The sequence below is a fragment of the Vicugna pacos genome, chromosome 18 (assembly GCF_048564905.1).
Source record: "Vicugna pacos chromosome 18, VicPac4, whole genome shotgun sequence".
NCBI classification, from domain to species: Eukaryota; Metazoa; Chordata; class Mammalia; order Artiodactyla; family Camelidae; genus Vicugna; species Vicugna pacos.
The window spans coordinates 12,534,482-13,687,914 of record NC_133004.1 but is presented as its reverse complement, the minus strand read 5'-3'; the positions used below and the strand labels follow the sequence as shown (position 1 = coordinate 13,687,914).

General features: G+C 46.0%; 10 protein-coding genes, 8 long non-coding RNA genes, 3 other non-coding genes and 2 pseudogenes across 51 annotated transcripts in view; 8 read left to right on the top strand and 15 right to left on the bottom strand.

Moving 5' to 3' along the window:
- LOC102543375 (uncharacterized) overlaps positions 1 to 73,382 on the bottom strand; it is a 124,567-nt gene extending 51,185 nt beyond the window's left edge. The window contains 39 exon segments of the mRNA XM_072942128.1: positions 572 to 765; positions 2,570 to 2,787; positions 5,901 to 5,993; positions 7,179 to 7,295; positions 7,391 to 7,528; positions 10,378 to 10,464; positions 10,573 to 10,735; positions 11,754 to 11,893; positions 12,334 to 12,522; positions 14,175 to 14,386; positions 15,327 to 15,507; positions 19,830 to 19,988; positions 21,182 to 21,315; positions 21,691 to 21,846; positions 22,744 to 22,930; positions 27,073 to 27,152; positions 27,368 to 27,527; positions 29,223 to 29,386; positions 30,814 to 30,905; positions 31,995 to 32,177; positions 33,097 to 33,281; positions 33,798 to 33,953; positions 38,018 to 38,212; positions 40,182 to 40,306; positions 41,031 to 41,189; positions 43,615 to 43,759; positions 45,327 to 45,479; positions 45,560 to 45,745; positions 49,669 to 49,834; positions 51,938 to 52,041; positions 58,512 to 58,642; positions 61,635 to 61,815; positions 62,468 to 62,602; positions 62,679 to 62,844; positions 64,598 to 64,668; positions 65,395 to 65,555; positions 66,980 to 67,033; positions 70,416 to 70,592; positions 73,343 to 73,382. Coding sequence (XP_072798229.1) covers positions 572 to 765; positions 2,570 to 2,787; positions 5,901 to 5,993; positions 7,179 to 7,295; positions 7,391 to 7,528; positions 10,378 to 10,464; positions 10,573 to 10,735; positions 11,754 to 11,893; positions 12,334 to 12,522; positions 14,175 to 14,386; positions 15,327 to 15,507; positions 19,830 to 19,988; positions 21,182 to 21,315; positions 21,691 to 21,846; positions 22,744 to 22,930; positions 27,073 to 27,152; positions 27,368 to 27,527; positions 29,223 to 29,386; positions 30,814 to 30,905; positions 31,995 to 32,177; positions 33,097 to 33,281; positions 33,798 to 33,953; positions 38,018 to 38,212; positions 40,182 to 40,306; positions 41,031 to 41,189; positions 43,615 to 43,759; positions 45,327 to 45,479; positions 45,560 to 45,745; positions 49,669 to 49,834; positions 51,938 to 52,041; positions 58,512 to 58,642; positions 61,635 to 61,815; positions 62,468 to 62,602; positions 62,679 to 62,844; positions 64,598 to 64,668; positions 65,395 to 65,555; positions 66,980 to 67,033; positions 70,416 to 70,592; positions 73,343 to 73,382 — 5,737 coding nt within the window.
- Positions 52,428 to 52,500, bottom strand: TRNAS-ACU (transfer RNA serine (anticodon ACU)). The gene has a single exon. It is a non-coding gene; the product is annotated as a tRNA-Ser (tRNA).
- Positions 73,383 to 78,546: 5,164 nt separating the features above from the next.
- On the bottom strand, positions 78,547 to 78,675 carry LOC116284152 (U4 spliceosomal RNA; annotated as a pseudogene).
- A 12,099-nt stretch (positions 78,676 to 90,774) lies between these two features.
- LITAF (lipopolysaccharide induced TNF factor) lies at positions 90,775 to 120,497 on the bottom strand. Of its 4 annotated transcripts, none has more exons than XM_072942200.1 (4): positions 120,427 to 120,497; positions 98,341 to 98,566; positions 95,618 to 95,774; positions 90,775 to 92,344 (listed from the first exon to the last, which is right to left on the bottom strand). In XM_072942200.1, the coding sequence occupies exons 2-4, from the start codon at positions 98,558 to 98,560 to the stop codon at positions 92,236 to 92,238; spliced, it is 486 nt and encodes a 161-aa protein (XP_072798301.1). In that variant the 5' UTR covers positions 98,561 to 98,566; positions 120,427 to 120,497; the 3' UTR covers positions 90,775 to 92,235. The 4 variants fall into 4 exon arrangements, with proteins under 4 accessions (XP_072798301.1, XP_006204257.2, XP_072798303.1 ...); XM_006204195.4 differs by lacking the exon at positions 120,427 to 120,497 and adding an exon at positions 114,815 to 114,881; XM_072942202.1 differs by lacking the exon at positions 120,427 to 120,497 and adding an exon at positions 111,056 to 111,075.
- Positions 101,194 to 101,300, bottom strand: LOC116277889 (U6 spliceosomal RNA). The gene has a single exon (XR_004187328.1). It is a non-coding gene; the product is annotated as a U6 spliceosomal RNA (small nuclear RNA).
- Positions 104,441 to 114,203, top strand: LOC140687024 (uncharacterized). 4 transcript variants are annotated; one of them, XR_012061034.1, is made up of 3 exons: positions 104,441 to 104,672; positions 113,471 to 113,542; positions 113,916 to 114,203. It is a non-coding gene; the product is annotated as an uncharacterized lncRNA (long non-coding RNA). The 4 variants fall into 4 exon arrangements; XR_012061033.1 differs by having other exon boundaries at positions 113,762 to 114,203; XR_012061031.1 differs by having other exon boundaries at positions 113,722 to 114,203.
- Positions 120,498 to 197,162: 76,665 nt separating the features above from the next.
- On the top strand, positions 197,163 to 207,415 carry SNN (stannin). Its single transcript, XM_072942198.1, has 2 exons — positions 197,163 to 197,288; positions 204,187 to 207,415. The coding sequence occupies exon 2, from the start codon at positions 204,275 to 204,277 to the stop codon at positions 204,536 to 204,538; it is 264 nt and encodes an 87-aa protein (XP_072798299.1). The 5' UTR covers positions 197,163 to 197,288; positions 204,187 to 204,274; the 3' UTR covers positions 204,539 to 207,415.
- Positions 207,342 to 264,808, bottom strand: TXNDC11 (thioredoxin domain containing 11). 6 transcript variants are annotated; one of them, XM_031687231.2, is made up of 12 exons: positions 264,431 to 264,808; positions 258,579 to 258,795; positions 255,338 to 255,435; positions 250,663 to 250,792; positions 240,635 to 240,728; positions 226,426 to 226,538; positions 224,202 to 224,402; positions 218,182 to 218,974; positions 215,724 to 215,866; positions 215,285 to 215,394; positions 211,980 to 212,060; positions 207,342 to 208,098 (listed from the first exon to the last, which is right to left on the bottom strand). In XM_031687231.2, the coding sequence occupies exons 1-12, from the start codon at positions 264,673 to 264,675 to the stop codon at positions 207,456 to 207,458; spliced, it is 2,868 nt and encodes a 955-aa protein (XP_031543091.2). In that variant the 5' UTR covers positions 264,676 to 264,808; the 3' UTR covers positions 207,342 to 207,455. The 6 variants fall into 6 exon arrangements, with proteins under 6 accessions (XP_031543091.2, XP_072798294.1, XP_072798295.1 ...); XM_072942193.1 differs by lacking the exons at positions 250,663 to 250,792; positions 264,431 to 264,808 and having other exon boundaries at positions 258,579 to 258,716; XM_072942194.1 differs by lacking the exons at positions 240,635 to 240,728; positions 250,663 to 250,792; positions 255,338 to 255,435; positions 258,579 to 258,795; positions 264,431 to 264,808 and adding exons at positions 230,827 to 230,918; positions 232,239 to 232,250.
- A 5,513-nt stretch (positions 264,809 to 270,321) lies between these two features.
- On the bottom strand, positions 270,322 to 302,588 carry ZC3H7A (zinc finger CCCH-type containing 7A). Of its 3 annotated transcripts, none has more exons than XM_072942191.1 (23): positions 302,431 to 302,588; positions 292,494 to 292,595; positions 291,349 to 291,388; positions 289,468 to 289,665; positions 288,359 to 288,517; positions 288,039 to 288,119; positions 287,907 to 287,945; positions 287,238 to 287,271; positions 286,475 to 286,758; positions 284,871 to 285,075; positions 283,726 to 283,790; positions 282,977 to 283,163; positions 282,062 to 282,223; positions 281,264 to 281,460; positions 280,885 to 280,985; positions 280,276 to 280,457; positions 279,800 to 279,876; positions 278,890 to 279,023; positions 278,374 to 278,479; positions 275,720 to 275,828; positions 273,857 to 273,990; positions 272,066 to 272,229; positions 270,322 to 271,238 (listed from the first exon to the last, which is right to left on the bottom strand). In XM_072942191.1, exons 2-23 carry the CDS (start codon positions 292,559 to 292,561, stop codon positions 271,049 to 271,051), a joined length of 2,916 nt encoding a protein of 971 aa, XP_072798292.1. In that variant the 5' UTR covers positions 292,562 to 292,595; positions 302,431 to 302,588; the 3' UTR covers positions 270,322 to 271,048. The 3 variants fall into 3 exon arrangements, with proteins under 3 accessions (XP_072798292.1, XP_072798293.1, XP_015094608.1); XM_072942192.1 differs by lacking the exon at positions 302,431 to 302,588 and adding an exon at positions 299,810 to 299,899; XM_015239122.3 differs by lacking the exon at positions 302,431 to 302,588 and adding an exon at positions 297,346 to 297,451.
- A 1,642-nt stretch (positions 302,589 to 304,230) lies between these two features.
- On the top strand, positions 304,231 to 308,252 carry LOC116284140 (uncharacterized). The gene is made up of 3 exons (XR_012061029.1): positions 304,231 to 304,508; positions 304,905 to 305,192; positions 307,591 to 308,252. It is a non-coding gene; the product is annotated as an uncharacterized lncRNA (long non-coding RNA).
- Positions 308,253 to 309,825: 1,573 nt separating this feature from the next.
- Positions 309,826 to 320,071, bottom strand: LOC140687023 (uncharacterized). Its single transcript, XR_012061028.1, has 3 exons — positions 319,940 to 320,071; positions 318,632 to 318,780; positions 309,826 to 310,052 (listed from the first exon to the last, which is right to left on the bottom strand). It is a non-coding gene; the product is annotated as an uncharacterized lncRNA (long non-coding RNA).
- Positions 320,072 to 324,760: 4,689 nt separating this feature from the next.
- RSL1D1 (ribosomal L1 domain containing 1) lies at positions 324,761 to 336,715 on the bottom strand. Its single transcript, XM_006204349.4, has 9 exons — positions 336,553 to 336,715; positions 335,711 to 335,850; positions 334,066 to 334,204; positions 333,055 to 333,203; positions 332,866 to 332,967; positions 330,669 to 330,762; positions 330,457 to 330,582; positions 328,217 to 328,489; positions 324,761 to 327,024 (listed from the first exon to the last, which is right to left on the bottom strand). The coding sequence occupies exons 1-9, from the start codon at positions 336,655 to 336,657 to the stop codon at positions 326,698 to 326,700; spliced, it is 1,455 nt and encodes a 484-aa protein (XP_006204411.2). The 5' UTR covers positions 336,658 to 336,715; the 3' UTR covers positions 324,761 to 326,697.
- Positions 336,716 to 336,783: 68 nt separating this feature from the next.
- Positions 336,784 to 439,556, top strand: TNFRSF17 (TNF receptor superfamily member 17). 11 transcript variants are annotated; one of them, XM_072942183.1, is made up of 9 exons: positions 336,784 to 337,259; positions 340,491 to 340,558; positions 368,409 to 368,514; positions 380,654 to 380,798; positions 381,550 to 381,636; positions 385,972 to 386,094; positions 435,772 to 435,851; positions 436,406 to 436,537; positions 438,243 to 439,556. In XM_072942183.1, the coding sequence occupies exons 4-9, from the start codon at positions 380,737 to 380,739 to the stop codon at positions 438,527 to 438,529; spliced, it is 771 nt and encodes a 256-aa protein (XP_072798284.1). In that variant the 5' UTR covers positions 336,784 to 337,259; positions 340,491 to 340,558; positions 368,409 to 368,514; positions 380,654 to 380,736; the 3' UTR covers positions 438,530 to 439,556. The 11 variants fall into 11 exon arrangements, with proteins under 11 accessions (XP_072798284.1, XP_072798280.1, XP_072798287.1 ...); XM_072942179.1 differs by having other exon boundaries at positions 435,727 to 435,851; XM_072942186.1 differs by lacking the exon at positions 381,550 to 381,636 and having other exon boundaries at positions 435,727 to 435,851.
- Positions 346,064 to 372,333, bottom strand: GSPT1 (G1 to S phase transition 1). Of its 3 annotated transcripts, none has more exons than XM_006204191.4 (15): positions 372,239 to 372,333; positions 361,255 to 361,296; positions 361,097 to 361,138; positions 360,152 to 360,379; positions 359,086 to 359,119; positions 357,367 to 357,444; positions 356,042 to 356,222; positions 355,278 to 355,432; positions 354,963 to 355,103; positions 353,845 to 353,938; positions 352,906 to 352,986; positions 349,315 to 349,488; positions 348,370 to 348,459; positions 348,042 to 348,210; positions 346,064 to 346,562 (listed from the first exon to the last, which is right to left on the bottom strand). In XM_006204191.4, exons 3-15 carry the CDS (start codon positions 361,116 to 361,118, stop codon positions 346,510 to 346,512), a joined length of 1,500 nt encoding a protein of 499 aa, XP_006204253.1. In that variant the 5' UTR covers positions 361,119 to 361,138; positions 361,255 to 361,296; positions 372,239 to 372,333; the 3' UTR covers positions 346,064 to 346,509. The 3 variants fall into 3 exon arrangements, with proteins under 3 accessions (XP_006204253.1, XP_072798278.1, XP_072798279.1); XM_072942177.1 differs by lacking the exon at positions 372,239 to 372,333 and adding an exon at positions 371,578 to 372,221; XM_072942178.1 differs by lacking the exon at positions 372,239 to 372,333 and adding an exon at positions 371,578 to 372,221 and having other exon boundaries at positions 360,152 to 360,376.
- Positions 439,557 to 440,436: 880 nt separating the features above from the next.
- LOC116284141 (uncharacterized) lies at positions 440,437 to 442,179 on the bottom strand. Its single transcript, XR_004193903.2, has 2 exons — positions 441,694 to 442,179; positions 440,437 to 441,055 (listed from the first exon to the last, which is right to left on the bottom strand). It is a non-coding gene; the product is annotated as an uncharacterized lncRNA (long non-coding RNA).
- Positions 442,180 to 442,235: 56 nt separating this feature from the next.
- Positions 442,236 to 920,927, top strand: SNX29 (sorting nexin 29). 3 transcript variants are annotated; one of them, XM_072942171.1, is made up of 21 exons: positions 442,236 to 442,350; positions 458,221 to 458,285; positions 460,530 to 460,582; positions 479,023 to 479,147; positions 498,782 to 498,962; positions 501,995 to 502,065; positions 503,332 to 503,580; positions 505,406 to 505,781; positions 511,117 to 511,235; positions 517,599 to 517,674; positions 519,354 to 519,436; positions 553,883 to 553,946; positions 556,093 to 556,221; positions 624,184 to 624,266; positions 685,133 to 685,239; positions 740,251 to 740,367; positions 768,969 to 769,024; positions 772,198 to 772,279; positions 841,394 to 841,534; positions 878,923 to 879,062; positions 920,652 to 920,927. In XM_072942171.1, the coding sequence occupies exons 1-21, from the start codon at positions 442,344 to 442,346 to the stop codon at positions 920,779 to 920,781; spliced, it is 2,454 nt and encodes an 817-aa protein (XP_072798272.1). In that variant the 5' UTR covers positions 442,236 to 442,343; the 3' UTR covers positions 920,782 to 920,927. The 3 variants fall into 3 exon arrangements, with proteins under 3 accessions (XP_072798272.1, XP_072798273.1, XP_072798274.1); XM_072942172.1 differs by lacking the exons at positions 841,394 to 841,534; positions 878,923 to 879,062; positions 920,652 to 920,927 and adding an exon at positions 795,089 to 796,108; XM_072942173.1 differs by lacking the exons at positions 841,394 to 841,534; positions 878,923 to 879,062; positions 920,652 to 920,927 and adding an exon at positions 780,718 to 780,821.
- LOC140686909 (uncharacterized) lies at positions 692,758 to 695,690 on the bottom strand. Its single transcript, XR_012060913.1, has 2 exons — positions 695,137 to 695,690; positions 692,758 to 694,494 (listed from the first exon to the last, which is right to left on the bottom strand). It is a non-coding gene; the product is annotated as an uncharacterized lncRNA (long non-coding RNA).
- LOC140686908 (uncharacterized) lies at positions 695,859 to 697,400 on the top strand. Its single transcript, XR_012060912.1, has 2 exons — positions 695,859 to 695,987; positions 696,957 to 697,400. It is a non-coding gene; the product is annotated as an uncharacterized lncRNA (long non-coding RNA).
- A 4,948-nt stretch (positions 920,928 to 925,875) lies between the features above and the next one.
- CPPED1 (calcineurin like phosphoesterase domain containing 1) lies at positions 925,876 to 1,152,184 on the bottom strand. 4 transcript variants are annotated; one of them, XM_072942175.1, is made up of 5 exons: positions 1,099,533 to 1,099,724; positions 1,078,233 to 1,078,451; positions 1,020,425 to 1,020,847; positions 949,324 to 949,382; positions 925,876 to 926,185 (listed from the first exon to the last, which is right to left on the bottom strand). In XM_072942175.1, exons 1-5 carry the CDS (start codon positions 1,099,600 to 1,099,602, stop codon positions 926,132 to 926,134), a joined length of 825 nt encoding a protein of 274 aa, XP_072798276.1. In that variant the 5' UTR covers positions 1,099,603 to 1,099,724; the 3' UTR covers positions 925,876 to 926,131. The 4 variants fall into 4 exon arrangements, with proteins under 4 accessions (XP_072798276.1, XP_072798277.1, XP_072798275.1 ...); XM_072942176.1 differs by lacking the exons at positions 925,876 to 926,185; positions 949,324 to 949,382; positions 1,099,533 to 1,099,724 and adding exons at positions 988,302 to 989,955; positions 1,151,162 to 1,151,230; positions 1,152,127 to 1,152,184; XM_072942174.1 differs by lacking the exons at positions 925,876 to 926,185; positions 949,324 to 949,382 and adding an exon at positions 988,302 to 989,955.
- On the top strand, positions 973,981 to 974,057 carry TRNAA-UGC (transfer RNA alanine (anticodon UGC)). The gene has a single exon. It is a non-coding gene; the product is annotated as a tRNA-Ala (tRNA).
- LOC140687021 (uncharacterized) lies at positions 1,043,603 to 1,044,785 on the bottom strand. The gene is made up of 2 exons (XR_012061027.1): positions 1,044,724 to 1,044,785; positions 1,043,603 to 1,043,837 (listed from the first exon to the last, which is right to left on the bottom strand). It is a non-coding gene; the product is annotated as an uncharacterized lncRNA (long non-coding RNA).
- Positions 1,047,519 to 1,049,019, top strand: LOC140687020 (uncharacterized). The gene is made up of 3 exons (XR_012061026.1): positions 1,047,519 to 1,047,633; positions 1,048,765 to 1,048,807; positions 1,048,902 to 1,049,019. It is a non-coding gene; the product is annotated as an uncharacterized lncRNA (long non-coding RNA).
- LOC116284155 (U6 spliceosomal RNA) lies at positions 1,103,378 to 1,103,475 on the bottom strand (annotated as a pseudogene).
- Positions 1,152,185 to 1,153,433: the final 1,249 nt, after the last annotated feature.

Sequence of the window (1,153,433 nt, the reverse complement as noted above, 5' to 3'; positions counted from 1 at the left end):
AACATACAACATGATACATATAATTAACACTCTGTATGTACACAGAAGTTGTTAGGAGAGTAAATCTTAAGAGCTCTCATCATAAGAAAAACATTTTTTCTGTTTCTTTAATTTTGGGTCTGTATGAGCTGATGAATGTTCACTGAACTTCTTGTGATAACCATTTCACAATGTATGTAAGTCCAACACTATGCTGTACACAAACTTATACAGAGCTGCATGTCAACTATATCTCAATAAAACTAGAAGGAAAAAAAGCATTAGAAAAAATTTGTCTGGGGAACACTGCACCCAATTCTACCTCTTGGATATTTCCAAAGTCCATTAGCAAGTTAAGGCTCTGACAAGTCCTGCATAAGGAAGCTTGTTTCATATTTAGATAGCGAAAGATTCACTTTGTCAGAATGGGTATTAATTTCTGACAAAAGGGTATCACCAGTGTGTGAGGAGCTGAAATTGAGCATCAGTGGACCAGAAAACATGCAGGATTTAATCTACCCTGTGGATGCATAGAAAGTGCTTGCCCCAAATCCCCACTGCCCCTGGCCCATGGAGTTCCCCATTCCCTCACCCTCTTTGAGCGTCTCCTTCTGTTTCAGCATGCCTGTGAGGGTCAGAACGTGGGGCATGGCTGCCCAGGCAGCCACTGTGTGCTGGACTTGGCCCTGCAGGGTCAGGACCTGGCCTCCCCTCTGCTCCTCGGATGCCCTGAGGAGCAGTTGTGCTGTGTTCTGGTCCAGCAGTGCCTTGGAAAACAGCCACATCCTAGGAAGGCAAGTGATGGAGAAGCAGGCCAGATGAGCAGGCCAGGCCATAAGAGGTGCATTCCAGAACCCTACTGTCCAGACCCATCATAGGACTGCCCCTCTGGGCCCTCAGCCCACAAGGATGCAGTGTAACAGGGGGTTAAGATCATCGGCTTTGAGAGCAGTCAAACCTGGGTTGGAATCTCAGTGCTGCTGTGGCCTTGCATAAGGACATAACCTCTCTGAGCCTCAGTTTCTTCTTCTATAAAGTGGAGGATAAAATGGAACTACTGATGTTGAACTGGTATTGCTAATGAGTTATCAATGTATGTTATTATGGTGAGGGATGAGAATAGTAAAAACAGCCCCAAGAAGCCTGCTATTAAACTTCCTGAAGAACTGGGGCAGGGGACATGGTCCCTATCATCCACATGATATGCTCTTTATAGGATACCACGGGAAATACTCCTCTTGAGTACGAAGACCAGGAACAAGATAAGCCATGCTTTCCTTGGTGCACACTCACACAAGTATGTGAGTGTGTGTGTTTCTCCATAAGGAAGGCATTATTTGCAAATAAAGCTGCTGGTTGGTTTCTCTTTTTGCACTGGCTACGAGGAAGCTCAGAGTCAAATCTTCAACTCAGCTCTAGAAAATAGCATGCATTTCATTTACTGATGCCACTTAGAGCACTTTCCCATTTTTCTTTTCCCTTCACCTTAATTTCCTCATGTATTTTTTAAAATCCAGAACAAGAGTTGGCAAATTATGTGCGTAAACTAGCCCACCACTTGTCAGGAAATAAAGTCTTACTGGAACTCGGCCACACCCATTCATTAACATGTTGTCTATGATGCTTTTGTGCTATCACAGCAGAGTACTGGCAACAGGGACCATATGGCCCAGAGATCTGAAAATATTTACCATCTGGCCCTTTAATGAAAATTTGCCAATTCCTGACCCAGAACAATATACATTTTTATAATCTGCCTCAAACCATTTTTGGATTGGGAATAGGATGGGCAGCTGGACAGATGGATGTATAGGTGGATGGACAGACAGCTGTAGATGGTAATTCAGGGGGCAGGGTTATCTAGGACCACGTCCAAAGCCTTAGACATCCTTGAATTCAAAAAAGCTGCCAAAGCTGGGGGTGTAAATGAAAAAGGGAACTAACATTTAATGGAGACCTAATTTGTCCCAGAACCTGCCATCCTTGGAGTAGCATCAATAATGGCAGCTGGTAGTGACCATTCTCACCGGCCAGATGCTGATTTGGAATTCACATGTACAGTTCAGTTAATCCTAGGACAAAGCTAAGAAGCAGGTTGAGAAACTGAGGCACAGAAGGGCACAGTGTCTTTCCCAAGGTCTGAGAGGCAGTGATGGCAGAGCTGGGATTTGAACCCAGGCTGGCTCAATACCGCCAGGTTCTTGTTGGCCATATCATAGTGGATGTATCAAATATGTGAAAATATAGTCAGAGATGAAAGACTGGAGGGAAATACATCAACATTATTCCCCATGACTACCTCCAGTGATTTTTGTTTTATTCTTTATATGCTATTATAATCTTTCAAGTCATCTACAGTGAATGCTCTTACAACTGAAAAAGCAAAGATAAAAGTGGAAAATTGAATGCCTCCTCCTTCCATTCCCTCAATGCCTTAAAATCAAGAGAGGCACAAATGGGGGTAATTTTAGGCAGGGTCCCAGAACGACAGAAGAGGGCACCTGAGTGATGTCTTCCCATCTCCCAGGACACCAGCCCTTTGGCCTTTGGAGCCCCATTCCCCCCTCGCAGGCCACGTGGGGACCGGCACCTGGCTGGGGAAACCTTGCTGGACAGCTGCAGCCGAACAGTCCTGGGGGCTCTGAGGACCTCCTGGCGGAGGAGGACACTCATACCCCAGCCCCGGCTGCTTCTCCAGGTATCCTGGCTGGCGTTGGCCTCCAGCAGAACCAGCTCCTTGTCAGACGTGTGCACAGACAGGGAGCCATTGAGGCTGCGCCCTTTGTAGTGCCCGGCAGCCGCCTGCACCTGCAGGGAGGCAGGAGAGGGCTCAGAAGCAGAGAGGGGACAGAAAGGGTCTGTGGGAGCTGGATACACAGGATTCCCCTTCTTCCAGGAAGCCTTCCTGAGCCACTCCAGCTCTGAGCATCACCAAACGTAGCACACAGCAAACACTCAGGAAGAGAAATGAGACAGAGGGAAGAATGAAGGACAGCCTTCCCTGACCCCAGCTCCTGGGCCAGGAACAGAGTCTCATCTTGTCCTTTACAACACATATGAAGAGGAGTTTCTGTCTTACAAATGGGGAAACTGAGGCTCAAAGGAGTTTCACATATTCAGCCTGGGCCTACTTGGCTCTAAAACTCATGCTTATGCCTGAAGGGAGATGCTGGGGGAAGCAGAGGACCCCCACACAACTGAGTTACAGAAAAGGATGCCCCTAACACTGTCCTCGGGGGCCCAGAGGACACCCAGAAACTCTGGAGGTCAAAGGGGAGCGTGTCGGAGCATAAAGGGGGGCCACGCCTGGGGTCAGGCTGGAGCAAAGGCTTGGCCAGGCCCACCAAGGTGATGGGGGGAGGAGCGGGTCAGGGGCAGGGAGGCCCACTCCTCCCTTCTTTCCTGACCTGTGCCTCAGTTTCCTCATCTACAGGGTAGGAACTGGCCTAGCCTAGTCTGCACATTGCAATCACGTGGGAAGCTTTAAAAAGTATGCCTGGCCCCGCCATATCTGAACTAATAAACTGTAGTATATCCGTGCAATGGAATATTACTCACTGACAAAAAGAAATGAGCCGTCAAGCCATGAAAAGACAGGAAAGACTGTAAGTGCATACTGCTCGATAAAAGCAGCCAATCTTTCATGTCAAGGCTACATCCTGAATGACTCCAGCTAGATGACATTTGGGGAGAAGGTAAAATGGAAAAGACAGAAAGTGGCTCGGAGGTAGCCAGAGGTTAAGAGGGAGGAACAGGTGGAGTCTGGAGGATTTGGGGGGCAGTGAAAACACTCTGCGTGGTACAGTAAAGGCCGATCTATGACATCATGCATTTGGCCACACCCACAGCATGCACAATACAGGGAGGGAAGCCTTAAACTACGGACTTGAGTTAATAATAAATATCGATCTGTCAGTTTTAACGAATGTTCCACACTGATGCAAGATGTTATTACGAAGGGAACCTGTCCTGGCGGGGAAGGAAGTCTGTGGGCAACTCTCCGTACTTTCGGCCCAATTTTTCTGTAAACCTAAGACTGCTCTAAAAGTGAAGTTTATTAATTTTGTAATGGTTGCCGGGGACCCCTTGACCAATCAACTCAGCATCTCCAGGCTGGGGTCCGGGTATGTTCTAACACCTCTCCAGGTGGTTGCAACATGCAGCTTGGGCTGGGAACTTCTAGGCGACACTGCGGTTTCTCCGACTGGCCTCTGAGGGCTGAAGGGTCCTGCAGACCAGGCCTTCTCAGTGAGGGCAATATTGCCCCCAAATGCACAATGGGTTCTCAGCAGGGGGCAGGTTAAAATTTCTTTAATATATATAGGGCATAGATATGCATCAGCTCATAATAGAAATACAGGACGTCTGTGGAATTACAGAAATTCTTAGCGAGGGCAATTAGGAAAAAAATGTCTAAAAAGCCTCTTTGGTTTGGGGAAGTGATAAAGAAAATCAGGTTAAAAGCACCAGCGTGGGGACACTCTGGGAGAGTTTCAAGACGGTAAACAGGGGCTGGCAAGGCTGGGCTCCTGCTCCCTTCCCCCACCCCCACTCAATCAGAGAGATAAGTAAAGGATTCTGCTGCTTTTAAAAGTAATAGTAAAGTCAGAAGCCATCAGGTGACCCAGCATCCAAGCTTCCAACGGGACCTGTCCCTGCCCTCCATGAGTGGCCTGGGCTCTGCAGCCAGACCACCTGGGTTCCTGTCCAAGATCCCCTACTTATGCCCGCGGTGACCTTATACAGGTCGTCATCTGGCTATGCCTTAGAGTCATCTACAAAATGCCACAACAGCACCATCACGAGGCATGTGTGAGATGATCCACATGACGGGTTTAGAACAGGGTGTAGGGTGTAGCTCAGTGGTAGAGCGCATGCTTAGCACACACGAGGTCCAAGGTTCAATCCCCAGTACCACCATTAAAAAAGAAAGAAATGAACAAACCTAATTACCTCCCCCTCCCAAAAAAGCTTTGTTTAAATAAAAGGTAAAGGGTTTAGAACTGAGCCTACCACACAATAAAGACTCAACAGATGCCAGATCCCGCTGTAAGTGATTACAATGACGGCAAATCTTAGAATCTAAGATGCCATGATTTTATACGTCTCTTCGAAAGCAGAAAGGCTGCTAATGAAACAACGAACCTATGGAGACCTGAAGACATATCCTGATTTCAGAGATACCGACACGAGAGAGAACGTGCCTCTGAGAAAGATCACTTTCCATAATTCAGGCTCCACTCGAGTTTCTGAAACCCACAGGCACAGGGCTGAAGGCACAGCAGGCATTTAAAAACTGCTATTAAATTCCGGTCCTCATCAGTGTTCGGATTACCCATCTATACCTCCGTGTCCCAGCCCACCGTCTAATTCCCATGTCCACAGCACACATGGCTTCCTCAGTGAAGCAACCGAAGTAGGCAGCTTTCTAAGGAGCCGGCCCTGGGGGAGCAGGGCACAGCCTTTCCGCCTGATCTCCCTTCTCTGACCCTGTATCTCCTTGTAGAAACCCTTTAGTAATTCTACCCAACACTGGGCAAATTATTCTAGGGTCAAAAACCCATTTTGAAGGTTCATACAACTTCTCCGAAGCCCAATTACAAGACAGGGTTTGGAGGACAATTCTGTTTCTTTCCATTTTCAAGGGTGAAATGTGATCCTTTCCTCCCCCAGGAAGCTAAAAACCCTTCTTGCCTTGACAATCACTTCCAAATGATGGATTTGGAAACCTCCCTTCCATCTGTTCTTGATTCTGGAGGGGCCGTCTGGCTGAGCTTAACATCATGGGGCGGCCTCCCCTCTGCTCCCTCCATGGGGCCTCCATCCTCCCGTCCTTCCGCCCCATCTCCCAGCAAGCTGGCTACTCGGAGACAATACTTGGCAGGCAATTGAGGTCATCCCAAAGGGACCACCATCTGTACCTGTAAGTTTGGAGGAAATGCTGGTCTCTGGGGATGTCTGAGCAGGAAGAAAAACACCACGTGGGAGTCAGACCCATTCAGCTGGACCGAGGCCTGTTGGGAGGGGGAGATGGAAAAGGGGGAAGTCAGAGGGAGCAGAGGAGGAAGAGGAGAACCCCAGAAGGTGGCTGGCTGGGCACCAACGAGGGACAGGGCATCCCAGAGTTTGCCCAAAACCCAGGCCCCACAGCAGATGCCAGAAACCAACATCTTCCCTCGCCGGTTCTCAGCCCTAAATTCTACCCAGGCTCAATTACTTGGGAGGCGAGAATTCTGCCATTGAACCACCATTGCCCTCAGGCTGCATTACTTGGAAGCTTGAGAAATGTGGCCCCAGGTATGGAGCTGGGAGGACAGTTCTGGGACCCCAGACCCCCTCCTTCCCCTGCCATGGTCCCTGCTCATGCCTCCCATGTCCATGGCCACCTTTTATTTAACCCTGACCATGAACCAGGCACTAGGAAGCTGGCTTTACAATTATCTTATTTAATCATCACCCCTGCTCTCGTAGGCTGGTATTATAACTATCCCCATTTCACAGCTAGAAAAACTGATGATTGGGGGGTTGAGTAATTTACCCAAAGTCACACAGCAAGTCAGCAGTGGAGCTGGGATTTGAGCTTGAAAGCTCCTTGGAAATGGGAATAGAAACACAGTCATTTGTGCAGCCCCAGTATACTGCACAGAGCCTGGCACGCAGCAGAGGCACAATCTGTATATGGTGAATTAATGACTACGCCTACAGTGACTGCTATATAGTCACCAAAATGCATTTTCTTTTCCTCCAGGACACACGGCTAAACTATATTTCCCAGCCTCCCTTGCAGCTGAGTAAGGTCATGTGATGAGTTATGGCCAATGGAAAGTGGGCAGGAGTGGCATGCAGTACTTAGGGGCCTGGCCAATGAAAACCTCCTGTATAATTCCCCACCCCCTCTCTCCCCATCTGCCAGCTGGGGCAGAGCCACAAGGTGGAGGGAGGACGGGTCCCTGAGTGACTACGTGAAGCTGAGCCACACTGAACTGCGACAGGACTGGAGGATAAACTTTCACAGTAAAGCAAACTTTTATTACAATAGTGCATCTTGATTAATCACATGCACACTGACAAAATAAGGACTGTGTTGTTCTTTTGCCAGGGCCACTCTTCCACCTCCTCAGCTGTCCCATATAGGATGCCTGCACACTAACGTCAAAACCCTCCTCCCTCAGCACAGAGGCAGAACTCAGCCTTCTGACCTGGGATGTGATGTTGTTGACAGCAGCCCGTGCATCCACCCTGCTGTCGAATGCTCCCTGGGGACTCCGTCTGAAGATAAGGTCCCCATTCAAACTCAGGGCCTGGGGGAACCTCAGCTGCGAAAGAATAGACAGTACCCTTTACTCTCGCCAACAGTCGAGCTCTGCCTGGGGGCCACAAACCAGCCCTTGCCTGACCTGGGGACAGGTACCTGGGAGGAATGAGCCAAGTCCAGGGCCAGGCTGTGCCAGATTTCCTCGCGCCGAGATCTGTCATGATGCAGGCCCTTCAAGTGCAGCAAGACTTTCTGGTTGACTTTCAAAGTGGCCTCGAGTTCCCTGTTCTGAGCCTGGGTGTACAAGAGCCAAAGGCCCTGAGAGAGGTGACTTCCCATCACTCAGAGCCTGCAGAGCCACCCTTGGAACCCAGCAGTCCAAGGGGGTCACAAGATGGATGGGTAAAAGCACAATCTACATTGTCCCACCCCCAGAAAAGGAAATAGGCACGGGGATGGTAAACCCCAGTGCCCACAGGTAGGGTTAGCAGAGTGGGCTGGAGGGATCATAGCTGAGGGCCTCACAGGGCACCTGTTCTATTCACTAACACTCAGCATGGGTCCTGGCGCATAGTAGGTGCTCAATAAATATCTCTAGAAGAACGCAGAATCACTACTTGCAGTTATACCTGGAAACCCCAAGGCCAAAGCCATGCTGAAGTGGAAGAACATTTAATTCACAGTGTGGCAGGCAGAATAGTACCTTCTCTGCCCTCAAATACCCACATCCTCAACCCCGCAACCTGTGAATATGTTACAGGGCAAAAGGGACTTTGCAGTTAAGGATCTTACATGGGGAGATTATTCTGGATTATCCAGTGGGCCCAAGGTAATCCCAAGAGTTCTTATAAGAAGGAGGCAGGGGGCTGAGTCAGAGAGAGTGGAAGATGCTACTCTGCTGGCTTTGAAGCTGGAGGAAGGGACCATGAACCAAGAAATGCAGGTGGCTTTTAGAAACTAGAAAAGGCAAGGAAACACATTCTCCCCTGGAGCCTCTAGAAGGAATGCAACCCTGGCAACACCTTGATTTTGGCCAAGCAAAACCCATTTTGGCTTTCTGATCTCCAGAAACGCAAGATAAAGTTGTGTTGTTTTAAGCCACTAAACTTGCGGTAATTCGTTATAGAAGCAACAGGAAATGCATGCACATATTTAATCATTTATTCACTCAACAACCATTTGGCTTCTGCCACGTGCAAAGTACAAGTAGCAGGTTACCATCGTTTCCTACCTGTGTTGACTGAGAAATTTAAAATGTCTTGCCACAGAATTTTATCGTGAGTGTATGTCTTTAAAGGCATACGCAGCTTTATTTTAGAGCCAAGATGGAGAAGGAATAAACAGAGGTCCAAGAAAAGAGAAAGATGTGTGTCATTAAGCAAAGACAAGGTTTTAAAAAGAACAGACAGCTAAATTAAACTAAACTAAAAGATCCCCAACTAGTTGGTTCCAGCCTGTTGTTGTCAGGTGGGATTTTACGCCCAGTGGGTCAGACCTTCGGATTTTTTTTTTTTAATTAGAAGCAGAAATCTGGGTTTTACCCTAAATCTTCTAAGTGTCGACATTTTTTTTTTTAATTTAAATGTGCAGCAGGCCAAACAAAACACATCTGCAGGTTGGATTTGGCCCACATGGCCATTTTGCAATCTCCGGTTTAGAAAAAAAGCATTCATCCTGGGAAACATTTCTGCAGGTGTCCTGGGGTGTCATCCTGCCCGTTCTTTCCCCCCAGGAGCCCTAAGGACTTCAGCTACCAAACGTGGGGGCCACTCATAGTCCCGTTTAACTGGTAGGGAAGTGATGTCCCAGGTCTCTGTGCTCAACAGCTGGTCAGGCTTCACCCTCCTTCCCACAGACCTCTGGAGACCCCACAAGGGAGAAACCACCATCATCTTTCTTGTCCCGGGCCCGGCACACAGTAGGTGCTCAATAAGTGCTGGCTGGAGAATGGGGTCAGCTCCCAAAGCTTCTACTCCTAGAGAGATCGAGAAGGAGACTTGGATGAGGGCCTGCAGGCACATCTTAAGTACTTGACAGAGATGGCCGTCCTACACTCTGATTCTTACAACCACTGCACAAGTGACAGGTGTTGCTGTCTCCACCGTACAGATGAGGAAACTGCAGTCCAGAGACCTGACATCCTTTGCTAAGGACACACAGGCACAAAGGAGTTTCACCACTAGAAAGACAGATGCTAAGACCCTCTAAGTCAGAAGTTAGCAAACTATGGCCCTGGGGCCAAACTCGGCCTGTTTTTGTAAAGAAAGTTTTCCTAGTTCAGATGCTATATCGAAAATACCACAGATTGGGGGGCTCGAAGGACAGACATTTATTTCTTACAGTTCTGAATGCTGGAAGTCTGAGATCAGGGTGTCTGCGTGAAGTCTGAGATCAGGGTGTCTGCGTGAAGAAACCTCTTCCTGGTTTGCAGACAGCTATGTCCTCACACGTGGCGAGAGCGAGTTAGCACCGTTTCTCTTAAAAGGACACTAATCTTATCATAAGGGCTCCACGCTCATGACCTAATCACCTCCCACAGACCCCACTTCCAAATACCATCACATTAGAGCTTCGACATATGAATCTGGGGAGGACACAAACATTCAGTCCATAGTGAAAGCTTTAGGGACACACAGTCACGTCCTTTCATTGGTGCCTCCCGTTATGTTTCTGTGCTACAAAGGCAGAGGTGAGCAGCTGCGGCAGAGGCTGGATGGCCCTCAAAGGCTACAACAGTTAATATCTGGTCCTTCATAGAAAGAGTTGGTCAGCCCTGCTCTAAATCAGGTATATAATGGATTTTCAAGAGCATTGAAGCAACAATGATTCATTAAGTACTGACCATGCGCCAGGCCCTGCGGCTGCCATGATGACAAAGCAGATATGGTCCCAATCCCGCACCTCACAGATTAGCAGAGGGTCAGGCTGGGTCAAGAGAAGCCACGGGGGGTTTTAAGTGAGATAGGATTATGCTGGCAGGTTGAAAAATTCCCTCAGGCCTGTCAAGTAGATGGATCAGGCAGGGGGGACAGAGTGGAACAGAAAACTCAGGCAGGAGAATGCTTTGTTTGTCCATCTGAGGGATGATGGCAACACGAACTGGGGACCTCTGGCGTGAAAAGGTCTCTGGGATCCTCACTTACGATGTGCCGATTCCAAGCAACCACGCAGCCCTCCAAGCTCCTGGGGATGGCCTTGCTGTTGTATGGGTGGGAGAGGCCTGCACAGACCTGGGAGGGACAACCACGCATGTGCATACAGGCAGAGACAGGTCAGAGGAGATGGGGGCTCCCTCCCGCCCTCAGGCCCCTCCCCGCCGCACCCTGGAGCCCACTCACGTAGGGGTGCCCAGCCTGGTAGCCCAGGACTGTGGTCTGCAGGGTCTCATCCTGGCCATCCAGGACAAGCCTCGTCTCCAGGGAGTAACGCTGGTGCTGCTTGTCGGCCGTGAAGGTCTCCTGCAGGAGGATGCTCTGCGGGATGGGCAGAGTCAAGGGATGCCTGGCGTGGAGTGGGGGATACAGGTCGAAGCCATTAAAGCAGCTGGGAGGGGCAGGGGACATCTGTGCCCATGGGCTCAGATTGGGCCTGTCACCAACTTGCAGAGTTAAGACTCGGCCACAGAGAGAAGAGCATCAGGACGCACGTCAGCCCTGTGAGTAACACTTGCCAGTCAACACCCAGTCCCCATCCCACTGTGTCCCCTCGACAACCCAGCTCGCTGGGCACAGCTGGGGTCAGCATCACCCCTTGGCAGCAGAGAGCCCATGGGGTCTGGAGCCACAGACTGGGGTTAGGATCCAGTCTTAGCCTTCCACTAGCTGTGTGACCCGGGGCCACAAAGGACTGGACTGACTTCTCTGTACCTCAGTTTTCCCATCTGTAAGGTGGGGGCTAACATAACAATACCCAGCTCACACAGTGATGGGGTTATGAGAGAGAACATATGTGCCAAGAATGCAAACTTCCCAAGAATTTCTGTCCTTTTTATTCTCTGCTGTTTTCCACAGGCCCAGAAAAGCGCTTGGTACATAGTAGGTGCTCAATAAATAGAAACAAAATAATGAATCAGATCTTTGCAAATGACAGCTGCTGTTACTTTTGGGTTGATGTTGTTGTTTGACAGAAGATGACCAAGGTCCCAGAGCTGGACTTCAGGCTGTGTCTGCTGATTCCAACCCTGTGCCTATTCACCCCCGACAAAGAACAAGCTTTTTAACCAGCTGTTCCTGTCGGAACTGACATGGATGCCCAGAGCAGCGCTCAGGCGGGAGCGAGGAGACTGATTTCTGTGGCCCCCTTAGCACACTAACAGAAGGGAACGAGGGATGTGACGGCTCTCAGGGAGGCATCTTGTGTCCGAGTTCTGGGTTCTGTCTGGGCCCAGCAAGCCGGCGAGGGTCCCTCCAGGCAGCAACGTACACCCTGCTCCCCAGTGACCCTCTACGCCGGAGAAGGGGAGACCTGGGCAGACACCACATCTCAGGGGAATTGGCTTGGAGGAAGGGGCCACACGTACCTAAAGAGGAATGTCCCCCGCTTCTGGTACGACCTCCCGTCTTGCATCAACTCCTCCAGCTTGCCCTCCAACTGCAGGCCCTGAGGCTGGCCCCTGGCACCAGCCCCCAGAGCCGTCAGCGACACGTGGATCTTCCACGGCTGCAACAAGGAAACAGACTGATGAAGAGGGATGGCCCACAGGGACCAAGCTGCTAAACATCCTGCCCTGGGAGTCCCCAGGGGCAGCTCCCACCACCCACTCATCACCTGGAGAACGACCACCCAAGAAGCACTGCTGAATAGGGCTGCAGCCGCCATCCCATCGGACCACGAGATTGCACAGGCACGCCACTGTGACCAGACCTCCCGAAGCGCCCAGCGGGAACAAAGGACCTGGGCTTCCAGCTCCAGGTGGCCAAACTTTGCGCTGGGGTCTGTGCTCATATGGCTGGAGTCCATTTTACAGATAAAGAAACTGGGGCTCAGGGAGGCCTGAGATCATAGCCGAGCTAGTAGCATTAAGCCCCTTTTCACCCCAAGAGAGGGAATCAGGGTCTCTCGACGGCAGAGCTTCCAGCACAGCTCGCTTGGATCCTTACCTGCTCCGCGTGCCTGTAGGCCGCTGTTAGGTTCAGCTCCCGCTGGGGGCCCTTCAACCAGCAGTGAAGGATCTTAAGGTCCCGGCTGTTCTCAGCGTGGATCTCACTTTGTATTGCTGCACTCCAGGCTGATTCTACTTCACTCTGGCTGCGAAAGAGGTTCTGTGCCAAGGCTGTGACCGTGGAAACCTGCAATGAGGATGGCAAGGGTAACTGAGGCCTCTGGATACCTTATTTCCTCCTCTCAGGACATCTTTTCTTCCCACTCCCACTTGGTGAACTCCTACTCATCCTTCAAAACCCTTTGCATGCCATCTAGGCTAAAACTTTCCTGATTGGTCCAAGCAAAATTGGTTGTTTCCTACAGCATCTTGAGGAAGGAGGAAAAACAGCTCTCCCTCTCTCACCCCCGAGCAAAGGGAGCATCAGAGTTATCAGAGAAGATCACTCTCTTCCCCTCTCTCCTTCCACTCAAGGAGGGAACATGATCTCACTGGGCCATTATTATCAGCCAGCAGGGTCTTGGTGTCCTGAAGGGCACACATTTGTAGGCGGCCTTCTCTCCCTGTCATGGTCTTAGAGCCCTGGGAAGAGCTGGGTGTTATTTTGGCTTGTACTGGGGCTGGGGGAGGGAGAACACTTTGGCCTTATGTTAGGCCCTGTACCCCAGCTCATTGCCCTTGGCACGAGCTCCATGAGGAATATCATGGTGCCTTGTGCCCTGCTGGCCTCTGTCCCTGGTTCACACAGCTCCCTCAGGACACTCACAAGGAGAGGTGATGGGGCCAAATACAAGAAATCCCTAACACCTTGCCCCATCTGTCACTGATGCTCAGGTCTCCGCCTAAGAACCTGCGGGTCCCTCCCTGCTGGATTCCCCATTTCAGCAAATGGCAGCTGGCTGAGCCAAAACTTTGGGGTCATTTGTCTCTTCTTCACACCCTTACCCCTAATGCCAACCCATCAGCAAATCTATCAGCCAGTCAGTCAGCTACACCTCCAAGCAAGTTTTGGAATCTGATCACTTGCCACACCTCGACTCTCATCTCCTAGGACAGGCCACCATCCTGCTTCTGGGCTGGGTCACCCACAGGGGCGGGCTGGCCGATCCCCACTTGCACGCCTATGCCAGCTTTTTCTGTCACAAAAAGACCTCCTCCAGGTCGCTAAGCTTGCCAGGAGTGACCTGTTTCTTCTGACCCTACCCTGGAGCCACCCAGCCCCTGCCTCGAGGGGACCCTGCGGTCCCCAGGCAGGCCCACTGACTGCCTCTTTCTGGGCCCAAGTCAGGCCTGGATCACCCTCTGTGTCTGCTGGTCATCCCAACACAGGGAGAGGACTTATGTGCCAGGTCCCCACAGGGGATACTAGGGAAGCCCTGCTGTGGCTGGTCTTCTTCCAAACTCTGCTCTGCTTCCACGATCAAACATGTGAAAGGAGCAGACTTAATCATACTCAGCAGTTGGCAGAAAACTAACCTACATCCTTGAACTCTCCAAACTGGTTTATTGGCAAAAACCTGATATCTACTTGTTTCCAAGGTACCAGTTCAACCTGCTTTCCATGTTTTACTTTATCGGCCGCTAAGCAAGAATATGGCAAATTGAGATTTATTCTGGGGTCCACTCTCCCAAGTTCGCTTGGCGACTAATTCTGAAAAGCGACACCACTGGGTGAGCCCGACTCCACACATCTGTGACCTGGTACTGACGCCCAAATCTCGGCTTTAACCCTCTGCACAGCAGGGGAGATCTAGAGGGCAGGAAATCGGGCTCCCTGGGGCGGTGGAGGGGGTGCGATGCCAAGTAGGAGAGGGTGGAGGCATGGCCGAGCATGCGCACCCGGAGGTAGGTGGTAGCTGGGGTGTAGACGTGAATCTTGCCCTCTCTGTAGAGGCCCTGGCTCCTGCAGGCCACATTCATCACCAGATTCTTGAGGATCCAAGCCTTGCCCAGGGTCAGCTCCAACACAGCCTGGAATGTGGCTCGGTGGGGCCAGTACAGCCTGTGAGCCATGGAGACCATCAGCCACGGACTATCCAGGTTCAAGGCTCCTGCAAGAGGCAGAGAGGGAGGAGCTGGTATCCTGGGCAGGAAGGGAGCTTCTGGCAGGCACTAAGAGACCCCCATAATCTCATCATGGTCACTGTGGGCATATCTCAAAACTGGGAAGGACTGGGAGGGGGCATGAGGGAACTTTCTAGAACAATGGTAATGCTCTGAATTTTGACAGAGGCTTGGGTTTCCCGGGTGTGCGCACCTGCCGAAACTCACCAGATGGTACCCTGGCAATATGTGCATTTCACTCTAGTGAATGATGCAATACTGAAATGTACTGAGGTCCACAATTTACTCTGAACAAAAGGTATTTACACTGGTTGCCATTTTAAGCAAAATTTGGCATGGAAAGACATGAAGCTGAAAATTAGTGTATTTGTCATAACTTCAACTTTTTAAAAACTTAAAATTTCAAGTACATACATGAATACAGAGAATATGACGAGCTCCCACGTAACACTCACCCAACCTTCAACAATTATCAAGTCATAGTCTGATTCACTTCTCACACTATGTATTACTTTTCAAACTACGTATTACTTCAATTAAAATAATAATCAATTCAAAAAATTAATTCAAGAGTAAACTATGGTAAATCTGTTTTTTTTTAGTGGGAGAAAAACTGTTTCAGGGAGAAGGAACAGCAAGTGCAAAGGCCCTGAGGTATGTTTGGGGAACAGAAAAGAGTCTAGTGGGACTGCAGGATAATGGTTAATGGGGAAAGTAGGGTGAGATAAGGAAGGAAAAACAGACAGGAGCGTGTACTGTAGAGCTCTGTCAGCGAGGGTAGGAAGTCAGGGGGTGATTTAAATTTTCCTGGGACATATTAAAAGTGAGACTTGAGTGAATCAGGCAAACCATAGGGAAGGGTGTTCCAGGTAGTGGGTATGGTTTGAGCAAAGACTTAGTGAAGGGCACTCCCTAGACGACACTCACCTTCCCACTTCCACAGGGTGGCCCTGGATGTGTCTTTCCACTGCAAGCCTGCCACAAAGGGCAGCCGCCCATTGTACTGCACCTTCAGGTGCGTGCTGCTCTCCACATGGGGCTGGCGGAAGCTGAAGTGGTACAGCTGCATACGGTAATCCATCTGCCTCCCTGGCACCTGCAGTACAAACTGGAGACCCACACCCAAGATGCTAACTAGATCATGCTGCTCCAACTTAGGACATCCTACTGGCTTTCCACCACAGTCTGAGCTCCCTGGCTACAAGGAACTGCCCCATCCACCCCAAAGAGAAATCCTCTACCCATGAGCAGTAATTCCCCATTGCCTCCTTCCCCCAGCCTCTGGAAACCTTTAATCTACTTTCTGTTCCAGGGATTTGCCTACTCTGGAAATTTCATACAAATAGAATCATACAGTATGTGGCCTTTTGTGTCTGGCTTCTTTCACTTAGCATGATGTTTTCAAGGTTCATCCATGTTGTAGCACATGTCAGAACTTCATTTTTTGTGGGGAGGGAATAGCTCAGTAGTAGAGTGTGTGTTTAGCATGCACAAGATCCTGGGTTCAGTCCCCAGTACCTCCATTAAAATAGATAGATAGACAGACAGACAGACTGACCGACCTAATTAACTCCCCCCCAAATTTTTTTTACAAAGAACTTCATTCATTTTTTATTACTGAATAATCATCTATTGTGTAGATAAATCATACTTTATCTATTCATCCATTGATGAACATTTGGACTGTTTCTACTTTTTTCGCTATTATGAATAATGGTGCTAAAATCTTCTTGTACAAGTTTTATGTGGACATAAGGTTTCAATTCTCTCGAGTACCTAGGAGTAGAATTGTCGGGTTACATGGTAGCTCTGAACTTAACATTTTAAGGCAACACCAAACTGTTTTTCTAGTCACATCATTTTACAATCCCACCCATATGAGAGTTCTAACTTGCCCACATTCTCACCAACACTTGTTATTGTCTGTCTCTTTTCATTTCAGTCATGCTAGTGGGTTTGAAGTAGCATCTCACTGCGGTTTTGATTTGAATTTCCCTAATGACTAACTAGGTTGAACATCTTTTTATGCGCTTTTTGGCCATTTGTGTGCCTTTTTCAGAGAAATCCAAATCTTTTGTCTTTTTCTTGTTGAGTTATAAAAGTGCTTTGTATTTAGATACAAATCCTTTATCAAACATGATTCACAAATGTTTTCTTCCATCCTGTGGGCTGTTATTTCACTTTCTTGATGGTGTCCTTTCAAGCACAAATGTTTTTAATTCGGGTGAAGTCTGATGTATTTTTGTCATTACTTATACTGTCAGTGCCATAGCTCAGAAACCCTTGCCTAATCTGAGATCCTGAGAATTTACTCTTACGTTTTCTTCCAAGAGATTTATAATTCTTAAATTTATAGTAACTTCTTCTTAATTTCATAGTTCTTAAAATTATAAATTCATCATCTATTTTGAGTTCATTTTTATATATGGTATGAGGTAAGGGTCCAACTTCATTCTCTTGCACATGAATATCCAGTTGTCTCAGCATCATTTGTTGAAAAGACGATTCTTTCTCTTCCTTAATTATCTTGTCAACAAGCAGCGATCTTGAGGTTACCAGGGGTGGGAAGGGGTGGGAGGGGATAAATTGGGAGTTAGAGATTTGCAGATACTAACTGATCTATATAGAATAGATAAACAGCAAGTTCATGTTCTGTAACCAGGGAAACGCAAATTCAAACAACGAGATACCATTTTCATCCATATCAGCAATATGTTTCAAATGGTAAAACTCAAGTATTGGTGGAAATGTGGAGATTGCTCCTCTTGGACATGGCTGGGAGGTGGGTGATTGGTACAGACATTTTGGAAGGCAAAGTGGCAAAAGCCAGCAAACTTAAAATGCACACATTTCTGGAAATTCTACATTGTTACATCTGCCCCAGAGCCCCCCGTCACACGCGTGCCCAGGGATGGAGGCATGCCCCAGGATGTTCAGGCATGCACACTTAGAAACCACCAAGAGTGAAATGGCCAAATAAAACGCAGGATAGACGTACACGGAACATGATGCAGGTATTAAAAAGGATACAGTAGATTTCTCTAAAACAACAAGGGGAGTTCTCCAAGATCCATTGCCGAAGGACACACAGCAAGACTCACCAAACAAAACTAAGTAACTTGTGACAGATCCACAGAGCAAACGAATACAAAAAGGCCCCCTCTCCTGTGCTTCAGACCATAACCCTGGTTCTCTCCAGCTGAGGAGGGGGCCAGGAATGTGGATGGTAACTGTGAAAGGGAATCTTAACCTTATTTTAAATTTTACACTTCTTCAAAAGGAGAATATATTCATGGAGTATTGGTATAATTTAAAATCAACATGATACTTAGGAATGAAGTTAAGCAAGAGGCAAAAGATTTGTACACTGAAAACTACAAAATACCACTGAAAGAAATTAGAGAAGCCAGAAACAAATGGAAAGACACCCTGTGTCTATGGATTGGAAGACTTAATATTGTTAAGATTCAATACTAACCAAAGCAATCTACAGATTTAATGCAATCCCTATCAAAATCTCACTGGTATTTTTTTTATAGAAATAGAAAAATCCATCCTAAAATTTACATGGATTCTCAAGGGACCCCAAACAGACAAAATCTTGAAAAAGAACAAAGCTGAAGGTCTCACAAAGCTACAGTAATCAAAATTGTATGGTATCAAGTCAAAACTATATGGTAGTGACCTAGAAGACAGACATACTGACCAATGGAATACAAATGACTGCCCAGAAATAAACTCCCACATCTGTGGTCAGGGAAAAAGAGTCTTTTCAACAAATGGTACTGGAAAAACTGGATATTCACATGCAAAAGAATGAAGCTGAACTCTTATACCGTATACAGAATTTAACTCAAAATGGATCAAAGACCTAGACGCGAGAACTAAAACTATGAAACTCTTAGAAGAAAACATGGGATTGAAAGGCTCCGTGACACTGAATTTGGCAACTGATTTGTTGAACATGACACCTAAACTACAGGCAACAAAAGTAATAAACTGAACTACATCAAAATTAAAAACTTTTGTGCATCAAAGGATACTACTCAGAGAGTGAAAACACAACCCACAGAAAGGGAGAAAATATTTGTAAACCACATATCCGATAACAGGTTAATATCCAGAATATGTAAAGAATTCCTACAATTCAACAACAACAACAATAAACTCAAACAACTTCATTCAAAATGGGCTAAGAACTTGAATAGGTATTTCTCAAAGATGATACCCAAACGGCCAGTAAGCACATGAAAAGATGCTCAGCATCATCAATCATTAGGGAAATACAAATCAAAACTACAGTGAGAGCCTCATATCCATTAGGATGGCTACTATCAAAAACAAACAAACAAAACCAGAAAGCAACAAGTGTTGGTGAGGATGTGGAGAAACCAGAACCCTTGTGCACTGATGGTAAGATGTAAAATGGTGCAGTTGGTATGGAAAACAGTGTGACAGTTTCTCAGAAAATTAAAAGTAGGACTATTGTATGATCCAGCTATTCCACTCCTGGGTACATACCCCAAAAAATGGAAAGTGGGAAATCAAACAGATACTTGCACACCTGTGTTTACAGCAGCACTATTCACAAAAGCACAAGTGGAAGCCAAGTGTCCACTGATGAATGAATGGATAAATAAAATGTGGTCCAGCCGTGTACAATGGAATATTAGTCAGACTTAAAAAGGAAGGAGGTTCTGACTCATGCTACAGTGTGGATGAACCTTGAGGACATTATGTTAAGTGAAATAAGCCAGTCACGAAAAGGCAGATACTGTATGATTCCACCTAGAGTAGTGAAACTCAGAGAGAGACAGAAAGTAGAATGGGGGCTGCCAGGGGCTGGGGGGAGCAGGGAATGGAGAATTACTGCTTAGTGGGTAGAGTTTCAATTCTACAAGATGAAAAAGTTCTGGAGATGGACCGTGGTGATGGCTGCACAACAACATAAATGTGCTTAATGCCACTGAACTGTACACTTAAAAATGGTGAAAAACGGTCAGTTTTATGTTATATATCTTATCACAATTAAACATTTTAAAAAATGACTTAAAAGGAAACTCAGAAAGGTAACGTGTGCCTTGTAACAGCACAGACCTGTTCAAGGGCTAAATACTCAGTTCTGATTTATCAAAAAGAGCTCATCTCCTGGAAAATGGGAGGATGAATTGTTTCCAAAATGCATTTTTACAGCTAGAAATCTGCATTTTCCAAGCCCCCTTGCAAACTTCCCCGTGGCTGTCCTTGCCACACCAGCAAACGTTTAACTCCCCCAGGGGCCTAGAGGCTGGAGATGCAAAAGGTAAGGTCACAGAGCCTGAGTCTTAGCTGCCTGCATCCTTGCAACCAAGACCTGGAGGGACAAGCAGGGGGTGTCGTCCAGCTGCCACGTGCAAATAAGCTGAAGAGACACAGCTCTGCTGGGCTCACCTCCACGAAGTGACTGCTCAGGGCTGGGCCCGAGTCGTTCTGGAAGGTCTGGCTGGCGCGGAGACGCCTCTTGTTGCCGCTCTCACCCCAGTGCCTCCCGTAGCTCACTTCCAGCTGCGAGTGCAGGTGGCCTGAGTCCTCCTCGTGCCGGAGGTGGACCTGGGGACACAGCCCACCAAGGGAGACCCCCAAGGAAGCCTTGTGTACCCATTCCTGAGCCTCCTCACTGCCACCCACCCCGAGATGCAGGCTTGCTTCTCTGGGGAGAGTTCTACAAGAGGTATGAATTTTTCTTGCACTGACTTGGATTTTGTAAAATACTATGTTAGAATCCAGTTCACCTTCATGACTATGTTTTTAACGCCCCCTTAAATCCTGGGCTTGAGGTGAAAAACTAATGTGCCCCACCGTGGTCCATGCCCCGATAAGGAGTGGAAAGAGCCAGCAGCCATGGGAAGGTGACTCCTGCTCTGCTTCACACAAACCCGAGTCCTCCTTCTCCCCATCCTGACTCCCCCACAGCAGCCTCTGGCCCCCTGGACAGAACCTAAGTGGATCAGAGCTTCCCACCTGTGGGTTTCTAGTATCCCGCTGCCTCCCCCTACCACAAGTCCAGGTAATAGAGTCTCATCCATTTATTCATTCACGAAATACATTTTACCCCAAATATCAAGAAGGTGCCACACTGGGCACCAAATAGCCAGCAATGAAGGAGCCAGAAGCCCCTAACTTTCTGGGGGCAACAGTTCCGAGGGAGAGGCAAACTTAAAACAATGTTTCAAGTAAGTAAATTTAAAAAAGAACGGCCACTTCTCCCTTTCGCTCACCCTGCCAGCCACTTGGGTGAACTGCCAGTTTCTTAACCACTCCAATCACCCTCCAGCCCCTGGACCTTTGCACTTGCTGTGCCCTCTGCCTGTAGCACACTTCCAAGGGAACAGAGCTGTCTCATATTTTAACTTCCAGCTTAAAATTTGCTTCCCCCAAAGAAGCTTCTTCTGTTGCCCTGTCCAAATTAGACTCCCCTGTGATACGTGCTCTCAGCCTCTGTCCTGTTTATGGCATTTATGTTCCCCTTGATTTGGTCCACGTCTGTTGCTCTCTGCCCCAGCCCAGCAATGGGATGGCAGAGACCAAGTGCTGCCTTGAACACAGCTCTCCCCGACTACTGGGCACAGAGTGGGTGTTTATTAAACACCAACTGAATGAGTAGAGAAATATGAGACTTAAGTTCCAATCCATGATCTGTTCCCATATGTGACCTTGAACTAAGGACGAGTTCAGGATGCTCACCCACCACTTTTCTGACCCGGGGAGCTCTCTCCAGACCCCTGCCCAGCCCAGGCACCTACCTTGTGGCTGAACGCTGGGATCTGTGTGCAATGGAGCTCATGGCCCAGCTCCAGCTTATAGGTGGCCTCTGAGCCGCTTTCTGCCCAGAGCTTCTGGCTGGTGCTGCACTCTTGAGCCAGCTGCTTCGCCTGACCTGTGCAGGGCAACCCAAAGACCCCTGCCCTTCCTCTGCCAGGCAGCCCTCCATTCTCATTCCAAGCAGAGGAAGGTCCAGTGCAGCCCAGCTTCAGCCAGCCCCCCATCTAACATGACTCATTGGAATCTGCCAATGGGGAGGTTTTAAGAGACACACTTATGTTGCTCCCAAACACATACACGTATCCATATACATTTCTTTTCTTTTTAACAGGCAGGTGCTCAGCTCCATTCAAAGCCAATGGAATGACTAACTGGCTAAGGAGCAGTGCAGGGAGGCCAAAACACCCAGGATGACAGTGGCACAGACCCAGGAGACGGTGCAGGTCCAGCCATTCCCCACCTCGCCCCCAGTCAGCACGTGGCTTCATACCCAGCAGGCCGTACTTGATCCTCAGGGAGCTGGTCCAGAGGCGGCCCCGCTGCTGCAGCAGACCCAGGACACGCAGTCCCACGAGCTCCGGTACGAAGAGCTCCCCATCCAGGGCCACCCCCTGCAGCCCATTCTCCACCTCCTTCTCCAGCAGCACTGCAGGGAGAGCGGGTAGGGAGCGGGCAGGCACGGTGTGGTCATCCCACACCCCAGGGTCAGACACCCCATCCCCAGTACCAGGCAAGGAATGGAAGTGGGAACCACCCGTGGCGGGGGCAGTGGGGTCCCTGCTAAAACAATGCCTGAGTCTCTGTGGAGGGACGCTGGCATCAGGGCCACTGACAGTGCTTTGCACTGTCCAGGCGGCAACCCCCCAAGTCACTTTTGTGGGTCCCAACCAAAAGTTTTTAAGGAAAGTAGAACAAAACAAAATAGAATGGAACAGAAGAGAAATGACAGCACATCATGGGTCCTCACGTGAATTTCACCCTCTGAAACTTGTTTCTGCTACACTGACATTTCAGCCAGATCACACAGGCGCACGCACACCACTTAAAATATCAAAAATGCCCAGGCCAGCGGGTGGACACCCCCAGCCACTCACATCATTCCCCTGGAATCTCCCAGAGCACCCCACAAAGAACATAGCCAGGGGGGCTCCACCCCAGCTCCGGCACCAGGATGGGCAACAGGTCAGACTGGGCAGCACCCAGGCCAGGCCGTGTGTTCAAGATGTAAGCAGTGTCCCGTGTAATTCAGATTAAAATACAAAATGTGTTTGTCACACACTGTGTAACATGTAATGTGGGTCAGAATCAAAACAGTCCAAAAGGTGCCGTTTCATGGTTTGTTGGGGGCAGTCAGCACGTGGGGGGGGGTTGTCTGGGGGACGCAAGCAGAAGCTGCGAGCAGATGCAGAGCTTGGATTTTCCTTAGATGGAATGTTAATATTGGGGGGTCGCGGTTATGAGGACTACAAGTAAGGCACTCAGCCCTCCCCTCCCGAAGCCTGGCCACCAAGGGAAGGTGGCAGGAGGGGATCCCTCCTCCTACCTGACATGTGGGCCCGGTCACTCAGCAGGTTGCTCAGTGACACAGAGAAGGCCAGCCTGCCGCCCGCCTGCCGGCTGAGGTTCCCAGTGAAGACCACGGGGCTGCCCGCTGTCACCAGCTTCGCCTCCAGCTGGGCCTCGAACCGCTGGACCTCACCATCTGCTGCTGGCCACAGGTTGCTTTGGCCCTGGAAAGACCCCAGCATCACTTGGGGGGATGGGCTCAGCCAGTTGACCTGGCCTTGACCACGAGAACTGGGACCAGACAGAGGGCAGGGGATGGAGCCTCACTAGTGGCCTTCTAGGCTGATCCTTCTCCAATCTCTTAAGCTTGATTATTTTTCAAAGTAGGTAATCCCTGTTAGAAATTCAGACCTAAGTATGCAGGACTCTTCCTGCCTGTCCCCTGTCCAATCTATCAGGGACTCTGGCCAGCTCTCCCTGCAGAATATTCAACCACTTCAGCCATCTCCACAACTGCCCTGGCTTGAGCCCTGCTGGTGGCACCTGTGTTGCTATGACATCCTTCTCTCAGCTCTCCTGGGTCCCACCAGAGCATGCCTTTCACACATGTAGGATCACAGCATGCCCACCTCCCTCAGGGTAAAAGCCGAAGTCCTTGCAAAAGTCAACAAGGCCAAGACTTTCTCCAGGAGTCATAAGTGCGGCCCTGGCCAGATAAAGGCAAAACTGCCCACGGGAGGACACTGGCAGGCAGGACACATGGACGGCCCGAAATATGCTCTAGGTCTCCATGATTGAGGTTTGCTGGAAAACCCACAGCAACTTCAACTGTCAACTGTGGACCAATCTAATGCATCTCTCTGCTGGCTGCCAGCTGATCTGTTTACCCAAAAGATATAAAAACAAACTCACTGTTCCCTGAGTGTGCACTCTTTTATACTCTCTTGTAAATCCTGTTTTTTGCCTTCGTTCCTGGACAATAGTCACAAGTCACTGCTTTCTGACTGCTCTTCGGCAAAGCCTTACGTGATCTGTCCTCCCACCTCTCTGTCCCTTCTCCTATTCTGCTCCAATCACAGGGAGCCTCAGGCTGTGCTTCTAACACTCTGTGCACATTCCCACCCCAGGACCTTTGCACATGCTATGCCTATTACCTGCAATACTCTTCCCCCTGAGAACCACCTGGCTCTCTTCTCCACATCCTTTATGTCTTCACTAAAAGTACAGTCAGGTTTACCCCATCAGTCTATTTAAAACTGAAGCTAGATAAACAACATGGTCCTACTGTCTAGCACAGGGAACTATATTCAGTATCTTCTAATAGCCTATAATGAAAAAGAACATGAAAAGGAATATATATATGTATAACTGAATCACTATGCTGTATACTGGAAACTAACACAACATTCTAAACCGACTACACTTCAATAAAAACAAAAATGGAAGCCAACCCCCAGACCCTTCTTCTCACGTAACTATAGACCCCTGCACCAGCTCGACGATTCCCTTTTCCTGGAGCACTTACAGCCACCTATCACTGTACAGTTTCCTTATTTATTTTACTGTCTCTCCCATGAGAATGCAAGCTCCAAGAGGAGAGAACTATGTGTGTGTCTCTTTCATTGAGCCGTCTTCCCAGTACCTGGCACATTAGAGGGACTTAATAAATAGTTGTTGAATAAATGAAGAAAAGACACTGAAAAATACAGGTTTCATTTCCCTCCTCGGGCTCCTGGTCTCCCTCAAAGGCAACCTCTGTGTCCAGCTTCTTGTGAACCTGCCAGGGACAGCCTGGGCCTATGTGAGTCTGTATGTGTATGTATACGTGTGTGCACACATGTGTGTATACGTGTGCATGTGAGCACACATGTGCACATTCCCTCCTGCTTTGCACAAAAAACAGATGCAGTCTCTCCACTCTGCTCTGCTTCTCTCACTTAATGGTGTGTCTTAGAGGGGAGCGTAGAGCTCAGTGGTAGGGCCCGTGCTTAGCATGCATGAGGTCCTGGGTTCAATCCCCAGTACTTCCATTAAAAAATAATAAAATAAATAAAATTTTAGAAAATAATAATAATAATGGTGTGTCTTGGCGATGGTTTTCTCTGAGCAGTAGCTGTGGTTTCCTCAAAGTGCAGCCCGTGAATAGGATGACTGTAGAATTTCCCATCCAAACCAGGTCACTTAACAGTTAAAGAGACCACTAGTCATAACTGAGCTGGGCTAATGGTAAACGGGGGCTCTCCAGGTAACCCAGGACTTGGGGTTCCCTATCCCTGCACCCCCAAGGGAGGGGGGCACTAAAATATAATGCTCTCCTCCACCTCATCTTTAAACCCCATCAACTCTGAGCTAGGTTGAACCCAGCTTTGCTGCTTTGTGCCCCTGAGCTCATGTGCCTCAGTTTCCTCATCTCACCTGGGCTCACCGAGAAGACCGAAAGAGGCATCTTGGGCCAAAGCCACCCCAGGGCCACCCCCAGAACAGCCTTTGGAAAGTTTCAGAGCCCCAGCTGTTAGTGTTATTGGGATGGGTCTGAGGCAGCTGGAACTGGAGTTCCTCTAAAGGCAAATGTTTGCAGGCTGCAGACAGCCCTCCGGAGAGCCGCAGGAAGGTCTGCGGGGAGGCGGAGGCAATTAGCACTTGTGCACTTAGCAAACACGGAGGGGTCCGAGGGCTCTGGGGAGTTCTGGAAACAGTTCGCAGTCTCAGCTGCCAGGCAGCTGGGGCTTTCGGAGGAAGATGCTCTCCCCTGACACTTGGTCCTCTCCCCACCCTGGGCAGGAAGCGGATTTGGGAGCTGAGAGTGTATTTACGCAGCAAAAATTCCAGCCCAGGTTCTCCGCACCGGACCTCCCTGAGGATCCACAGGGGATGCAGACTCGGCAGACTCATTGCCAGAGGGACCCAAAAGTCCTGCTTGGCAGGAGGGAGTCGACAGCAGCTGTTTTTACCCTTTTAGGAGTCACAGACCTGCTTGAGCATCGGATCTAAGGTCTAAATCCTCTCCCCAGAAGGGTGGACAGACACAAAACCATACAACTGCAGGTACTTCAACAGACCCAATGAATCCCATCCAGGTCCGCCTAGTTGAGAACCTTAAAAAGTACTTACTAGGAGCAAAATGCAGGGGGGGAGGGTATAGCTCAAGTGGTAGAGTGCGTGCTTAGTGTGCACGAGGTCCTGGGTTTGATCCCCAGTGCCTCCACTGAAATAAGTAAATATTCCCCCTCCAAAAAAAAAAAAAAGTAAATAAACCTAACTACCCCCCCATGAGGCAAAAAAATAATAATAAAATAAAATATTTACATAAATAAATATCACATGTGATAGGAGCCACCATACTGGCCATTCAGTTCTAGACTTTTCTGCATTCTTTGAACTTGGAATCATTTAAATGCACTACCTTTTTTTTTTTTTAACTAAATTAAGTTGTACCAGCACAGGCTGGTATAAAAAGATTGCCAAGATATGTTTCTGAGTTAAAAAAAAAAAAAGCAAAAAAGCAAGATGTAAACAAAGAGCAGGGTGTGATCCTTTCATATTAAACAAACAAAAATTAAGCTCAAAACTAAAAGGTTTTGCAAATCTATAGTATTATGGGTTGAACTGTGCTTCCCCCTCAAAGACGCGGAGGTCCCCAGCACCTGTGAATGTGACCTTATTTGGAAACAGGGTCTTTGCAGATGATCCAGGGAGGATGAGGTCATTAGGGTGGGCTCGAGCCCAGCAGGACTGGTAGACTTATTAAAGAGACAAATGTGGACACAGATACCTGCAGAGGGCAGACAAGGCAGAGACACAGGGAGAAGACAGCCATCTACAAGGCAAGGAACGCCTGAGGGTCCTAGAAACCAGGACAGAAGCGTGGACTAGACCCTCCATCATGGCCCTCAGAAGGAAGCAATCCTGCCAACACCTTGATTTTGCACTTCCAGCCTCCAGAACTGCGAGAGGGAAATTTCTGTTGTTGAAGCCATCCACCCTATCCCTGCAAATTTGAGGTGCCTTGTTATGGCAGCCCTGGGAAACTCAGACACATTTCTTGGTGTGCACCTGACACTTCTTCTGGAAATCTGGGGGGTGGCACACTTTAACCTGGCATTTTACACCTTTCTCTATTCTGAATTTTTGAAAGCATACTCCTGAGTTATTAATATTATCAATTTTTGACATTGGTGATGGTGAGATCTGAGCCCATTTTTCCTTCTTCTGGGTAACAAGAAGCCACAAATGGTATTGGGAGGGGGAAGGGGAAACACAGCTAAGACACCAAAGGAGGTGGCGATTATTAAGCAGAGACTGGGGCTGGAAGTACCCGGGGAGGTGGGCAGGTGCCGACAGGGCGAGCTGAGGACAGGGAGCAAACCTTGATGTAGTAGACATCCCTGTCATCCAGTATCAGTTCCAGGTAACCCAAGCGAGCACTCTGGAGAGTCTCCATCTTTCCTGAGAGACAAAACAAGAGCTTAGAGTCTGAGGTTCAACATCCTGGATCTGGGGCATCCTGCTAGCTTCCTCATCTGTCAGCCTGTGGCTCCTTGACCATAAACAGGGCTACAGAGAACGCCGACCTCAGAAGGTGGGGTGCTGCGGGCACCCAGCCCTGCCTGGCTCTGGCACATGGCCCCAGGCATGGTGACGGGAAAGGGCACTGTCATTACCATCCAGTTCGATTTTCTTCTTGGGATGGAGAAGCTTGAGCCGAAACTTCCTCTGGGGCCAGCTGTAGCTGACGTCCACCCCGACATCCCGGGGCACTTCTGACTTAGGCGTGCCCATGAAGAGGTGGGCTGAGGCTTCTTGAGGGAGCCAGCTGTCCTTCTGGAAACACAGACAAGTCCCCAAGATAAAGAACCTATCCAGGTCCTGAGGCTTCTCCACCTTCAAAATCTTAAGTTCTTATGCTCATCCTTAAGCTCCCAAAAATCCCCAAACAGGAAATTTGGGGAGCTAAAGTATTATCCTAGAGGAGAGCAGAGTCCTTCAGGACAACTCAGGACCACTGGGGCAGAGTTTCAGTTCGTTCACTGAACAGCCGTGGTGAAGGCGCAGCGCATACCATCAGCCCGCTGCCCAAATCCCCTCAGACCCCTCAACCAGCTCTGCGGGCTCATCTCCCAGTTTCTGTGCACTTTGCTCTTAATGCCTGGCATCTGGGACCTCCAGAGCATTGCCTCTGGCACAGGAGTGAAAAACATCCCAGCTCTTTAGCCTCAAGGGAACCACACCCTGAGATGGAAGTCCTGCTCCAGGGCTGCACAGGGACCAGGCTAAGGCTGCCACCTCACCTGCCACCACTCCCACTCAGCATCTTCCCCTTCCCTATCCTATTTCCTGCACCCTCCTACTGGGTCCTTCCGGAGTCTTTTCTCCATCCATCACTTTTACCCAAATCCTTGGCTCTGGTCTGCCTCCCGGAAAATGCAGCCTATGACATGAGCCCCCTTTAAAATCCTGTATCACTGTGCGCTCATTCAGTACCAACAAATGTTCACGACTGTGCACAAGGCACGGCTGTAAGCACAGGGACTGGGACTGAAACACAAAGTCCTGCACTCCTGGTGTCGACATTCTAGAGGGGGAGGCACAGGAGCTTCAGACACAGAAGGAGGTGAGATGGCAGACAGGGGTGCTGAGTGCTCTGCTGATAAGGTCAGAGGGTCAGGGATCCTGATGGGGTCATTGTTCTGGACTGGGTGGTCAGGGAGGGAAGCTGTTCCTGAGGAGGGGGCATTTGATAAGACCTGAAGGAAGCAAGGGAAGGAATCAAGTGGATGTCTGGGAAAGAGTGTTCCAGGCAGAAGAAACAGTGAGTGCAAAGGCCCTGGGGCAGCAATGTGCTTGGTATTTTTTTAAAAAGGAGGTCAGTGTGATGAGTTGGGGTGATGGGGAGGAGAGGCCAGCATGGCTGGACCACTGAGGGCCTGTCAGTCAGGGTGCTTGGCTTCTACAGTGACAGGAGCCACTGAGAGTTCTGAGCAGAGGAGGGATACCATGCTTTTGGGATTTTGGAGTCTGGCTGCTGGTGGAAAACACATAAGGAGACAAGAGCAGAAATTGAGAGATCAGACAGGAGGCTACTGAGTGCCTGTTCTGTGCCAGGAGCTGGGGACACAGGGTTGAGACAAACAGCACTGGATCTGTTCCCAGGAACCGAGTGACTTAATCAACTAGCTTCATTAATTAACATAAAAGTGATCTATGGGAAGGAACGTGGTCCTCTTGGAGCATATAAAAAAAGAACATGACCACTTTGGGGCAATCAGGGCAGGATTCACTGAGGAGGTGACCCCTTGACTGAGCTATGAAGATTGATTCAGAGTTATCAAGTCCTAGAGCCAGAGACAGGATCAGCATATGCAAGGGTCCTGAGGCAGAAGGGAGTCTACAGCAGACGTCCAGCCCAAGGGCTCCAGGGAGGAGGCCCATGTCTTTAAGAGTGATCCCCAAGGATGATCCCTGAGTAATAAGACCTCGGGAGACCTGCAACCCAGCTGGAAATTCCATAGGGCTTACCTGAGTGCGGAGCATATAGGCAGCTTCCAGCAGGTACTGTCGGAGCCCCCGGTCCTGTTTCTTCAGCATCACAGCCACAAACACAGGCACTGAGAGCAGGTAGGGCTGACCAGCTGCTGGCCAGCTGACTTCAGTGCACAGCTGCCAGCCCCAGATGCGGGACACTGAGGACACACAGGGGAGCAGGCAGCACTGGTCAGTAGAGAGTCAGAGGGCTGCTCACATCAGGGAAGAAAGAGCTTCTCTATTTTCTTTGTTTAGGTTAATTTCGGGAGTGGGGAGGTAATTAGGTTTATTTATTTATTTTTAATGGCAGTGCTGGGGATTGAACCCAGGACCTTGTGCATGTTAGGCATGCACTCTACCCCTGAGCTATACCTGCCCCCCTATTTTCTTTTGAGAAACAGTATTGCGTAGACATCAATAGTCTGAGGCAGTCCTGTGACATACTGGCCCTGCTGACATACTGGCCTGGATGATTCTTTGTGGTGGGAAGCTGTCCTGGACTCTACCCACTGGACGCCAGTAGCACCTCCCACACCTGTTATAACAACCAAAAATGTCTCCAGGTATGGCCAAATGTCCCCTGGGTGACAAAATCGCCCCCAGTTGAGGACAATGTAGACGATCAGTGTCAGGTAGTACCATGCAGAATACAGGCTCTGGAGCGAGACTGCCTGGATCCAAAAATCCCAGCTCTGCCATTCCCTGGCTGTGTGACCTTGGGCAAATTACTTAACATCTCTGTGCCTTGGTGTCTCTCATCTATAAACTGGGACCCGTCCCATGGTGTAGCTGTGAGGATTAACAGCGCAGTAAGTGTCTAGGACAGTGTTTAGCCTAAAGTAACAATTTAAGTAGGCCCCTCCCCCCACCTAAGCCCTCAAATGACTCCAAGATCTGTGACTGTTTGGTGTGTTTCCTTCCCTTTTTCAATTTCATTGCCTTTCACCTGATGTTATTATCAAAGAATGTGTGCTATTAAAATAGGTCTTTTGCTATAGGGTTTAAAAGTTACAGGGCATCTCAACAGTTTACTAAACCAGGAGCTGGCAAATGTTTTCTGTAAGTGGCCAGATAGTGAACATTTGAGGTTTTGCTCTTTATACGGTCTGTTACAACTACTCAACACTGCTATTGTCAAACAAAAGCCACAGACAATGGGTGTTGCTCTGTACCAATAAAAAACTTCATTTCTGGACATTAAAATTTGAATGTCACACTTTTCTCATATGTTACAATATACTCATCTTTGGATTATTTTTCAGCACTCGAAAAAATGTAAAGAAAAGCTGATTCTTAGCTCACAGGCCCTTGTAATAAGCCATTCACCTACTGTTGAGTATTTGAGCTGCTTCCTATTTTTTTGCTCTGTAAATAATGATGCAATGAACATCTTTGTGCACAGGGCATTTTTAAAGTGATTTTGGTTTATTGTCATAAGGTAGCATTCTAGAAGCAGAACCACTGAGTTAAGGGGCATAAATACTTTATAGGGCAGAAGAGGAACTCTGGAATCTGGAACCCGATCTTCCCCTCAGTCCCCAGGATACCCATCTTTGGACAATGACACAGAGGCCCTGCTGCCTACCTTCCTTGTTGGTACAGGACTGGGCCTCATAAGAGCTGTGAACATGACTGAGGCTCCTCACACCATCCCCAGTGACGAGATACAGCTTAGAGCTAGGTGGGAAGGAGGAAAGTGCCAGGCAAGTCATTTTCATTCATTCCTAAAGCCACCAGAGCTTGGCACTGGGGCCAATCCCACTAGGAACAGGACAGGCCTTTGAGGAGTCTTCATGCTGGTGGAGGAGACACTCCATGAATACAGAGGGTGACAAGCGCTATGAAAAACCTAAAATGGGGGGCTGCATGGGCACAGTGTCTAGCATGGGGACAGGGCAGGGCATTCTTTAGTTGGGGGTCTGTTGGGGGGGCAGGCAGAGGCTCTCTGCAGAGGTAACCTTTGATCAGAGAATCAAAGGATGCGAAAGAGCCAGCATTCCAAACAGAGGGACCCAGCAGGTGCAAAGGCCCTGGGGTGGGAGTGAAGGGGCTCTTTAGGAGCACAGAAAGAAGGGTGATGTGAGAGGGTAAGAATGGAGTGGGGGAGTGAGTGAGGGGCAGGAAGTAGTGGCAGGAGACAGGTGAGAGAGGTGGGCAGGGCCTCCATCAGACAGGACAAGCATGTAGACCTGGGTTATCTTAGAAGCAAGCAAGGGACTTGAAACAGGGGTGTGGCACTGGGGGTGGTTTATAGGACTTAACTGACATTTTAACAGACCCCACTGGCTGCTGTTGGGAGAGGGTCAGGTGGCAGCAGGGAGGACAGAGCCTCCAGCTAGGGTGGGACAGAGGGAAGGAAGCACCCGGAGGTGGGGGCAGCCTGGCTTCTCCCATTTCCTCTGAAATCATTGTTCTCCAAGTGTCACCTCTCCAGGAGACGGGGGACAAGCAGGCCCCATAAGGGAACCCCATAAAGAGCTAAGGAGTGTGGGAACGCCCCACCTCTCGGCCTCCCTCAGTTCCTGTCACTGACATGCCCACCCCACCCTGACCACGCGCACACACGTGCATACACACAGACACACCGTGCTCACGGACATGTGCACACACGAATACGCCCACAGGCACACACTCACATACACAGACTGACAGACACAGGCGGCCAGACATGGGTGCCCGTGCACACACAGGTGATCATGTGCACACTCACACATGCACACAAGCCCTCAGGCAGCACCCAGCCCGCCCCACCCTGCAGGAGCCCACCTGAAGCGGAGCAGCTCCACAGCCTCCTCAGGCGTGTTCAGATGCACCTTGAGGTCCTGGCCCTTCCTCGCCCGGATCCCGCCGTCCAGGCTGGCAGTGCTGCGGATGCCGGTCACCCACCTCAGCCCGGCCTTCCCCAGGGTGCCCACCGTGCCCATCTGCGCAGAGATCTGGAGCAGGGCGCTGAGGGAGAGGCAGACACCGGCTTGTACCCTGCAGGCCCAGGCAGTGGCCAACCCACCCGTCACCCTGGCTGGGCTCCGCGGTCTTGAGCCAGAGCAGCCCCTCCAAGCGACCACCACTGACATGTGCTCCATGTGCGCCAAGCCCTCCGCACGCCACCCAACCAGTCTCGTCGTGACCAGCATCATTTTACAGAAGGGGAAACTGAGGCTCAGAGAGGTGATGCCACCCGCTTGGGTCCCATCATTGGGAAGTGGAACAGCCAGTTCTAGAATTCCCGGCCAAGGACCACGTCAAACAGCAGCCAGCACAGGACACCCACGTTCCCCACGTCAGACCCAGAAACCGAGGCGAGGGCAGCTTAGTGGCCAGGACAGTCGCCCGGCAGGCCTGGGACAGACCCTGGAGTCCAGTGAGTACCGTCAAATTCTATTCAAAACCCTTTGCACTCTGTGGCTCTGGGTTGGCTGTGTACCCGCCTTGAGTCTGTTTCCTCCACCCTTACTGGGAATAAGAAAAGTGCCTGCCTTGCGCGTGGCCATATGGGTTCAGTGGGCTCGGAGCCCGTGTGCCTTAAATGCTCCTCCCTCCCCCTCCTCCCCTCCCTGCGGAGGCAGAAGGGGCAGAGGGAAGAGCAGGGCTGTGGCATAAGACTGGAATCCCAGCTGCCTCACCCTGCTGTGCGACCTGGGGCACGTGACCTCTACCTGGCTGAGCCTCAGTCTTCTCACCTGCAAAGTGGGCATAACCACCCAGGATCTCCTCACAGTCTCTTGGCACAAAAACACCCAATCAACAGTAGGTGGTATATTGGGTGGTCTGCAGAGCCGGGATCCCATCCAGCCCACGCTGATGCCCCAGCCCTCTGCAGAGGGAGCCCCCCACCACACTCTTCCCCCAGCTCTGCGGAGCCAGCTACCTGGGCTCGACATAACCGTTCACAGAGAAATCTGAGCGCTGCTGGAAGTCGGCTGTCCCTCGGACCCGGATGCTGATGGCAGCCGAGGCATTTAGGGTCAGCCGGGCCGGGAGGCCAGACACAGTGGGAAAGGTGAGCTCCTCCATGGCCAGGGTCAGCCTCCGGTTCACCTGCACCTCCTGTCCCTGCATCAGAGAACCGGAACAGTGCATATGACCAGATAAGAAAACAGCTCACGGATACAATCACCCAGCCAAGCTCACATAGCTAGAAACAGGCAGAGTTGGGTTTGAACCAAGACATGTTACTATGGGAAAAGGTCAGAGGTCAGGGATGCAGGCTCGGTCAGGGAAGGGGCGGTGTGGGCCCCGCTCATGGTCCAGAGCATTTAGAATGTGCCAGGCATGCTCTAAGCACTTCGTTGCATTTTTACTGCATTAAGTCATTTGATTCACCAGCTCTATGAAGCCGATATTATTACTATTACACCATCCCCATTTCACAGATGCAGAAACTGAGACCACGGCAAGTTAAACAATACTCCCAATGTGGTCAGTGGTGGAGCCAGTTTTTTAACTTGGGCCATCGGGCTCCAAATTCCATGCTCTTCAGTTTGGAAGTACTTTACTTCTCCTCCAAAGCATCAAAGGAAACATCACGGGACCAGAGGGCAAGGAGCAGCCCAGCCCAGCCTGAGGTACCTTCAGGAGCTTGACGGCAAGCTCGGCCAGGTCCAGGGACTGGCGTTTTACGTGGCTCCCCATCTTCCCGCAGCTGACAAAGCTCAGCTCGTGCCCAGAGACCTTCACGCTCAGCTCACATCGCAGCGCCTGCCGCTCCCTGTGCCTCTGGGTCACCTGTGACCAGAAACAGTCTGGGTTAGCCGGGCAAGGCACCTGGACTTTGGGACAGGGGGTGGAGGGGAGCTTGAGAGAAAGGTCGAGGGTTTGTGGGGTCCTGAACAGGGCTTGCAAAACTCATGGCCCACAGGCATAACCCACAAATGTGTTTTCTTGGACTTGCAAGGTCTACTCAATGCCCAATGCAGAGAGAAGAGAGAGAGAGTGTGTGTGTGTGTGCGTGTGCGCCCATGTAACCCTCACCCTGTTTCCTCCATTGTTAACACCTTACCAAACTAAGACACCAGCACTAGCACGTTATTCACTAAACTCCTGACTTTATCTGGATTTCGCCAGTTTTTCCATTCCATCCTCCTTCTATTCCAAAATCCCATCCAGGTACCACATGGCATTTAGTGTTGTGTCTCTTCAGTTTCCCCCGGTTTATGATAGTTTCTTGGACTTTCTTTGTTTCTCATGCAGTGTGTATTTTTCAAAATTTGTTTCTAATATTTAAAAATTGAAAGATTTTATATAAAATCTGGATACCCAGCTTCTCAACAAAGAGAAATATTGGCGTGTCTCCCCCACCCGGCTCCAGCTCCTGCCTCAACAAGGGGCAACAAGTGCTCAGAGCTGAGCAGTGGCTGCCACTTGGAGCTGAGGCCTGTGCTACACATCCGTCTGCCACAGTCCCCACCACTCCCTACTGTCTCTCCAACACCGAAGCCAAGTACTGTTGCCAGTCATCACTGTGCTTGTGCAAAATATACCTTGGGATGTGAGTCTCGATCAAAAGTGAGAAAATAAAAGACCAAAGGGATTGTGGATTCTAAGAAAAATGTTTACACCCAGCCCACCACTCGCATTCAAGTTACCCGCTGGCCCCAGATCTAGTCCAAGAGCGACCATGAGAGCAGGGACCATGTTCTGACCATCTCTGTGTTCGGGCTCTGGGGTCACAGCTGGTGGTTAGTAAACGTGTGGACATGTGAACAAATGCCCCAATCACCACCTTGATTATTACCCCCAGATGTACGCGGAAATGACATTTATAAGAACAAAAGATGCTAACAACCTAAATGTCCACCGATGGGGGAGTGGTTATGTACAGTCTCCACCCACAGAACGGGTATTAAAATGTATGCATACACCGAGTTTTCAGTAAGAAAATACTCAAGTAACAATATGAAGTGGGAAAACAGGCTAAGCGCAAGTGCACACACATACACACATGCACACATACACACATCATGCCCAGCAATTCCACTGCTAGGTACATGCTGGACAGAAATGTGCACACACATTCACCAAAGAGATGAACAGAAGAATGTTCACCACACTACCTGTAATCAGCCAGAAACTGGAAACTACCCAAAAGCCATCAAAAGTAAATGGATAAAGGGGAGGGTATAGCTCAAGTGGTAGAGTGCACACTTAGCATGCATGAGGTCCTGGGTTCAATCCCCAGTACCTCCTCTAAAAAATAAATAAATAAATCTAATAACCTCCCCCAGCAATCAATCAATCAATCAATATAAATAAATAAATAAAATTTAAAACTAAAATTAAAAAGTAAATGGATAAAGAAATTGTGATATGCTCACCCCATGGAACACAACACAGCAAGAAAAAGGAACAAACCACAGGTATACACAGCAACATGGATGGATCTCACAAACACATTTTGAGCCCAAGAAGTCAGACCCAAAAAAAGGAGGATGTGAGCAGCATTAGTCACAATCGCCAAAAGGTAGAAACCACCTGAAAGTCCATCAGCGGATGAAGCGACACACAAAATGTGGTCCATCCACACAATGGAATATCACCCAGCCTTAGAGAGGAACGCAGTACTGATACCTGCTGCAACAGAGGAATCTCAAACATATGCTTCGTGACAGAAGCCAGACACAAAAGGCTGCATATTGTCTAATTCTGTTTATATGAAATGTCCAGAAAAGGTAAATCCAGAGACAGAAAGCAGATTAGCGGTTGCCAGGGACCAGGGAAGGTGGGATTGGGGGAGGGGCTGCTAATGGGTGTGGGGTCTCCCAGGGGTGATGAAAATGTTCTGGAACGAGATAGAGGTGATGGTTGCACAACATTGTGAAATGTGCTAAACGTCACTGAATTGTATACTTTAAAACGGTGACGTTTATGTTATGTGATGCTATGTTATATTTCATCTCTTTTTTTTAGAAAAAGAGTACATGGTGATTGATTCCATCTATATAAAGTTCATGAAAGGAACTGGATGTGACTTCTGCTGCCAGTCAGATTGGAGTAACAAGGACTTGGATTTATCTTCCCATGTGAAGCAACCAGAAACCCAGATGGTACAGATTAAATAAAAGTTCCCAAGACATCAGACACCAGGTAACAGGAGACAATGAACCCATGAGACAGGGAACAAGCAAGGTGCGCCCTAGCTTCCTACCTGGAGAGAGTTCAGGCTGAGGTGCTGGGAGGGGAGCAGAGAGGGTAGGGCAGGGAGCCGAGGATGTGGGAGTCCGGGGAGACCAAGGTGGCTGGGCTGTGCCGGGCAGAGTACAGAAGAGGAAAGAGCCACACTGAGAGAGAATTCTGGAGATCTCCACGGGGTCCTACGAATCTCTGTAACATTGCATTAGGCAAAGATTTCTAAGAGCGAACACCCAAAACACTATGCATAAAAGAAATGGACAAACTTGACTTCATCAAAATCCACGGACTCTGTTCTTCAAAGACACTGTGAAGAGAATGGAAAGACCACGCCGTGCACTGGGAGGAAATATTTGCAAGTCACATATCTGATAAAGGCCTGGTGTTCAGAACAGAGCAAAAAGGCCCAAACTCAGTAATAAGAAACCAATCCAATGTTTTAAAAAGGACAAAATATTTGAACATTCACTTCACCAAAGACACATGGATGACAAATAAGCACATGAAAAGGTGCTTAGCATCCGTAGCCTTAGGGAAACGCACGTTAAAGCCACGAGATATGACTATACACATTAGAAGGGCAGAAACTAAAAAGGCTGATCCTGGTGAGGATGGAGAGGAACTAGGGCTCTTCTGCACTGCTGGTGGGGGTGCAAAATGGCAGCCACTTGGCAAAACAGTTCGGCTAACTCTTAAAAAATTAAACATACAACTACCACGTGATCCAAGTATCACATTCTTAGCTATTTACCCAAGAAACATGAAGACACATGTTCATATGAAGATCTGAATACACATGCTCACAGCAGCCCTATTTGTAACCGCCCCAAACTGGAAATAACACAAACGTCCATCAGCAGGTGAATACATACACAAACTGTGGTCCAGCCATACCACGGACTACTCCTTGGCCATGAGAAGAAACTGTACCTACAACATGGATGAAATCCAAAATACTTACGCTGAATGAAAGAAGTCAGACCAAAAAGGAGTACGTGCTTAAAAAGAGTATTGCCTTGTGATTCCATTTACGTAATGGTCCAGAAAATGCAAACCAATCTACTGTGATAGAAAAAGCCGATCTCAGTAGGGGCAGGGGTGGGGCAGGAGGAAGGGATTAAGGAGCAGGGAGAAATCTTTGGGGTGGCAGATATGTTGGTTTGGCTGGTGATGGTTTCTTGGTGTATACGTGTCAAAACGTATCAACTTGCACGCTTTAAACACATCTCATTTATTGTAGGTCAGTTATACCTCAACAAAGCTGATTTTTAAAAAGTAGAGCTAATTGATGCTGTTAGGAGCCAGAACAGTGGCTACCCTTGGTTGATGGGTGAATAAACTAGAAGGAAGAGGCAGAAAGGGGCTTCTAGGGTGCTGATGATGGTCTGGGCACTGGTTAGAAGGATGTGTTGTGTTGGTGGAAATGCAGAGTATTAAATGCACTTACGAGGTGGGCACCTTTCTATGTATGTGATACTTCAATAAATGGTTTTTCAAAATAAGGCGGGACAACAGCTCACTGCTCGGATCTGGACCAGCAACTGGTTTCAGTAGGGGGTGGGAGGGCAGGGTCAGAGTTCACTGACGCCTGAGTCCCCAGTCCCCAGAGCCCAAGCTGGCACCTGACAGCACCCTGGGGTGGGCGCGGGCGCTTCCCTTACCTTCTGCTGCAGGTCTCTCATCTTTCCGGACTTTTCTCCTGGACAGTCGGAGTCAGCCGGCTCTGGGGTGGGCCCTGGTTCTGACACGGGGGGCTTCTCTGACTGGGCCTGTCTCTCCTCTTCCTGCCCCCAGGATGCCTTCCGGCCAAACAGCCTGCGAGCCACTTCCTCAGCATTTTCCAGCCGGAGCCCCAGCTGGGAAGGAAAGCCAGAGGCCCAGCAAGAGGTGACCCAGTCACAAGGGTAATCAAGAACTGTGGGGCTGGAGGCTTCAACAGGGGGTCCAGCAGGCTTGACCAGGGTGCCCTGGGCCCACAGGGTCCATCCAGGTCCAAATAGAGAGGCACGATCTTGGGAAATCATCCAGCTCCACATCTGCTTGGCAAATGCCACATAGCAAGAATTTCTACAGACTCTTTAAGGCCTGCTTCAAATGTCACCACCTCTGGGAAGCCTTCTCTGAATTCCCACATCATTCCCTTCACATATCCCCAGCCAAATTCATCACTCCTTCTGTCAAGTACACCACTCCAAGGTCACACTCAGACTAATCTGTGAGTGTCTCTTGCAAAATCCTGAGCTCCATGAGGACCCTTGTCTCTTTCACTAAGCACACTCAAGGCTTGGTGGAAAGGTTAATTCTGTGTCCACCTGGCTGGGCCATTGGGTGCCCAGATATTTGGTCACACATTATTACAGGTGTTTCTGTGAGAGCATTTCTGGATGAGTTTAACATTTAGATCAGTAGACTGAGTCCAGCAGATTGCCCTCCATAATGTGGGCCTCATCCAATCAGTTGAAGTCCTGAATGAAACAAAGGCTGACCTTCTTCCAAATAAGAGGGAATTCCTCCTCCCCGACTGCCTCCAGACTGAGACATTGTTTTATTTTATTTTTCCCCCTGCCTCCAGACAAGAACTACACCATCAGCTCTTCCTAGGTCTCGAGCTTGCTGAGTGCAGAGCTGGGATTTGTCAGCCTCCATAATCCCACTGGTTCTATTTCTCTGGAGAGTCCTGACTAACCGATGATCTGGTTGATTCTCAAAATCTGATGGATGAATGAATGAGTCCCTCCTTCCTTCTATCTGCCCCTCCATCCGCCCATCTGTCCACTCATTTTCCATCCTTTCCACCCATCCACACAACCTTTTATCCCTCCACACACCTTTCCTTCCATCCTCCTATCCTCTTGTCTCTGAGAGCATCTGTGGAGAAATCACCAGAGGGTCAGCCCTTGGCAGTTCTAAGCCCAGGCACCCAGTTGGCCAAGTCTCGATGATAGGTTCCCTATTCTCCATAAATTAGAAGGGGCTGGGATAGGGCACAGAGCACCCTCCCTCAGATAAGCTCCAGGGACTTGGGCGGAAGAGATGGAAGAGGGCAGGGATTATGTCTCTCTTGTTCGCCATTTTAATCAGAGCCCAGTACACAGCACATGTCAAGTAGAAGGATATGTGTGCAATAGATGACGGGTGGATGGATGGATGGATGGGTGGGTGGGTGGAAGGGTAGATGAATAGATAGGTGGACAAGAGGGTAGATGGAGAGATGGGTAGAAGGGTACATAAATGAATAGATGGATGAGGACAAAAGAACGGATGGATGGATGGGTGGATGGATGGACACATGTATAGATGTATGGAAAAGTGTGGATGGATGGGTTAAGGTGAGTGGGTGGGTGAATACGTGGATGGATGCATGATGACTGAGAGAACAGATGAACAGATGAGTGGGTAAGAGGGTAGACGGAGAGATGGGTGGGAAGGTACATAAATGGATGAGAGGGATGGATGAGATGAACAGATGAATGTATGGATAGATGATTGATGGGGTGATGGACAGATAGATGAATAGGTATGTGAAATGGGTGGGTGGGTGGATGAGTGTATGACTAGGGGAATAAACAGGTTGGTAAGAGGGTAGGTGGAGAGAGATGGGGTGAGAGGGACAGAAAGAGGGAGGGAAGTAGGGCTGGGTGTTGATGTATGGATGCGTGAGTGGGTGAACAGATGGGTGGAAGGGCAGATAGACGGATGGGTGGATGGCAGGATACAAGATACAGGAGTAGATCAATAGATTCAAGAGATGATGGATGGAAAGATGGATGGATGGGATCATATCTGGAGAGGCCCTGAGGAGAGTGAAGCTAGGCCCCTTCTTACCTCCAGGAGGTTGAAGGCACGACCAAGGGCGTGGATGGTCAGGTTGGCTGTGGCAGAACGGGGGAGGAAGGAGGCAGGCGAGAAGAGAAGGGTCCCCTCCAGGTTGGCTCCCAGGCTGCCCGATGCTGGAAGAGAGGATCAGTATACACTACACGGCTCACAGGGCCGGCCCTGTGACTGAGGGGTCGTCGCCTGAGACAGGGCCAGACATGTGGAGCACCCTCTCGGCCAGGATAAGAAGCTCAGACTTAAGCCTTACCAAGGGCAGAGGGAAGGTCAGGGCAGAAGGGTCACGACCATGCTGATAGACAGAGAAGGGGCAGCCAGAGCCCCACCCCACGTTCAGACTTGCCAAGTAGCTGAAGGGGTTCGAGTAACTAAGCTAGAACGGGGTCCCTTTTTGATCCTGTTTAATTACAAGGAGGCAGCCGTCTCCATTTGATGCTAATCTCTCTTTTAACCCAAGGGAAAAGCAGTTCTCAAATTCACAGCCCTCGGCAGGCAAGAATCTACGGGAATCCAACAACAGTGTGTCAGGGTCATTGTATTTCTCTTCAGGATTACCTTAGTTTTATAGTTAAACTAATCTCCCACTAATGGTAGAGATAGAGAGTTTCCTTTTAGAATAAGTTAAAAAGAGCCTGTTCAGAGAAAAGATGAAAGTATCCTGAAGAAAGCTATGAAATGGCTCACATTTAACTGATTTTTACCTTTTCTGACAAAAATGACAGGTGCTATGGAATATAGCAAAAAATCGAGCACGTGGCATGTCCGCAGGAGTTAGAACTCGGAGCCTCTCAAGCCTCTGTGGTCCCAGGGCAGGACAGCGCCCACCCCGGACGGCCGTACCTGAGCGGAAGGTGACGTCGGAATAGGATGAATGCTTCCAGGTTTCTGGATGGAACTCCCGGCTGAGGACGTCTTCAGGGAGGGCTTCCCGAAGGGCCTGTTTCAGGGGGTCATCCGTCTCCAGCAACTGCAGGAGGTGACTCCAGACAAAGGAGCCCACTGGAGTCCAGTTGTGGCCAGCAGGGAAGGGAGGGGAGAATGGTGAGGGAGGACCCAGGGCTGGCACAGCCCAGAGAAAAAATCCCTGAGCCCCTATCCTGAGTCCTGCTATTTCCACACACCAGGGGCTTCTCAGGAGCCTAGCTACTGAGAACACCACATCCTTTTTAAAGAAACAGTGACCAATAGCAGTACGTTAATGGAACTTGGAAATCTAGACCCTGCAGAGCATTCTGATGAGCCTTCCAGAAGAGAAAGGGAGGTATTGTGGGGAAAGCCCTGGCTTGAAAGTCAGACCCGAGTCTGATTCCCAGTTCTACCACTTATAAGCTGTGTGACCTCGGGCTGGTCACTCCACCTCTCTGAGCCTTAGTTTTCTCATCTGTAAAATGAACTGTAATGACCCATCTCCCAGGGCTGTTTATGCAGATCAGTCAAGAGCAGAGCCTGGGGGAGGGTATAGCTCAGCGGTAGAGCACATGCTTAGCATGCATGAGGCCCTGGGTTCAATCCCTAGTCCTTCCAGTAAAAAAAAAAAAAAAAAAGAATAAATATCCTAATTATCTCCCCCTCTAAAAAGAGAATTAAAAGAAAAATAAAAAGACCAGAGCCTGGACCTAAAGAACTGGGTATCTTTTAAGGTTGGGAAAGGGGTGACATGAAATCTGTGATGGGGACTTTCTCCAGCTCTCTGGAAGGGTGAAAATAAGATGAGAGCATCATTGGGAAAGAGTCTCACAGAGGATATTAGTCTAACTGGGAACCCCAATCCTCTTGCTTGTCCCAGGTTCTCAGAATGCCCAGCAGGGAGCTTCTGGAACCACGCATCATGGAACAGAGCTGAGGCTGGCTTTTGCTCCTATCAGGCAACACAAAAGCCTGGTACCTCAGGGCCTCCACCAAGGCTGCCCCTTGGCTGATCCCCTCCGAGGGGCTGGGCTTAGTGGCCTGTTGATGCAGAACAGCCCCTCCCCAACCCCGTCCTACCCTCAAAATTGTCAATAAGGAACTGCAGCTTCTAGGAGCACCATTTCCTTTCCTTTGGGTGGGTCGGGAGAGGGGAGCCATTTCTTTAGAAGGCAGTTTAGCAGCATCCATTAGACTTTTATTTATTAATTTTGGGGGGAGAGGAGGTAATTAGGTTTACTTATATATTTTTTGGAGGAGATACTGGGGATTGAACCCAGGACCTTGTGTATGCTAAGCATGTGCTCTACCACTTGAGCTATACCCTCCCCCTAGTCAGACTTTTTAAACGTGTACACCATCATGTTGGCTAGTTTTCTTCTGGGAAACGATCGTATGGCTAGATTAGCACAAGGGCCCAGAGGCGGATGCACAGGGAGGTTCCTGGTTGTCGTTGTTTCTCACAGCAAAAGACCAGAAACAATCTAAATGCCCATCAGTGGGACTGGTAACATGGATCATGCGTTAAGCTTCTAATGGGGCACCACAGAGCTGTAGATAAAGAGCCCGAGTGCCCTGATGTGGAAGGAGCTCGCGGACACACCGGAGGCAGCAGCATCAGAGCACACACGACGTGACCCTGAGTTGCTGCTGTTAAAAGGATGCACGTCCACACTCATATGCGCATACACGTTCCGACAGGATGGATACACAAGGGAACTGGTGACACTCAGTGCCTTCGGGACCTCGGGATCAGGAGAAGAGGAAGACTTTAACTTTCCTTCTATAGCTTGCTGTCTGCTTTGAAATTTGGGCTACATACTAGTAACAGCAGTAGTGATAATCACGTTAAAAGCAACAGCTCTGCACGGAACACTTACGATGTTCTCGGTATCTTCCTGTGTTAACTCATTTTATGCTCCCTGTGAGGGAGGTACTGTCATTATCCTCATTTCACTGATGTAGAGATGGAGACTCAGGAAGTTTGAGCCACTCGTCCAAAGGCACACACGTAGGAAGTGGCTGAGCTGGGACTGGAATCCAGGATGTCAGGTCCCAGGCTCTCAACACCTTGTGCATTATTTAAAAACTTCTTGAAAATTGGTTGAACCTATTTTTTTGAAGTTACACCTTTGGGTTTAGGAACTAGGACCAGAGGCTCCCTGTTTAAGGCAACTCTCTGACCCCAGAGAGATCTGAGATTTATAGACATTCTCCCTCCTCCTTACAGGTCTCTATTCCAGGTCCTGAGCTGTGAGCTGGCCAGAGCTAGAAGGGAACTCAGTGACTTCCACCCCATTTTACAGATGAGGAAACTGAGGACCAGAGAAGTGACTTCTCCAAGGCTATTCAACCACCACACGGTTGAGGGGAACATGCAAGTTCACTTGTCTTGATGGTGTGGAAAGAGATGAAAGGGAAGGGAACAGAACACCCGAAGGGTGGAGGGAGAGGGTGTTCCTCAACCCCTGCACCCACCAAGTGGCCCCCAGGCCAGACCCCACCTGCTGCTGCTCACCCTGGGTGGACTGCTCTCCTGCCTGGGTGTGCCGCACCTGGGCAAACAGCTCCTCGCCAGGGCACCTCATCAGGGCCAGGTAGGCATTGATGCGGATCTCAGCATCCTCCTCGGGGCTTTGGTACACGCGGGAGAGCACGGATCGCTGGCTCGGGCAGAGGGAAAGTCATCACCCAGGAGCTCGATGTCCCCACATCTTCCCTGGCTCCAGCAGGTGACCCTGCTGCCTGGCCCCAGGTCTCCCGATGTCTCCACTGCTCCCTGACACTCTCACCTGTGGCCCAGTTGCAGGAGGTGGTAGGTTCCCCAGTCACTGCTAATTCCCATCCTCTCACAGCCCAGCCCAGAGCCTGTCAACTTCCATACAGAACAGGTAGCAAACGGGCATGGTTGCATTCCAATAAAACTTTATTTACAAAACAGCCTGCCTGCCACACAGGACGTATTTCCTCTAAAGGTATTCCTTGGTACCTCCTTCCCTTAGCAAGCCACCTCCCCTACCATGTGACTCTGTCCCTCAGCACCTGTTGGTTTCCTCCACAGCGCAGCCAGCCACCCAGCCAGTCCTGCAGTGGTGATTACTGAGCACCTGCCACGTGTCCGGCACGATGCTACGTGCTGGGCGACAGCCGTGGGCAAGACAAACCCAGCTCTCGTCCACCCGAAGCTGACATCTCAGTGCAGGGAGACAGTAAACAAGGCTAGTATGTGAAATATAGAACACGTGAGCTGGTGATAAACGCTCAAGACGGAAAAATAAAATAAGGAAGCAGGAGACATGCGGGACCTGAAAGGCTTAATTTCAGGTAAATTCAGCCAACAAGGACACTCCCACTAAAGTGATTTCTAAGCAAAGGCCTTCAGGAGGGAAAGGAATGAAGCCTGGGGATATCCAGGGGAAAGAAATTCCAGGAAGGGAGAACTACATATGCAAATGGCCTGAGGCCAAAGTCAGTCACGAGGTGTGTGTGTGTGTGTGTGTGTGTGTGTGTGTGTGGGGTGTGTGTGTGTGTGCGTGCGTGCGTCTCTGTCTGAGAAACAACAGGGAGACCAGCATGGCTGGTGAGGAGTGGGCTGGGGGGGTGAGGAAAGTAGGAGATGAAGCCACGAGGCGCTAGCGGGTCAGTGGCCAGCTCACATGGAGCCTGGCACGTGCGCCCTGTAACAGCTCACTGTAACGGCTCTGGCTTTGACTCAAAATGAGAGGGGAGCTGCTAGTCCAGAGTTAGCAAGCTTTTCCTGTAAAGGAAAAGGTAATAAATTTTGTTGGCTTTGCAGGCCATGTAGTCTCTCTTGCAAATACTCTGCAGTTGTAGCAAGAAAGCAGCCCCAGACCACACATAAATGAACAGGCACAGCTGTGTTCCAACAAAACTTGACATACAAGAACAGGGAGTCAGCTGGGCGTAGACTGTGGACCATAGCTTGCCAACCCCTGAACCAGAGGATCTGCAGCACAGGATGGCTTACGTGGCGTCTGTTTGTAATTATATGCTTAGTTGTGTGTTTGTTTGATGACTACCTGCCACCCACAGCAGACACCGGCTCTGTGAGTACAGAGACCTGGACACCCATTCACGTGAGTGCCTAGCCCAGCGCCCAGCACACAGAAGGCACTCAGTAACAGGTGATGAGCAAACGAAGACGTGTATCAACGTCAAACCCACTCCCACCTGACACCAACCCCAGTGAACTAACATGTAGGAACTCACATCCACAGAGCAGGGAACCCTCCGGAAGGCCTGGATGGCCCCCAGCCGGATCTCAGCGGGGCAGCTCCTCAGGGATGCACAAGCGCTCAGCTTGGGGGTGAGAGCTGTGGCTGCCAGGCCGGCGTTGCCAATGGCCTTGAGCACGATCTGGAGCTGAAACAACATGGCCATGGGGCTTTGAGGCTCCCAGCCCACTCCACAGGGGCCATGCCCAGGATGCAGACTGTCCTCACCTGCTCAGTGTCCGAGGGCTCCTGGAAGGTGCAGTCGGCTCCTAAGGCGTCTCCCAGGATCTTCACAAGGGAGTTGACACCAGGCAGCTGCCCGCAGGGCCCGTCCAGAGACACACAGAGGTTGTGCACAAGAGCTGAGATGCCCAGGAAGGCGCCTGGGCTGGCCCCCGGGGTCTGCAGCAGTGGCTGGTGACAGAAATTTGCTCTGAGTAATTAGAGAGTTTGTCTTTTACGGATGTGGCCTTGGGTCCAATCTGAAAGAACCTAAATGGAAGGACGTGGCCAGTATTGGGGTGAACAGTTAGCCACTGCCCAGCCCAGTTACCCACCCAGGAAATATAAGAGCCCATCTGTATAGCGCTTGCCAATTTCCACGGTGTAAATGCTCCCACCCTGGTTGATTTCAGCTGAGTCACTGCAAGGGAGCTGGGACGAGACAGGGAGTCAGCAGCAAGCACATATCCCGTGACAGGTCCACACACGACACAAGCAAGGTAAGGAAGCCCAAAGGCGTGGACGTGGTATGGTGTAGTGAGAGCATAAGGAATTAAACATCTCTTACTTTTGTTTTAATACGATCTCTCGAATTGCAAACTTGGATCACGTAATTTTTAATAATAGCTGTGTTTATCAAGCAGCTTGAGACCTGCCTGAAAGTCAAGACTGTCTCTTTCCTCACCCTACCCTGACGCAATGCTGGGGCCCCTGGGGTCTGATTCCCCGAGGAGCAGGAGGAGACCCAGGCCTCCTCTGGGGATCAGACTGCCCTACTTGACCAGTTCAACCAGGCTCCTCTCTCCCAGGGGCCTCACAGTGGCACAACTCGGGCCAGGACAAGTCAGATAAGGGTCATTTCAGCTGCTCAGCAGACCTCCACCCAGACACTCAGCCACTCTCATTCCAGGCTACAGAAGCCTTCAGCCGAGAGGACGGCAAAAGTGGGGGGCCCAGGGGACTCAGGACAGAGGAGCACTGGTTCCAGGCCTCAGAGTCAGGGGAAGAAGAAAAATGTATTTTATTTAGTAAACACTTCCGCAGCACTCCCTATGCACCAGGCTCTGCTGTTAACAGGGCACGCATGTTACTTGCTTAGATCCTGAGACACAGAGAGGTTAAGTAACTGGCCTAAGATCACCCAGCCAGAAAGAGGTGAAGCCAAAACTTGCCCCTGCAGAGTCTGGCTCTCAGTCTGGGCATTACCCTTATACTTGCTGCTTCTCAAAATACATGTTCCGGGCTCACTCGTGAAAACCAGGCCTGGGCACTGGGCAACAGGGAGTGAGTGGCCTCTATTATCCCTACACACTAGAGCAGGGACCGCCTGGCAGCCCAGGGAAATACAACCCCTGAACCGGCTCTGTTCTTCCCTGCGACTCGTGGTCTTAACCAGGTCAGTGTGCCCACGCGAGGGTGCCTGGCTCGAGCATCTGCATGTGTGCATCTCGGGGGATGTGTGTTTTAGCACCTGGGTGTTTGTGTGTTCCTGTGTGGGTGTGCACGTGTCTCAGTGTACACACGTGTCCTGGTGCGCATGTCCCCATGCATGTGCGCGTGTGTGCGCACACCTGAGCATAGCCTGATGTGTGTGCGCACACGTGCACTGATATGGGTGCATCTCCGAGTGTACACGTGCAGGTCCCAGTATGTGAATACACATGTCCCAGTGTACCCTAGAGGTGTGTGTCCAGATGTCGGTCGCTATCCCCACTTGTCCCTGTGTGTGTGTATGTGTGTGTGTGTGTGTGCGCGTGCACATGTGTAGCATGTCTGTGTGAGTGCATCTGCATGTCCAGGTACACGTATGAGTCTTGGTGTGTATGTCTTAACATGTGGGTGCATGTCCCCACCTGTTCCCACGTGGGCGTCCTCAGGGTCTCTCTATGTGAGTCGGTGTGTGTGTGTTTTCTTTGTGGAAGGAGGGGGGGACGTGTGGCTTGGAAAAGCACATTCGCTGTTATTCCAGATTTGGCAAATGAAAACAAACTCTGTTTTCTTAGTACAGTGGAGGAAAATCAGGGCCCAGCAGGGAGGGCAGGGGTTATGAAAAGATGGAGAGAAGCCACTCGGACCCACAGGAGGAGGGTTCCTGCCTGCTGGAGGTCTTTGCCTCTGCCCACTCTGCCCCAGGCAAGGAGGCAGGCCAGGATCAGGTCCTCCCAGGGCCTGAAGATGGAGCCAGATGCCTAGGAGGGCCCTGTGGGGATGGCGGGGTGGCTGGAGCCACTGGGGTCCCTGGAAGCCAGGCCCCTGCTGGGAGCCGCAGGGCCAGGACAGCTGGGTCAACCTGAGGCCTGGGCTCTGGGAGGATCCAAACAGTAACAACCCTGTTCATTCGCTGGCTCCCCTGGGGTGCTGCCCAGAACTGCCAGCCGCCTTGGATTCCACAAGAATCAGAACACCAGATGTGAATGCCAAAACCTCTTGCTTAAAAAGGTTTGGTTACACTTTAATTAAAAATGTTCAAAATGTTCCCTTTCTCTTTTTTTTTATTTTTAAAGGTGGAGAGATAAAATTATCCTCAAGCCTGTGACCCTCATTCGACAGATTTCACTTTTCCAAAGTGACCTTAATGCTCATTCATCCTGCCCCAAACCCAGTTCTTCATCTCCAGACCAACACTCCCTGAAAGGTCAAACAATCAAGATGGTAGAAAAAACACAGGAAGCACCATGACCTTGGGGAGGTGAAGCGCTTCCCGGAAAAGACTGCCAAGCTGGACTTCACCAAAACGAAGAACTTCTGCGCATCAAAAGACACCATTAAGAGAATATAGTCCAGCAATGGACCAGACCAAGGTCCTAACACACACACGCACACGCGGCATAGACAAGTCTCGCAGAGAACGTGGGAGAAAGAAGCCAGACTCTAGACGCACACGAGCCCAGGGTATGAATGTCAAACACAAGCAAAACCTAGCGATGGCCTTCTAGTTGGGGTCGCCAACTAGAAGGGGCACAGGGGTGCCTTCTGAGAGCCAGAAATGTCTACATCATGTTCTGCGGGTGGTTACACAGGTGAACACGAGTATAAAAACATCAAACTGGATACTTCGGAGTAGTACAATCTCCTGAATGTATCATTTTAAACGTAATTAAAAATACACACCCTCTAACTGCAATGTGGGACTCTGGGTGGGACGCTGGAAAAGACAAAGACATTAGTGGGAAAAACAGTGGGATCTGAACAGCTTATTTTGGTTAATTGTAAGGTACCAATGTCAGTTTCTCAGTTGTGACAAATACTTTCTGGTGACATAAGAAGTTATTAATGGGGGAGCGGTGAGGGGTATGCAGGAACTCTTTGCACTATCTTTGCAACTTTTCTGTCAGTTTAAAATTACTCTAAAGTTAAAAGTGCATGAAAATAATCTCTTGCCTTCCTCCCTCCTTCCCCTCTTGTCTCCCCCTCCCTCTTTTCCTCCCTCCTGCCCTCACCCTTTAGGCTGCACACAGCAAGCCCACATCCCGGCACATGCCCAGCACAGCACACAAGCACCCTTGTGACTGGACGAGAGAACAAGCAAATACAGGCCAGAGCAGTGCAAGCCCTGGTCTAGCGGGACCAGATCCTGAGGGAGGCAGGTGAGGGCAGGTCCTGCTCTGCTTACAGCGTGTCCTTGACAAGTGGTCAGAGCAGCGACACCAGCCGCGTGCATCACACTTGGCCCATGTCATAACGGCTGTCAGTCCGCACGCTCACCCTACAAATGACCCCCACTGCACAGATGGGAACCGAGGTACAGGACAGGGAAACACCTTGCCAGAGGTCATGCTGGTATGGGACAGGGCTGGGAACTGAAGCGGGGAGATGGAGAACCAGAGTCTGCCCTTTCAGCTACCGCCTGCATGCTGAACAAAGGAGCAAGAGAAAGGAAAGAAGGAAAAGGGAGCCTGGCCCTGCCCAGCACCAGCTGAGACCTGGCAGGCCCTGCCTGGCACTAGCATCCCTGTGGTCAGAATGTCACTACTAGACCATGAGCTCTGGTCCCTTGAGGCACTGGAACAAAGCTGGGAGGAGACCAGGTCCCTCCCCCAACTCCCCATTGCATCCAATCAGTAGTCGAGCAGGGGAGAGACAACACGGGGCCAGGGCGGGGCACAGGAGCTCACCAGCAGCACTTGGACCATGGCATCTGTGGGCTGCGGGAGGAAAGCCAGCGACCAGAGCCACGCCTCTGTCTCCTCAGCCTCCACCTCCCCAGATACGATGAGCTCTGCCATGAGTCCCACGCAGGCTTCGGTGCCACAGGAGGGCAGGGCATCCACCAGCGGTTGCCTGAGATGGAGAGAGACCCAAGGAACCTCACGATGGTGAGCCACACACCCCAGGCGCCTTCCAAGACTCCTCTCGAGTAGCCACAGGTCATCTGAGAGCAACGGAGGCTCAGAGAGGCACAGCAGGGACGTGTCCAGGATCACACACTCCGGAAGGGGCCGAGCTGGGCCTGGGCCCCAGGCAGCCTGGCCCGGGGCCGGTGCTCTTAGGGCCTATGCGGACACCAGCAGCGCAGTCTAAACCCTGGCAGTTCTGCTCCCCCAGGAGGCACAGCACTTTGGGGCAACATAGTGCCTGCCCAGTGCTCTCCCGAGACCAACCATAGTCACTGCGTAGGGTGAGACCCCTTGTGTAACACAGGAACCAGCAACTGGCAGGCTGCCCCCAATTAAACCTCTAACGCTTTCAGTCCAACGTCAGGATTATTTTATTTATTTATTTATTTATTTATTTATTTATTTATTTATTTATTTATTTGATTGATTGATAACAGAAGGGTTGAGAAGCTCAGGAAAGGTTTTCAACATTTGTCCAATGGTGGATCTAAGCAGGGAAATGAGGACTGAACCAGGATGGGTCCCTGGGTCACAGTAGAAATGAGAGGTTCCCAGAGCTGGGGGCCACACGAGGCAACAGGGCACATGGGGTGGGGGGTGGATTAGTCACCCCCACCCCATCAACCCCGATGAGTGACACCCATGGCCACAGAGGACCAGGCATCCCCTGCTCCACACATACCATCTGCCCATAAACAGTCTCTGGCCTCAATATGCTCATCTGTAAAATGGGAATGCTGATGACTGGACCTGTCCCAAGATGACTGTGATCCCTCAGGCTACTTTGCCTGAGGAATGCCCTACCTGCCTTTCCCATCTCTCACCCTGTATTTCCTCTTTTTTCCTTATAGACTTGGACCCTGGGGAAGCAGGCTCTGGGCAGAAATGGAGGAGGTGGTGAGGAAAAGAGAATTCTCTCAAGAGTATCAGTCCTCTTGGAAACTTCTAGGTTTAGGGATGGTCTCCTGTCTCCTTGACTCCTGATATCTAGGTAGACAACTGAGACATAAAAGCTTGTGGGAAAATCCTGAGTGACAAGCAGGGTATGTCACCAGGGGAACAGGCAGCTCCATATGAAGAAAAGGAGGGCCCCTCCCTATACCAAAGACAATTAAAATGGGCCCAAGTCAAATATCACCTATCTTCAAGCCCATAAGGATTGGATGGAGAAGCACAGACCACCTGGGTTCAAATCTCAACTCTGCTGTGTGACTTTGGGCAAGTCTCCTAACTGCTCTGGGCCTTGGTTTCCTTCCACAGCTGTTAACATAGGAATAATAAATTTACTTACCTCATGGGATCATTGTGAGGATTAAATGAGTGAATACAGATAAAAGGTTTGAAAGGAATCTGTGCATTAATAGCTACTAAGTTTTGTAGTCATTCCGTTAGACATTTGGTAATGTGAATTTGGGGGAGGGGAGTGGTTCTCTCATATTTCAGAATCGATAAAATTCTTTCAGGCCTCAAAATCTTTTTGAGAGCCTTTGAAAAACTCACAGGCTTGAAATCTGTAACCCAGGGGCCTGATGAACAGCTAGACATGGGGACAGAGCCCAGAGCCTTCCCCTGCACAGTCCTCAGCCCGTGGAGTTAGTCCTCAGAGTTTCCCCTCCACACTTGGGGGTCTCTCTACAGCCTTTGCTGGCCCCACATCAGCAGGGTCCAAGGTGGGATCCCAGCCCTGCCCAGCTCCGCCCCCCACACCCGCAGCAGAAGGGTACCCAAGGCGTATTGGAATGCTAATTCCAGCGCTCAGCAAGAGGGTCCCTGTGTGGGGAGGGAACAATGCCTGTCTTTATCCCACCAGCCACTTCAGCTTCCAGGCTCCTCACGCCGCCCCGTGGGAACCTCCAAGCTCCCCACTTAATCGCCCTCTTGGCCGACATCCCTCAGGCTGGAGGACAAGTCAGTACCACAGGGATGAGATGAAACGTCGCCATCCATCCCTCAATGGGGACCTGGGAGAGCATCAGGATGACCCGGCCCCACCAGGACCCCCAGCCAGCTCCTGACACAGCCCCCAGGCCCAAGGAGAGGCCCTTACCAGTTGTCTCGGCATCTAAAAAAAGAATGTCCCCAGAGTTCCATCAGTTCGACCGCGGAGAGGCCCCGGAGCTCAGACACCAGTGACAGGAACAGCTCTGCAGCCTGGAAAGCCGAGGGGACAGTGGGAGAGGCCCGACCCCCAGGGGTCACCTCATCCACCCCCATCCCCACCTCCAGACACCCCTGCAGAGAAGGTGGGAATAGCGCTAGTATCTTTTTTTTTAATGGATAATGGTGGCTATTAAACACTATAGTTTCCAGCCCATCAGCCACCCTTTTATTTCAAAATATCTATACTTACAGTATGTCAGATTTTCACTCTTGCCAGCTATTTAAACTTCGGCTGAAGTTTTTCAGATATAACAGAAACATGTTTGAGGAAGTCCATCATTGCACAGAATTTTTTTCTTAAACAGGATGTGGGGTTTGGGGGTTTTTTTGTTTTTGTTTTTCTGGTGGGGTGGTAATTAGGTTTATTTTCTTTTTAACGGAGGTACTGGGGATTGAACCCAGGAGCTCATGGGTAGTAAGCACGCGCTCTACCACTGAGCTATACCCTCCTCCCAGTGCTGGTATCTCCTACCTACTGTGTCTTAGACCCAAAGAGAAGAGGCTGCTCGTTCGGGGCTTCTTTCCACTGAATCCCAAGCCCCTGGCACACAGGCTGGCCCATTTTTATTCTTTAACAAGCTTTTATCAGGTACCTACTGTGTGCTAGGCATGCACTGGGGCTAGGGACATGGGGGTGAAAAGAGACATGGTATCTGCATTTGTGGGCTTCACACTCTAATAAAAGCTCAGTACATACTCACTGTGGTTGTAATTTGGCTATTATGATGAGTAAGCACATTTCACAAAGCCAGTGAGGTGGCAGTCTTTTCTGGTATTTTTTAATGAAAAAAATATGTAAATGCTTTTTAGAATTAGTAACAGTGACAGCTACTGAACAGAGGTTGGCCCCTGGTCTGCAAATCTGACCAGCACAGTCACCCAGTGTCCAAAAACTCACAAGGAAATAAAGGACTCTATTCAGAGCCTGTACCTCTCGGGTTTCAGGAGATAGCTGTTTTGAGATGCAGGCCACATGCCCTGCCTTCCCTTCCTAGGGCCTCTTCAGTCTCAGACTCACTGCCTTGGCCTGAACCCAGAATCACAGAAAGAGTGACAAGGTCCTGGCTCCCTACTGGCAGCCCCCAAGCTCCCCTCCACCACTCACCCCCCATCCAGGGGTCCAGTGAGGCTGGGAGGGGCTTGCCTCATCTCCGGCCTCCTTGGCTCAAAGGAGCTGGGACCGAGTCTCTGGGCACACAGCTTGACCTCAGCAAGACGTAAGTGTGAAACAGGCCCCTCAACCAGCCAGCATGGCTCACCCATCCTACCCTCCAGCAAGTCTGTTCCCAGGGTTTGGGCAGTATCCCTATCGTGTGCCTTCTGCCAGTGGAGCAGATAGGGATCCTTAATTCTGCCTTTACTTCCTCGTGCAGGACACACAAGCCAGCCCCCTGTATGGACTCACTGCCACCATCACAGTGGCCCTGACCACCGCCGGCCTCAAAGACTTTCAGCCATCCCAGTTTGAGGCAACTACCCACCTTCCGGAAGGACTCAGCCACATTTCCCTCCAGCTAGTGGCTGCCTTTACCTGGCATCATCCGTGATTCCCTAGACTTGGAACACACGTGCTTTTAAGATCTCCAGCAAGTGTGCAGCAGCTGGGCCTGGCCGGGCATCCTCCCGCCTGGGGAGAGCCAGGCATCTGCCCAGGAGCACACCTCCTGCTCTGGGAGGCCTCAGGCCACAAGTGTTGGCTTCAGGACTAGCTTTCCCCAGCCAGGCACAGCGGGAGGGATCAGGGCAGCTCATCCCGAGAGGCTCTCGGGATGGAGGAAGGTCAGGGCTCCTGCCTCCTGGGTGAGGAGCCTGTCACTATCATCGCCATTAACAGCAGCCACGCACAATGGTAACAGTAACTATAACAACAGTGGTGACTTTGTGTGGAGCCTCGACTGGGTGCCAGGCACTGCTTTAGGCGCTTTACAGGCACCATCTCATGTGACATTCACCACACCCTATGAAGAGGGGCTGGCATTATCCCCACTTGACAGAGGGCATGAAGTCAGGTGTCAGCGGCCACACAGCTAAGTGGCAGAGTCGAGACCAGAACCCACACCCTTAACCAGGGTCCTACACTTCAGGCCATGAAGAAAAAAAAGAATTCCTGATTTGCAGCGTTTGCCAGTCTCCGTGGCATGATTACTCGCACTGCGGCCGGTCTCCAGCCGCCCAAGAGCTCTCACTGAACGCAGATGTGGGAATTGCTGCGCAGAAGCACAACATCTGTCATATTTCCACCCTAGGGGACATGCAGACGACCTCCAGGGCGAAGACAACAGTGTAGTAAAATGACCAGGTAGTGACGATTTTGAGTGCTCATCCCCTTTGTTTCTAGTATGATTCATTTTCATTGTGAGTCAGTCTAATTTAATCTTTAGTAATGTCTGTTTAACAACCAGCCTGCAGGACTCCTGGAAATTTAACCATCAGCTCTGGCAAGTCGGTGCAAGCCAGCTCTGGCACGCCACTGTCCACACCGTCCCTAATGTGCTTGGCTGTGACTTGGGTGTTCTATTCTGAGCAGCCCAGATGGTGGTCATGAGCCGTGCCCTCCCCCAGGCACCCTCCCTGGTAGCCGGGGGAGCCGACCCGCCTGCCTCTCTCTGTCTCCTCCATCATTCCGTCAGGCTCTTGGCCATCCCACCCCACTGCCCCCCTCGTTGAAACACCAGGGCCTGTCTGTGGAGGGTCAGGCTGGGGAATTTGCTGTCTATTGAATGCTGAATCTTGGTTTTTGTTTCCTGGCTGAAAAAACCAATCTTGTCTCCTGCCCACCAACAATGGGGAGGGGCGAAGGCATTCCCAGCTGAAGCCCACGGGTCGGTGTCCCCGGTAACTGGCAGGCCCTCAGCCCTCCCGGGGGGCCGAGCTGCTGCTGGATGTGCACTCAGGCATTCCTGAAAAGCCATTTTCAGGAAAAAGGTCCTCAGCAATTCACCCCCCGCCCAGGGGACCTCCCCGGTGGAACAATCCACTTCCCTGTTAGTGCTCTAAGTACAGGACAGCCGCCCGGCGCCCTCTGGGGCTGGCACTGCCAGTCTCCGGGAGGGCATGCCTGGCCCTGAGCCACCTCTGCCAGGGGAAATGCCCGGTCAGGGGACCAGACGGTGGGGGCTATGGGGACCAGGTGGGAGGAAGAGGGCCTGGCCTGCAGCTTCCTGGCATTTCGTGAGGTCCGGCAGCGCCACAGTTAGAACACAGGCTGGAGAGCAGTGGTTCTCAACGGGGGTGACCGTGCCCTCCAGAGGACTCTGGCAATATCTGGAGACACTTTGAGTTGTCACGGCTGGGGTGGGGATGATGCCGGCATCTGGTGGGGAGAGGCCAGGGGTGCTGCTGAGCATCCGACAGTGTCTGGGGTGGCCCCAGGAGCGCCAGGGTGGCAATCTCTGCTGTGGGCCAGCCGGCCAGCCTGGGTTAACAGCCGGCTCTGTCACCCACTGGCCAGTGGCTTGGAGCGCCACCTCACCAGGCCGTCAGCCCTTTCCTTTGGGCTGCTCTCTGACTCCCATGGGGCTCCCTGAGCAAAGCCCACAAGATCAAAAATTTGAGAGAGCAGTGAGCTAGGGCCTTGGCTCCTAGTCACAGAAACAGTGAAGCCAGCTGCAGGCATGCCTCTGCTATATGTGCACAAAATGAACAATGTATGTGTGTACGTGTGTGTGTTCAATATGCATTTGATATACACATACATTCTATGTTCAATATATATTATATGTATACTCAGAGAATCAATAGATACACCCAATATACATATTCAATATATTACAAAATCAATATATTATATACATATTCAATGTGTTTTATATATTTTTTTCAATGTATATCTGAATCTGACCTTCTCCCCACCCCTCTGTGACCTCCCGAGACCAAGCCTCCATCTCCTATCTGCATTACCGTAACAGCCTCTTAACTGGGTTCCTAGCATCCCACCCGGTCCTCAGTCTATGCTCCACCCTCAGCCAGAAGGTGAGCGCTGTAATGTACCTCGGAGGGCAAGCTCCCTCCTCTGCACAACACCCACCAAGGCTCCCCATTTATCCTGAGCAAAAGTGACCTGTGTGCTCCACTAAGGGAGTGACCCTGTCCCCTCACCCTCCCCAGTCTCCTCCAGTCACATGGGCCTCCTTGTCACTCAAAGTCGTGCTCAAACTCACGGTGCAGCTCCTGCCCTGCAGCATGTGCTGGGCCTCCCCTCTGCCTGGGCCTCCCCACCCAAACCCACACGCCTCACTCCTCACCTCCTTCAGAGCTTTACTCAGCATCACCTCCCCGGTGAGTTCTTTCCAGGCATCCATCATTTTAAATGTATCCCATGCTACCCCCACTCTGCCCTCTTTACCCCTATTCTCTGCTCTACTCGTCTCCCCAGCCCCCTGGGGGGCTCAGGACCCCGGGTGCACTGTGCACCCATCTCTGTTTCCTGCAGTCGAGTAGGACACAAGGGTCTGTGCCATTCCAGCCCAGCCCCCCAAGGGACCGAGGCTGACTGACTACCCCAGTCAGGATGCCTCCCGCCCATTCTCTCCAAGTTTCTGAACAAAATGCTTTGCCTCACACAGGCAGCGCCACCCGCAAGGGCCTCCGGTGCTGAGAATTCCAAAGGGAGGCACTTCCAGCACTAAAGGCACTCCCGGATCTGAGGCTGCGGCTGGATGGGCACTGGCCTCTCAACATCCTTCTCCACTGACTCTGCGTGAGAAACACAAAGCTTTGCACCCAGATGCCTGTTCTCGGCACAGACCTGCCAGGCCAGAATATGGAGGGTTGCGGTCTGGGTATCTGTGTATCTGAGAAGCCCCCTTTCCCAAGTGCTGCCGGGAAAACAGAGCTTCCAGATGGTAGGGGGGCACCTGGCACACCTGGCAACACCTGTTACCATGCCGAGAACCGGGGCTGCTGCCCAGCATTGTCCACACCTGGAACAATCTATTTCTGTCCAGCTGGGCACATAACAGCCCCTAAGTCCTTGGTCCTATGAAAGCAGCCAGTGAAACAGGTATTTATAAATCTGCAGCATCCCAAATAAACAAACAAGTATATTTGGAGCCCTCCCAGGCTGTTGTGGGATTAAAGCAAAGACACCCCATTCTTCTCTCCTCGGCCCCCAGTTCCTGGGGCTTCAGTCCCAAAAGCCCCAGCATCTTTAATGCCTTCTGGGAAATGCCACAGTTCTCACACTGAAGTCAGGAGCAACGCTGAGATGGGCAGAAATAGTGGATGCGGTGAAAGTCCCCAAAATGCCACTGGTGCCATCCAGCCCTGAGCTGTGGACGGCAGGGATGGTACATAAAAGATTGCTATGTGGCAAGGATGTTCTGGAAGGGATTATGAGGCCCTGTAGGGGCTGGCCCCACTGGTCCTCGGTGTCTAGCTCCAGCCTGGCTGGGCTGCCTGCTCCCCAAACATACCCATGAGGTTCAGACTCGGGACTTTGGCTCACTCCTCCCCTAGATGCTCAAGGGACCACCCCAGGTCTCAGTTGAAGCGTCTCCTGCTAGGCCCCTGGTCTAAGGCGTCCACTCAGCCACATCCCTGCTCTGTTCTCCTCACCTCGCTCATCCAGCTAAAACCCTCCTCCATGTGCCGTGATTATCACCCGTCTCCCCTAGGCTGGATTTTATGCTCCAGGAAAGCAGGGACTGTCTGTGTCTCATTATCATAAGGGCCAACTGTTCACACATTGGGCAAACCAACCACCCTGGGTGCTGCCGATGGGAACATCGTTCCTATGAACGTGGAAGGTCCTACCAGGAGGGCAATGTGGGGAGGCAGGCTCCACGCGGGGCCCCAGTGCATCATTTTCTTTCCCTAGGGAGGGTGCTAAGACTTCCTCCTGGGCGCTCCTCTTACACACAAGTGGAGGGCTTGGTCTCAGGACAAAACAGGCAGGGAGAAGCACATAACAGCCCAGCCTTGGCACTCTCAGAACCACAGTCCTCAGTCACAGAGCAGGAAACCAGCCAGATGTCTCAGAGCCTTCTGAACCTCTCCGAGCCATGAGACCTCCCCATGGTGTCTTCCCCTTGACTCTAAACAGTTGAGCATCCCAGGGAAGGCCTGGCCCGTGTGTTTTTTGACTTGGTGGAAAGTTGTCAACGCTGAGGCTTGGGTACAGCTAGAGATTTCCTGAGAGATCTCCAGGACAGGGCAGGTTCAGAGCGTTAGACTGGGGGCCCAACAGGACTGTTTGCCCATAGACAGACAGATGAGAAAAAGGTCTCCCCCAGGCTCACCTCCAACCTGCAGTGGGTCACACACCAGCCAGATTTCTTCCCCTTCTTTGCTTTCACAACTAGGCACAGTTGTGCAGTGTACAACCTGCCCAACTGTACACAGCAGCCCTGATACTGAACACCTGAGAGAGTAGACCATAAAGAATCTGACAGGAAGAGGACGGTGTCCCAGGGACCCAGGTCCTGGGCAGATCCTGGCCCAGGGCTGGAGAAGCCACTTACCTCAAAGCTTGTGGTCTGAGCCAGGCACAGCTTCCTCACTGATGCAGCCACTGTGGCCACCGTAGCCTGGGACAATGTCTCCTCCCATTCGTACAACAGGCTGCTCAGGGTTAAGTCTCCATCATCTGGGTCTGAGATGGGAAGTGCTAGACAGGGACAACCACATGTCACAGTGAGTAGAAGGATCCCCGAGGGCCACCCCAACACCCTGCCAATGCTTCCATCAGTATGTTTTGGGTAACAGGGGAGGGGGACCTGCCCAAGGAAAATCATAGCAGTGTTACTGCTAACAGCAAAAGACAGGAAACAACCTATGTATGCTAACTAAAAACTGGCACTTGCCATCTGCCTCTACAAGGATTGGATCATGTTTGCCCTTGCCATCCAACTCTGCTTGGATTAATTCATGAGCCACTGCAGCCGCTGATCTCCAACACTCCCTGAAAGGAGTTCAGGATGGAGATCAGGAATGAGGGGGCTCTGTGCTCTGGGAAAACTGGCTGAACGGGCCTTCAGATAGTTAAATATTTTCATGAAAAGATTTTTATGATCCCAATTCTTGCGTCTCCTCATATCTAGAAAAGCACTAAAATCATTAACGGTGACATCTGCTCCTCGTGACTAGCAGCAGGCCTCTGCCTAAACGTGTTCTTGACTGCACGTCCTCCCTTCACTGAAGTCATTTATAATACTGAGTCCTCCCCCTGCCTCTTTGGAGCAGTTTCTCAGAGCTTTCTGCGATGCTGTCTCCCGGGCTATAGTCCTCATTTTGCCCCAAATAAAGCTTAACCCACAACTCTCACACTGTGTGATTTTATTTCAGTTGACAGTACTCATCAGTAAGGGATGGCCAAATAACCATGGCCAAAGTCCTCTTGGGATTGACAGAGAAATCATGAAAACCTCACCTACACAATGGAAGATTAATCAGCAATAAAAAGAAATGAAGTCCTTTACTTACAAACCGGAAATAGATCCAAAGACACAGAAAACAAACTATGGTTCCCAAAGGGGAAAGGGCTGGGAGGAGGGATAAATTAGGAGTTTGGGGTTAACACATACACACTACTATATATAAAAGGGATAAACAACAAGGACCTACTGTAACTCAGGGAATTATATTCAATATCTTATAATAACCAACAATGGAAAAGGATCTGAAAAGAATATATACGTATACGTATAACTGAATCACTTTGCCACACACCTGAAACTAACACAACATTGGAAGTCAACTATACTTCTATAGAAATTTAAAAAAAAAAGAAGTTCTGACACATGCTACAACAGAGATGAACTTTGACAAAATTATGGGAAGTGAAAGAAGCCAGACATAAAAGGTCACACACTGTGTGATTCTATTTACATGAACTGTCCAGAACCGGCAAATCTATAGAGGCAGAAAGTAGATCAGTAGTTTCCAGAGGCTGGGGGAACAGGAGGTGATGGCAAATGGGTGTAAGGTTTCTTTTTGGAGTGATGAAAATGTCGTAAAGTTGATTGTGACAACAGATGCACAACTCTGACTATCCTAGAAGTCACTGAATTGTTCACCTGAAACGGATGCACTGCACTGTATGTGAATTACATCTCAATTACAGCTATTTAAAAAGAAAATGAAAAGCTCACTCAACTCAGTGGGGAACCACCAGGTCCTGACACTAGATGCCCCAGTCTCTCCTAGTATCTGTGCCTGAAGGGAGGCTCAGTGGGCAGGTCAGCCCGGGAGCTCAGCCTGTGTTCCAAGGAGCTGGAAGGAATGCTGGGAAGCCCCAGCGCTTCCACACCCCCAGGCTGGGTTCTCCCTCGGGTGGAGCAGTGAGTCTGTCCTCCAAGACAAACATGACTACCAGCCAGGGCTGCAGAAAAGACTGCACAGGTGTAAGTCCCAGCTCTCCCTCTCATTAACTGTCTTCAGACAAGTCATTATATTTCTTGGAGCCACAGTTTCCTTTGGTGAAAAAGATAACTAATTGTAACAGAAAAGAACAAATCTGACTCCACATTAGATCTGTTCCTTTGGCGCTTTACCCCTGTGCCCTGTTTTCTAGGCTTTGTCTTGCTAGCTCTGCACCTTTTGTAAAAGAATATTGTTGCCTTTAGCGTGAAATAGACAGGAGAGCCTATTCTCAAGGTTCCGACCTTTAAGCACTTATATAAAGATGGTAAGTTGCAAAATAGAAAATAACATTTGTTTTATTAGAGGTTTTACAGAGGCACCATGACCTGACCCACATGGACAGCTACAAGATCAAAGAATTCCTACACCAAGAAGTTTGCACCAACCAACCACACCTCCTCCCCTTTTTAAGTATAAAAGGAGCCTGAATTCTGATTTGAGTAGGATGGTTCTCCAAGACATTAGTCTGCCATCCTCTCGGTCTGCTGGCTCTCTGAATAAAGTCATTATTCCTTGCCCCAACACCTGTCACCTGATTTATTGGCCTGTCAGTGTGGCGAGCAGAACGAGTTTGGATTCGGTAACATAATAATAACAGTAACTTCCTAATAGGGTCATGATGAGAATTAAACTAAATAATAAAGCATTCAGCACAGCTACTGGCCCACAGTAAATCCTTCCAAATAGTCAGCAGTAAGAATTAACCATCCTTATTTCATTATTCAGGGAAATAGCCATTTTTCCATCACACACCCACACACACACAAACAAAGATCTCTACCTCAGACGCATGCCTTGCTTGTTTCCTACTATGCAAAAACTCATAGGAGGGAACTAAGCTCCAGGGGATGCTATGTGTTGGCAGGAACTTTCCAGAAAATTGGGTAACCTCAGTCAGCCCCCCTCCCCCAAAATGGTCAGGCTGAGAGGTCATCAGATGTAAGGGGGATTATCCCACAAAAACTGAAAACCAGAAGGTTCCATCTCCACTCAAGACAACCCAGGGAGGAGGCTAAGACCAAGCCTGAGCCATGTGAGGCAGCAGAAACGTTCAGAGAAACTTCTAGAAAAAGAGGCTGACTCTCCTGACAATGGCCATTCTCAGAAATAGTTCAAGGATATCCAGACGGGGACAGACCAAAGGAACCTAGGCCTGCTTGAGCTCCTCTGGCCAGACGAGGCTATGAGGCTCCCCTAAGGGTCCTGTGCCCACCCTCGGTCACCTGTGACAGCTGAATCCAGGGGCATCTCATGCAGCAGGGTGAGCGAGGAAAGGGTCCGCATCTGCACGGCACTGGCCTCCTGGGAGAGGGGCCCCACGGTGTCCAGCTCCACGCAGGACGCCTCCCTCAGCACGTCGGCCTGGAAACTCTGGAGGCAGGTCAGGTGGGAGGCCAGGCCCGGCTGCAGGACGATGTGGGGAAGAGGTGACGGCTCAGGCTAGGCCTCGGCTGTGACAGAAACCCCTTGGGGCCCCTGATACTGGCAGCAAGGGCCAAGGCTGGGGGCAACTCACTGGGGGCTAGAGCGGAGCTTCAGGACCTCCCTCTGCATAGAAGGAGGAGGAAGGAGAAAGGCCGAAGGAAGCAGGAAAGTGTAGGAAACAGTAACCCAAGGAGACCAACCACAGAATCTCCGTTGGAAAATATGACCAGAGACCCCTTGGTCCCCCATCAGCCTCTAGATGCTGGGACTTTGTTTAACACTGTTAATGTTGACAATGATCATCTCTTATCCTTGCTCAGATGCTTACTATTTACACAACACTTCCATCTGCAGGGAGCTAAGGACAGGAGGGGAGGAGGGAGGAGAGAAGAGAGAAGAGAGGGGAGAGAGAGGAGGGGAAGGGAGAGGAGTTGGGGAGAGAGAGGAGGAAGTGGGGGGAAGGGAAAGGGGAGAAGCAGCGGGAGGGAAGCTGGGCGCAGGCCCAGGAGCAGAGAAGCGGAGGAGGGGAGGGGTGCAGAGAGGAAAGAGACAAGGGAGGGACTAAGGAGAGAGGAGGGGAAGGAAGGCCGTTGAGGACACAGGATGGGGAGGGCGCCCGCCTAGCACTCACCTCCGCGGAGGGCAGAGTCTGGGAGCGCAGGGAGGAGCGCGCCCTGCGCAGGGAGCATCGCGCCAGGTCCTTGGTCTTGCGCAGCCTGGTTCCGCGTTGCTGGTATGTGGTGGGACACCTGCCCAGGATATCCTCCTGGGCAAGCGGGGCCCAATCAGCGTCCTGCTCCCCTCTCACTCCACCACCAACCCCACCCAGGCTCAGACCTCACCTCCTCGACGGTCTGGGGGTCTCGGGCACCCGGGTGACCCTGCAGGAGGCTCAGCACCGCGCGCTTCACGTTCAGCGCCCAGCGGGGCTCAGCAGGGCCGGGACACAGGCGGGCCACACGCCGCGCTTGCAGGACGAAGCGCAGCGGCACGCGGCCCAGGGCGGCGCTACGTGGTGGGGAGGGGGACGGGAGTCAGGGGCGGCCCTTCCAAGATCCCAGGCCGCCTCTTCATTAACAGCATCCCTGCCCCTCGCGCCTGGCCCCTTCCCACAGGACAGTCCCATAAAAAGCACCCAGGTACCCCCACATCCCTCCAAATGGTCTTGCTTCCCCCCTCAGCTCAGCTCTCCAGCAATTTCTCAAACACAAGAGGCCGACGACTCCTGGGCTCAAAGCTGCTCCCAGCCTTGTCACCACTTAAAATGTACATGCACGCGCGTGAACCCAGAATGAAAAATAAACTGAGCTTCCATGGGCTTCCTGCACTACAAAGCTGCTCATTGGCCAGCCCACCAGGGAGGTACTTAGCAACCCTCCACTCACATTCTGGATGAGGAAACCTGAGGCTCAGAACTATAAAGTGACTTGTTCAGAACCACAGCTGGGATTCAAACCCAGGCAGGCTGGCCCTGGCATCACAGGTCTCAAACCCGAGATGGAAGTGACTTAGACTCCAGTACTGTGCACAGGAGGAAATGAAGCCAAGGGAGGAGGAGCTGCTGGAGGGGGTCACACAGCAAGTGTGGGAGGAGCTAGGACCAAATTCAGCCCAGTGCTTTTCCCACCATCCCTCACCTGACAGAAAGGGGCTTGCATCTGGTATCTGCCAGGTGAGGGGATGGGGACTTCGGGGCCTTTGTGCATGGGGGTAGAAGAGACAGGTGCCCCACGATGTAGGGGACACTGCCAGCCAGCAAGCAGAACCTTGAGAGACGCAAGTGTCCCTACTTGACCCTCCCCAGGAGGTCACTGCCCCCTCTCCAGCTCCAACTGCGGTCTGAGGGCCTGTTGGAGGCAGCTCCCTGGATCTCAGGCCTCTAGCTACAGGGAAAAGCTAAAGGCGCCCGCCCCTTCCAGAACAGCAAACGTCAGTCTGGTCTCTCAAGGAGCTGACAGCCCTGCCCACTGACTTAGCATTTGATGAGAAGCCCAGGACAATAGCTCTGGCTGCCCCCTCTGAGACGATCACCCTAAGCTTTTCAGCAGGGATCCATCTGCCCCTCGAAGGCATTCCCCCATTCCTATATTCCTGCACAAAGGCTTTATTTTTTAACAAATGAATTTGCAATAAAAAAGGAAGAGGAATCTGGTGATGGGCTTGTCTTCAGGCTGGGGGCTGGACTGAGCTTTGAGGCCACTGAGGCCACTGGCAGGGAGTCCTGGGAAACAGGCCAGATGGAGAATTCCAGGCTTGGCTGGGTCACAAAGGCGAGCTTAGCTTGGGAAGGGAGAAGCCATGGGTCTCAAGGAAAACCCCCATCTGGGCAGAGAGGGGGAGGAGAGAGAGGTTGGCTTCAGTGGGCGCCCAGTGTCTTCCAAAATGTTTTCAAGGGTGATGCCCAGAGGGTGCTGGGTAAACATAAAATCTGGACATGCTGGGGGTGACAGGCAGGAAAATATGGGGTAACTTCCTTCCAGCAGGTAAGGGAAGGACACCAGAGGCTATCTGGGGTCACTCAAGTCCCCCGTATCAGGACAGCTCCCAGGGGTCCTCATCCATGGTCTGGTCTGGGTGCTTACCCGGTCAAAACAAAGATGGAACTATCTTTGAACCTCAAGGTGACATCTTTCTGCTGTAGGGGGTCACCCTAATTGGGTTCTTCCAATACAGTTTGGTGTCCCCAGTTCCTGGCAGCCAGTGGAGGAAGGAACAGGGATCACATACCCGGTCCCACTGGGAGCATAGCCCAGCGTCTTACCTCAACCTCTCTGACTCCTTCAAAACTTCTGCCTTGGACCCCAGAATGGATGTCATCTGGAAGTTTTGGAGCTGAAGCAGAATGCACTGAGAATTGGTGACCTCTCCTGGGATATTCCAGGACCACACCAGCACCCCCACCACCCACAGAGCAGTTCTGCGGCCCAGCATGATACGTGGTTGGGGGCCCGGCAGAGAGGTCCATCCCTTGAGCCGAAGGGTCTAGTGTCGGGGTGGTAGATGCTGAGTATCTCCAGGCACCTCGGCTCCCCACTAAATGTATAGAAAGTTCTCTATGCCCCAGAAGGCCCTGCAAGTTTGAGTGAGATTCATATGGCTATGCAGTACAAACAAAGATAAGTTAGGATAAACAAGGTTTTACTGTACAGCATAGGAACTATATTCAATATCTTGTAGTAACTATAATGAAAAAGAATATGAAAAATGCTAACTAAAAATTGGCACTTGCCATCTGCCTCTACAAGGATTGGATCACGTTGGCACTTGCCTTCTAACTCTGCTTGGATTAAACCACAAGCTGCTGCATCCGCTGACCTCCAACACTCTCTGAGAGGAATTCAGGATGGAGATCAGGAACAAGGTGCTCTGTGTTCTGGGAAAACTGGCTCAACAGGGAGGTTCACACGTTACTCTCTCCCCAGAGGCCTCAGTTGCTGAATCTGAGATCCCTCAGAAATCTCGTCTCCATTTATCAAACTGGAAATTTAAGGGGCTGTGGCTTCCCCGTGGCTCTCCCCAGTGTCAACATGACCTCCTGGTTACCCCAGAGATACTCACCTGTAAGGCCATTTGGCAAGGGCCAAGCACATCGAGGGTGACCAAGCCTTGGAGGCCAACACCACTCCCCTCCACCTGGACCCCCTGCAGGCCGGTGCTGGTGTTGGTGGAGAAGTGATAGGTGTATCTGGTGCCCACGGGGAGGTGGGGATCAGCTGACCCTGCAGGGCAGACAGAGGGCGCAGTGTCACCTGGACAATCTGACACCCTCTAAGAACCAACCCCACCTGGACTATTTAGGCATCCTTGCTCCCACGTCTCTTGCTCATCTGGCTCATGAGCTGCCTGCTCCCAGCTCAAGGGACGGCTGGGTGGCTGCAGACCCCAAGAGAGCGAGGAAGAAAATAAAGATAATAACAAGTGATTAATAAATGTTACCCAGTGTTACTTGTGCTTGGCCCTCCCCTAAGAGATGTATACACGAGTTTCTCAGCCTCAGCAGTATTAATATTTTGGGGTGTATAACTCTATTGTGGGGGCTGTCCTGGACAGTGTAATGATGTTTAGCAGCATCTCCAGCCTCTACCCATTGATGCCAGTAGCACGCCCCAGTTTTGATAAGCAAACATGCCTCCAGACACTGCAGAATGTCCCTTGGGGGATGTTTGGGGGTGTGTGTAAAATCATCCTGCTTGAGAACCGTGGATCTATATTTACATAAACTCATTTAAGCCTCATTACAACTTTGAGGTGGGAGCTCTTATTTTCTCCATTGTACAACTGAGGCTCAGAGAGGCTAACTAACTTACTCAAGGATGCACAGCTGGGATCCAAACATTGGCAGTCTGAGGCTCAGAGAGGCTAACTAACTTACTCAAGGATGCACAGCTGGGATCCAGCTGAGAACTGAGGCTCAGAGAGGCTAACTAACTTACTCAAGGATGCACAGCTGGGATCCAAACATTGGCAGTCTGATTCCTCACCTACTGCCTTGTTGGGTTGGGGAGACTGTCCTGATCTTTGCAGAGGACAGAGCTGTAGAGCTGGGCAGCCTTGGGGTACTGGCGGTAGTAGGGAGGAAGATCTGATCTAGAGGGCACAGTCTGTTGATTCTCTAGCCTTCCATTTAGACCAGGGGACCAATTGCAAAACACCCCATCCATCTCCTGGGCTTGTGATTGATTTAGAGTATTCATGTTGATTTCTTTGTGCTCAAATACAACTATATCTCACATCCCCAAAATGCTTCTTTCTGAAGAATTTGCCCCCAGTTTCTCTCATCTACTCCACCCCAAGATGCAAACAGGATCACTTGGCTAAAGACTTTTACGTCACCTGGGGACCACAAGGTGTGAGGGGAAAGCCCCAGGGCCTTGGGGCTGGGATGGCTTAAGGCCATTTTAACCTGGATGTGCTATTTGCTTCTCTAAGTGCTGATAACTAGGTGACCCTTGCAGAACGGGCCTTGCTCCTCCCAACTGGCCTCTCTGGGAATGTGAACGAGGCCCTCCCAGGTTGTTCCTAGGGTCACACCTTGCCTGTAGTCAGTTTCACCTCCCCTATCCCCATCCCTCTCCCCACCTTGCCTTATCTCAGGTTCATGGTCACCAGAGATGTGATAAGGTCTATGGAGAGACTCACTCACCTGCGCACGAAGTCATGCAGGAGGCCGCCTGCCCCACCAGCAAGTCTGGACTTTCTGAAATCACAAATCATATGGAACCAGGACAAGGCCAGGAAGAGCCATAGGACAGCCCCACCCCACGGGCCACTGACCTGCTTATAAAAGAGGACATTTAAGGGTCCAGGGGGTGAGGGGACAAAGAGAGATAATCCAGTTCTCCTCTCTCTCATGAGGCTGGCATTGGCCTTCCTTCCTCCCCTACATCCACTCCTCTCTGTCTTGGGTACCAGCACCACCATCCCCCCACTGCTCGAGCTAGTAACCTGGGAGTCATGTGTGTTTCCCCTCTTTTCCCTTATCATCACCCCAAGTCCCGTGTGTCAGCAAGTGCTGCGAATTCCATCAGGTCTCTATCCCTCCCTGCGTCCTTTCTCTCCATCCATGTGTCTCCATCTCCATGGCCATCACTCCAGACAAAGCCACATCTTCTCTTGCCTGGACAACTACAGTAGCCTCCTAACTCCCCGTGTCCAAAACCCATCCCCCACAATTATAGTTATCTTTAAAAAACCTAAGTCTGATCACACCACTCCCTGCTAACAGCTCCTAAGTCTCCCCCCCTCCACCCCAACCCCCACACACTCATAATAAAATCCTTTGCATGAGAGCCAGCCTCTGTCTGCCCCTCTGGCTACATCTCACCCCACTCCTGCCCGTCAGCCATGCTGGTCCTTCTCCAGTTCAAGGCCTTTGCACATGCTGTTCCCTCCAGCCTGCACACTCTTCCTCCTGCTTTTCACATCCTAGGCTCCTAGGATGTCTCTCCCCAGTGGGGCCCTCCCTGACCACCCTATCCAGAGTAAGTCCTCACCTGTTTGTTACTATCTTGGCACCCTATTCTCTTCAAAATGCTTGTGAATTTTTAATGATTTAATTATTTGGTCATCTTATTCAAAACTGTATCCCCCAGCTCCTGAAAAAGTACCTGGTCCTCAGTAGAGACAGGAATGAATGAATGAATGAACGAAACTAACATTTATGCAGCATTTACCGTGTGCCAAGCACTGTTCCAAGCAATTTATACATTCAACTCCTTCAATCTCCTGACAATCCCCTGAGAAAATGTGATTATTACTCCCATTTTACAGATCAAGACACCAAGGCACAGGGACCAAAGGCACACAGTTGGGAGTAGAGCCAGGGTTTGAACCCAGGCACCCTGAGTCCACAGCCTTAACCACTGCATTATTATGAATGAGTGAGTGAGAGTGAAGAAAAGAATGGACAAACCAACAAAGGCAAGACCAAGAGGCTGCAGCAGTAAAGGATGGTGTGTAGCTCAGCTCCCTGGGATGTCTTGTAATACCTCACTTACCCACCCTCTAAGCTGCAGAACAACCAGAGTATGAACAGAACAGGCCAGGGACCTCCTCCACCCGCTACCTCAGGCAGCTGAGGACACTCTGCCAGGGATCCCCAGACCTCCTCCCTGGGAAGCGCCAGCATCTCTTCCTCTGCCCATCCCAACCCTCTCCTGAAGCCTCCGCACTCCCACCTACCATCACTCCTCATCCGTCCTTCCTTCCAGCCCCTTACTTGGGACTTTCCTGGGTACCATCCACGCCCTCCCAGAACAGCCTTAGCCAAGGGTCCATCTGCCATCATTTTCATATGATGGCTTTTCACTAATACCATCTTTATCCTCAAAACCACCCTACTGTGCCTCAACTGGTAGTCATTACACATGCCAGCTGGTTTAATCCCTTAAAAAACAATAAGCTTTCCCCAAACGGGGAGGGGGTTGGGGGGTGGGAAGAGTGCATTTAATACCATTCCATATAAACCCTTTGGAACAATGGGCTGTGGTAGGGTATTTGGCAGGCCTTTTTTTCCCCTGAATATTTTGGCTCATCCAACAAAATGCTCTTTGCAATAAAGTAGAAAAAACACCAATGGATAAAACCACATCTCAAAGACATTTAACCCAATCGATGTCCCTTCCAACTTTCTTTCAATTATTTGATCACTTGGACCCTGGGCACCAAATTAAACACGTCTATGCCTAATCGTTAAGCTCCCAGTTGTGCACAGATCCAGCATCCTGCTTGTCTACTTGACCCACAGCCTGCCGTGCCAACAGCCATGATGCCCGCAAGCCCTAGTCCACCAGGGGCTCCCAAAAGTAAAAGGTGGGTTCTGAGAACAGTCTTCTTGAACCAAGTCCCTTTCATTTCTCAAGCACTTAAACGTATATATCTAAAGTGTAAAAAAAAACTTTCAGAAAATCAAAGATCATTCAGTGATCTTCCTAAATAGATCAACCAAGGAGAGGAAAGCTAAGTGCTGGGCAGTAATAAACCTTTCCATCAGATCCTACTCACTTCTAGGGAAAAATCTGAAATAAACAAAAATTAATGTAATCTCTACAGCCCAGAAATGAGATTGAGCCTCATTTCAGCTTTCTAAGATGTCAGTGCTAATCTCCGTTCATTTATTTATCCAGCCAGCACAGATGCACTGAGCACCTTTTGTGTGAAGGGCAAACAGGTGCTGAAAATACAAGACAGCTGTGATCCGACCTGCACTGTCTGGGTGCGTTGCCTACCAGCCACATGTGGCTATTGGGTATCTGAAATGTGGCTGCTGTTAAGAAAATTTCCATTTTATGCAATTTTAATTAAATTTAAATTAAAAACTATACTCAAGTCAGTTATTGGAAAAATTTTAAGTATGTTTGAAACAACTTGGTCGATGAAAATATTTTCAACTCTAAATTTTAGGAAGTCTAAATACAGATCAAGTATGTGCAATGAAAATTTAACATCCAAATTGAAATATGCCCCAAGGATAAAGTACACACTGGATTTCAAAAAAACAGAAAATGTATCTTGTTAATACTTTTTATATCGATTGCATTTTCTAATAATATTTTGGATATACTGAGTTAAGTACAATATATTGTTTAATTTCACCTGCTTTTTAATTTTTTTATAATTTTTTAATGTGGCTACTTGAAAATTTTAAATTACATGTTGGCTTGCATGATATTTTTATTGGATGGCGCTGTCCTGTACCCTCCTGCAGTAAGTAGACAACAAGTAAAAGTTCATTTGACATCATCATCCTGCAAAGAGGGTTGCTCAGTATCGTCAAGCAAAGCCTCCCACACCCCAGCAAACAGCTAAGCACCCCTGCACGCAGGCTCGGGGAGCCTGGAAGTCAGCGTGTCCTCACTCAGGATTTCAGATCCAGTCTCAGTTTCCAGAGGATGCTGGTGAAAGATGGGAGTGAGGGGTAAAGCATCCACCTGTGACCTCTCCCTCCTTCTCCCCCTGAAAGGCAAAACCAAGGAGGGCAGCGGAATGACAGGTAAACTGGCTATAACACACTGTCCCGAGTGGATCTGGCTGCCGCCCCTTCACCCCAGATAGGATAGGGTTACAGCTGCTTTACTTACTCCCTGAAGTCGCTGCCGCCAGCACCCAGAGCAGGACCAGACCAAGGAGCCCCATGGGCACAAGCACTGCCGCTGGCCCGAGGGAGCCCCACGCCACCAGCCTCTCTCCAGAGCGGCTTAGAGCGGCCCAGAAAGGGACCTTCTTTCCCAAAGGAGAAGGCTCCGCTTCAATCCACTCTCCCAGAGGAGGAGTGGGGGACGGGAAGGGGAGGAAGGGGCTTCCAGGGCAGAGACCGAGCCAATCAGAAGCCTCCAGTAAAGTTCTCAGCACCCCACCTCGGAGGGAGGGGGCTTCTGACCAATGAGGGGGAAAAAAATCCCTTTTCAGTCTAGGAAAATAAAAAGCTTTGCATCTTTAAGCCTTGTCAATGGAACTGGGGGCGGGGGCAGAAGGCAACAAGAATGGTTTGCCTTTTTTTGTGTGTGGTCTGATATACATAGCACAAAATCTTCCATCTTAACCCATTTAAAGAGGCAATTAGGCAGCACTGAATATACGCAAGACTTTGTGCAACCAACACCACCACCTAGTTCTGAGCTCTGATTTTTGGCCTGTCTTTCCCACATCTCTGGGTGGGCGAAGCAATGCTTCAGGCCCGGGACCTCCCTCCTGCACACACGTTAGGAGCCCAGCAGCGAAGGCCATCCTCTGGGAGGCTGGGAGTCTGCTCACACATGCTCAGTGTCCTCTCCCAGGCCCCCCCTCCACCTGTACCCTTTAATTTTTAGGCTCCAGGCAGCCAAGCTCCTCAACCACCACTTCTTTCAGCCCCCGCAGGCCTCGTGGACCAACCCTCCTCTTACACACCTGCTTCCCGCAACAAGTATGCTTTGCTATAAATCGCTTTATTGAGGTGTAATATATATCATACCATTCTCCCTTTTAAAGCACACGATTCAAAGGGTTTTAGTACCTTCACAGACTTGTGCAACCCACACAAGAACCAATTTTAGAACATTTTCATCACCACTAAAGACAACCCGTCCCCAATAAGCTGTCATTCCTCATTCCTGTTACCCCAGTCCCTGGTCTGCTTTCTGTCTCCATGGATTTGCCTCTTTGGGACATTTCATAGAAATAGAACCAGGCAACGTGTGGCCTGCTGGGTCTGGCTTCTTTCATGGAGCATCCTGTTTCCAAGGTTCAGCCATGCTGGGTGGCCTGTGGCCTTACTTCATCCCATTTTATAGCTGAATACTGTTCCACGGAATGGAGAAACTACATTTGTTTGTTCACTCATCCTGCGATCAACAGTTAAATGTAACGTTCTTAAAGTTAAAAGCAGACACACTTGACTGGTTGACACCTCAGTTTGTATGGAAATCGTCACTTATGCTCTTAGACTTGGGCCCTTTTCTTTTATATTTTGCAACCAGAAATTCCACCTTGACCTCCTCTAATGCAAATACTTTCACTGGTGGAGCGTAGAAGCCCCCAACCCATTGGGCTGAAGATCTAAAAGGCCCTTCAGCTTACAGCTGCCTGGGGGCCCATGATGTGTAGCAGTGGGGGCGGGGGCTGGTGTTAAATGCTGAGAGGTAGAGCAGAAAATGACATCCCACAGGGCTGGCCTGGGGAGCTGGTGGCTAAAATTCTTCACGAGAAATGAAATGCACATGCAGGAGATGAGAAACCCACTTAGGAGTGCTCTGTTTCCGAGAAAGGAACTGCTATTGTGCTGGGGAATCACTGGGAGCAGTTTCTAAACAAGAGATTTCCCGGGGACTTCAAAGAACAGACAATAATGTTACTAGAAAACTCTATACTCGCAACTAGGAAATAAATAGATCCTGGAGACCTAATACACAGAACAGTGATTACAGACAACAAACATTGAACTTGCTAGGAGACTAGATTTTAATTGCTCCCAACACTAGAAGAAATGATAATTATGTGATGCCAGAGAGGTGTTCACTAATGTCACGTTGGCAACTGTATTGCAATATAAATGTATCAAACTAATATGCTGTATGCCTTAAACTGACAGTGTCATATGTCAAATATATTTCAATTTTTAAAAAACTGTCCAGCAATCCCACTCCTGGGCATACGTCCAGAGAAAACTCTAATTCGAAAAGATACATGCACCCCAGTGCTCACTGGAGCACTATATACAACAGCCAAAAGATGGAAACAACCTAAATGTCCACTGAGAGATGAATGGATAAAGATGTGGTGTATATATTACACAGTGAAATACTAGTCAGCCATAGAAAAGAATGAAATAATGCCATTTGCAGCAACATGGAAGGACCTAGAGAATATCATGTTAAGTGAAGTCAAACAGAGAAAGACAAATAGCATATGATCTCACTTATATGTGGAATCTAAAATATATATTCATAAAATTTTTATTTACAAACCAAAAATAAACTCACAGACATAGTAAACAAATTATGGTTACCAAAGGGGAAGGGGCTTGCGGGGGGGAGGGATAAATTAGGGGTTTGGAATTACCAGATACACATTACTATATATAAAGTAGATAAACAGCAAGGACCTAGTGTATAGCAGAGGGAACTATATTCAATTTCTTATAATAACATAATGGAAAAGAATCTGAAAATATGTATGTATGTATATGTATAAATGAATCGCTTTGCTGTACACCTGAAACTAACATTGTAAATCAACTACACTTCAATAAAAAATTAAACTAAAAAAAAAATCAAAAAAATTTCTAAAAACTGTATCTTGTCCAGGGCAAAGCAATCTTTTTTTTTTAAACATTTTTTTTAATTGAGTTATAGTCAGTTTACAATGTTGTGTCAAATTCTAGTGTAGAGCACAATTTTTCAGTTATACATGAACATACGTACATTCATTGTAGCAATCATTGAATATTAACTTATTCAATCAAACCTTCCTGCTGCCCCCTCCCACCAACAACAGCCTGCAAGGTTGAACTAGCAGTATCCCACTGTACCGATGAGGAAGGAGAGACACCGCGGCAGGGCTCCCGGCATCTCTGGCCTTGCTTCCCTGTGTCTGTATCAGTGCTGGACATAAACCTGATGCACTGATTGGATGGAGCATCAGGGACCAAGGACGACATGATTTTGCAGAGCTACAGCGAAAGATACTCCATGGTAGAGAAGAACTGACCAGTAGGGGGCGCAGTGGGCGCTTCTTACATGGGTGGAGGATTTCACGTGAGTTTATCCTTTATGAACCACTACTGCCAATTTTTCAAGACATTATGTTTCAGAGCAAGTTTAGGTTCACAGCAAAATTGACAGCAAGGCATAGACATTTCCCAAATATCCCCTGCCCTCCTGCATGCATAGCCTCCCCTATCGTCAACATCCCCCACCAATGTGGTACATTTGTTACCATTAATGAACCTACACTGACACATCATTATCACTCAAAGTCCATAGTTTACCATAGCATTCACTCTTGGTGTTGTACATTCTATGGCTTTGGACAAATGTATAATGACATATAGCCACCATTATAGCATCATACAGAGTATTTTCACTGCCCTAAAAATTCTCTGCCATCTTTCATCTCTCTCTCCCCCAGTGCCTGGCAACTATAGATCTTTTTTGTCTCCATAGCTTTGCCTTTTCCGGAATGCCATATAATTGGAATCACACAGTACGTAGCCTTCTCATATTGGCTTCTTTCATGTAGCAATGTGCATTTAAGATTCCTCTATGCCTTTTCATGGTTTGATAGCTCATTTCTCTTTAGAGCCAAATAATAGTCCATGGTCTGGATGTAGCACAGTTTATTTATCTATTCACCTACAGAGGGACATCTTGGTCGCTTCTAAATTTTGGCAATTAGGAATAAAGCTGCTATAAACATCCATGTACAGGTTTTTGTGTGGACATAAGTTTTAATTCATTTGGGTAAACACTAAGGAGCACCCTGCTGGATCACATGGTAAGTATATAATTAGTTTTGTAAGAAACTGCCAAACTTTCTCCCAAAATAGCATCACACATCATTGGAAAGACAGATTAATAAGTGGACAAAGTATATGAGCACCCTGTTCATAATGCATAAATAGATTTTCATCAAATTAAAGGAGGCTCAACCTCAAGCATAAAAGAAATACAAAAAAAGCAGCCACTCCATTCTGAGATATTTAACCAAACGTAAAGGAAGCACACATCCACGCAAAGACTTGGACATGGATGTTCATAACAGCTTTGTTTGTAAAGCTCAAAACCGGAAACAACCCAAATGTCCATCAGTAGGTGAATGGGCAAACACATCATAGTACATCCATACAATGAAATACCGCTCAGCCATAGACAGAAACTATCTGTACATACGATGACATAGCTGAACCTCCAAATAATTATTCTGAAAGAAGCTGGAGGGATAAAAGTATGTACTATGTGTCTCCATTTATAGAAGATTCTATAAACTAAAAATTCTAGAATGCAGATCACTGGTTGCATGGGGAGGTATGGGACGGGGAATTTACAGAGAATGAGGAAATTTGTGGGTAATAAATGTTTTCCTTATGTTGATTGTGATCATGGTTTTACAGGTATAAACATGTCAAAATGTATCACAGTGTATTCTTTAAATCTGTGTGGTTTGCTATATGTCAATTATACCTCAATAAACTTTTTAAAAAATCTGTCATGGGATATCCTGTTCATCTGCCAGATAGACAAAGAAAGCACTGTGCCAAATGGTCTTCTGGCTAAACTGTGGGGAAAGACGCATTCCATGCACTATGGTGGAGCAGAAATGGGCACAACCTTTGAGGAGGAAGTTTAGCAGCTGCTAAAATTTACATGCACTTATCTTTGACCCACTTCTGGAAAAGATACTTTTTTTTGTTAAAGGAATTTACCTAGTTTTCTACTGCTGTTACAACACATCCTCATGAGTTGAATGGCTTAAAACAACACCCATTTATGATCGCAAAGTCCTGGAGGTCAGAAGTCCAAGAGTAACATGGATCAGCTGCTTAGAACCTCACAGGCTGCAATCAAGCTGTGACTAGTTCCTGGTGGATCCTTGCAGGGAATTTTACAAGTTGACTGACAAACACATGTATTATCTCTCTTCCTCCTTTCTTTTCCATTTGCAATGGTGACCTAAAATATGCAACATGCTGCACCTTGCTTTTTTCCTTTAACAAAATGTCATAGGTCTGACTCAGCCTTTTCTACAGCTGCATACTACTCCACTGTGTGCCTCCATGTACTATTTATGTAATCCACTGAGGGCTGTGTTCCTTTCTGGAGGCTCTAGGGTTGGATCTGCTTCCAAGCCCATTTGGGTGGTTGGCTGGAATCAATTCCTTGTGGTTGGAGGACTGTGGTCTCTGTTTCCAGCCTGGAGCCTGGCTTTGCTCCCAGAGGCTGCCCACATTCCTTCTCAGCTTTCCTCCTGGCCCCTTACATGCTTCAAATATTCCCTTCCATTACATCTTTATCTGCAGTGGAGGGAGGAATTGGGTTTATTTATTTTTAATGGAGGTACTGAGGATTGAACCCAGGACCTCATGCATGCTAAGCATGTGCTCTATGACTGAGCTATACCCTCCCCACTTCCATTACATCTCTCTGCCTCCAGCCAAAGTTCTCTGCTTTTACCAGCACATGTGATAGATCAGGAGCATTAGTTGCCTGTACTTGCTGTGATAATAAGTTATCACAAACTGAGTGACTTAAAACAACACGCATTTATTTTCTCCCAGTTCTGGATGTCAAAGGTCTGACAAGGATCTCACTGGGCTGAAATCAAAGGTGTTGGCAGGGCTGATTCCTTCTGGAGGCTCTGAGTGAAGAGCATCCATTTCCTTGCCTTTTCCAGCTTCTGGAGGCTCCCAAAACCGTTTGGCTTATGGGCCCTTCTTCCGTCTTAAAGTACATCCCTCCAGTCTCTGCTTAGCCCTGGTACATCTCCTCCTCTGACTCTTGTAATAGGGAAAAACAGACCTGACTCCATATTAGATCTGTTCCTCCACATCTCAAGGTTTTTACCTTAATCACTTGTGCAAAGTCCCTTTTGCCGTATAAGGTAACATTCACAGGTTTGGAGGATCAGAGTGTGAATGTATTTGGGGGCCCATTATTCAGTTTACCACACTGAAACCACTCAGATAATCCAAGACAGTCTCCCTGTGTTAGGGTCCATACACTTAATCACATATGCAAAGTCCTTCCAACCGACCTTGTGCCCTAACATAGTCACAGATTCCAGGGACTAGTGTGTGGCCATCACTGGGGGCCACCTGCCCACCACATTATCCTCCAACTGTCCTTGCTGGTGGGAAAAGCAGTAGATCTGTTACCTGAAAACTGGGTTTGCCTCTTGGTGGGTGGAACCAGAAGATACAACCAAGCAGAAGAGCAGGAGACGGAAGGATTTACTTACTTGCAAGTAAGGAAAACACTGTAAGCCCTTCACACAGCAGTGTCTCCCCAACAGCAAAACTGGGGACATTTTAAGCTAATGGTACATGCATATTTGTGAAGGGGGTGGAACAGAGGAATATTCAGCAAAGAATTGGGGCCAAGGTCCACAGAGTCTAAATTGTACTTGATTGAAATCAACATCATCATTCCGTCCCCCACCTGGGTGGGAGCCTTCTTTCCTGTGGAACTCAAAGACTGTATCAGATTGCCACATACATGCCTTGAGGAGGAAGGAATTGGGGTTCTGTTATATCGCTGAGATATTGTTTCTTGACTGCTTTTCCCTTGTTTCCTTAAAATCATTAATTACTGAGACCTGTTCAAAGGCAAGATTGTGGCCAGGCTTAAGATCACAAAATGGCTTAGACTAAAAATGGCATCTCTTATGTTAAGAAAGCCATGCCAGGTTCTCTTTCTTCAGGGACCTCCCTACTCAATCTGCTTACGAATCCACAAGACCATTCACAGCATCATTGCCTGTGATAGCCAAAGACTGGAGACCACTGCCATGTCCTTCATACAAGGACTGGTGAGTTCCATAAATGACACGTGTATCCACACAGTGGAAGAGGATGTAGCTGACAAGAGCGGGTCAGATCTATACTATTTCGTTGAAGAAAACAAAAGCAAGAAGCAGACTGTTGCGTGTTTTATGCCACCATTGCCTGTTAGAAGAGAAGCAAGAGAGAAACTACACTTGTTAACGTACAGAACTCTCTGGAAGGGCCCACCGGGAACTGGCAAGAATGGTTTTGTCTGGGGGAAAAACTGGACCAGGGGCCAGAGGTGTGAGGCAGAGCCCATCTTCACTGTACCATCTGAATTCTGTTCTGGGGCACATGATGCTTATTCAAAAATAAACTGTTTATCAGTGAACAGACCAGGAATTCTGGCTGTAGTACTGGCAGCTGGCAAAGAATGTGGACACAGTGCTACCAGGGAAAAGAAACGTGAAAAGGTGTCTGGGCGTTATGCAAGTCAAAGAGGGAAGACTGATAAAGGCCATGGATGTGAAACTCTTGAAAACATACAGTGCATCTCGTCAAGGGCGAAGGCCGCCCCTCGTCCCCTAGCGCCCCGCTTCACGCGGTCAGCTGGTGACGAGGAAACGGCTATTTTGAGTTGTTGCCTACTGTCAACTGGAAACAAAAAACCTCACACAACCTGTAAGTTGCCCTTTATGTTTTATTCAGGGACCTTACTGAGGACCATAGCTCTCAGAGGAACTGTTCCAGAGAGGTAAGGGAGGAACCAGAATATATCTTTTTTTGCTGGAAAAACAAAACATGGAACTGAGTATCAAGAGATTACTGCTAATCACAAAAGACAGACATCTCAAGTTAATGATTTTAGTGCTTGTCTATGTATGGGAAGACGCAAAAGTCTGGGCTCACTGAATTATTCCTTTGATAAGCATCTTATCTAGGGTGAGTATTGTAATAGGGAAGAACCAATCTGACTCCATATTGGGTCTGTTTCTTTTACTTTAACCTGTTTTTTGTTTCGTTTTGTTTTGTTTTTGTAGTCAGTTTACAATGCTGTGTCAATATCTGGCATACAGCATAATGTTTCAGTCATGCATATACATACATAATGCCTGTACATTTTCTTTTTCATTACAGGTTACTGCAAGGTATTGAGTATAGTTCCCCATGCTATACAGTAGAAACTTGGGGCTTGTCTCTTTTACAGAGAGTAGTTAGTATCTGCAAATCCCGAACTCCCAATGTATCGCTCCCCAACTCTTTCCCCTCCCTGGTAACCACAAGTTTGTTTTCTATGTCTGCAACTCTGCAAAAGTTTTCAATTAGCAATAATCACGCCTCAGTAAGCCTCATTGGCTATAATACTGCCACAGCGCAAAGCTAATCTTTGTTTCTATTGCTTTTGCTACAAGTTAATCACTAAAGTAAGCTTAAATTACACATACTGGCCCATCTCTAGGAACCCTGCCTCCCATGTGAAGAGAATTAAGCTGAAATACCTTTGTTTAGCTCCCAAGAAACCTCCTGACCAGGCCCACCTGTGAATGGCTTCAGAAAGACGTGAACACATCCCTTCCTGGAGTCTGACGAAAAAGCAGGAAACTCACAAAACGGCTTCCCTGATGCTAAAGCTACTTGCTGATGCATTCTGACTTAAAATTCTCGCAACTTGTTTTTCTCTTTTCTCTGACAAACCCCCATCTCGGCCTCACTTGCTCAACTGCTTTTGTGCTGAACACAACCTTTCCATTACGTTCTCCACTCCCTATACATTCCTTACCCAGAATAGCTCATCCTTTAACCCAGAAGCTGTATTCCAGAAAGGCAGTCATGGGCTGATAGCCTCAGAAGAATGAACAGATCCTCTGGAGTTCCTCCGTGACGCCAGATGGATTCATCAAGATTAAGAACACAGCATCCCAGAAAATGCTGATCGTTGCCACCTTTCGGTTGCATGCAGTTTTTCTATAAAACCTCAGGATGCCAACCCCAAGATGGAGTCACAGTGTCTAAGGCAACAGCCTGCTGTGACTCCCCTTTGCCTGGCAAAGCAATAAAGCCACTCTTCCCTAATTCTCCCAGAACTCTGCTTCCAAGTCTCAATTCATCTATCAGGGTACAGAGGCCGGTGTTTTGGGCAACAATATGCATGTTATCTAGGGTCACTATTGTAATAGGGAAGAACAGATCTTATTCCGTATAGGGTCTGTTTCTTTTACTTTAACCTTTGTTTCTATTGCTTTTGCTACAAGTTAATCACCAAAGGGATGTTGCCTGTAACCTTAACTTATACATAATGACTCATGTCTAGGAATCTTGCCTCCCAGGTAAGGAGCATTAAGCTCAAGTACCTTTGTTTAGCTCAGAAGAAACCTCCTGATCAGGCCCACCTGTGAATGGCTGTGGGGAGGAAGAAATGATCACGTTCCCTCTGGAGTCTCACGCCCTCTCATCTTAGTATAAAAGAAGCCTCAATTCTAACTCAGGGAGGATGATTCCTTGGGACACTAGCCCACCACCATCTTCTCCGTCTGCTGGCATTCTGAGTAAAGTCACTACTCCTTGTCCAAACAATTCATCTGTAGATTTATCGGCCTGCCCTGAGGCCAACAGTCCAGAGGTTGGGCTCAGTAACAGTGCCCAGTTTTTCTCCATCCGGAGTTCCCCTCAGGGCGCAACTCAGAGGCCGGCCACATTGTTTACCGAAACAGCAGGCAACACTTTTTCATCCACACTAAGCATTTGACAGCCCTGCTTACACCCAGTCTGGATTTTTAGCGTACAATCTGTGTTTAGGATTCCCCATGCCCCGACCCCACCCCCTCAAATTCCTGCTTTGCTTTTCCTGGGGCACTTTTTAAAAATAACCACTTAGAGTTAAGCTGAGAAAAGTGCGTGACCTCCGCCCCATCCATAGGTCATAAATCATAGGTGCTTGCTGTCGACCTGGGATGGCAGAGGACTGCCCTTCCACCCCTCACTGCAGCACCCCCCCCACTGCTTCTGTGATGATACATTTGTGACTTTACTTCCTTTGTGTGAATGTATTGAAAATATACCTTGAATCAAAACGACCCTGGGGTTTTCGCTTCCACAAAGTGGGAGCTGCCTGCCTACCCATGGGTGGCTTGTGCCTATTTCAGCCAGTCACAATCTACATAGTCTTAATTTAACCCACCAGCTCCATGCCCCCCAACGCAGACACTATTTCACCATCAAAGATCTAGGATTCCTTCCAGCTGCAGTCAGGAGGGCAGCCTCAGCTGGGCGGGAGCGGGCTGAGCCATCTGAGTGGTCGACTAAAGCAACCAGCCAAAAATGAAAGAAGACGTCCATCACTGATGGGCTCCCTTGGTCCCACTTTCCTCCAGGAAACCAGCGCCCATTGAAAGTCGGGTGGATCAGCCCAGACACGGGGGTGGGGGTCGGGGGTGTTGCTGGTCTTCTCCCTATTGAGGAAGCCCTTTAAAAAAAAAAAAAGGGCTGTGGCAGTTTTATGGACTCTGAGCTGGAGGGGGTGGGAGGGAGGAGTGGAAAAGTTCTGAGCCCCAGTGGGCGGACTTGTGTTCAAACACTCCCCCTCCTCACCCACCACAAGGAAGCCTCAGCAGAGGCACCTGAAGGAGACCCCTGCCTGAGGCCTCAGAGATACAGGAATGCAGGTGCGGGGTTGAGGGGGGACATGGGGGGCTGAGCCCCGTCTGCGGCGCCCCTCAGAGACAGCAACTCGCTGGCCAAACCCACCAGGGAGGGCAGCGTCCCCGCCCCCCTGGCCGGTGAAGTGGGGAGGGGCTGCCAACTAGAGCCTTTGTAATCACTCTGGTCAGGCCTGAAAAATTACTTCGGTTTCTCCAGGGGCCGGACTCCAGCTCTCCTATCTAGGGCCTCCGGACCAAGAGCTTCCACCATCCCTCTCACTTGGCCCACGAAGGAGGGCGTCTCGAGCTCAGGTTTGCCCAGCACAGCCCCAGTGCATACCTGTTGCCTGGTATAATTCTAAACAGCCGCCCCTTTTGTCCTCACAAGTTCCTACCTCACTTTGCCCCAATAATAAAAGATTTTAAAAGAACACGGAAGGAAACTAACAATCACTCTACTGACAAGTGGCCCTCAGCTCATTCTTTTTTCCAAGCCACTACAATGAGGAGCCATTCTAGAACCACAAACTCCTTAGGGAAAGCCAGGCGTCAGCAGACGAATGGATGAACAAGATGTGGTTCATCCATCCGAAGAAGACAACCTGATCATAGAAGGGAACGAAGTACTCACACCTGCTACAACATGAATAAACCCTGGAAACATGCTAAGTGAAAAAAGCCAGACACGCCGGAAAACATACTTTATGATTCCATTTATATGAAATGCCCAGAATAGGCAAATCCAGAGACAAAATTGGTGAGTGGTTGGTTGCTTGCGGCTGGTGGAGGAGATGTTGGGTGACAACTAAAAGGTTTGGGATGTCCTTTGGGGGATGATGAAAATGTTTTAAGATCGGTTGTGGTGATAGGTGCAAAATTCTGTGGATATACTAAAAAAAAAAAAACCCCACCGAATTGCACACTTTAAATGAGATGATTACGTGGTATGTGAATTAAATCTCAATAAAGCGCTTACCAAAAAAATTAAAAAGTTCTTACCTACAAGCCCTTTGTCAGTGGTTGTTTACAGAGGAGAGTCTACAGTGGGGTCTAAACACGGCTTCTGTATCGGGAGGCCCGCCGCTCCCGGGACCTTCTGCCTCGCTGCCTGCTACTCAGAGACCCATCAGCCACCTCGCCTGGGCTCAGCTCCGCGATAACGTGCTGCACTTCCAAACTCCACCTCCTCCAAACAGAAACACACCAGCTGGGTGTTCCACGCACACCAGCTGCAGTGTAGTAAGTGCAGTCACCTGAGGCCTGTAACCCATGCCCAGGCATTTAATTGTTCCTGCTTCCAGCAAATGGGCTCCATTAACCACAACCCAAGGAAGATACACTTCACCTTAGGTCAGTGAATGCAAAAGAGTCCCTCTAATGTGGCGTCCTCCAGCAGGACAGGGAGGGAGGCAGCCCCTGTGGACCCCTGCGAAAGGAAGGCTGCGTCCTCCTGGTGAGCCAGGTGTGCTGCTGACACCTGGCAGCAGACGCAGGAAGAAGACACAAGTGCCACACCCTGTGGTTGAGTCTCACTTGTTCGGCTATTCGGATTCTGCTTATCAAAGCAGGACACTCACTACCTGGTCCTAATCAAGACTCTTAGGTGCCAGGCCTGTGTCTTGAGGGGTTTCCCAGCCCACCCAGGAGCTTGCCCCTGATATTCCAAGAGCACCAGCTCCTGGAATGTTCCAGAATGTCCTGGCATGTTCCAGAGCCTTCCTTTGGACCTGCCCATTTCCCAGCTCAGAATTTTAGAGCTGGAAGGATCCGCCTGCCTCTTTTTAAAGAGAGGAACTCAGCTGGGGAAGTTGAAACGATTTGCCTGAACCATACAGGCAAATCATACAGTCCTGGATGGAATGGCTTTCAGTGCTTTTTGCTCCTCAAATTCAACAAGCACAGACGGCACACTTACTCTCACCCTGCACTGTACCCGTTCCACAGATGGTAGTACTGAGGCCCAGCCCTCAAATTCTATCCTTGCTTTTAATATATCATTGAAATATGTTATATTCTTATTACACTTGTTAATGGTTATGACCTCATTTAAAAACCCACTCTGATTTACACTACATCCACAGTTCCCTACAGCCCCATCTTGCCAGCTGTCACAGTAAATCATACAAACTGGGGCTTTTTTATCGAGGTGAAACTCATGTAACATAAAATGAACCATTTTACAGATTCGCAGACATAGTAAACAACCTCATGGTGACCAGGGGAAAGCGGGTGGGAAGGGGTTACTTTGGGAGTTTGAGATTTACAAATGTTAGCCACTATATATAAAAATAGATTTAAAAAACATTTCTTCTGTATAGCACAGGGAACTATATTCAGTATCTTGTAATAGCCTTTGATGAAAAAAATATGAAAACAAATATATGTACATATATGCATGACTGGGAACACTGTGCTGTACACCAGAAATGACACATTGTAACTGACTACATTTCAATTAAAAAAAAAACAAGCATTTTAAAGTGAAAAATTGAGTGGCATTTAGTACGTTCACGATATTGTGTGATCTCCGCCTCTATCTAGTTCCAAAACATTTTCGTCACTCCCAAAGGAGACCCCATGCCCATTAAGCAGTCATTCCCCGCCCCCACCCCGAGCCCCCTGGCAACCACCAATCTGCTGTCTGTCTCTCCGGAACTACCTTATAGGACGTTTCATATCAACGGAATCATAAAGGACGTGGCCTTTGTGTCTGGCTTCTTTCATTGAGCACCACGTTGCCCAGGTTAATCCAGGTGGAAGCAAGGATCCGTGTGCCATTCCTTTTATGGAACCATTTCCATATTTGAAAATGTAACCACATGCTTGAGAGGAGAGAGGCACCCCAGCTACCAAACACAGAAAGTATTTGTTTCAACCCACGTACTCAACAGCAAAGATTCAGGCATGGTGGCATGGAATGGTGTTAAGGGGATGACTGGGGAGATATGAAGACCTGCTAACATTGCAAAGGAAGGGAAAGAATTCTGCAAAAAGTAAGAAAAGAAAAAAGGACGTAAAAGGAAACTGTGAACAGAAATACGAATCATTCTATAAATGTATGACTTGAGGTAATGAACCCTGATGGGTTAAGAAAGGCAAAGTCTCTGGGAATCAGATGCCTATCACACTAAAATGCTTCAGTCATGGCTACATGTAAAAATAAAGATTCTTTTACTGAAATGTTTATGGGGGGGAGGAGGGGATTCTCAGTGGGGTGATTTTGTCCCTTGGGGACATTTAGGAACATCTGAAGACACTTTTGGTTGTCACAACTGGGGTATGTGCTTGTGGTGTCTGGTGAGCAGAGGCCAAGGGTGCTGCCTACACCCTACAGTGCACAAGACGGCCCCCACCACAAGAAAAGTTCTGGACCATGGTGCCAACAGTGCCAGGATCAGGGACCCTGCCTTGGCCTGACCTCAGCGCCTTCTCTCTGGCTGATCTGGTCCCAGACTGCACGGAGCATCATTTTTCCAACTCATTTGCCCTTAGGAACCACCTGGGTGCTTTTATTTAAAAATGCATATTCCTGGGTCCCTTCCCAGACCTTCTGAGTCCAAGGCTCCAGGAGAAAGGCTCAGGAGTCTGTAGTTAACAAACCCAAGGTATATGTGAGGACCCGAGGGCCTCACTCTGCAGTGGGGAGCTTGGTAGCCCTGTGTCAATTATGCTTACACTGTGCCTGCATGATCTGACCTGTAAAATGGTGAAGATGTTTTTCTTTTCCACCTGGAAGAATTCTTGGCAGGATTGGTGAGACCAGTATGAGAGGAGGCATGCTACACAAGATAACTTTATCATAACATGCAAACAATCCCAAGACGAGGATGTTCTTATTCAAATTCCTGAGAGCCAGGAGGCTGCCTCCTTACCTGTTACACACGCAGTAAGCATTTACTGAAGAAGAGGAGCCACAATCAATTGTCATATCAACGACAGAGCTTCAAACACTAAAACCAAAGTCCAGATCCGGGCCTGCAACCTGGAGCCACATGCTGACTTCCCTGGGCCCCTCCCTCCTTAAAATATCTTCAAAAGTGGATTTGAAGGCTGCCTTGAGAGAAAAGAGGTATATAATCCTGGTTGGATTCATTATTATATATTTATGACTATTCAGGCTATTCCCTACTGATTAAAAACATTAAAAAATCAAGCATTTCCCTGGGTCCCTAAAAATGTCATGGGTCCCAGGTGCCCAGTCGGGAAGGTAGCCCAAGGCTTTGTTGCAAGCACCCTGGGAGATGCTGATCCAGTTGGTCTAGGATGTGGCTGGAGGCTGGAGGTTTATACGTGCTCCTCCAGGGGTTCTGGTGGGCAGCCCAGGCTGAGTGCAATGGCCAGAACTGGCTCAGCTGTGGAGTCACCTGCCTACCATGGGGAGTGATTGACAAGGTAGGGGAGGCCAGGCCTGTCCATGCCCACACCGTATTCCAAGCAGCTTAAACGTAGGGAGTGAAAGGAATGACCATTTTGGTCCCTTAGTCCCCAAGATCAGAGAGATAACACCATTTCCCTGCTGGGTTGGTTGGCCTGAACTCCTTGGAGGCCTCCCAAGCTGGGGGACTGAAGCCGTCTTCAGGGAGTCCTGGGGGGAACTTCCAGGTGCTTCCAGGAGGGCACAGCTCTGTTGCTTCACTTTCTCTTGCTCACACCTAGGGATGGGGACACACACACACACACAAACACACACACACACATACACAGAGACAGATGCTCCTGGTGACTACAGAGACACTCAGAGCCTCCCCACATACATCAGAGACACCTAGAACCACCCCCAATAGCCCACAGACCCCCATGAACCATCACAGAGGCACACCAGCACCCAGGTGTATGCACACACATGGGATCTGATCACCAATAAAGGCCTGAGCTAATTAACACTTTAGTACAGAGTGCAGAGAGAAGATAAGAAGAGGAGGAAGATACTTAGGAAAACAACAAAGCTGGAATACTACTCAGCCATAAAAAAGAATGAAATTTTACCATTTGCAACAACATGGATGGACCTGGAGGGTATTAAGCTTAATGAAATAAATCAGAGAAAGACAAATGCTTTGTTATCACTTATATGTGGAATCTAAAAAATAAAACAAACTGGTGAATATAACAAGAAAGAAACAGACTCAGATACAGAGAACAAACCAGTGGTTACCAGTGGGGGCGAAGGGGCAAGATAGGGGCAGGGGATTAAGGGGTACAAACCGCTATGTATAAAATAAATAAGCTACAAAGGATATATTGTTCAGCACAGGGGAATATAGCCAGTATTTTATAATAAGTATAAATGAAGTATAATATTTAGAAATTGCGAATCACTATATTGCACACATGAAACTTACCTGGTATTATAAATCAACTATATCTCAATTTTTCAAAAAAGGAAAAAGAAAAATAACAAAGCAGGGAAAGTTAAACCAATACAACTACACCAAAAGGCTCTCAGGGAAACTTGGGAAAGAATCATGTGAACACATCATTGCAGGCAGCGGAGATCAGGTTCAGCTGATGGAGAGCTGACAAGCTCTTGGAGATCAGAGGCCCTCTGAGCCACTGGGAGTGCAGTGCTGCGCATGGAGTTTCAGGTTCAAGCACATGCAGAAAGGGGAGACCCCAACCCACCACCTCTCCACCAGGCTTATAAGCCTTTTTTTCCCTACCACTTTCATTTCAGACATGAACAAGAAATGCAAATTATGGCTCAGAAAACAACCCTAAAGAGCTGTTTGTGCTCTTAGCATACACACTTGTTCTGGCTCTCGGCCGTGGACAGCCCCCACCCCCAGAACAAAGCAACAGAAACATCTCCACCGAAAAAGAAAGTGACAGTCAAATGTTTCCCACTGTTCCTTTCTCCACAATGTCCTTACTGAGGATGGCCAGGTCTAGCTCAGAGGAGCCCAGGTTTGAGATGGGGTCACGGGCTGATGCCTGGAAAACCCTTTGGCCCAGTGGGCAAACGGGACATTTTCTACTGACCACACTTGGCCGGAATCCACCCACTTACTTGAAACCAGCCTCGCCCTTCCTGCTTATCAACAGGAAATCAGGAGACAAGATCTAGGGAAAAGGATTACGTTTCAAGGACCGTCACTCTTCAGAGAATATGGAGGGAATCCAGCGATCCCACCCAGAGAGGGAGAAACAGCTCAGGAAATTGCACAAAGACACGGAACAGAAAGGAACTTTCGTAGGGCAGCTTTCAGATTCATTTGGCAGCGAAACCTAAAGATTGCCCCTAAAGTAGAAGAAAACATCAGAATGACTTGATAATTTGCGAGGATGAGGAGGCCCTCCCCACAAAATACAATCACTCCAATACGTTGTTTTCCTGCACTTTCCCCTCCTGGTTTGTAACCAGTTGGTAATGTTAGGTTTTCTCATCTGATGTCTCTCTCTCCCCTTCTGCCATCAGTTCCACTAGGGAGAGGGCAGCGGCCCCTTTACTGCTGTATCCTGAGCTGGGTGTACAGGTAATAAAGGACCAACAGTTGAACACCTTGGAGAGTCCACGCAGAGGGGCTGAGATCCGCCATCCACCCCTCCTCATATTTCAGGCTCAGTGGGGCCCCCAGAGGATTGAATGGGGATCAAAGCAGCTGAGGGGTCAGGGCAGCCAGCCCGGGGCACGGGTCTTCTTGCTCCAAATCCAGCTCTGTTGCCGCCAGGCTGTTCCAAACAGCCCTCGCTGCAAAAGAGGGCACAGTTATCCAGCGCAGGGCAGTTTCAAATGGTAGCCTGTACCCATCGGAAATATTCAAGAAGCCAGTAGGCAGTTCCTCAAAAAGTTAAAGTGGATTACCGTCTGACCCAACAATTCTACTCCTAGGTATATACCCAAGAGAACTGAAAACATGCTCCCACAGAAGAGCCTGTAAACAAATATTCACAGCAGCATTATTCACAAGTGCTAAAAGCTGGAGATGACTCAAATGGGCCATCAGTGGATAAAAGGACAAACAAAATGCAGCATATCCACGCAATGGGATGTTATTCAGCTACTAAAAGGAATGAAGCACTGATAACAGGCTACAAAGTGGACGGACTGAAAACATGATGCTCAGTGAAAGAAGCCAGGCACAAAAGGTCACATATGATGACTACATTTATATGAAACACCCAGAATAGGTCAATCCAAAGAAGTAAATTGGTGGCTGTCAGGTGTCAGAGGAGGAGGCAGGAGTGACTGCTTAATGGGTGCAGTTTTTTGTTGGGCTAATGGAAATGTTTTGAAACTCGACAGAGGTGATGTTGGCACAACTGTGTGAGTGTACTAGATGTCCCTGGATTATGCACTTTAACGTTACGTGAATTTTAGCTTAGAAAAAAAGCCACCAGAAATGTTGGCAGGGGAGTGCTGGACCCAGTGCTCATTATTCCCAGGCAGGGCTGTGTCCCAAGTGGTACAACACCTGGAACATAGCAGGAGTCAGTCCATGATACATGAAACCACAGATGTGCCAGACCACAGGTTCCCAGATGTGGCCCTTGGTGCTCACTTTGTACTGTGATCCCGCCACAGGTGTCACAAACAACCCTGTGCTCTCTGATGACACTGTGACATTGGACACACAAGCCACGTTGATTTTGCCCATCTGAGAAACAGGGTGCAAGATCACTGGGACACTGCAGTACGAAGGACAGTCTAAGTCCTTAAATGTGTGGCCCATTCAGACAACGGGATAGTATGTGAACAATAAAGAAAGGGGCTACCAAGCCATGAGAAGACATGGAGGAACCTTAAATGCATACTAGTAAGTGAAAGAAGCCAATCTGAAAAGGCGACACACTGTATGATTTCAACTCTGTGACATTCTGGGAAAGGCAAACTTACGAAGCCAATAAAGAGATCAGTGGTTGCAGGGGCCAGTGGGGAGGGAGGGATAAAAAGGCAACACATAGATTTTCAGGGCAGTGAAAATACTCTGTACGGTATTGAGATGATGGGTCTCATTTGTCCAAATACACAGAATGCACAACACTAAGAATGAACCTGAGTGCAAACTATGGACTTTGGATGACAATGTATGTTCATCAATTATAGCAAATGTAAGGGAAGTTGAGAATGGGGGAGGTTGTGCGTGTGCGGGGGTGGGGGGCACATGAGAAATCTCTGTACCTTCTGCTCAGTTTTGCTATGAACCTAAAATTGCTCTAAAAAATAACTTAAAAGGGGGAAAAAAGGTACTTAAATGTGTGAACATTTTCCTAACACTATAGAGAACAGTCTCAAAAGAACTAAATGCATTAGACTACATACTTGGCCATGAATTTTTTTTCTTTCTTTCTTTTTTAAAAATCTTTCCGAGCCTCCGATTGTTTCTTTAAAATTCTTAAGACTGGAAAAAACAAAATACAAAAAAAAAAAAAAAAAAGCCCTCCTGGTTTCTCTCTTTCATCACCCTTGCTGGATTGGCTTTCAACTCACTCACTCACACACTCATGTGCCCATGAGTCGCCTCATGGTAAAAATCTGAGTCATAAACGCAGGCGGTAACTTTACTAGGATCCAAAATGCAAATCAGAATTTTGTTTAAGTAAAATCCCAACGTCTACATCTCCTCCTCAAGTGAGATCTCTGAGCCCAGAAAGTCAGAGAGGATTTTAATATCCCGAACCCGAGAGGCTGCCACTGGGGAGAAAACCGAGGCCAAACTGTGTGTGAGTGTATGAAGCCACGTTTATAAATAGTTCAGGGCCCAAAAGAAGTGTTCTCGGTAGCAACTGGGAAGCCAGTTGTCCCAGAGAAAACATTTTCCTGGGTAATGCTGTGGTCGGCCAGGAATCAGTCATGTGCTGAAACTTGGCTAAAACAGATGCAGTAACTGAATACTTCTTGTTAATGAGACACAAACCAACACTTATGTCCAAGGCCTAGACGGACTAACAGTATATAAGATATACAGCCGTTCTGGGTTTGAGATTGGTAAAAATTCTTCTTTGCGGTCCAAGTAGATATAAAATAAAGCTTTCATTTACTGAATGTGATTCAGTGTTTGTTAAAAAAAAAAAAAAAAACTAACCCCGAAGCCCCCAACAAACAGGGGCAGAACAAAAGAGCCTTTTAATTTCTAAAAATACATGAGTAAGCCCGAGCTTTGAACAATAAAATGGAATGTCTGATGAATACTTCATACTCCAGGCATCTGATGTTATTTTTAAAGTTCCGTAGAATATATATTCTACGGTCCTCAAAATAGGGCTGTTTTGAAGACTGTGCATATGTAATTAATAAAGCTTGAGACCACTTATACGCCACCATCTGAGCAAAACTGCTCAACATGCACGGCCTTCAATTTCATCAAACGAGAGAAAAACACACGATCACAAATGGGTGAGCAGCAATCTTCCAAGACCAGAAGTTAGGCTTTAAATGACAACGTTGCACAAGATGACGTGATTTTCCAGCACCTTCCAAAACGAAGCTTTATCATCAGGTAGCAAAAGAGAGGATGACATTCATATTCCTGGCGAGTTACAATGCCCTCCTTCTAGCATCTCACATCTACCCCCGATCAATTAACAAAGCGCGTTTTGTTCGGCGAATGAATGAGGACGGCTTTCTTCTGTGCATTTTATTAAAACTTGAAAGGCATGGCTCGCTGCCATCACTGACGCCTATTGGGTTCCAACAGCCTAGTGTTCAAATCGGACTCGCTAGCAATCCACCCAGCTCAACATCGGTCATCTTGCCACCGCAGGATATTCAGCAAGTCTGAAGTTTTTTTTTTTTTAAATCATGAAGGATTTTCCTACTGTTATGGAGCAAATAAAGGTTCTTTGTAGCAACAGCTGGAAACAGGACATGAGACGTTTCTTCACACCATAAGAATTGATAAACAGTTCACAGAGTGAACCAAAGACTTTATTTTTGAAAAGCAGGTAACACCAAAGTACTACGTAGTATCCATAGTCATTGCAAAAATAATTACTGGAACTTTCGAAACATCAAATGAATAAGCTGAATCAATGGTTATGACTCTATCACTTTCAACCAATATACAGATTTTCGATCAAGGTCTAGGCTTGATTTCTACATCGTATTATTCACATGTGCCTATTTATTATCAAAACGGGGACTCCTGAAAGTTGAGCCAGGCTTTGTTCTTGATTTGGAAGATGCCACAGCAGCTAACCGAGAACTCTGGCTCGCTGCTTGAGTCCTAGAAATGTCTCCCAATGTTATACGACAAATTGTATTTCTGAAAAATAAAATCCAGACTTCAGATTCCCTTGAAACAGTCAGGTCCCCAAGCTTTGCAGCACCATGGTACCCAGACGGGCTCAAACACGCTTTTCTTTGTCTTTCCAAACACACCGTTGGGAACTCAAAAGGGGCCCTCCTTTAAGAGTTCAATGATGGAGGTTTTTTAAGAATCACACTAAACCCAAGTAAAGGCAGTGGATAAAATTATCCATTACTTTTTCTGTTACGGGATTAAAAAAAAAAAGCGAGAGTGCATTGGCAAATGGGAAAATGAATACCAGTCACATGGTTACGGACAATGGTATTAAATCCCACCTCTCAAAATTATACTCAGAGGTGTTTATGACCAAAAGGAGGTCACAAAAATTTGTTAATACAAATAATTCCTCTACAAGAAAGAAGCCCTTCGTGGAAAGTGGCTGAGGAGCTGATTCAAAGAAGGCAGATCAGTGGTCAAATCCAGCCTTCTAATTCTAGCCTGCATCGATGACCTCATGGCTATGTGTCTGGTAGGTATGACTAGCCCCTTCTTGTACTTAAAAACAAATCAAGAAATTTGTGTGCTAATTAAAAGCCTGCAGTTACAGAATCTGAGAGCCAAGTCCTTAGTCTATAAGGCAAGATTTTTGTCATCAGAAGTGGGGACAGACGGTAGGCACTAAAGGTTGGTTCAGCCATACTGGAGTCAGAGCAGTCTCAAAAATAAGGCAATCTGGGGCTTCTCAGCTTGAGACCACCAAGAGAAAGGCCCACAGAGGCAAGAAAAGGAGCCGGCCAGAGGCAAATCACCAGAAGATATTCAGACAGGACAAGAATCACAGTTGGATGGGATGACTTGGGGTCACAGGTAGGCAGAAAACCCTTGAACCAGCACTCAAGGAGAATGTCTTTGCATGTCCTGTGCACGACTCCAAGCAGCAATTTCTGGGGTTTGGAGGTGTGTTACTTCTGTGATATTTACCCCCAAAAGAAGACACAAAGGTGGAGCCCCTGGAGAGATGAGACCACCGAGGTGGAGCCGCCACCAGGGGCAGGGCTGGATCAGAGGCAGAAAGGCCTTCCTGCAGCACATGGCTCCCTCCAGGTCCAGCCGAGTCCTACAAACGCTTGTAGGTGCCCAGGAGAGCTTTGCAGTTGGGACAGTAGTGGTCCACATCCTGCAGGGCGTCCACGCAGAAAGGGATGAAGCAGCAGCCCGCTACGCACCTAGGAGAACAAAAAAGATCACACACAGAGTGTGTTACCGACTGTCTGTCATGGTTTGGATGGTAGCCGTCAAAAAGATACGTCGGAGACTTAAGCTCCGGAACCTACGAATGTGACTTTATTGGGAAAAAGGGTCTTGGCAGATGTAATAATGGATCTCGAGAAGGGATCATCCTGGATTATCCGGGGGGGTTCCCTAAACTCAAAGACTGGTGTCCTTATAAGAAGAGTAAAGGACACGCAGAAATACAGGGAGGGACAAAGCCCCTGTAAAGACAGAGGCAGAGATCGGAGTGATGCAGGCACAGCCAAGGAACACCAGGACTACCAGGAACTGGAAGAGGCAAGGAAGGATTCTGCCCTTAGAGCCTTCGGAGGGAGCAGGGCCCCTTGATTTTCGATTTCTGGCCTCCAGAATGGTGAGAAAATAAATTCCTATTGTTTTAAGTCACCAGGTATACGGTAGTTTGTTATGACAGCCCTGGGGAACTAATACACCAACCAAAGCCAGGGCGCTTGCACAGACCGTTCTGGGTGTACTGTCAAGTCTTGGGTCATTTGGGCATCTTTCAAAGTCAGCCTGGAGTCAGTGAACTTCTTTTGTAAAGGGCCAGAGTCCGTATTTTTAGGCTACATGGGTCTTGTTCTGTCATTGGAGCCTGAAAGCAGCCGCAGATAATCCATAAATAAATGGCGCGACGTGTTCCAATAAAACTTAAAAGGGGCTAGATCTGGCCCCTGGGCTGTAGCTGGCTGACTCCTGTCTTGGACCGACCACTTTTCCATATGGAGAGGTTGCTTCTCACAGCAACAACCAAATAAAAGTTCTCCAGATAATGCCTCTTAACCAACGGAGTCCATCATCAGCACACGCAGGCAGGACATCCATACACCCCGAGGTGTAAGAAGAAACATATTTGGTCTTTGTCTCTGGTTCCTGGCACAGAGCTCCAAAACTCCTGGAACTTCCTGAGTGACAGGAGTGTCTTCTGCTATTCACAAGGAGCCCCTTTCAATCACACCTGGCATTTATGCTAATGATGCAACTTGGGTGGGGCTCCTAGACAGACCCAGGATGGGCTGGTCACCCCAGAAAAACCAAGTGACTGGAGGGTTGGAACTTCCAGCCTCAATCACAGACCTCTGGGGTAGACTGAGGGGCCAAGGACTGGGTTATAAAAACTTTTTTTTTTTAAACAATCTTTTATTTGGGGGAAGCGGTGTAATTAGGTTTATTTATTTTATTTATTTTTAGTGGAGGTACAGGGGATTGAACCCAGGACCTCGTGCATGCCAAGCATGCACTCTACTGAGCTACACACACTCCCTTGGGTCGTAAGAACTCTTGAACGACTCTTTGGAGAGCTTCTGGGTTGGTGAACACATTCATGTGCTGGGAGGGTGGTGCAGCCCAGGTCCACGGGGACAGAAGCTCCTGCACTCAGGGTCCATTTGGACCTCACCCTGTGTACCTCTTTATCTAGCTGTCCATTTGTCTCCTTTATAATACCAGTAAACGTTAAGTGAGGTGCCTTCTTGAGTTCTGTGAGCCATTCTAGCATATTATCAAACCTGAGAAGGGGGTAGCAGGACTCCTAATTGGTAGCTGATTGAGCAGAAGTACAGGTAGCCTGAGCCTTGTGCCTGGCACCTGAAGTAGGGGGCAGTCTGTGGGACCGAGCCCTTAAGCGATGGGGTCTGTACCAACTTCAGGTAATTAAGTGTCAGGACTGAACTGAGTCGCTGGACTCCCAGCTGGTGTTGGAGTGTTGGCTGGTGTCAGAAAACATCAACCAATGTTTGCCAGAAACGTAGTTGAAAGTCAACATTTTACAGGAAGACACTGATTTATATAAAGCAGAATCAGGAAGTATCCTGATGAGGAAATAGTCTTGTGAGAGGAATTTCCTATTGCCCAAGCTTACCTGAGTTCAAATAAGGGCAGACAGTGCATTTGGGGATAATCTCAACCTCTGGCTTACCCATGGGTGGGCGTGGCTGCAAGTGCACTGCACACATCACCTACTTTATCCTCAACACACTCCGACTTTATCCTCCCCCACTTCACAGAGAGATGAAGTCACTTGCCCACAGTCACACAGCAGGGAGAGGCAAGATCTGAACACAGTACTACATTTAAAAAAGAAGAGGAGGAAGGAACAGAAAAAGCTGCCAAAAATTTGACAGGCAGAGGCTGACTCTCAATAAAAGTTTCCATTTTCTTTCCCTAATTTCAGAGATAAAACTTAGTTTCAATAGGAATGTCCAAAGGTAGTAAACTTTTAAAAAATTTTATTATGTTTTAACTTTTTTAATTTAAAATTTTAATATTTAATTATTTTTTAATTTTTGCATTTATTTTTAATTTTTTTAATACGATGAAATTTTATGTAGCGCTGTCTCCTTTTGTCCCCACTGAATGCATGTCCTCAAGGAAGTTAATTAAGCTCTCAGGGGCCGTGAGCATCTCTTCAAAATTAGGAAAAGAAATATCGTTCCTCCTCCACCTATGTCACCAGCCAACGCTGTGCAAAGAGCCAGCTGTGCAAGAAACAAGGGCCCCTGAAAAGAAACGCGCACAGTTTCCTTCAAGGAAAACAGAAGGCCTGTGGTTTTCTAAGTGACTACAAGGCCAGGAGTAAGGAGGCTGCCTCTATCTGTTTGGAAAAAAAAAAATTCAATTGTGCTTCCTCCAATTTCTCCAAAACAGGAAGCTTTATCTCCTTCAACATAATACTGTTGGTGCAGACATAAATATTTACACACTCCTCTTGTGTAGCCAATAGGAAACTAGAGGGGGTCATAAAACGATAAGATGTTATAAGGAGATGACTACAAAATATTTTAATGAACAGATTGTTTAAAGCTCCTCTCAGAGTCAAGCAAACATTATTACTTAGGTCATGAAATTCTAGAAGAAAAAGACATCGCTGAGGGTACCAGCCGCGACACAGATGCAGGCGGATGCTATGCCTGTCCCGACTCGTAGGGAACAGTTTGAGAAGAAACGAAGGGACAGCAGCTCCCAGGGGCAGATGTGCTCGAGGGCAGTGGTTCTCAACTGGGCGTGACTTCTGGTTATAGCAACGGGGCTTGGGGAGCTGCCGGCAGCTATCGGTTAGAGGCCAGGGATTCTGCTCAACATCCCACAGTGCACAGGATAGCCCCCCACCCCAACACACACACACAACACAGAAGTAGGTGCTGCAGTTGAGAAATCCTGCAAGAGAGGAATTCAGAAGAGCCCAGGGTCTGAGTGGGCCCGAGACTTACCCCAGCAGGCAGAGACTCCCGCAGGAGAGCCAGGTAAGGGCGCCAGCATTATAGGACAGCTGAGTCACAATCATCTTGTTGCAGGAAGGACAACACATCTGGACTGGGCGGTCGAAAAAGGAGATGGGCTGCTGCACGTAGACTGTCTGCACAGCAACTGGTGGAAAGGAACGGAACAAACTGGCTGATCACCAAACAAAGCCGGCACTCATGGACTGACAAAAAAGTAGAGGGAGGGTCTTGACAGATGTTTGCACACCCACGTTCACAGCAGAACCATTCACAGGCACCAAAAGGTGTCCGTCAATGAAGGAACGGATAAACAAAATGTGGTCCATCCATACAATGGATTATTACTTAGCCCTAAAAAGGAAGGAAATTCTGACACATTCTTACAACACGGATGGACCTTGAGGGCATTATACTAAGTGAAATAAGCCAGTCACAAAAAGGCAAGCACTATGATTTCACGTGTATGAGGCACCTAGAGCATCCAGATTCATAGAGGTAAGCAGAATGGTGGTTGCCAGGGGCTGGGGGAGGAGGGAATAGGGTGTTACCATTTAGTGGGCAAAGAGTTTGTTTTGTGAAATGTAAAGAGTTCTGGAGATGGAAGATGGTGGTGACTGCACAAAAATGTGAATGGACTTCATGCCACTGAACTGTACACTTAGAAACGCTTAGGGTGATCAATTTTATGTTGTATGTATTTTGCCACAATAAACAAAACTGAGGAGGAAAAATGACAAAAATGGAAGAAGAAAAAACAATGGCAGATTTCCATAATCATCATTTGAGGGTCTCCCTAAACTTATACACACACACACACACACACACACACACGAGATAGGAAAAAGGACTGTGTGTTCCTGGAAGAGAGACTTGGCCCAGCTCCACCAGGTTTTCAAACTCGACTCTCCATGGGCTCGAGTGGGGAGCTTACTGAAAAGAATGCAGATTCCTGGACCCTGCCCCCAAGACAGTCTGATTCAGCAGGTCTGGGGCAGGGTCCCCAGACCACTTTTTAAGCTCTTAAATGGTTCTGCGAAGGTGGTCTACAGATGGTAATTTCAGGAACAGTGATGTGATGGGTTTTTAGCCCCAATGTTCTTCATCTATAGATTAGTGGTTTCCAGGAACCAGGAGGAGGCGGGATCGGGGAGTGACTGCTAATAGGTATGGGGTTCCTTTCAGGGGTAATGACAATATTCTGGACTCAGTGATGATGGCTGCACAACTCTGTGACTAATGCCAAAACCACGGAATTGTATACTCTAAAAAAGTGAACTTTACGGTATGGGGATCCTATCTCAACAAAGCTGCTATTAAATTAAAACAAAAACAAAAACAAAAACGGAATAATGGAGTTGTCGCTAGGATTGGATGAGACCAACATGACAAAGAACTTCACCCATGCCTGGTACGGAGTGAATCCTGCATAAACAATGCCTTCATTTCACACAATTTCCTTAATAAACTCCAATGCCTGGCGATAAGGCTGGCATTTACCAAGCCAGGGGATACTGGCCTGGTTCTTTATGACAAGTCAGGGGATGTGCTGATACATGCAACGTGTATATAAAATCAGGCTAAAAAGAGAAAACTATGTGAAAAACACACGCAGACATTCAAAAGCATCAGGAGAGCACGCAGGGTGATGGGAACCTGGAGCTTAGCATGCTCTGTTTTTTGGCAAAGCTGTTTAAGCTCGTAGCTCTGTCAGAATGACTTCCTTCTGTTCCTTTTTTATGTTGTTGAAATGCCATTTCTATGACCTATGTATTAGGGGACACTAACTACCACCCAGAGCTAACCAGACAATGTTCCTAGAAAGACCTGGACAGATCCCCCCACCCCAACCCCTGCAGAAGAGCAGTATCAGAGCATAATTTAGCACTTACATGTACATTTTAATAAGTTCTTTTTTTTTTTTGGTGCAAGAATGAGTTATTTATTGATCAGAGTGTGATCTAAAATACTCTGAAGTCATTATCTTATCCTCTTTCATCTCAAGGGGTCCGAGTTACTTGAGCTCAATGACAACAGTTCATGTTTAGCCAATGATTACTCACAGAACTTTATTTAATCTTAACAGACCCCGGATGTAGGTATTTGACGAGCCCATTTGACAGATGGGGAAACTGAAGCACAGGGCAGTTAGGTGAAGCCAGGCAGCCTGACTCACGGGTCCACTCTCTGAGCTGGCTATCTCCTCCTGAGCTGCTTGTGATTCTGAATCAGATTTGTACCTGGACAGCGGGAGGTACCAAGGTGCGAGGCCCTGAAGAAGTAGCTGGAAGGCGAGGGAGTCACTTGTGCTAAAGGTGGGCAGGGGTGGGTTTCAGCTCACCCATTCCTCATTCACAGCTGCTTCATCCCCCTTCCTACTCCAGCTCTGGCCTCGGGGCAGGGGTTCTCCCGCCGGGAGCCGTCAAAAGTAAATTCCCATTCCCAAATTCCTCTGGGACAGTTGGTTGTGCCTCTGCGTTAAGTGCCAAAGGATTGGTCTCTGGTGGACTTGGGAAAGCTCATCCAACTGTACTTGACTATGGAAGAGCCATAAGCCTCACTGACATGGAACCTAAAAGACCAGATGTGAAATTTCAAGACAAGGGGGAAAGTTGGACCGACTGGCACTTCACTTAGCCCCTCTGCAAGAGTCACTCTGGCTGCTCTCCTGACTCTGACGGAGAACCACGGAGAAGCTGGGAGGCTGTACGTACTTGCATTGGGGTTGGGGACAGGCACTGGCTGGGTATAGTACGCAGGAGGATTCATGCCCTTCCCATCCGGGCCCGTCATGAGCCCCGTGGCTGGCCCGGGCACGGGAGCTGGAGGCGTGGGGTAGTAACTGTTAACGGCCACTGTCTCTTCATAGGATGGGGGTGCAGTTGGCCCCGAGGAAGGCCCAGCGGCCGCCTGGTAGGTTCCTGGAGCAGACATTTTTACCTAAAGCAAAACCAGAAGATACCAGGTCAGAAATTCAACTGACATCTCTCCCTCTCTCTTTCTCACGCTAAATCTTTCATTTACCCCCTAACAAAATGAAAATCTGAGGAAATCACCTGTCCAAAAGCCAGAAAAGGAGTTTACATCCCTTCCAGCTCCAAGAATCATAATTTTAACAAGAGACTCCCTACATAAAGATAAAAGAGATGATGATGACGAAAGAAAACCACCCAAACCTAGAAAATCCCAAGGGCAACATTAGCCAAATTTGAGCAGAAGTTTTTTCACACTTGAAACCATCACCCGACTGAGACCTCTCTTTCACATCTAGTCTTTCTTTTCTTTTCTTTCTTTTTCTTTTTATTAACTGCTGCAATTTTTACTAACAGTGTTTCAGGTGACAGAAAAGACAGACATTCAAAACCCAACCACAAATTATGGCAAATGTAAGAGTGAGCAAAACAAGCCAGATGCCGAAAAATGCACACTGTGTGGTGCCATCTACCTGAAGTCCAGAAACAGGCAAAAGGAATCTTGGGGCTAGAAGACAAGAAAGTGGTTACTCTTGGGAGGGGAAGCTGAGTCTGGAAGTGGGCAGGAGAAGGGCAGTCATGATCTCTTTCTTCATCTGGGGGTGGTTATATAGGAATGTCCAGTTTGTAAAAATATGAGTTGTACAATTAAGTTATGTGCACTTTTCTGTAAATATGCTGTAGTTTAAAAAAAAAAAAGTAAACATAGTGTCCACTGACAAATGAATAGATAAAGAAGATGTGGTATATTCATACAATGGAATACTACTCAGCCATAAAAAAGAACAAATACCATTTGCAGCAACATGGATGGATTTAGAGATTATCATATTAAGTGGAGTCAGTCAGACAGAGAAAGATAAATATCATATGATATCATGTACATGTGGAATCTAAAAAAATGATACAGGGGAAGTGTATAGCTCAAGTGTTAGAGCACATGCTTAGCATGCACAAGGTCCTGGATTCAATCCCCCTGGTACTCCTCAAAAATAAATGGATAAATAAACCTAATTACCTCCTCACCCCAAAAAAATTTTTTAAATGATACAAATGAAATTATTTACAAAATGGAAACAGATTCACAGACATAGAAAACACACTTACAGTTACCAAAGGGGAAGGAGGATGGGGATAAATTAGGAGTTTGGATTAACAGATACAGACTACTATATATAAAGCAGATAAAAAACAAAGTCCTACTGTATAGCATGGGCACTAAATTCAATATCATGTAATAAACTATAATGGAAAAGAATCTGAAAAGGTGTATATTTTAAAATTTTTACTGTATTTTAAAAATTATATACATATATAACTTAATCGCTTTGCTGTACACCTGGAACTAACACAACATTGTAAATCAACTGTACTTCAATTAAAAAGAAAAAAATTTAACTGGCATTTATAACCAATAAAATCAACATGAAAACACACACACACACACATACACAGAGATACACATACACCAGCAAGTTCCCATTTTGAAAAATGAGAATCAGAGCAGCCAGGCACATATTTTCTTTTGTGAAGGCAAAGAAAGGGTTTTTTTTTTCCCTCCAGCAAAGCTGATGCCCGCCTGGAATTACATGGCCTGGACCCAGGGTGTGTTCCTGTCTGCGGTCCCATGCTCAGCAGCCCCCGGGGCAGCCGGAGAAGGACACAGTGCCGTCCTTTGTCTGGTTCTGTTTTTCCAACGGGGCAGGGCTAACGCTGCGCTGGAAGATCCATTCAAACCTGTCTCAGGAGAAACAGGGCAGTGAGCTCCGAGGGCAGCGAGCCATGGTCCGGGGGCTTGGACGGGCCTGCCGCCACTTCCCACGCACTCTGCTGCCTCTTCTAGAACCCGTGGGAAGCAGAGGCAGCAATTCATTCTGCTGCGGGGAGAAAGGGAGAATCCTTCAAGGATGCTCTGCCTTTCAGCTGAGCCCGAAAGAGGAGATTTCTCTGAGGAAAGAGATGAAAGGGCTTTCAAAGTGGAAAAAGAGGCATGGGAAAGTGACTACGCATAAAACGCAATCAATCAATAAAGCGAGATAGGTTGGGGCTGGGTTCTAGAAAATTTTGAAAGTCCTATGGAGATGTTTGGACCTTATTCTGTAAGCCTGTGCTGTCCAAAGGAACTTTCTAGAAGGATGGAAATGTTCTCTATCTGGGGTGTCCAATACGGTTGCCAGCAACCACACAAGGCTCCTGAAGAACACTTGAAATGTGAGGAACTGAACTGTTAAACTATATTTAAGTAATTTAAATTTAAAACCTAATACACAATTCACTTATCAGAAAATCTTTATGTAAGTCTGGGATGCCGTGGGTTAATCAATCTACTTTTTCAACAGCCAATTTAAGGAACCCTGGATTGAGATCAAATGTTTTTGGTAAAATTTTAGCATCCAATTTGGGAGAGGATGTCAACATGAAACACACCCTGGATTTCAAAACGTTTTTAGAGCGTTAATGTGAAATACATCGTGTATAATTTTTTTATGCTGGCTGTATGTTGAAGCTATAATATTTTAGCTAGCTAGAGTTAAGTCAAATGTGTTGTTAAAGGTCATTTTATCTGTTTCTTTTAAATTTCTATTTATTTTATTTTTTTTAACGGAATGCTTCACGCATTTGCATGTCATCCTTGCGCAGGGGCCATGCTAATGTTCTCTGTGTCCTTTCAGTGATAGTGTATGTGCTGCCGAGGCGAGCGCTCTTTTTACTTTTTAAAATGTGGCTACTAGACAATTTTAAGTTGCCTATGTGGCTCCCTTTCTGGTTCAGTGGGGCAGTGGGAGCCACGGAAGGTTATAGAGAAGAGGAAAGGTCCAACCCTAGACAGGACAGATGAAGCAAGTCTGTAGGAGAAACAAGAAGCAAAGCCCAGAAGGCCCCTGTGCGTGGGTGGAGCAGGGGGGCTGCCGGTCTACAGGGCAGTCTACAGAGGGGGTTAGCCAGGAGTGCAGAAGTGGGGTTAACAGGACCACACGACATCTTTGTGAAAACAGGTTCAGGTTTAAAAATGACAGTAACTGTGAAAAGTGGTTAAGGTGTACCGTCAAGTTCCTCTGACACACAGGAACAGAAACGCAGAAGGAGGAGGGAAGACAGGCCACAGACACCAGCCCCAGGACAACTCTACCAGGCTCAGCTCCCAGGTCGGCCGATGTCCCCCCCTCGCTGGCCCCAGGAACCCCCCTCAGTCTGTGGACTGGGCTCGAGGAGACTTCAGCTGGGGGAACACAGCCGCCTCGTGCCCCTGAGTAATTTACATCCGTGCTGAACGGCAAGAACTCACTGTCCCTTCCTGTCTCAGGAAAGGCAGACCCAGAGCTGCCTGCACGATTTATTATGAAAACTGAGTCATACAAAAAACCGCAAGGGCAGAAACCGCTGTGTGTCCAGAAAGCCTAAAATAGCACAGTTTGCCGTGGTTGCAAAGGGGGTGCTTTGGGTGGGGAAATAGAAGGTCTTGGGGTGCCCAAAATTCTGCAAATAGTTTGGGTCAAACCACTGGGAGGCCATGGCTCAGAAGCAGAATTCCTCTCCTTCAAGACCACCGCCTCTCTCCTCCAAAAGAAAAGAAATGCAGCTAGAAACCGTGTTGCTGAGAGTGCATACCCAGGTGCTAGGAAGCTGGGGAGAGGAGGGGGGTGTTCCGTCCATGACATCTAAAGGAAGGAAGGGCCTGAGCTTCTGGTTCTGGAAGTTAAACACCTGTCCCCCACCATTTTATTGACCATCATCATCATTCTTGGGGTCACATCCTATTTTCTGGAACTTCAGGACACTGTCTCTTGGGAATATTGCTTTTGGATCAAACAGCCACATAAATACGCTTGTAATTCCAAAAAGAATGAGAGCAACGGGTTAGAATGGTGAAAGAAAAGAAAAGAAAAGAGAAAAGAGAAAGAGAGAAAGAAAAGAAAGGAAGGAAGGAAGAAGGAAGGAAGGAAAAAGGGGGGGAAAAACCATAACCAGCTGCTTTGAAAGCTTTCTAAATAAATTCCACAGCCTGCCTCCCTCCAGGCCCCAGGCCAGGAAATGCCACTTCAGTCTGTCCTGTTTCTTTATTTTCTCTCCTCGACTCCATCCCATTTCTTCTTAATTTGGATTCCCTCAGGGGCAGGAGGCTCACATAGCTACCCACTTAGCCACCCTTCCAGAAAGGATTTGTTCAACTGGCCTCTACCCACTCCTCCTCCACCCCCTCCTCACCCCCACAACATGAAACTCTTCAGAGCAGCACACCTGCAGACACAGACACACACAACATACGCATATGCAAAGACACACGCATGCTCCACTGTCATCAGAGAACCAGTTATCATGCCAGAGGAGGCCAGGCCGCCTGTGCGCTGAGGCACTACCACAATTCCATCTAATACTTGCAACCCTTTTCCTGGGACAAACTGGAAACCACAAGAAAAACATCTCTGAATTTAACAAAACAGCAAAGCCACAGTTATGCCGCATAAAAAGCACAGCCTTGAGAATCCTTTGGTGGCCCTGGGTGGTTGGGGTGGAGATGCTGCCGCAGGGCCCAGGTTGCCATGGTAACAGGGAAGCTTTGTGGGGGGAAGAAAGGAACAAACAAGGGAGTCTCCTCCCGCCTTCCCCAGTTGTTTAACTTTGTTATTAAGCTCCTGAGAGTGGCTTTTCTCAACTGTCCATTTAAAAGGACACACTGGAGGGGATTCTCTGCCCATCTTCTACCCGCGCCTGCGGAAATCAAGAAAATGCTAAGGGCTCATTGTTTTCATCATCTCAGAATGACGCTTTTATGAGTTCCTTCCAAATTCACAGAGAGGCATTCCAAACCCATTTTTTTAAATATGGAAAATGTGACCTGTGTAGTCCCACAAGGCCCTATATTCAGAAGGGCCCGTGATGGGGAGGGTGTAGCTCAGAGGCAGAGCGCATGCTTAGCATGCACAAGGTCCTGGGTTCAATTCCCAGCACCTCAAGAAAACAAACAAACAAACATACAAAACAGAAGGGCCTGTGCTCAGTTGAATGCTGCCGCCATGTGAATTCTGAATTCTTCTTGAACCAGAGGCCCTGCCTTTCCATGATGCCCTGGGGCCAAATGTTAGGTAGCCAAACACAGACCACTAGTTACAGAAAAGGAAAAGGCGGCATTTCTGATGCATGAAGAGATGCAATTTCTGATGTAAGAAGCACTCGGCTTGGGCCTGGAAACTGGCCCTGGGCAGCTGCATAATCCTGGCCCCCACTTTCTCATCCATAAATATGCCAACTGGAATTTTCGGGGTCCCTAGCTGAAAACGTCCCTTGTTCCAAGTTTCAACAATTCGTTCGGTAAAAGATATTCTCTTAAATGGGCAGTGTGGGGTATTCAGATATTTATTCCTGAGCCTGAGAGTAGCTCATTCGTTGAACCCAGTATAGAACAGGATTTCCCAATCTTGTTTTCATTACGGCTGTCTCCCCGACTCCCCTGCCCCCACAAAAAAAAAATGAAGTTATATTTAAATTCAATTAATTAATTTAAATATAATTTAATTTTGACCTGATGAGAGAAATTAAAATACTAAGAACTAAGATTTTGCCGGGCACAGTTGAGTTTCGGAGGGCCACACACCACTGTAACATCTAAGACGTCTGTCTACCTCTCCCCTTCCCTAGGAACCGAGTTTCATTCCCTTGGGTCCTCAGAACCCACAGTCTGGAAAGAGGTATTTGGGTCCAGTGAATTCCCCAAATCACCAACATTAATTCATTTAGTATTTCTAAAATGTGTCTCCTCTTTTCTCGATGTCAAAAACACAATCATCTGAACACGTTTTACCCTTCTACTGACCGAGTCCTGGGATCCCCTGTATCTCCATATTCTTTTCCAGGCATGCCCAGCCCTCTAATGACTTAATCTCATGAGTCACAATGGAAGGAGGTGGACGGGGTGAGGGTGATCGGCTCCGGGGACACTCCTTTCTGCCGTACGGAGGCCAAACAGGGCTGGGCTGGTTGGTGTCCACTTCCTCCTGCACAGGTCACTCCTCTGGGTCTTGAATCTGCTGAGTCCTCACCACAGGAAGAAAGTGAAGGGTGCTCAGGGGTACCAGGTAACCAGGCTGCTTAAATTTTATTTTGGCATCTTTGAGACAATGGTTCTGGCCTGAGCAAAATCTACTACTCATTTTACAATCACTACTCCACACCCCATCCCAGATTGACAACTGCATTAAGATGTACCATAACGGGCTCTTACTTTACCGCAACAGGCCCTGTAATTCATGCCCTTACATGCATCACCCCATGTAATTCCCACATCAGAGTCAGGAATTATTGTTATCATCCCCCCTGACTTACAAATGAAAAAACTGGGGCCCAGAGGGGTTGAGTCACTTGTCCAAAGTCACACAGGTGGAGTGGCAGGGCTGGGGTTTGAACCGACGCCCATCAGACTCCAGAGCTCTTTAGAAAATGCACCAAGCCACTTCCCATGCAGGGAGATCCCGACACAATCCACAACCTCAGTGAAACGTGACAGGAAAATCAATTCTCAGTGGAAGCCACACATCTGAACCCCAGCGATGGGTCACCTCTTTCTCTCTGCCTCCCTAAACACTAGTGAAGACACATTTACACAGACTTTCACACCACACACCCAAGACAAGCTTTTTAAAATACGTGCCTATCATAGATTCCAACAGATTTTATCACTAAGGACTTCGCGGTTCAAAACAGTCAGCTTCTTCAGAGAAGACCAGGGGGCCAGGATCTCAAAGATCAACCAAAGGTAGATAACCACAGAGCTCTTCCTGCTCAATCTGGGGACACAAACAACGAAGGGGAGGCCTCAGAATCTCTGAGATGCCACCTTTATCCAACGAGGCATGTTTGAAGCCACAGCATGGGGCCGGGATATCTCAGCCAGCTAAGTCTCAGCGCAGCCCTGTCCTGACTTTCATGTAATATCGCTGTTGAAAGACAGGAGGAAAAAGCCCTCAGAATCCTGGAGAGAAGCCACACCAACAAGCACAGCGGTCTCCATGCCTCGAGCTCCTGAAACCGTGAGACACAGGAATAAACTCTGAGTCACGTTCAGCCACAGATTTATTTCTAAAAAGTTCCTGAAACATCCCGGTGGAGCTGCTACTCCAGACACTCACATAAGCTCTGGGAGTCACCTTACTTGGTCTGTACCCGCACAGGAGTTCACGGGATGTCTTGTGGGGCCAAGCCTGGTGGCGTTTGCCTGAAATTCCAAATTCAGAGGCCAGGGTCTGACTTCCGGGAAGCCTAGAGATAGCGGGCTGACCAGCTGAGAAGGCGGTTCCAAGACATTGCCAGGATGACAGTCGAAAACGTGATGCTAAGTGAGAGAAGCTCGATGCAAAAGGCCACATGTTCTGTATCCATCCGTTTATACACAATGTCCAGGATAGGTAAATCCACAGAGACAGAATGCCAGGTAGTGGTGGCCAGGTGGGGGGGGCAGCGGAGGCTGGTGCTGGGAGGAAATGGGTACCGGGTTTCTTTTTGGTGATAAAATCGTTCCAGAATTAGACGGCGGTGACAGCTGCACAACACCATGAATGTATTACGTGCCACTAAACTGTGCACTTTTAAATGGTGAATTTTATGTTTTGTGAACATTACCTTAATAGAAAGAAAAACAAAAGGAAAGAAAAAGGCTGTGCTAGAAATCTCTAGTCTCCACACCACAAACCAAGGTCTGCAATTCGAGTTTCAAAATCCACAACTGTTCTTAGTTCAACCCATCCAGGGGCCCCACTTATCTAAAATTGAGACCACTGGGGTCTTTCTGATACCTCCCATGTGCACCCCGACTAAGGTGACCGAAAGTCCTGGGCTGCCCGATTTGGGGGGGGGGGTCCCAGGACCCCACTCTGCCTCTCACTTCACCTCCCACCATGGCTGCAGATCTTTAATGCGTCTGCAGCTTTGTTGGATATCCCCAAAGCCCCATGTATGTTCTTTCCTCTTTACCCATTTCCTTCCTTCCCTACCGGTCTACAAACTCCTCTCACCTATCTTATCTCAGCTTACGTGTCACCTCCTCCAAGAAGCGATCTCTGGCCTTCCCAGGGGAGAACTAATTCCTCCTGAAAACTTCCCTACACAGTGAAGAAATCAGGGGTGCAAGGTCTGGAGCCAGACTGCCTGTTTGGTTGCATCTAAGCACCTGGGGGAAGGACTCTGGTGCCTCGGTTTTCCCATCTGTGAAATGGGCACACTGGCCGTTTCTTCCTCATAAGGCTCTTGGTAGGATTACATGAATCCACTTGTGAAAAAGACAGAGCAATGAGGGACACGTAGGCCTTCAGCACGTGCTGGCTGTCATCAATACATGTCTCTCTGCTGTCCTTGTCACAGGGCACTTTTCTCGTCCTTCTTCCTAATCAGTCTGTGCATCCTATAAAGGCAAGGATTGGTATTTCTTAAAATCTGCAACCCTTAGCACCTAGAACTCAGCTGAAAACATCACGGGTGTTTCTAAGGAACACCCACTGTCCCAGTTTGCCTAGGACAGAGGGGTTTCTCTGGATGTGGCATTTTTGGTACTTCAACTGGGAAAGTCCAAGGCAAACCAGAACAAGTCGGTCACCCTGAGATTTCAGCAAATGTTTGGAGAAAATGATACCTATGCATGAAAAGGACACCAAGACCCATCTTGTGTGGCACCAAGATTGAGAAGCAGACGTCAACAGGCGGGTCTCACCCTAAGAGCCTCAGCTTAGAGTGTGACAAAAATGAAGTTTTCTTCAAGGAAGATGTTCCCAGTGACAGGCCTCAATAACAGATGGTCTCGTGCAGTTCAGCTCAAGGTGATGTGAGGATTTGGCCAAAGCATCACCAAATATGCCCCAGAGTTAGAATCACTTAATTGGGTCTGGAGTCCTTTGCTTCCTCCAGGATTCCTTGGGGGAGTGGTATTTCTCAATGGGGCACCCTGGAATCTCTCTGCAGGAGATCAAGAGGTGGGTGGAAAGAACTTGAAAAGGAAACTGTGGAGGCGTGCAAACATGAACAAGATAAAATCAGAAAGAAAGGAAAAAAAAAAAAGCCACAACCTCCAAACCTCAAGATCGGTTCATTTTTATTCCTCGACGCAAACGTCTGAGGCTGCCGACGGTCTGCAGAAGGGACCCTGGGTTTTTGCCAATATCCACTCCCAGTTCTGGCTGGAGTTTCAGAAGAGAGTGAGGAGAGGGGCGCTTCCTGCATCGCACCATCCATTCTAGATCTGGACTCGTGAGCAGGCACCTCAATGCCACCCCCTCAAACTCAGTACCACCTGTCAGTCCATGTTCGCCACCGGGTCCCTGGCGTGGCTCCAAAGCCACCTGTAACACATGGATGGTGTCATCCATTCTCCAGAAACAACACTGACTTGTTTCATGGATGTCAAAAAAATTCAGAGGCTCTAACGAGCTAGTACCATAAGATGCCACAAATGTCAGCGACTGCTGCTGTCACGTGTGGACCGGAAAGGGGGACCGAGTTCACGCCTTTGCGGCCACCTCCACCTTCAGTGCTTGTTCATAACAAGCAGGGACGGAAAGGGTCCTCTTGGCAGATGAGGGGCAAAGGAGTCTCGAGGGACTTTTCCTTCCCTCCCCCATCCCCTTCTGGTGACATGACCAACAGGCAGGCAGGGTCCTAAAGCAGAGGACAGAGAGGTAAATCCACACACTGAGAATCCTGACACTTGGACGATGGTACAAGACACACCGGCTTCACAGCCGACTCCATCAGGCACTGACGCGGTCGGGGAAGTGAGGCCACGGCCACTGAGCTCAGAGACATTACAGGTGGGACGTCCCTGCCTGGTGCCCAAGACACCATCACACCTGCGGTTTTCAGAAACACCTGCGTGTCCCCGGTCATTTACAGGCGTGGGCGGGCACCACCCATCTCTCAGGGTCAGTAGGAATGGCATGGACCCTGGCCTGCTGAATACCCAACCGTGATTCGGAGAAAAGTGAAGACAGGGAAGAATGTGAGGGCATGGGGCATGGAGAGGGGAACAAAAAGGGCCAAAAGAAAACTGACGATAGAATTTTAAGGCAGATTGGATGTTTAAATGCAGAAACTCTCAGACCAAACGTCCTTTGTTCAAATTCCAACTCTGCCACCTCTAGGCTGTGTGAACTCGGGAGAGTTGCTCCATTTCTCTGTGCCTCGGTTTCCTCATCTGGAAAATGGGCTAAACATCCCTACACCTCACAGGGCTGCAAGTGGACACGCCCAGAACACTGGGCATGTGGGTCACTAGGAAAACATTAGTCCTCATTACCTACAGGGAAGCAAAGTGCAGCGAGGGGGTCAGTTGCCCACATTGACACAGAGGAGGCAGGAGGACCCAAGCACAGATCCCAGCAACCACCTGCTCCCATTCTGGGGCCACTAACCTCATGCTTTTACATGTTGGCCTAAATCCTGTACAGTCTGACCCTCCCACGCTTACTCACAGTGCGGTAGACAGAATAATGCCCCCCGGAGTTGTCCACACCCTAATCCCCAGAACACGTTGCCTTAAATGGCAAAAGGGACTTTGCAGCTTTGATGAGGTTAAGGCCCTTGAAATGAGATGATCGAGGTGGGTCTAATGTAACCACCAGGGTCCTTCTAGGAGGCAGGCAGTGAGGGCCTGAAAGAGAAGATGACCTATTAGCTTTGAAACTGGAAGAAAGAGTCATGAGCCAAAAAAGCAGGTGGAGGGTGAGGGGTACAGCTCAGCTGGTGGAGCGCGTGCTGAGCATGCATGAGGTACTTGGTTCAATTCCCAGCACCTCCATTTGAAAAAGAAAAAGAAAAAAAGAAAGAAACTCAGGCGGCCACTAGAAGCTGGAAAAGGCCAGGAGATGGATATCCCCTGAGAGCCTCCAGGAGCACCTTGAGTTTCACCCACTGACACCCATCTTGGCCCTCAGACCTCCAGACTGACCAATAATATCTTACTCCAACCACAAGGCTTGTCATTTGTTACAGCAGCCCCAGCAAACGAACCTGCCTGCCTTGTAGCTGGGCCGCCCAACCCCGACCAGTCCTGCGGACTCTCCAGGAGGCTCTCCCCTTCCCACAGTGGGTGCCCCAGTGCTGGGACCTGGGCCCCTCAACCTCCCACCCTAGCCCCCTGGCATCTGTCCACCCACCCTCAGCTCAGAAGCAGCCCCTCTCCAGTTCAAACTTCACTTTAAGCCGCCCAGAGTGTGGCCATACCACCATGCCCTGTCCCCTCTGTCCCAGGGGATTCTGCTCCAACAACGCCCCCTCCTGCCAGCCCCGCCCTCTCCGCTGGCTCCTTTCCTGATCTCTAAGCTGGATCAAATCTTTTCTTATGAAAAGGTAAAAACAACCCTCCCTTCTCCCTCAGCCTGGGTCCTCAGTCCCTCTGGCTCACTGCTTCTCTTCCACGTCCATGGATTCACCCCCGCCAACCACTGGTCTCCTTCCTCCCTCAGCACTGACCCCTCCAAGCCCACTTTCTGTTTCCTGTCCTCCTCTGGAAGGACTCCCTCACTGGCCCGGTCCTGCACCTCCATCCCCTTCACATGTACCTTCCACAGCAGGTCCCTGGGGGCTCGGGGGTCTGCACACATCTATGTCCCCTCACTCCGGAACCCCACACCTATCAGGCTGACCGCGGACCACTCACGGACAACTCCCCTCAGTCTGCACATACAACAAGATGCTCACCTCTCTCCAAAGCAGGGAGATACAGTTAAAACAACTCAGAGACAGTCAATCTTAACATCATCAGTGAAAAATCACGCGGGCATCACATACCTGCTGATGTGAGGGAGTGGTCTTCCTCCCCACAGACCCTGGCCCCAGGCGCACCCCAAGAAAACCGCAGGCAAACCCAAACTTGGAGAGTTTCTACAAGGCCAGAACCCCTCGAAACAGCCAAGATCATGGAAAGAAGGAAAGTCAAAGAAACTGTCACAGACGAAAGAAGAATGACACGTGACAACTGAACACAGGGTAGGATCCTGGATTGGACCCTGGAACAGAATCCAGTGGATAAACTGGTGACATTCAAATAAAGTCTGGAGTTTGGAGTTTCTTAGTTGTAGCATATACACCCGGATGATGTAAGACGCTAACAAAAGGGGAGGCTGGATGGAGTATACGGGACTTCTGCACTAACTCTGCAACCTTTCTGTAAATCTGAAACTATTCCAAACTGAAAGGTTTGTGTTTTTTAAAAAAAACCCATCACTGATATCAAGATCTTTTCCACCCGTCATTAGATTTTCCATTTTCACCCCGGTAAAGAGCAAAATGTTTGGTTGTACGCAGAGCTGGCCTGGGTGTGGAGGAACAGGCCTCTCCTGCAGGACTGGTGGGAAGGTACACAGAGGCTCACACAATACAAGAGTCTTCCAAAATTCAACACGCATGAGTCCTCTGACCCAGCAATTCGTCCTCTAGGGGTCTGTATCAGAGACGGCCCCCACACAGGGGTACTCACCTCAGCGTTGCTAGAAGCTACCTAACTGTCCATCAGCAGAGGACCGGGCAGACCAGTTTTGGCCCACCCGCATAAGGGAACGGCATGCCGCCATCAAGACAGAACAGGGAACTTCCCGTGCAGAAATGCAGTTATCTCCGAGATACATCATTGCATGAAAAAAGCCCAAATGGTGTTCACTGTAGGCCATCATTTGTGTGTAAGGAAGGAGATACATACTTCCTTATAAAATATGCATAAAATGTCTCCAAACGGATACACAGGAAACTGATAACAGTGGCTGACTGTAAGCAGAGAAGGGAGGTGCACTGGGGGATGCAGCCAGAGGAAAGCTTTCCACCCTTAAACCCTAGTTGATCTTTTGCATGTTGAGCCATAGCAATATTACATAATCAAAAACGTAAGGAAAAAATTAACAAATCAAAGAAAATGTTTATAGTTATAACTTAATAAATGTATGGTTTATAATTATGAAATTTATAATTTATAAAATTAAAAATTTTAGGTCAATCATTTGATTTTTAGAATTTTATTCTATTTATTTTTTTATTCAAGTATAGTTAAGTTTACAATGTGTCAATTTCTGGTGCACAGCATGATGTTTCTGTCATGCACGTACATACATATATTCATTTTCATATTCTTTTTCACTATAGGTTACTACAAGATGTTGAATATAGTTCCCCATGCTATACAGTAGAAACTTGTTTATCTATTTAATACATAGTAGTTAGTGTCTGCAAATTTTTTAATTAAGTGAAATTTAAAATAAAATATATTAGGGGGTAAGGGGCATAGCTCAGTGGTAGAGCACGCACTTAATGTGCATGAAGTCCTGGGTTCCATCCCCAGTGCCTCTGTTAAGGGAAAAAAATTAAAACAAAAATAAAATAAAGGGGGGAGGGTATAGCTTAGTGGTAGGGTGCATGCCTAGCGTGCATGAGGTCCTGGGTTTAATCCCCAGTACCTCCATTAAAACAAACAAACAAACAAACAAATAAACCTAGCTACCTACCCCCCAAAATAAACTAGTTAATAATAAAAATAAAATATATAAAATAAAATTAAAAAGATACATTAAATCTTTTTTAATGGGGGAAAAAAAAAGAGCCTGTTCTGCAAACCCATATTTGCCCTCCCCAGGCTGGCCTCTGGTCTCCTCCCACTGCTGGGTGAGGTGACGTCATCACAGCCCTCTGTCCCATCAACTGCGTCATGTCCCTGCCCAGCACCTGGCCCTCCGTCCCGCCCTGAGGGTTTGCAGATGGATTCAACTACTGATTAGTTCCCTTTGGTGAGATGTGCCCTTCACTGGTCCCGCTGTAACATCCCCAAGCCTGTACTAACAACATCCTATTTGCCAAAGTAAAATTATTCTCTTTTGCATGATGGTCCATTTTTCATGTGGGAGGTTCTGAAGGCTGATGGCAGATGTAGGATGGAGGTGGCATTGAACCTCCCTCTCCGGCTGTAAGGAACCCATTTGGGAAGACAAAGTTCATCAACATGGGGATATATGGGAGCAAATACAAAGGGGGACCTGAGCCCAGATTCTGAGGCAAGTGGAAGTCTTAAGGCAAGTGAGGGACACAGGCAAGGGCAGAACAGGAGGTAGGTGAACAACGTGGCAGAGATGCAGAGGCAGGCACACCTGTGTGGGGTGGGGAGGTGAGTGGCAGTTGGCCAGGAGGGTGGGGTCAGGTTACGGAAGCCTTCGCACCATCAAGTCTGGACCTTTCAGGAAGGACCCACGCCCCCACCCCCCGCCACAGGTTCTGTTTCATTAACCAGCAGCCCAAGAGTGACGTGAAAAACCCCCGAAGTTTTCAACTCCTGCCAAGGACAATTCCGATTCTAAAAATAAGCCTCAAAACCTTACCAGGAGAAACCAACCACAGCAGAAGCCACCCAACAACTCCCCGTCAGTATAAACACACATCAAAGGCCCGACGGCCCAGAGCCAAGCGTTCCTCTTCCCAAATCACGTCGAAACACAGCGAAAACACAAGTCTCGTAACTTCTGGTGTTGCTTCATTCTGACCCATGCCCCTTTTCAATATCCCTCCCCCAAAAGTCTCTTATTAATCATTTTCTAAAATGATCCCATATTTCTCTCTGCCTTCTTAAAGTGTGCAAAAAAAAAATAAACAAGAAAATGCTTGCGTCGGCATCTTTTGGTTCTGTGATGCTCCCGGCAGCCCCCATCCCACCCCTCTCTTTGCTGCTTCAAAGCTTCCAAGGACCAGGAAGCCAGAACCCAGCGTGTAAGAGCTCTGTAAAGTCAGAGTTACTGGTTTCCTTGGGTGCCTCCCATAAGGAAAGTAAACAAGCCCTGGCATTTGTCTTGGTTATAAATGTGTGTGTTACTTGAGAGTCTCATATTTGCTTATTTCCTCAATTCTGGCTATATTCCAGGTAACCAAGGGTACTGTAACTGTCATGCTTTTGAAAAACCAGAGAACCCTCTCGTCTTTAGCAAGACTTAAGGTGAGAACAGAGTGGTAAACGTTTACCCACTGCAGTTTTGTCAGGCTGGCCCCGTCTCCCTGGCCTATCCCACACACTCCCAGCCCTCGATGACATACGCCTTCCTCCTGCATCCTAATTGCTTCCTGTCTGCAAATTAGATACTGTTTCCCTAACTGGACCGGATTATACCCCTCCAGGGGAAGGGCTGTGTTCCACGTTTCTCTGGATTCCCCACAGAGCTTTGGGAAAGCAGCGCAGACTACCTCCTTGCAGAGCTAGGATTTCACGGGGATACAGAGCATAGGCAGCCGATGTACGACGGGGTCTACAATGCAGGATCTTTAGAGAAGAGCTGCCTCGAAGCAAGCCAGCTCTCTGTTTCTGACCCCAGCCCTACCAGGACAGCCAAGGCTGAGCCCCAGGAGCTGCGCAGCGCCCGAGAGCGCCACGATCATTCTGCACCCCTCTCTGAGCCGCCAGGCCCTGCCTTCTCAGATCTCTCCTCCCTTCCTGACACCTCACAACAGGCCGGTACTCGGGGCCTGAGCCTGGGCACCTGGGACTGCTTCTTCCCGTGGGGCTGTCTGGGTCTCACTCCTGACCCTGGTTGTGGGGCCCTGCTAGACACTGTGCCCAGTGGCTGTCAGGTGCGTCCGGGGTTGGGGGCTGTCCTGGCTGCCTGTTCTCTGCAGGACTCCAAGCCCCACCAGCCCACCCCCCGCACATCAGCCACTCTGTTTCTCATAAATGGCAAGCCTTCTCGTCTCTGATGATGGACTCAATAAAAAGCACTGGACGAAAAAAAAAAAGTATTTTGGGACAGTGGTTTTCTTTCTTCCAGTTTGAGATATAACCGCCTTACAGCACTGTGTAAGTTTTTAAGGTGTACACAGTGGAAGGATTTGACTCACATCCATCATGGAGTGATTACCACAACAGGTTTAGTGAACAGCCACCCTCTCACGGATACAGCATTAAAGAAACAGAAATAAAATTCTTCCCCTGCAGTGAGAACTCTTAGGATGACTCTCTTAATAACTTTCATTTATAACGTACAGCAGTGTTATCTTTGTCATGTTGTGGTTTACATCCCCACTACTTATTAATTTATTTTATATTTATATTAATTTATAACTGGAGGTGGAGACGTGTGTATTTTGTAAATAAAGAAGAAAAGATAGACAACATTGTAAAATGACTATAACTCAATAAAAAATGTTAAAAAAAAAAAAAGAAGAAAAGACAGGTCTTCCTTACAGAAGAATTCCAAATATGTGTAGAAGCCCCTACCTCTAGGAGGCAAAGCTTGATCCCTCCCCTCCCTCTCTTGGGCGTGGGCTGGATTTAGTATCCTGCTTCTAAATAGTCTAGGAAAAGAGAAAAAGAGTCACTACAACAGAGAAACCTGGCAAACACCACCTTAACCTAGAGATGACGGTTAACATTACTAGCGATGATGTCACGCGAGTATCACGCACGCTCCCCCCGAAGTGATGTGAAAGGCACTTCATCTCTGTGGCATTCCTCCCCAAAATGCATAACCCCACTGGAATCATGAGAAAAACATCATACAGATCCAATGTGAGGGAAATTCTACCAAGTCTCTGCCCCGGACTCCCCAGAAACAGTCATGAAAAGCAAGGAGAGAATGAGAAACTGGAGGAGACCAGAGGAGACTGGGAGATGGAGCGATTAAATTCCTGTGTGAGACCCTGGAACAGAAAAAGGGACATCAGCGAAAACACTGAACTCCAGATAAAGTCCTAGAGTGTGGTCAATCGCGAGGCACCCATGTCAGTTCCCTAGTTGGACAAATGCACTGCGGGGATGATGTAAAGTATTGATGTGGGGCGGGGGTGCTGGGTGGAAGGTAAATGGGAACTGTCTGTACTAACTGCTACTTCCTGCAAGTCTAAAATTAAACTATAAGATGAACTGGAGCAGGCAAGCCTCACCCAAAAGCATTCGAGTTCATAAGTTTCTTAAAGGTTTATTACTTTTTCTAAGAATTTTTTTTTCTAACGTGTATTCTGGTTAAGCGGGAAAGATTAAGTGGAGGCAGAGGTGACGATCAGGGTTTCTGTTATTTATCATTAAGGATGAATGAATGGATGGATGGATGGACGGACAGATACATAGACTGGCTGGCTGATTGACTGACTGATAGATATCCCCAAATTTAAGCAAAAAGGCCTCAAAGTTTAATGAAATCTTCAAACCTCCTCTCAACTAAATGCACATTAATGCCCTGCCACAAATCGGTATCCCCTCCCTTAAGATATAGATTTCAAAACTCTCACAAAGTGGTTTTAACCCTAAGTAGGTGATAAATTCTTCTAAAAATACATCCTCCTGCTGCGTACAGAACAGTTTTCTAGATCAACACACAAAAGGGCAAGGCCTTCAGAGAAGATAAAGCAGCTTTTTCACCACCAACTTAATCCTCTAAAATCAGTTCTTTCAGGAAGGGAAAAAAAAAAAAAAAGAATAGTCAATTCCACTCCCCGCCCCCACCATCCGGCCCCAGCAAAGAATCCTGCTCTTAGAATATGTGCATCACAGAAATGACCCCAGGAAAAAAGGCATTCCTTCTGCAAAAGGACACACATGCAAATATCGGGTCTCCTAAGAAAATAGCCAAGTCTGTACACAAGGTGGAGAACCAGCTGGGGAGGCCAAATTGATCTTGTCTTTTATGGTCTCTGGAGAAAAATCTTCTTTACGATAATGTGAACATGAGTGAAAACTGTTACAAAAACCCTAAGGAACTCTCTGACTTCCACATTTATTAAATCGAGTATTGCTCAAAATTCTTAAACAAAGGGCCACTGGCATGTAATCTTTAAAATACAAAGATTCACGATGGGGAGGGTATAGCTCAGTGGTGGAGTGTGTGCTTAGTATGCACAAGGTCCTGGGTTCAATTCCTGGTACCGCTGTTAAAAAAATAAATAAATAAGAACCTAATTACCTCCCCCTCAATAAATAATAAAAGTAAATTAAAATGTGGTATTACTTTTAAAAATACAGATTCTGCAATGCTATTTGTTGTAATGGAATCTAGCCTGTAAATGGCACCAGAAAATGTCCCAGAAGAATGGTATTTCCTACACATTAATAAGAAGGAAGAATTTAAAGAAAAGGGGAAATTGGGATCCCCAATCCTCTTTGGAAAAGGAGATGAGAAACTACACTCTGGTTCTTAGGCTAATGGACCCCAGATAAGTTCAGATTCGGTGTACCTCATTTAAAAATACAGAAGCCCACAGTGAAAGGTTTCAGAGAAACGTTTTCAAATTCCATCTTCTGAATTCAGCCTGTTTCTGCAGTGTGATATGTTCCACAAGTCAAAGATACAGTTACCACAGTCTGAGAACCAGGTTCAAATATGGCCTATCTACAAATTACAGTGATTTGTGGAATGGAAAATGCTTTCACTGGGGAGCTGGGCTGCTCCCCCAGAATCAGAGAGGGCAATTTTCCCCTGGATGCTTGGTGAAACCACATCCCCAGTTTCCAAACGAATGAGTTTTTGATGAAACAGCACAATGAGAACATTAATAGCATTGCATCAAGAGACTGAGTTATATGTACCCTGATTACAACTTCATTTAAAAAAAAAAAAAACAACCCAAAAAAACCCAGGCATCAGGACGCAAGGTGAAGCTGCCAAATAAGGAAAACTTATGGCAGCTGTTTCGTTCGCAGGGTGAGATTATCCCTGATATTCTTTATCTTCCATGCTCTCAGTTAATACTGCTATTTTTTACGTAACTTTTAAAAATTCAATGCATCCTCTATGAATAATCTTCCTGGACTCAAGGCGAAGGCAAGTCAATGCTAAGCTCTTAAATTTATCCCAGGAACGCTATCACTTTTAAAACTCCATGAACGAAGTAGCTTAAACTCTCCATCTGTATTTTCTCTTAAGTTAACACCCCAAAAGAAGAAAGTGCCTCTGGCTTTAAGGATCCTGGTGAATTAACTTCCTACCTACTAGAGGTGAACAGGGAACTATCACACAGACACCCTTAATATTTCCTTTCTTCTGTCCATGCCTTACACTCTATGAAATTACGCACAGTTCTTCTTACTGATATACCTGCAGCCAAGGGGCAACTCTATTAGCTACAAAAGTGTTACCTGACTGCCCAGAGTGCCAGTGCAGGTTCAGACAATAAGACGAAATTGTGAGGACCCAGGAAAGTACCACTTAGAGCTCAAACGTTAAGATAACACCAGTGAAGTTCGGAACAGGCCACAGGCAGCCAGATGGGCGCCAAAGACATCATAAAAATGTCCGTACAGAAGAAAGGTAGGGTTAAGGAGGCCTATTTGCATGATGAGATGGACCACCTCGCCTTCTGAGCTATTTTTATTACAGTAAAAGCACAAACAAATAGAAGACCGCTGCAGTGCCAAGACTCTAGGACTTCCTGGATCTCATTTTCCCACCGTCACTGTAGCTTGGGTGGATTCATCTTCAGTGGGAGAAGTTTAAGTCCCTGATGGGCATCAGCCCATTCTGAGCGTGGAACCTTTGCTCGTGGGGATGGTTAATGGCAACAAAGCAGGCACTTTCTTCTTGAAAATGAACTTGGGCTGGAAATTCCTTCCAGCTCCTTGGATCTCAGTGGTTCCCCTTTTACTGTCCTCGACCCTGGGCTAGTCTGTGCCTCCTCCGAAGCTTTGCTGAGCTCTTCTGCTCATTGGAAATGTTGTCCACCCAGTCCTCATGTCCTGGCTCCTACATGTTCTAAGGCCTCTGCTTTTCTATTGAACTTTCCCTAACTAAAGTTCCTGGCCCTCAGCTCACACCTCCCTCCTCTCCACTTCTTTCAATCCTTCCAGAGTCACAAGGGCATTGGTGAGCACTGGCTTTTCACCTGTGTGTGTTTCCATTTCCACTCACAGCATAAACCTCTCAGGACCAGGAACCATTTCTTCTGTGTCCTTTTTAAAGGGTAGGGTAGGGGGGAGGGTACAGGTCAGTAACAGAACACATGCTTAGCATGCAGGAGGTCCTGGGTTCAAGCCCCATTACATCCATTTTAAAAAGTAAATAAATAAACCTAATTACCTCCTCCCCTCCCCCAAAAAATTTAAAAAAATAAAAATTAAAGCCAAAGGTAGCACTTTCTTTTCCTGCAGCCATCCAGTAAGAGCAACTGAAGGCACAGAGGGAAGTTTACTGGCCAAAGATAGTGAATGACTTCAATTTATTATTTTAGAGGCTTAAGAAATCGATCCTCCATCTCAGCTCAATCACCAAAACACTTAATCCATGAAAACATTACAACAAGGACATTTTTACAAATGTGAATAAGAGCATCTATTATTCATGCCTTAAAGTAACAGGAAAGGGGGAAGATGGGCCTCTCCCATCGTAGATCTACAATAAATGTTTCTTACAGAGGCTGGTGCACACTGAAATCCCAGAGCAAGGACAGGCTGAGAGGTACGCCAAGTGCAGCATGGGTGTTATTCTATGCCAGGTGGAGCAAGTCACCTGCTCTCTGGAGTCTGAACCAACTATGATAAAACCAAACATGCTGGTAGAGTCCCAGATACCAGCTCATGCCTTTACCCAGCATCCAGGTTACTCCTATTTTCAGAGCCACCCAGAGAAGGCTAGGGAGGCAGCCAAGCACACACTAATGCAAACCACGTCTTTCCTAAAAGGGCCCCAGGGGAACCTCAGGGCCAACCTGCGTACCAGACAGCCCCTGAACCAGCACCAGCTCACCAGGCCAAAGGAAGGGATTTATCCCTCTTGGGAAGACGGGCAGGAGAGTCTACTCTGATAGGTTAAGATGGAAGGCCCTGTGGCTTCCAGAAACTGTGGACTTCCCAGCCACTGAAGCTCAATCCAACAGGCAATGACATCAGCCCAGCTGATGTCCCTGGAATGCATGGCCCTTGCAGAATACACCCATTTCCCCATCATCTCCTCTCCCTGACCCTGACCAAGGGTTTCTGGCCCAACACCGACACTGACACTTAGATCCACAGTGACCGGGAAAGCTGAGGGGAAGAGGCCAACCTGCCCAGCTTGGCAGGGAGGGGAGATGTCCACCTCTGCCCCAGATTTCCTGGCCTGTGCCCCACTGGCATCCATCCTGCCCAGGCAGTGCAAGGGGTCCGAGCCCACCTTTGCGCTCACAGGGCGTGAGTCTTACCCCTACCCCTCGGGGGGTGAGGAGTTGCCAGGGCCCCGGCTTCCTTCGCTGTGTCCTGCATTTCACCTCTCGGGGGCTCCCTAAGCCCTCGGGTGTCCACACAGACACCCGCTGAGAGTGGTCCGGGATCCTGCGTAGAACCCACAGAGGCAGGAGGAAAACACAGAGGCCGTGGCCCCTAGTCGAATTTCTGGGACCAGCGTCCGGAAATACGTTGGGCTTTTTTGTTTGGTTGGTTTGGTTTCGGAATCCCCGGGTGATGATCCTGGAAATCTCAACTTTGAGATCGTAGTCACTAGAACGAGTCGCGACTTTCCTGAAGAGCCTCGAGGAGTCCTCTCCGGGGAAGGGGCCCCGCGGGCAGAAAGGGGCGCGCTTTCAGGTTGGGGCGGGACGATCGGCCCACCTGGGGGAGCAGGAACGGAGCCCAGCCTGTCCCACGGCGAGAACAAGCGCCGTAAGGCTGGAAACACCGTCTCGCTGGCCCCGCACAGACGATCGCGGCGGGACCCCGACGCCCTCTGGCACCCCCGCTTCGACCCCCGGGACCCGCCGGGGTTCCCGGCCGCCACGACCCTCGCGGAGCCCGGAGCAGGTGTTTCAGCCTTACGGACCCCGCTCCCCACCGCCGGGCCCGGGCGCCCCTCACCCTCGCCCCGGCCGCTGCGCCCCCTGTCCGCGCCCCCAACCCGCGCGCCAGCCGGCAGCCCGCGCCGCACTCACCGCCGCCCTCGCCGCCAGTCGAGCCGGGAGGTCTGAGCTGGCCGCGCAGGCGGGCGGGCTGGCCGGCGGGCAGGGGGAGGAGCGCCCGGCCGCGGGGGCGGGGGCTCGGCCCGCCGGGGCGGGGCTCTGCGGCTCGGGCTTCCGGCTTCTCCCCGCCTCCGCGGCGGCGGCGACCCGCGCCCTGCCACCCGCTGGGTCGTCGCCCTCGCCCTGAGACCCAGCCAGAGACCTGCGACTCTCCGTCTTCTGCCCTGCTCCTCCGTCCCTCCGATCTCCCAGTGTCTTCAGAACACCCCAAGATTACACCCCAGATCTCTCTCAGTCCCTCGGACCCCCAGTTTCAGCTGAGGCTTCTCGCGCTGACCTCGGGGCCCCCCAGCTTGCCACATCCTTCTGTCTCCCTCTTCGGATTCTGCCCCTGCACTTCGATCCCCGCCCTATGCCCGGCCGTCCCTGAAGCTCCGCTCCTAATTTCCAGCCCCTGCTCTCTCCAACTCCCCTGAGTCCCCCATCTCTGGCATTCCTTCTTCTTCCCCACCCTGGGACAACTGGGACCACCCCCCCCCCAAATCGCAGATCCTGCGCAGAGGGATCTGGCGCTCCTTACCCTGTGGAGGGCCGCCCTTCTCTCCCTGTAACTCAATTCTGTACATTCAGACGCATCCAGGCAGCCAAAAGATACAATGTATGCAAGAGTTTGGGCAAGTTACCCACTCTCTGTGGGCCTCAGTTTCCCGTCTGGAAAATGGGCATAGCAGTGCCTATCTCATAAGATCTACTGAGAATTAGCAGAGCTAATGCAGGCAAAGGGTTTAGCACAGATTGTGTTAAATACAACCTATCTGCTGTTTTACTAATTTGTATGCCCCCAGGGTGGCCTGCGGTTCCTAGGTATTCTTACTCCATCACCGAAAGCTCTGGAAATCAGTAACTACTGTTTCAACATCCATCAACCCTCTGCCCCTAAATAAGTGCTGCCTGCCTGTCTGATAAGAGCCCCCCTCTGTCTGCTACAGTAATAACAGCAGCCCTGATCCAGCAGGACCCTCTGGGAAGTCATTACAGGGCACTGATGAGCTGATGTGGCTTTGGGAGTACAGAGTCCCGGAAAATGGGCTGAGCGCTGGTGTAGCTATCCAGAAAAATGCCACCTGGGTGGAGAACCTAAGACCCCGCCCCCCCTTGTGGAGTCATAGACCTGGATCCCAGAACTCCTCTGGCGGTGTAATCTGCCTCCCCCCACCCACCCCTCCTTTACACTGAGACCCAGACTGAGAGGTCCCACAGCAAACTGTCCCCTTCTTCCCTGCCCAAAGCTCTCACCACCTCTCACCACGCGGACCCAGCTGCCAACAGCAGTGGAGGTATTACTCAGTTAAAGGAGATTTCCAAGTCCTTCCCAGCATGAGATCTTGCCAGGCAGATATTCTTAACGAGGCCACTCTTTTATTGTTTTAAAACAATGGCGAAAGCTGGATTATGCTCAGCCTCTGCTGTTCTGCAGTCTCAAAGTGGGCAATATCCTGATGTCCTGACATTAATCGAGTCTCACAGACCATCGATAGCAAGACATGAGCCCTACAGAAAAACTGTCAGAGCAAATATTCAAGAGCCAGCCCTGTGTAAATGCTTGCCTGCCTGCCTGCCTGCCTCCCTCCCTCTCCCTCACCCCCTTCTGTCCTTCTTCCTTTATTGAGGGAAAAGCAATCATACACCTGAATTTCCTTCTGTTTTTGTTATCCCATCTTCATTCATTTTTCTCCCCCAACTGCTGAGCCACAGCACGGGCTGGCTTTGTTTTTCCATCTGTCCTAAACACTTACTGCAGCTGTGATTTTGTGATTATTTATGGGGAGAACTGTAAAACCATAACCCTTTTTTTAATCCCTGAAAAAAACACAGAGTTGTCATTTCCAACCAGTGCTTCCAAGAAGGGAAGAAAATTAAATATCAGTCAGAAGACCATTTCAATATATACAGGAAAATCCAACACTTTTTCACAATATAAAAACACTCAACAAACTAGAAATAAAAGGATACTTCCACAACCTGGTAAAGGATAAATGAAAAGCGCACAGCAAACATCATCCTCCATGGAGAAACGTGGGATGCTTTCTCCCCTGAGATCCAGTACCGCAAGGATGTCTGCTTTTGCCATTTCTATTCAACATTGTACTAGAGGATCTAGCCAAGGCAATTAGGCAAGAAAAAGAAATAAAAACATCCAGATTGGAAAGGAAGAAGTAAAACTGTATTTGCCAATGACATCATCTTATATATAGAAAATCCTAAGGAATGCACAAAAAACTATTCGCACAAATAAATAAGTCTGTAAGGTGGCAGGATACTAGATCAATATACAAAAATCAGTTGCATTTCTGTACACTAGCAAGAAACAATACAAAAACTGAAATGCAGAAAACAGTTTAACTAAGGAAGTTTAAGGCTTCCACACTGAAAACTACAAAACATTGCTAAAGGAAATTAAAGGAGACCCAAATAAATGGAAGGACATTCACATGGTATATTGGAGTTCTATCAGAGAAATAAAACCAGAAGGAGATAGATACCTAGATACAGACAGAGACGAAACTCTTGGACAGGGGCTGAGGCTCTAATCCATAGATGGAAATCTTCTGGGAAACCTCAGTTTTGCTCTTAAGGCCTTTCAACTAATTGCATGAGGCCCAAACTTCCGAAATAATCTCCTTTACTTAAAGTCAATTTGTAGAAGTTTATCAGGTCTACAAAATACCTTCACAGAAACACCTAGATTCACATTTACTTGAATTACTGGGTACTAGATAGCCTAGCCAAGTTGACATATAAAACTAATCATGACTCATGGCAGTACTCCCTAAACTGATGTACAGATCCAGTGTAATCCCAACTGCCTTTTTGGCAGAAATAGACAAGCTGACACTAAAGTTCATATGGAATTGCGAGGGACTCTGAATAAGCAAAACAATTTTGAAAAAGAACAAAGTTGGAGGACTTGACACTTCTCAATTTCAAAAGTTACTGCAGTCATCAAAGCATGTGATATGGGCATAAGATTAGACATATAAGCCAATGAAATAAAACTGGGAGTCTAAATATAAACCCATACATCTGTGGGCAGTGAATTTTTGAGAAAGGTAGTAAGAATATTCCATGGGAAAAGAGTCATTCTTTACAACAAGTGTTGCTGGAACAACTGGATATCCACATGCAAAAGAATGAGGCTGGACCCCTACTTCACACCATATACAAAAATTAACTCAAAATGGGAAAACTATACCACTCTTAGAAGGAAACAAAATTGTAAATACTCATGATCTTGGATTAGGCAATGGTTTCTTAAATATAACACCAAAAGCACAAGCAAGAAAAGGGAAAAACAGATAAATTGAATGTCATAAAATTAAAAACCTTTGTGCATCAAAGGACACTGCAGGCAGACCTCAGGTGTGTTAAGGGTTCAGTTGCAGACCACCATAATAAAGTGAATATTGCAATAAAGTGAGTCACATCAGTTTTTTAGTTTCCCAGTGAATACAAAAGTTACGTTTACACTGTACATAGTCTGTTGTGTGTGACAGCATTATGTCTAAAAAAAGTACATACCTTAATTTTAAAATACTTTATTGCTAAAAATTGCTAACCATCATCTGGGTCTTCAGCGAGTCATAGTAGTAACAGCAAAGATGACTGATCACAGATCGCCATAACAAATATTACAGTAATGAAAAAGTTTGCAATATTGCAGGAATTACCAACATGTGACAGAGGGACATGAAGTAAGCAAATGCTGTTACAAAAATGGCTTCTGTAGACTTGCGTGATGCACAGTGGACACAAACCTTCAATTTGTCAAAAAAAAAAAAAGCATTATCTGCAAAGTGCAATAAAGCAAAGCACAACAAAACAAGGTCTGCCTGTATCAAGAGAGTGAAAAGACAATCCACAGAATGGGAGGAAAGGTTTGCAAATCATACATTTGATCAGGGTCTAGGATCCAGAGTTTATAAAAAACCCTTACAAGTCAACAACAGAAGGACAAACAACTCAGTTTTTTAAATGGGCACCGAGATGGTGAAAAAATTCTGGAGAAAGGCAAACCTATGGAGCCAGTAAAAAGATCAGTGGTTCCCAGGGACTGGGATCGGGGGTGGTGACTGGGGGTCAGGGTGAGATGAATAGGCAGAGTACAGAGGAATTTTAGGGCAGTGAAAATGCTCTGTATGGTATTTTGATGGGTACGTGTCATTATACATCAGTCCAAATCCATAGAACATACAACATCAAGAGTGAACCCTAATAGAAACTATGGACGTTGGTGATGATGATGTGTCAATGTAGGTTCATCAGCTGTAACAAATGTACCTCTCTGGGGGGAATGTTGACAATGCGGGAGGCTGTGCATTTGTGGGGACAGGGAGTACATGGGAACTTTCTATACCTTCCTCTTCAGTTTACTGTAAACCTAAAACTGCTTTAAAAAAATAGTCTTATAAAAAAAAGTTCTGAAGGGATAAATCTGGGAGGTTGAGATTTGCAAATGATAACCAATATACGTATAAAAATAGATTAAAAAAACAAACTTCTTCTGTATATCATAAGGAGTTATATTCAATATCTTGTAATAACCTTTAATGAAAAAGTATGAAAATGAATATATGTGTGTGTATATATATATGTATGACTGGGGCATTATGCTGTACACCAGAAATCGACACATTGTAACTGACTATACTTCAATTTAAAAAGAAGTTCTGGATTGGATAGTGGCAGTAATTGCACAATATTGTGACTGTAATTAATGCCGCTGAACTGTGCATTTAAAAATGGTTGAAATGATAAATTTTATGTTATGTATATTTTGCCACACACAAAAATTTAAGTTAAACCAAAAACTGGCAAAGGGCTTGAGTAGGCATTCTGCAAAGAAGATATACAAACTCCAATATACACATGAAAAGATGATCAACATCATTAGTCATCAAGGAGATGCAGATCAAAATTACAATGAGAAAACACTTTATATCCACTATGGTAGTCATAAAAAAATTTTTAATAGAAAATAACAAGCGTTGGGGAGGATGTGAAGAAATCGAAACTCTGATACGTTGCTGGTGGGAAAGTAAAATGATTCATTCACTGTTCCACCCCTAGGTATGTCCACAAAAGAAATGAAAAGAGATATTCAAACAAAAATTGGTACAAGAATGTTTATAGCAGCATTATTCACAATAGTCAAAGGGTGGAAATAACTCAAATGTCCATCAACTGATGAGTGGGCAAACCAAATGTGGTACCTCCTCATGATGGAATATTTGGTCATAAAAAGGAGGGAGCTGCTGATACAGGCTATCATGTGGATGAACCTTGAAAATACTACGCTAAGTGGAAGAAGCCAGTCCCCAAAGGTCTCACATAATATGATTTCATTTATATGAAATTTCAAGATTAGGAAAACTTATAGATACAGAAAGCTGATTAGGGGTTGTCAGGGGCTGGAAGAGGTAGGGAGTGAGAAGTGACTGCTAATGGGTTTCTTTTGGGGGTGCTAAAGACATTCTGGAAGTTGATGGTGATGGACAATATTTTGAATGTCCCAAATGCCACTGAATTGTAGTGTTTAAAATGGTTAGAAATGTTAAATTTTATATTGTATGAATTTTAACTCCGTTAAAAAAAAACTAAACCCAGCATCTCACGTAGGCTGTGTGAAGACATAGCGAGGGTGGGGAGCCACACGGTTTTACGTGACATCTGTGACGATTTCACTTCCCGCTGAAGGCTTTGCAGCTGTGTTCTAACCCGAAAGGGCCCAGGACCAGATCTGGGAAGTGGACACACATACCCCAACATCCCTGGCATCACACGGACCAGACAGAAAGGGAAGACTTCCTTCGGGTGTATTCTGAAACTTCAGCGGCCAGCGGGGAAAAAAGCAGGTTGCCTCAAAGAATGTAGATTACGATCTCATTTTTTGTTAAAAAGAAAAAAAAAATGCACACACATACACCTGGAAAAAAGTCTTTACATGTTTTTCAGGGATAAAGCATGTGATGAGTAGATGTCTGTGAGTGAAACAAATTCAGGATTTTTTTCTTCTCCTTTTGCTACTTTCCATTTTCCGAACATTTTAAGAACATACACAAATTGCTGGTTTCAAAAAAAAAAGAATTGTCAAAAAATAAAGGAACCCAGTCGCCAGAAACAGCTTCCACTGACTGGTCTGTGTTAGTCATAACAATGAATTCTGGTAACTCATGTTTCCATAACACCTTTTCCATTTCCAAAACATGTTTCCCACACAGCACACGATTCATCCTTGCAAAAGCCCTGTGCGGCTGCGATTCTGACTGCTGAGTTCTGCAGATGGGGAAACTGAGGCTGGAGGCAGGAGAAGCCCTCCAAGTGCCCAGATCCTGGCTCACTGCCCTTGCCCCGGCTCTGGTCCTGGCTCAGACCTTTGCTTCTGCTGCGGCCAAGATGGAGCTGAAATGGGGTGAATTCAAGGGCAGAGGGAGAGGCCTCCGTGGCGTTGCCAGATGTAGCAAATAAAAACACAAGACACCCAGTTCAATTTGAATTTCAGATAAACAGCAAGTAATTGTTTCCTATAAGTATGTCCTGAATGTTGCAGATTTGTAATGTATTCTCAAGATTGCACAAAACATACCCAAACTAAAAAAATAAAATGAAATGAAATAAATCACTCATTGTTTTTCTAAAATTCACGTTGAACTGGGCGTTTTTCTATTCTATCTGGCAATGATACTTGCCTGGTCGGCTTCTGGCCAAAGCGATGGCCACAGACAGACAGTGGCCCAGGTAGAGGCCTCAGTGAGCTCCCTGGACTCTGTAATGACATGGGTCAGCCTTTCCACTGGAGATGTGGGAGAACGTCCCAGAACTGGCTGGGCCTCTGTCTTCAGCAGGCCCAGGAGAAGTAGCAGGTGGGGCCTTTCCTGGCCTGCCCAGAGTAAGAACTTGGTTACCCGCTTTGGGGGCTCCATACACTACAGGGGAAAATGTGTCCTCAGGAGGAGAGGCCTGACCACCCCCCCCCACCTCAGTGACACCGCCTAAATGACATGCTGTGTGCCTGCAATTCTATTTCACAAGATATACCCTGACCACAGCAATTGGCAAAGGATGCAGAATGAACTCCAGCGCAGAAGGGATGGTGATGGTAATGGTGATGGGAAGCGCTAACCCCTGTGGGTGCTAGATACTGGACAAAGCACTTTTACATCCACTACGTCATCTTCGCTTTATCAAAACCCTCCTGTTTTACAGATGAGGGAACTGAGGCCCAGAGAAGTTAAGTAACAAGCCCCAAGTCACACAGCAAGACAATGCCTGGAGATGGGATTTGAACCAGGTCCAGTTGACTCCTGAGTCTGTCACATAGTTTTTTCACTTCCTCAGCTGATTGTCCTGGGTAGCAGGGTTGTCCCAGGGGCTACGGCTGGGGTAACAAAGCAAAGGGCAGAGTCCCAACTCCCCTGGAGTTTATGATCTGGTTGGGAGCAAGAGCTAGATGATGAATCAATCCTGAGTATCCTGTGACTTTGCAGTTGTCACTAGCTCTTTCTTGTTGTTGTAACTTCCAGGAAACAAATGAGCTTCATTCTCTAGTATCCATTCCACAGCCCTGGGTAGGGAGGAGGGTCCGTGTGGGTAGAGCAAGAATCCTGGAATCATATTTTTTTAACACACAGTCACATGGTGCACTCAACAACCCTATAAAGGAAGTATTACCATCGTGACTTTACAGACATCACAACTGAGGCCCAGATTGGTTTAACCAGGTTGCCAAAGGTCACACAGCTAGGAGTGGTAGCTGTGGCATTTCAATCCAGGCTACCTGGCTCCAAGTCTGTGGTTAGTCACCATGCTGTGGAGAGCTTCTTGCACCTTCGAGCCTTCTAGATCACCCAGACCTGTGTCTTCTAGGCTGTTGAACCTCATAGCCTTTCCCTCCAAGGTAGTCTCCTACAGAGCTGCAACCCACAAAATAGAACAAGAAGTTCTACGTGAGTTGAAGCTAGCCCCTGCCCTCCCCAGTCTGAAAGGGAACAGCCTGTGAACTTCCCCTAGTCCAGCCAAGTTTCTCCATGCAGTTTCCTCCCCTCGACTGGGGCACCCACAGAGGCCCTCTGCCACTTTCCGGTTTTTTTTGTTTTTGTTTTTTTGGTATTGCGATATCATCGACATATAACATGACATTAGTTTCAAGATGTACAACATAATGATTCCACTTCTGTATATATTGCAAAGTGATCGCCGCAGTCTGTCTAGTTACCTGCCATCACCACACATGGTTATAAATCTTTTCTTCCTTGTGATGACAGCTTTTAAGGTCTACTCTTCTAGCAACTTTGAAATATATGGTGCCGTGTTATTAACTATAGGCGCCATGCTGTACATCACACCCCCACGGCTTATATATTTTACAACGGGAAGTTTGTACCTTTGGACCCCCTGCATCCATTTCACCCCCCAGCCCCCAACTCTCCACTTCTGGGAACCACCAGCCTGTTCTCTTTGTCTATGAGTTTGGTGTTTTTCGGTTTGGGGTTTTTTTTGTTTTTTGTTTTCTTCAAATTCCACCGATGAGTGAGATCATATGGTAGTTGTCTTTCCTGGTCTGACTGTTCACAGAAGCCCTCCATCTCTTGCTCCACTGTGCCCCAAACACCGGTACCACTTTCCCACACAATGTTCGAAGGGACTTCCTCCTTCGGGGATTTTCTCCCTGCATGTCAGGGCTGGACTCTTTCTGCGTTTCCTGGAATTTGAACCTGAACACCAGTGTTGGTCCATCAGTTCAAGGATGGTCTCTTTTCCAGCCAGAAGGAGAAGTGCAGGCCAGTGGCTATGCCCATGGGTCCTGGAAGCCTGAAACTGCCCAACTTCCAGAGGGTCGGACCAGGGCTGGGGGATCAGGAGGTGGGCAGCCAGGCCTCCTCTGTTTGAGGAAATGGACAGATGTCCATCAGTGGTGATGACTTCAAGTTTGCCACGAGGCCTAGGCCCAAGTCCCCTTCTTGGCTCCTTCCCAGTGTCAGGGCCTCAGCCAGCCTGTCCTTCCAGACTCTCTGCTTTCTCAGCTGTCTTGACATCTCCCAGGGAGGCTGTGGCAATGAGATGAACTCACGAAGAGCAGCAGCATGGCACCCCCTGGCACGTGGGAAGGCCTCAGATGTTCATAGCTGTTGTAAGTGGTGAGTCGCCGCTGTTTCTAAGCTCCCTTTCCACCAAAACCAAACACCCACAAGACCTTGTCTCTGGAATCACTGTTATGATCAGTTAGCTGCCTCAGCCACACAGGCCTCCCTGCTGTTCCAGCACTGTCCTGCCTCAAGGCCTTTGCACTGGCTGTGTCCCCCATCTGGACCACAGACTCCATCCCCCCATAGGTATCCACATGGCTTGCTCCCTCTTTTAAGCCTCTGCTTAAACGTCACCTTCTCAACCAGGCCCAACCCAACCACCTGTAATCTGAAATTAGAGCCCCCTCTCTCACCCTATTGACAGCACCCCGACTCTTCTGTAACACTTACTACCTTCTAATTAGTGACATCATGCTTACTATTCCAAATAGATTATGTGCCATTCACTGATGGGTCCCAGGTGTCCAGCACAAGCCTGGTGCTGGAATAAAGAGAAGGCAGTCTGGAGGGGAAGGGGGAGCACCCTGACGTCCCTGCACATCCTCTGCTTCCCCTTTCTGCACCCTGCCCCCAAGCACCAGCAGCCCTGAGGCCCCCCACCTGGGAGCATCCTCAGGAGGCCTTGTTTTGGGAGAGTTTCCATGAAAAAGGCAAATGACACCGCTTCCCCTTCACCCACACTTCCAAGATGGAGATTGTCTCCCCCCACCCCCATCCTGCACCTGCCTGGCCCCCCTCCTTTCCTCACCCTTCTTGAGCCACTGAAATGTGGAAGAAACACTTGCAAAATCCCCAGGAAGGGGCTACTAAGGTTTCTCCTCCCTCCTTAGCTAGTCAGAGCCAAGGCTAAGTGTTCGTTACCAGACCTACATCATTCCAAACCAAAAATACTCTCTTAACAAAACCATATTTTCTTAAGAAATCGTGACCATTTACGACGTGCCAAATGCAATAGGAGCCACTTTTACGTGCATCATCTTGTTTAATCTTTGTGACAACCCATCACTCTTAATAATAATAATAATCATAACAAACGCATAGCCAAGCATCAACCTAGCATGTGTATTAATTCATTTAATCCTTGCAAGAGCCCTAGGGGATAGGCACTATTATTTCCCCTATTTTACGGATGAGGAAATTGAGACACAGAGGAGTTAAGTAACTTACCCAAGGTCACACACTAGTTAGTGTGAGGCCAAGATCAGAATCCAGAGAGGTTCTTTCTAAAGTCCATGTGCTTACCCATTATTCTACCCTGTTTCCCCAAGTAGAAGTTCTAAACCCCATTTTGTAAATGACGAAGCAACCAAGACCCAAGGTTTTTTTCCCATTTGTAAGTGTCAGAACCAGGATTTGAGGCTAAGATAGGACTGCAAATAAAGCACTCATTCTAATTCACTGCAGCTGTGAGGTCCCAGTCCAACTCGCGAACCTGGGAACTCACTGGCCAAGTCACACAACATAAAAAGCCAAGGACCCCAGGCATGGAAGAGCTTTGGAATCCAGGCTGAATAGGGTCCCCTCCTCCAAAGCCCTCAAGTGACAAAAGAGGAAGCGAAGGAGGATAAAGGAGAAGTGAATTGGGACCCACTTCATTTCAAAAACCCACATGTGTATTTCTCAGCATCAGCAGTGTGTGAAACAAAATAAAAGCAAAATCTTGGGTGGTCATCAGGCATAGGGGGCCCTGAGTGAGCAAAGGGTCCTCTGCACCTCCAGAAACACACCTCAACGAACCTCCCACCCCTGGGCCATTGCCAGTAGCAAACACAATGTTTGAGAGGCGCTGGCTCCCTGACCTGAACTGACCTCACTGATGTCCTGGCAGCTGTGCGCGGAGAGGGTATCCCCCCAAATCTCGCCGGTGACAGCCCAACGTGGAGACAGTGCAAATGGCTCTTAAGAAGGAGCTGGACAAACACCTTGTGAAGAACCACTCAGTAAGTTCCTCTGCTGCCATTAAGGAGGAGGAAATAGCCTTGTGTGTCTGTTTACAGAAAGCAGGCTACAGAATCGTCAAGTGCAAGAAGCAAGTCTTAGGACAAGAAGTAGAGAACACTGACGGGGACCCTGTGTATTATTAATGTCTACAGCAGTGGGTTCACTGACGGTCACACCACGCAGTGGGATGTGAAACCATTTGACTGGCTTAAGACCAGCCACCTTTTTTTTTTTATTTAAGGAAATGAGATGGAATGGAATGGAATGGAACGGAACAGAACAGAATAGAATAGAACAGAACAGACAACCCCCGATGGCATTCCTTATGATATATATCATTGCATGAAACTTCTGTTCTAGTTATATTCCAGTGTCCGTGTGTACTGGGTTACAAGGCAAAATCTGTTTTTTCAACTGTGGCTCAGAGCTAGGAAAAAAAAGTTTGAAAACCCCTGATACAGAACATATCTCAAAGAAAGGACCCAAACAGCCAAGAGAGGCTCCCTCTGAAGAGAAGGGGAGGCAGGCAGGAGCTTTATTTTATACAATTCTATACTACTTGGTTTTTTTTCTTTTCTTTTTTTTTTAACAATGAGCATGTATTGCTTTTGCAATAAAATAAAGACCTTTTTAAACCTTTTAGTGAAAATAAACATCCCTGCCTCGGTCTCCAGGAAAGAGGCAGTGCTGTTTGAGCTGTCAACAAGTTTTTGATGTGAAAAAGACCAAATCCCAACCCCGAGGGGCTCTGCCTCCCAGGAGGCTACAAGGGCCTCCCTGGTTTTTTTCCACACTTCCTCGTCTTCCCCTCCAGAAAGCCGCAGGATCATCCAAAAAGGAAACACGCCTTCAGATGTCAGGCTCCGCTTTTGAAAATGGAACAGGCGCCCCAGATTTAAGGCTGAATTGGCGGACAGGACCGTGGGCATGCGGCTGCCAGCTGGGGAGCGAGGCTGGAACCCTCCTGGCCACACACAGGCCGGTTTTCCTGCCATTTAAAGTAATTGGACAGTATCATAGACTGTTAGGAAAATCAACAGCCCTCCCCCCTCAAACTGACCGCCATCCTCGCGTTGTGTATTCAGCTTAGTGTTATTTCATCAGTATTTTCCATGTTGAGAGAGAGCTCTCAAAACTCCTTTTTCTAAATGCCTACTAAAGAATCCAAGGGGTTGCAACATACATGGCATGTCCAATGATTCCTGTGAGAGTCTCGGCCGAAGACATCACCGGGCACTCAGTCTTTTCTTTTTTTAGGATTAGTTCCTTTGGGCAAATTTCCAGAAGTGTGATCCCTGGAAAGGAAAGCAGAGACCTTTCCAGGCCCCTGAAACACTCTGCCAAACTGCTTTCCAAAAGGGCTGGGACCCACGCTTTTTTAAGGAGCTGCCAGCTGGGGTGATTAAGTCACCACCACCTCCGACTTCTGACAACTTCTGACATGAAACATCTGTGACCCAGGCGCCCTGTGTCAGGAAGAGAGAGAGCAATGCAGGGAAGAGAGAGACCTCATCTCCTGGTGTAGGAACCGGCCAGGGCCTGAGCCACAGCAGAACGTACCCTCGCCCTGGGCAGGCCTTGAGGACTCCAGGTGGCAGGGAGGGCATCCCTAATTCTCCTTCTAAAGCAGATCGGGGTGGTGGGGGGGTCCCGGAGAAAGAGAGCCAGGCGTGGCTTTTTTGACATAAGAGAAGCCATTTTTAGTCTAAGCCATTTTGTGACCTAAGCCTGGTCACAAGACTTGCCCTTGAACAGGTATCAGTAATTTAATGACCTAAAGGGAAAAAATGAGGAATGCAGGAACAAAGGAAAAGCAATCAAGAAACCATAGATAAAACACAGTCCTAGCTCCCCTTCAAGGGATATACATAACAATCTGATACAGTCTTTGAGCTCCGCAGGAATGGAGGACTCCACCCAGGTGGAGAACAGAATGATGATGTTGACCCTCATCACTTCAGTCAACTAAAGCTTGGACTCTGTTGAACTTGGCCCCAATTCTATTTTGAATTCTCTGCTCCAGCCCCTTCATGAATATGCACATACCCTTAGCTTCAAACCTCCCCAGTTTTGCTGCTGGGGAGACACTGCTTTGAGAAAGATCCCTGGTGTTCTCCTCACCTGCAAGTAATAAATCCTTCCTTCTCCCGGTCTATTGGGTATCTACTGGCTCAACATCCACCAAGGGGTAAAACCCAGTTTTCAGGTAACACTTCCACAGTGGAAGCCTAGAATCCAAGCCCTCAGCATCCCGAGGCCAGGGCTGGGGAATGGACTCCACCTGTAGTCTGTGAACATGAAGAATGTGGTCCAGAACGCGTTACGTTGGTGGCTTAGTCAGGTCGGGCTGCTGTAACAGAGCACCACAGTGGTGACTTATGAACAATGCACGTTGATTTCTCACAGTTCTGGAGGCTGGGAAGTTCAAGATCCAGGCACCAGTAGATTCTGTGGTGAGAATCCACCTCTCAGGACATAGATGACTACCTTCAGCCTGTGTCCTCACATGGTGGAAGGGGCAAGGTTGCTCTCTGGGGGGGTCTCTTCCATAAGGGCACTAATCTCATGTATGAGGGCTCCACCCTCATGACTACTCACCTCCCAAAGGCCTTACCTCCTAATGAGACAGGAGGGAAGGGGGCAGGGCACAGCCATTAAAGGAATGACACAGCAATTAGCACCAAGATGGCAGGAGATTCAACTCCCAACAGATCTTGAGACCCAAGATGGCGAGAGAGTTGACATCCAGTAGACCTTGAGCATCTCTATATGCTCACTGTAATACACTAGCAAGGGAAATGGCCCCCCCACAGGCACCATGACAGTTCTGAGGCTAGCCATCAAAGGTCAAAAAGTAGCCAGTGACCCAGTTCCTGGGAATCCCCACCCCTCCCCCAAAGTAGTTAAATAATCCTCCTTCTCATTAGCATATGAAATTTCCAAGCCCATAAAAACTAACAACCCCACACCACGTGGTTGCACTCTCTCTTGCCTCCTGAGATGGCCCACACTCTGTCTATGGAGTATGCATCTGCTTTTACATTAACACACCCCCTCCTGGCATACCCCCCAACCTCATGGCCTCTCTGGCCTTCAGAGATGGTGCACACTTGGTGTATGGAGTATCATCTCTCCAAATAAATCTACCTTTACTTAAGTACTTTTAGCTATGGCTCTCTCTTGAATTCCTTCCTGTGTGAGGCCAAGAACCCTTACTTTGCAGGGGTGCAACCCAGGGACTCCACTGAGACCCAGCCATCCTCTTGCACCCCACTTTTTCCTGTATCACTAGTATCACCACATTGGAGGTTAGACTTCTCCATATGAAAACAGAGGGGGACACAAACCTTCAGTCCTGGGCAAATGCTGAGCAGAGAAGACAAGGCCTATGGTTTGTCCAGCTGGGGCAGATGGCTGGGGAACAGCTCACTGTCGGCTCTGCCTTTGTTGCTAAGTCCAAACTCATTCTGCTTGCCACATGACAGGCCAATAAACCAGGAGATGAGGTGATGGGGCAAGGAATAATCATTTTACTCAGAAAGCCAGCAGATCTAGAAGATGGGGGACTAATGTCCTGGAGAACCATCTTCTCCATGTCAGAAATCAGGCTCCTTTTGATACTAATAATGGGGGGTGGGTGTGGTTGGTTGTTGCAACCGGCTTAGTATGGGAATCCTTTATTTTGGAGCTGTCCCTGTAGGTCAGGTCATGATAGTCCTATAAACCTCCAACAAGACAAATGTTATTCTCTGTTCTGCAACTTTTTTATCTCTGTATGAATGGAAAAAATGTTACACCCTTAAAGATCAGAGCCTTGAGAATGGGCTATCCTGTATATTTCAGGCTCTAGGCAGCGTTCTTTAAAAAAGTTGTGGCACCAGCAGGACTAAGTGCAGGCAGCAGCACAGGGTTAGAGCTGAAGGAAGGGTCTAGTACGGAGGCAGAGTTGTTCTTCCCTGTCACGCCTTCGGGGATCTCTGCAGAATCCCACGAGGCCTGGGGCTCCTCGTAGCTAAAAACCTGCTGCTTCCTGCTTCCAGGCAAGGCCCCTGCACACTTCTTTGCGGGTTGGCAAGAAGGAAAGGGGGTGGGCAGGCACTCTCCCTGTGCCCCCCACTCCCAGGGTGTGGGGCCCTCCCCAGCCCTGTGTTGGAGGCAAGGGATGGAGGGGAAGAAAGAACAAAGAGAAGGGCCCCAACAGAGCTCTCGGCCGGTGTGCTTGCTCTGAGCACTAAAGCGTAGTATTTAGTCTTCTCTCAGCCGCACCGAGCCAGGTGCCACCATTCCGGCTGAAACCATCACTAGCTGCCCACTTAGGATCAAGATCAAACTCTCACCTTGGCCTTCAACACCGAAGCCTCCAGCAGCCGTTTTCTCCTTAGGGCATTGCTCCTGGAAGGTGTGTAATTGTCCCTGCAGTAAAGGGAGGCCTCTTTGTTCAACTTACGGAGCACTATTACAGACACCTTCCCCATCAGCTACTTGTGGTCCATCCATTATCATCTGTGCTCCCCATGCCCTTCTTGGCCACTAGATAGTTCTTTAAATAAACTTTACACAAAATTGTAGTTTTATAGACTGGATTGTTTCAAAGCAATCCAGTCCTGACATTATACTGTATTATCTGTAAACACTTCAGTTTGAGTATCTAAAAGACGAGAACTCTTGTGAAAAACATAACCACAACACTGCGACATGCTCCCTTCCCCATCCCCCGGCAAATGAACAACTTCTGAATTTCATCCAGTGTGGGCTTCTATTTCTCCAACAGTCTCATAAATGTGGGGTTTTTTTTAAGATGATGTCTTTTATTATTTTTTAAACTTTATTTTTATTTTGGGAGGAGGTAATTAGGTTTGTTTATTTATTTATCTACTTACTTTGATGGAGGTACTGGGGATTGAACCTCATGCAGGCTAAGCGCACACTCTCACAGTGAGCTGTAGCCTCCCCCTACCTCCTAAATATTTTTAAAAGAATATGGTTTGTTCAAAACAGGATCTCATTCTGTCGCCAGCACCTGGCACGCAGCTCATTGGCACATAGTAGGTGCTTCGTAAACCCTTGCTGGGTGACCAAATGAAGGGGAAAAAAAAATCATCAAAACAACAGCTCACACTTTCAGAGTACTCCTCAAGTTGGCCACCACACATGTTCTCATTTAACACCAACAGCCATGCCAGGAGGTAACACCTTTTGTTGTCCCATTTTACAAAGGACAAAACTGAGGCACAGAGAGGTGAAGTGGCTTGTCCAAGGCCACACAGCGAGGAAGTGATGCCTGAATAAACCAGTGAAGAGGGCACAGAGATCTAGATCACTGTGCCAGGTGCTACACTTTACCCGATGACAGCCTTCAATCTGTAGGTGAGGAAACTGCTGGGCTAGGCTGGCTTCATCCACACTCAACTGCTCCCCAGCAGCATAAAGACAGATGGGCACTTGGCACACTTTCCGGGGCCAAGAGTTAATCCCCTCTCCATAGATGCCCACGTGGGCACCGTCAGCCCCCTCGGTGTCCTGCAGACAGATTCCTGACCTGCTTTCCCTCTTCCAGGAGGACTTACAGGAATGTCCCCTTTTGGGCCCCAGAGGGAGAACAAAGTCATCTCAGGTTGCCCTGATCCTGTTTGGTCATGCAACAAATACTTATTAATCATCACTAGATGCTAGCCACCGCGGCAGGCCCAGGAGAACAAGTGATGCTCAAAACCAAGTTTAAGTCCATGGGGAGACAGGTCTTAACCGAGACCGCCAAATGCATTTATAATGGTCGATGGGAAAGGGGTACAAGGGAAGGATGTAGAAGCTCTAGGTGCAATCTGGGTGGGGCGGTCAGGGAGGGCTTTCTGGAGGAGGTGAGGCCAAGGCTGATGAATGTAAATTCCTGAAGCTAGTGGCTGAGTCCTCTTAGTATTTATTTTGAGCAATTTTAATTAGTAAAGTACTGTTAACAACGATAATTACGAACAACAATAATAATGGCTAACAATTATTGGGGGGTTTTTTTGGTGTTTTACATATGGCCCCTCTTTTAATCTTTACAATAACCCAGTGGGTAGAGACTTATTATAAACCCCATTTTATAGATGAAGGAACTGAGGCTCAGAAAGGTGAAGTAATTTAGCCAAGTCCCAGAACGGAGGATCTGAACCTGGGCCAGCTGCACTGCAGGATGCTGGCTCTGACTACTGCCTCCCTTTCTGCCACCCTAACAGGGTGCTTGCTGGACCCCAGCCAGGGACCTCAAGGCATCACTCACAGTCATGTCCTTTCTCCAATCTCAGACCCTACGTCCATCACAAGGGGTCAGGGATATTACCAGCCTCCAGAGCCGCAGACCCTGCCTAGACAGTGCTTGGGGCCCAGTTGCTGGCCTGACAGATTCCGCAGTTGAAGGACTTGAGTTTGACTCTGACTCTGGGGCATACCAGCTGTGTGACCCAACGGGAGCTCGGCAACCTCTCTGAGCTGCTGCTTCTGCCCCTGAAAAGTGCCAGTGACCATGGGCCCAACCTTCTAGGGCATTCCAGGAGGGAGGAACAGTAAGAACAAGGAGAAGGGAGCCTACGGGACATGTTTGGGGGATGAGATAGCAGTGTTCCTAGCACGCAGGGCATGGGGTAGGGGAGGCAGAAGATACCGTCGGAGAATGTTATGTTGGGGCAGTTTATTAAGCGCTTACTATGTGCGAGGGCTGGAGACACAGAGGCCCAAGGGGGGGGATTTTTGTTCATTTTGCTTGTTTGTTTTGGGGGGGAGGTCATTAGGTTTATTAATTTTTTAATGGCGGGACTAGGGGTTGAACAAAGGACCTCATGCATGCTAAGCATGTTCTCTGCCACCGAGCTGTGCTTTCCTCTCTGAGTTTTGTCCATTTTGTTCACTCCTGTATTCCCAGTGCCCCGAACAGTGGCTGGTAAACAGTAAGCCTTCAATAGTTGATTTATGAATGAATGAATGAAGTGAATCAATGTGTGAATGAGTGAGGAATTATGAATAAGTGAGTGATTGGATCAATGAATGAGCGAATGATTAATGAATAACTGAATCAATGAGTGAGTGAGTGAGTGAATGAATGTGTTCTGACTGCAGTCCTAGTGCAGTAGCTGAGGAAGGGAGTGGATACCAAAAAGAAACTTTGTTCCCTAGAGGGCAGGAAGCCCAACAAAGGCTTTTTAAAGGGGCTGTTGCTCCAGTCAAATCTTAATATATGAGCAAGGCAGAGAGGGAGGGAGAGCATTCCATGCAGAGGGCACCGCAGGGGCAAAGGCTGGGGTTTGACTGTCGGCTGGGGGTTAGAATTCCTGGGCCATAGGACAGAGGTGGGTGTAGAAAAGAAAGGTTGGTGGTAAGTCAGGGGCCGGCCCTCCAGTCTGGGGTACAGCATCTGAATGTTGCCCTTCTGTGATGAGGAGTCAGAGAAAGTTTTAAGCAGGAAAACAGTGGGATCAGGCCTGACAGTGTCTGGTTGCAGGATTTCCCCAGCCAAACACCTTCACCCTTTCACTGCCATTCAGAGCAGGACTGGATCCTGAACACATATTCCCCACTCCCACTCCAAAAGCTGAATCTTTCATTACTTGTAAAAAAAAAAAAATGCAGGTGTTCCAAAAGTATTTACCCAGCCCCCTCCATGGCACAGAAATGACAGTTGGATTAAGCACTTACTTCCCTCAGTCCTGGGATCCGCCTCGGGTACAGCTTATCTCATTTAATTCTCCCAACAGCCCTGTGAGCTGAGTACTATTTGGGCACCATTTTATGGACAGAAGGAGAGAGGAAGGGAAGGAAAGAGGGAGAGAGGGAGAGAGGGCGGGAGGGAGGGAGGAAGGAAGGAAGGGGAAGGAAAGAAAGAAAAAGAAAGGGAGAGAAAGAAAGGAGGGAGGGAGGAAGAGAGGGAACGGGAGGGAGGGAGGAGAAAGAAAAGAAAAGAAAGACTCTGCTCTAGCTCCAGCTCATTAAAGGCAGGATGAGAGCAGTTTCTGTCAGCAACCAGGGCCTACCTAGCTCTGGGCTGGAACTTGGCAGAGTGAGAACCGCTGGCTTAAGAGACGAACAAAGAGCCACCTCAATACCCCATCGCCCCTCTCCATGCTTCCCGCCCCTAGAGCTCTCGCCATCAATCCTCACAGCAGTCCCGTGGAGTCAGAATTCGATTCCCACTTCACAGATAAAGGCACTGAGGTCCAGAGAGTTTGAGCGAGTGGCCCAAGGTCACACAGCAAGTGGGCAACAGGGCTGAGAGGAACAGAGGAACAGTCCCTGTAAGGAAAAAGGAAGTAAGCTGGATCCTGAGGAGTAAGTCAGATTTGACTGGGCAGCAGGGATCCCAGGTAGGGGAATCTGAGCAGGCGAAAGGTCCGTAGGTAGACATTTGAAGGGCTTGCTCAAGACTGGGGGACTCCCGAGAGAACTGAAAATGTGTACGTGGATGTTCGTAACAGCATTATTCACAATAACCAAAAGGTGGAAACAACCCAAATGTCCATCAGCAGACAAATGGATAAACCAAATGTGGTCGATCCATACAACGGAATATTATTCAGTCATAAAAGGAATGACGTTTGATTCATGCTACGATGTGGATGAGCCTTGAAAACATGATGCTCAGTGAAAGAAGCCAGACACGAAAGGTCACATTTTATCTGATTCCATTTACATGAAATGTCCACCATAGGCAAATCCACAGAGACAGAAAGTAGATTAGTGGGTGCTTGCGGCTGGTGGGAGGAGGGAGTGGGAGGTAACATCTAAAAGGTACAAGTTTTCTTCTCAAGATGATGATGTTCTGAAACTGATGGTTGCACAACTCTCTACATACTAAAAGCCACTGAACTGTACCCTTTAAATGGCTTAATTGTATTGTATGTGAATGATGTCTCAACAAAGCTGTTAAAAAATAAAAGTGTGAGGGTGGGGGAGGGTATATATAGCTCAGGGGTAGAGCACATGCTTAGCATGCACAAGGTCCTGGGTTCAGTTCCCAGTACTTCCATTTAAATAAATAAATAAATAAACTTAATTACCTACCCCACCTCCAAAAACAAAGACAGGGGTTGGGGATACCCCCAAGGCAGAGGATTCAGGCTTCAGTGCTGGCTGTGCCAGTGCCTGGCTGCATGACCATGGACAAGTCACATCACCTCCTGGAGCCTCAGTTTCCTTATCTGTAAAATGGGTACACTGATAGTCCCCCCCCACCCCCCATCTGCTAGACTGGAAGGGAATTCGAAAAAGATGAATCACGCAGACCAGAGCCTCCCATACAGGGGCTTCATAGATGTTAGTCACTGGACTTTAAACTCTGTATGTATCTCCTACCAACCCACTTCTTGCTCATACTCCAGAAGCCTCTAGAGCACTCATTCCAGGAACGGGGCAATTCCTTGAGATCTAAAAAAAACCCATGCAGGCTTTCCCTCCCTGGGAAGAAAACAAAAGCCCTCACTGTTGTCCCAACCCCAGATCCTAAAATCAGGCTGGCCTGCTTTCCCCAGACCCAGAGGGCCCAGACTGTCATCTTCAGTTTCAAGACACCAAATGACCTCGGTGATCTGCAAAGAGGTCCCCCGTGGCCACCACCACCTGAGGCCCTCAAATCAGTACTCCACCATCTTCAGTCCCCACTGCTCCTACTGGCTTTGAGGACCTCAAGAAAGCAGAAAGAAGCTGGCACAGACCCTGCAAAATAATCCAGCCCGGGCGGGATGGGGTTGGGAGACCCCACAAAGAAGCAAGTGTACCGGGGGGCTCATCCGTGTACAATGGCTCCTCAGAAACCTGTCCCCGGGGACACAGAAGATCTCTATCAACATGGCCTGAGAAAGAAATGTCTGTATTCTTTTAGGACCTGCCCCTGTAGGCTCCAGGCCAAAAATGTGCAGCACAGCATCTATTAAGTTTCTAAAATTACGCCTAGGTTGGGGGGTTGGCCAGGGCGAGGACCAGGAAAGGATGTGGCAGGCAGGCAGGCAGGCAGGAAATCTTTAATCTGGCTCTTTGCACCCCAGCCTGCATGCTGGGCAGCAGGAAGGGAGTGCCCCTCCAGCAGATGTCAGGTCGCTCCCAAGAATCAAAAGCCCTTCTGTGCACAGTCTGGGCACTCAACCGTTTTTAAACATTGCTGCAGTGCCTTCCCGGATTGTTTGAGTTTTCCTTGGATCAAGGGAGTTGAGGGGAACTTTGGGCCACCCAGTTTGAAGAGTCGGTTTGAGAAAGAAGACTCCTGGTGGTCAAAATCTAGAAGTGGGAACAGGGTTGCTGGAGACGGTTGTGGAGGCTGTGCACTGCACAACTGCAGAGGGTCCGCCTCTCAAATATGGAGTTGCACTGCGTACACCCATTCGAGGTGGCTCACAATGTACCAGAAAAAGGACCAGCTGGCTCACATGGCAGGGCCTCATTCTTGGATGGAGCTGGGGGGATGTGAATCAGGGGCCAGTTTGTATGTGGTGGACAGAGCAAATGTCAATCCTGATTGAAATATTTAGATCTCTCCCCACAAATAACTAAATCTAAGGGGGAAGGGGAGGGAGGAAAAGTCAAGGGAGTAGAAGCCCCCAGGTTTGTGGGCTGTCCTACCTCCCAGATATGGTCGCCAGAAAAAATAGAGGACACCCAGTTAAATTTGAATGCCAAGGATACAAGGAATGATTGTTTAAGTATAAGTCTACCCCCAAATATTGCATGGGATATACTGACACTAAAAAGTCATCTATTGTTTCTCTGATATTCAAATTTAACTAGGCATCTCTATTTTTCTTTGCTAAATCTAGCAACGTTACCCTCAGAGGGCATGCCTATAAAAACTCTTCACCACCCACCATTGCCTGGAAATAGCTATTAAACCAGCAGCTAATTAGGAGCAAGATTCCCCCCGAAGCCTTTTGGCTGCCAAGCGCCAGGCAGGATAGGAGGTGTGAGAGCACTGCCCCCCCCCGCCCCACTCCCGAACAAGTGTCATCACAGTAGCCTCCTTCCTCTCCTGGGGGCTCTGAAATCACCACCTGCCCTGGTTAAGAGGTTTCTCTGCATGTGGGTGCCCAGCAGGGCCACGTGTCCACGGGGAGGATGGAAACACAGCCTCAGAGCCTGAGGATCTCAGGGCACTGCCCACGCAGCCGAAACTGGAGGAGTGCATCTTGCACAAGGCCAGGGCGGTAAGGCAGACCAGGTGGTTTCCCCGGGAGTGACGCTGTGACTCCTGGGAGTGCGGGTGGCCTTGGGCTCCAGTGTCCTCTCTTTCATCTGAGATGGAGTCAAACGGGGAGGTGGGGGGTCAGCCTGGAGGGGCGGTGCTCAGGTCAGTGGGGAGGCCCGTTCCGGGCTGACCCCCTGGGCTTTCTGGAAGGCAGGTGAGAATGAGTAAGGTAGGGCCTCGTACAACGCCCTGGGCTGTTTCTGTGGGAACGGCTGGCTGAGCGCCTGTTGGGCCATCTGTGGCTGGAGTCAGCCACATGTGACCAGTGGGCAGTGGAGCCAGCTCAGCTGGCAGGACAGTCCCCAGCACAGGGAACCTGGACAGAAAGTTATCCAAGGCCCAGGCAGGAGTGGCCTGGAGCTGAAACCCTGAAGAGCCCTGGCAGGTAACAATAGGGTCTCCCTTGCTCTCAATGCCCCGACTCCGGCTCAGAACTGGCCACCAACTTCCCCACCCCTGCTCCCCATCTCTCTGTGCGTCTGAGCCCCCGGGAAGGGCGGGGAGGCAAGGAGGGGCTGAAATGCCATGCCTAGGGGATGAGTCAGCCCTCTTCCGGAGCAGTTGCACTCTGTTAGACCAGAAGTGATTGGGCATCATTTAGGAGCCTCCCTGTGGCTTCTGAGGACTTGTGGGCCCCCTCCCCATCACCCCAGAGTCCCGCTCCCTGGAGAGGCACAGGGGCACTTAGTTCCCGCAAAAGCTGTCCCACGTGGGAAATGACTAGGGGGCCTGAGGTTTCCTCTTCCCATGAGGGGACCAGCCAATTGGGTTCGTGACTCTAATTTTTGTTTCCACTTCTGATCCTTGTAGGGTGGAGAGAGAAGGGATGCTGACATGAGCAAAGAAGCTAGAGCTCCCATGTCACCTGGGGGAACATGTACTGCAGCCAGACACAGGTCTGCGGGGTTGCTCTCTCCTGGGTAATCCAGTCATAGCTGGGTTCAAGGTGTCAGACCCTTTTGTTCTGCCTATTTAGACCCACCTCCCTGCAAAGGCATCAGTGATTCCCATTCTCCCCTCCGGCTGCCAATTCCCAGAGGGCAGGGATCTTGCTGATTCAACCTAGGCTCCTGGGAGAGCCCCCAGAGGGAGAGGGCAGTCAGAGAAGGCTTCCAGGAGGAAGTGGCACTGGTTGAAGCCGGGGTTCATTGTGAGGAGAAGCAGGAAGGGCATTCTCACATGAGAACAGCGAGATGGAAAGTGTGGCACATGGGCAGCCTCAGCAGGTAGGTCGCCCCTGGGCAGCTCAGGCTGGTGGGAGGAGGGCATGGGGGGGTGGGGGGCTGGAGAAACAGAGAAAGGGATGAGAGGAACTGCCCCTGTACCTCTCCAGGAAGCCCAGACCTTTGCTCCCTCCCATACATTGAAAAGGGCTAAATTCTTTCACTTGAGATTAATTAAAAGTAATCTTTTAATGTTCCAACCACCTGGCCTTTGTTGTAAAAACTCCTGTAAATCCTGGGTTCCCCCCACCTCTTCCGAGCAGTCCCTCAGAGAGACCTGAGAGGCTGTCATCCCGGGATAGGCTCATGCAGGTTCAGAAGGACGCCCCAGGTCCCACGGTTCAGGGTTTGAACCCAGATCCAGTGATGCGTGGTCCAGGTTCTAACTGTCCCCTGGATGGAGGGAGAGGGGATGCACTTTGGGACGGGAATGCAGTTCTCTCTCACTCCCATTTTTCCTTCCTGGGGCTGCCATGGCAAATTAACCCCAACTGGGTGGTTTAAAAAAAAAACAAACCAGATACTTATTCTTTCACAGTCCTGGAGACCAGAAATCAAGGTGAAATAGGAAAGAACAAATCGGATTCCGTGTTAGATCTGTCCCTTCAGCCCTAACCCTGTGCTCTGTTGCCTGTGCTCACTCATGCTGGTGCTGCAACTTTTGTAAAAGAGTGTTGCCTAGAACCTGAAATATACGGGGTAGCCCGTTCTCAAGGCCCTGACCTTTAAGGGTATGACACTTTCCCATTCACACGGAGATAAAAGAGTTGCAGAACAGAGAGTAGCATTTGTCTTACTGGAGGTTCATAGGAACATCCTGACCTGACCTACATGGGCAGCTGCAAGAACAAAGGACTCCGACACCAAGAAGTTTGCAACAACCAACCACACCCCCTCCCCTTTTTAGTACAAAAGGAGCCTGAATGCTGATTTGAGTAAGATCGTTCCCCGGGACATTAGTTTCCCATCTTCTAGGTCTGCTGGCTTTCCGAATAAAGTCATTATTCCTTGCCCCAACACCTCGTCTCCCAATTTATTGGCCTGTCATTCGGGAAGCAGAACAAGTCTGGGCTTGGTAACAAGAGGTATTGGCAGGGTCAGTCCCTCCCAGAGGCTCTGAAGGAGAATCGTTCCCTGCCCCTCTCCTGGTTTCTGGGGGTTTCTGGCTGATGGGGGTCAAGACACTCTACCTCCAAATATTACACCTTGGCAGACTGAATACCTCAAGCAGAAGCAGGAAGCTCACCTTGACTTTGTGCTCTTGCTCTTTTCCCCTGAAACAGGTGGATAAAACTCCCACTTGAGAGGTGCCCTCCCTGTACCAGGAGGAAGGGAGACTTTCTTATCACAGGGATGGGGAACTGGGGGCCGAGAAATCTGAACAAAGGTTATTGAACTCATCTTCATCTTCCAGGTTACTTCTCCACACCCCATAGCCCAAACCTCTTCGTCTTGTCCATTCGTCACAAATGTACTTGTTTCTTTGTCTCAAAGGTATAAAAGATTTCTGCTCTGGTCACTTCTTCTGGTTCTCATGCCCTTGTGAAGGCTCCTGAGTACACGTGAAGATTCACACATGTATCCTTTTCTCCTGCTAATCTTTCTCAGTTCAACTTCCAGACCCAGCCAGGGACCCTAAAGGGGTTGGGAAAACTTTTTCCTTCCCACAACGGCAGTCCTGGCGTTTCCTTGTCTTGTGGCGGCATCTCTCTGGTCTCCGCCTGTGTCATCACGCAGCGTCATCCTCAGTGTCTGTGTCCTCTCTTCTTGTAAGGATGCTTGTGGTTGGATTTAGGTCCACCTGGCTAATCCAGGATGATCTCACCTTGAGATTCTTAATTACATCTGCAAAGACCCCTTTTCCAAATAGAGTCGCATTCACAGGTTCTGGGCAGACATGCTTTGGGGGTCTCCATTCAACCCCTTACAATCCCCTTTCTCTGGGAGGGAGGACTGGTCAAAGGGGACAAGACCCCAGAGACTTCACGAGCAAATGAACACCTGGAAGTTATGTTAAGGGAGGGGCTTTGAAAGAAAAGGTTTACTTTCCCATGGCTCCTCTGAAGAAACCAGAAGCCTTGCCTCTTTCTAGAGCCTCGCTAGCTCTGGAAAGTCTAATGTACCAACCCCACATGGCTGCTGAAACTTGAAATGTGGCCGATTCGAATTGAGCCGTGGTGCCAGTGTCCAGTACACAACAGAATTCAAAGACTTCGAGTGGATAAAAGACTGTAAAATATCTCATTCATAACTTCCTCTATCGATTACATATTGAAATAATAGCATTTTGGATAGAGTGGGTTTAAAAAGATACATTATTCAAAATAAGTTCACTCATTTTTTTAAATTGCAGTAAAATTCACATAACATAAAATCAACTACTACTTTAAGTAAACAATTCACTGGCACTCAGTACATTCACAGTGTTGTGCAACCACCACCACTTTTTAGTTCTAGACCATTTCCATCACCCCAAGTATCCTATGAAAATGAATAAAGGAAACCTCATTTAAATAGGAGTCAGGAAGGTCGGAAGGGGGAGCTGTCACACCCTATCTCATGTTACTGTCTGCAGACCCTAAACAGAAAGAGACGTACCCTGCATCTATAACAGGAAGAAAGTTATTACTTTATTACCCCAGCAGGAGGAGGGAAGACTTTCTCCTTGCCTGGCAACAGCCCAGCCATTGAGAGACTGCCATAGCTCAGCCATTGAAAAGCCACTACACTTCAAATGCCCAGTTTCCTCCAGTGGGCTCTTGTTTATACCAGCCCTGCCCAACTCTCCCTTCTCCTCTACAAAAGATGTTCCTCTCCTTTGTTTCTCTGGACTTGCCTATAATTTCTGCTATAGCACACTTGTCCTGAATTGCAATTCTCTGCTATTCCCCAATAAACCCATTTGCTGGTAAAAAAAAAAAAATTGGCCGTTTCATTTTTTAAAGTCAACAACCAATTGGCAGTCACTCCCCACTCCCCCAGCCTCTGTCCACCACTAATCTGCCTTCAGTCTCTATGGATTTCCCTATTCTGGGTATTTCATACAAACAGAATCGTACAAGATTTTTTCTTTAGTGCCTGGCTTCTATTATTTAGCATAAAGTTCATAGTGTGTATTAGGAATTCCTTTTTATGGCTGAATAATATTCTATTGCACGGATAGACCACATTTTGTTTCTTCATTCATCTGTTGGTGGGCATTTGGGTTGTTTTCACCTTTTAGCTATTGTAAATATCTTCTTACTGCTAACTAAAAATTGGCACTTGCCTTCTAACTCTGCTTGGATTACATCACGAGCTGTTGCAGCCGCTGACCTCCAACACACCCTGAAAGGAGTTCACGAAGGAGGTCAGGAATGAGACGCTCTGTGCTCTGGGAAAACTGGCTGAACAGGCCTTCAGATAGTTAGATATTTTCAAGAGACTTTATGACCCCAATTCTTGCATCTCCTCATATCTAGGAAAACACTAAAATCCTTAAAGGTGACATCTGCTCCTCATGACTAGCAGCAGGCCTCTGCCTAAACGTGTTCTTGACTAAACGTCCCCCCTTCACTGAAGTCATTTATAATACTGAGTCCTCCCCCTGCCTCTTTGGAGCAGTTTCTCAGAGATTTCTGGGATGCTGTATCCCCAGCTATAGTCCTCATTTTGCCTCAAATAAAACTTAACCCACAACTCTCACACTGTGTGATTTTATTTCAGTTGACATTATTTTTTTTTAATTTTTTAACATTTTTTATTGATTTATAATCATTTTACAATTTTGTGTCAAATTCAAGGGTAGAGCACAATTTTTCAGTTATATATGAACATATATATATTCATTGTCACATTTTTTTCTCTATGAGCTACCATAAGATCTTGTATACATTTCCCTGTGCTATACAGTATAATCTTGTTTATCTATTCTACAGTTTTGAAATCCCGTCTATCCCTTCCCACCCTCCATCCCTTTGGCAACCACAAGTTTGTATTCTATGTCTATAAGTCTGTTTCTGTTTTGTATTTATGCTTTGTTTGCTTGTTTGTTTTTAGATTCCACATACGAGCAATCTCATATGGTATTTTTCCTTCTCTTTCTGGCTTACTTCACTTAGAATGACATTCTCCAGCAACATCCATGTTGCTGCAAATGGCGTTATGTTGTTGGTTTTCAACACTACTTTTTTAAATGTGCCTACCAAAAACTTTTAAATTGCACGCATTACATTTCAGTTGAATTAGCTCTATTCTAGAAACACAGCAGGGACTTCAGTGGCTTCATCATACCGGTAGATGCCTGGCTTCCTGCACCTTGTGGAGTGCTACTGACTGGGGCCAGGGACAAACCCCCACCTCACCCCACCCCACTCCTGCCGGGTCTGTGCGTGTCACTGCCAGTTGTTCCTGCAGCACCCAGCTCAGCCCTGGCACAAAGTGGATGCTCAGTAGGAGATAGGAGGAAAGGGAGCAGGGCACAGCCATTCAAGAAATAACATGGCAATTAATACCAAAATGGCGGAAGATTCAACTCCAAGTTGGCCTTGAGGCTCAAGATTGTGGGAGATTTGACTTCTAGCAGAACTTGAGTTTCATTATATGCTGATTGTAATATTAATATGGTAAATGGCATTCCCACAGGCGCCATGACAGCTCCAAGGCTAACCATGAAAGGTCAAAGAGTGGGCAGTGGCCAAATTCCTGGGAATCCCAGCCTTCCCCAGGGTAGTTAGAATGGTCCTCCCACTTGATAGCATATGAAGCTACCGAGCCCATAAAAACTGGCAACACGGGGCCTCATGGCCGCCTCTCTCTCCCTCCTCTTCGGAGACGGCCCGCACTCTGTCTATGGAGTGTGTACCTACTTTTACTTTAACTTGAGCACCCAGTCCCCACACCTTGTGGCCTTTCTCTCGCCTTTTGAAACAGCCTACGCTTTTATCTAGTATGTATCTGTCTAAACAAATCTTCCTTAACTCAACAGTGGCTAGCTCTTGAATTCTTTCCTGACCCACACTTGTGGGGCACATCCCAGGAGCTCAGTGGAGACCTGGGCCATGGCCCTCCTCATGCCCCGCATCCACTTTTCCTTCATCAAGTAAACATACACTGGTGGAAGGCAGGCAGGCAGGCACTGGGGTCCGGGGGGAAGCAAGACAGGAGAGTCCATAGGGACTGGGACAGTGGGGAAAGTGAGAATGGGGATCCCAGAAAGAGAAGTGACTCTGAGAGCTGCCTCTGCCCCTCGGTCTGAACAGCCTGGGCAGCAACTCAGTGGAAAAGTAGAGCCATAAATGTGTGTGCCTCTGTGTGAGTGTGTGTGTGTGAGTCTATGTGTGACATAATAAAATATATCTATTTGGTCTTTGCTCTGGGTTCCTGGCACAGAGCCCCTAAAATCCTTGGAATTTCCTTACTGATAAGAGCATCTTTTGTATGCTAATAAAAACTCCAGGGGTTGGGGCTAGAAGGCTTCAGGATGGGAGCTGGGAGCCAGAAAAACCAACTGAGTAATTAGAGGGTGGGAACTTTAGCCCCGCCTCCTGAGAGAAGAGGCTGGAGAGTGAGTTCAATCACCAAAGGCTAATGATTTAACCCCTTGTGCCTGGGTAATTGGGCCTCAATAAAAAGCCCTTAAATAATGGGCTTCTGGGACTTCCCGGCTGGTAAACATATCCACGTGCTGGGAGGATGGCACAGCCCCAACTCCAAGGGGACAGAGGCCCCTGCGCTCGGGGACCCTTCAGATCCTATGTCCCTCTTCATCTGGCCATTCATCTGTCTCCTTATAATAAACTGTAATATGTAATGCTAGGTATAGCCCTTTCCCGTGTTCTGTGAGTCCTTCTAGCAAGTAACTGAATCTGAATGCGGGGGGTTGTGGGAACCCTCAAACCTATGGTCTACTGAACAGAAGTGTAGGTAGACAGGGGACCTCATTTGGGGCTGGCATCTGAAGTGGGGGCCGTTTTGTGGGACTGAGCCCTTAACCTGTGGGGTCTGCACTAACTCTAGTCAGAACTGACTTGACTTGCTGGACACCCAGTTGGTGTGGGAGAATCAGAGAGTGTGTCTGAGGGGTTCCTCTAGGCTCCGTTGCATGGATGGGCTAACAGCAGGATAGTGTGCTGGTTATGGACCCAGGCGACGCCCTTGCTTCCCGATGGCTGGAATATTTCTGGGGGGCTGCCCAGGGCTGTTGTGAGGATGGGTGAGAGGATGCAGGCTAAGAGCCAGACACCACCCTGGCTGTCAGGTGAAAGGCAGCACCCCAAGAGCCCTGCATGTCACATTGTTAGAGCAGGTAGGTCGTAAGATATGAGCAGAGAATGGGGGACGGGGGCAAATGGCAGAAAACCATTCATCTTGTGGACAACGGGGGTCCTAGGACAGACCAAACAGGATCCTCCGGACTGATAAGAAACCATACATTCTGGGTTGACAAGTGTCCCAGAGGCAAAGAAAGGTGAGACAAGACAGGAATCGCCACCATCTGAATGTAACCTTTTGCTCATTATGACCTCATCCGATTTCTCGATCAAGACTAAACAAGGATGAGGGGAGGGTTGTGGCTCAAGCGGTAGAGCGCAAGCTTAGCATACATGAGGTCCTGGGTTCAATCCTCAGTACCTCCTCAAAAAGATAGAATGAAGCCTAATTACCCCCCCCCTTGCCAATTAAGAAAGTCTTTTAAATGATACAATAATAAATAAATAAACTTTTTAAAAAAGACTAAACAAGGACAAAAACAATCCATCCCTCTCCCCGGCCACTGCCCTGTCCTGACCAGGAAGGTGGAACTGAGACGAAGATCAGGAAAGGCGACCTCAAACATTTCATGGGCAGGGGGGCCATTCATTTCTACACCCATATAACCAGTTGGCCAAAGAAATTCGGGGCAGCTACCAGCTGGGTCTGCCCACTCTTTCCTTGAGAGCATACCATCTATTCCTTAATAAATCCTTGCTTTGCTCTCTTGACCTCTGCGTCTCATTTCTGAACTCTTTCTGTGACAAGAACCTTCTCGCTGACAACGCCACAAATGGCGGGCACTTTGCTCTGTAGGTGACAGGCTGCCAACGCAGCCCCCCTTCAGGGGCCAAGCCAGCAACAGAACTAGGAGAAGTGAGCAGAGTGTAATCGTAACCACAGGGCATTCTTAGCTAATGTTTCCCTTCCCCCCCCTTTTTAAAAAAGAATTTATCGAGGTGTAGTCAATTTCCAATGTTAGTTTCAGGTGTACAGCATTGTGATTCAGTTATACATGTACATACATACATACATACATATATATTTATATATTTATATTTATATTTTAGTTTCTTTTCCATCACAGCTCATTATAAGAAATTGAATGTAGTTCCCTGAGCCCCACAGTAGGTCCTTGTTGTTTATCTGTTCTGTATGTGGTAGTGTGTATCTGGTCAAGTTCCCACTTTGAAAGGTGATATGGGCCTAGGGACATTTCTCTTCTGTCAGAAAATCGGCAGCACAAGAATGAGAACATAAGGAACCAACCCTCAGTCTCCTGTCAGGGGACAGACGACAGTGAGTGCAGGGACCGTTGCAAACGGGAGGGCGGGACCGTCTAAAGGGTGCGGCGGGTGCTGGGATCAGTAAGCACAGGGCTTCTCCTCCCATGACTTACTACCTGAGATTTTACTCTTGAGCCAACTGGCAGTGCCAGGGAGCTCACGCCCGGGTGCAGCCCTCTACCAGCAACAGACAGGAGCTGGCGGTAAACATCCTGGTTCCTGTGCCCCTCAGGTGGCACAACTCCCAGCAATGACCACCCAGCATCCAGTGGTGGCTCCTTCCCTTGCCCTCCTCTTTCCGCATCTCCCATCACTGCTGCCTGGGATCCTCTCCCTAATAAACCACTTGCACACTGATCCTGGCCTCAGAGCCTGCTTCTGGGGCAACTGAAGTTAAGATAAGGGGCCGAATGTTCCTTAGCTGCAGCCAGTTTTTGGATGGGAAAGCAGGCCCTGGACTGCAAGCCCTTCCAATTTTTTTTTTTCAAAGAGAAACCACAATCCAGACTTTCCTGTGAAACCTTCCGCGTGTCCGTTGCCAGCTCAAATTAAACAATACAAAACAAAATAAAACAGAACAAAACAAGACGTTTCTGTGGGCCAGCCCTGGCCCTCCACCTGCCAGGCCAACGCCGTTGGTGGTGTCTGGGAGGGGCACAGAAAGCTGAAAGCAGCAGGGACTTGGTCAGAGGGGCTTCTTGGCAACTGGCTCTGGCAGCCCGGGTGGGGACAGGCAGAGGAGGCCCGAGGTGGGCGGGCAGCATGGCCTGTGTATAGGACCCCAGATGGAAGCATCTGGAGGACCCTGTGTGACCACCCGTGGGCCGGCAGTAGACCCAGAGTAAACAATCAGCCTGAATGCTTTTCCAAACACGCAGACCCCGAGCCGCCTGTGGCCTCCCCAGGCTCACCAGGGTGGGGAGAAATCACAGGACCCCTCCGCCTGCCTGACATCTAAGCTCAAGCCCAGGAAAAACAAACTCCAGGCGGCCAGAATGCCTTGAGGAGGAGGCAGTCGTGAGAGAGCCACTTCTAGACCCCACACTTGTGAACTTCTTTTTAATTCTGTGCAGATGGAGGAGGCTGTCTTTGCAGATCTCCACCTCCCTACGCTGCCCGCCCCTTCTCTCCTCTTGCAGAGAAAACAAAACGGGTGTCTCTCGAGATTGTTTTTGCCCCATTTCACATGGTTATTTAAAGCCGTTGCTTTTCTGCTGCCTTCTCAGAATTTAAATTAAGAATGCAGGGTGTCAAGAGTATAGGCGGGTGATGTAAAATTTTTGTTCTGTGTGTTTATTGTTCTACAACCAGCCAAAACCATCCGTGCCTGTTCTAAATTGTTTAATACATTTAGTAGATTTTAAGTCGAAACTACATTCCATCGTGGGGATAAGAGAAAATCCTGAAAGTTGACCTTTAATGGACCCCCAATGAGCCACAAATTTCACATAATATTAGCTTGTTTAATCCTCATCATGAGCCAAATAGCTGTATAGCATTGTATGACTAAGATAGCTTTTGGTTGCTAGGAACAGAAACCGATTTCAAATGGAATTTACCTAATTGGAAAGTCTACGGTAAGGACTTCAGGCATGGCTGGATCCAAGAGCTCAAATGGTGTCATGGGAATTTCTCTCTTCATCTCTTGGCTCTGCTCTCCTCTGTGACTGTTTCATTCTCAATCAAACCCTTCTCTTATGGTTGCAAAGATGGTCCCCAATAGTTCCAAGCTTCCAATCAGCCAAGCATCCCTTCATCACAAGTCCCATGACTGAATCTCATTGGTCCAGCTTGGCTCACATGCCCATACTTTGACCAGTCACTATGGTTAGGGTGATAGAATTCCTGACCAGAGGCCCACTCTGGGATTTTGAGAGGTCAGCCCCACTAAAATACGATGGGGATACGTACTGTCCCTAGAAGGGGTGCTGAACACTGAGCATTCAAACACAACAGAAACCAACCACAGCGAGGTATGTGAGAAGAATAGATCAACCCTGTGGCGTCAGAGGGGCTGTTGTGATGGATGCACAGGTTGTGTACTGCACATCTCCACGGGGCTCCATTTACATTCACTGCCATTGTGTATTTATCTATTTGTCCTAACAAATTTTCAACAATGGCAATTGTGTCTTATATTGAAAGGAAAAACAGGAAAAGGTGTGTTTCAACAGATTGAAAACAAAAACAAACAGTTGCACAGTATGTTGCAACTCTTACCATCAGGAGGTGGAATCTATTTCCTCACCCCTCAAATCTGGGCTGGCCTTGTGACTTGCTTTGGCCAACAGAATGCAGCAGAAGGGACACTCTGACTTTTGAGGCTAGGCCTTAGGAGACCTGGTTTCTACTTACACCCTCTCGGAAGAGGAGATCCTATGGGAGGGTGAGAAGTCATGTGAGGGAGAACCGAGGTGCCCTGGTTGCCCAGCTCAGGACTGGAGGACCCAGGGAGGTGGCACAGACTGGAGCAGAGAGTAGTGAACTGTGCCAAGTCATCTCGTTTAAGCTGGGAACTGTTTCCCAGAGTCCCCTCTCCACGTGGTTCCAGGTTCAAGTTAGCCAAAAGAGGAGCATGCGTGAGATTTGGAGGATGGAAGAGAGAGAGCAATGGATGAGACTCTCTCTGAAGGTCAGCATGGTCAGATGCAATGACAGTGTCTCCTGGGATGGCTTGATTAAATCACAGGCATAACTCCTTTTGTCATACTTTGCTTTATTGTGCTTCACAGATATGGGTAGGGTTTTGTTTTTTTTAAATGAATTGAAGGTTTGCATTGAACAAGTCAATGGGCACCATTTTACCAACAGCATTTGCTCACTTTGTGTCAGTGTTACATTTTGGTAATTCTCACAATATATTTCACACTTTTCCATTATTATTATATTTGTTATGGTGACTTGGGATTGGTGATCTTTGATGTTACTACTACAACTCACTGAAGGCTCAGATGATGGTTAGCAATATTTTTAAATTAAGGTATGCATGCAATTTTAAATTAAGGGTCTTTTTTAAGACATAATGCTATTGCACACTTAAGAGGGGACAGTATAATGTAAACATTACTTTTATATGCACTGGGAAACCAAAAAATTCATTTTATTACCATATTTGTTTTACTGCAGTTTGGTCTGGAATTAAACCAGCAATATCTCCGAAGAATGCCTATTTGCATCCAAATCCTTGTTTCAGAGTCTGCTTCTAGGGAAACAAAGTCTAAGGCATCTTGGGAGAAAAAAGTGCTCCTGTGTTGTGTGCTGAAAGAACCCATTGACAGTGCTCTGAGCAGAAAGAGATAAACCTTTCTTTTTAATCTTTTATTCATTCATTCATTCAACCAACAGTCAACAGGCTTCTATTATGTGCCAGCACTGGGGACAGTAAGAGCCCAGAATTTGGGGTCAGCCAAACTGGTGTGAACCATAGCCCCAAGACATGGGCAGGTCACCTAACTTCTTAGAGCGTCATTTAATCCTCACAATGTCCTGTAAGGTAGGAAAGGTCAGGGCCCCCATTTTTCAGGTGAGGAAATGGAGGCACAGAGAGGTGAATAACTTGCCCAAGGTCACACAGCTAGTCAGTGGCAGAGCCAGGGTTCAGATCCAGGAGTCGACTCCAGAGCCACTTCCTCAGGAGTTCTGGAGACTGGGCTAGTTGAGGAAAGTCCCAGAATTTAGGATTTACTCCCCAAAATGGTGTGAGTTAATTTCATAGTACTTGTGAGAAAGATCTTAGCATTTTACTTTTCTAAGTCTGATGAAACTGGGTTCTGACCCCCTCTGCCAGGGGGCAGGTCTTCGCCACTCAGAAGCCTGCCTCCCCAGAGAGTTCGCATAAACCTCTCGCACAAGGCCTAGTCCCATCCCTCTAAGGCCCCAGGTGTAGACAGATTCTTTTACCTTTGCTGCCCAAGTCTTCCCTTTCTCTTAGCCGCACCCCAGCCTCACCCTCAGGAGCTGAGTTGTGCACATGACCAAGGCTGGCCATAGTGATTGCTTCAGTAATGGACATGTGACTTACACTGAGCCAATGAAACGCAACACTTGCTGGGGCTCTTTAACAAGAGGAAATCTCCACTAGGCTGGTGAGATGGAAGCCTGGCAAACAATGCACCATCTTTGTCAGTAGATGGGGAGCGCTCTCCTAAGAATTAATCCAACACAAAGGAAAGCAGGTCCAAGAGAGGGAAACAGATCCCCAACAACCTGCCTAAGCCCCTGGATGCAGTTGTGCCTGAAGCTCACTTTCCAGCGACACACAACAACACATTCTCTTTGGTGTCAGCTCATTTCAGTGGGACTCTGTGATTTGCAGCTAGATGCATCCTGACTAATGTACCAGACTTCAAAAAACTGAGGCCTGTTGATTCCCCACTGATCCAAGGCAAACACAGCCCTTCAGAATACAAAGACACAGTTGGACTTTGAGGGGGATGGCGGGAGGGAAAATATTTCTCATTCCTTTATGATGAATCAATAGCTAAAATAAGCCTTAGTTCATTTCTCAGGCAGGTTATCCTGCCTAACAACCATCACTCATCCCAACCTCAAGCAGCCCTGGGGTTGGTGTGGCCCCAGAGAGCTTGCTGCACTCGGAGCCTTCCCAGATTTTCCACGTTCATGTACAAAGAATGTCTGTGTCATCACTCCTTTCTCTTCCAGCTCAGAGTCCTGGAAGCTGGGTTTTCTAGAGTTCCAAGAAGATACCTTACAGAATGTCCAGCCAAGTCAATACCCAGTAAATGCTTGCAATGCGCAAGAGGCCATTGGAAATCGTGCTTCTGTGGAAAGTGCCCAAAGAAGTTGGTCTTGCCCCTCCTTACTGCGTGGTGGGCTCGCACAGGACTGCAGAAGTAAGCAGGGAGGTCAGCAGGGGCCAGATGGCGATGGCTGGGCCAAGGAAGCAAGACTATTTCTGGAAGGACTGAGGACATATGGGAAGATTCTAAGTTGGGGAAATCAGACATGACCTCATCTTAGGTTAATTTCCCTAGAAACGGAGCCTGGGATGGGGATGTGGTGCACGTGGCTCTTTTAGGGGGAGATTCTCAGGAGGAGGGAGGGTGTCATTCTCTCTGGGCTGCGAAGCGTGGGCAAGGGGGTGGGGAAGACGGCTGTGAGACACTGGCCGCCAACACTCCCAGCAGCTGGTACACAGCAGCCTGGCAAAGAGGATCTGGGTAGCCCCTTCCTTCCTCCTCGGGACCACACACTTGCTTTCAGGGAAGGGACTGGATGCAGCCCGGGAAACGGGGACTCATGAGTGACGTACAGCTCAGCGGTTGAATGCCCAGAGCTCGGGGGCAGGCAGAGCTAGGTTTGAACCCTTGCTCCGGGATGACTCAGGCACCCATCTGGAGCTGCAGAGGTGCACAGCCCACAGGATGAGGAGCAGATGAAAAATGACTGTGTGTGAGGGGCCCCTCCCTCCAGAGCCTAGCACGTGGTAGATGCCCCACAGGTTTTGGTTTTATACACATTTCTGAGTGTCCCAGGCCGGAGGGCCAGGGTGGAAGTTTTAGGGCGTGTGAGGGGGTGGGGGTCTTCTTGTGCCTTCCTAACACCTATAGACACTGACTGACCTGCCAGGTGTTACCAGATCCCTGGCCTTTGGAGTATCCAAACCATCTGTGTTGGGGAGTCCTGGCTCCCCTTTTCCCATCCCACTCTCAGTCCCTCTGGGTGGAAAAGAATCCCGATTGGCATGAAAATCAGGTCTGGAGAACAAAACTGGTGGGGGGGATGTGATCCTAACAGAAGAGTGATTCAGTGTGAGATGAAGGAAGTCTGGTCTTAGCCTTGAACCAGAATTGCTTCAAACTTTCCAATGACCCCTAAGGCCTGGAAGACAAGCCCCTCATAGACCATGCTCCTGGGGAAGACCTCTTGTGCCTCACTCTTCACCGTGACCCACCTCCTGGGCCCTAGCTGCTCAAACTACCTCTGCATTCCTTTTGTTCCACATGCTGCTGCCCCTGGGCCTTTGCACGTGCTGTTCTCTCTGCCTAGAATGCTTTCCCCTATGTTTTCCCAGCCTACTTGTCCTTCTGCCCTGGCCTCAGGCCTCCTCCGACTCCAGGAAAACTTCCCTGATCCCAGTCCTATGGGTGGGCTCCTTCCTGTCCTCCCTCCACTTCCCACCCTGGGCCATCTCTCTTCTTGTTCACTTGTTTGCCTAGTAAGACTGAGCATCTCAGAGGGCAGCCCTCGGGCTTCACTGACGTAGGGTCGGCTGTGCTAGATGCAGTGTAGATGCTCAAGAAAGGGGTGTGGCATGAAGGAATGAAAGGGAGTTGAGTAGAGTGGGCTGTCCCTGCCCCTTGGCCAATGACTAATCAGGTGTCACCACTAATTATATCCACTTACATTGCCCCAAGCACCATGCTAAGCCAGTTGCACTGTCCTCTACGCTGATTTTGACCACGGTTTGTGACAGTCAAACATTCCAAGATATATTTCTCTGTAATGGATACCCTCCTCACCAAATTAACATTGGCCATTGCCTTGGATGCATGGATGACAGGCACCTCCCACGAGCAGCAAAAGCCATGATGGTTACAATTATTCCTGCTCTTGATGTAACCAGCTCAGCTAAGCATGGTCAGAGTATTTTTATTATTATTTTCCCTGTTTTACATTTGTGGAAACTGAGGCTCAGCATGGTTAAAGTTACCCACCCGTAGCAGATGGCGGAATAGGGATTTGGACCCAGGACTGCAGAAAATAAATGACCAGGCCGCAGTGGCCTGTGCCCTGCAGGGAAGGCGGTGTATCAGTTCCCTGTGGCTGCTGTAACAAATTACCACCAATCTAGTGGCTTAAAACAACAGAAAGGGATTTTCTCACAGTGCTGGAGGCCAGAAGTTCAAAATCAAGGTGTTGTTGGAGTCATGTTTCATCTGGAGGCCTTAGGGGTGAATTCTTTTTTTTTTAATTTTAATATTTTATTTTATTTTTTGTTGTTTTGTTTTGTTTTTGTCTGGGGGAGGTAATTAAGTATATTTATTTACTTATTTTAATGAAGGTACTGCGGATTGAACTAGGACCTTGTGTGTGCTAAGCATACGCTCCACCACTGAGCTCTACCCTCCAGCCCCAGGTGTGAATTCTTGCCTCTTCCAGCTTTCAGTGGCTTCAGGCGTTCCCGGGCTTTCGGCCACATCACTGTAGTTTCTGCCTCAGGTGGCTTCCCCTTTGTATCTCTGTGTCCCAAATCTCCCCTCCTTTCTCTTATCAGGACAGTAGCCACTGGGTTAGGGCACATCCCAAATCCAGGATGACCTCATCTTAAGATCAATCTAGAATTTGATGTCATCTGCCAAGATCTTATTTCCAAATAAGGCCACAGTCACAGGTACCGGGGTTAGGGGTTATCAACCCACTACAGGTACAGGGAAAGAGCAGGAATATGCAATCAGCTACCCTGCTCCACAGGGCTGAGAAAGATGAGGAGGATGGCTTGCCCAGGGAGAGGAGAAGATGGTGAGGCACAGAGATTAGCAGGGCCAGAGAGGCCACCCGGCTTCACACCCCACTGGAAACCCTATTTACAGAGGAGGAAGCAGCCAGGGAGGCTGTGAGACCACGCTGGTACCACTCAAGACACATGGCTGTGTCTGACTCCACGGCCCCCTCCAGCCTCTTGCATCCCCACCTGCCTCCCTGGACCTCTGGTGCATGGGGTTCCTTGGGCTGGCTGGATTCTAGGCCCAAGGCAGACGCTGTCCAGGCCCTGCTTTTGGCTCTACACATGCCACCAGCCCTGCTCCCTCAGGACAGAGAGTCCAGCCCCCTCCTGCGTGACCAAGCAGCGCGCTCAGCCCCCATCAGCGGTCAGACTTTTCCATGCGCCTCCCCCGCCCCTGAAAGGCTGAATGCCTAGAATTCTGCAGGAATTTCCATAGCAGCTCGCCCCCTCTGGGTCCCCAGTGAGGGAAACAAAGGCCCTCTGGGGCCTAGAGGAGGGAGGCTGTGGGAGGGCCCAAGACAGTCCCTTGGGGCTGCCATTCCTGGAGATTTGCTCTCAGATAGGAAATAATGGCCCCATTCTGGAGCCACCGGTCCAGGGGCAGCCGGCACCACAGGCTGTCAGGCCCATCACACGTGCGTACACATTTGTGTGTCCCACCGGAACCACGGACAAGCCCACACACGTGCCTGACCACACCGGCAGGGTGCAGATGCCCCTGCCCCACAGGCACATCACCTGAGACAGAACACAGGTGGACACGTTCCCAGAGGGCACTCATCCCTACGGACACGGGCAACCCAGGGCTGTGTGAGCAGGAGCTGGAGTAGCCTGGGGGCCAACTTTGAGCAAACCAGCCAGGGTTCAAATCCCACCACTGCAACCTTGGGCAAGTCACTCAACCTCTCTGTGCCTCAGTTTCCTCACCTGAAAATTGGTTGTTGAGAGGATTAACTCATGGAACATGTAAGCACTTGGAAGCCCGGTTCACAGAAAGTGTCATGTAGATGTTTGCTATGAGTATGGTATAGACACACAGGGATGTATGAGGCTACGTTCCTGCACACAGAGACACACGTAGATATTGTAGGGAAGAACAAAGCAGACTCCATATTAGATCAGTTTCTTTTACTTTAACCTTGGTTTTCTATTCCTTTTGCTACAAGTTAATCACTAAAGGGATGTTGCCTTAGGTTAAAGTACACATAATGGCCCGTCTCCCAGAACCCTGAAGCCCATGCCTTTGCTTAGCTCGCAGGGAACAGCCAGTCCCAGTCCCCTTGTGAATGCTGTGCGAAATAAGAAATTCACACATCCCCTCCTGAGTCTGGCCGAAACCAGGAAATATTTGCAACACCTTATGGCCTTTTTACTTTACCTCCACACCTCCCAGCTCTTTGCTCTATAAAGAAGCTAGCATCCAGACCCCGTAAGATGGTCCTCTAGGACACTAGTCTGCTCTGGCTCCTGGCCTTCCCCAATAAAGTTGTTATTCCTAGCCCCAGCACCTCATCTCTTGATTTATTAGCCCGTCGTGTGGCAAGCAAAATGAGCTTGGACTTGGTAACAGAGAGACATACATAACCACAAATAAAGACTCACATGCAAATAGACACATGGACACATCACACAACTGTGTGCACACACACACAGAGGCACTCATATACATGCATGCACACAGACACATATTCACAAGATAAAGACGGACGCATGTATGCCACACAGAGGTGTGCACACACAGTGATGCTAACACATGGACCCACGTGTGTGCACACAGATACCAACCAACACAGGGGAAGCGTCTCAGCCAGCCCTCCAGCTGGTTCACTTCCTTTTTAGTGCTTTCCCTCCCCCACCTTCACCACTACATTGTCCAGTTGTGTACAGGACACAATTGGGTCTGGCCACGGGCACCACAGTCCTTCCCTGTCCCTGTGAGACAGGAGGGAAGGGGGGCAGGGCACAATCATTAAAAGAATGACACAGCCATTGAGGATAGGACATAAACTGGTTAGAACCAACTAGGACCGAGATGGTGGAAGATTCGTCTTCCTGTGGACCTTGGGCCTTATTACAGGCTCATTGTAATCCATTATCGTGGGAAATGACACACCTACAAGCGCCATGACAGTTCCCAGGCTGACCATATAAGGCCAAAAAGTGGGTGATGGCCCAATTCTTGGAAATCCCCAACCCTTCCCCACAAACAGTTGGAATAACCCTCCCACTTGTTAGAATATGAAATTACCCAGTGCATACAAACCCATCACTCCGCCCCCACATACCGGGGCACACTGCGGCCTCTCTCCTTTCTGAGATGGACCACACTCTGCTTATGGAATGTGAATCTCCCAGGGCCTCTCGCCTTCTGAGACGGCCCTCTCTCTGTCTATGGAGTGCGTATCTCCCTGAATAAATCTACTTTCTCTCTACTTCGACTTGCTCTTCGACTCTTTCCTAAAGCCAAGGACCCTCCCTTGGTATGGCGTGTCCCAGGGACTCACCCGAGACCTGGGACATGACCATGCTCCTGTTCCCCATTTTCCTGCAGCTCTTTGAGAGCTGCCTGTGTCAGCTCTCAGGCTACAACATGCCGTCACACACAGGCTGGTTTCTGTCTGTCTGACCACTGACACCCCACTGCTCCCTGCCCTGCTCAGGGTCTGGGATCAAGACTCACAGCTGCTCAGCCTGGGACCCTCTCCCCGAATCCCCCCCAAGCCCCAGGTCCCAGCAGCCTCTGACGCCATTCCTCCCCGCCCCTGCCCCACCCGACACCAGGGGAAACAGAACACAAACCCAAACTGTAATGCTCCCTCCCACCTCCCTCCTCCAGAGCAAGGATCAGCATCACCAGGGTGCCTGACCCCTGACCCTGTGGATTGAAATCTTTTGTCTGTGGGACAACAAAGGGCATTTCTGATCCAGAACTCCAGCCTTTTTATTCCTCCAAGGTCTGTGTTGTGGGCCAGCCCCTGGCATCGCCACACTGGGGAAGAGCAGATTCTGGGCAGAAATGCCAAGAGCCTGGATGTCTCCGGAAAGGGAGGATGGATGGCGGGGAAGAGCAAGGCAGGGGGACCGCCCAGGCTGGGTCCCCTTTCCCCCCTGAGCCTCAGTCTGCTCATCCGTACAGGGGGTAGGAAGAGCACCATCTGCACTGGGCGTTGTCTGGGGCTGTGCCCCTCCCCGTCCTTGGAGAAATGTCCACCCTCGGGGTCCTGGCGGGAAAAAGCCCCGCTTCTCACTGGGAGCACTCAGGATGGCAGCCTGGCACCTCAGCAGCCTCCTGGCAGTTCGGATGCAGGCGCATGCCCCCAGCTGGGGGCATCAGGTGCGCAAGCCCCGCAGTGGGCACTGGCCCAGCAGGGGCCCCGCCGCAGGTGGCAGGACACCACCTTCCTGGACCACCCCGCGGCCCTGGGCCAGAGCCCCGCCTCGAGTTTCCAGGCATCAGTGTGCTGCCCACTTTCTAGGCCATCTCCAGCTTTTCTTCCTTTTCCAAGCGATTCCTCTCCTGCTTATGCAATAGGGAAGAACAAATCTGACTTCATGTTAGATCCGTTCCTTCAGCTCTAAACCCTGTGCTCTGTTGTCTATGCTTAGTTATGCTGGCTCTACGACTTTTATAAAAGAGTGTTGCCGAGAGCCTAAAACATACAGGGTAGCCCATTCTCAAGGCTCTGACCTTTAAGGGTATGACGTTTTTCCATTCTTACAGAGATAAAGAGTTGTAGAACAGAGAGTCACATTTGTCTTGTTGGAGGTTTACAGGAACATCCTGACCTGACCTACGTGGGCAGCTGCAAGAACAAAGGATTCCTACACCAAGAAATTTTCAACAACCAACCACACCCCTTCCCCTTTTTAGTATAAAAGGAGCCTGAATTTTTTTTTTTAATGGAGGTACTGGGTATCGAACCCAGGACCTCATGCATGAAAGCTTGTGCTCTACCACTGAGCTACACCCACCCCCCAGGAACCTGAATTCTGACTCGGGTAAGACGGTTCTCTAGGACATTAGTCCCCCATCTTGCTGGTCTGCTGGCTTTCTGAATAAAGCCATTATTCCTTGCCCCGGCACCTCTTCTTCCAATTTGTTGGCCTGTCGTGCGGGGAGCAGAATGAGTCTGGACTGGGTAACACTTACATCAGCTGGGTCTCTTTCTGTTGCTGGCTGCTGGGTCCAGGGCTCAATCATGGAGTGAGAGAAATAATCCACTAGAGGGCTCGGCTCTGTCACCTGCTAGCCAGAAGCCCGAGCACGTCACACTACCTCTGTGGGCCTCCGTCTCCTCAGCTGTAGGCTGGGCTGAGAATAGTTCTCCACCCCTCAAGTCGTAAGAAATAGGTACTTGGCCTCTGCTCCCAGTTCCTGACACAGAGCTGCTAAAATGCTTGACCCTCCTGAGTGACAGGGGTTATAGCAGTGCCTAGCAGAGCTCCTGCATCCCTTGGGATTTCTTAGATGATAGGAGAGGATTTTGTCCTAATGAGGTGGCTCTGGGTGGGCTCCTGGGGGAGGGCTGGTCACCTGAAAGACCAAACCATGATTAGAGTCTTGGAATTTTCAGTCCCATCCCCCATCCTCAGGGAGGGAGATGGGGTGGAGATTGGGTTAATGACCCACCACGGCTATGCGATGAAGCCTCCATAAAAATCCCCAAAGTATGGGTTTCAGAGAGCTTCCAATCCGAACACATCCACGTGCTGGGAGGGCGATGCACCCCAATTCCATGGGGACAGAAGCTCCTGTGCTCAGGACCCTTCCAGACCTCACCCTGTGTACCCCTTCATCTGGCTGCTCAACTGTATCCTTTATCAGATCGATTATAATAAACTGGTAAACGTGTTTCTGAGTCTTGCCAGCCATCCTACCGAAGTATTGAACCTGGGGGGCAGGGGGGTTGTAAGAACCTCTGACTTCATATGGAAGACAAAAGTGTGGGTGCCCTGGGGACCTGATCTTTGCGGCTGGCACCTGATATGGTTGCAGTTTGTGGGACTGAGCCCTAAAGTCGTGGAGTCTGATATTGCAAGTAAACAGTTTTATCCTCCAGGGGATGTTGTAAGGATTAAATGAGATAATGTATGTAACGAGCACTCAGGAAGTATTTCTCATTGGCAGCATTTGCCTTAACATGGTAACAGCATGATTTATTTGGCTTTTATGAAATAAGAACTGAGTGGGGGTCCTCAAATTGAGAGGATGTATGGATTTGGATAGGAAAAAAACTGCATCTTTATTTTCACTAACCCGTAACTGAAATTCTGTATATTATAACTTCAGTTTCTGATTAGCAACATCCATGGAACTGTGACTTTGTCACCAACAAGAATCACAAGTATTTTTATATCCCATGACTGTCATTGCAGATATACACAGCTGGCTTCTTTTATAAAATGCGTTTGTGTGTGTGTGCGTGCGTGTGCGTGTGAGCACGTGTGTGTGTGTGGAGGAGGGTATTGCATTAAAAAGAGTATTCTGAATATTCAACTCTAGTTATTGAAATACATGCCAGAAATACATGCCGAAGTGTTTAAAATATGGGTACTGATGTTAACAACTTTGAAAATAAGATGGCTCCATAGAGTTATAGATGGATGGAGAGATAGAGTGATGATGGATGATGGATGGATGGATGGACAGATGATGGATGGATGGATGAATGGAGATATGGCTGGCTGGATGGATGGTTGGAGAGACGGGTGAAGGGCTGAAGAAATGAATGGATGAATAGATGAATAAGATGGATGGATGGACAGATGTAACAAAATGTTATCTGGGTGATTGGTACAGGGGTGTTTACTGCACAAGTCTTTCAACTTTTCTATCTGTTTGAACAGTTCCACCATGAAACGTTGGGGAAAAGATTTCTAAAAGAGAGAAAAGGATGAAACTGAGAAAAAAAAAGAACTTCAAAATCGGAACAAAGGAAGAACATTCATCTTAAAGATCGCCTTTATCACCAAGTCCTTACCAGAGTCAGATTACACAGAGAAGAAAGTGGAGAAAAGAAGCCCAGAAAACAGACACATAACAGGTTTTAAGTAATTGTAACATTTAAGGGAAAAAGCAAGTTTTCCCTATAAGGGAAGTCCAACATCTAGGGCTGTATCGCCAATGCGATGCCCACTGGTCACTTGAAACCACTGGGCAGTTGAAATACAGCCAGTCAGAACTGAGATGTGCTGTAAAATGCGCGCCAGGTTTTGAAGACTTGGTACAAAAAAAAAATATGGAAAGTAGCTCCAGAATATTTAAAAATATTGATTACATGTTGAAATGTTAGTATTTTGGACATATTGGATTAAATCAAATATGTGTTTAAAATTAATCTCCCCTGCTTCTTTTTACTTTTTGTTTAATGCAGCTACAATAAAATTACAATGACATACGTGGCTCACATTAATTATATTTCTTTTGGGTAAGACGGGCCTAGAGGAAGTGCCCGCTGTGAAAATTCTGAATTTACCAAGATACATGCATTTGCCTTATGCAAATTATTAGAATTATTCTTATTCTTTCAGTGACCAACCAGATGTGGATGGACAGGAAGGGCATAATTGTCGCCCTCTGATTACCTTTGGGGGAATACCTGCTTTTTCCATTTTTCTTGTGGTCGGTACCTCTGGGAGGTACAATGTCAAACTACTCTTCAAGATATTTGGAAGTAAAATCTTTATACAATAAAAGTATTTTTTCAAAAGAAATATCCTGTCCTAAATCAACAGGAATAAATCTAGTCACATCTTAAAAAACAGAACAAAACACTCTTGGAAGGGGTGCCGGGACTTCCCCAGGATGCCAGAGGGGCCCCCAGGAATTGGGATGTCCCAGCTAGGTCCCCTGCCCTCCAGCCCTTTGACAATCACATGGTTTCTGACCAGGGTTTTCCTGTTTTCAGATGGCTCTGCTGCAAAAAGATGGTCATCATAAAAACTTGAGGCACCATGTGATAGTCGCCTGACCCTTCTGTGTGGGCAGTGGCCCCGGCCCTGACGGGTGCAGGCACGAGGTTTCGTCCTTCCGGGCCCTGCTGCAGAGCACAGAGACCCGAGGAGGAATCTGGCTGAAGTGACAATCACGCCATCCTCCTGCCAGGGTGTGGGGTGGAGCTAAGTCAGGGTCCTGTGCACCCTGGATATTTACCCCAAAGGCTGCCTGGGCAGTGGGGATACCTGAGCTCTGGGAGGCAGGGCCAGGCTGGCCAGCAAATTACTGGGAGGCATTTCCTGGACTGGGGTTCTGGTGCTGCTCACCTCTCCCAGCCTGAGCCTTTCTCCTTATTAACATATTTTGAGCAGATTCCAGGTGCTGGCACAGACAAGTATCATCTCATCTCATCCTACACACCCTTGAGGGAGGAGCTATCATCACATGTCCTATTTCACTGATAAGGAAACTGAAGCACAGAGAGGTTAAGTGACTGGTCCAAAGACACACAGCTCAGGATCCATATTCTTGACAACCCTTCCACGCTGCCTCTTTGAGAAAAGTCCAGAAGCCCAGGTGCTCCATTCCAAGAAAAAAAATTGCCACCAGAGAGGGCACATGCTGCCCACCAGCTCCTCTACCCAGGAGAGCTGCTCCTACCACAGTTGCCCCACATCCTCAGGGCATCACCACCCACCAGTCACTATCATAATTATCATCGGCATCCAAAGCCCAGCACAGTGGATGGTCTGGGAGACCAGAGATGGTTTCCTGAGTGGATCCAATCATGCCCCTCCCCAGCCAGAGGTCCTGCGGTGTTGTCCTCGTGAGCCCAAGGATGAAGCACGAACTCCCCAGGCTGTCTCAGGAGCCCCAGCAGGTGTCCTCCACCCCTCCTGCCCGCAGAGCTCCCTCACCGTCCACTGAGCTCCAACAGCCCCACAAGCCCGTCCTGCCTCAGGGTCCTTGCACACGCCGCTCCCCTTCCCAGAACCTTCTACACTTAATACCCTGCACAGCAGCTCCTTCTCATGCTTCAGGGCTCGGCCCACATCAACACGTCACGGCAGCCTCCCCGGATCCCTCCTCAGGTCCCAGTACGTGGCTTGTCTCCCTCTTGCCCCCATAATTTGTCAATTTGGATCTGCTTGTTTGTTGGCTGCCCTCTCCGCGCTCCCCCCCTCTCCCCAGTGAAGGAACAAATGAGCAAACAGGGTCTCGTCCTGATGCTCGTTCTGCAACCTGGGAAACTGAAGCAGAGATGAGGTGACGTCACAGGTCACATACATCGTGGGTGGCAGAGCCAGACTGAGGTTATCACCATGAAATATTTCGTAAGGACAAAGGGACACATGCAATGCAGGCATAGGTCTACATGACTTCCTCTTTGATTTGCTATCAGCCCCGGAGGCACAGGCAGCTGAAGGCTCCACAAATCACAGTCCTTCATCAGGACCACACTCACACCCAGTGAGCTCAGAGGAGGGACTAGCAGTGAGGTCTTTTCATCTGATGCTGGGATGGGGGGTCAGGACGGCCCCTCTGGCAGGTCACAAGGACTGGCCACAGGATGGGAGATCGCATCCTAACTGCTGAGTCACCGCCAGTGAAGGGTGGAGTGGAACAGCATCACTGATAAGCGTGACATCCATTCCAAACTCAGTCCTAGCCTGTCTCCTCCCACCACACAGCTCGGCTGTATTCAAGTCTGCTCACTGGCAAGATACCACCGAGGAGGAAGGAAGCAGGCCCAGAAAGGAGGGAGCTGGTATGTGGTGGGCAGCCTGGACCCACGTTGCATGTGGAGGGAGAGAAATAAGACATGGTACCCAGAATAGCCAGACCCACTAGGTCCCTAGGGTGCAGAGTCCCACTTAATCCTCACCTACACCCTGGTGAAACTGTGATAGAGGAGAACAAATCTGACTCCATACTGGGTCTGTTCCTTTAGTTTTGACCACTGTGCCATGTGCAGAATTGTTATCTCCATTTCACAGATGTAGGAACAGAGAGGTTGAGGGCTTTGCCCAGAGTCACACAGCGGGCCAGAACTACCTCACGGCTAGAATTCCAGAGCCTCACCCACAGCGAGTTCAGGCTGATCCCAATCCACATACCGCCACCTGCCAAGTGTGCAGAACACATCACTGCCTTTAGTTTTCTGCAGCAGACTTACACACTGCGTGCTGCTGTTAGTCCCGTCTTATCGATGAGGAAACTGAAGCTTGGATAAAGGAGACCCCCTAGCCCAGAGTCGGAGGCTGGCAGAGATGGGATTCGAACCTAGTGCATCTCCAGCACCCACGTGAGCTTCCCTCTGCATCAGCTGCCTCCTTTGCCATCTCATATCGGCACGAGACCCTTGGCTTCTGCACAGCTGGTGACCCACACAGTGACCTCCAGGCCAAGGACACAGGGCTGCAGCCACCCTCCTGCCTCAGGGCTACCTTCCCAGGTCTCCGACTCTCTCAGCTTCTGTGTAACTGGTCCCCCCAGTTAAAGCCCCTCTATTCACATGCACAGCCTCCTGGCTTGGTCCTGCCTGATCTCCCATCCCATGGGGGCCCCCTTGAAAAAATAAATGGAGCTGGAATGAGGGACTGAACCTGAGGGATGGACAGACGGACAGACAGCCTGGAGGCAGATCGGGACAGAGCCGAGGGACCCAGACGACAAGGTAACAGGCAATGCACGTTCGAAATGTTGGTGCCAGCTATGAGCCAGGCAGACAGAGGGATCTGTACAACTGCAGAGCCGAACAGAAATAAAAATGCTGATTTCTCACCAGACGAACACGGCCCCCTGGAGGCCAAGTGTGTGACTTTTAAAGAAACACCCTGAACACTGGGCCTGGCTCAGCCGAGAGCCTTGGAATCTTTTTATTTTTATTTTTCTAACAGCTTTTTTGAGACATAATTCACTTACCATACCACCCATCCATTTAAAGTGTACACTTCGATGATTTTTAGTTTATTCAGAGTTGTGCAACCATCACCATAGTCCATTTTAGAACATTTTCATCACCTCAAAAAGGAACCCCATAACTTTTACTATCACCTCCCTGTCCCTCATTCCGGCTCCCCACAGCCTGCAGCAGCCACTAATGAACTTTCTGTCTCTATAGATTTGCCTGTTCTGGGCATTTCCTATAATTGGAATCACACACCTTGGGGTCTATGGTGTCCTTCACTCAGCATAATGTTTTCAAGTGTCCCCTATGACGTAGCATGTGTCATATCTTCATTTATTTTTATTGACCAGTAACATTTCGTGGTACAGAAATGTCACATTTTGCTTATCCACCCATCCAGCTGACTGACATCTGGGTTGTTCCCTCCTTTTGATATTATGAATAAGGCCACTCTGAACATCCCTGTACAAATACATGTGTGCGTTTCCATTTCTCTTCGGTACAGACGTGGGAAAGAACCTTGGCGTCTTCATGCACATTCGGAGATCCTCAATAAACACACAGGCAACAAACTGTAGGAAAAATCCCAGCACACCTTATACAGGCTTCCTGCATGCCAAGCCCCATTCCACAGTCTCTCGTTTAATCTTCACAACAATCTACTGAAGAGGCATTAATATTATCCCAATTGTACAAAGAAAACAGAGGCATAGCTCCCTGCTCTTAACACTAGACTGGAACGAGGCTCATGATTGGTGAGAATCCACTGTGGACAGAACAAGCCCAGGGACACCCGGGAGTCAGACCCCGAGGACCTGGAGCAGGGGCTTCCCCTCCTGTCCTGGGGTAACCCCAAGGGACAAGCATCCCATGGGGCGAGGACCCCACCGGGTACCCCCAGGGCTGGCCACACCCCTCCATCCTGAGCAGAGACTTTTGGAAGGTGGGGAGCGGGTGAGATGGGGAGAGCTTTCTTCGGCCATCAGGGAGTCTGTCCTCCCTCTCGGCCCGCATCAGGACAACTGGGTCACGTGCTCATTCCGCAAGTATTGTGTGAGCACCTACCACACGCCAGGCACTGGGCTGTGCACGGAAGATCCCAGCAGGAGCAACACAGACACAACACCTGGGGCTAACATTGTAGTCAGGAGAAGCTGACAATACACCACATAATAATAAATATACACAGTCCCCCACGGCTAGTGGGTCCCTCTTGGCAGCCGATGCACACATCCCTCCTGTGTCTCAGGACCCATCCCTTCTGGGGACAGGTACCGCAGTGGGGCAGGCCACATGCCACATGATGTGTGCACACACTTCAGCAAGACGAAGGAGTGCACATTGTGTCTGAAACAGGAGCCGTATCTCCACACAAGGCAACAAGGCCGAGGTGGCTCTGGATCTCCTGCTAAGGAAGTGTTCCAGGCCCAAGGCCCACGCTGTGTGGCCAAGTCTGGGCTGGAACACTGCACGCTCCAGACCTGCTCCCAACACAGGGCAGCAACAGGCAGATCAAACCCAAACATCTACAGCCAGAGGGAAACAGAGGCTAGCCTAGTCCAAGGTTTCCCAATATCAGCCATAATGACACGGGGGGCTGGACAGTCCTCTGCTGGGGGGCTGCCCCACGCACCACAGGATATTAGCAGCAACTCTGCCCTCTACCCACTGGATGCCAGCAGTGCTCCTTGCCCCACGGTTGTGAAAAACATTCATGTCTTCCGGTGGGTACCTCAGAACCACTGATCTAGATGAACCCTGTCTGAATACAGATGGGGGAATGGAGGCCGAGAGAGGTTAAGGAATCAGAACAGCTGCCACTGATTGGGCCCCTACCCGGTGCTGACCCGACACCGAGGGCTCTGGTGTTACCATCTTGAATCCTCACCAGCATCCTGGGAGGCTGCCACCTCTCAGACTCGCAGAATCCGGAGCTTACAGAGGTCAAGTGACTTTCCCCGGGCCATTCCATAGTATGTGGACACCAGAGCCGGGCATTCCTGACTCTGGGCCCAAGCGGCTGCCTCTGTGAACTGAAGATGAACTTCACAGAGGGAGTTTTGGTAAACAGGCAGGTGCTCGCAGATTCCTTAACGACATGTTGACATGTCTGCTGTTAACTGCAAACACCTGTGGGTTTCCGCTGGGGTCTGCTTGGCTCTTCCCAGTCCCCAGGTCTCAGTGGACAGGTGCCCCCTGGTGACTATGTAACCGTCTATCATAAAAAAATCATAAGCTGTCAGAGCCGGACGCAGCCTTAGCATATACTGGATTCAGCACTTGTGTTCTCCAGGTGGGGGATAGAGGCCCAGGGTTGGGGGAACACCATGCTCAAGGCCGCACAGAGATCTGGGGCAGGGCCGGAAGGAGGACCAGCTGAGATATAATTCACATACCGTGTAATTCATTCACTCACAATGTACAATTCCATGGCCTTCAGTATATTCATAGAGTCATGCAACCATCACCACAATCCATTTCAGAACATTTTCATCACTCTCCCCCAAAACCCATACCCAGTAGCAATCGTTCCCCCAACCCCTGGCAAACACTATTTTCTGTCTTTATGGATCTGCCTTTTCTGAATGTTTCATACAAATGGAATCACACAAGCTGTGGTTGTCGGCAGCCTTAAGTAAATAGGCCGTGGGGTCCAGGCCACAGTTCACAATAGCTTGCACATGGCAAGAGGTGAATGTACGCATGCGCCAGTAGCGTAAACACTACACATGCGCCAGCTATGTAAGCCTTAGGAACAAAGAAGTAAAGGTACGCATGCGCCAGGAGCATTATGTAAGTGGTATGAACAAAGAAATGAACAGTGTGTATGTGCCGGCAAAGTAGATAAAAGCAAGACAAGTGCGCCACACTGGGGTGCGCGCCATCTTGTTGGACTGGAAGAAAGTGCTGATCGCCGCCACCGTGGGCGCCACCCTCTTGTACTTCAATAAAGTGCTGTTTTGCTCCATGTCAGCTCCTTGTGCATTTTTCCAGTTGGGGTAGCTCACCTGTTCGAATCCCTCTTAAGCCCCCCTCCGCTGACAGTGGTCTTTGGTGATTACTTTCTTTCACTTAGCATAATGTTTTCAAGATTCATCCCTGTTCTAACCCGTATAGGGGCTGCATTCCTCTTTCAGGCTGATTGATAGTCCATTGTATAGATCGACCATGTTCTGTCTGTTCACCCCCTGGTGGCCGTTTGCATTCTTGCCACTTGAGTGCTTTCTTGTTAACTTCCATTGATTGAGAGCTTCCTATATGTCAGCTTGAGCACTTGACTTGCAGACAGATCACACAGCCCTGGAGGAGGCAAAATTGTTCCCTTTTCACAGTTAGGGAAACTGAGGCTCTGAGGAGCCAAGGGACCAGCTCAAGACTCCAAATCAGAGCTATTCTCAGAGGGTCTCAAACTGGTGGCCCTGGGGCCAGTTTGGAAGCCTCATCACCTGCTAGCCCCGCCACCCATCCCTTCCCCCTAAGCACCTTACACTACAAATCACACTGCGGCTTTTGTCTAGTGTCTGCTGTTCTCGACTACGGTTTCCTTTTACCATTTCTCGCTCTGCCCACATTCTGTAGGGTTAATGTCCGCCCCCAGCTTCTCATGGGTCCTGGGCAAAACAAGAAATATAAAGAGTCTGAGGGTGGGGGAGGGTATAGCTCAGTGGCAGAGCACGTGCTCAGCATGCACAAGGTCCTAGGTTCAATTCTCAGTACCTCCATTAAAGAAAAAAAAGTGAATTCTTCATTGACCTGGACTTACTCCATTCCAACTACTGTCCATTTGGAGATGGAGACCTTCCTACTGTTACAAATCTCCTTACTTTTATGAAACAATGGGGAGGGGAAGTGGTTGGTGAGGTTTTAAACATCTGCATTAGTTAAAATAAAAAGCCTATAATGAAAAAGAATATGAAAATGAATATATGTATGTGTATGTATGACTGAAACATTATGCTGTACGCCAGAAATTGACACATTGTAAACTGACTGTATTTCAATAGAGTGCAAATTAAAAACAAAAGAGAATATACTGGGAAAAAAAAGCAATCTCATGTCCACCCTCAAAATTTTAAAATAAACTTTGATTTTTTAGAATAGTTTTAGATTTGGAGAAAAATTATAGAAGTAGGAGAGAGACTTCTATATACTTACACCTGGTTTCCCCTATTATTAACACTGATACATTATTACTTACTAAAGTTTGTTCTTTATTAGGATTTCCTTCGTTTTTTTCCTAAAGTCTTTTTTCTCTTCCAGGATCCCATCCAGGACACCACATTACACTTAATTGTCATTTAGGTTCCTCTGGGCTGTGACAGTTTCACAGATTTTCCGGGCTTTTGAGCACCTTGACACTTCTCAGGAATATTTGTCAAATCCCTCAACTGGGATTTGTCTGATGTTTTTCTCCTGATTAGAATGCAGTTGTGTGTTTTGGGAGGAAGACCATAGCGGGAAAGACTATCTTTATCACAATCATCTCCAGGGTACCTGCCCTCGAGCTGACCTCTCACTGTTGGTGTGGACCTTAATCACCTGCTGATCAAGCTGAATTATTGGGAATTCTTTTGTGTGGGAAATTCACCCCTCCCCCAAATTAAAAAAAACTTATATATATTGTTTTTAAAATTTCTATCAGCAAAGCCCTAAATCCTGGCTGTCACCAAGGCAGACTCCAGCTGGCCATAGGGGATCTGTCAGAGAGAGAGAGCATGACAGCCTCCTCTGTGGGCCAGGCCCAACGCGGACATTTTTATTTCACACAAGAGGCTGCTTTCTGGCAAAATGGGGTTCAGCTTCCCCAATTTACAGACGAGGCTCAGAGAGGCGTGCGGAGCCCCAGGTCACACGGTTTGGGTGACAGCTGCATGGTTTCAACCCATTGGCTTCTCACCTCGCTCCCACATGACCCCTAAGCGGGGCTTGCTAAAGCTAACTGCTGGCGAACAGGAAGAAACCCAGGCCATGGAGAGGGGGAAATTATACCAGCCTTTGTCCTCCGCCCTCTACCCACGGGGCACCGAGCACCCGCAGGGAGACATCCCACGGCGCGCATCTTCAGCCTCTGCCCCTCGGGAAACCTCGAGCCAGCAAATGGAAAAGGTCGGGAGACGAACCGCAGGACCCCAGGCCTGATGGGCGCCACCAGGCGTCGCCCCTCCCCCGCCGCCCTTCATACAGGGCCTGGTGGGCGCCCGCCCACTGGGAGAAACCTGGGCGTTTCATTCAGGGAGTCTCGGCTCACTCCCTGGACCACGTCCTGAGGCTCATCTCCATCCCCCGCCTCCTAGTGGTCCTGGGCTGGGCGTCGGTGAAACCCAGGGGCTCTACTTCGAAGGGAAAATCTGGGGGTCCTGGACTCTCGACCTCTTGGCCTCTTAAGATCTTTCCTCAGACCGGGGAACTGCAGCTCCGGCTCCCCGGCCAGGAGCACTGGACTGGGGGGAATCCTGAGATGCTGAGTCAGCACCTGGGAGAGCCCCTCCTGCTTTCTGGGCCTCGGGGTCCTCCTCTGTAAAATGGGGGTAAAAGCTGACTCTTTGGGGGCTACCCAGTCCCCTGCCCCTAACTCTCAGCGGGCCCAGCCACCCCCGCCCGCCGCCTGTGACAGCAGGGCCCCCTTCTGGGCGGGTGCCTCTTGGCCTCCGCAGCGTGTCCCCTGCTCTCTGACCACCCCCTCACCCGCCCCCCTCCGCCGCAGGTGATTCTAGGGGAGGGCAGCTTGGTTGAAAGCCACCGAGAGGGAAACCAGAACTAGGTTTCCAGACCGCCAACCTGAGTTCCCATCTCGGCGCTACCACCTACTAATGGAACCTCAAGTACACCTCTGAACCCCTCAAAACTTAACCCAGTGCTTTGTCATTTATAAATGCATACAATGTGTTATATATATATGATTGTAATGCGGATTGGACGGGGGCAAAGTGCGCGGCCACCACTCAGCACCCAGAAAAGCGCTTGATCCTGGGCTCTGGTACCTTTCCTCTTCCGCTCTCCCCACTCTGGTCAACGGTGGCGGAGTCTCCCTCCCTTGGAGCCGGGTTTGTAGCCCACGCCAAGTAGGGTAGAACAACGGGCTAAATAAACAAATGAGGAGGACCCTGTGTCTCTGCGGTAACATTCGTTCAGGAAATTTTCACCCTCCAGCCTTGTCCACGCGGCACCCCCGGTGTTGTCACGTCCAGCCAGCCCTGCTCGGGCCACGCGCTCAGCCTCTCTCTAGAATTGCGCTGCCTAGGCCTTCAAGTAGCCTTCAGTCTCCAGTGTAATCCACCCTCCCAGCTGCGGCTAGGGTTCACTTTCTAAAACACCGGTCTCCTGAGTCACTCACTGTCCTGCTGGGACACACAATAGTCCCTGTGACTCTCAGGATAAAGTCACAACCTTAACAGCAGTCAGACGTTTTACCTCACACCCGTCAGAATGTTATCAAAAAGATGAGACGTAAGTGGTGGCCAGGATGTGGAGAAAAGGGAACCCTCCTACACTGTTGGTGGGAATGTAACTTGGTGCAGCCACTATGCAAAACAGCACGGAGATTCCTCAAAAAAATCCTTAAAAATCGAGTTGCCAAAGGATCCAGCAATCCCACTCCTGGGTGTGTATCCTAAGGAAATAAAACCACTTTCTCGAAAAGATAACTGCACCCCCCTGTTCATTACAGTATTACTTACAATAGCCAAGACATAGAAACAATCTAAGTGTCCATTAATGGATGAACGGATAAAAAAATGTGATACACACACACACACACACACACAGGAATATTATTCAGCCGTAAAAAACGATGAAACCTTGCCATTTGTCACAAGGAAGATGGACCTTGAGGGTATTATGCTAAGTGAAATGTTAGAGGAAGAAAGAGAAATACTGTATGATCTCACTTTATATGTATAATCTGAAAAAAGCCAAGTAATGCAGAGAACAGATTAGTGGTAGTCAGAGGCCAGCGGTAGGAATGAAGAGAGGGGCTCAAAATAGGTGAATGGGGTCAAAAGTACAAACTTCTAGTTATAAATAAGTTCTGGGAATATGATGTAGAGCACAGTGATTATAGTTAACGATAATGTTATTATATATTTGAAAGTTGCTAAGAAAGTTGATCTTAAAAGTTCTCATCACAAGAGAAAAAACTGTAACTGTGCAAGGTGCTGGATGTTAACTAAACTTACTGTGGTGTCATTTTATAATATACACGTAAGTCATTATGTAGTATACCACAGAACTAACACGATGTATATGTCAGTTATATCTCAGAATACCTGGCAAGTGGGAGAAAATACCTTTTAGACTGGGCCCTGCCTTATCTCTGATCCAATCATCTACAATTTCCTTTTCCATCACTGGGACCCTCTGCACCCTGTCACCCTATAGTGATTCCTGCACCTGGGCCTTTGCATATGCTGTTCTTGCTGCTGAAGACCTTGCCCGGACCTCTGTCCGCTATTGGTCATTTAGGATGCAGCTCATATGTTCCCCGCTGCTGAAAAGCCTTCCTTCCTTCCCACTCCCTGTCCTGCCCAGAGAAGAGTCGTTGCCTCCTTCAACTTGTTCTTCAGGTGCCGGCGTGGGCTCCACCTTCTCTAGGAAGCCATCCCTGACCCCCCAAATCCCCAAGGTCCTGGGTGGGGATAGCGTGCCTTTGGTCTGTCTGCCCCTGGGGACTGAGCCTGTGAGGTTGGAGCTGTGTCTGAGTGGGATCACGTTGCTTTAGTGTTACTAGCCTGGACCCTGAGAACCTGATGTCGAAGTTCGTGGGCCCATTTAGGTGTTGCCCTCATGATGGGCTGTGAGGAAGGAGAGTCCAGGACACACAGTGCCCAAAATCTCCAACACCTGCCTCCAACCCTGGGCCCTCTGTGCCAACACGGGCCACTCTTCTCGCTAAGCTCCAGGCAGGCTTTTCCAGGATCTGGGCTTTAGCTCCCTCAGCCCCTCAGACTCTCTGATCCTCCCTGCACCCCTTCATCCTTGCATCCCGGCTTCCCCATGACATCCATCAGTGTCCGACCAGCTGTTGTCCAGAAGAACTACTTCCTCCACCGATCAGCCCCCCATCTGTCACCGCAGCCTCGAGGACTTCAGCCCAGCTGCAGCCATCAGCCTTCCCGGAGCTGGGTTTCCCAGCAGCCTTTCTGCTTAATCCCAGCTCTGGGAATCTCCAGCATCTGGGTGGGGGCAGATCTGGGGGTGGGTCCAGGGAGCTAGGAGATCCCTCCCCTATTGACCTGCTGAGAGAGCACTTTTGCAGGCTACTCAGTCAATCTAGAGCGCTATTTTCACAGCAGCAATGACAGCTGACCTGTACTGAGCATTTACTTTGTGTCAGACCCTCTGCCAAGCGCATCCCCTGCCTCTGCTCATTTAATCCTGAAAACAAAACGGAACACAGATAAACAACAAGGTCCTACTGTATAGCACAGGGAACTATATTCAATAGCTTGTAATAGCCTATAATGAAAAAAGGATATGAAGAGGAATATATATATATATATATAACTGAATCACCATGCTGTACACCAGAAACTAACACAACCTTGTAAACCAACTATACTTCAATTTAAAAAATTAACAACGCATACATACACACAAAGAAGAGAAACAAAACAAAACAAAACAATCCATGAAGTTGGTTCTATTATTACCCCACTTTGTAGGTAGGGAGACTGAGGTAGGGGACCAAGGTCCACCACAACTGACAGTCTGTCAACATCTGGCGAATGGGCACTCGGAGTCATCCTGGGCAGTAGTGAGGGGCTCACTGTGGTGCCAGACTGTGACTACCTCCTTGCCAGCCAGGCTTCCCCTCAGACAGACTCCACCTCGTGCCATGAGCCAGGGCATCCTAGCTGCTCCAGCTCAGAGAAGGTAGGACTAGGCTCCCAACAGCTGAGCCCCAGCCCTGCCACGGAGCAGTGGGGGAGGCTGTTCCTCAGCGGGGAGCACCTACTATGGGCCAGGTCCTGGCCAGGCACTTCACACACAGTCCTACAGTGTCCTCCCCAGAGTGGAGTGGGTCCTGCCTCATCCCCAATGGACGAAGAGGAGACTGAGGCTCAGGGAGGTTAAGAGACTTGCCCAAGGTCACAGGGCAGAGCCGGGATTTGAACTCAGTTCATGTGTCTGGGCCAGGTTCAGGCTGCCTTTCCCTGGCCTGGAATGGAGAGTCACTTACCCCAGCCAGGGCTGAGAGGGGACCTCAGTCCATCAGCAGCAGTGGACATTGGTCCCCTTTCCACACCTGCTCCCTGCCTGGGAGATGCAGGCAGTCCCATCGGAAGGAACCGGGGTTGGGAGTGCCAGGTGTGGACAACCTACCCCGCCCCCTTCTCCGGGAACAATCTGGGGGCCATCCTGTGTGGCCAATCAGCTGAAACTGGAGCATGGCTGCTGTAGGCACATTCCTCACCTCAGCCTCAGTTCCCAGTCCCTCGAATCCTGCTCCCTCCGCTACACACAAAGGCCAGCTCACTTGCTAAACCACATAGTACAAGGTTAGAAAGAGGCCCTCCATGCTTTCTGTGTCAGCAAGTAGCGCCTCCACCCACACATGTGCACAGCTGTTATGCACACCCAGGGCACATGAACCGTGTAATAAGTGTCATAGTTGTGACTAAAAATCCCATGAGTTCCTCGCAATGTTGCTGTGAACCTAAAACTGCTCTAAAAAATTAAAGTCTTAAGAGCAGATTGTTTTGAATCCCATGAAGGTATATCTAGGAATCTATCCCCCAAAATACACTACCCAAAATACAAATCATGTATGCACAAAGTGGTCTTTTTTTGTTACTGTTGCAGTATTAATGTCGTCATTAGTACCATCAAAGTCTGGAAACAACACAGACATCCTCCAAGAGAAAACTGGTTGAATAAACTCTGGACATCCACATAGGAGAGTTCCTTTTTTTTCCCCCATTATTTAAACAAATTTATTTTATTATTTTTCATTTGTTCTTAATTTTTTTTTGAGGGGGAGGTAATTTGATTTCTTTGTCTATTTATTTATTTATTTTTAGAGGAGGTACTGGGGACTGAGCCCAGGACATCCTGCATGCTAAGCATGCCCTCTACCCCTTGAGTGGTGCCCTCCCTGGGGAGAGTGCTCTACAGCTGTGAAAAAGGAGGAAGAGGCTGTCTCCCAGGACTCCGCGGGAGTCCTCTCCAGGCTCTATGATTAAGTGAAAAAACAAAAACAAAATCCAAGGAGCAGAACTGTATATGCAAAGTATTCTGTCTTCTGAATACGTGTGGGGTGTGAATACATTTGCTTATATTTTCAAGAAGAAACAATGGAAGGATAAAGCAGAAACTCACAAAAGTGGTTACCTGTGGGGAGAGGGGTAACTAGTGAAAGGGACGATAGAAGTGGACGATAGACTTGAGTGTCTATGGTTTTAGAGCTTTAATTTGTGAATGCAAACAGTTTACAAAATGGTAAAGCAAAGACAAAAAAAAAACCCAATCCATTAAAATAAAAATACCCAACAGAAATGAATAAACTTGACTGAATGTCAACTTGGCACCCATACTATGAAAGATTATTGGAAGTGACTTCAAACAGCATTTTGATTGTACATCCCTAATGGGCTTTATCCTACGGGCCACAGAATCACTACAAAACAGAAGCACAGTGAAATCTTCAACTGTACTCAGTTATCTCACAGGTAGCGATTATACTGCTATTATTAGGTTAAAATGGTTAGCTTTACAATATAGGATAAAGAAAATAAGAAATTGAGTTAATGTTGTTAGGAACCAAGATTTTCTATGTAAAAATTAAAAAGAGACCCATAAAATTGAAGTAGCTAAATGAAAGTCTTGTAAACTTAAATGTGAATGATAATTTTCAGTTTCTCCAGCTTTCCGCCTAGATGCAATGATAACCTGGTAGCAATGAGCACCTCTAATATCTAGATTGTGACCCCTCACTTCCATTTATCGCCAAAAGGAACAGGGCTCCTCTGATGAAACGGCTTAATTCCAGGTAAAAAATGTACAAGATGAATCTGGGACATGTCATCCATAAATTAAGAAAACTGTCAAAAATTACAGAGGTCATGTGAGAAGTATGCAGGAGGCAGTGGGAAGAGGCTCCCATTAACTTGTGTGGGACTTGGTTCTAAACACTATACAAATATTAACTCACCCTTAGGAAAATTATTTAACCTCATTTAATCTTCACCACGAGCCTATTATGAGCTTTGTGTAATTATGCTCATTTTATAGATGAGGAAATTGAGTCCCAGGAGATGAAGTAAACTGCTTAAGATCACACAGCAGGTAGGTGGCTGAGAGAGGATTTGAATCCGTGCCCTTAGCCAGTTTCTAAGCTGCCTCTTTATTAATGCAGGATGTTCAACATCAAAGTAGAAAAGGAAAAATAAACAAAGTGGTCCGGAGCTTGGCAGAGGCCAGTCTGGAAGGGTTAGAACCACAGACAGCACTCACAGTCACTCCCCACAGTTCAGCTTGCCTATAACCAGGATGCTCAGAGGCTGACCCCAGTGGGGATCAAGGACCGGTTGGGATGTGCTTGGCCCCATATGCTGGCCAGCTGCAGAATGAGCTCCCATGATGCCCAGCCCCCCTACCAGCGAATCCTCACATCCTCCGGACTCTTTGGGAGCCCCCGGGCTCTCTTCCTCAACACCATCACTTAAAAGCAGCTCACCATTTAATTCCTCACGATGCCCAGCCAGGTAGGAGGGGACATTCCCATTGCCCAGGTGGGGAAACTGAGGCTCGAAGAGGACTTGAGCTGCCCAAGCCCATGGCACTGGGAAGGGGCTGATCTTGGCTTCTGTGCCTTTGTCCCACCCCCTCTCCTTCCTCTTGTTGGCTCTCTCTCTTTGCAAGGCTGAGCGTGGGGTGCTGGTGGTCCATGTTGAGGAGTGAGTCACCCTCATTCTGGCGTGTGTCATCTCCCCAGCTGCAGCCGGGAGCCGGGAGGAGGGGTCTGCGTAGACGAGCTCAAGGCAAGAAGGCTGCTTTCCCCAGAGAGAAAGGGGCCTGCCGTCCAAAGCACCCTGGATATCTCTTGCCCTCCATGTCCACACAGCCACTGTGCCTGACCAGCTCTTCCTCCGGAATATTCCTGGAACCTGTTCTCTCTTCACCTAAAGCCACCATCCTAGCTGAGGGCCACCATCAGCTCTTACCTGGACTGTGGGAGCCTCCCGACCACCTACCCCGCCCCCCTCCTCCCTCGCCTCCTCCAATCCACTGCGAGACAGAAAGGGCAGATTCCAGGTACACTTTGAAGGGGGATTGACAGCATTTGTGATGAGGTGGACAGGCGGATATATTTAGCTGCTGCCAACATCAGTGTGCCTCCCTTTTCTTTCTACCTAGGCCTAATTTTATCTCTTTTCAGACAACCAGTCACGTGGGAACACCGGGCTCCCCACAAGGCCTGGAAGCTGAGCCAGATTCCCTCCATCCCCTGCCCTCTCCCCACCCCCTAACCCTGACCCCTCTGGTTTCTGCCGGAGGCCCTTTAAGAGGCAGCAAATCAATGCTTAAGAGTGAGGATCCCATACTTTCTGCAACGACTCAAAGGCCAGGAAGCGAAAAAGGGAGAATCATCACAGCTTAAAAGGGATTTACGAGATAGAGCATCCAGATGCCACGTACAGACTCTTTCTCCCGAACTGAACCAATCACCCATTAAACACACTTGGGAAACAACAGGGTTGGGTGGGGGGAGACAGGATTTGAGAGGATATTACAGAACTACTGACTTCCTGGAGGTGTGAAAATGGTAATTAAATGAAAATGTGGTTATTGAAGAAAGAGTTCTTATCACAGAGATACATCCTGAAGGATTTATGAGTGAAACGGCATGATGATATGACTTTTGACAGAAGAATCCAGCAGGGGCAGGCGGTGGGGCGGGGGGCTGAAACAGTTTAGAGGCAGTGGCACCTTTCTCAACAGATAGACTTCGCGTGATTGCAGTAAAAGCGGTGAGTCTGGAAACTAACTGGCCCGTAGTTTACTGATGCTGGTAAGAACATGGCAGGACCACTGTTGGGGCTGGTGACACTTGTTGATTTTTAGATTATTATCCTCTCTAGTCTTGTCTCTATCAGGGGCAAATGTGAGGGGACTGGAGCTATATTGTGGGGTTCAAACCTTGCTCTGACACTTCTTTGTGTGTGGTCTCGGTAAGTCATGTTCCCCCCTGTGCCTCAGTTTCCCCATCTGTCAAAGGGGAGGATAACAGTGTCTCCCTGACAGAACTGTTGTGAGAGTCACAGGGTTAACCAGCATGTCACCAACGCTAATGAAATGTTAGCTCTGCTTATGGCTATCGGGGAATATTTGAACATTCTCATGATCTCTGTTTCACATTTCATGTGTTTGAGCAGATCTGGACCCTCTACCTGTGTAGTGGAGGACACAGGCCCCTTGGGTTTGCTGTTGTTTTTTTTTTTTAACAGATATATTGAGCTATAATTCACATACCATGCATTCCCCCCATTTAAAGAGTACAATTCAGGGGGGAGGGTATAGCTCCGTGGTACAGTGTGAGTTTAGCACGCACGAGGTCCTGGGTTCAATACTCAGGATAGAATAAATAAACAAACAAACAAACAAACCTAATGACTTCCCCTCAAAAAAAAAAAAAGTACAATTCAGTGTTTTTTTGTGTATTCATAGACTTAAGCATCCATCACCATGGTCAATTTTAGAACATTGCCCCTAAAGATGACACTGCTTCAAGGAAGGCGGGGGAGTGACTCTGAGTCTTTTGATGATGTCTCTTTTGGCAGAAGGGCCAGGCTGTGGGGCACGGCCTCCTACAGCTCCTCTGGGGTGGGAGCAGCTGTCTGACCCTGCGGTGTTCTTTAGGGACACCAGGCAGTGTCTGCTGGCCCCGCCTCCAGACCCACTGCACTTACTGCAATCATGTGCAGTTTATCTTTAGAGAAAGGCCCCCACAGACCTCAGTGCGGCTTTCTCTAGATCAGTGATAACCCGCCACAATTTAATTTCCTCCTTTTTTCCCTGAGAGGAAGGGAGAAATCGTCACTACCCAGATATGCTGGGCATTAAAGCTGCGGCAAGGCCCGTCGAGGGGGATTCAATGACCGGCCCCTGGAAGAGGAGGCAGTGAAGGGGAGGGATCAGAACGGCTCTTGGGTGTCCTGCTCAGCACCTGGGGGGCTGGTGGTGACATTTAGCAAAGTGGAGGGGATGAAAGGAGGAGGCAGGCAGGAAAAGGGCAGAAGAATCTGGGACTCCCACTTTCACAAAGCCGTCAGGAATCGGATTTGATAACCCTTCGGAATGAGACTGAGCCGGGTTCACATCTTGGCTCCTGCCTTTGGTCCACATGGCCTTGAGCAAGTCACTTGGGTCTCCTGGTCTGTACAATGGGTCCCTGTGAGGGTCTGAGGGGCGCAGGCTGCAGCTCACCCAGCAAGAGGCACAGCACATGTAGGAGGTCCACGCACGTGGCCTTGACAACGGTGGGCGTTAGTTCCCCTCCCTGGCTGCAGATCTGGGGGAAATTCCAGCCCAGGGAATACCTGCAATGGGGGTGAGGGAGGCAGAGGTGCTGGAAAGACCCCAGGAAAGGGCTGAAATAGGGAACTGCGGGTGAGGGGGTTTCCAGGCTGAGCAAGAAAGGAGATTCTGCCAGGGAGGGGGGAGTCCAGCCCATCGCCCCTGCCTGAAACCCACCAGGCCTCCCCAGTGTCATGCTCACCAGGGCTGTCCAGGCCTGGTCCACCCCTTGGGCCTCTTCTCCCACCAAGTCTCGCCCTCCCAGCCCCGCTCTTTGTTCCCTCCTCTAACCTTTGCCTTCACTGTTCCCTCTGCCTGCAATGCTTTTCCATATTGGGCTTCTCTGCATCCACAGAAGATGCACCACCCTGACCTCCTCTCTCAGGCAGCCCCCACCCCCTCAGTCTCCATCACATCATGCGTAGGGCATTTATCGCTCTCTGAAATTATGTTTCATGATGTATTATTAACGCGTTTTCATATTCCCCACCTCCCCCTCTAGAATGTCAGCCTCCTGAGGGCAGGGATCTCATCTCCTAGTTCGTGCTCTGTTCCCCAGCACTTGGCAAGGGCATCCTGAGTGGTTGAATGGACCTTCCCAAGAGAGATCTGGGCTGAGCCTGGGTGGGGGCTTTCTGAAGGAGACTTCCTGGAGCCCCTGGTCCCCAGGGAGGGAGATGACTCTCTGGCTCTCAGCCAGGAAGGCAGGCAAGGCTCTGGCCCAGAGATGGTCACCTAGCATCTCCAGGGCAGGGTGGGGCTCAAAGGAGGTAGAAGTGTCTTGGATCCTGGAATGTGCTCACTGTGGGGGAGGGTCAGCACCCCTCAGGTCCCCAGGCCCATGGCTCTGGCCAGGGGAGTCTTGGCTGGTTGGTGGCCAGTGGGTGGCCAGGGCAACAGAGGCTTGTCAGACCCTCCTCCTGAGAACAGGCTGCCCCAAGCCGGACTGGCCCTGCTCAGGTGGGACTCCAGGCCTCATCCTGGATTCTGCCTTTCCTCTGTCTGCAGACCCCATGGCTAGGCCTCTCAGTTGGCTCTTTGCTAAAAATCCTCCACACCTGTCCACATCTCTCCATCCCTGCCTCAGTTCAAGTGTCTCCAGGGGCCTCCTCCCTGTTCTCTCAGCCCCTCTGATCTGTTTTCCACGAGGCAAACACAGCCACCTCTTTAAAATTCAATTTGGGTCCCATTGTCCCAGAGATGATGAAACCCTTTAATGTCCTTGCATTGTTCTGAGGATGAAGCTCAGCCAGCCTCCCTCTGACCCAACCTTCCCACCCTAACCCCTGCAGCCTACAGTGTCTCCCGCATACGCCCCTCTGGATGTGTCCTGACCACTGAGCCATCGCACATGCGGTTCCCTCTTCCTCTCTCTGTCCAGTTATTTGTTCTCACTCAGCTTTCAAATCAGGCCTCAAACATCACTGCTTCCAGGAAATCTCAGGTCTCCATCAAGGTGGCATCTGCCTCTGCACACTCTCAAGGCACCGAATTTGCCTTCAGGGATCATTCGGGGTGATTATATGATTATTCGTTTAATGTCTGCCTCCCCTTAGACTGAAATGCGCTGAGGGCGGGGCCCTTCCCTTGCCTACCTCTCCTAGCACTGCACGGGTCCATCAAAGTCTGGGTGCAGGGGAGACATGCTCTTCATGCACACATTTGCTCTCAACAAGCATTTGCTGAGAATCCACTGTTGCTGGGCTACAAAGTTGGCACAGACCAGATCCTGGTCTTCAGGGGGCTCAGTTTGTTGAGGACCAGACACTCCAGTGAGACCTGGGCTGGGTAGGGGCCCACAGAGCAGGATCTGAGAGATTTCCCAGGGCAGAGTCTTGAATAGCGAGGATAAGTCTGAAGAGAGGAGGAAGGGAACCTTAGTGGTGGGAACAGCCTGTGCAAAGGCCCTGAGACGGGAGAAGACATGAAGCATTGGGGAACTGTGGTGACTGAGCACGGCTGCAGCACAGGGAGGGAGGAAGCAGGCAGGACCTAGTGCTGCCTTCCTGCCTCATGTCCCTCTCTTTTCCCCGCCAGGACAGGTGAGGACTTGTTGGAGACAAGCTTACTGGCTCCAACCTGTTCCCTTGGGGCCAGAGCGGCAGGGACAGGGGTTGGCAGGGGCCCAGGGCAGTGTGGGTGGTTTTTCCCCAGTGCATCAGGAACCATGGAGCCCTGGAGGGCAACAGCTCTGCTCAGAAATGATTCTTGTTTTCTTGCATATCCCTCCTTCTCAGCCAGAGTTCTCACCAAGTGCTCAGCTGCCCATGTCCCAAGCCCACGCTACAGATGGAGGAACTGAGGCTTGGACCTGGGATGAGCAGAGGCAGGCTTGAGCCCCCAGTCTGTGTGACGCAGAGCCCGTCTGAGGTGAGGCAGTCTGGTTCCAAGCAGAGGTCCCTCCCCAGGCAGCACAGGGCCCAGTGGGGCTCAGGGCAATCACAGGAGCACCAGCTCCCTGAGGGGCTCACTGGCTCTGTTCCCAGGTGGGTCCTGTGGCCGCCCCATCAGCCCGGATCCAGAGCTACAGGGGTTCTCCGTCAGGGCAGGCACGCTGCCTGGCGCCCCAGCCTTTGCAGAGGCCCGGAGGTTGCCCCGACAGAGCTTGCTGGTTCAGGGCCCCCATGAACAGGACGGAGCACCTGCGGGGCCTGGGGGCGGGCAGAGGGTTCTGGGGCTCGGAGGCTGGGCTGTGGTGCGGGGACGGGACCTTCACCCATCTCTCACCGCGCACGTGTAGGCTGACAGGAAGTTTCCATCTTAATTCCTAGCACCACTTTCCCTTCTGGGAGCTTCTTTCTGCCTGAAGTGAGAGCCAAGGGGGCAGAGTCCTGCCTGGACCCCTGGACCCCAGTGTCCTATCCACAACCTCAGCCCCAAGCACAGCCCCAGGGCCAGCTCTGAGTCTGCTGGCTCCAGTCTCAACTCCAGTATGAGTCACTGCTCAGATCGTCTTGGTTTTGTTGTTTTCCCAGTATTTTCTCTCAGTTTTTTCTTCTCCTATAAATATTATTGTATAGATTTTGTTATATTTATAGATGTAATATATTAAATATTTATACTAAATTATATATCTAGCTAATATGATGAATATAGATATAGTCTAAATATTTAATATATTAACATAACAATCAATTTATTATTTATATTATTAATATATAACAATTCTGTATTAATATTTACATAAGTTATTATATAATTATATAATAAATATAATGATGATGTTAACGTATTATCATTATAACAGTATACCAATAATATTATATATTATATATTAACCATATATTATATACTATTGATATACTTAATATTACCATAATTAATATTAATTACTTGACATATTACTATAGATTATAATGATAATTCATATTAATGTAACATGATAACACTACACCGTAGTATTTTATTATTCTATTACCCTCAACAGGGAGATCTCTCAGACGCTACTATTTGTCAGTACCACAATCCAGGACATGAAATTTCTCTGAAGTTAGGAGCTGTTATTATCCACCTGTTTATAAAAACTGTCCATGAACTTAAAATGTTTTCTGGAGACAGCTCCCACCTTGCAGGGTTGTGGGGAGGGTCAGAGGAGGTGACTTGCGCTCAGGACAGTCAGTGCTCAACACACACCAGCTTCTGTTCTAGCTCTGCAGGACTGTGTCTTCACGTGTTTCACATTATTATTTAAAATCAGTAAATCAAAAAGAATACGGCATATTAGGGGTGAGTTTCAAGATTTGTTTTTAAGTGAGAAAAGCAAAGGACAGAACAGCATGTACAGAATATCACCGTCTGTTTTTTCTTTTTTAATGGGGCTATATCTTCATCCACCCATCCATCCATCCATCTCCTGTAGATGCACAGAGAAGATAGAGAACGCACATGTGGGACCCCACCTCCTCCTACTTTCCTCTGTGTTTCTCCCTAGAACATGTAGGGTATACGATGCATATTACTTCTTTATCTATTGTCCAGTCCCTCCAGTAGGACAGAAGCCCCATGAGGGCATGGATGTCTGTCTCTTGAGTTTTTTGCTGTGACTCCCACACCTGGAGGCCTCCTCACTTTGAGTGTGGGCTGGACATAGGGACCCATTTCTGATAAATAGAATGTGGTAGGAGCGGTGGAGGGTGACATCTGCCATTTGGTCTTAAAGGTACTCTGCGTGCTCTCCATCTGGAATCACTGAGGCTGGGGGACACTCAAGCAGCCCGAGGGAAAGGCCTCCACAGTGGGGAACTGAGGCCTCCTGCCCACAGCCATGGGAGTGAGCCTTGGGGACGTGGGTCCTCCAGCCTGCCAAGCCTTCGTGGGACTACAGCTCTGGCTGTATTTGCCTGCAGCCCCAGGAGGCGCCCTGAGCCAGAACCATCCTGCCGAGCTGCTCCTGAATTCCTGACCCACTGAATCTACGAGAAAATAAATGTCTGCTGGGTGCTGGGGTGATCTGTTAAGCAGCGATGGGTGACTGATACACCCCATAAGTCAAATTCAGCTCTGAGTGATTCCAGGGCCTCCACTGCCCTGGTCCCCTGCCCTTCAGTTGGGGCCTTCTGACAGGTGAAGGCAGAGACGTGAGCTTTGTATGGTTTTGAGGATGGGAGTGCGTGAGTCCCTACCCTATTCATGGGCGGACCTGGGGTGAGCCCTCTGCTCTCCACCTCTGCCCTGCCCCCTGGCTGCAGACTGATCCTGGGAGGGCCCAGCATCCCCCACTTTTCCTGGGACACTAGACTGCAAGTGTTACACATGCAGGACTGACTGTCTTGACTATCAGTGCAGCTTGCCAGGCATATAGTAGGTTTTCAAATAACCGCTGTTCCATGAATAGTCACCCTTAACCAGCTTTTATGGGGGGCCACACTGTTGTATTAGAAGCTCCCTTTTGTAGGTAATACACTGGGGGTCTGTCTCTCCCAGGAGGCTGCAGACTCCCCGAAGGGTCACACCACCTCCACTTCCCCAGTAGGGCCTGGGAGACAATCACTGAAAGAGCAGATGTCATAAGAGCAACTCTGGCGATCAAGCCCAGCTATGGGCTCCTCACGCCTCTAGAGTAGATTATTTCTAAATCTTTTAGCAAAGTGGGGCCAGCTCTTCCCATTTTACAGATAAGGAAATTGAGGCTCAGAGAAGGTAACTGGAAAGTGGCAGAGCAGGGCTCAAACACAGCCCAAGTGCTTTGTCTGCCTGTGGGTCGCAGGCCTGGAGCTCATGCTGGAGCCTCCATTCCCTTCTCAGTGGAAAGCCCCCAGGCCTCAGATCTAGAGAAGATGGTTGTCTGCGCTCAGGCTCAGCTGTGGATAAAAGCCCCTAAGAGCTGGGCTTTAGGAATAATTCCTGCCTGACCCCAAAGCAACCCCAGGCCCCAGACGGTGGCTGTGAATAATGGATGACACCAGGGGGAACACTGTGGCCTGTTATTCATCTCCACTCTGGTGACCACCTGCCTGCGGAGGGGATAGATGGATGGACTTCCCCACCCGGAGGCCTGGCCTCCCCCCTCCCTCCCCAGCCTCAGAGTCAATGGCAGGAGCCACAGAGGAACTGGAGGACAGTCCCACTGCCTGCTTCTCCCTCATTTCACCCAGTCATTTCTCTCCCTCGGCCCCGGGACTGGATTCTGGAGGGCGGAGGAAGGGGCAGGAAGGCCTTGCTGTGTGATGGAGATGGATGAGGGCTCCGCTGCAGCCAGACTGCCAGGGTTCAGGTCCTCTGATCCATGCTAGCATTGTTCCCTTGCAGGACTCATTCATCCTATTTGAGACTCAGTTTCCTTACCTTTAAAGGGTGGAAAATGCCATCGACTTCACAGAGTTGTCAGGGGTTAAATGAGTAATAACACGTGTAATGTGCTTGGTGTCACCTGGCACATGGTAAGTACTTAATAAACACTAGTAAGTGTTCTTATGCTGTGTACTGGGCAATGGGGGAAGCTTTCTGCATCCTTGGCTTTCTGTACTTGTCATGGCGACCAAGGGCAGTATCTCCTGTAATTGTCATTTTACAGATGAGGACACTGAGAGTCACGGAGATGAAGTGACAGATTGCAAAGGCAGTCCCTGGGAGCAGCAGAATTTGAACTCAAAATCCAGTGAACAGTTTCCAGTATACTCAAGAGTCCCAGTTGGAACATCCCATCCCACTGTCCTCAAAACACTCGGCCTCCTAGAAAAGCTCCTAAGATATGACCAAACCCTCCTCACCCCAAAAGTCCACTCCAGATTAAGAACATAAATGCCAAAAACAAACAAACAAACAAAAAACACTCTAACATTTTTAGTAAGAATTATAGGTAAAGTCCTTTGATGGAAAGATGATAGATTATGAATTTAAATGTCAAAAACAAAGCTTCAGAACTCTTAGTAGAAAATATAGGTGAATGTATTTCAGATCTCAGTGTTGAAAACGATGTTCAGCATCATTAGTGACCAAGAAATGCAAATCAAGATCTCAGTGGGCAACAGTTCTACCCTCAATTGGCAGACATTTAAAAATCTAATAATATCAAGTGTCGGAGAGGATGTGGATCGTTCATGTTGCTGGCGGGAGTGTGGTGAGCATAACTGCTTCGGAAAGTACCTTGCTATCATCTCTTAAAGCAGAACCATCACATATTCTGAGTCCCAGTGATTCTATTTCTAGGAAAACACCCCAGAGAAACTCTTGCATGCACACCAAGAGCCACTTATGAGGATGCCCAAACAGCACTTCAAATTAGCAGACACCTGGACACCACCCAAAGGGCCATCCAGATGGCCCACTGAGCTGGTGGCACACTGAGCTGGTGGAATGGGACATGGTTAAAACAAGGGAACTACAATATGGGCCGATCTTAGCTATACATATATTCTATTAAACAAAGAAATTAAGCCCCAAAAGATTCATACACCTTGATACCCACCCTTTTTTTTTCGGTTATCTGGACTCCCTTTGTTATGGGTTGAACTGTGTCCCTGACGAGATATACTGAAGTCCTAATCTCTGTCACCTGCAAACGTACCTTTATTTGGGAATAGGGTCTTTGCAGATGTGATCAGTTAAGTTTAGATGAGGTCATAATGGAGTAGAGTGAGCCCTACATCCAATGACTGGTGTCCTTATTAGAAAAGGACGCAGTCCTAGTTGCAACAGTTAGGCAAGCAAAGGAAATAAGAGGTATCCAGATTGGAGAGGAAGAAGTAAAATTATGTTTGCAGATGACAAGATCTTATATATAGAAAACCCTAAAGACTTCCCCACAAAACTGTTAGAACTAGGAAATGAATTCAGTAAAGTTGCAGGATACAAAATCAACATATACGCATCATCTGTGTTTTTATGCACTAACAATGAACTATCTGAAAGAGAAATTAAGAAAGCAATCCTATTTACAATAGCATCAAAAACATAAGATACTCAGGAATAAATTTAACCAAGGAGGTGAAAGACCTGTACACTGAAAACTGTAAGACAAAAAACCTAAAAAATAAGAAGAAAGAAGAAGAAGAAGGAGAAGGAGAAAAGAAACCCAACAAAAAACCCTAGAAGACACTGATGAAAGAAATTGAAGAAGACACAAATAAATGGAAAGCTATCTCCTGTTCTTGGATTGGAAGAATTAATATTGTGAAAATGTCCATACTTTCCAGAGTGATCTACAGATTCAGTAAGATCCCTCTCAAAATTCCAACAGCATTTTTTCACAGAAAGGGAAACATCTACCCTAAAAGTTGTGTGGAACCACAAAAGACCCAGAACAGTCAAAGCAATCTTGAGGAAGAAGAACAAAGCTGAAGCTATCACACTTCCTGACTTCAAGCTATATTACAAAGCTATAATAAAACATACTGCCATAAAATCGCATAGACCAGTGAGACAGAATAGAGAGCCCAGACATAAACCCACACACATACAGCCAATTGATTTTTGACGAGGCGACAAGAACACACAATGGGGAAAGGACAGTCCCTTCAATAAACGGTGTTGGGAAAGCTGGATATCCACATGCCCAACGATGAAACTGGACCCCTGCCTTAAACTCACAAAAATTAACTCAAGACGGATCACAGGCTTAAATGTGAGACCTGAAACCTTAGAACTCCTAGAAGAAAACACTGGGGAAAAGCTCTCTGAAAACGGTTTCTTGGATAAGACATCAAAAACACAGGCAACAAAAGCTGAACTAAACAAATGGGATGACATCAAACGAAAGAGCTTCCGTACAGCAAAGGAAACGACAGAATGAACAGGCAACCTACAGAATGAGAGAAAACGTTTGCAAGCCATGTATATGATAAGGGGTTAATATTCAAAATATATAAAGAACTCACACAACTCAGCAGCAGCAAAAATAGTAATAATAATAATAATTAATGCAATTTGAAAGATGGGCAAAGGACCTGAATAGACATTTTTCCAAGGAAGATGTTCAAATGGCCGATAGGTACCTGAAAAGGTTCTCAGCATCACTAATCTTCAGGGAAAAGCAAATCAAAATACAGTGAGATATCACCTCATACCTGTTAGGATGGATATCATCAAAAAGACAAGAGATAACAAATGTTGGTGAGGATGTAGAGAAAAGGGATCCATTGTGTTTGTTGGTGGGAATGTAAACTGGTGGAGCCACTATGGAAAACAGCACAGGCGGTTCCTCAAAGAATTAAAACTAGAACTACCATATGATCCAGCAATCTCACTTTTGGGTATATATTCAAAGGAAATGAAATCAGTATCTTGACAAGATATATGCCCTCCCATGTTTATTGCAGTATTATTTATGAAAGCCAAGATATGGAAACAACCTAAATGTCTTTCCATGCGTGAATGGATAAAGAAAATGTGGCATATATATACAATGTAATATTATCTCACCATATGTTAAGTGAAGTAAGCCAGATAGAGAAAGACAAATACTGTATAGTTATTATTTGTATGTGGAAAAGAAAGGAAGGAAGGAAGGAAGGAAGGAAGGAAGGAGGAAGGAAGAAGGGAGGGGAAGGAGGAAGGAGGAAGGAAAGAAACACGATTTCATAGAATCAGAAAACAGAATGGTGTTTGCCAGGGGCTAGGGGAGGGGGAAATGAAGAGATGCAGGTTAAAAAGCACAAACTTTCAATAACAAGAGTAAATTCTGAGGATCTAACATACAGCATGATGGCTATAGTTAATCATTCAGATAAAATAGATAAAATACATAAACAACAAGGTCCTACTGTATAGCACAGGGAACTATATTCAATATCTTATAATAGTTTATAAAAAAGAATATGAAAAGGAATATATATGCATATAACTGAATCATTACACTGTACACCAGTAATTAATACAACATTGTAAACCGTCTATCCTTCAGTTAAAAAAAAAACCATTACTGTATACTCGAAAGTTGCTGAGTAGGTCTTAAACATTCTCACCTCATGTACAAGCGCACACGCGCACACGCGCACACACACACACACACACAGAGTTAACTGTGAAGTACTGGAGATGTTAATTATCTTGATCTGGGTAATCATTCCACAATGTGTATGTATATCAAAGTATCACATTGTATACTTAAAATATATACAATTAAATTTGCCAGTAATTCCTCAAAAATGCTGGGGGTGGGGGGAAAGAAGGGGCAATGACACACAGAGAGAATGCATCTACAAGCCAAGGATTGCCAAGGATTGCTGGCAACCACCAGAAGCCAGGAGAGAAGCATGGAACAAATCCTTTCCCAGAGCCTTCAGAGGGGAAGGTGGCTGTGCCAGCACCTTGATTTTGAACTTCTAGCCTCCAGAACTGTGAAAGAATAGTTTTCTATCGTTTTAAGCATCCAGTGGTGGTAATTTCTTCCAGCAGCCCTGGGAAGCTAATATATCTTTTTAATAAAGTTAGTAAGAAGAAACTAACATAAAATATACACTTTGAGGATAAAATCACACAAGAAGGAAAACAGGGAGTAATGAAGGCAGGATCCAAGGCAACGGGGACCGCAATAGGGATCACAGCGGGGATGGGAGGAGGTGACCTCAAGACTGGATGCTGCCGGTTGTTAGGGTCCTTGCTTTTGATCCATGAGTTACCTGGGGTGTATTACTTTTTCACTTGATTAAAATAGCTATGGAAATTCTTAAGAAAAGTAGGTCATGCAAGGACCAAAGAAGAGAATATGCCAGGATCCGGATTATGATCAGTCCATGATTCTCTGCAGCTGACATTTGCTAAAAAAAAATCACTTAAAAATCAAAATAAAAGGGATCCTACACACTCAACGTCTGCCTGCTTCCATGTCTGTAAGTTTCTCTGGTGCCAAGACAAGGCTGCATCCGTCTCAGCTCAGTACACACCTCCTCAGACAGCCCTCACCCCGACACCTGCTCCCAACTTTCTGGTGGACACAGGAGCTCATGGGGTGTCTCTGTCCTGGCCAGAGGCTGTTTGGCCCTGGAGTAAGAGGACTGTGTGCCCAGGCTGCAAGCTGCCTTCGGGCTCACCTCTGGCAGGTTCCCCACTTCAGCGCTCCATCTGCCACTGTCCCCACAGCTTCCATCTCCCCATCTCCCTGTACCGTCTCTAGTTACTTCCATTATATATTGCTTGAAGTGAACTCACTTATTTTTAACCCCTAAGTAGACTGATTTACAAAGGAATGGGTCTGTCACTATCCTAAATGGAAAAGCAAATATCTGTGCCGAAAATAGAAAGTAATATACACTGCAGAAAAGCAAGACGATGTGACAGGCTAGCTTGAGTGTGGATTGCTTAAGATGGTGAGCCTGAGGTCTGCTCTCTCCTGGTCATGAGGGGGCCGAGCCAATGCTAGAGAGAGATTAAAGCCGCTAGCCAGCAAGTGAGGCTCTCTCCCCTTGACAAGGATTGCTGTGTGGTTCAGAGCTGGGTGACACGCACCCTCCGCCCCTCCTAACCGCACCCTGCAGAACTCATCCGAGGCTCACCTCTCACCCTTTGGGGAATTTCCCTCTGGCCAAGACATTTCAATTCATTTTTAGGCCTGGAACCCTAAGGGCTGTGGGCTGGGCAGGGAGGCCCCACTGGAGTCTCCTGGGAGGCTGGCTGAGGCCTCGTCGCACCCCAGCCAGCCCCTCCTTGTCCTGGCCCCTCCAGCGCCCCAAGGCAAGCAGGCAGAGGGCCAGGCTGGCACAGGGCAGGCTCAGCTGGGCCTGAGCAAGCCCCAGGGACCCAGGGTGAGCTCATCCCTCTCCCTTAATTATCTTCCTGGCTAATGAGCATCTGAAACCCCCCATAGCATCAACAGGGAGGACCCCAGGGACATTGGGGGCAGGGAGGTTCTACGGGCCAGATGCCACCAATAGAAGGAGGTGGTAGGGGCCCCAAGAGAGGAAATGGGCTTGGGGAGGGGAGCTGCACTTCCTGCCTCTTTGTAGGGGAGAAAGCTGGGGCCGGGGCAGGCAGTTAGGGTCAAGGTTAAGTGCAGGACTAGACAGCCTTCTATGTGGCCTTGAATCCAGGCTCGGTGCTCACCAACTGTGTGACCTTAAGGAAGTGTGATAGCCCCTTGCTGCTCAAAGTGCTGTGCCCGAACCATCAGCACCACCTGGGAGCTTGTGGGAAACGCATAACCTCTTGCCCAGACCTACCGAGTTAGAATCCACATTTCTACATTTTCATTTCTGTGTGCCTTTACTGCTCTGTGCCTCAGTTTCCCTGTCTGTAAAATGGGGGTTAAAATGAGTTCATGCAAAAAGAATAAAAATAAAAAAACAAGTTTATGCATATGTAGTGCTTAGAACATGGTCTACTGCTACTATTATTTATTGTTGTTGTTATTATTGGAGCAACTCACTCTGGGCAAGATGGATGGCTGGGCCCAGATGGGCTATTCCCAGGCCCTCTGCCCCTCAGCACCCCAGAGGTGGGTTTCATAAAGTCACTACAAAGCCGAGGAGCCTGAGGCTCACAGAAGCGCTGTGACTTGCCCAAGATCTGAATAGGGAAGCCCAGGTTCACCCCCATACCAACAAGCATTTGAGGTGTTTACAACTGCCCTGTGAGGTCAACTTACTGTCACCCCCCCCCCATTTTTCAAGTGATGAAACCGAGGGACAGAGAGGTTAGGCTGCTTTTCCTAAAGCTACCCAGCTGGAAAGGCTGCACTGAACCCGGGCAGTATGACTCTCAGCTTCCATGCTATGTTGTATTCCCCCTCACCACCTTTTCCTCCCAGAATCTTTTCTCCCAAAGTGTCCCTGCTTCCCTTGTCCTCTCTTTGCCAACCCTGGCTCTGGGGCTCCGAGCCGGCTCCTCCCATGTCCTCACCACTACTGAGGTCTTTGGCCACTTGAGGCAGTGACCACAGAGGCCACTGAAACTGGCTTTGTGGGTAGAACCTGCTTCCTTTCACCCTGGGCTCCCAGGTGTGGCTGACGGGGCAGGAGCCTTTGAGGGCAGCGCTGTGCAGACTCAGGAGCAGGAGCTGCTCTGAGCCATCTGGTTCTGGCCTCCGAGGAGCTGGCCTGGAGGTGGCTGCCCCTCTGCCTCTCTGTCCATTCTTTCTTAACCCCCAGCTCACCTACCTCCTAGGCCAGTCCTCTTTGATAGGGTGCAGCTGGGCCAGACCTGGAGTTCTGCAGTCCACTCATTCATTCATTCATTCATTCAATACGAATGCACATACACTCTCCCAAATGTACGATTTTTCAATGCACAAAAAATAAAGTGGACAGCGCTTGGGTGGGGATCAGAGAGAGTCCTCCTGAAAGATGGAGTGGAAGAATGTGTCATCTAAAGGAAACAGTAGAAGCAAAGACCCAGAGGTGGGAAATAGCCTGGTGCATGTGAAGCAGGAAGACGAGACCTGGAGTAGAGGGAATAAGGAGAGCCTGGCCACCAGGGCCTCAAGAGCTGGGCCCTCTGTCTTCTCCCAGGGAACTTCGCTTGAGGGTGGGAAAGACATTTCCAGACAAGACTCTCAGCTCCCAGGAAGAGGAGTTCCACTTGCCCCTTACTGCCTTCCAAGCCAGAGGCAGTGGTCTAGGGAACTCGGACCACAGAGGCCTTGAAAGGACCCACCCTCGCCCCAACTGACCACCAGTCCTGCTGGACTGCCTTCTTGGGTGGACAGGTGGATGAACTGGCAATAATTCCCAGGCAGACAGGCCTGGCCTCCGATCTGCCCTTCATTACAAGTGGGCTGCGGTACTTTAGCCCTTTGGAGCCTCAAGTGCAAAATGAGTAGCTCTTCCTTTCCCAGCTGTCCAGATAAAACGCGTTGAGTGGTTAGTACAGGGGATGGCACTTGGTGAGGGCCTAATCACCAAGTTATTACATTAAATAACCATGCTTCGAAGAGGCCAAGGGGCTGCACATTGCCCAGAGCTTCAGCCCGTAGCAGAATGAGAGTTCCGTGAGGGCACGGTCCTTGTTTGTCTTGTTCGTAGCTGTTCCTAAGATTACTGTCCTACCAGGCATCTGGTCGGGGCTGAATGATGAATTAATGAAGTAACGAACGGGTGAATGACCAGGTCCCTCTCCGGGGAAGGACATTTAACTCAGGGGTCCTGCCTCTCTTTTGCCCCTGCCCAGGATTCTGCCCCTCCCCGCTTCCAGGCAGCGTGCCACACTCTCACCTGCCGTGCGCCTCAGTTTTCCCCTCTGTATGCGGGCGAGAGTAAGGCCCCGCACCCATCCGCGCCCAATCCGCGTGCGCCGAGGAGGAACCCGCCCCCCACCTCCAGCTCTGCCAACAGCGCTCAGCCTCCGCCCAGCCTGGGCGGCTCGGCCCGGCGCGCACGTGACCCCGCCCCAGCCCGCCCCGCCCAGCCGTGCCAGCGCGATCTACCATTGGTTTCTCCAGGAGGACCCCGCCCCCGAAGGGGGCGGCGCCGGAGATGCCCCGCCCGCCGCAGAGCGGGGCTCCTGCGTCCCGACGGTACGCGGCTGCCGGACCGGGCTGGCTGGCGGGCGGAGCCGGGTCCGCGCGGCTGCTGCGGGGCGATCGGGCCGGGTTGCGGGCGGCGCCATGGTGAGCGGGGCTGGGTGGGCCGGGCTCTCCGGCGCGGCGAGGGCCTGCAGAAGGGGAAGGGGCGGCCCCGGATGAGGTGGGGGCGCGCGCGGGACGGCTTGTCCGCGGGCGGGGGGGTGGTCTCTGCGGCGGGGGAGGAGCGGCCCGGGTCGGGGCGCGGCTTCGGGGGGAGGGTCTGTTCCGGGGGGCCGCGCCCGCGGGCGGGGGTTCTTTGTCCACTGCGCTGCTGTGAGATCGGGACAAAGGAGGCGGTGGGGGGCGGCGGCGGCTTTGCGGGGAGCGGGTGTCCCCTCAACCCAGTGTATGCCCCGCACCGCGGCCCGCAGTTCTGCGTCCCAGACTGGCCACCGGGCTCCTCGGGACACTTAGGGATTTTTTGTAAATAATCGAAGGCGGGGATCCTGGCAGCCTCCAGGGTAGTCAGAAGGATTCCAGGGGTGGGGGTCGGGGTCCTGGAGACGTCTGGTGCCCGTTTCGCAGGTGGGGAAACTGAGGACGGGCTGCGGCGTTTGGTGCCCGGTTCCGTCGGCGGTGACTGCGCGGCGTGGGCATGACTGGGTCTCGTCCCCCAAATCCCCCCTCCCCCCACCCCCCGTCAAGCCGACTGGAGTTGCCTCTCCAGCTGTCGTTCATCCTCCAGCTGTCGCCCCATGAGTCGAGCCCCTTCCTCCCTCCAGCTTCACTTAGCTCTTTGGTAGAGTCGGGGAGACGACGGAGTCGCCTGGCAGGGTTAAAAGAGAAGGGTACATGGAGCGCGCCTGGCACCTCGCCTGCACGTCGCCCGCGCTTGGCAGGCGGGAGCTGCCCGGGCGCTTGTCATCCCTGTGTCCCCAGCGTAGAGCCCTCGGCCCGTCACCCAGACTGCTCCATTTGGGGGTGGGCTGGTGTTCGTCTGTCCCCCTTGGCCCCTCAGGCATGGGGCTGGGGCGGTGGGGGTCAACAATATGAAATTTTAGTGTCAGGCTTGAAATCCCGGATTCTGGGTCCTGGCTGCCTGGGATTGAATCCCTGCGCAGTTACTTTTGAGCTGTGTGACCTTGGACAATTGACTTAACTTCTCTGAACCACAGATTCTTTATCTGCAAAGTGAGCAGAGTAGTGACTCGGGTTGTCTTGAGGCTGAAAGGGGATGATCTGTGTGAAGTGTTTCACTAAGTGTCTGGCACATAGTAATCACAGCCAAATTACTAAAGTTGTTTGGCAAGTAGGCTGACCCTTGGGCAGCCTGTGAGAATGACCAGTGGCTGATTCACAGGGTGAGGGCACAGGAGACTGACTGACCTTGGGGCAGTCCCCAGGGTTCTGCCTATACCAGCTTCCTCTTCTGCTCAGGGAAACTTAGGGGGTTCTGGTGCGAGTTTCCTCTTCAGGAGGGAATGGGTGGGCAGTGGAGGGTGAGATGACACTGCTGCGGAGCTGGGCACAGCCCAATAATTGTTAGTCTCCATCGACACCTCCACTGTTCTGGTCTTGGCTTTAGGGGGACAGGGGCCTGTGTGGTGCTTCCTTGGGTCCCAGTGCCTGCTCAGGCCTGGCACAGAGCAGATACTCATCTGTGCCCTGGTTGTGCCCAGCAGTGCCCCATCCTCCCTCCAGTCCTATGTTTCTAATCGAAAACCGGGCAGGAAATGTTTCTGGTTTGTAAACTGGGGTCCCCCAAATAGGCAAGAGGGTGGTTTGTTGGCATATGTGACAGGTGGCTTTGTTGGGGGAGGGGACATGACTTAACCCCTAGGGGCAGGGCTGGAAGCCACTGCAGGGGTAGTTGGCCCCCTGTAAGCAGGGCAGGCCCAGAAGGTGGAGGCTGCGGGGCAGGGGTGGTAAGCTGGTGTCCAGCTGGGCCAGGAGACACTCACAGTGTGCCCAGTTAAGCGAAAAGGTGGCAGTGTGTTCCTGAGGAAGGGTCTGTTAGTGGCACTGGGCCTGGACCAGGTTCTGTACCCTCCTGGGAGGCAGGTTCTTCTGGGGGGTGAGGGGCAAACCTAAGGACTTGCTGTCCTCCCTGTGGCACCCAGGAAAGCGTGGAGCCTGGTGACTTGCAAACACGGTGGCCCTGTAGTCCTTCTGTTTTTACATTTCTTATCACTCCCCAGCCTCCCCACAACCTGGCTGGGGAGGTCAAGGCCTTGTTCCCATTTTACAGGCTGAGAAACTGAGGCCATTAGGAGCAGCTTGCTTGGCTGGGTCAGAACAGCTTGTGATAGTGAGGGGAGGCATGGGATGGGGCAAAGAAGGGGACTTGAACCTGCTCTGCTGCCAGTTGGGCTCCACTAGACCTTGAGTGTGTGAAGGAACCTGCAGAGTGTGGTTAAGGCTTCGTTTGGGGGTCCCCTGAGGAGGCAGAGGTGACTGGACCCCGCCTTAGTTTGGGGAAAACCTAAGCTGTGGGCCTCTGAGGGTCAGGGGGACAGTGGGAGATGCCTGCCCTCAGCTCACTGGTGGCTGAGGCAGGGATTGTCCTTTTACACCCACTGGTGGGCCGGGGCACAGGGTGTGGGGATGTCAGAGGAGTGGCATCTGCAGACTGATGAGGCTGGATTTTAGAGCTTGTTTTTCCAGGAGCAGTGAGTGCGATGAGGGAGGAAGAAGGAGCAGGGGGGTGGAGGGAGGGTGGAGGATTGGCACCGTATGTTTGGGGGGATCCAAATGGCCTTGGGCTTCCAGTGCCAGCCTTTGTCCTGACTGAGGGAGCTGGCAAGGAGATGCCGCCGAGGTTGGGAGGAGCGTGGCCTGGAGCCCACCCCCAGACTGCCCAGAGACCTCAGGCCCTGGCTGTGCCCTGGCCCCAAGGCTGGCCCAACCCACTGCATTTGGAAGACCATTCCCTTTGTTCTTTCTGCCCACCCTCTTCCAGGGGCACATCCTTTCTCACTGATCACTCTTGGGCAGTCCGCTCAAGCTCCCTGCGCCGCGGTTTCCCCATCTGTGAGACTCGGATGGTAACAGTGAGCAGCGCGGGCCGCTGGTTTGTTGGGAGGCGTAGATGATAGTGCTGAGTAAGCTTTAACTACTTTGATGATTGTTCTGAGGGGTCCAGGCTTCCCACGTGCCATGAGGGGCATCCATCCACCCAGCCCACACTGTGGCCCTACCTGTCCTGCCCTGGATCAGGGGGAGGGGTCCGCTGACTTGCAGGAGACACCTTGGCTTGGAGGAGCAGGAGGGAGGCCGGGGAGATGTGAAGCAAGGGGTGGGGTCCAGCCCAGGCCAGAAAGGTTCAGAGGGAACCACCGGCCACCCTCATGGTTCAGGTTCCTCTGGGATCTGCATCTCAGTGGCCTCCTCACCCTCTCCCTGCAGCACGTGTGGGGACAGCTGCCCCTCCATGAGCTCGGGCCGGGCCTGCCCAGGACCCACTTGCACACGTGGCTCCTGCCCCCACGCGCAGGCTGCAGCCTGTCCTCCCACACAGGCTGCCAGCTCCCTTGAGTGTTGGAACTGGCGTGGGGACCCATAGTAGCTTCGGGATCAGGGGCCTGCCTCAGGGGTGGGGGCTGAGGACTGTTAATCCCCCGGGAGCAAGGTCTCCTCTGACTCATTGCTACCTTTCTAGGCTGGGAGCACTCAGCAGACATTTACTGAGCACCTGCTATATGCTGGTAACAGGACTGGGGATCCAGCAGTGGGCAAGAGGGACAGTGCTCTCCTCCTGCAGGCTTAGAGTCCACTGCGGGTAGGAGACAGCAGCCAGGGAAACACATTCCCTGACCCAAGAGAATTTAGGTAGCAGAGAGCACTGGGGAGTAAGAGGAAGTAGTACAAGGTGGTGACCAGTGCGGGGCGGGGGTGGGGGTGGTCTGGAGCCTGGGTGATCTGGGAAGGCAGCCCCGGAGAGGCACCTTCTGAGAAAGTCCTGTATGAAAGGAAGGAGCCAGTCATGGGACACTCGGGGAACACTCCATGCAGAAGGAACAGAAAGTGCAGAGGCCTTGAGGTGGGAGGCGGGAGGGTGTGAAGAGCTGGGGAGGCAGGGAATTTGGATTCTCTGCCTATGCCAGCGAGGGTTCTGAGCAGGGGATGACGTGATCAGATTTTTTAAAAGATCAGTTCTCAAGAAACACATGCCGAGTGAATGAAGGAACAAACACACACTTTCAAGGGAGGGCCAGGGACCGCAGGCTGGGTGTGACTATGCCCTGGTTACCTGGAGCAGTGCTCACACCAGATGAGAGGCCCATACCTGGCTCTGCCCACTCCTCCTGGCCTGGGGCAGGGGGACCAGACAGGGTTTCGAGATCACCACTCCTCTCAGAGGGTCCCAGGACGGCTCGTTCCACCCCAGGACTCGTGGGCACCTCCTGGGCTCCCCAGCTGATTTGGTCCCTGGGGTCCCCCCTTCTCAGGTCTTGCTGCCATTATTTGATTTCCCACTTCCTGTCCTGAACCCCCACCCCCACCCCACGCCCCAGACACACACACTTCCCCTTCCGAATTGATACCGACTTGCCTTCCTGTCCAGGAGCCCGGTGGGAGGGTAGGCGCCCAGCAGGCGCTGGACACAGAGGTCCAGGGGAGAGGGGGAGGTGGGGAGGGACAAGGCAGCTAGGTGTGCTCCCTGGTGGGAAGAGAACATGGGGGTTGGGACAGGTTCATCCAGCTGCAGCCAGCAGGCTCTCCTGGGGTTGGTGGGAGGTTACGTGTACCATCTGGAGGCCCAAGAGGACGGGCTGAGCGGGGTTATGGGAGCTGACAGCAGCCCTGATCATGGCAGGGGAGACGTGAGGATGACCTGCGCACTTGAGGGCACAGAAGTGTGCAGAGCCACTCATGGAGCACACAGCCTAACGGGAGAGGCAGGTGCTAACCCAGAGGCCCTGACACAGAAGCCAGGGTTGCAGACTGAAGTTGGTGCCCTGGAGGGAGGGAGCAAGTGCAGCTGAAGGACAAAGAGGACCTCCTGGACTGTAGGGGTTAGGAAGGCTTCCTGCCTGAGCTGGAGTCAACTAGGTCAGGCTTCTCAGCCTCCACGCTGTTGGTGTTTCGGGCTGGATCTTTGTTGGGGAGCTTCGCAGCATTCCTGGTCTCCATCTACTCCGTACCAGTAGCACCCCCCCACACACACACACACAGTTGTTATAACCAAAGATGTCTCCAGATGTTAACAAATGATCCTTTTCTGGGGCGCAGTCGCCCTACCTAAGAACTATCGAACAAGAGTAAGGGGAGCAGAGCATCTGGCTGGGCAAAGGCCTGGAGGTAGGAGGGAGCCTGGAGTCAGCGGGAGAGGGGCAGTGGGTGGGGATGCTTCACATCAGGCCCTGTAGGTCACCATAAGAACTTAGGGCCTTTCCTCTGAGTGACCAGAACTGGCTGCAGTGGGTCCCCACAGGTGGACCAGCGAGCCTGTGGAGAGTGATGGCAGCAGCTTGACCCTGAGGTGGTGAGGAGGGGGAAGACTCCAGGGATATCACCTCCTCCTGCCCAGGACCCCTCTGCAAACATGGGCATGGGTAGCAGAGCAGTACTGGGGGTCTGCAGGGTTTTCCCAGGGCCTGGTCCCTGGACAGACTCAAGAGCGTTGACTTCGCTGGGTTTGACCTTCAGGCAAACCTGGTCCTAGGGTGGGGGTGGAGGAGACTACCTAGGGTAGGTAAGAATCATTTCTGATTAAGGCTGTCATTGCTCAAGGACAGCAGGTTCTATCCTGTTTGGATAGAAAACCTTCCCCTCCCAATGCTGTCTACTTGCATTGATGTCAGTCTTCTCCCCCAAAAAACGAGTCCAGACAGCTGAGCACTGACTCTGTGCCTGCCCTGTGCCCAGGGCATCGTGGGCTCTTTTGAATCCTCATAACCACCTGGATGTTAGTTACTATTATTTGCTCCGTTTATGGTGAGGCAGGAGAAATTTTTTAAAAAGTCCCCTGGGTCCTAAGAGCCTGCTAGCATCAGCACCTCTGGCCTCTATGGGCGATCGCTGGCTGGGCCTTGGGACATTTACACCCCCTCCCCGTCCCCACACAAACCAGCTGATTCTCCAGCTCCAGCCACTGGCTGCCTGACCTCTCCTCGAACTTGCCAGCAGGCCCTCCTGCCTTCAGAGCCTAAGCAGGCAGTGTTCCCCTGCCAGGAACGCTCTTCCCCAAGGGCTGACCTTCCCGCATGTCTCAGCATCAGCATCGCCTCCCTGAGTATTGCCTGGCCCACCCAGTTTAGCAGGGTGGCACTTGGTCTCCTATATTCCTGGCATTCCATTCCTCCATCGGTAGTGACAGGTGTTTGGTGTACTGACGCATTTGCAGTCTGGCTCCCGCACCACATGCTGAGCTCCGTGAGGGCAGGGGCCGGTCTGTCCCACCCTCCTCTGCCCTCAGAGCTCTTCCTGAGCCAGGTCGCCTATAGCTCCTTTGTGGGCAGAGGCTGTCGCCAGCTGCACCCTCTCACAGGTGTTCCGGAAGACTCATTGAGCTATATGTGTCGCCTGTTCGTGAGAGGAGCTGATGTCATTTCCCTGCTTTCGAATCCCTCGTCTCTGGCCATCATGAAGCACTGGCTCCTTTCAGTCTGTGAGCAGTTGCAGAATACCTAGTGGGTGCTGGGCTTCTAGAATATTTACTTTAAACAGACCCTCTTTCAGCCTCCGCTGCGGTAGGGCCACAGGTCTGGGGTGTCCCCTCTCCAGCCTCTCAGGTCCGTGGCTGAGTGAGGCTGACTGCCTGTCTGGTAGCAGAGGCACTGAAGGCATCAAAGGTATTAAATGGAAGTGGCCAGGGTGAGCCAAGAGAACGCTGGTGGCATCGCGAACAAAGAAACGGCAAACACCAACCAGCTGGTTTTTCACTAGGATGAGGGCGGGACGGACAGGCTTAAGAGCTGATTAAAAACAGACCCCATGGAAGAGCCAGCCCAAGTGAGCTGTCAGGGTCCCCAGTGATGCCTCACCTTGCTTTGTCTTTCAGGGCTCTCGTGTCCAGCCTGGGTTCCAGCCTCACTGAGCCGTCCCCACCCAAGGCGTTCCTGCGGAGAAAGCCTCCCCAAGCGCTGACCATGTCTATTATGGACCACAGCCCCACCACGGGCGTGGTCACGGTCATCGTCATCCTCATCGCCATCGCCGCCCTGGGGGCCTTGATCCTGGGCTGCTGGTGCTACCTGCGGCTGCAGCGCATCAGCCAGTCGGAGGACGAGGAGAGCATCGTAGGGGATGGCGAGACCAAGGAGCCCTTCCTGCTGGTGCAGTACTCGGCCAAGGGACCGTGCGTGGAGAGGAAGGCCAAGCTGACCCCCGGCGGCCCGGAAGTCCATGGCTGAGCCGAGATGCGCAGGCTCCTGGGCCTGTTTGCATCCAGCCAAGAGGCGCGGGAGGGGCGAGACCACAGACATGCTGCTGTCTGAGAGGAAGGGTTGACACTCGCTGGCATGGCCTCGCTGGGCTTCGTCATCGCATGCACTGACTCCCGGGGTCCTGGCTGTCCCGAGCTGGGGCTCGGTGGCCCTGGGCATCCCCTCGGCCTCCTGGTGGGGCTGCCCATTGCAGGCAGTGGGCAGGCCTGACCTTGCTGGGGCTCATGGCCCTGTAGCGCTTTTGTTACTTGAATGTTTAGCTGAGCCTGTTTTTGATGGAACTACTACTGTAACGCGTGAACTCACAAGCCTGTGAACTGTAAATAGGCCCCAGAAGCACGTGCTTAAGCCTCTTTTGCTGATTTTTAAAAATATTGTATAGAGCACATGGGACTGTCTGTACGAGCGCTGAGCTGAGTCAAGGCTGTGGGGGAGGGTCTTAGACTTTTAAGGCCCACGTTGCACTTGGCAGGGGTCTCTGATAACACGTTATACGTATATGTAGAGGACGTGACAGGTCAGTTGTCAGCCTGGCAGCTGACCTGTTGGGGCGCTTTGGCAATCTCTGCTTTGTGAGCAATGGATGGGAGAAGCAGCACGGCCCCCCAGCCCCCACACCCCTTTCTCTGGGTAGATTAGGTCGTTAGAGGCCAGTTCCTGTTGCTAGTGGAGTTATTGCAAGGAAGCCACTGCAGCTGCTTGGGAGCCGGTGAAGGACGAGTCAGCGCGAGTCCTGAGGGCTGCCAGGCATCCTAGTGGCAGAGCAGTTTCTGGCCCCTGTGGTCTTGAGCATGCTGAGCACCCCACCCCCACCCGGCTTTACTTAGGGCAGGCTTTGCTGGAAACACCAGAGCCTCGGCGGCTACCTGTATCTGTATCCGAAACCCAACTGGCCCGGGAAAGAAAGTTGTTTTTTGTTTGTTGTATTTAATACTTTCTGCACTGGAGGGGTGGGGGAGGGGACTTGGTTTCTTCCCCCTTCCCTTTTCACAAATTAGCTTCCTTTCCTCTCAGATTACCACCCACTTTCCTCAGCGGGCCAGCCAGAAGGAGGGGCCCCTGACTCTGCTCTAGGAGCGCCAAGTGCAGGGGAAGATCATTTCCCAAGTGCATGTGGACGCGGGAACCCCCAGCAGCCTAGTGGGTGCCCAGGGGAGGGTAAGGGGAGAGTGTGTTTCAGGTTCAGGACTTGGTGTTTTGCAAAGATGAGTTGGTGGCTCTCGGTCAGGCCATTGACCCCCCACTCCCACCCCTGCCCTGCATCTCCAAGGTGTCCTCTGTGTATACTTCAGTGAACTCGCTTAGGTTTTTAATTCCACCACTGTAAGCGCATCCTTAACTGTCATAATTAAAACGTGATTTGTGTCGGCATCCTCTGTAATATGCTGAGCTGCAGAGTGCTGGCCCAGAGCACCTGAACCACCTGCCAGCAGTATGGGCAGGGAGTTCCTAGGTGGCCTGGGGCTGCCCACTATGCCCCTCTCTGACCCCAAAACTCTGGCTTCCTGCTCAGGCTGAAGGCAGCTCCTCTGGCCTCATCCAAATCTCCTCTAAAAAGCATGCTGAACTAATCTGCTTTCTAGAACCCCTAGGAGGGAGCTTAGGGAACACATTTTAGCAGCTTACCCCTGAATTAAGAGTCAAACATTCAGGAACAGCTTGGGGGGAGGGGAGGGGGAGGGGAGGGGTAGCTAGTCAGGCAATTTGAGCTGAAGGCAGGTTTGAGAGAGCACAGGTGGGCTACTGAGGAATCCTTAAAAGGCAGCTGGGCTTAGCACAGAGAAGCAAATGCCTTTGGCCCCCACCTGGAGGTGTCCAAGCACGAGAGTGAGGCTGGAGACCAGCAGAGGCCCTGCAGGGTGGAGTGGGCAGGACACGGTGTGGGTGGGAGAGGCGCAGAAGTTCTAAAGGTGCGAACTAGAATGTCAGGGAGAAGGTACGCTTTCTAATGAAGGACACAAGAAAAATGAGGAAGATACAAGGGTGTTGGACCAACTCCCCCTGAGTTTCAGGACTTCAGGCTTTCTACCTCTACTTTCTGCAGCCGGCAGCTGGCAGCCGACACCTAAGGCCGTCTGTCCTTCACCCGCGTAACCGAGGAGCTCCTGGGACTTGCATTTCCAGTCCCTGAGCCTGACCCTGAAAATGACCATCGCTTGCCTGTCACATCCGCCCTGAGCTGCTTACCGTGCCAGTGAAGTTTTGGTTTTGAGAAGATAAAAGCATCACTTTCTCCTGAGTTCCACTCCTGGAGGTTTCCTACCCACAACATCTGTGCTGCTTGCGTCAGGCTCGTCAGCGTGGTGTCAGTGCCACGGGAGGGCCCGCTGGCACGGCGGGACACTAGCAGGGGGTCTCTGGAGGAGAGTGGAAGTGCCTGCAGAACTGGTGAACAACCACATAATAGCTCTCACTGTTCTTATTTATCAATAGCTACTTTTTAAAGCGTAGACACCAGAGCCACACACTCAAATGGCTCAGTTAAGTTATGACCTCTCATTGAATTCTTTCTGAATAGCCCAACTGTTGCGTCCACATTTTCTGATAAGTCAGTCAAGAAACTGACCTTTCATCCTGCATGTCACTGCAGAAGCAACAGGAGGGGAATGGGGAGGGAACTCCGACACTGAGCCACTAAAATATGGACTAATTTTTCAGACAAATCCTCAAATGGACTGTGCTACTGTTTCTGTCTCAAAGCTACCAAGTTTGTGCAATAAGTAGAGGGGATGTCCCTGTTCAATAAAAGCTGAATGACATGACATTCAAATTGATTTTCTAGACCACTGAGAAAATCTTTATTTACAATAAATTTCAATAAAATTTGCATAAATATATTCCCAATACAGTTTTCGCCTCTGATTTCTTCATGTCATTTTCAAAGTTAGTCTGTCCTGTTCTCGTTGCTCCTTTCAGACGCCAGCGTGGAGCTGACGTTGGAAGGTGGAGGGGTGCTGGTTGGCAGCCGGGGAGCGCCCGAGGGCTCGGGGGATCCTGAGCGCACCACTTTCGGGGGACCGCGGGCTTCAACCCCATCCCTGTCCTCCAGTTTCCGCTCCATGGTGGCCACCAGGAGCTTGAGCCACGTGTTTTCAGTGAGGAGGTTCTCCGAGGCGTCAGCCAGCTCCTGGAGCTTGCGGGCCACCTCCTCGAGCTCCCGGGTCTTCTGCTCGTACAGGGCCTGCAGCTGCTCGCTGTGCAGCCGGAGCAGGCTGTGCTGCCTCTCCAGGGTGTGCTGCTGCCGCAGCAGCCGGTGCTCATCCCTGCGCGCGCCCGCCAGCCGGGCCTCCACCTGCACCTGCGCCCGCTGCAGGGTGCTGATCTCCGCCCTCAGCTTCTGGATCTCTCTCTCCAAGTGGGAGATGTGCCCCTGCTGTAGGACAGCCTCACTCTGAAGACACTCTTTGGTAGAAGGGTTAGCCAGATGTGGGGGGGTGGAAGCAGGGTATGAGTGATGCAGAATGAACCTCAGCAGGTTTGGAAGGGTGATGGGAAGGTCTTCGGGGTATTTCACACTTAGGTCCTTTCTGGAGAGACAGGGAGAGAAGTCAAAGATAAGAGAGTCACACCACCATTTTTAGTCCAAAACCAGACTGCCACTGAAGATCAGGTTGCTTATTTCGTACCAAAAGGAAGTCAGCACAGAACGTGTCACCTGGCACAAAGTTTTCTACAAAGCTGAGGACGTCCCATATGCTGTTTCTGTAGTTATAGTAGTTTATCTCAAAGGTGCGTCTGTTCACAATCTTCCAAGAAAGATAAGAGCTTCCAGGCCCAGGCCTAAAGTCAGTAATGCCAGACGCTGGGAGTGTGGGGAGGGGGGCCTCTGTGCTCTGAGAGGCCCAGTGGCGTGTCAGGAAGGGTGTCCTGGGGCAGGACTGCCACCCATGTCACTCTTGTGGCCAACAGTGCTTGCTGAAATGGGAAAACATTTCATCCTGGTTCCTCAGCAAGCATTTATTACACATTACCCAAGGCAGGAGATCTCAACTGGGGCGACTGTCCCCACCAGCGGACACTGGCCAACATCTGGAGACATATTTTATTGTCCCAAAGGGGGAGGTGTTCCTGGAGCCCCAACCTATAACAGACCATCCAAGAAACCAAGAAACTCTTAGGAATTAAGGCTGCCTGGCGCTGAGAGCAGAGAATAAGGAAGGAGGGTGACACATGAAGGAGGTTTTCCCCAAAGCCTTGTTGCAAGTCCTGATGTAGAAAATACCTTTTTAGAGCTTGTCATTTTGTTTGCTTTTTTAAAAAAAATTATCTCAGCGCCTCACAGGGTTCCTGCTCAGTTCCTGTTCGAGTGCCTGGACAAGTGGCTCCTCTGTGGCCCTGCACTGCCTTGTCTGTTAAAGGGGGAAAGAGAGTGTCATCTGCCTCACAGGACTGCTGAAAGGACTGCACAAGTTACCTGAAGGCCATTTCAGTGAATGTTAGCTTAAAAAAAAATCACACTGTTCTCAAAGGAACTAGCCAGAAACCCCTCATTAAAAGTCTACACACCCTCTCCACACACAGAGCCAGTGGCCGAATACCTAAGAAAAGACAAAAGGAGTTCTATCAAAGAGTAGCCCTTTCCCTATGAGGTAAAAATCATAGGGAAATTTAAATCAGATATGCCCCATTTTATAAGTTTATGAAAATGTTTATGGTTCAGGGAAATGGAATAATTTTTAAAATTTGGGGTTAAGTACCTTAACCACGTCTTCCTTTAAAGCATAGTTTTCTTAGCATGTAAGTGTTCTCCAAGTGGGGCCTCCCAGCCCCACTTCACCTGACAACTAAAAACATCCAGCCCCTGTGAGGTGTGAGGTGTGGGTGAGGACGGACAGGCAGAGGCTGGATCCGCCACCAAGTTCTGCAGCACAACCTGGTCTCCAAGGACAGAGTAAATGTGAATCATCCCCAGCAAAGGGCTGCTGAGATGCCTTAGTATGGGTATGTGGAGACATTTACAGGACAGAAAACAACATTAGTGAGCATGCTGTTATAGAGTTTCTGGAGTGACCTCCATGAATCTTACCTGGTGAGTGTGCTAAGATGCTTTCAAACTTCTTAGAAGTAGCAAGGATACAGAGTGCCAACAAACTGCTTCCAAAATGATAATCATTTTGAAAGTGTGGTGGTAAAAGGCCCCACTGCTTATGCGATTCTCCTCTAAATTCACCAGGAGCGTGCTTATGCACCTCTAGCATGTAAAAGGCCACACACAAAGATGATGAAAGGGGTAGAAGGTATCTGCTCCAAAGGAAGGGCTGTAAAACTGAGGGAGGGTGGGATGCTCCTCTACAGAAGTGGGGTCCTTCTACAGGGGACATGTTAGAGTGAGTCCCCACTCCGGCCCTGATCTGGCCCAAGGCTGGGCCAGTGCACCTGCGTTCTGAAATGTCGCGGCACAGGAAGGCTGGCCCTGCCAGGAGCAGGAGGAGGCCCAGACTGCCCACGGTGGCAAAAGACAAGCTCTTTCATATGGTTTCTCTTTTTTGATTATACAATACAATGTGCTCACTGTGGGCAATTTGCAAAGGAGGTAAAAAGCATACAAGAGGCACCCCCAGATCACTCACTGGTCATCCTTGCTCCTCCAAAATCATCGTTGTCAATAGCTTGACATTTTCCCTTCTGCACATATTTTAACCAAGTGCACGGGTAAATTTATATTTTACTAAAACACATACACACTTTCACATTCTTTTCACTAAAAGTAACATAAGCATCTGTGCTGTGAAGAAGGTCTCATTGCGTGCTATCAGAAAGTCTTTTCATTTTGTCTTTTGCAAGCTGTCAGCTCATAGCCTTTGTCCATTTACCTTCTGAGTAAACTGAACTCACTTTGGACCAGCTAATGGGAAGCTTACTTCACTTCTGATTACCATTTATTTTTAGGAAATAAGAAAAATTCCATTCCAAAGCAGTAAGGCTTTGTTCTACCAAACTCTCTCCATTAAAATAGAATTGGACAGTCTTCTCCTGTTCAGTATTTACATTCTTGAATTTTCAATTCAAAGGAAACAGGAAAGGGCTACAGCAACCTTCCTGCAGGGCGCAGAGGAGCTCATCTCTATGCTGACTGCATCAGGCAGCTCTGGCATGAAAGGCACTAGAACACACAAGTCTAGTTGCCGAGAACTTCATGCAAAGGCATGTGCTCGGTGTTAGGACTTTGAGGCTTTTTCAAACTGTGTTTGGAATTTGAAAATTATGCTGCACTAAAGTTCATGCCCCACCTCTGTCCCACCCAGATGAAATGACTTGTGATACTGTCCACGGTTTCTTGACCGCATGGTACTTTAGACACTTCTTAGAAAGAAAAAGGCTCATCACAACACAGTGAGGAGAAGAACTAGGTGAGTCATACTCTGTTTTTAGTGCGTGATTTGACAAGACCCTACCACCACAGGAAGTATTCCAGCAAAAAGTGCTTTGAGATAAAGAGGAAAACCGAGGAAATGATTCAATACATATGAAGGAAGTACTCTCCTAGAGAAACACGAAAAGCATGGCAGCGGCTACAATAAGTGGTCAAAGTGAGCACAGGAGATTAAAACATTTGTGATTTAGGGACGCCACTAAAATAATCCTGCAAATGCTTTTCCCTCTAAAGATACTGTCAAAGCCATGTGACTGGGTCCCTGAGGACCCATCCTTTTAAAAACAAAAGGGAATCTGTACAAAGCAAACATCTGGTTTATCAGGCTTTAAAGGGCCAAGAGTTAATTTCCCTTCTACCAAAACATCCGGATCCACATTCACTAGCTGCCAGGTCGGTGTCCCCTTGCTAACAGTCCATCCCTGCTTGCTGGGCTCTCAGGGAAGCTCTGTGATCACTGACCTTGGAGTGCCACTGAGACAAATGTGAACAGATCAAGGTGACGACCCCGTGGGGACAATCACAGAAGGCTGCACACTTGGGGAGAAGATGCAGTGGGTAGCAGAGACCCGTTTCCTCCTTGCACCAGAGGGCCGAGGTGGTGGTCAGCAAGGTTCAGTGAGAAACGACCCAGAGGAAAGCTCAGGCAGGCCGAGCCTGACTCCCTGTGAGGCTCAGCAGATGAGCTGTCATTTTGCCCCACACGAACCCGGGGCTCTTTGCCGTCAATCTCAGCACCCACTGCATGCTTCTAAGGCCAAGAAAGTGCAGGAGTTCCGGTGGCCAGATTCAGGCTCATGTAAAACACACACTCTGGAGGGGCAAACTTACAAAAAACACCACACTTGACATTGTGACACCAAAGTCCTTTACCCTTGGTGCCTAATGGCACATTTTTGGGACAATATATTTTATTCTAAATAGTTCAGTAGTAACTAGTGATTTACATTTCACTTCTGCGAAGCACCTTAAACCCATTTCATTCTCAGCAAAAGAATCCCATGTGCCCAAACATTGAAAAAAATTCAGCATTACCTGTTACAGGGGAAAAATAAGACAGTAGGAAGACGGTCAACCATAAACTCCCAAGGAAGATCATTCTGAGATACATCAATCCTGGCAAAGGGAAAGAAAAGAAAAAGTGTAAGAGCAGCTCAAGAAACTCCAACCTAAAAGAATCTCCTCTAGCAGCTGAAGAACCCGGAGCAGCGTCTGCGCCCACACTGACCGGCCCCTCCTCAGTAAGTGCACCCCGGGGTAAGTCAGGCCCAGCTCACGCAAGAAGCTCTGATACGTCCAGGACATTCAACTGTCCACCTAACTTAGGGGAGACACACTGTCCTGAAGGTAAAACTTAACTTCCAAAAAAGTCCTTCACTCACCCCTCAGGAGTAGTCCCCCTCCACCCCAGAGGATCTGGGCAAATACTTTAACCCTTCAATCAGCTCTGGAAAAAGGAAATCATAGCACAAAGTATATCAAGTCTCTCTGAAAATGGAAGAAAACTGGAAAAGAAAGATTACACTTTATACTTTATAAGTCTGGGCAGAGGCCAAAAAAGCTGTATTTTCTTAGTAGATTTTACATTAACTTTCTAATACAGAAAATAATATCTGGGCTTAATCAGTGCTGAACTAGGCGGGGGCCCCTCCTGCAGCTAGCACTGAGCTGGGCAGACAGGAAGGCCTCCCCACCCGCCCCCAGGGGCTGCTCAGCTGAAGCAAAAAGAACATCCGAGAAGGAGGAAGCGGCCTGTGGAGACTCAGCCAGGCGTCAATATTCACCAGTGGTGCACACAAAAGACAGAAATGAATAATGAACAAGACAGAAGTTCTCAGAAAGTAAAATTAGGGGCGGGGAGGGTGAAAATCACAGCCCTGAATTTTTCCAAAAGGATGAAATTCACAAATGATATAACCAAATTAATAATGTTTTTCAAAAGCTTTACTAACAAAACAGCACTCCTGCCTCTATCTGTAAGTCTACCTAAAACATCATTAGAGTTCTATTTTTCAAACAAGTGGTGTTGAACAGTTTATTCTATAATCAAATGTTTTTCTCCCCCCCCCGACTTTTACTTCAAAGAAACCCCAAACTGTAAAACTGAAAGAAAAATATTTGTAAACATCCACTGAGAATCCCATTGGGCTAACTGGGACATTTCTTCTGGGATTCTCATTCAGGCTCTGGTGTATATGTCTACATATTGTTAAGAGCAGTAATCATACTTCATTCTCTGTTTTTTCAGTTAGTTGCTATGAAAAGCATTGTCCTAACGAAGGGCTGAAAATGCCCAACCATAATTGACTCAACCATTTCTCTACTGCTGGATATAAATACTACTACGAAGAGTAGCACATGCTGCTCTGGAAGTCCTATTTCCTTAATTCCCCCAAGTGAAATCAACTGGGTCCAAAATGTATAACCATTTTTTGTGATTTCTTACCAATGCTGCTAAAATGCTTTCCAAAAAGTCTGCGCCAAAAAACTCACTTATTCCATTAGCTACATCTGACTGTGCCAGTCTCATTTTATCAACACAAGATTCTGCCACTTAAGAGCATTCATTAATTTAATAGGCGAAAATAATACTGTTTTAATTTACATTTATTAGCCTATAATTTCCCCACTTGTTTATTTACTCTCTCCTCTTACATATCATATCCTTTCTTCACATCGCAGTCCTTCTCAGCCATTTCTCCCTCCACCTCTCATTTTTTTTTAATGTGGTAAAATACACATAACAAAAAATTTACCACATAACCACTTAGCCATTATTAAGTGTTCAGTTTAGTGGTATTAAGTACATTCATAATGCTGTGAAACCATCACCACCAGCCGTTTCCAGAACTCTTTCATCTTGCAAAACTGAAACTCTGACCCCTTCAAACAACAGCTCCCCACTCTCCCCTCCCCCCCACCCCTTGGCAACCAGCTTTCTACTCTGTCTCTGTGAATCTGACTACTCTAGATGTCTCATATAAGTGGAACCATACAGTATTGGTCCTTTTGTGGCTCCTTTCACTTAGCATTAACATCCTCAAGGTTCACCCATGTTGTACTATGTGTCAGAATTTCTTTTCTAAATTAAAAAAAAAAAAAATTGGGGTTGTGGTGGTGATTAGGTTTATTTATTTAAATAGAGGTACCAGGGATTGAACCCAGGACCTCATGCATGCTAAGCACACACTCTACCACTGAGCTATATGCCCGCCTTCTTCCTTCCTAAAATTTTAAGGCCGAATAACACTCCATTATATGTACAAGCCACATTTCCTCTCAGCAGTTTCTTAAACCATTTTAATATCTCAAGGTCAGGAGTGAATGAACACGTGATTCTGAATCCTGGTCCCTCACTTACAGGCTGTACAACTCTGGGCAAGTTACCTAACATTTTTGTGCCTCAGTTTCCTCCTCAGTAAAAAGAAAGTGGCAATCATACTTGTTCTATGGAATATTCTAAGAAGGAAGTCAGGTAGTGTGTACATATATAAATCTCTCAGCATAGTAACTCCTCAAATTTGACTCCAATCTTTACTTACAGACTACATAACAATACGTAATACATATATACTATAAAATATAGCTGCTGTCCTTTTTAAAGTCTATTGTCTTTATTTTCATTGTACTTTTTTCCAGTGGAATCTGTTCATTTTTCATTCTTTTTTCAATTGTTTCATTTTGGAAAGTATCCATCTCTCAAAAGGAACTAGCAAACCCAACCGTCTATCTTCTGTTATTTTTTATGTTAAATTCTATCTATCTAAAGGTTTTTTTGGGGGGGGGAGAAGATACAGCTTGAATCTAAATAATTTCCCCCTAAAGTGCCTACTACCTTATCCATAAACTCTTTGAGCCTTGTTTTTAGAAAACAATAAAGATTTTTTATTTACTAAAGAGGCCAGATACATTACCACAGAATCACAAAATTAGAACACGTGGATATCAGGCAACCTTTCCCCTTACTTGTAGGAATGAGGAGGGAAACGAGGCCTGGTGGAGAGATCTGCTCCAGGTCCCAGGGCTGGTTGGCAATGTACCAGAGACTGGCCACTTTTTGCTGGGCCAAGGCCCCAGTGCCATGTGTTCTGGAAAGCTGGCCACTTAGGGGGCTGTTGGAGACACCAGGTCAGCACTGCTCCCACAGGGCTGCACTCACCCTCCTCTGAACTCAATCAAGACTAAACACACCCAACATCAGGGAAGGAATTCATTAGGAAAACTATGGCATCAATGAGATTTTGTTCATGGCTTTAAGCTGACAATTCAAGGCAGACCCTTGCAAACCACAAGGCTAAGCTGCAAGGAAGAGAGAGGTGCCGCAGCACCGGCCTCCTTACCTCGCCACAGTGAAGGTATCCGTCGGCAGGAGCCGAGCCAGCTGGATAAAGATGTGATTGAGCGACGGACAGAAGCCGCACCATTGTGCATAATAAAGCAGCAGTACATCCTGCGGGAAGAGGACGACGGCTGTTACTGGGCTTCTCACGTCCTCGCTGTGCTCAGAGCCCAGCAGGTGTTCAATAAATGTTGCTCATGTACAAATTACAGTGAAAACTTAATCTTTAGATATTTCCAATTATGTGCTTTCTTATGGATGTTTTGCAGTTACAAAACCACTGTGTAATTCATGCATGTTCTGCAATAAGACTGTCATACCGTCACATGGTTGATCTTCTGTACATCAAAACCAACCCGCTCACCCCGACAACTGCAGCTTTCAAAATTATTTTAATAGGGGCAGATGGCTTGATGTTTGCCTCACTCAAGATTCCATACCTGTTTTTGAAGGACTACTTCCCAAAAGGTATCAGTTGTCACTTCAGTGATTAAATGCTGAGAAGGGAACTGGGCAGAGTCGCTTCCAATAAGATGCCTTTTCAAGGGACTGTACAGAACGCTGAAGTTTTGAATGAAAGACTCTAAAAATAAAGACAAAATGAGATCAATTCTCTCAGTACAAGGAAAGAGGATGGCCTACTTTACAAAACGCTACCTTTAAAAAACTGGGCTGGCTTCACAGGCCCACATTTTTAACACTTCACCTACAGGCAAAACCGTGAACAGAGCCACCCAGGAGGCAGGGGGGTTAACTTTGGCAGCAGTAACTCAGCAGACGGCACTTTAGACAGCAGAGCACCTTGCAGTGTGCAGTGTTCTATCATGCACGGACTGCGAATTCAATGCTATTTCCTTCTAACAGGACAGGTCCACAGGCAGACACCTGGGAGCCTAAGTCATCCACACGCCACAATCGAGACTTCCACCTACAACACTAAGACCTTCACGCACAACTACCGCTGCAGAAACTGCACAAGCACCGCAATGTGGGAGGTGTTTACGCACTGATTTGAGGACAAGGAGCTACGGCTTTTGTTTCCTTTATTAAAGTTTGTCAAGCTTCTTTCTTAAAAGGCTAAGGGAAAAAAAAACTCAATTATATTTAGTGGAAAAACACATAAATAAACCCATAAATTATCCTAAGCCCTAACCTGAACCAACAGTTTTACTCTCCTCACAAAGTCCACTGTCTTCAGATTCCTTTGTCTCATCTGAAGCAGCACTCATCTGAGTTTCACTTCATTTTCTTTTTTCTAACTCTGTCCATTTTGAGGGCCTAAGGAACAATGCCATGTTCTGCAGAGGAAGGAGGAAGTGAAGACCGTCACATGAACGCTAAAGAGACTTCATCGTCAGCACCTGACTTAGCTGGCTGTGTTTTTGAAACATAAAACCAAAAATCATTTACTAAGCTGAATGAAACCTAAATTCTGAAACTGCCCCAGAGATAGCTGAGTCAACTCTCCAAAACGACGACACACAGTGTGTTTTTTTTTTTTTAACAAGGACCCTTACAAATTCTGTCACAAACTACAGGACAAAGAACAACGGAGCTAAATGTTTCAGAGTAGATACAGAAGATGAAAAGAAATCTGAAGATGGCTTCTCTCAGATTACCCTTAAATTAGAGTGCACACATCACGAGTTCACTAAATGCCTGAGTATTACTGAACAGAATTCAGGAAAATCCAATAAACATTTACTTTAAAAAATACAGGCTTGTTTCATTTTAAGGAAACTTAGTACACCAAAATGTAACTGCAGGAAACATGAATTAGGAGCAATTTGTATTATCAATAGAGGATGCACTTTCTAAAGTGACTGGTCACAGGGTTCCTTTAAGCACTCAGGAGGCTTCGTGTTTACAATATATAATTTGATGTAGAGGGAAAAAAACATCATTTACATAAGCCTTTTCAAACGTGTCTAGTGTAAGAAGCAAGCTTCACCTGGATTTAAAAGACGGCAGCTAAAGTGACTATTATTTAGGGGCTTTGAGTTTACTCTTGCTTTCGTAGTTTCCAAAACTTGAAAATAAAAGGTTTTCCTCCCCCTTAAGGTCTTCCTGTCTCCATCTGGCAAACGCTGACTTTCCTCCATGATTCCAGCGAGGCTGAACTAACAAGGCTTTTGAATTCTCACTTCCTTGTGTGTATGTCACGGATGTCAGCGAAGGCCTGGGAACAGGACAGTGTGGGTTAGCTCACCGCCGCTGCCAAGCCCTAAGGGCAAGCTCCCGGAGGCTTTCCCATAATGGGGCCTTACCCGACTCAAAATGAGGTTCTTGCGGGTGTGCACCCTGACACCTGTTTATTGCACTTGACACTTGTGTGTTACAATCTAGGCACCCAAGGTCATAGCAGCATTTCTTGGTGTGTTGTAAAACAGCAGCAGAACAAATTAGGTCTGGTTGCCTTGATACACATACATTTAAACCTGTGAGACAAAAAGTGAGGGCAGGTGGTTCTAATGTTTCACTGCTTTCTATTTAAGTTCCTTTAGGATGAAGCTGCTGTGAGGGCTCACGTGGCGTCAGCCCCTGGGAAGTTACCACCAGAATGGCTCTCCACCACCCTGTCCGTCACTGTGACCAGGTTCCCACCAACTGCAGCTCTCGCTACCTTAGGAAATGTGGCAGGTGCTGCCGACCTGGAACGCTGGACTCAGCCCCTAAGGGCTAAATGACAAACTTATCCAAAATCTGGAGTTAGGGCGTTTCTGTTCCATTTAATAGACAATTAGCTTCTTTAAAAATTATGACCAGTTGCAGTGTAAAGATTTCAAAGGAGCTTAGAGATGACCCTCACGGCTGAACATAATGAGATGCCTAAATAAAAGTTACCCAGGTTAAGTTAAGCAAAACATTATGCTTTGGGAAGGAAACTGCCCACAGTACCTAGGGTGAACTTCATAAGAGCTTGTTTTGGATCCAAGATATAGTGAGACTCTTCTTTCACATCAACAATCGCAGCAAATTCTTTCACCCGAGCGGTGCTCGGAGCACCCAGCCTCTCTGCATATAACCAAAATAAATTGGAATCCAAAAGGTAGATGTTCAGAGTCTTGTTGGTTCTGCAGCTCAGGCCTGTGAAGTTTGTGCTATTCATGTCCAAATCAGGAAAGAGATACCTGTTCTCCTCAATGTGAGGAACGGAGCTTGGAGTATCAACCTCACATTTCTTCTCGAGGGAAGCAAATGCGGTGGTCGGGCTTTCAAAGATACCTTGTTCAGAACCAAGGAAGCCCGTCTCGCCCCTGTTTACGGTTCTGCAACATGCAGTATAGTAGCTGAAAGGGCTGTAGGAACTTAGAAAATTGCTGCATTCTATGCTGTCTGATGCCACATGATAAAAGGTCTGCTCCTTGAGGTAGAAAGAATCCAGAGCTGCTGCCATCTCGAAAAAGCTGCACTGGGGCATGCTGACCGAGCTCGGCCTGATGCTGCCGGCGGTCTGGTTGACACACAGTTCACAGACGTTGTGGGTCTTGGAGATGGAGTGCCACTGGGGCAGCACCACGGTGTTGCAGCAGGGGGATGCCGTTATCTGCGGCGGGTCCGGCAGCTGGGCTGGGGGCTCAGGTGCCAGGGACTTGAACACCGGGGCATCCACTCGCCGCAGGTGCTGAAGGAGCCGCTCCACCACCTGGTCCCCGTGACAGTTGTTGTACTCCAAGGCCACTTCGGTGATCTGAAACACAGGGCGGAGGTCATGAGAGGCATGGGGGTGACTGCGGGAGAGGATCCACGGCTGTCAGACCTGGAAAGCATCCTGATGTGACTCACAAGAAGGAACCCTGGCCTGAAGCACTGTGTCAAATAAGAAGCTGTCACACAAAAAGCTATGAACAGAGAGGTTTGGGTTATTTTTCAGAACATGTCACTCTGCTAACAAACACTGAACCACCTGTTTGGAGATGGAAGAGGTCTTAGAGGTCGATGTCTCAGTCTACCACGTGACAAGAGTGAAGGCCAGACGGTGAAGCGGCTCACCCCATGGCACACATCCAGGTTGTGAAAGAACTGGTACAGAGTTTGAATCTCAACTCCCAGGTGAGTGCATGTTCCTTTATATCTGTAAAACTCCTCCAGACGATGTCTTCTTTCTTCATCTTAACAGTCTAAAAACTTCCCAAGCACCTAATGAGTGGATCAAAATATTTCACAGCATATGTTTCCAAATAAGCTCATGACTCGCAGGAGGCTACAAACTCAACCTGTCCCAAGCCATACTTATCCATTTTGCCTTCCTCCTCCTGCACCACCCTCTCTGGGAAGTGGCATCATCAAACTGGAAAAAAACGCTGATTCTCAACTTCTCCTCTGCATCACCGCAAGCCTCTAATGCAGCAGCCCCTCCTTTATATCCTCCCAGCCACTGCCTCAACTCAGGCCTTCAATTGTCACAGACTGCCACCATTTTCTCCCTCCATCCTCCTTAACTGAGCCTCCACACTGCCATCACTTGGTTTTAAAAATACAACCCTAAGTGTGAGACTCTTCTGCCAAATGACATTCAATGGCTCCCTATCACCTAGAGAATAAAACCTAACACAGTCTGACCTGAGTTTGCCTTTCTGGTGCTGCCCCACCGTCTTTAGACCAGGCCAGGCCCTCTCACCATGTCATGCCTTTAGAGGACTAGCCAGGATCTCCTCCATCGGACAAATGCCAACACTCTCCCCAAGACCCAGCACCAGGGTGGCTGCTCCAATAGAGCTAACCCCACCCCGACTCACCTGGGAAGAGTTCGGTCTGCATCTCCAGGGTTCCAGAAGCCCTTCCCAGGGAGTCTCACAACTGTCTGTTGAGAAGCCCCTCTGCCCCACAGGCTTATGGAAGCTCATGGGCAGGGACCAAGTTTGATTTATCCTGCTATCCCCGGAGCCTGGCACAAATCCAGGCTCACAACAGATATTCAGTAAACACCTGGCAAGCGAAGGGCATCTCAGGGTCATGTACACGCTCCCGCTTCTCGGTGAGAACCGCTTACCCTCAGATCAGTGTTAGCCATTTAGATTCACATTTCATTCCAAGACTCTTCCATTTCCAAACTGAGTATCTTTCACCACCCCAGTTTAATGAGAAAGACAATCAAGTCATTAAAGTCTAAAGGCATTCATACTCCCTAAAATAGAATTGTGTGCTAACTAAAATCAAATCCCGCCAGTTAGCTTAAAGGTGTTAAGTCACTCAGGATTTTGTTTCATTAAAGAGAGTGTGTGTGTGTGTAAAAACCACTTAAAAATGCTTTTCCAATTTAAAAGAAAACCCAAATTTAATAACATATGATACTTATAGAGTTAATTTAAGACATATACATTTGTACAGAAAAATAGGTTATTTGAATGGTTCTTGGGCATAAAAAAGGTTACTCTAGATGACAAACCAGTGTTTTCTCCCCCCCGCCACCAAAAACATCTCAGCCTTTTTGAAGGATAAGGCTCTGACAGCACATTATACAAAAAGGTCAAGATTATATAATTTGTAAAGAGCCCAGCTGCCCTCCTGCCCTAGCGTGGTATTACTTTATATTCAAAGACATTAACAGATCACCATCCCTACCCCTGAAAAAAACCCACAAAAATTCAAGTACAGTTGGCCCTCCAGATCCTTGGGTTCTGTAACCACAGTTCAACCAACCACAGATCAGACAATATTCAAGGGGAAAATTTCCAGAAAGTTCCAGAAAGCAAAACTTAAATTTGCTATGCACAGGCAATATTTACATAGCACTTACACTGTACTGGGTAATATAAGTCATCTTAGAGACAATTTAAAGTATCCGGAAGGATGTGCATTGGTTATATGCAAATATCACCTCATTTTATATACAGGACTTGAGCACGGTTGGATTTTGTTATCTGCGGAGGTCCTTGAACCAATTCCCCCGTGGATACCAGGTGATGACTGTATTTACTGCAGTCTTTTATGAAAAGTCCAGGTAGGGGTACAGCAAAATAACTTACAAGGTCTTCTTCCTTCACCTCTTTCATTCTTAATATCTCCCACAAACAAAGCAGCCATGTAAAGGATTTTCTCAATTGAAGAAAATGTTTTGTACAGTAAGGCTCTTGAAGAGTGAGGAATTCTTAGTTTTCTGCTATAAACTGAACCAGTTTTTACTTTTACATTCCTTTTCCATAGCAGGCAGTTTTGAAAATGCATTCCAGTTACATTCCGTACGTGAATCACTTGATATAATATTTAATTTCATGTGAACTAATAAATGCTTCCTTCCGCTTTCTTGAATTGGGGAAATCTGTAAGTCTGAACACGATAACCATGCCTCTGTCCACCAGGCTCATGTGCCGTGAACGCCTCAGAGCCATGCTGTGAAAGCTCAGAGCTCATGGACTCTGCGGGCTGCGGCAAGACTTCTTTGATAAGCACACTGAGATAGATGTCTTATGACCTCTCTAGAACTCTCTAGAGATGCCAGGGGTCAGCGGCCTGATGCCGTGCACAGTGCAGGCCGTGCTCTCCTGTGGTGGAGGGTGCGTGTGTCTAAGAGCAGCTGCCGGGCCTGGACTGACTGAGCCCACCACACGCCCACCACAGCTGCTCCAAATTCTACTACCCCAACTCCGCTACCCTCACCCTACAGCGACCTCTGCTCAATAACGCAGGCCCAAAGTCAGGCCTAAAAGCTTAACGGAAAAATAAGGCTCAGGATTTAAATTCTTCTGTGGTCAAGAAGCCTTTGAATTTAGAACTCACTGCACATGAGGTGCTCAGTCCTCCCAGCCCGCCCGACCCTGATGATGACTCCCTGACCGCTGATCCCTGTGTCACTGCTTCCCTGGTCACACGCCCCACTCCCTATCCCCCGCCACCACCACCAAGTTCAGGATCTTACTACTTCTCAGTTTTCTGGAACATGGCTGCCAGGAAAACTTTAATATTGGTAATGCCCAGCTCTGCTGACATCTCTCCACGGTCAATGAGATTTTGATGGCTACGATTAATCCTGAAGTCCTCAAAGAAGCACCCAAGGGTCTCTCCTCCCAAGGCTTGTCTGGGTCTGCTCCAATCAGTCCTTTACGGGGACCGAACAACCCACACTACTTCCTAGTATCTAAACCTGCTACATCTTCCCCACCCCAGTGCCTTTGCTCAGGTTACACCTTCCCTTAACTTTCTCTCAACCCATCAAGATCCGGGCTACTCCTGAGGGTCAGTCAAAACACTCGCACCTCCCACAGCCTCTCCTGCCTAGCCCCCTACTTTCCAGGGCAGTGCTTGCTCTCCTCCAGCTCCTCCTGGGGCTGGCCCTCCCTTGCCTTGAACTATAAGCAGGCTCTTGCTCGTCTGCTGGACAAGTCTCCAAGACCAGGAGACCAAGGCTATGCCTTCTCCATCTTCCTCCCCCATGACTCCCTGACATAGTGCTCAATAAACGTTTACTAGACAGACCTGAAACGAACAGGAGAATGTACCACACTTGGCTAAGTGATCCATAAACTGCTAAGATGCCGCCTGGTTTTCAACAACCTCAACTAGAGGCTGAGATTAAGGGGGTCTCTTCACCTCGCAGGGACACTATGGGCCCTGAGGAAAGGAGCCACCAGCAAAACCTTGGCTGAAAAAAAAAAGGCCTGGATGGAGGAGTTAGGGGAGATGGGGGAAGACGTTCACCTGGAAACAAAGGGTCGGAAAACAAGTGTCCTCCCGCCAGGTGCCTAAATCCAAGCACGACACCCTGAACAGAGGAACTAAGCTCTGGTCACAAATACCAGCTAACCCAGGGCCCTGACATGCTCAAGCCAGGAAAGACAGAATTCCCCAGGAGGAAAATCCACAACCACAGCTGACACCTCGGTTCAAAACCCTACCTTCCCTACAAAGAGCTTTAAGGGCTCTTAATACTAGATTCAGTAAAGGAAGAGTGCCTCAGTTCATAAAACAGCTGTGTAGTGAAGATTTTCCAACAAAATCAAGTCTTATTACTTCAAGTCCTCCCTACTCAGAGAGGGAACAAAGCTATTTCATTTCTCTCTTCTTTCCTCTAAACCAGGGTAGCAGCACTCACTCAGAAGGCCCCCAACAGGGATAACAACGTCAACAAAGAGGCTCCAGAGGAGCAAAGCAAGGAGTCTGGCCTGGCAAGAATCCTGCCTCCCGTTCCCTCTAGGCAGGCAGACCATCAGGCTTAGGAGGAGGGGCTTGGGACAGGCAGTGTCTGGTTAGCCTGGCCAGTGGTACGCTGGCTGTCTGAAATTGGTTTTGACCAATTAGAGGATCCTTGAGGGAAGGAAAAAATAAAACCCCTAGTAAATCCAGTTTAGCAATCCCAGGCGCTCTCTGCTGATTGTTATTGCTCTCTCTAAGTGCCTCCAAACGGTCCATGTATAAAATAAACTCTCACCCAGAGAGACTGAACGCACCAGATGAAGCAGAAAAGGCAATGGGGAGGGGCAGTTGTCTCCAAAAACCATTCTGTGAGACATGAAAGGTTTAGAAAAGCACGGGATCCCAAGGTCACCATGGCCACTGCTGGCCACTGGGGCTGAGGATGGCCAAATCCCTGTGACAATGGTACCCCCTAGGCCACACCAAACCCTGCCTGTGTTGTCCCTTCCCTCTGCCCCTCCCCATGACATCAGTCACCACAGGAAGAGGGCCATCTAGTCCTTCTCTGGAGAGACATGGTTTGACTTCCCTGTCCTCCTCAACTCACCCAGACCTGAGAAGCTGTCAGTAAAGGTGGCTGGAGAGGCTGTGGTGGGTCCTACCCGAGGCTCGGGCTCTCCTGCCCACCTGCAGGAGAAGGGCATGATGGCACAGAAACGCAGCTGCCGTTGCTGGTAGCTGCTCAGCTACTAGGGGAAACTAACCTGAACGTGGAATGAGAAAAGTCCAAGTTACAGAGGTTTTCCTATTCCTCATGAGATGCCTTTCACCACGATGATTCTTACCTCATCTATCAAAGGATGACTTTCGGCTAGGGGATTAAAAGGTATAAATAAAAAAAGTGCTGGTCCTTTCTTCAGCTCATTATTCAGCAGGAGACTCTTGCCGCCGTGGGGCCACAGCCACCGAAGGAGAGTCTCTCGGTTTTCCAAGGCCCACTTATAGATGTTCTCAGCTGTGTAGTTGATGACCTCCCTGGGGAAGACCTGTGAAGGACAAACGCACAGAGGATAAAAGGCAGGGCAGGATCACAGCACACCAGCACTGCCCTCAACCCCACACTTCACAGGTGAGGAAAATGAGTCAGAGCAGCGACGTGGCCTGCCCTGGCTTGTGCCGCTAAACCCTGCCTCTATCTTTCCAGACAGAGCGCTTGCTCACAAGTGGCTGGGAAAAACAAAGGTGGTTTCAAAAGGTGACTTTCACATCATGTGATTCTCCTCTTTCCCTTTAGACAGACCCATCTATCAACAAATAATTCTCGCTGCCTGCTGCTGGCAACGATGACCTCTACCACCCTGCCCAGGGGGAGCTATCAAACGTTACTGAGTCTCTATAAAAGGCTCAGTGAAGCTCGAAGGGAAGAGAAATAATGGAGTCAAGGATCATTTTGCGGTTTACCTCGGTCCCTTGGGACCCTCCGTTAGGACAGAAGTTTGTATCTACTTTGTTCACCTGCACCCGCAGTGACTAGAACACCTGGCACAGAGCAGGAGCTCAACAAGCATTTGAATGAATTCATGAGTGACTGAGAACTTGTACTAGGCCACAGATCGCACTTTGTACGTATAGAATGAAGAAGAAAGTCTCCTAGATTTTTTGCTTAAGTTTTTCTATTCCACAAAATGAGGTATTTTATACTCCTGAAAATAGACATTTAAACTGGCTTATAACAAAGATGCCCGCTATTTTTATTTTTTTAATAGTGATATCCCAATAAGATTTCCTTTGATAAAAGGAATTCCGCTGCTACTTCAACCAACCAGTTAAAAACTATGGAATTGATGCAGTAAACCCAGTATCTTTTGCAGTATCATTCTCATGGTCCTAGCTTCTTTTCTCCATCTATGTTAAATTTCTTCCTCAGTACCCTTTACTACACATAAACATGATGTATGTGGGTTGTACAGCATGCTACAAAAGAAGGATGAAGGAAAATGATAGACAGCAAAAGCAGATGAAGTCAAAAGAGGCTCAGACAGGCACAAGGAGAGTGCAGGGGAGGAGAAACCATCACAGCAGTGATTCCCAAAGTGGGATGGTGGGAGCTTTAAAAAACATACTCAATCATCATAATAAACATTTCTATTTGTAAAACACAAAAATTCATTTGATTTTTGGACTATAAACTGCGAGAAGTAAAGCCATCTATCTGGGCTACTAGAGATATGCAGAAATCAGGGTGACTGGCAACCGAGGGGCGCTCCCCGCAGAGGGCCTAACAGTTCCTCTGAAGGCATGAGACTTGCACGCTGAGCCAAGGGGAGAGTGAGTTTAAAGGGCTGGGTACACTGGGTGCAGGAATACCGGTCTTCACTCGACCTGTAAGTCACTGACACCATCAATGAAGTCAGAGATAGAAAATACTTAAGGAAAATAAACTCTCAGTGATGGGACTGAGGAAGAAGCAATAAATAGAGCAGAAGCACAGGACTAAGCAGGATACAGATCAAAAGCTCAGAAAGCTGAGTTGGGGTTGGTCCACCAAAAAGCAAATAAAATCAGGGAACAAAGACAACAATGGAAAACCAAGGCTCTCTGGGGTGGGAAGCCATCAACTTCTCACTGAGACTTGACAAGAACTTCAAAACCCATTACATCAGCTAAAGCTGAAAAGCATGTCACATCACCACTCTTGATAAATGGAACAAATGAACAAAGAACATCACCCAATGAAAGCTTAACCTCTGAGAACACGGGCCCAGAGTAGCACTTCTCCAACAGAGTAATTCTGCAATTTCATCCAAGAAGGAAAACTACCAAGGCTGTACCCAAATCTAAGAATATAAACACAGAATTTCTAGATGTTAAAGGGTCCTCTGCGGCTCGGGTTTTTAAGCAGGGGCATGGCTCTAGAGTGGAGTTGCGGGAACTCTCAGTTTGCGTATAAAATCATGTGCACTCTCCTAGAGAGTGTCCATAGATTTTATCCAATTCTCAAGGAAGTCTGTGATCTAAACAAGGTTAAGAACCACTGCGCTAATATAAATGTGATTTCAAAATACTTACAAGTGATGTGTTGAAATGTCTATGTAAATACACACTTCCAGAGTGTACTAAGGATACCAGTTTCGCAAGATGTTTATTTGTGATAACCCCAAATCGTACTGTTCCTAGGTAATCTGAAACAGAAAATTTTCCTTTATTAAAAAGAAAAAGCCTATGCCTTAAAACCACCACAAAACCCAATGATCAAATCCTGATGCACAGATTCCCCAGAGCAAAACTGTTTCTGGTCAGAAGACAGAAAGCCTAGACAGCAAAGGAGGAGCTGAATAAGCCAACTCCTGAAACAGACCTGACGTCCACCTGAGTGTCTCTGACAATCACCTGCGCCATGTCCGTCCAGGATGACCTGGCGTCCTCTCCTGCTGCCCTGTCCCCCCCATCACTAGCCCTACTTCAGAGCCTTGGCACACATTCTTCTGTCCGGACACTTCCATGGCCAGTATCTTCTCATCATCCAGATCTCAGCTCTGACCCGTCCTCTCTGAGAAGCCTTCCCTGACAACCTGCTTCAGGGCAAACACTCAGAGGATGGTCTGTAAGGGGAAACTGGGGTGCCCTCTCCATGAGACACTCTCTCTACCATTACTCTAGTTTTTAAACAGTATTTATTAACATTTAAAGAATCTTACTGATTATTTAGATTTTCTTTGATCCAGCTTCCTCTTATGTTCTGTGAAATTAGAAACCTTGTTTATTGCTATTATCCCAGCACCTAAGGCAGTGCCTGGGCACTTGCTAAGTGATCAATAAGTAATAGTTAAATGAATCAATCCAGCATATACAAGGAACACATACAAATTAGTAAGAAAAAGAAAGCAGTTAAAAATGGGCAAATTGGAAGGCAGGGTATAGCTCCAGTGGTAGAGCGCATGCCTACCATGCACAAGGTCATGGGTTCAATCTCCAGTACCTCCTCTAAAAATAAATAAACCTAATTATCTCCCTCCCCCTGCCAACTTCCCCCCTCAAAGAAGAAAAAAAAAAGACAAAAAATGGGCAAATCACAGAAAAGGAAATGTAAAAGGCTAATAATACACTCAACTTCACTATTTCAGAGGAAAACAAAACAAAATGCTACCTATCAACCTAAAAATGCCCATAATTTAAGACAAAGGAGATATCAAATATTGATGACCAGTAGAGAAATGAGCACTCTGATGCAATGCTGGTGGAAAAGGTAAAATGGCAGCCACTTGGGGGAGCAACTTGCTGTACTGATCACAATGAAACACGGACAGCCTGCAGCCCCCAATTTCACCTCCCAGTGTTCATATATGTCCTCACACGCGAGGACAGTCACCAGGAAATTCTCTGCAGACGTTACAAACAGTGGGGCAGGGCTACCTATGCAACATGAAGAGATCTCCTAAGACACGTGTGAGTAAGAAAGCAAGATGAAGAAAGATAAAGTATATCTGTCACGTGGAAAAAGCCTCACACTTTAATTTTTTCCCCTATAGACACATATGTTTAGAAATGTACACAGAATTAAAAAGGATAATAAAAACAGTTTTGTGTTGGGGGACATAGATCGAAGGAGACTTTATCTTTATGTGTGAAGCTTTCTTTTTCCCCCACAAGGAGTATATTTAATGTAATATTTGTGTGATTAAAAATTTGACTAAAATATCTAGTATTAAAGGAGGGTAGATAAGATGGTGTAGGAAAAGCTACATTTTTTTCCTATCCCCTTTCTGCTTTATTAGCAGACATTAAATAAAAAATCAGTTAAACTTTAAATGTTATCAAGTGATAGCTAAGTAGCTAAAATATTAAGGTACTGAACACACAAAGTTCCTAGCTTCATCACAGAGGAGTGGGGCTGAGGATGAGGTAGGAGTGACTGTGTCCCTAACACCACACTGGACAATTTAACACAAACCTGATGAGTTTAAAATGGCACAAAACCGAAGACACACAGGAAGAATAAACCAGAAATGACAGAAGTGAGTTACTTACAGAGTGGGTGGCAAAGGGGGGGAAGAGGAGGAATGGGAACTGGAGAATAGGGGTGAGGCAGTCTGACCTTCCTCCAAGGATCAGACTTAGAACCATAACAAAGCTTCACACCCTGCACATACTCAAAAACTAAAGTCATTACACCAAGCAACACGTGGAGGGATCCAACGTGAAATACAAGCGCTAGCAAATAATCCTAACTGTATTGCAAATGCATCACAGCACAGAGAAGCGGGTGCTGGGTAGGCAGAAAGAACTGAACTGGAGAAGAACTGGAACAGTATCTTGACCGGACACTAAAACTGAAGACAGTGAGAGCCAGGCTTCTCAAGGCAGAAGGAAGGAGTCATATTAAAAGGGGGAGGCTAAAATGAACTCTGTGCTGTCAGACTGGAATCAGAGGGAATTAGTATAACTGCTTTTGATACACACACACACACAATGTATACAGAACTATCGAGGTAAGCATGTGGATGGGTATGAATACATACATGTCCTAGCTCCATCTGCTGGAAGGGCCTAGAACTAATGAAATGTGATACCAAAGGGCATCTCTTACACCCAGATGTGGGTTTCTAAATGACACTCTCCAATAAAAGAGACCAGGGCTCCTTGGAGTAGAGCCTGATCCTACAGCTGGGTCAAAGAAAGAACAAGGTGAGCCTGAAACACCCTGCTGTGTCAGAAGTAAAGAAGTGCTTGTAAAAGGATGGGGATTTGCTCAAAGGACACAAGATGCTCCTGATGGCCAAAGCTGGAGCAATTCGAGCAACAAATAACAATGATCAGTATTTTTCAAAACTGTCAATGTCATGAAAGACAAGGAAAGAGTGAGGAACTGTCAGACGCTGGAGGAGACTAAGGAGAAAAAATAATTGAATGTGATGTGGGACCCCAGATTGGATCCTGGAACAGAAAGCAGACATTAGTGACAACACTGGCAAAATTCAAATAAGGTCTGCAGTTTAGTTAACAATACTGTAGCAATGTTAACTTCTTAGTTTTGACAAAAGCACCATAATAAATGGTTAAATAATATATTGACACTGAGGGAAACCAGATGAAGGTAGGCCATCAGGGAACTCTCTGTTTTATTGCTGCAACATTTCTGCAAGTATAAAATTAGTTCAAATGTAAATTTAAAAAAAAATGGCGTAACATACAAATTCAGATCCCAAAGCTGTCAGAAGGAAAAAGCAAGACCCAAGAGAGGATATGAATTGGTAGAAGCAAAGACATCACTCTCCAAGAGAGTGCTGAATCTTGGTAGACACCCACGATAAAAAGAGAAGTGAAAGAAAAGCAGTCAGTAGGAAACTCATTTGACAGCCCGCCAAAGTCACCAAGATGATTTATTGGAGCAGAGGAATAAGTAGTGACAGCCTGACTCAAAAGCTGAAAGGGGCCATTCAAAAACCTATTTAACTGCATTAATAAGAATGGACAGCCTGCCTGCACAGAACAGATTCTAACATATCCAAACATATCACAATTTCAAAACTTTATTTTTCACACAGGGAAATTTACAAAAATGACACATTTTCAAAGTTCCTGCACATAGTGGCAATCTTGCTGGAAGAAGCAGCTTCAATTTGCAGTCTCCTGTGTACGAGGACTTGACTTGGCAGAGGAAGTTTACAGTGTAAGAACGGTGAAAGAAAGTAACACTTCTCATCTCCATATCCAGAACCATCGCCCTTAAGCAGGGTTCCAGGGCTTCCTACAATAGGTCTTTGTCATTTATAAAATAAATAATTTTGTCCTAAAATTAATGAAGCTTTAATATTTTAATTAAGGGCTTTGAATATGTTGAATAATTAAAAATTCAGAAGAATGCTCTCCCCTCCCCCACCAGTGGTCCAGCAGTGGCATGACTCTCTTCAATTAATAATAATAATTTTAAAATCTCAGTTAAATTCTGCTAGCCAGGTAACCGGCCAGTTTACAGTCTCTATTAGCCACCCAGTGCAAGGTGTCAGAAAGACCACTGCAAGATATAACGAGATTTTGAAAGAACATCCGGGTGCAAGCAGTAGTTACCGAGCAGTTCCTGCAGCTGGTCACAAACACTTAAGTAGGTCAAGGTGTCTGCAGCATGAAGACTGGCTTCTCTGTCACCTGCTACAAAAGGTGCTGAGTCCTCAGCCCTGTGTTCCTCAGCTACAAGGCAACCCAATGTGCACACAGCCACCACTTACGCCCACGCATCATGCCCTTCAAGAGACGTGGGGTGAGCAGAACCAACACTACCACGCCGACTGACTGTGAGCTTTGAGTAACAAACAGCCTTGCGAATCTCATTTACTTATTGCAGGCTTACCCCTTGCTATCTTTTATGAGGCTGGGTTTTTTCCCTGACACTAACAGAATGCCCCAACCCTGCTTCCCACAGCACCCCCGTTGACCTTCTTGTGCCTTCCATACACCACTGTCACCATTTACCTCCTGGCAAGCACCAAGGATGCACCGAGACTGGGAAGATCTGAAATTCCATCTGGTTTCCATTCAGATTCATCTGGCTCAGTTGGATCTTTCTGGTTTGCATCAAGATTTTTTGGTTTTGGTTTTCTGCATAATGTTTTAATATCAGACTTCTTTATTTTGATTAAAACCATTTGCTTAGTTAAACTCAATTTTTAATATTAAAACTTCAGTTCAGTACTAAGGTAAAGCACATGCATTCTATGACAAGACCTCAGTGAGGCAAGATACTAAAATTCTCAAACATCCCAGAAAGAATAAGAATTTCTTTTGTTGGCAAAAGAAAATATTTTTTTTCCTTTTTATTGAAGTATAGCTGATTTACAATATTGTGTTAGTTTTAGGGGTACAGCAAAGTGATTCAGATACACACACACACATTTTTTTCAGATTATTTTCCATTAATAGGTTTTTAATTGTGCTTTAGGATTAATAATAAAGGGTCCTGCCAGAACCAAAGCTACACAATTCACAATCACCAGCTAACAGACTCAGACTACCAGGAGCACACTCTGAAGTAGTAACTCAAGGATGTGCCTGCAGGAGACTCATCTTAGGAGATAACTGCTTCTCCCTGGGACACATGGATGATAAGGCCTGTATCCCGAGCTGTACGGTCCTATGCAGTAGCCACCAACCACATGTGGCTAATGAGCACTTGAAGTATGAGCAACTGAGGGACTAAATTTCTACCTTTGACTTTAATTAATTTAATTTAAAAGTGACACTCAGCTCAGTTATTGGAAAACGTTTAAGGATGCTTAAGACAACATTGGTATATAACCTGAAACTAAAATAATACTGTAAATCAACTATATTTCAATAAAAATAAAAACAATATTTGGAATGTAAATCACACTTTCAACTGTAAATTTTATGAAATCTAAATACAGATCGAATATTTCCAAAGAAAAGTTAGCATCTGAATTAAGATGTGCTGCTAAGTAAAAACATAAAAGACTTGGTTCAAAAAAAGTAAAACATCTCGATAAACAAGATTGTACTGTGTAACACAGTGAAATATATGCAGGATCTTGTGGTGGCTCACAACAAAAGAGAATGTGACAATGAATGTATGTATGTTCATGCATAACTGAAAAATTGTGCTCTACACTGGACTTTGACACAATATTATAAAATGACTATAACACAATAAAAAAATGCTAAAAAAGTAAAACATCTTAATAATTTTATGCTGATTACATTAAAATGCTATTAATTTGGGCACACTGGGTTAGATGAACATACTATTAAATTAATTTCACCCCTTTCTTCTTAAATTCTAGTGCAGCCACCAGAAAATTTTAAAATACCTCTGTGGTTGGTGTTAGAGTTCCACTAGACTGTGCCAAGGATGAAAAAGCAAGACTCACGTAACTCAGGAAGAAGATTAGGCTAAGACAGGAAGTCCAGTCTCCAGTAAGTCTTAGCAATGGACAGGTATCTGGGAAGGATACATAAAACAGCATTTCTCCAGTTTTTCTCACGACAACCCCTCCAACAGCAGAGAACGATTATTTTTAAGAATGCGTCACACTCTCTCCTCCAGAAAGGAAAGGGCGAGGCTCTAGGTATAAACTGCTGAGCTCTGAAATCAATCCTCTCTCAGAGGCCTAGAGCACACAGCACTCAGTGTCCCACAAGGCAAGGACCCAAGGATGCACTGAAAGAATGAACAGAAACGCCAGAGCCGAACAACGTGGACGTTTTCGCATCAGGACTGGCCGCCTGCTCTCCGGGAGGCTTCCGCGTGAGTTGATCTCTCAGGGATCACAGAACAAAATGGAATCTCAGGTCAAGAAAAACACTGACAGAGATAACTGCTAACCAGTAAGTCATGCTATACTTCAGAACGAGACATCACGGGATTAAATCACACGGCTTTTAATCAGCACGGCTAAGAAGTCTTTTACTCCCTGGGAAAACTCTCCCTTCTCTACTCCAGGAAGTAGCGACATTCAAAAGGCACACCCATATGGTGGTACCTTCCCTGATGGAAACAATCCTCATTTTACGCTATACTCTGCCATTTTTACTAACTTCTGCTTTCCCACTCTTCTTTCCAAGGTTTTGGACAAGGAAGAGAAAGGAGAAATGACAGGATTATGTAAAAAGGGACAACCACCACCCTTCGATTTGCATAGGGAGTCATGATTATTCACTAGATGATGACGACTTCACACATTTCCAATGCCTACTTCTCGTCAGGAAGACACCACTGAAGTCTGAGGGAAAATAAGAAGCCAGTGCTAGTTGCTAAGTGGGAGACACAGCCAACCAGTGCAACAGGAGTTCCAGGAAGGGAGCTGATGGATGGAAATCCCCATTTGATGTCCACAATGTACCAGACATCATGCTAGCTGGGCAATATTTATAAATCCCACAGGATCTCAGCTAGGCCTTGAAAAATTAGGACAGCAGATATTAACTAAGAGTGCAATGCTAAATGCATTCATCAAAATGAAAAGATCATCAAAGAAATGTGATAGGGCACAGAAAAGTCTGTTTTCAATGTATGAACTATAGCTATTGCTTGCAATCTTCCCCTAGAAATGTAAATTTGAGATTTGTATATTTTCAAAAATTCTTAATATAAAGCACAAAGCAATTATCTAGAAAAAAATATCTGGCAGAGAAACAACATGCACATTCTGGTACTTGCCGAAATATTGCTAAACTCTAAGTAGACACGTAACTCGTTAGCTGTGACTTTTTTTCTTTCTCGTGAGTTAAGGGAGAAGGGAAAGACAGAGCTAAATACGCACTGTCATACACACTAGTACGCTCTAGTGAACGCGAGCAGTGGTGTGAGGGTGTTCGGCTTGCTATCTCGTTAGTACATATGACAGGACACATTCAGCTCAACAGTTTACGCTCCTCTAAAATTGTGTACTTAGAACTATATTTTTCTTTCCCGCCTCCCTAAATGAGCCCGGGGGTTAGAATGTGAACATCTTTGAGAAGCCATTATTCTGCTACCACAGTGTCCTTGAGTCTGTTAACAACCTCCTCTGAGCCTCAGTTTCCTCACCTGAGATAGTAGCATTGAGATAACAATAGTTCCTACTTCCAAGCGGGGCAGTGAAGCCCAGATCCTCCAGCTAAAATGCTGGACTCTCAGAAGGGCTCAGTCCAGTATCAGCTTTTCGTGCTCAGCTTTACATAAAAAGCTGTCAAGTGGAGACCAGAACTGGTTTTACCTGCACTGAGTTGCTTCACTATAAGCTTGTGACTTTATCATAGAAGCTGATCCCTGAGAGGTTTTCAAGATTTTAACGTTTTTGGTTCTTTGCCTAGGAGTCTTATTTCAGCTTCAAAAAACCAAAACAAAAAAACCCCCAACAACCTTGAAGGAATAAGATAAAAACTCGAAGCATGCAGATACATATTCCTAAAACAGGACAACTTTAAACAAGTAGAAAAAAAAACACAGAAAACAATTAGAAAGTAAAGATAGTGTAACTTTTCAAATACATGGCTTTAAGGAATCAAAGTATCTACAAATGACCACCAAATTTGGTTCTGAGCTTCCCACACACCTTTTGCTTTTCTCAGTTCCATCTATCTTCCACTCTCTCATTCCTACACACTTACCTGAAGGCTGACTCCTCATTCTCCTGGGAAACCCTTCCCACCTTCAGCACCATCTCCTCCGAGTAGTCTTCCCTGATCTGACCCGAACACCCTGCCTCCGCGCTCCCATGAAGCCTGTCACTGAAGTGTCACTGCACTCATATTGTAGGCAACCCCACCTATTGACTACACTAGCTGGTGGCACTACTGACGGTGAAGAACTAGTTTTGCTCATCTTTATAGCTGCAGCACATAGTGGATCCTCAAGTGTTGGTTGAAGTAGTAAGTCGTGCTTCTCGATCTAACTCAAAGTGCAGGGATGCCCGTTTTTAGCCTTAGTTTTTATCTAGCAGCATTTACAAGCCTTAAGAGATGTCATAATGGGAATAAAAGCATTTCCTATGAAATATGATCACACATTTCCTAAAATAATGGCAACATAATTTAAAAGTCAGTTTTAGGTATGGGAACAGAAAGAATGGAATTTCTGATGCATTTATTCTAATGTGTATTAATCAGTGCCCAGAGGGTCTCAGAACACAGGCAGTTAGTTAAAAAAAATTTCCTTCTGTAAATGAGTATAGTGACAACAAATGAAATTATCTGAGAAAAACCAAGTGATCTAGAACCTGTTTCATTCACAGAGAACTGTTAAACCCCATGCCTGGTCCAAACTCCCAAGAGTTAGGCTGAGGAACCTGAGAAAATAAAGCAATCTCAGAGTCAACCTTGCCTAAGAAGTCAGTCCCTTATTTTTTCAATGCCTTTAAGAATGTCACTTACAGGAGAAGACAATCCTACCCTTCGGACCTCTTGATGTTGCATGAAATTTCACAATCTGATAGAATGCTCTAAAAAAGCTTTTCTCGTGAATTAGAATATGGAGGAGGGAGCTTTTTACGTGTCCTGACTCGATTCTACAAGCAAATCACAGCACCATCAGATGCCACCTGGTGGAGTAGAGGGACCCTACACTGGAATGCCACCTTCCTCCAATAAATTCCTATTAAAAAAATTCATTACAACAGTATTTTCCAAAGGTGTTCTTTAGAGAACTGATGCTGCAAGGTCCCCTGTCAACTACATTTGGGAATTCCTAAAGGCGCTAGAAAGCAGTGGGAACAACAGCTTTAGTTTAACAGTTCACTGGATTTTCCAGATGACAGTTAAGTACCAGGCGAATTTCAATTCATTTCATTAGGATTCATTAGGGGGCAGGGAGAAGCCAAGAAGAAGGAATAAGGAGACTGGATCAGGCAGAGGCTCCATCTGGTCCTACTGTGAGTGATTCCTGCACACTGGTCTACGGAACCTGAGAGGCCAGGTCGGAGGAGAAGTGGTGGGGCGGGGATCGGAGGTAACTTAACCCATGGCCAAGATCATTCTCACTAGAGCAATTTCAAGGTAAAGTGTCCTTTACTAGTCATTCAAACCTTTAGCTACATTGGTCAAGCAGGGTGTTTGAGTTGCAGGAGCAAGAAGACAAAACCTTGGCCTCAAGGCACTCAGTAAGTATCTGAACAACCAGCTCAAACTCTGGTGAGACAGAGCTGCAGTCAGTTCTATAGTGAGAACACCCCAAAGTACAGTCAACTCTTGATATCCGCAGGGAACTAGTTCCAGCCCTCCACTCCCCCTTGAATCCCCAAATCCACGGATGCTCAAGTCCCTTATATAAAATGGCATAGTTGTTTGCATATAACCTACACACATCTTATGGTATACATCAAATCATCTCTAGATTACTTATACCCAGTACAGTGAAGTGCTAAGTAAACAGTTGTCAATACGATATAATGCTAAGTAAGCAGTTGCCAGGTGTGTGATAAATTCAATCTGTGCTTTCTGGAACTTCCTGGAATTTTTTTTTCTTATATTTTCAATCCAAGTTTAGCTGAATCCACAGGTGCAGAACCCATAGATACAGAGGGCTGATTATACAAAAAGAAGCAGGCACGGAGTGCTCCAGGAAAGGGAAGAGGAATGCCTGGTATAGATGCTTTTCAGAAAAGAGACGGTACTGACTTTGGGTGCTTTCAGTCAGTGGCTTTCTCATTAAACTACCACAGATTTTTCGACTCCTACTTAATTCACCTGCAATGTACTTCACACATGATGCAGCCCTGTAAAACAAGCACTTAACCCTTACCACCATCCTCCCCAATGTTACAGACAGAGTCAAACACAGAAAAGTTAAGTGTTTTGTTTGGGTTTACAGATCAAGTCAGGGGCAGAAAAGGCTAAGAACCAGACCCTGCCAGCGCCCAGACCACTGCTTCCCCCCAGGAGGCACTGCATCCCTTTTGAAGGTCAAATGAAAAACAGGATCAAAAATTGTTGTAAATTTTCTCTTTTAAAGAAGTCACTGAATCACAGCAGACTGTAACATTTTACCAGAACACATTTTTACAGCAAAATAATGAAATAAGCATAAGATGGGAGAAAATCAAGTACACAACTTGAAAATACAACCCCTCTACCAAATTTTCTTTAGGCAAAAGGAGAAAGGGCCTGTCTGCCAAGATCAAAGGTGGAAAGGCTCCAAGGGGAACTGGCTCTGCAGTCTGGGAAGTATCCTCAAACACATACAGATTGCCAGCCCACTGTCAATCCTTCAGCACTCTGAGAGGATTAACCATTAATGAGGGATGCGTAAGACCTATTATAAAAAATTGAAAGGAAGGGAATAAATGAATAATAATGCTGTGTTCCAAGAAAGCAAAGCTAAATTTTATGAACATGTCAATTACCTCCAGGTCAATTTAAACATTTAATAAAATTCCAACCAAGATTCAGCCAAGTGCATAGATGGATATGAGAGAATATTTGGAAAAAAAAAAAAAAAGCAAATATTCCATAAAACACAAGAACTAGAGGAGGCAGAATTCAGACTTCACTAGGTAATTACATACAAAGCAAGAAATGAAATTATATTTACTCATTAAAAAAGAGGTATCTAGACCAAGAGAAAACACAGAAATGGACCCGATTACATGTAAGAAACTACTTTATGATAGAGCAGGCATCATTAAGATGAGGGATAAAGAAGCATTATTTTGTAAACAGTGCTAATTGTTTAGCCAATGAGGAGGGAGGAAAACCAACTGTGCTCTGTATTTTAAGCTAAAGTAAATTCAAATAGTATAAAGTGCCAAATACCTTTAAAATTCAAGAAGAAACTGAACTAATTAGTGATCAGATAGATATTTATAAAAAAAAATTAAGAAAAACCCCCACAGATTTAACTATATGAAAATACAGAACTGCTATATGCAAAAAGTGATAAAAGTAAAATGGCTAGGACAGAAACATAACAAAGGGTAACTGCCCACAGCATCGAACAGGAGTGTCGACATAAACTGATGAATCAGCAAGTAAAGGACCCAGGTCTGAGATCAACAGGTAAAGGACCCAGGTAATTAAGACGAAAGGAAATCGTTAAAACAGCAAAAGAGAAGTCAGTTAAATGCGAAGGTGGTAAGTAAATTTTCCCTAATTTCCTTTATCATAATGTGTAAAAATATCAGACTTCAGACAGTCTTAAGGGAGTGTCAAAGTGTCACGGAACCTGATCCTACAACTAAACTCATGCCATTCTTGAGCGTAGGGAACACTCTCCTCTTAGTTCACCCCCAGCACCTAGGCATGATGCTTCATATATGCGTCATTCCCAAAATATCTGTAGACCGATGGTCAGCCAACTCCAAGAAATGAATGTCAGAGAGTGTCCTGGCTATTTCTAAGGCAATCAGAAAAACAAACAAACCATTAAGGCAATAGAAAGACATGTGCACTTTATATACACCCATGGCTTACTGAACCAGGACATCTGCTCTCTACCACACAGTCTAAACACTCCCTCAGCTGAGCTCACAATAACCAATGTTACGTGTGTCAAACGTTCCTCAGGCCTCAGTTTGTGTACACAATTGAAACACAACAATGGCCTAGAATTTACATTTCAAACTGTCCCATTTTTAAAGAAAAAGTGTGCACGTGCTTCTCTTACTGAACACCGGCTATTAATAAGTGAAATACCGCTTGCCTTCAGGGCAGGAGGAAGAAAGGGGGGAAAAAACCCCAGATGCCCAAGGTAAGACTTACTTTAGGTAATCCTTTAGAGTACACGTACTATAGAAAAATCATTCTTCCAAGCAGATTTGTCTTTTTCTTCTAAAAATGGGTCACAAAAATGGGGTAAAAAATTATTAATGAGAATGAACTCAGTTCTTGCAAAGTTCATATGCAAAAGGAATTTATAAAACCCAACTAGAATAACAAAACAGGGAAGAAAGGGGTAAAGGTAAATTGAGCTAGAGTTACTCTGAGAAGAAATTTCATGTAATCATTTGTCAAAATTAGTGATTTGACCAAAGAAGTTCATTATGTACCTTCAAGTAGTTTTTTTAAAATCACTTTCCTTTGCTTGAAAAAAAACGAAAAACAGGGGTAAGTCAACTATACTTCAAAAAAAAAAAAGGAGGAAAAAGGCTACTATCTGGTACTTGGAAAAATTTCCCAAAAAGCAGCAATATTTTGGAAATCTCTGAACAAAAAAGCAATTTAAAACGAATCATTAACACACAATACAAGCTAACTGGATAAAAAAAATATCCTTTCAAATCTTGAAATAGCTTCTCCAATTCAAGAACTTGAATGTTACCATTTTAGTGATTGGCTCTAGGTTACCCTTTTATACATAATCTTCAGTTGAGATCTTCTTCAAAGGACTTTATTTAGTTTTCTAAGACCATTTTTGAACATCTGCCTAAGCTTCTTTAAGTTGCTAGTATTTTGTTTTCAAAATTCAAACTCTTGACTCACTAAGTCCTCTTAGTCACCTGAAGCCATGCAGCTCAAAGTCTTGGAAGTGGACAGAAGATATGCTTAATGTGACAGCTTGATGTCCTCTCCCACTGTTCCCCACATGAAAAACATGAACATGGTAGATCCTCTATGCATAAAACCTTAAGATAATGTATATATTAAAATGGCCAGTAACATAATTGCTTGATGTATTAATGATATCCTATTATAACACTCCTCTAAATATTAAAGCAATCTAATAGCCAGTAATGGAAAGATGGTTACTTATTTTTGGTTGACCTACTGGGGGAAAGATGATATGGCCATCAATCTGATCACTCATTGGGCAAATAGTGATTGAGCCCCTGCTATGTGCCAGACGCTGGAGAAAGAATACTAAACTGAAGACAAGGTCCCCACCCTCAGAAATCTCACAGTCCAGGGAAGATGACAGACAGTAAACAAATCATCTCGTAACTACACACATAAATACAAGCTGTGTTAAGTGCTATGAAAGAAAACAAGGCATCCAAGGGGGGAGATTGTGGAAGCGATATCTGAGCTGGAACCTGATGGATGATGAAGAGGGCTTGTTTGATGGGCGAGATCTGGGCCCTAGGAGCTGGGGAGGTAAAGGCACACTTCAAACAGAAGGATCAGCACATGAAAAGGCCCAAGTGTGAGGAAGAAGGGGTGAGACTGGACACCAGTTAAGAGTCCACTAGTCTAGTCTAGGGGTGGGGAAGGGGTTTGGACCAGAGTGGTAACAAGGAGATGAAGACAAGTGAGCAGACGAAAGTATCTGACAGAACTGACGCAAGGTCATGGCTGATAGAAAGAACGTGGAGCAATGTGAAAAAATGGCCAGGATACCATGTTTAATTTAAAAAGTAGAACTTCAAATAATATATGATTTAGCTAAGTAAAAAAAAATACACATATGGATTTGAGAGTAGTGAACCTGGCAGAAGACTTACGCTGTAATGTGACATGACCTTCATACTTACAAAAATACTTCTTGAAGGAAATGTATTCCTAGATTATGATGCATCCAACTGACAATACAACCACTAAAAATTCTGACCAAAACTTACAATGTCAAACGAAAAGAGATTACAATAAAATTTAAAGTGCAAAATACATCATTGCTGACACTGTGTGATCAAGCTGTATTTTTAAAAAACTAAACATTTAAGAGACTACATTTGAAATAGCACAAAATTTTGTTTGCCAACAGAACATAAAACAATGTAACTATTTAATACAAATACAGAGACAAAGAATCAAGAAAATTAAATATATATTCATAAAGATAACCTATGTAAAAGAAGATACCAATATACATACATTTCTGTCAAGATACTAATGTCTTAATATGAATCGTGTTTACCTTTCTTTAATGAATGCAATGCTGAAGTGAAGAAGGTCACATAACCAGGAGGCTGGGGTGAGCCACTGAACTCAAAGTACCCAAGTACTCCAGGCTGCAGAACAAGAGCAGAATTAGATGACTGGGGCATCGTCAGTCACTGTGCAATGGGAAATATTTTAAAACAAGAAAGACATGCCACTGTAATTTAACAATTGCAATTTGCTGCATTTCATTTTTTAAAAGTCACATGAAAAATGTTGCCAGTTAGGGCTGACCTTTCCCTCCAATTAGACAGCAGGGTAAGGGATGGAGTTGCACCAGCTTTACAGGGGCAATTCGGAGCTGAAACTTCCTTCCCTCTCCCTATGCAAGTCTTTCCACACTCTGTGGACAGTTTTCCTAGGTCCCTGGTTTGAAACCTCACCATCAAGTTCAAGCACTCATTTGGTTTTGTTTAGTAACTCCAGGCAAACTAGGTCAATGATTTCTTTGTAAACTTTCTTGCATTTCTTCCTCAACCTCTTCCTTTCCTCACTCTAAACACACCTTTATACTCACTGGAAATCAGGTTACCTCTGACTCAATCCACTGGTGTTTAAGGCCGTCCTTTGAGGGGCTCTTTCCTCCCCCAACCCTCAGAGCCCAGCATTCCACACTGGCGGCCCTTCTCTCTTGTCAGATCACTCTACTGAGAGCCCTCCTGTTCCTTCATGCCAATTTCCAACTGCCCATTCCATTTCCCCAAGTTTGTCACAGAATGCCCCTCTATTCTGCAAACCAATTAACTGTCCCGTACCAGATATATTCTGCCTTCCTGTTCAGAATAATTTCTTCCTTCTTAGAAGGCCCTGTGGCACTCATTTTGTCCAGTTTTGTTCTATAATTGTATGTCTTAAAAGCCAAACTGTTAGATGCTTGAGGAAACAGTGCTGGGCTTAGAATTTCAAGACCTAAGCTCAAATCTGACAGCCGAATGATCTTGAGTGAACCCTTCAATGTGAAGTCTTAGTTTCCTTATCTGGCAAATGGGGACAATTCATCATGCAGTTTTTGAGAATAATGAGCTTGATGAACTATAAAACACTAGGCAAATGTAAAGAGTCCTTTCCAGCCCTAAAGCACATAACAGCATTTTCTTAGTAAGTAACTGTGGAGCTGATTTGATCACTTGGACAAAGATCGAAAAGGTAAAGTGGAAATTTAACCTGTCGAAGTTTAAAATTGGTATGTCATATAAAAGAGGAAATTTCTGATCTGTAGTGGAACAAACTATCTTTCAAATCTAAATCACTTATTTATTCTCATACGATTCTGTTACAATGGAACGATTTATCCATAAATAAACTAATTGGTTTTGGTTCTGGTATAAACTGAGATAGTCAGAATGTTTAATGTTAACATGTTAAAAAATCCAGAAAAAACCTAATTTCTCAAACAACTGAGGAAATCAGAAAGCAAAGTTGGGGGAGGGTACAGCTCAAGTGGTAGAGCACATGCTTAGCATGCACGAGTTCCTGATTTCAATCCCCAGTACCTCCTCTAAACATGAATAAATAAACAAACCTAAGTATCTCCCCTCCAAAAACAAAAACAAAACAAAAAAAGAAAACGAAGTTATCAAAATAGGATTTTCTTTTGCTAAACTCCTTAACATGTTTTTAACAAGCCAATTCCGAATTGGCTCAAAGCAGAACTATGCAGTGTTTGGGTTCTCAAGATATCAAACCAGGTTCTGATGAGCCTTTCTACCACAAACAAAGGAAGACAAGCTCTTCAGAAATTTTAATCAGTAAATACTGGATACAAGATAAAAATGAAAAATAATGGAAAGAAAATAGACTCATTTAAACTTCTTTCAACTTTAACCAATCTTCTAAATCAAAACCAAATGGAAGAAATTCATTCAAAATATTAAGAAATGTTTCATGGCTAGAAATTAAATGAGGTGAATTTCAGCTCTCTTCCCCCATCATGTTATCTCAGGTGGCTTCACAGGAGGAGACACATGGCCCATAAACATGTACATGTCGACATGCATGTATGCAACTATGTATGTGTTTTTGCATACACACTAACGGAAGGAGAAACAACCCGAATTCTGAGTCTTCATGGGAAACCCAAACAAAACCTTTAAAAATGAATAAAGACCATTTGCAGGGGTCCTTTGCAGACCTCTCCACAGTGTAAGGGTTTATTCTTGTTGATGACACCACTGCTGCACTTTCCCAAGGGGCTACACAGCTTGGATGAAGACACCTCTATCCTCAGAAGATCTGATACTGAAGTTTCCAAGTAGTGTGATCAAAGAAATTTCACAAACAATACAAAGTGAACAACCCCATAAGCAAAATTATTTTTACTTTTCATTGCCAAAGAAATGAAGATCATAAGATTCAACAACTATGTGAGAGGATTAAAGGTTGTATGAATTATAGAATACTAGCTATTTAAAATGCAAGAAATAGGCCAAGTTTTTGAAACAGGTACTGTTTTTTCAAATATTCACAATACTGTGACAATCTGTATTAAATTTTGAAAGGTGGCATGTTTAAGAATGTAACTTAAATGAACATTTCAAAATAATAAAAAGAGGAAGTAAAATGAAGTGATAGTTATCTGTTTATGTCTATTGAAAATTATCATTTAAAAGTATTAAACTGGCTCTGGTTATGCTTCAGGTAAAACAAATTTTGCAACCATTTCCCCAAAGTTTCAATGTCTCCCCAACCAAAGCTGTATTTGAGAAATCATTATATATTTCAGAGTTTCCTCCACAGTTCTTTCTTAAATCTGGAAAAAGGGAAGTTTGGGAACAAAGCACATGCACATTCACATACGTGGACCTTTCCAGGTCTATGTCCCTTGTTGGCTTGGCTGTAAATAAACCCAGGGGCTGGTTCAAAGCAGACAACTCAGACCTGCCTAATATACTTTTGAGGCTCTTTTTCAGATGAGCTGGCTGAGCGTGTGGGCCAGCCTGACACTGGACTGAGGTTGGGGTGGAAGCCCTGCTGGTACACAGGCTGTCCCTCCTCACACTGATGCTCACCAACACGTAAAGATCATCTACCCCAGGTTCCAGCTGCAGTGTTTCCATCGATCCCTCCCAGATGCTTGGACAGCTGCCTGGTGAACAAAACTGACTGTTACTGTTCCTCTTCCCTTCATCTGCCCAATAATCAGAGGTCTAATCAGGACACACAATGGTCACAAGGCACCGCTGGGCCCTCATCTCCTACCACTCTCCCCTCTGCTCTGGCCCCACCAGTCCTGTTCCTCCCTCAGGACCTTTGCACTTACTGTTCCCACCTCCTGGAGCACTTTCTCCAAATCTCCTCAGGGATGGATCATATCACAAAAGTTTCACTCTAAGTTTCTGTTCAAATGTCATTTCCTCAGAGAGGTATTCTCTGCCTTCTAAAGTAGTTACGCCCTTCCTCCCTACACTTAGACCTATCTTATCACCTTTCTTTCTTTTTGTAGCACTGATTGTCTGAAATTACCCTGTGTGTTAAGTTTCTTAGAGCTGCCATAACAATTACCACAAACCTGGTGGCATAAAACAACAGAAATTTATCTCACAGTTCTGGAGGCCAGAGTCCAAAATCAAGGTGGCAGCAGGGCCATTCTCACTCTGGAGGCTCTAGGCAAGGATGGTTCCTTGCCTTTTTCCTAGCTTTTGGTGGCTGCATCACTCCAGTCTCTGCCTTCATGCTCACATGGCCTCCCTTCCCTGTGTCTCTGTGTCCTCTCCTCTCATAAAGACACCAGTCACTGGATTTAGGACCCACTCTAAATCCAGGAAGATTTCATCTTGAGATCCTTCACTAATGACATCTGTAAAGACCCTATTTCCAAATAAAGCCACATTCTGAGCTTCTGGTGGATGTGAATTTTGGGGGAATACTACTCAACCCTTTACAATCTGTTTATTTGTTTTCCTTTGTTTTCAACTCTGTGAAACAAGTCCGTGAAACAGAAGCTCTCTCATTCATCACTGTATTTCCAGCTCAGAGAGTGCCTGGTATAAAAAAGGCACAAAATAAAACATTTATTAAAGAGCCAATGAGGATAAAAGGATAAATAAGACAAAGCTCCTCCGTCAAGTTTTCAATTTAGTGAAGAACAAAATAGGAGTAGCAGCTTATAACTTGACCCAGTTTCTGTGTTTTCAATTCCATTGCAAGATGTACAGTATCTTCAGTACCTGCTATAATAAGGAGGCTGAAAATGGACTGTTTACAGGAGGCCAGCAAATCTTCATCAGCATTAAAGATTTCTTTCTTAAGTGAGCACCCTTGGCAGTGTGGCATAAATTTCAGCAGATGGTGCACACGCCCTCTAGTGGCCATGAGAATGGTTACTCCAGTGGGTTTTTTTTACTCAATGGCAATTGAAATATTTCTGCACTAACATTAACTCACACCTAGAAAATTTAAAACTACCTAATTCACAGGGTTATAGAACTATGAATTGACAGAAACAGTATCTATTTAGTTGCTCAACATTCAGAGTAGACTTTTACTAACCAACAAAAGGATAACAGCAGGTACCAGGCATCCTACTAGGTTTTCCTCCAAAGTGCTCAGGTTTCTGTCACCAGGCAATTTACCCAAGGCCCTGCTTCTCCCTCTAAACGATTCCCAAGCCTTTTCCTATCCCATTTAAATTTAAAACAATCTGGCTTATCAAAATTGCTAAGAATAAAATGGATGTATGCTAAATCACTGTCCTCAAGAGGGATAAACTATACAAATTCATGAAAAGACTTCAAAAATATTTTGACTACAGATGCAACATAAAAGAGTTCTAAATAATACTGTGGGCAATCGGTGGGTAAATCACAAGGTACAAATCAGATGATTCTATCACATGGTTTAAAATATAAAAAAAGAGAGCATTACTGATGTAGAACCTACCAATACTTAAGACAAATGATGTCTGAAAAATAGACAGAAGAGCCATAAAACTAGTGACTGTGAAAGTGACATCACCATACTCAGTCCTATTCCCTTAGCAATGAACTTAATGTCTACCAAAGTAAAAATGACACTGAGGTATGTTTGACTATGCTGTCCACAAGTAATAAATTAAGTTGTCCTGTCTGTATCTTAAATAAGTGGGAAGGACTTTCAAGGAAGAGGAATTCTACAATTGGAGTAAATGAAGAAAGCAGAGCTTAACATGGTTTGCAATGAGCTGATTTAAAGCTTTTGATCTCCCTCTGCAGTGTCCATCAGCAAGTTCACTTCATTTTAGCTACATTCATTATTTATAATGCAAGTATGATTTTAGTGCATATCTGGGAAGAAAATTTAGACTCTACTCTGCCTCCATATTGTAACGATCATACATAAAACACTCCCAGTTCTGCAGAATGAATGCAAAAAGCCAATTAATAGCAGGAAATGGTACAACTCTGCTGCTTTAAATGTGAGTCAATAGCCACATCCCATCCTTATCACTAATTATTCTCAGAACCATTCCTAAAAATGAAGGGAAAAAAGTTACAAATGAAGAAGCTAACTTTCAAAATTCTTCTTTCATGAAGGAGGAAGGTTCAAAATTGACAAAATAATTAAATATTTAAAGTTTTAACCTCTAGATACATAGTGAAGTTTCAACTCAGAGACCTTAAACATTCCTTTGGGTACAAAGAAGAATTCTGGGGGCCAGAAGTCCTGGGATACATTCCAGCCTCCATTTAGGGTAAATCATACCCTCTCTGTACCTTATCTTCTTAATCTGTTGAAAGGATCTGCAATTTCCATCTATCTCACACGGCTGGTGGGAAGATTAGAAGTAAAAGCACCTGAAAACTGGAGGGCACTTACCAGTGCATAGTTCATTCATATTTTGTTTGCTAATAATGTCTAAAGTATTCTGGAATTTATAGAGTTAAGTATTTATAATATTCACCTTTAATGTTTCTGCAATGTTCAGTAAATTAAAGGCCAAAACTGTTTTCCTAAAAATTGTATCTGGGTTCAGTGTCATATTTTACAAACATAAAAACTATAGTGAATGATGAGCAATCTGATTTGGGTAGGTTTGAGATATCTAAATTGAATATAATATTTTCCATTGGATAAAAACTACTACTCTTCCAGGTAATTCACGATCAAGTCATCTGAAATAGGCTTTTAAAAGGATTCATCTGTGGGACTTATAAAACTCAAATCAAGATAGAATTACAGCATTCTTCTTTATAACAGCAATATAAGCACATGTGAATAGAGTTCAGCATACATATAATAAAAGCTTATGTCAATATACAAAGTTGTTAATTTCAGGGTATCATCACTTCCCAATAGACACTAACTACAGAACCTTATGATGATTCAGACTGTTCACAAATACCTGGATTAGAGACAAATTTATAAGTAATCAATATTGTTTTTTTTTAACAAGGGGAAAATTATCAAATGCACTCCTACAAGACTCACAAACACATCCAGAGACCTACACAAAACACAATGCTATCCTAACAAATCTTACAAATGCCACAAAAACATTCATTATTTCAGCCCAATTATGGTATACCTAAATTTAAACACACTTGATATTGAAATCCATATTTATAGAAAATATAAATTAGGAGATAAGGCTCTTGATCAAAACAAGTATTTTTCATAACAATACTTCTTTAAATTAGCAGTACCCTTAACATAGTTAGGATGCACGCTTTTTTCTTGGGGGAGAGTGGTGCAGGTATGGACAAACAACTTGAGTAAAAAGCTGAGTATCAAGGACAGCTCTACTGATGACAGCATAACTCACTCCTGGCTCTAGTTCCCATACATAAGACTCTAGAATTTACTAATTAAGGTATTGCTTAATTTTCATCTTCTCTCTACTGCCACTGTCATAAGCAAATAAACTTGCAACAATTTGATTGTAGCATTCTGTGTGCTACATGAAAAAAAAAGTGTACTAACATCTGTGAGGCATCCTTAAGGTTTATAGGGGAAACAGTAATTTAGCAGTGGTTCTCAGCCAGGGTGATTTTTCCCCACCAAGGGACATTCGATAATGCCTGGATATTTTGCAACTAAGGAGGCAAGGGGGTGCTAATAGTCTAGTTGGTGGAGGCCAAAAATGCTGTCAAACATCCTGCAAAAGCATAGGACAGCCTTCCACAACGCAGAATTATCTGATTCCAAACATCAATAATGCTGAGGTTCAGAAACCTTAATTTAGAGGAATGTCTAATAGTGTATTAGGCTCCAGAGTGGGGCCTCCAAAGATTCTTTTAACTTTCCTATTTATTCAACTGTCAAAACCATGATGGCGGTTTCACTTCTGGATCTGAAATTTTATCTTTACGTTATCTTAAAGAGAGTGAATGAAATTCTTTCACTTCTTCCCAGGCAGTATTTGGTATGTTTCACAAGACAAGTGGTTTCACAGGTGTCATGCTGAGCTTGACTCCCAAGTTCTTTCACAATCAGTCAAATATTGTCTCTTGCCAACCCAACAATTTCACCTTGGTGAAAAGAAGCTCAGCAAAAGATGATTCTCACAGGCTGAAAGCCATCTACAGCTTTTGGGAGGCAGCCACAGGGAAGGCCAGTGGAAGCTATACAGAGTCCCATCTTGGCAGCACTCTTTTGGGTCCCACCTTAAAGGCAGTCTCAGCACTGTCGCACATCTTCTAATTAAGTAGGATGCCACAAAAACAACGTTGAGTAATGTCACTGGCACAACAGCGAGTCTCATGTGAACTCAATGTTAGACCTGGAGCATGATCTCTGAAAGCACTGCTGAAAAGCAGGTTCAAAGAATGCAGAGACTCAAGGGCAGGAATCACCCCTGCTGCTCAGTCACAACTGTGCACTTGTCTCTCTCCCGCAGATCCAACTACAAGGACACTACAAACATCTTAGAGGCACTAAATGAAAAAGGATTAAAAAGATTTCTGATATAGATGTTCAAAGCCATTGTCTCAAAAATACTTTCCCAATCAAAAACTCATGAACCTTCTTCTATCAGCCTCTTTCCAACCTCAAAACTTCACCAAAGCCAAAACAGTCAAAAGAGATTATCTGAGCCTACTCCCTTATTTCAGAGATGAGAAATCTGCATAAAACTCAGAAATCAGAGACTTGCGAAAGTCAGGGCTAACACTCAGGTCTCCAGAGACCTAGCTGAGTCCTTCTTATCACATGACCTCTGCTGAGATCTGGCTCAGAATTCTCTGGACACAAATCTCTGACAGAGCTGGAAATAATAACGAAGCTCCCTCTCTGTGCTCTTTTTATAAGGCTAAACAATCTCACTTTTTTGGGTAAGGGTAAGCACATGCTACATGTTATTTGTTGACGCTCCATAGTGTCAACTTCTCCCATTTCTCTCTCAACTTTTTAGAGGACATTGAGTGAAAATTTGAAGGAAAAAACAGAGGGTACAAATCTGGGCACAGTGTTCAATAAAAGTCCCAACAGAGCTTAACTGAAGGAAGACCTCTTGGATCCTACCGGTCACTTTTTATCACCTAACTACCAAAAAAAGTTTTTCTTTTTATATAAGTAGCTAATTCTGGCAGGTGTTATGCACTTTTTAAGTCTCTCAGTAGTGCAAACTATCCAGGATTTCCCCACAACTTCGTTTTTACTGATAAATTTCCATTTATTAGGACTGTATCCTAGCAGGCATTTTCTGTTTTACCTCATTTAATCCCTATTTCACAGATGAGGAAATGGAGGCTTAAAAAGGTTAAACACTAGCCAGAGGCCACAGGGCCAATAAGTGATAGAGATGAGTTTGGATTCAGGTCTATCCGAGCCCTGATTCTTCACCATCTTGCTGTACCACCTTCAGTGACCCTGCCTGTCATCTGCTGCAAATCTATGTGAAACACACATCACACAATTACTGCACCTAAAGTCAAAAGGAATCTCAAGAAAACCCTGTCCCCTGCCTGCCCTAAGTCACAGACCCAGTTAGTGCTGCCAAAGGAACTAGGCGCAGACGCCCCGCCTCCCAGCGTAGCTCCTGCCCACCAGCCTCCCACGCAAAACAGGAACAAGCCCACGAAGGGCATGGAAACCCTCCATCCACATATGAGTAAGGAAGCATTCACTCAAATGCACATCTAAGAACCACAAGCAGAACAACTAGACAGTAACACTGCTGCTGCTTGGGTAATCTGCTAATAGTTAACGCATCAATAGTGTTTCTAACATAACTGAAAAAAAGCTGTAAATGATGCTCTGGGGAAAGAAATTCATGTCCCACCTACGTAAAATATACATAGTACAAAGGCAAACTTCAACTGAGTCACAATTACTAAATTCTCAATTAGCAAGGTCTGGATTCATAGCTTTTCATCTCTATCAGGTACTTCTGGTCTTGATTTTTTTGCAGCTAAGTATCATCTTCACCTGTGCTCAAGTATGATTTTACACTTGATTCAGTGAATTTTTTTTGTGGAACTATTTTTATAATTTATTGAGATCATTTTAAGCTTTACACTGGCCTCTCAATAATAAGCGGTCCTGAACGTGCATTTGAAGATCCCATCAAAATAACTCCTCAGGGGTTGAAGCTGGCAATAGCAAAGCAGCAGAGAAGCCACGTTAGGAAATCCTCTGTTGATGAGCCTTGAAATAGTTATGCACTTAATAAAACAGAAAGGAACATATTCTTAGTTTTGTTTTGTTTTTTTAAAGCTAAACTACAACCAACAAGAAGAACTAGGTATCTCATAGTAAAAGCATCAAATAAAATTTTTAGAACTCTGTAGCTGCAAATAAATTGTAAATTAATTCTTACACCTCTAGTTTAATTGTGAAACAAACTGAAAGTCTGTCAAAAATTCCCAAATAAAAAAGACAAGGTTTTCCAAGTATTCTATTCTCTCAAAACTTATGCAGCCAAACCATCCCTATAATTAAGTATCTCAAAAAGCATTTAATTGGGGTTTATCTATAATGTGGTATTTTAATTGCTACAAACCAGGAGGTATAAAAACCCTTTTAACACAAACAATCCAGTGCAACCCAGTGAAGCCTGTGGGAACAGGAGAAGACAGGAAAGATCGGTACCTCGTAGTTTGAGAGGAAATCTAGTAACTCTGATTGAGATGGGATGTAGAGAAGTGGTTTCATCACCCGGCGGACAAACTTCTCAATGTAAACAGCACTCATGGGGCCTTTGTATTCGATTGGTCCAAAACTAGTACCAAAAAAATAAAAATAAAAAAAATAATACACCATGCATTACAACCTGTAATGTAAAACTGAAATCACCCATACCACAAAATGAAAACGTCTTGTTTTAGGATCCCAACTGGTTCACGGTTAAGAGGCCTTCTTTGTCTCAGGAGGGCCGATTAAGAATAAGCATTTTATGTGAGGGGACGTACAAGTAAGTGGTCATTACTCTTTTACATGAGCTTCAATCTGCAAACTGAATTTCAAAGCAAAAAAAAATGCACTCTACTCCCTGAAAAAAAATTCTCACAATAGTATTTCTTTAAAAGACAAAAACAAAACAAAAAGGTAATGCTGGAAACTGACCAAATGCTAAAGGATTCCAGAATCTTAACTATACAATTCCATGTAGGGGGGCAGACTTTCCTTTTCAAGTCAGTCTGAAATAAGGAACAAGTTAAGCAGTTGGTTCACAGCCTACTAACTACTAAAACGTAGTTACTAAATATTCTCAAAGGCACTTACAGAAAGGATCATTAAATGAACCTTAAACCTATTTAAAGCTTTACTACAACAACAAAAAATTATATGAAGGTATGAAATCAGGGACCTGTATAAATGATCTTCCTTATTTTCCCCTCCAGCTGTGCTTGGGGATGCAAAGGAATTTGATTTAGTATTGCTATGCAGTACTTCCAACATTCAGTCATCTTCCTAAGCTAATCAGAATCCTCACATGGCTTTCTTCAATCTTGCACAATAGAGACATTGCTCAAACACAACTGGATGGTATGTGGTGGGGGTGGGGGCGTATGGTGAAATTCAGCAACTCCATAACCATTCTTCTCTCTAAATAGAAATTGACATTAAGCCTACTGTTAATAGCAACAACAGAGCACAGTGAAGAATTACACAAATGCTGTGATCACAATACTGTAATATATGGTTACAGAAATCCACACACACATATAATGGGATGAGATAAACACAATTCTTCAGCACGCACTGCAGAATATGATGCCAGACAGAAGAATATTAACACGAAAAAAGTAAAAATAGCATTCTACATGCACAGCTGGTAGACTGGGTAAACAATTCTACCAACTCAAGACTAACAGCTAATTTGTTAACTAATTGAACGTTAAAAATTACCACCACCACCAACCCCACCAACCACCACCAATTTTTAATTTAAAGGAAGAAATCAAAAAATCATCTGATAACTTATTTTGTTCAGCAAAAAGGAACCAACCAATCTGGAAGCCTCATCTACTCAAGCAAACAGGCTCCGGGAGGTTCCCTGGTGCGAGGTGACAAAGGTCCCAGTGACTTGCTGTAATGAGAAGATCCCAGGATGCGGGATGTGAAACTTGTTTTACCAACACACTACAGCCTTGCCTTAGGACAAGCTGACCTAGGGCAGCTGAGATTTGCAGTGTTTTGAGAAAACTACTTCTGCTTCAGAGCCTTTTATAAATTGCCTTTGTAACTGGTATCAACACAAGTCAAAAAAATGGAAGCCACTTTCACAAAACAGAAAAGTCAGTTAACTTCTGTAAGCAGTTACTACTAGTTACGCCATTACACAAACAGAAGCAACAACACACACACACAAACAAACAGCAGCGGTCTGCCCAAGGGCCACAACTGCAAGCAGCGGTAACCAGAAGACCCTCAAGACGACAGAACGTTTACGAGAGAGTTTAATTGAAGGAACACATTTCACTCGTATATGTATGTAGAAAAAAGACAGGGCCTGAAGACTCTTAAAGAGAATACAAAAAGGCTATCTTCTGGGTCTCACTGTGCCTTAGCACTTTCTTGTTTTTGGTACACTGGGAATGGTAGATGTTGAAATGAGTGTTAATGGGTCTGAACTGACTTCAACAAGTAAAACTCCAACAGGCAAAGATGAAGGGCAAGCACTTCAAGGTGACCACCGACCTCAAATTCCTCATCTGTAAAACGAGAGGGTTGGACTAGGTATTTCTAAAGTTCCCTTCGTGTTCTTTCAACATTTCTGTAAGAACTAAGAAAACAGTCTAAGACGACATTGCACACTCACGTACCCCAAAATGACATTTGTACTCAATTCAAGGGAACTCTTACGATTTTAATGCCACATCAAGTTAAGTCTACCTCTGGGCAGCTGGCTTGGTTACATACAGTTGCAATGTCTGTACTCCCTGCTAGGCATCTGTGCCCTATTTCCTATGTCCAAAAAAAGAAATGCAAGGATCTCTCTAGGGCAAGCTCTACTTACAGAGTACTGAGTTTTAGAACCTTCAAGTATTAACACCTTACACTTACACTTACCTTAAAAAAAAAAAAAAAAGAAAAGAAAAGAAAGAAAAAAGTAATCATCAGAAAGTTACTCTGAGAAAATGTTCTTGTATCCACAGGAAAATGTGAGGGTGGAGATGGGGTAGGAAAGCATGTTTTTTGCCCAAGTTCTATTTAATAGCTCCTGAGAAACAACACTATGTGCCACACAATGTCATGTCACGTTAGAGACGTAGGAATGCAGTGGAATGTGACAGATAATTGACAAACGAGAGTTTGCTGCTGTTTGTTATAAAACCCCACTGATTAAGATCCATGAATCTTAGAAATAAAAGCAAGAATAAACAAATGGGACCTAATGAAACTTACAAGCTTCTGCAGAGCAAAGGAAACCAGAAATAAAACAAGAAGAAAACCTACGGAATGGGAGAAAATTTTTGCAAGTGAAACCGACAAAGGCTTGATCTCCAAGATATATAAGCAGCTCATACGACTCAATAAGAGAAAAATAAACAACCCAATCAAAAATGGGCAGAAGACCTAAACAAGCAATTCTCCAAGGAAGACATTCAAATGATCAAAAAGCACATGAAAAAATGTTCAATATCACTAATCATCAGAGAAATGCAAATCAAAACTACAATGAGGTATCACCTCACACCAGTCAGAATGGCCGTCATTCAAAAATCCACAAATGACAAATGCTGGAGAGGCTGTGGAGAAAGGGGAACCCTCCTACACTGCTGGTGGGAATGCAGCTTGGTGCAGCCACTATGGAAAACAGTGTGGAGATTCCTCAAAAGACTAGGAATAGACTTATCATATGACCCAGGAATCCCACTCCTGGGCTTGTATCCAGAAGGAAATCTACTTCAGGATGACACCTGCACTCCAATGTTCATAGCAGCACTATTTACAATAGCCAAAACATGGAAACAGCCTAAATGTCCATCAACAGGTGACTGGATAAAGAAGATGTGGTATATTTATACAATGGAATACTACTCAGCCATAAAAACTAACAACATAACACCATTTGCAGCAACATGGATGAGAATGTCATTCTAAGTGAAGTAAGCCAGAAAGAGTAAGAAAAATACCATATGAGATCGCTCATATGTGGAATCTAAAGACTCATGGACAGAGAATACAGACTTGTGGTTACCAGGGGGGTAGAGGGTGGGAAGGGATAGACTGGGATTTCAAAATTGTAGAATAGATAAACAAGATTACACTGTATAGCACAGGGAAATATACACAAAATGTTATGATAAATCAGAGAAAAAAATGTGACAATGAGTGTGTATATGTCCATGAATGACTGAAAAATTGTGCTGAACACTGGAATTTGACACAACATTGTAAAATGATTATAAATCAATAAAAAATGTTAAAAAAATAAAAAATAAATCTAAAAAAAAAAATCCATGAATCTTAGAGGAAGGAAATAAATAAAGCCTAAAAAGTAAAAGCTCTGACTGGTCAAATCTTCTCATCCCATTTCACCTTCAGTAACAAACCTCAAGCCAAGTACACTGAACAAAGTCCAAAGTCCCATCTCTTGCCTCAAAAAATCCTTCAAGTCAGAGTTCAGACATTTCTTCTCCCCCACAGCAAAGTCTGGGCAGTACTCCAAAATCAAACAGCAGTATTTCTGCAGCAAAATGAGTACAGTGGAACCTGAAGTGGCATAAAGACTTGTTACTTCAGGCCAGATGGATGCCATTCGGGGACAAAATTTATGAAAGCCTTTAGGGTTTCAGAGCTCTTTGGAGTTCAGAATGATGGATGATAGGACTGTGGACTTGTTGCAATTTTCCTCCCAAATGAAAAAATGTTAAGACACCCTCCTGACTGTGCTATGATGCCAGGTAACGGGATAAGGACTTTCATCTATTTTTAAACCATAAAATACTTCTAGAATGTCTGAAATGTACAACCTCTCAGTGGAGTAACCAGTATTATTAAAAACAATGCTGTAGAGGATGTGTAATGACATGAAAACAAATGTTCATAAAAGAAAAAGCAGTTTAGAAAATAGTATTACTACATGATCCCATTTTTTTAATTTAAAAACGGGGGTGGATACGTATATCACAGGAGGGTAAAAATCAAAACACATGGTGATCATGAATGGCTGACAAAATCACAGACCCTTTATTTTTGCCTATTTGTATTTTCTCAATTTTCTACAGTGAATACTTTTAAACAGAAAAAAAAACAAAACTCACCTTGAAACTGACAGACTTAACTGGAATTAGACACACTACTTAAAAGTTCTTACCTCCGATGATAGAGATATATTACAGGAAAATAGAAGAAATGTTTCTGTTTTCTGCATTTCCCCTGGTTCCACCAACAGTTTATTGCCACAAACAACACCTGCAAGTCAAAGAAGGTCTCAAATAACTATAAATAACAACTGAAAATTTACCAAGGTTTAAAATATTAAATTATAGAAATGCAACTATTCCTCTCTGAAACAGAAAGTATAAAAAAAGTTGTTTTGAGTGTTCAAAGAAGGTCATCATTTACCACTACAGCGAAAAAGAAAGACTCTTATCTACTGTGTCCAGCTAGGACTCTGAATATTTTGGAGTCTGTCCCAAGAGGAAAATGATTTGCTTTAGATTCTAAAGTGAATGAACACCAACAAACTTTTTCTAAGCATGAATACACTAAAACTTAGTAGAAGGAGACATCTTTCGATAGTCAAACTGAGCATCTGAGAACGAAAAAAATCTTCACAAATGAAATATCACAAATTTCAAAGGAACATTTTTAAAGATTATATTAAAAACTAATAAAGATAATAGATGATTAAAGCTATACTCTAAAATGTACTATCAGATATTAAAAATATGGACTAAATATACATTCATTGGTAGATGCTGAAGTATTTAAACAGCAGTGTCCCAATGCCTGCAATTTACTTTGAAACGTACTCAAAATAAGACTGATTAATAGACTGGAGCAGAGTTTCCCAACTTTGGCAACACTGACATTTTGGGCTTGAACATTACAGGTTTTTGTTGCTGTTGTTCTGTTTGTTTGTGTCATGGGGGACTGTCCCACACACTAGATGCAGGATGGTATAGGATCCCTGGCCTCTACCCATGAGATGCCAGTAGCATCCCCCTCTCAAGTGGTGACAACCAAAAACCTCTCCAGACAGAGACAAAACTGTTCTCTAGTTGAAAGCCATGATAAATACATGATAAAACAAGCATAATAAAATGTTAATAGTAGAATTTAAGTGGCAGGTATTTGTAAAATTCTTTTACTTTTGCTATGTGTTTAAAATTTTTATAACAAAATACTGAAAAATATGAAGACTACAAATGAAAAGTCACTTTCAGATTCCTTATACTCACTAGACAGCAATATTGCACAAAACAGAAGAAAATCTCAAGAATTCCTTTTATAGTCTATACAAAAGAAGAGCAACAGCACCTTTACTAAAAGCTGACGTCTCAAAAACAGGGCACCATCTATCATGTTTGCTAATTTTATTAAGGAATGTTGCTCAGTTTTTGCCTTTTTCCAAAAATAAACCTGCTCCTTTTCCCTACTGAGAACACAGAACCGTAAGCTCTCAATTTAGAAGGAGCTGTAAAAATCTTTGAGAAAAGCAGTGCCCATCAGTTGTGGATAGCACTGAAACCTCCACCACTTGTCCTGGGATCTTTAACAAACTGCTCGGCTCTCTAAGCCCAAGGTCCTGCTTCAGGAGAAGGGGGCTACCAGCATCAGTGTGCAGGGCCGTCATGAGGAATGGCTCGGGGCCGCACAATAGGATGTCATTCCTACAGTCACTCCCAAGGACAGTGAGACAGCAAGTAATTGACACAAGTAAAATATGATACATTCTCCCACTGTTTCCCACATGTTCTCTGAACTCAGAAGATGTGAGGAATGACCGACAAAGGGGTGCCTTCTCTTATGCTTGCTTCCCTGTGTTCCCTTAGAGTTGTTTCCTCCCTGCAAGTGTCTGCCAGTTTGCTTACTATTAGCCATTTTTTAAGGCAGGTGAGAGAGGTAGGTAAAGTGAAGACAGGGAATAGACCAATTCCATGGGTCCCAAGTTGGAACACAGAACCACAAGTCCCTCAGAATCAATGGTTTAGGGAATGAAGCATTGTATTTAACAGTACTTGGTACCACACTGAGGAATATATAATACTTAAAAAGGCTTTGCTCAGATGGGTAGGAAGCCTAGTCACCATTTATAACATTGTTTCTAAGAAAAACCAACTGAGAGTTCCAAATGAAGGTGTGGAACACAGCTGCAGCACAAGTCACCTCAGATCAGCAGTTCTCAGCAGCAGCCCCTTGGAAACCTGTGGGATGCCTTCTGGCTGGTGGTGATGGCCGGTGAAGCTGAAGGGCATGCAGTGGGCAGAGGCCACCATACTTATCCCACAATGCTCAGAACTGCTCTGCACAGGGAAGTCACCCCCATCATCCAGAGCAGTTTTAAATGTCCTGCCAAACACTGATGTTGGGGGAAATCTGTTTGCTATTATTCAAGCCCAGAACTCAACTCCATTTTATACGTGAATCCAAAGCATGGCTTTTGTGTTCACTGCACTTCTTAAGAAGGCAACTTCTGTTTAACTGAGGGCAGAAAGTACTGTTTGGTTTAGAACTTTACCAAGAGCTGTTCACCACTTAGAAAAAAATCAAATCACTGAGAGCAGTGTCCCTGTGGCACCTGAGTCGCCAACACATCATACCTTTACGGGCCTCCATTTGTAACTGTCCTATTCACAATGGTTCCACATGGAGGTACAGAGAACTAACTTGCCCAAGCACTTACATACTGAAGCACATATGATTTAATTATACACCACGTTTTTTTCCCCATCTTTATGTTACCCATCTTTATGGTGGTGAATAAGATTGGTTATTTTGAAATTGTATGTATAAGGAAGTTTGATCATCTATGAATTCGTTCTGAGGACAGAAAAAGGGACATCACAAAATACTTGTTGTATAAAAGACAACTGGGAGCCGCTGGATTGAAACCACCGCCACACATAAGGCCTATGTATCAACTGCCTGTCTATCCCTCTTGTCTAGCACAAAGGTGGCATTCATTAAATATTTACTGAATATAGTTCTGGTCCAGGTATTTAAAAGGTCAGCCTGTTACACTGTAGTCATGATACATGTATTTCTCTTATGTAAAATAACTAACCAACAAAAATCAAATATATATTTAACAGGATCTTCAGTCTCCTCACCCCTTTTAGCACTGAAACCAAACAGCATGGCACCCTGAGATGAGCACTGGCTTGCATCACGAGGAACTGCAGAATCCGCTCCCTTTCCTGCCTCTAACCAACTATGACCATCACAATCAGAAATCCCACTTCTTTATAGAAGGCTCTGCAACTTACAAAGTAAGGCTCCTGGCCTTCACCCTGGCAAAATCAGCCATCTGGGTAAGTGTCCCTATGAGGACAACCAGCCCTGCACATGGACTGACAGTCATTTGATTCTTGGGCGAACGTCAGCATTACCTGGTCTGAAAGCTGACTCGCTGCTTGTTCAATTTCTGCCCTGGCGGCGATGGACTGTCCACACCACGGAGCATAGAAGAACAGCAGCGCCACCTCCGAGTCCCGGCGAACGTGCTCTGCGTAGTCCAGCTGCCCCTGGAAGAGGTCAAGAACTGGAGACCTCGAGGAGAAAAAGCTGACAGGTGGCTTTGCTGGTATGATCACATCTTTTGCTCGGCTAAAAAAAAAAAGAGCAAACACAAACAAGATTGCTTAGTTTCTCTTCTTCTAACAACAAATTTATATGGAAGAAGAATGAAGCTTAAAAGAAAAAAACCTTTTGAATAAGAAAATGGAGTTCCCAAAACACTGTCCTGGAGCACAGAAGTAAAATTTTGTGCTAAGTTAAGGCAACATTTGGCTGAGAGAATGCAAGACATGAATAACGTGTTAAAAATGATTCTCTAACATTATCTCCCCAAGTGTGGGGTGGGAGGGCAGGGGAGAGCAGAAGAGAAGGGTGTCTGAATAATTCAGATTCTTGCCTTCTCCACCCAAGAAACTCCATCCTCATCTCTCTAAAGCCTTGCTCTCTACACGAACCACTGATCTCCATGGCTTCAGGGCCACCAGTGAGCTCACTCAGAAAAATAAGGGGAGAGAGCACACATGGGACCACTAATCAGCACAGGAAATGCTTACAATCAATTCACATTTAGTTTATTAGCTGGAGTTGGCCTGTACTCATCCAGGGCACTCGGGTAAAAGTAGTAGTTAAATAAAAATGTAGATTTCTCCAAATATATATCATGATCCAAAGGTTAACAAAGATGAATAACAAAGCAACAGCCATTTAACTGAAAAAGTTTCCTGAGTATGTACTTGAAGTTCCCAAAAGGGAGAGGTCAGGAGGAGAAAGAAAACACTGAGTAAGTGGTCAGAAATCACAGAGCTGCCAGTACTTTCCCCATCAAGACAAAAACGTGTTGGCTGAGGTTGCACCCTACCAAGTTAAAAAATCCTAGTAAACACACTAAGCTGTCCATACATCTGCACTAACGTGGTACAAAACCATTATAGCAGCTTGGCTGAGAAACTAATAGAGGAAATAAAAATGGAACCCTCAAAATACTCAGTTAACCCAGAAGAGGGCAGAAAAGAACCAAGAGAGGAATAAAGACCAGAAGGTACAAATGGAAAACAAACAGCCAGAAGGCAGACTTAAACCCAACCATATCAATAATTACATTAAACATAAAAGGACTAAACCCCCCAATTAAGAAGAGATTATCAGGCTGGATAATGAAGCAAAACCCATATGATATCTAAAAAAACAAAAAACAAAAGCCCACATTTTAAGCATAAAGACATAGACAGCATGAAAGCACAAGGATGGAAAAAGACAAACCACATAAACAGTAAGCATAAAAAAGCTAGAGTAACTCATTAGGTGAAAGGATAAATAAACTGGGGTGTATTCTTACAATTAAATGTTACTCAGCAATTAAAAAAAGAACTGACACATACTGTAACTGGAGAAGTTTCAAAATAATTATACTGAATGAAAGAAGCCAGATGCTAAAGAATTTGTATAACATGAACACATTTATATGAAATTCCCAAACTGGCAAAACTATAATGAGATAAATCACATCAGTGGTTGTCTGGAGTTAGGAGTCAGGCGGGAAGACTGACTGCAGGAGGGGCACTGAGGAACAGTGCTGATGAGAAAAAAGCTTGGCTGATCCGTCACCTCCCCGGTGAGGACTACCCTGATGACTACCGAAGCAGGTAGCTCTCAAGTTTTTTCCTCTCAACTTCCCCTTAGCTGCCTTCATAGCCCTCACCATAATCTGTGACTTACTTATATTACCTGTTTATTAACTATCTGTTCTACCAGAGCATTAACTCCATGAGGGCAAGGACCCTGGCTCTCTATCACTGTTAGATCCTCATTGTGCAGCAGTTCCTGGAACTAAGAAGTTCAGTAATTTGTGAAATGAACAAACCTACCCTACTCATCTCAGCTGAACACAGGTGAAAGCAAATTAAACACCAATCCATATAGACATACATTATTAAGAACAATCTGAAAGAATCAAAATGTTGGAAGGCCCATTTGCCTTACTAGGGATGAATCTAAGGACGACCTAATTGTGTTCTAAGTTTACATGTGTTCAAATGAACCTGGTTTCTCAGAATATAGCAAAGTAGCAGGAAGGAGGAATAGGACAGAAGGCAATGCCAGCTCTGAGATAGGTATGCAGCAGCCAGCCAGATATTTAGAACCAAAAAAGAAAACACACAAATTCCCGAGGCCTAAGCTACTCTGAGAGCTCTGGGTCATTTAGTTTGAGGGAAAGAGTCCACACCCTTCTCTACATCTAGAAGGTGTCAGCTTCCTGAAATGAGACAGTTTTAAATATATTACTTCCCTATTTTAACCAAAAATTATTAACATCATAAAGTAATGCTATTAAAAGAGCAAATTTCCTGTTTATTCAAACTAACATTTTAACCCCGCAATCAGGGAGCTTTGTCTATGTAAAAGATCTTTACGACATGAAAAACTCAGTCACTGACACAATAATTCAAAAAAATGCTCACTGAGCAAATGTCACTGTGCTTCAGGCACTGCACTATAGGTACCAAAGCCATAGGAGCAAACATGTGCTCTCAAGCGGCTGACTTTCTCAGGGAGGAAGACAGGCAAACAACCAAACCTGTAAACAAACACAAAACCACACAAAATGATCACGCTCTGCGGGAGAACTTAACAGGGTGATGTGACGGGGGACCCGGAAGCTCCTCAATGGGGTGGTGGTCAGAGTGGTATCATTTCAGCTGAGACCTGAATGACACGAAGACAGTCATGCAGACGGGAGGAAGGCCTAGCAGCAATTAAGTGACACATTTTCAACAGGTACAAAATTCTACTCCAGGGAGGGATTATTTTTCCACTATTCAAATCTCATGTTAAGTGTTCAATAACACAACCTGAGGGAAAACACAGGTCTGTGACATCCAAACAAAGGATAACCATCAACTTAGTATTGTTGCTCTGCATATTCAGAACAGCTCAAGTAAGCGAGCCAGATAAACCTGTGGCCCATCAAACGGCAAACATTAACCAGGCAAGAGAAACATATACCTCTGCCTCATCAGAAACATTCACAAGTTTCCACTTAACTCCTCAGTTTGCTAGTTTTTGAGAAACTATACCTAGATCAAAGATTTCCTGCAGCTTTGAAGTCTAAGTCTCAGGCACCCAAAACTCAAGGGTTGGTCACAAACAAGGAAGGCCTGCTGCAACTCCCAAGTTTTGTATGAGATTCATACTCCTTCCAAAGAGGATCTGTAGCAGCTTTGCGATTACAAAAGGAAATAAAACAAAATGAATATATACCCATATAGATAAAGAGACAGATACACAAATACACACACGATTTTCTCCCTCCAAATCAGGGTAAAAACAAAGTGAGGCTCAAGTCAGGGAGAGTAAATGGATAGAAAGGCAAGTAGGACAGAGATTAAGTGCCCAGAAATGCACAATTATTAACAGCATTTCAACCCCAAACCAATCTTTTCTTAATGCTATCTGATTTGAACTCAGCTAAGCAACAAGACACTAAAGAGGGCTGTCACTTATTTCAGGCCTGGAACTATTAATAAAAATCAAGTTTTAAAAACTCTACTCTCCTTTAAGCCTCTATCCTCATTAACACAAAGATCTTAAAAGTAAAACAGGAAAAGAGGGGCAGAAATGTTACAGTCAGTTGTAGGGCGATAAAATAGTATCATAACACCATTCAATCAAAGACGACTCTAAGAAAGCCAGCCTAAGTCTATTAAAAGAATGTCAAATTCGCCAGGGGCACAGAAAGGAGCTAGCCAGGCAAGTAGCCTGTTCACTGGCTCACTCCCCTTGTCCGAAGCAGGTGGGGATCTTGCTTGGTCTGCTCCAGTAACTGGATTTACACTCTTTCCTCTTCCTGAAATCTCAAAGGACTTTCATATCAAGTCATGTTGTCTCAGAACACTAGGTATTATTACTACAGACAGATAAACTGATGCAAGTAAGCTCCCCACCCTTAGAAGAGAGAAAACCTCTCTCCCTAATTTGAACTCAAATAATTTCCACGTTGCAGTAGTCTGCCTTGTAAAACACTTTGTGTAATTTTCCTGTGCTGGACATGATAAAGAACAACATTAAGAATCTAGTTCCTCACAACATTGATTATAAATCAATAAAAAATGATTATTATAAATCAATAAAATGATTATAAATCAATAAAAATGTTAAAAAAAAAAAAAAGAACCTAGTTCCTGATAATAAAGGATTCAAATTCCAGGTCAGCCACTTAATAGGTGGATGTGATTTGGGGCAAGTTTTGCAACATGACCAAAGTGCCACTCCGTGTGTAAACTGGAAGGGTATACCCAGACTTTACTGGGGACTGAGACTTAAGTGATCCATACTAGGCTCTCAAATTATGGGTTAAACGAATAAATACATTCATGTAATCTGTAGTTCCCAAATAGGCGATTCTGTTCCCCAGGGGACATCTGGTACTGTCTAAAGACATTTTTGGTTGTGACATCTGGGGTGGGGGGCCAGGACTAGGGGGCGCTTCTGGCATGTAGTAGGTAGAGGCCAGGGATGCTGCTAAACATCCCACAATGTATAGGAAGTCCCCCACAACAAATAATTATCTGGCCCAAAATATCAACAGTACGGAGGCTGAGAAACCCTGCTGGTAGTACAGCACCTGGCACATGGCAAACACTCAATGGTAGTTATAACTTACTACTTTCCACTACAATCCCCAATCCTTTGACATCTCTTTGACAACAGGAGCCACATATTGTGTTTAACAGGCTCAATAAAAATGTTTCCAGTTGAAATCCTCCTCTTGGCCAATATGCCAGTCAATGGCAACATAGATTTAAAAACTGGAGTCCCAGGAGATACTCTGTGGATTTGGCAGGCCAAAAGTACTCCTGAAATTTAAAGTAAATTTCCTAATTGTGTACTTTCCCAGAGAGAGACACGTTAACTTTTTTTCCTGCTCACTATGCTTCAGCCTACTCAGGCCTTCCTTCTAGTTTCAGGAAAACACCAGCCCTGTCCAGCCTCAGACCTCTGCACTCGCTGTTCCCTCTACCCTGCACACTTCCTCCAGATAGCCCCAACGCTGGCCCCTTCCTCTTCCTGGGTGAGTTTCCTATGTAGCTCCCTTAGGAAGGCCTTACTGCTTCACCCTCATCGCTTCTATTTCCTGCACAGCACTTTCTGAAGCCCGTCAAAACTATATTAAATTTCCTTGTTTACCGCCTGTATCACCCCATGAAACGGAGAGCAGGGGACTTTTACCTTCATCGCTCACCTGGATGAGTGCTCCACACACAGTAGGTGTGAATAAATAATCGTTAGATTGCTGAGTGCATGAATTCTCAACGCCTGGGACGCTAATGGTCTGCACCTACCCAAGGCACAGGGGAAATAAAATGGGAGATAAATGAGGGTCCTACAGCCTGGGCGCACACAAGTGACAGGTGCACCCCCAAGAAACTCCAACAGGTGACAAGCAACTCCCAACCTTGCCCACCTTCGCTGGTACTAAAATACGAGGAAAGGGCGCCGGGAAGCAACCCCAAACCTCGCCAAATGGCTGGCTGGCCGGGGAGGAAGGAAAGCGGTGAGCAGGGCCGCTTGGCGGAGGAGGGTTAAGTCCAACGCTCCAGGCAAAGTCAGGCCTGACTTCCCCAGAGGCCACTACGACCCTCGACCCTGAGGGCCTCAAGCCCGTCACGCGCCCCAGGCCGGGACGGCGGGCTCCAGGCCGGGGACTAAGGGTTACGGACCGCCTCACCTGCAGGTGAACTTGAGGGCGAGGAGCAGCGCGCAGCCGAGCGCCACGGCCCCGCAGAGCAGCTCGGGCCGCCGGCGCGCCATGAGGGAGGCGCCGCGCAGTCCGCGGCGGAGCCGGCCCTCGGAGGACGCAGCCGGGGCCGGGCTGAAGGAGCCGGAGCCCGCGGGGCCGCCGCCGCCGCCACCCTCGTCCTCGGCGTCGTCGCTGCTGCTGCTGCCGCCGCCGCGGCCTCCGCATTCCGACATTACATGCTCCCCGTCGCCGGCTTTATACCGCCGCCGCCGCCGTCGCCGCCTTGGGCCGGAGGGCCCGGCCCGGCCCGTCGCTCCCCAATCCCGCAGCTCGCGGAACCGGCTAACCCGGACCCTCCACGTCAGCAGGACAGCCGCCACGGCGCCCGCCCCCGCGCAGGCGGCTCCGCCCCCACCCGCAGAGTCTGCGCGGACACCGCCTGGCAGCCCCGCCCCGCGGAGAGCCACGCCCTCTTGCTCAAGGAGTCTGCGCAGACCCCTCCCCGCCGGCATTGCCGCTGCAGCATGGTTATCCTACAGGCCCCACCCGGGTTCCTGCAGTCTGCGCAGGCGCCACCGTCGCCACGTGCCCGCCACCCCGTCCGGGTCCACCGAATCTGCGCAGGCGCGGGCGCGTAGCTTCCCGCTACTCCTACCCCGGGTCTGCCCCGCGCTGACAAAAGCAGCCTCGGTTTCCCGGGAGTCCTCGTTTTGACCCTGTGAGTTTTAAGAGCCGTAACGGTGACAGCAGTCGTGTCTGATAGTGTTACTACAGGTCTGGGAGGACGTCCTTGCCGATTATTATCCCTGATTAACGGAAGGAAAACACGTACAGAGGCGGAAAATGCCCCCGGAACGAGGAATGAGGCTGGAAATATCGTGGCCTCGGTTTACACATCTATAAAATGGGGGTGGCATCAGTACCGTCCTCACAAAGCTGCTTTGAGGATTTAATGAGGATTTAATGATGGATTTAATGAGGATTTAATGATGGAAACTGCTGGGCTGATAGGGCATGCTCAGTAAATCGTAGTTACCGTTGTCTCCCAGTATTCATGACCTGCATTAAGTGCTATGAGCCCGAGCACCGTCTCCCAACACCAAGGCCCTGGGAGGAGGGTCTTTGCCGCCTGTACTCACTTTACAGATTGGAAAACTGAGGCTTGGAAAAGCCACCTAACCGAGGCCATAAACCTAGTAGGCGAGGAATTAAGACTCAAAGGCAGTCCTCCCTGGTTAATTTAAGAAGCCGCTCCAGTGACCCACTGCTGACTAAATCCTCTAACTCTAAACGTTAGGTCCTTTCTAAGTAAGTTTTGTGATTAAAAACTACAAGTCGAGGAAGGATAAATTGTGATTTTGAGAGTGACAGGAAGGGATTTCCCTGAGAGAGACGAACAAATGTACCTGGGGCTAAGAGAATGTTCATAATTACACACCTGCTGGGGCCGCAGATCAAGACTAGACCTCTGCTGTCAATAACTGCATACCAGACAAATAAAACTCGGAGGGAACTAAGGCAGTATGATGCCACACAAAAAACAAAAAAACAGAAGTTGAGATGAGTCCCCACCTGTGCTGCAAGCCAGCCGAGTGACCCAGGTGCAAGGCTTCCAGGGATGTAAAACGCGCTATTAATGGCCACCTTGCTGAGTGGCCCAGAGCATTCAGTGTGTTAACCACAGAGGGCCAACGTGTTGGTAGCTAATATTCACCTGCCATTTTTGCTATTTGTTTTCTGTATCTCATGTCTTTTTTTGTTCCTTCTTTACTCCCTCCTTTTGTATTAAGTGGATATTTTCCAAAACACCCTTTAATTCCTTTACTGATTTAAAACTTTTTTTTAAAGTTATATTCTTAGTGGTGGCTCTAGGGATTCAAAATACATTTTTTCAGAATCTATTTCAGATTTATACTAACTTAATTCTGGTAAGATATAGAAAATACTCCAATGTAGCTCCATTTCCTCCTCTTTTATGCTATTATCACTCTTTTTAAAAATCTGTTACAAACCCAATAATATAGTGTTATATTATTATTTTATATTTTATTATATTATTATCTTGTTTTAAGCTAAGAAGAAAAAATGTGTTTCAGAAAAATTTTAAAAATACAGTAACTTTATTTACCATTTCTAGTTCTTTTGATTTCTTTGTGTAGATTTGAGTTACATGATGTATTACTAACAAGAACAAATATGGTCTAAAGTCACCAATACTCATTCACTGTACGTTACTAGGACAGAGTCCACCCTAAGCTTCTATAAGACACCTGTTGTTTGCACGGGCCTTTATAAGGTTCAAAGTACTTTTGCTCCTTGTGGGTTATCTCCTAATACCCATATCTTATGTCAGTGCAGGGCAGGGTCCCACAGGTCAGGAGACCACCCTGGATCAGTAAAAGAATGTTTCCTTTACTCTTCTCTTTCAAGACCTCTGGCTGCTGCTCTGGCACCAGATTTTCTTCTGAAACAATGATAAGTTCATTTCAGAATACTCCAGGCCATCTGGGTCAGGTGGCACTACTCTACAAGGTTAGGTCTGCCCTAATGTGTCCACATCAACCAGTAGCTAAGCTTTCATGGCCACTTTTTTATACCATTATTTAGGTGGCGGCATTTGAGTAGGGGGCAGGGGGGGAGATATATCTCCCAAGTATTAATCCTTTATTAAGACCAAAGAGAAATAATGCTTGTTGACTTATTTTTTTAATCAGCGCTCTTTTCCTTTTTTTTCATGTGCAAATAATCATCATTTCCCCCCTGCCCAAAATTTTATAATTCTGTTTCTGTCTCATTACTACTGTTTCTAAGCCAGATCTGGTTATTTTTAAGAGTGAGTTATGATGGTAAATCAGAAAGCAATGATACCCACTTGCTTCAAATATTTTATTCTACTTTGTCCTTTCACCAGTTTCCTTAAATCTCAGTCTCTGGTTTGGTATTCTGTCAGTGTTTCTTACACAAGAAAACTCATATTTTACACTCTGTAGTTTCAACTAACTTTTTAAAATTGAAGTATAGTTTATTTATAATATTGTGTTGGTTTCAGGTATACAGCATAGTGATTCGATTATATTCCATTATAGATTAGTACAAGATATTGAATATAATTCTCTATGCTATACAGTAAATCCTTGTTGCTTATCTATTTTATGTATAGTTTGTATTTCTTGATCCCTTACTACTAATTTGTCCCTCCCCACCTCCCTCTCCTCTTTGGTAACCGTAAGTTTGTTTTCTATGTCTGTAAATCTGTTTCTGTTTTGTATATAGATTCGTTTGTATTATATTTTAGATTCCACATGTAAGTGATATCATATAGTATTTGTCTTTCTGACTTATTTCACTAAGCATAATATTCTCTAGGTCCATCCATGTTGCTTTAAATGGCAATATTTAATGCTTTTTTATGACTGAGTTAATATTCCTATATATATATATGGTATATATACACACATATAGTGCTTGTTAATTGTTAGAGCTTCCAGGCACTTACTTACCAAACAGGATGTGCCTAACAAGGTACAGGTTGGCAGGTAACCAGGAGGGAGCCCACACCTTAAGCCTGGGTAAATCTGGACAATGGTGCTATTTCTTGGAGACTTTGTATCAAGATTCTAGAGCTCGCTTTCCAGAAATTGACATTTGTCCCTTGCAACAAATACTCACAAGAAACCCATATTATATTATCTCTAGGTCAACAAAGGAGTGTTTGAACCTGCACCAAGTCCCCAGGGAACATGCTCTCCTTCAGTTTTCCAATTGATGTAGGTCCCTGGAACTAGGTGGAAATACAAACAGTCCTCAAAGAGCAGATGGCTGGCCCTGGGAAGGGTGAGGGTGAGAAGGGTGAGCACTTCTGGCACCAACCTGCCCACCTAGGGTGCTTCCGTCATGGGTGGGAGGACGGGGCAGAGGAAGGAGTCCTAAGCATGGTCAGGATCCACCTGCCACCTCCCACAGGCCACTCCAGGGCTGATGGGGGCGGCTCATTGCAGCCAACAACTTGCATGTGAACTTTTCCTATTCACAAGAGCCAGAAAGGGTAAACAACCCAAATGCCCATCCACAAAGGAATGAATAAACAAAATGTGGTAGATCTGTAAAATGGAGTATTATTCGGGAATGAAGGAATGAAGTACTGATATATGCCAAGCGCGGATGAACCTTGAAAAGGTTATGCTCAGTGAAAGAAGTCAGATACAAAAGCGGGCCACACAGTCTATGATTCTACTGATACAAAATGTCCAGCATAGGCAAATCCATAGACAGCAAGCAGCTTAGAGGTTGCCTACAGCTTGAAAAGCAGAGGGAGTGGATAGACTGGGATGTGGGTTTGGTTTGGTTTTGTTTCTAGGTAATGAAATATTCTAAAATTCATTGCAGTGATTGTAGCACATTTGGAATCTACTGAAAACCATGGATTTGTGTTCTAAAATGGTAGTTATTCGAATTGAATCTCAATTTGTTAAATGTTGAGGAAAAAACCCACCCTCTGGAGATAAACATACAAGTTGACACACTAATTGTCAGTTTCCCCTGCTATTAATATTGGGGTTTTGTTCCTTTGTCCCCGCCACCACCACCCCGCCACACCACTCTCTCCTCCTTGCCTCTTGGATAGGGGTGTGGCTTCACCCTGGAATTAGCATTGACCCCCTGATGCTGTGGCCAGCAGGGTTCTTAGCTGAAACCAGAGCAAGAAACTGGGTGATGGAGGTAGAAATGAAATTTACTGAAAAGATGGGTCAGAGCATAGAGAACTGTGAGAAAGCCGAAGCACAGAAAATTCGGAGTGGGGGTGGGGGCAGGGTGAAAAACAAAAAAATTCTCATCTTAACCAGTCACAGGATTTCAAACTTTAAGTTTCTAGCCCAGATCCCAAAGGTTAAGACAACCAGCTTTTAAATCTGCAAGCTAAAACAGGGACAACTTTTTAACATCTATTCTCTCTGGAAAAAGAGGACAAAAAGAGTTTGAAAGTACGGAGGAGAAAAATGTAATGAAGACCATCAGACTAGGACGACCTAGCAGAATTATAACGTTGCCAGTCTGTTCTGCAGAAAACGTCACTCTGAACAGACGACTTATTTGGCAAATAAGATACACTCCTAATGCACCTGCCAAATAAAACTGGTCCCAGCTGCCTTCCACGCAGGGAGGGAAGCCCGTCTCCCGCTGTCTTCGAGGAGCCGCCTCTGGTTCTGCTGAGTGCGCCACTTCCCTCTCATCTCACTACTTGCAGCCACACCCTTCCCTCCACCCAGGCTGGACTCAACTCAGAACAAAGGCCCTTTTCTGTTTGCCCCAAACCCCACTGACTCAAGGTTGTCATGAGAAAGTGGGTTTTGGGTTCGTCAGCCCTTCCCTCCGACTCCCACCCTCAAGAAGGCCACTGCACTGGAACCTCCTTCTCGTGGGGTGGCGGGCCCACGCCGGGCGATGACTCTCCTCCCTAGCTCGCCCGGTCGGGAGCAGGTCTGGCTCTCAGAGGACAGCTCAGCCCTTTCTTTGTCTCTGCCAGCCCGTCCTGACCATGCCTTCACTGGTCTTTCAACAACCAAAATGGCCCTCTAGAGGGCGTTGTGCTAGGTAATTGTCTCCGTGGAATCCCACAGCCCGTGTCTTAGCTGGCCGTGGGTCTCCCTGTGGTCATTCATCTGAGTGAAACACAGAAGGGCCCCCAGGGGAGTTGGCATGTCGATCAATAAGAGAACCTTTGAGCAACCGGAACCAGGAGGAGAATGGGACAGAGTGAAAGTTGCCACCATGTGCCTCTAACTTACCTTTTGTCACGAATTGCTTAAATAAAAGGTTAAAGTTTAGTACCTCATTTCAAAAATTCTTTGTGGGGAAAGGATTACACCAAAAAAATGAAAGACGTCTATATATAAAATCTTTATTACAGGCAATATTGGTCCATACACTACACGATACCAACAGTACAAGTTTAATCTTTCAAAATCATCATTTAAACAGCAAAAGACCAAGAAATAAAATTTGAGTCAACTGATTATTTTTCAAAATAGTCTCAATGCACATTATCCTCAGTTCCCTTATTATAGTGAAACATACAAATACAGAAAAATACCCCATTTAACATATACTAGTGTTAAATGGTTATTTGGCTTAAAATCTTGAGTTAAGAAAATCCTTTTTAGCAACCTACATACAGAGAAGTAGCAAACTTTATTATATTAGACAAATTCATTCCGCTTAAAACGTGTGGAGAATTTCATCCATCAGGTGTTCTGATCCTAGTACAGTGTTTCTCTCTCACCATCATGGTTCTTATCTGAGGGACCAACTCAGGAAGTCGTCCCAGACATAACTTTATCCTCTTCCCCAACACAATTCATCCAAAAGTCTGTTCAACAGATGACAACCGGCAGCGGTCACTTAGCCATTTGATGCCAGCGGTGCCGTGAGAGCCTGGCCAGACCTGTCAAACAGCCCGTTTTCCTACCTACTGTGGTTGCTGCTCAGGAGGGACGATAGACGCCAATACAAGCAGAAAATCTGCAGCTCCTCTGCTACGTGCCTTAGAACACTTTCAATTTTTCTGGTCAATGCTCTGATTAGGTAACATACATACAAGCCAGCGTATTAGTTTAAATCTTTAAACAAAAAACTATATTTTCCAAAGTCATTATCATTGGGGGCAATTAAGTGATCCTTCCGGGCTTTGTTGAGCTTCATCTTTAGGGCATCTCTTCTCTCTTCCCACTCGTGGAGCTCAGCATTGCCATGTGCAAATTTACAGCTGCTTCCTTCCGTGCAGGTGCCATGCATATACCTGTCGGGACAAGTCAGCGTGGTGAGCGAGCATCCACGACTTGTTTCTACAGACCTTTAAGTGTGCTCTTGGCCACCTTTATGATCTGCACAAAACTTTTGGCTCAAGATCTCAAGCCTAGAAAAAATGGCTAGTTTATAGCCTTGACATCTGCAATAGAGAAATTAGTACCTGAAACCATCTAAATGCAGTATTTAGTGAAAAACACTGACTGCAAAAGGAGGGAGAGGGAAGACTAGACCCCTTCCTAATGCAGTGGAAAGAAGTCAGGAGTGGCAGGCAGTAAAAAATGTCTTCCACAGTTCTACGTATCACGTGGATCTAAATTTGGAAATCAAATAACAAACAGCAACGACAAAATGAGGGGCAATTCAAAATTACCTCACTTTTCGATGAAGAAGTCCCTAAGTAAACTGAAAGAAGTGATACTCATATTTTCCTTTGACCTGAAAAAGTTCCAGGTTTACACTTGAAATATAATTCAAAGGCTGTTTAAAAACTGATGAACATGTACTACAGAAAAGGCTGTGGTGAAGGGTCAGAGAATCACTGCTCAGCTCGGAGACTGGGAAAACCTGAATGAACTTATTTCTCTACTAGGTTATCTTAAGATGTCTCGTGCCAGGACGGGCAGACTAGTGAATCTTTTCACGTAACACAGAAGAGTAAAGAAACATTCAAGGAGCACCTAGAACCTCGAGCCCAAACCCAAGCATCCAGGACTAGAAGACTTTTACCACCCAGGTATGCTGTCTTCTGACATGATGACTGTGAAATTCATGCAAGATCACCAGTTTTCATGTGCGGAGTGGAAGAGACCTACGTACCTATCACAAATACTAAAATACCCTGTTGGAAAGCGGTGCTGCCAGCAGTACTGGTCGTCTTCGGTGTGGAAAACCTTTTCTTTGTGCTTCTCTGAGGAGATGTGGCCTTGCCACTGCTTCTCACTGTTACAGTTCTTCCCACACATCCAGCAGTGAAAGTCCACCTAAGGTGCACAGAAGACACACGTCCCATCAGTGGGTGCCATCTGGGTGAACCGTGGCAGGTCACACGTGTGTAGGACACCAGGATGACTAGACATGACTCCAACTAAGACCATGACTCTCTTCTTGGGGAGCCCATCCAGTGTGGGGGTAGGAGGGCGTGGGAAGCTAGGCAACATGAAACTCAGTCAGAAGCAGGACCAAGAGGGTCCCAACAGTGGGAGGTGAGCACACAGGAGGCGGAGAGCAGAGGGATTGTCAGGGCTGGGTGTCCAGGCAGTCTCTGGCAAGGAGCTGGTGTGCACACAAGGGTGTCTGTAGGCAGGATAAGGGGCCAGGTTCAAAGGGGGACTCTGGGCAGGCTTAATACCACGAGGAAAAGCAAAGAGGTGTGAAAGCCCTGGGTTTGCCCACTGTGGAAGGAAGCAACTCCGTTCGTGCACGTGAACTGAGCACCTACTATGGGTCAAGGCTTGTGCCAGGTGTCAAGGGAGTCCACATGCTGGAAGGATGCCACCCCCGGGGCACAGAGCCACACAGAAGGAACTTGGTGTTGTCACAGATGCAAGCTTGCAGTGTTTGGTATTTCCCAAACGCCCTGGGTAAGAATGATCTGCAACACTGGATAAGAACAGGTTCACAGAGACAGGTACATCTCATGACCCAGCAAGTTGGGGTGACCCTGCTCTGGAAACCCAGGTGGCACTTAAGAAATGGTGGTGAGGGAACCAGCACTGAGCCTTGGCAGAGAGGGCAGAGTTCACAGGGCGTATGGTGGGAAGAGACACGGGGCAAGGCCAGGTCATGGATGTGACCTGGATCTGTCAGACTCAATATGGAAAGTGGCCAAAAAACAAAACAAGAAACACCAGCAGAATAACACAGATGCCTATCAGTTTAAAAAAAAATACCAGGCAGAACTACAGATTAGGAATAAATAGTCAAAGATCTGTAAACAAGGCCTGGAAAAACACACACTGGCTCTGGTCCCTCTGGGAAGGGGGACAACTGGGGTTCCAACTTTATCTGTGACATTTTATTTATTTTACAGAAGCAAATACAACAAACTGTTAACATCAGTTCATTTGTGATGGAGGGCTTAAGACAGTCATTGTTATCCCCTTTATGTTTTTGAAAAATTTAAAACAAAGACAAAACATGGGTAATTTAATGTCTCCATAGGACCCAGAGGCCGAGGCCAGACTGCACGAGGGTGAGGAAGGTGAGGACGCGACTGGGTGGGGAGTGGCAGCCCACACGTCCCCAGCACCTTCCCTGGCCCCGCCCTGGGATAAGCACACAGGCGCACCACACATCACACTTTGAGGCCCCAGTACAACCACCCCCTTGGAGACCATCAGTAACCTGCTCAAGGTCACAGGCTAGCTAGTACAGGCAGCAAGCAGGACTCAGACTCACAACTTTCTGGCTCCAGAGTCAGAAAAAGCATCCGGGAAGGAGTTTTTAGGATGGCGAACCTTATACTAACAGCAGGGAGCCCATGCAGAGAGAAGACGAAGATACCGGAGGAGGGCAGGCCGGGAGCGAGGGAGCCCAGTTTAGGAGAGGCTGGGAAAGAAAAGAAGGGCTTGGAAGCACAGGGGAGGCGAGCCAACTGAAGGTACTTACCGTGACTTCCGCGTAATCTGTCGGCATGTGAATCTGTTTTCCGTTTTCTTTGTTTGACTGACTGGCTACGTCATCACTTTTTTCACTTTTTTGGCTCTTTAGCCAGAGTTCATAAAACTGCTCCATATCTTGTACTAAAGACAAATGAATTCCTTTCAGCAGCAAATACTTGAATACACCATTAAATACACACAAGAACATGCACTCTTTTTGTATCAGTCGGTGTAATTTTCAGAAGAAAATCAAGAGGGCTGAACGGAGATTGATCGCACTGGACACAGAAAGTTGGTCCCCATCCAAGCAGTGGGGAAATTCTCAGGGATAAGAACCAAATTCAGGACTGTGAGACTACAAATACTAGTTTTCAAGATTGATTAACTCTTCCCTGCATTTGCAAGACACTTTGGGTGGGTGTTTAAAGTTTAGAAACCATTTTAAGGGCATTGCTACAAGTGAGAGCCTCGGCGTGGCTTCGTGATGCCCCGTGTGTAACACTCGTTATCACTGCCATGACCACACAGGCTACCTACGTGGCTTGGGGGACCTGGAGCTGATACGTACACCACCGTTTACCGAGAAAGATGAGAAACATACTACTACTGGACCAAGACTCTGACCCTGATGGGAGTCTATCAGTCAAGTCACAGCCCCAGAGGACTGATGCTACAATTTATAACAGAGCCATGACCAGGTTCTGGGCAGTGGCTGCAAGCTGCTTTCTATTGTAAGAAGTGTACCCGGCATTACAGTCAAGTGATAAAACCAAGGTTTCTCAACCTCAGCACTGCCAACGTTCTGGGCCAGGTAATTCTTTGCTGTTGGAGGCCACCTTGTGCGCTGTAGGATGTTTAAGAACATCCCCGATTCTACCCACTAGATGCTGGCAGCAAAGCCCCACGAGACATGACAGTAAAAATGTCCAGACTCTGCCAAACGTCCTCAAAGGGAGAGGGGTATGTGTGGCAAAATCTATCCCTACTTGGGAGCCACTGTGTTAAAAAAAAAAAACAAAAACCTGGTAATGAGGATCTGGTCAAAACTTGGCTTTACTGCCTGCCCAAGTATTTCTTAACAATATGCTATCAGGCTAAGATTAGAGGTAAACTAGAAAATTCTTCTTCCTTCAGACCAGTGATAGCGGGAGTCATTGCAGGAGCCCTGAATGCAAGGACATCTTCAGTGAGGCCTAGCTGTGTGTACCACGGAAGACCGTGTGAAGGAGTCCTGCACACACAAGTTACTGAATTTTTACATGGTTGAACTATGACAGGTGACATGCTTAAATCAAACTGGTTCTTGTAACCCAGGGATCACAGCTCTTAAGCAGCTGGTAAACTTCCATCTGTTTACTTAGAACTGAAGAACAATGATCCTTATAGTAAAACCTTCTCTGGTCAAAAGTGAAAGGTCATCTGAGACTCCTCTCAAAGGCTCTCACAATCAACCTGAAGCTTGACCAAGATAAACATTCTCCCCTTGGGCCTTTGAATATGGGCCTGTTCTACCAGTAAGGGTTCCCTGAAGAAGCCTCCAATCCCAACCTGATTAATTCAGGGGTGACTATTCACAACAGGAACAGATGATCTGATTTAAGTGGCCGTGGGAGGACTGAACTTCCCCAGACTGTTACTCAGAAACACATCGATTACATCAGAGGATGATGCCCTATGTATTCATATCTAAATACGACCTAAGCCAACATAGTCGGAGGTCAGATTCTGCTCCACTGATAAAACGGTGTAACTGTTTGGAATGCAGACGGCTTTCTGTGTTCAAGGTAAGTTGGCATATTTACAGAGGAAAGAAACTTTCAGGTGAGCTAGATTTCCCAGATGTCAAGGCCACGGTTAATTATCAACTTACTCCCATTCTCCTTCATGTAAGTCCACACTTCTCGTTCCTCGGGACTATGAGCAAAGGAACAGTTTCCAACATACTGACATTTTTTCCCAGAGGCAATATGATTGCACAGCTGTATAAAAAAATATGAATATGCTCTAAGACAGAGTCCACTTAGTAAAACTGCCTAATTTTTACATATAAGCAAAATAAGCATTATTATCCATCTAATGCTGAGCAACATAATTTTTAATTAGATTAATTTGATTCTATTCAAATTGACTATAAGCCCAAGATACATGACATGATAGTACTCTTAATCCTTCTGTCTCAAAAATTTTCAAAAGAAAGTTAAGTATGAAACTGGAATATGGAACATTTTCTTACAAGAAAATGTCGACAAACTCACTCAGCATATCTGGTTTTAACACAGCAGAACATTTTATCTCCACATTGCAAGCCTCTGGCCCCTTCAGTCGGACAGCCCTTCTCTCCCATTCCTGACACCCAGGATGCCTCCTTAGCAGCACTTGGGAAGCAGTAAAGACACTGCAGACTACTCCAAAGGTACCAAACAGTGTCAGAAAAAGCCTCGGACATTTAGTTCATTTATAACCAATACTGGCAGCTAAACTTGGCCATCATTCACTAGCCATGCACTGTCTATAAAGACAATTATTCCACTAACCAGGACATCCAGTTATACAGCGTTCAAGTAATACCTCTTCTGGTTATTTGCATTTTTATTTTACAAAGTAAATACAGTGATACTGGTAGAAAATAAAGTGATAGCCATCAGCAGATCATAGACTTCCCTAAGACCCGTAACTATCGAGAACTAAGAAAACCGACATCACTGAGAGCACCTTCTTAAATATCATCAAAGTACTTGTCATCATAGAGCATAAATCTGAGTACAATCACTGTAAGCTTATCAGTTTATTCGTGTTTCAACAGGAGCTGGCCCTATATATTAGTTTACATGATAGTAGATGCTTAGCATTGTTTTTTTGCTAAAAATCAAAAAGCAGTCAACCTGTTAGCACTGCTGCTTTCTTCCCTTGGACCAATGTCAGTGACCTCACCCGTACAATTTTCTCCATGAAGTCAGTAGTCAATAAAACATTCCTGTGATGGACTTTATTATAATATTCTTTCCCCAGTCAAAGCCCAATAAGTAATTAGGTATTACTTGGGAAACAATTATCATCATCTTTCAAAGCCCAATGATAAGGAGCAGGAAGAGGAGAAGATAAGGGAGAAGGCCGCGCTGTGCTGGATTTTTACACAACGCCATCTCATGTATCTTCCCGAGGGCACAATCATTCCCACTAACAGGTGAGCAAACTGAGGTTGAGTAACTTGACTAGGGCCACTTGGGCAGACACTGAAGCCCAACCTCTTTTCACTTCACCAGACTGTCTAAACACACACACGCGCGCGCGCGCGCGCGCAGAATATTATTTCTTCTTTTAGAAAAAGAATCCCTTAGCAATACCTACTACAGTAGGAAGAGGACCAAAAAAAAAAAGGAAACAAGCTCCTGTAACAGCACGTCCGAGATTAGAGAACCATCGGTAGTCCTAGGCAGCTGCCTCATGAGCTGGAATTGTTCTTGGTCGTCTTTGTTTTAGCAAAGTTTGGAGGAACACACACCCGTAGTCTCCACTATCTTTTAAAGCACAAGATATCAGTGGTTCCAATAAACCTTCCTCCCCTTCTACATAAGCCACTGATTAAATCATTCAAATCTGTGAGTCTGGAACAACTGGATAAACACAAACATACCATCTCCTTCAAAGCCTGGCCTTGTAACCTACACCTGCATAAGTTTTAAAAAATGCAAGGTACCCCGGGTGATGGGAAATGAACCCGCCTCTTCCTCAACTCCTTCCGGCAATCCAGAGCGGAGCCTCATTTACAGGGGGACACTGCAATCCAACTGCACTGCTTCTCTTGGCAAAAGGTTCTCCCCACATTTCCTCTGCTGGGGCAGAAGGCTTCCCACCTGCCAGTGCTCCAGGTGTCCCGTCTGTGAACTCACACAGTGAAATCCCTCCAGACCCCCTCTCTTGTGAAGAGGAAAGCTTCTCCACAATCGTCTTATGACCTCGTAAGGCACCAGAGGGACCGAGATGAAACGTGCTCCTTGTGAGTGAATACTGCCGTTTTACTCTAAAGGCTTCTGAGGAACGTGCCCCTCTAACATGGAACATTTCTCCTTAGGGCTCTACCTTAAGAAAACCCTATCAAGTTGCTTTAGGGAGCATCCATTGCTTCAGTGAGAGAAACAGGCACAATGAAAACAACTTATCAACAGCATCTATAATAATACAGAAGGCCCTGGAATTGATATCAAAGCTGAATCAAATTTAAATGAAATTCTCTCCCATTTGCTCCCAGAGTAATTCATCTGAAAAATAAGCTGAGTTAGGACCATAACTTTTCTCAAGTCCATTGTCTGCCTACTTTTTCTAAGTAACTCATACAATTCCAATCAGTCTAAAAACTGACACAGAACCACACATACAAAAGGGGAAGGAAAACAAAAGGACCACTTAAATGTCATTATTACGATGAGCATTATTTAAAAGGCTCGAGTTTCCAACTGAATTACTACTTTCTAATGATTTGAAATGCCTAATAAAAAAAAAGTGGCTTAAAAATTACGTATGTACATCAAACTGTAAAGGCATTTGTTTCTTTGTGGGGAGAGGACGGATGTTCATCCACTTCTTACGTTCAATAGACATCACTCTCATCGCGCGACGATCTTTGGTCCACCTAAGAAAAATGGAGTTCAGAAAAAACAAAAACACACTGGCAAAGGCATAATATAAAGGGGCAGGTACGAAGTTTGTACCCAAAGGACCAGAGATGCTTTTCCTCAACCCTTCTAAAAGAAATGCCTTCTGATTCTGTCATTTCATTTCCTGTTGATATTTATAAACAAACATTCCCTAGGAATCCTAAACAAAGAAATGATAAAATACAGGGGAAAAAACTATTTAATTTTCTTGAATTCTTAGCTACTAAATCCTAAAAATCTCTTCCCTTCTGCTTTGCAATTAATCCGAAACTGTCTACTTTCCTCTGCTCTCTTCAAAATCTTAATCTTTTTTTCTTATATGATTTTATATCCATGAAACAGATCATTATGAAATAGGCACGATTTCCACACACACTCTACTTACGAATGCCTTGCTTTTGCACTACAATATTTTCTGTTTTTGTCTGGTTCAATGACTTGACCATTTCTCAGACACTGAGCACATACAAATTTTATCTTCATATTAAGAGATCCAGGCATTATTTGATTGCCAAGTACCTTAAACAACAAAAAGATTAGTTTTAACTGAACAGAAAACCAGGTTTCTGAGAACACAATTACTCAATTGCCATGTATTTTTTTTCCATAATAGCATATAATTTCTGTTCTTATTTGGTTTGATGATGTGATCATTATATATATGATTTGATGACGAGCTCTCCAATTTTCCACCCAAATGCAAGAGAATATGATAAAAGCAGATTACAGATGTCAAATCTTAATCTATGGAAGTCAGATTTGGAGTTAATGACTATGATTTGTGTGTGTGTGTGTGTGTGTGTGTGTGAAGTTGGTGGGGGACAGATGGCTAAAGCAGTCTGGCCAGCTGGTAAGCAAAACTGCAAACACAATCCACCTCCCTTACTCCAAGAATCCCCATAGGGCACAACCACAACTGCTTTGCCAATCAAGCTGAGTAAGAAAACTGCATCTAGAGGGAAGGAAATGGCTCAGTGGTAGAGTGTGTACTTGGCATGCATGAGACCCTGGGTTCAATCCCCAATAATTCCATTAAAAAAAAAAAGAAAGAAAAAAAAAGAAAGAAAACTATACCCTGCACTCTTGGCAGGTATTATAGGATACCTAAACTTTTTTTTTTTGATGATGATCAAAATTCACAGTTTTTTTTTCACATTAAGAATTCTTCAACTCAACAAACATTATGAAAGTAATTGGATTGTTTGTAAGTGTAATCTGCTTCTGCCAACAACTAATGTCAACTAGGCCATTCCAGAAAGGGTACCAAATGCAGAAAGTACACGAGGAAAAAATACCTGAGCTCCAGGTACCTTTGCTTCCAAATTTTGCCAGTATCGTTTAGATTCTTGGGCAATAGCATCATGCGAGATACCTGGGAAATGCAGGAGCCTCTCTTAGATTCTCTGCACAGTAACAGTCACCAACCCAGACACAGTCAGACTCAATGCTTTAATTATCCCCACTTGGCATAATCTGTCATCAAGGGTGAATATACCATTACTCTTCCTCAAAATGGACTATTTACAAATGGAGCTCTCGGAGCCTTCTGAGGACTCTTTCTTCCTCACAAATCCATATTGCACATATGAACTGGCATCAGCGATTACTTACATGAGACCACACTCTAAAAATGAGGTAACTATACAGTTGAAAGCTCAGGCTACAATCAACAATGTTACCACACCAGGTTGATGGTGAAGGGTCTCCAATACCATTTCAACAAACCCTGACTGCTCCTGAGAAGACATTTCTCAACCATGCACAAACCTACCTGTTTCATTTTGCAATATCCAGACTTTCAGTTCTACAAGACTATGTGCATAGAAGCACTCATCTTCCCTTAAACAGCCATATCGAACCTCATGTCGGCATAAATCAAGCTGACACTGACCATGAAAAGAACGTATTTTGGAATATTTTACTGTTGTCTCTCGCAAGATGTGAACAAGGCACCTAAGAGGAAAATGGAGTGACATTTTACAATTGTTCTGCTGTAGCTTTAAAAAATGTATATACGCATATAAAATGTAAAGTTCTAGACTGAAAATACATTTTAAATTTTTATCAGAAAAAACAAACTATATGCAACTGTTGGATTAACTGGGGAAGGGAGAGGATAATTATACAGTAAGCTATAAAATACCTAAATCCATGTCATGAGAGGCTATAAATCAATGTTCCTTTTCTGTATTGAATATCAATTAAATAATTCATTTTTTAATTCCCAGCAAAACCTATTAGCCATTTAAAAATAGTCATCATCTTTCAAAACAAAAACAAAAGGAGAGGGGGGATTGCCTGAGGAGATAAAACTCCGGTTTTATTTGGAGCTAAACAGAATCTATGTTGTCACTATAAAAGTCAGAAACAACCAACATACTTATTGTCTTCAAACTCATGCTTTGTAACCGGATGAGAACAAGAAGTAGAATTATCTTTGTTTCTTTTACTTATCATTCTAGGCTTATGATCAAAACATTTCTGAAACAGAGAAGAAGAATTATCATAAAAACGTAATACAAAATGCATCTTTGGTACCATACTTAGTATGTGCATACTTATACATTACATGCTTATACCAATTAACACTCCGTATGAAGTCTCAACATCATTCTTAGGGATAACGGCAGTAGCTAGAGTTGCTGAGCGAATGCTTTATCATATGGCTGGACCAGTGCTAAGGTACTTTATACTTCTGGGCCTGCAGGTCAGGAACCACCACCCATTTTACAGCCGAAAATAAAGTTTGGAGAAAGTACCTCACAAAGGAATATAAATTCTCCAAGATGCTCTTGGAGAAGTTTGAATACGGTAAGGTTGATCTTCCCATTGCCACCGAAGAAAGCCTCCCTACTGAACGCCCCTTTTCGCTCCAGTGTCCAGACGTCAATCTCTTCTTGGCAATAAGCAAATGTGCAGTGGCCTGAATACCTGCATTCCTCCTCAGCAGCAACATCTAGAAAGACAGAATTAAAAGACATTTAAAACGTGTGCCATTGTTTATTTTTCAAAGCCAATGAATATTAAACATGATTAGGGCACCATCTGAATTTTTATAACAATTCATGGATAGCTTCAAACAATGATATGTGTATCACTATGCAGGGGAGGTATTACTGTTTTAAAAAAAAAGAACCCGGCACCACGAGTCTAAATTATTTTTACTTCAGACATTCAAAACTCCTTCAGATGAAGTGGTCTGACAAAAATGAAATTACTAAGTTTTCTCAAAAACAACTTAAAAGAGCAACATTTCCAAAGCCTCAGTGTTCTGATTCTGTTTCGACTAAGTCAGAGAACCTAAAGTTTGAGACAGTTTTCTGTTTAAAACCTAGCCAAGTCCCCAGTTCCATAAAGAACTATAAAACATTCACTAGACAGGAAGTTAAAAACAAAGGTAGAAATAATATAAAAAATACTAATGTCTCGATCCAAGGAACTTACTGTCAACTATCTAAATATTTCTAGTAACAATAATACTGGAACCATTATAACAAGTGTAGCAAATCATTTCTTACTTCTGTAATGTACACCAATTAAGCAATTATAGCACATACCTTTACATATATAATAAGGTCCTTCATAATTTGTTTTTGTTGGTCTTGGACGTATTTTTTTCCATGATTTATCTTCAACATTCTTTATCCTACCAATTAAAATATCTTTCTTACATTTATGATCTATATTAGCATGGTAAGTGAAATCCATTAACTTAGGGCCTGAAAAAGATGTAAAAAAGGATTGCTCATATGCACAAAAAGAACCATTTCATTTTACAGGCACGTTTATAAGCAGATGTGAGCAGATGGATAATGATTATTAAATTCACATTTAAAATCCCATTTTCATATCCCCCAAATGTAAACAAGTTACTGAAGGCATTTTCGCCTTTCATGCTGTTTGCCAGACAACACAAAGTTCATTCAACACCACTCCTCCCAAAACATAACCCTTATTTAACTATTAGAATTTTGATGGTTTCTAAAGGTAAAGAACATAGTTACATAAACAACTAAGGAAGAAAATAAATTTGGGTCCAGTTTAGAATAAATTGTGTTTGTATCACTTGATTTAGGGGTAAAGATATGAAAACAATGTAATGAAAAGTACTTTAATTTTCATAAAATTATCTCGCATACCAGTTTTACAGTGCTTTTTTCTAGTTCTTGAAAATGATCCATATACTTAAAACATATACTTAAAATATAAAGCATCTCATGAAAGTTTCAATAAGCTTTCAAAATCAGGTAAGTATTCTATTCCATCTGATTCTATACATAAAATTATACCAAATAAGAGCAGAGACTGATCCTATTAGACTTCAAAGGCCCCTAACCAATGATTGCTGCTTCTTTAGAAAGAATTCAAATGGAGACTGAAGAGTCACAACAGCTAGCGTTTCCCACACATTCCTAGGAACTCTCAGATTATTGACTAGTTTAATACTGACTGCTCCCGTGGTTGGTCCTGACCTGATTTTACAAAACAGATCTGGCAAGCTTGTCTCAGTTCATGGGTTCCTTCAAGGGGGTGTCTTGGGGTCACTGAAGAAGGTGGTTTAGTTACTGCACTTCCAAAAAAGTTTCCAAAGTCATTCCTAGGGTGACTTGAAATTCCCAGGAAACTCTCAGAAGCAAACAAACTGCCTGGTCCATTCATCTGCAAGAAGAATAAGGAAACAAAAAACAAAAAAACCAAAAAAAACAAAAGACCGCCAACAATATTGCACTATCACTAAAGCAGGAAACAAATTCATCTGAAAAATAAGACATTCTGCACAGAATGAAGTTGGCACTATTCTGTCCTCACTACATTTCTATTTAAAAACCATTTCCTTCTATATTTTCCTCTTTGGGTCTCTAGGTCCCTCCCCCAATTTTTTGGATGCTCCATGAGTTGTTACAAGTGATGGATAATTGTTCTGCCTCATCAGCCAACACGTTTTCCATGCCCTGATCTTGTTATTTCCTAGTTGTTCGTGCTGTGCTAAAGCCTCTTACACTGCCTGCGATCGTGATTAATTTGCTATGACAGATCCAGCCTTAAACACAGAGCATTTATTACTGGATGTTCTGCAAGAGTCTTATTTTAACACTCTTTCCCACAGCACACACAGAATTTCAGGGAGATGGTCACGTTCATTCAAATAACTCAGTTACTTAAGTAAAAGACCTATTTTCAATTTAAGCGATGTATTTACAAAAGAGGAAGTGGCACTTACAAGTAAAAGGGAAGAATTACTGTTGTTAAGCGTTGTTCCCTCTCTAGAAGTTGAGGTGGACAGATCTAAAATAATAAAAAAACTTCAACAGACCTTTTCATTCTAATCACGTAACAAGAACAGCAGGGCTTAGCAGCTGACTATGGCTTCCCACGTTATGTTCCCATCCCAGCTCCTAGAAGCTTTCTTGTTCATTATCGACACTCAAAGAGGGCTCCAGAGTCTTTCCTTTCCTCCAGAAACCAAGGGCACAAATCACCCTTAGACAAACAAATTAAAATAAAAAGCAATTTTCAGAAATATAAGCTAAGAAGGGGCCTACCAAGTGGGACTGTTAGAAAGACTAAGAAAATAATTCATGTTCAAAATGGGGAAAAGAGCTTCTCCTTTTGAAAATATGAAGCAGGAACTCACCATAACATTAACAAAATCAGTAAGGTTCAATTACTTTCTTTCTCTTAGTCTACCACTCAATCATTTTCTTTCTCCCCTCTGTCTCCCACAAATTTTAGTCTCTTCAAGCTGTCAATCTTTAAACCAATTATTTTTATTTTTGTCCCTTTAACTGTACCAATGCCTCAAAAAAAGATGAAGATTTTTATTGTTAAAGTATTATTAAGCCTAGGATTACAGAAACAGGAGTCAAGCCAAAAACTCAGCAATCCTTTGTAAAATGAAGGCACTAGGCAGTTTTCTGAACTCAGTGGATTAAGCCTAAAATAGACGGATCTAATTATTATCATTCTAAACACTGGTCTTAAATTAGTCTTTAAGTATTTGCCTCGTTCAGAACTTAAAAGGATAACCTGTCTTTAAGACCCTTTAAGATAGGGTAACCTTGCTAAGAAAAAAATGTTAAAAGTCACTTCCCCCTACCCTGCGCAAAACAACAGACACCCAGCTTAACAAACCCAGTGCCACTAACATTCCTGTTCTCACATCGTTGCTTCTTGATCTCCACAATGGCACAATTAAGTCCAGGTGAATTTAAAATGGAAGGTTTAGTTTTTACAGCTACGATATATTTTCAGCTACAATGAAAATAATTCAAGTACCAACAACCTATAGTTAAACAACTGTCACATCAAATTGTCTATTTTAGAAAATTAACTGTTCATTGTTTACATAAGTGGCTCCATTCTTACCTCGTTTGGATTCACTCATTGAAAATGAATTTAGAGAAGAACAGAAATCTTCTAAGGACGAAGTCAACGGTGGATACAGCTCCGAGAAGGAGGGTGCAGGAGCGTACCTCGCACCAATGGGCAAGGTGCCCAAAAGAGACGCTGAGAAGGGGGTGCTCGGGGTGACACTGGCCGTTGGGAGGGGACCTCTGACTAAAGCTGATGGCTGGGGAGGAAACAAGACCTAATTAAAATCCATGAAACTCGGTTCCAAGCTGCTGAACTGCTTTTAACATCAGCATATAAAAACAAATTATTCCATTGGGTGATTTTGCTGCGTAACAAAGTTGAAACCAAAATCAAGACTCAGTGGCGGAATCCAAGCTATCGAACTTGTTTCTCTTCAAGTCTACTTTTTGAAAAAGGATCGAGGTGTGATGTCTAATATTGTTGTAATCCAAATGTGACATTCATGTTTCATTTTCAAAACGTCCTTACGATTCCCTACCCTTACCCGACCATAAAGCTCATGAGAACTGGCTTCATCAAAGAGAAATTGTGAGGACTGGGGGCGGGGGGGAGTGTGGAACAGAAGGAGGGGTGCTCCAGAGAAGGGGACTGGGGCAGCCTGGAAAAGCTGGGACCATCTTTCTGGAGACGTGAATGGACAACCTCACAAGAACAAACAGAACACTACTTTCCCCTTCCCCTGCAAAGCAATGATTTATTGAGAGCTTCCATGTGCCTTATACTATGATAAATCATATACCACCTAGTTAATTCTCATTACTCTCTGAGATACTCCCTACTGTGACCGCCATTGTACAGATGAGGAAACCGAGGGGCTGAGCGGTGAAGTTACTTGCCTAAGATCACAGTGGTAGGAACCAGCCCCCAGCCTGTCTGCTTTTCACATCTCCTTCTCTCTGCCATCTCCTCGGGGACGTCACTGATATCATCCGCCCTGGAAACCAGCTCTGAAGTTCTCCCTCATCATCCTCCTCCCACTGCTGCTGCCTCTATTTTAATATACTTTAATATATTTTATGGCAGAAGTCAGTGGACTTTCCTATAAAGGGCTGGATGTGAAATATTGCAGGCTTTGTGGGTTACATGGTCTCTGTCGCAACCACTCCACTCTCGCTGCAGCGTCATGAGACGCTTTCATGTGCCATAAAAGATTATCCTTTATTTTCTTCTTTCAACCACGTAAAAATCTAAAACCAGTCTTGGTCTGCGGGTCATACGAAACAGGCAGCAGGCCACATCAAGCCTGTGGACCAAAGTTTGCTGACACTTGCTTCAGGGTATATGATTACAGGAGAATTATCCTTAAGGAATGAAAAGTCCTTAATCTATAAACTTATTTTTCCTTAAATATCAAATGCCTGTTCTTTGTCAGAAAGTTAAATTTTCCTTTTCCATAATATGTGATTCCTAGCATGTTTCTTTTTTATTTAAAAAAATGACCAAATTAGCCAGTTAACACTGGAAAAGGACAAAAATGATTTCCAAGAAACCGAAAGTTTACTCTGTAGGCAATACTGAAAATAGCAAGTTATACTATAATTAAAAAAAAAAAATTCAGCCCGCCTGTAGAAGAAAAGAGTCACACTGAAATTTACCATAACTGTTTCATTAGTTTCAGGTGCAGAATCAAGGAGGTCATCTATTTCATCTCCAAGGACCATATCTCCATCATCCAAAAAAGCTTCCGGCATAGTGAAGGGGATCTTTCCTCCATTTGCCAACACTGTCGATGGCAGAGAACTCTCTTCCACTTGCAGTGGCAAAATAGAAGTTAAGGGCATAATAGGAACTGAGGCCAGCTCACTTCCGACTTGCTGAGAAAAACTGGATGCAGGTATAGAAACAACAGGAACTGCTTCTTGCCTTGGAGTTAATAAATCTGTAACATGGACGGACAGGCACTCACTTATTTTCAGGGTAGTTACATAATACTAGGGTTATATAGCCAATAACAGAGAAAATGAAGAGCTAGGTAAAAACATGAAAGCAATTATAAACACAGACACAACAGTAAAAGTAATTCAAGTAGAAGAGCAAAACTCTAAAAAGAAATTGTTTTACCCAGAAATAGATATATTCACTCGTGAAAACCTTTCCTTCTTTCTCAAAATGCCTGGGCCCTGTTTGGGTGGAGCTCCTAGACAGTGCTGAGGCCATGGGGGCATCGAATGATTGCTCACTGACATTTGGTATTATCATCACTCTCCAGCACATCCAGAGGCACACAGGTGGTTTTTGAAACTATTCTTGCTTTAATACTGATAACTACATAGCAACCTTATTTGACAACACTGTAACATATATAATGTCTGAAGCTGGCACTTCTCAGATTAAGATGATGTGTGTGAGAACACATACCTGGCTCGATATCTTCCACAGAACAATTCAAAGCCTAGAAATTAAACCAAATAATAGATCATAATATTTTCAGGATTCTGAACTATAAAGCAAGCTATAAAGCTCACACTAAGAGAGCAATGTAGGTTCTCATATTTGACCTCCTTCCAATGAAGATCCACAAAATTTGTAAGCTTTTGTAGTATGTGGGGTTAAACACTGCTGGCCTATTGGTATTTATTTCTTGTGGCCCAGTACTTCTCAAAGGATATTCAGGAGCCTTCCAGTTCCAGAGGGACTAGTCCAGCCACCACTCCCTCCCCAACTCACAGCAGCATCTTAACAGCTCAAAGAAGACTTACCTTTAAAAAACAACAACTTGTTAATTGTGTCCTAAAATTAGTATTTGGCCCTGACCCACTTTTTCTAATAAAACCTAACATCTATTAATATCCTGTAAAATGCTCCTTTGGACTTCAGGAAATGCTGATTAAGAGTAAAAAGATACTACTTGAGTTCTTTGTTGTTTTTTTTTATAGGACAGGAAGCTCTGGCCACTTATGTGTTGAAGGAATAAAGAGGTCTCAAAAATAGACACAAACCAAATATATTGAAAGCAGAACTGCTAATGCTTCTATCTTTTCTTCTTTTTTTTTTAAATTACAATTCTTACAGAAGTAATAGCCTTACCTTGGTAGCCCCATCCCCAGGAACTGATTTCAGTGAGAGCTGAAAGAAAATTAAGATGCTAATTTAAAACCAGAACTGACTCCAAGTTACAAAACAAAATGAAAAAACCTTATGGAGAGAACTCCAGCTTACCTCGGCTCTAACATATGCTTTTCTTATTTTAAATCCCAATTTTTGAGCTAGTTCTTGAGTTAGTCTTATTACATGTTCATCCTGAAAAAAGCGAGAATATATGATTCACGGGGGGCTGTACTTACTAACCGTAAAGACTAACACGCACAACTGTTATAACTTATGTTCTGCCAAGACACTTGCTTTCTGGGCAGCTATTCCCACCTGAAGCAGGTGGATGGCTGGCTGGAAAATGTGACTGCTTAAATCCCATTTCTCCACACAGAAGCAATGTAAACGGTTATGATCTTAGCAAATAAACTAAAACGTAAATTCCATACCTGAGGCACTGCTAAGGAGCACTTTGCTACAGCGTCATAAGCCTCCTTGTATCTTCCTAAATCACTTAGGGCCTTAGATTTCCGATACAGAGCTTTGCAGTTACTGGCATTTAAACTGAGGACTGTATCACAGTCTCCCAAAACTTTATCATGGAAACCCTGGTATGGAAGACCAAAAAGAGTTAGCAATCAAACAAAATCATGTCTTGCAATGATGTCTTCCTGTAAATGCAAACAAATTCAGACCCTCTTTTTAAATTGAAAGTCGGTGGTATTAATTTTCTCTTTAAAATTATTTCCATTATGAAATTTCAAATCCACAAAAGTAAAAGAATAGATCTCTGTGAACTCACCACCCAAATCAGACAAATGTTAACCTTTGGCCATAAAGGCCCCAAATCTTCAAGAAATAAAACATTCTAGGTATGGCTGATGTCCCCAGATGTCCCTCTCCTGTCCTATCTTCCTCTCCATTGTACTTACCCCTTTTTGGAGCTCATTAAAACGCTAAATGGAAATGTAACACTTAAATAGCTAGTTGATGAGGAATATATTATAGAAAACAAAACAAATCATTAATGAACGCTCATGACCAAAGAAGCAGGTGACAACATGGATACTTTATTCTTAAATTCATGGTTAAAGTTTACTGAATCTCTATAGTGAAAATTATAACCATATCAAAATACTGCTTTTTTAAGTTCAGACTTGTGAAAAACTTGCATTAATTCTTTGGAAGGTAACTACTGCTTTGTGCTAAAAAAGCTCTGAAGAGGACTAACTGAATCTTGTCTAAGAAGCAGAGATCCTTGATGGGTACCCTGATCTCTGAACTCCCGTATCTTCCTAGACTGATTTTTTAATAAGCAGACATACCCCTAAAAGCCACACTCAAATGGGAATCTCCAAGGACCAGTAACTAAGAAATTATTTTTAAAATCCCTAAGCATGTTTTCTAAGCTGATTTTTCAAAGCTTCAGGCCACTCTAAAAGCAGTTGATACATCTTTCTTAAAAACTGAAATTAGAAAATTGACTTTCATGAACGTATTATGTTTTTTGAAAATCTTTTTTCTCTCTAGGAACATTGTTCTAAAAATCACAACTCACCATATTAGAATAGCAAGCAATACGATTTATATATAGTTTTTCAATGATTTCTTTAGGGATTAAAATTTCTTCAGACTTCGCATAATCAGCTATACTCAAAGCTTCTGAGTATTGGCTTATAGAGTTGTTCCAATCATGTTCTCGATAAACATCATTTCCTTCATTAAAAAGATTTCTCACAAGAGCACGTAAATATACCTTAAAAAAAAAAAAAGAGAGAAAGAAAAAAGAAAAGAAAAAAAGTTACCATTCCTGAAACCTGTTAAGGAACAAGTCAGAGTGTAAGCAAATTTTAAGTTTTGTACCTAAAACTACAGAGGAAATAATTTGACAGAGCAACAAGCACTGTTGTGAGAAATTCTTAAATCCAGGCAGAGTCATTGCTATTCAGCTAGGGTTTCATTTTGCTTCTTTTTTCCAAGAGAAAATTCAACGTCACATTAAGAAAAATGCTGCAAAAGCACTTTGTCAATATTTGTCACATCTCCAACTCTATGCCCAGGATAAATTCCTACAAGTGGAAACTCTTGGTCAAAGAGAATGAGCATTTTAAGGATTTTGACTAATATTTCTAAACTGCCATCCAAAAAGGCAGTAACAATGAATGCTTCTTAGCAGCTTGCTTCAGAGCACCCCACCAACATGTGCACACACGTGTGTGAACATGCACACATAAAATCTACCACAAGTTATTGAATATAGTTCCCTGTGCCATACAGTAGGACCTTGTTGTTTGTGGTATTCTTTTTTGTGTATCTGATTACCAGTGAGGCTGAACTTCCCCACATTTTCACAGACCATTTCTTCTTTGGTAAATGTTTGCTCAGGTCATTTACTGATTTAGGGGGAAGAGATGTTAAACCTTTTTCTTATCGCGTAAGTATACACATTCTTTTGGTCGGGACAAAGGTTCTCAAGTTCCCTTGATTTCTATCATTGCTTTAATATTTTAAAAGTCCTTTCCTATCAAAGGATCAGATAAATATTCAGCTCTTGTCTCATTTTACGAATTGACATCTTAGCTGATGAAAGTAATGAAGAAAACTGTCAAGATCAACTGATAACAAATGAGGTGACTTCAGACATGCCACTTAACCTCTTTGGACCCCGACTGCACATCTGTAAAATGAAAGCATTGTTCCAGGTGACTTCTAGCTCTAATACTTTATGGTTCTACATCTGTTTGGAAAAGAAGAAGGAAGAAAGGAAGAGAGAGACTGAATGAATGGAGATGGAGGGAGGGAGGGAGGCAGAAAGAAAGAAGTGACATTCAGAAGCATCAAAACCCTCAGAGACACAAGGCTACGGGTGAGCTAAGTCTGCAGAGATGAGGGCCTTTAGTCCAAGATCCAGTCAACTGGGCTTTCTCTGTTTCTAACTAACCAGATTTACCTCTAGCTCGCCCCTCTTATTGTCCAGTCACCCCTCTACTACTGTTACAACTTCAAAATAAAAACAGAAGATACTCTGCCGTCTCCTTCTCAACATATTCTGTCCCACTATTTTCAATGAAATGAAAGGCTAAAAGTCATTGTCAAGGGGCTCAAAATAAATTAATTCAAAACTATACGAATAGAGGAAAGAAAATACAAGACAACTGTCCAAGTTGCTGGAAAAAACAATTTTATGGGTCAGCAAATTTTTTCTGTAAGCCCTCAGGTAGTAAGTATTTTAGGCTTCGTGGGTCATCTGGTCTGTCTCAACTACCACACCGTGAAAACAGCCATAGATAATACATCAACAAATGGGCGTGGCTGTGTTCCAATAAAACTTTATTTACAAAAACAGACAGTGGGCTGCATTTGGGTTTGCCAACCTGGCTACATACTACAGTTCACAGGCTATTTGCAGAGCTTTCCAGCAGACCTTCTGAGTCCTTACCGCATATTGTTCCTGTGTTCCTGGATACGACAGCGGTGACCTGAGAAGAAACAAATTAATTTTAATGATTAGGCTCTTATCAGGCTTTGTTCATTCAAAAGTCACCTGAGCTCTCTATTCTGTTTCACTGATCTATTTGTTCACCAGGTCCACGCTGTCGTGACCACTGCAGTTTAACAGGAAGTCTTGAACTCAGGTAGTGTTAGTTTCCCATCTTTGTTCTTCCCCAGTACAGACGGCATCTTCAGACTGGGGCGCTATTAGCTCACCACTGGTTCGAAGCACATTTCAAAGACCTACTTCTCCTTTAGGACCTCTATTCACATATAACTGTAGTCATGAAAAAAAAAATCTGAAACTATTCCTTCGTATTTTCTTGGGTAAGAATAACATTTTCCTTTTAAATGGACTTCTACTAACAAAAGCTCTAATTCTTCAAATGCCAAAAAATTTTAAAAATAGCACAGAAGCACTGGCACTGTTCGATCCAATTTACTGCAGAACAGCAGAGAAGGATGCCTCCTTCCGGGAGGGGCAAAGAGGCCCTTCTGCCTGGCCACAGACACCCGAGCCGTGGTCCCGTCACTGACGTGCTTTAAGGCCAGTTAGGGGGGGAGGGCATAGCTCAGTGGTTAGGGTGCGTACTCAGCATGCAGGAGGTCCTGGGTTCAATCCCCAGTACCTTCAGTTAAGTAAAAATAATAATAATAAATAAATCTAATGACACCCCCCCGAAAAAAAAACAAAACCAAAACCAAACAAAAAAAAGGCCAGTTAGAGACTGAGCTTCTTAACAGAACAGTGTGATCACAAAAGCCTTGAGTGCTGACAGATCTTCATTTTCACTCGTCAGAACTGCTCCTAACAGATTAGGTTCAAATTCCTCACCTCCCTTAGTCTAACATTTCTTGGGGACACTAATGGGCTTTAGCCCTCAAAATCAGTGACAGCAAGATCCACTTCAGAACACAAAGAAATCCATGTCCAAGAGCAAAAAATACGGCTGGAACGAAATCATCTAATTTCAAACCCAAATTAACAGGATTTATGAAACACAAATAAAGGTTACTTTCTCTGCAAAATGCAGAGGCACACATAAGAAATGACTGTGTGACAAGAACACAAGGCATGAACTGAGCCCTTACTGTATAAACTGTAGTCCTTCCTTAATGTTCTGCTGCCTTTTTCTTCTCTCCTCGGACACACTGGACATGTTACCCCACACATCCACTCTCTAAATGAGGAATCTGGAAAGAAACAAGCAAAAATTATATAAGGTGCAGGGTTCCCAGGCCCCAGTTAAAACACCCATAACCTAGGTCTTGTCACACCTTTAGTGGACACACCCATCTCTGCCTAGGGGACTGAGGTCCTCAACGCCCAGGACACCATCTGAGTCAGGTCTGTGATCCCCAACGCAGAGGGTTTCCACACTCCTTAAGGCAGAACAGCCTGGCAGATTTTGTAGGCCCCTCCCAAACAACACGCAGGAAAAAATCATCTCTCTCCTCCTCTTGTCTTCCCTTCTTCAACTCCAGGTTTTGTTTCCCGCCTGTCTGTACACACGTGTATACAACCACGAGAACAGCGCCGGCCTTGTTTTGCTTCTGGAGGCTCTCCAGAAGTGAAAAGGTCTCACATCCGCTTGCCTCCGAGGGACTCTGACTTCCTTGCGAGCGGAGTCTAAACCTTATACATATTTTGTTACACAAGCTTTTGAAATAGTCCTTGTTGACGCAACCGGTGGAACAAGGATCTAAATGAAGTTACTTTAGTTGGAATCCTCCGGAAGGTAAGGGTTACCTTCAGGGGTAACACTGGCAAATGTCAGCACCGTTGGTATGTATCCCGACTAATCAACGTTCGTTAAGCAGTTCCCAGAAAGCTGAAGCACAGGGATAAAACGGCTCCCAATGTCCTAGGCCAGGGTTTCTCAACCATCACAGTTTGGGTTGAATAACTCTGTTGCACAGGGCTGTCCTGCGCCCTGTGGGATGTCAGCAGCATCCTGGCCTCTGCCCACTAGGTGCCAGGAGCACGACCTCCTCTAGGCTGCAGCAAACTCAAGCGTCTCCAAATACTGTGTTAAATGTCCCCTGGTGGGGGTGGGGCAGGGTTGGGGGTCCACACAATCACCCCTGGATGAGAACTACTGAGAGCTAATCCTAAAAGGACCCATGTGACAGACACGGAAATGGCAGCCATGTTTCAAGTACACAGCTGCAGTGTTTCAGTTTCATTATTGTTTACTGTTTGTAGGCAAGTTTTACTTTTAAGACTACCGTTTCCAGAGTGTACAATAGGGATGGAGATTGGCATGCCCAGAATTCTGAGAACTGGTGCTAATTCTTGTTGTCTTTTGAATACTTTCAAGCTCTAAATATTTTGATCTTGTATCTAGAAGTTGGTTACTTTACCAGAGTATTTATATGTGAAAGGATATGGTATCTGGGATTTGCTTTAAAATTCTATGCCTGAAATTTTCCAAAATAAAAAGTTAAAAAAGGCCATGACACTGATATAAAATGGCATTATTCCTAAAGTTTGTTTTTAAGATAGTTTAGCTTAAAAGGCGATAAATGGGTGAACATGAAACAAGAACAGCAAAATTACGGAAAACTGCCCCAGCTGGATGAGGGGGAGGGACACGGGCTTATCCTGCTCTTCACTTGGACACATCTGACCATTTCCATCATATTAAAAAAGAAAAAGTAAAGTCATACATATACGTACAAAGTTCTTTAAGGAGGCACTATTTCTAAGAGAAAGAGATACTGAATTAACTCAATGCCTGTCAAAAATGAAATGGCTGAATAAATGGGGCTGGAAAAAAAAAGAGGTAAAGTACAGTGTCTACAACAGGACCCTGTTCTGGTATTTAAGAAGGAGGCTATATGTTCCTATCTGCTTGTGTACACATGAAATAGCTCGAAATGGAATCATAGCAAGTTACAGCACTGGGAGAAACCCAGGGCCGGGAGAGGCGCAGGACTGTGTCTTTTCACTGCAAACCTTTCCAATTTTTTTTTAACCTTATAAATAAATTACCTCTGGGAAAAGAAAGTATTAAAAGAAGTCTATGTAGCTTCTAGACCCTTCCTTAGAAAGTTGACTTAAGGGACCACCAAGCCTTTTCTCTGCTTTACTTAGAGCAGAGTCAGAACCTTAGAGCTCAAAGGCACTTGGGCGTCCAGGGAGGTCAGGCCGGAGGGTCTGGGACAAAAGAAAAGCTGAAAGCAAGAAGCATTCCGCCGTCCTTCAGAGAATGACAGACCTCTCCCAACCTCTGTCTGGCTGGGTGGGGAATTAGTTTGAGGTTCACTCAAAGTAAATCTGTTGGCTCAGGAGGACTTCTGGGTAATAATAATCCACCAAGTTAAGAGCCTTAGAGCTATTTCTCCAGAAAGTGCTACAAAACCTTGAACCTTGGCCTCTTAAGGACAAAGGGCAGGTGGCAAAGAGCTGACAACTCAAGTAAGTGATTAAGAATGCAGATACTTAACAGCATGCAAGAAATACCATACCTCCTTTACTCATTTAAAGATTTGGGAACATAACTTCAGGTAATATTTAAATACAATACAACAGAGCATTTCATATTCTGTAGTTTTTCCCCCTAAATTTTATTACGAAAAAAATTTTTTTACAATGAACAGCATCTACATTCTACAATTAAAATTTTGCTCTATTTATCACATCTGCCCGTCTTTACCCATCTGTCCATCTTTTTGTCCATCCATCAACCTAATTTTGGTAAATTGCAAAGCGAGTTGCAGACATTAATTGTAATTCACTAAACACTTCAGCATACATATAATTATCTGGAATTCAACATTTGTTTACAGCTTTTTAAAGTAAAATGCACGCATTTGATAGTGACTTTTGACAAATGATACACTCAGGTAACCCAGACCCCTGACTTGAAATACACCATTACAGTCACTCCACAAAGCTCCCCCATGTCTTTTCTCCAGTCAATCCTTGCCCCACCCCGACCCCAGGCAATCACTGTTCCGTTTTTTTTTTCACTACAGATTAGTATTACCCATGAAATAAGCCTTTCCTTACATCTCTTTTTGAAAGAAAGAAAAGATCAATGCTTTATACACCATCTTATTTTTGGACCCAGTCAAAACCTGGCCTCAATTTTAAAGTGAGGAAGAATTTGATGAAGTTAGTCTGACAGACGCTTTTCTTACTCAAACTCAGCAGCATGTGACAGGAGTCCACTCCCTCCTTGATTTGGGGGCTTCGCGTCCAGCTGACTTCCAAACTTGAAAGCCCTGGGGCTTCATCAGACCCTGTTTTCTCCCCGGGCCACCCTCTCCCCCAAGGGACCTCCTGCACCGCCCAGATGTTAAATACCCACATCCAGGGCCCTGACAACTCCCCATATCCCTCCCTGGTGGAGCTCCCTCCATACGTCCTACTGGGAAGTTTCACTTGGATGTCTCACAGACATCGCACACTCTTCAAAAAGTAGGCTTTTAATATTACGACCGTGAAAAGGAATGTCTCCTTCCCATCCCTGTCACTCAGCCACCCATTTGCCCTTCTGAGGGCAATCTAATCAACCATTGTTACCAATCTGTCCTGATTCCTGACAAAGATATTCTATGAGCAATGCTGCATCTTGATTGTAGTGATGGTTACATGAATCTATGCATGGGATAAAACTGCAAAGACACAAACACACACACGCACAAGTGAATGTAAAACTGAGTAAGGACTGTAGTCTAGTATAATATAAATGTCAATTTCCTGGTGCTGATATTGCACTACGGTTATGTAAACAGCACCTTTGCTGGGAGCAGATGAAGGGTTCATGGGATTCTATGTATTACTTTTGCAATATCCTGTGGGTTGATAATTATTTAAATAAAAAGTAAAAAGTATCTTGTGCCTATGTTAGTTTTATAAAAAACCGGGCATCCTAACATGTTCTGCTCCTTGCTTTTCTCAAATGGTACCTAGTCTCGAAGGTCAGTCTGGATCCAGCACCTATCAAGCTGCTCTGCCTCTGACAGCTGTGCATGGTGTTCCATGACATGTCTGCACCGTCACATCACCAGGCCCCTAGTGATGGGCATTTCGGTTGCTTCTAATCTTTGAAGTTCACCAGGTGCACAGGACATTTCATAAAGGCCTAGCTTCAAAGAATTTCCATAGGATGAAAGGTATATGTATTTCTTTTCTTTTCTTCAAATAGACAATTTTTTTAGAGCAGTTTCAGGTCTACAGCAGAATGCATTTCTCAATTTTGCCAGATGCTGCCAAGTTTTACCAAACGATGCTACCCACCACCAGGAAACCCATCAAATGTTTCCATCGCTGTCAACTAGGGAAGTGACAAACAGTGTGACAACTGTGTTTGGGGTTTTGTTTATTTTAATTTTTCTATCACTGGTGAGGCTGGGCATCACTTCAGATTTGAGAGCTGTCTGTACTTCCCTTTCTGTGAACTGTTTCCTCATCTTCTTTGCCCTCTTCCTTCCAGGCTGAGCTTCTATGGAAGCTCTTTACATGTTGAAGAAAGCAGTCCTTTGGGATGTTATTATTATTTTCCCCAATTTGATATCAATCTTGTGACATTGGTTATGGTACATTTTGGTGGAAAAAGTTTTATTTTTAAGTAGCTGAATTTATCAATACTTTCTTTTATGGCTTCTGGATTTTGACATACTCAAAAATGCCTGCACCACTCTGCGATCACAAAATAATTCTCCACGTTTTCTTCTAGTATTCTCATTATTTCATTAAAGAATTTTTTAAAAACTGGATCCACCAGTTTACTGTAAGGAGTGATGTAGGGATATATATATATTTCCCTCCCAAATAGCTACCAGTTGCCCAAACACCATTTACAAAAAGACCATCTATCCCTACTGATACATATAAGGCCCACACAAAATTCTGGGTCTGTCTGTGACCTTCACTCAGCATTTTTAACTGTAATGCTCCCCCTCCTCCTACGCCTAACCCTTGGCCCAAACTTACCTTTTCAGTAACAAAACCACCTTCTGGCCAGTTGCTCAAAACAGAAACCTTCTTTCTCTCACCACTTCCAATCAATCCACTGACAAGGCTTCTGTCGGTGAAACTGTCAGAACATGTGCCGGCTCTCAGCCCCTCCTCGGCCACCTCGGCCCAGGGCACAGGTGGATGTTGCAATACCCTCCTTTCCTGTCTCTGCTCTCAGCTCTCTGTCCTCCCCGCTGTCCCCTCCCCCATTCATTTCCCACACTAAACTGAAAGGAATGCTCTTTAAAAACACAAATCAGTTATTACAGCCCTGCTTAAAATCCTCCCATGGTGTCCTTAGGCACTTAGCGTAAAATCTAGACTCCTCATCATGATGCCGCCCTCATCTGACCCCCAAGTCGGCTCCTGCCACACTGGCCTTCTTCCTGTGGGTTCCTGGAATGAGTGAGTCAAGGGATCTGAGGTTCCGGGACCTCATACTTCCTGTTCCCTCTGTCCACGACACTCTTCCTAGATCTGAACGGAGCTGGCTCCTTTCACCCCAGAGCCTTGGCTTCAACATCAGCTTCAGAGGCTGTCCCTCTTCGCCTACCCTGGCACCACACCCCACTCCCACCCTGTCACTCCCTTCAAGGGGATCCCTATCTTTCTCAGTCTTGACTGTTTCCACTATCTGGGTCCAGGTCAATAAATGGTTGAATGAAGTGACCAAGTGGGAAAAGAATGCTCCACCCAAAGCTCAGGGGCCTGAGAGTTCGGACCGGGTCCAGCTGCTCACTCAAGGCAAGCGTAACAAAGGATGGGGCCTGGGGGACATAACTACACAGGAGCAGTGGTCGCCAAGGGGGACCCACCTCCTTAGGGAACAAGGCTGGGGATGAATCAACAGAGTGGGAATCAACCAGTGACAGTGACAGACAAAAACCTGAAGGAGTACAGTGAAGGGTTTCATTCATTGCCAACAGTCAGACACACCCTCTTCTCCTTGAACCAGAAGGAAATGGTGGAGTGGTGGGGAGGTGGGGAAGTTTGGGAAAAGTATATCTTAAAGCAAGAAACTCAAACTGAATTTCACTATATTAACTAAATTCTTGCAAGCTGGAACATCACCTTTCTGGAATTGGCTGATTTTAAAACTCTGAAGTTTTATAGGCAGAAACATCCCCTGGTCTCCATTACAATTCCTTTAAATGTTTATTCCAGGCCTGTTAGAGTGATGTCGAGTACAACTCCAGTCGCTAGACATGTTCAGATCCATGAGATTGTGGACTTACACAGTAACTTTAGAAACTATCTCCCATTATCAGAAGACACCAAGGAAAATGACTACAATGAATGGTACAGGTAGAAATAATAGCTGACACTGATGCTCTTATTGGATGCCAAGCATTGTTCTTAAGGCTTTACATGTATTAAATCACTTAATCCTCCTAATAACCCTAAGAGGTAGGTACTGGAAGCCACCAAAGCACAGAGAACTGACATAAAGAGTCCAGGATCACACAGCTCGGAAGTGGCAGAGCCGGACAGGCTGGCTTGGAGCCTGAATTCTTATCCACGGAGCTGTTCCACACCACCAGGGCCAGCACCAGTGCCAGGGCCGCCTGGAAGACAGCGAGCACGCCTAAGTTCACCCTGGGCTGGGTCTGAAAGACAGATACAGCTCTTACAGGCAGGCAGGAGCTTAAAAGCCACCACAGAGGAACAGAATAAATACAGGCCACTGCACACGCAGGCACACACAATGACGTGTGCAAGGGGCATGATTTAAAGCTACTCAGACAAGCAGAGGGTGTCCACGGAAATGCCTCGGGCACGGGGAGGGAGGGCAGCGCTCTGGGATGATCTTCACATGGAAATATGCTCCACCCACAACATCATGTGTTTAGATTCAAGGAGTAAACATTAAACAGCCTTATTTACAAGACCTCTTCACACAGGACCAGAGAAAGTGCCCCAGGGGAGGCGGCGCAGTGCTTGTGTTTTTGCCTGAAAATGTATTCCTAAATTTTAAGTGAAAAATTACAATTACCAATCTATTAAATGCTATCCTCAGACTCAAGCCTCTCCAGGAAATCGCATAAACAAACAAGCAAACAAAGTAGTTAAAGTAACATTCCTGTCAAACCCCAACTTGTAACAGTTAGATCACGCTGGTAACACTTGCCAAACTGTGTGGCTACACTGCACCCCACAGGGACTACAGACCCAGGGAGTCCAACATTATTACAGATGTTCTACCACCTTCTTGAAACAGTCAATCTCCTACTGGATACTTTATGAGAAAGTTTTTCCCTTTTACTGACAATGAAAACCATATGATGAGGGCCTTGCTAAACAACATGGGGAAGGTATTTTCATATTTTTGCCCCCCACCCCACCTGGAGCTATTCATTTTGAAATTGCTGTCAGATACAACATGTGCCAGGGGCCCCTTTACTGTGGCCAGCCCTCCCAGAAGGCCCAGGGAACATCTCACCTCATCCATGAACTCTGTATGGGAGGAATGAACAAGTAAGATGGGTAATCTTCCAGACAAATAGTTTGCCCAAAGTCACCCAGACCCTGAGTCAGTGACATGCCCAGGACTCTAGAAGGGGCATTCCGAAGGGCCAGATTCTGAATATCCCATTCCAGATTCAGGTCGTCTAATATAATACAAAGGTTCCATTCCCTTGTTTGTGAAACAGAAAAATTTCTGCCTCTCTTACTCCATCCATTATATGGTTCCCACGGCTTTGCAAGGTATATGAAATTAATTAGTATTAATTAACTAAACAACATGTCACAAAAATCAAAATTAAAAAGCAAATTTCTTATTGGGGCAAAACCTCGTAAAGTTAAGTGGCCTTGTTTCTTTACATCAAGGAAATTTTTCACCTCAATATAATATGCTTCTTTTGTGTATGTGTGAATTAAAACAGATGTATTGTCATAAGCATGAATTTTAAAACTTCTGGATTAGTGTTTTGCCTATTTCTCCCCCTAAAAATGCTATCTAAAGTTTCTTACTTGAATTGTAAACACTTCACACTTTGGAGAAAACAGATTTAACTTCCAATCCTAACACTGTGGAGAAAAAGTATTCTCATTAAAACACACACACATATTTCAAGATATTATCTAGAAGTCCACACATCATACTTTCTCTAGAATGCCCTTCTAAGGTATCCGAGGCAAAAGGATACAGACATCTGTTTCTATCTCATCCTTTATTGGAATGCTCACAACTTTTCAAGTCACTCTCAACATTCCTAGAGTTAAGATTCTATAGTAATTGATTCTCCCACTCACAATTATTGATTTAACCCTTCCAAATTGGCAGGTTTTACAGTCAATCAAAATTAAGAACTAGGGGACAGTATGATCGACAACCACCATTTTTATTGGCAAAAACTGACAGTATCTGAGGACAGGGAACGGAAAGGGTGTAGGTCAGGGTATGACAAACCCCCAGGCAAACGTCACAGTTACTCGGAGGAAGGCATTTAGGTGGCAGATGCCCTGAAAATAAACACGCTCTTTGCATCACACACACTCACATATTGAAAATATTCAGCTTCAATAACTCAAGTGATTGGATTCTAAGTCAAATCTTATTTCCAGACTCCAGCAAACAGCAGACAGAAAATTTTTTTTCAACCAAGAATATGCTGTCCATTAACTTGAACTATTCTGTATATTAGGACAAGAGTCTCATTGAGCAATCAGTTCAACAGCTCAGTTGAGGGTGAGAAGGGAGGGGCAGGGGGTTCTTTGAGAGCCTAGGAGAGAGGAGGCCACATGCCATCAGAGAAGCAGGAAAAGATAAGCAGATGGCATGGGCTCCCAGCTATCCCTGCCCCGACTCGGATGCTCTAGTTAGTTGAACGCTGTCCAACAGAAATATAATGAGAGTTGCATCTAACTTAAACTTTTCAAGTAGCCATGTTAAAAAAAAAAAAAGAGTAAAATGAAACCAGTGAGATTTTAGTATTGTATTTCAGTTAACCTAACATGTTCAAAACAGTATCATCTCAATCTGCATTATTTAAGCAGAAAAAATTATGAATGAGACATTTTATTTTTTTTCTTTTCTAAGTGTTTAAAATCAGGAGTCGTAAAATTCAGGAGTGCATTTCAATTCGGTCTAGCCACATTCCATGTGCTCAATAGCCCTTGCAGTCAGTGGCCACCTCCCTGGGAAGTGCACATGGAGTTTAGGCAGACTCTCGGTCCTTAAATACCTAACACGGTACCTCCTTTTATCTCTACATGTCCGGACGTGGGGGGAAATGCCCGACTCCCGATAAAGCCACCCAATCAGGGCGCAGGCGCGACCTCTCGGGACCAGCCAGAGCGTTCCAGCTTGACCACACCCCTACAATGACCGTCCCCAACAGGAAATTCACGCTAATGGGAACTGACAGATCTTCATTCTTTAAGGGTGGGAAAAAGAAATCTAAAGCCTGGCAATCTCCGTATCCACAATAAAGGCAGGAAACCATTCGCCGGGCGTCCTAGACGGGCGCCCCGCACCGAAAAAAAAAGGGGGGGGTGGTTGAGGGGAAGGACTAACCCGAAATAAACGAGCCACACGCTCCCCGCGCATCCTTCCCGCTCCTCAAACCCAAGGTACTGAATTAGGGGGTCTCCGATCATCAGAACATACACAGATAATGAAAAAAATACATATTTTTGAGTTAAGTAACAAGAGGTGTTTTGCCAACGGAAATGCACGCAGGCACGGGATGGAGGGTGCTGCAGCCCTCTGCGCCCCACTTGGCGGAGACGCACCCCCAGGGAGAGCCCCCCGCCGCCCCCAGGCGCGGGAGGGGACCGGGACCCGCCCGCCCGCCAGGGCCCAGGCGGCCGCGCGCCCTCGGACCGCCCCCACACCCGCCCCGCAGGGGCCGCGCGCCCTTTGTGGCCGAGCCCTAGCCCCCGGGCCGCCGCTTCGCCGCGGGGGGCCGAGCGCGCCGCCCCTCCCCCGCCCGGCATCCGTTACCGGCCGCGCGCGAGCACGAGGAGGCGGCGGGCGCGCGCCGGGCGGGGGCGCCGCGCGGGGGAGGGGCGCCGCGAGGGCCGGGCGGGCGGCGGGGCCCGGCGGCGCCCACCTACCTGCGGGGACGGCCGCGCCGGCGGGGAAGTAGCGGCGCGCGGTGAGCGGGCGGCGGCGGCGGCGGCGGTGGCAGCGGCGGCCTGGGCGCTCGCTCGCAGCTTCCCTCCGCGACCGGCGGTGGCAGCGGCAGCGGCTCGGATGTGCCCGCGCGGCGCCCTCTAGCGGCCGGAGGCCGCGCCCGCCGCCCGGGAGACGCCACCATTGGCTGCGCCCGCGAGCGTCGGCGCCGGGGGCGGTGGCGGCGCCACGTCGGGCCGGGCGGCGGTGGCGGGACCCGGCGGCGGCGGCGGCGGCGGCGGCGGCGGCGGGACCCGGCGGCGGCGACCCTCGGCCCTGGGCTCGGAGCCGCCCCCGAAGTGGGCGCGCGTTCTCCGCCGGGCTGGGGCCGCGAATGGAGCCAGTAAAATGACGAGCGGTGCCCGAACGCACTCACTCTGAGAACCGATTAGTGTGATTCAAATTTATGGGCGCCGTGGGTGTTTTTTTCTGGGCAGCGGCCCCGGAGCAGAAGAGTCGGGAGTTAGAACAGCGTCTTAACAGGGAACTGACCTAGTTTCATGTATCGAGAGGGCTCCCCTGAGACACTGTTTATTTAGCGAGTCCTTGTCCGGTGCGTCCTGCTCTGCTAGTTGTAACTCTTTGAAGCGTCAGAACAACCGTTGTTGCCCCCATTCCTCCAGCTGGGGAAGAGGGAGCACGGAGCTCAGTGGCAGCTCTGGGACGGAGGGACAGCTTCGGACGCTTGGAGGGCCTGGCTCCCTGACCCCAGGTCCCCGCCCAAATGCCACCTCATCCACCTGTGTTTTCAACAGCCAGCTGTGCTCTGGGGCTCAGCAGAGGGCAGGGCAGAGTCCCTACCCCGTAATGGGATGGGCAGTGGCGGCGGGGAGCCGCAGAGCTACAGAGAAGACCATTTCAGGCAGTAAGAACCAAAGAGACTACAGCAGGGTAGTGAGACCGTGACGAAAGTGATGGTTCCACTTCAGTTGGGGGGATGAGTCAGGGAAGGCCTCTGAGAAGGTGACAGCCGTGCAGAAATGTGCAAACGTCTTGAGGCCAGAGTTTGGTGTCTGGGGAGCAGGAAAGGCCTCGTTGGCTGGGGTGTGTGAGCAGAAAGAGGTCTGAGTGTCAGAGAGGGGCCACAATTGGAATATGGAGTTTGTTCTGTGCGGCACTAATGAGTCTGAATTGGGAGTGACCTGACCTGAGTTACATTTTAGAACGTTCTCTCCCGCTACTGTGTAGGGACTGGGCCATAGGAAGGACTAGACAGGGAGCCAGGAGACTAGCTAGGTGGCTCTGACAGTGGTTTGGGTGATGTAGATTACAAACCAGTTGCGTGAGTTGGCTCAGACAGTCATAATGAAATACCACAGACCTGGAGGCTGAAACAAGAAATTCGTTTTCTCACGATTCTGGAGGCTGGAAGTCCAAGGTCAAGGTGTTGGTAGGGTTGGTATCTGGTGAGAATACTCTCTTTGGCCAGTAGATGGTCACCTTCTTGCTCTCCTCACATGTCTTCTTCTCTGGGCACAAGCATTTCTCTTTTTATAAGGACACCCGTCATATTGGATTAGCCCCCCCCCACGACTTCATTTAACCTTAATTACCTCCACAAAAGCTCTATCTCCAGATAAAATCATGTTAGGGCTTCAACATGTAAATTTGGAGGGGATACCATTCAGTCCATAACACCAGGTAAGCCCTGTGACAAAAACATTCCAGGAGAGCTGGCAGGGTGGCTTTAGGGAAGGCCCCCCTGAGGAAGGGTTTTGCACATCACTCAGGTCTCAGCTCAGACGTCTCCTGGAGAGGCTGTCCCTGATGGCCACGTAAGATTGCTCGTTAACCCAGCCCCCTGCTCCCTCTTTACAGCACTCTTCACTGTCTAAAATGACCATGTTTAATTATTGGGGTACTTATTTGTGGTCTGCCTCCACCCCACTAGGACAGCAGAGAACCTTCCTGTTTTGTTCTCCATTCACAGCCCCTGGAATAGTGCCTCGCACTCCATAAACACTTCTCGAATGGATGTCCCTGGGAAATTTGGAGCTAAGAGCTGTAGGATGAACAAGAGGTAACAAACTGCAGGGGTTCATGGAGAGAGGAAACATTTCAAGTTGGAAGATGCTGAAAGGCCAGGGTGGCTGGACCACAGAGAGCTGGGTGGGGTCTCGGGGAGATGAGATCACAGATAAGCAAGGGTTAGGCCCTTAGCTTCTTGTAAACCTACACAAAGATGGGTGTTATTCTGCCAGCACAAGAAAAAACCCTGTGGGATTGTGTGAGTTTTCCATGGCTGCTGTAACAAATCACCACAGACTTAGTGGCTTAAGACCACACATATTTATTATCTTACAGTTTTGGAGATCTGAAGTCTGAAATGGGTCTCATTAGGCTAGAGCCAAGATGTGGGCAGGGCTGGTTCCTTCTGGAGGCTCTAAGAAAGAATCTGTTCCCTTGCCTTTCCCAGCTTCTAGGGGTCGCCTGCCTTCCTTGGCTGGTGGACGCTTCCATCATCTTCAAAGCCAGCAATGGTCGGTTAATCAAGCCTTTCTACCATGCATCACTCCAATTCTGCCTCTGACATCACGTCTCCTCTGACTGTCCTGCCTTCTTGTAATTACATTGAGCCCATCCAGATAATCCAGGATGATCTCCACATGTATATATGGAAGAGTTCTTATGGCCAGAACATTTGTATTTTAAAGAAGAGAAGAACAAGGCCTGTTCTTTTTAGATAGGTTTTGTTTTTCCTAAGGTATGTTGTATTTGTGACTTCAGTCTTCTTACTCACCTTGGATTCTCCACTCCCCTCCATGCTGTCCTGTCATTTCTCAAGTGAATAAGGAGGCAGTATATGAGTCTATTTTTAGTTACCTTGGTTTTCCCTTCAGCTGGGCACCAAACTGGGTATCTTAGTGAAAGAACCCATCTCCTAGCACTCATCTGGAAATCTGGGAGGGAGTTTTGGGCCATGGGGATCTCTGGACAGTGGCTCCTGCACCCAGGCAGTGACAGCAGTGGTAGTTCTGTTTCATGTGTAAAGTCCTCCAAGATTCTCAGCTGAAGCTGGCACATGCCCATGACAAAAGTGGTTTTTGTTTTATATATTCACATCCTAAGTCCCCTCAAAAAAAAAAAAAGATGTTCTATATCATTATAAATACCATACACTCTCACTCAAGCTCCTTCAAATAAATATAAAATCAATGTTATAGAATAAGTGTTTGTGTCCCCTCTCCCAAATTCATGTATTAGAAATTGTAACCCTCAATGTGATGTTATTAGGAGGTGGGGCCTTTGGGAGGTGCCTAGGTCATGAGGGTGGAGCCCTTATGAATGATATTAGTGCCCTTATAAAGGGAGGGAGATGATTTCTTTGCCCCTTATGTGAGGACACAAGAAGATGCCTATTTGCAGACCAGGAAGAGGGTCTCACCAGACACTAGATCATCTGGCACCTTGATCTCAGACTTCCCAGCCTTCAGGTCTGTGAGAAATAAATGTCTGCTGTTTAAGCACCCCGTCTGTGTTGTTCTGTAAGAGCAGCAGGAATGGGCTGAGACAGTGAACATCTAAGATACAAGCAGCTGGGCAGTAGGAGGCAGCACAATGGTGGAAGGAGAGAGACTTTGAGAAACATAGATTAAGTCCCAACTCACTCCTTACCCATCTGGATGGTGCTGGACCAGTTTCTTACATCTCAGTCTTGAGCTCATCTTTAAATGTGGCTAATAGTCCCTCTGCCATGGTGAGGATTAAATACCGTGTATGTAAGGTCCCCTGCACAGAGAATGTTCAGTAACCAGCAGTTACATTTCTCTAAAGGTGTTGACTAATGAATGAAATAAGCATAACCTTGGGGGTGGGAAGAGGTACTTGCAACCCACCCCACCCGTAGATACTGTGACGCATGCTCCCAAGCTCCCCTGGCAGTTACTGCTTTTGGAGAAACTGTTCCTGGAGGGCATGATGAAAGGGTGACAGATTTCTTAGGTGCTCTGAGGTGGAAAAATAACTTGAGAGTCACTGGCTTGAAAATGGAGCCTGAGAGAGAAACCCACAATCTCGAGGCCATTATCATGGCGTTACCTACAGAAATGGATTGCCCACAGGGCCAACCTCACATAAGAATGAATAATAAAAACGATCTGTTGCAGCTATTACATACCTGTGCCAGAAAAGGAAAACCCTCAATTTTATAGCAACTCAGAACATGAAAGGCATATGTTAAACGTTTTCAAATGACCCCATGATATTTTGACAAGCCACACGCATTGAACTTTGTCAGTGCTCTCTGCTGGAACCTAAATGTGCAGGTTAATGTTATTACATTCCTTCTTGAATAATCAAGTGAATTGAGTAATCGCTGTGGATCACCTGGACTATACTTCTTCCAAATTATGCTTTGATGAAATGCTAATGTATAAGAAAGATACAAAAGATATTGACTGGACTCCTTTACTTGGCTTTGTAGGTACTATATGGATTATGCATTTGCTTCTTCTCCACTTTCTCTTGGTATTTATCTAATGCTATTCAGCTTTGAAAATGGCTTGCTAAAACTCTGCCCATGGGCTGGTTGCCTGAGCATCCATTTAAATGTGTAATGAACTGCAAGCTAGCTCCTAAACATTGATTGAGGCAAGAGAGCCCTAATTATGCCCTAATTATCCAAGGGGGAAGAAAGGGAGCAGATACATAAATAATTGGAGAAGTAATAAGACTTTATGTCTTCCTTGTCAGCATTTTTTCCAGGAATTCTTAGGCGCTCCCCTGAAGGAAGTAGTAGGAAAGCAGACCTTTGCTTTCTGAAGTGCTTTCCCTTGGTTCTCAGCCTGGATTTGATACTAAGTTTAGTGCCACAATGTATCTATCACACAGTTCCTTGCTTGTATTTGGGGGGACACATTTAATATTCAGAAAAAGAATTAATCCAATTCCTAGTAGCTTCTGGGGATAGAACATGAGAAATCAGGAGTACTCCCTCCCTAGACCCAAGTGCAATTCTTTCCGCTACTTCTTTCTGCCCCCAAAGTTGGAATACAAGTGTCCCTTTTCCATGTGTTCCGTCTTCCACTCCATGCCTATTCCCAGCTGGTCTTCCCTCCCCCTGTCCTGTGATTAATCCTGCCCATAATTTCTACTGCCTCCAGCCTCTGGAACTCAAGCCACCTGGAACTGGTCCTTCTGGAATCGTGGATGAGATCCAGGGAGCTCCATTCATCTGTTCAACAAATAGAAGTGCCAACTACATTCAGGGCAGTTTGCTGAATTCCAAAATCTACAGTCACGGTTCCTACGCTCAAGATGCTTAAAATGAAACTTGCTATTTGAAGATGTGGGTTTTGGAAACAGACAATAGAACAGGAAGGAGCATGGAGACCCCTGTAATGAACCAAAAACACAGATTAAGGGAATATATGATCTGTTGGACGTGGAGTCCAAGATCTTTGCCTTCGACATGTGAGATTGTCAGGATATGGGTAAATGAGAATTAACATGAAATCAGAAGAAAATTCACCACTGACTGCAGTTTAAGAGACGCTTACTGCCTCAATTAAAGGGAACTGCTGTCAGGCTCCTTTAATCCATGTAATCTACAATAGAGTGCCTTTTTTTTTTTTTTATCGTGCTCAAGGATCATAAATTTTACTTGGTCTTTTATAGCCTTTGGCAGGGTGCCAAGGCTTATTAGGAAATTGCAGAAACCATAAATATAAAAAATGTACAAATTCTCCCTTGAGTAACTGCATGAATGTTTCCAAAAACATGCCCAAAGCCATTTTTCCCTTCTGTGAAGTTGTTATAAAATGTACTTAGCACAAACCTACATCTGCTCTAGGCTGATTTATAGCAGAAATTTAAATGAATATATTTTAAAGACATTTACGAAAAGAAATACATGTGAATAAATTCTAAATCAGAATCATGGTCATCTGCTTGTGCTATAAACTTTAAATATCAATTAAAAAAAAAAAAAAAACCCTGAGCCAGCTCTACTCCATCACATTCAGCACCCAACCTTCAAGCATGATATTTAAGACATGTGTGTTCACTAGAAGAGCTATTTCTAGGAACACACACTGCTACAGGTGCATATGTGCAGAGAGCCAAATATCCCTGTATGTGTGTGCGTGCACGTGTGTGCATGGTGCGTGATGTTGCAACCAAAAAAATTCATATGTTTCACATAAACTTATTATGGGATGGATTTAAATCTCTTGTTTCTTTTCTAGACTAAACATACCTATCTAGGCTTTAAACATTCCTGGGTTCAACATGACCTTGTAAGAGCTTTCTTTGCTACTCAATTCAAATGTTGATTTTCCTCACCTCATCTACAGTATCATCAAAGACTGCTTTTCTTTAGCTTTGATCAGGGAATTGGTTGAAACCAATTCTACTAGTTTATCCATAGTAGGTGTTACAGTGTTTTGACACCTCTCTTTGTAGGAGGACATCCAAATCTAGCAAAGAAGTCCCTGTAACTGGGGGAGGAAGGGGAAACAAAGTCTTAGTGACTCATTTACCCTTTGAGGGGTAGTTCCTTCTCAAACACTTAACTGGGATTTTCTTTAAAGGAGTTCATGAATGGGTATGTCAAGAATTTTTTAGTGGCAATGATATTTAAGTAGTGAACCCTATTTACATTAGATTAAGGCAGAGAGCAAATCTATAAGCTCATGTAATTTAATCATCTAGGTAAAGTCGGCTTTGCTGTCATCAAAACCCAATCCTTCTCCATCTGTCAACTTTGCTTTTCATTCTTGGGCAAGTCCTCCCCTTGTGGGGACAAGAGGGCTGCCAGCTTTTCCAGGTTTATGTGGCATCTTCTCAGCAACACCCACAAAAATTCCCCCAAATGCCCAAGGCCTGACTCTCATTGGCCGGAACTGGGTCATATGACCATCCTCAGTCAATCACTGTGGCCGGAGGGATGCTGTCATATACTTACATTGTATACAGTCATCTTAGACAGTGATGACTGGGATCATACAGACTTGGCAACTTACAGTCCAACTGCCTACTTAGTATCTCTTCCTGGCTGTCTCAGAAGCATTTTGAACACAACATCTCAAAAATTGAACTCATGGGCTCCCCCTCCCCATGTGCCACTTTCTTAGGGGAAACTTCCCTAACTTTCCTGAGTAGATGAAGTCTGCCCAGCAGAAGCCTTCAGAGTATCACGTACCTCCCTCTCAGCACTGGACACAAGTGCAAGCTTATGTTTGTATATTATTTTATTCATGTTTGTCTCCCTCACTGGACTATAAGCCCCAAGATGGCAGGGATTGTCTTTTTTCCTCAATGTGACTTGAACACAGATATTCAATAAATATTTCATTGACTGTATTAGTATTTATCAATGTATAGCTATTTATCGAGAAATGTTTCCCACTGCTATAAAAATATTCCCTAAAAAAGGCAGTTTGCTGGTAAGAAATTAATCCAAAGTACAGCAGAACAGATGGGTTGTGGTGGATAGAAAGAGCTTGGTTACGAATATGTGCTCCTTGATGCCAACTGGTCTGCAACACACAGAGATCCTAATGGGAACTGAAAAGGCTCCCCTGAAAGATTTCATGAACATGAAGGCTCTTGGAAGACACACAAGCTGAAAAAAACACATGTAACACTTTATGGGGGGAAGGTATAGCTCAAAGTGCTAGAGCACATGCTTAGCATGCACAAGGTCCTGGGTTCAATCCCCAGTACCTCCTCTAAAAAATTAATTAATTAATTAACCTTATTACCTTCCTCCCCACCCCCCCAAAGATGCATTTTATATATTTTTAATTGCATGTGCATGCATTTATGTAATATTTTATATTTCTGTTCAACATGAAAGCATATCTTTCTATTCAATTCTACATTTGGATTCCTCTAAAGTATGTGACATTACTATTTTTCTCTTAGGTTTTATATAGATTAAAAGGCTGTAATCTTTTCATTAAGTTTTCAAAGCTATTACATTTTTTATTAGCTGAACGATTCTTAAATTCTATGGTGTCTTACAATTTTCAAAATTTTCACACACATGATTTCATATAATCACATAATAACCCTTCTCTCCTAGCCCTGTATTGCCCCTCCCCCTTCCCTCTCCCCACTGGTAACCACTAGTTTGTCCACTATATCTGTGAGTCTGCTTTTTTTTTTTTTTAATGGAGATACTGGGGATTGAAACCAGGACTTCATGCATGCTAAGCACACACTTTACCATCAAGCTATATCCTCTTCCCTGTGAGTCTGGTCTTTTTACTTTCATTTACCAGTTTGTTATATTTTTTACATTCCACATATAAGTGCTATCATACAGTATTTGCCTCTCTCTGTCTGACTTTTTTCACTTAGCATAATGCCCTCCAAGTCCATCCATGTTGCTGCAAACAGCAAAATTTCATTCTTTTTATGACTGAGTAGTATTCCGTTGTATACATACACCGCATCTTCTTTATCCAGTCCTCTGTTGATGGGCACTTAAGTTGCTTCCATGCCTTGGCAATTGTAAATAATGCTACTCTGAACATTGGGGGTGCATATATCTTTTCAAATCAGTATTTTGTATTTAGTTATGAAAACATATTTTATTTAGTTATGAAAATCAAGCAATTTTTAAATAACATTCTGTCAGGACTGAGATGTCCCTGTGATAGAAGTAATCAGCTCAGGAGGAAATAAAGCAAAGACTGATAAGATCAGAGAAAATGTCAGAGAATGAAATGAAAAGACAAGGAAGGAAAAGTCAACAGTAAGATGTGACCAACCAGGGAGCAAACTGTCCTCCAAGGACGCTGACTCTGTGACAAAGTTCAGTGTTAACAAACAAAAGTAGCAGTTCTGGTGGAAAATTTTATGTTATGTGCTTTTTACCACAGTTTTTAAAAAGAGTAGCAACTCTGGAAATCATATGTCTTATAAAAGGAATGAGATAAATTCCTAAAAGGCTGTGAAGTAAAATAGCTCCAAAACACTGAGGAACTGTGAATAGTTTAGATAAAAGCCATTCATGCTAAGAATTCATTTTTAAAGGAAAAGAGCCCAGGAAATACTAGAATATTGCAGATCAAATGCAAAATTTAGGAGAAAGGATGTGGGAAAAGTGAACGGCATTCATGAACTGTGGAAAGAAAATAAGTGAACCTAAACAATCACAATATCAAAAGATTAAAAACTAAAAGTGCGAGGGGGGAAAAAAGTAAAATGTTTCCCCATTAAACCCTGAAAGCTTAACTTCAGAATGTTCTGAGAGCATCCTGGTAGCAGTTTGAAGCCGTCTGCTTTTATGTATCTTAGCAACTTCAATTTAAAGAAAGAAGATGATATCTGACATCTTCTTGGAATTCTGCAATTATTAGATTACTCATAGCACATATGATTTCAGCAAAAAAAATCAGCAGGTCATGATACAAATTCTATTTATAAGCCAAAAACAGACTTACGGATATAGAAAACAAACTAGAGTCACCAAAGGGGAAAGGGCAGGAAGGGATAAATGGGGGTTTGGGGATTAACAGACAAAATTACAATATATATAATAGATAAACAACAAGGAGCTACTGTATGGCACAGGGAACTATATTCAATTTCTTATAATGACGTATAATGGAAAAGAATCTGAAAAGAAAAAAAAATTATGTATATGAATCACTTTGCTGTACACCTGAAACTAACATTGAAAATCAACTACACTTCAATAAAATTTTTTTTAAAAAGGCCTAAATAAAAAAAAATCAACAGGTCAGTGTAAGCCAATACTGTTTCAATCCAAGTTTCTAAAACAAGCTATCACTAAACTTTTGTTTTGCAAGATCAGGACCAAAGTTTGATAAACATTTAATACAATTTACATATTTTATGTGTGTACACATATATGGGCAAACATTATTTTGTGGGTATAATTATGGATGTTGCATGAACTTTCAACTTGTAGTTAAACCAATCCAGGTTAAAATGACAATTCTGACTTAGTGAGCTCCAAATTGGGAAGGTTTTATTGTATCGGCAGCGGCTGATATTTTCCATGCCTCCATGCATTTTCTTTGGTCTCTTCTAGCTTTTTGCTACTCAAAGTGCGGTCGGTGGAAAGGTGACATTGGCACTTTGAACTTGTTAGGAATCTAATTATGTACACCTAGGGGGGGCCTGAAGTGGCTTTTTGTTCTTCTTACAAATTCTTAGGCCATGCCAGCACTACTGATTCATGGAACACACTTTTGAGAAGTGAGATTCCTCTAGATACTGTTCTATTTGCCTTTAAATTCTGTTCCTTTTCTTAGGGATTTTCTGTTTTCACCTTTAAAAAGTGTTGGTTATTGGGATTTTGCAATGCTCGAAGTCAGAAAAAACTATGTTTGACGATGGCAGTTTTATATTCTTTATTTTTTAAGATGGTCATTCTTCCTGAATGACAAGTTTAGAGAAAAGAGGAAAAAAAAGGGGGGGTTTCAGAGGGTTATGGCAGACCACTAGTGACACTCTGTGGCCGATTCTTGAAATTACAATAGCATTTTTTGGGTTCCTTTCAAATGTAAAATTAGAAAAACTGACATTGGTTTTAAAAAGTCAATAGTCTGTCTCCTCTGACAACCCCCCCTCCTCCCCACAGACACTGACCAGATAACTGACTAATCCAGGATGTCAGTTGCTGGTTGGGTTCCAGGTGGAATGTTGGGGTGTCCCCTCGGGCTTGTTATGGATGGTGGCTCCACGGTAACTGGGCAGAGCCCTGCAGTGGGTCAGTGCCATGGAGGGGCTGCTGTCCTCTGTGGAGCTTAGCTTTGGGCTGATCCTTAGGAAGCTGAGTGCAGTCCTGGTTTCGCTGCTGCCCAACGGCCTGTGTTCTCAGCTTATGTTCCAGAGCCTCCACTGGGAGGCAGCGTTGAGTCTGCCTGTCCTCACCTTATTGGTGGGTATCTTATTTACTTTCAGGCTTATGCAGTCTGTTAGAAGTCAACTTACTGGAAGACATGAAAAGCAACTGGCAAAAACACTGGCTGCACAGATCAAGGAGAAATGCCGCCTGATCGACAAGCTTTGTGTGGCTAAACAGGAGTGTGCCAAGATGGAGACAACTGTAAAGAAAGCCAGACAAGAGAAGGAGCCAGTAAACACACCCAGCCTCGCTGACACTTACAGAAAGTTGATGACGGGCAACCTGAGTTCGAGGAAAGAAATTGATTTTCTCATCCGAGAACTGAGGAAAGAGAGATCCCTGCAGTCTACACGAGAAGAGATGGAGGAGATGCTAACAGTGCTCAGGTTCCTGGAAGAGGTCATGCGAATCAGCACATCATAAGGGGCTTTTATAAACCGGCGAGGGGACCAAGCACCAAGTCCCGATGGCCCCTTTCCCAGGAGTGGGCCCTTGTATTAAAGCCGTGCTGTTCCCTCCCCTCCACTCAGGCCTCCCAAACTGCCAGGCTGCATGCATTCACTCAGTCAGATCTCCACCTGAGCTGCACTGAGGCCAGTGGATGGAGGGCAGGCCCCTCCTTTGGACCAGAGTTCCTCCAGCTTTACCAGTGAGCACAGCAGTGAACTCCTTCATGGTCAACATCTCTCATCGAAAATACTTTGGAATTCCCAGATCACACCACGAAGCATGGACTTTCTTTATATTCAGTAGATGTTTGGATTCTCTCTTATTAGTTGTGAAAGAACTGTTGTAATTGAGACTGATCTTCTACTTAGTTTGAATCTGTATTAAGCCTCACTTCTCAAGACAGTTTGGGTAACTATTACATATCAGCAATGTAAGTGAAGTGTATGCATAGTTATTGTGTGTACAAATATTGCATTATAATTTGAAAATGTATGCAACTTGTCAATTTAAACTTTTAGATGGCCATAGCATTTATTTTTAGAGTTTAATTCTGAAGTCATAAATTTAAGTCAAAGAGCCTTTTTTTAACCTTAGTATATATAGTTAAAAAAAAAAAGACAAACTTTTTAAAGACGAAGTTAAATTGTACTCTTAGAAGAAACTTTTATCATTTAATTTTTATGTTCTGCTATAACAATATCCATAATAAAAAATAAATTTGATAAATTAAAAAAAAGAATTTTATTTTCCTCTAACTGGTCTTGTTGGACTGAGTTTTCAGGTCTTCTCTAGGACTTCAATTTTACTTCTCAAGTTTCTTTTCTCACCTACCTGAAACCCATCTATTTGGGTTATACCAAATATATTTTTGGTAATATATATATTTTTCTTTATTAGAAATAGGTGTCTTCATAGAATTTCTAGTAGTTTGGAAGAAGCTGAACGTACTAGAATCACAGCATGTGTGTCAGCTGCACTATTAGCATTCTAGCTAAGGGGAATTTATTGCTCCAGTTTTAGTCATTATAACACAGTCCTGTTTAATACTGCATGATCTGTGGGTTGCCATAAACGTGGTACAGATTGGAGTGCTAATATGACATGAAATGAAGTGTCTCGTCTGAATGTTGCTTTTGTTTTGCATTTAACAAATTAGTATGTTGACATTCATCACTGATGGATTTCATTATTTGCTGAAAGGGTTTTAAGGGGTTTGACAGCATGAATGGTTTGTCCTACAGACTTTTTAGAATTGATAAAAGCATCTTTGTTCTTTGTACAAAAGCACCACAGATATCTTATTGATGGACACACAAAAAGGGATGGCTTGTGTAGCTGCAACATAAAATAAACCAAGAAAATAATTTTTGAGTTGCTAAAAAAAAAAGTCAATAGTCTGTGTCTTAATACTATTTTTTAACTGATTACTCTAAAATAATTATAGATTCACAGGAGGATGCTAAGAAATGTATAGGGAAGTTCCTGTGTGCCCTTCCCCCAGCCTCTTCCAGTGTTAGCATATTATGCTACCAAAACCAAGAAACTGACATTGACCAGAATTCACCAGTTACACATGGATTCATTTGTGACACGATTTTGACATGTGAAGGAAACTGCAATAGATCTATACAATTATTTTATTTCGGTGGTTAAATAGTGTTAAATTCTATGACCAACTGGAAGTTCTATCTCAGCATTGTAACAAAGTAAAATGAATCTCATATTCTAAAACTTGCAATTTTATTGAGTCAAATATTGCCCAAAAAAAGTAGGACATAATGAAATAAGCACTGGACTGAGAACCAGAAAGCTCAGGTTGTAGTGATTGGTTTGACTCCAAAATAGCTGGAAAACTTCGGGCAAATTGTGTAATCTCCCTGGGCCTTATTTGCTTCATCTGTAAAATGGGGGGAACTAAACCAGTTGATTTCTAAGATTTCTTCAAAGTTAATGATTAACAGTATACTCTTCAGTCTTTCATTCAACAACTATTTGAATACCTATTATAAGCTTAATGCTAAGAATGCACTGACGAATAGTAGTTTTCTTCAAGGAGCTTGCAGCCTAGTACGAGGAGACAAATATGTAACTAAATGTCCAGTGTGCTCTGATGAGAGTCATTCTCTGTGCTGTCCAGTGCAGAAGCCATAGCCACAGGTGACTATTTAAATTTAAACTAAATTATATCAAGACTTCTGCTTTTGGTTAGGATGATAAAATGGGGGTCAGATATACCCTTCTACATAAAACACCTAAAAGAACAGATGAAACCTAGAAAACACAGGTTTTCAACTTATTGGACATCAGACAATGTGGGACTGATCCCTGGGGGGATAGGAAGTTAACACACAAGGAGAACCTACTATGGACTGAATGTCTCCCCCTCAGGTGCATATGCTGAACACCTAACCCACCAATGTGATGACACTAACAGGTGGAGCCTTTGGGAGATGAGTAGATCATGAGGATGGAGCCCTCATGAATGGGATTAGTGCCCTTATAAAAGGCACCTCAGCTCTCACCCCTTTCTGCCATGTGAGGACACAGCAAGAAGTCAGCAGTCTGCAAAGACCCTTGCCAGAACCGGACCATGCTGGCGCCCCGATCTCAGACTCGCAGCCTCCAGGACTGTGAGAAGTAAATTTCTGTTTTTTCTAAGACACCCAGTCTGTAGTGTCCTGTTACAGCAACCTGAACAGACCAAGACAGAGCCCTACAGTTATCTCCATCTTCCTGCCTAGAGAATGTGTCCAGACTGTGTGCAGGGAGAGGATCCAAGTAGACCCTGGCGAGTGCCCTGATTTGAAGAGATGGAACTGAGATTGAGGGGAAGTCATAGCAAGCACACTTCTCACGGCAGAGGACAAGTGGGAGAGAGAACCAGAGATCTGCAGAGGGACCCCCTCAAGTACTCAGGAGGTCACTAATAGTACCTGTGTGTGAGGAAACCACCTGAAGCCAGGGGAAGAACCACCCCTGAGGATGCAAAGTTGTAATAACACTCAGGACTCACACAGGCCTGGCAATAGTGCCTGCCCTTCCAGCCAGAGAAAAACCTGTTGATTCAGAAAGCACTGAATGGGGGTTTCAGTATCTGCAAAGCAGCTCAAAGGATTTGGCTCAGAATGTTACCTGCAGCCCTTGAGAAGGAACTAAAGGTCCTTGCCTTTGTTAATGGCTAACCTGTTATTTTGTCTGTCTGGACTGTTTTCTTTGTTTCTGCATTTTCTCACTTCTCTGATTAAATTTATTCTCTGGAACTCAGGAAAGTTAATGTTTTTCTACAAACAAGAGGCAAGTGGAGGATATGGGCAAGGGTGGGGTCTGTTCCAGGAAAGCCCCACAGGGTCCTGCTCAGTGACACTCCCAGTTCATCAGACAGAACAGCTCACCAAAACCGCCCCAAAATCAATGAATCAGAAATGCCCTGCTCAGCCTAAATTGATAATTTTTCAGTTGCATGTCCATCTCAGAATTAGATTCCCTGGCAAATAGAATTTTAAAAGTTTCCTCAGATAATTCTGTTCTGCATCTTTGGCTGAAAACAATAGGTTCAAATAATTTGATTTATTAATAAAGTCTACACTTTCTCTTCATGAGGTGGGTGTGCGCATTAATGGAAATAGTCAAGGAAACAGAGTTAAAATCCTAATGTCATTAGGCATCTGAGGGTTTATAGACCTACGTGGCTCTTGGGGTATTATAAATATCACTGGCACCAGCAATTTTGTGAAGAGCAGTGATAAAGCTGCTGTCTGGAGATCCTCACAGCTTCATAACTTTTGAAAAGAGGGGAGGAAGAACATCGGTATAAGAAACAAGAAGCACACTTCGTGGTGAAGTCTGCTGTTGTGAACTCGTAAATCACGGATCTGGTTAGCCTTCCATTTCCAGTGCATACGTGTAATTTCTAACAGATACTAAAAATAATACCAATGAATGGTCTAGAAGGTTGTTAGGGGATAACTCATGGTCCTGTAAGTTAAGAAATGTCCCTGATGACTCCGGTCCTGATGATCAACTGAAATCTTCTTTGTCACTTGCAATTGGAAGTGTATTATTTTCCAAAGCCCTTCCTTTATGTTATCAGTTACTGCACCATCCCCCAAATAATCTATTAAAGGGAACTTCCATTTGTGCTTCTTTTTTTTCCGTATCAGTTTGAGTGACTGTAAAATAATCCTGGTTTTTTTTTTTTTTTTGGCCATACCATGTTTCTAAAAAATTATTTTTAATTGTGGTAAAATATGCATAACATAAAATATACCATTGGAACCATTTCTTTAGTTGACATATGGCTGAGTTACAATATTGTATTCATTTCAGGTGTACAGCAAAGTGATTCAGCTATATATACACATTTTCAGATTATTTTTCATTATAGGTTATTACAAGATATTGAATATTGTTCTCTGTATTACACAGCAAATCTTTGCTGCTTGCCATTGTAACCATTTTTTCCTAGTTTTTTTTTCATTGTAATCATTTTCAAGTGTACAGTTCAGTGGCATTAAGCACATTCACATTGTTGTACAATCTATCCACAGAACTTTCTGCATTTGCAAAATTGAAAATGTGGGGTTTTAACCTCCTACGTGTAAACATTGTTTCCATTGTCCCCATTATAAATGATTTACCTGTAGACCTTTCCTCTCTGTCTTCCAGAGTTTTTCGCTTTTCAATTTCTGCCTTCTTTTTAATTTCCAGGAGTCCTTGCCTTCCTTATTGATCCTTCACACAATACAATTCTTATTTCATTTTGTGATATCTGCTACTCCATGCTTGAGGATATTAATTACAGGTTGAAAGATAATTTTTTTTCCTGTTTCCGATCGCCTGCATCAACTCCTTCTGTAAATTATTTTTACCTCGTCTGTCATGGGAGAAGAATTCCTCCAAGGTCCTCGGTTCTGGGTTCTGTCTTTCTGTGTCAAGGGCCATCGAGTAGGACTTGTTGACTGGTGAGATTTCTAGGATGAGTAGGTGGCATGGTGAGTCTATTTCTCCATGGGAGACCCTGAAATGTCAAGCAAAGAGAAGGAAGATAGTCTTTTTTTTGCGGGGGGGGGTTTAATTAGGTGTTTATTTATTTATTTAAGGCACAACTACAGAAACAATAAGAAGATTACGGTTTCTAGGGGTTTGGGGAGAGGGAGGGAGGGAGGAATGAATAGATAGAGCATAACGGATTTTTAGGACAATGAAATTATTCTGTATGATACTATAGTGGTGGCTACATGTCATTATGCATTTGTCAAAATCCGTAGAATGTTCAACATCAAGAGTGAAGCCTAATGTAAATGATGGACTTTGATTGATAATAATGTGACGATGTTGGTTAATCGATTGGACCAAATATGCCACTGATGAGGGACGGTGAGGGGAGGGGAGTATGTACGTGTGGGTGGGGAGGGCTATGTGTGAACTCTCTATTTTCTGCTCAATTCTGCTGTGAACCTGAAACTGCTCTAAAAAAATAAATAAATAAAAGGAAAAAAAAAAAAAAGAATGTTCAAGGCAGTTTTAAAAGGTCCAAAAGTGCAAAACTATCTAGGATTTAACATAAAATTATAGTCAGGTGCTTGTTGTTGTGGCCCCTAGTTCATAACAGTTATTTCTAAGCCTCTGGGTGTTTGTAAATTTTGATAATTCTTCTAGGCTGAAAGGTGAATTTTCTGAGTTTTGATGTGCTTCATACAAGGCACAGATTGCAATAATAACAATAAAAATAATTCCAGAAACAGCCATTATCATTGCAAGAGGAAAAGGTATATGATCAGATAAGAAAGCCACAGCAGAAAGTTCCAGGAACAAAACAAATACTCTAATGAAAAACAACAACAAAATAAAACACAGATACATTTGTAAAAAGTCTGTAGGAAAGCTTCCTGCCGTATTCTCAGCAGCCAGCTGAGTTCCAGCCCTTGCATTAGGTACAACTATGTCTCCTGAGCTGACTGGTTATAGAAAGCATCACTTGTGGATTGTGGAATTAAATAGAGAGCCACCAAAATAACTCAAGTCTTGATTGGTATTTTAACAGAGAAATGGGTTGCTTGGCATTTTCTGAACACACCAGAACCCACGCGAAAAGGCTTGACTTCCAATTAATGGGGTTATTAACCAACTCAAAAATCAATAGTTTTTCTTAACCTACACAGACAAAAGCCTCTTACTGAGAGAAAATCTGAGCACGTTTTGCTGCACAATCACCACTCTTCCTCATTTCAGGAAAGTTAAAAAGACCTTGGCCCAACACAAAATGATCAAATCCTAGGAATGCATACAATGCCTGAAATATGGTTCTACATGTTTCCCCAAATGAATAATCAAGAATTCCTATATCAGAGTGCAAGTTTCATTTGTTCCTTTTAACTTGAAAGAACACTATTATGACATTGAGTTCCACATCATATGTCATCAGAGAAATGCAAATTAAAATAAGATACCACTACCCACGGATTAGAATGGCCCAAATCCAGAACACTGACAACACCAAATGCTGACAAGTCTCTCTCATTCATTGCTGGTGGAGATGCAAAATGGTACAGCTACTTCGGAAGACAGTTTAGCAGTTTCGTACAAAACTAAACATAGTCTAATCATATGAGACAGCAATCACACTCTTGGTATTTAGCTCAAGGAGTCGAAAACTGACGTCCAAACGAAAAGCTGCACATGGATGTTTATAGCAGCTTTATTCACAATTGCTAGAAACTTGGCACACGATAATAGTAATATTCCAGGCAATGGACTATTATTTAGCACTAAAAAGAAATGTGCCATCAAATCATGAGAAGACATGGAGAAATCTTAAATTCTTACTACTAAGTGAAAGAAACCAGCCTGAAAAGGCTGCCTACTGTATAATTCCAACTATATAACATTCCAGAAAAGGCAAAACTATACAGAACAAAAATATCAATGGTTGCTGGGGGTTCTGGAGGTGGGAGGAGGGGGAGAGGAATAAAAAATGGTGCACAGGTGATTTGTAGAGCAGTGGAAATACTCTGTGTGAAACCATCATAGTAGATACGTATCATTATACGTTTGTCCAGACCCATAAAATGTACACAGAAAGTGAACCCTAATATAAACTATGGACTTTAAGTGATAACGCTACATCAGTGTAGGTCCATCAGTAGTAAAAAATGTACCTCTCTGGTGGGGACTTGAGAATAGGTAAGGCTGTGCATGTGGGGGCTGGGCTGGGTAGGAAGTGTATGGGAAATCTGTACCTTCTGCTCAATTTTGCTGTGAACCTAAAACTGCTCTAAAAAATTTGTCTTAAAAACAACAACAGAATACCTATATGTGTCCATGTAAGAATTATCTAAGTGTAAGGTTAGTGAGGAATGTCTGGGGAGGACCCAGAGATGGAAAAACCAGATGTCTTTGCTCTACTGATATTCTCTCTCTCTTTTTTTTTTTTTTTTGGAGGAGGGGAAGTAATTAGGTTTATTTATTTATTTGTGTTTGGAGGAGGTACTGGGGATTGAATCCAGGACCTCAAGAATGCTAAGCATGCACTCTTGAGCTATACCCTCCTCCTCTCTGACTAGTTATTTGCCATGCAGGGTTTAGGAATTTCCTTTGACAAGTTTCATTTCTTGTAACTTTTCAGTAAGTCATGAGGATAAGGAGAGAAACTCAGTAATCTTCCTTTTATTTTTGAACACTTTTTTTTCTGATTACAAAGATAATTCCTACTCTTTTTGAAAAATTTGAAAATTATAGAGACACATAAAGAATAAAAACAAACTATAAGTCACCACTCAAAGATTAACTGCTACTAGCATTTTGTGGAAATTAGCATTTCCAGTCTTTTGGTGCACATATAAACTTTATTCAGAATTGGAAAGAGACTGTATATAACTTTCTCTGTTCTGTTAATAATAGTAAACATCCATGTTTATTAAATTAAACAATGAATTTAAATATTTCTTTACATGTTTTTCTATATCATCTGTAATGATTGCACAGGATCTGTGTCCAAACCCTAAGGATTTAACCAAATCCTTACTGTAATAATATTATATTAAATTTGTTTCTTGTTCTTTTTCCCATATTAGAAATCAGTACCTTTCTTATATATAAATCATTGCATTCAACTTTGATTGTTTCTTTAAAGTAAGTATCTACTCCTAACAGTCTAATTGCTGTGTCAATAGGCATGACCACTTAGAAGCTAAAGCCCTTCTCTAGGATGCAGGCTTAATGCTTCATTGCAGGCAACAGGTGAACCTGAGTTATAAGCTTGTCATCAAATCAGATGTGACTTATTAAGCAGCTACTACATGCCACTTTTATAAGTACAATCTTGTAAGTATATTAATTCCCATTTTATAAATTAGCAGTCTGAGGCTCAGAGAGGTTGAGGCTCAGGGTGCTGGTACAGAAACCGTACAATTAGGATTGAAACTCAACTCCATCTGGCTCTAGAATAATTCCCTTTCTGCTATACCGGGGATACACAGTTTGCTCACATTAGGGCACACTTAGAATGTGTCAATATCTGTGCGGTACACAGGGATAGACTGTAAGGGATTTAGAAGCATCTATATGAGATTTGTGGGGAAAATTCAAAGTGTTTTTTGTATTTTGGGATTTTATTAAAATAAAACGTGAATGTACAGTTCAGCGGGTTGGTTTTTTTTTTTTTTTTCTTAGTATTTTCACAGAACTCTACAAACATCACTACTAATTCTGGAACATTTTCATCATCCCAGAAGAAACCTCATACCCTTTAGTCATCACTTCCTGCTCCCTTACTCCCCATGACCTTGGTAACCACTAATTTACTTTCTGTAGATGGCTTTGCCTATTCTGGACATTTTATATAAATGAAATCTTACAATACATGATTTTTGTGTCTGGCTTCTTTATTTATCACAGTATTTTCAAGTTTCATCCATGTTGCGGCACCTATCAGTAATTCATTCCTTTTATGGCTGAATAATATTCCATTGAATGGACATATCACATTTTCTTTATCTATTTATCAGGTGATAGACATTGGGTTGTTTTCACTTCCTGTCTACTATGAATAATGCTGCTATAAACATTCATGTACAAGTCATTTTTGTGGATATATGCTCTCAATGCTCTTGGGTGTTATGTCTTAAACTCTTTCAGGAAATACCACACTGTTTTCCAAAGCAGTTGCACTATTTGGATCCCCCCTGCAATGGAATGAGGGTTCCAATTTCTCCACATTCGTCTTGTTACTGCCTTTTGGATTATAGCCATCTTAGTGTGAAGAAGTATCTCATTGTCATTTTGTATTTTCCTGATGACTAATGATGTCAACCATCTTTTCATGTGCTTGGTGGCCAGTTGTGTATCTTCTTTGGGCAAATGTCCATTAAAAAAATTGGATCATGTTTTTATTATTGAGTTGTAAGAATTTATATACTCTAAATAGACATCCCTTATCTAGTACATGATTTGCAGATACCTCCCATCATTCTGTAAGTTGTCTTCTCACTTTTATGATGGTGTCCTTTATAGCACCAAGTTTTAAATTTGGGTGGTCCAATGTTTCAGTTTTTCTTTTATCACTTGTGTCTTACTTGTCATAGCTAAGAAACATCCAAGGTCATGAGTATTCCTGTTTTCTTCCAAGCACTTAAGTACTTACATTTAGGTCTAGGATCCATTTTATTTTCCACTGGTTGAAAAGACTCTCTTTTCCCATTCAATTGTCTTGCCACTCTGGTCAAAAAAAAAAAAAAAAAATCTGGATTCTTCTATTCTATTCCCTTGGTCTGTCTAGTTCTTCTTTTTCTAGTTCCTTCCCATGATCTCCACTAGCCCTTCCTTCCAAAAACATACATTCTAAGTTCAAAAGAGTTATTGACAGACATCAAAAGAAGTTCCCTAGCCCCTGGGCTTACCTCCTTGCAGCCAAACTGCTGCCTCTGTAACAAAATTCTGAGGATGCTAGACTGGGCTAGACTAGGATTCTCTTGAAGTGCAAAGTTGTGTTTTGCGCATTAGTTTTCCAAGTCTAGTACCTTGGCAGTTTGTAGGAACTTAATGGTTAAAGGATATGTGTAAACAAGTCACATTGTATAACACAGGGAACTATATTCAGTATCTTGTAGTAATTTATGGTGAAAAAGAATATGAAAACAAATATACTTATGTTCCTGTATGACTGAAGTATTATACTGTACACCAGATATTGACACATTGTAAACTGACTATACTTCAATAAAAATAAAGAGCTAAAAAAGTAAAAATAAAAAAATAGAGGATATATGGATATGTGCATGGCTGAAAGAGTGACATAAAAATTTGGTGGCCTAATAACCGAGGTCCAATGAAGTTTTTGAGACCATCATTGTAAGGTTATGTACACTGGAGGAATAGACCGTCAGGGAAATCTATAATGAAAAGTTGATTGTCTAACTTACATCATCAGCTAATGTCTTTTGGACAGCTAGGAGACATCTTTTTTTAGGTGAGTCAAAATTGTACATATGACCTACTTCCTGTAGCTTCAAATATAGAAAATGCCCTTAGTTACACAAACAAGATGTTAATCTTTTAAGACAGTGTTGAGCTAAGATGTAGAATCTGGAGGTAAATATAACCACATAAATAATTTGCTGTTTTCTCTTTCCAGGACCATTATACTGAAATTACTATAACCAAAACTTTATTTGTGGTCCTTGATCACATGCATTAATTCCCTTAGGATCCAAGGATGGATGAGGGCTTCTTATGGTTCATGAAGTCCTAGCTGGAAATCTTGGTGTTTTGACTGCTAACACACTAATTGCAGGCAAGGGAAATATAGCAAATTTAAGGAGAAAAAGATGTAGGTAGTATAGAACCTTCCAATATTTAATTAATTGGCAAAAGACTTCTTCGCTAATTAAACCCTTAAACACCCATGAAAGTAGGTAGTGTTTTTGGTCTGGTGATAAGGCAACATGACTTAACCATTTCTTCACACTCACATTTAAAGATTTCTCAAGGAGACTATGAAATACAATGTGAACTTTATTACACTTGGACAGTCTTAAACACATTCGAGGCATTTAAAATATTTTCCATGCTTTTTAACAGTTTCTTTAAAAATTTTAACTAAGATTCAAACATTTCTACATACAAAAATGTTGCACATTTCTCTCACCAGATCTGGTTTTGTCCATTAAATCTCTATGGTATGGAAGCTGAATCCGGAAAGTTCAGCACTGACTTCCAGTGAAACATAACCCACATACTCGACCTCTTCACCCACAAAAGAATGTAATTTACTGCATAGATTTCCAGTACCCTTCCTGGCCGCTAAGTAGGTCATTACTGGCTCACGGCCCTCTCAGCCAACAGGTAAGGTGCCCCCCATACTTCCTAAGCCTTGGAAAGCTAGCACTCTGATTTGAACTTTTTCACTACAATACAGAATTGTTCCTAATTCCTCAACTTTGGCCTTCTACTGTCAAAAAACCAGCATTCTGCTCAAGAAACAAATAAATCTGCTCTTTTCAATATGGAGAACTACGAGAACTCAGGGGAAAACCAGAAGCACAATGGAACAAGGTAAACTTCTACATCATATTCAAGAGACTAAGCTATAAAGAACCACTTGGTTACAAAATCTCTCGTTGCCTGGAGGATGGGATTAAAAACCACACAGCTATCCCCAGAAAACCGTCACACAGAGCATAGACTGCATGACTCCGCAGGTGAGTTTGCCGGATGCAAAGCAGGAGACTTAAACCTTCACCTTTGAGTAAGTGAAGCCAGTCTCTCCCACACCTTCCCATAGAACCTAGTGTCTATGGAAGACCAACCAGCTAAGCTACATGCCTACAACACATTAAATGTAGCACACTCACTTTCAAAAGCCTAAAAGGACAGTGGGATTATTTCATATTTTAGGGGCTTTCACAATTTAGAAAGTTAATATTGAAATTTAATTTGTGCTGCTAAAAATCAAAACCTGCCTTACCAGAGAACTCCGTAAAGCTCTTATTCCTTTAGTCATTATGTTCGTGAACCACATGATCTTTCAAAATATGCCTTCCCCTGGCCTTTCCTGTGCTATAGTGAATACATCACTCACCACTAGAGATGTGCACCCCAGTTCAAATCCAGGAAAGGGTCGAGTGCCCAAAAAGTCATGTACTGCCTCTTTGATAATGACCCAAAGTTTCAGTCTACTCTCCCGAGCTTGCTACCCTACAGTGGTCACATAGACGTAAGTCCATATAGGGTGAGGAGTAATCTGGAGGAAGATGGAAAGGCTTATGGAAAATAAATTATTTTCTTGCCTCTAGCACGCAGGATTCAGTTCAGTGCCTCTATGAATGACTCCATGTTAATTTCCCTCAACAAATATATGCTAACCAGGTGACGTGCAACCTTGGCTGCTAACTACCATCAATTATTTTAACTTTGATTGCACAGCTTTCCCCAGGACCTACCAAGGTATACCATCTCGGTACGAGGGCCAAGAAACTGGAGTCGCTAAGTTCCATGGCTGATTTGCACGCAGCAAGCCCATCAGAGGCCTACAGACAAGCTTTGGAAATGTTTGCGCAGATTACTGTAATGCAGCCTACGTGAATGAATGGTTTAAAGCAGATAAGAAAAGGGTCGCATCGTAGGCATTCAAGTAAAACCCACAAGATACGGAATGCCAACAGTATACTGAGAAGCAGGTATTATACTTTAATAATAAAAAACACCACCAGAGAAACATTTTCTATTATATTAGCAAATACACAGAAGAGCAGTGAAATAAATGGATTTACTTCAAACTACTGGTTCTCACACCCATGAACATACATGAGAATTACTTGTGGACGTTTTAAAGAGTCTAGGCCTCACTCGGAGGCTGCAGTGGGGGTCAGGACCCAGGTATTTTTAAAAAGCTCTTTGGATAGCTCTGATGAGTTTCCTGCCGGTTGAGTCTCTGATTTTAGGTTAACTGGGGTACTTTGGATTTTTTTGGCCATTGTTTGGGGGTTTGGGGAGCTTTTTTTGCAGATTTGCTAGCAGTAGTGAAGAACTTGGCCTCTGGCTTTTTGGGAGTTTGTCTTGGGTCTTTCTTCCCCAGCGAAGAGTTTCTTTCTTTCTCCACCTCTTCTTTGATTTTTGCCTTCTTCCCTGTCCCTTTACCTGGGGTCTTGGGCTCCACAGCTGTCGGGGTCTCCAAAGCTGGGGAGGCCTTTCTCTTCTTCCCACGAGGTGTATTGGGACCAGGACTCTTCTTTGGAGACTTCTTTCCTGTGGCATGTTTTTGTATCTAAAGAAAAAGAAAAAAGTTAAGTCAGGGGACAAAGGGGAGAGGGGACAGGGCGACTGACAATGTAACTTCAAGATTCATTGTCCTCAGCATGATGAACGAGGAACAGCTTTTTTCCTTCTATCTTGCAAACATTTTGTAAGATAGTTATATCCTATCATTCATGGCTATAAAAAGGACCACAACACCTTCTGTTCCAATCAGAGGAAAACCATCTTTCCCCATGGCTGGGGTTAAGGGCTCCTGGAAGAACACACTGGGAGCACAGCAGGGAGACCTGTGATCTAACCCTGACTATTCTTCACCTTCAGCTGTAAATTCCTTGCACATGGGTTAGGGCAGGGGGTTGGTTCCCAAAGTGTGTAAAAACCAATGGTAACTGTTAGAAAAATCCATTTCCCAGGATGTGAGTCACAGGTCCTTTGATGCGACTGTGCTCAAGGCTGGGAATTCTGGATTTTCCAAGCACTCTAGATGATATGGCTGATGATTTAGGTACGGGCTGTGCCCAGATGTGTCATGAGCCCCTTACACGGGTCTTGTTCATGGATGGTAGGGGAAGCCCTCTAGTCTTCTAGGGACCATTTCTTCCCTTATTTTCCAGAGGTCCCCTCCAATAGCTGGAAGGATACTATAAGTATGAATAAAAGCAGTATTAGAGAACCCCACAATAAAAACTCAGTTCCTTTACATCATCTCCCCTGAAACCCATGAAGTCAGATTTCTGTTAGGAACCATGCAAGGCAGGGTATTTGAAAGGTTTCAGATGAAGGATCCATTATCCAAGTTTCCTCTGGCAAGTTTTCTGAGATGAAGTATGTGGTGACTCACCTTCAGAGACTGAACCTGCTTTTCAAAACCATAGGCAGGCAATGTTTCTTAAAATTATTTATCCAGCCGAGTCTCCCTTGATTCTAAGGTACACAAGAGGCCGTGCTGACTATACCCAACTCCCATACCTCAGAGGAGGGTAAAGTCAGTCGGGGTAACTAGCTCAGGGGTTCTTGGGGTTTACCCTAGTATTTTTCATCTATCTCTTCACAATCGTTGGTGGAACAGGTCTCACTTGAAAGAGACTTCTACAAATGACGACCCCCAGCTGCGAAGCACTTCCTGTCACTCAGCGGTGCCTGCCTGACACACAGGGGCCCGGAACCCGTCCATGATGAATAAAAACCATTAATGAAAATACCTCCACGTTTCCTGCAGCTGGAGTTTCCCTCACTGGTACCAGGAGTGGGATTTCCTCTTCAGATTCATCTTGTGCTTTGGGCTGGGCTCTTACTCCACTGGTCACCTTCTGGGGTCCAGGGTCCTGTGCTGGAGCACCACCAGTTTTGGGGGCCACTTCATCTGTAGTTGGGGCTGATGCAGCCTTCTCAGCCTGTTTCATACGTTTTTGTTTTCCTTTCTTCTCCCGTTGTTTTTTAAAATATTCTATCCTCTTTCGGCCTTTCTTCGCATCCTACCCAAAAAATTAAGCATAATTTTAGTAGGGGAAACTTTTTGTCGGTAAATAAATGGCAGAGACTTAGCACTTGCAGTCAGGTTATTCATAAGCTCCCTGAAAGGGCCTTGACCTGTACAAGACCCCAGCAAACGAACCCCGCCACCAGCACCTGAACCCCAACTCCAGTGTCTTGGAGTCACAGCCAAGGATGCATTTTATGGGGTAAATTATACTGAGAATCTGGGTATCTGCAGTATGCAGTCACAGGTTTTGTGGAGTCAAACTCATTTATAGGCCAGTCACAAGTAATCCGAAATTACATAATACGTGATGTGAATCAGCTGGTCTTCCACGTGTGCAGGTCCCACATCTGCAGATTCAACCAACCTCAAATCAAAAAATACTCAGGAAAAAAAGAACCCAAAAAGTTCCAAAAAGTAGAACTTGAATTTGCTGTACTCTGGCAACTCTTTACATAGCATTTACACTGTATTAGGTCTTACAAGTAATCTAAAGGTGGTTTAAAAGATGCGGAGGATATGCACAGCTAATGTGCAAATACTACACCCCTTTATATAAGGGCCTCGCAAATTTTGGCATCTGTGGGGGGAACCACACCGATAGAGATGGGTGACTGGACACCCCCATGAAACTGTCGCAAAAAACAAAAACAAAAAATCTGCTTTTTTTTATTCCTACCTCAGTTTGTGATTAAGAGTTAAAACAGTAACACGTTTACATAGCTAGAGGCCCATCACCCTCACCACACAGTACTGTTAAATAACATCTACAATGGCGTCCAAATTCCATCCTAACCAGCAATTCCAACATCTTCACAAAGCCCTCAACCGAATCTGCTGACAAATGGCAAAAAATTCAGACGTCCTGCTTCCAATTATAGCAGTCTTGTTATTCCGGATTCTCCTCCCAATGAAAACGAGTAAAAAAGTGGGGCAAAATATTAAATTTTTTTTTCATAAAAGCACTGACAAGCTGATTACACTATAAGCAATTTTTGCCCTGAGAGTATTTGCCTATGCCTAACTTTTAAGAGTTGTGTAAGAGTAGGAGCAGGAGGGCAGGGGTGCGGAGAGAAATCAAACCCCAGCGTCCACACCGGGCAGGGATTCTAAGAGAAAACCCCCTTCACAATAAGCTGGGACCCCAATGAGTCAGACCCTCAGGGTAGAGAGAAACAGGAGGCTGAGCCGTGAGGACTTATCACGATGGGTGGGTTTTTGTCATTCTGGGAACCTCAAGCCTTGAATGTGCTTTCAGTGAGTGCCCCGAGGTGTGTGGCCCTCATAAGTGTAAACCCTCTGGGGAAAAAAAGATCTTCATCCTGCCCATCAGATTAGCCTACAGATACCTTCCCAAATGGAACGACCACCACAAAGCCCAAGATAACCAAGCACATAAGGCACCATCAGGGAGAGACAAGCGGCTGCATCACCTATTATGTCAATTATCAGACAACAGAACAATGACACTTAACACGTTACAAGAATGAAGACAAACCGGAAGAATATTCATAGATAACAGGAAACCAACAAAGGTACAGTACAGCCAACTTGGAAAAGAACTAAATATGGAACTTACAAAAGTAAAAAAACAAAAAGAGCGTGTCTAAGAACTCACTGGACACAAGTACGTAGCTGGAGAAAGACTGAATAAACTAGGAGACTGGTCCAACTGAGAGCAAACAACTTCATTTTCTCTCCTGTGGCTCCTTCTGCAGTAGAACCAGGAGGACAGAAAACCTACCCAGCAAAACCAAGGGGTATCTGTCAGCCTCATACAATCTTAAAATCTGCCTATAAGTAAGCAAGGACTTAATAGATTAGATTCTGGTTTTCCTCTTCCTCTCAGCGACTCTCACCACCACACAGGCCCCTTCTGAGCCCCATCGGTCCTTCCGTTCTCTCTTCTCCGGCCGTGCTTACACCCGATTAAGCCTGTCCAGGGTCTGGATTTCTACTTACTTTCTTCTTCTGACTCAGTGTGCGCAGTCCTTTGGCTTCACACTGGCTGCTGACAAACGAAGAGAAGACAGGCAGGGACACCGATCTCTCGGTCTTCACGTACAAGAGCTTCACGCTCTCCCACTTCTGAAACAAGGAGAAGAGTGACATCAGCTGCACATGCTTTGTTCCTTTTAAACGAACGACTGGTTAAAGCATCTGCTAGACTGTACCTCCGGCAGTTTCTGTGAAAGCCTTTTTGTGACAGCAACGACATTTTCGACGATGTGCTGAACCTGCATTCCAGTGTGACCGATGCGTATGGTACTGAAATTTAATAAAGCATTAGACATAAAGATTTAAAAAAATTTTTTTGCTTTTCAAAATAAAGCAAAGGCAAGTATGTGAGAAAAACACACACAATCCTGAAAACATTTCAAGGTAGAAAAATTAAAATCTTTAGGTTCTCGATTTGAAAGGAAGATGATCATCTTTTATGTTCTAGAAATTCTGTCCTCCTGACATATGTCCTACTGAGGAGCTGGCGCCTAACCATGTGAGGGTGGGAGGGTCAGCGGCAGGGCCAAAGGGAGCTCTACCTTCATCCTAGAAAACACAGGTCACTGAGTCAGCCTGAGCGCAATTACCCCCAGGAGTGGCTGTTCTGAAACAGAACTACCCCCATGAGGACTGTAAAGGTCCACTGCCCTGAAGCAGCTGCCATCTCTAAGACAAATATGATAGTATGCAGTGTCTTCTGGCCAAAAGCAAGGCCATCCCTTCAGCTGAGGCACAGTGCAGACACAAGCCAACAGGGAAGCCCAGAAGTGCCACTGCTCAGCTACTGGGTCTGCTGGTCCCTGCCAGTCCCCATCCTCCCTGCCATGGGAGCTGACAGGCAGGCCGGCTGTTGGTGAGGTGTCTGCAGAACGAGGAGGACATGGGCTGGTGCTTTCACCTGCCTCTAGCCAAAGGGGCTCTGCTCACTCTGTGTGCCCCCTGCCACCAACCTGCAAGTACACCCCGGGCTTCCCAGATAGAAGGATGGCAAGAATTGGGTGTTGTGGGGAGGAAGACAGAAAACTACCGTTGGGGAAAGATGGGAAAAGAGATGAAGGAATGGTTTAGACTCTGTATTGTTTCTTATTAGTTGTCCAGAATTTTTCTTAAGCTGTGGGTTTTGGCTTGGAAGAACCCCTGGGGCAAAAGACAGCTACTCCTTCACCCGCCTTCATGGTGCTGCCCCCTTTCCCAGCTGTTCACTGATTCCCATGAACCAGACCTCTGACCTTCCAGAGCCACCACATTAATGTCAGCCTATAATCAAAGGAGAGGGGTTTGGGTCCAGGCCTGACCATCAACTCTTCTCAGCTGCTTAATTACAACCAATCAGGGGGGTCCCTACCTGTTGGCAGAAGGCAACACCAGAGTCCACCAGTCTTGCCTCGCCATACCCTGCTCTGGCCTACCTGGAGACACTGCTGAGGAATGGCCTCTCTGGTGAGCAGAGTCAAGACATTTTGGTGGCCCTGTTTTATGATAGATGGGACCACTGGGTAGACATGGGCTCCTGGGGTCTCTCTGGGAGGAAGGGTTGCACCCTACAGCCCTGCCCTACGGACAGGTGCCCATCCCTACACCACAGACCACCCCCCTCCAGTCATCAGATTAAGTGTTTAATGAAATGCTTTTGAATATGCTTAAAACTCCCTTCCTCCCCACAAACTCAAACTTAACCTGCTTCTCAGCCTAAAAAAAAAAAAAAAAAAAAAGGCTGAGCCACACTGTCCACCTGGAAGCTGGAACGCACTCACTGCCCTAAAACGTCTTGGCTGGTATCTGGGGCTGGGTGTGGGGAGTCCACCCAGCTCAGCGTCCAGAGAAGAGAGAAGATCAATGCGATAACACAGACACTAGACAGGCTGATGGAACAGGAGGGACACGGAATTCATTAAACAAGAAGTTAAAGCAAGATTGAAGTGGACCTTTACTTTAAAGGATAATGTGGTGCCGGTCAACACAAATGCCCAGTACCACAAATGTTCTCTAAGCATCAGTCTTATTCTCCTGCTTTCCTGAGTCTAGAGGTGCCCTGTCCAACAGAGTCAACATTAGCTCTACCCACATGTGCATTTTTAAACTGAAAATAAGTTAAGAGCAAGTAAAGTTCGAAATTCAGTTCCTTGGCTGCAGCAGCCACATGTGGCCAATTTTCCTGTGAGTCTGCACAGCTATAGACCATCTCCATTACTGTGGAAAGTTCTAGGATGCAGTACTGTTCTCGAGAACTGAATACTCCTAAAGAATGAATTTTAGTTTTAACAGAATGATCTGGTTTCATTAACACTATCTTACATAAAAAAAAAAGTTTGTAAACTCATTATTAAATGTAAGATTAAACAAAGGCACACGTGAATGCCTTCTACTTACCTGCAAGAACCACTTTTAGAGATGTTTAAAACAGTTCCCCCGACACAGTCATTGATCTCTTTGGATAAATTCTTGGCCAGAAGGTTTACAGGCACTGGAACTCTAGAACGACACACAGGCATTTAGGGCAGCACACACACACCTACAAATTTCATGCTATTCAAGTCCTGTCGTTGCTGGGAAACTCACTTCTTTCTATTGTAGAAATGCTTCCCGAGGTGTGAGGGTAAGAGCCGTCTGATTCTAGCATCGGCAAGGAAGAAGTTGAAACTACTCAAGAGGCGCTGCTTGGCTTCATAAGCTTTATACTCCTTTTTTAAAGTTCGGAGGGGTATAATCTGGAAACCGTAAGAAAATGTAGAAACATGAATCTGTACACAAAACAGCAACAGACTCACAGATGTAGAAAACTTCTGGTTACCAGGGGGTGGGGGGAGGGACAAATTAGGAGTGTGGGATCAACAAACTCCTACATATAAAATAGATAAGCGATAAGGATGACAGCACAGGGAACTATAGCCAGTATCTTGTAATAACCTATAATGGAATAGAATCTCCAAAATAAACAAAAAACCCTGAATCACTATGCTGTACACTTGAAACCAACAATATTGTAAACCAACTATACTTCAATTTAAAAAAAAAAGAAAGAAAAAAAAAGTGTGAAAAGGTAACTTAAGAACCCAAACAATAACAAGAAACACTGGGACAATTTGTATCCAGATTTCAAAATGCGCTGGAGCCACAGTTGTCTGAACATGTGGCTGCCTGAAGCAGCATGGGCTCAAGGTTGAATGCTGGGGACTCAGGGGCAAGGGAGTCGGGACCCCTCCTGAGAGAAACTGGACCAACAGCTACAAAAAGCGCGAGAAGTGCCAAGCCAGAGGCAGACCTGGGACGCCCTGGAAGTAGAGAGGAGCACATAACAGAGCAACCTTCTGGAAAATCTTTTAAGGTACAGAAGTTACTGATGTAGATACTGAGCTTTTACGAAAATAAACCTCAACAGCTCATCCGTCACAGGGAAGGGGGAACTGCCCTACCTAAAGCCAATGAGAATTAAATGCAAAAGAGAAAAGTAAGTCTGAAATCAAACTCTTAAAAGAGAAATATGTACCAGGTGATATAAGAACGTATTACTTGTCACTTCAGTTGAAACTAATCTTTGAATTGCCTTGAAAATATTAACCTGCTCCCTACCTGAGAAATGGTTTTAATCTTATGCTTGTTCAAAAGCTTCTTATAAAAACGTTCTGTCTGTTCAGTAGTTAAATTCGGTTCGTCTTTGGTAAATAAACAGATATCTGCTAAATCTGATCGAATACAATGAGGCAAGGACCTGCAAAATACACGAGAAAAAAATGAGGAATAAAGCATTATAACTGATAACATATGTTTATATTCCGTAGAACACAATAAATTCAGTGTTGTTTCAATAAGCTTCATTCATGCTTTTTAAGTAAATATGCTACTGAGAACATTTATAAATATATCCAGTTTTTAGTAGTACACAGGAGAGAATTAAGATTCAAACACTAAATCATCACAAATATCTACAGGCCAAAAATATTTGGGATACAATCAGAGTTGAGATACAATCAAAGACACTCAAAACAGTGCACATTCTTATTTTATATGTTGCTATATATGCACATGTACCATAATGTTTCTTCAGAACTTTACTCTGCAAAACACCCCGGGGCTCCATAAACAACTTAACTCTTACTAGCTGAAACAGAGAACGGAGAAAACCAACAGGGACCAGCAAACATGCATCAAGTTGAGTCTCAAAGAGGAAAAAAGGATTCGCCCACTTTCTAGGCCTGTATGTTCCGAGGAAACATCTCCTCGGTTTAGGAAGACAGCAAGCCACAGAAGTATGACTTGGCAAAGGAGATGGAGGTGCTGCGGAGCTGGCTCACCAAGCAGTGAGCAGCTGGGAAAATATCCTGGAGAAGGTCAGAGGGCTTTCCAGAAGGGAAAAGTGCCTGGGCAGAGGTGTGCAATCAAGAAGACACACCAGATACATAAAGCAAAAACTAAGGCAATCGGGCTGCGCCAGTTTGTGAAGGTGAGTTAACAGAGAATCTGAAGGTCAAGAGGGTCTTTCCAATTTGTTAACATTCTTAACCCACACTCCCACTCCTTTTTCCTACGGGGAAAAGAAAAGAAAGAAGCTATCCCACACACTGCTTTCTATAGCAGAGCTGCTCTTCTGACACCCAAGAAATGAGAATTCCACAGAGAGGCAGGGTTGCCAGACAGAATACAAGACACCCAGTTAAATGTCAATCTTTTTTTTTTTAGTATAATTATGTCCCAAATATTACATGGGACCTATTTACCCTAAAAAATTGCTTGTATTTTTATTGCTAAGTTGGGCATCTCTGACATAAAGAATCCTAGCAGTAAGAATGTGTAACCACCATGGGTTTCTTTTCTACAAGGAGTTTGCTGCCAAGTTTTTTTTAACAGTCTCTGTATAAAAGAGTGAGTTCAGAACCTCAGGAATTTTAGCTTGGAACTGGCTTGACATGCAAACATAACATAATCTATGAAAATACAAAAGCTGCTTCATTTATTCTAAACTGTGTCCTCTCAAAAACCAGGTTTTCCAATTCAACAGAACTGCTCAGGTTAAACCACCCACCATATATCCAGAACACTGGTGAAAAGTTCTGGAAAATTTAAGCACGTCTTAATTCCTATGGGACTTTTTTAGATACAATTATTTCAACTCAGATACTTTGAATCTGCAAAGTTTCCACTAGAAACTAAGTTGCCAACTGTTAAAAGTACCACAGAATGCAGATAAAACCAGCAAAGACAGAAAACCCGAACTTACAATTTGACCCGCAGTTCTTTACTTGGAATCTTCCATAATATCACCATTAAAAAGAAATTTTCATTCTCATTCAAAAGCAATCCATTCGGGTTTTTCCTTGATCTGGAATGTGCCAAGAGAGCCTCTACTGCCTTTCTAACCTGCAAAGTGGAGATACTCAAGTAGTTAAATCACAACCGAATTCCCATAATTTACCCCTGCTCAAATTCTATTTTAGAAGGTAAGCTCCACAACCATATCCATCAGGATCCTGCAATTTGTAATCAGAGGAATGTAGACACCTCAGTATCGGCTAATAGCATCGTCTACAGAAAAGAGCCTCTTCTACGTAAGACATTGAGCAGATGGTAACACGATTCCCCTGCGCTCGACGTTGAAGGCAGTAATCCTCGTAAAAGCGCAGTACATCTGTATCTAGCATTTCCTGCGCGCTTATTAGGTGTCAGGCCCCTGGTCACCGCGCTTTACGTGCATCACCTCCTCTGACCCTGGAGAGCAGAGTAGAAGGCAGTAGAGCGCATCTAAACACGAAATAACTGAGCCTTGTAAAATCAAGCGACTGGTCAAAAGTCAAACGGCAGGGAAGCAAAGCCAGGTGGATCTCACCTTAGAGCCCCAAATTATACCTGCAATCCAACTCAACAGAGCCAGGGTGCAGGGCTGGGGGAAGCGGGCACCTACCCACGCGTATAAAGGAGCGGACGAGCGGAGGGCACCGCGAACCAACGACCCTCCCAAAGCTCCGGAGGCGTCTACTCAGGCGCGGAGCCCGCACTCGGCACCCCGCAACTCACAAGGCCACGGCCACCCAGCTTCCGAACTCTTCCCTAGGAGCCACACACCTGCTCTTCGTCCAGCTGTTCCAGTGCGGCCGGAGTCGCACGAGTCGAGGCTGAAGTTGCGGTGGAGGCGGACGGTGGAGCCTGGGCCGAGGCCGAGTCCGCCATGTCTTCACCTCGTGCAGATGCGCGTGCAGATCCCGAGAGCTGGCTCCCCTTGCGCACGCGCGAACCTGGGCCCGTAGCCGGAAGCCGGGGGGGCGCGGACCAGGCCCTTACGTCACATCCGGGAGCGCGGGGTCAAGCCCCGGGGCGTCGCGGCGTAAGGATTTGGCGGGCGCGAGCAAACTGAGTAGTCCTTCTGCCAGAGGTCTGAGCCTTTTCCCGGACAGGACGCTTCTCCTTCCCTTCTGCTCCCAGTTTCCGTAAGGCTCTGGGAGCAGTCTGGCGCCACCTTGCCCCCACGGAAGAAATCCAGCGAGCGCCCGGGGGCGTGAGAGGAGGCCTGTCCGCCCACCTAGTGGAACCACCCGCTCTCCCTGGACCCAGACTCGGGGCAAGCGGCGTGGGGAGCGCGGGGAGTCCTGGCCCCACCACCCACCTGCCGGGTGACCTTGAGCTGCCCAGCCACAGACTCCTCCCCAACGAGGCTGGTGATAATTCCGTGGACTCGTGCACGGGAAACACCAGACGCGTAGTTAAGCGATGTGGAGGCCCGAACGATGAGCTGGAGCCAGTCTCCTGAGCTTCAGAGCTCACTGAGGCGGGAGGTAAGAGCATATACTTATAAGCATGTAGGCTGGAAAACAAGAAATTCTCCCTCCTTCCCTATTGCCTGAGAGGTGACCACTGTTACCTGTTTCTCCTGGAACCTTCCAGGGATGTTCTAGACATGTTAAGGAAATACTTAGACTTTTTTCTCTTTATGAAGAGTTGGGTTTCAATTTAATTTTTTTTTCTTTTCTTTTTCTTTAACACAGGTAGTCCCCTAGTATACCCGTTGTTCTCAGTGTTGTCCTTTCCTCATAATGTATCTTGGAGGTTGTCCAAGTCAGTGCTTTATTTATGCTCTGCCTCTTTTTTAATGGCCGTTTTGCTTTTCATCATGTAGATAAACAGTTTATTTAGGAGCTTTTTGATGAATATTCAGAATGGTCGTTTTTGCAGCTAGCTAGGGCAGATTTTGAGAGATGGAGTGGAAATTGGAGGCTTGAGCGTCAGTTGTTCTCAAAGAAATGCTCCTTCCATATTGCCAAAGCTGGAGGAACGGGTGTTTTGCTGCTGGTCTCTAATACTGACTTTGCCTTTAACCAAGAACTTGTAGACGTGTTAAGTCTTTAGGACCTACTCCACTTGTCTGCTATGTGATGGAATTCGTTCTAGCACAGTGTTATGAACTGCTACATGAGACTTCATGTATCAGTGTTTCCTAGTATTCTGAAAAGAGTCTTAGGCCTGTCAGATGTTGTGTCGCCTGAATTCAGGTTTGAGAATCAGACTTTCAGGCCAGGGGAACAGCATGAATTCAGGTGACAGAGGATGGTAATGAAGTTTAGAAGTACTAAGTGGCTGGAGAAGGAATGTGCAGAGGGGAGAAATGGGAGATGAGGCTAGAGTGGTAGGTTAAGGAATTATTATCAAGCTGAGGATTTATACTTCGGAGAAATCGTACAGTTACAAGGTTTTTGAACTGGTAGTAGGGAAGAAGAGGTAGTGATGGGTTATGTTTTAGGGAGGTTAATCTGGCTGTGGTATTGTAGTGGTTAAAGTAAGGTCATATACTCACAAATTCTTTGAAACTTAAGTGATAAAGTTTCATTCCCCTTGAGTGTGGGCTGGACTTAAGTGACTTCTAGCAAACAGAATAGAGCACAAGTGATGGGGTGTCACTTTAAAGATTAGGTTATAAAAAGACTATAGTTTCGACCTTGAGTGTTCTTTTCCCCTCTATCTCTCCCTCTCTCTTTTCTTTGTTAAAATTACTTGCTCTGAGTGAAGCCAGTTACCATGTCCTGAGATGACTCAGGCAACCTGCTAGCAGGTGAGCTTGAAAGTGGATCCTCCCCCCAGTCGATCATTGAAATGACTGCAGACTTTTGAGAGATCCTGAGTCAGAACCATTAGCTGTTCTGCTTCCAGATTCCTGACCCACCCACAAAAACTGTGAGATAATAAATTTTATTTTAATCCACTAAATTTGGGGTCATTTGTTATCCAAAAGTAGGTCATAGAAATTTGTAGACCTCTCATCTTCAGACCCATCGACTGTGTTGATGTAGAAATCCTGTTTGGACCTCACACCCAAAATAAATTCCACCGTGAACTCATTATCAGCCCCTCAAACCTGCTCATCATATGATTTCGGTCTCATTGTTCATACCACCAACTAACTGCCTAGTTACCCAAGCTAGAATATGGGAGTCATCCTTAATTATTTCCTCCTTGTCCCCCAAATGTAGTCAATAACAAAGTCTTATTTATTCCTTTTAAATATCTCTTGCATTTATCCAGTCTTTTTTATCCCTTCTAACTTGTGATGCAAGCTATCATTATTTTTTTTCCCTGGACTATTGCAGCAGCCTCCTAAGTTGTCTTCCTACCTCTAGTTTTGCATCTTATAGTCCATTCTCTGCCTTTCAATGGGAGTCATTTTTGTAAAGTACAAATGTTATCCTATCAAACGATCAAGCTTAACCACCTTCATTGCATTATCATTGTCATTAGGATGAGGTACAGATTCCTTAATTTATCTTATATATATCCAAGTGTGCATCTGTTGTCTGGTATCCTATATCTGGTTCTGCGTTTGTCCTGGAAAAAAGTGTCCCAGTTTGAAAAATAAATTATATGCTCATCCTCAACACGTTAGGCATTCTTCATCTGCTCTCTCTCTTATTACCTCCTTAACTTCATACACTGCCACTCACCCCATTCAGTCTGTAGATCCTGGTTTCAACTCTGCAGTTTCCACTGTCTTCATATCTTACAGCATGCTGTATCAGACTTGAACAAAGATTGGATAAACAAGGAGGGAAATTCAGATTACTCCAAAATTCTGAATAACTGGACAAATGAGTGGTTTTGTTAATAGAACTTGGGAGAGCACGAGGAGCAATAGATTTGGAAAGAGAAAATATGAGATTCTTTTTCAGTATTTTGAGTGTGAAATTCCAGGGGTACATTTGTGTGGATCTGGAACTTGGAGGAGAAAGTTCCTGAACCAAAGAAGGAAATGTGGGAAGTCATGGAAGTGATGGTTAAAACTGTAGAAATAAATGAGATTGTAAAAAGAAGTACAGAGGAAGAATAGGGCTATGGAGAAACCCTCAATTGGGGACAGGAGGAAAGAGCGCCTGCAAAAGAGAGAAATAGTTGAGGATGTAAAAGAAAACCAAGAGGGTGCTTAGGAATGGACATATGAGGATGTGTTAATACCATCAAGTACTGACGAACTTCTAAAAGGCCATTTATTGAGAAGTTAGGTCATGGTGACATTACAGAAAGCAACTACAGTGAAAAGATTATGAGGAATGTGTGTGATGGAAGAAAACGGAACATTTTAAACTTTTACCATTAAGGCTAATGAAATAAGTGAAAATACTTTTGTGTCCCAGAGAATTTTTTATATTGCCAATTCTCTTTAATCTCAAGGGTAATATATATAATAGCACTTGCTCATCTCTCCATGTAGCATCTATTGAATTACTTGTTAGCATTTTTGGTTTCCTCAAAGATTGAACCTCCATGGCCTTATCCTATTCACTTTCAATCCAGAGGGCCCAATTCATGTATAATGCTTACCACCAATCGGTTCACAACTTAACAGGGCAAAATAAGGTGTGCAAGGCAGGATGTGATAAATGGTATAAGATGCCACATGAACTCAGATTGCTTCAAAACTGAAAGAATAGCAATAGTAAGAGGAGTTCTCTAAAATTAGTGTTTCACCCTGCTGTGATAATTTAATAATTGTCCACTACTTTGTTTCCCCTATGTCCTAGATTGAGTTCTTTGCGGACCTGAACTGGGGTTGTTATCTTGGGTACACACAGGATCTGCCTGGCATGAGGTGAGCAGACGCTGAATCTGTGAATCCCTTCCTGCCTTCCTAAGGCTTTACTAACTTTCCTTCTCCTATTCTGTTATCTTCCTTTTCTCCTTCTCCAGTAGCTTCATGTGTGTTCTTAAGATATAGCGCCATGCTGCTTTTCCTTCCCCTACTCCAGCCTTTTTTTGGTCCTTTTGTAGTTAAGTGATTTAAAGTGCTTTCAAATTTCTCCTAACTCCTTAGTTTCACTTATACTAGTCCTGTTCCCTCTAACGTCAAGAGTGACCTTTTAATTCAGTCAAATTAAAAAAAAAAAAATTCTCATTCTTGATCTACTGCATTTGAAACCACTCATGTTCAGTGAAATTTCAAGCAATTTTATCCTTTCTTAAATATCTATGCCTGCTATTTATTAAGACATGAGTTAGCCATTAGTGAGCACTAGTTTTAAATCTGAAATATACTGTTTTTTATCTATAGTTGCCATAATATGTTATACTGAGTGCATACTGAGGAGAATTTTGGCCTGATTTTTAACAAAAGGATCATATCACAAATAATAGTAATTAGAATACAGAAAGGATGCTTGTCAGCTACAGGATTTGTTTCCTTGTTTTACGTAATCCCTTATTTCTAGTAGAAAACAGGAAAATATTTCACGCAAGTAATTGGGTGCACGATGCCTTCAGCGAGAATTTAAGGGAAAGAGATACTCACGATTACAAGAAAAATTGCACTTGTAAGATTAATATGTTGAATTTAGAGGACAGATTAAATATAAAGAATAAAAAAAGATGCCATGACAGTATATGATTTTTCAAATTCTTCATCTAGCTTCAAAATTGAAAATAGACAACCTTGTCACTAGAGGTAAAATAAAAATACTTCCTATAACCTGTTTTTTTCACATGGCCAGAGACTAGTTGATTTTTTATTTGTCCTTTTAAATTCAGAAAGAAAACTTTAAAATTTATTTCATTGTAATTTGGCTATCATTTATTCTAGATTGGGAGATACGTAGTTCTTCATTACAAAACTACAGCATCCAAGGTATTGATGCAATTTTTCTGCTTTAAGATGCACTGACAGAAAGAACTTGTGTATCTGAAACTGGCTCCATGTGCCATTCTCTACTGTCAGTGTTCTACACACTGCAGTACAGTGTCTGTGTGGTTTGATACCCAAACATGACATTGAGGACTACAGAGAAAACAGATAGACTACAGAGAAAACAGACACACTCAGGGTATGATACAATACAGGTAATAATAAACAGACAAATCCTTCAAAAGGGAAGATGACAATTTTTATTGTTATTACAAAAGCAAATTTTTTAAACTTCAGTCATTTGAATAATTCCAAGAGCAGACTAGGGGCTTAATTAATCCTCACACAGGCACCAAGTCAGGCACAGTAGGTAGCTACAAATCATAAGAGAGGTTTCTTTACCTTGGGTTCCCATAATTCCTACCTAGAGCATTCTGCCATGCTTTGGAATTAGGTTTAAAATCCAGCAAACCTAATCAGTTCCCTTTAATTCTGCTTTTAAAAAAATGAGAGCTAGGTATTAACCTGCTGTCTAGTGAAAACTAGTCACTAAATCCTGGCCTGAGAGAGATCCATGTTTCCTTTAGAACAAAGAGAAGAAAGTAGTTTAACAAAGAGATGGGTCAGTTTCTGAGAGCCCCATCTGAGTGCTTAAAATGCAGACCTACTGGGCTCAGACCTCAGTTTCAGCTAATGCATGTGGATGATCACCTGAGGAGTGCAGGAGCTCCAGCTCCAGCACAAACTCTCTTCCCGGGCAGCAGAAAGAGGTAGTAGGGACTTGGGCTGACATCTGAAGCACTGAGCTAATGTTGGCAGAGGGGAGCCTCAGGAAGCACAAAATGTCACTCTACCTTTGCTGTCCACAGACCTGAGGTTTCCACGTTAAGTTCTAAAGGGCAGTGGCATGTGTGACATGGCAGAAAAGACAACTACCATTCCAAAAGTCGCTTAAGAAATCCTGTCTAATTTTCTGCCTAATCAGACATGGTGCCTATCTGTTTCTCCTTTATTGTAGAGAACACTCCAACACTCCCACACCTTCAGGCCCTTATAACATTTCCTTAGTGAGCAACTCAGCTAGCACATTATTGTTTCAAGGAAGCATAGGATTAGAGGTATGTGAAAAGTATTTACTAAAGGGAAGACTCAATATGTCCTAGGATATGGAAACTCAAGAATATCCTAGAGCCAAAACCATCACAAGTTGAACCAGACCTACCCTATCTAAAATTCAGCAGTAAACTGGTTCAAATGGAATCCAAGACTACAGGAAAATAGAAACACTTCCTATTCCATTTACTATGAAATCTAATTTAACCAACTGACTGTTAAATTTAAATCTACTGTCTTTAAATTGTGCATGTGTAATTACATTTATTTATTTAACAAGTTGCTGCCATGGCAAGATCTCTAGATAAACAAACAAGATCATAAATGTATTAGATGGCATCTGCTAGAATCACTGAAAAATTAGCTGGAGGAAATATAAGCCATATTGTTTGGAGACAGAAAATGGTCCCCTAAATTCTGTTGATTGCTATCTACCTTACATAGGTCTGTGAGAGGATTAATGGCACAGTTTATTCTGTAAGATAGGTCAACACTGAACATTTAAAATTGTCCTATAAACAGAGCTATAGTGCTGCTACCAAATTTTCACAAAGGGTTTTTTAGAAGTTGAAAGTTGCCTGATGTTAAGAGCTGTAATAAAAACTGTCCCTCGTCTACCTTAAATCCCTACCCAAAGCAATGAAGCTGTCATCCATGAAGCAGCGGCCCAGGAGGGAGTCCATAGCAGTGAGGAAAGGTGCTAGAGTGCTGTCATGTGGAATAGCCATCCAAGACCATGGGGTAATTTCAGTCATAACTAATGTTTCTGAAGATTGCCAGGCAGTTTGGCTGATGTTTTTCAAAAGTTCTTCATGGAAGCAGGTTTTGACTTTAAGTTCACTTTTTGCTTAGGTTGCAAAACTGCTGCTGGTTGAAAGTATGACCCAGAATATCTGCAGCACTTGAGCTGAGGATGCCAGTAATGTTCACTTGCATCACATTTCGAAGTCCATCCCATATTGTAAAAGCAGTTCTTGCAGTTTATGTAACTAGCAGACAAGTATGAATTAGCTCTTGTTACAGTGAACAACTTGTATTCGTTTACAAAGTTTTTACATTCAGTTATCACATATTTCAAGATTTTCAATTCAAAACAAATATACATGGGTTTAATTATTCAAGAACACTTTACTATTTGTCACTTAATTTCATGGCATTCTATACTCAAGTCCAACTCTTCTGATTTGATTTTACAGATTCTCATTGGGTAAGTCTTATTTATTTGCAAATTAAAAACAAGAAATAGATGCTATATTTTCTCCTCTCCCACACAGTTAGAAATAAGGGTTTAAATGGCAATTACTTAGATGTTTATTTCGATCTTTCTTAAATTCACTTCATTAATTTAAAAAACTATAATTAAATAATCTAACATGAAAGCTGTATAAAGAACATCATTAATGTAAAAAGAAACAAAGAAAACTGTGATTCCAACATATCTATGCTAAAGATAAGAGAAAAAAACTTTAGGTCTATAATATCCTAATCTGCAGCCAATTACCCTATTTTTGCATTACAATCAACAATATAAACACACTTGCACTCTCAGAAGACAAAATGACAGCATAGGAATCTGTATTGCTTTTTAAAGGTCCCACGTCTCCATACACTACCAGTTAACTTCAGACATTTCATTTCCCCATCCAAGTAACTAGGCAGTGAACGAGGAGTTTAAAATGCGTCAGCTTTAAGTGAGCATTCTTCCCAGAGAACTTCAGAGCTCACAAAATGTATGGTATTGGTTAACTTACAGTGAGGTTTCTTCTAAATAATCTAATTATTTGCATAAATGTGCAAGAATCCATTGAAATTTTTATTTCATAATTACACTTATGTTTATTCTCTTTTATTTTTTAGAGGTAGGCCCTTCACAGTGGATATCCATGTTGTTTTACTTGAGTCTTGGCAACATGCACATAATATTCTAAAAGTGTAAATGTTTTAATGGCAGACATAACTGATTTTTAAAAATGGAAATCTATATCTGGAAATAATTTAAATGACTCTTGAGCTTTTAAAGATTAATTAAAATCCTAGCAATTGCTAGTCTTCTTATTAACTTGGAAGTACAAAGTGTTATTATGTAATGTTTAAAGCTCCTACATATCCCAGAAAAATAAAAGCCCAGAGACTTGCAGACTTAATAAAATTTATTTAGCTTTCATGCACTCTAATAGCCATGAGTATAGTTACGGGAAACTGCAGGACAGTAGCTATGCTCTGTCCATAAGATGTAGCCTCATTCATGAAATGAACAGGAAGTCTATAGTAACAAAACAGGATTAGATTAATTTTTATGTTTTGTGACTAGAAATAGTCTGCCTAGGCTTTTCTTTTTTGAGGTGGAAGATTACAGGGAAGGGACATGTCATTAAGTACACAATTAACAAAGTATCTTACTTAGAGAGATAAACCAGTCTAAAAGAGGCCAAGTCTTTGACAAATGGCAACACTCAAAATCAAGGGAGGTTCCAATAACCCAGAAGTTGTCCCTTCCAGTTCCCATTTATTCTTATTAAAAATTTCAAAGTCATGACAGTCACAGCTGAAAGTCAGCCTTCAATCTAAAAACCCCCAATGTTACATTGTGGTTCATCCAAATCATACTTTAGCCAATTTCAGCTTTGTATTTAAGAAAACAGTCAATTTTAAGTAATTGAGAAAAACTTATACTGTGCTTGATTCTACTTAATCAGTTAACTTTAGTCTGTGCAGATTCTGATGGTTCTAAGTATGTGTCCATTTAATTGCTGGATGAGATTTAGCTTTAACCAGCAAGGATTATCCAACCTTTAAAATTAATGATAAAAATAGTAAACCAAGTAATTTGTAGAACTGGCACTTGCAGTTGATACGGTTTTCATACTAGATGCATGCAGCTCTTATAAATACTAAAGGAGGCATTTTTGCCAGATCTCAACATGCTTTCTTTATTGTAAATTCCACTAATTTAACAAGTTTATGTAATTTTTTGTAGGGGTACAATTTCATTATGCTTTATACTTATAAAAACTACAGTATGCTGTTCTTGTATTTTGAAACCACTTACTGTGTTTAATAAATCATGTTAAAATATAAATTGACAGAAAATAACTGATAGACCTAATAAAGCAGTGTCACAGCTGCATAAAGATCCTGTATAGTATGCATTACACCCAGCAAAAGAAGTGGTCAAACTAATTCTTTCTTTTAATACAAACTTGAGCATTGCTTGTAAATGCCTCATTTAAAGTAGTGGATAGGGAAAGAGTTTAGAAAAGTCCAAGTAATAAAACATACTCAATTACTTGGTAAAGTTAAAAAGCTAATGTGACAATGTTACATCCAGATAAAAAACATTATTTCAAAGCAATTCAAATACCGAAAAGAGTTTCAAATTGAATATTTTATTAACATGGTAGTTGTCTTTGTAACATGTGCACACACACTCGCACACTCAGAATCATCTGCCTGGGGAGAAAAAGGCTTAAGTATGCCTAAAGGAAAATGAAAAATAAAAAAAATTTCTGGTAGGTTTTCATTATTGTAGGCAATTATGTCCACATCACTTAGAAAGCTATTGCCAAATCTGTCCAAGGAAGCAGAGTTTGAGAGGGGAAGAAAAAAATCTTGGGAAAAAAATTCAACAGTGTGGCATAGCAGAGCTCTCAATATGAGAAAGCTGACATAATGTGGACTTTCACTGTGAATTTTGTCTTTGCAAAATATGGGGAGAGGTTTGTCAGTGGGCAGAAAATAAAAGAAGGTGGTGTGAAGTAGGCTTTTGCAGTCAAATTTCCTCACAGTATTGTGCAGGGTCATCAAGAAAATGTTTAGTCTTTCTCTGGAACCAGTTTCAGAACTTTTCCAATTGCAATGGTCTTACCTAGAAATGAAATTTTAAAAATACCTTTTCAGTAGTTAACAGCAAGGCTATGTAAGATATTAAAACATTATTTTAAATCATTATTTAAAAATGTAAGCTACTAATTTACTGGCTTTACCATTAAAGGCATCATTTCCAATTAGGCAGTCTTAAGTGGGAGGGAGCTGAAAAGATACGATTTTCTTTAACAAAAACCCATACTTAGACAAGTAGAATGTGGCTATCCATACAACAGAATACTATTTGGCAATAAAAAGAAATGAATTATAAACAATACATGCAACTACATGTTTGAACCTCAAAAATATGCTGAGTGTAATAAACTAGACACTAAATGCCACAAAGTATATAATTCTGTTTTATATGGCATATCCAAAAAAGGCAAACAGAAAAAGTAGATTTGTAGTTGCCTAGGGCTAGGGGCAGGAATAGAAGGTGACTTTGTGGTTTTAGGGTTCCCTTTTAGATATCCTAAATGTTATAAAATTAAAATGTAGCGATGACTGTACACCTCTGTGAACATACTAAAATTCCTTCAACTGTACACAGGTCAATTTCATGGTATATAAATTATCTCAATAAAAGCTGTTAAAAAAATGCTTTCAAGTCCTAAGAGATACAAAACCCATTAGTAATGACTTTAGATACCATCTTTATACAGATTTCTCTGAAATTAGGCTCAGGGACCATATTCATCATATTCCCAGTGCTTAGCACAGCTCCTGACATTCAGTAGATACACAGTGACATTTCTGCTGAATGGAACTGGAATATGTGAATTGACCATTTATATTTCAACTGAACCATAAAGTTTTACGTAAAGTCTTCCGTAGTCTTAAAATAGTTATCTAAGCTAACAATCCTAGAGAAATGTTTAATAAAAGTCATTTGGTTTCCATGATATCAAAATATTTGATGGCTGTGAGACAGAAAAATTATAGCTATTCTAGTTCACTCAGGTAGGCAAAAACGGACACAAACACACACACACACAAAACATGAATATTAAGCCTTTGAAAATACCTATGTACCCCTTTTATCTCCCCATTTCACTGTGGTTAATGTTAGTCATATTTCATTTTAAAATGATTTCTTCTGAGCACAAAAGTGATGTTTACCTCAGAGGCTTGCTTGGCAAAACTTGATGTACAGGTAAGCCCTTCAAGATGAGCTTTAATTACACATATTACAAAGGATTTCGTTACAGAAATGTCTTATTTAGTAAATAAAATGATTCTCAAAACCCACTGCTTGCAAAATATCAAAATTAAGATTCTTTATCTAGAGCATTACTACTAAAATGTATGATCAGTTCTGTCTCTGTTGTTCAATCCATTCAACTCATAAAATTTATTATATGAATATAGAACTTATATCCAAGTTTTCTATGAACTTGTAATGTACACTATACTCAGATGAAGATTACCAAAGCTAGTAAGCATCTTAGATATACTGCTAGACATCAATTTAAAAGCTTACCCTCATCTCTTAAGGTAAAACGACCCATCTGAGGGAAGTCTTTAAAGGTCTCAAGGCAGATGGTTCCTGCTGTCCTTAAGCGAGCAATGCATACTTGATCTTGTTTCACAAAACGGGGTCGAGTCTTACTTTTTTCTCCTGATTTTTTGTCTACCAAGCAGATTAAGGCCTATCCAAGAAAAAGGATGAGATCAGAATAATGCCAAATAAAAGAATCTTTAAGAATAGAAGTGTAAATAAGAATACATCACTGTTGCTGGTCAGAAATTATCAAGGTGTAATGACCTTAAAACACGCAAACAAAAATTCCAATTATCTTAAAACTCACTGTTATTTCGACTTCTTCAATACAGGTATGGATATGCAGCACCGCATTATAACCTGGGCAGATGATGGATTTGTGCTCTATAATCACTATCTGTCAAACAAAAAAATTCACATCTTTATCCCTAGGTAAAAAATAATCAAATGTGTAACTCATGATCTTAGTAGGGTACCAACTTAAAGTTATTTTTGTGTTAGAGGTGACAGGTCAGGTCGCCTCACCTCTAAGCATGAACTCTGATATCCTTACCCTAAAGATCTTCTTGGTGAGCACCCAAACTTTAAAAACACAGGCAGACTGTCTTCTCCGGGAAGCCTTTCCTCTATACTCCCCACCAAGGAATTAAGTTAATCATTGCTGTTCACATGCTAGTTTTTTTTCTCCTAAATATGACTTACAGTTTTATCCATTTCCCAATATCCAAGGGCCAAAATTAACAACCTTGTATCTGGAATCAAAATCTAACCTGATCAGTCATATCTTGTAACAGAACTCAAAAACTCTGTGAGCTATACCAATCATTTACTCTGTCATTCTCCTGGGCAGATCAGGTTGCTAATAACATGGAGAAATTAATTGTGTTTTTCTGTCTGGAAAGTTATTTGCTCTGAGTAAGCAGACAAACCATGACTTCCAAGGCAACTAGGTTCTGTTCTACTTAAGGTGAAAGACACTTTGGGCAAAATGTAAGTATTAATATATATTTATCAACAGGAAATAATAAAAGGGAACTTAAAAAAATACTACCTACCAAGTACCTGTACCATCTTAAAGACCATATGTGTATAAGATATATACATCACAGCTCTTGTGATCTAGATATATGGTTTATTTCAATTCCCCTCTGCACACAATGGCCTGTCACTAATCAGCAGGACACAAGGCATTTAAATTCTAGTTTCATTTAGACAGTAAAGATCACCATGACAACTACAATAACTTGTTTACCTGGGCATCAAATGTGCGACCAGAATGACAAAGATTATTAGGATCACAAAGTATGAATCCTGGAAGAATCTCCTCCTCTTCAATTCCTTTCAGTCTGATTTTGAGGTTTTCACCTGGGGCTACAGAATCAGTTTCTACATCATCGGAAAGGATTCCAAGAACTTCCACATTGTGCTTAAAAAGAAACCAAGATTGGAGGCTTTCTGACACATTCACTACACTACAGAACAGAAAATGATCTGTTTGCTGTAGACTTGCAGGTCACATTTTTCTGTGGATGTTGATTAATGAAAATATTTCTTCGAATATAAAACCTTATTACATTTGTATGACACGAACTTAATAAAATCACATCCTTTAAGTCCAAACTGTCAGTTAAAAGATTAATTTGTCATCTTCTTAATATCACATCCTAACAATTTCCAAATAGAACAAGTATAAACTAGCATTTGCTTTTTTTTTAAGCCTTTTCAAAATTAAAACATTAAATCTAACATTTGGATTTTTATTTTATGGATGTAATTATTATTAAATTCCAGGAGTTAACAGACATAGCTTTCATTACCTGTCAATCCCCAAACATCCAAAGAGTGTACTTCTCTAAGTTATTTAAACAATTAAGCTTTAAAAGCATACTGACCTTAACAGGTACAGGGTTTCCTTTTGGGATGATAAAAATGTTCTGGAACTAGATAGTGGTGATGGCTGCACATATGAATGTACTAAATGTCACTAATGGTAAAATTTACCTGTCTTTTGCCACAATTTTTTTTTTTAAAGAGCATATAGATGGGAAAGAAAGTGTTAAAAACAATACCCACAAGTATTCCCTTATTTTTCTCCATTTCTGCCCTTGGAGATAATTCATATTTTTAAAACACATGGCAGAAAACAAAACAAAACATAACAGCCTTCAAGACAAAATGAACTTTCTCATGATGGCAAATAAACGGTGGAGAATCCAGAATCATTATATTTCATACCAGAATTCTGTAAACTGTCACTTGCTAAACTTTTAATAGTACCCCACCTCCACCCACATACACATACACAAGTAATGGCTTTCTTTCCCAAAAGGCAGCTAGCTCCACCTATTGATACCTGTCCATTGAAATTCATTCCAAGAACTGACAGAAACTACAGCTGTACTTGTTAGCTAAATTCTTTACAGTAAGGGGATAAACTAGCAGTTCCACCGTATATAATATTGTTTACTACTTTTTGCCCAAATAATATAGCATAACAATTTCTCTCCCCAAATACGGACTTTTATAGCTAAACACAATATAGCAAGTCTAATCTCTAGTCCATCCATATGCAAAATTAAGATTAAGACCAACAAATTCTTAAGTTTGTGAAGGATTCAAGGATTTTGCCTACTATAAGTATACTACTACTCACATAAGTGAAATCATACATTATTTATGTTTTTGTGACTGGCTTACTTCACTTAGTATAATGCCCTCAAGGTTCATAAAACATATGTTGTAGCATATGTTAGAATTTCCTTCTTTTTTAAGCTGAATAATACTGTGTTGTATGTATACACATTTTGTTTTCCCATATTCATCCATCAATGGACACTATAGGTTGCTTCCATGTTTTGGCTTTTGTGAATAATGCTGCTATAAATATTGGTTCTTCAAGGTCTACTGTCAATTCTTTGAGGTGCATACCCAGATGTGGAACTGTTGGATAATTCTGGTTTTAATTTTTTTGAGGAAATGCCAGTATATTTTGTATAGAAACTATACAATTTTACATTCCTGCCAACAGTCCACAAAGGTTCCAATTTCTCCACATCCTTGCCAGCATTTGTTATTTTCTGTTTTGTTTTTTGATAGTAGCCACCCGGGAGTGTATGTGTGAGGTTATTTCACTGCAATTTTGACTTTTATTTCCCTAATGACTAGTGATGTTGAGCATCTTTTCATGTATTTTTTGGCCATTTGTACATCTTCTTTGGAGAAATGTCTATTTAAGTCCTTTGCTCATTTTTAAGTCAGATGGTTTCTTTCTGTTGTTGTTGAGTTGTAGGAATTCTTGATATAATATGGGTATTAGCCCCTTATCAGATTTATGATATACAATTAATTACCCCCATCATGTAGGTTGCCTACTTCTTAATTTTTTAATGTAAAATAGCCTGGCGTCTATGTCTTTTAAAATATTTAATTCTACTCCACTGAGACTCGGGGAGACTAAAGTGAACTGAGTTTTTCCAGCTTGATTAAAAACTGTAGGATTACCGCTTAGTAATGAGTATGAAGTGACAGCTTCCCCGGAGCACTAGTATAGCAAGGCCCCTTGCCTACAGCTGTAGCCCAGCACTAAGTTCGCTTGCCCACAGTAAGCTGTACTTTTCTTTCTACTACAATAAAATACTCATAGAATTTACCTCCTTTAACCATTTTACATTGTACAATGCAGTGGAACCTAGTACATTCACAGTATCGTACAACCATCACCAGTATCTGTTTCCAAAACATCTTCATCACCCCAAAAGGAAACAATACCCATTAAGCAGTCACTCTTCATTTTTCTTCCCCCAGCCCCCTGCAACAACCAATCTGCCTTCCATCTCCACAAGCAAACTTGACTTCTGAGACTGCTCTGTAGACAGAATATAGCAAGGATTCAAACTGACCATTATTTTCATTCATCATTGACCTTCAGGTTGCAGAGATAATTACCTTAGAAAAAAGATACTATGTATAACTGAAAAATTGTGCTCTACACTGGAATTTGACATAACATTGTAAAATGACTATAACTCAATAAAAAAATGTTAAAAAAATACTATGATAGGATATTCTGGTCTCCAATGCATAGGGCATCAAGAAACCCCAAAGTGTAATTTGCAAGGTTACAATTACACCTGAACAGTACATTGACAATGGATACCTTTTCTAATTCACTGTGCCTGGAATAAGCATGGTAAAGAAATTCTCAGTTAAATTTAACAAAAATCTCTGTTTGGAGGTTCTGATGATTCAGGCCTATTTTCCTACATAAACAACATCTATGGAGTTGTTAGAGAGGTCCTCTCTGGAAAACAGGTAAGTTTCTTAGTAACGTGTCATCTGCAATTATCAGCAATTGAGCAGTCAGAAATAACACAAAGGAATAATAGTTCATGGAGATTTTGCATATTATTTAATGAAACCCTCTCCAATAATGAAGAAATTACAATAAGGTAGAAAGTTAAGAAAAGACCCATTTATGATAAATGTAACTCCTCAAATTAGGAGCATTAGTTGATCACATTATTTTATAGTATCCAATGTAACTACGTAAAAAAATAAAAGAAAGCTAATTATATCATGATTAAACTCAAGTTTTCATCGACCTGGGCAGTGATGCATCTTTTAACTCTAATATGGTGCTAATACTGTCCCTCCTCCATTTGTCAATGAATAACACTACATATTTTTTTATTAAATTTTGTACTTGACATCAATAGAACATAATCCTGGATTTTAAAAATTAAGTTTCTTTTAATGGATATTCCTAAGATTTTGAAAAGTTCTGGCTGCTTGATAATATTTTCAAGAGAAAATCTAAATGAGAAAGAGCATTACTAATTCTTACCTTGTTTGGCATCATCACAAGCTGCTGGCCTTTACAAATAGATCCTGATTCCAGCTTTCCCAGGACCACAGTGCCCATATCCTATTTAAATTAAAAAAAAAAAAAATCAAGTTTCAGATTTTCATTACTACTCTATAGCAGTTCAGCAACCCAAAGTGAAATCTTGCAGGGCTTATTCATAAAAGAAATCTTTAGCTCAAATGGTAGAATGCTTAGGATTAATCTTAAACACAGGTAACAATCACTATAATATCTGTGTCATAAGCATTATGTGTAATTATGATACTAATAAATAAGTATGACTCAGATTAAAAAAGAAAGCATGGTGCAGGAGACTCTAAAATTTTGTTTGAAGATCTCAATTTGTTCACATTCAGGTTCTTTGAAAAATCTCTAAGTCTTTTCCCTCTTGTGTAAAATTGAAAAAATGCTTGTTCAAGAAATTTATCATGGAGCTAGTGAAAGAATGAGGTATTTGAGAAGGGCAAAATATTACATATTGATATTGCAGTAACTTTAAAAATGAAGTTGAAAATCTATTTAAAAATACTGAAGCTTTTTTTTTTTTAAAGACTAACATTCAGTGTTGGTGAGGCTATGGTAAAACCAGCACTCATATACTGCTGGCAGTAATATAAGTTAGCACAGTATTTTGGAAGGCCATTTGTCAGTGTCCATCATTTTAACGTACAAATCCTTTGAGTCCAACAGTTCTACTTGTATGAGTTTCTAAAATATGATCATTGGCTCACTGGAAAACAGTTGAAATAAACTACTGATTAAATTATGGCCTGTCTAATACCACTGAACAATATATAACCATTAAAAAAAGAGATACCTATGTTATGTGAATTATTAAAGTTGTTTCATAATTTAAAACAAAACACAAAATAATTTATCACCTCCCATTAAACCCAATTTTTTAAACATTTTGGGTACCTTGTACTTATCCACAATTGGCAGCCTGATTGGTCCATCAACTGATCTGTTGAAGTTTGGCAAATTATCCAGATATGGAATAAATGGTAATCCACTGAGAACATAACAATATCCATTAAAGGGAGTCAATATAAATGTCAAAATTTTAATCAGTTATATGACTATAACTTTATACAAAAATGTGGTTATAATAATATTTTCATTCCCATATACTCTTCTCATTCAACCAATTTATTATCCAGTTCATCTTATTCCTCAGAAAATAAAAAAAAAGCTCAGTATAATAAAAAGCTTCCCTATAAACTTAAGATTCAGAAAAATATTTTGTAGCAAATAGCCCACATGTTGTAATAAAATTACTCCACTCTATTACTTAATTTTTATGGAGTTTCCCAGCTCTGCAATCAGACTATTATAAAATTACAGTATATGAATTTAAAACTTTAAAACTACAGTATATGGATTGGGAGGCTTAATATTGCCAAGAGAGCAATGCTCCCCCCAAATTGATCTACAGATTCAATGCAATCCCTATTAAAATCTCAGATGCCTATTTGCAGAAATTGCAAGCTGATCCTAATGTTCATATGGAATTTCAATGGACCCAGAATAGCCAAAAACAATCTTGAGAAAAAAAACAAACAAAATTTAAAGACTCACACTTCCCAGTTTAAACACTCACAAAGCAATAGTAAAAAAGATTTCACTTATAAAAAAATTAATCCAAAATGAAACACATACCTAAATCTTAGAGCCAAAACTATAACAAGCTTAGAAGCAAGTAACCAGATTAGGTAATGTGTTCCTAGGTATGACACCAAAAGCACAATTAAGAGAAAAAGTAAATAAACTAGACCTCATCAGAATTAAAAACTTTTCTGCTTCAAAGGATACCATCAAGAAAGTATTAAGATAGCCCACAGAATGGGAGAAAATATTTGCACATCATATATCTGATAAGGGACTTGTATCCATATCCAGTGCATAAAGAATTATAACTGAATAACAAAATGACAATCCAATTAAAAAATGAGTAAAGGACATGGTATTTTTAATGCCAAGGTTACAGTCAATATTTTCTCACAAACTTTTTTCAAAAGAAAGAAAAGGTTACTTACATGTACCAAGGACAGAAATCTGATTGCTCTTTAAGATTTGCTCCAGTCAGTCCTGAGCAGGGCATGAAGTGAATGTCCTTTTTGGGATTGAAGCCAACTTTTTTCAAAAATGGCACTAGTTTCTCTTTACATTCTTCATATCTATTAATATTTATAAATAACTCAATTATAATGTAAAGCAACTGAACTCAAGTTTCATCATTAAACAAATGAAGGTTTAGAAAAACCCCGGGGGGGGGAAAGCATACAGTAACAAAACCATCCTTTATTGCACTAATATGTCTATAAAAAAACAGTAAGACATCCAAAGTTTACCTCTCGTTGCTCCAATTTACTGTTGGATCATCCATCTTATTAATAAGCACAATTAAGTGTTTTACGCCTGCTGTCTTTGCCAACATTGCATGTTCTCTTGTCTGTCCTCCTTTTTCAAATCCAGTTTCAAACTCTCCTTTCCTGGCAGAGATTACCTATTCCAAGAAATCAAAGTTTATTCTTATACATTCAGGTACACTCTTCTAGCAATAAAACATCTTTCTTTTCAGTTTTATCAGAAGCTTCTTGCAAAAAAGTAGAAGTAACTGAGTTACAACATACATACTTTTTGAACATCACAATGTCTAAATGGCTTAAGGTTCTGGTAAATGTTTCTTCAGAATCCCAATTTTCCAAAATCTAGTATGCCTTTATATTTTACAATTTAAACATGTATTTGATTTAGTTCTAATACACTGACCACACACACACACACAAATTGCAAAACGACTAAAGGCCTTAAAACACATCATTTCTTATTACTCATTTTTGTACCTACAGTACATTTATTGGGTACAAAATGGGTAGGCCTGGCATTCAGTGAACACTAACTTCTGACACAGTTACTAGATAATAGCAATGGTAGAGAAAAGCTAAAATATTTTCATGACTAAATCAAATTACAAAGATTTCGAAAATTGTGACTGTGTATATTACAGTTCCCTGTAACCTAAATTCTAGCTTTTAAAGGTAAATTCAAATATTTAAATTTCATATTGGGCTGCTAACAAATAACACAGATGAACTGGAAATATCTTTCTTACCAGTACAGCCAAATCAGCTTGAGAAGCACCACCAATCATATTTGGGACAAAACTCTTGTGGCCAGGGGCATCTAGAATTGTAAAATGCTTCTTTTCTGTTTCAAAATAGGCACGACCCACTTCTACTGTTTTACCCTTGTCTCGCTCTTCCTGATTTGTGTCTAAGGCCCAAGACAAGTACCTAAAATAATTTTAAAATAAGAATAATACTGGTAAGAACATGAAAGTTTTAAAAATATTCTTCAACCATTAAAGGTATAATTGATGCCATCCAGCTTTATGTCCCACATACAACATTTAAATCATGAACAGGACTGGGTACAAATGAAAATTAAATGACTAAAACTTGTATTATTGTGATTCAAATGCTTGGCTCTTTTACATATATCCAGAGTCATAATTATATATTCTATAAGCAAACATTATTTATAACAAGCTGACAATATAAAGGAACTTATTACTTATCTCATGGTGATATTGGCATTGGTACTAAGTTCCTTAATATTTCATTTTTATAATCATCTAGCACAAAGTATAATACAAATCACGGCTATCTAAAGGTATTTCTCAAAAGTGAAGACCACTAACCTGCTACGTGGGAGCAATGGTTACTTGCTAAAAATTATTTCAGTATTTCTTTGCCATAGAAAAATTACTTACATAAGTTCAAACCATCCATAATAGCAGGTGTTAATTTAGATTACCTCATCATCTGTATTACAAAGTAACCTATTTTTTAGTATTATATTGTGTAGGCTTTCTTCCCCCTTATAACAGAATACAATTAAAAAAAAAGACCATCAATGTCCTATTTAGATAAAGCTTGTTAAACTCAAAAACAAAAACAAAAAAAATAAGGTTAGAAAGAATGAAAAAGTTGACCCTTTCACCAAGCAAAGGCAACCACTGTTGATAATTTCATCTATTTTCTTTCAAGTTTTATTCACATAGTTAATGATCATATCCTATGTATTATTATGTTACCTGCTTTCTCCTCAAATTCCACTATGACATCAGTTCTATTCCTGGTTACTGTAAGTTCTACAAATGAAATTTTAGTGGTCAGGTAATAACTCAAATAAATGGATGTTTTATAATTTATTCAACAAGTCCCTTGTTATTATCCTGGATGTTCAGATGTTTCCAGATTTTTTTCTGTTAAGTTATGATGCCACCAGGAACTGATCTACTGGGTCATATTAGAAGGGAAACTTTTCCTTTGTTATGACACCATTTTTAGACCTCATGAACTTATATCTTAGTAGACCTCAAAAGCATTAAGCAGAGTTTTCTTGAAAGTAATTTATAGTGTCATAAAAGTTTACCAAGTTTCTCTGTTTTTTTCTTTAGCTTCTCTTTCATATTTCTCAAGCGTCCTTTTGTCAACCATTCCAGTCAAATACCTGAAAACATTTCAAGAAAAGAGAAACAAACATTTAATTACTCACAAATTATTCAGCTGTGAAGCTAAAACCTTTAAAGCTCTTGAGAAGAATTTCAATTCTATAAAACACCTACTTTAAAGTAAAGGCACCACTGTGGTAGATGCTGAAATCATGGAAAGTTTCAGTGAAAAAGATATTTACAGTCTCAAATTAACTCTCCCAAGATAAAGGGGAACAAAAAAGTACCTTTTCAGTGGAGAATTCTAGCAAACACCAAGTAACCATGGCTAATACCACCAGTAATAAATAAAACACTGAATATCGCTATCATGTGTGCCCTGATAGAATGCTATGATAAAACAACATATCTCCCGTGATATTCTTGTCCAAAATGCATAACCTCAATCTAATTGTTAACAACATCAGTCAACCCCAAATTGAAGAACATACCATAAAATAACTGAATAGCACTCTTCAAATTATAAAAGTCATGAAAGACAAGACTGAAGAAGTGTCACAAGTTGGAAGAGATTAAGGAGATGTAACAACTAAATGCAATGTGGAATTCTAGAACAGAAAAACAACACTAATGGAAAAACTGGTTAAATTCAAATAAGATCTCTAATAGTATTGCACCAGTGTTAACTCCCTAGTTGTGATGACTGTACTATGGTTATTTAATGTTAACATTAGGGTAGGCTGAATATAAGTTATATGACAACGGTGTACAGTTTTTGCAACCTTTCTGTAAATCTGTTATTTCAGAATACAAGTTTTTTTTTAAAAAGCAAATGTAAGTACTATATAAAAGAAAATAATTCCAACAGTGTTGTCTAAGCAATTAAGTCTTACTAATATATTTCAATATTTAATATTTAAAAACTATTAGTCAAAGTGAGATTATAATTTTTAAAATAATTCCTTAGTAATACCTAACTGCTTCCTTTGACTCAATCCAAATCCTGTTCCCCTTTCCTCTCTGTACATTCTCTGTAGAGTCATCTACAGCGCATACTTCTAACCACTCTGACTGTAGAATCTTAGTGAAATGCCAATGAAAATTGCAGCCCATAAGCAAAAAATATACACTCTCCTAAAATAACAACATATGGGCCTGTCACTTCCTTCCAGAGCCTTAGTTAATGATTCATGTGTAATAGGGTCTGTTGTGGAAATTTTCAGAATTGGCAAAATACTGATTAAAATTACTCAACAAGGCAAGACAATGAAGATATGCCCTCTAGATCTGCTGATGATGTAACTTAAAGAAATGGGTCTAATTTAGGAAGGATTAAAAAGACATTTTAATTAAAATTTTTTTCAATTCTAGAACATATCACTAAAAGCCAACCATGGTATTTTCATACATAGTTACCTTCTATATATGACAAAAAATTATTCAGCACATTAGCCAGACTACCTGTCTTTGATTAAATCCACAAAAATTTAAGGAGTCAATGAATGAGGAAAAACCAGTTCTCTCAGATTCATTATTCCCCAGAAAATTATATTTAAAGCAGACTAAGATTCTTATAATCTAGGGTTCTATATTAGTTTTTATTAACAAATCTAAAAGATAGCTTTTAGAAATACATTTAATTAATGTTCCATGAGTCTTACAGTGATAACAAAAGATATTTAACAAAAAAACAGACTTACATTATTTGTCCTCCAATGGTTGACTTGCCAGCATCTAAAAGTAACAATATCAACAATGTGCAAACCATAGGTATTAAAGACAAACAAACAAAAAACCCCCCAAAAACCAACCCAAAACATAGTCACTTTATACACAAACACAACTAAAGGTCCATTTAACATATATAATTACAGCTCACAAAAGCAACTGCAATGACAGGAATCTGGGTCATAAGCTCTGGGTAGTTATCATCCCCTTGGGAAGTGAGGCTAAGACTCTCTGCAGCGCAGCAGTGACTTAGAGCTACTTTAACTGGTGAAAAAGGAAAGAATTTTTTTAAACAGATTGCTCCCTGAGCTTCTGCAGCAGCAATAGAATATAAACTACCCAAGGAGAGCCTCAACAGAGAGCAAAAGTAGCCAAAGACCTGTGAACTACATTTAGGTAGTCTTTTTCGCTTTTAGCCAATACAGGTGTTCCTTTACAAATTTTGAAGGAGTTCATGCTACTAAAAACGTAGAACGGTTGTATCAAATTCAGGGGAAAGCAGACAGCAGATAAAGAGAAGAAAGGGGGACATATAACTCTTTATTTTCTTCTACCAATTTTTGGCATAAGTCAGATTGTCAAGAGAATATATGAGTAAATTAAATAGGGTTTTGTGTGCTAAGCCAGCAACACGGTAACATCCAGAAGCTACTCCAAATTAATTTCTTACACACAAAATTTCACTACCTAGTAAAGTTAATACCATAAAATCAACTGAAGTTCACACAAAAATATAGGTGCATTTTCTAGGATATTAATTAACAGATACCAAAATCTACTGAATCATCATCAGCAGTCTACAGACCAGTTGTGCATTTCATATAAATATAAGGAAACTTATTTTCTTCCAGCTTCCACGCTGGAAGTGTTGGCAATTTTGGGCCAGCTAAGAAATCTACTGAGTTAAAAATGAAAACATTTTAGATTAATCCAGTACAGTTTAACTAAACATCTCCAAGTAGCTAAATAAAATGTTCTGTGTTTGATATACCTAATAACTCCGGTCATTTCTTACCATTGCTTATGAGTGCAACTTACCTACATGTCCGATAAACACTACATTTACATGTTCTTTCTTAGGAGCACCTGGCGGTGCAACCACAGATTTAGGTTTTGGTATTTCCTCTTCCTCCTCCATCATCTCCTGGGCACTTTCCTCTGTGGGCCTTCCATCTCCCAAGGAACCAACCCCTGGCTCTGCTTCACTTATTTCTTCTTTGTGCTCCCATGATTCTTCTGGGGACATTTCTGTCTCCCCGTTTTCTACTGAAATAAGACATTTTAGCTTAGTGATCTGAAAAAGGTTTATCATCTGTACACACATGCTTTCAAACAAGAAACAGACCTTTGCATAATCAGTTCCATTTCCTAACGTCTAGTGGCACAAAAACAAGAGAACAGAAATGGACAAGCTGACCTCATTGCTGACATCAGAGCTCTGACTCAGACACTATGAGAGATTGCTATTTTAATGAAGCTTCAGCTTGAAAGGACAAACAAAACACATGAACAGGAGATCTAATATTCTTAACAGTTCCAGTTATTCCAGCATCAAGATGTCCTGATAGTGGAAAAAAGGGAAAGTTCAACATCAGAATACTAAAAGTGTGAAAAGATTTAAAAGATCTTTTCTTTCTCCTCTGCAAGTAATGTAACTTTGTCATCAACTTTATTAATCACCTTGGAAATATGAAACCCTTAAGGGTAAGAAAGTTACAAAGGAAGTTTTTCTCAAGGTAAACGGATCAAGTACAACTATTCAAACTGACTTTAGCATTTCTCTACTCACTGCTTTTGCCATCACATTTATCATGGCAGTGTTAATGTCCAATTAGATTTGCTTTCTAAATCCTAATAGCAAAGACTCCATGTCAGTTTTAAATGTAGGTATTATAATAATCGTAACACTTACATTTGCACTTTTTATCTCGAGAGTGAAAGAGTTTCATATTACTGTATTAATATGGTCAGAAAATTTCTTACCAACAGGTTCTGAAAGTTCCATGCTAACAGCTGAATTTGAACCTAGACAAGAAATTGAGATATAATATATATTTACAAAATAGTACCTAGTACTAGTACCATAGAGAACTTAATGTTTTCTCATTAGATATTCAAAGAGTCCCATCAGGGAAAATTACCTTCACACAATGACTGTTCCTCTTGAGATGGTTCCACAGATGCTGTTTAATAGAAATAAGTTCTATTAAAAATTGAGACCTATACATCCATTTTACTCATCTTCTAAAATACCATAAAAATAGAAGTTCAATAACAAAACAAAAACCTCTATAATTCAGACCAATGGCAACTAATTCAGGCTTTCAAACTACAAGTCTATTTAACCCACTAAAAATATCTACCAATTACAGCCAATTTAAAAACATTTTCAGTAACTGAAATGTAGTCACAAAAGCACACTTATTCTCTAAATTTGCTTCATAAGCTTTTCCTTTACAGATATTATAAGAGTAATCTGCAGCCCAGCACAGATCAAATTAGTAAGATTTTGCTTGACAAATACACATTCCTTCTCCTGATTCTCTCAGTAGCTCTAGCCCAAGAATGCAGTAAGTCCAAGATTCTATAATCATACATGTTATCATCAAGATCCTTGAAAAAATTCTATTTGATACCAATAAAGTAGAAAGGACATTCATATAAAGTATCTGAAATGCATACAGGCCCTTACATCATCTCAGAAAAAGTAATTACAATAATGCCAATTTTGTCCTATATTAGAATTCTAAGGTCAAGCAACAATCCAGTTTCCACAACTGTCACACTATAAATCTTATGACATCACTGAAGAGATATATGAGAAATATATACTGATACTCCAGTATGTAAGTTTATTTTTTACATCTGATAAACCTAAATGATACTCCAACATGTAAGTACTTTTGCTTTAAAAATCTACAAGATGCAAAAAGACATCAAAGAATCGTGCACACCAAGTAATAAAGAATAGTGAATTCATAACCTGCAAAAAAACTCGTATTTAAAATCAGTGCCCAGAAAGTATTAACGTCCACAAGTCAACAAAAAGTTCTGGGCCCAATCTTCAATAACATGAAATGTTGAAGAAAGTAATTCCTGACCCTGAAAGGTAAGGGGCAACTTTTTTTTTTTTTTTGAGGAAAGAAGTGACAGTGCCAAGTGTCACTTAGGAAGATCATTCTATGGCAGTATATGGATGAGCCAGAGAGGTAAAGACACTAAAAAGCAGAAAGACCAACATCACTACTTACAAGAAAGTATGCTATCAGGACAAAGGAGCAGTACGACCAGAGAGGAGTGGTTAAATGCAAAGATAAAGGAGGCGATGTCTGATAGGAGTAGGGAGAAAGGAAGAGTGAAATGTCTAAGATGATTCCATGTGGTTAGGGTATTGAAAAGAAACTGGGGGGGGGGGGATCCTTTGAATTAGCTTTGGAAGGTAACAGGAATTGTGTACTTATGGGTGCATAATGCAAAATCTGTTCATGGTTTTATTTTTCAAAACATCTTACTTTTATAGTATGTTTGTCTTAAGTTTATAAAGTTGACAGAGATAGAATCAAGTACCAAAAGCAATTAAGTGCTTAATATACATCTAATGATGATATTATTAAAGGGCCTCAAAATACGAAGTTGACCAGTTTCCCCATGGCAGAAAAAACTTTCCATGCATTCAGACCGTGGGTGACATTATGAATTTAATGGCAGTGCTAGCAGCATATGCAAACTGATGTGTTTGGAATAATGAACCAGAAAAATCACAGATATAGCAAGATGTTCCTTTAATTTAAGCTTCTCAGTATAGTTGTACCCAGGCTTCAAACACACACACACACAAACACGCGTGCGTGCGTGCGCGCAAACCCTTCTTGTTCATTCTACCCTGGTCTTATTTGTATACACATCACATCCAGGTTTTACTGGCTACTATTGATCCTGGGCTTAGGATTCTACTAGGCCTAGTCATTTGTTCATGGTTAGCAAACAGATGACCATTAGTGCTTGATTTCTCAAGTCCTGCAGGGTTCACATCTGCTAGTGAAAGAGAAGTAAACCTCCCAAGGAATGAAATTACGGTTTCATATTTTCTACTGATATCTCTATGTTCAGAAACACACCCCTATCAGTACTCAGAGGAATAATTTTAATTAAGTAGGAAAGTTATCAGAGTATACAAGTGAATAAAACTACCATACCCTAAATTAAAAGGAGAAACTAATACTGTAGTTTTGGATAAAGAAAGATTAATGAACTGGTTGTAATACCAGGTATATTACCACAGTTTTTAAAACAAGAAGTGAAAAGATTTTACCAGAAGACAGTCAGGCAATAGTACAGCCTGTGTTTTAACACAGATGATAATCTGGGTCCTAAAACTGCTAGTTAAATTTGATCACGGTGAAATAAGCCAGACACAAAAGGCCACATGTTATACCATTCCACTTACATGAAATATTCAGAGGCAGAAGGCAGAACTGGCGGTTGACAGAAGCTAGAAGGAAAATGGGAATGGGAAGTAACTGCTTAATGGATACAGGTTTCCTTTTGGGGTGATGAAAATGTTTTGGAACTAGACAGAGGTGACAGTTTTACAACACCATGAATGCACTAAATGCCAATGAAATGTTCACTTTAAAATAGTTTATTTTATGTTATACAGATTTCAGCTCAATTAAAAAAACTTTTTAAAAATTTTTTAAAGATTTGATCATGGGTCAAAGGACTTCAACATGGAGATTCCTATTTTGCCAGTTCAGTACAGCACAAGTTAGTCAATACCATATATGTGGCAGGTAACGAAAGCCAGGTTCTAATTCAAGCAACATGTTTTAAACACAAATGTACAACCAGTTCTGAAAAGCCCTTAATCCATGTATTTCATAAATCACCAATTTAAATTTGCACTGCTTTAGACATCAGACTAATCTCTAATCCTCTTTAGATTAGAGAAATTTAAAATAGCTATCCCAACTGAAGTATCTTACTCCCGTCAGCTAAATGGTATGTTCATTAAAGAAAAAATATAAAAACAGCTTCAGTGCTGTCACAGAAGTCACAAGTGTCCTACACTGCATGGAAGTGAGAAAAAGGGTGATAATTCTGTCCAATCCAAGTTTCTGCAATGATGGAAATGTTCTATATCTCTGCTGTGATGAGAGTCACTAACCACATGTGGCTAATAAGCACTTGAAACATAGATACTGTGACCAAGGAACTGAGTTTTAGATTTTATTTAATTTCAAAATTAAAGAGCCACATTTGTACAGTTGTAGCTCCTCTTAAGGATTCTCCTCAATTGCCTTACCTAATGTTCCACTTCTGTCCCACTCCCCATCCACCCTGCCATCCCAAGGGGCTAATGAGCTCTCTTCTGAAATCCCCTAGGATATGACCCTTCTTTCAGTTCTAGATATACCCACACACATAGTTTAGTTTGTGTTCCCTAGGAGATTATGGACTTCCAGAATGACTCTGGTTTTCTGAAACATGGAGACTTTTTTCTCTACTCTTGTAGTCTCCACAGGTTGGTACAGCGTACTGTATAGAATAAATACACAGTTAATTTTTACTGAATTAACTCCAGCAGTTTTCATTTCCACTAGGGTTTAATAGAGTAAAAACCATTTTATATGTGTCAATTTTCTAAGAAGGGGGTTAGAGAAACAATATTCAAGAGATGTTGAAGTACAGCTTGAGGAAAGAACTAAAAATTCTCTAGCCACACAGGTGACCATATAATCTCACCAAAATTGCAGACTGGGGTATTTTTCTCCTACAGAAAACACTGGAAAATATTAGTGCAGTATAGTAAAGGCAGACATCAGAAAGAAGAGCCCATAAAATACGTACAGGTGTCCATGGTTTTGCCTTAATTACCTAACACTCTAAAAATAAAAAGGCACAATGTTACAGTGGTGAACAGAGCTGTTTAACATATTTTACATTATCATTTCCTAAAATGCATAAAGTGGTTTCAAAATATTAGAGCATTGCCTACTTAAGACACTGTCACCCAGCTACTACTGAGAAAGAACACGAAGACAGTGCCACAGTGGGCCCACTTTCTGAAAAAATGTCTCAGCCAAAAAGATCTTTCAATATCCAATCACAAGGAAAGGACTAGTGGAGTTACTGTTACTAGAGTAAGCTTTGAAACCAGCCCTAGAATCCTAACTCCTTCATTTATTCATGGGTGCCATCTCACCTATTTATTTAGCTTCTCTGAACCTTAATCTTCTTATCTGTATAATAGGTCAACAGTACCTATACCTCAAGAGGTTGTTGTGAAGATAAGGGCATCCATGATGGTTGTAGTAATTAGCTCTACGCATGGCCTCCCCCCACCCCATTATTAATTAAGCAGCATGGTGTGTGGCAGAACACTAAATTTAGCAGTGGGCAAATTTGGATTCTAGACTCAACTGTGTCCTTAAATCTGCAAGTGACCTTAGGCATTCACTCAGCATCTCTAGGCTTCAGTTTCTTCATCTGAAAATGATGAGACTGTATTACATTCTAAGAATCTATTTTCTCAGTCACTAAAGCAATGCACATATGAACCTGATTAGACTTTTTTGTAGAGTAACTAAAATTCCACTCTATTTTTCAAACAACCATAAAAGATAGCCTTATTTATGATTTATAACCTAGCTACTGCAAAACCAGTGAAGTGTATACATACATAAACCAAAATACATAACCAAATACATAAACCAAAACGGTTTCAGACACCCCAGTAAGGTACAAAGATAACAGAAAAACACCTATGTGCAACCAAAACTACCCAAAGGCAATAGACACAGACTGCTTAGTAGTATAGTAACCCACTGGAGTTCTATAGAAATAGTCAACCAGGAAATTGCCCCAATGACATTCTAAGCTACACTCTTTTAAAAAAAAACTGAGGCATAGTTGATGTACAATATTATGTAAGTTTCAGGTGTGCAACTTAGTGATTCACAGTTTTTAAAAGTTATACTCCATTTATAATTATTATAAAATATTGGCTGTGTTCCCTGTGTTGTACAATATATCTTTATAGTTTTTTTACTTTATACAAAGTAGTTTGCTAAGGTATGCACTTTTTGTTTCAAGTGAAGTAACATACAATTACCTAGTCAGAATGTGGTTTGGAATTTGCTGTGACCACTCTTAGGCTAGGCTAAAGATGCTCAAAAAATCCTTGCCAAGTGTTTCTCTCACCAACAAAGTAGAATATGATGGAGAACTAGTTTAATTTGGAGTACTGTTAACGACTAGTCATTTATGAACAAAATCAACTACATCTATAGACCAGCCATGCTTTGTTAAAATCTAATGAAAACAAGAACACAACTTTTAAGCAGCTTTGGTGTGACTCAACAATTGACAGCTAAAAAGAAGTCTTGAGAACCTCAAAACAACTAAAAACCTTCAACTAGTAGACAAATTCTTGCTTTTCAAAAATTTTTAAGAATTGTGAATAGAATGATGAAATTCTAAATTAATATGCCCAAGAGACAGCCAGAATTGCAGTTAACTCATTGCTGTTTGACATGAAAGAAAACAAGTCTCTACCTACAAGTACTGTAAAAAGATAACTGATGCTCTATTCTAACAAATTTCTAGCAAACTTAAGTACAGAAACACAATGGTGAATTTCACATATTAATGATAAGAAAACACCCCAAACTTACGGTATTCACAAAGAACACTTAGTAGAAAATAGACCTTTAGTTTTCTGATTAGGGCGACAAGATTGAAATTACTTATATAAGGGTACCTATGACCAGTTCTCAGCTTTGAAGCCCTGGACACCCTCTATATGGCCCTCTTACCACCAAGAATCTTCCATTGGGTACCTGGTCCCTTTCTAGACCCCTTGAGAATCAGTTATTTACCTTGGTGATGTCACTTCAAGTGCCTAGCACAGTATCCTGCGCTGCTGCAGGCAGCAAATGTCCGTTCACTAACAGCTACACACATACCTGAGCAAAACCAGAAACTCACATCCCGAAAAGTTCCATTCTAATACTAACTCACCCCAAAAGATGATCAAAACTTTTTTCATTAATTTCTCTCCAACCAAAAAGAAACACTACTTTAATACTTTAAGACATTTCCTCCCCAGCAAATAAAGGCAAGCAAAACAAGGCTTATAATCTGTCCTCTACAATATTTCCCTAATTTGCCCTGATATGGTTTTTAACTGTTGTCTTTTCATGCAGTATAATTCCAGGAAAGGTGAAAAATAAACAAAGGACAAAAGAATGCAAAAAGCATTAAATAAAAGTTGCTCTAAAGAGGGTTTATTCTCAATCAAAATTTCCAACAGTTTAAACAGCTGCTCAACATGACGTAGCACTAGCGATGCCCTCGCTTGTTCCCTATTTTCTCACACTTGAGCCACTGCTACATGTAAAACCATGAAACAAGAACAAGAGCCAAAGTCCAGTGATCTCTAAAATCAATAAGTCAAGGTAGGAAAAGAAATAACACCCCAGGAACAATACTTTCCCTGATCTCCTTAGCCCATTTGTCCCATCTGAAAAATCCATTCTGTTAGAATTGTTACTGTAGGCATTTCAGGAAAAGAAACCATATCTATCATATATCTAAACTTATCTATTAGCTAACTGGTATTCTTTAACATAAAAATAAAGTATAAGAGCCCCTCAGGACAAAACAACTATTTCTTTGATTCTGGATCTTCTCTACTCTGGTGGCCCTGAAAATGTCACCTTTGGGAAAATTTTATGATTAACAAGCATCCATCAAGTAGTGATGGTTGCATAACTTTGTGAACATACTAAAAAAACCACTGAACTTTTAAAAGGTGAATTTTATGGTATGTGAATCATACCAATCATTAAAAAAAAAGTCCCTTTCCCACAAGGCATTCAGCAAAACCCAAACACTACAAAACAGAACACTTCTCTTTAAAATTCAAGTTCCACAACATAATTTGCTATATTTTGGAGATAATTCCCCAAGGACTTACTGAGGACTGCCAGTTTTATTCTATACTCATTTTATAATGACAAGAGTTTTGAGAGGCATTGAGGGTGGGGTGATAGAAAGAACACTATGAACACTACATTATTACTTTAGAAGCTTTGGCTGTGTCTGAAAGTCCAAGTTCTACGTCCTGAATGTTTTGTGTCCCTCGCAAAATTCCTGTGTTGAAATCCTAATGCCCAAAGTGATGGTATGAGGTGGGGCCTTTGGGAGGCCTTAGGTCATGAGGGTGGAGCCCACATGAATGGGATTAGTGCCTTTATAAAAGAGGCCCCAGACAGCTCTCTTGTCCCCTCAGCCATGTGAAGACACAGAAAGCAGTCAGTCAGCAGCCAGCTATCCAGAAGAGGAAAGAGAGCCCTCATGCCACCAGGCTGGCACCGTGATCTCCTGAACCGTGAGCAGTAAGTACAGTTCTGTTAGTGAGCTGCCACATCTATAGTGTTTTGTTATGGCTGCCCAAACAGACAACGACATGAAGTAACCCAGATTAACACTGCTGAAACATTAACAATTAAAAGAGACTGAACTAGGTGCAAATTGGAATTTAAAATAAGTACATGCTAGGGGAAGGATAAAACTCAGTGGTAGAGCACATGCCTAGCATGCACGAGGTCCTGGGTTCAATCTCCATTAAAATAAATAAATAAATAAATCTAATTACCCTCAAAATTTTTTAAAAAATAAAGTACATTCTAACATAGAAATGTTTGTTCTAGTACACACAACCTTTGTCTATATTTTCATGCATTTCAGGGACTCTATTTTAAAAGACCATCATTTAGCCAATTTACTTGGATCTGTAGAGAATTGTACTTAGATAAATTATACTTAATTACATTTAAATGGGTTCTACTTAATCATTTCTTTGGAAACCTAAATTAAAAATTTTCAAAGAGATGCAAGGTCAACACTGAATCCCAAGTTCTAACTTGGGGTAGCTAGAAATACGCATTAATCAGCAGCCTGCCAGTGAAGGTGAATAACTCTCTTCTGCACAAAAGCGTTTTCCTCTACTGGTTTCTCAAAGCACCACTGAAATTATTCCCCAACCTAGCCACCTCAACAAAAAGGAAGGAAAAGAGAAGACTCGCCTTCTTTCAGGAGAAAGATATTCATCCTAGACAGACACACATTTTAAGTCATTCTAGTGCTCTACCTCTAAACCCCTTCAAGAGTTCTCCTGGTAACTAGTTTAAAAACACACCCACAGGAGGGGGGGGCAGGAATAGCTCAGGAGTAGAGTATATGCTTAGCATGCACAGTCTTGGGTTCAGTCTCCAGTACGTCCATTAACCAAGAAAAAAAAACAACAACACAAAAACACCCATCAATTTAAGCTATGGCTTAATAGCAAAAGAAAACATGCTAGCCCTACAATCTATTTCCTCACTATAAAAAACCTTGCAAACATTATGGTTTCTTCTTTGTAAATTTCAATCTAAATGCTATTTCCAGTTTTTTCCCTGTTTCTTCCAAGCATAATTCTCTGCTCTGATGGTGGTAACTTATGGACCTGAATGGGTTGGAACATGCAACCCAACAGTGCCACGTAGTTCTGAACCTCAATTAGAAAGTCTATTCTTTTCCAAATAGGCATCCTACAGACGACAGGTTGGTTGGTTGGTTTTTAAACATTAACTGGCATTTTGTAGAGGCATTTGATAGAGTCAGTAACCAAAATGAGTCTCTGGTAAAAAAAAAAAAGAAAGAAAGAAAGAAAGAAAGAAAAAATTGACCACAACGTAGGGACCACAATGTAGGGACAACTGCTTCCCTACACATTTTTACATCTCCAACTTCTAACACTGTCACAGAGGAAAGGATTAAGAGTAAAACTGCAAATTGGCAAATATCAGGAAGAGAAAAGACAGTTCTCCTGTGAAAGAGGCAATGACTAGTCACTCAACAATGACCACCATTCCAGACCACTGCTCAAAGGATGGCTGTCCCTTGATGACTGGCTGATGATGGAGTCCTTGGTCTAATCAGAGTGGTATTGGTGACTCCAGAGTTAGGAGGGAGGGCCAAAAAAGAAAATGGCTGGATAAAAACAGTCTGTATAAGGTTTGGGGGCAAAAGGCACTTTTAGGAGCTAGTAAGAGAACTAGTTTACACCAGCCCAAATGACTTGATCTAAGAGAAGAATTAAAAGGCTAAAATTTCTTGTTCAAAGGGCATATATATCAACCACTCATATAAATAAAAGAAATACCAGTCAATAAAACAACCAAATCCAAACTGCTCACATACATACTTCCCAAGAAAATTTCCCCAAACTCTCTCTTTGCCTCTACAGAGAAAACTGTAGCCAAAGTTCCTGAAGAAACTAAACTCCTAGAGCACTTTTATGATGTCTACCTAAGAAATACAACATAGCACTTTAAAGAAATCAAGCTCACTCATTTGAGATTTCTACAAAAATCAGTACCTGAAAGCATGCTATCACTTAAGCAGCTCCTAAATACATTTAAGATTTTAGAAGACTAACCTTAACTTGAAACCACAGAAAGTCTTCTAAGCTAGCTATGATCAAAATGGCACGTGACAACTATTAAGTTATAACAAATGCTCGTGTCTGAAAAGACTAATTTCTGACACATGAACGTAGAGTGAGTTATACCAAGCAACCTGAGTAAGATAAACGACTTTACCGCAATAAAAATTCTAAACGTGTCACCAACTAAGGAGAAAAGTCCAAGTCTCACTTAAGAAAAAGGGCACACATATCAATGTAGTTTCATACACACTTTAATGTTAAGTGAGGAATTCCAACTTTATGAACTTCATAAGCTTTCAAATTACTACCGGTAAAAAAGATCTTTGTATTGATAGCCAACAGTTTCTGCCCGATCACACGACTGCAATGCATCCTGGGATTCTTTCAGGACACTTCGGTGCCGTAGATATTTAAAACGCACAGTTTCAATATTAGAAACTGCAGCAAGAGACGCTCTCTCGCCAAAGCCTAAGGTAAAGGGAAAAGTCGAATATTCACGTCCCCAACTCCTCAGTTCCCTCAACACCCACCCGACTGACTGCTGGCTCCGTCTGTCCTCACTTCTAGGCCTCGTGGCACTGACCCGCGGCGGCCCGCCTCTCCGTCCCATATGGTTCCCACTTCCAACGGGGAACTGCGGTCCCCGGGGGAGAGGCGGGCCTCAGGCCCCGGGCCCCACCGGTGTGCCCTGCACGCTGCTGCTGCTCCGCCTGGCCCTCCGCGGAGGCAACCCCATGCAGGCCGCCTCCCCGGCCCGGGGACGCCCCACCCAGGGCAGCTGGCGCCGGGCGCCGCTGTCAGCGCCCCACGTGCCGCCCGGCCCCACCGTCACGCGTCCGCTGCCCGGCAAGGGGCGCCCCGACCCCACCCAACCAGACCCCCGTCCCCACCCCAGGTGGGCTCCAACACCTAGGCCGGCTGCCCCTGCCCTCGCAGTCCGGCTTCCTCCCGTGTCCCGGCCCTTTACCCGAAGGGCCTCCTGCGCCGCTGCCGGCTCCGTGGTTGTTGGCGGCGGCGCCAGCTGGGGGTGCCGGCGGCTGGGCCGGACCCCGCAGGAAGGACGGCACGAACTCGGCGGCGTGGACGTTGGGCACGAAGGGTTTGGCATTGACGTTGAGTTGCCGGCTGAAGGCCGCGCTGAGGTGCTCACGCTGGGCCTCGGCCGCCGCCAAAGGGCCACCGGCGAGGCCGCACGGGCCCGACCCGGGAGCTTCCATGTCCGCCTGGTCCCAGCAGTCCGGCGCCGAGTCGCTGCTGCTGCTGCCGCTGCTGCTCCCGCCGCCGCCACCGCCGCCGCCACCACTGCCCGGATCCATGATCGGGGGGGCCGTGTGTGTGGTAAAGAGAGGGCGGGAAATGGAGGCGGGGGCGACCGGCTGGGGAGGAGCAGGCCGAGCTGACCCCGGGAAGCGGCAAGGCAGAAGGGCCGGAGGCTAGCGACACAATCCCCGGCGTCGTCGCGGCGGCAGCTCCAGTCCCTATCCGCACTCGCGACGACGACAGCGGCAGCGACCCAACCCTCCTCGTGTGTGCGAGCGGATCTCCTCCCACTCAACCCCAGCCACCTCCGACCGCCTCAGCGCCAACCCGACGCCTGGCGCAGATTGACCCCTTGCCACCACCCGTACCTTCGCCTTGGTAGTTCGCAGCCCCGGTGGGCCCTGTTTCCGGCTATGAAGCGCGGCAGAAGACGGAACTACGAGTTCCGGCAGCGCCCGCGCGACCCCGCTGCGGTTTTCCCGGGGGCCGACGGGAGTCGGAGTTCCGGGCCGGGAGCAACCGGAAGCGGCGCCAGCTCCCGTCAGGCAGCGCGAAGAGGCGGAGGTCTGGTCGTCGCACGGGGGCCCCACCTGTCACCGGGTGGGGGCAGGGGTAGGAGCAAGCCTTTGCGTGACTGGGCCTGGGGTCGCGGAGACCGCGAATCTCTTAGTTCGCAGGGGTCGTCGGCTCACTCCTATTCTGCCCAGGACGCGGGAAAACGGACAGCAGTTCTAACGTGGAAAGAAAAGCTTTCACCTCTTGAGAATTCTTTCCTTCTCTTTTCACCCTTCCCCTTGCGTTCCCAGCCTCGCAGTCTCCCCTCCCTGTTCGTTCTTTCCACCTTCCTCCTCCCCGGCCCCGGCCAGAATTTGCCCTACATTTCAAAGGCGACGCAGAGCGTCTTTCATATTATGTATTCATTTAGTGGAGGAGATCATAAAACCGTGAGATGTTATAACATAAACTGCAAATGTAGCTCATAAAGCGCTCGGGCCCAGGGTCTGCCGCGGCAGAGAGGATTATAAATTGGAAACTTACAATGACTCACTGTCTGTATGACTAGTCATTTGAAACCTTCACCCAAATTTTTCCATCCCTTTTTCCTCCGGGCCAAGGGCTTTGCAAATTAAACAGAGGATTGCCATATTCCATGATGTATCCAGCTGTACCCAACTAACAGGCTTATTTTTGTGCGTCCAGTTTCACTATGCAGCTTAAGGTGAAGTGGTTTTCTTCTGAATGGTCGGATTTGTTCAGGTTTTCCCATAGTAGTTTATTGACTGCATCTCGCGTTGACAAGTTGCGGTTCCGTAAACATGCAAAAGATAAATACTTAGCTCTAACTGCTTAAAGTAGGAAAATAACATTGCTCTGAGTACCTGTTAGGTGTTCTTGTAATTCACCCTTGTGGAGCCCAAGACGGAAGAAAACCTATTTTTGATATTTTTTCTGCAAAAGTCTAGACAGAGTACCACTAACCTGCTAGAAATTACAGAGTGCAGGTAGGAATACAGAGGATAGGTATTTAACAACCTTGTGTTAAGTTCTGAAATCTAGATCTAGATATGAATTTTACTTTTGAGTATCTATTTTAAAGATAAAAGAGAACTCACCCTGAGGAGATAAATCAAAAACAAAGCTGTCAGTTACCCGCTCCTCCCCTCTTTTTGGTCAGTTACCTTTTTAAAAACAAGTCCAACTCTAAAGTGGTTTGAAATTCTGTTTAATATTAAATTAGCAAATGTGATGGATGCCTTGTTTCTTTAACACATAGCACTTGGAAATTGAGCTCTGTGAGTGTAAAGAAACCAGACACCTCCAATATAACAAGGCTGGCTTTAAGTTTCTCCACAGGACTGTGGTTCATGCTCCCTGAAATTTTCTGGAGATTGATTTTTTTTTTTTTCACATCAGATGATGTATTCCTCTGATTAATACGAAGTTCTGGTTACAGCCTATTGATACAGTTCTCTGAAGACCCCACTGGATCTTTCTTAAGAGTGTCCCACTTTAAAGCTGGTATTAAGTGATTGCCTTCAGAGTTAGAGAATTTACCAATGATTGATGTAAAAATCAGACCTTCTTTTATATATAGGAGACTTGCATTGTTATTGAATGAGATTCACACCAAGAAGAAAACTGTCGAAAATAAAGTGCCTTCTCACTCCACTCAAGATTTGCTCTTCCCAACTTACTCCTAAGAAAGGGTCAACACAAGTTGCTGACTCAAATAGTGAACCACGCTGTCCTCCAATACTTTGTCATTGCATATGGTACTTCAAGATGTATCACCAGGCCGGCACTGAGCAATCACTCTGATAGGTTACTTCTTCACGTCTAATTAAATTAGCAGAGTGTCTTTGTGCCTGGTGCTTTTTCTAGGGACAAAGAAACTGCTAAAACTGCAGCTTTGAAAAGTTGATGTCATTTTAGCTTCCCTGTCTCTGAATAGGATAATTATGGATGTACAGGAAGAAATCCCCTCTATTGGTTTTCAAAAGCCGTGAGGGTTGAGACACAGCTCCAAGCAGGAAAGTAAAAAGCTCTTCTTGATAATTACTGTTGTGCTAAGAATGAGCAACTTGTCGTCAAAATCTTTTATTCAGCTCCTTTATATTGGCAATGCCCAGTATAATGCCTAACACGGGAAGCATGCTTAAATGTTTAAGGAATGAATAGGTGAATCAGTATGGAGTTTGCGTCAATACTGCCCTTTGATACTCATTTAGGGCTGTTGAGGCACAGGACTGTCAACTTTAAGGTAGTTTTCCAAGGACGTCCTGCTATTCCTTGTGATGTGCACACAAGGTTAGCTTGACAACAGCTTTACTTCGCAAAGCTATGCTTGTTCAAGGTCTGAGCTATTTCTGCACAGATAATTCCCATCTTCCAATGCAAATCCCCCCTGCTAATGTTCCTAGTCATCTCTCTCTTCCTCTTTCTCTCTATTTGTTCTCTGTGGTCTTCCCAACCTTCCTTAGTTATTCTGCCTTTCAGCTAAATGAGGGTCTCAGCATTTGCACCTTTTAAGCAACTACACAGTACTTTGGGGTTTTTTTTTAACCTGAGAGTTTATCTTTTATGCTTCCAAGCATGAGACTGATATGAAAACTCATAGCTGTCCCAGGCTTTTAGTGGGTGAAAATGTGTTCACACAAATGGATGCTAATGGAGCAGTCCCATTTCTTAAGATGGTTTCTTCAGAAATACGAGCACGATAGTTGTTCTTTCCAGCATTTTTGCAATACCTCCAAACTGGAAACAATCTAAATGTCCATCAACAGGAAAATGGTTAAATAAGTGGCGGTACATCAATATTACGGAATAACAGGCAGCTATTAAAAGGAGTGAAACATATAACAAATTAGTGAATATAGCAAAAAAGAAGCAAACTCAGATACAGACAACATGTTAGTGGTTACAGGGCAGAGGGCAATGTAGGGGTGGGGAGTGGGAGGTACAAACTATTGAGTGTAAGACAGGCTCAAGGATGTATTGTACAACATGGGGGAATATAGCTAATATTTTATAATAACTATAAATGGACAGTAACCTTTAATAATTGTATTAAATTTTTTTAAAGAAGAGTGAAACAAACTAGATGCCAACATGATGATACATGTATAATATATGGTAAAATAGAGGAAAAAGCTATCTAGAATATGTAGAATATATAGTGGAGCAGTGTACCTAGTACAGGCTTATTTCTGTAAACACAGCTAGCTTTATCCTCTCCCCGGAATGATCTTTTCCTGGATCTTCACCTTTCTAGCTTGCTGTCACTCAGCTCAGATGTTGGGTCCTCAGCTCAGAGACCTCTCCTAGCCTCCTGAACCCTCCACCAACCCACATCACTCTCTACCATCTTACCCCCTTTTATTTTTTTTCGCAGTATTTACCACAACCTGAAATTTTTATTCATTCCCAGGCTTACTGCCCATCTCCTACTAGAAAATTAATTCCATCAGTCTGTCTTCTTCACCATTGCCGTTTCCCATCCCCTACAACATTGCCTGGCTAAGTGCTCAAGAAACATTCAGGAGAGAGGGAAACATGTGTATCTCTCTGCATGTTATAAAGCTTTAAAAAGTGCAGACAGTTACATATTAAACAATTAATGGAAGATATATCTGTAGGGTAGGATTGCATGTGGGGAGGACAGCAGCTGGGAGAAGAAGAAAATTATAATTTTTTACTTGCATTTTTATGTTTGGATTTTCCTACAACCAGAAGATTGGTTTAAACATTTTTTTATTGAGATGAAATTCACATAACATAAAATTGACCATTTTATTTTTTAATTTGCTTTAATGTTTAAATTTTTTATATTGCAGTATAGTTGCTTTACAATGTTTTGTTAGTTTCTGGTGTACAGCATAGTGATTCAGTTGTACATATATATATATTCTTTTTCGTATTCTTTTTCATTATAGCCTATTACGAGCTATAGAATATAGTTCCCTGTGCTACTCAGTAGGACCTTGTTGTTTATTCTGCATGTAGTAGTTTGTATCTGCTAATCCCAAACTCCCAATTTATCCCTCCCCCTCCCTTTCCATTTTGGTAATCAGAAGTTTGTTTTCTATGTCTGTGAGTCAATTTCTATTTTGTAAATAAATTGTTTGTGTAATTTTTTTAGAATCCGCATACAAGTGATATCATATGATATTTGTCTTTCTCTGTCAGACTTACTTCACTTAGTATGATTATCTCTAAGTCCATCCATGTTGCTGCAGATGGGATTATTTCATTTTTTATGGCTGAGTAGTATTCTACTATATAATATATAATATACAATTATTATATATTATGTAATATGTATTATAATAATATATATTACACACACACACACACCCCACATCTTCTTTATCCAATTATCTGTCAATAGACATTTTGGTTGTTTCCATGTCTTGGCTACTGCAAATAGTGCTGCTATGAACATTGGAATACATGTATCTTTTCAATTTGGAGTTTTCTCTGGATGTATGCCCAGGAGTGGGATTGCTGAATCATATGGAAAATTGACCATTTTAAAGTGAACAAATAAGTGGTATTAATGCATTTACAATGTTGTGCAGCCACCACCTCTATCTTGTTGCAAAACATTTTCATCATGGCATAAGGAAACCCATAACTGTTGTGGGAATGATTCCCATGGGAATATGCCCCCCCCCCTTTTTTTTTAGAGAAAGTACTGGGGATTGAACCCAGGACCTCATGAATGTTAAGCATCCGCTCTACCACTTGAGCTATACCCTCCTCTGGGAATATACCCCTTTTGAAAACCTACAATCTCCTTTTAATCTCTAGGCTTTAGCTAGTCTGGTCATTTCACATAAATGGAATCATACAATATATAACCTTTTGTGTCTGGCTTCTCTCACTCAGGATAAAGTTTTCAAAGTTCATCCGTGTTGTAGTATATGTTGGTACTTCGTTCCTGTTTATGGCAGAGTGATATTCCATTGTATGGATGTACCACTTCTTGTTTATCCATTAATTCATTGATGAACAAATTGCTCTTATAACTTAAAGACATTTAAAATAAAAGAAAGTTTAAACAAGTGAAGTCCCAGTAAGGTGCGGAGTCTACTTAATTGTATAGTGGCAATGCCAATTTCCTGGTTTTGATAGTGTACTATGTAGTTATGTAAGAAGTTACCATTGGGGAAAGCTGGGTAATGGGTACATGGGACCTCTTGTAGTATTTTTGCAAATTCTTATGAGCCTATAATTGCTTCAAAATAAAAAGTTAAAAGGTTAAAAACTCTCACACTAGTAAAAAGCCATGTTTTCTGAAACTCTTAGAGTCCACAGATTTTAGCCTCAAATCCCAAGTCTTTACCAAAACATTGTTTTTTCTACCTTCCTTAATTGAACTTCTTTGGGGGTGCAGAGTATAGCTTAAGTGGTAGAGCACATGCTTAGCATACATGAGGTCCTGAATTCAATCCTCAGTACGTCCTCTAAGAATAAACAAACAAACAAACAAACCTAATTACCTCCCCCCACCAAATAAATAAGTAAAAGGACATGCATTAAAAAACTCATTTAAAAAAAACTTGTTTGGGCCAAGGGTAGCATCGGGGCGGGGGATTTTTTTTCACCTTTGAGGATTTTATAACATAAAATATACAAGGAATCACAAACCCTCATATATTGCAAAGATTGTCAATTGTTAACATCTCATGTTGTTTCATGTTTTAAGATCAGAAATAGAACAATTTCAGTGTATTTGCCACCTCTTTTATCCCCATTCCTATTCCACTTTATCCCCTCAAAAAAGGCAGCCACTATTATGTATTTAATATGATCCATCTAATCTATTTAAAGACATATTTATGTACATATACCAGACTAATCAATGAAAGATACATTGTATTATTTCAAAATGTACATATAATATACAAAACCTGTCTTTCACTTCACATATTTATCTTTGAACTTCTATAGAGTAACTCCATCTATGTTAATACATCTTTTTAAAAAATTTTACCCATTTCCCTACTGAGAGACTTTTAGGTTATTTCCAACTTTTTGTTATACTGATAGTACTTGCACAAGTGTCAGGATCCTTTCAGAAGCAAGTTACAGAAATTTCAATTCAAACTAGATTTGACCATAAGGAATGTATTATCTTACATAATTATAAACCCTAAGATAGGACTGACTTGTTAGCCCATTGGTTCAATAGCTGAATGACATCATCAGTGACCTACATCTTTCCATCTGTCTGCTGCCCTGGATGTTGGCTTGATCCTTGGGCTGGTCCTGAGATGGCTGCAGGGTTCCAGATGAGAGAAAGAGTCCCAGATACCACATCCAGAGAAGCAAGAGAGAGCATCTCATCCTGCAGCTGTCTCCTAGGAGTGAGGAAACTTTTCCCTAAAGCCCTCTAGGAGATATCTCCTCCTGTGTCATTGGCCTGGATTGGGTCACCTACCCCTTCTTGAAAAGGAGATATCTCTCTCTTTCTATTGTGGTAAAATGGACATAACATAAAATTTGCCACTTCACCCATTTTTTAGTGTACAGTTCAGTGGCATTAAGTGTGTTCACGTTCTGTGTAACCATCACCACCATCCATCTTCAGAACTTTTTCATCTTCCTGACCCGAGATTCTGGATCCACTAAACAGTAACTCTTTGTTCTCCACTCCTCCAGCCATTGGCAACCACTGTTCTACTTTCTGTCCCTATGACTTTGACTACCCTAGGTGCCTCATACAAGCAGAATCCTATAGTGACGAATGATGTATTTAACTTACCGTAATGTCCTCCAGTTTCATCCCTGTTGTAGCATACACCAGAATTTCCTTCCTTCTTAAGGCTGAATAATATTTCATTGTCTAAATATACTCTAAATATATTACATTTTGTTTATCAGTCAGTAGACACTGGGTTGCCACCAACTTTTGACGATTGTGAATAATGTTGTCATGAACATGAGTGTACAAATACAAGTACCTGCTTAAGTGTCAGCTTTCAGTTCTTTTAGGTATATACTAAAAAGCTGAATTGCAGAATCATATAATTCTATGTTTAATATTTTGAGGAACCAGCATACTTTTTTCCACAGTGGCTGTACCATTTTACATTTTTACCAGCAATACACAAGGGTTTCAGTTTCTTCACATCCTCACCAGAACTTAATGTTCTGTTTTGTTTTGTTTTTTTAATCATCATCATCCTAATGAGCATGAAGTGGTATCTTGCTGTGGGAAGTGGATCTCTTAAACTAGTGATTTGCACTGTTGGTTGTACATTAAAATTGCCTGGGGGAACTTTAAACCCAACCCATCTCTAGATTCTTCTTTTTTTTTTAAACAGGAAATTTATTTTTTATTTTTTATTAAAAATTTTTAAAATTGAGTTGTAGTTCATTTTTTGGAGGGGAAGGAGGGAGGTAATTAAGTTTATTTTTTTATCTTTTTTTAATGGAGGTCCTGGTTTCAGTTCCCAGGACCTTGCAAGTGCTAAGCACACACTCTACCACTGAGCTATATGCCCTCCTGTGTGAAGTGTAGTTGATTTACAATGTTAGTTTCAGGTGTACAGAAAAGTGGTTCAGTTATACATACATATAATTATATATATATATATATATATATATATGTATTTTCTTTTCAGATTCTTTTCAATTATGTTATAATTATATATATATATATATATATATATGTATTTTCTTTTCAGATTCTTTTCAATTATGTTATAAAAAGACATTTCTAGATTCTGATTTAATTTGTCCTGGGTAGGACATGGGCATTGATGCATTTTAAATATATCCCTTATGAGGTCTCTGTGTGAGGCCAAGCTTGAGAACCACTGGTCGAGATATAAATCATCTATCCAAAGCAAAAAATGGATGTTGGGGAATCAATTACAGTGTTCAGTACTACTCAGTACTGAAGTACTGAGTTTTCAGTAGAGTTTTTGTTCTTGTTTACTATAGCTAACTCTGAATTATTCATAGAAATTTAGAACCAGAATAGTATGTCAGACCAGGTAGCAATAATGAACAGAAAATACACTGCTTGCTGCTTAATTTCTTCACCCAGCAAATATTTTGTCAGAATTGGCAACAAACACTGTGGTAAATTGACCAGTTCTGCCCTTTGGCTAGACATTCTCATTTTATGCGGTTTGTTTGTTTTTAACAGCGTTTTGAGATTTAATTCGCATGCCATACAATTCAGCCATTTAAAGTGTACAACTCAGTGGATTTTAGTATATTCACAGTCATGACACCATACCATATGTCATGGTATTTGTTTGTTTTTTAAGTCTAGATTAATGGAAATGCAGTTTGGAATGAAGTGACCTAAGAGCTGACACTGAGCAGAAAAAAAAGCAGGAAAAGAGTCTCAATGAGTCACACATACGTAAACAATTCTTCACAAAGAAGATTGCACTGTGCAAGATTTAAAAGGTAAGAGAAGACTAAATTGACAGCAGATGATGATAATGATGATGATGATGGCGATGATGATGATAAACTCACTAGCCAAAAAACTGGGTTCACCTCTTGGGTGTCAAACCAAAGAGTGGGAGAAGGAAGGATTACTTGTAGCAAGTAAGAACACTGGGGATCTTTCCCAAAGCAGAGTCTCCCCAAACTTCCCCCAACCCAGAAATTGGGGAAGCTTTAAGCCAAGGGTTCATGCACACTCATGAAGGGGCTGGAGCAGAGGAGAATTCAGCATAGAACTGGGGCCAAGGTCCAGAGTCCAAGCTTTAGCTGATTCAAGTCACATCATTAACATCACCTTTCCCTCCTCCAATGGGTGCGGTCCTTCATTCCTGCAGAGCTCAAAGACTGTATCAGATTGTTATGTAAATCTCTTGAGGAGGAGCTAGGACTCTGTATTTTATCACTAAAATATTGTTTCTTGGCTGCTTTTCCTTTATTCCTGCACTCCCTCAGTTCCCTTAAGATTATTAATTACTGAGACCCGTTCAAGGGCAAGCATTGTGGTCACAAAATGGCTTAGACCAAAAATGGCTTCTCTTACGTCAAGAAAGCCATGCCTGGTTCTCTTTCTCCTGGGACCCCCTATGCTATCTGCTTACAATATTGTTAAAACTTGGTGGTGCCAACGTGACCACAATGACTTTGAGCCTGAGAACTCCATCTAAGTCAGCCGATCAGTTCTTGTGCTGAAATCTGGCTTCTTTACCAGCTGCTGTGTGTTAACCGCCTTCCCAATGAATTGCTACAAAAACCAGTTGTTCTGGTTTCTCCAGGAGCTGGAGACAGAGACACTTCTGTAAGTAAGTCTTTTTTGCCCATTCATCTGAAGGAAATGTTTGTATTCAGAGCCCTTAGCTGATTGTAATCCTGGGTGTCCTTCATGACCAACATCCAGGAGGTTTAAAGATTGCTGACCCCCTACCCCGGGGTTCGCTGTAAGTGCGTTTGTCCCCCTGAAGCAGAATGAAACTATGAGGACCACCCTAAGAGCTGCCTGTTTCCTCACCCAGCATGGCCCAACTCTCTCCCTGTGTTAGCAGAGCTTGGCCACTGAAAGGTGTCTGAACAGCAGCAGTCCTCAAGTTCAACTGGCTTATTGATTTACATTTGAAATAGCTGTCTCAGTGCTAATGATTATCTCATTACATCCCCTTTGTGAATGTAAAAGACCCACAATGAAGGGCACAGAGAAAAAGTCTGAATGTAATCAGATGACTCAGAGCTGATTTCTTCTGTGGAAACCAGGCTTCATTATTCCTGAGTTATTAACATATTGCTTATTATGTTTTATACCTAAGAACCCGGCACCGGCAGGTTTCTGCAGACCCCTTGTTGTAGTTACAGGTGGGAAGAGGAAAACTCCAACTAGGTTCAGTAGTTTTAAGCTGCACAGCTAGCCTATTAAATAATGTGTATGTTACACAAATATGTAAAACAGCAATTCTACTTTATTAACAAAAATAATTATTATCTTTAATTTTTTCTTTTCAAAAAATTGGGGTAAAAGATACCTAACAAAATTTACCATTTTAACCACTTTTAATTGTGCAATTCAGTGACATTAAGTACACCCACACTGTTCTGCAACCATTAATCCATCTCCAGACCTTTTTCATCATCCTTAGCAGAAACTTTGTAAACAATAACTCCCTTTCCCCCAGCCCCTGGTAACCTCTATTTTATTTTTTGTCTCTATTAATTTGCTTGTGCTATGTACCTCATATGTGGACTGACACAGTATTTGTCCTTCTGTGTCTGGCTAATTTCACTTAGTATATTTTCAAGGTTCATCCATATTGTATCAGAATCTCATTCCTTTGTAAGGCTGAATAATATTCCACTGTGGGTTTATACCACATTTTGTTTATCCATTCATCTGTTGGTGGACACTTGGTGGTTTCCACCTTTTGACTACTGTGAAGCATACTGCTATGAACATTGGTATGCAAGTATCTTTGAATCCTGACGTTTGATTCTTTGGGGTATATACCCAGAAGTAGAATTGCTGAATGATGTGGTTATTATCTTTCATATAACTTCACAATGTATTTATCTTTAATGTCACAACAGCCCTGAAAGTCTGCTTGTTTTATCTTCATATCAAAGGGAGAAAATGGAAGCTTGGAAAAATTGAATGACTGAGTCTCTGTCCTCTCTGTATTTGCCTAAAAACAGGATATAAATTTGTAAATGTGTTCCCACCCAATCCACCACCAGAAGGACAGCGGTTAATCACTGGAGAACCTTGTCTGCACATAACAAACCTGCCAAAAACTAGCCCTTCTTTACCCTTAGTTCCACATATATTTCCCTTCCCACCACAATTTACTCCCCCTGGAAGCTCCAAGTCCTTTTACTTTATCTTGTCACTTCTCTAAAGATGTACTGTTCTTTTGTTAAGATGCTACTCAAGCCTGAGTTCTTACCACCTCTTTAAGTTACTCATTGCTGATTGCTCCTGTGTGCATGCCTGATGCATGTGCTAATGTACATATTTGTTTTTCTTTTGTCAGTTTTTCTTTGGTCAGCTTCATTGACAGGGCCCTAGCCAGAGAACCTAAGATGGGTAAGAAGAGAAAAGATTTTTTTCCTCCCTTATATTATCAAATAGCAGTCAATTTAGACCCATCACAGAGTCTAGGATGACACTGATGGGTGAAGGTGGAGGTTGGAAGAAAATGAGAGATTCATCCTGTGAATTACATAGCACCAGTTTCATCCTTTTAAATATGTAATTCCTCACTCTTGCAACTCTTGGAACAGAGTTCCCCTCCCTGGCACTGAAAGACTCTGCTCTCAACATACACGGGTCAGTGGTTCTCAGGTTTTTATCACTTTGGATTTACCTACAGGCTTCTCAAGAATGCAGGCTCATGCCCCCAAAGACAGTGGCATAAGATAGTTCATTCTTGGAATAGAAAGAATGTCAGGAAGGGAGTGGGGCAGGAGAAGGATGGGGTGTAAAATTAAAAGGCCATCTAGCAGAGCTCCCCACTTTTGCCCCACCATCTACTCTCTGCACAAAAGCTGATGTTATCCTCAGTATTTCTCTTCTCTGTTTAAAATGCTGTGTGAGATGATCCCATCTCCTGAGACGAATGTCAACATCTTTCTCATGGCCTGTAAGGCCCTGCATCGCCTGGCTTTCTGCCACCTTTCTGATCTTGCCTGACCTTGCTCGTCCTTAAACCTGCCAAAAGTACAGCCACCTCAGGGCCTTTGCACTTGCTATTTCCTCCACTGGGAGGGCTTACACCTTACCTCCTACAGATCTCAACCTAAGAGATGACTTAGAAAGGCCTTCTCCTGAGTATTTATAACCGCCTAACATATGACTTATTTTACATGTTTATTTGTTCATTGCCTGCTCTGTGAAAGTGGAGACTTTTTGCATCGTGTCCCAGTTGCAATGATATAATAGAGCACTTCTTTGAAAAAACAGGGTAAATAATGTTTTTTAAATGACACACATACTTAAACTTTATAAATGTGCAGTCATTTGCCAAGCTCTTGAGGTAGGACCAGACCTTTTCTTCTATGACAGTGTCAGTTGTTGGACCCCCTCTGCCTGATTTGTGCAGAAGGACCTTTACTGGAAGGCTCTGTGGTGGTTGCTGAACTGGGGGAGCCTGGATCCCCAGCTGGGCCTGGGAATAGCAGAGGACCAAGACCCAGAAAACGGCAAGGACAGCCACTTGCCTCTAGCACAGTCTGGTCAGCACACCAGCATCCCCCTCACCTCTTCTCAAGACTCGGAATCCAGAGACAGAGCCGCTCCTTGGCCAAGTGCTCGTTACATCCCCAGCTGAAGTGGGCTGTGGACGGTGCTCTCTTGGGCCTGCTTCCCAGCAAGAAAAGGATTACTCACCCACCAAGGTGTTTCCCCAGGCAGAAATCGATGTGTTATTGCAAAGAAAGGATGGATGTGGGGTAGCCAAAAATAACAAATGCCAGCATGTGGACTCTGAACAACAGACACTTGTGACATGGACACAGCATGACAGATGCCAGGACACTTGTCCCCTGAGGCAAACTAGTAGATCACATTCTGATCTTTTTTGGTTTGCCATTCATTTAACAAATGTTGTTTTGCATATACCATTTTTAAGATTTAAATAGCATTAGCATGCCATCGGTCATCCACTGAAATCACTCTTGCTGATTACAAACCTTGCAAATAATAATAAGCCATAGAGACTGACTTTTGATTCACCCTGTACAGGGCAAGGTATGAGGAACAAGGTAAATCACCCAGTCATTTGTATATAAATAAATCAGGTTATTATAACCATCCATAAAGAGAAGTGTTGAGAATCTAAGTTTAAGAAGAGCCAGGGGAGGAAAGTAGATAGAACTTAATAGGAGTCCAACTTGGAGTTAGATAGACTTGGGTCTGAATCTTTCCACAGCATTTAGCTGTATGACCTTTGTCAAGTTCCTTAACTTCTCTGAGCCTTTTCCCTTAAAGCTCTTAGCCTATTGCTTGTGCTCAGAAAGTGGTAATATGTTAAGGAATATGACTGTGATGGTAACTCCTCTCTATTATTACTTAAGTTAACACAACAGAAAATAGATTTGAATTGTTGCAAGACTGATTTAGGCTACATGTAAGAAAAGATTTCCTGCTTGTTAGCATGCCCAAGTTAGAGACAGAGCAGGACCTGGGTTTCCAGGGGAACCAGGCAGGGCTACCTGGGGGGGTCCTTCAAAGATAGGGGCTGAAGGTAAGACCATGGGGGTGGCCTGGAAGGAAACCTCTGTCTGGCGGAAAATCTGAGTTTTATATAGGTGTTGGGCTGGGATCTATGTGGGCTTCAAGACCAACCCCCCCTCCAACCTCATTTCTCCAACTTCATCTCCTGCCTCTCGTCCCATCACAGGCTGCTCTCTACACTTCAGCTGCTCTGACCTCCTTTCTGATTCCCCTACCTGCCAAGCTTTTTTCTTCCTCAAGTCTTGTATTCTTACTGCTCCTTCTCCCTGAACCTCACATGACTGGCTGCTTCTCATCATTCACGTTTCAGAGATGTTACTTCCTTCTCAGAGAGATTCCCAATTGAAAATTGATACCCTCTCCTCCTCACTCTCTACCACATCACACTGACTTACAGTCAATCCTCATTATTTGCAGATTCTCCGTTTGCGAATTCGACTACTCGCTGGAATTTATTTGTAACCCTCAAATCAATACACGGAGCACTTCTGTGGTCATTCGCCGACATATACAGTGGCAAAAATGTCAGTCACCAGACATGTAAATTCCACGCTGAGCTGGAGAAAAGCCATCTTATTTCTTCTTTCTATTCTCGTATATTTTCAGCTAGGGTCCTCTTCGAGAGGAGACTGAGCACAAACTATCTGAATTGTCCCTTATCTGTGTCTTCTGCTTTTCTTTCTTACTATTTTTATTTTTTATTTTTACTGGAGGTCCTGGGGATTGAACCCAGGACCTCCTGCGTGCTCAGCATGCACTCTACCTCTGAGCTATAGCCTCCCCCTGTGTCTTCTGTTGATTATTGCTCATCTGCATGCGTCGGAAGTGGAGGTGCTCTGAGAGTTGTGGCCTTGGCTTCCACATTCAGTGTGTAGCAGGCACTTAATAAGTATGTGTCCTATTAATGAAGGGATGAATGAAAAGATCGGGCTGTCAGCACTCGGGAGGGAGGGTCAAGAGCTGGGAGAGTCCATTGATGGATGACTACAGAAGAGATGAAGTTATGTGTGTCAGTGTAGGACTCATGCAGACATAGCCTTTTCTGTGTTGCTGACGTGGCCAGGGACGGATGCTTGTGAGGCAGACTTCTGAGTGTTTACCGGACGCCCAGAATGCAGTGTGGAGTAGGTGGGGCAATAGCTGTATCATAGAGCAGCCATGGAATAGGCTGTTTTTGTGAGTCAGATGCCTTACTTGGTGTTGTGCTTCCATATTCAATCCACGCAACTACGCCAGTGAGGGTGGACTATCACCTAAAACAAGTGAAATAACTGGGCTAGGATCCTGGAGCTACCCAACGGCGGAGCTGAAATTCCAACCCAGGCCAGTCTGACCCCAAACCAGGACCCCGGCTTCAGTCCTCTCTTTTTTGTCACCTGCACTTACCATGTCTACTATCACTTACTTCACATTTTTTTCTTTAAACTGACAACCCTTTTAATCAAATTTATTTTCATAGGAGACTTTATTGGCTACAGTAAATAGAAAACGTGTCCCTTATCATGAGAAGAAAATAATTTTTTAATACATGCAAGTGAAATAAAATGTTCTTACATTTCGGCCAGCTACTGTTACCTGCTTGAAGTCCCACTTTCTCTTTGTTTGAAATGGAGGTTAGCAAGCCTTGGCGATCTGTTCGAGACAGAGTAGAATTCCCCCTGTGAATGTCTTCTTTACCTAATCCAAGGGTAATTGAATGGAGAATAATTGTCTCACTGTGTGACTCAATGATATTTAATTCCCATGCCTCTTGATCACACATAATCTTCTCATGTTCCTCCTAAAATTAATTCCTGTCCCACCCCAGGCTTTGGGAAACCGCTGCTGACCTTTACGGTCTTAGCCCTTGATGAGTTTCACTTCTGAAGAGCATGAGGAGGCAAAGTTGATGTTATGGAAAGTTGTAGAGGGAATTTAAAGAGCTAGAATTGCCAACGCCTTGAACTGACATCTGATCCAGTCCCTGAAAATAGTCCAAGGGAGCAGTAGCCCCAGACAATGAGTACTCTGCCGTGTTTGCTCTCTAGGGATGCATCCAAGTCATGATGCATGGCTTGAGAATGTTGATAAGGGTCATCAGAGGACATCAAAATTCATACGGAGGGCGCAGCAGGGCACTGGTGATTTTGAATGGCACCCAGTCCATAATAGGTGGACAGCCAATTTAGAATGTCTATGTAAAATTTCTATCTCCCGCTCTGAGACTTCCTGTGCAGACCTTTTGGGAAATCAGTCAATAATTTGATGTACAGAGAGGAAGTAAAGATACACCCAAATGAGCGAGAGCAGAAGGGGTGGGGGTGGTGTTGAGAGAAGCTGGAGAGTCTGTAGGATTCCCCGTGGAGTCTTAAGTGACAGGGTCTGATGTGAGAAGTGATACTGGAGGATAAGATGCATTTTTCTAAGACATATGAGACAGCCTGGGGTTTAAGTCAAGTGTGATCTTGTGACATCTCAGAATTGGTTGATAGCTTGGGTGGCTGAGGGGAGAGGTTGCTAGAGAGGCTTCGGGGAGAGAAGAAGGAGTGTGAGCGGTGAAAGCAGCCACACTGTCTCCTGCTTCTCTCTCTCCCCTGCTCTTCACCTTTAGTCATGTTTACAATCAACGTGCCTGCAGTTAAAAGGTGAGACAAGGAGACCCAAGGGATCTCTATGTTCCACTGTAATTTAATTATTCAGCACATAATACTCATCACTTATTATATGCCAGTCACTGTGCTGGGCAATGGGCAGTCTTAGACGACTAAGCCAAGTCCACGCTCCTAAGGGCTTCTTGGTTGTGGTAGAAACATGCTAATAATGATGAATAAGTGCACCTAGAATACAGTATAATTGTGAAGAGCAGTCGGCTTTGGATTAAACACACATGCCTGAGTTTGGTTCTGTTTAGCTGTGCAAGGTACTTTATTCTGTGCACCTCAACTTCCTTCCCTGTAAAATGGGCTTATTTGCGAGGCTTAAATGAATGAATCCAGGTAGAATTCTTGGCACAGAGCCTGGGACAGCAGAAGAGGTCCATAACTCAAAGCTAGTATTACTGATATTTTAATCAACAAAGTAAAAGGTGAAGTAGCCTAAAGGAGGGAACATATGGGTAGCTGGGGAGGCTTCCTGGAAGAGGTGGTGGTTTCTTAGTTGAGCTTTAAAGGCTGACTAGAAGTACTGCAGGGTGACGGCGCAGCAAGCATGCGAATGCACACTCCCTTATTAGGAGGCAGCAAGAGCACAGAAAGCAGTGACCCAGCGACATGAAGTAGGTTGCTTAAACTGGTTCACATAACCTGCTATTTTCATAATTACAGCTGTGTGGAAGCATATCATTTCTTCTACTTCCCAGCTCCCAGTTTCTAAGCCGTGTTTGCAGATGTCAATCTATAAGAGAATCACTCAGGGAATTAATGAAGAATGCAGTTGCCTGGGTTCTTGTCCCAGAGATTCTGGCTCTGCAGTTCTGGTGTGGGGCCCAGGATTCTGCTTTTCAAATAAGCATCCTAAGTCACTCGGTTGCCAGTGGTCCACTTTGAGAAACCCTATCTAGAGTTCTAGCTCTCAATTTGATAAATACTCAGCTAGATCTAAACTGTACACAGAGATGACACCCAAGTCCACGAGTGAAGATAAAGTGGAGTATAATTCAAAGTGGCTTTGACTATCTATTGAGAACTATCCTTTGAAGACCCACATACCAGGTCTAACTCTTAGCCCATTTTTCCATCAGCATTGGAAGTACTTGCTGTTTCTTAGTTCTATACTTGGCTTACTAGGGGCCCATGATGTACCAAAACATGCGTATCTCTAAACCGGCACAGTCCACTAGAACTTTCTGCAGTGATGGTAATGTTCTGTATCTATACTGTGGCTATTGAGTATTTGAAAGGTGGCTAAAGAGACTGAGGAACTGAAAATTTAAGTTAATTTAAATAGTGGGGGAGGGTATAGCTCAAGTGGTAGAGCACATGCTTAGCATGCATGAGGCCCTGGGTTCAATCCCCAGTATCTCCTCCAAAAATAAATAAATAAATAGACCTAATTGCCACCCACTACAAAAAAAAGTTTAAAAAAATTTTTAATAGTCACATGTGGCTACGGCTCTGGACAGCTGGGTTCTAAACCCTGGGACCATGCTGAGCATAAAGGGTGCTCCTTCTGTGGTGGGTCTGGGGACTGAGACGTCCTCGGGGGCCAGCAGGTATATGTCCCTCCTCCTGGGCTCACTCTCTGGGTTCTGTGCTCTTTGAAGAGAGTGGAAGGCAGAAACACCTGCATTATTTAAATGGTGATTCTCTTTCTCTCTCTCTTTCTCTTTTTCTCTCATATATGGTTGGATTTACCAAGTTCAATACATGTATAATATGACTCCACTGTGTAGCTTTTCAAAACATCCCCTCATGCCTCACAATCTGTTTTTTCTGTGACGTATACAAAATTTTAAAGGCCTACAGAATAGGAGAGAAACATTAGCAAATCATGTATCTGATGAGATTATATCCAGAATAGATGAAGAACTCCTATAATTCAGCAGCAGCAACAACAAAAACAACCCGATTAAAAAATAGGCAAAGAAAAAAAAATGAGCAAAGGACTTGAATAGAAATTTTTCGAAGAAGATAAACAAATGGTGAATAAGTATATGGAAAGATGCTCAGTATCACTAATCAATAGGGAAATGCCAATCAAAACCACAGTGAGAAACTACCTCACACCATGGCTACTATCAGACAAACAAACCAGCAAAACCAGAAAGTAACAAATGTTGGTGAGCACGTGGAGGAATTAGAACCCTTGTGCATTGCTGGTGGGAATGTGAAATGGCGTTGTTGCTATGGAAAATGGTGTGGTGATTCCTTAAAAATTAAACATAGAATTACCAAATGATCCAGTGATTCCCCTCCTAGGTATATATCCCAAAGAAGGGAAAGCAGGGTCACTAATAGATACTGTATACGCATATTCACAGCAGCATTATTCACAGTAGCCAAATGGTAGAAGCAACCAAGTGTCAACTGATGGATCAACTAAACATTATATATATATATATAAAATATATACACAATGACGTACTATTCAGCCTTAAAAAGGAAGGAAATTTTGACACATACTTCGACATGGATGAATCTTAAAGACATTATGCTAAGGGGAACCAGTGACAAAAGGACAAATGTTTATGATTCCATATATATGAAGTCCTTAGATTAGCTGGGGGAGGGAGGGATGGGGAGTTAATGTTTCAGGAGGATACAGTTTCAGTTTGAGTAGATGGAAAAGTTCTGAAGACAGATGGTGATGATTGTTGCACAACAAGGTGAAAGAAATGAATGCCACCAAAACTATATACTTAAAAACAGTTTAAGTCGTAATACTTGTTATGTATATTTTACTATAATTAAAAAAAAAACAGGCAGAAAGATCTTACACTACCTCCCCACTTTCTCCTAACGGGTAGCTTACATACTACTCCAAAAGGAAAAATCCTGAGAGTGAGTCCTAGAGGGAAATATCTCTGAAGACAGCTTCTCCAAGGTGGGGGAGGGAAGCCCTGGGGGAAGGGTAGAGAAATCCTAGTCTAAGAGTTCCTGGGACTTGATGTCCAGGCAGCTCACCTCTCCTAGCCTCTGTCCTTGGTGATCATGACTGATGTCCTTCCCAGGCAGGCAGAGTGCGTCACTGAAGCTGAAACTCCTTGAAAATAACACTGCTTAGAATGGTTGCTTCTAATACTGTTGATGGACAGCTTCCTACATAAATAATACATGCAAATCTTGAAGTGCAGCTCCCAGTCACAATGTAATAAATGCTTTGATGAATCAAATCATCCTTGTGGCAATAACCTCAATTGACACGATTATTATTCAGCTCTGTAAGTGAGGCTGAACATTTGATCCATTTGATGCATACGCCTACCTTCATTGGCTCCTAGGCTGTGCTCTGGCTTTCCTAGATTTTTTTTTTTAAGTCTTATCAGTTTCTTAGTGCTTATAGTAACTGTAAGGAGTATAATATGAACCACCCTACTTTTTACAAAAAGTATATCAGTATCTGTAAGAAAGAAAAATTTAGCTTAAACCGAGGAAGTAAAAATCTGTGTGGCTTTTCATCAGGCTGGAATAACAGAGGTAGACAAAGCCATTGTGAAGTGTCATAGCACCCCCTTTCTTTGAGTCAATATTGCCCTTTTATGCATTGAGAAAATTTGTTCTATAAAATCAATGACAACTGAAACTTTGGTGTTTAAAACTATGTCAGTAAGAACATCCCACTCTAAAGGTGAGGATCTAAGTAGCTTAGACTACTAAAACTGAGAGGCTGCCTCAATTTTCAACCCAGGCAGTGTCAGATAAGAGGTCTCTGAGCACAACAGGCTACGTCAGTCATAACCGTGGTTTCCAGGACCCGGGTCCACTTTGCTGTCCAAACCTGACTTTGACCCCTTTACTCACAGCCCTGCTTTGCTCTGAGCCTGCCAAAACCCCGCTTCATTTAGATGTCACCCAAGCTCTACTCTTTTCCTAAATTCTATAATAATGCTGGGTATTTTTGCCCCTTTGGTGAAACACCCATGGTTTCTCTGGTGTGCGGTCTCCCTTGCCTTGGGACTACGGATGTGTCCTACGTGACCCTGGGCTGATTGGGCTGAGACAATAAAAGCCTCAACTGAAAAAAAAAATTTGCCAATCAGGATTTAATTTGTGTGTGTGTGACCACAGGTAAAGCAGTTCTTGCAGGGTCTCTAAGTTGTAGAATATTCCCTACTCTTCGCGCATTTTAAAAATTTCATTCATTCATTTATTACTGAGGTTGAGTTGACATACAATATTATGTTAGTTTCGGGTCTACTACAGAGTGATTTTACATTTGTATACATGCTGGAATGACCACTGCAATAAGTCTAGTAATCATCTGCTCCCAGGCAAAAGCCGTTACAATAAGATTGACCCTATTCCCCGTGCTGTGTAGTGTGTTATACCCTCGTGGCTTATTTAGTTTATAACTGGAAGTTTGGACCTCTTAATCCTCCTCACCTATTTCACCCAACCCCTCCTCCCCAGCCCCTCAGGCAACCATCCATTTGTTCTCTGTATCTCTGAGTCTATTTCTGTTTGGGTCAGTTTGACCCAGAGCTTCAGATTCCAGGAATTTATTTTGTAGAATTAAGGAAGCTGAATTCTATTTCGTAGAATTAAGGAAATGGCTGAGACCCATTTGCCTTTTTCACAACACACCTTCTATTGAATTCCAGGAGGCCACCAGCAAGACTGAGCCACAAGGGGTAGTGATGTCTTCACGAGGTCCTAGTGGTCCAGGGTCTGGTGAGTTGGCTTTGTGTGTTATTGTCAAATCATTCAAAAACTGATTCACAGTTATGGAAATCTTAAGAACATGAGCTAGAAAGAAATGTAAGTTCATTTATGTACCTAGAGAAAATGTCACTGCTAAGATGACTGGAATCCTGGGCTGGCGTAATCAGCAAATTTCTGCTATACAGGAAGGTATACATGGGCATCATAAAGAATTTATGTTTTTTAGTTTGGCTTATTTCCCTTAGCAGAATATCCTCAAGGTTCATGCATGTTGTGGCATGCATCAGAATGTTCTTTCTTTTTAATGCTGAATAATATTCCATTGTGTAGAAAGACCATATTTTGCTTATCCATTTATCCATCAGTGGACATCTGGGTTGTTTCTACCTTTGGCTGTTGTGAATAAACATTTGGCTTTTGCTGTTAACATTGGTGTACAAACATCTGTTCGAGACTTTGCTTTCAATTCTTTTGTGTATATACTCAGAAATGGAGTTGCTGAGTCATGTAGTACTTCTGAGTTTAATTTTTGAGGAATCACCATACTTTTTTCCACAGTGTCTACACCATTTTACATTCCCACCAATAGTGCATAAGGGTTGCAATTTCTCAACATCTTCATTAACACTTGTTGTTTTCAGTCTTTTTTTTTTTAATCATAGCCATCCTAATGGGTGTGAAGTGGTATCTCATTGCAGTTTTGATTGCATTTCTTTAATGATTAGTGATGTTGAACATTTTTAAGTGTTTTTGGCCATTTGTGTGTGTTCTTTGGGAAAAATGTCTCTTCTTTATGCATCATGGTATCCAGTTCTGTAGCATCTTTTTTCACAGCTACATAGGACTCCATTGAATGGATGCTCTACTTTTGATTAGGCCAATTTCTCATGGTAGGTTGTTTTTTGCTATTTTAAACAACATGATGATGAACATTCCTGTAACTACATTTTTGAAGGCTTCTTTAATTCTACAAAATAAATTCCTAGATGTGAACTTCTGGGTAAAAGAATATATATATATATATTTTTTTTTTCCAGAGCCTTTCCATTCACATTGCCTAGTGCCTCAGAGCAGAATACTGCCTACACCACTGCCCACATTGTAAGAGAGAAATATATTGCAGTAGTTTAGTGTTCAGAAACACATTTTAAGCCTTTATCCGTTATAAATTATAATTATGTCCTACTTATTAGGGGTTTCAAATGCCTTTGTCAGATTAATCTGGCTGGTGGGTGCTAATCCTCGTGGCTATTCCTAAACATTACAATGTCACTAAGCTAATAACAGCAGCAGCATTCAACTCAGCAAGCTTGTGTCTCATTTCTAGCCAGGCGATTAGAGTCTCGTTTATAATTGTCTGGTGGAAAGCCTGGCTGATTTCCAATTAGCAACCCAGACAAATAGTGTTCATTTGAAAATTTTGTTTGTGTGTAATAAACTGAGTGTACACTGAGTGGTTCCATAATTCAGTTTCTAATTAACCATAAAATCACAGAATGATAATTTGCCTGATATTTTCTGATACTTCCTGGATAAATATTTGCACCCTTGTTAGTGAATATTTGTTTCTGAAGATACATTTGGTTTTTGTCTCTACTCGCCCATAGTTTTTCAGCCTTGAAGTCTTAGATGTGGCAGAGACACAGAAGACTTGTACGGATCTGGGCAGATATTCAAATGGGCAATGACTTTGTCTTTGTCCCAGTGCACTGGCTCTCACTTTTCTTGTGTCTCCATGACATTGATGTTATTCTGTTGCATCACCTGTCACGAATAGATGGTCCAGTCCTAGGAATGGAAGAGCATGAAAAATAATGATCTACAGTCAATTTAGATTCTGGTTGAATTCCGAGGTTGAACCCAAATTCCAGTGTATGCCCAATATTTATGTGTTTATTATATAACATGCCTCATGGCACTAATACATTATATATGTTATAAAACATACACAAAAATTAAAAAAGCATAAGACAGGAAAAAATAGCAGGAAAAATAATAGACTCAGAGAGATTTCGTTCCACCACATATCAACTTGGATAAGCAATCAAATCTGTGTATCAGGTTCATCTACAAAGATGGATGATGATGATGATGATGATATGATGATAATAATAATAATCATCATCATCATCATCATCATCTCCCTTTAAATGAGAAAATGAAAAATGCCTAGCATGCCCCAGGCATATAAGACTAGTTCCGCTGTAATATTAGCTATTATTATTGTTGGCATTATTATCATCATTGTTGTCAGGGTCCTCAGGATCTTCCTGCAGAAGCTTGCAGTAGAACACTTGAGAAGGAAGCGGTATAACAAGAACTACATTCGTGGAGATAAAGTTTGTTTCAGGTCTGTTAGTGCTATTTTGGGTGCTAGCTTCCCTGGGCCAAGGACGTTTGAACTCGTTTTGAATGTAATCAGGGCTCTCAATTCCTGTAAGGGATATGCCTTATCAACTCATAGTCTCCATGTGGGTTAAGTAGACTAGCTGAACCTATTGAGAGTTTAAACTCTGGTGCATTCACAGAGTAGGTGCTCAGTAAAGACCTGAATGCGTCCTGGGATTTAGTCATTGGTGCTTTGGGGCACACCATCACCATTTCATGTATTTCTCTCCCTTCCTTCCTGTTTTGGGTGACTTGCCCCTACTTTGGAATTACCCCCTTAATGTGCTTTCTGAAGTGGTGGCCCCACATGGTCATGTTTGTACCAGTTTACTCCACCTACTTGCTACTGATGGTTAGACTCAGGTGGACACCTGGCTCAGAAACTGCCGTTCCTCTAAGGAAGAATCCTTCCTGGCCTCTGCTAGCTTCTAGTGATAGACGGCAACTGTTGGCCTTCCCTGGCTTGTGGAAGCATCATCACCTGCTTCTACATGGCCTGCTCCCTGTGTGGCTATGTCTGAATTCCCTCTCTTTGTAAGGACACCAGTACTGGATTAGGGGCACCCCAATTACTTTATGTTAACCTGATTACATCAGCAAAGACCCATTTCCAAATAAGGTAACATCACAGGTACTGGGGGTTAGGGCTTCAATATATCTTATTCTAGGGGGACACAATTCAACCCCTGATGGGGGGTTGGTGCACGCTGCTCTTTTGGGTTGGGTGCTCCATAGGGGGACAGTTGACAGAGACCAGGGAAGGAGGGCTCCAAGAAGAACAGTCTGAGTATAGGACAGGGCCTGTGTCCTTCAGTAAGAAGAAGCTGGGTATGTCTGAGCAACAGCCAAGAGGACAGTATGGGTGGAATAGAGTTTGAGAAGGGGCTGAGTTCAAATAGGTCTAGGAGTAAGGGGCTCCAGCCTCCTTTATAGACCCTTCCCCTTGCACTCCATCCTTGCCATGGGGCAGTGCTGGCCCAGGACTACCAAAGCGCCCACGTTTTTAAGAGAGGTTAGAAACCTAGATTTTTAAAGTGTGAAACTGCTCAACTTTTTAGTGTTAATCACAAAATTGGTTTTAGGCTGTCAGTTTGCAGGATGGAGTTGGAGGAGTGGAGGGAGTCAGGGAAGGCGTCTCAGAGAAGTCTTTGGATGGTGAATATGAATGAAACACAAACGACAAGACAAAATGTGGAACGGGATGGCCCCGCTCCTCCATCCTCCCCCACCAGTGGCCTTTTCTCTTTTCCTTTTGTCTTATGAAGTCTGACATCATTTTTTCAAGTCTTCTCACTTGCCAGCTCTGTGATCATGGTTAAGTCATCTAGTCTCTCTGTACCTCAGTTTCCTCATCTGTGAAATGAGACAAGTCCCTTAACTTATCTGGGCCTCAGCTTCTGTTCTGAGAAATAAACTAGAGTGAGGGGAAGGGTGGAGGGCGGGGCAGAAGTTGTGAGATTAAGTGTCTGGCTCACAGTAAGTGGTTAATAAAACTAGTCCTTATGGTCCTCCACACCCTCCTCATTACACCACCCTCTACCAGCCTACCTGTGGGGGGTTCATCAGCCTCCCAGGCCCCAAATGGAGGGCAGCTGTCTGCAGCTCCGCAGCCCCACTCCTAGAGGCATTTAGGTGTAACCATGGGGACCTGGCACCCTTGGGCAGAGACATGTGGACGGATTTCTTAGCAGTTCCCACCGCTTGCCCTGTTTTCCTAGTGGCCTGGCAGTGGTCCCACCATCTCAGCCTAGTGGGCAAATGAATAACCAACCAACCAACCATTCCTGGTTGGGGAGGAAGGTGGGAATGCGGAATGGATGCCCAGTTACTCCTGTTGTTCTGTCTGGATGACACCCAGGCAGTGATTACAACTGTGTGCGCGCACACGCGTGCGTGTCGTCACTGAGGTGTGAGAGGAGGAACACCGAGGCCCAAGCACAGAGATGAGTGGAACCTGGGTGAAAAGCTTTCCAGTCATCAGGCACTCTTGGCTCTAATGCTTTGGAAAGCTTTATCTCCCTGATGGTTAATTTCATGGGTTACCTCAAGAGGGCACAGGGTGTCCAGATACTTGGTTCAGCATTATTCTGAATGTGTCTGTGAGAGCATTTCTGGATGAGGTTCACCTTTGAATCCATAGACTGAGTCCACTGGATTGCCCTCTGAAGTGTGTGTGTGTGTGTGTGTGTGGTGGTGGCGGGGGCGGGGAGGGGGGTGTCATCCAATCTGTTGGAGAACTGAGTAGAACAAAAAGGATAAGGAAGGGAGAATTTGCTCTCTCTGCCCAACTGCAAGCCGGGACATCTTTCTCTTCCTGCCATGGGACTTGGGACTCGGGACTCATGCTGGAATTTACACCATCAGCCCAACTGCGGACAACTGCAGACATCAACCTCCGTAATCACATGAGCCAATTCCTTACAATTAGCCGTTTTAAATTTTTAAATTTTATTTTTATGTTTTTTGATAATGTCCATTTATTTTTGTTTGTTTGGGCTTTTTTTTTTATGGAGGGAAGTAATTAGGTTTATTTGCTTATGAATATAGTTTTAAATGGAGGAACTGGAGATTGAACCCAGGAGACCCCTGTCTAATGCAACCACTTTCCCATCCTTGAGGCTTTTTTCCTTTCTCCCTGTCATGATCCAGAGAGAAATCTTCCAAATGAAATGAATCTGTAGCTGGTTTGGTTTGGGAATGGGAGCTCATTCATTCATCCATTTGCTCAACAGATCTGTATTGATTAAGTACCTGTTGATAGAGTTCCCTGCATCGTGCACTTCTTGGGGGAGGAGGTGCAAGTCACAGAGGATGCAGAGTACGTGGTACCCCTGGAATTGTACAGCTTGGCAGCCTCATGCCGCGTGCTGGGTTCTGGGGACACAGCACAACGGACCGCTTCCTGCCCTCCCAAGCTCACCCCGACCTGTCGGAAGGTGCTGGAAACCAGACCAGTTCACCAGTCCCAGACGCTTCTGGCCTAAACACAAGGAAAATGACCAGTTTTGAAGACAGGCAAAAGGCTTGCAATTTTAGGAGCCCGTAGGGAAATGTTTTCTGACCCTCTTTATGCCTCCCATTTGGGGTTGGAGGCCCCCTCTCTGCTACCATCTCGGTCTCTGCTTCCCTGATCACAGCACTTATCTTCCTGTTTGAATTTGCAAACGGAGAGTCCTGTTACCAGAACCCAGAGAAAGGAGCTATAGATGTTGGAGATGGCTGCTGGGCAAGAGCTGTGGCCTTTGGCAGAGGACTGCAGCCAACACGCGTGTCTTGGCAGGGCGGGAGCTGAGGATATTAATACCCTAGCCTCTTTCTTCTTGTGTACTATTCTGCTTGCCAGTGTCTTCCATTGGCTGAACCCAACTATAAGCAACAAGGCAGGGATCAACTACTGTTGATGTAGTCCACACGCATCGGCCTCCTGGGGCAGAAAGCACGGTAGAGGAAAAAGAGGATGATCTGGATGGATAAAGGGAAACCATTCAGCACAGGAAGCACCTCCAAATGTCCTCCACAACAGGGTGGAACTTTCCAACAGCCCAAAAGCTGGAGTGGGCCACCTGATGGAAGAGAATGGTGTTGTAGACAAGCTGGTGGGATCAGACATCAGCTGGGAGATTGGACATGACCATTAAAGTCCTTATTGAAGACTTTAAGAGATTAAATGATTCTGTGAAAGCATTGCCACCAGCTGCCCTTCTGCTTTATCCTTAGATGGGACAATCGTGATAGTAATAGTAACAGCGGCAACCGTAACTGCTAACGTGCAGTGGGCGCATGGTGTGAGAGTCGCTATGCTAAGCCATTTTCATGAATTACCATGTTTACTCCTCGTGGCAACCCTACGAGGTTGCTTTTTACTGATTCTGTTTTGTAGATGAGTCCACTGAAGCTTAGAAAAAAAGATCAGCAAGTCCCTGGAGGTCACACAAGTAGTAACTGTCAAAGCTGGGGTTTGAACCCAGGTTTCTGCAATGAGTAGGTGTAGCCAGAAAGCCAAGAAACAGTAGTAGTCTCGCAGTGAGAACGAGGAGGATTGTAGGCACCTCCTCTGAAAAGAATGACACCCTGCCCCCACCAGGAGTAGGCGTCTCTAAGAGTGGGACCTGGGGTCTGTCTCCAGTGTCTGGGTGCATGGGCTTCACTGGCTTCTGCAGCAGCTGAGGTCACCACTTTCAGTTCTTCCTGACACCTCACTAGAGCTCCGTCAGCTTTTCAGTCTCTGGCTGAGTCATCCATCAGCCAAATACACAAAATCCCCCTCCAGCTGGAGAAAGGAGAGCTATAAATAATGAAGTTGGGGTTCCGCCTGGAACCAGATTCTCATGGGAGAGGACACTGGTGACAGCCAAGTTCTGTCAGTCTTCCTCTTTGTTGACCTCCAGGCCTGGTTGCTGCTGATCCGTGTATCTTGGCAAACTGAATGGGAATGATGCTCTCCAGAGGCCTCCAACGTAGATCAGCAGACTCATTGTGCCTGTGGCCCATGGCAGAGCCAGGGCTCTTGTTTTTCAGAGAGGAAGGTAATGGCTTTAGGGCCACATGGCTCACAGTGAGGGGACATACTTTATGGTATGCATCTATAAAATGGAGATCATAATAGAACCCACGGCATAAGGCTGTAATGAGGGCTATAAAGGGTACCACGGAAGAAGCACGTCTAGCATAGTTCTTGGTACATAGTAGTCACTTGATAAGTGTTTGTTGAATGAAAATGCCTCATGATTGAATTCTAGAAGGAGCACTACTTTATTATTTTGTCCACTCTGTGTAACATACTTGATCAACTGATATTAAACACTTTCTCTACATGAATTGTGATAACCATCTGATTTACTCACTTTAGCCTACCGAAGTGGTAAATTACAATGATAGACTTTCTTGTGTTGAGCTATCTTTGCATTCTTGAGATATACCCTATTTCGTTGTGATAGACTATTTTCTTAATACATCATTGCATTTTGTTGGCTAATTTTCTATGTAGGATATTTTTCTTTCTTTCTTCCAGCTTTATTGAGGTATAATTGACAATTAAAAATTTATATACTTAAGATGTGCAACTTGATAATTTGATATATAGATACATCATGAAATAATCATTGCAATCAAACTAATTAATGTATTGACTTCACATATTTACCATCTGATTTTCATTTTAATGTTGTGAGGACACTTACAAGATACACCCTGTTAGCAAATTTCAAGTATACAATATTGTTAATCATACTCAATGTTGTACATTAGATCTCTAGAACTTACTCATGTTGCATAACTGAAACTTTGTACCCCTCGACCAACATCTCCTTATTTCTCCCTCCCCCAGCCCTTGCCTATCACTATTCTATTCTTTGCTTCCATGAGTTTGACTATTCTAGATTCCACATGTAAGTGAGATCATACAGTATTTGCCTTTTTGCATCTGTCTTATTTCACTTAGCATAATGTCCTCCAGGTTTATACACATCATTGCAAATGGCAGAATTTCCTTATTTTTAAAGCCTGATTTATATCCCATTGTGTAGATAGACACCACAGTTTTTGAATCAAGAAATAGAAAGCCTGTTCAGCCCAATAACAAATAGGGAGATTGACTCAGTAATTCAATTAAAAACTTCCCCACAGCTCTGTGGGAAACAGCCCTTCCTGTTCTTTACCCGCATCCACTCTGTGCTCAGTGTGTCTCATTCCCAGGTGACAATTAGTTGGCTAGAAATTTAAACTTTTCTGTAACTTTAACCTTAGATTGGATTATATTTTATTGTAATGTTTTGCACCCTTCTGTTTAAAATGCATAGTTGGGCTCTTTTTTATATTTTTTTAACCAAATAAGCTCTACCCTTTCCTCTTGTCTTTGGGGAATGTGGACCGATTTTCTTATTTAAGGTTTTGGGTTTTGTTTATTATATCCACTGTTCTTTAGCCAGAAATTCTCTGGTGATCTGAAGCAATGGGACTGAAGACCAATTTTTAAATTATGTGTTGGCAAGATGCCTTATATTTAAAAACAGAAAAAAAAAAAAAGAAAAGGAAAAATTGTGATTGTGATTTGCACCTGGCAAATTCAAGTTTAATTCAAGTTTTGCTTTTTGAAACTTTCTAGATTTTTTTCCCCCAAATATCTTTGATCCATGGTTGGTTGAATCCACCAATGAGGAAACTGTGGATCTGAAGGGCCAACTGTACTCCACTCACCAACCATAATGCACCTAGGGAAAATGCTCAGAGACTCACAGTCCTCCAGCTCAGGGTAAAGCAGAGATTGCCAATCCACCTGCCTCCCCAGGAAAGACAAGTAGTGGAAATGACTAAAGCCAGCTGAGCATTAGAAAAACAACCCAGGCTTGAGGATAAGTGGGAGGCTGTAGGAAGCAGTGGGGACTATGGAGAACTGGAGAGAAGATCTCCTCTCACCTCCCATCACCACCATGTGGGAATATGGGCCCAAAGCTGCCAGAGCTTTCTGTTTGTTAAAAGATGTTGGAAATCTGGGGGTTTATGTGAATTTGCCCAGTTTTAAATGCTGGCAATTAATTTTAGAGTATTAAACACAATGCAGCCAAACACAACATGTCTTGTGGCTGCAGATGATCCAAGGATGGCCAGGTCCAAGAGCCCCTTACTATGAAAAGAGACAAGACCAACGCATCTCCCTCATCAGGACCAAGAGCTCATAACAGAGATTCAACAGGTGGGATCCAGCTCCACCTCTGCCTAATTTGGGGTATGGTCTTGAGTCCCTCAGTTCCGCATGATGGACCTCAGGACCCTTCATCTATTGAAATGAGGGGTGGACCAGATGTCCTCAAAGAGCTCTTCATCTCTAATGTTCTAATTCCTTTAAGACTCTGCCCCAGAGAGAACCTAGGGGACAGTCTGTTTATTTTTGTAATTGTGGTAAAATACACATAACATATAATTTACCATTCGTGGCATTTCCATACATTTGTAACACTGTGCAACTATGATCACTGTCTAGCTTCAGAACATTTCATCACCCCAAATGATCTGTCTTTCATGTGCCTGACTTTCAAGGAAAAGTGGGCTTGTATCTGATCCTGAAATGTACTGCTTTAAGAAAAAAATCAAAAACCACTTGGTAGGTGAAATGTGAGAGAGAGGAGGAAGGGAAGGAGAGAGGAGCAAGTCACCGAGTACGAGGTGGTAGCTTAAGTCTCAAGGGCATACCCACGCCTCCAATGGATGCCAAAGGCCAGATGGGCTCCACTCTCCTGAGGTCTCAAAGGGGCCCTCACCACCAGCTGAGCACAGACAGAAGGCCCTTGCTGCCTTGGGCCCAGCTGTTATTTTCCACTCAAGTAAAAAGCACTGTATCCTATAGCCCACATCTAGAGCTTCCATCAGGGAAACCCCTTCCTATGTTCACAACTCTTCCTGTCCACAGACACCCCACTAAGATTAGATAGAAAGAGAAGTGGGTCCATGAGTTCCAGGGACTGGGTGGTTTCAGGGGACCCTCAGCTGCATCCGTTGAGAGGCTGATGGTTTTAAGGTCCTGCACATTGTAATGACAACAACGTCCAAGCCCTCCCCTTGGATGGGAAGTGAGAGCAGCCTGCCCTCAAGTCTTCCTTCCTCTCCCCAGGGTGCCTGTGTGGCCAGTCTCAGACTGAACTGACGAAACAAGGACTCTGAACAAGTTTGTTCCTGAAGTTAACTGTGCCCACTTGAAAGGCTAGACTTTTCTGAAATGATGTTTTTGATGTTGGTATGCTCTTTCTTTTATGAAATGGTGCTGAGAGTAGATGGACGCTTTTTAAAAATTTTTCTTTGGTTTTCCTTTGTTGTAATTTGGCAAGAGGAAAAGCTGACTTTGTCCTTCACCCAGATTTTTGGAAAATTCACAGATCTGAGAAACTGCAAATTCTGGTGAGACCCTGACTTACTTGTGATCAAGAGCAGCCCCCGAGCAGGAGGAACACATCTCGCTGCTGCTTTTAATTATTCTGATGATGGAACAATCAACCGTTCAAAAAGTAAAGAGAACAGTATAACAAACCCTCATATGCCATCACCTGGCTTCAAAAATGATCAATTATGGGCCAAGCTGTCTTTATTTTCACCCCTACCTCTTTCTTCCAGATGATTTTGAAACAAAACCAAGACATTGTATTATTCTGACTGTAAATATTTCAGTATGTATCTCTAAAAGGTAAGGACTCTTTTTGAGAAGATCTAACTGCAAAATAGTATCATACCAATTTTTTTTTAAATTGAGGTATAGTTGGTTCACAATATTGTCATTAGTTTCAAGTGTATAGCAAAGTGATTCAGTTATACATATTTTTTTTCCTGATTGTTTTCCATTATAGGTTATTACAAGATGTTGAATATAGTTCAGCAATATATATAGTTTTATGTAGACCAATAACTTTTTAATATCATCGAATGTCCTGTTAGAGATTCCCTGACACTCTCTTTCTCTCTCTCTCTTCCTATTTTAGTTTCTTCAAATCAGGATCTAAGAAGGTCTGTACATTGCAATTGGTTGATGTTTCTTAAGTGTCTTTTAATCTGCAGGTCCCCCCTCCATTTCTGTTTTTCCCCTTTCCAGTTTTTTTGATGAAGAATTAGGCCATTTGTCATTCGTCCTACAGAGTGCCTATGTAGAGGTGTTTCACATCCCCCATGGTCCTCTGTATTTCCTATTAATTGATAGTTCAATCTACAGGCTTCTTTACATTTAGGTTCAAGATTTTTGCCAAAAAATATTTCAGAAGTGGTGTCGAGTGTGTTTTCTTCAGAGGTACCCAGGACCAACTGTCCTTTCGTGGCGTTAATGATTCACCGGTTTGTGAGGAGGGAGTCTGTATTTCTATCTGGTGAGGTCGCTGGTGACCCATCTGCCCTGGTTTGCCTGGGCTTTCCCCAGTGTTAGAACCTTGAGTCCTGCATCCCAGGAAACCACTCCATCCCAGGGAAACGAGGTCAGTTGCTCTCCCTAGTTGAGGTTCCATGTTTTCAAGACATGATTCTTCCCATGGCCCCTCCTTTCCTTTGCCATACTGGGCAGAGAACTCAGAGACAAAATGTGGGTGACAGATGAGAGAGTGCAGGGGTGGGGCTGCCGTATTGAGCAGCCAGTCTTGGGTGTGGCTGACACCTTAGTGACTGCCTACCCAGCTTTTGTGTCTGCCTTCCTTGTGATCCCCTGACTTTTGTTTAGGTGGTGATCTCCACCCACGTCCCCTGTGCTTCAGAGGAGCTGACCACAGCCTCAGCTCCAGGGATAGGCTTTGTTTTTCCAGAACCAAGGCCCAGGCCAATCAGTGCATGCCATATCCCCAAGCCACAAGGGGTGGTTTACTGCTGGGGCATTTGGGAAAACATTCTCTCTCTTTTTCTAACATACTGTGAACCATTTCAAGTACACAATTGAATGCTTTTTAGTAAACTTACCTAGTTGGGCAACCATCACCACCTTACAGTTTTAGAACATTCTCATCACCCCAATAAGACCCCTCATGCCTACTGATAGTCAGTTCTAGTCCCACTCCAAGGCACAGGCAACCACTAACCTACTTTCTGTGTCTATGGATCTGCCTCTTCTGAACATTTTGTACAGGTGAAATCATACAATACATGGTCTTTTGTGAGTGACTTCTTTTACTTAGTATGTTTTCAAGGTTCACCCATGCAGCAGCATTATCAGTGCTCTGTTCATTTTTACTGCTCGGTAGTATCACGTTGTACGGGTGGATCATATGCTGTTTATCCATTCATCAGTTGATGGACATTTGGGTTTTTTTGTCTTCCTGGCTATTACGAATAATGCTGCTGTGAACATTCTCGTACTAGTCTTTTTATGTGGAGATAAATTTTCATTCTCTCAATTACAAACACCTAGGAAATTGATGAATCCTATGGTAAATGTATGTTTACATTTTTAATAAACTGCCAAACTGTTGTCCAAAGTGGCTGTACCATTTTATATTCCTACCAGAAGTGTACAAGGGTTCCTGTTTCTCCATATTCTCACCATTTGTTATTCTGTTTTTTTGATTATCGTCATCCTGGCAGATATGGAGTTGTATCTCATTGTGGATTTAATTTGCATTTCTGGGATGCTGAGTGTTGTTTAGCATCTTTTCATGAAACATTTCCTCACTCTTAGGAGCAAGGCATGGCGAAACAGCAGTCTCGTTTCTTCTAAACAGATGTGAGGCCCATGGCCTTTCCATTATTCTAGGACAAAGTGACTCAGAGGAGGGCAGAGCTCAAATCGCCACAAAGGAACAGCTTCAGAGCACGGGTGAAACAGTGCTCAAAGTCCATCGAACCTTCAAACTTCTTCAGTCACAGGAGCCAAAAAACCCTTTGTATTGTTTATGCCAACTTGACTTGGATTTTCTGTAACCTGCTTTTGATTGAGTGTTACGGAGAAAGGCACATTTCCTTGTCAATTCTGAGGCAAAGACCGAGCATTTGGAGTGAACTTTGCATGCTTGCTGAGGTGAGGACTAAGAACTCAATCCAAATAGTACAAAGGACTTAATATAGGAGAGCAAGTGACTCTAGCAGAGACATCAAGGAACAAGAATAAAGAAAGGTACAGAGAAGGGAATGAGCTAAATGTGGGAAGTTGGAGAAAAGAACACGAAACTGAGCCACATCACAGAATGTTATTCTAGGCCAAGCTAAGAAACGTATAATAGTTCCTTCGTGAGAACATACAAGAGATTAGTCAGGATGAATTCCATTGTATAGACTACATAATCCATCACGCGCCTTTCTATTTAAGTTATTAAATTTATAGAGTTTTCATTCCAGGGTATGGGTTCAGTCATTCTCCACTTATCCTTTCCTCATCTTAATAAAATCCCAATAGCCCAAATATTGGATAGAGATTGGATAAATAATACACAGGTGTTGGACAGGTAAAATGAGATGGAGAAAATTATACGACTTTAACAGCAAAATAAGAATCCCTTCTAAGGAGGGAGCTGTCTTGGTTGGTGAAGGTGACTAGATAAGTGCTTGGGTGAGAAAGTGCATCTCCACATCCATCTCAGACCGTAGGGTCATGCGGTACCAAGCCTTCAAAGGAAGTGAAAGCTACCTAAAAAAGAGCAAGAGAAGAAGCTGGCCTCCCATAGAGGGAGAGGATTGTGGGCAGATTTAGGAAAAGGAGAGGAGATAGAAAGCCAGTAAAATGGTAGAAGGCTATGCACTGTGGAATGGGACCACTCTCTACAATTTCCCCTAACACCTCCCCTTGATTGGCAATTGTGGAAACTGAAGAAGTTGAGTTCACATTGGGTTTGACATGGCGTGGGAAGAAACAGCACATAAACAAACCAGAACACTAGAGGCAGGGGACACTGTGAAAATGTAAACCTCCTGGGAAGAAGCAGAAGCCAAGGGGAGGACTTTGGGTTTCCACAGGCCCTGGGGTGCAGGACGGAAGGTGTTTCTAAGGCACTGTCATACTTCACTTAGATCTACTATGGCGGGAAGGTTCCTGGTGTCTGAATTACACACATGTCTGATCCAGGTGAACTCTTCTATAACCATTACAGTCAGTGGCTTGGGAGGTAGATGAATTCCTAGGAATAGGCAAGAAAAAGCAATAGAGTGCTCAAATAAACTGATGACTATTAGAGAAAATGAAGAGTCACCAAGATCTTCATCCCCCCAAATCCCATGTGCAGACAATTTTATCAGTGGATTCCACCAAGCTTTCAAGAAACTATTTGAGACAGGGAGAGAGAGAAAGTTCCCCAGATAGCATGAGACTGGCATAATCAAGAGATGATTTAAAGTGTATGGGAGGATGCGCATAGGTTATATGCAAACACGACACCGTTTTACATAAGGACTTGAGCATCCATGGATTTTGGTATCTCAGGGGGTCCTAGAACTAATCCCCCATGGATACTGAGGGATGACGGTACAGATGGTGCAGGACACACACCTGGAGCTCTGTGCGTATCACATCCTTTTCTGTTCCACCTACACTGTGGCCCCAGGATACTGTGGACTAGCTTTGGCTGAAGAATTTGTCTGTAGTGCCTTGCCTTTAAGAAATTTTTCCATTTTACAGATGGGGAAACTATAAGAGAAACAAATATAGGAATGTGTCCAAAGAAGAAACTCACTTGAAGGCACTGTCTAAGTGGATATGGGCTTAAAGTACTAGCTCTGTACAAAGGAATACTATTCAGCCACAAAAGGAACAAAGTTCTGATACATGCCACACATGGATGCACCTTCAAAACACCATGCCAACAAAAGGACACATTTTATATGATTTGACTGATATGAGGCATCTAGAAGGGGCAAATTCATCAAGACAGAAAGCAGAATAGAGGTTACCGGGGGCTGGGGGAAGGGGGGAATGGTGAGTTATTGTTTAATGCGTATAGAGTTTCTGTTGGAGGTGATGAAAAATTCTGGAAATAGTGATGATGGTTGTACAACATGGTGAATGTAATTAATGCCACTGAACTGTCCACTTAAAAATGGCTAAAATGGCACATTTCACATTGTATATGTTTTACCACAATAACTGCAATAAAGAAGTAATAGAAAAAGTGTTATCATCAACAGAAAGTCCCATTGTGGTATTGCTGCACCTCTGTCCTCCAGCAGTGGTACTAAATATGGAAGAAGGGGACCAACATTTTAAAAAAGTTCTGTTATCATCTAGGACACCACAGAAGGGTGGGTGGCCATTCTGTTCCTACTCTTAATACTGAGTAACTCCCACTCACTCCTCACCCGTCAGCTCACCTGTTGCTCCCCTATCCTTTGCACGCTCCACATTTTGCACTCACAGCACTTAGCCCAGTTGCAGTGTATCATCTTTCAGGGTGACAATCTGATTAATGTGTTTCCTCACTTGGCTGTAAGCATCACATCACAAGAGCAGGAATCGTGCCCGGGTTTTGGCTCAACATTATATCCCCAGAGCTTAGCCCAGGGCCTGGCACATAGTAGGCTCTCAACAAAGGTTTCATGAATAGAAGACTGGAAGTTTGTAAGGAAAGTATATGGGAGGTCAAAGTGTCACCAGGGAGGACACAAGTTCAGTATCTGCCGTGTTACCTGGATGGTACTTCCTCCGTGATTCATCCTGCTTACAGTCATTCTTCCTTTCTGGCTTGCCTTCACCAGAGTCTCTGCCGTTTGCAAACAAACAAACAAAAAAAAAAAAAAAAAAGGAAAAAAACCCTTCCATTATGTAACCTTCCTGAGCCTCGGTTTCCTCATCTGTAAAATAGAAGTAGTAACAGTACCTTACATCTCTTCATTTTAAAAAGGATTACATCAATGTACTCAGTCAGCGTTCACTGAGATATTGATGATGAAGAGGAGAGGGAAACGGAGGAGGAAGTTGGTCCCGTGTGTATTTCCAATGGCTTCTGTAACAAATTACCACAAAGTTAATGGCTTTAAACAACCAAATTTACTCTCTTATAGCTGTGGCGATCGGAAGTCCAAGTTAGGTCAGCAGGGCTGCATTCCTTCTAGGGTCTCTGGAGGAGGATCTGTTTCCTTGCCTTTTCTAGCTTCCAAAGGCTGCCCACATTCCTTGACTCGTGGTTCCCCCGTCCCTCCAACCTCTGATCCGGTTTTCACCTCTCCTTCTCTGACTCTGACCCTCCTGCCGCTCTTATGAGGACCCTTGTGACTGCATAGAGCCCATCTGGATAATCCACAATAATCTCCTCATCTCAAAATCCTTAGATGAATCTGCAAATAATCTGCCTGTGCCTTTTGCCATGTAAGGTGACATTTAACAGGCTCTGGGGACTAGGATGTGGATTTCTTTGGAGGGCTGTTACTCAGCCTACTGCTCCACGTGTCCAGAGTTTTGGTTAATAACTATTTATGTGGAAGATTCCAAGAATAATAACTGATCTTCCCTGCCTTCAATGTTTATTGTACTGTTGGGGAAACAAAATATTTACCCAGTCCACAAAGCCCCAGGCAGCATGGCCAATGCTGCTACAGGAGGTAAAGAGGATGTTTTAAGAAGATGAAGATGAATAGAGTTCCTTTGTTTCCCCGGGGTACCTCCTCTCCTCAGAGCTGTAGCTCACAGCCTTGTAGACTGTGCCGTTCCAAACCCAGGAGGACTACCTTGCCAGGAACGACAGTTTGAATGTTGTTTCCTGGAGGTGTGTGATGCACCTTCCTGCCTTCTCACAAGAAGTGGGACGCTTTGGGAAAGGCAAGGCGGAATCGCTTCCCTAGATCAGCAGACTTCTTTGCTTTCTACTTTCATAGATTCCCATGGTCTAAATGTGTTTCTCCTGAATTCATATATTGAAATAGGATTAGGACCCCTAAATGAGATGATATTAGGGGGTGAGGTGCTTAAGTCATGAGGGTGAGCCTTTGTGAAGGGGATTAGTGCCCTTATGAAAGAGGCACCAGAAAGCTCCCTTGTCCCCTTCTGCCTTGTGAGGACGCAGCAAGAAGCCTGCAACCTGGAATCACCTTCACCTGCACATTCTGGCGCCCGATCTTGGAATTCCAGCCTCTAGTCTTGTGAGCAATACATTTCCATTGTTTATAAAGCACCTAGTGTTTGGTCTGTTGTTCAACAGTCTGAATGGACTGAGACACTGTCGATTTCGTAAATTTCATTGGGACTCTAGGGAGAAAGTTCTCAGCGTTAGTTCTGGCTTAGGGTCTGGCAGATAAATTGATGATAAAGGGGTGAGGGGTAGGGGAAAAGGCCTGTCCCCCTCCTCCAACTTCCCAGAGCCCGGGAGAAACTGTATCGGTTAAAAACGGGACAGGATGGTCCAAAGAACAGGAAATCAACTACTACTGCGTTGTGATACAGTGTGAGTTGCTCCTGGGAAGCACGAACCATGCCCATCTTTCATCAAGATAGTAAAGCACCATTGCCAACAGCAGTTAGAACAGTCTGAGCAATTTACTTGAGGTATCTACAAGGGAGACCTACCACTACTACCACTACGGCCAAGTAGATTTTGCCCAGCCTGCCAGCCTTCAGGTAATTGACTCTGGGTCTGGCCTGAGGCTGGAATGAGTTGAGTCGTTCATTGGTGAGTTCTTAGCTTTTCAGCTGCATCTGTCCTGGGACCTGGTCCATGAACTCTGCTTTCCCAGTATGAAAACTGTCTCAGTAAGGATTACTCCGTGTATCGCGTGAGCAATGTGACAAATACAAAGGTCTTAACATTCACTTATACACTGAATCATTTTAAAAATAGCTTTACTGAGATATAATTCACATACAAACCAATTCACACATTTGAACAATTCACTCTCTTGATATAGTCAGAGTTGGGCAATCCTCATTGCACTTTTAGAACATTTCCTTCATCTCCGAACGAAACCCTGTGCTCCTTAGCCGTCAAAATCATGAATGTGTGGTCCTTTGTGACTGGCTTCTTTCACTGAACATGTTTTCATAGTCCATCCATGTTGTACTTCATTCCTTTTTATAAGCTGACTAATATTCTAGTGTATGGAAGTACATACTGTTTTCATGTATATATTTATATACATGCACACATATGCTATTTTGCTTATCCATTCTTCAGTGGATGGACATTTGGGTTATTTCATTCGGCTAAGAACAGAGAGTAAGGGTAGTTTATAAAACAATGCTGCTATGAACATTTGTGTACAAGTTTTTGTGTGGACATATATTTTCAATTCTTTTTTTAAATTATTTTTCATTGACTTAGTCAATTTACAATGTTAGTTTCAGGTGTACAGCAAAATGACTCAGTTATACATACACATACATATGTATTTTTTTCCAGATTCTTTTCCACTGTAGCTCATTACAAGAAATTGAATATAGTTCCCTGTACTCTACAGTAGGTCCTTGTTGTTTATCTGTTTTACATATAGTCATGTGTAACTGTTAATCCCAAACTCCTAATCTATCCCTAGCCCCGCTCCCCAGTTTGTTTTCTATGTCCGTGAGTCTACTTGTGGTTTGTAAATAACTTTTTTTTTTAGATTCCACATGTAAGTGACATCATATGATATCAGTCTCAGTTCCCTTGAGTATACCCCTAGGAGTAGAATTGCTGAGTCATGTAGTAACTCTACGTTTAACCTTTTGAGGAACTGTCAGCTTGTCTTCCAAGGTGGCTGTACCACTTAACAATCCCACCAGCAATGGAGGAGGATTCAAGTATCTCCACATCCTCACTGACACTTGTCATTTTCCATTTTTGTTGTTGGTGGTGTTATTTGCCTGTTTGTGTTTCTGGTCATCCTAGTGGATCTGAAGTGGCGTCTCGCTGTGATTTTGATTGGCAGTTCCCTGATGGCTAATGTTGTGGGGCATTTTTTCATATGCTTATTGGCTATTGGTATATCTTCCTTGGAGAAATGTCTGTTCAGATCCTTTGCCTGTTTTGTGTTTGGGTACATTTAATCTTGAATAATCTCCTAGACAATGACATACACTATAGAATAGTGATTTACCATGGGAGCTCAGAGGTTAATGGTCTGAATTCAGATCCTGGCTTGGCCATGTATTAGTACATTACCTTAACCAGTCTCTCCTGCTCTTAGTTTTTCCCACCTACCTAATGAGGACGGAAATATTAGCCACTTCATACAGTTGTTGTAAGGATTTAAAAAGGCAGCACTAGTCAAAGGCTTAGTAAGACTTAATAATAAGGACTCAGTAAATGTTACTTGTAACAGTAACAATATCAACATTTACCAAGCTTTTTCTATTTTATCATGTGCACATAGGACATCTCATTTAATCTACATGGCAATCTTGCAAAATAGGTATCATCTGTATTTTACAAGTGAGAAAACTGAATGAAGGTCAGGGAGTGAATGGAGAAGGAATGTGTCCAGGGCTACACAGTTGGTGAGAGACAAAGCAGGGATTCCTACCTGGATCTGGACAACACCAGGGCCCTCTGCAAATGTTAGTCTGGAGAAAGTTCTTAGGCTTCTGCTATTCCAATGCAATTGGAACTCAGCAAAGGCGATCAGAAAGGAATCAGGGAAGAATCCAGTAATGAAATCGTTACCAGCTTGTTTAGGCAGAGAAATGACATAGAACATCCAGGAAGATTGCATTTATTTTGCTTTGGGCAGGTTTTTGAATCAGACGATCTTTTCACTCAGCCGTGACAAGCTCTCCGTGTTTAGCACAGCCTCTCTGAGAACCTCACGGAGTAAGGCTCCCTCTTCTGGAACCATTATTTTGCATTTCTGTGTAGTTCCCCATAACAACATTGGGTGTCACCTTCGAGTTGTCTGAAGCCAGTCTCCCAGAAATTGACAAAATGCATCATTTTTCCAAGAGTTTCTGGCTCTCTAAGATCCCATTTGGAGGTATTCATTCCCAGCATTCCTAGCCCCAACTCAACCTGGATAATCTGGTTCTCATTTCTGGAGCCAAGCGTTGTCCTGAAAGAAGAGGGCAACCGGTACCTGGATAAGCTTTGAGTTTGGAAATGGGCTCCATGGCCATGACTTTGTAACTGTTCTCTTCTGTTGAAAGGGGCATGATGATATTAGGATGACAGAGAGTTTATGCAAAGGCCCTACCAGCTCAGAGCCCTTTTCTCCCAGAGTTCTCTGTACTGTCCCTTCTCATCACACCTGTGTCTACACTAGGCTATGAGCAACTGTGAGCATCGCGGGGGCCGGGACTCGATCTCCTCCTTCCTCCCTTCCTTTCTCTTTTCCCCTTCTTCCTTCCATTCCTTCCATATCTATTGAGTACATATTCTGTGCCAGACACTGGAGCTGTAAGTGAGAACAAAACGGCAATGTTCTCTTCCTTCATGGAACTGACATTCTAATTCCTTATTTATCTGTATGTTCTCAGCACATAGCACAGAGTAGGCACTGAAAAGCTGCTTTAATGGCTTAGTGTATCCTCTTCTAGTTTTTCCTATGCATATACTAACATGTATACATGTATTCAAACTTTAGATGAAAATGGGATTAATACTACTAATATTATTGCATTAATACTAATGCATTAATACTATTCTGCAACCTTTTCCTCAACTTAAGAGAGTATTGTGACCACCTTTCCATGTTAGAACGCAAGAATCGACTTCAGGGTTTACATATCCTCAAATGCTCGTTAGAATCTAGAAAAGACTGGCTTGAACCCCAAGTTCATTCCCTGTGGATTCTCAGGGTCGGGTTAGGCGTGTGGATAGGCTGGGGTGATCATGATCTCATGGGGACTGCTGGCCCCTCTTCGTGCTTCTGCTGAATTAATTTCATCCTAATTTATGTAACCAATCTCCTATCGCTGGACACTTTAGATTGTTTCCAGTCTTTGCCTATCACAAACAGTGCTATAGCGAAAAAGCTTGTTCATCTTTTGTTTTCTGCATATTGAATAAATTGCTAGAAGTGATTTTGCTGGGTCACTTCAGCAATTGATATTGCTATACATACAGATACATAGAGATAACAGATATCTGTTGATAACTGATAAATTTTCTCCACAGACGCTGTACTAATTTTCATTCCCAATAAAATGTGTTATCAAATTGTGATCTTTGCTTATCTATGCAAATACACACACACACACATTTCTTTTTCATACTCTGCCTTTTTTTTTTTTTTTTTAGTATTGTTCATCTGCAGAAGCTTTTTGATATGTTAGGGAAATTATCCCTTTGTAACTCAAAATACCAGTTTTTTCTTATTTTCTAATTTTTTCCATATCTTTTTATAAACAGCTGCCTAGTAGTCCATAAATAACTTTTAAGCAATCTCTTATTGGTAGACATTGTGATTGTTTTCAATTTTTTGCTATTACAAACTACACAGCTCCTTCCACTAATCTGCATTGCATCTCTTTATGCCAAATTCCTAAAAGTGGAATTGCTCATTTAAAGATTATTAACTTTAAAAAGCCCTTCGATACATATTGGGTATTGTATCGATACAATATACTAATAGCTTTTAAAAACCTTTTATTATTTAAAAACAACAAATGTTTATTAGTTAAAAAAAAATCCCCCATGTACCCATCGCCCATCCACTCAGGCTAAGCTAATCTACACTCCCACCCCCTTCCAGTTGTTCTGTATTGTTTTGAAGCAAATCATTTCACCTATAAAGATTTGAGGATTTAGAGAGATGCTATCTTTGTATGAGAAATTCACTGTCTTTCTTCCCAGTTCTAGTGGCAACGGAAAGTTACTCAGCGATGCTGTTTAGATGTCTTTCTCCTAGAGGCTGCTGCGGGGACAAATGTTTAATCACATTTGTGTGTCCCTTCTCCAGAGCTCAGCTCTTGTTTTGAAGACAGGACAAAATTTTCACCCACGTGGATGACTCAGCCAGCCCCAGGCCTCTTTGGTCCACTGCAGAATCCCCAAAAGCTTTGCTTCAACCATAAGTTTTCACTTATTTTTTTATTCATCCCAAAGGCAGGCAGGAAATTGCCATTGGCCTATGAATCATGCAAGAATTTTGCCTCTGCCCTTTCTGATTTGGATGTTGCTTCCTTGAATGTACCCAGCTCGATGGGTACTTCCCCCATTTGATCTTATCTTGATGGGCACTAACATCTGGCTGGTGGCGAGGGCCTGAGGGTGGGAGGCTCTGTCTATTTCATGGCTGAGCCCTGAGACTCAGGGTGTTCCCTGGGTCCTCCCCAGGACTCTCCCAGGGCCCTCTAGGCCATTTTCTGAAAACTCCTCTTGCTCCTGACAGGCTCCCAGGCTCCATCCTTAGTTTGCTTCACCCCAGGGGTACTGGGCATTGAAGGGGGTTGGGTGGGCACCCAGCCAGCCAGGTCCTGCCCCCTCATTTACGCAGCACCAATTTTTGCCACGATGGCTGCTACCCCTCAGGATTTGGAAAGCAGAGAACCCACAAGGATGCAATATCCAGGGTGGCTCCTGGTAGCCTGGCTCTCTCTGCACAAATGACCTGAGTTTGAGTCTGGAGCCTGACCCTGTGCTGGTCACCATGGCATCAGGGCCTCACCCACCTAGCTTACTGAAGCCTCTAGTATCCTGCAGATGGGCATTTAATTATTCTTACTTTACCCAAGTGGAATAGGAGGCTCTCAGAGAGACTAAGGAACTCACTGAATGTAGCTTGGGCAAGTCCTGTATCTGGGACTTTGAATCCAGGTCCTCAAGCTGGAATTTTGACCCCAAGGTCCTCATTCTTACCTTTTGTTTTGTTTTTTAGAATCAGTAAATCGGGTAGAGGTTGTAGCAGAAAGGCTGCCCAGTCGAATCCTGCCCTGAGTCCCAACCTGGGAAATCCAAGGGAAGTAAGGTCAGGTTGGGGATGCCATGAATATTGGCTAAAAACACTTCCAGGTGTAAGTGGGTCCCAGGTGACGGAGGCTTCTAGTGGGAAAGTCTGCTTGTGAGTAACGACTTCTGGCCTCTTTGGGCTGCTATCTAGAGATGAGAAGGAGACTTTCTGGCTCAGTGATGGTCAGTGTTAGGGGCTTTGGAATGTTCTCCCATTATATGGAACGGACAGCTCAGTATGTCCATGCAGAGACGAGAACTTTGCCCACATGGGGATGCTGTGGCTGGGGTCTTCTCTGCCCACCTCTGAACCATGAGGGAACGATGGAATTTCAACGTGGTAGGAAAGGAATTTGTGCTCCTGAGTGTTAAATGCCAGATAAAGACCAAAGACAGGATTTCATTGTTCCCGCTTAGCCCCATTAAATAAAGACACCTGATGGGCAGATTTCCAAATGGAAGCTTCCATGGGTGTAAGGGCTCAGTCATCATTTTGCACTGAAGTCCACCCCTCCCCACCCTTTGGTGAGTTTGTGACATCTCCCTTCATCTGGGCTCTCAGATGACTAGGTCCAGCTCGCCCTCACTCACTCCCTGTAGCCAAGTGCTCTCCACTGACCTCTCCATTCTTTCTCTACAGTGTTTCAAACCTGTAGGAAATCCTATTGGTGTTTCCTCCCAAACACACCTCACATCTTTCGACTCCTCTGAATGTCTGTTCTACACCACCCTGGTTGCTCTCACATTCAGGGGCGGGGGACAGCAGTCCCCTTGTAACTGTCTGCAGCTTCCCCCACCTTCCCCCACTGTGGTCTTTTCTCACAATGCAGGCAAAATGAGCTTCTAAAAACACAAATCAGATCTTGTCACCATTCTACTTAAAATCCTTCAATGGCTGTCTTCCAGTCACACGTGGGGTAAATCCAAACTCTTTCCGTTGGCCTCCAAGACCCTGCCTAGAACTGGTCCCTGTCTGCCCACCTCTCTCTGTTGGATTTTGTTGCAGATGCACTGGCTTTCTTTCAATTCCCACCCGTTAGCACAGTCTATCCAGCCCCAGCGCCTTTGCACTTGTGGCTTCCTCTGCCTGGACTGCTGTGAGTCTGGCCCTTCTTATTTATTTAGTTATTTATTTAAATTTTTTATTGAAGGATAGCTGATTTACAATGTTATATTAGTTTCAGGTATACAACATACTGATTCAATATTTTTATAGATTATACTGCATAAAGTTATTACAAAACAATGACTATATTCCCCTGTCCTGCACAATAATTCTTGTTGCTTGTCAATTTTATACATAGTAGTTTGTATCTCTTAATCCTATCTCTTAATCCCTATCTCACCCCTCACTTCTTCCCTCTCCCCACTGGTAACCACTAGTTTGTTTTCTATATCTGTGAGTCTGTTTCTGTTTTGTTATAAACATTTGTTTGTTTTATTTTTTAGATTCTACATGTAAGTGATGACATAAAGTATTTGCCTTTCCCTGTCTGACTTATTTCACTAAGCATAATACCTGCTAGGTCTGGGCAAGTTGTGGCAAAGTGTGTTATTTCATTTTTAATGGCTGAGTAATATTCCCTTGTGTATATATACTACATGCACACAAACACACACCACATCTTCTTTATATCTTCTTTATACATTTATCTCTTGATGAACATTTAGGTTACTTCCATATCTTAGAAAATTTATTTATTTATTTATTTAAAAGTTCATGTTACTGAGTTATAGTCAGTTTACAATGTTGTGTCAATAGAAAATTTATATGGACTTACAAAAGACCCCGAATTGCCAAAGCAAACTTGAGATAAAGGAGCAAAGCTGGAGGTATCATGCTCCTTGACTTCAGACTATACTAGAAAGCTACAGTGGTCAAAGCAGCGTTGTACTGTCACAAAAACAGACGATCACACAGATCAATGGAACAGAATAAAGAGCCCAGAAAGAAACCCACACACCTATGGTCGATTAATCTGTGACAAAGGAGGCAGGAATGTACAAAAAGAAAAGACAGCCTCTTCAGTAAGTGGCCTTTCTTATCCTTCAGGAGTCTGCGTAAGTGTCATTCCCTCAGGGAAGCCTTCCCTGATTGTCGAGGCAGGTCTCTCCTCTTTAAAGTAATAGCACCCCTTCACTTCCTTCCTAGAATTTATCACTGGGTTAAAGTACATCCTCTAAAAAGGTATGTCCAAGTCCTAAGCCCCAGCACCTGTGAATGTGGCCTTATTTGGAAACAAGCTTTTTGTAGATGCAATTAGGTGAAGATGAGGTCACACTGCATCAGGGTGGACACTAATCCAATGACTGGTATCCTTATAAGAAGAGGAAGATTTGCACCTAGACAGATCCTAGGGAGAATGCCTCCAAGGGCAGAGGCAGAGATTAGAGCCAGGGGATGCCAAGGATTGCGGGCAGCCTCCAAAAGCCGGAAGGAGTCAGGAAGGATTCTCCCCTAGCGCCTCCAGAAGAGCCGACCCTCCCAACACCTTGATCTCAGACTTCTGGCCTCCAGAACTGTGAGAAAAGAAACTTCTGTTGCTGTAAGCCACCCCGTTGTGGTCATTTGTCACCTAGGAAACAAACACAGTTGGTTACTTATTTTGTTTGCTTATTTGTCTATAATTTTTCTTCCACTCGACAAGACCTTTATTTCTTTATTCTCTCTTGTATCCCTTGTGCCTGGTGGTGCGTCTAACACACAGCAAGAGCTCACCAAATGTTTTTGGAGGGATCAGCTCCCCCACATAATCAGCCATGACATCTTATCAGCTGTAGCTTGTCTAGTGTTCCTTGCTCTGGACCACAAACATTGTCCCCACTTTTGCCATCATTTCCCTCTGCATCGTTGCAGGAGCCTTCCATCTGGTTTCCTCGCTGCTTACCTTTTTCTCCTCTCTTTAACGCAAATCTGATCCTCTCACTTTCCCACTTGAAACCCTTTCTTCTTTCCCCATTGCTCTATTCTAGCTGTTTGACCTTGGGCAAGCTCCATGAACTGTCAGCCTCAGCCTTGGTCTCCTCATCTGTGGAATGGGAGGAATAATTGCACCTACCTTACCAGATGGATGTGAAAATTAACTGAGAATTAGTGCAAATCGCGGGGCACAACTGCCTAGCGCATTCACAGGAGGCCTGTGAATGCTAGCTTTCAGCACTAAGGTCAGCATTTTTGTTGAAAGGAGGCTAGAGATCTGAGGCTATCTAAAATGAGTCCTTTGTTAAGGTGGGGAGAAGCCTTTGAAAAATCACATACTCAGACTGCCTTGTCCAACAACTGATAAAGTGATTGAGAACAGAATTTGTCTAGTATTTTGGCCTGTTGAAGTCTGGGAATCTATTTTGAAAGCATGAGTTTGCATACCACTAAACACCCAATGAAAATACATGAAGTCAAAAACTTAAAGTAGGCTCATATTTATATTAAAATCCTATCATTTGTACCATAGATATAATCGTACAGGTAGAAATAAAGGAATTCATTTTAATCATGGCTCAGAATTGGTACTGTCCATCTCTGAAAACCTCTTAATCAGGAAATCTCCTTACCTCCCAAAATTGTTTAAAATGCATGGTAACACATTTCAGAGCAATTGCAAAATTTAATGTGTGCAAATTATTCATATATTCATAATTTTTTTAATAGCACATCAGATTTGGGGACTCAGACGCAGGGCAAAGGGAATATCCTTTAGCTTCTAATAAAGGCCCATCAGTGAAATGAATTTAAATATTACAACTACCTTCCTATCAACCCAGAGTTCTCACTAAGGCAGCAGCTGTTTCATAAGATTGGAGGCTTTCCTTGATTTGAAAGGCTCAGTTGGAGAGACCCTCTCTTTTCAAAAAAGCCTCCTTTGAAGAAGTCGGGCTTCCTGTGGAATTGAACCGTCTGCGGTGTGGTCCGGCTGCTTTTCTGAAGCTGCTTTTGTCTGATTTGGCAAGTTGTAAAAATAGCACCAGCAGGGAAGGGAGTAAATGATCGGAAATGGAAATATGAACTTGCCTTGCTAGTATTTTGTTTACTATTTATTAAAATTAGAAATTTCCTTAAGTTCCTAGGAGAGACAGAGAGGCTTTGGGCCAACGTGCTGTAGCCTGGAAGAGTGGAATTGATGTCTCAGGCAGCCACCTCTCCACGTGGCACGCTCTGCCTGTTCCTCCTCCTCCCCTGTGTGCGTGTGTGTGTTTAATGACCTTTCCACCATGTGATATCTCTATTTCTGGACCCACCCCAGCAGTCACGGTGGGTCTTTGGGTTCTAGAATCACTGAGAGGAGATGGAGACTGTTTGATAGGAAGACTGGAGATTTTACTGACTCTTGGGAATGTGCCAGGCAGTGAGAATTGAACAATGACCTAGGCCATGCCCATTCGGAGAGAACTCTCTCCACTGTCTTATCTTATTAAAAAGTAAAATCTTAAATGTTCTTTAGTTACACAATCATACCTTCATGTTGTATACGATGAAAGTAATACAGATAAAATGATAGTGTTCCCTAACCCTCTGACTCCCCCCTCCCTCTCCCCACCTGGTCAACAGTCATCCTTGTCACCTGTTGCACTGTGTTTCCTTCCAGGTATTTCCTATGCATTTGCAAGCAAACGTGTGTAGAGAAATGGATAGGGTTTGTGTGTGGTTTCTAATTTACATTTAAAAAGATTCTGAGCTATGCATGCTCCTAGTTTAAGGATCCAATCACTAAACAAGTTATGCAGGGAAGACACCCTGTTCACATTGCTCTAAGGTGAATACTGTCATCTTGTTCCTGAACCCTCTCTAATTCTCAGTAATGTACTTAGACTTCTACTTCAGAGTTTTTCAGTTTCAGGTGTTCTTTTGACTTCCCAGGATGAAAGATGAGGCTTTTAACTTCAGTTTTAGGCCACCGCCAGCACGCCTCACCACATCCTTTCGTTGTGGTACCAAAATCTTGGTTAGCTCAGCATTTGCATTATTATAAATATGGATATACCTTCACAGCTGGATCATGTAGTGAACCACAGAGTTTGGGGGCACATTTTAAAATTTATTTGCTTGATATTAATAATTAAGTTTTCCCATGCCTGTCACGTTCTGTATTGTTAACACTAATTAAGCTGTAAACTCTCTCCCAGCTGTCCCTACCACCTCTCCCCTTTGCCGTATATTAGATTTTTTCCATCAGTCTCATCTTGGAGTATTTCTCCAGGGGCCTTGTGACCTGCTACATTTGGGACTGTCTTCTCTCTAAGCCCAGTGCACAGATACCATCCTGGGAACTTTCTTATCACCCTGGGATTCCATCTCCTTTCTTCCGAATTGAGTTTCCTGTTGCCTGAGTTCCATATCTTCCTCTTTCTTGGTTTGTTTATTTGACTATTCTATATTCTTCCCCTTTTTTTTTCACTTAACATCATGTTTTGACAATCTTCCCCCAGTGGTGTGAATAAGTTCTCTCTAGTTTTAATGATTAAGTCAGCCACAGAAGCCCTCTTAACTGGCACAATTGGCACTCTCAGCTGGATACTTAATTGAGAATTAGAAGCATAAGAAAGATGTACTATGGCAAAGACTAGCTCAAAGCTCACCAATTCTATTTCCTCACAAGAAGACTAGAGGTCCCAGCCTCCCTTGCAGTAGGACAGGGGGCCAGGTACCAGGGATTGACCAAAGATACATGAAATACCTACATGTGGGTATTAGGGTTCTCCAGAGGAACAGAGCCGATAGGACATATAGATACAGAGAGATTTATTATAAGGATATTGTAAACAATTGAAGTGCAGTCAATTTATAATGTGTCAGTTTCTGGTGTACAGCACAGTGAGTAAGTAATATATATGTATATATATATATATATATACATATATATATATTCCTTTTCATATTCTTTTTCATTATAGGCTATTACAAGATATTGAATATAGTTCCTATTATAAGGGATTGAATTGTTTATGCGATTATGGAGGCCAGGCTGAAGGTTCCAAGATCCGTAGTCAGCAAGCTGGAGACCCGGGAAAGCCAGTAGTTTAGTTCCAGTCCAAGCCTGAAGGCTGATATCCCAGCTCCGAGGCAGTCAGGCAGAGAGGGCAAATTCTCCCTTGCTCAGCCCTGATGTCCTATTCAGGCCTTCAGTGCGCTGGGTGCAGCCAGCCCACGCTGGGGAGGACCGTCTGCTTTACCCAGTCTACCAACCCAAATGATCTCATCCAGAAACACCCCTACAGACACATTCAGAGAGTAACGTTTGACCAAATATCTGGGCACCCTGTGGCCCAGTCAAGTTGACGCAAAATTTACCATCACAGCGTGCTATGTCGCTTGCAGACCTAGCCGTAAAGCCCCTGTGTGCTCTTCTGTACGGCCTTTCTTCCTTCTCCACAGTGCCTGTGGAGGCCACGTGAAAGAGGTGGTGGAGTCAGATGAAAGGCACCTGGATCCCTCGTTCACCATTTGTCCATAGTGATAGCAGCAAAGAAATGAATAAATAACTGGGGAAGAAGAGAAAGCTCTTCTTTACAGAACAATGCCAACTTATACTCACACAAGGAATGATGGTATTAGAAAGTCCCCATCTGGCAGCCCCCACAGTGATGAGTGTTTTAGGCAGAAATCGTCAATGGATGCTAAAATTAGTAGGTGAAAAATTGATGAGAAACTGGGTATTTGCATAGTTTCAAAGTAAATCCTAGTAAGATACTTACAAATCAGGAAGGGAAAAGGTGATAACTTTATTTAGAGTGGAGAAACGTGGCTGAGACCATTTTAACCAAGAATTCAAATTAACATCACCAGTAATGCATCAAATATACATCCCGTGCCTTTTGATATAATGCAGTGAGCAAGACCACCATCTCATCTGTGATATTCTGACTACATGTGCATAATCTGAATCTAATCATGGGGGAAAAAAAAACATCAGATGAGCTCCAACCAAGGGGCATTCTAAAAAATAACGGGCCTGTACTCTTTGAGAAATGCCCAGGTCATGAAAGACGAAGACGGAGGAATCGTTCCAGATTCAGGGAGACCAGCTTTGTTCTTGGATTGGATTCTGGACCAGGAGTTTTTTCTTTTGCTGTAGACATTCACAGGAAATTGGTGAAATCTGAATAAGGTCTTAGGTGATAGCATCAGTATTATTATCGATATTAATTTCCTGACCTTGATCATCATACTGTGTGCCTAGGTGATAGAATGCCCTTGTTTTTACACACTGAAGTATTCAAGGGTGAAGGAATATCGTATCTGCAACTTGGTTGTTAAATCATTCATAAAAATGACAATGATTATATAAAGAGAGAGCGTGCTCTAGCGAGAGGTAGAATTACAGAGCAAGTGTAAAATGTTAATTTTTCTGTAAGTAAGGAATTTTGTCAGAACATAAAGTTAGAAACAAAACAATGCAGTTAGGGAAACCTCTGCTGTCATAAATCTCAATGTTGATTTTGCTACAATGAGTTTTCTGAAAAGCAATTTTCAGGTAGGATATACTTTTTGTCACATAATGACAATTACTATTGTATTTTCTTTATTATACGATGGGCTACATTAATTAAACATTTCTGCTAACATTAAGTGTATCAAAGAAAATATACAGCAAGTTCCTTTTTTTTAAACTTTTTTTATTGAGTTATAGTCAGTTTACAATGTTGTGTCAAATTCCAGTGTAGAGCACAATTTTTCAGTTATACATGGACATACATATATTCATTGTCACATTTTTTTTTGCTGTGAGCTACCACAAGATCTTGGATATATTTCCCTGTGCTATACAGTATAATCTTGTTTATCTATTCTACATATGCTTGTCAGTATCGACAATACTGAATATTGAACTCCCAGTCTATCCCTTCCCACCCCCCTCCCTCTTGGCAACCACAAGCTTTTATTCTATGTCTATGAGTCTGTTTCTGTTTTGTATTTATGTTTGTTTTTTCATTTAGATTCCACATATGAGTGATCTCATATGGTATTTTTCTTTCTCTTTCTGGCTTACTTCACTTAGAATGACATTCTCCAGGGACATCCATGTTGCTGCAAATGGCATTATGTTGTCGTTTTTATGGCTGAGTAGTATTCCATTGTGTAAATATACCACATCTTCTTTATCCAGTCATCTGTTGATGGACAGCAAGTTGCTTTTTTTTAATGTCTAATGCTTTTAAGCATTTTTTTCTTGTATATATATTTTTTTGTTGAGGTAGAGTCAGTTTACAATGTGTCAGTTTCTGGAGTATAGCACAATGCTTCAGTCATACATGAACATGCATATATTTCTTTTCATATCCTTTTCACCATAAGTTAGTACAAGATATCAAATATAGTTCCCTGCACTATACTGTATGAACTTGTTGTTTACCTATTCTGTATTTATCAGTTAGCATCTGCAAATCTCTAATGGCCAATTTATCCCCTACCACCCTTTTAGGCACTTTTGTGCATATTTAAGATGGTATACATACTTCTACTTAGCCTGAGAGGTTTGGGTTTATGGAGATTATAAAATATATTACAATACTGATAGAAACAAAAAAATTATAAAAATAGAGAAACTCAATAAATGGTTTCTGTAAATAGCTGATATTTACCTAAATTAAAATTGATGTGCTTTTATCAAGTCTTTCCAAAGCATCCAACTTAGTTTTCATATGCATACTAACTCTTCTGATTTTTCACATTTTCACTGGCTTATGTGCTATTTACACAAACAATTATGAGAACAAGTACACATGTTGTAAACTGGTTTGGAGACATACACAGCTGACATTTGGGATAAGCATACAACTCAGCTAATGGGAACAATTGTTCACCTGTGTGTGATAGCTCACTGTCTACTACCATTGGTGCTGTGGGCATCAGACATAGACATTGCAGACTAACTGGGGTCAGTTAATCCAGCTGGTTGGATGGTTGAAGATCATTAAAGGAAATTCACATTTTATTAAATAGTATGCATTTACCGTACTTTGCTTAATCAGTCCCTTACTGACAGGCATTTCACCAATATATTCTGGGCCCTATTAGTACATTGTGTTCTAGTTATGACCCATCACTAAGGCAAAGCAGATAACGAAAGGGAAAAGGGAAGTGGTCCCTGATGCTATCTTATTCCGGGGTTTTCAGCATTCCTAGGTTGGCAACATCTTCACACTGATGGGATTGAGTGCCTATCAGAGAAACCCAGCAGTAGCTCAGTTCTATTGGCCAGGACTCTTTGAGATGCAAGATTCAGAAAAGAAACTCTCGTGTGTTTAATGGAAAAGGAATTTATTGGCACATATATCTGAAAAAAATCCCACAGTTAGTGACTTTAGGGGTAAACACTATGATTTAAAATGCCCGTTTAGAACTTTATAATTAAAATAACCTTTTATTATTATAAAGGTAATATATATCTAATGGGAAAAATGAATCAATACAGACAAAAATTAGAATCACCCATAAAAGCATACTCAGAGATATGCTTTCTTAATATCTTGGAATACATTCTTTCATATATTTTTAAACTGAATTTTAAATTTTATAGTATGAAACTTTCATAACGTGTGCCAAATAGAAAAAGTATTATAGTGAACCCCTGTATACCCATTATCTAGCTTAAAGAGCTGTCATGGTTTTGCTGCACTGCTTTATCATTCTCCTCTGACTCTCCCTCGCCCCCTCCCACCTTTACTTCTACTCAGACATTAAAGCAAACCCCACACATATCTTTTCATCCCTACACACTTCATTATACAGCTGTACAAATTTTGAACTTTTTTTCACATGACCATGTTTAACAAAGTGAATAGTAATTCCTTGGTATTTTCAAATGTCCTATATTAACACAGATTTCTGTGTTCTGATGCTTTGACGTCAAGAACCTTGCTGACCCTGGAGGGACTGCTTCTCCCAGGATCAGCCAAGTCCTAGAGATGGTAAACAGCTCACCTGAGAGCTGGAGCCCATGTCTCAAATACAAGCCAACCAGTCCAGAGCCCTCACCCCAACCACCTCCCTTGTGGGGCTTTCACACTTTAGGCCACTATGCCCCTGCCCTAGTCACCCCAGGGCCAAGTACTAGACATCTAGGGACAGTCCCTGTGCCCTAGAACCTGCTGGAATTATTCAAACTGCTCACTCTGCCTTGTATGTTCCTTCTGGAAGAAACCACAATAAATGTCCTCACCTACAGATCAGGGTGGTGGGGGGAGAGTATCGCTCAGTGGTAGACCCCATGCTTAGCATGCACGAGGCCCTGGGTTCAATCTCCAGTACCTTCGTTAAAGGATAAATAAATAAAAATAAATAAACCTAATTACTTCCTCCCAAAATAAAACATAAATAAATAAAAATTAAAAATAAATAAGTAACACTTTAAAAAAAGTTATGTTTACATACTGTACTTTAGTCTATTAAGTGCACAATTGCATTAATGTCCAAAAAAAGTGCATACCTTAATTTAAAGAATACTTTCTTGCTAAAACATTCTAACCATCATTGAGCCTTCACTGAGTTGTAGTGGTAACATCAAAAATCACAGATCACAGGTCGCCATAACAAATACAATAATAATGAAAAAGTTTGAAGTATTGTAAAAATTACCAAAATGTGACACAGAGACACAAAGTGAGCAAATGCTATTGGAAAAATGGCATGATAAACTTGTTTGACACAGGGTTGCCACAGACCTGCAATTTGGAAAAAAAAGTGTGGTATCTGTGAGGCGCAATAAAACAAAGTGTGCCAGTATTTTTAAACAAACCCCTGTCCACATTCAGATTTCTCTGATCATCTCATAAGCATCTTTCTACAGTAGTTTGTGTGAATCAGGATCTCAGAAGTTCTATTCATCCTTATATTTAAAGAAGAAACAACAAAAATTGTCACACTCTTCACCAAAACACTTTTTTCTAAATTTTGAAAATGTTTTTATTTTAAAAATCATCATACATTTGACTGTGTGTGTGTGTGTGTACACAGTTCCATGAATTTTAGCCCTTGCAGAGATTCATGTAATTACCACCACAATCAAGATGAAGTCTCATCACCTCAAAATATTCACCTCTCCTTTCCCACTGAGACAGCTTCCTGGGGCTGCCTCCAGCCAAGGTACCATTCCTGCCTGAGCCAGGACTCTTTGATGGGTAAATTTGGATCAAGAACCCCCTGTAAGGCTGGTATTGCCCTGCAGCCCAAGACTTGCTCCCCAGTGTCCCTCCCTGGCCCTTTTCTTCAGTGGTATTGGACCTGCATTATGATTTGAAGAGTCTTCCTCCTTCCCTGCCTTCCTCCTTGTATTCTTCACAAGTTTCCCCCCCCAAATCTGTCACAGTCTAATTCCATCTTGGCGACTGCTTCTCAGAGGGCCCCCACTACCAATGGAGTTTCTTTCCCCTGCACCCTCCACCCTCACTCACCTCTTTTCACATCATCTCCTAGCACCATGCTTTTCCTTCATAGCACTCTCACAACCGCAAGTACTTTATTAGTTAAATTTTTTCTGTTTCTTCCACTAGCCTGTAAACCCCATCAGGGGCAAGAACCACGTCAAAAATGAACTCACTGTTATACCTCAGTGCCTGGCATTGTGCCTGGTACGTAGTGGGCACATGATCAATACTTATAGACTGGGAGGATTTTTCTCTGCCTCTCAAATCATCTCATGATACTGTCACCACTGTCAGCATGCTCTCTGTCTTGTGGTTGTTGGTGTTTACAGTGGAGACAAAAAGTGTCACAGGGAGAAGTCAGTGGTTTGAAAAATAAGAAATCAAACTTCCCCAACACAATGAACCTTATAATTGCAAACAGTCAGGATGCCCTGGAAATCACTTTGAAAAATTCTAAAGAGCTGACAGAAGGTGGCACTTCTGATAATCCCGAGACAAGGCAAGAGTTCAGAGGAGCGGGTCTTCAAAGGAAATCTTGGAAAACTAGCAGACGGCCTCGAGACTTGGCCCCAAACCAGATTAGTCTTTTCATGTCCACCAGTAAACAGGCTTCAGAGGAATGTGCTGAGATCTGAGTTTGAGGGAGAAAAGGGAGGAAGAACGTCTTTGCATTGGAGTCTGCCATCGCAGGATTCATCCAGCAGGGCTGCTGAGCCTCGAGCTTCATTAGATCTTGGCTCTGAGCTCTTTCATCTCCTCCAGCTCCCCTTAGCATGAGCCCAGCTTCCACCCAGGCTCTGTTTCAAGTTGAAGAAGAAACCAAATCATCTGCAGTTTATGGGTATGACAGAGGGCCAGTGTTTCTGGCTTAGTGTCTGCTATGCCTTTGTGTTCTTGTTAGTTTGTGTTCTTTTGAGGTTTCTTTCATTTTGGACTGTAGTACCCTAATGAAGGCTTTTTGGGAAAATATTTAATTCTCATAAAAGAAGGTTTTAGTGGCAGCAAAGAGGCAGTGCTGCACCATGGTTAGTACCATGGCTTTCGACTCTGTATCAGCCAGGATAGATGAGGTTGTGTTGCAGTAACAAACATCACCCAGATCTCATTCATGCAATGTGTCTGTCTCAGGCTGCTCGGGTTGCTATCACAAAATATCGTAAGTTGAGTGTGTTAAACAACAGAAATGCATTTCTCACAGTTCCAAAGGCTAGGGAGTACAAGATCAAGGTGCTGGCAGATTTGGTGTCTGGTGAGAGCTCCCTTCCTGGCTTGTAGCCAGCTGACTTCTCATTGTGTCCACCTATGGCACAAGCCTGCAACAAAGAAACCCTAGAATTTCCAGACTGCCTGGATTTTGGACTCAGTACCGTAACATCAACTCTCTCCTGCATTTTCAGCCTGCTGGGCTGCCCTGTGAATTTGGACTTGCTACCCTCCAACAACTGCATAAGCCAATTCCTTAGAATGTCTATTATCTATCTACTTTCCCACCTATCCATCTACCCATCTACCCATCTATCTCCTACTGGTTCTGTTTCTCCGGAAAACTTTGACCAATACATAGTTATACCCCAGTTATAGAATTACCCTCACAACCTGTCAACATCTAGTCCAGAGTTAAGCCTTGTTTCCTTGAACTTGCTCCCAGATAACCTAACACAAGTCCAAATCCTATAATAAGAATGTTCTAACCTTCTCTAATTGAGTCACCCATCCAGGACTGGCCACATAGTTTGTGGGGCCCAGTAATTGAAAACACAGGGCTCCTGTTAAAAAATTACTAAGAATTTCAAGATGCCAACAGCATTAAAGCAAGTTCCAGGCACTTGTGTGTGCCGGGCCATGTGCACCTGCACAGGTCACTTGGCCCTGTACTTGGCTCTGGAGTCACCACATGGTTCTCCACAGTGGTGGCCTTTGGCTGGAGGGCATTTACTGGAATTTCCTCCCAATCTCTTATGTATACAGATATTTTACTTAAGTGAGAATGTATTCTCACTTATGTGGCCCTATATCCATATATGGTTATGCCACATACCTTGCTAAAATTTGCCACGAATACCTGATTGCTTGTATCCATCTTTTGGAGGCAAAGCACAGTTACTCAAAAAATACGTGAGAAACAAGCTTAAACAGGCCGACCTTGTTTAACTGCACTTCACTTTATTGTGCTTTAAAGATAGTGCGTCTTTTCCAAATTGAAGTCTTGTAGCAACCCTGCGTTGGCAGAGGATGGTTAGCAATTTTAGCAAAGAAGTGTTTTTGAATTAAGGGATGCACATTGTTTTTTCAGACATAATGCTATTGCACACTTAATAGAGTATAGTATAATGTAAACATACCTTTTATTTGGGAAACCACAAAATTTGTGTGCCTTACTTTATTGAGATGCTCACTTTATCGCGGTGGTTTGGAACTGAAGCTGTAGTACCTGCGAGGTGTGCTTGTAACACACGTGAGAGTATGTGGTGAGAAAGAGCATGCTTATGAACATTTGTCTAAAGAAGCTGGGAGTATTAAAGAAAGCACTAAAAAATAATTGCTGAAATAATGTGTCATAATAAATACCATGTACCTCCACCAAAGTAAGTAATATTAAAAGCATCTAGGTATTGATACAGTATTGCGATGACGTTTGAATTTCTAGAAGCTTATTTTTCTACTATGGGAAAAGGTAAGGGTTTTGGACTGAATGTGCAGATTTCCTGTGGGCCACTATGCCTGCTCCGTGCTATACGTTGGTCATCCTACAACAGGAGAATTCTCGCTTTTGTCTGCTACTCATTGCTTTAGTACTACCTCCTTGCCTTAACCCATTTCTCAAACTCAAATGCAGTCTGCCTTCCATCTTTGCAGTGCCTCTTTGCTTCATCATCCCTTGAAATTCTAGCATTTCTTGTTTATTTGTTTGAAATTCTAGCATTTAATACACAATATTGTGTTCTTATCTCTGGTTTTAGGATGATCCCGTTTATGTGGGGTCTCCCCTCCTGGTTTTACTGCTGTAGCCAGCCTTGGGCAAACCACCTTCCCAGAGGTTGACTGGCTCTGATCTTTTTGTTAATAAAAAAAAAAAAAATCAGTAAAGTTTGCTGAGCACTTACTCTGGGTCAGCAACTGTGCTTGTAAATTAATTGCACATAAATTTGTATGCTCTATAAATTATCTTACTTAATCTTTGCAACAATCCCGGGAAGTTGATACATTTACCAAGGACATTGCTATAGATAGGGAAGCTAAGGCTCAGAGAGGTTAAGCCAATTGCCCACACAGGATCCATTGTGGTGGTGTTGGGCTTCAGATTTTTCTGGCTCCAAAACTTGTGCCTTAATTATAATGCTGTGCCTCTCTGAAGGCAGAATCTAGACAGTTCTAAGTGAGTATTTAAGCTGTGGGTTCAAAACAACAAGACTAAAGAGGTGTACCAATCAGGGATCGTCAGGGGAGCTGAGCCACTGTGGGTGTTACAGCGTAAGGGATACATTATAGGAATCAGACCTTCTATAGTAGTGAGAGGAGCTGGGGAGGTGTGGACCAGAGGAGTCACCGACTAGATGATCTGAGAAGTCAGGAACATCCAGTTGCTAACATGGAGCTGTCAGGGGGGGCTCTTGGAGTCATCTAGGTTGCCCCTACCTCTGTGCAATCCCCTCTCTGTGAATCAGCAGACAAGCCTTCACCGATGGGGCTGGGGCAGCCGTTGGTCGGCAGGGCCAGCGTGGAAAGAAGAGCTGGATGCAGAGCAAAGGAGAACGAGGACATGCCTGAACCCATCAGGCATCTTTGTGTCCATCTATCACTGCAGGCGACTATGATGTCTTTCGGAGAACAGTGGCTGCTGCTTCACATCCACTTTCTAAGTCTCATGCATGTTCCTCTGTTGGCCAACTCTATCCTGGAACCATATAGGGATGGGGATGTTGGGAGACACAGCTCCCAGAGGAGCCAGTGGACACAGCACATGTCGCACAGAGGTGATTCAAGGAGGTCAACAGAAGGCAGGGACTGGATGTATAGTCAAGGGCTTTGTGATGGTTAATTTTATGTGTCAATTTCATGGGGCAAGGGATACCCAGCTGTTTGGTACATTATCTTGGGTGTGTATGTTATTCTGAGTGGGTATTTTCAGATGGGATTAACCTTTGAATGAGTACACTGAGTAAAGCAGATTGCCCTCATTCAATGTGTTGAAGCCCTGCCTGACCGTTGAGCTGGGATGTCAGTCTTTTCCCACCTTTGGACTTAAACTGAAACATCGGCTCTTCTTGGGTCTCTAGCCTGGTGACTCTAAGACTGGAACTTACACCCTTGGCTCTAGAACTGGAACTTCAGACTCAGTCTGAAACGTCACCATCACTGTTGACTTTCCTGGGCCTCCAGCTTGCCAACTGCAGATTTTAGGACTTCTCAGTCTCCATAATTGTATGAACCAATTTCTTATACTGAGTCTCTTTCTCTCTATATATACATCCTGTTGGTTCTCTTTCTCTGGAGAACCCTGACTAATCCAGGCCTAGATTTCCCTCTTCAAGTGAAAAATCTAAAGTCCTTGGAGGACTTTGTGTCCTGTTGGTTTACAGTTAAGAGCTGAAGGTCAAAGTGTTCTGCTGTGAAAACTTGTTGGTAGTTTAGTAATCTGGAAAAATAATATTGTAATTGCATGGCATTTTCCTTGCAGAACGCGCTAAGGCTTCAGGAATTTGAGATAGCGTCTCCTGGCTTCTTTAGAGCATTCAGGGAGTGCTGAAGCTTGATGCTGACTCAGGGGTTGGTTTTTCTCCGTGTTCTTTTTGTGCAGAGCGAGCTCAGACCTAGCATTCTTTTGGTGCTGATGTTATTACACCAACAAACTTTATCACGAAACTTAAAAAAGAATCTTTATTTTAAAACCATACAACTTCTATTTTATTGCAACCCCACTAAGTCCCCAGATCATAGTCTTTGAGAACTAAAGGGAATTGTGGAGATACTGTGGCTTGATTTTTCCCAAATTATGTTCCACAAAATGTGTATTCCTAAATGTTCACAAGTTGTCCTTGAAAAAAAAGATTCAATGACCAGGTAGGTTTGAAAAGGCAGCACACACTCTCTCCTTTCTGGAAAATCCAAATGTACTCTAATAAAGTTAGCAATTACTCTTAGACTTTGAAGTAGATATATCAAGTAAGCAGTTGGTAGATGGGTCTGAATTTCAGGGTCAAGGTTGTAGTTGGATACATAGGTTTGGAAGGTAACAAGAAAACCATGGGAGCAAATGAGATGACTAGGGAGACTTCAGAAGGAATGAGTGTGTGAGGTCTGGAGGCACTGCAGCTCTCTTTTGACCACGAGGGAAAGGCCTGGGAATGGAGCCAAGCCCCAGAAGATGGCATTGCTGAGGCAAGTGATAGAGAGAAAGTTGGACATAACTCAAACCACTAAAGTTGATTCTACCATTGGACTTCTCAGCTATAATACCAGTAAATTCTTTCTGAATGTAAGTTTTTATGTCATTTCTTATAGAAAGAGTTCTGACTAGTATGACATCTCCCAAACTCTTTTGCATATTTTTCTCTGTCACCTCTGAGTCCGTGTTTCCCCATCTCCTTCCCTTGTCATGGAGGAGAATCAGCTGACCCTAAGATGCCAGGATTCACCAGTCACCCCTATCCTGAGGAGCAAATCGGAAGGCACAGCTTACCTCAATCAGAGTCTGTTGTCGACATTTCTGGCATGAGTGGAGGAATTAGGTAAGAAAGGGTTAATGTGCCCCAGGCAGGAGAGCCAGTCCAGCAAGCCCTGGACAAGCGGGGGATTTGTGAGGGAGGTGGTAACAGTTTGAAGTTAAGCAGGTGGGAGCTCAGAACTACCAGGATTTGAATATTAATGCTAATAGAACTGCACATATGCCCAGCTGTCATTAAGTAATATTTGATTAAATAATTTTTAATAGTTGCCATAGTATTCTATTGTTTGGATGTATTGTGGTAAATATATCTGGTCTCTTAATTAAGTTGTTTCTCTCTACAAGCAACTCCGCAATAAATATCTGTGAACATTTGTGACTATTTCCTAAGGAGATATTCCTGGAAATAGATCTACTGGGGCAATGGGCTTGCAAAATTTTAAGGCTTTTGATACAAATTGCTAAACTGTCCTCCACGATTGTGTGAATTTACACTAGCACCAAGCAGTAAATAAAGGTACCTGTTTTCTCACCAAAAAAAAAAAAAAAAAAAGAGAAAGAAAAAATAAGGAAAAAGAAAAAGGACGAGTTAATATAGTTAAGGATTTTATTTTTATTTTTGAACTGCTAGCAACCAACCCAAACTGACTCTGGCTAACATCAGCCAAAAAGGGACTTTACTGGAAGGATCACAGGTTTTCCCCACAGAATCAAAGAGACTGCTCAACAAGCAGAGCAGCAAATCTGGGGACGGGGAGGGACCAGAGCTGCCCCGGGGAACCTCAGCAGGCTGTCCTCACTGTCCTCTCCCCTCTGACCCAGCGATCCAACAGCCCACTGACCTGCACTCTCTGCTTGGAGCTTGAAACCATGGAGAGAGAGCATGAGGCAGGACAAAGCCCACCAGTGTGGCCCCTGGGAGCCCACTCAGCACCTCTGTGAAGCTTGGCAACAGGCCAGGAGGCAACTGCCATGACCTCTCTGAGGATGGAGCCCTCCCTGGGCTTCTCCAAGTCCCCGGAGGCCTACAAGGGGTTAGAACAACCTCTCAGGATTTAAGGCCCAGCAAGGGCTCCGGGAGAAAGGCTTCCTTCCCCTGGTGCTTTGGCTTTTAGGCCTCGCACTGTCCTGGACTCTGCCCATCCGTGGTCTCTCTGACTTCTTTAATGTTTACTCTTGTTCCCTTAGCCTGTGCTCTGCATCTTTGGGAGATTTTCCTTTAACGCTGTTCTCTTCCCTCCTCCAAGCTTCCCAGCTGCTGTGGACTGAATGTTTGCGCCCCCTCCCCCCCATTCTTGTTGAAACCTAACGCCCAGCGTGATGGATGGCATTTGGAGGTGGCAGTCTTTGGGAGGTGATTAGGTCATGTGTGTGGAGCTCCCATGTAGGGGATGAGGGTCTTAAAAGAGACTCCAGAGAGATCTCCTGCCCCTTCCACCATGAGAGATTATAGCGAAAAGATAGCTGTCTTGCATTTCATGTTACCGTTATTTTAATATTTATTATGTACTCTTTTAAAAATATGAAAAAGGATAAAGGGTAACAAAAAATACAACAACAAAAAAATAACCCAGCAAATGCCAAGGTATCCACTGTTCAGCTTAATAAAATGAGCCCAATACAGGTGAAGCCTCTTTTGTACCTTCCCTGCCCCCAGAGATAATCACTACCTGCAGCTTGAAGTTTGCCATTTTCTTGCATTTCACTCGAGTCTTGCATTTCTGACTGGTATCTCTGGATATTTCTGTATGGGTATGTCGACTGAAATAAATGCGCAGCCTAAAAGTTGAGAGTTACATTTTGTTAAGGGGAAGGACTTGAGCAGGATGACAGCCTCTCAGAGGCTCTGAGGGACTGCTCCTAAGAGGTGGGGGAGGAGTTAGGATATATAGGAGCTTTACAACAAAGACCAGGTAGTTGAAACAATAAAAGATTACTTGTTATCTAAAGAAAACCGGGCATTTCAAGTTAAAGAATTTAGTGCTTTTCTATGTATGGGAGGAAGCAAACATTTGGGCTCATTGAATTCATTCCTTTGACAAGCATCTAGCCATCTAGGGCCAGTATCCTGTCCTTTCTTATTCTGAGTCCCCTCAGAGTGCACCATTGTGAGTGGCTGCAGAGGCCGGGCTCCAGGCTTGTCTTCACTGGGAGGTGGTGGCAGCTGCTGATGACTTGATAACTTCAGCATTCTTTGTTTACTAAAATGGTTTGCAGTATTTTTCCTTCACAGGTATCTCTCAATATGGTTAAAAGCAAACGCATGTGATTTCATTTATGTAAAAAGGAAAATGCACTACAATCTATCTATGTATCTATCTGTCCATCCACCTACAGAAATCCTTCCAGAAGGATCTATATCAGGCATTGGTCAAACAGAACACATTGGCAGGCCTGTTTGCAAATTCTATGATTCACCAAAATGTTAACAGTGATTATTTCTAGATGCTACGACTATGGATAATTTTGCTATATGCACATCTGTTTTTTGTAAATTTTCAGCAATGGAATATAGATATTAATAATATATTATATTAATGTGTAATATAATATTAATATAATGTTATTATAATTATTGTAATGCCTCACACCTATCTTCCCTCCAATCCTCTTGCCAGTTTAACTACCCTAGACTTCCCTATTTCTATCAGAATTCTGGAATTCTTCGGTTTAAAACCTGGGAGGCATGCTTGACACTCCTTTCCCTCTACATTCTGTCACATCCTACTACACTTTGTGGTTGTTTGAGTGAATTTCCAGCTCCGCTGTTAGACTTTTAAGTTCTCAAGGGGCACAGACCTGGTCTGATCTCCCTCCCTGGGGCCTATCACACAGCACAGCTCACAAACAGGTGTTCTAGAAATGGTTACTGAACCTTCTGCTTGATGCCTCAGGCTTGTCTACTTCTTGCAACTATCACCTGGCTGAGAAATTTCCTCTATAAATAAGCAGTTTCTCTTTCAGGTATGGTTCACCCTCAGTACGTACACTCCATCTCTTACCCCACCCAAGTCCCAAACTTAGAAACTGGAATCAAAGTCAGTATTCAAATCCTCAGCCGCAGTACAAAGAGTCGGCCCCAATGAGAACTCAGTCCTCGAAGTGAAGTTGTTTTTTTTTTCCCCTCGAGACATTCTAGCTGCTGTCACTACATTTGCTGGGGAATTCCTGTTTACTTGTCCTTCCATGCTGTTCTTTCTGTGGTTTCCTTGTTTCTTTTTGTGATGAGGTTCCAGATGGCTCAGCAGTGCTTCCAAAATGAATATTTTGACAGATTGCTTGATGCTTGCCAACCGTGTCGCCTTCGATGCTCTAATACCCCTCCTCTAACATGTCAGCGTTACTGTAATACAAGTAAGTAATTCTGCTTCAGCCATTATTCACTGGTGTGAAGTAGTCTCTCTATATCGCATTTTTTTAATTAAAACTTTTTTTAAATTTATTTTTTATTTTTTGTTGGGGGAGGTAATTAGAATTTACTCACTTACTTGTTTTTTTTTAGAGGAGGTGCTAGGGATTGGACCCAGGACCTTGTGGATGCTAAGCAAGCTCTCTACCACTTGAGCTCTGCCCTCCCCACTAGTCTGTCTATATCCACTACTTCTTTATTCAAAGAAGAAACATTATGGGGAAGGTGGTGAGAGTTTCTTCTGAATTAAAAAGGGAAAGAATAAAAGGCAATCATTTAAATACCAATAGGAACAAAGTAATTATTCAGAACTGATCTTGATTTTTTCCCAGCACTCTTAACAACATAGGCCTTTTAAAATCAACTCTCCTAAGTGAGTATTATTTAGAATTTAAAAGTCAATGCTGATGAACTAGGGGAATTGGATGGTAGGTAATCTTTACTGGATGTGGATATTATGCTATCAGTTCATTATCTCTCTGACATTGTTTTAATTCAGTGAGAGGAACAAATGTGATACTCTGGACCTGTCTGGGCCTGAGCTTGATAGTTTCTCTGACAGTTTTCGTGTTGATGTTCTTGCTAAGGAAGATGAACTCCGAACCATTAAAGGACCAATTTAAAAACACAGGTTGGTTTGATGGTTGATCTTTGAAATCTATTTCCAAGAGGTGGCTATTGTGAATTTCATTTCCTTTACTTTTTTCATGTTGAGTATCTCCTCTGGTAAGAGCTCTTTTGAGTGTGTTAGGCAACAGTTATGTTAAATGGACTTCTTGTAAGAAGCAAGCTTTCTTTGCAGTGTTTACACCACCTTTGCCCGTGTCCTATAATGTCAGCCTTCCCCGACATTCTTCCATTGGTAATTACTCTTCTGAAGTACTGAGGCTTCCTTGGGAAGCATCCATCTCTTTGACCGAAGTTAGCACATTGATTAAATGTCATGCTATCAGAAACAGCTAGCCAGGTCTGCTTCTGTGGGGAAAAGTATATTTGGCAAGATCTGTGGCCATATTTTAATATAAATATAACTGTTGTTTGCTTGGGTGAACATTTCACTGCTGAAAAATGCTAGAAAAGAATAACCAGTTGCTCCTGGATTATTTGAGCAATCATGTCAAAGATTATTATCTTTCTTAAGCAGTTGAGAGCTAGTCCCAGAGATGTGAATGTTCTACTTAAGGGTTTTTTAAAATAAAAATATTTCTGCCCATTATCTTTGCCCATGATCTGATTCCCAAATACTTCACAGCCATTGCCCTATTTCTTTATGCATTTATTTTCCATGCATAATCTGTCAAGCATCCACCTCATTTGCTTTCTAGTGCAGCTAGGAGAGGTAGATGAGTTTACTCATTTTTCTTTTTTTTTGCCTGGGGTTTGAGAGACAGGTGGGGAGTGACTTTACGTGTGATGTTTTGGAAGATGGAGTTACACTGTGGAAGGTTGGGGCACGTCACAGGCACGTCACGGGGACATAATGGAGACCCCTTCCTTATGGGATCATGAGAGATTCATTAAAAAAAAAAAAGCAATCTGCCACAGAATGCTGTAAGAGCAGCATCTTTACTTTGAATTCTAAAGTGTCACCCAAGGCTGATTTTGGTAAAAAGGGCCAGTACCTGAATGCATCCAAGGGCCAACTGGATAAGAAACGAATGTAATGGGACATTGGAGGCTTTGGCAACAGAGAAGCCCATGGCCTGCTTGAAGGAGGCAGGTGCTATCAACTCCAGCTGATTGTTTCCATGTAGGGATGTGGGTTCCCAGTGGCCACATTTTGTTATCTTTAAAAAGAAGAGTCCAGTTGTTTAGATTTGAATGTAAAATCTCTTGATTTAAAAAAAATTTTTTTAACATTTTTTAATTTGCTTTTTCTCTTTAAATTTTATTTTTTGTTGAAATGTAGTTGATTTACAATGTTAGTTTCATGTGTACAGCAAAGCTGTTTAGTTATACATATATGTACAAATATGTATAAATATATTTTCAGATTCTTTTCCATTATAGCTTACTACAAGAGATTGAATATAGTTTCCTGTGCTATACGATGGGTCCTTGTTGTTTATCTATTTTATATATAGTAGTGTGTACCTGGTGAAATCTCTTGATTTTTAAATGTGGGCCAACGTGAAACAGACAAGCAATAACTTAAAAACAACTGTGTGCCCTAAACCAAGTGCATCTTTGAACCCAGCTAGTGTAAGACCCACTCGTTTATTTTGTAGGAAGAGATCTGTCTTGCGCTGCTTTGATTTCTGATATGTGCAGCTAAGTCTGGCATGACCACGTGCCCTGGAAAATTTAGGTTAATGTTTCTGTTTCTGGGCAATCAGGATTGGCTCTCCTGAACGAGGATAATGCTGACGTGGACGATAGCAGTGATGGCAGAACCGATGCGGAAACCCTTCTTTCGAGGGGCCTGGAGTACACAGTAGAAGAATGCACGTGTGAAGACTGTGCCAAGAGCAAACCAAAGGTCGATTCTGACCATTTCTTTCCACTCCCAGCCATGGAGGAAGGTGCCACCATTCTTGTCACCACGAAAACAACTGACTACTGCAGCAGCCTACTAGCTGCCGCAGGTGTCTTGGGGATGGAGAAACCAATTTCTACCATATAATTAACCGTTTCGACTAGTGTAGAGCTACTTTGAAAATCTTTTGTCCAAAGGAAAGGATGATGTTATCAGATCGCTTTAGGGTGATTATCCTTATCAATTGATGATATAGCTTTTTGTCCTCTAGTTCTGGAAAATCTTTATGTTAGGCATATTTTTCTGCCTTATTGCTGAGAGCTTGCTTAACTGTGGAAACTTCCTAGTTTCATGATTAAACTGAGTCACTGGAAAAAAAAGCGCTGCAATGTGTGGATGCCGTAATCACACATTTGTGTGGGTAGACTTACTTCTCTCCTACCCAGGCACATATCCATTTCAAGAGAGACTGGATTTTTCTCTTTATTGTTAAAAGAAAGTAAGGTTGTCCTTTATACTTTCTGTGTATAGGAGAAGCCTAGGGTCAGCCGCACTAATTTAGTGTGCAGTGCATGGCTGGTTCCTGACCTTGCGAGCATTCAGCTTAGTGGAGGCATCAGGCATTATTATAATTATATAAATAAATGTGTAGTTTTCACAGTGCAGGTAATAATAATGATAAGTGGCACTTATTTAGCCTTACTAAGGTGCCAGGGATTGTGCTTCATCTGTGCTAACTCATTTAACGCATACAACCACCACAAGGCAGATGGACCATCATTATCTCCGTGTTACAGAAGACGACAGAAACTGAGTCAGAGCACGGTCACATAGCCAGTACATGATGGAGCCAGATTTAAACCCAGACATTCTGATCTATTCCTATTTTTTCTCTTCGCATCAATTCAATTTTATTGCTAAGATCCCCATCTCTTTGGGCTACAGTCTTAGTTGCTATTGGGAAAGGGTTCCCTTCCTGGGGTTGTGCAAAGGTCCTGGAGTGTTATGGAAGGTTGGTAATGTTTACTTTGATCATTTTTAAGATGCCCACTGGCACCACAGCACAGACCCTTGAGGTCTTGGGGCTTTGTGGCTTTCGTGTCAGGTTTGGGAGATGGGGAAACTTGGTGGGACCTTTTTACCCATCTGGGGCTCATCATGGCTCCATTCCAGGCACTTGAGAGCCACAGGAGACAATACAGTATAGTTTAAGGCACTGGCTCTTGGAGTTTGAATCCTGGCTGTTACTACGAAGTTATAGATGTTGGTGACTGTGAGAAAGTTATTTAACCACTCTATTCCTCAGTTTCCTCATCTGTAAAGTGGGGATAACAGTATCTATTTATAATGTTGTTTTAATGATTAAATGAAAATACACACATATTTGCAAATATATATTAATTTTTATCCCATAGAAGTATCTGTTTCATAATAAGTATTTTGCGTTAGTTAGATTGCCATCATGATGTTTTTCTAAAGGTTTGTAGGTTGTTTTTTCCTTAATTTTTTAATTTTTATTTTTTTGGGTGGAGGTAATTAGGTTTATTTATTTAATTATTTTAATGGAGGTACTAGGGATTGAACCCAGGACCTCCTGCATGCTAAGCATGTAATCTAAGCACATGTCCTCCCCACATCATAATGATTTTTATTAGTCCTTTAAGGTCAAGTCTCTCTGAGGGTAGGTACGTATTCCTTTCTGTTATATGGCCTGGGACTATTGCTCCTAGCTTCTCACAGACTTTCTTCCTTCTTCCCTCATCCCCCTCAATGAGTTTAGGTTTTTCAAAAGCCAAGAAGGGCTGCTGACATTCGGCTTTTGATTCTTGGTTCTCCACTACCAGGTTAAATCTCAGGAAGGAATTAAAACACTTAAAGGCGGTAGTTGGTGGTAGAAAATGTAAAGCACACATGCTATGATTTCAATAACTTAATCCATTTCAAGTGCCACGAAGAAAAACTACAGGGTGCTATGAGAAGGTATGACACGTATTGTCATGACAACTCTATGAAGCAGGCATGTGATGCCTCACCAAAGGTTACAGAGGCAGACAAACCTAAGATGGGCTTTTATTTGGGGGGGGGCAGGGAGAGGGATTCAGACACACTGACTCTTTAACTAGAATAACAAATTAACAACTGTAAAATACAATTTTGAACATGGGAAAAACAACCAACCACCAACCAAACAAGTAAGTATTTTCATTTTTACATACTCTCATTGTCCCTACACATGGCCATATTTTGACAGTTTTAATCATGGTGTAAAGATCATTTCGCATGGGGCTTTTTAAACAATGTATTATCATTGGCCTTTCCTGTGTTTCCATCTTTATAATTAGCATTTTCAACTGCTGCAAGAGGTTCTTTGTGAGGTGGGCCATGAATTGCTTAGCTGTTCTTCTCTAACTAGGCTTCGGGGCTTTCCACTTTTTCTGTAGTAAAAAATAATGCTGCAGCACATCCTTCTCCAAAGATCTCTCTACCTCTGCTGAGTCCAAAAGATAAATTCCCAGGGGCCAGAGAGACAATGTAGTAGGAAGACCAAGTAAGGGTTGTGGGTCACACAGACCTAGGCTGGAATTCTGACTCCATTTCCCAGTGAGGCCTCAATTCAGTGTTTTCAAATGTGGATCTAGACATGAGTGGATCAATCAGTTGTCTCAGTCAGCACTGAAAAAAAGAAAGAAAAGTTGAAGAGGCTACATTACCTACAGAACTGTTTTGTTATATATCTTAAATGCATGCATTCGTGTACTGGGTTGTGGTATAAAATGCATTAAAAATTTTTTTTGGTGGGGGGAGGTAATTAATTAGGTTTATTTATTTATTCTTTGAAGAGGTACTGGGGATTGAACCTAGGACCTCATGCATGCTAAGCATGCACTCTGCCACTTGAACTATACCCTCTCCCCTAAAATGTACTTTTTTACTCTGTGTTATGGGGAAACCAACTTGTGAAAATGCTCCTTTAACCTTTCTGTGTCCCCTTTCTCTTGTCTGTAAAATGGGGCAGTAACCTGGACTCCTTAAGATTATTGTGAACACGTGTTCAAACAAGATCCTTCTAGCTTAATTCCACTGCCACCATCCTAGTCCCAGGTACTAGTATCTCTTGCTGTACAATTCCAATAGCCCCCTAACCAGCTGCCCCTTCTCCATCCTGCCCCACTACCATTCATTGTCAACCCAGGAAGAGGAATCGTCTTAAAACCTAATTCAGATCGTGTCACTCCTTTGCTTAAATTCCTGTAGTGATTTCCCATTCCTTTAACCGCTTTCCATTAAGTAGAGAAGTCCAACCCCCTTACCATGGCCTGTAAGACCCTCCATTCACCTCTTCAGTCTTCTCTCTAACGTAAGATTCTCACACACCTTCTTGCTCCAGTCAACCCCTCCAGCGAGGAGGTTCCTTTTGGAGCACTCTTCCTGCGGATCTTCCCGGGCCGTTTCCCTCTTTCTATCCAGGTCTCTAAGGTCATCTCCGTAGAGAAGCCCTCCGGGATCGCCCACCTCCCCTGTCCCCACGCTTTGGCTCGTTCCTCTTTCTAAATTTCCCTTTTCCGCTACTAGCGCTCTTTGGAAGCGTCCTGTCTCATTTCTTGAGGCCGTGTTCACAGTCTGACTCCTTCACAAAGGTGTGAGCACAGGATGACAGGGAGGCATCCCGTTCGGTCGCCGCTGCATCCTGGGACTCGCGGACCGCGACGCATCCCTGCAGGGGTCTCAGGCCTGCCCCCGGCTCCCAGCCACCTCTAAGGCGCGCAGCACTCCAACCCTGGCGCGCCGCGCGGGCGCCGGTGTTTACGTTCCGGGTCGGGGGGCCGGGCCGTGGAGCTTCATTTCCGGGGCGGGGCCGCGGGCGGGCGGGGCGCGCCGTCTCCCGGCCTGTCTGGAGCGCGGCGGCGGCAGTGGCGGCAGTGGCGGCGGCACGACAAGCACCGGCCCGGGGAGCGGCACCATGAGCGGTGAGTGGCGGCCTGGCCGCTGTCACCCGCCCCGGCCGCCCCGGTTCCCGCCGCTCCAGCTGCACACTCCGGCCCCTAAGTCCCTGCGTCCCGCTTGCTGGCGGACCGCGTCCCATCGCTCCCAGTTTTCTGACCCCATATACGCCCAATTCATGGCCCCCGGACACCTGCACGTCTCTGGCATCCCGGGTCCAGGCACTCCTAGTCCCCTGACTCCTGTCCGTCAGTTACAACCAGCTCCTGGACACCTGTCCCCCGGACTCCCAGTCCCTCCCGCTCCTCCGACACCCTTGCCCAGTTACCAGACCCCTAGTTCTCAGACGTCCGGTGTTAGGATCCCTCCTAACTCCTGGACCCCCTGAGTCCCAGTTTCCAGTTACGGGTCCCCCTGTTCCCCAGTCATTCCCAATACCCAGGCCCTTGTCCCCAGTCACTCCAGTCCCCACACAGGCAAAGAGTGTCGTCTCAAACACCCTTAGTTTGCAGACCCCTGAACCCCGTGGCCCCCGAAAGCCTTGGTTCCTAGAGGACTCTGAGTTCTCCACCCTCTTTGTCTTCCGCGTACCTCCTATTCCCGCGTCCGCTCTTCCCCCAGTGCTTTGCTGTTCCAGTTACCAGTTTCCACTTTCTCATTTTCTCTCTCTGGTCGGTCCTTCTTGTATTTTGGTTATTTATTATGTTTTTTAATACTCCAGCTCCTTCCACTTTTTTTCTAGCTCATTTGAGGTCTCCCCTGCCCTGTCCTGCAGCCCTTCCCCTCTTGTCCCATGCTGAGCCCATCTGGGGACCCCTGCTCTTCCCAGTCCAACTCTCTCCATCCCACCAGCGAGGGGGGTGATTTTGGTGGGAGGCTGGGAGGTGTGTGTGGACAGCTTGTCTTCAGTGTTTCTCAAGTTTAGTCCCTAGACTAGGATGTGTATTCTCAGTCCTTTGCACTGAAGAGATCTGTTGGTGTTTTGGTGCTAAGTCATTCCTGCGTGTTGGATGTGGATATGGGAGTGACTCAGGGAAGCCTCACAGCTGCCCTGACTGGGATCTGGATTTACTTAGGAGGACCCGCCTACCCTCATTCTGCCAGTTTTCCCCTCACTGTGGAATCGCCTCTAAAGAATCCCTGCAACCAGTCCTACTGGCCCTGGCCTTGCACTCAGGCATTTCTGTAGGTCAAGGCTGGGCAAGGTGGAGGCCATATGTCTCTCTTCATCTTCAACTTTTTTGTTTTAATTGAAGTGTAGTTGATTTATAGTATTGTGTTAGTTTCTGGTGTACAGCAAAGTGATTCAGTCATATATATGTATACATACTCTTTTTCATATTTTTTTTAAATTACAGGTTACTACAAGATATTGAATATAGTTCTCTGTGTTATACTGTAGGACCTTGTTGTTTATCATCTTTAACTTTTCTCTATGGATTTTTCCCCATAAGTTATGCGTCTTTAGTTTTGCTCTTCGTGAGCAAGATTTGTGAAATTGATGGCCGTAATGAGGGAGCTAGGGAGGGGAGTTTTCCCGGGAGATAGTCCAGCTTCTGTTTGTCAAATGAATGATTTTTGGCTTACTTAGAGCTTCTGGTCCTTGAACATTAGTGATACTACAGCAAAGTTGTGATGAGCTCGTTTCCCCTCAGGAGGTAACGCAGCCTGGACTCAGTGCAGACCCTGGAGGCAGACAGCTTGGGTTCAAATCCTGGCTCTGCCACATAAAGCTGTGTGATTTAGAGCAAGTTACTCGACCATTCTGGAAGTCTCAGCAAAAATGGGCTAAATAATAGTACCTGTCTCCCAGGCTTGTTGCAATGATTAAATGTAATTACTCGGATAAAGTACTGTGCCTCTCACACGGTATGTGGTCAGGAGCTTGGAGCTGCTGCTGTTGTTTCTGTAAGGACCCCTGTGGGGTTCAGGTGGGGTTGTTTTCTGGCCCAGCTCCAGAATAAGGGCTGGGGGCTAAGCGCGCCCTGAAAATCTTTTCCTTTTGATGTGACTGAGGAGTCTCTGCCTCAGGCTCACAGTTCTGGACCCTTCTTTCTTCTACCCTCAATGGCAGAAGCAGGTGAAATTGACAAGCCAGGGGAAACTGACCAATGTGTCCTTCAAGGAGCAACTTAATGTCAAAACTAAGGAAGTTTTAAAATTTAATTTAAAAAAAACATTAGGTCTAAGGTGAAATTACAAAAGGAACCCAGCAAATGGCTTTTTTAGGGAAAAGCAGTAAGGATGAAAATCTTCTTTTGGAAAGAGTGATTGAGGTAGAAAACGTTGTTGCTGAGGATGGAAAGGGAAGTCCAAGATATTTTCAATCGTTCCGTGAGGGTACAGTTGAAATGGGGTTTTCCACCTGTGGGATTAATAATTGGCACAGAAAAAAATGTGGCATGGAAATATTTCCTTCCTTCCTTCCTTCCTTTCTTTCTTTCTTCCTTCCTTCCTTCCTTTCTTTCTTTCTTTCTTGAAAATTTCAAGCAAAAAAAAAATAGAACAATCTAAGGAATAATTACCAACTCATGACCAGTTCACCCGTGTACCTGGCTCCTTCCTACATCTCTCCCCAGTTTATTTTGAGGCAAATCCCTCACTTGTTTCATCTGTAAATTTTTTAACGTTTCCCTAAAATATAAGGACTCCTTTTTTGAAGACATAGCTCAGTCTATTATCATATCTTATAAGAAATCACCAGTAATTCATTAACATCAGATAGTCAATGTTCATATTTCCATGATTGCCTTGTAATTTTATTTTATAGTGTATTTTTTAAACCCAAAGTCTAAATAAGGTATAAACAATGCAGATTGGTTTGTCTTTTAATTTTTTTAGGTCTCTCTTTTTTAAAGTTTAATTGTTATTTTTTTAATGTTTAATGTATTCACAGAATTGTGCAAACATCACCATAATAAATTTTAAAACATTTTCATTACTCCAAAAAGAAACCTCATACCCATTAGCAGCTGTTCTTCATTTTCTGTCCTCTCAGCTGGGCAACCATCAATCTGCTTTCTCTCTCTTATGAATTTGCCTATTCTGGATATTTCATATAAATCAAATCATACAGTTTGTGGCCTTTTGTGTCTGACTTTTTTCACTAAGTATCATGTTTTAGGGTTCATCATATTGTAGCGTGTACCTACTTCATTCCTTTTTGTGACTGAATAATATTCCATTGTATGGATGTTCCACAGTTTGTTTATCCATTCATCAGTTGCTAGACATTTGACTTGTTTCCACCTTTTTGGCTATTATGAGTTATGCTGCTGTGAACACTCACGTGCAAGTTTTTGCATGGACATATGTTTTTATTTCTCTTGGGTAGATATCTCAGAGTAGAATTGCTGGGTGCATTTGAGGAACTGTCAAGATTGTTTTCCAGAGCAGCTGCACCATTTTTCATCCCCACCAGCACTGTATGAGGTTCTGGTTTCGCCATGTCCTCACCAATTGCCTCTTTGATAATAGCCCTTCTAGTGACTGTGAAGTGGTGTCTCTTTGTGGTTTTGATTTGCATCTCCCTAATGAGTAATGATATTGAGCATCTTTTCATGTGCTTATTGGCCACTTTAGAGAAATGTCTGTTCAGGTTCTTTGTCTTTTTTTTTTTTTTTTCCCCTAACTGGGTTGTTTTTATTGTTGAGCTGTAAGAATTTTATGTAATTTCTGAGTACAAGTCCCTTATTAGATATATTTGCAAAAAATATTCTCCCATTCTGTGGGTTGTTTTTTGCTTTCTTGATGATATCTTTTGAAGCACAGTCTTTTTTTAAACTGTAGGTTCCCCTTTCATCTCTCTCTCCTTTTTTTTTTTTTGCCCCCTTGCAGCTTTTGTTGAAGGAAACAGTTTATCCTGTAAGGTTTCTTTGTGGGATTTTGCTGATTGCATCCTTTTGGTGTAGTTTGACATGTTTCTCAGTCTCTTGCATAGCCTATAAATTGGCAATTAGAGCCTGCTATGTTTTGTAGCTGAAAATGTTTGAGTCATGTCAGATGGGTACAAGGCCGAATACATTAAGTGAAAATAACCAGGAAGTGGAATGGTTAGGTAATGCATACACAAGATAAATGAGCATCATGAGGCCAAAAACAACTTAGATGACCATTAATAGGGAGTAGACAAAATGTGTGTGGTATGGTCACGTGATGGAAATCCTCAAAGATGTTGAAAGGAATGAATTAGAATTATGTACATCACTGTGGCTATACCTCAACATTAATGTTCTCTAAAAAAAAAAAGCAGGGTGCAGAATTGTACCTTGATGCACATTCAAACGTGCACATGAAACAATGTTTATGGATTCATATATGTATGTAGAAGTAAATTGTTGCCAGGAAGATGGATACTTGCCAAACGTGGGTGGTTGTCTTAGGGTGACAGTGGTCATGATTTACTTGTTTCTCTTTAAAGAATCCGATAGTTAGGAATGTTTAATTACCAACCTCTGCTAGCTAAGGAGCTCTGATTTTCAGATAATGCTTTTGCTCTTACTGGGAAAGTAGAACTTGTAGGGTCAGAAAGCCGTTATGATTCTCAAGCATTATCTTTTGGAAGACTTTATATTTGAAGGTCCTTGATGCTCCTTTCCATCAGTAATTATTCTGTCACAAATCCTTCTTAAGTTAGAAAGACACTGAAATCCTCATTTCAAGGGCTGGCTAAAGTCAGACCCAGAGAGGTGAAATAATTAGTGAAACAGAAGCTCTAAGGGCTGAAAACACCAGAGTTTGGGGCTTAGTGGATAATTTACTGCTGCTGTTTCTTGTCTGATTAGGTACATTTTAGCAGCTATTTCTTACTTTATGGAATGTTGAAGGTCATGGTTTTCTCTTTGACATTGCTGGGTCATCGCCCGCAGTGGTTTGTATTTGGAATGAAGAATCAGCTGAAATGAGTGAATGGAAAAAAAGAATGTCTGGTTTTCATTTAAAGCAGAAAAAGTGATGCTATGACCCCCCCCCCACCCCTCAACTATGAAGGCACTGGGTTGATCTTTTATGGCAGATGGTAAGAAGTAAGTGTTCCACTGACAGCAGACATTTAATCACCTTCTTTGCGAGCGAGTGGCCATGGACTCAACCCCACCGATCTCCACTCTCACACTCCCTTGTTGCATAGCTGTGCCTGGGTAACCAACAGGAAGTCAAATGCTCGGAGGCCTTAAATTTTGAAACTAAAATCCAAGATTTTATGGACTTCTCTAAATTCTGGCAATGTGACCATAATCCCAGATAAAGCACTTTGCATCCTGCCACCGTCTTGACTGTGCATAGGCCCTGCTTTCTCAACAGGGTCATGTCACTCCCATGGGGGCGAAACATCCACTCTTATGTATAAAGCACAATGTGCATGATGTTCAGTATATCTGTGGTATTAAAATTTCATGGACGGGGTGATTAAGAAAAAAGTGTCTAAGAAGGATCCTAAGAGGGAATGAAAAAAGATTGAGAAACACTGACATAGGCTGAAGTAATCCTATCACTATCATATAAATTTGACTTTTATCCTTAACATTTCTGGGTACAACTTTATGATACGGCTGCATGGTCTTCATACTGATCATTTTTATGGACTTAATAACCTATCAGTAATCCATCATTTTACATGGTGCATGATTTTTAAATTATTGACTTTGCCTGTGGAAATTTATCCCCCTCCCTTTTTTCTTTTTGTTCCTATTATAAGTAGTAGTGCAGCGAACATTTTTGTTCAGGGTAGTTTTCCTTCCTTTCGGTTGTGTCTTTAGGGTGATTTCCCTGAAGCAGCATTAACATGAAAGTGTCGACTGTTCTTGATGACTCTTTGTGCCAAAGCTGATGCACTAGTTTAAAATGCTTCCTGGTAAGAGTGAGGCACCAGTGGCCACGGAGCCTAGCCAGAGAGTCAGGGTTCAACGTCCACAGTCGTTTGTTGGGTGACAATTCGGGGCATCTTCTGTCACTTAGCAAAGGGCTGTACCGCTGGTGTTGGTTGGAGTGAATTGAATGAACGTACCAGAAAATGTTTTGTCAGAGTGATGGGTATGTTAACCAGGACCCTTTTCAACTGCATGTGGCAGAAGCTGATTTCACCACAGTGGGAGTTGAAAGCATCTTGTAATGGTGAAGTCTAGGGATAGGGCTGGCTTCAGGCTCAGCTGGTGCTCGGAAAGTCATCGGGACGAGCTTTCTGTCCAGCTCACAAGTCTGCTTTCCCCTCTGTTAGCTTCACCTCAGGCAGCCTCTCCTCCATGGAGGCAGGAGGGCTCCCAGCAGCTCCTGGGTCACGTCCTACAGTGTAGCAGTACTCAGGCAGAGCAGGCTTCTTTCCCAGTTGCTCCAGCAGAAGTCCTGGGGCTGACTCCCAGCAGACTGGCTGGCCATGTGGCTGTTCTGGAACCCCTTACCAGCCCAGATCGAATGCCCAGCCCAGAGCCCAAGGGTAGTGTCTGTCCTATGTGTCTGGAGGGAGTATGAACTGAAGGGGGAGGATTGTTGTAATTTGGAGTGGGGTGGTCAGGGAAGGCCTTGCAGGGAAGGTGATGTCTAAGCAGAGACCTGAGGGAGGGAAGAGGGACTCCTGAGCAGCTGGATGGATGCCTTTTGCTGAGGTGGGAAAGAATGCGGGAGGGTTAGCTTTGGAGGCGAGGCATAGCAGTTTGAAGCCTCTGGTGGTGGGGTGAGTACCCTTCCCCAGCCCTGACTTCTACCTGCCTATCCAGGAGCCCTCAGAGGCCTGGCCATAGTGCATCCTCTGTCCATCCGACAGCCCCCTGCTGGGCATGGGCTCCCTGGCTTCCTGGGCTGGGACACCTGGCCCACTGACGTCTTGTTTCTCCTTGCTTGCAGCTGCATATTTTGGAATCTGCTCTTTCCTCCTCCACCTTTTAAAAAAAAGAAAGAAAAAAGCAAAACCCCAAAATGACATTGAAGACTATTGTGGAAACAGAATAATACCTATAAATATACCTTTCTATCACATTAAATATTTAGGTTTTTAGGTATGCCACTTCAGTGTTTGTTCACAACGTACACATTTTTCATAATTGTACTGAGTCTACATTTGAATTAGTGTTTCTGCTTATTATAGCATTTATGCATGTTCCGTCTCTTCACAATTATTTAAAAATGCTGCATAACATTCCACTAAATTGATGTGCTGTAGTTATTTAACCTTTTTCCCTTTGTTGGAAGAGAAAGTCAATTTCATTTATGATGTTCTAGGATGGAACTGGCAAGCATTTTCTGTAAAGGGCCAGATAGTAAATATTTTCCGCTTTGTAGGCCATCTGATCTCCGTCCCAACTACTCATCCCTGTTGTTGTAGAAAAGCAGCGCAGGCAGTGAGTAAATGGAGGACTGTGGCTGTGTTCCAATAAAACTTTATTTAGAAGAACTTCAGCAGCTGGATTTGGTTTGGGGGCTGTGGTTTGCCCACCCGTCTTCTAGAACACTGCAGGGAAGAGTCTGCACCCCCGATACTGTTTAGGTTGGGCTTAGGTTGCAGTGGAAAACACTTTGGACTCAGGCAGTGCTGGATTTAACTCTTTTTTTTTTTTTTTTGAAGAACTTGGGCAAGTTGTTGAGTTTCTCTGACTCTAAGAAGATGGAATGAAAGTGAGTGATGATCGTATAGTACCTTACTCAGTACCTGGAAGGCAGAGGGACCGGGTATAGTTACTTCTTAGTGTTCTCATTTCTCCTGTTTCTTCTTGGCTTAGTTTCCTAAGGGTCAAGAAAATGCTTTGATGTCCCTGCTACTTTTTGTGTTCCCTGCTACACTGCTTTTCAGGACTCTGCCCTGTCTCCCTGGAGCCTTACCAGCAACAGGGAATTTCATTTTAAATGTTTCTTGGTGAATTTAGTACTTATACAGTGGTAACATGCGGTGGTTAATTTGGTAGGTTTATAATTTGCATTTCTTCAGCCATGAGGGAAGATACAGTTTCTCCCCAGAGTGTTTGCACGCTGCACTTTTTCTGGTTTTCTTTTACAGCAAGGGTTGGTAGACTAGGCTGGCCCCCTGTTTTGTCAATAAAGCTTTATTGGAACTGAGCCACACGCATTCTTGCTCTTGTCCATGGCTGCTTTTACACTCTGATGGCAGACTTGAGTGGCTGTGACAGGGACCGCTTGGCTTGAAAAGCCTAAAACATTTTCCGTTTTGCTCGTTACAGAAAATGTGTGCTGACCCCTGCTCTAGGGTGGATTCTTTGCCCCATTATGAGCCTGCTGTTGACCCAGTCTTTGTTTTTAGTCTTCACAAGGTCACTTGAGTGGCCCAAGGCCATCTGCCTCCAAGCAGAGCCTGCCTCTTTCCATTGTGTGGTGGCAGACACTCTGTCCTTTTGTCCTCATCCAGCTGTGCCACTTTACCCTGCAATGCTGGGAACCAGCGCCCTGACTTTGGGGACGAACGATTGTCTGTTTTAAGTGTTCCTGTGCGAATGCAGACAAAACCAGCGCTTCCCTCAGCGCACTGCGCGCATGGGGCCCTGCTTCTGTGTCCTAGTCTGTTCTGGTCCTCTCTGGGGGGGCCACAGAACTGACCTGTAAAGTCTTGATTCAGCAATTGTTCCTTCTGAGAGGAGGGCCACGTTAAAGCTGGTTTCTATCCCTGGAAACGCTCACCACTCAGGTTGGGTGTGGGGAGTAGGCTCAGGGCCCCCCATATCCCTTCTGCAGTAGAGATTATACCAGAGGTTAAAGACTGGAAGGCAGGGGAGCACAGTTCAGAGAACAGTTTATTGGGCCCACGGCAGGAAGCTTTCTCAGAGAAAGTGACCATGAGCCAGCCATTCAGAGATTGGTTTTCCTTCGGTGGCCCTTTGCACAGGGAGCCCTTTTTCTGCATTGAAGGTTACCTGTCCAAGAGGCTACCTAGTTTTGTGGAAGTCTGAAGGCCTGGGCTCGGGGGTAAAATGTTAAGTCTCTCCCCTCTGAGCTGTTTTTTAACAAGTGATCAATGTCTCCAAGCCTCAGTTCCTTTATCTGTTACAGTGGGGCTGCCAGCACCTGCCTTACCTGTGGATGTAAAGGTTTAATGTATTTCTCAGGATGGAAAATTGGTAACAGATTTGGCCTCCAGGCATGTTATGTTTGGTTCATGCAGAGTTGGCTGAAACACTACTCTGAAAAGAGTATAATTAAGTGCCAACTAATTGATATAAAGTTCTGAATTCCCAGCTTCTCTCGACAAACCAGGAGGTGGGGCAACCCCGTGCTGGTGTTGCTGTGTGATTCCATCAGCTGGGGCTGAGTTGCAGCTCCCACCTCTAAAGGAGCATCTGCCTCAGTTCACGCAGCCTGCACCCCACCCTCTCTTCTGCCTTCCCTGCCCACTTCACTCATTTACATTCTCCACCTGACCCTGTAGGCATTGGAGGGGTCTGATTTGGCCTTGAATATGCCTTGAGTCTGTAGTGGGCTGCCCTTTCTGCCCCCTCCTCCTCCATGTCTGCTTTCTTCCCATCTCTTTGTTGGAATGGTGGTGGATTTCACACGGGGAGGGGGGAGGGTGGTGGCAATTAAACAACGAAAACAGCAGTACAGCAGTACCAAATTCACCACTGGACCGAGAGCACCAGGCATCCCAGATGTCTGCAGATGTGGCTGAGTATGAATTCTACCAGTGACCACAAGTTGATGTCCTGTCCCTTGTGAAGCTCTGACGTGGAGTGCTGGCTATAGCGTGAGGGCAGATGGGAACGTGATTTTGATGTGGACCGGGTCTGCAGCCTGCTGGGGACCCCTAACATGTAACCATCTTACCGCTTACTGGGTGGCAATAAAGTCCGGAAACATAGACACTATAGTTTTAATTTTTAAAAACCTCCTCTGATTAATTCCCCTAGTGCTTTGGTTGGCAAACCATGGCCAGTAGGGTAAGTCCAGCCCAGGCCTGTTTTTGTAAACATCTACCCTCATTCAGTAGTTTATTTATGCATTGTCTATGGCTGCTTTTGAGACATAAGAATGGAGTTGCGTAGTTGTGACAAAAGCCTAAAATATTTACCACCTAATACTTTACAGGAAAAGTTTACTGACCCCTGTTCTAGGGGATATTAAAGGCACAGGTTTATTCAGTGAAAATCAGAAACACGCATCATCTGAGACAGCGCCCCACATGCTTACGGGGCTCCATAGAAATGCCATGTTAATTGCAGTTTTGCAGGGTGCACTGAACAAATCACATAATATCACTGAATGTATCACGTGTTTGTTATATCAGAAAGTCATTTGTTGTGAATTCATCTGTGCTTCCAGATGTTATGGCCTCTGTGTAGATAATTTGGTTCAAGAGGAGATGGGAGCAAACGGGCTTTTGGCCAGAGCTGGGAACAGCCGTCGTGGAAGGGGTGGCCTGGCCACTCTCATGGAGGAAAGCTGTGCTGGACAGGGCAGCAGAGAAACGGGGTTGTGGCTGGAACAGTGTGGAGGGGCAAGGCATGGTTTTTATTAAATTGGAGGGAGGTGTTATGACATCCCCGCGTGCTGTAGGAATTGCGTAGATGAGAAGAAAAAATTGACGATGTGGGGAAAAGAGGGACTTGCTGGAATGTGTCCTTGAGCAGGTGAGAGGAGATGGGGTTCAGAGCACAAGTGGGAGTTGAGCTTAACTCTCTGTGAAATGGGATAATCAAACTTATTTATGTTAGGGCAGAATTTCCCTATATGGCACCACTGACATTTGGGCTGGATTCTTCTGCATTGTGGGGAGGCTGTCCTGTGTGCTGTGGGGTGCTTAGCAGCATCCCTGGTCTCTACCCACTAGATGCCAGTAGCAGCCCCCGAGTTGTGCCAAAAATGTCTCCAGACGTTGCCAAATGTGCTGCAGGGGGAGGGGAGGTGAAATCCTGGTTGAGAATCACTTATCTGCACCATTTCTTTGTAGGGTCTTCTGTAAGTAAACCTCTTTGAGCTCTCCGTATTTGAGTTTGTCTGTTGTTTCCTGTTAGGACCCTGACTGATGCAGGAGTTAAGGAGCTACCAGCATCACACAGACACTCCCCTCAGTATAATCAGAAATGTGAAAGAGAAGTGAGCTTGGCTTTCCTACCGTGTGACTCAGCGTGGGGCTGGGTGCTCACTGGAGCCTGTCCTGCCCTTCGGGGGCTCCTGCTGTAGTCGCGCCTTTGGCTAGGGATGTACTCTGGGTCTCTGTCCACCTGTTGCAGACTTTCTCGTAAAACATATTTTTTTATTGAGGTGAAAGTCATGTAACATAAAACCATGTATGCATTTAATACAATTAAAACAATTAACAGTGGTTAAATTGGAAATTTAACAATCACGGAAATGACGATTTTAAAGTGAGCGATTCAGTGGTGATTTAGGACATTTGTAATGTTGTGCGTCCATCGCCTCAATCTAGTCCCGAAACATTTTCATCACCCTCAAAGGACACCCGTGCCCACTAAGCAGTCGCATTCTGTCTGTATGGATTTACCTGTTCTAGTCCTTTCCATTTTTCTAGCACAGCTCGAGGTCCCGCTTTTTGAGTAAGAATGGCAGAGTGATGTGGTGGAAGGAGTCAGGCAGATGAGGGTCTCAGCCCTGCTTTGTGCCTGACCTTGGGCAGAATTCCTGGGCTGCAGTGGGCACCAACTTTTCCTCTTCTCCCTTACACCTGCTTAGTGCATTACAAGGGTCGGCCATAGACCAGAGAAATGCCTTTTCCTCTGCCGCTGTGTAGAGAGGCAGGGAAGTACTGTTGCTTAAGTCATGATTATCTTGATCTCTTGGGTTGTGGCAAGGATTGTAGCAGGAACATATGAAGAGTGCCGTGGGGCATCTTGCTAATTTCCACCACCCCTAGATGCCCGAGATGCTTTTTCAGCCTTATGCCCACCCAGAGCAGCTAACTCGAAGGCCTGGATTGGGTTGCTTTGCCTGCACTCTGGAGAGTAGCCAGTTGAAAGCACTTCTTAAGAGCCAGAGATTTTAGGCCTCTGAGGTATAGGATTGACCACAACAACAATAATAATAGTGCACATATATAAAATGCTTGGTATATACCAGGCATTGTTATAGGTGCACAATATACATTCACTTATTTAATATGTAGCAGGTGCAGAGAGGTGAAGTAACTTGCCCGTGGTCACACAGCTGGTGTGTCCTACTCTTAATCCCTGCTCAGCCTCCCCAGGAAGTCACTGAAGGCTGGGGGTTTGTGGTAAAAATTAAAGTAGGATCTTACGGATTCTACACATTAAAGACAGACGACAGGGATGCACCTGAACCAGGTGACTAATTTTCAGACACACGTGTGATTTCTGAGTTAGAGCCTCAGGGGGTCACTGCATTTCTCTGACGGGTTTGTGGACCTGGGGGGGGCATTCCCTGGGGTGCTTTTGCATTTTCTATTTTGATTTTGATGGTGATCTAACAAGAAATTTAAAAGCAGCCTCTTCTGTGAATCACTTTGCTGTCTACCTGAAACTAACACAATGTTGTAAGTTAACTATACTTCCATTAAAAAAAGAAAGAAAAAGAAGCCCATTCTGGCTTCTCTGGTTGGTAGTGCTAACTGAGGGTGACCTTTGGAGAGGGAAGGAAGCTCAAAGACTGGGGTTTCACAGAGAAATCATTCCCGAACCAGCAGTGGGGCAGGTTTGTTCCAGGGGTTGAGAGTGAGCAAGATTTGGCAGGTGAACGAGCCAGGAGCCACGGGACGTGAAATTGAACCTCTCCTTGAGCACTTCCTGTAGTCCCATAGCATCGAGTGGAAGGTCTTTTCCTCTTGGCTTCAGTGCCCTGTTGAATGGAGCCACCTTTCCTTCTTTGTCGAGGATTAGGTACCAGGCACTTCATGGCTCAGCCCACAGTTGAGGCTCATGTAGCTGGGCGCCGGCTCCTCACTCCTCTCAGTTGTAGCGGTTGAGACTAGAGGAGTCTTCTTGGCCCTGGGAGCGGTGGTCTTCCTTGTCCCCAGGAGAAGGTAAGAAAGAGGCCTGGAGCGCCGATTGCTCTGCTGCCTGTCTCCACAGAGGCCCCTTGTGTGCGGGCTGCAGAGCTAGGAGGATCTGATCTCATGCAGAAGCCAGTTCCCAGAGATGGGAAGTGACTGTCCCTGTCACACGGCCAGCCGGCAGCCCGGCTGGGATGAGACCTTATGATGCCTTGTGACTTCCCACTAACGCTCCTTCCGCTGTTCCTCATGGCCATGGGCCTCCTGGGCACCTCTTGCTGTCAACATATGCTCCCTCCACCCTACGAGACCCCTTTCTCTGAATCCCTGTCCAGGGCTAGAATGGCCACAGGTGTCCCTTCTGGGGTCAGGATTGCCTCACTCAAGTGCACTTCCTGTCAGCAGAAAGATGACAGTCAGGGTGGGCGTGCGGTGGGCCGAGACCTGCACAACCTCAGGCTGTCTCTACAGAGAGCAGACTTTTCCTCCCACCATAAGGAGAGGCTTTGCAAGATGAGGCAGAGGAGGCTGCTGACATCTCTTCTAGAAAAAGCAGTGGCGAGAGTTCCACAGGAGAGATCTAGGACTGTCGTGCGTATCCTTAAGGGTCGGTGCTAAATCCTTGCTGTTCAAGTCAGGACCCAGCAGCATCAGCATCACCTTGGAGAGATACAGACTCCCAGGCCCCACCCAGCCCTTCTGAGTTAGAACCTGCCTTTTACCCAGACCCCAGGAGATCTGTGCGCACGGGAAAGCTTGAGAATCACTGTGCTAACAGTTATCAGCGGTGAGACAATAGAGGTTCTTATTTTCTTTGTACACTTCCCCCTGATTTGTTATTATTGATTTTTTTTCACATGAATTACTCTTTTTATTGTGGTAAAATACACATAATATAAAATTTGCCATCTTAACCATTTTTAAATGCACAGTTTGGTGGTATTAAATACCTTCACATTGCAGTGCAGCCATCACCGCCATCCATCCCCATAACTCTTTGCGTCTTGTAAAACTGCAGAGGTATAGCTATTAAACCGTAACCCCCCATTCCCTTCCCTCCCTTGCCCCTGACAACCACCATTATACTTTCTTTCTCTGTGATTTTGACGACTCTAAGTACTTCATATAAATGGAATCATATGGTATTTCTCTCTATGTGTGTGGCTTATTTCACTTAGTATAATGCCCTCAAGGCTCATCTTTGTTGTAGTGTATTGCAGCATTTCCTTCCTTTTTAAGGGTGAATCATATCCATTGTATTTATATGCCACATTTTGCTTATCCATTCATCTGTCAATGTATACTTGGGTTGCTTCCACGTTTTAGCTACTATGAGTAATGCTGCTAGGAACATAAGCATACAAATATCTCTCCAAGGTCCTGCTTTCAGTTCTTTAGTGTATAAACCAAGAAGTACCATGTAATATGGTAATTCTATGACACGAATTACTTTTATGATCAGAAAAAAATAGCAGAAGCGCTTAAGGGGAAAACCTTGTTACATTTCCAGTTGGCACTGTCTCAGGGCAAGTAGAGTTGTTAGGTGCAGAACTTGGAAAAAGGAAGAAGGAAAGCCTGCCTTCTTTATTCTGGAGAGCAGAAACTGGACCTTCTGCTAAACAAAGAGCGGGATTTATTGAGAGATACAGGTGTTGAGAGCGGTGTTTGAGGGCCTTGGGCAGGTGCGTCTCCAGCCATCTGGAGTGACGCTTCAGGATGGCTTCTTATCTGATGGGAATGATACGCAGGCTGTTCTTTCTCAAAGTCTCTTCAGAAAACATAACAGTGGCAGCGTTTGGGAAGTCCATTGTGACTCTACACACAGTAGAGTGGAGTGTCTACCGACTGGCTTTATCTCCGGGCCTGGAGTGAGGCAGGAGCCCAAGAGATAGTCCTAACACAGCTTTCGAGGGGCACGGTGTCCAGTCACGGTCACAGTTCCAACAGTTAATGTTCCAATTAGAACAAAACCTAAATGATCCGTGAGGTTTTTGTGACTGGCCCCGGGCCTGCCACATCTGGTCTTTGTCTGTTTTGGCTTTTTGCTCAGGTCATAGCAGACTTCCTTCTGGTCCTGGAAAACCAGAAGCCAGCTGTTCTTGCCCCTCTACTTTAGCTGTCTGCTCTGCCTGGAACGCATATCTCCTGTATCTTTCCATGGCGGCTCTTTCTCTTTCTAAACAGCTCAGATGTCCCCTGGGCAGAGAGACCTTCCATGACTCTTCTGGCTGATGTGGCCCTCCTGCTTCCTCCCTGTCTCATCACCCCGTTTGGATTTTCTTCCTCATATGACTCTAACATCATCTTCTTTGTTAGTTTATTTTAATACTACTTGTTTCTTCCTAATAGAATTCCGTTCCATGAGAAGATGGCTCTTTTATAGCATTTAACTCCTGTGTCCCCAGCACTTAGAACATTGCCTGGCATACAGTAGAAGTTAAATAAATAGCAAGCTGGTCAATGCCCTCAGCGGATTGTCCTCTCTGAGCTTCAGTTTCCTCATCTGTGGTGTGAGGATCCTGATACCTGGCTTAGAGGGTGGTCATGAAAATCACAGGACACAGTGCGTGCAGAGGACTCAGTTTCGTGCCTGGCATGCTGGAAGTGTTCACCACGTGGACACAGTTGTTATCAACCGGGTGGCCGGGGCATGACTTGGACGAATCATATCCATTGTATTTATATACCACATTTTGCTCATCCATTCATCTGTCAATGAACACTTGGGTTGCTTCTATGTTTTATCTACTGTGAGTAATACTGCTATGAACATAAGTATACGAATATCTTTTCAAGACCTTGCTTTCAATTCTTTTGCTTATAAACCCAGATGTGCTGGGTTGTATGGTAATCCTATCACATGAATTTACTTTTATGATCAGAAAAAATATTTTGTCAAAGAGAAGTCTGATGCTAGCTAGGGACAGCCGTATATGTCAGAAAGTCTTAATAGAAGGCAAATGTCAAACAGAACTAATCAAGCCTCATTGCATTTTAGGATCCCAGAACAATGACATGAAAAGACAATTTCTACTGGAGCGACTGCTGGATGCAGTGAAACAGGTAAGAAGAAAGCTCACACTTAACTTTGAGGTCAAGTAATAGTGTTGGATAATTAATGTAGAAGTCATTTCTGGGGAGGGTATAGCTCAGTGGTAGAGCGCGTGCTTAGCGTGCACAAGATCCTGAGTTCAATCCCCAGTACCCCCATTAAATAAATACATAAACCTAATTACCTACAAACAAACAAAAAACCCCCCAAAACAAACAAAAAGTTCATTTCTGCCCTCTTACCTACACAGACGGACTCCCACTTTGTATCTGGAACAGTGAGGCTCATTGCTTCCCCCAGAAAATGATAGCGACCAGAGGTAGGGACGAAGGAGCTCCTGGGTCTGGACTTTCTACAGCCCCTGGAGGACCTGACCCCATTCTTCAGTGATGTCCCTTTGAGAAGAGCACTGATGTGGGTTTCAGAGTTTCATTTCCAAGCAGTTGTGTTTTAGGGCAACTCTTAAGGGTGCTGCAGTGGTGGTTGGAGTTAGGGCCCTGCGAGCGCAAGAGCAGAAATGAGGCCGTGCTCAGGGATTCTGTGGATCCTCCAGATGGGCTCTGCTCTGACTGGTTGATGCTATTTTTGATGCCTGGCTTTTGGCCGGGTGTGGAAACGAGCTGTGACACGAAGTTGGCTTCAGTTTGCTTGCTTGTAGCTACCAGACATCCATCGTTTCTTGCACATAAGTCATGTGCATGGCTCTCTACTGAGTGCTTTACATCTAATCCTTCCAGCCACCCTGTGAGATAGTTCTTGGACATTATTTCCATTTTACAGGTGAAGAAACTAACTGCAGAAAGGTCCAATAACTTGCTGTGGGTGTTACAGTTAATAAGCAGCAGAGCTAGGATCCAGCTCTGGGAACTCACATTTTGGAAGGGGCGACTGGCAATTAGCTGAATGTAATCATGATACGTGAAGATAAATATGTACTTTAACATTGTTCAGTGTTGATGTGAGCCAAGAGAACTTAGCATCTGCCCAGGCCTCGAGGTGTCCCGGTGTGGTGGAAAGGACACAGACCCAGATGTTGCTGGGGTCAAACGCTGCTTCATCTCTTGACAGCTGTGTGTGCTGGGGCAGCTCATCCAACATCTCTGAGCATCTCTCTTCTCTGTAATTGGGTCACCGATCTCCACAGGGCTGTTGAGGGAATTGCATTTGTTAAAGTGGTTAAAGGGCCATTGCCTGGTCCACAATAAATATGGAGCCCATATTGTCAATTTCTTCTTTCTTTGCTCCAGAAATGGAAAATAAAATAAGATGATGAAGAAGCAAGTTGAACCCCTTCAATGTAGCAATTAGACAGAAATAAATTGGAGCTTCTGCTCAGAGCTGCTATTATTATTGTTGTTGTTACTGGTTTTTTTTTGTGGGGGTGAAAGTGTGTATGTCTTTCAAAAACCAACTTTATTGAGGCATAATTTGCATGCAATAAAAATACACCAATTTTAAGTGTGTGGTTCTGAGTTTTGTCAAAAATATTATTTAAGTTTATATGAATATAAATCATATATGTATAAATTATATATATATGTATTGTTTTTTCTGGATAACAAGTTCAAGAATCTTGCAAACCTGCTGCCCATAGTAGAGATTCTATATCTTTAAAAGAGAGTAGTGGATAGTGGTGATGGTTACACAATAGTGTGAATTGAATTGCATAACTAAAAATGGTTAAAACGGTAAATGCTGTGTTATCTATATTTCAACAAAGTTAAAAAAAAAAACAATTTGCCTTTGTTTCCACCCTCTCTGGGTAAATTGTTGTTCAGCACAATCAGATGACTTGTTTGAAGGATGATTTATGCTGTCATAACGTTACAGCCGCCAAAACAACTTTAGGCCGTCAGAAGGGACCCATCATCACAGATGTGTGGAAGTTTTAATTATTGCCTGTTAAGAGCTCTGTGTTGTAGACAGTCAGCTGCTGATGGATAAAGAAGCTTCCTAGATAATCTGCGGAAGGCCGTGTGCTTGTTTTCCTCTTGGCGTTGTTTTCACACAAGGCTCGCTTCTGTACAAGTGCAAGATAAGGGCTTCCTTTAAGTGGCGGCTGCAAGGCTAGGGTGTCCACCGTCTTACGTCTTGGGCTGACCCCCTCTCCCCCAGAGCATGGGGACGCCCTGACTCGGCACCCAGAGTTTCTGGACCTGTGTCCCTGGTGACCGTGCAGGCCTATGTGGGCTGTTTTGTGACTCTCAAGTGTCCCATCCCAACAGCTGTACTCAGTGGCTGCTTTTTCCTTGCAGTGCCAGATCCGCTTTGGAGGGAGGAAGGAGATCGCCTCGGATTCTGACAGCAGGTAAATATGAAGCTCCTAAAACCCTTAACTGACAAGGCCTAAAAGGTGGTCAGAGACTGACCAGCTTCTGTAGTCGGCCGCTGCTGCCTGGTGGTGGAGCGATCGAGTTTGTGTGATCTGTTGATCGTCTGTGCAGTAACTACTTGTTTAAAGTATTTCCAGCTTCCCATAATTCTCCATCTAGGAATCTGTTCCGAGGGAGTTGCTTGAAATGTTTTTCTGCATGAAGTTGTTTTCACCATAGTTTATAATGATGAAAACTAAGAAATCTAAATGCTCAACAATTGGGAAATAGTTAATAAAGGGTAGTGCGTCAGTAGAATGGAATGTGATATAGCCATTAAATTGATGTCCATACAGAATTTGTTTTAAGCAGAAAAATGCATGTATAGTATTTTAAAAATAATATAGTAAAAATAAAAAGCAGGATACAAAATTAATATGGATGCAGTGATACAAATAAACTTATTTACAAAACAAGAAGCGATTCACAGACATATAAAACAAACCTATGGTTACCAAAGGGGAAAGGGAGAGAGGAGGGATAAATTAGGAGTTTCGGATTAGCAGATACAAACTACTATATATAAAATAGATAAACAACAAGGTCCTAATGTATAGCACAGGGAAAAAGAATATATATATATGTATAACTGAATTACTGTTCTGTACACCAGAAACTAACCCAACATTGTAAATCAGCTAAACTTCAATAAAAACAAACAAACAAACAAAACAAACAGATGCAGAGTGGTCCTACTATGTTAATCGGCAGCTCTGGCAAAAACCTTACCAAAATGTGAATAGAGATAATGTTGAGGTTAAGACTATGGGGAATCTTTACACTCTCTAGTATTTTTCATATTTGATACTGTGATCGTGTGTCCCTTCTATAATTAAAAAAAAAAAGTCCTAAAAATTGCCATCAACCTTCATGAGCCAGGAAAGGCTGACCTAAGTGCATGCGCTTATAACAGTGCCTGGGAGGAGAAGCAACGTTGGGGCAAAGGTAAGAGAGACACAAGCATTTGCTGGAAGTGCCCAGTGAAGTCTTTCGAGGCTGATTCATGCTCTGCAGCCATGGTGGGGCAGGAGGAGCATTCCCTCAAAGGAAGGCAAGGAAGGGACTCACTTGCTCAGCGTTCATCTCATCCTGGCGCCAGTGCTTGTTCCCTACCCTCTGACCCCAACCCGCCAGCGCAGCCAGTTCCCTTCTCTGTGCCCCTGAACCCTTGTTCTTTTGTGACACTTCACCGGCCATGAGCAAAGCATGTAGCGCTACATTTTAATGGAGTTACAGAGACTGTTTGAAAGCTGGTGCAGAGTTAAAATTATACCCTTTCTACCTCTTCTTTGCTTAGTTTTTCTCCGTGACACTTAACACCAACTAACAACTGTACATTATGCTTTTTTTCTTTTTTTTTTTTCTGCCTCCCGTACCATATTGTCAGCTCTGTCTGGGCGGGGATGTTTGGCTGTCTTCTTCACTGATGCATCCCCAGTGCCAGGAGCATCTAGAAGGTGCTCAGTGAGGTTCAGTGTCTGGTTGAGTGTGTGCGCAGCCTCGGACCATATGTGTTCAGGTGTTTAAACGCTATTGCCACCATGAGGCCGTGAGCTTTGAGGGCAGAGGGGCAGCTTCTCTGTTTTTCCCTTCTCAGTGGTTTACATTGACATTCTGTGCCCGACATACACTAGGTTCACAGTATATGTTTGTGACATTCGATCATTAAACCGATTTACTGCTTCATTTCTTCCTGAGGGCCTATAATGGGGCCTGGCCTGGGTCAGGGCTGGGTTCCTCATTTTGGGACCCAAGGCCCACTTGCATCAGAATCACCTGGGAGGCTTATTAATTAATAATGCAATTCTGCATCTCATCCTGGATCTGCTGAACCAGGCTGTGTGCGCGTGTGTGCATGAAAGCGTGTGTGTGTCTGTTCGTGCGTGTGTGTGCTATAGTCAGGACTTCCTTTCTTTATCACTTTTCGTAATTGTGCTGTTCATTTCCTGACAGAGAGAATCCATTTCTGAACGTTAGGTTAACATGCTCTTAGATGATAACTTTTATTATATAAACTGTTGTGTTTAACTTAATTTTTTTGGAGGGGAGGGGAGTAGTTAGGCTTATTTATTTAATGGAGGCACTGGGGAGTGAACCCACGACCTCATGCATGCTAAGCACGTGCTCTGCCACTGAGCTCTACCCCTAAACTGTTGTGTTTTATAGTAAAATTTAGGAAGTTAATTCCTTCCAGGTAAGTGCTTTATGGCCAGAGGGAATATCCTGCTTCCTACTGGCAATGGCAGTTAGAGCTGCAGCCTCTCTTGGCGGAGCTGACTCTCCGTCCTCAGGGCAGCCTCAGGAGGAGGGCAGCCTAAGTGAGAAAACAGAGGCTCAGGGGGAAACGGACACAGCCTGGGTGAGTCGTCTCGAAAATGATAGAATCTCGAAAATGATAGAATCAGAGGTTGGAGCCCAGTTTCCTGGGCTCCAGAGTCTACTCTTTCTCTGTTACATCACATTTAGTGAGTATCTTGGTTTTGAAGCTGAGTGTTTTTTTTTGTTTTTTTTTTTTAAATTGTATTCCCCCCCAGAGGGTTCCTTCTCAAGATCAGAGTCTTGGTCTTATCTTGAAATGTGTTTGGCTGAAGGTGGCACCACCTTTGTATAGGAAAGGCCACATTGTTGTCCTCATTCTGTGAGAAAGTTTAACCTGAAGACGGAAAATTTGTGAACACTTTAATACAACTGTCATGAAGCCTGAAAAGAAAGGGTTTGTCGCCGCTCTCCTCAGCCCTGACAAAAGGCCTGGCGCCAGGACTGATCTCAGATCTATTCGCCTCGCCCCAGTCCCCACATGCTCACAGGATGGCTGGCATAGAACTACTCCTTGTCTTCCTTCTTGTCCTGCCTCCTCTGCATTGAGAGAATTCTGCAGAAAGCAGATTCCCACACATCACTCCCCCATGGAAAACCTTCCACTGGCTTCTCTCTGCTCTTGGGAAAAGGACCCACGTCCTTAACAGCCTGGAGGGTCCCATACCTCACCCTGGGCTCTTTGCTCCTGCCACCCTGGCCTGGCCTTTTCTGGTTTTTGTTTTTTGTTCTTAAAGCCTTTTAATAATTTTTTAGGGAAATCGTCTAGACCACTAATACTAATCCTCCCCCTTCTGCCCTAGTCCTGGCCATCTGGGCCTGTTTTCCTTGCTCTGTACCACTGACTGGCAGACTCTTTCTGTTAAGGCCCGGATTTGGCCCTCAGGACGTGCTCTGTACTGTTGGAGCCTGTACAGCTGTTTTCCATTACTGCACATTTGTATGATGAATTGATTATGTCTGTTCAGCTAGATGACAAGCTGGAGATAAGCTTGTTTTGCCCACACTGTGTCCACAGTGCCTGACACATAGTAAGTGCTCAATAAATATTTGTTAGCTCCCTCATTTGTTCATCAGTTAGTTACTGAACCTACTTGGTGTCATATTCTGTGCTAGACACTGGGGCTTCCCAAATATTTCGGACAGGTTTCTACCCCTCCGGTGGCTTTGTGTCCGCTGGGGAAGGCAGTCCAGTGAGGCAGCGATTATAGAATATGATGCTGAGGGCCACATCCAGGGGGCGGTCATATGCCCTGGGCAGGCAGCGCCAAGGTTCTCAGGCTCTCAAGGCCTGGCTTTGACTCTGGCTCTTCCCCTCCAGCTGCGTTACCTCCCTAACTTCTCTAAGCCTGAGGATTAGGTCTCTTGTGATACCGTGATTTATAATAAGAAATATATGTATTTGTTCTTGCCTTATTCCTAGTGCTGAGCTCCTAAAACCCCTGGAATTTCCAAAGTCATGATAACCAGAAATGTGTCTTTTGTTATGTTAATGTTGTGACTTTAGGAAAGTGCCAGAGGTTGGGGGCTGGTTGCCACGAGAACCCGCCAGGTGATTAGGGGGTTAGAACTTTCAGTCCCATCTCCCCACCACCAGGGAAGGAGAGGGGCTGGGGATAGAGTTCAATTGCCAGTGGCCAGTGACCTAATCAACCATGCCTGTGTAATGAAGCCTCCATAAAAACCCAAGAGGACAGGATTTGGAGAGCCTCTGGCTTGGTGAACACTTGGGGGTGCAGGGAGAGTGGTGTGCTTGGAGAGGGCACGGGAGCTTCCGGCTCTTTTCCCGTACCTGTCTTCTGTCTGGCTGTTCCTGAGTTATAGCCTTTATAATAAACCAGTAATCTAGTAAGTAAAATGCTTCTGTCAGTTCTGTGAGCCGCTCTGGCAAATTAATCGAACCCAAGGAAGAGGTCGTGGGAGCCCCCGAGATACACAGCTGGTTCGTCACAAGCACAGCTGACAAGCTGGACGTGTGACTGAAGAGGTGGTGGTGGGGAGGAGGTGCTTTCTTACAGAACGGAGACCTTAACCTGTGGGATCTGATGCCGTCTCCAGGTAGACAGTGTCAGAACCTAGTTGAATGGTAGGACACAACCAGCTGGTGTCAGAGAATGGTTTGATGTCATGCAGAAAACACGTCAGAAAAGGCGACCAGAATCCTTTCTACCATGTCACTTTTGAGGATTAAGTCAGATACTGTGTGTAAAGATGCCAGACATGTAGGAGTGTTAGTTTCTTTCCTTAGAAGGAGGTCCTTGCCCCTCAGGGAGTGAAGCCTGGCTGGGACACTCATCACTCGGCTTGTGACACCTGCCGATACTGCCTTTTGCTATGGGTAGTAGACCACAAGCAGAACAGGAGGGCTACTGTGAATTCTTGAGCCTCGTCAATGTTCTCTCCTACTCTCAGAGGAACAGTGGAAGATAAGGGTTTCTTCCCATGTAATTCTGGACATAGTTTTCAGTCCCCTTTGGAAAATGAAACTTCTTATATGTGTGTCTTCCCACATCAGTATCCTCCACTGGAGGAAATTGTGAACTCATGGAATTGATGGCGGGTTAGGTTTGGAATCAGGAAGGAGTCAAAGCCGCTTTGAAAGTCTTCTAAGCTGGAAATAGGGTCCTCGAAATGGTCCAATTGAGGCCCTGCTGCTGGAGAGAGCACCAGCTGTTTTTGACTTGCTCTCATTCTGCCCAAGGTTGACATTCCAAGGGGGAAACCCTTGATTGGCCAGTTTCGGGTCATGTGGCTTCCTCCTGGCCACCAGCAGAAGGGTTGGCTGAAGGACCTTCGTGGGATCCTGTTGGCTCATATAGTGCAAAGATGTCTGCCTGGGTTCATCGTCATCCCCCCAAGATGGTTTCCAGTGAGGAGGGAATAAACCTTCAAAACAAAATCCGGGTGCTGTTACGGAGATGGAATGAATACGGGGTGGTCAGAGTGCATAACAGTTATCTCTGCTGCTGCCACCTTATAATGATAATCATTCTTGTAACAGCTCTGTGTGGTTTGCAAATACTTAAGTCTACATCATAGGTCTCATTTGATTCTTGCAGTAACCATGGGGTGCAGGCAACTAAGAGGGGGATCATTTCCCTACTTTACAGGTGTAGAAGCTTGGAGGCTGGTCAGTTGTGCAGCTTTTGTTTATTATCAACTCCTAAGTGTCGATGCCAGGGACACTGACTTCGGTTAGGTGGGCTGTGTGGTTTGTAGGCAGTGGAAGAGGAATGGGGCACAGACTGCATGTTCCCAGCGTGGCCCTCATTCTCTACCACGTCCTTTCTTGTTTTGCTAGCACCTGCTTCCCCCACATGAGAGATTTGTATCATCGTAGGTACTTCACATTAAGTGTTAAACATCACGGCATTAAATTCCTTTCCATTTCCTAGTTATTTCCATTACCCAGTTTTTCTTTTAATTCTCTGTAAGTCTCAGTGAAATTATTGGGGGAAAGGCTTGGTTTGGTATTAAGTTTAGTTAAATGAAACTGCCAATATTTGATCATGTTTGACCTCAAAAATTAGCAGTATCATACAGCTCAAGATAATGTGTGTCAGTTGGGAGGGTAGAGCTCAAGTGGTAGAGCGCATGCTTAGCTTCCACAAGGTCCTGGGTTCAATCCCTAGTACCTCCATTAAAAAAAAAAAACAACTCTAATAAAAAGGAAATAAATAGACGTAATGACCTAATGACCTCCCCCTCAAAAAAAACCAAAACAAAACCACACAAAACACAAAAACCGAAACGAACAAACAAAAAAATGTGTCTCCAGCAGTCCTCTTCTCTTTAAATAGAGTGTGCAGGTTTCATGCACAGCCCTCCTCTGGCAGCCTCAGAGACAGAATTTAATACTGTATTTGAAGGGCATTTACTTTTAGGGCTACTCTGTTTAGGGTCCACGATGCTGGCTTCCCATTTGCAATAGCGATAGAGGTTTTCCTTTTAAAACAGGTTAATACAATTAGAAAAAGTGAGTCAAACTCAAGACAAGTGAATAATAGAAATGTCCTCCCAGGCGACAAAAGTGGCTGAGGTGTTTGTGAATGACTGAAGATGAGGGAGGAGGGAGCCGGCCGGGCTGAGGCTGTTGGGTTGGGGGCCTACACAGGGTACAGTATTACTCTGCTGAAGCCCCAGACGCAAAGCCTGTGTGCGCGTGCTTGTGTGTGGATGATTGCGTGTAAAGGGTTTGTTTGAGATTACAGGATTACACGGCAAGAGGCAACAGTCCTCACGTGAAGAATGAAACAACGTCCACATGGAGGGCAGGGCGTGCTTTTTCCCATCAGATTTTGCCCTCAGAAACCTCCCCAAGCCTCCCCAGGTGGAAATGGTGGCGGTGATGACATCCGGGCTCCCCTGCATGTGTTTATCCCCCTCCCGTCTGTTCTGTTGGCCTGGTTCTCCAGCTGTTTTCCCCTAAGGACAGAGGCCCATTCTTGTGCTTCATTAAAATGACCCCACATTCCATCAGTCAGACTGGCCTGGGGGAGCCTGTAATGTATCTTCTGACTATTTTGCCTTCTAGAAATAATAGCACCCAAGACTCAGCAGACACTAGAAGCGCCCCCAAAGCCCGGGTACGTTAGTGTTCCTCAGAGGCGCCTTCCTCCCAGGTGGAGTTACACAGCACGCTCTGGACGTTCTCCCTTGGAAGTATAAAGAGCAGCCCGGCCCGCGGGGCTGCAGAGTGAGCGTGGGGTTGGGAGCTCAGAGTGAGCGTGGGGTTGGGAGCTCAGAGTGAGTCCTGGTGTTGCCACTTCCCAGTCGTGTTGGACGGTGGGCAAGTTTCTGACTTTCTTGTGCCTCAGTGTCCTCATGTGTGGATGGGGGTAGTGGTGATCATACTTTACAGAGTTGTTGTGAGTTAGTTCATGTGCAGCCCTTAGAACAGTGCCCGGCAGCTAGTAAGTTTCTAGAACTCGTTAGCTATTGTCATTATAATTTTGTGTACAGTGTCTTGACACTTGGTAGATACTCTCTGCGTACTGGGTCTCTGCCATTACAGGTGGCGGGGAGTCAGCCTTAGGTATCTGCCTTATGTAGAAAGTGTAAATTTTTGTGACTCGTTCAGGTGACTGTCAGAAGACATCAGAGGGGAGCATTTCTTCTCCTTCCAAAACGTGCCAGGAAAGAGTGCTTTGTTTTGGTGATTTTTATCTTTACCTGTTAAGGAATTAGAAACTTTTTTGAACTTTTTAGGAAGCTGAAAAACAAAACCAGCTGCCCTTTGCTCTTCCGTAATGGTGTTTCCTAGCACAGCTGAAACCTGTCCCGTGTATTCCCCTAGACACTTAGGGAACTGAATGGCTTTTTCAGGCATTTCTTTTCCTCTTTTAAATGTTCATCATGTGATTTTTTTTATCTTCAGTTTGTCACAAGTTTCTTACCAGCCTCTTAGTGGTTGGAGGTGTTGACTGAATGTTCTAATTCTTCTCATCCTGGCAAAAGAATCCTGGAGTTCATTAATTGAATTTTCTTATCACCCCTACCCTGAGCACTTGATTTCCACTGTGAGCCTGTGTAGTAGATAGTTCTACATTGCATATTCTTTCATTTTACTGTATTGATCAAATGAATTGATTTCTTTTTGGAAAAATTATTTTTAGCATTTGGGGAACTCTTGGGCATTTAGCAAATCTGAGGACATTTCCATCTGAATTTTAATAAGTATTTGTATTATTTATATTGATAGTTGTTGAGAGCAGTGCTTGGCCCCTAGGAAATCATATGTAAGCACTGTCATCGTGACTGTCACCACCATCCTCATGTGGATAGAGGCCTTGAGCATGAGGTGTGAGCTTTGGTATCAGGCATACCTGTCTTCCTGCCCACCCCGTCCACAGATCACCAATTACCAGCTGTGTAGTTTAGGATTTGGCTTAGCTTCTCTGGGCCTCTCTTGCACCATCTGTAAAACAAGATGATGATCATGGTACCCCCTTCCTAGGGTTGAAGTGAGGATTAGACGTGTAGTGATGTTTGCTTGGCACACTCAGGAAGAACTTAGTAAACTCAGTGTATTTTCTTCCTATGACTGGACATACCAGTGTTTTGTCTGCTTTGGAAACTAAAGGCTGGAATGAGTGCTGATTAATTCCTTCATTTGGCTGATACTTATTTATAGATCACTGTGTTGACATCGGGTGTGCAACCTGGATGAGATGGTTGCTGTTCTCAAGGAACTCGAAACTGAGTCTGGGCGATGGACATGTAAATTGCAGATAGTCATGGTGGCCTGTAGTGATAACTACACAGCACAGACATCAGAGGCGAGTACAGGCTCTTTAGTGGTCTGTTGGACAGGATGGGAATTCCAGGCAGCAGTAATAACAAATGCGAAGATGCAGGGATGCGTGAGAAAGTAGTGGGATCGTGGATGATATGTTGGGACATGTACTGGAAAGTCAGTAGACTCTTGTCTTGTTGTCATGGGAAGGTGTTTGAAGCTTTATCCATTAAGATATTATTTCTTAAACTGTGGTTATTTGTATACTATTTTCATGATTTTTGCCATTTTTGTGTACCATCTGAGCCAAGATGGGCTTGAGGTGGAATTTCGAGGTCCTGTCTATTCTGGTCTTGTCGTTAAGTAATACTGTCAGCGAATCAAAGATTGATGGCTGGTTATATATTTTTTCATGACATACTAAAATGACTAACCTAAAAATGTTATGTCATGTCATGTACCATATACCCACAAAGTGTGGTGAGTGAGAAACAAAGGAAGATAATGACATTGTCAGCTTTGCATTTCAGGAAGATAGCTTCTTTTCAGGATTTGAGGTGGCTGGGCAGGTGAGATGGGGTCTGGGACTGCAGTGAGAGGTGGCTCTGCTCAGTGGACAGGAACGCTGAGTGGAGGTGGTAGTACTGGGACAAGAGACAGAAGGCTTGAGAAGCCTTAGGACTGAGCCTTGATAAGATAGATCAGACGTTGGGGATGAGACGTAAATGCTTTAGCCACAAGGAATGGCTAGAAATTGGGACAGATGTGTATTGTTTGTATTTTGTGTTTTTTTAAAGCAAGCTTTTGGTGTGGAGTTTTCCTTCTCCCGGGCTGTGGACTCCAACCATACTTAGAGATCCCACTGGCCACAGACTTCATGTCACTTCCCTGTTTCCTTGTTTCTCATTTACCCCCTCCTTCTGCATCTGGGGGCTCTTGTTTCTTCTCCATTCTCTTTTTCACTTTGGACTTGCCAGCTCCTTCAGCTGGTTCTTTCTCAGCGGCCGTCTCCTCTTCCTGATTTTGAAGCTCCTCATCTGCCAAGAATCTCAGGTGGTGATTGTGTCTAGACCCAAGCTGGAGGTCTGTGAACCTCAGGGCAGATGGTTACTGTGTTCATATCAGTAGCTTCTGAAAATAGCCAGAAGTGATGATTTAACCCATTTAAATATTGGTTATTTTTCCAATTTCTGGTTCCTCTGATAAAAGATTCATTTGATTTCATTTTACATGACTGTCTGCCATCCTCAAACCTTCACACTTGAAAACTACTGCCTTGTGAGTTTTCACTGTTACCAGGCTTGCATTTTTTCTGGTTCTTAATCAACTGGTTTTTTTATTTTTTTGCCTCTATTTTCTCTACCATGTCTTCTTTTTCCTCCCTCTGGGTAACTTATGTTAATGATCAAGAATCATTTGTTCTGTGTTTTTCTCCACATTTATTTATTTTTTTACAAATAAAATACACATGTGTTTACACACACACGCAGACTGGTTTTATTGCCATTGTCTTTACGAAAATTGAATTATATATAGTGTTCTGCGTCCGTATTTTCTCTCTTGGCACTACCCTGTCAAAACCTTTCCAAGTTATAGTTCCAAAAATCCTTTTTAAAAGGCTGCATTATATTGCTTGATGCAGATGTACCAACAGTTGCCTATGAAGTAATAGACTTTGTATCCAATTTTTACTACTGTGGACACTGAAACAGTAGAATCCCTGAGCAGTTTTTCTTATATAATGAGGATTTTCTTTCTTTAGCAGACCAGGGGTTGGGTTGCTGGGACAAAGAGAATATGTGTTTATTTTTAACAGTTGTGGTCAGGTATCTTTCTAAAAATTTCTACTGGCAGCATGTGAAACTACCCTTTCTTTCTTGCTAATAATAGTTGTGAGTGTTGTTTTGAAGTTTTGTCAGTCTGTTGGGTGAAAAGAGGTGGCTCAGTGTCATTTTAATTTGCATTTCTGGATTGCTAGTGAATTTCAGTTTTTTAAAAAATGTTTGTTGGCCATTTGGTTTTACTCTTTTGTGCAAAGCTGCTTCATGTTATTTACCCAATTTCTTATTAGATTATTTGTCCCCTTGTCAATTTGGGAGAAGAGCTCTTTGTATGTTGTAATTAATTAACCTTTTGTCTGTTTTTTGCTTTGCAAATATTTTTTTTTCAAATCTACCCGCTATCTTTGTAAGCACAGGTAATAGTATCTATTATCATGCCACATAAAGATTTTTTTTATATGGTTAAATGTCTTTTTACTGATCCGTATACCTAACAATTTCTGGGTTTTCAGTGTTTTTTTAGATCTTCTACATTAGAGTGTGCATGTGGTCTTTTAAATAATATGGGAAGATCCCATTTATCCTTTACCCAGTTTTCCCCAGTGGTCACATCTTGTGAATTTCTAGGATGCTGTTTTCAGTTTCTCTAGTTTTACTTGTACTTGTGTGTGTGTGTGTATTTAGTTCTATGCAGTTTTATCACTCTGTGCATTCGTGTGTCCACCACCACAGTCAAGGTGCAGAATAGTTTCATCACCGCAGGATTCCTCCTGTTGTTTTTTTATAACCATGTCCACCTCCTTCCTGTCCCCTCCCTCCCCATCTTAAACTCCTGGCAACTACCAATCTGTTCTCCACTTCTGTAATTTTGTTATTGGAAGAATGTTATATAAATGGAATCATAGTGTGTAACCTTTTGGGATTGGCTTTTTTTTTCCCCCTCTCAGCATAATTCCTTTGAGATTCATCCAGGTTGTTGCACGTATCAATGGTGTGTATTCCTTTCTATTGCTGACTGGTATTTCATGATATGAATGTACCACAGTCTGTTTATTCATTGAAGGACATGCGAGTTGTTTTCAGTTTTTGGCTACTGCAAATAATGCTGCTGTAAACATTCACGTACAGGTTATTTGTGTGAACATAAGTTTTCATTTCTCTGAGGTAAGTACTCAAAGAGTGCAGTTGCTGGATTGTATGTTATTTGCATATTCAGTTTTATAAGAACCTGCCAAACTTTTCTAGACTTGCTCTACCATTCACACTCTCACAAGCAACGTGTGAGTGATCCAGTTTCTCTGCATTCTTGCCAGTGTTTAGTATTTTCATGATTTTCTATTTTAGCCATTCTTAACAGGTGTGTAGGCATATCTCATTGTAGTTTTAATTTACATTTCCCTAATGGCTAATGATGTTGAACATATTTTCATGTTCTTATATGTGGGTATCCTCTTTGGTGAAATGTGTTTATGGTTTTTCTCATTTTCTTATTAGTAGTGCTTTTATTTTTATAGGATAATTTCCTAGAAGTAGGATTGCTGGGTCAAAGGGTATGGGCATTTAAAAAAGAAATTGTACTGCCCAGTCTTTTTGCAGAAAGCTGTAGTCGTTCATATTCATATTCCCATCCATAGTACCTGTTCACACGTGCTTCTGCTATCCCGGTGATTGGCTCTAAGCAGATAGTCCTAAATTGGTATCTTAGTATTGTGACACTTTCCTGGTCACTAGTGAAACCGAGTATCTTCTCAGATGTTTATTGGCCAACTGTATTTCCTCCTTTCATGGTTTGTTGGTTCACCTTCTTTAATAGTTTTTTTTATTTTTTGAATTGCTTGTCTTTTTCTTATCCATTTGTAGAAGCTCTTCATGTGCTATGACTCTTAATTTTGTTTTCAGTTATGTGTGCTATATTATCTCCAGGCCATCATTTATTATTTTACCATATTTCTTATATCTTTTGGCCATGTTGATATTTAAAAATCGTGTGTGGTTAATTCTCTGAACCTTTAAAATTTTGCTTTGAGAGTATTCTGTCCTGAGGTTCTTCTGTATTTTTCTCTGTTATTTTTTACAATTTTATTTGCTTACACTTACATATATTTTTTTGAACTTGATCCATCAGAATTTAGCTCTGTGGTGGTTTGAGAGAGGAGTGTATTCTTATTTTCTTTCAGCTCCATGGCCGTGTGTGTCAGTGGCACTGGTTAGACAGCCCATTCTCGCCCATCTGAATGAAAGTGCTGCCATTATTATACGTAAAATGTTTCCATATTTACTTTGGTTTGGGGGGCAGAGTTCTCTGTACTGCTCCGGCAATTTGTTTATCCCCGTACCCAGAGCCACACTGGGCCCAGTCTTTCCTGTGATTATTATTGGGACTGTATTAAATGTACACTTTAATTTGGGAGGAATTGACATTTTAATTTTAATAAATTTTCCTATTTAGGAAAACAAGATTTCTTATTTGTTTTGATCTTTATATCTTTTAAGAAAATACGGTTTTCTTTGTATATGACATGTATCTTTCCTAAAAATATGATTTACTTTACTTTTGTTCCTGTTGTGAATGTAATTCTCCTCCCCCATTTTGTTGACTTAAAAAAATCAACTTGTAATGTTAGTTTCTTTTATTGCAAAATATTTCTCATTTGTGAGTTAGAAACATTCTTATATCTTTTTGTAGATCTGCTTTTTTTCACTTAACATTATAATCTAAGCTTTTAAAGAAAGCCATTTCAAGTTCTCTGTAAGCATTTTAATAGTTACATGATTTTCCTCACTGTTACTTTGATGCCAAATTTCTTCATTCTTTATAGCTCAGGGTAGCAATAGTCTGGTTCTTGAGACATGAATACTTTTAAAATGCTTTTTTAAGAAAAAAGTTAAGTCAGAAAAGCATAGAGGTAAGAAAGACATCATCAATAATTATTTTACCAAGTGTCTCTTAATTTTTCACATAACTCCCTTCAGATTTTTTAATGTGTTTTTTAAAAATTTATTTTTATTGGAGCATAGTTGATTTACAATGTTGTGGTAGTTGCTGGTGTACAGCAAAGTGATTGAGTTATATATATACATACATATAATTCTTTTTCAGATTCTTTTCCATGATAGGTTATTACAAGATACTGAATATGGTTCCCTGTGTTATGCAGTGGGTCCTTGTTGTTTATCTGTTTTGTGTACAGTAGTGTGTATCTGTTAACCCCAAACTCCTAATTTATCCCTTCCCCTGCACTGTGTGTGTGTGTGTTTAGCATAGCTGAGAATATACTTAAAACAGTTTCGTACCCTGCTTATTTTTCATTGTATGTTATAAGCCTGTTAGCTTATCATTATTAGCTCTTGGTAAATATTTTAAAGGGCTAGTTAGCATTTGATTATGTGTTGTATTATCATTTAACCAATTACCCAAGTGTCAATTCTTTAGGTGTTTTTACCTTTCCACAATTGTAGATTGTTTGGATATTTTCATTCTTACATCTTTATCTGACTTGTAGATTACTGCCATGAATTGATTTCTGCCCATAAAATTCACTGGTTAAAGGATGTGAATCTTTTCGAAAACCTAATTTATAACACTTAAATATAGGGCATGGCCCATTTCAAATGATTGTCATGTAAGGCCGCAACTGGCTACCACAAGGCCAGTTGATGATTATACTGTCTGAAATCTGAGACATGGCTAATGCTGTTAATTACTGATTTTTATGAGTACAGATAACTCCATTCTAGATGACATTGGAGCTTTCCACATGAGGATAATCCAGTCTATTTTTGTGATTATACTTGATTTTCCCAAAAAGGTTCCGGTAAAGCTATAACGTAGTAAAAAGATCAGTTTGAAATTATGCCCTCCGTCACCAGATTAATTTGATGCAGTTCTTAAAAATGCAACTTTTATTGCTGATCCTGTCTAATATTTACCATAAATGTCTAACTTTTACCATAAAAAAGTACGGGATTCTTAAGATTCTTATTATAGATTAATGTGGCAGGTTAAGCAGTCTTGAAATACAGGACAAAGCTCAGGAAAACCAATGCTTGCAGAATTTTAGCAGTAAACCAGTTAAGCTCATACGGTGTCCAGCTGTGTTGGTGTGGGTAGACAGTTTAGCAGGAGGAGGTCATTTCATTTTCCATTCATTAACTCCTTCACTACTTCGGCAAGCTTTTACCGAGTGCCTTGAGGGCAGGTTTTTTTTTTTTTGAGCAGCTTTATTGAAGTCTAATTTGCATACCATAAAAATCTACTCCTTGTAAGTGTACAGTGCAGTGATTTTTTAAAAAAGTAAATTTATAGAGTTATGGAACCATCACCACAATCCAGTTTCAGAACATTTTCATTGCCCCAGAGTTGCCTTGTGCCAGTTTGTAGTTAGTCCCTGATCTCAGCCTTAGGCAAGCACTGATCGACTTTTAGTTTCTGTGCATTTACCTTTTCTCGACATTTCATAGAATCACACAATGTATGGTTTTTGGGTCTGACTTCTTTTCCTCAGCATAATATTTTCAATCCTCATCCTTGTAGTGTGTGTTCCTTTTAATTGCTGAATAGTATTCCAGTGTATCAATATACTGCATTTTATTTATCCATTCATCTGGTAAACAGCTGTAAACATAAAAACTTGAAGTGGTTTTCTTGGCTGGTGCCTTTTATTTAAGAAATTTTTTTTTAGTTTTTAAAAGGTTGTATTTTGGGGTTTTTTTTTTCTGGGGGGGAGGTAATTAGGTTTATTTATTTGTTTAATTTACCTTTTACTGGAGGCACTGGGATTAAACCCAGGACCAGGTACATGCTAAGCACTCACTCTAACACTGAGCTACACCCTCCCCCAGCTCCCCCCATGCCTTTTAAAAATATGAAAACATTCACTGTTAAGTGCCCCACTTAATTAAAAACATGGGCAATTCATTAACTTATAGTAGAAGTTAGATGTGAGAAAATCTAACTCTAATGGGGGCAGCCAGCCCCCCAGAGTGGATGCCAGAGAGTGCTCAGCAGAGAGCATTCTGGGAAGTGGAAGGGGCTGAGCTGAGAAAATAAGGAGTCCATGAGAGCGGGTTCCCCTTTCATTTTGCAGGGATTATCATGTACCTAAGTCAAGATGAGAAGAGATGGAAAACCTTTGGGTGACATGATTATAAATCAGTGCCCATGGTATGCCCACCACAAGCTAAAGGCTGTAGGTTCATGTGGTAGTATAAGTGTGTTCTCCTTGGTTCCCTAGTCTTAATGGACTTGGGTTTGGATTGCAAATTATACAAGATCTCCTGAGATGCATTGCTCACCTAAGTATACATCACGTTCATATTCTTAGTTCTCTGATGGGAGGGACCATTTTGGTTACATTTACCACAGAAGCCAGGCATCATACTAGGTGCTGGCACAACTAAGATGAATGAGACGGGATCCTTGCTGTCAGAGAGCTCAAGTTGGCAAGGGGAGATAGCTGTGGAAAGCAGATTGTTAACAGAGTGATTGGCCAAGCGTGCAGCACGAGGAAGCACTCAGGAAGGCTTCCTGGAGGAGGGGACCCTTAAGCTAAGTCTTGAATGACCAGTAGGAATAGGCTCAGGTCAAATGGGAAGGTGAAAAGGGACGTTTGGAGGGTGTTAAGTAGACTCGCCCTCAGCAGGGCAAGGCATCGTGATGAGCTAATTATAGGATAACGCTCACCTGGGTTTTCTGCTGTGTTGGGTTGATTGTGACCTGTGTGCCACTAGAAGGTAACACTGCTGACGTGACTCAAACCTTGGGGACCAGATTTGTGCTGTTCATCTGCATTCCATTCCTCTTAGGGGCCAGGTGTTATTATAGAGTTGGCGGGGTAGTTACTGACTTGTGTGTTGGAGCCAAGCAAACTGTTTATTGAGTTAATCATTGCTTTTGCAGATGATTCCTTTTAAGGTGCAGGCTGTGGTTTATCATGGAGAACTTTAAACACAGCCGAAGGTTTTTAGTCCCCCTGTTCCCCCACCTTGAGACAGGGCTCTGGTCAGGCTTCATTTTGCTTTGCCTCTGTTTTGGTTCCTGTGGGATTTAGATACTTTTGGCAGGTGTCCCAGCTTCTGGGAAGCCCTCAGATGTGTGCCTTGCTTAGATATGCAGAGAGATTAGCATATGTACGTGTAATATTTAAGAGTGACATCTGCCCATCAAAAAGGGTTGTTTCAATGTGGAGGAGTATTCTGGGACCCCGGGTTCAAGGTTAATAACCCTTTTACCTACTCACTGAAAAGCACTTATGGAGCACATGCTACGTACCAGGTGCCGAGTGAGCTAGGTGCAGGGGGGCCAGGAAGTCAAGGTAGGAGCTGGAAACCAAATAGTTTAGTTGAGGGCGAGTGTTAGGTTTGGGATGCCAGGTAGGGTTCCTTCCTGTGTAGGGCTAACTTGGGTCAATGGGAGTAGTAGCCTGGAATGCTGCGATAGATGAGTGATGTCTGTCATGGGCACAGGCTAGAGAGTAAATGTAGGGGTGCTGTGTATTTGCTGATGCTGTGTTAGGGTTTTCTGGTGTAGGCAGAAGACTTGAGTAAAGGTGGTGTATGGGAGGGGGTGGGCTTTTGTCTTAGAATAAAGCATGTTTGTCTTGATATTATGGGGTATAGTGGAAACTGACCATCTTGGATCAGCATGTGTCTGGGTAGGGCCGGAGGACAGACGTGCTGCTACTTATGTACTTACTATGAGCTCTCTCTCAAATGTCTTTAAGCCTCAGTTTCTTGGCATGTAAAATGGAGATAATACCTGCCTCCACATATCATAATGTTGATGGGAGGAGCTAATGAAATCATGGATATGAAAATGTTTTACCACCTACAGAGTGATAAACACTAGGAGTATTATTACTATAGGTGTGGGGGTGGGTGGAGCAGGAAATGCCTGTAGTTAGGCAAGGATGAGCCAGATGGTGGTGGCCTCAGGGTCTTTGCACTGGGCCCCGCTGCCCAGCCTGCTGCTTCTTGTCATATCCAAGTCATAACTCTAAGGTTACCTCCAGTCAAGCCACAGACTCTAAGCCTGTTGCTGTCCTGGCTCCACCTACCACCTCATCCTGTTTTATTTTCTTCAAAGTTCTCATCAACAGAAATGGTCTGGTTACCTTATTTGTGTATCTCCCCCTGATAAAACTGCGGAAACGTGGTGAGGCAGAGACCTCCTCTGCCTCACTCCCATCTTCATAGTCTCAGAGCCTAGAACAATGCCTGGCACTTAGGAAAAGTTCAGGGTTCTTAACATTTGCTGCATGAGTGAATGGAAGAGTCTTTGAAGTCCACAGATCCAATTGGGCTGGGGGCCAAGGAACCTTGGAAGGATTGCTAAGAACAGAGTGTATTTGCTGTGACCTCATCTCTTTGTGAACATGATCCTAAATCTCCCGTTTCTTTGGTTAGTGAGAAATAAATTCAATTAAATGCACAGTAATTGTAACTTAATTGAAAATTCCATCAGCTTTGGATCTGACTTCACAATGTAATCTCTTATAACAAAATGAAGAACAAGAATCAGAATTCATATTTTTTTTTAGGGTATGTAACAGGCCATGAAATTACACAGTGTTTCCAATTTGGCAGGCTGGTGAATTCAATCTCTTAAAAGATAATCTTATATCATAAACAACATGATGAGAATTAGAGTTGAAACTTGTGAATTGGATACAATTAACACCCAGCCCCTCCCCACGTGGAACTGATTTGTTTTTAAATTGGCTTTTTTTTTTTGCTCCCCTGCTGGCTGGCACCAATTCCATTTCCCCTTGTTTCTTGTGAATTGTTACTGCGCTTTCACCAGGCTGCTGAATGTGGCTAGACTATGTGGGGCTCCCCTCAGTTAGGTGAAATGAACATAAATGGGGGGAGCTGTGTGGAGTCAATTACATGTCAATTACCTGCCTGTAACTCCAGGTGTCTAGTGTGTACCTTCACACTGAGGTTCACACCTGGCAAGTCACTTGCTCCCTGGAGATGCTGGGGCCGCACTGGTTGTTTCTCTCCCTTCGTAGGGTGGATTGATGAATCATTGGTTCTCTCGCAGGGTAACCTGTTTGTGTGCCCAGTTTGAGGCTGTCCTGCAGCATGGCTTGAAGAGGAGTCGAGGATTAGCACTAACAGCGGCCGCCATCAAACAGGCAGCGGGCTTCGCCAGCAAAACTGAAACAGGTACTGCTCGGCCTGGTGCACAAAAGGATGTTCTTTGCTCTTGCTCTTTTTTAAAATTTTCATTTTATTTTTTTAATAGTGGGCAAGGTAGTCATTGTGTGGGACTGGTGGGGGTGGGTGGCAGGTGATGGTGCCGAAATCCACGTGTAAGGATGTGTTAACTCGCAGTCAGTAACGATGTTGTCTGGCATCTTAATTTAAATGAGGTCACCCTTTGTGCGTAATCCTCAGAGCCACGTGTTGCAGGCTCTGAGGGATTCAGGGGCCTGCAGCCAAGGTACCTATTTAACCAACGTGGTGGCAATTGCTGAGAAATTAACTGTCTGTTCTAATTTTACGCAGAGGGATAGCACAGCATTTCATAGTTAATTCTGTCTTAACAGCAGTAACAGCAACAGAGACAACGCAGGTCTCTGAGCTTATAATTCTACCATCCATTTTAAAGTTATCCTATGTCCTGTGCTCCTGTGTCTCTGAATGACAGGAAAAATGCTAATAATAATAACTCTTAGCACTCATGGGTACTTAGTGCAAGCCTGGCACTTTGTTAGTCTTTTGTATAAATGAACTTGCTCAGTTCTCACAACAGTCATATGGGTGGTTGGGACCGTCATCTTCTCCACTGTGATTTGTTCAAAGCGATTTGCTTTGGATTTGAACTTCGCAACGTATCATGTCATATAAAAGACGTCCTATGTCCTTCTTCTCCCCCCACGTTTGTTTTATTTATTTATTTATTTTATTGTGTTACACTGCTTTTTTAAAATATATGTATTTTCTTGAAGTATAATCTGTTTACAATGTTGTGTCAACCCGCACATTTGAAAGAGTGGATTCTTTCAGTCCCTGTTTGTGGCTGCTGCCCTGAGTTCCCAAATCTTTCTCATTTCCTGTGATAATCAGTGTCACTGCTGAGTAAAATGTGTCACCTCCTTTCACAATGAAAAATCAGCACTCGCCAGGTTTGGTGGAGGCGCCCGTGGAGATTCTCTGGTGACTGAAGCAAATCCTTTGCCTTTCCGTTTCACTCTGGTTGGCATGTCTCCCCTTTTCTCTCAGCCCTTCAGCAGATCTTTGTTTCCTGTTCATCTCACCGGTTGCTCATTTTCAGAAATGAATGTGGTTCCTGTTGGGGCCAGGGGAGAGTTGCGAGAGGGATTCCTGTCACCACTGATCTTTCTTCTGTGTTCCCTTCTTTAAAAGTCAGGGATATAGGGGCCGGTTCAGAAGAAGAGCCAGTGCGAGGGGCTTCAGTCCTCATAGAAACCGCAGCTAGCTGCCTTGGCCACCTCAGATGTTAGCCTCAGCTGTCTTGGTGGCATCTTCTGTCCAGGATGCCTCCCTGAGTCTCTGTATGTGGGGATGGCGTCGGGCTGGTTGATGAGCTGTTTGAGGACGTGGCCTTTCCCAGAGTCTTCCTTGCTTGCTGGGCCCTCATGTTTCTCCTTGTTTCCTTCTTACCTGTCTGTGGGGGAGCCCCACCAGGCTCTGGGCCTGCCTCCCTCTGGGTGAGGGCAGCTCCTGCGCATGGCAGAAGCAACCCTAGCTCTGGAGTCAGGCTCTGGGGTAAGTCTGCTGTGACCCTGGGAAAGGTCCCCTCTTCATTGTTTTCACCTGTACAGGTAGAACGTCCTACGTACCTGGGGAGGGGAGGGGTTGTCAGGATTCAGTGAGAACCTCATGTGAAGCACCTGCTTCAGTTCATAGACCTTAATCAATGTTTAACCAGTTACTCTTTGCTCCTAAACACCCTCTACACTTTTAACCCCTTTCTCCTTCTCACCCCCTTGCAAGGCTCTGCCCTTCTGACCACGAAGAATGGCTCTTTCTATTCCCATTTAGACAAGAATTCTTGTGTTTTTGTTACTTGACCCTGATAGTCGTAGAAGCGCCCACACGTTTGCAAGGCATCACCAACATTCACGATTTTGCTGTTTCTCTGCATCTTAGCACTTGCAATCCCGAAGAGACAGACGAACAAGCAGTCTCTGGCTTTGTTTCTGCTAAGGAGGGTGTGCTGAGCAGCCTCCCAGCCAATTAGAAGCAAAGGAAAGACCAAACTAGCTTAGCCCTTGAGTGGCTGCCAAGGGCTTCTGTCATCATTGTCGGCAGTGTTAATTAACCATCCACAGGGTGCAGGATAGTCCTTGGCTGGTTAAAGCCTCTTTCCTGCTATTGAATGTTTGATTAAAAACCTCATGAGAGAGGGAGACAGGTGTTTTTCTTGACTGTTAGTAGTTGGGAAAGATCAGATCAATGACTTCTTATGGTTGTTCTTAAAGCCATTGGAATGACCTTGCCAGGCAGAATGAAGCAAAAGAAATCTGAAGAGGAGGATTGTATGGGAATGAGTGTTGCTCTGCTCCCTTGTCCCTGCTGGCTGCTGGGCTGGGCCCTTTGTGTAGCTTAGTGATTGGATGGCAGGGTTGAAATCCCCTCACAGTGACTCGTCACGTGTGAGCTCTTGGGGACATCTCCTCTCTGAGCTTGTTTCCTCATGTGTACCATGAGAGTGATAACAGGACTTGTCACTCAGGGTTGTGATGAGGGCTTGAGGCCTTGGTGCTGGGCTTTCAGAGCTGGTGCTTGATTATAACATGCCAGTAACTTTCCAGGATAAGTGATGGTGTTCTTACCTTTCAGATGAGGACACTGAGGCTCAAATGAGTTAATAAGTTGCAATAAACAAACAAACAAACAACCCAATACAAAAATGGTCAGAAGACCTGAACAAGCAGTTCTCCAATGAAGAAATACAAATGGCCAATAGGCACGTGAAAAAAGCTTGATATCTCTAATTATCAGAGAAATGCAAACCAAAACTACAATTCAGTATCACCTCACACCAGTCAGAATGGCCATCATTCAAAAGTCCACAAACCATAATGCTGGAGAGGCTGTGGAGAAAAGGGAGCCCTCCTGCACTGCTGGTGGGAACGCAGTTTGGTGCAGCTGTTATAGAAAACAGTGTGGAGATTCCTCAAAAAACTAAAAATAGACTTACCATATGATCCAGCCATCCCACTCCTGGGTATATATACAGAGGGAATGCTAACTTGAAAAGATACATACACCCCAGTGTTCATAGCAGCACTATATACAATAACCAAGATATGGAAAAAGCTAAATGTCCATCGACAGATGACTGCATAAAGAAGTTGTGGTATATTTACACAATGGAATACTACTCAGCCAGAAAAAAAGAATAAAATAATTTTATTTGCAGCAATATGGGTGGACCTAGAGATCATCATTCTAAGTGAAGTAAGCCAGAAAGAGAAAGAAAAATACCATATGATATCACTCATATGTGGAATCTAAAAGAAAGAAAAAAAGAGGACACTAGTGAACTCATCTACAGAACAGAAACAAACTCGCAGACATAGTAAACAGTCTTATGGTTACCAGGGGAAAGGGGGTAGGAAGGGATAAATTTGGGAGTTTGAGATTTGCAAATGTTAGCCACTATATATAAAAATAAATACCCCCCTAATTTCTTCTGTATAGCACAGGGAACTATATTCAATATCTTGTAATAGCTTTTAATGAAAATGAATATGAAAATGAATGTATGTATGTATATGCATGACTGTGACATGTGCTGTACAACAGAAATTGACACATTGTAACTGACTGCACGTCAATTAAAATTAATTAAAAAATAAAATAAAAAATAAAAACTACTTTCCTCATTAAAAAAATGATAAGCATTTAGTTTGGAGGAAAAAAATAAAAATACTCAGCATTCAGCAGAGTGCTTACCACATAGTAGGCACTCAATAAATGTCTGTTGAATGAACAAAAAATAAGTTAGTAAGTTGCCCAAGTTCTCACAGCTGGTAAGTGGCAGAGCTGAGGATTCCAACCCAGGTCAGACGAATGTCAAATTCCTGGCTCTTCCCCGCTCCCGCTGTCCTCTGGCAGCAGGCCCGATGCCCATTACTGCTCCTCTGTAGACCACTCTAGCTCAGTGACCTGAACTGAAAGTGACAGGAGAGAATGAATAACAGTGAATTAATCCACAGGGCTGTTGCATTAGCTCTGTTTCTAGATGAAGAGAGAAAAGCTAAGCTTCAGAGTAAAGACTGAACAAAATGACATTTTTTTTAAACTTTTTTTTAAAAAACAACTTTATTGTGGTATAACATCTGTACAGGAAACTACACATATTTCAGATGTACAATTTGAAGAGTTTTGATAGATGTATACACCTATGAAACCACCGCCGCAATCAAGATACCTAACATTTCCATCACTCCCCAAGAGGTGTAGATTTCGAACTCCCAATTTATCCTTCCCACCCCCTTTACCCAGTGGTACCCGTAAGTCTGTTCTCTATGTCTGTGAGTCTGTTTCTGTTTTGTAAATAAGTTCATTTATGTCTTTTTTTTTTTAGATTCCACATATAGGCTGTAGCATACGGCATCTTTCTTTCTCTTTCTGGCTTACTTCACATAGAATGATGATTTCCGGGTCCATCCATGTTGCTGCAAATGGCATTATTTTATTCTTTTTTTCCTGACTGAGAAGCATTCCATTGTATATAGAGACCACAATTTCTTTATCCAGTCATCTGTTGATGGACATTTACGTTGTTTCCATGTCTTGGCTATTGTATATAGTGCTGCTGTGAACATTGGGGTGCATGTATCTTTCTGAATTGTAACAAAATGACATTGTTGAAAATTACAGTACAGTAGAAAATCCTGAGAGTCTGCCTGGGCATGACTGAGTTTGGTTGTCTGGGGTTAGGGTGCACGTAGGACTGAGTTTGGAAACTGGTGCCCTTGTTACAGTGTATTTAAATAAAATGTTTTTTAAGTTACCAACATTTAAAAATTATGAGATTTTATGTTGAAATATAGATTTCTAGGTTTTCTTAAACTTAAAGATCTGTGAGTCTGGGCCCACATTTACTGTTGACTTTGGAGCCCGATACCCCTGCCCTCTGTAGATGGGGCACAGGTGCTCTAGTTCACCCCCGTCTCCACCGCTCCCTGTGGCCCCCGACACCGGAGGTGGTATGTTGGCTGCCATTTATTGTTGCACTGTTGTCATTGTTCCCACTGTTCTTATCTGAAATTCAGCAGTTTTTGAGCATAAGCACCTCTAAAATTGTAAACCTTTGAGGCCAGTTTCTAGAGTTCTGAAACAGTTGTTTTTGTCCATTTTGTCCAGTTTTGTAGTTGCTTTTTGGGGGAGAGGATTTGTTAACCTTCTCACTTGGCTGTAGCCAGAAGTCTCTTATTTTTTGATTTTGTCTTACTTTTGACTACGTTCTTACCTTTGCCCTGATTTGGTGTTTTCGACTGAATGCCAGATGTTGTATATGAAGAACTGCAGCGATGATTTGAAGTTTGGGATGATGTCACCTTTCTTCAGAGGGGGCTTGGTGCTGCTTCCCAGGCAGTTAGGGTAGAGGGAGATCAGTTTAATCCAGTCGAGGACTGAGCCCTTCACACTTGGGCTTTAATGTTTGTCAGGACTGGCGTATTTCATTTCTTTTTTATAAGTTTATTTTTTTTCTTTTTTCGCTCCTTGTTTTGGAATGGTGGGGAGGGTGATTAGGTTTATTTATTTATCTATTTGTTTATTTAATGGAGGCACTGGGGATTGAACCCAGGACCTGGTGCATGCTAAGCACGTGCTCTACCGCTGAGCTATACCCTCCCCCCAGGACGGGTGTGTTTCTGCTTTGGCCTTATTCCTAGGATGCAGAGCTGCTGTAATAAATTTCCACACCCTAGGTGGCTTTAAACAACAGTGAGAAATTTACTCTTTCACAGTTCTGGAGGCCAGGGGTCCAAAATCTAGGTGTCAGCAGGGTTGGTTCCTCCTGGAGGGCCCTGTGGGGTTTGTGTTCCCAGCTTCTGGTGGCTGTCAGCAGTCCTTGCTGTTTTCGGCTTGTGGCTTTATCAGTCCAGCCTCAGCCTCTGTCTTCACATGGCCTTCTTTCCTCTAAGTCCATGTCTGTCCTCTCCTTAGAAGAACATCAGTCCTGTTAAGAGTCCTATTAGAATCAGGGCCCACCCTGCTCTAATTACATCTGGAAAGAGCCTTTCCCCAAATAAAGTCACATTCTGGGTTCCACGTGGACATGAATTTTGGGGGCACACTATTCAGTCCAGTATACAGCTGAACCCCTGAGGTGTTTACCAGTGCCCTTCCTCTTTGATAGGCCCTGAACTCTACTTTTTTTTTTTTTAAAGACCCTGTCCAAATTCTGAAAGCTCCACTTAACTTCTCATCAGAGAAGCTCTATATTTGCAAAAAGCTTCAAGGGCAAAATTGGGCTCTACATGCAGACTCACATCTGTGGACGTCCCTTCTCTTCGGGATCTGAGCTCCTCTGGCCTTCCCTGCTGTTACAGAGCTCCTAGGCCTTCAGTTTTGTTTTAATTTAAAAAAAAAGAAAAGAAAAATCTGGCTTTCTCACTTGCTACTGTTTTTCTGGGGCTTCTGATTCAAGCTAACTTTCTGTAGCTGACAGTGTGGACCCTTGAAGTGATGCTTTAGCATGTGCCTTTCCCAGTGGCCAGACATGCCCCCTTTGTGCATGACCATCTTCAGTTACTTGCCTACAGATCAGATACTAGGTTTTCTTTCTGAGATAAACTGTAGCCTGGGAAAGGGAGCTTGCATGTAGTTTTCCTTCAGTTTTGTGATGATTTTAATCAGTGCCCACATACGTCTCTCCCATTCCCTAATTTGCTGTTAGGTGTTTGTTTGTTTTTGGTTTTAGCTGAGTATTCAGGTTTCTTTTGTTGACTTGGGGAGTTTTTACCCAGTCTTACCTGACCTGTGAGGCGTTGGTAAGGTAGGCATCGTTCTGAGCAGTTACGCCGCCAGCTCAGCTGCGTCTCGGAAATAGCAGGAAGCTGGGGCAGCCACTGTTAAGAAGTTCCTCTCAGGGGTCAGAGCTCCTTTGCCAGCGTGGATTCCTCAAGTTGGGACTGCATAACTAAAGCAGTTGCAGTTTTGCTTATTTCTTTTTACAGTTTTTCCCCCAAAATGATTTGTAGTTGTGTGTGCAACACTTTGCTGTGATACGTGTGCTCTACAATAAAAACCAAATCTAATATATATATTTAAAAAAAGGAAGCAGTGCCCATCCCAAACTGTGATCCCTTTGAAGAGATCACCCAGATAGTTGGGTTACTCAGAACCCAGAGAAGCTTAGAAAAAGGTCACCCAGTGTGTCTCCTTTAGGATTCAGCCTTCTATGCCCGGGAGAGCCGTTTTCTCTGGCTTTGACAAGTGACTGGATTTATCTACACAGACAGTTGATTTGGTGGTGGTGAGATGGGGGCCTGCGTTTTCAGAGTCTGGTCCTGCAGTTTGTTTAAACTTTCCATTCCAGTTATGCAAGTTAGCGTGAATAATTACAGCAGACACTGGTTATTCCCTGCCCAGCAGTTCTGTCCCATCTTTCTTGCAAATAAAACTCTGATTTTGTTCTGATACTGTGTGGCCACGAGCTTCTGGCCTGAGGCTAGCTGTAGGAGGAGTGAATCTGGATCACATCAGGCCAGCCATAGTAATTTCCAACTTGCTAATGGTTGTTTTAGGAATAGACATGAGATGCAATCCTGACCAAGGGGAAGGAAGGAGAGGCCTATTGAGGGGCTTCTGAGAAATCGTCTTGCTGTTTAAACAGACACGGGAAGGATTATTTTATGGTCTTGGGTTGTTGTGTGAGACAGTGATGTTTAGAGTTGTGGCAGTGATTTTGTGACCATGAGGAGGGGGTGAGATGAAAGCCTGTTCACTCAAGATGGCAGCTCAGAAAGATGGAAAGTACCTGGATCCGTGATGATGTAGCCGAGCTACTGAATTAACCAACACTAAAGCTCTCCTACCTCAGGACTTAATGTTACGTGAGAGAATTAATTCCCCACTGTTTCAAGCCATTTTGAGTTGGATCTCTTTTTACTTGCATCCAAAATCGTCCTAACCTAAACAATAGAGAAAAGCAAGTCAACTTCAAAAAAAAAAAAAAAAAAAAGTCAGAGGCTTGTGCTCCAGAAACGGGAGGAAAGATGTGTGATTAGCACATTAATCTTGAAATGACCCCTGGATGTTTTCTGCTCTTTCTGATGAACCACAGGCCTGGCTTTCTTAGTGTTTCCTAGTGACTCATATCGAGCCGCTTCTGTGACCCGGGAGACTTGTTAGACCCTTCTTGCTCGTTATTCTGTTTTATTGCTGAAAGGATTATGCATAGTGAATGACAGTGTCCCCATTTTACAGATGAAGAAAATTAGGCTCAAATATGTGAAATAATTTTCTTACTGTTCCAGAGCTAAAAAGTTGGCAGAGCTGCAATTTCTGCTCAGGCTTACATGGTTGTGATTCTGAAGCTCCTACTTTTATTTGTAAATGGCATATTGTTTCCAGAAAGAGGGCTCTCTGAAAGATCATGATCCTCCCAGTTTGAATTCATGAGTAAATTAAGCAGAAAGTATTGAGTAAGTTATGATCGCTCATTGCAGAGGTCAGCAAACTGTTGTCCCACCACCTGTTTTTGTAAATAAAGTTTTATTGGAACATAGCCACAAACATCCATCTACTTACTGTCTAAGGCTGCTTTGAGGCAGAGTTGTGACTGAGACCAACTGGCTTATAAAGTCTTAAGTGTTTACTATCTGGCCCTTTACAGAAAGTTTGCTGACCCCTGTCTTAGAGAACAAAGATCAGAGGATATCACCGTATCCTATCATCACGCTGTATTCAGTTGTCCGTTGTCTGTATGCCCTACTAGTGGGTGAGCTCTGGGAATGCTTTACTTCCTCCTGATGTTCCAGCATCATGTCTGGAAGTATAAGGGTTTTTCAGTAAAATATGTTTGATAAGTACATTTTGGTTGGAAGGAAGGGCATTATTCAATGTGCATAGTACTATATTTCATGATTCTGGAGGTACCGTAAGCCAAGATCACTCCAGAGTGCTACCTTTTTCTGGATCATAGCCTGCGCCCTCTCACTGTGTCCTCACATGCTGGAAGAAGCAGGGATCTCTCTGGAGCCTCCTTTATAAGGGCACTAATCCCATTCATGAGGGCTTCACCCTCATGACCTGAGGGTCCACCCAAAGGCTGATCTCCTAACACCATCATCTTTAGAGGGTTAGGATTTCAACAGATGCATTTTGAGGGGACACGTTCAGATGATAGGAGCGGCATTTCAATGGCATAAGCTTGGAATTTGTTCTTGTTAATCACTAATACATCGTCATCAGGTTATGTGCTGGCAGTCTGTTACGAGGCGACAGGCAGGATTCAGAACGTACCAGGGACACGTTTGTTATTGTTCAGGTGCTTGTCTTGTAAGAGTTCACTTTACTTTTCCTTATCTGTTCAGCAGCCTTAGGCACCTCTGACTTGGAAACATTGTCTTGCCTTCTCTTCTGTAATGCCACAACCTCCTGGCATACTTTCTATTTCTTTGCAGATCCTTCCTGGCATATCATTCACTTCTACACCCTCAAATATTAAATATTACTTATCCACAGATTCTGTTGACTCTTGTTTCTACACATACTGTCTGGATTCGTAGGTGAAAGTTGCTATCTGAGTGTTGATTCCTTTAAGTTATACTTCCTGCAGATCACTCTCTGTCTTTCTCTTGAGTGTTTCTGTTCGGATGTACCATGGACTCATCAAAGTGTCGAAGACTGATTCCTCATCCCCAGCCCCCCACCCCGTGTCTGCTCCTGTGTCTCATGCTTAGGGCCCTTTGCCCAGGTCCCCTGGACAGCCCGTGGGCTTCCTCCCAGCCTCCTCCTCCCCTGACAACTGCTCAAACTTGTTTTTTTCTCCTTCTCTTTTAAAAATTGTCATAAAGTATACATAACACAAAATGACATTTTAACCATTTTTAAGTGTACAGTTCAAAGGCATTAAGTACATTCACACTGTACAACCATTACCATCATCCATCACCAGAACCTTTTCATCTTCCCAAATTGAAGCCTTGCCCCCATTAAACAGAAACTCTCCATTTTCCCCTCCCACTAGCCCCTGGCAACCACCATTCTACTATATGCCCCTATGAATATGACTACTTTATGTACTTAATGTAAGAATCATACAATATTTGTCGTTTTATGTTTGGCTTATTTCATTTAGCATGGTGTCTTCAAGGTTCATGCATGTGTAGCATGTGTCAGAATTTCCTTCCTTTTTAAGGTTGGATAATATTCCATTGTATGGATGGACCACACTTTACCCACTCCTCTATCAATGAACACCTGGGTTGCTTCCACTTACTAGCTATTGTTAAAAGTGTGGCCATGAACATGAGTGTACAAATAACTGTTCAAGTCCCTGCTTTCAGTTCTTTGGGGTATATACTCAGAAGTGGAGTTGCTGGACCATATGGTAATTCTGTGTTTATTTTTTTGAAGAACCACCATACTGTTTTCTGTACTGGCCACTCCATTTTAAATTCCCATCAGCAGAGCACAAGAATTCCAAATTCTAATTTCTCCACATCCTCACCAACACTTGTTGTTTTTTGTGTTTTTGATTATAGCCATTCAGATGGGTCTGAAGTGGTATCTCATTGTGGTTTTGATCTCATTTCTCTTAAAGTTTCAGATTTTTCTCAAGAAGTCGTTCATGAGCTCCCCACTCACTGGTTCAGCCAGATTATGCCCCTTCTGCAGTGCTGGGTCCTCCTCTCATCAGATGTCCATATGGCACCGCCTGTTTTCTTGACTCTCTCTCTCAATAGTCAGGGATTGGGTCCATCCTTGCACATATTTGTAGCTCCAGTGCATCGTGAGGAGCCTGGCCACCAGAGGACTACATTCAGAATAACGACGCGAGGACCCAGACTTCAGGACATGCAGCTCATTCTCCTGGGAAGCCAGACCCCACCCCCTTCCATCTGTGCACTATCACAGTTGAAAGCAGGTGGTATTAATATACCCCCAACTGTAAAATTAGAGAAACCGACTTCCTTGATCCTCAGTGGGGATTTTTTTAAATGGTTGAGTACGTTTAACTCAAATCAGAGTTTGTATTTTCTCTTCATCGGGTCACCTTGGGTAACAATTTCATTTCTGTAGAAAACTCATCATGGAGGAAGCTGCATGTGCCAGGAGAACCCCAGGCCCATCCTTTTGATGGTGAGGGGAAGTCCACTCCCCCACCCTCCGGTCCCTGTCATGTTTTCAGTTCCCTCTTTGTGTTTCTCTGTTGAATTTCTCTATTGTTCACAAACTTGCAAATCAGCTAGTTCTGGTGGAGGAGATATTATAATGGTGTCTGCCGAAGAGGCAGAAAAAATGTCCAGGGGTGGTGATAAAAATGTTTAACAGCTGGCAGGGAAGTGCTTGCTTCAGGGAGGGAGCCAGGAGCCAGAGTGCCACCCCCACGGGCTGGGTGTTAACCTGTGCGTTGCTAGATTTGAGCCATGTCCACAGGGCCATGTCCACAGGCCTGGTGGTAGAGGGGGTGTCTTTGACAGTTGGGGTGGCTAAGAGTTTGGGCAAGTTTGGCCATTTACTAAGGAGCATGAAACTGTCCCAGCATATTGGGATCTGGTAGAGCTGGACTGATGCCTGTTGGCCAAAGGTGACCTCTGGCTGTTTCAGAGGTGTTTAATCTTGGTGTCCTGTAAATTAAGACTCAGATCTGGCCTCTGAGTTGTCAGTTTTGAGTTATTATCTAGCCTGTTGCTTCCATGGGTCCTTTGCTTTGCTTCTGTCGGCATGAAAAATGGCTGTTCAGCAGAGGATGGAGTATACCCACCCCTAAATGGAAACAAGACACGATTTTAGGGGTAATAAAGGAGGTATTGTAGACGCTTGTATCATGTGGGTGAAGGCCAGGTGTGCTCAGAACTCAGACTTCAGATGCTCAGGGGCCAGACAGCTGACAGAAATGAGTGAATCAGGCCAGTGAAGGGTGCCAGGGAGTAGTGTCAACGAGGAGTCCCCTGGCCACTGCAGAGTAGTCTGGGATATGTAGTCCGTCTTGGGGTTCAGGTAGAAAAGAGGATGGGTGTGGAAGAGCAGCTCACGGTCTGCCGTGGCGGAGGTTTTATTCTTCTCTATAGAGTGTTCAGAGACCCCTCTTTATGGGCACATTTGAATAGAGACCTAAGGAAGTGAGGGAAATGGCCGTACTTTTACTGGGGGAAGGAATCCCAGGCAGTTCAAGAGTGTGGGCTGGTCAGTTGCTGGTTTGCTCTCAGATTGACCCCCTGCCCTTCCCCTGCAGACTCTATTTCCCAGGTTCCTTTGCCCATTGTTTCAGTGGGAGGTGGTGGTAAGTTTAGAAGGTGAGAGGAAGAGGGAAGCTGGATTGTTTCTTCCTCGCAGCCCCGCTCTAGGGAGCATCTCTAGCAGTGGCTGTGCTTCCTCCGTGGTCCATGGAGGTCTCCCATGACCAGTGACTGCCGGTCAGCCCTCTCTTGTCCTCCCTTTTCCTCTGAGTGCCCCTGCCACAGTCCAGCTGTTGCCTGCAGCCCTGATAGCACCACCTCTGCCTTCTGTTCCTCTGGCTCTAGGGATGGGCTGGCTTTCTGACATCAGTTACTTCTGGGAGGCCTCATTACCTCCTGTTTGGCTTTTGATCTCTTCCAAACTCTTTGTAACAGATGTTCTGTATGAAATTCCTTCAGTGGACCACCCGGTGTGGTTTCTGCTTTCATGGCTGGGTAGGCGCTGAGGTGGAGCAGGCATGGCTTGTTGGGGGAATGGCCGGGTGACCGGTGAGGCTGTCGCAGGGTGAGTGACAAGGAGGTGGAACAGGGTGAAGCAGAGAGGTAGCGGGGAGCTCGGTCACGTACAGGCAGTAAGTGGCAGTTTATCCTCCTTTCTTCGCTTTATTTTTGTGATCTCCATTCACCCCGACCAGGATAATTGGCGCTTGTTCTATAGAGTCAGTAGTTTAAATTTCAATCTACAGAAGTCTTCAAAAGCAGTCCAGTATCTCATGTTATTGTGCATTTATTCATTCTTTAAAAATATGTCAAGTTCTGAATTATATACTTTAAAATGGCGAATTTTATATTAAGTGAATTTTACTACAATTAAACCTGAAAGTGGCTAAGTTACTTTTAATTGGTAAGTTTAAGTTTTTTTCTAATGGAAAGGGAGTTTAAAAAATAACTAAAACAGGATTTAACAGCAGAGTTAATGTCAGTTGTAGAAAAATAGTGACAATTTCATCTCTACTCCAAAAAAAAAGTTATCAATCAATGTAAAATGGTGCAGCCACTGTGGAAAATAGTTTGATGGTTCCCCAAAAAGTTGAACACAGAATTACCAAATGATCCAGCAATTCCACTTTCAGATGCATACCTAAAAAAATTGAAAGCAGGAACTCACTTGTACGTAAATGTTCATAGCAGCACTGTTCATAAGAGCCAAAAGGTGGAAACAACCCAAATGTCAATTGACAGTTGGAATAGATAACAAAGTATAATCTATACTATACATAATGGAATTTTTTCAGCCATAAAAAGAAATGAAGCACTGATACATACTATAACATGGATGAACCTTAAAAATATGCTTAAGTGAAAGTAGCTAGATACAAAATGCCACATATTGTATGATTCCACTTAAATGCAGTCTCTAGAATAGTCAAATTCATAGAGACAGAAAGTAGGTAGAATAGAAGTTACCAGGGATAGGGGCGTAGGAGGGGAGTATGGGGGAGTTAGTGTTTAATGGCTATGAAGTTTCTGTTTGGGATGATGAAAAAGTTCTGGAAATGGACAGCGGTGATGGTTTCACAGCATTGTGAAGGTACTTCATGTCACTGAATTATACATGTAAAAATGGTTAAAGTGGTATATTTTATTATGTATATTCTACCACAGTTTAAAAAAGCAAAAAGACAGTCCCAAGTTTACATCGTATAAGTCTTTATTATGTATTCTTGTTTAAAGCACAGTCCTTGTGTTCTAGTTCCAGGAGGCAGTCTTGTGGCTGGTTGGGAAATGGCCAGATGAGAAAGCCACAGCCCCTTATTGGAAACTCTGCTTTGCCAACCCACTTGTGTCTCATAGTCGGGCTCGTCCGGATTGGGATGTGACTGGGATTCGGGAGTCTCTGTGCTCACCCAGGTCTCAGCCTGGAATATGGAAGCACTTGGTTTGCCTTTTGTTCCTAGAGTGGTCGAGATCATGAGTGGCTGATTCTGTTAGTTTCCTACCTGAGATCCCTTCCCCTTTTCCTCCTTGGCCTAATAGAACCCTGATTTTGCTTGGGGCTGCGGGATGTCCTCTAGGTCATGGATCATGAGATCTCACCAGTTGTGACATACTCTCCGCTCCCTGGTGGTTTTCTTGGATTACTTATCCTTGCCTGAAGAAAGGGATGATAGAGCTGGCTTTATCTTACCCTCTTTCTTCTGCTCCAGTTGCGGGTGTGATGTGCAGAGTGGTGACAGTCCTCTGAGACAGTGAGGTGCAGATCAAGAGGTTGGAGATTCTGCCCATGACAGAGTTTTTGAATCAGCTGTCTAATTCCAGACTGAATATGTGAGAAAAATAAGCCTTTGTTTACAAGGAGCCTAGCTCCTGATCATTGGTTTTTCTGTTTCTTGTTGAGCAATGCTTTGGTTTATTTTATTTTAGTTTTTTTTTTTAGGGGGAGATAATTCGGTTTATTTTTATTTAATTATTATTATTTTAAAAAATGGAGATACTGGGGATTGAACCCTGGACCTCATGCATGCTAAGTATGTACTCTGCCACTTGAGCTGTACCCTCCCCCACGTTTGTTTATTTTTGAGAGATGCCTTCGGCCCTTCAATGTGTGCAGGCATCGCTCAGTGCCTGCCGTGGTGTCAGTCTCCCACAGTGACTGTCAGATGGTTGAAGAATGTGCCCTAGCTCACTGCATTAGGCTTCTTCTGGCTGTAAGTGACAGCCAACCACTTAGACAGACTGAAGCAGAAAAGGGCACTTACTGACTCAAGAAACTAAGAAAACTGGGGGTTGAGCTGGGTCAAGAGGCTCAGCATCTCCCGTGTCTGTCCCTTTGTCCCTCTCAGCCCTGCTTCTCTTTGGGTTGGCATCTTTCCCAGGTGGGCCACTCTACCTGACGGGGGGAAAATGGCCCTGTGTAGCTCCAGATTTACGCGAGTGTTAGAGCTCCTACTTCTGGAATGGTGGTTGGCAGACTTCTTCCTTAAGGGGTCAGGTAATAAGCACTTCAGGCTTTGTGGGCCACAGGTCTCTGTCGCAACTTCCCAGCTCTGCCTTTGTGGCAGGAAAGCAGCCAGGTCTTTACCAGATGACTTGTAAAAAAAACCAAAGGACATGATTGTGTTATAAAACTTTACTTACAAAAACAGGGGTGGGGGTGCTGATTTTGGCCCTTGGCCATTGTTTGCTGACTTCGATTCTGGAAGGAGACAAGACCTCTCTTCTAGTGGTTCAGGTAGAAGTTGTGGGGAGGGCCCAGTGGTCCAGGCCTGGGGCTAGGGTGAGGCCAATGAGGCACTCACTTCAGCCACAGAATTTAAGAGAGCACCAAAAAACTCAGCAGTCAAGAGAAATAATATTTTCATGCAATATTTTTAAAAGTAAAAATTAATACAGAAAAAAATCCGTCATGTACAAAACATCAAACCGGGCCAGGATGAGAGAGGGCTGAGTGAGGCAAGTTGAGGCGCATGCCCTGCTGTGGCCAGGGGGTTGCCCAGCCTGGGTCACCCGCCCGCCCTGTGGGAGGGAGAGGTTGGTAGCGCTAAAGGCAGCAAATGGAACATGGTTCTTTTAGAAAAAGAGGGTGTTGCTCCCAGAAGAAAGGGCAGGAATGCCGTTTGCCTGCCTTGGTGCCTTGGCACCAAGCACTTCATATGTATGCTTTATTTTCTCATTTTTTTCCCTCTTAGGAAACCTTAAAGACAAGTACTGTTATCCTTATTTTACTGAGGAGGAAAATGAAGGGCAAAAGAAGTTGCCCAGGGTCACACAACGCCTGAACTAGAATTTGAGCCAGGGTTTGTGCCCTCCAAAGTATGCATTCTTGAATTCTTGGCATCGATTAAAGTTGAGGCCTGTTAGAAACCTTGCCAAAGTCCCTGTGCTATCATTTATCCTCTGCCAACAAGTGCCCCCAGGTAGCTCACCTCTAGGCGCCCTTCCTGGCTCTGGGTCTGGTTGGCAGATGGCTTTCAAGAGTTTGGAGAACCAGAAGCCATCTCCCACTTTTGGAATCAGCCCCGAGTTTAAAGCTGTAAGAGATCAGTATATATTCCCAAATTAAATTACAGCCACTCCAAGTGTTAAGTGGCAGGTGAGCTGCTCTTTAAATAGACCACGTTAATTCTGGCAGTGGAAGTGGAGCCCTACAGGGATAATGATGATTATCGTCAGCATCACTCTGGCAAGCTTTGGAAGGATTCTGTAGCAGTAAGCGATTCGCGGAATTGAGAGGTGAAAACATGCCTTAAAGTGTTTCATGTGTGTATTCAAGGTCAGGGGGAGGTGACTGCAATTTTCAGGAAAGACAGGATGCAGGTGGGAGTCACTTAATTGGAATCGTGATGGATTTATAGATGGTTGTCTGGTGTGTTACAAAACAAGTTATTGGCTGGCTGGCTGGCCGGCCCAGAGTAATACTCTCACCAGATTCCCTGTCCTGATTTCTGAGAGAGGCTTCAAGTAGAAGCAAGGCTGTTATGTACTCGTGAGGCTTGGGCTGATCCTAATGGGTTTCAGAAGGGTGTGAATTTGGTTTTTAGGGCTTGAGACAGAAGGTATTCTGAGTGAACTACCCTTCTGGTAGTTTTTTTTTTATAAACATTTTTTTGTTGAGTTATAGTCATTTTACAATGTTGTGTCAAATTCCAGTGTAGAGCACAATTTTTCAGTTATACATGAACATACCTATATTCATTGTCACATTTTTTTTCGCTGTGAGCTACCATAAGATCTTGTATATATTTCCCTGTGCTATACAGTATAATCTTGTTTATCTGTTCTACATTTTGAATCCCAGTCTATCCCTTCCCACCCCCTGCCCCCTTGGCAACCACAAGTTTGTATTCTATGTCTATGAGTCTGTTTCTGTTTTGTATTTATGTTTTTTTTTTCGGATTCCATATATGAGCGATGTCATATGGTATTTTTCTTTCTCTTTCTGGCTTACTTCACTTAGAATGACATTCTTCAGGAACATCCATGTTGCTGCAAATGGCATTATGTTGTCAGTTTTTATGGCTGAATAGTATTCCATTGTATAAATATACCACATCTTCTTTATCCAGTCATCTGTTGATGGACATTTAGGCTGTTTCCATGTCTTGGCTATTGTGAATAGTGCTGCTATGAACATTGGGGTGCAGGTGTCATTTTGAAGTAGAGTTCCTTCTGGATATATGCTCAGGAGCGGGGTTCCTGGGTCATATGGTAAGTTTATTCCTAGTCTTTTGAGGAATCTCCATACTGTTTTCCACGGTGGCTGCAACAAACTACATTCCCAACCTGCTGGTGATTTTACCAGTCGATGTGAGACATTTATTCGAAATGGTCTCAGAGGCTGGCTTGATCTACAAATGCATACATGCCCTTGTACGTCCAGACACATTTAGATGCTGTTAACAGAAAAAGGAAAAGTGGGAACAGCACACATGTTCCCGTGTAAGAAGGTAATGATTAAACAAACAGTGGTTGGTCATTATGGGCTGGGCATCACACTCAGTGTTTTACCTCCCTTTTCTCCAGTTATCCCAATGACTCTGGGCGATTCTGCACTTTGGGACTTTAAGGGAGAAGAGTGTGAAGCTTTGCCTAGTTAGGGGCTTGCCCAGGGTCATTCCACTGAAGATCTCTTCACCTGTTGCCCTGCCTGCTAGGCCAGAAACTTGTTAGGGACGAGTTCTTCTGGTCTTCCTGGTGGCCCATGGCCTCGCCCAGCTCATGGCTCCCGATAGGAATGTAGTCCCTGCTCGTTGAGCTGAACTGAAATATCACAGTGAGCTTATTAACCTGGTGCCCAGTTTATGGTGATGTGTGTATTTGCATCCTTCTGCAAGGAAGGTGCAAAGATCTTAACACATTCTTAGAGGAGTCCTGAGTCTTTTTAGCTCCTGGACTGGAATCTCCATCTGGCAGCAGACACAGCATTTTCTCCCTCGGGATGTTAAGCTGTGGTGAACACGATCATTTTGAAGAAGGCAGAGCCCCCCTCACTTCACAGGGCAGTGTGAGCATGTGGTTTGCAGGGAGACAGCTCTGAGGTCTGTCTCTACTGCTTACTGGGGATCACTGGGCGAGTTACTTCACTTGTCCAGGCCTCAGGCCTTGTCTTTGACACGGAGGTAGTCTTGGTGGTTCTGAGGACTGAGGTCGGATGTAAAGTGTTCAGTGCAATGGCTGGTACGTGGCTAATGCTCAGTAAGTAGTAGTGGTTGTCACGATTGTTGCTGTTATTATTATTGGCAGCATGAAAAGTGTTGATGAGTCATTGTTAAGTAAGGAGGATTGATCACCAAATTAGGTATACACTAGAATTACAACTATGAGAAACGTCTGTATGCATGTGGACCAAAAAGGCAGGATGTGAGGTGGTATTATGACTTTCTGTGGATAAAACCAAACTTCTTAGCTTTCCTTTGTAGCCTAAATCTGTTCCTATTCTCATACCTATGGAACTCTCTCCTAAGGGACTAGAAATGAGGACAGTTAGTCATGTACAGGGATGTTCAAAGCAGTATGTAGGGAAAGTTGGCAGTGCATCATGTTTCCAGCAGTAGTGAAATAGTTAGATTATGTTTAACTGGGAAGCCATCAAAAATCATGTTTTCAGAGATCTTTAAATGTGACAGGAAAATGTTCATGACCTAGATAAAAGAAACAAGCCAGGGTGCAGAGTTTGTATGTGTGTGTATGTATTTATATGTATGCGCATGTACACATGTACAACACACAGTATGATGGTGCAGTAGTTTCTTATAGCCGCTCAAACAAACTGCCATCAACTTTGTGGTGTAAAACAACACAAATTAATTTTTCTTACGGTTATGGAGGGCAGAAGTTCAAAGTCAGTTTCACTAGGCTGAAGTCAAGGTGGATGGCAGGGCTCGTTCCTTCTGGAGGCTCCAGGGCAGAATCTGTCCCTTGCCTCTTCCAGCTTCTGATGGCTTCTGGCAGTTTCTGGCATTCCTTGGCTATGGCTGCATCACTCCAGTGTCTGCTTCCCTGGTCACGCTGCCTTCTTGTCTGCATCAGATCTCCCTCGGCCTCCCTCTTTGAAAGACGTTTGTGATTATATCAGGCCCATGGGGACTATCCAGGATAGCCTCTCCATTTTGGGTCCTTAAATTAGTCACATCTGCAGAGTCCCTTTTGCCGTATAAGGTGACATTCACAGGTTCCAGGGATTAGGGTATAGTTATCTTTGGGGTCATAATTCAGTGATCACAGATGCCAATTTTCTATAAAAAAAAATACAGGTGCAGGCATAAAGACTGGCTTGCGAATGTCGGTTGTCTCCGGATGGTGGATTGGGGGTCGTTTTTATTTTTGGTCTGCTCTTCGGTATCTTCCTTTAAAAGTGCGTAAGGAGTAACTGTGTTACAACCCTGACAAACGCCGGTGGGCGGTTACTGTGGAAGTGATGAGCGCCCCGGGCCGGTGCCGCGGCGCCGCCCGCTGTCTCCGCAGAGCCCGTGTTCTGGTTCTACGTGAAGGAGGTCCTCAGCAAGCACGAGCTGCAGCGCTTCTACTCCCTGCGCCACATCGCGTCGGACGTGGGCCGCGGCCGCGCCTGGCTGCGCTGCGCCCTCAACGAGCACTCCCTGGAGCGCTACCTGCACACGCTCCTGGCCGACCGCGGCAGGCTCAGGTACCCGGAGGGGGCTCTGCGGGGGCGGGGGGCACATCCGCAGACCTGACCGCCAGCTTCGGGGCACCACCCGGGCTTCCCTCTTACAGCCTCGCCTTGTTCAGCTGCGCTGGGGGGCCGGTGGACCTGGGAATAAACCAGGATGCCTGTGAGGGGCTCCACGTGGCAGCTGATAGCAGGCACCCCTGTAATGCTAGTTATTATCAAGGCCTCGGGTGTGGAGAGAGCTTTGGTCTTAGGACACAGCCTGAACCTCACTTAGAGGAATTTTAATCTGGATTTCTTTCGGCTTCAGAATTTCTTTCTCTTTAGATGCTGAGTGTTTAGTACCCTGTCTCGTGTTGTGTCTTTCATTGTGGGCTGGGTACTGTGTAGCTCCTTCTGGTTTTTTTGAGGTTAATCAACCCCAAACCGACTGAAAGAAATAGGGAAGTTTTAGGCTGGGGAGAGGAAGTTATTTGTTACTAAAAACAATCCCCCATTTTATTATGTTTTCTTTTTTTCTTGATCGTAAAGTTTACTCTGTCAGGTAGTATAAGCCAGGTTATGCTGCCCTAACAAGCGTCGTGTAAACCTCAGTGACTTGAGACAGCCAAATTTATTTCTTCCCCTGCTACATGTCTGTCATGGGTGAGCGGGGCTAGGGGTGCTGTCTCACTGCAGGGACCCAGGCTGACAGAGACTGTCTCTCTACATACACTTTCTTGATTACCAAGGCAGGACAAGGGGCTATGGCTAATGAAGCCCTGATTCTTCAAGCTTCTGCACCGTGATGCTTCACTTCCACTCATATCTCATTGGCTGTCAAGTCACACGGCCACAGGCAAGCTCAGCAGGTTGAGCAAGGTATGGTTATCCCACGGCGATGGGGAGAAGGAACTGAATATGCATCAGTGATAGTACAGTGAGCCACCTTCCCGTCAAAAACATTTGACAGTGCTGTAGAACCTGCTGGGGAAACCTTAAATCACTCATACTTTACACAGACATAACTGCTATCATGTGGGTGTTTTTTCCTGTATGCTGATGTTTATGATCTCTCTCTCTCTTTGTCTTTCTCTCTCTCTCTCTCTCTCCCTCCTTCCCTACCCCTCTTCCCCTTCTGGCTATTATTTCCCCTCTGAGAAGGGTGGACTGGATGTGTTGTTTTGTGTCACCTGATGATACAAAGGGACAGTGATCAGTTCTGCCCTGGTCCCTTGAATAACTTCTGCATCAGTAGTGCCCAGATCCTTAGCAGTGAAATTTCGTTTAATTCAATAAGCTGGCATTTCATTAGTGCCGTGATGCAGTCCCTTGATTTCACATCTTGCCATGTGTTCCCGGGCTCAAGTCTCCTCTGTTTTTTCTGCTGTTTGTGGTCACCTCTCTACCAGTAGTTTGTTAGGTGTTATAGGATTGTGCATGAAGGCTCTAAAAAATTACCCTTGAAGTTCCCCTATTGATTTTGCCTGTGATTCCTTGTCCACTTGTATGTTCAGACCCTGTGGGTCTGAAATGGGAGGGATGGGGGCCAGGACAACGGGTACTGGCTGTACCTGTTTGCTGCTTAGGACCTGAGTCGGGAGGCTGTGAATGTCTGTCTGAACATTAACCAGCTTTCATTAAGGAGAACATACTCATGTCATTTACATTAGGTTTTTTTTGTTTTTTTTTTTGGTGAAGCTCTTTACAGCAGGTGATTTTTTCACAAGTGCAGTCTACCCTCCATATCCCCAGGTCCTGTATCTGTGGATTAAGGCAGCCTTGGATTGAATACTACGTTTAAGATCCGTGGTTGGTTGAAGCCATGGATGCAGAATTTGCAGATAGGGAGGGCCAGCTACACTATGCTGTTTAATATACACACCCATAGATTTTGGTGTCCGTGACCGGTCCTGGAACCAAACCTCCATGGATACCAAGGGACAACTGTAGTTCAGAGTTGTACTCTCAGTATCAAGGTTGAATGTAACAGTGAGCAGTTGAAATGAATCAGCTGTTAAGAATCACAGTTGAACTTACCTAAATCACTGGCCACTCTAACTCAATGTGGGGAAACCAAATTCATTTACATGCATAAAAACTGGCCTCAATTTGTAAAGAATCACAGTTATGGGAATCGGAGGGGCAGCCACACTGCCAGCTGGAGCGTATAGTCTGTGCGTCCACTGACATTTGGCCAGGTAAGCATGCTGAAGGTGAGGGGTCTCTCTTTTCTTCCTGTTAGTTGTATTCAGTTGCTTCAGCAGCTGTGTCCCCAGTCTCTTGCTGAACCACAGGTCACCCATCACTGACAGTGCTTTAGTGAAATTGAGTTTTGAGTCCATTAGTTTAGAGTTCTCGGGCCTGGTGGAGAAGTCGGGGAGATAACGATACTTGCTTGTGCTTGCTTAGCAGGGGGTCAGATAAAGAGCTGGGGAATGGGGCTGGGGGCCCTGCTTGTGAGCGCTGGCTGCACCATTCATTGCCGACTGACTGTGGACAGTGGGATGACCTGCAGGCCTCTCTGGTCCCCTTCTCCCCCTGCCGCTTAGATCTGTGAGCCTTTTTAGCTTCCTAGCCTTTTCCAGGGATAACCTGGGCTTTTGGGTGTACAGCCCACGCAGGTGTTACACACAAGTGCCCTGATTGATAGAGCCATGGAACTCTATAATTTCTTTCTGAAATTGTCTTTTCTTGTATTAGCCCAATCAAGGGGGCCCTGTGGGCCAGCTCAGATTTCCTGTCTGTCTCTCGGAGACATTGCTTGAGTGGAAGTCCCCTCTCGTTTTGTCCCCTTTCTCTTTTTCTGCTTTATAAATACCATGTTTACATCTCATGCCTGTTCTGGTGTTCTCAAGCTCAGGGAACTCTAGAGATCTCTGGGGACCAATGAGGAAGTTGTAGGATATATGTGTTCAATCCTTTGTTTATAACCAGAAGCCTCAGCCCAGCAGAGACCTCATCCATCCACTCTGGGATGACCAGGCACGGGTTTTCCAGGTAGGTCTGGCTAATGGATGCAGAGGACCACTGTTCAGAGCTTTCCTTCTCTCTCTTTCAATTTGCAGCACTTTTTATGAAGACTGGGCTTTTGTGATGGACGAAGAAAGGTCTAGCATGCTTCCTACCATGGCAGCTGGTAAGCCTGGCCAGGGCGAGGGGCGCTGGGTCCTGTGAAGCTTGGTGAGCAGACGAGGCTGCCTGGGCATGAACTGATAGCTCCAAGGGATGCTGGGATTTTCCCCATCCCTCGCCGACTTAATGAGTCACTCACCACTGTCCTTCCTTTAGTGGCGATGAGCATTGAGTCCATTTCTCTAGAATTTGATACCCTGGGTAGGAAAGCATGGGATTGAGGGTTTGGGCTGTGGCTTTGCAAGTGTAATATAAAGATCCAGGGAACTGGGGACAGGAGACCTGCCTTTGAGGCCTGGCTGTACCCTTCTCTGGCAGGCGGCCTGGGTAGATCCTGTGAGCTTTCTTACCTTTACTTTCCTCTTCTTCGAAGTGGGAACCCAGATAGCACAGCAGTCAACTTTATAGGGCTGTGACAGACTCAAATGCAATAGAGTTGAAGTACATGATTTGTCAACGCCAAAGCCCTGGATTGATTTTAGTTGGTGACTTGTTACATTGTTTAATGTTTGACTCTCACTCAAAGGGTGAGCCCAACAGAAGTGGGTAATTTGCTTCCTTCCAAATCCTTTGTTGCCTCCTTCTTTCTCTTTCCTGAAAGTTGACACTAAGTCCCATATTTTGAGAGTTGTGTTAGGCTTGTCCATTGATAAGGAGAAGTCAGGTGACCATGAGGTCCTCTGTAGGCCGTAGGATACCAGTGCAAGTTTTTGCCCAGAGTGTTAATGGTAATGATATTGGTGCACATTTTTTGATTGCTCACGGAGCTGTTTTTGGTGAGTGATGGTCTTAATACTTACTCTGTGAGATTATCATTTCCGTTTTATAGATAAGGAAACTGGAGCTCAGTGAGGGTATGAACGGCTTGACTAAGGAAGTTCTCATAGTCGTCAGCGGCAGTCCTGGGATTCGTCCCGGGCAGTCTGACTTCACAACTTATGCCTTAGTTGACTTTATTATTTTTTTTCTTTTCATTATTATTTGCTGAGCTAGAGAGGACTAGCCTTTTATTCATCTCATTAATTTTTTTAAATGGAAGTATAATTGATTTTGGCTCCTTATTTGCATCTGTCTTTCTGACAGACAGGGAGTGAATTTGGAAAGACCCAGCTCCAGTGATAGCGTCTACTGACCCCAGTTTTGTGGGAGGTTTTTATCCACGTTTAAGATGAGTGTGTCCCCTCTTGTGTGCTATAAAGTCTGCAGCTTGTTTATCGTGTTGGAGGTGTGACTGTTCAACAGCAGACACTCCATTCCATTTCTGGGGCAGGTCTGAACTCCATCCTCTTCGCGATTAACATTGACAACAAGGATTTAAACGGGCAGAGTAAGTTTGCTCCTACCGTCTCGGACCTCTTGAAGGAATCCACGCAGAATGTGACCTCCTTGCTGAAGGAATCCACACAAGGAGTGAGCAGCCTTTTCAGGGAGATCACGGCGTCCTCTGCTGTCTCCATCCTCATCAAGCCTGAGCAGGAGACCGACCCCCTGCCTGTCGTGTCCAAGCACGTCGGTGCCGGTGAGCGGGGTGGGCAGATGGAGGAAAGCAGAGGGGTGGGTGAGGGTGGATGTGCCTCATCACCTGAAAGTGCCAAGGGAGGGAAATCTGCTGCACTCACATTTTCAGTTCATGTTTGTGTTCATCTTTCTTACCCTTGTTGATTCGGAAAGGGATCTGAGAGATGTGAAGATGACAGGGTATCAGCACAGTCAGAGCAGACTGGGGAGGCAGGGGCGTGATGGTCACATGAAGCCAGATGAGGTTGATCTTCATTCGTTTATTCCCCCATCCATCATTTGTTCATCCTTCCGATAAATGGGTTGGAAGCCCAGCATAGGATGCTTGGAGAATGTATACTGTTGGGGGTATGACATTTTAGTGGTGGCCAGGGGAAGGGGGGGGGTGATCAGCTTTGACTGTAGGCTGCAGGAAGGCAGAAGAACGTTGATTCAGTTCACGTTAATTTTGCAAGAAGTTTACAATATCCTGTAAGCTTTCTGGGACATCCACAATGTTGCTATAGCAAAATTGGAAATTTGAGGTTTAAAGACTTCGTCCTGGTATTCTCAGATCCCTTACGCAAGGCGGTGATCATGGGCACCTCTTTGGAATTATTAATGCTGGTGAAAACTGAAGAGTCCCGTGGAGTCTTTGCTGCGCACTGGCTTTATCTGTCTTGCCTTCTCAAGCAAAGAGCCCCACATGCGAATGACGTAGAACAGGACTGTTGATAACTTTGTGTAACAGAGGTGCTGGAACTTGTATACCCAAAGAAGTATCTTCTCCATCCATTTTGGGAACCCTGCTTTTGACATTATCTCAGAGTTGTGACACATTGGTGAAGCATGACCTACGTTTAGATAGATCGGAGTTTTTGGAATTGTCTCAAAGTGTCTCATAGCCAAGTTTGATGATTGAGATGGGTGAACAAACTGGCTCATCTAAGTGCTGGTCACCAAGGCAGTCTTGACTTCGGTTTCATTTAGCCTTAGCTGTCTAATACACAGCTTCAGAAGGTAGTGGCTTAAAACAATGAACCACAGTTTATTATTATTTTTTTTTAATGACTCCATGGATTGGCAGGATGGTTCTTCTGCTGGCTTCCCCTGGGCTCCCTCATGGGACTGCTGGTGACTGAGCTGGAAGATCCAGGATGGCCCCACTCATGCATCTGGAATTGGTGCTGACTGCTGGCTGGGGCATCTCAGCTTTCCTCCACATGGCCTCTCATCCTCCCATAAGCTAGAACGGCTTCTTCTGTGTAGTTTCAGGGCAGCATTCCAGAGGGTCTAAGACCTCTTGATGCCCAGGCTCTAGAACTCACACTTCGTTATTCCTGCCACATTCTGTTCTTAAAAGCAGAGCACTAAGCCAGCCTGGATTCAGGGGGGTGGAGAAATAGACACCGCTGTTGATGGGAGGAGCAGCAGTGTCCCATTGTGATGGGGCTTTGTGCAGGGCTGGGAGGAACTGGGGCCATTAAAGAATTGACTGCAGTGTCCAAACGGGTTTTCTTGGTCTCATCTCCCAGCCGTGAGAGTGTTTTCCAAAGTGAAACAGTAAAAATCATCTCAGTAATGATTCATCCTTTGACTCAAAGGACTGCTTAGAAGGCATGATTGTGATGTATGCTCTGTGGCATATTTGTTTAAATCAGAAGTAGAGCCCCACATCCATTTTGCTCAGTCTCCTGTAGACAGATATTTTCCCCCAAGGATTTAAAAATCTGAATTTACCTTAAATTTACTTTTTAGTAAAAGAGGGTTTCCCACAGTCTAGAGGCAGGATGGTTCAATCCTCACTTTATCTTGACTGCTTTTTCTTATCCTATATCTTTTGCCAGATGCCAAATGTAAAAAGGAGAGGAAGAAGAAAAAGAAGGTGACCAACATCATCTCATTTGATGACGAGGAAGATGAGCAGAGCTCTGGTGATGTTTTTAAGAAGATGCCTGGGACAGGGGAGAGCTCAGAGGAGAACTCCGACCGCTCCTCGATCAATATCATGTCAGCCTTTGAGAGCCCTTTTGGACCCAATTCCAACGGAAGCCAGAGCAGCAACTCGTGGAAAATTGATTCTCTGTCTTTGAACGGGGAGTGTGGGTATCAGAAGCTTGATGTGAAAAGCATCGACGATGAAGACGTGGATGAAAACGAGGATGATGTGTACGGGGACAGACTGGGGAGGAAGCGCTCGGGCCACTCGGAGTCGCCTGAGAAGTAAGTTCTGCTTGAGCTTTTAAGGAAGGGTGGTACAGTTCTCTTCCTGCAGGATGGGGTGGCATTAGACCGCAAGTTTTCATTTTTCAAATCTTGATTTAGGAGGAAGGAGCATTAGCTGGCTTTTCTCCTGAGAACTAAGCAGAAGGAGTATCTTATTTGAAGGCACTTATTACAAAGTTGGTGTCAAGCTGTGTGCCTTGAAATTCTTGCTTTATGTATATGTCTTCCATTTTTATCACTTGCATTTTGTTCACATCTCTAACTTGCCACTAACACAGGAAGCTCAGGAGAGAGGCAGGGTATTCTAGAGAATTGTCACGGGCTGGTAATTTCTGTGTTTATCTGCAGGGGTGCGCACAGAGTAATTTGCCTGCACTTGACACCTTAACACTGGAGTTGCAGAGTTTTACTTGCAGAAGGGGCTTGGTGCACGTGAAGTTAAGAGGAAATCGTTAAAGAGCTTGGATCTTGGTATCAGGGACAAAGGTTCTCACTTCCTAGCTACGTGGCTTAGGTTGGACTAGGTTGGACCAGTTACTTTACCTCCCAGAGCCTCAGGCCTCATCTGAGACCTGGGAGAAAAACGGCACCTGCTTTGCCGAGTGCCCAGTTCATGGGGTACTGTGTGTGGGGTCTTTGGCCCTGGGCTGGCTCGTCGACAAGGACAGCGCAGGCGGCTGTGGCTGCTGTGGCTGCTGTGGCTGCTGTGGCTGCTGTGACACTGCTCTTGTAATAATTCCTGTGCTCGGTCTTACTCTTAATGCCATGTAAACTCGCTGCCTCTTCACCTGAGTTTTACAGTGTGTAGTGTTATCCTGATCACGGCTGACGTCAGAACCTGCCCGTGAAAGTGTGAAATGGAGATCCCGAGCCCCCGTGGTGTGAGGAAGGGGCACAGCGCGCCTCTCGCCCTAACCGTCTCGTTTTCATGGGTCGAGTAGGAGTTTTTTTCTCCTTTCTCCTGAGACTATGCCTGTTTTTGTTTTGGGTTTTTACCCTCGTCTTCACTTACACAGACACCGTGTTACTAGCATGTGTAAGTTGCCTTATCGATCGCCTGGGAGGTACCGGACGCGGCAAGCTGCAGCTTTACCTTCTCCTCATACTTAGAGCTGCGTAGGGGGGTTGGTGGGGTCACCCTCGCTTGATGGATGAAAGAACCGGGTTCTGTAGAGAGTTAAGATTTGTCAAAGCAACGGGCAAAACTGGGATTAAGGTTAGGTTATGCTGTGCTGCAAAGTTTGTATGTGCTGTCGGATATTTCCCATGTTTCTGCATAACTTTGAATCTCCATTGGTTGATACTCAGTCAGATCAATATGTCATGATTTGCTAAAGGTTCCCCTATTGTTGAGCATTTTGGTTGTTGGTAGGTGGTTGTTTTTTTTTTTGTTTTTTATCATCAGCCATCCTGCAATGAGTATTTTCACGCACAAGGCTTTTTTCTCCCCCTGCGGCGTTTGTTAGGGTGGCTTCCCTGCAGCGTTGCTCCTGCTCACTGGGGATGAGTGTTTTTGGACCTGGGACCCAGGCTTGTGACCCGCTGTTTTAGTCAGGGTTCTCCAGAGAAACAGAACCAATAGCGTGTGTGTGTGTGTTTCTGTCTTGAGAGATTTACTTTAAGGAATTGGCTCACGTGATTGTAGAATGTGACAAAATCCAGAATCGGCAGGGTAGGTTAGGCCAGCAGTTTGGAAACCCAGGGAAGACTTGCCATTCGAGTCCGAAGGCGGTCTGCTGGCAGAATTTCTTCCTCTTTGGGGGGGCCTCAGTCTTCTTCTCTTAAGGCCCTCCACTGAGTGGGGGAGGCCTGCCCAAATTATGGCGGGTGATCTGCTTTACTCAAAGTCTCCTGACTTAAATTTTAATCTCACTTAAGAAATACCTGCCCAGAAACATCAAGAATAATATTTGATCCACTGTCTGGGTCCCGTGGCCTAGTCAGGTTGACACATGAAGTTGACCATCACTCCTGCCTTCAGTTTTTCATCTGGTCCTTTTAGGCAATGCCGATTGCCTTCCCTGTCTCTGTAGGTGAATGTATCTCTGAGTTGATTGGCCTCAGAGACAGTCATTTCTCTGCCTGCTAGATTTGGAGCCATCGAGCAGGGAGACCAGCTTGCGAGCCAGGGTAGCCGCCAGCATTGTGATGTGTGAAACGCAGAACAGTGCAGGGTGGCCTTTGCAGGGCCCGGGCCCTGGGAGGCTATTGGGCCCCCTGCGGATTATGGACAGCCCCTCCCTGGCATAAAGGGGGGCTCTTGAGCGAACATTCCGTAGAGCATCTTGGGGACAGAGCAGAGGAATGATGAGATGGCCTACTGAGTATTACTTTTTCCTTTTGGTTCTAAGCTAATATTCACATGAAGTGTTGAGGAGCCTGGAGGGGCCAGAACTTTAGAAGTTAAACAGCACAGCCAGGTTTGTGAGGGGAAAGTGGCCAGGCCAGGAGGAAGCACACAGTGGATGGCAAAGTCGAATGCTCAGATGGTCTTTAAGATGCCCTGTTGGCCAAAAATTCGGCCAACACCTCTATTTCCTGACAGTTAAACCACTTCTTTGATGACTGAGGAAAAACTCTTTTCCCCTCCTGCCTTTATATTTGCCAGTGTTGGCTTCGCTTCTTGTCTTTTTCTTAAAAGAGGATAATAACTTTATTATAGAAAGGGGTTTTCCCGTCACTTTAGATGTGAAGGGAAGTGGGGGTGAAAACATAACTCAAAATGAAGTACAAACATGAAAAATGTCACACTTGACCAGCAGTTAAGCAACCGCAGAGCGAAACCAGACACTGTATTTTGACCGTGATATTAGTCAAGATTTAAAAAGAGAACCGGATGAAAGGTGGGCCTGGGTTAGCACCCTGCGGAGGGGACTTGCTCTCAGCGTGTCCTCAGTGCCTGGAATCGCCCAGGCACCTAGTGGGCGTTGACTGAGGAGTAGTGCCGGGCTGGCGCCTACGGGGTCGTGATGGAGAGCCGGTGGTGTCCACAGCCCTCCGGGAAACGTTTGATACACTGTCAGGAGCCTTCAACATGTTTCTCCCACTTGATTTAGCAATTCCACTGCTGGGAATCTGCCCTGAGGACGAGACTCAGGGTATAGGTTGCCACATCTAAGTACCAACGTCCTAACTTAAAAGAATTGCAACAGTGGAGCTGAGCAAAATGTGCGGCCACGGCGGGGCAGTTCACAGCGGAGTGGTGTGTGGTTTACATCTTAAAATCTTAACATTCAGGATCTTCAGCATCTTAAATGACATTTAAGCATGGCCAAGTAGCATGAAGATGAACTTATGAATTAACACTGAATGGAAAAAGCAAACTATAAAAAGCTACACAGAGTTTCATTACGACCTTGTAAAGAGAAGTAAATGAGGAAAGAAAGAAAAAAGGCACTAAGGAAAATAGTGTCTCACTATTAGTTGTGTCCCACAACTAATGGTTGTGTTTGGGACAGTGTGGCTTTGGGTATGTTTTTCCCCCCTTCACTTTAGGGCATTTTGTAGGTTTTAAAACAAGTGTCTTTTCTAATGAAAAGCAAGAGCTGTTATGTTTTTAAGCCTTCTGGGACACTGTTCTGAACTGGTCTCTTGCCTCAGGAATCACTTCAGTATAACTCGTTTTTGAAGTGGTGGCCGTTGGCCTCTTTCATTCGGGTCTGAACCTCAGCTGATAGGGCCTGACATCACCTCGTGCTCTGCATGTGTCCTGGCAAGTGATAAGACGTCCCCTTTGAAACAGCAGAAAACCCCACTGCCCAGAGCCAGTGCAGTGGCCAGGAAAAGGTTTTGCCATCTGGTCATGAGGGGGAGTCCGTGGTCGCCTCTGGGTGTCCGGGGGTCCCCATGGTCACCAGCTGCTGGAGCGGAGCCCCAGGAGGGCGGTTCTGGTAGAGACAGAGCGAAGCTCACTCCAGAACCTGGCTCTGCTGCTGGGCACACAGGTGTGGGTGCTTCCTCTTTTGTGCCTTATCGTGTGTTACCTGCAGGACCAAGGGAGACGTTTGGCACAGTTCTGTGAGGATTACATCCCCAGGTGTGTGACCAGAGCTTGACAGGGCTGAAAGGAGAGTGTGTACAGGACAGGCCTTGAAAGAGGAGTTGGTATAGTAGCCTGCCGGCAAACCCACACCCAAGCTGAAAATGGCTGTTTCGTTTTTTTAAATGGTTGTAAAACCCAACAGCTGAACAAGGAAAAAAACCAATGAAGTATACTTTTGGCCACAAAGCCGAAAATATTGACTATCTGGTCCTTTACAGAAAAATTTTGTTAATCTCTGCTCTGAGTGAAAGAGGAAACTATATGCATCGTGTAACTGGTGGGCAGCAGCCAGGAGACCCATTACTGTAATTGGGTTTGGAAGACCTGGGCTGAATCCTACAAGCCTTGGTTCTGTCGAAGACATAACCTTGGACAAGTCACAGCATCTCTTTTTTCCTCCTCCCTCTCCTTCCCTCCTCCCCCCCCCCACCTCCTCATTCCTCCTCCATCCCTCCCTTCCTCCTTCCCTTGCTCTATTAAGTGGGTATGATTATGATCTGCTTTGGTCTTATTTACACGTGAGTTACAGAGTCATTTTATAAACTTGAGAGTATTGTACAAATGCTTCCTGGTCTTTATTAGTGTTGCCTAATTGCCCAGAGGCAAATGCTCAATGGGCAAATAATTTCTCAGACAAATTGAACTGAGCCAGCCCTGCATTGCGAAGATCGTACTGGTTGGTTTTGTACTTGGTGGATGAGGTGACAGTTCAACAGATCATATGAGCCTGGTTAACCTTCGAGCTGACCCCCTTTCTCGGAAAGGACCCAGACACGACCTGATCTGATGCTCCCCTTTTACTCACGAGGGTTTGAGAACCAGTGAGGCGAAGTCCACCCGCCCAGGGTCACGTGGCTGACGTCATTTCAGAACCCGGAGTGCACGGCGCTTCCTTCCTGGAGCATGTGGACCTTCTCCGCCAGCTCCACGGGTCTGAGCTGCCGTTTCACACCCTTTGTATGATTCCTGCCCACATCCCCCAGCAGACTTTAAGCTCCACAAGGGCAGGATGTACCCTGTTTGCTGGTTCTTTTTCAGCACAAAATGTATGTGAGCACACCGCCTGGCATGGAGCAGGTGCTTGGTAGACACTGGCTGAAAGAGTGAGTGCAGGTCTGGCTCCCAGACCACACGCTCCTTACTCCCGGCTCAGGCCAGCTTCTGTTCTCAGCCTCGTCACAGCCTGGCTGGTTCCCAAGAGGGGACTTCTGGAGGCCCAGCAGAGGCTCATGGTGATGGGGGCCCTCAGGGGCTCTTGGCCCCTCACGCAACTGTGTTGTCTCATTCTAGGCCGCTGGATGGCAACACCTGCCTCTCCCAGATGCACAGCTGGGCCCCGCTGCAGGTGCTGCACGGCGACGCCGACGTCCTCTTCCCGGTCAGCGCAGCGGGCTCCTATGGCCCTGCAGGTAGGTGTCTCCTGATTACTTCCTGCCTCCCGTCCTAGCTTGGCTCCGAGAACCAGCAGGGGTGTCTGGGCTACCTCTGGAGGTCAGGGGTGAGTGAGTAAGGAGGCCGGGGCTCAGGGCAGGAGGGTCTGGTTGAGATCAGAAGTGACAGAGGGTTCGTCTTCTCCCCTTGCTGAGCCAGGCTATTTTGAGGTGCTCTCGCCTGAGCGGGTGTTGGGCTGAACCGGCTGACACATCGCCAGGGAGCCCCCAGGCCTGTTTTTTCCCTTGCCAGTGGTTTGTTAAACTTGGTCATGTACGAGCTGTACAAATGGTCACCATTATTTTTGCCTCTTAGGAGAAAGGAGAAGGTCACAGACCCCATAGCTCTAAAGGGCCTTGCACCCTTTCCAGCCGGGTGCTGGGGCGTCAGGGAGTAGCTTGTTTTAAAACCTGCCTTCAGAGTGGATAAGCATTTCTGATCCATTCCCTGTGGTTGAGCAGACTCGCATGTGGTTTGCTATTTCTTTTCTTTAGCTAAAGCCGGTTATTGGGTGGGGTGGGGCGGGGGTTGGAGGTGTGAATGAGCCCCTCTCATCCAGCGGGGTGGGTGTGCACCGGGCCTGGCACAGTGAAATGCTAGGTCACCGTCACTGCCCCAAATACCACCGTGTTAGCGAGGTCTCGGCCCCCCCATGTGGGGGCCCTTCTCACCCTCCCAGACCCATGCTTAGGAAACCGTGGACGGGGGCCCACAGGACTGCCCAGGAAGCTGTTGATGTTCTGAACCGGATGATGGACTGTTGTTCTTGTCACTGTGTGAGGAACAGAAAGCCACTGAAACTAGCCGGAGCCAGAGGCAGGGTGGGCACGTGGCCCGGCAGCAGCCTGGGGGGTGGGCAACTCTAGATATGATGTGAGGGGGCAGGTTACTGCTCTGCAAGGCGGTATTCCAGGCTCAAACTGAGGCTGATGAGAGCTCGGGGCTAAGTGACTATGTCCACTGGGCTGGTCTCCTCTTCTGGACAGTATAGATGGTGGTGATAATGACCACCAGCACTTATCAAGCCCTTAAAGTGAATCCAGGACCGTAAGGGGATTGATCTGATTAGCTCACCCACTCTTGACCACAGACCACGGGGAAGGGGTGCTTATTATCATACCGTCTCCCTCTTAGGCTTGGGGTGAAGGTCCTTGGATTAACTGGGGAAACGGTGCAGGCACAGGCCAAGGCCCCGTGGGAGCGCGTGGCTCGCGTTGCAGAAGTCAGTTGACATCTTGTGGGGGTGCCTGCGGGCTGGAAGCTGGGATGTCAGGATGGAAGGACTCTTGGGCTGGTGAGGTGCTGCCATCTTTCTCGTTCTGCACCCGCACACCTCCCTGGGGGGCCCTTCCCCCATCTCCTCTCTCTTCAGTCTGTCTTTGCTGCCCCGTCTTTCTCCCCCTCCCATTTTGGCCCGTTCTCGGCTGCGGTGCCAATACCAGGCCTCAGCCCTGTGACCTTCCATCCAGCCAGACCTTCTGTCTGGTCCCAGCTGAAATCCCAGAGAGGGATGGTCTGGTGGGCCCAGCTTGTGTCTGCTGGCCGGGCCAGCCCCTGCAGCTCCTCCCATTTGGTGACCAGCCCTGGTCCAGGCACCACGGGCTGAGGGGGATGGTCACCTCACCCTGGCACATTCAGCAGCAGTGCAGACCCAGGCGGGGTGTCTGAGGGGATGGGGCTTGGCAGAGAGGAGGTGGACCTCACGTGTGTCTGGGACGCCTGGAGGGTTTCCAGGGCTTGTTCCTGGGATCCAGGTCGGGATCCAGTCCCCCACGCAGCTCATCCTGCTCCCCACTGACGAGCCTTTCAGTCAGGTGATGAGTTGTTGCTGGGCTGTCACGTCGGGTGCGTGCACCATTCGCTCTGTGGCTCCTTCACTTCTCAGCCGGGGTCCTCTGACCACCAGACCCCTGGGGTTGGTGGCTGGCTGCTCCTGGGGCATTGCTGTTTGCCATTCATGTTGGGATTTGGTCACAGAACCCAGCATTCTTCCTCCCTCTCTGGGCTTCCCCTAGACCAGTGTCTCCAGGGGAAGCAGCTTCTGGCCGACCTCCAGGATCCTTGAGAGGAGGCACACGCCCCTTCCCGGCCCCCGGCGGATTTCCCACGGTCCTGCCCCTGCCTGTCAGCCTCGCAGACCCAGAGGCTCCCCTTTGTCACTGTTGCTGGGACCCCCGGCTCCAGCTGATCTTGATTGTCCTCACCAGAGGTGCTGTGTGTGAGCCGGTCTGCCAGCTTTTTAATTTACTATAGTCACAGAGTCACCAGGTGTCTTGGCAGCTTGTGACGGCCTGAGGGGTAGACTCTCCGTGGGTGGGAATATTCCTGGGAAGGTGCGTTGTTCGGGCTGCAGGCAGATACTGGAATCAGAGCTGGGGGAAGCCGTGGCCTGGTTGGAATGCCCAATCACAGCGAGTCTCTCCTGGGCTGGTGCCGCATCTCCCTGGAGGCTAGCGGGCCAGGGGGTGCTGAGGGGGCCAGGCTGCCGGGCCAGTCCCTCCCGGGGCAGCCCTGGGCGTGCACTGCCAGCATTTCTCTCTAAGACTCCTTTCCTTTCACTCCACTGCTGACTAGTGTCCCTTCTGATTGATGTTCGCCTGCTTTAGTGACATTCACATCGTCTTTCTTATTCTGGCCTGGGAGCCATTTCCTGTCTTTAACTTGGGGGTGTTTATAGAAAGTGGGAGGAGATTAAAAATAAAAAGGGAGGGAGTCTGTGGTGGGGAAGGATGGATGCTTTGGTAGCCAAGTCTGGGGAAGGGGAAGGCAGCAGAGAAGGGGACCCTGAACACAGGATATTATCCTTCTGAACCCTGGAAGAGGCACCCCTAAGGTTTAAGGGGGTCATACTTTGGGCTGCCTTTCTGGAGTTAAGGAGGGGCTCAGAGAAGGGAGATACCAGCCTGGGGTATCCCCAGGCCCTGGCAAGTAGGTGGAGGATTAGATACAATCATTCCTCCGGGCACGTCATTGCCTGCAACAGAGCAGAACACCTTCACCAACACCTGTTCGACGCTGCAGGGAGAAAAAGCCCCCAAAGTTTCTTTCAACTGCGAATCCTAAATGGAGGGGAACAGAACACCCATCCTTGCTCGCCGTGTGCGGGCAGGTGCTATGCTCCTCGCCAGGGGTCCTGTGGTCAGTGCTGGGTCTGAGCAAATGCAGAACCCGTTTCTGAGGGTCTGCTTCAGTTCACTGGACACCCCAGGTCCTTGGCCCCTTCCTCTCCCGGTCAAGCCCAACATGCTCCAGCTTCTCCTCGTCCTGCCGTTGGGTCTGCCGTTGGGTCTGTAGCCAAGCTTTGGGGGATCGAAAGGCGAGTCCGCTGGGAGTGTGGCAGGCAGGGAGGGGACAGGGACATTTTAATCACCTGATGTAAAGGGGGAGGATGGGTGGCCGAAGTTTCATCTGAATGCTTCGACCACCCTCTTCTGACTGCTCCTTATCTGTCACTGGGCTGTTGCAAAATAGCTTCTCAGTAGCTCTTTGTCCCTGTCACCTAGCCCTCCATCATTCTTTCAGCGGCCAGAGTGATTTTTCAGAATGTAAATCCGATTGCATCATGCTCCTGCTGCAGACCGTTCCACCCTACCTAGGGTAAAATCCGGAATCCTCCCTGCCCCACTCACCCCACAGCCTCACCCCCTCCCATTTCCCCTCTGCCCGCTGCCCCTGCTGCGCCAGCTGCTTCCACTTCCTTCCTCAGGCCCCTCCTGCCTTTAGGGTGCAGCCCCAAGGTCGCTGTCTTAGAGAAGCCCGCCAGGCCTGGAGTTTCACACTGTTGTAATCCTGGTAAACCTGTTTCCGTTGCTCTAACCCCTGTTTGTTATCTATAGTCGTGAATTTGTGTAACTGCTTGGTAATACCTGCCCCTCCACTAGTCTGTGAGGTCCATGAGGGCAGGACCACGCCTTCCTTGATTCCAGTGTGACCCTGACCCTGGCCAGAGCCAGGTCCGGAGCTGGGGTTCAGGTGAGCACGTCAATCCAGGGGTGGGGGTGTGGGCAGGCTGAAGGGAGCAGACAGACGTCTGGCAGTTGGAAAAATGACATCTGGTTGGGGACAAAGGAAGAGAGGACTTGAAGGGTGAGTGATGTGGGCTGTCTCTGTGATTGCTCTGTGGCCCCAGTGCATCGGGCCCACCACAGCTGTCATGGGGTCACGGTCATGTATTCCAGTGGGAGATCCACCTGGGCCAAGTAGGTGTGGTATCTGAAATGCTGGTCGGTGATATCAGCCTTTACTCCAGCCATGGACTTCTGTTGTGTATATTGGAGTCCTCGTCTCTGCCTTAGGGAGCTGTGTGTGAGTCAGATTAGGGGCTGAGACAGAACTGAGGGGACCTGCTGCAGAAGACCCCTGCAGGATAGCGAGCCCTTGAACTACGGTGGCAGTGCAGGCGGCTGGGGAGCATGGCGTGGGAGATGACTGAGTGGAACTGATGGGTCTTGGACCCCAGCCAGCTCTGGGATGTGAGGGAGGGTGGGTACCATGGTTTTCTGAGGTTACAGCCCAGTAGGAGCAGTTTGGAAGGTCATGATCAGCTGGTAGGCCCAGTAGGGTATCCCAGGAGAGCTTTCTGGTGGGCAGTTAGAAATGTGGGGATGGAGTTCAAGGTTGAGGGCCTAGCCAGAGGTGAGGGCTTGAGAGTTGTCCTCTTCATGGAGGTAAGAGCTGGAGCCGGGACCTTGCCAGCTTTGCAAAGGAGGTCAGAGGCCGTGGAGCCGTGTGGAGACACCTTCACACAGGAATCAGAGAAAAAGTCAGTGGGCAGAGGAGGACCATAGTATTATGAAAGCTGAGAGCAGAGAGCTCCTAGGAGAAGGCGGGAGGGGCACCGAGGGAAGAGTTCCTTGGGGTCCTTTGAGAGCAAGCCCACTGCCTGGGAGGAGGAGGAGGAGTGCTGTGGTACCAGGCGTGGCTGCAGAGTGAGCTGATGCCGGCCCCCACTCGTTGCGTGCTCTCTCTGAAGTGTACGTGTGTCTGAGTGTGAAATTTAGTTGTGTGGTGGGTGTTACTAACATTATAGTAGGCACCAGTGTCAGCCCATTCCACAGATGAGGAAACTGAGTCACAAAGAGGCTGGGTAACTTTACTGAATTAAAGTTGGGAAGCAGAGACTTGAACCCAAGCAAGCGGGCAGAGCCTGCACCCTAAACTCGCCCTGATTCTAGGGAGCGAGGAGGTAGAGAGGATGCTTTCTCGTTCCCCTTCGGACTTCTTAAAAGTGGTAGGAGTGAGTGAAATAGCTTGGCGGGGACAGCAGGGTAGAAGAAAAGGTGGTAAAACATTTTTCCCCTTAGGATTCTCTTTGTTCAGCTCCTTAAGAGCTGGGGCATCTTGAGCAGGATGAGACCAGATGTAAATGGAAAGAGTGATGTGGAGGAGGTCACAGGACAGATGGCATGGGAGGGGGAACTTGTGCCCTTCTCTCCCTGTGTCCCCTGCCCTGATGCAAGCCTGATGGTGGGTGTTGACAGCCAGAAGCTTCTCCGACATGCAGGTGTCCTCCTGGGCGATATTGGCCTTAATGTCACCATCCAGCCCCAGGGCATGGATTTGCACTTTTTCCTGGAAAGAGACTTGAACAGCAGCTGATACATTTGTGAAAGTCTTTAGTGCCTCTTGCCTGTTGTTTCTAGAGATGATTTATGGCCTCACTTCTTCCAAATGCCTTTCTCACAGGCCACTCCATGCAGAGCAAGTGGCTCTTTAGAAAGCAGCCGTCACTTGGTTTTGACAGAGCAGACGCTGTCAGCGATTGGACAGTGCTGCCCTCTCGTGTCCATCTCCAGCCACTGCAGGCAGGAGCTGTTGTGTCCAACAGAGCAAATTTATTACTCCCTGATTCTGAAGTTGGCTCTGGATACGGACTTCACGCATAATTCCATGTGGCTCAAGATCAAAAAGGTTAATAAATAAGTCATGGGTATATAACGTACAGCATAGGGAACATAGTCAGTAACATTGTAATGACTTTGTACAGTGACAGATGGTTACTAGACTTAGTGTGGTGATCAATTTGTAATACGTGTAAATATTGAATCACTATGCTGTACACCTGAAACTAACAGAGTATTGTGTGTCAGTGACATGTCAGTGAAAAAAAGGTTGAGTGGGAGTATAGGGCCTCCAGGTAGTGTCTGATGCCAAATCTGAGATTATGACCGAAAGAAATGAAATAGGTAGCAGGTTAAAATCCAGCATACAGAAGGGGAAACATTTGTAATTCAGCTGGTTTAGCAGGTGAGCCAGTGTCTGCACGGTGTCCTTGTCTCATGGAGAAAACGAAATGGGAACAGAAACCTGACTTTGTCTCTGCAATTGCCATCTGTGCACAGATGCCCCCCTCGGGAGCCTGGAGAATGGGGCGGGACCTGAGGACCACGTTCTCCCTGAGCCTGGACCTCGGTACAGGTTAGTGTTCAGAAACCCAGCTGCCTCTGGGGTTGAACTGTCCTCTTCCCAACTCTGCACTTCATTCTTTTTTAAAGATAGGCGGGCCTCTGCTGGGACTGAAGGACGAGGCCTCGCTTCACCTTAATTCAGTTCAGGCTTGGTTTTATATCCCAGAATGTGAAGTGGGATGAGGCGTGCTGTTCGTCACACCTCATCTGCGTACCACCTTTACTTTTCCCACTTGTGGGGCCGTATCTGGGGACCTCCTCGATCATAAGTTGCTTAATTTTCATATTTGATAGTAATAAACAGTTGAACAATTTAAACATTATAATTTGCAGTTTTAATATTATATAATATTTAAGCCGCTTAGATATCATGAGGTGCTTTGTCGGACGTTCAGTAGTAAGCACCACGTTGGTCTTCTTTTATTCAGATGTAAGTATCTCAAGGGAAAGCTGTGTGGTCCAGAGTCACTGGACGTTTGGTAGCACAGCTGAGATGGACGCTGAAGAGTCCCTGGTGCCACTGCCATCCCTGTCGCCCTTAACAGTTGTTCCTTCTTTCTCTGTGTGGTTTTAATTTGCTGTCCAGGGACGCAGCAAGCCTGCATTTTCAACCTTGGCTCCAGGGTGGGGTCACTGATCACCTCCAGCCACGCTGGTGTTACGCTCTCACCCTGAGTAGACTGGACTCTGCTCTCTGAAAATGGCGCTGTGTACCAGTCAGTGCAGTGCTGGGAGCGATCAGTGTCGCCAGCTCCAGCCAGGACGCTGAGTCCTTACTGCTGTTTATTTTAGAAAATTTTGCAAATGCAGCAGTACACGAACAAACACCACTTTCAACCCCAGCTCCACTTCACCGAGGATGTTTTTGGTCCTTTTCCTCCGAGTGTGGGTGTGGTAACCAGATTATGGTCCTATCGTTTACATGACAGATGCTAAGTGCTATTTTCCTGTGTTACAGATCCTTTGTAAATACACAGTCACCTCCTGTTACTTGCAGCAGTATGTTCTATAAAGTCTCCTCGAAGACAGAACCATTGCTTCTAGGTTCCTGGGCGTATCTGGTCACACCATTTTTGTCAAGGGATCAGTCCATACCTTTGTTTTATGTCTGTTCCTGTTTAAAGACACCTTGTTTCACATACATTGTTGAATCATTGGACTTGGGGCCAATAGCACCTGAACAAAGGTGACCTCACACAAATTTTCTCCACAAGGTGCATCACAGTCTCCATTTAGGAGTGCCAGACAGCCCCTCAGCACTGCGCTTGGGGCCGTTGTAGATGCAAAAATCACCAATAGAAAGACAGGAATGTGACAAACGTGGCACTGAATAGCCCACCAGAAGGACACGCTTACAGAATGAGAGTGAAAGGAGGAGGCAGAACTCCTCTTGTTTGATGTGGGCTGGGAGCACATACGTCCAGTGACTCAGATTTTTGGCCACTCTGCACATGGTCCTGGTGACCGCGTTAGCACCGAGAGCACTGAGTTTTGGGATAACAAGTAAACTTTAGGGAGGAGGTGAATTTGTAAATACGGAATCCACAAATAATGAAGAATTGACTAATTTCAAGGGCTGCCTTTTCTTCCTGCTCGTCGGGAAACCTGAATGAGCTTAGCATCTGTTTGAATGGTGAGGTTGTGTGTTTTAACTGGCTGAGTGTAACTTCCCTCTGCTGCCTTTTGCAGTGTGGAAACAAGTCCTCCAGGCCAAGGAAGTCCTCTGAGCAGCTTGCTACCTTCTGCCTCGGCTCCAGAGTCGATGACAGTTAGTAAGTACTTTCTGAGTGGCTTCTGCCAACACTGGGATGACTCTTGGGCCCTCACATCACAGCAGTGGCTTTGTGCCTGCTCCTCGGTGACCGTGGACTTCACGGAGTGTGAGATAAAGTCGGGTGTGTGTGTACCTGATTGTGGACTTGAAGTGTGGTGTGTGGTCGTAAGATTTCTGAGCTGTTAAGCTTAATACTTGGGCGTGTGCATGTTCTGAAGGCCATGCTTCAGAGGTGGAGCAGCACCGAGGCAGAGGGAAACTTCTGTTATCCAAGGTTTCACGGTTTGCCTCCTCCAAGGCTGTCAGCTACAGAGGAGCTTTGTAGTTGGGTTTCCTATGTAGCTCTGGAGGAATCACTTTTGTAAGTAAGGAAGAATGCTTCTCTGAAAGATAAATGAAGGTTGCTAATGATTAGGTTCAAACTGTTTGCAACCTCACCACTCAGCAAAAGTATTAGAAATAACAAATAAGATTAGGTTTGAGTGGCTTTATGTTATAAAGAATAAACCAACCAACAGTAGCATAGTGTGATAGAAATTCATCTCTCTGTCCAGATGTGGATAGATTGGGGCTGGTATGTGGCTCCATGGTCATCAGAGATCAGGGCTCCTTGTATTTTGCCTCATACTCCAAAACAGTTGCTTATTTCCAGCCATCCCATTCTCATCCCAGGTATCAGGAGGAAGGAGGGGTTAAAGGAGAGGCTTCCTCCATTTCCATTGGTAGGATTCAGGGGTCTGAAACCTGTATAGGGAAAGAAATTAGAGCTTTTTTCTCTAGCCTCTGACTGAAATTTAGTATCTCCTTTATTTTTGTTGTTTTAATTTATTTTTAAAATTAAATTGTAGTTGTTTACCAGTCTATTAATGTCAGGTATGTAACATAGTGATTCAAAGTTTTTATAGATTATACTTCATATAAAGTTACTGTAATGTAGTGGCTGTATTCCCTGTACTACACTATATCTCTTTATAGTTTATTTTACACAGAAGTGTGTACCTCTTAACCTCCCCCCATCTTGTCCCTCCCCCTTCTCTCTCCCCGCTGATAACCACAAGTTTATTGTCTATATCTGTTTTGTCTACTTTGGGGGGTTTAGTTAGGTTTCATATTTTTAATGGAGGTGCTGGGGATTGAACCCAGGACCTTGTGCATGCTGAGCACACACTCTACCACTGAGCTACATACTCTCCTCCTGTTCTTTATGTCTGAGTCTGTTTCTGTTTTGTTATATTCATTTGTTTGTTTTATTGTTAAGCTTCCACATATAAGTGATAACATACAGTATTTGCTTTTCTCCATCTGATTTATTTCACTAAGCAAATACCCTGTATGTCCCTCCATGTTGTCGCAAGTGGCAAAATTTCATTATTTTTTATGGTTGAGTTGTATTCCGTCATATATACACACCGCATCTTTGTTCATTCATCTGCTGATGGACACTTAGGTTGCGTTTTCTTTAATTATGAAAGTAGCAGCAAACCACGGAAACCTTGGTGGTCTTAGCAAAATGGGTGACTTTGTCACCGATAGAGGTCACAGGCACCTTTAACAACGGTGATACAAAAAAAACTCACAATGTCATTTATGCTGGAAAATACAGTAGTTTTTTAATGTGGTGATAAATAATCCTATGTATTACTCTTACTTTTATTTTGTACATTTTGATCATTATGTGTCAATCTAATCAGTTTCCTTTGTAATCTTGGGTGTTTTATGTATTTTAGTTTTGTTTTTTTTTAATGGCGGTAGTGGGGATTGAACCCAGGACCTCGTACATGCTAAGCACACATTCTACCACTGAACCATATGCACTCCATTATTTTATGTATTTTGAAACTGTTTCTGAAAGGAGGCCCATGGCTTCACAGACTGCAGAATGGGTTCACGGTACAAAAAAGCTGACCCCGCTCCACCCCGACCCCGGCCCCGGCATCTGTAAGGATCCTTCCTAGAAGGTGCACAGAGTTTCCTACTCATGTGGCCAACATCAGTTCCAAGGCCTCCCCTGGCTGCTAAGGAGGCAATGTATCCTGGCCCCTCCTCAAAAAAAGTTAGGGTTTTCATGGCTGCAGAAGGAAGAGTGGAGGTGGGGGGCAGCCAGTGTTCTAATTCAAGGGTGAGGAAGGAGCTGGGTGGGCGCTGCGAGGCTGGGGTGTTGGCACTGACTGGTCTCACTGTGTGTAATGAAAGCGTGTGGTTTATGGTGGTGCTTCTCAGCCTCGGGCTCAGCTGAGCAGAAGTTTAAGGATCCCCAGCACGTGGGGCACACGGGCCGGAAGAGCACTCAGCTTGCTGGGTTTCAGTTACTTACTCCCCACAGTACCGTTACCGTTACCGACCCTGACTTTTTTTTCCTAAATGGGTGCACTTAAAAAACCTGAATGCCTTTATTTAGAAAGGGAACTTTATATGATTACTGTAACTGGAGAGCCACTGTTAGTTGGCTTAAATAACAGGTAACTGTGAAAATAAAGACAGTGTGAAGGAAGAAGTGTTCCTGTCAGCCTGGATGTCGCTGCCTGTCCCAGCATTAGAGAGGTGTTGAGCGCTCAGTGCTACACCCAGGTGTGTTTCCTGAGCAACCAGCAGGACTGGAGAAGGGCAGGGCTCCTCTCTCCTCTGGCTCACTGCTACTTAATGCCTCATCTTCCCAGCACTGCAGCGCTGCCTCCTTGTGTGTCGGTCACACCCTGACGCAGCGGGATGAGGCTTTACTCTGGCTCCCAGGTGCGTCTACTGTAAAGAACACCAGCTTTTACCTTATTTAAGTTTGTTTTGAAAAGGACATTGACCTCAAGACTGAGGACGTGAAGGCCAGCTTTCACAGATGCCTTGTCCTGAGCATCATTTGTAGGGATGCAGGCCTCTCCCTGTCCCCCGACCCCGCCCCTAGCCCCGCCCCCCCGCCCCGGTGCCCAGCCACCCAGTGTTGTGCGTCCAGGTAGGTTTCCTGCACCCCGGCATGAGTTCCCCCCATCTCATGTAGACACAATTTGCTTTGTCAGCTGCTCTTTGGGGTGGACAGAGATCATGGCCTGTGGGTCTCCCTCAGCCACTTTGACTTTTGGGAAGGTGCTGGCCCTGCCCGTGTGTCTTCACTAAGGACATTCCTTCAGACACACCGAGTTTTGTTGGTACCAGGGCTTTAGGCTGTTTTTCTGGTCTTTACTCATATACTGTTCTAAAAATGTACATCTGATTTTATCATTTTTAGTATCTTGGGCAAGTGGAGACATATCCAGAGCTGACAGCTTGCATCTCTGAAGAAAAATGTCACTGCAAAGTCCACATTTTGACCCTTGTTACTCTGTAGTAATGTGGTTTGTGGAGGATGAGTGTGTGTGTGTGTGTGTGTGTGTGTGTGTGTGTGTATGTAATGGGGGGTGCCATTTTATGAGGTGGCTGTAAACTTCAGGGAACAGCACTGTTGCCTGCCCTATGGATGTTCCAGACAAGACATCGGAATACTTAGAAGTTTTCAGTGATGGGTGGTTTTGACTTGTACCCTCCCCATCTTGCCCCTATCTCTTGTGTCACAGCAAAAAAATTAAAAGAGGGGGAGTGTGTGTGGGTATCCAGGGTGTATTGCTTTACTAGCGTGGTTGTAACAAAATACCACAGACCGGTGGCTTAAACAACAGAAATTTACTAAATTCGTAGTTCCAGAGGCTGGAAGTCCCCCAGGAGCAAGGTCTTGGTTTCTGGTGAGGCCTCTTTCCTTGGCTTGACGGCCTTCTCTCTGTGAGCACGTGTCCCTGGTGACTCTTCCTCTTATAAGGACACTTTGATTACCTCTTTAAAGGCCCTACCTCCAAATATAGTCAAAATATTACGAGTTTTGGAGGCATGCAGTTCACTCCGTGACACGGGGTGTCCCAGGAGCTGTCCGACTTCAGGTGGAGGGTTGCATCCCAGCACGTGAGGCACCCAGGAGTCCACTCCGGAGGGGGTGCTCGGCCTCACAAACCCTGGAGGAGCCTGGCAGAGGAACCCCAGCTCTGTTCCCTGAAGTGGAGAACGTTTCCCTCATGTCCCACCAAGCGGCTTTCCAGCCTTTTCATAATGGGTGTGGGTGGCTGCCTTGGCCCTGTCATCAGGCCGGAGCTCGGGTATTCACTCCTGGGCGCTGGGTGGGTGGGTGGGGGGCTGACAAGCCCTCTGCCTGGCAGCCCATCCCGCTCGGATGTCTCCGAAATAGCGAAGACTTTGTCCCGGGCTTTTGCAGTGTATATTCTTGTTATTTAGTGCCCAGGAGAAGACGTGTGACCAGACCCACATTACTTCTTTCCCTTTCCTGCAGGTGCTTTGGCACTTAAGAAAACACAGAAGCCTATTATGAAAAATTCATTACTTAGGGGAGTCGTGAAAACAGCTGTGAGCAAACCAAAACAGCCACAAATCTGCCTCAGAGGCGCTTTCCGCGTGCAGGGTCGCACCTGGTTGGAACTGCATTAGGAGGGCCTGCTTGGAAATCAGGCTGCCAGGGTTCAAGTTCTTAAACCTCCCAGTGCCTTGCTTCCTTGTCTAAACATAAGGGTGAACACTCACCTCGCGTGGTCGTTGTGAAGGTGAGCAGTGATGAGCTTAGAGAAGTATTTGGATCAGAGTTAAGAGTCATATAAATGCCAGCTGTTACAAAGTGCTTATTTTGTATTCAGCTTTCTTCACATTAGATCCCAGTCGTCCTTGTCTTCCTCATCCCCCTGATCATCCTCTTCAACGTGCTGACTGAAGAAAAACACATGACCTCACAGGTGCGGGTGAAGTTTTATGCAAGGATGGGCTGTTGAGGACGACAGCCCAGGAGACAGCCTCTCAGATGGCTCTGAGGAGCTGCTCCGAAGGGGTGAGGAAGGAGCCAGGACATAGAGGGTTTTTTTTTTTTGCTGGAAAAACACATGTCCTTGAACATCAAAAGATTACTGCTAATCACAAAAAACAGACATCTCAAGTTAATGATTCTAGTGCTTTTTTGTGTATGGGAAGATGCAGGAATCCGAGTTCATTGAAATTTCTCCTTAGATATGCATCTTATCTCGGGCCAGTATCCAAAGGCCCTCGAGCCCATCCTGGGTCCTCAGGGCACCCAGAGCTGGCGGCTGCAGTGGCTGAGGGCCTGATCCTTGCAGACTGGAGTGGCAGCAGCGTTCTCTGTTTACTGGGATGGCTGCATGGTGTCCCACGCTTGATTTACTTACAGTTTACTAGGTTATTGGGGGCGGGGTGGGTCACCAGCCACGCTTCCCCCCACTACAGTGACTTTCTTCCTTTATTGTAAGGAAGAGTTGAGAAGTGCTGTTAGTAAGTGCATTCTAAGACTCTTGGCTATTATTATTTTGTTCTGCTTAAGCACTCCTTTGTGGTAGACGTCTGGTCGTGGGATGGGGGCCAAGGTTAGGCTGTGTTTATGGGCTAGAGCTAAATCACCATTTTGTGTTCTGAGTTAGTGTGTTGCCAGGGGTGTGATAGCTGCCAGTGTCTGTGCCCTCCACCGACTAGAGGTGCTAACACGTTAATGCATTTTGCTACGTTAAGGCCCTGAAAATGGCTCCTCAGGGTTGGGTGGCCTTGCGTCCCCTCTGGGGCAGCCCTTCTTCACGCTTTTAACATTTGTGTCCCCAGTGTGGGTTGTTGGCTTACATCCTCTAGTTTCAGGGCCCCCATGGGGTGTTCTGCCTGACTTGGGGAGGCAAAGGAGAATGGGAGGGATACGACTCCAGCAGTTGCTCTTGGAGCTGTGTGGCTCAGGAAAGAGGTCAAAAGGGGGGGCCAACATGGTCTCAGTGTGTAAAAAGATGACTTAGTTGGGACAGGAGGGAAGAGGGCAGGGCGCAGCCATTAAAAGAATGACACATCAGTTAGCACCAAGATGGCAAAAGATTCAACTTCCAGTAGAGCTTGAAGCCCAAGATGGTGGGAGATTTGACTTCCAGTGGACCTTGGGCTTCGTCGTGTGCTCGCTGTAAGATATTAACGTGGTGCTCCCTCAAAAGCAGGGTTGACTCAGATGTCCACAGTCTCTCAAGCTGCTGGCAGTCCCTAGTTGGTGCCCTGAGTACGGTGCTGACACCCCTAATTCAGAGACATGCTGAGGGCTACGGAGAGAGCAGAGACGGGGAGGTTTTGGGGGGGGTGGTCCATAACATGGAGCCAGCATCCTGGGGTCAAGCCCCAGCTCCAGGACTTCCCAGCGAGGTTTCTCTTTCTCTTTTTTCCAGACTCTCTAAGGCCCTGTGTCCTCATTTGTAAAATGAAGACACTCACACTGGCTTCTTAGGGCCGTCCTGGGGGTTTAGTGCCTGACACGCAAAGGCACAAAACCCAAGCGCTGCCCCAGGCGGCGTGCTGGGGTGGCGCCTTCCCACCTGCCGAGGAGCTTCCGCAGGTGGTGAGCGTCACTGTGGCAGTTCTTCAGGGTCCGGTCATCGCCTGGGGGGCTGACGGCCAGGCCCGGGACCGGGGACAGTGAGAGGGTCAGTGCGATGTCCAGTGTCCACCTCGCCATACGTGGGTGTCAGGCAGTGGCGTCACTCCAGGGAGGCCATTTCTTCCTGAAATCATTCCTGGAGACCCTCTGTGGGGATAGTTTCAAGCCCGTGCAGTAGCCGCAAGGGCCCACGCTCTCAACCGTAATCAGAGCCAAAACCCCTAGAACTGTGGAGCCTGGTCTCACGTTCCTCTCCCGGTTCTTTCCAGACAACCTCTGGCAGCTGGCCAACGTCAGATCCATCCGTCAGTTCAGACCCACCTCTGGGGCAATTCCAGAGTATCCTTCAAGGGGTGCCTGGCAAAGATGAGTAATTTGGACGTCTCCTCACTTACTTCCCTGCTGTGAACTGGGCTTTCTCTGTATTATCACTTGATTTTCACAGCATCTCTGCAAAGTGGGAGTGTTGGCCTCGCCTTGTAGTTGGAGAAACGGAGGCTGAGAGAGGTGGGGTGAAGGTCCTACTGCGAAGTCGTGGGGGAGCCAGCATTCACATCCCTCCCCCCGCTCCTTGCTGTTCCTGGAAACCCACTGCTTCTGGAATGCTTGGCCCTCAGAGGAAAGCATTCAGGTCTGTTGAAATGACCCTGGTCCAGAGGCTTTCCTTCCCTGAAAGAGCTTGCTTCCATCACCCTCTTCTTATCTGGCGCCAGGTTTCCGAAGCCCCCGTGGCCCGAGTACACTATTTCTCCTTCCCCCGCTGGAACGTGAGCGCCCCGAGGGCAGGCGCCTTGCCTGCTTGCTCACTGTGTATCCCGGTGCCTGAAATCTGCCTGCTGTGGACTTGCTGCTCAAGACACTTTAGCTGAAGGAATGAATGAACAAACATACGAACAAGTGTTTACTCTTGTTCTAACACACACGACAAATATAAAAAGGCTCTCCGAGGATTTGAAAGTAAGTTCCCCGAAGGCTGGTGCAGGTCTGTTTTCATCGCCGATGCATCTCTAGCTTGGTCTGCAGTAAAATCCCCGAACTGTGAGCTGCACTTGGAGCGAATGAGTGACTGAATTTTCACCCTTTCCCCTATTGCTGGAGGGAGGGGGCAGCTGGTAGAAGGAACACGAGCTGGGGAAGATCGGGAACACTTGGTTCTCATTCATGCCCTGGGAGTGGAGGGTCCCTTGACCTCTCTGGGCCTCAGTTGCCCCGATTGTAGGGTGGAGGAGGCCACGCTCAAGGATTCCTTGCGCTTCTAGCCATCTGTCCTGGAAAGAGAGTCCCGGTGCTCACGTTCCCCTCTGCAGCCGTTACAGAGCCAAGTAAGCTGTCGACGTCTGGGTGCTTCTAGCGTGGCGCCTGGCTTGTTAGCTGTTCTGGGGTCGGAGGCAGGCATCTTCACCCGCCGCTTGCTGACTGTCTCCTTTGCAAATGCATTAACTGTTGAGTTGACTTTGAGTGACCTTTGGCTGTGGGAGTTAGCATCCGTACACATCCGGGCTCTGACATTTGGCTCATAGCTTCTGCTCCTCTGGGCCAGGTGTTGGTCTATGTAGGAAGCAGGCCGGGTTGGAGAGAGGCAGGATGGTACTTGCGCGAGTGCCCGGACTCCTGGGGACTGCTTTGAAAAGACGTCTTACAGAATGTGTAAAGGTGAATCAGCCTTCTTTGTGAAAGGCAGTTGTCACCTTCAGCTTTTAGTTCGGCGTGGCCCGATACCTTACATCTCTCTGCCAGGCTTCCATCATCAGCGCTGCTAGATTAGACGTGTAAATCCTTTCTGTCCTTTCTGCATCCTTTATTTTTGTATGGCCCTGGTGTGGGCGGTCGTGGATGAATTGGGTGGTGAAGGCAGCCTTTTTGGGGTGGAAGGAACATCGGAGTCAGGCAGACCACCGTGCCGCTGTTCAAGAGCTGTTCGATTAGACAAATGCCTTAATTTCTCTGAACTCAGTTTCCTATTTCCTTTTTGTGGAACTCCATACCACGAAGTGGAGGTAATGTTACCTGCTTGCAGGACTCCTCGTTGGTCCGTGAAGCGTCTAGCACAGAGCCTAGAGTATGTTGTCTGGATGCTTCACTGGAGGCCCAGAGATGGTTTCAGAGATTTCAGAAGCCTCTTGCAATTGTGTGCAAAATTACATGTATTTGTGCTCATGTGGGGACTCTCCTGGGGAGAAAGTCCTTTGCTTTCGGAGGATTGCAGACCTTAGGAGTAAGGAGCACTCAGGTGCTCAGCTAGTGGGAACTGCACCTGGCACCTGCCGCAGCCCTGGTCTTTGTTCTCACTGCTGCTGTTCTGCTGTCTGACGATCCTCCCAGGTGGGCTGGCTGTGTTCTCATCCACCTCCCTCCACAGACTAGCAGTGGGAAGTTACTTAACCTGTCCAAGCCTCCGTATTCTCATCTCTGTAAAAATGGGGCTACAAATAGTACCCATCTGATAGGATCATGAGGATTAAATGAATTAATACACACAGAAATACTCAAGATACTTTATGTAAATTTCTTACATCAACAAATAGTTTATGTAAGAAAAATGGAAAAAACATACCCAGAAGAGTGCAAGGTGTATTAAATGCTCGCTGACTGGTAAGTGCTGTTTTAGGGCATGTTGCTGGCTGGTCATCCTGGAAACAGTACCTGGGCCTGCCTGTGAACTGCAAATGGACAGACCCGATTTCCCGTTTTTCTGAAACAAGCCCTCCTGCAGAGGCCCCTCAAGGCGCCTTCACGTGGCACCTCCTTAATCTTCCCTCTGCTTTAAAGGAGATGAATCTCTATGCTCTGGTTGTGAGGTTGGTGGTCTCAAGAATGGAAGATGGTGATCACGTGGGACAGTGGTTCTCGGCTAGGGGCGATGCCAGCCCCCAGAGGACATTTGGCAATGTCTGGGGACATTTTTGGCTGTCACAGCTGGCGTGGGGATGCTCCCAAACCTCATACAGTGTGCAGGCCAGGCTCCATAGCAGAAATTTATCCAGCCTCAGACGTCACTGCCAACAAGGAGAATCCCTGAATAGGAGAAGGAGGCACTGGAGCTATTTTCCAGGAACCATATTTTATTTTAGACAATTTTTTTAAACACCTGCCTCCTGCATCATTCAGGGAATGAAACTTAGGATAAAAAAGAATCTGAACAAAATGGCAGATCCCAGAAGGCACTTGTTCTTGTGTGTGTATTTGGGAGCTGTGTGGTTCCATCAGCCTTGCAGTGAAGATCATCTGGGGTGGGGGGAGCTATGGGGTGCATAAGGGCAAACACCTGTCCAGTGTAACAGAATAAATGATCCCATCCTGATAACTGCAGAGACGGTCACATTCAGCATGTGTAGCTCACTGGTGCTCTTTTACTGGAACTTACTGAAAATCCCTTCAGTTGATATTTATTTGTATTCATGTCAGCTTATATCCTTTTGCTTCCTCTTTAGAAAATGAGTTTATGCTCTTGAATTAATCTCTCTGTTTGAATATATGATTATTTGGGAGCTGGAAGTTGCAGGAAAGTGGCTCAGCCTTTCTCCCTGCTGGTTGGGGGAAGAGCAGCCGTGGAGCCAGCAGGGGGCGCTCTGGCCCTGTCTCTACCCCTCTCTCCCCTGCTTTCCTCCTGCAGCTGCGGGCTGTTGCTGCCTCAGTCTTTGAATGTCCAGTGCTGGTGCCCCATTTTAACTGCAAGGTGGTGGTGGGAGCAGTGGTCTTTCCTAGCTGAAAACATCACGCACGCACAGAACATTCTATTCGCCATTAGCACAACTTTTGTTGTACGTTGCCGATGACTTTCTGAAGGGGAGGTGCAGGTGCCTGGTCCTGTTTTGAAACAGAATATACGGCTAATTAGGAAATATTTATCCTTTGTCGTTGCTTTTAATGAGATATAACTGATTATCCACGGATATTTATTCAGCACTGGAATCCTAATCATTGCCTTCTTTTTCCTCTTTTTGAGGGGTGGAAAGTGGTAGGTGGTGGAGAGAGTAAAGCCCAGATAATCAGCTGGATTGTTTCCTTTTGATTTCTCCCCACTTTCGATCTCGAGCGAGGGCAGAGAGGGCAAGAGGAACATCCTTGGTTGTCAATAGGCCTCGTGAAGCAGGTTCTTTTTCCTCCTGGCTGTTACTGTTGGAAGGGATTCTCAGTGCTAGTGAGGAGGGCTGGCTCGTCGCCTGGCAACGCAGTTCCAAACATTGGGCGGCTCGAAGAGCGATGGAGGGATGATTCACAGGGAGATGCAGGGCCCGCCAGCCGCCCGCTGCGGGGCTGAAGGTTTAGTGGTGCAGTTTGAGGAGGAGATGGTGGGGCAGCAGGCATTCCATCGGTGGTGTCCTGGGCCCACTGCCCCCGAACCACAAGGAGTGGACCCAGTTGATGCAGACAACACAAAGCCTCAAGGGGGGCATATTTATTTACAGGGGGACCTTCCCACTGAATGTTATCTACTAGGCCTTCGGTGACCGACTTGGTCCCTGGAACGTTCCAGGTGGAACTGAGACACGCCTCATTTCTTCACTGGTCTGGTTATTCAGCCCACAAACATTTACTGAGCACCTGTCAAGTGCTGGGCACTGTTCTGCGTGCTGGGAGTCAAGGGGAAGGAGACCCGACTCTGCCTCTCAGGAGCTCTGTGCCTGAGTTTCAGCATCATTAAGATGCAGGTTGTAAGAGAAGCAGCATCAGAGCCATTGTGGGGACTAAATGAGTTAATGCAGATAAAGTGCTTAGGCCAGTGCTTTCCGTACCTGGTAGATGTGAGCTCTTCCTGCGGAAACCCTGCTCACGGGAGTGTAAAATCTAGGGGAAATCATGAAAGTACAGAAACAAAGAGCGGTTGGATCGGGGAGAAGGAAGGCAGTTGGGTCCCATGGGAGTGGTTTTTTTTTTGTATATACATTTTTAATTGAAGTCTCGTCAGTTTATAATGTGTCAATTTCTGGTGTACAGCACATGTCCCAGTCATACACGAACATACATGTATTCCTTTTCATATTCTTTTTCATTATAGGTTACTACAAGATGTTGAATGTAGTTCCCTGTGCTATACAACATGAACCTGTTTGTCTATTTTATGATGGGTTGTTTGTCACTGTGGGCACTGAGTCACTTCCACAGTGACCTTCCCCCTCCTTCACCCTGAGTGAGTTCCCCCTGAAGCAGAAAATCCTAATCTGGGTCTCAGATGGGTGGTCCAGCTCAGCCCCTCACCTGGAACCGCAGAGGCCTCGAACCCACAGCTGGGGCCGACTGTCAGTAACGTAGACGTTGGTTTCCTCACTGCCCAAGCCTGGAGGGGGAAACTGGTGAGAGTCAAGGGGGTGAGTGTAACAAGGATGGGGCTTCCCTGAGGAGAGAGCAACTGAAGAGGCACAAGGGTGGGTGCCGGGGAGTTAAGGGAGCCTTGAAGAGGAGGGGAGGGCACTCCACAGGGAGGGGCGGCCGTGTGCAGAGGCCCCAAGACAGGGTGACTCTGCAGAACACCCAGCCGGTCTGAGGGGCACTGCCCCCAACCAAGAAGCACTCGAGGATGCCATTGGCAGCATCGTGGGTGGACCTGGCGATGATCATACTAAGTGAATTAAGTCAGACAGAGAACGACAAATACCATGTGATATCACTTATTTGTGGCATCTAAAAAGTGACACAAATGAACTTATTTATAAAACAGAAACAGACTCACAGACAGAAAACAAACTTAGGGATACCAAAGGGGGAAGGGGTAGGGAGGAATAAATTGGGAGTTCGGGATCAACATACACACACTACGTGTATAAAATAAACAAGGTCCTACTGTGTAGCACAGGAAACTATGTTCAGTATCTTGTAGTAACCTACAAGGAAAAAGAATCTGAAAAAGTATGTATATGTGTAACTGAAACACTATGCTGCACACCATAAACTAACAACACTGTAAATCAACTACACTTCAATTAAAAAAAAAGCTCGAGGAGGAGATGGGGGGGTCCCCTTGGTGCTCCCCTGCCCTTCACAGCACTCCTGGGAGAGGGGCTGCTGGACCGCCACCTACAGAGGTGAAGGGACTGGCCCAGGGCGGCTGTGTTCAGCCTCACCAGGAGCCCCTGCCCAGCCCGCCCACCACGGTGCTTCCACGAGCCTCTCTTTGAGGGCAGCTGCCTGCTTTAGGGGGTGTCGCTGCCCTTGTGAGGCTCTCCCCCCACTGCTCCCCAGCTCTTGGTTCTTTTCTGGATACACGTGCTTTTTATTTTCCTCCTTTTTTGAGTTTGGTTCTTCCCATCGAGGGCTGTTGCATTCCTACTGACCCCCTTAACAGCTCTGACTCCTAATTTGTTTACAGGTGTTGGAGTGAGGATGACTTCTGGCTTTCACGTTCTCTCTCCTCTCTCTCTGCTGGGCCTGGGAGCAGCTTATGTAACGCTTGATGCAATTCAGAGCCGATGCAAAACAGGCTTCTTGCTCAGAGGATGAGGCACCAGTCACACTTGTCTGAAGTGTCAGCTTTGTTTGAAATGTGCTACCCGAAGAGCCTGCGCTGCTGGGCTTGTGGAGTTGCAAGAAGGGGTGCATTTACTAGGCGTGAGTTGGGGGTGGGGGTGGCCTGGCCCCGCATCCGTGGGCCTGGGTGGGTCACCCCATGCCAAGTCCTGAAAGGGGAGGGGGCAGTGAGCGCACCCCAGCTCCCGCATCCTGACAGACGGCTCGCATCCTGGCCCTGCCCTCTGCTTTGCTCGTTAATTCCCCTCCCTGGACCCTTTTCCTATTTCTGAGAAGAGGTAATCACACCCACCTGGGAAGCTCCTCAGGAAACGGGAGGGGGCGCTGGTGTGTCCCTTGTGGCTGAATTCTAACTTTTCCTCCTCCCTCTTCTTCAACTCCTCTTCCTTCTCCTCCCCTCCTGCACTGGGATCCTAAATATTAATTTTAAAAATTACTATTAACGTTTTTGCTTTGTATACGAATACATTTACTTGGGGAGGAAAACCTCAGCTGATAAAGTAAAGCGTCTTCCTTCCTTTCTTGTCCAGCCCCCCAGCTCCCCCAGCACAACTCTGACCTTTGTAGTCCAGCATCCGGAAGAGCAAGGCTGCCAGATTGAGCGGGGTTCAGACAGACAGAGCTGGCACTTGCCTTTGACATCCCCACACCCTTTGCTAGGAGGTCACGATGTTTCGGCGGCTCTAAGCTACTCCAGGTCTCTGCACATGCTGCCAGGTTCACGTCCCCCTGACCCTAGTCTGAGCAAGTCCTTCTGCCTGGGGCACCCTTCCTGCTCCCCGCTTTTGGCCTGGGTAGTGCTTATTCATCCCTTAAGACACAGCTTAGATGTCACCTTTTCTAGACAGAGTGACAGATGCAGATGGAAATGGTAGCTTTGTTATCTATAAAGCTGGCTGGAAAACAGCTTTAAGGCCATAGGCAAGCGGGCATGCAAAAGTGCTACCCCTGAGTTCGCTAGTGAGGTGGGACCCCACACTGGCAGCTCCCAAGCCTACGTGGTGGGTGGGCGGGGGCTGGGCCCTGAGAGAGAACCCACAGGGGCTGAGCTGAGCTTGCCCACTTCTTCCTCCCAGGCTCCTCCCCTTCTGGGAGCGATGAGCGAGGTGCAGGGAGATGGGGGGGATACGGGGAACGGGGGGCACTTGTTCCACCTGGAAATGGAGCCAGGGACTCGGCGGTTCCCCTCCAGCCCAGAGCTCCTCACTTGGGAAGAGACACTGAGACTTCAACCTGTTTTAGGTGACTTTCCCGAGGCTGTTTTCTCTTTTGCAAAATGGAATCACTAACCGGACCCTCCCAGATTGCCGGGAACGTTTGATAAGATCAAGTGTAAAGACTGGTGCCTGAGTCAGCTAGGTGAGCACTGCGCGTTCAGTCCTTGTCATTGAGAGCTTGGTTTCACCTGTCATCCGCCCTCTCCCTGACCTTTCTCCAAACCTACGTCTCTTCCTCCCCACTCTGGACCATGCGCAGCTGTTGCATGAAGTGCGTATCTGGTAGGGAGGTGGGCTCAGTTAAGGACTAGCGAGTTGAAACTGCTTGGCTCGTGGGGTACTAGGTGACAGCCCGTGGCTCTGTATGTAGTGGCCCCTGATGGGCTCCTCCTGTGTGCAGGTGTTTGGGGAGGAGTCAGTTGAGGAGGGGGAGGGAAGCCTCGGCCTGAGAGGGTTTTGACCTCTTCCCCTCCCATCACGTCCACGCTCTCCAGCTGAGTTTTCTGACTTGCTTAGCCAAGAATTCAGGACTCAGTGCCAACAAGGAGGCCCCAGGGAATGGAGCAGTTGCAGCCCATCCTAGAGCGGCTTTCCCTGGCTTCTGGGTTCCCTCCACAGCGTTCTGCTGGCCTTGGCTCCCAGTATGGGGGTTGTCCTGCCAGGCTCAGAAGGAAGCCAGTTCTTCCGGGCTGCCCCCCATCTTGTCTCGACTTCCAGCAGTTTTCGGGAGAAGCTGGACCACTTTTGATTCAGGGGCTGCTCTCCAGTGGGTTTTCCTGGGGGAGAGAGCAGAGTGTGCAAGTGTGCCTGTGCGCCCCCTGCAGGCCACCTCTCTGTGACTTAATACCCTGGCACCTGGCTGGTTCCAACGCAGAGCTTGACCTGTGGCCCCTCCAAACACAGCTGTTCCATCATGAACACCTGCTGTGTGCCAGGCACCCGCTGGGGCTCTCGGGCAGGAGTCTCAGCCTTGGCACCCTTGCCTTTGGGTTGGGTTATGCTCCATTGTGGGCCCATCCTGTGCACTATACGATGTTTACCAGCATCCCTGGGCTCCCACCTGGTACCAGTAGCGCCTGCCCCAGGTGTGACGACCAGAAGTGTCTCTGACTTTGCCAAATGTTCCTAGAGGGCAAATCCCCCACTCAGGTGGAAACCACTGTTCCAGCAGGAAACGTGGAGCTTGTGTTCGAGTCGGGAGCGTGGAGGCCACAAACATAGATATAAATATCAAGTGCAGGTCTGTCTGAAGCAAAACGAAGCTGAACATGAATGTGGACGGAGAGTGGCTGCCAGGTCCTGCTGTCTCTGATAAGGCGACTTTTGAGTATTGGCCTGAGTGAAGTGAGGATGGGAGTTCCTAGCAGAGGGGCAGCTGGTGCAAAGGCCCTGGGGTAGGAGGGGCCTGGGTGTAGCTTAAGCAGAACGAGCCTCAGACAGTAGGAGATGAAGGTAGGGCAGGTGGGGTGGCTTTAGCTTTTACCCTGAGTGAGATGGGAAACCAGGGGGGACTTGAGAGCAGAGGAGGGGCTCACTCTGACCTGTGTTCAGTGGTGGAGAGTTGTCCATGGGGGGACTGGAGGGCCAGAGAGACAACGAGGAGCAGCTGGTCCAGGCAGCAGATGCCAGCCTCTTGGAGGACAGCCCGGGACTCTCAGTAAGAGGATGACCTGTGGGACTTGTTCCAAAGTCAGATGATCAGTGCAGTACACGTCCGTGGTTCAGGGACCTAGCCCTGTTCCTCCCAGGATTAAGAGTGAACCTCAATCTTTTAGCTATTACTTCTGCACCTCGATACTTTGCTTTAACCACCATCTCTTGAATGAGCACATTTTAGGAAGTATCAGTTAGCTTCCTGCTAGAATCCGGGGGGATTCTGCTTCCTGATTTGAGCCCTTTCTGGGATGAAGGAGGCAACCTGTTTTGTTCTCTTTGGTCAAGGCTCTGCCATTTTTTTCTCACCCAAATTGAGATGTCCTAAGGTGTCTTTTTGCCTGATGTTGCCTTTCAGAACCTTTGGTTTCTCTCCCATTGTGTTCTTCCCTCTAATGAACAGTTGACCCCTAATTAATTCTAATCTTTCTATATTGGCAACTTTAGTTAGTCACAGCTGTCCCTTGATGTCTTTTTAATGCATCCTTGTTTCCGTCTCTCATCTCTCCATGGTGTTCTTGTAATCATTAATTTATTCATTCATTCCTAGAGGCTTAATTGTGTGATTAGAGCCTTTCTAACGTTCACTGGTAAAAAAAGATGAAATATACATGAAAAAAAATGATCTCTACTCACGCGAGTTTCCTGGAATTGGAAACAAACCCATGTCTGACTAAGCTCTTGTTCCAGAGGAAGCAGCCCCAAATTAGAATTCATTTCCCTGAAGCTGTGGCTACTCCTTGGTCCCAGCCTGTCTGTCAGGCACCTTGTTTGAAAATCAAGGTGGTGTTTGATGCTTGTGGACACATAAATGCCGGGAGAATCTTCTCAGGGGAAACCAGACACAAACATCACCCTCACTAGAGTTCTGTGAGACCAGTGCTTTTGGAAAAGTTCTTGCCCCCTGAGTTGCCTGGCCGTGTGGCTTCACCTGGATTGCTCCAGGATTAGCTTTGGGTTCGGACATCATTTTCTCGCACTATATTCGGCATATTCTTTGTAACACATGGAATAGTTGATATACCGATCACTGTGGAAATCTGTTACCTTTTTCTGTGCAAATCTTTATTAAAAATAGTTGGTGCCCCTTGGCTTTATTGCTGTATGTTGTAACCAGAGCCTCCTTTGCCTTCCAGAGAAGGTCCCAAAGACAGATTATGCCAAGACTTGCCCTCTGCTGCTATGTCCATGGCTGCCAGGAACATGGGGTTGGCCCGACTCCCGCAGGCATGTCTGGTTGGCTCTGAACTTGAACCTGTTTGTGTTTTTTTTTGGGGGGGTGGTGGTCAGGTAATTCAGTTTATTTTATTTACTTGCTGAACAGGCACTCTGCCCCTGAGCTATACCTGCCTCCTGCTTGCGTTTTATCAACATTGCTTTTTGCCTGTTCCCTGGCCAATCAATGCAGGAAGGGGATGGAGGCTCACACTGGGGGTTTCCAGGAAGTCAGCCTCAATCCTTAGAGTGTGAGAAACAGCGAACAATTTTCTTCACGGTTAGAGCCGCGGTTAACCCAAATATGAAGTCAGACTGTACTAAGAATTCAATTTAAAAGAGTATTGAGGGAAAAAAAAATCCACCAACACATTTTTAATGCAGTTGACCCTTTAGTTCTAAATTAGTTTTTCCCTCTTCTGAGTAGCTCCTACGCCTTAAAGCAGCAGATGTCCATTTTCAGGTAATACATTAGCAATAGAAAACTCGGAAAGTGGCGACAGGTGCTGTCTGTGTTTCTGTGAATTCCGGTTCCCCTCCCCTCCCAGATTCATCACTGTGGTCCTGTCGCGTTCCGTAAAGTGGAGAGGTCACTCTGGAGAGGCGAGCTGGGCAGAGTTCTTTCTCTTCATGTAGATATTAAGTTCAGGTGATTGAGCTGAGAGGTTGGGACTGAGGGCCCCTGCCCGTATTTAAATGCTGGTTTGTCTGCGTGGGAGGGGATGGAGTGACTGTTTTCCCGAGGGGACCTTCCATCATCCATCTTCACTGAGATGGCTCTTCCACAGGGACGGAGTGACGTCTCCGTCTGAGTCACACGAGGGAGACGGGAGAGACACCGAGGTGAGGTCATCACAGTTTAATCTCCAGTGTTCACTGTGTCATTCCTTCACTTTCTGCATTTGCTGACGTCCATAGGGTCCAAACTGGCCGTCCACGGAGGGGTTTCGTTTGGGCTGCGCAGTGTTGAAAAAACCCTTTTAGAAATTAGCTGCCAACATTTAATCATTGGGAGATTTTCATGTTAAAAACAGTATCAATAAACCAATACCCTTGACCTCCGTGGAAAAATCAGAACCTCTGCGGCCCCTGGGCATTTTTGCACCGCAGCCTCCCCTGTAGCCAGATAGGAAGCCATTACCAGTTGCTCCCAGTCCCACCTAGCTGCCCCCCGGCCACTGAGTGTGCACTTCCTGACTTAAGCAGTTTTCTCTGTTACCAGGGGCCTTACCCGATTTTGGGGTAACTGCTACTCACCTTCCAAGCCTTTTGCGAGGATTTTTCCCCTAAGGGAGCATTTCTTGGCCCTCCTGGCCAAGTCTGCCAGCTCTTTGAGGGCAGGGGCGGGATCAGGGGTCACATCTCTTCTCTCTTCTCTCAACCCCCATGTGTCGTCAATGTCACCTGGCACCTTGTGAGTGATTAATCGTTGGTTGAGTGAACACAACAGAATCAAGGTGATTTAATAGGCGACTAGTAGGTGTTGACACATCGACTGCCCACCATATGGCAGGACTCTGCCTGCCCTGAGCCTCGTCCTTGCTCATCCTCCCCCGATCCTGCAGGAAGATGTTCTTTTGTCCATCTTATATAAGTACGCAAAACTGCGGCCTGGGGAGATTACAGAGTTTGCTTCCGCGATAGAATGAGGTACTGATGAAGCTATAAAATGACTTCAGCCATGGGTGGTTTTTTTTTTTTTAAAGGCCAAGGATTGATTGACAGCCCTGGAACGAGATGTAGTAACGTATTAGGGATTGCTAAAAAAGCACAGGAGAAAGGGAAAGGTCTGTGTTGAGCCATAGGGATTTCCTGTTGATGTGTCAATTGCTGTTTGCAGTCCCGAAGAGGACATTTGTGCCGCTCTGGCTGAGGTGGCAGACAGGTTTGGCGTCGAAGGCCAGGCTCTTCCCGGACAATCCTCAAGGCATGAGAAGCCCTCCTGGTGGCAGAGGAAGTTGGCTTCCTGACCTTGCCTGCCATTCTGTGAGAAGCACTGACGGAACTGAGGGAGGGGCTGGGTGAGGTTGGAGGAGAGTGGGTGCTGCCTGGCACTTGGGGCTGGGATGCCAGTCCTGGTGCCTCTTTAAGGGAAGGGCTGTGCCAGGCCCTGGAGAAGCTTGGTGACTTCCATACAGCAGGACGACTTGACCACAGAGACCAAGGCAACAGGTGCCCCAGGAGCACCTGGATGCTGGTTCTGGTTCTACCCCTTAACCCTTTGGGTCTTGGAGGTGTTGTGCTGTCTCTTCTCTTAGGGGAGGGTCAGAGGTGTCCAGCTTGTTGGGCACCTACTATGGTCACTCTGCTGGCAGGAGCTTTGATAGCATGACTCATGCAGTTTCCCCCAGCAACGTAGTGAGATGATGGGTGATTGTATCCCTGTGCCCAAATGCCACAGCTGGGGACCAGGGAGGTTCAGTTTGTTACACAGAGTTACACAGCTGGTGATTGTTGGAGTGAGGACTTGAACCCAGGCTCAACTCTGAAGCCTCTGCTCCGTTCCTCATGCCAAGTGGCAGCCTCACTACTGCACTGGTCCTAACTGTCTACGTATGCAGGCCCTGTGGACACATCAGGGAGCTGCCGCCGCCAACTGGAGCACAGAGGGGACATGGTGAGTAGGAAGCCGTCCAGCTGAGAAGCCCGGCACCAGACTTTGAAAGTTCTCGTGAAAAAGGCGTGAACCTCCTTACAGGCCCAAGGGTTAACCTCTTTAGCTTCTAATTCCTCATCTCTTTAGAGATGGGAGTGACTTCACCTGCCTGCTCTCCTCATCAAGCAGAGTGAATGAGAAGTTTGCAGACGCTTTGAAAGCAAGCACCGGGCTGCCCCTGGTAAGCTGGAGTCAGCGTCGGGCTTCGGGCTCCTAGCTGGGTGGGGAGTTTCTTAGCCTCAACCTGTCTGTCTCAAGCTACAGAAGGTGTCAGGTGACTCTCTTTCCATGCCCCTGCTCAGGGACATTTCCCACCCCTCCCCCTGCCAAAGTTCCTGAGGCAGGATAGATGTGGAAATATTATCTGTTTAGCCAGTCCCCACCCTCATGGGGTTTAGTAGCGAGTCCTCCCCGATTTAATGCCTTTTGCTAACCACCATGGTGCCGCCTGTGTATTCGTCTGATTAAAGACTAATTCTCTAGCTCTCAAGGTGGAACTTGGCACAGATTTTCTTCTCTCCAGATGAGTGGATTTTACAAAGATGCCTCAGACAGTAGGCTGTGAGGAACCCAGATGCAACCGCCCAGGGCCGCCTCCTGGCCTGCTGAGTCCGGTGATGAGGATGGGAGGGTGTCTCACTGAGGAGAGCATGGCTTCCAGAAGGCTGAGGTGCCAGGCTCCCGGTAAGACTAAGAGCCCAGGCTTTTGATCACCATTACTTCACACCAGGCCCTGTGTCTAAAGCCGGCCTCTCTGGTAAGTCGGTTACATCCGCTGACTCTGAGGTCTGCAGGCCCAGGCCCCTGTACTCCAGGCCGGTGGCCTTTATTTATTTATTTATTTATTTTGGCAGGGCAGTGTTGGGGGGAGGTGATTAGGTTTATTTATGTATTTTTAATGGAGGTACTGGGGATTGAACCTGGGACCTTGTGCATGCTAGATACATGCTCTGCCACTGAGCTAGGCCCTCTGCTGCGGCCTTAAACCCTGTCTGCCCTTTTCCTTCCCCCAGCCCCTGTGCCTGCCACCGTCCAGCCACAGTAGCCTCCAGGCAGCTCTCAGAATTCAGATTCTGCTTTCCACTTGCAACGCTCTCTGCCCACCACCCCTGCTGCCCACCTGGAGGACTTTTCCTTAATCACTTCCAATTTTCACCTGCATCTTCCTCAGCCTTGCCCGAACACGCCCCCTTTGCCTGGTCTTCTCTTCCTGGTCTTTCCTTAACTGGCATCAGTTTGTGATGGTTTCTTTCTGTGTTTGATTAGTGTCTGTCTCCCCCTCTGAGAGGGACCCCTGAGTCCCCGCCCACTACGGTTTCTGCTCCCATCACTCCCCTCCCCTCCCCTCATTTTAGGAGCAGCCTGGGGAGAGGGGCTGCGGGCTCAGGCCGAACGAACGCAGTTTTCTGCCTGGCCCTCATGGTGCGACCCTGGAGGCCCCCTCCTCCTCGAGGGGGTGCCATGCAGGTGGGTTTGGGGGCACCCCCCTTGTGCCCATTGCTTTTTCCAACACCAGGGCCCTTCCTCGCGTGTTCTTTTCCGGAGGCCCGCCAGCTGTCAGTCCTTGGCCTCCACGTCGCACCGTCCTTTCTCCTTTGGGTTTGTAATCTCACTGTGAGTAATTCGTGCAGCCCAGGACTTGTAACTCTTGACACTAAGAGCACCCAAACCTCAGGTGTGCATGAAAAGGGAGGCCTGCTTTCTGTAGCTGAGGAAGCCGGTGATGGGGGTGGTCGTTCCTCAGCCTCGCACCCTGCTGGCCTCCGAGGACAAGGCCCCAGACCTGGTTGCACCATCAGAAAGCAGGATGGCCCTCCCCTGCGGCTTTTTAAGCCTTGGGGATGAGGATTCAGCACGAAGGAAGGGAGCTTGTTCTCTTGGGCTGTGTTTTGTCAGGCGTGAAATGCCCAGCCGAGCGGAGGGTGACCACTCCCGCCAGGAGGAGGTTTTCAGCCTGTCTGCTGGGGCAAGGCTTTTCCTCCCCGACCGCAGCCCGCAGCCCGTGTGTGGGGGAAGGGAGCCAGAAGGAACCTGGCTGCCCTGGGGCGAGGTGGCTGTCGCCTCAGTGTCCTTTGGAGGGTTTGCGGTTGTCACTGAACCAAACTCGGGTCCCCCTGCCTGCAGGCAGCAAAGCCAATCTGCGGACACCGGCTTGTGGTGAAGGGAGCTGCAGCGTTTACTGCAGGGGGTCCAGGTGGCTAGTGCTGAAAAGAGCCGAACTCGCCAGTGGCTTTCAGGGAAAGGTTTTTCAAGATGAGGGGTAAGGGCAGGACAGGGGAATTGTGAGGTGCGTGATCAGCTTGTGAACATTCTTCTGATTGGTTGGTGGTGAGGTCAGTGGGAGTCGGCGTCATCGACCTTCTGATTGCAGCCAACCTGGAGGGCAGCATACAGTTAGCTTCTTCCCCCTGCTGGGGATTTCAGTATCTGAAGCAGCGCACAAGAGACGATGGCTCAGAATGTTATCTGCAGCCCTTGAGGAGGGGGAACTAAAGGCCCTTGACTTTAACAGCTGAACTGTTACTATTTTGTCTTGCTTCACTGTTTTCCTTTGTTTCTGCATTTTCTCACTTCTCTGATCAAATTTACTCTTTGGAACTTGGGGGAAGGCCTAGGAGGCTAAAGTTTTCCTGCAAACAAGAGGCAGGTGGAGGACACGTGTGTGTGTGGGGGGTCTGTCTGGGAAGGCCCCACAGGGTTGTGCTGGGTTACACTGTGTGGAGATGCTGCCCTGGGGTGGGGGCGTGAGGGGCATGGAGGGAGGGGATCAGCCTTCCTGCTCCCACTGGTTCCTGGCGCTCTCCACTCCTTCTCTAATCCCCACAACAGCCCCAGGCTTAATATTGATTTCCCTGTTTGAAGGGTGAGTAAGTGGGTTCAGAGAGGTTAATTCATTTGCCTGAGGGAAAACAGCTGGTACCTGACAGCCAAGGGCTTCAGACCTCAGCCCATCTGACCACCAAGCTGGAGTCTGTTGGCTGTGCTGCCTGCCAGGGAAGTCCATGGATATTGAGGACCAATGTGTGGGAGAGATCATCACACCTTATCAAGTATTTTATCTCATGTAGTCCCCAGGGCCAACCTGTGGCAGAGTGTGATCCCATTGTAAGAGGGGACACTGAGGCTTGGAGAGGACAGGTGATGCTGCTCAGAGTGGGGTCTGGGCGCAGTGTGGGGTAGTCCCAGGGAGGGTCAATGCCATTGTTCAGTTCCAGGTGGGCCCGAGAGGGGTGCTGTGTGGAGGCGGGCAGTTAGGAATGCTTTCAGCTGCAAGTCATTGAAAACCCACTTAACAGTGGCTTTTAAAAGACAAGGCCTTATTTTCCTCCTAGAATGAGCTCCTCCTGCCTCTCTCCCTCTGTTACTTTGGAGGTGGATTCTAGGTGCCATCATGCTCATTTCAGAGGCGGAGAAGCAGATTCAGAGAGGGCAAGCGACATACCCAGGGCTGCTCAGGAGGTCAGTGGCAGATCTGGGACCAGGACCCAGCCCATCTTGGCGACAAAGAGCTCATGCATGTTCTGTGTAACAGACGTGAAAGCGTTGACGTGTGGAGCTGGACAGTGCAGATTTTGTGTGACTTGGTCTGGTGTGAGGGCTGCCTGTGCCCTCTCAGTAGCTGTACTTCTGATTAATTACAGATCGTGTGTTTGAGACTTGCTCATATGTATGATACCACAGCCTGAGGGTGGAGTGAGGAATGAGGCTGTGTAGCTGACATCCTAATTATTTATGCACATTTCACACGCCGTTACTCTTCCTTGCTGTCAGTTAACCCCACCGCTCTGCTGTGTGTGAGGCCAGCCTCAGCAGGTGCTGGTGCTGCTGCCTGCTGGGCAGACCTGGGGGTCTAGACAGGTCGGGGTCGTGTTTCTGCTGGTTGTGGTTGGCAGTCCAGCCAAGGGCCGCCAGCCAGCAGACAGAGCAGATGATGGGGATGCCCGATGCTCCCCGTTTGCTTGCAGGAGCCAGAGGCCAGGAAGGCTCACCTGCTCCTGATGATCTGCAGCCTCTCAGAGCTGGGAGGATGCTGGAGGGTCAGCTTGTGTAACCGCCTCATCTTACACTCTGAACATCTGAGACCCAAAGTGGGTATGACATGCTTAACACACCTTGCTACCCAGCGGCTGGACCCACTGTGGACCTGGCATCCTTATCTGTTCCTTGTTGTGACATCGCACGTCTTTGTCTGTCATGCCGTTTTCTCGTCCCCTGCGTCTCCCAGCTTACCAAGTCCCTTCCCTTCTCTGGGCCTCTGTCTCCTCATTCATATACTGGGTGTAGTAAACTTTGCTTCTCGGGGATATTGTGAGAAGTCAGTGAGATTGTGTATTTCAAGTGCTTCTCGCCTTGCTGGTGTGCGGAAAACAGTACGTGGCAGCCACTGGCCATCTGAACACTGGGAACGTGTCTTGGGGCATTTTATTTTTTCATCAGAACAAATTACAAAGCAGGAACTCTGGGTGGGCAGGGGAGAAGGGGAGGCAGGAAAGAGAAACAGAACAAAAAGCTAGAATGAGCCCGAGACCGATTTAAAAAGTTATGTTTTGGAGCTCAGTATAGTTCATCTTTTCTTTTAGAGATAAAAGGAAAGGGAGTGGGTAGGCAGAAAAAGATATAAAAAGCGGTACAAGTTTGGAAAACGGCGGTGTGGGTTAAGTATATATCCACAGAAGAACACTGTTTATCTCTGTGCATGTGCCCTCGTGAGCCCTCTGTTTAAATATAACCGAGTACGGGCCCCAGGGGAGTGTGTGTAAAGGCTCTTTGAGGTCTTTAGAAAAAAGATGCTATGTAAAACCAAAGAATTATTACACAGATCTCTGTATATGTGAGAGTGAGTGTGTATGGTTGCACATGTCCGCACATGCCCAGATGTGCCATGTCTAATTATCATATTGAATTTTCTCTTTTTAATCTTGAAAAGGGAGTTGAAGATCAATTATCTCAGGATAATTTCCCTCCTGGAGGGCCTTTAATGGCTGAAGATGGGAAGGCTCTCACCCTTCCCTCGACATCGCTGTCTTAATACTTTATATAGCAACCTCTGACGCCTGTACTCATTGTGTTAGCCGAGCTCTCTTTCTGTGTGTCTGTGTTTCTGTTTGGGTTCCGGGTTGATGGAGGCTGGCCCCTGCTCTGCTGATCACTTTGAAGGCAGGGATTCTTGTGGTCGGATTCTGGTGCCAAGCGGGAGGGGAATGGTTTTTGCAGGCTCGCCCTGTTTTAGGTCATGGTCATGATATGTAACAATTCGTCCCTTCCCTTCCATGTGTATCCATTCCCAAGATGCATATTGGAAAAAGCTCAATTTGAGCCTGAGTCCCTGTCACTGGGACAGGAAATTATAGCTGTAAACTGGTAGTTAGCTTCTCTGGTGAGGTCTTGAACGTACTATTAAACACACTTGACATTTCTGCCTGGCCTATCCCATGCTTAGTTCCTGGAGATGAGGGGCAGATTCCAGCAGTGGGTGTCAGGCAGTCAGTCATTCACCCGTTTATTAGCTCACTTACTCATCCGGCCCCTGACTTGTTCTCCAGGTCTCATGTGTGCCTCGCCCAGGGGCTGTGTGTTCCCTGGGGCCCCTGCTCTCAAGGGGCTCTGAGGCTTGTGGGCGGGGCTTTGGTGGCGACACCTGCAGAACAGTTCCACCCCAACTGACAGCTTTTGTGGAGGTGTATACAAGTGTGGCGGGGCTTAGGGAAAGAGAGGCCCTCTGAACTCCCCTTGGCCTGTTTGGCTAAAACTTGGAACCTGCTCAGGTTAGAACACCAGGGCAGAGGATGTGGGGGCTCACAGGGTCCTGGATGCTGGCTGCCTGCCTCATTCCTGTGGCCACTCAGCCTTTGCAAGTCGCTCTCAGAGAGCCATCTTGGCCAACGAGTGTTGAGTTTACGGAGTCGATAGGGATTCTCTTCAGAGTTTGTGTTCCCTGAGGCTTTGCCCCATTGTCAGGTCGCAGGGCTCTGTGGCTCACGTGTGACATTTCAGATGCCAGCCACTTGGCCATACTCAGAGTTCTCTCTGCGTTGAGTGGTCTTGTGCTCCGGAGAGGTTTTGGCTTCTCTCTTTGGCGGACTTCTGCCCGGTGCCTGCATCTCCTGTGTCCCTGGCCAGGCTCCTGCAGCTGGTGACAGCAAATTGTCCTCGGCTTGGCTCTCAGCAGGAGGATCTTGGTGGAGCGATGGAGAACCGTTTGCTCTTGGGCCAGATTCTTCTGCTCCCAACCTCCTTTACCCTTGTCTGAGGCTGTGGCCCATCCCAAACTTCTGGAAGACTCTGTTAGAGTCAGCCATCCACCATAGGTCTCACCAGCTGCAGCTGGAAACTGGAGGCCTGTGGGGGCAGAGTCCCTGGGGAGTGACAGGCCCCTGGCTCACATGTCTGCCATGGCCCATGGGTAAGGGTGTCCCAGAAGAGGTGGTCCCAAGCTGAGATTTGGCTGTGAGTCAGGGAGGCAGCCAGGCCTTTCAGGCCCTTAGGACCGCCTGTGCCAAGAAGCAGAGGCACAAGACAAGAGGAGTGGGTTTGATGTGGGGGGAGCCAGCAGGGGGCTGTGCTGCACATGCGCTGGAGCTCCCGGCGTCCACAGGGTGGAGGTGGTGATTGAGCCCTCAGTAGAGATGCTGCCGCCTCTGGGGAGCCAGTGAGGGTGGAGAGAGAAGACCCAGGGCTCTTGAGGCCACGCAGGGACAGCCAGAGGGGCCAGAGGCAGAGCTGAAGAGGCAGAGAGGAATCCACGTTGTCTGAGGCAGCAGCTGCCCTTAAAGCCGGGGCCACAGTCCCTTCTTGGGGCCCAGCCAGTGGGCCCTACCTGTTGGCCCAGGTGTCTGGCAGGCCACATACCTGACCTTAGAGGGCCTGCATTGGAGCAGGCTGGCAGTGGGGAGGGGCGGGGGGAGAGCTTCTGGAAATTCTCCCAAGACGGGGCGATAAACATGTCCTGTAAACGGCTGGACAGTAAACATTTTAGGCTGTGCAGCCCTTCGGTCTCTGTCCAACAACTTGGCTGGGCTGCTGTAGCCTGCCGGCAGCCACGGGCAGCAGGAGAACGGGCAGTGTGGCTGTGTTCCAGTAAAAGTGTGCTGGGCCCCGCCATGACCTGTGAGGTCGGCAACTTCAGCAGCATTTTTCCAGCTGAGGGAACTGGGAGGTGGGGAGGCTGTCATTGGCCCAGGGTCCCAGCGCTAACAAGTTTGGGGTCTGGGATTTGATTAGAAAACCTGTCTTCTTTCTACTCTGCCTGTCTGCTGCCCCGAAGAGCTTAGTTTCCACAGGGGGTCAGTTTTTTGTTAGATTGGCCCTCCATCTGCAAAAGTTGTGCAAAAGCAAAACTACCGTTTCCTCAGCGGGCTTGTTGTTTACTTTCGTGTTAAGAAAGGCCTCAGTTGCTGCAAGAAGGCATAAATGTTTGTTCCTATATTTATATTGTTTTTATTGCTTCGTTTCATGTATTTCAGTTATTCTGTCTAAAATGTATTTCGCCATGTAGCAGAAGCAGAGATTTCAGTCTTGTTTCTTGCTCCACAAATGGTTCCTTGCCCTGGCAACACTTACGGACAAATCCGAAATGCTCTTTGTCCCGGATCAATTTCCTACCGTTAAGGTTAACATTCTCCTGTATTCTTGATTGGGTTTGCCGGTCAGTTCTCTGAGGCCAGGCAAGGAGCCGATTTTGAGAGGGATCCTTAGGAGAGGGAGACCCTGCCTCCGCCAGGCTCTGCAGAGACTGCAGTGCAGAAAGGCTGCTCTGTTGTCACTCGCAGTGTGTGCTGTGGCAGGTAATAAAGAGGAAAGAAATCACAACGGTAGAGACTAAACAAATAATGGGATGCGTGGTTCTGGGGAGAGGAGAGAAAATTACAAGTTAGGGAGTGTGTCTGCCGGTGTGTGTCACTGGTGCTTGGAGAAATAGAATGTTTACCTGATGTATGGAAATCAACCCCGGTGTTACCTGTCCAAGAAGAGTCAGCAGAGTGAATGCATGTGAAGTTAAAGCCTGTTGAAAGACCTTGCTTTTTTTTTGCAGGGGGAGGTGGGGCACCAGCTTTCAGGCCGATTCCTTCTTCATCGTTACCGTGAACGTTCTGCTGTGGCTCCATGGGGAAGGCAGAGGGGACAGTCTGACAGTGATGGATTTTTTTTTTTTTTGAAGATTTGCAGTATCAGAGTACTGCTTTTCCTGTGTTTGTGTCCTCAGTCATTGTGATGTTGACACAGATACAGGGCCTGGTCCAAGAGGCTGGAAATGCACAGCATGTGGGACACAGGGAGGAAGGGTTGTGCCAGGATGACGGTGTGGATTGTCACCGATGGTCATCCCCCTACATCCGTGGCTTCTGTGCAGTGTCGTCGGGGTCCCTTCAAGGTGAGCTTGTGGCCAAGATGTCTCATTACAGCTCCTCATGGCTATTCTCTGCCAGAAGAGCATTCGTATGTTTCCTGGGGCCTCCTGGGAAACAGTTCCTCCTTCAGGTTTTCTTCCCCCATGGAATACCGTTTGCAGCGGCAGAAGTCTCAGTAACAGTTTCTGAGGTCCCTGCATGCCGTTCCTGAAAGCCTGGAACCCTGACGCTTGCTCCGTCTCCTCCAGCTGACACCTCCCTCTCTGGCTCTGATTGCCCACGTTGCCCGTGCTGACCTAGTTTGACAGTTCATAAAATTCTGTCATCTACTCTGCTGTCTTAGACGACTTTAAAAACCTCCTTTTTATTTCCCAAGCTTGGGGTACCCAGGAGCTCAGTAAGTCCTGTAACTCCTGAAAGTGTGCCCAATTCAACCGAGCTGTACTTGGTGGTCGCTGCTGCCTTGTCCTCGCCTTTCCACCCCTGTCCTTGAAGGGAAAGGCACTAATCATGGTACCTTTTGTACCTTTTGCTGAATGTAATCAGTACCTTTTGTTGAATGCATACTATGTGCTGGACATTGTAACGAGCACCTCACCTACATAGTACCTCACTGAATCCTGGCAATGCTTCTGTGAGATAGTGACTGGTAGGATCCCATTTTATAGATAAGGGAGGTGGTGCTCAGAGAGGGTGGGTAACTTTCCCGGGTTACCCAGCTGCAGAGGCAGGATTGGAACCTGGGTCCTGACCCTAGAGATGATGCCCTGAAATCCAGGACCCCAGACCACCTCCCTGCATTCTCTGCAGTGCGGGTACCACCTGGGAACTTTACTCGTTCAATGTCTCGCAGGAAAAGTGGCATTATCTCCACTTTGTTTTGCTGAGGTGAAGACCTACTCGAGGCCACCAGGTGGTAAGTGGCTGAGCAGGGCCTTGAACTCAGATCTGCCCACCCCTGGAGCCTGTTGGTAGCAACCTTCCATGGGTCCTGCTCCTGTCATTGGAATGGAAGCTGCTGGAACCCTGACTTGACCTTCTTCTTGTCCCCAGCAGGTCCCTGTTTAAAGCAGTTTATTTCTCTCCAACTCTTAGACCTGCCCCGGACAGTCGCCACAGTTTTCGGCCTTAGAGAGGGTTTGGAAGGCGACTAGGGGCCCTGCAGGCAGCTTGTCCCAGTGTGGCCTCCTGCTCTGTGTATTTGACTGTCCTTACCATAAAACGAGGCTGATCAGGTGCAGAAGTGCCCACCACGTGACAGCTCTTACCTTTGCTCTCTGTTTTTGTAGTGTCATATTTACATAGGAATAGTCTCTTGGGCATCACTTGCTTTATAAACCTTGACCAAGTGCCCAGCGTGTGGGAGCTTGGGGCACCCAAGCTGCATGACATGCTGAGCACCTTTGAGGAGTTGAGAGGATTGCAGGTGACAGAAACAGTTAATTATTGCACACTCTGCAGCTTACGGAGGGGTAGAGGAATCTGGGAGGGCTTTTCAGGTGAGGTACCTTTTCATCTGGGCCTGTATAAATGGGTTTCATTAGATTGGGGTTGGGGGGAGCTAAACATGAGGAAATCCACAAAACAGCCTGGTGGAATATTATTCGACCTTCAAAAAGGAAGGAATACCTGCCATAGGTGACAGTGTGGATGAACCTGGAGGACATCACATTAAGTAAAATAAGCTGGACCCAGAAGGACAAATACTGTGCGATTCCACTCATACGAGGAATCTAAAATAGTCAAACTGAGATGCAGAGAGTGGAATGGTGATTGCCAGGGGCTGGGGGAGGGGGAGATGGGGAGTTGCTGTTGAAGGGGTGTGAAGTTGCAGGCAGGCAGGATGAATACGCTCTAGAGATCTGATGGACAACATGGTGCCTGTGCATAGCTGTCGAAGTCTGCAAAGCGGGAAGGTCTTATACGAAGTGTTCTCACCACAATGAAAACCTGTTGGGCTTGCATCTTACTCAGGGAGAGGCGCTCACGTTTGTGGGGAGAGACAAGATAGTGCAGTCACATGACTGGGGAGAGTCCCTCGGGAAGGCTCGATCAGAGGGTGCTGACCCAGGCAGGTTGCTGTCTCTGCAGTTGAGGCCAGGTAAGGGGCTTGGTGATGCCTGGTGACGCCAGGGGAGGGCACGACACCAACATCTCAGCATAAGGGTTGTGCTCTTGGGTAGTGAGCTCCTCCAGGACAGGCTCGGCACAGCTGAGGGACTGAGGGCCCGGGAGCTCGAAGCTCTTGCCTGCATGGTCCAGGGGACCCCGTGCTGAGTGCTCCGGCGGGGGGCGCACCAGCGCTGGGCACGTGTGCTCTGCTGAGCTCTCATCCTGCTTACATACAGCGCACGCGGCTCATTAGTATAAATCAGGCACACACGTGACATGCCACTGCTGCACAGAAGGCTGGCGAGGAGAGTGGGATTCCTTTGATTAAGAGGTGATTTCACCAGAGGTTAGTGGGGAGGGAGGATGAATAGGCCGAGCACAGAGGATTTTTCAGGCAGTGAAACTATTCTGTGATACCATAATGGTGGATATATGTCATTACACAGTTTTCCAAACTCATAGACTATGCACACCAGGAGTGAACCCTGATGTGAGCTGTGGGTGAAGATGATGCATCAGTGTGAGTGTGTCAGTTGTAACCAGCGCACCACTCTGATGGGGGATGCTGACAATGAGGGAGGCTGTGTGCGTGCGGGGGCTGCTGGTGGATAAATCTCTGTACATTCCTCCTGATTTTGCTGTGAACCTAAAACTTCATTTAAAAAAAGTCTATTTAAAAAGAAAAGATACATCAATTCTTCTAGCCTCACACTGCGATTATGATTATCCAGTCCTTTGCTCCCATAAGAAGTTTGGACCTATTGAGAACTCCAGTGGGGAAGAAGTCCTCTGAAGAAAATTCAGATTTCACATAGGCCTTCGAGGAAAGGAACAGTTTTCTGTGTCCGTGTCTGCAGTACACAGCTGTGGTCCCACCACCTGCTCGGGGGTCCTTGAAGATAAGAGCCAAAGAGACATTACCCTGCCTGTCTTCAATAATAAGTCTTGATTGTTTTCCCCATGGCTGTGGTGTCATGGGAATAAATTACTGGCTTGTTTTTGTTTTTACGGATTTGTCAGTTTTTAGTTAAAAAAAAAATTTAGCAGGATGATGAGTCTAAAGTGTTACTGCTCCCTGATGCTGTTCCTAAGAGGCAGTGCCTTGACATAGCACCATCACATGTAACCCTGCAGCATCCCAGGGAGGTGGGAGAGTGGGTGCTGTTCACACCTTATGTCTGAGAGAAAGGCTCAGAGAGGCTGAGACATTGGTTCAAGGGCAAGAGCCAGGACTCTAGTGACCTGATCAGGTTCGGACTGCGATCTAACGTCATAGGCAAAAGTGAATGTGTATTGTTGTCCTGCATTAAGAAATTCTCTGTTAAGGACACTCCTTCCTTGGGTAAGTTGGGAGCCTGGCTCTCGCCTTGGGAAGGTGCCTTGTAGCCGGTAGGTAGGTGCTCAGCAGATGTTTACTGATGGATGAGTTTGTGAGCTCTGGGCCACTGTCACTCCAGGCAGCGCAGGGCCCGAGTAGGCAGCACCCCCTGTGGCTTTGTCTCTTTGTCTGTGTCGCCTGCCAGCTCCCTTCTCCCGGGCTGCAGGGCAGCATCTCGGCCTCTTTTCTGCCTGTTTAGACTGATTAACTGCCATTGGTCTGACCTTCCTTCCCTCGTCTCTTCTCAGTCCTGCCGTCTCCTTGCTCTTCCTAACCATATTTAGTATCTTTTCTGGAAATGTTTTTTCTACCTGTTGTTTCCATTATGAAAATTTTTAAACCCTGAGCAAAGTTGAAAGGATTCTGTGTGACTCTGGTCTGACAACGTGTGCCAGGAACTGAATCCCTTGGGTCCCGGTTGTGGCCTTGTTGCCTGGACCCGTGCTGCTCAGCGGCCTCGGTTCTGCACACAGCGTGCACATCCAACATGCCCGGGGGTCTTCTCCCCAGCCCGTCGGGGGCCTCGGCTTCCATCCTGGCTCTGACACGTAAAGGGGTGTGTTGTGCAGTTTATTTAATAACCTCTCAGGTTGGTTCTTCGTCTGTGAAAGGGCTTAATGTCACTGTGAGGTGTCGATAAAATAGCAGTTCTTACATCCCCGCATGTAAGTGGTGGTAATGATCGTTGTTTCCTGGGGTCAAATGCAGAGTTAGGAGTTGGACAGATTTGGACTCAAATTCCAGCTGTGTGTCTGCATTTACTCTCTTTGAGCCTGTTTGCAGGCCTGTAAGAGGGACCTGAAGATGACTTCCCATAGAGTTGTTCCACGGCACCAGTGAGATGGTGCACACGGAGTTTTAGCTGGTGGGTGCTGGATTATCATCGAGACCTCAAGCTGCAAAGCTCCCTTGCTGTGTGCTTCCTGCTGTGCCCTGAGTTGGGCAGAGTCTGTGTCTGCAGGGCTTTGCCCTCACGGCATGCCCCTCCTGCCTTCCTCATGTTACTCTGTCTCCCTCATGTGACCAAGCTCACACCTGTCCCAGGGCCTTTGCATGTGCCTTTTGGCACAGGGAGTGTTCTTCCTCCATCTGGCAGCATGGTGGCTTCCTCTCTTCCTCAGGCCTTTGCTCACGTGTAATCTCCTAAGAGAGGCCTTCCCCGTGGAACGGCACCCTCCCCACCCGCGGTCTCTGCACCGTACCTGGCTTCACTTTCCCTGTGGCACTGCTCATCACCCCACCTGTTCTGTGCTGGCCTGTTTGATAGTCTCCCTGCTGGGGAGGAGGCCTGCCTTCTGCAGGCAGAGGCTTTGGTCTCTTTTATTCACTTGTTACCCACAGCGCCAAGAGCAGTGTGCCGACCTTGTAGGTGCTCAGTGAATTTGTGCTGACCCGGTGAATTTTGAATCTTGCTTGGTGACTCCAGGGGAGGGACACCTCAGACACTCCTTCTCACTGACACCTTGGGAGGCCCAGTTTCTCACTGTGCAGCCCTCAGGCTTCACCCTGTCCCAAGTGCCATGGGGAAGACGGGGCCTGGCCCTCCGAGTCGTGACCTTGGGATGCTGATGTGACTCTGGGTGAGGAGAGATGGGAGTGTCTGTTTTATGTCCCACCTCATCTGAACACAGTGGCTTCCAGTCTGACCCTGAGGTTGGGATGGAGCCCCCATAATTCCCTTCCTTCCGCTGAGGCCTGGGCTGCGGGCTTTCGTCTCCTCTGTAGCAAGCAGTCTGAGGACGGCACTGGTCCCGGGACCCATTTCTTGCTGCAGGGTCTTCCTCTTTCTGCCCGGCATCCTGAGTATAAGGGGACAGAGGGACCCGCCTGTTTATCTGCGTTGTCTTCCTCCCCCACTTCCTCCTCGATTCAAGTGTACTTACGCCTCGAGGGTGTGGGGTAGAGACATGGCAGTCCCTAGGAGTGTGTAAAGGCTTGAACGAGGTTGTGACAGGATGGGCTTTGAACAGAGCTTGACAAGTAGAAGGGTTCGAATTTTAACTGAAAAGAGGAAGCCAGCAAACCGTTCTCCTATCCAGAAGAGGCCTCAAAGCAGCATGTTGAAACATGAGAATGAAAGAGTGAGACGGGATAGGTAAATGGGCACAGGTGGAACTACAGGCCAGAGGGAGGGGGGCACGGCGTGGTGGCCGCGTGCACTCGGTGTGCGAGTTTGCCTGTGAGCTTCCTGGCAAACCAGCCCCGGGGGGGGGATAAAGTTCTCCATGTTCATTAGGGGAAAATAGAACAAAACAAAATGGGCTCTCCACGAGAAATTCAGGGTTCTGATCTTGCGATCTGAGTGTTATGGTGAATAGTGCCCTGTGGGTGGGTGGTGAGAACAGTTAAGTTTGATATAGATGGGAAGCTCGGGGGCTTATTTAATTGAAAGGCATGATTTTCTATCCGTGCATGCTTTCCTGCATTGCAGGTATCCAGGAAAGTAACTCCTGTAAGTCATGATGGCCTGTGTGTTGGAGAGGGCCCCCCGGCCCGCCCTGAGCCACCTATGTACTGACTGTGGGAGTCAGCGCAGGAAAACCAGATTGCTTAGTAAACTTGAGTATTTCTGTGTCAGCATGGAGTCCATTGTCATGTGATCTGCTGTTGATAAACAGCTGTAACTGGGAACATACCATTGTTCAAAGCAGAGATGCTGCCATGTAGCAGGGACTTGGAGAAGCACTTAGAAATTGCAGGCCTATTTCTTCGGTACCTGCTGAGTATATTCGCCAAGGAGGCGCCTCCACATTCATTCTCATCCTGCCCTGCCCTTGTGTCTTGTGTGGCTGATAAGATTGATTGACTGAGCGTACTGGATTTCTTAGACTCTGTGGGAATTATTTTTGAAAGGGGAAAGGGAACTTGTCTAGACAAGTTGCCCTGAATAGCACATACTTCAGACCTGTGAGGGGACGGTGTAGCAGGCGAGATCTGCCACTTCATTTGGACTCTGCTTTGTCCCCTTAGGTGAACTGCGACAAGCCATCGTGGCCATGATGAGCAGGAAAGATGAGCTGGAGGAAGAGAACAGGTATCGAGCTCTCCGGGCGGGAGTAGTGTCTTCCTTGGACAGTCTACGTCTGGGATGCAGAAATATCGCAGTGAAGGAAGTTTTGCTTTATTGGCACAGTTGTGACTGGTGATTTCTTGCTTTCCGGCCTGGGATGTGCCACTTGAGGATATATGTTGTGGCTGGAGTGTTAGCACGGATTGAAAACCTTACAATCACAGCACCATCTTAGAACAAACTGAGAATTTGCAAAGCAGCCCTTTTAATTTTTTAATTCTTTTTTTTTAAAAACAGCGTCTGAAATAGAATTCACAAATCATATAACTCACCTATTTAAAGTATACAATTCAGTGGTTTTTAAAGTGTATTCACAGATATGTGCAGCCATCACCAAAGTCAATTTTAGAGCCTTTTTACTACCTGAAAAAGAAGTTCCGTCCCTAGGGCAGTCACAAGCGTTAGGTGACCTTTAATTGAGGGTCTGTCTGCCATGTTCTGAGCACTAGAACACTTAGTTTTCTCAACTCAGAAACACCTAGGGTAAGACCTTCCCCAAAGCCCCGTTGCAGACACTGAGAGGCCAAAGGATTTTATTCATCTTTTATTCCCTGTTGGAACCAGTGCTGGAAACCAGCCAGCTGTTAGCTGTATTGCTGCCCTCTGACTGCCCAGATGTGAGCTGCTCCCCTGCTAGGACCCTGCTTGGCTGCAGGGTGGGCAGTGGCGGGATCTGCCTGCAATCCCCTGCTGAGCCTCCGTGAGCACGACCGGGCGCCTCGGGGGGGGGTCCGGGTGGCGTGCACGTCTGTGCCTGTGTGCGCTCGTGTCGCCCTCTCAGTCCCGTACTTGGAGCGGAAATGGTGTCCTGCTGACATGCAATCACGATTCTCCTGTTTAAGCCTTGATTTGGGCCCTGCTTGACAAGCTTCTCCCTCATCCTTTACAGAAACATGTAAAAGCAAACAAGCATGATTTGTAAAACAAGAGTGTTTTACAAAAGGAATCTTCAGACACTGCAGTTGCGCAATTTTCCAGTGAGAATCAACTTTCAGCATCGGGCTGTAGACATCACCAGATTCGTTTTCCTTGCTCCAGCTGGGGCCGTTACCTTGGCGAAAACCAGAGGTTTTGTCTTGCCTTGTGAAGAACAATAGTCCCTGTCTGGTAATTTCTTCTCCTTCCCAGAGAAAGAAGAAAAACAGTTTGTGTCAGGTGGTTCCAGGCCCCAAGAGGGGAATTTTCTCAACACTGTCAAGGAACACAGGTCTGGGAGGGTTCAGTGAGCAGTAGGGGTGGGGAGGTTCAGACGCTTTTGCTTCTGTTCTGATGTCACATGGCAGGTGTCCTCTTGATTTAGGATGGAGCTGCACCAAAGTTAGTAAATGTTTTCTAGAAATAGCCATGTGAGGTCCAGCGAAGTGGATGGTCAGAAGAACCATGCTTGGCTCATTTCCCGGTGGTAACTTGTGGTTATTTCTGGAAGAGCTGCTGTCTTCTCTGCTATTTAAGACAAAAGATGACAGATATGCAAGTGAATGTGTTAGGGAGGGTTAACAAACTCTAAATACAATATAAAGCACGTTACGTGCAATGTCAGATTACATAGCTTGGGTGGACACTACGTATGCTCGTTTAACCTGGAGGTGGTGGGGGAACACGAGAGAAGTGTGCTTTGTGGCAGAGGGAGGCACGAGGCTCCTGCTGTCTGTCCGATGACTGGAGCCTGTCATCTGATTTCATGGCTTGGTAGTGGTTTTGGCCTGCCCCGGAAATCCTTTCCTTTGTTAAGCTTCTCATCCGGTGTGGCTGTGACAAAATGTCCCGGTTTAGCGTGCTGCACCTGTGCGTGGGATGTCCTGAAGGGGCTGGCCCGGGATTTGCTCCCTCGTTGTTTTCCCGTGATTTAAGCTGCCTATAGGCTCTCAGGGACACAGAGCCGGGCCGCAGCTGGTTCCCCAAGGCGCTCATCCTAATTATTACTCGGAGGCTTGTGGGCCAAGTTTGGTATCTCCTGAAATCAATTTATGTAAGATCGACTTGAATTATGGTTTCTGCAGAGTCTCGTGGAAAATGAATGAATTAGGGCTTGACTTAGGTGAGTAACTGTTCTGGGCTCTGTGGATTCTGGGTTGACAGCGTCTGAACACATGGGGCCTCCTCTTCCCAGGTCGCTGCGGAGCCTGCTTGACGGGGAGATGGAGCACTCGGCTGCGCTCCGGCAAGAGGTGGACATCTTGAAAAGGAAGGTGGCCGAGCAGGAGGAGCGGCACGTCACGAAGGTCCAGGCGTTGGCAAGGTAGGGAGGGTGGAGGGACCGAGGGCGGGCAGGCTTTGTTAAAACCCAGGCATACCTTTCATCAGCACTTTCTAATTAAAAAAACAGTGACCAATGGAAGTAAAATTGATGCATCTGAAATATTCATTTCATTAAGTATTGAATAAATATTGAATAATATGTATACATATGGTTCAAAATACAGACGATACAAATGCTTACCCTCTGCAGTCCCCAGCCACCGGCTCGCCCCTGGAGGGGGGCAGTGTTACTGTCCCGGAGATGCTCCGTGCATACACGATGAGATGCTTATGCACCTCTTTCTTCTTCTTTTTCTTTTCATTTCCTTCGCCTCCTCCTTGTCTCTCTTAATGCAAATGGTCACGTATCCTACACACCACCCTCTTCACATCTTAGGGACTATTCTGTGCTGGTGTACCTGAGGCTATCATCTTTTTAGCAGCTCCCGATACCTCTGTCCAACTGCACCAGCATTCGTTTGGCCAGTGCGCCAACAGCCAGGCATCCGGGTTGTTTCTAGCCTTTGGCGGCTTCTGATGATGCCACAGCGAATAACCTGCTCCTGTATGACTGTATTTGCTAAAGAAATGCCTGGACGTAGAAATGCTGGGTCCAAGTGCAGTGGTCTTTAAAGCTGATTGGAGGTGGTCCACTTGCCCTCCACGGAGGCTGAGAAGTACGTTCAGTGGCGGCGGGCGAGGACCTCACCCAGCGCGGCCTTGCTCCCTCTGCGGGTCTGACTTTGGGGTCTTTGATAAAATCACAGGTGAAAACAGCACTGGCAGAATATTTTTCAAAATAGTTCAGAGTATGGTTGAGCCTTTTTAAATCTGAACCATCTTACTTTTCTGTGACTGTATCTTACTGAAGAGAACTGTCAAGCAACCCTCCTCCCCTGACCTCCCAAAACCCCAACTCCCATAAAACCAGGCGATTCTACTGAATTTGTTCATGTGCAAACACATTTTTATATACTAAGCTTAAAATCTACAGCCTGTCCTTTCTTAGTCTGCCTCCCTCCACCACTTAAGCTTCGTGTTAACCATTTTTATATGCCTGGACATAGCATTTCATGAAGTTGATGTACCATATTATAGTAACCATTTTTGATTGCTGGATATTTGAGTTCCAGGTCCCCCCCCATTTTAGGTAAGATAAGCAATTTATCAGACTGTTCTTTAAAACTCTTTTAACATAAGACCAGGAGATAAACACGTCTTGCGGTGGGTGTGCAGGGGAGTCCAGGGCTAAGTGAACTGCCAGCGGCACGTCGGCTCTCCTCATGCTGCCAGCTGGTGTGAGTGGCGCTAATGCAACCGTTATGTACGTGTAATTGAAAGCTGGCACTGTGATCCCATATTTAATTTTAATTTGAACCTCTCTCCTGTGTTCATATTTTTAAATGACATCTCTAGAACATCAGAGACAGTTAAATGACTATGATAAATACAGTCGTAAGTGCCCAATTTGGCATTTTCTCAACTGGACCACCCGTTCGCCTGGTCACGTGAGGGTTCTGCGGTGTAACTGTGTTTTATGTTCTCAAAGACAGAAGCCTGCGGGGACTCTGTTTCTGAATCATCAAAGAAAGATGGACTTCTAGACCCTGTCATTTTTGATTGTGTTAGGAGTCAGCTCAACCTTGAGTCCCTCCTCCATTGCTTGCAAATTGTGTTTTGGGTGACTTGCTTAACTTCTACCAGCAGGCTGATTTGTGAACTGGAGAGGATAATCTTATGTACCTGAGAGGACCCAGTGAGGAGGGATGTGTGGGAAGGTGCATAGGTGCTGGATAACAGCGAGCAGTTGTAAGTGTGTTTTAGGGTAAATGTATTTTAGTATATGATAGTTTGGGGGAAAATTTTATTTAGCCCCATGAATAGAATAGAAAAAATAATTTCTTAACTGAGCAATTTTATAATCTGAGGCCTCCCCATTTAAACAGTGGGTTGCTGAGAGTTTAAGGCACCTGAAAGTTTGCAGGTAGAATGAACATGTATAAAACTTAAGAAGGAGAAAACAGGAAGAAAGCCAACAGAGCAATGGAATGTGTAAGTTTTGAAACACTCAACTGCTAACATGTTCCAGACAGACTTGATGTTTGCCAACTGCCAGAACTTTCCCCTTGCTTCTGGTCACAGAAGGAGCAGCTGTCAGTGTTGTGAGATGGTGGATATGAGTGGTTAGTCGGCTGGGGACTGGGGGTGCTGTCTCTGATGGGCGGCCCTGCAGAGCGTCACGTGCTTGCCCCAGGGTTGCCCTGTTCTAGGTCCATGTGTGTCCAGGTGGCAGGTTTCATAATGCAGACGGTTTAGCCCAGCAGTTGGTGGCACGGATGCTGGCTCTGGACCGTGTGGGTCTGATCTGATCATGGCTCGGCTGCTTTTTAGTTGTCTGATGTCAAGCAAGTTTCTTAACTTCTCTGTCTCTCAGTTTCCTTGGCTACAAAGCGAGGATAAGAGAACTCTCTACCTCGTAGAGTGGCTGTGTGATGAAGTGAGAGAGAGTCCATATGTCGGCTCAATAAATGTGCTCCATAAATGCTGAAAAAGCTAGCCATCATTACCATTTTTCTTTAGTGTAATAATTATATTACTAAGAAACTCTGCCTAATCAGAGTTATGTTTTAATGGCAATGGTGCAGAAAGAATTAAGAATTAGGCTGTTTCAGACTCAAGAAGGTGAAATTATTTTTGCCATGAGTATTCTAATGCTTAGAGCGTGTTTGGGTGTGTTTGTGTCTTACTGGCTCTGAGTGTAGAGTAAAATTGAAACAGCTCTGTGCAAACTTAGAGTTTCATTATACATTCATTTTGCTCAAAACTTATGCTTTCCTTTGATGCTATCGTAGCTCAACAAAGAGCAAGGTCTTATAACCAGCCCAGTGCCTCTGTGGCCTCAAACAGCGGCTCCTTCCTGAACAGAAGCATTATAACCAGTAGCATCTGAGGGTCAGTAAGTCTCATTCCCTGAATAATTGATTGTCTTATCTCTTGCGGAATTAAGAAAACCAAGCTATGAGACAGGTGTTAGCAGAAAGAAAACACACATTTACATGAGCTGAAGTACCTTGGAGGGAAGCAAGCGGACAGGGTTTTGGGATTATTGCAGGGCCATCTTCTGTTTCTGCTCTTTGTATTAGTTACCTCTGGCTGTGTAACAAATTATCTCCAAACTTGACAGCTTAAAACAGCAAACATTAATGATCATCCACAATGTCTGTGAATTAGGAATATGGGAATGGCTCATAGTTTTTCATAAAGTTGCAGTCTAGCTGTTGGGCAGAGCTGTAGTCATCTGAAGGCTTGATTGGGGTCGGAGGGGAGGATCTGCTTTCCAGCTCACTCATGTGGCTGTTGGCAGGAGGCTTCAGTTCCCTGCCTCTCTGGGCCTCTCTGTAGGGTTGCTCACAACATAGCAACTGGCTTCCCAGGGTGAGTAACCCAAGAGCAAGGGAACACCCAACATGGAAGCCACCGTGTCTTTTATAACATAATCTTGGAAATACGTGATCACATCTGCTATATTCTCTTGTCACACAGGTCAACCCTGGTTCAGGATGAGAGAGATCTACACATGAGTGAATACCAAGAAGTAGGAGTCATTGGGGGCCACCTTGAAGACCACCTGTCACACCCACCAGGCTTCTATTTTCCTGGGGGCAAAAACTACCCCAATCTCTCTTGGCTGGCTCTTCCTCTTCCCCATTCTGTGTATGTGGTTTGGTGGAACTGACCTGGGCTCCAGAGCAGGACAAATGGTGTGTCCTGGACAGTCAGCTTGTTCCATCCCTTGGCCACCATGATTGGGTCACAGGAAGGCGTGTGTCCAAGCTGATCTGATATGAGTCAATTCTAGCATTCTTGAGAGGGTATGATGGAAACCAGAAGTTGTTGGCAGCTGTGTTTGCTACTGTGGGGAAGACCCTGACCCCAAATCATGACAGCACAGTGGAGAAATGGAGAGCGGGAGAAACCAGCAGATCCTGGTATCATTTGAGCTCCTGGATCCAGTTCTCCCTGCCATCGTTTTTCTTCTGGACCACTCAGTTATGTGAGCTAAGAAATTCCTTTTGTGACTTGAGCCAGTTTGTGACTGGTCTTCTCTCCATGAGAGTCCTGAGTCCTGACAAACCATGCTGCCTTATTGACTGTTAGGGGATGGGAGCGAGTAATGTTTTTTCTGTGCATAAGTAAAATCGCTCCCTCGGCAATCAGCCTGCCAGGTCGATGAAGTGACCTCCTTGTTGTGGTTACCAGTGAGCTGAAGAATGTGTTGTGAGGATAACCCACTGCACCTGGGCGCTGCTCAGGGCCTTTCCTGCCTGTCTGCGTGTCGGGACCAGCCTTCCGAGTATTCTTCCATCACAACTTTCCTTTCCTCCCGCGGAGTTCTGGTGTGCTGACAAGAACGTGTTCCTGGCTGTGTCACTGGGGCCATTATCTTTCCCCTCCGAGCCTCTGGTCGTCCATCTGTAAACATTTAGAAGAGGGTGGTGGCGTGGGGCCCTCTCCGCACCGCATGAGAGGCGATGTTTAGCAGGATGCTGTGGGTGTGTCCTGGTTGCTGCTGGCTTGGGAGGGCTGTGTCTCGTCCTCAGCCGGGGAAGCAGTGTAGTGACCTCTCAGGCCTCAGGTTCCTTGTCTGTGAACTGGGGCATAATAATTGTAACTGATACTTGTATCAATTTGGTGGCAGAAACCCAAACCTAGTTAGCTTGGGACAAGAGGGAAATTTTGTGTTGCTGGCACTGGTCTCTTTCTTCAGGTGTCACTGGGCCTGGGTGCCCCCTGGCTCCCACGGTTTCTCCCTGGCTCTCGGCTGTGTCCTTGGTGTGTTAATGTCATTCTAAGGTAGGGCCTCTGCACACAGTGGCAGAGATGGCCTCTGTGGCACCAGGCCTTGCGCAGGATCCAAAGAGAAGAGACTCTCTTTCTCCTGATGGCCATATGTTTGTCTCATTTTAAGAAGATTCTTCCTTGGGTGTATCGTGGCCAGGAGTGAGGAGACAGCCATGGTTGACAGCCTCGCTGGGCCCCCAGGGCAGGTAGTGGGCAGATACATCATGTCTGTCCTGTTCCCTCATAGGATGGTGGGGAAGATCACATGAGCTCACCCTCCTAAGGCACTCAGTGCAGCTCAAGGCCCATCATAAATACTTGGTGAGTGTTCCCTCATGTCTTCTCCCCGGCTGGTGCCATGGCTCCCTATGGCTAGGGATGCTGAGGTTGGGCCCAAGTCTCGTGGGTCCTTGGCTTGACCCAGCTTCCCCCTGCAGTGAACATCTTGGGAGCCTTTGGCCACTGGCCTTCACTTGACCTTCAGCCCCTCCTGGTGTTGCTTTTCCAGCCCTGCCTGCCCAGCATGTATCCCTTTGTTTATTTGTCCCTGATGGGCTGCTGGGCCATGATCTGCTGTGACAGCATCCTGGGTGTGACAGACCTGGACTGCACAGTCTGTAAGTGGGACTGAGCCAAGGGCCTCGGTCCCTTCTCACATCACTCCATCCAGCCCCCAGAGACCTTTATTGACTTTTTGTGAAGGCTTTATTTTATTTTTATGATTTTACTTATTTTTGTTATTTTTTTAAATGGAAGTATAGTTGGCTTACAATGTTGTGTTAGTTTCTGGTGTACAGCAAGGTGATTCAGTTATACATATGAATAGTCTTTTTCATATCTTTTCCATTATGGTTTTATTACAAGATATTGAATAGAGTTCTCTGTGCTATATAATAGGACCTTGTTTATCTATTTTATATATAGTAGTTAGTATCTGTTAATCACACACTCCTAATTTATCCCTCTGCCCCTCTTTTCCTTTTCAGTAACCGTAAGTTTGTTTTCTATGTCTATGAGTCTATTTCTGATTTGTAAATAAGTTCCTCTGTATCATTTTTTTTGATTCCACATGTAAGTGATATGATATTCGTCTTTCTCTTTCTGACTTACTTCACTTGGTATGATAATCTCTGGGTCCATTTGTGTTGCTGCAAATGGCATTATTTCATTCTTTTTTATGGCTAAGTAGTATTCCATTGTGTGTGTGTGTGTGTGTGTGTGTGTGTGTGTGTGTGTGTGTGTATATATATATATATATATATATATACACCACATCTTTATCCAGTCATCTTCGATGGACATTTAGGTTGCTTCTGTGTTGTGGCTGTTGTAAATAGTGCTGCTATGAACGTTTGGGTGCATGTGTCTTTTCAAATTGGACTTCTTGTCTTTTCTGGATATTTACCCAGTAGTGGGATTGCTAGATCATATGGTAAATCTATTTTTAGTGTTTAAGGAACCTCTTTACTGTTTTCCATTGTGACTGCAGCAATTTACATTCCCACCAGCAGTGTCGGAGGGTTCCCTTTTCTCCACACCCTCTCCAGCATTTATTATTTGTAGACTTTTTGATGATGGCCATTTTGACTTGAGGTGATACCTTACTGTGGTTTTGATTTGTATTTCTCTAATAATTAGCAGTATTGAGCATCTTTTAATGTGCCAATTGGCCATCTGTATGTCTTTTTTGGAGAAATGTCTATTTAGGGCTTCTGCTCATTTTTTGACTGGGTTATTTGTGTTTTTGATATTGAGTTGTATGAACTGTTGGTATATTTTGGATATTAACCCCCTGTTGGTTGCAGCATTTGCAAACGTTTTCTCCCATTCCATAGGTTGTCTTTTCATTTTGTTGATCATTTCCTTTGCTGTTCTAAAGCTTTTAAGTTTGATTAGGTCTCATTTTTTATTTTTGCTTTAAATTCTTTTGCCTTGGGAGATTGATTTAAGGAAATATTGCTACAATTTATGTCTAAGAATGTTTTGCCTGTGTTCTCTTCTAGTTTTATGGTGTCATGTCTTATATTTAGGTCTTTGAACCATTTCAAGTTTATTTTTATATATGGTGTGAGGGAATGTTCATAGTGTTGCTGTGAACGTTTGGGTGCATGTGTCTTTTCAAATTGGACTTTTAAAAATTTCATTGATTTACATGTAGCTGTCCAACTTTCCCAGCATCACTTGCTGAAGAGACTGTCTTTACTCCATTGTATATTCTTGCCTCCTTTGTCATGAATTGACTGTAGGTGTGTGGGTTTATTTTTGTGCTCTCCATTTGGTTCCATTGATCTAATATGTCTGTTTTTGTGCTAGTACCACACTGTTTTGATTACAGTAGCTTCGTAGTATTGTTTGAAGTCTGGGAGGGTCGTGCCTCTGGCTTTGTTCTTTTTCCTCAGGATTGCTTTGGCATTCTGGGTCTTCTGTGGTTCCCTATAAATTTTAAGATTATTTGTTCTAGTTCTGTGAAAAATGTCATAGGTATTTTGATGGGGATCACATTAAATCTGTAGATTGCTCTGGGTAATGAGGCCATTCTAATATTTTAATATTCTTCCAATCCAAGCACCTGGGACAGCTTCCATTTCTGTGAATCATCTTCAGTTTCCTTTATCAGTGTTGCATAGTTTTAAATATAGAGATCTTTCACTTCCTTGGTTAAGTATATTCTGAGGGTTGTTTTTTTTTTTTTTTTGGTGAGATTTTAAATGGTATTTCTTTTTCTCTTTCTGTAAAGAAATGCAACAGATTTCTATATATTAATATTGTATCCTGCTACCTTGCTGGATTCATTTATTAGTTCTCATAAGTTTTGTGTGAAATCTTTAGGGTTCTCTACGTAGAGAATATATAGTGTCTTCTGCATATAATGACAATTTTTCCTCTTCCATTCCAGTTTGGATCCCTTTTATTTCTTTTTCTTGTATGATTGCTGTCACTAGAACTTCCAATACTATGTTGAACATAGTCATTCTTTTATGAAGTCCCACTGTTCAGTTCTGTCTCGAGAGAAACATGCTCTGGAGAGCTATTTCAAATCCATTATGTAAAATGAAATGGAACTTTTATAGTTAGGGTGAGCAGACACCAGAAGTAAGGTCCAGTTTTTGTCTATATGTCCTTTAAAAAATTAGCATTTGCTTTCTTGTCTGATTGTAAAAGCCTATGGCTGTGAACTGAGATGGGGGAAGGAAGAGCAGGGTTGCTGTAGTGGACAGTGTATTGTTTCCTGAATAGCTCTTCCCTCCATTTCTCCCACACTGGAGAATCAGCCATGGCTTGATTTTAAAATTTTTTCCCCTTTGACTGGTGGTGGGGGTTGAACTTTCCTAGGCACCAAGGGTCTGTCCTGATACGTCGAATCTGGTCAAGATAATTCCATCTCCTTTCCAAAATGATTGATTCAGGTAGCCATGACTTGACCCAACTAGGTGTGGTGATTGGACTTAGCTCAGGAAGTGGGCACGTGATCTAATTCTGGTCATGGAGATGTGGTTGAAGTTTGCTAGGGCTTTGGAAGAAGATGGTCTCTTGCTTGTTGGATGGCTGGGGTGGCTCCCTTTGGACCCTGTGCTGTGAGGGGGTAAAGGCTGGAACTGCTGTAGCCATTTTACCACCACGAGGGAGATGGCCTGAGGATGAAGCTTATGCTTCAGCCTGGAATAGAGAGGAGGGGTGAGGAACTGGGTTTTTCTTATGACATCAACGGGCTACTGAGTTAGCCTCTCTTGGAAGCCAGATTTTCCCCTTGAGTGGCCAGTAAATCCCCTTTACTAGCTAAGCCATTTTGATTTGGATTTTCTGTTTCCTGCTTCATTAGAAACGCTCATTGCTATAGGAGGCTTTGCCCACCACCTCCTGCCCAGCCACGGGCCAGGTCAGGTCCATCCATGCTGTCTTTCCATGGGAACCAGTATCCTGCCTTTACTGTGTTACTGTCCAATCATATATCTGTACTGTGTTCCCTTTTAGGCTGTCAGCTCTGCAACGGCAGGGACATGCCTTTGTGCTTCACCTTGTTTGTCTTCCTTGCCCCTGACTCCATGCCTGGCACACAGTAGGTGCTCTGTAATAATATTGATGAGGGAGTGCAGGTACCACGGGACCAGTGACAGAGCCACTTGGTCTGAGTCTCATTGAGGCATGTTAGCTCTTTGGACACGTGACGTCTCTCCTCAGCACCTGCTCTCGGCCCAGCACAGTCACACTGAGCTTAGCTTCGGGCCTGCTGGCGGTTGTCATTTGCCCCAAGACGATAATTTGGTCACTTCTTGGGACTTGGTGCCTTCCTGGAAATCCCTCAGCCGTCTATGTAAATCTTACCAGTTAAGATAGGTAGGTAGTGGGAGCTCTTAGTAGTAATCGACGGGAGCCCACCTGGAACAGGCTTTAGAAAAGATGCTGTTGACTGGGCTGTGTAACTTAACAGTTGCAGGGAAGAGCTAGCATTTGCCCAGCTGATCCGGGGGCTGGGGGTGTCATGCAGGACCTGCCTCCTTCTGTGTCGCCCCTTTTCCCCTTGGTGGCTGCTTCGTTCTCAGGCTTGCTCTTCTCTTGTGGTGACAGGAGGGCCCCCAAGCAGCACTAGGCATAAATCCCATCAAGCTGGCACCAGGGGAAGGAGAGCATGTTCCGAAAGCCCTGGAGAAAGTCCTGGGAGTCACTCTCATTTCCCAGGGATGTGTTACTTTTGCTGCCCGGGGCCTGGGTCACATGTCCCCTGGAGCCAGGAGACAGCTCGCTTTCCTCAACTGGCCACACGGAGCAGAAACAAGTGACAAAGTCATTTCCTCGAGAGGAGGAAGCTCTCCCATCGGGGAGTTCGTCCCATCAGATGGGGGTGAGTGCCGGGTAGGCAGAAGCAGCGGCGTTCCCTGCCGTGGGCTCAGCTCCTCGTGACGTTTGGAGTCTAGGTTTCTCAAAGTACAGCTCCTGTGCTGTCACTCTTGAACCAACCCTCCTGTGAGTGACAACGAGGGAAGCCTGGACTTCAGGTCGTCCCGGTGTCTCGCTTTGTTCTTTCTGGTGTCTTTCCTGGGTAGGATGTTTCCATCTGATACAATTCGACCAAGTGCCCAGTCCAGCCACTTAGGCATCTTTAGACGTACAGGTCTCGATTTCAGCAGACTCAGTACCCCTTTAAAAGAAAAAAAAAATCCAACTGCTTTACTATCCTGAAATGAAATTCATAGCTAACATATCCTACCTGCACAAACAATGAAAAGCTTCAGCATAACACCCTAACCCTAATATGAATGAGAGGTAAAAGGAAAGTAATTTATAATAAAAAGTAGGTTACAGTAGATACTGGCTGGGCATGACTTTGCTAGAAAAAGATGATGCAGTTAAGTGCTTACACCTACTTATAATGCATAAGCTGGGATTTAAAGGCCGGAAGATCAGAAGTCATTCTTTAAGTATGGGTGCATCCTAGGGTACAAGCTGGCACATTTGGTGTATAGTTAATGAATTTGAGTATAGGCCCAGATTACAAACACGTTTTTCACCCACATAAAGGGCTGTGAGGGCAGCTGAAGGCACGGCAGGATGTAATTTGCTCTTGGTTGTGTGGGACTGTCATGGTCTCTCAGGACAGCTCATGTCCTCGGCCCCACTCTCTCAATGCTGGTGGCACCCCTTCATCGAGGAGGTGACCAAAAGCATCTCCACACTTCAGCTTTGCTTAGACCTCCCCATGCATTACAGTCACTGGGGGGAGCTTTTAAAACTGCGTCTGCACCTCTAGAGGGCAGTACTGCCCCCAGTGAGAATCACTGCCCTTCCTACCCTGTTCTCGTTTTCAAGACCGATTGCAAACGTACCTTCCGAATTTTGTGTTGAAGAGCCTTCTGGTCCATTTTCACTTTGGTCCTCTTTTTGAGTCCTTGGCCAGGGACCGAGACCTGACCACACTGAATTATCCATCGGGCTCCTGCTGTCCTGGCCCACCCTGGCTCCCCTGTGTTTCCTGTCCTTCACTTCTCCTTGGACGCGAAGCTGGTTCCCCAAGGTTGCTGGCTCTCTCGCTTGGCTGAGTCTCATTAGCTGAGTGAATGGTGCTCTCCGTCACTCTTGAACACGTCCTTGTCAGCAGCTGACAGGTCTTTGATGACTTATACCAGAGCAGCCAAGGAGAGTTGAGTGCATGGGATGGGACCGGCGTGTGGGGACGGGGATGAGTCCAAGATGTGTGTCAGGGCAGGAGACATAGTGACTTAGGAGGAGCTGGTTGACTGATGTTTAATGCCACCAGAATCCAGTGAAGGATGGTTGGTTAGTTAATGCTCATTCACTCATTGGTTGACTCAGCAAACATCTATTCTGTGTTAAGCTGGGTCAGCCAGAGATAAACAAGATACAGCCCACTAACCTGTAGGTGCTGAAAATGGAGGGAGGGGATCTATAAACACAGATTTTTAACCTTTTGGCCAAGAATTCCTTGTGCTCTAGTTGAGTTGGCTGTTCCTGGAAGGAAGTGTGGGGCAAGCCTGGACTTGAGTCCAGCTTCTTAAGGCCGGGACTGGAGTAAGGGGCGTGGTGCAGAATTTAAGAAGCCACTAACTCTGAGCCCTGCAGGTGCTTATTCCACTTCTGGATGTGTGATCTCAGCTGGTCATTTCACACCTTCTGCTTCTCATCTGGAAAACTGGGACAACAGTAGTCTCTCCTAGATACGATGCAAAAGGTAACACAGGAGCAGTGCTAAGCACAGTGAGCGCCCTGCCTGAGCCCTGAGGAGAAGCCAGCCGTGATTGTTATTACTGGTTTTGTGCAAGGAAATTATTCTTCCATTCAGGGCTGCAAAGAGTCACTTTCTGGAGTTAATCTAGCCCGCTGTTGCTTGGATGTAACGATCTACTGAAGAATTCTCTGGGTTGAGGAGCTCAACGCCTTGCTTAGACTTTGCTCTATACACATTGCAGGCACCCAGGGAGCTTTTAAAACCGCTACAACCAGGCCGCCCTCCAGGCCAATTAGATCAGAATCTCTAGGGGCGAGACCCAGACTGCTCAGGTCAATTCCAGCATGCAGCCAAGGTGGGGAGCCCGTGGCTCGGAGCAGTGCTTCTCAAACCTCAGCGTACCCACCAGGTACCTGGGGGTTGTGGTAGAATTCAAACTCTGATTCAGCAGGTCTGGGAGGGGCCTGACAGCGCGTTTCCAGCAGGCTCCCAGGTGGTGCTGATGCGGCCGGGGGCTGCCCTGCACTGCGAGGCGAGGGCTCAGACGGAGCGCATGCTAGTGATGGTCTGAAAGGGTAGGTTCAGTGATTCGAGATCACCTGGGCTCTTAGGAGGGCGTGAAGGAGCTTATGATAATTATCAGTTATATATATATTCTTGTTCACATTCTTTTCCATTATAGGTTATTACAAGATACTGAATATAGTTCCCTGTGCTTTTACTGTGCTATAGTAGGACCTTGTTGTGTATCTATGGTCATCTGTACCTGTTAATGTCAAGCTTCTAAGTTATCCCTCCCCCTCTACCCCCTTTGGTAACCATACATTTGTTTTCTGTGTCTGTGAGTCTGTTTCTCTTTTATAAATAAGTTCATTTGTGTCACCTTTTTAGATTCCACATACAAGTGATGTCATATTTGCCTTTCTTTGTCTGACTTACTTAGTATGATCATCTGTTATTCCATCCATGTTGCTGCAAATGGAAAAATTTCATTCTCTTTTATGGCGAAGTAATATTGTGCTTCCCACAACTGCTTTTTTTTTTTTCCCTCCCACAACTTCTTTATCCAGTCATCTGTTGATGAACATAGGTTGCTTCTGTGTCTTGGATATTGTAAATAGTGCTGCTGTGAGCACTGGGGTGCATGTATCTTTTTGAATTAGGGTTTTCTTCAGATACATGCCCAGGAGTGGGATTGCTGGATCATATGGTAACTCTATTTTTAGGTTTTTAAGAAACCTCCATACTGTTCTCCATGGTGGCTGCACCAGTTTACATTCCCACCAACAGTGTAGGAGGGTTTGTACATGCAATCTTTATTCTGCTTATTCAGCGTAATATTTTCTTGTGTTTCTACATAGACTTCAAATTATGTTTAAATACAGATTTTTTCCCCCTCAAATATAAAAGCAATGCACAAATTACAGTCTATAAGCCTGGAAAGAACAGAAAAGTTTAAAGAAGGAAATCACTTGGACACAATTACTGTTAATGTGTTTTATTTACTATTTATGAGGCATTTTATTCCAGCTTATTTTATGTATATATTTTACATAATTCAGATCATTCTGAATCTGTAGGTTGATGGTCTGCTTTGAAAACCAGTTAACAGAGCATCATAAAAATGTTCTCATGCTGTTCACTTGTATGGATATCACTGTTGATGGCCATGTAGGAGTCTGTGTCTGAATATGTCCTTGTTTCTCACACCATTTCCTTTTCTTCATCATTTTACTGCCCCCTCCCTTAAAGGAGTAATATTTCCATGAACATTTTTTTATAAATTCTTCCTTTCTTTAAAAAACAACCATCTTAAGCTGCATTTCTGGAATTGGAATTCTCATTTTAGAAGGTACAGGTACCTATAAAGGCTTGATTCATGTTGCCAAAATCTTTTCCAAGAAGGTCTCACTTGAAACTCTCCCCCCTAGGCTGGATGTGGAGGGCCTGCCTCCTTGGTGTTTTTAATGGCTGTCTGTATAGTTAGCCCTTTCCATGTGGGTTATTGTTTAGGCCACTTCTAGTTTTCTGAGATTGTAGATAAAGGCTCAGATGATACCCCCTCATCTGTAGCTGGTTCTACCCCTGAGAGTTTCTTTCCTCAGTCTGTATTCCATGAATGAAGTCACAGGGCAAGGGATGGGAAGGTTTTAAGGGCACAAGTTATGTGGTGGTCTGGCTCCAGGGTGAGGCAGGAGGACCTTGCCCCCAAGAGCTTGAGCGGGTTCCATCATCATTTGTTACCATTTGGCTTCTGCTTTTGTGGCTGTGGAAGGTGAAGGCATCCTTGCCATGAATGATTTCTCAGCTGATTCTTCTTTTGGGAGCAGAGACCACAGGTTGGAGAGTAGACATGCCGAATGCATTAACATCTGAACTTAGAATTGTGGAAGTACCTTCTCAAACACCATGAACAGTGGAGAGACATGTATGTCCCTCACAACCCTTTCAGAAGTTTGTGACCATTGTAAGTTGCCTAGATATTTTTCCGAATGAAAATGATGGACAGGAGCAGGTAGAGGAACAGGAGCCTGTTAGCATCTCTTAAAGCAATCGTGAACCAGGGAGAAAGCCACGTGCTTGGTTGTTTTCTCCAATGCTTCTAGAATCCAATCAAAGACTCAGGTTTTGTTGCTGAACTAAAATTTTTAGGGAGTAAGCAGCAAGGTATATTTGCACGAACATCTGCCTTTTGAAGCACGTGCCCCCATGGAATGGCTGCGTGTCAGAGCCATTAGTCTTCGGCGCCAGATGTTTCCCACAAAAGCTGCACCAAACACGGACTTGGGTGGTTCATCAAGATGCGAAAAATAGGCAGCTGTTTAGGGAAAAGGGAGAAGGTTGTGTCTGCACCGTTGTGTTATCCTATCACTTCTCCCCATAAAGGCGGCACAGAAGCAGAAGGAGATAAAAAATTACCCAAACCAATAAATGTTATAGAACTCATTAAAAGGTTATGATCATTATCTGCTGGGGAGGGAAACATGATTACCATTCATTAACGCTCCATTTGCTGTCTTTTCTAATGAGACATAGGTAGAAAAGTCTAGAGGAGTAAATAAAAATGACAGAATGGCTCCGAGGGATAACAGAAGAGCCAGGGAAGGAGCACAATCCGGAGAGATGATGCTTATTAAGTGTGTTGTGTAACTCGAGAGAAATGGTTGAAATTCAACAGCTGGACCTCGCTGATCCCGGGAGCTGGAGCCCTTTGCTCAGTTTAACGCCCCGGCTTTTTCCTCCTTGCCTCGGGAGAGGCAGAGTTGGTAACCTGGTTCTTCGTAGAAAATAATTTTTCAAACCTTGCCTTTCCGGTACGGTTCACAAGGTGGCAATTTCCATGTCACTGAACATGAAGTCTGGGTCTTAAATATAGCCAGCATGTGAATGCCCTGCAGGCGGTGACAGTGGCGGTGACATCACTGCCAAGCAACTTCTTGTTATTCTGGAGCCGGGGAGGGGAGCAGCAGGAAGCTCAGCAGAGGGGAGATATTCTTGGCAGCAGCAGTAATGCTGTTTAAAGAGAGACAACTGTCAAGTCTAGTGGTTCTGGAAGTTTGCAAAGTTTATTTGTTCAGCGAGCAAACAAAAGTTCCCCGAGTTCGTCTGGGGTGCCAAACACAGACGGTCACGCTGCTCCTCCCACCAAACAGCCATCACAAGAACATTTTAAGCAGAAGAATTGTTTCTTCAAATGCTGTCTTTCTTGAAAGCCCCAAATGTAGCCTTCCTGAGAGCTGAGCTGCACGGGTTAAAGCGGAGAGCAGGGGTCCTGGAACTCCTCCTCCTGAGCTACAGACCCCCTGGTGAACCACACCCGGAAGGCAGTTTACATATGGTCAGCTAGCGTGGAGCAGGTTTTCCTTGGAGTCCAATTCTCTCATTTCTGGTAACATGGAGTGAGGAGTTGTTATGGCTGAACTAAATTCACAGATGGTCTCCACGTCTCTTCTATCGTGTGAGGCTGGTTCCTTTTCCAGGGTGGTTTCACTGGGAATGGAGTGAACTGTGTCTTACGAGATATTCATGTTTTTCTCCTCATTCAGTCATGGGTCCATCACATCTCATAGTACAACCTCTCCCCTTCTTTGCGTTCTCAGCCCCTCTTTTCTCTTTTTTTTTTCTGTAGCATTTATCTAATTTATCTTCTAATGTTACTTATTACAATCAATATTATTGTCTTTTTCTCTTACACTATAAGCCTCATGGGGGCAGGGACCTATGTCTCATCTGTTCACTGATGGATCTGTTTTGGGGGCCTGGGCAATGCCTGATACGTAACAGAGCTCAGAAATTTGTTGGATGAACACATGAATATTTGTCAATTACTTCTGAGTTGCGGTTCTGCTGTGTTTCTGGCTTGTTTCTAAGGTCCTTTCATGGTCTGAGATGGCTGCTGGAGCCCCAGCCTTTATATCTACATTCTATGCAGCAGGAAGGGTAAAGCAGGGGAAGGGAAAAAAGAGTGTTTGCTAACTTCTTTTGAAGAGGTTACCCTCAAGCCACTCAAAATAATTTGTCTTATGTTTCAGTGGCCTGCACTTACTCTGTTAGGAATGCTGAGAACTGTGTTTTTGTTTTTTAGTAGGACACATTGTCACCCTGAGTGAAACAAGAAGGGAAGAACAGGTATTTTGGAAAGTGAATAGTGGTCTGTGCTCAGTGCCTTGCACATAGTAAACTCTCGTTAGAAAAAATCCACTTCTGTCGTTAACATGGAGTGACAAGGTAGCTTAAGTTCTCTTTTATGGTCAGAAGTATATCACATTAACCTCGTGGTGATTTAAAAAAAAAAGGTCTTTGAGTCAGAAAGACCTTGGCTCAAATCCTTGTATTAATCTGTGTGACCTTGGACAAGTTACTTTACCTCTCTGAGCCTCAATTTTTAAGAATCTCTGAAATGGGGACCATATAGAACCTCCTCAAGGGTGATTTTGAGGATTAAGTGAAATAATGCAGATAAAGAAACTGGCCTGCTGTCCAAAGCTCGAGATGTTAATAAATGTAGATCCCACAATCTTTATCACCATCCTCAGTCGCATATGCTTTCTAGATGTCATCTAAAGATGACAGATGGCCTTTGTGTTCCAGAAGCTCACAGAATGGCATTTCAGGAAGAGAGCAGTTTGTGCGAGGGGAGAGAGGCACAAACTAGGGTAATGTGTTGAGGAAGCTGGACTTCTGGAGCCCAGGGTATGGCTGGGGAATGACTAAGGAAGGTTCTGCCAGGGCAGCCAGGGCACAGAGTCCAAAGGCCCCAGTGAGGAATGTGGACAGTGGGGAACTAGGGAAGTTCTTTAAGAAGGAGGGTAGTGGATCAGATCTGTTCTGTGGACAGCTCCCCATCCTGGGCTTCACAGAGAAGTGGCTGGAAGAAGGCCAGCCTTGGAGCGGGGAGTCTGGGCTCGAGGTGCTTTGAGCCATTCAGGCAAGAGATGTTGCTGGTCACATCTAAGAAGGGACAGCAATTCCAGAGAGAAGTTGTGGTGGGCGAGACGGGGTAGCAGCAACACTGACCCAAGTGATGCTAGTTGTCCGCTTCTCAGAGACTGTCTTCCCAGCAGACTGCTACATGGGGGCGAGGGGCGGATAAGCAGGATGTAAAATCGAGTACCTCATATGCTCAGCATAGCTTCTTGAGGTAGAAGACCAGATCCGACCCAGGTCCTTGCTGGCACCGATATTTTCATTGAGGACGTTTACTTCCTTCCTGAGCCTGTGCATCTTTTGTTAACCTGAAGCCATTAAGTGGCAGGTCTTTTGAAGAGTGAGTCAACATTGCAGCTTTAAAAACCTGCACCCGGTGCCCAGGAAAGACAGCTAATGAGCTAATTATTGCCCGTCAATCACGTTGTGAGATCTTGTGTGCGGACCTGCATCCCTTTGTAATTACCACGGTCACAGTGTCAGCAGGCCCCAAGCTTACTTGGGAGGAGTAGGCGAACCTTGAGAAGGACGATGTCCCTGCGCCCCCAGTAGGGTCACAGCCTGTGATTTTGGTCCCTTTGTGCAGATTGGAGCTAATTTGCCTGATTTATCTGAAATGGAGATTGCTCAGCTAAGGCAAGAGATGTCCTTTAACAAACAGATGTGCTGGGATGGAGAGCAGGAGGCAGATGCCACCAGAGTCTTCCTCCTAGGTTCATTGTTAATAGGGATGTGACTTGGCTTTCAGAGGCTCTTAACCAGGCCAAGAGCCTTCCCCTGCTCTGCCACATGGCCATAGAATGAAACTTTTAGTAACTATTTGCTTGTGTTTCTTATTTAACTTAAAAAAAATTAACATCTCTTTCAAATACATGCTTAAGTAGACAGAAGAGTATAACCTGCATGCATCCATCAGCCAGCCTTAGCAGTTACCCACATTTTATCTCGTTTCACTCACCCCATCGCACTCTCTACTTTGTTTACTGCCAGAGTAACTTAAAGGCAAATCCTATGCTTTAAAAAATCAAATGCTGTATTGCATATGACTCTCTAACAGATTGGGTTTAAAAAAACATAACCACGTACAACGCTATTATCACACTTATTAAAATTCGCACCGGTCCTTTGATATCAACTAGTTTCTAAGTTTAAAGATCCTTGGTTGTCTCCAATTTTTATAGCAGCTTTGTTTGAATCAGTTCTGATTTCACGTTTTAAAGTATAAATCAGCTCATGTCATTCTCATGCTTAAAACCCTCAGCTGCACACAGGGAAAAAAGAAAGTCCACACTCCTTTCTGTGGCTGGAGCCCTGCACTGTCTGACCTGCGCCTCCCCGCTTCCCACTAAGGATCTTGGCTGTTCCTTCTGGAACGTCATAGCCCCGGGTCTTTGCACTGCTGTTCTTGCTCCATGTCTCTACAGATCATCCCTTTCTCCCCAGATCATCCTCTCAACCTTCTCGGGTTTTAGACTTCCTCACACTACCCGTTCTCATACATTTCTCTTTGTTTTTCTTGGTGCAGACCGTCCACTCCCGGGTGTAGGTTGACTGAGGCTTGGCCTGCTTGGCCACCACTGTTGCCCCTGGGCCTAGCACAAAGTAGCCGCCCCGCCGGAGCTTGTTAAGTGAGTGGATGATTCAGCCCCCTCTGAAAGCCTCTTTGGGGAAAAGTATTAAGAAGGGAGCTCCTCCTCTCTTCCTCTTCTTTTCTTTCTGTTTTGTAGTTGCAGTGTTGGCGTGGGTGGTTAGGCTCTCAGAAGGAGCCATGCCAGTGGTGGTGGTGATTTATGAAAATAATACACTGCAGACACAGTATTGTAGAACCCTTGGTTTAGATGACTCTTCCCTGCAAAGAAAAGGTCCCAAATCATCTCCCACATCCAGGCCAGGAAATCGGTTTACAGATGGGGACGTCCTGGCTCAGGTGGCACCTGGAGAGGAGGCTGTGGTGTAGTGGATGGCGCCCTGGGCTTCAGAGGAGGGCTGTTGGGGAAGCCTGCCCTTCCCTGGCCGCCTGACTCTGAGTGCGGCAGTTACCTTCTCTGAACCCCAAGTTGCTTGTGCACAAGAAGGGTGAGCCAGTGTCCCCCGACCAGCAGGCGACCAGGCCTTCCTGGGCTCCTTCCATGTGTCCAGCACAGACAGACTGATTTGTGTTAACCGGTGATGGCGTCAGGCCGAGAGACGAACGCAGCGCACGTCCCACAGGTCCCTGGAACAGATGCCACCCATTAATTATGGGCAAAACTTAGTTAAAAAATTTTTATTTTTATACAGTTTTTAAAGGTTACTTTCCTCTTCACAGTTATTACAAAATATTGGCTCTATTCCCTGAGTTGTACAGTACGTCCTTGAGCTTGTCTTACACCCAGTAGTCTGTACCTCCCACTCCCCTACACTGGCCCCCCCAGCCCTGGGAACCACTGGTTTGTTCTCTGTATCTGTGAGTCTGCTTTTTTTTTTTTTTAAATGGCAAAATGTGTTTTAACAGCTATCTTTTAAGTGTTTTCTGGGCACCAGGGCTTGTTCTGTGTCACGCGCATCCGCTCAGTTAACCCTGACAGCAGTCAATGAGTTGGGTACTGGGGTTTTCTCGACTGACAAGGGGATGACGACGAAGCGGCTGGCCTGAAGTCACACGCACAGTGGCAGAGCTGGGGCTGGCACCTCCGTCTGCCTCCAGACCCTGTTGTCAAGCCCCTTTGGCATCCACTCTTCATGGCCGTCAGATGACGTCTGTCCTGCATGATTGTCACTTGTGACAAGCGTCTCTTGACATTTCTATTACTGTAGGGTATTTTTTCGTCCCAGCCCAGGCTGCTTTCAGTCAGCAATAAAGATAGTTTACAAAGGGGCTGCTTCCCTCATTTTCAGCTGAAAGGAGGGACGTGCCATCTTCCACAGCTGCCTGATTCCCAACCTTCCATCTTGTTCCCCTTCTAAACCTCTCGGCCGGTCTCATACCAGGTTACATCGCAGGTTGAGAGCTTCCCCGCATTTTGCCTTCCCCGAATCTTTATGGCAAAAGCAGCTGCTTCAGGAAGTTTTATGTACAAGACATTGTGACAGGAAGACAAATTGTTGAGCTTTAAATTGAAGAAAAACAGAAGGCAATTTGTCTGCTGTGTTCCAGCTCTGTTCTTCCACCTTCTTCGAGTTTGAGTTATGGAGATGATTTCCTTTCATTTTGAAGGTTAAACTGCTGGGAGGTGGTTTCTCAGGGAATGTTCTGTTAAAGCATTAAGAACAATTAGATGTCAAGTCCTTTTTCATTTTCTTTTTTATTTGACATGTAAATAATGGGAAGCTGGGCTCTGTCTTTTGCTCTTCCTTAAAAGAATTTTAAATGAAATGTGTTTGAGGGGGAGTTGGGCATCAGGCTTACTGTGATTGCTGGAGACAGAGGGGAGACATGTTTACTCCTGGAGGTTGAAGCTCATCCTCTCCCCCGGGGTGGTCTTGACAGGACAGGCTGTCCCCTCCCCCAGACACCCCAAGGTGGAACAGGCTGTTCTTTCCCTCTGAGCACTTACGCTGGGTCAGAATTATGTCTTTGTGTGCATCTCCGATTAGAGCCTGTCTTCTCGACTTGACCCAAAGTCCCGTGAGAGAGGGGATCCTGGCTCTTCCCCTGGTCTCTGGCTTTTCGTCCTCGGGCCTGCACCTAACACACAGCAGATGATTGGCACCTTTGGAATATAAGGAGCGGATAAATGTAGCTTACACAAACTTCCTTCCCTTTTACTCCCCACCCTCATGCCTTCCACGATGATTCTCTTTGCTGGGGGCCCTGGTTCCGGATTTTCAGCTGCCCAGCTCCTCTTGGTGCTGTCCGAGTCTCCCTTCCCCGCCCCAGGCTGCTCTGTGCTTGTTGCCATTGTTCTGATCAGAAGAGAGAACTCCATCCCGGGAGGAAATGGATTTGGTTAGGAGGTTTGTGACAGTGTAATTATGTAGCTGTATGTGCTTGGAAATACTCTGTATGTTACGGTGGTAGAAAAACATTCTATTAAGTCAGGGAATTCAGAAGCACACGCGCAATTTGTCAAGCCTTTGGGAGAAACAGCCAACATGAAGAGATGCCCAGTGTTCATCTACTTGAGAGCACACGAATGAGGTGAGCAAGGATACAGTCACTAAGAAGCAGAGGAGAGAGTCCAGCTTGGGTGGGGGGACCCCAGACCCCTCAATGGCCTGGATACAGGCCTGCTTCTCTGATGAAAGGTGACCTTGCTTGAGTGTTGATGCTGCACTTAGATAGAAGATAAGAGGGTAGACTGAGCTGGGTGTCTCAGAGCACCTTGGGCCTGAAACTTTTTCTATTTAGCCCTCTGGAGTGGCCACACCAGCCTGAAGACACTGGAGCTCTGTGGCCCCCCCTATCCTGCTGCTGCTGCCGCTGCAGGGAAGGGGCCTGTGCAATCTGCACTTGACAGTCAGGCTGGCCTGGGTGGGCCCCGGATCCCTCACTTCCTGCTGTATGACCCTGGGTACCTTTGAGCCTGTTTCTTCGTGTGTAAATTGGGGAGTGAGGATGCAACGTAATGGAGCCCGCAGCCCCATGCTCGGCACCAGGTTATGGGCTGTTAAACGTAGACTCTGTTGCACTTTCCCCAGTTCGTGCCCAGCAGATGCTTGTTGACTTCGTCCCAACTCAGAATGAAATGGCTTCTTGTTCTGTGGGGTTGTTTCTCCCATCATGGGGGGTAGGTTGAGAATGGGATTTGCACCACGCCCGCTGTTGCTTTTAGCTCAGTCCTCCTGTCAGGAAAACTCGGGCATTAATACGGTGTGGGTGTCTGTAGAGAGCACATATTGTTCATTATCTTAGCAATTAGCTTCCCAGTGTCCCTGCCGAGGACACCAGTCCAGCAAAGGGCTCTTTTGGCTCCCAGCAGTGCCTGGCTCCTCTACAAGTATGTGATGATTCGCTGCCAGACGAATCCCCGATTCTGCCTAATCCCCAGTTCCAGGCAGAGCCTGCAGAGTATTACAGAGAGCTGGCTGCGTTCCCTCCCCTTGGTTCTCTCAGAGCTGATGGCTCAGAGCACTGAGTGGCCACTTCTCTGAACAGAGCTGAGCCCTAAGTCCTAGCAATCAGAGGGCCCAGCACCAAGCAGATGCAAGAGGATCTGGAGGACTCTCGCCATTTCATGTGCTAAGCTTTGGCTTCAGGTGTCTTGGACTAAACTTTTCCCTCCAAAGATGAAGTTTCACAAAGGTGTTGGTGAGACTCTAGGCCCCGTGGTCCGCGTCGCATCTCCTTGGAGATAGGACAGAGTATTAATGAGAGGAGTTTATCTCACCAGTAGGAAGAGAAAGGAAATCTCCACTGATTGGGAGAACGGATACCTTGTGGGTGCAGGACTCATGGTCTCTAATGGACATCTGGGGGGGATGGAGATACAAGGTCATTTGTTGGTTCTCCTGCATCCCATGCCCGTGGCAGACACGGAATCACTGCTGTCAGCTGTAGCCCCAGTGTCCGGTGCCCCAGTGGTCACTTCTGATCAGAGTTGGTTCTTCAGTGAACGTGTATCCTTTGCCTTTCCTATCTTTGTGAGCCCTACAAAAGGCCCTTTCTGGAAAGGGCAGACTAGACAAACATCTAAAACATGGTTCTCAGGATGACGAGCTCCACCGCGGCCAGGAAGAGCCCCGAGACTGTGACAAGGGCGTTGTGCTAATGATGCCAACGAGGCTGGATGTCCCCAGTCGGTCCCATTCCCAGTCCTGCTGGTCCCCAAGAACTGCCTCCACGCTGCTTCCTCTCCACATTTGTACTGCAGGTGCCCATTGGAGGAATAAATGTCCAGTTGTAACATGAAGTGACTCTTGTCTGGGTGGAGAATGCTTGGCCTGCATTTGGTTTGGATCCACAGTCTCCCTTTGTCCTCTAAGGCAGCCTCCTGGGTTATGCGGCAGAGGGGCTCATGTACTCTCCTGCCCAGCCTACCAGCTTTGAAAGGTCACAGCCAGAAAAATGGTCTAAACAAAGCAGTTAAAAGTAACGTGGTGCTGTTGCCTGACAGCCTGCATGGGTAATGTCCAGAATCGACAGTTTTATTGGGACAGAAAGGAGAAGACCGGTCGTCAGGGGCTGGGCTGGGGTGGCGGCAGCTGCGAACGACTGCTGATAGATACAGCGTTTCTTTCTAGGGTGATGAGAATGCTCTGAAATTAGTGGTGATTGCAGAACCTTGGGAATACACTAAAAACTACTGAACTGGGCATTTGAAAGGAGTGAATTGTGAATTACGTGTATCTTGATTAAAAGATAGAAAAAATACATGGCGATCTTAAGTTAAACAAAATCAAATGTTGCTAACAGCTGCCATTTGTTGAGCACTTAAAACATAGCTTGGCACAAGGGGGAGGGCCGTTCCGTTTCTGGATGACATGAGGACATCAACTTGGGGACAACGGTAGCTTTCTCTTTTGGGTCTGAAGTTGTAAACACTTAATTGCTTTCATTTCTGGCCCTGTGCTGGGAACACTTAATGCGTGTGTGATTTGGAGATATGCAATCATCTTTTGCTTTCCTCATTCCACTCAGGAATGCTGACATGTTATAACTGATTGAAGCACACACTGATTCCGGTTTTGACAGAAATAATAATAATTTCATCTTTCACTTGCTTAACACTTCCCCCTCAAAAAGTGTGTCTATCTGGTACCTCACAGCAGTCCTGAGGCTGATATGATTAGCCCCACTGACACTCTTGAAGTGACCCTGACCTCTTACCTGACCCTGTACACGGGGTGCCACGTAGACTGTGTTTTCCCTCCCTGTTTCTGTCTTCCCTTCTCTACCTTGCTCCATGCCCCAGGAAGGGCACTATGATGGGCTCGGTCACGGGGCTCCCCTGCCGCCAGGTTCTGGTGGGGCTTGGCCCCTTTTGACGCACCTGCAGGAGGAAGGCAAGGTCGGGGCATTTGTTTCTCCAGCTCCCTGCCTGCCAGGCCCTGGGTTGTGTTCGCGTTCGGCGGCCACAGCTCCTCAGCTGTCTGCCCACGTCCTGCTGGGTTCTGATGACCACTTCCTCCTTCCCCCTTCAGGCCTGGGGGACTGTGGGGTAGGGGGCTTCTACCATCGCCAGCCCCTGAGTCCCTCACCACCCCTTGTTGGTTTCCCCCCACCTTGCCCCTTGGTATAGAGTCTCTTTCTCTCCCTTTTTTTTAATGGAGGTACTGGGGATTGAACCCAGGATCTTGTGCATGCTAAGCATGCACTCTACCACTGAGCTATTTCCCTTCCTCCAAGAGTCTCTTCATTAAGCCGCATGACCTCCCCCTTTGTGCCATCTGTTTTCTGCTGGGCTGTGACTGAAACACCAGGCTTGATCTAGCTTCATGGCTTTGCACTTGACTGTTTCCCTCCAGGAACACTCTTTCCCCAGATCTTGGCACGGTTGGCTCTTTCTCGGGGGGTACCCAGGCCCAGCGCACCTGTCACCACCTCGAAGGGGCCTCGTTGGTCTGCCCTCCTAGTCACCCTGGCCTAGTATCAAGACATTTTCTTTACAGCGCTTCAACCTTAAAATCACCTTTTACTTGGCTGACTGGCTGGCCTTGTCCAGGGCGTCCTCCTAAGCTGACCAGGGAGCAGCAAACGTTTTCTTTAAATGGCCAGAGAGTAGATATTTTTGGCTTTGCAGGCCATACAGTGTCTGTTGCAGCCACTGAAGTCTCCCCTGTAGTAAAAAGGTGTTCACAGACATCAATGAATGGGCATGTCTGTGTTCCCATAAAACTTTATTTACAAAAACAGGCAGAGCAGAAATTTGTGGGAGGTAAATTATATCTCAGTAAGGTTTTAAACAGCAGCAATAAAGAAGAGAGCACGATGTATTTGGCCTGTTGGCCATAGTTTGAGAACCCTGAGCGAGACTGAGAACTCTTGAGTATTGAGACCTTGTTGTCTTACTCACTCTGGGCCCTGAACTTTGAGTGGGGCTTGTCCTATAGCAGGTGTGTAATAAACGTTCCCTGAACACACGTGCTTACCGAATGCCTCTGTGTAGGTCATTGTGCTGGGCAGTGGCAACAACGGTGAAATAAGACAAAACCCCTTGACCCCGCAGCCCCAGAAGACACCCACGTGTGTGTTTGTTGCGCAGCACGTCTGTTGGTTCTGATGGTAGAGAGAAGTGCCGTGTGGGAGCTCACAGGTGGGTTGGCCCACCTGCTGGGAAAGTCAGGCACTGACCTTCAAGGGGAGGAACTCTTGAGCTGGATCTTGAAGGACCATCAGGGATTTGGATTTGGCAGGTGGACAAGGAGGGATGGCAGGGAGGAAGGGTTTTCAGGAAGGGTGGTAGGGTGTGGTATGTTTGAGGGTCTGGGCTGTGCAACCCAGGGTGTCAGAGTGACCGAGAGGACCGTGGCTGGACAGAGGCCAGATCGTGAAGAGTCCTGTGTACCATGCCTTGGGGTTTGGTGGTGGTTGCCCTGTAGGCAGTGGAAGGCGCTGAGGGAGGCTGAGTTAACATGATAGAGAAGCACTGTCATGGGGAGCAGGATGGAGGGTGGTTGTGAGGGGAGGGCTGGTAGCAGCTGGAGACATTACTGAGAAGCTTCTTGCCCAAGAGTGGTTCTTGGTCTGGGGTGGGGTCTTGGGAGGTTGTATATTCGTTACAGCTGAATTTTATGTTCATTCAGGACGGAGGACTGCTCCCTGTCTGGGAACTCAGTGTGGGAGAGAATGGACGGCGGGCTGACACACACTCCGTTTCTGCCTTGATGGATGGCAGTACTGTTCTTGGTGCAGGAGGATGAGCAGGTGTGGGTGAGGAGAGGATGTGTTCAGAACTGGATATTCGGGTGGGGGGGTGGGGAGGAGAGAGACAGTAACGAGTACAGTTGACCCTTGGACAACAGGGGTTTGAACTGCTGGAGGCCACCTACCCGTGGGTATTTTTCAGTAGTAAATACTGTGGTACTATGTGGTCTATGATCGGTTGACTCCACAGATGCAGAGGAACTGTGGATACAGACAGCCAACTGTAAGTTATATGCAGATTAACTCCTGTGTTGTTCAACTGTAATTGAAAAATTTCAGCTAGTGTAAGTATTGGGAAAACAGTAGAAGATGGTTGATGGGAAGCTGATGGGGACATGTGGGGGTAGCTGCTTTCCTAGTTAGGGAAAGCCTCTTGGTAGGTGGTTGGGCACAGAGGAGCTGAGATTGGAAAGATGAGAAGGAACCATTTCCCCCAAGATTGGGGGCAGACTGTTCTAGGTAGAGGGAAGGGCACGTGCAAAGGCCCTGAGGTGAGAATGAGCGTGAGGTGTGTAAGGAATATAAAGAAGGGCAGTGTGCCCAGAGCAGAACCCTTGAAGGGGAGAGGAATGAGGTACAAAATGAGGCTGCTGACACTCAGGAGCCCCATCACGGAAGCCACCATGAGGAATTTAGGAAGTGGAATTTTCGGTTAGTCCTAATTTCTAGTGGATAGGATGCTAGTTATGCCAGCTTAAGAAAGCTGGCACAATAGTGAATCATTAGGTGGTGGGCATTTATAAGATGTCCTTGGGGATCCTTGATTGCATAGGTTTGAGGCTTTCAGAAGTTGAGCCACTACGTTTTTCTTTCCGGCCTAGCCCACATCCAACTTTGAGAAAATTTAGGACTGTTTATGAGTGTGTTCCTTTTTGGTTGTTAATACATATATATTTTTTAACTTCTCACTTTGAAATGGGCTGGCATTCGAAAGCTGTGTGAGCAGCCTGAGCATTTGGCTTGTTTTTAATCATGGAATTTTCTTATTTTGGGCAGTGAAATTCACATAGAGTGTGTTTATTCATGATCTTTGACTCACTTCTCCCAGGGCTGCCCTTGAATTTGCATTGCCACTGTATGAATGAATCAAGGCTTGGTCAATCAAGTTCGGTCTTTTGAGGAACAGATAAGGAGCACTTACCAGAATTTTTGGAGAGGCCTTAACTTCTTATTAAGTGGAAAATACGTGGTTTCACATGGAAATGAGTATGAATAGAATAGAATAGGCCCGTGTTTTTGCTTTGGAGTCATTATCACTCAGTCTACCTGGCAGAACATGCTTTTTCTGGGTAATTGTCCTAAAGCATAGAGTAGCTTGAAAGACACCCCATTTACAAACACTTTTATCCCTGTCACACTGTGCTTTCTAGTTATTAAGGGGCACATGTATGGCTTGTCAAGCCACGGAGCCTTTTAGTGATGTGAAAGGATAACTTGCTGTCACTTTTTGTCTCAGGTCAACTCACTTACGTCTAAGAAAAGGGGATGAGTGATATATGCAGTCAAAATTGTCGATCCTTGAGCTTCTGAATGGTTATTCAGCTAAACATTTTTTTGTAAGTCTACTTTTATAGACCTATTTTTATCAGTCATATATTAAAAATAAACTTTGATTCTCTGAGCACTTCTGAAGGGGCTGTGTATCATTTAGGGCTCTTGATGGTAAGCGTCAGAAAATCTAGTATAACTTGATGGAAGCAGAAAGGGGATTCATGGGCTCCTGTGACTCAAGTTTGATTTTGGCTTCAGGCATGGCTGGGTTCAGGGTCCATCTCTGTTCTTTGTGGGCCTTGTTCCTAGAGAGGCCCACAAAGGCTCACACTGGCAGGTGTGAGATGGGTACAGAAACTCCAGACTGCCTGTCTTCTTGGTGTTACATCTGACGGCCAAGACGGAGCCTCTGGGCTCTGAGCAGTCAGGTGAAAGTGTCCAGCTTGACTCTCAATGTCTCATATTGGGGCCCAATGTATGCCCATCCCTGAGTCAGCCTCTGTTGCTGGGGAGAGTGAAGGCCTGATCAGGCAGCTCTGAATTTTACATCCACCCCTGGAGGTGAGGTGGGTGGAGAGGTCAGCTCCCAGGTGAGCATGCTGGGGGAGAGCAGGTAAGGAGGTAATGTTCTTCCTGAGAGCAAACACAAGAGCGGCTCCCTAAGATGGATCCTGTCCATGTGTGTATCCCTTCTTGCACCCCTCAAGTGCCCAGTGCAGTGCCTGGCCTGTGGGTTAGAGTCAGTGAATGTCCTCCTGTGAGGTCTGGTTACGTGCCCCATGAGAAGCTGCAAGTGCACAAGATGGCCGGATGGGGCGCTGTGGTGCTGGGCTATGTTCCCAAGTTTCTGAAATGGGATGGTTTCTATTGCTGTATAGATGAAAAAATTTTAAACTTCTATAATTATTTGACTAAGTTTTATAAAATAGAATATTACCCATGAAAAAGTCACTGAAAGTGACTTCAGATTCCATTGCTTGGGACAAGGTGATGTAAAAAAGTGGGCCAATTAAAAAAAAAAAACTGAGAAAACATGAGCATAGGTTCCATAGGATATGGTAAATTAGCTGGAGAGTGACTGATGTGTGCGCAAGCCCGGCACAGTGATGGGTAAGGGTGTGGGTCTTGAGCCAGATTGCCCAGAGTCCGCCAGCTCTGTGGTGCACAGGCTGTGTGACGTTGGGCTCCTTGCCTCACCTCTCTGGGCCGGTACCCCCTAGGAGGCTTGTATAAAGTGCTCATGTTAGTGCTCAATGCAGAGTCCAAGTTTAGTCAGTGGCAGTGATCAGTGGTAGCAGTAGTGCTTGTGGTCCTGGACTAGTGGTAGTACTGCTAGCGGTGTAGGCATGGTCACGGTTGTGAGTATGGCTCAGGGAAATCAGTGGAGTAGATACATTAGCTTGTTAATGAAACAAGAGTTTATCAAGCATCTGCTGTATCCCAGCCCTGAGCAGGGTACTCGGGATGTAGAGGTGAGCAGGCAGGACTCCTGTTCTTGGAGGGCAGCCAGTCTAGTGGGAGAGACAAGCGCGGAGACCATGATAGACGTGCAGACAGCGAGTCTCGGGGGCACTGAGAGGAGGGGCCGTGGGAGCACGGAGGAAGAAACCTACCCATGGGATGAGGGTCAGAGAAGGCTTCCGAGCTGAGCAGCCAAGTGAAGACAGGAGGGAAGAGCTCCTCACCCAGAGGAGCCAGCATCTGAAGACACGGGCATCGGACAGCTCCATCTCAGCCAGCAGGCAGGGCTCGAATGCCTGGGCCAGGGAGTGGGGCCCTCATTTTGGTTGGAGCTGATTATGTCATTTGGGTCATTTTATCAGTATGTCCTTAACCCGCCTACTTCCCAGGTGACTGCTCTTTGGTGAAGGACCAGGACGGGCAAATTGTAAATCCCCAACTCGTGGAAAGTCAGTAATCTTATGTGTCTTTCCTCCCTCAGAGGCGCTCTATTTGTTTGTTTGAGAACTTCCACCAGTATCTCCAGACATTGGAGTATGTGTGTGTTCAAAATCAGGACAGGATTTAATTTTATTAAATGATTCCAGAGAATCCCTGGTCTAACTTAATGCTGCGAATTTAGTAACTGTAACTAATTATTGGTCTCTTTAGGCTATTTATTTCTGTATTTATTTTGCAAAGCAGGACTAACTTGAGATTGCTGCATGTACCTGTCCTTAGGCGGTCAGCCAGGGCAATGCTGTTACAACACCCCAGGTGGCTCCCTGGCTCGATGCCTGTCTCTTTTGCATCCAAAGGAACGTATGACTTTATGGGGGACCGTGTAATGAAGGTCTTCACTTTGATGGCTGAACTAGGAAAACTGACTTCCTGGCCAGCTCTCTGCAGGTGAGGTCCTTGTCCTCATTTGGAAATGGGAGCGCCATGTTGTTTTTCCTGGTCTCCTTGTCTCTTGAGAAACCTGATTTCAATGGCCCATGACTGTACCAGCTGGTTGGCTGTCCCAGAGCTGGAGTCACCCAATGGTCCTTGTCTGAGCTCTGCCAGGGAAGCAGGTGGGTCAGCTGAGAGAGGTGACTGGTGGGCCACCTGTCTGGCCATCCAGACAGGCCATGTGTTAGATGTCAGGGAGCTTCTGTGCACCCAAGAAGAGTTCTTGAAATCTCTCATTCCTTTCCTGGGCTCACCTGTCTGCTCTTTCCTTTCGGGTTTGGTGTCATCATCCTCATCATTAATATGGTCACCATCATGACGGCCACCAGTTACTAACAGCTTAGGGCTGGAAGGTATAGTCATTAATTCTCTTATCACCACCATCACTAATTACGACTTTCATGATATGACAGCTCACATTTATCGAGAGCTTACTGTGTTCTAGGTGTTGTTCGTCCTCCCAAAGCCCGGTCTCATTTGACAGATGAGGAGACCCAGGCACAAAGAGGTCAAGTCACTTGTCCAAGCTGGGGATTGGCTTAGCTAGGATTCACATTCACCTATTGTGACTCTAGAGCAGAAGTTGTCAAACTGTGGCCTGTGGGGCCACCATCTGTCTTTGTAAATAAAGTGTTACTGTAACACAGCCACACCCACCCATTTGCAAATTGTCCCTAGTGGATTTTGTGTTACAGCAGCAGAGCTGAGCAGTTGGGACAGAGACCTCTGGCCCTTTACTGAAAATGTCTGCCAGCCCTTATTCTGAGCCCAAACTCTCAGCCGCCACACTATGGCTGACTCTCAATGAAAAATAGAAGCACCGAGTTCCTACAGTGTGCACAACAGGATGTGCAAAGGCCAGGGGGTGGCCATTAGGGGCTGGGAGAGACAGCTCTCCTTCCAGATGAGGAAACCGAGGCTCAGAAGCTGAAGGAACCCTTGTCCCAGGTCACATGGCAAGGTGAAAGGTCATGCAGAGGCCTGAAGCCTCATGTTGTCCTGCCTACTCTCTGTCCCTCACAGTGTCCATCTCCTTACATGCAGTGTCTCAGCTGGAACCGTCTTCTCATAATGGGACAGGCTGGCAGGGCCCCAGTGACCCTGGGACGCAGCCTGGACCCGGGGCGGGCAGTAACACTGGCGAGCTGGGGCTCTGAGAGCCTGTTGTGCCTTCTGGAGCCTGACCTACTTTGCGTTCCTGGTTTCTTCCTTAAGAGTGACTTCTCGGGGCTTCTTTTCATCCCTCATTACAGGGAGGCAGTTCGAGCACATTCCTGAGTTCACCTTTGCTGCTAGGATTTTTTAATGATAACCTCTTGAGTTATTATTAGGTGGTTACATAAATTCCGATCAATGCACTTTGGTAGCTTGCCCTCTGAAGAGATCCTTTAGGAGGATAAAAGAAATTCATAGGAGAACAATGTGAGTGAGTTAAATTTGCTTGCATGCTGGTTTCCTCTTGCCCTGAATCGTCTCAAGAAAGGGCAAAGCACTGGCGCCTGGGGGTCGGGTGGGAAGGGGGCTGCCCCACTTCCGAACAGTACCTGTTGGTGGGAGAGTCACAAAGGGTTCCCCCTCCTGAAGAGCATCGCCGTAATTGAAGGATGAGTTTGGAGGTGACCTCAGAACTTCAGCTCACTGCTAAGGGCTACGGGTTTTCTTTTTAGAGAGATGAAATGTTCTAAAATGGATCCTGGAGCTGTTTGCATTAAAAAAAATCACTAAATTGAACACTTGAAGTGGGTGAATTGTATGGGATGTGAATTATATCTTCAGAAAACGTATCAAAAAAAAAAGGTCCTTGGGCCTGTGTGTGCTTAGGTGCAGGTACGTACTTATAAGTGTGTTCTTGGAGGGGGGGGGTGTCTGCTCGCTTGGTAGAGCAGCGAGGGAAGGCTTCTCAGGAGCACGGGTCGTGTGAGGAGTGCCCATGGGCCAGGGAGCTGGTGGCACAGTCCTAGCAGCCGCCGTGTTTCAGGACGAGGGTGTCTGAGGCGGACCTCTGTCCTTGGGGAGGACTGCTCTGCTGTGGGGGAGAAAGAAAGGGCTGAAGTGGCACCCGAGTAGGGGCAGGGCGGCCAGTGAGGAGAGGATGGCAGTGATCCAGGAGGTCAGTGGGCTGTCCCAAGGGGCGCTGGTGGGTTGAAGAAAGTCACCTTGAGAGGAGCTGGGAAGGTGGGCTCCATGAGATGGATTAGTTACAAAGAGGGAGCCGTGGAGGGAGACGGCGGGGGTTCTGTGGAAGGTGGGTGTGCATGTGGTGGGTGTGTGCATGCATGTGTCTCTGTGTGTGTGTGTATGTGGATGGTGACACTAGCTAGGAACTCAGCTGTTGGCAGAGCCTCTGAGACATCGGGGAGGCGCTGATTTCCAGCTGCCAGGGGTAGGATCTATGCAGGGCTCTGGAGCCAGGAGGAACATCACAGCTGGTCCATCATGGGGAAGTGATGTCATGTTTGTGTCTTAGATTACTCTGGCAGCTTGGAAGAGAGTTGAGACTTCTCAGCAGGGCCAGGGAGCCTGCCGGGGGTCTGTAATTCCTCTTCCAGCTCCTGATGGGCCCCCATAGGAGGCCTCTGACCCTCCTCCCTGACTGGCAGAGGCTCTTGGACAGTCTGAGGGGTTCCTCCAGAATGATGTGACTCCTGCTGTTGATGGGGGGTTTCAGAAAGCTGCCCACACCATCTTCACATGATCGCTCAGGGCGCTAAACTGAAGCCGGCTCTGGGATCTGCTGTTGTATAAGCCTTTCCAAAAGGCTGAAGTTTATTAAAAGGGAGGGAAAGTCACTCTCAGTTACTTCTGTCCTGTGATCTCCCTGAGTCAGGCAGCAGTCACGGTCTGGCCTGGACATGCCTTTCTCAGAGTGTGGGCTGGTTCGGTGACGCTGGTAGACTCGCTTGAGCCTGTGCCGCTGGGGAGAGACTGCTGAGGTAGGGCGGGCGCTCTGGCTGCGGTGAGTTCCCGCGTCCACGCGGTTGTCATTCTTCGCAGAGGACAGTGTAGTTCAGGGCCGCAGCCCTGCTCTGTTGTCTGTGGGTGTTCTCTCTAGGAACACTGACTGTAGGGGAGGCGTATGTGTGCAGATTCTTTGAGTTGCAAATAAAAGAATCCCAACTCAGATTGGTTTGTATGAAACAAACAAAACTCAAAACCAAGGAACATGCAAGGTTATCGTGACTGGGGACATCCAAAGGGTTGGTGTACGCTTCCAGTGGATCTGGATCCAGGGGGGCTACTGCCGTCACTGGCCTTCGAGTCTTTCCCCTGCGCTTGCTTTCTGAGTTGACGTCATGCTTGGGTGGGCTTTTTCCGGAGGGGGCAAACATGGCGTGCAGCGAGGTGGGCACCTCTGTCCCTCCCGAAAAGGACCCTGACTAGCTCTGTATGGGTCAAAGGGCCTACCCAGCCTCAGTCGTCATTTTCAGAGGGATGGGCCGGCCAGGGTCAGATGCCCATCGCTGGTAGGGAGGGTGGGGCTGTGTGACTGACAGGCCCACCAGAACCTCATGAAGGGCAGTTTCCAGAGGGAAGAGAAATGGGAAGACCCCAAAGTAGGTTCCCTCCAGCGGAAACCTTGGTAAGTGGCACAGCCATAGCATCCCAGGTGGCAGGTTTTTGAAGCAAAGAATAGAGGAATTTCTCCTGGCTAGAAGCATAGGGAGCTTTGCTTTAAGGTGTAATAGAGCATTTGGGTCAAATTCATGTTTCTCTAATAATTGTTAAAGGTACACTTTTGAGATTGGCCTCTAATGTCTCCTGTGTCTCCAACTCAGAGCACAGTGGGCAGGCCACCTGTTAAATGTGGTCGAGGACTTAATTTTAATTCTCAGCTCTACTCCTTGCCAGCTGTGTGCCATCAGGCACGTCTCTTGACTTCTCTGGGCCTCAGTTTCCATTGAACACCGAGCCTGCCTGCCCCTCCATGTGCTTTTGTGCGGATCGCGTGAGAGTCCTGACGGGGTAAACTGAGCAGCTGTGGGTGGACAGCCCTGCTGCTGTTTATTGGTGTCGTCATTCTGGGACACATGTGTTTTTTTTCTAAATCGCACCAAAAACTTCGACTCTTTCTTCCAGAAGTGTTACTCCCTCTGATTTAGAAGTGTGTGTGTGTGTGTTTTGTTTTTTTTTCTTACCTAACAACACGAAATGTTGCATAAGAATGAAATGCAAATCAGTACCTGAGGTGGCCCTCAGATTGCCCTGCTGTGCTTACCAACAGAGGAGAGGTAGGCTGTGTCTCTTTGTTCAGATAAACAAAAGACAGCAAATTCTCGGCAATTTAAACGGGGAGGGAATAGAAGGAAGGAGAGGGACAGAGCTGGAGGGAAAGCGCAGAGGCAGGCTAGAGAGCGTCAGGTGCCGTGCTAAGTGCTGAGATCTGTCACCTCACTGCTCTGGTGGTCAACACCTCCAGCGCCCGTGTCCCCAGGGCTAAAAGAAACGAGGGTAGCAGGTGGGTTAGGAGCTTGAATTGAATCCCAGCTCCACTGTTTATGATAGGTGTCATCTTGGTCAACATTCTCCCCTTCTCTGAGCCTCCATGGTCCTCATCTGTAACATGGATTCATAACATTACCTTCCTCATAGTGTTGTTGTAAGGATTAAATAAAATAATCCAGGCAAATTTGCTTAGAACCTTGTCTGGCAGATATTAAGGGCTCAAAGAATTATCATTGTCATTAATATGATATAATGAGAGAATTAGGTTTTTATAACGCTCTGAGATGGGAAGGATGGATGGTCATGAGGTTCTCATTTTAAGGATAATGGATACAGATTCAAAGATGTTAAGTCACTTATGTGTCTCATGGGCCCACAGACTTTGTAAAGTATCAGATAGTAAATATTCTCAGGATTGTGGGCCATCTGGTCTCTGTTGCAATGATGTAGCCCTGCCACTGCAGTGCGAATGCAGTCACAGATGACATGTCAACTAATGGTTGTGGCTGTGTACCAGTGAAAATTTATTTATAGGAACAGGTGGTGGCTGGATTTGGCCTGTGGGCTGGTAGAGTTGTTAAGTGGCCAGGTGCTGAGTTAGGTCTTGCATCTGGGTCTTCTGGCTCCGAATTCTAGCCCTGTGCCCCGTGACAAGTAGCTTCCTCCGCACGCAGTTTAGGAGAAGCTTGTCCACCAACCAGAAGCTGAACACCTGCGTCTGGAGCCGATGAGAGCCTTTGACAGAAGGGAAGCCTTCAACTTCTAGCTTCTGAGGTGCCTGCAGAGATGTTTCCTCTCTTGTGACTTGATGTGTTGTGGGTCCCTCAGTGCTCCGGTGGGGGTTGCCGCCCCTCTGCTGCTTCTTGACAGCTCAGCACAGTGAACCTGATGAGCGTGAAGTCTACCTGGACTGGCAGGCTCACGTCAGAGGCTTCCCTGGCACCCCAATGACGGCATCTCCTGGGAGCTGGCTGGGCATCTCCTTGTGCTCCTGAGCTGCTGGGATAACTGCGCGGGAGGGATGGTGGCGTGAAACCCATAAAGAGAGCGAATGGCCCCTGGTTATCCTGTGACTGCTGACTGCTGAAAGTAAGGGTGAGGAGAAGTCCCATCTTGGCAAGAGGAGTCATTTGAGATTTACAGTCTTGACCTCTGCTCAAAGCAAAGGGTGGACAAATCTGGTTGTTGGTACGTGTGTTAGCTCTGGGCAGATGGGAGGCAGAGAGATTTATGGTTGGATCTCAGCCAGCCCTGCAGCAGCCTTAGCCTAGGTGACCTGAGCTGGGCCAGAAGAGGACTTGATAGTGACAGTCAGACCAGCCTTTGTGGCAGTCACCAACTTTCAGGGCAGCATGTGAATCAGCACAACGGAATTCTCAAAGCTCGTTTAAAAACCGGAGGAATAGTTTTATTCTCCAAGCAATAACGCTGTTGGTGCTTTATAAACAATAAGAAAAAGATTAGGAGGTTACAGAATAGTATGAAAATGGAATCTGGATGCTGGGTGGCTTGTTGGAAAGTTGCTAAGTTCTCCTTCCTCTTAGCAATACACAGCATGTGTAAGGGGATTTTGTGTTTGGTGGTTTTGCTTTTTGGATTTTGGGGGGAGGAAAATGGTTCTGTAAATTGAAAGTGTTGTTAATATTTCAAAAATCTCAATTCTTTTGTCCCTGAGGTAGGAGGGTTAGCACATGGCTTAGTGTTCTCTCCTGAGAAGCCTCACAAAAAATGTTAATTATATTTCATTTACCGCTTAGGTAATTTCTAAAGGGGAATTGGCTTGGGAATAATTATTTGGGGATTATTCTATTTTTAGGGTTGATGTGCAAGGATCACCTAAATTGTTAGTAATCTATTTCTAGACTGCGTTTTACTCACTGCCTCTTACAAGTCTGCAGCAGGCTTCGGCCCCCCGGTGGTAAGCGGGCCACTGCTTGTTACGTACTACGTGATGACCTCCCAGAATTCACATGCTGGAGCTCTAACCCCCAGCGGGACTGTATTTGGACCGAGGGTCTTCAAGGAGGCAATTAAAGTGAAATGAGATCATGAGGGTGGGGCTCTACTCCAATCTGATGGATGCTCGGAAAAGAGGAAGAGACACTAGGAATGAGGGTGCACACAGAGAGGAAACCCGGTGAGGACACTGAGAGAAGGGGGGCCCGTCTGCAAGCCCGAGGGAGGGGCCTCAGGACAACCCAAACCTCCTACTCCTTGGTCGTGGGCTTCCACCCTCCAGAACTCTGAGAAACGAATTTCTATTGTTCAGGCTTCCCGGTCTGTGGCATCTGGCTATGGCAGCCCTGGGAGACGATCACGCTCTTGACTGATGTCTCTTCTCCCAGGTTCAAGTCCTAGGTCCACTGCTTACTAGCTCTGAGTATTTGGGACAAGCTAATGAGCCTTTCTGAGTCTCAGATCTCTCTTCTGTAAGATGGGGAGTGTGAGTCCTAGAAATTACACATTATGTGTATGTGTGTTGTTTTAGTGTGAATTGTGGGAAGGGTTGGCTCCGACTTAGCCTTGCTGTCCAAGGACAATCCATGTGCTGATGTTCAGTGTCCCTGTGGGATCCTTATATGTTTCCAGTGACGGTCACGTGTCGATGCTGGAGGCAAGCATCTCACTAGGACTGAGGACCAAGGCGGTGAGGTGTGTGGGGACGGATGCTGGTTCTGGGGTCAGGCTGCTCAGGTGTTCATCTGTCCTCCTACTCACATCCTTGGTGTGTTCAGCTGTAAAATGGGAGTGGGTGTGGACGTGGGCTGGGTCACTGGGGTTCTTGTGTGTGGTACAGACTCTGATTTTGTGACTTCATTTCAATAATCCACATGTGACCAGGCCCCTCATGCCTATCCTAGTGGTTTTTCTTCCCTTGTGTAGGTATTAGTCAGTGTAGAGTCTTACACGAAAGCCATCCCAGTCTTCTTGAGAGGCAGACCTTGTTGGTTCCAATCTCTCACATCCCCAGTGCTTGTCTCAGTGCCTGGTATTTGGCGGATGCTCAACAACTTTAACTTAAAATATGAAATTAAAACAATTTTTAAAAATTTTTTTACTTTTTGGGGGGGGAGTGTAATTAGGTTATTTATTTTTAATGGCAGTGCTGGAGATTGAACCTAGGATCTTGTGCCTGCTAGGCACACTCTACCACTGAGCTATACCCTCCCCCCAATAATCTGAACTTTTGAACAGCTTTATCGGGGTGCAATTCTTACATTACACAATTCACCCACCTAAAGAATGCAATTCAGTGATTTTCAGTATATATAGATAATATATACATAATATGTAGGAGGATATATATGTATGACTGTAGTGTATATAGTGCTCAGTTATTCTTTTCTCAATTTTTGTAAATGAATGAGTGAATTCTTTATCTGTTGCTTCATATTTAGCATTTAATTAATTCATTCACTCAGTCCATGCTTGCCGAGTGCCTGCTGAGTTAAGATAAAGTGCCAGTTGCAATGCGAGGGATCCAGCAACCTCCTGATCAGATGAAGTCCCCTGCTTTCACGGAGCTCACATTCATGTCAGGAAGAGGCTGTGAGCCTCTTGGTGTTGGCCTTTCCTCTGTCAGGTAGCTTCTCTTTAGCTATTGAACGGAGCTACCTGGCAGCAACCCGCAGTCCACTGTATCCCCGACGTCTCTGTCCCCACCATTGCCCAGCTTGCTCATGTAGGCTCTGTGTCATTGTAGTTTTCATGTGATCAGTACTCACTGAACATGGGGAGGGGGCCAAGGGCAAGACAGCAGGCTGGAGGTGGCAGTTTTGGGGTTGACTCCTCTGGTCTTTTCTGGTCGTGTTCGTCTCCCTTTGCCATAGTCTGCGGGTGGTTCTTGGGATGGAAGGAGGCCGGTAAAAGCTGTTCCCATGGTGGGCAGAGATGGGAGGCTGGAATCATGCTCGTTTCAGAATGAAGCTAGAGACAGTCATGACAGTCATTGCCTTTCGTCCCGTGGAACACGGCCCTCAACCCAGACGTCAGCCAGATCCCAAGATTTCACGAACCATCCTGGCTTTCATCCTCTTTTAGGTCAAGCCAGGACCGCAAAGGGCCAAACCTTCAGAAACAGACCTTGTGGTCCTGGAAACAATATGGAACCTGGAATAATTAAGCTCATTCAATAGACCTTTTTGTCTTTATTTTGGAGAGGACAGTGGTAGATGATTGGATTCACCAAAGATGAGTCAAAACATAACTTCCCAGTGTGTACCATGGGGTCCTCTCCTTTTTACCTTCTCCTTTGCTTTGTGACAGTGGCCACCTGTCTTGGTGGACCCTGAAATAATGTCCAAGTCATCAGCGTTTGTAAAGTTCAGACTCACTTGGATGGTGTTTTGTTTTCTTTGTACAGCTGTATAACTGCTTAAACGTGTGTAACTTGGACGTAGCCCATTTGGCTAGATGGACACACGGACCTCTCACTTCTTGAGTCCCTGCTCTGGCAGTATGGTTATTCTGAGGCTGTTGGGCATCTGTAGTGGCACAAAGCACATGATTACGATGGTATATCCTAATTCTATCATCCTGTGTATCTTCGGCATCTATGCTTTGTGTGAGGAGAAGGAGAAGGGGATTTACAAATGTAATATAAAAGAGGTTAAGTAAAAAGCTTTATAACATTGAATTTGAATTGGAAAGAGCAGTGTGAATAACAAGGTATGTTATCTTAAAAATACATTGTATATATATCTACATATATATTTCTATGTGTAGTTTAATCTGTAAAGTCTCAGGATAACACAATATAACTGCTGATAACAGGTGAACAATTCTGTGTGTGTTTTCTCCATTCCCCTCCATTCTTGAAAAACACTCGTTCTCTGTCTCCATTACCTGAGCCTATAGCCAATACATACTTGACTCTTTCGCTTTAATCCTTGTTTGGTCTCAGTTCTCTAAGTTTTCCCACCAGTTCTGTTGCTATCTGGCTAGTCACTTTGGCTGTCTCCAGCTTATCCTCTGATAAATTCTGCAGGGAAGCCTTACGGGATCAATATCCCCAGAGTTCTTTCATGTTGTTAACTCGTTTGTCCCCTCAATTTGATGGATCCGAAATCCTTAGGTTGCATTTTCCTGAGTATCTTAAACATGTTACTACATTTTGAGGGACTGTTGTCGAAGTTGGATGATGGTAACTTTCTTTGCCTTAGAAGTCACTGACCCGAAGGATTTCTTCCCTTTGTCTAACGTTCAGTCAGTTTTCTAGGATGCATTTTGGTCAGTCACTCAGAATTAGCATTCTCAGGTACGTGGTGTGCTCTGCCCGTATGTAATTTCAAACCTCATTATTTCAACAAAAGTTAGTTTGAATCATAGTTGAGTTTCTGTTCCTTCCCTTTGATTTTCCTCCCCAGGGGCTTCTGTTTTCTGTAGATTGGATCCTGTCTTTAATATTTGTCACTTTTTCACCAATCTTTATTCTTTTCTTCACTTTCTCTTAGCTTGCTTGCTTGCTTGCTCTCTCTCTTTCTTGCTCTCTCCCTTTCTTTCTTTCTTTCTTTCTTTCTTTCTTTCTTTCTTTCTTTCTTTCTTTTCCTTTTTAAGCTTGTTCTTTTCACCTTCTAGGTGTTCCTTCTAGGTTGGTCTTCATTTCTGAAAATTTTCCTTTAATTTCCTGAATTTTGTCACTTCATCAGTGAGTTCTCCTAATTCGGGTTCACGTTCACGCGTGCTGTTTGTTCACGCTGTGCGCCGCTTCCGCACTGTCTTTCAGCTCCGTTTGCCATAGAAGGCTCTGGTTACGTGGGTACTTCTGGCGCGCCTTCCTTGTCTGCTTCCTGCTCTTCTTTCTTGCTGTGTTTGTATGGGATCTTCTCCGGCTGCTTCCTCGCTGCTCTTCACGCATGGTCAGGACACCAAACTTCAGAGGGAGGGAGGTTGAGGGCAGCTCTCCCTACCTTTGCTGAGCGTCCCCTTCTTTGTGTTCATGGAGTGATCAGCTGTGTGGCCACTCGCTTTCTGAGACTTCCTGGTTCTGTTCTCCCTGACTTTTATCCAGGTCTTCGCTTTCCTTCGCCTCCAGTGTCTCTGGACTACTCGGTCATGATTCCACTGGAGTACCTTTATTTTCCCCCCTCACTGTGCAGCCCTGTCTGGGAAGGGAGTCCTAGTGGGCCAGTCTGGAGAATCAGTGGAGGCCAGCCTGCGGTGTCCCTTGGGCTCACCGTGCGTCCCTTGCACTCACCTGCGGTTGGGAGGGGGGATGCCTCTCCCGGTCTCATTCTGGCTCTCAGCGTGGCCCAGCACGCTTTTCTTTGCTGGGAGGACCTGCTGGTGACTTGGGGGTTCTTTTCTCCGGGTGTCTCATCAGATGCCCTGTGACGGCTTCCCTCTGCATCCGCCGCCCCAGGTGCTGATGCTGTGCAGACCTCATGGCTGTTGGTTTGTCCTTACTTGCTTATATTTTGGGGCTTATATTGTGTGATTCCTTGTCGCCTAGCTTTGTTATATTATTCCTAGGCTTTTGGTTTTGCTGTATGTATTTAGAGAAATTAAAACAATTACGCTGCCATCACTACTGTCTTCCTAGAATCCCCTTCTAAATAGATATTGTAAATAATTATAATTAAATGCCCCCTTAATAATACCACCAGACAAAGCACAGAAGAAGCAAATTGTCAGTGAGGGTGAAATTGAAGGTGAACCATCTGCTCCTAACTGGCCAGTTGATTACAGTGGGTCAGAACTCATTTTGCTTCACAAAAGCGATTCCTCTGCTGGCTCCTAACAACCCCTGTTCATTCCGAGCAGAGGTTCCCAGCCACGGTGCTGCAGAGGCTCGCGGGACGGTGATTCCTTCAGCCCCCGGTGCTGTCAGGGGGACCCAGGCGGCAGGAGCCCCCTGCCAGTTGCCTCCAGTCTGCATGGCTTCATCTGTTCATCCTCAGTGGGATACAGGAATGTCATTTTGAGCCTTGCTTACAGATATATTTATTCATCAAACTTTCCTTATTAAAAAAAAATTCCCTTAACTTTTAACTTCGAAAAATTTCAAACCTCCAGAAGAGGTGCACGACTAGTGCAACGAACTTGGATACACACGTCTTTCACCTCGATTCACTAGCTGTTAATATTTTGCACATTTGTCTTCATTTTCAGTTTTCCTTAATAAGTAAGTGAAAAAACCTGTGTGCTTATATATTTATATATACATATTTTTTTGTACTATTTAAAAGTTGTTTCAGACATTGTGATTCTTTTCTCCTAAATCCTCCTACATTTACCTCCCAGGAACCAGGACAGTCTGTTGTATTACCACAGTATTATTATCATACGCAAGAATTCTGCAGTGTCTAATATGCTCTCCATATTCACAATTCCCTAATTTCCTAGAGTGTCTTTTTAAAGCCATTTCCCCCCTAGATTCAGGCTTATGCATCACCTTTGGTTGTCACCTCATCAGACCATCCTTTAGCCTGAATTCTGTGCCGGATGTTGGGGGTTCAGGGATAGAGCAGGCTTCAGTTCCTGCTTTTGAGGAGCTTGTGGTGTAGAAGCAGCCATGTTAAAGTAAGAGCAATACAGACTTGGGCCTCCTAGAATCCTCCTGCTGCTAGCTCGATCCTTAAGAGTTTTAATTCGCTTTTGTAACCGATGGCATCCGGTTCCCTCCTGGTCTTCCAGGTCGCCATGCCTGGTCAGCTTCCTGGACTCCATGGAAATCTGTTCATATTTGGGCATTTTAAGAGCTTCCAGGCACACTGTCTGGACCCTCTGCTGAGAGCCTGGAGGCCAGAGAACAGACACTCCTTACATTTAGTAATGTCTTCTATAGCTTTTCAGTAATTTCTCCCCAGGGTGTGGGGTGGGATTGAACACAGAGGAAAAATGTTTTAATCAAGCGACGACAAGCAGCAGTGACAGACAGCTTGGAGGAGCCTGGCTTTTTGCTTTGTTAACTCGCAGTCATTAGCTGTCGAGGGGGAAACAATTGTGTTTTCTCAGAAACATGTTTTAGTCGGCTGGATCTTTGGGGACTGATTGTCCCCATTTGTCAAGGCAAAAGTGCCGGTTTGAGCAGGCCAAAGACACTTCTGCTGAGCCATAAGCCACCACACAGGAAGGGCTATTTGTGTGAACCTGAAGTTAGAATTCGTTGGTGACCTAACTTCTAAATCGTGTTCATGTTGTGACCCTGAAATTCTCATCCCATAGCTGCCTGTGGAATTTGTCAGAGTGCTGTTCTTCACAGGCAGCAGCGGGATCTCAACTAGGAACCCCTGCGAGGGCCAGCTGGGTAATGGACGTGAATGAAGCGGGCCACGTGTGAGAGGGTGGGCGCAGGGGAGTCTTCGGGGACCTGGGAGATGGTTGTCCTGTATGGAGGCACTTGGATTTTTTTAAGAAAAGTTGGAACCCTAGATCTTTAAGGGAAATATCTTGATCTTTCATTATTTATACCTAATTATGAAAAAACACATTAGACAGACACACACACACACACACTCATTTTCATATGCTCTGAGGGCCTACAAAGCCGATGGTCCTTGGGGCTGGGATGTGTGGTAATATTCCCCCTCCTTAGGTAACTGTTGCCTTTTGCTCTCTCTGTTGTTTGGCCTCCATTGTTGTATTTTGTTGTTATCTTTTTATTTTTGCCTCATTCGCAGTCCGCGTTTCCTGCCTGTGGTCTCAAGAGGCTGGGATTTGATGAGACTGTTGTGACTTTGTTCAAGAGCTAAACTGAGTTTTCAACTTGGTATTCAGCGGCAGGATGCCTCTCTCTCTGCAAGTGCTGTGTTGGTAACAACAGCTCCTCCACGGCCGATCGAAATCCCCAGACACCACACTGCCTTGTGGCAAGAAAGAGACGCCTTCCTGGCCTTTCCCTCCTTCCCTCATATGCGGTTGGACGCCAGTAACAGTGATTGAACTCTCCTGTTGCCAAACGCCGCGTGAAGTGTTTTCTAGGTTCTAAGTGGTCCTGCCGGCATTGCCGCAAAGAGGTCGGCAGATTCCGTGAACTGCGCCCTCTGAACCGTGATATTTATCAACGTAATAGCAGCGGCTGGGCCCTGTTAGTCCCAGATACCGTTTAATATCTAGTGTGCTGTATTTGTATTTACCAAGCAAATTTTCTTGGCTTTTCAGCGCCAGTTATGAGCTATTCAGTTAACCCTTGTGACACTAACTGTGGGGCTGTTAGGATGAGCCCATGTTTTTATTGGTTGGGAGTCTTCCTAGAGAGTTTCTTTCTTAAAAAACTTATAATTTTGAAATAATCTTAAGTTTGCTGGAGAATTGCAAGAATAGTAAAAGAATTTCCGTGTACCCTTTAGCTAGATTAAATAGTTAATATTTTGCCATGTTTGGGATAGATCGATCTGTCATGAATATCTGCATTTACGCATATAAACTTTTTCCCTGACCCATTTAAGAGTTAGTTTCGAACATTATGACCTTTTACCCTTAAGTACTTGTATTTCCTAAGAAGGGCACTTTCTTACATGACTGTAGTGTGATGATAAAATTCAGAAAACTTAACATTGATGTAATATTATTATGTCAAAAAACAGGCCATGTTTATTTTTTTCTCTAGTTGGACCAATGAAACCTTTTTTGGCCGTTTTCTTTGCCTGATCCAGGATCTGGTCCAGAACCAGCCATTGCATTGAATTGTTCCTTCTCTTTATCTCTTTTAATCTGGCAACACTTCCACAGCTTCTTGGTTTTTTTTTTTTCATGACCTTGACTTTGTTGCATTCCCCTTCTGGCCAGTGGCTTTGTAGGACATCCCTCAGTTTGGGTCTGTTACCTGTTTCCTCATGACTAGATTCAGGTTGTGTGTTTTGACAGAATCTCAAGGTTTAAAATCCATTCCCTCTTGGCCTAACAAAGGGACAGGAACTAGCAGTAGACTTGTGGTCTTACAGTGGCAAAGCTTGATGCCAAGGGGTGGAAGTGAGCAGCAGAGGTGGCACTCGGTGGCTTCAGGAAGAACTCAGCATACAGACGTGTTTTCTTTATAAAAACTGAGACAGTTTAAAAAATTGTGAATCAGTGTCTTGAGACCTCTAAACGTCACAGAGAAATTCAGATTTCCAGCTGCTCTTGAAGAGTCCGAAGACCTGGTGACCCTGGCGCGCACCCCCACGTGCCTGGTGTTGAGTTGCGGATACCCCTCCGCACAGGCACGTGCTGTCTGCTGTGAGCGCCCCGCCCTCACGCGGTGCCCGATGCGCGTCTCCCCCAGCCTGCTTCAGTCCTTCATGGTGCTGACTGAGGTCTCGGGGCGGGCTTGCAGTTCTGTGCCCTCTGTGTTCTGCTCCTGCACACCACGTACATTCTTACTGGGACCCGTTAGGAAACACTGCCGTTTCAAATCTGCTCCGCTTGCCTGTTCTTACCTCTTTTAGGGAGGTGGGTTTATTTGAATATTCATTCAAGTGAAGTGATTCTGTTTTCGTTCACTCTTCCCTGAGGTAGATTGTTACGTGGAAGACCTTAAGGTTTCCAAACTGGCTCTCATGGAAGCCCAATGCAGTGAGAGCTTCCTTCAGCTCCCAGTTAACACGGGAAATGCTACACCCCTAGAGGGACCCACACCAGCTTGGGGAAATCAGACAAGTATTTTCTGAGGAGGTGAGGTTGACTTGGTAATGGATCAAGTTAGCTAAGGGACAAGTTATGAGAAGAGGATTCCGTATTGACCCTTGACCTGGAAATCCTTCTAGGGACAATTTGGGCATCACTCCAGGTCTTCCCTAGCCCTTCCTTTTCATGGAGAAAACAGAGCCCCCGGTTTACAATTTATGATTAATTATGATAATAGTAATAATTGGAAAAAAAAAAGGCTAACGTGTATTTAGTACTTATTATGTGCCAGACACTTCTGTCAACTTTTATAATAGCCAGTTATTTTATTCCACCAGCAAAAGGGCATTTATTCAGGATTAGCCGGAGGAATTGCAATTCAGGTTATGTGAACTATGGTGGACCATAGGCGAATCTGAAGAAATTGCTTTTATGGGATAAAGGGGGGAGTGGGGAGGGGCTCCAATAATCAGAGAGTCCATTGGAGGAATCTAGGAGTCCAGAGTTTGGAGGCTTCTCATTGGTTGGACAGCTGCAGCCTCTGATTGGCTGGGCTGTCATTGGGTGGAGAGACCTTTTCTTCTTCCGGCTGAATAGTAAAGTAGATGACACCTTTCTGTTTGGAGTAATTGATGATGCACGGTGGGGTGTGAGGGCTTCCTGTATAGGCCTGTAAAGACTCTAATTTTAGCCGAGGTTTAAAAAATTAATTGCGCACTTCCTCCTTTTGATCAGGATCTTTTTTCAAAAGCATTGCTGATCAAGAGTCAGGATGCATGTAGTGGTTAGTCCCTTAGTGCCAGGAGGGACCTTCTCTGGGTGTCATGTCCCACATTGGAGGGAAGGTACACTAGCCAGAAACCTCATGAAGCCACATTGGACTAACAAGGAAAGGTGGTAGAGAGAACTTTCAGGTGTTTCATATTTGGTGTCTGCTTCATCAGGGTCGTAAGCACTAGAGATTATCTTGGAGTCACCTTATTAGGCATGTCATTTTTACAAAAGTTCAACAAACAACGGGTGCAGAACTTCACGATAAGTATACACGGCAGAGTTAAAAACAACATTCCAAACCTAGTTTGCAAGATAGTTCTAAACCAAGAGCTGAGATCTGAAGGTAGCCAGCTGAAGAAATCAAGACAGTGGTTTGTCAGGTGAAATTTGTTCTTTAATTTTATGTAATTGTGTCTGTAATTCCCCAAAGGCATTTATCCACATCTAGGCTGTGTTTGCTGTTGCACCGGGCACTTCCACGCTCAGCAAGCAGGTAATCAGAGGCCATCCTGTTATCCAAAACCACCTTGGCCAGTGAGTCAAGTGACCATTGCTGGGCTGACACTGTTGGCTGTGGAGTCAGCTGACTCTCCTAACGTCAGGGAGGGATTACTAATTGTTCATTGGTGCTCACTTTGATTTGTGGGAGGAAAGCTCTCCCTACAGAGACAAAGCCAGAATCACATATGCCTCCTGCAAGTTCTCACTTAAGGTGGTTATAGAGACTTAATGGTATGGACCAACCTCTGATGCTTCTGTCTGGTGATGCAGGGAGAACAGGACAGTGAATACAGCAAGGGCACACTGTCCTGGGTTCTCTGGCTGTCCAGGCAGCAAGTTGCCCCAGCACAAAGGCCATTCTAAAAGTTTCCACACATGAAGTTGTGACCAGGGGATGTGCCTAGGGCCGGCTCTTGCGTAAGTAATAGTGTCTGATGAATTCATTCGCTGGCGTAGACGTGTTAGCATTACTTAACTACACCTGAGACACTCTGTTGTTACTCACTGAGAAGTTGCCTAGATATGTAGATGTGTCAGTAAGTTTGTAAATGGTCTGACTTGCATTGCTAATAACTCTATAGAACCTTTCATATCAGTATTCAATAGACCTTCTTTCCCCACCCCAGGGTTAGGTAACACTGAAGCAAGGAATTATTTTATGTGGACTTAGCACCCTAACTGTATAAAATTGGCCTGTGGAACCATTTGGACAGGAAACAGTATCTCGAACCCCAGTGAAATTACTTATTGGGTAAACCAGGGGGTCATTGCTGTGTTGGACAAACTGAAGTTTCGGATGGCATATCCAGTGATCAGAGAGGTTTCCTTTTTTTGTAAGGGATTGGGAAATGCAGGTGAGAGTGTTCCTCATGGGAAAGAGGGTGAAAGCAAGGTAAGAGACAGTATTGAGAGAAAGGGATACAGGCCTGGTCCGGACATGCTGGGAAGGCTGTTAGCTTCTGGTGTCATCTGCTTCCTACTGAGCTTTGCCTTCAGGCTATTGGAGGGTGTACGGGTCCATCTGGGTTCGGTGCTTTCTTTATATGTGACACATGGATCCAGAATGCTGCTCCCTGGAGTTTGGCTGCACAGGGGTCAGTCAGCAGGACCTGATAGGGACCCTTTTAGTGAGGCTGGAGAGAGAGGCCTTTTGAAGGTTCCTTTTCAGTATACAGAATCTCTTTGTTGTGGGAGTGACATTTGGGGTCCTTGTCTCCTGAAAGCACGCTGCAAAAAGAGGGCTCTACGAAAGCATGGTTATTTTTAATAGAAGCGATTAGGCCTTTACAATAGAGAAGTACATGCTTTCCTTTATCAGTTGTAGATCCAAAGAAGCCGGAGCCAAGTGCATTGGGCATCCTGTGATTATTTCAAAGGGTGAGAATTAATGATTCCTGAAGGGAGGTAGCCCTAAGAGTCAGAAGAAGGACTAGCAGCAGTGCTTTTGGCCAGGGTACCTGGAGAGTTCCTAGAGACTTCACAGACGTAGTGTTAGTGATGCCACCAGTGTGTCTGACCAGCCCAGAGAGTCGAGGATGGTGAGCAGAGTGAGAGCGTTGCAGAGCTGGCCAGCAGCACAGACCTGCCGTAGGATTTGGCCAGTGCAACCAGTTCCCTGATGACTGAAGTTCTAAAGGGGTTCCGCAGGTGGGAATGATCCTTTCCAGCAGGACGTTAGCCACAGCAGAGGCAGTAGCTTGTCAATAAGGGGAGGCTTCAGTCCAGTGAGTAAACATACAAACCATGGCCAGAATGTATTTACATCCATGAGATGGGGGAAGCTGGATCAACAGCCAATTACCAAACCGTGCGTGGTCCATCGGGCAGTTCAGAGGGTTCTGGAGCAGGACAGACAGGCTTCCCTGAGTTACATATATGTTGGGCAGGTAAGGCAAGCGAAATAAGAGCTTTTTGCTGCTTTATTGATATTTCTCCATCTGTATTGATGCATTAAAGCTACCCTTTGTTGTTGGATCAGTGGTTTCAGGGCATGTACAGTTGTCAAAAGTGGGAATTTTAAAGTCTCTGGTAGGACCAGATTGTTACTTGGTCTGAATCAGAGCTGCTTTTTTTTTTTTTTTTATTGGGGGGTCAAACCAGCAGTTACTGAATTTCCAATTTTGTTTTTCTTTTTCTGAAGCAAATTGTTAGTCTTCCCTAGTCAGTTTTTCTAAGGTCTCATTTGGGAAGCCTTCCCTTTGGACCGTGACAGAGGTGTGGTTGCTGTTGGCTCCTCTTTTGCTGAGCCATCAGCGAGGTGGTTTCCCTTGGTCTCTGGGCAGTCAAGTTCAGAGTGTCCAGGAATCTTAATAGCCAAGACAGGCAGGTAACGGTATGACGTCCAGTAGTTCCTGAACATAAGGGCTGTTCTTAACTTTATCTCTGCTGGACATGAGAAAACCGCTTTGTTTCCAGCGCATCCCGGAGTCATGGGCTACTCTGAAAGCATGCCTGCTGTCGGTGTAAGTGTTGGTAGTCTTGGTGTCCCCCCCCCCCCCGGCTAGTGTACGGGCTTGAGTAACTGCATATAATTGGCCTCTTGGGCCGAAGTAGCCAAGGACAAGGGTGCTGCTTCAGTTACATCAAAAGATGTTGTTACTACATGTCCAGTGCAGTATTTGCCACTGTCATCTGTTGAATAAGAACCAACAGGAAACCATGAGATGTCGGCATGACTCAGAGAAGTTTCTTGTAGATCGGGGCAGGGGTGTTCAGAAGGTGATTTTTCAGTGTTAAACAGTTGTGGGAGGTTTCATCGGTAACAGGAGAGAAGAGTCGCAGGGTTTAGGTGATGACAAAAAGCTGTTTGAGGAGCGGTTAATGAGAGATGAGGGTGGCTAGCAGGAACATGCTGTGCACGGTGAGAATTTAGAAGTATGCATGAAGTACGAAAATGGTCAAAGGAACTCCTACAACTATTTCTCAGTGACGTTAGCCAAGGGCAGTGGCAGGGACGGCTCTAAGGCACGGAGGGTACCCTAGGGCCGCAGGGTGTGGCTGTGGGCCGCGTACCGCCAGGCCAGTGGTGATCCCTCTGCTTTTCGGGAGTACCCCAGGAGCATTCCCGTCTTTCTCACACACTGAAAGGAAAAGTGGAAGTTGATAATTGGGATGCCCAAGGGCAAGAGTGTTCATTCAACTTCTCTTCAAGGCTTTAAAGGCTGTCAGCCTGTTCTCCTCATTGAGTTGGGATTTTTTTTTTTTTTAAAGTAAATCATACAAGAGTTTGGCTATAAGAGAAAAATTTGGAATCCAATTCCAACAACAGTCAGCCAGGCTGGGAAAACAACTGGCATTTAGCTTTGGGTTTTGAGAAGCTCAGGATACCATGAACCCGGTCTGGATCCAGTTGTAGCCCTTGTTCTGTTACCAGGTGACCCAAGTACTGAACCTGACTTTGGACAAATCGCAGCTTCTCTTGGCGACCTTGTGTCGTCTTAGGGCTTTTTAGCCTTTTGTCTTAGTAAATGGGTGCTGTCTTCCTGTGAGGAGGCCTGGGAGGGAGAACAAAGAAATAAGTCATGTATATCTTGCAACACTGTAGAACCTCGCAGAAACTTTACATCATCCAGATCACCTTCAGGACTTGTGAAAAGAAGAAGGACTTTCAGTAAAGCCCCCGAGGTGTTGCTGTCCAGGTGAAATTGTTTTTCCTCCCAAGTGAAAGCCCGCTGGGGACTGGCTGGCTTTGTTACGCAGAATACGATAGAAGGCACTGTGTTCGTCGACTACTGCAAAGAACTTGCTTCCAGTTGGGATGGAGACCAGGAGCGTATGCGAGTCAGGACCCACTGGGTGCTGAGGGACAGCCCAGGTCCGCGTCACTTGGAGGTCCTGGGCAAACGTCCGTCCTCTGCCGCTGGATTTCTTCACGGGTAAAGTAGGGATGTTACGGGGGCTGGTGTAGGCCGCAGTGAGGCCTCCATTATCGGTTGAATGCCCTCGAGGCCTCTTTATTTGTAGAGTACTGGCCAATTTGGAGAAGAGGCTTTAGAGAGCTCTTTGGACTTGGATAGGAGGGGCAGTGTGGAGTGTGCCAGTGTCGGTGTCAGGCTTCCCACAGGAGGGTGGCAGCTGATCTAATAGGGACGAATGACTAGCGTTCGAGTTACCTTTGCTAACAGAACAGGTAAAAGATGTTGTCGGACAATTTAATTTACCCGGGTGATTACTGTGGTTGTGGCCATCACTGCTGTTACCAGACTCCAGACTTATTTACCCCTTTCAGGAGGAGAGGTTACCAGCAGGGTATTTTTCCAGGAAATCTTAGCTCAACAAATGAACAGGAGCAGACGGACTAAGAAGAAAAGGGTGGGTATCTCTCAAAGGGTCCAAGCAAAAAGGAGTGGGTGTAGAAACAAGGATTTGTGAGGTTTGTTTGAGACCCTACTGTCTGAACTGTGAAGTGCTCTGAGGCAGGGCTGTTGAATGGCAGGGGGCTGAGCACTGAGTGCATCGCACGGCATCTCCACAGACAAGGAAGGATGGGAAGATTCACTCCCAGTCTTGAGAAGGGCTGACTGGGGAAGGATTGAGACAAGCCCCTGTGGTTCCTGTGCATCTCATCACTGGGGATTTGGTTGGATAGAGGGCTGGAAGCACTTGGAACACTTCAGTTTGTAACAGTCCTTTTCCCAATGTCCCGGCCTCTTGTGATGATGGCAGAGATCAGGTGAGTTTTGGTTTTGTTTAGGGTTCTCCATTCGTTGCAGTTGAAAACTTATGTATATTTGCATCTGTACACATACTTAGTTCATTCCCGTAATGTTTCTGAAGTAGGTACTTTGATCATCACATTTTACAGGTACTAAAACCAGGTTCAGAGAAGTCAAGTGACTTGCCCAAGATCACACAGAGGCAGAGCCAGCATTCACATTAGGCCTGTCTGACCTCAAAGCGAACACTTTTAACAGCGCAAAGGGCTGAAGTGAGCAGTGAGCTGCCTGCTTGATATATAAATGCACCAAGAAGTAACTTTGAAAGATTTTTGAATGAGTGAAATGACAGTCAAGTCTGATTCCGGCTATTAAGTCTGGAGCCCTGTGATTTTCCCGTTGTACTCAGGATATTTTTGGGTGTGTGTCATCTGCAATTAATTACCTTCATGAGTTGCTGGAGTGGTTTGGGCTCTTTCCCTGGCTCTGGATATGAAATGTGGGGGCCAGCGTGCCATTCTGAGGGGAATTTCCCAGATGGCTAATGAGATGGGGCTTATAAAAGAAATAGTGAAATGATGGGAACAGGAGCGAGCATCCCAAATCAAACCAACTTTGTACGGCTCCCTGTCCCTCCAGCGGGCAGATCAGTGCCACACAGCCCAAGTCAGGACAGTCAAGGAGCAATGCAGACTTCCTGGAATTTGAGTTCCCTGGCAGCGCTCGCCCTGTCTTTTTAGGGAATATGGCTGGAAAGAAAGGGGAAGTAGTCAGGTGTCTTGTTTGTGAGAAGAGACCACTGTTTTCTGAACAGTGTTTGAAAGATTCTTGTTCTTGTCTGCTCTCATTCTGATTGGGACCTGGCAGGAGAGCCCAGGGCAGCGAGTGGTTCTCAGGCTCAGGTGTGGCTTAGAAGTGTCCTGGGGGCTGGTTAAATGCGGTTGCCAGGCCCACCCCGGGGCGTGTGATTGCTGATCTCTGAAGCAGGGCCTGGGGATCCGGCTTTTACATTTTATTTTATTTTATTTTATTTTATTTTATTTTATTTTATTTTATTTTATTTTATGTTTTATTTTATTTTATTTTATTTTATTTTAATTTAATTTTAAAACCCTCAGAACGTTAGTTTGTGTTTCCTACAAAGAAAACATTCTCCTTCATAATTATATACAGCAATCAAAATCAGAAAATCCATAGCGATGTTTCTGCCAGCAAGTGCTCACCTCCCGCTGAGCTCTCGGTGGTGGTTTCGGTACTGCCCATCCTGGCACAATGGCGGCACGTACCTGTCAGGTGTCTTCCATCTGGAACAGTGTGTCTCTTTCCTTGCCTTTTGTGACCCTGATATTTTTGAAGATCACAAGGCAGTTTATTTTGCTGTTTCCTCAGGTTGAGGTTCAGTTTCTGCATCTGTGGTATTAATATCACAGGTGATGTGTGTTCTTTTCAGAGCATCCTGGCAGGTGGTGCATGGCTTCAGTTTGTTCTTATGGAATCATGTTAACTTTGATGCCGTGATTAAGGTGGTGTCTGCCACACTTCTGTACTGTGAAGTTACTCTTTTCCCCTTTGCAATTGGTAAGTATTTTGTGGGGCGGTAGTTGGAGCCTCTGTAAACACCTCATTGTATGTTAAACTTTCCATTTATTCACTTTTGGATTCCTGGGTTCCTGTTTCATTCAGTGGCTCATTATCCATTATCATCACTATTTTGATGTTCAGATTACTGCAGATTTGTCCAGTGAGAACCCTTCTGAGTTGGCTTCCAGGTCCTTCTGAAATGGACCCATGAGTTTACACCAACACCTTGAGTTCCACTCCAGCGCCACAGCGATGGCCTCTGCTTTCCTCACTTTGTGTGTCTGTTGCTCCCTCCTCTGACAGCAGAAAGCCTGGCTCCCGTTGTCTGTAACATATTGGGGTATTTGGCCGCTCTTCCTAGGTCTGACTGGTCTCCATAGCTTTCACGGAGCAGTTTGGGAAGGGAAGGGCTGGGCTGGGAGGGACCTGCTTTCTAAATAGGCTCCTCCAGCCGATTCCGCCGTGGAAGAGCCTCCTTCCTCTGAGCATGTGGCAAGTACCCAGGTCTAGTGCTCGAGGGTATGGAGTTTGGAGCTGCCCAGATGCCGGTCCCAACTCCACGTCTGGGTGACCTGGGCCAGTCACCAAGCCCGCTGAGCCTCTATTTCCCATGTGGACAACAGTGATACATCCTTCATGGTTACAAGACCTGAAACGAGATAAATGAGATCTGGCTGCTCTCCTCAAGGTCCCACAGGCTAGTTGGGGGTGGTGAGCACAGGCCGGGGGTGTTCAAGTGTTAGACTTGTGAGAGCGGTACTTGTCTGGGCTCTGGTGGTGGCAGAAGTGGAAGGTCACAAACCCTGGGTGGTGGAGGTGGGGTGAGCAGGAAGGTCTAACAGCCTCTAAGGAGACTCTTACAAAAATCTGTAGGTGTTCACCAGGGAGCCGGGGTGGACAGGAGAGTAGGATCAGCCCTGGCAAGGCACTGGTGTCAGAAGGAGCCCGGCCGGTGTGGGCAACGGTGCAGAGCTAGTGGGCAAGTCCCAGAGTGAGGGCGGGTTCTGTGTCAGCCCATCACCTGAGCTCCTGGGAGCTGCACGAGGGAAGGTGTCCAGCCTGAAGAGCACTGTGTGTTGGAGGGGGGCAGTAGACTGCGTGAAAGCCTGGGGGCAGGCTCCCCACCATGGCCTGGGGGCCGTGCTCTGAAAAGCATCCTTTACTTCCTGCCTGACCCCCTCACTGCCTGGATGCTGGTTGGCAGGGTTTTATTGCTCCAAACCTCTTTTGATTGTTGACCGTTTCACAAAGGCAGTCAGAGGAGTGGTCAGATTCTGACTCCAGAGACATACCACCCAGCTTTGAGTCCTAGTCCTGCCCCTTGTCACTGCTAGGAGAGTTACCGAGTCTCCCTGTGGGTGTCTGTAGCTGTAGATGGTGGAAAACCTGCCTCACCCACTCCTGCCCCTCCTCCCCGGTAAGTGATGGACAGGTGTTAGCTTCCAGTCATGGAGAAGGTTAAAGAGGCTGTGAATGCAGAAGTGTCCTGTAAAAGACAATGTAAAAATACCTGTGCTCATTTTAACAACAGGCCTGAGAGATGCTAATGCCTCAAAAGTGGCAGGGCTGGAGGTGGGGGTTTGGGGACGCTAACAGGGGAACACACACAGTTTTGGAAGAGTGACTTCAGCTTTGACTGCGTGTTATCTGCAGTGAGTTTGGGAGACTGTGAACACCACGGAGCCGGGGGATTTGTGCCTCCCTCCTGTCTTTGTTGGTGGCTGCTTGGGATAGTCGTTTTCTGGTAGCTTGGTCACGTAGCCACATCCTTCTAGTAGTAGTCGGCTGTGGTTACGGTTAGGGCTCACTTGGTATCCACCAGACCTCGCGCCAGCGAATTCCTGTAGGTGCGTTTTACCAGGATGTTTTGATGCCTGAGAGTTACCAAAAGCACTTAGCAGGTGCGTCGGTTTTGTTTGGAGTAATTACCCTTCGAGTGGTGCTGTCTGGGGCTGCCGGTTGTTTGTTCTGACGTTGGGGCAGGCATAATTGCTTTGACTTACAAACATTAATTATTGTAGTCATTGGAAACTGTTTGAGAGGTACTTGCTACCTCCTCTGTGATTTGCTTCCTTTCTTGATGCTTTTAAAGAAAACTGCAGGGCGGCCAACAGGCAGGCGTCTGTGGGGCGGCGGGTGGGAGCTGGCCAGGCTTTCTAGAGATGAGTATCTGAATATGTCTCTCCGTCTCCACTGCCACCACCCCAGTCCTCCTGGTCCTGGCCATCGTCATTTCTTGCCTGGATGGATGATCACAGTAGCATCCTTCTGGTCTGACACCTGTCCTCTTTTCACCCCACTCTTTGTTTTCCCCACACAGCGTGCCATTTCCCTGCTTAACACCTTTTATTGGCTGCCCTTTGGGCTTAGAAGAAACTTCACACTTTGGGGTCCCTCATGATTCCTCACCTGCTCCAGCTCCTTGGCTTCCAGAAGCAGACCGGGCACTGGCTGTGGGGCTCTTCCTTGGCTTGTTCCTCTGCCCTGAGCCTTGCTGCTCCAAGTGTGGTCCAAGGTCCAGTGATACCGGCATCCGGCAGCAGGCTTTGTAGAAATGTCGTCTCAGGCTCTACCTGGACACGCTGAGTCAGAATCTGCATTTTTGCAAGACCTTCCCGACTTGTACACAGTCCACTTCCTTTAGGTCTTAACTCTTTGTCACCTTTCAGAAAGCCCTTCTCAGATGACTGTCTAAAATACCCTGTACTCTGTGTCCCATTCCCTTGCTTTATTTATTTATTTTTAAGTTAGTAGGCTTTTGGGGAGCAGTTTTAGATTTGCAGGAACATGAACAGAAAGTCCAGAGAGAGTTCCCATGTACATCGCTGCCCTCTTCACCAATTTCCATTGTTATTAGCATCTTGCATTGGTGTAGTACGTCTGTTACAACTGACGAACCAACATGGATGCATTATTATTAACCAAAGTCCATGTCTACATTAGGATTCATTCTTACATTAGGGTGTGCACTCTGGGTTTGGACAAATGTATAATGACATGTGTCCACCATTACAGCATCATACGGATTAATTTTATTTCTCTGAAAGTCTTCTGTACTCCCCTTGTTCATCCCTCCTTCCTAACCCCCAGCAATGACTGATTTTTTTACTCTCTCCATAGTTTTGCCTTTTCCGGAATGTCATCTAGTTGGGATCGTCAAGTTTGTAACCTTTTCAAATTGGCTTTCACTTAGCAACATGCATTTCAGTTGCATCTGTGTCTTTTCATAACTTGGTAGCTTGTTCCTTTCCATCACTGAATAATACTCCATTGTCCGGATGTACCACTGTTTGTTTATTCATTCATCTGTCAGAGGGCATCTTGATTGCTTCCAAGTTTTGGCAGTTTTGAATAAAACTGCTAAATGCTGTGTGCAAGGTTTTGTGGGGACATAGGTTCTCAGCTCTTTTGGGTAAACACCAAGGAGCGTGACTTCTGGATCACATGGGAGAGTGTGTTTAGTTTTGTAAGAAGCTGCCAGACTGCCTTCCGAAGTGGCTCTACCATTTGCCGTTCCCACCAGCAGTAACTGAGAGCTCCTGTTGCTCCACAGCCTCGTCAGCATTTGGTGTTGTCAGTGTCTGGATTTTAGCTGTTCTAACAGGTGAGACTTGAGCTTTTGTAGTCCTCATTGTTATCTGAAGCCTGTTCCTGGACTGGTCTGACAGCCTCTCCATGTGAATGTCACTTCTGTAAGTATAGAAACTTGGTCTTTCTGGTTATGCCCTCCATTTCTGTTGTCTAAACAATACCTGGTACGCAGCAGGTTTCTGGAATGCCACTGTTGAATAAATTACATACTTTCTGCAGCAATCCTGTGAGGGCCTCAGTCTTCTTCCACTGTTGAGGTGAGTAGACGGAGCCGCAGAGAAGTACGTCCACCTTGCACACATTTGGCTGGACGTGCAATTACTCAGACTGCAGGACTTGCACTGGGACAGATGAGGGACTCGAGGGTCGGAGAAGTGAACTGCCTTCAACATGTTGTTCCCCTTTGTTGTTCTCACCTCTCTGTTCTTTGGCCTGAAAGTGAGGATCAAAGTACCTCTAGAATAATTGTAAGGATGAAATGAATGAATGCATGTGTAGCTGTATTTGTTATCAACTGTGTAACAGGTGCCTCCAAAATTTAGCAGATTAAAACAACACATTTATTATCTTACAGTTATCTATCTTATAGAATCTGGGCACAGCTTAGCTGATACCTCTTATCTGAAGCCTGTTCCTTGATTGGTTCAAGGGCTCTCATGAGGTTGCAGGCAGCATGTTGGGTAGAGCCCAAGGCTCTCCTGGGCTTGGAAAATGTGCTTTTCTAAGTTGATTCAAGTGGCTGCTGGCAGACCTCATCCCTCACCCTGTGGGCCTCATATAGCCTGCCCAGGTGTCCTCAACACAGGGCAGCTGGTGAGCAGAGGGAGGGAGGGAGCACACGCACAAGCCAGAGGGCATCCCAGGTGGATGTCATAGTCTTTTTATAACTGATCCCAGAAGGGACAGCCCATCACTTCGGCTGTTAGAAGCGAATAAGACCAATTCAAACTCACGTGAGGCGGTGGACATTAACACATAGTTGTTACGACCAGCATCACTAGGGGACGTTTTAGAGATTGCCTACCACAGAAGCGTTCAGAGCGGTGCTTGATGCCGGGTGAGCACCATGTAAGGGTTTCGATGGTGCTTCTGCCCCTTCACTCGCGCTGTTACTGCCGTCACCACTCCCATCACCACTCCCACTCCTCTTCCTCCCTCCACCTCCACTGTGGTGATGTCAAAATGCTGGTAAGAACTGGAGCTGACAGCTGACGCAGGTTTGCCTGGTTCTGGATGTTTCTGATTTCCTGTGCTGACTCCTCCAGTTGGCTTCTCTGCTCTGCATCATGGTTCCCAGGCTTGATCTTCTCTTCGCCACTGGATGGTGAACCCTGGGAGGGCAGGGTCCTTGTCGTTTCCTGCACCCTCCTGCACCCAGCTCTTGTTCAGTAGATGCTTTTTGATGACCTTGCTCGTAAAGCCTCCTTTAGGGTAACACGTGCTGGTTGTGAGAGCACAGTCCATTTTCGTGCATCCTGGGAGAAGCACACTGTTTAAAGCAAAGCCCTTGTCAGGAACCCAGGTTTTATGTGATTCGGATCTAACGCATATTCCTAAAGAAAAAGAGGAATTATCGTTAGTGAGTGCCTCTGGGTGTTGGGCACTGACTCATATACTTTCTACCCATTATCACTAATCATCTCAATCCTGCAAGGCTCACCTCCTCCCCTCCTTGGGAGCTGAGGAATCCTGGGCTCAGAAAAGCCATAGAACTGTCGGCCCACAGCTGGGCAGGACAGAACTGGTATTTGGACCCAGAACTGGATAACTGTAGAGCCAGGTACCCTGCTTCCTCTTTGGCTTTATGTGTATAAAAGATACAGTCTTTTATAGTAAAAGCCCAGGAAAATGTAAGTCCAATACTGATTGAACTCACTGCTAAAAAACCTGGAGCAATTGGGAGCAGTGGATATTTGGGTACTTTTTTAGATGTGATGCTGGTTTTGGGATTAGGTTTAAATGAGGACTCCTTGACTTTGAGAGGTAAATCCTGACGTTTTTATGGATGATATTATGTGTCTGAGATCGACTTCAAAATGAGTTGTGTGGGTTATGGGTAGGTAGGGCTTAAAAAGAAACAAGACTGGCTGTAAGTTGGAGACCTGGGGGTGGGCACATGGAGGGTCACTGTACTGTTAGGTCCGCTTTCCTGTGTATCTTTAAATGTCCATCATTGAAAGTTAAATCAGCATATGATGGGAAAGCTGGTTAAAGACCACCAAGAACCCAGAGTTGAGTTAACCTCTTGGGGATGGTCTGATGGCAAGGGTGGAAAAAATTTTACTATACTTTATTTTTTTCTTTTACTTTACTTTCTAAGTGTTACAGCCTGTTGTGCCTGTTCAAACAGAAAAATAAAATTAAGCTTAGAAAGTTGGGAAAATAAGTCAAGCTCCAAAAGTTCAGGGAATTTTGTCCTTTTTTAAAAAAATTGAAGTATAGTTGATTTACAGGGTGTGAATTTCTAGTGTACAGCATAGTGATTCAGTTTTACATATTTGTATATTCCTTATTGTTTGTTGATGCATTTCCAGCCCCTCAGTCAATGCCTGGCACTCAGTAAATACCTGCAAAATGAATGAGAGTTAATTGATCCCTTTTTGTAGCAAACACTCTACCCCCCATCTGGCTCGGGAGAGTGGATAGGTTGATGTGGTTAAACTAGTGCAGCATTCAGTAGAGGTTAAACCCAGTTGTCCAGCCATATTTACACCCTCCTTTTTTCTCTGTGGATTTTAAAGTAGCTTATGCTCTGGATGTGAGCGGACAATTTTCCAAGAATTAAAAGGTAATAAAATAGTTGAATTCAGAATTGAACATAAGCTGGTCTTTGATTCTGGTTAAGTCAGGATCTTGGAAAGGAACCTTCAAGCTTCCATTGCATCCAGCAATTCTCAATGCTCTGAAGTCGCGCATGAGTGCTGTGGCGTGTGTGACAGAAGCTGGAGCAAGTTGGGCTTGACTGGCCACCTTTTGTTGAGATGTCCTGAAATGATGCTTGTTTACTGCTCACCGAGTCACATTTCAAACCGAGTTTTGAGTTGGCGTCCCCTTTCTTCAAAGCCACGTGCAAAGCTGCACCACTGTTGGCAGTATCATTTGCTTAAAACATCTTTCTTAAAAGTAAAGGGATATTATTCACAGAGACAGAAAGCAGAATGGGTGGTTGCCAGGGGCTGGCGGGAGGTTGGGGTGGGAATGGAGGGCGGTTGATTCGTGAGCAGAGTTTCAGTTTTGCAAGATAAAGTTCTGGATGGTGGTCGTAGTGGTTGCATCACAGAGTGAAGATACTTGATGCCACTGAGCTGTACACTTAAAAATGGTTAAGATGCTAAGTTTTATGTTATGTGTATTTAATCACAATTAAGATAGTAAAAAGAGAGAGAAAAGAGTAAGAACAAATCTGCTGTGTCAGAAGCTGACTGTGTTACCGTGCTGCTTCTCCTGCCCCCTTTCGGCAGTCGGCACACCTGTAGCTGTATAGTGTCTTCCCCAAGTGCCTGGATTACAGACCCCGGTCAGTGACAGGTGCCTCCTGGGCTGTCTTCTAGGCAGAAACAGTGACGAATGTGGCCCACCTTCTCCTTTCTTTTCTTTTTTTGAAAGATGATCAGTCTTTTTCTGCAAGATGGTCAGTCTTTTTCTTAGTTGACTTGTCACAGGACCAGATTAAAAGGTTATTAATTTCTTATTTGTTTATTTATTTATTTCTCCTTTCTCATACTCTTTTTTATTAACTCAGTTTTGGTTTTAATGCACATACAGTAAAATTCATTTTTTAAAGATGTACAGTTGCATGAGTATTAAGATATGCATAGATTAAATGTACCACACTCAGGATATGGAACAGTTTCATCATCTCCAAAAATTCCCTCCTACCTCCCCTTTGTGGTTGGACTCATCTGTCCACCTCCCCTGTAATGTTACCTTTCCTAGAATGTCATATACATAAGCTCATGTGTATAGCCTTTTGGGATTCATCTCTTTAATTTAGCATCATGTTTGTGAGATTCATCCAAGTCCTTGTATCTGTCAATATTGCATTCCGTTTTATTGAAGAGCAGTATTCCTTTGTATGGATGGACTATGGTTTAACCATTTACCCATTGAAGGGCATCTGAATTGTCTCCAGTTTTTGGTGATTATGAATAATGCTGCTATAAACATTGATGTAGAGATTTTTGTGTGAACAATAAATTTTCATTTCTCTAGGAAAAGTACTCAGAAGTGAGTTTCTCAGTCATATAACTAGCATCTGTTTAACTTCATAGAAACCTACTGCATTGTTTTCCAGAGTCACCAAACTATTGTGAATTCTTGCCAGCAACAGAAGAGAGCTTCAGTTGCTCCACATTCTCCCCTGTACTTATATTGTCATTAAAAATCTTTTAAGCTATTTTAATAGGTTTGTAGTGTTACCTCCCTGATTTTGATTTGTATTTCCCTAATGACTAATGATGACTGGCATCTTTTCATGTGTTTATTTACTGTCTGTCTTGTTTGGTGAATTACCTGTTCAAATCTTTTGCCCTTCCTCCTTTTTTTATTGGTCAGGTTTTTTGTTTTTGTTTTTGGTTTGGTTTTTTTTTTTTTTTTTTTTTTTTTAGTTTTGAGCATGCTTTTTTTATTTTGGATAAAGTCCTTTATTATTTATCTGATTTGTAAATATTTTCTCCCAGTCTGTAGCTTGTCTTTTCATACAGTTAACGATGTCTTTCACAGAGCAGTTTAACATTTTGTAATATTACGGCTTATGCTTTTGGTGTTAAATTTAAGAACTCCTTGCCTAATCCCAGGTGAGGCGTGAAGACTTTCTCAAGTTTTATTGCTTTATGTCTTATATTTATCTGTCGTGGAGTTTGAATTAACACTTGTATAAGGTATGAGGTATTACTTGAAGTTTATTTATTTTTGCATATGAATGTCCAGCTGTTTCCAAAGCATCTGTTGAAAAGACCATCATTTTTCCTGAATTGCCTTTGTACTTTGGTCAGAAATTACTGGGCCGTATTTGTGTGATTTTATTTCTGCACTTTGTTCTATTGGTCTGTCATTTACCCGTACTATATTCCTTGATTATTGTAGCTTTATAGAGAGTCTTAAAATTGGGTAATGTGAGTCCTTTAGATTTTGCTTTTATTTGAAAATGATTGTGGCTACTCTAGCTTCTTTGCCTTGCTGTGTGAATTTTAGAATCAGCTAGTGTATATGTATAAAATATCTTGCTGGGATTTTTATTGGACTTGTAGTCAATCTATAGAACAGTTTGTTAATTGGCATCTTAACTATTTTGAGTCTTACAGGCTGATATTTACATCTTGTAGTTGGGTTTTGATTTCTTGCGTCAGTGTTTTGTATTTTTCAGCATGCAGATCCTGGACATGTTTTGCTGGAGTTATACCTGTGTTTTTCAGCTTTTGTCACTATGCTGAATGATTCTTTTTATAATACTGCTTTCTAATTGTTCATTGCTAATAGATAGAAATACAATTAAGTTTTGTATTTGACCTTGAAAAACTCACATTAGTTTGAGGAGCTTTTTTGTAGATTCTTCGGATTTTCTATGCAGAAAATCATGTCATCTGGCAGTGGGGGCAGTTTTAGTTTTTTTCTTCTAAACTGCGTGCTCTTCTTTAAAAACCTCATTTCACTTGTTAGAACCTCGAGGACTGTGCTGAATAGGAGTACTGAGAGAGACTTCTTACCTTGTCCTCAGTCCTATGGGGAAACTATTCAGTCTCTCACCACTAAATATGATGTTAGCTGTAGGGTTGCTTTTGTTTTTTGTAGGTCTGACCTTACTCTTCATATGTTACTTTTCCTAGTGTGCTGGTAAAGCACGTTGATGGCATATAAAAATTGTTTTCCTCCTGATTTCATCATTCATAAATAAGCACTGTTAACATTGTGGTGTATATATTTCTAAAGCAAATATATACCAATAAATATATCTGGGGGGGTTATGGTAAATATATTCTGTAAAATACTCTGTGTAACTCTGCTGCCATCACATAACGGTATATTGTAAGTGTTCCTCCATGTTAATAAACACATGTTCATCACAGCTTCAACAGCCTGGTAGTGTCCTGTTACAGTGGATACACTGTAATTTATCTTTTCACTCCTCTAATATCAGACATTTAATTTGTAACCAGTTTCTTTCTAATAATATTCACAATGTCCTCGTGTATGTGTTGAGACTTCTGCTCCTTCTTGTTTTCTGAGCATAGTTTCCTAGAAATGAAGTTGTTGGATCAAAAAGTAGACAGTTCTTGAGGCTGCTGATTCACGTTTGGCCAAAGCTCTCCTCGAACCAAGTGCTTCTATTTGTGAGATGTCTGCTGATGGGGAGCCAGAGGCTTGAGCTGTGTGACCCTAGGGAAGTTCCTTAACCTCTGAACCAGGCTGGCTGGTGAGGAGAATCCTGTTCACATTTGCACAGCAGTCTACCCAGGAGATTCTGCAGACCCATGCTCATCAGCCCTCATTTTCCAATGGACTCTTTCAAAAGTTTATGTTTTCAACTTTGTACAGTTCATTTATTTCCCTAGATTTATATGAACCGAGAGACTGTGGAGTTAAAGGACAGGGGTTTGAATCCCAGGTGGGTGTATGTTGTTTGACCCTCTGGGGCTCAGCTTTCCCATCTGCAAAATGGGTGTAGTAGAACGAACCTCGTGACACATTATTAATAATCCACTGAGACCGAGTATGTGACCGAGAGAAGGACATAAACTTGGAGATGCTTAGAGGTGTGGCCCTGCCTTGTACTAGCTGTGTGAATTTTTTGATAGGCCACTGAGCCCTCTGAGCCTCAGTTCCTTCATCTGTAGAATGAAAGGAATAAAAGACGAAGATGATAATAACACTTCTTGCAGAGCTGCTCTGCAAATGGCACAGGAACATGTCTGCAACACCTTGATGGTTCAGTGCCCACTCGAAGGCCAACACTCTTGTGCGTAGAAAAGCGTATTTTCTATTAAACGTGTAGGAAGCTTTTGAATGAGGAGCAGGCTTTAACCCCTAGGGGGTCTTGGCACTGAGCTGCTTCTCACTTAAGTCTCATGGAGGAACTTCAGGGAGGCATACACGTCTCGGATGCCCATCCCTGCCACAGTCCATGTGGGCAGCGCTGTTCTGACAGAGATATGGTTTTTTTCCCCATTGAGGTTTCTCTGCCCCTCTTAGAGGGTTGTGCCCAGTGTGAAAACGCAGTGTTTCACAAATGGTAAGGTTTGAGGAATTAATAGGTGGTCAATGAGGTTAAATATATTGACGGCTCTGAGAAGCCCTGGGGACGAGGGGGAGGGAGGGAGAATGTTCCTAATAGTGCTTAGCTTCATCTTTTCCTAAACATACTTACCTCTGACCTCCCATCCCTTCCTCTCAGCCCTTTGCCATCCCTGGAAATGCAGTTCGGGAAGCACACTTTAAGGAAAGCTGTTCTCCTTATACCCTTGTTTAATCTAAAGCAAAGGTTCTCTTCCTCAAATCTGTCACTGTGCACCACGTTCATGGTTTTTGCCACGCCTCTGTGTCACCCATGTCATTCATTCCGTAATATTTGTCTTTCAATCCACTCACTTTTGAAAAACCTTAAAATTGTTTTCCACAGGACCCATTGTATCACTGTCATAAATGGAAAATTGGTTTTTAAGAAACATACCAGAGGAAATGCCCAGGTGTTATTGGTGAACCCCTCCAAGGGCCTCAGGGATGTGCCACATTCGGGAGATTCCATTTGGGTTGCTGTGCGGTAGTTGGATCTCACCACCAGGAGTAGAAAGAACTGGACAGTTAACTAAAGAGGCAGCGGAGAAGGGAGGGTTCTACAAGTTTACCTTCCTGAACGGGGCTGGATTCCCACTGCAGTTGCCTGGGCCACGAAATAGTCTGCCTGACCGAGCCCCCACCCTGCGCCTCCTCATCCGGTGGCTTTGTCATCCTCACCCTTGTGGGGTAATCGCTGGGGGCACCCCCACCCCCTCCTCGTTCCAGGCAGATGTAGAAAATTGCAGCTGAGAGACTCAGTCCTCGGGGAGAGGAGAGCCCAATCGTTGACAGATGGGTCGCCGGCTGGTCACAGAAGGAGAGTACACTGGCCGCACCAGTAACTGTGCTGGGGGCGAGGCAGAGAAGCTGGTCGAACCCTCAGGACCCCCGAGCTGCCCATCTCATTAGGAGGTCTGAGTGCTGACAGTTCCTTGTCAGCAAAGTGCCCCCTGCCTCACCTATCTAGGCGGTTTTCCAGATGGAGTGTTAGGATTTGATTAAAATACTCTGTGGGTTGCAAAAAGAGCCAGGTGTCTTTGGGCGATCTCCAGCTGAGCTGTGTGCACCGGAGGGCCAGAGAGGGGGAACTCCCATGAACCGGAGGAGAGAGTTGCCCTCACATCCAATTACCAGGGCTGCAGCCATCTGTGCTGCCTCCTTCAGCAGTCTCGCCCTCACAGGCTCGCTTTCTCACCTCCGTCAGTGTAGATGGGGTGGAGGTGGGGCGGCGCCTCTCCACAGCCGGCAGACAGTGAAGGGGGCCCCTGCCCCACAGCCGCTTCATCATCCCTCTTAGCATTTCTTTAAGTGTAAAATTTTAAGAGACTAGGCAATGCAAGGTTTTCAAACATTATTTTGTCACAGACAGTGAGAGAACATAGCTGAACAACAGCAACCAAAAAGTAGAAGTCAAAGCTACGTGGCTCTGCTCGGAGATGAGTTCTGGTTAATAGCACCTGTGTGTGTGGCCCCCTGGGCTCTGTGGCTCTCAGTCCCCACACACGTGTATGCTCACGTGCATGCATGCACACGCAGAGGACGGGCACCCAGGCTCGGAAGCCCGACTCCTGGGCCCGCAGTGGGTGCTGGTGCCTTGGGGCCCTGGTCAGGCTTTGGTCTTTTCCGCTCCCCTTGCCTCGCGCCTGCACAGGCTGACGGGTGCCTGTGGTGGGATTTGTGTTGGGTTGAAGGCCCCTGTTGGGATGAGCCTCAACCATGGTCTCGGCCTCTTTCACACGTGGGTGGTTTCTGCGGCCTTTCCTAGTTAGGGTGCTCTTCGTTAATTGATCCATTCCCTTGTCTCATGGCAAACAAAACGACATTTTTATTTGATAATCAGGAATGCTACATTCTATGTGGTTCCTCTGTTTACAAATTAAAGTTCTGTTGCCTAGTTGCAAATTACTTGTTCAGAGCCTGGGAATTATTTTCTTGGGCCATTAAAATGCTAGGTTTTTTTTTTTTTAATGCCTTTTGGTGGGGCAAGAACTTTCCAGTTTGCTACAGCTCCTGTCCCCAGACCCTCTTGTCTTAACGCCTCCTTTGCGTTACCCCCAGGCCTCATCTGTCTGACTGCTGTGGTCCTTTGAGTCTGTATCCCACCCTCAGATTGTTATGAGCATTGTTTAAATACGGGGCTGGATAGAACTGCACACATAGGGTGCCCGTGTGGGAGTCCTGGTTTTACTGTCGCATTGTAGTTAGGGAAGACGTAACCACTGGGGAAGACTGGGCAGGGTATACAGGACTTCTCGGTAATATCTTTACAAGTTTCTGAATCCATAATTACCTCAAAATGAAACTTAAAAAGGACTTCATCTTCCCTGGGGTCAGGAGCCAGTTGCCTCTTTGGGGAGGTCAGCGTCCCTTCCAGGTGTTCGAGCTTCATTCAGAAGCAGTTCCACTGACCTGAAAGTGTTTATTTCCCACAAAAGGCAAACAAGTTCATTGGTGCAAAGTTGGCTGGGTTGAATTTATGGTTCCCGAAGGTTGTATCTGTGATACAGTCTCCACAAATTCCCATCGTTTTGGTGGGAGTTGGATTTGTATTAAAATGTTAGGTCTGATATTTAGGTAGTCTTAGGATGCTACTACAGGATTGATCCAAACCAGAAGAAAAGCAGCCGCTTGGACATGGTAGTGCTGGCTGCAGAGATGAAGATGAACAGGGCAGCCGAGGATGGGCCTGGGTGGTGCGAGCAAGCGACCTGAGACCTGGCAGCCAGAGGTCGACGTGACTCACCTGTCCGTCAGCCTTAACGAACCTGCCTCTTGGACAGCATTCTGCATGGACTGTTGTTAAATTCTGCCAAATAGATATGCACATCAATTGCTTTCTTCCCCTCGTTTTAAGATAATACGTGCCTGGAATTCACACGCGGGGCTGAGGAGTAGGGTGAGGTGAATGACAAGATTTGTGCAAGGGAACCCAGGAAAACAAGCTGAACGAACCATGTCTGTCGGGGAGGATTTTCCCTCCTACAAACCTTTTCAAGACTTGTTAGTTGTTTAGCTTCAGAAGTTCGCTCTTTGTGTTACAGACAGAGAAGTTGCCGCCGCCTATAGAAGCATCCGTGACAGGCTGTCTAGGAGGAAGGCAATAATTAAGGTCCTCCATCATGTTTTATGTTCTCTCAAGCTTCTGAGATGAAGGTACAGTTCTCAGGCGACACCTAAGTATATGGTAGTGTCTGCAGTTGGTACTGACATTCCTTCTGCCAAAATACAGCGCAGGAAAGCAAAATACCAACAGAGTGCTGTCTCTGTGGGCTGGGATACAGCCAGACGCACTGAAAACAGACAGACGCAACCAGGGATGGGCAGTCCCAAGTTTTCCCCTGAGCAAATACGTGGCATATTCATACCAAGGTATGGCATTTCCATCCATAAATAGATCAAGTTTTGCAAAGTAAACTCTATATAGTGCATTGGGTTTGTAGTGACTACATGAGCATGGGGGGAGGCATGAAATGTGTGTACCAGGTTTTTAACGTTGGTTGCCAAGGGAAGGGGTGAGTGGAACAGTAGACAAAGGAAAAAATGATTCCAAATGAAAAAATTTAAGGGAGTGTGAAAGGTGTTTTATCTGTGAATAATTACATTCAGGGGTATGTGTGTGTATGTGTGTGCATGCCTGGAGGGAAATGGTAAGATGGATATAAAAAAATTTTTTTTATGTTTTTAAAATGGCATCAGCTCTCTAAATTGTTTAATTAATTAATTAATATCTTTCTTTTTTAATTCTTTTTTTTAATTGAGTTATAGTCAGTTTACAATGTTGTGTCAGTTTCCAGTGTAGAGCACAATTTTTCAGTTACGGGTATAAAAATTCAGTGGGGTTTATTTCAAGGTGTTGAGCTTTTAGCTGATTTTTTTTAACATTTCTTCTTAAATGTGTTCTGATTATTTTGCAATGAGTGTTCTATTTTTTATAATCATAAAAGACACTCAATCTTGAAGCACTTTTCATCGTGAGGAAGTACTCCAACATGTTTAAGAGCACTCAGATTCAAGACCTTGTTGGGGGAGGAGCAGAAACAGAAAATGTGCAAGAGGCACCTCTCTCTGGGGTAGCCAGTGAGAAGCCAATTCCACATCCCAAAAGAGACAGAAGAAAGCTCTTCTGGGCTTTGGAGGCAGAGAGACCTGGGTTTGTATCTTGGCAGTGTGCCTTACTTATGACCTTGGCCTTGGCCATGTGACCTTTTTCATGAACACGCTTCCACTGAATTAAGAATGGATGAATGGGTGCATGCTTGCGTCAGTGAGGTCACGTATATAAAGCCTGACCTGTGTGCTAAATACTCGACAAATGATAGTTTTCTCTCCTGATCCTCGTGTCCTGTTCCTCAGCCAGTGTACCTGGGGAGTGACTTCAGTAGAGTGGGGTCTTGCATTGCCTGAGTTCCGTGTTCCATGCTACAGGCTCACATGGGGGTGGGTGTGGACTTGGTCAGCTGCTTCTCCTCTTTCTGCCTGTTTCCTCATCTGTAAAATGGGTGTTGTGATAGTATGTATCTTGGAAGGATTAAATGACTTGGAAGACTTCATGTGATGCCTGGAAAATAGTAAGTGTTTATACTTGTAGTTAACAAAGATACCTGAGTGTTCCCCAAGTACACAGTACTGAGTATGTGCTGCTCTGAATGGAACATGTATTGCAGAGTACCTGACACAGAACGGGCACCTAACAGATTGTTGGATTCAAATAACCTGAGCAGAGCACATGTCAGCATCCTGAGTTTGTGAGCACTGGAACCAGTGAGTGCATCTTTCCATCATGAAGGAACGGTTCTCGAAGGCATTCTGGAAACGTGCGCTTGCTAACGTAGCCTTTCCAGTGATGATCTCTAAGACAGAGAGTTTATGAATATTTATAGGATGCACATTGTGTATTTTTCTTTACACAGATTCTCCTCCTGCCTTGGGTCTAAATTGCCAATTTTAAAATATATTTTTCTAACATTCTTGTACCTGCAGGGAAAACGAGGTGCTCAAAGTCCAACTGAAGAAATATGTAGGCGCTGTCCAGATGCTGAAAAGAGAAGGCCAAACAGCTGAAGGTGAGGGGCAGACTGAGCCCAGGTGGGGAGGGGGCTGCGTTTCATCCTCATCGCCCCAGCTGGCTGGCAGAGCAGACGCTCAGCATGTGGTGAGTGCACGTGCAGATGAGTTAGAAAAAACAGTGCTGGTTTTTTGAATTCCGGAAGACTAATTAGATGGAAAACCCTGCTCTGTAGTCTTGCTAAGTGCATAATCATGTAAGACTTACTTGCTAGATTATTAGCAATGGTTGTATCAATTTGTGTACTTAGGGAATTTTATGTCTAGAGTCTTGAGACATTTGCAAGGTAATGAACCTGCAGCAGGATTAAGTCACGCCAGGCCAGGGGTGAGAGCAACAGAACGGCAAAGTGCAGAGAATCAGAGCCAGCCTCCAACCCCAGCTCTGGCTAAATTTCTTAATGTCTCTGTACCTCGGTTTTCTTACCTATAAAATGGGGTTAGTTGACAACGCCTACCTCCTGGGGCAATCCATGTAGACGTCTTAGCATAACGCCTACCACAGAGTGAGTACTGAGTATATTTTAGATATAATTAGTAATATTCTTGATCAGAGCACCATAGATAGAAAAATGATCACTTGGCCAAGATGCCACTAAATGAGGTGGTGCTGATGCTCCCTCCCTGTGCGGTTTGCCTGCATGTTAACTGTCAGGACTCGACTAAAACATTTCTCAGGTCGCCCTGAAGGGGGGATGTTTAACTTTGGCTGAAGTGTCTTGTTTAGTGAGTGGGTGTCTCCTCCATCCTGTCTGCCCATCTGGAGAAAGGCTGCGTCAACGGAAGGAAGGCTTGTTTCACCCGTAGCTGTACACCTTTCTGCAAGGGTGTCACTTCAACCTAGACCCTGTACATGTCCCCAGGAAAAAGGCAGTCATGGCCAAAATGGCTTGGGAAACAATAGGCATTCTGCATTCTTCTTGTACGTCACGATGGACATTAGTGAATGGACGACTTCTGTGGTAAAGACACTGAGGGCTCCCTGGGCAGCTGACTTACAGGCCATGTAACCTTTCTGTACCTCCGTTTCTTTTTCTGTAAAATGGGAGTTGTAATAGTACTGTCCTCATAGGGTTTTGGGGGAAGATGAGCTGGATTAGTACATGGAAAGCACTTAGAATAATGTCTGGTATGTAGTAGTCCCTCAACAAATGTTATAATTATTATTATTACTATTCTTACCATCTCACTTTACCTCTCACGGCCCCTTTGAACAATCATAAAATTAGGATTGTTGGTGTCGCGATACCATGTACACATACACACCGTATGTGGAGAGAGCTGATGGCTACTCTGAAGCTTTATTAAGTTACACAGTCTTATATAGCAAAGAAGAATGATAAGGGAAATGGTTAACAGGCAGTGTCTGGCTCAAGGTCAGAAGACTGTGTTTTGGTAAATCATGTTCGTGTTGGCACCAGCGAGTCTTACAGCTTATCAGGTAGGAATGTATGAGAAACAGCTGCTTAACAATGCTCTTCTTGGACTCAGGCGGCTGTGCCTGTCTTAGGTTGCCCCCCTCTGGGGATCTTACCCGTCCTTGGCTAACCAGCCTTCTCACCTCTGAGTCTGCAGCTTTTTATATCTTGTTTACCATTCCAGTCCAAGGCTTGTTCCTTTGTTCCCAGCCGGGGGGCTACAAGGATGTGTTAAAATAGTATGTACTTCATTGGTGGTTGTGGTGAGGATTAGCTAGTAAGTGATGTCATGGAGATAACATGCTTGGATCAGAGTCTGGGATCTAGAAAATGCTGTGGTAGCGTTGGTCCCTGAAGATGTCCATGTCTTGATCTCCAGAATCTGTGACTGTACCACCTAACGTGGAAGAGCGGCTTTTCTGATTGATTGACTTAAGGGTTGTGACACGGAGAGATTATCCTCGTTGGTCCAGGTGGCCCCAGTATAATCACAAGGGCCCTTAGAAAGGTGGGAAGGTCTTAGAAAGAGGGAGAAGATGTGACAGAAGGAGCAGGGGTGGCAGCGATGCACTTCGAAGACAGAGGACGGTGCAACCCTAGGAAGAGGGGGCTGCTCGAGAACCTAGAAAGACAAGGAAACGGGTTCTCCGGTAGAGCCTCCGGAAAGAATGCAGTCCTGCTGACACCTTGATTTTAGCTTGGACAACTCGGGACCTTAGAGGAGAGCTGTTGTCTTTGATTTGCAGCCACACCTGGGACAGGGAAGCCCGCCTCCCCTTCCTCATGCCCGTCTGTGCCTGGTGTGTTTGGCCGAGCAAGGAAAGTCCTGTCGCCGTCCACACCCGCCCCACCTTGGGTCACTGGTGCCAGGGTGGGTCATTCCTGTCACCAGCCGGCTCTGGACATTGGAGGCGAACATTGTGTGGTTGTGGCCTTGCTGTCTAGTGGGCCCTTGGTGTCACTTTTTGTGCTGTTCAGTGGCTGTGTGTGCAGCTGGGGAGTCTGGTTTCTCTGAACGTCCTGTGGCTGGGGTGGGAGTATTTCTCTGAAGGTCTTTGCTGCGGCACAGAACCTTGCTCGGAGTCGGGCTCCTCCCGGGCTCTCCCGAGGAGCGCCTGCCTGTGCATTGGACCTTGCTCTCTGTGCTAAGGAGGACGTTCTCCTGCCAGGGGTGGCTGAACGTGGGATTCCTTGTCACGGGCTTGGGTTTCCTCCCCACCCCCCTCTGCCTGCCTGTGCTTGGTGGATGTCTGTGGCCTCTGGGTCTCAGGCGCCACTTGCTCTGGTTTTCCTGTGACCAGGGTCCTCGCCCAGTGTCATCCTTGTGACATAGGCGAGGCTCCATCCTCCGTCCTGCACTTGACCTCAGCCGACTGGCTCCAGCTGGGTCTCAGGGCTCTACTAGGCTCTCAAGAGGAGTTCTTTCTTTCCTGTTGGAGCTGGAAGGCCGGCATCACTGTAGTTATCTCGTCTCCAGGTGGAGCCTGGGAATGAGGCCATTACGCAGAGAGAGGAGCTGAGCTGAGAGGCAGAGAGGAACTTGGGGCCGAGCCCCTGGATCCAGCCATGCCTGACACGACAGTCCAACCCTGAACTTACTGTTAAAAAGAGCAATAATTTACCGACCTCCCCTGCCCATTTTCAAGCTTGAATTCCGTTTCCATAGCTCATATGCTCCATGGCAAACTATTAGCTCTTAATGGGACATGGAGTCCATTCTGTCCTCATAAAGAGCTGCTATTTCTCTGGAGTCCGTCTTTCCAAATCCGCACACGAGGCCCTTCCTCCCACCCTGCCACTCATTAGGCACGCTCCGCTGTCATCATCTCTCCTGGCCACCGTAGTCCTGTTCCGTAGTGATGGATTTTAAGGCTGCGGGCTCTTGTCGGCATCTCTATTTAATTAATCTGCCGTAGGCTCAGGGATTGAGGGAAAAGCAATGACCTGCTGCTGGTGGCAATAAAAGTAATCAGTGGTGAGGGCAGAGTTATGGTGGGAGGAACTTGACAGATGAGGGAGGCTTGGGAGCGATTTTAAAAGTTTACTCTAAGAAACAAAAGAAGTAAAAAAAAAAAAAGTATATAGGAAGTCATCAGCCTCTCACACGTGCTGGGTCTCCCTGGGCACGTGGTGTGCCCAGTGACGCCCTGTTCCACACCTGCATGTGCTTTGTGCCCTCACAGGGGTCTCAGTTTCCCCAGGGATCCTGGAAAGTGGGGCAGGACAGTCGAGAAGCCTGATTCTGTGACAATGGATGGGGCCTGCGTTTCAAGGGTGTGGGGCAGTATGAACTTCTATCCTGCAGCCTCAGTCACTGCAGGCCTTGGGGACACCAAACTGTCTCCCCTTGGGTGTCCTCATGTTCTTGCCCTGTGTGCACAGAGGCAACGATGTCTTTGTTAGAGGCTGGCTTCTTTGGTTGCAAGGAAAACAAGCTCGTGACTCTGTTTGTGTCTGGTTCCAGTGGGGTGAGCATGGAGCCTAACGCAAACTTAAGATCTCATCGCTCTGCTATTGAAAACGCAGTCCAGACTTTTTGACGGTGGCTTTCAGTGCTTGGTGTGATCTGGCTCTCCCTGACTTCCCAGCCCCATCTCCTACCACCTCTCCCTCCCTCTCTCTGCCCCCGCCCCAGCCGCGTGGGCCTTCCTACCTCAGGGCCTTGGCACTAGTGGACCTGCTGGGCTGCTGCTCCCTCAGTCTCTGAATGGCTGATTCTGCCTTGTCAGCAGGTCTCAGTTCAGGTGCCATCTCCTCTGCCTCCTGCCCTGTCTCACGCTGTGTCCTCTCCTCCATTCTTTACGCCACTGCTTCCTTTGTCTTTGTCACAGCACCTCTGTCAGTACCTCACGGCAACTTGGTGGTTTACTCCCTTCCTGTAATGTCTGCATCCCACCCTGCGGTGTACAAAGGAGCAGGGACCCTTTGCCTGTTTGTTTTTTTTTAACCCCTACTGTGTTCAGAGTGCCTTGCACGGTGCTTGACTCAAGGGATGTGCTCCATAAATATTTGTAACATGAGTAGAAATCCTAGGACCTGGCCTCCGGGCATTTAGGCGATGGAAAACCCCTGGCAGCTGGGGAGAGCCCAGCAGTGGGTGAGCCCATGGGGCTTCACTCTGGTGCCGCCCCAGTAACATGCTGTACCCCACGTAACTGCTTCTTTCGGTTGTGCCTCCAACCAGGTTCTTCTCGTCACATGCGGTTTCTGCTCCTTGTGACTATAGTTAGCATATGACTTTGATTCTTCCAGGGTTTCATCATTCAGAGAACTCTTTCGATTACAAGAGTCATAAAATCCAATTTAACCTGTTTTAAACAAAAAGGAAGTCCAGGAGTTCCTGCCTTCAGGAATGGCTTGATTCAGGGGCTCAAACACTACCATTTAGGAGGGTTTCCCCCCATTTCTCAGCTCTGGTTCTTCCCCTGCCCACAGTACTGGAGGTAAGTGTTCAACGATCCTCTGGGGGAAGAAATGGCCCTGATTTAGAGTGTTACTGATCTCTGTGGTGTCAGTGTGCCCACTGTGGCCAATTTCACGCTGTTGGCGCAATGTCACTGATGCGGAGTTGGGAAGGGATGCAAACACTGGGCTCCCGTGAGCCGATGTGTCCCAGCTCCGCACCCAGCGTGTGTTGGCTCCACTTTCAGGCAGGCGTTCTTACCCTGGCAGAAAGCTGCCAGCAGCTCTCGGTTTAATCTTCCCAGCAGCTCAGCCAAAGAGAGAGCTCTTCCCCACTTGTTTCCTTATAAACCACCCTCCCGTCTTCCCCCACGTGGAGCAGTGCTTCTCGATCTTGGCTCCATATTGAGTCACCTGGAAAATTAAAAAAAAAATTCCACTTGGAGTCACTACCTTAGAGGATATCACTTTCAAATTAATGAAGTTCAAGGTCGGCCGATGTGTTACAAATGTGCCAGTACTCCCTGATTCTTGGCCGGTAGTAGATACCTTGAATCACGTCGACCCAAGAAATTAGTCACCTCCAAAGTGGCTGAACCAGAATTCCTACCAGAAGTAAGCTGAGTGCCTGCCTCCCCCAGCACGCCTAGGGTGATTCTCCCGGGAGTATTCTAGGTAATAAGATACGCCGCACCGCTCTGGGCCTCCGAGGTGGTGTCTGACAGGTGACCGAGAGGTGCCTGGTTAGAATCTACCGTTTCACTTTATCCAGAGGAAAGCCCACTCTCTTCCCCCGTCCTCCCAGGTGACCCAGACACGGTCGTGTACCATCAGCCACATAGGCAACCAGATCAGAGCGTGAGGGGCTCGGATCTGGACATCAGCTGGGGAGACCACTGACTCCCTGCTTCTCAGTAGCAGTGGTGTGAGTAGACCAGGCGGGCTGTGGACACTTCTTTCTTCTTTTGTGGAGGCTCCTCCTTCCACGGCTGAGAGAAGCCTTTGCCTAGAGAAGGGGCCTGGAGGCAAAAGGCAGGCATGCAGTTCCCAGCTGCGGGGATCTGGGTTGACCTTTAGTCCTGTCACTTTTCAGCTCCGAATTCCTGGAATAAGTTTTAGTCTCAGAGCTTCAGTGTTTTTATTTGGAGAGAGATAATAACGTTGACTTCCTAGCGCTATTTGAAATTTAAAAGGAATGTCATATGTAAAGTCCCAGGCAACTGTTGACATTCTTCTAGGTTGGAGATGCATTTTGAAGGGCGTCAAGTCACATGAGCAGAACACCTGGACCTTAATTTCTGAAAGTAGGGGAATAATTATGGTCATAATTGTTGAGTAAACCTCCTTGAAAGCTTTGCGGTCCATTATCTTGGTAAAATAACATTCGTATGATTATCCAGTTTCCTGACCTTTAAATAAAAATTTGAACGGGTAGTCCCAGGACCTGACCCTTGCTAAGCGCTCAGTACTGCCGGCACCAGGAAGGTGCTCCAGGGACAGTGGCCAAAGCTTTGATATTTTAAAATTAGTATTTACTGGAACAGTCCAGGGGGTAATGTACCCAACACCCAATGTATTCACCACCCAGATTTAACAGATATATTGCCATATTTATTTTGGATTAATAAAAAGACTTCAAAGTTACAAATACAGTTGAGGGTGTCTTTACTGTCTGCACGCACAGATATTTCTGGATTAATTCTGATTGTCCTAGCTTGGGTGGCATGCCTCGCTTAAACTAATTCTGGGGATTTGGGTGTGGGTGGGATGGAGTTAGAATTCTGATGGGCCTAGCCAGGCTCACAGACGCATTCCTGGAGAGGGGGTGGTGAGGCGGGAGCAGGCCCATTCACACATTCTGAATTGAAAACGGGAGAGGAGCAGGTCCCCCAAAATAAGAGATGGATTCTGATAAGAGAGGATGTTCAGTAGCAGAAACTCAGATGATTGTGCATCTGGAGTGATGTGGGGAAGAGTGTAGGAGGGGTGTGGTGGTTTTGTTGGAAAGGGCGTTTGGAGCATTGTCTTGCGACCGTACCTGCATAGCATGCCCTCTGTTTTTATTGAATTTATATGTTTATTTGGGTTAATATATCAGGCAGAACCAGATTTGGCTGCATAGGAAAGAAAACCTAGACAACAGTGACTTCACGAGGTTTTTCGCTTCTCTCACAGAAGTTGAGAAGTAAACAGTCTAGTCCAGGGCCAGTGTGATAATTTCATAGTTGCTGGGAGCTCAGGCTGCTGTTTTCTTTTTTCTCTAATATCCTCAGTACATGGCTTTTTAATGATTGCCTCATAGTTCTTCTGTGATGGCTGGTGTGCCAGCCATCACATCTGTATTTCAGGCAGATAGAAGCAGAAGTGCGGAAGGGCAGAGTGTGCATTTCACAGCTGAATTCTCTAAGGATTTAAAACTTGATGGATAATAAGCTTTCTTTAAGGAGCTTTCCTCCCAGATAACTTCCACTTAAAGCTCTTGGGCCTCCCCTAATTGCAGGGAAAGCTGAGAAATGTGGCTGCTTAATTGGCACATAAGGAAGGAGGGACGATGGATATTGGGTAGGCAACCAGCAGTCTCTGCGCCAGGTGGCTTTGAGGAAGGTGAGGCTGATGAAAGTTATGCTGGGGTGGGTGGAGAGGGGATTGCTGAAGTACCCCCAAGCCACCCCTTAGTGCCATCACTACGAGAAGAGCTTCCTCACAGACACAGGGTCACAACTGTGAGAGGATCCAGTCCCTGGTTCTAGAAGTGGCCCATGTCTCTCTGGAGACCTCTGGAAGGGATAATGTTTCATTTGCTCAACCCGATTTTGTCCCCTGCAGGATGCTTTCCTGTCCTTCATCATTGCAAAAGCAATTGCCTGGAAATACCAAGTATCGATTCATGATTTTTGTTCATTTCCTTGTTGTTGTTCGGGAGGAAACAGAGGCCCTGAAACAGAACAGGAGAGCCTGGAGCCCTTCGGCTACCTCCTTAGAGGCCTCGGCCAGACAGACGTTCATCGCTGTCATTGTTCCTTTTGAGGGCTGTCTCAGCATTGTGATTCTCACAGCACAGTTTGTCACTCAGCGTCTCCTTTGGGGTTCGGCTCCTCCCCTTTCTGGAAGCTGCCAGGTGGCTTGTTTTGTTAAATGCCACTTTGGTTATGACAACTGCTCCATTTTAAGTTTCTAATTACAGTTTTCATCAGGCAACTGGTCATTTTGCTTTGCCTGAGTGGGTAATGATGCGTCTACCTCGCTGAGAGTGACTTGTCTAAATGTTTGCTTGTTTCTTGGACTGAAGAGAAAAATAGACATCCTGTAAGGAGATGAAGCCCGTCTCTTGGTCTGGGGTTATTTCACCGGTTTATGGCCTCCATGCCATTCTTCCCGTTTCAGAAGAAGCACCTCCCTCCTCCCCCCTCTCTGTGGGATGCCTGCTCGCCCTTTTACCTTCTGTTCCTTCAGTCTGGAATCTCCCTTCTGCCCAGCACACCTCCTCCTCCCAGTCAGATATCAGGGCTCCGGCAAACCCTCATGATGTTTCGGAGGCCCAGTCCCTCTAAAAAAAAAAAAAAAAAAAAAAGCCGCCTTCCTCCAGGTGGAGACAGTTAGGCTGAGCTCGGCTCTCCCTTTAATTACTTCTGCCCTCATTTGCATCTGGTTTGCCTCATTATAATGCCATTAGCAGAATGGCAACCAGGAACGATGCAGACACGGTTTGGAGGCCTGGCTTCTGTGGTCTTGGCTTCCTTCTGAGTACAGTGAAGGATCTGGAATAGACAAGCAGCACACATGCCCCCGTGGGCCCGAGGCCGCCTGCGGACCTCACCACGGCCTGCCCAGAAGCAGTCCGTCAGCCACTTTCGTGTTGAACAACAGTTTCTGTTCCTTTCCTGTTTAAAAAAAAAAAGAAAAGAAAGAAACCATACTCATTACAGGGAATTTAAAAAGATAGGGACGAGCAAAAAGGGAGGAAATGAAAATCACAAACCCTCAAGCATTGTTAATACTTCGGAACATATCCTTCCAGAGAGCGCTTTGCTCTGTCAACACTCTTGGGATAAACACATCCTGCCTGAAAGGCTTGGGGACCCCTAACCCCACTACTTGACACATGGATTTTATGGGCTAAAAGGAAAGCTGATGGCATTTAAAAAAAACCAATAGCCAGTGATTGGTAGGGATTTTAATAGGAAAATCAGACAGTGGTGTAACATGACTGTAAATTATGCCAAATGCCTGTCAGCAGCCAGTCACATGTGTGCCAAAGTGGGATTTGATGGGCGGGCGTGCAGGCTGGTTCCAGCTGTCTTGCCTCCTTTCTTACCTCTTTCCCAGAGGAGAACAGATCAGCATTCATGAAAGCTGCCCATCCTGGGAGTGTTCGAGCATGAAGATGTAGACCATGGGCCTGCCCTTGGCTAGCAGTGTGGCCTTGGGCCCAGTAACCTGGCCTGTGTGTGTGTGTGTGTGTGTGTGTGTGTGTGTTTCCTTTCTGTATGTTTCATTTTGGATAGTTTCTCTTGTGAAGTCCTTCAGGTCACTCATCTTTCTTCTGCGTCTGGCTCGTGACCCTTTACGGTGGCCAGACCTGGCTGCAGGGGATGCTGGGGGAGCAGTCTCTTTGTTTTCTGGCCAGATGTCCAAATATCCAGCAAAAATTTGTTTTCTTACTATGGAAGAAAGAATGTCTCTTAGGGGAGCCTAGCCTTTTTTTGGCCACACATTTGAATTAATAGCTACCCTGCTTTTGATGAGCAAGTGAAAAGGGCTGGCTTTGCTGGCAATGGCAGTAACGGGATCAGTGTCAGTGGAGAAATAGGGAGAAGTGAGATGTGAAAGATGGTCTCTCCTCGACACTTGGAAACTCTCCCTCTGTATGGGTGAAACAGGAGTCATCCTTCTCTTGTTTAAGAAGCAAAGTAACCAATTGCTTTGTGCCCTGTGCCTGTTTCCCCTGTGACTCTGTGGTGCCCGCGAAGTGTGAAGGATTAGATGAACCCTGGGCATATGTCCTGTTGATCAGCTGTTGGTCAGTGCCAAGAGAATTCGACTGAACTAGAATTCAGACCTAAGCCGAATTTTGGCTTAGTGGTCAACTGTCATGTTATTTTGGGATGGCGTAAACTCACCTGCACCATCTGTAAGACATGGATAGTAATTAGCTGGCTCAGTGAACAGTGGATCCCAGATTTTTGAGATCAAGTTTTAAACTACTCTTTCTGTACTGTTTGGTCTCCCACTGGGAGAAGAGAATGAACTTTATAGTGCTTTCTTGGTTTCCCATGTTTTGTTACACTTTCTGTTTTCCTTGGATAATTTCTATCTGGAGAGTCTGACAGTTGTCATCTAAATAAATATGAGTTACTGAAGTCTCTTCTGTTATTTGCAATGATAAAAAATATTGGCTTAATGGAATTGATTTCAGTGAGAGCAGTCACTACGTAGCATATTTTTCATACTTAGTTTTTGTAATTGAGTATTTTATTGGAATTTTAAAAATGAGCTATATAATCTTTTAACAAGCCAACACTATAGAGATGCATAAAGATGTTAATCTCCCTTTATGCTCCCCTCTTTAGACAACCAGATTTAATTGATGTACGTAAACAGAGGAAGATCTGTGCTGTACCAGACATATGTACACCTGTTCCACCGGTTTCATTTTTTTCCCCTCCAAAATGGGATTACGGTCTCTATCAGGGGTTAGCAAACTATGGCCCAAGGGCATGTGGTCGGTTTTTGTAAATAAAGTTTTATTGGAACACAGCCACTCATTTAGTATGTGTTGTCTGGGTGCTTTCTCGATACAACAGAAGAGTTGGGTGGCTCCAACAGAGAACATATGGCCTGAACAATTGAAAAACCATCCATCCCCTTTTTAAAGAAAGTTCGCTGATGCCTGATCTGATCTACTTTGCCTGATTTTCAGGTAGCAAGGTGAAACTGAAAAGTTTTGAGTCTTCCTCCAGATCAGCAGATGAGAGCTAAGTCATTCTTTTTACTCTCTGCATGTTACAGTTCATTATGTGGCTGTGCTATGATTTTTTAAATCCTTCCCCTATAGGTGGCATTTAGGTGGATTCTAGGTTTTTGCCATCATGAACAGCATTTCATAAACCCCATATACATTATTCTTAGATCCCGGGGGCTTCATTGACATGGGAAAGATCTATAGAAGTGCTGTCGCTGAGGGAAATCATGGGTTCTGTGCCCATCAGTTTTGGTTTGACACCAGCGTGTCATGTCATCAGATGTTCTCTGATCTGACACCTTTTTTTTGGGATCTGACATTTTTTGTAAAAGTGATTTTTAATCCCTTTCGACTCTGGCTCACAGTAAGAAAGATGCTTCTGAAGCACGCACGTTCATGTCCGTGTGTAACTGAGACACAACCTTCCTGGAATAATACTTAACCTTTACTGTGTGCAAAGCATTCTCATGTTTTGTAACATTCTCATGTTTTGTATCCTATTCTTTTCCACCTTAACAAACATCAGTTGTGACTCACTGAATTATTTTCACCACCCTGCTAAAGGGACACAACCTGTAGTCTGAGAAACATCGTTTTCTAGAAAGGGGTAATATTCTGGAATCTTGTCAACTAGTTAAGTTTGATATTTTATCTGTTGGTTAAGACCATTCCTCCTCCTTCCCTTCCTTATTTAAGTAATAAACATTCTACTTCTTAGTGGAAGTTCATGCATACTTTAATACATAATATCTTTATGGTTGCAGGATGGGACAAAGACCAGTTTCCTTTGGAAATGGGAGTTGTCCTTTGGTCTTTGTGTTTCCCATAAGAGAGCGACTATGCAGTGTGGACACACCTGTCAGCAAGGCACCTCGCAGGTGGTTTGTCCTCTCTCAGGTGTTGTCCGGTCACTCATATGTGGATCCTGACCACTCCTTGACCCCAGCGTTCACACACATCACCACCTCCCGCTCAGCCTCGACCCCCACTCTGTCCTCTGCTCAGTGCTCTGTGGACTTTGACCTACATGTGCCCCGAAAACTGTGTTTCTGCTCTTCCCTTGGGTCTGCTGAGACCTGCAGCATTATTTTAGTAAAAGAACTTATTTCCCCGTTGGGTAACAATGACACCAACTGAAACCAATGAGAAAGTGTATTATCTCACAGAACTTCCTCTGGTGCAGGTCTGGCTGGATCCAGGTGCACAGTTTGCCATGATGCCCTATCTCTCTGCCCCTTGGATCTGCTTCAGATTCTGGTAGTTTTGATTCATTTTCAGACAAGTTACCTTTCCTGGAAGAAGGAATAGGTAAGATAGAAGCTGGAGAGGCAGGCAGGGGTTAGAGCAAGGATCACTCTCTGTGATGGGCAGAGAGGCTTGGATTTTATCCTCAGGCTGGGGAACCTGGTGAAAAACTTAAAGTGGAAAGTGACTGAGCCGATTTGCATGTTTCCTCCCCTCGCATGGAGATCTGCTCCGTGTGTCTTGCTGCTCTGTGTGTGTCAGAAACTGGATTCCGCCTTGAGAGGGATGGTTCCTTTCAGACACCTAAAATATTTTTCTTTTTCTCTTTTTTTTTGAAATTTCTGACATTGTTTGAATTTAATGATTCATATTACGAATTATTCATGAAAATGATCTTTTAAGCTTCTTATAATAGCTGAAATTATCCTTCATTAGATACTGACAGTTCCTGTGATGGGTGTAATTATAAAAAAAATATTCTTAGGCTGGCTATATTCTACACTGTTCAAATTACGCAAATGAGCAAGGGATAAGAATAGAAGCTGAGTAGGATGGTCAGATTTTATGGGAGAGGAGGGGTGGCAGCATTGCACATTTTCTAAAAATGAATAAATATGTGCTGTACACATGAAGTACGTTATCACAGTCTGCCTTGATGCTCACCCTCTCCTCATTGGCAGGGGAGCAAATTAATTTTAGCGCCCAAAATTGTTTGTAGCTCATGCCCATGTATGAATCGCATAAAGGAGATTTTTTTTTTCTTTCCTCCTTCGTTCCACTCAGCATTTTCTGCAAGGCAGGCTGTAGTAATCTCTGCTGGTTCTGAAGAATGGCAGGCTTGTTGCTTATACAGAGAAAATCGAGCTGGGAGGGGAGAGATTGGAGGGTGAAGAGATCAAGCCGGGCCTAGTGTCTGCCTGCCTGCTCCTCTAGGATCTCTGTTAATAATGCCTCTTTCTACCTCTCACTCACATGGTCCCGTCCCTTCTTGGGGGCTCTACAGAATCCCCAGGAGAGGGCGATTGGTTAATAGGGTACCATCACTGACTGTACAGACTCAGTTCGACTCACAAGTAAAGCAGATGGGGGAGCTCTCCCATCTCCCTGTCTTTGAACTGGACCGTTCAGCAGAACAAGGTAGAGGGTGATTTAAAAAAGAAAAAAAATGCTAACGTTTAAGTAGGGCTTACTCTGTTTGAAGAATTGTCCATGTACTCATTTACTCCTCACATCAATCCTGTATGCTGGATGCTAGTGTGATCCTCAGTATGCAGAGGAGGAGACATAAACAGAGAGCTTAAGACACTCACCCAAGATCACACAGCAAATTTTAGGAAGGTGAAACAGTGCTGGTAAGTTTCCAGTGACCAGTGGTGGGTGGGGGTGGGCCCGATCTCCCCACCCAAGAGGTTCTCAGACAAGCTGGGAGTTATTCATGGAGACATGTCTTCCAGAGCTCTCCTTTCGCTGTTACCTGTGTGACCTCAACCCATTTCTCGTCAGGTTCTGGGCGCCTGCCGTGCTGCCTGCTTCCACGCCCGACTTTGGCGTGTGCGGTGTGTCACTGCAACAGATGGCTTGGTGCCTTCCTGACTTTGCGCCTGGGCAGCCCTCTGCACTGGGGTTTGGTTTTCTTCCAAAATATGCACAAACCTCATTTTGCCTTCAGATAACAGGAAGCAGATACCTACTTTCTGTTATTTATCAGAGACCAGAGGTTTGCAAACATTTTTTTTAAGGCCCAGAGGTAAGTATTTTGGGCATTGTAGCTGGTCTCTGTCTCCCGTCTTCTCCTCTCCCTCCTCTTCCTCTCCTTCCCCCGCTTCCTCCCCTCTTCTCCTCTCCCTCCTCCTCTCCTAAAATGTACAGTCTTTACAATAAAACAGACCAAAGGCTGGATTGCACCCACGGTGTGTAGTTTGCCAACCCCTCTTGCAGACATTTGTTGGTGTTCAGTTGCCTCTTTAAAAAAATGGAACTGTCCTTGTTTCTGTGGTTCTGGTTTTTGGTTCAGATGGTTCTTCTCACACTTACTATGTCTGCTTGTGTCTGAGGTGCCGTGGACCCACTTTTAGACTTTCCTCCATTCCCCAGGAATCTCACCCCACTCTGCTGCTTCTGGTTTTGCTCTGGAAACCTCTCAGAGAGGCAGAGCCTCGTGGAGTTAAGGGTGGTGGTTATTTGCTTCTTCAGACTGTTCATGGTTTCTGTGGAAAAAAGCCCACTTGGTGAAGGGTAACCAGCAGCCCGTGTGTCTGCGCCTGGATGCTCCTCTGGGGCACCTTCTCCCTGAGCAACCGATGTCACAGGAAGAGGAGCGGGGAGGGAGCCCTGTGGTTCGCAGCTGCTGTCCTCTTACTCATCCTCTGCCAGCCTTTTGGGGTCACTCAGGTAGATAACCTCCTCACTTTTTAAGTGAGAAGACTCAGACTTAACACAGGGTTCTGCACCCTGCACATGGCGGGCTGGCAAGTGAGGTTTAGGTCTTTGGATTCCAAATCTGGGACTCTGGCTGTTGCCTCCTTTAGACATGAGTAATTCTGGAGTGCTTTTCCTCAGTGTGCTTGTGGTTGACAGTAGGGTTTCTGGAGTCAGACCGTGTTAGGGTGAGCCCAGCTCTACCCCTCAGCAGCTGTGTGACGTTGGGCAAGTTACTTACCCTCTCTGGACCTCAGCTTTCTTAGGTGTTAAATTGATACAATAGTTCCACCCGCATGGGTTGTTATGACTATAGAATGAAACCAACGAGAGAATGTTCAGGAAACATTAACTACCATTGCTACTAAGTTTTTTTTTAATTGTAGTAAAATACACATAAAAGTGACTGCCTTAACCACTTTTATTTGTGCACGGAGGTTGCGCTCAGTACAGTCACGTTGTGCAGCTGATCTCCAGAACTCCTTGTTGTCTTGCAGACCTAAAGCTCTGTGCCCAGCGCCTTGCTTTGCTTTGCTTTGCTTTTTTAAAAAATCAGTTGATAGCAGCATGCACTTGACTGAACTGAAAACAGCACGCTGTGGGCAGGCCCAGCCCCCGGCAGAGGTGAGGCCCCTAGGCTTCTGGGCAGGCTCCCTCCCCGGCCACGGCACCCACCGTTTCTTGCCTGCTTTCTCTCCAAGGGCAGTTGGCTGAGCACTTCATGGTCAGTGTGCCCCGGAATCCATACCCCACTACTTTCCGGCACGTTCTCATAGTTTCCCTGTTTTACGTGAGAAGAAACTGAGTCCCAGAAAGGCTGAGCAGCTCATGTCTGGCCGCGTGGCGCAGCGGGCAGAGCTGACGCTGAAGCCCAGGAAGCCGGGCTCTGGCCCTCGCACGGGGGCCCGGCCCCGCCCCTGGGGGCCTTGCCGCCCTACCCCGTTTCTTGTTAGTGGACAGCTGTGCTGATATTTTTTTTTTCTTTTTCATTTTTTTTCTCAGCATGTGACATGCTAATCCACTTGAGTAGCAGGTTGGGGCACCTGCATCTGACTTCAGGAATGGAGCAGATGTGGTCAGTAATACGTCTCCCTCCTTGTTGCCTCTTTCCCCCTCTTTCTTTCCCCCTTCATCCCTCATTCTCTCCCTTCCTTCCTTCCTTCCTTCCTCCGTCTTTCCTGCTTCTGTCTTTCTCTCCCTCCCACTCCTGGCCTCATTGCTGTCTCTGACACACCTTCACAGAGGGCCTGCCATGGACCAGGCCGGATGCAGGCATGAGACACAGTCACCACCCTCAGAGCTCACGGACCAGGAGGGCAGACAGACGAGTGGGAAGAAGTTACAACATAGCGTGATACGTCCCCTCATGTGGCACTGAGGGGAGTCCAGCTGTGACAAGAGTATGGCCGAGGGCCTGGGCTGATTCTAGGTCCGGGGAGAGCGTCAGGTTCTGAGAGAAAGTGCCGTGTGATTTGAGGGGTGAAAGTTGAGGGGGATTCTCCAGGTCAGGAAAGGAAGGATGAGAGGGCTGAAGCTTTCTGGAGAATTCTAAAGAAACCATCTGTACAAAAGCAAGGAAGATCATTGAATTTGTCAGCTGATTTTTCTCTAGTCAGAAGTTTGTTTGTTTTTTTTTGTTTTTAAATAGCAAGTAGGCACAAAACCAGATAATCTACCGAGGCGAGCTTGCTGGAGCCCCATCGCTGCCTCCTTCCGGCTGCTTTCATGGTATGTCACGAAAGGGCCCAAGGCAAATGTGACCATGTTCCAGGGCAGGACCGGTTAGGGTTGACTGGGGAGTTAGAAGGTGGCTGTGCACAAGGGCAGGCCAGGGCCAAGCCGGGGCTCCGCCCACAGGGGACGGCTGTTGGGCTTCCTGGAGGTCATAGGCTGTCCAAGCAAGCACAGACTGCGTCTGTGACGCTTCTAGCTCATCTGTAAACTCGACCTCCCTTCACTTCCCTAAAAAATCGTTTCTAGCACTCATTACTCTGCTGACCAAAGCCTTTGGTGGTGATTAGAGATACAGATGGCAGAAGTCTTACTATACCTGTCTCTAAAAGTCATCTTGTGTACCTGGCCCGGGGTGTTGTGAAGTTTACAGTAGGCACCTGGGTCAGCTGAGGTCCAGGGTGCGGAGCTGAAGCAGCGGGGAAAGTTTAAGGTCCTTTCCTGAATTGTTGGAAGAGTTGAGGGGCTGGGGTAGGGATCTGCACAGATCTCAGCAAAGCCCAAACAAGCCTTAGTTCTGAACTCAGCAAGCCGTCCTCTGTTAAAAAAAATGCGTTGACTTTCCAGCCTCCAGCCCCACATTGACTTTGCCGTCCTCATTGTGGTTAAGTCTACAGTAATACACTGGGTTAATGAAGAGGCCCTTCTGCCTTTTAACTAACCGCAGTTAGACAGATGAAGCAATTGAGCTCTGTGTTTTACGCTTGGAAACCGGCCAGCAATCAGCCCTCATCCCCCGGCACTCTGGCGAGAGTCGAATCCATCCGAGGTATGAAATCCCTCATGTACAAGTGACTGCTTTCCTATCCCCCTCCTTGCTAACAATTAATCCTGGTGATGGTTAATCTTTTTGCTCTTCCTTTATCTAAAGAACAGTCTTGTTCAACATCCTGGAGACCCAAAAAAGCGCTGTATGTGTTGAATGATAATATGCAACAAGTCAGAAAGGTGCAGAATGAATTGAATTAATACTGTCTGGGAGTTTGAGTTGTTGTAACCGGTGGGGGCCCAAAAGTGAGGTGTTGCTGGTAGAAAGCATGAATCTCCTCCCTGCAACAGGAGAATGTTCTCATGATTTTTTAATGCTCCTCCTCCCCGAAAATGAATGTGCCTTATTAAGGTAAACTCTTTAAATATTAAGGCTTTTGTATTTCTGTGAGTTTAAAAGGGAGAGACAGAGAGAAAAGAATGGGTAGACTGTGTGATTCGTGGGAGGCATCTCTTGGGGGCCGACTGGGCTGCATGGAGCTGTGGGGTCTGTGTTCATTTTAAAAAGGAGACTTTGGTTTCTAGGGCAGCCGAATGCCTTGAACTGAGCCTTCAGGTTTGGGGAATGTTTGACACCAAGTCCACTGGCCAGCTGATTCCATCTGCAGTCAGCAGGACCTGGCTACAGTCTTTGATTCAGAGCTGATTTCGATCTGGCTTTAGGAGGGAAATTTGGACTCTGCCAGTTCTTATATTAGTTGGGATTATGAACCAGGAGTGTGGTGGAGTCTAGACACAGGATGCAAACCTCCTTTGGGGGTTTTTGTAAGAGCCAACTTTGCTTTCGTCATGCAGTGCAGTTGGGGGTCCAGCAGAGGGCGCGGTACTGCTCTTCTGGGGACCCAGCTGCATTTCCTCTTTCCTTGCCTTATTTCCCCATCATTCTACAGAACTTAGAGTTCAGTTAATAATTTCATGTTAGAATCAGCCCTGATAAGCAGATTTCTAGCCTTGGCATTTTCATCACTTCTTATTTTGGACTCCTTACTCCCACTCAAATGATCTTCAGCTCAGTAAGGATGAGGTGCAGCTCCACAGAAGATGTGTAATATATACATGTGATGTTGTTGGTAATATTCTAGGATGATGCTTTTTATGGCCAGCTACCTGGAATTTTTCAGAGTTCCTTTTATTTCAGTTGAGGGCTGAAAGTCACACATACTCACACAGACACAAACCCAACTTGACTCAGTCAACATTTGTTGAGGCTTCTTCTGTGTCACGCCCTGGGAGCTGGCATTTACCCTGTGCAAATCTAGAGAAGAAAAGAGTACATGCTCCAGATCCTTGCTGTTCAAAGTGACATCTCTGGACCAGCTGGCATCATCACCCCAGAACACGATTGAAATGCAGTATCTCAGACCCCTCCCCAGCCCCACTGTTTCAGAATCTGCACGGAAACTGAAGATTCCCAGGTGAGCTGTATGCTCATTATAGTGTGAGTAGCACTGCTCAAAGTTTCTGTAGACAGAGGACAGATACTAACATCTGTTGTGTTATTCCCTCTCCTGTGCCTGTAGTAGGCATCGCTAATCAAACCAGATACTTCTTTCCCAATGAACCCTGTCTAAGCTTCATAATCCTTCTCAACACAGTGGTCCAGGTGGCTGTTTGCAGCTGTTCAGAGCAGGTACTCAAGATTAAGTTCAGTTGCTGTACCCCACCTCCATCTGGTCTGTGATTATCTCTTACCTGGACATTAGTGACATCCTGGCCCCCTTTTCCTCTTTTGCCCCCCTCTTTTCCCATCCTTCATAACACAGAGCCATCTTGTAAAAGTGCAACATTGCCCTGCTTCAAACCCTTTAGTGACTTTCCATTGCAATTGAAATAAATCTGAATTCCTTACCATGACTTGCAAGTCCCTGCCTGACTGGGCCCTGCTCACCTTCCCACCCTGTCTTGTGCCTCCCTCCCCCTTTGCCTGCTATTCTCTGCTCCTTGGGCCTTGAACCAGGTCCTGGAGCTCTTCCCATCTCAGGGCTGGGGCACACCTAAGTCACCATCTGCCAGTTGTCCACTCGAGAAAGCTGAAGAGGTTTGATCTGCCTGAGGCCCTGCGGCCAGTGCGAACTGGAGCGAGTTTGTTTCAAAGTCTGAGAGCTTGTGTAAGTTACCTACCTGCCCTACCAGCAGTGGACCACACCGGGGAGCCTCCCGCCTGTCCTCTGAGTCTTCCTGTCCTTGGGGCCAGCTCCTCCTCATCCCTCAGGGCTGGCCTTGGACCTCTTAGCTCCTTGGAGGGGCCTCCTCTGGCTGTTCTACCCGAGCAGCCCCCACTGTTCTCTGTCCCAGGGCTCTGGAGAACTTGTCCTAAATTGCAGTCAGTTGTATTTATTTGTTTGGCTAGTTTTCAATCTCTGTAGAAATCTGTCACCTCCATGGTGACAGGATTCCTGTCTGTGTTACTGGCCCCATACCCAAAGCACCAGCAGGGTGCCTGGCATATAGTAGGTATTCAATAAATACAAATGAATGAGTGATGAAAGTGGAGGACAGTCCTCAATATTCATCCTGGTTTGAACCCAAGAGCACATCTAACCCAGTCACCACTTTGTGCGTTGGCTAATACTGCAGAGCAGAGAGGTTTGACCTGCCTGAGGCCAAGCAGCCAAACAGATCCAGAGGGATTTTGTTTAAATGCATGATGCTTTTTGAAGTTACCTACTCCTGGTGGGGAGGGTGTAGCTCAAGTGGTAGAGCACATGCTTAGCATGAAGGAGGCTCTGGGTTCAATCCCCAGTACCTCCATCAAAAAAATAAAAAATAAAACCTAACCACCTCCAACACCCCCCCAACACCTAAACTTAAGAAAAAAAAATATTGGTGTTAAAAAAAAGAATTCAGGGTTAAAATGGACCACATCAGACAGCCCCAAATAAATGTTCTTCATACCACTTTAATCTTTTCTTACCCCCTTTGAAGAATAGTGTCTGTTTAGACTGTGACCTTCTTAATCATGTAAGATACTTTATGTGTTCTGCAGAAATCTTCCATCAGCAGGGTTTGCCTAACATTTAAAGGGGGGGGGTTGCTTTTCTTGGGTGGATAGTCTTTACGGAGTAGTGTCCGTGAGCCAGATCAGAAAGGATGAACTGTGCTGGCTCTGAGTTCCTTCTCCGGTCCTATCTGTCTCATGCCAAGATCTCTACAATTCATCTTAAATTTTTCTGGTTGGACCCATGAGGTGACTCAGATGAATTGCCTTCATTCTTTCTAGGACAGGTTTCAGCAGACTTCCTCTGTGAAGGGCCAGATAGTAAATATTTCCAGCTTTTTTGATCAGAGGAGCCTCTCCTGCAACTATTCAGCTCTGCTGTTGTAGTGCAGAAGCAGCCATGTAAATGCACCGGCATGGTTGAGTGCCAATAAAACTTTATTTACAGAACAGATGTTAGCCCAAATTTGACTTAAGGACCATAGTTTGAGGCCCCAGTTCTGAGATGTCCAAATTAAAAACCAAAACCAAAAATCTTTAAAAGTTAGATAACTTTCATTGTCAAATATGTTTTCAAAGTGCATTGAAAGATAGCTTTGTAGCTGTTCTTTGGACTCAGAAACTTGTTCTTAAACTTGAGAAGCATCATTGATTTTGGCTTCTTCTTTGGGCAGAGTCAAGCAATGATTTGAGTTGCAAAAAATATTTTTTTTTCCCAAATACACAATCACATTCTCTTCATTAGTAACCCATCTGCTTGGACCCTCTGTGGTACTGAGGAAAGATTCCTTCATAAATAGTAGTGGGATCCAAACTAACCCTGTTTCTGTAGTCATAGCCTTTTTGTGGAAACTGGGCTGTTGTGCTGGTGGGTCCATCATCCTTGCCCAGATGCTGGGAGGGCCCCATTCGGCATTAGTGGAAATGCCAGAGTACTTCAGGATCGATCAAACAAAACTGTGGACAAAGTCAGCCTTTGTTTTTTGACTAATGAGCAGTTGATCAGCCTTGAATGTCTCAAATGCTTATCTTTTTAAACAATTTTTTTCTCCCTTCCTCTCTTTTAAAAAATTTTTTATTTAATAAGTTTTAAAAATTTTATGTAAAATTTAAAGATTGTTTTCCATTTACAGTTTTACTAAATATTGGCTATATTCTCTGTGTTGTACAGTGTATCCTTGAGCCTGTCTTATAGCCAATAGTTTGTACCTCCCACTTTCCACCCTTATATTGCCACCCTCCGCACTGATAACCTCTAGTTTGTTTGCTGTATTTGTGAATCTGCTTCTTTTATGTTATATTCACTAGCCAAATGTTTATCTTTCAGTTAGGTTGAAAAAAAATTTAAAGCCAAATCCGAAGTGAGAATTAATGCTACTCTATCACCTAGAAATTATTTGAGCTGCAGGTAACAGTTTTGGCTTTTAAGAATGAAGATTTACAAACAATGTTCATAGCACCACTATTTACAATAGCTAAGACATTGAAACAACCGAAATGCCCACTGAGAGATGATTGGATTAAAGAAGTTGTGGTTATTTGTACAATGAAATACTACTCAGCCATAAAAAAGAATAAAACAATGCCATTTGCAGCAACATGGATGGGCCTGGAGAGTATCATTCTAAGTGAAGTAAGCCAGAAAGAAAAAGAAAAATACCATACAATATCACTTATATGTGGAATGTAAAAAAAAGACACAAATGAATTTATTTACGAAACAGAAACCGACTCACAGACATAGGAAACAAACTTATGGTTACCGGGGGGGAAGGGGGGGTGTGGGGGGATAAATTGGGAGTTTGAGATTTGCAGATACTATTATATGTAAAATAGACAAACAAGTTTCTTCTGTATTGCACAGGGAACTATATTCAATATTTTGTAGTAACCTTTAATGAAAAAGAATATGAAAAGGAATATACGTATGTACATGTATGACTGAGACATTATGCTGTACACCAGAAATTGACACAGCATTGTAAGCTGACTATACTTCTGTTTAAAAATTTAAAAAAAGGAAAAAAATCAAGAGAAAAAAAAAAGGAAGAAAAAAAATAAGGTTTATTTTCCCTTGTAACAAGTCACTTAAAGATATATAAACTGGCTGACGAAGAAACTGAGGCTCTGGTTGGTTAACCAGGGTGCACAGTTCACTCTGCTGAGCTCCAAAGCTTCGTCCCTTTCCCCTATACTGAGCCCGTTCACTGGAGAAAATGAGGAAAATAGGACTTCCTTCAAAAGATTTTTTTTAAAATATTTTTTCCTCTCAGCAGATAACTTTTGAAAAATATTATTGAACTCATGCTGCATATAGTTTTGTATCTTGCTTCTTCTCTTAGTCATCCGTTTCAAGGCTTTCTCTGTCATTACACAGACCACGTAACTCCCATTTTTACCAGCTCTATGCTATTCCATCCAGAGGATGGCCAGAGTTTTAGTCCATTTCCTATTGTAGGGCTTTTTTTTTTTTTAAGCCATTATTTTATTGAACAGTGCTGCAGGGAATGTCTTTTGTATCCGGAAATTTCCCATGTTTCCAGTTAATTTGGGTGATGTGGTGCCATAACAGAATTGCTGGATGAAGTGCTCTGTCTTTTCTGACTTTTGTTACGGATTTCTGCTCCCTGGAAGGACTGGGTCCCTTTGAATGTGTCACCAGAAAACAGGGCCTCTTGGCCACTCTCTCCAGCATTAACGGATAGTTGCCATTTAAATTCTCATAGGTAAAAATATAACTAGTTGTATTTGTACTTCCTGAGTTGCTATGGAGATGGAATACTTTTTTCTGTATTTATAATTTGAATTTCCTTTTGGTGAATTATCCTTGGCATACATGTCTTAAGAATGTTTCCTGTATGGCTTGGCATCAATAAAGATGCTGGCTCTTTGCGCTAAGGGGTTCACAGTTCTAAATTGTACCCCCCTTTTGGAGTGTCCCTCAGTTTCAGTTTTCAGCAGTTGGCCTGGTTAAGGCGCTTTGACAGGCTGTATTTTGCGCATGAAACCTTCAAGCCTTTGTTTGAAGGTACTTGTAAGGGCTCATGGTCATTAAGGGGGAAAAGCGTCAGGAAGCCCCGCTGAAATCCCCCTGCCGTCTTTCCCGTGGTGTAATTACTTCAGAAGTGGATGTGTTTAAAAGCTTGGATCCTGGGCTTGCTTTTCCTTTGGTAAACGAAAGAGCAGCTCTGGTTTATAATCTCCCTATGAGCCGCACAGCCAGGTAGCTGAAACTTCAGGAGATCTGGCACTCCTGAGAGTGTAATTCTCCCCAAAGCCACAAGGACTTAGAAACTGAGTACTGCGTGCAGCCCGTTGCTGTCAGAACAAAGCGGGGGTTTCAGATAGCTCGCGTGGAAGGAGTGCTGGTGGCGGACAGCGTCTGAGCCCTTGTTCTGTGCTGAGCCCTGGAGGCGTGGGAGAGGGGAGAGAGAGAGAGAGAGACAGAGGACCCGGCTGCAGGGCAGTTTCTGGCCATTCCCTTTTTTGAGCTTCAGGCCATGGGCATGCAGCTTGTCTGAACTTTATATTCCTTATCTGCAAACTGGGCGTGATAACAGTTCCCCGACCACTGTCCTGAGATGGAGCCAGTTCTAGCTGCCTGTGCGGGCCTACGGTGCAGGAGGGAGTCCAATGAACAGTTTTCTTCCTTGTTCTCCATCTGACATTGATGTGCCTCGAGTTTATAAAGTGTTTTTGTATCTATGACCTCTCCTTTAATCTTGAAAATACAGGATCTGGTCTTCCTAACGTGGAAATTAGATTACACCAACGTGTCATGGCTTGAAGCCCTTCATTGGTCCCTCATTACTCTTGGACGTCAGCTCTCTAGCATTTCCTGGCCTGAGGTCTCCCCAGTCCCCTGCCCCAGGCATGTCCCCTTCCCCCTTCCCTCTGCTCTAGTGACTTGAGCCGGGATCTTCTTCTTAAGGCCTTTGCCCTCCCTGATCATTGTTTTTGCTTGAACCCCTTCCAAGGGGAAAAAAAGAATAGCCAACTCCTTCCCCTTTTGGACTGGCCAGTGCCTGCATCCTTTCTGCCTCAGCCAAGGTCTGAGGCCTGAGGGGTTCAGGGGCTGGTTGGTCGGAAGGTTCGGGGCAGGTGGCTCCAGCACTATGCCCAGTTGCACTGTCACCGTTTATAGAATTCTGCTCTGCACTTCTGGCTTCCCTACTGCGAGCAGCCACGCCCTACCCTCCTCCCTCCAGCTCCCCCGGCAACCACTAATCTCATTTCTGTCTCTAGATTTGCCTGTTCTGGACATCTCAGAAAGATAGAGTGGTATAGTATGTGACCTTGTGTGTCTAACTTTTATTCCACGCAATGTTTTCAAGATTCGTCCACATGGTGGCAGGTATCACTATTTCTCTCTTTTTCAGACTGAATGGTATTCCATTGTATGGATGCCCCACATTTGATTTATCCATTCATGAATTAATTGATGGACATATGGACTGTTTTCACTTTCTGGCCATTGTGAACAGCGTTGCTGTGAACGTACACGTACAAGCTGTTACGTGGATAAGTTTTCATTTCTCTTGGGTATGTGCTTAGCGTGGCATTGCTGGGTCACGTAGTGACTCTGGGTTTACCTTTGTGAGGAACCGCCCCGCTGTTTTCCGAAGTGACTGCACCTCCCACCAGCAGTGAGGGTTCCAGTGACTCTGCGTCCTCGCCGACGCTTGTTACCATCTGTCCTTGTATTACAGGAGTCCCGGTAGGTGGGGAGTGGTATCTCACTGTGGTTCTAATTTGCATTTCCCGGTTGGCAAGTGATGCTGATCATCCTTCCCTGTGCTGACTGGCCATCTGCGGATCTGCTTTAGAGAGATGGCTCTTCCGATTCTTTGCCCATTGTTTGGCTGGGTTGTCTTTTTAACTGTTGAGTGCTGGAAGTTTTTTGTATATGCCGGACACCAGACTTCATCAGATACGTGATGTGCGAGTATTTTCTCCCATCTTGTGGGTTGCCTTTTCACTTTCTTGATGGCGGCCTTGAGGCACTTGTTTTTAATTTTGATGAAGTTCAGTTCATCTGTTTTTCTTTTCCTTTTGTCATTTTCATTTTTGGTTTCATACCGAATTTAGTTTGTTTTTATGTCAGTGTTTCTAGTCAGTTAATTTTATACCTCACAAAGATTTGACATTTAGAGATTAAATACCCTTTGGCTCTGGCCCAATGATTTCAGGGGTCTGTTGGATGGAGAGCTGTTGATTCCCTCTTTGGACTCTCTGGCCTCGCCCCCATGCTGCACTTACATGCCTCTGTCTCCGTCACCGAGCACTCACTGTCACCAAGCACCCAGCACTGGAATTATTTGGAGTATAGCTGTCTCCCTACTGAACACCATAGTGGGTGCTCAGAAAATTTCTGCTGAATAGCTGGAGGGACAGCAGACTTCCTCTCCTGGTTCTCGTTTCCCACTGGACATGGGTCACTCATTTTGTCTCTGTGTCTCCGCTGCTGTTTTTCTTCCCCGTTCTCTCTGTCTCTCTGAGTATGTGTCTCTCCCTCAACACTCCCTGTCCTACCCAGCATTTTGGTTCTCTTTCTGTCTGTCTGTCTGTCTGTCTGTCTGTCTGTCTGTCTCTTTAGGTCCCTCTGGCTCAGTCTCTTCATTTCTCTTGGAGTCTCTCGCCTGCAGTTCGTCGTTTTTCATTATTCTTTCACTTTTTCTTCTAAGCAGTTTACTCTGTCTGATGATCTTTGCAGGTGACTGGAAGCAGACCTGCTCTTTCTCTCTCTCTTTCCCTCTCCTCCCCTCCCCTCCCCCTTTCCTTCCCTTCCCTCGTCTTTTTTCTTTCTTTGCTGTCTCTCTTCTCTCGCTCCCTTCCTCCCTCTCTTCCTTTCCTCCTTTCCTGTCTTTGATTACCTTTGGTGTTTACTGAGTTTAGGGAAGTTCTACACAAAGTGTTGAGTTCCTGTTCGCTGACCGGCCCGGGCTGGGGGAGGTCACTGAGGACCCACTGGCCGCGAGTAGCTACAGTGCGCAGGCTTCCAGCTCGCTGTCTGCGAGTCTGTCCCCCGGGCCTGCAGTACTTAATTTGAAATTTGGTTAGGAAGGCACAATGATACATTTTCACGTTCTGAGATACATTTTTGGCACATCGGCTGGGAACAGCACAGGCGGATTTTTCCCCATGCACTGTTGCTGGCGTTTGTCAGGAGCTTTATTATGGAAATCGCTGTTTCTGCCTCTGCCTTTTGCCAAGTTACTCTCCAGTATTGGTATCTCTTCACCTGCACAATGCTGGGCTGTTCTTCAGGGTTCTTGCTTTGTGATTCAGTGGCAAGACTCAAAATAACACAGAGGAAAGAAATGGGAAAACCTCTGGGTAAAGAGACGTGCACTCCACACTTCTTCTATTGAAAGGAAAATTAATCAGTGTTTGAAACAGAGAAACAAACTCAGTAAACCGGTGGATGAAAGCACAGGTGGTAAATTTGATCTGTGGGTCTGTGTACATGTTGGAGCACAGAATCTAACACATAGTTCCTTTTGGCAGTGTATAGAAACCTGAGGGAACCGAATAGTAACAGTTCAGGATTCAGAAATAAATAACAACGTAGTGGGTATTGGAAAAGTACGATATTGTTTTTGTCGGACTTGTTTCTACCTGGGGTGGGGGGCAGGGAATGTGTGTGACTTAAAGCCTGATCTCTCTTTCTCTTTGTAATATATGCTGCCTTGGGTTGCACACGTAACCCAGAGCTGCTTTACATATTTATTTCCCAATACTGTAGGTTTGGATTTTGTATTTCTGGTCTCTTTGTATCAGTCTGACACAAATCTCATTAAATGAATGTCCATCAACTGTGTTCCGACAGTTAATACATCCTGTTGGTTGAACTAAAGGATTGGCTTGGAGAAAGGAAGGCAGTTACTTTCAGTCTTTGATTATTTATTTTCCAAGTCTTCGTTGTGAAATTTTTGTTTCTTTGTTTATATTTTTATTTTATTTTTTAATTGAAGTATCGTTGATTTACAGTGTTGTGTTAGCTTCAGATGTACAGCAAAGTGATTCAGTTATATATATGTATAACTATGTTCTTTTTCAGTTCCTTTTCCATTATAGGTTATTACAAGATACAGAATATGTGCTATACCATAGGTCCTTGTTGTTTATCTGTTTTATATATAGCAGTTTGTATCTGTTAACCTCAAACTCAGAAGTTATCCCTCTCCGCCCTTGCCCCTTTGGTAACCATAAGTTTGTTTTTTATGTCTGTGAGTCTGTTTCTGTTTTGTAAATAAGTTCATTGCATCACTTTTTTAGATTCCACATATAAGTGATATCATATGGTATTTGTCTTTGACTTACTTCACTTAGTATGATAGTCTTTAGATCCATCCATGTTACTGCAAATGGCATTATTTCATTCTTTTTTATGGCAGAGTAGTATTCCACTGTATAAATATACCACATCATCTTTATCCAGTCATCTGTCTGTGAACACTGAGGTTTCCATGTCTTGGCTATTATAAACAGTGCTGCTATGAACATGGGGATGCATGTATCTTTTCAAATTAGAGTTTTCATCTTTTCCAGATATATGCCCAGGAGTGGGCTTGCTGGATTATGTGGTAACTGTATTTTAAGTTGTTTAAGGAATCTCCATGCTGTTTTCCATAGTGGCTGCACCAATTTACATTCCCACCAACAGTGTAGGAGGGTTTCCCTTTCTCCACACCCTCTCCAGCATTTAATGTCTTCATTTGAATGCATGTCTGTGGGAGAAAGCAGATGGCAAAGAGGGCTCACGACTGCCACCTGTCCTTCAGTTAAGGAGCTTTCTTGAAAGTTCAGTCGAACAACTTCTTTACACATCTTACTGGGCAGACTTAGTGGCACCACTTGGGTACAAGGGAGGTGTGAAGTGTGGTCTTTCAGCTTCGTGCATGGCCTTTGTGAATAAAACCAAGCTTCTGCCAGGAAGGAAGAAGGAGGGGAAAGATGCTGGGCAGGCTACCCTGTCCTGGTTGTAGAGGTAGTGCTGGCAGTAACCGATACTCTTTGAATGATTACTGTGTGCCAAGAAGTACACTAAACGTGTTACATGTATTAGAGATGGCACGTGGGTAACCAGATGGCACCTACACCTGCCTTTGCCTCCAGCCTTTGGTTGGCTAGTCGATTTTTAAATTGTTCAACAGCATTTCCTGGATTGTGTCTAGCTCACTGGACTGCAGACTCCTTGAGGACAGGGAGTATGTGCTTTTGTCTCCCAGAGTACCTAGTTCAGTGTTGTGTACCTAGGAGATGTCTGCCATATCTTGACTTAACTAAACCAAGACTATTTCTACTGAAAAGTGAGTGTTGGGGTGTGTGTGTGTGTGTGTATTTTCTGATTATAAACAGCTGTATATTTATTAGAGACAATTTTTAAAACAGGAACTAGAACAGAGAAAGGAAAAAGAAATCACTTTTAATCTCCTCACCCAGAAATCACCACGGTTAAGATTTTTCAAGTACTACGTATTTTTGATCTTATTTCTTTGTATTTATATGTGTCTGTGTAAAACAAATTTGGATCATTCTATGTATATTGTCATTTATATTCTCTCATTTCACTTGGTCTTGTGACATGAACATTTTTGCATGCTGTTAAAGATTTTTTTAAAACTTTTTTTATAGATTTATAATCGTTTTACAATGTTGTGTCAAATTCCAGTGTAGAGCACAATTTTTCAGTTATACATGAACATATATATATTTATTGTCACATTTTTTTCTCTGTGAGCTACAATAAGATCTTGTATATATTTCCCTGTGCTATACAGTATAATCTTGTTTATCTATTCTACAATTTTGAAATCCCAGTCTGTCTCTTCCCACCCCTGCCCCCTTGGCAACCACAAGTTTATATTCTATGTCTGTGAGTCTATTTCTGTTTTGTATTTATGCTTTGTTTGTTTGTTTGTTTTTAGATTCCACATATGAGCAATGTCATATGGTATTTTTCTTTCTCTTTCTGGCTTACTTCACTTAGAATGACATTCTCCAGGAGCATCCATGTTGCTGCAAATGGCGTTATGTTGTCGGTTTTTATGGCTGAGTAGTATTCCATTGTATAAATATACCACATCTTCTTTATCCAGTCATCTGTTGATGGACATTTAGGCTGTTTCCATGTCTTGGCTATTGTAAATAGTGCTGCCATGAACATTGGGGTGCAGGTGTCATCCTGAAGTAGGGTTCCTTCTGGATAGACGCCCAGGAGTGGGATTCCTGGGTCATATGGTAAGTCTATTCCTAGTCTTTTGAGGAATCTCCACACTGTTTTCCATAGTGGCTGCACCAAGCTGCATTCCCACCAGCAGTGTAGGAGGGTTCCCCTTTCTCCACAGCCTCTCCAGCATTTGTCATTTGTGGATTTTTGAATGACGGCCATTCTGACTGGTGTGAGGTGATACCTCATTGTAATTTTGATTTGCATTTCTCTGATCATTAGTGATATGGAGCATTTTTTCATGTGCCTATTGATCATTTGTATGTCTTCCTTGGAGAATTGCTTGTTTAGGTCTTCTGCCCATTTTTGGATTGGGTTGTTTATTTTTTTCTTATTACGTCGTATGAGCTGCTTATATATTCTGGAGATCAAGCCTTCATCGGTTTCATTTGCAAAAATTGTTTCACATTCAGTAGGTTGTCTTTTTGTTTTACTTATGGTTTCCTTTGCTGTGCAGAAGCTTGTAAGTTTCATTAGGTCCCATTTGTTTATTCTTGCTTTTATTTCTATTACAAGATTAATGTTCAAAAATCAGTTGCATTTCTTTACACTAATGATGAATAAACAGAAAAAGAAGGTAAAGAAACAATCCCTTTTAAAATAGCACCCAAAGTAATAAAATACCTAGGAATAAATCTAACCAAGGAGGTGAAAGAGTTATACATAGAAAACTATAAACCGCTGATGAAGGAAATTAAAGAAGACTTTAAAAAATGGAAAGATATCCCATGCTCTTGGGTTGGAAGAATCAATATTGTTAAAATGGTCACACTGCCCAAGGCAATCTACAGATTTAATGCAATCCCTATCAAATTACCCAGGACCTATTTCACAGAACTAGAACAAATCATAATAAAATTTATATGGAACCACAAAAGACCTAGAATTCCCAAAGCATGACTGAAGAGAAAGAAAGAGGCTGGAGGAATAACTCTCCCAGACTTCAGACAATACTACAGAGCTACAGTCATCAAGACAGCATGGTATTGGTACAAAAACAGACATATGGACCAATGGAACAGAATAGAGAGCCCAGAAACGAACCCACAAACTTTTGGTCAACTAATCTTTGACAAAGGAGGCAAGAATATACAATGGAATAAAGACAGTCTCTTCAGCAAATGGTGTTGGGAAAACCGGACAGCAGCATGTAAAACAATGAAAATAGAACACTCCCTTACACCATACACAAAAATAAACTCAAAATGGATCAAAGACTTAAACATAAGACAAGATACAATAAACCTCCTAGAAGAAAACATAGGCAAAACATGATCTCACATGCATCTCAAAAATGTTCTCCTAGAACAATCTACCCAAGCTGTTAAAGATTTTTTCTTAACAGTCTTAGAGGCTAGATAATGTCTCATACTTTCTGTGGCTGGGCATAGAAGTTCTTTTTATTATTCTTACTGCTGTTGTGACTGTTTTTATACATGTTTCAGTTTATGATTCTAGTGGTTACTCTAGGGTCAGATCCTATGAGCAGACTTACTAGGTCATTTAAGCCTTGTGACAAAGATCGCCAGCGTGCTTTCCAGAAAGAGGGTGTCGGTGCCGGCTCTGTGTGCGTTTGCGCGTGCCCGCTTCTCACTGGTAGTGTTAGTATTTTAACTCTCAGCTAATTTGATAGCGATACAGTGGTTGGGTTTTTCCAAGCGTATTGACCGTTAGTTGTTCTCTTTGGTTTTATGCTGTGAAGAGTCGACTTACTGTCAGTCTTGGTGTGGTTTTTTTTTTTTTCCATCTAATTTTTAGGCTTTCTACTTTTAATTTGGCCATCCTTGTTTATATGAACAGCAAAACTTGGCCTTTTTTTGTGGCAAATACTTGTTTTCCTTTCATTTTTCTATGTAATGTTTTTGATATATAACCGTTTTTAATTTTAACCAGATCAAATCTGTTGACTTTTCTCTGTAATTTCTTTAATTGATTTAAAAGTTTAAAGTAAGTCAAAGAAGAAAGCACTAGTTTCTTAGTATGCGTAAGAAGTTTCTAAATCTCTTTAATACATCTGGAATTTATTTTAGTGGAAGGTGTAAAGAGAGGATCTGACTAGTTTCTGCTCCTACCCTCACCTGCTAATTACCCAGTCTTTTCTGCGTCCTTTAGTATCTGTTCCTCTCCCTCAATAATTTGTGATACCATCTTTCTCTCTTTGTCATGACATTAAAAAGGAGAACATTCTAGAGCCTATGTCTGGTTATCTTTTCTATTGCATTGAATCAGTTGATGGACACTTGTACTATGTTATGTTAATTATTTTAACTTGCAGTATATGTAAATGTTGAGACAGTTCTTGCTGTTCTTAAAAAAGTAACTATTTGATCATTTTCTAGATGAGTTTTAGAATTTGGTCAGATTGGAAACATGATTAAGATTCTAATTATAATCTCACAAATATGCCTTGGTGGCTTTTAAGAGGATTAATGATTATTGGGTAAAGCTCTTCCAGTCTGGCTTGGCGTGGTGGTCCCTTCGAAGTCATTGTTGTAAACAGAGGGAGACAATTGACTTAATATTGAGGTGAGGAACATGTTTTACATTGAAAAAGGAGTTTATTAATTTGTGTAGCAAATGTTTTCTGGCTTCAGGCAATGCTTGATCAAGGACTTGGTGTTACCAGAACCTATTCTGCCTCTGGTCTATCTCTGCTTGTGTGTGTGTATGTCTGTTCATATCTCTGTCTCTATTCTTTTCCTTGTCTGTCTGTATTTCTCTCTTTTTCTTTCAGTTTTGCTCTCGCCCATGTAGACTGTCATCAGACAAGTCAGTGTCCCCACATGACCATAAGGTGGTTGTGGCAGCTCCAGGACTTGGATACTTATGTTGACAGTAATTTCTTGGGAGTGGTGGATTACTCACAAGAAAGGCACGGTGGGAGAGCAAGGGGCAGGAAGGCGACTGTTCAAAGAAGATACTAGTGCCCTGACTTTTCCAGGGGCTGTTACATTCATTCCTGATCCCGAGTCCTGTGAGTGTTGCTGCTTATAGCCCTCTTGTCTTTTATCTTGAAAGCAGCCAGGTCTCAAGGAGCACCAGGCTACTAAATTTCAGGGGGAAGAGCATCGATGCCAGACATTCAGTTACGTGTGCTGTGGCTGGCTTTTGTTATTACCAGAGAATCCAAATTGCATGTGGTCCACCAGAGAATGAAGACGCTGTTGCCTATTTTTTTTTTTTTTTTACCTCTTTCAGCAGCTGATTTCTCGCAGGATGAAGCAGAGCAGACGCTCATCACGTGGGTGTTTCTGCAAAGCAAGATGGTGGTAGTGGTTCAGCAAGAAGTCACATCAGGACCTTTTTTGGCTTAGGGATGGATGCAAGAGGAGGAAGATAGGTGCTTTGAAGAAGGGAGTAAGTGCAGGTTAAAGCCATAGGTCTAATGAAAATATGTTCCATTATGAAAAAGCACAGTTAATCTCCAAGTTTTTTCTTGTCATTTGTGTTTTTCCAACACATTGTTCTTTAGCTTTGGACAATGTTTTATGTTCCTGTGAGAGGAGAAGTCTTGCTAAGCCTTGAATAAGTCAAGTGAGTCTCTGGTGGCCTCAAGAGATGCCTCTAGCCTATCCAGGAATGCTGGTATCTTATTTGGGCCTTTCTCCTGGCCCAGGCACCTGAGGGGCATTTAATAGGGCCGAATAGTTGTTTGGTTGGATTTCAGGTCCATCCACTTGGAAGACTCCAAAGGCTTTGCTTGCAGGCCTGGTTCTGCCCTCATGGGATCTTGGTGTGGTTGCCAGCATCCCCCAGTACCAGGCTGTTCCTCTGCTCAGACAGAAGAGCTGCTGGTCGCACCTGCAACAGCTAGTCATGCGGATTAATTCGGAATAATATCTGTTAAGACTTTATGTCGCTATGGAAGTCCCTTCATCACACCAGTGTCCATTATCTAATGTCACAGAGTCCTTGGTGACTCTTGTAGAGGTTTTCTCACCAGCACAGATGGTGACAATCACCGATAGTTAGACTCACTCTGGAAAATCCCCTGGGAAGGTACCATTTTGGAGATGTTCCTTCTTCCTGCAATGGAACAGATTGTTGTTTCTGATGTCAAACACCAGATGAATTGGCTGGTGGGTATTTAAGGTTGTTTTATAAACACGTGTACACGCATGCATGCACACACACACACAGACACACACACTTTGTTAAACTCTGCAGCCTCTCAGTGGGAGCCTCATCCTGGGAGGAGCACGTGGCAGGGGAGACTCCTGGGGAGCGGCCGTTCACACACGCATCCCAAGGGGTCCTGGCACACAGGCTGGATGGATGGAACTGTGGGGTGGCACACAATGTGGGCACTGTTTCTCTGCTTTTCTTGTCTTTATGTATCTTTCAGTGCAGGTCCATTGTCTCTCTCACATACACACCAATTCATGCACATAGTTGAACATGAATACACTAAATGTGCATTTGTGTCACTCTAGGGTGTGTGTTGGACACAGTCAGGCTTCGTGCACTGCCTGTGACCAAGCCCCCGTCCCTAGCCTGAGCTGTCACAAGCTCATTGAGTGAGTACTGAGGCTGGTTTCTTAGCAGCCCTCACTGACCTCTGAGCTTCTCCTTTTCTGCCCCCACCCTGCTGTTTAACTCTCTTAAATGCCTGGCATCTCCTTTTGCAGTTGGTAATATCATTTGATGCCTTGAAATGAGTTTATTATGGTGAAGTAAGAATGCGCTGGCTGGGACGTGAGGTTGTTGGGTAGCTTTAACTGGGTCCTGCTTAGTCTTCTTAGATGTCACTCTACCCTCAGATGATAAAGTGGGATCTAGACTTCTGAGAATGGAAGATGTGATTCTGTTTTTTCCTTCATATAATCAAATAAATCACATGTGCTGACTGGGGGGTTTCTGTGCTTCCCAGAAACTCATCTTTCCAATGCTGATTTGGGTCTGGTATTATCTAAACAGAAGGTAGTTTCCATCTCTGAGGAACTGGGGCTGGAGGAATGGTGCAGGTGGGTTAACAAGGAGGATCACTAGTTAATGTTCAAACATAGATGTGCGTTGCTCCCAGAGTCACATTTCTCACCATTTGTTACTTTTACTTAATTTGGAATGACAGCTTTGTGTTCTCAAAAGAACAGTCACGTTTCTCCTTCCAGATTTGTTGTGGCAATTTATTAGTGGTTCTAATTATAATGTTTGTTCAGTGAGGCCTCAGGTAGAACCCACCTAAAGGGTAATAGCACTACTTTAAAAATAAGTCTGAAAGGGCATGTTTTTCTCATAATGATAGAGAACATTGATTTTTTTCCCCCTACAAAAATTACTCCTATAGGTAAACAAGTTGAAAAGTGATGTCTCCCTTTTTTGTTGGATCCATCACGTGGTGGTGGAGAGCTTGGGCTCTAGAATCGGTTAGTCTGATGGCAGAATCCTAGTCTTGCCCCTTATTGGCTGCGTGACTGTAGCCGAGTCCTATGAGGTGGCCCAGCCCGTGTCACTTTAGGCGAATAGTGTCAGACCCCCTCATGAGGCTGATGGGTTGAGTACAAGTCTGTGATGTGCTGTGACCGCATGTGTCAAGCACTTAATGGGGTGGCCCTCTCCCTCCCTAGAAACTGCCTACTGCGTGTGGCTATTATTATGATGACTTTGTTCTAATTCTTACCATCTTTTTGGGTTTTGGATTACTGTGACAGCTTACATTTCCTCTAGCACGGGAGGTGGTGACTCTTCCTAGTTGTGTTCAAGGGAAAACTCTCTTAAAGACTTAAAAGTATAGTGCTTCCAGTCATTTAATTTGGTCTTTTCCCTTTTTGACCAAACCAAAATCCTGTGGGTTGACAACTTACTGCAATACCGCGCCCCGGCCCCAACCACCTGGGCTGTTGGCCATACTCACAGGCCTTGGTTGATGCATTCTGAAAAGAATTGTTGGCTGCAGAAGCATCATCTGATTCCTTGGCTGGAAAGACACTTGCCTTAGCTGTTCTGGGGCTAGGCTGGTCTTGTGGTTGGTGGTGGGTTCTGAAGAGCTAAGGTGGTTGGGAGGATGCAGCGTTTGTGTTACAGGACCTGGCCGCCTTGATTGACAGTGGAAGGGTTAGGTGTTTGGCCTCACCAGCTGTTTGACCTTGGGTAGTAATTTCCTTAAGCCTCATTTTTCTCATCTGTGAAATAGAGATAATAACAATGATTACTTTGTAGAGAGGCTTTGTGCAGATTAAATGAGTCCACAAAATGTCACCGGCACAGTGCCTGGCGTGTGGTTTTTATTTCTCTTAAACTTCCCTTGTAAACCACTAGTGATGACCTAGAGGGTGGGTGTCTACATGTGTTGACTTGAACGTGTCTCCCTTTCCTTGGAGTCTGTAATTTGGACTCATAGATACTAAACTGAGAAAAGTCTGGTGGTGAGATAAGGCGATACTCTTATTTCAGAGATGAGCATGTCTCTTGGTGGCTCTCAGAACATCTAGCTTGCAGAAATTTTGACATAGGCCTTTGAGCTGAGGAAGGGAGAGGATGCTGGTGCGGTGCTAGACTAGTAGTAATTAGCTGCAGCTAATAATCCGTCCTCCTTTTTGGGTGGATCACACTGGGATGAGTCCTTGGATCATAAAGAGTGCTATTAATCACTAATGGCTGCGCCCCAGAGTCAGGGGAGCCTTTATGTATGACCAGCACCGAGGGGCCAATTTGTGGTCTGCTGAGAACAGTGACCCCCGGTCCACAGCAGCCACTGTCAAAAGCAGCAGCTTCAGAGGCAGCCTCAATTAAGGTGGAAAAATCCCACCCCCAGGTGGTCTTAAGACTTGGTTTGCTTTTCTTTCGATTCGGTCCCTTGCATGCTGTGCTCAGGAGATGCTGTTGGAGTGCAGTGAATCTTAAAAATAGAAAACCAGTTGGGTGGCAGCCACATGTGTTTCCTCTTCCAACCCTGAAGTTGTACAAGAGTGGCGATCAATCTAATTTTTACCCCAAAGTCAGTCAGGTCATTTAGTGCGTGTGGTTCACCAGCGTGGGGTTACCACGGCAGCACCGATCAGGCCAGCGTCTCCCAGCTCTCCTGTCTCCCAGGCCCAAGTTGAGGTTGTCACGTCCTGCCTCAGTGGTCGCCCTGCTTCCACTCTGGCCACACCTGCCCCGCTGTTGAGTCTTCACTGCCGCCAGGGTGCCACCTTCCAACCACTGTCTCTCAGGCTTCCCTTCATCCCAAGGATGCAGTCAGGCCTTGAACATGGCGCCCCGAGCCCCAGGCAGTCTGGCCCTGCCCTCCTTTTCCTCTTTGTCTCCTACCACCCGCCCCAGACACCTCCCTTCTTTCCTCTCCGGTGTGGCTCAGTCTCAGGGCCCTTGCTCTTGCTGCCCCTGTGGCCTGGAGTGTTCTCCTTCTGGCCTTTGTATGGCTTCCCCTCTTCCTGCAGGTCTCCGTTTAAATACCACACAATGAAGAGGCCATCCTATGCAGGCTAGCACCCCTGACATGGCTTCATTTTTCTCTGAAGCTCTTGGCATGACATAAAAACTAATTTATCTGTTGGCTTGTCTGACTTCCCATGAGAATGTAGGCTTTTCGAGGACAGGGGCTCTGTCTCCTGTTCTCTGCCAAATCCTGGGCCCAGACAGTACTAGTGCACAGTGTGCTCTGCGGATGTTTGTTGAATGAATGAATGAGGGTGTGTACTTGAGAAGCACCCCACCTGGTCGGCATGATCCTGTCTGTGAAAGTAAGGCCGTGCTCTGTCATCTATTTTTGCTTAACAAATCACCTCAATGTGGCTTAAAACCACCACCATATCATTTGCTCACTTTTCTGTGAGGCAGGAAGTTATCCAGGACCCAGCTGGGGTGACTCAGGGCTGCGCCATGTCGTCTGAGGCCTCATCTTAAGTGGCTCACAGGACTGGAGGCTGTCTGGGCCACCTCAGCTAAGGCCCTTGTGTCCAGGGCCTCCTCTCTGGCTGTGGGCAGAGTTCCCTGGTTCTCCTTCCCATGACGTCCCTGTGAGCCTTGTTGATACCCTGGTGGTCTCAGGGTTCTCAGGGGGACATTCCCACAGGACAAGGGCATGTGCAAGTCTTATCGAGCTTGCTAATGTCCCGCTGGCTGGCAGCAAGTCTCCAGGCCATGTCAGGGCGGGAAGTGGCTGCCCAGGGGCAGGGATCCCAGGAGGGGTGGTTCCCCAGGGGCCACTGGTGTGCAGTCTACCCCTGCAGGGTGAGATGTAGTTGAAGGGAGAGATTTGAGAACTGACCTGCTGGATTTGAGTGTTTACTTAACCACCTGCTGACTTCCGGTAAGTTGCTTAATTTTTCCGTGCCTGTTTTTTCCCCTCTGTAGAAGGGGGCGGAGGCTACTTCCTCGGGTTGTCCGTCAGTCTGGTGAGTAACCGATGTCAGGGTTCTTAGACCGCCTCCTGGTGCGCAGTGAACACTGTGTAGCGGTTGGGTGACTGACAGCCGTCTGTGTGCTAACCTGTTCCGTCATCCATTTCCCCTTTTATTTCTTTGCTCACTGTTCATTTGTTTTATTTATCAAATATTTATTAACCGCCTGCTGGGCGTCAGCCCTGTGCTGGGCTCTGGGCTGCAGGCGGATACCCTCATGGAGCTTGCAGGAGGGTAGACCCAGGGAGGGGTGGAGACACGACCTCACTAGAGCGAGGGGAGCTGGCCTGGGGAGCTGCAGAGTGGGAGCCTTAGCTCGGGGCCATGGCTGGGACGGGCAGGGAAGGCTTCCTGCAGGGAGAAGCAAGCCTTAAAGGTAAGATGGACTTAAGTGGGCAGAAGTTTCCAGGTAAGGGGAAGAGCCTGTACAAAGGCCCGGGGACAAGAGAAGGCGTGATAGATGGAGGAACCGAAAGAGTGGTGGCGGGCGGGCCCCAGCCCCGCTCCCACGGAGAGACCGAGCAGTGGTTTGCTACTTCTCAGTCCAGGGAGGCGAGGTGCCAGAGGAGGGGATGCTGGTGGGAGCTCCGTGTGGGAGCCGGGCAGGTGGCCAGTCGGTCCTCAAGCTGGAAGGGCCTGGCGGCGAGAAGAGGGTTTCCAGGAGTGATGAAAGATGTCTGTTGGCCAGGAGCCGGCCTGAGGAGCAGCCGGGGCGGGGCGGGTGGGTGGGGCGCTCATCCTGCAAGCTAGCTGTGCCCACCGGGCGCGCCTTGTCTGTACTGTCTGCTCACTTCCTCCCCTGGGTGCAGGCTCTTGAAGGACCAGTGCAGGGGCTGACACGCATCCTTGGGTTGTGTTTTGGAAAGAGGTTGTTATTTGTGTGCATTCTGTAAGCGCTCACTTTTGTGCCAGAGGCGAGAAGCAGACGGCTCTGTGCTCAGGAGGGTGAAGCACTGGGCCGTAACTGACCCGGTTGCAGCACTTACGAGGCGGGGAGGGCAGAGAGGTGGGCTGGGTGGGTGGCTCCGGGCAGGCTTCCTGGAGGAGCTCACCTCTGAGCTGAGTGTGCAGAAAGACCAACAGGGATTTTCTGAGAGAGCCCGGGGTACATCCAGCAATACTGCCGGTGGTTTGATTCTCTTCCTGGGGCAGTCAGGGTTGCTCACAGTCAGCCTGGGCTGGTGCACAGATCGCTGATCCAGGAGACCGCTGTTCGCCTGTGGGGACTGTGGGTGCTGGGGAAAATGATGTGACAAAGGCGGCAGCCCACTTGCTCCTTCTCAGAACTCCCTGAGGTCTCTCACTGGCCTTCAGGGCCCTGCCCTTTGGGACACAGGCTGTTGTCAAAATCACACGTGGCCAGGAGCACAGTTAGAAGTCAGACTGCCTGGGGTGGAGTCTTGGCTTAACGCCTAACCTACCTTTGCCTTAGTTTGCCCATCTGTAAAGTGGGGGCAATGTTAGTTCCTTCCTCCTAGAGCTTTCATCAGTTTTAAATGAGATAATGTGTGGCAAGGACTTAGAACAGAAGTAAGAACTCAGTAAATGTAGTTGTTATTATGGCCATTACTATTACTGATCCTCAGTGCATGCTCTTTAGGGTTTTTAATGACTGAAATCTTACGATGCAGAAGTCACTAATTTAAAAGAAAATTGCATCATTGCCCCAGGCCCTGCTCATTGGCACAGATAATCTCTTCTGCTCTTACCAGTTTTCCCCCCAAACCATCAGGATTTTGGGAACAGAAGTAAATGACATGACTGTTCACAAGCCACATCTTCAACCCTCAAAGTGACAGATTTAAAGGAAACTTTACTCCCCCCCACCCCTGTATAAAAGCACGTGAACTCCCTCCCCCAGCTTATAGCTGGACAACTGGAAGCTGCCAGGAGGGTTTGGCCCGGGCTCCCCACCTGGCGACCTCCTCCAGTCTCCTCTGGAACTCTGAGCCTTAGCCCCGCTCCGCCAGCTGGCTTCTTGACCTCTCGGGAGTTCAGTTCTTGTGTCTCCAAAAATGGGGGAATAGATATGCTTCATAGGATTGATGAGCTAATTCGGTGAGGTGACATGCAGTGCTTAGGTCATAGCGCTCAGTAAGTGCTCGCTGGAACAAAAGTATTTTTACAGCCTGTTATTTACAATCATTAACTATCTGTGGACATGTGCTCATTTCCTGGTCGCACCAGTGCCTTTGTGTCGCCCTCCTTCTGTGAAGGGTGCCCTCCTGACACCTGCCTTAGAATTGCCTCCTCCTGCTGCTGGCAGCTCGCCTCAGCCCCGTGGTGTTTCAGGAAAGCTCTGCTTCTCGGGCTCACACCACTAAGAGGCAACCCTTCGAGGGGCTCTGGGCGCCCAGCCACGCAGAGCGTCAGGGGGCTGCCAGCTACTCTCCAAGTGGCGCGGTGCCCACAGTGAGGGAGCAGCTGCCTCTTCCAGCTGTCGAATTGCTCATCAGATCCACTTGAGCACCAGCGTAACAAATTTTATTCCTCATCCCCAGCCGTCTTTTCCATGATCCGGACTCCCAGCCTGGGATTGGGATGGGGAGGGATCGTGGGTTGGGTTGGAGAGTGTTCAGGCCCAGATGGAGAAGCTGGTGGGCTCTGGGGCTCTGGGTCATCTCTGTGGGCCTGGCAATTCCAGAGGAATGGTCCTTTTTGCTTACTCAGCAGATGTCCGCTGACGCCTACCATGTACTGGGCAGATATTGAAATAAGAGACAAAAAGATGGTGGGACACAGTCATCTGGGCTGTACCCACTGGTAACTGGGTGTTCACCTTGATGTAGTCATTCATTCAGTTGTCCATTCATTCAATCCTTATTTTAATAAATCTTCATTCATTCAGTTGTCCATTCATTCAATCCTTATTTTAATAAATCTTCACTAAGTGCCTATCATAGGCCAAACATTCTAGGCATTTGGGCAAACAGAGCAGATAAAGACCCCTGCCCTTGTGGAGTTATGTTCTGGCTAGGGGCAGATAGGTGATAATCAACAAGTATGATAAATAATGCATGGCCTGTTGGAAGGTGATAGTTGCTGTGGAAGAAGAGTGAAAATAGAGCGCTAAGAGTGTGGGGAGGTGAGGGCTTGGTGAGGATGAGCTGCACTGAGAAGGTGATGTTGAAGCATGGGCTTGACGGAGGGCGGAAGTGGCCTACAGGCAGGAGAATGTTCCAGGCAGAGGGCACGGCCTGGTGACAGCCCAGGGTGAGAGCGCACCCGACACATCTCAGGGACGTCAAGAGGCGGGGAGAGGAAAGGAGGAGGAGGTGAAATCACAGAAGCTTCCAGGAGGTCCGATTCTCCAGGGCCTCGTGAGCTGCTGTGAGAGGTTCTATATTATTCTGTGTGAAATGGAGAGCTGCTGGGGGATTTTGAGAGCGCAGAGATGTCGTCTGACTTATGTTTTCAAGGATTGCTTTGGCTGCTGTAAGATCAGAGTGGAGGGGACAAGGGGGAGAAGCGGTTAACCAGGTTGGGTTTGGCTTTGGGCAGAGCATGCTTGGTGGGGGCCAAGGAGGAGTTCTAGTGTGCATGTGCTGAGTCTGAAATATTTGGACACCTCAGAGGAGACAGGCAGGAGATGTGCACTGTGGGAGTTTAGGAGAGATGCCTGGGTGACTACAGACTTATAAGGTGTGGACATGTCAAGGTATTTAAAGCCTCAAGCCTGGAAAAGATCCCCAGGGGAGCAGTGTCGATGGCCCAGGGCTGAGCCCCAGGGCTTCCCACATGGAGGGGATGCAGGAGAGGAGAGGGTACCAGCACAGGAGATGGAGAAGGAGTGCCCGGGGAGGAGAGGGGAACCAAGAGAGTGTGGGGTCCTGGAAGCCGAATGAAGAGCAGGTGTGAAGCAGAAGTGAGCAGCCATGTCAGGTGCGGCCGATGGGTCAAACGAGGTGAGGGCAGCTGACCTTTGGGATAATCTAGTGGTGACCAGTTGTGTGACACTGACAGGAGCCGGTCAGTAGACTGGTGGGGTGGAAGCCTGTTTGGAGAGCATTGAAGAGAGAATAGGAGAAGAGGAGTTGGGAACAGCGGGCATAGACAGCCCTTTAGAGGAATATGGCTGCAAAGGAGAGAAGGGCAATGTGGCAGTGAGCGGCAGGGCTGTGGAGGGAGACTTCTTTTTAAAAGAGGGGACAATCAACATTCATTCAGCTGTTGTTCACAAAGCACCTGCTGTGTGCCACACACTGTGCTACATCTGACTTGTATAGTTCCTCGGTAGTGGGACTTATGTCTACGGGGGATCCTGGTGGGAGAGAAGGGTGTGACCACTGACCTCCCTGCTCAGCTCCAGGTATGTGTCATCACCAGCCTTCTTGGCTGCCTGACTTGGGTTCACGGTGCTGAAACGGAATGTTGTCCTTCCTGCCAGACCTTCAGTCTCTCCCCACCCAGCCTTCTCGGTTGTGCCAGTTTCCTCTTGCTGCAGGAACAAACGGTCAGAACCTTAGTGGTTTAAAACCATAGAAATGATCTTACAGTTCTAGAGGCCATGGGTCTCTCTGGGTGAAAACTGAGGTTTTGGCAGGTTGTGTCCCTTACTGGAAGCTCTAGGGGAGAATTCCATTCCCTTGCTCATGCAGGTGTTAGAGAAGTCTGTTCCACGTGCTGGCGGAACCAGGGCCCCCATTTCTTTGCTGGCTCTCAGGAGGGGCTGCCCTTGGCTCCCGCAGGTCTCTCTCCAGGCCCTGCTCATGGCTCTGCATCTCAGAACCAGCGATGGCACATCGAGTCCTCACACTTGGAATCTGACTTCTTCTCCTGTGTCTCCTCCCTCTTCCTCCTCTGCCACCTCTCACTCCTGCTTCTAGCCAGAGAAATTTCTCTTCTTTTAAGGGCTCGTGTGATTGGATTGGTCCTTCTCAGGTGCACCACCCTCCTAGCACATGGACTTGTTCATCATCCTGGAAGCTCTTCTGACTCCATAGTTGAAGGATTTTTATGGAGGCTTTATCTCGTAGATATGATGGGTCATTAACTCAGTGTCCAGCTCCTCTCCCCACCAGTAGTTCCAATATTCTCATCATGGCTGGTCTTTTTGGTGAACAGCCCCCATCTGGGAGGCCACTAAAAGTCACCTCAGTAGAACAAGAGACACTTCTCTCACACAGGAAATTCCAAGGGATTTAGGAGCTCTGTGCCAAGAACCAGGGTCAAAGACCAAATACTAGGACAAAAGATGCTCCTAGCACCCCGCCACTCAGGCGATTGCAAGGGTTTTAGAAGCCAGTGTCAGGAACCGAATCAAAGACCTATATATATTTCTTACTATTTTACAATTTCTCCATCTTTCCACCTTTTAGGTTAGAAGAAGGAATACTGTCCATCTGCCCATGTCTTGTGGGATCTGTAATGGTTTGGGAGTTAGTTCTCAAATATGATGTCTCCTCAGTCAGATGTGCCAAGTGTGGAAAGAGTGGTTGTTGTTTGCCTAATATATGATCAGACACCCTGGAGGACTTCCAGCCTCCCTTGGGAAATTTCCTTGAACCTCAGTAGGAGGAGGACTCCTGTCTTGGGTCGTTATCTGACTGTAACAGTCAAGTACAAAGAGACTCCTTAAGCAGACAAGAGACATCCCATCAGCACAGAGACCGAGAGGTGGGTTCAACCCCCCGGCTTGGAACGTTCCACTTCCTTCCCCAGATTCCTCCTCCCCTCGCTCTCCTGTCCTCTGCTTCCTCCACCTCTTCCTTGCTTTGGGTTCTTAGATATAATTAAGATTCTCTGGGAAGTTGTCAGAGCTGCAGAACATCTCTGTGGGCTTTTTGAAATGGCCTCTGGTTTGTCATTTATTACCATGTTGTTCCAAATCTGTCAAGGCCTCTTTCCCACGTGGGGAGGAAACACACTCAGCTTCCCGGTGTTCAGGTTGCAGAGGGCTCACAGCTGGCCAGCCAGCTCTTCCATCCCATCTCCGAGAGGGGGCGGTGGGGGCTCACGTGTGTTGGTGGGGTCGCTGGCTGGCGGGGAGCTCACCGTCTTTCTGCCCTCCTGCGGCCCTAACTGTGCTGGCTGTGGAGAGCACCAAGGGTGTGGCTGCTGCCCTGTCCCCACAGGGGAGCGCTGAGATGCGGGATGGGGCCAGCCCTGGAGGAGGAACCTTGGATGTGGCTGTTCTCCCATTTCCTAGTCTCCATCTGTATGACATTTTCTCATCGCTTAATGCTCTGGTTCTTAAACTTAGTATGTGCATTGAAATCACCCTGGTATTTATTAAAAATGCCAATTCCTGGCCCTTCCCTCAGACCCAATGAATTAATTTCTGGGAATGGGAGCCCAGGGACCTGCATTTTAACAATTTCCCACTCCGTTCCCCTCCCTCTCCAAGTGATTCTGACGAGGGTGGCCCACAGTTCACCCTTAGAGCCATGCCAACCTAACGGACCCCTCTGCGGGGGTCGCTGCCAGGCCTGTGAGCCCCCTGCCCTGCAGCCCTGCGCTGGGGGCCTCCTCCTCCGCCTTCCCCTGCATTGTCTCCGCCCCGCGAATGCAGCCGCTCAGAGGTTGGCTCCCCTCCCCGAGCCTCCGCTTTCCTGTTCTCTTCTTTCCCCTTAGGAGGCAGCTACCACGTTGAGACGTCTCTTGTGCTTCTCGATGACCCCTTTCTCCTTTCCATTGTGACCTGCCCCCGTGGCATTCTTTAGAATTCATGAGATGTGAGCTTTCAACATGATTTCTTTCCTAAACCAGTCTTTTTTTGTCCCTTGAAATGTTTGACTGCCCCGTGACCTTGAGTCTCAGGGATGATGGTTTTTCTTTTCCTGTCTGTGTTCTGGGCGTCCCTCTTTCAGCCCTGACACTGCTCTCTTGGGGGTCCCCGGAGCAGGGACAGATTTAGAATTTTCAACGTTAATTGCGCAAGTTTGTTTTTTTTTTTTTTTGACCTTTCCTCTTGATAAAATCCTCTTCTTTACTTTCTGCATTGTGGCTTCCCTTGGCTGGCTTTGTCCGTCGGGCTTCTGGGGTGGTGAGCGTCCTAAAGGTACTTGCTAGTGTCCCCCATGGGCCAGGTAAACCACTCCCCGGAGTCCAGGCCCGTGTCCCTCATGGGGGATGGGGGGTTGTCCCTGCCCTGCAGCGGCCAGTCCCCCAGAGGCTTAAGGTCCTGAGTGCATTTCAGCCTCGTGGGGTCTTCTTCCCTCCGCTTGGCTCGCCCGGGCCTTGGCCGGCTGCCCCGGTGCAGTGCCGCAAGCCCAGTTCTGCACATCGACTCCAGCTCCGTGGGACTTTCTGTTGTGCTTCCTCTGGATCTCAGGGTATAAAAAATGACCGTTTGAACCAAAATTGACTAGAAAATCTGCTTGGTCTCAACAGTGAGAGTGCTGAGGCCCGTGGAAGTGAGGAGGCCGTTCAAGGTCACAGGCACTCTGTGGGAATCTGGGGGTGGGCAGCGTTGGTCAGCTCCCCAAATTTAAACCACATATCTTTTGACCCAGCAGCTGCATTTTGAGGAATCCATCATGGAAAAAGCTTTACATGCACACACAAGAGAGGCCCATGAGGCTGTGGATGTCGGGCTCAGTAGAGGATGGGTGAAACAGATTGTGGCTCCGCCCTGACAGGCAGCGGAGGTAAAGAAAGAGGCTGGTCTGCTGCGCTGTGGGGTGTGGTCGCCAGCGCTGGCTGTGGGGGGAAAGGCAGCTATACCACACACGCCATTTATGGGCTATAAAGATCAAAACCTGTAAGAGCACATAAATACGTATGTGTCTCAACTCGTAGGAGCGCGTAGGCCTGGAACAGCACCCTGTGACAACACTGGGGGAATGGGCCTGGGGGCGGGAGGGTGAGGTCGTGGTGAAGGGTGCCCTGCGCTTTCTTTGCTCTGTACTTAGATGTCTGAATTTTTTCTTGATATAATTTGCATACCACAAGATTCAGCTGTTTTAAGTGCACAGTTCAGTGTTTTTTTAGTACATTCACCGAGTTGTGCAGCCATCATCACTGTATAACTCCATTTTCATCACCCTGAAAAGAAACCGTGTACCCATGAGCAGTCACTCCCTGCCCCCTTTCCCCCAGCCCATGGCAGTCCATGGAATTACTTTGTTTCATACAATTTACCATCTTAACTGTCTTGAAATGTACAGTTTGGTAGGATTAAGTACATTCATATTGCTGTGTAACCATCACCACCACCTGTCTCCTTGCTGTCTTGCAAAGCTGAAACTCTGTACCATTGAACAACAACTCCCCATTTCTCCCTCCCCTCAGCCACTGGCAACCGCCATTCTGTCTTCTGTCTCTGTGAGTTTGACTAAGTACTTTCATATAAGTGCAATCATATGGTGTTTGTCCTTCTGTGACTGGCTTATTTCACTTCGCATAATATCCTCAAGGCTCGTTCATGTCGTAGCCAGTATCAGAATGCCCTTCCCATTTAAGGCCAAATGACCATTCATTGTATGCGTCGACCACATTGTGTGCATCCAGTCGTTCATCCCTGGGTGTGTGGGTTGCTTCCACCTTCTGAACATTTGGATACAAGGGTTGGTATATTCTCAGTTCTCTTGGGTTGAATTTTTTTAAACTACAAACTTGTGCTCATGGATTGCATTTGGGTTTATGATGAATGGGGAAGAGAAAACTAGCCGCCACATCTGCGGTATCAGGGGGTCCTGATTCTTGGTGTTTTCTCCTGGGACATGGGACCACATGGGGGAAAAAGCCAACGTCCCGGAGAAGAGCAAACCCGGCGTGTCTGAATCTTGCTCAGGCTCCCCCTCTGTGATCGAGATTGCCATCTCTCACTGCTAGGCCAGACTGAGGTGTCAAAGCGGGGAGCTGGAGCCCCTGGGAGACGTCTCCCACCCTGGTTCAGATTGCAGCCTCAGCTCCCTCGCTGCAGAACGTGGAGGGGGATGACACGTGTCAGTGCATGTGAAGTGCTGGCCATGGCGTGAACGCTTACTAAGCATCCAGTGAATATTAACTTTGTTATTACTGTTTTCTATGAATAGCTGCATGGGCCACGTGAGAGGGGGTGTGCACACACCTTGGAGAGAGTATGAACTGTCCAGAAAGATAATGGATTATTATATGACTTGTTGGCTGGCTTGAGATTGATACCCTGTTAACGTCCCTTGGTTTCGGTGGCCTGGTGTATGACAACAGGGGCATGAAAACACGAAAATGGATGATTTCTCTTGCAGTGAACACGTGTTACTTTTACAATTTGAGAAAATGAACTTGTTAAAGAAACAAAGAGAAAACATAACCCCAGGATCTGAGAGCCACGCCAATGTCAGCTAGATGGCATCTCCAGTAGGAGGGGCAAGTCTCTGCCGACCGATTTTCATGGTGAGTTGATGTGTTCAGACACCAATTGGTGCCGATCAGCCAGCCAGGATGTACCGAGAATGTCACCTGCCCCTCATCGAATTCTGGACATTTTGTGGATTCAGTGAAACAAGATGGAACCTTCGCCTTTTAGGAGCCCCGAGTCTAGGCAGACAGTCAAGGTCACAGTCTGATGGTCTGTTAGTTACTCTGACAGCTACCACATCACCAGGTATATAACAGCATGTTTTCTGTACCAGGCCTGCGCTGGTTGCTTTGTCGGTTTTCTTGTTGAATCCTCCAGTGATGCCCTGCAGGATGAGTGTGATTGTCCCCTCTTTACCGAGCAGACGACTGGACGCAGGGCAGCTGCAGAACGAGGCCAAGCTGGCGCAAAGCCCAGGCCCAGCTGACCCCAGCTCCTGTGCCTTTTGCTCCATTGTGTCCCTCTCATTCTACTGACACATTTCCTTTTTTTTTTTCTTAAACTGCACCACGTCTGCCTGTGGAATGGTGCAGGCGCCTCGGACTGAGGCAAGTCAGAGAAATCTTCCACATGGGCTTTGAAAATTCGAAGAGTCTCCTCTAAGGGCAGGTGGTACTGTGATTCCCCCAGGAAGGTCTGATGCCCATAAACCCATGGCTGATAATGAACAATTTCTGCCTCTCAAGAGTGTGACTCTGCTGCTTTAAGAATGAATTACAGACGTCACGCACACAAGCTTGTTCTTCCAAATGAAGCGATTCGGAGGTTTAGAATGAAAGTACTGATGGTTATCTGCTGCTCTCCACACCCAGGGACCAAGGTTAACAGGATGGGTTTGCCCTTGTCCTTGCTCAGACAACCAGATGCACATTTGCATAGTGTCCTTCCTCCTCCCTCCCTCCCACCAAAATGGACCTACTGGTGTAATTCTTGAGCTTAGACATACCTGCATTTTGGAATGAGCTGTTTTACAAACAACATTCAGAGCCATCCATGTCGTCTTGTCCCGTTGCTGACAGGCTGACCATCATGGGTCTGCAGAGTGTAGTGTCAGGTCGGAGCTCTGTTCAGCAAACGCTTTGGCACCACTTAGCTCATGGCTCGAAATCACTCTGTCTGGCGTGCCTGGCTGCATGTTTTATTCCAGCAACAGAAGTGGTTTTCACTGTCAAACTGTTTTTCACTTGGGGGGAGAAACACAACTCAAGTTTCCATCAGAGCCTCTGCTCGGCTTCATCACATGAGCAGGTGAAAATGTGGTTGGCAAAGGGTGTGATGACAGTTCTGGTTTTATGCAACAGTCACTCCCAGCTGTCCCTGTGCCTGTGTTATATATTTAGATGATCTCTTGGAAGAGCGATGCACCATCTAAACAGGTGAGCAGATTTCTCTGAAAAGACCTGTAGGAGATGAAAACTTCTAATGAAAGGGCTTCCTAATTTGAAAAAGAAGGCAGGCTCTCACTTTACATTTGCCTTAAAAAAAAAACTATTTGTTTCTTTAATGCTTGGAGTGTGAATATAAAGTAGCTTATATTCTTCTCTTGTTCAGTCCTCACAAGAGGTATTGTTAGCCCCTTTTATGGATGAGGAAACCGAGCTCAGAGACGAGAGGTCATGTACCTGCTATCTCACTCTGCTCAGTGACAGAGCCAAGGATGAACTTGTGTCTCTGCCCACACTTCTGTACTCCTGATCATATATACTCCTCGTCTGTTTCAAGAACAGGGTCCTTCTTGATTCTGTGTTTCCTGGTCCTGTTCTTGAGGGGTACAGACGAGTCAACACCCCCCTGGATAGATATTGTTGGTGTGGATATCACCAGGATGTTGCTCGGGTGACACGTCCTTAGCCTGGCTATCACAGGAGCCCCCCCTGCTTTTAACCAGAGAATCCTCTGTCTGTAAGGTGAGTGGGTTTATATCAGGTTTTTGGAGAATTAGATTTAACTTTCTGGAGTGTGAAAGTTAGAGTACACCCATGAGCAGACAACCGAAAATGTAAGTGTGTGTATGAGTCACGTGTAGGGCGGTAGGTTTCCTCTGGGGCTTCAGCCCGGGGCCCGGGCAGTCTGGGAGCGGTGGGAGTTGGTAGCCCAGGGGTCAGTGGGCTCCAGAGGCAGGGAGGCCATGTGTTGAGCTGGGGAGAGCGCCAGGCCTGGAAATCAGGCAGGCTGGGCTTTGTATTGCTGACCCCATCGCTGACAGTGTCGTGAAGAACCCAAACCTGTGTTTCCATCGCTGCAGTGGAGACGCTGCACGGTATTCTGAGCCGCACGTAAGAGGGCGTAAATCGTCCGAGCGGGGCTGTGCTTGTTGGGCTCCGTAAACGGTAGCTCTGCCCCTTTGTTGCTGCCCGTAGGTGTTCCGTGCTGCGGCCTGAGACCCTGGCAGCACGGTGGAACCTTCTCCCGCGCCAGCTGCGAGCAGCCATTCCTCTTTGGGGCCACGATCTCTTGTCTGTTTCACCACCTTCTTTCCCAAGTACTGTTGGCCTGGCTTCTTATGGGAAGCTCGAGGTTGAATCAAGATTTCTCAGTTTGGGGGGGGGGCTCCATTCCCCAAGATGGGAATTAGCTGACTTGCTGCCTAGGTTCACCGGTTGCCCCATCCTTAAAAGCCCGAGCATACTGAGCGGTAACTCAGAAAGCCCCCGACAGAAGCTGTCCTGAGAGGCGCCAGAAGCTTGCTGCCCTGGTGACGCTGGAGCCCTGGGCCAGGCAGAGCAAAGCCCCCAACCTCTCCTTAACGTTTCGGCCTCATGAGTGCCTGCTGGACAAAGGTCTGAGCCAGAGAGGGAGTTATTCTTACTCACTGAGCTGCTGATGGGCTGGGACAGGCAGGGTGTTTGGGGAGGGAACATGGGCTATGGTTTAATTCCTGGTTCTGCCCTTTGGTGCCCGTCTGGCCGTGGGCTGCTCCTTTAATCCCTGGAAAACCCACTTTCCTGGGGTTGACAGTGCCTGCTTTGCATGTTTATTGTGAGAACAATGTATAATAGAGTGACACGCTCAGCAGTGTGCCTGGCGAGGCAGAACTGCGGTCCGAGGATGGCGCCAGCAGTGACACCTGTCCCCCTTGCGCGGTGCTGAGTGCTTTGCCTGCACTGCGGTGTCTCACCCTGTGGCTCTTTGGGGTTGGGCTGTTACTACTATTACTTTAAACAGGAGGAAGCCTACTTTCAAAGGTTGGATGATCTCGCCTAGTTCTGTGGTTCTGATCATCTTTATGCTCTTGTCTCCTAATTTTGTATCTCCAACCCTGATGTCTCCCCTAAACTCCGTACTCACCTGCTACTGCATGGGTGGCATTTCTTCCCAGATGGCTCATGTTTGTATCAAATCTAACTTGTCTGAAAACCATGCTCCTGGTGGTCACCTGCTCCTTCCTCCTACGCTGCTCCTTCCCCAGGCTTCCCCAGCTCAGTCAAATGATAGTTCCATTCTTCTAGGTCCCTGAAGCCAAGTCTTGGTGTTCCATTGACTTGTGTCTTCATCCAAACCCCACATCAAATCCATCTGCAATTCTTCTTGACCTTTCCTTCTGGCCTTCTTCCACTCCTTGTCACACCTGTTGCTGTCACCATGGTCCAAGCCAAGATCATCACCTCCTGCCTGGACCACTGTCATAGCGTCCTAACCAGCTCTGTGCACTGGGTTCTCTAGGAAGATGCTGCGACAAGTTAGTGTAGGAGATGGCCGGGGGGATGATGCCTATGAAAGATAAAGGAGGCAGGCAGCACTGGGCAGGGAAAGCCCCAGACTTGGATGCAGATCTAACAGAGTTTTGCCCACCCAGCCTGGTGGGGAGCTCTGTGCGAAGATTGCTCGTTGGAAGGGTCCCACAGCGCCCAGAGGAACCACTCCATGCTCAGCTGTTGACTGGGGCTGCCCGCGAGGCAGAGCACATTTGGAAGGTGCTATAGCTGGAGGTTGTCAGCCGACTGCACCCCTTGCTACATGTAGAACAGAGAGTTCTTCCTTGAAGGGACATCTGAGCTGTGTACCTCCCCAGCCACTACACCTACCCTCCCAACTTCCACACTTACCCCTTCCTACAGCCATTTGAATAATCTTAAAAAAAAAATAAGCGTGATCACCCCACCTTTTGTTCAGAATCTGCCAGAGGCTTCCAGTTTTGCTCAGAATAAAATGCCACAGCTTGCAAGCCCCTGCCATCTCCTCTGTGGTCTCATTTCCTGTCGATCTCTTCCTCATCCATTTTCCTGCAGCCACGCTAGCCTCCCTGCTGTTTCTGGAGCACGTTTGGCCTGTGCCTACCTCAGGGCCTTTGCACTTGCTGTTACCAGGAATGCTCTTCTCCAGGGCTTTGCAAGGCTTACTCCCCCACTTTTTTCTGGTCTCTGCTCAGATGGTCCTTCTGTAGTGAGCCCTCTCCTTACACTTTAATTAGTATTTTCCCAAATCATGCTTTAACCCTTCCATAGCACTTCTTACAGCCTGACATACTGAAGGGTTCTTTATTTTTTGAATCTTCCGATTTGAGTGTAAGCTTCATACTGGCATTCTCTACCCCCATCCCATACATCCCTGTATTACGTGTCTAGTATATAGTGCCTGACATGTAATGAATTTTAAGTAGCTAGTTGTTGACTTGCCCGAGGTCACTTACTGGTGAGGGGTGGGGCGAGGCATTGCACCTGGTATCTGTCTGATTGCAGAGCTCACTGTCTCGTTCACCATGCTTGCCCCTTGTCACAGCAAGCATGTGGAGAATGGTGGATGCTGGTATGAAGGCTGCTTCCTCTGCTGGAACAGTGTGGGTGCCTGCTGTCTTGTAAGGATCATTGTCACCTTATCCAGGAGGAGTTGTTTTCCTTTGGAACATTAAAGCGTCCCAGATTCCCATCGCTCCAAACCTGGCCTGCGGTTACAGAGCCCAGCACACCTCTTTTTTGTCTGTTAGAATGTTCAAGGGAGCCATCCCTGAATTTCAAATGGTTCTTTATCTTCTGATACTACCGGCGTCTCATACTGTTTGCATCTGGGGTCGTGCTAAGCTTGTTGAAATTGAAAGCAAGAGAGTAACCTTATCATACTGTTTGCCATGCTGCTTTCCATGGTATTTGAAGTTTTGCTTAAAATAATTTAGGCAAAAAACCCCCCCATGTCTTCTCTGGTGCCTTGCCTGCTGGTGAGAGCAGCATCGTGCCTGCTTATTTCAGGTGACTTATCACAGGCACCCCCAACCAGTATTGGCAGGCTGCAAGGAGGTGAAAAACCGTGCCGTGTTCTCTAAGTTTAAATGACCTGCTAACGGTGCTAACAAACCCACAGCGTTTCTGCAACGTGAAAAATAGTTCTGATTTAAAGTAAACGTCTTTGTGCTTCTACCAAAACAGTTTCAGTATCTGACTATTTGGATTTGGAGAGAACACGGCTTGTTGTTTTTGCCAAGTTTTTCCATTTGGACTCTAACCTGTATAATTATGCCATCATAGAAATACAGGAGAAAAGTGCTGACTCCTTAGAATATGTGCAAGTAAATAAAGTGTAGGTTTTCCTCTGACTAATGTGGATGTTAACTAGGTTGATGGGGTTACGGGGCCGTCTGTGCTAGGCAGATCATGTCGATGTCTTTACCTTTGGCACAAACCTGAGCTGGCAGCCTGAGTTCTGTGTGGAGGCTCCAGTGAGTTATGCTTTTGAAGGTGCTTTGTAAACTCCAAAGTGCTGAGTAAGATGAAGCAATACCATTGTTTCATTTTTATGACAGCCCATTGTGTATGGATGTAGCTTTCCAATTTTGTTCAGCAAATTGAATAAGGCCCTTACTTCTTTTTGCTCTTGGACCTATGTTTATGTTTTGGCCTTTTTGTGCCGTAGTTTCCCCCATCCGCCGGGGGTACATTCCAAGACTCTCAGTGGATGCCCGAGACTGCGGATAATACCAAATCCCACATAGACTGTTTCTCCCTGTGCTAATGGCGGGTGATGTACGCCGCATGGGCACACTGGACAGAGAGGTGATTCACATCCTGGGCAGGATGGAGCAGGACAGCAAAGGATTTCACCATGCCACTCACAACAGCGTGTGATTTAAAATTTGGGGATTGTTCATTTCTGGAACTTTCCATTTAATATTTTCAGACCATGGTTGACCCACAGGTAACTGAAACCGTGGAAGGTAAAACTGCGGATAAGGGGGGCTACTGTACAACTTCAGTTTCTAATCCAAGATTGAAATAGTTAATCATGTAGGTGAAAGTTTCTTTCTGTCCTGTTGGGGACCAGCAGGAGGTCAAGTTTTGAGCACTGTCAAAGTAACTCAGAATACGGACTGAGATTCTTACTGAAAACATTTTAGGTTTAAGATGGTGTTGCTAGACAACGTTTTTAAGTCTTGTATTCTCGAATTCAGAGTGAGCTATACGGACATGAACAGAGTTTCCTCCTGGGTTATTAAATTGTCTGTCTTTCCATTCCAAAGCCTATAGAGCACCCTCGGGAAATAGGCATCTTAACAACCACAGACGTGAAGTTTGATCAGGCACAGACGTTTGTATCTGTTGTTCAGATCGGACTTCCAGAACTCCATCCAGGCTGCTTTCCTGGAGGATGTGCAGAGGGTCGGGAATGGGGTCTTGCTCTCAGATGAGCTGACGTCACTCACACTTTCATTGTGCCGCCTTCCTTGAACACCCCCACGTTTTCGTGCTCCCAAGGCAGATGAAATCTTGACTTGAAAATACACAAATCAGAGGCAGTGCTTATACAAACTTAGACTGAAGGACGGCTGACCTCTGGTGCCTCACCACAGATTCACCTTGCTGGTGGAGAGGTGGGGAGTGTCTGACTGGTAAGACGGCTCCCCTCACTTTCCTGATATTAATCCTTTAGCTATAGAGATACATCAGCAGGCGAGTCCCCCTCTTGAGTTTTCTCTTTGATAAATGTCATCCATGTGGAGCCATGTCACCATCTTTGTAACTCTGAGGTCTGACTCAGAGTCTTATTCAAACCAGTCTCTGAAGAAATACCTAGACTAGAACGACTAAAGGTACGGTATTGGTTATCTATGCTGCACAACAAATTACCCCTGAGTTTAGCAGCTTAAAACAATACACACCTGCTATTTCACAGTTGATGTCAGATAGGAATATGTGCATGGCTTAGCCATCAGGCCCTGACTGAGGCTCCCGTGTGGCTGTAGGCAGGGCATCAACCGAGGCTGCTTTTGTCAGCTCAGAGCTTGACGGGGGGTGGTGATGCGCGTCCACAGGTGTGGCTGGTGGCAGACCCCTGTCCTCAGGTTGGCTGGCTGTTGGCTGGATACATCATTTCCTTGCCACAAGGGTCTTTCTAAAAGGCAGCTCAGGAGATGGTAGCTGGCTTTGCTCATAAGTGAGTGAGATAAGGCACCCAAGACAGAAGCCAGTCTTTTTATGAATTAATCTCAGAAGTGACATCCCATTACTTTAGCCATGTTCTGTTCATCAGAGGTTAAGTCCAGTCCACGCTCAAAGGGTAGGGGATTTTACGTTAGGATATATTATGCCAGGAGGGGAGGGGTCGTTCGGGGCCTTCTTAGAGGCTGCCTCCCGATGAGGTAAGTGTGACATAGTTAGGATTCGTTTTTTATTATGTTATTTTATATATGGGTTTGAAGTGCTTGTTAAAGTTGGTGGAGCTGAGTCAGGTAGCAGGAGGGCAGAGATTTGCAAAACTGGCCTGGCTGGTTTCTAAAAGACCTTCTGTAAGTTCACGACTACCCAAGGTCTGTCCCCCGGTGTCTTGAAGGTTAAAAAGCTTTTTTATGCTTCTGCCTCCTCCAGTGCAGATGGCTGATTCCTCTTAAATATGCCTACAGAGGGCCTGGTGCCGGAGGGCAGAAGGCCAGGGGCTTGAATTCTAATGAGATGTGCAGAGATCATGCGGGTTGGATGGCCATGTCTTCCCCAGCAGCAAGATCTTCTTCTGGAGGAAAGCAGCCTAGGTCAGGCCAGGATCGGAAGGTCGTTTGGAGAGCACAGAGTACAACTGTGCTGTCACATGTCTGACACACCTTAGAGAAGTGGTACCGCCCCCGGCTTTGCTCCTCAGCTACATCCAGCTTTGTGATGGAGGCGCCTGCCCTGCTCCAGTGGGCACTGCTGCTGTCGTATCTAACTTTGCTAACAGTAGCCTCCTTTCAAATTCTGCTTTAAAAATTGTTTTTTAATTTTTAGAAATTGAGGTATAGTTGATTTACAGTATTTGTTTCAGGTATACAACTTGGTAATTCAAAATCTTTATAGATTATATGCCATTTAAAGTTATTATAAAATATTGACTATGTTCCCCATGCTGTATAATACATCTCTGTAGCTTATTTTACACGAAGGAGTTGGCACCTATTAATTCCTTACCCCTCCTCCCCTCTCCCCACTGGTAACCACTAGTTTGTTCTCTATATCTGTGAGTCTGTTACTGTTTTGTTATATTTGTTCATTTGTTTCACTTTGTAGATTCTACATATAAGTGATAAAATACAATATTTGTCTTTCTCTAACATACTTCGCTAAGTATAATACCCTCTAGGTCCATCTATGTTATTGTTAAGTGGCAAATTTTCATTCTTTTTTATGGCTGAGTAGTGTTCCTGTGTGTGTGTGTGTGTGTGTGTGTGTGTGTGTGTGTGTGTGTGTGTATCTGCTTTATCCAGTCATCTGTTAATGGACACTCAAGTTGCTTCCATGTCGTGGCTATTGTAAATAATGCTACTATGAACATAAGGTTGCATATATCTTTTCAAATTAGTATTTTTGATTTTTCCAGTATATAGTCAGGAGTAGAATTGCTGGATCATATGGTAGTTTTGTTTTTAGTTTTTTGAAGAACCTCCATACTGTTTGCCACAGAGGCTGTACCAATATACATTCCTGCCAACATTTGTTATTTGTGGTCTTTTGATGATGGCCATTTTGACAGGTGTGAGGTGATGTCTCATTGTGGTTTTGATTTGCATTTCTCTAATGATTAGCACAGTTGAGTATCTTTTCATGTGCCTCTTGGCCATTTGTGTATCTTTTTTTGAAAAATGTCTATTCAGGTCTTCTGACCATTTTTTAATTATTCTCTTTCACATTGACTTGTATAAGCTATTTATATATTTTGCATATTAACTCCTTATCTGTCATATCACTTAGAAATATTTTCTCCCATTCAGTAGGTTGTCTTTATTTTTCTTTTTGGGTCAGTGATTTACTTTGCTATGCAAAAGCTTTAAAGTTTAATTAGGTCACATTTGTTAATTTTTGCTTTTGTTTCCTTTGCCTTAGGAGACAGATACAAAAAATATTTCTACAATTTATGTCAAATGGTGTTCTGCCTGTGTTTTCTTTTCGAAGTTTTATGGCTTCTGGTCTTGCATTTAGTTCTTTAATCTATTCTGAATTCATTTTTGTATATGGTGAGAAAATGTTCTAATTTCACTCTTGTACATGTAGCTGTCCAGTTTTCCCAGCACCACGTATTGAAAAGACTGCCTTTTCTCCATTGTATGTTCTTGCCTCCTTTGTTGTGTGTAGTTTTATTTCTGGGCTCTCTATTCTGTTCCACTGATGTATTTGTGTCTTTTTGTGCCAGAACTATACTGTCAAGATTGCTGTATCTTTGTAGTGTAGTCTGAAGTCAGGGAGTGTGATGCCTTCAGCTATGTTCTTTCTCAAGAATGTTTTGGCTATTTGGGGTCTTTTATATTTACATACAAATTTTAGAAGTATTCTAGTTCTGTGAAAAATGCCATTGGTATTTTGATAGGGATTGCACCGAATCTGTAGATTGCCTTGGATATTATGGTCATTTTAACAATATTAATTTTTCCAATCCATGAACATGGTATATCTTTCTGTTTGTGTCATCTTCAGTTTCCTTCACCAGTGCCTTATAGTTTTTCGAGTATAAGTCTTTTATCTCCTTGGTTAGATTTATTCCTGGTATTTTATTCTTTTGATGCAATGGTAAATGGGATTGTTTTCCTAACTTCTTTTTCTGATAGTTCATTATAAGTATATAAAAATGCAACACATTTCTGTGTATTAATTATATATCCTGCAACTTGGTTCATTGATGAGCTCTAGTGGTTTTTTTGTGGTTATCTTTAGGATTTTCCATGTCATCAGCAAACAGTGACAGTTTTACTTCTTCCTTTCCAATTTGGATTCCTTTTACTTTTCTTGTCAGATTGTTGTGGCTAGGACTTCCAATCTATGTTGAATAAAAGTGGTCAGGGTGGGCATCCTTATCTTGTTCCTGATCTTAGAGAGGAAATGCTTTCAGCTTTTTAGCCTTTTATTTAAATTTTAAAAAAAATTTTATTTCACCAAATAAAATTGAATTCAGTTTTTTTTAAAAATTATACTTTTGTACACAGCCTTGTCATGCAAGACCTGATACTTCTAACCACCATCTTCCCTCATTTCCCATTCCCCTCTAGCAATTGCTTCAAACTTTTAAAATGAGTTTTTTAGTAGTTACCTTGCTATCTCTGAATAATATGTGTATATTACCCCTTGATTTTTTATTTGTAGGTGTTATTTATTGATTTCTCATTGTGGAAAATGAAAGGTAGCATTCTCCGATCTTCCACTCTTTCAGAGTGCGTGTACACACATACACACACACACACACACACACACACACACTTCAGCTGTCATATAATCTAGCACACTCATGTAGTCATTATGATTTGATCAGGGGTTCATGATTACATTATTATGACTCTGAAAATGCTCTCCACAGCTCAGCCATGAGGTACATGATCATTATTTTTGGATAACTTTATTTTTTTTTTTTGGCGTTAATACTCATTTGTTTTTAAATTTTGTTGGTGTTCTGCAAACTTATCATTAATTCAACTCCAAATACTCCCTCAATTATGTAAATCTCCTCAACATGGTCAGAAACTTGAGGCATCAGTTTCATCTGGAGGCAGCCTCTCCTGAAGTCCTCCGACCTGTCGCTGCAAGAAGCCTGACTCCTCTGTGGGCCTGTACTCCCCACTTCACTCCTCCTCCTCCTCCTTTATTGAGATATAATTTATATATCATGCAATTCACCCCTCTCAGGTGCACGGTTCACTGGTTTTGGTATATTCACAAGGTTGTGCAACTATCATTATTTTTGATTCCAAAAACATTTTTATCTCCCCCAAAAGAAACCATATACCATTAGCTCCCCATTACTCCTTCCTCCCAGCCCCTGGAAACCAGTACTACCTGGGACATTTCATGGAATCAGGCAGTATGTGGCCTTTTGTGTCTGGTTTTTTTCGCTCAGCATCATGTTCTCAAGGTTCATCAATGTGGTAGCCTGTGTCAGTGCTCCGTTCCTTTTTGAGGCTGAGCAGTAATTCACATATGGGTAGTCCACCTTTTGTTGATCCATTTATCCGTGATGGCCATGCGGGTTTTCTCCACTTTCTGGTTGTCATGAAGAATCTTCTTAAACTCACTTTTGTGTTAGATCCTCTTTATCTTGGCCTCTCTGTTTTCCTCTTCCTAGATTTCTTCTCTTCTTTTGGTGGGAGGTCAATTTTTTGAAAGGCTGCCTGTCTGTAAATGTCTTTCCCTACTTCTCACTTGGTCTGGCTTCGTGTATCATTTCTAGGTTGGAAATAATTCCTGTCAGGACATTGAGAGTATCACTCCATTGTTTTCTAGGTTACAGTGTTGCCGTTTAGAAATCCTGTGCCATTTCTAGTTTTTATCCTTTGTAAAAATTCTGCTTCTACTCTGGGAATTTGTACTCTCTTTTCTTTGCCTCTCATGTTCTGGAATTTCACCACAAGTGTGTCAGCATCGGTCACCATCGTGCTAGTCTTCAGTGAACTCTTCAACCTCAGCACTCGTGTCTGTTGATTCTGGAACATTTCTTGAGTTATATCTGTGATTGCCTCTTCTCTGTGTTATTTTTGCTTTCTTGAGCTCTTCTCATTTGGTACTTCTTAATTTCCTTTTTTAGTCTCCATTTTGTCATCCTTTGGCTCTGTTCTCCAGAAATTTCCTTACCATCCATCCCTTATACCTGGTGTTCCCTTTCTGCTCATAGTTTCGCTTTCCAAAGGGCTTTTCTACACTCTGTGTGTTCTTTTTAAATATCTCCCTCTTCCTGTTTCTCAACTGCACCTTCTCCTCTCTCTGGGAGTGTTACCAATAGTTTGCTTTTGAGGTGTTCTTCTCCCTAAATGATCTTTATGTACTACATGTCGGTTTCTCTGTTAATTTCAGCCCCTGTCTTTTTGTCTTAGGTGCTTGTCTCAAAGGTGAGGTGATTTCTGGTTGTCTTCTCAGATGTAGGAGTGGGGTACCAAGGTGCCAATTGAAAACTTGTCTGTGGTCATTTCTTGGTGGGATGATCAGGTTGTGCCATTTCCTTGGAGAGCCCCTCACAGGGCCCTTTATGTCTTTTCTCTTTGGCTGGTAGATTCCTAGGGAAATACTTTCTGTTCCCTTTCTTAGAGGTACATGCTAGCTGCCTGCTGTTCAGGGAGTGGTGGAGAGGGAAGACGAATGAGAGAACTTAAGGAATTCAGTGTGTTTTCTCTTTACCTCTGTTTTCAGTAAGGTATCCCTGCCTTATACTCAGGCACATCTGGCTGCCTTTTTTTTTTTTTTTTTAACCCTTTCCAGAGAATAACCCCCTCGTTGTCTTCTAGCTGCTTCTTAAAACAGACTTTTTATCCCTTCTTTTGACTTTTAGCGGATGTTCACCCCCATGTCGAGAAGTGTCCTGTGTCAGCACTTTATGAGAGTTGTTCATTTGAATCAGATTGCATTTTGGAGTTGCTCACTTGCAGCTGAGAATGAAATTTTCTCGGGTCTGTCAAGTTACTTACCTGCTTCTCAGCTTCTAAAATTTTGTTGTGTTGTTTGCTCTCTCATTTTCTTTTTGTCTAAAGTGGGTGCCTTTAGGAAGAATCTTTAAATTGGTCTTCAATGAGATTTTGAGAGGATGTGAACGTAAGTTAACGCCGTTACTGGGTCACTCCCGGCGGTGGAGGCTGGCGCTGTAGTCACTCTGGGATGGAAACAACTTAGGGTCTTACTCCAGCGTGTTCTGTATTGTCACTCAGGGGCCTTGCTGCCCCCACGGGCCCTGACCAGTTGTGGCCTGGTGGAGGCTCAGTGAAGGGCTGAAGACGGGGCCACAGGTCATTTCGGGCACAGCGACTCCTGTTTCTGCTCAGCCTTCGTCCCTCAGTGCCTGGTAGGGGTCCCTGTCTCTCACGTCCCAGGCCCTGGAGGGCTTGCCGTGGGTTCCTGCTTGGTGCACCGCCGTCTCGTTGCGCTTGACGGGGCATCCAGGGGCATCCAGGAGCGTCATCTCAGAACGACGCGCGGCTGGTGCTTGTTGTCAGACCTGGGGCACATCCGTGGTCTGCAGTCCCAGCACTGGCTCCTCTTCTTAACTGCTCGTGCGGGACTTCTTCCCTGCTTTTGTTCTACTTATTGCTTGGAATTATCTGGCTCCTTCTCAGTTTTTATCTAGTTACTCTTGTCTATAAAGTTTGCATCCGAGGATACACACCTGATTGTAGACACAACGCCCAGGGGTGTCTGCTGTGCTCGCTCCTGTGCTGACCCAGGAGCCAGTCTCTCCTGAAGGCACCTTTGCGTTGTCCTTGTGCGTTGGTTTTAGAGTTTGTCCAGAAGCTGCCTTGCTTTCACTCTACATACAGTCGGTAAATGCCAATTCTTATTGGTTCTCAATGTAATCTGAGCCCCATTTACCATTTCACATCAGGCTGTAGGCAGACACTACCTCACTGGAAAACTTTTTCTTTGGAGGAGAAATCTGGCCAGTATAAAAGCTGCAAGCTTAGGCTGTTAGATCTTGTCTGCTTTTCCCTGAAATGGGAAGCAGTGACAAAATTATTCCCCAGATTCCTGTGCATCTGTCTCTATGACAATTCTTCCATTTTTAAATACAGCTTATATTCACTTTATTGCACCTTTGTGAAAATGTTGCAATATTAAAGTGATTAGTAATGGTGATTTTTTTTTCCCCTTGAACAAGAGCTTCCTCTCTGGAGAAGCCATTTGGAGAAGAAGAATTTTTTTGTAAACTAGGAGAATTATTTTTGATTACTGTCAAAATACTTATGGAATGTCTTTCTCTTCCTAAAGTTGTACCAAATCTTTGGAATGTTGATGGAGAAGTTGCAGTCCCTGAGCAGAAGCCGGGAGAAGTCGCCGAGGAACTTGCAAGCTCCTACGAAAGAAAGCTCATCGAGGTAAGGCTGGCAGAGTCCGTGACACTGGCTGCTTTGGGGACTTTACACGCAACAGGCCCAGCCTGCTGAACAATGTTAGCCAAACAACCTGTCACACACTCTGCACCCCTCTCCCCCAACAAACAAAACACAAAGTGGGGGCACCACTGTCATTGGTACAGAAAAGTAAGAGGTGGTTCTTTGAAACATATCATTTAATTAGAAATCGTGGCAAGGAGATTAAGAGAGAAAACGTACATCTGTAATGTTAAAAATAAGAAAACAAGTGTACTCTTGAATTTGGAGATTAGAAACAGGAGACTATCGCATACAGCTTCGCGCTGATAAACGGGGAAATGTGGATGAGATGGGCTGTTTTCTAGCACAGCGTTCAGTGTCATAATTGCAGATGAGGCCTACTACCCGAGCGGACCAAAAAACCTGTGGAAGAAAGTTGTGAAAGTTAAGGAGGAACTGCATCCCAGAAGGCTGCAAGCCTGGATGGTTGTATGTGGTTTCCAGGAAACCCTTCAAGGTGCACAGAAAAAGCCCTTTGCTCTTTTTATTTCCTTACAGCATTTAAAAAATCTGTATCTGTTCCCTTGATTCAAGTGTATATCACTCCAATATAAAAAAAAAACTCGATAAAAATAGCATGAACAAGAAAACTATAGACTAGTAGCATTTGTGGATGGATGCATAAAAATTCAAGAAAGCTATCACCCAGTCAAATTCAGTTTTATATTAAAGGAAAAACACACATAAAAAGTAAGATTTACTTAGGATTCCTGGCATGGTTTAATGTTAGGAAATTCATCTATTAAATCCATCCATTAATAGATCAAAGCAGAAAACCAGATACTTACCTTGATAGATACTAAAAAGTCCCTTTGATAACGCATGTCATTAATATCTGATAAAATACTCTTGATAAATGAAAAATAAAGGTACCTCTTTGATAAAGTGTTTTTGTCAGAAACGATTAGTTATCACCATACTCAGTGGTAAAGCTGGGAGACCAAGCTCTCAGTTAGGTACCTAGTATATACAGTATGTGCTGGTGTGGTCACATGTGGTCACGTGGTGACAGCATTTATCACGCCATGTGTTTGTATACACACACACATAAAACAACGTAAGTGTTCTCAGTACTTTTGTCAGGACTTTCCTACAGTGAGTAAGTTCTATTTTTGGAATCAGAAAAACACCCGCCGTTGCCATGGAGACATCCCTGACCTGGGGTGGGTCCCAGGGGCAGAGCCTTTGAGGGGGAGCCCCTGAGCTCCTGCCTGGTTCAGGCTGCCTTCCTTGTGGTCTGTTTCGTCTGGTTTCTAAGTGACCTCTAAGGAAGGGAAGTGGCTTGAAGCTACTTGAGTTCTAACTGCAGTGAGCTCAGGGAAAGGCAAGCTGGGATCTTAGCAAAACCGACAGCCGGGGGAAGTGTTCCAAACAGGACAAGAGGGCCTGGGCTCTGGGGAGACTGTCCCTGCAGGGTCTCTCCCCACCATCTCGCCCACCCGTGGGCCCTCATTCAAGGGGGGGGGTCACAAGACCAGGACTGGCTGGTGGCAGAAAGCTGGGTAGAGAGGGGAACGGGCCCCTTACCCTCGGGACTGTGACATCCTCAGTGGCCGAGGCTATCTGTTTCATCTCTGTGTCTGTGACTGTTTTTTGGCCAGTGGTAAATGCTGCATGGCCCTTGAATGAAAGTCTTTGAAATTCTCTAGGACACGCATGGCTCTTGTTTGCTACGCTAAGAAGGGTGAAGGATTCTTATCAGAGCGAAAGGGCGTTGGGAGCTCCTGTCCCTTTCAGGGGAGCCAGGGCGAGGTGTCCACTTGTGAGGCTGTTGTCGGAGCCACGCAGGCTAGAGACCGGTGCTCGTGTCCCTGGACTCCTTGGGGCGCTGGGCCTGGGGCGCATCTAGGGGCCTGACGTGCTCATCAGAAGCTGGGGCTCAGGATGAATCGACTGGCTGCTTGATGCTCTGAGGAAGCCCCACAGTTCGTTCGTGGGCCGGGTGCTTGCTTGGTTGGTTCATTCACTGTTTGTTCCCGCTTTGACTGTGAGGAAGTCTCACTGTGTTCCAGCCGGGGTGTGCGGGCAAGATCAAGGTGTGTGTTACTGTTGGATCCACTTGTGTTGTTGCTTTGTTACCTGTCAGAGAGGGAGCGGTGGTCAGGGTGTGAAGCCTTCCCTTGCCGGCTGTAAGCCTTCCTTCGCGTCCTTCTGTGAGTCCCGTACCTTGGGGGCAGTGGAGCTGATGGCTCCAGTCAGCAGGCTGGGAGAGACATGAGGCTAAAGCAGAGACGGTCCTCAGTGGCATTTACTACCCTGCATCGATTTTTTTTATTCTGAATTTTGGTTGCCAAGTGAGTTTCTGTCAGTGATCTTTCATCTGTGAGTAGCATTAGCATTTCATTACAGCAAGACTTCTGCGAACCCTTTATGTAGCATTAATCAAGCCCATTCTTTGTGATGCTATCTGTGATTTTATTAATGGGTTGCTTTTCACCAAGAAAGAGTTGTAAACACGCGTCAGAGAGGAGCAGTGCAAGGATGTGGGGGAGAAGCTGATGCACTGCTCTTTCCATTTCAAAAGGGCAAAGGAAGAAAAACAGTTCATTTTAAGTAATAGGACTGTTTAAAATACCCCAAAGGTTGAATTCCTCCTCTGTGATTCATCCCAGTGAAAAGGGAGTTCCTGAGCCTTCTCTCTCTAGGTGTCTTTCAGGGCGTTGAAACCGTCCCACCTACCTGCACACACACGCTGCACGCTGCATGGCTCAGAGCCCAGAGTCAACCCTGTACACAACAGCTGGTGAGCGTCGGGGGCCAGGGCGGTGCGGGGTTTATTCCTGACACCCTATGGTGGTCACCTTTTGAAAGCAAGAAGAAGAAGCCACTCCTGGCAGGGGTCTGTTAATCTGGCAGTGGAGGAACCCTAACATGAAGACACTAAGTGTACAAGAGCGGCTGTCACACAAGTAGCGAGCCGTCAGGTGCATACTGTTAATTCTCCTTACTGAGCTAAGGCTTTCTGTCGATGAACTCTGTGATCCTTGGCAGAGCTCCTTGAGGAAGATACTGTTCATGGATAGAGTTTCGAGAAGTTAAGAAACTTGCCCACGATTTCTCAGCTGGTAAGAGACAGAGCTGGGTTCGAATCACCCAGGCTGTCTAGCACCAGAGCCCAAACCCATAATCCTGCTGAGCTTTGGAATGCCGGGCTCAATGCAGAAAAGAGACCTTGATGAGAAGGGCCAGTCTCTTGTCACGTTTGGGAGAATGCATGAAGGGAGACGAGGAGGGAAGCCAGCAATAGTTGATGGAAATATGGTGCATCGGCCACTTGGAATAGCGCTGGGAGGGCCTCGTCCCACACCCTCAGTGACGGCGGAAGGACGGAGCGGAGGCGTCCTGGCTGCGCTCAAGCTCACCTGCTTCCAGAGCAAGTTGTAATAGAATGCTGGGCTGGGAGCTCCTTGGGGGAACTGTGGGTGTCATCTTTTTAATTGTATTTTCATTGCTTAATTTGGCTCCAGCATGTAGTAGGAACTCCAAAAATAGCAGATGGAATGGCAGTTTATCAAGTGGATTCAGCAGTTCAGGGTCATGTTTACGAGTGTTGGATGGACTTCTCTTAACTCTCAGATCGCGAGTAAGTTGTCAGAGGCACCCCTGTGGCTCAGAGCATGCTGGTGGAAAAGTCTCGAAATGACTTTTTTTTCTGGCAGTTGATTTTAGGGGGCATTTCAGCTTGGAGAGTCTGGAGAGGACTCTGAGTGACAGACAGATGGGTGGTACCAACTCACGTAGCACATGTTTACTGAGCATCTCCTGAGTGTCCAGCCTTCAGTTTCCTTTCTCTGCCTTCAGTCGCTTCCCCTACCCTGGGAGCAGTAGAGTCGATTCTAGGAGATGAGCCACCAGGGATGTGAGGCTGAAACAGAGATGTTCCTCAGATGGCCTTTTCTTCCTTAGACTGAGTTTTCCTTCTTTTTTCAAATTTCAAAGTCATTGATGTTTCATTTGTGGATAGCGTCTCTGTAACCAAGGCTGGTCGTAGTTTACAAAAATGAACAGGACACAGTGCCTGTCTCTCGGGAGTTCCCGGCCTCGAGGGTGAGGTGGACATGTTCGTTATGATCATTAGGAAACAGGGTTGAAATGCCAGGAGTGCCGACGACGTAGAGTTAAGCCTGCCTCGTGGGGTCCTGGCACTGTGTCTTTAACAGCACTTCTGCAGAGTTTGGGCACCTCCCTGGAGCTTCTACAATGTTTGCCCCCTCTTCTTTGGGATTGTTAAGAGATGATGCTTGGAAATTTCTTTTGTAGACTTCCCATCCCTCTTGAAGCTCTAGACATCAGAGGAAATGGATCTGTTCTCACCCAGGGTTTTGAGGATAAAAGATATTGGACATGTCCAAAATAGATACACTCTTAAGATTCTTCTTTACCTCATTCAAGTAGAGTTCTTTTGGTTTGGACTCTTCTCCACAGATTTTCCCATTCTTTTCTAGTAGTTGCCATCAAATAAAAAAGTAAAATGTTGGTGGCATTTGGACTTGTGCTGTGTCGCCTTCTGCAGCCTGGTGGCTTGGAGAGCACACGGTATCCCACGTCAGTCTGGGATCAGATTGGTCCCTCACTGTCACGTGACCTCTCTAAGCCTCAGTTTCTCTGTCAGTAAAATTCAGCCAGTAATACTGACTGGTAGAGTTGCTTTGAGGATTAAATATAAAAATCAGGTTCAGTGCGTCTAGTGGGTAGGAGATTCCTTCGTGCTTTCTTTTCTCCCTTGTGCCCTGATTTCCTTCGGAGGAGTGAGCGCCCCACCTTTGCTTGCTGTCTCAGTGTGGGAGTAGGTGGAAGTACTCTGCCCTCCTTCACCCCGGGGAGGCGGCGTTGACCTGAGCCAGGGCGACTGGGGCTTTAACTCAGGAATTAAATACGAATGGCGGAAATGCTTGAGAGGCCGTTGTTGTCGGGGTCCTCATGCCTCTCCCTATGTTCCCGTGTGAATTTGCCAGAGCTGTTCTGCTTCCAGTTCCTCCCCTCAGCTGGATTCTCCCACTTTCCTGACTGTTTGCAGTAATCCCTTTGCAGCTCAAGTTAGACTGTTTTTCTGTTCCTTATGTCCAGAGCACCTTAGCTTGTAGGAAGCTTTGTGAATGCCTACGATCCATAAATGCCATTTCCCTTCACTTCCCTCCCTCTCTCTGCATGCCAGGGCTCCTTTATCCCGCCTTCTCCATGCTGCCCTAAGTCTTAATCACAGTCCCCGCCCCGCTGTGCGCGCACCGGCGCGCCCTGTGCTTCGGTGCTGCCCATCCGTCCTCTGCACACAGATCGCTACTTCCTCCGTGTGCTAGGACTCAGCTCGCTGTGGATTGATTTTTCAAATTATAGGATACTTATCATTTATAGTCCCTGAATTTTGGCTCATGGGTGAAATAAATGTGTATCAGTAGCATTTATTCTCATTATAATGGCAGAGTTACTATTAATGGAAAAGAAAGCTTAAGCGTCAAGCTGGTAAAAAAATACATTCATAATCACATGCTGTGGATAACTGTGAGTGTGACCATCATTTTAATAAAATGTAAAAGTTCCTGAAGCAGCCGGGACCTTGGGAGCAGTTACACTACCAGCACTGGCTTCCTAAATTGGCACCAGTGGATTCCAGCACTGGGTGTATCTGGGAATCATTTTTATACAGAAGGAAAACAAGCTTTTAAATAAAAGCCTGGGTTCTGTGTAAGGACTCAGGATAAAGAATTCTGAGCTGAAATCTACATGTAAACTGCAGCTCAAAGTGGCAAGTATGATACGAGTTTGTTTGTGTTTTTTAATGTTACACGATGCAGAGCAGATTGAAACCAGGCTCTCACCTCACAAGGGAAAAAAGTTTGCTCACGATGCAAAACTGGGTGTTCAAGTGCTTGTTATATGTGAATGGAAACTGGTAAGAAGTTCTCCTTTCTGGAGTGACAAGGTCATTCCCACTATGCTGTGAATGGCTAACAAGGCCAAGCCCCCAAGGCCAAATCTTTTTATCATGGAAAAGGTACAAAAATGGAGGATTTTCAATCGGCCTCCAAATACCCATCATCTGGCTTCAACAGTTAGGAACTCCTGGCCAGTCTTATTTCATCTGGATCCCCTCTCCAGTCTCTTGTGGTATTTTGAAGCCACCCTGAGGTTTTGTATCATTCCATTCCCAAGCATTCCAGGATATATCTGTAAAAGATGAGAGCTCTTAAAAAAACAAAACAAAAGCACAATACCATTAAAAAAAAAAAAACCTTATCAAGGAGGTCCATGCCAGTCCCAGTGACTCTCAGGCTGGAATATCAGAGAGAGGCTTCTTCTAACAGAGCACCTTTTAGGAGGCCCAAGAAACCCAAGTCCAGTGTGTGTGTGTGTGTGTGTGTGTGTGTGTGTGTGTGTGTGTGCGTGTGTCTGTGTGTGTCTGCATGTGTCTGTGTGTGAGTGTGTGTGTCTGTGTGTGTGTATGTATCTGGGCTTCCCTACGCCAGCAGAGTGAGAATTCAGCTGAATTCCGACACTGCCTACTCAGAGATAGAACCAGATTTCGTGGGTAGAGGGCCAGTCCCACCAGACCACACTCCACTTCAGATTGTTACCTGTGCTTCTGACTGACTGACTGACTTGACTATAAACCAGAGGTTCTCAAGACCGCCTCCTTGAGTTTGATTAATTCGCTAGAGCAGCTCACAGAACTTAGAGAAAGATTTTACTTCCTAGATCACTGGTTTGTTGTAAAAGGATCTAAGTCAGGAACAGCCAGATTGGAGAGATGCTTAGGACAAGTTGTGGGGGAAGGACGCGGGGCATTCATACCCTCTCGGGCCACATCGCTCTTCCCAGACCTCCCCGTGTTCACCAACCCAGAAGTGTTCCGAACGCTGTCCTGTCCATAAAAATGGAAGCTTCATCACAGAGGCAAGATTGATCACATCATGTGCCATTGGTGACTGACTCTACCTCCAGCCCCTCTCCCCTCCCCAGAGGCTAGTGGGTGGGACTGAAAATTCCAGCTCTCTCATCATGTGGTTGGTTCTCCTGGCAACCAGCCCCCATCTTTGGGTGCTTCCAAAAGTCACCTCATTAACATAACAAAAGACATCTCTATCACTCTCAACGCTTAGGAAATTCTGAGGATTTTGGGAGCTGTGAGCCCAGAACTGTGGCCCAAGACTAAATACCTATTTCTTACAAATCACAGTATCACAGGGCCCCTGCTCCCTGTTCCCCGCCTCACTTTCCTGCCGAAGGAACCTTGGCACCTGGTTCACGCGAGGTGTCCAAGCCCAGGTCTTCGTCCCCTCTACCTGGCTTTCTACATTAATTCCAGTTACTGTCAATCACAGCCCTGCCACCAGCACGGCTACACTGATTCTTGACAATAGCGCAGGTTGGAGACAAGGGGATGTGACCACCACGTGCAGGTTTCCAGGCGTCCATGGTGCCCTTGTGTATGAATGAACTAATGAAGATCACAGGCAGCTCCAGTACTTTTTTCAAAACATATTTTTATTATGGATACTTTGGAAGAATAGAAGACTAGAATGAGCTTTCTTGTACCCATCACCCAGTTGCAGTGGCTGCCAACTCATGGCTAGTCTCGCTTTGTCCATCATCTTCCTGCTTCCACAGCTTCTCATGGTATGTTGAAGCCAGTCCAAAGCACAGCACGGGTTTTCTCCCAAGGTATTTTGGAACAGATCTCTAACGAAACAGAGGGGCCCTCCTATTTTGTCAAAGAAAAAGAATCCTCCCAAAAAGAAAAAAAAAGTCCTATAATATCACACCTAAAAATTAGCAACAGCTTCTTTTACAAAGTTTTCTATTTATCTTATTTCATTCTTTTAAGATTCCATTTTATGTATGTTTTGTAATACAAATAACACTTAGGAATTCAATAGCATGCGTATGTAATTTGTGAGTAGTAAATATATATATGGGGAGCTGATGCTAAAGATTTTTTCAGTGGCGAAGCAGTAATTTCTTAACATTACCAGATATTTGGTGAGTGTTCCCATTTTCAGTTCAAACAGAGGTTTGAAGAAAGTTCCAAATGAGGTCCATCCACACTTCGTGATGGGTTAAAAAGCTCTTAAGTCTTTTACATCTGGTTTCACATCTCTATCTTCCCTTTTCTCCATTTCTTCTTGTAATTTATTAATTAGTAATATATTAATAAATTAGTTGAAGAAACTGGATTGTGGGTCCTGGAGAGTTTCTCCCACCAGTGTTTTATGAGGTATTATGTGCTTGATGCTCTGTGACCTCCTAGACTTTTGGTGATACTTACTGGAAAAAAAAATTCACGCCAAACCTCGATGGTACCGATGTTAACATCCATTAGCCGAAGTCGAGGGTTTATTCTGTTTTTAGGTCCTCTGCTAATTGCATTGCAGGGGATTGTCTAATGTTTGCTGCATCCTCCCAGATGGGGAAACTGAGGCTTGGAGGTGATAGGCCACCTGCCCAAGGTCACGGGGCTTGTATGGGTAGAACCAGGATGTGACCCTGGCTGTCTGACTCCAGAGCTGGTGCTCTTTCCATCAAGCCTGGCTGGAGACAGGGCCCAGGCCTTCCTGGCTGGCTGGCTTTGCTTTTAACTCCAAGAGGAGGCGGGGCGATGGAAGCCATGAGCAGCCTGCTAGCTGTTAGCTCGTCAGGCCCGAGGGAGTTATGGAAGGGATAAGGAGGGGCGGTAGAGATACAGCCGAGCTGACAGACAGGGTACCTGCTGTAAGCCTTACCGACGTAAGCAAGCCCGAGTGCTTGCCCAGATGGCAGGCCTATCCTGATGCCTCCTGAGCTCATCAGAGGTCCCCAGCCTGCTCCTGGGTGTGGAGGTGACCTGCCCAGGGTAGCAGAGGAAAAGGTTCCTCTTTGAGCAGTGCCCCCTTCTCACCAGGTGGGCCTTCTTTCTTTCCTCCCCGGCCCCCGGCCCTTCCTCACGTGTTGCACTCTGCAGGGCGTGCTCAGCTGCAGGTGACAGTCGTGCTCCTGTGCAGACCTGCCCACGCTCACGTGTTAGCGCTCGTCCTTGCCCATCTTCTGGTTTCTCTTGTAGACCTCTGGGCATCTCTCTTCCCGTCTCATGGTGGGGTCACCGCCCTCCTTTGATGATGAGACCACAGGCCCTGCTGTTTGCTTGGTGTCTCCACCCCAGGAGTTCTCCTCAGCGTCCATTCCTATCACAGCCTCATTTCTGGTGTGTCTCTAGAGTCCGGAGCACTGGAAATTGAACAGATGAACTTCCTTAGAGAGACACTTGGAAAATGATCCACTACTCCTTTCTGGGCGATGGATAAAAATACTTGTAATTATGGTGGCTGGTTTTCAGCTTTTCAGACCCACACTATTTTGGGTCTGTTTTATATTTGCTTTCTTCCTGGAGGCAGGAAGGAGCTTCTTGAAGCTGCTTCTTGGGCCCCCAGAAGGAGTTGTCTGGTCTCAGTGGAAGTGGGTGCATCGTCCCATAGGGTTGGGACGTGTTCTGGATGTGCCAGGTGAAGGGACAGGGCTGTGTGAGCCCGGCCCACCAGTAACATCTAGGGCTTTTCACTAACAATGTGGAGCTACAGAAGCTGGGGGTGCGAGGGAGCTGCCAGGGCAGGGAGGTGGGAGGAGGAAGGCGGTGGGTTAACGCGCGTGGGTGGAATAATGGAAACTACCCCAGGCCTGGTCAGCTTGCACTGTTTTCCTGCTTAAAACTCCAGTGGCTCCCCTTTGACCTTGGAGTCATTTAAACATAAACCATTTTTTATATATTAATGTAAGAGCCCACACACTGTGGCTCTTACCTTCCTCCTCAGTCTTACTTCTCACTTCACCGTGAGCTTGTTTCAGTTTTCAGATGTGCACAATCACACTCACCTTCAGACCTTTCCACAGGCTCAGAACCTGTTCTTTCTCCACGTTTTCTCTTCTCCCCATTTTCCCAGGCTGACTTCGTCTGAGCTTTCAGGTCTCATCCTAGAAGGCCTGCCCGACCAGCCCTGTGCCCCTCAGAAGGCTGGGTTCACCTGGCCCCAGGTGTCCGGGTGCGCCCGCGCCCCAGCTCCTCCTCCGGCCTGTGCGCTGCCAAGTGTTCGTTTGTCTCGTCTAGGCTTGTCTCCCTCGCTCTTCTCCGCCTCTCCCTGTGCTGTGGGCTCTGTGATGGCAGCTCTCCAGTTGTCCTGTTCACCGTTGTCGTCCCCGCATCTACCGTGATCCCTGGCACCCGGCTGGAGCTTATATCATTTCGGAGTCTTTAGGTTGTAGGTGACAGTCTGGTGTGGCTGAGGTGGTGCTGTCTCATTTCTCTCTCCCTGGACAAGCAGAACTGGTGCGTTTCCCTGTCTCCCGTAGGTTAGGTTGAGACCATGTGACTTGCTCTGGCCAGCGAGCTATAAGCAGAAGTGACGAGCGCCAGCCAAGGCTGAAGCATAGAGGAGTTGGTGTGAATTTTCTCTGTTCTCATTCCCCTTGCCATGGTGACCCTGGAAGCCATGTGTTCCATGTGGCATAGCAACAGGGTGACACTAGCCTGGATCCCCAAGTCACCACTTAGAAGGGAGTGGTCCTGTCATGCTGCTGGGCCCACTACAAACCTTGTGAGAGCAGAAATAGACCTTATCTGCTCAGCCACTGAGATACCAGGGTTTGCCTGTTATTATAGCAGAGCATAGCCTGCCCTGATTGTGCCCAGAAAGAATTTCATGACTGAAGGGAGAGTTTGGCTTTAGGTATGGCTGAATCTTGGGATGTGAGCTCTGTTACCCAGCTCCTGTCTCCCTCTCTGGCCCTTGCCTCTACTGTGTCTGGACTGATGTCATTTTTGGTGGGTTTATCCTTCCTGGTCACAAATGTCTGTGATAACCCCTGGGCAGATAGTTTTTCTTCTAGGTTCACATTCAGAGGAAGAAGAGGAGTCTCTTTCTTCACCCCTGGGATAAGCCTTGAGATCCTGCCAATAGAGTGAACTTAGGTCCACCTCTCCCTTTTCAGCCAATCTCAGGATCCCACTCGTGTGCCAAGGCTAAGAGAAGAGCTCCGTTCAGATGTGGGGAAGGAAGGCTGGGGAGGGGGTGAACACAGATGAACACTGAGACTTTTGCTAGGCTGGAAGTGGATGCCCTGGTGGCAGACGACCAAGGCCCACCTGCGTGTTCAGGGAGTGTTTGAATGCATGCGTGGATGAATGAATGAATGAATGAGCGAACAAATAAATGAATGAATGCTGGATTAGTGAATACTTTGATGAATCACCCTCTCTCTTGCCTCAAGGGGCTTGAAGCCTGGTAGGTGAGTTAGCTTCATAAAACAGTAATTTATAGCAGCAAGTGATCGGTGAAGCCCAAGAAACATTGGGAAGAGGGGAATTAACTCAGATCTGGTAGTGGAGGTGACATGATTTACGGTGTCTCCGAGAAGATATGCAGAAATGTTCATTTCTAAGTGGGTTAAACTAGCTGGGTTTTGAAGGCAGAATAAGAACTTGCCAGAGAGACAGGGAGGGAAAGGGCAGTCCAGGTGGCAGGAACAGCATGTGGCAAGGTTTGACTAAGTTGTTGGGAGGCAACTGCCCAATACCTGATAGAATGAGACAGAGGAGGACGTCTTCTGATTTTGTTTCTATTGACTCTGTCCACTTACCATTCCTATTAGAGTCTTTTCGGTTTCAGATGCTACAATTAATGTTTGTTTTTCTGCAGGTGGTACAATTGGAAAGCTTTCTCTTTCCTCTGCTTTTTCCTGTCCGATTCTCCCTGACACAGACACACGTGGAATGCTGCACCTCCCACCCCCTCGCCACTCTCAGGCTTTTGATAGAAATTCCCTTCTAAAGCCTAGCCAGCCATTTCTGACTTGTTCAGGAAGGTGTCGTTTTGTGGGTCAAGCCCGTGGTGCTGAGAGACTTCTGCTTCTTAAAAGAAGGCTCTGCAGTTTGGTCCTCAGGGATGGCACCTGAAGACTTCCAGCCTGAAGATCTGTAGCAGATTTGCTTGGGTGTGATTGGGAAACACCTTGTGAAAAACGTTGCCTGAGGGTGCCTGTCATTTTAAAGGTGGCCCTTGATATGCGATCATGGGACTTAGGACCTTACCTCCCATAGCCTGATGTTCTTGTTTGTTTTATTTAAAGGATCTCAAATCTTCTGTCACCTGCCTGTTCTCTTGCGTTGAAGGGCTGACAGAAAGCACAGTGGCCCTGGTGTTAGGTTTGCAGAAGCCATGGTTTGACTATCCCTGTCCAAGCCTGTATGTAAGAATTGCTGCTAACATCTCTCTGAACACCTGTCTTACATGGAATGAGTAGAACCTTTCCCCAAAGTGGCTCATTCACCTAGAAATGAATGAATACATGAATAATTGTGAGATATAAATGAATACAGTTGATACCGTTTAATAAGTACATGCTATGTCAAAAACTAGGTGGCAGCATTGCATGCACCCTCTCATTTAATTCTCACACCAACAGGTCAGGAAGCTGAGGCTCAGAGAGGGTGAATAGAATAACCTGAGTCACACAACTGAGAAGTGGTCGAACTGGTATTTGGAGCCGGTTCTGATGGTTGCATTGGCTGTGGTCCTGTCACCTGGCCATTCAGACAGGGCCTTCATTTACCGAGGTGTCGCTGTGGGATGTCACGGCCCTCGTTGGAGGTGAAGCTTGCCGTTTCTATTTCCCAACACAGTTTATGGCTGTCTTCTAGGAGAAAGCTCTTCCAAAGCTTGAAAGAGACTTGAAATTGGACCTGGAGCAACTTGGGGGTTTTGTCGCTTCTCCTGGCTCATTGCATTACAAATTATCAATCGAATGAGTTCTGTAGCCCGGCTAATAACGTGCTTTGATCCAACAGCTCTGTAGGAAGAATAGGTTGAACATTTAAATTTAATCCACTTTGGGGGCACGTTTGAGTGGATTACAAAAATAGAAAGCACAGAGAACCCTTTCACTCAGTTCACTTTGAGCCGCTCTGTTCTTCTGGGCAGGTGTCTCTTCATGATGGTTCAGATCCTTGTCAGGCTGCCTGCTTGCCTCTGTTCAGCCCCGAGACGCCGCCAGGCGTTTTTCTGAGCACTTTATCTCACTTGATCCTCCAGGTCACTCGAAGTGATGGTATTACTCTTATCTCCGTCCTGTAGGGGGGGAAACTGAGGCGTGCTGAGGTGACTGGTGTGTGAGGTCACACAGCTGCTGTGGCAGAGCTGGGAGTGAAATTCCAGGCCTGACAGCTTTCTGAGAACCTGCCTTTTCAGACCCCTGACCCTGCCTCCCCGTCCTCCCAACCTCAGAACTTTTACTTGCCGAGCTGTCCACAGCTCTTAGTTGTGTTTTTCAGAAAACAACCCTGTCTCACAGCTTGCTTTGGGCTAGTTTTTCCCCATTAGCATCCCGCTTTTTCCACCGCTTCCGTTGACGAAGGTAAACTTCACTTCTGTACCCGGTGAAGCGGAGACCTGAATACACTCTGTCTGCTCGGGCTTCCTTGACGTGACTCACAGCTTCCATTTCAGTCCCCAAACTCAGCTTTGCCAGGCAAGCTGTCAGCCTCTTTCATATGGTGACAGGTACTCCTTAAAAAAAGTTTCTTTCGCCTTCACAGAACCTTTAAAGTGCCCCAACTCACTGACTTCTTGGGTCATGCAGGCAACTGTGGCCTGCTTTGGGCAAAGAATGATGCTTCTTTTTCAGTGAAGGAGATTGAAATTGGATTCTTTGGGCTTTTTTTTCTCCCCACACCCTCCAGGTGGTTTAAAAAAGAAATCCATTTTGAACAATGTAAAGACAGAGATGGGAGACCAGTCTTACAAAATCTTGAAAACTTTTTTCTACAAAGACCAGCTTCTGTGGTCCAGCTCTTTCATTTCCAGATGCCTGAGATGAATGCTTCTGAAAATGAGTCCTTTAAATTCCTTTCTTCTCTTCTAAATGAAATGTGTTCTGGGGTAACAACCCAATTCCTACTATGTAGAAATTATTTTCCCTTTGTGAGGAAAAGTGGATTTAAATGCAAAAACATTACCTTTCTGTCTCCTTGAAAAACCTTTTCTGCTTTGGTAGCAAAAGGTTGTGCAATTGGTGGAAAATTCCCGCATCCCTTCGCCGTAGCTCAGGAGGAGAGCAGGTTATCGGTTTCTCCGTAAATAGCGTAAGCGCTGCCTTCCCGGTGTTTGAGGTTTGAACTGCTTTGATGGCATATATTTTAGAGCAAAGTGGTGGTCAATTTGGATGAAAAGTGATAAAAATCGACTGGATTAAATGGGCTGTCAGCAGTTAAAATGCCATTTTACATCAGAAACTTGGTGCCAACAGCCTTTATGTATGTAGGGAAAGAAAGGTAAATTTCCTGCAGTTATTTTTTTTGACACATCAGAATTAGAACTTTTATTTTTGTATAATATTTCACAGTTTCTAGATCATGGATCAGAAAACTTTTTTCTATAAAGGGGCAAATAAGAAGTATTTTAGGCATTGCGGGCCACACGGTCTCTGTCACAGCCATTCACCCCTGCTGCTGTAGCACCAAAGCAGCCTCAGACAGTCTGTAAACAAGTGGAGCTGGCTGTGTTCTAATAAAACTTTATCAAATCAGGTAGTGGGCCGGAGCTGGCCAGCAGGGGGTAGTGTGCCAGCCCCTGATCTGGATGATTTTACCTACCTGATGATGACGGTGGTGGTGAGATCATCACAGTGTGGGTCAGTACCGTGCCTGCCGTGGGCCAGGCAGGCGCGTTATAGAGGAATAAAGTGCGGCTTAGCTGTGTGCTAATAAAACTTTATTAATGAAAATTTTTATTTCCAAAAAAGCAAAAGTCAACTTCTACAGTTGAAGGAGACATCCTTCTATATGGCTTGTTGTTGTTGTTATTATTATTATTATTTTGGGCACCGACTGTCATTTTCTGCTTATTGTTGTTGCTTGTGTTATCTGCTCTGCTGGCATTTTGGAAACCTTCTGTTCAGTAGTACCTTTTACAAAGCACAGTAGACTCTCTTGGAGCCCCGTTTTAGGGTAAATACATTTTCAAAGAAATCTCACCAATTTCTAAAAGTTTTCTCAGTTCAGGAGAACCCATTCTTGGCTCTTTAGGACAGTGGCCATTGCACATCTCAAGTAATTTGATTAGTTACATTCTTGCATCACTAGGAATAAAAGTAACACACGATCGTTGAAAAAATTACAGGTAAGGAAAACTTAAAAAAAAAATTCACTTGCAGTTCATCCCAGAGAGAATCACTGTCGACACTTTGGAGTCTGTTATGACAACATTTTGTTCCCATAATTATCATATAAATGTAGGTACTATTGGTCACACACTATCTGCTTTTTTTTTAATTGAAGTATAGTCAGTTTACAATGTTGTGTCAGTTTCTGGTGCACAGCATAATGTTTCAGTCATACGTATACATACATGGATTCATTTTCGTATTTGTCATTATAGGTTACTACAAGGTAAACAGTTAAAAGTTTAAACTTGGTAAAACAAGGTAAAAGTTACACAGTGTAAACTTGTTTATTTTATGCATAGTAGTTAGTATCTGCCAATTTCCATCTCCCATTTTATCTCTTACTCATTTTTGGCTGGACTGTATTGAGTTTTTCAGACTTGGGATCATACTCTCTGCAGAGTTTTACAACTTTTTTCATTGAAGTCAGATTCCCACCCTAAAGGCGTTGTCCGCAGTGGGTGGTTTAGTCGCGCCATTTCTAGTGCGCAGTGTGACCTCCCAACAGGTGGTCAGATTTCCAACTCAACAGCCTTTGAAAGGGTTGGAATCTGCCCTCGGTCAAGAGCACATACATCTTCCCTCTGGGTTTGTGTTGGTGAGTGTAAGGTCACACTCTGTGCCATCCAGAAGTCTCCCTCCAAAAGCTCATTTGTAAGAAATGGTATTCACATGCACCTGCCTGAAGGTCGGGTGGTCTGTCCACGTGAGACCCTCTTGTCTTTGGGTCAAGCTAGTTCCTGGGCAGCACATGCAACACGAATCGTCTTTCCACTTAAAGAAATATTCTTTTACAGTTTACCATGAAGCTGTCAGCCTGAGTTGAAGGCTGCAAACCAGCAGCCAGTGACGGCATCTAGCCCAAAGGGGTGTTTTCCTTGGACATGTAGAGTTGATCTGAATGTTCTTTTTATTTTTTAAATTATTTTTTCAATATATTTTTATTGAAGTACAATCAGTTTATAATGTATCAATTTCTGGTGTACAGCATAAAGCTTCAGTGATACATGCACATACATATATTCATTTTCATATTCTTTTTCACCATAAGTTATTACAAGGTATTAAATAAAGTTCCCTGTGCTCTACAGTGTAAACTTGTTTATTGGATTTTTTGAGACTCCTCCTGTATTTCGACACGAGAGACACTCCTGCGGAGTTCAGTAGGTGTTGTGTGCAATTCAGTGGGTTTGTAGGTGTAATTCTTGGTGTACCTGTGAGAGAGGGTGAGCTGGGTCTCTCTACTCTGCCATCTCGGCACCTCCCCTGTTCTTTTTAAATTGCAACTGACTTGGCCAATGTTAAACTCGAGATTTGAGCCCCACCCTAGCGAAACACTTGCCTACACGCACCAGGAGAGACACAGGCAGCCATGTCTCTAGCATTGCTCATGATGACAGAACATTCAGTGCAACTGGAACATCCATCAGTGAGAGAGATTTTTAAGGTGTGGTGGGCGTGGCATAGCGATCAGTACAGCAGTGGGAATGGACGAGCCTCAGCTGTGCACGTCAGCGTGGGTGGGTCTCGGGAGTACCGTGTGGCAAGTTGCAGAACACGTTTATTTATATAAAGATGAGGAGAATGTAGAATGGAACAGGAGGTAGGTTAGGAATCCATGCATGTGGTAAACCATACAGAAAACCAGAGGGATGACAAGTATGAAAAGCAGGGTAGTGCTAACGAGGAGAGGTTCTCGAGAGTACCAGACCATTCTGTGTCTTAAGTGATACAGGCAATGAGGGGGTATGCAGGTAATTTGTTTTATTACTGTTACTTACTTCCTACATGTATCTATGATAGTTCTTCTTTTGTGTACTTGAAATATTTCATAATTTAAAACATTGGACTTTCTGGAAGCATGGGGCCCATATTCCCACACAGGGGCAGTTGGGTGGAGCTGAGTCACTGCTGCCTCCTTCAGATGCTAGACAAACTTTTCCGCTTATTACAGTCCTTATCTGCCTACCACCCCCTGCCGTTCTCCCAGCCTAGCCCATCTCAAGTGTTTTCAGTGGCATTTGAGTTTCTGACCTCCATCCTTGGGGTATTAGGAGATACAACCTGCAGAAAATCACTGTTGTGTTTTTTGCAAGCAAGTGGGTAAGGATGTTGTTGATGATTCGCGTTGTGTGTGATGTAAGTAACTTCTGTGTGAGAGAAGTACCAGGAATGATTCTTCGGACTGAATAGTCAAGTCTTTGGGATGCTGTGAATGTGGCCACTGATCATGTTTTCTTCTTTGCCTTGCCTGCTAGGAAGCTCAAAGACAAATGTGGGCTTATTGTCAGCTAAACTAGAGACATTGTAACATGTGTGTTCTATTCTAATGTGTTGCTATTGGCTTCATATGTTCTTCTGCCTCTCCTCCCTCCTTTATTACTTAATTTTAAAATAGTATTCCATAATACACCTGTTTACAAGTGGCCATTTTATTTTAGGAAAAAGAGGATATAAATTCTAAATTCTCATTTACCTAGAATGATGGCAGACTATGGGTTTTTGAGAACATTCTGGAAATCTGAGTCTTATCCAGAATGTTTTATTCGCAAAGCTGCCTTGATCATCTATTTCAGCCGTGTGGGTTACTAATTTTCCAAGAATGAGAATATAATTAAAATACACTTAACACTAAAATGCAACTGAACATAATTTGATCTTCGATAATTTAGAAGGCAGTTAAGGAGCTTGCCTTGCCTCAAGGCCATAATTACGAACATCAGTTATCATAGTGTGACACTATAAAAAAACTGGTTATTTTAGCTTTCTGATGATTTGAAATCTGTAGCAACTAGAATTTAGAGTCAATGTGTGAAGTGTATGTACGTGTGAAGTGTGTATATATACATAAACACACATACATATATACATATACCTATAGGACCTATATATATATGTATATACACATACATATATATATATACATATATATATACAATTTTTTTGAGCCCCTACAGATGAATAGCTCATGTGTGATTCCGTAGCTGTGAGTGTCAGAACAGGGCAGGCATGTGGGCCTTAGTAGAAGGAGTTCGGTCCTCCAAACATTTACCAGATAGTGCCTCCCGTGTGCTGAGTGCTGGAAGTCTTTGCTTTTTAATTCACTGCAAAATACAGGAATGTAAGTAGATTTTTTTTCTATGTGTTGACTGCCTTGACAGCACAGATTGGTCCCTTATCTCAGCGTGAAGGGATTAGCGAAGGGGTCACTGTGCCACGAAGTCACACGTCCGTCGGGAAGCAGAGTGTGGGTGGGTTGGAAGGTGGAAAGATCTAAGAAGGCCCCAAACAGCCTAGTTTGTTTAAGGGGCTTATCTCTTTTTTTCCATCCTTATCCTCGTGGTGGTGGGGGGGCTGGTGGAGAAGGTGGTGGTGGTGTTGCAGGAGGTGGTGATGATGGTGGTGGAAATGGCCGTGTTACTGATGGAGGAGGGGGTGGGGGTGAAGGTGTCGTTCATAGAGGAGGGGGTGGTGGGGAGGCAGCGTCATTGATGGAGGATGGAATGTCGGCGGAGGTATTACTGGTGAAGTGGTGGAGGAGGTGGTACCACTGCTGGTGGAGGGTGGTGCTGAGATTCCAGGAGGCCACGGCGTGGAAGTGTTATTGATGGAGTCAGAGGTGGTGGCGGCGGGGGTGGTGGTGTGGGAGGCAGGGTTGCTGGGTGCCTCATTTACTGAGCTTTTCTGTACAGGCACTGTGCTAAGCACTCTCCACATATGTGTCTCATTCAATCCTCTCCCACCCAGCAACCCTGTGAGGGGAGATATGTTTGTATTTTCCGTTTTATAGATGAAGAAACTTGAGGTGTGAGGAAGTTGAGGACATTCCTCAAGAGAAGGGAGTGAGCAGAGGTGCCCCAGGCCTGCATATGGGGCTCGTTCCCTCACCTCCATCAGGTCTTCACTCAGACGCCCAGGGGTGTCTTAGCGGGCCCTTCCCTACCACCCTGTTTTCCCCAGCTTTGTTGAGAGGTTATTGACATAACCCGTATGAGTTGAAGAGGTGTACAATGTGATGATTTAATGCATATAGAGTGAAATGATCGCCACAGTAAGGTTAGTTAACACCTCCCTCCCCTCGTGAAATTGCCGTGTGTGCGTGTGATGTGAGAACACTGAGGGTCTACTCTCTTAACGGCTTTCAAGTAGACAGTACAGTATTGTTAGCCTTAGTCACCATTCTGTACGTTAGATCCTCAGAACTCACTCATCTCGTAACTGCAAGGTTGCCCCTTCCACCAACATCTCCGTTTCCCCCGGGCCCCGGCGGCCACCACTCTACTCTCTGCCCGAGTTCAGTTCTTTTCGATTCCACATCTAAGTGAGACCACGTGGTTTTTGGCCTTCTCTGACTCCTTTCACTCGGCGTAATGCCCTCAAGGTCCATCCACGTTGTTGCAGATGGCGGATTTCCTTCTTTTTCCAACCACCCTGTTTAAAGCTCTCCCCTCTCCTCCATGGACAACCATTTGGATCTCCTCTCCCGGCTTTGCTTTTTTTTGTCTTAGTTATCTTCTGACTTTCTGTTTCACCTGCTCTGTCATGCGTCCCATCAGAACATAGACTCCACGAGGGCGGGCGGTTTGGTCACTTGCACCACCGCGGTGTCCCCAGCACTGGCGTAGTGCCCAGCACACGGTGGGACTGATACTGGCCCGAGAGCTTGTGGTCTCTCCACCCCCTCATGGGAAAAGTGGCCCCAGTGTTGCCAAAACATCTCTTTGTTAAGAGAAGTCACACTTCTGCATTTTTCCTGAAATCGTAATTTCAAAATGCTAGCAACCGATTTTAATCATAAACACCCAGGGAGTCCAACAAGATACATCGCTTGCTGAATTCAACCTGCTGGCTGCCCGCTTGCATCCCTCTGCTGGTGCGGGAGAAGCACCTGAGCCCTGTAAGCAGAGCTGTGCGCGGGTTACGCTTACACTTTATGAAGACCACTCAGCAGCCGGGACATCCAGACCGACGTGGGGTGAGGAGGCCGGTGTGGTCACGCCACCCAGGGTGGCAGGGATCCCGAGGGCACAGAGCAGAGGGCCTCGAGACCTGGACTTCCTGGTCCCCAGTGGCAGCATGGCACTTCACTTTGGCGGCCATGTTGCACCATCTTCAGAAAGAGCAGCCGTCGAGGGCCCAGCCTCAGCACAGCCTGAGGCTGAAGGAAAGCTCAGTGACACCGGTTCTTTATGTGAAACCTTGCTGTTTGGTTCATTATAGATTTTTTGTATTAATTTTGAATTTTCAAAATATTGCATGAAAGCATTATTTATCATGATGTCTGATTTGTTACTTCCTTAAATTGTACATCTGACCCCTAGTCACCCCAGTCCCACCCTGGAAAGCAGATTGCTCTTGACATGGGGACCCATCCAGGCTCTGAAAACCTCTGACACCAGAATTGGTTTCCTAATTAGGCTTCTGTGGGCTTTAAACAGGAAAAAACAGTGTTTCCACTCAGATTTTGGTCAAATTACTTGCCCCTTTTATGTGGCGAGATGGAATATTGGCATTCTGTAACCTGTGGCGATCTACCACGGGCCTCTAAAGACATCTTGCAATTTGTTGAAATAGTGGAATCTTTGACTGGAGAATTAGACTATTACAGAGCTTTTGAAATCTTCGTCCTGTTCTGGCGAAGGCGAGTGTATAAATGTCTTTGGATGCATGTTTCACCACCTTCACAGCCGCACTCCCTCCAGTCGAAATTGAAGGCAGCTTGCACGTTTAGTGATGATGGCTCACAGGAGCCCAGTGCTGATGGCAGAGCTCCCGCCGCCGTGGCCCGGCCCCTGGGGATAATGGCAAGACGTTCGATTTCGCTTCCCCAGCACTTTGGAAATTCTTCAAAAAAGTTATTAGGGATCTGACAGCCAAGGGCAGACTTGTTAGCCGGGCCGTGCTGTTGGGCTCACCATGACTGCCAGGGTCCTGAGGAGGCGTGGTGCTGGTCTTGGCGGAGGGTGGGTAGGTAGAGTCGCTGCTTTTCCAAGCTTTGTCTTCAGACTGAGAGCACTAGGGGTTGCAGGAATGTGGTCCTCAAGCGCCTGCGCCCCTCGCCCCTCGTGAATGGAGGGGACGAGGGAAGTGGAGCACAGTCCTAGAGAGAGTGGCTGTCTGGTGGGACCCAGGCTGGAGTCTTAGCAATGGGCATTCCTGTGGTGGGTGGCTGGCCAGAACCAGGCCCCTCCCCTTCTCTGCACCTCAGCATCCTTATTCTTAAGTAGTTGACGAACAGGCTATTCTAAGAGTGGATTTCAGAAGAGAGCTCTGGAAACTGTGATGGCTTTGATAACAGGAAGATACAGGTTCAGATTCTGGGTGCTCAGAACAACATCAAGTCTAAATTTTCTCCTCCATCAAATGGGGTTGTGATGCCAACTGCATGACTGTCATGAGGATGAATGATTGTATGTATCAGGTGCTTGGTGGGCCGAGGGTGTGGGGTCAGCGAGGTGTGGCACCGTCAAGGGGGCGAGGACCCCCATTTGCTCTCACACATAGGGAGGATGCAGTCCTGTCATTGAGTGAGGAGGTGCCATGTTGTGAACTGGAGGAACAGAGTCGCTGCACGTGGAACTGCCGCCACGCTTGTGTTTCATGAACTGGGGAGCAGATGCGGGAGGTCCTGCCACACGAGGGCTGGGCAGGGAACGTTTTCCTCATGGTTTTATCCTGCGTGTCTGGAGGCGGGCTGCTTAGCCTCTGTAAACATTTGCTGAAGGCACGTCTAGGCCAAGAAGAGGCAGGAAGCCGTCAGTGTAGAATCTGTGGGGGCCACTCGGGCTCCTGAGCGGTCTCGTGTGTGTCGCACCCTGGAGCGGCTGTCTGCACAGAGGCCAGTGCGCGGCTTCCTTCTGTCAGGGCTTGGATTTCACACTGATGCGGCTGGGCTGGTCATTAAAATGATGAAATTTGCCCCCACCTGTCGTCAAAGTGCTGCCACCAACTCCCCGTGTCGTCTTTTACCTCCACAGTGACCTTGACCCTCGGGACCCTTGGCCCATTACCCACCCTGCTCTGAGTGTATTTCACAGCCGGCAGCATAGGTGACACCTTGCTGACCCTTGGCCGGCAAATGCCTGCTGTCCCTCTGTCCCCCACCAGCTGGCCCTCCACCTGGTCTCCTCTCCTGGCAGCTTCAGGGACCTGCAGCCTCTGCTTTGTCTATATTGACTGTTCAGTACTGTGACCATTTTCCCACGGGTCCTGGGGCGGTCCCAGATTTGATTCAGATCGCTAGGTGGCTGCTGGGGTGCAGCACCACACCGGCCCCCGACAGATACTGTCCTCAACTGTCGTCATCTGTAATTATATGTGTTGACTTGCTCTACAAATTCTTACCAAGTACCTACGACATGCCTGGGTGCCAGGGATGAACAGTGAACAGAAGAGAAAGAAACCCTCGACTCGGTACGTACAAGGCCAATGGCCGCAATGCATGTGTAATATTCACTATCGCTATTTACACATAAATGATGTTCCTAGACGGGTACAAATTAAAGACAGTTCTATCAGTTTCTCAGCTGGAGAGTCTTGGCAGCACACAAGGATATTTTTATGTAATGAACAGGAGCGCTGAGGTACGGCGATCACAGGTGTGGTTATGTAAGCTGTCGATTATGTCCGGGGACATTAGAAGACCGCCAGCCTGCTGCGTGGGGAGGAGAGAAGAGTGAGTCACGGACATGCGGGTCACGGTTGGCTGGGGATAATGGGACAAATATGAGTGGTTATGGTGGGGACTACTGAAAAGGCAGCCTCGCTGTGATAGAAAGCTTGTCTCTCCATGGGGCATCAGCATCAGCAGAAACCACTGTAAGATAAGATTACCCGACAGGGGTGGCTGGGAGTGATTTTGGTCTCGGAAGCCCCGCTACCCAAGAGAGGGGAGCGAAGTGGTGGGTTCCTCCTGAGAGTTCTGGGTCTGCTGGAGTTGGGTCCAGCTCACAAGACCTTCGGTGTAGACAGAGTGCTGTGTTAGCCACTGAGCGGACTCATCCTGCCCCCAAGGTGCTCGAATGGGGACATGCACAGATACACATCTAACTAGCCGTTCCCCACAGCCCTGCCCGCGCCTGCAGCTGATCACAGAACAGCAGCCTGCAGCCTGCCAGTGTTCACTGCCCTGAAGGCGTTACATGCTCTCTGCCCAGGTGTCTGCCCCTCAGGAAGTCCCTCCTCCCTGATCCTCATCTCCCAAGTCCGCTGCCTCCTCGCATGGTGCTCTGCGCCTCCCCTCCCTCCAACTCCTTTATTTTCTTCCCAGCACCTGCACTAACGTGTGTCCTACCTGCCTTTGTCAGCGAGCTCGTCCGCTCTATGAGAGCAGAGATTGCTTTGTTCCCCGTGTTAGCCCAACACACAGTAGGTCCCTCACAGGCGTGTGTGAATGAAGGACCGCTCACGAGGACCCCGGAGGTGGGGGCGTTGTCCTCACTTCGCAGCTCTCGCCCTGGGAGTGACGATGAGGCCGGGCCAACTCAGAGCTTGAAATCACTGTCAGTTACCACCTGGCTGGAAGTGTGGCGTGGTTTGGAGAAACTGGCAATTTCCCTTAGAAAAGGCAGTGGATGGATGAACCTCCCGGTAATTATGCTGAGTGAATAAATTCAGACCAGAAGTGAATATTATACTGGATGATTCTGTTTACATAAACTTCTAGAAAATGCAGAATCACCTACAGAGACAGGAAGCAGATCAGTGGCTGTATGGGGATGGGCTGGGGAGGGCAGGAAGAGGGGATTAGCAGAGGGCCTTGGGGAATGGATATGTTCACTGGCTTGATTGTGGTGATGGTTTCATGCGTGTAAACATCTATCAAAACGTACAAATTACACACCTTGAATATGTGCAGCTTATTCTATGTCAATTATACCTCAGTAAAGTTGCTTTAAAAAAATTATGAGCAAGGCCAGAACTGCCCAGGGCATTCTGGCAGGCTTAGGAGCAGGGCCCCACCGCGGGAGAGACTTAAATCCACCCATTCAGGGAAGAACAGCTGTAGTGAGCAGCGCGTCCGCCATAGGGGAAGTTCGTTGTTTCTTAAATAACCGCTGTGGAAGGAGGGAAGGAGGCGTATAATGAGATGAGGCTTCCCTGGGAGGACCATCACCTACTTATAAATTGTAGTGAGGGGAAAGTAAATAAGGCTTCCTTTAAAAAGTTATAAACCACGCTGATCATTTATAATCAGCTCCACAGAGCAAGGATGCATCGCTGAAAAATCAAGCTCTTTGTTTGAAACCCTGTCAGGCACTCTGAGGAGTTGCTTTCCGGCTTTCTGAAACCCCCCTGAACCAGGAGCTTTTCTTTCCAACCCTTCAGTGCTGCTTCTCCCAGAGGTTGCTGGACACGTGTCAAGGGGTCCTCCACCAGGTTCCATCACAAAGGCGACAGACAGGACCTGAAGGCTCTGGGGAAGCCTCCTGAGCTTCTCCTGGAATCCCACCCTCCCACTCGCAGATACTGTTTAAAATCTTGCCCAGGTGTTGTTTCCTCCCGGCAGCCCTCCTGGACTACTTGGGCTGGGGTAGGTGCCTTCCTCCATCCTCATTTCCAGTTTTGTTTTCCCCTTTGCTCACTGACTGCCCTGCACTGGCCTCCTTGCATTTCTTCCCAAAGCCCCTATACTCGCCGTTCTCTCTGCCTAGAATGTTCTTCCCAGAGCCGGTGGCTCTTCAGCCTTCAAACCTTGAACTCTCACTTCCTAGAGAGGTGTTTCTGATTGCATGCTCACGGAGATTAGTCTCAAACCCTCCATTGTCCTTCCTTCAGAACCGCATAGTCTGAATTTCTTGTGTCCTTGTTTGTTGCCTGCCTGCAGTTGGGATGTGAGCTCCATGGAGCAGAGAGTGGCTGCCACTGCTGTGTCTCTGGCACCTAGAACAGGTGGGCAGCATTGCTGGGGCTTGTTAAAATGAGGGTGTTCGTTCAGCTTAACAGAGACAGATGATCAGTGGGTTAAATGAGATGAAGTTACTTCTCTCCTACATGAAAGTCTGAGCAGGGAAGTGGTCAGGCAAGTAGGCAGCTCTTCTTTGTGAGAGTATTTAGAGACCTGGGACCCAGGTTCCTTCTGTCTTGTTGCTTTGCTGGCCTGCAGGAAGGGAGAAAGAGATGGGAGAGCCAGCACCTTGGCTGTATGACCCAGAAGTTGTCCACATCACATATTCATAGTCCTCTTGGCAGAACTTAGTCTCGTGGCCATGCTGAGCTGCAAGGGATGCTGGGAAATGTAGTTTTTCTCTGACAGCGAGGTGTCCAGCACCTATGGCATCACTCCATCTCACACTAGAAGGCCTGGAACACTATGTTCCTCTGTCTTCTGAATAGTTCTTGAGTGGTTTATGAATTATAATGGAGCAAAACCTTTAGCAAACCGTATATCCTACCACATTGCTCTGGGGCTGGCAGAGGCCCCGTGGGCACCATGTTTTGCCCAATAACAGGTGTGTCATCTGCTCGAGGTGGATGGGAATAGCAGGTGGAGAACGAGGCTTTCCGCCTCAGGTGGGAGATCCTCGTGTGTCTTGGATACAGACCCTGCCTGGAGGGAGGAGAGCTGCTTCTGGTGCAGAGAGGATTGAGTTAGGAAGGCAGGACCGTGCAGCTGTATTTGTGTTCTTTCTTAGACAGGAGTGTGGGATCTAGCAGTTAGAACCTCATTTCTAAGGATGTGTATAGTCACGGAAGCTTAAAAGTTTTGCGCTCCCATCCCACCACTGCAGAAGGACCCTTGTTAAAAGTAACGACAACGTTTCCAGCTGTCTTTTGTTGACAGCTGCTGTTTTGAGAGTATGAGCGACAGTTTATCTGTGATGCTGCAGTGACTCATCCCAGGAACTGAGCGAGGTAGTGATTGAGTACACCCATTTTACAGATGAGAAAACTGATACCCCAGGAGGAGAGGAAATGGTATCGGCAGTAGCCACATGAGGTGTCTGCTCTGCTCTTGGCACCTGTTAGCTCAGTTGCCTGTAACAGCCCTGTGGGGTAGTGTTGTTGCTTACTTTGTGAACTATCAAGGCATTTAAACAGGAAGAAGGGAGGACAAACATTCTTTCTCTTGGAAGTTTCCTGGATGGCAAGGACTGCTTGGGCATAATTAGTTTGTTGGTGGCAGGTTTGCCCTCCGATATGGCCGCTGCCTTTCAGTAACCAACCCTGACGCAGTAGACATGGCCACGGTCCAACAATGAGGAAAATCGGTGGCTCCAAGGCCAACTTATTGATAGAAAAACCATTCTTCTATTCAATGAAATATTGATTGATTAGTGAATAAGCAGACGAGGCAGACACAGAGGACACTTGTTTGTCCCAGCATTCCCAGCAGAGGACCCGAGGTGCACCCCATGGCCCAGTCATGCTGGTGGTGGCAGCAGGTGAAGAGTCCCCGATTGGCTTAACCTTATTGTATGTTCCACCCTGGGGCGAGGTGAGGAGCCTCTTGCCCAGAATTACATGGGGTCCTTGGTGGAAATCAGAGGTCATCACAAGAAAGGCAGGGAATGGCCCCAGCGTGGACAGTAGGTGACCACTGCAGACCTCGTGGGATTCTGCCCCGAGGGAAAGTGCAGGGAGTCTAGTGCTGGGGTGGACTGTGTTCTTTGATCGAATGTCCCAATTGATGAAGAGAATCTGCGGTATGCATCTTTTGTTTGCAGTATACATGGTTAGATTATTTGTAACAAACAAAGCAGAAACCAAAAACCTTCACAGATGACAGGTAAAAATAGAGCTAAATTGTGGAGTTCTAACATTTCTTTCAGTCCCAGGGGACTGTCTTGAGTGCCCTGCTCTGACGACCTCCGGTGTAAGGCTGTTACCCAAGGCTGAGTCATCCCCTTGCCACTGCATCTTCACGCCATCTCCTTAGGTCGAGTCATTCCTGTTCTGCTGCCGTGACTTATGCTGTGTCTGCCCACCAGTACTGATTTGATATTTTCTTTAAATTGGCTCTCATTTTTTGCCCAAGGTAAATTTATTTATAAAGAAAGCCAGTATCATTTGCCATCGGGAGAAAATAACTGTGAAAGTACCGCAGTGAATACAAAACAGCTGTTAGTTTCTGGCCAGATACTGTCACCCACCCAGAGGCAGAAAGGGAGATGAGCAAAGGTTAGAGCAGAGGCAGCCAGCTGAGCACCAGACTGAATCTCAGAAGAGACTGAGACTGTGCAAAGGGAAGAGCTTGGTCTTCAGTACTCAGCAATGCTCTCTCTGGTGTCCAGGCACCACAGAAAACGATCCTGGATTCCGAATTCCTTGCTTGGGGAAACACCAGTCAGGTGGTTGGGCTCTCAGGAAGGATGGACATGAGTTTGAGTACTGACTTTATCCCTTCACTCCTGTGCCTCAGCCTCTACATCTGTAATATGGGTCTACCTTGAAGGGTGGCTGGGATTAGATGGAATTATATTTTCAGATCTCTTCACACATAACATGTAGTTGATAGATGTAAGCTTTTATCATCAGTGGTTTGTTATTTGAGCTGTCCTGTATTGTTTCATGAGTCAGTCCCCTTTCTCAGCATTCCTTGAGCTCTGGGGGGGCGGTCCCTTTAGTTTCCACTGAGGACCGTATCCTTGGAGCCTCAGAAAACAGAGCAGCTCATCACCAACTGGTCCCTGGATGCTGTGAAGACAGGCCTCACCAACACAGATGCCAGCGAGGTCCAGGCCGGGGGCATTCGTGAGGGATAGGGGTCACGGGAGGACTGTGAGGAAGACAGGAGTGTCCAAAGAGGATGGCCCTTGGTCAGCGCCAGCTGATTCGTGCCCTGGGGGGAATGCTTCTGGCCTTTAAATGTTGGCTCCTGGCTAATGCTTTCCTTCTGTAAGTTACACGGGGTGAGCAAAACTTACTTGTAATCCGTGGCCTGAGCCCATCTGTTTGTTAGTTCCATCCACCACTTTTGCCTCTACGCCGTTGACCTTGAAGCTTAAGTCTTGGTTGTTCGCTCATTCATAGCTCCTTGGATGGTAAGCAGTGCCAGCAGCACAGCTCGGAGCTGACAAACGATCGTCCTAATCCAGCAGTCCATCTCTCTGGGAAAATCCTGAAACCTCCCAAGCCACCCAGACATCCGTTTTTACAGCCCCAATAACTCCATCAGGTAATGAAAGATATCGAGGGAAATTAGAGCAGCAGAAACGACAAAAGCGAAGTTTCAACCAGGACACAAGCTCTGAGCGACTTCACCCCAAAGGCTCTTTCTCTCTCTCTGGCCCTTTATGTAACCATCCGTAACGGTGGGTCTGTTACAGCGATGTTGCAGAGCGACCGCCTTGTGAGAGGCACGGAAACCGTGTGATTATGCTGAAGTTTAAACTGATTTTCCTCTGCAAAATTTTGCCCTCACTAGCACTTTTAGCTCATTTCTGCAGTTCTGAGGCTTCTTCCTAATGGGAAAAGAGAATCAAAATCTAAAATGCCCACGTTTTGACTGTCGCCATTCCAGTCGGCTCCTCTTGAAAGGCATCTGTCAGAAGGGCCGCATTGTTAGCAGGTCACAGGCGTCTGTTTGCATGGTATCGGAGCAGATTTTAATTTGACAAGGAAATCTGCCAAAAGCAGAAGCAACGGAAAGCCAGCACGAGGTGACTTGGGAAAGATTTGCTTTGTGCAAGTCAATCGAATGCGTGCTAGCAGCATTCCTTTAAAGGTTAATTGTGATACTAACCGTTAGGAAAAATCTAATTAATAATAACAGGGGAAAAAAAGCCATATGTGAGTAATATTGAGGTAGTGACAAGGACTTTATAAAATCAAAAATTCAACGTTGAGGTTTAGATTTGATCTTCCAACCTGTGGCCCATTGTTCCCAGGTGGCGAAGCAGATAAAATGCATTAATTAAATATTTGGGAAGCACTTTGCTGGCTCTTATTTATTATCTTGTGTGAGGTTGACATGTCGGCAATTCCTGAGAACAAAAGAACCTGCAGAGAATTCGGTTTGCGCTTTATTTTCTCAGTAGGATTATATTTAAATACAATTTTTGTCTCTCTCCCCCCTCCCCCCCCCCCTTTTTCCTCTTTTCTTCTGTCAGGGTGTGAGGGGCAGTCAGGGTTGGGGAGAGTCCCGGAAGGGTCTAATAGGGTGGGCGTGGGGTGAGGTCAAGAGCCTGTAGCAGGGTCGGCAAACTCTCTGTGAAGGGCCAGATAGTAAGTTCGGCTTTATGGCCACGTGGCATCTCTGCTGCATCTACTTAACTGTGCGGACAACACAGAAACGAAAGGGCAGGGCTGTGTTCCAGTAAGACTTGATGTACAAAAACAGGCAACAGGGCTGGAGTTGGCCAACCCCAGGTGGAACCTGGAGTCAGCTGCCCTGTGTTTGAATCCAGGTCACTCCTGAGTCTGCAATCCTGGACAAACACTGTAGGGTTCCTGGAGTAAAACGGGGATAATACTGGTACCTAGTCTCTCAGCGCGACAGTGCCCGTGGCGCAGGGGCTGGAAGGAAGGTGGGGCATGTGCGGTGTCTGTGCCTGACGGCCGGGCTCAGTGGAGGCGGCCCCGTTTTGCTGGGCATGTTCCTTTTACCACTGTGGGCATTGTCAGAGATACCTGGAAATGCCTGGAGTGCTGGGGATGGAGGCAGCTGTTAAGAGGGGAGAGAAACACCCGAGGCTTCCTGCCGGCTGCTGGAGCTCTGGGCTGCTGTGTGAGGAAGCTGGAAGGGCGGTGCCGTGGGCGCGGGGTTTCACGTCTTCCACGTGGGTCAGCGTTGACGCTGTAACGAGCCCCGCACAGCTCTCTCTGTAGATGTTTGGGGTCTTGTTAAGCTTCTGAGCCCTCAGCCTTTGCAGCAGGAAGGGAGCTTCTCTAACCTGAGGAGTTTGGATGGTGTATTTGTTGGCTCAGGCCACCACGACCAAATACCACAGCCTTAGAAGATACGTGTTCATTTTCTACTGACTCTAGAGGCTGGGAAGTCAGACCAAGGTGTCAGCAGCGTCGGTTTCCTCTGAGGCCCCTCTCCTTGGCTTGTAGACGGCCATCTTCTCCACGTGGTCCTCCCTTTGCACAAGTCTGTGTCCTGATCTCTTCTAAGGACTCAGTCATATTGGCCTAGGGCCCACCCCAGTGACCTCTTTTTACCTTAATTACTGCTTTAAAGACCCTGTCTCCACATACAGTCACATTCTAAAGTACTGGGGGTTAGGATTTCAGTATATGAATTTGGTGGGAACACAGTTCAGCCCATAACAGATAGACTCTCTGGGCACATTAAAACAGAGCATGTGAACGAGAGACAGTGTACAGAAATCAGGGAATGCAGAGCGCTGATGGGTGCAGGGGGGAAGGGGAGGAGGGCCCTAAATTGGGCCACGTGCTGGGTTCGCTCCAGTGAGGTGGCCGTTTTGGATTAGGTCCAAGCAACAGGCTACCCAGTGCCAGGTGGGCAAGGCCCTTCATGCCACTGACGTGGGTCATGAGACTCTCGAGTTCTACAAGACCTTCCTATGGAGCTCACCCGATTCAGGGACCATATTCAGACGGTGTTGCATCCAGACAATGTCAGGGCGGCAAGAGCAGCTGCGTGGACTCAGACTGGCCAGGCTTTCCGAAGCCCTAAAGCTGCTGCCCGCTTTGTGCCCTGGAGCACATCCTGCTTCCCTGAGCCCCGGTCTCCTCACCTGGGAAATGGAGACACACGTACCTCTCTTAGGGTGCTGGAAAGGTGTAGTGAGAATCTGCACGTGAAGCATTTGGCCCATGCCTCCCGCAGAGTACCGCTGAGTGACGTTAGCCATCCTTCTGTTACAGCTACAGTCATACCTCATTTTATTGTGCTTTACCGATACTGTGTTTTTACAAATGGAAGGTTGGTGACAACCCGGCATCAAGCAAGTCTGTCGGCACCACTTTTCCAGCAGCGTTTGCTCACTACCCACCTCTGTGTCACATTTTGATAATAATCACAGTATTTCGAACTTTTTCATCATCATTATTATATTTGTTACAGTGATCTGTGATCTGTGATCTTTGATGTTACTTGTTTGTTGTAAGAAGATTATGACTCGCTTAAGGCTCAGGTGATGAGTAGCATTCTGTAGCAATCAAATATTTTTTAATTAAGGTATGCACATTGATTTTGTTCGACACAATGGTGTTGCACACTTAATAGACTACAACATAGTGTGAACATAACTTTTACATGCACTGAGAAACCAAAAAACTCATGTGACTTGCTTTGTCGTGGTATTGCTTTACTGTGCTGGTCTGGAATGGAGCCAGCAGCATCTCTGACGTCTGCCAGTGTAGGTTTTGTTGTGTTACTACTATGATGACTAAGTAAGTACTCTCAGCCAAAGATGTTTCTAGGTTGTCGGTATCCCTTGGCCTTTCAGGTAAAGATTGTTTATTAAAGCAGCTAATTCTAAAACAGACTCAATGATGGTTTCAAGTATCTTAGAGCTAAATGTAGAGAAAATTCTCCCCCAAGCTCGGTAGCAAGGCCTGGCTGCCTCGCATCCTCAGAGATGGTATTTTTCATGCTGGCAACATCTCTTAAGAAACAGAACACAGGCTGTGGCCCTGGCCTCGGAGCACTTGACTCTTGGCTGGGAAGTGGCCACAGACGGCAAGGCTTCTTGGAACGTGACCGATTCCTGGGTGCCCGGGATGTGTGGGTCTGTGTCCCTAGAAGACCCAGCTCTGTGACAGATCGGTCACCTCCCTTTATGTGACCAGGTTCCAGCCTAGCTTGAAGAGGACTCGCCCACCCCTCCTTCTGGGCGCCCTCCGCGTCGGGGTACATCGACATCGTAGCCCTGCCAGCTGCTTGCGTCTTGCTCTTCGCATACGTGTCTCACTTGTTAAGCCTCTTTTCGTTATGACCGCCAGAAACCCATCTGAAAATGATGACAGCATCGTTCAGCAGAGTTCACTGACTCATGTGACAGGCTGCTCTAGGAGAGGCGGCTGCAGGTCTGGCTGGTACGGGCGCTTACGTGGGGCCGTGGGATGCTCTCTCCCTGCCTGTCTCCTCCGGCCTTTCCTATCTTGGCTTTGTTCTCAGGGGCTCCTCACGTGTAGGGGCAGAGAAGCACCCCAGCTTCAGGCTTCCATGCTAGCAGCCCCAGCTGAAGACTGGGAGGGAGTCCCAGTGGCCACTGGGGGAGGACTCAGTAGACTGGCCAGACCCTGCCACACGTGCCAACCCCTGGTGCCTCTCACATCGGGGTGGGCAGATCACGGTTTCCCCACACAAACTGCTCGTGCTGCTACCAGTAGACGGGAGGAGGTGCTGGGCTGCCACAGACAGCAGGCGTCCCCTAGGGCCCCCTAGGGCAGGGAACTCTGGCCTACCGGGTCTTGTTGTCTCAGCCCCTGCGGAGTGCGTGACAGATGAATCCCAGGCCTCGAACCAAGCTGTCACGTGGTGATGATTTGGCTCCTCAGTTGGGCCTGGCTCTCCTCATGGCTTTTGCCGTCATGTCTTTCAGCGGCACAGAAGAGCTGAGAGTGGTCTGAACCCTGTGCAGCCCTGTGCAGTAGACGGGAACATGGGTTATTTTCGTGTGGACACAGGCCAGATAGGGAGCACGCTTCTCTGGAGAGCGTTGGTTTTCTGGGTTCACAGTTCACGGTGAACTTAGTCCTGCTTTCTCTCTCAGGAGGGTGGAACATGTGGAGTGGTCCTTCTTTGTTCAGCCAACGGTGAATGACTTAACTGGTGTTTTCCAGATCTGTTCCTTGACTCCTGCAAATACCATTCTCCCTCTCTGACAAAAGGGCTCTTTTCTCGGAGGGATTCAGATGTTCGTGTGTCCCATGTGTACAACTGGGCTCATTTCACAATGGAACGTGTGCCAGGGTCGTCTGAGTTGGGTTTGGAGTCAGTCTCTAGACTGTGCCTTTCCCACGGACACGGTTATCAGTGGAGGTGGTTAGTTCCCAGCTGGCCCTGGCTCACTCATTTGACCCACGTGGATTTCCCCGGGAAGCACCAGGGAAACTGGATGAATGTACATTTGCCCTGTCCCCTAATTAAGGGATGAAAATGCGAGTGGGTGCCTCTAGTGGCACTGGGTTCTTGTTAAGGCTCCAGAACCCCCAGTACCATCGATGAGGGGCCCCTGGGACAGGGCTTGTGCGGGGTGCTCTGCCCGCGTTCTCTGCTTCATCCCCCGAGTCCTTCGATAGGCTGGCCTGGGGATTCTCCGCCGGGGCTGTTGTTCCTCCTGGGGGACATTGGGCAGTGTCTGGACATATTTTTAGTTGTCACAGCTGGGAGGGAGTTGCTACCACCTCCATGAGGAGAGGCCAAGGACGCTTCTAAACATCCCGCCACACACAGGACCACCTGCACAACAAAGAATGATCCGGCCCCACACAACATTGCCGTGCTGGGGAGCCCTGGGCCATTCTTACCCTTGTGGTCCGTGTGGAGAAGCCGAGTGCACAGCGGTCACCAGGTCTCTGCGGGGCACGCAGCGGGGGTGGCAGAACCCTGACGAGAGACAAGGCCGGCCCGGTGGCCGAGTTTCTGCTCTTCCTGACTGTGCTGCCCCGTGTGTGACGGTCACGATGATGCGGAGGTGAGGAGGATGATGGCTGTCACCGTCGAGGCTAATCTTCCAGCCATTACTTTAGACCAGAGATTGACAGACATTTTCTGTTACGGGCCAAATAGTAAGTATTTTAGGCTTCGTGGGCCACCTTCTGTCGTTGTGACACCACAGCCGCTGTCCAGTGTGGAAACAAATGGCCATGGCTGTGTCCCAGTAAAACTGCCGAGAAAACAGGCCGCAGGCAGGAACTGGCCTGCGGACCTTAGTTGGCCCATCCCAGTTCTCCATGGTTTTACATGACCTTTCTCAGTTTGGGGTTCGTTCGTCAGAGAGCACGCGATGGAGTCAGAAGGAGGTAGATTTTGTGTTTGCAAAGATCCAGGTGTGAATTCTGGTCTTGTTGTTTTGTGAGGGTGTCACGCAGCCTCTTGGGCCCTGGGCTGCATCTGTGGAAGGAGGACCATAGCGCTTACCTGAGGTGATGCTGGGAGCCTCGGGAAGGGTGTGGCACAGAGACGTAGCTCAGGGAACAGGGGCCCTCCAGCCTCAGTCGCCTCACCTCTGAGATGGGCTCAGTGGTGACAGATAATAGCTACTACTCACGCAGTGCATCTTTGAGCCAGGCTTTCTGCAAGAAGGGAGCCAGCCATTCAGTCCTTCTGACAGCTCTGTAAGGGAGACAGGCACTGTTGTCACCATTACAGGATCAGGAAACTGAGTCCTGAGTGGGCAGCCGGATGCCAGAGCCCTGGTTCTTAACCAGCACACGAGTCGCGGGTCTCAGTGCCTGTGCCTGTCAAGTCCCGGAGCTGATGTCACCATCCTGGCTCTGAGGCAGTCCCGTCAAATATTTCTATCCATGGATTCTAACTTCTCACTCAGACAGCCCATTGCAGTCCACTGGCGGGTGAGTTTTAGGGCAGTTTCATGATTCATGCCTTCCCTGCATTTGCTGCCTAAGATCCTGGGGCAGAGCCCTGGCTGCCGAGCTCAGTTGTCCCCTCCGTTCCTGCCTCCCCGTCTCACTTACACACGACTGGATTCCTCAACCCCCTGCCACGCACTGGGAACGGGTCAGTTTCTACCCTTCGTGGGGCCCGCAAAGCTAACTACAGCTCCTCCTTGCTTCCCAGCCCGCATCTGTGTGTTTCAGGGCTGTGGCTTCACCCCACAGGCTCCTGGCATGGGTCCTGGCTGGTGTGAGTGAGGCAGGGGCCAGGCCCAGGCACCTGGCCCTTCTCCGAAAGAGCATCTTGGCCTCCACTGCTCTGGCCCAGCTTCCAGGCTGTGGGATTTGGTTGTGTGGCATTCCCAGAACCTTGTACATGGAGATTCTGAGATTACAGGACAGAGGAGAGACTAGCGCTCTTTCTGTGTGCTCCAGGTGGGTCTCCTTAGGCACGAAATGCTGGGGCCTAGCTGTCCCCAAAAATGGTTGCAGGGGCTGCCCCACCCTTGATTATTTGTTTATATCCCGTCTTGTTCCCCAAAGCATCTGGAGCAGCATCTTCTACATACAGGGCATGACAGCATGGGCTGTGGCATCAGATACTCTGTGCCATCATGAGCGTGTCCCTTAACCTCTCTGAGCCTCAGTTTCCCCATCTGCAAAATGGGGGCAATGGAAGAACTACTGCACCAAGTTGTTTTGAGAATTAAATAATTTACTGCCTAAGCATTCGGTATGCTTGTTGTTACTGCTGCTGTTAACGTCATTACCTTTATACTCAGCAAGAGACTGGCGGTCAGGAAAGAGACACTGTTAGTCTGGCTCAGAACCAGGGGTGCGCGCGCACGTGTGCACTCGGGTACCTGTGCGCGAATGTATGCGTGTCCTGACCTCGTTGCCAGGTGATTGCACCTAATTTTCCCCTGCATGAAAGGCCATCGTTTTCCATGGATTCCGAGCAAATTAACATTTGCTTCTTGCTGAGATTACTCATTAGTGTCATGCCTGTTGGGAATGTCTTGTTAAAGCAGTTTTATTGGTGACATTTTAAAAATATGTTACTCTCTGTGTATCCCTTTTGCCTGTTGGAATGATGCCTTCGGATCCCCCGCATTCTGAGCATATTTAAGGCCGTGAACAAAAAGCTTGGGAAAGACCTGGCGCTTGGTGGAACGGCTGTGGGCCCCCCCAGGGTCCTTCGGTGGATGCTCCTGGCTCGCGAGAACTTCATCTTTACGCCCACCTGCTGAGCTCGCCAGCACCTCCAGCTCCTGGAGGGACACCTGTCTCTGTCACTTCCCTGCTCCCACCATCTATTCCGCAGACTCTGGTGTCCTCCGTCCTCACAGGCTTGCCTGCTCTTCTGCTATTTCCTCTTGGCTTCATTTGCTCTCCTTCCTCCTCATGGCCTCTGCCCCTGCCCTTCAAGCCTCATCTCCAAGCCAGCTCCTCCCCTGGGCCAACTCCGAGGCCCCCACGTCGGCCCTGCTCATGCTGTTGGTGTGTGCTTCCCCAAGTTGGGGAGGGGGTGGAAGGATGGAAGGAGGAGCATGAGTCTTAACACCGATGTTGTGCTGGGCACCGTGTCCTACAGTCACTGCCCAGTGGTGGTGTTTTCCTGTTTAAGAGATAAGAAACCCCTGAAGCTCAGAGGAGATAAAATAATTTGACCAATGACTTGTGATGTTGAAATGTTGAATTCAGAGTTCACTCATTCTTCCATTCATTCAGCAGCTTTTCATCAAGCACCTGTGGTGGGCCTGGTGCCTTCGCAGATGCCGGGCTGGTAGCTGTGAACAAGAGGTGCTCACCTTTGGGGCTCCCAGTCCAGATTCAGATCTGGTTCTGTCTGACTCCAGGGTCTCTGTTCTTTTTTATGGCACCACGTCACCCCAAATAGATACAAGGTCCTACTTGGACCATCATCTTCATCCCCCACAGAGCCTGCCCTTGAAGGACAGGGCGGGAGAGGGGAGCTCTCATAATGCTGAATGACGTTCAGAGGAGAGTGCGTTTAGCCAAGCCGGTCTGGTTGTCCTCGGAGGCCCAATGGAGAGTGACGAGGGCAGCTGCCGACTCTGATGCGTCCCCACTTTCTGTGTCCCGTGTTATCTCGGTCATGGCACCACGCTGAGTGCAGCCTCATGGGAAGGCTTGTTGTTTTCTCCTGTAGCTGATGGGCCTACTTGTTAAGTATCTGGGTGGTTAAATTTTTGGATAGCCTTTTAGGAAAGAAAAGAGATGGCTCACCCTTTTCAGCTAAGAGGAAACAAGTGGGAAACCACACTTCAAAGACAGAGCCCCTTCTGAAGCCAGCCCCTCCCGATTTCAAGTTTTGTCTGAAGACAAGTGCAGTGAAATGATAAATGTTGATTTACAGCCATAAGCAGCCTGGAGAGCCTTTGGATGGGGTGTTTTAAAATGAAGCTCAGCATAGGTGAACGCTCTGAGCTCAGAGCAACTTCCGCAGCAGCTGCTCGTTGATGGGCCTTTTGATGGAGAAACTCTGGAGACCAAGGTCTGGGGCTTGGCTTTCGTGAGGCCCCGTCTTCCTCTGTAGTTGGTCCCATGTCAGGGAAAGCTAATACTGAGCTGCGTTTGAACATTACCGCATGCTGGGCGCTGTGTAGGAGGAACACTCTACGTGATGTGAAGTGCTCTGATTCAGACTTGATTTGTAAAGCAGGTGGCTAAAGAGAACGTTGTTCTGATGACAGAGGATTCTTCCCCTCAAAGATGGATTCATTTGCAAGACTCCTTTAAATCAGAGATCAGAATCGCAAACTGGACCATATCAGGCCCAAAGGTCTGTTTCCTTTGGCTAAAATCATTTTTTAAGTTGAATTTATTGACAGTGTTGAGCAACCCAATGTTGAATTTCCCGTAAAATCCTCGATTTCCAGTTTCTCTTGAAAACACGGAATGTTCCAATAGCAGTGGGTGTGTGTGTGCTCACCCCGGGCGGAGCAGTGGCTGCCCCGTGTCCCAGTGACGTCACTAGCCCACCCAGCCTCTTTCTCTCGCTAATTATACCTGCCTGGACCCTCTAGGCATTTGCATTGGCCCTTTCTGCTTTCCGTTACCAGCCTTCCTAGTCTTTTTCAAGCAACAATTTCTCAAATTTGATTTCATATATAGACTTCCAGACATGTCATTCATTCAGCAGATCTGTGCCAGAAAATGAAATCTGCCAAGTTGCCTAAGAGGCTGGTTGACTGTGGCTTCACGACTTTTTCTGTGGAAAGTGACTTAAATTGCAGCAGGGGAGAGGCAGACGGGGCCGTCAGCCACACGTCCCACAGTGGTGTCCTGTGAAAAGCGTGCCTTCTCTGGAGATCGGCATGCCATTCGTATCTTAGATGGCTCGGTTATGGATCCTTAGGACTTTGGAGTCCAGGTGTGTGTAAGGGGGTAGATTCTTCCCAATGTGGAAAAGCGTCTTTAATTGTACCTGAAACTGTGGCTGTGTGGAGGAGAATTTACTTCATCCATCAAAAAAGGCTCCACCAGTGCAGTCCAATGATAATAGTAATAGTAATAGTAATAGTAGTAATAATAATAATAATAATAATAATAATAATAATAATAATAATAATAATAATAATAATGGCAGCCGACGCTGTCTGCATTCTCGTCGTGAGCCGGGCAGCGTGCGAGGTGCCTCACCCAGGTCGTGTCAGTTACTTCTTGCAGCAGCCCCGTAAGGTGGGCACCACGATGCCCTGGTTTTATGGAGGAAGGGGCGAAGGCCCAGCAAGGGTCAGTACGGGCTCACGCTCGTACAGCTCGCGGCCGGCAGGGCCAGGACCGAAACCCAGGCGGTCGGACCCCCAGCTCCGCCCTCCCCTGCCTCCCGTGGGTCGGGACACAGCCGTGAGGGCAGTCTGTCTGGGTCTGTGTCTGTAGCAGTGGCCAAGGCCTTTTCTGTCTTGGTTAAACTGTTACCATATTAGAAGAAGAAGCGGTTGGCATTTAGGGAGGTTGAAAGACATGAATTTTCACTTTAAATCAAATGAAATTAGACCGTTGCCAGAGACCCAGGGACGTAGATTGCTCCCAGAGTAGCTAACAGGAGGTGGAGCTGACTTCACATTGTGGCCTTGCAGTTTTTAGGGAGAAGGTTTGGGTTTGGAACTAGCCCAGATGGTAGCCAAGGTGTTGGAAACAGACTCTCTGCTCAGCATGTCGAGACGGCGTGGGAGCCATGAGTAAATTGGACTGCAGAGTAGTTCTTGGCAGGAATTCAAAAAAAAAAAAAAACCTGGTAGCAGGTGGCACCGTGACATGGCATGAAACCCTGTTCACGCTGCCCCGTGTGTGTCACGACGCCGTGCGGCTTGGCCTGGGCCTGCTGGCTCTTTCCGCCGGCTGCTCTTTGTGTTGGGGTGACTCTGACGCTTTCAAGTTCTGTCCTCTTAGAGAAGAGGTGTTGGGATAGTGTGTTGCTCTTTGTCCAGGGCTTGCATTTAAACTGGTGACATTTGTTCTGCTCTGTGTATTCTGAGGGGACAGCAGGCCGTGCATCTTTCCTTGTCCCATTTTCGAGGTGGACACTTGAGGTACGAGGAAGCCCTGTCTTCCGCAGCCATTCCCCCGAGGCTGGTACTGGAGGAAGCCGCAGAAGGCAAAGGGGCTGAGCTTCAATTTAGTGCCAACATTGGCTAGGCCTTGAGAATTGTTTCTTGATTTTATCTTCTTAACCAGCCTGGGCAGCAGGTAGCAGTAGACCTTTTTACAGACAGACACTAGAGTACAGGACACAGCGTAAGTTATGTCATCTGTTAAAGGGCACCCAGCTAGTAGGTGACGGAGCTGGGATGCAAATCTAGGTTTGTCTTCTCTCCAAAAGCCCTGCTGATGTCACAGTGCCACATTTGGAGCACAAGACCCTGTGTGAATGTACTGGTCACAGGCCCACAAGGCTGGTCGTAAACTATTGACTCGATGGTCACTTCCATACTCAAATTTTAACTTTTTATCTGGTTAAAATGTCCGTCTTTTACTTTAGTTTCTGGGCTCCCAGGTTTTGCAAAGGCAAGCCTGGATTCTGTTGCAAAAATAAGGAGTAAGTGCTGGGCAGCAAACAGCAGACACCATTGCAGGGAGCTGCTGATGGGAGGCTGGAGGCTGTGTGTGCGTGTGTGTGTATGTGTGTGTGGGTGGTGTCCAGGACTGGATGAGACACAGGGACATGTGGTGACCTTCAGGTTACCTTTCAGTGTAGGAAACCTGTTGCTGCCCTAGGAGCTCAGCGGTGCCTGTCAGTTGAACAGCCTCCCGTCGAGGTCTCTGTCCTTGGCACACACAGGATTTGCTTTCATCGCAGTTGGCCCCTTCCAGGCCTCCATCCTGTCCATTGAGAGCAGCTCGTACTTCCGTTGGCAACTGGGGAAAAGGACACTAGCCTGGCTCCGCACGTTCCCTAGGGAGCAAAATGCCTTCCCTTTGGGCAGGGGCCCTGTTGGAAAGTGGAGAACAGTGTTCCATACCCCACTTCACTTGCTCAGCCCATCCAGCCCCCCGGATGTGGGGGGTAGGTGAGAGCCTCTCCAGTCACATCCTCCCCACTTCTGTCTCTTCTTTGATTTCTTTCTTAATCTTCTGAGACCAGTGAAAGTTTGTGTGTTCAAGCCCCTGGCAGAGGAGCAGGTTGTTTTGAAAGACCTGGTTTATTGTTCATTTCTGGCTAAATTTACAAAGCAACTTGTGTTACTAAAATCACATGCCAGTTCCTTCCCCGGAGTAAACTGCTCAAAGGGAGGGACCGTCTGCAAAGTTGCCCCGACTCTTCCAGCCTCCACTGCTAAGGCGGTAATTTGAAGTTCTGGGTTGTGAGGTGGGAAGCCCCCACTTTGGAAATCAGACAGACGTGGCTTTGAACCTAATGAGTATAGTGGCTTCAGCCAGTTCCCTGGGCTCTGTGGGTCTCAGTTTTCTCCTCTTGAAGAGGGAGACTGATGTGGAAGGATTGGTGAGGCAGCTCATATAAAGTGCTGGGCACGTGTCCTCAGTTCCCAGTAGCCCATCATTTCTGAGTGTTCCCTCCTATGGGTGCAGCCCTACTGGACAGCTCCCCAGGGACCTATCCCGGGAAACCATTTCCAAGTGTGATTGATGTCATGGAATCCTAACAGCAGAGGGAGTGGGACCCAAAGACCCTCCGAGCTAACCTGCTGACTCCCACGGGGTTTGTGTTGATGTCACTTGTCCATTTCACAGATTTATTGAGTGCCTTCGCCAGGCACTGGGGTGTCTGGTGTGTGTGTGTGTGTGTGTGTGTACGTGAGTACACAAAACAGACTTGGTCTTGCCATTATGGAGTTTATATTCTAGCAAAGTAAATAGACTACAAATAAGTCATCGACAAAGAAGTTAGTCTACATGTGTTAGTGTTAGTTATCTATTTCTATGTAACATTTACTCCCAAACTTAGTGGTTTAAAAGAACATTGTATTTATTGTTGACATGTGCCTAAATGTGCCACCCAGCATATGTCTGTACCGGTCCATCAGTACCCGATCGTGTGCCCGCTCCCTTCTGGGCCTCCGGTCCTTGTCGCCAGGATGGCTGACACAGGACAGCTGGCTCCATCTGAGGGATGAGAAGGGTGAGAACAAGAGGGAGGTCCATCATTCATCATCATCTTCGTGGTAGCATCTCAATGCTTTTGTTGTTTTCCATTCATTTGAAAACCAGTTATTGGGTCCAGCCACCCTCAAGGGAAGGGGATTCCACGCAGGCATGAGGTGAGCAGAAACTCGTGCTGGGAGGAGCCTCTGCAGACACAGTGGCCAGGGAAGGCCTCTCTGCAGAGACGATATTTGAACTGGGGCCCGAGTGATGAGGAGAGAAAGGAAGAGCTGGAAGTGGATGGAAGAGCAGATGGAGGCTTTGAAACAGGGAAGGACTCGCCAGAGGAGCTAGGAGACCATGGTGTTGGGGCATAGCGTTTTTTGTTTTTTTTTTTTTGAGGGGGAGGTAATTAGGTTAATTAATCAAATTTTATTATTTATTTATTTGATGGAGGCTTTGGGGATTGAACCCATGACCTCCTGCATGCTAAGCATGTGCTCTACCACTGAGCTATAGTGAGTTTTTTAAATTGAAAAAAAAAGGTATGGAATTGTGCTGGAAAGGTCAGCAGGGACCAGCCTTGGCTCAGGATCCCATGGTGGCAGGGAGCTTGTCACCTGTCCTATTGAGAGTTAAAGGTCATTGTCTGGAGTTTAGCTTTTACTGGAACTACAACTCCCAGGCTGCTGTATGCACTTGGCCTTGACCTGAGCAACATGGGGAGCTGCTGGGGGGTTTCTGAGCAGAGTGCCAGTGCTCTGGCCTCTCTGCTGACAACAGGTGGATGGTGAGGCAGGGGGCTCTTGCACGCGTCCGAGTGGTGGCTGGGCCCAGTGTGCTGACAGAGACAGTGGTGAGAAGGGGCTGAAATGTAGATGGGCTTAGAAAGGAAAGCCATCGGAACTGCTGTGGATGCACGTGGGCTGTGAGAGGAGGGAGACTCCAGAGTGGTTCCAGGGTTTCTGACCAGAGCTGGTGGACGGTTGGGAATTGTCATGTGGAAGGAGGCTTGAGGGGGAAAATCGAGAGTTTGCATTTACTTAGAAGTGTGGGATGCCAATTGAACATCCAAGTGGAGCTACTGAGTAAGTGGTTTAGTGTCTGGGGTCCCAGTGGGAGATTATATTCAGCGATCATCAGTGTGCAGATGGTGTTGAAAACACTGGGGCTGGCTGAGGCCATCTAAGGAGGTTTTGAAAATCCCAATTGAGGAAGAAAGCTTGTGAACATCTCCCGACGCACTCACACAGATGTGCAGTGCAGAAGTGGAGGACCGTCTCCCTGCGCGGTGAGGGTGGTCTGCCGGGCGGCCCAGGGATGACGCCTCCTGGAGGAACCTGGGGTCCGGCAGTCCTTACCCAGCAGCTGCCGCTGTCAGCGCCTGCCCTCCTCACCCCAGCTCTGGAACAGTCCGTCTCCCGTCCTAGGGGTACAAGCACCAGGGAAGCAAACAGATATCACCACAAAACTGGTGCAAAATGAGAGTTTCCGGGGCTGAGTAACCCCGCCAGCGCCCTCCCTCATCCTCCATGAGCTGCAGCCGTGTGCTCTCTGCAGCTGATTCCAGGGGAGCCTCTGGGCACCTGCACTTGGCGAATATTCAGCGTGTCACGGAATTGGCTGTGTGATGGATTTTCTTTCTCGGCATAAGTAGATTTCTACCTAAATGTCTCATCGGTGTCTGCAGGGCTGAGTCATTACAAAAGTGGGAGGCCAATCAATTTTTTAGGCCTGACATCTCCTGTTTAACTTGCTGAGGGCAAGACCCCTGTTTCTTTGACGAGGAGAGTGTCGGAGAGCAGAACACATCCTTCACCGTATGGAGGTGCTCCAGGCCCGTCCCCCAACACCCGCCCACACTGCCCGCTTGTCCTCTGGCACCTCCTTCCCCCGTACACCTGTCTGTGTCCACAGGTCACTGCTTGGCACGAGTCCACAGCTGTGCCCTCCGTCCTGGAGAAGCAGGGCGGTCCTCACCTGACGGGGGCTTCTCTCAACTTTTAGCCAGGGTGATTTGGTATGAGAAAGGGACTATCCAGGGAGAAAAACATTTTTCGATGCTCATAAAATTTAATGTTTTTCATTGACTGTCTTTCTTTTGAAACTCGAGCATAATTTATTGAGCCGTGCTTGAAATATTCAGGAGGCCTCTATGTATCCCTTCTGAAGGAACATGATTAAAAATGCACTGGCCTCCCCTGATTTCCTGGAAGACATTAGAATATGACAAAGAGCCATGTAATTTCAGAATTTACATCTTTATATGAAATTCGGCGCTTTCCAGCACCCTGCACTTTAAATGTAAGAGCAACACTTGAGGGTGAAATATTTTCTGGAGAAACAGATGCATGCTGGGGCTCGGAAGCTGCTGGGCCTGGGTTTGAACTGGTTTTCCCGCCCCGCAAGCCTCACATGTGTACCATCTTCTGGCCCCCAGACTGGGCGCCTGTCCGCCCAGCACCCAGGACCTCAGTGTGTTCCAGCTGCATCACTGGCTGTGCTGTTTGGGGACTGTCAGTGTCTGAATCCGCTAGGGACAGGGAGCTCCCTGAGGGTCACCACTGATGCCCAGCACCCAGGACAGTGCCTGGCACCTCGGCGAGTGACTGTGTAGGTGAGTGAAGAAGTCCTTCCAGGAGTGGCTGCAGGCAGGATGGGCTTTGTCAATGAATGGCCCAGAGCCAAGAGATGGTACCACGTGGTGGTTGTGAGCGTGGGCCCCGGGTTCACATCCCACGTCCTCTGCCTGTTCATCTTGATGAGGACAAAACCTCTGGGCACCTTTACTTCCTCGTCTGCCGGGCAGGGTCCCTGCTAGAATGGGACCCTGCTCTCTTGTTTGCTACTCTATCTGTGACACTTAATTTTTTTTAAATTTTATATCTGAAGTACTTATTAACACAGGGCTCAGTGGATGCTCAATAGAAATTTGTTGCATGAATGAATCTGAGAATTTTTGGATACTGAAGATGGGTTTCAAAAGGAGAGAAAATCCCGTGGCTGGACCTCAAAAGGCTGCCTGTGGATGGGCTAACATAGGGACAGTGCTTGGAACTGGGTCCAGCACAGAGCGTGTACTCAGGAAATGTTTACTCTTGATGATGAGGGCCTCTCTGCCTCCCCCTCCCCAGAAGGCTGGAGGAGGCTTTCTGTGCTGGGGAGGCAGAGGAGGCCAGGATGAGGCCAGCTCAGAGCTGCCTTCCCAGGCCAGGGTCCTGGGGGATCGATAGTTGTCCTCCGTGAGCAAGCCTGTGGCAGCAGTGCTTCTGAAAGGTGAGGCCAGCAGAGCCTTTTAAAGTAATTGTTGACCCATTTTGACAAGCCCAGCCACGCACAGTGTTTTGTGTTTGTAATGGGTTATAATCACAACCACTGTGCGGTGCCAGGTAAATGACATTATCTCCGTTAATAGAGAGGGGCCTTCACCTCTTCTCTTGCCCCTCACCCTTCATTGATTCAGCAGAAATAAACCCTGGAGGTATCCGGTTTCCTCGGTGGCTTTGGCTGCCATCACAAGGGAGACGTGTGGAGTCAAGTAAGAGCCTTGCTCCAGAGCGGGCCTTGGAACTGCCTGGGAGGCAGCACTGCCTGCTGGGGTGTGTGAAGGCTGGCCACGTACTGCCATACTTCCTCCTAGGGGAGCTCCGGGTAACCAAAGGGGTGTGGGTCTGGACATCAGAAAGTGCTATCATCTCTATGTGACCGTGGGAGAGTGTTCTAACCTCTTCAGATCTCAATTTCCTCCCCTATAAAAGGGGAGCAGAATGTCTGAGGCCGCCGTGTGTTGTTGTGCAGGTTGTGCACTGCTCGAGGGTATGTGGCTCTTGGGACTGGTGGAAGCTGCCCCCAGCCCATGCTCTACTCACTGAGCCCCTCTGGGGCTGTCACCACTCGGAGCCACACCTTTTTCTTACCAAAAGAGCCTTTGTCTGTGACCCAGAAAGTGCTTGACATGTAGTCAGTGCTCAGAAACCAGTATCTGCTTTTACCACTATCGAGGAATCATTTATGGAGAAGATGGATAAATGTGTCAAAGGATCTGGGGGGTGAGGGACACTGAGATTAGAGGTCATCTTTGAAGGGTAGATAGGATTTTAGGAGGTATGCCCGGAGGGAGTGGAGGTGCAGCATGGAATCTCATTTGATCAGCGTCACTTCTTCCCTTGAAATATTTCTTCCTCTCCACTTCCCTATCTCTTCCCTCCCCTTCCCACCTCTTCCCTCCCCTTCCCACCTTTCCCCTCCTCCCATTGCTTGTATGCCATGCCAGGGAAATTAGTGGAGAGCCACTGACAGATATTTTTAAACTTTGGATTATGGAGAAATTTTAATGTAGGCGAAATAGTGTGACGTACCCCCCTATGCCCAACACACGGTCTCACCCGGCTCCATCTCCCAAAGCCAGTCCCACTCCATGCCTGACCCTCCATCACCTCCACCTCCGTGTTATTTGTAAGCAAATAATTGCAGACCTCTTTTCATTTTATTTGCCAACATCAGTGAAAGGTTTTAGGCAGAGAAGGTTTGGTCTGGGTTTTAGGGAGGCTGTTTGAGCATCACTTGGGGGTGGGGTGGGGGACGTGAGGGCAGCAGGGAGACTGTCGTGCTGTCAAGGTGGGAGATGGGGGTGCCTCTCAACCAAGGCTTAGATGACAGAGGTGGAAGAGAGGGGACAGATCTGAAGGTGGCTAAGGCTGTAGGTGGTGCAGGACCAGTGACACCAGACGTTTTCCTTGGTGCCTATTTCATGGCAGTGTCCAACAGTGATGTTTTCCTTGGTGCCTATTTCATGGCAGTGTCCAACAGTGATGGAGCACTCAGTGCTTGCCGAGCTCCGAGCCAAGCACTTCTTGTTATGTGTGTTACCTTGTTTCAATCTCACCGGAGCCTTGTGGAATGTGCACTGTTAACCTCACTTTATGAAAGAGAAACTGAGGCCCAGGCTGGTGAAAGCAGCCTGTCCATCATGGCTAGGAGAGGGGGAAGGGGGCTTTAGTCCCAGGAGGCCAGGCTCTGGGGTTCACACCTCTAACACCATGCTGGGCAGCCCCTCTGGTAATGTTCCACAAGGACGGGTGACAATCAGTGGAACCGGTTTAAAACCTCTGCAGCTGCGTGCTGCCTCTTGTATTATTCTCCTGGCGTGAACACATCTTTCGGCAGAGGGCTGGGGCGCAGGCTTTTGCTTTTGCTTTTCTCCTGTCATTGCTTGTTTGCCTCAAACAACCACCAGGAAGGTGTCGGCTGCTGTTTTATTATCGCTGTTTCTGTATGTTTTGCCTTTGCTCTTTAAGGGCCGTTAGTGGAAGGCAGGGGAGAAAAGGTGTTATCTGGGCGGGCAGCAGCCGCTGCTGTGCGCAGCCTTTCTCCACGCGCGTCTTGTGCATTTTTCTGAAAGGCTGGGCGTCAGAAGAAACGAGGGCCAGCGTCAGGGACTGGGACCAGCAGCTCAGTGGCGGGGCTGTAACAGTTACGTAACATCTGTTTCTCAGAGGCACCCTGTTCCTAACTGAGCTGTGGTTGGTGCTGGGTGTTTCCATCCCCTCTATTAAACCGTAATCCCAGCCAAATGTTTTTAAGCGTTTCTTCTCTCAAGCTCAGCATTCTGAGCACAGAGGGGCTTGCTACAGCGGAGATTAAGGGGGTCTCTCTCTTAAATGTGAGCTTAACAAGCCTCTACTTATCTCGATGGCTCTGCAGATGGCGCCCACACAGCTGTCTCGGGGGCACTTCAGGATGGAGCCGCCTCCTGGGCTTCTGATGAGCCTGACACTGGGCAGCCTGGCAGTGTGGTGTCAGAGAGGATCAGTCCCGAGGCCCCAGTTGTCAAGCTCATCAGGGCAAGCTGGAATGCCTTTGAGGGTCAGCCCCCTACAGCAGAACCAGAGTGAAGGTGATCTGAAGGGAAGCAGAAAACTGGGGAGACTCGGAGGACGGAAGATGCAGGACCCTGAGGCCGCGGTCACGCTGACCCCCTCCTGCAGACTGCATGACTTTGGGTGATCACTTTACCTTGCTGAGCCTCGCTTTCCTCATCTGTGGCATGGGCATAAAGCACTACCTCCCAGGCCGTCATCGTGTATGCTCGTATGTAAAGCATCTAGACCACTGCCTGGCCCTAGGAGGCGCTCACATACGATGCTTTAACGATCTCACTGTGGCAGGCACTGGGTGCTACCCAAACTGCACTATTTCTTCATGCCCCATGACAAACCTGGACAATACGGAACAATATTCTCATTTTACAAAGAAGATACAAAGAATCAGAGGTGTGAAATTATTTACTTGAGGTCACACAGCAGCAAATAGGCAGGACCTGGGTTTGGCTACCACAACCCCCATTTCTCTAACCTGATCTTAAGAGGCCCCGCTTAGAGGGCCCCTTGATTCCAAACACCCCCTGGTAATCCCTGACAGCCTCCTGGAGTGTCCTCATGTTGGAATTTTCATTCAGACGCTGGTTGCCACACATGCCTTCACGTGAAGCGAAGACTACTTTGAAGAAGGCTCATCTTGGCTGCTGGCGAGCTCCCGGAATCTCTGGGCGCCTCCTGTGGACCCTGAGTCCCACCGTAGGGCCTGCCTTCGCAAAGGTTCTTGTTTACTCTGGGTGCTCCTTCCCTTATTGCCAGGTTCCCCCAAGGAGGTGGTTGCAAACTGGTTAGTGACAAGCCAGACTGGGCCTCGGGAGGACCAGAGGTGGTGCCCTTTCCCCGGGTGTGTGCACGTGTGTGCAAGTGATGGTGATGCCCTTACTTGGGTGATGCCCTTAGTGCTTGATCCCAGGTTCATCACCTCCTCCAGGTCCTCTGGTATCTTGAGATCCCAGCTTAGCATCTCGGTAATGGTGTATACAGAGAAGGAGGGTAGAGAGTCCAAAACATGGACTCGGAAATTGGAATACCAGTCCTGCTGCTTGCTTCCCGTGTGGCCTTGGGCAAGGTGCTTCCCTTCTCTGTGGCTCCATTTCCTCATTAATAAAATTAGGAACAGTAAGAGCACTTCCCTCCTAGGGAGCCACAGGATTCCAGTGAGGAACTTGATAGGGGGAAGGCAGGGCATCCCTAGGGCAGAATGAGTGCTCTGAGCTTAGGCCCCCTCCTCACTCTGAGTACAAAGCACCTCCTCATTTTTCTTTTCCTTTGAGAATCTCATGGGTCCCGGTAGAGGAGCAGATTGGACTTAAAAGCAGGAGACCTGGTCTGTTGGCCTGGCTCTGTTAGGGTATATGCTTTGTGGCCTTGGACAGGTCACGTAGCCTCTCTGAGCCTAGGCTTCCTCCACCCCTAAACGGGTGCAGTATGTGCCTTCCTGGGTTATGTATCCATCAGCAGAAGGGTCATGTGATGGAAAGGACCCGGGACTCTGTGACCTGGGATGTTTTGCTGCTGTGTCCCTGAGCCTCACCTTCCTGCTCTGGAAAATGGGCATAATCAGGCAGCTGTGAGAAGGGCTCAGCATGTCTCAAAGAGGGTGATGGCAACTGTCATTTTTGGGAGACTTCCGTGCCCTGTGTCCTGGGCTAGGTCTGGACGTGCATTATGTCAGTGATCGTTCCTAATTTGCTTAGTCTTCAAGCCCAAGTTGACACTCGACAAGAAAACAGGGTCTAAAAGAACAACAGATGTTGATAACATCGGTTCTTATTTTTCTTTGCAACTCTCTTTACAAATTTTATCCAAAATGGTCATATTTTGGCTTTTTTCATTGTCATTATTAGTCACTGTCTCTAATAATTATTAATGCAAGACATTGTTTCACAAGACATTGTTTCAAGTATAGCATATGTGTTGTAGATGGGTGCTTCTCAAACCATCTGCACCGAAGAACCAGTTGTTTTTGTTTTTTTTTAATTTCCAATTCATTGCAGACTGGTACTTTTATAAAATACAAAAAAAAAAACCTTATAGAAAAACTAGAATTCCGGATTTCATACCAGTGTGAAATTGCTTCACCCGTTTCTAAATGCCTACTGTGAACGTCTGTGCTTGCCGCAGACGGAGCAGGCAGTTAATCCCAGCCCCAGCTCCCGGGCGCCCTCTGCAGCACCGTCACAGACTAACTTCTCCGCCATTGCGGCACTAACAGCGCTGCGCGTGGCGGTTGTTGCCATCCCGTGTTGGCTGGCAGGCTCGATGTGGTTTTCCTCTGGCTGTGGCTTTGTTCACCACAGTGAAAATCCAGAAGTTGAGAGCTTGACCAGTGGAGAGGCTTCCATGACATCCCAATTTTACAAATAATGAACTGAAAAACTAGGTTTCTAAAATTCAGGGATGGCCTGACTGCAGTTCACACCTAAATGTGTGAAATCCTCCCCCTTTGTCTTTGCCAGTGGTTCCCAAATCTGATTGATCATCCCCGTCACTGGGGCCTTTAAAAAGTACTGCTTTGGACTCCTCTACGTTGAATCAGCGTTTTGGGGAGTGAAGCCCGGAAATATGCATTTCTCAGATGCCCTCCGAGTAACCAATGATTAGCTTGCTTCCGGAGCCTCTGGTCCACCCTGTGCTGCTTTCCTCCAGTCCATGGGGCTGACTCACCTGATCCCCGAAGGGCTCAGCTTCCTACTGTGCCCCAAGGTGGAGCGCAGGGAACACTGACGGTGGCTCTGACTCCGATGCCTTAGGCTCATAGCCTGGCCCCTCTAAGCCTCAAGGCCCCATCCACAGGAAGCCCTGCTCACCCTACAGGAGGGTGACGAGGGTCACGTGAGCTGATGGATGCAGTGCCCAGAAGAGGCCTGGTCTGTAGTTAGTGTTCCAAAGTGTGTTAAGGCAGGTGAGCACCAGTGAGGGCTTTGTCTTCACCTGGGCAGGTGCAGTGTCATCACCACAGAGGGAGGTTCCGGGTCCCTCCCCACAGCCACTCTCAATGGCACCCACAAACAGCATATGAGTTTTTTAAAAATTAGGTAGATTCTCAGGCATCAAGTGAACCTTCTTGGAGTTTGGGTATGTGACCAAAAGAACCTCGGTTGCTATTAAAATTTGGGGATATCTTGATCTAATTAGTCAGGAAGTGTCTAATTAGGTAGCCAAAGGAGGGTTAAACCATGATTTACTTGAATGTGATTAGATAGAACATTCTGATATGAAAGGAAATGCCAGAGGCATGTTGTTTTTTTTAAACTTATAATCTTTTCATGATTTGGCAGGTAATTATGATAATTCCTGGGATTTTCACTGACTTAAAAGCTTTTTCACAGACACATTATTTTTGGAGATCATCTTCACTGATGCTCCAGCTGGAAGGGATTGCTCAGTCTCCTGAAGCTCCAAAGGCATCATCTTACAAAACCCAACTAAAGTATCACTTTCTTGATGACGTCTCCCCCCATCCCTTACACCAGGGATACTAAATAGGAGTCATCCTGGAGGCCAGCATGCTGATCGATTGATCACGGCTGCCTGGGCGTCTTCTGGAGGAAGGAAGCAGTGATTGACTAGTGATGTCTGCCAAGCTGCAGGCAGTAAGAGAATCATGGAACCTGATAGGTTTCACCAGTCCCTTGTGGTTGGGTATGTAGGTGGGCTCCAGACACCTGAAGCTGAACTCCTGCTTGAGTGTGTATGCAAGTGGAGGCGCAGGCTAACTCCCCAGCAGGGGTTTGCTAAGCCACAGGGGATGTTGGCAGATGTTGGCAAATAGCCTTGTGACTTAAACGTCTTAAATCTTTCTGCCATCTTCTCTCCAGCCTAACGGAGGAAACCCAAATGATAAGCATTTATGCCTTATTAGCTCATGAGTTGTGCACCTTCCGGACACAACTTAGGAACTACATCTGCCACCATCCAGGTGCTCTCCTTGGGCCTTTGAGAGAATCAGGGCTCGGTTCCCCATCCCTTGGCCCATGTTGGGCTCTGTTTGAAGCTGCATCCCCTGTGGTCAGTGTACCTCCTGACTTGTCACTGTCATTAGTGTTGTCAAATGGCACCTCCTCCTTAACTGCCTTCAGTTTTCAAAGGGGGAGGGTAGAGTGCTTGCTTAGCATGCATGAGGTCCTGAGCTCAACCCCCAGTACCTAAACAGATAAATAAATAAGCAAATAAGCCTAATCCTTCCACCCCCCCCAAAAAGATTAATTTTATACAGCAGACTTTTAAAGTTGCCCCGAGCGTTGATGGTGCTGGAACACACTGAGTGCCTGGCTGTGACTTAGGGCATGGTCATAGGAGACTGCTTGGTATTTGTCAAGGCCAACAAGAGAAGTGAATCCCTGAGTGTTATCTCTGGGGGAGGCCTTTCCTGCCACCCTGCCTTCTAAGTCCTCCTCTCTCCCTGAGCTCTGACCTCTAGGATGTGAACCCCATGACTTTCCTGCCCCCAGCACTGGAAATAGTGCCTGGCAGGTGATGTTCCTGCTTTGGGGGCCAGTGAGTCTCTCTCCACAGCTGTCTGAGCTACTTGTTAGGGCACACGTGGCCCTTTTCCATCTGGCTTCTGGAGACTGCCTATCCTCCTTTTTCATGTCCCTTTCATGTGATCATGCATCATGTAAAACCAGCTCCTGTTCATTGAGCATTTGCTATGCCCAGACACAGTGCCGAGCTTGCTAAGTGCAGCATTTCGTTTCATCCACACAGTGACCCCATGAAGTGAGCATGGTTTTTAATCCCCATCTTGCATGTGACAGGCTTCAGGCTCATAGAGGTTTAGTGACTTGCACAAGACCAGCACAATTAAGTGATCAAGCCAAGGGCTGTCTTGCCCCGGAGTCTGAGCCCTTAGCCGTCTCTCTCAGCTGTCTCCCTGCCAACCTTCGGGCCTTTGCGCTTGCCATTTCCTCTGCTGGACGTGCCTTTCTCCTCTTTGTCCATAGGGTGACCTCCTAGAGCTCAGTATATTTATGGAACATAGAGGACCCTTGGGGCTGAGTGACATTAGGCGAGATGACAAGAGGAAGAGGGCAGGAAACAGTGTGCCGGAGAGAGGCCGGCGCCAGATCTTGAAGGCAGTTGGATTTTTATCCTTAGGGTGGTGGGAAGCATTGAAGGTTTTAAACAGCAGGTGACAATGTCAGATGTTGCTTTGGGAAGATCCCCCTTACTGCTTCGTGCAGGGTAGACTGGAGAGCACCTGTCTATCCCATACCTGCGGCTATTGAAAATAAGGAGGGAAAGTCAGATGAAATCTGTAAGTACCCTCAAGAGCCTCACAGAAATTCCAGCAGGCAGTTCGTATGCAGCCTGCTTTTATTTTCATAGTAATGGGAAATCTTTGTGATCTCAAATTTCTCTTCCGAGGCTCTCTGAATCTTGAATTCATGTCTAGGTACGCTAGAGTTTGGAGTTATTCAAGGAATAGCAAACTCAGTAGGGTTTATGTAAGATGAAAGCTGTTAATATCAATGACTGCATGCAGGGTTATGTAATGTAGAAATTCGGAGTTCTGGAGCTTAGTAACAGTGAGCACTGCAGCTGTAATGACTGCTGGAAATCGTTTCCTCAGATTTTGTCTCCTTGGTTCCATAGGATATTTTCCCCCATTCCTTTGTGCAAAGAAAGCTTTGTCTGATGTGGTCAAGTTACTCTCTGGCTGGAAAAAAAAAAAAAAAGAGCCAGAGTTTTGACAGCTCGTGATAAACACCACTTGAAGCTGGGATGTTTCAATGTTTTATGCATTTATGGAAAATTGTTTTAACACTCTGGCTTCCCCTGCCAAACAAAACAAAAACAAAGCAAAACCCTGTTTTGCTTTGGAAATGACAGTGGCATTTATTTAAGCTTGCATTTTGTGGGGGCACATTAGCAGGTATTTAGCGATGATATTGGCAGTGGTATGCGTTTCCTGCTTACTGTGTGGTAAATGGAGTCTTATCCTCAAGGAAGCTCGCGAAGAATTCATGTGATTTCTGTGTGGAGGAGTCAAACAGGCATTGTTAGTGGTGTATAAGTGATGTTGTATTTGTTTGTGAAAGGCCAAAAGATCGTCTTAAGCCTTTTTCCTACAAAAGGAATGAGGCAACCGGGGAATATTCATTTTAGCTACGTATGTATGACAAAAAACACTGGTTAAAACGCTCAGTGAGTTATTCACTTATGACATTTGTTAATTGCATGGTTCTTGCAATGTCTTTTGTGCCATTCACTTTGCATTTCACACTGGTTTGAAGAAGGTGGGCACCTGAGTGACAAAGGGAATGCCATTTGGGTGGAGATTCACTGAGCAAATTAATGAGAGCATCAGGGTTATAGCTGGGAGCCTGATAAATTTCATGTTGATGGCACCCGGCTCCCTTTAGTTTCAGGTGAAGGATTTTAATTCCTTTAAAGAGTCTAAGTGGTTATTCTCTCTGATAAATGGAAGAGTGCTCGTTATTAGGGAACTAAAAAATAAGGAAAAGTAGGAAAAGTGGAAAGAAAAAAATACTCTTTGATGTTAATATCTTAGTGTATTTCCTCCTATGCCTTTTACCCTTGGTATAATATATCCAATAAAATAAAATAAAAGGACTTCCCTTCAGTCCTCTTGAGGAATCAAGACTCGGGTAGATAATTTTTTTTCCCTTACAAAAGTTCTCCTTTTATCCTTTCTTTATTCTGACAGTATGTTTTATAGTTCATGTGGAGTACTTATTACAAATGGTCTAATGTTATTTATGCATTATGTAGAATTTAGTGAGTGCCTGGCTGAAGTCTGGGGTATGGGAGGGGTGATCTCTTGGGAAGGGCAGGGAGACGGGGGCTGGGAGGGGTCTGCCTGACCTCCGCATTCGGGGTTGGGGGGCTTTTCTTTAAGATGCTTGTCAGATTCTTCTTTTGGCGTTCCTGACGAGCATGGTAAGATTATATCTTACATTTCTCTTAAGTGTTTAAATAAGTTACAGTTGAATTCGATTTTAAGCCCCCATAAGGTTGCTCCTGTAATCAGAGAAATTACTGTATATTTTGACCGTATGGGATACTTCTGTGCTGTTTGTAAGTTCCAGCCTGAAAGATCTGTTGTTGTCTCTGTACGTCAGTCATAGGCTATCTTATGGCAACCTCCATTTTTATCTGGGATCAGCCAAGAGTGTTGAAATGCAGAAAAATTCACGGGCTCATCGGGCCTGAGTGAGTGGCACAGTGGGATGGCAGGGTTGTGACACGTAGCCCAGTGGACAAGAGCCAGGGCTCCAGAGTCAGCCCTTTGTTAGCTGTATGACCTCGAGCCAGCCCCTTAAACACCTCCAACATTGTTCTCTCTGGGAGGCAGGAATAACAGTACCTGCCTCAAGTATTCTCCTGGCGTAGAGTGAGCAGCAGCCATTGGGTGGCTGTCCTGCTGCTGTGCTCTGTCACCATCACCATCCTCAACAAGCCTCTGGTTCGGTTTTCTTGGTTTTCAGAACCGAAGCCTTCATGAACAGAAACAATTAGTCATTCTCCTTGTGCCATTAGCAGGGAAGTTCTTGACAGGTACAACTCAGATGAGAGCCTTTGCCTGGAAGGTGTTCGTGTCTTAAGAACAAAAGCCTAGAGTCAAAAAATGACTTGATATAGTCGTATTCTGACCGTAACTGTGGACCGTTGATTCCATAGTGTTAAAATCAACCAAGTCAAAAACGTATTCAACTCAGAGTGGATTTGCATAGCATGTAGGTAAGCAGTGTTACTCTTCCCATCCCAGCAACCTCCCGATGCCTTGCTGACAAGTGATGGGCTGCAAGCAGGTGGGACAAGGCGTGGGGACAAGACATGGGGAGGGTCTGCCCCCTGAGCCTCACTGTTTGGTGCTTGTGTGTTGCAGGTGGCGGAGATGCACGGGGAGCTGATTGAGTTCAACGAGCGCCTGCACCGGGCCCTGGTGGCCAAGGAAGCCCTTGTGTCCCAGATGAGGCAGGAGCTCATCGACCTGCGGGGGCCGGTGAGTGCTCCCACCCGGGAAGGCCCTGGCCTTGCCCTTCTGCCCATGCCATCTGGCTGCCCACAACCCCGCTGTTTCGTTTGTTCAATGCTCAGGGTATGGGAAAGTGCAGAGACTGGAAGAGGGAGCATCCACGTACCCACCATCCAGAGTTTACAAACATTAGCTGTCACCGTGTTTGCTTTTCTTTGGGTGGGAGGGGGTAAAGGAAGTAACATAAAATGCTGTGAAATCTATCAGAGCCCCCTTGGCAACATTTCACGCCTCCCCCCATGCCCATAATCCATATTCTGAAATTGGCATAAAGCCTTCTCCTCCCTATTTTCATACATTACTACATAGATCAATTTCCATAGCCATAAACAGTCTCAGTTCTGTGTAACTTCTACCTCCATGGTATTACTTGCACATACCTGTTTGCCCCGTGTGTGCCTGTGTTTGTTAGTCTTCATGTTTATTCAGTGTTGGGATTTGAGGACCATCCCGCGTGGATCCAACATAGGGTTTCTCAACTGCAGCACTCTTGATACTTTGAGCCGTTTCGTTGGGGCTCAAAGCCGTGGGGGCTGTTCTGTGCACAGTGCAATGTTTAGCAGCATCTCTGATTTTCTCACTAGAGGCCAGCAGCACCCCACCCAGTCATGGCAACCAGAATGTCCCCAGTGTCCCCGAGGGGCAAAATCGCCCCTGACTGGAAACTCCTGATCTAGTTCTTTCCCTGTTTCAATTCTTTAGTCCTCTGTTGAATGAAATACTGCAGTGTTTTAAATCTGGTCGTGTATTTGTGGGCATTTAGGTTGTTTCCAGTATTTTGCTGTTGCAACCCTTGTTGCTGAGAACATCTTGTCCTTTTGTGCACATTTGTGATAACTTCTTATTTGCTTTATAACTTTTATTATGTCAAACGTTAAATGTACAAAGGTAGGCAGATTAGTGTAATGCACTCGCACACAACCATTGTTCACTTGAACTGTTACCAGTCACGGTCAGTCTTACTTCAAGTTATCAACACCTGCTTTCTGATTGTTTTGAATCAAATACCCAACATTATTTCATCTCTAGACATTTCAATATGTATCTCTAAAACTCAACAAAACATAAATGTATTATTATCGTCACCCTTCCGTTGTCAGTAGTTCCTTTATACTAGCAAATATCAGGGTTCAAACTTCTTACTGTCTCATAATTTTTATAGTGTTTTTTGAATTGGGATCTATGTGAGGTCCACATATGTTGTAACTGACTGTGTCTCTTACTTTTTTTTTAACTTTTTTAAATTATAGTACAATATACCTAATATAAAATTGGCCATTTTAAGTGTACAGTTGTACGTTCATTAAATACATTCACATGGTTCTGCCACCATCACCACCATCCATCTCCTGAACGTTTCATCTTCCCCGGCTGAAATTCTGTGCCCATGAAACACTAACTCCCCCAGCCCTGGAAACCACCATTCTACTTTCGGTCTCTGTGTATTTGACTGCTCTCATGTTTCTTTTTGTCTGGAGAGTTCTTTATCTCTCTTTTTCTTCCAATTTACTTACTGAAGACACCAGGTCATTTCACCACCTGAAATCTGCTGATGGCACCTCTGCAGTCCTATCTGAAATGCTCCTCTGTTCCCTGCATTTCTTTAAATTGGCATTTGGATCTAGGGGCTTGGATTCAGATTTAATTTTGCTGATAACATAACTTGTTTTATGGTATTTTCTATCAGGAGATGCATTATGTCTGCTTGTCTCTCCTCTTCTGATATTAATAGCCACTTATGATCACTTCCTACATCCATTACACAAATGTTTCCTTAAGGTCAAGACCCAAGTGTGAAACTGCTGAGTTATACAGTGTGGTGGTTTAAAATTTGCTGAGTTTTTTAAAAAACATTTTCTTGTTTTGGTTTGTTTTTTGAGGGGGAGGTAATTAGGTTATTTATTTATTTATTTTTAATGGAGGTGCTGGGGATTGAACCCGGGACCTTGTACATGCTAAGCATGTGCTCTACCACTGAGCTATATCCCCTACCTCAAAATTTGCTACGTTTTGCCCTTTTATAAAGTAGAGGTACCTACTTATGATCCCTCTGTCCACGGGCAAGAATTTCTGCTGACGCTCTCACGTTTCTCCTAACGTTTTGAGGCGTGAGGTGGTTTTAATGTGTGTTTCTTAATGTGTGTTTCTCTGACCACAGTGAGGTGGACCATCTTTTCATTTGCTTCTTGCCTGTTTGGGTTTCACTTCTGTGATCTGTTCCTCACAGTCTCAGCCCATTTGCTATTGGATTATGTTTTTCTTACTAATTTGTAGTAGTTCTTAGCATGCATTTTGTCTGTGTTATCAATATCCCGTCCCCGTTTACGGCTGATTCACCACTCGCTTTCAACAAAAGGGGAAAACTTCAAACATCTGTAAGAGCAGAGGGAATCACTGGATGAAACCCCATCACTCCGCTTTCACGGTCATCGACTCAGGGTCGTTCTTACTTCATTCATGCTCATTTCAGTCTCTTCCCATCTCAGGTTGTTTGGACGCATATCCAAATCATGATATTATTCCATTCATAGATATTTCAGTATTTCTCACCAAAAGATATTCACAATACCATTGTCACACCTGAAAAATTAACGGTGACTCCTTAATATCATCAAATGTCCAGGCAGTGTTCTGTTTTCTCCAGTTGGCTTTGTTTTGTTGTTGGTTTGCTCTAGTCAGGACCCTAATGAAATACATCCATTGCAGCTGGGTGATAGGTCTCTTAATTCTCTTTTAATCTGTGTGTTCCTCCTCCGTATTGCTCTTCTCTCCTTGTGTTTTTGTCATTGCTGTTGAGGAAGCTTGGCCCTTTGAACTGTAGGTTTCCCGAGTTAGGGTTTTGTTGATCGCAGCCCTGTGGTGGTGCTCACCATTGCTCACTAATTGCTCATTAGCTCTAGAGTCTTGATAAGTTTCAGGTTTGATTTTTTTTTTTTTTTTTGGACACAGGAAGATTGTGCTAGGCCTCAGGCCATCAGCTTTCTTCTATTCCAGACCTCATGCTTTCTCCCTCCGTGGGGCCTCTGCTCCTGCTGCCCCCTCTGCCTGGAATACAGCTCTGGGCCCAGGTTAACTCACCCCTCAGTGTCAACTCATCTTCTCCCCAGGAACCTTGATGAGGTCGGAGCTGCTGTGCACAGTATGATGCTTGTATATCTCTCTCCCTTCTTCTCTCAGTGCAGTTCTAACATTTTTATCTGTCACTAATCAGCATCTCCATGAGGTGCCCCTCCTTGAGGGCAAGTTCCCTTTGAGTCCCAGTGATTCACATAGCAGGTGTTCAGTTAATGTGAGTGGGCTCATGGAGTGAGCGAGTGAATGTCGCAGTCTGTAAGTGGTGGAGTCTAGATTTTCCCTGGGCCCCTCTGACATGCAGGCGCATCTTCTCTCCTTGTGCCACACTCCCTTTTGCTTCCAGTCTGAATGCTCTGCAGGGCCCTGGCATCCATGCACTCAGAGGCAGCTCAAACTGTCATCAGGTCCTTTCCTGTGGGCAGGTTGTGATGGCCAGAAGGGAGGTGGGAGTAGAGTGGTCCTTATGGGCCTGAATTCAGGGCTGTTGGGAAGAGCTGGCCATTTGGGCAGGAGCCCCAAGGGCATTCCTTGACCTGTCCTTATTGCCGCGGGCCCACTCTGGTCATCTGCCCCGAGCAGACAGCCAAGGCAAAGGAAGGTGGAGCTGCAAGCTCAGGTTCTGTTCGGGGGTCCGCCCTTCCTTCCTGTCATGAGAAGCATCTCTTGTAGGAGATACTTCTTCATTTCTGCTCTCTACTCACCCAGATCAGACTTCCTCCCAGGCTGCCAGACTGTTTGAGTGTCTCAAGGGCAGGACCCTGTCTGTTTTATTTGGAAACCCCGGTTCCCTCTTCTATGAAGTGGGGAGTAACATGGCACCAGCCGCTCAGGTGGCTCCGTGTGATGCTGCAGGTAAAGCCGCTCGGTGCCGGGCACGTGGTGAGGGCTCCATTTTCATCGCTGAGTCCCCAGTGCCCAGCACGTGCTCGGCACATTGTAGGTGCTCAGTGATTGTTGGCTAAGTGAGAACTTCATCTTCACAGAACAGAGGATGACTCCATGGACCAAATAAGAATTTTTTTAAAAAGATAGGCACAGGGACAATTTCCTCTCTGGTATCTTTTTATGATATTACAGACATTTAAGCTAAGTCACTTATTTTAAGGAGAAGGAGTTTGGGATTAAGGGTTGAATTTTTTTCCTTTTCTTTTTTTGAATGTAAGTATTTTTAGGACTCGCTCATTATTTTTTTCTCCCTCTGGTATAAGACGTGAATGAGAGCATGCTGGAGTCTTTTTTTTTTTTCTTTCCTTTCCTTTTAGCAGGATTTGATTACAGCCCTGAAAATTCTCAAGGAGAACAGCTTCTATTTTGAATAATAAATAGAGACAGGGAAATAGAACCTTGGTGAGACTGCAAGAGGTAGAGGTCAAGTAAAGTCACAGCACAGGGAAGGCTGAAGGCAAAGCAACTCATTAAGGGCAAGTCTGTTCCTGCTGGGGGGAGGGGGGGAGCAAACTTGGTCTCACTGTATGTAATTGAACTTGGATTGCTCTTTCCTGCCCCTTCCGCAGGTCTCTGTTTCTCTGTCCTAAGTACCGTTTAAGTGGATCCCCTCCATTTAAGCAGAAAAGACGGCCCAGCCTGGTGTGACTTGAGGTCTGTAGAGTCCCTCCCCTCACTCAAAGGATCAGCCCTGTTGGTTTGTCCTCCTGTCCCCGCTCTCTGATCTGTCCCCTCCCTTGTCTGTTTGGTGAGGGCTGCGTGCTTGGGGTTGGCATACATTTTTATCCTTTCTCCCCCTGCAGCCCTGCGGTGGGGGGGTTATTAGGTCCATTTTTCACTTGAGCAGACTGAGGTGCAGAGAGGGTTCAGGACACACCCCAGGGCACACAGCTTCGTGGCTGCACCAGATTGCAAACCTAGGACCAGCCCAGACTTCAACACCATGCTGCTTACTCTTCTGTTTTTCTTTCCTTTTTCATTTCAAGCAAAATTCAGCGTCTTTTGTGCTCCAGGTACAACCCTCCTGGAGGTTTTAAAGATTCAGATCCCTCTGCGGTGAAGCTCTCACAGATTCCACTCCCTGCCTGCAAACCCAGTCTCCCGCTTCCTTGTCTCTCTGTCTCACTTTGTACATCAAAGTTTGTTTTGTTTTGTTTTTTTACTTTGGTCTTCTGATAACCTCATCTTGATACCAGACGAGCTCTTTGGAAATTTGGCATCTGGAGAAGGCAGAGTTTCCCAAGAGTAGAATAATGATTCAAAGGGCGTACATAGTTGGTGCATGTAGAAAGGACGTGGTGTTGTGACAGAGTAAGCTTGAAAGAGGATGTTCGACCGACTTCTTTGCTGTAGCACTTTCCGCCAGGGTGCCTCGTGGCCGTCCAGGAAGAGCAGATTTGCCGTGCTTTGTATGCGTTATCTCCCAAGACTACTTCCCCAAGGAGCATCTTGTCTAAGATGTTTTCCAAGGGATGCACTTAGGAAGGTTCGGGCCAAGTTACGTATCACGTTCGTTACCCACACACCAGCTGCAGAGAGATGGCGGCAGCCTGGTTTGTCCCCGAGCCTGCCTGGCCTGGGGTCCGCAGGGCCTGGGGAGGAGGTGGTGTTACATGGCTGTGGGGCGCAGCAGGCCTGCCCCCTTCCACAGGGGGTGAGTACTGGGCATTGAGTCCTGGGTCTGCCTGACCTTCCGCTGCCTCCCCCGCTGACCTGGGTCTCAGTCACCTGGACCCCACTGCGCCCCAGGCACTTAGGGCCTCTTCCACCCTGGCTCCCAGAGCAGGCCATGAGGTTCTCCTCGAGTCTCTGTGCTCTCTTTTGCTCTCTCTGTTTTTTTAATTTCTTTGTTTCCTCTTCTGTCGCTCAGCGTACTTCTCTCGTGTTCCTCCCTCTGCCTGCCTCCCTCTCCCTGCTTTTCTTGTTTCTCACTCTCTCTGCTCCTTTCTTTCTTGTCCTGCCTCTCTCTCTCTCTGCATCTGTCTGTCTGTCCGTGCCCTGTGCTGAATCTCTCTGTGGCTCAGTCTCTTTCTCCTCGCCCCCTCCCCTTCCCACGGTCTGCGGTTTCATAAACATTTACATTGCTCTGCAGTGTGGTGATGGTGCTAGTCACTGCAGTTGCCTTGAAAAACTGCAGATCCTTTCTGCTTCCTCCTCATCGTCCAAGACTTTTGTGTTTTGGATCCTGTGAAGTGGCTTACAGTAGAATCACCTTCCACCAGAGCCTTCGCAGACTCCCCTCTTGTCTGTGCCCCTCCCAAGTGCTTGGCTGGCCCCTGGTCTGTTCCTGTGGCGCTGTGTGCTCCAGCATCTGTCACTCTGTCCTTCTACTTTGTGTTGAATTGTCTTGTTTTTAATCTGTGGATGGATAGCTGCCCTGCATCAGGGGCTGTGTTCATTTTCCTCCTCTCGGGGGCTGGTACACAGTCACTCAGGGAGCAGGTGCCACCACGTAGTTCTGGCCACGCCCCTGTGATATCTATGGAAGCACTCTATTAACCACAGTATTTGATAATCCAGAAAGGTGCCTCCTGGAGCCCACTGGATGGCGGAGACTTTCTGTTAATCCTCTCTGTAAGCTGCTGGGTGTTTCCATGGGACACCGTCCCTCCACTATTGAAATGACTGAGCTGGTGAGAGAGAAAGATGAGGAATTTGAAATTCAGGGGTGAGACAGATAGAAAAAAACTCATCTCAAGTTTTGTAATAAGGTTTACTTTGAAATAAAATGCTTCCTGGGACTTTCTTGGTGTCTTTAAAACCTTCAGAGGGAGTGATCTCCTTTGAGGGCTGGTGCTATTTAAGCACAGAGGCTTAATAAGAAATATATTTTTCAGCTGGGTGGCACTTGCCGAGTATCTAACGATCAAGCACCAAATTGTCTGTGGTCCCGTGGCAGCTCTAAACAGCGCGTTCCAAATTATAAGAGGCTTTTTAATTCGGCAGTTGGACATCCGTGTTCTAATCGCCTACCGCCTTGGAGATTATTTTTAAAAGTGCCATTTAAGAGAGACTACTAAAAATGTGTCTCACATAGAGGCTTAGCTTAGAAATATTAGTTTTTGACACAGAATTGTCCGGAAAGATGCTTGCAGAACCCACTTTGCACAGCTCAGTGCCAGGGAATAAAAGCCCCTCTTTGAGCCCAGTTATCTTTTTTCTGTCGATGGGCAGACGCTCCACGTGATCACACGCTCCTTGACATTAATGCTGAAATCACAGGTCTGTCTGCCCGCACGTGATCAGGTATTGGCCCTGTTTTTTGCCTGGTTCACTCATCGCCGTGGGTAGTTGGTTCTGCTGAGGAGCCGGGAGGGGCTACAGTTTAGGGTTTGGGTAGGCAGAGCCTGGCTACCCACAGCTCACAGGTGTGGAACTTTGAAATTACATTTCCATTAAGATCAGAGTTTTGTGTCTGTTGGCAAATGCAGCGCATGCAAACTTTATCGCAAAGCTGATCCCTCATTGATGCAAATGGGGAGCGTTGGGAAAAGCAATGAGACCTGTGCACCTGGTGCTCCCGCCTGCCTGCTGCTCCGGGTTCAGGGAGGAATTTGCTGCACCGGCTTAGTCGGTCACTCGTGTTTTGTGCGTTTGGCTTTACCCAGAGTATGGGGTGCACTGCGGGGATGTGGAAGAGAAGATAAAGAGCAGAGTATGTTTTGTGAGACTTGCCTCTCTCTGGTTTGACTGCACTGCGACTCGGCTGGGAGACAAGGGTCCAAACAAGAGGACTCTGAGACCCTCCTTGCCACTGATTTGGAAGAGGTAAAAGCCAGGATTGCAAGGCAACTTCTGCCCCCTGCTTTGCCCTCTCGCTCTTGTCCAGCATGGCTGTGTGATTGCTCATTTTGAGGGTGCTGCTCACAGCCCCACCAGCCAGAGAAATGACAGGCAGCGACAGTCAGCAATGCTCTTGGGGCGCCCGGGCCCTGAACTCCCCTTCTGTTTACCACCAAGTCCTTCCTGACATGAACTCGCCCTTCCTTCTTTTATTTTCATCTGACCCAGGAGCTCAGGGTTGGATGAATCGAAATCCTAGTTTGTGACACACACCCATTACTGGTGCAGGCAGGTCCGCCTCTTTGTTTAGTAAGTGAGCCCTGATCTCACTCTCTGCCTTCCATTCCCAGACCCCACCCCCCACCTCCCATGGATAGAACCTCAAGATCTCGGGTTGCTTGGCCCCTAATCAGTGTGTATTTTATTGGCATGTGGGTTTCTGTCTAATGTCACTAGCGTGGGAAAGCAGCTCTGGAGGCTCCGGCAACCACATGGGACTCCCGTATAGCCCGGTCTGGGCTCGGACCGCTGTCCATGCTCTCAGACTAGAGCACTGTCCTTGGCTTGTTTCAGTTTTGTCATCCTCAAAACTCAGACTCTCCTGGTTTCCTCCATTCTGGCTCCACCGTGCCTTGTAAATCTGACCAGGACATGACCAGCTAAATCCTAATTTAATGTACTCTATTTCTGTTAAAATAACAGATGCTGTAATTCCGGGGATACATAATAACCACATGATTATACTTGTATAAACCCTGTAACTAAATATATGTTTTTATTTCTTAATGTGTATCTTTCTCCACAATAACAGAATTCCCCTCTGATTAGTCCTCCCTTCCCCACCAATTGCATGTGACTTACATCTAAAAAAAAGAGATTTCTTCCTAGTTTTTTATAATATTTTAAAAAAGGGGGGGCCAGATCTTCTTTTTGCTCTCCTGGCCCATCGTAAAACCCGGGGCTGCGGAGTTGGAGAGTGAGTGGTGGCTCACTTTTCACTGAGTGGCACCTGTGCATTGGAGGGATATTATAGATTGTTCTGGAAGCTTTCCCATCTCCCTGAGGTGGGTTTATATAAGCTTCCATTAGAAATAAAGGCTGTTTATGCTGTAGGTGTCGTGGGGGTCGATGTCCACGTCAGCTGGTTTGTGGGATGCAGAGATCGTGCCTAGACCTATTCTTGTCCCTTCTCTGGGAGCCCAAGCCAAACCATTGGCTGCCTTGACCTGTTCTTTTGAAAATGACCTCTTCTTGAGGGGCAGGGGCCCTCTTGGAATTGCCTACAGGGTTCCCGAGCCTTCTTGCCTGTCGGGTCTGTAGAGCTGCTGCTCTTGTTTCCGAGGAAAATGGTTTTGCTGATAAGGGCTCGAATGGTGTTTTCCCAGATACGCAAACACTGCGGGCCTGGGCCACACGAAGGCGCGCGGCCGTGGTTTGAGATGTGACCGCTGCTGTCAGCCAGGCATTTGAGATCTGACTTGGCCAAGGCTTTTGATAAAGTCAGAACACCTCATGTCCACTCACATTTTTGTTTCTTTTCTGGGAAAGTGGCTTTATCTTTTTGCTGCCCAGGGTGTCCTCACCTTTGCCGATGTGAGTGCGTGTGCCTCCCGTGGGAACCAGCTCCCTCCTCCGTTACAGCAAGGCTCACGGGCAGCTGCTGCTCCCGGTGCCTCTATGTAGTGCGGGGCTTCTTTTAGCTTTGTTGTAAAAAGAATCTGGCAGATGCTGACGGCCAGCTTGGCTCTGGCCTTCCTCCTTGCCGCTTGCTACTGGCCCCTGGGCCGCAGAGTCCCTCCGGCCCCCTTCCTTACCTTTGCTTGTGCCCTTCCTTCTCCTTGCAGGGCCTCGCTTCTCTGCCTTTTGACTTTCCAAAGACATGCTTTAACATTTTTTTCTAAATGACACAAATAATATAAGAATATATTTTTGAAAGAAATCAAGTACTGGACAGCTGACAAGGGCATAAAATATAGGTGGCCGTCTGCCGGAGACCCTCAGCGTGAAGAGCTTGGTGCGAGTCCTTCACGAGTGAGTGTTGCTTCTTCCTTCTCAGTCTCCCCACCCTTCCAAATCCAGATCGCTCTGAAGTCCTTGGCGTCCTCGTCAATACTGAGTTGTTTTTATTTTTAACTTCTGAATTCCTGCCCTTGTTTTCCCCCTCTGGACCACCCATTTTGTCTGCTTTCCTTATGTTGTCCTTTGTTTATTAATTAGTTCATTTCATTGAATTATACCCAATTGAGTTTTTTTCTTCCCCTGGACAGACATTGCTTTTCCAGTGGAGACATGTTAACACGGAGTCGCAGTGGAGTGTGAGGAGGGTCTGGTAGATGGTAGCCCTGGATGCATATTTGTTGAATGACTGAATTAGCAACCAAGTATGAATTATGTAGAGTTAGAGGTAATGGTGGTGCAGTGGTGGGTTAATTAATGGCTGGGATTGTCCTGGAAGGCTTCAAAGAGGAAGTGTTTGACTTGGTTATTGAGGGATGTGTAGAACTTGGTGAAGAAGATGCGCCTGGTGGGCAGGGGGAGTGGTGGTGTCAGTCAGCATGCTGTGTTCGTGGATATGATCATCCTCCACTTTCACTGCTGTATCTTTTGGCTTCTCCCTCAGATACCAAAGTCCTTAAAAAGAGTGGGAGTGGCATTTACACACGTGCCTTCAACAGGTGACATTTATTGAGCATGTGTTACACACCAGATCCTTTCCCAAGTGTTTCGCATGTAGTAGCGAGCCCGTGAGGGAGGTGTTCCTGATTCATTTTAGAGATACGGAAACTGAGGCACTAGTAAGGTGGATGGTGTCCCCAAGTCCTCATGACTAGGAAGCGTGGGGCTGGTCAGTCTTACTTTTTCAGCCTTCTTGTTCCTGTCTTTAGATGGGACTGGTGATGCCCACAAGAGAGAGTTGTGAGGTTTGAATTAAATGAGATGATGCCTCTAAATCATCCAGAGTAGGAGGCCAGATCTCAGCGGATCCTAACCCTGAATAAAATACCCTCCACCTCCTGCTTTATTTTCCTTCACAGCACTTACCACTGCTCGGCATAGAGCTGCTTATTTGTTGTCTCCCTCTTTGTCCCTTTTGTCCTTGACTGTGTCCCCAGGACCTGATAGAGAGTACTAAATATTTTTTGAGTGAATGAATGAATGTTAATTCTCCCTTCCCCCCAGAGTATCGTGACTGTGGATGCTTAGAAAATACTAGGTGAATTCTACTGAAACTAAACAGTCTGTGCCAGTTCCATATACTGACAAGGGACCATGAATTTATGTCAGAAGATGATCAACACTGCTGTTTTCATTTTTTATTTGCTGTCGTGTTTAGAGAACTGTCTTATGTCTCCCACCCCTGATTTTCATGATGTTTCAATTTAAGCATTTCCAATTTGGGTATGAAATTATCCGTCAGTCATAGAGAAAATTTGTGCCTTCCTTGGTGGCTTGGGAACAAGCCAGAGCTTAACTGGAGTGGCTAACTGCTGGAAGAGCACGCGCTGGAGAAGGCATGCCCCCTCTGCCCCGGGCCCCCATCTGGAATATCGCTTCTCCCCCTGGACTGTGGTCTGATCTTGCTTGTCCCCCAAGACCCAGTGAGGAGGAGCCTCATTTGTTTATTCACTGGTTACGTATTAGCATCCTGTGTGTGGCAGGTGCTGACCTGCACAGCAGCAGCGCAGAGAATAGGCCCGGGACTGTCCCTTGGGCCCTCCCAGTCAGCTGTGGTGGAGGAGACGCCCACGTGAGCTGAGCAGGGGTGATGATGTCCAGGGCCTCGCCAGAGCCCCTGAGCTGTGAGTATCTGTGCAAAATCTTGAGCCATCACACCATGGAGGGCTGCCCGGGGAGCTGGCCCTGCCCAGCCCGCGGATCCGCGTCTCCTGCAGCGCGAGGCGTGCGGCCCTGCTGTCGGGCACGCTGACTCAGGTGGGTCAGGATAACGCAGACCCTGTGAGGGTGGGGAAGCTCTTCCCTTTCAGTTTTCTGTCAGCAGTGCTGCTGTGGTCTCACTTGGCACTAGCTTGTCTTTAGTGCTTCTTCGGCTCCGGGACAGTGAGTGTGGGCCTCAGGGTCAGAGGGCTGGTCAGTGTCTAGAAGTCCAAGTGCTAGGGCTCCAGCCCAGATCGGCAGGAACCCCAGCCTCCCGCTGCCGGTTCCTCCAGGGATTCTAAAGCAGGTGGCGCTGAGAACCACTGACACAGCTGAATAAAGTTTGCTCTCATTGGATTCAGTCTGCTTTCTTTACATAGCATGTGAAATTGGTTTTCTATTTGCTAGAATGATTTCCTTTCGAGTAAATTTTACAAGTGGAAAAGGTGAGTTGATTTTAAAAATAATGTTAGTAAACAGTAGCGCGAGTCACAGTGAAAGTGGCCACAATCACGGCGCTGCCTGGTGCCGGGCTGCAGCTCGGGGAGCGCGCCTCTCTGTGTTATCACGGGGTCAGAGTCTTCGGTCTCCTCGTCCTGGCTCCCGTGGAACCCCTGGGGCTGGCTGGGCAGCGTGCTGGCGCTTCATGAAGGGATTGCGCAGGAGTGGGGGGGGGGAACGAAACTCACCATGATGCTTGTGCACGGATTGTACTAGTTACCTATTTCTGCATCACAAATTGTCCCCGAACTTAGAGGCAGAAACAGCATTTTGCAGTAGTACCATTTGCAACCTCACTGTTTCTGTGGGTCTGGAATCCACGCTGTTTAGCGGGTCCTCTCTCCGGACTGCGGACATCTCGGGCCTGACCAGGGGAGGCCCGGCGCTCCCTGGTGTGCTTGTCGGCAGGACTCAGCTTCCCAGGGGCTCTTGGACCGAGGGCCTTAGTTTCTCCTAGGCTTTTGGCTGGAGGCCGTTTCTTGCCATCCTGGCTTATCGTGGCCATTGGCTTCCTCCAAGTGAGCAAGGCAAGTAGGAGAGAGACCATGAATACGGAAGCCACGATCTTTTATAACCTAACCTCAGCAGTGGCGTCCCATCACTTCTGCCTTCATCTGCTCGTTAGAAGCACGTCAGTAGGGCCAGCCCACACTCTGGGGATGGGATTACACTGGGCGCGAATGGCAGGAGGTAGGGACCACTGGGACATGTGTTAGAAGGCTGCTGCTGAAGACACTCCCTCACTCACATACCTGTCACCTTGAGGAGCAACTGGGAGAAGCTGTGCTGCTTCTGAGCACTCACTAGTTATTTTGTGCACCGAGTGAATCTTGTAACTGGTTTTGTTTGGTCACGAGGCATTTGAGTCAAAATTACTGCTTTCTTTTGATTATGGAGAAAGATTGTACAGGAATTTATGATCTGGACATTCTGTGGCAGGACTTCCTACACTGATGCCCTCTAGTCTGGTCTTCAGTAGTAATTCTGTTCTCTCTCTTCCATCTCTTTCTTCCATTCATTTTGTATTATTTTGTTATACTGAGTTGTATACATTGTTACATGCCTGTACTTTCTCATGTCTCAGAGTTTGGGGAACTTGGTATTTGTGCATTTTGCTGTCTCGGGGTGGACTCTTGGTTTCTAGGGAATGCCTGGACCAGCACCCCTGTTTTCCTCGTGCCTGGGGTTTCCATGCAGGAGCACGTGGGCAGGGCTGGCACTGAAAGTCCTAAGGCAGCTGGTGGCGGGGGGATCACAACACCTGCAAACCCGAGGAGCAGTGACCAAGGCTTTCTGTGTTCTAAGCCTGCACATGCCTCTCTCCTTCAGTAATGGCATGGTTTGGGACAAGGCCCTTCACCTCTTTGGGCCTCAGTTTTCCCATCTATAATATGGGCTGTGGTGTATTAGTCAGGGTAGGTTGTGTTGTGCTGCAGTAACAAAGAACTCCAAAATGCCATTTCAGAAACCACAGAGGTTTCTATCTCGTCCACGTTATGTGGCCTTCACAGGTTGGCCAGGCCTCTGCTGCATCTTGTCACCATCCTCACACCCAGACCCAGGCTGTGTTAGAGGGGACGAGACAGCCTGGCCGAGCACACACTTTCTCTCCCACCCAGATATGAGACACATCACTTCTCTCTTACTTCAGTTGCAAAGCAAGTCCTCTGGACGCACGTCAGTGGGTGGGTGGGAAAGAGCAGTCCTACCAGGCACCTGGAAGGAGCAGAGTTATTTGTGGGTAGCCCTGATGACTTCTAGAGGTGGCAGCTTACTTGCCTCCCAGGGTGGCGATGAGACCTCAATCAGATTATCTATGCAAAGCTTTCAGTGCCTGGCACCTAGGGAGCACTCACTGAGCAGTGATGCTGATGGGGGTTACAGTGGCTCTGATGGTGATGCTGATTAGAAGTACAGCTTATCCAGAGTCCACAGTTTACAGACCTCTGTCTTATTGATCTGTTCATTCAGTCTGTGCGTGTCGAGTTTCTCAGTTTCCTGAGTTCCACGTACTATGCTTTGAACTGGGGATCAAAGACAAGATGGACATGGTCTGTGTCCTTAAGTAGTTCAGAATCTCTCCTTGGACACAGGGATTGAAGGATTTCCTTTGAACTTTTATTTCAAGGGCTTGGCCTTCCTGGGAAAACATACAGAATAAAATGAAACAAATGCCAGAGCTGGAAGGAATGACCATTTGTGTATCAGTTTGGAGGCTCACAGCCACAGAAACAGAGGCCAAGCCAAAGTGGCATCAGCAAAGCCAGGGATCTGTCTCAGTAGATAACTGAGAAGTTCAGAGCTGGTGGCCGTGGCCCCATCTTCTCAGTCATCATCAAGAGAAAGAACAAGACTGTCCAGTGTTTCCAGCAAAATCCCCAGGCTTCACTCTGACCAAACCAGTTTAGTTCAGCCACCAGTCTTGAACCAGTCACTGTGGGCACAAGGGCAGGATATGCTGGCTGACGCGAGTTACTTGGTGCCCACCCTTGGATCGAGGCGCAGGGTTTCTTTCACGCAGGTCTCTCGGTGAGGTGATTTCCCAGGAGGGGAGTGGACGCCAGGCAGCAGACAGCCACAGCCCACCCCTTTATCCTGCCTCTGCCTTTCCCTGGGAAGGAAATGGAAGCGCAGAGCAGGGAACTGGCTTGCCTGCTGCCATCCAGCATGTTAGAAACAGAGCGGGGACCAGGCTGTGGGTCTCGGACTGCCCTCTTGCCACTTTGACTCAGTTCCAAAAACATCTTCTCAGAAAGTCATCAGTTTCAGAGAAGGGTTGGGGAAACATCGCACTTTGGGAGATGGGATTATGAAACAGATGTTAAATTGCACTATCCCCAGCGTCTTTAATTAGCAATACTTCATTATTTATTGCTTATTGATAAAAGATGGAAAATTAGGCAGTTTTCTCCCTGGCAGGACTGCTTCTTGTGTCTGATCTCAGGGCTGGGGGTGCGGTGTGGGGCTCTAATTGTTTTGGTGACTGGCTTTCAGAGTCATCCGTGCCAGCAAGTGGCAGCTTCCCAGCAGCGATGAGGCCGTTGTTTAGCTGGTTGTGGCGGGCACTGATGTGTGTGTTTGGAGGTGGGGGGAACTGTTAACTTGGATATGTGAGTATTTCTGGAAGGGGCTGTTTTGGAGTTACTGCTAGTCTTCACTGCTGAACATCACACAGCAAGTTGTCCACAGGCTGGTTCTGGAATGTGTCTTTTTAGTGTCTGAGGACAGGAGCTCAGTGTTAAGAATTTTCTCTCCCTTTCTGCCATTAATGTCATCATCTTTTAGTACTGTACAGGGGAACCCCTAAGGTCAATTAGATGCTTGAACTGTTCTGTGGAATTGGTTTACCCACCTACCCTCCCATCCATGTGGCATTTCCAAGAGCCAATAGCCTAGTGGGTTGGGTGGAGTGAGTGAATTTAGGAAGTGATTTGCACCTTTAGGCATTGCATTCATCATGGAAGAACATGTCTTCCAGCCACTTCCTCCCCCCAGCTTCTGACATGACCATGCCTACCAGCGAGTCACACCGTGACCTCCTTACTCTTTCCCCTAGGAGATGCTTGCTGAGTGCCTCCTCGGTGCCCGGCACTGGGACACAATACACCAGACTGTATGTCATCCTTTCACTTAATCCATGATAAGCCTTGCAGGGAAGTAACACTTGTCCTCTTTATAACTGAGGAAAGTGAGGCTTGAGAAGTCGGGGGCCTTGGCTAGGACGGCAGAGTCGGGGCGGGCCTCGCCCTGCCGAATCCCAAAGCCCTGCTTTTTCATGACGTGTTGTGGCCCAGCGTGGACTCTGGACCCCACGCTGCCTGGGTTCCCTCCTGGCTCTGCCCCTTACAGCCCTATCCCTTCAGCAAGTTAGATCAGCTCTCTGAGAGTCTGTTTCCTCCTCTGTAAAATGAGGTTAATAATAGTATCAACCCTATAGGCTAACAGTGCATTTAAAATGTGTAACACGGAGCCTGGCACCAGCACCGAGCAAGAGACCAACACATAGAACAAATCACCACAGACCCGGTGGCTTAAGGCAACACACGTTTATTCTCTCCCAGTTATGGAGGCCAGAAGTCTGAAATCACAGTGCCACTACTGGCAGGGCCAGACCTTATCTGGGGACTCCAGGGAAGGGCCTTTCTTGCCTCTTTCTGGCTTTTGGTGGCCCCGGGCGTTCCCTGGCCGAGGCCACAGCATTCCAGTCTCTGCCTCTGCCTTCACGTGGCCTTCCCCTGCTTCTCTCTGTGTGTCTTTTATAAGGAGCCTGACCATTGGGTGTAGGGCCCACCTGCATCGTCCAGGATGATCGTTTCTCAAGATCCTTAATTTAATTCTATCTGGAAAGATTGTTTTTCCAAATAAGGTCACATTTACAGGATCTGAGACCTAAGATACAGACATACCATTTCGGGGGGGATACTGTTCAACTCACTACAGCTGCTATTGGTTTTTTTTTTTAATGTTTTTTAAAAGCATTTAAAATTTAAAATGTTTTTTAAAAGCACAAACATTACAGGAATATATTCTCACTGTGCACATTCAGATGTTAAGTTAAAATCTCTTTGGCGACCACCCCAACTCTATTCCCCTCCCCAGCGATCCTGGTCCTGATGAGTTCAGTGGGCATCTTTCCAGACATTTCTGTTAGGATAGAAAGATAAACATCATCATCACAGATTACTACCCTGTTGCCAGACACCATGAGAGGTCCAGGGTGTCTGAGGCGAGTGAAAGCACAGCTTGGCGCCTGGTCAGCTCGCAGGCCTCTAGGGAAACAGGGTAAACCAGTGATCTCTGCACACGTCGGAGGCGCTGTAACACACACACCTACAAGGTGCTGTGGGAACACCACGGGGCAGCCTCTTCGCAAAAGAGGAACATCACGTACGAGAGGCTTTACTGAGTGGGGGACACCTGAGCCATGTAGGGTTCGAAAGATGCCAGCCTTGAGAAGCACAGGCCTGGGGAATTACATGAGGAAGGAACCTGGAGGGGACACAGCCGGTGTCGGTAAGTGAATCTCAACACAGAGTTCCTGGAGGGTGTGCCTAAGGGGGGGCGTCCTCTGGGAACTAGAGTTTTTCTCAAGGGAGGTGCGTTTCAGGCCATGTCCCACAGGGCTCCAGGGCTCTGAGAAGAGGACACAGGGGCCGGGGTGGCGGGAGGAGGGCCGAGCTCGGCTCTCACCTGGCCTGGGCCCGAGCAGCCTCTCCCCTGGCGAGCGAAGTGCACAGGAGCTGCGCCCAGCGGCCCTCGGTCACCCCCGCCTGGGTCTCCATCAGCTGTCCCGGAGCTCCCAAGCAGACGTGCGGGTGGAGGAAAAGGCCTGTGCTTCGGACGACTGCTGCGGTGACAGATGGCCATCATAGGTCTAAACTGACAAAACAGACCCCATGAGATGCCATGGGGTGACTTTTCAGAGTCATCTTTTTAGGGACTCCTTCCTTCAGAGATTAGCCTGGATTCTTGTTTTAAAGCTGTGTTTCTCCAGGGGGAGGCACCACATGTGGTAGTAGGAAGAGCACAGCTCAGGAGTCAGCCAGGCTTGGCTCTGAATTCTTGCTGTGTCCATGGGCACACCACACAGCCTCTATGAGCCCCTTGTGGGACATGGGACCTGCCATACTTGTAGTAAAAGGTTGCTGCGACGGTGACACAGATGAACGTAAATAAGGGCCGGGATCCTCCAGCATCACGTCTGATCACTCCCCCTCCACCAAGGTCTGGGGCCTCTTTTTATTCTCGAGACACCAAAAGTCATTTCATGAAGCTGTGGAGCTCAAACATTTGTTCCTCCCACCAAGAGGAATGAAGTGTTTCCCCGAAATTGCTGGTAATTTTTCTACATCTGCTCAGCCATCCATGACAGCAGAAGTTGGCAAACTCTTCCCATAAGTGCCCAGATAGTAAACATTTTGTGTGTCATGGATTGTGCTGTCTCTGTCACAGTGGCTGAACTTTAGCCGGAGAGTGACAGCAGCCAGTGACGTTACGCCCCCGTCAGTCAGACCAGTGTCGCTCTGCTCCCGTGAAAGCCTTTTCACAAAGCAGCCTGGATTTGGTCTGTGGGCCAGGGTTTGCCAACCCCTGATTTTGAGTCTAGGGAGGTACTGGGTTTAGGGACTGGAAACATAAAAATGTATGAGCCGCACCTCTTGGTCCTGGAGGGTTTCCCCCAGTGACACACCTGCCCTTGCAAGCTCCTGAGGGGTGTTCTGTTTGCAAGAAGACAGCATTTGGGGTAACAGACACAGCAGGTACCTTCTGTTGTCCTTCCAAACTGACGTGTCCAGCACATCAACCCGGGCAGACCCAGATCCCCTCCGTCTGCAGCAATGAGCGCCCCAGACCTGCAGCGTAAACCTCCGTGATACATTGTAACGCTATTAAATGCTGCTTGGCGGTCCGTGGCTAATTTCTAGGTGACAGTTTCTGTTGTGTTTGCAGTGTCTTTAAGGAAATCCTGCATTCACTCTCCAGTTACACCAGGATCCGACTGGGAGCAGGTTTGGACGCTGGACTTCGCACAACCCCGCTTTTCCTCGGTGTCTTCCGCTTGCCCTGTGCCTCCGTTTCTCTGGCCGTTCAGTGGGAGTTAAGGGTGAAATGAGGCAGTTTGTTCAGTGCTTCTAAACTTTTTTCTTTTTATCATGCTTGATAAAGAAAAGGCCCCACCTTTTCTTTAAAAGAAGCTCTGCCTTGGAAAGTATCCGGGAGATGGGTCAACATAGGAGGTGCCTCTGCTGAAGAAGGGCTGGGGGAGGGGTGCAGCTCTGGCCGCTGAGCGAGCCCTCGGGGCAGCTGCTGGCAACACTGGGAACCTGTCAGGAGTAGGCAAGACCCCTGATGTGGCACAGGTTCACAGAAGCCTGCGGCGGGGAGACCCATCCACTGCTCAGCCCTGGGTGTCCTCTCCTGTAGCGGGCACGAGTCTGGGTTAGTCGAATGCTCTCAGCTTCTGCTTAAGAGAGAGTCCTTCACTAGAGACTGGCTGAGAATTTATAAGTGAAGAGTAGCTCTACGTTAGTAATTAAGCCTAGAGAAGCTATAGACAGTTATTGATTTGTACTTTTCTTACAGATGAGCCTTAAAAAAAATCTAATGATGAAAAGGCAATGGGCAGACAAGTTGGCAGATATCTGGCTTGTGCAGTCATGGTGATGTGCGTGCACACATGTGTGTGTCTGTCTGTCTTGTCTGTCTGTGTGTGCACCCTTGCACAGCAGCTTCCTGGCTGTTCCTCCTTGCCTGCCTCCCAATCTCTCTTCTGCAGCCAGGGTGACTTACTCAGACATGGGCTTGCCCAGTGTCTCTCTTGCTTAAATCCCTTCGGTGGCTTCCCTCTGTCTGAGCAAAGACCAGAGCCACGCTGTTCCTCCTCAGGCCCCAGCCCTAGCCGCCTTCCCTCCAGCCTCTTTCACTCATCACCTTCCCAGACACGCTAGTTAGCCCAGTTCATCTCCGTGGACATCTCACACTGTAATTGTGTTATCAGTTGTTCAAAGACCATCTTCCTGATGGATCATATGCTCCGTGAGCCCCAGGGTTTCACCTCCCCTGTTCCCTGCTGCCTCCCTGACACACAGCATCTGGCCCTTAAGAGGAACCCAAGACAAATTTGTGGACTAAGTGTCTGAGTAAGGAGGGTGTGTGCGTCTGTGGTGGCACAGCTGGCCCTTCACTCAGAGGTGGGGGCTGCTGGGCCCAAACCGCCTGTCTGTCCTGCCCAGTACCCTTGAACTCTGTCCACGAATAATGAGGGTAAGTGCCACTTTGCCAGCACCTGGTCTCTGCCAGGGCTGGGCGGGGTGGTTCTTACAGGCTGTCTCACGACAATCCCTCCAGGGCAGCTTCTGTTACCTCCTTTTACAGGAGGAAGGGGAGGCCCAGAGAGCTGCAGCGGCCTGGTCTTGGCCACACAGCTAAGTCAGAGAGCAATCCCAGTGACCAAAGTCCTAGCCCAGTCTTTTTTTTTTTTTTTAAATTCAAGTGTTTATTAGAATGAGGAAAGCAGTCACAGCACATTATCATTTTTAAAGGGCTGATAAATACCACCATGTCCCAGCACCCAGACAAACACAGTCGTTTTATTACTTCCCCACCTGCCGCACTGCTGCAGTACTTTTCCTCCTACATTTTTAAGTCATATACTCTGATAGTCTCTTTAGGAAAAGACAGTGATATTATAAGATCATTTTCTGTGCAGAGTCTAGAAAGATAATTCAGTTGTTCTTATACACTGTTGATCGAAACTCATTTTTTTCCAATAGCCTATTTGAAAATTTTAAGGTAGTTTTGGAAAAAAAGTTCACAGTGGACTCTTGTGATTGTACCATTAGCATTTTACTGTATTTGCTTTGTCATCCATGCATCCCTGCATCCATCCATCCATCCCTCCCTCCCTCTTTCCCTCTCCCCCGTCCCATCAGTTCATCTTTTCAGGAGGATGCTTTTCAAAGTAAATTACACATATTAGTATATATTTTTTCCAAAATACTTTAGCATGCATATCATTGACCATGCATGTCTTTTTTTTACAGTTTTTTTTTAGGTAAAATATACATGTGGTGAGATACACATGCCTTAATCGTATGCTCACTGTTGAGACAAGTGCATACACCTGTGTCCTCCACATGCCTGTCAAGACATGGAACATTACCTTCGTCCCAGAAGGTTCTCTTGTACCCCTTCCCAGCCAGTCCCCACGCCACTCTCTCCGAGGCAGTCACTGTCACGTTATTTTTTTCCCCATTACCAATATAATAACATTTTCTTTTCATTTTAAATTTCAAGGTGGTTAAATTTAGTTTTTAGAAGGGTAGCAACTCATATATAGGATAAAAAATGTATTCAGTAAAAGTTTTTCAGTTAAAAAAAAAATAAATCTTTTTCTTGCCTCTGACCCTGGCTTCTCAGGGTTTGCCCCTAGAGGCAACCTCAGGTGGCGGTTTCTGGCGTGTCTTTGTAGAGTGGTTAATGCAGATCCAAGCACATAGACTTGCCTGGCTCCCAGCTTCCTCTTGAAAGTTGTGGCTCAGCTGCCGTGTTGCTCTGTGTCCTGCACTTACCTGTTGACCTTTGACCTCGGAGATCACTCCCTGTCAGCAGAGATCTATGCTGTTCTTTTGGTAGTTGTGCAGTCGGGTTCTGACTGTCTGGGTGTCTCAGCAGCCACTTCATTACTTGTTTCCAGGCTTTTATTGCCATAAATGGTGCTGCACTGAATGTCCCTGTGTGACGTATCTTTGGACGTACGTTGTCCACGTGTCTTGATTAATTGGAAAGAAACTAGATGTTCATTCTTGGTAAATTAGATCATTTTCTCCCGCCCCTCTCCACTCATCCCTACCCTCCTCCAACCATCCATTTACCTTTCTGTCCACTTGATCATCTGTACATCTGTCTGTCCAGTGGCAACATCTTCTGAGCAGTCAGTATGTGCCTGATACTGTCTGAGGCTCTGACAGTTTTGTCCTCGAGACCCTCACGGTCTTTTGGGAAAAACAGACACATCGAAACTAGTTCACAGAGTGTGCTAGCGCAAGCATCCAGGACCACTCAGAGGGTAGAATTAAAAACTCTTTAAAGCTCTTGTTTGCCAGCTCTTTGTATCCCATTCAAGAGTCTTTGGCCTCAGCTGATACCGCTAATTATATACTTGTTAAACAAAAGAACAAGTTAACAAACAGATAAACACAGACCCCTGAGAGTGGTCCAGACCCGGGCAGCTGCCTCCCGGAGGCGAGGGAAGCCCGGGCCTGCTCTACGTTCAGAGCGGCAGGTCTGGGCCTTCCTGGCCTCCAGCTCAGCTGACCAGGCTGGGAGACCGAGCTGTGCCTGTCACACGCTGTTCCTTCTGGAAAAGTGAGGTGAGAAAGCAGGGTGTTGGTGGGATGGGAAACAGTTGTCGTTTTTGACAGTGCAGAGTGAGAGCTAATTGCTGAAGGGAAGGCTATTTGAAAAGAGGCACGTGTGAGGAAGTGACTGGAGAACGTAAATTACAGGTGTCACTCCGTGATTGGGACGGAGGTCTGTTGTCCTGTGTTGTCTACCCTTTTGCCTTTTCTTCTGAGCAGTGGACCGAGCGCCCTGCAATTAGAAAACAAAGAATATGATTCTCTTCCTTTGGTTCCTCTTATCTCCAAACTAACTTAGCCTTCTCATGCATGACAATTTCGAATTTGCTCCAGAGCCATTAAAAAATTGATTGACATTTCAGTTGGACTGGAACCTACACCATCATTGAATCGTTTCCTCAGTCACAGATGCTCAGTCAGTGCGCACAGTGGGCCAGGTGCTGTGTGAACGGGAGGACGGAGAAGCCGCTGTGCTCGTGCTCGCAGGGATGGACCAGCACACAGTGTGGCGTACTCTCACCCTGAGCGACGGGAGTGAGAGGGGGTGGCGGAGGAGAAGTGGCTTCGTTCTGGTGGCCAGGGAAGGCGTCTCGTAGAAGTTGTATTTTAGCTGAGTCTTGAAAGATGTGAAAAGAGCTCGTTGTGCAAAGAAGTTGGTGGAAGAAAGAAAGGAAGAAAGGTGACTTACAGTAATACTTGCTTCGCAGTGTAAATCTAAGGATTCAGTGTGTGAAAACATTGGCGCACAGTAGGTATTGCACGCACATCAGCCCCCCTCTGGCTGCCATCTTTGTTGCTTTCTAACAGGGCTCACCATAGGATTGCTGTGGAAGAAAAGCAAGTTTGCTGAAGCCCTGTGACTTCTCTAACAATCAGTGGAGGCTGCCTTGTGTCCCCAGAGATGGAAGAAGGCCTGGGGCTTCCTGGGGAGAAAGCCAGCCACCTTGGACTGGGCCAGATCTGTGCCTTGGCCTCCAGGCCTGGTACCTACCAAAAATCACCCTGTGGTGACAAAGGAAATGGCTTTAAGAAAGGCCTCAGGTCTTAGACCCTGTCCGACACCCGTGCATGTCTGCGCTTGAGCAGTCGAGTCCCTCCAGATTTTCTTTCCTTGTCAGGGGTCTCTAGACACCAGCTGAGCCTCTTCAGTATGAATCTGGGTTCCTTCAGCTTCTAGGCATCCCAGCACACGAATGCAAAATGCAAAGAATGAGGAGTTCGTAGAAGGGGGTGGTATAGCTTAGTGGTGGGAAGTGCAGGTTCTGGAACCAGGCCACCTGTGTTTGAGCCCCGCCTCAGTCACTTCGTGGCCGAATGCCTGTTAACTTTTTGCAGTATCTTTTGTTGTCTGTCAAACTATCCGCAAACGTCATGGCTTAAAAAACACAGCCATTGTCTTACCTCACATGAGTCTGTGGGTTGACTGGGCTCAGGTTTTCTGCATTGCGTGGAGCCGGCTGGGCTGAGGTCCTCAAGGCTCAGCTGAGCTGGGCAGTCAAGGTGGCGCGCTCATCCATCTGTCCATTGGTGCTGGCTGTCCGCTGGGGTCTCAGGTGGGGTTATCGAGTTTTTCAACCTGGAGAAAGTGGTGTCCCTAAAGTCACTGAGGCTGAGGGAGAGGCTGCTGAGGAACCGTGGGCTGGGAGGGTCGGGCTGGGCTCCTGGCATCTCCACTTCCTCTGTGTGTATTCACACTGAGCCATCTTGGCCTTGCCCGCGAAGTGGAGGTGACACCTCTGCCCACAGAGCTATTAGGAGGGTGGCGTGGGAAGAGCTGTTACATAGAAGCACTTTGTAAAGCAGGAAGGCTTTGATGATGCCTGGTGGTGGTGTCACTGTGTTTGTAGGCCCCTCAGGACTGGAAATGAGGGCGACCCCAAGGAAGGGGAGGCCTCCCTGTGCACCGTCACCACCCGCCTGGGTCCTGATGCTGCTCCTGGGACGAGGTGTGGTCTCTTCCTGTGCCTGTGGCAGATTGGCTCGCTCTTTCTTCCCTTCTTCCCTCTCTCTCTTTCTTTTTTTAACTTCCTGTTTAAGTAAGCATTTATTCAGCACATTTGTCCTTCTTTTGGCAGAACCCCCTGTATCTGAACCCCCTCCCCAGTTTTGGGAATTCCCACTCCGAGTGGCAGGTGAGCCAATGTTGGGGCTCCACCTTGGCGTTGAGGGGGGCCTGTGATCAGCCCTCCTGTCCCTGCTCCCCAGCCCCCAAGCAGCGCAGGAAATCCTGGGTCAGGAGAGAGTGGGAAAACTTCTTCACTGATGCAGCTCAGAAGCTGACTCTCAGTGGGTCTCTCCACATCCTCGCATATGCAGCTCCTGGGGTGTTTGCTCCAGAAAGATCCAAAAATCCTGGCTGCTCTGTTTCCCCAGCATTGCGCTCTGCCTTTCCCTGCACTCGCATACAGCCCCCTGATTCCCCTGACCACAGGCCAGATGGCGAGCTGCCTTCTCTGCAGGGCCGGGGAGAAGCGAAGGAAGACCATGCTTATTCGTGCTCCGTGTTGAGGGGGACCAAGGAGAAGGCTACATCGCAGAGATGTGTCCTCCGAGACTCCCCAGGGCCTCAGGAAGTCACAAGGATGTTTGTGGCCAGTATCAGTAGAAAGTTGATTTTTTTCTTACAAAATCTCTGCCGCACACTTCTTACCCTACCAGAATATGAAGTCAAACCAGCTTTCTAGATGATTACTGTAAACCCCGGAGGATTTCTAGCTCCATTCTGGGTAGGCAGCTTGAAGAGACCACATGTTAAGACGCTGAGTATGTTTGGCCATCAGTTATCATCCTGCAGTTGCCGTGCAGCCTGGCCTGGTTTTCAAGATACATTCCACCAAGCTCAGAAAGTTCAGATTCTTTTTCCAGCCAGCGTCCCTGAAACCCAGGCAGACACATGAATGTATCCTGGCTTGCTGATACCAGTAATGCCAGTAATTAGAAGAAAAGCTCCTAAATCAGAAGGATTTAACGACTCCCAGATGCTTACATCCCCTGGCCGAGAGGTTCCCTGCAAAGAAGCATCCCTGAAGGGAAATCTGAAAGTATCTGTCAGGAAAATACCTTCTGTTTAAGGAAGCCCTTTGTTCATATCATTGTAAAGTGACATCTGTCCTTATAAACCCCCCCCCACCTTATCTTTTGCTTCGGTCCTTCTGGTCACCCAGCCCTTGAGCCTGGTGGGGTGGACATAGTCAGAACCTTCCTTCTTGTGAATGAGGTTCCCTGAGTCCAGGCTCTGGTCACGTCCGGTCTGAAATGAGGCTGCACTTGAAGGCAGTGTAATGAGGTCACTGGTGCCTTCTCAGCCTGTGAGCCCTTCCTCTGCCCTGCTTACCCGATCCTCACATCTGCCAGAAGAACCTTCCGCAGGCTCAGGTGCTGAGGGGAAGCCCAGAGCAGAGAGGCTGAGAGCCACCCCGCAGCCTCGCCAGAGAAGGCACTGGGTTCCACGTGGAAGTGCCAAGGGGAGAGTGGTGTCAGGAAGTGGAGAGGGGTGTGCATCAAGAGCCTGCCTTGGCCCTCTTCCATCCCTGATGCAAGAAGACTTGAAGGCACAGTTCTTACATCTTGGGAGGGAGAATTGGAAAGAATATTTTATTTACTTTACATAGTAACGTGATACACACTTAAATTAATATATAATATGTATGTATTAGTGGGTGCACGATTAATGTGTCTTCATTGTAGAAAGTACAGAAAAGTTCAGATACTTGCTACAAATGCATCTGACTTTTCTCTCTCAGATATCCCGCTTGTCTTTCAAATCTCTTTTCATCCTAACCTTATTGATCCACGGCCATTGTAAGTTATATTTAGGAATCACACTGGGCATTTGCAGTTCATAGCATTTTTTTTTAATTAAACAGAGACCAGGAGCTTTTTTCTATGCCATTAAAAATTAATTGAAAGCACTCTTTCGGTGGGAGAATACATTTGAATTTACATTTTTAATTGATAGTAGATTGTTTATAAACTCTCAACAATATGAAAGAGTGTTGAATAAATAGCCTCAGTCCCTCTCCACTGCCTGGGTCCCACCCCCATCTCCCTGGGCCCCGCCTCCATCTCCCTGGGCCCCGCCCCCATCTCCCTGGGCCCCGCCCCCATCTCCCTGGGGCCCCGCAGGCTGCTGCCCCTTTGACTGATGCCTTGAACTGCAGTTGGATAGCTTCTTCATGCAAAAACAAACAAATACAGTTTGATATTCTTCATTCTCCATTTTTGCACCCCAGGTAGTCTATCAGACCCACCCCTGCACCCTGCTTTAGCTATCACATAATGGTCTATCTAGAGAGGTTTTCATAACAGCACGTGGAATGCTATCTCATTCTTCAAAAGCACATTTAAATTCTTCTAAAGCAATTCACTCGAAAGATAAATTTCTTTAATCTTACAGAAAGATAGCAAATGAAAAATCAGCCTCGTTCTTCTCCCCAGTCTCACTCCTGATCTGTTACCAACAATAGTCACTGTTACTATTTTCTTATGTACTTTTGCAGAATTATTTTTGTGCTTGTACCCTCCTGAGTATGCATGTGTGTAACTCATTTTATTAAGCCAGGCATCTCAAATGGACATGCCATAATTTCTTGAATCATTCCTCTGTAGCTGGACCTTTAGATTCTTTTTTCTTTGCTTTTACTTGTCTCAGCATGGAAGGAGGAATGATCTTTGATGTAAATTTTGGTTGGTGTCTTTGATTGTTTCCTCTGGATAATTCTGGGAGTGTGATTTCTTGGTCTAAGGATGTAGACATTTTTAGGGATCTTGGTACACACATGCTCCTGGCTTCCCCCCCAATAGATTGTACCATCCCTCATCCCAGCCACCCAGAGGAAAAGGATGGTCACTTTGACAGCAGAGCTGCACTGACCCCCAGCCCAGGGAGTTCCTGGTCTTTTGAAACTGATGTTCTTACAAGTGGCTAGACAGGTTTCTCCTTGTTGGGTTTGAAAGAATCTCTCAACAGCAGCTCCTTGGCAAAGCCTGCTGCCTGGAGCCCAGTTTAGTTGCTTAGCTCCATAAATCTGTAAAAGGCTCACTGGGCCATTCTCCCTCTGGGCTGCCATGTTTGGGGTGAGATACCCCTAGGAACGGCAGGGCAGATTCGTGTCTAGTGTCAAGGCTGACAGAATATACTGCTTTTCCTTCTCAATAGCTGTTGTATAATTATCACAGAGCATGAGTCAGTGATGGGGAAGCTCCGACCTGCCAGGCACTGTTCCACACACCTTACACATATTAACTCACCTGGTCCTCAGAATAGCCCTGTGAATACTAATGTTGTACCCATTTTACAGATGAGGACACTGCGACACAGCAGTCAAGTGACTTGTTCACGGCTACACAGTCAGGAAAAGGTGGATCTGGGATTTGACCGTGAGCCGTGTGTTCCCAGGGCCCAGGCTCCACCATTACTGTGTTCTCCTGATTCTAAAAGAAACCTGCTGTTTCTTTAAGAACCACATTCTGGTGTCTTCTCATCCTCTGTACAGACAGGACTTTGTCAGGTCTCACCTTCTCCTCTCACCTTATAGCAGGCTTTTCTTCTGTTTGCTAAGGGTTCGTAGCAGAAAAGCCAGCCAGACCTGGATTTTTATCCCTTTCCCACGTGTGCGACCTTGGACAAGGTCTACAGCCTCCATGAGCCTCAGTTTCCTCATCTATGGGGGGCGGGACAATACTCTTACCCTGGAACCATTATCATGACTGATGCAGATGGAGGATAACACGAACGCTCTGACAGGTGCACAGTGTGAAATGAACGTCCCCTTTCCCTTGTCACCCGCAGCCTCCCCCGTTCCACTTGGTTTCTGTTAGTTCCTCTTTGTTTGGATCCACATTCTTAAATTCTCTCTAGTTCCCAGTCGATCCTACCACTAAAGGAAGCTCATTCCAGGGTACTGTAACGTCACGATTTATTGAGCATCTGCTAGTGCTGGCCATTTGGTAGCCGCTTTATGCAGCAATTTCCATCACGTCAGGTGGTCTAGTTTCTTTTACCAAATCATATTCCCATGGCGCCCTTCTGAGTCAGAAGAGGAAGTCTTGTTCCACCGCCTCAAATTGCTCATCCAGGTGAGGGGGAAGGATGGAGCTATTTGGGAGACAGACATTGGCTTTTTGTGTTTACACACCAGGTATGTCTGTGTGTGTGACGTTCATCGTGGTGACGGTGAATGTTTGTTCCATGGCACATTTGATGTCTTGCCTCTCAGATCCTAATTAAGTCTTTATAGCTCCCAAATTACATGCTTTTACATGCCTGTGATTATCTCAATAGGATTAACAGTCCTTTTTCCATAAAGATGATTGAGATCTCTCATGGTGGCATATTTTTATTAGTGTAACTCCATCTCTAACCATCCTTCCACAGAAGCTCTTACTGTTTTCCAGTAACTGCTTTTTCACCTCGTTCCGGACAGGAGATGTTCAGGGATCATGGAGAGGCAGAACCCTTCCGTGATCATGCAAACCATGGTAACCACGATGTTTTCTCTGTCTCCCCTCCCCCTCTCCTGACGGCAGGTGCCTGGAGATTTGAGTCAAACGTCCGAAGACCAGAGTTTGTCGGATTTTGAAATGTAAGTCTTCTGTGTCTGCTCATGAGGGGCCCTTCAGAAACAGGACTCTGTTGCTTGGCTTGTGTCCCAGAAGACCACAGGGGGAAGCAGAAATCTGTTTAAATCTGCACAGCTAATTTGGTTATTGTAGAGGGGGGAGATGTTCACCTGCAGCCGGAGTCTGGCCTTCAGGTGTGTTTTTATCTCCCTCCTTGGGTATTGAAAAACAATTTATTTTTTTGGCTGACAATTAAGAATTGGAAGGTATCACATGAAAATGTAAATTTCTCCATTTTCTTTAAAAGAAGAAATCCCGGCAAGGCCACTGTCAGCTCGAGCTGAGCAGCAGTCGCGGCTTCCGCACGGGGCGCATGTGCGTCAGCTGACCACAGTCCCCACTTCTCCCTATTGCCTGACCCTGGCCCGCTCCACTCATCCCACTGTCTGAGTGTCTCCTGTTAGAACTTCTGAGTTTGCAACCCTGGAGTATTGGAAATGACAATAGTTCAGTACATTGGTCTGATTTTTTATTGGATTTAATTCTACCTGCTGCCTCTGCTGATTACCCTAAGGAATTTGGTTGGTCTTCAGACTGACTCTTTTGATCAGGTTGCCTTGTTTTGGGGGCTGAAAATTTCCTTGAGTTGGTGAAAAGAGTAGAGCGAGTCCTGGGTTAAGGCCAGGCAGGCACTCTCTGCTCTCTCATTGAGTTGTGCTGAGGGGAGGAGGGTTCAGCCTCCCCAAGAGAAGGTGGCATCCGGGGAAACCTGCTTGTGGAGAGAGGGCAGGGCATCGGAAGAGCATTTGCTCAGAGCCAGGCTGAGCCAAGTTGAAATCTCAGCTGCAGGACTCACACCAGGGTGACCTTGGGCAAGCCACTTAACTCACTGGGCCTGAGTCTCCTCCTTCATAAGGCGCAGATCTCAGCCGGCCTTGGGGGCTTTGGTGGCGATTAGAGTGGGGTTATGAAGAGCATGTAGGACCTCCTGAGGCCCGCGGTGTGTGGGCGGCTGCAGTGGAGGTGGGGGTGGCTATCAGTTTGGTGGGTAACAGGGGTCAAGGTGGTTAAGAGGTGAAGGATGAAAATCAAAGGTGGGTTTGCCTCCCGTGGGCCGTGGGGGTGGTGGGCGTGAAGAGGATTGTGGAAAGGCAGCCTGGTGGAGGGCAGGGGGACCAGGTGGGAAGAGTGGGGAGTGCTGTGGAGGGGTCCCAGAGACAGTCACTTGTAAGGCGGAAGGGACTCATTATTAAAGTAAGGACTTATCACGTGCCTGCTGTGGGGAGGTGCTGCACCAGGGCCTTGGTGGAGGGATGAATCAGCCACAGTGCCTGCCCTCCAGCAGCCTCTGCCTGGTCCAGTCACATCTCTTCCTGGAGATCTGCAACCTCCTCCCCGCAGGGTGCTCATCTCCACTGCAGCCAGCGGGAAGCTCCATTTCCAGAAAGAGAAAAAGAGAAAGAGATAGAGACACACATCCTTCCTGTACTTGCAGACAAGGCCCTTGCTGACCTCGGCTCCATCCCCTGCCTCCCCAGCCCTCCCTGCACACCAGCCACCCAGGCCATGGGATTCCTCCAACTCACTTGGTCTTCCGTACTCGGGATTGTTATTTTAGTCCCTTGATCCACACTTCTCGATTTAGGAGGGTGATGGTCACATCAACAATCAGTTCTAAGACCCTGCAATACATACTCTGAAAGGGAGAGATGCCTGGCCAGCCTGGGTGACCACACAGGAGCCCTGGGAGGTTGTCCAGTCCTCACCCTTCCAGGAAGGTTAATGAAAACCAGTGTTAGTTACATTCTGCACCCCTCCCCCTCCCAACAGACATGAAGGGCGGACACTTCAGGCACTAGTACAATCTGGGGGACCTTTCCAGAAGGAACGTCATCAGATATACAAACCAACTTGGTGGCTCAGAATTGCAGTTTGTACTGAGAGCCCTGGGGAGGTAGTCGATAGGGTTTATTTTGCCCCTTGAAGATCAGCACCTCGGCTCAGAGCTTAGAAGAAATGCTGCTTCAGGAAAGAACCATTTCTTTGTGAAAATGAAATGCTCTTTACTTGAGAGGTTGTGAGACTGTTGCTGGGTCATGGAATCTTCCATCATCAGCGTCTCAAATTGTGTTTCAAGCACAGGAGGCTGGCAGATTTTTATGAGCTGCTCTTTGGAGAGAAGGAGAGCGTTGGAAAAAGTGTTTAGCCCTGGAAAAACTCTAAGTAGAAGCAAGGGCTTGAACCTCCCAGCCCTTCCAGAATTGCACAGCACTGTTTTGAGAGCTGTTATGACTGATCTTAAAGATTCAGTGACAGTGAACTTGTCAGCTCTGCATGTTTGGATCCAGCCAGTGGAAGAGTGGTGATGGTGGGTGTGTGAGCCCAGTGACTCATAGTTAGGTTAAAGTCACCCATAAGGCAGACCTGTCACATAACTGAAATAACCCTTGAAGTTTTTTTAAACAGCCTGCAAGGACTCACTGGGATAACATGGGTAAAAGCATGAAGCCGTGCATCCTATGTACCCAGTAAATGATTTTGCATTTGAGTTTAAATCCTGCTTTATTAGAACCATGCACAGTGTTTTGGAGAAAATTGCAAGAGGGGTATTTGTGCTTGGCTTCCTAGACTCCCCTCCTACAACCCCAAACAGCTGTCACTTGCGTGGCTGTGAGTGTTGGTCTCCTGAGCTCTTCCATGGAGTCTGATCTTAAAATGGGGATCAGGGCCTAAAGTGGGTGTGGCAAGGGGGCAGTATGACTCCTCCGAGCATCCAGAAACCCCATGGGCGTTAGTGCATGTGGCCTCCCCAGCCTCCTCCGGTCACTGTCCCCCTTTCAGATGAGCAAACTGAAGTTCAGATAAATTATGGGCCATGGTCACTCAGTAAGAACTGAAAAGCAGCTTTTCTCATTCCAGAATACAAACCACAAATATAAATTTTAAGATACACATAGAGTTAAATATAAATATGTGTGTGTGTGTATAAAGTTCCTTATAAATATACATGAAGTTCCTTAAAAATAATCTTGGGGGGACCAAGGAATGAGACTTAAACTGACCCTTAAGCTTACTGTTAAGTGTAATAGATGTTGTCATAAATTATGTGTGCATAGTATTTCTTAAAGGAGAAAATAATTTCCTCCCTTCTTTTGGGTAAATTGAAATGACCAATTTTGATCTTTCTTTTATGCAGATCAAACCGGGCGCTGATCAATGTCTGGATCCCGTCAGTGTTTCTCCGGGGCAAAGCCGCAAATGCATTCCACGTGTATCAGGTACTTACTGGTTTTCAGGTAGATGGCGCCGCTGGGGTGAAACCCACGCTTGTTTGTTACTGTCTGGTGCTTTTGCCGCTTGGTGATGGAATACTGCACTTAGAAGGTCACGGCCTCCAAACGCCAGCATCCACCTGCCGAGCCTCCCAGGAAGTGGTCCTTCCATCTGACAGGAGGAGGCAAGTGGTACCTCCTTGTACTGGGCAGGCCTCCTCCTGTGGCCGAGTCCACTCAGCACGTTCTGGTTGAGCGGAAGTGGAATTTGTTGGCTTGGGTTGCATTGAAAAGCCCAGGCACGGGTCTGGCCTCAGGCCTAACTGGATCTGTGGTCAGGAATCTGCCGTCACCTTCCATTCTGCTGCTCAGGCATGCTTTTCAGGCTGGCGCTCTCTGCGGGTTGACCAGGTGGCTCCCAGCAGCCCTGGATGCTCGGCCTGTCTGGGTGTCTCTTGAGGATTTGTCCTGGAGCACAAGCCCATCCCTGAACCTCAGGGTTGGTGACAGACTTCTTTGTGATGGGCCAGGTTGGAAGCGTGTGGCCGCTACTGGCCCTGAGGTGGGAGTTGACCTTATCTGACCACATGACTGAGAGAGAGGAGAGGTGGCTCCCTAAACCCTTGACAAGGGCGAACTGCAGACATTCCCTCTAGCTCCCTGGGGTAGAGCTGGCCACCCTCTCGTTGGGGATTGAGTCTCTGGGACCTCTGCTTTGGAGGTGATTGTGCCCCAACAATTGAGACCCCAGTTTTCCATCTTTTCTCTGATTTTCTGGTATCTCTTCCAGCCCAGCCTGCTTACCCTTTTTGTCTTTCTTCTTTCTCTTTCTTTTTGTAACCTGCTCTCCAGCCGTTGGTGTCCACTTGTCCTGGGACTGTTTGTTTTCAACTTTGACTCGTGGCTGCTTCTGGTTCTGCTATCATCTTGTATCACAAGTCTCATTAGGTTTTGGTCTCATTCCCCATGAGCTCTGTGAAAAGCCTCAAATTTTGTTGTCATGTTTCTTAGTGGGGACTTGACCATTGAAGAAATCTCAGCAATTAAGATGTTTTCCCCAGGAACTGGGGTGCAAAAGGACTCTGAACTCAAGAATAGAAGCCCTGGTTTTGTGTTGTGCCTTTAGGTAAATCTCAGTTTCCTCATCTGTAAAATGGAAATAATAGTAATACTTACTTTGCAAAGCTGTTGTCAGGATTCAAAATACATGGCGTCCAGTAGGCGCTTGGTTTTCGTGTCTCAACTTCCAGAATGATTGCCGTGTTCGGTCATTGGTGGCGGGACTGGCCTTTGGGCGTGTGTTATATAGGATGTATATGGGTATATAGGCACGATGCTCGCCTCTTACCTGAAACCTTATGGACACATGAGCTAGAGTTTGGCAGGGAAGTTTGCACTAGAAGGCCATTTTAGTTTACTTGTTCAGCTGGGCGACGGTAGCACTTTAATGAGTGTTAGGGAATCTGAGTGTTGGCGATGCTCTCAGCTCAGGCTTGAAAAGAGAATTAGCTATGACAGATTTCCAAATATCCTCTTCTCTTTTTATCCCAAACCAAACCAAAAAAAAAAAAAAGCCCTCATTGGAGTGGCCTTCAAGTTCTACTTTACAGCGATCAGAAAGCTGGGAGGTGTTGCCTGGAGGATGAAAAATGTGAAGCAGACAGCTTTATTTTAGAGCAAAATTAAAATGTGAGATCACTTGAGTGGTTTCCTTGACCTTTCATTTTTGACTCTTTCTCCTCCCCCTCACCCCAGGAAGCACCTGGGCAGTTCTTAGCTGCTGATAGGCGGTAATGGAATGACACGGACACAGCAAATATGCTGTTGCCTGGGAGATGGTTTCCACGGTGGGCACAGTGGCATTACAGCCACGCTCTCCCCATCCTTGACCGTTTCCAGAGCTTGCTTGGGTGTGGGCCAGCCAGTGCATGGAGGATGAGGCCCAGGTTTCGTGGGAGCCACAGGACTGGTAGCTTCCACATCACCCAGAGCAACTTCACCCTACAAGGGGGGGGCTCGCTGACATCTTTCCTGATCTTGGAGTGTATGCAGCAGCACTTCCTGAATGCAATCATTTTTCTCCTTTTAGCTAACAGTGCTCTGGTTGGTACCTCAGGAGCAAAAGCTGAGCATATGTTTGGAAGCATTTTAGAAAGCCTTTGTTATGGTGTATTTTTTTGGTTTTTGTTTTTTTTAAATGATATATTATACTGGAGAGAGAGTGACTCATTTAAAATGCTGGTACCATTGGACTATTTTTCTTAGTGAAAAAAATGCTTTCTATATATTTCCATAAAAGATTCAAGGTAATTTCTAGAGAAACACAGGAAAGAATGGTAAAATGGAAGTGAGAAATGAAATATCAGAGTCAGAGAAAATGTAAACTAAGAGCATTTCCATTAAGGAAACAGTGGAATCATAGTCATATATATATTCATATATGTATATCATGAGATCCTACATTGGTTTGTAAATTTCCTTTGAGCTTCCTGGCAGCCAGTGTGAAAATGAATGTGGCTATTTTGGATACTCCCATTGCTAATGAGAAGAAAATATGTCCGTTTCTCAAAGAGAGCTCTAAAAGAAATTTCCACACAGGGCTTTAGATTAAGTAATAATGAAGGGTGAGGTGGACAATGCCCTGTTGTAGCCCAATGACAAATCACTATCAGGTTTCATAATATCTCCCTCAAAGGAGGTCAAAGGCATAACCTCAAAATGAACCATAAATTCATTTGAAGAGCCAAGCTGGAAGGGTTGGCCCTGTAGTTTTCTCAGTAGATCTTTGCTGTCCAATATATGACAGCCACTAGCCACATGTGGCCCTTTAAATTTGAGTAAAATGGAAAGAAATTACGAGTTTCTCAGGCACACTAGCCACATTTTGAATGTTTCATATCCACATGTGGCTGCTGGCTACTGTACTGGACAATGTAGATACAGAACATTTCCGTCATAGCAGAAAGTCCTGTTGGATAATGATGATCTAGAACAGTCTGTCCTGGAGTGTCAGAAAGCAAGATGATTTCACGTGTGCTTAGCGAGGTTTTTAGATAGACAGAGACTGGACGTTCAATAACAAGTTCTAACAGACTCACAGGCTTAGAAAACAAACTGTGGTTACTGGGGGGGAGGGGGAAGGGATAAATTAGAAGTTTGGGATTAGCAGGTGCAAACTACTATATACAAAATAGGTAAACAACAGAGCCTACTGTATAGCACAGGGAACTGTATTCAGTGCCTTGTAATAACTTACAATGAAAAAGGATAGGAAAAGAAATATGTGTATAACTGAATCACTATGGTATACACCAGAAACTAACGCAACATTGTAAATTGACTGTACTTCAATTTAAAGCAAAAACAAAAACAAGTTCTGCAGGGAGACGGCCTCTCTTTCCAGTTCTTTGACTGCTGACGGTTTACCTGGAGGAGGACGTCTCCACGTCCGCACTGTGCCTGCATAGCCCTCTCCTCTTTCTTGGCAAAGACAGAGGAAGGCTCAGGGTTAACGCCTTTGGCAGGCAACTAACTTGAGCTCGATTAACAACACTGTGCTGTTTCGTTATGTTTATTTCTGTGTATGGCACAGAATTCTGTTTTTCCATTCACCATGGTGATGTACAGTTTCCTTTCAAAATAAATTTAAGCAGCAAGTGAGACCCACTTAAGGGCAAATACTAAATAAACGGTAATGAAAACAGCAAGAAGTTTAGGGCAGTGCTATGCAAATGAGTAATGTTTGGGAAATGCCATCTGTCACCAGTCTGTGTGTCATAGGAGATAGCTCATTCAGTCCTTATCACAACCCTGTGAGTAAGAAACTCCCCATTTTATAGACGGGAAAACAAAGGCACAGAGGCACAGAGAAGCAGTTCATTTAGTTACATGATTTTGAATCCCCAAAGCACTTTCTGACAAGGTACTGGTTTGCACAGATGAATGAATGAGGGTGGAGTCCAGCTCTTTATAATTCTGAGAAGCAGATGGAACAGTTGTCCTGAAAGGAAGGGCCCAGCCTGACCAAGATCTTGCCTATATGGATGGCCACATGCATCCCTGAGACCATGGGCCCAGGGTACCTCTACAGCCGAGTCAGGGATTTTCTGTAGAACTGCTCCAAGCCCCCTCAGCACACACAGCAGAGCCCTGCAAAGCCCAGAGCCAGGCATTGGAGGGTTTGCTTTAGAAAATTGCTAAGACAGATTCCCGTTCCCCGTGACTGCTCTGACCACAGGAGAGTTTCAGGGACGCTCGCTCAGAACCTCTTGTTTAAGGGTCCCAAGAGCCTGACCGCAGGCTTAGGAAATGTCCTTCTGATTGCAAAGCAGCTACGACAGCCAACCCGCTGCCCAGAGTTACTGGTCTCACTGCTTGTCTTGCGGAAGAGATTATATTTTGCACAAAGGAGTCTCGCCCAAAGTGCTGTCCCTTGACAGGATTGAATGCAAGCTGTTAAAGAAGATTTGTCCCTCCGCACCCCGTGGTTTTCACACTCTGCTCCCGTGTCCCGAGGAGGCGGCTGAGATGTGTTCTGGCATGAGAGTCAGAAATGCGGCACTTGATCAGTTGTCAGAACGAAAGCGGAATTGATGTCCAGGACTTTCCCAGCTTCAGTTTTTCATCGCTGAATATTTCTCATACTTCTGGCCCCTGCTAATGCTTGGCTGCCAGCAGCCACCAGCCAGAGACAAGAGTGATTGGACAGCAACAAATAAGACAGGAAAAAACCAAACCCTGTTTACCGCCTGGCCTTGCTTAGTTTCTCTCTCTCTCTCTCTCATAACATACAGTTGTGCTCGTAGGTTAGAATTTCCATCCCTTCCATGTGACAGCCTTACGTTTGTTGTTAGTTCCTAGTTTATACCTTTGCAAATGTTTAATCTCCTCCGCAAATACCCCAACTGCCAAACAAGTTCAAGGTCCACTGTCTTAATTTCTTACTGTGGTGTTTATAAAGTCATGTTAGACCTTAAAACAACCCACTTATTTTTGTTTCCTCAGCAAATATTACAGCTACTAAATTGGCATGAAATTATACATCAATACACTTACTCTCTGAACCCTAAGGTCTTTCCCTTTGAAAAGCACCGTTCGTGTAAGTACAGCTGGAATCAGTCCTCTACGTGGGATTAATTTCAGCCTTTGAATTTAGGCACCAGAATCACCGGCTACAGGGCAGTATTCCATCTACACAGCACCGCTAATGAGGTCTTCTTTGTGAAGAAGGTTGCTTTGTTTCAGCGAAGCTTTTTCCTTCTAGAATAAATCCCCTTTCCTAGGGACCATGGGGGGCTGTCTTGATTTAGAGAAAAGGCAGTACTCCAGGAAGACATTCAGTATTGGAGGTCCCCCCACCCCTGAAAGGAGATCACGGAGTCTGGGCAGGTATATTCAAGGTTTATTCTAGCGGAGCATCTTGATCTAAGTGGTGCAGGGAAAGTCTGTGACTGTTCACGTGAGTAATAGATCACAGGGTCTGGTGGGCTGCATGGGGCTGCAGGTGGTTGGGAGGATGGTGGCGCGCTGGCACTTCAGGCTTCGGGTGCCTCAGCCCTCCCTCCTCCTCTGTTTCCTGAGGTGGCGCGCCCACCCCCTCCGGCCCTCAAGTGGGCTTTTACCTCCGGTCCCGCCTTTCTGCTCCCTTCGCGCGCGCAGGCTCTGCGGAGAGGGAGGAACTCATTAAGTAGGGAAGGGGGAAGTGACTGCCGAGCACAGAAACGAGAATGGCAGCCGCAGTCACGGGGGCTGATGAGCAGCTGCGGTCCTCGCAGGTACCGTTGCAGGTGTGGGGGCACAGGGACGCCCCCCCACCACCCCCACGTCCGGTCCTGCCCGCCACAACTGCTGTGTACGAGGCAGGCGGGGACAGCGGCTGTGCATCTTTCAGTTTCTGCGTTTCATTCCCGCTCGGTTGGCTTCTGTGCTGCCTGAGAAGCGAAACTGTGGGAGCCTTTGCCTTTGTTCTTGCTCTCTCCTTCCTCGAGAACTTTCCATCCCACAAAGCCAAGCACCTCCGCACCTCGGAGGATTGCAGCACATTAACCTCCAGCTGTTCTTGGGATGCTCAAGGCTTCTGGGAAAGGCTGATACAGGTGAAAACAAAAGCAAACCCCAGAAAAGCCTGTTTTCCTCCCCTTGGACGTACGTGTCACTGTTTCTGTTACTGCTTTTATCTTCTCAAACAGAGGGAACTTTTTTCCCCCCTTTCATGGTATAATTCCTTTGTTTATCCCAGAGCTGTGTATTGAGGGCTTGCCAGATGCTGGGCACGTGCTAAATGCTGCAGAGCCCACAGTGAGCAAGATGTGATGGTGCACTTACCCCCTAACCTTACAGTCTCGAGGGGGACAGATGCTGTCTATCGCGTAAATGTAGCATCTCACAACGAGGGCTGCAGAGGGAGAGAGGTACGGGTGGGAGGTGCAGAGCCCACCGACCTTGCAAGGTGACAACAGAGGATGATGGATAAAGTGGTTACTAGCACAGCGCCTGGCCCGCGGCTCCTGTGCAGGCACCACCCTTAGTGACCTGAGAACCACTTGACTTGTGCTGAGCAGTTACACCTGGAAGTAGGCATAAAAGAATATTCCCCTGTTGAACTGAATGTTTCCTGGCATGTTTGCATGTTTAAACAGGCCTTATTTAGCCTCTGCTGTTACCGAGTCCAAACTCGTTCTGCTTGCCACATGACGGGCCAGTAAATCGGGAGATGAGGTGTTGGGGCAAGGAATAGCGGCTTTATTTGGAAAGCTGGCAGACTGAGAGGATGGAGAGCCTCCCTGCTCCAGTCAGAATACAGGCTCCTTTTATACAAAAAAAAACAAAAAAACAAAAAACAGGGGAGGGGATGTGGTTCGTTGTTGCAAATTTCTTGATGTAGGAATTCTTTGTTCTTGAAGCCATCCATGTGGGTCAGGCCATGTTGTCTCTGTAAATCTCCAACAAAACAAAGGTTATTCTCTATTTTGCAACTTGCCACCTCTACACAAGTGCAGAAGTGCTAGCATCCTTAAAGGTCAGAGCCCTGGGAATAGGCGCTGCTGTCTATTTCAGGCTAAAGGCAATGTTGTTTCACAAAAGGTGCAGAGCTGGCAAGACTGAGCCTACAAAACAGGGCACAGGGGTTAAAACTGAAGGGACAGATCCAATATGGAGTCAGATTTTTTCTTCTCTATTATATACTTGCTCAAGGGCTCTACGTCAGCCGCCTTTGGGGCTGCAAGGAGCAAAGTATCTTTGTGTGCAGGGTGTCTAGTTCTGGTGAGGAGGTGGGAGGCTCTTTCAAGCAGCTGAAATGCAAGGGCCATGCCCAGAGGCTCCATGGAGGCTTCGCAGAGCAGTGAGCTCTTCTGGAGGGAGAGTCCAGGGCTCAGGAAGTGAAACCTGGAATCATAGTTCATTTTTCCAGTGGGACTCCCTGGAGGTCTGAAAGCATTAATGCCTAGGCCCCAGTCCACTATGGTTTTGCCAGCCTGGAGCTGCCCAGTTGGTGCTAGGTTTGGTCTTGTTTTGAATGTAAGCCCACAGTCATCATGTGCTGAGTAGTGAATTGCCCTGTGACATCCTTCACCAGAGCCTTCCAGGGTGCCTGCATGTGGCCCCACAGCATCATCACCCTCTTGGCTCCCCCACCATGGAGGTGTCCCAAGGTGGCACCCCAATTTGACGCTGCCTCTTTATCCAGAGCCATGGGCACAGCTGCTGTGCAAATCCAGGCGAGCTAAATATATACATGTAGGTCCTCGGTTTCTGTATCTGGAATACAGCTGGGGTGGCCCCAGGGTACTGGTCGTCTTCACAGTTCTCTGCGACTGGCACTGGGTTATTGTTGATCATCATCAGGAAGTCTTCTCCTTTGACACCTGCTCTGTAGAGTCTCTCTTCTCTGCTGATTTAGGCAGTCTCTGTGACTCAGCAATGATTCTCATACTGGACTTGGACAACATCTCCATTTCTGATTGGGGTAGAAATGGACTCTAGTAAAATTACTGAGTAATAAGCACCATATTAGGAGTGCTTTTGGTCACAAGTAACAGATTATCTCCCTCAAAGTGACTTAACCAGTAGGAGTTAGTACATACAACAGAAAGCCCGGGAGCCAGCTGTCCAACGGCTTCCTCCTGTCAGTGGCTCCGCTTCCTCGTTACAGGACAGTGTCCCAATTGGAAAGAAGAGAGATTTTTATTTGTCTGCATTTTTCTTTTTCTTTTCTAATCAAAAAGGAAAATCTTTGACTATAACTTAATACAAAAAAGAAAATATTTCCATTATTCTTTGAATAGCTTTGTAAATTTTTTGTTTATATTTTTTGTTCATAATTGCCAAAACATGGAAGAAACCAGGATATCCCCCAGTAAGTGAATGAATAAATAAACTTAACAAATCAAAAAAAAAAAAAAAGGAGAATCTTTGCCTAAAGCCCTCCTGTGGACTTCCCTTAGATCCCATTGACCCAAGATGAGGTCACATAGCCATGCTCTCACTGAAAAGGAAGCTGAGAGAAAAAGAAGTCCTTCTCAGTCCCTGAACAGGTGGAAGACTCCGCCAGCAGGTGAGAAATGCCAGGAGGCTGACCACTGGGGAGGGCGCCGGGGCCTCTGCCACAGGCACTATACGATACATGGTGCCAACAAAAAATTAAGCATTCGATTTAAGGAAGAAATGGAAGATTTTATTCGAGCCAAATTGAGGATTATAACCCAGGAACAGCATCTCTGAAAGCTCCAGGAACTGGGTCTACCCATTAGAAGTCAAAACACAACTATATAAGCTTTTTGAGACATAGGGCTGTACATTAAGTGATGTATTATTGACAGTTCACACAGTCCAGATCTGCAGGTACCAAGTGGTGGGTGGGTCACTGTGGCCTCTTACAAGATCAAGAAGTAAGACTGTCTTTTAAGGAGCTGTCTTGTTGGTACCAGGAGAACGTTACTCTTTAGGGCTGAGCAGGTGTTTCTGCCGATGGGGAGGTTTGGTTGATGTGTGATGCAGATACACAGTGCACAGTGTGGGGGGAGGGGAGGCCAAAGGGCAGAGGAGTTTTATGTTTAGATTCTTCTTATCTTGACATAAAATGTCATAAAATGAATTTCATTTCACAAATGCCATTTAATCATTTTGGGCACCTTACGTGATAGGCACTATTATCATCTCCCCTGTTTTTGTAGATGAGGAAGGTATGGCGCTAAGGGTTAAATAACGTCTTCTGGGTCACACGTAACATTTCCTGCCTGTTCTGCCTGTTAATCCCCTGCACGTAGCTCACTGTCTACCCTAGGCATGTGCCGTACGTATATGTCCCATCACCTGTTTCCTGCAAGGAATTCTGCCCACAGTTTCATTGACCCATCACTCATTGTCAGAACTGCCACGGGCAGCTGATACTGGTGACAAGGTAATATTCTCACAGGGAAGAGAGAGCCGTGAGGACCGGAGTGTGGAATTGATGGGTCCCTGGGAATCTGAGAAATTTATTAAGGCAGAGACTTTCAGCCTAAATGTATAAAGTCATAGAGTTTGAAGAAAATGGAGAGCTCACCTGTGTGTGTGTGTGTGTGTGTGTGTGTTTTGAAAGATGTATTCAGTACAACTTTATATTTGGAAGGCTGAAGAAAAGACAGACACGGGCTTTGTAAAGCAGGTGAAGTGGACACACCATCTTGGCAGGTGGGATATCCACGTTTAACTCCCCGTTCATATTTCTTTTTCATATAAGGAGACCGAGAGAACTGACTTGTAGAAGAACATACTGCCAGCAGCACAGAGTGGGACGTGGATGTGTTGCCTCAAGCACTTTGTCTTCCTGCTGTTGTTGCCAAACTCAGGGTCCTCCAGTCTGATAAGATGGTCTCTGAGGCCCCTGAGCTCAAAGCCATCACTCCCTTGTGACAGCTGGGGCTGACACTTCCCAGGCCCCCAGGAAGCCTGCCAGACTCCCCGCCCAGGCCCCCAATCCTCGTCTTCCGGCTTCTCCTTTGTTGAAGAAACGGAGGGAGGAAGGGACAGTGGCATCTCAGAGGCAGAGGAGGAGGTGTTCAGTTCTACTCTTCAAGGCAACGGAGACAGCCTGGTGCCCCCCTTCCCGCTGAGTCACACGCAGAGGGGGCAGCACGTGTGAACCAGCCCAGATGCGGGCGGACCTCATTCCAGGCCCCCCTGCCCTTGCCTCCCGCGGGAGCCCGGGCTCTCAGAGCCGGCCTGGCCCCGAGAGTCACCACCTTCACTTACTCTGCTTAGATGGTGGTGTCAGTTTTTCTCAGCCCTCCTGAAATCTTTTTTCCAAATGAGGCAGGATGTAAATAATTACAGAATGGAAGAGGGGGGTGTGGAAGTCATTCTCTTCACGCAGTGCCTTCAGCATAGCTTCCTGAGCCCTTGTCAGGGTGGTCACCATGTCTCATCTTCACTTCCACCGTTAAAGAAACAAAAACCTACGTGAGAATAGCTTGGCTAGGATGTTAGTCTGTTTTCCTCCAGTAATTCTCTTGTCCACGTGCCCCAGCCTTAGCCAGCTGGTCCTTCTCTCCTCCCTTGTCTGAAAGGAGATTTCTGGTGAGAGTAGAAGTCCTGACAAAAGATGCTTTCCTGCCTGGCTGTTGTTTTTCGAAAGTCTGAAGTTTTGTTTTGTTTTTTGTTTTGTTTTATAGAGAGACTCGGTTGCATTTTTGTTGGCATCCCAAGGAGACAAGTAGGGGCTCTGGGGGAAAATCACCCTGGTGGCTGAGCCCCGGGACAGACAAGGCCTCCGAGAGAGGGTGGGGTCCCAGCCCGGGTGGGGTCCCAGCCCAGGAGGGGGTCCCAGCCCAGGCAAAACTCCTCGCCTGCCTGTGGGAGCAGAACCCCAGGACCACCCTGCAGGCTGGCAGCAAGCATGCGAGTGCCTGCAGGTCAGAGGTCCCCTCTGCATGGTCTGAGCCCCACACAAACGCCCACGCTGTCTTGCAGGCGGGGGATGGGGACAGGACCTCAGTAACTGCTGAGCTGGCCTTCCCCGCCAACTCGGCAGGATGGTCTCAGAGTCTTACTTCTGGAAACCTTGATTTCCATGCCCACCCCAAGCACCATCTGATGTGTCTGAATGAAGCCTTGTAATTACACAGGCGGAACAGGTTGTCCCTTCTCCCTACCCCACTTGCCTGAACAAAAGGTAAAAATAAAAACATAAAAATTCCAAGATGAGTTAATTCAGCTGTGGAGGTCTCCTCGCAGGAGGGTTGGTATTTGTGGCTTGGGATGCTGTGCAATCCAAGGCCCGGCGTCTGCGTCCATCAAGCCTTCCATCCACCCGACAGTGGGGTTGGTCTGCCATCATTTGCGGCAGGAGGAATGAGGCTCCCCACCTCCCAGGGCGTCATCTCGCTGAGCCTGGGCATGAAGTAAGGCCGGCAGAGTGGCCCTGGTCAGAGCTGGGAGGCAGAAGGAGTCTTCTCTCACCCAGGCCACCTGCCCCGTGCCCCCGACCCAGGCTGGGAATGCCTGCTTGACTCTTGAAACACCCAGAATGATTTGGGTTTTTCCCCTGTAGGGTGGTGAAAACTGATGGCCTTCAAGTTCACGTCTCCCCTGGGGAGGAGCTCTTGGGCCAGAAGACAGGACAGAAAACCTTCCCTGTCAGCTTGTCCGGGGAGCCTGGACGGTGGCGTGAGCAGCACTTCCCAGGGCATGGCCGGAGCCCACCTCCCTCCAGTCTTGTCTCCCACTTTGACACGTGGGCTCGGGACGTGGAGCGATGTGGCCTCATCCTCAGCTTTGTGAGGCTGAAACAGCCCCTTCACGTGAGCCCGAGGGGAGAGGAGAAAACCAGACCGGGCAGCGCTCTGCTCAGACTGGGAACCAGAAAGGCCGCGGATGATTCCCCCTCAAAAGCCGAGTCCCTGTCGGCTCTTCTTGAGCCTGCCGCTCCCGCCCACTGCGGTTGTGTGGACCACGGGCGGGTGAGCCTTCTCTGCCTTCAGCCACTGGACAGCTTCCTGGTGTTCCCCGTTCTGTCCACCTGGCTGCAGACTTTCTGCTCTGAGCTTCCGGGAAGGGGAAAGGGAAGGCATCAGGGAGGTAGGGGCCAGTTTTTCCTCTTGGAAGCCCACCAATGCAAGTGTGACGGCCCTAAGCTGCCTGGCTGTGGTGGTGGTTTGAAATTCCAGGACCCCTGCATGCTGGGAAACCGTTGTTTCCTGGCACGATTACCTTGTCACTCCTCATGATAGTCACCTGCCACTTTTTAATGACCAATTATTGTTCTACTACAGAGGTAAATAGTACAGAATTAAATTGGTTGGTATTTTAATTCTTAAGAACTTTACTGCTTTTCATCGATATCTGTAAAAGCATATGCCAGTGTCCCTTAAATTAACCTATTCAGGAAAGAAAGCATCTCCGTTCCCAACACAGACCAACACAGTGTTCGTGTTGACAGTGAGGATTTTTTGCCAGAAAACTGTTTTCCTAGTGGCGTGGGTAAGAGGGGGCAGGACACCTTTTTATCTGTCTGTGGTCTGGGGTTTCTGGGCGTGGTTTGGTCGTCTGTGCCGTTTCTGCCCTGATGTTCTAGGGTTTTCTCCACAAGCCCGATAGCAGTTCTGGTCCCAAGACTTGGGGCTCCCCCTCCCAGAGTCAGCGCAGACGTCTGCTCTTTCTCCCCGTCACCAGGAGCAGGCACTGTAAACCTGCCTAAACTTGTCTGAGATCTCGCGCTGGGCCGTGGGGGGTGGGGGCTAGGGATCGTGCTCAGCATCCTGTGACACCCAGGACAGCCCCACAACACCGACCTGACCAAGTACCAGTAGCGTCGCAGCCGACGACCCTGGCCTGTTTAGTTTAGTTCTGATGCTTTCATATGTCGGTCCCTGTGCTTGTTCCCTTGTGGGCAGGTTTCCACGGGGGACCGTGTCCTGGTACAAGGACTGGCGGTAGAGGTTGAATCTGAGCGGTCCCGAACATCTGGATGACAGGGCGTCTGACGCGTCCAACTCCTTGGCAGGACCCTGATCCTGAGAGGTGGTCACTGTTCACATCCAGGCCAGGACTCCTCAAAGCGGGTCAGTGTGAGCAACTAGCTACCACCTGATTCTTCTAACCAGGGTACTAATTCCTGATCTACACCTGCACTCTCTTCCTTGTGGGAGAAGGAAACCCAGCTCAAGTCAGTTGAAGAAACAAAGGATGGAGCGGCAGGGTATAGCTCAAGTGGTAGAGCACATGCTCAGCATGCACCGTCTCCAGTCTTTGGAGAAGATTGTTTTGCTGTCTGCGTTGGCTCTGTTCACAGCCGGACCGTGGGGGCAGGATGTCTGTGGGCACCTCCAGGCTTATGTCCCCGCAGCTTAGCTCTTCCGATTGGAAAAGGCCTCTGTTTATTCCATTGCTGTCAGTAGTCCTGGAGCTGAGCCCCGCTGTCCCTCGGTGGTAGGGGCCATGCCCCTCATCTAATCTCTGTGTCTACTTGGGCGCCATGCTTCCAGTACCTCCTCCTAAAGCTGCAGGCCAGGGAGAGCAAGGTGTTTCCCTAAGGGAAAACGAGGATGCTCTTACCAGCGGAAGGGGGATGGTGTCAGGCTGGCAAAAACAGCACATGGCCCCTTGAAGCCTTCAGGTTGGCTTAGGAGCCAGTTTGGTGACATTTAAGTGACTCTGCACCAAGATTTCTCAGCTGCAGCACAGTTGACATTTGGGGCCAGATAATTCCTTGTGGGGTCTCACCTGTGCATCGTAGGACGTTGAGCAGCATCCCTGGCCTCTACCTGATATGGCCTCTGCCCTCTCCCCAGTTGTGACAACACTAGATATCTCCAAACATTGCCAGCGTCCCCTGGAACACGGAACTTCTGCTCCACAGGGATCCATCGAATGCCGTGGTGGTTTTATCAGGCGTTTATTGGTCTTGTTGGACATAAATGGGATCGCATGATACATGCCCTTCCCTTCGGTAAACAGACCTCTCTCCTCCGTACTCTTTTTAAGCTTCTGCAGAATATTTCCTAGTATGAAGGAATCATTTATATATCCGTTCTGATGACGGACATTTAGGTTGTTTTATTTCCTGCCCCTTGCAAACAAAGCTGCCAGAATTGTCCCTGTACAGACCTCTCTGAGTACATCGGAGGTAATTCCCCAGGACAAAGAGCTAGCAGCGGATTTGCTGAGGAGAAGTGCATGCGTTTTTTATCTTACTAGGCCTGAAAGGCTAAACCAATTTTCAATTATAGCACCAGGGCAAAAAAATACTTTGTCCCCACGTCCTTGCCAGACTTGCGTATTATTAATCTTCAAAATTTTACCAACGTGATACAGAAAAATTTGCTTTCATCGATGTTTGAATTTGCATTTTTCTTATTACTCATGTGGTTGAGCATGTGTCTGTGGTTTTGTTTTTTGTTTTGTTTTTTGGTCAGTGCTTTAATTTGCCTTTTTCTTTTTTGGTGGGGTGAATTGCCTGTTTTTGTCTTTCCCCCATTGTTCTGTGGAATTGTTCATCACTTTCTTGTCAATTTATACGAGTCCTTTGGATAGTAATTCTTTCTATTATATGTTTTGGAGTCTTACTTGTTTTTTAACTTTGTTACGAGAATTATTGAATGTTTGTTCTTTTGTTTTCTGGTCACAAATCTTGAGAAGCAAGGAGGTAGGCTCTTGGTGGACCTACTGAAGTACTATGCTTGTTTCATTTCACTGTTGCAACAGCTCCAAGATCTTGTAGACATTCTTTTCATGTTAAGGGTGGAGAATGAGATGTTTGAATGGTAAGCAAATAACCTGTCCAAAGTTGGAAGATTTTTGCTGGTCTCCCCACCCAAGTATAGGGTTTTTACTTGGACTCTCAGCTGCCTTCCAAGAACAGAATGGAGACCAGTGAGTGGAAGTTGGAGAGAAATAGGTTTTGGCACATCAGTGAGCTCTCTTACCATCTGTTTGTCTGTCTGTCTGTCTGTCTGCCCAGCCACCCTGCAGTGGGCTAAGTGCTGGCGATGGAGTTGTAAGTGACAGAGACAGTCTTGGTCATTGACTACTTGATGAGTAAGACTGAATACGGAGAGCCCTTCAAAGGCAGGATGGTCTTACCAAGTGCTCATTTTGACCCCCAGCCACATCTGACCCCTACCCTATGCAGGAAGGACCAGATGACCTCCGAGGCCCATTTCCAAGCTTAGAAGTTTGTGAAAACTTGGCTGACTGTCACGTCTTGCTGGTCTGCATGGGTGAACACGCACATTCGCTGCTCTTAATCATTGCTGATTTTGCTGCCCCAGGGTGAAAAGTGGGCACACGGGTACCCTCCAGTCCATCTTGAGGCTGTGAGGGCAGGAAGCAGCTGGTATGCTTACTGACCCCCAGCCTTGCTCTTCTTGGAAAGAGCTCCCTCTGGGTGCTTTGGGGCCAGCAGAGTTATGACTGTAGACTAAAGACTTGCCCCTAACCCAGGGTGGCCTGAGCAGAGAGTGTGCCATAGCCTCTTGTTCCCTGTTGTGGTATCTCAGCAAAAGCCACGTAGGTTGTTGCCATGGTTCTCATGCAGTCAGCATGGCTGTGGCTACCATGTTTACCATGTCCTAGCCTGGACCTGGCCCTGAAATCTAGGCCCAGGACCACATTGTGCCACCATATGCAGGCTGTGGCCTGCTACTGCCCAGTAGGTCAGCTCCATGAAGGCGCAGCTGACTGTCAGTTGTGTTTGCTACTGTAGCCCCAGTGCCTAGAACAGGGGAGGCAAGCTCAGTATGTATTGGATGGATGGGTAGATGCATGGATGGGTGGATGGATGAATGAACAAAACTACAAACGAACCTACAAACATCCTGACCAGTGGGAAGCCCATGTCTGCCATCTTGACTTCATACTCTGGACTCCAATTCTCCAACCGTGCTCTCTCCTGATAGACCCCTCTCTTCTTATTTTGCATTTCTTGTCAGACTCTTTCCTAAACCACCAGTCTCTCCTGGATCCTTCTTGTTGTCAAGATCCTGCCTCAGTTCCTAACTGATTCAAACAACTTTCCTCATGGCTTGCAACTTGCCCAGCCTTGGTTCAGAGAGTTTGGCCTGCCCCAGGTCTCACGCTGCCTTGTGGTACGGTGGGGTAGTAGCAGTCTCGTTTCTGTAGAGTTTGGTGGTCAAGGGTGGCCCCTACCATCCGCTGCACCGCCGCCCCGCCAGCTTCCCCAGGATCACCTTCATACACTCAAGGCCCCAGTCCCAGCACCTGCCGCGAAGCCTTGGGTCCTGGAGGTAGGTGTTCAGGATCAGCAGGAGGGACTTTGTGAAGGGCAGACAGTGAGGATCCACTGAGCTTCTCTGAAGGATCAGGCACTGTGCTAGGTCCTGGGGGTACATCGGTGAGCTTGATAGACGTGATCCCCCTGCCCCCGTGCACCCCCTGCTGTCTCATCAGAGAAGAGGCTTTAAACATAGTAATGGGGAAATCATGTACAAATGACTACGTAGGTGCAAACTGTATGCGCTGTAAAGGAATACAGCACAGGGTTCCAGAGGTGACAAGAAGGGGCCTGATTAATTGGGGGTAAGAAAGCCAGTTCTCTGAGGACGTCTACTCATTCCTGAAAGACGATTTGGAGTTAACTGAGTAAATGGAAGAGGGACATTCTAGGCAGAGGGAACAGCGCATACAAAGCCCTTGGGGTAGGACAGGGCTTGGTCCACGGGAGGAACCGGAAGGCTGGGGCGGAGGGAGGTGGGGGACTGGCTCGCGGCGCTGCAGCCAGCTGTGTCCGTCTGTCTGCCTGCCTGCTCGCCCGCCGACCTGTCCAATCAGGACGGCAGGAGTCTGGGTGAGCGAGAACGGCGGGTTAGCCTGGCAGTGCGGCCGTGGAGGGGAGAGCAGGTGGTGCGTCTGGGGCGCAGGTTCATCAGGGTTCCTGAGCACCGAGGTGGTGGTTCCGATGTGGACTCTGGAGTCAGCCCAAGTGGGAGCCCAGATCTGCCACTTGGTTCATAGTCATGTGACCTTTTATAACAGAATCTGTCATCCTGTCCAAGCTGCAGATTTCCCACCTCTAAAATAGGGCAGCTGCTTCCTTCGTGGGGTTGTGAGCAGTAAATGGTTCTCCAGCCCGGGGCCTGGCCTCCTCTCCGGGTGGAAAGGATGCAGTGGGCTCGGTCTGTGTTCCCATTTGCTCAACTGGACAGGTGCGTGCCACCTCGGGCACAGACGTGTGCCTGTGGATGGGAAGACGTGTGTAGTGTGTGTCCTGACACCCACACATGTGCACTTGTTGGCACATGGTGGGCCCCAGTCTCAGTTATCCTTCTCCAGCAGGGAGTCCAGAACCCGGTCACCCCCTCCTTTCTTCCAGGTGATTGCATATTTGGGCACAAGTGTCTGTCCATCCCTCCTGGGCCGTGGGGTTTGATAGTGACTGGATGATGTGAATCGCGGTCTGCATGATGCTGATCTGCAGTTTCCTCATCTGAAGATGCTGCCTCCCCACCATCCCTGCCCCCCTGTCCCCGCCCCCCATCCCCGCCCTCTCCTGCTCCCGCCCTGAGGCTCACTCAAGGTGAAGGGGGCCAGATGTAGAAACAGTCGGTCAGCCACTAGGTAGCTGTTCAAATGGCAGCTGTCATGATGTACGTTTATGCGAGGAACGTTTTCCCCAGGCCTGTGGCACAGGAGTAATAACTCTTTCATTCCTGTATTTAAAAGAACAGCCCTGTCCATTGGTGAGTAGGTGCTTGGGTGAGTTCTCTTAGCATCTTTAGAGCTTGAATTGTGCTGGCGTTAGGGGAGATCCTGCATCACCTTAGTAAGTGTTCATCTGAACCGAGGCACTTAGACCATTAAGGCTGCAGTGGTTTTGGGTTTTTTCCCCTCCTTGGTCTGGACTTTGAGAAGCCTCGGTCTCCTAATCAGAAGTCAGCTGTGGGAGCGGGTGGACCGAGATGGGGCTGTTGCTTTAAGTTTTGGATCTTTGTGCTACCCTCCCAAACACAGAAGAGCATTTCGAGTCCAACCTTTAAAGGTTATCTCCCCGTGCCGCCGGCAGACTCATCCCGGGAGGCTGTGAATTCCAGCTCCGTGCCAGACTTCCCCACTGAGTGAAATCCTGCCAGACTGCTCTGGCTGTCTGGAGCTGGAGGAAGCCGCTCAAGTTGGCGGCCACGTGGAGGCTGCTTTTTTCAGGGTCCAACAGAGCGGAGACTGTGAGATAGGACGCGGGTGCCGAGGGAGGGGCTCTCAGGAGGTCCCGGAGTGATGACCATCGGTGGCATGACGGCCATCGCACTGCTCTGCATGACGGTGTGAGGACCAGCACACAGGGCGGTGGAGAGGAGGGGAGGGAGGGGAGAGGAGGAGTCTCCCCTCTGGGTTGCGATGCTGCTGGTCTGTCCTGGCCTAGACAGCAGGGGGCAGCCTGGAGGTGGGGAGCCTGGGAAGACTTAAGAGGGAAGCCCGGTTTGAACCCTTCCATTACTAGAAGATGCAGAAAGGAAAACAAGGTGCATTTTGCTGCACGTGATTTGGAGGACACTTGGTGCTGGACTGTGGATGTAGCTGTGTCAAGTTACCAAGTCTGCCCCGGCCCTGCCCATTTTTATGTGAAAAAGGACGTGGTAAACAGATACATGGGGCCACGGATAATAGTAAGCAGTTATACTTACTGAGCCTTTCATATACATATTTCTGATCCCTTGCCAGCACCCTGTGAAGGGAGGTATTTTCATCTTTGTTTACAGATGGGTAAACTGAGGTCAGAGAGGTGTAGTAACCTACCCGAGGTCACACAGCTAGTGAGTAGCAGGGATGAGCTGCAGACCTCGGTCTAGATGACCTTCCAGCAATATGTTCTTTAAGAGATAAATGCTGCCTCTTTCTTAACTGAGTTTCCCTAAGAAAAAAAGGAGAGAGGTGTGAAATAAAGATGAGGAGGAAGAGGATGGTAGATGGTGGCGACGGTGGTGGTGACTGGGGGGAGGAGGAGGATGGGGATGGTTAACGAGGCTGAGGATGGTTGAGGATGGGGACGGCTGATGGCGATGACTGAGGAGGACGGTGATGGTTGCGGATGCAGCAGCTGTGGTTCCTGAGCTCTCGCCGTGTACCAGACATTGTGCCAAGTTCTCTCCGTATTTTATCTGCTTAAACTCACACCACCCTCCGATGGGAAAGTTCTAGTTACAGCTACAGGAATAAGAAGAGGCCCGTGTTTCCCTTGAATACCCCATCATATTAGGAAAGATTTGGAAATCTTTTCACTGTTAAGATTTTTTGTGCATTACAGCTGGTTTTCCAGTCCTCAGTCAAGGGCCCGGCAGAGCCCGGGGAACGGAAAGCCCTAGTTAGTTCCCACACCTCTCCTGACGGGATCTTTGCCTAGACTTCCTAGAAGTACAAAGTAGCTGCTTTTAATTGCCACCCACCCCACCCCCACCCACGGCCCTGGCTTTTAGAAGTCGTACCCATCACCTTGGACCTTTATTTTTCATGAAAAATAAAGCAATCGTAGCTGGCGTGGTCCTGCCATTTTTTTTTTTTTAAACACTGTGGGCTTGGGGTTGGGGTGCAGATCCTACCTGTGTTATTTACCGGCTCCGTCCCTCGTCTGTGACGTGGAGCTCCTGACCACCTCGTGTGTAGGATTGAGATTTAAGTGAGGTGTTTAAGAAAGGGGCCAAGCTCGGTTTCTGGCACATAGTGGATACTCGTTAGCCCTGTGTCCTCTCCGTGTACCCACCTCGCTGTCACACCACAGCACCCACCTTTAATGTATTTCCATGCTTGCTTGTCTACTGTCTCTCACTCTTTCTCCACAAGCACCGTCTTATTTTTCTGCTGTATCCTGCAGCCTAGACCTGCACCTGTTGATAAGTATTTATTAAATGAATGAACAGGCCAACATACGTATACGTGCACTGGGAAAGCAAGAATTTGTGTGGAGAGTCTAGGCATGTGGGCAAAAGATGGAGCTGGTGAGGTGGGTGGGGGCCTCGTGTGCCGGTGATGCCTCGTTTTCACTACCAAGGACACGCTCCACCGAGTGGCACTCTCAGGCCTTCTCAGCTGTCGGCCAGAGGGTAGCAGGACCACAGGTGGCCTCGACTGTGCCCGTGTCTGAGCTAGAGCCTCACAGGTGGGACTGGAAAGTCTCCCGTTTAAAAAGGAGGACGTGTACTGTACAGATTCCAGAAGCCAGTTTCTGTTCCCACGTGGCGGTGCGTGACTTCCTCTTGTCAACCTCTGTCACAGGTGAGAGGCAGAGCCCTTCAGGAGTGGAGCACTAGGGGGTGGCCACAGCCCAAGCCTTGAGTCCCTGGCCAGGAGGCCCCCCTATCATTTTCTTTTTCTTTTAAAAAATTTTTTTTGGTGGATAGATAATTAGGTTTATTTTTTTTAATGGAGGTGCTGGGGATTGAACCCAGGACCTCGTGCATGCTGAACACGTGCTCTACCACTGAGCCCTCCCCACCCCCTCTGTCATTTTCTGTTCTCCACCTCCTGCAGGAGCTTGGTTTTGCATTTCTTGACTATTGGGTTGCTTTTTTTCTACCAGTGCATATTTTACAAAGAACATTGGAAAGATAATTGTGAATGGTTTTCTCTCTTGAACGTGCTGATAACATGAAGATGATAATATTCTGTATTAGGGCCCTTCCCCAGGCAACTAGAATGTTGGTAAGCAGCCTTTTTCTGGGAGCCAGGGACTTATAGTTCCTGCAGATTTTTACTAATAACATCCAAGTATCTTTATTGGCAGTAAGAGGCAGGAATCCTTTAAGAGCCCAGGGGCTTCATTTAATGTGAAATACGCAAGGAGAGAAGGAGCTTACAGCAAGCAGGGACTGGGAAATTGTTCAACTTGGTTGTTGAAACAGACTTTGTAGTTGGGGGTGGGGTCCCATCTTTGGACGGACTGGTGACATGTCTTGCCTTCCTCCCCTCTCCCCTCCTTCTCTCCCTTCATTCTTTCCTCCCTCTCCCATTGGGGATAGGGAACTGTGTTAAGGATTGGGTAATAGTAATGAGAACACATAAAGTAGGTCCTTCTCACCATGGAGTTACCGTCTGGTGAGGGAAAAACAAATATTCGTCAACCCCGTAAGTAAGTGCAGAATAACAAGTGTGACATGCCCGTCCACAGACGGCGGGCAAAGCATCTACGGCGTATTCACACGGGCGCACGGGACAGCGGGGAGAAGGAGGATCTGCAACAGCACCCAGCAACATGAACGAATCTCACAAACAATGTTGAATGAAAGAAGCTAGATTTCAAAAACACGCCAGGTGTGTTTATCTAAGTACACAGGCAGGCGAGGCTAATCCATGCTCTTGGAGGTGCCTGTTGTGGTTAATGGGAGAAACAGTTTGGCCACTGTGCCATCATCGGGTTTTCGCTGGCTACCCAGTCAGCCGTGAAGAAGGCGGAAGATGTCAACACCCTTGTGTTCACTGTGGAGGCCAAGGCTGACAAGCACCAGGCTGCACAGGCTGTGAAGAAGCTCTGACACTTGACGTGGCCAAGGTCAGCACCCTGATCGCGCCTGCTGGAGAGAAGCATACGTTCAGCTGCTCTCTGCCTGTGGTGTTTTGGAGGTTGGATGTTGTCAACAAAACCGGGATCATCTAAACTTGAGTCCAGCTAGCTTATTCTAAGTATAGATTTTTCCCCCCATTAAACCTCCCCCCCTCAAAGCAGGCCCTCGGGGGGCCTGGTGGTGAGGTGTGACTGGTGCAGATTGCTTAGGTTAGGGGGGCTCAAGGTGACAGTGCAGGGGCCAGGAGAGAGGAGAAGGCTGGATCACCAAGCACATGATCAGAAACCAGGATCCAGGCCTGGGCATGGCGGATCCCAAAGAGGTTAAACAGAGTGAAGCTGTGGGTAATCCTCAGCTCAGCAAATGTCATAGGTCCCGCTTGAGGACTCCAGCCTCGGGATTATCTCCTATTTGTTTATTGTTTAGTCAAGAAAGCAGCAAATTGTTTGGCTCTGAGACCACAGGGCCCCTGGGGGAGGAGAAGGACCAGGAGCCCTGGTGCACAGTTTTCAGTTAGATGAGGTCCACTCGACATCGACCACAATAGTTTGAAAAGGGAGAGAATGGAAACTGGGGGAGGGTGTACAGTGGGGAGAGAGACAGCAAGACAGACCCTGAGCCCAGCTGCACCTGGGGGAGGCCCGGGCCAGTTCTCACTGGAAGAGCGCGCGTCCCAGGGCGCCCTGAGCCGCACGGGTGTTGGGGGCCTGCCCCTCCCTGGGTCGCTGTTCGGTTCTGTGCTCTTGTTCGTGAGCACCTTGCTGCTTACAGCTGCCTGGGTTTTGTGCTGCTTTCTTCTGCCCTTGGACACCATGACACAGATAACCGTCTCTGAGATCTCAGCCGCGCAAGTCGGCGTGTTTCCTGCAGGGCCACCGTGGATCGTCCTACACTGGACCCAGCGCGTGGAGTTACGGCCCCGGCCACATCCTGCCAGGACCTTCGGGGCCAGGCTCGGGCACTGGCCAGAGACCTTTGAAAATGGTTTTAGTCAGTTTTTTAGTTATTTTATTTTATTTTTTTAAGTTTTACTACTTTAGTATAACTTTAACATATCAATCAGCTGAGGCTAAATTACGCTGTTGTAACAGACAGTCCCCAAATCTGAGTAGCTGACAATGTTAAGTTTATTACATGTCTGTTTCCCACTCACGCTACACGCCCATCCCGGGGCAGCTGTGATTACACCCGCCCGTGTTGTCTGTACGCCAGGATCCCAAGTAAAGAAGCGGTCCTGAACTGCTCTCACGGCAGAGGGAAGAGAGAAGATGGAAGGCACTGTTTGCCTCTGAAAGTTTCTGCTCACAAGTGATGCTTACCCCTTCTGCAGGACACATGCTCAAACCTGACGGTGATGGGCCAGGAAGAACAATCCTCTTATGGGGGGGGAGGACTGCAGAGAGGGAGCCCTGCTGAGAGAGGAGATGGAATACCTGGTGGAGCAGTAATGTGATATATGTCAACAAGTAACGCTTACACGTGGAACAATCAGCCAGGATGGATAAGTATTACGTAGCCACTAAAAATGATCGTGTTAATCTGATCTGTCAGCTTGGAAGGTTCTCTCCTATATGTGACAAAACGGGGGAAGTAGGTAACTAAATAGAAAATATAACAGTCCCATTTAAAAAATAACCTAAACATTTTTAAATGTATACATGAGCATAAGGAAAAATAAATGGAAAGTTCTAAATCAACTGTAGCAGACCTTCATATGCAGGCAAGAAATGACTCAGTTCAGCTACTTCTCAGCACCAACCAGTCGTCACCATGCAAGAATTTAGACTCTGTGTCCACCAGTCTCTCAGGCTTTTTATTTTAAATGGAAATCTGGATTTAAACATGTATATCTCTTATATTTAAATGTTGGCAAGTAATTAAATTTTTTAACCTGCGTGGGCTGCCAGTTTATCCAGTTTCCAATATGAACCAAAAATGATTTTCTCTGGGCAGTGAGATTTTGTATGTTTTCTTCCCCTTTCCTTATCTTTTTTCTAACTTTACCTCAAAACTGGGCATTTCTCTGTGACAGATAGTGGGGAAAACAAACAAGAAGATCATTCATGAAAGGAAAAATATATTTTAGCTACAGGAGTTGCTCTTGACTTAGTAGCAACTACTGTTCAGTTGACAGTTGGTGGTTAATCAAAATAAAATAATGACCTAAAGAATGGGCCCTACTTGGAGCTGCTTGCTGTTAATAAAACTGCCCAGGACCCTGGTCTGTCATCAGGAAAGGCTGGAACCCAGGGGAAGGTCCCAGGGGTCCTCCTTGGTGTCTTGCTGACCTTGAAAAGGAGCAGAACTCTGTGTGACACCCCCCCGCCCCACAATTCCTGCCTCTTGTTTGTGGAAAAGCTGGCGTCTCTCAGGTGCCCTGAGTCATAGAAGAGCAAGCTCAGGCAGTTGATAAGGACAAACCTGAAGGCATTAGGGAACAGCAGTGACTCTGACTACCTATCTATTCCTTCATTTCCCTTTAAAACTTAGCTGAACAGAATCTTTGGAGATGGTTTCTTTGCGAGGGAGGCTGGGGCTACCAGATTGCAGGCATGCTGGTTAAAGTCAACTTTACTTTGTGTTACCAAGACTGTTGCCTCCAAGAGCAAACCAGTTACTCTTACCTAAGCCTCAGGAGGCAGCCGCAGAGAAGAAACAAGAGCTGGTTAGAACCCAGTCCAAGATGGTGGAGGATTTGACTTCCATTGGACCTCGAGCCTCATCCGCTCATTATAAAGTATTAACATGCTAAATGACACACCTGCCAGCCCATGACAGTTGGCGATTGCCGTGACAACGACTGGAGAAGTCCATATGAGGACTGAAAAATTCGAACAAGGACTGATTGGCTCCATCACACCCAGAACGAGGACACGATGGTGGATGCCTCTCATGAAAGTCCATGTGGCCTGATCTGGGCCACAGCTGTCTCCACTGGCCGCCTTGGCTGACGGCTCCCCGCCCCAGCCCCTTTTCCTCCCTCGAGTGCTTTTCATTCCTTCTTCTTGATCAAGTGCTTTCCTTCCTTTTCCGCTTTTGAGAAATAAAAGCAGTTTTCACTCTGTCCCTCTGCCTCTGCTGTGCAAACTCTTTCACAGCCAGCAGCAAGAACCCACACTTTGATGGGCTTCCCAACTAAGGGGTCTTTCCATCCGCTAACAACCTCAAGCATCAGAATTCTCTTGTGCTCAAAATGGACTGGGGAGACATTGAAAGAAACCAGCTGGCTTAGCGGGAGAAAGGAGAACCATCCTGAGGACAAGCTCCCAGAACGGTTTGCTTAAGGAAAATCAAATGAAGCGCTTGGACTCCCGCAGAGCGGTTATTCAAAGCACGACTGCCTGCAGCAGCCCTGTTTATCAGATGCGCCTTTTACCTTTGAGGACGTGGGAGATTGCGTGGAGGGGAAAGAAAATGTGTCGGGTGTGAACGTGAATGTAGCAGTAGGCTTTACATTCTGTACACACTGTTGAATATTCAGGGGTTTTTCCATTTCTTTCTACCCCCAACTGTAATTCCCTGCCTCATCACCCATCATGCAAATGTGATTCTTGCGCATTTTCTGCTGTTGCTCTTTCCCTAAACAAGTAATCAAAACAAGATTTTGAGCTGTATTTGAGCTGCAAATAAGTTTAGGATAAAATGCAATTATTCGCCTCCAAAAATCAACAGAGACAATTTGGACATTTCAAAGGCTTGAATTACCCTTAATCAAAACTCAGAATGGCGTCCATTCCAAGGATTAAAAATAAGCTAGGACTCAGCCCTAGTTCACAATAGCCAGTTGCTTAAAAAAAAATTTTTTTAAATGCTAAAAGTAGCACTTGCTCATTATAGAAAATTTGGAAAATAAAAGAAAGTTAGAAGGAAGGAAAACAAATGACTCAGCCCCACCACACAGATAACAGTTGCAATTAATATCTCCTTCTAGTCTTTTCTCTATGCATTTTTTCTGTAGGTGGAATCATGCTACGGATGAACTTTTGTGTCCTGCTTTTTCATCTAACGTAATTTTTCCCGTCAGTCTGCACTTTGTCAGAATCGTCTTTCACCACTATATGCTATTCTCCCATTGTGATATAAGTTCTTTGATCATACTGTTAAAAAATAAACTGAGTCGTAGTAAAAACTGTAAGAGTTTATCTGAACAAACATGGATTCCCATCAATCAGGACCAAACTGGAAGTGGTTTCGAACGTTCCACTGACAGGAGCTGGGCAAGGGTTCTATGGAGAAGATGTGGATGCAAAGCAAGGGAATTATGTGACTGGCTATAGCTTAAGTGGGTGCACTGTTTGGGGAAGCCCCGCTGGCTGTTTGTGATGGGCTGTTGTAACCCTGAGGCGACTTACAGGGTCAGACTGTGACCTAGGTTTTTGTTTGCTTACGTAGATTCCCAAAGCTCCAGAGACACCCAGTCTGTGGCCTCCCTGTTTGATTAATTTAACAATCCTATTGTTCAGCATTTAGGTTTTTTTCCAGTTTCTCACTGCCCTAAACAATTACAGAGGACCATGATATCCTTCAGGGCTCTGCTGTATTTTAGAGGTCTGTGGTTGGAGGAGAGGGCGGCAGTGTGATACAGTAGAAAGGGCCTAGATTTCTGGGGTAGATGGATGTGAGTTCCAATCCTGACCCTGCTGATTTCTTGCTCCGTGATCACAGGCCACTTGTTAAATTGCCCGTGCCTTGCTTTCTTCACCTGCCCAACAGATGCGATGTCATCCAACTTGCAGGTGGTGATAAAGTTTGGAATGATGGCTGTGAAGTCTGGAGTCGAGGGGACACTTAGATAACTTGGCATGCTGTTGGCTGCAGGGAACGGAAAGACCTACCTGATCAGCAGTGACACCCCAGCTTTGGAATCAGGTCATTCCTGGGTTGACATTGCACCTCTGCCCTGAGAGAGCTGTCACCTTGGGCAAATTTGATAACAGCCCCAAGGCTTAGTTTATTCATTTGTAAAATGGGAATGGTGGTACGAAACTCACAAAGGGGTTATGAGGATTAGATGAAATTAATAAGAGATTACATGCACAGCACTTCGTATCCTGCCCGGCCTGCGTGTAGGGTTCATACGTAGGACGTGATAGCTGTGTCGACTGTAGTAAATGCACAGCCTAAAGTCGATAGTTATATTTTATTTGGCGGGAGGACTCGAGCCAGGATGACAGCCTCTCAGATGCGCTGAGGGACTGCTCTGAAGAGGTGGGGGAGGAGCTAGGATATATAGGAGCTTTACAACAAAGACCAGGTAGTTGGAACAGTAAAAGATTACTTGTTACCTAAAGAAAACCGGGCATTTCAACTTAAAGAATTTTGTGCTTTTCTATGTATGGGAGGAAGCAAACATTTGGGCTCACTGAACTCATTCCTTTGACAAGCACCTGGCTATCTAGGGCCAGTGTCCTGTCCTTTCTTATTCTGAGTCCCCTCAGAGTGCACCATTGTGCATGGCTACAGAGGCGGGGCTGCAGGCCTGTCCTCACTGGGAGGTGGCGGCAGCCGCTGATGACTTGATGGCTTCAGCGTTCTTTGTTTACTGAAATGGTTTGCAGTATTTTTCATTCACAGTTGCTATTGTATTTCTTCTGTCATCCTTATTATCAGTGCCGTAGGTGAGCTCTACAGAAATAGGGAAACTGCAGTGGGAGAGTAAGGAGAGACATTCACTCTCTTTGGCAGAGGTGGTGGGAGGTCATGGAAGCTTCCAGGGGGAAGTGATGCCTGAACCAGAGTTTAACGCTGAGCTGGGATGAGCCCGGTGGGTAAGAGAGGCAGAGGGTCCTGCAGGCTCCCAGGCCCAGAGGTGAGAGCAAACTGGGGGGTGCCCAGGAGAAGGGGCTGTCAGAGGAATGGGCAGACCCCCCACCCCCAGGCAAGTGTCCCATCAGCGCAGACCCGGACGACATCACGCCATTAACTGAGCTGTGGAGGCTGGTGGGGAGGAGGAGGGAGAGAGTGTTCATTCCTTCTTCCTGCTTCATTCTTAAGGACTGGGGCCTTCCTTCTTTTCTTACGTTGCTTATTGATCCGCAGTGTGAGAGCGACGCTCTCCAGATCTGCAGTGGAGTGAAAAACCCGACTTGATGGAAAACGTCGGAAAGTGAAGATATCCCCTCTTAAAAAGTCTGACCTTTTGCAGAATTTCAGAAACGGGTCCGTCTGTATTATGTCAAATGCTCTCTCATTTTCTCCCCGCATGGAACAAAGTCAGGAAGTAATGAAGTAAACATTCTCTGCTTCGGTGCTGAGAATTCAGAGACGCTGCTCCTGTGGCCAGTGTCCTGAGCTGTGACCGGAGCCCTTAGCCGGTCAGGCAGTGCTCACGTGCAGGGACGGATGGCTCACAGCTGCTTTCTGGGAGTTTGCTCATTTATTCGTTCGCTCATTCATTTATCCTTTCTTTTAACCAGCCAACCAAGGAGCCCACCAACAAGTATTTATTGAGTACCTTCTGTGCCAGGCTTCCTTCTGTGCCCTGGGGGTGTACTAATGAGCCCAAACGGATACATCCCTCTTCCCACAGAACATTCTAGTGTAGAAAGCTCGAAAAGCAAACAAGTGAGCAAGCTCTGTAGTTGTATTCAGCAGTTAGTGCTGGGGAGCAGATACAATGGGAAGCCTTTCTTCATCAGTGGCCTGGGAGCGAGCCCTGGGGCTTACTGGCAACCCCAGCCGAAGGAGTCCGCTTTCCGCGTTCCAGAAGGGTGTTGTTACCCGCAGCTCCTGGCACGTCTCTGTATTCTAAGGCTTGACCCTTGTCCTCAGGAAGCCTGATGGTCTGCATTTGGAGGGTAAGTGCTGTCGTGGTAATGCCCTGTGGTGAGAGAGCTGAACCCTGGGACTGGAGAAGTCCAGGCTTTGAGCACTTAGCTCAGGCCTGGGTAGTGGAGTGCCAGGTCAGGACACTTTCTGGAGAAGAGATGTTTGGGCCAGAGGAAGGGTGATCGGGCAGGGAGCACCCTGTTCTTGGGCAGGGCATCCCGAGTGGAGGGAAGGGCCCAAACAGGAGCCACGAAACAAAAGGCGTGTCAGAAGCAGCATCGAGGTGCTCACGGCGGCAGTTCATGTGGTGCAGGCCCAGAGTCAGACTCTCACCTGTGAAGTCCAAGTGCAGGGCAGTCCCAGTCTGGATCCTTTGTGTGCCAGGGGCAGGAACTTGGTTAGTTTAAATGTTTAAAAAAAAAAAAAGTAGGCAAGAAAGCTTTTAGCTTCGGGAACTAGAAGAGTACTGTGGAAACCCACAGAGCACAGAGTGCTGGCCAGCTCTGATCCCTGAGGCCAGGAAGCTGGACTCACCCCATCCACGACTCACTGTGTCCCTCGTGCTGCCTGCATGGCCTGCGGTCGTCCAGGGAAGCAAGGCCAGTGGGCAGGGAACTGTCTGCCGTGTTGTGACCATGCATTACTTTTAGGGAAGAGCTCTGGGGGTGGGGGGCCCTGCTGGGTGGACTGCGCCAGCCCACCGACACGGGGCAGGGGTGGTGGGATTGGCTGGGCCTGGGGCCGCATCATAGGGGCTAGGGTGTGGATAGAGGTGGGCCTGTGGCAGTGCCACCAGGGTGACACGGGGTAGGGCTGAGGTGATTCCGAGGGGCGGGGGCACCCAGTGACAGAACCAGCCGCGCTCTTCTGAGAGAGTATTTGCCCCGCCCGTTTCAGGCAGTTGTGGGGGTATGCTCCTCCACCCCCGCCGTGGGTAATTACAGTTGTCACAGCATGGTCTGCCACACTCTCCAGTAGCTTCTGTCAGTGTTTTTTTTTTCTTAATGGTGTATTTCTTGAAGGGAAATAATAGTCTACATAATGACCCTTCTTCCTCTGCTTTAATGTCCACTAATTGGAATACTCTCTTTAGTAAGTCTTCTAAGAGGAAAATAATGAGAATTGTAGAGATCAAAGGCCCCACTCAACTTTCTGGTGTCTGCGTGAAAACATTTCCAGATCCCAGAACTGTTACAGAAGCCGAAATTTGGCACCCCCTGCCCACCACCCTCTTTGAAGTCTCCCTTTCCAACCACAACAGTCTTGTTTCTGATCTTCATTTCCCCTGCTTGGCTCACCTACCAGAGGGTGTGTCCTCTGCCCCCTATTTTGAGGCCCTTAAGGTGGGTGTCCTTTTTAATACCTCCCAGACTCATTCCCCAGGTCAGGGGTGATGAGTGAGTTTACCAGGTGCCATTGATTTCATGGCCTTTGAGATCTGGGGCAGCAAGAATATGTGCTCTGGAGTCAAGCACCAGCCCACTGACTTCTGTGTGGCCTTGGGTAGCTTGTCCGACCTCTCCAGCCTCAGTTTCCTTGTCTGTAAAATGGGGATGATAACAGGAACCACTTTATAAGATGATATAAAATATTAAACAGTGTCTGCAATGTAGTAAGCTCTCAGTGACTGCTTTCGTTTCTCTGTTTGCCCAAAATAGGGTGTGGCTGTTCCTTGAGCCCCAAGATCAGAGACCTGGGCCCTGGGGACAGCCTTGAACCCCAAGAAGGCAGGGCAGGGTATCTAGTGGCAGGAGGGAAGGGCGCCGTTGCTGTTTGTTCATCCCTCCCTTTGTGCCCTATCTCAGAACGAGGGCGGTGTGCCCACAAGCACCTCACGCCCCCAGGGCCTTGTGACCCCCCCAAAAGCCAGCCCCTTGGCGGGCTGGGGGCTGTCTTGGCTCTTCACCCCATGAGGATGCTGCCTGCATCTGTACCCCTGAACCTGCCAACCTTGAACCCAGGAGAGCAGGGGGCTCTGGTTGCTCCAGTCCCGAGAGAACATTTGTGTTAACCTGTAAGGAAGGCCTAGAGCAGTGTGTAATCCAGGTGACAGGCCCATTGTGCCAGGTGACCCTGGCTGGAAGAGGAGAAGGTCTGGCCCCTGATCCTGCCTGGAGCCGGCTGCCCCATGGGGAGGACACTCCCGGCCAAGGGCCCTGAGCTGGTCTCTGGGTTCACCTCTGCCTCCTCACTCACGGGGCAGCTGCTATGATCAGGCGAGAGAGGGGCACGTGGCTCTGTCAGGGCCACATGCGACCCCAGAGCTTTCTACTGAGATGCGACATCTCTCGAGGCTGGTTTCCCAGAGGGTTAGGGCCGATTTCTGGGGGTGCCCTATAACACTGCCATACTCCACTCGGGCCCCCAAGGTGGCACTGGCACTGGTGAGGGCCACGTCTCCCGCCTGGGCCCGTCATCAGGCTGGTGACAGGAGGCAGCAGGGCCAGGAGCTCACAGACAGACCTTTCTATTCGGAGAGAGAAAAGAAATGAAGGCAGGAACGTGGCGCCATTTTTGGTACCAGGAGACGTGACAGCTTGGCGTCGGCTCCAGGCATGACACCTCCGTGTGAAGGTGTGTGCCGCCGGGTGGAGCGGGGGGCGGCCCCTGCGACTCTCCTCCCCGCCAGGTGCCAGTTCAGGAAGACGCCCGTGTTGCTCAGGTGGGCATTCGTGGCCCCGATTGCTCAGGCGCCAGCCTGACTCAGGGTGCGGGGCGGCTGGGCGGCCTATCTGTGCCTGGAAGATCTCTGCGGGGTCCCTGGCCCCCCGCCTGCAGTGACAGGGCCGTTCACTTCTCGGGGCCTCGCTTCCCTTGTCTGTGAACTTGAGGGTTGGGGTTAGACCAAGGTGACATCTCTGACCGTTTGAAAGTAGGGTGTCAGACCTGAGATTCTGGAAGACTGTTTGTGTGCCAGATGAGAGTGAGACGTGGGCAGAGAGCATGTCCTCAAAGACCTGTTATTTTTTGGTAAAATGTTACTGAAATCCTATATTGTTTCACCACAGCCGAAACGAATGTGATGTATTTCTTTCTCCCTCCATCTCTTCCTATTCTTTCCCCTTTTTTCTCTTACTTTCTTCCTTCCCTGTGCTTTAGTTTATTCACTCATTCATTCGTTCTCTTACCCTCCGTGTACAGCAGGGGTCGAACTGTGTGCAGTACTGAGGATGGAGTGGAGGGGCCCAGGCCCTCCTGGTCTCGGGGGGGAGAGGATCGTGTGTTGAGGCCGCTGGGGTGCAGTGGGTCGGGCATGGAGAGAGGAGTCCTGGGCTGGTGGGCATGCAGGGAGGCCTTCTTGGGGGGCAGGTGTCACCTGAGTCTTGGGGCGCACGTCTGAAAGAGACTGGCAAAGAAAGTGAGGGGAGGGATGGGGTGACCCTCCTTCCCCTGGCTCTGCTGCTTAGCTTACCCCACCGGTCCTCGCCTCCCCCGGCTCCTTCCCCACCCACAGCTGTTCCCCCCACTGCCCCGCCAGCCCCAGGCCCAGAGGCTCAGGAGGTTCAGGGGCACACCAGGACCCTGGCCTCTGTCCCCACTCTGCCGCTGATGGAGGGTACCTGAAACGTGTGCCCTGGCTGCCAGCACCTGTCTGATGTTCTTACTACGACTGTCAGTGAACGGGGCTGGCGGTGCCCGGCGGGCCGGCTGCTGAGAGGCCTGCTGGCCGGCTGACCCGCCCAGCCCGTGTGGGAGGAGCGGATGGGGGCTTCCTTCCCAACCCTGCCTCCTCAGAGTATGTGGCTCATGGCCTCACCACTTAGACCTTCTGTGTAAAATGGTGTTGTCGCCACCTTATCAGATGGTTTTGAGGCCAGATAAGCTGTGGTCACGAGGGCCTAAGTCAGAGCACAGCACAGGGCTGGTGGCAGCACCTGTCATCTCCTTCCCTCCGACCATCTCTCCTCGCTCTCCTTTGAAAAGAATTGAGATATAGATCACATACCAGAAAATTCACCTTTTTAAGGTATCCAATTCAGTTACTTTTTAGTAAATTCACAAGACTGGACAATCATCACCACTATCTAATTCCAGAACATTTTCTTCACCCTGAAAAGAACCTTGTACCTGTCAGCGGTCACTCCCCATCGCTGCCCCTCCTCCCACACAAAACCCTGGAAACCAGTCCTCTGCTCTCTTTCTCTGCAGGTTTCCCCATAGGTTTGCCTTTTTGTGACATTTCATGTAAATGGAATCATACAGATCTTACAATACATGGCTTTTTGTGTCTGATTTCTTTCACTTAGCGTAATGCTTTCAGGTTCACCCACCTTGTAGCAGTTATCAGTACTTCACTCCTTTTTATGGCTGAATAGTATTCCATTGTGTGGACAGACCACATTTTGTGTGTCCCTTCATCCATTGATGGTCATTTGGGTTGTGTCTCCTTTTTGACTGTTATGAATAATGCCAGTGTAAGTATCGTGTACAAGTTTTATGTGCACACTTGCTTTCAGTTAGTTCTCTTGGGTGTACTTACTTGTAAGAGTGGAATTGCTGGGTCCTGCATCAGTTTTATTGGTTGGTGTGAAGTAGTATCTCATTGTGGTTTTAATTTTCATTTCCCTAATGGCTCATGACATTGAGCATTTTTTTCATGTGCTTATTGACTTTTTGTATATCTTCTTTGAGGAGTGTCTATTCAAATCCTTTACCCATTTTTAAATTGGGTTAGTATTTTATTTTATTTTTGAGTTATAAGAGTTCTTTATATACAAGTCCCTTATCTGGGACTTGTGATTTGCAAATATTTTCTCCCATCCTGCGGTTGTCTTTTCATTTTGTTGATGGCATCCTTTGACGCATGAAAGTTTTTAATTTTGATGACATCTAATTTATTTGATTGTTTGTTTTACTCCTCGTGCTTTTAGTATGCTATCTAAGAATCCTTTGCTTAACCCCAGGGCATGAAGATGTAGGCTTGTTTTTCTTCTAAGGGTTTTATAGTTTTAGCTCTTACATGTAAGTCTTGATCCATTTTGACTTAACTTTTGTGTATGGTGTAAGGAAGGGGTCTGGCTTCACTCTTTGGCTTGTGGGTCCCCTTGTCCTGGCCCCATTTGTTGCAAAGACTATTCTTTCCCCATCAAATGGTCTTGGCACTCTTGTCAAAAATCAGTATAACATGGATGAATGGATTTATTCTCGGACTCTCAGTTCTGTTCTATAGATCTATATGCCTATGCTTAAGACAGTACCACACTGTCTTGATTTCTGTGGATTTTAGTAAGTTTTAAAATCATAAAGGCTAACTGGGAGCTACGGTCACTGCTGCTGTCCAACAGCACAACAGAGGATTGTACCACATATCGCTAGCCTGGGGAAAGGATCAGAATTCAGAATTTGAAATAGGATTTCTACTAAATGCATATCACTTTCATACCATCATAAAGTCAAAACGTCCTCGGTCAAACCATCGTAAGTCAGGGACCATCTGTACTGCACTGAAACGTCAGAGCAGTGTAAGTTATGTGGAACCAGGGATGCTGCACTGCTGGATGGCTTTATGGGGAAGGGAAAAAACTTTCCTCTGCCCTTTAGGTTCTTCTGGCTGGTGTAAGCAGTAAACTGACACAAGACAGGATTAACAAGAAAAAAAACAAACAAGTTTAGTAATATATATACATGGGAGAGACCCAGGAAAACTGAATAACTCACTAAAATGGCCCAAATCCTCACCTTAAATACTATCTTCAGTTAAAGATAAAAGAGGATGTTGCAGGGGGGCAGGGGCCCAGGGTTGGGGTGGTTTGTGACTTCAGGAGAAAGGAAGGCAATTCACATGGAGATGGAAAAAGAAGTGTTTGGTAAGCAAATGTTTGCTGGGCCATGCAGAGACCATAGGGCACAAGACAAGACTTTGGTCTTCAGGCTCTGCCGAGTTCCTTGCCTCAACCTTACCCATATTCTCTGGTGGTCGTGCTTTTCCTAGACCAGACCCTTTATCTAAATTCTTTTAGGCAGTTAAAGGGGGAAAAGGATTTAAGAAGAAAGACTTCCCAAGTCTTCTGTTTCTTAAAAGTAATTAGCCTAAAATCATCCTCATGCCAAAGAGACACAGTTTGGGATGGCAAATTTTGCTTCCCTACAGTCTCACCTTTGAAATGTCTCCAGAAGTTTCACAGTCCGGAAGTTGAGTTTGTGGATTGCCCCATCTCACTGAACCAGTCTCTTAGTCCTGACAGTAGGTCAGTCCAGTTAAACTCGTTTCAGAAGGCAGTGGTGTGGTTGGGCCTGTGGTACAGACAACCAGGTGTTTAATAAAAGGCACTTCTATGGAAGCAAAAGAAAAGCAATGGTTAGTGATTGGAGCAAACCGTCATCTCAGTTTCTGAGTTTTGAAGGCAGCCGGTTGAGAAGATGTTTAAATGTCCTGCTTGAAGCATCTTTAGATGGAGTGAGGGCAGCTAGTGACAGACTGACAGAGCTTCCAGGTTTGCAGTTTGAATGTCTGGCGATCTTGTTTAAGTGGCCCGATAGAGCAACAGCTCGAAGATTGTATATGAGCTGTTGTGGTGATTTCTCTGAAGTTGATACCAAGTTGTCTAGCTTCAGTTTATAGGGCTTCAGGAAAAAGGGCAGTTTTACTTCTTACTGGTTCAAAGTAAAAAGGATGGGGGAAATTGGAAATGTTCGTTCTTAATGATTCCAAGTCAGAAGGTTAGGGGAAATTGGAAATGTCAGTTTGGAGAGTTGTAGGAATGTAGGTATGAGGAAACCATAAGAATTCAGGATCTAGTCTAGTTTATAGGTAGATAACAGACCTCAAAGACACAGGACAGAGGGGAGGGTATACCTCGGTGACAGAGCACGTGCTTAGTTAGCATGCACGAGGTCCTGAAACTGGTATTTCAGAGTGCTTGTTAGATTCCTTTCCATGAATTTTTCTGAAGATAAAACATTTTTACAGGAAGCTTTTGTAAAAGCATCTGAGTGAAACAATAACTGTCTCTAAACAATAAAAAAAGACTTAAAAATGATCATGTTTAGAGTTCATTTGGTAAGAGAGTGTAGTCGTTTTTGTGATGTGCAATGTTTTAAGATAACAGTTGAAATTATGTTGACATCACTGTATCAGGACATGTCAGATTTTTAGGGATCGCATATGATTTTGGGAACGTTTGTAATACAGACCTGTACAGACACAGCATAAGGAGGGCCTGTATCACTTGTTTAGCACAGCTTCCCATGTAATTTAACATATCGAACAAGCCTAGTTCATTTACTATCTCCCTTTTATAAGGAGAAAGAGCAAATGTCCCAGGGGCCTTCTGGAAACTTTATTCGTTTGAGTTTTTTAAAAAAAAGACTTTGCTTAGAATTTAATTTGGAGGTAGTTTGTCAAAAATATCAAAAAGCTTTAAACCCTTGATTAAATAGGATCCTAGGTCACCATGAAACAATACTTATTCATTTAACTGTGGTAACAAAGACTTTGCAGGCAAATACAGAAACTTCAATAGTTGTAAAAAGCCATAGCTCTTTTAATATTGAAAAGATTCAGCTTTTTTTTTCCTTCTGAGACATTAGACAAAGACAAAACATACAATATTTGTTTTTCTAGACAGATTACGTTAAAAATAAAGGAAGATGTTTGTTTACAATTTCTCATTAAGAGCAGACAAATAATGTAATAAATTTGTCTTTTTAACGGAGAAAAAACAAATTTTAATTTTGCACCAGCGTACCTCTGATACTGAAATTCATTCACTCAATTAAATGTATTCCTATCTTAGCAGCTTGTTCACACATGAAATTCATTTTCCAAGATTCTTTTTTTTTTTTTTGCAAACCTAAAGCTTTCTGTGTCCATTTTCATTTTTTCCTTATTCTCTTTCCTGTTTAGAAATAATCAGCTGTAGGACAAAAATCACCTGCATTTCCCTCAGTAAAAATGCATCTCTATATCTCATACTTTTACTTACCCCCAAATATATTTTACTTTCTTTGCATGCAGAATTACTTTCCTTCTATTTCTAGTAAACTTATTCACATATATTAATTAGAAACTTTAATTTCTAGTGAAAATAAAGAAATAAATAATTGTGAACTGTCATCAGCACTTTTTGGCTTGGCAAATTTATATATACCTTTTATAGTTTCCAGAAACAATGTGCCCTTTTAAATAGTGTTGTAATCGTTCAGTGTAGCACAACACAGGGTTACTAATAGACCCTACTTTTTCCTTAGTTTTTCTGCAATAGGAAGCAAGAAGTAGATAGACCTGTGTTCAGTAACTAATGTTTTATTATTTCGTCTTCTTTGGAAACAATCTAGATATACAGGGAATTTAACCTAACTCATCATTTAACTCAGCTTAGCAAAACCTTAAGGTTTCTAGTAAACTGGAAAGATTTTGAAAACTATTTTTAAGCATACGTATACCATCGCACATAGTTATTGTTAAAAGGTTCACCTAAAACTTTATCCAGCTTATGTCTATTTGATTTTACTTTTTATTAACAAATATGTTGAGATTACCTATGAAGACTTTCATGAGATATTAGATAAAAGTAGCCATCATCTCAAGCCATATTTTTTTCTGAAAAATTTTGTAACAGAGATAACATGAACTTATTTGATTAATAACCCAGATAGAATAAAAGCTACATGTTGGCGTTATACCTAGCGCTGGTTACTCTGAAGACATGCTCATCTTAATTAAACCGATAAACTTAAGCTTTTACTTACCAAAGATTATTTTATATCATGTTAACTTGAAAAAAAATTGGGGAGTTAGTTTCTCATATATATATATTTTTCTAGTTTCTCATATTTTTGAGAATTTTTAGATAAGGACTTGTTTGTCTAAGCCAGTTAAATAGAACTCTTTTACAAATTAATTTTGGAAATACCACCCAGAGTGGGGGAAATCACACATCTCTGCACATAGAGACACACACATGAGCATACTGACAGATGCAAACAGAGATCGTAAAGCTTTTGTTTAAAAAAAAAAAACTTTCGTCACGAGGTGGGTACAATAATATAAAACTCACTAGTTTATAAAAAAAAAAAACAGTTGGATCCAGATTTTGTTCTGGCAGTTTGAAAGAGTGAAGTTTTTCTGTTCAAATGGCTAAAGTCTTTTCACCGTTTGTGGAGAGGACTTAAGATTTGTGTTTGACAAGTAGCCTTATGTAGGCTGTGGTCTAGAGACTGGGCAGAAGAACTCTTCTTATAGTTTGTATTTTTAAAACAGGCTTCTTTCCCTCTCCCCTGCCCCCCCCCTCCCCCACGCCTGTATGGATTCAGTTCTGCTGTTTGAATTATCTGGTAGAGATTTGCAAGACAAAGGCAGGTTCTTCCGTTAGCCCTAGGGCACTGGCCTCCAGTTTACACCTCACACAGTGTGGATTCAGGCCACCCTGCTGGCTCCCTTTAGTGTGTTCAGTACAACTAACACTGCTCCAAGGGTGGATCTCCTGCCCTGTTTTACAATACCAGACGCAGTGTCCAACTCACAATACAGTCAGGCAGAGAGACCAACCATTCTACATAAAGCCCAGCAAAGACACCAGTTTTCCTACAAACTTTCACTGCAATTCCCTCAACTCTCATACCTCTAACCGCTTCCACTAGAGCCCCATCAACAAGTCTCAGTCTTTGAATTTTGGGCAGAGGAAGCGTTCCCGGCCAGACCCCGCATCCATTCCTATAAAAAACATCAGGCTGTATTGACACAGCCTATTCACTTAACACCCACCCAAACATTCCAACCTTTATAATCAACCCTTGCATTTGTACGTTTTCTCAGTCTAATCGTAGCCCATGTCAAAGTCCCACCAGTGGATTTTGGTGTCACGGCTCCTCCAGGAGTCCTGGAAACTCCTCCCCCCACCTTGGCCATTTTACCCATTCCTGTGCAGAAGGCCTTGGCTCCCAAGTGAGGGGTGGAGCCAAGGGTCCCGGGCCTGTCTGTCATTCTTTAACTTGATTAATTGGCTTAACTGCCCAAAAGGATTGCTGGTCGGGTTTCTCAGCGTAATTTTTGCCTTCCGGCCTTTTAAATTTCTCTAAACTGAGATAAATAGAGAAGACTTGTTTGAAGCCTTTGATTTATTTTTTTTAATTTTATTCATTGATTGGTAAAGAAGGTAATTCGGTTTATTTATTTACTTATTTATTTATTCATTTGTTTATTTATTTGATGGAGGAACTGGGGATTGAACCCAGGCACTCTACCACTGAGCTATACCCTCTTCGCTGAGGCCCTTTACTGTTGGAGGATCAATAGGGGTCCCTTTGGCCCACCCTACCTTAGATAGTACTCTGTTAAAACCTTTGTTTTAACCTCATCAACATCTGTTTTATTTACCCCATTTCTTAATAACCATTTTCAGATTTCCATTTTACTGGGACCAGTCCTATGACTCCTCCCTTTCTGATTCCTCTTTGTTCCACCTCTCTTAGTGTTTGCTTTATTTACCTCATTTCTTTTAACAACCCTTTAAAAATTTCCACCTTGTTAGGAATAGTCCCTTGACTCTTCCCTTGGCCTAGTCCCGTTTTCTTGTTAACTAACCTAATGTTTCTTTGTCTTTTCTGTTTGAATTTTAATTTCTTTTTGTTGAGATACGGTTGGTTTACAGTATTATATAAGTTTCAGGTGCACAAAACAGTGACACACAATTTTTTAAGATTATAGTCCATCTATAGTTATTATGAAATATTGGCTGTATTCCCTGTGCTATACGATATATCCTTGTAGCTTACTTACTTAATACATATAGTTTGTACGTCCTATTCCCAAACTCCGATCTTGCTCCTTGCTCTACCCTCTCCCCACTGGTAACCACTCATTTGTTCTCTATATCTGTGAGTCTGGGTATTTTTGTTGTTGTTGTTGTTATATTGAATAGTTTTATTTTTAAGTTTCTACATATAAGTGATAACATACAGGATTTCTCTTTCTCTGTCTGACGTATTTCATTTAGCATAATGCCTTGCATGTCTATCCCTGTTGCTGCAAATGGCAAAATTTTGTTCTTTTTTATGGCTGAGTAGTATCTTACTGTGTATTTACCACATCTTTCTCCATTCATCTCTTGATAGACACTTAGGTTGCTTCCATATCTTAGCTATTATAAATAGTGCTGCTATGAACATTGGGGTGCATGTGTCTTTTCAAATTAGTGTTTTCACTTTTTTTTTTTTTTTGGCTACTTACCCAGGAGTAGAATTAATGTATCCTATGATGGTTTTAGTTTTAGTTTTAGTTTTCTGAGGAACCTCCATCCTGTTTTCCACAGTGGCCACACCATTTTACATTCCCACCAACAGTGTACAAGGGTTTCCTTTTCTCCACATCCTCACCAACGTTTGTTACTTGTGGTCTTTTTGATGATAGCTATTCTGACAGATGTGAGGTGATATGTCAATATGGTTTTGATTTGCGTTTCTCTGATGAGCAATTGTGAGCATCTTTTCGTGTGCCTGATGGCCACCTGTATGCATGTCTTTGGAGAAATGTCTGTTCAGGTCTTCTGCCCATTTTTTTAATCAGGTTGCTTGGGGTTTTTTGATATTCAGTTGTATTGACCTAATGTTTTTATTAGGAAGTTAAGACTGTAAATTTGCAAATTCAATAAGGCTTCTCGAACTTGAATTTTTCTTTTTCTTTTTTTAAATAAGGGAGTTCTTAAGGATAGCCATTATATTTCTTTGTATCCACCTTTTAATTTGATGTTTTTCCCCAGGTACCAATAAAACCAGTGTTTATGATGAGAGCTTTCTAAAATTTTACCAATTTAGAAGTTTTTCCAATTCAAAGAGTTCATCATCTGGCCATTGATAAGGAGGATCTTAATAGTGACTCAAACCAATAAGCCTTTTTGTAGCTTAACCATGGATGCAAGAGGTGTCCCCAGAGGAGAGTTCAGAAAGACAGAGCTTTCGTTAGGTCCGTAGAGTTCACTCCCCAAAACAGTCTAAGGAAGCAGAGGCTTTGGTCATACAGGTGTTAAGGATGGTGTAGGGCCAGCACTAACAAAGCATTGAGGGTTGAGATGACAAAAACCCCTTAGGGACTGGGACCCCAGGTGACAAACTCCCCTGAGACCTGGCTCGACTAGACAAAGAGATGTTACCTGTGCTTCTCCAACTGGCTACAGCCGCTGAGAATCCCAGTCTAGCTGACTGACTGTCAGAGGCACACCAGTACTTCCGCCCCTTCTAGGTGACAGAGACCAGAGGGAATATTCTCATTGGTCACAAAAACAAGCTCTCAGGGCACAGAATAAGACAAAAGGGAAAACCTCATCTGGCTTTTCTTATATGCACATTAACAGCTTCAGCTAAGCCTTGGGTCTCTTGGACCCAAATTAACACCTAAGAGGGATGGGCCTCAGAGTTGGGGATTATGGGTTGCGGCACATTGTACCTCATTGTAAGACATCTTGAGGTTGACAGGTGACCTGGTATCTATCTAACCCATTTTGTGAACAACTGATCCTACCACAAGTGCCTTCCTGAGATGGCATGCACCCTAATGGCTCTTAAATGCTCGACTTAATGCTCACCAATGTTTGCAGCTTTGGCTTCTGAGATTTCCCTTAGCAGTTTTACCTTAAGTATGTATTAACCCACAGCAGAATTTGTCAAAACAGAAGCCCTTCTGGTGAGACCTGCAAAGTCACCAGCCAGTGGGGCTGGTCTGGACGACAGGCTTACAGCGTCTATGCCTGTCTTATGCTATGGATTTTCCTTCTTATGACAAATAACCCAAGACACCCAGGCAAAGGAAAACAGTGACCCTCTCTGGGAGGAAGTAAAGCCTAGAGCACTCTACCAACTTTACCAGAGTCGCTAAGCCCGCGGAACTGGCTCCACAAATATTTTCTCCTACTGATCTAAATTTAGAAAAGAGAAAGCGGGCTCTTACCACTCTCGCTTCCAGTAGACCCTGCAGGCAGAGATCAGCTAGGGGCATTTATCCTGCCGACTGTGCCAACTGTGGGGAAGGAAAAACAGCTTTACTCTTCCAGGTTCTTCTTGCTGGTCTAAGAGCTAAACTGACATGAGACAGTATTAACAAGAGGAAAACAAACGGAAGTTTAATAACGTATGGAAGAGACCCAGGAAAACTGAGTCACTCGCCAAAATGGCCAAAACCCTCACCTTAAATACCATCTTCAGCTAAATGTGAAAGAGGATGTTGAAGGTAGGGGTGTGGGACTTCAAAGGGGAGGAAAGCTTTTCACATGGAGTTGGAAAAATAAGTGTTTGGTAAACAGATATTGCTGGCCAGGCAAAGACAGTGGGACACAGAGTAGACTCTGGTCTCCAGGCCCTGCCAAGGTCCCCCCACTCACCTGCCCATATTCCTTGCAGACATCTCTGGTGATCATGCTCTTCCTGGACCAGGCCCTTTATCTAAATTCTTTTGGGCAGTAAAAGAGGGGAGTGGGGTTGAAAAGAAAGACTTTCTGAGCCTTCTGTTTCTTAAAAATAATCAGCCTAAAATAATCCCCACGCCAAAGAGACACATTTGGGGTGACACGTTTGCTTTCTTCTTCCCTGACTACTTCATGAAGCCCTGACCCAGGGAAGCAGAGAGCCCTCCCTGCAGATACTCTGATGAGTCAAACAATAATGAATACCAGCAACAGGTTTTCCGTTTTCTTCTGGAAAAACCCCAGGGCTCATTGCACCCTAATTGATCAGCTCCACGTCTTGCTCAGGAGGGTGTGAATTTTGGGGCCACTCTGGACTCAGCCGGACACTATCCTGTGTCACTGTGGTCGGGTTGCCGAGCCTGTGGAGCCTCAGTTTCCTCACTTGTGGAGCGGGTAATGATAGTACCTTCCTCACTGGGTAGTCGTGAGCGTTCAGTTCTGGACACAGCACCTAGTACACAGCAAGCACTAAATAAAGCTAGCTGCCCCTTTGCTGCTGTTCCTTACCACTGCATCCCCCATTGTGATGGGTGGCCAGGGAGGTAAAGGTGGCTGAGTCCAGGGCAGGGCAGTTCCCTGAGTCCACTTCCTCATGTGTGACGTGTGAAGAGACCCAGATGTTCAGACACTGGCCACGGATCCTGGGATGGGGCAGGCACTGGCTTCTCCTCTTTGGAGGACCAGGTGGTCTGGGGGAATTCTTGCCCTTCCTGGAGTTACTGCTCAAGACTCACCCTGGCGCAGGTACTGGAACAGATTTCCTGGACCTGCTGGGTGAGGGGGACCCTTTTTCTCCCCCGCCTCCAAAACTGACCTCGCAGGCCACAGGCCTTTCTCTTGTCTCGTTGTCTCTTCCCGGCAGTGCCGGCTCCACGCTGCAGGCCTTGCCCATCATATCTTCAGAGACAGTTACTCTGGATCGAGGGTCGGCAAAGTATAGCCCGTGACCACATTGCCCCCTGACAGTTTTTGCAGGTAAAAGTTTTATTGGAGCGCAGTCCTACCCATTCATTTATGTATCATCAGTGGCTGCTTTTGTGCTACAGCAGCAGAGTTGAGTCTTTGCAACAGAGCTACTGTATTCCACAAAGCCTATTTACTGTCTGGCCCTTTACAGAAGGTGTGTGCCGCCCCTCCTCTAGGTGGCCCCCTTCAGGGCACTCATGCTGGGAGGCGTCCCCGGTTTAGCACTGTTGACACTGTGCAGTGATGTTCTGTTCCTGTGATCCTCTCGCCACCCGATGGGAGCACCTTGAGGGCAGTGACTATCCCAGGCCCCCGTGCCTCTCAGCACAGACACAGAGTAGGTGCTCAATCCCTCTGAGGTGGATAGACGACTGTCTGGCCAACTGAATGAATGAAGCAAGCATAGTAAATAGTTGGTTAAGATAAGAGTTCTCCCTGGGGTGAACCTAAGCTGGGGCTTTTTCACCTGCAGAAGTGTGGCTTCCGTGTAGATGTGGTCCAGAAATTCTGCCTGCAGTCTATCTGCTCCCTCCCCAACCCTCACAATGCAGAGGCATCATTGATAAAAGTGGCTGACATTCACCACGGTGCCTACTGTGTGCCAGCCTCCTGCACGAAGTGCTTTAGGGGTCGTAACCAATTCCAGCCTCAGTACAACCCTAGAAAGGAAGCGGAAGGAACGATTACTATTTCCATTGTACAGATGGAGAAGGGGAATGCTGGAGAGGCTAAGCGGCTTCCCCAGGGATACCCAGCCGGTAAGTGAGCTTGTGTATGGACGGTGGGGCAGGGGGTTGCATTCAAACCCGTGCAGCTCAGCTCCGGGGGAACGCTCCTCGCAGTGTGTGCCCAGCCTTGCCGCAGCCCGGGAGGCAGCTGCAGCAGTCGTTTCTCTTTCCATTTTGTTTTAAGACAAGGTAGCTCCTTTTAGTCTCTCTGCTTCAAGTCTTAAAAGCACCGCACAGTCAGTAATTGTGCTTTATCATGGTGGCAGATTTAATGCATTAACCTCCTTTAATTGAATGGGTGATTCAGGGTTGATCTCACACTCCAAGAGGCACCCATCGTGTACTCAATGAGCAGAGAAGAGTCGAACGAGCTTGTCAAGAACGTTTCTCAAACTAGGAGCCAGCAGTAAATGTTTTCGTTTGAGAGAGCTGGCCCTGTGGAGGGGATTCCTCACAAGGTTTCACGGCAGTGAAATGACTTCTCACAGAGCTCATTTTCCCCTCCTGGAGGTGGAGAAGGTTGGCTCAGCATAAGGTTAAGGGACAGGACCCTTAAAGCAGAATCAGGATGCTGTGGCCATAAGGACAGGGTGTGGATATACTGGGAAGAAAAATAAAAATAGCAAACAGGAAAAGTGGCTCTTGCTGTTATTGGCAAAGGTTCTACTAGATTATGTTGTTTAAAGTGGGTAATGAGATTTGTATCTGGCACTTTCACTTGGAAGTGGCAGACAGGTCAACCCAAACCAGCCTAAATGAAAAGGAAATTTATTACTTCTTGTAACTGACTAATCCTGGGGTAGATCTAGCTAGCTAGCTTCAGGCACAGGTTGATCAGGGGCTCAAATGAGGTCCACCTGCTCCCAGCATCTCCCAGCTCTGTTCTCCGTTGGTGAATTCTCAGACAGGCTTTCTCATGGGCCAAGTCAACTGTGGCAGCTCTAAATATGATCAACTTCAAGTCAGTGAGAAAAGAGTAATAATCTCTTTGCCATTCATCCCGGCAAAAGCCTCCCCAAATCAGAGGAGGTCCTGTGACCATTCTTCAACCAATGTCTGTGGCCGAGAGAATGAGGGAGTGAGCTGACTGGCTGAGGCCCGGGTCACAGATGCCATCCAGAGCAGGCCGCAGTGAACAGAGAGCACCATTTTACATCCACGTGCAGTCTAGGCTGGTGAACTGGGCTTTGTCTACTGTGCAGGGAGCTTGGGCACTTCCCAGAAGGTGACCTGGAGCCTGAGAACTGCTTCTGAGAGGGCGGTGGCACACGTGATGGGTGATGTGGGCCAGTCACTGTGGCAACAGGGAAGGTGAGGTTCATTGGGGGCCTCTTGGGGCTCCCAGCAAGAGTTAATGAAGGACTGAGCTCAAGACTAAAGAAGAGGGGACACACCCAAGACACAGGAGGAGGCATATTCGGCCAGATTCGACATGCTCCTTTGCCCAGTGAGAAATGTGATTTGCACTGAACTGAGCTATCAGGTTGGGGACCAGTCCTGGGGAATAACAGGGCTTCTACCCAGGATTTTAAACCAAATGCTCACCTTCTACAAGCAAAGGAGAAAGTCCATCGTTACCCAAACAGTAGGCACTTTTGTCCTTGAATAGAAAAGTTTTAGAAGTACTTACTGCTATTTTTACTTACTCAACAGCCCACTTACCCAGTGGCGCCCAAGCTCTTGAGATGTCTGTCTGTCCTCATTACTCCTCCCCTCCTTCCCCAGAAGTACACATGAGGTTCATAAACCCAACTGCAGGGCTGTGAGAAAATGGAGACGCACTGTAATGAAAATTAGCTGCCCTGCCAGCTGCACAGGGTTCAACTTCCTTTCCTTTGGCTGCACTATTCTTGGGGTGGGGGGCCCTTGGATTGGGAGTCCTAGTGACTATCACTGAGTGGCAGCTGCCACCTGTAACCCGTCATGTAACAATCTGGTGGGAGCTCAGTGTGCAAGATCACCCCCTCTTCTGTTTTTCTTACCAACAGAACATACCCCAAGTAGCAGCCTTCAGGCACTGAAATAAATATGAAAGGCCACCATGCCAGGAGTGCATTGCTTCAAGAAACAGGTGGTTCCAAACCAGCTGGTCTCGCTGGGCACCTCCCACTCATCCTGTCCTAGAATCAAGGTGACCGTTCACCAGCAGCTTTAGCCAGATGAGCCTTTTGGGTTCAGTTCTAGAAAGGGTCGGCTCCCATTTTGACCTTGGGAAGGTTGCCGAGTCTCTGTGAACCTCTGTTTTGCCATCTGTAGGACAGGCGTAGCTGCACCTGCTCCATCCGACTGTTGTGGGGCTGAGATGAGGTACAGGAGCGGCCCTAGGTGCTCAGCAGAGGCACTAGTTCTGTGGTCCTAGGCAAGCTTCTGGGCTTCTCAGAGACACTGTCCTTCAGTGGTTCTTAACTGGGGGTGATTTTGCCCCGAAGGGGACATTTGGCATTACCTGGAGGCACTTCGGGTTGTCACACTTTGGGGTGGGGCTGCTACTGGCGTCTAGTAGGTAGAGGCCAGGGTTGCTGCTAACCATCCCACAGCACACAGGACAGCCCGACAGCAGAGAAGTATCAGGCCCAGGGTGTTGGTGGGGCTGAGGCTGAGAAGCTCTGATGAACAGAAAATACGTAGTACCATGCTTGGCTCTGAGTGTGATGTCAGGGGAGGGTAGCCATCAAATGGTAGGTGCTGTGCCAGGGACAGTGAGAGCCGGCGATCAAGACACTCGGGTACTGGGTGGCAGCGATGAAGGTGGCAGAGCTCAGAGGAGAGGAACGCCGCCTAACCCAGCCTGGGAGGAGGGGTCCCTTCTTGCAGGACAGGGCACCCGAGCTGCGTTTGGCTGGTTGATGTGAGAGGAGGGGCACCTGCCTGGGGATGGGGACGTGGAGACGAGGTGGCCTGCGCGTGTGACTCCTGAAGCCCTCTGCGCGCCCATCACATGGGTCTGTGGGAGTGAAGAGAGGAGCCCAGTGGCCAGGGTGTCGGCAGGGACGGCACTTCAGGACAGGACTTGTCACCTCTGCTCCAGTCTGAAGTGGTGGCTCTGTCTTTTCAAAGTCGGGGTTTAGAATAAAATTATACCTTGTTTGGACTTGTAGCTGTCACTTCTTTTGTTACTTTTGAGGACATGTGTTAGTTGGAGGAATAATCTGGGGCTTGCAGGTGGCCTTCATCTTGGAAAGTTGTTAGGCACCCACTTTCGGAAAGCACAGGAGCCAGAAAGGATTCTTGTACCCAGGACTGTCTCACCTCATGGCCTTGTACCCAGGACTGTCTCACCTCATGGCAGTATGTGCCTCCCCTCCCCTCTCTGTGCAGATGTAGACATCAGAGTGCAAATGCAGCATTTCTGCAGACAGACTGACCCCCAGAAGTCTCAAAAGCAGAACTATGAAATACGTGGCACTCAGGCCACCACTCCCCATTACCGTGTCCATGGCAGTCATAGCTAATCAGTCACCACCTTTCTCATTGAGCTCAGACCCGCTCTCAGAATCCTCCTCCACACAGCCACTACCTGCCCTAGGCAGCCACCACTAATGGACTAGAGCCGGCAGGCAACTCTGGCCTTGGCAGATCTACCGTCCTTGTTCTAAATCCTCCCTGGCCGTGTGGCCCCAGGCACATCACAGAACGCTTCAAGTTTGTTTCTTCTGCAAAACAGGGGTCATGACACCTCCTTTACATGGTGGTTATGAACACTAGGAGAGGTACAAATACATAAAGTGACTAACATAGCACACAGGATGCAGTAAGTGCTCAGTAATTAATTGTGTTCTTATTTGCATAAAACTTACCCTTCCAAGACTGCAACATGACTTGTGGCCCATTTTATTCCTGCCTGATATTGTCATTTATCTCTCCAGCTGCATTTGTCTTAGTCTTCAGTCAGATTGTGGGCTCTTAGCAGGGAAACTGTCTTTGGATTCTTTTTGTCTGCTGGCCTTCCATCAAATGTTGGTAGTTGAGTTTGTAGGAATGTGGCAGAGTCTGCTAGTTGTTTGCCCCAAATATCCATTTCTCTCTTACCCTTTGGTAAGAGCCTCGGGAAATGTCCCGTGGGGGGAAACACTGAATTTCTCAGCTTCCATATGGCCATATGACTAAAATCTGACCAGTGACATAGAGGTGGACATGTTGGGTGTGACCTCCTAGGAGGGCCACTTAAAGGGAGATACTTCATGTGAGTGGTACATGTTTTGCTCTTTTCCTCTTTTGCCTTCCTGTTGTCTAGAGTTCAGACATGATAGCTGGAGCTCCAGCAGCCATCTTGGCTCATGAGGTGACCTTGAGGATTGCAGCCAAAGAGTAAGAAAGTTGGATGGCACTTGGTCACTGATGATTTGTGCAGTAGCTGTACTAATCCCAGACTGCCTCCCTCCAGATTGCTTGTATAGAAGGAGAAATGCCCGAAATGATTAGGTCCTTGCTGTTTTGGAACCAAATGCAATTCCTAACTGCTACAAAGAGTTCTTTGAAAGAAGTTAAGGAAATTGCTTTCCTAGAAACCTAGAGGTGATACAGCATATAGGATTTAAGGATCTTAGAGTTCATTTCATTTTTTCAACAGCTGTTATGAGCTCCCACATGGGTCAGGTGCTACTAGACAGTGCAGCTCATTGCTGGGTTCTTAAATAGCCAGGAGGAAGTAGCCAGAGGAGAATCTGAGGAGAGAGATGAGCAAGGGAAGGTCCTGCTGTGCCCTTTAAGCCATGTCCCGATTAAGATTAGACTTAATCTTGAGTGCCATGGAGCACCATTAAAGGGCTTTAATTCGTGCTTTGGAACACTTGCCCTGGCTGTGGCATGGAGGAGAGGGGTGGGAGGGGAGAGAGCTGCCTTCATCTATCCTGCCCAGGGTAATTCTTCCTTCTAGAAGATGTGAGCCTGTCAGCCAGCTCTGACACCCATTTCCCTCAATAGAGCCCCAAGCCCATCTTGGGCAGCCAATCAGACCTTGCTATATGTCTGGCATTTTCTTGAGCATCCACAGCTCTTGACATTCTGGGCTGGGCCTTCTAGACCCTTGGTCTGCTCCTGTCAAAAGCCGTTTAATTGGGAACCTCTTCTTCCTTTCTTGTTCCTGGTCAGCCAAGCAAATAATGGAAGACAGTTTGGCCAACATCCGCTGTGTCTGTAACTGACCTCTAGGTGGCGGTGGCTACCCACTGCCACTCCGGCTCTCGGCACCGTGGCAACTGGACCACTTCTTTCCTCCACCTTAGTCTGTGCTCTTGTCTCTTTTCTCCCTGCATTTTGGAGCCAGGTACCTACCTCTTCCCCTGTCTTTTATACTATCCCTCTGACTTCCAAGTTTTCACTGCTGTGAAGTCGTGGATCATCTTTACAAAGTTTTTTTTTGCACAGAGATCCAGAGGGGATCTCACACAAATTTGTCTGCCTTGATCCTACCTATCAAAGACATCAGCCCATTGCTCGCTCTTAGTCACCAAAAAAGTCACTTTTACCTGGGAGTACAATTGGGGTGGGGTAACAGGCATTGAGTGAGCTGAGTCTTGGGAAGTGTGTGGGTTTTTGCCAGGCAGACTGAAGAAGGAAAGGTCTTGCAGGCAGAGGGCGTGGCAGAGACGTTGGCTACATGGGCTGGAGCACCCGGGTTGGGGGTAGAATTCTAGGGTAAGCAGGGGTGTGGCTCAGACCTCAAAACGGGATGTAATGGGGTTGGGCAGGCAAGGAGGAGATTGGAAAAGGCCTCCTCCAATGCTTTGTCAAGGACTGCGGACTTGGTCTTCCAGTCTGGGGGCTTTCAGATTTGGGATTTTGGTGACCTCACCCGCCACGGAGATGCCTCAGATCCACCCTTGGTAGTCAAGGACGGGGACCCTTACCTCCTCCTTGCTTTCAGCAGGGCTGCTCTGCCTTCATTTCCTCTATATAGCAGATCTGACACCTAGGATTTGGTTGGAAAAAGGGGTTTGGTTGCTAAAAGGGATGCTCAAAAGCTGAGTGCTAGATTTTTTGTTGAGCGTAGTTATTAGCTGTCTGGGCTTTTGCTGTCAGATCTGGCTCCCGGAGCCTCAGTTTATTCATCTATAAAATAGGGATACTAATGGCACTTGCCTCTTGGAATTCTTATGAGAATTAAATGTGGTAAGATGCTTAGCACCAGTGCCCATGGCACAGTTGGTGCTCAGTAAATATGGTTGTAGTGGTTGTTATTATAATTAGTATTAGTTCTCAGGTCTTCTATTTGTCCTGCTTCTCCAGTGCTCAGCATAGTTCTGGGTACACAGTCAGAACTTACAAAATTAATATCAGCTGTTATTTCTTCTCCTTCTAGCCCAGATCCCATGGCAGTAGAGCTCGTACCCTGTTTCCTCTTTCACAGCCAGTACAGTGGAGGCTGGAGGAGGACAGTGTAACACAGTAGCTGAGAAGCTCAGGTTCTGAAGGGCAGGCAAGCCAAGGTAGAATTTCTGCTCTGCAACTTTCTACTGTGAGTTTGTGCAAGTCATGTTACCCCTCTGAGCCTTAGTTTCCCAATCTGTGAGATGTTTGGGATGATTAAGATGCGTGGAAAGCAATTAGGGCAGTGAGGAACAGTGAATGCGTGGTAAGTGCTCAGTAGAGTAGCTTCATATGCATTCATCTTACCCAGTTTCACCTATTCCAGCCACATGTATCAGTCAGCTGTGTGTAACAGACAGCCCCCAAACTCAGCAGCTTAAAGCAGTTTATTCCTGCTCACATGTCTGTGGATTATTTGGGGGCTGGCTGATGTCGGCTGGGCCTGGCTCCAAGCTGCAGTTGGTTCACTCTCCTCTGCATGTCTTTCATCCTTCTTGGACTGGCAGACTGACCAGGGCCTGCCAAGAACAGCCAAACTGTGCACATGCGTCTGAAGCCTCTGCCTGAGCTACATTTACTGATAGTCTGCTGGCCAAAGCAAGTAACACAGCCGAGCCCAAAGTCAAAGGAAGTTCAGTCTGTCTCTAGTAGGAGGAACTGCAGAGTCATATGCAAATGATGTGGAGGATTGGGGTGGGGTGGTTGTGAAGAACTAGGCCAGTAATTCAGTGTCCCACAGTCGGCAGAGGAAAAGGGGAGAAAAAATTTAAATAGCATAGCTGGCCTACTTTTCTCTCACTAAGTATCCTCAAAGAAGCATAACACAGGAGACGATCTGCTGGCCCTTTTCTTGGTCTTCAATGTGAAGTTGCTCCCAGAGTGATGTGTTTAAAGATCTCTCTCTTTTACGTAATTAAAAACCTTATAAAATTACATTTTACACATAGCCTTTATATATTACATAATACTGTGTGCATTATACAAATTACCAAATTACCGCACAGCATTGAACCCAAACCAAGTTCACTGTACATTACGGGCCGTTTAAGAGATCTCCAGGTGGTAATTTTGACCCAGCTCGCTTTTTGCCTCTGGGCTGATTTTAAAACAAAAAGTTCAACTTCATGTAAATGGAGTCTTCTATTAAAGGTCCAGAACCCATTATTGAAAACTCTTGAGGTCAACATAGTTGAAGATACATGTTTTCATTTTTCTTTTCTGTTTGGATGTTAGAAAGGAATGAGGTTGTGCTCGTGGGTCTGGGGCCGCAGCTGTGATCAGACACCGGCATGTTCCCGCCGTGAGGCAGGAGCGTTCGTGCTAAGTGGGATGCGTTGGGATCATCAGTGCCCTCATTTCGGGTCCATCAAGTTCCACTGCCAAATGCATTTGCACTAGACTTACGAAGAGCCTTTTGGTTTTCAGAGCTTTTGGATTTGGGGTTGTGGATGGGAGTTGGGTCCCTATTAATGTTGCCATTGTTGACGCTTCCCTCAGGGACACACAGGCCGCTTGGTCCTGGGCCCTAAGCACAGGCCTCTCCCCAGAGCCACTTAAGGACATCTTCTTGCCCATGTCCATTGACCTGGGTCAGCAGGTACCAGATCTGTGGTCTTCACAGCCCCTTTCCGCAGAGAAAGCTGAGCTGTCAGCTGCTGCAGGCTCAGATACGTCCCAGGAGGACCCGGTGAGGAGGTCTTCGAGGCTCAGCCACTAGATCGCACTGGGCTGCCCAGCTGTCTGCTAGGTTTGGGGCACAGGCCTTCACTCCGCTGCCTCCTCTGCACATCTTGTCTGGCACCACAGAGGGAGGGCTTGGGTGGGCGGCTAGGAGCTGAAGCAAGAGGATTTCCTAGAAGCAAGCTGTAGGGTCTTATTTGGACCCTTTTGGAACCAGAAGTGCCCACTCACCTCTCAGAGGATGTGAGTCCCCATCTCACAAATAGAGGTGTGACACTGGCCCGCAGGGTTGCCTCAGGGCGAGTGAACGTGTGGATGCACTGAGCTGGCCCACAGGGGGCGCTGCAGCAGTGGGTCTTGGGGGGAACACTCAGGAATTCCAGTTCCTAGACCTCACGTGGTAGCTGAATGGGCCCCCAAGACTTTCTTGAATGCTCTGAAATGTTTTGTAAAAGTGTGTGTAGCTGGTGGGGCCGTGTGTGTGTGTGTGTGTGTGTGTGTGTGTGCACCCCATGGGGCATGCATGTGTGTGATCAGCTTCTTTCAGGAAAGAATCCACAGATGAGTTATTATTGATGAGTTATTTCAGGGAGTCTGTGACCTGGGAAAGGGGGAGGGAGTCCGAGGCCTGGCCTGCAGGGAGACACGGCTGGGTAGATGGGAACGGCTCCAAGCCCCCCTGCACAGGAACTCGTAGCAGGCAGGGGACCTTCCTCATCCTTCTGCCAAAGGCGTCTAGAGAAGATGCTTTGTGCATCTAGGGGCCAAAGGAATGTCTGAATCACATCGCCAGAGCAGACTGGGACAAGTCCTTTGCCCTTGTGCCGCCAACTGTAGTGAGCAGGAAGCTGAGCTGCCAGGCAAGGCTGTTTCCCTCTTTTCTTCCCCTTCCCGAGCAGCAGTACATCCCGGTGCTCCCAGATGTGCACCCCAGCCCCATCCACAAAGGAAATGCTGTCTTACTGACATCACTGTAAGGAAGTGCATGGACCAAGTTAGAGTGCGACGGTGTTTGTGGTCTGCAAGGAGGCAAAGTTTGGTTGTGGGGGGGCGGGGATAAAAGAGGGTTCTTCCTAATGACTAATTAATACGTCTCTTTAAGCGAACATTAGAGAGAGGTGCACGGAGTTCTCATGTCACATCTGAAACGTTCTATTGTTCTGTTTGTTTTTCATTATTCTGAAATGATTACTGCAGAAATTCTTAAATTGGATGCTTTTCAAAGAGGAAGATTAAAGACTGTAAGCAGAGGCTTGCAGCTGTGTAAAAAAGAGCATGCATCTGGGTTGCTTTGGGATGTTTTGGGGAGAGCTTCGGCGACTTCACCTTAGGCTCCCGATAGCACATGGAGAAACGCTCAGGCGTGTTGGGGGCACATCTGCCGAGCGCCCTCCGGGGGTCTGTGTGGAGCTAAGCTAGCAGCTGGCAGCGTTCCTGCCCGAGCTCGACGCCATCTTCCTGATGTTATTTAGCTAAAGCCTCCTGAACGCGTTTCGGTGGGGGATGGATCTCCATGATGCCCAGACAAGGATGCCGGGGCATTCTGAAGAAACCCAGGCTCAGACTTTGAGTAAGTGCACAGGAAGAGGAGAAATCTGGTCTTGACGTGCTCGTCAAAAATCCCCTACAGTCTTGCTTCAGCGACTGTCTAGGAAGTCGTACCTGTTTGGCTAAGGATCAGTTCTAACTGGGGAGTCTTGTATTATCCACACTTTTTTGTTAGACAGTCACCGCTTGTCCTGGTTCTAGACTGAGAGGGTAAGTATTTGTAATCTTGGCTCCAGAAAAAAAAAACAGAAGCTTCACGTTGTGTGAAAGAGTTAAAGGCCCTCAGGGAGGAGGGGTCCTTTGAGGGGCTTTCCCGGTCTTCTGCTTCTCTGAGAATTGCTCCCCTCCTCCCACCTACACACGGCACACCCACACAGAGGTGAACACTTGCCATGGCCCGGAGTGGACGCTCACCCAGGGGAAAACTATCCAGATACTGGCCTAGCCACATTCCCTTTTGGTCTGAGTTCTTTTGATCGCAAGTGGCAAAAGCGTCATCTTAGACTCACTTAAACCAAACAGAATTTACTGACTTCAGTAACTAATGAGTTCAGGTGCAGCTTGATCCAGGGACTTAGTCCCTCTCCCTCCCTACTTTTTTCTCCATCCTCCTCCTCCTCCACCTTCCCTTCCCTGCCTTCCTCCCTCTCTCTTTTGGCTTTATTTTCTGCTAGTGGTGTCTTCAACAGCTCTGAACTCACATTCTCACAGGCCAAACATAAATTTTAAAAAACCATCACCTCTTTCCCAGTCATACAAGCTCCTGATTGATCTGGCTTGGATGAAATGCCCTTACTGTGGTGCCCCCAGGGCTTTGATTGGTCAGAGCTTGATCTCATGCTTGCATCTAGGGTAAGCTGGATTGGGATCCACAGAGGGCACAGGGACTGAGGTTGGGTAGAGTGGGTCCCTAAAGGAGAATTAAGGTGCTGCTGTTGGAAGGAAGGGGGATAGATAGCCAGGCAGAAATACCCAGTGTTAACAGGTTCTCTCTTGGAACGTTTGGGATTGGGTGAGCACTGACTGGGTCACTCTGAATGTATATGGGGCTGGGTTTGAGGGATGTCGTGTTTGGACTGTGAGCTCAAAAAGTAGAGAAAGCAAGCATGCTGAGAGAGGGCAGTGTGGGGTGCTTAGTTCCCTGCCCCAACTTTGATTTTGTGGGGTGCACAGCTCCCTGCCCCAGCTCTGGACGATTTTCAGTCCCCTGGTCCAGCCGCTCAGAGGGCCCGGCAACACTTCTCACCCTTGGTTGTCTGAGACACTCTTGTAACCTCCCAGTAAGTCCCCGTTTCCCTGAAGCCATCAATGAATTGGTTTTTCTTCCTAGCAATCAAAGTCCCTTGACTGGGAAGAGAAGGGCCAGGGACAGCATTGGACTGGCTCACAGGTTTCCCTGCAGGCAGGAAGCCTGGCTCCTGGTGGGGATCAGTGCGCCGGGAGCAGAAGCGAGGTGAGACAGAGCAGCGCCATGGAGACCTACACGTGGAGAGCAGCTCCAGTTCCTTAAAGGACAATTAGCAGCAGTGGGAGGAGGAGGTCACTTAATACTCACATTAGAAGGTGACACTCTAACGGCCATCCTTGCTGAATTATTGCCTCCCTAGCCATTCATTTTCACAAGAGCTGTTTGCCTGAACTGTACCAGTCACACAGCCCAGGCCTTTGGAGGCCGAATGTAGCCGAATGCGCCTGATGTGTCTGAAACTCTTTCATTCAGAAGGGGAAGCCATGAAATGTATCTTTTGAGGGTAGCCATGTCCTTGGTATCTTCAGAGTTGAGTGAACTTCTTGTTCGGATGCCAAATTCTTGCATAACGATTTCATTTTTTACTGTTTTTCTATTCTTAAGAACATTGGATTTGGAAAGGTCTCAGCAGAATCAAGCAAAGTAGAAACTTCCTGCAGCTATGACCTGGACTGCCCTCTTTCGTCCTTCCCTTCACCCTGGTCAGCTCCTCCTCACCCTTCAAGGCTTTGCTTAGACATCACCTCCTCCAGGAGGCCTCCCTTGATGGCCTCCGCACTGCATCCGTGCTGCTGCTCCTTGTCTCCTGGCCTCCCTCTGTCACAGCACTTGCTCCAGCAGACTATAGTTTTTGTCCTTTATTTATCTGTCTGCCTCACTAATGTGTGAACTTTTTTAGAGCAGGCCATAACTTTGGCTAATAATAGCTAACTTTTGTTGAAAACTCACATGCCCAGCAAAGTAAGCTGATCTTACACAGAATCCTGGAAGGTCAGTGCTAAAATTACCCTCATTTTACATTAAGAAATTAACGCACATGGAGAGGCTGGGTAAATTACTGAAGTTCACAGGTAATAAGGAAGGTGAATCAAGATTTGGAGTCCAGTCCTCATAATCACAGCTCCAAACTGCTGGTCCTCCTCTGCCTGGCTCCTTGCAGCTGGCGCAGGCCCAGGCACTTAGGTGCTCAGTAAACACTGGCTGAACTGAAGTAGGTTCAGTGCCTGTGTGTGTGCACCTCAGCTTAGACGGAATCGTCAGCTGTGGTTTTGCTTCTTTTTATTACTGTGATGAGAGTTACAGGCAGGGTTGGTTTCCCACTCAAGCGAATAGAAGCAAGTTCTCACTAGGACCCTTCTCTCTGAGGCAAAGAGACTTACTCTGTTTTCAAAAACTTACTTCCCACACCAGCCGCTTTCTCAAAGGCTTTAGCTCTGGAGATACAGAGCGAAAGATAACTTCCCATCCATCACAGGCATGCCGCAGCTGTCTGGGGCTGAGAAGCAATTGGGAACATCATATCTTCCAAGAGCACTCGCCTTTAAATTGCGTTGTATCGGAAGAACTCAGGCAGGTGTGGAGATAAGTGTGACAGATCTCCTGGCCCCCATTCCCTAGTGAGCTTTCACGCCCTGGCCCTGCAGCCCGGGTTGGGACGCTGCTTCCCCACCCTGTTCACTCATGGAGGTTTCCTCCTCAATGACAGATACAGTCCTTTGGTTTTCAGATGTGGCCATGTGTTTCAAAATAACTCTGAATCTGAACATTTATCCAGTTGCGTTTGGAGAGAAGAGGGAGCGTGAGCTATGCGTTGTCTTCACAGAGCTCATCAGAGTTCCACTTACTTGAAATATATCGTTTTATTTTTTGGTTATCAAAGTCAACATTCAATAGAAAGAAGAAATTTGGAAAACCAGGAAAACCATAAAGATAATAAAAGTCTAGCAAGGTTCCAAAATAACCACTGTTAATGTTTTGATTTGGATCCTTCTGGTCTTATTTCCAGTGATGTAATTGCACACATACACACGTGGTTAGAATCATACTTACCATATCGTAAGTGGTCCCTAAATTAAATTATTTCAGAGTAAACAGATGTCGAGCTTCCGCTCTCCCTTCTCCCTACCCCAGAAGGCTTGGCTGGTATTTGTATCCATGAAGAGAGAAGCAGAAGACTTCACTACTTTTTCAATGAGTCTAAATCTCTGTTTGTAATTTCAGTGCTACGAACAGAGTAACCACCTTTTAGCCAGTGAGCGTCCATTGCAGTGCGCACGGCCAGGACGGCATGATGTGCCTGACTCGGATAACCAGACTGCAGAACGTGACTGCAGGATGAAGTCGTATTTTCTTCCCAAATTCCCTAAACATGATCATTGGAGCCCCCAGCGGCTTGATTGCTGCAAATTAGCTCTCATCACGGTGGCTCCAGCTAGTTCTCGGTTTGCTGGGAACTGTCTCACATGCACTCAGGGACCTGCCTCTTGTGGTTTTCTCTGTGGCCCCCGATGTGGCTGCCAGGGCTGAAGATGACCCTCACTAGGTGGCCGGGCTCCTGGGCACAGCTGCCCACTGCAGTCACCGTCCCTCTGGCTGGGGGTGGGGTGTGGCTGGGCCTGCTCCTTATGTCCCCAAGCACAACAGAGACCAGGCTAGAGCTTTTAATAAAACTGGGCCAACAGTGTAGGGATCGCGGCGGAGACATACAGCACGGGGGAGAACTCACAGTCGCTGTTGCTGGAAGCGGCTGCCCCCACATCCAGGGGTCTCGGGAGGGTGACTCTCTGCCTTCCCCCTGGTCTCCGTCTCTCTTGAGAGGGCAGGTGACTGCCCCACCAGGGGACGGTTCTGCCTGGAGAAGCGGGGTCAGCAGCCGTGAATCCCAGAGAACAGGCAACTCCACGCTCGTCCCCTCCTCAGTTCTCTGGCCCAGGCCGGAGCTACCAGTGGTTGGGACCGAAGGGGCTGCAGCGGGCGTCTGGCGGAGCAGAGGGTCCTCAGCGGACCTGAAGGGGTTGGAAGGTCTGTTAATACAGCAGATGTGACACGAAGTGGAAACTGTCCCCACGGGTCCTCTGTGAGAGTCCATCTGCATCTGACCTTCACTGGAAGTGGTCTTCCCATGACTTAGTTAGAGGCTTTATTTTAGAGTCAGAGGGTAGATTCCAGGGCCAGGAACTCAGCGAGTCCTGTTTTGCCAGCTTAGTCGGTAATGGGAAGATTGCAGACCTGGGCGCCAGTGTTTGCTCCCCTTCTAACTAGCTCTGCGTGGGACCAGCGGCGCAGCGTCTGTGAGCTAGGATGGCAAATAAAAGCACAAGTGGACAGGCCAACTGTGGTTCACGGACTGTAGTGTTAAAAAGAAAGTTTCCTCTTACAGTAATCTAAATTAGCAGAAGAGCACTCACTTTTACGTAGATGGCCGTTGTTCATTAAAGTGGAGACCTGTATCTGCTCTCCAAACCTGCTAGAAGTAGATGACAGTCCTGTGCTCTGAGCAGCCCCTGCTCCATGTACTGGACGCAGGTTGGTCGAGCACCTGCACGAATGCAGGAGGTGACAGACATCCTGCTTTTGTGGGACTGAGCTTGGCGGTGCTCTAACCGACATCTGAGCCCAGCACCTGTGTCCACCCTGACCTGTCCTTTCGTCCACCCACCCAAAATTTATTTATGTCCACGAATGTACATTTAGGGCCTCCTTTGTGCTGGGGCAGGGGATACAGCAGTGGACAAAATCAACCAGATTCTTCTGGCTTGAAGAGCCAAACAATAAACAAATAAAGAGGCAGATACCTTGTGTGCCCGTAGTGGTTGGTGCTGGAGAGCAGGAGTGGCCGTCAGTTCAGATGTCTGAGGGAGTGAGGGGATAAGCATTCTAGACAGAAGGAATGGCAACAGCAATTCCCTGGGGCTCCACCCCCTTTGTTAATCTGTGACTTCTGAACTCAGCTCTACCGACCGCCAGCATCCTCTCGTATCCGTCTTGTTCTCCTGCACCTGCTGCCTGGCCTGCGCTCAGTTCTCTCCTGTTCCACGCTTCTCCTGCCATAAGTTAGCCTCTGAACATGCCCTGCCCTTTGCCCCACATCTGTTTCCCTTCCATACCTGGTCCATTCTGACTCATTGTTTTTGTTCCAGAGCAGAACATCCCTACATGGCCATCCCCAGGCCTAGCACAGCTGCAAGAACCATGTCCCTTTCCTTACAGCTCATTATCCATGTGACATGTGTCCACATGTGAGATTATTTGCGTAAACGCTCCGGGAGGGCACGGTTATGTCTGGTTCTGTTCTCTGTGGTATCCCTGGAGCCCAGCTCTGAACTTGAGAGGTGGCGTCATACATAAGAGGCACCCCTGGTTACTCCACGGAGGGAACACCCAGTTCTGACTGAGGGCTGGAGGTGCTGGGGGAGAGAAGACAGCTGCCCTGAGCAGGGTCTCAAAGGAAGAGAAGATGCCCTGAACCCAGTGTCCAGCTCTCATCATCTGCATAACCAGTCAAGTGTCGTCTGCTTCACAGGGTAGCCTTTGGGTGCTGCTGGCCATGCCACTTTCAGAGTGTGAGATTGGGGCCAGATGTCCAGGGAACACGCCCTGTGCACCGTGATCTGTTCCCTGAAACAAGGTCTGCTTGTCAGCCAGCATCAGTGATTACTGTAGTGTCACCGCTGCAGGTGGAGCAGAGACTGGGCTGGGTCTGTTGCACTCCTAAGCTGCTCTAATGCTACCCTTTTTTAAAAGGAATGCGGGATGGTGCTGGCAATTCTTAGTAAATAGTGCATTTCCGCCTTTACAAGTCTGCCTCATTTACATAACCCAGTGAACCATAAAGTCATTTTTCTCCAAGTTATTCATCTTACTCTCGGCGTTTGACTGCAATAATATCACTCCATCAGCGCGGTCATACAGCAATTCAGGCATTTTGTTCTAGCAGCGAGGACACTTACAGTTAATAACACATGAAGCCATTTCATTAAGAGGAAAGTTTTGTTGGGATCCATTAACACAGGCCGCCAACCAAAACACAAATCATTTCATTCCTTGGATATTAAGGAAGCAAAATGAATTAGGAACCTAAAGCCATTTTTTAAAAGAATCTTTGTTCTCCTGATGTCATCTGGCTGTCTGCGTTTAACAAATCTGCGTGGAGGGCGTGGAGTGTGCAGTTCACAGAGCTTGCTTTTCTACGGGGTGGAGACCGTGCAGTCTTTGGAGGTAGCATCAGCTAAGGCCCAGCTCTGGTTCTGCCCCTCACCCCCTGGGTCATATTGGACCCATTGCTTAGTTGCTCCAAGACTCTGTTTTTAGGCGTAAAAAATGGCAGGGCTCCATTGCAAACGCTAAGTAAAACGTCTAGCATGTGATCGGCGCCACTAAGTGGTACCCCATCTGTAAATCCGAGTACGTTCGTACGGCTTAACTTCCACTGTTGAATATCATAATGTGCATAAAAAAGGTTTGGGTCTGAGGTGGAGGAGTCTGGATAATAAGACGCAGCTGGAAGTGGAGAGGCAGACATTTCATCTACTCTGAAGGAAGCCCGGCAGCCTGACAAACAAGCGGTGTGTGGATGTGCATTTATTCCCGGGTTCTTGCTGCATTCACAGTGGCAGGTTTCTCTGTGGGGTCTGGTTCTTGCAGAGGTTAGGAGCATCCGGCAGGTACCTCCTGTGAGGTCCCTGTCCGAAAAAAGCACTCTCGCCTGGGAACCATGGCGCTTGTGTGACGGGGGCTGTATGAATGCCCGGGTATCGAGCTCACTCTGAGTCAGACGCCCCAGCAGCACGTCCCAGGTTTCGCTTACATACTTGAAAACCCAGCGGAGAAGGTCACTTACCGAACTCCGCTGTTTCTGTTGACAAGTTTTTGGAAGCAGAGGGATGCTTAACTGCCCAGCCCACAGACTGTGTGTTATGTTTGTGTTCCCTCGCCTGCCTAGCATTTGACAATTAATTAGGCATGGTAATTACCTGCTTTAATTTCGTGATTGCACATCCTATAATTACCCCTAATTCTGTAATAGGGAAGTTCATGTACACAAAGGCAGATGACGATGAAGGTGATGGGGCTATAATATTAACAGCTGCCACTGCTTCCTGCCTGCCAGGCACGGTGGCTCACAACCACCCGACAAAGCTGGTCTTGTCCCCGTTTTACAGATTGAGAAGCTGAGTCTTGAGGTTGGAGTATTGGAACCCAGGCCTCTTTCCCTGTACAATCCATGCCATTTCTCTGGGCCATTCTGCCTCTTGCAGGACAGGGCTCGGTCCTGCCTAAGATCCAGGGTGCAACTGGCCAAAAAGCCTGTATCTGTGCTCAGCAGACCCTGACGGCAGATCTGGGACTTCAGCCCACTGAGAGCCAGCCCGTAAATCTTCATTCTCTTCCTCCCTTTCTTCCCTCTCCGCCTGCTCCCTCCTTTCATCTATATATTTATATGGAGAATCGAAGCTTGAGGAGGGAAATTAACTTACCCAGGCTTGCTTGGCGAGCAAAAGATAGAGGTGGAATTCAAACCCAGGTCTCTCTGAGGCCAGAGTCCCGTCCCTGGACCCCTCACCCCTGTCAACACTGACATCTGGCTGTGTGTCAGACCCATGTGGACGCTCACAGTCTAGTTTAGATGTCCTCTAGTCACAACTTAGGGTAGAAGCTCACTCTCTGAGGAGAGTCTAGGTGTGGCTTTTTTTTTTTTTACTTTTACTTTTAAATCTAGACTTGATGTAAATATCAGATGCAGAAATCTTAAATGTATAGTTCAGTTAATTTTTACTTCTATATATATCTGTGTGACCACTGCCCAGAGATGTAGGACATTTCCAGCACCCAGAAGTCTCCTGTGTCCTCCTGCGCTCTGGGTAAGAATCCTTGCCCGCCCCAAAGGTCATGAAGATAGCCTTCTAGGTTCTCTCCTAGTAGCTTTCTGATTTTACCTTTCACGTTTAGATCTATAATCTGCAAAGAACTGAGTGCAAAAGCCAAGGGTATGATGGCCCATAGCTCCTTACCCATAACAGCCCCAATTGGAAACAACCCAAACGCCCATCCCAGCACAGCAGGCAAATAAGCCGTGGGGTGCCTGCACCGGGGACCACTCCACAGCAGTGGACAAGAACACGTGAGCGCCATCCACACCACGTGGAGAACCCCCCCCCCGCCCCCAGTACAGAGCGAAGCGAAGCAGACACCAAGGAGTGCACTCTGCAAGCGCAGTTAGATGACGTTCAAGCAGGTGAGGGGCGCTGCCTGGGAGGGGCCCAGGGAGCGGACGGGAGTGTCCATCTTCGCACTGAGAGTGTTTCCCAGGGGCCCTGTCTACACAAGAGTTTGATCCAGCCTCAGCGCATCCACGCTGAGGTTTTGCCTTCTCCCCGACTTAACCTCTCCTCACCGCAGTGTTATTACAGACATTTCCGGGGTCATTCTTCCCCAGCGGAAAAGAAACCTCAAGATCCAAATTTCCTCTGAAAATACGGAAGAGAGGGTTTGCGCCGATTCCCGATTACAGATATTACCCTCCTATTTTATCTTCCTTTTGCTGAGTCGAGGAGATGGGACTGGAAGTGTCTTTTTATTGCCTATTTTAAAAGGGAGCTTGATTCTGCTGGAAGAGGTCAATGCTTTTATTCCTTCAAGGAATTATTATCTTTATGGCTCAAGCAGAAGGAATTGGGGCCTATCACATTTAATTTGGAATGGGGAGCCCTTTACCAAAAAAACAAAACAAGAACAAAAACCTAATAATTTTGGACATAAGCCCTTTCGATTCTTCAGTGAAATAAGTGCACAGTCTGGTTAAGTATAATTCAAGGGCAACTTAATTTGCAGAGGAAGTTTCCCAGTTTCAGATGCTAAAAGCATTGCAGTTGAGGGTGAACTGTTCAGGTAATTGTGGGCAATTTCAATGGCATTAGGTTCCTGAAGGGAGAAATAAAAGTGAGAAAGCACAGTTGGAGCATCTGGTACCCAGGAGACTGTTCCAAGGATGTGTGATCTGCCCAGGAAAGGGGCATTGGGCCTCAGGGCCATCGAGCAGGGACCTTCCTTGCCAGCTGCCCCGCATGGCTGGCTTGGGGTTCCCGGGCCCTTGGGAACCTCGGTTTCTGCAGCAGTGTGCTGTGATAGAAAGTGCTGGGCCTAGGGCATCAGGCCTGGCCTCACGCCTCTACCTCCCAACCTCCCCAGGGCAAGTGGCATCCTCCTCTGAGCCCACGTCTTCATCTGGAGAAGGGGCAAGTTCACACTGTCTGCCTTGCAGATTGACGTGAGGACGAGAGGCGAGGCCTGGTGGAGTACCCAGCACACAGTAGGTGCTTCATAAGTGGCAAGTGTTAATGGTGAAGGTATTTATATTTTGTTGGGATTCTGAAAAGTATCATTTTACTCTCTTGGGGCTGGCAGTGGGTAACTTGACTCTTGCTGAATTTCTCATCGAGCTGCACAATTGACTGTTAACCAGAGAGATCAGGGTTTGATCAACATCCAGACAACAGCAGGTGCTGAGAACGGGGTGCTTGGCCGGAAGTGTGTCAGTGCAGGGCCTCTGTGACCATCTCCCCTCCCCTTGTTATCTAGCGGCCTCCAGCTAGAACAGAAGCTGGTGCGGGAAATGCCTGGTGGCCACTCTTCACTTCTGGGAAGACCTCAGCCTGATGGTGCTGGCACAGGCAGGACAGTCAGCAAGCTTGATGGAAGTACCTGGAACCCTCTTGGTCCCCCTTGGGCATCAGTTGTCACCACCCATTGTTCCCAGGATCCTGCTCTCCCACTTGGCTGGGCGACTCGCAGACAGCTGAGCTTTGAAGAAAGATACTCCGGGGATGGGTCTGCCATTGCCTTTCCCCTTGGGTATGAATTCCTCCTACATCAAGGCTGAGGTCAGACCTTCTGCCTGATTCCAAGAGCACCTTGGTCTCCACAATGAAATGGGAGTGGAACGTGGGTGGAAGAGGCCCAGTGTAGTCCTTGGCATTTATGAGGCACCTGAGGACTCAGAGGACCAGAGCTGGAGGGCCGTAAAGGGACCCAGAGGCCATCTGGTTCAGCCCCTGCATTTTATGCACGAGGAAGCAAGGCCCGGAAGAAGCAGGGTGCTCCCAGGAGCAACATGGGGGCCAGAGGGGCCACAGCATCCCGTCTCGGGGGCAGCAGAGCTGCTTTCACATACTCCTGAGAAATAACGTGTTTTGGGATTCATGTTTGTGGAGCTTTTTAGGGGAGGGGCATGATAATTTGTATTTTTATTTGAAATTTTTAATGACCCACAGCATAATTTGTCCTAAGCCCTGGGTCTAAGGCTCAGTGGTAATCTGCGTACTTGTTCTTTACTAAGCAGAGACCCTCTGGTAGAGATCATAAAGCTGAGACAGGTGTGGCTTCAGTGGCGGTGCTTCTTCCAGTTTGCAGAACCTCATGCTTTTGGGGATGATGACAGCAGCAACAGGGGCAGTTAACTCTTCGGGCAATTTTATGAATCCTTTCAAGCATCTTTTTTTTTTCTGGATTATACCCATTTCTCATATGAGTAAACTAAGACTCAGAAAGAAACAAATTGCCTAATATCACTCAGGCCCTGTTCTAAGCCCATTCCATGTGTGAACTCACTTAATTCTCCCAAGACCCAGTGAAGGAGTTAATATTATACTCATTTCCCAAACCAGGAAGCAGAGGCACAGAGAGGTGAAGTGACCCCCTCAGGGTGCACAGCTGGCACGCGGCCGAGCCAGGATTGGAGTGGGGGCTCCATGCAGTGTGGCTCCTTACTGCTCACACTCTTACGATGTCAGACCCTCCTCTCTCTGCCACCAGGATCTTGCTCCCCTGCCTGCCCCAGTCGTCATGCCCATAGTCTTCCCGCCCCCTGGCACATATACTCATATTCTCAGCTCAGGTGGCTTCCCCCAGCCGTGGGTCCCCTGGAGCCAGACATCAAGGAGGATATGGGATGAGAAGAGGGTACTTGACATAGCAGTCCTATGACTTGTAAAAGGAAGGGTTGAACTGATGGGTTCCAAGGTCCTATCTGACCCTAGCATTTCGAGGTTCTGCATTCTTGAATGGCTGCCGTGCCCCATAGCAGGGTATACAACCGGCAGAAAGCTGGAAGGCCAGTGGGCGATGCTCTTTCTAGGACAGGGTATTTGCTTTGATCTGGACTTTTTCTTAGGATGTCTTTAGAGAATGCAGGCAAATTGGCACCATCCTGCTTATCAAGAGATTTTTAAGAATTGAAGAAATTAAAGAACTCAAAAGACTGCAGGCCCGTTGGCACCATCCTGGTTTACCAAAGCAAGGGGTGGAGCCTGAAGTTAGATGGTTGCTATGACGCAGGCGCCTTCCACGCCCGCAGACGCTGCCCACTGTACCGACCCCAGGACCCGGTCTCTGGCATGAGCGTCCTCACAGATAGTAGTTGAAAGAGTTTGAACAGGGGAGATGAAAATGAATGGAATGGGGAAAATTGGGAGGCCAGAAGAGCAACTGGAGGCCTGCTGTAGTGGTCCAGGCAGGGGCGGGGCTGACTCTGGAGGTGGGCCTGGCAGGCCCTGCTGTTCGGTACTTGGATGGGGGCTGAAGAACAGCAGTGGTCGACACTGATGCCCAGGTCTCTGGCTCAGGTCCGTTCACCGAGGGAGCGAGGTCCCAGGCGGAGTAGGCTTGCTGTGCAGATCCTGAGTACAGATTTAGACAGGAAGGGTTTTACCAAGTCTGGTCCAGAGTTCACATCAGAGGTCCAGACTAGAGAGAAGGATCTGAGAGTCACTGACCTAAAACCGAAATGCACAGACCTGAGACTGGACGCTCCTCTTGGGGAGAGGACAATTCCCGCCTTTAGGGCAGGGGCGGGAGAGGAGGGGTCCACATGGAAAGCCAGGAAGGGACCATTGGAGAAGCAGAAGGAACTCAGTGCTTTCATGGAGTGAAGGATTTGGCTCTTGAATGTGTTAGGAAAGATGCAGAATCAGAATTTATAACTCACATTAGAATTGCCAATTTTTATCATTATGTTAGAGGTTTTTAAGATACATATTGACGTTCAGTAATTGCAAATTATAAAAGCTATTTATCTTTGAAGGTTTTGCTCTCTGAGCTGTTATTAACTTGTGTAATTTTTAGAAACATGCATTGATTGCTCTCCCACTGTTTTCCCTTGTGAAGTAATGTGTGTCCCTGGACGGTGTTAGGGCTGGTAAAAGGTGATGAAACAGCCCTCCTATTTTGTACCGCCAGAGTGTTCTCTTCATTAAAATAAAGTTTTTTAAAAATAAAATAAAATAAAAAAGTTGTATGCCCCAGTTGTGCTTATCCCATCTTGATGTCACCTTCCATCCAGTTGGGCTGATCTCAACTCCGGCCTCTCCCTCGTTCCCCAAATCAATTTGCACCTCCTCCATGTGGTGGTCTGTGTGATCCCAGACATGGCCGCATGGTTTATTCTGTACCTGAAGACTCTCCCTACTGCCCTGGGACCAGGTGCTGTTAGTCAGCTCCATTTTATCGACAAGGAAACGCATAGTCAGAGAGGTGGAATAATCTGGTTTACATCAGGGGTTCCCCGAATTGCCCATTGTTTTAGTCCATTTGCGCTGCTGTAACAAACAGCTGTACACTGAGTGACTTAAACAACAGACATTTATTCCCCACAGCGCTGGGAAGTCCAAGATCAAGGCACCAGCAGATGTGGTGTCTGGTGAGAAGCTGCTTCCTGGCTCACAGACAGCTGTGTTCTCACTGTCCTCATGTGGCGGAAGGGGTGAGGGAGCTTTCTGGGTTCCCTTTTATAAGGGCACTAACCCCATTCATGAGGGCTCCACCCTCACGACCTAATCACTTCCTAATGCCACCACATTGGGGGTTCAGATTTCAACATATAAACTTGGGGAGGGGACACGAACATTCAGACTATACCACCCCCTCATCAGAACCACCAGGAAAGCTTTGGAACGCTACAAATTCCTGGGTCCCAAATGGTTAATGTTGCTTACCCAAGGGCTAGTAATGTTTGGAAAGCACTGCCCTTCTCCACGCTAGGTTTGGATATGTCAGTAGAAAAATAACAGTGATGAGGACTCTCTGAATATCTAGATCAGGGGTCAGAAAGTAAATATTTTCAAGTTAGCAGGCTATATGGTCTTTTTTTCAGCCACTCAAACTCTGTCATTGTATTGTGAAAGTAGCTATAAACATAGGTAAACAAGTAGATGTGGCTGGATTTGACCCACTGGGCCATAGTTTATCTCCTTTAATCTAGATAATTAGTCTTGTGCATGATGATCAGACAGGCACTTGAACTTGCTACTCTCCAGGGGATGTTTGGACTTGTGTAAGAATATGCTGCAAGCATACAGTCCATTTAAGATGTATCAGAGTCCCTACTACAAAGACCTCTAAAACATTAGCTTGAACAAATTAGAGGTCAACTTTCCTCTTCTGTTAAAAAAAAGGTTTTGAATAGATAGTCTGGTATTTGGTATGGTGGCTCCCTAATGTCATCAGAGACCCACAGTCCTTTTGTCTTTTTATTTCCATTCTCAAGATTGCCTCATGATCATAGTATGGCTGTTGGAGCTCCAGTCATCACATCTGCATTTGAGAAAGAAAGAAAAAGACAGGGAGAAAAGTAAAAAGGCACTTGTCAGCTGAGTCAGATCTCTCCAAAGAGCTTTCTTAGAAGCCCCAAACAGTGATTTTTGCTTACATCTCATTAGCCTCTCTTATCTGCAAGGGAAACAGGAATATGTAGCTGGACTTTTTTTTTTTCCTGAACACATTGCTGTCCCCAGAAATATTGGGGGAATTGGATACTGGATGGGCAGCTAGCACTTGCTGTGACTTGGGAGGATGCAAAGAATGCCCCAGATGTGCTGCAAACTGATTCATCATGTCTCAGTCTATGGAGACTGAATGCCTGAAGCCCCTGTTCTCCACAACTAACCAGGCCTTTGTAGGCAGTTTTGGGATCTAACGTATCCTTCAGTGTGATAATCAGATCCTTGCGTAACTGTAGTAGCTGTCCTATCAGGTATCTTACCACTGCTTGGACACTCAGTGCCAAGAACCCTGTTGAGACATACCTTTTCCTCTCTAGGCAGCTTTGGCTGCTATAAAGTTCTTTTCTGATGAAATCTGTCTTTCTCTAGTTTCCATCTGCTAGAAGTTTGCCTCCTGGAATCATCCAGAACATACCATCTTGGTCTTTCCTCTTCCTTATTATAACCTTTTCAGGAATTTAGAGATTTCTACCTCCTGCATCTCAAGGCTCAGGTTGTCCTCCTCCAATGTCTTCCATCTTCCTTCAGCTAATTTGGCTGCAAATCAGCTCCCAAGGCCTGCGCTTCTAATCTTTAAGGTGTGTATGAATCACTTGGGGTTCTGGTTAAAATGCAGATTCTGAGTGGAGCCTGACATGTTGCATTGATACCGTCTCACCACGTGATGCCGATGCTGCTGGTATGTGGACCACACTTTGAGTAGCAAGTGATCTGAATGTGTTTCAATTCATCTTTTAACAGGTAGCAACCAAAACCTAATTTGGTAAGGTCGATTTAGAATAGAGCAAGACTCGTCATCTCCTTTTTTCTGGAAGTTATCACGTACCTTTTTATGAGGTCTAAAGAGTACATGGGCTGTTTGCTGGCCCTTTCACACTATTCACTTAGCTTGAATTTACTAAAATTTTTGTCTGTGTCCCACAGGCCATTGCTGTGCCGTATCTCCCCCATCTTACACTTACGGATTTGTTTTTTCGGATTGTCTTATAAAATGTGACACTGATCTTTTTGAATTTCATCATATTGCATTCGACTCATCCCTCAGGCCAGTTGAGATCACTTGGTATCTGTCATCCAGTACATTTACTGTCTCTCTTCTCCTGGGGGCCTCTAACAGACTTGATAGGCCTCTATTTCTCCATCTAATTCCGCTGAAAACTTCCATCCATTAACTGAACTTCTTTGGTTTAAATTCTCCTTCCTTCACCTTGTTCACAGAATATCATGAGAGACCTTGACGGTCACCTTACCAAAGTTCAAATGCACGCATTTGGGGATACAGAGTGGTTTTCATGTAGAGGCAGAATTTATCATTCACATTAGAGATGCCTACTTTTATACTTGAAAGGGGTTTTAAGATGTGTCTTGACGTTCAGTGAGTGCAGATTACGATAGTTATTTATCATCGAAGACTTTACTCTCTGGGCTGTTCTTGACTCATGTAACTTTTAAAAATGCATTGATCTCTCTCCCGTTTCTCTGTTTGGCTTTGAGCTGTAGTTGCCATGTGTCCCTGGAAGGTGTAAGGGCCTGTGAAAAGCTGATGGAACGGCCCTTACGTTTTGCATCTGCGGAGTGTTCTCATTAGAGTTACGTCTTGATTAAAATAAAGAAGTCTTATGCCTGGGTTGTGTTTATCCCATCTTGATGTGACCTTCCATCCAACTGGGCTGAGATCACCTCTGGCCCCCTCCCTGCCTCCTTCCCCAGATTGAGTTCCAACCCTCCGTGTGGTGGTCTGTGTGACCCCGGGCATGGCCGCACGGCTTGCATGTCCGAACGTCCACCACACCACCTTGGGAGGAGGTGCTGTGAGTCAGCTCCACTTTACAGACGAGGAGGCACGTAGCCAGCGAGGATGACTGGCCTCTCACCAGCAAGCCGTCCCTGCTACAATATGCACGTGACAAAAGCATGAGAAATGCGTCTCTGAGGTTAATCGGGCTGTCGGCCTCTGCTGATATTGGGAACACGATGTACAGCGTGTTGTTCCTGTAGCCTGCCTGTGGAGTCCTTCTCTTGTGGACCCATTTGTTCACTGAGCACACTGAGTCCCTGCTCTGTGCTAGGCACTGGGCCTCCAGGCTCAGGGGGTGGATGCGGCTCCTGCCCTCGCAGAGCTGTTTTCCTGGGTGGAGCGTTGCCTGAATCCCACTCCTCTGTCATGACAGTTTCAAGAGACGTTGACATTTTCTTTCTCTCTCCTTTTCCTGAAAGGTCTACGTCCGGATAAAAGATGACGAGTGGAACGTCTACCGGCGGTACACAGAGTTCAGGAGTTTACACCACAAGTTACAGAACAAATACCCTCAAGTGAGGGCCTACAACTTCCCACCCAAAAAGGCCATTGGAAACAAGGTAGGTCCCGTCACCGAGGAGGCCGGGCAGCCCGCGCGCTGCTGCCTGCACCAAGGCAGACGAGTTCCCCTTCTTTCAGGTGGTGGTTTCAACGTGCGTGCTCCTGTAAACTCATAACTCAACAGATTGGCTAAAATAAGAAAAAATGGGAAGGAAGGAAACAGTCACCCATAATCCCACCACCTGCAGATGATCGCGTTATGTTTTGTTTGTATGGGTCGCATGGATCTAGGGGAGGGCACACACTTGTTCTGTTAAAGGGCCAGAGAGTAAATATTTTTGTTTTCATGGACCCGACCACGTCCGCTGAAAATACACATCTCCGCCGTTGTGGTAGCGGTTGCAGACATTGTGGACGCGCGTGGGTGTGTCTGTGTGCCAATAAAACTTTATTTATAGGAAGAGGTAGCAGCTGGATTTGGCCTGTGGGACATAGTTTGCTGACTCCTGTTCTGGAAAAAAAAATGTTTTCTAGTTTTCATCCTTAGCTTTCATGATGCTTGTTTGGACTTAAGAAAGTGGAGTTACTTCCCAAGGAAAACTTCCTCGGAGGAGCTCCTTCTATTGCAGCCTCATAAAGGTTAATGATTGATAATGACCTAGCTTGTTTCTGTATATTTATCCAAGTATCCTGGGGAAAGGAGGTGCCACCCCTCCACAAGCTTGCCGGTCAGTCAGCGTTCATTCATTCGGCTGGCATTTACTGAGCACCAGTTAAGTGCCACCGTGCCAGGGTCACCGAAGGCAACAGCCAAGCCTGGCATTGCCTGCTGCAGCCAGTAGGCGTGACTTCTTCATCCTTCATGTTTGCAGCAATGCTGCACCTTGGCTGTGCTTTGGATCACTCGGGAGGCTGTGAGAACCCTGAAACCTACCCACTCCCCACCCCCACCCCCGACCCCCATTTTGAGTTAATTGGTCTGGAGTCAGGCTTGGCCACTGAAGGGTTTAAAATCTCTCCAGGTGATTCCAGTATGCAGCCAAGCTGGCGAACCCTTGGCTCCGAGTCAAGTAGGAGACAGGGTCACTTCGTCACTTTCAGTGCATGAACCAGCTTGGTAGAGACAGTTGAATCAGAGGAGGTAAAGCTGACCCTTCCCCGGACATGGGAGAAGCCGGGCCTTGTGCTAGAGGCATCCTTCCACGACGGAGGTTCTCAAAGCGTGGCCTCTGAGCCGTTGCATCGGCCTCACCTGGAGCTTGATGGACACACGGATCCACAGCCTGCACTCCCCTCCCCCCGCCCCAGGCTCCAGGTCTGAGCCCCGTGCACTGGCTTGAACAAGCCCTTGGGGCGGTGCAGGTGCCAAAGCAGCGTGGCGCCACGGCACTGTCGTGTGGACGAAGCCCTGCGCGGGTTCCACAAGCGATGGCTTTCCTAGTTCTTCTCTCTCAGAGGCTCCTTGCCTAGGCTTCCTTGTAGTCCTTTTGTTTGTTTTTCTCAATTTAGCTTTATTTTTTTTTTATTGAAGTATAGTCAGTTTACAACTTTGTGTCAATTTCTGGTGTGCAGCATGGTAATTCAGTTATACGTACATATGTATATATTCCTCTTCAGATTCTTTTTCATTACAGGCTGTTATAAGATACTGAATATACTTCCCTGTGCTGGAAGTAGGACCTTGGTGTTTTATCTATTTTATATCCCTGCAGTCTTTATTACAGAAAACCAGAGCAAGAGTTTCCACGGCCCACTCCCAACACTGGGAATTCCGCAGAGAAGACTGTTACCGACTGTTACGCTTACATGTTCGGAGATTTCTGTGTGTGAACCGAATTAGAAGTCTGATCACATCAGGGCTGCTGGATCATGATTTAAACAGTTATAAAGCAGGTTTATTTCAGGTCCAGAATAAATCTGCCATTCCATTTTTTTCTGTTAAAGAAAAGTGGAGTTAAGCTTACAAAACAGAAGACTTAGAAATTCTGCACTTGTTCACAATGTAGTTTAAGGAATTCTCACCTGTACTCAAAGAGTACAATAATTCTTACGAAAAGAAGTGTGGGGTTATTATATACTGATTTAATCTAACGGCTTGCAGGCTCATACAAATCTCGGGACCCATCCAAAAAGTCTTAAAATGTCGTAAAACAAAATTCGACGTAACCAGCGTATTATCATTAGGGGACGTTCTCGTTTCCAGAAACGTTGCACTGAGGTGGCCCTTCCATGTCACCTTCCTCAGCGGACGGGGCCTGTCTGCGTCTCACTGAGGGAATTAGGACAAGGCTGAACTGGGGACACGTCTGTCTTTCACTGTGTTTCCACTTCCTATGCCTGCGATAACAAATTACCTCGCGTTTCGGTCTAAAACGATCCAGGTTTATTATCTTACAGTTCTGGGGTCAGAAGTCTAAAACGGATCTCACCAGGCTACGATTACGGTGTGGGCAAGGCTGTGTTCCTTCTGGAGGCTTCAGAGGAGAATCCATTCCTTGCCTTTTGCACCGTCGAGAATCCCCCCATCCCCCACATTCTTTGGCTTGTGACCTCTTCTGTCTTCAGAGCCGCAGTCATGTCACTCTGATCTCTGCCCCGTCAGCATAGTCGCATCTCTTCTGATTCCTCTTCCTCTAATAAGGACCCTTGTGTGCCACCGTCGCACCCCCCCACCCCAATAATCTATGATCATCTCCCGTCTCAAGTTCTGCAAAGTCCCTTTTTCATGTAAGTGCTACTCGGGCCCTGGGATTAGGCTGTGAACACCGTTGGGACCCACACATTGCTGAACGCTTTCTCTGTAACCCGAAGCAACTCCCTCCCCACCTTTTCTCTTCTCAAGCCTTGGAGTTATGCAAAATCTATAAGACAAGGCAGAGCTACCAAGAACGCCACCAGCCCTAAGTCCATTGGTGTGCGAGGCTCAGAGTTAATGAGATGAAGCTCGGGCCCTAGGACTTGGGGAGCTTTCTGGAGTTACGTGATTTAGACAGAACACGAATCAATCTGATCTCTCCTGTACCAGATGCAGGGACTGTGAGTGAGTTTCCCCTCCAGCGTGGGTCACCTGCAGCCCTGCTCTCAGTCCTCCCATCCCGGTCCCTTCGGGACTGACTTTCAGCAGCAGTGGCCTTTTTGCCTGAGAAATCTGTATCCATAGGGCACCCAGCACAACCCTGTTTGCAAATAAATGAGCTCAGAAGTAAAGGTACCACCTTGCTGGGCCTGGCCCAGTGATGACCGGCTTCTGCAGGTGCACTGGCTGATTCATAACTAGATCTTTGTTCCTGCTCCCATGGTCAGGCATGGATCTGACAGCTAAGAATCTGACAGCTCAGAGCCATCAGGGGTCCTTGGCCTCCCATCTAGCCTGCGTGGCCCTTTAGCTTTTAATTGGCTGGTTGGGTCCTGACTATAATCTGACATATCTGCTTCCCTTGAGTACAGTTTGGCCGCCACCCAGGACAGATCTGAGGGTCTGTCTGGTTTTCGAGGGCAAAATGAGTCAGGATTCAGGGCTTCATTGCCCAGCAGAGGCCACTGGGGAGCTCTGGTGAGAGACCACTGGGCCTCACCACTCAGGAAACCTACTTTGATGCCCTGAGGGCAGATTTTCTAGAGAGCTTTGATTCTAAGTGGGCCCCCCAAAGTGTCTCACATCAGAACCTTTTGACTGGATCACTTCAAGAATGATCCGCTTGCCCACTTGGACCATGAAGGTGTATAGACGCATCTTTGGGTGGATCAAGTTATGTGCACCTAACTCCACCAACCCACAACTGGTACACCAGGTTCTGTGGCCTCCACTTTTTAGTGGTTCCAGTTCACCTGCCTCCCTCCCTCCCTGCTTAGATTACCCTAACCCAGCCATTGTCATCTCTGGCATCAGACCTCCCATGGCTGCCTTTTCCCATTCTTGCGCTGCCTACAGTCCATTCCCACGCCACAGCCGTGGTGAGGTTTGTATGACACCAATCAGATGGAATCGCTGTTAAGTAAAACCCACCAGTGGTGCCAGTTAAATTCAGGACTCTCTACTGTGGCCTATGAGGTGTCCCCTGATCTGTGCCCCACTCCCTCCCCTGCCTTATCTCCTGCCCCACTCCTCTCCCCCTGCAGACCCAGCCACACTGACCTAAGGCTTCCATGCCATTCTCGCCTCATAGTCTTTGCACCGGCTGCTCCCTCTGCCTGAAAGCTTTTTTCCTGATTTCTGAGTGGACAGCTCCTGCGACTCGTGAGGTCTCAGCTCAGTTTCACTCCTCCGAGAGGGGCCTTCCAAGCGTCCGCCCTTGTTAATGCTACTCTCTAGCCCGACTCTGTTTTCGTTTTTCCTGACATCTCCTAGCACGTACTATGAGTGGAAGTGATTTATTTGTGTACTTGAGTAGCATCTGTCTCACTGCACTGGAGTGGAGGCTCATGAAACGGGGCCTGGGTCTGTTTCTGTTCATTGCTCTCTCCACCTCCTAGAATAGAACCTGACACACCAGAGATACTCATGGCCGGAATTAATGAATAAACAAGCAGAAATTAAATGGAGAGGTTTCCCTTTTATCTTCTTTACTTCACTGGGTCTTGGCACAAAATCAAAAAAATCTAAATTACAGAAGTGAGTAGAATAACTTTCAGGGCATCTTTGGAGGTTGTTCTCCACTTTGGGCTGAGTATTTTTCGCAGGGCAGGCAGGAGCCCGGCAAGCCTCTGCAGATGGCCGCGCTGGCTGTCTCGAGATCTGAGGGAGTCGCCTGGGAGCTCCCTGCCCACACGGATCTCGCTGGCACTTGGGCTTAGATGGAAGGCGTGCTTTTGATGATGCTACTCAAAGTCTACATTATTGCTCAGTGAGCAAATGAGAATTGAGAGACTGTCGTTCGTTCTTAGGATAATGGGGTCAGTCTCTGAAAGTTCATTTGGCATTAAGGCTAGGCAGATCACTTTCCTCCGAGCCGCAGATAATTCAACTTGTTGGAGAAATTATGCATTAAAATTCTCATTAAAAGCACATACACCCGCAGTGGAGGAACTGATGGGCACTTGCTGAGCCGTGGAAAGCGCCTTTGCAGCTCCAGGAGAGGTGCCGATTTGAATGCAGCCCTGGGGACGGCAGGACCCGGTGGGGCTGCGGGTGGAGACGGTGGCAGGAACAAGGGGCATCTGGAGGAACGCGGAGGCTGGTGAATTCTTCCATTTGGCAAACACGTCCAGAGTGCAGGGGTGTCACGCTAGGTGCGGGGAGTTGGAGATGATTTAAAGTACGCTCTGTGCCTCCACGAAGTTCATGGTCTGGTAGTGGGAAAGACTAGTGAGTCAGTTCTCATACGGGAGTCCTGTGAGCCAGGCCAAGGTCCCAGTGCATTTGGGGTCTTGGAGAAGAGCGAGGAAGGGGATGCAGAGCTGCTTTCTGCAGAGGGGAAATACTCTAAAGGCCAGCAGGAGTTCTGGCAATAAACCTTACATGAGGGAGCAGGTGGGGAAGCGGGCAGCTCAGGGGACGTCCTTCCCGTCCGTGTGCCTGTTTCTTCTGTGCAGCTTGTGTTCGCTTCTTATGGCTGCCTGAACAAATAGCACAGAGCTTAGTGGCTTTAAAAAACACACATTTATTGTCTTACAGTTCAGTAGGTCAGAAGTCTCACACAGGTCTCACTGGGCTAAAGTCAAGGTGTCAGCGGGCTAGTTCCTTCTGGAGGCTCTAGGAAAGAGTCTGTTTCCTGGCCTTTTCCAACTTCTGGAGGCTTCCTGTATTCCTTGGCTTGTGGCTCCGTCCTCTGTCTTCAGTGCTGCATCTCTTGGACCACTTCTGCATAGTCACAACTGCTGACCACAGCAGGGAAAGGCTCTCTGCTTTTGAGATTAGATGTGGCCCAGCTAGATAACCCAAGATAATCTCCATCTCTCAAGGCCCCTAATCCCCTCTGCAAAATCCCTTTTGCCACGTAAGGTATATATTCACAGGTCCTGGAGATGAAGGTGTGAACATCTTCTGGGGAGGTATGATTCTGCCTACCTCACACCTCTTTCCTTGCCTGGAGTAGATTACTATTACTACTACCTCACTTCACAGATGGGGAAACGGAGACACCAGGAGGTGAAGGGACGTGTCCAAGGTCATCTCGCTCAGCGGTGTCAAGGCTGATGTATAGGTCCAGGCAGATGGTCTGCAGAGCCCTAAGCCTTCACGCTCTCACACACAAATCTGCTACAGAGGACCCTAGAGGACGAGTGAATGTCCATTATCAAGCCATTGCTCAGTTGGTAGGCATTTATATTGATTCTATAAGTCAATTTCTCAACCTCGTTGGTGCAGAAGTCAGGGAGCCGGTGAGGCCAGGGCCCGTGGTTGCCTCCTCCTTCTGCTGAACCACCCACCTCTCACACTCCACCTGCTCTCACGTGGGGGCCATTTTCAGAGCTGAGAGCCGCTGCCTTCGTAGTCGATCCACAGGCTTGTAAGCTTTCCTGGTGAACCTGAGTGTTTGGAGAGGTGGTCATTCACTGGTATGTTTGTGCATGTATTCATTTAGCAGGACTTCGCCGACCCTTGAGAGTAAAGAAGAAAAGAAAAGGAAAAGAAAAGGTTCCTACTACTTCACTAGCTGTGTGGCCTCTGGCAAGTTACTTGGCCTCTCTGTTCCAGTTTCCCCTTCTGTGTACCAGGGATAGTCCCAGCGCTTCCCTCCTGGTGGTGGTATGAGGGTTTAAAGTGGGAACATTGGTAAAGTGCTCACAACAGCGCCTGCACGTGGTGAGTGCTGCGTCCGGGTTGTTAAAGGGGCGTGCGGGCCGCTGGTGAGATGGAGCAGGCTGACACATAAGTGCAGCCTTACTGCAGAGGACAAGCCTGACGTAAGTACCAAGTCCAGCACCCGCCAACCCTGTATTTCTGTGTGCAGTAATGCCAGCTATCATGTTCTAGGCTTGTCATGTGTATATCATGTATATGTCATGTATATGGAGGCTCTGTATTCATTTTTTATCATGCAGTTCTTATCAAGCCCCATAGAAAATGTCCCATAGATGAGGAAACCGGGCTCAGAGGCTGTGAGCCTCCCCACAAGGTCCCGTGGCTCCTATCAGGAATTGACTCAGACTCATGCTGATGGCACTGTGCCTTCCAGTCAAGAACCCCATAAACTCCCACCCAGATCTGGGAGCTGGCACTGCAGAAAGTCGCGTGTTGACACAGGCTTCTTCGTGGAAATAAATGCATGATCTCGGGGGATTCTGCCAGAAATACCCTCATGTGGAAGAGGATCCAGAAGGCAATGCAAATACCACCACCCAATTGGGACGGAGACACAGGGAGCTCACACACCATCCCCTGCAGCTGAAGGTTTTCCAGAGAGAAATTTGGGAGCGAGAAGCTCCAGCTGAATGAAGCTATAAACTCAAGCTTGTTCCTCATTTGACACTCTGCCAACCACCGTGTAAATAGTCCCGGGACTTAATGTATTAAACAACAAGAAGAAAGAAATTGGGCTTATTACACATCACACATTTGTGCTTCTCCTTAATACAGTAAAAGCCTCTTAAGATATTTTCCAGGAGAGCAGTTGCTGAAGACGTCTTGCCAGAAAAATTGTCTCGAGAGAGACATTGATGAGCTTCAGACCTGAAATTTGCATATGCATACATATGCAGATATGTGTGTGTGTTTAGTAGGTGGGGGTTCTTGGGAGGACTTTTCGAGAATATCAAATTGAAATCCAATGTAAAAATCAAGGTCATTTTATAAACAAATAATTCAGAGCCAGCAACCAGAAGCGTATCTGCTGCTCTGTTCCCAACCTGCATGTTTTCCATGTGTAGCACGTGGAGAGTTTGAGTCCAAGAGAATCATCTTGGTGGTCTCAGATCACAGACTTTGCAGGTCCCACCTCCTCCAGGAAGCCTTCCCTGAACTCAAGAGTGTCAGCCATCCTTCCTCTGTGTTCCTTCCTCATGCTCCCTCTGGGCTGCCTGATGCACAGTCCTTCCCTCCCCCTCCCTCCGCCCAGTTATCCCATGAAATTAGAGAGAAGAATTAGAACAGCTTGCTGAGTCTTTGTCTTCTCAGCATCTCACATAGTGCCTGGCACGTAGTAGGTGCTTAGTTAAACATATTTGATGAATAAATGAATTCAAGCTACATAGAAATCTGTGGGTGAACTCGATCTATTTCTAGTAGTTTGTATGGCTTTCAGTTCCCTTTCTCCTTGGGTCCCTGCACTATTGTAACTTACAGGTCTTTGATCCTTGTGCATAGAAATATCTCAGGCCTTACCTGCTTGCTGAATGTAGACCCAAGAATGAGAACATTTGCAGGAGGGTCTGCAAAGACTTTGCATCAGCCTTGCCTGGTGACACAACTGGAATCTGGCCCCTCCAGTTCACCGGTGAGAAGTGGCCAACTCCCCGTCTTCACTCATCTCAGATCCAGCCTCTGATACAGCAGTGCTGAACCCATTGGTTTGGAAATTGACATGAATTATAAAACACTTGACTGTCTGCTGAGCATTAAGTGTTGCCCCAAATATTTTCTGGGGCTGTTAAATTACTTGTATGTCATTATTTAATCACTCCTTCTGGTTCTGAATGCCTTCTGAATATACGTAACCCACGTTATGTCTGCTTTTCCCCCTCACATTTTTGGACACCTGATTAAAATCACAACCTGGAAGAGCACTTCTCAGCTTTTATTCATTTCTCCACTAAGTGAGAATAATTGCTACCTTCCCTTTCAGAACTTCCATTAACATTTGAGAACTGTGTGTTACCATCTTGGCTCATCTTTAGTGAGCTAGGGAGGAAAAAGCATCTTTAGTTTCCTAGGTTGCCACCATTTTAGCTCTTTCCCCATTACCCGGCCTCTGGGGTGAGACTCCCCCATGGATGGAGGAAGCCATCTCCTTCCCCTTGACCTTCTCTGCAGCTCCATGGGCCTTATGCACTTTTAGAAGCCATGCAATTTGGCTTCTGAATTAACAGAGGCCAAGAGGTGAGCATGTGGGCTGTGGCGTCTCACTGGCCACAGTTCAGACCCCGTCTCTGGCACACACCAGCAGCGTGACGTCAGGCAAGTCTGTGATTCAGTTGTCTCAGCCATCACGTGGGGCGAGGGCACTGACATCACAGGCTCTTGTGAGGATCCAGGGAGACGCTGCAAGTTACCTGGTAGCACAGCCTCAAATGCTAGCAGAAAATAGTGGGTTTACAGACAAGCCTTGCTTGTTTGATTGCTGTTCTTTTGTCATTTGTGATCACTCGGTCACGTGCATGCTGGGTTCTTTCTCCCCTTCTCTTGCCTTCTTCTCCCTCGCCGTATCTCTCATTTTTATGGTGGTAGGCCTTTTTTTTTTTTTTAACTTTTATTGTCATTTTTTAAAATACCTCTAATCTTAGGTGTATAGCTTGATGGATTTTCACAAAACAAACACACCTATGTAAACAGAAGAAATAGACCATGAGCAGAACTCCCAGCCTCCTCTTACCGTTCTCTCCCCACGGGGTGGCCACTCTCCTAATTTCTAGGACAGTAGCTTCATTTTGCCTGTTTTGGGACTTGACATCAGTGGGATCATAGAGTCTATTCTCCTTTGTGTCTGGCTTCTCCCTCTCACCGTCGCATCTGTAAGCTTCATCCATGTTCTTGCAGATGGCAGTCAATGCTATGTAGTATTCCATTGTATGACTTTCTCACATTTTATGAATTCCATTGAGAATATTTCATTGTATGAATATATCACAATATTTTTTATCCTTGACTGCTGACGGATGTTTGAGTGGCTTCCAGTCCGGCTCAGTTATTACACCAAGTGCTGTAATTAACATTCTTGTGCGTAGATGTCTTTTGATGGATATAAACCCTGCTATCTGTGGGTTTATACTTAAGAACTGAACTGCTGGGTCACAGAGTGGGCATATGTTCCACTTTAGCAGATACTGCCAGGAAGGTGTAGCTCAGTGGTAGAGCACATACTTAGCATGCACAAGGCCCTGGGTTCAATCTCCAGTATCTCCATTTAATAAATAAGTAAGTAAATCAATCAATCAATCAGATACTGCCAAAGAGTTTCCCAGGGTGCTTACGCAGTGATATGTGGCTATACAGTGATGATCTCTTAAAGGAAGAGAAAAAATATATAGATATAATATAACAAATGCTCACAATTCCCACCACCTAAAATTAACAGCTGTTCACATTTTGTCATATTGGCTTTCAAGCTTTTAAAAATTCATTACAAAATATTTTAAATGTGCCCTAGAATACAGAGAAAGATGTAATGAATACACATGTATCATCATCCAGATTTAATACATGTTAATGTTTAGAAATGAAACATTTCAAATATAGCTGAGTCGTCCGTACCCCACCTCCCATTGGGAACCACTCCATGGAATGGTTGTGTGTCTTTCCTGTCTGTGGTTTTATACTTTTATTACATATGCTTAGGAGAGGGTATCCTTTTTATTACTTCACATAAAATGATATCAGTCTTATTATATCTTTTTACACTTTGTATTTTTCACCAATATTACCTTTTTGAATATTTATACATTTGGATGCATGGCCTTCTAATCATTAACTATAACTGCTGTATTTACTGATATTCTGTTGTGTGGATATTCAACGTTGTACGTATTTATTCTCCCTTTGATGGGCATTTAGGTTGTTTACAATTTTCCTTACCCAAACAGTTTTGCAGTGAGCATCCTTACATATCTCCTGCCACACATGCTTTAGACTCATAGGAGATGTACCTGTGAGTAAAGTCACTGGCTCGTAGGGCATGCTTGTCTTCAACTCCCCCTAGCTATTGCAAATCGCTCTCCAAGGTGGTGGCACCAAGTGTTCCTTCCCAACCAAGTGGATGAGAATTCCCATTGTTCTCAACAACCCTTGGCATCGTAAGACAGATCATTTATTTATGTTTGCCAGCATGACGGGAACAATATGGTATCTCATTGAGGTTTTCATCTGTTGGCCTGATTACTGATAAGGCTGATGATGTGTTCATGATTTTTGACCCTTCATATCTTCTCTTCCCTCTCTTGCCTGTTTGTATCCTTCAGTCATTTTTCCACTGGGGTTCTTGTCTTGTTGGTTTCTCTGATCCTTTTATGTTTTCTGGATGCCATCCTTGGTGCATTCCTTTTAAAAGGTATCACTCTTGTCTTCTCCTCCAAGAAACCTCTCTTGCTCCCCTCACAGTGGAGCCTACCACCTCTTCTTCCTCCCTGTTTCCCATGTGCTTGGCACCCATTTCCTTCACAGCCTCTATAATGCCTTAGTGCAGGCACTTGTTTACGCAGCTACTCTCCTCAGTGCTCTGATTTTCCAGAGGAGTGATAACTTCTTATCAGACTCTACACAGCAAGACACTGGCATGAAGCTCAGTACCAGTAGAGGCTGGATCAGTGGGTTTTGCACAAAGGAACACTAGGCCCCAGGTTATGTTCCTTAATGTGCACCCAGAGCCACCCCCCACCACAGTCCCTCTCCCTGAGATGGGGTCCAGAAAGCTTTGAGTGTCCTAGAAGTGGTGGGGCATGGTTTCCTTTGCTTCTTTGGGGAGCTGGTCTTCTCTACCGGTTCCCAATTACACTAAGCTTTGCCACCTCCTTGGAACTTTCTTGTCATTTCTTTCTCAGTTCTTCTGCCTTCTGAGGGAAAGTGAAGTTCTTTTTGTAATGAGTTTAGAAGCTTTTTTTAGTTAAGTGCCTGATCCCCATAAGCCCATGAAAATGGAACTGTTTTGTATCATAAAGGAGCCTTTGATGTTGGCTTTTAGCTCTCCCTCGTGAACTGGGCAGCCTTATTCCTAGCAGCAGGAAGTAAACAAGCCCTTCTTCACATCCGCAGGGCCATCTTACTAAGAATAGCAGCTATTCATTGAGTGCTAACCACATCCAGACCTAGTGCCAAGGACTTGGCCTGCACACTCTCTTTTAATCCTCTCAGCATCCTGGTGGCCAAGGAATTGTTATCCCTGCCCCACCTCATGCCACTGTGCATGTATCCCTCTTAGATCTTGAACCGTGGAGCTCTTTCAGGCCTCAGGGCCTTTGCACATATAGCTCCTTCTAAAACACTCCATCCCTCACTCTTCCTGTGACTGGTCTTTCTCATCTGTCAGGTCTCAGTTTAAATTCTACCTTCTCGCGGAAACCTCTCCTAACTACCCAGTATAAATTATCTCTCTCCATTAGGGGATTTTTCAGTCCCATGTTTTTTTTTTTTTCCTTTGTAACATTAGCACATTTTGTAACTATAGTTATTTGTTTAAATGTGTGTGTATACATGCATGTGTTTTGGGGGAGGAAACCATTTAAGGATTTAATGGAAGAATTATAGGATCTCATTTTTATTTTGGAGACATTGCTACAATGTGGAGGATAGCTCGGTGGGGTAAGCAGGGAGACACCTTCCAGAGCATGGGCAGAATGTCTGCTCCTGGTACCAATGAGGTTTGGATTAGTACAGAGCCGTTGAGGACTGAGAGGGTCATTAACAGACCTGGAGAGGTGGGGTGAGACCTGCAGAGATGGAGCCTTAGGAAAGACAGACACACATAGGTGACTGTACTCTTTGATGTGATGGTCCTGTATCGTGCCCTGGACAAACCCCAGCCCAGAAATTGTCAGCTGATGCCCGAGACGTAGTATTTAATGATGATGATGGTGATGAGGTTCACAATGACAACAAAATAAGAAACCCATGTTCAAAGAACATGGGCTCCCCAGCAAGGGGAAGCTGGTCTCCTGATCTTGGATTTTCTTGTGGTGATGGTTGGCCGGAGCTAAATGGAGGCACTTAGGTGGGTTTGTGCTCCCAGGTCGCCAGTTTGCCCTGCTTCTCTCACTTCCTGGTCCCTGAAGGCTTTTGAATTTGTCATCCTTGGGAATTCAGGGCAGATTCCTTGGAGGGGGTGATTTTTCATCTCAGCTTTGAAGAATTAAGTGAGAGGAAAGGGATGGGCCCTCAGTCAAGGAAAAGCATCAGGAAAGGTACAGGAGCATGAAAAATTAGCGTTACAGGCATGTGTTGGATTCTCTATGTCCCAGTGCTCTAGCCCCTCACCTGGACAGTGTAGGGTTCCAGTAATGACTTTGGCTTTGGATGAAGTCCAAGTGAGCAAGAAGCATGGTAATAATAGGACCGTGGGCCATGTGCTTTCTCATCACCTTGGACCTGCCCCTTCCTGTCATCTCTGGAATCTCTGGCTTCAGAGAACTGAAAAACAAGCGCTCCAGGGAGTAGAGCAGAGTGGAATCAGCTGGGATCCTGAGGAGTCTAAGAGTTCTTATCAGAAAGGCCCTCAAAGTAAAACAAAATAAATAGAAATCTTCATTAATTTCAAGATAAACATTACTTCATTCTTTCATTTTACAAATCTTTATTGGGTATCTGTGGTACACCAAGTCTTATGGCTACTGGGGTGAATGAGCTGTGTTTCTTGCCCTGAGGGAGCTCACAGTTTCACAGGGCAATTGGTAGATCACCCCTCAGTAAATGTTATGGGGGAAGTTAAATTAGGGTTTTGTGGGAACACAGGGAAGAGTATGTCATCTATGATGTTTTTCACTGCAAGTGGCAAAACCCCAAATCAAACTCTTTTTAATTTAAAAAGAGATTGTATTGGCTTATGTAACTGAGAAGTTGAGGGCTAACTTCATGAATGGCTGGATCCAGGAGCTCAGTGACATCATCAGAGGTCAGTATTTTGGCCAGTTTTTTTCTCCTTTGCTCACTCACTCTCTTGCTTTTTGTCTGTGTGCCTATCTACTTTTCTCTCCACCTTCTTTTTTTCTGATTTGGCTGCATTCTCAGACAGGCTCCCTTCTTATGACCACACACCTCTAGGCTTTCACCATATCACCTTAGTAGCTCAAGCAGATCAAGTAAACCTCTTTCTCAGTGTTCCAGTTTTAGCATTGATGCTTATTGGCCCAGTTTGAGTCCCATGTCTTTACCAGGATCAATAATAATACCTGTGATTGGGCAAGTCACGTGCTCAGCCTTGAGTCCAGGGGTGGTATCAATCCCATCACAACCCCAAGATCGGAGGGTAGGGAAAGATTGATTCCCCTGGGGAAGAATATAACACTGTCACCAGGAGCAAAGGGCATGAGTAGTGTGTAGGCAAAACAGCAAGGGGGACCAGCCTGGGGAGAAGGGAAAGAGATCAGAGAAGCGTCTGAACAGAGGTGAGAGCTGAATCGAACCTTGGAGGATGAGCAGGATCCAGCTGTTGAGTGAGATGGGGAATTCCAGGCAAAGGAAGCAGTACTTTGGAAGGCAGAGTTCTTGGAGCATCTCGACTCCTCAGGCTTCTGGGGAAGTAGTGTGGAGGATGAATAGCAGGAGATACTGGCTGAGAGAAATGCCTAGAGGACTACAGACTTACTGAGAGGAGCATCATGCATTCACTCATTCATTCAACAAATCTTTCTTGAGTACCTACTATGTGCCAGCCACTGAGACTAAAGAGATAAGGGCCCCACTTGCGCAGGGCTTACAGTTTGGGGGGAGAGGAGGGTTAGGAGGGAGGACAGATGATGGACACTTAAACAAACATATAGATAATTTCTGATGATCTCTGAATAATATAAACTAGGTAAAAGATTTAATGTTAGAACTGTCCTGGAAAGGTTACCCAGGTCGTAGGAGAGGTGTTAAGTTATAAACTGAGCAATATAGAGTTTCTTACACCAGCAAACTAAACTAAACTAAAATAAAAATTTTTGCCCACTACTGCCAACCGAAGTAAAATTGCTCAGTTCTCTCTGAAAGACAAGGGTAAAAATAGAGAGGTGGTAGGTTTTCAGCTAGCAATGGACTGTCATTTGGGCTTGACCTTCTGCTGTTTAATGTTCCAGGTGGCTTCGTGTGCTGGGTAATGGATCTGTAGTTCATTTTGGACAGGTGCATAAATCTTTGGGGGCAGCTAGAAAAATGAGCCAGCCAGGCAGACCTGGCATTCTGCTTAATCCTCATTTCTGCCTTTTATCCTCTCCCCTCTCCCTCTGCTCATTCCTCTCTTATGGTGGGAAATCCCCGCAGAAAGCACAGACAAGTTTTGCACAGGCATTCCTCAAACTAAAGCAATAAATAAGGAATGATTTTGCTATCTGAAGCCTTTCCTTAGTAATATCATTAGTGTTCAGGGAGATCTGGAGAATTGTAAATCATGTCTGTCACCATTGCTTTGGGAACTGTTGCAGAAGCCTCAAATGCATTGATTTTGGAAATAATTGGGCATAACTGTTTTCCATTTTCCACTGGGTTAGGCATCACTGCAGTGTGCTGATAATGCTGGTAACCAAGCAGGGCAAAAAATAGCTCCATCTTTTCCAGATTCTCAAAGTGGTAAGTTATCGCTTCCCAGGGATCCCCTAAGTCTGTGTTTAGTCTACATTGCGTGGCGCTGGTCAGCACCACGGACAGTTCCACCTCTGCTGTCATTTGCCTTCCCCTTTCCTACCCTGGACGTGTGTGTACCCAAATCTCGGATGTAAACAGATTCAGATGCTCAGCCCACACTTCAGACCGACTGAATTACAATCTCTAAGGGTGAAGACGTAGAATATTTATATTTGAAAAATCCTTGGAAAATACTGACACAGTTGGTCTGCAGACTTTGGTCAAGTGGTGGTGGGGGCCACTGACCAGAGATCCAGGCAGAGAAAAATAACTTGCTTGAGGCAACACGGTGAGGTATTCAGAGAGCCAGGACTGGAACTTCTGATGAGTCAACTTCTCCTTTATGGCCCCAGCAGGCTCCCTTACTCTCAGCCTTGTACTTTTGTGCCAGGGTTTCCAGCCAAACTCTGGCTTGAGACTAATGATATCAAATAGGACCTCAAAGGATGGTTTAAAATTCTATCTCATATCTATTCTTTTCTAAAGATCTTGACACTTAAAGTGTGTTTTTTGTATCCTCAATATTGCCTCACCTGGGAGCACATTAGAAATGTGGAAACTCAGCCCCACGCTACCCCCTCAGTCCAGTTGAATCAGAATCTGCATGTGTAACGGGCTCGCCAGGTGAGTCTGTACCCGTGAATGTTCAAGCAGCGATGTTTCAGGGTTTGTGTTGTTCACTGTCTGACTTGGATCCTTCCAGCAGGGCTCTTCCCCATCCCTTCCTGCTCCCATGCAGGAGGAAGATGGCTGCTCAAGTTGTCAGATGGTCAGGCTCTGAGCCACACCTGTCAGTGGGCAGAGTCACTGTGCCTAAAACTGGTACATCAGGATGTGCCTGTGTCCAGTCTCGACCTTCCAGATTGAAACAGCAAGCTCCCTAGAAGCAGGCTGGCTCAGTCCCTCACTGCTTTTCCTTCTTCCCATGAATATGGTACTCATTCGTAGTCATTAAGCAGTTGTGTTTAAGTTGGTAGGAAAAGAGAGATGTGGTCCCTTCCCTGTGAAACTTTTAGTCTAGCCGAGACAAACATTAAGTAAATCTATAAATAAAGATACTTTTAAGTGAGCTTTTATGTAGGAACAGCACAGAGAGGAGGATCTGGTTTAGTCAGGGGGTAGAGGTAAGGGCATTTAAACTGAAACACGGGGGCTGTATAGCAGTTAAGTAGGGAACGGCTCGGAAAGCATGTTCCAGGCAGAGGCAGCGACAAACACAGGCATACAGGCAGCTCTACACTGGATATTGGGTCAGAGTCTCTTCCCTTCTTGGCTCATGGGGCTTTTCCTCTCTTCGGAATGGAGAGATGCTAGTTCTTGGTGAAAATTTAGGGTCTGTGTTGTCTCCAGGCTCAGGACTGCCTCTGACCTAAGCTTAAGAATGTTCCATCTAGACATGTAAGGTCTGGAACCAAGGCCTCCAGCTCAAAATCAAGTCTGACTCAATTTTTCTTTGCCTCCTTTGGGCATTTATCTCCCTTGGGACCTTGAGGTGGTGGGAGTGAGAGGTGGTAGAGAAGAGCATGAGTTTGGGGGTCCCCTGAGTTTGAACTTGAGCCTGAACCCTGATGCCAGCGTGTATCGGCACATCACCTCACTGTGCCTTGGCATCCTTGGGTATCGGAACCTCCCTTCTGAAGGTGCTGCAAGGATTAAGTGAGCTAATAGAAACAGGTTTAGAGCACGCCTGACCCATGGTGAGGGCTCGGAAGTCACCAGTGGTGGTTGGTACGTGGTCATCTCCTGGGTCTCCTGGTCACACTGCCCTTGTGATGCCATCCCCCTGCTTCCCTCCCCACAGTGGACAGGGCACCATTTCCAGCCCCATTTTACAGATGAGGAAACTGGCTCAGAGTGGCCTGCTCAGGGGCTCAGCCTGATCTAGCCCAGGAGTTTTTGGCCTAGGGTCTGAGGATAAAATCCAGGTGATCAGTGAACAAGGATCACATTTTTATTTTTCTCTAGTATGTAACTGACACGTGAACTTAGGCCACAACCCATAACACTAGTTGTGGTACCTGTGACTTTGTTCCCTGTAGAAATCACTCGTGTGTATTTTCATATCACATGACAGTGGCTGCCGGTGGCTCACGTATCCTAAATCTCACCCCTACTTTGAAAGTAGTGATTAGACCTGCCACTTGATCTTGTTACTAATGCCCCAGCAAGGACACACTTGCTTGGCTTTATCATAATTGTGATAGCTGTGCTTAAAATTTAAGTGCTTTTCTTTCCAATCCTATGTATCTTGTTTCATGAGTTTAAAAACACAGTTCTGACAAGGGGATGGTGGGCTTCACCAAGGCCCCACAGAGAACCCTTCCAGTGCCCCTCCCTCACATTCCCAGGGTCTCTCTCCACCACAGCCTGTCTCTCCCTGCCTGGCGGAGGGCCACCACCCACCTCTGCTGTTTCCGGCTGCCTTAGTCTTTCCAGGCTCTTCTCCCTACTCCTTCCCCACCAGTTCCTTTTTTGTGAAGCAGGTGCTGGATAAATAATTAATAGGGTTGGAAAACTTGTTGGAACTAGTACAGCTCATGTTTATTTTTAAGCAGCTGAGTTGCAGAGCTCTGCTCCAGGTGCAATCCAGGTGGGGAAAACGTCTTTGGCTAAAAAGAGGTCTGTGAGATTGATGGAGAGGGTTTTTGGATAAACCTGTGCAGTGGAAGAGCTGGGGGGCTGGAGGGCACAGTGGGGCTTCAGGATGGGAAGCCAAGGGAAGGAGGGACCTGTGACTTGAGCAGTGAGTGGACGATGCCAAGGAAGAACAACAATTTCAATGAGAAACTGAACAAAAATCCTTCCAGATTGTCCAAGGCATGAGAGGAATTTGATTTACGTGATTGAAAAGAGCAGGAGTGAATTACAGCTTCAGACCCAGCTGGTCCCAGGCTCATGGGATCCCATCAGAACCTGATCTCTCCCTCCTGCTATCCTTCCTTCCTTCTCTCCTTTGCATCCTTTGTGCTGGCTTCATTCTCAGTCAGGCTTTCTCCAAGACAGCGCCTCTGGCAGGTCCAGGTTTATATCATCCTGACAGCAACCCTTGAAGAAAGAGCTGCTTTTCCCAGTAGTTCCAGCAAAAATTCTGAAATTAGATTTCATTAGTCTGCCTGAGTCATGTGTGTCGTCTTTAAAAAAAAAAAAAAGCTCTAATCAACTTTTTAATCTACAGACTTGCCTATTCTTGAAATTTTATATAAATGGAATCATAAACTACGTAGTCTTTTGTGACCTCACAAAAGTGTGTTTTCAGGGTTCATCTGCGTTGTAGTATATAAGCTCTTCATTTCTTTTTATTGCCAAATCCTGTTCCATTGTACGGATAGACCACTTTTGTTTATCCATGATGCAGCAGCTAATAGACATTTGGGTTTCCGCTTTTCGGCTCTTATAAATAATTCTGCTGTGGGCCTTCATGTGTAAGTGTTTGTGTGGGCCTATGTTTTCCATTTCTCTTTCATTCTTGTTTCATTTCATTCCACTGAGGGGTGGAATTGCTGGGTCACATGGTGACTCTGTTTCACATTTTGAAGAACTGTTTTCCAAAGGGGCCGCACCATTTTATATTCCCCTGAGCAATGGATGAAGGTTCTAATTTCTCCACATTCTTACCAACACTTAGTATTAGCTGCCTTTTTTTTTTTTTTTTTTGTCTCCACCCTAGTGGGCTGTGAAGTGGTATCACATTGTGTGGTCAAATTGTGTTTCCCTAATGACTAATGGTGTTGAGCCATTAGTCACGTCCTTTTCTTCTCTGTGTATCTTCTTTGGAGAAATATCTACTCAGATCCTTTGCATTATAAAATTGGGTTATTTGTCTTATTTATGTGTTTCAGACGTGAGTCCCTTATCAGGTGTATGATTTACAAACGTCTTCTTTCATTCTGAGTTGTCTTTTACTTCCTTGATGATGTTCTTCGCAGAACAAAAGTTCCTAAAATTGATAAAATTCAGGCAGTTATTTTTCTTTTGTTTTTTATGCTTTTTTAAAACATTTTTTATTGATTTATAATCATTTTACAATGTTGCGTCAAATTCCAGCATAGAGCACAATTTTTCAGTTCTACATGAACATATATATATTCATTGTCGCATTTTTTTTCTCTGTGAGCTACCATAAGATCTTGTATGTATTTCCCTGTGCTATACAGTATAGTCTTGTTTATCTAGTCTACAATTTTGTACTGTAGCTTTTGTAGTAAGTTTCAGAATTGGGATGTGAGTCCTCCAGCTTTATTCTTCTTTATTTCAAGATAGTTTGGTTCTTCTGGGTCCTCTAAATTCCTGTATGAATTTTAGGATAAGCTTGTCAATTCTGTAAAAAAAAAAAAAAGAAAAAAGGCAACTGGGATTTTGATAAGGGATTACATTGAATCTGTAGATCCATTTGAGGGCTAGTGTTGTCTTTGTAATATTTTCCCTTTTATGAACATGGGATGTTTTTCATTTATTTAAGTCTTCTTTAATTTCTTTTAACAGTGTTTTGTAGTTTTTGGTACAAGTGTTGTACTTCTTTTGTTTCTGTGCTCATTCTTGAGCCAGTCTCTGTGGCCGGGGGGAACGTTCCTGGAGCTGGACCTGACTCGTGTGCCTGCTTCTGCAGCTGGAGGGATGAGGGCAGCCTTTCCCCAACTACGTGAACTGGAAAAGAAGAACAGGAGGTCTTTGAAAGGATTATTATAGTCCTCTTAACAGAGACATGGAGGGGATGGTTGCTGGGCAGGCGAAAGCAAGAAGGAAGACTTGCCTATTATGAATTCTTACAATCACAGCTTCAGTAAAGGCATCTTAAAGGGATATAGAGGCAGTGGAGCCGGGATTTTAAAGGCTCCTGTCCACTTGATTACCCTACAAAAGAAGAGATGAAAAGAAACACTGAGATCGCCAGCATCTTAGAGTACAGAAGTGATATTTTGGAATCTTATGTTCATCAAAGGCCTACGACATCAAGGCTTCATCAGGGGCTTAAGACAGGGTAGGTTGTAAGAACCTTAACTCTGTTCAGCAAATTGTAGTAATGAAGACTTAGCTGGAGAGGTGCGATCTCCTGCCTGGAAAACTTACGCTAACCACACCTCCCTCCCAACCACCCCACTAAACTCAGCCAAAACCTGCTCGTTCCTCCCGCCCCTCTTCCTCGGGCTTGTCAACACAACACGCGCATCTTCCTTCTAAGCATCACTCATTTTTGTGTTCATTTGTCTGATTAGAGAGTGAAGACCACATCTCGGCTGCTTATCAGCCAGTGGGGACAATTATACTGAACCCGTAGGTGATCGTGAGAATTGAATAGCCCAACAGAGAAGATAAAAACAGTAACACAGGCTGAGTGCTTGCTTTGTGCCAGGCACCGAGTCTACTGCCACCCTCCCTCTTTCTGAGATTATGAAACGGAAGGAACTTTCCCAAGGCCACATCTAGTAAGCAGTAGAGCCAGGCTTCGATCCCAGGTGGTCTGACCCCCACCCCCAACTGATTCTTCACCAGCACAGGGCCTGGCCCAGAGCCAGCTCTCAACACGTGTAAGCTGTTGTGTGTGGTCAGAGAAGGAGACTCGTTACTGCTGTGCGGAGCTGTTGGTCCTGTGCGCTGGTCCTGTTGTCCCAGGTCTGGGCAGTCGGGGACCAGTGTAGAATGGAGTCCTCTAGCTCATCCCTGTCTCCACACATATTAGTTGGGGTAGAGCTAGCTGTTGCCATGGATTTCAACCCCAGACTCCCAGTTAGTTCCTTGCTAACATTATTGTCTGATGTTTGTGGTCAGAAGTGCCCACCACGCAAGATGTGAGGATTAAACCAGATAATACATGAAAACTGTTTAGCATTCAGCCTGGCACTAAGTGAGCTGTCAGTGAATGGCAGCTGTTGTGGGCACCAGCGTCACCGTCTGCAGTACTTTGCTTTTTAATTTTGTTTTTATTGACATGTAGTTGTTTTACAATGTTAGTTTCAGGTGGACAGCAAAGCGATTCAGTTATACGTATACATGCCTGTATTCATTTTTTTAGATTCTTTCCCATTATGTGTTATTACAAGAAATTGAATATAGTTCCTTGTGCGTACAGTGCGTCCTTGTTGTTTATCTGTTTCACGTATAGTAGTGTGTGTCTGTTAATCCCAAACTCCTAATTCATCTCTCCCCCTCCCATCCGCAGTACTTTAAACAGGCAAAGGGGGAGCTGCTTGTTGAATTAGAGCCTCCCCTTATCTCCCAGATGCAGCCCCCACTTCTGGGGAACCCTGCAGGGACCTCCTTTGAAGACCCCTGAGCTCCGTAAGATCAGAAGTCCCTTTGGTTCTTGGGGACTCCGAGTCTAGGAGCCTGGAGTAGGTCTCGGCTGCCAGCTGGGTCGGTGCTTCCGAGGCCCCACCTGTGCAGCAGGGTTGGCAGTAGGTGTTCTGCCGTCAGCAGGTCGTCTGAGGCTGGAGGCGAGAAGGGTGGAGCACATATGGAAGGAGCATTGAAGAGAAACAGGAAGAGGGGGAAGCAGTGGCCCCCAGGTCACCACAGCACCCCCTGCAGAGAGATGCGGGAGACAGACCAGCCCTGACTGCCCCCGCTGGTAGGGATCACTTCTGTTCATCGCCCGTCGGGTTGGCCAGAACTAGTCCTGTGACCCCGCCTCACTGCAGAGGTTACTGAGAAATGGAACAGAGTGGATAGACATGTGTGAACACCAGCTTTCTGTGCTGCAGTCCAAGCCACCACTGGATCCCAGCGCCTGGCACGTCATGTTGGTTGAATAAATGCGTGATGACAGCACCCACTCTCACTTACCGGTAAAGAAGCTGAGACCCCGAGTCGGGTCGTGTCTTATCTATAGCTAGAGTGGTTCCTTATCTGACTGACTTTATTTTTACTTTGCTTCTGAGAGGAAAACTCGAGACCTTGTCCGGGTAAATCAAGTTCCCAAGTAAAAGTTTAAAATAATCCCTTTATCCTTCCTACTTCATCTTATCCATTTTATGATCTAATAAGAAATATATATTTGCTCCTTGTCCTTGGTTCCTGGCAGAGAGCTCGTAAAACCCTTGTAATCTCCTGAGTGACAGGGGTGATAGCATCTTTTGTCCTAATATTTGGTCTCAGTCCTGTGACACGAGCTTCTAAGACCCTTAGAAATTCTGGAGTGGAAAGAGTGGCTTTCTGTATGCTAATGAAAAGGCGGGAGTCTCTAGATAGCTTCAGGGTGGGGGCTGGTCCCCAGAAAGACCAAGGCATGATTAGAAGGTTGGAACCTTTAGCTGCACCACCTGACCTCTGGAGATTGAGTTCTCACCAATGGCCAATCACTTACTCAGTCACTGCTGTATAACGGAATCTCCACAAAAATCCTAAACCATGAGGTTTGGAGAGCTGCTGAGTTGGTGAACACATTGAGGTGCTGGTAGGGTGGTGCACCCGGAGAGGACATAGACGCTCCGTGCCCTCCCCCAAATGCCTTGCCCTATGCATCTACTCCATTTGGCTGTTCCTGAGTTGCAGCCTTTATAATAAACTGGTAATAGTAAGTAGGATGTTTTCCTGAGTTCTGTGAGTTGTTCTGGGAAATTAGTGAACCTGACAAGGGGGGGCGTGGGGACGACTTATTTATAGCCAGTTGGTCAGATGCCCAGGTGGCTCAGACTTGCGCTTGGCATCTGAAGGGAGGGCAGTCTCGTGGGACTTGAGCCCTTAATCGGTGAGGTCTGATGCTAACTTCAGGTAGTTAGTGTCAGAATTGAGATGAATCGTGGGACACCCAGTTTGTGTCCAGAAAATTTGAGAATTGGTAGTTGGTGTGGAAAAAACTCCACACCTTTGGTGTCAGAAGTACGGTAGATAAAAACAGTTCAAGTTGGCATTAAACTCAGATGGCCTGAGAGGTCGGGCCCCTGCCCTCTATGGCTTCATCCCTCCGGTCGTGGCACCAGGCACATAGTGGAGGCTCAGTCAGAGTTTGTGAATTGCATGGAATTTTTGTCATCTTCCCCTGTGTAACAAAGGGACATTGTGGGGCAGCAGAGAAGCTGAGCCTGGAAGTTGGCTGGACCTGGGTTCAAATTCTAGCTCTGACCATTCTAGCATGACCGTGACATGACCCTTACCTGTAAGATGGAGCTACTACCCCCTGCCTGAGAAGTGTACTTTGAGAGCTAAGAACAGTTCTGTGATCTGAGTGTCTAGTCCCCGGTGGGTGTGCTGGGTGTAGAGTCTCTAGCAGCAATCATCACGGGTAGGAGTCCAGAGGCATGGAGCACAGTAAATAGCACCAACCCTGCTCTGGAGGGCGAGCTGGGTCCACGCCTTCCCAGGGTGTCTGGATTGTTCCTGTAGAAGGGTGCTTGGCTGTCAGAAGCACGGAGCCATCCCACCCTCTCAGAAGCACCACAGGGGGGAAAGCAGTCTTGCAGAGACCTGTTTCTGATGGTTTACTGATGTTTTTTTCTGTTGCTTCTGGATGGCCTGTAGATACATTTTATTTGGTCTGCACCATGATATTGAAGCATGTGAATAGCTGCCATCTGATCTGGGGACTGAGAGATCTCACCTAAGAATCTGGATTTGCAGCTTCCCCTAGAAAGTAGAGGAGCTGGCCCTGCATGCCGCCGCCCCCACCCGCCATCACAGCGGTCTGCGAGAGCATCCCGCTTCACCTGGGGTGCTGTCTCTCTCCGAGTCTTGCACATGTGTCAGGCCTTCACCCTGGGCGCTGGGCGCCCCGGCCACTGCAGCATGGGCATGCTGGGCGGTGTTGGCATCTGTCCACCTGCTCTCGGGAAGGACGCAGCTGCCTCGCCACCTTGTCTTCCTTGGCTTTGAAGCCTCCTTTTTCCTCCCAGCCGTGTCCCACCTGAAGGGGCCTCCCTGGAGGCTGGCTGTTCAGGCAGAACAGAGGAGGAGGGGCTCTGGAATCAGCTCCTGTCCTGGCACTGCTGCTCCTCAGCTGTGTGATCCTGGCCACGGTACTTTACTTCTTTGAGCCTTACCTACTAAGTGTTGTTGGGGTTAGAAATAACGTTCATATCTGTCTCCAGTCAGGTCCTGGCATCCGACACGCACTGGCTGATGTTAACATTTTGTTTCCAAGATGCGTCTCTCCGCCCATCCAGCCTGTGGCATCAGCAGTTAAGGATTTGTACTGATCATAGAGGCTACAATTAAGACAGTTAGAGATGGTCCCGTGTTAATGCTGCTGTCGCTGCTGTTAAAACCTTCTCTAAACCAGACCCTCCATGACCATCCTGCTTTCAGTAGACCATGAAATGATCCAGGGCACTGTGAAGGAACTTGCTTGTCGATAATGAGGAGATGGCTGTGCGGTGCCATCTGTCTGCCCAGTGATGGCTGTGCTGGTCAGGGGCCAGCATGAGCAAAACGACTGCATAGAAGAGTGTGGAGGGGAGGAGGGTGGGGCCCCAGGGAGCCCCCAGGAAATACACGCAAGCACTCAGAATTTCTGACCGGGCTTTTACAGCTCAGTGTCAGCCTCTGGAATTGTTAGACTTGGAGCTTTTCAGGGCAGAACACATCTGAACCCAAGATCTCCCTGGGGTCTTTGGGTCCGATGGAGGGAGGTCCTGGGCGTAAACAGGTGCAGACAGGAAAATACCACATCTCTCCTTGCAGGTTTTCCTCTTTGGACTTCAGGTACAGAACAGTCAGTTCATGCCATTGCTTGGTTCCCAGTACCCTGATCTCACTCTTCACTCTGAAGTCTCAGACCTGGTGTTCCTCATGCCTTACGCCGTCAGCCTAATGCAAGTAGCTGCTCCAGTGTGTTTGGTTCATAGCTGTGGATTTGTATGTTTCCTTCTAGAATATGTTGCACTGTTGTGCATGTTTTTACTTCACTTACACGGCGTGGTGCTACAGTCTTCGTTCATTCACTTTGCCACTCGGCATCCTGTTCAAGCTCTGTTCGTGGGGCACCTGTGCCTGTACTTTGCCTCTGTAACTGTTCACGATATTTTCGGGTGCTCATCCGCCACATTTCACTTACCCTTTCCCCTGGAGATGCCACTAAGCAGCTCCTGGCTCCTCCCCACTCCAGAACAGCACAGCAGCCAGTCTCCTTGTCCGTGACCCTCACCGTCCAGGATGAGAATTTCTCTGGGATAGAAACTCACAGTGGGAATTGCTGGGCTATGTAGTGTACTATATTGAATTTGACCAGATACTGACAGATTGCTGAAAACTATGGTAGTTTTAAAGGCAGCAGGACCTGAATTGTGCCTGCTTCTGAAAAGGAAATCACTCTGTATTGAGTGTCTGCTGTGTGTTGAGAACAACTCCAGTTTTTGTTTTCCACACATTATCTCATGTGATTACACAGCGATCCTCTGGGATAGGCATCCTTTTTTTTTTTTTTTTACTTGTACAGAGAGCTTTTCATTTATTTTATTTTTTAATTTTTTTATTTTATAAACATTTTTTATTGAGTTATAGTCAGTTTACAATGCTGTGTCAAATTCCAGTGTAGAGCACAATTTTCCAGTTATACATGAGCATACTTACCTTCATTGTTGCATTCTTTTTGCTGTGAGCTACCACAAGGTCTTGTACATATTTCCCTGTGCTATACAGTATAATCTTGTTTATCTATTCTACATTTTGAAACCCCAGTCGGGACAGACATTCTTGACATCTGTGTTGCACAGGTAGAGAAACTAAGGCCCAGAGAAGTGGAGTAACTTGCACAGGGTCACCCAGCTAAGTAGCAGCTGGAGCTGAATCAGAGTGACTCTTGCGGACACATCATGCTGCTTTCCTGAAGAATCCCAGGTCCTAGGCCAGGCTTCTATAAATCTATAGAGAGCACTCTAAGTTAAAGAGCATTTGATTAGATCAGACATCTGACGTCGCTGGTTTTGTGTGGCCTGCACTGTTTTGTTTTGATTCACCTGGTCCTTAAATTTTATTATATTTCTTTTCACAATTTTCAACATTTAAAAATCTGGGATATCACATAAAAATCTAGGTGATCTGGCAACAGTGCGCCCACTTTCCCAGGAGACAACAATTGCTGGGATTAAAGCAGCGGCTGCCCCTTTCCAGCTGACCCTGGACCCCCTGGTGGCCCCACCTGACATTGGAGCTTGCAGCTCTGGGAAGAGGCATCTTTGCACATGGGGAGTGTTTTTTCTCCCCTCTGAGTTCTTCCCAGTAAATACACAAACCGGCCTTTCCCCTGGGCCCTGCCCAGCTGTCCAGCCTGCAGTCTCCCTTGGCTGCAGAGACAATGACAGAAAAATAGGCTTTAGCTGTGCCAGAGCCTGCGGCTCTCCTGCCAGGAGATCATTTGTTGTGTCCTGTCAAGCGCCCAGGCACCACAGTGGAAGAGATGTGTCAGACTGGCTCCCACCTGCAGGGGACAGGCCGCCGTGCCCAGCCCACCTTGAGGAAAAGAGGCCGCTCTGAAGCCTCTGTACGTAACCCTCCCTCAGGGTTCTGTTGCTACAAAGACGAGACTTCATCCAGCCACAAATACTTATCGCTGTGCCAAGAGGAACATTTTTAGAGCTATGGTGTTTGGTTCACCCCATGTGAACTGTGGGACTACTTTGTTTTTTTATTTCTGTTTTTAGCAAAACTGTAGGACTCCTGCCGTTGTGAATACACTGACCCCAAGAACCAGGGTAGCACTGTGGTTATGAGCTGAACCCAGACAGACGTGGCTCTAAATCCCGACTCTGTTCTGCCCTAGCTGGGTCGCCTTAGGGAAGGTACATCATCTCTTGGAGCCTCAGTTCCTCCATCTGCTAAATGAGAGGGTTAGTATCCACTACATAAAGCTGGTGCCAGGGTGCACTGAGATATAATTCAGGCAAGCACTTCACGTGGTACTCGGCACATAGTAAGCTCACAGCAAAGGTTTTATCATCATCATCATCATCATCATCATCATTGTCATTAAGGGAAGCATGTGGGGGGGTGGGTCAAGGTACCTTGAGCCCAGGGTTGGGGGTGGTTTCTGTTCCTTTTCTGAGGTAAAGACTTGCTTTCTTTCCTGTGTTTACAGTTCAGGTGCTGGGGGGATGGGTATGCCTTCACGGCAGGCGGAGACCAGGGTTTATCTTCAGTTTTGACAGTTAGTGTAATTCACTGACACCACATAGGTGCTGTTTTACAGTCTCCAAGCTCGGTCTTGTCCTGTATTCCCTCCCTGAGCTGCGCAGCCCTGAGGGTCTGATCTGTGCCCCACCCCCCACCGTTTTAGGGTAAGGTATTGTGAGCGATGGGGCTTGTCCACAGCCTCACCCAGGGCGGTTTGAGCAAGAGGAGGAGAGGCTCTTGGATCAAAGCGGAGCGCAAGCCTGAATTTGGTGCGGGCATTGGGCCCCCCCGCCCCGGCCTTTTTTGTGAGGGGAGTGTGGAGCTGACTTTTGGGTCTGTGATATCCTGGGAGTAAATAGATAAATTCCCCTTTTTCTTCCCATCACAGGCAGCGTCTCACTCAGAGGCAGTCACAACCTCGGGGCTGCCGACAGTCAGAGATCTTCACGTGTGTCATGTGGAAAGCTCTGTTTCAGATACAACAGGGAGGCAGCTGGGTTTCCAGCAGCCCCTTGCCCTCCCCATGGGGGGCATTAGCATGTGCCGTGGACAGAGTCAGAGGACCGGCTGCACATCCCTACCCGGTAATTCTCCAGGTCCGTCGGCTTGGGCAGGCCTCTTCCTTTCCCTGCACCTCTGATTCCTCATCTGTGAGATGGGAAGACAAGAGAACCTGCCTGGGAAAGTCGTGCAGAGGAAGAAACCATATAATCGGAGCGAAGGCCGTAGCAGGCGCTCAGAGGCGGGCGGCTGCTCCCGCTGCTGTTACCACTGTTTTTGCTGATATCGCTCCTGCTGTCTGTTATTATGCATCTATTGTGAGGATGTTTTTAGTGTCTCGGGAGTTTCTGTTACCCGTTAGAAAGGCAGGGTTTGTGGCTTTCTTTGCCTTTCCCACACCCAGTGTTCTACACAAAATAGGAGGTGGCAATTTAGGGCAGTTTAGCAACTTAGTGCGAAAACAGGAGTAGGGTTTGGATCTGGCCTTTTATAAGGCATTGGAAAGGATGAGTAACTGTGTCCGTCCTCTGTCACCACCTCCCTCCACCCATCCCTGGGCAACGGGGAAGGGATTCTCAGCGTGCTCTGCGGTTTAGGGGGTTAGACGCGCTCCCAGCTGTCAGTGCGCCTTCCGACTGTAAAAAGCCACTGCCTTTAAGAAATGTTGATCCTCTTTCTCCTTCAAGTAAATATTATTGAAAATACTACCAGGTGAGTAGGAGCAAGGGCTCTGGTGTTAGAGTGCCCGGGCTCAAGTCGCAGCACTATTGCTTTCTCCTGGTTGGCTTTGGGCAGGGATGGCACGTAATATCCCTGAGTCTCAGTTTCCCCAGCTGTGAAATGGGAGTAAAAATCCCAGCCTCACAGGAGGCACACGCACAGGAGGAAATAGATAAATTCACATAAAGCACGTAGAGTGGTCCATGTTGCCCGCAGGCATCAAATTGTCAGCTCCTTCCTCTTCCCTCCCTGAGTCTTAAGCGCCTGACCCCCAGTGTGCGCACCCAGTCTCGCTGCCACACCCTCTGACCTGACTTCACGCTTTACCGCTGGCCTCTGTCCACACCCCCCGCCACTGAGAGGGTCTCACCCCTGCACCCTGGGCCGGGCTCCCCTTGCCCTCCACCCGGCCCCCCTCACCCCTCAGGCCCTCCATCTGGATGATTTTCCTCCGTCACCACTGGCTGAAATCCTCCCCAGAAGGCCGGAAGTGCCTTCCAATCCCCAGCAGCCCAGCTCTGAGGGAGAGCCACCCTCCACTCTGAAAGCTCTTCCCCGGTTCTGCCACAGTTTTGTCACCGCCCCCCGTAGTGACACCAGGGCTTGTCATCTGATCTCAGGGACCTTCAGCGCAGGGTCGGGCACGTCAGCCTCCTAGAAATGTGCTGGGAGAGGGGAGGAGTTGTAGTCGCCCCCTCCCCCAGCGCCGTCTCACCACAGGCCCAGGCGCAAGGCGGGCTTCGGGGCAGGTGTGGACGGGCGGGTGCAACTCCCTCCGCACTGGTGCCTGGTGGACCCTTGAATGTATGAATGAGTGAGAGGCCATTCATGCCTTTGGGGCAGAACTGGGTGTATTTCATCCCACCTAAATGGGCTGGCGGAGGAGGTGTCAAGTAAATGTTTGCTTAGATGGATAGCTATGTAATACCTCAGGGACGCAATAAATGTTCTGAGAGGGAGACGCTGGCCCCCCCACGGCTGGGCCTGTTTCCTGTCTTCCTCTGTCCTTCCCAGCCCGTTACCAAGCTGCTTGCTTGGTGAACAGTGGCAGCACCGAGTCGCCGGGTGAAAGTAATTCAGTTAACAGGGCTTTGCTTCCCTGTCCCTGCAGGAGAGGCAGTGACTCTGGCCTCTACATTAATGGGTGTCTGTCAAGGCCGATGGCCTGAAATTCTCACTGAGGGTGCCTTTGAGACACATCGGCCTTCCCCCCTCCTCCCCAAAACTGCTCCACATAAAGCCTTCTTCCACCCCCTCTTATTCACACCTGTGTCTTCCAGTTGGTGATCACCTGGGAAAAAGCTTGTTAAACAATAGTTGTGTGAGCCAGCCAGGTGCTCCCCCATCTGTTTGGCCCAGATGTGAACGTCAGGACCTCCATGCTGACCCCTAGAAACCAAAGTCTTGGTGTAAAGATTGGGAGGAGAATTTCCTTTTTGAAGTTTGCAATTTTAGTATTTTCCTGAGTTAAGCAAGTGAAGATACTCTGCAGTTTTGCTAAAAACACCCTATCAGATGCTTATCACAGGGGCTGAGTGATGTCTGGGAAGCGGTCATGAGCGAGGGTCCATCACTCCTGGCTAGTCCTTGTTGTCAGAGGTCTCTGCCTAGAGGGTTTGAAGTGCTGATTTCCCTCCTCAGTTTCCCATTAGCAAGGGCATGATGGTCCCCCCAGAAACAGCCCTCAGGCATCGGCATTGGGAGCCCAGGCGTTACCCTTGTCCCGTCGCCCAGTTCCAGCTCGCCGTCTTTGCCGTGGCTGCAGCTGGTCCCCACGCCCCAGGAGGATGGGAGTGGGCCCACGGTTCAGAGGAGCAGCATCCACACCTCCCAGCCGACCCGTGCTGGCGAGAGGAGAGGCAGATTTTCAGTGCTCCAGGGGCAGAACAGAGTGATGGGACAAAAGAGAGCTTTTAAAAACCGAAACCTCCTCTTTCCAGTCTCATGGGAGGAATAGCTGATTGTCACTCTCTCGCTTAAAATACCGGTTGCCCCAAAAGTAGAGTTCAGATTCTCTGAAGTGGCTTCCCAGCTTTGCCCCTGGCCTCACTGCCCTCCCCGCGAGCTTCCCCTCTCTCAGTGCCCCTCTCATCCTGACCCCGTGCTTCCCTCCGGCTGTGGTCTGTGGAGTCTCCCTCCAGGCTGTTCTCTGACCGGAACCCCCTTCTCTCCCTCTGTCTTAGAGCAGAGTGGACACAGCATCAGCTCGGAGGCAGCCTTCCGGGGGCTAATTCCTGCCTCCAGCCCTCAGTGGTTCAGTGTCTGGGCGCTGATGCTCCCCACTCTGATTCTCAGCTTCCTCTCCGTGAAGTGGGAATACTAAGAACTAGCTGTCTCAGTGGGCCTAAATAATTAAATAACATAGTTAACAAATTATTTATTTACTATTATTAATTATTGAGTAATTGTTTATTATTTATGTGTTTATTGTTATGTAAATATTGAATAATTATTAAATAATAAATAATAATTGAATGATATTTTAAAATTATTAATTAATAATAATTAATAAATAAAATAATGCCTAAGTGTGCTGAGCCCAGCGCCCAGCAGAGAGAATGTTCAGTGAACATTAATGTTAAGGACTCCTCCTCCTGCTGCTACTGCAGCTGTGATCATTATCATCTCGCAGGATCCTCTGGGAAGGCCCTCATGCCCCCGCAGCAGGCCTTGGGCATATGTTCATCAGGGGTATCCGTGGCTTTATGGCGCTGTTTTGTAATGATTCATTTGTCTTTCCCTTTGACTGTAAGCTCGGTGAAGGCAGGACCTAAGTCTTACTTACTCCTTTGCTCACGGGGCCGGGCTCACAGGAGGCCCCCGAGGAGTATCTGCTGCATGAATGAGTGGACTAACGTGTGACTGGCTCATCGAATGAACGACTGGGTGATTGCAGCCCGTCAGCACGTCCCTCCTGGGTCGCTGGCTGTGACACAGAACTCCAGAGTCGTGGACTTCATGCCGGGCTCTCTGGGAGTCTAGTCGCCGTCCTGGAATCTTCTAGCCAGTGAGGCGCTCTCGGAGCCACTGACTCCGAAGCAGCCTCTCTCCACAGGGCCTGAGCTCCCTGCTGCTCCTGATGGACGGGACCTTCAATATTCTTAGATGAAAATAGGAAGGGACTCTGTGAATGTGGGGTTGTGGGGAAGGGCCCCTTGGAGGGGTGGGATGTGATGGAGGAGGCTGTGTTGTCAGGAACCAACCAGCAAAGAAAATGTCGGAAAGTGCAGGGGACGGGGGTCCGAGCGTTTGTTTCAGGAACTTAGTTCATCGCCTTGTTCCCAGCGTGCCATCGTCTTTAAAATAGCTATTCTTAATTTGATGGTGTCTTTATCTTCTTGAAGCTCAAAATAAAATTAACCTTTTCTGGAGGGAGGAAAAAATAGTCCCATTAAAATAGTCCTGAGTGTTCTTTTTGAAAGAGAGGACTCAATCCCGGGGCTGTTATTAGCCCTCAGCTGTAATTGACAATAGTATTAGGGTAGGAATGTCGCAGCACAAGGTGACAGCAGGGCCACCGGCAGCGAGGGCTCATTAAGCGGCCACCAGAGGAGGCTGGCAGATTCCACGAGCCGGGCTTCCGTCCAGCCCCCTCACTCCTGTACTGCGTTTTGGCCGCAGCCCTAGGAGCACACCCGGAAAGCTCACTAGTGCTCCGTGGTCCTTTGTGCACTGGCCCCTACCCAGTGGGGAAGGCCCTCCGGGGACGCTGGTCTCCTCCCAGAGGCCTCGTGTGACAGACGGGGTATCTGAAGGACCAGCTCCCTGTCTTTGCTCACTCGTTACTCCTCTGCCCGGAGGGAGTTTGGAACGAGGGAGCTGGTGAGCAGCTGCATCTCCCCACCCTGCTCCCCCTTCAGGGGGCTTGTCATCTCTCGTCTGGACTTGTTCTCCCTGGCGGCCACCCTGCCCCCCACCCTGTGAAATCCATCTCCCACATTTATATGTTCTTACAGCAAATGTTTATGGGCCCCTGCGATCTCCAGGCACTGTGTTGGGCTGTGACCATACTGGGCTGAACAAGACAGAGGAGGTCTCTCCTCCCTGGGACTATCGCGCAGAGGGAGGTGGAGAAGCGAGAGGCACAGGATGAACCAGTGAGGCCGTTCCAGGCAGCGGAGCTGTTCCCAGGCAGCAGTAAAAGCTCTGAAGAGACAAAAACAGGGACGGGTCCAGGAGTGCCCAGGCAACCTTAGTGAGTTTGTCCAGGAGGCCTCTTGGAGGTGGGGGCACAGGAGCAGGGACCTGAATGGCGAGACGTTCCAGGATAAGGGAGCAGCCTGGGAAAGGCCCGAAGACATCGGGAGGAGACGCCGTGCAGGACCAGGACGTGTTGATGGTGTGGGGATGGGTGGGAGTGGGGGGCGGGTGACGTGAAGTGAGGTCGGCAGGGCACGCTGGGGCCACATCTCGAAGGTTCCTGCAAGCCTTGCTAAGGGTTTGGATGTGCATGTTGGGAGAGTTCATGGGGAGCCTTTCAAGAATGCCAAGCAGGAGAGTGTCGTGAAAAGAGCTCTGCCTACAGCCCATCACCCCCAGAGCAGTCTTTCTAAATGCCCGTGAGATCACACCCCTCCTGCGTCCCAGCTCCATCGGCTTTCGTGGTCCACAAGGCTGTGTGTGATCGGACTCCTGCTGCTGCTCTGGTTTCTTCTCTCTGGAACTGCTAAGCCCGGCCATGCGGGCCTGCCTTCTGCCGCTCCCATCAGCCACACTTCCGCCTGCGGCCTTTCTACTTGCTCTTCCCTCCACCTGGCCTCTCCTTCCCCCACTGAGGGCACCCACCTAGACCCTCCTCCTGCCACAGGCCTCTTTCCTCCCAGAGATGCTGAAGCAGCACCCTCAGGAGTCGCTTCCCTCAAGTGAAGCCCTCTCTCCGTTCCTCATGCAAACTTCCCGCATGCTTCCCTGATGGCCTGCGGGCGGCAGCCTCCCAGCGCTTGCCCTGGCCTGGGCACCCACTGTCCACCTGCCCGTCCCCACCTCATACACATAGAAACTCCCCAAGGTAAAGCATCTTGCCCAACATCCAGAATCATCAGCATCTGACACAGAGCCTGGCAGGCGATGTTGGCTACCAAGTGCTTAGCCTCAAATGGTGGGGGCACCTCATCCCCATGTACAGGTGAGAAACCCCAGCTGTGAGTGGTTGAGCCACTGACAACAGAGCTGGCTAATGGCAGTGCAGGTCACCTGTAACATGATCATCTCGCAGGGTGGGCTCTTGGACGGTTTCGTAGGGCCTCTGGCAGTCCTGTTTTCTGGATCAGTGGTACAGATTCGGGGTCCCACGTGGGCCAGATAGGGGATGAGACCAAGGGGAGTGGGCTGGGTGGGATGGTGGCCCTGTGCTTCCTGCTAATATAGGCCACTTCTTGAGGGAGGCCAGGAATCTGGATTTGATGAAGATACACCTTGGTTTTAATGTCTTTAGGCTGTACAAGCCGTTAGCAGCTTGAGGTGAAAAAGGCAGAATCATCTTCCCCAAAAGCTCAGAACCCAGCTGATCCCTAAGTGGGAATCTGTTCTGAACCAGGGTGCCTTCCCCTCCTGGGGAATTGCCAGCTTCGTTCTGGGGTGAACTACACCCCTTTCTTAAAAATTCCAGAAGCAGTAGTTACATTTGAAAACTCAGATGTCTGAATATGGATATGGGGGAACACCAACAAATTACCATTAATTTTGTTAGAGGTGATCATGGCATTGTGGTTAAATTGGAAAATGTTCTTAGTATTTCAGAAATATACCCTGAAGTGTTGAGGGGTGAAATGTCATGATGATCAGAATTTACTTTTAGACATTTGAGCAAAAAGGTAAAAATGATGAAGTAGGGAAACAGGTTAAGACTTTATTGAGTAAAGGGTTACGGGGGTTCATTACACCATTCGCTCTGCTTTTTGCCATGTTTTGAAACTTTCCGTAGTGAAAAATGAAAGGACAGTCACGGGGAAGAATGTAGTCTTCTGTGAGTTGTTCTGAGGTCTTCCCTGCCCCGCTGCGTCCTGCCAGGTCATGTGCGCCACTCAGGGAGGGGGTGTCCACACCTCCAGGATGAGGCTGAGACCCGAGGCAAGGGCGTCCAGGCAGAGAGGCTGGAGGTCAGGCCCCACAGTGACCGTCTTCCTTCTCTGCATGCTGTGAATGGCTCCTGCTGCAGCCCACCCGCAGGTGCAAGTTCTGTGAACTGCATCCTGGTTTGGGGAAGCCTGTGGTTGAGAAGGCCCGTAGGTTTTTCTTCTGTAAATTGGAGAGTATCTTCTGGATTGAGAGCAGCTCTGACTGCCCTCCGGCTGATGACCTGGGACCCTGCCCAGCTGCCTCCAGCTTCTGAGCCCTCGGGCAAGCCCCTCGCCTTCCCGAGCCTCAAATGCGCTGTAAGGACGTGGTGCTGGGAAAGCGCTGAGCGCAGGGCGTGAAGACAGACTGCACAGGTACCGCTGCTTGTTCTGAGCTGCTCGGGCAAAAACCGCTCGGCTGTCAGATTCAGATTGGGTTTTTTCAGGAGTTGGCAGGGGTTTCCAGGGACCGGCTGTCTCGAGGAATCTGTGCATAGTGGGGAAGGATTTGGGAGTCCTCAGGGTGGTGGTAACCTTCCTGCCAGCTCGCTGTTGGCCCTGAGCTGGGTGAGAAGAGGCACAGGTGAAGGTGGGCAGATTCGACCCCTGAGCAGGGTCCTCTGACCTTCACCTTGGGGGTCCTCACCTTCCTAGGACCCTGTGGCCCAGCCCAGCCCCACAAGCAGCACGAGGAGCCTCCCCCAGTCTCTTCTTATCGCTTTTGTGTTTCAAGCGTCCTCCTTCCAAAAAAGGAGAAATCCCCACGAGTTCTCCCAGGGCTGATTATCCGCTTTCCTTCCTCCCCGCAGCGGAGCCTCTGAAGCTGCCCTTGAGGGTTTCTCGTGCAGATTAAAAACTAGGCCTGATGAGCTCCATTCCGCGCTTACCTGACACATTAACCGCCTTCCCAAGGAGGAGCATCTAATTGCCAAATGATGGGTTGGAACTTGGAGACCATGCAGCAGACTCTGGCATCAGACCAGTGAGCGGAGCCCGGGTGGCTGAGCTCGGGGACCAGGACCCACAGCTCTCCTGGCCCAATGCCTTCGCTCTTCCTGCCAGGCTGCAGGAGATGTCAGCCCCGGCCTGTGACAGCGCTGGTGGTCAAGGGAGTGGCTGGCGGCAATGTTCAAGTGCCGTCACCCTCTAGAGGAAGGTCCAGCTGAGGCAGTGCATCAGGGGGTGGTTTCTGGCAAGAAGACCTTGCTGCGACCTTGAGGCAGCAGATGCTCCATGTTCCTTCCTCCCCCTGGCACTCAGAGGAGAGTGTCCAGGTGAAATACAGGACATCCAGTAAAATCTGAATTTCAGATAAACAATGAATAATTTCTTAGTGTAAATGTGTCCCAAATATTTCATGGAAAGGTTTTATTGTATAGGACATACTTGAATCCTGAAAAATTAGTTATGAATTATTGAACATGGAGTTATGAATACTGAAAAATTCATTGTTTATCTGAAATTCACATTTCACTGGGCAACTTGTCTTTTTGCTAAATCTGGCAACGCTTAAGAGAGAGTCCGCCTGCTGTGCTCAGGTCCTTGGCAGGGCTTTTGGTGACTAGGTGTGTTCTCAGGTGTCTCTGAGCACGTGGGCTCATCCAGTAGACTGTTCCAGAGCCCCAGACTGGTGGGGGGGAGGGGAGGGCTGTGGGTGTCCCCGTCTACTTGTGGGCCAGCAGCCCAGCCCTGCTCTGAGCCACAATTTCTCCATTTGTCACGTGAGTCTCCTCAGAGTACAAGGCTTCTTGCGTCCCTGTGAGGGTGAATGACCCTGTTCTCCTGCCACCCCCCACCCCCCCGCTGTCCTCTTCTCCCTGGCCTCCCCCACCCCAACCGGCCCTCAGGCTGGAAGGAGCATCACTTCCTGCCCCCACGCTGGCGGCAGTTTCCTTGTTGTAAGCCAGGGTCCTCAGTGCAGATGCATGAGCAGGGTGGGTTCTGGAATCTGTGGGGCCCCTCGTGCCAGAATGATTGAGAATTTCAGCACAGGGACAGCAGATTGTCACGTAGGTCTGAGTTCTGACCCCGAGTGACTGCCCAGGGCGCACGCCTGGGGGTCGGCCTTGCCAATGAGGGCCAAGCAGTCACCAGGTGGATGGGTAGGAGTGTGAGCAAGGAGGGGCCTGAGTGCGGAGGGGTGGGGGCGGTGCAGACCTGGGCCCTGGACCTGCCTCGGGGCCTCACTGGCAGCTCCCTGCCCGGAGCGGTCCTGGGGATGGGGCCTTGCCGCTGCATCTCCTAGTTTTTCCAGAGAGGGCGGAATTTTTTTTTAATGAAATCTTTCTTAAATAGTGACAGCGGGTTCATATTTCGGAATAGTCCCATGAAGGCATTCTCTGGCGGGTGGCATCAAGTGTGATTAGTATGTGTGGATCTACTGGTGTCTCCCCCCTGGTCCGCGAACTCCACCAGGGCTGCAGTAGTGACCATCTGTGCCCATGATTCTGTCTGGGTCCCAGCACCACCCTTAGCACATTGCAGTGCTGAGGCCTCGTTCATTCCTGGAAGCACTCCGTGGGGAGTTTCATGGACCTGCTTTCCCCACCAACAGTAGTCACATCGCACGCATCTTCCCTGTTATTTAATGTGATTATGCGTGTTAAGCCTTTGCATGCAGCACTCGCTCTGGGTGGCCGTGACTGATGGTTGCGTGTTCTGCGGGTCATCAGTCTTTGGATGAGTGAGGAAAACATCCCTGAGCACGCCTGTCTGTCCTTTTTCCCAGGACGCCAAGTTCGTGGAGGAACGCAGGAAGCAGCTCCAGAACTACCTGCGCAGCGTCATGAACAAAGTCATCCAGGTGGTCCCCGAGTTTGCCACCAGCCCCCGGAAGGAGACCCTGGTCCAGCTGGTGCCCTTCTTCATGTGAGTACCGGTCCCGTTCATGTGCTCCGCCGGCACGTCCTTCCTTGAGTCTTCTGAGGTTGGGCTGAGCGTGTGTCTGCGTCCTGGACACCCCGTGTCCCAGCGGGGCCCGTGAGCCTGCAGGTGCTGGTGTGGAGACTCGGGCCCGGACGCTGGGAGTTTGAAGGGCTTACGAGAGAGCAAGTCCGCACGTGAGCATTGTTGATCGGAGGTTCTCAAGAAACGCGGGGCTCTGTGGTTTTATGCCTTTGTACATTTTGATCAAAGGGAAGGCTCATTTTCTCTGTAGCTCACAGGTGTTCCAGAGCTCAGATGGTCTCTGTCAGGCTTTTTTTAAGCACGTGGGGATGAACCCAAGGAAACATCTCACAGACTTAAGTTATTTTCGTATTCATTTGACTTAGGTATGAACCAACTTAGAACTACATATAAATTCCTTGTTCTTATATGTCTTATAAAAGTAAAAAAAAAAATTACTGGTGTCCCTACTTTATCACTGATTAGATACCCCTCTGTTCTACTAAGTCTCTTATTACATCGAGGCATTTACACCCTTGGATTCAGGGAACCCAAATGATGTTTTTAGAGTCTTAGCTGCTAGAGAATGTGATTAACACTCAACCCTTGAGCAACACGGGGCTTGGAGGTGCCCACCCCTTGCGCAGTCAAAAATCTTTATACAACTTTTGACTCCCCCGAACTTAACTACTAATAGCCTACTGTTGACCTTACCAGTCGCATAAACAGTCGATTAACACATATTTTGTATGTTTCTGGTATACCTACAACTATTTTATGCATTCACGCCATAGCTGGCTTTTTAAAATTTTTTTGAATATTTCTAGGCTATGCAGTTTATCTGTGAATTTTTTCAAATGGTTGCAGATCTCCAAAAAATTTTCCAATATACTTACTGAAAAATATCCCTGTGTCAGTGGATCCACACAATTCAAATCCATGTTGTTCAAGGGTCAACTGTATACTATTTCTAAAATGTTATCATCATAACGGAAATAAAAGATATGAAAATCCATATAGCAAAGCTGTGGATTTCTGAGAGTGGGGCTGGGACTCATCATTTGAGAAACACGGGTTTGCTGGACAGAACAGGTTTCCTTTCGCCATAGGTCTTTAAAATGGTATGCGGAGGAGGGTTGGGCGATCTGTTTCATTCTAACAGTGGTGCTGTGACTCAGAAACGGGCTTATTTCCACTTCTGTCTTATGGGGAGAGCCTTTGGCGTCAAACTTCCCAGCATTTCCAAGTCGAGCTTCCAGTGGACAGACATCGGCAGGACTGCCCCTCTTACCTGCCTAGGGCTTTGAAATTGCAGCCAAGTCACTTGCTTATGTCTTCCTAGTTGCTTCAGGACCTTTGTGCGAAGATACAGTTTTACCTGTGCTGCCCGTGATAAAGAGATGCCTTTCCCCCCGAAATAGAATACACCATATGGAAAACTGTATTTTTCTTTTATTCAGTTATTTCTGCTACCAGGGCCTCCGTCTCGCTATTTTGAAAGTGCCACAATAGTTCATGAGAGGAGGTCCCCTTCTTCTTTTGAAGGTAGCCCCTGGCCTGCGATGCTTGATGGAAATCAGCCTCTCACTGAGTCATGTGCATTTTGGCCCAATTTCCTGATAAAAAGTGAGTCAGAGGGGCGGTCCTAAGACCCCGATGTGAAGAACAGCTGCCCCATCAAGTCTGAGAAGACAACATGGCCTTGCACAGGCGAGCTGGTGTCCCCCTGCAGGGTGGGCGGCCCAGGCGGCCCTTGTGGAGCGTTTACCAAACATCAGCCCACAGACTCGTGACAACTGTACAGTGATGCGATCATCCCGACGTGTTGTGCGGTCCCAGCTGCCTATTGATCAGAGCCGAGAGAGAAAGCTTTGTGCCTGATTAGCACAGAGAACCTAGGGCTCAACTTCATGGGCTTTAAAAAGTACGCGAAGTGCATCGGCAGGAGAGTGTGACAGATGACACGATGTTGACACCAGACTTCTGACTAAATGTCGGTCTAGACCCCAGTTGAAATTCAACAGCCCTCCTCTCAGCCCCACAGTAAGCTGCCGTCTCCTCCTTGGTCTTTTTCTAGCAAGATGGGATCACAGGTTAGAGCTTGTAGATGGTTTCCTTTGTGGGTAGTGAAGGTGCGCGCAGTCCGGTGTGTCTGATCATTTCCTGTCTGTGCTGCGCCCAGAAAACAGCAGGTCTGGTGTCTCAGCTCAGATGCTCACCCTGAGAGATTTCTAGTTTAAAAAAAGCTCTCTCAACTAAAGAAATAAAATCCCAAAAGCATGATTATTCTTAGAATCTTGACAGATTTCCTCTGGTCTTTCCAGTGCTGATTCAGGCCTTCCGGCTACTGAACACAAAGGAACTTGTTGACAAAGGATGGCCCTGCCCCGCCTCCTCCCCTCGTTTGCTGAGCACTTACTATGGGCACCGGCTGTAGGTTTTACCTGCTTATCTCATCTGTTAACTGGGTGGGCACCATATCTCCATTTTATTAGACGGAACCTTACAAAGTTGCCAATAAAAATTTCATAAGGTTCCACCTAATACTGATAAGGAAAGGTACCTGGTGACCCCAGGGTTACCTACCAGCCCATGCGGAGCTTGGGCTGTCAGGGGCCATAGCCCATGGTTTGGGGGCATGGTGACAAGCCCACAGCCTTTGGATGGAGCCTGACCCTCTAGCTGTCTTATTTGACCATCTCAGGAAGGGCTTTGTTGTCTGTCTGGCTGGCTGTCTTTTAATCCACTTTATATATGGTAGTAGGTATCTGCTATTCCCAAACTCCTAACTTACCCCCCACCTCTCCCCTTTTTTGACCGTAAGTTTGTTTTCTATGTATGTTCATCTGTTTTGTTTTTGTAAATAAGTTCTTTTGTATCATTTTTTAGATTCCACATACAAGTGATATCATATGATATTTGTCTTTCTCTGTCTGACTCACTTCACTTAATATGACAATCTCTAGGTCTATTCATGTTGCTACAAATGGCATTATTTCTTTCTTCTTCATGGCCGAGTAGAATTCCATCCTACATAGATACCACATCTTCTTTATCCAGTTATTTGTCACTGGCATTTAGGTTGCTTCAGAGTCTTGGCTGTTGTGAATAGTGCTGCTGTGAACATTGGGGTGCATGCATCTTTTTTTATTGAAGTATTGTTAGTTTCAGGTGTATAGCAAAGTGATTCAGTTATACATGTATACTTTTTCAGATTCTTTTCCATCATGGGTTATTACAAGATGTTGAATATAGTTCCCTTGCTGCACAGTAGGGCCTTGTTGTTTATCTACTCTGTACATAGGAGTTAGTATCTGCCAATCCCAAACTCCCAATTTATCCCTCCCACCCCCATTCCCACCCCGGTAACCATAACTTTGTTTTGTATGTCTGTGAGTCTCTTTCTGTTTGTAAGTAAGTTTGTTTGTGTCACTTTTTAAGATCCCACATGTAAGTGATATCACACGATATTTGTCTTTTTGTATCTAATTTACTTCACTTAGTATGATGATCTCTAAGTCCATGTTATTTTTCTTAATTGAAATGTTGCCAATATCAAAAAATTAGAAGGTGTCAGATTTTTTAAAAGTCAGATATCAAGCTTCTCTTGAAAAATCAGAATTGGTCACAGCCTCTTGTGGACTGAATGTTTGTGCCACCCACATTTATATACTGAAGTCCAAGTCCCCAGTGTGGTGGTACTTGGAAGTGGGGCCTTTGAGAGGTGATGAGGGTTAGATGAAGTTGTAAGAGTGGGGCCCCCTTCATGGGATTGATGCCCTTAGAAGAAGAGCAAGAGACACCAGAGAGCTCTCTCTCGGCCACGTGAGGGCGCAGTGGAAAGGCACCATCTGTGAGCCAGGAAGAGAGCCTTCACCCAGAACCGAATCTGCCGGCGCCTTTATCTTGGACTTCCAGCCGCCAGAACTGTGAGAAATAAATGTCTGCTGCTGAAGCTGCCCTGTCTGTGGTATTTTGTTACGGCAGCCGGGGCAGACAGATACTCACTCCGTTCCCACTCGCCCACACTTGGCTACAAACAGTGCTGCCCAGTCGCTGCTGCGCCCCCAACTTTGCTGTCTCCTGGACACTGAGCTGAGCCTTCCCTGCCATTTGCCGCTGGCGTTTGGCTGTCTTTCTCCCATACTCACTCATGCTACCTGCCTGGCGCCAGGGGAGACTTGAATGTGCAGTCCTGGCTCTTACCTTCTGCTCAGCCAGCCTCTCCGTCTTGGCTTTGGATGTGCGGTACCCAAGGTGCATTGCTCACACTCTGCTCCGGTGTGTGTTCTGCCAGCTCATCCACTGCTGAACGTCAGTCAAGGTGGTTCCTTTCCAGGGTTGGGGCGGGAGAGGCAAGGCGGGCAGGGGATTAAACCTAGTGGGCGGAATTTTCTCATTTTTCTTCACAGATGTTCTTAAACTTTCTGGCTTGTACAGCCTGGGGTCCAGTATTCAATGGCACCTGCTTTTACACACTCTGCTCTATTTTATTTTTTCTGTTTAATGTGTTAGTATTTCACTGGGTTCTGCAAGGGGCATCGTGACTTCCAAGTCCTCTGCCATCTGCACAAACCTGAGAGTTGAAGAATCAGCAGGTTGAATTTTTTTCTCCAGATCTCTCCGCCTCCCGTTGCCTTCCTTGCTGCTGCCGGCAGCAGTCGGAATTAGAAAGTAGGACAGTAGGAAGTGGGCCATTTCTTTTCCATTTTAGACTCTGTGTATCAGTCTGGCCCACGTGGGGACCGGAGCCTGCCCCCCAAGAATGGTGAGCAGACAAACAACGCCCCCTAATGCCCTCCTCCTTTGGGGGCCCCATGTCACTGGCATCCATGGTGTTTCGGGGGGAAAGACGGACACTGAGAGGTGACACGTGGCAGACGTGAGCAGATACTGAGGGAAGTCTCAGGTGCTCCTTTGAAAGTGCGCTAATGAAGGGAGGCCAGGATTCCAAGCACTCATCCCGCGGAACTGGGGACCGCGCAGCAGTGAAGCCTGAAGTGATTTGTTGTGCTGTCGTTCAGCACGTTATAGAAACGTTTTTCTGCAGAGTAATTCAGCCCTGGGAAATGCATCGTGTTCTGCTGCCCTGTGAGGGGAGAGGAAGCAGTCCGGGGGTGGAAGCCGGAGTGATGTGGGTCACAGCACAAATTCCCAACCGGATTCTCAGCAGAAAACATGGTCGATCTATTTCCCACTCCCCACCTCCATCTGCTGCCACGTTTACTCTTAAAGTCGTTAAACATAGTTTTATGCTGAAATAGGAGCTACCACGTCCTCCCGGTTAGCGGGGGTTTGGCTCGGGGTTGAAACGCTCCAGCCTGTGCGCCACCAGGGATCACCTGAACCCAGGCTGACCCTGCTTCACACACAGATGGAGTCACAGAGGTCCTTCCTGGGACCTGGGACTCACGTTGCTTCTGTAGACTGGCCCAAACCTTCCAGGCTCCACAGGCGTCAGCAGCACCCGGAGACCAGAAAGGAGTGCAGACCCTATTCAAGAAGTCTCAGTCGTGCGGCCAGACTGGCAGGCTGGTTAGGTGTGGGCCACGCTGCGAAACAAAATACAAGTGCAGATACCTTCTGATGGGATGCATGTGCCCCAGCCTGGCACCTTCCCCACTGCTCCCTCTTGCATTGCGCCCCGGGCCTGCCTCACTGAGGTCCGTCAGCGGCCTGGCCCTCGAAGGCAGGTCAGTTTGAGACCCCTGGTATCCCCGTGGAAAGCATGGGGGTTTGGGAGTCAGTGCACTGCCCCACTAGCTCTGCCACGAAGGAGGAGGGAGATCTCTGGCAAGGACCCAGCCTCTCTGAGTCTCAGTTGCCTCACGTGTAAAGAGAAATACTGACATCGCTGATCTGCTGGGATGTTAGGTGAGGATTCCGTATGAGAGCTGGACACAGCGTGTCTCCGTGTGAGCTGCTGTTAGTAATGAGACTCGTGAGAAAGGTGAGGAAAGAATCCCCATGAAACCCCCACAGACATCTGTCTCTTCATCCATCCATCCATCCATCCATCCATCCATCCATGTCTACAGGTGAAAAGTTTGAGGCCTAGAAAATTTAAGTGATTTGCCTAAGGTCATTGTGAGAGAAAGTTGCAGGCTGGGGCAAGAGTCTACTGCACTGCCTGCCCTGAGACACAGGGACACTGAGGGTTCAGCACATAGTAGGTGCTCATGAAACACTAATTTATAACATGAATTATTCCGAAAATCAGCCTTTCCCTCCCTCCTTCCCCCATGGGAACATCTCAGTCTAGATACAGTGACTCAGGGCCTACCCGCGGGGAAACTGGGTGCAACAGCTGGGCTCTGGCTCTTCTGGGAGCCCAAGAGCTCGGCCGGGCCCAGATGGCCGCACTGGCCGCTAGGGACCAGGCCTCTCCCGCAGGAGAACGCCCCACTCCTCAGAAGCTCATTACCCGGAGGCCCCTCTCTGGGGGGATCTGCCGCCCTGTCACCTGGAGAGATGACATGTAAAATGCCACTTAATCACTTCCATCTGCTGGCCAGGCTATTTCTGGGGCGGTGTTAAGGGATGCAGGGAAAGTGCAGTCCCCAGGGTACCGGCCCTCCATGTCCGCAGGGCTCCTGCCCACGGAGATCAGAATGAATCGCTCTTTCTGCAAATGATGAGGGCGACAGCTACGCCGCTCATACTCAGGTGGCCTCCCTGTCCCCTAGGCGTCCAGTAATCACAGTAATCAGGTTCCATTCCTGTCATTTCTTTCTGTTTGGTGTGGAGGGGGCAGAGATCAGCTCCATGAAGAGGAAGAAGAGGACGATGGTGCAGCTTTTACAAGTCCCAGAAAAAGTGGCGGAATGGAGCATCTCCAGGGCAGCACCTCTGCTGAGCAGATACACGGAAAGGCCCCTGTCAAAGGGGCTTGTGTCCGGCAAACATCTCTTTCATCCAGTCAGTGTTACTGAGCACCTGCTAAGGACTCAGCAAGCACTGGAGAAATAACAGAGAACAAAACAGAAAAAAGGAGGGAAAACTTCCACCTTTATGGAGTAGAGGAGATGGAAAATGGACAAATAAACGTATAATACACTGCCAAACAAGGAAGTCTTTGAAGAATATTAATGCAGAGTTAGAGGCTAGAAAGTCACAGAGTCACATGGGTGGTGTTTTCACCAAATAGTAAGGAAGGACTTCTCTGAAGGAAGACTTTGTGAATTTCTGGGGGAAAAGTGTCAGATAGAGAGAACAGTACGTGCAAAGGCCCTGAGGCAGGAGTAAGCTTGATGTGTCAAATAGGGCCAGTGTGGCCAGAACAGAGAAAGCAGGAGAATGAGACTGGAGAGGTTGCCAAGGCCAGATCATACAGGGCCTTTGAGGCTGTAACGGTGACTTGGGGGTTTACTCCAAGTGGGTTGGGAAATCACGGAAGGACTGGAAGCAGGAGTGTGACATGACCTGGCTTACATTTTTAAACCCTCACTCAGGATGTCCTGCAGAGAATGGAATTGGAGAAGGCTGGGTCAGGAGGCTTTTGTAGAGTTGGTGGCTCGGCCAGAGTGATGAGAAGGGCAGCGTGAGGGGTGATCGGACCCCAGATAGATTTGAGGACCGGTTATTGGGTGTGAAAGAAGAGAACTTTCATGACACACCTGGCGTCCTTGCCAGACCAGGCGGACGTGGAGATGCGCCAGATCATTCAACAGAGACAGCCTCTGTGTTCAGGTCACAAACGCCTGTGTAGCGCCTTCTCCACACAGGCCCCTGGGCTTGCAGGGAGGTGGCGGGGGCATCATTACACGGATGACCAGACGTGGCCCCAGCCCTCGGGGTCCACAGGTGTGTAGGACATGCTGTCATCACAAGGCAGCGTTTGTTTCCTTTCTTCCCGCCCTTATGCACTGGGACTTTGTAGAGCACCTAGGTATGTGTCATGTGTCTGCCTGGTTTGTGGCCCAGCTGTGTGGCCTTAGGCAGTGGGCTTCAGCTCTCCCAGGCCTCGGGGTCTTCATCTGGACAATGGAGATTGACATATCCCCTCACAGGGTGGCTGCGATGCTTCCATGAGTGTGTGTGCCGAGCTCTTAGAGCTGCGCCTCGCATGTAGTAAGCGCTGTATGTGTGTGACTATTTTTTACCAGCAGAACGGGAGCACGGGAAACGGGGAGTCTGGGGAGCAGACGTTTTGGAGGAAGTGATAAAATCATGGTATTAAAAAAAACTGAAACACTCCCGAAAGATATAAGGAGAAGTAAACATCACACCCCATTGTGATGTGCCTTGTGCCCCCCACCCTTGTGATCACTGTCAAGTTTCTTATGTAACTTTGCAGAAATCGTCAATCCTTATGTAAGCCAATGCCAGGCTCTACCCGGCGTTCTGTAGCTTGCCTTTTTAATTTAATAAAGCTGGCTTGTTCCTTTTGAAAGCTACAGAGTATTCACTGCAATCGCTGTTTCATAATTTATTTCACCATTGCTCCATTTGAACATTTAAGAGGTTTCCAGATTTTTCTCCCTCAAACAGTATTGCCAGGCATATTTCAAATAACTGTATGCTTTGGCAGGTAGACCCATAGGATTGACTTTTTTAGAAGTGATTCTGGCTTAGTGGGCAGGTGCATTTTAAAATTTTGACAAGATATCACTAACCTCGACCCTCTCATACCAATTTGATGTGTCCCATTTTGATAGGCACGAAGGGTGAGATGGTCTGTCCAGGTGTGCAGGACAGCTCAGAGCTCAAGGAGCCCCCACTGTGGCAGAGAACAGGGCACTTGCCCCTGTGGTCAGGACTCCCTGGAAAGCAGGGCTGGGAGCTGGGGATAGGTCTTGAGGGAGTTTCCATCTTGGTCTCTGGGGAAAGGAGCCCTCACAGGTCTCTGAGCTCTGGTCCCTACTTTCTGAGGGTCATTGTGGCAGCTGGCGGAAGTGAGTGGTGAGAAGATGGGGCAGGGTGCTTTCACAGGAGCCCAGAAAAAGGGTGGGAGGGCCTGAACCAGGTAATGCCAAGGTTTTGAGGCTGAATGTCTGGGCAAATGATGGTCAGGGAGACAGAAAACAGAGGGTAAACTGGTTTGGGAGCAGACAAGGTGAAAATGAGGCATTGAGTTTAGAACCAGTCTCTGTGAGGTCCTGAAGGCGGGAGAGAGATGTGAAGTTCTCCTAGGATGGCATCCTCTGGGCTTGGCATCAGGTGTGAATTCCTGCCTGGGTTTCTCAGGAAACGTATGTTTTTCCAGATCTCAAGAAAAATCTGTCAGGAAATCAGGAACAAGTATGATAATTCTCCTCTGAAAATCAAAATGTAACAATCAACATCCCTGGTTTGAAGGAATCCACGCTGACGAGGCAAAAATGAGAGCAGGAATTGCCACGCGTGGAGCTGGAGGTCAAGGTCGATGGTTCCAGGAACCAGGACCAGAGCTCGTGGGAGAGGAATGGTCACGATCTCATTAGTCAGTCTTGCTTTTAGCTGATGCCTTGTCTTAAGTAATATGTTCACAGCTCTTCTGCAAACAATGAGTCATTTTTGCAAATAAAATAAATACTAATAAGTTTATGTGCAGAGTATACTCGATACGAGTGGCATTCCAAGAAGTAGGTTTTGAAAGCACAGAAGTCCTTAATTTGGCGATTTTGACACAGGTTCTGTGTGGCACTGTCAACGTTGGCAGGAGATGTGCATGTTGCACTGTTATCCAAACAGGACCCAGTTGTGTTCACTAGCATTTATCAGCATTTGAATATCTGCTCTCGGCTACGATTCTTTGTGAAATATCACTGAACTTAATATTTCGTATTTATTAAGCCAATCACTTTATAGTTCCAAGGAATAAATACTTTGAAGAATGTTGGGACTATTTTAAGAATAATATGATTTGGGGAATTCCCCAGAACGTCCAGGAATTCTGACTTCTCGCTCTCAGATGCCAGAGTCCTCTCTTGCAGGATTTTGGAAACACTCCTTGGGAGACAGTTTCCCAGTACAAACTTAGGATGGGTATCACAGAGGTGGGGAAAGGTGCTCAGGGAGACAGGGAGAGCAAGAGGAGGTAACAGGGTGGAAGCTGGGACAGGGCAGGCCAGGTGGAGCCAGCAGAGCAGAGGGAGGGGAAACTCGGAGAAAGCTGGGTCAGGGTTGTGAGGGGAGAGAGCATTTCCCAAAGAAGGCTTCCTCTGCGTGGAAGAGCTGCCAAATTAACACCTAGTCCCAGAGCAGTGAGAATAGCAAGCTGTCCTCCTTCCTCTCTGCCAAGTTGGCTGGGGAGCTTGGAGCAGGTGGCGCAGCACAACTGTGGTGGCATCCCTGCCACCCGCGTTGGGGGAGGGTGCCGCGAACAGGTCGTTGAGGGCCCCACCCAGCCTGGGGGGCGGGGGAGGAGCAGTTAGCTCCGCAGCCCTGCTTAGGCATGCATGCCTTTGACAGGCAGGCCTCTGGAGGAACCAGATTTGGGGCCTGGCAGCTGTGCGAGGTCCTGGAGGACTGTTGGCCTTGTCTTGCAGGATGGGGCAGTTTGCTCTGAGGTGGGGCACTTCACACAGTTCAGAGCTTCCACCCAGGGAGTCAGCTCTGGAGGCTGTGGGGCCAGTACTGGCCCCCTTTCAGGACCGACTGGGTCCTGGAATAACTCAGATCGGATGGAAGCCATTTGGGCTCACTGAATCTTTGACCCCTTTTCTGACGTGTTAGCACTTTGTTTTGATTCAATACGGCGGAGCACTGATGTCTCACCCCCAGCTCCAAGGGGACCGTGAACAGACTTGTATAAATTATAGAAGTCTTTTTCTCATTGCAGCCTTTATCGTTGTCTCATCTTCCACCTCTTACCTTGTCATTATTAATCAGATGATTATTTTGGAGAGGAGGCAGCTCACCACCAGGACTGACATCCCAAATGGGACAGGTATGCCCTGGTGGGAGGCCCCCTCCTAACTTTTTCTGTGATCTTTCAGCATCTTGCTTTTTGATGTTTGGCACCTTCCCAGCATCCAGGATCAACAGAGCAGACAAACACCCCAAATTTATCCCTGTGGCCTGGGGGATTGTGGCAAACTCAGGTCCATGCAGGTCGTGTAAATAAATAAAGCCAGGGAGTTGTGACTATAGGGAGGCGTGTGGCGCGAAGCTCAGAGACGCCATCAAAGAGAGTCGGCCACGCTCACCCTAGTCGATTATCATTGTATGAGGCTGCAGGTTGCCGATCTGTGAAGTTTCTAGGAGAAGACAGAAACCCCTATCTTGATATAAAATCAAGATTTTAAAACTAATTTGTCTGTGGGCCAAACACCTGTGGGCTGCACGTGGCCTACTGTATATCAAACACCCTCTAGAGCCAAATGGGCCTACGTTCAGTGAATCTGTTTAACACCTGAAGAAACGCAGGGCAGAAGTAGGCAGTGACTCACTCAATCCCAGAGGACAATGACAACAAGATAACAACCAGGGAAGCTCTCACCCCAGGCCCTCAGGACACAGCAACCTCCGCAGTTCTGACTAAGGTCCCCTTGACAGTGTGGGCCTGATAGGTAACGGGCTCACCAGAACAGACCACAGGCAGTAGGTGTCTGCTTAGCATCCAAGCACGGCCCGTCAGCCCTGCCCCCTCCCTCTGTGTGGAAGGTACTGTATTTCCAGAGACAGGCCCCATGACCAGCCAGATGTTCGGCCTCCGGGCAAAGTGCCTGCCTGAGTCTCCCATGTCTTCTCCACGGTGGTTCTTTTGTTTCTGGCTGTCTCTGTGTAACCATGGGCAGTGCCTGTTTCCCTGTAAAAAGAACGCAGCCACTAATTCTGTGGTTTCCTTCTTAGCAGCTCAGCAAGAAGAAATGGGTCTTCAGAGGGCAGCTGTGTCTATTCCAGGGAACTGGTCACAAGTTCTAGGGTTGAAAAGGAAGTGTGGTATTCTCACCTGTTAGGTTCAAGAAACAAATTCTGTTCATGGGTACAGTTTACCTGAAGGGGTTTCTCGCAGAATCGCTGTCATGGGACTTTTTATTATGATTTCATTGGGGTTGCTTCTTTTTCCTCACTCACTGCCCCTGCCCTCCTAAACCCCATTGGGTTTCCTTGTACTTCTAACCCCATGGTTCTCAGCTGGAGGCAGTATCGCCTTCCTCCCAGTCCCAGGGACATTTTTGGCTGTCACAGCCCTGCTGGGGGGAGGGGCGGTGCTACGAGAACCCAGTCGGGGGAGGCCAGGGACGCTGCTCTGTGCCCCACAGCGCACAGGACAGCCGCCCACAGCAGAGAGCCACCTGACCCAAATGTCAGTCGTGCCAAGGCTGAGGAACCCTGATCCAGCCCAAGAAGCTGGTCCGTCATTGGATCTTACTTACCCAGCTGCAAACCCCTGTGGTTCCGTGGCCAAGAAAGAGATAAGGAAGAGACACCAGGTGTTCAGCCGGCAGCTGTTCTTTCATTAAGTCCTCACACGTGCCCTCTGAGGCTGGTGTTACTGTTCTCTTTATTCAGAGGAGGAGACTGAATCTCTGACAGTGACATGTCCCGCCGTCATCTCACAGCTGGATGTGGTGGGCTGGGGAGTGTAAGCTGTGTTCATATGGTTTGACAGCCTCTACTCTGTGTCACCCTTACATCAAAATGAAGCACGTGCTAGAGTATTTGTAAATATCTTCTAATTGGCTGCTTCCAAGTTTGGGATTCTAATTGTGGGTCTTCCACACCCCTAGGGAAGGAAGCCTGGCTTCATCACATTCCTCTTTGGCCACCTGCCTTTCCTCTGCAGGGTCTCTGGTGTGGGCTTCAGCCACTGGTTGAGTCCTATTCCCACTGTGGCCTCTTACTGTACAGCTGTCATAGGGGCCACTGCTTGGCGCTGTCCAAGGTCCTACCCAGCTCCCTCTCTTTGGGGTTAACTCCCAAAGTAAATGTTGCGGGAAGGAATGGAAAACAGGGCTGAGGTGGGTTCAGGAACTCACGAGGGCTTTGGCCCAGCTGAGAAAAGCGGTCTTAGGTGCCTGCTCCTCACGCACTTCCCACTCCTCTCCTTCCGATCTGGTTTGCTCACAAGCCTCGGCCCCTTTCTTGTTCTTCGTTAATCCAATACACCCAGGATGTTTTAACCAGACCTGAAAGGAGAACCGAGGTCCTGCTTGGGCCCTGGGAACACTCTCCTTTGAACACACCATCTGCTGGCTTGGTGAGCGTCACTCAGAAGGTAAAGCAGGTCACGGACTGCTGAGTAAGAATAGAATTCCTTGTTTTTATTTTTCTTTTTCACACATGAAAACTTGCTGTGACAGAGTTGTGGATGTTTTCTTCACTAGCTTGCTCTAGAAAGGCAGGTTGAGAAATTACTAATGCGACAGGAAACGAGGCATTCTGTCAGAGTTGGGATGTGGCTTGTTTTATGACTTTCACATTAAAGGTACGCGCTAATGCCACGCCATTAAGAGAAAGAGCTGCAGTCACACAGCTCTGGGTTCCACTCTAGGCCATGCTGTTTACTAGCTCAGTGATCTTGGACTAGACCCTGTAAGGACTTTGTGCCTCGATTTCTCCATCTGTAAAATGGGACCTATAATAGAACCTACCTCAGAAGGCAGATTCAGAGCTTTAACAAGGCTATGCTGAAACACTTACACCAGACACTTACTGGCTTAGCTGTAGCTGCAGGAATAAAACGATTGCTTCTGTTGTTAACAGGAGTATACACAGCTCATTTCTGGGCTCCTTAGGACCAGAGCGGACTTTGGAGCTGTGGCATTTCCAAGGCATGAGGACCAGAGGAACACACAGCAAGCACACGCACTTGGGGATGTGCTTGGAGGCAGTATAGATTTCTCTGTGACTCTCCCAGCCATGCTCACTCTCTTTCTTCCCAAGCATCAGTCAAGTTGATCTGGGAGGCTAAGGCTTTGTGATTATAAAGACGGCAGCCCCATGGCCAAGCCCTACATTGCTGAGCCCAGTGACCAGGCAGCAAAGTGCCAGATTCCCCTAAAGTAGCACACCTTCTAGTCACTCCCAGTAACTGTTCAGTGTGAAGGATAGATTTCGTGATAACAGATAAGCCAGTGCTCCGTTATTAAGTTCTTATAGGATCTGAACAGCAGCGTGGTATCTAACTGAAAGAGCAAGACTTAGAGTCACACAGACCTGGGTTCAGTGTCAGTTGCACCACCTCATGGCCTGTGACCTTGGCCTCGCTGTGCCTCAGTGTCCCCAACTGTAAAATGGGGCACAGCCCTTGCCGACTTGCTGAGAGGGTTACGTGAAACGTTACCTAGTAGGAGCTTGTCCACAGGGAGCTGTTTGAGCTGCAGTCACATTTCACTTACTTCTTTGTTCAGACTCTCACTCAGTCTCAAAATGATTTGAGTTGGCAGCTTCGGGTTTATTACAATTACTTGTCCTATTTCATGTCTTTTATTTTTAAACATTGGAGCCTCTGAAAATTCAGTTTGGAGCATGGGAAGCAGATTAAGTTATTTTAGGCACAATAACTTCCATCCAATTTAGGCTTAGTTAAAAAATAATAGTAATACAAGTTCTCTAATCAGGGGGAAGACCACAACACACAAGAAGTTGACTGCTGTTTGCAGACTGAAGTATTCTGTTCTGCTAAACTGTCATCGATCTCAATAACAGCTTTCTTCTCAGTGGGTCAGACGCTTTCACAGTGTTCTGCATTTCCCCCTACACTCTTTTCAAATGATATCTCTTGGTGGTAGCTGAGAATGGTTACTTAACTGGATGATGTATCAGTTACCTACTGCCAGATTAATGCTATGTAACAAACAGACTGGACACCTTGGTGGCATACAGTAATAACATGTCCCTCACACATTGGGTGATGGGCTAGGAGGCTCAGCTGATCCTGACTGCATTTGCGTCCTTATCTGGGGGATCAACTCACTGTCAGTTGGTCCAGGATGGCCTTGACTGGAATAATGGGACAGCTGGAACCAGCAGGCCAGCCCGGGAATATATGGCAGAGGGTGAGAATAGGAAACGCCCAATCATGGCACCTTCCAAGCTCTGACTGTGTCACGTTTGCTTACATCCTATGTTGGGCTGAGGGAAGTCCCACAGCGGAGAGACCAGAATCAGAGGGGGAGGGCTCTGCAAAGTCACAGTCAAAGGACAAGACACAGAGAGGGTGAATCATTGGGGCCATTGGTGCAACTTCCACAGATGAATAACTTGTTCTAGGTAGAAGGGGAAAGAGCATAGGGGAGGCAGACCTGTAAGGCTCTCCTGGTACTATTTCAACCAGTAAGAAGATGGAAGGGAGACTGGTGATGAGAGCGGGCTCAGAGGGGGGTCGTTCCACTGCATTTTGGAAAAGGGCGGAGTTAGCACCTTAATATATGGACCAGAATCCTGTTTGCCTTGACTTTTTCAGAAACTCATTTTTTAAATTAGCATACAGTAAAATTGACTTTTTCTGTATGTGTGTGTTCTGTGAATTTTAACACATGCATCGATTTGAGCATCCACCATCCCAGTCAGGATGTAAACCAGTTTCATCACTCCAAAAAGCCGTCTTGTGTTGTCCCCCCTCATGGCCACATGCTCACCTATCCCTAAGCCCTGGCAACCACAGCTCTGTTCTCATCACTATAGTTTTGGAGAATGTCATCTAAATAGAATGATACAGTAACTAACCCCTTGAGACTGGAGTCTCTCACTTAACACAGCTCCTTTGAGATTCACCCAGGCTGGCTGGTGTATCAGTATCTGGTCCTTTTTCTTACCGAGTAGTATTCCATCACGCAGATATCCCACGGTTCGTTTATCCATTCACAGAAGACATCTGTGTTGCTTTTAGTCGTTGACAGCTTTGAATGGAGCTAACATAAACACTCGTGTGCAACTTTCTGTGTGAATTAAAGTTTTCATTTCTCTTGGGTAAATACCTAAGCATGGGGTGACTGGGTCATATGGAGTCAAAACTGCCCCACTGTGTCTCAGGGTGGCTGTGCCATTGTGCGTTGCCACAATCAACATGTGAGAGTGTCAGATGCTCTGCAGCTTCATCGGAGTTTGGCACTGTCCCAGTGTTTATTTTAGCCATTTAAAAGGATGCATCACAGTGTCTCATTGTGGTCTTCCTCGGCATTTCCCTGGTGGTACTGAGCATCTCTTCACGTACATACTTTTCTCTGCTGTATTGTCTCTGGCAAGTGTCTGTTCCAGTCTTGTGCCCATTTTTTAAAAGTATAGTTGATTTATATGATTTGTATACTGTAATGTTTTCTTAGTTTCAGGTGTACAACATAGCAATTTGATATTTTTATAGATTATACACCATTAAAGTTACTATAAAATGTTGGTTATATTCCCTGCACCGTATGTTACATCCTTGCATCTTATGTATTTTATACCTAGTAGTTGGCCCCCCCAGACTGGGATGTGGAGCCCTCTCCTGATTCCCATCCCCTTGTGTGCTTCGCTCACAAGTGCCTCAGCTGACTCGCTGTATGGACGTGTGTGTCTCACCCCCTCCAGTGTAAACGTCCAGAGGGCAGGACCCCCGCCTTCCCCTTTTATCTCAGCTGTGGAGCACAGGGCTGGGCAATGGCAGGTGCTCAATGAATAGTTCTTATAGTGAACCAAAAGCTGCTTTCTGGTTCCCGTCTTTGAACTAGCTTACGCTGAAAAGAAGTTCTCATTAGCTCGTGTAACTGTAAAGCCGAGGGGTTGTGCTGGATTCAGTGGTTCACATAATGCCAGCTGGACTCCGTGTTGGCTTCATTCCCTGGGGAGCAGGGAGCTCCCCAGGCCGGGTGTGTGGTCCATTTAAGGAGACTTGTCTGATGAACCTGAAGGGCTCGTGTTTGGGACACTGCCTCTGTTTTCTTTTTCTTTACTTTTCTCTCTCTTCTCTCTCTCTTTTTTTTTTTCTTCTCAAATTACTATAGCGGAGATAGGGCTAATCACCAGTCAACCCAAATCCTGCAATATTGTCTCCTCCCAAACTGACCCCTGAACACAGCCAGCATTACGTGATCAGCCGCGGCACCCAGTGTGCCTGCTGTGTAGCAGGCCTTGTGTTACGCATACAGGCAGCTCTCATTTAACCTGCAGTTCTAAGTGGCAGGGCAGGGGGAACCTACCGCTATTCCTGTTTTGCGGATGAGGAAGTTAGGCCTAGAGTGGTTGAAGGACTCCCCGAGGATCACACAACTGGCACGTTTCAGAATTGGCCTTGAACTTAGGTGTGACTCCTAAGTTTGTGCTGTTTGGAGGCAAAGTGTTGGGAGAGTGGACTTTGGCCCAGGCAGATTGTGATTCCTGGTCTCTCTGACTCTGAGGCCTTCCATGCATAGAAGCTCTCTACTCTCATTGCTTTTTACAGAAATCAGTTATTAGCCAAATGGAGAAATGAGGTCAAGGCATCCAGTAAGGTGTCGGGACCCAAGAGAGGCACTCAGAATGCTAAACATCTGTCTCTAGAGGTCCCAGACGCATGACATGTGCCATGAGGGACTCTGGTTTGTAAAATTTCAGAAACCCACTTTGAATGAGCTATAGCTGAGAAGAAGTACTTATTAGCTCACGTAACTGTAAAGCGCAGGGGTAGTGGTGGCTTCAGTGCCTGGACCCAGGGGCTCAGATAATATCAGCAGGACCCTGTGTTGGCTTCATTTTCAAGCAGATTTTCTCTGTCTGGTGGAAGATGGCCCCTGACAGCTACAGGCCCTTGCAGACCTTAGAGATGCAGGTCCTGAAGGATAAACATCCTGTTCACTGGCTCCTGCCAAAGTCCTAGGGCAGATTCCGATTGGCCGAGCTTCAGGTCATTGGCTCATCTCCAAGCCAATGACTGTGGCCCAGGGAATGGAGTCCCGTGATTCGCTGAATCTGGGAAAAAGGGGAGGGGCATTCAGCCACCTCAACTCATGGACTGAGCATGGTTGTTACAGAAGGGGGGGGGGTTCCCTGAAAGCGGAGAAGGTGGGTAGGTGAACACATGTCCGTTCTGTAGGTCCGTTGTAAAGCCACAGTCAGCTGCCGTGGTAAACTTTTGTGTAAGAAGCTTGTGACGCCTCTGGGCCAGCCTTCCACGCCCACTGAGCCGCACGATCACACTTCTATGCAGGAGTCTTCCTAGTGGAGTGGGAAGTGGGCCTTAAGGCCCCCAGCGGCCTCCGCGATCTTCAGACACACTCCCAGCCATGTTCGGTAGGGCGGTCTAATTGTAAAGTATCCACCAGGACGGATTAATGCATTTGGGGGTCGCAGGGTTTGTAGGGTGGATTGGGGCTGTAGAGTGGATTTCCCAGGCCTCTCTGCTGCTCTTTCCTCCCAGCCCATGGGGTGGAGGTGGGAGGAACTCTCTTCACATTCGGAGGAGGGCAGTCCAGCTGAGAGGTCTCCTCCCGCACCCCAGGAACTCTCGTGCCCCTTCGCCCTGGGCCACAAAGGTGGAATCTGGTGCCCTCTTGTTACAGATGAGGAACAGACCCAATGAGGGCAGTGGGGGACAGGAGGGAAGGGGCTCACGCCGCCACTCGACCACAGAGGCCCTGCATCCAGACCCAGCTCTGACGTGTCACGTCCTGGAGCCACAGGAATTGCTGTTCCTCACGTCAGCAGGGGCAAAGGTCTTCCAGCAGATTTGGTTGCTGAAGCCCGTTGTGGAAAATAGGTCCACAGTCTCAGGTGTTAAAGTAAGGTTTCGTCATTTAGAAGAACACCCGGCAGGAGGGAAAGGGAAGCATGCACGTCGACCAGGAACCACGACACCTGGTTCCTTAACGCCCAGGGTGCAGCTCACTGTCATGGGCCAACACATCCTTAGACTGTCCTGTGAACTGCTTCAGAGCCCCCCGGGACGGGTGTGCCCTGACGCCCAGGCATGTCGGGGAAGGCCGGCCCTGGAGTCAGGGGCAGCAGACGTCAGAGTGCTGGAAGGGAGGGCCGATGCCCCGGAGCGCACGGGGTCCTGGGCTTGTCTGGTGAAACCGGAAGGCCCTGCCGGTTGTGGGGACACTAAACCTCCTGTGTAGCCCTTGTCGTTTTCCGAAGAGGCTGGGTCCCTCAGCGGGACCCTCAGTGGAGTTCTGACGTGGGCATCGCAAGGTACAGGCAGTTCGCCCAGGGTGTTCCATTAAGGGATTCGTTTGTTTATTTGTTTCGCAGACGTTTAATAATCAGTTGCCATTCCCTATTCTCTGTCAGACCCTGGGATCTGTGGGTTCCTGGGAGATCCTGTTTATTTCTCCCTTCTGTCCTTGGGAGAGCTATTACTCAAATTATCTTCACTGGTAAAGATAAGAAAATGAAGCCCAGAGAGGTGAAGTGACTTGCTCTGGGTCACAAAGCCGGTGAACAGCAGAGCTGTGATTCCAAAGCTCGGGCTCCTGACCCTGCCAGGGCGTGCTTGGTGCCAGAGAGTTCAGCAAGAACTCAGTGAGATGCCCGTAGCTCGCAAGGGGAGGGTGATAATTAACTCACTTTATTCAGTGTGGGAACGTCAGAGCTGCACGAGTCCCAGGGGGTAGGAGTAGCAAGGGGTGTAGATCAGGCTCAGAAGCCCAGGAACTGGGAGGGCCGCCGCAGCTAGCTCACCAGAGAACCAAGTGTCAGGGAGATCACACACCACCTGCATGTGGCCTGTCCCTGGCTCCTGGTGGGCAACCCAGCAGTCAGTGGTCACTGTATGTTATCATCTCCATTCTCTGTGCACTTACTGACAGGTAAGAAGGTTGAGGCTCAGAGAGTTTAAGCAACTCGCCCGAGCTCACACAGCTAGGAGGCAGCAGAGCTGGGCTTTAATGGCTACTCTGTGAGACTCCACATTCCAAGCCTGCTCCGTTGTCACACTTACTAAGTGCAGACACTCTGCTAGCCCCCCAGAGAAAAGAAAGGATTAGGGGAAAGAGGGGCGGATGACCTGGAGACAGCCCCTGCGCTCAGATAGCCCCTCAGAGTTCTGGTGAGTAACTGGCTTGCCACGTGGACCTATTTAAACATGGAGGGCCTGCAGCCCCCACGGAGGGGCAGTGGTGACTGCCAGGGCACACAGATGGGAGCAGCTCACTGCGACACACACCCGTCTTCCCAGCCTGCCCCGCCTGGCTCATGGGCTGGTGTCACACAGCCCCGCTGGTTCTAGTGTCTGCAGCCTCGAGCAAGACTTTGCCCTTCTGTAGACTGTGTGCCCTGATCAGAGCAGGTGATGAGAGCTGCTGCCAGCAGGGATTTTTGGAAAGAGCCAGTTAGAAGCAGACTGAAGAGCCTGTTTCCTCTGGAATCCGTACATGTAGAAAGCAAAGGTCAGGCTGTTTTCTTCTGTTCTCTGAGCCCAGACCGTGGCCTTTACCTGGCATGTAGCCTCCAAATAAAGGAGAGGATGATTCAAAATTGGCCCCACCATCACCTAAACTAGGCGTCCACAGACCATAGCCTGGGGCCAGATCCAGCTTGCTGCTTGTTTTCATAAATAAAGTTTTATTGGAACACAGCCATGCCCCTCTGTTGGGTACCATCTCTGGCTGCTTTCACGCTGCAGGGGCAGAGGTGAGGAGTTGCAGAGACCGTAGGCTCTTATAGCCTAAAATATTTGCTGTCTGACCCTTCACAGAAGCTTACCAGCCTCTGCGCTGCACAGTTCCCAGTAGTGCAGGGAAGCGTGACTTTATAATTCCAACCGCGCGTTAAAGAGGAAGGCTGGTTCCCATCTCAGCAGACAGTATAGGATTGTGACTAGGAGCATGAGGCTGGGAGCCAGGTCTGGGTTCCAGCTCAGACCCTGCCCCTGACTAGCCATCAGACCTTGAACAAGTTACTTCACCTCTTCAGGTCTCAGATTCCTTGTCTGCAAAGTGGAATTAATAGTAGCACATGCTTTGTTGCGTCGCAGCGAGGACTGCACCTAGAGCAGTGCCTGGCCCTTGGTAAATGTGGTACAGACTTCTGCCACGTGGCTGCTGTGATTATTTTTATCAGGAACATGGGGATGATGTTGTCAAAGTGTCGTCCAGCTCTTAGTTCTCTTGCTTAGAGCTTTGTGAATCTGGGTGAGTCACTGGGCCTCAGTTACCTCCTTTATAAAATGGGGTTGTTAAGAGGATTGAGTGAGACTAATACATTTAAAGTCCTTGCTACACAGTCAGGCACAGGGTTGTGCTCAGAAGTCAAGGGTGCACAGGTGTTTTTATTGTGGAAGAGCGTTGAATTTTGTCAAACGCTTTTTCTGCATCAGCTGAAAAGATCTTTTTTTCCCCCCTTCATTCTGTTAATGTGGTATATTATATTGATTGATATTTGTGTGTTGAGCCATCCTTGCTTTCCAGGAGTCTGTCTGACTAGTGCTTTATACCACTGGGGATGGTGTTACCGGGGTGGCGCCTTGGCACTGCCATTAGGCAGAGTGAGCCCTGACCCCTTTCCCCAGGGACGGGTTTCAGTTACACCTGTAGGTGCCACACGGGACCCACGCGAGGTGCCCTAAGACATGACACGGTAGCCTAGGCTGGTCTGAGCTCAGGGAGTTGCTGCTGAATGAGAATGAGCAGAAGCCAGCCGACCAAAGTGGGCGGGATGCAGAGAGGAGCTGGAGGGTGGGGGCTGCGGGCGAGGGGGAGGAGGTGAGGTCAGAGCCTAGGCCGGGCTTCAGGGGTCACGGTCAGGCCTTTAGACTCTAGCCCGAGATCCAGGGGCAGCCTTTGAAATCCAGCTCTCTCTCCCTCACTGGACATGTGGGTGTTCTGGATGGCTTCCTCATCAGACCCTGAGCACCCAGGCTGTAGGCTGCAGTGGGCAGGAGCGACCATCCTTGGCTGAGCCAGCCAGGTCCTGCAGACACCACATCCTCCCTGCCGCCTTGGCCTGTTTTCAAAACCTGTACTTCCTATGCTTCCAGCCTTAGCAGGACCCAGGGCATCCCTGCTCCCCCACCCCCACCCCCACCATCAGTGAGTCCTCCCTCATCACAGGGCCTTGTGTCTGGCTCTCCAGACACCCCCAGCCCGCCCCACAGCACTGCCTCTAGGCTTGGGAGACCCTCCTGAGAGAAGAAACCCAGGCACACCTCACTTCACTGTGCTTCACAGACACTGCTGCTTTTTTTTTTACCAGTTGAACGTTGGCGGCAACTCTGCATTGATAGGTCTATCGGCACCGTTCTTCCACCAGCATGTTGTGCTGACTCCGTGTTTCTGTATCACATTTTGGTAATTCCTGTGATGTTTCCCACTTGTTCATGATTATTATATTGTTATGGTGACCTGCAGTCAGTGATCTTTGTTACTATTGCAAAAAGATTACAACTCACTGAAGGCTCAGATAATGGTTTGCATTTTTAGCGTAAAGTATTCTTAATTTAAGGTATGCACATTGGTTGTTTTTTAGACATAATGCTCTTGCACTCTTAATAGACGACAGTATAGTGTAAACATAACTTTTATTTGCACTGGGAAACCAAAACCAAAATTGTGTGACTTGCTTTATTGCAGTGGTCTGGAACTGAACCCATGGTACCTCCACGGCGTTGCCTGTATCAGGAAGGGATGAGTCTCAGTGGGCGGCCTGAGCAGCCCGAGTATTTTCGGGTATTTGCTTGCTCTGCACCTTGGTGGGGACTGTAATTTGAGTATCAGAACATACAGCTGGAAAGAGTGGGGAGGTCCTGGGTTTAGGTCCCTAGTCTGTCACTTAGCCCTGACCTTGGGCAATTTATTCTTTTCTCTCCACCCCATACTTCTTCATCCAGAAAATGGTGCCAATTGCTCAGCCTTCCCAGCATGGCAGTGGGTACTGACGCAGTGAATATAAAACAGCCAGGCACATAGTAGGTGCTCAGCTCCATAAAGGAAAACGTAATTTCCCTTCTCTGTCCTTTGTTCAACCTGAGTAGAGTATAAATACTAATTTGATCAATCGATAATTATAAACAATTACATAGAACAAAGGAGGAAAATCTTTATTTCTCAATACATCTGGAACCACTGCGATTAAAGCTGTTGTTTTGACTGGAAAACTAAGAAAACATGATAAAATTGCAGAGACATTTAAGCAGCCACGGTCTATGCAGGTACATTCATTAAGGGAAATTTTAAAGATAAATGATTAGGATTGCTTTCAAAATACGTAAAAATAAAAGAGATTAAAATTAATCTAAACACGAAAAGGTACGCTCAGGCTGGCTTGGTTCCCCCCAGGATCTGTCAGAGTTCCAGGGACAAGTACAGCTGCTTCAGCCTCAGCTGGGCCAGGAGAGAGATGGAAGCCATGGTAGGACTGGAGCAGGGATGATGGGGAGGGAAATTCCTCAGTCTGTCCACCCATCCAGCCCATGCAGCAGATATGTATTGTGTACCTACTATGTGCTGGGCACCATTTCAGATCCTGGTAGTTCAACAGTGAATAAAACAAAGTCCTGCCCTCATGGACATTCTAGTGGGGGAGACCGACCTTAAATGAACAAGTAAATACATGTATGTCAGGTAGTAATTAACTACAGAAAAAATAAAACAGGAAAGGGCACCCTAGGGGGTGTGTTAGGGAAGGGGCCTGGTGGGGATGTGTCTGTATGGTTGGGGAAGATTACAAGGATAGCTAGACAGTGTGGACACTTCAGGGACTGAGTCAGGTGGCAGAAACAGCAAGTGCAAAGGCCCTGAGGCAGAGCATGTTCAGCCCACTTGAGAAACTGCAAGGAAGCCAGTACAGTGGGAGCAGAGTGAATGAGTGTCAGAGGTGAGGTCAGGGAGGCGATGAGGACAGCCACATCACAAAGGGCCCTGTAGTCTAAGGAGGTCCCCGGCTGCCACTTGGAGTGAAATGGGGGCCCTCAGAGGGAAAGAACTCTGTTGTGAGTGATGATATGGGACCAGAAAAGAAGCAGGGAGGCCGGCAGGGGACAATGTGGTCACTGAGATGGGGGAGATGGTGGCTGGCTCAGACTGGGAGGGGCCGTGGTGAGCTGCAGTCAGATTCCGGAAGTATCCTGAGAGCAGTGCAGACAGGGTTTGCCAATGGGTCAGTGTGGGCGTGAGGGAAAGAGAGGAGTCGGGAGGGCACCAAGGTTGTTGGTGGGAGGAACCAGCAGAAGAGAGTTGCCGTTTCCAAAGTGGAGATGGTCAAGTTCCGCAGGGGAGTCAGAGGGTGGCCTTGGACGTGTTACCTTTGCTGTGCTTGTCAGACATCTGGGTGGAGCTGGCGAGTGGGCCCTGAGTCTAACAGCCTGGAGTTCAGGATGGAGGGCTGGGCTGGGAATAGAATCTTAGCAGTCATCACACGTGGGTGGCACTTAATGCCACGAGCCTAGGAAGTGAGGATGCCTAGGGAGTGAGGATGGAGCCCTGCACATCCACCTTGTAGAGGCTGGTACCTGAGAGGGACCAGCCAAGAAGACGGAAGAGCAGCAGCAACCTGGGCGCTCCGGGAAGGATCCAATTACAGATCACAGGAGAGTGAGCACCAGGCAGGAGGGCAGGCAGAACAGGGCTGGGCTCTTCGCACCCAGAAGATCCTCTGAACTTTGTCCTGGGGGCTGTGATGTGGGGAAAGAGCTGCCTTTGGGATTCAGGCAGCCCTGAGCTTGAGATGCAGTTGTGTGGGTCCTGTGGCAGTGACCCTCTGAGAGCCCCATCTGTAACAGGACACTAATGTCCATCTCAGTAAGAATCCTCTGAGCCTCTTGGTCATGCTGCAGAGCTATGGTTCCCTGTTACACCATTCAGTGCCCAGTCTTTGGCCCTTGAGAGCACCCAGCAGTCCCCAGATGCTGCAAGGAGCACTAGGAGAGAAGTGTGGTATGATGGATGAGACTGGCGCAGCCCAGGCTGGGCCAGGCTCCTCCCATGAAGCCAATGCCTCATCGTCTCTCCATCACCCAGGCAAGGAGCACACTCTGCCTCAGCCTGGGGTCCCCTCGTCTTCATTCTTTTCCGAACGGTACCCTTGACTTGTGAATGAAGCAGTGGTATCAACAGGGTTACGCTCTCCTGGGGCCACGTTCTACATCTTCAGCTTCCAAGCCAGTGAAGGTCTCTTCTGAAACCAGGGCGCTGGCACGGTTGTCCAGGGCAGGGTACTTCTAAGGGCAGTCTGGTGACAGGCAAGGAGCCCCGGCAGGAGCAGGAAGAAGGCCCACTGGGCAAAGGAAGGGCTGCACCTGTCTTTGAAAAGCTGGAGGAAAACCTTGAATGCCTCATGTCGCCTCTCTGAGCCTCAGTTCCTCACCTCTCAAATGGGTGTATTGTACTAGGGACCTCTGAGACCCTCTCTAGTGCCCTAAGTTAAGCAGGTTTGAAGTTTGGCAGTGGATTAGATATCCTGGCTGCTTTACCAGCCCGGTGGGCTCCTTGGGGGAGGTGGCTTCAACCCCAAAGTGGCTTTACTTCAGCTGTATTGAATCAGCAACCCAAACGCTCATCCATTTGGGTCCACCTAGGGACCACCCACATGTGTGCCTTCCCAGGCGACCCTGTGGCTGACGCTGCGGGTGAAGCCCAGAGGTGACAGTCAGCATGCTTGTCAACACCATGCTCCGGGCAGGCACTGCTGGTGGAACAGTGTTGCATCTAAAGATGAACTGACTTGTGGTTCTTATCAGACAATAACAAGAGTAGTCATAGTAATGGTAGCTGTCATTCATGGAGAGCACCCCCATCTCTGAACCTGTGGGATCTGCCTTTTCTGTGGGTTCTCAACCCGGTGACATCGCTACCGTTGTTGTGGCTGTTTTACAGGTGAGCCAGCTGAGGCTCCCTAGATTAAGGGAATGGCCTGAGGTTCCAAAGCAGACCCTGCTAACTCCAGAGCCCAGGCCTTCCTGGTCCCTGCTGTAGCTCCTCTTTGTAGGGTCCTCCCCAAAAGTATATGAGGGCGGTTGTGTTGCATCACGGCTAAAAGTAGCATTGGGGCTGCAGCCTGTGATGCCTGCTCCATATATAGGAAGAAGGTGGCAGAGAAATCCGAACAGAGAGAAATCGCTCCTTTCATGCCTGACCTAGAAAGGCCACTACCGACAGCGCGGAAGTCACATCTTGGTTGGCCCCTTTCCAGGGAGGAGCAGTGGCCACAGCCGCCATCAGCTGCTACTCTGGGCCACCCCCAGGCCGGCTGCTTTCCTTACTCTTTCTCAGTTCTTCTTTACAAAACGCTCGCTACTTCTCACTATGAGAGGGGACCCTGGGCTTCCTGGGTGGGCCCAGCATAATCATTAAGGTTCTGAAAAGCAGAAGAGGGAGGCAGAAGAGCAGCCCGTGTTGGCATGATGTGATGAGGCAAGGACTGGTCCTGCCCTTCCTGGCTTTGGAGATGGAAGGGGCCATAAGCCAAGGAATGCAAGCGGCCTCTAGAAGCTGGAAAAGGCAAGAAAATAGATTCTTCCCTAGAAGTTCCAGAAGGAATGCAGCCTTGCCGACACTGTCACCTAACCTGGACTTGGGTTCACTCACCGATGTGCAGTAAAGCCAATCTAATGACACCAGGTCATGGTGGAAAAGTACAGTGTTTATTGCAGGGCGCCAAGCAGGGAGAATGGGCAGCTCACGCTCAAAAGACCTGACTCCCAGATCGCTTTCAGGGAAGGGTTTTAAAGGCAGTGTGAGGGAGGGGCTGCGGGGGTCATGATCATGCACAGTTCTTGGCCTGATTGGTTTGAGCATCATCAGTCTTCCGTTCCGGTAGATCTGGGGTCTAAGTGCTTGCAGTCAGCAGTTTTCATCTGGCGGATGTCTGCTTCCTATAAAACCAGCTTAGGGATGCATGGCCTTTATATCCCTCAGAGACTGGGAGTTCAGTGACTACTCTGGGGCTGGTTTATAGTCTAAATTGTTACCAGTTTCCCGGCCTGGGAGCTGTTCTTTGTTTCTACATCTTCACATTTACTCATCAGTCAGTCTCGAGCCAGCCTTTTGAGACTCAAGGGACGCCTGGCTCTAACTAAGGCAAAAGCCTTCTGCTTCACAGGACAGGGACATGGGGACTTGTATACAGGCTCAGTACCCCCTTTTCTTTGACATCTTCCACCCTGAGGACAAGAAAGAGAATAAGATTTTGGATAGAGAGGTTGATCATAAGCTCGGCAGAGGAACTCGGTATCCACTTCTTGGTTTGAGCCCAGTGAGGCTCATCTGGGACTCGGGACCTCTAGAACTCTCAGAGAATATGTCTCCGTTGTTTTAAGGCACTGCATGTTTGGTAACATGTCACAGCAGCCAGTGGACACTAATACAGCACTGCTTCCCCTCTGCCCGGGATCATGCTATCTCCCCTGCTGCGTCCCCTTTTGAAATTGTCTACCTTCCAAGGCCCCAGTTCAGATGTCACCATCTTTGTGACTGGCCCCGTGTGCCCTTCCCTGCATCTCTGTGGCAGGTAAGGCACTTTTCACCGACAGCACCATCATTGTCTGGCCCCTACAGGAGTGTAGGGACAACTGGTGACAGTTTGTGTCTCTTCTGACCTGTGTGCCTTGAGGGCAAAGCCCTCTGGGAAATGACTCTGGTGCCTCCTGCCAGCTCTCCATCAAGTCGGCTTGAATTAGTCTCTTCTCTCTTACTCCACATGAACTCACCAGGCCAGTGTGCTCTGTCCAGGCCCCTATCTGGTCCCAGTGCAGTAGGGCATCCTGCAGGAGTGCGGGGCAGCAGGCCCAGGCCTCTGCGGCACTGTCTGTGTGAGCCCTGCTCCCCAGCTGCTCCCCAGGTGGACCCGGTGGGGCTCTGGGTCAGAGGGTGGACCCGCGGTGTTCCTGGCCCTGCCCAGTTCTCTCTCAGTTCCTTGAGTCTCCAGCCAGGGTCCTGGGTGTGCATCCTGCAGATGCTGCCATGCATTTGGGCAGCTGGGGGTTTGCAGGTGACTGGGGAAACCACAGAAGAGATGATAGCTGAGTCCCTGCCTCCCTGGTATTTTTGGTCTGCTGGGGGCAGCAAAGAAATCGAACAGGTAATTGTAACTACAGGCAAGGGGTCAGGGGAGAGTTCTCCAAAGAAGGGACAGTTGGTCAGGTGAGGACATCTGGGCCAGCATGCCAACATGGAGCCAAGCGGGGGCTGGGGGCACAAAGGAACAGATGATGGAACGTGCTGGAACTCACCGCCACACTTGCAGCTGGCTTTTCATTGCAGCATTTTGGATTTATGTTAAATGATGTTACTTCTTGGCGATAGGGCAGGTGGAAAATCCTGGGGTCAAATTTTGACCTTTGATATGACATTTTTCATCATCGTCACCTTGTTACTGTCTGCTGAGCGTCTGCAGGCCAGGCCCCTTCAGGACACTTTGCATCAGTGTCTTTTTCGATTCTCCCCGGGGGCTGATGAGGGCTGGAGTGCAGCTCAGCCTTCGCCCCGGGGCCCAGGCCTAACGCTGGTGCCTCTGCCTTCCATAGTCTCAGCGCTCTTGACCCCTGCACATCTCCCTGAAAAGAAAACAAAGCTGCTTACGGCAGCTTGAGGCAGCCCCGGTGCCCGGCATTTGGGCATCCTGGATGCTGTTCCAGGGGCCAGTGGAGTCACCAGGCAGAATCCGTCCCAGCATTTAGCTCGTAATGTGTCGGGTGATTAACAGATGGCTGATTTCTGTTTGCGTCAAGTGCTCACAAAAGACAAAGGCCCATCCTCGGTCTCTGCACTTGGGGCCAGCGGGCCCTGCCGCCTCGGTTTTGTGCAGCCACTGATGGATGGACACAGCTGCGATCACACACAGCCACAGAGTTTAGAAAAGGGGTCAGAAAACCGTGGCCTACGAGCCAAGTTTCACCCACTGCCCGTTTTTGTAAATAAAGATTTATTGGTGCTCCCGTGTATTTACAGACTGTCTGAGTAGCTGCAACGGAGACCAGAGGGCGTGCGAAGCCTGAAATGCCTACTGTCAGACCCTTTAGAGAGAAAGTTGGCCCACCCCTGGACTCGAATACTGGGGCCGGTGTATGTGTAGTGACACGCAAAATCCGCAGGGTACACCGTTAGGAGGGAAAAGCAAGATGTAGCCCTGTGCACAAATGATCATTTTTAGAAGCAGCAAATGAGATACATGTCTACGCGGTGCGTATACGTACATGTCCTCACACAGATGCACACGCCGGCGTGTGTGCTGTGTGTGCAGGGGACAGCTCTAGAAAGGCGCATTGAAGAGTCACCTTGGAGGAGGCAGGTAGGGAGACGCACTTTTTATATGTTTCCTCTGCGTGCTTTTTCATTTTGCACCACTTCGGTGTTCTTCATTCAAGAAAATAATGAAATAAAATAATTTCTGTCAAAAAGTATGTTGAGGCCTAAGAATTAAGAGAAGGAAGGTGGAGGAAGGAATATCTTTTGCTTTATTTTCTTTACCTTTTTCAGAAAGGTGGAGCTACTATCTTTTTTTCTTTTTTTAATGGGACCTTTTTTTATTTGAATGATATTTTCATAACAGACCCTTCCTGGTAGTGGAAGGAAGCCTGCAAGAGAAACTCAGTTTGCCAGTTATATTTAGATGGAAGTAAATCTCCAGTTGAAACTGTAGAGGCGGAAAGGCTCGGGGCACCGTGGGCAGTGGTCTAAATGTGTCTGCATCTCAGGCCGAGTGACCTGTGCTCGTAAGTGGGTGCAGCCCAGTGTGGGGGGAGGGCGTCCTCATCTTCCGGGGGTGAGGCCTGAGCTAGTCTGGAATGATGAAGCCAGGGGCCACAGCTGCTAGAGAAACGTGGGAAAATCCCCAGTGCCGTCTGTGAGCCTCTCCCTCCAGTGAAGCTCCATGCACTGTGCTCAGATTTGCTCTCTTCCAAGGATAGTTTAAACTGTTTCTCCAGAGAGACTTGACGCTATCAAATGTTCATCCAGTTGGCCAAGCCACCAAAAACCCGCCTTTGAGATGCAGGGAATTGTTCTCTTTATAGCTGGTCTTTTAATTTGCGGCCCTCAGCCCTGGACTGCACAGCGGTTCACCTGGAGCGCTTCTGAAAAATACCGAGGCCCTGCCCAGTGCAGCGCCGCACTGGTGGAGGGAGCCTGGCCTCGTCCGCAGGCTGCAAGGAGCTGGGGTTTGTTCAGAGTGCAGTGGGCAGCCTCTGGGGGCAGTCATCAGGGCAGTGTGCTGGGATCAGCCTTCTGTTTTCAGAAGCTATCTATACCTGGTCAGAGGTGATGGTTCTAAGGCTGGCTGTGTGGTGTGGGCTGGGCCTTGGGGTGCCAGCCAGTGTGGTCGCAGACATCAGACTCACGGTTCTGTGATCTGTCTGGGATTTTTTGAATCCTTAGTGCACAACTGCAGTTCTTCCTAGGGGTGATGCTAGAGGAGGGAGACCTTTCAAGATCACGGTTGCCTGGAGCTACCCACCCGGGCTGTGCAGGGAGGCGGCACTGAGACAGTGGGCAAATAGGGATGGAAATGCAACATGACTGGAGACAGAGGAGACGGAGAAGACAACTCGGTCTTCTCCGAGCTTGCTGGGAAGGTGAGCAGCTGCACTGGTTACAAGCAGATCCAGTCCCTGAGAAACAGCTCAGACTCACTCCTGCTGGGCTGTGCCCCAGGCTGGCTCAGGCTCTGGGTGGCATGGGCCGGGCCCGCCTGGCGTGGACTCACCATCCCTGTGCAGAAGGAAGGAACCCGGTGAAAGTGTCCCTTGGGGGTCTCCAAGCAGCAGCTTATGACAAGGCGAACCTGGTAATAATGATCATTAAAGAAATTTAAATAGATGATGAGAGAGGAGCTGCAGAGATCTGGGGGGAGCATGGAAAGGCTCACGTAAGGCAAGTAAATTCACAAATTGCTAAATCTCCCCAGAACCCTGCGGGCCTTCTTTCTTCTGCAGACGCCACGCTGTCATCTGCCACTTAGCCCAGAGGATGAGAAGAGGGGCCTGGGCTTGTGCCCCGCCCTGTCACACAGGACACGAGTGATATCACACGGGTCCCTGCAGCTCTGGAAGGCACACTCCACAGTAACTTCCTGAGTTTCTGCATCTAAAACAAAATCCTCGCCTCCCAGGGTTGATGGGAGGGAGAAAGAGATACAGTAACAGTGCTGAGCCCTGCACCTGACACACAGCCAGCCCTCGGCAAACGGACCTGTCACAGCTACACGTCATCACTGTCACCACTCTCTTCCAGGCCACATCACCAACATCCGTGGCATTCCGTGCACAGAGTGCCTTGATTTAAAGGGACATCAGATCTCAAAGGAGGTTTATCTAGGAAGTAACCCTTTCATATGGAAAGACTGACTACAAGAAATGCCCAGGGAAAATGGGGAAACCTGCGCTCCCGCACTGCCAGTGGCCCTCCACGGAGGGCGGGGTCCGAGCTGTCTCTCGTCCCTTCTTCCCACCTGTGCGTATTTGCTCCGCTTTCTCCCCACGTGAGCCTGTGTCCCTCTTCTTTACCCCCGCCTGACTATGGCTCTCCTGTGTCATCTAGTTGTGGGCTCTGGGGTCAGTCTGTACTTCCCAGACCAGCCTCTGCTTCATACTCGCTTGGGGGACCCCGGGCAAGTGACTTAGCCTCTCCCCTTCACTGTCCACATCTGTGAAACAGAGGTGATGACCGCAGCCCCTCCTTCACGAGGCTGGTGTACAGATCGCGTGAGAACTTGTATCGTTTTCAGCCCAAGACTTGACAAGCAGTGGCCTTCTTTAATCCACCTGAAGAGTTAAATCTCTGAGTGCCTCTTGGGGTCAGGGGCTCTGGGGACCCAAAGAAGGACGAGACAGAGTCCTACCTTCAGAGAACCCTTGGTACTGCCGGGGCCACTTCTGGGTCACATCTGGATGGTGATACTCTGCAGACCCAGGTCAAATCAAGGGGCAGGAAAGAGAGGAAATGCTGCAGAGGCCTCCTTCCACAAACCCCCCGGATGCACTTGGCAGGGAGGAATCTTACTGGATGTTAGCGGAGTGACAGGCAGTGCGTGGGGAGAACTGGATCTCCACCAGGCGGTCCTGAGCCTGAAGACGTGCATACAGTGAAGTCGAAGACTGTATTGCCTGGTACACCTTGACCAGCGCCGTCTCCCATACTCCCCCAAGCCCCCGATGTGGGGGAAGGGCGAGGCCTCCCCCTCCCACCCCATAGACCTGAGGGCACAAGATGGAGAGAGGGCAGCCCTTCTCCAGGGTCTCCACATCCTGAAGGCAGAGCTCAGTTCTCACAACTCCTGCAAACACAGACTTCATCAGGGAGCCAGGTACCAGAGAACAGTGGCCACATCTTCTGCAGAAGGCCGCTCAGCCCCAGCTGTGTCCCAGGGTCCAGCAGAGCAGCAGGCGTGGCCCATGCGAAGCCACCTTCCAAGCGCAAAAGGCAGCTCCCAGCAAATGGAATATTGACCGGCTGTCTAAAGCCACTTTATAAGTGAAATGAAAAGCAGATCTCTCCCCGTGGTCATTTTCACTGACGGGTGGTTGAGACCATCGGATCAATTTCACCTGTGTGCTGGGGACGGGGACGCCATGGCAGTGTGTCCAAGAGGCTTATTAAAAAGAATGGTTCTCCCTAGGGCTCCCAGCAGGGGCTGCTTCCACAGACGTGGCCTCCCTTGGCACCTGGATGGTGGCCAGCAGTGGGGAGAGATTGATGAGACTGGCGAGTTTCTGAAGTAATGATGAATGTGTCTCAGTATAGAAGACCAGGCAGGAAGAGAGGGCTCGTTGCCTTGGCTCCAGTCCCCTAGACCTGCAGGAGAGGAGGGGAGGCGCGATGGGGACACTTGGGCTGTCTCCTGGGCAACCAGCGGGTCTCAAGTGGCTGTTTGTCCACTGCCTTCCAGCTGAGGGCCCAGGTCCAGCTGAGCTGAGCGCCAGGTGCAATGTGTCAGCCATGGGGAAACAGCGTCCCCAGAGAGCTCCCCACCTCTGTGACAGCAAGTCCCTATGGCCCAGGACAGCTGGCATCTTGTGGGTTTGGGGAAGGCAGACTCTGTGTCATTTTCTCCCTGGTTTCCTGCCCACTGGTTTGAACTGGGTTTCCAGGACTGTCCCTTGCTGGACCCAGAAATGACTCCAGCAGCACCAGACCCAAAGGACAGGACAGGACTCAGTTATGACCTGAGGACAGTTTTCTCAGAGGGAGAATGAGCCACACTGGAGGTTGGCCAAAGCCAAGTTCAGAAGCAGGTGAAGGACAGGGACATTTCCTAAGCACCCCCTGTGGTGCCCTGCTCTGTCCTAGCGCTGAATGTCATTCCTCAGCTGTGTCACACAAACCTACCAGAGACAATCCTGTGACATCCTTCCTCCCTTTTTTTTTAAGTGCCTTTTTAAAAAATTAAAATACAGTCAGTTACAATGTGTCAGTTTCTGGTGTACAGCTCAGTGTCCCAGCCATGCATATACATACATATATTCCTTTTCATATTCTTTTTCGTTAAAGGTTATTATAAGATGTTGAATATAGTTCCCTGTGCTACACAGAAGAAACCTTTTTAAAATCTATTTTTATATATGGTGGCTAACATTTGTAAATCTCAAACTCCCAACTTTATCCCTTCCCACCCTCTTTCCCTTGGTAACCGTAAGACTGTTTACTATGTCTGTGAGTCTGTTTCTGTTTTGTAGATAAGTTCATGGTGTTCTTTTTCTTTCTTTTTCTTTTTAAGATTCCACAAATGAGTGATATCATATGATACTTTTCTTTCTCTTTCTGGCTTACTTCACTTAGAATGACATTCTCCATGTTGCTGCAAATGGCATTATTTTATTCTTTTTCATAGCTGAGTGGTATTCCGTTGTATAAATATGCCTCAACTTCTTTATACAGTCATCTGTCATTGGACATTTAGGTTGTTTCCATGTCTTGGCTATTGTAAATAGTGCTGCTATGAACATTGGGGTGCAGGTGTCTTTTGGAATTAAGAGTTCCCTCTGGATATATGCCCAGCAGTGGGATTGCTGGATCACATGGTAAGTCTATTTTTAGTTTTTTGGGATATCTCCATACTGTTTTCCATAATGGCTGCACCAAACTGCATTCCCACCAGCAGTGTAGGAGGGTTCCCTTTTCTCCACATCCTCTCCAGCATTTATCATTCATGGACTTTTGAATGATGGCCATTCTGAGTGGTGTGAGGTGATACTTCATTGTAGTTTTGATTTGCATTTCTCTGATAATTAGTGATATTGAGCACCTTTTCATGTGCCTCTTGCCCATTTGTATGTCTTCATTGGAGAATTGCTTGTTTAGGTCTTCTGCCCGTTTTTGGATTGCGTTGTTTGTTTTTTTGCTATTAAGTTGTAGGAGCTGTTTATATATTCTGGAGATTAAGCCTTTGTCAGTCGCATCATTTGTAAATATTTTTTCCCATTCTGTAGGTTGTTGTTTTGCTTATGGTTTCCTTTGGTGTGCAAAAGCTTGTAAGTTTAATTAGGTCCCGTTTATTTATTTTTGCTCTTATTTCTGTTGCCTGGGTAGACTGCCTTGGGAGAACATTGCTAAGATTTATGTCAGAGAATGATTTGCCTATGTTTTTCTTCTAGGAAATTTCTTGTGTCTTGTCTTACATTTAAGTCTTTAAGCCATTTTGCGTTTATTTTTGTGTATGGTGTGAGGGAGTGTTCTAACTTCATTGATCTACATACTGCTGTCCAGTTTTCCCAACACCACTTGCTGAAAAGACTGTCTTTTCTCCATTGTATATTCTTGCCTCCTTTGTCGAAGATTAATTGACCATAGATCTGTGGGTTTATTTCTGGGCTCTCTTTTCTGTTCCATTGATCCATATGTCTGTTTTATGCCAATACCATGCTGTTTTGATTACTGTAGCTCTGTAGTATTGTCTGAAGTCTGGGAGGGTTATTCCTCCAGCTTCATTCTTTTTCTTCAGTACTGCTTTGGCAATTCTGGGTCTCTTGTGATTCCATATAAATTTTAGGATTGTTTATTCTAGTTCTGTAAAAAAATGTCCTGGGTGATTTGATGGAGATCACATTAAATCTGTAGATTGCTTTGGGTACTATGGCCATTTTAATGATACTGATTCTTCCAATTCAAGAGCATGGGATATCTTTCCATTTCTTTGAGTCATCATTAATTTCCTTAATCAGTGTTTTGTAGTTCTCCATGTATAAGTCTTTCATCTCCTTTCAGATTTATTCCTAAGTATTTTATTGTTTTGGATGCAATTTTAAAAGGGATTGTTTCTTTACTTTCTTTTCCTGCTAATTCATTGTTAGTCTAAAGAAATGCAACTGATTTTTGTATGTTAATCTTGTATCCTGCTGCCTTGCCAAATTCTTTTATCAGCCATAGTTGTGTTCATGAAAGTGCCATTTTTAAAACAGCCTTATTGAGTTCACATACCGTACAATTCACCCCATCTTAAATGCACACAAATCAATACTTTTTAATATATTTACAGATACCTGCAACAATTACCACCAGTCAGTTTTAGTACATTTTCATCACTTGGGAAAGAAAGCCGACATCTCCCTTGCTGCAAGCAACCACATGTTTGCTTTCTGTCTCTAAGGATTGCCCTGTTGTGGGTGTGCACACGAACTGAACCATGATATGGGGACTTTGGAGTCTAGCATTTCTCAGCACAGTATTTGCAAGGTCCATCCATGCTGTAGCTCAGGGAGGAGGCAACATTTTCTCTCACCTCCCTCAGGGTTTTTCAGTTGGGCCTGAATCAAAATGACTTCAGACGGAACCACAGAAGACATAAACCATGTTTACAGAGGTGTCACGTGAGACTGGAGCCTCATAAGGAGGTGACAACCCAAAGCCATGGCCCGGCCAAACCTTCCTTCTCTTCTCTGACCTGATTTTATATCGGGTTGAACAGAGAGAGTTAGTTGTGGAAAAGTAACTTAATTATATGAGGAGAACAAAGGAAGGCAATTTTTTTTTAACAAAATCCATTTGTACAGAAGTCTCTCTGCCTTGTCTCCTCGTCCTCAGTGATAAGAATGTTACTTTCCTTCTGGTACAGGGAGGAAAGACATCTTTCACATGGGAACTTCATCTCCTGCTTCAGAGGGGAAAAGAAGGGGGAAGGTCAGATTGTTTACTTGCATTTGCTGCTTTTCAAGTGCCTTAAACCCTAAAATTGTCAGTATGCAGGGCAGCATTTTGGGGAGGGGGTGGAATATTCTGCCACCGTCAGCTGTATCAGGGCTTCGATCTTTTTCTGGCTGAGTAATATTCCACCTTATGGGTGGACCACAGTTTGGTTCTCCTTCCTCCCACCCACACTTGAGTGGTTTGTACTTTCTGGCTGTTGTGAACGATGCTCTTGCAACATTCACGTGCTCGTTTCCGTGTGGATGTGTTTCCATTTCTCTTGGGTCTATGCTGAGAAGTAGAGATGCCAGGTCCTAGGGTAACTCTGTGTTTTATCATCAGAGGAGCTGCCAGACTGTTTTCCAAAGCTGCACTATTTAACGGTCCCTCCAGCAGTGCAGGGGCTTCTGACTTCCCCACCTCCTCACCTGCATTCTTTATTGTCTTTTTGCTAGCAGCCGTCCTAGTAGGGGTGACGGGGTGTCTCACCGTGGTGTTGATAACGCATTTCCTGACCGCTGATGGCGCTGAGCATCCTGGCATGTGCTGATGGGTCATGGGCACCTTGTCTCTGGAGAAGTGGCTGTTCAGATGCTTTACCCCCTTGATTTTACTGTGATGTGACCTCTTCTTACAGTCCCAGGGAGCGTCAGTGACCAGTCCAGGTAGTCAGCTTGTAAATGACAGTCTAGCCAGGGAAGGGGACGAGGTCACTGTCTCCTGGGAGACCCAGAGTGAATGAGAGGTGCTCATTCCTGCTGAAGAAGCAGAGACTTAAAAAAAAAAGCCTTTCTCAGTCAAGTTTATTGAGACTGAAGTAAAATTTGTATGTGGCAAAATTTGCCTTTATTACATAGTTCTGTGAGTTTTGATAAATACGTGGAGTCACGTCACCACCCCCACCAGGATACAGAACAGCCTGTCCGGCCCCTGGCATTCCCTAGTGCCCCCTGCGTAGTCAGCCCCCGGGCGCCCGCTGCCGTGTCTCCCTTTTCCAGAATGTCACATGAGTGGAATCAGATGGAGTGTAGCCTTTGAGCCCGGCTTCTGTCATCTAGCATAATTCTGAGATTTATCCTTGTTGCCAAGCACACACATTTTGAAGGAGAGAACACTCACTCAGTATTGGAGGTGGCAATTGAACCCGGGGTGATATATAGGAATTTTAAAAATTAAGTAATATGCATTAAATCCATGCTTATGGATATTTTTGTATAGGCCAAAGTAACCTAAAGATAAAGGTAAAGACAAATCTTGAACAGTACATAGGAAATATGGGGGGGGGCAGTGGAAAGCATAAAAGATGATAAAAGTAGAATCTGGGAAACATTGTTTGCATGGTCTGATCACAGCTCTGGGCGGGGTGACCGTGGGCACCAAAGCGGCCGCCACCTCCATCACTGACCTTGGTACCAGAGGGGCTTCAGGATCACCCGGACTGTTGACGGTGACGTCCTGTTTGTGGGGCTGGAACCCAGCCCAGAGGGCGTGCCCTCCAAGTGGAGAATGGACAGCACTGTAGTAAGATCGCCCCTAACCTAAGTGCAGTGTGTCCTCAAAGCAGTGGCTTATATTCTGAGATTTTATAATTTTATTACCGTCATGTTAGTGTCGGTGGCCGTGCAAAGCGAGGGTAGTTGGGTTGTGTTCATGTGCATTATTTAGGTGGCAAGTTTAGCAACCTAATGTGCTGAGTTCTGCTGCCGTCATGTGGTCTCACCACAGGCTGCGTGCACACCTCCGGAGGAGCGTTTTGTAAAACCCACAGAGCGGGCGTGTCTGTGTCACCTCGAGGCCTTCTTGGGGCCTGCGTTGCCTGGCAGACTCGGCCCTTTCCTTCCCGGCCCTCCGCTGAGCCTTTCTCCGCCCCTGGGACCCGCCCCGCCCCCGGCTCTCATGCTGTGTAGTCTCCGTCTGCTCCTTTATTTGGCCCTCTCTCCCTCCGCCACCCTCACCCCGGTCTGAGCAGCTTGAAGGTAGAAATAGACTCCTGCTTTGATCTCCAGGGAAGCTGTGGTTTGGTCTTCATTGCAGGATGTCCACGATTTTTCTGCCCTTGTTCACAGACATACCTTAAGGCCAAACATCCACCTATTTGCTCACTTATTTCTTTAAGCAGCCTCCAAACATCCCTGCCAAACACCCGTTTCTCTCCTATCTCTGCAGAGTGTTAGGGCCTGTGTTCCGGAAAGACTGGTCTCTTCAGAGAGGGTCCTTCCTCTGCCTCCAGCCCCATCCCCCCAGGTCAGATGTAAGACTTGAGTTGCGTTGGAAAGAGGAATGGGAGGTCGCGTGGTGTATTTCTGTAGTTTGTGAAATCTTTGAACAGCCTCTGCCCTCTTCCCTTGATATACCGATGCCTCTACCATCAAAGTTCTTAAGATTTGGCTTGCCAGCCTTTGCATCTTTATTTTAGTGATCTTGGGGCCTTGAAAGAGCCAAATCCATTCCTGTTGGTAACAGACTCAATATGTGTTGAATGACGTATGAACAGTAGGCAGGGCCAGTGTTATCCCCTTTTCACAGATCGGAAAACTGAGTCTCGGGGAGGTTGTATATCTTCCCCCAAGGTCCTAAAGTGTCTGACTGAAGGCACCAGCTTTTCTGACTTTAAATATTATTCCATGCAGCCTTAGGAAATCCATTCTTATGGTGGAAGTGGGGCCTTTCTTGCCTCCACTCCTGCAAAATTGGGGTAGACGTAGCGTCTGCATTAAAACTAATCGGGCGGATCAGGACCGTAATTTTACCATGCTCCCTGGTTCCGCTCCTGCCCAGACCAAGAGCCACAAGCCCACTTTGTTATAAAAATGCCAGCTGGAGCAAAGAGCTTCTCAGGGGCCTGATTTCTCTCTGTGGGGCTGGGTAAGAAAGGGCACCATCTTCCTCTAGGTCTCACTAGTGCACAAAGCAGGGAGTCAGCGGCTAACAAAGGCTGTGAGCGATGAGAATTGGAGTCTGAGGACGTGAGATGTGGTGGCTGCACTGAGCCCTAGTGTATTATTTAGGGCTGTCCTTGTAAACGTGAGACCTTTCCTGGAAGCTACCTGTGCACAGCCCTAGGCTCTGCTGATGGACCTCAGTCCTGGGGTGCACGTGGCCTTGGCCCTGGCTCTCTCTTAGAGGGAGGGGACCCAGGGAAGATCCCAGGTGCCCTTCGCATTCAGAGCATCCCTATCTTTTCCTCCATCCACCCCAGACCCCTGCCTCCTCTAAGTAAATACTTATACACAATCCCATGCTTTTGGATGCTGCTGGTAAACCATGTGCGGTTGGTTAAGAGCATGGCCCTTATGTTGACAATATGTTGTACAGGTTTCTAGAACTCATCTTAACTGAAACATCGTCATGCACGTTGGTTAATAACTCCCCTCTTGCCCCTCCCCCAGCATCTAATAACCACCATTCTGGTCTTTGGTTCTCTGAGTCTGACCTTTCAGGTGCCTCCTACAAGTGGAATCATACAGTAATGTCCTCATGCCTGGTTTATTTCACTTTGCATACTGTCTTCAGCATTCACCCTTGTTGTCACATATGTCAGAATTTCCTTCTTTTTTAAGACTGAATAATACTCCGTTGTATGGATAGACCACTGTCTTTGGGGGGGCTTTTTCGGATGCATTCATGGAAATGTACGTTGTCTGCACATCTTTGCTTTTGTGACTAGTGCTGTGCTGAACGTGGGCATGCACCTGTCTCTTCCAGACCCTGATTTCTGTTTGGCATGAATACCCAGAGGGAGGGTTACTGGACCATCGGGTGGTTCTATTTGTAATTTTTGAGGCCCCCCCGATACTGTTCTCCCCAGCCGCTGTACCATTTTACACTCCCACCAACAGTGTGCAGGGGGCCCACGTTCTCCGCGGCCTCACCAACCCTTGGCGTCTTAAATGATAGCCGTCCTGACAGGTGTGAGGTGATCCCTTACCGTGGTTGTGGTGTGCATCCCTTCTATTAAAAAATGGGCTAAAGACCTGAAGAGACATTTCTCCAAAGAAGACACACAAATGGCCAACAAGCGTATAGAAATATTAGTTTTTGACCTATGAGAAGGGAAGTTCCGTGTGGTTCGGCCTTATCTATGCCAGTGACTCTTCACGCTCCTCTCCTGCTCAGCTCTTTCAGCAGAACCAGACCTGTTGATCCACCTGATAGTTACTGTGGCCTCCTGCTTCCCCTGGACTTTCTGCAGCTGACATCCACTCGCTGTGTCCCCATCTACACCCATCCTCCAGCAGCCTCACCGCCACCTCCTCCCCTCCTGTGTTTCTAGGAATTATTGCCGCAGCCTCCGCCCGAGTCCTACCCTGTGCATCCTCGCCACCAACACGGCTCAGCTCCCTGTCACTGCTTGCTGTCCCCCATGCCCAGCACTGTTCTAAGGGACTGTCGCCAGCCCCCTAGTCTGTGCCCTGAAGAGGGTCCCCAGGTGCCGGGCTAGGCCTGCTGACAAACAGCATCCTAGTAGTTCCTCACTCCACCGCTGAGGGACATCCTGTCTCCAGGACAGTGAAGTAGCTGCACCACATCTGCCCAGCTCCAGGCCCACCCGTCCCACCACAGGGCCCTTCTGCCTTCACATCTAGAGGGCTCTTCTCCCAGCCAACCATCCAACTCACTTCTGCTCCTCTTTCACAGCTCCTGCTCTTCCTCCTCCAGGAAGCCCTCCCTGATTACCCCAATGACCCACACCCTGTGCCCAGCCCAGAATACTTGGTGTTTACCCCCAAAGCATCTACTGTGCTCCACTGTCATGATGTGCTCCAGGGGTCTGCCTAGTCCTGCCCGTACCCGGTGAGATGGTGGGTTCAAACTCACATTAACCTCTGTACCCTCCTCAGTGTCGAGCATGGGTTCTGGCAACACAGCTCTTGTTTTTTGACCGGTGACTCTAGCCAGGCATCAGCTTGATCCCTGCAACACTCAAATTAATTCTACCTTTATTCCAGCCTGGAAGCCACGGCTCAAAGCCACTGAGGTACTTGCCCAAGGAAACAGTGAGTTAGCGGCAGGACCTGCGGGCGTTCTGGCTCAGAGGCCCCACCCTTATCCCCGGCCCTATACCCGACACCGTAGGTGCGGGCATCCTGGCCCTGCTGACTGGTAACTGTCCCCTCACGCCAGCCAGGCCCCAACCTCTCCTGGGCTCTCCCAGGAGCCCGCTCCTCCGGGGCCCGAAAGACTCTGGTCACTACGGGCAGGGCGCCTCCTGGCCTCACACATCACGCCATGTCCCCGTGTTGAATGGCTCCTGCTGTCTATGGTGATGGTGTTTTAGAACTGACATCAGTGACCCCCCCCATCTTAGACACGTAAGCTGTTTCCCACCCGGTGCTGTGGTGAACGCCCTCACAGTTAGGCGTTGACTGACATCCTGATCATTCTCTTAGGATCAGCACCATCAGCATCCCCTCTCCTGGGTTCATGCTTCTTCTAGACTTTAAACGCAATATTCTCCAACGCATTTTTTTCCTTTGGCTTTAAAACGTACCTTGGCTGGAAGACAAGTAAAAATGGGGAGAAGAAAGCCAGGGCTGGTAACTTCTTTCATGGCCCGAAAAGAGGGTCCAGCCCTGTGGCCCCACAGCCATGCCAGATACCACTGCAGGACACGGTCTCCGTGACAATATGGACTCCCACATCTCCATGCTGCTTGGACCCCCTGACTTAACCCGATTCTCCCCGCTCTGTCTTACAGCGACATTACCCCTCCTGGAGAACCGCTGAACAAGAACAGCCGGCCCAAAGTGGCACCCCGCTTCCCCAAGCTGTCCCGGGGTCACCCCAGGGAGACCCGCAACGTGGAGCCCCAGAGCGGCGACCTCTGACCTCGGCGGCATCCCAGACTCGGGCCCTACGTGCTGCGCCAGCCGCCCCCACCCCGGAGTGACGACCCTGTCCGCCCGGTGAACCCCAGAGAGCACACCTTCCCCACCAGTCACATGACACCCTGATTAAACTGGGCAGTGTGAGAGCCGGGCGTCCTCGCTGGACGGACTCCGACCCGCGGGCGCCGCTCTCCCCTGGCCCTGCCCTGGGCAGCGAGGGCTTTCCGTTCCCCTTCCTCCAGCTCAGGGGCCAGCGGTGGGGTGGGCGCCAGGTCGGGCACGGAGTGCCCTGGTGGAGATGCACAAGTCTGATGTTTCATTTGGTCAGAAGGTTCATTCAGAAACCACCCCTTGCCTCTTCCCCACGTGGGAAGTCGAATGACTGTTACCCTTTTCTTCTTAATGAATGGCCTGCTGCAGCCCAGGGACGTGGAGGGTTTGGGTGGGGGCTTGTTCCTTTGCAGGCCCTCCCCGCCAGTGGACAGTAGTTCTTGCTGCCATGCTTCATGGGGACAGCCCCATAGCTTTTGTGAGGAGGAGCCGTCAGTGATGCTGAACTGTGGTTCTTGGAGAACTTCCCCTACCTCCTTATGGTTCCTCCATTTAGGAAACCTGGGGCCACCCAGGCCCCTGTGCACCTGGTGACCCTGGGCGGAGAGCCCTGGGTTAGCCCAGAATCGGTGGCCTGGGCCTTGACAGCCAAGAGGAGAGGCCTCGAGGCTGTGAGAGACTCCAGGAGGCACTACAGGGGGGCCTGGCTCCAGGGCTCTGTGGAGCTCAGCGTGGCTCTCGGTGAACTTGGACACAGCATCCACTCCACATAGATCATGATTGTCCCCTAAAGACACAGATTTGCAACACAGCCTCCTCTCGTGGGAACAGGGCCCTGTGTGCCCCCGAGGTGGATTCCTGCCGCCTCAGAGCCGGGCCCCTTGGCAGGTGGGAGCAGGAGGCCCCTCCGACACTCCCACGTCAGGTCGCCTCTCGGGCCCAGAGCTGTTCGGCCAGTTTTAACATCCAGAATCATGAAGTTGTCTCCCGCCCTGACAAGCGCTCCTGCAGTAATGAAGAGAGACATTTTCTGGGGGACACTGACTACATAGGGAGAAGTTTGACCCGAAGAGGCTAGAGTCGTAGGGGAATTAATGATGTAAACACATGTGAAAGGTGGTCAGTAGAAAGCTGACTGTGGGCTCTGCCTGGAACTGTTTCAACTCATCACCTTACAAGTTGGCGAGCGACCCTGGGTAAGCATTGAGCCCTTCCCCAGTGGTGAACTGGAAGGAATCCGCTGTGTCTTCCCCCGTCAGCCAGAGGGAACCTTGTCAGAGCAGTTAAGTAGAGCAGAAATGCCTCACGCACAGCCCTCTGGAGACTCGCGGAGGCCTGAGGAACTTCTGAGGGGACATTCTACCAGGTGAGCCGGACCCACGCGAGCGAACGAGCCTGCCGTTCTCCACGGATGGGCGCGGGAGTGCGTGTGGCTGGGGCCCTTTTGCCGAGGTATTTCCACTACACACACACTCCGCTTGAATCCACACACACTCCGCTTGAATCCCAAGTCCCACAGTGCAGACTGGCCGTGAACACAGAGCCCTCCTGGGCCAAATCATCCTCCGGGACCCTCTGAAAACTCCAGCTGCGCCAGAGCCCTGCTCCAGAGCCCTGCCCCCACATTTGGGTCCTTCCACAGTGGTCACTTTGACACCAGGTGGCGGGCTGGCCCAGCAGACTCTGCACCCAATTTGTCGCCTCTGTGTACGAGACACGGAACAGAACCCCCCGACATTCCCAGGGCTCGAGGTTCTGATCAACCAGCCTTTTCTGGTACCTGATCCGCCAAAACACATCTGCGTGTGAATCTGACCTCACTTCCACCCGCCCCGCCAGGAACCGGCTCTGACATTCTGCGCAGGGAGTGAAACAGAGCGACCACAACAGAAGGTGCCCAGAGCTATGGCGGACAAGCACGTCTCAGCCTGTACTTACAGAGGAGAAACTCTGCCTGCCTCTCCATTTCTTAAAGATTATTCACAGAAAACTTGCCCTGATCTCCCAAAATGTGGACTGTAAAACCATGTTCTTGGGCACCCCCGGACCCTCCAGGCTGCTTGCTATCTGTACCCCCATTTTTGTCATCATGCAAAAACCTCGACCTGGTCTTTAGCACACAGACCCCTCCCTCGGATTTTAGCTCAGATTCGCACGTGACATGCACATCACAGCACCGCCTCAAAGCCTTAACTTTGGAAGCCCACGCGTGTCCTGCAATGACTCAGTCCATCCAGCTGCTCAAAATACTCCCACCCAGCTCTCCACGGTGGCAGGGCGGACTTAGAAGGGGCAGAGGCCCCAGTTCGTCAAGAAAGAGAATAAAACGCCAAGGTCCAGGCTGAGATCTGGTGCACAAAACGCCACCTCCTGAGGACGTGTCATCGTCTGCCCTTCAACCCAGGTCCAATTCAGAGGCTGAGATGTCCTCCACCCGCCCCGAGCCACCAAGGGGAGAGAGCCCCGTAGAAAGGACAAGTGGACATTGCTTCTGTCTCCTTAAGCTGGTTAGAAGATTCTTTGGTGCCTCCAAAGTTGGCATCTGAGAGAGGAAATTCTCCCCATTCAGAGAGGAGCCCCCAGCGCCACACCTGTACTAAAGGAAGAGTCCCCGGCCACTGCCCGGCTGTCTGCTCAGGAGCTGTGCCAGCAAGAAAAGGGCAGCACCTCAGCAGGGCCCATCTGCCATCATCTTGCTTGTTCCCCAACCCATGAAAAGCAGGGCTGGGCAGGGATGTCTCCCTGAAAAGAGAGGACCAACGCTCCCAGGAAGGGAGGTCGGAGGCTGGGAACCTGCTCAGCCACCCCTCCCGCAGCCGGACAGAGACTCCAGCCCTTCAGACCGGCTCCTGGCTACCCGGTGGTGGCTGTCACTCCCCTGGTGGTCGCCTTTAGCACCATCACCAGGCCCATCCAGGCTTCCTGGTTACAAAAAGGAGCACCTGACTGAGCTGTAGAGACGCGATACCACCTTGTGAGACCCCAAAGAGGCCGGAACGCTGAGAGGGAGGGACCTGGGCCCGGATGTGTGGGCAGGGGCTTGTCACACAGCGCAGGGCCCTGCTGCATGGCTCCGAGCCCAGGAAGATGCGTTCTTCGATGACCACCGACTTCCCAGCAGTGCCAGGCTGGGCGGGGCCTTTAAAACAGGCGATCAAAGCTGTTTGCATCGTGGGGCTGATAATGCGGCACCAGGGCCTGGAGAGTCAAGAATGCACCCCCAGGTTTGGGGCCCAGGCCCTGGCGGGAAGACCAGCCGGCCTGCCCAGATAACATGAAGCAGCTACTTCTTCCGAGACCCAGGACCAGGGCTCTGAGCCCAGGGCAGGTCAGCGACCGCCTCCTTCTCTCGGTTCCTCCTGGGGCGATCTGCCCACCTGCTCACCTTCCTGTCGGGGTGCAGCCCAGGGATGCCAGCGGGCCCCCTTGTGTGGAGGCCAGGCCCTGGTCCCTGGGGTCCCAGCAGGCCTCTCCCAACCAGTCCCCTCCAGAACCCTTCCTCCATTCCTCAGCCAGGCAGGAGGGCCGCTCTCCTCCAAAGTCACCATCTTGCCTGGGCGGGTAGCCAAGGCAGAGACCAGGCTGGACCTCAGCCGCAGCTGGACCTGCCGGAGAGCATCAGACTGGCTGACGGGCCTTCTAGAAGGAGCAGTCACGCTCAGCTCCCACCCCCAAGGCAATAATTGTTTTGACTGCGTCTCAGTGTTCCTCCTGGGGCACAGACACACACACGCTGGGCCTTTGAGTCTGTGCCTCGGGGGACAGAGGGCACTCCCGGCCAGCAGGCATCTGCTCACAGGTAGGGCTTTTGGCAATGATCGTTTTTCAGAATATGCCCATTGTTTCATTAAACCTGATGTCGGCTTCTCTGCTTGTTTGGCACCATTGTAGCACCGTACATTTTATCTAACATTCCTGTGCCAAACGTTCATGTTTTGATAACCTGTGATCTTGCTTGTCTCTAAACTAAAACTCCAGCTACTGGATCAACAGAAGCGAAGGTGGAGGCTCGCGAGCTCGTGCTCCGTGCGCTGGGCAGACCGGCGGCTCCCGAGACGCGCCTGCTCAGTTGGCCGCCGCCGCCGCCGCCGGGGTCCCGCCCCCTCCCTTCGGCCACGCCCATGGCCGCGGCCAGCTGGGTGTCGCTGGTTCTCGGTTCCGTCAGGGAGCCCTTACTTTCGTCTCTGAATCCTAACACCCACATTCAGTGTTTCCTTACCTCCCCAGTTTCTAAAGAGTTTAAAAAAAAAATCCGGCTTGCCTGAAAGACAGTTGAGCCCACCGCAATGATGAGCACCCTCCCCCCATAGAACATGCTGGATTCAGGAGTGTCTTGAGGTCCAGGGGTTCAGTGGCACGTGAAAGTTTTGCCGTCATCATCGAAAACCACTAGCTGCCCGCCCAGGCCCCCCCTTGCCCCTGCATCCGGTCAGGTCTGCTTCCCGCCTTCGCCAGCTACGAGGCAGGAAGCCGCCACTTGAAGCCGCAGGGGAGGCACCTTGGCAAGAGCTGCAAGGGGGCCATGGAAGGATACGAGATGGCGGCTCACACGTTTGCAGCCGGAGCTGTGAACCCCTCAGAGATGAGCTGGAGGGCGGGCGGCGCCAGCAGGGAGTGGGCGGTGGAGATAATTAGGACTTTTTATTACCTAGGATTCATCCTAGAAGGAATGTCTTCACCCCTGCAGCCTCAGCTCCCCCAGCCCTGGCCCAGCCTGTTGGTAGAACACTTGGCTTAACTCACCAGATGCTGACTTCTTGCAGGAGGGGGTCTTTTGACTGCAGGTGCCACGGGAGTCCCCGGCGGAGGCCCTGGGCCCAGCCGGAGTCCCCCACGATCGGGTTCCAGTGACTGTGGGGGGAGGTCACAGGGCGACACAGCTGGAGTCTAGTCCCCCGTCTGTATGTAAACGAGGCCTAGAAGCCTGCAGATTCGCTCTGAAACATGTAGTGTTATCCTAACCACCCTCTTCTGTTAAGGTTTACACGGTAGAATTTTTAAACAAATGTGTTTAATTTTCTAAAATCTCTTGTATTAAAATTTTCTTTTGGAATAAGCTGTGGTAATTTTGTTACAATCTGGTTTGAGATACACCTCTTTACAGCGACAAAATAAAAACGGTGACATTTTATAAGTTAGATACTTGGTTAATGGTCTCTGTCTCAGTTCCTTTTCAGCAATTAGGGATCAGGTGAACTCCCGATATATGCGCTGTGCAGACTCCCAGAAGGTCGCTCACCATTTCCCCCAGTTACCCCGACTGGACGAACGTCAGTTTTATTTGAAGTGGAGCAAAGTCCTAGTCTGAGTTACTAGGCAGGTCTGCATTAACTGGAGATGCAGAATCAAAATTCTGTACAGGAAAAAAGAACCCTCATTATAGGTTCCTATTCATTCCCTCAGAAACAGTTATTGGGCACCTACTGTATACCAGGTATCATGCCAGGCACTGAGCATACAGCAGTGACCAAGACAGAAAAGACCCCTGCCACCTTGGGGTTACACTCCAAGTAAGGCAGAGTGACAATAAAATGTGACACAGACATTTTTTTGTCAGCCATCCAGCCAGTTACAGACCGCGGCAAGCACCGTGACGGGGTAAGCAGGGCTTAGAGAGATGATCTGCTTTAAACTGTCCAGGCCGGGGTTTCTCACCCTCAGCACTGCTGGCCCTGGGGGCTGGAGGATTCTGCACGGTGGGGACTGTCCCGTGCACTGTATGAGGGTCAGCATCACTGGCCTCTGTCCACTAGATGCCAGGAGAACCCATTCAGTTGCGACACCAGAAACGTCTCCAGATGTGACCACATGCCCCAGGAGTGAGGCATGGTCCCCCCATTGGGAACCATGTGGCAAGACCAAGGGATTCTCTTGGCAGAAGTGACCTTTCAGCTGTGACATGAAGGATGAGAAAAAAAATGCCACACTGTCCCCACCCCCAAATTACACTGACTTAAAAATTCAGACCCTACAGCAAGGTATTTAACCTTTTAAACCTGATTATGATTACTAAGGAGAAAAAAAGCTCTCAGGATAAGAGCCCAGGCATAAGGTCAGTATATAAAAGTCGTAACATCTAATCCTGGGTGGTTTCTGCCCAGGGTCCCACAGAGGGTGTCCTGCAGAGCCCTGAGCCCAGTGCCGGGGGAAGGCCACTGATAAAATGGGAGAAGGGGTGGGACCAACACTGGTTTTTGAGACGTGTGCATGGACAGCACTGCGCCCTGCACTGTGCAGCCTCCAGCTTGCTACTCCTCTGCCAGCCTGTACTGTGTATCCCGTACCTGAACAGATGACAAAACTTAGTACAGGTTGAATGTGGGCCCGGGGTCCCCCAGCCTCAAGGTGGAGGAGAAACAGAGGGCTGTTCCATTGTGCCCACAGCCTGGGTGGTCTTAGCCACACTGATCTGTCCCAGTCTCCCCTCTCTCACTTCCAGTACGTACTGAATAGACTTCCTGAAATCCTCGACCTGTCCTCAGTGAAGTCTCCCAGCTTCCCTGCCATCTCCAAGCCCAGCTGTCTCCCCAGGACAGTATTCACCTGAGCTTCCCGAGTAGAGGCTGTCTTTTTTATTCTCCCTTAATCCATATTCCTAATTCTCAATTCCCCTGCTTCAAGCTAATTTGCCTCTTTAAAAACATCAGTTCCTCTGAAGCTCATGCCATCTCCCCTCTACCCCTGGGCTTGGCCTCATCTGTTGACCTCTGAGCTGCTTCTCACTCACTGATGATTCCTGCCTCACTCCTGGGCCCCTCCGCACACCCCAGCCACACCCTACATTGTCTTGGCTCTGTGAGCGGCTCCCTCTGCAGGGCCTCCCCCCTACCCCGGGCCACCTGCCGCTCTTCTAGACTGACGCCGCAGCGTCGCTGCACCACCTCCAAACCCCAACTGCAGATTCTCCGCACTGATCCTCTCTGCCCTCCCAGCACCTCACTCTAGTGCCCGCACAGCAACAACTCTTCAAATTCGTCAGGCCTGTAACCTGTCATCTTTTAAAACCCTGTCCTCCTTACATATTCTTGCCAAGCCCCCACCTTTCCCAGCATTGATTCCGAGGGCGGGGATGATAAATCACTCCCTTCCGCGCATCCTTGATTCCACTGCCCCTCTTTCACACTTGCTTGGCAAAAACCCAGCCATAGTCAGGCCCAATTAACAACCTAGTCTAAAAGCCAGTATTACTTGTAACTTTGGTTTGTAACTCCACATTTTGTTTTCTACATCATTTAAGAGACTAAAGCATTTAAAGGAACTATTAGTTTGTGGTTGGGGGCACACAATGTACAAAGAGGTATAAAGGAGTGGGGGTGGGGCTGTAAAGGAGCAGAGTTTTTGCATGTTACTAAAGTTAAGCTGATATAACTTCAAATTATTCAAAGTAATTTTAGGTGGTTAGATGTAGTCATGGTAATGACGAAGAAAACAGCTATGGAACATACACAAAAGGAAATGGGAAAGGAACCTGAACAATCATGACAAAAACAAAACTAAACACGGGGAATGAGGGACAAAAAAGCCATGAGGTATACAGAAAACAAACAGCAAGTGGACAGAATGAGTCCCTCCTTATCACTAATTACTTTAAATGTAAACGGATTAAACTTTCCAATCAAGACAAAGACTGACAGAATGATCCAACTATATTTTGTCTACAAGATATGCACTTTAGATCCAAAGACACAAATAGATTGAAAATGAAAGCATGGAAAAAGATACTCCATGCAAATAGTAACAAAAAGAGAGTAGGAGTGGCTGTACTAATATCAGACAAAACAGATTTTAATGAAAGTTTCAATACAGCAAGAAGATAAAACACTTACAAACATTTATGTACCTAATAATAGATTATCAAAAAGTAGAAAGCAAAAACTGACAGAAGTGAAAGGAGATACAGACAGCTGTACAGTAATAGCTGGTCACTTCAATACCCTAAGCACAATAATGGACAGAACAATCAGACAGAAGTAAGTAAATAGAGGATTTAACACAATAAACCAACTAAATCTAGCAGATGTGCACGGAGCATTCTACTCACAGCAGCAGCTCACACATGCTTCTCAGTGCACGTGGAACATTTTCCGGGGTGGACCATATGTTAGGCCACAGTTCAGTCTCAACAGATTTTAAAAGATAGATTTCATAGCAGAGTATCTTCTCCAACCACGACGCGATGAAGTTAGAAATCGAAACAGAAGGAAAAGGAAAATTCACAAATTTGTGTAAAATAAACACATGCAAACAACCGATGGATCAAAGAAATCCCAAGGGAAATTAGAAACTACTTCAAGACAAATGAAAATGAAAACACAACAAACCAAAACCTATGGGACGCAGCAAAAGCAGTGCTGGGGGAAGATTTATAGCTGTAAATGCTTATATTAAACAACTAGGAAGACCTAAAATCAGCACTCTAAGCTTACAACTTCAAGAACTAGAAAAAGAAGAATAAACTAAACTCGAAGTTAGCAGAAGGAAGGAAATAATGAAAATTAGAGCAGAGATAAACAAAACAGAGGACAGAAAAGCAACAGAGAAAATCAATGAAACTAAAAGTTGGCTCTTTGAAAAGAATGAAATTGACAAGCCTTTGGCTAGGTGAACTAAAGAAGAAAGAAGCCTCAAGTCAGTAAAATTAGAAATGAAAATGGGGCCACTACTACTGATCTGCAGAAATAAAAAGGATTATGAGTACCATGAACAGTTTTATGCCAACAAGTTAGGTAACCTTGGAAGTGGACACATTTCCAGAAACACAAAGCCTATCAAGACTGAATCAAAGAAATAGAAAATCTGAGTAAATCTGTGTGTAACTAGTAAGAAGACTGAATTAGGAATCAAAAATCTCCCTAAAAAGGAAAAGCCTAGAGCTGATGGCTCCCCTGATGAATCCTGCCAAACATTTAAAGAACGAATGCCAATCCTCAAACTTTTCCAAAATGTTGAAGAGAGAACATTCTCACCCATTCTCTGACGCCAGCATTTCCCCGATATGCCACGTGAACAGAACGAAGGGGAAGAAAATCACTTGATTATCTCAATAGATGCAGAAAAAGCTTTTGACACAATTCAACACCCCTTCATAATAAAAAATACTCAACAAAGTAGGAATAGAAGGAATCTACCTCAACATAATAAAAATCATATATGGGGCAAAAAAAAAATTACAGCGAACATCATATATACTCATTGGTGAAAGACTGAAAGCCTTTCCTCTAAGAACAGGGACGAGACAAAGGGGTCCACTTTTGCCACTTCTGTTCAACATAGTACTGGCCAATTAGGCAAGGAACAAAAAAGCATGCAGATTGAAAAGGAAGGAGTAAAATCATCTTATTCATAGATGATAGGATCTTATATGTAGAAAACCCTAAAGATTCTGCAAAACAAAACAAAAATCCCACAACTGCTAGAGATAGTAAATGATTTCAGCAAAGTAGCAAGGTACAAAGTCAACAGACAGAAACCAGCTGCATTTCTGTACACTAACAAGAAACAATCTGAAAGAAAAATTATGAAAATAGTTTAACTCACGATAGCATTAAAAAGAATAAAATGCTTAGGTATTAACCAAAGAGGTAAAAGACTTGTACAGTAAACTACAAAACATTGTGAAAGAAATTAGAGAAATATTAATAAAAGGAAGCATATACCATGTTCATGGATTAGAACATTTAATATTGTTAAGATGTCAGTACCCAAAGCGATCAACTGATTCAACACAACCCCAATCAACCAATGACTTTTTTTTTTTTTGCAGAAATAGAAAAACCCTTCTTAAAATTCATGTTGAAGTTCAGGAGGCCCCAGCGATCTAAAGCAATCTTAAAGAATAACAAGGCTGGAGGACTCACATTTTTTTTTTATTTCAAAACTTTTAACAAAGCTGCAGTCATCAAAACAACATGGTATTGCCATGAAGACAGACATAGAAGGTATAGCTTGGAGAACCTAGAAATAAACCCTTGCATGTATGATCAAATGATTTACTGACAAGGTTGCCTAGACCATTCAATGGGGAAAGGGCAGTCTTTCAACAAATGGAAAAACTAGTCGTCCAAGTGCAAAAGGAAATTGGATTCTTGCCTACCACCACATACAAAAAACTATCTCAAACTTGATCAGAGACCTAAATGAAAGACCTAAAACTATAAAACTCTTAAAACGCAGGGGGAAAGCTTCACAACATTGGATTTGGCGATGATTTCTTGAATCTGACACCAAAGGCCCAGGCAACCAAAGGAAAAACAGACAAATTAGACTCACGAAAAATTTTTAAATTCTGTACATCAAAAGACAATACCAACAGAATAAAAACAAAGCAACCCAAGGAATGGAATAAAATACTAGCAAATCAAATGTCTGATAAGATATTAATATCCAGAATATAGAGAGGATTCCTAAAACTCAACAACAACAAAACCAATTCAAAAATGGTCCAAGTACTTGAACAGACATTTCTCCTAAGAAGATATACAAGTGACCAAAAAGGACACAAAAAGATGCTCAATACCAGTAATCATTAAGAAAATGCAAGTCAAAACTATAATGAGATACCACCTCATTCCCATTAGGATGGTTAATAAGTGTTGGTGACGATGCAGAGAAATTGGAAACTGTGTGTGTTGTTGGTGGGAACATAAAACAGTACAGCTACTGTGAAAAACAGTATGGTGGTTCCTCAAAAAATGAAGCACAGAGTTACCATACGATGCAACAACTCCACTTCTGGATCTATATCCAAAAGAATTAAAAGCAGGGTCTTGAAGACATGTTTGTACACCCATGTTCACGGCAGCATTGTTCAGAGTAGCTAAAACGTGGAAGCAACCCAAGTGTCCATTGACAGATGAAGGGTTAAGTAAAATGTAGTATCAACACGCAATGGATGGAATCCAGCCTGAAAAAGGAAGGAAATTCTGACATCCTACAAATGGACAAACCATGAAGACATTATGCCAAGTGAAATAAGCCAGACACAGGAGGACAAATATTGAATAATTCCACTTACACGAGGTACTTAGTATAGTGAAATCCACAGGGAGAAAGTAGAATGGCGGTTGCCAGAGCAGGGGAAGTGGGGTTGAGGGGTTATTTTTCAATGGGTCCAGAGCTTTAGGATGCAGGATGATGGATAAGCTCTGGAGGCAGATGGGGGTGATGGTCGCAAACAATGTGGAGGAATTTCATGCCACCGAACTGCACACTTAGGAATGGTTAAGACGGTAAATTTGATGTTGTATGTACTTTCTCACAATTAAAATAATTATCCTGATTTCCTAGAAGAGATTATCAAAGCCCAGAGGAGTGAGGTAGCTTGCCCAAGTGGGTGTGGCTTTTACGCATCATTGCTGGGGATACAAACCCAAGTTCGTCCATGCCCAAATGTTAGCTCTGTTCACTAAAGGGCATTAAAAGAATAAGGGAAGAAAAGTTGAATGAAAATCCACTAATGTGTGGATTTTTCTATCCTGCACCAACATGGATCTCTGTGCCACTAGTTTGGACTTCAAAGTCTGATGATTTCAAGTCAGTATAATGGAAAAACTCATAACAGAAACATGTCTAATGGGCTGTGTAAAGACTGCTTGAAAGAGGTAGACTTTGTGATTAAAAAGAAGTGAGTGGCTCTCGATCAAGAAGACTGCTGGAAAATTATTACTCAAGCTGGGGCTTGGACCAGATGACTTCTAAAACCCAGGGAAACTTCATTTTATCATGCTTCACAGATACCGCATTTTTTACAAACTGAAGGTTTGTGGCAGCTCTGCATTGTCAGATCACAGCATTTTTTTTTAGCAAGGAAGTATTTTTTAATGAAGGTATGTACATTTTTTTAGACATAATGCTATTGTACACTTAGACTACAGAATACTGCCTTTAACACCTTTATTGTGGTATAATTCCTGTAAGCTACACAAATGCCAGATGAACAATCTGATGAACTTTGATAAATGTATACTACGCTATACTGACTTTTATATGCACCGGGAAACCAAAAAATCACGTGACTAGCTGTATTGCTGTGGCCTGCCACTATTCTAACCGCCCGGGGGGAAGGGAGACAGGCATGTCCTGGGGGCCAGAGTGCCAAGGAAGGAATGACAGGCAAAGTTGGTTCCTCTGAGAAGCCAGCCCAACCATCAAGGAGTGAAGAAAGGAGCCGTTGAGCGCCTATGATGAAAAGGCATTGACCGCTGCAAGGCAGGGACCTGCACGCCAGCTCTGCCACCTCCTGTGTGACCATGGGCATGTCCCTTGACCTCTCTGGGCCTCAGTTTCCCCATCTGTAAAATGAAAGTAACAGCACGCCTTCCTTCTGGGTCAGTGGGTTGAGTGAGTGAAATACACACAGCCCTCCGAGCGCCGCCCCTCGCGGGCATCTCCAGCAGCTGCCGCCCGGGTGTGCAGCATCTCACATTCATTTCCCGTCCCTTGTTTATCACGCATCTTCCCCCAGGCTGCATGTTCTGGGTGCACATTTGTTCCTCACTTTCTCTGCCCTGAATCTGATGCTCAGTGAGACGCCCCCGGCACGTTCTGGGAGCAAGAACATTTTGTGAAGTGAATGCACCAGCAAATCATGTCGCCAGCTTCTTATTTCAAATCCTCACCATCCCAGGGGGCAGAGATAACGGTCATCCCTATCCCACCGCCAGGGGAAGGGAAGCGCCCTGCAAACTAAACCACCCTGAGGAAGCTCAGCCAAGGTCCCGGAAGGACAGGGACTGAGACTCACGCAGATGCCTGAGCAGACAGAGAAGGTCCTTCCCGTCCCCTTGGCATGGAGCCTGAGCAGCCCCGCCAGAGCACCCCTCACAGGAAACAGGCCCAGAGAGGGCTGGGGACATGCCCAAGGCCGACTTAAACCGAAGCACAACCAGTTGGTGGTGGAGGGGCTGCTGTGTCCAGGCCGCACCTGTGCCCAGACTCCCTCCCCGAGGATGGTGGGTGCGTGGAAATGAGGTCTACCTCCACGGGTCTTTTCCAGAGGGGGTGAAAAAGAGAATTGGCTCTTTTTGCATTGTTATTCCATGAACATTCGACTTCTCCGTTATCTGTCCACCTGCTGTGTCTCCTGTCTCTCGCCGTCTCCTAAGCACGATAATGATCACTTCCTGTTCTGTGTCTTTATGTGATCAGATCAGAGTTTTCTGGGTAAGAGCTATACGTGCAGGATTTTTAATTTGTACACTCCTCCTTCCCGGGGATGGCCTGACAGCTGTCACCCCAGGACACTACTAGCTGGGGCTGTGGTGCATAGAGGCCACTCTCCGCCTCAGGAACACCCTTGTTGTCCCCATCACTGTGGGGGACAGGGCATCACTGGCGACAAGGACGGGGACCACCCAAAGCTGACAGCCCTGGGGGCCAGGCTCCTGGCCCCTCGAGGGGCAGCCTGTGCAGCGGCTTTGTGGGGTCTGACACCATCAGTGCTGCCAGCATCCGGCCCTCGGCTCCTGGTCTCCTGTCAGTGATGCTCAAAACCCCACCATCTGCATCCCAGGACCCTGTGGGTCTCATTTGACAGTTGCCGTCACCTGGAGGGTCTGCTGAACCCCAGCTGCTGGGCCTGGATGAGGCCCGAGGATGTGCATTTGTAACGAGCTCCCCAGGCAGTCTGACCTCTGAGGTCTCGCAGGCCCTGTGCGGGTTCAGGTGTCTTCAGTGCATCCTTGCGCTGTTGTCTCAAGGCTCTAGACTAAAGACCTCTTTCACGTGTGGTCACAGACAATACCGCACCCCTCCCCTCGCCCCTTGCCTGCCTGCAGTGGGGGACAATGGCCCTGGGGACCTGAACTTGGGTGGCTGGTGAGGGCAGAGCCCATGAGTGAGCATATGCCAGAGGTGAGCGGGATCCTCACCAAGTCAGCAGACAGGTTGTCACCCGGCAAAGAGTAGGCGATCCGTAAGTACTCTTCAGATGGACTGGATGGATGGGAGGAAAGACAGGAAGGAGGAGGGGGCCCAGGGTGGCACAGGAGCATCAAGATCAAGGCCAGAAGGGCCCCCGAGACATTGTCCAGGACGGAAGGGGAACATCCACCTCTGAGACCTGTCAGCTCTCAGGCACATGATGGAGGGCCGGGGGTCAGGGATCACTGAAGTGTCAGGGGCAGCAGCCACTGAGGTCGGAGTGCAGTGCCTGTGCCCTCCGCCCTCCCCCTGCCCCTTCAGAGGTTGCTGACCTAGCCTGGGCTCTGGAGACGAGGATGACTGTGTCCAATATGGAGAAATCACTCTGTGCCAGGCATGCGCTGCAGGCTTCACATTCATTATCTCCAGATCCTCCCACATCCTGGCGGGCAGGATCCCTGTGATCAGACAGCTAGGGGAACTTGCTTGAGGCCACCTGGCTGGTGAGAGCGAAGGCCAGGACTGAAACACAGGGCTAGAATCTCTAACGCTGGTGTTTGCATCTGGAGACACACTGACAGTCCCACGAATCCCCTCTGGTATGTGTCCCCCCATCCCTACCTCGCTCACCCCCTCCACTTCTCTCCACCCACCTTCCTCATCGTCCTGTGACTCCAGTGTGCCAAGCCCTTCCTTACCCCAGTCCCTTTGCACATGCTGATCCCCCCACCTAGATCGTTCTTCCTGCTCATTCTCTGCCCGACTCACTCATTCTTTGGGTCCCACTTAAATATCACTTCCCCAGAGAAGCCTTTCCTGACCTCCTGGTCTGCCATCATCCCCTCTCCATCAGTCTCTCCTAGTATATATGGTTCCTTAAATATTTATTTGCAAGTGTGCTTACTTATGATAGCAGCTACCACTGCTCTGGAGGGAATGGACCATTTGGTTTTATGCACCATTGCATCCTCATTGCTGGGACGTAGCAGAGATCTACTGAGCGTCTGCTAAGTTAATGAATAGTTAAGTAAATGAATGAATGAATGATCACTTTTTAAAATGGAAATATAGTCAGTTTACAATGTTGTGTTAGTTTCTGGTGTACAGCATAGTGATTCAGTTTTTTTTTTCATATTCTTTATTATAGGTTATTATAAGATATTGAACATATTACCCTGTGCTCTACAGTAGGACCTTGTTGTTTATCTATTTTATACATAGTGGTATCTGCAAATCCCAAACTCTCAATTTATCCCCTGCCCCCTTTTTCTCCCCTGTACCCTCAGTAACCATCAATTTGCTTTCTATGTCTGTGAGTCTGTCTCTATTTTGTAAATAAGTTCCTCTGTGGGTTATCTCCTGGTTAAAAGGCATGATTATCTACCTTCATCTATGAGATTTCTCTGAAAAGCTGGCCAAGAGGCTGATTGGACCTTGGCCATAAACTGTAAAAGCCCAGAGAGTAAAGGCTCTGATTTATGTCTTACTGATCAGTGCACCCCAGCTCCTGCCTGGCCCCCAAGCAGGTGCTCTGTGAATGGGAGTGATGCATTGGTTTGCTCAGGTTTGCCCATCTTTAGACACCCAACTCAGCTGTCTATGAACCCTGAACCGGGGATGGGGTGCATGCAGGCCCCAAACACATCCCTGGGACCATGAGACCTCAGTTTACCCTCATCCCTAAGGGGTGCTCCACAGACTGTCTCCAAGAACGGGGCTCCCTGGATTCTGTGCCAGGGCGTGGGGGTGGGGGTCTGTGTCTGCTGCAGGGTGGGTCTCTAGAAAAGTTCTTTCTGTGGTGATCGAACCCCAGCCAGGAAGAGGAAAGTGAAAGCTGGATCAGCCCGGAAGCTGAACGTTTTCTGATGCTGAATGCTGGAAGAGCTTTTTTATCCTTTGAAAAAGAGAAGTGTTTCCCTGTCCCACTTGAAATGAATTAGGTGAATTTGAGTAGGTTGCTTTGTCAAGGTACAAGAACATGTGGAAAATAATTCTGATTTATCTCTGCCATACAACTGCTATGTCTCAAAACCCACCTTTTTTTTTTTTCTGTTGTTACTGTAACTTGCATTTCTGTTTCTGAGTGTTTGATGCGGCCACAGATGCGGCTGGGACATCTGTCTCCTCCTCCACTTTGAAACCTGTCAGTGTTAGAGACTCAAGAGTGGGTACCAGCCTCTTCTCTTTTGTCTGCGCTCTCCCTAGAGGATCTCATGCATTGATCACCATCTATACACTCACGATGCCCCAGTTTATTCATGCAGTCTTCTGTGGGCATGTCTAATTGGCATCTCGAACTAAATGTGCCCCAAATGGGACCCTGAGGCCTCCCCGGACTCGCTCCTCCTCGTCTCCCTTCAAGGTGAAGGGCGCCTCCCCTGCAGCTGTTCAGGCTAAGACTTGAGTCACACTTGACTCCCCTTCCATCACTCTTCTCCCACTACATTCAACATATCAGAAAGTTCTTAAATACTCCAATCAGAAGTTCATAGCAGCACTATTTACAATAGCCAAGACATGGAAGCAACCTAAATGTCCACTGACAGATGACGGATAAAGAAGATGTGGTATATTTATACAATGGAATACTACTCGGCCATAAGAATAAAATAATACCACTTGCCGCAACATGAGTGGACCTAGAGATGATCATACTAAGTGAAGTCAGACAGAGGAAGACAAATGTATGATACCACTTATATGTGGAATCTAAAAAAATGATACAAATGAACTTATTTACAAAACAGAAATAGACTTATAGGCACAGAAAACAAACTTACGGTTACCGGTGGGGAAAGAGGGAGGGATAAATTAGGAGTCTGGGATTAGCAGATACAAAACTACTACATATAAAGCAGATAAACAACAAGGTCCTGCTGTACAGCACAGGGAACTGTGCTCACTATCCTGTAATAAACCATAATGGAAAAGAGCATGTGTGTACATGTGTAGCTGAATCGCTTTGCTGTACACCAGAAACTAATACATTGTAAATCAACTACATACTTCAATTAAAAAAAGAAATTAAAAAAAAAAAGAGAGTCCCTTCTACTCTGCCCTCAGAGTATATCCACACTGGTTGATTTGTGTCCCCCGAAAATCCATGTCTACCTGAATCTCAGGAAGTATGCCTCACAACAGCCTATAATGAAAAAGAATATAAACAGGAATATATATATATATCTTAATCACTGTGCTGTACACCAGAAATTAACACAACATTGTAAACTATACTTCAGTTCAAAAGCCAAAAGAAAACGAAGAAATTAAGAATGCGGCCTTAATTGGAAATAGGCTCTTCACAGGTGTAATCAGGGATTAAGATGAGGTCATCCCAGGTGAGGGTGCCCTAGACCCACTAAGGGGTGTCCTGAGAAGAGGACAGGACACACAGAGACAGAGGCTGTGTGGAGGTGGACGGAGGGACTGGAGAGATACAGCTACATGCCAAGAACACCGAGCATGCATGGCCACCACCAGAAGCTGGGAAGAGGGAAGAAAGGACCCTTCCCTCTTCCCAGCTCCAGAGGGAGCATGGCCCTGCCAACACCTTGATTTGGGACTCACAGCCTCTAGAATCATTGGAGAATTAGTTTCTGTAATTTTAAGTCACCGAGTCTCTGGCCATTTGTTACAGCAGTCCCAGGAAATTCATACACTATCCAAATCCATCCACTTCTGCCACTAGTCCCTTCCAGGTGACCGTCACCCTCACCTGGAGCACCCAACAGCCTGCCAGCTGCTCTCTATTCCATCCCCCCACACACAGGTATATATGTGTGTGTACATATACTCATATGCATACACACATATATACATACAGTGCAAATTCTATATAAATAGGTATGTATATGTCGTGTGTGTAATGTACACTAGTATATCACATGTATATTACACCTAACAAGACAGAGAACATTTCCACCTTCCTAGAAAGTTCTCTTCTGCCCCTATACAGTTAATTCTCACCCCACCCCGCCAGGCACCCACTTTCTGATTTCCATCACAATAAATCAGTGTGCCTATTTCTGGGCATCATATACATCAAGTCATATGGTATATCCTCACTGTATCCAGCACCTTCGACTCCATGTAATCTTGCTGAGACTCATCCATGATTTCGAGAAGAGCAATAATTCAATCTCTTATTTCCGTGTTATTCCACTGGACAAACTCAGGCTTTTTAAAGTACAATCAGATCATGTCATCCCCATGCTTAACACGCACCCACAGCCTCCTGTGGGCTGAGGTTGAAATACAATCCCTGACCTTGGCCTCTTGCCTTACGTGGCCCTGAACCCTGCTGACCACCCTCAGCCCCTGACCCTGCTCCACTACCCTGTCGCAGCCGCCCTCTTCTTCCTCAAGTATGCCTGGCTCCCCCTGGCCTCCGAGTCCAACGCTGTTATCTCTGAAACCTTCTCATCCTGTTCTCAAGTCTTACTGTTGTCTCCTCAGAGATGCCTTCCCTGGCCCTCCTGTTGTAAAACAACACTGCACTACCACCACCACACACACACACCACCACCACACACACACACCACCACCACCACACACACACCACCAAGTTCTATTTTATCCTGAATTAGCTTACTGTTTTTTTGTATGTGACTGGCCCACCCCTTACACCACATGCTCAGTGAGGGCAGGACTCAGCTTCACATGCCAGTATAATCTCAGTCCCTAGAAGAACTCAGCATAGTGGTACATCTTCAGTATTTGTTGAATAAATGAAAGAAAGGATTTACAAGAAAGTTCAACTGTGGGTTATGCTTTCTGTTTGTTCATGAGTGCTATTCATCAGTCTCCCTGGTTCCTTCCAGGCACTGTGATGTTAGGCATAGCCATGTGACTTGCTTTGGCCTGTGAAATTTGAAAGGAAGTGATGTATGTCTATTCCAGGTAGAAGCTTGCACAGCTGGTGTACGATTCACCTCTCCTTCCCTCTGCCCTGGTGACCGTGCAAGTTTGTAGTGAGAGATCCTCTACTGGCCTGGGCAACAGGGTAGCTCCAAGGGCTGGATCCCTTTTGCTGACCTCCACTGAACACGTATTAGGAACAAGACGAACTGTTGTCATGTGTGAAGACAATGACACTGGGGCATGTTTATTACAGCAGCATAACTAGCCTATCCTGACTACTATCATTTTCTCCTCATGTACTTCTTTACCTCCCTCTCCTCCCACTCACTCTTGAACCCCTTTAATCCAGCATTTCCCAGCCACTTCCCTGAAGCGACTCCATAAAGACTGCCAGTGACTCCCACATGGTGATACCCAATGGTCAAATCTGGTCCCCATGAGACTTGAGCATTAACAGCGTCAGATGAGGCTGCTCCCTCCCTCTTCTTGTAACCTTTTCTTCCCATCCTACTTCTCTGGACACTCTGGTCTGGTCTGCTTTGCTGGTTCCTCCTCATCTCCCTGACCTCTTACTACACAGTGTACCCCCAGGCATGGTCACAGACCTCTCTTCTCCACTTCTGAGTGACTTGAGCAGTCTCCTGGCTGCCACATGCTGATGACCCCCAGATGTATATCCGTTACCCATGCTGCCCCCTGAATTCCCAGCTTACATTTTCACCTGCTCACTTGGCAGCTCCATGTGGCATCACATCAACATCTCAAAGTTGACATGTAAAGATGCAGCTCCTGATCATCCCTGCAAGCCTGCTCCATCCCTGTTTGTTCCCCCTGAGGGTCCCTGAGCAACTGTGATGGGCAAACCAAAACCACAGTGAGATACCACTCCACACTGTCTAGGACAGCTAGAACTAAAAAGACAGACGGTAACAAGTGTTGACAAGGATTTGGAGAGGTAGGAACACTCATGCTTTGCTGGTAGGAATGTGAAAATGTGCACCTTTCAGTTCTGACCTTCATTTGTTTATGTGTTTGTTTTGTGCCTCACACATCTTGTTCGTCAGTGGCCCTGTCATATCCGGAATCCCAGCACCTCTCACCATCTCCGTGACTAGCACCTTGCTCCAAGCCACCTGCACCTCTCACCTGGGCCACTGCACTGGCCTCAGAACTGCCCCCACTTTTGCACCCTAATGTTGATTCTCAACCCAACAGCCTAAAAACTCCATCAGAAGATGTCACACGTTTTCTTAAATCCTTCCAACTGCTTCCCATTTCTTTCATGATAAAACCTGAAATGTTTTCACAATGGCCTATAAGGCACTAACTGTACAGTCCCTAATACCCTCCTCCTCGCACCCCAGCCTTGTCTCCCGAGACTCTCCCTCAGTTCCTCCAGCCACGCCGCCGGCTCCTGCAGTACCACGCTCCCACTTCAGGGCTTTGCAGTGGCTGTATTTTCTGCTCGGGACACATTACTCCCAGGTCTTTGCTCACGTATCACCTTCTGGCTAAGGCCCACTCTGAGCAGTCTATTTGAATATTTGGTAGGCAGGACTCTAAGTCCCCAGTGGCCACCTAGAGTGACTGGAACCTATGAAATGATGGAATATCACTCCAGTGATTATATTATCTACATGGGGCAAAGGCAGTTTTGCAGATGTTAATTACTAATCAGGTGACTTCGAGTAAATTAAAAGGGAGAGAATCTGGTGGGCATGACCGAATCACATAGTCCCTTTAAATCTGTGTCTAGAGATAGGAGACAGAGAAAGCCAGGAAGTCAAAGCAGGAGAACATTCTGGCACCTGCTGGTGGCTTTGCAGATGGAGAGGGCCACGTGGGAGCAGCTCCCAGCTGACAGGGAATGGGGAACTCAGTCCTACAGACATGAGGGACTGACTTCGCCAGTGACAAGAATGAGCTTGGAAGCTGATTTTAACTCTGTCTTCCAGATGAGGACTCAACCCTGCTAACACCTTGGTTTAGCTTTGAGCAGAGAACCTCGCCAAACTCTGCTGGACTTTCAGTCCACGGACATGAGCTGAAACACGTATCAGTGGCTATGTCTATGGTCATTTTCTATGCAGCAATAGAAAACTAAAACAAATAACAACCTTCAAACCTCAAGAGTGGGAGAAAATATTTGCAAGCCACATATCCCACAAACAACTCAGATCCAGAAGATCAAAGAACTCCTACCAAATGGTAAGAATAAGACAGGCAACCCGAGAAAAAGATGAGCAAAACACCTGCAGAGATACTTCATGAAGGAGGACACCCAAGTGGATGACAAACATATGGAAAAGTACTGAATGTCACCAGTCATCAAGGAAATGTAAATTAAAACTGAAACAAGACAGCTCTCCACACCTACCAAAATCCTAAAATGAAAAAAGACAGGAAATACCAAGTGTTGGCCCAGATGCAGTGGAGCTAGAATTCTCATCCTGCTGGTTGGAGAGGGAACTGGTACAGACACTTTGGAAGACCAACACATCCACTGAGGTTGAACGTATGTGTACCCTATGACCCAGCAATTCCGCTCCTGGGTATGTACCCAACAGAAATTAGTACACGTCCAATGCAAGTCATGCGTGAGAATACTCATACATGCATTATTCATAGTGACTTACAACGCTCAGGCTCTCCAAGGCCCCTCTGACCTCCCCTCCCTCCACTCACCCCTCCCTCACTCTGCTCCGCCCTCACTTGCTATTTCTTGAACTCAGCAGGAAACCTCCTCTCTTGGGCCCTTTGCACTTGCTGTTCCGTCTGCATGGGAATCTCTTGTCTCAGAGCAGCAGTTCTCTACACCCCGCCCAGGGGCATTTGGGGATGTCTGGAGATGGCTTTGATGACCACACCTGGGGGTTGCCACTGGCATCTAGCAGGTAGGATCCAGAGATGCCGCTAAACATCCCACAGTGCACACAACTGCCTCAACAACAGAGAATTACCCAGTTTAGAATGCTCAGGGGGCTGAGGTTGAGAACGTCCGCCCTACGTGCCACCGTGCCTTGGTCTCCAGCTTCCTCGAGGTCTTTGCTGGAATGAATGCCACTCTCCCAGGGAGGCCTTCCCAAACTATCCTGTTGAAAATTATAAGTGACTCTTCAACAGGACATTCCTTCCACACAGCCCTGCCTTTGTTTCTCCATAAGTTATCATCCTCTTACACATCGTATCTTCTACTTATTAATTTGTTACTGTCTCTCCACTCATCCAACGTACACTTTTACAAGGCGGTGACTCTAGTTTTGCTGTCTGCATTCCTAGCCCCTAGAAGACGTGCTTGATAAACATTTGTTGGATGGATACATGGATGAATATCAGTGTAAATGAGAGGAGAAATAATCAACTTTTACTGTTGTGCCTAGCCGTTTCATTTACTCTCCTACTCTGACGGCAAAAATTACGCTGAATGGCAGGAGACCATTGTTGAGAACGCACCAATAAGTACACGTGATTATTTGAAAGGAAGACTTCTCATCTGCCCATATTTTACTTGCTACAGTTTGCTTTCAAGGTCTAGAGTTTTGCTGTTGAAATTTGACTGTGGTTTTGTTGAAGGCAGATGGCTGTTATTGGCAATAAAACAAACTTAGGGGAAAAGGAAAAAGCAGAGGCAAAAAGTGCATGTATTCAGAAGGCAGATTGTGACGCTGCTCGGATCTGAGACCCACCATGGACAGAGGGAGCTCTGTGCCGGAGGCTGTGGTTCCACTAGACAAACGCTTTCGTTTCTAACGCTGTTCATGTCGACTCCCTGGACCGAAGGAGGTGAGTCAGCACCACTTAACCTTTACTGCGGAAGATAAACACCCCCATCCTGTGATTCTAATGTGAGAGTTTTAGGGAAAGGCACTCAGTGACAGGCTGCACTGGCTCTGAGGGACAGAGGGGAAGGGGTCTGGGACGTGCCGTCAGCTTCTCTTTGGCCTGTGCTTCCAGAGTTCTCGATCACATGATCTTGCCTGCAAATTTCTCAGCTTGGACTCACAGTATAGTTCTTCTAATTTAGAAATTATGAAATGCGTTCTAACATGCTGTTTATAACACATACCCCTAAAGAAAAGTGTTCGGAGAGTGAGACTTTTCAAAAGTGGGGCTTTTACTTAGAATTCTTCCCACTGAATTGTCTTCACAGACCTTTGGGGCACACGGACTCCATCTTGGCAACCGCCACATGAAATGAAGATTTTAAGGTTCTTCTCCCTCGGCCCCATGAGAGCAATCGCAGCAAAGGAACTGGAGGTGGGACTGGGGGCCCAGCAGCAGAAGGTGTTGTCCCAGGAGGACCAGTAACCTTGCAGCCGTCACCAGCCACCTTCGCCATGACAAAGCACTTTGGAACGGGGCTAAAGGCATCTGAGACCCTTTCCAGCCTTTCCTTTCATCTATACATCCTTCTCCTTTTCTTCCATCTCCTTCTAGAGCATTCTAGGTAAGACTGCCGCATTTGCCTGGGCCAGGCAGATGGACAAGGAAACACAATGGGCAGCCTACACACTGAGGTCAGAGGACTCCTTCTGGATGGTCACCCAGAGTGTTTTTCGAGGCTTCTGCAGCAGAGACTTGAAATCCCTCCGTGTCCATTCTCCCTTCCCCTTCTTTAATGACAGAAGATGAAATTTTTTATGGGACACCTGCCCACTCAGGATATAGACTGTATTTCTCAGATTCTTTGAGGTTACCTGGGGCCATGTGACTGAGATCTGGCCAAGAGGATGTCAGCAGAAGTGAAATGTGCAATTTATTTAAAAAGAAATATGCCTGCCCTCCTTCTCTTCCTGCCTGCTGGCTCAAATGTGGCCACAAGGAGGCACCACCTTGGGTCACGTGAACAAGGGTAATGCCCTAGGGATGGCAGAGCCGCAAAACCTAAGGAGCCTGGGCCCTTGACAGCTTTGCAGAGCAGAGCCGTCTGACTTGTTTAGACTGCTGGTATTCGAGTCTCTTGCTTACAGCTGAAGTTATGTCAGTAACACAGATATTGACAAACTAGAGAAAATCCAGAGAGGTTCACCAGATAATGTGGCGTCTGGGTCTTGTGTCTGAAAATCAACATCTGAAGGCCCAAAAGATGGTCAGTCCACGAACAGAAGATTGAGGTGAAACACCTGAAGGCCTGTCCCAGGAAGCCAGGAACAGAAGAGGGTGGGCGTTCTCTGTGTACCTCCAGAATATTTGTTAAATTGGTTAATGAGTGAATGAGATTTGAGGAAAGCATATTTTGGTCCCAAAAAGAAAAATCCCTTTTAAACAACTGCAGTTAATAGAGAAGAAAGGGAAGAAAAGTGATGTTTGAGGATCCGCTCTATTTCAGGCAAGGCGTCCTCCGTTCAGCATCCTGGTGAAGTCATCACGTTCTACTCTGTCCTCCAGTGTGCATTGCCAAAGCACAGATTTGTTCACCGTGTAGACCTTAATTCACGTCCTTCTCCATGTCTCCAAAGTAGACAAATGGCCAATAAGCCCATGAAAAATACTCAACAGCACTAACCATTAGGGAAATGCAGACCAAAACCACAGCGAGATACTAGGACAGCTATAATGAAAAAGACAGACAGTAACAAGTGTTGACAAGGATTTGGAGAGGTAGGAACACTCATGCTTTGCTGGTAGGAATGTGAAAATATGCAGCTGCTTGGAAAACAATCTGGGGGGTCCGCAAAAGGTTCAACATAGTTATTATATAACCATATAATTGTACTCCTATGTACATACCCAAGAGAACTGAAATGCGTTCACACAAAATTTTGTACACAAATGAACATAGTAGCATAATTCATAATAGTCAAGAAGCAGAAACAATCTAACTGTCTTATCAGCTGGGAAATGTAGAAACAAAATGTGGTCTTACCCAGTGTGGAATAATTGGCTGTAAGAAGGAATAAAGTACCAATATCTGTTACAACATAGATTAACCTTGGGAACATTATGTGAAAGCAGCCAGACACACTGGGGCAGATACGGCATGATTCCATTGATATGGGAAGTCCATACTAGGCAAATTCATAGAGACAGAAGATAGATCGGTGGTTGCCATGGGCAGTGGAGGAAGGGAACGGGGAGTGATGGGTTTCTTTTGGAGGTGATGAAATTATTCTAAAATTAGATACTGAGGATAGTTGTGCCATCTCTGTGAATATACTAAGAGCAACTGAATAGCTTTACATGGGTCAACTGTCTGTTATGAGACTTCTCTCTCAATAACGCTGCTTTTAAAAAGTCCTTCAGCGGCTCTCTGTTGCCTTATGCTATATCCACGTGCACCATTGTTTTCCTTTAAAGCCATTCGATTTCTTCTTACGGGATATTTTTTAAAAAGAAAATTACATTATGCTCTTAAATGAAAAGCTAAATTATCACTTGAGAGAAACAACAAGAGAACGATGGCCATCCACGTCTGTTCTCATTGGTCAGCACCCATGCCACCCCTGTTATTAAATATCTTGAATTTAAATAAATAAAACCCATGACTAACTTCTAAGATCTGTTGTCTGAAGCCTGCTCTCAATTTGTTAAAGAAAATAAAGTGGAGGGGATTTGTGTTAGGTGTCAAAGGCAAATTAGCACCCACGTGAGAGTTTCTCCTTGATGTGATCAGGCTAAAAAGGGAGAAGAAAAAATGAGTAACTTCCCCTTAATGTGATTTGACAACTTCATGTGGCAGCCATGATGTCCACCTGAAGGCTGGACCAACCCTTTTGGAGACACTGACCTTGATGAGAAAGGCCAGCTTCCAGCCCTAAATATGTTTAAACTCCTTGGGAGCCACAACAGTATTTCATTCATCCCCGGATCCCCCAGGGCCTACAATCCTCATCAGACACACCTGGCTCTAAACATATTCTAGACCTTGCATCAGTTCTCCCAGAGGTCACCCATGGGTTTGTGTTACTCTAAAGGCTGTGGTTTCTCTCTCAATAAGGGTTGAGTTTTCCATCAACAAACTCTACCCATGCAGAGGTTAGACACCGTCTGTCAGGAACATGCAAAAGTCTCTTGGTGCTGGGACACCTGTGGTCCCAGAAAACCCCAGAGACTCTTCCAACTCAAAGAAGGATGACCATGCATGAAACCACCCGTATCCGCTTTATGTGCGGCGGAAAGAGCACAGCCTTGGCAGGCAGGGAGCTGTGACTGCTGCACGCTACTAGCTTGGCCGTCTCCCCAAACTCAATTGTACCATCTGTAAAATGGCTATTTTCAGGATTAGCAATATAATTGAAAGGTGGAGAATTCAGGGAAAAGAGGACAATGGGAAGACTGAATTGTGGCCAAGCCAATCTTCAAGCATCGCTTTGTCCTGAGGACAAGCAGGGAAGAGCAGAAGAAGCAGACCCAGGAGCCTAGTCTGAGATGCTCCTGTCTCCGCACTGTGGTTTTTCAAGGTAGAGCTGAGCTCATGTTTCGGCTGTATCTTATCTGAGCTTCTCTCATCAGCAAGCACTTCATCTCATTAGTTTGTTCAGACGTGGAAACAGTGCCCTCTTGTCCACCTCCAGCCATGATGGGGTAACTGGTTCCCAAATAACCCTCCTGCAGCAAATGACTATAATACTGGCAAGAGAGATGAGAGAACTGTGCCCAGACTTCATGCAGCTGACTGTACAGGACTGCGAGCCCTGAGGCAAAGGAAAAAGGGAGTGCCCAGCTTTCTGCCTGGAGATCTCTTCCTGGACACAGCAAAGGAAGATGGAGTCCAAACAGAGCAAGGAGGAGACAGACTGGAGTTTGGAGGGACTGAGCTGGCTGGAATCTGCAGGGAGGGGTCCTGGAGAGAAGGGAGCTGTCAGAGAAGGGGATGCAGAAATCTACATCAGATCCCTTTGAGTACTTGGCCGAGGCTGTGAATGCCAGGATCCGTCCACAATACTGGCCGTGAGCACCCGCTGAAGGAAGGATGATCCAGGAAAAAATACGAGGGAGCTGTGAGCTGAGCAAACAGTGCCCATGGGGCTGGGAGGCATCTGAGTCCTGAGCATCCAGAGTGGAGAGGTCCCACTCAACATACGGAGCTTCTCGGAGAGACCCCAGAGAGGCTGCACCTAGGAGCAGGGTGAGTAAAGGCTACCCCAGATGTACATGAACATATTTCTAAAGCACCACGTCGATTCACAGATAAGAGAAATAACATTCCATTCCAACAACGGAATTCAGGCACTTGACAACACAGAACCCATAACGTCCAACGTACGATGAGACAGACACATGTGAAAAAAGCAGGAAAACAGAACCACAACCCAGAGAATCATCAGTCAACAGAAACATATCCAGAAATGAGATCGGGTGAAATCAGCAGACAAGGACTTTAAAACACCCATGATCAGTATATTCCAGGATTTAAGAAGCATGATGAGGGAGCAGGCAGGGAGTCTCCATACAGAAATGAAAAAACATTTTTTTAATTGGAAGTTTTAGAACCAAAAATTATAATGTCTAAAATGGAGTTTTTTTCCCCACTGGATGGAATTAAAAGAAGCTCAGACGTGGCATTTAAAAAAAAAAAAGCAAGAGAGAGAACGATTAATGAACTTGAAAACAGAACAATAGAAACTATCCAAACTGAAGCAGAGAAGGGAGGGTACGTAGCAGTCTGCCACGTGCAATTAGTGTCAGAGGAAAAGAAAGACGGGGGCAGGGCTTCGATGTTTAAAGCAGTGCTTAGATGGAAGGGTGCAGCTCTAACGGAAGTCTGTGAAATCAATGGTTCAGGTCCCTACCCTAGGAAGTTATAAACAGAAGGGGAAATTAAAACCCAAAGCTAGCAGAAGGAAGGAAACAAGAAGGAATGAGAATTAATGAAACAGAAAACATGTAATAGAGAAAGTCAATTTAAAAAAAAAAAGGTGAGGTGCTATCTCATTGTGGTTTCATTTATTTCCCTGATGATTAGTGATGTTGAGCATCTTTTCATAAGTTACAAGGATGTAATGTGCAACACAGGGAATAGAGTCCATATTTTATAACTTTGTATGGAGTCTAATCTATAAAAATATCAAATTACTATTTGTACACCTGAAACTAATATCGTAGGTCAACTCTATTTCAAAAGAAAAGCTAAAGGAAATGTTGATTGTTGGAAAAAATTCATAGGCCACCAGGCTAGACTAATTAAGATATAAAGGAAATAAAATAAATTATCAACATTAGGAACGAAAGAAAGGACACTGGTGCAAGCTTAAAGACATTAAGAGGATAATAAGAGAATTTTATGAGCAATTACTTTAACACATGTGACAAAGTGAAAAAAAAACTCAGTCATTTCCTTGAATGAAACAAATTACCAAAACCAACCAGGAAGAAATGGAAAAGCTATTTAGAGCTATTCAGTTCTGTAGCTATTAAAATATTCAAATTCATAATCAAAAAGCACCCACAAAGAAAACTCCAGGCCCGGGGGGCTTCACTGGTGAATGTTACCTGGCACTTAAGGAATTCTGTCCAACAGTACGAGTGATCCGCAGACCTCTCTCATAAATACATACACAGACATTCTTAACAGCAACAAACTAGTCAAAAGACAAACACCCAGCATCAGATGAAGTTTGAGTGTAATGCAATATTGGCTTAAACAGCTGAAAAATCAATACACTTCACCACATTAAGAGGATAAAGGAGAAAAACCGTATGATCATCTCAACAGATTCAGGAAAAAGCTTTGGGGAAAAAGTCCATGTGCATTTATGAAAAAAAAAAAAAACTCCCAGAAAACCACGTAACATGTATCCACAAGAAACCTACAACTAACGTCATACTCACTTGTGAAAAACAGCTTCCCCCTAACATGGGGATTTCTACTGAGCATTTTATGGAACGTCCTAGAAAAAATAAAAGGCATAAAGATTAGACGGGAAGAACTGGAACTCTTTATTTATGCATTAGCTAATTGTACATGCAGAAAATCCTAAGGAATCTACCCCCCTTCCAAAACCACTAAAACCAATAAGAAATTTAGCAACACTGCAGGACACGAGGTGAACATAGAAAACAATCATTCTATTATATCAGCGAAGAATAACTGGAAAACGAAATTTTAAAAGTATCATTTACAACAGCATCAAAGAACATGCAACACGTAGGAACGAGTTCCAATGGATACATTAGAAACCTCACTACAGATTACAAACACCACTAAGAGAAAACAATCTAAATAAATGAAGAGATACAGGTTGGAAAGTTCAGTGTTAAGGGGTCAATTCTCAAATGCACCTGCAGATTTAAAGCCACCTCAATAAAAATTTCAGCAGGATTTTTTTTGTTAAAATTGACACGCTGAATGTGAAGTTTATATAGGAATGCAAAGGATCTAAAATAGCCAAAACAATTTTGGAAAAGAAGTATAGCTTTGGCAAAAGGGTAGCCAGATAAAATAATGGAACAGAACAGAGGGTCTGAAGTAGACTCACGCCTCTGAAATCAGTCGCATTTCTTAAAAAAGTGACAAAACAGTTCAATGAAAGGAAAATCTTTTCAACAAATGGTGCTGGGACAACTAGGTATCTGTACAGAACAAAGAAGTCAACTTTGGTCCATATGTCACTTCATAAACAAAAATTAGAATGAGATGATCAACATCCTAATATTACCACTGAAACTATAAAGATTCTAGAAAACATAGAAGAATATTTTAGTGATCTTGGGCTAGGCAAAGATTTTTTTTTTAAGTTTCATTTTTGTTTACAAATTTACTTCCAGCTTTGTTGTGATGTAATTGCCATACAACACTGTGTTAGTTTAAGATGCACGATGTGATGGATTTCTTAGATAAGACACAGAAGTAATCACAAAAATTTTTTAAACGTTAAAATATACTTCATCAAAAAAGTTCTGGACATCAGAGAACATCATTAAGAAAATAAAGAGGCTCTGATTAGGAGAAGATAGCCATAATATGTGTATCTGACAAAGGACTCATATCCTGAATATATAAATGAGTCTTATATCTCAACAAAATAAAAATGGGCAAAAGACTTGAAGACTCCCTTACCAAGGAAAATGTATGAACGTCCAACAAGCACATGAAAAAGCATGCAACATCATTAATTGCAAGGAAATGCAATTTAAAAATCAATGAATAGTATTCCATTGTGTGTGTGTGTGTGTGTGTATACACACATCACATCTTCTTTATCCAACCGTCTGTTGATGGACATTAAACCAATTACACTTCAATTAAAAAATTAAAATAAAACCAATGAGATACACCACTCCACACCCATCAGAATGGCTAAAACTGAAGATTGTCAACCTCATGTTGGCAACAATGTGGAGCAACTCAACTCCCGCACGCAGTGGAGGTGTGTAAAATGGTACAACCAGAATGACTGTTTCTCATAACATTGAACATGAACCTTCTCTTTGACCCAGAGATTCCACTGGTAAAATAAATGAAAGTATGTATCCAAAAAAGAGCCTTGTACAAGAATCATCACAGCAGCTTTATTCATAATAGCCTAAACCCAGAAACTCCCCACAGGCTCAACCCCAGGTGAATAGATACATCGTGCTGCGTTCACACAGTGGAGCACTGCTTAGCAAGAAAAGGATGGACTGCTGGTAAATCTCACACCACAGAGGGACCGCGAGAACAGGCTGCCTGAAAAAGGCTGGACTCAAAAACAGGACGCACTGATTCTGTTACGTGAAGTCCTACAAGAGGCAAAACAAATTTACAGCAAAAGAAATCAGAAGAGTGGTAGGCACTCAGCTGGGGGTGGGGGTCCCTGGGGAAGGACGTGCTCCCTCCTTCTGGGAATAAGAACATTCTGCGTCTCGGTCAGGGTGAGGGTTATACCAATGTGCGCTTCTGTCACTGAAATGTCTGCTTAAGATCTGTGCACTCTCCTGTATGTAAGTATCTCAATTTAAAAAATCTTTAAAAATTGAGGAAAAAACAAAAACAAAAAACAACCACTGCTGCCAGTCCTTAAGTTTCTGGTTGTCTTGAGCCAAGGATCCTGTGCAGAGAAAGCCATCTTCTAGGCATCTCCGTTACCATCAAGTCGGCTCCCATTGAGTACTTACTGCGTACTGGGCACTGCTTACGGAGGTCTAGGATTTCCATCCAACGGGAGGTAGGAAAAGCCATCAGAACCCCAAACAGCCGCCGTGCCTTACCCACAGAGCTTGGCCATGTAAGGGAACCTCTCTGTAACCACACCTCAAAGAGCCCTGCTTAGATAATGAAGAACCCGCCTCTGGCCTAAGGGCTGGCTGCCGGGTGGATAATTACCAGTGTTAGTGTCAGTTCCCCGATATCACAAACTTTCCTCCCTTCACAATGAGAAGAATCAAGGCAAAACCAAACCCAGAGAGACAGGCTCGCCCGTGTTTTCTTGAGTTCTCAGATCCTGGATTCCTGAGCTAAGGACCCTCCATCTTTTGCCCTCATCCTCACCTGACAGATCCCAACTTGATTCTGTTCATCTTCCCTGGTTTAAGGAAAAGCCATTGGTTTTCATTTTGTCTTTTAATTAATTTAAAAACTATTCTGTAAGGTGAGAAGTGAGACTCAGAGAGTAAGGGCATGTCTGTCATCACACAGACAATAGAGAGAGAGTCAGAGCCAAATGTAGCCCACGGCTGCCAGCTCCAAATTGGGTGCTCCTCCCACGTGTCCATCTCACTTGGGGTCAAAACCAGGAAGACACCCCCAAATATCAATATTATTGACACTTAAAAGGATGGTATTGATGCCTCTAAGCCCCAGATATGCCCCTAACAAATCCAAATTAAAATCATAATGCTCCATCACTTCACACATGCCAGGCCGGCCAAAATTCAAGTCTAATAAACAAGTCTGTGGCAGCCAGAAGAATGGCCCCACAGACATCCAGGTCCAAATCCCACGAACATCTGAGTATGTTCTGCTACGTGGCAAGGCAAGTTAAGGGGGCAGATGGAATTAAGGATGGTCTGAGATGGGGAAATGATCTGGGTGGGCCCAGTATCAACACAGGGTCCTTCAGAATGAAGACAGAGACAGAAGAGGGCAGAGAGCCATGATGGAAGGACTCCGCCTGCTATTACTGGCTTTGAAGGAAGAGGAAGGGGCCGCAAAGCCCAGGGGTGCAGGTGGCTTCTAGAAGCAGCAGAGGGCAAGGAAACATTCTCCCAGAGAGCTTCCAGAATGAACGTGGCCCTGCTGACACATTGATTTTAAACCCAGCGAGACCCATTTCAGACTTCAGACCTACAGAACTGTAAGATAATAAATGTGTGTAGTTAAACCATGAAGTTATAATAATTGGTTACTGCAGCAATGGGACACCAACCAGCCAGCCCCTTTCCTGGCACAGGGTAGGTGCTGGGTGTGATGGGAATACAAGACCACCAAACCTACTCCTGGGGGAGAATCGAGGAGACTTTCTAGAGGAGGCAGCGTCTGAGCTAAAGCTTGAGGTTCAAGCCACAGAAGAAAGATGCTGTAGTTTTCACAGAGACCTGCGTGGAAAAGCAAGCTAGGGGGTGGTGCCCGGGAAGCTGAAAGCAGCTGGTTTTCTGCATGAGAGGACAGAGTGAACACTGAACGTGGATGGAGGTGGCGGCCATGTTAAGGGTCCTTGACTTTATTCCCAACACAACGGGGAGCCTTAGGGGATTTCAGTTGGGTTGTGCACAGCCTCTTCAAATCTGCCTTTTGCAAAGCCCGCCCTGGCTGTGGAGAGTGGATGGGATGGGGCCCCACGAGGGGCTATTGCAGCATCCACGCAGAAGATGACGGAGCCTGGACCAGGGAGCCAGGAGGTGATGACACTTGGACAGGTTTGCACAGTCTAGCAGTGGCTCACCTAGACTTGGGGTGGGATGGGGGAGGTGATGTCTTGTTTGAGGTTCCTGGCACGTCCCTTCTACCATATTCCTTCCACCACGTCCAACCTCAAGTCTCCAAAAGCTGCTCTGTGCTCCTTGAAGCCACCGCAAGCTCCTCCCCTGCCCCAGAGAAACATTTGACACGGTACTGGGGTTGTCACTTACCATCTGCTGAGAGAGGCCCCAGTGGAGGACAAGGGGTGTTCATGAGGAGGGAGGCAGAGAGCAAAAGGAGATGACTGCCATCTGCTCTGGTGCTTTGGGGACGGGGAGGGACCAGGATAGGGAGACGGAACTGGTGACCCCAATTTAATTAAAAGTGTTGCAGTCTCGACGTCTGAGCTAAAGGGACCCAGATGTCCTTGGCAGTGCCCTTAGCAGACAGATGGAGTTTCTGTGATCCTCGCCTTGAAGGTGGCTCTGGGCCGTTTCAAACAGAGTGGGGTCACCGGGGTGGTCTGTGCACGTTGGAAGCCCATGAGAGGACACCCAGGCAGGAACCACATCTGAGGAGATGCCTGGCTGGGGGATGACGAGTCTGTTGGCTACAGATGCTGCTACGTACAGGGAAAAGGAGGAGTGAAGGGCGGGGAAAGTGGCTCCAGGACAGATTTGGGGTGGGGGGCCCGCACATCATTCTAAGAAGGATGGACGTGGTTTTCCACACAAAGTAGGGAATAAGGGTAAGCAAGATGGTCACATACCCCCAAATACCGTGTAAATTAAGAATTTCTAAAAGTAACTCATTTAGTCTTTATGACAATCTTATGGGGGAAGGGGTGAGTCCCGTTTTTACAGCCATCTGATAGACAGGCACCCTGAGGCCCAGACAGATGAAAAGGTCAAAGCTAGTTGGCGCACGGGACTGAAGTTCTGGTCTGCGGCTCACACGTGCTTCGTCTGTCCCCACGAGCAGATCAGAAGCTTCCCAAGCACAGGGCCACGAGCGCTGGTCCTGCGACCGCCCGGGTGCACGCGCTCCCCCCCTGGACGCTGGGCCAGAGCAGTTCGTCCTTGTCGGCTGATTTCTCCATCAAATGAACCTTTACCAGCTTTGATTAAACAAGCGGATAATCTTGTAAATCCCAGCTTGGGAAGAAACTGGTGCTGCAGATCGGTGGTCAGCAGATGTTTTCCTTCAAGGGCCCGTTAGTAAATAGTTTAGGCACTGCAGGACGTTAGACGTTCGTTTCAGCTACCCAACTGGATGCCTGGGCTTGGCTGTGTTCAAACCAAACTCTGTAAAATGGGGGAACTGGCTGGATTCAGCCCACAGGCCGAAGTTTGCTGAGCCCCACACACTATAAGCAATTTCTTAAAAGCCAGCTGTGGAGACAGGGGTGGATATTAGATCTCAAAGGATGAGGCTCATGTTCTTTATTCCTTCTTTCTTAAGAAAATGAACAACATCTGCACTGAAGACAGGAGAATACTGACATTTACCTGTAATTCGGTGTCTACTGTCTGGAGCCGTATATTCATTCATTGTAATCCTCAAAATAATTCTGAGGAGAAAAGAGTTAGCCCTGTTTTCCAGATAAATAAAGATGCTCAGAGGAGTTAAGGAAGTGGCCAAAGATCACACAGTCAGGAACAGGTAGAGTCAAGATTCCAACACAAAAGCCTCTTCTCTTCCCACTGTGCCCTGCTGGCTCTCATCTGGTCTGGCCTTGCTTCCCGTGTGTGTGAAGTGGCTTCGTGATGTCCACTGAGATGACTCTGCAAGGTCACTGCTGGGTATTCAGGGCACAATGGACACAAAAGCTTCATGAGGCCAAAAAATAAGAACCACAGTGCCTTTGCATCTGCTGTGCCCTCAGTGACCTTGCAGAGTCATCTCAGTGGACACCATGAAACCACATCACACGCAGAGGAACCGAGGCCATCCTGTAGCAGCACAGGAAGGTGCGAGGTAGTCCAGGCTGTGTGCTCACCATTTCAACCCAGGGAGGAACTTTATAGGAGCATCAAATCAGAGAAGAGGTCATGATGAGACAGGAAGAGACTTCTAGAGATTTGGGAAAATTCTGGAGGGTACTCGAAACGTCCCAAAATCCATGGAATAGGGGTTTAAAAAAATTAGTCTTACCTAGAGTTTAAGGGGCTGGGAGACCTGCAACTGACTTTGGGGCTCTACATCAAAATATGTGTAAAGTTGATAAGCGGGGCCATTCTGGTTGAAATAGGAGGTGACAGGCCCAGGCAACTGCTGCTGCATTTCCCCCTTCACCCCCTAAATCACTAGACTAGATTAGGGTCTTTTTGCTTTGAGATTTGGTAATTATAATATAAACTCTACATGAGATGGAAACCACCTCCAGAGGGTGTGAGTAAGAGACAGGCACACCTGGGTCCTGCTCCCACCAAGAACCGTGCAGACCAAGAGATGATCGTCATCGTCAGCCAGCAGACTCCTGCGTGCCTCTGCCCTTGAACTCGAGGACTGAGGGACAGATTCTTGCTCATTTCCTTCCCATACCCTGCACCGCCCGCCTTGGTTCATGAGACATCTTCCAACGGCCAGTGTCTGGGGTAAACAATCCAAGAAGAGACTATTTTTTTTTTAAACACACGCACGTGTTTAATTTTCTATCGAACACACCATCCAAGTATCTCAGTATTCTCAGTATTTTCATCTTTCACCATACTTACAACTGGTGGTCAGTAGCATGGTTAAGGGCAAGTTATTTATATGACTTGAAATAATTGATCTGTGTTGATGTGCCATTCATCAAGACTCCAATAAGCCTGTCTTATTCTTATTCTCCCCACAGATAATAATTGTACATAGTATATGTGTGTATGTGTGTGTGTGTGGCGTGTATATATGTGTGTGTGCACACACACACACCTTTGATTCTGGGCCTATCTTTCTTTATGAAGTTTGCTCTTTCCAAACCCGCATTAAAAAAAAAAATTCAAAAAGCACTATACACCAGTATTTTGTAATCCGATGTCAGTACTTGGAAGACAAGTGTTCCTGTTATCATAATTCACTAATCCTAATTTGCTGACACATACTGGGTGTGTAACCCCAGAGCATATTACTTAATTTCTATATGGCTTAGTTTCAAGAAGAGACTTCAAAAAAAAAAAAAAGTCTCAGGATCCAAGCCGCCATCACGCATACTTGCTTTACTTTTTTGGGCACACGTACTAGTTTTTGACGAGGTTCTGCAACATCAGTTTGTAAACTGAAGTCAGCGATTCTGAAACTTAAGTGTTTATCTGCACAGACTAATCTCATGATGAGGGAGCCTCGGATTTCTCATGGAAGCAGCTCACATTTCACGGCCAGCCAACTTTGTTCACTCCAGGGCAGAAAACTCTAAGCGACCACGGCGTTGGTCTTTAACTACGTGCACGTCGTCTAAGAAAACGAGAGAAAGTTTACACATCTGTGTGGATGTGCCCCAACAGGAGGTACTCAGCGAGAAGAAGGAAAGAGCTGGCAACAAAGATCAAGGCTCTAAATGTGATTTGTCCATTTCCATCGTACGAGATTATGGAATAGTAATAAATAATAGTAACCACCAAAGCACCTCAAACTGGGTGTCTCAAACGCTAGAAACTTGCTCTCTCTCAGTTCTGGAGGCTGGAAGTCCAAGGTCAAGGTGTCTGCAGGGCTGGTTTCTTCTGAGGCCTCTCTTCTTGGCTTGTCTGACAGCCTCCTTCTCCCTCTGTCCTCACGTGGCCTTTCCTTTGTGTGCACACAGTGTTGGCGTCTCTTCCTCTTCTTATCAGGACGCTGGTTCTGTTAGATTAGAGCTCTACCCTTGTGACCTCCTTAACCTTAATTACCTCCTTAAAATCCCCATCTCCAAATACAGTCAGTCACACTGGCAGTTAGGGCTTCCACATGTGAATGTGGGGATGGGGGGGTGGGGAGGGACACAACTCAATCCATAACACATGGATTATCTTAACCATCCCCACTATCCCACAGGTAGGTACTATTATTGTCCATTTCACATTCTACAGACATGGTACCTGAGGGTCAAGTTACACAGTGGGATTTAAACCACGTGCTCTGAGTCCAGAGCCTGTGCTCTTGACCACTGGGTGAGCCTGCCGTTCACAGGTGCTAGTGCTCACTTCCTGTAAGCAGACCTAAGGAATCGATCCCTGGCAAGAGTACTCCTAGGAAGGTGCCTGGGCAATTCAGTGATGAGCAAATGTGAGGACCAGGAGTTAGGAAACGCAGGCTCTGCCTTCACTAAGGGGTTGGGACATTTGGAGGAGCTACAGAACAGTGTACTTATCTGTACCTGGGGGACACTGATCCCTCCAGTGCATGACTGTGGCCATCAAATCAGATGACACGTGTCAGAGCACTCAGTCAGAAGACATGTGCCAATATATTCCACTGTTATCCTCAATCTTAGCTTTTAAGAGTTCTCAGCACTGAGAATGACCTTAAGAACTCATCTGTGTCTAAACAAAGCCCCACTCAAGGTGTCCCTCATTACAGAAGAGGTAAAGGAGGTGAACCGACGAGTCAGCAGCATTGGAGATAATGAGCAGACCTGACACAGCACACAATTCCTTTGCCCCACAAAGCAGAAGACAGGGCCAAAGGCCAGAAAGCAAAGGAGAAGACGATGATTAGGGAGGATAAGAAAGAAGAGTGAATCTTAAAAATCTTGGTTTTTCCCAAGAAATCAAAACAGAAGAAATAAACAAGGACATAGTTGAGGAAATTATTTGGCCCTGAAGAATATTCTTAAGGTTTTTATATTATGAGGATAAAATAAATTCCGAAAATATCCAGGAAGATAAAATAAAAGTTAACCCACAATAGGCCACAATTTTTTTTTTCTGAAAAAAAAAATCATAATAGAACAAAATCTAAAGGATTTTGAGAGAAAAGGCCATGATGTAATAATTTTATGCCCAACCAAGCTGTTGTTCATGTTTAAAGCTGAGAAAAAGGCATTATCAGAATAAAAAGATAATATTAAAGAAAAAAATGAATAATAATTGGTGGTGATTAAGCCATTTGTATATTAAAACAATATTAAGCTGCAATAAATAGAGCAGTGTGAAATTAGAATAAGAATTAATCCTCCCACCAATAAAGCTGAATCAATAGCCTTAAAATGGACCCCAGTATAATTCTGTAAAAGAGACAATGCTAAGATTCACACTGTCTTTCTGCTACTTTTCAAAATTGTACTGAAGGCTGCAGTCTATGTAGTAAGAAGAACTATGAGAAAGGGAGATGCAAAGCTAATTATTTACAAAAGATATAATAGAAGGTGTTCCCTAGAAAATTCTAAGGGAACAAACTGATAGACTCTTTATAAAGTAACAGAGCAAAGTGGCCAGATATTAGACCAACATAAAAACAAGTAGAAGGTACAATAGGAAATTTTTTAAAAACTGAATAGCAACAAAACTTTAAACTTTAAGAAATAGATTCTTTATAAAGACAAATGGTCGATCTTTATGGAACAAGAGACTTCTATAAATGGGGTGCTATACCATGTTCATGAATGAGAGGATTCATGTCAGTCAGTTCTTCCCAAAATATTTTATAAATTTAATGCAGTCCCAATCAGAGTTCCAGGATTATTTTTCATATAATTTGACAAGCTTATTCTGAAGTTCAGAAGAAGAGCCAAGACAATTTGGGGTTGGGGGGGGACCAAAGAGAATTTTCTCTCACCAGGTACTAAAAATATATGTATTGCAAAGTTACGTGATACAAGCTGTTATGATATATAAAATCAATGAAGGAGCACATAGACCCAAGTAGAAATAAAGGCTTAATATATGTTAGATGAGGAGCAGAGACAGATAATAATTTGTGTCCATTTAGGGAAAAAAATAAGTTGGACCCTTACCTCATAAGAGATACAAAAGTAAATTTTAGTAAAAACCAAAACTATTAAAATATTACAAATGCTTGACTTTGGGCTTTAAGGACTTTTACAAAGACGATGTTTCAAAAGCCATAAAAGACGTAAGTTTGACCATACGAAAATGTCGTTTCTGCATAACAAAATAAAATGTAAACAAAATTAAAAGGCAAGTGGCCCTGAAGGTATTTTTAACATATAACGATAATCATTACCTAGAGAAAAAATATATATAATTTTGGGTAAAGAAAACCCTTTTTCACTGGTTAAAATAAATGAAAAGAAAACTAGGTAGTGGTTATGAACGAGCAACTCACAGAAGAGGAAATGCAAATGCCCAATGATCATATGAAAAGTTCAACTCTTTACCAATCTGTAAACGCAAATTTAAACAATGAAATAATGTTTCTACCTATTAAAGTGCCAAAAATGTAAATCTGATCATTACTTTCATACATCACTGGTGGTAAATTGCCACAACCATTTGAGAGCATTGTGGCAGTAAAATAAGTGTGTACCCTAGGATGGAGGTTTCCCACCTCCCCCTGGAGAAGCATCTGCCCACGTCAACAAGAAAACCTGAACACATGTGTCCATTGCGTTGTGTGTAACAGCAAAATCAGAAGACCACCCAAATGCCCACCACTGGGTGGATGGCGAGATCAACTCTGATGTATCTGTACCATAATACATTGTACAGCGGTTAGAAAGAGCATACTGATACAGCTCTGAGGTGGAAGTGATGAAAAAAGCAAGTTGAAGAACAAAATGTACATCATACTGTTGACACCAGAAATAAGAACAGATTCTAAGACTATGGATATTAATGCATAGGAAAAGGCCTGGGAAGGCACATTCCAAACGGATGACAGAGATCACGCCAGAGGAAGGGAAAGGAGGGGATGCCTGGGATCGCGGCTAGTGGTCAAAGACTTTATCATCTTACAAACCACCCCTTCCAAACAATCCAGCTTGTGAAGGATGCAGTTCTCTGAAAGGACTGAGAACAACTCACACTTGGTCAATATGTTTAAAGTCTTGAAAAGGATCTTGAGAAGTATCTGCTTGAATCCTAAGGAAATAGGCAACAGATGTGAGTGGGGAACCAGATTCACATGTATGAGCTTGGGTCTACTTAATTCGAGTAAGCCAATTTCTGGAGTAGAATATTCTGCTTATTCAAGTTCCTGGAGATCAACCTAATGAACTAAAAACTAATATGTCTTCTGGTGCCCAGTAACCCAGCATGCGTCCAGGTACAAAATCAGAACTCCCACATTCAATCCCAATGCCACCACTTCTGAACTGGCAATCTTTGGGCAAGTCTATGGTTCTGTATGCATAGAATGAGACAACATGGCAGGCTCCATCTACCTTCCTGGGTTGAGTCTTACATGAGATAATGTAAGCAAAAGTGCTATGAAAGCTGTAAAAACTATAAAGACATAAAATATGACACCGCCCCCCACCAAAAAAGCCAGACACCAGGAACAAGTATGCACATACTCATTGAGTAATTAAAAACTCATTTGAAAATAGCTGTTTTTCCTTCAGAATTTCTCATCAGTTCGATACCTCACACCACATTCTTTAAAAAAAAGTCCAGATGAAACAGTCAAATAGTCAAGATGAAACCATAAAAAAAAAAACCCCAACAATGTGGCTCTTGAACATAAAGGAAATATCTGACCACATAAAAACTTTAAATTCCTTTACATCGAATAATGTAAGCAAAAATCAAAAGGCAGATGACAAACCTCAGAAGCAACAGAGACCACATTTAACACAGAAAAATTACCCAAGCCAATGTGAAAAAGCACACATTCTCTAATAGCAAAACAGACATAAACAATTTCTACAATAATAAGCTAATAAACCCAAGAAAAATTTCACCTCAGGAAAGAAAAATTATCCAGAAGGAACCCTACTTCAGGATGATACCTGCACCCCAATGTTCATGGCAGCACTATTTACAATAGCCAAGACATGGAAACAGCCTAAATGTCCATCAGTGGATGACTGGATAAAGATGTGGTATATTTATACAATGGAATACTATTCAGCCATAAAAACTGACAACATAATGCCATTTGCAGCAACATGGATGTTCCTGGAGAATGTCATTCTGAGTGAAGTAAGCCAGAAAGAGAAAGAAAAATACCATATGACATCGCTCATATATGGAATCTGAAGAAAAAACATAAATACAAAACAGAAACAGACTCATAGACATAGAATACAAACTTGTGGTTGCCAAGGGGGCGGGGAGTGGGAAGGGATAGACTGGGATTTCAAAACTGTAGAATAGATAAACAAGATTGTACTGTATAGCACAGGGAAATATATACAAGATCTTATGGTAGCTCACAGAGGAAAAAATGTGACAATGAATATATATATGTTCATGTATAACTGAAAAATTGTGCTCTACACTGGAATTTGACACAACATTGTAAAATAATTGTAAATCAATAAAAAATGTTTTAAAAAAAAGAAAGAAAAATTAGAAACAAATGAGATACCCCTTTTGGCTACCAAATTGGCCAAAATTAAAAATAACAGTAATATTGTCAAGATATAGAAGCAATCTAAGTGTCCATCAACAGATGAATGGATAAAGATGTGTTTTATATTTTTATATATATACACACACAATGTAATATTACTCAGCCATTAAAGAAAAGAATGAAATTTTGCCATTTGCAACAACATGGATGGACTTGGAGGGTATTATGCTAAGTGAAGTAAGTCAGATAGAGAAAGACAAATACTGTATGATCTCACTTATATGTGGAATGTAAACAACACCCTAGTGAATATAAGAAAAAAGAAGCAGACTCACAGATACAGAAAACAAACTAGTGGTTACCAGTGGGGCAAGGGAGGAGGGGATTAAGAGGCACAAACTCCTATGTATAAAATAAAAAAGCTACAAGGACATATTGTACAACACAGGGGATGTAGCCAATATTTCATCATAACTATAAATACAGTATAACCTTTAAAAATTGTGACTCACTATACTGTAGAGCTGTAACTTATATAATACCATATATCAACTATACTTCACTTAAAAAAAAGAAAAACAGAATAAAAAAGTATCACTAATACTTAATGTTGCCAAAAATAAAGTAGGACAGACCCTTTAGAGCAGTGCTATCCGTATGCACCAGTGCAAACCACATATATAATTTAATACTTCCCAGGATCCATGTTAAAAATAAAAACAGGTGAAATTAATAATACACTTATTTAACCCAATACATATTGAAAGTGTTATTTAGCTTGCTATAAAGTTAATGAGATATTTACATTCCTATTTGGTGGAGTACTAATTCTTTGATAGGATATATTTTATACTTCCAGCATCTTAATCCAGAATGGAAATCTTATTTTAAATCTTGTAACATCTTCAGTTGAAAAAGGAGATTCAGGTACCCAAGTTGCACCAAACATACTTAAAGTTTTCCAGTAACTGAACTGAGCATCAGGTTTTAAAATTGACTCCAAATTAAAATGAAACTTCAGTTTCTCAGTCCCACTAGCCACACAGTGTCTGAAAACGCAGTTCTAGATTAAATCTGTCCACTTAGATCCACGTCCTGGTGGGGACGGGAGAGGCAGCTCTCCACTCAGCCCCCTGAAACCTGTCACACAGGCTCTGATCGATATCCATGTGTATTTCAAGACTCACACGCCTCCTGCAGGGGATCCTTCCCCAACATCCTTTTCCATTCCTGCTGTGACGCCTTCCCACGAGGCCCAAAGCCCAGCGCCCGCACGTCCTGAGTTCTTAGACCCTAGGTGGTAAATAACAACGGGAATAATAATAAAGCACAGTGGGTTCTATCTGCTGAGCAGACGGTGGCGTCAAGTGCCTTCCACTCAGTAACCTGCACCCCTCTTGTTTACAGACAGGGAACAAGCTTAGAAGCGTAACATGTTAGGGTCACACGATCAGTAAGTGGAAGAGCCACTCACCGCTGGAAACAGAGCTAACCCGCCCTAAACCCCACACTCTCTCCCCTTCTCCCTGCTGTTCTGCTGTGTGTTGAGGCTCCCTCCCCTGAGCAGGCACCCGCAGGGGCCCCCACGGCGGGATCAGGGGCATTGAGATGCCATCCACAGTGTTGCTTCTTCTCTGAGTACCGTTAGCCCAAACTGAGGGAGCCACCATGTGCGAGCCTACTGGGCGACAGGCCCCTTGCACTGGGAACTGTCATTTCCCCGCCTTATATAGAACGCTGACTTACCCAAGAGCAAACAGCTAGGAGGCGGGGCTGGAATTTCATCGGCGAGTCTGTGTTCCGTGTGACTAGCGATGCTTGGGCAAGCCTGTCAGGCGTGGTGCTTCTCCCCTGCCCCAGTCTCTGCCTCTCAGTTTATCTAATACTGGTCTCGGGTCTCTGGTCACAACCGAGTATAACCCATAACGTGTCAGGCAGAGCCTTGCCTCTCACCGCCGCATGCACTCCACGTATGCTGAACCATTTCAAAGGCATATCGGGGTGGATCGCTGAGCACCTACTGTGTGCTAGCACTGCGCTGGGCATGCACTTGTATTTTCACACCTAAGTCTCATAACAGCCCTACAGACTGGATGTCACCAATTGCATTTAACAGATTAGCAAACTAAGGCTATAAAGACAGAAATGCATCAAAGATCATAAAGCGAGTATGTGGATGGCAGAGTCGGGTACCAAACCACGTCCTAAAGCATGAGTTCACTCTCAAAGCTCACTCCAAACACCACTTTGGGGCCACCTATCACGAGAGTCAGGCTCTGAGTAGGCATGCAGGATAGAGGAATAGGACAGATGTGATCCCGAGTCACAGGAGCTCAGTCCCTAACAGGCAGCTCTGCCGATAAAACGCACTGATGCCCCATCTCCGTGCACGGCCTCCTCCACCTGCCATCCTCCCGCCCTGCTGCAGTTAGATGGGGGGGACCTCTGGCTGAGTCCAGCCTAGAAGCGCTAAGTGACAGTAAGGGGAGGTTGTCGACTCTAGGCTGAAGCACTTGGAAGATGAGACACAATCCTTAGCTCTCCTCACAGGCGGAGCACTGAGCGGATGGAGCTGGCCTGGACCCAGAGCCACCACCTGGAGTGCAGCAGAGTGATCTCACAGCGTGGGGGTGGGGCCTCGAGTATGAAGCCGATGAGGGGTTTGGTACAGCATCAGAGCCTAACACATCCTGATTAACACAAGGAGATGTATGTTCAGATATTTTAGAAGCAATTATAACTTACAGAAGAAAGGCATAATGAGAGATTTTAACAGGGAGGCTGATCTGGTCTTGCACAGAAGACAACGGTTGGTAATGGGAGGATTGAGCTGAGATTTGCAGGTAATAATGGCAGGTGATAGTCATTGAACATCACGATGTGTTCTTGGCAAAACAAATAAACAAACCCCACTGCCCTCACTGGCACTTAGACTTGAGAGGGGAGGAAACTGCCAAGCCAACAAATTAATAACAGCGATTTCTGATCCCCATAAGCCCTCGGAAGAAAATAAAACAGGGCAATTCAGTAGAGAGAGGATTATTTTATAAAGGGCCTGTGGGGGCTTCTTTGAAAAGCTGGCATCTGAACAACTAAAGAGCTGGGGTGAAGATACGCCAGGCAGAGGGTACTGGTGATGCAAAGGCCCCGAGGCAGGGATGTGCGCAGCAGGTTTGCAGAACTGCAGGCTGACCAGTGCCACTGGAGGGAGGGGGCGTCGGGCAGGTAGGCAGGGGTCCGAAAATCAGAGGGCCCTCTGGCCACGCAAGAGTTCAGGTTTCATTTGCAGTGCAGTCAGCTGCCTTTCGAGGTTTTAAGCAGGGGACCTGCATTAGGTCATCACATCTTTCGAAAATGTCTCTTGGATACCACATGGGGGAACCGGGGGAAGCAGGGAGACCCCCAGGGAGGTTGCACAGATGTCAGGAGAGGGGACTCCCTCCCAGGCCCTGGGAGTTGGGTGAGTTTACATGAGGTAAAGAAGGAAATGGTGTCAGCTGGGCTGGGCCCTCCCCAGCACCCTTGTTGGGGGGAGGGTCACATGGCAGTGTGTAGGCAGCAACCAGCCGCAGCCACAAGGTGTCCCACTCTAGGTGGGCTCACTGGGGACAGTAGCTCAGGAGCCCGTGGCCTGGGGGTTGTGCCCGGTCCCACCCACGGGACCCTGATCAGTCCTGGGAGTTCCCACAGACACGGAGCTGTGCCACTAGGCAGACTCGGATTAGGATCCTGGCCCCACCAGCAAGACACTCCAGCTCCATCCTGTGTCAAAGTGGAAATAATACCTGCCTCACAGAGGTCAGTGTTATGCAGGGCGCTCAGCCCAGAGCAAGCCCCCGGGACATCATAGCGACGACCGTCTGTGTCGGGGCTGAGACCCAGCCTGGTGGGTTACATGCACTGCCCACCCTCTTTTAGTGGAGAGATGTGAGGCCAGCAGAAGGGGCTGGACGGTCAGGAGACAGGTCTGTGTCCCTAGAGCCAGGACACTTGGGTTGGGACCTCACTGAGGGCTTTTATGCAGCTCACTTAAAATTGCTGAACCTAAATTTTCTCATCTGCGAAGTGGGCATAATATAGCAACTACGGCATACCTCATTTGACTGCACTTTCGATATTACAACAGTTTGCTTGCTTTAACACATGGAAGATTTAGGGCCACCATGTATCCAACAAGTCTATCGGCGCTAGTCCCCCTCCCCACCCCAGCATTTGCTCACTTCATGTCTCTGTGTGTCACATTTGGTAATTCTTACATTTCAAACTTTTTCACCATTATTATCTTTGTTAGGGTGATCTGTGATCTTTGATGTTACTGTTGCAAAAGTATGGCTTGCTGAAGGCTCAGATGATGGTTAGCATTTTTTAAGCAATAAAGTAACTTAAGTTATATACATTGTCTTTAAAGAGCTGCTACAGGACACATAGTAGATGATGACGGTACAGTATAAATATAACTTTTCTCTGCACTGGGAAACCAAGAAATGTGTGTGGCTCGCTTTATCACGCTATTTGCTTTATTGCAGTGGTCTGGAACCCAACCCACAATCTCGGAGGTCTGCCTGCACTTCCTTGGTTGATGAGAGCCCTTCATGAGGGGAACGCACAAAAGATGCTTACCACCTCACCCGGCTGTTAATAAAAAATTACAAGGATGAAAGGTAATGATGTTCTGTATGCTGTGAAATATTAAGCCATACATCGGAAGAGACCGTTCTAATGTCTGTTTCAATTTCCAGAAATCCCACTCTTATCTTTCTTACTCGGGACACTAAGGCAGTCGTTCTTAAGGGCAAGCCCCAGACCCACAGCATCACCTGGGAGGCGGACCAGCTTCATAGACGTGCAGGCTGTGCGTTCACGCCGGGTCCTACGCTCAGAAGGGACTGCTGCTTGGCTTCATGCCCCGCTGTCAGCATCTTGAAATTCTTCATTTGAACAAGCGGCCCTGCAGATTGTGTGGCAAACTCTGGGGCCCCACTCCAGACACCCTAAATCAAACCCTGGGCAGCGGGGGTGGGGGTGGCTGGCAAGCCATGGTTAATAAGAGTGATGCAGGTTACTGAGCCCACAGCCTGTGCCAAGCAAGCAGCAGAGGGTCTTCCTAGCCAGCTCCATCAGCTGTGCATAATTTCTGCGCGGGGGCAAAACCACAGGTCTACCCATTCGGGGGGGGAGCGGGACAGAGGGTTCTGGGGGCTTTCTGCTCCCAGCATCTGCCTCCCCTCTGCTGACACTGAGCGCCACCCAACCAGGGGCAAAGACAACACGGACTACTGATATCTCAGCCTCCCTCACTTCCAAAGGCCCCTTCCAAGACTCAGTAACTGATTTTACATCTATGACTCTGTCATCTTTTCTGAAAGAGGCCCACCAGGTCTTAAAAGCTTCAGACCCTGAAACGCCCAGACCTTCCGTGGTCTAGGCAGGCAGGTGGGATTATCTGAGCTGTGATGTTTCCGTTGCTACGTAACCATGAACAGTGCTTCTCAGACCCAACCCCTGCCCCTCAGCCCCCGCATGAGCATCACCTGGAGGGTTTGTTAAAATCCGGATTGCAGGGCCCCACCCTCCGTTTGTCAGCAGGTCTCGGCAAGGCCTGAGAATGTGTGTTTCTAACCGTCAACCAGGTACCACACTTTGAGAACCATTGGCTCTAGAAGGATTCCCTCCACCTCCACCTGCCCCTCATTCCCCAATGACATGTAGCTAACGCTGCTCCCTTGGCCCACTAACACCTTTGAGTTCTGCTTTCAAGGGGAAACCCCTGCTTGTCCACCCTCTCCGGGAAGCCCTCCCTGACCTTCCAGGCTGGACTTGGGGCCCTTGTTCAGGCAGCTCTACCCCTTTTCTCATTCTCAGGCTATATTTGGGTGGTCAGTTGCCCCCACTAGACCATGAAAACCGTCCTTTATCTGGATTCTCTGGTGCCCACCTCCACGCCTGCTGACCAACAGGAAGCCCACTCTCCTCTCCTTTGACTTATGATACCAGATTTCCGCCTGGGGCCCCACTCCCTCCCCAGCTAGGCTTCAGCAGGATGGATCAGAGGTTCCTCTTGGGAAAGGTGACTCTCTAATGATTCACTGGGAAGGACAACACGTGCCTTCATGAGGGGAGCCAAGCGGAGGCGCAGGTGCTGCAGGAGCTGGGGACGCAGAAACCTGTCTCCCAGGTTGAGTTATTGCCTGGGAGGGGGCGGCTGCTCCCAGCACAGCGGTGTCAGGAGCTGCTTCCTAATTAGGTCGCAGCCAGCGGAGGGGATGAAGGGACAGGGCTGCTGCCCTCCTTTCTTCGCTCCCCTCCACTCTCTGCAAGTGTGGAGCTTGCAGCTTAAAAAGCCTCGCTCCAGGACGTAGCCTCCAGACCCTTGTCCCTCTCCCAGCGATTCTGCCCGTCCATCCCTGCGACACCACAGGGGCCAGGGCTCCTCCTTTGCTTCCCCATCAGGTGCACAGGTCAGCCTTCATCCCCTCGGCCATTGCTGCCTTCCCACTGCTCTTGGCTTCCCCTCTCTGCCCAACCCTCTACCCGTCAGTCTCATCCCCAGAGTTGAGTGAAATGTCAGGGGCTGGGTCCCCTCAAGGGCATGGACACACATCTGAGGCCCCCAGGGCTGCCCCTGCCCCACCCATGTCCCCCTGTGGACGGAGGAGAGAAAGGGACTACTCCCCTCTCCGGCTTCCAGGGAGCTCCTCCTGGGTCGGTGGGATATCCGGAAGGGCCAAGCCGGGAGGGCTTAAGCCTGGCGGATTAAGATGGCCCACAGCTGATGGAGCCTTGGGCAGACCCTCGGGCCCCAGGGCAGAGCCTTGATCTCCACCACCTGGGTCAGATTCACCTGAGGTGCTGGGCAAACATTCCCGGTCACCCGCTACCCCAGACCCACCGAGTCGCAGCTGCTGCTGGTGGGGCCTGGGGATCTGCACGTTCACGAGTAACCCCGAACCCGCACACACGCAGGGGACTTTGAGGACCACTGCTCCGGGATGTCGATCCTTCTCCATCACTATGTGCAGATTTTCAGGCTCTTTATTACCAGGCAATCTGAGGGGCCTCAGCTGTGAGAGATTTTCTTCTTATTTCAGGTTTTATTTACTTGCATTGTCTTAATGAGCAAAGGCGGGGAATAGCACTCAGCTCTTACCAGGAGCCAGATGCTTTAGACAAGGAAGCAAAGCTATATGGTTACAAACCACCCTTTTAAGAATAGTGGTTCCTTCTGTTTATTCAAGTCTTGCATGTCCATTACAGGGAATTTGGAAACTACAGCAAATTATAAAAATGATAATCATCTACAATCCCACTAACTACAGATACCAATATTCATGGACATTTTGATATATTTCAGTCCAGTATTTTTCCTATGCCTATATTTTAACATAATTGAGAGTTTACCAAATAGTTTTTCTTAAAAGAAAAAAAAGCTTGATTAAGGTATAACTGACATACAGTAATTGCACATGCTTAATATGCATAGTTTAAAATGTTTTGACAATTGTGTACATGCATTCATGAAACCATCACCAGAAATCAGATAATGAACAGATCCATCAGTCCCAAGTCAATTTTTTAAACGGAGCTGTTCGTTTGGAATAATTTTAGATTCACAGAAAAGTTGCAAAGATGGCATAGCCCAGCTCCCCCTAACAACAGCCTGCATACCATGATACGTTTATTAAAACCAAGAATTTAATATTGGCACATTGCTGTCAACTCAACTACAGACTTGATTTGAATTTCACCAGCTTTTTCACTGACATCATTTTTTCTATTCTAGGATCCAAGTCCGGATACCAAATTGCATTTAGCATCTTATTAGCATTCTAGAGTGAAAAAAACTCTTCAAAAACACCTGATTTAAATGAGCGCCTCATTTTTCTTGGTATCAATTTGCTACAGTGCTTGCTTGACTTTCCAAGTTTTGCTCTTAGAAGTAATGTTGTCATGAAAATCTTTGTACCCAAATCTTTGTTCACGTCTTATGTTGCTTCCTAGGGATAGTTTCCCTTTTCCCCCCACCAGGCTTATTGAGATGTCATTGACATATAACATTATTTCCCTTGAACTCTAACTTGTAAGTGCAGGTCCTTTGATATATAACTTGCTTTGAATCCTCCCAAGAATGCTGTAATATACCTGAAACTAACATTGTAAATCAACTACACTTCAATTTGAAAAGAAAAATTAAAAAAAAATGTAAGATTCGGCAACCATCATAGTACTTGTTTCAGTGGCGAATCATCAGTGGAGGCTAACGTTAAAGAGTGAAAGTTTGATGAGGAACAGGATAGTCACATGGTCTCAAACTAACTCCCCACAGATTCCTGGCTGATTACAAAGGAAGGCGTAGCCACTCGACTGTGGAAAAAAACGGCGGGCACCACCTTAATCAAGTGATCAATGTTAAGGACATCAGAGTGAGACAAACCACACCATGAACCTCCTCCTCTGACATGCAAAGCAGAACACAAGATCTGGCTGAGAAAAACGTCAGGCAAACCCAAATCGAGAAACATTCTACACCATAATTGGCTTGCACTCTGCAAAAATGCCAAGGTCCTGCAAGGCAAAGGCTGAGGAACATTCTAGGTGAAAGGAGATGAAAGGGACATGACCACCAAACACAATATATGATCTAGGAGTTGGATGTAAAAGACACTGTTTGGAAAACTGGTCCATGGATTAGATAATAATACCCTGTCAATGTTAATTTCCTGTGATAAATATTTTCTATGGAAGAAGGGACATGGTCTTCCATCTATGAGCCATTCTAGAAAGACCCAATATTAGACTTTGATTTAAGTGTTAGGAGGCGTATTATGATGCTTTAGGATTCAAGCAGCTGAAAAGCATTATTAACGTCACCCAGGTGAGATGCTTCCATAAAGTCTTGGAGTTTTCAACTTACATAAAAGTTGCACAATTGTAACAAAGAACTTCCATACGCCTCTCACCCAGGGGCCTTATTCAAATGTTGATAACTGCCCCGATGATGTTCTTTAGGGCAAACACATCCAGTCCAGGATCAGGCGTTCTAGCCAAATTCCACACCCTTCTAGTCTCCTTCAATCTGGGCTGAATCAGGAAGAAAGGGTGGAGGGAGGAAGGAAGGGTGGGTACAGATTTTTAGAGCATCCTTTTGTTTTCTGAACCTCAAAGGTGTCTGAGTTGGAAAACTTAGAAAACACAGAAAAGCACAGAGAAGAAACTAACCTCAGAGTCACAAGTATTGTGAGACAAGTATTCACAGAGACAAGTATTGTTCACTCTTGGATGAGCCCCATTTTTGTTCTTTGACCATATTTGAGGCTACAGTGAATATATAACATTTTAGGAAAGCATAGCATCTCTTGGTAAGCTGCTAAAAATACAGATTTTTGCCTTGGCCCTATCCTGTCTACTAAGTCAGGGTCTGTGGGGCTGGGGTCCTGGCATCTGTATTTTTAACTAGATCCCAGGGATCCTGATGCAGACCCTAGTTTAAGAATCATTCTTTGTGTTCTGTGTTTGCTGTTTAATATATGTTGTAAATATGTCCCTTTACTGAAAGGAGGTCTTTCCAATCACTTATATGAGCATGCATTATTTATATTACCCAAATTATATCTTAAAATATCTTTTAAAGGACAGCCAGCCTCCTTATCCTAGTTAATAACTTGTGTTAGAGGATCGACCTAGAGGTGGCCTCAGAACAGGGACCGAGGGAACATCTGTGGAATCTCAAAGAGACAAGGTGGATCCACATATCAGGAAATGGGTGAAGGAGATCTTGCCCCAGAGACTCTCACCATTTGGGGGAAGGAGTGAGCTGGTGACATTGCAATAAATGAATGAATGAATGTTAACGAAACATTAGCGGGGGTAGGAAGGCAGCGATTTGGAGAGTGTGCAGGTGCTGGGCCCGGCCTGGAAATCCCAGGTGATTCTAATGGGGCTTGACAGCTCCTCCTAATAGAGTGGGGGAGCAAAGGGAGGTCCGCTGGGACGCGACGCATCTGTCACCGGCCCCCACTGCAGGGGGAGGTTTGTGTGCTGAGCACGTAGAACGCCGAGCCCCAGCCCTGCCAGGTCCAATCCAGAAGTTTCCAGACCGGCTCCCAGATCACTGGGCTTCTCCCTGCTTCCTTTGTGTAGCCCACACCATTGTCCTTTCCCACTGCCGACTCCTCCTCCTGGGTTTATGAAGTGGCTCCTGTGCCTTGAAGCCCACGTGTCCAGTCGAATGTGGTGGTTATGCGTGTAAGCTCCGAGGACAGAGACAGCACGGTTCAAGACCTGCCTCCGCCACCTACTGTGTGGCCTTGGGAAACAAACCCAACTTCTCTGAGCCTTCCTTGCCTCATCTGAAAGATGGCGTTAACAATAATATTTATCTGTCTTAAGGGGCTGTGCATATTAAATGAGATAATCCCTAGTAAGAGCTCACTCAATATCAGCTATTTATTTCATTGACATTTATCAAGCACCCTGGCCCGGGCCAAATCCTTTGCTAAGAAATGAGGATGAAAATTTGTTTAAAGGTGAAACCATCTTTCCTCTGAAGTAATTCACAGTTTAACAGGAACAGGATCATATGTAATATTTAATAGTTTTTTTCTGAAATGCTTACAGATTTATCATCTTCTCTAATTTTTATTATAATTCTATGAGTAGCTATGATTATTCATATTTTATAGACGAGGAAATTAAGGTTCAGAGAGGAACAGAGCAGTGGGCGTGGGTGGAAAGGAGGCTTCTGGGAAGAACACCCCTGGGTTTCTCCTCTCCTGTCTCACCGCACTTCACTTCGGACGCCAGGTGTGTGGGTTTTTCACACATCAAGCTGTTCTCGGCAACACCAGCCAGATACCCCACGACCTACCTCTGACACTACTCAAAGTTAGTGCAGACCCCACAGGTTAAAGGGCCCATCCCACGAGGCTGCCCCCGACACACACTTTGGACACCAATCACAAGTGGTAGGTCTCCAGGTTCCCCGCAACTTCTGTCCGACGTGGCTGCAAACTGGAGGTTCCCAGGACCCCCTCCTTGGATTTGATCATCTGCTGGAACAGTTCTCAGAATTCAAACAACGGATGGTGGGTGGCATCACAGGGACACGGCCCATTTAGAGGCTGAGAGATGCTGGAGTGTGTGTGGGCCAGATACACGTGACCCTGAGATCCCCACAAAGCCTCCTCTGGCCCTGGACCAAGTTCTAGGTCACGGGCTTTTCTGAGCCGGAGGGCTGCTGAGGGCCCTGGCAGGCATGCCAGCTGTGTGTTTCCTGCTTGTCGATCCTCCAATTCTCTTCTGAAAAGTGGTGCAACAGTTGTCGGGCTGCAAGTAACAGAATGCCTGGCTACAAGTGGTCCAAAGGACAAGGACGTTTATTATGTCCTTGAATGAGCGGCCCCGGGGGTAGGTGGTTCCAAGGCTGCTCAATTCAGCCCTGGATGATGTCGATATGGACTCTGGGACAGTTTCTCTGCAACTTGTGTTTACCCTTTTCTGAGGGTTGCGTAAACACCACAACCTCATGATGCCCAAAAGCGGGCGGGGAGGGAGGGAGGGAGAGGTTCTCTGGGGACACATCCTTCTTTTAACCAGGGAGGACGGTCTTTCCGCAGAGCCCCAGCAGACGTCCGGTTACATCTCGTTAGCCAGAGCTGCGTCATGTGCCCCCGGGCTGGCATTTTCACTGTAAGGTTCTTCACCTCAAGCATTTTTGCCACGAAGTTTTCACCACACAACTAGTTGGCCATAAGGCAGTTTTGCCGTGAAAGATAACCTGCTGACAGTGTGTTCTGACAGTTCGGTTTTCAAGTGGTTGAAGTTCATTATCACCTCTTCCAGTCTGTGACGTAACTGATGGATTTATGGGGCTGCAGATGAGGGTTTGCCCCAAGAGCCGGTTTCTTATTTTGAAACACAGTACAAGGGAAGAGAAAGAGGCCCTAGAAGGCCCAGAGTTGAACCCACGTGTCCCACAGAACTTTAGAACGTCCATCAGTGGATGTGTGACAATATGCCAAGGACACAGTGTAGAAAGTTTTTGCGACACACTACAAAGCTCAGTTACAAATATGAACCCTAGTGTTTGGAAACTGATAGCCTCTCAACGAAGGAAGAAATTTTAGTGAAAAAGTGTGATGCTCAACGGGGAAACAAATCAACGAGCAAAAAAAGTATACTATGAACAAAAGACTTGGAAGACAGATGCTTTGGTACAACCCACAAAATAAAACCTACGGGGGGTTGGTATAGCTCAGTGGTAGAGCACATGCTTTGCATGCATGGGGTCCTGTGGGTTCAATCCCCAGTACCTCCATTAAAAAATAATAATAATAATAAAATTTGTTTAATAAAATAAAAATCCTTAAATAGAAAAAAAAGATCAGTCGTTTGCACACTATTGCCATGAAATCAATGCACATTTTAAATGTATTCAAATATTTTGTACTTTGCAATGAAATCTTTTTAATTTTGTTAATTATTTCTCATGTTTCATAATGTCCCCTTTAACGTCCCTCTCTTATTTTTTGTTATTTTGTCTTTTATGGCAAAATTGCCTTATTAGCTGTTCAGTGAAAATATTTGCAGAAAAATTGCCTCAGCAAAAGTGTCTGCGGCAAGGATGCTTATAGCAAAAGTACCTGGAACCCACATGCTCATGCCTGGACCGATCGCTGGGTGCTGCCAACCTCGTCAAAGGCCGTTGTCCCCACAGCGGCTCCTTTCTGTTCTTTGAATGACATGGTTCCCTCCTGCTATGGGCCATTTACACGGAACAGTTCCTATGTCTGGAGCGGTCTCCCCCGTTAATAACAATGCAGACTTCATATTTCAGTTTTTCAAGGAATTACTGAACCTCTCTCTGCCTCACTTTCCTCCTCGGTTAACTGCAAATTATATCATTTACTTTTTCTTTATCTTCCACAATTTGGTGGGGAGACTGTGCTCAGCTGGGTGGTTCCTCAGCTGATCTCACTTGGTCTCATGCAGTTGCCATCAGACGGTGGCTACGGTGGTTGGGACAAGATGGCCTCACTCACGTGCCTGGTGCCTTGGAGGGGACAGCTGGAAGGCTGGTGTTCCTCTCTCCTCGGGTGGCCTTTTCATATGACTTGGGCTTCTTTACCTGATGACTGGATCCCCACAAGCACAAAAGTGCCAGGTCTTCTGGAGGCTCGGACCCAGAACTGGCATGCTGTCACTGCTGCCATGTTTCACTGGGTCAAAATGAGTCACAGGACCACCCCAAACTCAAGGAGAGGGGTCTAGGCCGGGTTTGAACACTGAGAGGCATGGGGCACTGGGAACTACCTTTGAAGACTTGCTACTCCATCATTTTACAGGCCACCGAAAGGGAATCAGTAGCTTCCAGGACAGGCAGAAAGCAGTCCCTTAAATTCACTGACATCATGAGATACACTTAGCCGATTGGATAAGTATGCTAAAGGCACATTTCTCCTAACCCGACAAGACAATGTTCTGTTCTCCAAGAGCAGACAATTAAAATAACCACTTAGCCTTTTCTTTATGAGAGCTCAACATTGAAAGTCCTTACTCAAAGAATTGATTTTCCCTTTTCTTGATCTTGAGACACAGCAGTGATAGTGAAAGGGCACTGGAACAAGGGTCAAGGTCACGCATTATACCCCCAATTTGCTAACTAAGTAGGAAGGGTCAAGGTGGTGTATTACAACCCCAACCTGGCAGCTAAGTAGCTAAGTTCACAACATCTCTTGCCCTTTTGGGGCCCAGCCTTTCCTCTGGGACAGGTTTCCTCCACTTTGGGGCTTGCACCACCCAAGGGGCAGAAACAAATTTCTCATGATACGTTACATGATTTTAGGTGGCCTACCCTCACGGCATACAGGAACATCCAGTCACTTAGAGACAAAGTTATTTCATGTCTAACTCTTTCTCAGTCTTTCTGCCTGCATCAAGGAGAAAGCCACTGCTGGGGGCTGGTGCGTCTTTAAACCCTCCAGCATGTGGCGGAGGCGCCAGGATGAATCAGACAAGCTGCTCTAACAAACAACTTAGTGACTTAATAAAGACTTATTTCCTGCTCCAGCCAGTCACTCAGGCACCCAACCTCCTTCCATCTTGTGGCTCCACCAAGCCCCAGGCCCTGGAGTCTTCCTTATACCTCTGCATCCAGCTGGCGGGCAGAGGAAGAAAAGTAGCGTGGAGGATTCCTGGGCCTGGGAATGGCTTGTGTGGTCCCTTCCTCCCACATTCAGTTGGTTCAAAACCACCACGGAGCCTCACTTAGAAGCAGGGGGGCTGAGAGGTGAGAGAGAGAACACTGATACTGGAGAACCACTACCCAGTCACTGCCAAACTTGCCAGACTGTGGACCAGAGCATTCTGGAAGCAACCGGATCTTGAGAGAATTAAATTACATAATATGGCTTCTGAGCCAGCATGGTCATGCCTGCTGTTACCTTCTCTTTACAGGAAGTGCTCCTGGCTTCCCCCATTTCAGTTGGTCACGTAAAATTTCCTTATTAAAGAGATACCTCTTAAAGTGAGTAAACGGTGCAGTAAACAGTGTGAAGATACACGAATGTCTGACGCTTGGGAAACATGGGTCCAAGGCGGCGCTGTCCAGCGGAACTTTCCACTGTGATTGCAATGTCCTGGTCTGCACTGTCCAGCGTGGCAGCCACTAGCCATCTGTGACTCCTGAGCATGTGGCTAGCATGACTGAGGAACTGCATTTAAAATATTGCCTTAATTTTACTATATAAGGCAATTCAGATCTAGGGTGATCACTATGATTGACAATGAATGTTTGGAAGGCATTGAAGAGACTTCGGAGGGTAGCAGTGCTGCTATAGATTATGAATGTCTGGCACGGGGCTGGAGGGGAAGCGATGGTAAGAGTGCCTCTTACGGCCATCACTAGAGGTAGATTTTCTCCCAGCGTCTTTCCAGCTCTAACATTTCAGAATGACACATTCTTCCCTAAACCGTCAGTAGAACTCGGCCCCCCCTTAATGATCTGTCTAACCCAGGATGTGAGGGGAATATTTGGTCCTAATCTCTGTTTTCCTTTTAAAACCTCGTGCCATCTGCCTCTTCCCTGATAAATGTAGACTACTGACGGAGGGATTCACTTGAAAGTATTTACCCTTATCCACAGGCATTTGCCCCGAAACCAATGATTTCAGGCTTGTGAGATGTGAGTCACCTTCTCTTTTTCCCCAGAAAGACACTGAAAAGCCACCCCTTCAGAGGCGAGGGGGTCATTACCAACGGGAAGGGGAAGGACCCCTTCCGTTTAATGTGTGGCTGACAGTGGGATGCTGGAAATAGCCTTTTATCATGTGGCTGCGGAGGAGCGGCGGGCTGTCCCGGGCTTTGGCTGTCTTGGAGAGGAATCCACAGGTTCCCCTGCAGAGAAAGGAGGCGGGGCGTGGGGCAGCACCCTCCCCAGAGTGTCAGGAGGGCTGGCAGCTCTCCCTCAGCCCTCCCGCAGTGTCCCTGCCAGGCATGGAGGGACCGCCGGTCTAGGGGCTGACCCTGGTTGCCATTTCTGACAGCTTTATAATTACACTCTCCACCCGTCAAATTACCGGTAACCTTTTGATCTTCTCGTTGGGGGAGTGTGTGTGTTTTATCTTAGCCTGATCGTCTCATCCTCGTTTTCTTTTCTTTTCCTCTCTGGTCTTACCATCATTTAAACCACAACCCTGGATTCTCAAGGCCAACTTGGTTTCTCTTTCCTTCTGCTTTTTCCTATTACTGAATTACCTTGAGTAAGCCCCATCACCTTTCTGACGCCAGTTTCCCATCAGCGAAATAAAATGTTTTGATTGGATCGTAAACACTTTCCTGCCTCCAGAACTGTGAGAAATAAATGTCTGTTGTTTAAGGCACCCAGTTGGTGGTCACTGGTTGCATCAGCCTGAACTAAGACAGTGAGGCAGGGGCCGGTCTCCCAGCTTGGCCAGTTCCTACTCCTGCTGTGGGCCGGAGAACAGAGCGGGGAGAACACTGGACTTTGGGGTTTAAATACTTGCTCTGACATACATCGTCTGCAGACTCTGGACAAGTTATCCTCTGCACCTGTAAGCTCAGTGTGAGAGCAATGACTCCATAAACTCTTATGAAAATGAAATAGGCTCTGTATGTAAAGCTCAGAGCACAGAGCCTGCAGCCCCAGAACTGCCCACTGACAGCTGTTAAGTTCCTTCGTGGGGGTGAAAGAGATCTGAGTTCTGATACCTTTTTTTTTCTCAATATTTTTAAATAAAAAATTTCAAATATAACAAAATGCTGTAAAGGTCTTACAGTGAACACGCATATACCCACCACCTAGATTCTACCCTTAATGTGTTGCTTTTATTTGCTTTATCACGTCTCTAGCCACCCATCCATGTCTTTCTCCACCCGTTGATCTACCTGATTTTTGTTACATTTCAAAGTAAATTTCAGGCATCACATCCTTCATACATTTGGCCCCTAAACACTTCAGCATGCATGGCATTAATGAGAGTCCAATGTGTTTTTTTGCAGCTCTTACCTCTTTCAATGGACAATCTACATATAATGAAATGTGCAGATCTCAAGTGTACATTCACTGAGTTTTGAGAAAGGCATACACCTGTGCGATTTAAACCCCCTATCAAGATGTGGAATATTGTAATCCCCCAGAAAGCTCTCTCATGCCCCTTCCCAGTCAGTTCCTGGCCCCACCCCTAGAGGCAACGGTTGTCCTTATCTTCACTCTGGATTAGTTTTGCCTGTTCCAGAATTTCACATGAAATGGAATCACGTAGTAGACACACCATGCATACTCTTTCGTGTAAAGCTTATTCACTCAGCATCGTGTTTGGGGGATTCGTACTGATAATTTCTTATCACAGCATGTATTACTCAGCCTAGGCCACCAAACAAAACACCGTGGACTGGTTGGCTAGAATTACAGAAGTGCATTTCCCCACAGTTCTGGAGCCTGGAAGTCTCAGGGTGCCTGCGTGGTGGGTTTCCCAGTAAGGGCTTTTTCACTGGTTTGTAGATGGCTCCCTTCTCGCTGTGTCCTCCTCACATGAGCGAGACAGAGAGAGAGAGGGGGAACTAGCCTCTGGTCTGTTTTTCTTTTCTTATAAGGACATTAAACCCACCACGAGGGGTCCCAACGTCATGAGCTCTTCCACACCTAATTACCTCCCAAAGGCTCCACTTCCATGTACCATCACACTGGGGCTTAGAGATTCCACGCGTGAGTTTTGGGAGGATACAAACATTCAGTCCACTGCACAACACTCAGGATTTCCTTTCCAGATCCAGACATCTCTTGAAACAATCAACTGCCAGAACAACTGATCTGGCTCTCCCCAGACGAAAGATATCAATGAAGAGAAATATTGTTATGCTATCAAATAGCTTATCGTGAACCAGGGCATCCACTCGTAAGCTGTAGAGAGGAAAGATTTTGAAAAATATTAAAGTTTCTATTCTATTTGGCAGGATAAAAGCCACCCGAGTGGCAACCTCATGACAAAATAAAAGCACCCAGGGATTTTCATCTTTCACATGTTCAAGTAGGGCTGGGAGGCTGCTTGGCAATCGTTGCATGATGGCATGAGGGTTTCGGTCACACGTACAAGCCAGTTTACATAATGGACATCCAGGACGGGGAGTCCATCTCACTTGCCCATTGCTGTGTCTTGGGACCTGGAAGAGGGCCTGGAGAGCAGCAGATGCTCAGTAAACACCTGCAGTACTTACTGAGAGTCACAAATGAGTGTCTGTGAAGCACTGGCTCATTCCCCCAGATAATATAGTGCTGAACTTCTGACATCCCTCCATGAGTCTGTGCTATCTCCTGATCAGCCGGGGCACATCACCCCCTCATCAGGTCTACAATCCCCTTCAGCTCGGGCTGAAGTTGCAGAGGGTAGAGTGGAGAAGAAAATGGGAGGTGAGGTCAACATGTGGGATGGTGTATTAATCAGGCTTCTTTTGGCTTACAAACAACAGAAAACTGGCTTATGCAAAGAAAGGACGTTGTTGGCTCATTTAACTGAGCAATCAGGTACTGATGGGCTTCAGGCATGGCTAGACCCAGGGGTTCATTTTCAGTCCTTACCTCTTGTTTCCTGTTCTCTCCCTTTCTCCCCCCTTTCTCTGCTCTAGCTTCATTCCCAGGTAGGTTTTCTCCTCGGTGTGGCCCCTAGAAGAAAGAGAGTCTTTCCTCCCACTATTTCCAGCAAGATTCCTGGGATTATGTCTCCTTGGTCTAACCTCCTGGGTTACCTGGCCCCCTCTGGCACCCTGGCACCAGAACATGGCACTCTGATACATCACATGCACTTCTTTCCTCACCACGGCAAAGCCCAGAATGGAACCAACTTTACCTAAACAATGTAGACTAAAGTAGGGGAGAGGAGACCCCCCCAAAGTAAAATCAGAAAGGGCAATGGATGCCGTGCAGGTATAAGGAACAGACGTCAGTGGTATGTGGGTGGTTCACGTGGCCACTAAGTCCCCCTGGGTGAAGGTTAGATTTGGGGTGGACAGAGAGACTGTTAATAAGGTCCCAAAGCCGTCCATAAAAGAGGGATGAGTTGCCAGGAGATTGGGAGATGATTTCAGTGAGAATGAGACATGAGGTCTATCCCCAGCACAGAGCTAGTGGTCAAGAATTTGAGGCACAGATACACAAATGAGTGAGAGGCAGTGGGGGAGGGTGGTTTGGACTACACATTGGGTAACTGGGAGCACACAGTCTCTAGGCAATTGGGGGGGGATGGGTGAGGGGACAGCTCAGTCAGCCAAGTCAGAGGGGACAGGGGTAGTCAGAGCTCAGAGAAGAGACTGAAAACGTAGTGGGGGTGCTTGGGGATTGACCCAAAGAGTCAGGAAGGCCACGTAAAACCTGGAACGTGCCCCCTCGATCTTCTGGTGGTACACGGCTTCTCTCCTACAGACCCCCTGACTGTAATTAACCTTGTTAAAAATCATTACCTCTTCAAAGCTCAGTGGAGTCCTGCTACAGGGGAATCCAAACGAGTCCCTTGCTCTTTTTCATTTTAAACAAAAGCGCATTGTGAAATCTATCAGTATCCATCAATGTTTGTATCTGCTCTAATCCCGTAGGCATTGAATGGTTTTCCTTTCTGCTGGGTTTGATTTCATGACAATAAATCATACCCAGGGGCACAATGATTATTCTGATGCTTTGATTTGAATTTCTGAGACTTGGCAAAATTCATCCCAAAGCAAATCATTAGCTTTAGAGCCCTTGAACGACCCAACCTGAGCCAAGATCGGCGAGGTGTCCGGGACAGAGAAGCAGAGATGAGCTCCTAGTGTCTAGTTCTCCAGGAGCTGGTGTTACCACCTTCAGAAAAACACACCACGCACCGAAAGGATGTTACAGTTCTCAGCCCTGCTGGGGAGATGTTGCTGAACTGTCTCCACAACATCAAAAAGCTTGTTTTCTTAAATGATAATTACAGCGTCTCCGTAGGAGAGCTAGTTCATAAAGACGCTCCCTATGACACTGCTCCATGCACACAAACAAGCCAGACGGGGAACTGCAACCACGAGGGCAGAGGCCGCCGCTAATGAGACATGACATCAGCACTTAGCCTCCACTGGCCAATTAATGTCAGGAGAAGTAAATAAGGCTAATGAAACTTTCTTTTCATCTGCGCCAGGAGCTGCAGCGTCTCTGTAGGTGAGTAGGGCTGGCCCAGAAACCCCTCTGCTGGAGGTCTGTGGGGGAATGTGACTTTATTGCTAGAACTTGTTGGAGAGAGAAAAGGTACTTAACTGCACTGAATAATTAAAGAGATCGACTTGGTTCCATGTGTCAGAGGAGACATAATTTTAGGATGGAAAGAATTTGCTTTCCAGGCTATGACTCCAAGATGTGCAGAAGAGCCTCCGTGTCAGAGGACAGGACGGGGTCCTGTTGGGTAACATGGTCCCCTCTGTGCAGCTGAAGGGATAAGTGTGTTGTTTCCACCCCTTCAGCTGCAGGAGGCTGGATGCTTGCCTCTGTGCCAGACGCCAGCCGGCCACTTTGAGGCTTGGTACTGTGTGGGGGTCATGGGTCACAGAAACCCATGGCTGGGTTTTGATTCCCAGCTCTGCCACTTATGAGCTGTGTGATCTTGGACAAGTTCCTTAATGTCTCTGTGCCTCTGTTTCCTTACCTGTAAAGTGGGGGGTGATAAAAGTACTTACTTGCATAGGGTTGTTTTTAACATTCAGTGAGTTCCTACATGTGAAGCAATTAGAAGAATGACTGGCCATTTAGCTGACTTCCCCCTGGCCCCGCTACCCCCTCCCTTACTGACCAGAAGGCAGTTTCTTTTTCCTTTCTGAAGCTGAATTACAGACATACTGACCGTTGCCCTGCTGTCCATCTCCCTGCCTTCCCTTTTCCCTTCCCCCAAGGCCACGCCCATTCTCACCGCTGTTCGTAATTATCGCCAGTGATGCTATCCTAGGAATTCAGGAATAGAAATCTGCTTCCAAGGAGCCAAGCTTCAACACATGAGGGGTCCTGGGGTTCTCTGTGCTAAGCTGGGGCTGCGGAATCACATGTGTGATAGTCTAGAGAATCCACAGCCACGGTCAAACCGAAGAGCCTGGACGTCAACTTGGGCCTCACTTTGGAGGCACAAGAGCTCTGGAAACAGCACCTATCCTGGGGGAACGCCTCCCTGGCTGTTAACTGAGGCTTTTTTGGAAAACACTGCTCTCTCCCAAGCCGGAATAATTCCCTATCCTTCAAAATGATTTCTAAACAACTTTCTTCAGATACAATTTTTGCAAAATTTCTCAACTGCTAAACTGCACATATTTCAGATGTTTAGTTCAATGAGTTTGGGCAGATTACAGACCTGAGAGACGGCTACACAAAAGGATACAGAACGCTCATCACCGCTAGTCTCTCGGTGCCCCCTTTTGAGGCTGCCTCTTCTCCCATCCCTGTTCCCAGGCAACCACTGATCTGCTTTCTGTCACTATAGGTTAGTTTGTGTTTTCTAGACTTTTAGGTCAATGAAACTGACTTAAATGTATGGAAAGAAGTGTGACTTCTTTCATTCAGCAAGAAACCTTTGAGAGTCATGTGTGGATTTTTGCATGTATCAGAAGTTCTTTCCAACAAGAAGTTCATATTGTATACAGCACAGGGAACCATATTTAATATCTTGTAGTAACTTACAGTGAAAACGAATATATCTACGTTCATATTCGACTGAAGCATTGTGCTGTACACCAGAAATTGACACAACATTGTAAACTGACTATACTTCAAAAAATATATATATATACAAAACAAAACAAAAAGTTCTTTCCTCTCTAATGCAAACTAGCATCCTATTACAGGAATGCATCACATTTTGCTCATTCATTCGGTTCCTGACAGACATTTTGGGTTGTTTCTAGTTTTGGGTTATTATTACAAATAAGCTGCTATATACAAATTTTTACATGGAAATATGTTTACATTTTTCTTGGGTAAATACCTGGGAGTAGAACTGCTGGGTCATACGGTGGAGTTTCATTTTTTTAAGAAACTGTCAAAGTCTTTTCTAACATCGTTGTACCATTTCATGGTCTCGCCAAGAATGTACAAGAGGAGTTCGTGTACAGGAAGAAGGCTGGTTTTTGTTCACTCACTGCTCACAGACTACTTCACTTTTGCTCACCAGATGTGTGGGGCTTTCCCTGCACCACGCAATTCTGCAACACCAGGCGGGCAGCCTACAATGAATGTAACTCAACTCTGACAATATCTACCTAGAGACAGCATCAGATCCCAAAGGTTAAGGGTTTGGTCCGGCAAGGCTGCCCCACCCCCGACTTCAGGTGCAAGTTTCAGTCGTCATCAGAGAGATTGGCTCTGGAGTAGAGGTTCCCACAATGCCCCTGTAGGAGTAAGCGAATTTGCTAGAGGGCTCACGGAACTCAGGGAAACATTTTACTCACTAGACCACTGGTTTAGTATAAAAGGATGCAGCTCAGGAGCAGCCAGATGAAGAGATGCACAGGGCGAGGTATGTGGGAAAGCGCAGAGCTTCCACGCCCTCTCCAGGGTGCACTCCCAGCGCCATCATGCTGAAAGCTCTGTGAACCCCGTTTTGGGGGGGTTTTCATGGAAACTTTGTTACCTCGGTGCTACTGATTAAATGACCGGGCGTTGGTGATTAGCTCCATCTCCAGCCTCTTGGCCCTCTCCCACGGATGGAAGGGTGGGCCTGAAAGTTCCAATCCTCTAATCTGGTTCCCTTGGCAACCAGCCCCATTCCACAGATTTCCAAAAGTCGCCTCATTAACATAAACTTGTTATGAATAATTAAAGGTATCTGCATTTCTCTTAGCACTTAGGAAATTCCACAGGTTTTAGGAATTCTGCCAGGGACAGGGATGAAGACCAAATATGTATATATATGTATATACAAACACACACACACATATACATATATACATTTCTTACTGTAAGTCTCAGTGTTACAGTTGTACCAAATGCTTGTTAACATCTGATATTGTCGATCTTTTCCACTTTAGCCATTTTAGTGAGTGACAGATAGCATCTCACTGTAGTTTTAATTTGTACTTCCATATTGGCTGTGAAAGTGAGCATTTTTCATGTTTGTTGGCTATTCATAAATTTTCTTTTGTTAAGTGTTCCAATATTTTGCCCACATTTTTTTATTAACCTTTTAAAAAATGGAATTGTAAGAGTTCTTTACATATTCTGGATACAAGCCTTTTATCTGATAAATGTGTTGCAGATAAAGCCTTTCAGCCGGTGGATTGCCTTCCGTCTTCTAAGTGATGTCTTTGGAAGAACAGATGTTTTATAAAGTCCAATTTGGCAATGTTTTGTTTCATGGTTCATGCTTTCTGTGTTTGCTGAGCATCTGGAATTTGCAAACTTTCGTCTTTTACCAAATATGTGAACTTTTGACTTTAATTTCTTCAAATATTTTTCTGCTCCATGATTCCTTTCCTTTGGGGGACTCATATGATGTGTGTATTAGACCTTTTGACATTGTCCTGCAGGCCCCTCAGGCTTTTATCTCCAACCCTTTTCCTCTTTTTCTTTAAATTGAGTGATTTCTATTCACCTGTCTTCATGTTTGCCCATCCCTGTACTGATATTAACCCCCCATGGGGAATTTTAAAATTTCAGTTATTGTATTTTTCAGTTCTGAAATTCCCGTGTGATTACTTTTATACATTCTATTTTTCAGATGAGCTATCCTTTATACTAATTCACTTTGAGCATTTGAGACAGACGAGGTCCCTGCTGTTCTGGAGCTGGCATTCTGGGCCGGGTGGGGAGCATACACATAAAGACCATGAAACAAGCAAAGTTCTTAGTGATGTGCTATGAAGAGAATACACAAGGGAGGGGGAGGCGATGCCTGGGGATGAGGAGCACAACCACGGACGGGGCAGAGGGCAGGCCATTCTGAGCAGTAACTTGTGAGCTGAGGCCACAGCACTAGTTAGCCCATTCCCATCAGAGGGAACAACAAGTGACCAGGGCAGTGGAATGGTCAGCAGAGCCGGGGCTGAGACCTGGGGATGGGGCAGAGCAAGCAGGACCTGGGAAGTCATAGCAAGGAGTTTGGACTTGGTTCTACGTGAGGTGCAAATCCCCTTTAAGGAAGAAAATTACTTTTTAAAGACAAATTACAGGACAGAATAATAAAAAGTAACTTGTGATTATTCACAGTCAGTTAAATTTATTTACATAGGTTTTTTTTTTCCTTATATAGTCCCTTTAGGTTTTATCTAAAGGAAAAAGTCAATTCGTATATATTTGTGTGTGTGCGTGTATAGCCACAAATGTTAAAAAGAATAATGAAAATAAAATCCATTGAAGGAAAAAGAGAATTTCGTCAGCAAAATCTTTTCTAAAAAGATGCTAGGAGTCATTTATTATATTCAAGAAAAAATTCTCCATTGTGCATATATATAAATATACCTAAGAGCTCTCCAATGGCAAAGACAGTATTTCACGAAGTTATAAAAAAATCAATATTATCTGTCAAGTACTCTCTCTTGCATGTGCAACCAAAACCGCCAAGGTGATCTGAATAAGGAATCCCTGGGGTCTATCACAGAGAGCTTTTAATAGAACTTGCCTCGACAATTTATTCCTAAATCTCCCTTTTTCCCTTTAGCTCAATACAAGATTGCTACTTAATTTCACGACTGCACAAATCTGTTCTAGGCACTACTTGGGGAATAAGTGCTAAGAGTTCAAGTAAAGGCAAATGATGTTTCTGCTACCTTTTCTCAAAAGATTTCACACCGGAAGACAGACTATGATATTAAACTGCATTATGTGTCTATAGATTCTGCAGTTATATATAACTTGGTCTCTTTCACAGGTACGTAAGGCAAATGGTCCGAGGTTTATTGTTTAGGCTTAAACAGGCCTTGTAACCCTCTGTCAGGGACTGATTATCTTGCAGTGCTGGAAATCAAGATATTATGAAGGGTTCTGTTTGTTGGTTCCATGAAATTCACTAGATTGCCCCCCGCCCCGCCCCGTTCGCCAATTTGAGGAGAAGTATGACTGAAGACTTGAGATAAACTTACCTATTGTAAAAACCAAATACGGCTAGAGATCATCTCCCCACGCACTGTCCACAAACGCACCCTTTTGCGTCCTGACAGCCCACTTTTAGACCACTTTAAATAACCTTCCTTCTTTAGCAGTCTCTTATTTTTGCCCCCAAGTAAAAACGATTAATTGGAGGAAGGAGCATTAGGTGGCACTCCTTGCCCTGAGAACTGCCGGGTCCCTGTCCCCTGGGTAAACAAGGAAGAAAGCATCATCTGATGAAGCATGCTGTTATGGCCAGAGCTGTGTGCTGTGCCCATCAGGCGTCAGTTCAGTTTTTCAATCTCCTCCAATGAAAATCCTCTGCCTGGAACAACCTGTTCCTTGGACAGGCTTTGCCACCTTGAACCTGTTGTCAGAGAAGGGCCCTTAAGGCCTTGCCTAGGCTTTGCAAACCCTGGGATGAAGTCCCAGGGCTTCTGGCCAACACTGGGTGCTGAATTATCTGTTGCCAAGAGCAGGTGCAAACCTCTCAGCTGTGAAAAACATTTTCCAGGAAAGAGGACGGCGTTAGGGAGCATAGACTCAACAACTGGACTGCCTGTACCGCAACCCTTCCTTTTCCACTAGCGAGCTGTGTGACCTTGGCCAAGTGGCTCCACCTCCCTGAGCCAAAGACTTAAAACAGTACTCAGCACATAATAAACATTCACACCATAGCACTTATGATCATGGGGTTTTATTGTTTATCACAGTATAAGGCACTCTTTTAAAAATACATTTTTCAAAAAGAAAAAGGACTCATAAGTGAACACAGTGGCAATTATCTATTATCAGAATGATACACATTGTCCAAAACCATTCCCTGACTCCCTTCGGAACCCTTCACCACTGGAGAATACTGCTGTTTGGTGACTTTAAGAATGGTGAGGAGCACAGAGTGATAGAAACTCTGATAAAGATGTGAGCCCTCACAAAGAAGGGAGGCTCAGTGCTCCGTAAGAGAGTCGTGGCAGCTTTGCAAAGAAGGGGACATTTAGACTGAATCTGGAAGAACAATGGCAATTCTCCTTGTGAACAAAGAGAGAAAGAGGATTCCAACAGAGGGAGAAGGATGCCCAAAGCCATGGAGAATGCCCTGGCCAAAGCTGCCGTGGAAGAACTTGCCACCCTGCATGGCACCGAGTACACGTATGGCCCAGGAGCTTCAACAATCTACCCTGCTGCTGGGGGCTCTGATGACTGGGCTTATGACCTAGGAATCAAATACTCCTTCACCTTTGAACTCCGAGACAAAGGGAGATACGGCTTTGCCCTCCCTGAATCTCAGATCCAGGCAATCTGTGAGGAGACAATGCTGGCGATCAACCATGTTACCAGCTATGTCCTGGAACATCTATATTAGTCCAGAGTGCTAAGAGCCTTATTTCTAAATGTTCACTTTTTCTTTCTTTTCTACCCTGAACTCCTACTTTTGCCTAGATATTTTCCAGATCCCAATCTTTTAAGCTTCTGGGTCTATGAAACTACTTGGATCTTTAATACTGATGATAATAAAAGTGAATCATTATAATTGAAAAAAAAAAAAAGAATGGTGAGAATTTCATGATTCCCTATTGTTAGCATGTTCTTACTGTGTTCTAAATCAATTATCTTACTTATTAAGTTTTTGGAGAAGAAACCTTAGAAGTTTCATTTCCATTACTTTTAATTATCTCCATATCGTTCCCAAAACCCAAGTGCCATAGCATTTTGCACAGGTAATGTGACAGAGAGGGCGCCATCAGCCCACTGTGATTAAACTCTTCCCATCTGCCCCCAGGAGCCCCACGTCTGCAGTTACAATCCTGGCTCAGGATCCTGCTGTCTGATCCCAGGCCTCAAGTGCACGGCTTATGAGGTCTGCCTCGTAGTAAACCTCAAGAATCCTCTCCTTGAGTGCTCATATCCACACCTGTTGTAAAGAAAAAGCAATACAACACAAGAACGCAGCAAAACTCTAAACCAAGAGAATTCCCATTTTGAAAAGTTTTAATTTTCTCGCCACATAACAATGAGTTGTGGTGTGTCACCGATTTGTAGTATAATTAACTTCTTGTCTTTTGTTCCTCATGAATTTACGTATCCAATTATCTTTCTACTTAATTTCTCATGGTTTGCCTACATTGACTGAAACTTTTTAAGAAGAAAGTCTTTTAATTTAATAGACTTTGCAGTTCATTTGTAAGCAGCTGGTTTTTAAAGTTGTTTTAGGATGACTGAATGCTTCTGCATAGCGCTGTGAAGTTTTCCTGGCAGGATGGAGAATACCCAGGTGCCCTGTCCACCAGGACGACTGCTGGAAAAGATTATGTGGATGAAACGACGCAGCGGTCAGAAGCTGCGGAGGAGCAGCAGTAAAGTGGATTACACAACGACAATGCTGACTTTAACCCATCCCCCTCCTTGGTCAAGGGAGGCTGCACCCGTGTGTTTCTTCAGGGTCGGTGCCAATTGAGACAACGTGGCTGAATGCACTGTTTTCACCCTGCAGGAATTTCTGCCGGGTTTCTTCTGAGAACTCGGCACCAATTCCCACGTCTTCTGTCAAAAGTCAACAGAGCTAAGAGTCTCATAAATGGGGGAGCATTCCAACTGCACGAAGACGTCAGCCTGTGGAGGGCGCTACTGCAGCATCGAAGGTGACTGTGGACGAGCTCAGATGTGCTGCCCAGTGAAGGCAGAGGTGGCCCTTCAGGGCTTTGGTTCTTGTCTCCGGGATGAGGTTTTTCAAATACTGACAATTTACGTGTAAAGGTGGCTTTTCTAGCTGCCAAGAAGTTAAGCTCAAGCTTGGACTTGAATCAACTGCATCCTCACGGGTAGCAGAAGCCTCAGACTTTCACAGCACATGTTGGCTGCTCAGCTCCTTGTTGAGTCTATGGCTCTGGTAATAGGACACAGTTACTTGTTTTGTTAGGAAGGAAAGGAGATGACCCTCGTTTTGCCTAGCTTTTGGGGGGGTCATGACCACAATTTAATATAATCAGACACAGTTTGTTCAAGGAACTATCAAAGATCACACTTGGGTATCAAGTTGCGATAAAGGTCGATTGGTAGACATTTACCATGTGCTACCTACCAGGAAACCACCTAATTCAAAGCAGAGTTGAGAATCATTAGGAGAAGGGATTCAATCACCCACACAGAGATAGTCAAATCATGTCAGTTATCCTTTTATTTCCAGGCTCCTCCACTCTCTTTTTTAAAGGGAAGACAGTTCTATTTTGAATATCATTTAGGACAGGACCCAGCTCTCTGATTTATGCAAAAGGACATAAATTCAAAAATCTGCCTGGTATAGTTTTTTTTTTCCAATAAGGGGTTGTGTGCAGCTGCTGTTTCTGACAAAATGAAAAAATAGTAGAAGTGAAAAGTGAATAGATCATAACCAGCAATCATTTTTTCTTCATCAAATCCATCAGATCGTCTTCTATTCCTTTCTCACTCAGCTCATCTAAACTGTAGTATCGATGGACGATTTTCTCAGCAGTGACCACCACGACTCGGAGCCCGTGGGTGTCTTTGCCCAACTGGCATCCGATGGCAGATGACACCACCATGTCCAGGTCCTGGTACGTGCCCCCAGCATTCCTGTGGTAGTGACCTGAGAACACAGCTTTGACACCTGCAGGGAAGGGAAGAGACATTAGAGGGCCAAGGATTTCCACTTAGGTGACTTGGGGGCTCCAGTGGTTTCTTCTGTGAACAGTGTATTTGTGTAGTAAATGTACAACATTATCAGTATATGATAAATAAGAACGCAGCATATGTGACATCCAGAATCTTTTCAAGGACAACTTACATATAGAATACATTATAACCCATTTGTCATAACCAGTACAGGAAAGCACTAGGGAACAAGGAGAGAGAGGGAGACGAGGCGAAGGACTTTGGGAGAGATGAAGAAGGCTGAAGGAAGTAGTTTGAGGCCTGTACAAATAGCCATAGGACAGACAGTACATGTCTATGAAAAAACAATGTTTATGGAGCTCTAACCAAGACAGCATGGCATATTCAACACTTAACGTACCTCTTCCTCTCCAAACTTAGAGCCATGACGCATAAAATATGAAAAAGAAAATCAAAGGACAGAGGTAGCTTCAAAACCAAAAGAAATACCTTTATGGACCAGAAAAAAAGCAGGAAGGCAGAGTAATGAGTACAGTTACAATGTTCTTGGGAGCTGAGCTCTCACAAGGTAACTGAGACTAAAAGCACTTTCTTGGAGATGAGGAAATAAAGTTTGGCTCCCAGGTCAAAACAAGGGTGGCGTTAATACCTCTGTTTACGGAAGGAGACTGAAGGAAACCACTGTTGCCCTGCCCTGGGCCAGGGTGGTGGTGGGCTGGTGTGGTCAACAAGCGCTCCAGAAAAAAAAAGACCCGATTTGGAATGTTTACTAATTTCCACAGCATAGATATGCTCATGAGGGCCAGTTTCAAATGACCAACACGAGTCACTGAACCAGAAGTGGGAAGAGATGCCCAGAGCACACCATCACAGAGTGCTTCCACCACCCAGACACGAGAGCCAGACACAACCAGAGAGCAGGGATGAGGGTAACACGGAGCGAGATAATTAGAAAATGGCAAGTGTTCAGTGTATTTATTACCTTTGCTTCTTAATATAATTTATTTAGTGGTGAGTCTGTATAATTAAATTTTAATAATGGCTGTTTAACAGCCAACTCACAAAATTCCTTAGCATTTAATCACTGGCTTTACGTGCTGGTGGGAGCTGTCTCCAGCACAGCCCTGGGCAAAGGCTTGCAGCAATCTACGGGTCTTGACACAGGCTCAAGTCTAGGAACTGAAACATGTTTTCCCAGGACGACTGTGGGGCCAGGACCCTACAGCACTATTATAAGACCTGCTCTCAGATGGGGGCTGGGGTGGAAGTAGCCAGAACCACTAAACAGGGAGACACTTAGTCAACAGAAAAAGCGAGGGGAAACAACCCCAAAATACCTCTTACTCATATTGAATTTGAAACAAATTTTACCACCCATGAAAATCTCACACTAAGTTAAGACAGTCTACAAACTCTTCAATCAGGAACAGGAATTTGCTTCAGGTGAAATCAATGGTATAAAACTGTCTGAAAAATATTTAAATGTTTAGGATATCAAATAGCCTCAGTAAAAGGCTAACATACATAAAGAAGAATAAGATGTTATGAAGTAAAACAGGTGTGAACGGAATGAGAATAGGTGATAATGAAAATTTAGAAATGGTGGACATGAAAGATGTAACAGTTAAAATTTTAAAACAAAACTCTCAATAAATGGGATAAATCCTAGACTAGATGCTAATCAGACAGGGAATTAGTGAATTAAAAGGTAGAACTGAGAAGCAGAATCAGAAGACAACACAGAGACCCAGACACAAGCAACATGAGCGAGCAGCTCAAAGAACCCAAAGCATGAGTTATTTTAAGAGGTATCAATGGATGCTAAAGAGGCACTGGATGAGGAGCAAGGAGGAAATAACAGCGAGAATAATTTGAACAAACAGTAGCTGGGAATTTTCCAGAAAAGAGGAACATATGGGTCTCCAAATGAAAAGCACTAAGTAGAATAAATAAAAATCAATTCATACCGACATATATCATGGTAAATTACAAAGCATCAAAAATAAAAATCTTAAAAAGATATCACAGCAAAAATATTATAAAGGAAAGACCATTAGACAGAGAGCAGGCACCTTAGCAATAACAGGGTCAAGGAGCAACACCTTCAAAATGCTGAAGTCAGGTAACTACGAACCTCAAATTTTATACCTAGCTAAAGCATCATTCAAGTGCAATGGCAAAACAGATACATGTTTGGACGTATCAAGACTAAGAGTTAAACCACTTCCAGAAACATTACACTAACGTAAAGCAAAAACATTATGCTAAGTTAAAGAAGCCAGAAGCAGAAGGCCAAGTACTGAATGACTCCATTTATCAGAAATGTCCAGAAGAGGCTAATCCATAATGAAACGAAGTACATTAGTGGTTCCTGGGAGAAGAGGAGAAAGAGGGAGTGGGGACTGACCACTAATGGGCACATGGTTTCTCTGCAGAATGGTAAAAATGGTCTGGAATTAGTGGCAATGGTTGCACAACCTTGTGAATATACTAAAACCACTGAATTCTGGAGTAAACTGTATGGTACGTGAATGACACAGCTCAATAAAAAATGTAAAAAGTTGTATGGGAAGGAGAGGGGGCTAGAATGATTCATGTGGTAATGGATTACAGTTGGAGACATCACCATGAACTCATGTTAGCTAAACATCAAAACCCTGTTTACATCTGGAAATATTTATAGATGTGTACATACACGGTGAGTATGCAGACACACACTTCTTTGCTGTGTCAGGTGAGAGTGTCTGCTAGAAGCCAGGACATACACTAGCAATGAGCACACCCAGCACCCACATCTTGGTTTCTAATACCATTCGCCAACAAAAGGAACTATGGATCCTTGGCTGACTTCTAAGACTGGGGGAGGAAATGTATTAAAAAAAAAATCCGTGAGTTCATACTCATACAAGTAAATGACTGAATAAATAAATAAATGTGGGGGAAAGAGACGAATATCCCACACACAGAAGTTAACAAATAATTTATGCATAAATCTCTCCTTCAAGGAGGCGGAGTATAACTCCCCACCCTTAGCTATGGGCTGTTCACAGCAACTTCCTTCTAAAGAGTATAGTGTAAAGAGGGGTTTAAAAAAATAAAAGTAACTTTACAGGAGAGGAACTGACAAAGATCAATGGTGATGAAAAGTCATGGTGATAGTGTGTACCCTGACATGACTGGGATTAAAATGGCAATTTACCTGTGTGGTCTTCCTCCCCCAAACCCATGATTCCAGCTCGAGAAAAACATCAGACAGATCCCAACAGACATTCTATAAAATACTTGACCAGTACTTCTGAAAACTGTCAAGGTCGTCAAAAACAACGAAGGTCTAATAAATGCTCACAGCCGAGAGGGGACTAAGGCGGTATGATGACTAAATGTAATGTAGTATGCAACGTCGAGTCCCGGAGCAGAAAAAGCACATTAGGTAAAGAGTATGAGAATCTAATTACGGACTTTAGTTAATAAAGATGTATCAGTATTGGCTCATTAACGGTAACAAATGTACCATACTGCTGAGGATGCTAATGACGGGAAAGGGAAAGGCGGGGGAGGGATAAATTAGGAGTTTGGGATTAGCAGATACAAACTACTATATAAAAACAGAGAAACAACAAGGTCCTACTGTATAGCACAGGGAATTACATACAGTATCTTGTAATAACCTATAGTGAAAAATAATATGAAAAAGTATATATACACACACACACATGTATAACTGAATCACTATGCTGTATACCAAAAACAACATTGTAAATCAACTATACTTCAATTTAAAAAATTTGTGGGGAAAGTTGGGTACAGGTTATATAGGAATTATCTGTATTATCTTTGTAATTTTATGTAAATCTAAAATTGTTCTACATTTTAAAAGTTGATTAAAAAATGGATAATTTCTAAAAGAATTGAAATGGAACACATAGCTTTCAATCAGCAAAGAGAGAAAAAAAAATCACAACTACAGCAAACAAACTTTAAATGTTACTAACACCAAATGTGGGCTCTGGTGCAAAGAAACTGGATCACTCCTACAGTGCTGATGGGAATGTAAAGTCATACAGCAACTCTAGAAAAACAGGCTGGCGGCTTCTTACACAACTGAACGTGTACTTATCATACGATCTAGTGACAGAACTCTTCGACTTATATCCCAGAGAAATAAAAACTTAATGTTCATTCAAAAGTCTGTACACAGATGTTCAGAGCAGCTTTACTTGTAATAGCCAGAAATTGGAAACAACCTAAACGGCCTTCAGTGGGTGAACGGTGACACTGTGGTACATCCACACCATGGGATACTATTCAGCAATAAAAAAGCAATCAACTACTGACACATGCAACAGTGGATCCATACTGTGTGATTCTACTTACATGACATTCTTAAAGTGACAAAACTATAGATATGGTTGCTAGCAGTTAGGGATGGGGCTGAGGGGGGTTGGGACTGGGTGTGGCTACTGGAGGGTAGCAGGAGGGATCCTCGTGGTGATGGAACTGTTCTGCACTTGGCAATGATTCAAAAAGGCATGAAGGAAATAACATTCAAAATGTTTACGGCAGCTGCTTCTGGTCAGTAGGATTCTGGGGGACTCTGAACAGAGGGCTCTTTAGACTAGCCACTCTCTGGCAGCAGGAACTGAGACCCACCTGTGGGCAGGTGTGACTGTCTGCTAGCTGAGGTCCACAGCTAGGGATGGAAAGGAAGGTGACCCAGGCTTCCCCACTTAAAATAGCCCAGGGTGGGGAGAAACAGCTACTTCCACTTACTGCCATTAGGATGCAAACAGATACAACTCATTTCAGAGGGTAATTAGGTGCTATTTGGTTTTATTGTGTAGTTCCCTTGACCCAATACCACTATTTTCATATAAAGTGATGCTTCAGAAGTACCCAGAGAAGAGTCCAGAGGTGTGGGTGTGTTGGGTCAGTGGGCATAAACATACAGTCTTCACTGAAGCACAGTTTGTAACGTTCATTTATGGGAAACTGGATAAATTATAGTATGTATATATTTTTTTAAAGGTAGGTTCACATGTACTGGCATTGAAGAGCCCCAAACATATCATTAAGTATGGACAGCAAGATGTAAAACAAAAGTGTCGTGTGATCCTGTTTTTTGTAAAGTAAAGATAACGTACAGGTAAGAGGGTGTGTGTGCATCTAGCTGTACCCCCAACTGTGTGGGAGAGAAACAGACAGGAAACTCCTGACCCTGGCGATTTCACGGCCAGCGTGGTGGGGTGGAGTGAGGCGGGGGTGGGGTGGAGGTCACCTTCTGCATTTTAATTACTGTAATGCCTGCAGTGATCACGGATTAATCTGGAGATCACAAACATCACGGTGACATGGACCAGGAGAGGATGACGGGAGGGGCGGAGGTCCCTCACACAAGGGGCGGAGCCGTGTGGCCAAACGCTGCCGCTGCAACCGCTGGGCTGGGTGTCTCACCGTAGACGGGGGGAGGGAGCAGCCCCTGATCACTCAGAGCAGAGGGCCGTGGAAACGACTGCTTCCTCCACTAACCTCCCGGGGTTTCAGAGCCTCACGGCCTGTGCCCTCGGAGGCCCAAATGGGAGGGCGCCTGATGAGACCCACCTCGGGAAGCCCCTAATGGCCGGTCGGAAAGCACTTGGTATTATTATTTTGTTCGATGCTAAACTATGTTTATGAAATTTGGCTCTTTATGCCTAATTCGTCATTGCAAAATGTACTATTCTGGAAGGAATGTGTGCCATTTTTGAGAGTAGCTCGCATTAGCCGTAATTAGCTGTAAAAACTCATTTTCGGTTTAAATTTCACGCCATATTTATTGGCACTCGCAGAGACAGGAGCGTTCACGGGGACTGCTCGAGGGACGGGCAGGCCTTTCAGAGGGGTCTCGGCGGACTGTGGACAGCGGGCTTCTCGGCAATAAGCCTGTCCCATCCACTTCCCACCCGAGGCCCCCCGGGGCCCAAGTCATTTTTAATGTCCCAAGTCACAGAAAATGTGACCGAATGAGGATTTTTAGATCAGCAAAGATGCCTGAAGAGAACTAGAAATATAGATGAAAGAGGCTGCCAGCGAGCAGAGCCGTTGTGTTCAGAACCTTTCTGCTCCTGGTGAAACAGAGTCCCCGCCGACACCCCCACCCCAAATTACAATGAGCACTCGACAGTCTGGAGTCCTGAACAGGGAAACCACGCAATGACCATATGACAAATTTATAAAGTGATGATCAGGCAGGAGGCTGAAGTCTGGCTCAAGGTAGGGACGTATGAATGAGTCCCCATTCTCCTGGGTTCTGGGGCCGAGTTCAAGGCCCTTGGATAGTCCTGGTTGGCCCAAGTGAAAGACAAACACAGGGATGAGAGACTCAGGTGGGAGGCGGGGGAGTCTCTCCTTGGGTTGGAACCAGAACCAGAAGCCTGGTATCTGGTACTGGGAGTTTCTGAGTCTGTTCCCCACCTTCTGGGAAATCCAGGAGTCCCTGAATCCCAGCATGTCATCTCCTAGTCCTGTCTCAAGCATGGGCAAACACTGAGGCAGAGCGGGTCAAGGATGACTCGGGAGGAGGACAGTGGCAGGACACTAAGGACTTTCACCCACCACGTCGCCAAATCCTCCCAATGGACCTATGCCCTAGGGACCCAGGAACTGTCTCCACTTTACAGGTGAGAAAACTGAGGCCAGAGAAGTTGAGAAACTAAGGCAAAGTTACTCTGTTAGAAAACAGGGCAGCCAGGGTCAGAACCCGGGTGTTCGGGTGTCAGAGCCCAAGCTGTCAATTGGCCGCGCAGACTCAGGTTCTGCCCTTGGAGACCTTGGACAGGACACTGACCCTTGTTGAGTCTCAACTTCCTCATCTGTAAGACAAATAACAACACCTATCTCATGGTGGCAGCAAGGTTTGGAGGAAAACACGGATGCTGGTAAACAGCAGGTGTTCATCACCCCTCTTCCACTACAGGGCCAACTGCTCACTGCTGGGGTGGGACACGGACACACACACGACCAGTTGGCCAAGCCACGCACAGGCTCCTGAGTTACAATCCTGCCCAGAGGACTTGCAAGTTTTACCCATCTTGGTTTTCTATTAGCTTTTGATGGGGACGCATTGATTCGCAACTCAATGGAGGTAAGGAATGTATTAGTAAATCATGGTTTCCCTGACGGGGCATTGATTTTAGCAGTGTTTTCAAGAGTTGTGCAGAATTTCCATTCGAGCTGTTCATCTGTCATCTGTGGCCGACATGCCTCTCCGGTTCCTTAATTGAGTATTACGTATAGATTGTTTTTGAATTATGAACTGCTGTAAGGAGATGACAAGCATCGTCTTAAATTACTACCAGAAGTATTCGCAGCAGAGACAGCCCAGGCAACGGCAGAAGACAGGGCTTCCGTGACATGAGCTTCGTATTTATTTTTCCATGGTGTCAAGTCATGAAGAGGCTATAAAAGCTATTTTTGAGCTGTCTTGATTCAAATTCACTTCAAATCACTCAGAGGGTTTGGGTGCAATCTCCATAAAATTTAATATTCTAATATTGGAAACCTGTCCCAAGTTAATCAGGAGATCGGAACGCACCCTGGTACAATTTTGTTATTTAAAAACTGGCTCCTGTCCTGCCTTTAGTGTTACTTAGGCTCAGAAAGCTATAAACAGATTCTAATTGGACAGTTTTTACTCTTACCCTGCCTGAGTACACATTTATGAAAGTGCTTTGCGTCGTTACCTTGCCAGCTGTAACAGTGAAAACTGTGTCACAAATCATTAGTCACAATCAATTTATTCTGTCTCGGCGGTAAAGAAAAAAATGTGACTCATAAAAGAAACAAAGAAAAGGAAAACAAAAAAAGGCAGGCTGGTGTGAACCTACAGAAAGCAGCTATTACTAATCCCCCCTGCAGGTAAGGAGTTTCCTCGGCAGGCAGCCAAGAGGCAGGCCTGGAGACGGCGACCCCTGCCAGCGGCCGGTGGCCTGGGACGGCCATGAGGTGAAGGGGGGAAACAGATGCTTCTTAAGCCAGGCAGCAGGTCAGCTGCTAATTTGATATCAGGGCTGAAGTCTCACCTGACTCATTCAGTAAGACATTCTTCACTATTACGTTACGATTTTGAGTTGCCTATTTGGGAGTTCTAGATTCCAGTATAATCACTCTCAGAATTTCACTGGCAGGTATCTTTCCAGGTGCCCATGGCCCATGGCTGTCAGGGACCATGGAGAAAGGAAACGGCCTGACCCCCTTCTCTGGGTGAGGTGAGATGCTGTTTCTTCAGCCAATTCAAGGCAGTAAACATTTGCTGAGCTTCCTCTTGATGCCGGGTGTTGGTGGAAAGTAGTGGAGCATCCAGCTCAACCATTCCTAGCAATTAAGAATGTCAAATCTACAGCTGGGTCGTAGTGTAAAGCACTTTCATAGTAAAATGCAGAAATTGAAAATAACACCCCTGTTATTAGCATCTTCAGGAGTATGGTACACTGGCTCTGAGCTGAGCACTTTGCACATGCATCACCTCAGTTAAGCCTCATAAGGACCCCCAAGAGGAAGATACAATCCCTTTTTACAGATGACGGAATGAGGCACAGAGAGGTTAATTATGTGCCCAAGGTCACACAGCTTGGATCCGTACCTAAATCAGACTGACTCGAAAGTAGACTGTCTACCACCCTAGAGGTACGAAGTGCCAAGGATCATGGGTGGTGCTGGGGCCCAGTGAGAAGGCTTCCTGGAGTGGGTGGCTTTGATCTAAACACACCCTCAGCTTGAAGGAGAGGAGGAGAAACAGAAGCAGAAGAGGAGGAGGAGGAAGACGGGAGGAAGAGAAGCAGCAGCATTATTTATGGATTGCTCATTCCAGACAGTGTTTTGAGCAGCTTCACTTTTTTTTTTTTTAAAAACTCACTGAATCCTCACAATTTCCCTATGAAGAAACCACAGTTACCATCCCCATTTTGCAGATGGGATAACTGAGATGCAGAGATGTTCAGCAGTTAGCCTAACTCGGCCTGTACGTGACAGGGCTGGGACCTGAACCCAGGAATCTGGCCCCAGTCAGTGCTCTGAACCAAAACACCTGCCAAGCGGAGGTGAAAGAAGGGCCCACCGGGGAAGGGGCACACCGCGGACAGAGGACAGCAGCCGGGCGTGCTCAGGAAGCCGCAGAGCTAAGCAACTATGGCTCTTGCTGACTGGACACCAGCATTTCCTCTCCAGCCTTTCGAATCCTCACCAGACACCCAGCGTGGGAGAAGTGGCTTGCTTCCCAGGGCAGCAGGTGGCAGCTCCAGGATTCCAGGTCAGGTTCTGGCTCAGCTGGAGAGGGAGGCGTGGCTGGGTAAATGCACGCTTTCCCCTCTTGGGTACAGCTTAAGGTGGAGCTGAAGAACCAGAAACTGCACTTATTGGATCAGTTTTAACACGTGGACCCTCCTGGACACCATCACCAAGTTCAAGATCACGAACACATCTCCCTCTTTCAGTTTCCTTCTGCTTCTTTGGAGTCACTCCCCCTCCTCCATCCCTGTCCCAGGCAATCACCGACTTGCTCTCTGTTCCTATGGATAAATTTGGATTTTATATAAATGAAATCATATACTGTGCACCTTTGGAGGGGAGGGGTCTGGCTTCTTTCATTCAGCCTAATTTTGAAAGATTTCATGAAAGAATCATGAATACATGACTTTGAAAGATTCTTCCATGTATCAATAGTTCATTTTTTCATTGCTGAGAAATATTCCATTGTACAGATACCCCATAATTTTTTTTCACCCATTCAAACACTCAAGTTGTTTCCAGAATTGGCTCAGCACTTTGATGAAAACTGATAGGCCAGTAAGTTTGGATCTATTTCTGAACTCTCTCTTCTGTTTCACTCATCTCTTTGTTTACCATTTAATACCAAACGCCAAACAGTCTCGAACACTGTAGGTTTTATAGTTAATCTTGAAATCAGGTAGTCTAGGTCTTTCAACTTTGTTCTTCTTTTTCAAAATTGCTCTGCTACTATAGGTACTTGGCATTTCCACAGAAATTTTAGAATCAGCTTGTGGGTTTCTACTCAAAATAAAACTCCAGGAATTTTGATTGGCATTATGTTGTATCACACAGACCAATTTGGGGAAAATGCCGTATTAACAAGAGGCCTTAGATCTCTCTTCTTATTCCTAGGTATTCTATGGGTTTTGGTGCTAATGTAAATTGAATTATTTTTACAATTTCACTTGACAATTGTTTGCTGCTAGTATGTAAGAAGACAATTGACTTTTGTCTATTAATCTTATATCTTGGGACCTTGTTAATTTTTTGGTTCTAGTATTTATTTTGTAGATTCCTACGATTTTCTAAGTAAACAATCAGATTATCTACAAATAGGGACAGTTTTACTTCTTCTTTTGAATCTTACGCTTTTTCTTGCTTTTTGTCATAGCTGGAATCTCCAGTAAGACGTGAAACAGGGGTCCTGATCTCAGGGGAATAATTTAGTCTTTCACATTCCCATAGTTCAGGCTTTTGATATGACTATCAAATGACCCTTCAGAAAACGAACCAATTTAAATTCCCATCAATTGTTTTGGCAATTTGGGGTCTTTCGTGGTTCCAGATAAATTTTGGAATTATTTGTTCTAGTTCTGTGAATAGTGTCATGTGTATTTGGACAGGAGCTGAATTGGATATGTAGACTGCTTTGGGTAGTGTGGCCATTTTGATAATGCTGGTTCTTCCAATCCAAGAGCACAAGATATCTTTCCATTTCTTTGTATCATCTTCAATTTCCTTCATCGATGTTTTAGTTTTTGGAGTATAGGTAACCTCCTCGGTTAGGTTTATTTCTAGGTATTTTGTTGTTTTTGTTGCAATGTAAGTGTTTACGCCAGCTATAAAATTCTGGTTTTTAAAGTGCAAAAAAAAAAAAAAGGGATGCAGCAAAATATCTTCCTTTTTGTAGGTGAGTTGCATATATGTGCTACATCTTCTTTATCGAGTCATCTGTTGATGTGCACTTAGGATGCTTCCATGTCTCAGCAGTTGTAAACGGTGCTGCTTTTATCAGTGGGGTGCATGCATCTTTTTGAATGAATGTTTTTGTTTCTCTCAGGTATACACCCAGCAGTGGAATTGCTGGGCCATGTGGTGGCTCTGTTTTTCGGCTTTTGAGAAACCTCCGCATTGTTTTCTCTAGTGGCTGCACCAGTTTACATTCCCACCAACAGTGTGCAAGCTTCTCTTTTCTCCACAGCCTGGCCAACATTTGTTACTTGTGTTCTTTTTGAGGATGGCCATTCTGACAGGTGTGAGCTGGTGTCTCACTGTGATTCTGATTTGCATTTCCCTGATATTGGTGATGCTGAGCAGCTTTTCATGCTCCTGTTGGCCATCTGCATTTCCTCTTTCGGAAAAATGTCTGTTCAGTTCTTCTGCCCATATTTTAAATGGGTTGTTTGTTTGCTTTTTAATTGAAGAACGGTTGATTTTAAATGTTAACAATAAATTAAAAAAATAAAAACCAAATAAATAAATTCCCACCAAGGGTGTGAGAGTTTTGGTCACTGAGATTTTCATTCTTGCCGATCTTGGGAGGAAGAGCCTTGTCAGGATTAAAAGCGAGACTGCTCAGGACAACATAAAATACGCTCCTATTTATCCAGAACTTCTGAGTAACTGCTGTGGCTCTTTCATCATGCTGGATAACCCCTTCCATCTAATTCTTAATGAAGCCCTTTCACATGATTTATTCTGATGGACTTTGACGGCGTCCCTGCTAGGCCCCTTGACAGGCCAGTGTGTCCATCCTCCAGCTACTGGCAGGCTGGCTGCTAATGGCTCACAGCTGCCCTTCTCTGGAGACCTGCGTGCCTGACTCAGGAGGTCACCTCCCTTGGGGGGGTGGGGGTAGGGGGAAGGGGCACAGCTCATGACTGAATGATACGAGGGTTCAAAACATCACCCCCTGACCATGCATCATATGATTCCATTTGTATGAAACGTCTGGAACAGGCAAGTCTATAGACACAGAAAGTAGACTCCTAGGGCAGAGAAGGAGGGAGAGGAGGAAACGGGGGAGGGGTGACTGAAGGAACCAGGTTTCTTTACAGGGTCATAAAAACAGCTGTCACTTGTTGAAGATCTGCTGTGGGCCGGGCACCAGGAACAAGCCTCATTATGTGTATTAATTTTAAGACGTCAACATTCTCAGAATGTATTACTGCATCTGGGGGTGGGGGGTGGGACCACCTCTGTGGCGGGACCCGTGCTCTGGGTGGAGCTCCTGGTAGACCAGGCTGAAGTCTGACTCTAGCTGAGCACATGCCCTTCCTAGCTCTGTCGCCTGCCCTGCCCCGTGTCCTACTACCCTGCTCCCTCACACGTCCTCCAACCCCATCTCAGTCTCTGCTTCCAGACACCCTGACCTAAGACAGTCAGATCCACTGGACCCCTTGCCGCCTCCATTGCTCCATCTGTGAGTCGCGGGAACAGCTCCAGGGCTCCCCAGCCGCCTGGCTTCTGCCGCAGCCCACCCACTTCAAAAACAACAAAGACCTGTTAGAGCCGGGCTTGTTCTTTTTCAGAATGGTTTTAAAATTTCTTTTCTACTATTTATCTTTGTTTTTCTGCCTTCAAAAGTAATGCATGCCTTAGGAGAGCAGTTGAATAACTATGGTACACACACAGCCTTAAAAAAGACTGAGGAAGATCTCCATGAACTGATATGGAATGATTGCCAAGAAAAATGTGAATACTGTGCAAAAAAGGAATCTATGGTAGCTTACCTTTTGTATAAGGGAAAAATAAATACATGATGCATGCAACTTAGCCTCAAATAGATCGGAAAAATGTTACACATATTTGCAACATCTCTTGCAAATAATAAAAAAAAATTAAGCAATTGGGGTAAAATGCCAGATAAATCTGGGTAAAGGGTATACAGGTGTTCTTTTTACTTGCAACTTTTCTGTAGGCTTTGAAAATATTTCTGCATAAAGGTTTTTTTTTCCAAAAAGCAATTCATGCATTCTTGCTAAAAATAAAATAAAATATTGTAAAATCCAGAGCATTTAAAAAAAAAGGAGGGAAATCTCTTGAAATCTCTCTTCTTATTTTAGGAGTTCAGTGTGTATTGTCCAGATAACTTAAATGTCTATACTGATAAAACATATTAGATATAGGTCTAGAGAAATACACACATACATGTAATTTCACAAAAATGGGATCTGCTATCTATGGATTTGCAACTTGCTTTTATTCACTGAACAATATATCTTTTAATTATTCCCCTCAGGACATATAGCTCTATCTCAGGCTACCTTATAAACCCCTGAAAATCGTATTTGCAGTATGCAAAATCCAGGCTGTCAGATGATCATTCTGTACTTTAAACTGGGAGGTCATTTTGTTCAGAGCTTTCGGCCCTCAAGGGACTGCTCAGGTACTTGGGGACACTCAGTGCAGCTTCTTGGAGAGCCTGGGGGGCCTGGGGGGGATGACCCGCAGGGAGGAAGGCGTCTCTGTGCCCAGTCCCCGTGGCCAGGTCTCTGAGGAGGCCCATCTGGTTCTGTTTACTGTAAGAGCATGAGCACAATAAGACACTCTCTCAGGTTAAAAAGCACCCAAGCCAACAGCCCTGCGGCTGTCTGACTTGACCTGGGGTGGGGGTGGGGGTGCTGTGTAACACACAGACGTCTGCTCACCTCAGGTCCGGGCCCAGATGCCAGGTCCACGTGCCGGGAAGCATCTGGCTTGTCTTGAGGATTCATAGCCCCCTCTTGGGATTCTCTCTCCCCCCACCTCTCTCTCCCTCTGTTTCACTTGGGTAGGAAGTAACGGCCCAGTTATTGAAACGACCTTCAGCCACGGCCAAGAGATTTCTTTTCTCTAGAGTATGAGCTGGTATTAGGAGAAGAGATCTCTTTTGTTTTAAAACTTCCCCCCACTTTTGTCTCCTAATAAAATAGCCATGTAAATTCCACTTTCGCCACCCCCGCCCCACAAAGAATCATCAACAAAAATGATATTCTTCCTTCCCAGGGCTCCTCCGAGCTGAAACTATGAGAAGCGGGGAGGGGGGATGAAGCTACAATTCTCTCAGTAGCAGAGAAGTGGCTCAGAGAACACCAAGGGGTGGAATGTTTCCAGCGCAATCAGGATGGAAGAGGTTCTGCCGGAAAAGTTCCAAAGAGGAGCGGGTGGAGAGAGATGCACTGGTCAGTCGCCACGCTGACACCCAGAGCGGGTTGAGAGGGGCCCAGTTCCTGTTTCCGACACGTCTCCACTTCCACCCATCACACCCCACTTCCACCTGTCAAGGCCTCGGCCTTCTCTGCCTTTGGGGCACGTGAGCTCGCAGTCCCGGGACAGAGTGGTGCTGCTGGAGAATAATTCCTCTAGGGCCTGGAGGTGCCTGGCTGCCCTCAAGCATCTGAACCCCCAGAAGCAGCAGCACAACATGACTTCCCACCTGGACCTGAGGCTTAATTACACTCTAACAACCTTCAGACTCACCCCACCTTACATTTTTTTCTACATGGGAGGTAAGCTCAACTTTTTAATTTTTCCCTTTCCGAATGACTTGGAAATTCAAAACCTGCGTGGAATATGCAAGGCGAAGGCTGTATTTTATTAATACAAATTATTTGGTGGCCAGAAAAACAGTGGCAGGTTGGGGTGGAGGCTCAGGGGACGCGGGCTTGGACCTCAGCTTACTGTTGCCAAGCTGTGTGAGCCTGTCACGTCCATCAATCTCTCTGAGCCTCCATTTCCCGCATTTGGAAGGGAGGACTAATATCAACCATCCTCCCCCCCACCGCCCCCGGTTTAGAGATGTGTCCGAGGTCACACGGCAGGGAGCTGCACGTGACGGGCTCAGGCAACGTTCAATAATGAGACCTTCCTCTCACCCTTCTCTAAGTATCTGATCAGAAGATCTTTTTTTCATTTGCACAAATTACATCTTTTTCGCTATTCATAATTTCCTCTTTATTTTTAAAAGAAGACGGCAGGCTTGCGAGTGAGATGGAGCGTGGGGCACACATTAAGGTTTCAATCCAGAATGGACAATTTTCAAGATTTTCCATTACCCGGTTTCCATGCCCTATCTTAAACACAGCTGTCAGGACAAGAGGCTCATTAACAAGATTGTTTCGACTGACGGCATGTTCATGTATCAAATTGGAAATCTGTCCAAAAATACTTGAGGGAGGTAGATGGAGGTGGTGGCAAGCCACGGAAGGGAGATGTTTTGCAGTGTTGAAGATGAAACTTACTGGGGGGCAAGTGCTGTAGCTCAGACTCAAGCCAGGGGGTCCAGAAGAGGATCGCTGTGGCCAATGAAACATGAGGGTCCTGGGAGGGTCAATTTCTGGTTTAAAAACTGGGGAAAGATTCCAAGATGCCTTAAGGAGCACGGCATTTGCCTAATTAGTGCGCTTTTCCAGGAGCCCTTTCCACAGCAGCCTTCCCTGGGCTCTGTCCACGCCCTTCTCTGCTCACTGGAGGACTGCACCCTCTGCTGTAACCTCGGCAACCCTACCTGCCAAGGACCCCGAATCATTTCCCAACCCAGACTTAGTTCTCCTGCTGCTTGGAGGACCTCTCTTTCTGCTGTCCCAGCAAGTACTGCAAACTCACTCCTTCCGCCCCAATGCCCATTCCTCCTCGTGGGCTTCCCTGGGGCAGCACACAGCCACCTGTCAGGGATGTGGGCCGTGTGTCCCCTTGGTTTTTCTGCCTGAACCTACCCACAGTCCCTTCTGCTCTCCATCTTCAGGCCTACTGGCCATCTGGCCTACTCTCCTTTTTGCCCCCCAGATGTGTCAGGATGGCATGCAGCTGTCAGTGGCTTCAACAAGCAAAGGGTGTGCTTGTATTTACCAATGACCTATCCATTCCATATAGGGAAAGGAGGCCAGCCATCAGGGTGGGTGCAACTGCTCAAGGATATCATCAAGAATCCAAGCTCCTTCTGTCCTGCTCTGTCAACTTCAGCTTGGGGCTTTGTCCTCAAGACTGCAAGATGGCTGCAGGGCTTCCAGGCATTACAACCAAGTTCCAAGCACAAAGAAGAGAGAAAGGGCACTGAAAAGCTTTCCAGGAAGCTCCACTTGTGAAATTTCAGGACTGGGACATGTAGCTGAAGTGAGAGGAAAGGGGGCAGTGCACAACCATTGAAGGAATGACACAGCAATTGAGGACAGGACAAACTGGCTAGAACCAAGATGGCGGAAGATTCGACTCCCAGTAGACCTTGAGCCTCATGGCACACCTGTAGGTGCCATGACAGTCCTAGGCTGACCATAAATAGTCAAAAAGTGGGCGAGGGGGTGTTTCCTGGAAATCCTTGCCCCTTCCCCAAAGTGGTTGGAATAATCCTCTTACTCATTAGCATATGAAATTACGGAGCCCATAAAACCTAACAACGCCACACCTCATGGTCGCTCTTGCTCTGTCACGTTCTCTCTCGCCTTCTGAGACGGCCCACACTCTGACTATGGAGTGTGTATCTACTTTTACTTCAGACTAAACACTGCACACCTCTCGGCTTCTCTCCCTCTCACCTTTCTGAGATGGCCCACATTCTGCCTATGGAGTGTGTATCTCCTAAGCTGCTCTCCCTTCTGAGTGAGACAGACTGCACTCTGTCCATGGAGTGTGTATCTCTCTAAATAAACTTGCTTTCACTCCACCATGCCTTGCTTTTGAATCCCTTCCTGCTCGAGGCAAGCACCTGTTCTCCCCAACAGCTTCACCGCAGGTGCAAGGGGGTCTGGAGCGGAGTGTTTCCAATCTGTCACACTGGTGTCCTGAACAAAACCAAGGAAGGAAGGAAGCGAAAATGCATCTTGGACAGACTACAAGGTTATCTTTCTAAAATGCAAAACCCAAACGTGCCCCGTCACGTAGAACTGGCCCATGCCTCTCTCCATCACCTTGGGGCTGGATCTGGCTCCTGTTCCCTGTCATCTGACACCTGAGCCCCACTCTAGGCCCTGAGCAACTTGAGTGTCACCTCCAATACATGCCCGGCTGTTCTGGGGCTCCAGCCTCAGCCCCCTCTCCGCCCTGTGTCCTGAATGCCCTCTTTTTGTGCACATCTGCCTGATGAACTTACTCATCCTTTATGAACCTGCTTGCTCCTCTCCTCAGGGAAAACATCCCGGGCTGAGCCGGACCAAGCTGGCTGCCCTCCCTCCCATTCCTGGCACATTCCTTGACTTCGGTCCTGCAGTGTCTTGCTTTCACCCTGGTGTCCCCTCCTGGCCTGTGAGGACAGAGACCAAGTCTATTTAACTAGGTATCCATTCCCAGAATGAATACAATGCAGCTGCAGCTTCATAAATGACTGTTAGGAAATGAATGGTTGGATGGACAGATGGTCAGACAGCGAATGAATATAGGAAATTTGTGGCAACTCGTTAGCTGCATTTTAATAGGTGTCCTGCAGGAGACAAACCTCCCCTTTGCCAGCATTACCTAAGGAAAAGTAGAGTTCCAGTCTGTTCTGATATTACAAAAGAACTGCCATGTTCCCTATAAGAGGAGGCCTGATGTTCTAATGAGATGATGGAATGAGCACCGATTTTGAAGCTTGTCTGTCACTTAAATGCCACATGACAAGCTACTTCACCTCCCTGAACAGCCGTTTCCTCGAGTTTAAAAAGGGGATGAGAACAGACCCCTCACAGAGTTGTTGTGACTTGCAGAAATGATGTGTTTAAACCCAGCGCAGGCTCACTAATGCACAATGGGGACAAAACACTTTTTGGTGCTGTTTTTGAAATCAGTGGGAACGTGGGTTCTTTCTTCCTGGCCGAGGGACACAATGCTGGTTGCCTCACAGTATCCACACTCTTCCTTCTTCTCTTTGCTAAAAGAATCCTTATTTGCTGGGGTGGGGAGGGGAACAGCCTAATTGGTAGAGCGTGCTTAGCCAAAGGCCCTGGGTTCAATCCTCAGTACCTCCATTTTTTAAAAAAAAAAGCCCTGATTTAGTTCTGGGCAGTCACAGGCTTCATCCCCAGAACCAGGTATGAGGCAGCTCTCTTCTCCCATGGGGCTGGGGCAGGGTCTGGCCCAGGTCTGCACATGGAGCTGTGGCAGGGTATTTGCTGGGGGGGGGGGGTCCCAGGAGAGGTTTTGTTTCTTTTGAAAAGTCCCCTTTCTGCTCCTTGGGAGATGTCCAGTCTGAATGTGACATCCAGAACTATAGCAGCCATCTGAGACCCAAACTGAGGAAAGGGCGACATGCGGGGAGGGGCGCAGAATCCTGGCAAGGACCCGGCCCCTGACTTAGCCTGTCCCAGAGCCTGCCCAACCCGAGCCTTCTCCTTCCACGAGATAATAAACTGATCTGGGCAAGTTGGAGCTCCCTGTTATGTACAGCCAAAAGGAACGAACACTGCCCTGTACTTTTTAGAACAGTAATGCTCCTTTTGGGGTGACCAGTTATCTGGTTTTAAATACACTATAATTTGACCTTTGGAGGCTCTTGCAAGTTAATGCAAGCGGTCCCAGGACATTTCCTTGACGAGGAGGACTCCAACAGAACTGCTGTTTTGTCAGTGAGCCTCCTGACATCCTTTCTATGACTTGTGAAACTGCTTTCTCAAGCATCAAGCATTCAGTGGGACCCAAGGCAGTGCCCGGGAGGGGACAGGGGCTGGGCAGCCTTAGGCCATGTCTATATGACAGCTCGGAGGCAATCTGGAAGTGAGGAACAGACAACACACGTCAGAGGCAGAGTGTGCTATTAAGAGATCCAAAACATGGTCCGCTGAAAACAAAGAAAATCTCCTCCTTCCTTAGAACTTCAGTCTTTACTTGTGGGTAGAAGAGGTTAAGGTGGAAAATGTTAAGTGGCACAATCTTTTGAAAATAATGGATGACTCTGTAACGATTACCCTTAAATGCAAGTGTCACTGGAGATTGATCTTTTTTTTAAGTACCTAGACCAGGGGCTGGGAAACTTCAGTTCATTGTCTATTAGCTTCTAAGGTGTGTGAACTAGGAACGCTTCTTACATTTCTAAACGGCTACATTTAAGTTTATATAAGCACCTACATATCGTCTTCAATTCTGCCTCTTGGCCCACAAAGCCTAAAATACTCACTGTCTGGCCCTTTACAGAAATAGTCAGCCAGCCCCTGACCTAGACTTCACTACAGGGATTCTTTTAAATTATTTTTTTTTCATTTTTTGAGAGACTTAGAAGATTCAGATGAATAAAAATATATACATATATGACATTTATAGTCTCACCACCCACTGATAATAAATATTAACATCTTGTAAGATCTGCTTTCACAATTTTTAAGAAAAAATTGTAATTATCTAATTTGTATACAATTATAGCCCACGTCCCCTCTGACCGCGCCCTGCTGTCCCAGAGGCACTTGGTGTCACCTTTAAGGAATGGGCACTTTCAGCTAGAAGGTCAGTGGCCTCAACAAGGTTAAGAACGGCTATTCTATAACCTTGATCAGAAAACAGGAAACAGGGACATAGATCACAAAGCTTCCAAGTGTTGATGGATCAGTCATGCAAAAGGATTTCTTTCCCCTGAAAGCAGTCTTTGCCGTGATACGTGGGATCAGCACAGAGGAGGCAAACCCCGATGTACTGAGGTAATTGAATGGGTGCCCCCAAAGCTAACATCTGATGGAGTGATTTCATGAAGACCCAACCACCAAGTAAAGGTCATTGTGAATTAAAGGAAGGAAGGAGGGAGGGGGGGAGAATGAAGGAAGAAGGAAGGAAGGAAAGAGGACAGAGAAAGGAAGGAGGGATGAAATGTCCCTGACGTGGAGGCCATCCATGGCAACAGGCAAAGCGCAATTCGCACAGTCTTAAAGGGAAACCGCGCCCTTATCAAACAGGTCGCGAGCAAAGTACTTACACGTCTTTACAAGTGATTTATGGAGAGAGGAATTTAAACATTAAAAACAAGACTCTAACGTGCCATGAAGTCCCCACTCTAAGACTTCCACGTTGACTGTAATTCTCTAGTTCCCTCTCCGACTTGGCCCCTAGGACTGAGCTTCCTGAGGAAAAGACCAACACTTAATCATCTTGGTTCCCCTACTTTCCAAACGCACAGAACACACACAGTAAGTGCTCAAAATGCAAAGATGAACGTAACAATGAGCACAGTGCCCAATCCCAGCCTCAAGAGCTCCAACAACGCTGCCAATCAGAGTGCTGAACCCCTTCAGCAAAACATGCCTCGAGGTCACTCCTGGCTTTACTAACACCAATTTCAGGCACTTGTTTCATAAAAAAAAAAAAGTGTAAGCATTTTAAAATAAAAATTTCAAGATTTGGACCTGTTTGTACACAAAGAACTTCATGACAGTAGTACTTAGCACAGAGAAAAAGTGGAAAAAACTCAAGCGTCCAATAATGGCAAAAGAGTTCAATGCAGGTCATTTTTTAATGACATGAGATAATGCTTTGTATGACGTAATCTTACGTTTCTAAAATGCTCATATGATATGACCTTAGCTGTATGAAAAGAGAACTTCTTAATAACACGAAAACATTAATGAATGAATTACTTATAAACCAAGTCCCTACTAAACACCGCCCCCAACCCCTCAAACCTGTGCAACCAGGCAGAGGCACCTTTGTGTTAACTCACAAATCATACTAAAGACGCAGGATTTTATATAAAGCCAGTGAAAGTGACACTGGGGAGCTGCCCGAATCACAGTGACATCATCAGTAAACAAGATCTCTGGCAGAACAATCAGACACACACAGTCACGTGCACACACACGTTCCAGAGAAGGGCAGTAATCAGATTACTGATAGATGCAGAAAAAGTCCCTCAGGAAAACTGACGAAACCTGCAAATAGTTTTTTCTCCTACAAAAATGACCCTGGATTATGCTGCTGCCAACATCAAATGCAGGATGCTGTCAAACAATTATTTCAGACAATTTAGACCCAGGAAACCAAGTCAACGCTTGATTCACTCTTTGTTCATCCTAAGAGTCGGTGCACATTTGCAACAACAACCAACATTTTATCAAATGCAAGTTGAAATCAACTGATTGCCATCATTTGTCTCTTTTCTCAAGATAATGTCTCAAACCAACCTTTACTTTTATTTTATCACTATTTTCTGTGAGCTACAATCGCCAATTTTTTAAACAAGGTTTTTCCAGTGCCTTCATCCTCAGAGAGGCGCCAACCTGGACTTGTATCCTGGGGGGATCCCGGCTAGTGTCTGCCGGGATGGTACAGACCCCTTCTTATTTCAAATAGCATCTCTCTCTGTGAAGCCACAGCACACCCACTTGAGATGAAAGGATGAGCTGAGGGGCTCTTTCTGAAAAGACTGCTGCTGGCTGAGGCCAGAGAGGAATTGTACACACTGAGTGAACTCCCTGGACCCGCACCCAGCAGGAGCCCTTCAAACATCGTGCTGCTGAGCCTGGGTGGCTGGCTGGGCCAGCTCCTTGCTTGAGGCAGCGCCCCGCAGCAGCCCAAGTGCAGAGTGAACGTGGCAGGTGAGCAGGAGGGACCTGCCCTGACACTGGCTGGCCTGGGCCCGCTTGTCCTCCCAGACGTGCATCCTACTTATTGCTCTAAAAGCAAGACGAAGAGGCCAGGAACCAGAGCCAGAGCTCTGAGACTGGGGCCCAGCTCTGCTGCCTCCCAGTAGTGTGAGGCTGGGTGAGCTGATGTGTCTCTCTGTGCCTCTGTTTCCCTGTCAATAAAATCAGAGCAATTGTACCTGCAGTAGAGTATTTAATCAGTGGGAATGATTATCATTATGTGAATGTAATGTTGTGTTTCAAATGGCTTACGATGTAACACTGACACTTGAGGAAGTTGGTTACTCTGTGGTTTTTTTGCACCCACTGGTGGCACGTGGTGGAGCCATCTCTGGGACAGGGGACCCCAACGTGGTGGGCAGGGGAGCAGTAAAAAGAACACAGTCAGGGAGACTTGGGTTCCAACCCAGGCAACACTCCTGCAACCCAGCAGGGGGTCAGTGGTGTGAACTTGTGCAAAGGAGAAAATGTGTTCCTCACATGTCAGTCCCTCTGCTGTTAAAGTCACCTACAATATTTTCACGATAATAATGAAAATGTTGAGAGATGGATAATACTAATAGCACTGTCAGTAATAGCACTTACCAGGAACCAGACACTGTGTCATGGTACTGGGTTATCCTATCTGATCCCCGCAAAAGCCTGAGATACACATCCCTGCTTCCTAGCTCTGTGACCTGAACTAGTGCTCCAGCCTCCAGGACATTGCTTGTCAGTAAAGCAGAGAGAACGCCAGCACCTGGAGGGTCGCTGTGCCGGCTGTGGGGACAAGGAGAGCAGCCGCTGACAATAACGTGAGCCATAAAAACACCTGAACACTAGCCGTGGCTCTCAAGAAGCTTGTTAACCTTCTGCCTTTTTCAGCAGAAAAACTGCTGTATGAGTTGCCCTCCGTGGCATCACGGAGGAAGTGAGGGTACAGTCCCCACCTCCGAGGGAGACAGAGCTTAAGGGCCCACCCAGGCAGGTGGACCAGCAGGAGGCTCGCGGCTGAGAAAGCATCCCGCCTGCCCAGGGCTCAGCTCCTGCAGAGGACCTTCTCACCTGGACTCCCAGCAGTGTGCAGGGGAGTGCCTTATGTAAAGGAGACGCTTAAGAGAAGTTCTTTTCCATCCTCTACTGTGTTTCCTCTTGTGTGTTTATAATTTAAATGCGAATGGACTCAGGAGCCAGAGACCTCACCTGTATTGCAGACGCGGTCACGGTCACAGGGCCTCGGGTTGGGACGATGGGGCATGAAAAGCCCATGTCTGCGACAGGAGGCTTTACCCAAACGGGCGCCCTTCTTCTACTTCCAAATGAATCATCAATGTGCAGATACTTCTCTTAAGTAAAATTCTAAAGCAAAACTAAAGCAATCTCCAGCTTATTTTAAGTAGCAATATTCTAAATTTTCACGTACAGTGTTAGCCGTAGCGGGGGCAAATGCCCTTTCAATGAGAGCAAGTCCGGTAAATAGAAAATATGTGAACTAGTGTAGGAAGTAAGAGTGTCTGGCTAAGCAAAGGATATTTTGCTTTTACAAGCGAATCCCACCACTCATTGCTATTTTTAAAACGTGACCTAAGAAGAAAAGCTACAATATTTTGACTTCAAAAACTTAGACACTGCTGTTTCCCACGCACCTGTGGCTCCTTTCTGAAATGTTGCAATGGGATTTTTCAATAAGATGCTGAATTTTTAGTTCGAGGGTGACCTCCCATATCACAGCGGGAACCTCTCTCTCTGTTCTGTGCATTCCCGTCCCGGGTGACCAGCACAGGGCCCGTGCTGTTTGCTGAATGGAGAAACGCCGACTTAACTTCAGGAACTGGCAGCACACACTTACACATACCAGATTCTCGATTTATAAGTATGTACCATCGGGACTTGATTTTAACTTTAATTAGCCCAACTGTTAAGGATACCTCCTAAGTGAGAAATGTGACCACCACTTCGCACCAGATGCAGCTTCCGCAGTTGGTCTCCTCTCTTGGGTTTACAGGGAATGAGACACAGACATCAAATGACTACAGCCTGGTGTTTTATGGTGAAGTGGTTGAAACAGACCAACCCTGGGAGATGAATTCAAGACCAGATATAAACAAAGGAGGGTAAAATTCCTCAAGCTGACATGCCCCCAGAAACTCTGAATTCCACAGATGCTTAAAAAAAGACTGAGTTCATAAACAAGATTATACTGTATAGCACAGGGAAATACATACAAGATCTTATGGTAGCTCACAGCAAAAAAAAAAATGTGACAATGAATATATGTATGTTTATGTATAACTGAAAAATTGTGCTCTATGCTGGAATTTGACACGACATTATAAAATGACTATAACTCAATAAAAAAAGTTAAAAAAAAAGACTGAGTTCTCACTTGAAAGTTAGTTTAAAAAAGAACCAATAAGATAGTTTTTGTTTGTTTGTTTGACTGCATTTTAAACAGAGGGCGTCATTCAATGACAGCTACTGCTTTGTGGACCCATCTGGTGGATTCAGAAAAATCTAACTATGAAATTATGCCTTCCAAGGAGTGTTTACCAGCACATTCATTGGTGAAGTGTGTGCTTTTAAAAAAAAGATGCGGGGTCAAATTCCCTCACTAAATTCCATAGGAATTTTTCATCTAGTTCAGTGCTTCCCAACCTTTTAAATTAGCACCTGGTTGGGTTAAAACTGAAAACCACATACATTCCTCATTCACCTGGAGAAACCCGACTCCCTCAGACACAGTCTATCTCCCTGCATGTCGCAGAAGCCAAGAGGTTTTTTGTCGAGCTTCACTCCCTACAGTTTGTACAATGAAAAGAGTTGTTAATTCCTCTTCCTTTTTCAATATACAAAGTTATGCTGGCAGAGTGCAGGTGTGTCCCTGAACTCGGCACGCCTCTCCTTGCTTGGCGACGCTCCAGTACACCCTTGCAAGAAGACCCTGTCCCTCCTGCCAGTACTAGGGTGAGAAGCGCTGCTCCAACCAGAGGAGGAAGCCAGACCCCGAGAGTAAAGCTCACTGGCCGCTGTGGGCTCGCACCGCCGTCCAGAGTCCGGTAACAACAAACCAGCCTTCATCAAGCACATGCCACGCCCCAGGCTCCGTGCTAAGTGCTTTTATAAATGCCTCGCTGTACTTGATTCTCACACCAACCCTATGAGGTTGGGACAAGTACCCCCACATTTAAAGGTGAGTAAACTAAGGGAGAAAGATCTTCAGCAGATTATGTGAAGCCACTGTGCTGGGGAGCAGCACCAAAGGACCCGCGATGTCCTATGGCCTCACCAGTCCCACCCTCGCGGGCACGTCGCCCCTTGCGCCAACGTCCCGAGCTCTGCCTTACCTGCACACCCCCCACGCTACTTATCACTGGGTATTTTTCTTTAATTTGATGAGCTAGTTTTATTTTTTTCTAACACATATAAAAATAAATACCCAGGCATTCAATTTTAAGAACGCGGTATCCTCCCACCCTCACATCCCGTCATGGGCCTCCAGTGCGATGAGCCTCTCACCCAGGTATGCCCTCCACTTAGGAACCCGAGGCGCCTTCTAGCAGACCCTTCAGTGAGCCAGGCAGTTGTGGCAGTGGGGTCACCGAAAGTGTGCTGGAATTAGACATGTGTATATTGTTGACAAGGTCTCAGGGGAGAGAAAGAGCGTCACACTGTATTGGGAACATTTCTCTACGCCAAGGCTGGGACCCTTCAGGCCCACCACCTGTTGGTGTAAATAAAGTTTTACTGGAACTCAGCCACGCCCCCTTGAGTGCCTGTGGCTATGTTCATGATACAGAGGCCAAGTTGAGCAGTGTCGCTACAGAGACCACAGCCCAAAATGTTCACTGTCTGACCTTCTGCAGGGAAAGTCTGCTGACCCCTGCTCTAGGGGATACATTTCCCATCCAACAGTCAGCTGGCAAGTATCAGTCCAGAGGTAACATGGACCTGTGACCCTGCTGATGAGGAGATGGGAGTCAAGTCTGATTCAATTCCAGGTTTACTTACTGAGGAGCTACTGTGCGACAGTCTTGCCTAGGAGTGGGGCTTATAGGGGTGAATATAGCTGGGACTCCATTTCCTGGCGGACTCAGGATGGAAACAAAGAATTTCACTACAACTCAGTAAAATGCTGGAGTAGGATTTGATGTTTTGTTTTTCCTGTTAAGCAGACCCTGGAAACCTGACATTTTTATTCTTTAAAACTCTGACATTCTAAAATCATAATGTTACATGGGCTACGATCTCTCTCTCTCTCGTTTTTTATTAAAGCATAAATAGAGATGAAACTGTAACTCTGTGGAATGACTCATTAGCTGTCACAGGAAAGATCAGCTCACTGGAACTTTTCACAACTGCCAAATTTGCTCTGGGCTTTCTACCATCCAGTCCTAATCTCTGTGTTGAAATGGGAAAAAGAAAAGGTAGCAAGTCATCGCGGGAAACAGGGTCAGTGAAAGAGCTAGACTTCTGTTTTTTAAGATGGAGTTTTTAAATTGGAATCTATATTAACTGGGTCACATATTAACCTTCTGCTGAAAAAGGCATGAGGGGTGGAGACAATGGCTGGATTCGACCAAGATTTCATTATCTACTGTCTTTGCAACTCCAACCAGGTATCAGGTGAATTACGGGGAAAACCAGTTTCTACATCCCGTGGACGTGAGGAAATTGATTATCCCCAGGCAGCGCAGAAGAAGCCAGGAAATAACGGGGCCGCTTCACATCTGTGCACCTGTCCTGCCCCGATGACTGTTTATGTGTACTGGCTGTTGACCGCATTTTTTTATCATACAAAGATGGTTTTATTGAGTTTCAAAAGTAGAAACAGAATGCATCCGTTTCTAGGGAAACCTGCGCTGGGAAGCTTGTGGGCTTTGACTCACAGAACACATCCCTCCACACACAGTGGCCCATTGTATAGTAACACCCCTCCTCCTCATTTACCTCATCCCATTTAAAAAAATTAATGCAACAATGTGAGATGATTGTTGATGTTCGTTATTAAATCATTTATTCTTCCCACACAGTGATTCAGAATTACTCATTAAGCTTGCTGGAAGGAAGCTGGGTGTTACCCCCACGGTGGGTTGAAGAGGGATGTGCTCTTTAAAAGGGTATTTTATAACAACACAATTATCATAATTAAAAGCTACCCTGATATTCTGATGAGCTTTTGACATATTTTTGAGTACTGGCATTTTAGCACAAGGAGATAAATGGGACTGAAATGGTATTAGGGAATAATATTGCTGTGGGGAGAAAAAGCTGGAGGCAGGGTTAAATACCATCTGCCATCATTACCCCCGATTTGATCACGGTCTTTACGTTAATGAATTTTACGAAATGTCACTTGAACTTCTGGCTTTCCAAAATGAGTCCAAGATTTACACGGCTGTGACCTGAGCAATCTTCTGCATTACGAGTCACGGGGGCCTGCATTCCCCTGAGAGCCCACCTCCCTGGGCTTCCAAACCAGGCGGGTCACTCACATCTGCTCCTGATCTCCTCCCAGTGCTGCCCGTGGTTTATTCTGAGTCTGAAAGGCCATGAAGCAAAGGGCCTGGTTTGGGAAGCCACTCAAGCTGACAGGTGACTACAGGAAGGGCACCCCGCTCTCTGCTCTTCCCTGGTTAAGCCCATCTAGATGAAGATTCTAAGGCTACTAAAGAGCATGACTTTTCACACGTGAAGGTGGTGGCTGGTGGGAACGGGGGGGGCGCTTGTAAAGAGAGATACTGACTCCTGGCTGAACCTGGAAGGCCACCATGAGCATGTGGATCGGAACAGTCATGTGTGGCCTCAGCCCAGACCAAAGGACCAGGAGAATACGTGATGTGTGTGCGACACTTGGAACACAGACCATGGAGAGGCTGTGCCCAGGAGCTCCACAGAACACGGATCTGGTCTGCTCCGTGGCTGGCACACAGTGGGTGCTCAACAGAGAAATGAGCTGTGTCCATCTGGGAAGAAGCGTGAGTCAGAGGTTCAGTCCTTCCTTCATGCCACAAACACTGATGATGCAGGCCTCCCCTGCGCTCAAGGAGCTGAGAGGCCAGGGGCTTCAGATAAGTCAACACTTACAAATGTGCTGGGATCAAGGGAAGCTCAGGAAGAACCTGGCGGGGCAGGGCTAGGGGCACCTCATCCAGAAAGTTGAGGCGGCGGCGGCCAGATGAAAGGGAAGGGGTGGAGACGATGGTGAAGGGTGAGGAGCTGCCCTTATCCTGGGGGTGGCGGGGGCCTCAGAAGGGTGAAAGCTCTGGGGCTACATGCCCCTCTGACTGCTAGGCAGAGAGTGGACAGGAATGGGGCAATGGTGGGACAGGGGGACTTGGAGCTGTTGCTATGACCCAGATGAGAGGGAATGGTGGCCGAAAGAAGTGGACAGGCTGGAGGGTTATTAAAGAGGTAGAATTAAAGGCACATGAAACATCAGTCTTCCTGGGCAAGGAGGCCCTACTGGAGGCAGATCCATCAGGGCTCCAGAGCCTGATGCCGTCAAGAGGGACTAAGGCAATTTACCACAGCTAAGACATGGAAGCAGCCAGGGGCCAATCAACAGAGGACTAGACTAAGAAGATGCACCACACAGAATGGAATACTACTCAGTCATAAAAAAGAATGAAATAATGCCATCTGCGGCAACGTGGATGGACCTGGAGAATATTATGCTTAGTGAAAGAAGTCCAACAGAGAAAGACAAATACTATATAATATCACTTATATGCAGAATCTAAAAAATAATACAAATGAATGTATATGCAAAACAAAAACAGACTCACAGATACAGAAAATAAACTTGTGGTTACCAAAGGGGAGAGGGAAGAGGGGAGGAGCAAATTAGGGGTGTAGGATGAACAGATACAAACTACTTCATATAGATAAGCAACAAGGATATACTACATAGTGCAGAGAATTTTACCCAGTATCTTGTAATAACTTAGAGTATAACCTGTAAAAACACTGAATCGCTATGCTGTACACCGGAAAGGAACACAATACTGTAAATCAACTATACTTCAATTAAAAAAAAAAGAGCAGAGAAGAAAACAAGCTCCCCTGCTCTGTCTCATGCTTAGCTAGCAACCTTCTGATTATAATTTGGCCTCCCATGTTGTTCTGACTATCCGAAGAGACTGCACTGCTATGGTTAAGGGGAGGGTTTCAGTCTTGCTCTAAATTAATAAAATGGCATTCTGGTGGTAGACATGAGTGTCTGTGAGCTGGGGCAACTGGAGCCCACCTCTGAAACACAGACCCGCTCTGGGCGTGCCGACAAACCCTTCCTGAGCTTGTGGGGCTGCAGACCTGATGCAGGAAGTGGCTGGTGCATCCCGAATGCAATGCCACCCTCTGGGGTTCCTGGTGGGTGTGCAGCAGGCTTCTCCCAAGGATGCCCTGTTGGCGCTAGTGGCTCTTGTTTTATAACCGTCTCCAGGTCTCAGTATCTGGGGGTGCTGGTGAGCTGCAAGAGCTCCTTCCTACGATGGGAAACCCAGAACCACATGCCACTCAAGAATGTGGCTGACAAGAAAGGAGAACAAAGAGCAGCCAACAGGGACGGCATTTGCATCATTTAACATTTGCTATGAAAGGAATCGTTTCAGTGGCAGTAAGTGTTCTCTCTGGCATTAGTCTCTGTTACAAAATCGTCTCCGTGGTGGTGCTGGTGCCATCATGACACTTCATTCCCTTGTCATCGAAAACGGTCTTTTGCACCAAATCAAGCATGGCATAAAATTTCAAAGGCCTTAATAGAAGTTTTCCAACTTCATCTCCATGGAACAGTTGGAAAATGTCTCCAATTATGCAAGCTTTTTGTAAAATGCCTTAAAAATACAGAAGGGCCTATTGTACTTCTCACAAGTAAATGTGAACACATTTAATGCTCAAAGATGAAAAGAGCGTCAGGGTTTGTTAATTTGTTTTTTTTCCTCTTTTTAAATGAACGCTTGCTACTGGGTCAGGCCACCTCCCTCTCCCTACCTGCTAACAAATAAAAGAATATATTTAAATTTTAGAGGCGTTTGATATAGTACACTCTGGAAAGACGTGAAAGGAGGCATTATGACCAAAAACGCAAGAGACACAACAGTTGTCAAAACTGGAATCCTGCCAAGTCACTGGGAATGCAGGGAATCAGCCTACAAGGCACCACTTCTCATGACAGTGAAGCTGCAGGCGCTACCAGGAGAAGTGAGGCGCGTGGGCTTGTGCTGCATGGAGCACGATCAGGGGCAGAGATCTCTAGAAATGGAGTGCCTTCGTTTTGTGTGTGTGTGTGTGTGTACATATGTGTCACACAGATGATTAGCTTAAAATTACAGCAAGGTTAAGACCAAACTAAATAGACTCCTCCTCCCTACTCAGGAGGAGAACCCAGTCCACATCTCACTAAAGGAAAACCTGCCCGTTACAGCCCTGTCCTAGGATTTCCTGGGTTGCATCAGACTGGTAGGAAGATTGTCTCTTAAATATCACCTGCCCTTGGGCAAGTTGCTGCCTCCCAGAGAAACAAGAAAAAGATACTCCTGCATCTTCCTTCACCTAGGCACGCTCAGTCACGTCCCGTCCCCACTGCAATCACCCACTACCTGCAGAGCCCCCATCCTCAGCTGTGAGCAGCTACAGCTTTAGGACTCGGCAGGCTAGAGGCTGTTCTAATGCTTTCCAGGCCTCTTCTCATTGGGTCCTCACAACCATCCCAGGAGAGAGTTCCTTCTGCTATTCCTGCTTTACAGCTGAGGACGCTGAGGCTCAGAAGGGCTAGGCCGCTTGTCTAAGGTCCACAGCCAGTGAGCAGCAGAGCTGGGATTAGAACTCAGCTCTGTCCAAAGCCCCATCCTCTCTCCCCTTTGCCAGGCTGCAGAGGGGGAGGAGGAGGATCTGGAAACCTCCTCTCCAGACCACCCTTCTACCCAGACCCCTGGGGTCCCAGGCCTCTACCTGCTTTGGAGAACTTGTCTGCCATCTCCTTCCGAACGGACTTGGTGAGGTTGAAGTAGTCATCCTCCTCGTCGATGCTCTGGAGGAACAGTGGGATGTGCTGGAAGACGACGGCGTGCTGGCACCTCTGCTGCCCAGCGATGCTCAGCTGCTGGTCCAGCCACTGGTCCTGGGCCTGCTTCAAGGCAGGGCACATGGAGGCATCGTAGAAGAACTGGGAGTTGAGGACGAGGAACAGGACGCCCCCAACCCAGAAGCTGAAATAGTCGTCTCCCCAAGTTTGCTGCCACTCTGCGATGGTCTCGGGGGTGGGGACATTGCCCACATCATGGTTGCCGCTGACGAAGACCAGTGGGATCTCGCTGTCCACGGTCCTGAGCACCCGCTGCAGGTCCTCCGTCTGCTCCTTCCGCCAGGGGGTCCCTGGAATAGGGAGGGTCATGTCCTGAAACAGCTGAGGCTGTATATGCCTTTACTAACATAAAATAAGAGAATAATCTAGAAATCCACTCAACTGGGCACATGGAAATTGCAAAAAGTAGTCTATGTTAAAAGCAACTCCACAAGTGAGGGGGGGACCTCTGCTCCCCTCTCCTGTGGAAATTCAATGTCTAAGTGGCCATCTGACCCAACGATGCTGACTGATTGAGGGTGTAGAGTCATTCTAACAGTAAATATTAGTGAAGCTTAATTTCTATCTTTTATTTAGAAGATGAACATAAATAGTTGTGGCTTTTCTGCCCTGTTTCAAAGGGTCGTCAAGTGCACCCCTGAGGTGGGTGGACCCAGCTTTGAATGCTAGTCTCAAATGAGGGCTGTTTTCCTTACCATACACATGACCCTGCAGACAGTGTGAGAGCAGCTTTATGGGAAAAATTCTTAGAACTCAAATGTCTACATTAACTGGCCTGTGCGTCTTGCCAAATCTTCCCCACACGGGGGAAGAAGCATTTCACATCCCACTAACAGTGTATATGAGTGCAAGGGCTCAAAGCCTTAATATTAAGCACGTTCCTCTGGCCCTTGGGAGTCAGTATGGAGTCACCAAACTCTTATTTGGACAGAGTTGTAAACTACGTGGGTTCCTACTCCCACAGGTTCTGGGCTTCCACACTTCCTGAAATAAGGTATTAAAGCTTTAATAAATGGGTTTCGAAATGACCAATTTAATTCCAGATCTGCGTTTTTTTGTGTGCTAATTTATTCAACCAATATTTCTTGGGTACCATCTATGTATAAGGTACTGATTTAGCTACTGGGATGAGCTGTGAGCCACTGCGACACAAATCCTTCCTTTCAAACTGGTGAGTCAGATCATTTGTCAAGTAAATTATAGATGCACACCCACCTGTATCGATGTTATTAAGCATTATTGAGAAAAGCAAAGCAGAAAAAGGACATAATTCCCATTAGCCCTGAGGAATATGCCTAGCATCCCGCAAAGACAGCATAAGAAAAATGATGAAAGAGAACAGCCCAACTTTGCGAGGGACGATAAAAACTCACCTGAAAAATGCTGCCATAGCAGATGAAAATTACACCCCACGTTCCTTTCCCATCATGAATTTAAAAGGAAGCAGAAAAGTCTTTACAAAGCAGTTACAGCTAAGGAAGAAGACTGTAAAGCAGAAATAAAGGAATTCAGTCTAGACGGTCATAAAACGGGCAGATGTGAAACAGCGCCTGGTAGGACTAACTCTGGAGGGAAACAGAGGGGAAAAGACAAAGCCATTTCAGAAATTATGACTGCAAGGAGATCAGCAGTAGTGAGATTTCCTTTACGGCCAAGTATATGTCTGTTTTTCTGAATACTCCGTGTGAAGGTGTAAAGAATGTGAATCTTCTAACTGCTGAATACAGGGCCCCTCATATTCCCACTCAATCAAACTTGTTAATGGGGTGATTCAAATTTCCTATGTCATTATTCTTTGCTTTTGGCCTATTGATCTGTATCAGGTTCTGAAAGATTTGGTTATTGGTTAAGTCGCCACTGTGATTACGGACTGATTGACCCCCTTCCTGTAATTCTGCCAAGTTTGGTGTCCACTTAATTTTAGCTCTGTTGTTAGATGCATAAGAGCTCAGAATTCCCATGTCTCACTGAAGTATTTTCATATTTAATCCTCACGAAATAAACAAATAAAAAGAAAGGAAAGAGGCAGGTCTATACTGATGTTCTGGCAAGATCTTTAATATAGATATTAAATTAAAATGGCAAGACATGGAGGAGTAAAAATCACACAAACATTTTTAAAAGGCTTACGTATTCATATATTATGTAAGTATTCATATATTATGGATAGAACTTCTTCAAAGATACAGAGAAAACTATTAGCTCTGGTTAAATCTGGGAAACAGAAGTGGGGTTTAAAACCCTTTATACTACATTTTTGGTTTAAAACCCTTTATACTACATTTGGTTTAAAACCCTTTATACTACATTTTACAAGTTCTTTCCTTCTCTCTCTCACTTATTCCAAGCTTATGTATCATTTTCATTTTAAAAAAGAATTAAATTTTTTAAAAAGGGAATTAAGTTTTAAAAAGCTTATATATTATTTTCATTGAATTAAAAAAAAATCCTTTGCCCAAGGATCCTAAGTTCTAACGAAGATTCAGGGGAGGCCAGCCAGGTGACTGCATTTCCAGCAGATCCCAAACTCTGGGGTGAGTGGAATTTGCTGGGGAAAGGCTGGCTGGCGCCCAGAGGAGGAGCGCCGGTGAGGGGAGAAGCAGGTCCTGCCTGGCACCAGGGACCGGGAGGCCTCTCCCTCAGTGGTGCTGGGGATTTGCCTCCAGCCCCCATCTGCTTCCTCACTGGTCCAGGCTGGCCCTGGGGCTCCCAGTTTGACGAAGCCTTGGAGTGGTGTTGCTTCTTCAGCCGAGCTTGGACTGTAGGCGTCTGTGCTGACTCACACAATCCCCTCTAACACCCCGCTGGTCAGTTCTCTTCCCATGTGAACAGATTGCTAATTAGAGAGGATAAATCTTTCATGGCCTTGAACATGATAAACCATTTCAACAGGACTCCATGGACCAGGGCTAATTCATCACTACACTCCTGAACCAGTTTTCCTAAAGACCCCAAGGACACCATGAATGTTTCCTTCTTTCCATTCATACTGCCTTGGGGGAATCCCTGACACTCAGCCCTAGCTGCCACTTGCCTAGCACTTACGCCAGGCCAGGCCCTGTTCTCAGAGCTGTACGCGTGTTAACTCAGTTGACAGCCAGGGGGGGACTTGAACTTGGTGCTCCAGCTCAGAGCGCTGCCTTATTACAGTGTCCTGGTCACAGTGTGTTATAAAGTCCTGACCCACAGGACGAGGACTTCGCAATACACTGGGGTGCAGAGTGTCTCCCACTCCTGATTTTCAAAAGACATTTCAGCACGATGCTTCACATACTGACTGAGGCAGGCACAAAGAATGTTCGAGTAGCCAAGGACCTCACAGAGGAAAGCTAAAAATAAGCACTTTAAAGGAAAGACTTATTCAAAACTTGGAAAGGAGACCTTGTCTACAGAACGACTACAGTGACGAGCTGCGACTTAACAGCAATAATAGGATGTTTGTCAGTTTCCAAACTTCAGAGGGGTTCTGCTCTTGGGGAAATCACAAATATTCCCTAATGACCTGTTAAAAAACATGAAGCCCACCTTCTCTGGATCCCCTCAATCAAAGAGGAGCCTCTCTTGTGTACATTTTCCAGAACATTCTCTACCCCTCATCTGGAGGCAAGGTGTGGACTGGAGTCTCTGACACCTGGGTTTGAACCTTAGCTCTTGCCCCTTTACGAGCTGTGTGGCCTTGAGTTCTCTGAGCCTTGGGTCCTCTGAGCCTTGGTCTCATCGTGTGTGAAATGGGAATGGAGACCTCCACACTTTAAAGGGCAGCTGTAAGATGATTTCCAGAGTTTGGTACAAACAGGTCTGTAAAATGTTAGCTACCTTCCCTCCATCCCCACACCTGAATGTATGAGTTCTTCCCTTTTAATCAGTGACCTAACTGTGTACACACAGCCATCAATATATCCTTTCTGAAAGGATGAGGACATTCTCCAGGGATAGAAATAATTTTTAGGTAAGAATTTCGAAGTGAAGGAGTATATCCTAGATGATAAAAAGCCAAGTCTAATGAAAACATGTGCATTATGTTCAACATGCTCATTTATGTATATCAGAATTTCTTTCAGAAGGTCAGAATATCAATAACACTTCAGAATTAACATAGCTTATAGCACATCTGAGCTCAGCTTCCTAAAAAAGCCTAGTATTGCAGCAAAGCCCAAAGCCAAGCCTCACGAGCATCAGGAGTAGGAAAAAAAACGAAAACCTGGCCAAGGATATAGAGCTCCCAAGAGTTTCGGATTAATGAGCAAGGCTCTGCACGTCACAGAAAAGACTGGGAGAGGGGCAGGAAAATAAAACTTTGGCTAAGGAAGAAAAATCGCAAGAAATGACTCAGAAGACAGAAGGAGAAGGATTGTTCTGGGTAAGATTTAAACTGAATGAGGGGCATTTGCTGAGACGCGGGTACCAAGAAAACAGGGATCCTGAGGTCAGCACACACCTGCTACGTGCTTAGGAGAACTCTGGATGGGACTGGCAGGGCAGTGTGGAAAGCTATGATGTGTTTTACGTTTTTTAAAAAATGTTTAACTCAGTGAGTTAAAATAAAACCAGGAAGTAAAGAACATTATAAAGATAGTAACAAAATACTTATTTATACCATTCATTGACTTTGAATTTTTAACATGATGTAGTACCATGAAATGTGTAATTAATTAATGTCAGTATTCATTAAAGCAGAGGTTATTATCCTATTGTTTTCAAAATAGCTTTAAAATACATTGATAAAATCCCTTGTCAAACTTGGATGAGAAATAAACATCCTCCACTTGATAAAGGGCATCTATAAAAGCTCTATAGCTAACATATACTTAATGATGAAAGATTGAGCACTTTCCCCCTATGATGAGGAACAAAGTAAGAGTATCTGCTCTCATCACATCTATTCAACATCATACTGAAATGCTAGCCAGTGAAATAAGATAAGAAAAAAGAAATAAAAAGCATACAGATTGGAAGAGAGGAAACAAAACTGTCTATTCTCAGAAGGCATGACTGTCTCGATAGAAAACCCCAACAAATCTACCCCCAAAAAAGTTCCTATAACTAATAAGGGGAATTAGCTTGGTTATTGGATGAAAGATCAATATACAAAAATCAGTTGTATTTCTATATGCTGGCAACGAAGAACTGGAGGTAAAAACAGAAGGAGTTGAGAGATATTTAGGAGGTAGAAACAAGAGAAATCCTTGTATTGATTACAAGAAGAAGAAAGACTCAAAAATAAATCCCAGACAACTGAGCAACTGGAAGTTTAGTCATGTCATTTACTGGCATGGGAAAGACTAGGGAAGAACCAGATTAGAGGTAAAAATCAAAAGCTTTTTCAATATAAAATTGGTACAGGCAACACAGGAAAAAATTGGACTTCATGACAACTAAAAACTTTTGCGCATCAAAAGACATTATCAACAGAATAAAAAGGTAATCTACAGAATAGGAGAAAATACTTTCAAATCATGTATCAGATAAGGTATTAATGTTCAGAATATACAGATAACTCCCAAAACTCAGCAACAACAAACAACCTGACACAAAAATGGGCAAAGGCTTGAAATGATACCTTTCCAAAGAGGATATAAAAATGGTCAATAAACTCATGAAAAGATGCTCAACATCTTTTCCTTGGGGAAAAGAAAAATTTTCTAGTCATGAAGGAAATGCAAATCAAAACCACAATGAGATATCACCTCATACCCTTTAAGATGGATGCAACAGAAACAGACAAGCAATAAACAGAAAATAAGAGGTGTTGTTGAGGATCGTGGAGAAACTGAAAACCTTGTGCACTGTTAGAGATATAAAGTGATATAGCTGCTGTGGAAAACACTTATGTTGGCTCCTCAAAAAATTAAAAATAGAATTATCATATGATCCAGCAATTCCACTTCTGGGTATATACCCAAAAGAATTCAAAGCAGGGTCTTGAAGAAATATTTGTACACCTATGTTCACAGCAGCATGATTCACAATAGCTAAAACATGGAAACCCAAATGCCCATCAGTGGATGAATGGATAAGCAAAATGGGGTATATATACACACAGTTCAGTTTTAAAAAGGAAGGAAATTCTAACCTATGTTACAACATGAAGGAATCTTGAGAACATTATACCAAGGACAACTTGCCAGTAACAAAAAGACAAATACCACAAGATTTCACTCATATGGTGGGGTTGCATTTCAAGCACAGGTGGGCTCTGGATTCAGAGGTTGTGAGATTGCCTTTATAAGGAGTGTCCTTTGGGCACAATCCCTTCTGAGCCTCAGTTCTCTAGCTGTTAAAATGGAAATTTTGTCACCTCTTTTATGGTGAGATGAGATCATGCATTAAGTGACTAATGTGTTTGTAGTATATGTTTACCTGCCTTTCCCCAAGCTCTAACTGTCACTCCACCCAGTCTTCCTAGTGAAGTCAGGGGAGGAGTGAAGCTAGACCGTAGGTCACCTTAGATCTCCCTTGTGTCCTCCTTACTCTCAGGGTCCTTGGTGCTGCTGCTGCCCCCTGAGCTGTGCTGGGAAGAACAGCACACACACGCATGCTGACACCCTAGCACATGGGTGGGAAGACTATCCAGCTCACCTTTACCTGGCAATTTGTTTGTGATGTCTGGAAGCCACATGGCACTGCAGGAAGATGGATGAATGGATGGACAGTGCTAAGACACTTGAACTGAGGGTGAAAATTGCTAAAGACAAGAACTTTCAGTGTCAGCCCTTCAACACAAAAAGGTTGGAAACATTAAGACATCTACTAAATGGTTAAGATCATAAATTAAAATTCCTTTCAGGGACTAATTAGGAAAGATCCATTTAAAATTCAATAAACATTGTATCTAGCACCCAAGCAATTCTATTTACAAGAATTTATCCTACAAAAACATACATGTGTGCAAAACATGACTATTCACTGTAGCATCACTTGAGAAGATAGAAAAATCTGAAATGATTTAAATATTCCTCACAGTCTTTACTATGAAATAATAAACGGGTAAATATGAGTAATACAAATGTATATTTATGTATAAATATGTAATGTAAATATATAATAAACTGGTAAATATAAGCAAAATAATATATATTTATATATAAAATATAATATAAAATACAATAAACAGGTAAGTAAATATATACTGCTGAGATTTTGGGAGCTATGGCTTGGGTGGAGAGGTTAAGTGAAAACAACAAGTTGCAAGAACCAGTATGTATGATATAATTCTGTTGAAAATAAACCAACAAGTTAGTATATTCAGAGATAAAATTTCTAGAAAAATATAGACAAACAATTAATAGTAATTATCTGTTGCAAAAGGGGATGACAGAAAACATTTCAGTTTCCTATAAAGTCTGAAATCTTTTAATGAGCATGAATTAATTTTATAATTAAAATTACAAAACAATCAAGACGTTTAAAAAAAATCACAAATGGGCTAGAATTAGATCTCATTAGGCAAACAAGTATAAATATGATTCTAATGGGAACAAATATAAAATAAATGACAAGGCCAATGTGTAAGGTAAGTTCTCCACTTTGAGAAATGAAAGAAAACAAAGCATCAGAAAGGTGTTTTTTTTTAAATTCTTTTCCATTTCATATAAATAGAATCTTACAATATGCGGTCTTTTGTGACTGACTTCTTTCACTGAGCACAACCCATGGTGAGCTTGTATCAGTGCTCCATTCCTTTATTGCTGAATAATACTTTATTGTACGATAAACCATATTTTGTTTATCCATTCATCAACTGATAAGCATTTGTGAATAATGTTGCTACAAACAACTATGTGCAAGTTTTTGTGTGGATGTATGCTTTCATTTCTCCTGGGTATATACCTAGCATTGAAATGCTGGGTCATATGTTTAATCATATGTTTAATCATTTAATCATTTAAATAGGTACTGGGGATTGAACCCACGAACTCGTGTATGCTATACATGCACTCTACCACTGAGCTATATCCCCCCTCTGTTTAATCATTTAAATAACTGACAGACTGTCTCCCAAATCACCACCTAATGCTCCTACCAGCAATATACAAGGGTACCAATGTCTCCACATCCTCAACAATACTTGTTATTTTCTATCTATTTGGTCACAGCCACACTAGTAGGTATAAAGTGGTATCTTGTGGTTTTCATTTGCATGTGCCTAATGACTAATGATGCTGAGTATCAACATTCTTGTTGGCCATTTGTTCATCTTCTTTAAATAAAGGTTTATTGAGAGTCTTTGCTTATTTTTAAACTGGACTATTTGCCTTTACATTACTGAGTTGTAAAAGCTCTTTATATATTATGGATACTAGTCTTTTATCAGATATATAATTTGCAACTATTTTCTCTAATTCCATGAGTTGTCTTTCTACTTTCTTAATAATGTCCTTTGAAGCACAAAAGTTTTCAAGTTTGATAAAGCTCAACTCATCTATTTTCTCTTTTATCATTTGTGCTTTTTAATATCTAAGAAATCACTGTCTAATGCATAGTCATGAAGATGCATGCCTATGTTTTCTTCTAGGAGTTTTTATAGTTTTAGCATTTATTTGGTTTTTGACACACAATGAGATAATTTTTGTATATGGTGTGAGGTACGGGTCCAAATCTACCCTTTTGCATGTGGATATCCAGTTGTTCCAGCACCATTTGCTATAAAGACTATCCTATCCCACCTGCCACCACTCCCCCACCCCAAACTGTCTGGGCAACCTTGTCAGAAATCAATTGACCCTAAATGTGAGGGCTTAATTCTGGACTCTCAGTTCGATTCCACTGATCAATATGTGTATCCTTATGTCAGTACAGTACTGTTTTGATTATGAAGCTTTCTAGTAGGTTTAAAATCAGGAAGTCCAAGTCCTCTGATTTTGTTCTTCTTTTTCAAGGTTGTTCTGGCTATTTGGGTCTCCTGAGTTTCTCCATGAATTTCAGGATCAGTCTGTGGTGACTGTGGAATCAAGGAGAGCTAAGATCAAGGTCTACCAGTCAAGAAACTTATAGCTTTTAAGGAAAGCCTATCTGAATGTCTTTCATTGCGGACACACTCAAAGCCATGCTGGCTGTTCTAGGATTGGATCACCACGCAGCAGGTTGGCCCATGCCCAAAGATCGAAGATGACTTTTGCTTCTGAAAAAAATGTCCCGACCACCCATGCATCTGCACTACACAGACAAGGGAGGCAGAGAGGGTGTGGGTGTGGAGACACTGGGACCCATGACATGTTCTGTGACAGGTGTCACGTTAGGAGGACCAAGTCTTCAAGAAGATTCATCTGCCAAAGGCAGATAGGATGGTTTAGACAGAGGTGAGTAGAGGAAGGGCTGATGGAGGCAATTTTATGGTTTTCAACCAAGAGGTAATAAAGACTGGAACAGGGCTATGATACTAGGAATGGGAAGAAAGGAGACCATCAAAATTTGTGTAAGCTTTACCCTGTTTGAATAAGAAAACACAGAGAAGAAAGTATGTAAATGTTCAGCCATTTTCTGAACTTGTTGCTGCTGGCCAAGGTCTTCTGTAAAATATTTTTCCCTCCAAAGTGATCCTCTATCTGGTATTTGTCTTCTTTAGAGCCAATCTTGGTGCTACTCCAGGGTGTATACATACATAAGGATAGAATATTCAATTTAAGAAAATGCAACTGGGCACTTGGTATGTGCAAGACAATGCTTAAGCCTGATGCTGTTAGGAGACAACGCAACACCCAGGAACAAAGAAGCCCCAAGGCAGTTATGAGCAGATTCCCCTCTGGTCCTGACAAGTTCCCTCAGAGGAAAGAATGAGCACAATACGTTTCTGTTTACAGCTTCTGGAGTGTCAGATGTGTGAAAAGGTCCACACAAAAACTACCAGAGCTAATAAAATAATTTGGCAAGGTAGCAGGATACAAGATTAACATACAGATATTAGTCGCATTTCTTTACACTAACAATGAAATATCAGTACATGAAAGAAACAATCACTTTTAAAATTGTATGCAAAAGAATAAAACACTTAGGAATAAATCTGACCAAAGAAGTGAAAGACTTACATGCAGAGAACTACAAAACACTGACTAAGGAAACTAAAGATGACTTAAATAAATGAAAAGATATCCCATGCTCTTGGATTGGAAGAATTAATATTGTTAAAATGGCCATACTACCCAAAGCAATCTACAGATTTAATGTGATCTCTATCAAATTACCCAGGACATGTTTCACAGAATTAGAACAAATAATCCTAAAATTTATATGGAATCACAAAAGACCCAGAATTGCCAAAGCAATACTGAAGAAAAGGAATGAAGTTGCAGGAATAACCCTCCCAGACTTCAGACAATACTCCAGAGCTACAGTAATCAAAACAGCATAATATTGGTACAAAAACAGACATATGGATCAATGGAACAGAGAGTCCAGAAATAAACCCACAAACTTTTGGTCAACTAATCTTTGACAAAGGAGGCAAGAACATACAATGGAATAAAGACAGTCTCTTCAGCAAAAGGTGTTGGGAAAACTAGACAGCTGCATGTACATCAATGAAGTTAGAATACTCCCTCACACCATACACAAAAATAAATTCAAAATGGCTTAAAGACTTAAACATAAGACAAGATACTATAAACCTCTTAGAAGAAAACAATTATCCAACATAAATCTCAGCAATGTTCTCCTAGGGCAGTCTACCCAAGCAACAGAAATAAAAGCAAAAATAAACAAATGGGACCTAATTAAACTTATAAGCTTTTGCACAGCAAAGGAAATCATAAGCAAAACAAAATGACAACCTATGGAATGGGAGAAATATTTGCAAAAGATGAGACTGACAAAGGCTTAATCTCTAGAATATATAAACAGCTCATACAAGCTAATAGCAAAAACACAAACAACCCAATCCAAAAATGGGCAGAAGACCTCATCAAGCAATTCTCCAATGAAGACATACAAATGGCCAATAGGCACATGAAAAAATGCTTAATATCGCTAATTATCACAGAAATGCAAATCAAAACTACAACGAGGTATCACCTCACACCAGTCAAAATGGCCATCATTCAGAAGTCCTTGAATGATAAATGCTGGAGGGGGTGTAGAGAAAAGGGAAACCTCCTACACTGTTGGTAGGAATGTAGCTTGATGCAGCCATTATGGAAAACAATATGGAGATTCCTCAAAAAACTAAAAACAGACTTACCATATGATACAGCAATCCCACTCCTGGGCATAGATCCAGAGGGAACCTTAACTTAAAAAGACACCTGCACCCCAATGTTCATAGCAGCACTATTTACAATAGCCAAGACATGGAAGCAACCTAATGTCCCTCAACAAATGACTGGATAAAGAAGATGTGCTATATTTATACAATGGAATACTACTCAGCCATAAAAAATAATAAAACAATGCCATTTGCAGCAACATGGATGGACCTGGAGAATGTTATTCTAAGTGAAGTAAGGCAGAAAGAGAAAGAAAAATACCATATGATTATCATTTACATGTGGAATCTAAAAAAAAGAAGACAACCTTATTTACAAAACAGAAACAGATTCACAGACATAGAAAACAAACTTATGGTTACCAGTAGGGGAAGTGGTTGGGAAGGGATAAACTGGGAGTTCGAGATTTGCAGATACTAACTAATGCACATAAAATAGATAAACAAGTTTACACTGTAGAGCACAGGGAACTATATTCAGTATCTTGTAGTAACTTATGATGAAAAAGAAATGAAAACGAATATATGCGTGTTCCTATATAACTGAAGTACTGTTTTGTACACCAGAAATTGACACATTGTAAACTGACTATACTTCAATAAAAATATATTTGAAAAATAAAATAAGAAATAAAATTTCTCCTATAGCCAAGGTTTCAAATAAGATTAAAACAGAAGTACTATCAGCAAGAATAATCTAAAAATAGAAATTAAAGTTTTGCTTGTGAATAATTTAACGTATAAATACCATGTTAAGTGTTAAAAAGCAGAGTGATTAAGTAGTACAATTTATTTATGTAAACATTTTCAATTATGATTCAGATGGTAATTCTAGAAGAAGTTTTCCTTTTTATTGGGAAATCAGAAGATAAAGTATGATGAAAATGTGCACTTTTAAACAATGCTTTTTCAAAAAGCATAAAACTAAAAAAAATACAGATTTCATGATTCATGTTAATATATTGACTCATCTTGGGTTAAACTGTATTTTCTCTGAATCAGTCTCCTTGATAGTCTGGTGTTAGAAATTGTAACAAAGAATTTAAAGGTTTTTGCTTTTAATGGATAGGAATGTGGAAACTAAAATAAAAGCTTTTCTCAAAAAAAAAAAAAGAAGAAAAGGTCTTATTTAAAATCAGTGCCTCTTTTTACTTTAAGATTTCACTTTATAATCTGAACTCTGGCACTGGCTTCTATGCCCCTTAATCTTTGGTACGTACCATTTGGGATTTTAAACACACAATCTAAGGAAAAGTTAATAGGAGATTCACAGTTAAACTCCAAATACAGTCACTGCTCTTTTAAAGCCAGAGGCAAAAAATCTAAAAGCCCCAGTCATCGCATGGCTAGAAGAAGAGAAATTATTTGTCTAGCGAAGCATTTATTCAACACACACCTGCTACACACACCTGTGCTAGGTAAGAAGTTATCTTTGTTCTCATGAAGCTCAAAGTCTGGAGGGGGCTCAGACATGGAAACGGGCCATGACGACAAGGCATCACATGAGTTGTGAAGTTAGCACTTGGGCCCTGTGGAAGCACAGGGTTGGGTAACTGATAAGTCAGGAGGTATGTGAGAGCCTTCCGGGAGGGGAAAACACTCCCACCAAATATGTGAAGGCTTAGGAAGAATCAGTGCCTGCTGGAGAGAGACAGGGGCTTTCCTAGGCAAATGGAAGAGCAGGGTAAAGGCAGAGAGGTCAGGAAGAGAAGCTGGTGTCTTTTGGGAAGTCAGGCAGTGAAGACCATACATGCCAGAGTAATAAAAAGAGCTTAGATTTTTGGAGTGCCAGTTGTGCACTCAGCCCTAAGTGCTTTACACAGATGATCTCATGTGCTCCCAGGAGAACCGTATGTGGTAGAATTAACAGGCAAATGAGGAAACTGAGGCTCGGGTAAGGACCTCACTCAAGTTCACAGAGCTCATAAGCGGCGCACCTGGATTTTAACCCAGGTAGGGATGCCAGATACAATACAGGATGCCCAGTTAAATGTGGGTTTCAAACGGATGATATTTTTTGTTGTAACTTACGTCCCCGGCAGTATTTGTATTCCTGTTTTTTATTTGCTTAATCTGGTAACCCTAAACGTAGGTCCCACCTGGATTAACCCAGCCTGATCACAGAGCTGGTGTTCTCCGCTGTGAAAGGGTGCGTCCCATCTCCTGGTCACTGCCAACAGCAGATGCAGGCTGAATACTGCTGGGGGAGGAGACAGCGAGCTGCAGTTAACTCCCGAGTTTCTATGTTGAGCTGCAAGACTCTGATTTCCAATCCAATCCCTTAAACAATTAGCTCGACCACATTTTTCTTGATGCGTTGTTATCCATCCAACTGGCAACAATCAAAGTGTTAACAATACCATTTGTTAGGTGGGGAGGGTATAGCTCAGTGGTAGAGCTCCTGTTTAGCATGCACGAGGTAGTGGGTTCAATCCATTAAATAGAGAAATAACCCTAATTACCGCCCCCACCCCAAATAATTTGTTGGTGAGGGCAGGGGAAAACAGGGCCTCTCTTACAGTGTTGGCTGGAGTGTGAATAATTTCCTTTACTCAAATTTGAAAACCCACATACCCTTTGACCTCAACATTTTAACACCTGGGAATTTTCCCAACAGTATGTGCAAAAACAGAAAAAAAGGTGCAAACAAGAATTTTTATTGCAGCTTGTTTGTAAGAGCATAGCAGGGCTGGGAATGGGATGGGATGAGGAGAGTGAATGCGAAATTTAAGGAGGCGCTCACTCTTGGGTTTGTGCAAGTGCTGGCCTTGCATTTGCACAACCCTGAGAGCAAGTGCCTCCTTAAATTCTGCTCTCCAGATGTCCTTCTTGCATCACTGTACCCCTAGTCCTGCAGCATATTATCACTGACAACCAAGTGAACACGTCAATAAATTATGGTCTATCCATATAATGAAATACCAAGCAGCCACACAAAAAATAAAGTAGATTGTCTATACTGTGGGGAAAAAAGCGAGATGAAGACATTGTGCATAACTTGCTACCTTGTATTTGAAAACAAGGAGAAATACACATACATATGTGCATACACTATCTCTGGAAAGATGCCTTAAAAACTGGAACTATGTGTTGTCTCTAGGGAGGGAAAGTGGGTTAGGAGGGAAGATTTTATACATTCTTTTGTAACTTTTGAACGTGGATCCATATAAAGTTTCTCTATTCAAAATGTAAATAAATCAAATTATGAAAATAAAATAAGGAAAAATATGCAAATATGCTTAGAAATGTATCTGGAAAAGACACACAAGAAATTGACAGTTGTCTGTGGGAGGAAAACTGGTGTCTGGGAGTGTTTGCTTATCTACAGGAGTTGATTTTTCCCCCATATGCACATATTAACTTAAAAATTAAACACCTACAATTAAGTGCATGTATGTTACACACAGATTACACTGCATGCACACACACACACACACACATATGTTTTTAATCAGACAACCATTAGAACTGAACAAAACTGGGTGATTTTTCATATAGCTGCCAGATGAGCCTGGACAAGAGCCCAGATGACTTTGCACAGCTCACCACCTTTGGGGGATGTGCTGTGGGCTCGGTGACTACCCGGCATCATTTTTCTCCCCAGGGGATGGCACCCCAGAGAGACTGATCAGAGCGGTTTGGGACCAGGCCCTTTTCATCTACGGCTTTGTCTCCTGTGGAGAAGATAGCTTTTGCCCTAAAATACAAGAATGTCGGGTTCTCTCCTGGGTCCTACTTAGCTGTCCCTGACATCAGACACCCATGTGTGGCTTGGCTTCGTTTGCCGGCAAGCTTTTCTGAAAGAGGTGTTCTGTGTCTGTAATGCTCAGCGCTCTCTCCCAGGGGTCTGTGTTTCAGTTCAACAACCTTCTTTTCTGAACCTCTGGCATCAACTTGGGTTTTTGATTTTATACAGGTTCTGTCAAAGCTTAGTTTACAGCCCGAACAATTAAACAAAATTACGTTATTATTAGCATAAAAATCCTATGCCCAGTTCAGTTCTTCCACAACGAGACTCTTCTGGGCATGGCAGGCTAAAAAGAGACGTCACAATATACCTGGGACGGCTGTTCGTGAGACAGTGCCCTAATATTTCAGAAGCAATGCTAAAACCCTTGGAAGGGTGAGATGAACTCTTGGCCTTGTAGCTTTTCTTAGGATTTTAATGCACTAGGATTTAGGGTTTATTGAGAACCCAGGTAGTTACTCCAGTTCCAAGAACACAGGTGTTTGTGTTACCGCCATTTTCCCCTAGACTAGGGCTCTACCTCCTGAAGGGGAAATACCATTCTGTGTCACTTAAAAGTATGTCACGCCCAGAAGTGCAGGCAGATACTGCAGACATTTTTGTGCTTATCTGCCAAGCACAGAACTTCATGATGATACACATTTGTTTTCCCTTTTGGGGGTAAAGGAAAACAGAAGCTGCGGCAAAGCGCTGGAGAATAACACCCGGGTACAGAAAAGGCAGAACAGGGAAGGAACATCGAACTCCTGTGTTTCAGAAAACAATTCAGTCCACGGCAGCCAGATGCACAATTCTACCAGCAGAGGACGGCTAAGAACCATTCACCTCCGAGACCTTCAAAACTTGCTCCCTCCTCCGTGGAGGTCGTCGAGATAACAGGCCCGGCGAGATGATTTCAACAGGGTTATGAATCTATTTACTGTTTTAGTAAGAAGTTTGGCTCTCTCTCTTTTTTTTTTTCCAGTAAGAACAGGCAAACCAATGTTCTCTGTAGCAAAGTGACAAGAAAGGATGTTGCTTTTAGTTAATGAAGATTCCCCAGAACCCAGAGACCCAAGAACTCAAAACGAGAGCTGACGCTGGTACGCTCAGCCACTGTCGGGAAAACTTAAATCGCGAGGTGACAGCCGTCAGTAGAGAAACAGCCGGGTGAGGCAATGGGCCACTCATTCGGGGGGATCTAGAATGGTGGACTTCCCGGTTCAATACCAGCAGCAGAGAGAAGAACAACAGAATCAATACGGCCCTTGAGTTATGCACATTCAGAGCAGTTACTTGCAAACCAGATGATTTCTCCAGCCGAGGCCAGCGCAGGGGAGGCGGACGACTCAGTCTGCGACGGGGAAGGATTTCCTGGCCGCAAGACCAGTCCTGCCCTCTGTCAAACCCTTCTCACACCCGCACAAACTTCTTGCCTGCCCCCGCTCTCAGGGGCTTCCTTCCACCTGGGATTTCACGCGGATGCTGCCTTCCCCGCGGCTGGGCACTGCAGCGACCAGCTGTCTCCGGCAGCTTTCTTTGCACAATGAAGATGGCTGGTAGATGCGTATGGATTTGGTCTCATTTGGGATCGGCTGAGTATGGAAATTAATAGGAAGATACTGGGATATGCACCTTTCATCCTCCCCTTCCTTTTTTTTTTTTTAAGAACAATTTTTCTTTTTCGTCTTGTAACTTAATTTTTTTTAGGTTTTCCTTGTTTGTTCTGGGAGGGGAGGTGACTAGGCTTATTTATGTATAGAGGGGGTACCGGGGATTGAATCCAGGACCTTGTATACGGTAAGCGTGCACTCTACCACTTGAGCTATGTCCTCTCCACCACCCCCTCTTCCTAATTTCAGCAGCAGGCTGTCAGCTGGGCAGCCTCAGAACCCTCTCTCCTCAGTCCAGGCTTTCTGACAAAGACAGAAGTCCCGCAGCTTCTCCACCCAGCCCCAGACCAACTTCTACACACACACCCTGCTCCTACCACCTGAAGTTTCTTTCCCTAACAGAGCTGTGGCCAATTTCTAGGCAACTGAAGGCACGACTTACTGCAATCTGACGCTGTGGCAGGTAGTAGCATCTGCCTGCTGTGGACTGATTGTTTTCCCCCAAATTCGCATGTTCAAATCCTAACCCTTGTAACTGTGTAGAGTATACAGGCCCTTCCCCAGGAGAGCTAACCCTTTATCCTCTACTTAAATCCCTCTTTACCCGTCCTTCCTGCTTCGCAGAACCGGCAAGACCACGTTTCTTCTCTCCTGGTTATAGCTCACTGCCCAGAGGACTGCAAAAACCTCCTGAGCGGCCCGGGCTGCCAGGAGCACCCCTCTGTGGTCCATTCTCACACAGCCACAGGCATGAGTTTTTTCAGCCAGGTCACCAGCCTGTTGAATTGCTTACCTCTCCCACTCATAAACCACTCAAAGTTTCAGAGACTTAACCTCATCTTCTTATACTTTATCCCATTTGATCCTCACATCATCGCTTTGATGGCATGAAGGCTGGCCCTGCCGTTATCTTATGCAAGAGACATTCTCTGAAAATCCTGCCCAATTCAAAACTCGCACATTTGCAGACTCCTCCTGGTACAGGACGGTACTGCTTACCGGCTGCAGTGTGTCTGCCATTTTGCAAAAGCACAAGGAGTTTTGCATTTTACTTATCAATAGTTTTCACCAGCTCTGAAATGACATGATTCCTGATGAAGGTTTAATTGAAGGGATTTGTATTCAAAGCTGAAGCACAGAGGCTTCTTTTTTTCGGGGAGGGGGTTGTATCATACTATTTTGGGTTCATACAGCATCAATCCCATTGTTCTGTTACCACTGTTTACAGATAAGGAAACCAAGGCTTACTGCAGTTGTAGGGAGAGCACGGGGCATGAGGACTCCGAGCTGAGCTACATGGAGCCCAGGGCTCAGCCACAGAGGACTGGCCTGGGAGCTGGTTCGTCAGTGAGGCTCACAGGTGTGGGCTGGTTGGGAGTGGGGAGACCTGGTGTTCTCAGTCTCACTGTGGGACCAACTAGCTGTGCTCTTTCAGCAACAATCAACCATAAATAGGGCCTTCACTATCATTAGTGCACGTTTCCATCTGCCAGGGCACCAAGGAAAGCACTTCACACCTGACATTTCATCGTGACCACAGTCCTGTCACCATGGCACCACTCCTTACTTAACTGTGTGCTGCCTCCACTTCTCCAGGTATAAAGCAGCAATAGTAAACTTGCCGCGTCTATTTTCAACGAACGGGGGAAAAGATGAAAACAATGGCACAGTGTATGCAGGGCTAGGTGCCCAGGATAGAGACAGAGACCCAGTCCCCTTTCCCCCAGGAAGCTCCGAGGGTGTAAGCAGAGCTCTGCTGGAGCTTCAGGAGCAAGGACCACTCCATCCGATGCTGAGGTCCAACCTCGGGGCGCCCATCAAGGAATAGCCAGTTCACCAACAATAAACAACAAACAACCCTCATGGACTTCTGGCAGTCCGACAGCTTGACCCCTGGGTTTTTACGAGGTGTGGTTAGTAAATCCAAATCTAGGGAGATTCTAGACATTGTTGGAATATATCCAGTTTAATCATTCAGACAGGCACTTCAGGTAGTGCTGATGGGAAATACATAGCAGCGATCCTTTCACCAAATCGTCAAATCTGCCGAAGGGAAGTCAGTGGAATTGCAGGGGGAAATTCTGGATATCAAAGCCATTTTTTTTTTAAGCATTCTATTCTGATAGAGCAATGTCAATTCTCCAAATCAAGATGCAGCTCTCCAAATTTTTAACTTCATCATAATTCTTCACTTATGAACATTATATATAGATTTATTACTTGTAAAATTTGTAAGTTACCTCCCTTGCAGCATCAGTAGTATTAAAAGAAACAGAAAAGACACTAGAATTATAAAACTCTTTAAACTTCTTAGCATGGTCTTCACTTTAAATATATATTACATGCAAAAGTTAATTCATAAACTGGCTGTTTGAAATGCAAGCAGGGTTTGCCACAGAAATAATACTGCAATTGTTGACTACATCTCAAGCTAACTCACAAAAACCTAGTTTTTTTTTTGTTTTGTTTTTTCTATCACAACACAGATGAATGCACTAATTCAACTGTATAAGAGTTACAATCAAGCTTTTCTCCCTGGCCACACTGTTTATTTCCCAGCAAAATATTTGAGGTTTGTTATTGTTGCCAGACTTTGTGCCTTTTCTTCCTTTCAAAAATTCTCTTGCCAGCTAGCATACGAACCTAACCACTATTTATACCCATAGGTACCAGTGATCATAAGGGAATTTAGAGGAGAGAAATGTATTAGGTAAAGTAATAAATATATTAGATGCATCTGATTAGAGGGTCAGGAAAGGTATAATTATGTGGTTATTTATACTTAGAAATATTACTTGTTACATTAATAGAAGTAAACTACGAAATTAGTGGTGTGGGGATAACATAGCTCTGAAATATGTAGAAGCAGGGGAGACAAAAATGAAGAGTCTGCAGGCTGATTACATTCTTGAGATTCCAAAGCAAGAGTCAGGTGAGTCAAGGTCAGCTGGAGTTTGACCAAGTAGAGCATGTTAACTCTCCTGGTTACTCAGAAGCTCCGTGTGTAAGAAGAAATAATACACACAGTATCAGCTGTCATTCACTCAATTCTTACCACGTGCCAAGCACTTGCTACACTACAACCCACTACATGTCTGGTTGACCAGCTGACTGGGGCGTTTCCTCATGCCAATATTATTCTAATGAGTAAAACCACATCCAGTGAAGTCTTGCCACATGGTCTTGCCAGTTCTGTAACGCAGGAAGGACGGATAAAGAGGAATTTAAGTGGAGGACAAAGGGTTAGGTCTCCTGAGGAAGGGCCTGGGTGGTACCCGGACAGGGACATCCAGAGCTCAGGAGCATCTGAGGCACTTAGGGTGCCTATTGTCTTGTCTGCCACATGGTCACCGCCACTGTGCACAAGATGTCCTGGACTCCTTGCTGCCATTCTGCGCCTTCTGCCACCAACTCTGCACAGGAAGGAGGAGCCAGAGTGGGCTAGAGGGTCGGTAGGGGTGAAAATACACCACTGGTTCTTTGGGGAATCACAATCTGATTGCCGATTCATGGCTCTAGGAGTTTCCACTGTGCCTCCTGGTCCTAGTGTACAAACCGAAATGGTGAAGAATCTCCAGGGGCGATGGGAACACCTGGGGCACACGCTTGGGATATTACATGGTTAAGGGCTGGGATGCTACAAGGTTGAATGTTACGGTATTCAGATTTGCCTAGACTTAAACATTATCTGATCAGCTTAAAAATCCTACATTTAATAGCCAACTCAGGGTTTTGCAAACTAAAGAGAAAAAAAATAAGGGAAAGAATCCTAACAAACTGTATGTTCAGCTTGTGTTCTTTATTGATCGCTGTATCTGATAACGACATGGAATCAGAAGTATCATTGTGTTGGCAATGCAAAACACAGAAAGCAGTGTCTGGAGTAGCTGTGAAAGGCTGAGAGCCATAAAGCCTTGTTTTTATAAAACCATTAAGCAGAAATGCCTCAGAGAAAACACAGGGATGATTATGTTTGGTGTGACTGAGAGAGCTAAAAGCCATCTTAAAATCCTAACAGAGGTTTCCAGTTGAAGATGGTAGATTGAAAACACACACTTAGCTCTGTTCCTTCCACAAACCCTACTGCAAAGACAGTAAATTCCCCAGGACAAAAATAATAGGGGAAGGAAAAACAGCCACAGATATTTGGAAACCAGAAAGCAGATGGACAAGTATTAATGGGTTTAGCCAATTCAGAAAGTTAAATGTTCAGCTGGCGGTGGGAAAAGTCAAGAAGCAAATGGCTTAGTACAACCACTTTGGAAGACTCTTTGGTGGTATTTACCAAAGCTAAACCTCCGTCTTCCCAACGGCCCGGCAATTCCGATCCCAAAAAATACAGCCAAAGAAATGAGTGCGTAGGTCTATTGAAAGGCATGAACAAGAATGTTCACAGCAGCTTCATTCACAGTGGTCCCCAAAGAGAAATGACCCAGATATCCATCAATACTGGAATGAGTAAATAAGCTGTGGATGCTAGATGGATGCCACACAGCAATAACAAAGAGCCAGCTGATGCATTAACAATTGCAAAAACATGGATGCAGTAACATGGATGAATCTCAGTCATTACATACAGTGAAAGAAGCCAGAAGGAGTACACACTGTCTGGTTCCACTTTTATGAGGTTCAACAGCAGGCAAAACCACCTGATAGTGACAGGTAATTGACAGAGAAGAGACATGAGTGAGGCTTCTGGTGTGTGGCAAATATTCTAGATCTCAATTTGCATGATGGTTAAGGGTGGATTCCCATTCTCAAGCTCTTCACTTCAGATTAGTTGCATTTCACTTTATTCATATTAATCCTCAAAGTAAACAAAAAGAAAAAAAAGAAAAGAAAAAAAATCTGCTTTATGTTCCAGATACCCCACAGGCCCAGCAGTTTGTGGTCAAAGGTATCCTTGGAAATGTGAGTAGAAGAGCAAAAAAGAAAGATGGCTTGAAATGCCATGAAGCTGGACCAGTCCTTTAACGCAGATGTGGGCTTTAGTTTTCGTAAAGAGTAAACAGGGGGATTCTCAAAGTCAGCAGGTACAGCTGAGGGTGGAGGTACCATAGCGAAGACAGGGTGATTAAAATGAAAGGTTTTACCCTGATTTTGTGAACCCAGCCTTTTTCCTCCATTTGTCTTCAAAATGAGAGAGGCTAGGTGGAGCCCTCTAGCAGGAGGTAGGAAAAGTCCACTCTGGGGCATCTGAGAGCCAAAAAGAAAAGAACTAAAGACACTGGTATTGGGGATGGTGGGGAGCCTTCACCACCCTCTGGTGAAGATCACAGAGCACAAGCCCTCCCACACTCAAAGGGTCCAGTCAGCTTTCTAGTGCTGCCTTGGTTTTGTGTGTGTGCTACACTCTTAAACGGCAGCAGGCAGCCAGATCAACAGACACCTGAGAAAGGCGTCCAACGTGAAAGACACACCAAAACAATCAAAACAGGAGGAAACAGACTGTTTGGGGGAAAAAAATAAAACTTTCACATATATTCTCAGAGAAAGGAAAGAAGATGTTGCCTCCATCAAAAAAAGGACAGGATGCTATTTCTAAAACCAAAAAAAACTCTTGTAAATGAAAACTATGGCAAAAGAAATGAAAATCTCACTAGAAGGCTTAAAAGATAAAGTTGAGGAAACATCTCACAAAGTAGAATAAGCAAGGAAACAGGAAAAAAATAAAAAAGGAAATAATATTTGAGGACCAGTATAGGAAGTCCAACACCTGAAGAATATGAGCACCAGGGAGTACAGAGGAAAATCACCAATGAAACAACTCAAAAAGATGTCGGAACCAAAGGCATGACTTTAAACAGATTAAGCAGATTCACACAAGGCACCTCACAGCCTTATTTCAGAACCCTGGGCACAAAGAGAAGATCCCACATGTTGTCATTTCCATATATGAGATCAAGAATCAGAATGGAATCGAACATCTTAATTTCTAACTGAACAAGCAAAAGCAAGGAAGCAAAGCTTTCAAAATTCTGCGAGAAAGAGGACTCCTTACCTAGCATTCTATACCCAGCCAAACTATCACACTATCAATTTAACGAGGGGAGGTCGAAGACATTTTCAGATGTAAATTCTTCTCCAGAAGCTACGAGAGGGTATGATTCATCTACAAAGAAATGAGGATCCAACGTGAGAGAGAGGTAGTCAGTCCCTAGAACAGGGATGGAAATCCCAAGATGATGATACCTGTTAGACTTAGAGAATAACCCATCAGGAAACAGGGTTCTAAGAGAACTTTCTTCAAGAAGCTGAAGTTGATAGAACTCTTAATACTTTTTTTAATGTATTGACGTATCTTCTAAAGGTGTATGCACTTATTTTATCTTTTGAAGAAGAGACTGAGTTTGAACTAGTACACATAAAAGAACTAAGAACTTTTACTCTTAAAATGCAACTAGAATTCGCAGGAGAAATAATCATGGCATACTGACCACATGGCTCAGTTGTGAGCAGTGTTTAAAATACTGTGTGTATACACCCATGAACTGTCAGAAATACTGAATATTGATACAGCCAAAATTAGATTTTAATGAAGATGCAAATTCAATAAATAACAATAAGCAGATCCACAAATAGCAGCAGAAACAGGTCACTTAGAACTGTGGAAGTGATGATGAGCGCTGTTGGCTAAAGTCATTGGCGGTGGTGGCCTCTGGGAAATGACCAGTGGGCAGGTGAGGCGTCGTGAGCGGCTGCTTCTCAAAACGCTCTGTGTCCCATCTGACTCACTCATCTGCCTGCATATATAACGTTGACAAAGATGACAAATCAGATCAAAAATGCAAAACTTTCAATCATAACTCTTCTTTGGTTTTCTATAAAATGGCAAATCCATAACTTAGATAAATGAGTACACAATGATTTTTGTAATTAAAAGAATCATCTTCCTGGCCCTGAAGGTACTTAAATGCCTGGCTCCAGAATATAGTCCAACTCCCCTCAAGTGTCTGCAGGGTTCCCACGATCCCCCATCAGAGCAGATGAGGAAAGTGGTGGAAGCTGAACACAAGGGGTCATGAATCACAGTGTGTGCCCCACGTGAGTGAGCTTCCGGGCAATCGGAGGTCAGCCGGGGCCAGAGATTAGAGAGCTCCTCTGTCTCACCCTGGGCTCAGCTGCTCTCGCGTGCCCAGCACCAGACTTCTGAGACCAGCCAAAGCCGGAAAATGCAGGACGGGAAACGGGGTGAAGCCCACCAACAGGCAGAGAAGAAGTGAGGGGTACTGACTACAGGGTCAGCTGGGAAGGCTGAAGTCGCTGTCATCACAAGTATACAGGTGTCCCGGAGACCCTGGGTACAGAGCCTTTCTTACAGGCCTGAAAATCTGCCCCTCTGACACACTCCATGGAAGGATGATTATTTTCCCCTCTTCATCTCTTGGGAAAAGAGATGGGATGGGCAGCCTAGGACTACAAAGCAATTTGCACCGAGATCCAGGCACCCTTTCCCCAAAGATAAATTACACGCCGTGTAACAACATGTTTAATTACACTGCCTGCTTTCTAGGACTGTTACGAAGATTAAGTGAGTTCTTCTTTGCAAAGCACTCAGACCAATGCCTGGCACATAGCAAGCGACGTAAGTGTTAGTTATATGAATAAAATAATGTGAGGGAAGAGAACCTGGTGTGTCTGCAGAGGTGCTGTGAGAACTCTCTGTCCAGAAGCTGTGCTCTCGTGCTGAGGAAATGTTTACAGAAGAGATTAAAAAGGGGGCCTGCCCCGCTCAGCGCTCTAGGGAGGAAATAAAGTTATATTTAGATAATTCCAAATAGTGGGAGAGAAGCTGCCTGGATACCATTATGGGCCATGAGCTCGGCCCTAGGGGGAGGTGTAAGTAGATCAGACCATCTACCACCTTAGAAACCAAAGCCCCTGGGCCCTGGGAGCCTGCCTGAGCCTGCTGCCCGGACTTCTGTGTTCTGACTTGGTTGCACTGAGTGGGGCATGAAAGAGCTGGGGTGGGGGGCATAGCTAGGGTGGCCTCGACCTTCAGAGAACCATCTTCTCAAGCAGCGGGCTGAAAACTGTCTGTAGCACATCCCATTGCTGCTTAGCACAGCCCACATATGAGAAGACCGAAATACCTTTAGATTTTGGTTCCTGTTGTCTAGAAACTTCCAGCTATCGTGTTTAAAAGAATCAAACTAAATACCCAGAGAGAAGACCACAAAGAAAATGGAGTGACTTAGATTTAATATTCTCCCCACGGGCTTAACAAATATTTAATAAACAGCTACCCTGGACCCAGTAATACATGAGGCACAAAGAACAGGGATGAAAACAGAACAAAGGAAAATTCTTGCCCTCTTGGGACTTACCTACTAGTGGAGAGAGACAGACTATGAGTACAGTTACCAAGTAAGTGTGTGTGTTGTGTGTTGGGTGGTACGTAGAGTTACAGAAGAAAATGGAGCAGGGTGGGTGTTAGGGAGAGCGGGGGGGGATGGAAGCACTGCAATCTTAAAGTCAGAGGAAATCTCAATAAAAAGGTGACGTGTGAACAAAGACTTGAGGGTAAGACAACAAATACGTGGAGGGCGAGCAGGAGTTCAGGTATAGGAAGAAAGGAGGAGGAGTTTCCAGGAAGAGGGGACAGTATGCATGAGGACAGGATGTCAGAGGGACGCAGTCCATAGAGGAAGTGAAATGCAGTCAGTACAGCTGGAGGCCAGAATGCTCAGGGGAGAGTGACAGGAGACGCAGCAGACAGGGCCAGGCCACGCAGAGCCTTGTGGCCCACTGTAAGGACCTGTCTGGATTCCAAGAGCAATGGGCAGCCCCAGACGGGTTTTAAGCAGGGGTGGGCATATTTAGAACTGAGGTTTCAAATAACTTCTCAGTCTGCAGTGCTTTTATTGCCCACAACTTTTCTGAAGAATGAAAAGTTAACAGACAGTCTAAGTTTACCCTTTCCTTCCCCCGAAATTCTATTAATCATGTGAGGCTGTAGAGGCTGGAGGGGCCAGCTGAGTGATGAGAAGAAAAGAGACATTGGAGAGGAGTGGCAATGGGGCTCGAGGCCACCAGATGCTGGCCAGATATGGAACAGCAGGAGGGAACAGCTGGAGGGAACACATGAGTGATTTTCTCTCTGACCTCTTAATATTCATCCCCTTGGTGTCAGGGGACACCTGCCTGCAAGACTGAAGGATCTGGTTGTTTTTTTACGACATAAAAATTGTCAGCATCTTGTTCTCCCAAGGAAAAGTCATCATGACAATAAGAATGACTGATGCTCACCCGTGATAAATTGTTAACACGGTATTTGATGCAGTAGAGGGCCCGTGAGTGGATGTGTCAGGATGTAGATTCTTCTTCCTCTCGAAAATGTTAGCAATTCAAGGCTCACACCATGACATCCATGAGATAATCCAACCATCCATCAATAAAGGATGGAGTGTTCTTCTTCTCTTTTTGGGGGGGTGGGTTGTGAAGAGGGGTTCTTTAAACCATTGACATGGAATGGCGCCCTTCCATTTAAATAATTTTCTATTACAGAGCCAGATGTGGCAGGAATAAAGGCATGGGCAACTCAAAGGCTGTGCTCACTTTCAGTAAAGACAGCCTCCGACCACTCTATGCTCACCACCGAGCCTGCAGATCTACAATGTTATCCATGGGATGAGAGAGGAATGCATGGCTGGCCGGTAGTCGCATTTCTCTGTAAGAGGACCGGCCTCTCGGGAGGGCCCAGGAGTGCCCACACCACAAGGCACGACAGCGCAGAGCAGGGACGGTCTTGAAGTTCTTGTCAACGCTTGGTCAGTAACGGGCCTGAGGACGGGACTGATAAGCACCAAGCCACTCAAAGACTGGCAGGCTTTCTGTTACACAGAAATCATCAGACCGAAGGCTCTATAAGGTAGCGCTGGTTTCTGTGCTGGGAACCACCACTTGCAAACTCCAAAAGTACTTTAGGCTATTTGATAGTAGTGATGCAATCATACACGGGTTCATATAGGCATCCAGAGAGGGAAAAAAAAGAAAGGTCACAGGCAAGAGCTTGGAACTGGAAGGAAAACGTACAAGGTAGCAGTGCTTAACTCTTCTTCATAACACAGATTGGGATACATCCTACAGACTGGTTGCTAAGAATCAAGCCTTTAATCACACATACAATGTAGGAGTAAATGATGGTCTTTTAAAGGAAATACGTAACAAATTTTTCTGAAAATTTAAAAATCTCTCATCTGATGGGTTCTCATATTTGGAGCATCCGTCATATCACAGAGGAGAATGAATTATTTTCCAGGCCTTGAACTGCAAAACCAAAACAAACAACCAAAAATACTTCCTCCATACTAACTTTAGCATCAGCCCTGGCCACGGAAGTTACAGTGACCCTCCCCCGACGCGTGCTGCAGTTATTCAGAACTCTAGGAGCTGTCAGTTGGGTACTCTGCAGCTCTGAGGGCCCTGGTCCAGCTGTCCGTGAGTCACTCTATTTGGAGGCAATCTGAACACAAAGGTTGAGAAGAGGAGGAATGAGGACGGCCAAGTAGAGGACGTGCTTTCCCCACGTCTATCTTGGTAAACCTGGACTTGAGGGTAGCACCTTAGGGCCTGCTGGACAGGAGGAAATCAAGACGTGTCAGATGGGCCAGGGAGACAGGAAGCAATCGTGGTGAATTACAAAATGAGGAAGACACTGAACGTTTAGAAAGAGAACAAACATTGCCGGAGTAAAGGGGAGACTGGCAGAGAGGGATCTACCTTGGTCTGTGACACCACAGAACACATTTACCAGATCTTAAAAAATGAAGAGGCAGATCCTGGAGCTTATCTATCAAGAAAATGTTTCTGTCTTGAAGTCTACAGAATAATATTGAAAGTTTCTTTACTTAAAGAGCTCTCTCATTGTTTTATTTTAGTGAGCATTCAAAAACTATGAACGATGGTATGTTCTTAATGAAGGGACATTATGCAGCCATTCACAATGATGCTTATGGTAACGAGGTTTGTTTAGGTTACATGAAAACTCACAGCTCACGGAACTACAAATAATGCATGAACTCAGCTATGCAGAAACAGATTTAAGAAAAGATTAGGAAGGATTATGCCAAAAACGTTAACATAGTTACTGCCTCTGGGTGGTATAGAATTATGAGTGATTTTTCTCATTATCCTTCTTCCCAAACTTCTTTCAGTTGAGCATATATTACTGCTATAATCACAAAACCCCCACACATTAAAAAAAAACACATTGCAAGGATGAAATATCTCTAAATATTTTAGTTCACAAATACATAACTGTAAGCTGTGGGCATGAAATAGATGATCCCTGTTTCATTTATTCTGAAATAAGAATGCTGGGGTTTTTCAGAAATAATAAAGGGCAAAAATTCCTGGCAAAGTACCTTATGTGCTTAAACAGGAAAAGATTATGCAAATTATTTAGTCTTAGAGTATGGACTAACTGTGGGGTAAATGCTTATTAAGTAGTCTACCATACAGGGCCCTGTGCTAAAAACTATAGCCCCGCTCATAGAATGAATGTCACCTCATTAGATCCCAAATATAAAATCACCCCAAATTACAGCTGCAATACTATTAGCAAAATTGTTTTTGACAAAATGTGTTTAACAGAGAAGCAAAACTCTGTTGGGCTACTAATCATTGCCCCCTGGTAGAAAAAAACCTCAGATGCAGGTGTTTTCACAGGATCCGCTGTAATCATCCTGGTAGCAGTGCAGTATTGCAGAAGGTGAGACCAAGAGGGAGGGGGGTCTGGGTTTGAGCCTTGGTTCTGCCCCTTCCAGAGCTGCATAACCCTAGGATTGTCATTTATTCTTCCTGAGATTCCATTTCTAATGGAAACAGAAGTATACCAAGTCTACCTTGCCAGGACGGCCATGAGGAGAGCTGCAGACTGACTAGTATAAAGACTGGCTCATGCTGGACAGTGGATGAACAAATGAACAGGTAACCAAAAGCGTGTGAGCTTTTCCCCTGCTCGTCCACTAATACCAAAGTACTTGTTCTGGTAAATACTGGGGCAACAGAGGTGAGACAGACCACTACTGGTGGGCTAGCCTAACTCCCATTTCTCCCCCTTTTCTCCCTTATTCACCTCCATTACAGAAGCTGGAAAAGCTACACATGTGGTTTCCAGACTCCTTTCTAGCTAGAAGTGGCCAAGTGACAAAGTGACATACGTAGAAACTGGCTGGGAGGATTCCAGGGAAACTTTTGCTTTCAGATGTCAGTGGTACTGTCTCCCTACCTTCCTTCTTCTCTTAAACGTGGAGGAGGAGATGGCTGGGCTACAGCAGCCATCTTGCAACCATGTGGAAAGTAAGAGGAACATGGCAGAGACACTGTTCATGACAGTGTCAAGGAACCTCATCAATGACAGGAGATACCTACATGTAGACTTGCTACTATATAAGAAATATAAGCTCTACCTTATTTAAGCTATTTTTAAAAAAACCTGCAATCAAAGCATTCTTAAAGAATACACATCATGAGTATTAGTTCTGGTGAAGGACAATAAAAAGGGCTCACAAATAAACGCAAAATTAGAATTACCGTCAGCCCCCCAAATTCGCTGGTTCCACATCCATAGATTCAACCAACTGCAGATGAACAATATTTGGGGAAAAAAATTTGGAATGTTCCAAAAAGCAAAACTTGAATTTGCTGTGCGCTGGCAACTGTTTACAGAGTATTTACATTGTATTTACCATTATTTTCATAGTTTTTACATTGTATTGGGTATCAGACGTAGTCTAGGGAGGATTCAAAGTACAGTGGAAGATGCACAGGCTATATGCAAATACTACACCATTTTATAGAAGGGACTTGAGACTCCATGGATTTTAGTATCTGAAATGCGGAGGGGGTCCTGGAACTAATCCCCCATGGATAACAGGGGGTGACTATGTTATTAGTGTTTGGGGAAGGGGTGCTTGAAACTCTCTCCTTCACATATGAGGGCATTTGAAGCAGTTGAGGAGGTCAGAGGCAGCTTCCCTGACTGGGTGGTGCTGATGTTGAAGAAGGTAGGGGTGAACGGCAGGTGCAGGTCCTGTGACAGGAAGAAAGGTACAAAGTATGAGGATCTTAAAGCCATGGGCTAGTGCAGAGAGAGCATGGAGCAGCACAGTATGAGATCAGACCATGGAGGCAGGCAGGGCCAGATCGCCCTGGACCTTGTATTTATTTTACATAGTGTTTTTGGTTTTTGTATTTTGTTTTCACCTAAGAGCAGGGGAAGCTACGTAAGTGAGTCTGGCAAAGAGGTGACAGGTTCAGCTTTGATTCTGGTGGTTCTATGATCTCTGTCTGTGGGTGTGGGGTAGAGTAGGAGAGAAGGAGAGAGACTGAGAACACGTATCCATGGCCAGCACCACCAACCGTGTGCCCCGTGTCCATTTTCCTTCCCCCTTGGCCAGCAGAAGCCCAAGTTTGTTGCGGGCAGACGTGTGCTGTGCCCAGCTGAGAGCGATGCCTGGCCCACACCAAAATGCACGTTCCTCTTCCCTGTTTTCCAAGACTCCCTGGGGTCTGTGAACGGCCATGGGACCCAGATCTGGCGGACGGGACCCCAGCAGAAATCGACCTAGCGGTGGGGCTGAGGTGGGGATAGAGATGTGCACCAAGGGCATAGTCCCAGGGAGGCGTTCGCTTTCCCAACCAAAGGGGACCCACACGTGGCCAGTACAGTCACCCTGGGACCACAAGGCAACAAGCAGGAAGATGGAAGCCAGCAAGGTAAGGGTGGTGGTGCTTCAGGTAGGAAATACACGGGGCCCCTGAGGACACTGTGTGGGCTGATGAACTGTAGACCCCTATTTGTTTGGGCTGACAACCCTTCGGTGGTCTGTTCATTGCAGCCAAATGGGATACACCAACTTTCTTCACCTGATAGAAGGAGAAAAAGCTAAGTGTCCACGCTTATTCAACATGCTTGGTAGGTAATTTGCCTAATAGCTCTAAGGAGCCAGCACCGCACTAGATAACATTCCCATTTCTAAACCAGGAAAACTGCCTGACACAGCAAAACAACGAGGCCCAATTATGACCAAGTACAGCAGTAAGTTTGGGCCAACAAGCCGGATGACAGTTATAGCGCAGTGGGCAGGACAGCAGAGTCACTCATCAGAAGAACTGCCTCATAAATGACACGAGCGATGCTCAGAATGGTTTTATATCAGATTTTTTAAAGTGGGCAGAAAAAATAAATTCTCTTTTGGATGCTCCTTTGCAGAAGAAGGAAACTGAGACGGACCTGTTTATTGAGCGCCACAGAGAGTCACATGTGATCGGAGAGAGATGGCGGCGGTTCAGAGTGACAAAGGGACTCCGTTCACTGTGGGTGTGACTTCAGGCATTAAGCTCGATTCAGAGCAGTTTTTGAAATGGGCAGGCATGATTATTCGCTTCCCCTCGTTAGGGGAAGAAAATGGGTGGACACTATTGATCTGTGCATACAAGCCACTAGAGAAGAATCACTATCAAAAAGCAGGTTGGGCGTGTGAATTTCTATGAGACAAAAGACACTGAATGGACAAATGAGACATCTCTTAGAATTTGGTAAGAGGGTTTACAGGTAACTGTGCCAGTCACTGTATGCACGCTCACCTCCTGTGCGTGGTCAATGTCAACAGTGTTTAAAACATGACAAAATAGAGACGTTCTTACAAACACATCATGAGAGAAATATGTAGAAATGACCATAGTATTTGCAGAAAACAGATTTTGAATAACTGTAGACATGTCTTTCAAAACATGTAAATGAAAAAGAAAACATGTAAATGAACTTGCTTAACTAATAATGAACTACGACCTAAACAAACATTAAATGAACATAAGCAACTGGCTGGACGAACAGCTGGCTTGCTCCGTTAGAAATCACACAGTGACATGTCTTAGCTCGGCTGCTGTAACAAAGTTCTGCAGTCTGGGTGGTTCATGAACAACAGAAATTTATTTCTCATGGTTCTGGAGGCTAGAAGTTCAAGATCAGGGCGCCAGCGTGGCCGGCTTCTGGTGAGGGCCTCTTCCAGGCTGCCGACAGCCGACCTCTGGCTATGCCCTCACATGGCAGCAAGAGGAGTAAGAGAGCCCTTGGGGGTCTCTGTCTCTGTTATAAGAGCACTAATCCCAATTACAGGGGCTCCACACTCATGACCTAATCACCTCCCAAAGGCCCCATCTTCAAATACCATCACATTAGGGGTTATGATTTCAACATATGAATTCGGGGGTGGCGGGGGGGAGAGACACAGACACTCAGAACAGAGCATGACACAAAGGCCAAAGTGGGAAGCATGTTAAATAATGAGTTTTTAAATTCTCAGACAAGATTAAGGAAGGAGCAAAGGTTTCTAACTTAGGATATTAAAGGGACTATAAACGTCCCAAGATGATAAAAAAAAATTTACAATTGCTAACCTTTAATAGAGATGGGAAAATGCATTTCACTAATTGCAAAAACATAAAATATGCCCACTGGAAAGATTTACAGATGATTATTTAACCTTCCTCCAAACTACAATACCTGTTCCTTCTTTATGGTTGTCAATCATCACTTACTGAGTGGTACAGGGTATGTGCCAGGCATTGTCTAAAACACCTGAAAGAGAAGGGGGCTTTAGATGTTTAGATGAAGACATGAATGTTTAACAGTAGTTAAGGACACTGCCCAATACCTGCTTCTCAGGATTATTTTAACAGTAGCAGGGAAAGGAGAGTGTGTTGGGGGTCCCCAGGACCACCCCCAGGTTTGATGACTGGGGAGGACTGACAGGACTCAGCACCTAGTACTCATGGTGTGATTTATCCCGGCAAAAGTATTCAGAGCAAGGTCAGCAAAGGGATCGGGTGCACGGGGCGCAGGAAATCAGACGCCAGCTCCTGAGAGTCCTCTCCCTAGGGACTCACACAGGACACGCTCACCCCCTCCAGCAATGAGCTGTGACAACACATGTGACATGTCGTGTATCAAAGAAGCTCATTACGGAGGCTGTGTCCAGGTTTTTCATTGGGGGCTGGTCACACAGGAGCCTCAGCCGGGCACAGACTGACATTCCAGACTCGCAGAAGGAAAGGGTGTTCAGCATAAACCACACTGCCTGTGCCGTCCAGGCAGAGTGAGGCCCCCTTATCCCTGCTGGGAAGGGTGGGGACCCTCCCGAAATCCAGGCTCCCAGACACCAGCCAAGGGCCAACCCTGTGAACAGGCCTTTCAGGCAGGAAGTCTCAGGCCTGCCAGACTCTTTTCTGTACAGACAGACTATTTATTAAATAGTGATGGGGCAACTGGAAATCCCAACTGGAAAAAAAAAATAGAACAAAATTGGGTCTCTATCCCTATTACACATAAATGTCAGTTCCAAAGGAATTAAAGATCTGGCTGCAAGAACTTTTAAAGCTTTCAGAAAAAAAATTAGTACAATATCTTAAATGACTTCAGAGTAAAGGATTTCTTAAATAAAACAAAATAAAATGCACTGGCCTTATTAAAGGAAATTGACAAACTGGACCACATTAAAACTTAAAACTTCTGTTCATCAAAAAACAATGTAATTTTAAAAATGAAAAGATAATTAAATCTAAGAAAAGTTAGCAACAACTGATGTAAGCTGACAAAAGATTAATCTGTAAAATGTATCAAGAACTATTCTAAGTTACTAAAAAAGGACATATAACATATATTTCAATGGAGGAGGGGGGACGCTGAGATGAACAAACTCTGCAGGAGGAGGAAATCCATGTGGTCAGAAAACATGTGAAAAGAGGCGTATCCTCTCCAGTGACTACAAAGAGGAAACAAAAACAACAATGAGGACTCACTTCTGTTTCCAGCCGCGAAGAGGAACACACACTAGATTTACCCTGCTGCCTGGAACAGTTAAAACACCGGACGAAGTCTATGAGCCGATGGCACTCAAGACAGGGAACTGCGCCACGGCCATCAGTGATCATGAGAGACGGGAAGCAAGAGAGGTGACACTGGGTGGAAAGTCTGCAGGCCATGCTGCAGGGAGGGGAGACCCAGGGAGAGCTAGCCTCCCTGGGTGAAGAAAACAGAGCTGGAGTCCAGGCATCGAGAGTCTGAGAGCAGAGAATCAACAAGGAGAGCCACATTGACGGAGAACCCCAGATAGCTGCTGGGGGTCCCCGCCTCAAGCCTTCAGGGAGAACTGACCAATGCAGGTGGGGAAACCACCCCCAGGCCAAGGAAAGACACACTTGAAAGGACCAGCAGGAACAGTCCCCAGGGCTCACACAGAGCCGGGAACAATGCTTAGTCCCACCGTTCAGAGAGGAAAAACCTCGCAATCGGGTAGACGGCTCAAAGAGGTTTGCTTTAGTAGTGGGGCAAAATTAGTCCCAAACCAACCTCTGCTCTGGTGCTGCCTTAAAAGCAAGACTGCAAGGATTAGCTGTTTCCAAATAACTATTGTCTTAGGACTCCTCAAAAATATTTATTCGAAGATAAAAATATCTAGCATCCAATCAGGTAAAATTCACTATGTCTGGAATCCAACTAAAAATTACCAGACTTGCAAAGAAGTGGGAAAAAAACACCCACGTGGAGAAAAATCAATTAATTGATTAATGGAACAGAAGAGAATAAATAAAGCAGCAGAATAACGAAAATATCTTACGTGTCCAAAACAACAACATAATGGATAATGGTAAATTATGGTCCAGTCACATACTGCAATATTCTACAACAGTAAAAAGCATAAATAACCCAGAGTGATTCACATGAATGTGGATGACTAATATACAGCTGAATGAGGGGGGAAAAAGCAAGTTGTGGAAGAACATATACAGGATATGATATCATTTGCATCACGTTCAAAAGCATGTAAAATAAGTCTATGTATTTCTGAGGGATACATACACTTACAGTAAAAATATAAAGAGACAAATTTTTTTAAAAAACCTCTTAAATTAGGATAATTTTAACCTCTCAAGGAGAAGCTGCCAGCCGCCTACCTAATAACCCTTCTCTTTTCCTAGTAGAATGTAGATTTTAATGGCAGCAAAATGGTCTCTGCTGATAGTCACATTTTCCAGCACAATTCTGGTCTCTGGAATGAAAGTCACTGGATGTACATTCCTGAAAAACCCTTTTGTCATTGGCATTTTTTCCTTCATGGAACTCAGATGTGATGGCTGCAGCTCCAGCAGCCATTCTGTAAGCATGGAAACAAGGGCCATACCTTAAAGGTGAAGGAGCACAAAGCTACAACAGCCAGGGTCCCAGGAATGCCTGCCTCCAAAATTCTCATTACCCGAGAGAATATACATATTTGCCACTGTTATTTGGATTTTCTGTCACATGCCCTTAATCTCTAACTAAAACTGGCACACAGGCAGCTTCAACAGAACTGTTAATGTTTTATTTCAGAAGCTGGCTGGTAGATACATGTGTATTCACTACATTAATCTTTAGACTATTTTTGGTGTTCTTTATGCTTTTTAGTTTTTCAGCTTTTTTTTAAATGCTGAAATGTTTAAAACTCTTAGCCCAAAACTTAATCCTCATTAAGACTTTGAAGACCCAATGATAAAATATGAGAAATGCCTGCAGTAGGCAATTCAATAAATAAACTGAATCAAAAATAAAAAGAAAGCTTCCTAGAGTCACCAAGGTGGTAGACAGCAGTGCCAGAATTCAAACCCAGTTTTGTCTGACCTCCAGGTCCAAGCATTTCCCAACATACCCTAAATTAATAAGTAGATAAACACAGCTTTCCCTTGAAGATAAAAGTTTCTCATAATAAACTAGCTCTGGTTTATGAAATCAAACACAACAGGAATAGAGCAGAGGTTCCAGTGCTATTTTAAAATGAAAAGGCTCACTCTTTCTTTAAGAAAATCTATTAAAAGAACATCACAGATTGTAACTGGATTTTGGTTGAAAACATCCTTTGGATCTTAAAAAGCCTACCTGATGTTAGTTCATAACATACACGTGGCACCTGGATCGCTGTTTGGTTTTCATGAGTTACCAGGCTGGATGAGAAACTCTCATGTTATCTATTACCCTACCACACAAATAGGGAAGCTTTGTCTAATATTGACAGCTCCCACTTAATTCTCCCTAACTGCTTTTTGTTCAACCACAGTTGTCTTCAGATTGATGGGAATAAATCAATTTGTGTCAGTTTGAGTAGATCAGATTTATTAAACTCTGAAAATCAGTGACTTGAGGGCTCTCCTGGCAGGTAAACAAATGAATAAACAGAGAGAGATTGAATGTAATGGTATGAAAAATTCTCTGTATATTTTATTCTGCCTGTGTGGCAATATACCAACTCCAAACTCTCTTGCCTTCCAGATTTACAAGCTGAAGACCAACAGCAAAAGGAAGTTTTCTAAGCAAATTCAACCTGTCTGAACCATCATAAATTCAGTACAGTGTGAGTTTAATTTTTTCTCTTCCTATCCTATTACTTTATCAATCACCAAAAATATTTCTCTGAAAAAGTTACTGGGTTTCTTAACATGTTGTAACAGACTGAATGTTTCTGTCTCCTGCCATATTCCTGTGTTGAAATCTTAACTCTCCGTGTGATAGAATTAGGGGGGCGGGAGGGTCTTTGGGAGGTAATTAAATCATAAGGGTAGAGGTCTCATGAATGGGATGGGTGTACTTATAAGAACAGACCCGAGAAAGCATGCTTCCTCTCTGCTGTCCACCATGTGGGGAAGCGAGAAGGTGGCTGTCTGCAAACCAGGAAGAGGGCTCTCACGAGACCCTCGATCAGAAAAATGGCAGAAGCAGAGGCACCCGGACAGCAGTACCACGGAAGGAGCTTCCATTAAGCTCTGCTTCCCAGTTCCCCAGAGCTAGTCAGCTCCTTCCACTTTCCAAATGCCTATTTTTCAGCTTTTCCTTCAATCCTATGAACCACGTCTTAATTCTTTCCATTAATTCCTTTCCCCCTCTCCCCTAAAATATACCATTTGGTTTCTGTTGCTTACAACCAAAGAATCCTAAGTAACAAATTGAAATGTCCTCTTCCCTCCTCCAGGCAGCTTTCAGTCGATGCCTTCTCGTGGACAGTATCAGCCCATTGCCGCCCCTCCCCGTGCACACGTATGGGGATGAATGCCTGTCGTCATGTCCGTATAGTGTGACCCTAGCACCTGGCAGTAGCTGGTTGGTCTCAGGAGACATCTGACCGCAGATGAGCCAATCGCATGTTCTCCCCTGGGAGTCTGAAATTGAACCTTTTGAAATCAGTTCATCTCAGTGAAGAGCTGAGACGTGAAGCAACGTGAAGGCAGATTGGGGATCATCCTGTAAGTGCACCCAAACCAAGAAAGCTGGCCGTGGATGAAGCAGAGGCCACGTGGGCCCGGGGACGGCACAAGTCACTGACAGAACGATGCCTCTCCTGCCTGTCCCCACACCTCCTCTCCTTCCACAGTGTCAGTGCCCTCCTGCCCTTGGATCCATGAAGTCCTGCTGAGACCCAACTGCGCCCCCAACCCCAGCACTTTCTTCCCCCTCAAGCTAGTCTGAGTAGGTTTCCCTTTCTTCCAGATCCCCATAAATGTCCCCTTTCTCCAGAATCCCTGCACCCTCCCCACATGCTATCCCCACCGTATGGGTTAATTTGAACGTACGTCCTATTTTCTACATGGAGACTGTGCTTCCTCTACCCAGGTCATACTCTCGTGGGAGCTGCTCCCCCCAGGAAGGTCACGCCTGTAGAGTCTGGCCTTTGAGAAATCCAACCCTATTTGGTGGCTGATCCGGGAAAAGAGGAAATGTAGCTGTTCCTCCAGTACGGACTGGGGAGACCTTGGACAAGAATGAACCGAAACAGCCCAAACAATGAGGCTCTAGGTTACTAAAAAGTTTACTGTGGTCCTTTCCTTCAATGCATGTGACCTCCCTGGGGTTGCTGACAGCTTTCCTCTCTGGCTGTCAGTTCTTTTAGGCTCTGATTCTTTCCCTGTGTGGCACAGCTTTGTCAGGTGGAAGGAAACAGAGATATTTAGTCCTCAAAGTGCATCACAATAACGGAGAGCCACGGCCAGTACACTGTGCCCTGTGAGCCCACCCATTCAAGGTTTCATGGTCTCTGTTTGATGACAAATGGAACAATAAGTTTTGGTTTTAAAAGCTGCTCTGTCTCTAGATCATGTTGACAGGATATTTTCAAGCCAAGCCAAAACCAAATGAAGCCCTCTTAGTTCAAGGCAACTTTCAGAAGCAACTGCTTGTTAGTTTTTTTGGGGGGTGGGGGGCCGCTCCTCCTCCTGTAAGAAGAGCCCCCCTCCCACTAACAGCAGTCGTATTCAACACACTGTGGAGTCAGGGGGGCGGCAAAATTTCTAAATCTGATCTACACAAATCTCATTAAACAAAGTGAGGGGATGGGTGCACAGTACAAGCTCATCCCTGGCCTTACAAAACAACAAACTGAAGAGACCCTCTAAGACCCTCTACCACACTCTATTTACAAAAATTCAAATTTCACAGTAAATTCTCTACCGCCTGAGAGAAAGAGGCCAAGAGGGAGCATACCAGCTTATCTTTGACCTTACAGTGGAGCCAATTAAAGAAAATATTAAAGCACAGCAGGAAAAGGTGGGGTCGGAATCACTGTGAGACTCACTGCCTGCACACTGCTAGTTGAAGGAGGCTTATTCAAGACTAAGATGTACAGTTCTATCTTGGGGGTGAGACAGCAAAAATGGGGTCGAAAGGTCTCCAATGGGTGTCTTTTGGCACTGGAATTGCATCATTTTTATGACTGCTATCATAGTGACCTTCGTAGATTAATCACGGAAATTCTCTCAGGGTGACCCTCTTACGAGCATTTCAAAATGTATCTTTATATATCTGCCAGCTACGCTGTGAGACCATTTTGGCAAAAGAAATGCTTTTGAAAAGGTTCATATACATATAATAAAATTAATTCCCTCTCTGTTGCTTTATCACATGAAAATGGCTAGACACATTCAGCAGCTTTGGAAAGGATGTTTGGGACAGTGTGACATAAAATCCAGGTTAAGTGGCATATTCGAAATTTGCACTGGGGGCTCTGACCAGGTTGCTGGAAATCCCTAATGTGCAGGCCCTGCGCTGGGAAGGTCCGGAGAACAATGTCGGCAGAGGGCAGGATGCTGCGGACAAGACAGGCTTCCAGGCACACTCCCGCAGTTCCTCTCCGCTGCCTGGAATACTGACTGCAGGCGTGACCCTGAACCCGGGCCCCCAGGACTGGTTTCTACGGCTCTACCAGAAATCTGGGCCACTGGTTGTTCCAAAGAGCCTCCCTTCTCCAGCCACGCTGACAGTCTTTTGGAAGCCAGGGGCCACCACCGGCCACTTCACAGTGGTGTAAGTAGGGCAGGAAGAATCAGATCTGGGTTCAGGTCCTGAACTTGTCACTTTGCCAGGGGCCTCAAAGGAGCAGAAGTCGGGTCAGACGCAGAGCCGCTGAAATAGGTACAATGGTATGTCCACAGAACAGGCGATTTGGAAGGCATGCTGTGCAGACCGAGAAGCTGTGGACACTGGCAGCTCATGGTTTTAAATAAGAGCCCCAAACGGGAAGTCACAAGGGCAAAGGCAGCAAAAGAGAGGAGTGATTTGCACCAGAGCTGCATCGCACATGGGCAGTTCTGTGCAAACTGCTCCCGGGGAAGCAGCAGCAGAGATGTATTTATTTAACCAATAGTTAGTGATCCTCTCGAGAAATGCCAGGAAAGCCATCCAGCGACAAGATAAATCAGACAACAGTAAGCAATTAAAGGGTATTATGGGAAGCTCAGGGTATAAATTTAACCCCTGACTATGATGCTCTCCTAAAGTATGTCCCTGATGGGTGGGTTTTCCTATACAGTGGTGAACACTCCTACTAAACACACGTCATCAACAATTTTTCATGTCTCACTTCTGAAAGTCTTAGTTACAATGCCCTGAAAAAATGTTTTTCTTCACAAACTACCACCTGGGTCTGAGAGAACCCCATTATAACAGATCGACGGTGACCCACCAGCTCAGTTTGCCCACAACGGAGGGGCTTCTCAGGATGTGAGACATTTTTGGTGCTGTAACCAGGACAGTCCCCCATCAAACCAGGCTGGCTGGCGGCCCTAAAGTAGAGCAATACAGAACTCTTAAGTACTACCTACAAACATGACCACAGATACTAGAAGATCACCACATACTGCTGTCTGCCTATACGGTCTGCCCACCTGAACAGCACAGGAGGACTGACTTACACTCAAAAATAAAAGCTCTTCAGTCAGTCGCAGGGATGTAATATACAGCATGGTGACCATAGCTAATAATGCCGTATTGCGTATTTGAAAGTTGCTAAGAAAGCAGATCTTAAAAGTCCTCACAAGAAAAAAAAATTGTGCACCTATGCATGCTGACAGATATTAACTAGACATTGTGGTGATCATTTCACAGTATATACAAATATCAAATCATTATGCTGTATGCCTAAAACTAATATAAGGTACATGTTAATTATACCTCAGCTGAAAAGAAAGATTCAAGTCCAAAAATGAAGGCAGAAAAAAGAAAAAGAAGATAAAAGCCCTCATGACTTAACACCTTGACTGGTTTCCTTTCAAGCACTGGTGTATTACAGCCCGAGCCTCAGACCTGAGGCAATGATACCCACATGGGGGGTCTCAGCGGCAGAGGCATGTGAATGAGGAACAGTTTGCACCCGTCATGGGCTTCATTCCTTCCAGATCAAACCTGTCCTAGTGGCAACCTTTAAAAGTCCCCCAGCACATGGTCAGATGATGCAGATTAAACGCCGTGGCATTATTTACAGATTATGGTGCTGTGTTGGAGCATTGCGCTGAAAAGACCATGTTTCCAAGTAAATCTGGTCGATAGCTAGGGCTGCCCTAAAGTGGAACAAAATCTATGGCAAGTGAAGGCAGAAGAGGAACTAGTCACCGAGGTGAATCATGTAATCAGGTACCCACTTTCCATCACAGACCTCTCTTGGTTGTTGTTTTCCATGCAAGCTTTTGGAATATTCTGAGTAACAGCGGGATGGTCAAAGAAGGAAAAAACAAAAGCCTCTTTCTCTTCCTCACATTTCTAATTCCTACAGGGAGAGGGACGGGGTACTACTGCCTGGTCTAGCCTGGTGTCAAGTGAGGATAACGGAAAACAAGCCAGGACATCACTCTCTTCCTGCTACCACCAAGGTCTGACACGGGCCCCGTAATTTATGCTCTTGTCTGAGCCACCAGATAACCAAGGTACGTAGATACCATCTCCTCTGGCTTCCACATAAGGAGGCAGGCGCTCAGTGAGGTCTAGGACCTTTCCCTCGGTCAAACAGCTCTTAAAGGACACTTCGTTTTAAGCCCAGGTCTGCCTGTCTCCAAAAAGCTTGAGTGCTTTGAGCACCTACTGTGTGTCAGATACTACAAATGGATAAATGGCAGAGAACCTGTCTTCAAGAGGTTCCTGAGCTGGGAAAAAAATGCAAACAGCACAGTAACAGTCCTTACAGCGACTGAGTGTCTGTCAGGGGCCAGACAGCGCGAGAACCGTTCCCCAGTCAGTGTTGCAGTTAATCCGTCCAGCTGTCCACTGATACAGCCACCACTTCCCATGTTCTACAGAGTCTGAGGCTGACATAGTTAAGTACGTAGCCCAAAGTCACTGCCTGAATTAGCCATGTCTTCTGACTCCAAAACCCAGACTCTTAACTGGACTGCACGTCGGACAAGCCCAGCAGGTGACGGCCTGAGGGCAAACCCAGATGAGGGAAGGAGACCATCTAGCTTACAAGTAGAAAGAATCGCTAAAAACCGGGACTCCTGAAGAAGTGTTCAGGGAGTGGGAACCGGAGCTGCATGTCGAAGGAAGACGTGGTGATGAGGGTGATGGCAGCAACAGCGAAGACGGAGGGCGATGGAGGAGGTGGACGGTTCAGCCACTGCCTACTCAGTGCCTGCTTTGTGCTAGCCCTTCTACGTTCATCATCTCGCCTCCTCTCCACAGCGAGCCTGTAAAGCAGGTACCATTATTATCCGCCTCACTTGACAGAGGCGGCGGCGCAAGGTCACCTGGCCTGTGTTCTCGACCAGCACCTCACTGCCCTGCTGCGGACACAAGGTGAAAGGGACATGGGAGATACACTCCACCCCCTGACGGCAAGAGCTGCAGTCACGCTGCAGGGGGGGATGCAGGGAGGGGTGTAGGGCTGGGGCCACTGTGTAGTAAGAACGCCACAAGGGGGATGGGGCCAAGAGTGTGATGCAGGGGAGGTGGACCGGGGGCAGTGGGAGGGGCTATTTGATGCGGGGTCGCACTGTCCGCAGAGAGCTCAGTCAGGAGGCAGCTGCAAAAGGCAGGAGCGTCTGGGGCCAATACGACAGAGGGCAGTCAAGCCTACAGGGGGACTGGGCAGGGGCAGGGTGGGAGGAAAGACAGCTCAAGAATGAATCCAAAGAATTCGCATCCTTATTATGGAGGGAACAGCGACGGACCACCAAACAGGGAGGATGCTCTAAGGAGAGAGTTTGGTTTTCATACGAGGAAACAGAGGGTGGGGTGGAACAGGCAGGCAGATCTCAAGGGAGAAGCACAGAGTGAAATCTGGCCCCAGTGTGGTAACTGGGAGGCACTAGAAGAAGAGGGTGTGGAAGTCACTTTTGGGGTTCTTTGCTGCACACAACTGACTCTGGCTAGTCTGAACAGAGAAGCAATTTATAAAGGACATCAGGTTGCTGTGAGTCTCAACGGAAAGCTGGAGAACCAGGTATCGAGGCCAAGACAGACACAGCACCTCCAATCGCATGCAAAAGTGCTTCCAGGGAGAAACGCTGGCCTGGGCACAGACCCTCCTGGCCTGCCTGCTGACGCTGCAGATGGTGATGCTGGATGCTCGCAACGCTGGGTCCCCGCCCACGGCTGCCCCTGGCAAGTGGCGGCAGCAGCCAACCCCCTCCCCAGGACAGATCCTGGCCCCTCTGCGTCAACAGCCGAAGATTCAAAACCTGCTCCAGGGGGTCTGGGTGGTGGAGACTGGGTCAGCAGCCTGAGTTCTAGCCGCAGGGGAGGATGGAAAGAGTGTCAGGGCATCGGTCACAGCAGGTGGTTTCTGCCTCCCTCCAAGACACACATGGGGGGGAAAGGGGAGTACAAAGTAGTAGGGGGGTCAGGACGAAGGATAAATGTCCACTGCGAGTGCCTTGTTCTTCTGTTTTTTCTAAATCGCTGACTGTTAAATTTGCCTTTCACAGGTAGAAACATTTTCTATGTCCGAGAATGAACAAAGAGTTAAAGATGGCGATGCTAAGATTTTGGACAAACGGTCGCACTCATCCTTAGTGGAGTCCAGGGATGGCTACAGCCTGTTTTTTCTGCCGCTGGGGGCCCAGTGACCCCAGGGCAGCAGGCCTGGTCACCAAGAATAACAAAACTGCCTTTCGTTCCGAGCTGCTGCGACTCTCCCATGGCACGTGCCAAGTGTTTGGACATCTCTGGATTAGGGACTCTGGGGACCATTTTTAATTTACCGATAAGTGAAATTTTAAAATGTGACATCTTTGAGTACTGCTGCCCTGGTCTGTTAAACAAAGAGAAGCAATTCCCATGCCAGTATCATCCCATTAGCCTAAACCTGAGCACGCTGATGCGGCCCACGGCTGGCAGGACGGCCTAGATTGTGACTAAAGGGCACCGGTTTTCACTTACAGACACATGGCTTCACCCTTACTATGTGCTCTGCATCCACAGTACAGAGACAGGCCACTCCGGATTCTGTAGGTTTAACTCCAAGAGCACATCTAGGGCTGGCCATCATCAAATTCCAGTGGGGAGCACTTGCCCTCCCCCTCCAGCACCTCCTTCCTAGTTTTCATGCAGCTGTGGCCTGTCAGAGGGCTGCGGATAAAGGGATTCACCCAAGGATGGCGGCGGCTCCTCGATGGTCCAGTAAGAGGAGTCCAGGCCCTGAGTCACTGAGCTGAGCCCAGCCACATCACCACGTCCCCAGCGGGCAGTGATAGTCTGCTCTTCTGGAAGAAGGGCTAAAAGCACTATCATTGCATCATCGTATGGCTACTTTTGTGGCTCTGCACTGTCTAGAGTTATCAATCTCTTCCCAAATAACTTATGATAAGGAAGGAATCACAGAAGACAGTTTTGAAGTGATTACTTTAAAAAAAAACAAAAGGTGGCTATGGATACTGGCAACTCAATGAAACTGAGCAAATTTGCTATTTACTTTCCAAAAGTCTGAGTTTTATTTTCAGACAAAATATTCTTAATAAAAACTGTGGGGAAATGAAGAGTTGGAGTCTTATAAAAATAGGCTCTCAGCTTTCTGAGATGGAAAACAGGTTTGCCTGAAGGCAGGGAGATGGTCCACTCTCCACCCCCTCCCTTCTACTCAGTGCCCTTTAATTAAAAACACTCTCTTTTATTGAGCCTTTTGTGGGGAGGAGGGGTAGTAGTACAAAGAATACGGTGAATTTGATCTTTGGGCCACTAGGGATATTATTTAGTAATGGAGTAAAAATATTAAGGCCTAGTTTCCATTTTCCTTAATAATAACATTTGGTTCAACAATCTATTTCTAAGAATTCTGCTCGCAGAATGACAATGAGAAGTAAAAGTAGGTAAAGAAAATGTTTTCTAGCCATACAATGGAGTATTATTCAGACGTAAAAGGACATGGAGTTCTGACACACGCTACAATACAGGTGAACCTTGAAAACACCATGCTCAGTGAAAGAACCCAGTCTCACAATGGATCACACAGTATATGATTCCACTCGTAACAAAATGTCCAGAACAGGTAGACCCATAAAGACACAAAGATTAGTGGCTGTCTAGGGCAGGGGATGAGGACAGGAGTGGAGGGAAATGGGAAGGGATTGCTAATCGGAATGAAGTGAGGCTTCTTTGGAGGCTGATGAAAATGTTCTAAAATTGATGGTGGTGTTCTTTGCAAAACTCTGGGAATCCACTAAAAGCCACTGGATTGTACACTTTATTTTTTTAATTTTTTTATTGATTTATAATCATTTTACATTGTGTCAAATTCCAGTGTTCAGCACAATTTTTCAGTCATTCATGGACATATACACACTCATTGTCACATTTTTTTCTCTGTGAGTTATCATAACATTTTGTGTATATTTCCCTGTGCTATACAGTGTAATCTTGTCTATCTATTCTACAATTTTGAAATCCCAGTCTATCCCTTCCCACCCGCCACTCCCCTGGCAACCACAAGTCTGTATTCTCTGTCTATGAGTGAGTCTATTTCTGTCCTGTATTTACGCTTTGTTTTTGTTTGTTTGTTTGTTATTGTTTTTGTTTTTTAGATTCCACATATGAGCGATCCCATATGGTATTTTTCTCTCTCTTTCTGGCTTACTTCACTTAGAATGACATTCTCCAGGAGCATCCATGTTGCTGGAAATGGCATTATATTGTTGGTTTTTATGGCTGAGTAGTATTCCATTGTATAAATATACCACCTCTTCTTTATCCGGTCACCTGTTGATGGACATTTAGGCTGTTTCCATGTTCTGGCTATTGTAAATAGTGCTGCTATGAATATTGGGGTGCAGGTGTTATCCTGAAGTAGGGTTCCTTCTGGATACAAGCCTGGGAGTGGGATTCCTGGGTCATACGGTAAGTCTACTCCTAGTCTTTTGAGGAATCTCCACACTGTTTTCCACAGTGGCTGCACCAAACTGCATTCCCACCAGCAGTGTAGGAGGGTTCCCCTTTCTCCACAGCCTCTCCAGCATTTGTCATTTGTGGATTTTTGAATGACAGCCATTCTGACTGGTGTGAGGTGATACCTCATTGTAGTTTTGATTTTCATTTCTCTGATAATTAGTGATATTGAGCATTTTTTCATGTGCCTTTTGCTCATTTGTATGTCTTCCTTGGAGAATTGCTTGTTTAGGTCTTCTGCCCATTTTTGGATTGGGTTGTTTATTTTTTTCTTATTGAGTCATATGAGCTGCTTATATATTCTGGAGATTAAGCCTTTGTTGGTTTCACTTGCAAAAATTTTCTCCCATTCCGTAGGTTTTCTTCTTGTTTTACTTCTGGTTTCCTTTGCTGTGCAGAAGCTTGTAAGTTTCACTAGGTCCCATTTGTTTATTCTTGCTTTTATTTCTTCTAGGAGAAAATTTTTGAAATGTATGTCAGATAGTGTTTTGCCTATGTTTTCCTCTAGGAGGCTTATTGTATCTTGTCTTATGTTTAAACCTTTGATCCATTTTGAGTTGATTTTTGTGTATGGTGTAAGGGAGTGTTCCAGCTTCATTGTTTTACATGCTGCTGTCCAGTTCTCCCAACACCATTTGCCGAAGAGACTGTCTTTATTCCATTGTATATTCTTGGAGTGTACACTTTAAATTGGTGAATTACATGATATGGGAATTGTATCTCAATAAAGCTTTTATTTAAAAAAAAGTGAAAGTAACTGTAGTTATTGGATGGTATTAAATGCCTGACAGTGTTCAAGCACTTTTCCAAGTTTTATGAGCCGCCTACCAAGTAGTGCCCTAATTATCTGCATCTTACAGATAAGAAACTCGGCTAGAGAGATAAGGTAAATTGCCCAAGGTCACCCGGCTCGTGGAAGAGGGACGTAGGATTTGAACTCGAGCAGTCAGACTTCATAGCCCTTGTCCTTAACAGCCACACATGCACACAGGGGTGCAGGCTCAAGCTGGGGCCCTGGGGACCACAGGACACTGGACAGAACATAAATGCCCACCAGCTGGGGACAGCTCAAACACAGGCTGCTATCTCGTCCACTGAGAAGTACCTACTGCTACCAGAAACCAAGTAAACACATCCTTTTTGCTTCCATTTGTACTTTTCACAGAAGTACTCTTTGCTCTACATGCGTGTAAAGCCCTAAGCTTGACAATTTTCTGCGGTTTTTCATGAAAAATTAATCATCGTGGGTCTCCTCTGAGAAGTAGGTCAGTGGTGGCAGGAACATTGCCTTTTTTTCCTGGGTACCTTTCAGTCCTGTTCGATTTGATTGGAATTTTTGAACTGTGAACGTGGCATGGGAAGGCTGCCTGACACTACTCCAGTTTCAAGGCAGCCTTCTCTCACCCCCTGGATCAGGGCCCACGCCTAGTGTCACTCACTCGGTATTCGTATGGCTTTCCCCAACCCTCCTCTCTCCCAGACAGGAAGCTTCCTGCGGACAGGCACTGGGCTGGCTTCCTGCTAAGCAGTGCCAGGCAAATAAGCAGACCCTCCACGCTTACTTGCTATTCTCAATCAGACAAACCAACGAGTAAGTGAATTAAGGTCGAATTACCTGACTTCAATGGCCGGCGGTCAAGGGCATGGGCGGTGACTGGTGGAAAGGGAGGACGCTTTGCTGCAAAGCACCGTAGCGGCATAAGCAGCCTTGGGCAGGGCTTAAGAAAATGACTCATTCCTTCAACTAAAAGCATTTACTTTCATCTAGTCCCGGAGAATTTATGAAGCCATCATCCTTTCCATCTCAAACCCCTTCTATTATCTTTCCCTAATTAATTGAAATTAGGTATGGAAGTTTAGTGATTTAAAACTTCACAAGCATAAATATCACTCACATGGTGATCTGGCACCACACTGCTATCAGATCCAAGTTTAATCAGGTTCTACCGGTTTTTAAATTACACATATTACACAAGATTCATTTAATTCTGCACCTAACAGCTACGATTTATTACACGGGCTACTCCTGGACATTTATAGCAAATCACTGTTGAATCTGTACCCTGAACCAACTTAGGATACAATTAATAAAATAAACTGTTTGACACAGTAGGAGCCTTTGTTATAAGATATACTTTCATGGGTTTGGGGAGGAAAAAAAAGCAGGTTAAGGAAAATGTATTGTCCAAGTGAAATTTCTAAAGTTGCTACCTTACAGATCAATACAAAATCTCTTCACAAGAATATTTATGCATTATGACAGCAGTATTTCACCCAAATAGCATATAAAGAAGGAAAGGAGTGGTAATTTTTTTATACAACCCAAATACTATATATTGAAAAGAACTTACCGTGGTTTGCCAGTAAACTATTCAGGAACTAAGAGGAACAATACGGAATTCCAAACACGCAGGTGAGTGTCTAAATTCTGGGGGCTACAAAATACGTGTCCTCAGTGGCTCCGGCACTGAAAGGTGTTCCCTTTGCCAACCTCTCTTTTTTTTTTCATTTCACATTCCGATCACTTGAGCAATTATTTGGTAACTGAACGCCTTTGGGATCATGCTTCCTTTTAGTATTTCATTTAGTCTCAGATAATAGGCCCATTAAGGAGGTGAAATGTCCCGCTTCCAGAAAACGAATATTTAGAGCAAAAACAATAAAAGGGAAAATGTAAATATTCCAATCAGCTAAGCATAAGCTGGAAAGACTGTGGTTCTGCAGACACTGTATCAGCTTGTCAGGGATTCTGCAAGCGTCCGTCGCATCCATCCGCCACCTCCTAGGAGCCCTCAAGGATGGGTGGAGGGTGAACTGGGCCCCAGGGTTATTCTGCTCAGTGGCCTGGTCTGCTCAGAGGGCTGGTCCAGTGTCTCTGAGCAGCCTGCCACGGGCTCTTTGCCTAACGGCCTCTACAATCACTGTCTGCTACAAAGGAAAGAAATGGGGATCCAGCATGAGGGAAACGTAGTCAGTCCCTAGGATGGGGATGAGGTCCCAAGATGACAGCTGTTAGACCTGGAGAGTAACCAGCCAGGAAACAGAGCTCTAGGAGAAATTTCTTCAAGAAGCTGAAACTGATAGAACACGTAATATTTTTAAATGCTATTGACAGGAAATGTATGCACTTTACAGCTTTGGAAGAAGAGACTGAGGTTAAACTGGTGCATTTAAACAACTAAGAAAAAGGGTCCTCAGATGAGAATCAAGAAACAGGAATACTCAGATCAGAAGTGACGTTGGCTCCTTGGTTCCTTATTCTTCTTCTGAGTCACGGAGTGAGGAAAAAGCTACGCAGATCTTCTCCCAACTCCCCTCCCCAAAGTATCTCTGCAAATACACTGGATTCTGCCCAGCCTGATGGAGCTCGCTGTCCAGATGAAGCCTATTCATGGACCTCGCACCTGGGGTAAGAATCCCAGCTTCCGTATGAAAAAATAAGATGCACAGGTGAGATTCTGCGTGATCGAAGAGGGATGTGTTAGCTTGTGTCTTGTGCCAAGGTAATGATGTTTTCTCATTGGGAAGTTAACTGTGTTCCGACTACAGGGAAAGCTGGTAAGAATATTTCCTTATTCCTGAAGACCATGTCCATTTTCAGACAGCTCAAGGACATGCTAACCAAACACCTCAACAGAGAAAAACCTTTAGGTTTCTATCAAGCCTGCCATACACAGTTAATATAGAGAAGGCAGCACTAAGTAGGGTATTTATTCCATATTACTGTGAAAATTAAATGAAAGAATTAATGAAATGCATTTAGTGCAGTGATGACATGGAGTAATAACTGTCAAAAAAAAAAAAAAAAGAATCCTAGCTTCTGAAGTCCCCTTGTTTGATGTCATGTTACTCAGTGCAGCAGATAGGATCCTCATAAAAAGTTTCTTTTAATCTACGATTTTCTAGGAAACGCTGTGTTCTTAGATATGGGTGTGCATCTGTGTCTTTGACAACTCTCGCTCCTCTCCCTGGCAAACCCTCCACCGCACCAACCACAAGAGCCCTGAAGACCTGCCTCTTTGTTTCTGCCTCTCTCTCTCTCTGGTCTTGAGTTCCTAACGTGATTTTCTTTGCTCCTGACTGGTTGCTTCTTTTATTTTCTCATTGTCTGTCTCTGTTTTAAGTCTTCTTCTTTTTTTTTTTTTTAAGCCTGGAACAAACGAACAAATAAGACAAGACTCTTCCAGTTGTCAGTTTTTGAGCCAAACACTGGAGACCAGTGAGAGAGAGAGAGGAGTATGGAAGTTTTTTTTTTCCCCCTTAATCAAAAGACAATGGTTAACTAGTTCCTGTTATTCTGTTCATTTCTTTTCAGTGACTAATTAAACGTCCACATTTTCCTAGCTACAATTAAGACGACTTTAAGCCTTTAATTAAAAACAGAGTTTCTGCCATTGAGTTTATACCTTGGTCAATCACAATATCCAAATATTGACTATGAAGAGACAACTCCAACTAGTCACACAGTGTGTCCGCATGTGCACACAGGTAAGGGCTCTTAATCGGGAATCCACGCGGATCTGTGAACCTGGATGGGAAAAAGTACATTTTCACTGACCTCTAACTGATACTCAGCATTTCCTTCTACTGTGAAGTTAGGCGGAAAACCACAGAGGTATTCATGCTCCCGTGACGCCGTCACCCCCAGAAATCACGAGGATTCTTCATACCCATTACAGTCGTGGCGTATACCTCACAGTGTTGCTCGATTAAGCTCAGCCCCACTTTGAAATTATGGCAGCTATTAGCCTTGCTGTTAGACTGTGTTATACAATAACAGATCCTTCAAAGGAGCATGTCTTTTACTCTATCAAATAAATTTTAAAGTATTTTGATAACTGTATTTCAATATGATAATTGGTGTCCTGTGAAACCCTATGCATTGGATTTCATGCATTTAAAAACATTATTCTGAGAGGTGGTCCCGAGGCTTCACCAAGCTGCCAAAGGGGTCGGAGGCACAGAGCAGGTTGCGATGTCCTGACTGGGGCCGGGAGCACACAGTCCCTCTGCCAGGACACCATGTGGCAGAGGCTGGCGTGGGGCAGCGGGAGGGGGGACGATCTCCGCTCCCAGAGACGTTACTTCAGATCACACACATAATCAGAAATAACTTCTCCAATGATGCTCCGAGTTCTCTAATTAGTAATATTACGTAAATTAGTTCAAACCACTTTCAATCAGCCTCAGCAGAAGGGAGGCATTGTCACTGATTGCCTGGATGCTTCAACAGCACTTATAATGGAGGTGAAGGAGCCCAGGAGCCCCAGGCAGGCTGAGTGCTCCGGGTAGCCCCTGCTCAGCATTCGGCCCACAAACTACCCGCTTGGAAGGGCTGGTCGGCAGCGCGGCCCGCTCGGGGGCCTGGTGATGTTTTAACCGCGGCATGTCAATTCCTCGCACACACAGAACCTGCCTTTTATGTTTCTGTATGGCAAGCTGTGTGGTAAATTGTCTCTAAGTAGCGGCATTTCGTGGAGCCTAGAATAGGCACTTAAAAAGTAACAACTCAGGGCTAATTACACAGTCGAGGAATTGAATATGGGTTAGCTGTGCTTCTTTTAAAAACAACAACAGGAACAAATCCTACAGCAATGGGGGCAAAAGGATTTCCGTTCAGTGGAAACTCTGAGGACCAAAATGTGGTGGGCAGTGCGGGCGCGCCTCACTTGTATGAGGGGCTGAGATGCTGGTGCACAGAACAGATAATACGGAAGGAAGGTGTGGTCAGTCCCTGCGAGAGGTCCTCCCGGGAGCTGCAGAGCGAACTGCCTGCCAACTGTTCTCTCGTGGCAGGAGCTAGAGCAGGTAGGTCCCAAACCAGCCAATTCCTCTGACTTCAAACCTAAAGAAAACCTGACCTGAGTAGACAAGAAGAACCCCTGAGAGCAGCGTGGTTGAGATGATCACTCCTGGCGATGGCCAGGAGGGAGGATTACCCACTCAGGAGACTCCGAGCCACAGAATGCAATGCAGTTATTAAAAGCCTGACATAAGCCTCTGTGTACCAACGTAAAAGGATTTTCTAGATAGCTGCAAGGGGGAAAAAAATTAAGTCATGGAACAATGTGCACAGAATGATGACACTTATATAAGACCAGGTTGCTTACAAACATATATACTTTTAATTACGGTGACCCAAGGGTAGGACCTGGGTGGGGGTTACACAGTTTATTCTAGATACGGATTTTAAATCATCACAAAGAGACTACATTCACATATTACTTGTATAACTCTAAAACCTAATAAAATAACAGTAAACTAGATCAACAGCTACTTGAGTTTGAATCCTACAAAAGATGAGAATGAGAAAAATAATAATAATTTCATGTTTCAATGGGTCCATGCTCCTTATTTTTTAGGTCAAGCATGGATTTTTGTCGGTTTTATTCACTGATGGAGCGCCAGCATCTGGAACAGTGCCTGCCACAAAGTCAGCACTTAATAGAAACTTGTTAAATAAATGAATTGATTACTCATTTAATCCAGAAATTTGTACCGGGTGCATACCACATGTGAGCTACTTGCTAAGGACCATGAGAAACACACAGTGATTTGCTCAACCTGCATTCACTGAGCACCATTCACGTGCCCAGTGTTGGGCACTAGATGAAAATACACACCAACACAGATACACACACCTACTGCCCTTGAGGAACTTAGAAGCAAGTTTCCAGGGGAAGATGAACTCAGAGGTTGGAGGGAGGAGATAAGGCCTTTTCCTGGCCAGAGCCTTAATCCGGGTTTTAGTTTTCAAAATTACTTCTCCGAGGCTTTGCTCATCATAGTCTGTCTTGTTCCAGAATTGCGCTCACGTGTTTGTGCCTGCCTGGCTCGGGGAAAACAAATACCCACTTTCTTGGATGGTGTGAAGGACAGCAGGACAAATGGCTTATTCTTGGTCTGAAGCCTGGCACACCAAAGCGTCCTATCTTGCTTTACTTCCCAATTTGATTCGCTCATCATTGAATGAGAAGTGGGGCTCATTCCAAGAGGGGAAGGTCACTTGGCCATGGCTACATGCATTTGGACCTTGGCCCAGCCCTTCACATCTAATTTAAGGGGAGGCGCTCCCCAACTAGAAGGAGAGAGAACTTTTCGGGTCCCACCTGGGTCTTCTGGGAAAACCACAATCCCACATACGGGAAGTGTTACTCTCCATTCCCCTGGTGTCTCCAACCCCCCAACACCACGCCACTGGTGCCTTTCCCCTCCTGCCTGCTGCAGCCGTATCTCCAGAAGCCCAGTCCTCCTCCGCCTTGAAGTGAAGACTTTTCCACCTAAGCGGATTATTCTGCACTACAGCAACCTTCACTTTGTTGCCCATATCCTCTCTTGGAATTTGTCAGAATCGTTTCTGAATTCAATACCATTTTCACAGTCAGTCACTTGGGTCCCAACAGGAATGGTCCCCACAATTCAAATAAAAGATGCCTGGGAGCCTTTTAACTTTGAAATGTGGTTACTGTGCAAAGGGTGTGCAGAGCGTTAACTCAGGGGATGACAGTAAACGAGGGGAAAGAAAGAGCCTTCTGCTTCTAGTGATGAAAGGTTTCTTCGTCTCTAAATTCCAAATTATCAACATTGCAGATCCATATGTTCTTATCCAAAATGCTGTGGGCCAGATCTGGCTAGAAATCTGGAGTTTTTTAAACTTTAAAATAGCAATATGGGCGTAGGGCGCACCTTAAATAACACATCCGGCTGGGCCTCAGAGAGCACCCCGTAACAGAACACAGTAGTATTTCACTAGCAAAACATATGAACGTTCTCACTAAGTAGGATAAATAACGAGACTATAAATAGCCTCATGTCAGTTCAGGTCAGTTTTGCCACCAACTGAGTTAGCTTCAAAAGTAAGCAAAAACGCTTACAGTTCAGACCCTTCTGAACTTTGGGATGGCAGATAAAGGATTATGTCCACGTACATGACCCAAACCAAAGAACCAGTGCTAGCTCCCCAACCATTCCACATAAAGATCCTTTTAAGACAGATAGAGGTGTGGCTGTTTTCCTGCCTATTTTGGTCAAGTCCTGTTTTGGAAGTCCTGCATAGCAGAGGTCACTCTGCCTTACAGATATCCAAACCGTTCTTTAGAAAGCGAAACAAAACCTACAAACTTAAACCATTTCCCTTTGAAGCTGAGCATGGTTAAGTCTAAAGCAATGAGGGTCTTCCTGCTAAATACCACTATCTTTAAGAGTTAAAGGGAATTTTCACAAACCACTTGCTTACCCACAAAAACTGTTCATAATACATTGGAAAGCGAACAATAAAACAAAACAAAACAAACCCCAGGGCACTGTGCATTTCAGTCCACTAAGTGCTTCTCAAACTCCATTAAGATTCACCTGGGGGTCTCCAGCTGCAGAGGAAGCTCGACCTCCCCAAGGGACCTCCATGCGGCAGATAACAGACCCAGAATTCATCCATGCCAGCTGTGGCTGGCTGAATAATGGTCCCCCAAAGTTGTCCACAGCCCAATCCCCGGAATCTATAAATATGATAATTCACAAGGCAAAAGGGAATTTGCAGATGTGATAAAGTTAAGGCTCTTGAGATGAAGGGGTTACCCTCGGCTATCTGAATAGGACGATGTAATCACAAGGGAAGCAGGAGGGCAGGAGTAACAGAAAATGAGAGGATGAATCAACAGTCAGCGAGGAGAGAAGATGCTATGTGGCTGGCTTTGAAGATGGAGGAAGAGGCCTTGACCCAAGAAATGGGTCTAGAAGCTGCAACGTCCAGAAGGAACGCAGCGCCGCAAACTCATTTTACGCTTCTGTCCCCCAGGACTGTAAGAGAATAAATCTGTGTTGCTTTAAGCCACTAAGTTTGCAGTCATTTTTACAGCGGCCACAGGAAAGGAATACACCATCTATCGAAACGATGCTAATGCAGGCTTGCCTCACTTTACATTAACAGAGGACTTGCGGAGGCTGAGTCAGCGGAAACAACACGGTGTGACAGCTGCCCAGGCAGAGGTCAAAAACAACAAAGTCTTCAAGGAGACTTTACAGCAAGGAAGAATTCTTCCCACATCTGTTTTGTTCAGTTATGGCAGTTGTTACCAAACAGGGATGGATGCATGCGTTAACAGCAAACTGTTCCAAAGGCTGAAGGGACCCTCCTGCCCTCTGACTGTATCATCACATTCCGATCTGTCGGCCTCTCACGTAACTACTGAAATCTAACAAGGCTCCTGGGGACAGCGTCAGTGGGTCGATGCCTCAGTGTCGGGCGGACTGAAGAAAGTCACCCTGCGCTTCAGAGTGAAGGACTGAAAATCAATGGTCTCAATATTTGTACAAGTCTTCATCTGCTATTTATAATGTGCTTTATCCCCACAGAGAAGCTTTATAAAACAAGAAAATACCAAGACCACCAAAAATACACCTGTAGAATGAAAACATACGTTTCAAGACCAAATGGACTCTACCCTGCACTTCTTAGACGTCTTCCTGCAGGCCATGGCACCAAAGGTGCCTCTTAGCCACCCTGGACTTTGCACTTCCCTCACCAGACTGTAAGCTCCATGACAGGGCTGGTCTCTCATTTCCAACTATTACATCCACAGCATCTTGTGCTGTAACTGGCACTTCGTTTGCACACAATCAATATTTGTAGATGAGCGAATATTATGATGGATATTTACAATGGAAAAGCGAATTATGACTTTCCTTAGAAAAAGCATGATTTGTTCTTTTTCTTCAATTTGAACTTAAAACTGCTTGGCCCAAGATATTATTTATGGTAGAATTAAAAATATGCGCTCTGATTGTATTTGTCTATTAATATGTGCATTTGATAATTAACAATGTGCTAAGCAGTCAAAGCAAATAATTACTTTTCCAGCGTCTGCCCCTGCATATGAGCTAAGTGAGGGGGAAGCCACTAATTGCATATTAAAAAATGCAATTAAATGCAAAAACAAATGGTTAACTAGTTTCAAAATGTTCTGTTTAAATCTCAGGCCACAATATTCAAAACAGTTACAGTCCTGCAACTGAGTCCTGGCTCAGTTACAACTTCAAAACAGTCCAAATTTTCAGAACAGATATGAATTCCACTCGAGTCACACTGAATATAAAACAAGTACTCAAAAAGTTTGCCAGTTCACATTTATAAGGTCTTCTGACCCACTGGTAGAGTTGATCATAAAAACTCTTACCTTTTAATTGACTTATGTTCAGCACACTTTATTTAAGCAGCAATGCAATCATACGGAATCCTTTTTTTTTTAAATCTTACTTTGAAATATGACTGAATATATTAACATAATTCAGAACCAGTCGGTAAACATCTACAAGAACATGTTATATAATTGTAGAGAGCCTCATAATATTCTATTTTCAGAGGAAAAAAAAAAACAACCACTGGACAGAAAAACAGTAAACTTGGAATCTGTGTTCAAGGATCCAATAAAAGCAGAAGTTTGCTCACTGTGTGGTCCAGAGGGAGAGCTCGAGCTGATGCTAGCGCATATCGGGCCAAATGATTCCAAAGAAACCAGCTAACTGAAAATCAGACTGTTTGGAAGTACCATTATTCTGCTGGACCAAATAACACATTACCTTGGTTTACCTTGCAAACCGAGACTCCGAGTCCTGCCATGATTTCTAACTCCTTTAGAAACTGGGGTACTCTGTGGTCACTTTAGCAGTGTACAGTCTCAGCACTGGGGAACCCTCAGCCAGAGTCACCAAGGACGGCCAAGTTCACAGTTGGCTATGATTTTACCTCTTGACAAAACAAAACTCAGCACCATCCTGTGAACGCATTTCTGTACCCAGCTGCTGAGATGTTCAGCACCTGCACGGAGGTACAGAGTCGTCTGCCCTGTACTGTGTGGCCCCAGACTGTCACGGTTTTAAATCCTTACTGCATCAATGGGCTCTTGGCTCAGAAGCCGAGGCTCTAAGAAGGCAAGGGGTCTGGCCAAGTGCGCCTAACGTCTCAGTGGAGCTGGCATCCTGGCCACCTGAGTCCTAGTTCAGGTCTTTGTCCCTCACCGTATTTCCTCTCTTCCCCATCCTGCCACCTTCATACAGGCCCAACAGCAGGACAGGCTGCTCTTCTAGGGATGGCATCACTGGATTCTACCCAGTGGGAGTCCATGCCGTGGGCATGTCCACAATCATGACTTGGTGTAAAACATGCATAAACAGAGAATGAGGGAAGGTCTGAGGGATCTCCCTGCCAGTTACACTCCCTGGACTTCAGGGAGAGCCATTCTGGGTGGTCCCTTTTCCATCCTCACATGTCCGCTCTGGGATTGTTCTGGATAGGTAGGCTAGCCAGACAAGCGAGCCCTGGTGGGGAGGAATTAATGCACCCAGGCTTGCTGCAGAGAGTCTCAGATTCCACAGGCTTTAGAAATCGTAACAGGAGTCTTTGTGTACAAGGTAGTTAGCCAAAAACAAACATCCACAGCAACTGCAGTGTTTTTTTCTGCAATGGTCTCTGGGTCATTTCTGTTCCACTACATTGAGACTAGGACACAGATAAGAGTGACCATGGGCATCTGCTCTGCCTCCCAGACAAGCAGGGGTGGTTTCCACTTGCTTATACTTGCTCACTGAGCTTTATACCTACCTGGGAGAGAAGGATATCAGAGTAGGAAAGGGGAAAAAAACAAAAAGGAAGGAAGTTCTAAAAGGCATCTGTTATTTTCACATTCCTAGTATCTCACTTTTCTTTAGAGGAACCATCCTGTTATTCTGACCACTTGGCTGCAATAGAGCCGACCCCAGACCCTGGCTTCATGGGGCCACAGGAGCTGGATGGGTGTTGGTCTGGAACTCAGACTGCGCCACCAAGAATAAGACAATCTCTGTTGTGGTTTCAGTAAGAGGGATATAAGCTTAGAGCTGCCAGGAGCCACTACCTAGAGAAAGCCTGCACGAGACTGAATTCAACCCAGAGGAAAGCAGGACTGAGTGACGAAGAGACCAAATCCTGATAACAACCTCTGAGTCCCTGGATACAGCCAGACCTGAAGCCCAGATCTGCCCCCGGACTTTATATAGTCCCATAAGGTAACACTAATCTTCAAAAAAAAATTAATCCAGTTCAAGTTAGGTTATAACTTAAAACTGAAAAAGCCCTAATACAGGAGAAATAAAAGTGTGAGAAGAGAAATGAAAAGAGACTACATTTATGGATATGGGACCTGAAAGCAATTCAAGTTTGTCCCCTAGAAATGAAGAAAGGTGACCCGTGGGAATCTGTTCCATTTTTCATAGTAAGCTCAGATCATCAGAACTGTAGCTCTGCCTAATTACTGTGATTAATCTTGCCAAATTCTAAATATAAAACGAGTTTGTGTTTTCTGATGTTTGATGATACTGCAACAGTCGTGAAAAGGAACCAGCCATTCCTGAATAGAGACGTCTTTTAAGAGAAAAAAATTTTTTTTCTTTCTGGGTGAAGGAGAAAAGGTCACAGCACCGATACAAGTCTTACCTGGCATGGCGTGGATGAGATCCCCGCACAGAACAAAGAATTTGGGCTTGGGGTCCAGTTTGTTGATGGCCTGAACAGCTAGCTCAGTCAGACGGATCTCCTGCCCCCACTCATCACCACCGCTGTCACAGTCCCCCGTGGACCAGGCCTTCATCAGTCCAAACTGTGGGTCTGCACCTTGGATGAAGTAGAAGGGGCCTTTCCATTCCCTTTCCTTGTCTTAAAAGGAAAAAAAAAAAGAGAGAGAAGGAGAGAGAGAGAGAAGAAATATTATAAAATCTGTCAGGGAAAGCATCCAGGTTACTGTGCGAGTGGATACAATATTTTTCTTAAATTAAGTAGGTCATTTTAATAAGCTGCTTGTTCAAACATACCATTTCCCTGTCATAGTCTAGAGGATTTTGATTTATACTAATTATGCCTGGGACCTGGCGATTCCCAAAGGCCAAGAAAAACCACGTGGGCCGTAACAGCCACACAACCAAGCTGTTTGTTTAAGAGCTTGACGGCCAAAATCGAGCACAGAGGCACAACGGCTGCTGTATAGAGGATATTAATGTTCAATAGTTTTTTAATTAGAATTAAAAATACCCCAAATTGAAAGCTGCCAAAAGTCTTACGTTTAAATTACTAGGTGAAGTGCTTTCAAATCTTTTATGCCAGGCTTAAGAGCACAATTTGCACTATTTTGGGGCACGTGATAAAATCTTAATTATGAAACTTGGAGCTCGGAAGCTCCGGCTATCTGGTGGGAAAGGCAGTGTCAGAAATGAAATCTTAGTCAATATTTGGGGGAATAAAAAACAAACACAGATGCTAACAAGGAAATGCTAAGGTGTGCAAAGAATTAAAGGGGAAGCGATGGCTAATTTAAATTGGATGCATGGGGAAGGCCTCCCTGAGGTGGCCGGATCTAAATCCCCGAGGTCAAGATGTCCTAAGCTTTTATAATTCCACGGCCACCCTCCCACCAACTAGGCCTAGCTTACTGTCACCCGGATCTCAGGCTTTCAGCCACCTTTCCTTAATTCCTCTTCCAGGACTTAAGAAGACAACACGTCAACACGTACTTTTGAGAACAAACTGTACATGTGTGGGAATCCACGGATTCTTGACCTATAGCTCAGAACGCCAGCTGTTCAGTCAAATACAACCGACCTAGACTCAGTCTGAACAGGGTCTGCATCAGAACCCTGCTGTATGCATCTCATTGCCAAGGACGGCCATCCAGCACAACAAGGCAGTCAACTCAGATTCACTGAGCCCTTCCTACCCGTGGGGGAAAGACTCCAGGATGCCCCCGACGGTCCCTGGGTCCTAATATTCACATCCCTGTGCAATCCCCTCCCCTTGAGTGTGGGCTGGACCTGGTGACTCGCTTCTAATAAGCAGAATACAGTGATGGGAGGTACCTTTAGAGACTGGCTAGATCAACACATGGAAACAACCTAAATGTTCCTCAGTGGATGAATGGAGAAAGAGGATGCAGTATATACATACAATGGAATATTATTCAGCCTTTAAAAGGGGGAAATTTTGCCCTTTGGGACAGTAAGGATGGGCCTGGAGATATTAAGCTAACGGGAATAAGCCAAGCACAGAAAGACAAACACTGCATGGCCTCACTTACATGCGGAATCTAAAACAGATAAACTCGTAGAAGCAGAGAGTAGAGTGGTGCTTTCCAGAGGCTGGAGGGTGGGGGAAATGATGATTAAAGAGTACAAACATTCAGTTAGATAAAGAAGTTCTGGAGATCTACTCTACAGCATGGTGCCTACAGCCAACGATATTGTATTGTACACTTAAAATCCGCTAAGAAGGTAGATCTTAAGTGTTCTTATCACACATGCACAATATGACAACAACAACAATAAAAGGAGCAGGGAGAAACTGTAGGAGGAGACGGATATTTACGACCTAGATGGTGGTGATGGTTTAGCCCCAAACTCACTGACTTGTACACATTAATTATGTGCAGCATTTTATATGTCATCATACTTCAATACAGTGATTTTTTTTAAAAGAGAGAGCTTAGGCTTAAAAAAAAAAAAAGACTCTTACTTTCCTCTTTTCTCCTCTCTCTCTCTCTCTCTCTCTCTCTCTCTCTCTCTCTCGGAGCCCTCGTCTTGGAGGAAAAGGGCTGCCATGATGAGTCCCACTATGGACAGGCCAACGGGGCAAGGAACTGAGGGAGGCCGCTGGCCAACAGCCTGTGATGAACAGAGGCCCTCCATGCAACAATCTGAAGGGAATTGAATCCTGCCAACAAGCACGGGAGTAAACTTGGAAGAAGACGCTCCCCAGGCAAGCTTTCAGATGAGACCACACCCTAGGTGGCACCTTGACTGAACCCTCGTGAGACCCAACAGCAGGACTCCCCAGCTAGGCTGCACCCCGATTCCTGATGGCAACTGTGAGGTCATGCGTGTTAGCTGTCTCAAGCTGTCAAGTCTCAAGGTAATTTATTATATGGTATACACAAAGATTAGATAAAGGGCCAGGGAGGAGTCAGCAAAACTTCAAGAGCTGAGGTTTGGTGTCACAAAAAAAAAAAAACACTGAGATTCTGATTTGTGTTAATTATTGGCATCATTTATTTTACTTGAATAATAAGCTTTTTGCATGATGAATATTGTGTTCCTGTTTCCAAGGCAGTAAGCAGAACTGTTTAAACTGGATAAATTAATCAGGGAGATGATCGTCACCCCAAGGTTGGGGCATAAATCAATCTGCTGCACCAAACAGAATTTATAAGCAGTTTTCTACAGTGAATGTTCTTAACAAATATAGTTCCCTACGACAAACAGTCATAGTCTCAAAAAGTCAATAGTCTTAGGAGTTATTAAAATAAATCTTTCATTATTACTTGTTTACTTACTCGTAAAATCTTAGATAGAATCTCAATTTTATGACAAGGTACAAAATAAATACATTTGACCCAAAATGAATGCCAGCTCCCATACCACTGTTCCATCTACCTTATCTATCGAACTGAGGAAATTTGTTGACTTGGGGTTCTGCATTCTCAAAAGCACCTGGATCCTCTTAAAATTCCTGCAATAGAAGTTTGTGATCTTTGGTCTCATCTCAGTTTTAATCAAGGCTGAGTTAGAAATATTGGAGGCTTGTAATGCTTACTAATAAGCTGAAGGAAACTTTTGTAAATTTATACCTTCCTCACCCCTCGGAAGAGTAAATTTTTATATTAGGAATGTGAATTCTTAACATTTGCATTAAAAATTATTTCACCGAAGTCCAGAGTTAACGCCCAGGGCAGGGAGTAGGTATGAGTTGACTGACATCTCCAAGAGCCTGGGGGAGCTGCCCACGCCAGCCCCTCCAGGGCAGGGCCAGTGCCTGCCCCCTGCTTCTCCCTTCACTCTCCCTGCAAGCCGTGCTCTTGCAGTTCAAACCGTGGAAGTCTGGAGACAGTGAGGTGCATTCCTAAAGCACCTGAGAGAAATCAGGGCATTTTAAAAAACGTTTTAAAGATCCAGAGGTTCTTTTGTTTGTTGTTTTGTTTTGTTTTTAATTTTCCTAGTCAAAGAACCTTAATGTGAGACAACCTGAGAAATGCCTGATAACCCAAATAAAGGAGCAGAATTACCTGGAGATGGAGGCTGAGAGACAGGGAGAAGGCAAGAAGCAGCCATGCTTGCTGGGCCTCCACCTCGGTCCCCGAGGCGTGGCCCATGGGCCAGCACATCACCATCACCATCACTCAGGCCGCCCCAGGCCTGCTCAGTCAGAATCTGCATTAACAAATGCAGGTGATTTTATGCAAATCCAAGTTTGAGAAGCAAAGGGTGCAGCTAATCAAGGAACTGTGTGTTTTATAACAAACAGATGCAAAGTGGTTGTTTCCCCTGAACTGAAATAATATCTCGGAGGATTTGTTGTTGTTATTGTTGCTATTAGTGGTTGTGTTTTTCTGATTTGCTTTGTGTTTTGTTTTGCATATTTTCCTGTTCACTCTGATGTCCTGCCTCTGTCCAGCTCAAGTATCTGGTCCTAAACATTTCTTGGTATTATCCATTGCTATCTAATCATCTCCCTTTAAATCACCTTTCAAAACCAATTCAATATTCTTGGTAAGAGTTCCCAAGGTAAGAACTTAATCAGGGAATGCATTACTAACTAGAGAATTGTAACCCTTTAGATTTTCACGTGACTTCATAGCATATAATAAAAATACTCTTCAGTAAAGTATGTGTTTTCAAAAACACAGAGAGGTATTTTTCCCCCCAAATTTGATAAAAGAATGCAGTCAGGGACTGTAATTGGTGACTATGATAAAGCCAAGGTCAAATTTTGAGATAAACTAAGTACTTGCAGAATGAATGAATTAAAGAAGTGAGTTGATTAAATTAAGATCTCATTTCTGACCGTGATGGTAGCAAAACAAGACTGTAATCTTTTGAAACACTGCCACAAACCTCTGGATAATGCCTGTATGGTTCCCAGTGCTGAGACAGAGTAAAGCATACATTTATTTAACTAAAACACCTAAACCTGCTATAAGTAAGAATGTTTACAGTGCATTTAATTTTTTCAATGTGAATTTTTTAAACAAATTCAAAGAGATGGTGCATTAGCTACGTAACAAAGCACCACAAATGCAGCACCTTGAACAATACACATTATTTCTCTCACAGCTTCTGTAGGTCAGGAATCCTGGGCACAGCTTAGTCTCTGGTAATTCTTTTATTAACCCGCATCACTGGCCAGAGACGCTGTGCCCACACCACCGCCCAGGAGCAGGGTCCACACAGAGTCTTCTGCTGAACGCCTCTCATAAGCTGCTATCAAAGTGTCGGCCAGGGCTGGGGTCTCATCTGAAGACGCAGGTCAGGCAGGGTCTGCTTCCCAGCTCACTTAGGAGGTTGTGGGCTGGTGGACTTCAAATGGAGCAGGACCATGCGGGGCGCTCCTGTTACAAACCCTTCCTGTACCCCATTTCTCTTTTGTAGGAAGTAGGCTTCAGCCTCCTGGACCTTCCCTGAGTTCCAAAGGGCAGATTCAAACAGTTGGTAATCAGGGAAGGGAGGGGATACAGAAACTAGGGAAGAACAGTCAAGAAGCAATCTTGCAGCCGTAGGGCAGGGTTCTGGGGATATACATAGTATCTCTGAGTTCTTCTGCAGGAACTAAGCCCCTGCCCACCCAGGTGGAGGGTGGTAACTTCAGGCTGAGCACAGGATTCCCGGAGCACCGCTCAGTTACCTCACCACCGACCAATCAGAAGAAAGTCACACGCCCTGCAGCCTTCACCCCAAATTTTGTCTGTAAAACCCTTTTCCCCAGAAACCATGGGGAAGTTTGAGTTTTTCGAGCACGAGCCACCTGCCTCCTTGCTTGGCCTTTCAATAAACCTTTCTCTGCTCCAAACTCAGACTTTCGGCTTGTTGGGCCTCACTGTGCGAAGCGCACAGGAACTGTTGTTTGGCAACGGACTGAGGGCACCTGTTCCCTGCTGGCTGTCAGCCAGAGGCCACCCTCAGTTCCTTGCCATGTGGGCCTCTCCCACATGGCAGCTCATAACGTGGAAATTTGCTTCATCAAAGCCAGTGAGGTTTGCCAGCAAACAGAAGTTACCATCTTAGGTAACATGACGACAGAAGTGACAGCCCACGACTTTTGTCACATTACAGTCAAGTCGCTCAGCCAGCCCACATTTGTGGTGCCTTGGCTGGCACTCTCTAGAGTCATAAAACCCCACCCCTGGGCTCTCTGTGTGCCTGGAGCCCACTGACACCTTAACCCCCCACTCCCCACTGCAGGACCCTTCACATACCTGCATTTCTGCAAGATAAAAATTATCTCCTGATGTGTGTTTACCCTAACAAAGCTAAACCGCCCCACACGATACCTTAAGCAGAAAGGCCTCACATCCTGCCCTGAGCAGAGTTGTAAAACCTATTGTTCAGAGAAGTCCCTGACACATCTTACAAGCAATCAGGTACCTGTGCACGAACTGATGGTGCAGCTCCTCCTCCTTGTGGGCACACCCCTCTACCCCCAATAGAAGACCCTGCGCATTTGCCCCAATGCTCATTCAGGCACCTCTTGCCTGTGTGACCCGCTGTTGCCTGTAGCAGTATATCTATTAAACTTTCCTAAACATTTTTTGGTCTCTGGTAATTCTTTTACCAACCAGCATCACCGGCCGAGCATCACCGGCCCGCTGCGTCATGCCCACAACACTCAGGAGCAGGGGACCACACAGAGATCGCAAGGGGTCAAGGACCACTAGGAGGCAGGGTCTGTCTGCCACAGATGATAATATTAACTAACGCACTTACTTAACTAATATCAGGTACCCATGAGTTTACACCTGACCCTCCTGAACTCATTCGTTGCAGCCTATCCTATAAAAGCTGAGGACTTACCATATAGAAGCCCACTGTTTCCTTCTTAAGAACTGCAAATTGTGCTGGAGGGATGCTCAGAGTTACTTTAACCAATCCTCTCATTTAACTGAGGCCTGGCTAGGGGCCTTCGTCATGGATCAAGTTCAACATTACACAGTTAAGGAGCAGCAGCCTCTCCTGTTCAGTATCTCAGTGCTGCCGGAGAGAGCCATGAAGAAGACGGAATGTTCCCTGGGCTGCCTGCAAGTTGCCCGCCTCCATAAAGATACTTTTGTCTCCAAAAAGTTTCCTTTAAGTGGCACATCTTGGTGAGTAAGAAAGCTGTACACAGAGAGAATGTTGGCAAGGCCCAGAGCTTCTCCCCAGCAAGCTTGTGATGCTCCCAGACCCTGCCAACAGCAAAGGGTTGATTCAGGGGTACAGGCTGGGGCCCAGGACATCCGCCTTCTGTGGGATGCTAATTGGTGATCTCTTCTAGAGACTGCAAACTCCGGGTCTCTGGATGCGATCTGGCTAGCAGATGTGTTCTGTTTGGCCCACGCAGTGTTTATAAAATTTTGAATTTGTTGCCAACATCTTAAATTCATGAGTTTCACATATATACCTGGCTTTCCGGAATCTCATAGAAAATCTGGCTGCACTAGGAGTGTGCCAACGATTGGCTGGGGCTGAGCAGTAATTGTCCCTTTAGTGGGGTGAGTGCTCTGGAATTCACCAGGGTCCATACCTGGCCTCTGCAGACCTCTGGGATGAGAAGCCTTTATCTACAGTAACCCTTCCATTGTGCTTAGAGGTACAGGAGGTGAGAGACGCAGAGTCAACGGTAAATAACTTGATCAAGATTAACAAGGGTCAGGGCGGGGAGGGGTGTGCAGAAGCTCGGGGATGACTACCACAGAGCCCCACTTCAGGGCAGGTGAGATCACAGAGAAGACTCAGCCAGAAGCAAGCTCCAAGCTACCAGAATACAGCGCCATATTTTAGTGTGTTACCACAGCCTAAGTCAAATGTTAACATTTATTTGAAAATACTCTTTAAAGGAAAAATTGGCCATATAAAGAAATCTGACTCATCCGTTGTAACAAGATTTGGCCACTCCAATTTTCAGCTAATGGAAAGAGACTGCCATAGAAACAATCTTTCAAAATTGGAGGATTAAAAAGGACAGCGGATTTTGGGTGGTCAGGAACGGCCTGCGAGTCTCCTTTAAGCCTTTACTGGCTACAAAGCAACTGTCTACAGAGAAGAATCTTAAAAAAAAAAAAAAAAACCTTTAAAACTTCACATGATTCCTTATCATTATGTTTATGTGCCAATACCCTGCCTGAAAGACAGATACTCAAATTGCAATCACTCTTTACAGTCTGCATTTTTAATATCACAAACTTGGTGTTTTCTTGGATTTGTCTCTGCCAACATACTTCCTCTCATTCAGTTTTATTATACCTTTTGGGCATATTAGCCAGTTGTTGATGAAAGCTGACTTTTTAATATATACCAAGAATCAGAAATTTCATTGATCCTTTCATTATTATCAGTTAATCAATGGCTAACAATAATAAATGCACCCCTGAAAGCAAATGAATCACTACTTTCATCATGCAACTAGGAAAAAGGCCTACGGGAGCCAGCCATGTCACTGATTAATACCTAATTCTGTAATAATTTATATTCTCATGATGTGCTTAACCTATTACTTTATAGACAACCTCAAACAATTCAAGGTGGAAAGATAATAATTTAATTTTTAAAAGTCTTGTTTTCTAAATCTAGTTTGACTTTTGCAAGACAGAGTTAAAATCGTAAGAAACTGGTTCAGAATATTTACAAATTTGGCATTTTGACTCCTGTTAACTTACCTGACTCAAAATGACAACATGAATTGGACTATAGGATCTTCTTTTTTTTGATTACTTTTTGTGTTCTGTTTTTTAAAAAAAATATTTTATTTATTGTTTCTGGTTTTTTTGTTTTTGTTTGGGGGCAGGTAATTAGACTTACTTATTTATTCATTTATTTTAATGGAGGTACTGGGGACTGAACCCAGGACCTTGTGCATGCTAAGCACGTGCTCCACCACTGAGCTATACATACCTCGGATTGGGACTGTTGAGGCCACGTTATCTCCATTTGACTAAAAGCTGCAGAATTAGCTCAGCACTGACTGACAGTGCCACCACCTTGGGTCAGCGTGCATCATTCCCACTGGGGTGACCAAGACAGCTCCACGCAGTACTCCCCGCCCTGACCTACTCAGGCAACCACCTCCATTATGACTCTTCCTAAAACCCTTATCCTAATCATCAAACTCCTTTGCTAATGGGCCACTCTCTTCTACTCTCCACGAGGAAAGGCCTGAGTTTGCTCTCCCTCCCAGCATACCGTCAGCATGCAGCATTTGGTCGCTGGCAGGTGGCAGGCACTCAGTAAGCATTTGGTGAAGGGATAAATGAAGACATCAATGGATCCTCGCTCATTCTGGCACCTGGGGCTAAAATGTAGCCTAAAACTTTTCCAGCTGTACTGATTACTGTTCCCACTAGACTGGTGGCTCTGAACCAGGGATGATTTTGATCCCCAGGGGATATTTGACATCGGGAGACATTTCTATATGTCACAATATAAGACAGCGATAGTGCTTCTGGCATCCAGAAGGCAGAGGCCCGGGATGGGGCTGGACAACCCGCAGTACACAGGGTAGCCCTACAAAAAGAATGACCCCACGCAGGTCAGTGCTGAGGTTGGGGAACCTGCACAAGGCGCAGCACAGGAGCCCTCTAAACAGACCCTTACCTGCTCCTCAGACACACCCCATCCTTTCCCAGCCCTTCATCCAGGGGACACTCTCCATTCCATTGACTCCTCCTGCAAAGACGGTCATCTACCTCTCCAGCCCAGCTCAAACATCCGTCCCTCCCTCCCCTGTGAGCTGACACAGCTCCACCTCCTTTCCTCGTTCAGCAAGTCTGATCTGAGGATAGGTGCCACTCTAGTCACTGGACATTCAGCAGTGGGCAAGGCAAGGTCCCATTCTTTAAACCTTACAGAACGGTGGTGAGATGGGCCAAGAACAGGTCAACAACTAAGCTCATGTGCTCCTCAGTGCCGCAGAAGTAATCGGGGTAACCATGGACAGAGCAGCTGCTGGGTGGGAGAGCTCTGCAGTGGACAGAGCAGTGAGGCAACTCGGGAGATGGGATCTGGAGACGAGAAAGAGCCAGGCATGGGGGGTGGGGAGGGAAGAGGGGCTGTGGGGACGTACCCCAGGCACAGGGCACAGCGAGGACCAGACCCTGGGACCAGCGGCAAATATGAATGTAGGGCAGGCGACAGACAGGCCATACCCACACATGTGGGCTTGGGGAAGGGCTTCAAGCCCCTGACCCACTTTGGGCCTCTGTCTTCCAAAGCCCTGACCAGGTCCCAGAACAGCCCTGAATCTGAGGCTTGAGTCCCAGGCTCAAATCCCACTTCTACCCTTTACCAACTCTGCCACCTGATGCAAGTCCCTTAACCTCTCTGGGCCTCAGTCTCCTTATCTGTAAAGAATAACTTACCGTCCTCAGAAGGGTTGGTGTGAAGAATTACTGAGTTAATACGTGTAAAGCATTTGGACTCGGCACCCAGAAAGCAGTCAAGTGTGAGCTTTTATCTCCATGACTGTCATTCATTATTCATGGTAACTCCGACCCCTATCGTAGAACAGAGCTACCAAAATCTCACCCATTTCTTTGTTCCCCAGAGCACAGTAGGGCTCAGGAAGTATCTGATGATATACACACGTGTACACACACACACACGTACATTTATATGCTTTGGGCTTAACATCTTTCCCTCACGTGTTTGTCGATAACTGCTTTGGTTATAAAATGGCAAAGATGGGTAACTTTACAGCTGCCTGGAGGCTTTCTGGCTAAAGAGCAAATGCCAACGAAATGCAATTTTTGCAGTGTCTCACAGCAGCAATCTGCACAGTGAATCACAATCTAAATGTCTTCAGCAATACCCCTCATCTTCTCTGGGGACTAATCTTATTTTAGTGGTTAAAAAAAACACACACGCAAAAGCAGCAAAACAATTTTCACCACTTTGGGACTCTTTCTGGTTTAATAATCCAAATGTCCCCACAGCAAGACTGCCAGAACTTAATGCGGCAGTTACCAGCGTCTTTCATGAGTGGTTGCCTATGGCTGGCGGGAGGGGAAGGTGGGGGGTGGCAGCTAAGGGGTGTGGGGTTCCTTTTTGGGGTGGTGAAAATGTTCTAAACTTGACTGTGGTGACGGCTGCACAACTCTGTGAATAGACTAAAAACCACTGAATTGTTCACTTGGCTGTTTAAAAAAATTCAGGACACCCTCCCCCCCCCCCACAGAATAATTGTGACAGCAGAATCCTCAGAGTCTCCATATTACGCTTCCTAAGTAACAAAGTGGATCTACTCAACCTCTCTCTTCCTGGCCTACACCCATCCTAAAGGTAGCTACCGAGCTACACAAAAGCTTCTGAGTCACAGCTTGGCTGCCGCACTTGCCTCGTAGGGATGAGGGACCTGCCAGCATCTTTATCTGCAACCCTTCAGAGAAGTGAAGAGAGCAGATGGGCCGGGACTGCTCGGCCAGGCGGCTTTTGGCATCGGTGGCTTTGGCCGACACTGTTCCAGACAACGTCTCAGGCGGGCAAGGAGACATTTTCCAAACCTCTCTCACTCTGCAGAAGCCGGCGCGTTTGGGGTGGAGGTTTGCTGTGACTATTTTGCACCGTTGCCCACGTTCCGCTGCCAAGAGAGCAGGCGGCTGCAGGCCCAGGTGGTGCCTCCGGAGAACAGGAAGAAGGCACTGGCTCTGGGCAGGGGCAGCCCTGCAGGCACAGGCTGGGCAAACAGAGGACCTGGATGCAAAGAGAAGACCCCCCCTTCCTAGGGGCAGGTGCAGCCCCGTGAGAGTCGCCCGCAGCGGAGGCATTCTGAGTACCGCACCAGCTGCAGAGCCAGCAGGGTGGTCTGCAAGGGTCCTGCTGACTGGTTCAGTACCTTGGATTCTGCTGCTTTGTCCAGAGAATTGATGGTGTGTGTAAGCCATGGGTTACATCCAGGGGGCAGTGTATTCATTTTCACTCATTTATTCACATGACAAATGGACACTGAAGGTCCACTGCTGCTGGACACCATCCTAGGCCTGGGCTTCCTGCCCAGTAGGAATCTCTCATCTAGAGGCAGGGACAGACATCAAAGTCACAGCAATAAACACACAACTCTAAGTTGTAATACGTATCATAAAAGGAAAGAATGGGTGAGGATCTGCACAGGCTCCTCTTAGACTGCGGCCTGAGGAATGAGAAAGCAGAGGAGGGGAGAGGGACAGACAGCAGCCACGGCGAGGGCCGCCAGACCCAATTTCTGCTTCAAAGAGATGCCTCGGGATGCCGTCCAGGGAATGGACTGGAGGGACCAGGGGAGACACAGAGGTTGTTGGAACTGTCCAGGTGAGAGGCAAGGGCGCTGGGGTCCCAGTGTTGGGAGTTGGGCGACAGAGAGGTGGACAAAACCAAAGTGTGCTCTGGAGGTGAATGGAAAGACAGGGGACAGCTGGGCCATGGAAGGCATGGGAGGGGAGAAGCAGAGGGCAGGGATGACTCCCCGGCAGCTGGTCGAACAGATGAGTTGGGGGAGACTGGGAAGGAGCAGACGGGGGGAGGACAAGGTGCTCTGTCCTATCCCAGCGTGTTCTGTTGGAGAGGCCAGAGGCTTGGGGCCAAAAGAGCTGTGCTCTCTCCTTGACCCTCCGCTTCCTGGTTTGGGACCTAAAATCACCCAGGGGCAGCGGTGCCCTCACATAGATGAGGTCAGCACATGCGTCATCCCATTTTCCCAGCTGTGCCATAAGGCGGATCTGGCCAACACTCTGCCCCTATTTTACAAGTGAGGACCTGCAGCCTTACCTCGAGGATTTTTCTTCTTTTTCTTTTAAACAAGGCTACATGGGGAGTCAGGACATTCTTTTACTCTAAATATTTCCCAGGGTCTGACTCCACATCAGACGGTTCTGAGCATGGCTGGCAGCATTTCTGGGGCCCTGCAGTCTCCAGCTGCCCTGGGCCCATGTTACTGCCCCTTCCTCACTGGAGGATTTGAAAAAGTTAAAAATCACATTCTGCACAAATATAACAAGTTGTCAGTGAGTCCTCTCTGTGAAGAAGACACTCTCTTAACAGACGTCCACTGGACCGACGTGAAGAAGTCACCAACGCTCCCCACGCCCTCTGCGGAGGCACTGACCAGGACCCAGGGCAAGCTGATGGCCTCCCCATGCTCTACGCACCCCTGCCTTTCAGGAGTGTCCGTCTGAAGTTGTTCCCAGAACTGTTCATGCTAGCACTTATTTTTAAATCACTTAATTAAACATGAAAGCCAAAGAAACAGGACTATAAGAAGGATTGTTTCCAATCAAACAAAGGTGGATGCTTTGAGAAGACTCAAGAAAGGCAAGCTGGTAAAAATAAAATACTCGTGAATTAGGTGTCGGGAGGCAGGTGTAAAAGATCTGAAGAAAAAGAAAGTAAAAACCTAGAAGAATTCTTCACTTAGAGTGCTTTCTAAGTGATTTTTAACTGACTACTCCACAGGAAAAAATCCAAACGGAGAAAGATATCTTATGGGTGTTGTTTATGCAAGAAAGACTCCCGGGCAGGCCCACCGGTAAAATCATATTCCAGGTCACATCCCCGGCCTGACATCAAAAGATTGGTAAGTGAATGTACATTTATAGTTTACAGTAAAACAAAATGTAAAAAATGTGTAACTTTTTAATGATTCCCCTCTTTTGCTAATTTTTTTCTATTCATTGATCAACTACCAGGCTTATACTGTAGTTGGAAAAAATTAAAAAAGGAAATTGTTTAATTAAACCTTGACCCTATTCCAGTATGGACCTAGACCTAAATGTAACAGCTTAAATCATAATGCTTTTAAAAGAAAACACAGGAGGAAACCAACACAAGTTCGGTGTTAGGTAAAGAGTTCTTACACATGGCATCGAAAGCGGAAGTAATAAAAGAAACAGTTGATAACTGGGACTTCCTCAGAATTTAAAACTTTGGTGCTGCAAATGATACCATCAAGGAAGTGAAAAGACAATTCACAGAATGGGAAAAAAAACTGCAAATCATATATTTGACAAGGGACTTGTATCCAGAATATATAAAGAACTCTTACAACTCAACAATAAAAAGAGAAATAACCCTATTAAAAACCAGGCAAAGGACCTGAATAGACATTTCTCCGAAGATTACAAATGACCAATAAGCATGTGAAAAGACGTGCAATGGCATTAGGCGTTAGGAAAATGCAGATCAAAACCACAAAGAAGTTTCCTTTCACACCCATTTGCTTGGTTATAATCGAAGAGACAGACAGTAACAAGTGCTGAAGAGGGTACAGAGAAATTGAGCTCATATGTGCTGCTGGTGGGAATATAAACAGTGCTGCTGTTTTGGTAAACAGTTTGCTGGATCCTCAAATTGTTAAACACAGTTCCTTAAACGACCCAGCAACTCCAATCCTAGGAGTCTACCTAAGAGAAGTGAAACACATGTTCATACACCGACCTCTGTGTGGACGTTCATAACAGCTTTATTCATGACAGCCAGTGTCCAGATGGAGGGATGTCCGTCAACGTTCAAATGTTCACCAGTGGGTGGATGGATAAACAAAATGCTGTTATCCATACACCGGGATAACTGTTCAGTTAAAAAGGAAAAAAGTGCTGATAGACACTGCAACGTGGGTGAACCCTGAAAAGATTACACTAAGCAAAAGAAGCCAGTCACAAAAGACCACGGGTTATTCGATTCCATATATATGAAACGTCCAGAAAAGGCAAAGCTACGGAAGTAAATTACTAGTTGACTGTGCTGGGAGTGGAAACATAAAGAGACTGAAAAATGCATAAAGTTCAGTTCTATGGGAGACTGAGCTGCTCTAAAATTGTGATGTTACGACCACTCTGTAAATTTATTAAAAACAAGCAAAATTTAAAATGAGTAAATGTGATGGGACCTCAATAAAGTTATTTAAAAACAGAAAAACAAAGGGAAAAGGCATTCAAAACTAAAAGTTTGTTTGTCTCTTGCAAATGCTATCATGGGAACTTTGTGACACTGATTTTTACAGATGATGATAATGAGGAGGCATAAATCATCAAAATTCTTAGTTTAGTCATGGGAACCCTTCTCAAATAGAGAACTGGTTTGGCCTACATGTGTGGCATCATTAAAGGCATTCACTTCACTTTCTTCATTATTACCTTAGAATTTTTTGCACCGTGACCCTCTTCAAACTTGAACAAACACTCCCAGGTCTACTGTTTCTAGAGAAGTTCTTAGGTGAGACTTGGAAGGGATGGAGTACGTTATCTTTTAGAGATTTCATTTATTCTTTATATGTGAGAGGGTTGCCAGAAGGATCAAGAGACATTCAGGATTTGTGAATGTAGCTGGCTCCTCTGAAACAGCTCGGGAGGTTTAAAATGTTTAGGGGCATAATCTTCGCAGGTAAACCGCTGAAGAGCCCTGTTCTCTAAGGGGGAAAATATTCAGGGGGTAAAATGAACTGGAAAGACAGATTAGGACCTGAAAACAATTAAGTGTAGGTAATTTTGAAAACACAGTTTATCTTGGTATTTCTCCCTTTGAGAATTTCTTCAAAACAGATGCTGGAAACTTCTCAGAGACAATTATTTGTTAGGAGAAAGTAGTCTTAATTAGGATACGTGTCAAGGATATATAATTATCAATTTGTCTAATTAAAATGAATATTTGAACATGCCTGAGGACTGTGAACCTTCTCAGGTGAGACACGTACAATTTATTTTTTAGAAACATCTGTTGACAGAGCCTAGCAGATTGTGTTAACAAGAAATGGATGACTGAAGCCAAGCGTCACGAACGACACTCCTGGAAGAAGGGCATGGGAATACTGTTGGGTTTGGGGGGGGGGTTGGGGGCATGAGAATATTGTTACTCAAAAAGCACCAGAGGGGAAACGGTCCTAAAGTAAAGTGCTTGCCATAGACTGACTGTGTGTCTCCCCAAAATTCTTATGTTGAGATCTAACCCCCGCTGTGATGGTATTTGGAGGTGGGCCCTTTGGGAGGTAATTAAGTCAAGAGGGCTTAGACATGGAATTACTGCCCGTATAAAAGAGACCCTTAGAGTGCCCACTCCTGGCTTCCTCTGGCTGAGGACACAGCAAGAAGATGGTCGTCTGTGAACCAGGAGGAGGGCTCTCACCAGACCCCGAATCTGCGGGTTCCTTGACCTTGGACTTCCAGCCTCCAGGGCTGTGAGCGATACATTTCCGTCCAGCCCGTGGTGTTCTGTGGCAGTGGCCCAAGCTGGCTACAACAGCCCTGCTTGATTCGACAAGCTTCACTTGAGAAACAAACTGTTCTGGAGGAGGCTTCCAGTAGCAAGTGTGAGGGTTACCAGGGCTGTGCTTTCAGGCACTGTTGCTGGAGTTAACCAAACCTCTTTGCCAGGCAGTATGTATTTTGGCAAGAGACAGAAAAAGCCAGATCCTTTCCATCCTCTTCCGAGCCTGCTCTTGGGGTAACTCTACCAGCTCACCAACTCGAGTCTCTACCTTCCCACAGAGCCTGAACTGGTGGACCCTCCAAAAGCATTGCTCAAAGTCACCAGCAATGCTAATGGGGAACTAGCTAATGGGGACAAAGGCAGGGACAGACACAGCTTAGGGGGAGACTAGGTGTTCGACACCTAGTAAAGTGAACCCACAAGACTAGGGGCTCTAAGCCTACCCCTCCAAAGCTGGGCCTCTACAAGCCCTGGGCTATATGACCCATACTGGGCACGCCCGCTGGAGCTACTCAGCCCAGAGAGGAGACCAAGTGCAGGTTATACTTCTGGAGAAGTTCAGGGTCCTTTCCCTCTTCCTAGCTCATCAGTTTATCTTCTAAGTCTCTCTCCATCCCAACCCCACCCACCGTTCTTTTCCAGGTGAATGGCCCTGTTATTCTCTGGTCCCACAGCAGCCCTGGGGCAGCTCCAGTGGGCTAGGAAGCTTCCCACCTCAGCAGCCCCATGATCTCCACCACATGCACCATCAACAAATTCGAAGTGAACACTGTGTACCTTGTATCAGACAAGCTGGTGAGCTCCAGCTTCAAATCAGATTGCACCTCAAGTTCCTCACAAGCAGAAACTCCTCTGTTGATACTGCTACAGCTAGACCATTCTTTCCCAGTCGGAAATCTGATCATGAGGCCTTGTGTCGTTAAAACCACTTGCTGCAATTAGATAATGACAAAACTCCTCAACTGCCCCCTGCCTCAGGCTCCAGGCTCACCCCACACCACACAGCTCGACTAGGGGCTTCGTTCACCAACACCCTTCCCTGTCCCATCCACGGTGCCAGACTTTCTCCCTTGCTCTGCCCATGGTCTACAATGGTCTTCCCTCTCTTCAACCCAGGTACGTCATCCTTCAGCAATCAGATGACATACCCCTTCCTCAGGGAAGCCCTCCCTGCCTGGCCTTATTAAAATGTCCCCTCACTTCCCTGACATTTGCCACAGCGTGACCTGCTGGTTTGTGTGATGGCAGGATGGTGCTGGCCTCTCCAAGTAGTCACATGCCAGAGATGCAGAATCACATCTGGTTTCCACTCATCACTGCACTCTGGCATCTGACACCATGCCTGGGCCAAGGGAGGTGCTTAGTACATTTGATGAGTAAGCAAATGGATAAAACAGTAGACAAATGGATGGACAGACAGATGAAAAGATGGACATATGATGAACAGACTGGTGGAGGGATGGCTTGATAGACAAATGGATGGACAGACCAACAGTTAGGTAGATGAATAGTAGCAGGGAGAGATGGTCAAAGAGCACGTTTGTTCCCAGGGCCAACCCCTCTTCTGAGCTCTCCACCCTATCTTTTCCCTGCTCCTCTGGTACTGCTCTCCAACAATTATACTGCCTTTTGCATTTTTCAACCCCAGATCCATCTCAGACCAATCATGCGACCTTGGGCAAGTCGCCTAGCTTTTCTGAGATTGATTTTTTTTTCCCACTATAAAGACTGGATAATCCTAAGAGCTAGCTGACCAGGACTGTTTTGAAGATTACACAAGATAATCCACATACAGCACACCTGATACATGCTGGATGCTCCTGTTTGTCTTACCATCACCATCACTGCTTCAGACCCTTCAGCCTTCCTTCAGCATTGCTCCTCCCTCAGGCTGCTGTTACCCTAAGTCTACCATGCATCACCCAAATGTCTCCAAACAGAATCCCAGCCTAGCCGACTTCACATCCTCACCCTCTACCACTCTTCAAACACCGTGTACCAGGCTTCCCCCTACAACTCTGCTGAAGGTGACGTAACAATCAAACGTGCCATCCTTTGCTTGGCTAACATTCACCTAGACGTCTGCAGCATCTGACCCTATGACCCACCCTGCCTTAAGCCCTTCTCCCCAGATTCGGTACCAAGACCGGCTCCTGGTTTTATCTTCCAAAACTTCTGGTTGTTTCCTGCTCTGATACCTTCAGTGTGTCTTTTCTTTCTTCCTACCCCCTAAACATTGGCAATATCCTAAGTTCTCTCTCTGTCTCACACACATACACACACACACAGTTCCCTACTCCACACACCTTTCCCTTAGTAGTACCACTGACTATTACAACAAGACCATCTACTCCCTCTCTATGGATGGCACCCGCACGCCCATCCCCAGCTGGGTGCTGCATCCCACAAGTTGCCTCAGATTTCCTGATGGCACCTCAAAGCCACCACTTGCCAAATCAATCCCAGAAAACCTGGCCCTACTCCCTGATTTCAGTTGACAGTCTCACCATTACCCAGGACCGACGCTGAAAATCCCACTTACAGCCAAGAATTACTTCTTGTGCCGTAGCTCGATGCCTAGTTATGAGCCCATGGGGGTGTGTTGCTGGCCTTCCCCTCTCCTTTTTCTACTCTTCACAAGGTACAAGAGGGTGCCATGGGAACATCATAAATACTTCTTGAACTGAAAAGAGACACTGCAGAGTAACAAGGACTCCTCATAGCCTTCTAGTAGGAGTATAAATTGGTGCAAGCACTCTGAAGGTGATCTGACAAGATCTAGTAAAGCTGGGAAAGCTCATACCCTACAACCCTGAACTTTGCTCCTGGGTATATGCCATGGAGAAACTTTCCCTTGTATCCACAAGAAGACTTGTACAAGAATATTCATAACAGCACAGGTGCCAAGAGTGAAAACCAGAGATTACTGAAAGTCTATTATATCAGGATCGTAGCAGGAAATCACTGGCATGCTCAAACTAGGATAATTAAAGGAGTGTTTTTAAAAGGATTATTTAGGATGAGTTGAGCGCAGAAAAATCACAAAGGGCAGTTTCAGAGTTCAACACCGAAAAGCAGAACTACATCTGAAAAGAGGGAGGAAGTGATTATCCAAATCTGATATCCAGCTCAGGTTATCTTTAAAGCAGCAGTGTATTTCAGGGAAGGAACACAGCCAGCCCAAGGCAATCCCACAGGTAATAAACCGGGGAATACACACTCCAACTTTTGCTTCTCCCTTCCTCCAATCTCCAGTCTGGACTCCCCTCTGAACTTAACAGGAGGCCAGAGGGCAAGAAGCCCACAGGTGAAGCCCATGGAGTCAACCTCCTAAAGCACAGCTGGGGAGAGAATATATTTGGAGAAGCAAAGGGAAGACACTCAGATTCCAGCAACAGATTATTAAGTATATGTTAATACAATGGAATACTGCCCAACAGGAAAATGAGCAAACTAGAGCCACCTATATCAGTACAGATAAGTCTCAAAACCCTCACACTGGGCTGAAACCAAGCAGAACCCCGCTGGGCCCTCCTCTATCATAAAAAAAAAAAAAGTTTCTGCATCTCCTCCATTTCCTGTTGGTAGAAAAAGGCTGTAGTCTCTTTACTGGACCTTCCCTGAGTTCCAAAGAGCAGATTCAAGCAATTACTCATTAAGGAAGTGAGGGAAAGCAGAAACAAAGGAAAGGCAGACAAGAAACAAGTGCAGCCATGAAACAGTCCTAACTCCTCCTCAAGGGATAAACCTAACAATCGGATACAGATGTTTCAGTTGTTCTGCAGGAACTAAGACCCCCACCCAGGTGAAGAATGGTAACTGAATGTTGAGGCCCCAGACTAGTCAGAACCAGGTTGAGGATTGAGATTCCTGGAACACCACCCTGTTACCTCACAAACAATCAAAAAAAAAACCGTCATATCCTCTGCAGCCGTCACCCCAAATGTTGTCTTTAAAAACTCGTCCCTGAAAACCAAGGGGAGTTCAGGCCTTCTGAGAACGAACCTTCTCCTTGCTTGGCCCTGCAGCAAATCTTTCTCTGCTCCAAACTCTGATTTTTGTGTTTCGCCTTGCTGTGTGTCGGGTACACAATCTTGGGTTTGACAACAGAGTGAAAGAAGCATATTAAAATATTTAGAGAATGTGCCCTACAACAGATTGTATTTTCTAAAAATTCACCTGAAATATATTTCTGGCCCCACCTGCTCTTCCAGAACCTTGCCACCCACCCTATCCTACCCCCAACAGTTGTAAGGAAAAGAACAAGGCTTTAGGACAGAGAATTACAGGAGAAACCTACTTTAGAAAAGGGTCGCCAGGAAAAACCTGTTTGAGAAAGTGACAGACCTTCTTGGGGGGGGGGCAGTAATTAGGTTTATTTGCTTATTTAATGGCCGTACTGAGGATTGAACCTAGAACCTCCTGCATGCTAAACATGTACTCTGCCACTGAGCTACAGGCTGCCTTCTGAACTTTAGGTAAGACATGAAGGTGGAGAAAGAGCCAACCCCACTAGCCCAACTATTAGCTAGGTGGGCAGAGAAGTGCAAACGCCAAAGCACTAAGAGAAAGGACTTGGCCCTTTTAAACGGAGTTTAAAAAAAAAAAACGGTGAATTTAAAAAAAAATAGGAGAACTGGGCAAGGGAAAGGATGGCTGGCATGACGCAAGAAAAGTTAGCACAAGCCAGATCATGCAGGACATCTGGAGTGACTTCCCTGGGGTAATAATGAAAATTGGTGAGTTTCTGGGAGGGGATTTGACTCTACGCAGCAAAAGGCTCTAAGAGGACCAAGGAATCAGGAATAAATGTCCCTCTCAATTTATAGCTCGAGGGCTACCATTCACTCAGCACCTAGCCTGTGTCAGACACTGGGTTACAGAAATCCTTTTAATCCCCTAACCCTCCCGTAAGAAGTATTAACAAACCCACTTTTACAGCGAGCAAGATTATCTACGTCCAAAGTCCAAGCATTTAACTCCAACACGACTCTTGACTGCCTCTCCTCTCTCCTGTTCTAATAGGCACTGCTAACGTTTTGGTGGATGACTCATAGTAAATAACCAGGATCAGGGAGGATAAACTACATCGTGGTGAACGACCATAATAAAAAATAACCACATCTAACGTGACCCGAGCGCCTATCCAGCACCACATGTAACCGCGCTCGTATTATTCCCGTTTCACATATGAGGAAACTGAGGCCAAGACTTGCTGAGCAACGTGGCCAAGGCAGGGCTTGGAAACCAAGTCTAACTGCAGAGCCCACGCTACTAGTAACTGCTTTGCTACCTTACTCTAGCTTCTCTCAGGGAACTCCGGTCAAGGCCAGCGAGGCTCCATCACAGGACCGCTAGCCCTGACACCCTTCTTATCAACAGTGCCCCTAGAAGCCCTACTTGCAGGCGGTGCGGCCGCTACTGGAGTCCCCAGCCCCGGGGTGCAGCCCCTGATGGGGTCCGGCTGGAGGCGCGCATCCCAACCAAACGTTCCCCCCTGGCTGAAGGTTCCGCACCCCTGAAATCATTCCCTCCCGGGGCAAAGGGCCCGCAGTACCTGAGGAAAACGCGTCCAGGGTCCTTCCCCGGGCTCTGTGGAAAACACCCCCCGCCTCCACAGCCGACATGCCGAGCGAGTTTCTCGCCTCAGTACAGTGCGAGGGAGGGAGCAGCGGGACTCCTCACAGCCCAACCGCCGGGCGGGGCCTGCGGGGCTGGGAGGTGCGCCCTCTGCTCCGTGCGGGCGGCTGGGCGGGCGCGCAGGGCTCGGTCACTCGGGGCGCCACTAGTGCTGCCCGGGCAGGGCGGAAGCGTAAGCGGCCCCTCTGGGATCGACTAGGGCCCCTGGCGGGTGGAGGCCGCTCGTCTGGGCCCTCCTTGCAGCAGGGCCTTTGGGCTAGGGGCTGAGGGGCAGCCCTTCCCGAAGAGCAGGGTTTCCAGATTTAACAAGTGAAGAGTACAAGACGCCCATTAAATTGGAATTTCAGATAAACAATGAATGACAAGTGTGACCTATGCAGTACTGGGAGAAGATTATGCTGAAATTTTTGTTTTTATCTGAAATAACAGTTTAACTGGAGGCCTGTTGTTTTATCTGGGAACCCTGCGTCAAAGTCAAGAGGACCTGGCCCTGTCCTGTCCTTGAAGGGCAGGGGCAGGACATTCCTCCAAGCCACCAGCTGTGATCTCTGACACCTGACTCACTTAATCATAGGTCCATTTGAAACCAAGTCCCGCAAAAGCTGAACTCCCTACTGAGTTTACGATTAATCTCTCTATCTAAAATTTTATTCTCTTTCATGTCCCGCCCCTGTTTACCTCAGGACTGAAAATCATCAAAGGCATGGGGCCGGGGGAGGGGGGGTTGCTGAAATCAAGCAGGACCCTATCAGGCCTTCCCAGGTGTAAAAGCTCCTCCATGTCCCCCTTTTCTTGTTTGTAGGGAAAAAAAGGCTTTAGCCTTCTAGGCCTTCCCTAAATTCCAGAGAGCAGGCTCAAGCAATTAAAGATCAGGACAACAGAGTCACAGGATTCCTGGTACCTCCTGAAGGGATGTAGATAACAACTTGATGCATATCTTTGAGTTGTTCTGTAGAAACTACAACCCCTACAAGCTGAACACAAGCAGAGAGACGCCAGACTAGTTGGAACCAGAAGGTTGAAATTCCAGAAACTGTTACATGTTGCCTTACCACCAACCAATCAGAACGAAGTCTACTTGCTGCATCTTAAGACCCTCTCCCCTAAAAACTTTAAAAACCCTTGCCTGAGGAGGAGGGTATAGCTCGGTGTCTACCATGCCTAGCAGGCATGGGGTCCTGGGTTCAATCCCCAGTACCTCTATTTAAATAAATAAATATGTAAATAAACCTAATTATCTCCCCCTCAAAACAAAACAACAGACAAACAGACCAAAAAAACAAAAACAAAAAACCCTTGCCTGAAAGCCAATGGCGAGCTCCTTGGTGGCACCCTGCAAATAAACCCTGACTTTGCTGCAAACACTCCGTGTCAGAGTTTGGCTTTCTGTGTGCGGGCACATGAGCCCTTGCTGGGTAACACGTTACTGACATCATCGCTCACTAAGCATCAGGCACTGCCCTAAGCACTTTGCAAAGCAGCTCACCTACTCCACTGAACAGCCCTAGGAGAAGGTGCTATCATTAGCTGCATTTATCAGAAAGGGAGACGGATGCCCGGAGAGGTGAAATGGTTCGCACAAGGTGACACACGTCCAGGAAAGTAGTGAAGCAGCCACCCAGCCAAACTAGGATCTGTCCAGCAAAAAGCAACCACACTAAACTACGTCTAAATCTCCAGAATGAGGATCTGTTCCTAACTCCCCCCAGGGGTTCTTATGATCTGTCAAGTTTGGGAAATTCTCTTAACTAGTTGTCTACATCTGAGGCATTATTTTGGTGGCTCCAATGACCAAACTGTCCTCCAATCTTAGACAAGAGGCAGTAAATCATAGTGGTTAAGAATATGAGTGCCAAGGGGTGGGTCATAGCTCAGCAGCAGAGTGCATACTTAGCATGCACGAGGTCCTGGGTTCAAACCCCAGCACCTCTATTAAAAATAATAAATAATAATTAATTTTTAAAATGTTTTAAAGAATATAAATGCCTAAGAGCGCTGAAGTCAGACTGTGTGTTCCCACTTAGTGGTTGTCTGATTTTGAAAATTACTTAGTTTCTTCAGGTCTCAGTTTCCCTCTCTGTCAACCGAGAACAACAGTGGTATCGAGGAGGCCAAAGCATTGCTGGGAGGCTTGAATGGGTTGGGGCGTCAAAGTGCCTCAAACAATAGTTCTAACAGCAAGTGGTAAGCACTCTATGACTATTGGCCACTATTATTATCCCCATTATTAATCATCGTGTCCCTACTGACTGCATATGGCCTAGTCCTGCAGAAAATTCTCGGGAAATGTTCAAGGAAGGAATGAGTGAGTGAGAATCCAAAGTCCCAGTGGTGGCCTCAAGGCCCTGCAAGAGCCTACCCTTGCCAGCGTCTCACCCATGAACTTGCACACCTACACACTCTCTTCAGATCGAAACGAGGTCTCTCTCATACCTTCTGTAGCACTCTCCTCACAACCATCATAGCCCTTTGCGTGGCTGGTTATTATATGTTTACAGATATAACTGTTTGTTTAATGTCACCTTTCCCAGTTCAAATGTAAGGTCCAGGAGTGCAGTTACTTTGATTGTCTTGCTCGCAAAATCAGGTGCTTGAGTAATAGACTCAAAAACAGCTGTGGCATGGATAAATGGATGATGAATATCTTGGCAAGATAATCCTGTTTGGAACCTGGGCGTGGTTGGGGATAGCTCTCTTGGCAGTGATGGTAGTTTCAGAGTTGCATGAGTACCACTTAATGATAGTTATGGCTGCAATTACAACTTGTCCACCACTGAGACCAGCAACCTCTTAGCCTCACTGCCTCCCACATCCTCCCCTTATCACTATACAGGTTAGGGCTTCCACTGTCCTCTGGCTGTGCTGTTTTAGTCTATACACTCTTGTTTTCAGCTGTCTGCCAGGTTTAATAAAATTGAGAAATCTTTAGCCAGATTCATCAAGGAAAAAAAAAGAGAGAGGGCCCAAATAAATCCTAGAAACAATCTCCTGAGACTGAATCAGGAAGAAATAGAAAATATGAACAGACGAATTACCAGTAGTGAAATTGAATCAGTCATTTTTAAATTCCCAATAATATAAAGTCCAGGACCAGATGGCTTCACAGGTGAATTCTACCAAACATTTTGAGAAGAGTTAACACTTATCTTTCTCAAACTAATCCAAAAATTTGAAGAGGAATGAACACTTCCAAACTCATTCTATAAGGCGAACGTCAGCCTGATACCAAAACGAGACAAAGACACCATCGAGAGTGAAAGTTAGAGGCCAATGTCACTGATGAACACAGATGCCAAAATCCTCAACGAAATATTAGCAAACCAAATTCCATGGTCCATTTTAAAAAATCCTACATCGTGATCAAGTGGGATTTATCCCAGGGGTGTAAGAGAATAAGCAGGTGGTTGCCGGGTGTAGGGGGCGGAATATGTGAGGAAGATTGAGAGTTACAAACTTCCAGCTACAAAATAAATGAGTCACAGGGATGAAATGTGCAGCACGGGGAATATAGGCAATAATAGATGATAATTTTGTATGGTGACAGATGGTATCTAGATATATCTGTCGTGGTGATTATTTTGTAATGTATAGGAATAGCAGATCCCTATGTGATACACCTGGAACTAACAGAGTTTTAGGTCAATTATATATATATATATATATATATATATATTTTTAATTGAAGTATAGTCAGTTTACAATATTGTGTCAATTTCTGGTGTACAGCGTAATGTTTACATATACATATATATATTGCTTTTCAAAAATATGGAACGCTTCACGAATTTGCGTGTCATCCTTGCATAGGGGCCGTGCTAATCCTCTTCCAATTTTAGTATATGTGCTGCCGAAGGGAACACTATCTCAATTATATTTCTTTTTCTTTTTTTTTTAGCTCCATTATATTTCAATTAAAAAAAACCTCAGCATTGCCCATCCACGAGAGAGGGCTGGAGGGGAGGGAATGCGTATCAGCTAGTGACTATTATGCCCCCTTCCCCATCCTTAAAAATGGCCCCTTTTCTTCCATCCAACCCCTTCTAACAGCTAATCCGAATGTGTTATTTAGAGACCCAGAGTCCGGCAGAACAGTTCACACCAACACTCAAGGCCCTGGGCAGCTGAGCTTTTATAGTTCTTCTGTCTACTTTTTATAGATCTTCTGTCTCCTCCTTACTGTCAGGCTGTGAGCTGTCCCTTCTCACTGTTCTGGCATCTGTGTCCAGCAGGTCCTCACTTTCTCCAGCTTCTTCTCTCATTTCTCATCTGCCCACGTTTGTGAAACCAGACAACAGTGGTTGTTAGGATTATGAGCCAGGTTGGTTTATGGATTTCAGCCAGTGGGCTTGGCCTAAGGCCTCACGTAGAGAAGAGAGCTTGGGCTTCAGGGTTTTGGGGGGGAAAAGTGGGGGCAAGGTAATTAGGTTTATTTATTTATTAGCAAAGGTGCTGGGGATTGAACCCAGGACCTGGAGCCTGCTAAGCACGCACTCTACCCCTGAGCTATACCCTCCCCACTTGGGCTTTTCTTTAATGAGCGTGATCATTCCTGGTTAGACTGTGTGATAGTTAATTTTATGTGTCAATTTGGCTGCCTCCGCCTCCACCCTCTACTGGGCCCAGATGTTTCGTCAAACACTATTCTGAATGTTTCCGGGAGGATGTTTTTAGATGAGGTTTACGTTTAAATGAGTGGACTTTCAGTAAAGCAGATTGCCCTCCATAATGCATTGGGGCCTCATCCCATCAACTGAAGTTCATAATAGAACAAAAGGTGGATGAAGCAAGAGGGAATCCAGCCAGCACATGGCCTTTGGATTTGAACTGCAGCATCGGCTCTTCCTGGGCCTGCTGGCCCACCTTGCAGATTTGGGACTTGCCAGCCTCCGTGATTGTGTGAGCCAATTCCTTAAAATAAATGTTGCTCCCTATCTATGCATCCTACTGTTTCTGTTCCTTTGGAGAATTCTGACTGATACAGACTATCAGAGGTCTCTCTGGAAGCGTTAAGAGTCATGCCAGAGTTGGGCATGTAATTCAGGTTGGTATCATCATTCTGGAATGAAGGGGGTACCCTGATGCGGCACACTTGAGAGGTACGGAAACATGAAAGCACAGTGTAAGTACTAAGCAACGTGGGCCCCAGACACCCCTCACCTTTACTCAGTCCTGACCTGACTCTCTCCAGGTGGGACTCATGAATGATGGACTAGGGGATGGGATGGGACCAGGGTAAAGAGAAGTCCGTCAAGATGTCAGTTTTACACATTTGATCATTTTTTAAAAACTGAGAATAAATAACTTCGAACAGATCAAAATACCATGTGTACTTCAGACCACCCCCAAAGTGGTGAGTGTTTTTGTTTTTATTTTAAATGTATTAACTTCACCGATATTGTCACAGGATTGGTGTTGACAAGACTTTCACATTTTTTCCCCCACTTTTCAAGATGTTAGAGAAATTTCTGAAATGTTCCAGGCATACCTATGTTCCCCAATGTGGAAGTTCATGAATGTCGTTTAGACCTTTTGGACATCATTGCAACTCTCTTAGGTGAGTTGTACAGCTTCCAAATTCTTGTTTTCATTATTAGAAATAAAATATAACTACTGTCTGCAAGGCATTTCAATGCACATTCTCTCCTCTTATCCCCTAAACAAAATGAAGTTTCACTTCATGTTAAAAATGAGATCACAGAGTCTCAAGGAAGCTAAGTATCTTGCCTGGAGTCAGCCCACCATTTACCAAAAGTGGCAAAGGCAGGATTCCTCTTTCCATGCTTTTTCTGCCTCTTCTGGTCAATTTCCATGCCTATTAAATACTCTTTAGATCTGTACGAAGCCTCCTCGTTGCCTGACATTTGATTTTACGAGTTTCTTATGTCTTGACTTTGAAAACTTGTGCCCATAGGACGTAGTCATTTAGGGTCTAGGATGGTCATCATGTGACTTGAATTTAAACTTGCTTAGCCCACTTACTAGCTCTGTGCTCTTAGGCAAGTCACTTAACCTCTCTGAGCTTTGTTTTCCTCACCCCTTAAGTGGGGATAATCCCATTTACCTACAGAGGTACTGGCAAGATTCATTAACATGGAATATTTGAAGTGTGTATCGCAGCACATAATAATTGCTCAAAAAATTGCGTGTTATTACTTCAGATAAGCAATCGAGGACCTCCCAGCAGGCCAGCACACTCGGCTTCCTGTGCACTGGGGCGGAGCTCCCTGACATTCAGAACCTGGAACGGAGAATTGGACTTCCAAAACCATCCCTGACAGAGTCTCATGCTGACTGAAATCTACCCGCTTATTCTGTTCCTTCAGATTGAGCTGACCAATATACAGTCTGCTAGCTGCATGTGGCTACTTAATCAAAATTAAAATTAAGTGACAGTTTCTTAGTCACACCAAGCACATTTTAAGAGTTCAATAACCACACGGAGCTATGGTGACCAGAGTTAGGGAGAAAACCAATACAGGGTGCTCAATTAAATGTGCATTTCAGATAAAGTATGTTCTGACCTGCTTGGATGAAAAAAGTCATTTGTTGTTTATCTGAAATCAGATTTAGCTGGGCATCCATATTTTATCTGGCTGGTGGCTACCATATTGGACAGTACAGATGTGAAGCGTTCCCATCACTGCAGAAATGTCTACTGGACAGCAGTGCTTTAGAACGTCAATGAGCAACTTACAGCTAGTGAACCCATCTGTCACTTCTGTTCTTCTGTCCGATGGCACGTGATTGGCAGAATACAAACAGCCGAAGTCTCCCTAACTGCTATAATAAAGTTACAGAAAGTCTTTTGAAACAGATGATACTAATTATTCCAATACTTTTTCTTCCAGAAACTTCAGTTTCCTCACGAAGGCTTTTGTTCATCCATTTATTTTCTTTTCTATCTCCCCTACATTGCTCAGTAGCCCTTGCATAAAACCTGTCACGATTTTAGGGACTTACTCTCCAATCTTCATTTTCTTTATCTGAATAGTGAACTTGGTCTCCTGAAACATTTAAATAATTTACAGTTACTCACTCTGGGCTGTGAAAAATCCTTTTTTCCCACCCTTTCTCAAGGGGAAGAAGAGTTCTCCTTAAAACGCCAATCCTCTCAACTCAGTGGTACAGTTAGTGTACAATTTAAGCTCCTTGCAGAAATAAAAGCTCCATGAAATAGACCAAATGTCCAAAACAGGACTCGGCACAAAAGAAGCCCTCAATCGATACGTTTTGATTTGAGTCGAATTTGCTTCTCAAACTTACTAATGTTGAGAGTCTTAAGGGCAGATTTCAAATTCCGTTCAGTTTTCCCATGTGCCTTGGTATTGGATCAGTTCAAGATGAATGACGCAAGGGAATTCTACACCCTTTGATGCCTGCCTCTTGCATTATGCTTTCTTTAATTTGTAATGTGTTCATGCAAAGTAACCACAGTTGATTCCTGACCCTCTCTGGATGACGTTTCTGGCTTTGGGGGACTCAGGATCAAATTGAAAGCCATGGGTTTCGCTGGAAAACTTTGTAAACACACCTGTCCCTTCTCTGCCTTCATTTTATTTTTCCATCTTTGCCCTACTGGACACTGTTTGATTGAAAGCAAATCATGTGTTTGCTAACATCATAACAATGCTTTGCTTCCCACAAGAAGGACTGACCACATGTAGGTTTGAATCTGACAACTCTTACTGGTTTTTGTCTTCCCAAAGATCTAGCCTAGTGTTTTACTGAGCTAATGTTCTGGAGGAAGAAGGCCTGTATCCAAAGGCACTCCAACGACACAGTTCTAGGTTTTCTCTCTGACAATGTTAGTCTCAGTGAGTGGTCTTCAAGCCTGGCTCCATGTTGGAATCAATCACCCAGGGAGCTTTTCAAGTGCATCCATTCCAGACTTCACCCTGGAGCTTCTGGTTGGATATGTCTTGGGTGAGACACAAGCACTGGGCTTAAAAAAAGTCCCAGGTGATTCTGATATGCAGCTGGAGGGGGGTGAATTGCTTGTCTGGAATCTAAGATGAGGCCAACACCTGAGTCAAGTGAACAGCAAGTCAACTGTAATTATAGCTGATTGCTGCAGGGGTGATGAGAGATGTGTAGTAACATTTGCTGAGTCCCTGGGCACCGGGTTATGTGTCTTTTAATAAGGGGCCCCATTTAAGTTTCACCACAGTCTTGAAAGGTTGTACACTGGGCTGAATCGTGTCCCCCCAAATTCGTGTGCATTGGAACCCATGAATGTGATCTCATTTGGAAATAGGGTCTTTGCACGTGTAATCAAGTCTGTGTGAGGTCACGTTGGATGAGGGTGGGCTCTGAATCCAATGACTGGTATCCTTACAAGAAGAGGAGGGGACACAGAGAGACACAAGGAGAAGAAGGCCATGTGATGACAGATGCAGACATTGGAGTGATACAGCCACAAGCTAAAGAACACCAAGGGCTGCTGACAACCATCAGAAGCTGGGGATATGGCAAGGGAAGATTCCTCCCTAGAGCCTTCTGAGGGAGCATGGCTCTGCTGAAACTTTGATTTTAGACTTTAGGCTCCAGAGCTGAAAAGGGAAATTTATTCATGGACCATGTTGTGTTAAGCCACCCAGTTTGTCGTAATTTGTTATGGCAGACATAGGAACCTAACACAGATCTGTATTATTGCCACTTGACAGATGAGAAAACTGAGGCAGTGTGAAAGATACAAAGAAGTTATACATGAGCCCCACCATGAATTTACGCTAACTAGCCATATGCCCTCAGGCAAGTCTCCACAGTGTCCCCATCTTCAAAACAGAGTACTTCATAGAGTTTTAGAAAGAACTGAATGAGAAACTGTTGGAAAAACACCTTGACTTGCTCTCAAAAATGGTACCTGTTATGACTGTCATTATTATTGGCATTAACAATAGGTGAAGCTGACCAGAAGAGGAGGAATCGGAATTTACTTCTGATTTTGTACTAAAACATCACTCCGCATTGTGGCCCAATTGCCTTTGGTCAACAATGTCAACTGGAGGGAAGGGAGGAGGGCCTTGAGCTCCCCCTAGAGGTGAGCGTGGGTAACAAATGATGTGAAGAGATAAGGAGGGGAAGGCCCCGTGGGAAGAATGGCAAGTAAGGCTGAGACCAATTTGGGAAGAACCTTGAATGCTGGGCAGAGGTGCTGTCTTAAGACAATCAGACCACGATTGTGCTTGGAAGGAACTGGACATGAATTCAGAGGACAACTGAAACCTCAGCTGGCTAGGGGTAAGGTTCTGGCAGTCAGATGGAAAAGGAAAAATGAAGGACAGAGATCATAATAAACAGAGGTGGCAGGATGGATGCAGGGACTCTGAGACAGGAATCAGAGGCTTGGGTTTCTAGCCTGAGAAAACAGAAGAAAAAAATGAACCTGCTCTCAGAAACAGCTTGATTTCAAGGGAGAGCCAGTTTGGGGAGGGTAAAAAAAATAATAATAAAAAAAAGATGAGTTAGTTTTTGAGCAAGTGGAATTGGAGGGAGTTTGGAGTGAGGAAACATGGATTCTGATTGTGGCTAAGCCACATGTTAACAGTGAATCCAACACATAACCCTTTGAGGCCCCAGGCACTTGATCTTTAAAAATTGAGGGCACCGCATTCAACCAGAGTAGACAAACTGGTGGCAGATGTGGTTTGTTCATTCTACACAGGGTTTTACACTTTAACTTGCTGCCAACATTTCAAAATTGGGAGATTTTACACAAAAGCCCAGATTCCTGCCTCGAGCAGTTGGCTAACACTGATCATCAGCTGCCTCCTTTAGACGGGCCGTGGACATGTTTTCCCACAGCCTCCACCAGGCCCTATTGTCTTCTGGCACTGAGGCCAAATATCAGCTGCCAGTCGTCATCTATACCCAGGCTGCGTCACACATGTAAGGTTCCTTCCTGGCCCATCTGAGGCAACTGAGTTTGAGAACCCTGGATTAGATGCTGTCTCAAGTCCCTTTCAGTTCAGTAAGTCTAAATTTTACCTCTGTATTCAGTTGGAAATACAAGTCCAGTGAGAAGTCAGATTTAGGAATTACATGAGAGGGCACAGTCAAACCCTTGAGCTACACCATGGGTGTAAATGAAGAAAAAGGAGAGCAGAGAACCATGGGTAGAGGATGTTCACCCACGGTTAAGGATGGCCAAGGCTAAGGACAGGAGGCAGTTGAAAGATAATAAAGGAGACAGAGAAGGAGAGGTAGATGGCTAGAGACAGTGCAGGGTGACTGAGACAAAAGGAGTCTCTAGCAGGAGTAGATGTTGGAGAGATTTCAGAGAAACTAGAAACAAGCAAAACTATAGTGATGGCTAACATGGTGGCATTCTAGAACTGAGACTTTCCCTGTGATGTCATCAGTGTGATTTCTGATAAGGATAAATTTCTAGAAGTTGGATTGTTAGGCTAAAGGGTATACATGTGAAATGTTGATAGGCTTTGTCAGCACACCCTCTATTCCCACCCATAGTGTACGAGACTTCCCAATGACCCTCCATACTTACCATCTACCCACCAAGCCATGGGTAGACCAGTTCACTCTTATCAACTACATATGCACTCCTCTTTCTTTTAGATTTTTCTGTGGAAATTTTGTTTCCAGTTGCCTCCCTTGGAGGTCATATTTCCTCTGGCATAGAGATATACAACTGAGTCCCCTCATCCTGGCACAAGAACAAGAAGAACAAGGAAGTAGAAACCTGAACTGTGCTTACTTTCATGTCAACACTAACAGAATTGCCTGAAATGTGATTTCTAAAAGAAAAAAAAAGCTTAACTATAGAGAACAGTACAGAGGTTCCTTAAAAAACTAAAAGTAGAGTTATCATATGCTCCAGTAGTCCCACTCCTGGCATATATCTGAAAGAGACAAAAACTCTAATTTGAAAAGATAAAAGATACATGCATCCCAATGCGCATAGCAGCACTATTTACAATAGCCAAGACACAGAAGCATCCTAATGTTCATTGACAGATGACTGGATAAAGAACTGGATAAAAACGTTGTGGCATACACACACACACACACACACACACAGGAATACTACTCAGCCATAAAAATAAATAAAATAATGCCATTTACAGCAACATGGATGAACCTGGAGATTGTTATACTACGTGAAGTAAGTGAGAAAGAGAAGAAAATATACCATATGATATCACTTATATGTAGAATCTAAAAAACTGACACAAATTAACTTATTTTTACAAAACAGAAGCAGACTCACAGACATAGAAATCAAATTTATGGTCATGGGGGTGGCGCAGGGAAGGGGTAAGGAAGAATAAATTGGGAATTCAAGATTTGTGGATACAAGCTACTATATATAAAATAGATAAACAACAAAGTCCTACTGCATAGCATAGGGAAGTATATTCAATACCTTTAATAGTCTATAATGAAAAAGATTATGAAAATGAATATATGTATGTATATATTGAATCACTATGCTGTACACCAGAAATTAACATAGCATTGTAAATTGACTATACCTCAATTAAAAAAAAGAGAAGACATATAAACCCCAGTGTTCACAGCAACACTATTTACAACAGCCAAGACATGGAAGCAGCCTAAATGTCCACTGACAGATTAGTGAATAAAGAAGATATTGTGTCTACATTCAGTGGAATATTACTCAGCCATAAAAAAGAATGGAATTGGCAGTAACATGGATGGACCTAGAGATTATACTAAGTGAAGTAAGTCAGACAGAGGAAAAAAAATTATATGCTATCACTTATGCGTGGAATCTGAAAAATGATATAAATGAACTTTATTTACAAAACAGAATTAGACTTGCAGACATAGAAAATAAACTTATGGTTACCAAAGGGGAAAGTGGGGAGGGATAAACTAGGGATCTGGGATTAACAAATACACAGTACCATATATAAAACAGATAAACAACAAGGACCTACTGTATAGCACAGGGAACTATATTCAATCTCAGGTACAGCTGAGACTAACACAATATTACTTCAACTATACTCTTACAATCAACTATACTTCAATTAAAAAAAATTGGCTTATATGTTTGTCTCTTGCATATTGCATTCATTAACTTCTGAGATTGGTGTATATTGTGAATACAGAATGTTCTCAATAACATAAAATAAGAAGTAAGCTTACAAGATTCCAACTACAATGTTAAGCATTTAACTTACTGAATCCTCAGCCACCCTGAGAAATAGTTGTTAGCACTCCCATTTTACAGATGAGGAACTGGGGCTCAGAGAGGTTTAGTGGCTATCCAAGATGGCACAGCCCCTGTATTAGTTATCTATTGTCACATGACAAATGACCACACACTTAGCAGCTTAAAACAAAAAAAATTTATTTTTTTTCCCAGGAGTCAGGTCATAGCTTGGCTAGGAGCTCTGCTCATGGGCTCTCAGGGTCTGCAATCAAGGTGGCTGCGAGGGCTGGGTCTGAAGTCATCTGAAGACTTGGCTGGGGAAGAATCTGCTTCCAATCTTCTTACATGGTTGGCTGTTGGCAGGATTTAGTTCCTCACGGGTTGTCATCCTGAGGGCCTCGGTTCCCTCATGGGCTGTTAGCTGGAGGTTGCCCTCAGTTCCTTGGCACATGCCTTTTCCAACACGCCAGCTCACAACATGGCAGCATTCTCCATGAAAGCCAGTATGGAAGAGCATCTTCTAGCAAGGCAGAATGCACATCTTATGTGGCCTCATCTCCAGAAGTGGCATCCCATCACTTCTCTCATGTTCCACTGGTTAGAAGCAAGCCAGCGAGTCACCAGGCCACCCCACCCTCAAAGGGAGAGGGTTACATAAGGGCATAAATACCAAGAGGTGAGAATCCTTGGAGGACATTACAGACTCTACCTGCCACGACCTTTAATAGCAGAATTGGGATTTGAAGCCAGTCATTTCAAAGTCTGAAGCTCTCCTAGGTTAATCCCTATGCTCTGCTGCCTTCCCAGGCAAACTACCCTGATTACAACTCAGACAGATTAATCTGGTTATTCTAATATGGACTTCAGTATTTTTCCAAATGGATTATCCTTTTAAATTTAATCTCCCAAGTGGGAAGCTGAAATATCCATCCAGAATGGGTGAATAAACTAGCTCCATGGATTTTACTTAGGAGTAACTCTAAAAAGTGAGGCTAATGACCATAAGACTTTCGATGCTAAATCCTGACTCCTAGATATTAGATTTAGCCTTTGCATATGATTTTTTAGAACATCTGACCAATTTGGATAAGGATAAATACAAATTGGACATATGATTAGATTTAAAGCAGATAAAGCAAAGTTTCCTTGGGAGAAAGAATTTATATTATTCGTCCAATCTTTTTTCCCCCTCCTATTTGTTGTCTTGAATCTGTAACTAAATTCAGAATTGAAATGACCAGACTTAATGAACATCTTCAGGCTTAGCCACACATCTGTGTGTGATTTGGTTTGGGAGAGAACAGGAGAACTGGTTCATGGAGCGTCTCTGTGGGCAGAGCAATGTCTTCATTTATTGAAATGTTCCTAGCAACAGAAGTTGTTTTCTTTTTCGCCCCCGAATCCTCAAAGTAGAAACAGATAAAATGATGATAAGAAATCTAGAAAATTGTCGATACGTTTTAGTTTCTTTAGAGTGCAATTGTGTTGTAAGGATATCTCATTGCATTTACTAAAATAAAGTCTTTTTTTTTAATTTTAATAAGAAGGATGGATAAATGTGAATTTTTCCCCCTAGAACTAACTTATAGAACAGCAGGTAAATGCTATATTAGACTGCTTTGGGATTGCTTTGGCATTTCAATTGCATTTCCCTTGCATGATGATTTGTCTTTGGCTGTTTTAATATTACTCAACCCTGCATGCATTCAGAACTTAGCCAGCTCAATCCCTCCTGGGAAGTTGCAACAACAATAATAACATTTACTTTAAAATGTTATCGATCACTGATGGTGTTTCATACAATGCTCCTCATTTTCCATGCATTATTTCATTCTCTCTTTATAATAGGTCTAAAAAGTAGGCACTTATCCCAATTACATAGATGAAGAAAATGAGGCTTCAGGCTCAGAGAACTAAAACAACGTGCCCAAGGTCATCCAGCTAGTAATTGGTGGAGCAGGATATAAGACCATGCTCTTTAGATGAAGCTGCGCGGCCACGTCAGCGTGTGGGCACGTGCAATGAGCAAATGAGTAAATGAATGACCAATGAGCGGAGTTACAGCTGACCTTACATCTAACTGAGCAAATCATATTTTCTCAACTCTCTCACCTTCCCTTGGCAACAAGTGCAGTGTAATAAAACCTCAGGCTGAAGGTAAAGAATGTCAACTGTGAAGTCAAACAAAGCTATATTCCAATGCAGGCTTGCAGCATTTTAGCGCTGTGAACTTGACCAAGCTAGATAACCTTACTAAGCCTCAGTCTGCTCCTACAAAACAAAAACAAAAGCAAAAGCAAAAGCAAAACGGGATAATGAGCGTATCCACTTCCTATAGTTATTATGAAGGTTCTCCAAAGGTATACACAGGTGAAGTGCTTAGTGCCTAACACGATGGATAAATACTTCCTCATTGGTAGTTAACATTATTAAAACATAGAGTACACAGAGAGCTGGATTTGAGTCCTGGTTTCTGTCGCATGCTAGCTTGGTGGCTACAAGCAAGGTACTTACCCGTTTGTAAAATGGGCATCATAATGTCTCCTTTGTCAAGAGGTATTTTTTTTAAAAGACCTCGTGGCAGAGGTTCTCAAATGTCATCAAGCAGACATGTGGCAATGCCTGGAGACATTTTGGTTGTCATAACTGAGAGGGATGCTACTGGCATCTAGGAAGTAGAGGCCAGGAATGCTACGGAATATCCTATAATGCATAGGGCAGCCTCCACAGCAGAGACTTGATTACCTGGCCTCAAATATCAAAGGCCCCAAGGGTGATAAATTCTGTTGTATGTGCACTTCAGAAAGAGTTAGGACCCAGTCAATGCGAGCTACTATTATTTCCTGCCTCTTGGAGCTTCCATTTCAATCAGTGGGTTATTTCTAAGAGCCTTTTTCAGCTTTAAAATTCTCTGATTCAACCTAACGTGAAACTTATCTACATACAACTATGTATATGAGACAAATAGGACATAAACGCTGTTTCTGAGTGTTCGCATCAAGCCAGTTGAAAACAATTTTGATCTATTTTGGCAAAATGGAAAATTTATCTTTTGTTGTTATACGAAGTTTTATAGAAATCTTACTTCCGAACAACAGTTGAAAGTATAAAAACTTATAAAAGTTAGTTACCTCCTTCCCATTTTGTATTAAAAGAACAACTTTAGAGAAGAACTGTTTGTGCTATTATCCCATTCCTATTTCTAGGGTTTTTATTAAAAAAAAAAACTCAAGGTTTTTTGAGACAGGAAATGTTCACTCATTACTGATCTTTTTTTGAAAAGCTATGGTTATGAGCATGTTTGTCCACTTATGTTTTAAGAGTTAAAGTTGACATATCGGGTCATCTTTTCCCTGGAGATGAGCCTTTTTTTTTTAGTTTATATTTTTTCTTTTTATAATAGCAACACTTAATCATTGTGGGAAACTTGCAGAGTCCAAAGAAATATTAAGGAGAAGGAGGATAAGAAGAAGGAAACAGGCATAATCTTATCACCCAAATAAAACACGACTAATATTTTGGCATATTTCTTCCTCGTGTTCTTTCTCTAAGCATTTCTTCAGACATTCAAAATGATACTATACAAAGATGCTTTATCTTACTTTTCCCACTTAAGATCACAGCACAAAATTTTTCCCACATTATAAAATACTACCTAAACATTTCTAAGATTGTAGAATGTTTCATTATATTAATGGATACTTTAAAAATGTATACCCACTTCTAAAAATATTTTATTACAGAATAAATTATTCGCAGAATGTTAAAAATACAGAAATATGCAAAATAAAAATGAAAAATTAACCCCTCGCTCCTCCTCAGAATCCTTCTTCAGTTGTAACCACTTTGAACAATTCCATGGGTATTTTTCAGTATGGTGTCTGTGGCTGTGAATAGTGTTTGCCAAATATTTTCAGTTCTAGGCACATAGCATGATTGCACTTGCTGGCTATTTAATGGTTTGGTCAGACCACGTGACTAGTTCTGGCCAATGAACTGTGAGTACTTAACTGCTGCTGTCAGACCCCTGAGGGGTTTTGTCCTCTCTGCAGTGGTAACCGGCAATGTTCCAGTGAGTAGCTGCTTCATCAGCCAAGCTCCAGAGAGGAGGTGACACAGAGCAGAGCTCCCAGACAACTTGTGATGAACACACAGGGTAAGTGAGAAATGACACAGATTGTCCCGTGTAAGAGTTGTCTGTTACAGCAGTATAACCTACCCTAGCCTTACTAATAGTTACGTATGTGTACATGCACAGTCAGTTTGTGTATTTGTATATTTATACACGCACGTAAACTGACTGTAGTATACATTCTTTTGTAGCTTGTTCTTTGTTTCCTTGTGCTAAGAAATGTATTTACTATTCAAAAATTGTTCATTGAGCATCCACTATGTCTTGGTTACTTTTCTGGATATTTCATTTGTTCCCTTCTCCAATTCTGTCTGGACAGAGAAGGGAACATGGCATGAGTGAAATCACTTAAGAAGCGAGCAGACCTGAGCTAGATTCTCAGTGCTGAAACTTTTCTGCTGTGAAGCGTAATTAAAATGTTCTGAATCCCCAAATCGTCACTGTAAAGTGGGAATAACACCCATCTTGGAAGGATACTGGGAAAAATGCTGCACCGAATCTGATCCTTCATAATCATCATTTTTTGTGATTTACACCTTGCCCATAAGGTGGATGCCCAGTAAGCATTTTTATTCTTCTATAACTCCTCCCATCACCCACAGAATGCCGAGCACATAGTAAGTGTTCAGTAAACGCTGAGGATTCGTGACCTAGTCTACCCTCCCCTTGGACGGGCCCTCAGTTCTCTCTCTCCCCTTCTGCTATGTATTGTTTGTTTATTTCCATGCGACTGTGTGGCCTGACACGGCACATGTATCTGTTTACTCTCTGCCTCACCCATGAAATGCAAGCTCCAGGAAGGTTTACTTTAATCCAATCCCTTTAACCCTAGTGCCTAGGACTGTGTCTGGTACACTGTTGGAATTCAACAAAGGTTTCTGGAATAAATTAGGAAATGAATGAATGGTTACGCCAACAAACCAACTCTATTCTCTCAGATACAAAAGCGAAACTTTAAGGACCATCAACCAAACCGCCTTGAAAAATCCTCTGCCCAGAAAAGGATGGACCCGAAATTATTTCCAGCAGTAAAGTTTTTTACAAATTAATTGATTTTTCTGACTCACTTAGAGTGGGTTTAAACCATTTATCTGAAACTGCCGTAATACATTCTTTGAATTACCCTAACAATAAGAGACACAAAAGTGGAAATAATGAGTTAAACACTGAGTTGAGCCATCTCTATGAGCCCCGTGCATTTGTTGCTTCTCAGTATCACCTCTGCAGTGCCAGCTTCCCTGCATATTCGGTTTTTCTGGGGACAGACTTGATGTGTTTTCTCCCCATTTCCCTCCTGGCTGGTTCGCGAAAACTGCAGACCTGCCTTTTGGTGACCTCACTCCCTCTCAGATCATAAGCCTTTGTCAGAGGCTTCTGCCAGATCCTCCGAATAAGCCTCATGCCAGCCCCAGTGTGCCACCCGCCCCGGCAGCAGCAATATTTAATAACACGAAGAAACAAAGCCCGGCTGGTGAGTCAGCGCGGTGAGTGACCGGCCACATTGAAATCTCCTGTAACAAAAAGGCCTTGAAATGCAGGAATGAAAAAAGAAAAACCCACATTCCTTTAATTTCCAGTTTTAATGGGCATGCGTTTCCAGGGACGACGCCCAATACCAGCATTTTCTTCTTCCTGTTCAATGTCATCAATGCTTCCAAATCCGAGTTAAGTTCAGAGTTCTCTCTTAACCCCGTGTTCTGCAAACATCAAGCATTTGCAGATCATCTTCTCTCACTTTCTTTGCCCTGTCCGCACACCACCTGATTATAATTTACCTCCTGGCTTTCTTTACTGTCGCTGACTTTTGTGACTGAAACATCTTCATTTAAAAGAAAAAATTTTCATCTGGCTCATCACGATTCTGGTAAGCTGACATTTCCCACCACAAACAGACCTGTGTAAAATTTGAGGGGAAAATAAACTAATGTCAATTCTTGTTAGACAGCTTCTGGGGTCTGCCTAGGACGAGGACGCAGGGGCTGGGGTTCATGACGTTTCTGATAAAGAGGGAAGGTGGAAAGCACCAGGTGTTAAAGATACAGTGACTGCAGATGGGGATGTTCTCCTTGAAGTCAGAAGTGAATCTTGAGGAGGGAATACAGACGACAGAGCTCCTTTGTGGTAATCCAGTCTGAGTCAGGCTGCTGGTGGTGGTTACACAAAGCTATGCATGGGATACAATTGCATAGAGCGATGCACGCACACACGTACAGGTAAAAACTGATGAAATCTGAGCAGGTTCTGTAGTCTGGATAACAACATTGTACCACTGTCAGTGTCCTGGCTTTGATAGGGGCTTCTGTATATGTCACCATAGGAAAAAAGAAGGACACAAATGAACTTATTTACAAAACAGAAACAGACTCACAGACATAGAAAACAAATTTATGGTTACCAAAGGGGAAAGGGCATGGGAAGGGATAAATTGGGAGCTCGAGGATTGCAGATACTAACAACTATATATAAAATAGATAAACGACAAGTTTCTACTGTATAGCATAGGGAACTATACTCAATATCTTGTAGTAACCTATAATGAAGAAGATTATGAAAATGAATATATGTATGTGTATGTATGACCAAAACATTATGCTGTACACCAGAAACTGACATACTGTAAACTGATTATACTTCAATTAAAAAAAAAGTCACCATTGGAGGAAGCTAGGTGAAGAGTTCATGGGATTCTAAGCACTGCTTTTGCAGCAACCTCCTGTGAGCCCCAAAATTTTTAAAAAGTTGCATATTTTTAAAAGGAGTACTGTTATCCCCATGTGGCCTTATGCTGTGTATCACCAAAAATCTGTAAGTGTACAACAGGTGGTACTTGTCCCCCCTTAGGCAAAAATCGGTTTATCATTTTCTGGAGATAAACATCTAAGAAGCAAGGTGCACTTATCAAACTTTGAAACCCTCAAGTGTAGCATGCGGTATTGTAAGAAGCAAGATAGCATGGTGACTAGAAGCTTAGGCTCGGGGTCCCATCAGAACTGGGCTGAATCGCAGACTCACTCTACCAGTAGAGAGATCTTAGGCCATACTCTTAATCTCTTGGAGCCTATGTTTCTTTGGTTCAAAATGAGGATAAGGGAGAGCATGGTACCTTTATTATAGGGTTTCTAAAGAGGGGATTGTAAGAAATAATTCAGATAAGGCACTTAAAAAGTGCTCATAATTATTTGCCTTGTCCTATCTTCTTTCTCATCTTCTTTCTCTTAGTCTCCTTCTTCCCATCAGCATCATCACCATCACCACCATCATCATCAGCATCGTCATCACCATCGTCATCATCGCCATCATCAGCACCATCACTACCATCATCAACATATAGCAAGAGGAACAAGCATTTGAGAAACACTAACTTCATCTTATTTCACGATTCAGAAAACTAAGAACCAGTGAGAGTAGTTGACTTGTTTTAAATCACAGAGTGAAAGTAATGTCATATTTGGAATTATATCTCAGTTCTCTCTGCTATCTGTCTTAAAAACAACAAAATAATAATCCTGGTGCTATGGAATTTTAACCATCAGGGCCTCAGAGCTCATCTAGTCCAAATCCTTCCTAAAGAAACTTAAGTCCAAAGAGAAGTGATTTCACAAAGTCACAAAGTCAGCTGCTGTGTTTTCCCTACACACACAAAGTGTACACCCAAATTACTCAGCAATCCAAGAAAAATACAGATGATGCTGCCCCTAGTGGCCTAGTTCTGCAGTACAAACCATCACAGTACGGATAAGATATTTTTAAAGGTAGATTTCTTAACAAAAATAGTAAACCACAGACCATACAGCAGAGGAGAGGGAAAGTAAGGTTAATTCCTTAATATATTAGATTTAAATTTATGATTACTCTAACTTTGCTATGAAAAATTAATCATTGGTGCCAAAATATTTCTTTAAGCTATATCTTCTTTATTTCTGGGTTAGTACAATATTATTGCACATCTACAGCTAATAATTTTCTATTAGATTTTAACACACAGTAAAATATACTTAAATCAACCAAAAACTAATGTGTTACTCCCAACAAAAACTACTTTAAAATCACTTTCAATACAGGTAATGCATGTAATATAGAATTAGAATATATTTTATGTACCTGCATGCCTTATGTGCCAACAAAAATGGTAGTAGCAGAATAACTGTGTGTATGTGTATATATGTATGTATGTATGTGTATGTATGTGTATATATATCTACATATATATATCAATGGGAAATATTTTGTTTTTTTCTTTAAAGTCATCTTGCCTTTAACTTTCTAGTCAAAGCTTATATGAATTTCAGCAAAAAAAAAAAAAAAAAAGACTGCCAAACAGGGTACTTAAGGGTACTTAACCCACTACCTCAGACTCAGATGAGCAGTTGATCCAGACATACAGGCATGTGATCTACTTTTTGAGGACCGCGGGAATAGAATGGGTCTGAGGAGTTGACTTTCTGGAAAGATCAGAAAGGCCTCATTGCCTCAGGTTCCTCAGCGTGGACAGGGTTAAGCAAGATGAGCTGATCATGTACTCGGCAAATAGCTTCAGAAATGAGCACAGCCCTAACTCGGGTTCTGTCCTCTCAGGACTAGAATGACGATGCAATTAGGTCAAAGGGGGAAAAGGAACCAGATCACATTCCTCCCTAAGAACAGGAAGGCTAAAGGAAACCAAAATTTTTGTGCTGGACAGGCACTTTAAATACCTCATCTTTTAAAATCCTAGCAGTACTATGTACGCGAGATGCCAATCCCATTTTAAAAATGAGGAAACAGAAGCTCAGAGAGGCTCATTTGTCCTTGGTGTTATGCATGTCAACTAGCATTCACTGAGGAGTCGCTATGAGCCAGGATGGGTGGAATTTGGTTTTGGTCTTATTTCCTTTAATCTTCAAAATCTGTATGGCCTCATCCATATTTCTCAGAGGAGGAAATGGAGACTAGAAAATGTTCAGACTTTAACCATCTTAGGGGAGCAATAGGTAAGCTTCCCTGGAACAAACTGGAGACAGGAGTCGAAACATGGAGGTCAAAACAGCACTTGGAAACACAGAGCCTGAGTGGATGGAGGTCCCCTCCCAACATGTCACATGGCCAAGGTCACACAGCTGGTGAGCGGAGGAGGTGGAATTTGAACTCTGATCTGTGGGGCTCCAAAGCCCAGACTCTTCTCTACCACACTATCCTGTCTTTCTTCTTTTCCTTTACCAGAGAAATACGGGATAACAAAGACATCCTACAAAGACAAGTCTCATCCACATAAATCTTGGCTTCCTAAAGGGAATTCTAATTACTGTCATTAACTGGTTCACTAAGGATTAATGAATACTTAAAATTTTTTTCATAACAATCATTGGAAATAAAAAATCTATTGAAAAATGTTCATCTGCCTGACTTAGCAAATATGATCAGTACACTTTACTGGAAGTAATAGGAGCATAATTTCCACAAACTTAAACTAAAGGGTATATTTACGAAAAGGACACTTGAGAGTCAGACAAAGAAAGAAAAGGTTCTCAAACTTGGAGAAAGCAGAGAAGCTTCTGAGTTTCCCTCTGAGGGTGACAAGAAGGATCTTCCAGAAAGACTGGCCTCTCCAGCAGCAAGGGATGTATTAGGGTCCTATTGCTGCTGTAACAAGTAACACAAACTTAATGGCTTAATACTACACAGATCTACTATCTTATAGTTCTGGAGGTCAGAAGTGTGACATAGGTCTCAAGATGTTAACAGCTGTGCACTCCTTTCAGGAAGCTTGGGGTTGAAGTGGGAGCTCTGTTTTCTCACCTTTCCCAGTTTCTAGAGGCCACCTGCTTTCCTTGGCTCATGGACCCCTCCTTCCATCTTCAAAGTCACGCAAAGCTGCATTTCTCCCTGAATGCTCTTGTTTCTCACATCTCCCTGACTCTCCTCTTCTGCCTCCCTCTTTCATTCTTAAACACCCTATGATGACATCTACTTCATCCTTATTATCCAGCACAATCTCCCTGTTTCAAGGTTGACTGATAAGCAACCTTAATTCCAACTGAAACTTTAATTCTGCTCTGCTATATACTGTAATATACTCATGAGTTCTGAGGATTATGGTATGGACATCTTTATGGGCAATCACTATTCCACCTACCATAAGAGGGTACACACCTGGATTTACCAATCAGGGATTCTGAACACAATGGATGAGGGATAAACTTCCAAAAGGAAACTGGAGTACTGGAAGAGCAGGAATAATTTGTAAGTGGCCAAAAGGGACAAAAATCCTTGACTGATAGGGAGATCAGTCATTTCAGAAAATGGGAGGGCTGCTGAGTGAATGAAACTATAACTATCAGCTATAGAGCAAAATCACAGTGAAATCTCCTGGATGATTCATGCTCTTTCAGTCTTAAGACCAGTCTTATGACTACCACCAACTGGATATAGTGCTCAACAGGAAATACAAGAGAAGGTGTTTTGAAGAACATTAATATTTTGAAGAACTCATGAATTATTTTTCAAGGCATCTTTACTGCTCTATGTCCCTACCCACATCCTTGCCAAACATCTGCTGTTATGTACCTATTTTTATTAAGATATTCTAATGGATGTGACTTGGTATCATATTGTGTCTGATTTGCATATTACGTGTTGAATAATGCTATTGAGTGTTTGTGCATATGCTTATTGGTTACATGTATAGATTCTTTGGGGAAAATGTGTGTTCAAATCCTTTGCCCATATAAAAATCTTTGTATTAATAAATTGTAAGAGTGCTTTATATATTCTGCCCAAAAAAAAGAAAAAAGTGAAGGTGGTTTGTATTGGCTTGTAAAATACTTTGAATTAAAAAAATCCTGCCTAAGTTGTTTTGTTGTTTGTCCTTGTCTAATAAAAGTGGAAGGTAGAATTCATAAAAATGATTAGGTGAGGGCACCAGTGCATGGAAATTTTATTCTGCTGTGATTAAGACAATAAAACATCTTAAAAATAATGGTAGTAAGACCTTTTTCTCAGTTTAAGGCATAAACTGGACCTAGAGATTATCACACTAAGTGAAGTAAGCCAGAAATAGAAAGACAAATATCATATGGTATCACTTACATGTAGAATCTAAAAAAAAAAAAAAAGATACAAAGGAACTTATTTACAAAACAGTCACAGACATAGAAAACAAACTTACGGCTGCCAAAGGGGAAAAGGGGAGGGATAAATTAGGAGTTCAGGATTAGAAGATACAAACTACTATATATAAAACAGATACACAAGGTCCTACTGTATAGTACAGGGAACTATATTCATTATCAGTTAATAACCTATAATGAAAAAGAATATGAAAAAGAATATATATATGTGTGTGTGTGTATATCTATATAAAAAACTGAATCACTATGCTGTACACCAAAAACTAACACAACATTGTAAATCAACTAAACTTCAATTCTTAAAAAAGGCATAAACTTATTCTTATCTCTATTCACCCAAACTTGGTGAATTTTCACGGCCAGATAAAACACTTCATATAAATTCTGGGCTGCTGTGGAATCCCCCCATCTTACTCCATTGCCAGTATGTAACTATGATTTGTAGTTGGTGTGTGTATTCTTCTGGATTTTTTTCTATGGATTTGTATGGAGAAACGTGCTGTAAAAAGTTTTACTTGATTCTTTCTTATGTAACAATGCTCTTTAGAAAACACTGTATGTCAGGCCACATAGTTCTACCCTGTTCTTTGTAAGATCTTTGAATGTTTTGAGAGAAGGTATATATTCAGATATTTATGGAAAAAATTCCAATTTTTAAAGTGTTGGCAACTAATTAAAAAATGTAAAGAGTGTGAAAGCTTAACGGAATATGCCTATGGGCTTGATTCATCCCATAAATGGCTAGTCTGAGCCCTCTGAATGGACACGCTCTTCCACGCAGCCCCCCATGCATGGCGTTGGTAGAGTCTGCCAAGGTTTGGGAGCAAGAGGATGAAGGAGGACAGTAGGCTCTGATGGTTGTGGTTGAGATGACGATTGTCCACCAGAGCAGGGGGACTGAACTTCTCCTCTTTGACCTTGCTCAAGGCCATATGACTAGTTCTGGTGAATAGGTTGTAGGCAGAAGGGACATGTGTCACTGCCAGGCTGCTGTGAAACCCCTTTGCTCTGCTCTTCTCCCAGCAATCATGGAATACATCCTAAAAAGGAGCCTCCAGCATCCTGGGTCCCTGAGTGACAAAAATAAGAGGAGCCCTTCTAATAAAACACAACAGGTATTTGTGTGAGTGAGAAATAAACTTCAGTTGTTTCATGATTCTGAAATTGTTTTCTTTTTTTAAATAATTTTAAAATTGTAAAATAACTCGGTTTATCCTGACTAATATGGGGTATATTCATTTTCTATTGCTGTGTAACAAATTATCATAAGCTTTCAAGCTTAAAATAACACTCTTTTATTTGTTCAGAGTTCTGTAGGCCAGGAGTCTGACACCATGTGGCTGGGTTCTCTGCTAAAGATGCCACCAGGCTGAAATCAAGGTATCTGTTGAACTGCATCTTAATCCAGAGGTTTGACTGGGTGAAGTTTCACTCCCAGTCTCCCTTGGGTTACTGGAAGAATTCACATCCTGTGGCTGTAGGACTGAGATTCCCACTGTCTTGCTAGTTGTTTTTCTGGGACCTTACTCAGCTTCTAGAGGCTAACCTCAGGTTCTTACCATGTGACCTCCTCCTTTGACAACCAAGAATCTCCCTGAGACTGAATCCTTTTCATTCTTTGGGCCTCCCCTGGCTTCCCTTTCTATGACCAGTCAGAGAAAACTCTCTGCTTTTAAAAGGCTCATATGATTAGACTAGTGTCATTGGGATTATTTCTTTATTTCAGGTCAACTGGGCCAAGTACCACAGCCTAATCATGGGAATAAAATCCATCATTTTTATAGTCCTGGGTATTATGCAGGGCAATTTACACCAGGGGGCAGAAAATCTTGGGATTCCTATTAAGATTCTGTCAAACACATGGGGATAAAGTCAGAATGAGAGCAAGTGACTAAGAGAGAGTATTTGTTGGTCTATTTCTGCCAGGGGAAGAATCTATATACCTGTCTCTTTTTTAATGACTCTCATTCATTCCTGAAAACTCTGCTGCTAAGTGAAAAATTCATTAAATGGGAAACATTTTTTCCATTACTTTTAATGGGAAAATTATGAAGCATATATTCTTGCAATTTTCAAAAGAAAAATGCATTGCTTGAACAATGAAAACATATTTCTATATAAGTAATAATTTAAAAAACAGAGAGTAAATAAATATAGTTTGTACATAAGATGTAATGTAAAGAAGCTTTATTGTACTTGCCAAAGGAGGAAGGTAAGATTTAACTGACAGGGAAATGTGCCAGGGAATCATTCTTCAGTGCGTTTTTCTTTCTGCACCATTTTCTTTGGTAATTTCTAAACCATTTGGGGGCTGATGGATTGGTTATCTTGCACTCAAACTGTACACAAGAAATCACATTAGAGCTCAGATAAACACCTTTAGGACAAAACAAGACTAAACAGGAGTGTGCTCGTGGAAAAGAGTACATGTGGAAAGCACACTGGGGTGCTATAGAAGACACTGCCTTTTTATCCTTCCCTCTTGGTGTACATTTGCAGGAAAAATCTTCCAGGTTCATCCAAACATGACTTGCAATTCAAATTTGTTCCACTTGATACTTTCTGACTTGAAACTGTTATGTTGGGTTAATTGTCTTTGCCTGAAACCATAGTGTCAAATTATCATTTCTTATAGCATATTTATTTAATGTGTTTTGGGGCAAAAGCATTAGTATTTAAAAAAAAAAAAGTGGTTGTCCAAAAAGTCAAATAAATTTCCAAGAGCCATGATGATTAAAACAAACAAAAAAAGACTGAACAGCTATAATGTGACCTAGTAATTACATCTAGTCTTACGGTGTATTGTTTTGGGACCTTCTGAAATACAGAGGCTCATTGTTGGTTTCTGTTTGTTAGCTATTGTTGAAAAAAATCACCCTTCTTTTTCATAGTTACACTGAAAATTAACAAGTCAAGTATCATAAAGGAAAAAAATGAGACTAAATGGAGTAAAATGACCCACTTGGGGGTCATCACTAATTAGGAATTGCTGGAAGAACCATGCTTAAGAAATGAATGCAGAGCTTAAAGTAGATAATGATTGGCTTTTATTGATCTTTTAATATTTTAAATAGGAAATTTCAAAGCTAAGTGTTCATTCCATATTTCAGGGTGCTATTTCCTGTAGCACAAAAACATGATACTGAAAATGCAATTTTAAAAAAACAGCACAAAAGCAATAATAATGAAATTCTCTATCTCCCTTTAAAACGTTTCAGTAGGAACTGTCCGTTTATGTTTGTAGTATTACATCTCTATCAATTCTAAATGCTAGGTAGGGTACTTTTTTAGGATTTTGGATGAAGTACCAAGGCTGTAAACTACAGCATTTCTCTTGCTGTTTTTTCAGGTTAGCCTTACTTAAAAAAATTCCCAGATATAAGTTTATACTTACCTAAAATGGACAAAAGAATATTTTCAGTAAAGTCCCTTGACTTTCTCAGAAGGAGAAAACAGAAGTCTTGAGTAAATACTATATAGCCATGATACACTTAAAATAATGTGCGTGTCCTCAATACATCTATAATCCAGAACTATTTACTTTGCTTAAGTTCTGATCTTTCCTAATAGGTTTATTAAGATCCAGCCCAAGCACTGTGCTTATGGAGAAGCAGGGAGAGCACTTTCTCTTGACCTCTCTTCCCCACATTCCATCTTAGTTTATTGCTTTGAGGATGAATTCTGAGCAAAGTGAAGGGGGAGTCAATATTTGATTTCGGTGAGCATTGAATCTCAATGTTTACTGAAAACACAGATCAACACCAATTGTTTCAGGAAGAATTCCATTATGCATTCCCTTTGAATAAGCTATGTACTTTGGGTATTGCCTTATGCCATCTGATTCCACCAAGATTCTCTTGAGGTGAAATTGTTATTGACAGTAGTTTTAGAATTTCTTCTCCCAAGTGATGACAAATTTGAAGGCATCATGTTATAATAATATAAAAGGATTAAGTTCAGCTGCAATAAAACCCTAATGATGGTGACTTAAACAATAGAAATGTATTTCTTTTTTATATGAATGGAGCGTAGAGGCAAGTAGTCTGAGGCTGGGATGGCAGCGCCATAGTTCTCAGGGACTCATGCTCCTTTTATACTTAACACATGACTTAAAAAATTTTTTTTCTCTTTATTAAAGTTATTTTTAAAATATTTTATTTATTTTTTATTTGTTTTGGGGAAGGTAATTAGGTTTTATTTATTTACTTATTTATTTTAATGGAGGTACTGAGTATTGAATCTAGGACCTCATGTGTGATAAGCATGCACTTTACCACTGAGCTATACCCTCCCCCTCCCTAAAACATAACTTTTACCTCATTGTCCAAGATGGCTGCTGGTGCTCCAGCCAGCAGGAAGAAGAAAGGGAGGAAGAAAAGGTAAATTGTGCATGGTAGCCATCTCTTAGGAACATTTTCTAGAAGCCACTATAGACTCCTATAGATGACTTCCTCTCTTACCTAGGATTTAGCCACATGGTCATACCTAACTACAGGGGAGGCTGGGACAGGTAATCTTTGTTCTGGATGGATATGTGCCTAAGTAAAAACTTGGGACTTTATTACTATGACAAAAGGGGAGAAAGGATCTTGGTCTCTGCCACTGGTAGAAAGAACATGGTCTTTGAAGTCAGACACATCTAGATTCAAATCAAGCACTTATTAATTCTGTGACTTTGTAAAGGTGACACAATGAAGCCTCTATTTTAATACAAGGATGACACCATCTAGCTCTTACAGTTATTATGGGCTTCCTTCCTAACTCCCGTGAAGTATACTTATAAAATAATAAAAGTCTGGGCTTTTAAAAAATTAATGTCTTTATTACAAAAGTCAGAGTTCAGAACAGAACCAATGGGAGATATACAGGTAGAGAACTCTTTTTCTCTCTGTCTCTAAATCTTTATCTGTATCTGTATCCCCTACTTCTATTTCTTTTTTTCCCATCTACATCTATTTCTATATCTGTGTCTGAATCTGTATCTATATCTATATCTGTGGCTATATGTATATGTACAGCTATATCTAGAGTAAGATTGATGATAAGGAATCGGCTCATGGGATTATGGAGGGGGAACAGTCCACGATCTGTCGTCTGCAAGCTGGAGACCCAGGAAAGCCAGCGGTGCAGTTCAAAGGCCGAGAGACCGCAGAGAGTCAGCAGTGTAGAATCCTTTCTGATCTGATGGCCTGAGAACCAGGAACCCTGAGGGCAGGAGTGGAGGAGTGAGTCCCCCTCCCCTGCCTTTCTGCTCTGTTTGGGTCTTGAACAGACTGGAAGACTCCCACGCACATCCACCTCACTCAGTCCCCCAGGCTAAATGTTAACCCTCTCTGGAAACACCCTCAGTTGCACTCAGAACTAACGTTTAACCACGTATCTGGATGCCGCCTGTCCCTCTCAAGTTGACACATAAAGTAACAACAACAAAAAATTGGTGGCACAGAATTTGGAGCACAGAAATGTTTAAAATAAAACATTCAAGCCCATCATTGTCTTTATCTGCTAGTTTCATTCTCCAAAGATCATTGCTGCTTATAGTGGGGGCTTTTTTCTTCCTGACATTTTTTACTATATATAGATATAGACAGATATATAGAGAGAGCAGCAACACTAAAAATTCTCTTCTTATTAGAATTCTCTTTTTATTGGGGGGAGGTAATTAGGTTTATTTATTTATTTTTAAATGGAGGCACTGGGGATGAACCCAGGACCCTGCGCGTGTTAAGCATACACTCTACCACTGAGCTAAACCCTCCCCTCTAAAACATACTCTTCTACAACTTACTTTTCTTTCCCTTAACAGCACATCTTAGACATTGGCCTACCTCTGTGTATAAAAGCTGACCTCATCCTTTTTAACCGCTGAGTACTACTCCATCGTATGGATTTTTTTTCTTGTTGTTGTTGTTTTTTTCCCCATATATTTCTTAAGTAGTGCCCGAATGTGGATTTTTGGGCTACAGCCGGTTTTCCTCCAGGACAAACAAGGTTGCCAGGACTATCTTTGTACAAATATTTTTGCTTGCATCTATGGGTAAAATTCTTAGAAATGAGATCACTTGCCCAAGGATATTCTCATTTGGCACTGAAACCTAGAGTGACAAAGTGCCAGGAGAAGACACTTAGACTTCTTCTGTTTGCCATCACCTGATTGGTATCTGGGCTGAAAAGAAAGTTCTCACTGTGCAGAGACACAGATTCCTCCATATTTCTCATGCCTACACCTCCTTACCACCTCTCCCCTGCCCCCACCCCCCGCCCCACAGCCCAGTGGGTTAACCACTTACTGACCACTATCATGTAGGCAAGAGAGGAAAAGGCTGTCCAAAGTTTCCTTAAAGTACTGTCACAGCATTTTAGAAAGCAGAGATGATACTTAAATTAGATTTTTCTTTAGGTCTGGGATTAGCAAACTACAACCTGTGGGCCAAATCCAGCTATCATCTCTTTTTATACAGTCCATGTGTTAGAAACGGTTTTTACATTCTTAAATAGTTGGGAAAAATAAAGAAGACAAATAATGTTGGTGATGTGTAAAAATGACATGAAATTCATGTCCACAGGCAAAGTTTTGTTGGAACACAGTCATACGCACTTGCTCACATATCGCCTGTGGCTGCTTTTGTAGAACAAGGATGGAGTTCAGTGGTTGCAGCAGAAAGCGTATGGCCCACAAAGCTGAAAGTATTTACTATCTGGCTTTTTATGGAAAATATTTTCCAACTGTTCCTTTAGGTCTTCAGTGTTATTTATTTATTTATTTATTTATTTTGTATCTGTCTCATTTTTTTTCCTCCAAATTTTTCTCTATAATTCTCTGTGTTATTTTTCTCTTCAATGCTTGTCCAAAGATTATACTGCAAATTAGCAAAGCCCATTTTTATAGTGAACTGTACTTTCCTACTTGCCAAGTTTCTGAAGGTAAAATATATTTTAGGGAAAATAAAGAATAATGGTTTTGACTTGGGTCTAAAATTAATTTTGGTCACAATATTAACACAAAGCTAATGAAATTCAGAATGAAAGGATTTTTTTTAATGAATAAAACAATATAGCTCTAAGTCCTTCTAGATTTACCTTTCCCTAGAGAGATGAATTTAAATTTAGGGTAGGAGCCAGAGGAACTCCTACCCCTTCATATTTGGGGTCCATTGAAACAAACAACAACAAAAAATCATTAACCCTTTCTGAACTAGAACTGGTCAGAGGCTGAACAGCTGCTAAAGTATCTCTGGAAAATTCTACTTTTTCACTGAGGGAATGCAAGGAAGGACTTGGTCTTTTTAGATTAATTCCCTGGCTGGCTGGTGATTGTTTGTAAGGCGACAGTGTAGCTTTTAGCATCAGAAAGGATGTGAGAAGAAATTCTGGTGGCCTCTTTCCAAGTTGACAGAGCTGCACAGGACAGTGAGACAGCACCACAGTGGATGGTTGGCTAACAGGGCCAGAACTTGGAAATGAGATGGTTCCCTGAGAATTCTAGTAAATAGGTGGTTCGAAGTGTGTTCCCAGACCTGCAGCACCAGCTTCTCCTGGGACTCGTTACAAATGCAAGTTATCAGGGCCCTACTCTAGACCAACTGAATGAGAAACCCTGAGGGTGAGCGCCAGCCCTCGGTACCAGAACAAGCCTCCAGGTGATGCTGGTGCCTGCTCAAATGTAAGAGCAGCTGGGGGGAGGCTTTAGCTCAGCAGCAGAGCATGTGCTTAGCCTGCATGAGGTCCTGAGTTCAATCTCCAGGACTTCATTTGAAAAAAGCAAGCAGGAACAGCTGCATCCGGTCCATGCCTAACGGTTCAGGGTAGCAGCGGCTCTCCCGGTGCTGATGAATTTAAAGTTTTCTGTTTGTTGGCTGGCTGTTTCTGCTCATGTCAGCAACTATTTATCTAGAGCTTACGAAGTCTCGGGTATCTAGCACATTAAAATAACAGCAGCTAGCATTTACTGAGTGCTTGTGAGACAGGAGGGAAGGGGGCAGGGCACAGCCATTCAAAGAATGACAGCAATTAACGCCCAAATGGCGGAAGATTCAACTCCCAGTTGGCCTTGAGGATTGAGATGGCGGGAAGTTGGACTTCTAGTAGAACTTGAGCTTCACTATATGTTCATTGTCACATGTTAACGTGATAAATAACATGCCCACAGGCGCCATGACAGTCCCAAGGCTAACCACAGAAGGTCAAAGAGCGGGCGGGGGCTCAGTTCCTGGGAATCCCTGCCCCTTTCCCAGGGCAGCTGGAATAGTCCTCCCACTCGTAGGCGTGAAGCTACCGAGCCCATAAAAACAGGCAACACTACGCCTTGTGGCCACCTTTCTTGCTCCCTCCTCTTCGGAGACGGCCTGCGTACCTACTTTTATTACTTTAACCTGAGCACCCAGTCCCCAAACCTCATGGCCTTTCTCTCACCTTTTAAAACAGCCTACACTCTATGCAGTATGTATCTCTCCGAATAAATCTACCTTTACTCAACTGTGGCTCGCTCTTGAATTCTTTCCTGCGCGAAGCCAAGGACCCACACTTGGCGGGGCACGTCCCAGGGGCTCAGCCGAGACCTGGGACACGGCCCTCCTCAGGCCCCACATCCTTCTTCCTGCATCACTTGCTGTGTTCCAACCACTGTTCGAAGTGCTTTTTCTCCCATCTCACTTGATTCTGAGACCCATCTAACACGGTAGGTAGTGTCATCACCTCCACAACACAGATGAGAAAACTGGGGCACAGAGAGGGCATGCCCTTGGCGAGAGGTCATAAAGGAACCAAGGGAAGATGCAGGATGTGAGCCAGGTGGTCAGACCCCAGAGCCCTCATTTGGGACCACTCAGCTTTGTCGTCGGTGTTCAGAGATGCATGCGTTGACTCATTTAATCCATTCGCTAGTACTTAGAATGTGAAATTCATTAAAAAAAATTTACAGTGGAAGCATCTGAGAAGTCAACTAACTTTCTTCAAATCACACAGCTCATTAAAGGCTCAGCCGGATGTAAAACCTGACCTGTGTTCTCTTACGGTGAGTACTCTTGGTTGTCGCACCATGCTCTCTCCTCATGCCCGTCACTGTGCTGGCCCACAGGAAGTCATCGGCACTGAGAGCCGCCGGCTGCTGATTCACAGACCGTGCCCCAACCCTGTTTGGGGGCAGTCTGACCCATTCTTTGGGAACAGGTCCTGTGGTTGAATAATCAGAAAGATGTGGAAAGTCCTTGCGCCTGGAGAAAGCCTGCATGCTCCATTAACGCTAATTAAGAAACACAGACTACCCTTCCAGGCTAAGTGGGGCTCAGGATTCAGGTACAGTGCGGTGGTGTAGAAAGTCTGGCCTCTTTCAAGTCTGAGAAATCTGGTCCCTTCAGGGTATCAGACTCAAATCCTGATGTGAGCTAGGGAGTGTGGATCAGTCCTCGATGCTCACTGGGGGCTATTCTGGAGGCTGGCGGCTGAAACCTAGCAGGACCTGTGGGGCCCTCCTGGGTACAAATCCTTTTCGAGTTCCTCTTTCTTGTTTGCAGGAAATAGGCTTCATTCGGACTCCTTGACCTTCCCTGAGTTCCAAAGGGCGTATTCAAGCAGATGCTAATCGCGGAAGGAACAGGAGGCAGAAACAGGGGAGGAACAGTCCAGAAACCATAGTGCAGCCTTGGGGCAGGGTCATGGTTCCTCCTCAAAGAATATACATAACAATACCTTTGAGTTCTTCTGCAGGAACTAAGCCCCCCCACCCAGGTGGAGGGTGGTGACTTCAGGCTGAACACAGGATTCCTGGAGCAGCGCCCCATTATCTGTCCACCAACCCATCAGAAGAAAGTCGCACCTCCTGCAGCCCTCCAGCCAAATTTTGCCTACAAAAACGTCTCCCTGAAAACCACTGGGAAGTGTCAGTCTTTTGAGCGTGAGCCACCTGTTCTCCTTGCTTGGCCTTTGCAATAAACCTTTCTCTGCTCCCAACTCGGATTTTTGGTTTGTTTGGCCTGCACCGTGCGTTGGGCACAGGAACAAGTTGAGTAACACTACCACAATGAGCAACTTCTCCATCTCCCATGAACTCACTTTGCTCTCATTATGAAACAGGAGGGAAGGGGGCAGGGCACAACTGTTATGGAAACGACAGGCCAGCCAAGAAACAAGCACCACTCGGAGGGTTGGAGTACTCAGATGTATGACGCCGGCGGGCTCAGAGGGGCTTCTGCTCCAAAGCTCTGAGCACCTCCAAGACGTGCGCATGAGATTTTATAGGGTAAGGTACAAGTTTGGGGTATTAAGCCAATAGGCATGGAACAGCTTTAGCGGCATCATTGTCACAAAAGTGGAGGCAGGGAGGCAGCAAACCAACATTCCAAAGCAGATATATATCTTTGAAAATCCAGCTGGCTAGCAAAAAAAAACATGAACAGCAAACCAACACTAATTAACTTATATTTACAAGTTAGTCCAACAGAACTCAGATCAGTATTCCAATACTTAGATTTGTGAGTTATCTTGTTAGACCAGCCCAGCCTCTCCTTCACATTTCTAGACTTGTGAGTTATCTTGTTAGACCAGCCCGGCTTTTCCTTCACACAACTATTAAAAGAATGGCACAACTATTGAGGATGGGACAAATACTGATTAGAACCAACTCAGCCCAAGATGGCAGAAGATTCGACTTTCCTTAGACACGGAGCCTCATTATAATCATTGTAATCCATTAGCATTGTAAATGACACACCTACTTGCACCATGACGGTTCCCAGGCTGACCATAAAGGGCCTAAGTTGGGTGGTGTCCCAGTTCCTGGAAATCCCCGCCCCTTCTCCAAAATAGTTGGAATAATCCTCCCACTCATTAGCATATGAAATTACCAGCCCATGAAAACTAACTGCCCCCACACCCCGGGGCCACTCTCCCTTCTGAAAGCACTCTGCCAATGGAATGTGTATCTCTCTGAATAAACTTGCTTTCACTTGGCTATGGCTTGCTCTTGAATTTTTTCCTGCACAAAGCCAAGGACCCTTACTTGGCAGCCTCCCCCTTGGACTTGCCCAGGCTAGACCTGGGACATGACCATCCTCTGGCGCCCCACTCTCTTGCAACAATTACACTGACCCTCTTACTGTTCTTCTAATATGCTAAGCTGGTTCCCAACTCAGGCCCTTTGCCAGCTCTTCCTTCCACTTGGATTGCCTTCCTCTGATCTTTGCTTCCTCATAACATTCAGGTTTTAGCTCAGGGCTCTTCTTAGAGAAGCCCTTCCTAATCACTCTTAACGCTGCTATTCCTCATGGCCTCCACTCCAGGCCAGTCCACATCGACCTATGTATTCTCTTCACTCTGAAATCATTTCAATTACTCATTGGTTTACTTAACCTCTGTGCTTCCTGCTCCAGACCTTACCATCCTGAGAGCAGGGCCTCGCCATTAGGCTCACCACACATCCCCAGCACCTGCAAAGCACCTGGTGAGTGAACCCTGGGTATTAGCCTGCAGCCTCCCTGGGGGAAAAAATTCCAGATTCCTCACGCCCTCCTGCTCTCAGGGGCCTGATCTGAAATCTGATCCTGGGTTTGTACTAAAGCATCATCCGCAGTGCGACCCACTGTGAGTCTGCACAGCCCTGCTGTCCCCCTGGGGGAGGGAGGGCGAGAAGAGCCTGGGTTACTGGCTGAGGAGCTGCCTTGTTCCAAGCTGGCCTCAAACCAGCAGCCTGAGCTCACCTTTCCTGCCCAGAGGCCTTTGTTTCTAATGGTGAGTATTTGAACGAGGGACTTTTAACTGCACCACCTGACAAGGGCTTCTCAGCAGGGGACCCGTTAATACGGGCTTAAATGGGAATCACCTGGAGGGAGTGAAGCCCCAGGGACCACTCAGAAAGCTCTGGCGGAGCTGCAGCCTCCTCCTCCACTGCTGCTTCCCCAGGCAATTAAATGGGCAGCGACAAGATTGCTCCCTTAGCATCTCCAGCCTCTGGGTCGTCACGGCTGCTGGTGAGTGTCTGCTCTACTCCCTGTAAATCAAACATTTGCCTACCAGGCTCCCTTGCACCCTTTCTCCATTCTTCGCTCTTCCTTTTCTCCTTCCCTCGCTCCCTTCCTTCCTTCCTTTCTTCCCTTGCTCCCTTCCTTCCTTTCTTCCCTCCCTCCCTCCCCTCCTGGCCTAAGAAAATTAAAAAAGATCTATGAATTCTCCAGCTCTCCCCTTCTTATTCCTGGCTATTGGCTCTACCCACTCCATCCCTTTCTCCTGTATCCCGCCTGCCTCTAAAATCTAAAATATCGAGGTGACCTACTTTTGCTTTATAAGTGGAGGCTGTGGAGCTGTGGGCCAGAGGAATGAGAGAGGTGGGCAGAGGCGTCCAGCTGGCGAGAACGGTGAGGCCCCACAGGTTATCCAGCCTGGCTGGTGGTGGCTGCTTGCAGGTACAGATTTTCAAAGCTTGGCATCTTGGGCAGTGTTCATGCACCTGGAGTTCTTAACCAGCAGAATTTTAGGGCTCTTTTGGCAGCAAGTTGAACAGAAGCTGGGATTTCTCTAGCCGGAATGCTATGCTGCATCCAGCATTTACTGAGTGTTGCCACCACTGTGCTAAGCAAGGTGATCCAACCAAGAAGAGTTGTGAGCACTTTATAAGGCAAGAACTTTGCACATACCATCTAGTTTGAATCCAACCCAAAGCTTTGTGAGATGGGGATGACAGGCACCCCTTTTTCAAATGAGGAAACTGAGGTGTAGAGAGATGAAGTTGTACTGTTTCTCAAGTTATCACCACTCTGTGAGATGAGAATTAAAATCTCCATTTCCTATATGAAAATTCTGAGTCTGGGGTCGGGAGGTAAAGGTCACGTGGCCAATAAGTGTAAATTTAGCACTCATCAGCAGTCCCCTATGCATGCTATGCTGAACAGCAGTGCTCAAGTAAGTTGATACTCTTTGCAAATTATAAAGCTCAGTTGCTAGTAGAATCATTTGCTCATTCAATGAGTACTTCCTGCATACCAATTAGGTATTAGACTCAGTGGTGGTGAGATAGATTGCAAACCTGGCCTCCCATGCCTCCTTTCTCTTTAGCTGCACCTCTTTGCAACATGATAGAGTGCAAGTCTAGATCTCAAAGGGCCTTGCAGCTTCTGGTCTCTTGGAACACTATGAGCTCCATGGGAACACTATGAGCTCCTCCCTCCAGGAGGGAAGGGGCAGGGCACAACCATTAAAAGAATGACACAGCCATTGAGGATAGGGCATAGACTGGTTAAAACCAACTCAGCCCAAGATGGTTGAAGTTTCAACTTCCAGTAGACCTAGGCCTTATTACACGCTCACTGTAATACATTAACATGGTAAATGGCACACCCACAGGTGCCATGTTAGTTTCCAGGCTGAACAGAAAAGGCCAAAAAGTGGGTGGGGCCCAATTCCTAGAAATCCCTGCCTCTTCCCCAAAACAATTGGAATAATCCTTCCACTTGTTACCATGTGAAATTACCCAGCCCATAAAAACTAAACATACCCACACCTTGTGGCTATTCTCACTTTCAGATATGGCCCCATCTCCCGGGGCACTCTCATCTTCTGAGATGGAATGCACTCTGTCTGCCTCCCTGAATAGATCTATTTTCACTTTTCTATGGATCACTCTTGATTTCTTTCCTGGGAGAGACAAGGAACTTGTCTCCAGTAACAGTCCTGGGCTGATCAGCCAAGGCATGAAAAACATATGGCCCAGTCATACATGTCATCTTAGCTGGCACCCAACCAACCCCCAGAGACAGAGCTTTGTGGCTGACTATTGATGCATGAGTGAGCACAGCCCAGACCAGAAGAACTATCCTGCTGAGCCCAGCCCAAATTGCCAGCCCACATAATCATGAGCTAACTCAGGGATTCTCAAAGTGTATCTTCCAGCCCAGCAGCATCAGCATCACCTGGGTGCCTGTTAGAAATGCAAAATTTCAGGCTCACCTTAGAACAACTGCATCATGAACTCCAGGAGCAGGCCCAAGTGACCTTTTTAAACAAGCTATCTAGGTGTCTGTGATGCATGCTAAAGTTTAAGAACCACTAAGTGCATGGTGTTATTTTAACCCACTACGTTTGGGGGGTGGTTTGTTACCTAGCAGCAGCTAACTAATACAGGTGTGGAAGAGGAATTCACCAACACCCTTGAGATGTTTAAAGTTCATTAAAGGAGATAACATATTCTGAAACATAAAAAGTCTGTAATATAAAAGGCCAGGTACTAAAATTATAAACTACTATCAGATTGCATGATACTAAGGACGACTAACATTTAATTAAGTGCCTAGCTGAGGGGTACTTTGCATTCATTATTTCACTTAATCCTCATAGGAACTCTTTGAGGTTAGTGCTCTTTTTATGTCCATTTCACAGATGAAGAAACTGAGGCCTAAAGAAGATAAGAGCTTTGCTCGCGGTCACTTAACCAGTCAGTGGCAGAGCCAGGATCCTGGCCCAGGTGTCTCCCAAACTCTGAAGCCTATGCTGTCATGTGTTGTGGGATCCCAGCCCTAAGTGTGGTGTAGAAAGTGTGCTGTGGGCATCTGGAGGGAGAGTCCCGCCATTCCACAGGGGAGTCAGTAGAGGTGTTATGGCAGAGGGTTGACCTCCAAGGCCAGGCAGGATCAGGACACACGCCAACAGACAAGAAATGGAATTTCAAACAACTTGAGCAAAAGTGAGGGAACAAGCTGGTGAGAAAGTAAACTGGTATAGCCACTATGGAAAATGGTACAGAGGTTCCTTACAAAACTAAAAACAGACTTATCCTATGATCCAGCAATCACACTCCTGGGCATCCATCTGAAGAAAACTCTAATTCAAAAAAATACATGCATCTCAATGTTCATAGCAGCACTATTTACAATAGCCAAGACATGGAAGCAACCTAAATGTCCATCAGTGGATGACTGGATAAAGATGTGGTATATATATACAATGGAATACTACTCAGCCATAAAAAGAATGAAATAATGCCATTTGCAACAACATGGATGGGCCTAGAGATTATCATACTAAGTGAATAAGTCAGACAATAAGTATCATATGATATCACTCATGTGAAATCTAAAAAAAAAGTGATACAAGTGACCTTATTTACAAAACAGAAAGAGACTCACAGACAGAGAAAACAAACTTATGGTTACCAAAGGGGAAAGGTGGGGAGAGGAATAAGTTAGGAGTTTGGGGTTAACAGATACAAACTACTATATACAGAATAGATAAACAACAAGATCCTACTGTATAGCATGGGGAACTATATTCAATACCTTATAATAACCTATAATGAAAAAGATTATGAAAAAGAATGTATACATGTATAACTGAATCATTACACTGTACACCAGAAACTAACACAACATTGTAAATCAACTAAACTTCAGTTTGAAAAAAAAGAGAGGGAACAAGCAAACCTCAGAAAGAGCAAGCAGCTTCACTAACAGAAGAGTGTGCTCCAGGGAAGGACTGCGGCAGAATTTTAAATTCAGAGTTACAAAGATCCAGCATTAATAATCTCATTGGACATGAGGTGTGGAAAGGTTATTTGAAATATTAAATTATTAAGCCCAGCATTAACAGAATGTCTTCTGAATTTTGGGCAGTGTAGTCTCTGAAGTGACTTCCCTCCACCGTTTGACTAGAAATACTTTGAAGATACTCGGCTTGAACGGGTAGGGGAAATATTTTGGTGTTATTTTAGTTTAATCCCTCACCTAAATTTTTTATTCAGGTATTTTTTTCTTTGAAATGTATGAAGCAGAGCAGACCCTTCTCTTTCTGCTTTCCTTCCTTTATGCATCAACAGTCAAAAAAGGGACTACGTAAGTGAGCACCTAAGAATGCTGGATGTGCTCAGAATTCTGCCATGTTTACCACAAGTTAAGATGCTGCCTCTGGTCCCAGGGAACTTTGCAATCTAATTGGACACTAAACTGTCTGGCACAAATTCTAAGGACCATTAACAATGAGAGAAGAGAAAAAACCAGCATAGGCTGGAGAAACCAAGAAGACCTTCAGGGAGAAGTTAGCACCAGTGGGGGAGAAAAACATCTGTTTCACACTGATATTTAGTATGTTAGGGCCATCCTTAGTATCAGCTTGGATATACTCTTATCCAATGTAGAGAAGCAAGAGATGACCCTTTGCTTAAAATTTTCTTGGCACTTTTTCAGTCTGAAATAGCAAATGTGTTTCACCTGTTGGGTCAGTTCTGCTTGGAGTGCTATCTTGGAAAGGATTTTGAGTCCCTGACACTCTCAGAGGCAATGAGTGCTGGAATCAATTAGTGATGCCTGCCACAGGTATGGGAGGAGTGAGGAAAATATTCTACAGATCTGATTTCTCTCTTTACACTTTCCTCTGCAAATTACAATACAATTTTTGTTGTCATATACCCAACTAGCTGAAATCTTTAACTGGACGTCATGTCTTGCTTTTGACGTAAGAAAAATGAAACAAATATTCGAAAAGAGAATATTCCAGTACATTTCTGTTTGGCTGGTTAAACTGTAAACTGATATCCTGAACTTTGTACAGAGGATTGTAAGTTGAATCCTTCTATATTCTGAAAGATAACTCTGAGGTACAAAAAAAAAATCCTGAATAATATAAGGATAAATTATACATCTATATAAACCCCAAGATGTGTTCTGTTGAAAACATATGGTCTTCAAACACAGCAGGACCCTGTGGAGATCTTCCTGGCATAAATTCACTCCATGTCCCCCATTTCTTGTTTGTAGGAAATAGGCATCATTCAGCCTCCTTGACCTTCCCTGAGTTCCAAAGGGTGGATTCAAACAGTTGCTAATCAGGGAAGGGAGGAGAGGCAGAAACAAGGGAGGAACAGTCAAGAAACAATAGTGCAGCCTTGGGGGCAGGGTCCCGGTTCTTTCTCAAGAAATATACATAACAATATCTCAATGACCTCCTCCAACAGGGACGGAGAGGTCGCGATGGGGAAATGAGCTTGGGGACTCCTGGGGTTTTGGGAACATTCTATTCTTTTTTTTTTTTTTAATTTATCTTTTTTTTTAAGGGGGAAATAATTAGGTTTATTTATTCATTTATTTTTAGAGGAGATCCTGGGGATTGAACCCAGGACCCTGTGCATGCTAATCATGCACTGTAACACCGAGCCATACCCTTCCCCTGGAAACGTTCTGTTCTTGACCTTGGTGATGGTTATCTGAATATTTGCTTACTATTTATTTGTTACTATTTATTTATTTAATTTATTCATGGTTTTTGCGCTTTAAGACCATACTCAATTGACACAACACTGTAAACTGACTTTATATATGTCAATTAAAAAAATATATATATACACACACCAAAAAAAAGATCATATTGCACAATCAAAATGTAAAAATAAATGTTGATCACATTAAATGAAATAAAGTAGAAACAGGGGAAAAGGTTAGGAGTGGAAAATTCTGTGATATGTCAAGGCTTCCCTCCTCAGTTAATGGAGAAATAATTGACATAGATCACTGTGTAAGCGTAACGTGCACAGCACTGATGGTTTGATTTACATCCCAGAGCACTGCTCAAAAAATTCGCATCATGCTTTTTCATAATCAGTGATTTGTTTTGCTGTTACACTTTCTTCCTCAAGAAGATTTGTGCAAAACACACACATACGCAAACACACACACGCCAAGAAGAACTACAAGCCCTGTAATGTGACTGAAGTTTAGGTGTGTAGCAGTGTCAGGTATTTAAACTCTGCAGAAAAAGCTAGACTCCACCTGGGGGCTGGGGGAGGGCAGCTCCGTGAATTCCAAGGCATGGTGCCTAAAATCCTCTCAAAGACTGGTCCTGCAAGTTCAGACTTCCAAAGCGGTGACAGATCCGGAGCTATAAAAGGAACGTGTGTTTACGTCTGCCCGATGTCCCTTGGGGAACAGAGTAAAATCACCCCCGTTTGGGAACCACTGCTGTAAAACAGCACTGTTCAAAAAAATGTCATGTGAGCCACCTACACGATTTTAAACTTTCTAGTAGCTGTGCCACAAAAAGTAAAAAGAAACAGGTGAGATTACTTTCAATGACCTCTTACTTGACCCAGTAATATCCAAAATATTTTCATTTCAATATGAAGAACTGATATATCTTGCACTTTTTTTTTTTTTAATACTAAGTCTTGGAAACCCTGTATTTTACAGTCACAGCACATCTCAAGTCGGACTGGCTGCTTTTCAAATTCTCAGTAGTTCCTGTGGCTCCTGGCTGCCATCTTGGACAGTGTACCCCTAGAACATAAGCTCCATGCGGGTCTATTTTTGACACTGCTGTATCTTCGGTGCCTAATACCATGCATAGCACGTAGCAGACCCTTAACAGATATTTTACAATAAATGACTAAGTGAACACCCAATTCTATTTGCAAGGGAGAGGAAGGGCATTCTTATCTGGAGGAGGGCACTTTAAAAGCAGTAAGGGCAAACCCAAGCGAGTCAGAGTAGTAATCCCATCTGGTGAGGGTTTAAATCTTGCACAAGATGAAATTCATGCAACTACCACTAAGGAGGCCAGTTGGCTCTTAGGTGGATGAAGTCTGTAGGTGGAGCCGACACACACACACACACACACACACACACACACACACACACACACACACACACACACACACACACACACACACACCCCTGCTATCCCCCACACTTCCCTATAAGATACTGAGCTGTCCTCTTTTAAGCATCCTCCTCTGTCACAACCCTCCCCAAAACGTGGTTTCAATATCCAAATCATTATCTTTGTTGCAACATTTTTTAATGCCTCAGATACTGTGTTAGGAACTACAGATTTCTTCCAGCTCTCTGGTCTAAAAACTATTGGTTTACTGTACCTGCATTTGAGATGAAAATTTTTAAATTGGCTAACACCACGATCTCTTGTGTATGTGTAGGCAGTTAAGTGTGATATTAAGACAAGACAGTGTTTTGCTCTTTACGTATGACACGCTGATGCAAGCAAATTGACCACAAAAAGACACAACCAGGACCTTCTCTCAGCAACTTTTCCAACATCTTCTCCCAACGTCTTGATGTACTTTTCAAATTAGACTCCAAGTCCTTTTGGATCTTACCTCAATTTTTTTTTTTTTTCCTCCAGGAATAGGAGCATCATGATTCTGGGCAAGCCAGTTGCAGAAGATGGCACTGGATTTACTTCATGGACTTTTCTTTATCTGCCCTCCCTGACATTGATATAAACAAGAAATGTACAAATGGACCAGGTGTTTTTTTTTTTCAGTCCAAGAAAAAGATTCTCCTCTGTTGCCACATAGCAAGGGAGAAATCCAACTGTACTAACCGAAATATAATACTTTTGCATCAAGAAGTCATCTATATCCATTGGATTTCCCCTTTTCACCAAGTCTGCCATTTGCCCCTATTCCTGCTTGGTAGATGTTACACTAACCTGTTGTTTCCCTGGAGGAAAAGCAGACACATTTTTCTAAGCTGCTTCTAATGGCAACCTTTTTACTATCTGCTAAGTGGTGACAGTCCAGGCTTATATACTCGAGCTAACATGGTTTACAGAAAATTGATCCCCAGCTGAACCAGAGAACTCTCCTGTGAGGCCAGATCAGTAGTTTTCAGATTCTCTAAGTCATTTTAAGGTAAATGCATCCCTGAGGTTTACCACAACCACCCTTGTTCATTGTGATGGGGGGTGGGTGCAGAGGAGGGAGGCTACCACCTTAAAACCAGATACTCACAAAGACACATGTTCACAAGTTTAGCCCTATTAGCACTAAAAAACAAAACAGACACACACATAAAATTCCCTCATTATTGCTAAGAGGCACTCTCCTGCTGACCCATAAGAACATCCAGGCTCTGGTCCTCAAATGTGGGTGTTAAGCAGAATCATTTGGAGGGCTTTCAAAGAACATAGATTTTGATGCCAGTGAACAAGCAATGTGTTTGGGCAAACAGTCCTCCCCTGTTTCTTCTGGCAACAGGACATATTTCTTGGGGGAAATCCATTTACATGACTTAGGTGGAGTCACCACTGACATCTCTGCTACAGAAATGGACACATGACTCAGGCTTCACCTATCAGAGCACTGTATCCTTCTGGCTACTGATTGGTTAAAAGATGGGCATGTAACTCGAGCTAGACCAATCAGATATCTCCCAGAGACTTTTGCTGAACCCTCCCAGGAAAAAGATATGCTCCTACCTCTGAGCATCACTAGTATGAAGGTAAGGTGAGATAGAGCAGCTGGTAGCTATCACTTCATCACATGGGGAGCCCAGGAATGAAGTCAAATGAGATGATAAGAGAGCAGAAGATAGAGGAGAGAATCTTGAAGGCAGCATTTGATCTAGCCAGGAGTAAACCTAACCTTAGACTTTTTAGATTGTGACGAAATCCTCCCAATTCTTTTTTTTCTTTAGCTAAAGTTGGTTGACTTGAGTTTGTCATTTTCAAACAATTTCATACTTAATTATGACACTTGTATTCTCATGATCACTCTAGGTGGAAGGCATTGAATTAGAGAGAGAGAGATTTGTAAACTTTACAATGCATACAATTCAGACCGAAGGCTTTACAAAATGCTGATTTCTGGGTCCTTCCCAGAGATTCTGATTCAGAAGGATGGAGCCCAGAAATCTGCACTGGGTAAGCACGTCAGGTGATTCTCACATAGGACCACACTTCGGGAATCACAGATCTAGAATATCCTTCTCAGTTACAGCTTCAGAATGTAGGAAGTTGACTAATTGGTTGGGGGCCTACCACGAGCCGTAACTCTAGACTAGGGTCTGTACTTACCTCATTTCACCCCCAGAACAACCTTGCGAGGTCCCCTGAAAGGGAAATAAGATCTCTCCCCTTAGATTTGCAAAATGATTTTGGATTGAACTAGAACAGCAATACTACTCTTTAAACAAGATAGAGAGATGCAAGAAATAAAAGAATCCATGGTTTTCACTGACTTTCCAGATGCTGATAGTTTCAAGGACAGCTTAACTGATTTCTTTAATGCAACCTACTGGTCTTATACATGTGGGCAAGAGAAGATAATGCATCTTTTCATAGACAGAATCATGAGTAGACTGGAGTCTAGGTAGAAAATACTAGAGTTGAAGCTGCAAGAAACTGTTATCATATCAGCCATGATTCGAATCATCCTGTTTTGTGAAAACTTGGAACTGGATCTTTCTGAAGCTGGTCTTGGAGCAATGGTTTTTGCACTTTTTGTTTCTGGTTTTGAGTTTAAATTTATAAGAATGATTGCCCAAGACTGAGTTCTACAGAAGATGACACTGGGATGAGAATCCATATGTTGTTGATTTGTTAAAGATCACTTGCAGGAGAGCCCCACCAGGGAAGGACAAGAAGCCAAGCAAAAGTGTGACTTTGGGCAAAGCTCCACAGAGGGTAACTCCAGCCTGACCCCGCAGGGGACGCTGGAGTGTAACATATATCTCAGAGTTTGTTCTGACCCAAGGCAGGAGAGCTGGAATTTCATACTCCTGAGCTCATAAGTCCTTGACCAAATGTTCCTCAGAGGGAGCCAACCTCTGAGTACTTGTGATTTAGAACATCCAAGCCAATCTGCTCCAATAGCCTGAGACAGTTTTCTTCCTCTGAAGATTTCCTTGCGCATGGCAACAGAAGCCAAAGCACATCAGTGCTGGCAAGGGTCACAAGACATGCTCAAAGGACTCCAAGGGGATGTGGGTGGAGCACCAATAGTTCCTGGTCCAAAATCACTGATTTGACAAATCTAGTCATTTGTATGTATTTTATGAATTCACCACCGGACAACTAGTAGATGACAGACATTGGTTTTATAACATGGCCCTAATCTAATGCAAGATTAAGAAGTATCTTTCAGGTTGCCATCTCTAAAACATGCCCAGCTTTGAGTATTTTTCTGCCTCGAATGTGCATAAAATAAAGATAGACCTCGTTGTTTTATTAACGTTGTTCCGTTCAATAAAGTGAGTAAGCTAAGTTGAAGAATACACATATTTCCCATGGGATTCAATAAAGCCATGTTTGATTAAAGAAAACCTGTGGATTTATCAAAGTTACAAAAGTAAGGCATGCCACAAGAAATCAAGTAAGATATGAAAAAATTGAATGGGAAAATCTCCCTCTTAAGTAGCACTGCCTAGAGGTAAGCAATCTAGTGGTTTACCCTGTTTATTTATTCTTCTGTTTATTTAGCCAGTCTCCCCTTGATGGAAGAGGAGACTGGAAATTTAAGGTGGTTTCCAATTTTTCATTAACACAGTGTTACAACACACTTTTTTGTCTATAGTCTTGTGTACAAGGATGCAAGCATCTTGCACAGAAATACAGACTCCTTAAAGGAGAATTGTTGATACCAAGATTCATGCAGCAAATATTTTAGATGATGAAGTGAAATGCTCACCTCCAACACACACCCTGTAAATGGTGGTACAATTGTATACTCTCACTGACAGGGACTGGAAAGAGTATTCACCACCAATCAACGGAGGGCCCATTTCTTCAGTTATTTTACTCTTAAATGGGAAAAAAATGTTGTCCATATGTATCATTGTATTGATTTACTGAATTGTCCCCATGTATAAAACAACACTCACCTGCCAAGTTTCACCGCTGTCAGTATAATCTGTCTTAGAATATGACCTTCCTCAAACTCAGGCTTGAGTCCTTCCCCCCCACCCCCGCTATTTTAAAGTACACAATTCTATGGACCTAGAGATTATCATACTAAGTGAAGTAAACCAGAAAGAGAAAGACAAATACTGTATGATATCACTTATATGTGGAATCTTTAAAAATGACACAAATGTGCTCATGGAAAAAAGAAAAAAAAAGAAAAAAGAAAAGAAAAGAAAAGAATGACACAAATGAGCTTACATACAAAACAGAAACAGACTCACAGACATAGAAAACAAACTAATGGTTACCAGTAGGGCAAGGGAGTGGGGAGGGATAAATTGGGAGTTCAGGATTTGCAAATAGAAACTATTATATATAAAATAGATAAACAGAAAGATCCTAGTGTAGAGCCCAGGGAACTATATTCAATATCTTGTAATAGCCTATAATGAAAAAGTATATGAAAAGGAATATATATAAATATATGTAGAACTGAATCACTATGCTGTACACCAGAAACTAACACATTGTAAACCGACTATGCTTCAATGAAAAATAAATACATAAAAAACAACCCCCCCCAAAATGGAAAGGAGCTAGGGTGATACCGGGGATCTGCAGCAATAAGAGTTTATGGATATTTTGTCTTTTTTCTTTCAGCTGTCATTTATTGAGCACTTACTGTGTGCCAAAATGGTGGCAGACACCAGGTATGTACAATCTCTGCCCTCATGCAACTTTCAGTCTGGTTCCTAAGCACTAATGTAACGGGCCTCTTCACCTTCATCCTCCCCCAATCTTGTTTCTTAGTTCAAGTTCCTGAGGGGGAAATCTAATTGGCTTTGAGGTAGCATTATAATTCGTTGGATCCTTCTGGGTCAGGCATCTGGGGGCATCTCTGATCAGGCTATAAAGGACGGGAGAGCAGAGACTTCTCTGAAGAGGGGTCAAGGGCTGGTCAGGCACTCAAATGTGCCTCTTGTAAAAAAATCATCCGTATTCTACATGATTTGCAAATATATTATTTATGATTCGTTTTCTATCCTTTAAGGCGCCAGTTTCCAAAGATGACTCTAATAAAGAAAAAGCCATTTCACATGATGATGGTAACATCACAGGTGGCGGTGGGGAGCCGGCACAGTCACGGCTTTAATTTGAAAGTTCTGCCTGAGCTATTAGCTGTGTCGGTGAAGTTTTGGAGTTGGGACCTTAGAGAGCATCGAATCCTGCTGACCTACTTTCCAGATGAAAAAGCCAAGACCCAAAGAAGGGAGATGATTTGGTCAAGGTCAAGGATCTCTCATCATAGGGGCGTCAGGAGCAGAACACAGGCGGTGATAGTTGTCGAGTTTTTTGAGGCTCTTTCTTTTCTTCTTTTCCTTTTCATCTACCCTCACCCATCCCTCCTTTTCTTTCCTTTTAAATACTCTTTGATTACTTTTCTTGAATAGGTAAACCATACAGATGGTTTAAAAAAAAAAGGTGCACAAATGTATACAGAGGAAAGTAATTCTCCCTTCTTTCTAGTTCCTATGCTTAGAGGCTGCCACTGTTTCTAGTATATCTTTCCAGAAATAGTCCATATAGTCTAACAACAAATGTGTTTTTATTTTTTCCTTGCCTTTTTTTTTTTACCATATCTTGAATGTGTGTGTGTGTGTGTGTGTGTGTGTGTGTGTGTGTGTGTGTATCTAAATATGTAACATCCTGGGCACCAGTAAGGCATCACTATACAAGCAGAAGCAGGACATAAGAGCCAGAGGAGATTAGGAGAAATACAAACCCCTATTGATGATGGGGTGGGGTGGAGATGGGGCTCAGTCCTGGATTTCCCATTACATAGAGATGATATCTGAACTATTTTGCTCAAATTTACAAAGAGCATGGTGGCCCTGGTAAGCAACAGGATTTGGAGGAGAATCTCAAGTGGTATAGGCACTGTCCCTGTTCCTTCAGACCTCCCTGTTTCGTCTCTGTCCTGAATAGGTGACTAAGCTGGTTATGGCGTCTGAAGATACTGCTGACCAGCAGGGTTGGTACAGCTGATATGGATGGAGAGGATGTCCCCTTTGCCCTGGTAAACAGTTGGAGCCCAGGCAGTCCATCATCAAGTCCTATTGAGTCCACCTGTGTATTTTTTTAATTGATGTATAATTGAGTAACAACGTTGTGTTATTTCAGCTGCTCAGCACAGTGATTTAGTTATATATATATATATATATATATTCTTTTCCATATTCATTTTCATTATAGATTATTACAAGATATTGAATATAGTTCCCTGTCCTCTACAGTAGGACCTTGCTGTTGGGTCCCCCTACGTATTGAATTAGTCCTCTGCCATGACCCTGGGTTATTGCCTTCCTACTTTTCTCTATAAAGCAAATGACTGCCTTCTACCTCCAGTATTAATTCCCCTGGTCTGTTCTCCACAGAGCAGGTAGAGTCATCCTTCAACAGTGCTAATCCTGGTCAGGCCACACCTGCGTCAATGCCTCTCCAGTGCCCTAGGGTTAAAATTTAACCTTCCTCCCAAAGCCTGTTAGATCTGGACCTTGGCTACCTCCTAGCCTTAACCTCCACCCCCTACCCTATGCACCTGCCTGTCTTTGTGCCTGGCTCACTAATGAGTGATCCCTCTCTGGAACTCATTGTTGGCATGACCGCCTGTATTAGTTTCTTCTTACTGTTGTAACAAACTACCACAAACTTAGTGTCTTAAAACAAGAAAAATGTATTCCCTTACATTTCCGGAGGCCAGAAGCCCAAGCTGAGTCTTAATGAGCTAAAATCAAGGTGTCAGCAGGGCCGATTCCTTCTGGAGGCTCCAGGGGAGAATCTGTTCCTTGCCTTTTCAGCTTCAAGTGTCCTTTTTCAGCTTCCCGGGCTTGAGGAAACTTTCTTTACCTTCAAAGAGCATCACTCCAATCTCTGCCTCTTTCATCCCATTTCCTTTTCCTCTTCTATAGTCATATCTTCCTTTGTCTCCCTTTTATAAGAATATTTCTGATTACATTTAGGGCCCACATGGATAATCCAGGGTAATTTCTCCAACTCAAGATCCTTCACTTAATCACATCTACAGGGTCCCTTCTGCTAGGTACTGGATTCATTTTCTGGGGATAAGGACATGGATATCTTTGGGGGCCAATATTCAGCCCACCACCATACAGTCTTGAATCCCAGGATATATTAAATGTATTAAAACTGCCCCCTGGTTCCCATCGGATGCTATCCTTTCCCAACCATAACATCTATTACTTGCATTACAATCATATGTTCAGGCAAAGACTGGTTATATACTCACCAATTCTCTTTCCTCTTCTGAGCTCATAGGAAGACTACATTTCCCAGCCTCCTTTGCACTTAAGTTGGGATCATGTGATCAAGTTCAGCTAATGGAAAATGGTGGGAATGATGTAGGTCCCCTCCAGACACAGCCATAAACTGCCTTACTCAATCCTTTTGCTCTTTCATCCACATGGCCCCCCATGGTGTCCACATGGTTAGAAGTAAATGACTTCAGGATGGCAGTGCTACATGATGGAAGGGACCTGGATTCCTAAGTCATCATCTACAATGTTAAGCCCCTAAGATCTTGTTTGTGTGTTATAGCAGATGATCTATCCTGACCAGTAAGTTTGTTTTCTTGTTTCTTTTCTTTACCAAATTATTAGCTCTATCTTATTTCCTCTTGTACCCTCCTCCCCCAACCCTAGCACAGTGCTTGGTACAAAGTAAATATTCAATAGCAGATTGTTAAGTGAATGAAAGGGAGTTTGATTCAAGATGAAGACACAGTGGCTGGGTGAAACTAGGGGGATGTGTCCTTGTCACTGAGAAATGATGATGGCTGAACTGAAGCAGTGACAATGGGGATGAAAGGAGGGGAAGGATCTGATATTTATTTAGAAGGGAGACTTGACAGAACTTGGTGATTGATAGGATATGGAAGTTGAGATAAAAGATGTGGCATCAAAGACCTTCCAGTTTATTGGTTTCGACACATGGAGGGACACACTGATGCACTGAGCTTTCAAATGTCTGAGGGTGGTTCTGAATATGTAGGTGAAAACACAGCTCTGTGTGACTGTTGCTTCTTTGGTTGCAGCAAAATTCATGTATATAAGTTTCTCCTTGAATGCTGTTGGCTGGGCAAGCTTGGTGATATGGAGATTTTTATTCTACTTGTGGTAGTAATGGCATTTGAGCTGGGGGTAGGTTGATGCTATGGCCAGAATGTTTATGCCCCTGACACATTCATATGTTGAGATCCTAATGTCCAATGTGATGTATTAGAAGATGGGGCCCGTGGGAGATGCTTAGGTCATGAGGATGGAGCCCTCATGTATGGGATTGGTGTTCCTATGAAAGAGACCCCACAGAGATCCCTTGCCCCTCCCACCATGTGAGGATGCAGTGAAAAATTGCTGGCTGTGAACCAGGAAAACGCCCTAACCAGAATGTGACCATACTCGTGCCTTGATTTTATACTCTCCAGGCACCAGACTGGGCAAGATAAAACTCTGTTGTTTATAAGCCACCCAGACCATGATATTTTGTTATAGCAGCCCAAACGGACAAAGACAGTTGACATTAAAAGTGGCTGCATTGGGGGGAGGGTATAGCTCAGTGGTAGAGCACATGCTTAGCATGCCCAAGGTCCTGGGTTCAATCCCCAATACTTCCATTAAGAACAAATAAACAAACAAACAAGCCTAATTACCTCCCCCCAACAACAACAATAAATAAATGAAATGTCTGGTTAAATTGTGGAAAGCAAACAATGGCTCTTTGACCAAGATTGGATCAAGACGAATAATTTTTTTAAAAAAATGGCTACAGTCAGTCATACATCCTTGTATGTATACCCCACTTCAGTGTGACTTTTTGCAGCTTTTCCCATCAAGAGACTGAAGTCTATTTCCCTATGTTTTGAATATGGACTGACTTCATGGCTTGCCTTGTACCAGTAGGATGTGGCAGAGGGGATGGTGTGATTGTTCTAACTTGGGTCTCAATAGGGCTTGCACGCTTTCTCTCAATTTCTAGGAACCCTTCCCAGGCGCCATGTGAAAATCCCTGGGCTGGCCTGATGGCATATGAGAAATTTCATAGAGTAGAGAGGAGGAGCTGTCCTAACTGAAGGCTGTCCCAGACCAACCAGCACCCTACTGACCTGGCAGTTGATAGCAAACGCCTGAATGAGCCCAGCCAAGACCAGAAGAACCACTGAGTTCAGGTCAATCTAAGCTGCTAATTCATAGAACTGTTAGTTTAATAAACAGTTGCTGTTTTAAGCAGCTAAGTTTTAGGAGGATCTGTTACATGGTGAAAACTAACCATACAATCTGTATTTATAGGCATTTGTCTGAGCAGGGAGATGCAGGTCTGGGGAGTAGCCAGCTGTGGGGTTTTCATCTAGCCTCAGTTGATTCCTAGGGATACACGTAGTTATTTTAACCAATATAGCCAGCTGGAAAAATGCATGACCCCAAACCTATTTTGGTTTCAGTAGAGTTGAAGGGATTTAAATTATTCAGATAATTGCTTCAACTTACCACTTTACTTGTGAACAGAAGCTCCTGTGATGTTTTTTAAATTAGTCGTCCAAGACCCTGGGTTTTCATCTACAATAAAATGACCAAAAATTGGGAAGGATAGGTTTGCCAGTTTTTCCTTGACAAGAAATATTTTTAAAATCACACACACACACACACACACTCTAAATACAAAACTAATATCAAGTAACTCCATTACTTTAGAAAGTAAATTGTAATACAAATAGAATATACAATAATTAAAAGAGGTGTTTTTGAACACTTATTTGATCAGCTTTACGTTTTCTCAATTTTCTATGGCCCAGTGAAAACCTCCACACATATTAGTATTGTTCTGGGGACTAACTTTTGAGAACCACCTTTAAATGGGGTCTATCAAAATTCTTCCTGCTGTGTTTCTGAGAATGCTTACATACATTTAACTTAGGACTGCCCAAATGTCACCACCTCTGAGAAGTTCTCCTTTCCTGTGCTGCTGGAGCTAAACACCCTCCTCCAAGTTTCCACAATTTTCACCTCTTATTTCTGCTGGAGTTGCATCACCTGTTTACAGGACCAGCTACATAACTGGTGGGACCCCTTGTTCAAAAATCATTTGGAATTTCAAGAAGGCAATTATAGAGCATTAAAACAAGAACGGGGCCCTCCTGAGCATGGGTCCCTGCCAGACTGCAGACTGTACACCCAGGAAACCAGCCCTCCCTCCAGAGCAGATATTCTATCTGGCCCTGGAGACGCTGCCATTCCGGAGAGCAAGAATCTTGTCTCAGTCATCCCTTTTCCTAGCGCTCAGTGCAGTGCCCTTCGGGTTTATGGTAACAACAGTGCTTGTTTATTAAGCCCTGCTTAGTGTGAAAATGAATAAAGGAAACCGCATTTAAAATGGAGTCTGGAGGTTAGAAGGAGAAGCTCTCAGGACTCCACGTAACTTCAGACAATCACAGACCCAACAGGCAGAGACCTACCTTGCCCTCCCCTTCGCCGCTGGAAGGTGTCTCTGCCACCCGGGCAGGCAGAAGGAAGACTTCCCCCCGCCCCGCAACAAACCCAGCCAATGGGAACTGTCCAAACGGAGCCAATGGGGAGCCGTCGCCAGCCTGAACTCGGGCTTATCTCCAAGGAGATTTTCATTCAAAGCACTCCGCTCACCAACTTTCTCCTTTTTCTCTATAAAGTAACACTCCTCTGCTACGTTTGCTGGACTTGCCTATAGCTTTGTTTGTCCCAAATTGTGATTCTATGATATTCTCATATAAGCCCATTTTGTTTGTTAAAAAAAAAAAAAACCTGGCCATTTTATTTTTAGGGTCTGCATAAGGTTTCATTCACTGTGCTGAGCCCTGTACAGGAGGTCTGGAGTGTCTGTAACACACCTGGGCAGAGGCACCATTCTTATCCTCATCTTATAGATGAGGAAACAGGCTTGGAGGGGCTAAGTGACTTTTTCAAGGTCATAAACCTCATAGGCTAGTGGGTCAATTTTGCCCCCAGGGGCTATTTTATCCACAGTTTTTGGTTGTCATGACCGGGAGATGCTGCTGGCATCTAATGGGTAGGGGCCAGGGATGAAACATCCTACAGGATGGCCCCCACGGCAAAGAGTTAACTCATCACTCCAAAACGTCAGCGAGGCTGAGGTTGAGAAACCCCACTCTGATACCAAAGCCCAAGTTTCCTAAACTTGGGTTTTCAGTACCAGCTACTTTATATTCTTTTGTTTGTATTACATTAATAAATACTATCATGTATTTTTCTCTTTTTTTAAAATGGACTTTAAATGGATACACCTAAAAGAATTAACTACACCTTAAACGTTTAAGCCATGTGTTTGACATGTCATTATTTTTTCCCCCGATACACATTGCAATAAATATAAAACTAATAAAAAAAACCTTTGTTGGGTACTACCCAAAATCATCTCACACACCACCTCCAGTCTGTGAGAGAACTATACTGTAGACCCACGTCGCTGCTGCTGCTTTTTTTTTTTTTTTTTCACGTCGCTTCTTCCATAAGGCTTTCCTTACCTTTTTGGAACAAGGGAATAAAATATATCAAATCAGTGTGTTGCTTGAACATGGCAAGGTGTTAGCTACATTTTGGCTTCTGTTGGGGAAGGTCATAGAGAGGACATGACCACCTACCACCCGCCAGCTGGATCAGGGCAGTCAGAGGCTCCTTGCTCCCTCCTCTGTCCTTGAAATATGCATACGTTCATTCCACTCACCATTCTTGCACTAGAAGCTGTTTCAAGGACGAAAAGTCTAAACAA

Excerpts from the sequence above, each read along its gene's own strand:
- LITAF (XM_072942200.1), bottom strand. The coding sequence starts at position 98,560 with ATGTCTGCTCCAGGAACCTACCAGGCGGCCGCTGGGCCTTCCTCGGGG. Across the intron at positions 95,775-98,340 it reads TGTCCCCAACCCCAATGCAA|TTGCTGTGCAGACAGTCTAC; the intron begins GTACGTACAGCC and ends CCTTTCCACCAG. Across the intron at positions 92,345-95,617 it reads GGGAGTCTCTGCCTGCTGGG|GTGCGTAGCGGGCTGCTGCT; the intron begins GTAAGTCTCGGG and ends TTGTTCTCCTAG.
- SNN (XM_072942198.1), top strand. The coding sequence starts at position 204,275 with ATGTCTATTATGGACCACAGCCCCACCACGGGCGTGGTCACGGTCATC.
- TXNDC11 (XM_031687231.2), bottom strand. The coding sequence starts at position 264,675 with ATGTCGGAATGCGGAGGCCGCGGCGGCGGCAGCAGCAGCAGCGACGAC. Across the intron at positions 258,796-264,430 it reads GCCCTCAAGTTCACCTGCAG|CCGAGCAAAAGATGTGATCA; the intron begins GTGAGGCGGTCC and ends TTTTTTTTTTAG. Across the intron at positions 212,061-215,284 it reads GATACCTTCACTGTGGCGAG|GATTGATGTATCTCAGAATG; the intron begins GTAAGGAGGCCG and ends TCCCTTTGCCAG.
- ZC3H7A (XM_072942191.1), bottom strand. The coding sequence starts at position 292,561 with ATGTCCAGTGTGTCCGAGGAGAGAAGAAAAAGGCAGCAGAACATTAAG. Across the intron at positions 282,224-282,976 it reads GATCTGTTTTGTAAAATCAG|GCCCTAAGTTAATGGATTTC; the intron begins GTCAGGACCAAC and ends CATCTTTTTCAG. Across the intron at positions 272,230-273,856 it reads CAGATTACGCGGAAGTCACG|GTGGACTTTCACTGCTGGAT; the intron begins GTAAGTACCTTC and ends TGTGCACCTTAG.
- RSL1D1 (XM_006204349.4), bottom strand. The coding sequence starts at position 336,657 with ATGGCGGACTCGGCCTCGGCCCAGGCTCCACCGTCCGCCTCCACCGCA. Across the intron at positions 330,763-332,865 it reads TCTAAAAGTGGTTCTTGCAG|TACCATACGCATCGGTCACA; the intron begins GTAAGTAGAAGG and ends ATTAAATTTCAG. Across the intron at positions 327,025-328,216 it reads CAGCTGCAGGAAACGTGGAG|ATACAAAAACATGCCACAGG; the intron begins GTATTTTCATTA and ends CTTTTTCTTTAG.
- GSPT1 (XM_072942177.1), bottom strand. The coding sequence starts at position 371,926 with ATGGATCCGGGCAGTGGTGGCGGCGGCGGTGGCGGCGGCGGGAGCAGC. Across the intron at positions 357,445-359,085 it reads ACCATTGGAGGACAAATAAT|GTATTTGACTGGAATGGTTG; the intron begins GTAAGTCTGTTT and ends AAATGTTTTCAG. Across the intron at positions 346,563-348,041 it reads TTTTACCTTAAGAGATGAGG|GTAAGACCATTGCAATTGGA; the intron begins GTAAGCTTTTAA and ends TTTCATTTCTAG.
- TNFRSF17 (XM_072942179.1), top strand. The coding sequence starts at position 380,737 with ATGAGTCACACATACGTAAACAATTCTTCACAAAGAAGATTGCACTGT. Across the intron at positions 386,095-435,726 it reads AAATGTCAGTCACCAGACAT|GTTCCAGATGGCTCAGCAGT; the intron begins GTAAATTCCACG and ends TTTTGTGATGAG. Across the intron at positions 435,852-436,405 it reads TCAGCGTTACTGTAATACAA|TGAGAGGAACAAATGTGATA; the intron begins GTAAGTAATTCT and ends GTTTTAATTCAG.
- SNX29 (XM_072942171.1), top strand. Across the intron at positions 458,286-460,529 it reads TGCTGGATGCAGTGAAACAG|TGCCAGATCCGCTTTGGAGG; the intron begins GTAAGAAGAAAG and ends TTTTCCTTGCAG. Across the intron at positions 769,025-772,197 it reads AGTTTGTCGGATTTTGAAAT|ATCAAACCGGGCGCTGATCA; the intron begins GTAAGTCTTCTG and ends TCTTTTATGCAG.
- CPPED1 (XM_072942174.1), bottom strand. The coding sequence starts at position 1,099,602 with ATGTCGGCTGTGGAGGCGGGGGGTGTTTTCCACAGAGCCCGGGGAAGG. Across the intron at positions 1,078,452-1,099,532 it reads CCTGGACGCGTTTTCCTCAG|ACAAGGAAAGGGAATGGAAA; the intron begins GTACTGCGGGCC and ends TTTCCTTTTAAG. Across the intron at positions 1,020,848-1,078,232 it reads TCTCATCCACGCCATGCCAG|GGACCCCCTGGCGGAAGGAG; the intron begins GTAAGACTTGTA and ends TCCCTATTCCAG.